Raw genomic sequence first — 896,156 nt, forward strand, 5'->3', positions numbered from 1 at the left:
CTTTGGGCTGCCTCATTTGCGGCTGCCTCCTAATGTGCCCTGCTAGTTAGCATTTCTCACCGACCTCTTTCTTCTTTCCTCCGCTCCGACTTCAGGTCGCATCCCTCTTCTTCGATCCCCTTCGTTCATTCTGTCCTCTTCTCCCCGCATCGAGGCTCCCGGCAAAGCTTGCTTCTTTGCACTTCATTCTTATTGTTCGCTCTTTTGGTGCACGCATCCTCAAACAAGCCACGCGAGTTTGTTCTTCGGCAACTCTGGCCCACGGCATTTAATTGCGCCTCCGCTGCGTCCATCGTTCAAGCCTGCGACAGTACCCTTCTGGATCTCTGTGCCTGCATCCTTTAGGCTCCGACTGCCTGCGTTGTGAGCGTGTCTTGTATTGTTAGACCTGCAAACGACTCGTTGCCATTGTGCTTTTGGAAGTACGTCTCCTCCAATGCGTCTTCGCAGCTCTCAAACTAATGCCCTCTAGAACGCTCTACATCTTGTAATACAGCAGCATCTTCGCAAGCCCGGCGACCTCTCTGCAACCGGTTGCAACTTCACCTTCTGCCATACATATTTCGCCGTCCGGTCCAACGAGTCCCGGACGCAGTAATACACCTTCACCACGGCGGTTCTATCTCAAAACGCGCGGGACAGCTTCAGCCTGCCTCCGCACCTCCTCGGTATGCAGCAACACGACGGCGCCCCGAACGCTCCCAGCGGTCCCCGTCTCCAGTCGAGCTTCCACAGGCAGATGAACGGCGGTCACCACGGCTTCTCTCATGGCGCCTTCGCTACGAACCAGCCCGGCTATGGCGACCGACACCCGGAGAGGGCGAACAACATGTCTATCAATACTGGCAGACTCAACCCTGGCAACCAGAACGGCAACGATCTGCAGACTCCAGGAACTGGTTTCGACATGAACTTCACCCCTCTGCTCCCTTCGCAGTTGCTCCTCGGTAGCCCCTTCCAGCCAGGTTCGCCCTCGGCTTTCGCTTCCCCTCAGTTCCAGAACTTCGCACAGTTCGCTGGCCAGAATCAGTCTCAGCAACAGAACCACCAGAACAACCAGATGGGAAGCCCCTTGCAACAGCCTCTTTCGCCCCAGCTGTACCAGAACATGGTTTCTCCCACCAGTGGCTTTTTTGGTGGACCCCAGTCACCTACTGGAGGTTTCCCTGGTTACGGCGCGCAGGGTCTCGGTGGACTCGGCTCCTCAATGCCGATTGCTCCCGGTCTTGTATCCGGAACTAGCAGGACTGTATACCTGGGCAACATCCCCCCGGAGACTTCTGCGGAGGAGATACTCGGCCATGTACGCAGTGGTCAAATCGAGTCCGTCAGGCTTCTCCCAGACAAGAACTGCGCATTCATCTCCTTCCTGGACAGCAGCTCCGCTACCCACTTCCACTCTGACGCTATTTTGAAGAAGCTGTCCATCAGGGGTCAGGACATCAAGATTGGATGGGGAAAGCCGTCGCAGGTTCCCACATCTGTAGCCTTGGCTGTACAGCAATCGGGCGCCTCTCGCAACGTCTACCTAGGTAACTTGTCAGAGGATGTTTCTGAGGACGAACTCCGCGAAGACCTGAGCAAATTCGGTCCCATCGATACCGTCAAGATTGTCCGGGAAAAGGCCATTGGCTTTGTTCACTTTTTGTCCATCGGAAATGCCATCAAGGCTGTGTCTCAGCTTCCCCAGGAGCCAAAATGGCAAGCGCCTAGGCGCGTATACTACGGCAAGGATCGATGCGCTTACGTTTCGAAGACCCAGCAGCAGAACGCCGCGCAGTACCTGGGTATCGCGCCTGGCTACGCTCATGTTCTGAACGGTGCGGACCGCGACATGATCTCCAATGCTCTTGCTCAGCAATCTGTCGCTGCCGCTGCGGTCGCGACCTCTGCTGGTGGTGTGAACAACTTGGGTAACCGAACAGTTTATCTAGGTAACATCCATCCCGAAACCACCATTGAGGAGATCTGCAATGTTGTGCGCGGTGGTCTTCTTCATCACATCAGGTACATCCCGGATAAGCACATTTGCTTCGTTACTTTCATCGACCCGACATCGGCTGCGTCCTTCTACGCTCTTAGCAATCTCCAAGGACTTATGATCCACAACCGTCGCTTGAAGATTGGATGGGGTAAGCACTCTGGTGCTCTCCCGCCTGCGATCGCCCTTGCTGTCAGTGGTGGTGCCTCACGTAACGTCTACATCGGCAACCTAGATGAGTCCTGGACCGAAGATCGTTTGAGGCAAGATTTCTCGGAGTACGGCGAGATTGAGCTGGTCAACACCTTGCGCGAGAAGAGCTGTGCATTCGTCAATTTCACCAACATTGCCAATGCCATCAAGGCAATTGAAGCGATCCGTGGCCGTGACGAATACAAGCGATTCAAGGTCAACTTCGGAAAGGACCGATGCGGTAACCCTCCTCGCCAGATGAACAGCCAGCAGGCCCAGGCCCAGCAAGCCGGTAGCGATGGTCTCCAGTCCCCATCGCCTATCAACGGACTGCATCCCAACCGTGCTGGTGCTTCAGTCTCGCCGACTGGCTCTGGCGCACCAGGCTCTGGCCAAAGCACCAACGGCCAGTTCCCTTCCGTTCAAGCACCTGCTTCAGGTAACATCATGAACTCCGGCAACAACAACCCCCTCATGATGTACCTACAAGCTCAGCAACAGCAGCAGCAACAACAACAGGTTGAGGCTAGCATGCAACAACAGCAGCAGCAACAGCAGCAGCAGCAGCAGCAGAACCAGCAGCAATCTTTCCAGTCGCCGCAAGCTGCTTTCTACAGCGCCGACCTGAACACTCCTCAGCCGCACCACTCTCATAGCTCCCATCAAAGCACATCGAGCTTCAGTCTGATTAACGGTACGTCAGCTGGTGGCTCAGGTGCTACTACTGTTGGTGGCCTACTCGCGCCCTCGAACCTCAACTCGCGTGGTCAACACTCCCGCGCTGTGAGCCTGCCCGCTTTCACTCAGGGCCCCTTCAACCACTCCATGCAGCAAACCCAAGCACCTCAGCAGGGCTCCTTCGGTAGCCTAAGCTCCGGTATCGGTGGTTTCGGCAGCGGCAATGGCGGTTACGGTCTTGCCATCCAGGGTGACGGCGGTCTCCCTGGCTGGGCAGAAGAAGAGGTTGGTGCGCAGTAAGCATAATCTGGATGTTGTGTATCTTCTTCATTGTGCGATACTTATCCTTCATCTACTGGCTGGTTATTACTACTACTCCCTTCTTTCGCCTTCCCAGAAATTTCCTTTTGCATATGTCCGGTCTAGGGTTATGGCGCGAGCTGATCAAGCTTCGGGGATCGATCTTCAACTATGTGTTGTAATCTGAATGTGTGCAAGATGTTGCCTTAATACTTGACCTTACCACCTTCGCTTTCTTTTCTTTCTTCTTTGCCCTTTTACGTTGTTGTAGTTTAGATACCTGTAGGGATACCTAGGGATTTGGTAGGAGGCAATGAGACTAGACGGTCGTATGAGTGTCTAGGCAGGATAGGCCTGGCATATAGTCAATCAAACTATAAAACTATCCATGATTCGCTTGCATGCTACGCTATATGAATGCGTGTCGCGTCACAGTTGTCACATGTCCATCTCAAGCTCTCATATTGGGTATCTGATGATGAATGATGTCGTACAAATATTGGCTCATCCGCGCATGCGCAGAGCATCGCACCACATGCGCACCATCGCCTCCTGCTCCTGGCCCTTTATGTTCGTCGTAGTCGAAGCCATCATCACTTCCCTGGTCTCTGACCGGCCCAGATCGCGCCCATCTTTGATTCTACTCCAGCAGTCGCGCACCACAGCCTGTGCATACTCAATGTCGATTTCTTCTTCGTCCACCTCCATCGCTGTACCATTCTCCATTGTACCATAGCCTGAATCCATGTTTCCATCCGTGTCCTCAGCGCCCAACGTTGTGCTAATGCAGACCACGACGCCGGGTGACGAGATAGCGCCTGACTGGGGTCCTTCACGAGTCGCTCGTAGCTCGCCGATTTGTATTGAACAGAGGCCCCCGCTATATGATGCCCCCTCTCGCACCGCGAGTATGTGTCTAGGTGTCCACAGAGCGGAACACTGGTATCGCAGTACTGAGGCATGTGCGTCTTGTTGTCGCAGCGGTATCGACGTCATAGTTTCCTGTTGCGCTCGCGGTTGTGCAAGGACATATGTGCGGTTCGGCGAGAGGCTCGAAAGGTGGAGGAGGTGCTGGTATGAATGTGCGTATGGCTCTGGTTTACCGTCTGCGCCCGCAGGTGGCTGGTAACCCGGAGGTATCGTGTCGCGGAATGCGCGGTATGATAGCGACCATGGTGTTTGCTGTCGCGTGGTGTTTGGGAAGCTGGTCTCAATGCCTTGGATGAGAGTGTTGACGATAGCGAGAGAGGCGTCGATGTTGGTGGAGGGGTTGGAGACGAAATATAGCCTACATGATTAATTCTTTGCCAATATCAGGTGTGTGGAAGGAGAAGGATTACCCGCTATATTTCATCTTGTCTATGTTGCAGTGTGTCACAGATAGGTCCGCTATACGTCAGGTAGAAATGGGTGGATTCGTCGTTTTAGACTATCGCATTATTGTGTAGATTCTATGAGCGAGATGCAGAAATTTTAAAAGTAAGAGCGCTCATAGCCCTGCTTGTGACCAAGGGTGCCAAAGTCTGAAGTGAAGATGCGATCCATGGATGAGCGACGCGACGCAACCTGGGAAGCTCCCACGCGGGTGGGGCAGCTTTTAGCGCGTCAGCGACAACAGCTCGTTCTCGTACAACCCGTGACAACATACCATGAATCCGCTCCACTTGTTTCTACAAGCTTTTCAACAGAACCCATAACGGAACAGCCCTCCACCGCGCCTTATCATGTTTGTCGTAACTGGTGGCAAGGAAGCGTCTTCCTGTATCCCATGGGGAAGGAACTCTATTCTGAACTCGCGATTTGCGGAGCTACGCATATATACAGTACGCGAGGTCCTGTCGATGCTCAACTCTACAATGTTGCCCATCACGCGTTCCGAAATCCAGAGTGAGCTACCCTGGAAGTACAGTAGAGGCCCTGGACTGAAGTCTGTACCCGGAACGTTGATGTTGGTCGCCAGAGTGGTGTCGATCGTGGTTAAGTCCAGCTCATCTTCATTGACTATTTGGCCAGTCGAATTAGTCTCCCTCCAGCGTGTAATTCTGGCGCCTGGAAAGTAGACGTCAATCGCGATCCCATACTCGGCATTGTAACTGTTGTTAATATACTCTATCCAAGAGTCCCTGGATGGTCCAAAGTCTGCCGAGTCAGATGCAGCACGCCCAATCCGATTTCGTTCGGCAAGTACGCTGGTCCACTGACATGGGGTCATCATTCGCCAATGCGTAGAGATGAAAAGTGACGCTATCAGGAATTTAATAGTCTGCCAGTCTCCAAGGCGGAGCCTCAGTGTGGGCATCCAGCTCTCCTGAAGATTTGGCGGAAATCGACCCAGTAGTACACCTGCATGGACGACGTTTTTCATAGCTTGAAGAAACCGTAGGGGATCATTGGAGTCTTCGAGATCAATACCAAACTGCCTGCGGACGTCTTCGGTTCCTGTATGCGGCTCAAGCATATCTTGGATTGCTGTAGCCGTGAGAGCGAAGACAGTGTTGGTCAGATAACCTGAGTCAGCCCCAAGCCCCGGATCAAATCCGTGGTCGATATTAGGGCTTACGGTTTGAACCACGGTCTCCTGTGCTGGGGGTAGGAGAAAACAAACTGCACGACAGGTTGGACATGTGTTCCCCCCGTCTTCCTGATTTAGCCATCGATCTAGACACGACCGATGGAAGACATGGCCACATATCGTCCGAATGATGGTATACGTATCGGGACTCCAGGGATCTCTGCAGATGGGACATGCCGGGTCGTCTGAAGGGGGCGACGGCTTGACGTGGCTCACAAAGTACTGCTCGCGCGACTGTGCTGGAGGGTGGTTCATATTGACGGAGGCCTGGGTCACAGTGCGGTACTGTTCAACTGCGTTGTACAACGATGTATGGCGAGGAGTGATCCAATGTTTTGACGGATTTTCCGGCCTTTTGAGGACGAAGGGACATCGCTCGCATACAGTGTGACTGCGTGTATTTCACACGCCATCGTGTGGGAGGTGGTTCACCAGGATGTGGTTCACCACGTAAGTCGCCATTTCACACGTTTGGACGCTGGACGCAGGTAATGCGACAGTATATATAAGACAATGCCGGGCATTGAGGGTGAAGACTGAAAGCTTGTCATCGAGTATATAGTCTCTACCATGGCTTCTGCTGGGCGCCAATGCCCAGATAGAGACACAGTAGCAGTATATATGCATTCAGGTAAAGATTTTGGCAAGGAATTTGCCCTCACACTCTCTTTTCGGGCTTTGTTCTAGACAAAGGTCTTCCACCAAACATAGGGTGAATGTCAAGCAGCTTGCCTGTTGAACAACTAGTACACCGCCTTGTTAATACCACAGATAGCTTAGGTCTTGATATATTGCGCAAGGCCGCAGATGGTTTTCATGAACTAACGAATGGCATCTTACGATACATTTGGGTTCATCGCTCTGGTCATCCTCCGTTCATTGACCAAAGGATGCTCGTAGTAGCGAGAATGCTGCGAAAAGATTGGCATCTTTTCATAATTCGCTGTTGGGTCCCTCTTTAGCATGCTCTGACTGCTGCAGTGAATTGGCAGGAGTTGATGTCCCATGTTGCTCTTTCTGTGGTTGCCCTTTGATCACATGAACTGGCCTGGGCGATGGAAGATGGAAGTGGGAATGTGGCTTGAGCCCGTTCGACTGCGTCTCGTGTCTCATTGTGCCTCGATCAGATTACTCATCTGAGCACGCATCAATGTGTGAAAGGCGGGTTGCGGTGTTACCAAGCCCGTGTCTACGTCAACACTTCTCAAAATCAACGCGCAAGCCGTCTGCTAAGTGTAGCGATGCAAGCTATAACGACTGGCATGTAGACTTTCGGACTGTATGGTGATTAGTTGACTTTCTATAAGGCTGTATGGTCTTACATGTAACAGCTGTCAGTGTTCGGAAATTTAGCGGGATGATCCTGTCAGCAATTTCGTGTTCCTGTTGTCCACGGGTATCTTGCGGAGTAATTACCAGTCCCTCGGTTCAGCCTCCAATGTGCCTCACGCCACCCATGTACTCCGTCCTGAAGATTGGCACTGCATAGCACTAGCCACACAAAAGCACTGCAGTTCCGTCGTACGTCATGATTCCCGTAGACCCAATGCGCTTTCGGAAGCTGATATCGCAAGAGCGGGGATTAATGCTCGAATGCTCGATAGGACGCATCGGCACCGCGCACTTTGCGCCTGCCTAATCTAGCGTAGAAAGGCGGGCTAGCGCCTGAGGCTTGTGAAGCTTCGACAACTCCACGAAGCTTCGCGGTCAGTGTTACAGCGGCCGACTGTCCAATCTCTTACCTAGTAATGTAAGAAACAAGCGCTTCATTACCATTGCACCGAGATGCATCCATAATTGTGGGCACTCTACCATCAAAGCGACCCTGGGTCCTTGGGTACCTGTGTTGCCCTGAACCCCCAATGCCGTTCGGGATACGATCGTCAATCGTTCAGAGCACCAAGCACACCACGGCCTTCCTCTTCGAGCATACGTGCATGCATGCTCTTAATCTAGTTCCCTATCATATCCGCCTCGCCTATTCGCCCGACCGTCCTTTGCCTTGTTTTACATGGGTCTAGCAATGACAAGTACAGGGTAGCTCCTGCAGCTATGATGTCTTCTTTCTCGGGAACGCGCAAGTTCGCTACCTGGTCCGCGGTTCAAGCTGTGCAGCTATAAAGTGGTATAGCTCGTGCGACTGCAGCGAGGGTACGGCGAACCTGAGATCTTTGCCTCCAGTTCCTGTCGTGTTGTCTGGGTTGAAAGCATGGCTTCCCTCTTCAATGCCGTTGCGGGTCTCTCGCTAGCCTCAGTCGCGCTATCGTCGCCTGTCGCACCTCACATTCATACGCGGCACTACAACGCGACTAGTCCCTGCGCACAAGTCGGCACCGCGATTGTAGGCAAGAATATCACTGCAGGTACCGCAACTGTACCCGCCGAACTCGCATGGGACTGCATCAACTCCGTCCCATTCAACCAGAGCGCTGCTCTTGCCCTGGTAGACGGTGTCGTTCCATACTTCAAATGGCAAAGTAACACCGTCTGGTTGAAAGACCCTCCAGCTGAATACGCCGAGAAGGTGCAGCCAGCGGTTGATATCTGGGGCGAACTCGAGGAAATCAGGGAAAAGGTCAAGGGAGGAGAGTACAAGAACGAGTACGAAGTAAGGTGTCTCTCTCCTCGTTATGAAGAATATGAACTGATTCAGAACAGTTCGGTTTCGAGCTCTACACCCTCTTGCAAAGCACCCATGACGGTCACTTTGTGTACGTCCCCGATGTAGTCGGCACGGTTTTCAACTTCGCCCGTCCTGTACCACTCGTTTCCGTTTCGAGCGACGGAAAGGAGCTTCCCCGGCCTTACGTCTATGCCGATGTCTTGGCCGAATCTTTCGGCAATGCTACGTTCACGCCTTCGCCCATTACCCACATCGATGGCGAGGATGCCAAGGACTTCCTGGAGAACTGGGCTCAGTACGGTTCCCTCCAGGACCGAGACGCGTTGTACAACAACGTCTTCTACGAGCTCGCCACTGTATCTCTCGGCCCGGTTGGATCTGGTATTGGAACCTTCGCGGGATCGGGCCGCGGTCGCTGGATTTACCCTGGTCCTACCACCGAGCTTACGTTTGAAAACGGTACCAGCCGAACTTATGACAACTTCGCCAAGGTTCTGATCCCCTTCGACGGTATTACCGACGGAGAGAGCCTCTACAAGCTCTGGTTCACGGGCAACCAGCCTGGAAGCGAAACCGAAGCTTCCAACACTACCTCGGCTACACCTACACCCTCAGCCACTACCTCCGCTACGCCTCTTCCAACCATCCCTGCGCCAGGATACCCGCCTCCAGTCCTTCGTGAAGCACACAACTTGATTGGTGGCTACTTCCTCGAGGGTGACTACTCAGACGTTGCCGTACTTTCCGTGCCATCTTTCGTCGGAATTAACGACGCACAGGTAGGGTTCCAAGATACTGCTGCCAAGTTCCTTGCCCAGGCCAAGTCCGCCGGGAAGAAGAAGCTCGTGGTAGACGTTTCAGCCAACGGCGGAGGCACCATCTTGCTCGGCTACGATCTGTACAAGCTGCTATTCCCGCAAGAGATTGATCACGCGGCTGCCGACCGCTACCGCGCCTTCGAAACTACAGAGATCTTGAACCGAAAATTCTCTGAAGCTGCCGCGGGTGTACCACGTGTGCTTGAGACCAAGAACGAAACACTAGAGGATCTGGTCGGCAATGTTGTGTCCTCCGTCTTCAACTACCGATCTGATCTTGATGTCAATAGCGAGAACTTCGAGAGCTGGCAGGACAAGTTTGGCCCTGGGCTCGAGCAGAAGGGGGACAATTTCACCAACCTCTTCCGCTGGAACCTCAGCGATGTACTGACTCCGCTCAACTCCGGTGGTGTTTACGTCCACGGATATGGCCCCCTCTCGAACTACACTAAGGCTCCTTTTGCCGCTGAGGACATCGTCGTCGTCACTGATGGATACTGCGCGTCAACTTGCACCATCTTCTCTGAACTCATGCGTCAGCGTGCCGGTGTCAAGTACATCTCACTGGGAGGCCGCCCTCGTGAGGGTATTACGCAAGCCGTGGGGGGTGTGAAGGGAACGAACAACTATCCGTGGGACTACATTCAATCCCTGGCTCAGTTCACCATCGGTAATCTGTCTACGCCTGCAGAAGGCGCTGAGCTCAACAAGACGGAACTAGGCGACTACTTCGACGACACACCCTTTATCCGCTCTTCCAACAACGCGATCAACGTCAACTTCCGCGATGGTATTCGCGATGGAGACGAGACCGACACTCCTCTCCAGTTCGTCTACGAGCCCTCCGACTGCCGTATTCTGTACACCAAGGCTATGACTGTCGATGTAACCGCTATCTGGAAGGCTGTTGCTGATTCAACCTGGGGCCATGTTAGCCACTGCATTGCCGGAGACCTCGGTGGTTACTCAACATCCCGCATGGCGAAGCGTGAGCTGAGCGTATCCGAGAGGGCGCACAGCAAGAGGATGCAGTCTTGGAGGAGGGACCTCAAGGCGGCTGACTACCCGCTCGATGTCAGGACTGATCTGACCGGCATGAACTTCGATGGCAATGGCATGATGTGGCCGTAAATTACGGTTTATCAACCTGATAGAATGAGGGTAAACATGCATCTAGATACGAAATGAATATCGTGGTCTTGATGCACCAGATCTTGAACCTGTGACATATATTATGACAGCTCAAGCAATGCTGCCTGTACGTCGAGAACCATTGTCTTGCTCGAGTCGAAGAATGCGGAACTAATTTCACTTCAATATCTCAGTGTGAAGATGCTAAAACTACCAAGGGTACGCTAAGTTGAATGGCCTCTCACGATAGTGAAAGAACTGGGACGGGCATCGATCACAAAGGTGACGGCACAGGCAACTACATGCTGCCAGACTTTCACTCAGACAAGTGATGGTTCCATTCAGCGGCGTCAAGCGCTTGCCATGAAAAGTCCATTCTTTGTCGATTTGGGTTGGATGTATTGAGTGACGCCTCTAGTCCTACGAATAGGACGGTTGTAGTGTTGGTATAGATTCTGACCTACCGTCCAATAGTTGCTACGAAGCTGGATAAAGGCCAACTTTCATCGTTTGGAAGGTTATCTTTGAAACCAATCGTTTGACTATCTAATGATCCACGAGGACAGTCAGTTGTGGTGTCGTCTGAACACACATTCCCGTCCACAACCTCGCTGAAGATGACCTCACGAGCGTGAAGGGAGATGGGGACTGGTTCGATGCCTTCCAACTGGACAGGGCAACTACCAAGGTAATAGCTGTCTCTGGATAGTAACGCATCAATTCTCCCAAAGAGATACATCGGCGCAGAATATACAGAAGCTCCGAGGGCCTCCGCGGTGCCTCAACGCCGGGTCCAATAATTGACCTCTCCGAAAGCGGAACGTTGAGGCTCATGCGTCGGGAAAATAGCCATCCGCAAGAACAATTAAGCTGCCGTCGATAGGCGCATACTCCTTTTGAGAACGATGACCCTACAGTTCGTCGGTCGTCATGGCTACCCCTTCGCTATGTTTAGACTGTGGTGCCTGCGTAAGTCACGCTGCTAGTCTTCCTTTTGCCGTTGCTTCTGTTGTCAGCGCATAGAACAGATGGAGAAGAAAGCATATCCGACGTTCTGTGCAGTACGATCTCCAGCATTTTTCTCCGATGCCGCAGAGGGAACGCACGTGTGCTTTTACTTCCGGTGTTACAGAAAAGCGGCAAAAGGAGAGAACCACTAGCGTGGGGTACTGGATATCGGCATTGTAAGCCACATTGACGCCATCGATCGATCCGACTACTCCTACACCACAAAGTCACATCGTGTGTTTTTCTCGGGGGCCGGGACTGTATGTCGGCGAGGTGTGGCAGGGGTTTTTCTCCCCTATTACACATAGGCTTCGTGGTATCGCGACTCGCGGCACGGCATCGAGCCGATGCGACTTCTCTGCCGTTGCTCCGGTGTTGACTCTGCCTCTGCGTAGCAACGTGGTCCGTATTGCCAGCCAAATAAGGTGATCCTCAGGTGTCAACCCGATCGCACGCAACAACGCTTGAGTAGCCGGCTATATAGCGCAGTATGGAGGCGCTTACGTCTTTTCGGCAGCCGGGGTGGGAAGGGTCTAGACGCAGCGATTAGGCCAAAAAGCAGGTTGCCTGCAAGGTTTCATCGCGCAACGGTTATAGCGGAGACAGCTTTTCTCCGTGTGCATTTTGGCATGCGTCGGGTAGGTCCATCCCAGCGGTTGGCCTTTGCATCGTTCGATGCCCTTTGGCGCGGGGCGGCGGACCTTGATGATTTGCACGTCATCGTCGATGTCCCAGCAAAGGCCATGCGGGTAATCTACCCGCGCATGAGATCTACTCAAATGTTTACGTTGACCATCGCTCATGTCATGCTGATCCGATTGCGGTTCCACAGAAAAACTGACAGGCCATCATCATGCACGCGGGTCGCACGTTTGACGACCAAGGGCCTGGGAGGAGCGTGCACGGTGTGCGGGAGAAAGCTTGAAAAGCCCATTGCGCACGGGAGATCTTCGATGTGGGCTTGACATCGTCGATGTGGCAGGCGTTGTGTCCAGCCAAGGCCGACGCTACCAGGAGCAAGGCCGGGGTGGCGTTGGAGACGGAAATACGGGGAGTGTGACCTAATGGTTGTTCCTTGGGATTAGATGGGCACTCCCTGGGCGAGTGTAGCGAGATTGGCATAGCGAAACGGGTTTTGTGGAGCACGCGATGTGTTTACGATGATGATATGCGTCGTGGGAAATGCGCGGATGATGCGGGATGTGCGAGGAGCGTCTCTCTGCAGTCAGGACAGCTCTCCGCGTTCGCAATTGGCGATAAGCTGATACGGATAAGGAACCTTATCACCGGACCTAAGTGATGACCCAGCCACGCACATGTCAAACAGCCCAGGAACTTTGGTTCAGTACACCTCAGAGCCATCTCAGCCAACAGTAGACATCGGCCCTTGATCCGTTGTACGGGTTCAAACGGTACTTTTGCGTGCGCGGTCACCATCTTCGATCCCCAAACTATGACTCCGTGACCCCCAATATATTCTCTTTTCCTGATTAATCTGCAACGGCACTATCAAGGCGAGCAGTTGGGAAAAAGTTAAGCACTGCATACGGTTGATTGCAAACACTCCGCGCATCACTCGTCTGGCGTGGCATCGACCAACTATCGCATTTTGACAAAGCCGATACCCACAATAAAAGCCGTCGAGATCAGCGTGCCCTGCATCGTGCCTGGCGCACGCCATCGAGCGATGTCATCCCGCCCCCCTCGACTCCCCTACTTGAAACAGAATAGCGCTGACGCGGAAAAAGAGGAGAACAGTAGATCCTATGAACTTCCGGTCGAAATGTAAAATCCCATGCACGAGTAAGTAATCCATACGACTGGATGACAGCGGGGGGAAGCGTGCCCGCGGAGGACAGAGGTAACCAGGGAAACGTTCCCAAGGCTATGTTTGACCTGAGACGACGTTTGGATGATGCTCCCACGCGCGAAGATGTGCGTTCGGCGTGGTTAACGTGATCCGTGTCGGATCTTGGTTTTTCCAGACAGCAGTCACAAGGCACTTCTCGTGTCCGACAGGCCAAGTTCAGATTGGCAGTTCGCGCTATGGTAGTTGCGGGACTAGCGGGGAACGGATTCTGTGCACACGGGGGTTTTGTGCTTTCCGAAGATCATCGGATCGCTTTTTGCTGTGTATTGATGGACCTTGGCGGATATGGCACTGCACTGCAAGTGGAATAGGGGGCCGGGCAATATTGAAGCGGCAAATAAACCATCACGATGCAATATGAAAAACGTCATGGTTGAAAAAATTGAATTTGTGGGTCGGCGCAGTGCGCGACTGGTGTATTGTACAAATGGGGTATCACATGGTCAAATGCTCCTGCAGGCCAGCTGTTGCAGCGTAATAACGTGAAGGCCAGCTCCATGATTTCCAGCTCGTGGTGTGCTTAGTCACACCAATAACTGCCCAATGTCCTCAGGACATGGTGAATCCGGACAGGGCCAAAGTGCGCTACCGTCTGGCTCAGAGGCCAATGTGCGGTGCCTGTTCCTCGCTCGTGCAGAGCTCCACGGCCGGGGCTGGAAAGCAAAATGGCTCACGTGGCGTGGGTTGACAGCGGATGTCTGTGTATGCGTGCAGTAGTGATGAGACGATAGTGGTAGCCGGTAGTCGAGATGTTGACTAGGCGATAGGGTGTAGAGGGTGTCGAGGCTGGAGTGGGTTTCAGCCAGCGCTGTAGCCAGTCATCCGTGCGCAGTGGCTGCAGTAGTAGCGGTTGGTGCCGATCTGGTACATGTTGGCGAGGCACTCGCGGCGGCAGCGGCAGCAGGAAAGCGTAGACGGCGAACCCATGCCCATGCTCGACGTGGAGCTGTTGGAGCTGCTGGACGAGGTGCTCGAGGTGCGCTGTTGTTGCTGGATGGGCTCAGGGGCCGGGCGGTGGGCGGCCTGTGTTTGCAGCTGCAGCAGGCGCGAGGCGTCCGAGGGGCTCGTCATGTAGAGAGGTGGTGCCGGGCGGAAGGCCAGCAGCGGGTTGGTCGGGTCCGAGGGGGTGTAGGGCTGGTAGTCGGAGACGGGGCTGTGCGAGGGAGTTTCCTGGGAGAAGTGGACGGCGGGCACGATGCTGAAGTAGCAGGCGGGCGCAGTGGGGAACGAGTCGGGAGTTAGGTGATCAGCGCTCATGGTCTGGCTTGTATGTGTCTGGAGTAGGACGACGGCAGGTGTGAATCACGCTGAGTACGTGGGATCGCGGTCGCCTATATGCTCGTACAGCCATCGAGCGATGGCAGATCGGCCAGTCGCAGGCCGGCAGCTGGGCGGGCGGTGCGGTGGGCTGATTGGCGCGTGGCTGGGCTGTGGAACGCGTCTGGCAACCATCCAAGACGCTGGGTCCGAAGTCTTTGCTAGGCCGCACCCAGCCTGAGACGCGCCCGCGCCGATCGCCCGACTCGGTCTCGATCGTGGCTGCTGAAGCCCCCCGCACACGGCCAATCCTGCCCGCCCACAGCATAGCGATGGGTGTCCATCGAGATCACGCTGCAATTCCATCGCCCACGACGCCCATCGCTCGATGCGGCTGCAGAGCTGCGACATGGCCTTTTCTGTCCCGTTGCATTTGCCTCTGGATGAGATCACTCACTCGCACCCTCCCTCGCATCACTCGTGTTGCGTACGCGTCGCGTCGGCCTCGTCGCCGGTGCTGCTGTGTTGGTGCCTGTGTTGGTGCCTGCGTTGGTGCCTGCCTGAGGCTGTGCTGCTGTGCTCGACACATACCACCGCGTTCCCAGAGCCTCCGGTTCCTCCGCACTCCGCCGTCCGGGTGCCGAAACCACCCGTCCTCTACCGCCCAGCGAGGTACCATCACCACGCCAGCCCCATGTCCTCATCTACAACCACCCCAATGCGGCAGTTCGCCAATAATCCATCGAAAGTAGCTCTTGACTGCGGACTTTGCGACCGCAACCCTCGCAGCCTGTTGCTGCCCATCGTCGATGTCAAAGCGGGCCGTACCGTTGGCTGGCGGTCTAGATCATGCCCATGAACCCTCCCTGGGCCTGGGGGAACCACGCAACCTAATACATGCTTTCGAGCCCTGCGTCGCCGACACTGAAACGTTGCTGTTGCAAACTCTACTATACCTGTCTCGCCTATACCACTTCCTCCCTGCAACAGCCTCCACAACCACCACTCTTCACACGATTAACATGCTCAACAGATGAATGGTCGCCAGACATATACGCCCTCTGTTTCAACGCCCTACAATCACGCTGCTGCGCCGTTGGCTCCGTCCACAAGCGCTTACGTTGCATTCGGAAATCTCCACCACCCCAGAATGCAAATGTGCACCTGCATACAGTGCATGTGGTACGATAGTCGACCCAGGTAACCGTAATAGCCTTTGCTAGACAAAACGCTGCAAGAGCCGGATCTGCTACATTCCACTACATTCCACAGAGGTACCAGCCCTGCATTGCCCTGTTGCAAACAAAGTCCTGGTGGGCAACGGTCTAGACCCTTTGGCCCTAGCTGAACGGCGCCCAAACAATCAACGCCCTAGGCCTCGTTGCGCCCCATGACTGGATAGTCGCCACTTCGATCGCAGGCCAAAAAGGTGGAGGGGCAAACGGAGTCGTTTCTTTTGCAAGATCGAGACTGACAAACTTGTTGAAGCTTGATCCTCCAAAAGCAACGTGGTCTCTGTGAAATTTGTCTAGTTCTGCAGTACCGTGGCTCTGCATGGCCCCAGCCAGTTATACGACCCGGAGCTCGGCCGTCAACGCAGTCAGCTGAGGATCCTTCCGGAGCTTCCAGTCACCACAGTACGGCTCGAAACCCAACGGAGTTCGCGACGTGTACCAAATCAAGCAGGGCCACGTATGGAACGAGTCCAGTTCAATACCTCCAGTGAAGAGATGGCATGCACAAAGCCTGGCAAACAAAGCAACAACACCTTTCGAGTCCTGTTCGCGCGGCGGTGCGCGGCAGCTTCTAGGCTCCCAATTCGGCTTGCCTTGTTCTGCTCTACTGTGACAAATGCAGATTGCCCCTTGGACACGCGCAAATCCAAGCTTCTCTGAATACAAGATTGTGGGCGATCTACAGGTTTGAGCAGAGAAGGTTACATGTGGCCGTGGTTCCGCTCATCACCAGTGGCTGCGCTGCGACTTTGAGTAGGACCCAGTACTCCAAGTCGGCTCAGTACGTATCGCCCACGTTTGATACCGAACCATATTCATGCGGGAATTCGGGTGCAGCGCCACCACCTTGTGGTGGCTTTGGATAGGTTGATACTGGGAAATAGTCTTCATGTGAGCAAGCTCGTTTTTGTATGCACCATGCCTAAGAAGAAGTGTGTGGGTACACACTAGTATCTTAATACGACATCTTGGGAGGTCTTCAGGAATTTGCCTAGACACATGTCAAGAAATCCAGTTTCTCTCATCCATAGGTCCTTCCAGCCTGGATCAGCCACGAGTCTAGAGTGTAAGAAAGAGGGATCTGATGACCGATGCTAGAACGTTCGATCTTGCATCCTCAACTGGTTTAGATGGGGGGTAGATACATCGTCAACATCGTGGGGTACCGTAGTTTTAGTACCTCATTCAAGGAAAAGTCCGAACACTGTGGAGCCTACATCAAGATGAAAACCTACAAAGTACTTGACCTGACGTTAACGTAAGCTCTAGACCTGTCTAGTTTTTTTCTTGTATGAGGTATTAGGATTGATGCAGCACTGCAACCTTCCAAGGTTGCAAGGACCAAACCCACGTGATGAAGCCCAATGCGGGCTAGCATGTGATGTTTTCCAGATGGTCCAGACAGCGCATCATTGGCCAGTCCAACAGCGACGGTCATGTGCGATTTGCGAGAACACATAACTCTTGTGGGCATTGTTCCTTCTTCTAGTCAAATCCCCTATGGTACCATGTCCTGTTGTCTGCCTTTCAATCACGACGCAAAACCGACCCAGGCCGAGCGAAATATCAGCTGCACGATTGGCTCAAAATGCACGTCGGTATCGAGGCCCGATCGTCCATGAGGTGACACCATAGGCAGCCGTTGCCGCCATATTTTCGCTTTGTTCTGCTATCTTTTTTTCACGATCGTCGTACCGTTGCCCAAGCTGCCCACGTCACTCTCGTGGCAATCGTCACCGGCCCGCCGCTGTCGAACGAAACAACGGCACATAGCTAGGTGCCCCACCTGTCCGAACCCCTCCATCACGCGCCGACAAACTTCAACTCACCAACCCAACACACACATCAACACCATGGGCAAGCCTCCGAACCTATACGCTTTCCAGAGCGCTGCTGAGCTCGCCCCGAGCCTGCGCACCTACGTGCTCGACGCTCAAAACGCTGCGCTCGAGCGCCACCAAGTCTTCCGCGTCGCCGTATCTGGTGGCTCCCTGCCCAAGACGCTTGCGCAAGCGCTTCTCAAGGAGACCAATGGCGAAGGAAAGGTGCAATTCGACAAGTGGGAAATATTCTATGCCGACGAACGCGCGGTGCCTCTCGATCACGAAGACAGCAACCACCGACTCGTCAAGGAAGAGCTTCTCGACAAGATACCGTCTGAGTTGGGCACACCCAAGGTCTACCCAATCGACGTCAAGTACCTCGATGACGTACAAGAGCTGGCCGACCAGTACGAGAAGACGCTCGTCAGTGTGTTTGCAGCACGCGACAGCGTAAAGTTGCCACTCTTCGACCTGCTTCTGCTTGGCTGTGGCCCGGACGGACACACCTGCAGTTTGTTCCCCGGTTCTGAGCTATTGCGCGAAACCGAAGCATGGGTACTCTCCATCTCCGACTCTCCCAAGCCTCCCCCGAAGCGCATCACCATCTCCCTTCCCGTCGCGCAACATGGACTCAAGATCGCCTTCGTCGCGACTGGCGGAGGAAAGAAGGATATCATGCGCCAGATCTTCGATACCGACGAGGGTCAGCAGCTGCCGTGTGGTTTGGTGAACCACAAGGGCGGAGACCGCGTTAGCTGGTTTGTTGACTACGCTGCTATCGAGGGTGTTTCTTTCCCAGCGCGCCGTGGTAGCCTGTGAGAACAGGGAACGGATTAGCTGTGCTTTCGTATGGGGTGGACGTACGCGCCATTTCACGAAGTATGCATTGGTCGCTCACTCGGCTTAGATACAATAGATAACGAACTCTGACGATTCCTATTACATTCTTTGCTACTGGACATGCTCTTGCCATAGCTAGGGTTCTAGCCATATGTGGTGTTAGCGCTGTGGCCCGCGCTCATCCGATGTCAACAACCGACGTTTCGTGTGTTTGTGCATACCCGGCAACATCAGACCGAGCTATCAACACGTTCACGATAGCGCCGCGACCTGCATCAAAGATGAACTCCAAGCCGCGCTCACAGATAGGCAGAATTGGCCATGCGCCCCCACGGGCTCGGGTAAGCCATGCCCCGTCCTACAACAAACAATGCCTAACAGGTTCCAGAACGCTGCACCAGTCGCGCCGACCGGTGACGACAAAGAAACAGCAAGACAGGGCACAAGTGGCATTGCGCGCCCTGCCTCAAGTAGATTACAGTCATTTCAGGGCGATTCGGAGAACCGTCGTAGCTTACTGTGGGTAAAACCTGGGCGTGTGAGGATCTGACTTAGACTAACCATACTTCTATCTAGTCCTCAGCCCGGGCAGCATAAATACAATACCCGCTCAAGTATATTACCTGAAGTATCTGACAGAGACGCTGGATCGGAAGATGCGGTGGATGCCTTGAACGGGGTGCAAGATCAGCCGGACACAGCGTCACCAACGCAATATGTTCAGGGTCCGGGTGCAGTACCAGGGCGACTTCGACCAAGATCCACATATCAGACAGGCACCCCATCATCTCAACGCACGGAAAGTGCTGAAAAGACAAGTGCACCCCGAACGATGTTGCCTCCAGCTTCAGTAAGCAAGCCTGCAGAGCCGCAAGTACGAGGACTTGCCCGATCGCAGTCTCTACGGAAGCCGGGTGCTACGCCGCAGTCATCTCAAGCACCAGGCCCTCCTGGTCATGCCAGGACCCAGTCGACCAGTACCATATCAGCCCCTAGACGTGATGTTGCTAGATCGAACACGATCTCCGAGCGGCCAAAGTCTCTATTATTGGCACCAACGCGTACCTCAAAGACTAACAATACATCTGGCGATACTTTATCTGGCCCAACGCGGACGTCGATACGGAATGCAGGACTCAGCCGCTCTGCTAGCACGAAAGCCAGGCCAGAAGCATCCAGCGGCCTGTCGAGCACTGGTACGGTGCGCAGGGCCGAAGAGCCCGTTGGCACTCAGTCAAAACGTAAAGACGTTGTATCAGAAGAGCCGAAGAAGGTTAATCGACCCGCCTTCAGCACTCTTCAACAGCACTTCACACCACGTAAGGTTGGGAAAGCTCCAACTTCCACATTTATCAACCCTGCACCTCAGACAGTGTTGCAATCGCTTTCTCCAGAGGCGATCAGTTTACAATCTGAACTGCTCCAACTTCATCTTCTACATCAATCGTCGGCGGAGACATATAGATGCTGGGAAACCAGTGCCAAGCGTAAGATGCACACGAAGTTTGAAGAGGTTGCTAGCCTTTATCAAGTCATGTTAGAGAACGAACGTACAGCACAGGAACAGAAGAATCTGCAGTCCTTGCTGGAGTGGAGTGCCAGCGGCTCATCTGCGGGTCTGGTTGAGTACATTCAGGTCCTTTCGGAACCCCTTCACGAACTGCCGTCGCTGGTCGAATCGGGTGGTCGACTACAGCGTCTGGTGAAAGATTTTGAGCATTGGTCGTCCTGGGTCCAGGATATTCGGTCCGCCCGCCAAGGTCCACATGGAGCCAAGGCGGCTCTTGGGACAATTGAAGGCCTTGGGGATTCATGGAAGGCCGAAAATGCTGCGTTGACCAGGAAGTTAACAGCATTTGCCCGCGATCTGGACAGGCTGGCTTTGCCAACGCCCGGATCAAGCATTGCATGCATAGTAGAAGCATGTAAAGCCATTCTACACGGCATCCTGGATGAGCTGCAGACGATGCAGAAGATTGAGTCTGAAGTGGTGTCACGTGAGAAAGACTGGGTTGAGGATCGTCTTCGACTGATTGCCCGGGATGTCGGGGCACAGTGGGTGGATACTGATGGGCAGAGTGCAGCTTGGCGCATGTGAAAACGCAAAAGCTGATGGAAAAGACTCGAGAGGTACGGCGTTGGTGGTAACAGGATGGGAAGAGATTCGGAAACTGTCGTGGTAATACATAATTCCTTTCATAGCGCTTGTAGCACATGTGCGACGAGTTCCGCATTCGGGAAGGTTGCGATCACCTTGCCCCAATTCTATCTCTTGCATCTCAATACGGTGTCTCGTGTTACCGCAAGCGCATGCCGGTCAGGCCACAAGTCATGTCTCCAGTCTAGATTCGGCAGATGTCGTAACAGAGAGCTTCAGAGATCCCGTGCTGACTGACGACGCTAGTCTCGGATGATTTCCCGCTCATCATTACCGATAACCATCTTTCCGTCTTACTCAGCCGTCATCCTCCCACAAGGTCTTCCTATCGCTGGCTATGGGTGCATCCGGCAAGCACTTCCTCGAGATTTCCTGATACTTTGTTCGCGCGAACCGGCATGTCGACCCCGGTGAGGACTCTTCAAAGTCCTGCATCGAATCGCGTCTCTCGTGACTATGGCGTTGACAATAGCTCTTTCACGGGTATCTTGGCCTACGACTTGGCTCTCGCTTGTCCGGGCTACTGAGTGCAGGTATGCTTCGGTGCAGCAATGGCGCTGACTGACTTCGGAACGACCGAGGAAGCGATTAGCACGTATTTGCATGCTACAGTGCCTTCGGCCTCTCTGTAACGGCCCCTATGAATGACCCACCGGATGCATCACGCCTGGTTGTCTCAACGTTCCCATATTAGGAGCCATGCCACCGAACACGAGCTCCGACCTTTAAGCAAAACTCCGACTGCACGGCACTCACATGCGGCACCGATGGCGCTCTTACTCTCCAGCTGTTGCATGTCCTGATATCGACTATCTTACAGTCAGATGCATATTCCGAAATTTCTTACATCGACACTGTTCCTAAGGCATCCTACCAGTCCTGGTGGCTGAGGCCGACTTCTGTGTCCGGTTTCTGGGTTCAAGTCCTACCTGTGGAGTGTCGTACGGACATGGAACGACCACAGGAAGATACCAACACCTTTGAAGCGCGGTCCAAGCGCCCCGGCCCGACTGTCACAGCCTTCATCAATCAGCGTCATTATCCTCGTTCCCGCCACGAGCCGGCTACTCTACTCACGGCGGTTACATCCCGGATCAACAAACGTTTCTACTGTGCCCCGATTCATTCCAAATCATCTCAGTAGGGCCCAAAGTTTCGGATTCTACAGCTGCCGTTGTTGCAAACAGTGGCATACCTCTAAGTACCTACAAAGACTCAAGTCTCCGTTTCTCTTCCACGTCTATCAGTGTATACATCAGCGGGTAGCTCTATCGTGTGGTACAGATGTGGAAGCCTGGCCATGTGTGTGTGTATACCAGCGCGTCAAGCGGGAGCGTGTTGACCGACATGTAGCCGGCGCATGATGCTTCCATCTTATTGGTGTGCCGACTTGCACCTTCCAAAACGGCTACCATAGCTGACTCCATTACACAAGATCCGCCAATATGTTGCCGTAGTACTGGGCGGGCTTGTCTCCTGCATAGCAGCTTGGTCATCCCTCCGGGTCATGATGGGTCTGGGCTGGCGCACGCAGTAGGGATGGTTACTTATGCTTGCCGAGCTGCCAGGGCCAAGTATTTTGCAGCTCGCATTCATCAGTGCGCAAAGTTGCCACGGGCTTGGAAATTTGACCAATAGAGACAGAAGGTTGACGCGTACAAAACATGATCTAGTCAGTACAGTGAGTTGGTCTATCTTCCCCTATTGCCGCTCGACTAGCACCTGGTCTTACCATGCTCGGAAACATTTCTCATACGCTCAGGTAGCTGCCTGTACAAAAGATTGCTACAAGTGAAGAGCTATTGTAATGGGTGCTTCGTTTGCTGCATGAGAATGATTTCTAGCTGCAAGGTCACATGAAGCAAGGCTCGTCGCGTCGCCCAAGATCCTCGTCGCCATTCCACAAAACTTCCAAGATGAGAAGAGCTCAAGACTACTCCGATGACGGCGAGGATCGGACGCCTCCACAGAGCCAGTATACAAATCCCTGTGTTTGTGGCAACTTCAGTCGTCCCAAATCCGCATCATTCGCAGGTAACCCTTCGCAAGACATAACACCATCTTTCGAGTCGATGAACGCCCCAATACGGGCTCAACAACGCCCACAATCGATTATCCTACCTTCACCCTCTTCCTTCAACTTCCACAGCTCCCAAAGCCTGCCTTCAATTTCACCACCAGCGATGTCGCAAACCTTGGGACCAAGTGCGAGCTTACAAGATCTTCAACAGCAAATCAGCCTCAAAACCTCGGAATTACGTACCCTACAGCGCGAATACGGTACTCTGCTCCAGAGCCTCGAAAGACAAAAGACGACATGCGCCACGCTCGAAAGAAAGCTCGAAATCAACGACGGAGAGATCAACAGCCTCATAGATGAGAAGGACAGGCTATCAGCACAAGTTTCAACAATGGAGGGTCAGATGGAAGAACTACAGCAGAGCAGGGATGAGGCTCGGCGGCAGCTCATCGCTAATGGAGCACAATACATGCAAATCATGGACATGGCAAACCGGCTCCAGGCACAAAGCACTGAGGAAAAGAGGTCATGGGAAGCTGAGAAAGCCGGGCTTGAACAACGGATACGTTTACTGGAAGAAGCTATGGTAGCTGGAACTGAGACATCGGTGTCGATATCAGATACGGAACAACAGCCTGGCATCACTTCAGGTTCATCGCCCGTTGACTTTACACACAGCACCAGCTCTTCGCTCTCCTGTCAGAAAGAGACTATCATCGTCCTCCGTGCGGAAATCAGTCGTCTTCGCGCAAGAACTCAGACACTCGAAGCGGCGGTACAAACCATGCGGCGCGAAAGTCTCTCTATCCAGGCAGCCGCACGGCAGATACTCGAGTCCAGTGGGAAGATGGACGAGACTTCGATCGGAATAGAAGGTGGTCAAATATGATGTGCTTTGCGCGGCACAAGTCACTCTTCCCACAGTTGTATTCGTTAACAGCGTCGCAATCTTGTTCTGGTGTCGTGTTGGAAGGATTAAGGCTCAAGGGACGGATTATAGGATCTTTATGTTACTCTGCTATCTATACCCTCTCGTATCGTCCCGCGTAGAACCAAAACGTGGGTACTCATGTAGAAGTACGTGCCTCAAATGCAATAGGAGATTCAAAAGGTGCTAACTGCCGTACACTGTTATGTGTGATAAGAACACACACTCTAATTGATCTCAGCCACACCTACCTCCGGCTTTCTCAGCGATGTGTACCGATGGATGATGCAATGAACGTATTGTGAGCTTGTAGTGTTTCTCTGGTGACATTGTGCTGACCGATGACTGGACAACACTGTGTTTATCGTCGCCCCATCTTTACTAAGCTTTATTACCCCTTCCATCCACCTAGTCATCACTTACATCTAAAGAAGCTTGAATAGATGCTGTGTAATATGCCCAACCCCGTAAGCCAACGGTATGCCACGCATTGCTTCGTTGCCTCGCCATCGCCCTAGATACACATGCTTGGCGGTCTTGGATGGTACTATGCCTGCCGTGTTGGCGAAGAGTAAAGAAGGCCAAGATGCTGACTGTTAGATTGCATTAGTTCGTTCTCTTGCATTCATACAGGGCCAAGGTTCAAGGATTAGTTGCGTCTCGTAATGATATGGAAGCCCGTATTGATCGCTTCGTGCTGACGATGATCGCCACCGCTACGTAATGCCTTTGCTGGTTCTGAAGAGAATGCATTGCTTTCAATGGCTAGTTGAGCGTGTAATCGCTCATGAGATTCTTCCTGTCACTGGGCTCGGCCGCTTCTCTCTTCGTTGGAAGGCTAATGGTGTTGACTAGTGGCTGCAGGCCAACCTAGGAAAAACTGAACACCGTAGAGCCTACGTTGACATTAGGTCACACACTTTGCAGGTTTTTGTCTTGATGTAGTCCGCAGACCTGTTTAGTTTCTTCTGTGTATAAGGTGGCTGTAATGTGGAAAGACGGGGGCTAGAGCGGGGGTTCCAGCTCCATCAAGTCGGCGATCTCGTGTCTGAGTTCCTGTTTCTGCGAGATGCTACGACATGGCGTTGGATTGCTAAGCTTTACGTTATGATCACTTCATGAAGCGCCTATGGGAGGAAAGTGACTCTATACTAGAGGCGGTTGAAGCGTTGCGGCTGTTGGATCATACTACACGACTATTTTTACTCTACCCCTGCTTCAGTCTGCGATGGCTACCGGACACAGACCCCCATATGCATACCATCTACCAGCAGAGCTTTATCCGCCGCTTCCCGCCAAACAGTTCCATAGTCGTTCTTCGTGGGTATCGGTAGTCATCCGCACTTATCCCTGGGTAGCTTCCTTCTGTTTCCGAGCTTCGTCTTCTTCAGGCGTTCGAGTGATAAGTTGCAGCGCGTGTATACCGCCTTCTTGTGCTAGCTCGTCCTTCATCAAGGAGTTGATCATGCGATGCCGTGCGAGCTGCATCTTGCCTTGGAAAGCTGGCGATGTGATGAAAACACTGTGAGTGTCAGGAACACAAGTCACGTAGTTGAGAAGAATGCAGGTGGATGAATACCGGAAGTGTGTCTCTCTGCTGGTGACTCCTTGCATAGCTTTGTGGTGGGCATGCTTATTCGAGTCGTTGAAGATCTCGAGTGAAGTCGGCTTGAGGGCCTCTGTGATCTACGGAGACTTTAGATGCGATTTTGGGTACACAGTTGAGGTATGTCAACTAAAGTGCATAACTACCTTCGTCCTCAGAGCATCTTCCATTGGTGTCATGGACTGAGCCATGGCTGACATGAAACGCTTTCCAGCGAGCGCGATAGTTGGGTAGAACATTCACAACACTGCTTCCTAGTCGGGTAGGTTGTCAAGCAGGGCCAATGAGAATACTGGATCGCAGTGGTGGAAGTATTGGGTTGCGTCGGCCCTAGAATTCGTGCCGAGGCAAGCGCCAAGACGAAATCGGAAGGCGTCGCGTCATGGTTCCGAAAGTTTGAAGCGCAGTCAGACGAGCCATTGAGGCCACGGAAGTGCCAGAGCACCCTTTGAAAGATGATTGTGACATGCAAAATAGTGTCCTGATTATACTGCAGCATACTTTAGATGGCAACTCTTGCGCTCCTGTCTGGAGACTGCAGTAACAGGACCGCTCCGACGCGGCTCTAAACACAGCATATCTCCCACCGATCTGCCGTACTCCGAAGGCTCGAAACCTGCATCAATTGCGCTGATCCGGGACATCTCCCTGCCGCCATGTGGGCACGTAATCTTTTCGCTCGCACCCTGACACGACACAAAATATCTCTGTCGGCATACAACAGCCATTGCTGCCCACCCGTCGCACACGCTCCCTTCTATACCGTGAGAATGGCATCCACGCTGCCCCGCCTCCCCGTCTTCGAAGCCATCAAGAAGCATAATGCGCAAAGCACGGCCGTCGTCCACTCTCTTTCCGGGCGGTCCTTCACGTACGGTGAGCTTGTAAACGATGTCGCTGCTGCAAAGGACAAGCTGCAACGGAACTGCGGTGGGCAGAGCGCAGAGGGCCAACGGATATCCTTTCTGGTAGAAAACGGATACGACTATGTAGGTGCGCGTTCCTCTACGCCTCGTGTACAGCAGTGAAGAACAGCAGAATCTGACGCAGCATAGTAACCCTCTTGTCCATCCTCGCCGCACATGCAATCGCCGTACCGCTATCGCCCACCTTCCCGGCACACGAGCTGCGATACATCATCGACCAGAGCGAGTCTCTGATGCTTCTGTCGTCGGAGAAGTTCCAGAGTCAAGCCGACGATGTGCTGAAGGAGGGAATGGAGACGCAGCCCATCAACTACAAACAGGACAAGATCATGATGGGCAAGACGGACGACTACGTCACGCTGGAGGAGCCTACAAGCGACAAGGGAGGCATGATGCTGTATACGTCGGGCACCACAAACCGACCCAAGGGCGTTTTGTTGCCCCAAGACGTGCTAACGGCACAGTCGCGATCGCTGCTGGAGGCGTGGAACTACAGTAAAGACGATGTGCTATTACACGTTCTTCCTCTACACCACATTCACGGCACCGTCAACGCACTGCTTACGCCTCTCTTCGCCGGCAGCACCATCGAGTTCCAGTTCCCTTTCAATGCTGCCGCTGTGTGGGATCGCCTGGCAGCTCCCTTCCTGCCGAGCCCTGATCCAGCCAAGAAGCCCATTACCTTCCTTACCGTCGTCCCAACCATATACACGCGCCTACTCGCATCGCACCCTACCCTCTCGTCCGAACTTCAAGCCGCGACCAAGACCGCGCTTCACCCATCGAATATGCGCCTCAACATCTCAGGGTCCGCTGCCCTTCCTACACCGGTGAAGTCAGCGTGGACGGAGCTCAGCGGGGGCAACGTGCTGCTCGAGAGATATGGTATGACTGAGGTGGGTATGGCACTTTCCTGCGGATTGGATTTCGCAGACCGCGTAGATGGCTCGGTAGGCTGGCCGCTGCCATCGGTCCAAGCGCGTTTGGCAGACATCGAGACTGGGGAAATCATAGAAGAGGGCAAAGAAATCGATCCCGAGACACAGCGCGAACGTCAGGGCGAGATCCAACTGCGCGGTCCTACAATCTTTAGAGAATACTGGAAGAACCCCGAAGCCACCTCGAAAGAGTTTACAGAAGACGCAGATGGACAGGGGAAATGGTTCAAGACAGGCGATGTTGCTGTTCGAAGGAACGTCAAGGGAGCAGGCGAAAGCGACCAAGTATGGGCTAAGGGACCTCTCTACTTCATCCACGGGCGCAAATCAGCCGATATCATAAAGACCGGTGGCGAGAAGGTTTCTGCGCTCGAGATCGAACGCGAGATGCTTTCCCTCCCTCAAGTCGACGAAGTTGCCGTGGTCGGCCTACCATCAGAAGCCTGGGGCCAAAAAGTCGCTGCCGTAGTGGTACTTTCCGAACAGGGCAAGACAGCAGGGAAGGGAGGCAAAGCATGGTCGGCGCTGGACATGAGGAGGGCGCTCAAGGAGATCCTCGCAAACTATAAGATCCCTCAAGAGATGAAGGTCGTAGATACTATCCCAAGGAACGCAATGGGCAAGATCAACAAAAAGCAGCTTGTTAAGCAAATCTGGGGCGAAGCATTGGAGGGGACGAAGGAGAATGGTGCTATACAGGTACCCAGTGGAAGTGTCTAGTAATGTGTAGATAGTAATAGTGTAACATCTCCAATCACCAGCAAATGTTGTTTCGACAAGAAAGGTCCATGTTCTGTCCTGTCGTGCTAGTATCGTGGGATCCACTGCAACTGCGGCTTCAACTCGCTCAGACTGCTACGACTGTACTGTGCCTCTTAACACAACCATGATGCATACGTTAGAAGACTGTAACAATATTAGAACCCCCTCATCTTGGTAGCCTTCTCCGCAAAATGAGCATACCAACGCCAAGATTGCAAAGCCACACCCGTCATACTGTAAACGCTCCATGCCCCGGATATGCATACACCTTTTCCCCGCCCACCGGAAAGCAATCATCGTAACTTGCATAAGCGCAGCACGCCAACCTAGGGAAAAACTAAACAGCCTAGAGCCTACGTTAACGTTAGGTCACCTACTTTGCAAGGTTATGGGTCAATGTAGTCTGCAGACATGTTCAGTTTTTTTCTTGCACAAGGTGGCAGCGTCAGAAGAACCCCACAGCGCCTCTGACCTCAGCCCAGAAAAGAGGCTTGGGGTGGGAATGCTTGTACATGGTGGCCTCACGCGACGCCAAGGCAAGCCACAACTGCCATGTTGTGACGTGTGCCATGCCGCCTAGTAGCAAGCCGTTGGCGCCTGCAGCAGGGGAATCGACCGATGCCTCGAGGGAAGTAAGTTTATTGGAAGATCTGCAATGCGGGAGATGATTGTGATGAAGACTCCGGCAGTGCGAAGAGTGCAAATTGCAATTGGGGAGATCGGGCTACGAAGAAGAATGATTTGGAAAGAGGACGCGCGAGTATGGATTAGGCGGAAATACATCGCATCGCGACATTGTATTGAAGCTATTCAATGTTGGGTATTCGAAATGGTATTAAAAAGAATACATGTTCGTCACGGGCGATACACGTGCTTTACGCGTATCTGCTCCCGTGCGGTGGTCATCAACTTCGGCGCATTCAATGCTGGTCCATGATAACATATCCCGAGTTATCATCCTCATGCATCAAACATCGACTCATGGCTATGATAGTGCATTCTGTGCACTGCCTTATGCGGTGTGGCCAGCATCGGCACGGGCAGCCGAGTTGTCGACCTTGTTGCGACGCTCGCGACCCTTCTCAGACCAGGGGAAGTGAGCAACGGGAATGACGAAGAAGCTGTAGAATATTAGTACGGGTTGCGACGATAGTGATGGCATTGAGTACTAACCTGTTTGAGCTGTCCGCGATACCAGCCAGGGCGTTGTACCAGGCGATGAAAGCAGCCATGAGACCAAAAGCACCACCAGCGACGATGCAGCCACTTTGTGGGCCCGCAGCATCAGCGTTCAGGTAGCCAATTCCGAGGAGGAGGAAAGCCATGTCGAGAGTGAAGAAGAGCGAGAAGAAGGCGATGGTGGATCGGAGGGTACAGATCAACAGGAGGAAGGTAAAGATGAACCAGCCCATGAGGAAGAGACCGAAAGAGTTGTAGAAGTCGCCCGATTCCAGGAGCGTCTCCTCAATCGCGAATCCACCTGGTGTAAGGATGATGGCGAAGGAGATCCAGAAACCTCCGTAGGATGAAAGAGCGGTCGCACCAAATGTGTTTCCGACAGCCATCTCCCTAGTTTTCTGTTAGGACGAGTATGGACAAATTGATTGACAATACATACCACATGCCAGCCAACAGCTGCACGAGACCTCCGTAACCGTACGCAGCAGCCACGACAATGTTTGGGTGACCAATGCCTCGGGTCTTGACGTTGATCAAAGACAGAACGAAGGTGGTGAGGGCGAAAGCCGACAGACCCAGAGGGGCTGGGTTGGCGAACTTGCGGTTCGGCGGCCTGTATAGACCAGGCTGGAATTCACCACCAAAAGCTGCGAGACGGAGATCCGGGTCGTTGGTAGCAACGTGGGCGAGAGGGTTGCCGCCATAATCGTATGGTACCCTTTGCTTGGGCATTCCTGCACCGTTGACTGCCGCGTGATCGGTCGCGCTGGTGCCGTTGGTGTTCTTCTCGAAACTCGGGCCACGCTATCAAAACGATTAGATTTGGCACACATGTTTGGCGCATTCGAGAAACATACCATGGTGTCGTTGTGCTCACGAGCGGTCGCCATGATGTCTGCTATGAATGACAGGTGCTTGCCGTGTTCTGGTCCGGACTAACTCAAGACGGATCCAACGGGGGGAGAGTCTGGGGAAGGAGAAATCAAGCCGATTCTGGGAGAGCGGAGAGACTGATATATGTCCAGAACAGATCAGACCTCGCAGGGGAAGCATGGTCCATCTACGTGTGCCATGAGCCGTCGTCCCATACTGGTGCTAGTCCCGCGACTAAGGCTAGGTAATTAGAATTCCAAACAGGTGCTAAAGCGGACCACTCATGGCAGTTCCCCATAGACGCCTCTCCATGCCGGGTAAAAGGACAGCATGCGTCTCCACTGCGAATCAATCAACTGAGGGCACGGTGGACGGACGAACGACAATCAGTCGACCCCAAGCCACCATGCGCCGTGTGATCGGCGCCAAAGCTGCCTTAGCGAGGCCGGATGGACACCGACAATGAGGATGGCAGGTGGTGCGCCAACCGATCCAGCAGTATTCTGTCTTGCTCAGGCGGGCTCAGCTGCCGCGATGACGCGGAGAAATAAGATGCGCTGCTCGAATTCCCAAGTGCGGATCGCCGACCAAGTCCCAAGCATTACATCATCGTCTCTTGTGACCATGACACATCAGCTTCCTTCGAGTGTTTTGATCGCGAACACGGCAGAAGGAGCCTGGGATTTCGAAACTTCGTATAACACACAGACCGCTATCGATCTCTGCATGTTAGCGGTCTGACTGCATGTTTACCCTTGAGGAGGGCCCCCTGCGAGAAACGTGTGTGGGAGTGGAGCTCCAGTCAGTGCGCCAACGCTCAATTTGCTCGGAGTAGTTAAAACGCGAGGTCGGGCGTTCTGACATGTACGCGAGCCTCGCAGGTGCATTCTGCCCGTTGAACTGGGATGCCGGATATCGCGGGTGCGATATGGTGACACGATATATAAACGCAGCTCTTCCTTTGGCCTTTGCGCGGTTCTCGGATGATGCCTCAGTTGGCATTGCACTGCAAACAGGCACTCGGCGTCCTGTTGGTGTAGAAGCAATTTACTGGGGCGTGCTTTGAAATTCAAGATCGTCAAAGGCCGCGGAGGAAACGGGATGATGGCCTTGTGCATGAGGTAAGGCGGCTAAGCTTTGTCCAAGAGCCTCGGCATAAGCCACCGGCATCTTCCAATATCATGACATAACGAAACTCTAGCAAAGGCTGCGAAAATGCGCCGTCGCAACGGCTGGTGCAGTCGCCGAATGTTTGAACTGGAATTGCGTTCTGGAGAAACGACGAACAGAAAAAGTCTGTCCATCAATTGTGGGATCGATAGTGCTAGCGTAGCGTGCTGCCGCCATGTCCTGGCCGTCCGGGGCTGCGTGGGGCCCCCTAGTGGAGCAGCAGCTCACCACCCATCCTAGAGGTGCGGTTGAGACGCAGGTTGGCTGTTGCACGCCCTCGGTCCAGCGGGAACATATGTCAAGTCATTTCCACCTGCATCCTGCCGTTCCGTGTCTGCTGTATCCGCGACAGGAGTGGTGTGCATGCCAGGCATGGCGCTTGATGCCGTCCCAGAGCCTTTTGCTGTTCCAGGAAGGTACAAATGAATTGTCCTCGCAGTGCCTTCTTTGTCAAAGATAGCTGAGGTCGCGCAAGAAGACGGAAACAAAGATGCAACAACATCCATATGTAAGGGCTTCCACGACAACGGATCACTCAGGCATCCATGTCAATTGCGTGAGACAGTGAGATGGCGCAATTACGTGGTACTTTAGGCTAATAAAGCACTGTAAAGGTACATCTGTAATGTTTGTGGTGGCATTGCTTGGAGTGCTTCGTGCCTGCCAACAGGTGAATGCGGACTCCGGTCCCTGCCCACAGCCTCCTGCGCAATCCGCAGAACTTGCCTTCCAAGGTGATCTTTGAGACAGCACGTCAACCAAGAAGAAAAAATCGAACAGGCCTGCAGCCTACATCAACATGAAAACCTACAAGACAGGTGACCTGGCGTTGATGTAGACTCTAGACCTGTTCAGGATGCTTTTGTCAACAGGATACCCCAGAAATCATCAGGCTGTAGTTGCGAAAGCTGCATGTACTACAGACATGCATATTGTGCGAGCTCTCTAGAATATCGGTCATTTTGCCTGATACATAGAGCGCTTTCTATTGATTGTAATTTATGTTGGGTGTTCCGGGCTTCGCGACAATATTGAATTAGGGTATACCGCCGTTGAGGCGCGTTGTGGTACCTGCTTGAAACAAGCAAGCTCCTCGTGTATTGCACGAGACAAGAGAAAGGCCGGTCTTTCCATAGAGCCGCATTCACACGACAAACAGTCAACGAGTGCTGATATGTCATGTCTATGTTTGCCTGAGGTGATCGGCTACGGCTCCGCCGCATTGCCAGAAGGTTTCGGAGACGAGGAAGAAGGGTCCACCCAGGTTGTGGAGAGACAAGATCTGGGGACTCCACTTCGACCCTGCGCAAGAGCGTGCCAGGAGTCAGGAGTCTGGGAAAGCGGAAAGACAGTCTGGTTACCCGCCAGTTACCGAGGAGCCAAGTGGTTTCCGCGGTCCTCCGGCGCGGCTGCTATCCATACGATGGCCGGGAGTCGCTGATGTCTTTTCGCCGACAAGTGACGAGTCTCAGTATCGATTCCCAGTAGCCATCAGATGACTTGTCATGCGTATGTGTGGAGAGGTAGACAAATCCCATGCTGTTTGTCGTTGTTTCAACCTGTTATTCAAATTTGGCTAAAGCAGCGAGCCTTGGAGGCTCTAAGGCTGACCATGGTCATACACTTCAAGCTGTCTGGCCGATGCCAATCTACCTATAACGTTTCTGTGGTTGCGAAACAAATATTACGCCTCGAGCCATGGCTTGTGAGGTCGAAAAGACGAGAGGACGTCGCAACAAAGAGGACATGGGCAGAGAGGTGGCGTTTCTTGTCCCTCTCTGCCGGCTTGTCACCTACTTGGCGCATCTCGCTACCAACACAGACACCGGCAAGCAAAGGAGGGCCGAATACAGTGTCAAAGTTACCGAGCGCGCTCTCGGGAACATCAAGTCGCGCCTTGACGCTGGTACGCGATGTTTGGTATGGTGGTGAGGCGCGTCTCCGGGCGGAAAGCTGGCTACGTAATGGGCTGGCGATCGAGAGGTACAGTAGCGCGGGGAAGCTTGGGGCTTGGTGTACTCGGGGTTTAGGCAGGCACGCTCGACGCGTGAGGGAGTTATAACCTGAACACGCCAAATCGTTCACATCACACACAGTCGTCCTGCTCATCATGTCCGACAACACGACGTCCCAGGAGGACATGGCCGCCCTCTCATACTTCGACCACTCGTCGGGCAAGCGCATCAACACCGATGTCGTCCTCATCGAGGCAATCCGATCGCAATACCCCAACCTCGACCTCACCGTCGCGCCTCAGGGACGGCTGAACCTCCTCGCCTACGCATCTGCTGGCTTCGCAAAAGTCACGCCCCTCGAAGACTCGGTCACGGATCCTGTCTATGGCCCTGGAGTCAAGTGGCGCTCCTATGCTCCCCCAAGCCACAGGCTCGACCCCAGTCCTGGCTACATGGTCGAACGTGTCATCTTTGGCAAGTACATGTACAAGTGGAAAGATCAGGAGGCTATCCTATACATTGCCGAAGGTCGCGACGGAGGGTCGTACTACCCAAGCCCGACGCTGCACTATGTCCTCTCCAACGCGTCGCACAAGGTGGATGAGTTAATCAAGGACGCGACAAAGTGGGGTAGCGAACTGCACAACGAGGTCTGGGTCTTTGACGGAGGCTACTGGCAGAAGAGCGCGGAGCTGTACCATTCCGTACAGAAGAGTACATGGGACTCCGTCATCCTCGACGAGGACATGAAGAAGGCGCTCATCGCAGACGTGGAGAACTTCTTCGATGGCAGACAGACATACGAAGATCTGAAGGTGCCATGGAAGCGCGGTGTCATCTACTACGGACCCCCAGGAAACGGCAAGACCATCAGCATCAAGGCCATGATGCACAGCCTTTACCAGCGCGGCAAGGAAGGCGACTCCAGACTCGCCGTTCCCACCCTCTACGTCCGCACCCTGACCTCTTTCGGGGGACCTGAATACTCGTTGGCGCAGATCTTCGGCAAAGCTCGCGAGCAAGCGCCCTGCTACTTAGTCTTTGAGGATTTGGATTCAATCGTCAGCGACCATGTACGATCATACTTCCTCAATGAGGTAGATGGTCTAAAGTCCAACGACGGCATCTTGATGGTCGGTTCCACAAACCACCTAGACAGGTTGGACCCAGGAATTGCAAAGAGGCCTAGCCGCTTCGATCGCAAGTATTACTTCCCAAACCCTGACTATGATCAGCGTATGCAATACGCAAAGTTCTGGCAGGGGAAGCTCAAAGACAACAAGGATCTCGACTTCCCCGACGAGCTCTGCGCAAAGATTGCCGAGATTACGCCCAAGTTCTCTTTTGCCTACATGCAGGAGGCTTTCGTTGCGTCGCTCCTTGCTATTGCCGCTCGGGGCGGTAAGAGCGTCGAGGACGCCGACCGCGATGCAGAGAGGTGGGCAGGCCCCCAGGATCCGATGAAATCGACCACCGGCACTCTGCATACCAACTTCGCACGGAGGTTGCCCTTTGGCGATATATACGACCCTGCTTCGGAGCCAGACTCTGATCTTGACAAGCTAGAGCTGTGGCAAGAGATGAAGAAGCAGGTCAAGATCCTGCGCGAGGAGATGGATGAGAAGAACCGCAAGGGTGATTGGGAACTGCCTAGTCGGTCAAAGACAGCGGATCCTAGGCCAAACCCGACTCAGTTCAGAGATGAACTGGACGCGATTCTGCATGGAGGTCAAGAAAGGCGCCCCAAGCATCCGCACCCAGAATTCGAGTACCTAGCCAGTCAGACTAGGTTCGAGTAGCGACCGCTTAGTCGGTATTACACAAGGCAGTATGGCGTTTTGGCGTGACAGTAGCTAGCTTTTAGTCTATCATGAAATATCCACAAAGAATTAGCGATTCATAGAGTTGACTTGGACTATATGTTACAACCACCTCGAGCAATACCCCTTTGATGTAATCTCATGCTCTCTACCGTGATGTACAATTGCCTCTCTGTTTGGTAATGGTGCAACGAAAATCTAATCGCCATGGGTAGCAGCCTCCTCCATAGCCAGCACGGCATTCTCCAGCTCCCTAATCCTCTGCCCCACCCTCCTCTTCACTTCATCTGCGACCGGCCTATCCTCACCTTCAACAACCCCTTTGTAGTACTCGAGCAATCTATCCAACTCTTCCCTCGCTGCAGCCCGATCGTCAGGCGCATAAGTTGTGTTCTTCTCGCTCTCTTCCGACGCAATTTCAAACTCGTCTTTGGCCGTGCCGTAGAGTTCTTGTATTTCCTCAATCGCTTCCTCAACCGCTTGTTGAGCTTCTGGAGATAGCGAGGATGGGGCTGACGACGTGGCGGATGCGAATTTAGCGCGTGGCGTTGAAGTGAATGTGCGGACGGCGGAGAGGGTGTTGTAGGGTGTGGTGAAGCGCGTCCATTGGTTTGGCGCTGCTAGGATGGATGTGTTGCGTGCTTGGTATGGCGGAGGTGGGGAAGGCGACCGTGAGCGCTGTTGTGTGTAGGTTTGGCAGGAGAACTGTTGCGTGACCGGGTAGGACGTCCGTTGCGCTGCTATTGCGCTTGCACGGAGGGTCGTCTGGCGCAGGAGAGTGCGGATGGGCGCGGCGCCGGATGCCATCTTCGGAGAGGACTGTCTGTGATATGAGGCGCGAAATTGGCGCGGGACGGAGCGTTGGGCTACATTGCGCAGCGAAGGCGCTTTGGTGAAGAGCGTGTGCGACATTGTGGGTGGTGGATGGTGGGTTGGTGAGATGGGGCTGTGGTGAGCCTGAGGTTCACCGGAGTTAAGCCTGTCATGCGGACATGACGGTGATGTGAGCTTCTTTACCGTACCACCAACACGATTGTTTACTGACCATTCATGGAAACCTCGGGTTGCTTGACATTATAATAAGACTCAGACGTTCAGGTTACTAACAGATCTTACTTGTGTCTAATTTAATGTGGTTGTCAACTGCAAATCCAAATAACACCCTATAAAGCGGGGAGATGCTACACAGCTACGTTGGAACATACGACTAGAGATCTGGGTAGATAACATCTACGCGCCGAGACTAGAAACATGGGATTAGGCGTAGAAGAGAGGTTCTCGCCTTGCGTAGAAGGCATAGCAGGTGCTCGCTTCCTCAATAGCTAGGGCCATTGCGAACCGCACCGCGAAGCATGCTCTCACTCCCATGACACAATGTGTCTATGAATACCTCCGAGAAACAAGGTTCCTGAACCACACATAGCACTGATCTACGAGCAAACCCAGGATGATAGCACGAGGGAGCTTGTTGTTACCTATGTGCATCCCAAGTACGCAGGAGTAACGCACCTGGGCATCCTAGAGCTACACACACTGCATTATGCCTCGACGAGCACAAGATGTAATGCAGTTGGCATCTCTAGAATACATAACACAGCCTGCCAATGATGATATTCTCTGTACCCAAGTATACCAAGAACAAAAGGAAGCAAAGGTGAGCAAAAAAAGAAGTGTGAAGGTCGTGCCCGGGTTCTTCTCAATGTTAGGAACATGTCTTCTGGACACAGCAGAGGAGATGTCTTACCGAACCGGGGTTATCAGAATATTGATGAAGTCAAAATCTGAAGTGATAACCACTACCTAGAATCGAATGAGCGCATGCTCCATGATGTTGCGATGGTGGATCAACGTACACTACACAACCTGTGGATGCTTCGAATGGTGCAATATGACAAGTTTCCCTCTTACACTATTCATAAAGCAACCGACGTCCTACTTACGCTGCACTTGGATAATCCGACGTTGTTATTTGAATTATTTCTAAACGAGCAGCTGCCCCGTCAAGAAAGCATGACGCCTAGACTTGAGCGAGCCCACACAGTGGTGGGGCATCATGTTCGCAAAAGTCAAAAAAGAGGGGTCCAAGTCACCGATTTCGGCAAACTTCTCACAATTGTCCAGGACGCCAGGAACGACGTACAGGGTATAAAAAAGTACAAAATATGTAGTATATGCGTGTGACCATTGTATTCAAGCGAGGGCAGAATTGACCCAGGGCAAGAGGGGTTGTACCACTTGTTGGTGATGGCAAAATTGCAAAAAGGGGAGTCCACAACCACACGTCTAGGACAGCTGTAGAAGCACTCTACAAAGCCAAAAAGAATGATGCAATAGCTCATACGAGCGGGGAGGATCGAACTCCCGACCTTCTGCGTAACTTTACATTTAGAATGTAAAGCAGACATCATAACCACTGGTTCAACGTTAGAAAGGCACTAGAGAGTTGGATAAGGGAACGAACCTAGACTACGCTCGCTTGAGAGGCGATTGATGGAAAAACTTCGATCTAGTGCGTTAATATTCAGTAGACCGGATCCCTGGAGCTGCTGACTGGGTCATCAGGCGAACGCAGCCCATGCGCGGGACTGAGCAATGGCGGCAGCGGGGTTGGTGGGGTCAGTGTCAAATTCGCTTCTTTGCAATTCGTCGTAATGTCCGCCTTATACGAGGAAGAAACTGAACCGCTACTCTACTGTCTACATTACTATAGAAATTAAAGTTTATATACTCCCTAAGGTAATGTACACGGTAGGGTATCTATTTAGTCAAAGCTCACACACTCCCGAACGCAATGTAGACAGCAGATAATGTAATTAGTCACAGTGTATACATTCTCTACTGCAATGTAAACAGCAGAGTAGCTATTTAGTTAAAGTTTGTATATCCCCTAAGACAATGTAGACAGTAAAGCAGCTATTCAATTTCTTCCTTGTGTAAGGTATGTCCAAGTACATGCTACCTAGGTACCACGCTCTCACTTTGTGAATATGTGTTACTCACACTACTTCTCGTTCTCTAGAGCTAGAGCTTGTTGTTCTCACACCACCTGCACTAATGCCGCGGCACTTATTGCCGCTTTCCACAAAACTCAAACCAGACCGCGGAGGTACTCATTGTCTTAAGCCTGGGAAGCTTTATGTAGAACAATAGAGACGGTGATAAACTGTCATGTATCTTGTATTAGGCTTTACTTGAAATTCGGTCAAGTCTGAGAGATTTCTGCACATGTGCAGTGATAGATCGTGTAGAATTTGTATCACATGTTTGGCTAGAATTAATGATGAATATGAAAGGGGTATACTACCGTTATCTGTCCAGCGCGTGATCCCATTGCTGACAGCCGTACGCCTCGCTATACAACAATGCTAAGAAAACTATGCTGCCCACAATGACCGTGCTATGCACCATCCAACTACCTTCACACTCCACTCTTATCACCACCGCCTCAAATTCCTTCCACTGGTCGCGCACTGCAGGCAATGCCTCGTCGATGATACAACCGCACAAGTCCCACATACATTTCGCCCGCAATCGTTGCACGCAAAAGGACTATGCGCCACAGCTCCGCCCATGTCCATATCCATGTCTACATCCATATCTTCTCGGTCGCTATGTAATGGTGTATCGCAGTCTCCGCATCGGGGCACTTGTGACGAAGCTTGGTGCTGCTGCACAGGCATTGAGAAGATGGGTTGAACAGGCGGCGCGGGCAGCTGTTTCCAGAAAGAATGCAGCGTAGACTTTTGTGGTCTTGACGAGGCCAAAGTTGATGCCTGGTGTGTTGGAAGAGCGTCGGACGGGATGGGCGAGGCCTCTGGATGTTCACGCTGCGCGGCGAAGAGCATGTTCAGCGTGTTTTCTGGGATACAATTAGCAACTAGAAGCTTGAATCACCGAGTCAAGAAGCCCTACTGTGTATCGCTTGCTCGTCGGGTCTGTTGTCGCGAACCCGCTTTTGCGTGCGGTTGCCCCAATCATTGCTCTTGACTCGACTCGCGCTTATGAAGTCCCAGCCATTGGATCTCAAGGTCGCATGTACATGTGTATCCATCATCTTGTCATAGCCCTTGATGAAAGACATGGGCGATTGTGCATCCGGTGTGGAGATGGCGCCGAAGCTGGAGATGGAGAGCGGCGAGTCGTCGGAGGAGTGTTTGCGCTTGAGGCCCATGGCTGTGGATAGAAGTGTTGACGGGTTGCGATAGATGATGGGGTATTATTCGTGGTGTGTGTGGAAGGCGGCAAATGTTTGTTGACGGGTTCGTAGAGCGATATGCGAAAGGGATAGCGAGATGGGACGAAACGGGGAGTGATGATGCTAAGTGGCTGGCCTGGGAGACGCGAAGTGTCGGCGCGAGCGCGTCGCGTGATGGCGTGTCGGGATCGCAATTGCATCACTGCCCTCCGACCGGGCACCTGGGCAACATCACCGAACATCCACACGTGACCTTCTGTGCACTCGTTGCAGCAGGCGTCATGGAGCATGGCTTGGTGGGCTTATGCATCTGGCGTGTAGATATGTCCCTTGCACATTCCCAGCAGGCGATGATGGCAGGTAAAGGCATTACGTCGGCTGTACGAAGGTCGCGCTCAGCTTACCCCACTGCCCCTCACGCTCCCAACACCAACTACTCGATACAACGTGACGATATCCGCGCCCAAGATCTCTAGCAGCGCATCCCGCTCCGTCGCTCAATACCTGAAACCCACCATGGTCACCCGCAAAGCCACCCACGCCGGCTCCTGGTATACGGACAATAAACAGCTCCTATCCCAGCAACTCGACGGCTGGCTCGCAGACGTTCCCGCTACCACCACGCCTATCGGCTCGGTTTCCTCACAGCAGGGCCAAGTCTCAATACCGACGCCGAATGCGCGAGCTATCATCGCCCCGTATGCTCCCTGAAGAAGCTATAGAGAACATGAGGCTCATGGACATGCAGGCATGCCGGATACTCGTACTCAGGGCCTGCTGCTGCATGGGCCTACAAGAGCGCTGACTGGACGAATGCGTGGGTGCAAGACTATGAAGCGGAGGTTTAGTGCTATACTGACGGCTTGTAGCAAACGTGTTTTCCTCCTCGGTCCCTCCCACCACTACTACCTCGCTGGCGCTGCGACGACAGGCTGCGACAAGTACCGTACACCTCTCGGCGACCTCACGATAGACAGAGACCTGGTGGAGGAGATACATCAAGACTGGGATTTGGAAATAATGTCAAAGGGGACAGACGAGGACGAACACAGCTTGGAGATGCACCTGCCCTACATTTACAAGATGTTGTCGCTCAAGAACACGAGCTTCCAGAACGACTCGAAATCTGTTCCTCTGGTTCCTATCATGGTCGGCAATACTGAGGCAGCCCGCGAAGCCTACTATGGTTCTATGCTCGCTCCCTACCTCTTCGATCCCCACAATGTCTTCGTCATCTCATCTGACTTCTGTCACTGGGGCCCCCGTTTCCGGTACACGTACTACCAGCAGCCCGACGGTTCAGCGGCAACCCAGCTGAAGTCAAGCTCCTCTGTCCCGAGCGACTACCCCATACACGAAAGCATTGCCGCTGTCGATCACGAGAGCATCGACGCTGTGGAGAGTAGGTCACATAAACAATTCTTAGACCAGCTCAAGAAGACGGGCAACACCGTGTGCGGAAGACATCCGATCGGCCTGTTCATGGCCGCGGTAGAGAAGGCAGGTGAGCTACGTGAATTAGGTGAAGGAAAGGGCACGTTCAAGTTTCTGCGATATGAGAGGAGCAGTCTGGTGGAGGGTGTGCAGCAAAGCAGTGTATCGTACTGCAGTGCTTTCGCAGTGCTGTAGGGGATAACCGATTTGTATAGCATGATGGGCCTTTCATACTGAAGTATAGTAATACAGACAACAACCAACGAATACGATGCCGCTGAACAACGTGACTGAGCGCTGTAACGCCGATCCAAGCAACCAAAATCTATCTCATCGCAAAAACCGAAAGACCCCCCAAACGTACATCAAGATGGCCGTGGCTTCGGCATAGCATTGTGCTTTACACTCCAAGGCTGCATGCTTCTCCTCGCGCCCAGTGTCTTCCTCTGTGCCGACTGGTTTTGTACCTGACTCATTGATGTTGTATGAAATGTCGACGCCGGACGGAAACCCGCTGCCGAATTGAAAGATGACGATGCTTGCTTCATTGGACTTGCCGGTTCTCTGAGCTCTTTCTCTGCTTGGTATGTATTCTCTGCTTGGTATGTATTCTCTGGCTCAGGTTTAGGCGGTGAGCTGGACAGAAGAACGTACCGCGTGTTCTCTATCCCCGGTTCTGGCTCCGCACGTTTTGGCTTGGTGAGGATAGGTCGGGTTGTAACCTTGTGACTGGGTATCGGAAGGGGTTGGAATGGACGTGGTGGACGTGAGACAGCGGGCTGAGTGTTAGAGATATCGTAGAGTGGAGTATTGGTAGCAAACGAAGACTGCGAGCGTTGTAGAGACGACACGTCGAAAGATGGCTGTGGTTCGGTTTCCTCAGACAGCGTGCTGTTTGATCGCTTGAAGAAACTCGTGATGGAACCTTGACCAGTTGCACGTGGCTTGACAACCTTTGCGCGCGCAGGCTTTGCTTCTGCCTTTCCCGAATCCTTGTAGACTTCTCTACCAGCCTCTACGTATTGAGTACTGGCTAGAGTACGAATCCGCTCTGCTTCTCTCTGCATTGCTTGTAGGTCTCCAAGATCTCGTGCGCTAGTGAACCCGGCTTTGACACTCTGCATCGTGGTTGTCGCTGTCGAGAAAGCAGACGTTCTGTTCATCGTGGATGCTACTGAGTCTTTAGACAGAGAGCTTGACGATTCTAACTTACGCCGCTTGAAAGATTGGTCTAGCCCAGCACCGTTGTTTTTGCCACCGTATGCGCCCCATGTTGGGTCATCTCCGTCAATCTCCTCCCGAGTCGTTGGGTACTGGTCATCCTCTGGACGTTCTAACAAGCCGAGAGCTGTCTTCATATCTTCAGATGATGGGCATTCTCTGCGAAGAATGCGGGCTAACTCTGGTACGGTACTCCTCTTGAATGCGAGATCTGGCCCTCGATCGCTGAAAAGCTTTTGGATTTTCCGATGCGATATGAATCTCGAAAGTGTCGTCTGCTCCTGGCCTGACTGTTTGACTGGGCAACTCAAGTACAACAAGCCTTGTGCTCGAGTCATGCCAACATATAGCAAGCGCCGTTCTTCGTCGTGATCGTCCGCTCGGGAATGGGGTATGGATCCGTCGTAAACAGCAGGCATGAAGACCACTGGCCATTCAAGACCCTTCGCTGCGTGAATGGTGGAGATGGTGACCTGGTCCATTTCACTACCCTCCTGGTCTGCCGCGCTCGAGAGTGTGACGTTAGCTAGAAACTTGGACAAGATATCAGCTGCAGTGTCGTGCCGCTGTTCGATGCCTTCTACTACTGGCAAGGCGTCGTCAGAGATCTCTTCGCCATTAGCGACTGCTGTAGCCATTTGTGTCGCCTGATTCACCAGCTCCTCCACGTTGGCCCATCGGTCTTGCCAGTTCTCCTTGTGCGCCTGCTTGAGGTAGGACTGGAAAGAAATCTTGCTTGTGACGTGCGATATAAGACCTAGTAGGTTGCAGTCTTCGCCTTTAGCAGGAAGAAGCTTCTCGCGAGAGGTGATGATAACATTGACGAACTGCTCAATCCCCTTCTGCGCCTGAGCGGACACTTTGCTTTCCGGTTTTCTCCTGCCTTGAGCCACGTCAAGCACTAACTTCCACAAGGTTACTTTCCTGATCTCTGCTTCTTCGAGAAGGGCCTTGACAGTAGTATCGCCAACCTTCCGAGAAGGTACGTTGATGACACGCGCTACCGCATCGTTGTGTTCAGGCTGGCTTACCACACGGAGGTAGTCCAAGATGATTTTGATTTCCGCACGGTCGAAGAATTTCGTACCAGCGACCATGCGATACGGAATTCCAGCTTGTCCGAGCGCTCTCTCAATTTGCAGTGTGAGCGGAGACGAGCGCACAAGTATAGCGTAGTCATTGTAGCTCAACAGCCCGGCTGTAAGCGTTTTTGTCCGATGTATCTCTTCAACGATCCACTTTGCCTCCACATTCGCCGATATAAGATGGCGAAGAGTGGGTTGCTCGCCGACACCGTGCGTAGCAATCAGCGACTTTTGTGGCCGACTCTCATCCTGCTCAATGACAGCCATAGCGGAGCTTAGGATGCATCCCGAAGATCGATAGTTGTTCTCCAAATTGATCACGACTGATTCTGGGTAATCGGTGCGCATCCTCAGCAAATTCTTGATCTCTGCTGATCGGAAGCTGTATATGCTCTGGTCCGGATCACCGACGATGGTAATACGTCTTGTTTTCTGAGCCAACAATCTCATCAACTCATACTGGATGTTGTTGGTATCCTGATACTCGTCAATGAGTACAGCCTGTATCGTCGAGACACAAGATGGTGATTTTCTTAACAGATCCACACAGCGGACGAGGAGGTCGTCGTAGTCGAGGAGATTTGAGGCGGCTAGGTGTTCTTGGTAGGACGAATATACCATGGCAAACTCGTTATCGTTGACATTCTTCGCTGTCCTTCGAAAGTCGTCGGCCGTGACGCCCTTGGCTTTCAACTTGGAGATCCTGGAGCGAGCATGGCCAGGCTCTACTGTGTACTGATGGCGCGTAACGATGCGCTTCAATATTGCTGTGCTGTCGCTAGTATCCGCGATGCCAAAGTTCTTATCAATCCCAATCTCTTGACCGTACCGAGACAAGAAGCGACGCGCGACCGAATGGAAGGTGCCCAGAATCAGTTTCGCCTCAAGTTTCTCTCCAACAAAACCCTTGATTCTCTCTTTCATCTCCCGTGCGGCCTTGATGGTGAATGTGCATACGATGATGTTCCATGGTTGTAGTCGCTCGTGATTGATGTGGTACGCGACGCGTGCTGTAAGTGTTTTGGTTTTGCCTGACCCAGGCGGCGCGAGCACTTGAACAACGTTGGCGGGACTTGTCACCGCGCTCTTCTGCGCGTCGTTGAGGCCTTCCAACAATGCGTCCATGACGGTTTGTGCGAAAGATGACGTCCCATTGAGGGCTGGTCCAAGGCGTGTGGCGTGAAGGGACGCAGAAACGCGCTAGGAACACGCTGCACGTGTCGATAAGATAAGCCGCTACCTAGGGATAGCCGAAGAACGGCACCCTCCATGGCTCACAGCAACGCTTAAACTTGGTCTTGAGTGCCCAAGACCAAAAAGCCGAGCCAAACCTGTTAGTTCGAAAAGCGTAACACTTCCGCTGGGCTCTGCGCCGGCGGAATTTCCGTGATGAGAGCGTCAGTCTGCCAAGTACTAATTTCTCTTATGTTTCCCCGCAAATGCGGAGGATGTGCCCTTACTCGGACAGCTTCTATCCGACAACCCGGCGAGGAGTGACGATGATCATCGGATTTTGGCTTACATTGAGCAAGCCTACCGACGGGCATTGAGGCTCTTCCCAGTTAGCTGCTCACGATGGTTGTACCGAGAAGTATAAAGGTCCGAATGTACCCAGTGTCTATATCACACCCCGCAAGGCATCACTCAATCCACTGATCATGCTGGGACTGCGCGTTTTACTTGGCACAGCATTTGCTGGTGCTGTTGTTTCGGCAGGATACCTGCCCGAAGTTTCGAGTCACACTGCTTTCCGGTACAATGCGCGTCGACAGGCAACGAACAGCACGTCTCCATCTTTCAACGGTCCGTACAGTACCAGAGGCCGAGATATCGTTGATAGCGATGGCAAAAAGACGACTTGGGCTGGTGTCAACTGGCCAATGAGTGGTATGTATCAAGTTCAGACTCATGTCCCCTTGCGATAAACTGAGATCCTCTGTAGGCGAGACAATGATTCCTGAAGGACTTGAGTGGGCGTCAGCGGAAGAGATTCTTGATGACATCGCGGGTGTTGGCTTCAACTACATCCGTATGGGCTATGCTATCGAGATGATCGACCAAGTCTACGATCGAAACGGCGTGGACGTGCCACTCGAGGTTGGCCTCATCAACGCCCTGGGCTATGTGAACGGCACCAAGGTGACCACCGAGATCATCGAGAGGAACCCTGACTGGACAGCTCAGACTACTCGATTCGAGATCTGGAGCGATATCGCACGTATCGCTGCTACCAAAGGCATTTTCATCAGCCCAGATGTGCACACAGGCAAAGCGCAGTGGTGCTGCTCACACATCGACGGTACCGCGTGGTTCGACGACCTTGAGTTCAACGCAACGCACTGGCGCCGTGGTCTTTCCTATGTTGCCAATTGGGCAAAGGATCACCCGAACGTAGTCAGCATGTCTCTTCGCAACGAGCTGCGCGAATCTTGGAACGTCACGGATCTCTATTACAACTGGGACACCCTCGTCGGCAATATGACCGCTGGCGCTGACGCAATCCACGAGGCCAACCCTGATCTTCTTATTCTCTGGGGAGGTATGCAGTACGGGCAAGATCTGTCAGCACTCACTAGTGGCAAGAATATTCTCACCGCTCCATGCTACAAATGCACAGCGATTCGCGACGCCGCGAGAAGGGAGCCAGTGTACTTCAATCTTGACGATCACCCCTGGGCTGATAAGCTTGTCTGGGAGCTCCATCTCTACAGCATGAGTGAGGACATCGACACGGGCACCTGCGACATCGTCAAGGCAAACTTCTACCGCAACGGCTTCAACGCTCTGGGAATCGATGCACCAGCCGCCTGTAACATTACAGGTGACTGCCCGAAGGCTGTGCGCGAGACACCAGTCATCCTGAGCGAGTTCGGTAGTGCGCAAGACGGGACACTCTTCAACAACACACTACAAAACTGCTTGAAGGAGTACACCATCGATAACGACATCAGCTGGATGATGTGGTCTATAGCTGGCTCTTACAGAATCAGATCGGGTGTACAAGGTTTTCCAGATACGTGGGGTATGACAAACTACGACTGGACAGGTTGGAACTACGAGCGTGGTATTGAAGAATTCTGGAAACCATGGGTTCAGGCGATGAACACGACCAAGGTTCACTAGTTGTCCGTATCTACTGGCAGAAAGTGCATAAACAGTATCATCATCGACAGACGCATTGAAAATAACCAGTATCTGACATGAACTGCCGTCCTTCCCACCTCCATCCACAATTGTTCACCTTTTCTCCAGCCTCGATTCTTGCTTCTCACATGCTGAATTTAGCCAGGAGCGCGAGCAAGAGACAACAGGAAGCAGATTCGGCTTCGGTGGAACACCTAGTAGGGCACAGCAGAGGCACCCTATCTAAGGGAAAAAACTAAACACCTTAGAGCCTACGTTAACATACAGTTACCTACTTTATACATTATGATCTGAATGTAGGCTGCAAACCTATTTAGCCTCTTGCTCGTCTAATGCGGAGGCTCGGGAATTTATGAGCATGCAGTTTGACAGATGATTGCGCGCATGATCGCGCCTTATGGTTCATTATAACTCAATATGTTAGGGCGGCATGAATCTGAAGGCTCATGTCACCTGTTACTAGAATATCGTACCGAAGCTAAATGCGCCCAAGACGACACCCATCCACCACTCCAGTTTACGCCTTCGACCAGCTCCAGCTTCCTTGCTGGAGGTAGTAGCCAAACCGCCAGTTTGCTCACTAGGGCTTGCAGAATCAGTGGTACTTGCTTCGAAGCCAGATCTTGGTACAACCATCGTGGTGGGCGCAACACGCACAGTGGCAATGACAGCAGTCCCGTCCGAAAAGACCGAGACCAAAGTGTTACCTTCGGCGTCAGTCGTTAATTCTACAAAGGTAGGGAAGAAGTTGCTCCCGATGTTGGTGCTAAGACCAGCCGTGAGCGTTAACGTCTGTGTTCCATATACAAATTCGCCAATGGCTACTGCTAGCGCTGTTTGTGGTGGAGATGTTATATCCGTATTGCCCGCCGTGCCAGAGTCGGGAGTAGTTGCTGGCTGGGCAAGCGCACTATTACCTCCATTCTGGTTGTTGATGGTCGCTACAGTTTGAGCGGGGCTGTCGGGCGCAGGAGATGCGGGTTGAGCTGGCTGCACATTCGATGGTACGCGCCCAATCTGAGAAACTATCTGCAGTAGGAGACTGTTCTGCTCTATCTGCTGCTGCGCCGATCCTGTAGCACCAGGTCCTTCTCCCATCGTGTTCGAAGCCCTGACTGTGCTCGGTCCTATGATGAAGCCCGGCTCTCCAGCACTGCCCTCGCTTTCTTGTTCGGTCCCCCACACGAGGACGTTGGTCTCGAGATTGAGGATGGTCGGCCGAGTCGTCGTGACAGTCGTCGCGGTCGGAGTAAGTGTCACGAGGCGATCGGTAGCTGGACCCGGCTCTCCCCAACCTGTGGCAGACGGAAGAATTATCCATTGCAGGCCACCACAACTACCCGGATCGATAGAACAACAGCTGTTGGGGTCGAGAGTGCACACCTTAGCCTTCACGTCGACCCAATCTACAGAGCTCTCGGTAGCAGTGGCATCGGACGGTTCTGTTATTTGCGCCGCGATCGATGCGGTGGACTGTTGACTGGAAGCAATCTCGGTGGCGTTGGGTAAAAAAGAGGTCTCTGCTTTTGATTAGCCTGCATGTCCTCAAGTTGATACGATGTTGGTTGCGCACGAGGGACAGCTGCTGCGGCGGTCGCAAGAAATAAGAGCGTCAAGAGCTCTGGCGGAAGGTACATGTCGGTACGACGCTCCCTCATACCGTCAATCTGGCATTGGTAAGGAGACAGTGAGAGCCTCCAGCGCCCTCAGACACTCAGGCCCCTTGCGTCCCGCCATGTTCTCGAAGTGAGTAAGTTCGCGCGCTGTGCCGCAGGGCAAGCCTCATCGTGGCTAGCCGAAGGTCGACGAGCACGCCAAGCGCTGCCGGGCGTTGTCACAATCTCCGAAGTCTCATGCATCCACGCTGCAAATTTACAACCAACGACAGCTACGATTCAGCGATCCTCCAGGATTCACATCAGCACTAGGACCGATACCTGCCTTGTATGGCGACGATTCCAGGTGTTGTGCATGTACTATCGCGGTAGTGGCGGTACAAAGAGCGCGTTGCAGCTGACCGGCATCTGGTCCCTCCGCCTCTTCAATGCATAAGCGTCTAGACGCAATTATACCACCAACGAGAAGGATCGGGTTCAACGGAACGCGAAGGCATCCATCCTTTCTTTTTTTTAGCACGCTCAGATGTTCTACGCTCTGGAAGCATACCTAGGTACGCTATGGCTTCCACTCCCATATTCCTAAACATACCGTACTGCATACCTCCACGACAGACCTCTAATTGTTGATTGCGACCCATGAATCACAATTGTCCTCATGTCTCGTGCCATGTGTAACCCTATAGCAAGGCTAGTATAGCGCATATATACTTAAATACTGCCTTCGTCCCTTTACACAGACAGACGTACGAACAGCCTGATTCCGATCGTGGTGTTCAGTACGTCTGCGCCTTCACGTCAACCTCGGGAAGAACTAATCACCGTAGAGCCTACATTAATGTTAAGTAACCTACTTTGCATACTTTCATCTTAATGTAGTCTGCAGATCTCTTTAGTTTTTTCCTTGTGTAAGATACCTTTGCAGTTCCCCAGGCTTACTTACCCGAAGATGTGCGGCTCTTTCGCGTCGCCGCTGTACCCATTCATTCTTAGCACTCCAATGCCAACTGTGTGGCTTCCAATCTGACTTTTACGAGAGCAAAATACTGTCTACATGATTGATCTGACTACTGCGCTGAAATCTGAACCTGAAAATAAGGCTATTCCGTGAGGAGCGTTAAGAGGAGTAACAGGAACAGAGGGAGAGGTGCAAGAGCTGCGCAGGCAATCGACGAGGAAATGTGTCGAACGGGAAGGTAGCGAAGATCTGTGAGAAACAGGGTGAAGATTTTTGGGTGACGCTACCTGTGCAGCTGGTCTTCAATGACACCCCCAGGCAGCACACTTAGTCGTGAGGGTCACATGGGGAAGATTCTTCATGTCCTTCAATTAGTATGCGTCAACTACCTGGTTAGTCCTTATTGCAGGCCTCCTGGATTGGCAGACACTAATATCTGAATGACTACAACGTGTAAGTGTGCAACCGATGAGTTACTACCACCGCGACGAAGGACATCGCCTGTGTGGATCATATTTACCTAGGTAGTCTTGGTTATGCTCTTTACTGCCCATCTCTCAATGGCGACATCGTCATATCAATACCCGCTATTCTCGACCAAACCTTACTTACGAGAAGGCTGGGAAAGGAGCCCCTGGCTCCAACAATGATTCATAGAAAGCGCATGACCCTTTGAGCGTCGTAAGCTCCAACTGGCGAGGTGCCCACGAGAGCCAACGACCGATAACATCAGCGGAGACATCAGAATAACATGGGGTTCTAATATAGGCATCCAGATCGACATCAGCGATTACCAGCTACGTTATCGCACCTTGATTGCACTAACGCAACGTTCACCGTCATGGTTCCGGCCCCCACACCTCCATATCGTCACAGCCTCGTGGTGGCGACCGCAGATTCAGCTGGTATGACCTCTCCACGATACACACTGCAGGGACCCTTAGGATCACATACATGGGTAACTCTGCTGATGATTCGATTCAAGCCTCAATGTTCTGGCGGTCAGGAACTCACCGGTAAAGTATCGTTCACGCGGAGCACGCCGACAGTGGGCGCAGCCAATCAAATCCTGGAGCGGTTCGCACAAGCCACAATCGAGCCGCAGAAAAAGAGGCGGTGCACGTTGGGTTTAATGGAGCCCACGGTAGCCAAACAAGGTGATTCTTAAGTCGTCTAGGCAGTTGAAACATCTTGTGTGTGGTATAAGAGGGTTTTGTAGGACAGAAGGCTTGGTTCCCCGGTCCTCACCTGTACGAGTATAAGTGCTTGCAATTCATCGACTTTGCAAATCGCACAACGTTCTTCTGAGCATTGTCATTATAGTCATCCTATACCAGGTCACAGTCATCACCTGAACGCCTGACCAATCAGCCGTACCAGATAACCGTCCATGTCTTACCTGCACCTAACGCGTACTCGCACCCGCGAGCGCACTCCAGAGTATGAATCTTACTACTCACGTCCCCCCGTCCATCACGACTCCAGCAAACGCCGTCGGAGTATCACACTCTCAGATCTCGATGAGGAAGATGGCCATGACGACTACCCCTACTCGTCCAACCATAAGCCGGTCAGGCCATCCCGCGCCCTAACAATACGGGATCAGCCTTCTCAACTCGAGCGCTACAACGTCTGGACTGACATTCGGCGTCCCCAAAACGATGCGGAAGTCGATAACAGACGCCGTAGCTACGACACACGGCCTTCGTACGAATACTCCTCAGACCGCGCCGCTTCTTCCGAGCTAGACGACCAAGATTTCCACCTCAGCATCAACGCTAAGTTCAGCCGTCCACACTACTCGCACCATCACCAAAATTTCTCGCTTCTCTCACCCTCTTACTATCCTTTCCATCGTAGTGAGGAGTGGTGGGTGGATGAGCGTTGGGAGTCTCATGAGAGGTCTACTTCACAGGAAAGGACCCGTACACGACGAGATAGCTTCTGGGGCGAATCTCCTTTCGAGGAGAAGGAGAAAGAGACCGAGCAGGAGAACTGGAGAAGCTATCATATGGTTGGTAGGAGAGAGGTGGAGAGGGAAAGCAATAGGCCGTTGAGCAGCTGGAGGAGAAGAAGGATTATCTTGGGTGATGACTAGGAAGGGCATCTGGGGATAGAAGGAGGCGCTCGATCCAAACAGTGTTTCTTAGTGTTATAGCCTTTTTACTATTGTTAGTCTTAGATGGTTTCGTAATACTTTAGGCTTCGCGATAGACTGTGTTCGTTTTTTTTCCTTGAGTAGCACATGTGGCTATGGGTGCTTCTGTGCCCTAACTCACATTTAACTAGTAGCTCAATGAGTGATGTGTTGAAGTATACATTAAGGTAAGAACATGAGCAAGTGCTGAGTGTTATCAAGCAGTCCAACTATCGATTCCTCAAAAGCCGAAACCGAGGTCTCATTTTCCTCCCAATCGCCGTGTCTGTGATCCATTGCTCATATTCCAAGCCCCTCGTGTCTGTGAAGCCCACGTCGTCGTAGTGCCATCTGCGCCCCAACCAACTCTCTTTGTCCTGTTCATATACACTGGACTCGAGTGCGCCCAGTACTTCATCCTCAATCTGCCACTCAGTACTATGTCCTATGTTTAGATAGCGCAAACGGCCTAGATACCGTTCGTCTATCAAGGTGAAGAGATCGGTCATCGTGAAACTGCGAGAGGGATCACCCGTCCGTCCACAAGCGATGAGAGTCAGTCTATATAGTGGCTTGGCTTCTTGCCATCGTGCCGGTGAGAAATCTGGTGGCATGTTTCCGAATCGGCTGTCGATATAGTCTAATGCTATGGTTAGAGAGACGAGGTTTGGCAACCAATCTAGTACACTGTTCAATCGGCCTTGTTTGACGGCGGGTAGATCGCGGAGTTCGACAACGGTAAGCGATGCAGACAAGCTGTCAAGTAGGGGTCTGATACCTTGCCTGTACTCATTATGTTAGCACTAAATTCTCCAGTAGCAGTCGTCTAGTGACTTCGGTACAGTAGAGTCATGACGTACTGATCTAGCCCTGGACTATGGTGAATACTCAGCGAAGAGAAAGTCGGAGGGAAGTTATCCGGTTGTCGTAGCATATCCCATAGAAATTGACCAGATATCGATCCAGATAGAGCGAGGTGTTCCAGTCTGGATGGCCAGCGAATACTGGGACCACCGGGCGTGGCTGAGGGCTCATATCGGGACGAACAGCGAGGTAGGTAAAGCTCGCGTAGATCCCCCAGTTGTCGTATTGTTTGATTTAAGCTTTGAAAACTGATACATTCAGATACCCTGGTTTAGAAGATCACGTCAGTTCACAAATCGAACGAAGATCGTGTGTCTAGGGTTTACCAACAGGCTCAGGTCGAGAATGCGTAGCCGGGTGCATTTGCTCAGGCTGGCCCAGCAGTTGACTGCAAAGCTGGCTTGGGGTGCTACGAAGACTTCAAGAGATGATCTCGTTCGGCCTAGCAATCTAGCTGTTGTGGATTTGGCGCCTTGGTGAACGATGTGGGATAAGTCCAGCGACTTTACTAGGTTCGATAACGCTGTGGGCTTGTGATGGGTTAGCAGTTGTCACCAACTACTCAGAAGATCCTTACCTTGATGCGAGCTAGCACAGAAGGACATATCGTTCGTACAAAGAGCTCGTACGCACTTCCGGATAGATACGGTGATTCGTATAGCGGTTCAACTGCTACCTAAGCATCGGACAGCTGAATCAGTCACAGTACGTTTGATGGCCCGTAGCATGGCATTCACATACATCATACCACTGTCTACTGTTGTAAGCTCATGTGACCAGGATCGTCAATGTGACATATTACCTATTGACAGCAGAAAAGCGTGCAAGCGTGGTTTGCCTCTCGATCTCGCCCCACGATTCAAAGTACGCCAAGATCTCAAGCAGCAGTTCGTTCGGGAGATAACTGGCATGACTGGAAGGGGAAGTTGACATGATCAGCGCGGTTGTATGTGAGCATGCGTAAATGCATTTGGACTTGCGAAGAACTCATTACACAAGCGCGTGCGCGCAGAGATGGCGGCATGACGCACTAGCGCGACTGGTGTTTTAGGCTATCACCGAGGAACACCGAGACACAGCTCACGTTCAACCCCCGCACTCACCAATTAAGACCCTCGCACACGCGTTTACGGAAACACCCGCCTCCTTAAAGCTGAAAACTCGGTGTCTAGGATCTGTCGGTCCTACTAAAACCTAAATACCTATTGACAGGACCCATGGCGGTTAATGTGAAACATGCGACACGCATCACTATGTACACACGCGATGAGAACAAAAGGTTGTGATTCCCCGCATCTATTCACAAGGCCCCATTTCACATTCCTTACTCTGTCTCTCTTTGCATTTCACAGTTCCATAGATCTTTGATACAAAACATAATCCCCGCGATACAACGCCCTCCCCTCTTCTTACAACCACACAAGTTTTGGTCCCTCTGTATTACTACACAACTCCATACCTTCATTATCAACAACAATGAACACTTTTCTCGTCGCGTTAGCGACAATAGGACAAGTAGCCGCGGGTCGGCTCCTAGTCGCGTCGTATGGGAATGACACTTCTCCTGGCGCTATCCAGACTCTCGAACTACCACCTAGCACAAACGAAAACACTAGCCATACGATGAAGGTTACTCATGAGAACTATGAGTGTGGGAAGTTGCCCACATGGCTCGATGCCTCCCTTGGTCGTGAAAGGATGGTGTGTCTAGACGAAGTAGAAATTGGTGCCAACCTCACAATGTTGAGCGTTGGTGCCGATGGCAGCCTCAGCAAGATTTCGAGCAGCCCGGTTTTGGGAGGAGCGGTATCCTCGATATCCTACAACAACGGATCTGCGCTTGCCCTTGCTCATGTGCGTATAACTCTCCCTTTCTGATCCTTGATGAACATGTACTGACAACCCAAATAGTATGGCCCCCAGGCAGCAATCTCACTCTTCACCATCGATGGAAGCAATAAGTTCTCATCCCTGCAGAACTTCACTTTCGAGAAACCCGAACAGATCCACCAGGCTGTCCTCGACCCCACAGGTCAATTCATGATCTTCCCCAGTCTCGGTGCCAATCTAGTCCACGTATACTGTATCGATCCCGCAAGCCACCAGCTCACGGAACACGAGCCACTCAAATCAAAGCCGGAATACGGTCCTCGACATGCAGTTTTCTGGGCAAGCCCCGAATCCAAGACCACATACCTTTTTGTCATCCACGAGAAAAGCAACAAGATCATCAGCTACAAAGTAGACTACCCTGAGTGTGGCGGCCTAGAATTCACCGAGGTCGACGAGGTCAGCACATATGGCAACACTACGCTCCCGCCAGTGTCATATGCCTCGGAGATGACATTGTCACCCGACAACAAGTTCCTTGTCGCCGCGAATCGTAACGGCACGGTGTTTAAAGTAGACAATCCCGACCCAAAGAACAGCACCCAGGTTCCAAGTGACTCACTTGCAACATTCAAGCCGACGGCGGACGGAAAGCTGTCGTTTGTCCAACTCTCCAAATCAGGCGGATACTACCCTCGCCACTTCAATATGAATAAGGACGGATCCATGATTGCGGTTGCGAACCAATATAGCAAGAACGTTGCCGTGTATAGCCGAAATATAGAAACGGGGAGGATCGAAGACAGCAAACCGGTGGCTACGGCTGAGGGCCTTGGGCCCGGCGATTTGATGTTTGTGCAGTGGTTGGAGTAACAGTAGGTTATGTGTGAAATTCTATTGACAGACGACTCGTGCACACGGTTCTGATGATGTATCCCAGAAGGTCGGGGTGATGTCTTGTTATGAGACACTCAATGAGCATCATCGTATCTGCAATGGCAAACTATGTACATAATTCAATATCACGGAGCATCTGCTGAAGATGCCCACTTTTCCTGCGCGACAGCCCACGTTACAGCGTCCCAAACATCGCTCACGACCTTGCGCGGCTCAGGCGACGGTATTGTACCCTTCTTGTAAACGCCCGTTTCCACTAACACACTAGCCCAATCTGTACCATGTGGACTCTGGTAGTTATTACCGCCAGCAATGTCACTGGCGGGATTGTCACCGACCATGTACACGCGCTTTAGATGGCCCAGCGGACTACCATAGTTTTGCATCAAATGATGCCGATGCGCTATCAGACGCTTCTCAGCGAACTCGTACGTAGGTCGGTGTGGTTTGCCCATTACGACTTTCTGCAGCTTAACACCTTGTGTCTGTCCGCCAGTTATCGCAGCCCAGATACCCTCGAAAGCCTCACGGAAGCCGCCCTGGCCGAGACGTGGTAGGTGGTACTTTGCCGCCCATAGCAGGTCTGGGTTTGAGAAGTATAGTGGGGGCTGTCCGTCTTGTTGGTAGCCACGGTTCTCCAGAGTTGGATTGCCGTTCTTCTGTGACAAAGTTCCAACGATGCCATGCTCTGATAACAAGACATCCTTGATGATCTGCGCGTCCAACCCCCAGTCTCGAGGATCGTTGTATACAAAGACGGCATCGATGCGGAGCGATTTAGATGGAGAATCAACGTCGATAGGGACGGGTAGCGGTCGAGTAAAGGTCTTGTAGTAGGACAGTAGTTGCTGCGAGAATGGCCATACATCCGGGTAAGCAACCATGATGTCGCCAGGTATAACTACATTCTTGAAACTATGCAATCTGTTAGAATGCTACAGCCTCATGTAATGTCGTTCCGTCATACCCGTATGCCTCAGCGACTTTCCTGCATTTATCCTCCACACCACCCACAACCATGACCGTCTTGTCCTTGAGGTCGTCCATGTCGGCGAAGGGGGTATGACTTTGAACGAACATAGATGTATCGATAGACACGTCCAATTTGCTGCTCAACTCGGCCACGCGGTCGGACTCATGTTTGCCGCCGCCATTGGTAAGAAGTATGAAGGGAATGCGCTGTGACTGCAGGTAAGAGAGGGCCTTTTGAGCTCGCGGTAGCGGATCTGAACTTCTTAGGAGCACTCCATCGATACTGACAGCCGTCAGCTGCTGTGTTGAGGAGCTGATGGTGCGCAGGCCTTACTCGAAAGCGAAAGCAAATTCCGGGGCACGGACCAAGGGAGCAGCGGCCGTCCGGAATGCGCGGCGTAGAGGCAGGCCGTAGCTGCAGCGAGCAAGTAGCCTCATCGCGTGCATCACCATTGGTGGACTGCGGATTGCTCGTGATGATGTGATGTCTTAGAAAGTTACCTTGCAGCAGCATGCGCGTCGGGAAATTGTTAGTCATCGTCGCGTGACCCACCATTGCGTCACAACCTTGGAACGATTTCAATACCACCATGATACACATATGAGCTCTGAGCTTCGCATATATCCTATGCTCCTTATACCAAGTACCAAATAGTTGGTTCAGACCTCAGTAGTAGCTTGCCCGATCCTCATAGCCGACCCCTTCTGCGCGCAGGCACGCTGACGTCTACTAGATGGCAGCGTGTACAACTCGGAACAAACCGTCACTCTACCATTCGCTCGATCGACAATGTTACCGCCAGTCTTCTTGATTCGAAAGTCTTGCATATGTAAGGATTCCTCTTGCCGTCCGGAAGCACAGGAGACATGACGTAGAGTGCTCGTACACCTGTACTTTTGCATAGCTCATTGAGTCTCTAAATCACGTTTATTGGTCAGCTCATTACGCTGCTTCCCTTTGAGGACTCTGAATACCCATTAGTTCTTTGACCGAGAGAACATTCCTGACGGTATGCCTGTGTTCGCTCATTCATGGAAACAGGCGAACCTTCAGCTGTGCATATTTCCCACGTGGAAACTCACTTGCTCCTTCCCAACTGACATGACTTGCAACATGCAGGGAATTTCCTACTGAGGAAAATCTACATGGGACCAAACTTCCATACCGACCAATGTGGTGTCTACATCGCCCGACTAGCTGTTGAGATCGTAAATCGGGCCCACTTTACTGGACATAATGGTCGGCGACTCAGACTATCCCTTGCTTAGAATTCGGCACAGAGCCTTGTCGAGACTTTCCTCTGCCGCTGAAACCTCCTTTGTTCCCATTCTTTACGGGTGCAATGGCGTTGGAACAATAGTAAGCAGAATCACGTGGCATGACATACCATATCCGAGAACAATAGTAAGCTAACATCGAGTCCCCTCACCCTTGCCAGGACCATGATCTGGACTTTTTGACAACAGCAGCCACAAAGGAAGCTTCGTCCTTTCCCATATACTCTTTCTCGTTGTATAAAACGATGCTCATGGTCCCAAAATTTATTCTTCCTCCAGCCAACAGAACACTCTCTACCTGCAATCTCAAGCTCTCTACATATCTTTTAATCACCTCAACCCACCCAAGCCAACCCAACTGTCAGCATGGCCCTTCATCGTGGCGTCCAACGCATTGCCAAACGCGGCACCAAAGGCATGGCGAGCTGCACCGTCCAACAAGGCGGCGTCAATGGGCCTGGCTGCACCGTCCAACGCAATGCCAGAGGCGGCGTCAATGGGCCTGCCTGCACCGTCCAACGTGGCGGCGGCGTCAATGGCGGCTGCATCGTCCAATAGATCACTCCCTTCTCCTCCTCCTTCTCTCTCGACAGAGAATCGACAGAGACGCTGCTTGTAGTTGCACCACACCCGACAACTACAAACTGATGCGGTTTCAGCTCATCACCGCTTTCACTTCGATCATCCCTTTATACGATAACAGAAGGATTGTGTCTAAGTACTTACGCCAATCGACAAGTACACGGATACAACTCGCCTCAAAGCCTTGCTATAATACCGATAAAGAAACATAGGAGAATCTTCCGACATCGCCGATTGACCACAACAACATATGCGACGATGGGATTGGAGTCTTGTTCTGCCTACGGCGTGGCCTCTTCTTTCCTTATAAATTATGTATCTAGCACCTAATGCGCACGCCAGTTTGAGTTCTTGGGGGATGGTTTCTGACTTTGGTCTTTGTATTGAGGGCAGCGATCGTTCAGAGAGAGCTTAATGATATGTATATACTCGTTCGCCTTATATATCTTCAATCTGTAAGCGCTGACGACTACTGCATGTCTCAATGTGTCGGCGTGGTCTTTACCGCCGTGTTTGCTTTTGCACTGTATAATACAGTCTCATCGAAATGGCGATGAAGAGGCGTTTGTGTATCACAGATTTGGACGTCTCGCGCCTGATCTATATATCACCAACGGGAAGAGCTTTACAACACGACCAATTGGGTAGCGACTGGAAGCTGAAAAAAAAAGCATTGACACATCACCCCGCAATAGTTAATTTTCGCATGGAACCATTTTTCTATTGTCCATGTTGAGAACGGAGAGAACTATCTGTACATACACATGTGAGATTACTGGCATCAGCCCCCAGCAAGCCTGTTTCAGTCAGATAGCCCCTGGCAGAAATCTGCCGTATGATGTGGGTTGAAAGAAAGCTACGATACAACAGAGTTTAATAACACGTTCATCACCTTCCTCGTAGGCTCCGTACCGAAGGTTTGCGTGAAGCACTGTCTTTCACTGCAGCAGTGGCGCCCTTTGCAAGAGGCTCTCGTGAGATAGGGCTGGTATAAGGCGATTTCTTAGAAGCGCTGCGCAAAGATGCAGGGGTTATGTTTGGTGAAGCATCATCCTCTGAATCCAGCACCCCAGTGCTCGTTTCTCGATTTGGCGTGCTAGGTCGTTGGGAGCGAAGTGCCTTTCTGGTTGACAGTGGTCGAGCAGGCTTCTTGACCTTCTTCAGTGCACCAGGCCTAGTAACCTTCCTTTGAAAGCTGACGGTCGTGTGTCGGGTAGATTTTATGGTGAATGGCTTTGCCGTCCGGAGATTGGCTGATCTCGTACGTTTATCAAAAGTTCCGGAATTTGATCGCTTTATAGCGCGGTTTTCGCGGGATGCATTCTGGCGCGACAGGGCATCTGCTTCCTTCTCGACTTGCTCACGAGCAAACTCCAATCGAGCGACGGCATTCTTCGCCTTGGCGCTAGCTGAGTTGCCTGCAAGCATCCTGCGCTTCTTGGGGGAGCTTTGGGTGCTTTCAGAACCAGACCTTCGAGGACCGAGCAAATCCTGCAGCTTGCGTTTCGTGCCTGTGATGAGCGCTGAAGCTATCGACTTCTCTTCAATGGGTTTCTTTGGCTTAGGACCGAGGACCCCACGGCATGATTCAGTGCCACAGCGGCATTCCTGTATGTTTTTCTGAGAAAACGGACTGACGATGTCAGAACGGTTCAACGTATATGTTATGGGACATGACTTACTCAAAATTGTAATCGTAGGTCAGCTCATCGCCAGTCATGATGCCGCGGGGACCGGCGAACAGCGCCATGCGAGGCTCCCCACCCACAGTCCATTTGATCATCTCGCAGTTGGGTTCACACGAGTGATTAACGAATCGAGCAATAGTCCCACGAGTCGCATCAATGATCATTTTGTTGTCGAAGCTCATGAGATAATAGCACTGCAGAGGATTAGCGGAAGTCTGTATGGCAAGACCTCGAAAACGTACCTTGTCTTTCTTGTACACCTGTTTCATGCGCCGCTCGCATTCAGACTGGGTAATGATCTCTCCAGCATACTCTACGATGATCTGGTGTGGCTCGAACGTCCGCATAGCACGCACACCGAACCCTCGGTCTTTTGTATCGAGAACTTCCACACCATAGTCATAACGGTTGCCTTTTGCACGCTTCTTGAGCTCTGCGAATGGGCGATTGTTGCATAGTTCCGGAGGCAATGGACAGTTGGTATTGTCACATTCATACGCCATGATCCGATTGTGACAGGACTCTCCACAGCCATCCTCTTCATCACAATAGCATTGGGAGGAGTCTTGCTTGTCGCGTTTCCACAGCGCAGATGCGTCGCCGATGAACCTGTCTACAAGTCGTTAGCATTGTTGACTGAGTGGGATCATAGTAAGCTTACTTTTATTTAGTTTGACCCAGCCGTCGACCTTAACCTTTCTGGGTAGAGGGCTGTAAGTATCGAATGGCAACTTGAAATCGCGGAATACATGTTTGGGGTCCTCGTTCAATAGACGTTCGCAGGCAAAAATCGGGAGTGGCAAGATTGTGTTCTGCCATGGTTTCTTGGCCCTCTTCTTCGCGCGGTTCTGGCTTTCTGAGAGACGAGGATCAAAGTCGCGATCCTGGCCAACATACAAACCTTGCTTGAGCCAGACTTTCGACTTGGGCTTCGAGAAGATCTTTTCTCCTTGGTCTTGGCTATCTGCGTCTCCATCCTCAAGGGCAGCGCGAGACCGCTTGAGAGAAGCCGCGGAAGAAGTTGATTGGCCGGATTTGAGGGATGGCTCTGAAGTACTGCGGCGTAAAGTGCTTTTGACGAAAGCCTTTCCCCCTGAGTACATGCTTGCGACGGTGTCGCCGACACCGCTTTTGCGGAGGACCTCCTTGCGAAGGTCCGTCACGCGCGAGGAGGTGCGACGTCGTGCTGCCTGGGCGGCTTCGGCAGCCAGCTGATCCTCGACCTGATCGCTGGCATCAGTCATGTCAGACTTCCGCTTCAGCATCTTCTTTCGCACGGGTGTGGCTTTCTCCTTCCTCGCGAGCTCCTCAAGAGAGCCGTGCACGACGTTCTTGTGGTGCTTCTCGAGGTATTTGGTCGGCGTATGAATCGCAGTTCCGGCGAGGATCTGCACGTTGTACGTGGTGACGGACTTGCGCGAGCTCCTAGCAGGGCGGCGGGCCTCGTTGTTGACGGCGTCGGGCGTAATGGTTTGCGCGGACGCTGAGGTCTCGCCGAGCATTTGGAGGCCCGGAGCCTCCTCGTACACTTCGACAGCTTGTTCGATCTTCGTCATCTCGGACATGACGCTGGCTTCGTCGCCGAGGCTGGTAGGTGGCGTCGAGATGGAAGGCGACGCGCTGGACGTGGCGCGAGCATCGCCCTGCTTATCAGTTCGGACCGTGATGTTGGAAAGCGTAGAGGATGTTGAGGTTGGGGATAGATCGCGCTCGGCCATGACAGCGGACGGGGAAGGCAGCAGCACGCGTCGTGGTCGTGGTCTTGAGGGGTGAGGCACTGACGCGCGAAGGAGGTGGACGCTTTGGGCGGGTCGACGGCGCTCACGAAGCAACACTGCCAAATTCTACGCGCGATAGGCAAAGAGCAAGCGAAGAAACGTGTACAGCTGTCGGTCCGGTTTAGGAGAGTGTGTGAGCATGCATTGGGAGGCGCATCGAGCCGGAATTGGGAGATAGATGGACGGATGGACGATTTGGGGAGGTAAACACATGCAGCTAGTCAGTCAGCCGATTAGGCCGTCGTGCCCTGTATATCCAATGTTACCAGCACCACCACTCCTCGCATTCCGCCTTATTACCCGCACGTACCGGCCGGGTCTTTGAAACCAAGCCCGTTGGAATATTATCATGGAATATACACATAATCAAGAAAGTCACTAATCAGTGCATGCAAACAACCATGTGGTGCCGTGCCTGCACTCGTGTATTGTGAAGAAGTTATTACTTAAGATGGGCTAACCATATGATTACGCTGATCAAAAACATCGCCTCATCCCACAGTCGCGTCTGCAGCGTCACGTCCTGACCTACTAGCTGGGCCCTGGAATGCCCCCGACCCGCTAACATCCTGCATCTCCACCCCGCCGCCCTGCTGCTCTGGCACCAAAGGCGCAGTCCGTTTATCTTTGCGCGAGCCAAACCTTTGGTCGCCATCCTCGTACTTTCTCTTGAAATGGAGATAGGTCGGCGGACGTGGCCGCTGCAATACAGCGACCCAGTTTTTCAACGCGGAGCCCTGTGTGAAGGGCCTATGCCGATCCTTTTTGAGGAACTTGTGTGAGTTCAAATATTCACGTGTCGTTTCGCCCCTACCAACCAGGAACAGATGGTATACGCCAAGACTGAAGGGATATGACCACCCGAGGAGTCCGTATATACACATGGCAAAGGGAACACGCCATCGATCGATGGCCTCGCCAAAGGATGCTCCAGTTTGCGCCCGCCAGACCAGTAAGTGTGCCAGACTAGCGCCCAGGAGGAAAAGACCTAGCAAAGTGGTGGCGCACACGAAGACAAAGAAGTAACGGTAGTTGCGTCGTCCCACGCAATTGTTGAGCCAGACGCAATGGTGATCTTGCGTCTCGATGCAATTGTCACATACACGGCAATGGTGAGCACGTGGAGGTCGCCAGATATTGCAACTCTTGCAGTATTTTGTCGGCACCTCCATAGCTGCATTCGTGCCGGTTGCGGAGACCACCATAGTCCACTCAGTGGTGGGCGGACCGAGACTGAGCGGATCGTCATTGGGATTAGGAGGGGGAAACGGATGTAGATTTCGGGGAAGTATCTATACAGCGTTAGTAGTGTTCAGGACAAAGGAGGTGCACGACATACGCCCGGATCTGAAGCTGACGCATGGAAGAAAGAGGAGATGGAGACGAGAAGCAAATATGCAAAGAGAATGGGTATCGAAGGAGAAACGTTGGTCCATAGCCAAGGGGCCCTATAGTAATAGTTAGCGTAGGGAACAATAGCAGTGGAGGGAAGTCCACGAACGAGAAGCCGAAAAAGAGACCAGCAGGTAAGATGATGAGGATTGCCGTGGCGAGGTTAACTGGACGGTCGCGGGTATTTTGTAATCTACCACCCCAGCAAAACGCAGTATTGCCAGAGAAGTACTGGTAGTTTCTGCCGAGCTCCCGCTTGACTGCCTCCTTGGTAGCTTCTTTGCGCGCTATTCTGGGCGACGACTCGGCAGAAGTGAGTTTCTCGTGTCCTTGATGGGGCCGTATCTGGGCTGAGCGTCCGTCGCGACTGGATAACATGAAGCTGGAACCGAAAGAGCGGGGCGATTTGCTGGGCGTTGGGAGCTTGCCGGAATCGTGACCATGAACATTAGAGAGATCCAGGTGCTGAGGCCTGGGTCGCTGCAGGGGAGTGATGCTCTCGCCTCGACTGCGCACTGTTTCTGCGCCCGTGGGCGTGGTGTTGGCTGTGGTGCGGTCGGGCATGTCTCTATCGGTGATGTCGGTGCCGCGCGAGGGCGGCGGCTGGGGGTCCAGCTCGTGGTGGAGGCCCAGGGTTGGGGCACCGTGCCGAATTGTTTGCGTAGAGCCTGTACTCTGGCGGTACGGATTGCTGCCCGTTTCGTGTGTCGCGTCGGAATAGAGCGAGCCGTGGCCGAGGAGGGAATTGGGGCGCTGGTTGCGTTGTTGTTGAAGACGCTGCGAGCTCATGGGGCGAAAGAAGCCGTGGGCTGCCAGCGGGACATGGGTTCTACTGGCAGACGTCGTTGGGCGGCTGTGTCCTAGACTGCCGGCGACGCTCATGCCGCCTCCTCGTCGTGCAGGGCTGGCCTGGGACCATCTGTTCTGACTGCCCGAATTTGCAGTCGCAATCGACGACGGTCGCGAGGGCGGCAGGCCGGGCTCGCCTGCTGGGCCCGTCATGCCCAACACGCGACTGCCAGTCGAGCTGCGCTTCTGTTCGGACGGCGTCATGGCCATGGTGATGTGGTTGCGGGCGCGATTACACTCTCGGCACGCAGCATGACATCAAAGAGCTGAAAGTGTGGCTGGAGGGAAGTCACGGCTTGTGCAGCGCGTGGTCGCGACGAATTCGGCGAGCGCGGATGGGCGAGGATGGCGACCGGCAGGGGAAGGAGCGACTGGAAGTGAGTGAATGGAAGGGCTGCGGCGCCGAAAGGCTAATGGAATGATGGACAAGACGTGTGATTGCGCTGAAAGGGGCGCATAAAGTTGATGCTCGACCCTTCGACGTTGCCCGGCGCACTGCAAGGTCCGCCTGACTGTTTCCGGCATGGCCGTCGTTGTGACGCAGCCGCCAAGCTTGGCGTCCGCGAGATTCAACATCGAACCACTGCTCCGCGCTGCACGCATCCCACAGCTCGCATCCCATCTGCGCCACTCACTCGCCATCATGTCTTCCATCATTGCCTGCTCGGCCTTCCGCGCCGCCCCGCGTGTCCGTCCCACGCCTGCTCTTCGCCGATGGGCCAGCGCCGCCGCTGAGGGCGAGAGACAGGCCGGCAAGGACGCCCTCAAGACCGGAGCGAAGCGCGACCCCGAACTCTACGTATGATGCGACACGTCAATTGGAAAATACAGGGCGCATAGCTGATTCGTCTACAGGTTCTGTTCGCTATCATGAGCGGTGTTTTCGGTCTGGCAGGATGGCACTTCTGTATGTTCCCGGCTACGTCGATTCCCCTCGTGCGCCCGTCTTCACACGCTGACAACTGCAAGCCCGCTCTCCTACCAGTGCCTCGTCGGAACGAGCCGTCGCCAAGGCCGCAGGCAGTGAGCCCTGGAAGCAGGATGGTGGTGTAGGCCCATATCAGTACCACCCTGGAGGTGACACCAGCGTCAAGAAGGATGCGCCTTCTGCACTTAACGTGGTCGTCATTCCCAACGTCACTCTCCCCAAGGTAAGCTGACGCCATCGAGTACAAGGAATCAGACTGTATTGACGAGCACAGGAACTCCACGACACATACAACAAGTGGGGCAAGGATGGCTACTAGACACGCGAACTGACATCAATCACCCAAGTTCCAATCAAAACCTCATGGCAGCGGAGTGCGAAATCTTTCTTTAGTTATGCGTCTGTACATAAGACGGTCATGGGTGCTACTGCATAGATCAAACAAGTTCTCTTTTATGTCCTCACACAGATTGGTGCTGCACAGTTCTGGTCTGCCTAACAACGCGACAGCAAAATCAATGCAGACTCGAATGATAAGAGATCCCCCAAGCACCACGGTAATCTCTGGTAGACTTTTTTGTATATATACACGTCAGACTCAGGTAATGTTAGCGAAACTGCTATTCATCTGTCTGGAGAGATCAACGTCGTGTCCGTCCTAGGTCGAATTATACATGCTTTTGTTCTTCCAGACTCTCTCCAAATTTGGTCCTTGCGAATGGCACTGTGAACCCCGGGTAGGAGAGCTGGTAGAATGTAGTCTATGGGTATCGATATAAGTGCACTGTCAGTCTGGAAGTCCGTCCGCCCCCCAACTACAATCAAGCTGCGCTTGGTAGTCGCTTCCGAATTTCGGCAATCATATCAGTCCTGTTCACCAGTACACCGTCTTTCTCGGGGTCGTTGTCGTCTTTGATTCCCAGAACCTTGATCTTGACTTTGCCGTCTTTGAGCTCATCCTCACCAAGGATGACGAGGAGCGGGACGCCGGCCACCTCAGCTTGTTTGAATTGCTGAGGGAGTTTCGGCTTCAGTTTGTACGAGAACTCAGCCTTGATGCCTGCAGCCCATAGCTCTTGAGCGACTTGCATACGTTCTGTCAACAGGCCGGTGAAGCCTTTACCACCAAAGGCCGCGACGAACGCATCGACATCTTTGGCACGCTGTGTCGACTGGCCGCGGGCTTTCATGATGCTAATGATTCGATCGATGCCGAAGGATATGCCGACGCAAGGAATAGGCTTGCCACTGAACATGCCCACGAGCCCGTCGTAACGACCACCGGCGGCGACGCTTCCTACACCGATTTCTTGCTGCTGACCTTTTACACGCGGTGCTGAGCCTTCTGTAACTACCTCGTAGATGAGCCCAGTGTAGTAGTCTAGACCTCTGGCGAGTGAGAGATCGAAAGAGATCCTCTTGCGGGCACCAAAAGCGTCGAGGTATGAGAAGAGCTGTTCCATCTCCCGAACACCCTGGCTGACGTCTTCCGATTGAGAGAGAGTCTCGTTTGTCTTGAGATAGTCGATGATGTCGTCGCCGCCTTTGCGCTGCACCCATTCACCAATCTTATCCGCAATGTCTGCTGGCAGTCCCTTGGTCTCCATTTCTTGCTTGACCTCTGACCATGGTAGCTGCAGCATGTTAGTAACTGACCGAGACCTGAAGATCTTCTGCTTACCTTGTCTAGTTTGTCTACCGCAGAGCTGATCGGCCGTATCAGTTCTGCCTTGACGCCAGCAGCCTTGAACATGCCGTCTAGAATCTTCCTGTGATTTATCTTGATCGTGTACGAGTCCCACTTGAGCGCATCGAAGACGTCGGTCGCAATCTTGAGTACTTCGGCATCTGGAATCATGGCGTCGTAGGAACCCGCGATATCGAAGTCGCATTGGTAAAACTCTCGCATGCGACCCTTGGTCATCGCTGGTTGGTCGCGGCGGTACACCTTAGCGATTTGGTATCTCTTGAAATTCTGGACGCTAGGATTCATGGCGAGCCATCGTGCAAGTGGAACGGTGAGATCGTAGCGCAGTGAGCAGAGCTCGCCGCCTTGATCCTGCAGATCGTAGATCAACTTTGAGTCTTCTCCATATTTACCGCTGAGGATCTCTTTGAGTTCAAAGACGGGCGTGTCGAGTGTCGTAGCACCGTGGCGCTTGAAAACTTCCGTTACCGTTTGGAACAGGTTGTCGCGAAGTGCGGCATCCTCGCCAGTCCCTGAGATAGTCAGCGAGTCGTTTAGGCGCAATGCGGACAATACGTACAGTCGCGTGTGCCCTTTGGCACCTTCAGGTTGAACGACTTGTTCTTGTCTTCTTTGCCCATGTCGTCGTCGAAGCCCAAAGGCGAAGTTTGCGTAGAGAAGCGGCGGCGGGGGGCAAGAATGTGGGTTCGGATAGTTGCTCGGCAGACTTTACGGTATGCGAAGGTATATGGGAGGGCGTCTTGGAAGAGCGCGGGGCAGACAAAGTGGGGTGAAATGCGCTGCATGGACCTAGAAAGTGACTCAATGGATCACCCAAGAGCAAGCGCGCATGTGCAAAGAATCGTTCTACTCCGCGACTTGGCCCGTGCATCTTCACACCGACGTCACACAGGTAGCCAAAATGTAGTCACAGAATTACACCGAATAAATTGATGCATGGGTTTCTAGTCATCTCGCTGCGTGCAACTACCATAGCAGTCGAAATCTCAGCAGATCTTTTTGTCCATAGCACTCGGCTACAACTGTCAGAATCATATCGATGGCTGCCTTGGTGTTCCAGTCACTCTCGGACAATGGGGTAATGGACTGCGGTTTGGCCTGTGTCGGCTTGGAAACTGGCGCCAATTTGGTGACACTCGCAGTTTGCTGCAGCTCTCCTCGGCGTATCTCTTGTCGCTGCCTCTCAGCCTCGACCCGTGAAAGGTGATGATGGACTTGCATTGGGGGCGCATTAGGTAGAGACAGTTGTGAATGTACCAACCGGTCTCCGAGTTGCGCAAGAAGACGCGCTCGAGCATCCTCGAGACCTCCATCTTCCGGAATGCTTTCAGAGTCAACTTCATCCTCAGACATGATCATCTCTGCGTCAGAATCATCCATCTCTTCAATGACTGTGTTTTGGCTGAGCACGACATCGTCATTTCTGAAGGGCGTCGAGCCTAACCCATTGTCTTTCTCATCCAAAACATCACACAGAGTTTGTGTGTCTCTTGGCGCGAGATGACTCGTGTCGTGAGCCCCATGTGTCTGTTCTCCAGGATCGGTCTTTGGGACCTTGGGACTAGTGCGCTCGCCTTCTTGTGCATCAGACGTCAATGTTGTGTTGTCTGCATGGAGTCGGCCCACTAGCCGGCCTGCGCTGAGTCCCAAGTCTCGGATCCTGCTCACACGCTCATGATCCAAAGTACCGAAATCTCCAACCAGGGCCAACAAGGTCCATATCCAACAGCTCTTCTCCCGGGATATCTTAGCTGATCGACCCAAGGCTAACGTACAGCCTTGCAGAGCCATATAGAGCGTCGACTCGTCCATGTGCACGATCTCTTGAAGAATCGGTAAGTCCTTCTCTATGGTTCCCGACCATTTCTGCTTTCCAAACTTCTCTGCTTTTGCGCGGCTCGCTGCTGCGTCTGGTAGTCGTCCATACCTCCGCATCTCGGCGAGTTTCTTGCGAAGGTTGCGAAAGCGCTGGAGGAGAGCATTGGTGCAAGCTTCCTGTGGATTAAGAGCAAACGAATCTGTTTCCCATTTGGTAGCGTTGTGCTCCCAATCCACGGCTATCCAGGTTCCTTCCCTGTATATGACGCGTTGAGTATCTATCGGGCTTTTGTATTTCGATTCGTCATAATCCGAGTCGAGTTTGCCAACGTTGACATTGTTTGGGGCTACGAGTAGAGTGGGAATTGCCGAGGCTTCAGACCTATGCCTTATGTATAAGCGATGCACTTGATAATGCTCTTATGTGAGAGGGTTCAAAACATGAAGTAAGCACTCACCGGACACCGTGAAGGTAGGCCAACGCTTCGCTTGTGGACTCGTCGGATGACTGCTCTTCACCGTCAAGCCCTGGTAGCACCGTCCGTGTTCCATACTCGTGGTACGAATCTACAGCACGCGGTCGTTTTTTTGGGTGCGCCGTGATGCGCGCGACCCTCGCGCGCTTGGTATCAGTGGCCTCTTCTTGCGCGCACTTTCTTTTGCTGCCGTGTGCAGTCGGGGACGCTATCGAGGGGGGTATGGAGGGCGGCTGCGTCGACATAAGGTAACCGTCGGGCCGCTGTAGTTTGTTGTAGGTCTCACCGTCTTGAGTAACAGCCAAATTTACCCCCACGGTTGACATGTTTGCGTTGAAGGGTTGCAGAGTCCTGGCTCTGATTGACGAGTGATTGCGGAGACGCGCTCGGAGGTGACCTACATCGGTCTAGCGTGGCTCACGTACCACACACGTATGTGGGCCGGCACAATCAATATCAGGAACCTTGGAATACGGAAGGTACATGGAAATATCTGAACTTGAGGTTGAAAATGTGTGGTGCATTTCCCTAGACTACAGTAACGTGCCGTCGTGCTCCTCGTAAAGCTATTCAGCCAACCGCTCTAATATCTAGATATGATAATGAATTCCTGCAAGCGTGCGCAAAGACCCCAAAACAAAGGAAGTTACAGTGGTATTGATCCCATCAGCCCTTTCCATCTCCCCTTGTGGTTGAGGCCCAGTAGCTTGGTCGTCATTGTCCCTTCCGTTCGATGTTTTCTTCTACCGGCTGATAGGGGTACTTGATCGTGAGACACCAGATGTCCAAATAGTCGCAGATCGTCCAAATAACATCCACGATGAAGCTTCCATGCACACCGACAGCAAGACCTAGACACATGAACACAAAGGCAACCTGATAAACATCGTTGCCCAAGGCACTTGGCCAGCCGACACCAATGTGCTCCTGTAGCCATGGCCCGAGCGAATCGATCACTCCGTAGATGAGAGGGTACATCAGTACGTTGCCTCGAGGAAATCGGGATTTCGTAAGGTGAGAGATGATCATGCGACCCACCGAGTACGCGTTGATGAGACCAGCGTAGAAGATGAACGGAACCAGATGGTGATGCAGGATCATAGGTTGCAGGTACAAGTACGCCGTGATGAGAACCCAAGCCGCCCCGAAGGTAAGAAGACCCAGGAGAGCGACTCGCGCCTTTTGACCACGGGCACGACGCGCTTTCATTACATTTTGCGCGCTGTGACATTGTCAGCCTCTCGGTTCGTGCAGTGGTAAGTGTCCATACCTCGAAACAGTGTTAAACACGAGCACAACTCCTCCATAGACCATATACCATTCGTTCCATGCCAGGTTGTACAGCACTTCTGGAATGAACCCTTGCTCTTTCACTCCGAGACTTTGGATCATGGAGCGTTGCCAGAAGCTGCCTCCACCAAGGTAAGCTGTTGAGGCGTACACTATGCACAAGGTTATGATACCCTCAACTGGCCCAGAGATAACACCAAGAGTCAGTGTATGGGTATGATACTCATCCCAAGTCTGCACGTAGAATGTCAGAGATGCTGCAGTAGTTAGCAAGATAGGATGCAAAACAAGTAATGTCAAGGTGCTGGCTTACATGCAAAGAGCGTGAGGACTGTCTTCCAGCCTTGGCCAAGATTCATTGTCGCAGAGAACAACAATACTTCCAGTGTCGTATTGATCGCATCGACTCCGTGATCGAACAGCTCGCCTAAAGGACCGCTCTGGCGAGTCCTGCGGGCCTGACTCCCATCCACAGCATCAAATGTTTGGTAGAGGAACAGTCCGATGGCCCAGCTGGCGTACACCCATGGCGGACAATCTTGATCAAGGGTCGGTGTATACCAAAGCAAGGTGAGGAAGTTGACTATGATGAAACCGAACCCAGAGAGTGTTATCTGCAGCATCATGTAAGTAAGGACGGAGCTCCAGCGGTGCGGTTCGACGTATAAAATCTTTTTTTAATGCCGAACTTACAAGGTTGGGTCTAAGACTTGTTAGTATTGCTTTGTATGGAATGTTGAAAATACTCACGCCATCCACATAGGAAAACATTTGATGACCACATGAGAGTAGAAAGGCTTCAGGACATATTGTGAAAGCAAGCTGTGATCCACGCCAGAGTACTTGTACTCCCTGAGCTTTGGTAGCTTATCCTGTCGTATGTACACCATGGTGTGTAATTCGCTTAGCACCAGCAACTGTTGGCGGGTTGTTGTGGGGTTCTGGCAGAGAAAGTGATTTGGGCGGCACTTGTTGTTGCTATGTGGGTGGTGTGCCAAGCGCAAAATCTTATGACGTAGCCTCCCGTCTGCCCGCCGGTTTTGGCAACCTCTTAGCGCGAAAACAGTATGTCAGGTACGATCGCCACCTCGCTGTGCACAACGGATGAGATAAATCATCATGTTCTACGAATGTGTATCGACATTGATGCAGCCCTTCGCAAATTCGCACCACTTAGATGCCGGAGGCTTAATGACTCCACTAGCGATACTAGTCTCATTCTGGAACATTGTGATCGATCTTGCTCATATACATGATTTGGCAGACATGACACCCTCTCACTGTAAGCAGCGTACAGTTCCATTTACTTGGTCGTACATCAGACAAGTGGCTTGATCGGTGCAATCGAAGCTCATGCAACAGTGCTCCAGGAGCAAGGAATCAAGATCCTGCTCCTCATGGTCTGGATGAGCGGCACGGTCTTGTGCACTGTCTCGCCCCAGCCTTCCACACTCCAGCTCTGTTCGCGACGGACCTTGCGTTCCTCCAGATTGGCGAATTGCCACAGATGGTGTACTGTGTTCAGATCACCGATCTGGACAAACCAAGCACCCACACCCTCCATGACTTCCCGTCTGGCCTTCAAGCCACGTCGCCAATGTGTCTCCCACTCGAGCAGATTGCCAGGATGTAGTGTGTACGAGCGCAATTCGAACAAGCCACCGAGCTGGCGTGGCGGTGTCGTAGGCCAGAAGGAGAACTCTTGCATGAGGGAGTTGTGCTTGGATTTGATCAAGGTCTTGAGTTTGGCATCGAACGCAGGGAACTCTGGATGGGATTGGATGTTGTGTAGCGATTCGTGGTAACCCTCGTAGCGTTGGTACTCCCAGATATGTACTTTGGCGCATAGTCAGCATTATTGAGAGGAAAGCGAGCGTTGGCGCGAGTTGCAGACTTACCAAAGGTGTTGCAGTCTCCCACTTCAGTCCTCCAGCTGCCTACAAGATGGACCTTGTTCTCGGGAATAGACGCCATCTTCGGGTACCAGCTTCCAACTAGCTCGGTGTACTCGTCGACCTTGTCTTGCAGTACCTCATGGAATACAATGGAGTGGACGTATTTGCCGCGAGCTAAGACCTGAGAAAAGCTGCGCTCAATGTCCTTGTCGAGTTCGCGGCCCTCGGGCGTGCCGTAGATGAGAGAGGATAGCGCACCGCCCTTCTTCTTGCCGTGTTCTTGCTCACGGGCGCGGGCATCTTCTGTAGTTTGTCACGTCAGCGCTCTTGGGCAATTCAGGTTGGGCGACGTGCAACGGACTCTCTTCCTGTTCTTTTCGCTTCTGAGCAGCTACCAGACCGTCGCGGAAGCTCTTCTGCTTTTCGTTGAAGCTGGCAGCACTATCGGGTGTGATGTCGGCGAGGGTAGGAGCTCTAGCCGGGCTCTGTGTTGGAGCGCCAGTACTGAAGGCCTGAGAGCGGACGGCGGTGGCACATGGCGGGGAGAGGATGCCGCGCACACTGGCACAAACACGGCGTGTGAGCATGATGGTATGGTCAGGATCGAAGCTGGAGGGTGAGGTCAAGTTGCACACCAATGCCGACAGCGTGTAGGAAGTGGAGTAGTGGTGTTGTTTGTGTCGGTTTGGGCGGGCTACAGCACAGCTTCCCCTCAATCAGCCTACTGCAGCTCTCCCTGTCAACCTCACTAGCGTCCCGCTGCCTAGGTATCCGCCTGGGGCACTGGGGTAAGCGCGCCCCACTGCAAACCTCCCCAATCTCCGTGACGCGTCCACGCCAACCTAGGAAAAAACTGAACAGCCTGGAGCCTACTTTGACGTTGGGTCACCTACTTTGCAAGGTTTTGGGTCAATGTAGTCTGTAGACCTGTTCGGGTTTTTCCTTGTATGAGGTGCGTCTACATTTCAATGTCGCGCAGAACACTTTGATCGCGTCTTCAGGCCAAATTCAAATTCATGGTCGTATTCTTTGCATCTAGTCTGTTGACATGGTCGTAGAAGCCCAAGATACCCCGAGACTAGCATGAGACCATTTGGATCAATTCACTTCCCAACCTCGACCTCGAACTTCGCTATCCCTGACTGCTCCCTTGGCGAGCAGCAAGTAGCGACAAGAACTTCTTATGATGTAGCTTGGCCCCTGCTTTCGTTGTACTCAACTATAATCATACACGAAGTGCTATTCACGGGTGCGATAGCCGTCCCGCGCAAGCGGACCCTACTCTGGATTAGATATCGAAAACCTAGAGGGTAACAGAAAAGTGATTTGAGATTGTAAAAACATAACAGAACTAAGTCCCTACCCAGGCAAGATAGGTGTTCAGTCCTCGTCGAATATCTGGAGCACGTTGTCAAGAATAGTAATGATTACGCGGGCTTGCAGACCGGCATCGGCCATGTTGTTGCCTTTATGGGGACCCATTATGGACGGCCTATACGAGATTAGTTGATGCATGGATTCGGTCGAGTGATGACTTACGCCCAACAGATACCCAGATTTGCGGTGCTCATGCGGTTAACCTCGGAAGATTGCTGCACACGATGCAGATGCAAGACAAGGGCACGGAGTGTCGCATAATTCGGATCGGGCAAAGCATTGATTAGCGCGTGCATGGAATCACGTCGCATGGTCTCGTCATCGATGCGTGCAGCATCGATATACTTGCCGTAGAATTCGCGGGTGAGCAGTGGATCCGGAAGTTCGCGGAAGAATTGTTTCAGCAAACCAGCCACGCTATTGACGTCGTGCTGAAACGACTCTGGGTTGCGGAAATCTACTTGAGAAGCGTCTGTATAGTGTTAGTCGAACGCATTAACGATTTCTCATATTCACCTACCACTGTCGAAGAGAGCTTTCATTTGCTGGATATGCGACGAGGTTCCAGGGATACGATAGATGCCCTCTACTTCCAGTCCGTATAGATCCACAGCCTGAATACACTGATAGACTACCATGGGTACGGGTGAGCCATCTCGGTGGAACAGGTCTTCCAGAGTGACGCCAAAGACGGGATTGACCGGGGGTTGGGCATTGTTGTATAGGATTCCGCTAGTCTGCTGTGCCGTAGCCTGACCGACAGGTCCACGAGGATAGTCTGACTGTGGGTAAGGTGTGGACCCCACGGGTGAGTAGGGCGAGTTATTGAAGTGTGGCGTTTGGGAAGGCTGTGGTTGCGATTGCAACGACGAAGGTGGTAGCTGTGCGGGGCCCCCAAACGAGGGCTCGAGACTGGAAGGGCCCTGAGGCGATAGAGGGTTGGCATCTGGCTGCGGCATGGAGAAAGAGGGCGGCGGCTGACTCTGCAGCTGCATGGAGGTACGTCGGTTGCTACTCGCAGCAGCAGGTGGTGTTGGATGTGACCGCGTCTGCGCCTGTGTCGGATGCTTCAGGTACTGTAACTCGGATTTGGCGATAGGTGCTTTGGAGGCATGGCTCAGAATGTATTCGTCAAAGTCGCGCTCATTGTTGATCTGGTAGATGAGCTGGTTGATGCTGGATGGGGCCTGAGTAGTCGCGTCCTTGGATGGCTGTGGACTGACGACCTGGCCATTGTTGACGACAAGTTTTTCGTTGAACGAGGCTACGGCAGCGTCAGTCGAAGTTGATGCAAGAAGCAGGTGGACTTACCGTATTTTTGCATTTCCATAGTCAGAGCAGCGTCAGTTTCCTTGATGAGATCCAGCAGCGCAGAGACGGCCTGGGGCCGTAGAGTCGCGACGAGCTCTTTGCGGGAGACCTGTGCCGTCTGGACTTTGCTGGCATAGTCCTGGTCTGCCGCCTGTGTCTTGCGCTGGAGGTCCTCCTCGTGCTGGGCGGCCGACTTGGGCCCTTTCAAGCCAAACTTCCTGCCCGCACCTGTGTCGCCTGTCTTGACGCGGTCGAGGTCTTCGGCGAGCTGGTCGTACTTGGCCTTGGCCTTCTCGGCCAGCCGTTCGGCGTCCTGAACTTTGTTCTCTGCCGAGAGCCCCTGCTGCTTCCAAGTTTTGCGGCTCGTGTCCATCTTGTTGGCCAGCTGTAGCAGGTTCTCGTGCATGGCGTGTAGGGCAAGGCCGAACTGGGTGCCATTGTCGGCGATGCGCTCGTTTGCGTGGAGGACCTGCTCGAACTGCGTCTGGTAGCTCTCGTGCCGCGTGTCAGGCTTCCGCACGCCGTCGAGCGTCAGGCGGCTTAGTTTCTTGAGGCTGCCGGCGTGTTCTTCCTCGAGAGCTCCCCGGCGTTTGAGAAAGCTGGCAAAGTCCTGCCCAGCGTGTTAGCCATCGGAATGCAGAAGAGCCGGGCTTGATGGCCACTGACTCTGGCGCTCGCAATGCTGGCCTTGAGCCGGTTCAGCAGAGTGGAGACGCCCACGTCTGAGTGCAAGATGTCTTGCACGCGCTGCTGCGTCTGCGCGTTGTGGGGTGCGCTCCCTTGTTCAGGCGATGTGGGAGTTGCTTCATCCATGGGCGAGCCGAGGGCACCATCGTGCGTCGGCGACGATACGCTGTTCGGGTCGGCATGGAGGCCTTCGGTGCCCTCCATAGGCGGCATTGCATTCTGGGCGGCCATCGCAGACGCGGCTGTTGTGGTAGGAGGTTATGGCTGCGTGTCGTCGGGTCGCCGTCGGAATGCGTAATGCCGCGCGCTTCGGCGGAGGCGGAGATGCTGCACGGACAAGCTCCACGCAACGTCATCCTTCCCCCCGTCAAGTTCTGCCAACCGTCCTCACGCGCCTGATCAAGCACGGCAGCACCATCTACCTTTGGCAGCCTGCCTCTCTTGACTCGTCTTCATCCACCTCCGGCCCCGTCTCGCCATGTCTAGCGGCTTACCAGATGAGGTGGTAACCTGCCTTCAGAATGCCCGCTTTGTGAGTCCCTCCCAAACACCTTTATCTTGTCTCATCTCAATCTTCCATCGGGATCACATTTAATAACACGTCGCATGCTCATATGACCCCCTCTCTCCTCGCTTGTTTGAGCACTTCATTTCCCCCAAACCCTTCCAACCAAGTGTCGTGATTTATACCCGCCTCACAAACACGTGCATTGCCAACACTCCCGATCCCTCATATGCTTATGCGCCGGGCTAATAAGTTGCAAACAGCTCCATCTTGCGACATGCTCGGAAAACATTCCCCATGTCTCGTTGATGAACTACACCTACTTACCTAATACTCCGTATTCTCCAACTCCCACTATCATCATGACAACACCTTCAACGTCCCGCAAGACACAAAACCTCGAGGCCAACACTCGAGTCTCTCTCCTGGTGCATGACTGGATATCTCACCGCCCTCCAACCTTGAGCCAGCCGGGTCGCTCGCCTTCGCCGTCAGGTCCAGCACCACGTTCGGGATCCTTGGCCGAACTTCTCCTTGGCATGAACACCGCGTCTCTGAGTCGCATCAGCGCCACCATCAATGGCGTTGCTGAACTCGTGCCTTCTGGCTCCGAAGAAGAGACATGGTACAAAGCCCAACACCTGGCTAACAACACCTTCAGTCCTGCTGGCGAGGACACACACTCGGCTCCTCCTGCTGGCGAAGGACTGTGGGGCGGTGGTGGTATAGGATCACGAGAAAACGCTGATGAGTCACTAAGAGAAGGTGACGGGGGCACCAAATGTTACGTCGAGGGAGCGGAGGTCAGAGTTGTCGTAGTCAGGGTTCGTGACGGACGCATCGCAGACTGGAAAGGCCAAGTCAGAGATTGGAGCCTTTCAAAAAACACACAGGAAATCAAGCCGAACGGAATGTCGTCATGAGAATTACCAGGAGTCTTTTTTTTTGGAAAACGACCGACATGTTTGGAATTCCATGGCTTGTGTCGTGTATGCAAGGGGTTGCCGTATTTGCGCAGCATCTGGTTAGTGACATACCTCCCGTCAAATCAGGTACACGTATCTTAGCGCTGCCTCGTGCGTGGCTTGATGCTATCTCCTTTGTCTCAAAATACCACTTAGCAGACAAAAGCTGGGAGCTTCCCTAGCTTCATCTCATTTTTATCCCTAAGTTTCATCACAGTGTATGTCACAACCGATAGCATTTGTGAGAAGGCTCAGTATGCAAAAACACCCCTCTTAACAGCGCTTTAGAAGAGACCATCAGGGATTGTTCACGAAGTGAAGGAGACTGAGACTGTCTCATCAGGTGAGCGAGGAAATACTGCTGTTGACGGATGCACTGACCATTGCAAACGCGCAGACTCGTTGCCTGGCCTGCTCAGCCTTGGCGCGGCCACAAACAAAGTCTGCTCTCACCATCTCGTCGAAATACCACCAACTCCCACTACTCAAACCCTTCCTCATTTCGCAATTGCTCTAATTTCTCCGCAACAACAACTTTCTCCAGCCCATACATCCACTCCTCACCATAATGGACGCTGAGATCCACCGCACTCTCGCTGGCACTGGCGAAATGCCTCAGCTCGCCATGGACGCACTGGGCCGTTTAGAAAATGCTCTTCGCGTTTGCGCTGAAGGTTTCGAACGCGGCGATACCATGGTAATCATCCCGGACAACCTCCCCGTTCTGCTCGGAAACGGCGTAGCAGAGCTCTTCAAGAAGGCCTTGGCCGAAAAGACAGGATTGCCGATCAAGCTTATTGATCTCATTCCCATGGAGACCACCAAAACCTCACACACTATCGTCAAGATGCCAAAGAACAACGCAGCTTCACCTCAGGTCCAACCCAACTATCAGTTGGTAAAGACTCAAAGCGATTCTGCTATCGGCTTGGACGCCATTTCTGTCAATATCATCAAGAAGGCTCCCCGACCAATGAATTGTTGGATCATCTTCCGAGACGCGATGGCTAAGGATCTGAAAATCGAGTTCCCGCAGCTCACTGTTCAAGAGTTATGTAAGTGTACACAGTACTCCCCACCTCTAACATAACATGCTTACAATGTCATAGCTTCATTCTGCTCCGACATGTGGAAGGAACTTGGACCAACTGGCAAGGCGCCCTGGCAGGCTGCCGCACAGTCGGCCAAGGAAGAGCACTTGCGCCAGCATCCGGACTATAAGTACAGTCCTAGGAAGCCAGGCGAGAAGAAGAAGCGCCAGTCACGCAAGGCTAAGCGCGCATCGGCGGTCTCGACTGTTCCTGAGGTTGTCAACTCCCAAGTCGACCCCAACATTGCGACATCATCGCCTAGCTCGACCTATGAGAATGCGCTTCCTGTCAACGACATCACTCCTGATATTGGCAATCCTTTCGTCAACGACTTCGCTCCGTTCTTTGATGTGGCCGACATGCTCGATATGTTTCCTCAAGATTCAGTGTCTGCCAACATCACCTACGACTCAGAGTCTTTCCGTCATGCTCGCCTTGACAACGAGTTCGGCTTCAACTTCAACATGGACGCAAACTTTGCGCTAGCTGATAACGACCTCTTTGCCTTTCGCGATGGCGCAGACGATGATGCCATTCTGCCCGCCCTGGTCCATGACACCTACTAGGAATGCCTCAAGCATCCAAGCCTCGTCTGGAAAGTACATATACCAGAGGTCTGCATGTCACTGAATAACGATTCGCGCTTCTTGTAAGACCGGCGACTTCCCCACACCGTCACCCGTTTTCTGTCGATCTGCTCCGCATACCATTTGCGTTCCTTTGGCAGTACAACCGGCTTGTCTCTACGTCTCGATTGGGCACTCCCCTTGCTTTAGCAACACCCCTTGCTCTTAGCGCACCCAAAAGTCTTTCGCTTGTCACCAGCTTGCCACCTTCTCATGAAGCGCCCAGTCAAGCACACCTTCCACTCGTTTCCCGGATTACGATTACGATTACGATTAGATTACCATTACATTACCATTACGATCACAACCCACGATACCTCAGGCAATGTGCATACAGGATACGCGATCCCACAAAAGAGGCTTTTGAGTCTTGATGATGAGAACATGGTTGAAGCGTGTGTTTTTTCCCTCGATCACGACGATATATGGTTCGTGGTCACTACTTCAGATACCCCGTCCAAACCCTAGTGTCTTATACGGCGTAGCATACACATCATCGATCGTGCACGTATGCGCAGCACCAGATGAACAGAACGACTCAAATAATAGATAGTTAAAAGATACCAAAAATGCACACAAAAAAACAAACTCGCCTCTTTCCCTGGCGTGATCTGGAAACAATATTCAGTGATCTGCTTACTGACCTGCTTTAACGACGTGACCTGAAGCTGACATGTGAGGAGATGTATGCATCATGTGATTGTAATGTTGGTGGCTGCATGAAAGGGTGTGACGGGCTTGCATGATGGTGGCGTTACAGTACTGACACTGAGGTCGTTCTACAGTATCTCTTAGTGAAGCTGACAGACTTTTCAGACTACTTATGAATCATGTACTGAGATTTCCGCCACTGCGGTTTTGGAGGGGTGGTGGTGTGTTGGTGTCGAAATGGCCGAAACTGACTCGCCACTCGTCCGAGTGCGCCTATGTGCTGGAGGACTCTGATGAGTCTCGGCATACGCGGAGGCGATTCATAGGGTATTCATCAATATCTGGGGTCTCTATAAAGTGGATGGGACGTATAGGTATGACATTATCGTTCGGTGTCGAGTTGGATGTTGAAATCGATGGCTGACTGGCAGGAGTATCGCCAACACAAATTCATGTCTAGCCCGAGAAGCAATTTGTGAAAGACTCTTAAGTATACAAAGATAAGTTAACAGAAGTTTCTATAGCCTTGTACACAGTAGTCAAACTGTCACGTTAACAGATCGCTTGTTATAATTTAATAGAAATAGTAGCATGTATTTATAATGCATTTCTATGTTAAACCTAATAAGTATAGAGTGAAATATATTCATAAACTCATACACGTTTTTGATAGCTTTGGATGTGACCAACGTACCAGTGGTGACGTCTAGGCCCTGGCTGCGAGGAGTCAAGTCTGGGGTAAAGGGATATGACTGGAAAGCTCATAGACGTTCCAGCCTCTGCAAAGCGCTTATGAAATCGCCTTTTACTGTTTCCAATGTCTCTAACACTTATCGGTAGTACTTTAGTACGGCTATGTGGAGGTATATACCTGTCTGCGAGGCAGGCCCACGGGCCGACAAAAAGCAAGATGGGGACATTGAGCCTGATGACATATAATACCTACCTCGTTTGCACTAGCTTCACAAAGGCTTGGGTGGAAATTCATAGAATGTTGAAACAATCTGGATTCGAGAACATGCACGTCTCAATCAACCGTGGTGGCCACTCCTAATAGATATCGACTTGTGAAAGATCAAGACAGAAGCCGTGAATGAACACGCCATTGTCGATCAGTCGTATTCGTGACAATACTGGCATCGTGTCTTCCATCTCTTCGGATGCAGGTTATCAATCATCTTTAGTGCATCGAGCGTGCTTGGATAACGAGGATCTTAGTAGAGCGATGTGTCAACAATTGCCAGTATTCTTATGCCCACCCGGAACTATCCGACACCAGATGTGGACGCTACCATCGCATTACCTTCATACTCGAGACTCCAGCCTGTGAACATGAAGATGGCGAGCTGATCTAAAGCTGAGTATCTATAGCTGATTATGGCTTTTTTGACACCGTTGAACATGACATATTGGTACGGCCTGACATGGACTGCCCTGTAAATTTCAACCTCCTTCTACCTGCCTCGACGCGATCATTAATCTCATCGCCGAGGCTGATAGGTGACACTGTATCTATGCAGACACTTTCGACCTTGCCTGCTATTCCCGCGGCGAGCTTCAGTCTCCACAACTACCCTGAGGATAATAGCATCGCCATCGTAAGCAGAACCCATGCGAGCCGCAGGCCAGCGTATACATAGCCTAGCAGAACCATCTATCAGTATCCATGTATTATGTCCCTTCTCTTAACTACCCTTCCAATCACTACACCAGATGAACGTCCCACACCGCCACTGCGTACCCACTTCCTTCTGCCCCGTCGGTCCAATCGGTCTAGGGCACATCCAAAACTGTCTTCCGCAGTTCATGCCGGGTTTCTTGGTCGTGAATGAGATGCAAGGCTCGCCGTGTTCGCACCGCGGTACTGTTTTTTTGGAGAAGAGCTTTGTCCAGCCTTCTTTTGACGCTTCCTGGGAGGCACGCGGATCGGAGTCGAAAGATTCAGAGTTTATGGGCGACCGCGGAGGAGGCATGTCTTTGGTGAAGTGGCTGGGAGCATCGTTGTTCGTAGACGGCGAGGCGGGCGGTGCTGCATCTTTGAGGGGCTCTGCATCAGCAGGTTTGGTTCGGCTTTGGAAGAAGCCTTTGAGCGACTGCTGCCCCTTGGAGGCTTTGGATGTAGTTGTGGTATTGGATTTGCCCCGCTTGACTGGCTTGTTTGGCGATGCTGATGCCGAAGCGCGTCGCTTCTCGACCGATTTGAGCGGGCTCTGGCTTGATGCAGGGTGACTATCAACTGCTGAAGGCATGTCCGCCATGGAAGCCGCGATCGCCAGCTTAAGGTCCCTGTCGGAGTCGTCCAGGCTCGTACTGGGAGTAGACATGACATCTACCCTTGTCGGAATTTCTTCGTCGAAAATCTGTGGCGTAAGCGCTGGTGCAGACTTCGGTAGGGCAGGCTTCTTGGTGAACATGTCTCGGATACTCCTCCTCTTCGTGAATTCGGCTAGGAGCTTTCCGCTGAGTGCTGGGACATCTTTGACTATGTCGTACTCTCGCTTTCGCACGCCGTCTTTGAACATGCCCGCTGGATTCATCAAGTCCAACACATGCATCTGTTCTTCAGCACCGTACTCTTCGGTCGTTGATATCCGTGACATTGGCACCACATCCTTCGTCACAGCGTACACCGGACAATGATCCGATCCCATCAGTCCCTCCTGAATGTTCGCCTCCTTGAACCAGTCCTTGATCGCGATGCTGCACAGTATGAAGTCGATCCGTGAACCAAAGTTGCCCGGCCTAGCGTTGATCTTCTGCTCCCAGTGTGTGAACATTCCTTCGCGGTCAGGATGGAACTCCCTACACAGATCGTATAGGACCGGCTCTTCTCTCCCCTCGTCTCGTTGACCAGGAACCTTTCCATTGAATAAGAGCTGATTGAAGAGTCGCCTGTTCGGAGTGCTCAGATACTCGTCATGCGTCATGCCTTGCGACAGCATATTCTCCTCTGCCCTGGCCGTGTCGATGGTATCTCTCGAGACGTTGAGATCACCCGTAAGTATCACATGCTTGCCCATCTTCGTCAAGTTCCGTATTCTTGTTTCCAGCGCTGTGAGAAAGCCGATTCGGAAACCATCTCGTAGGCCATTACTGTTCGCTGGGCTGTAGACACCGAAGAGGACAAAGGCTGGGAATTCAAGCACCAGACACCGTCCTTCCGAGTCGAGGCTGTCAGCGTCGAGATCGGGAGGGAGATCGGCGATTTGCGCGGCGCTGAGGTAACCGCCAATGCTGGCAGATTCAGGAAGGTTGCGGTACGATGTCGTCGAGCCGGGAGGGCAGAGAGCGCCCAGGACGCCTTCTTCGGCGCGAATGGGCGCGCATATGGATTGGCGAGTGTATATACCAACACCTGAGTAGCCTGGACTGTGTTAGTGCAAGGCCGCTGATCAAGGACCGTGTAATGTGGAAAGTGCCTTTTTTGTGTTTTGGTAGACTGAAGTAGCAGTCCCAGCCAGGTACAAGGACCATGTCATCCGTCAGATCCTTGCGCTGAATCTTCAGCTCTTGCATGATGACAATGTCCGCCTCGAGGATGTCGAACATGGCATTGAAGGTCCTCGTGTTGCTCCATGGCTTGTAGCCAAACGGGTTGCGAATGCCGTTGACATTCCAGGTGGTGATGCGGACCATGGCGTTGTTCAGTTATGAAGAGCGACAGTGAGCGCGAACCAAGACTATCGTCACGTCGTCATCTCATCCATTCTGTATTTCACGGGAACATGCAAGACACGGTAACACGCGACTTCACGCGCCAGACACGACGTCACATTACCGGCAGCCGAGCGCGGCCACGCTAGGAGCAAGCGGGAAACTCCGCATCAGCCCATCCGCCAAGCCTCTCTTTCGTCAATTCGAGCTCCCGTCGTCACACCTCACGCCAACGCCAACGCCAATTGCACCCCATCTCCGCTCTATCACGCCGAACAAACGTCGCCATGTTCGCCGCCCGATCCTTCGCCCGCGCTGCGCCTCGTCAGGCACTCGCCCGCGCCCCTGCCCGCGCCGGCCGCCGCAACTACAGCTCCGAGAGCCCCAAGCAATTTGCCGGAACCGAGGACAATGAGTTCAACCGCGAGCGTGCCCACATTGCTCAGCACGCTGCTGAGTCTGGCGAATTCTGGCGCAAGCTGTCGCTGTAGTAAGTACCTATATACTTGGGGCCGTTCCGGAGGTGGAGGAGGCTGTACGGGGTAGAGGGAAGTGTGTGGAGCAAGGGCACAGACGAGAGGATGGTGGTATTGATTCATCATATTGAAAGGGTCCTTGATGAAGAAAGAAAATAGGCTAATCTTGTGATAGCGTTGCCGTCCCCTGCATCATCGTCGCCAGTGTCAACGCCAAGGTCAGGTGGGATGCTCACTGGGAGCACGTAGCCCACGAGGAACACGAGAACCCCCGCTCCGAGAGGCCCGAGTACGCGTATCAGAACATCCGTACCAAGAACTACTTCTGGGGAGATGGTGACAAGGTAAGATTTCTATGACGACGTGATGGGCTAGTATTCTGATTTGATGACAGACCCTCTTCTGGAACGACAAGGTCAACTACCACAAGAAGGATGAGTAAGCGATGGCACAGTACGCTCCCAAGCTTGGATTTCAAGAATCATCCTGGCCAGCATTTGCATCAAGTGTGGGGTTGAATGTGTACATAGTACGACGAGCGAAAGCAAGATGGAGTCGCCCAACAATACATTTCCTTTGCGTCTGCACCTTGCCCTGTGATATCTGATATCTGATAGCAGCCTCAAATATCTTGTGATCCATAGCCTTCATCCCAAACACTGTTATGTCTCATAGCCCATTCTTCTGCAACCTTTTCATCACCTCTCAGTTTCGCAATAATCGCCTTCTTCATCAGCTGCTCGCACTCTCCGTCTAGATACGCCGCTTTTCCGAAGCATTCCCTCGCTCGGTCGACGTATAGTTCCGCTTTGGCGATGTTCGCGATACGGGAACGATTTGATGTCGGCTCGCCTGCTCTCGGTGTTGAGGGGGGTTGGGAGACAGCGTTCGACGTCGAGACTGTCATGGCGGTGGGATTGGCGAGACCCATATACGAGTCTGCTAGGTGCGAGTACAGAGTGCCTATAAGCATGGTATCCGCGCCTTCCAGAGCCTGGTCCAGACATCAGCGTGAGCGACTCCGTAGCGAGGAAGAATAGTAAAGGAACGTACCTGCGGCAACACGGCCTCGACTAATCTCCTCGCTTCTCTACATTCCCCCAGAGTATTCAGTATCGCACCCAGGCAACCCACTGCAGACCATAAGGAACTTGCAAGCCGCGTCCTGAAACTCACACTTGCCGCCCGCAACGCAACGCTGAAGCCCCTCTCCGGTTTACCTGCTTTCCTCCATAACTCTGCCTGCATTAGCAGTACTGAGACACGCTGCTGGATGTCTGCATTATCTTCTTTGAGAGATTTTGCTAGTGATGAAATGCATTGATAGGCGAGAGGAAACTGCGATGTGAAGATGAGGTACTCAATGTACGTCTCGTGTTGAAGGAAAGAGAGTTCCGGATCGAGAGGTGGGGTAGAAGGCGAGGCTGTCGGTTTAAGAGTTTCGAGCAAATGAGTTGACGTTGACCAGTCGGATCTACACTGGTCAGCATGAATGACTTGAACTTAGGCAGGTGCGGGTAAAATGGTACCTTCGAATGGCCCTCCTGAGCTTGATGAGGCCAATGCAAAGTATCAAAAATTGGTAAAACTTGAGCGATTTGTACACCGAGGAGTCCACAGCTTCTAGCATCGTGATAGCCTCGCCGTAGCGGCCGCTCTGGCTTGTAACGAAAGCTCTGCGAGCGATCGCACGGAGACGTTCCTCAATCGGACAGGAATGCGGATAGCAGTCGAGAAGAAGCTCGCAATGAATGTTGGCTAGATGTGGGATGCCAAGTCGCTGATAGAACGTCCCTGTGAGAAGCATTTGACTACCGTAACTGTTGACGTTCTCTTTGATGTTGAGATGTGAGGACTGATAAATATGTTCTAATACCCGGGGAATAGAGTCGCCCTATGTGTATGTTAGTCCTGATAGTCTATCAACGCGACGATGAACTACGTACCGTCGTTAGAGAGAGCTTTGCCTCATTGAGTAAGCTTGCGCAGAGCAGGTTGTACATCTTGGCTTCCTTGGATTTCGCTTTCAAAAAGGCCAACGCATCCCTCTCAGTCCCGAGCATGCTCATGTAGCCGGCACCCCTCATCTGCTTGGGGTATGCTTTCGCCATATGATTCAGCCAGCTGAGACTGAAGCTCAGACAAGTCATGTCCTGGTTCTCCCGGGCTGTTGCAATCGTCTCGTTGATAGCAGCTATCGCTTCGCCAAAGCAGCCGAAGTCGGCCTGAAGGATAGCCATATGCAGTAAAGCATACTGGTAATGGATCTTTTCGCGAGTCTGCATAGCGTAATCGTAGTAGCGATGTAGATTGTCAAAAGCAGATGTGTAGTCTCCGGCTTTCCAGGCATCGAAGAATTGTACGAGATGCGCTTGCCGATGTACAATGCCTGACGAATTGACCATACTGCGAAGTTGACTCTTCATATCGCCCGGAACACGGTCTCCGAACTTCTGAAGCCTATCGAGTTGGAAATCCAAGATTCGATCCAGATCGTTCAAACTCATGCCCGCTCCTTCCTCTTGATCTTCCTGTAGATTCCCGTACGCGATCTCGTACATGTCGTCGCCAGCTCTCATACCCATCTCGGATACAACCATGTCCACACCACTTGATGCCAAGCCAGCCAATCTCTTTGACCATTGAGCTGTTGGGGCTCTGTACCTGATGAATGAAGACCAAAGTTTCATCGAATCGTCGAATTGCAGCCTTGTGAATTCTAGGTGCGCTCTGCGAACAAATACTCCAAGTGGTGATGTCTTGGAAAGATGGATCCGATCTGGTGATTCTTGATCTTGTGTACCGTGTGGCGGAGGGGTAATCAGATCTAGGATACTGTCGAAGAGAGAGTGCAGCGCATCGAAAGAGTTCATTTCCCACATGTGTTTGAGGAAGAGATCGAGGAGAGTTCGGCCCGGCATGTTAGAGGGGTGTTCTGAAAGTACATCTTCAAAGGCTTCGATCGAGAAAGATGTGTCTTGTTGACTGGAGATGTTAGAGCGCTGTGGCCGAGCGCTGGACGGTGCCGAGGGAAGATTGTTTGCCAAGATGAAGGAAAGTACAGGTATCGTAGCAGAATAGGGAAGACTTGAAGTGCAGTAAAGACGGGTCAAGACAAGAAGGCTGATCTTTTGCGCTGTGAGGTAGCGCGGTGTGGCCATGTTTGTGTGGTGGGTTGATGCTCGTAGCAGAACACAGCGCTGGGCGTTGACGGTGTCAGCGTTGGCGATTATCGCCAACAGAAAAACCCTTGTCGTGCGACTTCGCGCAATATGTGCATTGTATCCAGTTAGGCGATTGCTGACTATCTGGCAAGGCTGCGACGTCCAGGACGCGGTGTTTGCTGGAGGTCGTGGGAGGGAATGAACAACCGAGGCGGCGCGTAGCGCGTAGCGCGTACAACCTTGGAATACTTGTCGCGAAGTCATGCGCCCAAAAGACTGCGCCAATCACCACCCGATTTGTGTCTAGGTTACCAAGCCATCAATCTGCCGGCGATCTGGCGGTACAGACTTCATTTCACAACTTGAAACAAGATTTCGTAGTTTGGAATGGATGTGAATATCTACATCTATGTAGCTGTCTCCCGCGACGCATCGCCAAATCCAGAGTCTTTCCTTGCGACCTTCTTGAGATCGTTTGCACTTGACTGCAAACGCGGCACAGGAGCGCTGTTCAGAAATTCGTCCTCGTTTGTCGCATTTGTTGCCCAAATCTTACTAACGCTCAGATCGTAGGGCCCTGGTATGCGGTCTATCAAGGATATGCCCACCGTCCTCACCTTCTGCGTCAACATTTCCCTCTGTGGTTCTACGACCTGCCCATGGTTTGTCCGCACGAACTCGTTCCACCTGATTAGGATGGTCTCCCACTCGCCCGGTGTCTTGGAGTGCAGCAGGTGCTGGTGGATGTCTGTAGGAACAATCGACTCGGTCTGCACGTTGACAAAGTACTTGCGACCGTCCGACTTGAACTGGATTGCGAGGAAGTTGTACATGCTCACGTCCCACAGGGACTTGCCGAAGATGGTGGAGCCTCGATCAAGTGTCCTCCATCCGGCATAGCCTGTCCTTTGAATGTGTGGCTGGTTGTGTGGCAGTTGTGTGGATATGGTGCCATGGAAGCGGACGTGGGGGGGTTCGGTCGGGGTGGCAGGACGGTGGTCGAAGTTGACGGTGGAGAAGCCGCCGATGTCTTTGTCGCTCATGCGCTTGCATCGGTCCAGATCTTCAGCGTGGTCGAAGTGCATAAGCGGAAAGGGCTTGGACGGGGAGCGCAGGCCCTCGAGCTTGAGTGCTGCGCGTGTCAGTGGCGGCGCATGCACACAGGCAACGGCAGAGCTCACCGAAGTTGGAGAGGCGCTTGAACTCGTCCAGGCTCCGCTTGACGAAGCCAGGCGCGAGGCACGCCGATGTTGGTCGCATGGCTGCGTGAGTTGTGTGCACTTGCAGTCCATGGATGTGAATGACGCCGCGGTACTCTCGCCAGCCGCTAGCCGCTTTGGATGACCATTCCAAAAATCTGGGGACCGCTGCATGTGCAAACACATGCCGCCACCCTTCACTGCCCGGCGCGACGACTTCCCCTCATGACACCGTAGCAGCCGACGCCCCGAACCCCCGACCCTTGACTTTGCGTGCGCCTTCCTCAACCCACGCCGCCACCAATCGCCACGCGCCTTCTCTGCCTCGATGCCACTGCAAGAAGCCTCCAGACCTCGAGGCATTCGAGACGACACAACCCAGCCGCTGCAACCACTGCCCCCTTCGTCGCGAGAGCTGGGAGAAGTCACCCCTCCGAAACGGCCAGATGGGACACCGGTAGCCAAGCAAGATGTCAAGTCTGGAAAGTCGTGGGCGCATTTTGTCGCCGGCGGGTAAGACTACAGTTCACTCTGGACCACACCTTGAGGACTGACGTTGTCACAGCCTGGGCGGCATGGCCTCAGCAACCTTGACAGCCCCGCTCGATGTCCTCAAGACTCGGCTGCAATCCACCTTCTACCAGCAGCATCTTGCCGCAATGCGCACCGCCCGCGGCCTGCCCCCAATCGAGACCATGTCCTTCGGCCGCAGCTCTCTATTGCACATCCGAGAAACTGGAGAGATACTATGGCAGGTCCCAAAGGCAGAGGGGTGGCGAGCACTCTTCAAAGGACTGGGACCAAATCTCATCGGAGTAGTTCCCGCACGCGCAATCAACTTCTTTGCATACGGAAACGGCAAGCGTCTGATCAGCACACATTTCAACAATGGTCAAGAGGCAGCATGGGTACATCTGTGTAGTGCAGCAGCAGCTGGAATCGTGACTGGAACCGCTACGAATCCCATCTGGCTGGTCAAGACACGACTGCAACTGGACAAAAACACACACTCGAATGGCCGTGGGCGGCAATACAAGAACGCATTCGACTGCACCATGCAGACCATACGGAAGGAGGGTGTCCGGGGCTTATACCGCGGATTGACTGCAAGCTACCTGGGTGTCACCGAGAGCACATTACAATGGATGTTATACGAGCAAATGAAGCTGTCATTGGCACGGAGAGAAGAGCGCGTCATTGCTAGTGGCAGACCGCCAACTGTGTGGGACCAGACTGTAGCATGGACTGGCAAGCTGACTGCCGCTGGATCTGCCAAATTTGTCGCAGCGCTTATCACATATCCCCATGAGGTTGTGCGAACGCGCCTGCGGCAAGCACCAATGGAGGATGGCCGACAGAAGTATACTGGCCTCGTTCAGTGTTTTCGACTGATATGGAAGGAAGAGGGCATGGCAGCACTCTACGGCGGTCTGGTTCCTCACATGTTCCGTGTGGTACCTAGTGCCGCCATCATGTTTGGAACCTATGAAGGTGTGCTCAAATTCCTCGGAGAGAGCAGTAACATGTGATTGCCAACGCCGGTATAGAGGTATGAACATGTATAGAACGGATGCATACAAACGGCGTTATGAAAAGTTGGGATTTTGCGACGCATACACGGCGTCTTGTATCACCACTCTGCTCCTGCCGAGCATGTACTTGTATAATGTTAGAAAGGTGGAAGAATATATGACGACATGAGATTTGCGCATACAGACCGGAAGCCGGATTCCACCTGACCAGGTGTACTTCAACAATACTCCTGACCAGAAAAGCAACCGGTACTCTCTGCATTGGTCCTTGCGATTTGTAACTTGCTTGTGAGCGTGCAAGTTCAGCAGGGCACAGTGCGACCAATCGTACATGTACATCACTAGCGCGAACTTCCCGCCCGAACATTGATCGACTTTGACATATTAAGCATCCTCATCGCGAACGCCCAACGCTCGCCCCGAGCATAAGCCACCCGCCCACAATGTCCTCGCAAATACCACTCCGGAGCATACGGATACCGGCGCTGCAACGACAATGTCTCTTCCTCCGCCACCAAACCCTCCTGCGCGCCGCCCAACCCACCATAACCCAACCATCCTCCCACCGCGCCCTCTCCAGCACCCCGTCCCGCCCAGCAAAGCACAGGCGACTCGGACATGATAAAGCGCAATCCATAGCTGCAGCCCGATCACAGATTTCGCCCTCACCAAGTGTCAATTTTGAGCAAGCGCAAACCAATACAGATGCCATGGCGGAGGACATTGGTTTGCTGCAAAATACTATCGTGAGGGCGCCATTCTTGGACGTGTATAAACAATCGCCCGGCCTCGCAGGGGTTCTGAGATATTACTGGGAGATTGTCAAGCACAAGGCAACAGGCCTCTACTCGTAAGTTGGACTTTCTTCAGGGCGGGACCAGGCCTGGGTCATGAGGGGAGAAGTAGAAGAAGAACAAGGACAACACATTCGAGGTTGAAATTGAAAAGCGTACATGACTAACATGAACCCTTAGACGATACTACTACCGCGATTGCATCCAGAAGTCCGGCTGGACAAAATATCTACCCGTCGAACCCTTCAATAACACACAATACAAAGTCCTGGCCAAGAGATACTACCAGCACATCTACAGAAGCTTCGCCTCGTACGTCTCTCGATAATGTCCATATGACATACTTTGCAAACACACTAACTAACACGAACAAACCAACAGAGGCAACATAACGCCCCTCAAGCAAGTATGCCTACCACCCCTCGTAAAGAAACTCAAGCAACGAATCGCCGCCCGCGGCCAAATGACCCTGGAATGGAACCTGCACGAGTTCAAATCCGCGCGCGTAATGAGCCACCGCGCCTCGCCCTTAGGCGAGCAAACACCAGACACAGCGTACAGACAAGTCGTTGTACGCCTCGTATCCGTTCAATCCGTCGAACGGTCTACGCCGACATTACCCAAATTTTCCAAGTCTTCCATACGTGCTGCAGCTCGGCTACCCTGGGTCCCAGATGCCGCGCGCCAACGAGCGGAAAAGGCACGTCAACAGAGGCAAAAATCCGAGCATGTAGGGGAGATGGAGAAGCCGGTCGCTAAGAGCGACGAGCCGTTCATCGATAATGGGGTCAAGAAGACTGTAGTCGAGTATCTAGTGTTGCAGAAGAGGGTTATCAAGGGTACGGAGGAGGACTGGAAAGTCTGGGGCTTCACCGAGGCGTCCACGCCGAGTGTGCTTGCGAGAGAAGAGCTGTATTGGTCGCAGATGTTGAACGTACAGGCTGGTGGTGCTGTGTAGTGTTGGTAGCTGGGGGGATGAACACTTTGTAACCATATTTGTACATGTGATGGACATTATGAGGGCATGTAATTGTGCCCTAGAAACTTCAGACGTAGCCATGTATGACCTGAAAACTTAGCTCTGAAGCTGCAGATATGCGCTTTACTCTGAATCAGACATCACGTGGAGCATGCTACATGAAAAAAAGTGGACTTTGTAGATGAAGATAGTCATGTCATTTGAGCTCGTGCCAGTAGCAATAACGATAATCCAGGTACGCGCATTAATTCGGCGCCCAGCATTCCACTGCCGCATATGCTCGAATCAACCTCGTACTCCGCCCCTCTCTTCATGCTGGTGTAGAGGCGTATGACGCAAGCTTACAAAAAGCTGTGCCGCTTTAGCCGTGCCACAGATGAAGGAAGCTGGCATATTGAGGAGGCACAAGGTAGTAGTCATGGACGACTAGAAACCGTGGACCTGATTTCTGATTAGTCTAAGGCTCGGTGCTAAATCGTGCTGGGCTGTGACTCACCTTGATCGTCTTCGCATCAAGACCAAGTCCCTCCTTCTTGTCGGTCAAGAAGTCCTGGACGTCTTTGCGCTGATCGCCCTGGAGTTGGACGACTTCGCCCATCTCGGCGTCGCTCACAATGGTGCCATTGCAGGCAAACTTCTTTTTGATCACCTTGAGGATCTTCTTCTGGTCAAATTTCTTGGGGAGACCTTGGACAGTCGTCAAGGTCTTGCGGCCATTGCGCTCTAATGTTGTGTTAGCCTGATGCGGCTAAAGAATAGCGTATGGCAGATGCGGGCCGTCATGGGCAGGAGTGAGGTGTGCGAATGGGTTGGGTGCGTGGTGAGGACTTTGCATCAGTGGGCACGGGCGGTGAGGGACGTACGTTGGATACGAATATGAATGTAGTCCTGCTGAGTCTGCTTGACCTGGCCGGTATCTTCATCCGCTTCCGCGAACGGGTCTATGGATATCTTGTCAGTGGTTGCCTTGCATGCGCCTCGAGGGTCACGACTTACCGAAGGTCTTGAGGTTCTCGATGGACATACGACAGTCGGTGAGCGCGCGTGTAGGTGGGGGGTTGTTGGGTATGGATGCTCTGGGCAACAGGCGGCTGACTTGGTTGGGCTGGGAGTGGAGTTGGGGTGGTTTGGGGGTGGTGACAAGTCGGGAGGGTGCAAGTGAGAGTTCCAAGGTTTGTAGCGTCGAGCAGGCTGAGAGAAAGAGGTGGGGAATGCGGCGGGAGAGGAAGGCGAGCCCCGCCGTGGTCTGTGCGCGCCAAAAGGGTGATGCTTGCCGTTCAGGGCTGATCGGTACCGCATGCGAGCTGGAGGTGCGAATGAGACAAGACGAGGGTGGCATGGGACACATGGGGCGTGCAAGTGAGATAGGTATATTACGAGCTAGTTGACATGTATTGTCGCTTGCTCGGTGAGGACGTCGAATTATACTATTACACGGTACCGTTGCTACCTGAGTACCGGCTACGCGCCAACCTCTCCTACGGCGACCTACGACGGCGGCGCAGCAGCAAACGCCTCCGTGCCAGATGCTTGGCCCGGCCTGATAGGTGGTGGGGGGAGGAATATGGACGAGTAGGTCTGTGGTACAGCATCAACACGGGATCCGTCGGAGCCAGGGGCCGAAAACTTACAACGAGGAGCGACATGGCTGTGATTTGGTTAGCTGTGGGAGCACGTACAATAGGAGTCGGCACACACCAGACATGCCAACCTGGAAGTAGGCGGGCGTAGTCGACGTCTTCTTCTGCTCGGGGGTCTCAGCAAGCCACGACTGGATAGCGAATACTACAGCAACCCTGCATCGAGTCAATTGGGGAACGTGGCACAAGACGGGGAAGCCTACCAGCCGATCATCCTGTGCAGCACGCGTGATGTCAGTCATGGGTTTTGCACGCATCTAGGTGTCGCCTACTTGTTCCGCGTGAAGATCTGGGAGACGATATCAGCGGTGCAACATGGGATCGAGAGAGCAGCACTTACAGCAGCCATGGGCAGTGTGCTCGAGAGCGTGCTCGACATGTCGTTGTCATCCTTGCCCTTCTCTGGCTCGGCATAGGGCACGACTGCAGGAGGAGGTGCGTTAGACACGTGATCAATGGCGTTGGGATGGACGGATCGAGCCGTTGAACCCCTATGGGGGCGCGGTGCGGCATCACGTACTCAGGTCGGCGCGGCGCATGTCTTTTCTGGAGGCCATCGTGGAGCTGGCGGTCAGGTGTAGGGCAGGTGTAGGGCAGGTGTGTGGGCGGGTGGAGATGGGTGGTGGAGGATAGGGTGCAGCACTCGGACTGGGCGGCGTGAGCGGCGGCTGTCTGTCTTCCAAGGTTGCTGGGCCGGCATGGCGCTGGCCCCCGTCGTAGTGCGTCGTAGTGTGGATCCCTGCTCGCTCTATCGTATTACCGGGTGATCGACTCCGCTGTTCGCAATCCAAGATAACCTCAGACATCACGTCAACCGTCGCTCCCTCGACACGCCTCACTCCGCCCATCAGCCCCATCCAAGCCGCACCGCCGTCGCTCTTTTGCTGCCCGCCTGTGTTGCTCGCACATGCCGCCGCCCCAAGCACGCGGCTCCTGACCTCGCAGCCCTCGTCGCTCGCTCCCTTGGCCCACCCACTGCATGCGCCTGATACAACGATGAAGCCGCTGAGTGTGCGATGACTTCTCGACCTGGCCCGGGGATTCACGAATCTCTACAGAATCGTGGCAGCGCCCTGCCTCCTCGGTCCCAGGTGCAGCGCCGGCCCTCGAAGCCCGCCCACAACCTCCTTCACCCGGACTGCATCGATCCGGCCCTAGAGGACGACCGTCCGCCTGCTCACGCTGCCCTCCACGATGCCGCGAGGCTGCCCCCGCGAGGCCGCCCGCCGCTCTTCTACACCACCATCCCGACCCACGGCACCGACCTGCCCCTGCACTCCTTTCCCTACCAGCCGGCCGCCAACCTGCCCCAGCCCCCACGCCCGGGCTCCCTGCACCTGAGAGACGCTTCGCACCAGCGTCGCATACTGCCCGGCGGCACCGGAGTCAAAGATGCGCCCAAACCCGGTGGGCCCGAAGTCGTCGTTCCACCCGTCCATTTTCCCGGTGGGAAGGCTGCCGATCTGTTTCCATGGACCGGCAACAACCCCGAGGACAACCTGTCCGAGCCGCTAGTCAAGGCAGGCGTCAGCAACAAGCCCCAGATCATGAACGAGTCCAACACCGCACGCCCCTCGCTCATCAACAACCTCAAGAACAAGTCGGGCCTCAGCACCCTCTCGACCCTGTTCGTCGCCGTGCTGGAGAAGCGACAGCAGACAGGCCGCCTCCAAACTCCAAACACCTTCAAGCCCCCGCCGCGATTGACCCTGCGAGACTCGACCCGCGAGCAGTGGCTGCACGACTTGGCCAACCCAACCATTGGCCTTCGCCGCCTCAGCCGCACCATACCCCACGGCCTCACTGGCAAAGTGCTGCTGGAACAATGTCTGAACAAGAACATTCCTCTGCCGAGAGCCCTGTGGCTGGCCAAGTGCGTGGGTATCAACGAGTTGCGTGCGCACAAAAGAAAGGGCCAGGCCGGTACCGTGACATGGGGCAGAGGCTGGACCAGTTCTGTCGAGCAATTCATAGACGGCGTCATCAGCAGCATTGGCCAGGGTGATTGGAAACCCCGCATCACCTACGCCCTCCAGCTTGCGACCCATCTCTACAAAGAGCACCTGCTCGACGACGACCACTTTCTCGATTGGATAGTCAATGGCCTCGACACCTGTCCCTCAGAACGCCTATTTATCTGGTTGCTGGTCGTTTCCATATCACACTATTGGACCGCTGTAACCTGCTGTCGACGCCGCGGCAAGCGTCTCGCCGAGTCATTGCTCACCCAGCTCGACAAGATCTATCGACTTGAGGATCTGCGACCTTATATCGCCGTTTTGCAATACCTTGAAAACACCGTTATACGCTTGCTCGCCACACGACCTGCTTGCCTGCTGCTTCCGACTGCGTGGGCCAGATATTGTCCCCTCTTGCGGAACCTCGCTGAGAGGAAAAATCATGCACATGTCATGCAAGCGATCCGGAGGCTCGAGCTGAGGAACACTAGGCTCCTGCGATCGCCAAAGAAAATTACTTCGGCCTCACAGACACCCGCTGGCCGCGTCTATCGGGTACTGGATTCGGTAGACTACAGCAAGCCAGTGCGTATTGAGGACTTGTCCTGTGACTGTATGGAGATAATCGCCGACGCTCCACGCTTGATCGGTGTTCTCCTCCAGTGGGCATGTACTTGTTACCGAGCAGGAGCACACAGGATCTATCTGGCGACGCGATTACTCCGTAGATGGAACCATCTTGGTGCGGACGTGTATGACGGCATAGTTTCGCACCTCCGTGACATGACGTGGGTTGCTACTGGCGATTCAGATATACTTTTCAAAATCGTTGCTGAACTGGTCCGTTCAAAGACTTTCGCTACTGGGCGCTATCTCCAGTGGCTTATTGCGACGGGGTCTACAGGTCACAATACAGATCTGTCTTCAGTAAGTCATACTTCACGAGTTCAATCTGTTGGTTCTAACTATTCGATAGCCGCAGTCCTGGCCGCTGCGTTTGATCACCGAGATACCCCTCAGTGGGCTACCGGACCAAATCCGTACATTGCGGAGCACACTCCTCCGTGGAACCTTGCACTCCGCCGAATTGGAACAACGAGCTCTTGGCTACGCTGAGCACATGATATCTCAAACCTTACCTACCTTGTTTGGCATCTACAGCACCACAGCTAAGCTGAACGACGAAGAGCTAGATAAGCTCAGTTCGACGATCAAACTGGAACTGGGTATTTGGCTACGTCGACACGTCGCTCAGTATGCCGAGGTTAGCGCGCAGTAAGTATTGTCGTAAATTAACCATGGCTGCGCTTACATTACACAGCATACCCACAAAGGACTCCTCAGTCGAAGAAACCGCCGCGGTCTCCCTTCTAACGCCCTGGGACTTCCACACTGTAAGATCGTACCTTGAGCGATTCGGAGACCTTGCTATCCTTGCGGACATTGTCGGCGTCGCAACTACATCCTTGGATTCCAGTGTTCTTGCCTCTGCTGCGGACACGATCAATTACCACACCAGAGCCTTTCGTGCAATAGGTGCCTTTGACCCACTGTTTGCTAGAATTGCGACAAGATATGCCGCCATACGAACTATCCGACTCCCGGATCGCGAATTACTGCTTAGTCTTGCCAGTCTAGCTCGTACAGCACAAGCTGATGGCCAACTCCCTCAGCTCCTCAACTATGATTTGAGCCAACTGAACCAAAGAAACTCACTTGTAGCCTGTTCACCAGCCTCCGACAATATGGGTGAGGTCATGCAAACAGGATCGTCCTCCGATGACGAAATTGAACGCATACTTTCGAGCGGTACCAGCATGGATCAACAGATGATGGGTCGAGTACTGAGGAAGATCGTCAGCAACCTAGAGGAACATCTAGCCAAGGGCTCTTTCCACTTGAACAACCACCATGCATGGTTCCATCGGCTGCGCTGCTTCGATGAGCCGACCTTCGACATGGTCGTGAATGAATGGCTGGTTTTGAGCTTAATGGCTCAAAGGACTGACACCCTGCGAGTAGCCTTGCCTACACTTGTTGGTTCAGGCTGTATTCCTTTGGCGTCCTTCCTTGATTCCCTCAGAACTTGCATCGCAAAATTCAAGACCAATCCTTCTGAAGGTGGCCTCCAAACTGCTCTCAAAGGCATGATGATTACTCTGCCGTCTGACGCTCTAGTTCAGTCTTGTTCGCCGCAAGATGCATATCGATACCGCTTGGAGCAGCGAAAGCTTTGCTTGGAAACTGAAGGCCGCTTTACGCAATGTGTTAGTGAGGTGATTAGGCTTGCTTCAGCCATTACTTCTCAGAGGGCTCAGGAACAACTCTCAGAGTTCCTACGCAGTAAGCCCATGCTGCATGTTCTGAAAAATCGCATTGCTGGCGATCCAGGATGCTTGTCAAAGTTGAATAAGGATGCTTCGAGTCATTTGCTCAAGCCGTCGTTGGACAGCCTACTTGACCCCAAAGGCCACTTACGGCTGCCCGACAAGAGCCCTGAACAGCAGGTACTTGCAGTCTTTGCACTTACTAGCGAGTTGTCCTTACCAATCTGCCAAGCGGCTATCGAGCAGCTGTTCTCATCTAGTGCAGCCGCGCTGGGAGGCACCGGTGAGGTACTTTCTGCTTCTCTTTTGAGTGCCATCAAGAAAGCAGTGGAAGAGGATCAACCTTCAGGACTAGGGCTACTTGCGAGCTTGGACGTTGCTCTCACCGACCAGATACGACAGCACGCTGAACGCGAGATCTTGAATGCCTCTAGCTTCTTGTGTATGACATCCACCGTCAAAGCAGATGAACCAGAGAAGGTCTCGCCCGCAGTGGTACAGAAATATCTCACAGTTATCGATCTGACTTCCAATAAGCGTGCGGCATCCACGGAACAGATTGCGCTTCTCCACGCCTTGGTCGAGAGGTTTAAAGGCATAAGTCAAGCTCTTGAAGACAACAGACTCTCTGTTCCAGAGTTGTATGCTTGGTTGAACGCCCTACTTCGTCTGGTAGTATATCATGCACCGGACATGTTGGCTGAGGCTACACATCCACATCAGACCGCTTTGATGAGTGCCATGGCTGCCTTGCTCATGCATCCATCTTTGGAACTATATCCTACGATTACCGAACATGTCTTTGATGTCACGGTATTCTTGTCCGATTACATAACGGATGACGTTCGGTTCCACGTTACTCGATTGGAAGGAGCAAGGCTTGCAAGCGATGCGCGTTGTGTCTTCATTCTGGGAGTAACAGCTCCCGTCGACGGTTGGCTTGTCCTGGCCAAACCCGTTAACACCCCTCTGGTCCAGGCGTCGTCGCAACCACCGACACCAACACCCCTTCAGAATCAGCCATCACCGTACCAGAGCCCGCATGTACCTGCTAGTGGCTCTGCAACACCGCAACAACGCTATTTCCTACAACAACAGCAACAGCAACAGCAACAGCAACAGCAACAGCAACAACAACAACAGCAGCAAAGACAGCAGCAAATGCAAGCGGCACAACAAGCACAACAGATACGTGCGCAGCAGCAGTATCACCAGCATCCGCAGAACAAGATGCTGCCCGCACAACTCCAACGAACCCCGTCAGGCCAGGCCTCGCCCTCTCCACTGCAGCAAATGTCGCAAATACAACAGATGCAGCAAATGCAACAGCGCGCCATGCAGCCATCGCCCGTCTACTCGCAGCGTCCTACTCCTGCAGCGGGTCAGGGCCAATCTAGTAGCCAGGGCCAGATGAGCGCGCAGGCGCCGGGCAAGCTGCAGATAAGGCAAGACCGGGAGATACGCCACTATGCTTTTGTACAGCCTAGGTGGGAGATTCTAGCCGAATCTTCTGGCAACCCGAATGGAAATGAGACTGCAATCAACTTGAGTCTCTTTGGCGCGCGAAAGGTGTAAGTACATAAGCATCATGCTACTTTTATTCTATATTCATGTCCCTTAATGGGCCAGGACACCTTCGTTTCCTTCATCTCCTTTTCTCACTTTCGCTTTTTGTCTCTTACGTTGTTGGACTTTACGCTACTTTCACCTTTCTGTTCTAGAGCATGAAGCGAGGCGTTTTCCCGGGCTACTGCTATGATCTGCTCATGACATTGCATTACACCGGAGTTTCTTGCGGGACGGTTTTCATCTGCATAAAGTGTTAAGGGACTACATAGGGTATTATTTGGCCTTTTGCATAGCTGTGGCAGCCATACAGCAGGGCGTTGAGGTTGGAAAGACTTGAAGCATTGATGTTTTTTTCTTCTTGCATGGTACACAACACATACTGATTGGGTTCAAATATTTGATACATCTGATTGTACCAATACATGATGCTTTCACGTAAATTAGTATGCTAACAATCCTATCTGCTTTTAAACAAACATTTGCATGCCATAACAAAAACACACAAGGTATGGATCTTGGGTATTAACAAGTGAACAAGTCACAAACGCAGTCTTGTCCAGACTAGACGTTCTCCCTTGAGTTCAAAGCGAATCCGATAACCACCAAATCTATGTAGCATGTGTGGTAAGGTGGTTCAAGGGCCCTGTCTCGACTGTTGCTGGACACAGTCAAGACAGCATGGCAACGCCGAACCAACGTTGCTTTGTGGCGACCACGTCGTTTCTGATGCAGCGCAGAAAGCAGGATGCGTACGTAGCGTGCGGACGTTGCCAGATGCTCAGCCGAACAATATCAGGTAGTTGGATAACTCATATCATCACCGTGCATCGTCAAGTCTCGTTCTCAGTGTTCGGGCTGGAAGAGGGTTCAGCTTTGAGCTGGGCTGCTGCCTCGGGAGTCAAAACATCTGATCCTTTCCTCTTCAGCGTAGCGAGCTCTTTCCTCAGTGCATCCATCTCTTGGTCCTTTCGGATGATCAAGTCGTCCCGCTCCGATACCTCCTGTTTCAGCTGCTTGATGTATTCGATGGCGCTTTCAACCTTTGCTGCTTTGGAATTGTTGGAGTTTTGGGCGTTCGTCTCGGGGCTTTTGGCGTCTGGAATAGCACCAAGCTGTGGTGAGGGGAGAAGAGCCTGCATTTCTTGGAGGGCCATATTTATGCGATTCCGGCGGCCCTGCTCGGCGATCTTGTGAGATGTGCGTTTTGAAGTGAGGTTAGTGGAAAGTGATGTGGGGTAGACGACTCCGGGGACGGTAGTGCCATCAAGTATGTTCTGGTAGTTTGATTTGGATGCTAGGAGAAGGGCGTGGGTGTTGTCGGTTACCCCTGCTGCAAGTTAGATTTGACCACAAGTCAGATACTAAGGGGTACTTACCACTTCCGCCGTCAGGTAGTAAGGGTTTTATGCTTGGTGAGATCTTGGGCCTCAGAGCAGGGCTGACAAGACTCGAGCTAACGCTGTTTCTCTTCTTGGGATTGCGCGCCAGTTTTGGGTCTTTCTTGCCATTGGTTATGGAGAAGGCTGGACTTGTCGGGGTAGACATGGCGTCCAGCATCGGACTAGGTCTGGCTGACATGGAGGCGCCTGGCGTGCTCAGAGGATTCAACTTGGGTGTCTTCCGCGCAGACATACGAGACGTGTCACCATCCCCATTCCGGATTGCTGTATCGATCCTGGATAGCCCTGGTCGGTCTAGTGATGCTTCTGGTAGGGTGAGATCTTCCAGCATTGGTGGTACTTCTTGGGAGCCACTGACATCGGGCGAGGGTTGTATCCGCATGAGAGATGCAGGAGTGGCCGGAGTGCCGTTCTGGCTGCTGCGCTGGGCCATCATGGCAGGGGAAGCCGTTGAAGAAGTAGGCTTCGGCGGCGGTCGCATCTCCGACAGCATAGGCTCAGGAGATATAGAATCGGTTTCTGAGCTTTCACGAGTCCTTGGGACATCCAGACCGTTGGTAGACGGGCGTGTCAATCGCGCATCCTGCATGAGTTCGGTCACCTCCTTGGGTGGAATGAGGGAGGACACGGTTGCTTTCCGCCTGTTAGGCTTAACAATAGGAGACTGGCGTATGCGGCCATTGCCGTTTGTGCGCGGCGCAGTCCTTTTGTTGGTACTCCGTAGACTCCTGCGTCCTTGTTCCTGTGGCACCAGGGCAGGTTCTCCCAGCATATCCATATCCACATCGATGGGCGAGTGGCCTGTCGAGCTCCCGGATGTTGTGTGCTGGGACTGGTGGTGCGCATGCTGTTGGCTCTGGGCATTCAAGGCAGGAGATGTGAGAGGGCTGAAGTAGGCCCCGGGCATTGTGAAGTCGGGAATCTGGAAGCGCGCATCGTGGGGCGTCACTGCAGGCGAAACTAGTGGGGTAAATGTCTATATGGGTCAGTGGGATTCTGTGGTAGTGTCCGAGTGCAACATACCGCATCGTCCTTGCGCATATGGTATCTCTGGTCGAACAGCGACTGGTGGTGGTCTGATTGTTGGAGATAGCGATGGGGGTCGCCATGCATCTCTATGCTGTTTGGCGTGGGCGGAACACCCTGGTGTGGGCGGTAGATGTGGTCCTGGGCCTGGGTGAAAGACGGGGTGCCAGCCTGGCTGTACTGGGCCATGCCATAGTCGAAGAAAGAGCTGGCTGGCTGGGACAAGCCATGGCCAGGCAGATTCTGGGCCTGCTGTCTGGCGTTGGGGCCATGTTGGTGGTCGTGGGGAAGTTGCGGGGGAAACTGGCCCTGGAGATGGTGGACATTGAGCGACTCGGTCAGATCGGCGAGTTGGTTCCCAGTAGAGGCGGGTCCTTGGTGATTGTAGCCATCAATGTTGAAGTGCAGGTCAAGGTTGTCGAAGTCGATGAATTCAGCGCCGGCAAAGTCTTCAGCGGGCGGGTCCATCTGGAAGTGCTCGGCAGCACTCCACGACTGCGCAGTCGAGCTGTTCATATCGTCGGCGCGGGACCCTGGGCGGAGGGGAGAGAAAATTGGCGTTGCGAAGATGGGCGGGTGGGGCAGCGCGGGATTGGGACCGGGTTGCTGCGTCTGCTTCGCATGTGCGTCGGCTCAGATTCGCGTTTGGCGAGGGTGCAGCGGGCTGCGACTCTGGCGGCGCTCTCTCCAGCGGATACTGAAGAGAGTGTCGTCGGGGTCAGGACGAGGCACTGCACGAGAAGAGGCCGGGTGGTAGGCCCCCACGGTGATTTGATAAGACTGGGGGCAGTTCGCCCGCGTACGTCGAATGCAGCGCGGGTTATAGCCCACTGCGGCTTGCAAAACCTGGCCTCGCGTCCTCAGCCTATTATCAGGTGGCGTGCCAGCACCCGGCGACTAGCCCACATGACGTTCAGCCTTCACCCGCTCCTCGAGTTGGGTGCATGGTCTTGACCAGAGGCTCACAGATGACTTGACTCGCGCGCGTGGGATGCATACTACACAAACAAGAGAACAGCGGCTGCGCAATGCCCTCGTCATTCACTTGATCCGACTGCTGGGCCGCGGTTCAGGGTCTGCGAAGCTGAGCGATGCATTACAAGACTAGTCGGCCAATAGTGCGGTCCCGCACTCCACCGGGGGAGGCATAGGCGAGGACAGCTGCCCTTTGCATTCGTTCCTTGATGACTTGCGTCCCATGCCCGTGCATACAAAGTACTGTACTTGGCTTGGACATGGCGGCGCCAGCCAGCTGGTCGAGCGAACGGCAGACTCGGGCTGCCTCGTCCTGCAGCTGCACGTGAAGGCGTCTGGTTGGGCGAAGCCATGTTTGTTTTACGGCAGGCTGATTGGGCTGTAGCGCGACTGACTACGGTTGTTTGCCGGTGGAGCGCGCCATGTCGATGCGCCTTGTTAATCTCGTTTGCCCTAGCATGTAGCCACCTACCCCTTCCAGCAAGTTCCCGCCTGTCCAGATGGCCTCGTTCCTACGGCGACATGTCGAGGCTATGGCAAGCACTTGTCACGCGTGGCAATGTCAAAGACGACGACACTGAATTATGAGAGTGCTTTTGTCTCGTGATTGTAGAACCTAAAAAGCCGCCGTGACCGACCAAAAGAAAATGCAGAAATCCCCGCTGCGCTGCAAACATCAACTGCAGCGAGCTCCGCATCCGAGTAATTTACACATTGCTGAAAAGTACATGGCCCGTCTGGTGGCCTCGCTCCCAGGACGACTGCGCGAGACTGGGCCACTCCGGGTCCTTGGGTATTAATCAACTTCCTCCTAAAGGGTAAAAGAAAACAGGCTCTGCCGTAAAAGGGCCCCGCAGAACGCCGGTAAAGGACATGACCACCTGCATCTTCTTCGTCGTTTACATTACGATGCAGCAGCCGTTGCTCTGTTGTGGCGCGTAGGGGTCGTCGCGCTTGTCAATCTGCGCATACGTTAGGAAAGTGAGCGGGGCAGCTTGCGCGCGAGTACTGACCGTTCCCCATCGTGACGGGACCATCCAGTCCTTTGGTTCTTTATCCGTGAATGCAATGAGACTATAGGTGCCTGTTAGCCGTCTTGTTCGTCGAGGCACGGCGACTTGGTCCTAAACCTACTCTAACGCGGCTTCCGATACGGGTATCCTGCGGCGCTCGAGGTCCTCGCGCAGGCGCTGGTTGAGTTCGGTCAGACGTCGCAGCTTGAGCTCGGCCATGCTCTGCTTCTTGCTCTTGCCGTCGCCGCCCGTCCGTATCTCGTAGGGTGCTTGAGCCATCATGACGGGCATGGTGCGCGTGTGAGTATTATGGGGGTGCGAGGGGCGTTGGGGTTGATGGTATTATGGGGGTGCGTCGTGGTGCGACGTGACTTGTGCGTGTCGGGCGTGCGGCGTGGATAGGGTGAGCTGGGTGAAGGGAGAGTAAGGAGCGAAGGACGGCCAGCCGGGTGAGCCTGCCGCCGAGTATCAGCGCGAGAGCAAGGCTGCTGCGAGGGCGTTGACGACGAGTTGCTGAGATGGGCGACAGGTGAAGCACGGGAACCAGGAGAGGTGGTTGGAAGATGAGGGCCCTCCCCTTGATGGGTCTGTTCGTCGGGCCCCAACGCTTGCGGTATAGCGCCATATTGGGTTTAACGAGCGCTTTGTCCTCGCCCGCCGCCGCAGCCAATCTCTCGCCATCGTGTCGTCGACGCAAGAGGAATCCCGTGACTCAAGGTGCGCGTTCCATGGGACAGAGTGACTGCCTGCGACCGCATCATAGCCGTGATTCACTCAGACACCCAAGCGCGCCTCCGACGTCTTGCAGCCGCGTGCATCTGCGGGGAGTCGGGCGCGAACCGACCGGCGCCTGGGAATACCTCGCCCGCTCGCTTACTAAGGCCTACCACAACCATTTTGCAGGCCTGACTCCGTCGCCGTGTGAGACCCGCCCACCCATATCTCAACCCCAAGCCTTTCGCTGCGTCGCCTGCCTGCTATAAAGCCCATCCGACTCGTGCAGTTGGATCCGCGACCTCAACTTGCCCAGCATGGCGCCTCCACCGCACTCCAAGCCGGAGAACACACTGTGCGCCCCGCCTCGAACAAGCCCTCTAGGCCGCACCACCACTGACACGCTCCAGGAAACGTGCCCAAGAACTCATCGGAGTCGAGCAGCAACAGGCTGCCCTCCAGCTACTCCACGAACATGTCACCTCGAAGCGCACCCGCAACAGCCCCATTGCCTCGCTCGAGCCTGTCATGATCCTCTTTGTCGAGCTCTGTGTCGACCTGCGCAAGGGCAAGCTGGCCAAAGACGGTCTCTACCAGTACAAGAACACCGCCCAGAACACCAACGTTGGCACCATCGAGGTAGGACACCCGACCCAGAAATTACCGTCGCCTGGCACTAACCCGCCATAGACTGTCTTCAAGCGCTTCATCGAACTCGCCGAGCAAAAGGTTACCGAGGCCCAGGCCAAGGCAGACGAGGTTCAGTCCTCGCTCGAACCCTCTGACGACAAGAATGTCGACGATCTAGAGGCCACCGAGACTCCCGAGTCGATCCTCCTCTCCACCGTCTCCGGAGAGCAATCGCGCGACCGCACCGACCGTGCCATTGTAACACCATGGCTCAAGTTCCTGTGGGAGACCTACCGAACCGTTCTGGACATCTTCAAAAACAACGCCCGTCTCGAGCTCATGTACCAGTCGACCGCCCACCAGGCCTTCCAGTTCTGCTCCAAGTACGCCCGCAAGACCGAGTTCCGTCGTCTCTGTGAGCTGCTCCGCAACCATTTGCAGAATGCCGCCAAGTTCTCCTCCCAGATGCACGCCATCAACCTGTCTGATCCGGACACCCTACAGCGCCACCTAGACACCCGTTTCCAGCAGCTGAACGTAGCCGTTGAGCTTGAGCTGTGGCAGGAGGCTTTCCGCAGCGTCGAGGACATCCACACACTGCTCAGCTTGAGCAAGCGCCCAGCCAAGAACATCATGATGGCCAACTACTTCGAGAAGCTCACCCGCATCTTCTTGGTCAGCGAGAACTACCTTTTCCACGCTGCCGCTTACAGCCGATACTACAACCTCCTTCGCCAGTCCGCTGCGGCTGTTGCATCTGGCCAGAGCCCCAAGAAGGACAATCCTGCTGTAACGGAAGCCGACATGACCAAGGCTGCTTCATTTGTCCTCCTCTCTGCTCTCGCTATCCCTGTCATCAGCACTTCCCGCTCCCGCGGTGCTCTCGTTGATGTTGACGAGGCGAGGAAGAACAAGAACTCGCGCCTCACCAACTTACTCGGCATGTCTCAGGCTCCCACCCGTGCTATTCTCTTCAAGGACGCTCTCAGCAAAGGTCTGCTCAAGCGCGCCCGCCCTGAAATTCGCGATCTTTACAACATCCTCGAGGTCGATTTTCATCCCCTCTCCATTTGCAAGAAAATCTCCCCAATTTTGTCGCAGATTGGTGCTGATGAGGGTATGGAGAAGTACGTCGGCCCGCTCCAGCAGGTCATCCTTACCCGCCTGTTCCAGCAACTGTCCCAAGTCTACGACTCCGTTGAGATCAAGTTCGTGCTTGGCCTCGCCCAGTTCCCCGAGCCATTCCACGTCAGCGCTGGTACCATTGAGAAGTTCATCATGAACGGATGCAAGAAGGGTGACCTTGCCATCCGCACCGACCATGCCACTGGTGTGCTCACCTTCGATTCTGATGTCTTCTCCTCTGCTAAGGCTATGCACCCCGGTTCAGGTGCTGGATCAGCCGAAACTGAGTCTCGCTCTGTACAGCGTCTGCAAAGCACCCCAGCTGAGATTGTCCGATCTCAGCTCACTCGTCTCGCTAAATCACTCTTTGTCACTTGCCAATATGTCGATCCTTCGTTCAACTCGGAACGGCAACGCAACAAGGAAGCCGCTCTTGCACGAGCCAAGGAAGGCGCCGAGAAGGAGCACCAAGAGATACTCACCCGCCGCGACATCATCTCCCAAAAGAAGGAGGCTGCGCTCAAGGCTCAACAGGCCAAGGAGAATGAAGAGCAGACCAAGAGGCTTATTCGCCAACAGCAGATCAAGGATGAGGAAGCTCGACGCCTGGCCGAAGAGCAGAAGCAACGTGCTGAACAGCGCATCAAGGCTGAACAGAAGCGCATCCAACGTGAGGAGATGGAGAAGCAAATCAAAGAGCTCAAAGCGACTACCAAGGTCGACATCGAGCTTCCTGAAGATCTTGATGATCTCGATTCCCAGAGAATCCGCTTCTTGAAGCTTCAAGCTCTCGAGAGGGAGAAGAGCCAGCTCGGCGAGCAACTCCGTATTGCCGGCAAGCGTATCGATCATTTGGAGCGAGCCTACCGCAAGGAAGAGATTAAGCATCTCAAGACTGACTACGAGAAGCAGCAGGAAGAAGATCTTGCAGCATACGAGAAGGCCAAGGCTGAGGAACTGAAGGAGTCAGAAGAGAGGCACAAGGCGGACGTCGAACTCAAGCATCGTCTGTCAAGGCTGGTTTCCCCATACCAGACCTTCGTCAAGACCGTCAAGGAACAACGCAAGGCTGAATTCGAGAAGCGACAGAAGATTGCACAAAAGGAGCTCGAGAGCAAGAAGGCCGCACGTGTCAAGGAGGTCAAGGAGCGTATCGCTAGGGAGAAGAAGGAACGCGAGGAGGCCGAACGTCGCCAGCGAGAGGAGGAAGAGCGCGAGCGGGAGGAAGCCGAGGCCAAGGCCAAAGCTGACGAGGAGAAGCGTGCGAGATTGGCAGAGATCAAGGCACAGAGGGAGGAAGAGCGAGCGTCAGTAGTACCCTTGGATCTCCGCAACCATACACTAACAATTTGCAGTGCCGCTATGGAGCAAGCCCGTCTTCAAGCTCAGCGCGAGGAAGAGGCCATGGCCAAGCGGAAAGCTGGTGCCGGTGCCGCCCGTGCTGTTCCGGACCGAACCTTCTCTCGTGAGCCAGCTGCGGAGTCTTCTTCGGCTTCTGGCCCACCAAAGATTGCCCTTCCTGGCGGCAAGCCCAGCTGGCGAGAGCGTGAGGCCATGAAAGCGGCGGGACAAGCTCCTCCCCCTGCCAGCTCATCTCCAGCACCCGCACCGGCAGCTGCTTCACCAACTCCTGAGACCGAAGCCCCCAAGAGGGGCGGGTACGTCCCACCGGCACTCCGCCAAGGAGGCGCTCCTGGAGGTGGATGGCGCGAGCGTGAGGCTAGCGGCAGCGGTCGCGCGCCTCCTGCCCGTGCCGAGCGTCCTGAGCGCACCGAGTCTCCTGTTACTGGTGGCCGATTTGAGGCTGCTCGCGGAGACCGATGGGGCTCGGACAGGAAGGCATTGCCTGCCAACGCCGGCGGCTATGTCGCCCCTGGTGCCCGCAGCAGTGCACCAGCTCGTGAAGGTGACGGCGAGCGTGAGTCTAGGCCTCCTGCGCAAGCACCGGCGGGTGGCAAGTACGTCCCTCGTCATTTGAGGGACAGGCAGTAGAGTACGACAGTAAAAGCAAGGCGTTCGTTTTCTTTCTACACTTCCTACGATTGACGACATGATCAGCGGCGGGTATAGGAAGGACATGATGGCGTAGGTGGGTTTGCGCTTCCTCTTAGAGCTGGGCGGTAAGGAACGTGCGCCTACGGTATGTAGTCTTCTTGATAAATGCAGTTTCCGATTGTTCAAGAGTTTGAGTCCGCGTCTTACTTGTTCATGATATGTGTGTTAAATGGTTGTGCCCTCAGCAAGATATGTCCCTATTCGAGGGGTGCCGTACCTCTAGACATTGGCTTGAATCCCGCGTATCAACCTCAGCAATGGCACTAGTCATCCACGTGTGTCCATTTGCAATCATCTCTACCCGGCATTGATCGATTCAGTCTCAAGAACGTCCCTACACACAAGAAAGACGGGCACCATATTTACGCCATCCACAGAAAATAACACACACTTCCCCAATCTGCAAAAGCTCCTCGATCGCGGAAGGTCACATGACTTTATTCGAAATCGATGTATTCGATATCTGTACTTGCTTCTGCCAAAGAGCGGCAGAACATTCCGTCGAGGATGTGTAACGACATGGACTGAGGAAGCTAGAAGTGAATACAAAGTAGTGAACAAAGCCAATGCCTGTTTCTACAGTTAGCGCCCGCCGAGATGTGAATTCAGATGTATATATACTGTTATCACTATGAGGACTGAGAACATCATGACTCTCGCAGGCAACGCACAGAAACAGTTGGCATATTTGGGGCGGGGCGAAGATGCAGAACTAGTCAATCACCGACCTCCTTATATGCCGCAAGTCAACATACAAGCCACCTTACTCTCTATAATATTCCTCATCCATCGCCGCACGACGCAACACTAATTACATGACTGCAAGATTTGGCTTTGTATATTTATCATTTCGCTACCTCATTTCAGAGAGCCCCATCCTCGTACAAGCCAAGCCGATAGAGTCAAATCCGCTCATCTTTTATCTATACATAACTCAATACCTTCCAATATCCATTTGCTTAACCAGTAATAAACATCGCAAACGAGCCAGCCGATAGTTCGAGTTCCGCACAACCTGGCGATCCAAGAGGAGACAGAGAAGAGGGGAACAAAACAACGCTTTGGTGGCGTACCGAGATATTCCGTTTGAACCGAGAACACCGCCGCGCCGCTGATGGAATAAAGAAAACAGGTGCAAAGGAAAAAGAACTCCAAGGTGATGCGATAACATGCACGTGTCGCGCGTAGCAAGAACAATAACGCCGAGCAAATGGGAAGAAACACAGACCGCTGAGCGCGAGCGCGTAGTTCGCGCCGCTGAGTATGACAGGAAAGTCAATGACATGTTCTCGATCAGCAAGATGACTGACGGGTGTTTCCTTCTTTTTTCTTTTTGTTCCTATGGCATCTCGCCTTCTGCATCCCGTGGTGGCTTCGTAAAGCTTGGCCTGCCCTGCCAAACCCACAATCTGGCGTACAAGCGGATCCTGCGTTGCTCGATGTTCAAGCACGATTTTGTGATGTATTCGGCTATCCAAAAGTAGACGGGGACTAGCCATCGGATAGCAATCTGTGTAATTCCGCGTGAATGGCAAATACAAACATCTAGCCACCCTTGCGATCCGCAGCATTGACGGGTAGTGGCTCTCCCGATGCCTTCTGATCCGACGCCCTTGGCTTTTTGTTCTTCCCTTTCTTACGGGGTTGCTGTTGTTGCCAAGAGTTGGGACTGTTCCCCGCTGCGTTCGACTTGTTCGTCCTCTCATTGCTTGACGTGCTCTTCTGTTGCTGCCCGTTGCGGTTCTCCTTAGTATTACCATTTGGTGTACCTGTGAGCGATGCACGTCGATGTTGCTGATTGTTTGACTTCGCCTGCGACTTGTGACCGCTATTGCCGTTGACAAGCTTACTCAAATCAGACGACCTATTGGCCGTAGGGGAAGGCGTACGCGTCTCAAATACGGGAGACAGCAATGGCATCGTTGCAGATTTGATCTCTTGAGGGTGTGCTCGCTGCACGTTTGAAGTTTCCAGGGGAGGCAGACCGTTAGTGTAAGTCGAAGTTCCCCACTGATGGGGAACGGTGCGAGTTGGTGAGATGTCATCGCTACGGTCGCTTTGATGGCCATTTGTGGTCTCGTAATTTACCCAACCTTCACTGAACGTCGGAAATGATTGCTGGCCTTCGCCAGGCACTTGTGTCAAGCCATTTGTTTCCATCTGTGGGTTGCCGTTCATAGAGCCATTGACAATGGGAGGACCCATGTTTTGCACTGCTTTCTGTCTCTCCATCTCCTGGAGAACCAGTTGCTGACGTGCTTGGAGTTGCTGGATCTGATGTATGGCCTGGTCATTCGCGTAGAGCCCAAGTGGAGCTTGAGATGGCATCTCCGGTGGTACAATTTCGACCGTGTCACTCCTGTGACGAGGCTGGCTTGGAAATGAGCCATTGACGATGACTGGACCGATGTCGACAGGTGGACGGACGGAGTCGATACGTGATTTCCGCAGCTCAGGGGTGGCCACATCATTCGGCTGACTCACGCCAGTAGAGTAGCTTCGCATATGTCCGAGCGGAGAAGGAGACCGTGTCACTCGACGTAACGCAGTGTTCAGGAGCGGCTGCGTGATCTCTGGCGATACGCGTCGGCGACGCTGGGCCAATTCGCTGAATGACGGAATCAATGGGACAGAGTACTCTTGTCGAGGGCGTACCTGTGGCTCAACATAATAGCCAACATATTCCTTGGGCGAACTGGTGTCAGATGATGGAATCGACTCCGGTTGTGATAGATTTGGCTTTGTGGGCATGTCCGACGTGATCTGCGGCCTCAAGGGATCTTGCGAAGATCGTGCAATTGGATAGCCAGCAAAGCTTGCAGGATCGACGAGTTGGGGTACGGGTGGATATCCCACAATAACAGGCTGTTGTCCCGCACTGCGAGGAGGCTGCGAATGCGAGCGAAGGGAACTTGTTTCGCTCGCATTCGAAGCGCGATGCACTCCTCGGTGTACACCAGGTATGCTGTTGCTCAAAGATGGGGAAGAAGGATTGGTTCGAGACCCATCTTGGGAGCCAGTGGGATCCGATTGGGGAGCAGTGAAAAAGCCAGGATAATGGTATAGGAAACCCTGGGGAAGAGCGCTTGGCGGTATCCCACGCTCAGCCAAACGAGGACTTTGTCGACCGTTCACATAGGGCGACTTTTGCGGCGATCCATTTGTGCTGTTGGACGCTCTGCCCTGCGCTTGTGCTTGGGCAACGGCGTGAGCGTGCATCTGCGCGGCTCGCACTTGATGTGCTTGCTGAGCGTGTTGCTGAGCAGCAAGCTGAGCACGTAGAGAGTTCGACTGCATTTCCAACATCTGGTACTGTTGATACAGCTGGTCATGTAGCTGGTCGTGAATTCCTCTGGGGAAGCTGAAGTATTCTGGACCAGCGCTCGCTGGAATAGGTGGGCTATGCAAAAAGGGTGGTCGACCCTGACCGTAGTTGGAGCTGCCGGAAGATCGCCTACTCCCTCCATGCTGGCCTTTTAGGTTGAAGCCGCCTCGGCCACCTCTCGAATTCGGGCCACCTCGTCCGTTCCGGTTCGGCACGCTGGAGGTGATGATGGCTTTCTGGGACTGCGGCTTCTTAAAGATCGCGTTAGACTTCTCCTCTGGCGGATACTCGAATTGCTCGCAAGCTTTGTCGAGCTGCTGGCCATCTGCAAGGAGGTCGAAAGCGCGGCGGAGCTCCAGGTGTATGCCGCGCCATGCATAATCGTCCGCGGAGTTTCCAAGGTTTCGATCGGTATTGAAAGGCTCCTCTACACAAAGGCGGTTGACACCTTCCTTCTGGCCACCGCCAGGATGCCACCCCTTCTCCTCTCTCGGTATCCGTTTGCCTTGACGTACTGATATCGTTTCTTTCTCATAGTCAATTTCGTGACCATAGAGACGGAAGAAATGGAATAGCAACTGGCCCAAGCTTTCCTTGTTGCTATCTCCGTAGCCTCTTAATCTGTCGACGTCGTCGGCGAAACTCGATAATGAAGGCTGGCCAGTTGTCTCGTCTAGCGCTCGATCGGGAAGGTCATGCAGGGTGGGGAGGACCGGCGGATCCCGGGTCTGGAGGAAATTGATGATCAAGCATATCCATGTATACGAGCTGATTGTGCCACCAATGCCTAGCAATGTTAGTTTAGCAGGGGACGGGTATGCGACAAACTGACCAGCATCGTTGAGAATCCGGCGCTTTGTCCAGTGCTTGATTATCATAGCGAGCGGCCGAACACGATCGTCGAGCTGGATGTAGGTCTTGATCATGCGTGTATTCTCGATTGCGGCGACGTTATTCACGTTGATGTCACAGGAGATTTGCAGCTCGGGGTCCCAGACTTTTACAATCCGCACTTTGGCTGCTGGTATGCATACCACACGTTCCATGCCGTCTAGGGAGATTAGTCTGAGTCAAGCTGGATCATGGTGGCAACCTACGTTTGTCCAATGCCTCAGCCAGCGGGTGCATTTCTTCGAGCCTTTTCATGGGCGTTTGAATGCAAATGTCGACTTTCCATGTTAGTGCGGACCTTTTGATGCGAGTTGGAACATACCATCGCTTTCAGAAGTCCACAACATGTTGCCAGAGGAGCCAAACACGTGGACCATGATCTTGGTGCCTGGGAACTCGGTTTCGAGTATGCCCTGCATCTTCTTTATGAAGCGTTCTCGGATATGGGTGTCTTCCTGTTTCGGCTCTAACCGGTCGTATAGCTCTCGCATATCTCCGCTCAACTTGTCATCCTCGTGGGGATCCAGACTCTTCTTGGGCTCCTCTTTGGTTCTTTCGAGAATCTCGTCTGATTGGTAGGGCATGCGTCTCCGGCCCAGCATACCGACGTTGGTCTCGAATCTGCACTTGAATGGGCGGGCGGGTCTCAGCGTGGGCATGGTGCCGTTTGCTTCGGACGAGACGGAGCGTGGCGAATGGCTGCCCAGTCCGCCGTTTGGTGACGGAGAGCGTGAGCGCGTTGTGTATTTGCGGGCGACCTGCAGAGGCGTCGAGGGAACGGAGTTGGAGTGCTGCGAGACGATGGACGGGCGCTGGGCGCGCGTCTGGGCGCCCGCCTCTTCCCGTTTGCTGGACATATTTGGCAGACGGTTTGATGTCATCGTGGGCGCGCTGGTGGGCACGCTACGCTGTGTACCCTTATTCCCATCTGTGGTATTGGTGTGCGCCTGGGCCGTCTTGACGGGAGGCTTCTTGGAGAGGGTGCGGCCTGAGTCCCGCTGGGGCGGCGGGCTCAGCGAGTGGGGAGACACAATTACGGCGGGGAAGGGCGTGTGCGAGGCGGATGGATGCACTTCGTCGATACGCGCGAGCTGCAGGAAGGGGTGCAGCAGCAGCTGGGGCGGCACGTGGGCGTAGTCGGAGTGCGGGTGCAGTGGGTGAGGAGGGAGCGGTAGGGGTGAGTAGGCGGGGGGAGAGAGGGCCGCCGACGAGGGTTTGGTCCGGCGAGGGTCGGAATGAATGAGCTGGGGATGTTGAAGGTAGAGATATTGTGGGTTGTTGTGGCGGCGGTCGCTCATAAACTTTAGTGGGTGCTCACTGGCTATGGCAATGGCGGTGCTCGGGGAGGGGCTGCGGCCGCTCGAGGGCTGGGGCTGCGGTGGGGAACAGAGAGAGATGCTTCCAGAGCAAGTGAAGGCAGCGGGCTGGAGCGAAGGAGGCCACGGTGAGGGCGTAGTCGGAATTCGGCGTCGTGAGAGGGTGGTGCGTGAACCCCTGCCGTGAGAGCCTTGTCCGCACTCGTCGCTGCGAAGGTGCTAAGGGATCCGGCGTCGACTGTGGTTCCGCCGGTCAGCGCTAAACAATGGCGGGATGCAGACGCAGACGGGAATCGAGGCACTGCAGACGGCGGGCGGAGCGGTGCAGAGGACGAGGTCGACAGTCTGTGAGGTTATGTGCAGTGCAGCGGCATGCATGGGCATGGGCATGGGCATTTGGGCCACACCTAGGTCCTAACGAGGGATGAACGCACAGGGCTGCCTCTAATGCGCTTTGGGACGTGTGACGGCGACAGGGGCGCCTTCTCCATGGACCATAGAACACGCCATGTAATCTATCCTCTGCTGCTTCATGGCGGGGGGCTGCCCGATGTCTTTCTGCCAGCTTGGTCCTCCAGGGCTGGCTCGTCTACACCACCACCACCACCATCACCACCGCGTCGGTGGCCTTCTCCGCGCCCAGAGCACAGAACAAGGGAAAAAGGGAAAAAGCACAATCCACGCCACACCGTCAGCCGTCATCAGCCCTGGCCGTGCTGACCGTGCGGAGACGGTAGTGTTCAACGGGCCACTCCGCCGTGCTTCTACGCTACATGGCAGCTTCCTGTAGAGCTACGGGACTCGGCCAGCAGTTGGCGAACTCCTGTTAAGCTGCAGCATAGGCGTCTCCTGTCTCGTGCAGGCCGTGTCATAGGACATGACGCCTACTCGTGAGATTGTAGGGGCTAGTTGCATCGCAGTCAGACCGCCCGCTATGTCCTCTGCCTCGGACATTGTTCACCAACCCTGTGTCACCGTGTATTATTTCTGGACTCGTCCCATCTGCATCTGACCGGTATATCACCACTGGAGCAGACGCAGGGACAGCACCAACGGCGGCATTTCGTAATGACCAACTTGGAAGGTACCCGCCCCTCCGGTCCCAAGTATAGCCACCCGCCAGAGTCTTGATGTCAGAAGACGGACATTCTCGCGTTTGATGGACTTGTTTCGACGCGGCAAATTGGGGCTCAAAAATGGGCACGCAACTGGCTACGGGCGGACTCTGTTTCAGATGCCGACTTTCGGCTCATCACGTGACGGTCGTGCCCATCAAATCCACGGCTACGGCAGGCGCAAGGGCAAGGGGTCTTTTGGCTATGGCAGGCGCGTTGCACCGATGGGGAAGCGACTATGTCATTCCCTCCAGCCGAGGCATCTCCGCATGAGGCTTGCACACGCGCATCAACGATGGCATTTCTCCTCCCACGACCATCTGTATTGTTCGCCGCTCGTAAATCTTCTCTCCGAACATTTTCTTCAGCCATGGCTCAGCGACGTATCGGTAGGCGGCTTAGTGACATCTTGTGCGACAATAGCTGATGGACCATATAGCAAACCCCGCCCTCTTGTATGCAGACCACACCCGTGACAATTCCCTTCTAATATCACTACAGTATCTGCGATCTTCAAGAGAAGTTTCGTCCAGCCATTTATGAGTTTCCCAAAGTCGTTTCCACCGCACAAAAGTTGCTGAAAGCGAGTATGTTTCACATTTCTTGTCCAGCACCGTCGTCTCAACTCCAATAAGACTTTAATAGCACCCCTCTAGGCTCGCAACCCGCTGAGCGTCAGCCTGAAAGTCTCAGGCTGGCTCACCAAAACCTTTCGCTACACTTTCCGCCCCGCATGCTTACTGCTGACCAACCCTTTTAGGCAAATTACTGAACATTCCAGTCTTCGCGACTACTCAGAACAAAGGTAGGTCATGGCTGTACGAACCGTATGTGAGACATGTACTGACCTAGTCCTTCCGCCTCTGTAGCGCGATTGGGCGAGACATGTCCGGAGCTGAAGCTGGATCAGCCGGATGGCATAAAGACAGTCTGTCATCTTGACAAGACATTGTTTTCAATGGTGTAAGCTACAGCACGAGGGATCTGTGCGTCAATACTACTTGCTGACTCATGGTAGAACACCAGAAGTCAAGCAAGCACTAGACTCGCTCAACGCCTCCGGTCCACTCTCCTGCATCATTGTCGGCATCGAGAGTCACATCTGTGTCACTCAGACCACACTCGATCTCCTCCGGGCCGGACACAGGGTCTATGTCATTGCTGATGGCGTAAGCTCGTGTAATAAAGAGGAAGTGCCGATCGCTTTGGCGAGGCTACGGCATGAAGGCGCCGTGGTGACCTCGAGCGAGAGCTTCATGTACGAATACGTCGGGGACGCTAGTACACCCGAGTAAGTGGAATCGCAGTGTCGAAGGGTCATCTACTATGGACTAGGTGGGCTAACAATAAACAGATTCAAAGAAATCATCAAGGTGGTCAAAGAGACGTCGCAAAGCACGAAGGAGGCAATGCAGACGCTTTGTAAAATCTGAGATGATCGTTATCGAATTATTACATCATTATCATGTCAATACCACTTCCAGTAGCTACTCTACGAGTTCATGTCCTTGAATAAAGTAAGCCCGTTCCAACTACCTGATGCGTATCACTCGCAGATTTCTCTCTGCAATTGGAATCTCTCCAGTTTCGCGGCTCGGCACATCCCAAATTCATTCCCCCGGGCTATCTTCCTACATCTCTCGACCATTGACCGGGAGCATACGCAAAGCCACACTCTTTGTCTCCCTCGTCTTAACGACCCCATTCCCTGATGGCTTGCCGGTCTGTTCCGCGTTTCCCTTCCCTCCCATACCTATGGCAAGTCTCCTTAGTATCCTTCGTGGGGTCACGACTGGGTGAATCTGCACTGACCCTTCACATGCCCCCATGCAGTGTGACACTGGGTCCGGACAAGCATTTTGCCTTGATACATGTGTCCCCAGAATATACTACATTCATTACCTCGTATGTAGATTACACCGCTGCAGATAGACTTTACGGACTGGTTTTGGCACAGACAAGCGAGATTGAACATTGTCGACGAGTGGTGTTTGTGATAGCGCATTTCAAGTCGAGGAAAGAGATTATCGAGTTATTTGGGCCACTGGGAAAAAAGACCTTCATAGGGATATGCCATTCCCTATTCACGAGCACAATGTTTCTGTGTTGTGAAGTTCTGATGTCTGCCAAACCCTGTGCCAGCACACACATCTTAGTCGCCTGGAGAGGGTGATGCGTTTGAGTTGAAGCATTTCGTTGCAATATAGCGCGAAATTTTCTCTGTCGACTTTGAAAGACGCTGCCTTCTATCCCGATTGGAACAGCCCGCTCTATGCATTCTTCACTCATATATCCACGACTCGTTCTTGCGTTCAAGATAGATCGCGTCATCTCCATAACCTTGAACCTTCCCTTCCAATACCTCATCGATTACTGGTGTCTTGAAACCATATCGACCCCAAAAGTCTCCTGTGCCATAGACGGAAACAAGGCCAGTAGTTGCGAATCGCTCAGCAACAGTTTCCAATATCTCATGAAGACACTGATTCGCGAGCCCATATCCACGGAACTCGGGCAGAATAGCCAAGTCATGGATGTAGTACTGATCCGCATCCGGCCTGATTTCGCCGAGGAGCTGATTTAGAGCTGGAGGCTCGCAGTTGCGAATTGGATGCGAGATGATATATCCGCAAATTTCGCCGGTTTCGTCAAAGAGACCTTGGCAGCCTTGCGGGAACAACCTGGCGCGTTCTGCGAAGACTTCGTCGCTTTCAGGGAGGTCGGGATGGACCTTATCAGCTACTTGAACGAGGCTGACAATGTCGCCGGCGGATAGCGGACGCCATACTGCTTTGATCTGAATTTTCGCTTCCATTTTGCCTTGTCCGACTGTGACGCGCTGTTTGAAGTTCCCGAGGTCTTATCGTGAGGTGCCCAGGTGTAGCCACGTACGAACTTGGGAACACCTCCGCAAAAGGGTCTCGGCGTTAACCAAGATGCATACACAAGTAAATCTTTTTAAATGAGTCTAATAGAATACTCATCTGAGATCCGCTGTTTAGATGCGGCCTTGGTGTACATGGAAAGGAGATGCGCATTTGCTGCCGATAATGACGGAGTTAACTTCTAGGCAGGTTAAAGTCCGTTCTTAGTACTATGTTCAAATGGTGTTCCCTCACCCCGGGATCGTCACATTTTCATTCTCAGTACCAATTAACATCATACAATTACCCCTCTATCTCGTACAATAGTCAATAATCCGAGTAGCAGCACTATTGTTGTAAGTTTAACGTCAACGACGAAATGGAAACTTGTGAACTACCCCGTTATTTTCTTCAATACAGCACATGAAGCGGCAAATGTCAACGAAAAGAAAGAGTGGTTGCGGTCGCTCATTGAAAGCCCTAGGAAAGCCCTCAACTAGCTCCTCATCCAAACAAGATGTGGCATCCTGCGAGATAAGGACGAAGAGCAGTGTCGACAGCATAGCGACTAAAGACCCCACCAGGTCAACAGCCGATGGTCCCGTTACTTGCGGTTGCAGCATCGTTGTTGCTGCTCCCTGATCATGGAGAGCTGCTGGAGATCTTCAACAGCGACAAAGGATGTTACTACTGAGCTAGTGACGCCTCCGTCGTCGGGTCGTGTCAGCATTTGCAGCTCCACAATTCGGCTCGGCGAGTAAAGGCATTCACTGTATGTGTGGACATACAAATGGGAGAATGAGTTGCCTGGCCGTCAAAACCTCGTTCTACATAGTCCGTCACTCAAGCCTCACTCTTTTTCAAGCGTTCGACATGCTAGTCCCTCACGGTTTCAGCAACGGTTCGTGGCGACATCCCGATGCTCAAGATATACTACCTAATCGCACATAGCGCCAGGTTGTATGCGCCTCTGTAGTTGTGCATACTTGTGACCTCTGATCCGCCCAACTACGTGAGCGAGGAGTGTTTGTGTATGGGTCACAAAGTTGATCGATAAGTATGAGAGTAAACCATGCGTGATGGAGAAAGTATGTTAGCGTGAGATTCGATGCGCGCATAATCATCCAATAACTCTGGTCACGCTAGTCACGAAAAATTCACACGACAAGGGCAAAGAACGGCTACATTGGTCTTCTATCCAAGCGAGCTTAATTCTATATTCGACAAGAATAGTTAGAAAAGTCGTGCTTGCTAACGCTATCTTAAGTCAGTTCCGACTTTTCTTTTCAGATGCCATAGAAAGGAAGAAGTTGGCAAAAAAAAAGTCACTCCAGCTCGAGCAAAACATACAGAGGCGTACGCCACGCTGGCCGAGGGGATAGCCGATTGAACGACGATGAAGCAAAGTGTAACCAGACGAAGAAGCGAACAAGGTATGGGATATCAATAGAACAACGAATGTGAGAGTGAATAGTCGTGAGAAGAAAGGAAAGGTGATAGCCCGGAGCGAACTGCGCATGTAGGCTTGCCACAGAGACGCTGGAATTTGATGATGGATCTTTCTTAGAGGAGCTTCCATGCTCATTGATCTTTGGAAGGACGGAGTTAGCAAACGAGATGTTGAAAAGCCGCTCGGCTACGTCCCGAAACGTAGACGTCCCATCATTCGAGTTCAGCAAACCATGCATCTCCGCTCTTCACTAGCGATCACCTCGACGAGGTCTGAGCCGCAGCAATCTCAGCAACTTCATCTTCCGGTCTCATCCTCAAGCCGCCTTCGACCTGAATGCCTTGCTGGACCCAGTCCAGCTTCTCAATGTCCTCCAGGCTCTTGCGACCACGTGAGGCCTTCTTCAACAGACCCTCAACGCACTCGCGAGCGCCAGCCCACTCGTTGCCCTTCTCCGCATCCCATTCGCCGTCTTCGTCACCGAATTTGACCCAAGACCAATCGCATCTGGCGATACGGTGAGCGGCCCTACTACGAGACGCGGCCTTGCCTGGCGGTGGATCAAAGGGCAAACGTCCTTCCATGAGAGCATAGAGTAGGACGCCAAGCGCCCAGGCATCAGTTGAACGGCCGTCATATGGCTGACCGAGGAGAATCTCTGGAGCAGCATAATCTTCACTACCGCATCGTGTTGTCAGAAGAGGCGACTCGGGAGGAGCGGGGATGCGTCGTGAGAGGCCGAGATCCGTGAGAGTCGCTATGGCATGCGGATGGCACTGTGGGTTCTTGAGTAGAGGCACGGTAGACACAGGAATATTGAGAAGAACGTCTGGATGTCATTAGTACAGAGTAGAAGCGAAGAAACGTACCAGATGAACTGTGGCAAGGTAAGGAGAATGGAAGCAGTACTTTCTAGCTTGATGTCGCGATGCACGATAAGTTGGGTATGCAAATAACGCACAGCGCTGACCATTTCGGCGAAGACACGATGGACGATGTCGAGAGTCAGCTTGTCGCGATGGTCACTGGCTACATCAAACAGATCACCACCGGGACAGTAGGTAAGCACAATAAGAGCTTGGGCGTCATCGTGATCGAAGGCTTGGAGATGGACAAGAGACGGGTGCGATACTGATCGGAGCATTTCGACCTCTCGCTTGAGGCTTAATTCTACGCGCTCTTCGTCGGCACCCCCGGCAGGGCCATGCTCGACGACTTTGATGGCGACCAGTTTCCGTGGATCCAAAACGTTCTCATCGAGAGGGTCCTTTGCCTTGGTCTTCTCACAGGTTGCCAGGTAGACTTTACTGAAGGTGCCCTGGCCCAGTTGGCGGACAGGGCGCCAGAGCTTCTTCGTCTTTTGAGGGCCACACCGCACCACTATATATTGAGTCTTGTCATCTTCGGTCACGTCGTCTTCCTCGGTGTCGGTAACACTGCGGTTGCTTGCGTTGCTCGCGGGAGGGGTGGGAAGGCCGGCTGGCACATTGGCGGGGACGAGGCCTCTCTGCGTGGCCAGATATGTCTCGCGGTTCATGCGCTGTGGCATGGCGGGGTCCGTTTCCACCACCGAGACATGCCGAGGGCGGGTGTTGTGGGTTGAATCCGGGGTATACTCGCTGATGCTTCTGTTGCGTTCGCGAGCGGCCTCGTTCCTCTGCTGGGAGTTTGCGGCAGCGGCCTCGATGGCAGCGGCCTTGAGCCCGGAGTAGCCCTTCTTCTTGAGCGAGGGCGAGGGCGACAGGGTGCCCTTGGCGAAGATGGCGAAGGCGTCGTCGCGCGAGGCGCCCGAGATGCCGCGCGAGCGAGGACGATGGTCGGCTCGCTGCCATGGGCCGGGCGAGTCGCCCATGACCAGGGGCGAGGGAAGCGGGGTGATGTCGCCCAGCGCAGCCAGCGCTGGCGACGAGATGGCGGACGAGGGCGACAGCGAGCCGAGACTGGCAGTCGACCAGGCGGTCCTCAGATAGCCGCTGTCCTGGATGGCAATCGGCGCCGTGGCCGACTGGCGCAGCGCGTCGCTCCCGTTGGCCTCCAGATTGGCGGGGTCGAGGGAGCGTGCAGAGTTGGGGTTCGAGGCGATGGCGAGGTCCGTGTCGAGCTTCAGTGCCGTCGACGGGGCGCGGACGTGATATCTGGGCAGCGAGGGATCCGTGGCGGCCGTGCCAGTCGCGACGTCGGCCGTCGTCAGCGTCGATGTCGCCTTCGCGGGCGCCGGGGGCTGGAGGGCAGTGTCTAGCGTCGCCGGCGTCTTCTGCGTCGCCCCTTCACGTGCAGGGCTGGAGGACGCGAGATCCTCCATGGTGTTGTGTCACTGCGGCAGGCGGTCCAGTAGTCTGTCTGCCGGCAATGCTACCTCCGCCGACGTAGACCTCGATGCGTGGACGTGCGCCTCCGCTACCCTTAGCGCTTCTCGTCCCAGCCTCGCTCCCATCCCAGCACAATGGTCCATGGCACCGACACCCTCACTCCGCCCCCGCAGCCACTGGCGACTTCGACCTTGAGGCGTGCCGTCAGTCACCAAAGCGACAGGGGCGCTCTTGAGGCTCCGAGTCAGCCAGCCAATCACGAGCGAGCCTCCGACAACGTGAACTCGCCCTCTCGCACGGCATGTCATGCTGAGTCCGATCGCGAGTGTCTACCAATTGACTCCAAGCGGCATGATATCGAGTCTCTCGTCGTCCACATGTTGGGAACTCGGCATGGACCTGGCGTTCCCAAAAGGAAGCCTTATATCCAGCCTTACTTACCTTTCGCATCCTGCGACTGTTCGCTGACATATCCTTTCATCTCATCCTCTCTTATGGACGTCGTTGGACCGCGGCGGCCGTTCCCTTCCAGAGTCTCCATCTCCGCTGCCACCCATGCTTTCGTTTGGACGAGTCGGAAATGCGGCTTATCGAGATGTACCCGGAGTCTATGTACGTGCCGGTCCTGGCCCTACTCTCTTCTTTTGTATCTGACAAGTCTGTCAGACACACATTGCCGACCCCAATGAGCGCCGGCGGATGGCCCTCGCCGAGGTAGACAAGGCGCCCTTCGGCTGGTATCATATACGACTAGCAGTCGTGACAGGCATTGGTTTCTTCACCGATGCGTACTCCGTGAGTCTGAAAGTAAGATCAAGGACAAGGCTGAAAGTTGACTAACAATAGATTCAGCTGTTCGCCATAAATCTAGCTGTCATCTTGCTAGGAATTGTGTACTGGCAAGATGCGGAACACCAAGGAGTCATGCCCCATGATGCCGATACAGCCATCAAAGTCGCTACGTCCGCCGGCGCTATCTTCGGCCAATGCATCTTTGGGTACTTGGGCGATGTTCTAGGAAGGAAGAAGATGTACGGAGTGGAGCTGATGATTATTATCTGCACAACACTCGCACAATCGCTTTGTGGTGAATCAGCGACCCTTTCCATCGTGGGTGTGCTCATATTTTACAGAGTTGTAATGGGAATCGGCGTCGGTGGTGACTGTACGTACACGTTCCATGCAAGAGGTCCATATCATCATGCCGATGATACGCTAATCAATATCAGACCCGCTTAGTGCAGTCATCACGGCAGAATTTGCCAGTACCAGATACCGGGGAGGCATCATCGCCGCCGTTTTCGCCATGCAAGGCCTCGGTCAACTCGCAGCCGCCTTGGTAACTCTCATCGTAGTCATAGTCTACAAAGACCACTTGATCGTGGTAGCTAACGTTGGGGAATGCGTCGGGCAATGCTCCATGCATGTTGACAAGATGTGGCGCATTATCATCGCTTTCGGTGGAATTCCCGCCTGGTTCGCGCTTTACTACAGACTCACAGTACCGGAAACGCCACGATACACGTTTGATGTGCTGTACGATGTTGAAAAAGCCTCACTTGATGCGCGAAAGTACCGCTATGGCAAGCAGGGTAACATGGTCAATCCAGTGACACAGGCGAAGACGCGTAGTGAAATGGCCAAGTACAAGACGCCGCGGCCTACGTTGATGGAAGTACTGCGATTTTACTCACGCAAATGTCAAGCTATCCGCCTATTCGGCACCTCTATGTCCTGGTTGTATGTGCAGCAATTTACTACTTAGCTATAGAATAAGCTAACATCCAGACAGTTTTTTGGATCTGGCATTTTATGGTCTCGGTTTCTCCTCTGCATCACTAATGTCCACGCTGGGCTTCGACCAACGCGCAAACCTCTACCTCCACCTACGCAACATGGCCACAGGCCAAATTGTGCTCATCTGCGCCGGTGCCCTTCCTGGCTACTGGCTCACTGTCTTCACCGTCGACACTATAGGCCGCAAACCCATTCAAATCGCCGGGTTCGGAATCCTAACCATCATCTTCTGCGTTCTTGGCTTCGCCTGGCAAGGCCTCACAAAAACCCACTTACTAGTACTATACGTCTTAGCACAATTCTTCTTCAACTTCGGGCCCAATGCCACGACTTTTATAACGCCAGCAGAGATTTTTCCAACTAGAGTACGATGTACAGGCCATGGGATCAGCGCAGGAATGGGCAAGTTGGGCGCCGTGTTCGCACAGATTTTCTTCGCGCCCATGATCAAGAGGGGGGCTACGCATGACAATCCTACGCCTTGGATCCACGGTGTAATGCAGATTTTCGCGCTCTTCATGTTCCTGGGTATGCTTACCAGTTTGCTTGTTCCAGAGTCGAAGAGAACAAGATTGGAGGAATTGGCTGGCGAAAAAGAGGGCGTGTATAAGTTGCAGGCTGGCCAGTGGCGAAATCGTAGGGGTGTTACAAGCGGAGGGACTGTGGATGCGGAAGGTGTACTAGGAAACACTTCGGTGGTTTTTGCGAGGGGAAGCGGAAGTGCGAGTGCGAGGAGTGCAGATCGGGATAGTGAAGGGGGCTTGAGGGAGGGTGACATGGACAAGAAGTGGTGGAGACACAGATAGAAGGAGGTTTATCATCATGCTGTTTGATTGTCTTGCTGAATAAAACCTCGTCTTTCTTTCTTTAGACTTACGATACTATGGGCTGACTCGGATACCTGTAGAACAGAGAGGCCGAACTGACAATACCCGCATAGTTTCTCCAATCTATGTACAATTCCATGTCAGTTCCTTGCGAGCTAGATACCCTTCCGTCGATTGACATGAGTTCTGGTCACCAACCCACTTCCCGGCAACGTATCTGTTGATCTTGCATCCAGAGTTATATGTATCCGCGTTACAAAGGGAGGCTAGATAGGCTAGCACGACTCCATTCGACATACATTATCTTATGTTACCTTATGGTGTTTCTCGTGTTGCGCCTCTTCTCTTCTTACAAGGCGTTTTTTTCTTGGTGTTTACTCAGGGAGAGCTTTAAATCCTTAACTTTGAATGTGTTGTAATGTCGATCCGAGTCGCTCGCACAGCTGCGGTGCCACTGAATTTCACGTGCTTCAACTACAGTGATGGTGACGGTGACATAGCTCGTGATTCCGTTCTGGCAAAAGACGCACCTCACTTGCTCTTTCCTGCAATGCGACTCTGACGTCGAGGTTCGGTCCACGTACCCTAATCAGGCGTACTCCTCGATGGAAGCACCATCATAAACAAGTGTCAGTCTACGGGCAGCACAAGGCCCACATGCGTGATGTCAAGACTGTCGAACATGCTCATGTCCCTCTTGAAATTTCCAGTAACGCCTCAACCTCCTCTTGACCCAGCTTCCGCACGCCCTCCACACCCACCAACCTTTCGCCCACCTCGTCCACAAACCTCCCCCCAACCTCCTCAACGCTCTGTCCCTCCACACCCTGCCTCTCAAAACTAGTCGTCCTCTTTCCCTCCAACCCACACGCCACAATCCTGTCAAACCACCATAAATCCGTATTCACATTCAGCCCCACCCCATGGCTCGTGACATTCCTCCGCATATGCACACCAATGGCCGCAATCTTATCCTCTGGACTCGTCCAGACACCCGTATGCTCTGTTGTCATGGTTTTGATACTGTATTTCGCACAGGTAGCTATGAGGCTTTTTTCTAACAAGCAGATATAGTTTCTAGGTGTGAGTTTATGGGTGCGCAGGTCGATGATGGGATACGCGACTAGTTGACCGGGGCCGTGGAAAGTGGTTTGGCCGCCGCGGAGGGCCTCGGTGAAGGAGGCGCGGTTGTTGGCGCGGAGATAGGTTTGCTGGTCTAGGGAGACGTTGCCGATTTCTCGTCGGCCGCATGTGTAGATGGGTGTGAATTCAGCGGTTATGATGTGTGGTGGTGGTGGGGACGCATTGAGTGGCGGTTTCGAGGCGAGGAAGCGCGATACGAGAGATTCTTGGAGGAGGGCTGCTGTTGCGTAGGAAACAAGGCCTCGTAGGTGGATGTGGTGCAGCTTCTGCGGGATAGAGCTTGCCATTATTCTCGTCGCAAGCCTTCCAAGATGGGGGGTCTGGGGTCTGGGGACCTTTGTATCGACTTATCGATAAGGTTTTGTAACGCGACGCGACGTGACTCTGCGACTGCGAGGACTTTGATTGCATCTTACGCACAACCACGAGTGCCTGCTCTACTCATCGCACTATCATGGCAGGGATCAAGCGATCAATCAACGGACAAGTCAAACCCCAGAAACAGCCTCAACAGCCGGAAGATGTAGCCATGACAGATGCGACACCACCATGTGGACAGCCGCAAGCACCCTCCAGCAACATCACCTCGTCCGGCACCGCAACAGAACAGCAGACGAACCCACCAAAACTAGCGTCTCACACACATAACTCTCCCTCAAAGTCTGCGCTAGCGAAACAGCTTTCCAGCCCTCGCTCTGCAACCCATAAACCCCGCCAAAAGCTCGCCAGACTGTCCAAAAGTACGTAGACCCCCTTTCACATACGGACCAAATCTGACAAACTTCCTAGACACAACAATAACCACCCGGCCACTTCTCCACGCACCTGTACCAACTCCTTTCTCCTCATCTGCTTCCCCAAAAGCCCTATACATCACCGCCACGTCACCGTACGTACCCGCACTGAAGCGGATCCGGAAACTACTCACGCAGATAACCAAGCGCGAGAAGCAATCTGCCTTGTTGTTGAACAAGATGGGAAGAGGAGGAGGAGGGAGAAGCGGGGGACGATATGCGCAAGCGAATGGACGCTTAGAAGCGAGGGATGTGGAGGCTGAGATAGCGGGGGCGATGGTTAGGGAGGGTAGCGACGGCCGTGGTCGGAATAAGGGCGGTGCAAATGGTGTAGGTGAGAGTGGGAGTAGACACGGGAAGCGAGAAGACGTCCATCTTAAAGCGACGGGGCGGGCGATACCAAGGGCGTTGGAGATAGGATTGAATTTTCAGGGCGAAGAGGATTGTTGGGTTAAAATTGAGATGGGAAATGTGAGTGCGATTGATGATGTTGAAGTTGGGAATTGGACAGCAGAAGACAAGGATGGGGAAGATGGGATGGGCCAAGTAGAGGAGGATGCAGACGATGTGCCGGAGACGAGGATACGCATTTTGAGTTCCGTCACTGTTACTATTGGCTTGAAGTAACGTAGTTCCCACAAGTCACGACGGTCTTGTTTCACTAGCGTGAAATAGATACCCAGGCAGTTCATAAGACGTTTCGCTAGTCAAGTTTGTGTCATTGAAGTGTATGAGAAAAATCTTCTCCGATTGCTCTCCTAATCCCAATCTCTCTACCCGCCTATCATCGTGGATCCCCAATTCCCAAGCCAGTGAAAAAAGGAGATGGAAACGAAAAGCTAGTCATGTTTACAAAAGAAAAGGTTTCATCGCTCGCTGACCGCAGTGAATGACTGTTTGGACTCGAAAGAGTCCTGCAATGCTTTCCACCCTTCCGAAAGAGAAAAACGCCTGGAAGGTCAGAGGCTGACACTGTGAGTCCTGAACGCCAGTAGAACGAAAGATACAGATGCATTACCCGTTAACTACGCCAAAAGGAAAGAGTGTCTGCTGTGGTGATTCGGTATAACGGTATTTCTCCAGCCGCACTTGTCTCACTTGAGACAAGTGCGACGACATGTATAGTCTGGGTAGCTGTGTGGGTGGCTCTGTTGCGGAACATTTGCGATCAGTCACGACAGAGGCGCTTCCAGTATACAAGATTGCGTCGCGAACAGCCTAACAATAATGTCGCTGCAAGTCATCCATAAGGAGGCATTGTAGTGTAAAGCTGCGATGGCCTTGATGAGAAGGACTGTAGTCTGGCATCGGCGTATAACCCAGAATTCCGCGCGAGCAACATCTCAAGCGTTGGCGCTCAGTATGCTCTTCCGGGGCCCGATCGCTGTGGTGGCGCTTCACAAAGCCAGTCTTTCCTAGCATAGTGATAAAAGACTTCGGTATTTGTCTCTTCAACGTTCCGCCTTGGGATACTGGTTGAGCATGGCCATGACCGCGACACCTATTGCAACGACTGTTACCATGGCCCCAACCGGACCGCCATAGTACATGGCATCTCGATCGGGCCGGTGGGCAACCAAGGAATTCGCCTTCCCTGACTGCTTTGAACCATTTAGCTCAACAGCATGTCCGTTTTGTTCCCTCGTATTGGGAAGTGATACTTCTGGGCCGTCTTCGTCAAGATCCTTCTCTCTGATGATGGTGATTTCGCCTTGCTCGGCCTCACCGTCTGAGCCCTCAACGCCAGTCTTACTACTCGCTTTTACGGATGCACTGGTGCTTCTGCTCCGCCGTCGAGCTTCCTTACTAGCGGTCTTTGCATTGTCTTCCCTGATGTTTTCGATCATCTCTGCCAAGGTCTTGCGATCGGCCTCTGCTGTCTCGGCTCTTTCCCGGTACCGCTCCATTTGCTGCTTCATCTCATTCATCTCGGACATCATGACCTCCAGGCGTTGCTGTAAGCGAGCAGTGGCGTCCTCGGCGCTGGTAGGAGATGTGGGCCCGTTATCTGAGTCAGTGAACTCTTCGTGCTGTGTATCTGCTGCCTCGGTTTCGGGCGTCTCATCGTCGCCAAGGATAGTCTCTGTGTCTCCGTGATCCTTGGTTGTCTCACGCTCGAGGCGGGCTGCTCGCTCTTCTGCGTCTTCCCTTGCCCGACGCTCTTCGTTCAACAAGGTCTCCAAGTCACGCAGTCGCATGCCCTGCGTTTCGATCTCTTTCTTCGCACTAGTCAAGGCCTCTGTGAGTGTAGACAGCTGTGCATCAGAGCGCACCGGTGACGCTGTCTTTGGACGTTCGGTGTCGGACCTCCTAAGGGACGATGCGACGTCGGGCTTTTCGGGTAAAGGCTGTTGTGGTGGGGGCGCAGGCGGATCTGAAAATCTCGCCTTGATGCTGCCGTCTTTGATCGGCGATATTCTGGCCTGGTTGATTGGCGAGGCCTTTGCGGGTTCCTTCTTGGTGTCTGCGGAAAGGATAGCGTTGATGTAGTGGTGAGTCTGCTGGAGGTCCTGCGACTGCTGCTTTGCTGCCTTGATTTCGGTCTAAGGCTGTTAGAGAGGGGCACCACGAGTAGCGAGGTCGCACTTACATTGAGCTTCTTGACAACCTGCTCCATTGTGATGGGTTGTAGCCAGAAATTGGGGTGTCGGGGTTGCTGCATGCCGTTTGGGTAGTTGGCCATGGCGCCCGGGCCCGGGAGTCGCTGAGCGTTGACAGAGCCTTGGCTGGGCGTGCGACCACGCATATTCGCCATGTGCTGTTGGCCATTGGGGCTCATCATATTAGAGAGCTGTGGTCCTTCGAGCTCGCCAAAGTTGAGGTCGATCATCTCGCTGCTGGATCGTGCATAAATGCCCGCATGTTCAACGCGCGCGGCGACTTTGTGGTGAACGATGGTCTTCTGGTCTTCGCTGACAATGTCGATTCCAAGTTCCAGCATGTCCTGCTCGCGTAGCTCGTGGGGGTCAGAGTCTCTGTTCTCCTGCGACAGGCGGGAGCCGTTGACAAAGGTGCCATTCGACGACTTGACGTCTCGGATCCAGATCTTGCCCTGGCGGTCGGCCCAGACCTCGGCGTGTTGTCTCGAGAGGACTTTGGAGTCGAAGTATCCATTGAGTGGCGTGGGGATTGTCTTATTGTTGGTTTGGCGGCCAATGCGGAGGACGTCGGGGAAGAAGGGGACAGTGATGGTCTTGCGCTCAAAGGTGCCGTTCATGGGGACCAGGTGCAGTACAGCGGTGCTCTCCTGGGTCGAGGCGCGTTGTGCGCCGTTGGGCTGTTGCTGGGTCGGGACCGGGCCATTGTGCTGTGAGGGAACCATGGCGGAAGGTGCTTGCAGGGCGCTCATGGCCGAGGCGGCTGATGAGGCGGGGCCGGCAGAGGCGATGGGCTGGGGGCGTGCGGCAGTGATTCCGGCGATGGGCTCAGTCTTGGTCGCGGGCCATAGTCCCTTGGGGGCTTTTGCTTTGCGGGTGGCAGCCCAGTCGGTGCCGTTGGGCTGTTGGGGAGTGCCGTTTGGCTGGGATGCAGAGGACGAGGCGGAGAGAGTCGAGGTGCCCGACGCCTGGGAAGAGAGGCTCGACGACGAGTTGGACCGCTGGGCGCTCTTGCGAGGCATGAACATGCCACCACCGTTGGACACGCCCTCAGCGCTCCATGCCTGCCGATTGATGTTCTGGTAGTTGACGGGGGGCGCAACTGCCGTCATTGGCGACGTCGTGTGCGGCGGAGGGAAGGAGGTGGGCGTGTTTGGGTCCGGCGTCACTTTTCCTTTCCTGCACGATTCCCGTCTTGTCCGAATTTAGCGGCGCGACACCAGCGTGACGGCGCCGAGAGCAAGCGACAACAACAAAGAGGCCTCGCGATGCTGCCTATGCACTCATGCGTCGCGGTGGATGCCGATGTCCGGGACGGGCGTCGCGGGTGGGCTTGGGGGGTTTGCCGCCGCCGTCGTCGTCGTCTTCTGTCGTGTGCTGGGCGTGGAGAGCCCGTGCGACGTCGCAGCGATGCAAGGCGCTGCAGACAGGCGGAGAATGCAGCAGCAGCGTCTCTGGGATGGGTGGGTAGCAGGCGAGGCCACGGGACGGGCTGCGTGATGGTTGGGGTGGGCGGTATAGATGGAGGAGCGTGTTTCGACGAGCAGGAGGTCCTGTTCGGGCCTTGGGGACGCTGCAACGCTTACTGGCCAGCTGGGCAACACGACGGCTCAGGCGCAATGGCGTCGAGTAGGGGGCAGCACGGGCAGAATCACGACGCAACGAGGCAGATGCTGCTGCTACGTCCAACACGCGCGCGGTGGAGAGATCAAGCCGTGGTTGAAACTATTTCGCCTCATTCCCACGCCGCACCTGCAGCCCGCCAGTGAAGCCACCTGGGCAGTTGGGAGAGTCACGTGCGCAGCCCGGCAGCGTCGTGTCGGGTCGAGAGAGTCTGTCGAAACCACCAAAGCCTTATGTAGGGGCTGAACGCGTTGTATCTCTTGCGTGTCACTGCATCTGCTGACGTCGTGTCGACATGCCCAGTAGTAGCTTCCTCGTGCATCCATGGCTGCGTTTTCCCCGGATTTCGGTGGTTTCGTCTTGGCGTTGACTGAGCCGCGGCGGGCGAGACTGCAGCTTCATGTGGGACACTCAAACTTCCCCTCCTGCCTTCTCTCACTATCCGGCCTTTGCAGAGCTACAAGATGCCAGTCCCAGTCGGTTCAATGCCTCAAGGGGCGCATGGCCCTTCAACATTAGACAAGCGTAAGGCCCCGAGTTTGCCTGTGCCTGGCAATAGCTAACAGCACCTAGTGAAGATGGGTGGCATGATGGGTGGATGTACGGTTCGCACACAGACCAGGAAACGCATGCGCTGACCTCCTGACAGCCGTTGGCCTAATCATTGGCTTCATCTTCGGTTCGCCTCATCTCACGCCTTTGCATGCTCTTCTCTGACTCTTGTAGGCTTCACCAACATCGTCCGCTTCGGCCCTGGACCCAACGGAATGCTGCGCACACTAGGCCAATACATGATGGGGTCTGCAGCGACCTTTGGGTATGCATGGCTTATTTCAACTGCTCACGCTGCTATGTTCTGACATTTCTTGCAGCTTCTTCATGGCCATTGGCACCACCATCCGGACGGACAGCTCCGCCATCGCTACACAAGCTTTCGCCAGCGCTCACCGAAGACCCACGATCCTCCCGAGACCATACCAATACCCACGCGCTGCTCAAACTCAGAAAATCTGACGTCTTGATCAGTGGGCAGGTCATCAGCGGCGAGAACCTGGATCGGTCTAGCATTGTACAAGAGTAGTGTGCAGCAACTACTTTCAGGACTTGCGAATGTATAATAAGCAGCAGAGCAGCCTTACTGGCGGCACACGGAATTGAGCTGGCGAAGGCGAACGTGATTGATTGCCTGTAGTCGCCGTCTTTCCCTTCACTTTCACTTTCACTTTCACTCTTGGTTACGCATCCTTGGGGCTATTGTGGTCTGACCTCCTCCCCATTCATGATTGTCACTCGTTGTTTCTATTGTGGGTATCACTTCTCCCTCTTACCTGCGGGACTACGTACTTATATTTTCTACTTCGCCTGAGCCACGATAATTCTCTTTCCGCCTAACGCGAACGTCGCACCATCGTCTCATACAATGCCTTCACAGCAACCTCCCGCTCCCTCTGGTGCCCCCAGACCACCTATAACTTATAGCCGTCGATCCGCTACTTCACGCAATGCAGTTGCCATCAGCAACGTAGTCAAAAACGAAGCCAAGCGTGAGGAGACCCTCGACGGGATCAGTCTCGGCACCCACGGCGGTAATGACTTCTACAAGAACGCGGCACGAAGAGCCACCAACGCTGCACGGCAGAGCAGATCGGGAGCACACACCATATCTTCTTTGAAAACTGGAAAGAGCGCGGAGAAGTCAGAAGTCCTACGTCACGCGGGAAATCACAACGCCTGCGACGAAGAAGAGGAGGACATTGCAGAAGCTATTGCGCGCTATCTAGGCAAGACAATCGAAAAGCCCAACGTTATACACCCCTCCCCCTTGGTACATGACGACTCCGAAATTGCCGAAGCGAAGATCTTGTCGCTATTGGCAGCTTCTGAACCAGCGAAGTCTACTGCTAGGGCTAACTCATACGGATCTACCGGCAGCGGCCCTACGTCTGGTCCGACTCCGCCACATACTCCACTCCATGCTCTCCTCAACCACATCAGATCAGCTGCGAAGAACGTACAAGATCTCGACAGCGACGAGCTGGCCAGATGTACTCCTGAGCTGACATTCGTCATGAAGACTTGGCAGAACACCGTAGCCAAGGTTCTCTTCGCGACCGAGGCCGCCGAGCTCAAGCGAATCCAAGATATCCAAGGCCATCTAGATTACGACCAAGCTCTGGAGGAGAAGTGTCGAATGAAGTTGGACGCGTTCGGGAAGCAATGCGGAGCTCAAGTGCTACAGATGAAACAGGACCATCAAGAGGAGTTGATGAAGCAAAAGGAGATGTATGAGGATTACATCTCCCAAGACATGGCGAAGCCGCCTGCACCTCAGGCTCCAGCTTTAGTACCACCGGTGTTCGTCTTCACTGCTGGCGGTCGAGGCTTTCCCGAGCAGCAGCAGATGTCCTCGGACCCGGGCCCTCCGTCCGATGGGGGACCGGGTTGGGCTCGCAAGAGGGCTAGACTATCGTAAGGACGGGGTTAAATCTTGTGGCGTGGCGTGGCGTGGCGTGGCGTTCACAGATCTGCTTACGGTCTTGGACAGTAGCGGTTATACCTAGTTGCCGGTGACAGTGGCTTTGACTTAGATACAGATGAGCATTCCAACATACCCTAGAGCATATTGTGACCGTTGTGCGAGTCGATAACGAGGCTGATCTCGTAGTCTGGAGGTACTCACGGCGTCTCTCATAATCAAGACCTACCGCAGAGACTCGTGTATACCCCTGCGCTGCTGTGTTACAACGTACAACATGACGTAGAAACCAGGGACTACCTTCCAGCTATACTGTCCTTACGCTCAGCAATCCCCCTAACATAGTAAATGTCTGCAGCGTACCATCTATAAAATCACATCCGTACTGTACCGAGTGTGTCTGATCAATCTCACCAACGTATTGGTGTGGCTAGGTACCCCCGCAGTTGGTGTGGTTCCTTAGTTGCAAAACGCCTGGGGTTTCGCGGTTTCGGAAGACGCAACGAAAAGAATAGTGGAACGCGGCGCATGCCGTTCTGCGCATTTCGAAGCGGAAGCATTGTGGTTATTTACTTTGGGGGGGGGGGGGGGGGGGGGGTAAGTGAAATTGAGTCATTGGATGGAAATGGAGATGGGTTGCATGTCGGGCTTGCGCTAGCCACAGACCTGTATGGTCCGAGGATGCCTTCACTCTTAGATGCACACCTGTGTTGAGATTCATGTGGTGGCTCGTTAGATTCATGTGAAGATGACGTTCTTCTACTGTCGATTGTAAGATGACGATGGAGGAAGCAAGCAAATTGCGACCGACTTATCCTCTGACCGTACAATCTATCATCCTTACCAAACAGCCCCCGGTGCGAAATGGGGGTAGTGAGATCGCGTTTGACTTTTTTTGTGCTTCTTATGTCCAAAGCAAGGGATGTGAACTCAATGTTTGCGTAGCATGGCATGTGCATACCTATTGCCGGCGCGTCATCGTCGCGCCCGCCCGGGCCTCTATCATGCACGCCTGCCTACAATCCAAACAGCACAAACTCTGCAACCCGACGCGAAGAGCTGCACTTTTAAAAATCACGGCCCATGCGACGTATAAGGTCGCTGTATACTATAGCGGGCCGCCTCGCAGCTTCGTACCTGACGATCATAACAAACCAAACCCAGTCGGTATGATACCTACCTGTCAAGTCGAAAGTGCGTATTGGCGCCACCGGCGACAGCTTGGCGGCAACACATTGATGACACGGGCCAGATACATGCCGCCCGTGTCCCCCAGCGAATTCGCGGCTGTAAGACGATTCGGGGCATGGGCTTGCGAGTACTGCGACCCTTTTGGTTGCATCTCACCATCAGCCCCGCTGAAGGACGTTTCAAAGCAGCAACCCACCCATGTCGCGCCATCGTTGCGGAGCGCATCCGATGCACCTTGTGGCACATATCACCTTCTCATACCTCTAGTCTTTGGATGTTTTGGCACTCTTGCAATTCTTTTCCCCTCTCTATACATCTTTTGGTTCCTTCGTATGGCATATTGAAAGCTTTCGTGGCGTTGTCATCGCCATGGAGTCACGCCAATACATTTCTACATTTCCTTGTAGATGTTTATTGTCCGCGACAAAGTGACGAAATCCAGACGTCGTGCTTGATGCACCGACCTGTCCGTTTGTGCAATAGGTACGCACACCCGTGGTTGTTTACTTTACGTCCGTACGACGCGCGCAGACAATCATGACACTCAATGGCTCACAAGACGACAAGGCTCAGTCATAAAGACACCCCACGGCTGTCATAAGAACATTTGAAACACCGACCCAGGTGTTCCCCAAAGATAATATACACACATACGCGCACTACGCCATACACACAGGCATAGCCCAAAGCTAATTCCTAATCGTCGTCCTCCGGTCCAACAAACCCGGCAATGTATACAGCTATCGCACTCATAGCCCTCTTGCTCACCATCGCCACCACTACGACCACCATCTCAGCCTTACCAACACATCGTCTTTCCCGGCGCGGTCTTCCTGGTGCCTACTACACCTGCACTAAATCCAACTTCGCCGGCGAATGCAGCTGGACGCAACCCAACACGGAATGCCACATACAAGGCAGCCCCGGCGGTATCGCATCACTCGGACCCGATCAAGGCTCTACGTGCACCCTCTATCAGAACTTTTCGTGCACAGGCGACATTCTCCAGAAGCTGACGTTCCCCGGCATCGCAATCGGCATGCCCAAGTTTGGAAGCTTTAAATGTATTGAGCAGGGCAGCTCTGGTGGAGGCAGAAAAGAGGCGGAAGAGGCCGGAGTTCTCGCAGAGTTAGAGGCTGCGGATTTGACAGTCGAGGGTTTTGGTATCAAGAGTGTTGCGATGGATGGGAGGGAGGATGGTATGATTGGGTTGCAGAAGGGTGTTTACTATTGATTGCACTTTTTGTTCTTGAGGACGAGTAGTGGGAAGGGGGTAGTTGGTTTCCATGGGGTGCATGTACGATTATCATTTCTTCAATTCGTGTTCTTATCATTTGGAAGAGGGGTGGCGTCGCTGCCCTGAGGTTACCACTGATGGCTTTATGATTATTAGCCATACTCGGTTCTTTAAAAGTGAAAGCAGTCATGTATTACTCATTAGATACATTGATATTATTACTCACAACAGTCGTTGTCATAGTACTGTAGCTCTTTTCGATGCTGCGAAATGGCGCTAGCGACTACCAATGACGTCCCTAGGCCTGGAGGTCCCTGCATATAGTTTGGGCCACATTACCGCTTGGCGCCACATGTATCCCCACATAGACACCACACTCGCCGCCGTTGCAACGTCGCCTTGCTTCATAGACATCCGTAAAGTGTCCGAAAAGCAAAATCACTATACATAGACGTCAGCATGAAGCTCACCCTCATCCTCGCCTTGGCTACGGCCGCTCTCGCTGGCGAGATTGTCAACAACGAGGCAAGTAACACCCCCGAAGCTATACGACATGCATGGCGTACTAACACGTTGTACAGCACCTCAAGACTGAGGTCCTTACCGAAGCCAACTGCGTGCGCAAGACCAAGACCGGCGACAAGGTCAACGTCCATTACCGCGGCACCCTTGAGAGCGACGGCAGCGAATTCGACGCCTCATACAACCGCGGCCAGCCCTTGTCCTTCGCCGTTGGTACCGGCCAGGTCATCAAGGGCTGGGACCAGGGCCTGCTAGACATGTGTCCCGGCGAAAAGAGGAAGCTCACAATCCAGCCGGAGTGGGCCTATGGCTCGCGGGGTGCTGGCCCCATCCCCGCCAACAGCGTCTTGAGTAAGTGCTATTGGGACACATGGTGAATACATTGACTGATGTATGACAGTCTTCGAGTCGGAGTTGGTCTCCATTGACGGCGTTGACAAGGAGGAGTTGTAAAGGGTCTGAGATGGTGATTTGCACACACATAGTATTGTACATGTGAGAATCAACTCGAGGTTCCTGAAGGCAGGCTCGGCCTTGCTGCCCATAGCAGGTTCAACACGATGTGACTCATGTCAGTACTGACCGTGTCCTTCAATACGTCAGATCCTCAGCTTTTTGGCTCACTATCCGTCGAGTCTGCCGTCTAGACGAGATTCCTCTATTTCCAGCTCTGCGTAATTCTAGTTTCCAGTGGGATGCTATTGTTGAACATTGATACAACTGGGCCGGCTTGTAACTTCAACTTTGGATGTTCCGCACTTACCATAGCTCTAGTCGACGTTCTGCAAGCTAACGTTCGTGTCTTCCTAACTCTCCGCCAGTCTCATCAAAGTATATCCTGTTACGATCATACTGCAACTTGACAGACAGCGTGCACTAATCAGCACGCATTCCCCACACCAAACTTTCTACACGAACGAGCAAGATGCAATCCTTCTCCAATGCCTAGGTATCGTCCAGCATGCTAAAATCCTTTCGCCGCACCCACCTCCATACCCAAGCCCTCTCAGCAAGGTCAAAACCCCAGAAGTTCGCTCTGAGATCAAACACATGATCGTCATTGTAGTCGCAATCAACACATGCGCCTCATCCTTCGTCCAAGGGTCAAAGGCAAGAAGCCCATGACAAGAAGTCGAAGACAAAGGCGCAGGTAGTCGAGGAAGTGGACGAGCTTGACGCGTTTCAGAGGGACTGCGACGTTCTTCCACCCAGGCGAAGAAAAAAGAAGGCAGAACAAGGCAAGTTTTGTAAACCAGTAGTCTCTAGTGCAAATCTGTTTATCCGAGATCAAGGAAGCAGACGCGCTCAGCACACTAGACAAGCGGCTTTACGCTGCTCAGCTAGCGCTTGGTAGACCCATGCCTTCCATCAAGAACAACACAGCTATTGAGATAGCTGTGAGTGTGCTCGAGCAATAGTTCGATGGCTACAAAGCCAGCTATCAGTAGCTAAGTGCATTTGGACACAGTATTGCAACTCAAAAGGTACAGCGCGCAGATTCGCAAACTTAGCTTTCTCTTGCTTCTCAGAGCCTCGACGTCGCCCAGCGTATAGAGGTGATCAATTAAGCTTACCAGTAAGCGGGAAGCTCTACCTAGACATGATAGAGATGACCTCCACTCCAGCGACAGGACACTAGCCGCCATGTGTAGCCTACCAAGGAGAATAATGATGAAGTAACGGACGATGTAAGCCCGCTTTCATCCACTTACTACATGTAATGTTAAAACAAGACCAATTCTCTAAGCCTACGCCCACGCCAGCTCTCGTCCCAGCTTCTTTCCCAACAACCGCAACATACGCCACCTCCGGTTCGCGGATCTCACTACGCATTGTTAACTCTACGGAGCTGAACAAGCTGCATAGAAGAGAAAGTGGCCATATAAGAAGAATAGCTCCTCTCTCGCGCATAGTAGCAGCAGTAGAAAGTTCAGGTATCATTGTAATAGGTGTAGAGATTGAAAATGTTGTGCTGACGATACTTCACTTTTATCAAGAGGACCTAAATGTATAGGTACATATGGATTTGGGAAGCTGTGCATCGCTCGTTGCCATAGGTCAAGTGTACAATGGGATGTGTAGAGACTTAAAGTTTCGAAGAAGATTGGAAAGAACAAGGTATCTCAGGAGTCTGTGCAGTTGCGAAGGTCAGAGTATTCTAGACAACATCAGACTTAGCATTCATGTACAATTTAAACATAGCCTCCCATGCTAAAGAACGTGCCACTACTCTTATCCGTCATCTGCCTCATCATGTACAACTAGGAAGACGACGCTTCACTTAACGCGACGGCGAAGTGTCCCATTCTACCACTGTAGTCCTCATGATGTCTTTGTCATCTTTGCCTGCTGGATCCGAAATGCACTGCTTTTCACTATCCGCATCGCTGTCGGCTTTCCAACATGGGTTCTGGACGTTACGTGGATATGTGCCGTCGATGCCATGGGGTTGGAGCTCTATGCCATCGTGACTTCTAACATAGCCGTGCGAACGTGATTGTGGGAGCGACGACAACCTCGGCGTTTTCGGTACATAAGCTCCCTCGGAACGCTCTGTGTCAAAATAGGGTATAAAGCGACCCTTTGATATGAGAGATTAGAGATAATCGCGTGCAGAGGTATCGTTGTAGCTCACCAAGATCCATTTGATAGTCGGCCCGCAAGCAGCGATCACACCGAGATTACCCTCAACGCCTGTAAGTGCGTTCCTCACGTTGTAAGGGTCCTCGTGGGAGCCTTTAGGCAAGTTGAAGACGAGGACGAAGCGATGTAGTCGATAGCAGCCGATTGCTGTAACTGCAAGTGGGAGGGAGAGAAATACAATGACTTCCAATTTGACCTTCGAAGGCATACGGATATCGTAGAGCATCCATGCTGGAATCACTGCCACAAGAACATCTGTGGCAATGGTGACGGCGATCACACCGAAGATGTATTGTGCGTTGTTGTGGCAATGACCGGGAACTTCATCCCCCTTCCAGTACTTGTGGATGGGCTGGCATCGGAAGATGTGCGCAAGAAAGGCGGCGAAAACGAAGGCTATATTCACGGCAATCAGAATCCATATGCTCGCGACAATGAGCCGATTCGTTGAGCGTAGCTTTAGCAACGTGATCAGGAACGAGATTTTGACAAGACCAAGGATTTGGTTGTATGTCGCGTTGTTAATGTAGCGCCACTGGTAACGTGATTGTTAGTACAAAATGTAGCTACCCCACTGTTTGAGAGTAGTCGGACTTACGAGAAGCATTTGTTCCTGGTTGATAGCACCTTTGGGGATGTCTTCTGCGTGGTAGCCAGCATAAGAGACCACAACCACTAGGAAATGTCAGTCAAAGAAAACCGTCGCTCGGATCAGCGCTTACGTTTCCATAATGTTGCAGTGAGGGCTAGCAAGAAGCACTCAGCAATAATAAGAAGTACGTCCTCTGAAATAAGTTTCGTCAGCATTTACTTCACTTGACTCATGCGGAACAGTACCATACCGATAGCCAACTGGCGCTCCTTGATCTTCTTCCATGTTCTGATCGCCACGATAGTGGCAGACACAAGAAAAGGGAAAACTATAAGGAAGATATTCAATGGTTGAAGTCCGGTTCCCGCCATGATGTTATGGTGATAAAAAAGAGATCAGGGAAAGTATAACAGGAGGTAGATTCGTTCCAACTACCTAGATATACGAATTGCATTACTTTTCACATGAATTAGACTTCGGCGCAAACCACGCTGGTGGGCTTCACACCTGTGATGGAGTTCACCACGCCGCATTCCTTTGAGTACTGCATGTATATCCAGTAATTACATTGATCCCGTGTGGCGCCCCTGACTCGAGCAACTCAGGTAGTCTTCCGAATTCTCCGAGCCGTAGACGGCCCAAAGGTCCGTCCCTTCGACCCTTGTAGGAGTACTTGGAAGGATGATGTTCATGCGCAATAATAACGCAAACAGCAGGTCAGATTCCTCATTTGACCTTACGCACTGCAGATGCAGATCTTGAGCAATCCACTTCTTGCCGTCTGGTACCCCTCTTCCTTCTTGAATTGCTGAATAGGAGTACTGTATATGGGAGTACACCGGCGGTGCCGGACTTCCAAGGTTGTGTGGCGACTCTCGGTAAGTGGAGTGAACCACCTGCATGGTACCTAGGTAACCTTGGCAGTCATATACGACGCGGTTTCCACCAATAGACTAGTATCGTAGGATTTTAGGATGTGACGAGCCCGTGGACAAGCAGGTATGCAGTTGAGTGCTTTTGCCAAGCGCTTGGCAGCGTCGGTTGAGAAGTAAGGGCGGCCGTTAAGAGAAGATGCGACATGGCAGGGGATTGTTGAACGTGCCGACCGTGCCGCTAGGCTCTGGCGCCCGCGGCATCCATGGATCCGCCGCCCCTCTCAATGGCGGCCACCTGCGACTCTATGTGCAACCCATCCCACGCGTAATTTACTCTACACATGACCTTCTAGTCTACATTCCACTGGATACTACTCGGCTACGATAGTAACGTCGAGAATTCCATTTTCGTGGGAATGAAATCTTGGCTCTGGATTCTGCGTGGCGACAAGATTTCGTGCAATAAGCACTGCGCCGCAATCATACATGTGAACACGCCAGAGACGCATTTATCCTTCCTACGCCAAGCCACCTATGCCGTTCCTAAACGGACGAATATGCCATTGGATCTGCATGCACAGCTCGCTCAAACAGTACAATCGGCATTCTATAGCGGCTTGCAGATGTTGTGCTGCCTCCTGCTCCTTGCTGCTGGTGTAAAGACTGGGAAGTTTCCATTGGCTTGCAACTGCCGCGAGGCTGCCCCATGCCTCTGCGATTTGGAGCATGGACAGAGCCAAAACCTACCCCATTCCAGATCAAGAGTCAAGACCACGTTCTCCCCACAGGCCCGTCGACTTATCCCGGCGTCTATATGCAGTCCCTGCGTAACCTACCTGCGTCCCTTCGCTGTTATATCCCCGTTCGACACTCACTGGCTGACTCCACAGTGTGTGGCAACATGTAGAGCGCTCACACATGAATCATGGACCTCAGTCGAGCGGGAGAAACTGAAAGACCATTTACCGAACGGATAAAGATAAAAAAGATAAAATGGGAAGGTATCCTTTTGCTGCTCCTTCACTACATCTACCTCGTATTCACCTCTTGGCTTTCACCATGGCGTCTATGCAGCGGGTAACCACGTGCTTTCTCTTGCTCATTTCCCCGGCGGCTATCCTTGGCCAATCTTCTCCTCTTCCTGATGTCGAACCTGCAGCTACCTTCGTCCCGGCCGCTTCACCAGCAGGGGCACCACTTCAGGAATCCGAAAGACTGCAATTGACTGACGCGGTCATCGAGCGTCTCGCGACCGATGATGGGGTTTCGGAGTATGTCGAGTACTTCGCATTCGATGACAGCACTGCTGCCAGTGATGCGCGTGTACGACGTGCAGCCTCTGCATCTTGCAAGACGTTTCCTGGTGACTCAGAGTGGCCCCAGGAAACCGTTTGGGACATCTTCAATGTGCTTTTAGGTGGCGCACTCATTCCGACCAAGCCCATCGCTGCTCCGTGCTACGATACGCAATGGGGCAAGAAAGACAGTGCAAAATGCACGGATATCGCCAATAACTTTACGAATCCGCTATTCCATGAGGCTGATCCGACGTCAAGTATGTGACTACTTCCGTAAGCGTATGCAGACTAATTGCTGACGTCGTCTTTCTAGACATGTGGCCTATCTATCAGGGCAGGACCTGTATGCCCAAAAACGACACTGACGGCAAGTCATGTACTCTCGGCGGATATCCCGAGTACGCGGTCAAAGTCACCAATGTGGCGCAGATCCAGCTTGCTATCAACTTCGCAAGGGCGACTAATCTTCGCCTGGTCATCAAGAACACCGGCCATTGCTACCTGGGAAAGTCTACTGGAGCTGGAGCATTGAGCTTATGGATGCATAACATGGAGCAAATTGACTTTCTCCCGAATTACGAAGGCCCGGGCTATTCAGGACCGGCGTTGAAGCTCGCCGCTGGAGTCAGAGTCAGGCAGGTATATGAAGCTGCGGACAAGCATGGTGTCACTGTCCTTGGTGCCATCTCCTGGGTAAGTATTCCTTGGTCTATCGTTCTTATACAAACAACTCACATTCAACAGAGCGTCGGATATGCTGGTGGCATGATCACGGGCGGAGGCCAAAATCCTCTTGCTGGTGTTTACGGTATGTCAGCCGACCACGTTGTCGCCTTCCAGATCGTAACGGCCGCCGGTCGTTTCATCACAGTATCGGAAGATTCCAACCCTGACTTGTTCTGGGCACTCCGAGGTGGTGGTGGTGGTACCTTTGGCGTCGTAGTGTCGGTCATCATCCGTGCACATCCTAAGATCAATGTCGTCACTGCTGGCTGGCAAATCGATGCTTCGAACAACAGCCTTGAGGACTTCTGGAAGGGCACCAAGAAGTTCTTTGACGTCTTCCTCGACTGGGCAGAGTCAGGCATGTACAGTTTCTTCATCATGGGAAATGAGCCCAAGCCATTCCTCAACATGCGCTTCCTTTTTGCAGCGAACCATACGGCGGAGTCGTACGACAAGACCGTAAAACCTTTCTTCGACTTCCTCGGAGAGAACAATATCACGCTTACGACCCCCCATAAGCGAGTGGCTCATACCACCTTCTACTCTGCCTACCAAGCGACTTGGGGCGCTAACTCATTCCCCATCGGCTTGGACAACACAATGGCAGCGAATCGCATCGTTCCTCGACGCAACTTTCAAGAGAAGTACGACCAGACCTTTGCGCTAATCAAGGAACACGTCTCTTCTGGGAAACATCTTCTTGGCTACCACAAGGCGCCCAAGGAGTACGCAAACACCAACAATGCTGCCAACCCAGCGTGGCGCGAATGTGCCTTGTTCTTGATCACCTCTTCGAACAAGAAAATGGATCACTCTACACCAGAAGCTCTCGCCCTTGTGAACAAGGACCTTCAAGAGAACATCCTACAGCCTTGGCGCGATATTACGCCCGTTTCAGAAGGTGGTGGTGTTTATTTGAATGAAGCCACTGTTGGAGAGCCGGACTGGCAAGAGTCATTCTACGGTGGGTATTACCCAAGATTGAGCGAGATCAAGAAGAAGTGGGACCCGACTGATGTCTTCTACGCGACCACTGCCGTTGGAAGTGAGAGGTGGGTGGTTCAAGACGGAGAACAGGGTGTTCAGACTCAGAACGGAAGATTGTGCCGGGCCTGAGGGAAGCGAACTGCAGACAAACCTTTCGTAGCTACAGCATAGAGGCCAATCATTAGACATAGTAGCTCGAAGCGTCCTTCCTGATCTTATACACGATGCGCTGAAATATGACTGTGAAGCTATGACGATATTCCTTGCATGACACCAACATGCACTGGTCCACACTCGCACGGCCTCATCGCTTTCGGGTGGTGACATGAACAGACAGCATTGAAGATGTAACCGCACTAAGAAAGTCACTACTCAACGGTTGCGCACTTCTCTGTTCCATGTCGGGATCTCGGTTGCGATATCCTTGTGACGACGACATGAAAGTACGGCCCTGGCCACATTGCTTTTAAGTACTCCTCTTACATATTGAGGAGTACCTGGGCAGGGAATTGGCGACAATGAAAACTCGTGATAAGCCGCCCATTCTGGGTCACTACCCCCAAGATGCAACGCGCGACCCGAATTCATACAACGCGGAACAGGGCCACCTGCTCAAGCTGTAGGCCACTTTGCAACTCCGATTAACATCGCGCCTGTTGAAAGAAGATTTTCATTTAGTCTTGCAACCCCTCAAAAATAAGTTGTGTTCATCATAACATGTGTCAACACATAGATGCCTCGCTCCGTCCGTATTGGTTGATTCCTTGCACGTCTTCCTCATCCCTTCGCCACCAAGATACCTCTATCATATAACGCCGTGACGATACTCACGCCTCTGCCCACGTCGCGAGCGAGCGTACTACTGCTGCAGAATTCGTCTCCGTCATTCTTATACAAGGTCTTCAGCCCATCCTCTTCGCTCCACTCGCCCACCCAACTAGGCGCCGTACACTCGCAAGCTTTTTTCTCCTCATATAATCCATGCGCGTTGCAATGTGCTCTCGCTTTGCTCACGTCTGTGAGCGCTGGGGCGAAAGGGTGGCCTGCCAAAAGTAGCTTGCCAGAAGAATCGACGAAAAGGTTGTCGACAGTCGAAGGTGCACGAATATATTTTCTGAAATACAAACTGATCGTGTCAGGGTAGAAGCTGTAGAAGTTTACGCCCATGGTGGAGGACGAGGCAACGGCAACAGTCGTCGAATTGAGCATGGCAATGCCGTTGGCGAAGGGGACGTGCGTCAACGTCTTGGTGTGCTGCAGGTTGTGGATATCAGTATAGACGACACTACCTCCAGGAATACCAGAAAATGTTTCGACCTGTGATATGAACGGTGAGACCAATGCGCCGATGTAGTGGTCATTGGTTACTAGTAGCTTCCCATCTCCCAAAGAGTGTATGGAATTTGGCGTATGGATCAACGGATGTTTCAGTGTCTGCACACATCTGGCTACCGCATTTTGGACGGAGACTTGGAACACTTCGATGAGATTTCCAGAGTTGCGGGAGTGGTTGACGACATATAGAGTAGAAGTCGCGGCATCAAATTCGATGCCCAGAGGCTGAAAATCCGCCGCGTTATTATAGTCATTCAGAACGAGAGGCTTTAAAGCGTCTGAGTCCGGAAGGTTGGGCGTTGAATAGTCATAGATCCAGATATGTGGGCTATCGGTGCCATCTCTTTTATCCAAAGGTGACGCAAAGGCGCCCTGCATATGTAAGCCCTCGTTGAAACTATTTTGCCCTTATGGGCAAACCCAAAGGGCGGCTACGCACCATTACCGTGTTCCACTGATCCCTCTCCGGATTGCAGCTCAAGAACGCAATACCCATCTCCTCTTCCACCAGTACATCCTCGCAATTGCGAAGCCGATCGCGGAACTTGACTTCGTAACTCTTGAAGTGGTTGATGTTTTTGAAGTTCCCTGGTCTGTTTGCGAATATCGTGGAGAACGCGAGATAGCGGTCGTATACCCACGGCGCGACGATGGCGATTGCTGCGATAAGCAGCTGCGTCACGGGTCAGTCACCAATCGTCAATCACCCTCGAACCGCTGTGTTTCAGACCAACTTACGATAGATCGTGTCGCCATGTCTACAGGAGCGCGTCCTAGCCCGGCGAATACTGTTGATGTAGTAAAGATGGCCGGCACGGTCGGGCACGAAGTTCACTGTGCTAAGAAGTCGCCTTGACCCCACCAGAAGAGGGGACAGCCATCCTCGTTTGCGTAAGATTCGTCAGCGGCTCTCCAAGGTTTGAGTAGTAAGCATGTCGGTGTTTCCTGCTGTATCGGACCGTTGGCAGCTTGGGCGTTGTCGAGGAAGGCGCGACTGCACAGATGCCGAGGCGGAGCAACAACCTGACGTCATGACCTTTGAGTGAGTATCTCCAATCCCATTGACACACATTGAATGCACAAGACCCCCATATAGCGAGGTAGCGTGTGGCTTTGCACCTAAACGTATGTTTTCTAGCTAGGCTGTTGTTGTTACTACTGCAGCACGACTACCTGGGAAGTTTGACCCGACTCGGCAAGGACAGGAATAAGCTCGGGCAAAGTCAACACTGATACAAGCTTAACTGTCACCCCCAGAGAAGTCGGTTTGTGAGCTATCCAGCTTTACAGACGCGCCTGGACATCTCCCGGGATTGGTGCAGGTGTGCACGGGTCTTATATCTAGGAAACTCTACACTAAAGTCTAGTAGTCTCTCTAGATTCGGGAAGGATTAGGACTGCTCCTAGGTAATTCTTCGACTATCTAGTAATAACTACAAAGCATGCGTGTAGGTACAGTCGTGCTGTGGGTACATTGCTGGATATCCAGATCTTTTCTAGTGTCATTCGTTGAACAGTAAGGCCATGGGCCATAGTGACGAGAGGTGTATCCTCTTCGAACTACCGACTGTAGCGAGAGTCCTCGAGTGCATGATATATACGTGCTCGTACAAACATTCGCCTCTCATCATATACTCGTTGTAATAGTGACATGTTGCATCTGATGAGAGAAGATGCACGGACTGCCGTGAGATCTTTTCTGGGCACTCTATGTGCTCGCTAGTGTTCGAGGTACATGGCGCGCATCCGCAAGAGTGTCAGTGTACCTCAATCTGACATACTGTAGCTACGTTGTGGGCAAGTACTCGTACCCAAGGCAAGTAGAATAACCTCTTCCGTCTCTACAAGTTCAGATCTGCGAATCATCCGAACGGTTCCTCCGGTACGTCCGTAGCCTGCAGATGCCGAAAGATCAGTATATGTCATGCTTGGTATGGACGAGGTAGTTTAGGCTCAATGGATTGGCCATGGGGTGATTCTGGATCTTAACACACCGTCCTTTCCGAGACTCTGGTATGATCTCCGATGCGATCGCCGTGCATTTAAGTCAGACCCATATGTGTATCGGCCTGGAAATATTCATGTTGAAAGATGGCGTCTGCACACAACGGGGTAGATACATGCGTTTGATAGTGTGGAAAGCCGGAACGTGAGCACTAACACTGCCGCTCGACAGTGACTGACAGCTGACATTTATGAATGGCAAGGAACAAGTTGTTACTCCATGCGGCCTGTGCCTGCGAAATAGGTAAGTGCGTAGGGGGGCCGGGTCACTTGTAGGATATACGTGCGTCGCCGCTTGCCAACATAGCCATCGATGTTGGTTTGCTGACGAGACGATTTTGAGCAATTTTGGTAGAGGCACAGGACGCCGAACAAGAAAGTTGCTGGGAGACAAGACGGACAACTTCTTCGCTGGTTCTACACACCTGCCCTCAAACGTCGACGTGAGAAGACTATCGGCCACGCGCGCTGCATGAGGCCAGCGAGCGGGTGTGTGGTCCAATGTGAACATCGTCTCACGCTCTGTAGCTGACCGAGACACGAAGGATGTTCAGGAACGGAGCCGATAGGGGCGTGGCTCGCAGTGGCTTATTGGCTTGGCGACAGTGTTTAGAGTGTTGGGTGCCGTGATGGCGAGACAGTTGCAGCGACTTCCAGGCTATACCTCCGGCACTAACGCACTGCGCAACGAGCCCACCTCCATGTTCAACAGGACAACACAATCTCTACATCACTATCCGCACCATGGAGGGGTAACGCAACTTCCAACGCTTGCCGGAAAGTTACGTTGACAGCGCTGCCCCTCGCGACATGCCCTGTAGCGGCTGCGTTCTGGCGCTGCAGCGTGAGCCTTGTTGCCGCGCAGGGGGCAGGCTTTGGCGAAGGCGTTGGGGACCGCGCCGCCTAGGGACAATCGCGTCCCGTTTTTTCTGGCCAGAACGTCGCTCGATTTGGCTGCGTTTTATTGCATTGTACAAACCAGTGCATATCCGGCCTATCATAGTCATTCCGCCCACAGATCGTGATTTGGTCGAAAGCTTCTATTACCCGGATCGCGTGCCAGTCATCAGCCGAAGAAACGAGTTTGGCTTGCACGGGGGCCCCGTCGTGGCTTATTAGCTACTAGCATATCAGGCATGGGCGCCGGAGGCTTGAAGGATTCGCTGCTTGCATGGCAATCATCATAAGGGCCGGTCGCTCCTGGTGCCTGGACACGTTCTGGCTGCTAAATAAATCGACGAAAGGCTGTTTGTACCGTCCTTCTGGCTGCGATCGACATTGATAAGCAAGTCCCCCCAGCTGGCCGTCACTCTTTGCCTTTTCCTAGTCACCACCGTTACCCTACCCCTGGCGGCCCGCAAAAAGCCCTCGGACACTTGCTGAACCACTGCAAGGTACCCGAATCTGAGGTTGGACAAAGTATCTAGGCAGTCATTGACAGTGGCGGCAAACCTCCTGGTCACAGCAACGGTACCTACGTACGGCCATGGGCCTCCGGATTCCGAGCAGATTCTGCGGTTAATAATAGCATCCTCGACTGCTATAGTACCGTTTATTGGAGATGGGTTCTCAATGTTTCGAATGCGAGTCGGTAGCGATCTTGTCGCACCATGCTCCCCTGCCAACGCGGAGGAGGCAACACGAAAACCGCTGCCGCGGTGTCCCCTTATATCTTCGAGTGTCACCACGCCTCGGCCGTCAATTTCGCGTGCTGCTTCTGCTGCTCGTCGTATCTCTATCCTGCAGTTCCCAGGCTGCCCCCGTATCCGCAACGGAAGCCTATGGTGATCGACCGGCCCTGCTGGTGGAAGACGACCTTGCCTGGACGGGATCGGCGTTATACCTGGATCTCAGCCCACCACCCACCGCGTCGCGATTGATGCCTCCTCTAAAACGCGACAACGATGTTACCCACACACCCTCCGCAACTCTTTCAGAACGCGCCATTACAACCGACTCTGATGGCTCTGGCACCGGTTTCAAAGTCCCCACGGCATTCGATACTGGCCTATCAAATAATTTCACCAACACATGCACAAACTTCCTTAATCGCCTGCGTCAGAGCCAGGAATTCAACGACTGCCACCCTTTCTCCTTGTTATTGCAGGTATGGTACTTCGATAATACGAGAGAGAAGAGTTTGACTAATAGGTACCATGTAGACATCAAGCGGTTTCTTCGACGCCTCCAAATCTACACTACGCATCACACAGACGCTCGATGCAACCTGTGGAGTAAATACAGCGCAATGCAAACCTATCCTGGATAATTTCGCAGTGGAGCTGCTATCGGAAACGGCATGCAAGGCCGACTACGACACCGACAATCCCCTGGTGCTACAGGCTTACAATGGCCTCGTTGCATACCAACCGTCTTACCAGGCAAGCTGTTTGCATGATGACGAGGGAAACTATTGCTTTGCGAACGCCGTCAGCAACATGTCATCACCGGGAGATGCATACCCATACTACCTACCCATTGGCCAAGAATTGCCTGGCGGATCACGGCCAACCTGCAACTCTTGTTTGCAACAAGCAATGGGTGTATTTGCTACTTACAGCAACAACGCCACACAACCTCTTTCAAAAACCTACACCTCGGCCGCTCAGCAAATATCAATAGCATGCGGCTCGACATTTGTCAACGTCACGGCCGCCCCACTCAAAGGGGCTGCATCGACGACCACCACTACAATTACACCCACGATAAGCTTGATCTTAATGTTTTTACTTTACTTCTTCTAGTGATGGAGCGATACCCTATACATTCTATACTTGTAAATACTTTACCTTAGTTCTTATTGATATCCAGGATCCACTGGTCATTAGCGACGGCGCTTGGGAGGTTTCTTTTTTGGCTGTCTTGGATCGTTGCAAACCTGGCGGGATAGTCATGGGGTCCTTTGGCCCATAGCGTTGGCTTTCGCCGCGATCGGGCCTGTCGAAGCACGACGAGACACTTGGAGGTGTACAAAGTTCGCCATGATGGAGGCGCCTTTCGTCTACACCAGTAACATTGCACAAGCTGTGATCGAAAGATCAGAAGTCAGCTACACAAAAAGCAATTTTTTGAACTTGTTTCACGAATACCAGTATTGAGCGCTTGATCAATGATTAGATGTGAGTCTTCCGGTGTAATATGAAGGGCCATGGCACAACCCATGAGCCTGGGATTCTTGGTCACCGACGCCACATACCCAGGTAATCTATCCGTCACGATCGCGCCCTTTGGTCCGCTCCCGCTGACGATTTGCTTACACCCTGTCCCCGTCGTTGTCATTTCGTTTCGGCCGACGCATTTGTTTCCGAAGGAAAGGAAATTACAGCATAGTGCGCGATGGATATGGTGACTCTAAGCAAGGCGGACAAGGACGACATGTGGATCTGCGAACGTCACACGTCAGCGCATGTCCGGCTGTGGGTCTGATCACCTGCTCGGCATGTCTTCTCGATCTCCTCCGAACAAGCCTGAAACGTGGCGGACTCTCGTCACGTGCTGATCAGCCTTGCGGGGTGCTGTGATTTGACAGAAAGCGGTCGCCTGGGACGTTACACATCAACGTTGTGCTTCAGCTTCCCGTTGTCGGGCCTTCTGTACAACGTCGATGACATGCGCTTGATTTGCACTATGGACTTGACTGCGTCCATGTCAAGGCTGGTTGTGGTGAGAAATTGCCAGGTCGGCCGGCATACCCCCTGGACCAATTCAGCAGAACAATGATGGTTTCCCGCGCCGCGGTGGAGCTGTGGACCATCCTGTCATCTCCAACGCCTTCCATCCTTGCATGGATGATCCGCGCAGCCGTTGGTCGTCAGCTGTGCCAGGCCAGCCTCTTCCTGGCTCTTGTGTCAAACACTTCATGCGTTTGAAAGGCCCGACCAGTCTTCTGTCAGCCGTGTCCCATGCACTTTCTTGTACCTGAGACGTCCAGCTTCGCCGCGACGGTTTGCTATGCGTGTCCCTCTCACTCCTCTCATTCCCTCATGACTTGTACTCGTTGACAAAGTCGATATTAATCGGGCTGGCCTGTCTCTTCATCTTGCTTCACGGCCTAGTCACTCTCTTTGTTGCCACCACGCTCCTTACACACATTCATTATCAACGTCTTCTCGAACACTTTCCATAAATCCGACACCGTTCCTTGACCGCTACCTCCACTTGGACTGATACACGACATTCCACATCTCGACTCTATGATGACCGACGTCATGGCTCAACGAAGCATGTTATCCGCGCATGCATCCAGACAAGACATTGTCAGCGCACTACTTAACGATTATGGCAACTCTTTTGGCCGAGGTGACGCATCTCCTTCAACCTGGTCACCTGTACCTGCGGACAAAAAGCTTCCTGCGCCTCCGCCACGATCAGATAGCATCGCACGTAAACCGCTTCCAGCTGCGTTGAGAATGGAAGCAAAGTTTCAGCTGAGAGGTAAGCAGGGATCACGCAAATTCTATTATGGTGGATTGCATCCGTGTTTGGGTATTCATCAAGCGTTTGCTGATACAGACTGTGTGTCTTACTGCAACCTTGATTTCGCATGTCAATGTGCTGTCTGCGTGGTGATACATTATCATTGCTTTGCCGTCGCTTAGGGAGCCGCATGAACAAAGCCAAGATTTTGTAAACCTGAGCGAATAGTGCTAACAGGGAATAGATGACCAGGACGCACCTGTTCTTCCAAGAAGTCCGGTACCAGGCTCTCCACCTCGACCCAGGAGAAGGATCGAGTCACGTAGCCTATCTCGCGAATCTAAGCCAGCATCTCTCAAGCTTACCATCAGCAACGGTTCGACAGCGACTGTTCCCTCTACCCCAGCACTCTTGGCACGATCAGAGTCTCTCCCTTCTTCAGCGATAGAGGGGAAAGATCTTCCACCTCCACCACCTGCAAAGTCCGAGAGGCGGAGGTCGGTTAAGCAGTCTGACACGGGAAGCCAATCGTCAAGGCCAGCGGCGGACCTCGCGAGAAACGATTCGCTTCTTTCCCAAGGCGAAAGCAGAGACTCTACGGAGACGTCTACGACAACCACATCACCAGTTATTGGGCGTAAAGCAGTACCAGATCAAGGTCTCAAAAAGTTCAAAAGTCTGGCAGAACTGAATAACGGACCGCGAGGGAGGAAGGGCGCTCCCATGCCCCCCACATCAGCGCCCAGAAACTTGAGCGTGGATAGCCAGCGATCAGATGCTGTCTCAAGGAAGGGCAGTGTCGACAGTCAAGCAAACACGCCCGAGGCTGTCGCACCTCAGCCCGCCGAAAAGCCACGAAACACGGAAGCAGAGCTCCCACCGACACCAGAGGAAGAACAAGACACCAAGGTCCCTGCACCACCCAAGAAGGTCTTCACGGGTCTTCCCTCAAACCCTCGTGTCAAAGCCCCGGCATCGCCCCTTCACTTTCGCGGCAAAAGCAGCTCAGGCTTCAACGTCTTGAAGGTATATATTTGCCTCCCCTTTCCCTCTCCAGTACTTGTACGGTAGTTGTTGTACTGCGTTCCAATGTTCGCAAACTCAAGGGTACCTGGATCCTGTTCCAATAGAAGAATATTGTATGCTGACTGAAATCTCTTAGGCAACGAGGCCGGCTCCTCCAATCCCCACGATGCAATTACACACCATTACGCCCGAGATGACACCTTCCCCGACGTTGAAGCCAGTCCTGGCAAAGAAGGATGCTGAGATCTCTCCGGTTTCCCCACTGCCACCACCAAAAGATGAGAGACGGCCTTTTAGCTTTGAACCTGCTGTTTCTACCACCGAGCCCCAGCAACAGCCAACAGAGCAGAAGGAAAACCTCGCAACGTCGGAATCACCATTTCAAGCCGCCACTCCACCGGCTGAGACGCAACTACCCATCCGCACCACATCACTAGACCCACCCGAACCATCCCCGGGCTTCCAACGACCCACAAGTGCCCCATCATCCCGCCCAGCATCATCCGACCTCCAAGATTACAACCTCTCCCCCTTCCCGGGACCTTCGGTCCCAACATCGCCCGTTGACGACTTGCGCACAGAATCAGCAACCCCACCCACACCGCCTCCCTTCGAGCCCCTAACCCGCCGACCAATCCCTTTGCCCGTGTCTTACATTCCACGTATCACGCCCGCACAACTCTCCTGCTACACAAGACATTGCCATAACATCTGGTCTAACAATATTTTCCAGCCCATGGGCTGCATGGTGTGCCGTGAGAACGACAAAGATAGGAAGTGGGCGTGTACGTGGTGTCAGTTGCGGATTTGCCGTAGCTGTAGTGAGGATCTGAGGGCGATTCCAGGCAGAGACTTGGGAACGCTGATGCAGAAGAGAGATAAGGGGGAGGTTATGGCGCCGGGAATGAAGCTTAAGGAAGACAGGTTTACGATGGTTGTTGAGGACATTGATGGGGAGGAAAAGGGAGAGGGAATGGATAGTGATGGTATTGCGTAAGGTTTCTTTGGGTTTGGCTTGGGTTTTCGGCAGTACAGGCGCGCGTTGGATGGATGAATTGCTTCATCACATGACATCACATTTACGCAAGGTTGGAGTTGGATGGGAAGTTATACCTAGAATGCTGCGCATCGTTTAGCTAGCTTGGCGGCCTTCACGGCCAATTTCATTACCGTATTGAGTCAATTGTATCTTGCTGAGCCAGTGATTTACTTTGTAGTCTTTCATATATCTTCTACTTTGTCTCCTTCATTTCCTGTAGTATCCTCACAACCTGCGGTAGAACCTTCTCCGCGTTCTCACTTAAGCGCGCAGCTTCCCGGCCAGTATTGGTGTCCTCGACGTTTCCAAAGAAGGTTTCCTCGCCCCGGACACCACCCATGTTGAGTATCCCAATGGGCATCTGCATGTCCTTTGCTTTCTTCACCAGCCGCCAGGCAGAGTACGTTGCAAGACTACTTCCAATGACGAGTATCCTGCCTGCTGCATCGACTGCCTCTTCAGCAGCGACTTTTGTGGCAGCGGGTATAGACTCGCCGAACATTATAACCGCAGGCTTCAGCACTCCGCCTTCGCTCGCCGGGTCCCAGGCGCCATCCTTGTCGACCTGTACGTGGACTTTGCCTCCGTCTGCGCGCTTTGGCGGCTTCTCCAGGCACGTCGGACATGGTGGGTATCGGAATGTGGTGTACGGGGCGTTTGGCACGTCGACGTCACCGTCTGGGTTCGACTTGAGCCCTTTCTTGCGGCGCTCGTCGGGATTCTCGGTGTCTAGGGCGCCCGCTTCGATCATGTCGGCGAGAAAAGCGGCCCAGGAGGGGTTCAGGGTGGTGAGTTGGTTCTGAAAAGACCGGCGCGAGTATTCGTTGCGACAGGTGAGGCAGACGAGGTTGCGCAGGTAGCCGTGCAGCTCGATGGTGGGGAGGTCTGGGTGCGCCTTTGGGTGGAACGAGTCTACATCTGCTCAACCCGTTAGCATGCTGTCGAGTTTGCCAGAGAGCACCCACTCTGCGTAATGATACTTCCAACAACACCCATGCGCCCCAGGTCCCCGCAAGCCTCATGGGCCTTGTTTGGCTTCGCCTTCTCTAGGTTGGTCCAGCCGAGGAAACTCCTCGCCCAATACCTCTTCCTCGCTTCGTGGCTGTCGCAGAACTCGTGGAAGTACACGGGCCGGTACGTCTTGTTCAGTGTGTAGGTCCCGTTGGTGCCTCTGTAATCGGCCAAGCCAGACGCTACCGAGATACCCGCCCCGGTAAGCAGCAGCGTCTTGCCCGCATGCTCGCCACGATCGAGCCGACTAGAGAGCCTCGACTGCGCCGCCCTCGAAGGCGTACTAGACGTGGACAAGGACGGCGACAAGAAGTCGACCAAAGCCGCGATGGCACCGCTCGCCGTCGTCGCGCTCGCAGGAATCAGCTTAGGTGCCGGGAGGGGATCGGTATAGGGAACGCGAAGCAGGGGGGCTCGGGGCATCGCTCAATCGCACACGCTCAAACATTGTAACATCTCGCGTGTACCTTTGCAGAAACCAAAGGGCAGATTTGGGGGCCAGCAAGCGCGCGTGCGGCCGGAACGGTGGTTATGTCATGATACCTTCTTAGCGCGGCACCATCGAGGCCCGAGATCGATTCCCAGCCTGCGCGTCAACGCGCCCACGGGTCTTGGTGAGCGGCGGATAGCTATCTTGCCGCTGCAAGAATACGTATATTTGGGGGCTGCAAGGTGCTGCGAGATTGTATTGGGAGTTTGCGGGGTGAGGTAGAATATAGGTGCAGTGAGGCTGAGTGCGTGTGGGGCTGTGCTGTAGCTGTCACAATAACGACTGAAACATGACAATAAAGCGCTTGATGAGGGGTTCTGTCATGACTTGTGGGCGATTCCATAGTCGACGCAGCCGAGTCTCTGTGGTTACTACCTAGGTAGTATGCTGGCTGAGGCTGTTGTTGATTGTCCACGTGAAACGTGCCTATTTTCAAATATATACAATAACGGGCAGGACTAGCTCCACATGTTGGACAATATGACAGCCATTGCATAACATGGACGCGACGTGAAATAAAGTGGAAAAAAGAAATAACATTGACAAGAAATACATGGCTACATCATCTACAAGGGCCTTCTCCATGCCCAAGTGCTGCCATGAACAGCATGTACTGGAAACCTCGAAAATAAAAAACGCCAATTAAGCCTTCTCACATCCCCGGTCCAGATGGGAATAAATGTCCGGTTCCTCCTTCCTGATTACAGTCCTCCGTACAAATGTCGTAGGCTCAAGGGGTATAAGGTAACTGCCAGAACGACTGGCTAGAGTCCGTCATCGAGTTGATGCGTGGCTGAGAAAGCCATCAGAGAGGCTGCCCGTGGTATCGAATGTTTCCCCATGGTGGGTATTGGTACAAAAAGAGACTGCTTGCCGCTTTGAAGGCAAGCTGAGAGTTCGTAGCGATCGTGACAAGGAGATGTAAAACGGATAAGAGACATTGAGAGAAAAGTCAACCAGCTGGCAATGACACTGCGAGTCTATTGCTGATGCGAGAGGTGATGCGAAGCGTATTGCATCGGCTGCTGCATCGGCTGCTGTATCGGCTGCTGCATCGGTGGGTGCATTTGTTGTTGCATCTGTTGTTGCATCGGCTGTTGCATGTGATGTTGGTGTTGTGGCATTGGCTGCAGCATAGACTGGATGCTCGGTACCCGTTGCTGATGTTGGTGTTGATGTAATGGGTAGCTTTGGTATGCGGAGTAATGATTTTCGGGAATTGTAGTCATGCTATGCATTTCCACGTGGGGATCCTCTTGTTCTTCTTCCAGGTCAGAAATGCCTACGCCACTATCTTCATGGTCGTGGTAGGTACCATTCTCGAGCTTCTTTTGTGCCGACCTAAAGGCCTGAGTGAGGTTCTTGAGACCCTTCTCCATACACTGAGTAGAGTCAACACAAAATGCCTCAATAAGAACGAACTCACACGACGTACCTTTGTCTCTACCAATTGCCATTTCTCTCCAACTCGGGCAGCCAACATGCTCCACATGTCCCTTCGCACTTCCATATAGGCTTGCGCCAGTACGTCCAGCTTCACGCCGTCCCACTGCTCTGCATTTTGCCTCTCCATCAACCGTTCGTGCCGTTTGCGACAGGCATTTGGAGTCTTGGAAGGGAAGTGCTTCGGTCCAATCTGGTTCCAGTTGAGGCCTTGAGCCCTGGCCTGAATGAGCGTCTCGTCATCTCTAGCGGACCAGGAGGAACTGCGAGTTCCGCCTGCGGCCGATGCGGTCGACACAGAAAGGCGGTGCGCCGGGCCCTTTTCAATCTTAGGCATGTTGACCAGTTGAATGAAAAGACTAGTAGGACAAGAAAGTGATGACAAGAATGGAGATAGGAAATACGCGGCGAGGAGGAAGATGTGAGTAATGGAAGCGACCGAGTAGCGTATTATGATTAGGGGACAGTTGGCGTAGGAGAACGAGAGCGACGGATGAGGAACGACAGGTAGGAGATATCCTTGCGAATAGAAATGAAACAACTGCTGTTCGTACCTTTGGGTCTGTATTGTCTGAGGCTCTATCAAGGGGGCATGGCCGACATCTTTATACAGTGAGCCGCATACAGAGCCTCCATCCACGACAAAGACCAGTAGGCCACTCGGAGAATTGTTTTGAAACCAGGACATGTTTCTGTAATCGCCGGATCGATCTTCATCTACCGAGAACGGCATGTGCGGCTAGGCGAAGAGGAGGCTGTTCACTGGGTCGTGGCTCCAAGCGCCATGAAAAGGGACCAGGGCAGGCCCAAATTGGGCCTGTGAATGGTCGAAGCACAAACCGTGAGCGGTTCGTCCCTCGAACAAGGAAGGGAGACTATAGCGGAAGCGCCTGTTTGAGAATATCCCACTGTGTTCCCTGATGCGGATGTGTCTAAGAATATCCCCGCTGGCGAGTGGTGGAGGGGCAGCGATGGAGGGGAAAGGGCGGCTAATCTGATTCGGCGAGCGCATAGGGCCCAAATAAAGACCTTGGCAAGCGACACAAGGGCAAGGGGTGCCTCATCTGGTCGAACACCTGTAGGATGTCGTAGTCATCAATAATCAGTAGGGCTGAGCTCGGGGACCTGCAGATGGATGCATGTGCAGAACGTGGAGTGGAAGGTCAGCAACCCGTTCCAAAGAAGTTTTCGAAACGGCGCACTGAGCTCAGGGAGCTCAAGGAAACCTTGGGGGGCTTGAGAATAGCCGACCCCCAGACGCAAAAAGAACATGCGGCCGCCCGATAGCCCGCGAGGCGCTCACGATAGGCGCGGTCACTGGATGGGCGAGTGTGGGTTGTGGGTCTCAGCAAACAAGAATTCATATCACAGCGGGACCGCGGGAAGAACCGAAAGCACGTTTTGTCCAAGGCTCCCATGAGAAGCGCCCGCGAACTGCTGCCGGCCGTTGCTGTGCCTCTGACGAACTGGAGCTTTGGAGATCGATACCTGACGTGCTATAGCAGTGTTTCGCAGGTGCGGTACCGCGTCGCTTGCAGCTGCGTCGGATTCGACGGCACCTGCAACGCAGACCTGTGTGGGTGCAGCGATGCCGCGCTCTACTACGTAGGTATTCTAAGTATGGGCATAGCCGAGCGGTAGATGACTAGAAGATGCGTTTTGGTAGTGCTCCATACAAAGGATTTCTCGATTCGACAAGCGGTCCCGTCGCACCAGAGAAGCGTTCGTCTGATGCTGCAGCGTGGCCTTTCACACAGCCCCAACCTCGGCATCCGAACTCACCAGAATCGATAAATCGATAAACAGCATGCACCAAGCCTCCTCACCCCAACATCGTCACTTTTTGCGATTCACCATTCAACCGCGGAGAGAGCACTCCGCACCGTGTGCCCGGAGAATAGCAACAAGAATTTCCGAATCGAAGTTGGGTGTGGTCCATCGAGAATAGCAACTGCTCAGTACCCCAGCGAATGTGTCTCGGTACCCAGGTAGCTGGTCACTCTGTTGAACCAACCATCAAATGCCTCGATGGTCCTCTCCGATTATGTTGTATGCTTTGCAACCATCGTAGCACGCGCGTTCGCTTGGTTCCCAACTCGCTCAGCATGTCGGATCAACTTCGGGCTTGCATAGCTACCAGACCAGAGTCATTCGTGGAACTTGGGGTTCCGCTATGGCCTTTCGCTGTCGATGCACGAACATTCGAAAACGCTCAGACCGTGAGCCTCAATGCCACAGGCGGTTGGGCCACTTCTCATGAACTGTGTACCTTCAGCGTCTGATGATTGTGTAGTCACGTCGAAGGTGCTCATCTTTGTGTAGAGCGAAAGCATTGCGTTGATGTTTACCGCTCAGCGCTTTCAAAGGGGCAAGAGTACTCTTCCAAAGCACCGCTTCCAATTGTCCCCTACTCGGCAAGAATTGCCCTTGATCGACGACTCAGATTCAAGTTGAGCCAGTAGCTCGGTTGGTGTATGCTAAGATCGCATCCAATACTCCATCTCGGTACAGTTCAATTCGCATAATGCCGGTGTGTTTTGAACATGAGATCATAGGTCCACAGGCGCGGTGGTTAACGGAGAAGAAGCTCGATGGGTGCGCCGGAAGCAGAAAGGGGAAATGCCAGTGCAGCCGAGGTCGCCTTGCCCCTGTCCATCATCGCGATCCTCGTTGTCGTCTTCATCTCCACCCCACAATCCCTTCATCCACTGTCTGAGCCAACGGGTATTTTGACATGTGATAGGACCATTGATGTGACTGAAGACGAATACATTCAGCTACGATCATGGCTTCGACGCGGCGTGCCGCATGACTGCTATCGCCGCACGTGGCGCATTGGATAAAGCCTTCGCAATTTACACTCGATTAGATCGGATCGTGGTACACCTATACAGGCAGCTTGTAGGAGACGGCCAGCTTGGCAATACAACGACTTTATACCCCAGTCTTGAACTTAGCACTCCACACGGGATACGAAGATCAGTTCAAGACCAATCACATTGAATATACACTAGGCACGTACTTTTCTTCGTGAGCGAGGACGTTCCTCATTGTCCTTTTTCTGTTAAGAAGAGTTGGTTTGCCTCAGGCGTATGGCGCTGCTCCTGGCGGTTGTGCAACAGCTGCAGTCCCTTCCAAGATTGTCATGCGCCTTTTGAGCATCCGATCATTAGCCGGCCTAAATCCTTGACCCCAGCATTGCGCCTTGACGCACGACAATACTACTCGGTCTTATGCCTGTTTCCGTCCTGCGCGTTACCCACCGTGCCTATCACTATACAACACCATGGCTAGTGCATGCTTAGTTTTGGTAGAAATGCGATATCCACACCGGCTTGGTGTTGCGGGGTTGGATTTGGCTCAAGCAGGGGCTCTCTGTACAAAGGACCTTCATCTCCTTCCCATGTCTCACTGAAGGCTACCGTCCTGCTTGACGCTCACTCGCTGACCTAAAGTCATTCCTTCATCATGATTCCCTCTCTTGTCCTATGTTTCTCTACACTCGCCGCTGGTGCTGCTCTTCAGCGACGTAATCCTGTTCCAGCTGGATATGTTGCGGCACCATATTACCCAGGTAAGTTTTCGGAGACAACATCGATCGACTAGTTTTGTACCGAGCAAAGCGATACTGATTTTACATAGCTCCCCATGGAGGATGGGTATCGGACTGGACTGAGAGCTACCGAAAGGCATCTCTTCTTGTTTCAAACATGACACTTGCCGAAAAGACCAACCTCACGGCCGGCAGTGGAATCTTCATGGGAAGATGCGTCGGAAACACAGGCAGTGCAGAGAGAGTAGGCATCCCTCAACTCTGCTTGCAGGACGGACCCCTAGGTGTCAGAAACACGGACCACAACACTGCCTTCCCTGCCGGCATCACGGTGGGAGCCACATGGGACAAGGATCTTCTCTATCGTCGTGGTGTTGCGATCGGCGAAGAGTTCCGTGGCAAGGGAGTAAACGTTCATCTCGGACCGTCGGTCGGTCCGCTAGGTCGTAAACCGCGTGGCGGTAGAAGTAAGTGCATCACTAAAAGCCAGCGTTGGTGTTTGGGCTAACAGAATACAGACTGGGAAGGTTTCGGCTCAGACCCTGTTCTCCAGGCTTTTGGTGGAGCTCTTTCCATCGAAGGCATCCAGAGCACGGGCGTCATAGCCACAATCAAGCATCTGATCGCAAACGAGCAGGAAGAGTACCGCATGTACAACCTGGTCAAGCCTGGCATTTCATCGAATTTGGACGATCGCACGCTTCATGAACTCTATCTTTGGCCATTTGCTGAGGGCGTACGTTCCGGTGTCGGTGCTGTAATGATTGCTTACAACGCTGTCAACGGAAGTGCATGCTCGCAGAACAGCTACTTGATCAACGGTATATTGAAGGAGGAGCTCGGTTTCCAGGGCTTCGTCATGTCTGACTGGCTTGCTCAAATCTCCGGTGTCCCTTCGGCGCTCGCAGGACTTGACATGTCCATGCCTGGGGACATCCACACCATTCCACTCTTTGGCAACTCTTACTGGATGTACGAGCAGTCGCGTTCCATTCTCAACGGATCTCTCCCGGTGGACCGCTTGAACGATGCTGTCACACGCATCCTTGCCACCTACTTCAAGATGGGCCAGGATCAGGACTACCCGCGACCCAACTTCGACGCCAACACTCAGAACGCCGAAGGTCCTCTTTACCCAGGCGCTCTTATCTCGCCTCAAGGCATCGTAAATGAGTTTGTGGATGTTCAGGGCGACCATGCAGAGGTCGCTCGTGAAGTGGCCCGCGATGCTATCACGCTCTTGAAGAATCAGGACGGCTTGCTTCCTCTGTCTTCCAACGGTACCCTGAAGATCTTTGGCACTGACGCGGAGAAGAACCCCGATGGGATAAACTCGTGCGCGGACCAAGGATGCAACAAAGGCACACTAGGAATGGGATGGGGTTCTGGCTCAGCAAGATACCCCTACATGAACAGCCCCATCGACGGCTTCAAGACCCGAGGCGCCGACTTTCAGTTCTTCAACACGGATTCCTTCCCTGGAAACTCGAATCCATCGCCGAGCGACACTGCCGTCGTCTTCGTGACTGCAGACTCTGGCGAAAACTATATTACTGTTGAGAACAACCCAGGAGATCGGACTTCTTCGAACCTCAACCTATGGCACAATGGCGATAAGCTTATCAGGGACGTAGCAGCCAAGTACTCCAACGTTGTGGTTGTGGTACATACCGTCGGTCCCATTCTCATGGATCAGTGGCACGATCTGCCTTCAGTCAAAGCTGTCCTCTTCGCCCATCTGCCTGGCCAAGAAGCAGGGGACTCACTGATGCAAGTTCTGTACGGCGATGTGTCTCCATCAGGCCATCTGCCGTACACTCTGCCCAACTCTGAAGATGATTACCCCCAGTCTTTGAGCCTTGTCGGATATCAGATTGGGCAACCACAGGATACCTTTACCGAGGGCCTCTACATCGACTACCGCCACTTCCATAAGGCGAATATCACACCTCGTTACGCCTTCGGCCACGGACTCAGCTACACGTCGTTCTCATTCGCCAACGCGACCATTACGCCAGTAACTCAGCTTACAGCCGCACCGCCAGCTCGTCCCGCGAAGGGCGAAACACCCACCTACTCAACGGCCATCCCTCCAGCTTCCGAGGCGTACTGGCCAGAAAACTTCAACCGCATCTGGCGCTACCTCTACTCGTGGCTCGACAAGAACGATGCCGACGCTGCAGCCAAGATTGGCAACTCGACTTGGACGTACCCATACCCCAGCGGATACTCGAATGAGCAGAAACCTGGTGTACCAGCTGGTGGTGCACAAGGCGGAAACCCCGCTCTCTTCGACACGGCATACGACATCACCGTCAGCGTCACCAACACCGGGAGCCGCGCGGGCAAGGCCGTCGCACAACTGTACATCGAGTTCCCCGACGAGAGCACAGTCGACACACCCGTTATTCAGCTTCGTGACTTTGAAAAGACGAGGGAACTGGAGGCTGGGGCTAGCCAGACGCTTAGTTTGAGGGTCACAAGAAAGGATTTGAGTGTGTGGGATGTAGTGTCGCAGAACTGGGTAATTCCTGCTGTTGGCGGTGATTACGGAGTCTGGATTGGTGCTGCGTCGGATGATTTGCATCTGAGGTGTGGGACGGCGAGCGGAAGCTGTGAGGGTGATTTGGACAGTCCTGTGTAAATTGTGGTTGTTGTTCTCAATTCGATACCCGTTCGATCCTGCTTTACCAAGATATTTGGCAGCTCAAGCGCTGCTCTATGCTTCACTCGTGTGTTTAGGTACGGACTCGACGAGGATTGAAAAGGAGGATCACCGCTGATTGGCCAAAGCCAGGGAAATTACGAGGGAATTGCGCCCACATGCGACATGATTGGCGTGGCACCGACATGTCATGCGTGGCATTCGCGTGCAGCTGCCAATGGCATCGGAGCCTTTTTCTTTTTCTCTCGTGGTGCCGACGGAGATGGTCGTTGTCAGCTGCCAGACGATGCGGCATTTGCAATGAGCGGTGTATGCAGCGAGAGCGTTTCAGGGGCTGGCGGAGGCAGGCAGAGAGACGGAGCGCCGGGTGTCGAAATGAAAGATTATACAATGCATGTGCAATGCGCACTGTTGTGCTGTGCTGGGCGAGGGCGAGGCCAGACGTCACTGGAGCTATGATGCTTTGGGCAGTTGTCTTGGTTACTCGGGAGCACCACCGACTCCTTCCTGCTCGACCGACGTCCCCAGGGGTTCCCCATTGTCACCGCCCTTGTTCCTGACCGCGAGCGTAATTGCGCCCCGATTGCCCTTGACCAGCATTGTTGTAAGTGGCAGCCTCCCTGTGCAACGCCCGAGAACCCTGTCGCGCCGCCGTCACTGCGTGTACATAAACAAATTGGCCGGGTTTCAGGCGCGGCCACGGCCATCTCCCACGTATCCTATAACCCATTGCTCCCACGCCCGCCGCCCAGCACGCCATTGCGGACAGCCAGCACTGAGCCACCACTGACGATCGCCTCGTCCACTGCAGCCATGTCCAACGGCGTGCGCAACCTCCGCGCCATGTTCGAGAACGGCAACGCCGCTGCCTCGCCTGAGCCCCGCGGCCGCTCCCCGACAGACAGCGCAGCCGCGCCCGAGGGCGAAGAGCGCCCCAAGTCCAAGGTGCGCGCTTCCTTTGTCTCGGTCGAGCCTACCGCCGCCCACCAATCGACCGACCTCGGCCAGACCAAGGGCACGCCCTCCAACAGCGTCAACGCGACCCGCCGCGAGAGCTTCCGCGTCAGCCAGGACAAGACGGACGAGCTGGCCGAGCTGAAGAAGGTCGTCAGCGAGGAGAAGGAGCAGCGCCGCCAGAGCATCGCCATCCCCGAGGCCGTGCCCGAGCAGGCTGTCGCCTCGCGCGAGTCCTCCATGCCCGCGCCCCCCATCCGCGACGACACGCCCACCAACATGCCCAACCTGGGCTCCATCATGAAGGGCTCCGACTTCCCGGAGTCTGCTGCCGCCGCCCGCATCGAGCCCGACGTCGCTGTGCCTGCCCCCGAGCTGGAACAAGTTCCAGTCGACGAGACTCCAGTCCCCGTGCCAGAAGCAGCGCCAGCCCAGCCTGCTGAGAACCCAGACAAAGCTACTACAGGCGCGCAGGAGGATGTGACCCTGAGACCTGCCGCGCCCACCGAGGAGGCTGTTGTGGACGAGGACAAGCCTGCTCTGGCGGACGCTGCCCTTGATGACGACGCCGTTGTTGCTGAAGAGAACGTCATCGCAGAGGAGGCCGCTGTCGCCGAGGAAGCTGCCATTGCAGAGGAAGCCGAAGCTGTGCAAGCTGAAGCTGCTGCCACCGAGACGCCCTCTGCCCCGGCTCCAGCCGCTGCTCAATCCGCCGAGAACCCAGACACGGCAGTGACGGGTGCTCAAGAGGAGCTTGCTCTACGACCTGCTGCGCCTACCGACGAAGCCGCTGTTCCCGATGCGACCGCTTCTGCGCCGGCTGAAGCAGTAATGGCCCCGAGCACCGAACCTGCTCCAGAAACAGCCACACCTGTTGTAACCAAGGCCAAGGCCAATGGAACTCCTGGGCTCAAGAAGCCCGAGATCAGGAAGCCCGCTGCCATCTCGACTGCCAAACCTGCCAAGGCTCCCGCCGCCCCTGCCAAAAGCCCGCTACCAAAAGCAGCACCCAAAACCCCTACCAAACCCAAGACGGCCGCACCCACTATCAAGCCTAGTCCAGCTGCGAAGACCACAAAGCCAGCAGCCCCCAAGGAGACTGCCAAGGCCCCCGTTGCAAAGGCCACCACAACAAAGGTTCCAGCTGCTAAGACCAGCCGCACCTCTCTGCGACCTGCAGCATCTTCGTCTTCAGGCACGGCACCCACCGCTGCCGCTGCCTCCAAGACCAAGCCTGCGGCTGCACCTGTGGAGAACAAGAAGCCTGCCATTCCCAAGCCCACCACTTCCGCCCCCCGCCAAAGGTATGACAGAACGACGTGGGAGAATGCGCCAATGCTAACAACGCTGCAGCACATCCCCAACAGGCTTTAAGAAGCCAACCCCAAAGTCCCCTACTCGTCCAGTCGGTTTACCAACCCGTCTGACTGCGCCGACAGCTGCCTCGGCTGCCAAACATGGCGAGGAGCCCAAGGTCACACGCAAGCCCTCCACCAACACCCGTCCTACACCCAAGGCCCCGGCACCAAAGACTTCGCGCCCTTCCATCGCACCCCCTGCGCCCAAACGACCTGAATCGCGCACCTCGACCGCAAGTGCTGCTCCCAAAGGAGGCTTCCTCGAGCGCATGATGCGACCCACGGCCGCCAGCTCCAGCAAGACACACGACAAGCCCCATGAAAAGCCGTCATCACCACCGCGTAAGGCTCCTGCCGCTTCCAAAATCGGCACTCTACAAAAAGGGAAGAAGAAGGCGGAAGAGGTCGTGTCCAAGGCCAAGGCCGTGGTTACGAACGGAAATGCCGAGGGGCGCAAGGATGGAGATGAGGCTGCAAAGGAATCTGAACATGACGATCGGACAACCGAGGAGCCTATCGCCAATGGGCCATCACACGAATCGGAGAAACCGGCCACTCCAGTTCAAGAAGTGGATTCGTCAGTTGCAGAACTCCAGACACCGAACTTCCCAGAGGAGACGGTCCGGTAGACGAAGGCTTTGTACCTCTGACTAAGGTGTATACAATTCTCAAGTCGTGTCGCTGCAACACTAGGACCCGTCTTAGGTCGTTGTACGATGTCATCTTACACAGTCATGGGCGATATTGTGTACGCGGAGCTGTCTGGCTCCTATCCTCTTTCACTTCTCAACAGCATTTTCTGGAGCGATTGTTTGGCGTAACTGATATTCGGGCGGATACCTAAGGATATGGAGCGGAGGTGGGTTTGGATAGGACTATTGCGTGCATAGTTGTTTTTTAGCGATAGGCTTCGCAGAATCTGGCAGACATCACTATTAGATTACAATCCCATTCTTCACTCCAAGATGGCTTTCTGTCTACTTGTCCACTCGTGCAATGTCTATGGTAGGATGGGCGGCCACACGTCGACACGTGACTGGCACCTCCGAAACTCCGATAGCCCAACTTTTTCCTGGCGGGCAATTCGACATTGCGAAGCGACAACAGACCCCGCGTCGTTCCTTTGTTCTTTTTCTTCTTGAACCGTCCAAGGGGTGCTCAAGATGAGGGTCCAGTCTCTTTTCCGGGCGCAATCACTTGCCACGAGCACTCTTCGCTCTTCAGCACGCTCGGTTGCGACGCCTTCACGATGCGCTCTCTCGACCATTGCGGCAACGCGCACGCCCTATACTAACGGCACCAAGACAGACACATGGATAGGGAGCCACACCACGAAGCCACAACGGAGATGGCAGTCTGCAGCTGCGCAGGTGTATGTACTGCTATATTTGTTGTGCAACGGCGAGAGAGCAATTGAAGGCTGATTGGAGGTCATAGGCTGGAGCAAGCAAAGGAAGACCCCTCTACCTTGACGCAAGAGAAAATCGTCGAGAACCTAGACCCTGTCGAATGGGAGCGACTATCGCGAGTGCGAAACATCGGCATCGCAGCACACATCGACTCCGGCAAGACCACCGCCACCGAACGCGTCCTCTTCTACACCGGCCGGATCAACGCCATACACGAGGTACGAGGCAAAGATGCTGTGGGTGCCAAGATGGACTCTATGGATCTCGAGCGTGAAAAGGGCATCACTATTCAGTCTGCTGCGACGTTCTGTGACTGGATCAAGAAGGACGATGAAGGAAAGGACCAAAAATACCACATCAACCTGATTGACACACCCGGCCACATCGACTTTACAATCGAGGTAGAGAGAGCACTGCGAGTCCTTGATGGAGCCGTCATGATCCTGTGTGCTGTCAGCGGAGTGCAAAGTCAGACCATCACAGTCGACAGGCAGATGAGGCGGTACAACATTCCAAGGATTTCTTTCGTGAACAAGATGGATCGTATGGGAGCCAACCCGTGGAAGGCTGTCGAACAGATCAACCAGAAGCTTCGTATACCGGCTGCGGCTCTCCAAGTACCCATCGGCCGCGAGGATGGCTTTTTGGGTGTTGTGGACCTGGTCAGGATGAAGGCCATATACAACGAAGGGCCCAAGGGCGAGACAATCAGGGAGACTGACGAGATACCTGCGGATATTGTTGAGCTCTGCAAGGAGAAGAGGCAGAAGCTCATTGAAACACTTGCGGATGTCGACGATGAGATTGCAGAGCTTTTCCTGGACGAGCAGGAACCGACGATTCACCAGATCAAGGCTGCGATTCGACGAGCTACCATCTCCCTCAAGTTCACCCCGGTTATGATGGGTTCCGCGCTTGCAGACAAATCTGTCCAACCAATGCTCGACGCTGTTTGCGATTACTTACCGAACCCCTCCGAAGTCGAGAATATGGCACTGGACAAGAAGCGAGCAGAGGCACCGGTCAAGCTGGTATCATACAACTCTTTGCCATTTGTCGGTCTGGCTTTCAAGCTGGAAGAGAGTAGTTTTGGACAATTGACATACATCCGTGTGTACCAGGGTACGCTTAGAAAGGGAATGAATGTATTCAACGCAAGGTCAGACAAGAAGGTCAGGATACCGAAGATTGTGCGCATGCACTCCAACGACATGGAGGAAATCCCTGAAATTGGTGCGGGAGAAATTTGCGCCGTGTTCGGTGTTGACTGCGCGTCTGGAGATACCTTCACTGACGGTAATCTTGGATACACCATGGTAAGACTTCAAGACTATTGCTATCATGCCTTCAAGCTGACATGTTAGACCTCCATGTTCGTACCCGAACCCGTCATCTCCCTATCGATAAAGCCCAAGCACACCAAAGACACGCCCAACTTTAGCAAAGCCATGAGCCGCTTCACGCGCGAAGACCCTACATTCCGAGTCCACACCGACCCCGAATCGCAAGAGACTATCATCTCCGGTATGGGAGAACTACATCTGGACATCTATGTCGAGCGCATGCGCCGCGAATACCGCGTCGAGTGCGAAACCGGACAACCACAAGTCGCCTACCGCGAGACAATGACCAAGCGCGTCAACTTCGACCACACGCTCAAGAAGCAGAGTGGTGGATCGGGAGATTACGCGCGAGTAGTCGGCTGGATGGAGCCAAGTGAAGCCGCTGGTGAGAACAAGTTTGAGCAACAGATTTCCGGAGGCACCATTTCCGAGAAGTTCCTCTTCGCCTGTGAAAAGGGTTTCATGGCTTCCACAGCCAAGGGCCCGCTTCTTGGCCACAAGGTCTTGGGTACTTCCATGATCATTAACGACGGAGCTACCCATGCAGTCGATTCCTCGGAAATGGCCTTCAAAATGGCCACCCAGCAAGCTTTCCGCAAAGCTTTCCAGGCCGGTGCGCCTCAGGTACTTGAGCCACTCATGAAGACGACCATCACGGCGCCGAATGAGTTCCAGGGTTCTGTTGTTGGTCTGCTGAATAAGCGCAATGCTGTTATCAACGATACGGAGATTGGCCCGGAGGACTTTACTGTCTATGCGGATTGCAGTTTGAACAGTATGTTTGGCTTTAGCAGTCAGTTGCGAGCTAGTACGCAGGGTAAGGGAGAGTTTAGCATGGAGTTTAGCCATTACAGTCCCGCGCCGCCGCAGCTGCAGAAGGAACTTGTTGCAAAGTATGAGAAGGAGCAGCAGGCTAGGAATGCGTAAGATCAGCCTCCTAAGCTCGATCGGAATCGGGACAGGACAGGGGCCGTGGAAAAGCTCGACACTGATATAACGAGATCTCTGGATGATTTGAGGGCTGATGGCTTACATCAGTCTATTTACATTGACGGACGTCTGGCGCATTCTTGTGGATTGGGTAGAAAGGTGTAGATGTATTGTACATGTAATGTTGTATATAACGCCGCCATATGACGACGAATGATATCCCCTCAATAGCTCCATCCAGCTCCATCTCCGTTTCCTTCTTCCATTCAACAAACCCAGGTAAAGCCAATGTAACCTACCCTTCCCCAAAAGACCTACTCAACATCCAACCCCGGCCTCATCGTCTTCCTCACAAACGCTCTCCTAATCGCAAGACTAACCTGCGTCCACCCCACCACCTCATTATGCCCTCCATACCTAACAACCTCCAACTCTACCATCCTATCTCCCTTGTCGTCCTCGACCTTCTTGTACGCAAAAGCACCCCTCTTGACCCTATTCGCCCCTTGAATCGTTCTCCTCTCCTCCTCCGCCACAACTCCTTCTTCCGTCAACATATGCGTAGCCAGTGGCTGGAACAAGGCTTCGGATTCCCAGTACGTGATATCCTGGTCGTTTCGCGCGTGCAGGAGAGTAATGTGGAAACCGGACTTGTTGGCTGAGGCGGTGGAGATGAGGGCGCGTAGGCGGGTGAGAGTGGGCCAGTGGTCGACGATACGAGTGGAGAGATAGTTTGCTATCTTGGGGTAGCCTTGCAGCGGTTTTAGGACGGGGAGTACGCCACCGATTTTGTAGGTTTTGAGGAGTTGGGGGAGGGAGGTGAAGGGGGCTACTAGGACTATGCCGGCGAAACCTTCAAAGTTGCGGGATGGTTTGAATGTTAAAGATGGGGATGTGATGGCCAATGGGAGGTGCTCGGAGGTGGAATTGGTGAAGTAGAGGGCGCTGGCGGCTGTTACAGCGGTGCCGAGGCTTTGGCCAAGGAGAACGGTGCGGGTGCTTGGATGAGAGAGGTCAGAGGTGATGTAGGAGATCAGACTTAGGGCGTCGGTTATGAGACCGCTTTCAGTGGGGATATGTGGGGAGTTGGTGAGTGTAGAGAGACCGAAGCCCCTGTAGTCGCAGGTTACGAGGTGAGTTTTTGGGATGCCAGAGACGGAGCGGTAGGTTGAGGGGCGGTAGCCTTGAGCTATGTGGCCAGCGTTCTGTTCGGGTGGGTTAGGATGAGTGATGGATAAGCTGGAAATATTAAGAAGAGTGAACGGTGGATGAAGTTGCAGAAGAATGAGGGGAGAAACACGGAGAGCTGAAAAAGTATATAGGGTAAGATGAGAACCTGAGATGTAGCAATACCAAAGACTCTGGAAAGAACGAGACGGCATGCCGAAGCAGAGAGTCAATAATCGAAAGAAAGCACAACTTACACCATGAAAGTTGACCACAACCCTACTTTCCGGGTCGCTACTCAACAGCTTCTCTCCTATCGTCCCCTTCAACTCCTCTGCAACTTCCCCCGAAACAGCAGCAGTGAAAAGCTCATGTTCATTCTCCAGATAAACATCTAGAGGAAGTACATGCCAGCAAAAGAGCTTTTCTTGATCCGCAGTAGTAAGCCAAAAGGGTTGTACTTGCCCCTCTACAGATGGCTACTTAGCACAGCGATGGGGGAAATCGAGAAAGAGTTGCAGATGCACTTACTCGCAAAGCCGAATTCTTCGGGATTCGTCACGTTGTGGTAGAACCCTGTGTGGAATTTATGGGCATAGAGAGCGCTGAGAAGACATTAGAATCGACTCCAAACAGCATCTCATCTGTCATGATGAGAGCAAAACGTACTGCCTTTGTATCGTGGGATTGATCAATAGACCCACAAACGCTGCCCAGATAATGCCTAGAATTGCAAATGTCCAGTACGCTTTCGTAAAGATGGCTTTGAGGTCGGGCATGATCTCAGTCGCAGGACGTGCTCTTGCGCTGCTTAGATACTTTATACTGTCGAGAACGTCGACGCAGAGAGAGCACCGCGATCGTAGCACTGGACTCAGGTAAAACAGCAAGGACTATGGTGACGTTGCGAAGATGGAGTGCACGAAAGGCACGAAAGTATGGAGATAGGCAACTGCGGATGATCTAACCAGGATAAGCAGGCCGCAGCGAAGATCTTGGCATCGGAGTTGAGCGATGGCAACTCCAGATCTCATGTGTAACCAAGAGCATTAGGTGCTTCAGACGATACCGCCTCATGCATCTCACAACGGTGTATCAATGGCACACGATAAAGGAGCAGGATGTGTGTAGTTTGACGCTAAAAAATGGGTATCATTTGTACTTGTACACGCCGCAAAGACTATTCCAAGGTTTCCACAGTATCGGCACATGTTCAAACGATCTCATACAAGACTCCTCTTAGGCCGTCCAGCTTTCTTCTTTTCTGCCATACTACTGGCAGACCCACCGATCCCCCCCATGGCCACGTCCTGAGTCGGCGTCGCGACCGCAGGCGTCACGTCGCCGCTCCTAATCCTCTTCTCTGGCAACTCATCACCGTCTCTCGGCAGTCTGAAGGCTAGGTACGTCTCTTCTGCTCTTTTGCACTTGTCAAACACCTCGTTCATGTATTTCTCCACGACATGCGGTGGTCGTATCGAGCGCGGCAAGGCGCTTGCGATTTCGTCGCCTTCATCGTGCTCGATTAGTAGAAGGACAGTGACCGGTTGGTAGAATTCAATGTTGTCTATCTCGTTCATCTCGTCGAAATCTTCGATCCGCTGGGGTGGTTTAGGCGGCACGAAGGTTGCTGAGGGGGCTGATGCGGTAGGTTGTATCGACGCAAAAGCAGGGTTTGTGGGACTGGGTGTCGGTATGATGGCATTCGGTGGGGGTGCGCCAGGCATAGCACTGGTCGCAGTACCGAGAGTCGGAATCGGCGTCGGGATTGACTTTTGAACGGAGGTAGACGGTGGTTTGACGACAGGATCAGGCTTTGGCTTCATCTTGGTGATGAGGAAGGACAGCTTTGCGCCTGTGCCATTGGGAAGCCATTCCATGAAACTATACGAAGGGAAGTAAAACTTGTCTTCGCTGCCATGGACAAAACTGAAGACTAACGGGCGATATGTTGTCCTCGGGGGTGGATTGTAGGTGGATAGCTGCGGCGGTGGGTGGTATTGCGGCGGTTTGCTAAAGTTGTTCGCATAGGGTGGATATGGCTGTTGTGTCGGCGAGGGTTGCTGCATCTGTCCATGTGGCGGGACCGGACTGTACGGCTTGGGCGTGCTGGGCTGCAGAGGTTGCTGGACTGGCTGGACTGGGCGGGGAAGCGGAGGGGGAGCTGTTTGCTTCGGTGCTGGAGGCGGCGGCGGTGGCGTGGGTTTGGGGGGTTGCGTTGGCGGAGTTGGTTTGGGCGTTTTCTCCTCCTTCTGCCTCGCCAGGATCGCCGTCAATTCGTTGATGTGTGTCTGGAAGAACTCGAGCTGTTCCTTAGTTGCCGAGCCAGCTGCGACTATCTTCATGACAGCCTTCAGCTCGGGATCTGTGCCTGCTCTCGCGGCAAGCATGTGTATGACGGGATCGGGGGCGGGGGCTGCGGGAGCCTGGGGCGCAGGCGCGGCCTGAACAGGCTTGAGAGGCTGCGGTGGGCGTGGATGAGGTTTCTGCTGTATCGGCTGGCCACCCTGGTATTTGGTGTGTTGATTGGGCTGGTTGTGATTTGGCCAGGGAGCATACGGCGATGGCACGGGAGCCTTTTTCTGGGCTGGCTTGCCCACCTCGCGCGGGCCATAGAGGCGGATAGGCAATGTGTGCGGCTCTATGACGAGCTTCACGCTCACCCGATCGGCACCGACCGGGGGAAAGTTCTTGAGCAGCTCCTTCTGCCTCGCCGTCCTGGCCTTGTCCTCATCCGTCCGGTCGGCCAGCTTCTTGGGCTGGTTGAAGTGGGCATGGAAGGTGCGGAAGTTGGCGCCAGACAGCCAGACGGCCTTGGAGCGCTCGAAGGACGTCTCGAGGACGCGGCTCTGCTGGATCGTCTGCCACTCGCTCGAGGGAAGATGGAGGGGCTGTGGCTCGCGCAGTGTGGGCAGAGGCGCGCCGTCGACCAGCTGGAGGGGGAGTGTTTGTCGTGGGGGCAGCGGCGCGCCCTCAGCAACGGGCGTCGAGGGCGCCGAGTCTTTGACGGCGAGGCTGGTCCGTTTGCGCTTCAAGGCGGCTTTGGCGGCTTTGGCGGGCTTGTCGTTGGGCGTCTCGGGGGCAGCGGGGGCGGCGTCGTCGCGAGCGCGCGCCCTCGTCGAGCGTCGGGGCTCAGACATGGCGGGTCATGTCGTGGACAGAGCTGTTGCGTGCTGAGTTGCCCTGACGCGTTCCGATGCGGCGGCGCGCTAGCGTCCGGCACTCTACAAAGTAGGGCTGCCTCGAGCTCGCTGACGGCATGCGCTGCTACTTCGGCCTTGGCTGCACGCTGCGAGAAAGCCCGAGCCTCTTTCCACACCCCGGGTCCATATCTTGTCTTTATGCAGCCTGACTCGGCTCGCCTCACGCTTCAGTCCAAACGCATGTCATGTTGCAAGCCAAGGCAGGGGCAGAGTGCCAGGAAGAAAGCAGAGAAGCACGGGAGTTGGTGGGGGAATCAATCAAATTGTGCCTTCTAATGTCTAGTCGCACTACCCAAAAGTGTAAAGGAATGTGCCCTCAGTCTGGAGAATGGTCCTGCTTCGCCCTCATCGCTGTACCGGCTGCCGCCTCTCTTTTCTGCTTGCTTCCAGTCTGTTCTTCATGCGAGTGCCTCTCGCTCAATGCCACCTACTCAAACATGCTGCAGTAGCGTCGCGAAAGCTCGCGCTTCAAGCCTTCGCAGCATCCTTCCAGCGGGGCTTCAGCACAACTCTCCACTTGCCATCGTGGAACTGCATCGTGATGAATTGCCGGAGTTGGATCTGCTGGTACCCAGCCTCCTCAAGGGCAAAGCGAGAAAGAAGATTGGCCGAGACTGTGCGCATCTCTGCGTATGCGAAGCTGGACATGGACGTTAGTGCGTCGCTTCAGAAGGAGATGAGGGGCAAGGCAACATACTTTTGTCCGATACAGTTGTGTCGGCCGTTGGAGAATGGGAAGTAAGCATCTAGACTACAATCTCACGTCAGAAAATGTCCACATCAAATCTCTCGTCTCATCACCAGGCCGACTTACTCAGGTTCGGGTGCGTCCTCTCTTTCCTCTCCTTCCAGCCAGCGCTCCGGCCAGAACCTCTCCGCCTGAGGCCAGTACCTCTCATCGCGATGAAGTGCTCTGTAGCTGGCCGACACAATCGTGTAAGGCGGAATCTCGTTGCCATTGATGTTGTGGCCTTGGTCTGTGGTACGACGACCCAGTTCCGAGGCAATAGGATTCATGCGCAGGTTCTCCTTCAGGCAGGCTTCGAGGTATCGATATTGTGGGTCTGTGCGCACCGTCTTCGAGTCTAGGATGGGGTCATTGGGGCCAAGGACGGGAAGAGAAGCGAGTAGCTTTTCGAGAGCGGCGGGGGTTCGTGCGAGTTCCACAAACAGGCATGCCATTGTTCCTAGGGGGTGTCGTTAGCGACTATAGTTCGCGTTGGAGAGGGAAACTTGAAAGCAGCAAGCAATCTAGGACCTCGGGTTCTAACTTACCAGACGTGGTTTCTGATCCAGCGAGGAGGAGCTCAGACATCTGATCGATTATGTCCTGGTTGGACATACGCTCTCCTGTGTCTGGTCGCGCGCCCTCGTCCAACATGTGCTGGAGGACATCGATACGTTTCTTGTTCTCATGTCCTCCCTGAGCTGCAGCGCGTTCGTCGACGAGTTCGCAAATCGCAGACGTCATCTCCTTGGGCCAATCAACCTCCCACTCATATCCCATGCGCCGGAGGAACCTCTTCACAAAGACCAACCCATACCTCTTCGCCTGGCCGTTGAAGATGGCATCGGGAATCTTGCTCCAGCGCTTGTCTCTGCCGGACAATAGCTTGCTGGGATCGAAGATCTTGTCAATCTGCCCAAAGCCCTTACCAAATGACGACTCGCCCATGATGTCTAACGCAAGACAGTGCAGGTCGCGCATAAGGTCAGTCTCGAAGTCGCCGTTGGGGTTGGACTTGGGGTCTTGAGCGATGGCCTTGTCGACTTCGGTGTAGTAGTTGCTGAGCAAAATCGATGTGCAGGCTTTGAAGAACGTGTCTAACTTATCGACAGAAGAGACAGTGAAAGCTGGGCTGAGGAACTTCTTGAGGTTGCGGTGGGGAACGGGGCGGCTGTGGGTTTTCGGCGTCAGCCACCGTCGTCTTCACAGGAAACACGGGATACTGATACTTACATCTCTCCAAAGAGACCGGGACTTTTTCTGTCTCTTGAGATCTCAGCATACATGGTAACCTTGGGTAGATCAATGGTGAGAAGAATCTGCTTCATAGCTCCCTTGTCAGAGATCCAGAGCTGTCTTGGTCCCAAACGGATGACATCGCCGTACTGCTTGTGCATCTTCTCGACATACTCGTGGATCGTGCCACGAGCGAAGAGCCATCGCAGATGCAAGGCCGTGTAGGGCGCATACCACGGTCCGGGGAAGCGCTCAAGGCCAGTCTTTTTTGTAACAGATCGAAGGTAAGAAAAGCTGATCACTATGGCTAAGAGACTTGCGACTATATTGCGCGGGTGCATCTCGATGGTGGAGAACTGCTCTGCAGAAGGAAGAGAGTCCATGGTCGGCATGAGATGCCATGGAAAAGTTGGAGTGGAGACGTTCATTGTGAGCAATCAAGGTAGATACGATGAAGAGGTTTGAGATGAAGCGTTGGATGAACGGCTCCTAATGTGGGAGTGGCGTCTTATAGTCAGGTCGATTGAACAATCGCTATGACACTCACCCGAAGTCACTCCCCCTGCGATCCCGCCAATTTCACGCACATTGGGGATCGCCGTTGTTACAACCCGGAGACCCTCAAGGCTAGAGTGATACGGAGTCCCCAGACGATTGCCATACACTAGTTGCTAGATCGTAGGCTGATCAGTGGAGGGTAAACAAGATCCCCACAAGTTTGGTACCGAAAACCGACCGGCAAGTAGGTTAAATGACTCAGTGAATATACCGACTCTTTCAACGAGACTACTGACAAGTCTCAGCCCGAAAATATCGTGGGCACAAGTTTCGTTGGCACCACGACTGGACTAGGGACTGTTGAATACGACGGATCTCAGCCTCAGTGGCGTAGTGCAGTGTCAATTAAGTTCAGGGACTATTCGCCCTATGCACGTAACGTCAATGCATGTGTTTCTAGCTTCATTCTGGGTTTGACTACACGCTCAACCCTCGTCATGTCCAGCTGTAGATACTTCGGTAGTCGGCCGACGCTAGCTAGGCGACCGGTCAGAGTAAGCTGACTGATATTCCGTGGCTACTGCGTGCTTAGGACTTGGCTTTTTGCGCCGCCTTATCTCAATCGGCACTTGTTGCACCATCCGAGTAGTTGCCGTAATACGGTAACATCCACTGACATGTGACAAACCCCACGAGAATGGTGTTGACTTTGGGCACCGGATCTGGGTTTGGTGTTTGCTGACTACACGGTCTATGTGCGCATGGTGTCATACTCTAATCACATCCGGTCTATCCTCTTTGTATCGTAACCCACAGACCACGAGTCACCTCTTCTCATCGCGATACTAACGACACAAACGACGCCAAATACCACCTTCGCATGAGGAACATCGACAATCAGGCGACTGGAATGTAGGAAGTCTGACCACAGTGATCTTGGTATTCGGCCCGCACCGCTGCAGCTATCATGAGGCATGATGCTGAATCAGGCCGATGAATGCCATATGCGTTGTTCGGGAAGTTGGGTATGTTACATGAAGGACTTTGCCCTAGCTGCATGACTCTAGATCCTTCCATGCTACAGTTGTATAGTACAGTCACCAATGGTGTTGAGTTTGTATTCAGCCGCGTCAGCAGCGAGATGTGTTATCATGCCGATGGACCGGGCCGTATCGGGAGAATATCGAAACTTTGTTAAGACAAAGTTCCAACGGCGGGATTGCAGTACCGAAGCAAAGCAAAGTCCCGGAGAGAACTCCGCTGCGTCCATTGGAGCGTTAGGCCCCCGGCAAGATGATGTCTTTCGCCCACGCAGAGTAGGTATGTCGAGGTGCGTAGCAATGACCCAGCCGTTGTCTGGATACCCTCTTAGTAATCATCACTTCAAAAGTAGGCAGGTTTCCCAGACATTCCTCGGACCGTCAATATATCATCATCGCCGATATCTCGTACTTGTATCACGTTGTCGTATCTTCCAATCATGGCTCGGGAAAGGATTCTGCTTGCCGGCGTCACAGGCTACATCGGGGGCAGTGTGCTCCACCAACTGCTTCGCAGCAAACATGTAGCGATCAAAGACGCTGATATTACGTGTCTCGTTCGGGGCCAAGAAAGAGTTGCACAGCTGCACGCTGCGTTTGGTGACAGGGTCAAGGTTGTCGGCTTCGAAGGTCTGGACGATACTGACCGCCTTGTCGAGATAGCAAGTCAGTACGACGTCATCTTCAACATGACGCTCGGCTATCATCTCAACAGTGCTGCAGCCTTCATCAAAGGTCTTTCGTTACGCCAGAAGTCCACTGGCAGAGATGCTTGGATGGTCCACACTTCAGGTGTCTCGAACCTTGCGGACCAGCCACTCTCGGGTGTTCACCTTGAATCCAACCCCGATCTGGAATTCGACGACTCGAAGGACAACATCTATGCCTATGAGAAGTCGCGCAACACAGTAAAAAAGTACATTCAACGCACAACGGAGCTTGGCATGATAGATGCTGGACTCGAGTCAGGCGTGAAGACTGTCGTTCTCATGTCTCCATTGATCTACGGGGTGAGCGACGCCTCCCCGCAAACTGCGGCCCCGCACGATATTGACTCCTCGTCTAGGTGGGAACGGGCTTGTGGAATAAGCGTAGTCTGCAAGTTCCTCGATTGGCCCGAGCGGCGATCTCTGAAGGGGAAGCCATCGTTATCGGTGACGGCAAGGGCGTGTGGGACAACGGTACTATTACCGCCGAAGCTCTTTCACAAACTCACGCTGATCTCTTGCTCTAGTTCATATCGAGGACCTGGCAGAGCTCTACGAGCTGGTACTCGTGGAGATCCTGTCAAAGGGAGGCGCGTCTCTGCCCAAGGGAAAACAAGGCGTTGTTTTCAGCGCACATGGGCGTCACACGTGGATCGAGGTGTCGCAGGCGGTTGCAAATGCAGCATTCGACGCCGGCGTAGTCAAAAGTAACACCGTAAGGTCTGTTGGTCTTGCCGATGGAGCGAAACTCTTGACTGGTGGTGTTGAGCAAGTTGCTGAGCTGGGGTTCGCAAGCACATGCAGAACTCGCAGTGAAATCGCTAAGAGACTGGGCTGGTGCCCCAGAGCAGGAATCGAGACGTGGGAGCGAGGCTTCGTGGAAGAGGTCAGTGCGCTCTCGAAGCTGTGAAGCGGAAGCTGTCAAGCGGCTCGATGAGTGCGGAGGCTAGTCGGTGCGAATAGGGCTGTACGGACCCACGTTGTACATAGGCTGGCCAAGATAACACCTGATGTGCTTCGAGACGAGAGACATAAACCGATAGTGATATTGGCGATGCCTGTCGACTGCAGGACAGCGTCATTCCAAAGGTGCATCGGGTCAAAGGGACATATCGGGCACACTTGGCGAGAACACCAAAGTATCCGGTGTAGATAATGCTACCTAGGTAAGGTGGCCCGTGCCTGTCGGAATACCCCATACGACATTCTCGTGCATTCTCGCGTCGGCCGATTAGGTTTGCAAGAATGCCATGCAAAGAATCGAGGTACAGCCTCACTGAGGATGGCTGCCGAAAGTTAAAGTATGGTTAAACGGACGACGAAGAGACGAAGAGCCGAAGGCGCGTGGAGGCGCACAGACGGTAGAGATTACCGAGACGCCAAGTCGTTTCGGAGCTAGTTCCAGGGTCCAGCAAATGTGCCTGAACCCTTTTTTTCCTGCGACCACGACATCGGGACCCCACAGTCGTGGCATTAGTCTGCTTGCTACCCAGACAAAGATACCTCGCGCCTGCTCTCTATGGCTAGGATGCGTCTGTTGAGCATACGGGCCCTCGCCCCGTGAGATAAGCATGGCAACGGACGGGATGGCGTGTAAAAAGCCGTTTTGAGCCGCGGTGTTGCGCAAACTCAATCCCAATCAGTTTCTCCGGTACTTATCAATGGTATATACATGGTTTGCATAGCTGGGCCAGAACCTGCGATATGAAATTCGCCGAGACTGAGCAAACACTCCTGGTTCCATGTGGGTCTTTGACGCGAATGAGATCTGCAGTCTTGTTCACGTTGGGTACGAGATTGGCAGCGATGCGTAGACCGTTCCAACGGCCGCCCAGCCCTGTCGAGTAAAGGAGCAATTACGCGGACGCCCTTTGCTTGCTCCTGGTCTTTCACACCGACTTTTGCGCGTAAACGGGCCTTGCGTGCCGCTCCAGCATTCCATCCCTCGATTTTATCGTCGGGCCGCTCTAGACTAAAGCTTTGTCTCCAAAGCTAAGTCCAGGACTTACCTAGGTACTTTCCGCAACACTGTACTCCACATAGGGGTCCAATCTGATCCACTGAGCGTCTTCGTCTTGCCTTGTTGAGAACGCACCAAGGGCCCTTTGGGACTGTGCAGCTTTGTCGTCTGGGTAGATAATCGTGCCCTCTCCCTTCCTCTTCCTTTCTCCGTCTCTCTCACACTCTTCCCTCACCACCCACCATGAGTGCAACCACAACCCAGACGCTCACCTCGCCGGACATGGCACCGGTTGGAGATGCCTCTGTGCCCGGAATCAAGGCACTTCGAGAAGCCATCCCAGAAAAATGCTTCGAACGCTCTCTTCTGAGGTCCCTTTCGTACGTTGCACGAGACCTCGTGGCTGTCAGCGCCTTGTTCTACTCTGCCGTCTGCTTGACACGTCTTGAGTCGTCTTGGGCAATTCCGCTCTGGGTCCTCTACAGTTTCGTCCAAGGTCTGTTCTTCACAGGGCTTTGGATTTTGGCGCACGAATGTGGCCACGACTCCTTCTCAAGCCATCTCCAAGTCAACGCGGCAGTTGGCTGGGTCCTTCACAGCATTCTTCTTGTCCCATTCTTCTCGTGGAAATTCAGCCATTCCCGTCATCACCGTTACGCAAACCACATGGACAAGGACACCGTCTTCGTGCCCAACCGCAAGCCAACCTCCGAGTCAAAGGCCGAACCGAGTTTCTTGGCACGCCTCGTGGACCACGATGCGGCGGATACACCCATCGTCAGTCTCTTCACTCTGGCGATTCACCAGCTCTTCGGATGGCCAGCCTATATCCTGATCAACGCAGGAGCTGGCGCTCAAAGCCTCACCAGAGGCCGTCGATCCACCGTGCCGACCTACAAGCAAAGCCATCTCGATCCCACTTCGCCCGTCTTTACTCGTCAAGAGCAGCCATACGTCCTTCTATCCAACGCAGGCATTGTGGCCGTCTTTGCAGTCCTCTATCAAGTCGCTCAGACCCTAGGCTACCGTAACACTTTCTTGTTGTACGGTCTTCCTTACCTCTGGATGAACCATTGGATCGGTAAGCATCTTTTTGGCGCAACCGTGTAAACATCATTCACTAACCATGCAAGTCGCTATCACCTATCTCCACCACACGCACCCAGAAGCGCCTCATTACGAAGAGGGGGCCTGGACTTACCAGAAGGGCGCCATGTCCACTGTGGATCGCGAATTCGGCTTTATTGGACGCCACATCTTTCATGGCATCATTGAATACCATGTCGTGCATCACATCTTCCCGTAAGTAGATTTGCTCTAACTTCTGTTGCATCTGAAACTGACAGCTCAGGCGCATTCCCTTCTATCACTGCGAAGAGGCGACGTTTGCCATTGCGCCGTTGCTTGGGGACAAATACATTGCGCAAAAGAAGACGTCTTTCCTCGCGGACCTATGGGAAGCCTTCACTACTGCCAAGTACGTGGAACCTCGCCCCTCGAGCGAGCCAGGAGTAGTGCATTGGGCCAAGGCCTGAAAACTTCACACCGCTGTCCCGCATTTCTGAGGAAATTTGCGCCGCTAGCCGCATTGGGCCAGGTCTGGCGGACACTCTCCACGGGGGGAAGATTTCCCGAATCGAAGAGCGGTACACTTAGGTACTTTACAAAGATCAAAGGGTCTGCAGTAAGGGTCGCTTACAACATGGGCTTGGTGGCTGGGATGAAATCGATGATGGCCCCGGGGCTCGTCTCAATCCTGCCGATCGCCACGGCACGAAATAGGGGTTCGTCTCTCTTTGCCACCATGCCACAATCGGTAAGCGATGGGTAAAATGCCCTTGGATTTGTGCGGTCACAAAAGTTGCTGTCAAGTTTACAATAGACACGGTCACTTCAATCTTTGACGTGAGTATCCGGATCATGACATCATAAGCTTAGAAGCCAGATTCACATAGCTTTCACAATCTTACTCACAATCTTACTATTCGTGCTCTATCGCTATGTACACTTCTTGTCGTTTCTGTCATCTAACTTGGTAGAGTAGCTAAGCTCCTGCACAGCGCGTTACTTCTTTGAATAGGCTCCAGAACTGACATACGGAAACATATGAATGATCAAATGATCATTGTCAACCCATGGCACCTGGGCACTAGGTATCGACCATTCCTCAAGCCGCGAACTTATCGAGCTGTATCTACGAAAGCTCGTTCTGTAGTTTCGACTAAGCAGCTGACAGCTTCACCAGCGACCTAGAGTTTCTGATGATAGTCTGCCAGTGCAAAGAAGGACTCGTACAACATTCTGTCCAACCGATGGCTTTGCGAGTCTGCGCAATGAAGACACATTTACTTCTGAACTACTAACCTGCCCTGGGACTTAGTCTCTCCACTTATGAGCGCACCACACTTCGCAAACACCAATGACATTCTTTGTATCGCCCAATCGTCCCGCACCTCGGCATATCCCAACTTTGGAAACATCGCCCTCGCCTTTTTTGTCCATACTGCGCCACACCCCCACCAACCCCACTCCATGGACATCAAGGGTTTAGCACCTGACGCTAGCTAGTATAGTGGCTGAGCAAGTTTACTTTTATTTCCAGATGTAAGATGATTCACATCGTTTGTCGTGGGATGATGCTTGTGCGGCTTTGATGCCGGGGTCCGGGTTTCAAGGGCCCTGTGATGGTCAGGCATGCGAGTATTCAAGACATCCGCGCTCCGAGCCTGATTAGTGATCTTGCTCAGGGAGGCGGATGGGTATTCGAGGGTGGACTGGAGTAGATTGGAGAATGGGATACGTTTGTGAGCATGCTGGGTAGACATGAGGGCTGATCGTGTTGTGATGGAGAATCGAGATGGTTGACAGGAGCAAGTTCCATGTAATGTAAAATGGACGAATTGTAGTATCACCAACTCATCAATCAATCAACAACACCTCCAACATCAAATCCACTATTTCGGCAACTGGTAAATCATCTCTCAGCCGGTTTCAGTTTACATTAAGAATGACAGATACCACAGTCATGCAGTTGAATCGGAAAAGGTATGGTATCAGACATCGTGTTTCATTTCTAGGGCTTCTAAACCGAGGGTGATTTTGGCCACCGACAGGCATCCTTCTGACCCTGTCGACACTCAAACCCCTTAATGTTCGTTCGAAAATTTCGAAAAGTCCCAAACTCAGAACGCCAATAGATGCGAAGAAAAGCTTTGGGTCTGTACACCAGAAAATTCGGTTCCAGACCACATCCCCGGTCGAAAATAAGGTGGAAGAAACGAGCGTGTGAATGTAGTCATGTTTCAACATGTGTTGTCGTGAGCGATGCATATCATGAGGCGCATTGTGCGTTTAGTTGACAACGCGGCGGCTGGACCAACGAGGACGAGCGATGCGTCCGTTGTAGCCACGCTTTGTGATGCTGCCGTTGACACATGTTGTGCCGGCTGCGACTGCTTGCCAGACGACCTCGCCGTTGTTGCAAAGGCCAAATTGATCGGCGCCGTTACAGATCACAGAACCGTTCTCGGTGCAAGTGCCTGCGCCACCAGCTGAAGGCGTGGAAGGCGTGGAAGGAGCGGCAGGAGAGCCGGTTCCAACAGGGACAGTGGGTGCGACTGGAGAGGGGGCAGTGGGTGAGGCGGTGACGGTAACAAGTGTGGTGGACGTCGATGGCACTGTGGGCGCGGCTGGGGGAGCGATGGATGCAGCGCTGGAAGCTCCGGGAGCGAAGACACCACCGCCATTGGGTGGGAGAGCAGATGAGTCGCCTCCAGTAACAGATGTGGGAGCGGCAGATGGCTGACCAGCGGCGGGGGCGGTAGGAGCAGGATGGTACTGACCATCGTTCGCAGAAGTAGGAGCAGCAGATGGTTCTCCACCAGCAGGAGATGAGGGAGCAGCTGAAGACTCGCCACCAGCAGGGGAAGATGGCTCAGCAGGAGTGGAGCCGGTAGCTCCACAGCTACCACTAGGGTCTTCCAAGTCGTTGGTAGCACCCTTCTCGACGTTTGAACCCGGGTTGGGGAACTTAGTAGCAAAGTTCTGAGGGGAGGTGCAACCCTCATTGATGTTTGCGACAAACATATCAGGAAGCTCGTTGAAAGCAGAGTCATCGCTAGCGCCACCAGTAACTTCGATAGGCGCGCAGTTCATGTAAAGTTCTGGGGCTCCCGACATCTTCGAGAACCAAGTCCATGCAAAGGTAGCCTTGCCGTTGGGGATGCTGGCAGGAAGCTCGTAGCTGTACTCGCTAACTTGGCCATCGACACCAGGGCATCCACCTTCAATTGACTTGATAACCTTGAACTTGGAGTTCTCGGTAGGTTCGGTGTCCATGGTAACGCTGAGTTGGCAGGAACCGCCGCCATGGACAGCTGTGCCCTTGAACTTGATTGTTTGCTGCTCTCCTACGGCCATCTTGTTCATCTCGGAGACTGTGAAGCCAAGGTTGCTCTTGCAGGGGAATTGGGATTTGTTGATAGGGCCATTGTCGATCTTGTCAACGCTGTACGGAACAGGTTGCTCCATGATGATATGGGCATTGGTGATGGCGAAGAAAGCGGCCGCAGCCATAACGGTGGATCGGACGGACATGATGCTGATGGTTGGAATGGGGAAATTGTACAACGGCAATTGCGATAGATGTTTGTAGAGAATGTAGGTGATCTAGACCTGCTAGTCGTGTAAATGATACTGCAATGCAAAGAACGTAGAAGCTACTAAGAGAGCGTGAGTTGTGATGGGAAAATCATGCTGCGAAGAAGCGGTCGTGTCTTATACTTGTGCCACCACCAACGTGGTGTGGATACTATAGCCATCGCGTGCCGCCACCAAAACCTCCACAATGCGTATGCTCGAATGATCCTCTAATCAAACGACCATACTGGAGGGTGACAGTGTAGACGTAAGACAAGGTACATGGAAGACGTTGGTGGTCCACAGCGGCCAGCGTCTACGGGATGAAACGGGCGGTCCGGGTATGCTGAGGCTCCCAGCCAAGGGAATGCGAAAATGGTGCAAAACCGACGCATGTACGTTATGCGTCGACGCCTAAGTGGGAAGGCCATGAAGACGTGGATTCGAGGATCACCATGTGTCGGTGCAGGGCCTAAAGGGGGAGGTTTCGTTTCGATGTTGCATCTGAGCAGCCATTGGTTAAGGCGTGGTCGCTTAGCGGGCCGGTAGAAGATCCGTACCCCTGTGTTTTATGGAGCGTCGCATCTCAGACTCCACGATCCCTGTCCAACGTGGCCGATTGGTGAGCCGCTTTCTCTTTCGCGGACGCCGATGGCTGCTCGTTTCTGGGTTTCGCTCCACTGCGCCTGGTGTCGACGCTTGTTTTCACTAGCATCCGCTCAAAGACTGACACATCTTCTCTCGAATCGCGCAAGGGACTGGCTGAGCTACGGCGCCAGGGTGTCGATTACCATTAGCTGTGGGTATTGCGTCGATGAACGATGACGCGGACGTTTGCTGCCCTGGAGGGATGATCAAATTGTTTGGAGGCCCATCTTCACTGACCCATCATATCCTAAACACCAGGATAGGCAATTACTTCCTGGGTGTGTCGCACTTGTTGACTGAGGTGATGTTAATTAGAGCTGTCCAGACTCAACGAATCGCCGTACCCTTTTCCTCGTAGGGGGGCCCACATCGTGCATGACGAAGAGCTACTGCGCCACAGACTGGACCGAGACGAGACGGAGGCTGCCTCTCAAAAGTACATGCGGCCTTTCTCAAGTTTGCGCTTCGGTGTGCCCGCAGCGAATGCGATATGCCCGATGTCCTCACTGGCGCGTACGTCGCCCACGTGCACATCAACGTCCTTCAGCAATCTTGCTCTTTCCATAGCATCCAAGGTGTTGCCTCCCGCAGGTAGATCGAGGTATGGATTTTCGTAGGTCATGCTTGTGACAAATCCAAACATCTCCGGACCAAGTGTCTTCCGCTTGAGAATCAACGACCCAACGCCGACCAGAAATATCGCAACTGCAGCTACGAGCAACAGACTCAGCCAAGCGAAATTGCAAAGGTAGATGTCATGTGTCCTACTAATTGTCGCGTTTGTCGTCGCTCCGATGAAGAATATTCCTGAGTCATACGTCGCCAGATTAAAGGGTCTGAACCAGTTTGCGAAGGTAGTGTTTTGGGTAGTTTCGTTTTGAAGTAGGTAGACATCGACATCGTTTACTGGCTTGGTATCAAGACCGAAAGCCGACGAGTTGCTTTGTGGAAGGTTTCCAAGATATGCGTTTGGTGCAATCGTAAGTTGGTAGTAGGTGTTCAGAACAAGAGATAGCCGTTTCGCAAAAACCTCCGGGCTTAGTTCTGTCAGGTTTACCCAACCTGGATTAATGCCCAGATTCGAAGTCGGTGAGGTTAATTGAAAGGATGTTGTGTTGTAGATGAACTGCTCGGTCGGATTAGATCCTCTAGACCAACCGAAAGCTTTAGGGAAAGCAGCCAGAGCCAGTTGCGAGATCAGGATGTGGTCGAAGGGAGTGACATGAGTATTCCGCAAGTCTGACTGAGACGGACGGACTTTGACAGCAGCACAAGTGTCTCTGTTGCACTCCACCACCGTTTCAGTATGACTCTGACCAAGAGAACAGTTAGTGATACTCAGACTTGTGTTTCCAAGTGGTCCGACTCCCAAGCTGGAGGCGTACGTGAGCTTTCGCATGGGAAATTCCTGGTTCGTCATCGATGTGTTGTTGTAACCAGCAAACGCATCAAAACGGCCGTCTCCATCAGTACCTCCATTGGTGAGCGGAAGGTCTGTCTGTAGAAAGAATGTCGAGCGCTTTCCTCCGGCTACTCTATCGTTGCCCCAAGGACTGTTCTCATCTGACATGTTCTGCCATATCTGGCCCGGCACGAGCTTCTCGAGTTCAGTAAAGTCGGTTCTGTTTTCCACGGTACGCGATACCCATGGCTCACACTGTACGGTAAGCTGAGAAGTCTCCAAGCTAAAGCTCCCGTCCCGATCCACGGGGCGGCCGATGACAGGTATGCCGATCAAAGAGACGTAATCTTCAGGGCGTCGTTGGGTTAAATTAAGAATGGTCCATCTGTCTTTGCTGCCCCCGCCGAATTCAAGGTACGGTATTTTGACATTGCCCCAGATGTCCTGTGGCCCGTTTTTGACTTGTTCGGAACCCAATAATGCGGCAGCATACAATGCTTCGACTTGAGTCAGACTTCCATCGGTTTCAACGTAGGTACCGCTACTAATTGCCCACGCGGCGCTACCGGGGCCAGTGGAAAGGTAACGAAGAGGAGAGAAAGTTGCTATCGTGTAGGTGGACTTGCTCATCAAACGTAGTGATGCCTGACCGCCTAGAGGGGACATTGTCCAAAGAAATAGCAGATTCGCACCAACAACGGTAATTCGTCGCATCAGTAGCTGGCTTTCGATCGTTCCCCATACAGACTGGCTTGCCATGAGTAGCTCGAGATTCTGACGAGTCAGTCAGTGATCATGACTAGCGCAAAATCGTACGTATGCTTCACTCGACTTACGCTAAGTTTGGTGCCTTTCTCCGCTAGGTATCTTGCAATCATTTTCATACTACGACCACTTATCGCCGCGAACATGATGGGAAATATAGTCGGGCCCTTAGTACATCAGCAGGTTGCAAAGATCTGGAAGCGGAGATCGCGGACAAGCTGGATAGCTGCAGTAACCTTAGTTGCAAAAACATTGCCAGCAACAGGTTTACCATTCAGGGTTACGACTGCTATGCCGAGCACTATAGTATGTCAGCACGGGTATGGGGAGGCTCCTGTCGCAAACTGACAAACGAAGTATACGGGAAGCAAGACAAGGATGACATCCGCAACAAAATACAAGTATGAGATCCAGGTGCGCTGCTTCAATGCTTGTGCTTCGTCTGGCCAACTCGGCGTCCGCTTTACAGTCGCTTCGACCGATGTTAATTTCGACTCAGGTTGGGCTTGATTCGGATGATCTGAATATACGACTGTTGAGTCCATATTGTGTCGGTGGAACGAGCTCCAGCGCGAGACGTCGCTGACGTTCATGCTGTTGTTGTTGATTACGCGGTACGAGCGACCACAGTAACGTCAGGATGAGGCTGATAGTTCGCGCACAGCGAACGACGCTTCTTTTGCTTCCGCACCCTCATCCTATGCGGCGTAGTACCAGAGCAAGTCCTTAGCATAGCGCTAAATAAACTTTCCACTCGACATTTTAGGAGCGCGCTTCCTGAAGTCTCAGGTTGCATTTGGGGCGTTCCTGACGAATCGGTTTGTGTGGGGTGAAACGCGAAGCGCTTGGGCGGGTCTTGCTAAACCATTCTTCGCGACATGTGGAGAAATCGCGATTCTATCACATTGCATGTTGGCATTCGTGCGTCACTGCTTGCGGGAATGATGAGAGGCTCGAGCCGGGATGAGGCGGGTTTAGAATTGGTGGTTTGGTGGAGAAAGCTGGAGGGCAGTGCCATTGTGAAGTCGCTGCAGCGCGGGAGCGTAGGGCTGAAGCGGCAGGCGCGACTACATCGCGTCCGGAGGCTCGCATCTCTACTCGTCCCTCACTATGAAATGCTATCATCATGCTATGAGGCACAGTATTAGACTGCAAGCACATTGAATGTATACAATGATGAGAAATCTATTTTGTAATGAGGCTGCACTACGAAGATGCGAGCTAGCTGCTGGGGTTATCACGGAAATCAAACTCAATACCAAGCCTTTTGGCGCCCGCTACGATGCAGAATGATGCCGCCTTCATGATGGACAAATATTACGCCAAACTGATAAATACCACCTCCACTATGATTCCCGGAACCCGACTAGGTATCGAAGCTCAACCTCGGCTTGCAAGCATGCGATCCACGAATTGAACGTAGAAGTTGCGCCATTCCTTTTCTTTCTTCGGTCCCTCGAACGAGCCGGCGAGGGTGCGCAGGTATTGGTCCGCGCCGTCGTCGCCCACTCCCATGCCACCGAGATCGCTCTTGAGTCGCTCCACATACGGTTCGCCAACCTTCTTAATGATCTCGTGCTGCAGGTTGGCGGCCTCAAAAAGGACTTGCTTTGCCTGCGCGTCTTTCGAGTTGAAGCCCGGCGATGCCGGAATTGACCATGCCAACGGAGAAAACTTATCTACCACGTAGTTGTCGAAACCCGGCAATGGTGCTTGAGCAGTGTCGGGAGATGTGGGTGTTGCGTTCGCGCCAGGCCCGACTTTGTCGGGTCCGCCCCACACCGTGATCATGCGGATAAGCACGAAGATTGCAAGGCGCGCGGTAGGGTAGTCGTGTGTGTCGCGAGCGAACGTTTCGATCGAAGAAATTATGGGCTCGAATGTCGCTTGATTTACTGCGGAACGTTAGCAGTGTCAAGTCTATATTTGATGTCGTCGACTTACCATTGCTGACGAACACAGACCCGAGACCCTGGTTGAGAACAACAACGATGAAGTTCAGATACTCTCGACGGAGCTCAGCTAGTTGAATTTCGTCATCTGTGCCCGAAGGAACTACAGCTAGTGCGGTAAATATGCGTTGCAAGACTGGACTCATGACGGTATCCAGAATGCCAGCGATCTCTGACTTGAAGGTGAAGACGACCTGACCAAGCACTTTGAGGAAGGTACTGATCTCGTCCATGGAAGAACTCAAAGAAAGGAGTCCTTCGATCCAGGATGGCAGCTGTTGTAGCAGACGCGAGCCTAATACGGCAATCATGCGCGAGAAAGCGAATCTTGCAGCGTGTCGAATGGAGCCAGATGAGTTCAGTGATTCAACGGCGACGAGGATAGCTTCAGATGCTTTGACGAACTCATCCGCCACTTCACTCTGGGGCGCGACGCTGTTGTTGTTTGACGGTACCCAGTCTGAATAGCCTCGAGCTAGCGTACCTATGGCCATGATGATATGGTGGATTTGGAGTATAGCCCGCTCATCACCATTCCTCGCCTGGGGAAGAGTCTGTTGCATGTCTGAGAACAGAGGGCTCATGATGGTCTGCGCGTAGAGTCTCTTGTTCTCCGCGGAGACGGTGTTGGACGAAGCGATGCAGCCCACGGCTTCGAAAAGGTATAGCTGCGAGTCGAACAGCGCATCCGCCGACTGATCCTCTTCATCGGACGACATCTCATCTTCTGAAGTATCTGGAAGCTCAGCTTTGATGGCAAGCAAGTCTCCAACCGCTTGAATGATGTCGTAGGAGACATTGCCCAGTTGGGCCCGCAAATGCTTGACTAAGCGTTGGAAGAGATACCAGGATCGCGAGCGGACCTTGACATGGTTGCTATGGGTAAGGTTGACGAAATTCTCAAGTACCTTGGGGATGAGGCCAGGATTCTGCTCGAAGAACTGATAGTAGCGTACGCATATCTCCATATACTGCAGCTGAACAGCAGGGTGCGGGTAGTTTGCCAGACCGGATTCGACCATGCTGTTCATCATATTCACGAGTTGCTGAGCTGCAGCCGATGAGGGTTCGCGTTTCGCATACAGTCCCTGATTCCTGACTGCAAGTTCTCCAAATAGATACATCTCATACAGAGCCAATTCGAGGTCGCGCCAGTTCAGGGATTGATCGCCCTGAGATAGGCGTCCAAAGGTTCCGTTGACTAAGCGACTGAGTGTCTCGATGTAGTAAGGCTCGTCGATGGCGGTTACTGTTTGTTGCAGGACGTGGAGGCGTCTGCGGAGATCGAGGAACTCTGCTTCGTCTGTCTGTTCGCCCTCCTCACCCCATGAAGCTGTCTCGTCGTACTTCATTTTTGCAATGATCGCATCTAGAACGGGTGGTAATACTGCGGCGTATTGTGGAGGTATCGATCCAGACTTCTTTTGTAATTTGCGGAGGAACGTAAGAAGATCTGTAAGAGATGGGATGACAGTCGAGCAGACCTCGTCGTATTGGTCAGCGAAGAAACGTAAAAGGTAAGGCGTGAAGATGCGAATGAGATCGTCTGCGCGTTGCCGGACATGCTCCTCGACAGCCTCGTTCTCCAGTATCTTTACGATGTCGAATACGATGTTGTTCACGAGCTTAGCGACTGTCTCGGCAAGGTCGTTGTCGTAGTTCGAGCTGTTGAAATCGGCCAGAGCGGGGCTGCTGATCAGCTGGCCGACGACTTCGGAGAGATTTAGGAAGGTGATTAATTCAATCTTATCCGATGGGCTCATCTTCTTCCCGACGATTTCTGAGAACGTATCGATTGCCGCATCGCGCACCTTTCCAGCAGCGCTCTCGGGATCAGCGATTCCTTGTTGGCCCGCCATCTCCAGGAAAGTTGTGATCATGGCTTGGTTGACAATCAAGTTGATGTCGGTCCAACTAACCCAGCGCCCGATAGTCTCCAGGCACATCTTCACAAGATTCAGGTCTGTCTCCCTCCACTTCGCGAGTATTTCTTGCCAAGATAACGAGATCTTCTGCGCGTCCCGTTGCCGAATGAGGTCTTTCAGCTCTGTGTTGCGCTTCTTCTCGTCCTCTGGGCGGGCGACCAACTGGTCAGCGATTTCGTCGTGCACTTGACCGAGCATGCGGAGGTACAGCAGTGTCGTGGCTGTATTGACGTTTCCGATGGTAGATTGGTCGCCAGCCAAGGCACGGAAATCGTCGAAGAAGGACTGCCACGAGGAAGGGTATAGAGCTACAAAGAGATAAGTGACAGTCTGCATCAGCTTGTTCTGGATATGGCTTGTGTCTGCAGCCCCACTACCCGGGACGTAGGATCGGTGAATGTGGCCCATGAGGGTATCCTTGATGTACGCAAGACTCTGCTCATCGAGACGATGTTCTTGGATCGCGTTGTTCACGAGGTCGAGGGACGTATGACGGACAAAGTCGGTGGGGCGAGGGTCGCGCGCGAAGAGTGTGAGGGCAGCTTGCCATGCGGAGCCTTCGGCACGAAGCTGGTTCAGGTAGTCGATAGCCTGACCGCGCAGCTCCTGGCTCGACGTCGGATTTGCGGCGATCTGGATGGCATTTTCGACCTTTGACATGGAGTGTGAGTATATGCTTCAAGGATTGGGCCAACAATTGTGCGTACCTGGTCCTCCATTTCCTCGTGTTGTCAAAGCTGAGCAAGCAGGGTTGAGTCACAAGTTGAGTTGGTGTGGTCTGCGCTATAGAATGTACATCGGACGCGGTGGGGTAGGGACTAGAGCGGCTTGGTATGCTACCGGACCATGGAGCAAACTGTGGAAGACTGCATCATGAAAGCGTTACAGCGGTGTAGGCAGAGGCGGGGCACGAGGGGCTGACGTACGGCGTGTGCAAGGGTTTGTGTGTGAAAGAAACAATGGCCACAGCTCCAGGGTCTATGCGCCAGGTGATTAGGTTGCCGACTGGAAAATGCAAAAGTCGTTCTGCGTCTTCGTCGAGGCGTCGTGACCGAAAACAGCTGTGCAATGACTGGAGTGGCAGCGCCAAGCCCAGGCCCGGTGGGATGTTCTCGCGCCCAATTTGACCGTGTGACACGTGCGCACGAGATTTTGGTTTCGACACCGCCACGCGCATTGCTGAAGTTTTGATCGTCATTTGCGCTGCTCTCCAGACAACAATCAGGTGCACGTCGCGTATGAGAGCCCCCATCTGGAAAGCCTGCAACACGGTCGTCACTCTATCATGCTTATATATTCGAAGCCCGAATTCTACGGCGAATTCATGGGGATAAGAGCTTAGATACATTCCGGTGTTGGCGTACAACACGTTGATCAGACCAATAAATCACGAATGAGCAACCACGTCTTCCCATATGTGTACGAATTCTATTAGGTTCTATAATTTCTCTCTGATGCACGAGCCGCTTCTGTAGTAGTGAGCAGACTGCTGTTACATCCATCGTCACATCTACTTACTATGCGCCTAGATGCTTCGCCGCCCACTCGACGTGATCGTCAGCAAATGTGGCCATGAAGTAGTAGCTGTGATCATAATCGGGCTGCATGCGCAGTTGGATGCCCTTGTCGTTGCCAGCTTCCTTGGCTGCCTTGACGAAGTTCTCCGGTAGGAGTTGGCCTTGCTTGTAAAAGTTGTCTCCCGTGCCCTAGCTCGGTTAGTATAACGACGCAAGACGGTCGCATACAATACGCACCACATCGATGAGCATTTCAAGAGGACCCTTCCATTGCTTGACCAGCTCTGATGCATCATGCTCCTTCCACTTTTGTTGCTGGTCCTCGCCAAAGTATCCCTTGAAAGCCTTCTGGCCCCATGGGCAGTTGATGGGGTTGGCGATGGGTGCGAATGCAGAGACGGACTTGTACATGCCGGGGTTCTTGAGGAACTATCAATGGTGGTTAGTGTAGTCCTCCTGGTGTGCAAGCAGCTGACCAACCAGTGTTAATGCGCCGTGTCCACCCATGCTGTGCCCTGTGATGCTGACTTTGCTGGAATCTAGCTCTTTGAAAGACGAGAACAGCGCTTCGGGGAGCTCTTTGGTGATGTATGAGTACATGTTGTAGCCCTTTGACCATGGCTCCTTGGTGGCATCGACGTAGAAACCTGCGCCTGACCCGAAGTCGTATGACTCGTCTTCACCTTCAATCTGTAGGCCTCCTAGTGAGTGGGTTAGTCAAATGCTCCGAGCTTAGTCTCACGGTAGGCACGCACTTGGTGAAGTGTCAGGGTACACGACAGCGATACCATGTTTGGCTGCGCCGTGCTGGAAGAAACCCTTTTCTGAGCAGTTGTTGCCGGTGCATGTGAGACCGGAGAGGTAGAAGAGAACTGGGACCTTGGCACCAGACTTGAGCGCTTGTGGAGGCAGGAACATGTTCAGCTCCATGTCGGTGTTTGTGCTTGAGGACTTGTGCTTCAACTTGAGAAGCTTGCCGCCGAAGGACGCAATGGTGCCTGTGGTTTCGAAAGACATCTTGGACGATATGGTATAGCGGGGAAAACGGGTAGTAAGAGGCTGGAATGCAAACGCAAGTCGAGGGGCCCTTGGAAGTTTTGTGAGCAGGCACATTGAGTGACGTTGTGCCTGAGCTTAGTGCGGGGGACGAATAGCTATGTCAAGCTACCCCACCTCCCTCTAGACTTTTGGCTTGTTACAGAAATCTTATCCGCGGATCCGCATAGGCAACGGACAACGCTTGGAATTAACGGAGATCGGGTGAGACTCGGGATATAGTTGCGCAACCACTTAGAGACTCCTTTCGCCGCAATGCCCCAAATTTAGCCAAACAAAACTCCATAGCAAATGCAATCAGCCACTCAACGCTTCACGTCAGAAGCTCTTCGCAAGTCCAGTCCTCGTAGAACCCATCGGGGAGGTACCGCCGTACAACAAGGGGAATTTTCTTCTCTTGCAGCTCTTTCGCAGCAATTTGCAGAGGGTCCGTCATTCCCTCCACGTCGATCAGCACGGGAGCATTACCACTGCAATATCATCAGTTCTTGTGCATACATACTCCCTCCGGAGGTAGCCTACCTGATCTGGAGTGCTCTTGTACCCAAGACGCGTGCCTTCTCGTACTTTGTCATGTATGGGGTGGTTGTGCGCTTGTCGTTCGGAACCTTCTTGTCCTTTTCGCTCGTAACTGTGTTCTTGGAGGCCTCTTTGGCAGCAGCTGCTGCGTTGGCATCGCCAGATACTACTACGTTGTCGTCGTTGGGCTCGGCATTGTCTGGGTCTTCACCGCCGCCAGGCTGATCGTCTTCGTCGTCCATCAGATCAGGCTCGGCCTCTTCGTCAAACTCGATGAGGGGCTCGTCACTATTGAAGTTAGAATCGGCTGGACTGTCTCCTACCGTTCCCCTAGCTGATGCGCCGGGTGGAGGAAGCGTGGAGATGGAGCTGAACATACATGTCACCGGCGCCGCCATCGTAGTCGTCACCGCCATAGTCGGACATGTTTGCAGTAGGATTATACGCGCGTGCGTGTCTTTGGACAGGATGCCGAGATCGAGAGCTACGCGTGGGGTATGGGGTGTGTGCCTGGTGCAATGCGACTGGCAAAGAAAGTTCGCGATCAGAAATCGCAGGGGTCGGCGTCTGCACTAGCGTGGGAAACCTTGGCGTTCGAAAAATACAGTGGAGCTCGACTTCCGTCCATGGTTCTCCGCATCCACGAGCCACCTTGCAACGACGCGCACGTTGTATGCAATACTATGGCGCCGAAGCGGAGAAACACCGAAGACGCTGGTGTGGCGCCGCAGAAGAGGTCTCGCAACAGTACTGTGACCCCGAGCTCCGTGACGTCGATCCTGAAGGCTAACATTTTCGGAGGTGCTGCGGAGGATGCACCCGACCAGGACTACGCTACAGACGACCCTACTGATTACAAGGTCAATTTCACCGACAACGGCACTTTGAGAGCAGAGAGTGAGGCCCGTCGCCAATGGAACTACGTCTGCCCAACCTGCTCGCAGCGCTTCAACCGACCATGTCGCCTCGAAACACACATGCGAAGCCACAACAAGGAACGACCATTCATCTGTACCGAGCCCGGCTGCGACAAGACGTTCCCCCGTAAAGACCACTTACAGCGTCACCTCAAGAACGCCCATAGCGACCCCGCGACCGAGCGGACATTTACATGCGATTGGAACGGATGTGGCAAAAGCTTCACCTCCAACGGCAGGCTCCAGAGACACAGAGATGTCCATGAATCCAAACTCTACTGTACCGGATTTCCTCCGTGCAACGAGGCTTTTAGGAAGGCGAAGGCGTTAGAGGCACATGTTAAGAGTCGGCACATGGATGTGAAGCCCTTCACCTGTTCTCATGTAGACCAAGAGACCGGCGAGAAATGCACGAGTGGCTTTCAGTCTGAGGGCGCATTACAACGGCATATGGGCAGGACACATGCAGACATGCAAGAGCAGGGCCACTTCTGCATGCTGTGTGCGACGGCTGGAGTAGAAGCGGACACAATGCAGACCGAGCCTGTTGACTCATTCACCATCCCACCACACTTACCGTCTTTTGCGACAAAAGGCGAATTGAACGTGCACACAGCCGAGTGTCACCCACCTGTATGTACACAGTGCGGACAAAAGTTCAAGACTGCATCCAATCTCAAGACACACTTCGACACTGTCCATGGTCACCCACAAAACGAAGCGCAGTTTCCTTGTCCCAGACCTGGCTGTGAGAGTGTCTTCAACCGGAAACACAACCTCACTGTTCACATTCAGACGGTCCACGACAAGCAGTTCAGGTACTCATGTACCTCAGATGCTCTGCAGAATTCAAAACACCCAGATCTTCAAGCCTGGAACGGAGAAAATGCCTGTGGCGCCTCCTTCAAGGCTAAGTCGTCTCTCGATCAGCATGTTCGGACAAATCATCTTGGTCTCGGCAACCGCAAGCAGCTTCGGAAGGCCGCAAAATCAAAGAAGAAGCCGGAGCCTTCGATGCTTACCATGCTTACCGGTGTTGGCTACGAGCAAGGCCGCGAGGTGCCCTGTTTGGTGAAGACGTGCGAGTACCGCTTCTACATGGACCGTGATTTACGCCGTCATCTGCTCGCTGAGCATTATATGCCCGAGGACGAGATCGAAGAGATGTTACGGGAGCGCGATGCTGTCAGTGGAGGGCAGTTCTGGATTGGTGGGTTCGACGATTCCTTGAGCATGCTCGACTCTGCTACGCCCAGCATGCCAGAGACGCCTGCTCCATACCTCACGGAGGGCAACATGCCGATGTTACCATATTCTGATTTCAAGAGCATGGATGGACAAAATGCTTTTTTCGATCAGCAATTCGACCAGCTCTCGCTCATGAAGGATAACGCTGAAATGGACATGGCGATGGGCTTGAGTCACCTGCCACCAGCCTCGGACGCCCAAGCGAGTTTACAGTGGGACATGCTAGCTCCCGTTGAGCAGTACAACAGCGATCTCTCTCGTGGCTGAGACAGCGATGTCTGTCAGAGCTGCCGAATGCGATTGTCTGTGCAAGTTGGCGGACGTGTTTCATGTCCGATGTGATGAGCGTCAATGATGTCTCCACGAGTTTCCCGAGTTAGCAAGATACCCAAGTAGTAATCAAATGATGTCAATTACGGGAGCGTCTGATACTCCTCCCATGGACCCCAAATGGCAAACTTCCCCATTCGGCCTGTCAATTATGCCAAGCCGTGGATTCTAGCGAACGGCGTTCGTTCGCTACTTGATCGCCGTAGGGGCGGGGAAGAGCTCCGTAGGATCCAGGCGATCGGGCTGCTAGCCCTAGTCTGCCACACCTTTTCTTCACACCCCGCCCAAAGCTATGGTTCACTAGTCGATGAGATTGTATTGGCAGCGGCCTTCTTCTAGTGCGAGCGCCCGGGTCAGACAAGATCTATGGGAATATCGTCACATTTACATTTTGGCTGTCCAGAGATGGTGGGTTCAGTAGCTGCAGACTTCATTGTAAATGATGTCATTACAACACAACGTATATCTAGTTATCCAATCAAACAAGATTGATCTATCACATGTGAGCGGAGCATCTCTGGTGATGACAACATCTAAAAAACGTATGAAGAAAACGCGTGTTCGCAAAGGTGCAAAAAGGGTATAAAGTCGCGAAGATGGAAACCCGCCGATGCCGCAAAAGATGGAGAATGACTGCGCGTCTAAGCATTGGCGTTCGAGTAAACGCCTCGCTACGCTGTAAAATAATGACGAAAATGGTAGTGCTGACCAAATCGACGTCAGTGGGACGAACAGACATCGCACATACGGGAGGTGCGATGTTTCAGAAATCCAGAGCAACCAAGGCCGTCGCATCATGCCGCGGCCTTAATGTACTGAGCTAGCAAACTTGCTTCGGGTATGGAAATTGTGTGATCTGCTTTGCGAGATGGCCAGTCTTCGTGTTCGAGTTCTACGGTCAGAGTCGTGTTGTGTTGCGCTTCCCAGTCTCGCCGCCATATTTCAAACCTGAGATCCCACCTTTGTAGAAGCCTCTTTCTTCTTGATTCGATGATGGTTTCAAGCCTTGCCAGCTCCTTCTGATATTCCGCCTCTTTTGCAAACTTCTTTCTCTCGTGCTCAGTGTCTAGTTGTTGTAGCTCTGCTTCATGTGCTTCTAGTCTTCGTGCGGTGTCCATCTCTTGCCTTGCTCGTAAGACGTTGATTGCACTCGCGTGTCGTCTGGGAAGATCCTGTTGGATCAGTCTTTGGTGGTCCAGCTTCTTCAAGTCTTCCTCCGACACAGTATGCACACGCTCTTGGTTGCTTCTCGTACGCAGGCAATACGCCTCAATATACTTTAGTGCTGTTGTTACGTTCTGTGTCTCCTGAGCTTGTGCTTTCAAGAGATCGTGTTCAGCGAGAAGTTGTCGTTCTTCTAATCGCTCCAGGTCCTCGTTGTGCTACATCGCTTGAGTCAGCTGACGTACATCACATCAACACGAATGATACTTACCTGTCGAATCCGTTCGCCCTTATCAATCTCAAATTGTGCTCCCAGTTGCTGCATTGAACAACATTGGTATGCTGACAAAGCTTTTCTTTGGCTGCACTCGAACAGCGAGACACGCGCAAGCTCTTCCTTCTGTTGCGCCCTGTAACTTGTAAAAGCCTCTTTAGCTAACGCCAAGTCGATGCTGATCGCCTCGTGTCGGGTGCGCCTCATTGGAGATTGTGGCAAAGTGGTGGAATTGTCTGAAACTGGAGGGTCAATTATGAGATGTGAGCTGTCAGCAGTTGATGTCACAGCTTCGCAGTAGCCAGAGTCGCGCGAAAGAGGCTCAGACAGCTCGATAGCAGTCTCCGTAGCAAGCCCCGGATCGTCTTTTGTTTGGAAACGCTCTAGAATGGATTGCGGTAGTGCGCTTCCACAGCAATCGGGCGCTACGTGCGCGCCTCTCTTTAATGATCCTTGTATATGTGCGCGAACGTCGGACTCAGACAATATGTGACCGCATACCAGCTTTGCGCCTCGAGGCCTGCTGTGATGTCCGTGGTGCGACGCGGACGTGGTGCAAGTACTACTGGAAAGACTTAGTGAGAAGCTGTCGTAAGTCACTGTCAATAGACGTACCCTGAATCCCTTCGGAACATGGAGAAAATGACGGAGCCCCGCTTCCTCCTTGGTTGCGCTTGCTGTGACGAGGCTGAGCTGGACATTGCGGAAGGAGTGATGGACAGTGTCGATGTTTGTCCTGACTGGAAATCAGATTCGGGACGGTCAACGAAGTCTCGAGACTTCTTGACAGGTAACGTAATCTGTGGGCGTGCTTGAGGTGCCCTTCTTGTGGTTGAGCCGTCACTGGAGATAATGTGGTCCCTCGACGTTCGGGAAGGCGCAGACGTGAAGCTTGTTGACTGCGTTTCTTGAGAGTGAATTGACCTGGAGCTTCTTTGATCGCTATCCAGCGTCATAGTCGAGATTGCGCGAGAGATGGCTTCTGGCGGGGGTACGAAGCGATAAGGATCGAGGATACCAGATTCGCGAGCAAGCAGCGCCACCTCGGCGTCGAGATGGTGCTCATTCTGATTCATAGGTAGACCCAAGGCTTCGGCTAGATATACAGCATCGTCGAATATGGGAGCCGTGCCAAGCGCAACGGTTTCGTCCCATATGCGGTCAGGCATTGCGCCGGAGCGCGCATGCACTTGGCTGTTGATTGATGTGAAGTGGTCGCTACCAAGACATGCGAGCGGCGCAAGGGTTGTCTCTTCTTGCGCAGGACAGGCGGCACCAGTGGGAGGGCGGCACACAAGCTTGGGCGACTAACGGAGGGGTGCAGCAAACAGAGGGCGGGTCAGGTGTCGAGGACGCACGACGGTGTGAGAAGTGTGGTTGACATAGGTACGGATGGAAAGAGTGGGCGCTAGAGCATGGAAGACGGGCGCCCACACGCCCACTCTGCAGCAGGTGGATCATCTGCTGGTGCTGCATTCAGCAAGTCGCCTGCAAGCCATCCCACCCGCCAAACACCGATATGGCATCTGTCCATGGCCGATAATGAGTTTGCGCGCGCCCGTCGAACGCAGCTATCCGACCGACGTTGCGCCGTCTTTTTCGTCATGTCGCACTTTACATGTTTCGCGCCGCCAATCAGGCCCGCTTAGTGACGACCTAAGCACCGTTGATATCACTTCGGCTGTCATGGCGGTGACGTGCATAGTTCGGCGCCTGTCACACCTCCATCTACGACTCGTAGTGGTGTAGCCGGAATACTTTGCCGGGAGCCCACTAGGTGGTTGGAGAATAGCTTCGGCATTGCCGCTTAGTTGCCATGATTTCCAAGGTTCCGATGTTCAGCTGTTCCACCTAGGTGGTAGCCGTCCGTGTCGGGGTCATCCATGAGCGTGTGAAAATGATAATTCCGTTGCGACGGTGGTGATACCGCGCAGGGGCCATCAAGAATAAGAAGCGGTGGAACACGCACAACTGCGCAGTTTGGTTTCATCCTACAGTCGACTACACAGCCGCCTTGATCGATGACGTAGGCGATTGTCGCAGTGAGAACATGTTCGAATTTGACCCAGAGTACACGCATTTGTATTTCAAATTTCGTGACGGGTACTACACTACTACCCTAGGCGACTACCAGACATGGACCGAGCTACCAGGAAGCTTTTCACTCCCCCAGCAAAACATCCTGATATGGTAAGTGAAAAGACGGGTTGAATTCATTAATAGTAGCTTATAACGGCTCGCTCATATGACATAATGGTGATCATAAGCCAGGCCCAAAAGTGAAACATGCGACAAAAGTAATATATAGATACAAGTGAGAAGTGCGCGTCCAGTCCGATGCCAGACCGAGCTGGTAGAAACGCCTCTTATGTTGCTGAACGCCTGAAAATGCCGTAGCCATGAAGGGCAGATCTACCCAGAGATGAGGACCCAAAGCAAGAAAACTAAGCCTTGTTAGTATGTTCTCAATGTACGAGTGTGCGGGTATACGTACAAATCATCAGCACACCAAACATCTTTGCGACAAGCCACCTGTTGCCCTGCACGCGGCTCCAGTACTTCATCAGCTCACGTTGGGCACCCTCGACGTTGTCTACAACGTCTTCGGTGTTTGCGTCAATGCGCTGGATCTGTTCTCCTTGTTCGGACACCATCTGGGCGAGCTGACTGAAGATGCCTCCTAGCTCTTGAATAGTAGACTCTATGGACTCAATGGCTCGCCCTCTCTCTTGAATGTATGCGTTCTGGGGCTGGGCCTCTTCCATGAGCAGCAGTTGTGCGTCCGATTGCGGTGCGCCTCGCGTCAGAGCTGACGATCCAGAAGGCTCGAGCGAGAGCAGGTCTTGCTGCGCTGCGTTGGTATTCCGGCCAAAGCCTCCTGGTGATCGACCTCGCTGGGGGGTTTGGTAAAGTGGAGAATCGGTCCGGCCTGGCTCGAGGTTGCTGTGGGATTGCTGTGCAGCTGTTGACAGGAATTGCTCCGTGCGGGATCGCGATGCCTGCATATTCTTTGTCCGCACCTCCAGTACGTCCTTGAAGTTGGTTCCCACGTTGGTTAGTTTGTCGGACAACAGCTTGACGACTTGGCCATTGTGCTCTCCTTCTTGGTCCACACCGGGTTTCGCCCTGGGGTGTTGCTTCGAATTCATCTGCTGCAGCGCCCGCACCTGGCCTGACAGTGCAGTCATGTCCTGCTTGATGACAAAGGTGAGCTCGTCAAACTCGACTGGCCGATCGTCAAACAGCGTCTTGCGCTTGGCCAGCTGTGAAAGGCGCTCGAGCTTCTGCATGGTGCTCGCAACACCCCGCGCGACGTCGGCAGCATTGCGCGCAAATTCAGAGCGCTGACGCCGGGGGTTGGCATCTGCCTGCGTCTTCTCTTGTGCTGTGAGGAGCGACTGCCGTTGCGCGCCCGTCTTGGATTGCGCTTGCCGCCGCCGAGCCTGTGCAAGAATAGAGCGGAACTCGTCGGTGCGGTCCTGTATCGACACGGCCATGTTGATGGTTTGTTGTGGTGTGGGTGGGAGGGCGAGGGCGGAAAGGGGGAGGCGCACCAGCTGCGGGCAGGACAGCAGGCGCTGCGGATGCACAGGAGACGTCGAAGTTGCGCCGAGGCAGATGGCAGAATCGTGTGCAGTCGCGGATTTGCTCAGGCCACGTTTGCTCTAGGATCCAAGGCGACCGAGGGCGAGTTCCAATTGTGAGGTGATGGCGCGCGAAACGCGGTTCGTGAACGGGGCGGGCGAGAGCTGGCGGCGTCGGCGGGGTTTGGCCTGGAGGTGTCGTGCGCGGTGGTGAATCGGAAGCGGCGTGTTCCTGGCGAGTCGGGCAGAGAAAAGCGGAATGTGTTGAGGGTCGAGGGCTGGGCCGGGGTGAAATGGGGAAACGTAGTTAGTTCGGCTGCCCTGCGCCACACCTCCACGGCTCCCAGCAGTGGCGCTATACTGGCCGTAGACCCGTCAGACCGCGCGGAGCAGCTGCGTCAAGACGGGTTGGTCGCTAGCTCTCCTTACTCCTTCACCTCCTCCTCTGCGCCCACCCTCCCCTGCCCAGGTGCTCTCGTCGAGTGCGTCTCTGTCGTGCTCACGTCGGGCCTTTCGCACGCGCAGGCAGGTGACGTATCCCCCGGAAGCTTGGTCGAACCCTCATCAACCCTCCCGCCCTGCTCCAGCCACGCTCACGCTCACGCTGTCTATCACCACGCCGGCCACCCGCACCACCACCGCCTCAACCCCCCGCGCTGCACTCGCGCACCGCCTGGCCACCACCGTTGTCGCAGACTCCATCTCGGCAGGCTGCCCCCCGCGTCTCCCGGTTGCATGCGCTGTAGGACATAGCTGGCGTTGGGCTCGGCCCTAGTAGAGCGAGAGTGGTGCATCCTAGGCATCTCCGGACCGTCCTACGCCATCATGTCTGGCCCCTTCCGCTTCCAGCAAGAGGAAGCCAGATCGCCGCTGTAGGTACCACCTCTGCACGCGCACGTCGCCTGCTTTCCTAGACTGACTCGTGTTAGCGATCGGACCGCGTCGCCCTTCTCCGCAGGCCAGCCTGTGTCGTTCAAGACCAACGTCAACCGTGCCAAAACCAAGAAATGGGTCCAGGCAAAGAAGAACGCCTACGACGGCGACGATTGGGGCGGCTACGACGAGTATGACGAATACGGCGTCAACCAGGAGCCCGAGCAGCCACAGCCTCTGGCGCAGCGATACTATGCCCAGCGGACTGAGCAACCATCGCGCAGCTTCACCGACCCGTCCCAGCAGGCGCCCCTCCCACGAGCCCGAAGAAATTCCTTCGAGCACGGCGAGGAACAGCGCGCTTTCTCCTCAACAATACCGCAACCCCAACATGGACATGGCCATGAGCATGAGCAGGGCTATCACGTGGGAGAAAGAAGCGACTTCAGCCCCTCTGCCATGCCCCCGCCTCTCCAGACTCGCATATCCCAGGTCCCTGCCGATTTCGCCCCGCCGCTCAATACACAATTCCCCCCGCGCAAGAGCAGTATAGGCCAGGGAGACATGCCAATGCCTACTTCGCCACGATCACGCAATGGCAGTCAGGCATCTGACAAGCCGCTACCCTTCATCAGACCAGCCGACATATACAAGCGGCACCAAGAGGAGCGGGAGCGGGCGTCAATGGAATCATCGCGACCAAGCCTGGGCCCTCTTTCCTCCCCGACACAGGACAATGTCGTCTCCGCTCAAGAAGGCGGACGATCGCTGCAGCCCATGGAAACTGTCGCTGAGCGCAAGAGCGAGTATCTGCCTGATTATGATGCAGCAGCCCCGCACGACAAACAACAACCCCAGCAAGATCAACCCCTTGTGTCACCACAGGATGACCAGGGTCTACGCTCCGTAGTTGATCAAGCATTTACTCGCGCTGATGAATCGCGCTCCGTTCCGCCAACGCCCATATCAAATGACAACGATTCAACCTCAGACCTTCTGAGGAGCAACACTGGAAGCACTTCCGGAATCAGCCCAATCATGAGCCGCGTGCCCAGCTCAGCAGCCTCAGCATTGAAAAACCGTGATCAGGCAGAAAGCACCACACCCGCCATTGCAGAAGAACCAAGTGAAGTCACGACGCCCGTCACCCAGCCAACCTCCGCGAAGATCGTCGAGCCCATGCACAACGTTCCACGAAAACCGTCGCCAGGTCACAGTCGCAACTTCTCCAACTCCTCTCTACCGCGCAGTGGCCTCGCTACGCCCACACGCGGTGACAGTCCTGCACGATCCCCTGTCTTAGCACCGAGCAGAGACGTACCCCAACCCGAATCCGCTCTTGTCACGACGGAAAGCAACGAAACTCCGGGCGCAATGGAAGGCGACCTTCAAGGTTCATCCCCTGCATATGCTACTCGCGAGGCAGACATTGCTACTGCTGTTAGGGACGGTCCAGACAATGGCGCACCCGCACTGGGCGCTTCAGAGCTTCAATCACAGAACAATTTCCTCGAATCGCATAACGCGCAGAGCCCTCTCGATGATGGCTTGCCGCGCGATCGCTCAGAGTCTCCAAGCAAGGGTCGTGTGCAGGCGTTGGCTGGCAAATTCGGAGAGGTAGCATCCTCGAGACGTGGCTCTACACAGTCCAATCGTTCGAGGAACAGTGTTCAATCGTGGGAACGGAGCAACGACAATTCACGTGCGGCGTCTCCAACGAAAGCTAGCCCTTCGAAACCTAGTAGTCCTGTCAAAGAATTTCGTCCCCATCTTCCAGGCCAGTGGGAGTCTTATGCAACTACCGCTATGACACCTTCGGATCAGGGCGAGCACGACCGTCGATTGAGTTTCGCGAACAATGGTCCGAGTGCGCTCACCAAATCCGATCTGACGCCTACAACGGACAAGCAGCCACTTGCTGGGGCATTGTCGGCAGAAACAGACACCCCAGACCCGCTCGCCGCTCTTAGAGATGCTGGAGCTGCGATGGTCAATTCTATCCGCACAACCTTGGGTGCCGATGACCAAACGTCCGAGACTCAACAGCAGCAAGCACGCCGTGCTGACCATGGAAATATCTATCTACCAAGGCCTCTTCAGCTAGATCGTACGGGCACCTCCGGCTCAAGCGTGCCCCCAACCCCCCCTGCGAAAGACACTCCGGAATCAGAGTTTCCACCACCCCCGCCTTTGAAAGAGAGGCCCTCACAGCCCTTTAAGAGTCAGCCTAAGCGGCCGAGTCTCGATCCTCAGTTGAGTACTGACCCTTCAGCTGAAGACCAGGAAAGCGACCGTCTTCGCAAGGAGATTGTCGCCAGTCTCAGCCCTTTCAAGGCTCCAGCGTCGCCGGCCAGCGAGTCTAATCAAGCCTCGCTCCACCCCGTCAGCCCAGGCACAAATCGTGCTAGCTCTATTCTGCCCAGTGAGTATGATACCTACTGGGCAGATGAAGACCGGGCTTCTCGTCGATCTTCGCAGGTTACTGAGCGCTATGCTCAAGATCAGCCATCCGATGCGACCGTGTCTTTCCTCCCACAATCGGAAGAACCGACCAAGCCTGTGATACTCAATCGATTTAGCTGGGAAGCAAGCAATCCGCAACTGCAAACACCAGACCAGCAAGCGCAGGGTGAAGCCGCTGTTGAGCCTACAAAAGCCTCACAGGCAACGGAGAGTCCTATTCCCACCGTGGAACGAGCTGCAGATCAAGAACGGCAAGAGTGGTCAGAAGGCCTTTCAGACTCGTACTTTGGCCCAGAGCACACTTTCACGGTTACTAAACCTGACCCTAGTAGTAGCAGTGATATGCCGCAACGATCTGCTTCTCCAACCGTTGATACTGCGCGCTCCGTAATCAGCCCTGCTCGAGAAGAAACACGCTCTCCGCGACTTCATGTTGTTAACACAGAGCTCAGTCCCGAAGCCGTGGATCTACCTCCACGTTTCAGTGTGGAGCATGAGCAGCCCTCGGGATTCAGAGGATCCGGCTTAAACGAGAAGCAACAGATAGAGCAGCCTGCGGAACATCCCGCAATCGTGCCATCTGACGAGGAGCCGAAAACACCTATTGCCGTACAGGAGCCTTCGCCGAAGTCGCCAAGCACGGACAAGCCTTTGGGCGCTCGGGAGATAGCAACGCTTAACACCGCTGCTGAGCGAATTGACACCTACAACAAGACACGCGAGTACTGGGCGACAGTTGATCATGGCCTTAATGACTGGCTACGTTCTGCGCTCGAAGCAAACCCCGAGCTGGCTACGCAGACGTACCCAGTACAGCGTATGCCTACGAGCTCGGCACGTCACAGGCACACAGGCTCTCTTGCACTGTTTGGCAAACTTGGTGGTTCGAGTAGCTACGACGTGAGCGCTGATCAGAATAATAATGCTAGCGTACCAGTTCCCGCGAACTCAGGCTCTCCCACCAACCCTGCACCTTCTGGTTCAGGATTTGGCGGACGAATTGCAAACCAGCAGATGCAATTGAAAGGCAAGGACTTGCTTCATACTGCTAATGTGTTAGGAGGGAAAGGCATGACCAGTGCGAAGGGATTGTTTGCGAAAGGCAAGAGCCGTTTCGGCCGTGAAAAGGTAGATAAATGATCTCTTCTACCCATTTCCTTGTGTGGCATTCTCATCGTATGTCACGACTACCATTTCCTTTGGCCCATGGACTACAGCGGGTGATTGGATGTAATCGTATGGACATCGAAAGTGGCGTTTATGACCTTGCTTTGGGCGTTTCATTCTATCGCCATCTACGATCTTAGTCCTCGCCTGTAGCTCCATAATCATCTGAACGTAATCCCAAGTCTGACTGAGGCGGCTCAGCTTCCTTAAAACGGTGTTTTTTGCTGATGTGATGCGTGATTCAGACCTCCTCGTATGACCGGGCCGACTCCGCTCCTTCTTCGCGCGAAGCTTCTCAAGAGCCCGAGCTCGTTATACGAAGATCGAGAGCATCGTCAGGAGTGCAATTGCTACGCTCCATGACAGAAAAGGAAAAGAAGGGGATTGTCTCGAACGAAGAAAAGAAGAAGCGTCGGTTCTCATTCTCGTCCCAATTTCGGCGGGCCAGTCGCTCCAGAACCAGACCGAGTAGTGTAGCGCTGCCGAAAGATACTCCATCCATCCTTGGCTCGACACCTAGGACCTCGCCTCCCCGCGAGCTCCATCACTACCTGATGGGGGAACGTCGGCCGCATTCTTTCCATGCTCCAGACTCTTGGGTCAGCACTCCGCCGGCTGCTCTCAACGAGTACTTCAATACTACAGCGATGCGAAGTAGCTCTTCGCAGGCGCATTTGGGCATATTGCCCTCGCCAGCAAAGAGTGCCTTTTCAAATCAGGGCAAGGACGCTGAAGACTATGTTCCTCCTGTTCCCCCCATCCCAAACGAGGTTGCCATCAAGCATTATCGACGTAGGTCTAGTCAGGACAGTTCCAGCCATCGGATGTTGCAATCTGTTATTCGACATTCAACCCCTCCTGTTGTTTTCAACAGACATTCGATGCCAGCAGCAATTACGAGGGAACCAAAAAGCCTCGATCATCATCCAGTTTTTGCTGACGATGATAACATCTCTGGTGCGCAAGAAAGGGCGAATGACTATAAGAGAATGCTTCGTGGCCCAGAGGAATCTTTCCAATCAGACCTACCTACAGCAGAATCTGGTCATCTCCGACGCGACGGGTTTCAATTCGGGTTCAGTGACGAATCGCCAGAGAGGGTCAGAGATGATCGCATCGATGATGACGATCAACCGCCACAATTGAATCACGATCCATTACCAGCATCCTCGCGACATGGTCAACAATCGCCGCCTATGTTCACTAACAGACACCTGGATGTGAGCGATGAAGACAGCGACAGGGAGCCTGTTCGTGGAAGAAGTCTTGCACCATTGACAGCACTGAATGCGAAGCAGGAATCTGACAGTGTCAGCCCTGTACTACCTCCTGTGGGCAAATCTGCCAGTACGGCATCGAACAAGAACGGGAGAGTGCAGGATGTCGAGCGCGATGACCAACTGCATGGAGCCCGAGTCATCAGGTATGAAGATACACCCTTCGTGCTGGCGCGACAGCCACTAGACAATGTCGCTGCCATAGAAAGGCCGTCTATGGATCCCACCAATACCCTAAGTTCGAAAGAAAAGCCCCAGGAGTCTGCAGAACACTCGTTACCGGATATCGGACACGAGACCCTTGTTTACGGCAGCTCTTCGGTTCCGCCGCACCACGCAGTCCACAAGCTCGCCAGCGCAGAACGAACGATCCGCCACAAAGAACGTGCATCTAATGTTGAGTCGCCTACTCTGGGTCTTCTTGATGATGCCTTTCGTACTGGCAAAGTCTGGCGAGTATCGTCGCTCGAAGCTAATGTACCTGCATCCGATGCGCCGTTGGATCTGAAAGACGACGAGGGCATGTCGAACGCTGAAAAGGCGGATGCGGAACGCGCTTTCAGTCCTGTGTGGTTTGCTCAGAGTGACTTGCAGCTTCCGACAAGCACTCGGAATCTCGGGAATGCAGATGGAAGCGCAGGAACCCGCGCGACAACATCTGGAGAAGAACGCGACGCAAACGCACGCAGTCGAGTAATGGCCGTTGGCGCGATTGCAGCCCCAGCCCAGCAGGCAATACGAAGACATGGGGACCGGGAGCCTTCGCTTAGCCACACCCTTGCGGGGGCCAGTGCTGCGGCGGCTGACAGCGACACCTCGACGCGCTCCGCGCCGCCCTCCTTAGTTGTCGACGCCGCTGAAAGGCATACCGCCGCCTCCGGATCACTTAATCAGTCATGGGACCGCGGACACAACACCATTGATCCACGCGTGGCTGAGCGCGCTTCCGATGACATGGGGGACAAAAGCAACCTCGTCACGCCCGCCGGGCAGGTTCCGCGCATCATCACTCAGAACAGTCCGGAGACACCCAAGGCTGGACAATTGTACAGCGAGCATTCACGTCCCGCGATGTCAAACGGTTACTTCCATGGTCAAGCCAACTTTCCGGACTTCAAGCACCAAGCACAGCAACTCCAGATTTCACATCCCGCTACGGCGGCTCCAGAACGGTCAAGATCCATGCTCTCGCAGATATCTGCCATGGTCTCTGACGAGGGAAGCAACCCTTATTCTCAAACATCTACTGGAAGATCGACCCCGTCAACAATTCGTCGTATGCAGCCGGAGTCCACCGTGAAGCCTTCGGCAGTCCCGCCACAGATCCCAGAGGAGATTCTGATGTCGTATGGTGGAGACAATGATTTTGATCTTTACGCAGATCATAACGGAGTTGTCAAGGATGTGCAAGACGAGCGTGGTCAGCCTTTGCGACTTGGGGATCTCGAGGTACCAGGGACAACTACCCGACAACAGCCGCCACGGCCTTCAACTTCCGGTCTTGCGACAGCGCCAGCATCTCGCGATGGTGAACGTCCACGATACAGTTTTGAAAGGCCAATGAGCTTCGTCTCAGGACCCGAAGACCAAGACGGCAAACCTCAAGATCAGATCAACCAGGCCGCGTCTGCGAATGCAAGGGAACTTCCTCCAGTCGCTGAGCAGCATCGCAATCAGCCCAAGCAATCACTATACATGGATACAGTGTACTCGCCGAAGCCGCCAGCAAACGTGGCACCGCTAACGGATCAGAGCGCATTGAGGCACCAGCCAACGCTTGCATCTGGCCCATCTCCACCCAAGAATATCTTCCAGGCGGTAAAGTCAATCGACCCCAGTAACAAAACGACCCAGATTACTGTCAATTCTTGGCGTTCTGCGGGCGACCAAGCTTCCCAGCAAGCAGTTTCCGGAAGTCCTAATCTCAACTGTCAGTTACCACAGGCCAATCAAGCTTCGAGTCATGTCCCGCTAGCAGAACAGGAGATGTCAGCAATCCCGGGGCCACAGAGTAACTCGAATCGCGCACAAGGGCAGATCGAACCCCATGGACCAAGAAATCAATTTGAACTGCAACAGCAATTGTTGCAGAGGCAAGGGCAATACCAAGTTGCGGAGTTCAAACCACCCACCAATTCGTCGTCTCCACCTGTAGAACAAGCATCAAGACACCAGGAGAAGTCATCTTCGAAACCTCGGCTTACATCAATGTTCAAGAGCTTTGGTGGCAAGACACAGCCGAAGCTTCAGCCTACGACCAACGCTGGTAATACAGCCATGATTTCGCAGTTCAAGCCACTTCCACCAAATCCCAGTTCTGGTACTCCGTTTCACTCCGTAATGGACAAATTCATGCGCCCTAGAGAGGCATCGGCAGAAAGGCTTATCGACCAGTCACATTCTTCTCTGCCGCATAGTCGCCCAACTATGGGGCAGCAACCGCAGTTTGGTCAGGCTTCATTGCAGGTACAGTCGGTAGACCTCCGTGTTGATTCGAAAAAACCCATTGCACTCTCCCTTCCGAGCGGCTTTTCATCCCAGCAGCCACCGTCAACATCCAATGTTCAAGTCCAGGCCCATCAAGTATCACACTCGAAAACACCAGAATCTGGCAAGAAGAAGAGACTCTCCGCATTGGGCGCTCTATTCATTCGAGGTGGTGCGAATGGTGATGGACCGGCTACAAAATACAACATGTCAAAAGAAGGAAAGAAGGCACAGAGTAGTCAACAGGCTACCGCTGCTCCAGCTGCTTCAACCGCTTTTCAAAGAATACCTCAGCATCAGCAGAACAAGTTGCAGCAATCTGGTCTATCATACTATCCTCCTGGACAACTTCCGCCTCATACCATACAAAGTAGGCCACCCATGGGTCCAAAATTAGGGCTCTCGCAACCAGCACCCAACATGTATCCTCAAAAGCTATCTCAGCCTCATCAGCGGCAAACGCAGCAAATTCTATCGCCACGAGAGCGAACCTCTAGTTTACATTCAGAGGAAGCATCTGCATTCCTTAAAACAAAGCAGCTAGCGATGGAACATCAAGCTCGGCAAAGCAGCTTACAATTGAACCAGTCTCATCCTTCCAATCCTGGGATTGAAGCACAGCCCTCTAGTACAATATTTGAGAACACTCTTGCGCACACGCGAGATCAAGGTTCGCATCCACCGCCTGGAGGATACTATGAGCACCATGTCGAAGCAGGTCCAGCTGGGCGTGGAGCCTACGCAGCTTCTTTAGCCGCGCGAGAACAGGTAGATCAACGTATTCAACAGCAAACAGCTCACCAGGGAGTTCGTATGGTTCCACAGGCTGAGCGACGACAGCAACCCCCCGAAAAACAGCAGTCCGGGTACGTGCATAGTGTTCAGAGGGACCCTCAATATATGCAACAACTAGAACAACAAGCACACCCCGAGACACCCCAGGACCATATTGCCCATCGTACTTGGCGAGCACAACGGGAGGAGCTACTACGACAGGAGCGATCTGCACCAGGACACAATGGACCATGGCCGAATGACGATGCATGGGTGCAACGACCGCATCAGCAGCAGCAACACCAATCTTTGGTAGAGTGGCGACTGAACGACTATCAGCCTCAGCTTCCGTACCACAATGCGCACAGCTCAAGGCCTCTTTTTGCTTCTCAAGATGCTGAGCCGATTTCTCCACCTGCAGTGTCCCCTACGCAAGAGCCGAGGTATGAAGCACCTCCAATACCTGCGGCATATAGTCATGTATCTGGGGCATTTGTGTCGCCGCTTGATCGGCAACAGCAGTCCCTGTCGCTCAGTCAGACGGATGCGTCTATGCAAGTTTCAGTGGATCAACACGATCATCCGCTCTCGGAGCCAATAATGCAGGCTGTGTCGCCGCAAGTGTCTGCACACTCACAGGCACCTCCAAACGGCCGAACGCATTCGGATGCTAGCACGATGTCCCTCGTGTCGCCAATATCAAACTCTCCAGCAATACCTAGCTACTCTCCAGCCCCTGGCGGCCAACGGTATCAGAAGCCAAGGATGAGTAGTATATCAGAAGTCCATCAGCAGAATCTTCCATGGCATCTCAACTTCCCAGAGGGAGCAACCGAACAAGAGATTGTTCGAGCACGACAGGGACAATACATGCAAGAACGCTTTACCGCCCAACAACAGCAGCAGGAAGAGAGAGCTGCCGGATCACCATCGCCTCGTTTATCGCCCGAGCAGACTGCGCCAACTAATGCACCTCCACATGCTCAAGCACACGGCGGTGGATTCAGGGAAATTCTGCCACGAGGTTTCACACAGCCCTATGCGACCTCGCAGGCAGCACAATCAAGTCATGATCTGCGTCCCATTATCAACCGCGACGCAACACCTGTACAGCCAACGCCGATACATCCGGGACAATCCCCGCCACCCGCTGCGTATCCTCTGCCTATGTCTCCCGATCCCACGGTGATCAAGGATCCTCAAAATTTCATTGCAAGCGGATTTGCCCCACCTCCACCACCGAAAACAGCCCATAGTCCCATGCAACCCGGGTTTCCTAACGCCCAGCCTTTTTCAGTCGAGGGGCAACGGCCGCATTCCCATAGCCCATCGTCACCAAACTATGTCTATGTCTCGCCACACAGGAACGCATCCCAGTGTGATGAGAAAATTCGAGACGAAGCCCCACCGTCATATGATGGTCCTGGTATGCCTAATAGTGGTTTGATGAAGAGTCGCCTCGAAGGACTTCGACCGCCCAATATCACAACGGATCTAGATGACGAATCGCGTGGTCGACAACCAGGTTCTCGTCCACGTCAACCCTCGATCGGCATCCTGCAGCATCCACAACCCGCCTCAATGGCTGCGTCACCTCAACGCACATCACCAGACATGGGCGCCGAGTCGTTACGTCGCCAGCTCCTACAGCAAGAGAATCTTGCGCACATGGAACGCGTCCAGCGCGAAAAGGAGAAGCGCGAGAGACATGAACGCGATAGGCAGGAGCGCGAGGCTGCAAGAGCAAGAGCCCGAGAGCTTGAGCGCAGCGCGTCTGGTGGCGGGCAGGTCGGCAGCCTGAGAAGCATTGGCGGTAGCACCACCGGAGGAGCTCCAAGCTGGGAGAGACGTGGGAGTCACAGCAATAGCAGACAGGTATTTGAACTGCCTGCCGTGGAAGACGACGAGCCCACCATGAAGGCAACTAGTTACCCGGGACAGGAGTGGGTACCTCCTATGTGGGATGGTGACTGAGCCCCAGTCCCTAGTCCGTCCTCTTTCCTTGTTATCAGCTCGAATTTGATACATTTGCGCTAATTTCCCTTCTTAATAGCTTCGATGCGAAGCGAAAGGGTCGCTTTTTTCTTTCTGCGCATATTGCACTTTATTGCATCTAGGTTGATCTACGCGTTTTGAGCGAAAGTTGGATACCCTCATCATCTCCCCTGGTACACATTGGACAGTTTCGGTCTTTGTCTTCTTTTCTTCGTCTGGCTTTGTTTCTACTTCTGTAAATTGTGGGTAATAGTAGATTAACTTTTTAACCTCGGCCAGTGCAACGCCAGTTCCGCACTACTCATCCTTTGCAACACTGATATGATTCGCTATCTGCTTGACAAGACGACTTATCCAATTTCCTCGTCGGTTCGGACCTGACGGGGAGTCAAACTCGTTCCCAACACCAAGATCTCTGTACTGTTAGTTAGTACCCCATCACGTGATACACTCACTGGCGTCGCCCTAGTAGTATATATACAGGGCTTCCTCCCTCTTACATACAACAACCACATCTCTCTTCTTGTTCTACGTGTACTGTGGTCCTTAGCTCGGTCCCACCTCTGACGGTGAGAGAAGAGCACAACATTGCCAATTCAGACACAAACATCTGCTCAAGCGAAAAAGGCCTTGCGCCCAAACATTGTCAACGCATAACTGCTTCAGACGTTTCACTCGTGTCTGGACAACGCTATGCGGATTTTGTATGCGACTTCGTCTATATCAAGGGCCTTGAGATTCCCTCCGCCCACTGTCGATGGAGCTTTTCCACCGTCGCTTGGTCTTTCTGACGGTACAACATTCTCCTCTTTTCGCCAATCATTCTACCTAACTCCGACGAACTACCCGTACGAGAACCTCTAAAATCAGCATACGTGAATCATTAACTAAAACGCCACAGTGTTCCGCACGATCTTCTCTGTGCGGACAATTCGTCAGCGCATAACACTGAGCGCCCAACCCCTAACGCGATTCGACAGTCTCCGTTTAAATTTTCTCGACGCTCTTGAGGCTTCAAACGCCGAAATCGAAGAAGATCTTGGCTTCATGGTCATCTACTTAATTTTCGACCCGTGCTCAACGCGTCCCCTTTCTTTTCCGCCTTGCAGCGGCATGGCAACGGCAATGCCTCCAGTATTGGAATCTACATCTCAGAAGAAAGGCAACAAGGACACTGCGAAGGATATTGAGGGAGAGGCAGAAGAGGGTATTGGGGAGGTAGTCTTCAGACCATGGCCATACTCCCTCCCGTCATGGCTTTGACCAAAAGCCAGTACAACCTTTTCGCTCATGAACGACAATATTATTCCGATTTCTGCTGTCGTAAGGTCTGAGCGCACAGGCGTTCTAAAATTCATTCTCTACGGTATTCCGGATCCAGAACGCTTCTCTTACAGCCAGGAACTAGTGGCGCCGGGTAGTTTTTTGCATAACATTCTCCATGGGATCAAGGAGATGGATGAGAATAAGGGTACTGTTGCTCGTGCCACCGCTGTCGAAAGTGAGAACGTAGAATTGTGCGAGGAGAATATCGAGAAAGGAAGAAGATGAAGTCCCAGTAGTCAAGGGTGTGCAGGTCAAGGTTGAAGTGGAAGATGTGCTGGGGAAAAATCATCACATGGGATATGGGATGATAGCGAAGTAGCGCTTAGCTGTTCCTCAGAATGTAACTCGTAACAAGCACAGTGCAGGTAGATAAAGCTTAGGACTAACACTTGCAGTCTGAAGCTGACATAAAGCTTAGATTATATCTAAGCAATGTTCGTTGTAGCATGTATGCAAAGAAATGTAACTAGTTAGCAGTTTTTCTGCACTCAAACAGTAAGTGTGCGACACATTGGTTCAACTTTTCTAATCATGTATCGGAAAATTGAAAACGTCAAGATAGATTTCCTGTTCTCAGCGCATACATCTCTTGCTTGTTATCCGTTAAGCCAAGCCCCGTGTCCAAAACTCGCAAAAGAAGAAAAGTTGCAGAAGATGCTTCCACAACGCGTGAGTCGTCGGATAATCCAGTCCCGGCGGCAGCTGCAGCGGTGAAGGGTATGGAACCATACGAAGCGACAGGCGAACTTATGAGCCAGTCCGACGAGTATCAGCTGGGTTGGCATCGACATCGTGATCCGCATGGATTGGCTAGCATGCCCTCAATTGAGAGGTGACTGTCGGTACCATGGGGCGTGTGCGAGAATTGCGAAGAGGAAAAGGAAGATGCGGGACAGCGACTTTCAGGGAGTTGATCAAAAGAACGACTAGTATAGAGAGAAGCTACCGGGAAAACATGAAGTCCAAGGCTGAAGGGAAAGCTACACAGAGGGTGAAGCTGAATCCGGATTGAGCTGATGTGTGTTTGTGTAAAGGTGGCGTGCAAAAACGGGGTTATGAAGGTTTCTTCTCTGGGGCAGCCTTTCCCTCTGGTTTCTTATGCTCAGTGTCGTAGATGATGACACCAAGAATGCCAGCATTGACGAGGAAAAAGAGTATGCTAGAAGCCCAGAGTCCGGGAACAAAAGTCGAACGGCCGTTGAACTCAAGTTGAAAGCCCTGCTGGAGCCAGGCAACTTGGCCCACAATCCAGAGCAGAAGTGCTGTGATACCGATGGGCGCTGAATGTAGGAGAGTCGAATCTGGAAGGTAGTATGGGAGAAACATCATGTACCAAAGAAAGTACTGGACAGAGTTAGTATTCATGCAAGACCGACAATTCACCCTATGACTTACCTGGCTTGTGCAGACCTTGTTAAAGGCAACGAAGGCAAACGTCTGCGCTAACATCGTGTTCGGAAGATCCTTCTTCGCTAACGCTAGTGGTATGAAGAAAGCACTGAGAAGCAGTTGCGGAATGAATGCTAAACGCTCTAGTCCGGAAGACAATGTGGTCGGCTCCAAGTCCGTAGTCGGGGACGATTTCAGGTAGAGGAGCGTATTATAAGGCGAAAAGTTGTGGCGGTGGTCGGTACGAGTCAGATGGTAAAGATAGCTATGCTCGAGGAATGGCCATCCGTACACCTTGTACATAAGCAGGTTCAAGCCCGTAAACGCAAGGAGACTGTAGAGTACGAGATATATTCTCGTGGGATTGACAAATTTGCGCGTTCTCTCGAGCAAGGAAGTTGGTGGTTGTTGTCGGGTCTCTGTCTCTGTTACAACTTGTGTATCATCGAGGAACCAAACAATAGAGGCTGCGTAGATGAACGGGTAGATTTTGAAGTGCACTGCGAACCCGAGCAAGAACCCAGTAAGCTCTCTTTGCTTTGCCAACACCGCCCAAAGCAATGCCGTTACGATAACTCCAAGCAGTCCCTCGGAGCTACCTCTTGTACTGATAGTGGCCACCATTGGATTCAGCAGCCAGATGCTGGCGAACTTGAGAGCCCGCTCGTTGCTCATCTTCTTGTACTGCTTCAAGATACGAAACATCATCCATCCTGTAGCAACATCGCCGATAGCGAAGAAGACCTTTCCGAACGAAAACCAGAATTGCCCAGACCATACAGTAGGGCAGATGAGCCACGCCAGGAGGGGCGTATAACGATACGTGTCCCGTGCGTAAGGGGACTCGCCACGCGAGATGTAGCGCGCAGCATCTGTGAAGACATAATAGTCGATATCGGTGTATTTCATAGCCGAATTTGCATCCTGCCAGAGTCCGTACAACAGGAAGATAACTCTCAGGATGATTGACGTTGTGAAGACCAGTGGTGGACTGCGGAAAAAAAAGGAAAGAGCCATGTTGTCTCCGGCATTACAAAAGCCAAGTTGACCAGACAAGACGCTGAAAGAAGCGAGCACGATGATAGGTGGATCGGAACCGATCTCGCTGGGTGGTGTGTTGATGAAACCCTGCAGGATGGACTCTCCAGGAGTGAGGGCAGCCGAAAGCGCTTTAGTCCGTAAACGCGATAGCCTCCACGTGAAGACGTGCACTAGCGGACAATCCCAGCGTTTGCCTGACGTTGGGTATAATCCCACAATCCACGCAGATCCATGGGCCTCAAACGACCAAGAGACGCAGCAATGGCGGACGAGAAGCCAGAGCAATCTTCATCGCCTTTTGTGGCGATGTTTGAAGGCTTCCGCGCAGAGCTAGATGAACACCATGATCGACGAGAGAGAATCATCAAGGCGTCGCGTGACATCACCGCGTCGAGCAAGAAGATGTACTAGACAACGATCGAGGTTCTTGTAGTCGATTGCTAACAACTGTGCAGCATCTTCACTCTCCAGAGGTAGGTCTTTATGACGGCCTGACCAAACACACACTGACCTGACAAGGGTCCGCGCTGTTGGCCAAGCAGTACCACCATGGGTCACCAAGAAGAACGCGGAGTACTGGGAGACGATTGAGGATCGCTACCAGAACATTGCCGCCGACCTTCAGGGCCTGAATGCCTACCGCTACTCGCACAACATCACGGGCGGCAATCAAGAGTTTATGGAAGCGCTTAGCTTCCAGCATTACCTTGAAACACAATCACTGATCTCGTACAATGAAGCAAAGGGCCGTATCGCTGCTATGAGCGGCGAAGCTGGACCTATCTCCTTTACGCCAGAAGACTACATTCTCGGTGTTTGCGATATGACTGGCGAGCTGATGCGCTTCTCTGTCACGAGCATGGCGACAAACGGCAAACTTCCGTCTGGCAAACAGGCACAGGCGAACAAGAGGCTGAAGCAAGGCAATGGCCAAGACGATGCTGGCGACAAGATGGACATCGACGAAGAAGCACCAGTTGCGAATGAGAGCCAGAAGCCGCGGACTGTCTTGGATGACCTGAGGGCGATCCGGCTGCAGCTCGAGATGTTCGACGCACCGGGAGGGTCCAAGTTTGCAGCAGAGTTGGAGACGAAGAAGATGCCCGTGATGCGCGAGTGCGTGGACAAGGTAGAGAAGGGTCTTTATGGTTTGACTGTGCGTGGAAACGAGCGGCCCAAGGGCTGGATGCCAGACATGAGCAGTGCCAGAGAGGTGGAAAGTTACTAGCAAGGACTATCAAGGCGAATGAAATGCAAGACATCATGTACAGTTGGTTTGGTGTGGCTGGGTGCGTGGCGTGGCGCACCCCACTTGGCGTGGGCATCATGGTGCGGTGATGCGGGCCCGAACTTCACACGCCCGTCCGTGACAGTCACACCAACGACTATGGTCCTCTGCACCATGCCCAAGACTGATGCCCTCGCTCCCGCGCTTCGACTGGCCAGCGCAAATCTAATGCGCACACCCTGAAATCCTGCGTCGACACCCATGGCACGTACTGGCGCCCAACAACAAACCCGCACTTAGACCTGCTCCAACCGGAACCGTGGTTCACCAACCAAGCTGCCTACTGCTCCCATCCGCGCACCACCGTAGCCGATCGCTACTACACCCTCACTACCCTCGGCTGCGAGGCACATCGGCGATAATCATGCGTCGCAGTACCTGCCCCTCGCGGCCTGGCAAGCCCGAGGCTGCCATGCGCGCACCCGAGCCACCGAAGCGCAAGGTATTCAACTGCATCGTCGACGATACCGCTCTGATCGCCGGCGTCAAGAAGAGCACCCGCGATGGCATCCGCAAGTGGATCGCCCAGGACGCTATACGCCTTTATGTCCCGCTGCACAGTAGGCTATAGTATCGCAGCTCCCCTGTCCCCTTGACTAACGCACAACAAGCCCTTACTCAGCTCCACCGCCTCAAGAACGGCACGGAGCGCATCCACGCCGACGCCCGCGAAGCCGTCAAGTGGCTCGACGAAGTCACGTCCAATGAAGCCGCGAGCCGCGTCCAGCTCGAAGGCGTCGACGAAGCTTACACGACGTGGGGAGAGGTGGAGCACTTCCTGCTACCCGAGACATTGCTCTCCATGGAGGATAGCGAGTCGGACGAGGACGACTACCATGAAGATCTCGAAAGCTCCTTCAACGCCCTCGACATGTCCGACGGCACATCCATTAGCTCTACGCACAGCTTCGAGAACGTGTCCAAGACTCCCGAGTCGCCTGGTTCGCATTCGAGCAAGGCGTCCGCGCCTATCGACGCCGCCACACACACGGACAAGGCAGCCACGCTACTCAGAGCGTCCCCCGACCGTACCGCACGCAGCAGTACCGACATGGCTCGCGCTGATAAGACGACCAAAGGCTCCGTGCCTGTCTATCTCCAGCCCCTCTTCAATCACATCTTGTGGCGCATCAACAAGGAGGGCAATCCAGATGCAGCCCTGGAGTCCTACATCCTCCTCACCAATGACTCTGCCAAGCAGGCCATCGCTCAGAAGTTTGGCATCCGCGCTAAACGTCTTGAGCAGCTCCGAGATGCTGTTGCTCGTGAAGACCGCGAATACAAGAACCATCTCACCATCCACAAACTAGAAGTCGAAGCGACCGCTGCTAAGAGCGCCTCTCCCATCGCACCCAAAGCCGCAGAGCGACCCAAGTCCAGCCCCATACACACGAACGTAAACGAGAATAAGCCCGAAGACATCTCCGATGACGAGGACGAGGTACTTTTCAAGCGCGTCCCTCGGGGCCCCGCCGCCACTACCAACAACCAACGCGTCTTCGACCCGAACGATTTTGCTCGCACAAACCAGCAACAATCCCCTCGCGGTGGCCGTGGAGGTCATATGGCGCCCCGCGGTCGCGGTGGACCAGCCTTCCGGGGCCGTGGTAACTTTGCACCGCGCGGTGCATACGTTCCTCCAGGCCCAGTCTTCCGAGCTCCACCAGCTCCTCGACATGATTCGAATGCGCCTCTCGATCCAGACTCTTTCTCTCGCCCCGCCCCCAAAGTGGGCCCAGTTCGCGGCGGTGGAAGGCGAAAGCTGTGGGAGCCCAACTAGCAAACCGAAAGATGCGCGTCAGTAGCATTGCAGTAATCGAAATCCACAACGCCGGCATCGAACGGAACGCTGAACATGATTAAGACATGAACTATCAGTACACAAGGGGATTCGAGCAGGATAGGACAGGTACTGGACTGTACAGTGACCTCGCGGCCCCTTAGTCTACATTGCATCATGTCAACGCTGAGCAAAAGATGAGCGCAGGTCTTAGCAACTGGTCCACCGGAGCAATAGGTCCCCCATCCTTCCACTCCCAGTCAATCCAGAGCTGCCGCTACATCTAACGACTTGACCGGGGTCGACCATACTTTTCAAGAGCATACCTTCTTATTGGGTCCGTTCTCTACGAGCACTTTCTCCTTATGTGGTTCTGCGCTCATTCTTGCTTCACAACAAAATTGCACAATTGCCTCGTTCGCTACATGATCATGGTACTTCTGCGGCCCATTCACGGCCAAGGGTGTTATCTTTCACTTCAAACGGGGTCCTAATGTTTGCTTTACTGCCTTCTTGTACGCTTATCCGTGAGACCGAATAATAGTGAGCTATAGGAAGCGCGTGTGGGATAGGGGAAGAAACTCTATAGCTATGATCAACCAAAAATACACGTTCTGCTTTTGGAGGTTTCTATTTGCATGATGGGCTCAACGGAGGTCGATGGATTCATGTCTCTTCGTGAAGTATTGTCGGAGTAATTACTGGGCCCAGAAACAATGGCCAAATGCCTTGTTCTCTCCTACAATACCATAACAATGCTCAAGAGAACGTGCGTACTTAGGTGCCACTAACAGCTACGTCATTATCGACTTTGCTGCCTGCTCTAAACCTGATATATCAGTCTATCCAGTAGCAGTGCGATTAGTATTTATGCACCGGTTCAGTTTCGTGCTTGCACAGAGCAACATGAACACATCCATATCGAGAGAACAGTGTGTACATGAAATTATACCAAGAAGAAATAAACACAAAACTCTCCCAAGAACAAGACACATGGCCATGTTCGCCATGCAAACCCCTACTTCAACCAATTTACTCTCTCACACCCCTTAGCAATCTTCCAAAAGCACTTTGCCTTCTCCTCTTCAGTTCGTTGAAGCTACCCTGTTCAACCACCTTTCCTTGATCCAACACAACAATATGCTCAGCAATAGCCATCATCTCCCGCGCATGCGTAATGATGATGACCGTCATTCGTTGCCTCGGTCTATTGCCCTTATCACTGCCACTACCCACAGGCATCCGCTGCTGCAGGGGATACCCGACTTTGTAATCCCAATCCCCCTTTATCTCATCCCAAAACCAACCTGAACGGGTCCAGGGCGATATGGGTGAGGAGATGGTGGATCCAGTGTCTTCGATGCCGTGAACGAGACTGAAGATGGTCTCGCGGATGATTTGAGCGGAAGCTACATCTAGCGCGCTTGTTGCTTCATCGAGGATGAGCACATCGGGATTCCTAATGAGGGCGCGTGCGATCGAGACGCGTTGGGCTTGGCCTCCGGATAGACATGTGCCGCCTTCGCCGATGAGCGTGTTGTAACCTTGGGGCAGGCTGTCGATGAACTCAGCTATGCCAGCTGCGGTGGCGGCTGCGCGGATGCTTTTGATGCTTGTTTCGGGAAGTGAACGGGATAGGCCGTAGGCAATGTTTTCTGCGATAGTACCGGGGAAGAGGACGGGCGTTTGTGGTACTATGGCCATTCGGGAACGGAGAATGCTAGTATGCAGAGTCTGTATATCGTAATTTGAGACGGTCATATCGCTTGATGGGTTGGAGGACGAGAGTGGGTTATTGCCTGTTTGGTAAAGTTTAAGAAGGAGAGAGGCAATTGTAGATTTGCCTGCCCCCGAGGATCCGACGATAGCGGTGCAGCTCCCTTGTGGAATATGGAACGACACGTCCTGCAGTACTCTGATCTCGGGCCGGGCTGGATAGCTGAAGGTGACTTTGTTCAACGAAATGTCACCTGCAAACTGTATCTGAGCTTCGCCGGTGAGTTCGTGTGAGTCCATTGGTAGTCGTGCGAGACGTAGCAATCGTGATCCAGCATCCCTTGCCATGTTGATTTGAGTGACGTAGTTCGCCATATAGCTAACTTGACTGACACTAAGCATGAGTACCAAGAAGCATTCCAACACTTTGTCAACAGTGTACTCGTTTCTCGACATGAGATAACCTCCATACCAGTATAGCAGGATAGTTACGAAAATGACTCCAGTGAATGAAAGTCCATGGATGGATGCACAGTATATTGCGCGCTTGATGCCGACATTCACGGCTTCGGTAGTTGCGTCGGTATACCTTGCCTTGAAGTGATCTTCCAAAACTAGGCATCGAACAGTCTTGATATTGACGAAAGCTTCGTGGAGCACTTGACCAACCTTGTCAGCGGCCTCATTTTCCAATCTTTCCCAGCGGCTGCTGATAATGTTGTAGCACTTCGTGATAAGGAGGAGTACAGGACCGGTCGCGAGAGCAGCCAGGGCTAACTCCCATGCTATGACCATGCTCCAAAAGATAGAGATACAAACCATAAGATTCATAGTGAGGAAGACACAAGCAAATCGACCTGGAAGATTTCGAGCCTCTTCAGCAAAGTGATCCAACGTCTCGGCAAGCCGCGACACGCTGTTTTCTTCCTTGTCGAAGAAATCCCGTGATTGCATGAGGATGCGGCGCATAGCTTCCTTCTTTAGCGAAAGAGTCCACGCTTGCGCTACGGTATCTGAGAGGAAGAACATGAAGTAGCACGACAAACCATCGAGAGCGGCAATACCAAGAATGACGACGGCATATTTTTGGGACATTTCCTTCCTAGCGCCAGGCACGTAAAAGGTAGTCAAAAGCTGGGCGAAAACCCATGCGAATACTGGCGTGCATGCAGCATGAATCGTTGCGCTGAATGATGCTGCTAGAACGAAGAGACGCGGAACCCAGCCTATAGCGGGCCACACAGACATGAAAATCTCTTTCATGGGAAGAGAAGCGGCCGGGGAATCCGTTTCCTCATTATGATTTTTCCTGCGGAAGCGTTTGATTCTCTGAAGAAGCTTAGCGTTTCTCGAAGATTTCTTCAGTGCGTCCGAAAGAACTGGGACAGACTCGTTGGTCACAAAGGATTGCGAGTACGGAGCGATCGGCGAGACCGGTCGCGTAGATAGTTTGGGGACTGAACGCGAGCTAGTTCCTTCCGAAAACGACAGAGAGCGTCTGTGTAGGTTCGATCTTGAAGTAGGTCTCAAGCCATGGTCTTTCGATAAGATCGTTTTCTTAACAGCAGACGGCACAGCCGGGAGATATCTCGATGCCTCAGCATCTGGAGATGCTTGATATGCCTTAATGAGCTCTATCTGACCGCCTCGATCAGCCGTTTGTTCATGGATGGATAGCCTTGGGTCTGGGCCTAGGTCGACCGGTACACTATAGCCCCAAGACGCGCGGGTAGTCTCGGGATACGTTGCCAGCACTGACTGTCCAAAGTGAGCAACAGATAGCGGACGTGTCATGGAAACGATTCGGGCTGTCCGTGACTCCTCGCGTAGCACGTTGCCGTCACCAGCTTCAGCTCCCCAATAGAAGTCGTCCTTATGGTCATCAGGCTCATCGTCCGTGTCAGCCTCGGTGTGTGTATCGAGCAAAGACCTGAAAGATCCATCTTGTGACTCGAGCTCTTTTCGATATCCCTGTTGTACTACTCGGGCGTTGTCCAGCAAATACAGGAAGTCGTTGGGTTCGATCTGCAAGATGTCATGGGTAATGATGATCGTTGTCTTCCCTTTCCGCCAGCTTCTTATAGCGTCAAGCATCTCGGCTCGTGTAACGTAATCAAGAGAACTGGTTGATTCGTCCAGGATCAGCACCGGCGAGTTCCGAATTCTAGCTCGGGCTAGAGCCATTCTTTGTCTCTGCCCTCCACTCAATGAGCCACCCTTCATGCCAAGTTCAGTATCCAGTCCATCGAGAAGGCTCTCCATAACAGGTTCTAGCATAGCAAACTTGACTGCATTGCGGATATCTTTCACATCCACTGTATCGCCTAGCTGACCAAGAGCGAGATTGTGGCGGATAGTACCATTGAACAGCACGCTGTGCTGCTCAACAAGCGTGACATTCTGTCGTAGCCATTTGACGTCCAAGTCTTCGAGTGGAACGCCATCCAGGAATATCTGTCCTGAACAAGGTCGATAGAAGCGGACGAGAAGTTGTCCTAGTGTGCTTTTTCCGGAACCGCTTTTTCCGACAACAAAAGTCGTTTCTCCAGCCCGGATCAGAAGCGAAGCATCTCGAATGGCAGTCTCGTCTGCGCGTGAAGGATATGAGAATGTGACCTGGTTGACCGTTAGTATGGAGCATCGAAGCGATGTGAGAAGCATTACCTTTCGAAATTCGAGCTGGCCCGTACATCTCTCGGGCCGCAGTTTGCCTTGCGATTCGAGTTGCTGATCGCTCGTTGAAATCTGCTTCATAAGCACGCTTAATCTTGCACCGGCCATCTTTCCTTGCTGCAACACAATCAGCTGAGGCATTATCTGGGTCATCCCAGACATTGCCATAAGTGCTGCCCAGAATGTCTTGAGGACCTGTTCTGGGTCACTTTCCCCGGTTTCGACGAGGTGACTGCCATACCAGAATCCTTGAACAAAAACGCTGATCGTAAAAAATTGCATAATGCCGATCTGCATAGAGCGGAAGTTGGCCACGCTTCTGTATAAGCTCGCTGCAATGGTGACGATGCTGGTAAAGACATGGAGCTCGTATCTTTCCCCGTTGAAGCATTTAACCGTCTCGATACTTGTTACTGCAGTCGTAATATATTTCAGTGCCGACTTCAAGTTCTCGGCATGCTCGTGTGCTCGTAGTGACAGCCGCTTTGCCACTGAGGATTGAACCAAGTATAGAACTGGTATTGTACACAAGACAACCAATGTTAGGTTCCACGAATAGTAAAAAGCGACCCCCAAGGATGCGACACCTTGCACGAGCGACTGGACAGCTTCGCCAAAAGGAGATGATACTGCAAGTTGCAAGTCGCGGATGTGCCTGTTCTTCGTTAGTAGACATATCCCTACGGTGATTCGGATATTAGAGTGGCACCTACATCTGTACTGTGGGCAGAAACGCGGCGATACCATCCTCCCGCGTATCGAACCAAGCCATGTCCTTTTTAATGAGAGCATCGAAGATCCTGTTGCGGGCACTCCTCGCCTGGAGCTCTCCGAACATGAGAAAGAAAAGATGGCAGAAACTATTGGCAATCCAGTTGAGTGTTGCGAGAGCGGTAAGAATTATGCACAACCTGGCCATGTTGCTCATGAGTTGGCTGCTGCCTATCGATCCTTCGCCATAGCTTGTGTATTGACCGAATACAAGACCGTAAAGGATTGCGAAAGCGGGCATGGAAAGCGCAGCGAAGGACGCCATGGCAACACCACCAAGCAGTGCGGGCATATGCTGTTTTGTGGTGAAAGTGAACAACGTCCTCCATCCCACGCTTGATATATAATCCTGCTCCTCATCATTCAGAGATGGCGGCTTTTCGGAACGGGCGGTCGCGTTTGGATTGGGCGTCGTCGCCATCTTGGCCGCTCACCGGCAGTGACTGCGAAAAGAGAGTGCGTGAGGTAGTGGAATCGACAAAAGGTAAGAGCGACCCAACAGCGAGATGAGGTGAGGAAAGAGAATAGGGAATTACCACATATGGACTAGTCTGTGGCGGCCATGTGGTCGTAGCCCTGGAAAGATGGTTTCCGCGCACCTGCTTTCGTCGCTTACTTTGTCTGTCCTTAACATTGTTCTCCAGCCACCAATCGCCGCCTTCACGAAAAGCCCAAAAGTTGCATCCGCTCATGCGATCACTCTAGAATGAGATGAAACAGTGGCTTTCTCCGCGCAGGTCATCAACGGATGGTAAAATGAGAGCAACACACCTGATTCAGCGCTTTGTTGGTCTTGTAGTTGATGTGCACAGTGTAGGCCGACAACTGACGAAGATTACACATTCACCAATACGTCAATTACCAAGCCAATATGATACTACACCGATGATCCAGTGGCTTGCACGACGGATGTTCATAGACGGGTATAGCTGGGCGCCCGACAAAGAACGTGGGCTCGTAAGCGACGAACAAGTGACGGGCCGGATGTCGACAATGCAGCCGCGTATTGGCGTCCCTTGCGAACAATAGCTTGGAATTTAGAATTTCCAGGATCATCCTGCGGCGAACTACTTGCCCTGCGCCTTCTCGTATATCCAGTCGTTCAGGCCTTCTCGGTTACTGCGCATGTCAGCATCGGGCGCGCCGCTGTATCTAGGGCATAGCTTACCGAGCGATTTCGATAGCGTAGAACTGCATTCGAACAGCGAATATAGTGCCTTCCTGGCTGTATTCCATCTTGGGACTTGCGCGCAGCATTGTGCCGAAGTTGTAGTCCTCAACCTTCTTCTCGTACTCACTGATGAACTTGCGCCATCGCTCCTTGCCCTCCTTGCTCTTCATCTCATCCTCGTTTAGTGTGGCTGATGCGTCGAACTCGGGGAATTCCGTCTTGAGGTGTTCGTAGATTTCGTCGTCGATCTTGGTGAGTCGCAGCTTGGAGCCGGGTACTTTCTCGAGGATCTTCCAGTATGTTTCCATGTGCTGCACGACTGGACGATACTGTTAGCATGGTCGCGAACGGTAGGTATCGTGTTCTGTACCTTTGACCGCGAACTGCTTCTCGATCTATGGACACTGTTAGCGATGACTGTCCACGCGCTGGCTTTGGGGCACCTGCATCTTCAAAGTTCTCAGTCTCCTCCGGATTGATGCTCGTGCCTAGTGGGCCTGCGAGAGACATTCTGGCGATGTCGCTGAGGGAATATTATCTATGTGCAGGTTGAAGTGGGAGTGCAGAGAGTGACGTGGGTGCGTGCAGCAGCAGCACTCAGCGCGGTGAAGGCCGACAAAAAATCGCGGAAACGCACTCCGTCATTGCCCCGCCACACTTCGCGGGGCTGACTCAACCCCAATTTTCCCATCATGAACACCACTCTCACATGTGATTCTGGCGAGCCAATGTTGCCAACTCTACATGTGAGTCTGCATTGCATCGAGTCAGACAGCAGCTAACTACCGCAGCATGAATGCACTCGCGTACCAGTGACGGCACTGGCCTCTTGCGGCGCTCTGCTGATCGCTGCAGAAGGCCCCTTTCTACGCTTCCACCATGCCAAGGGCTCGCGGTACATCTCTTCCGAGCGCGTCTTCAAAGCTCAAGCAATCCATGGAATACGCGTCTTTTCTGAAGAGCATGCGCATGTCACCAAACTCGTCGTCTGGGGTGGAAGGCTGGTCCGCGCCCTCGAGATTGGCTTTGCAGGTCAAGTTGGCAGCCAAGGCCTGAACCTATGTTTTTCCAACGTCGCGAAGGCTTCAGATTGGATTCTTGATCTCGCTCCTCGTCCCAAAGGCCTGGATGACGATGCTCAGTACCACAAAGGATCCTGCATTGCTGTCACTGCTCATAACGCACTGCTGCACGTTGAAATGGAACAAAGGACGTCGGACGACATCCACATGACCAAGTGCGCATTCCACACATTGATCCGTTGCAGTACCATTTCCTTGCTGACATCTCAGTTTCAGTCATATCGATGTAGCTGTATCTGATCTTACTTCAAGCTCTCGATCTATCCTCTACTCCGCTCACCTGTTCTGGGAGAATCTAAACCAGGTTCTTGTTGCTGCTGGGACAGCGTTCGGTGAAATCATATACTGGTCATGGTGTGACAATAGCGGCGGTGGATTGGCTTCCCGTATCCATCGCGTCTTTCTGGGTCACGAGGGCTCAATTTTCGGGGTTCAGATTTCGGAAGAGCTACCGACCGAATGTTGTCAAAGACTGAGGCGGGTGGTAGCAAGCTGCAGCGACGACCGCACAATCCGAATATGGGACGTCTCGGATGTGAACACTAGTGCCACTACCTCGGAAGCTCATAGCAATGACTTGGAGGTTCTGAGGACTCGCCATACCGGCTTCACCAACGAAGCTTTCGACTCGGATGAGTTCCATAGCTCGAGCTGTCTCGCCATCGGATGGGGCCATCTTTCACGCGTTTGGACGGTCCGCTTTCTCGAAGCATCGCCATGCAATGGATCATTGTTACTCCAGTCTGCCGGTGAAGATGCAACTGCAAGGACATGGGAACTTACACCAAACCCTTCAGGTAGCACGAGCTTTCCTTACAGGTTGCTAGAACTTGACTACACCGCGCACCATAGTGGAAAGAACCTGTGGTCGACTGTTGTTTCCAATGACTCCACAGGAATACAGCAGGTTATTGCTGGTGGCGCTGATAGTAAAGTCACCGCTACCCCGTTATTTCGCATTCTGCAGGCAGAGAAGGATTTACATGGCGCGATCGCTGAGTATACCGTAAACGACATACTATCATGGGCGCAAATGGCCGAGTCTGATCACAACAGGGCTGAATCTGTGGGCGGCCCAAAGTCTTCAAGGAAAGCAGAGTTCTTCAGGAGCTATTGCTTTGTCGATGAGAACTCATTTTTGCTTACTACTAACTCTGGAAACGTACTTATCGGCACCATTTCGTCCAAGACAGCCCCCAGTCAGTCAAGCCTCCTCGCGAACTCAACGTTACTCGATCAACTGAGGGATCTTTCTGGTTATTCTGTCTGCACGAGTGGCTCCCGTCCTGGTTTCGCTTACATCGCTGGTAATAGCGGCAACATCTACGTGTACAGTAAGAAGTCAAATACCCTGGCAATCTTGCATGCCATTGATGGCAAAGTCGGAGATATTTTCGCTGCAGAGGTATCAAACACGGATGGCTCAAATATAGCGGCATTACTTGTGACCCTTGTTGGTCAAGGTGAAGCGCAGTTGTTATACGTGGACCCTGATAGCAACACGAGCATTCTGAGAGTTGTGCAGATACCCATTGCAGAATCTCCGACCGGCTCGGTTATCACAAGTATGACTTATGCAAGAATACCTGGGAGAGACTCTGTCATCGTTGGGTTTCGTCGGGGTTCGATCGCACTTTATGAAATCCGTAAAGGCGAAGGAGGCACAGATGTCGCTACCTTGCTACGGATCATCGAGAAAGCACATGGTGCGGAAGCAGTCACCTCTCTTACATGGCGTCCCTCGTCTGAAGGTTCCGTACACGGCCACCTGTTCTCCATAGGAAGAGATGGGCGTCTCAGCGTACACCAATTCGATGCATCTACAAACGTTGTCGAGCTGGTGCATGATCTTGCGGTCCCATTCGGACCAAACATCGAAGGCTTATACTTCCAGGACGATCAACTCTTCATACACGGCTTCTCAAGCAAGAAGTGGTATCTCTACGATGTGACTAACGAAGAAGAAGTCATGAGTATCGAAACCGGAGGAGCCCATAGAAGTTGGGCCTTCCGGTCACATTCGTCGCTAGGCGGTACCCTAGTATGGACTCGAGCCTCTAGTATGCATATATGCAGTCAGAACAGACCAAATCATACAGTCGTTCGACGAGGTGGTCATGGACGCGAGCTCAAGGCGGTCGCAGTTGCATCGGAGATGAACGGTAGACCTCACCCACTCATCGCCACAGGCGCTGAGGATACCGATATCAAGATATTCCACTATATTAATGATGATCTGATATGCCAAAGGACTATTCGCAAGCACACCACAGGGATTCAGCATCTACAATGGTCGCAGGACGGTGATTATCTGTTTAGCAGTGGGGGCTGTGAAGAATGTAAGACTTTTGTACAAAGCTGCAGAGCTGCTGCTAACTTCCGTCACAGTCTATGTATGGCGGATCCGGGACTTACCCGCCTCTGCCCTTGAGATTGGAGTCGTGTGCGAGCATGTGTACACGCCAGAAAGTGAGCATGCAGATTTGAGACTCATGTCTTTCGATGTGATCACATCGGGATCCGCACATACTATCACGATGGTGTTCTCAGATTCCAGCATCAAGGTGAGCTGGTCTCCGTATTCTCAATGTAGCATGGCGCTGATGTGACAAGGTCTATCGTTATGATCCTGCCGCTGCTGTCACATGGCAGTCTCTTGGAAAGGGTCTTTACTTTACATCCTGTTTGACACAGTGTATGTTCCTCTCTAGAGAAAAGGTTTTGACAGCTGGTACCGATGGCCATACCGTGGTATGGCCGCTAATGGCAGAAACCGAACGATCGCCTGGGCAATCCACTAGGTCAAATGATCAATTGGGATGGCATCATCCGGCAAGAATACATCAAAACTCATCGAAGGCCATGACATCCCGCTCCATTGATGCGGATACCTGGCTCATCGTATCCGGTGGTGACGATGGCGGTCTGGCGTGTGTACTCGCACGGTCTACGTCTTTGCATTCATCGACTTCGCCTACGACAACCTATGTTTCGCCACCGATCCTCGTCAACCGCGCACATGGCTCTGGAGTAACGTCGTGCGCTCTCTTCAGACACAAATCACGCATTTTCCTTGTCACGTCAGGAAATGACGAGTGGATCAGACTGTGGCAGATTGCACTGCGGGAGACTAACTCCGAAGCTGGAACTAAAACTGCAGCAGATCATGAAGGCGCTCTGACGGTCCAGAGATTGCATAGAATCAAGACCAATGTTGCAGATGCATCTAGTATGGCGGTGCTTGATGAAGGCAATAGTGGTGGCGATGCGAGGGTGCTGGTCTGTGGAGTGGGCATGGAAGTCATACGTATAGCTTTGGATGGGTGATACACAATCGATAGGCATGGTCGTCATTCGTCCGCACCCGAGTGTCTGCTGCTGTAATCGTCTCGTGCCATGCTGCTGTAAGTATGCGATTAGCGGCCAAGCGATTGTTGCTGGAGCAACGCGTATCCCGATGCGGCTAGTCGTCGTTGGCGCTTTGACAACACAACACGGCAAGCACGTCCACAACCTCGACTGAACCAGTCTCACCCCAGACCGACAACGACATACCACCAAGACCGCGAACATCGACAGACATCATGGTCGCTACACGTCGCGGTGCGAAAACCGCCCCAGAGGTCGCCTCTGCACCCCCCAACACGCTCAACGCCCCTCCCAAGCGCGGCAGGAAGAAGGCAATCGAGGAAGCTGCTGAGCCAGCGCCTGCCCCGGCCAAACCCACAAGGACAACTGCTGTGAAGCGCAAAGCCCAGGCTGAGCCTGAGGATGCTGAGCCGCCCATGGCCAAGAAGACTGTTGCAAAAAACGCCGCGCGCACTATCAAGGCCCAGACCAGAGCCGCACCCGCACCTGCTCCGGCAGTGAGGGCCACGCGTGGTCGCAAAGCCGAGGAGCCTGCCGCTACAGAGGATCCCGAACCCATTGAAGAGGCCCCTAAGCCAGCTGCCGCCCGTACGCGCAAGATCGCAGCAGTAAAAAAGGCACCTATCCCCAAGGTCGAGAAGCCTGCTGTCGCCCCAGAGCCTGCCGTCGAAGAAGCAGTCAAGCCAACATCAAGAGCTATACGCAAAGCACCTGCAAAGAAGACGCCCATCCCCAAGAAGAGCGAGCCTGCAGTTGTCGACAAGACCGTCACCAGCGAGCCTGCTAAGCCAGCACCCCGTACACGCAAAGCAGCAGTGCCAAAAGTCTCCGCACCCGCACCCGCCATCGTACCGAGAGCCACACGCGGCCGTAATGCCCCTGCAGTCCCACAGGAGTCGCCTCTCAAGGCTCCGGCCCGCAAGCCTACAAAGAAGGCTGCTATTGTCACTAAGGCGAAGCCTGAGCCTGAGCCGGTCGCTGAAACAGTCGAGGAGCCTGTTGTTGAAGTCTTTGATGAGCCTATTGCTGAGATCATCGAGCGATCTGTTCTAGAGGCCGACGAAGATGCAGTCATGGAGGAGGTGGAGGAGCCTGTCGTGGAGGCAATCGAGAAGCCGTTCACAGAGTTCCCTAGCTACCCGACAACCCCCTCCCACATCACTGCCCCCATGACCTCAAGAGAGGCAATCGCCGAGCTTCCCGGCTACCCCACGACTCCCTCGCATATCCTTGCACCTTTGTCGAACAAAGCCGCTCTTAGAGAACTCGCAGGATATCCCACAACACCTTCGCACGTCGCTGCATCTGTTGCAATCGCTACACCCGAGGTTCAGGCCGAACTCATGGAGCATGGGTACAATGACGTCGTCATGGGCGATGTTCAGGAGACAAAAGCAGTCGAGCAGATTGAGGCTTGCCATACTTTTCAGGCTGCCGAGAGCGTGATCGAAGCCACAATAGAGGTGCCAGGAAGCCCTCAGCACGTCAAAAACCCTCGCAATGTCGAAGAAAATGACTGCCAGGGCCGCCAGACTACGGTCGATGTCTCCTTCACCCCGGCTGCAAAGACCCCGATATCGGTCCAGCTAAAGACACCATACCACGATGCGACGCCCGCCCAGCGTTCGTTTTCGGACATTTCCGGCACTCCACCTGCACACATCGTCTGGGGCGTCACCGATCAGGAAGCATTCGAGGAGCTTCCTGAGGCGTACCCTGCCACACCCGCCCACGTCATCGCGCCCATCACCTCCAAAGCAGCACTGGCCGAGCTCCCGGGTTACCCCAAAACACCAGCTCATATCAGCGCACCTGTGACCTCCAAGGCAGCATTGGCCGAGCTCCCGGGTTACCCCAAAACACCAGCTCATATCAGCGCACCTGTGACCTCCAAGGCAGCATTGGCCGAGCTTCCAGATTACCCCAAAACACCAGCTCATATTAAGGCGCCAATGACACCACGTCGCGCTCTCGCTGAACTGCCCGACTACCCCACCACACCAAGCCTGGCTCTTGAGGCTGCTCTCCAGGAAGAGATCACTGCTTCAGTCAAGAAGCAGACACCCTCACCTATAAGATTCTCAACTCTGAAGAATGACTCATTCGATCTCGAGGAATCGAGCGAGCTTGCCGACATCAGTGAGCTCACCGACGCTAGCAAACTCAGTGAGATTGTTCCTCCAGACACCGCTGTCGAGGCTTCTCCTTTTATCACTAAGCCAACCATGCAACTGGCTCCGCTCAAACTTGCACCTACTTTTGCAGGCCTCGAGCCAGTGTCACCGAAGAAGTCCGCCTTGCGATCACCTCAGAAGGTCATGGACGCTAAGACTCCTAAGAAGACTGTCGCTTGGACAGATGTTCAAGCAGACGAGAGCGATCTATTTCTCTACGAAGGCATCCTCCAGGGCATGGTCTTCTACGTCGATGTCACACGGAACGGTAGGGAGCAGAACTTCTTGTTCCGCGGTCTGCTCGAGGATCTCGGCGCGAAGGTAGTCCAAGACATATCTCATGCGTCTCTGAGCCACGTTCTCTTCAAGGATGGAAGCATGTCCACACTGGAGAAGTGCCTTGAAAGCAAAGGAGCCATCAAGTGTGTCAACGTGGGGTGGGTGTTGGATAGTGAGTCGAACAAGAAGCGTATGGACGAAGACCATTACCTAGTCGACCTATCGATTGCGAAGCCAGCAACTCCTCTGCCCACTACTACGGCGAAGCCATTCACACCTTTCAAGACTCCTTCCAAGTATGCGCTACCTCCTTCCTCCCAGTGTAAAATGCCTAGCACCCCGACAAGTTCTGAGTTCGATCGCTCTTTCAATGACGATAAGGAAAATTGCGAAGTTGGGATGTTTTTCGACGACAAGAGCCCGCTTGCACCTCGCACACTTCCCCTCAAGAAGTCGTCTTTCTTATTCAGCAGATCAGCCATCAAGACCCCATCCAAGTCCATCTTCCTTGGGGCGACGCCATCGAAAGCGACCTTGTCGGCTATAAAGCCTGCGCCTCAGCCCTTCACCACCGTCAAGAAGCGCCCCGTAGAGTCTTCCTTCTTCAATAGCGCCCTTGGCCCACCCAAGAAGCTGCGCCTCATGTAGTCATCTCATCGGTCCTGCTGGCATTCAAATTGTTTAATCTGTTTACGGAGTTTGGAATACCATGCAGGCATTGGGTAGGCGTGGATGGGATAAGGTGTTTGGTATCTGTTTCGCAAAGTTTCGGTCATGCTGTTGTCATCCCTGTCAGCCCTTCATCGCGGCTTGAGGTTTCCCATTGAGTGCTGCCTCCCTTCAAGGTTTGGCCTTCGTGGAAATCCAACATAGCCAGATGAAGGGCGCACTTGTGGCGTCTTTGCATACCTTGGCTCTTGCTTGTTTGTCGTCTTCCTCTTGTGCGATTACATGGGGTTTTGCATATTATGGATGGACGATGCTGTACGGAATACAGTTGAGCATTCTTGGCGTTTCTGGATACACGGACACTCCAATGGAGACGATCACGATTAAGGTCACTTGCTTTTGTCTTACATTATTGTCTCGTTTCGATACGAATCACAGCACGAATACTCCATGCTCTTACTCAATGGGTTGGGCTTGCGTAGACCCTACTGTCAACTGGTGGTCTTGCGAGTGACTAGTATAATTCATTTCTTGTATTAGCAATACTCCTCATTCGAGAGCACTGGCCGTACGGGTGTGAATGCATACCAATATGATGCTCGCACAAGCGTATCGAAAGTAACACCCCTGCAGTATGTGCAGTAAATGCAAACTTCCTTAGCACATTGGATTATCAGGGCTCAGATGCTCTTCATTGTCATCAAGTAGAGGTACTAAGCCCTCCGATAATACTATCCGAGCTACCGAAATTGGTGTAGTAGAAACACAGGCTGTGTATGTCGTTCATATCGCAGCATGTAATGGAAATTTTGCGGTCCAGCGGCTGGCGCATCTGTATAGTAGCCGGGCCCGTACTAGGCGCTGCCGTTGACCTTGCGTCCCTGAATGAGACCACGAATACCGCCCTTGCCACCTACTTCGCGAATGATGGCATTTATGCTCAGGTCGGCACCAATGTTGATCTGGACCTCGACCTTCCCTCCCTTCTTGACACCACGGACTGCGGCTTCGCTCAACACTTGTCCAACCTTCCATGTCTTTTCCCGTAGCTCCTCTTCCTCCTCCTCGCTGTCGTCGTCGCTGTCATCCGAATCATCCTCGTCTTTTTCAGCCTTGGGCTTTGGCTCTGGCTTCGTAACCTTGATGTGTCGTGAGCCTTCTGCAAGCTTGATGAGCACGTCACCTCCCTCTCTTGGCGTTGTAATGGTCGCAGTACGTCGGACAGGTAGTTGTGTCTCCGCGTCAACGATGGCGTGGAAAACGCCAGAGGACTCATCACCCGAGATGCACAGCACACCAACAGCGGTGGAAAGGTGGGGTGTGACAGTGACCATAGGGTGGGTGCTTTGTTCGATGTCCTCAAGCTCGAACTCCTGGATAAGGCTGGCCTGGATAGCAGCACCACGGGCTGACAATTCCGAGGGGTTGATGGCTGATGGGGATGTGGAAGGTGCGAGGACGGTGGTGGATTCCGGGAAGGCTGAGCGTACCGCTGAAGCGACCTTGGGAGTGTGAGAGTTACCGCCAGCCAAGATGATCTCGGAGATGTCGAGAGGATCCAAGTTGGCCTTCTCCACAGCTTGGGTGACAAGACGGGTGAAAGCAGTGAACAACTTGCTCCCCAGGAGATCGTAGCGGGTGCGGTTGATGGTTGCTGTGAAGTCGGTGCCGCCTACTAAGCTCTCGACGGAGAAGTTGGCGGTAGTACCAATGGAAAGCGCCTTCTTGACAGCTTCGCACTCGAGCTTCAACTTGGCCAACGATCGGTCATTCTCCCGAGGGTCGCCGGCCGACTTGTGCTTCTTGAGGAACTCCTTGGCGAAATGGTCCATGAGGACTTGGTCGAGCTTGGAGCCACTGACATCGTAGTCGTGTAAAGTGGCCAGGATAGTGTAAATGCCGCCACGGGACGCAACCACAGCCACGTCCGAACGGGTACCTCCCAGATCGGCGACGACGATGATCTTGTCAGCCAACTGCGCACCAGGACGGGCATCGTATGCCAGGACAGCAGCTGTGGGCTCGTGGATGAACTGTAGGACCTCGATGCCAGCATTTGTCGAAGCCTTCTTAAGGGCCTCCTTCTGGGCATCACTGAAGTTTGTGGGTACGGTGATGACGGCGGCGTTGACCTCTTTTCCAAGGTAGTCGGAGGCAGAGCTCCGTAGTCTCTTCAGGTGACGTGTTGTGGCATCGATAACGGATACGGTGTTCTCCTGCTCGTCGGCGCTGTCGCGGATGTTGAACGCAACGCCGTCTTCGTGCTGTACGGGATGGGCCGACTGGTGGCATGGGGAGGGGTCTATCGATTTGTAGCTGCAGGGTGTCAGTCGACGTGGTTTGACAGGAAGGACAGGAATGCCTACTCTTGGCCGAGGAAGTCGCGGAAGTAGGCGACTGTGTTCTTCGCATTGCGGACGAATTGGGTCTTGGCCTGGCCTCCGTGTAGTTCTTCTCCCTCGACATAGGACAGGGCAGTGGGAATCTGACGGTCTTTTCAAGTGTTAGCAGTCGAGGGGATCCAGGGCGTGCAGCAGGCGGCGTACCTCCGTCTTCGTTGGCGATGACCTCTGCTTTGCCTTCCTGTTGTGTGTCAGAAACATGCAGAGACATCGGCGCCAGACATGGGCACTTACACCCGAGGTGAAAGCAATGGAACTGTACGAGTTGCCAAAGGATATTCCTATCGCGACTCGCTGCGCGGGGTCCGCTTGCGCACTCATCTTGCGCGGGGAGACGTTTTCGGGCTACGGAAAGAGGGTTCGAGTCAAAGGAAAGCCGTTCGGTATCGTCAAGAAAGCGGCAGGAGCAGGTGGACAGAAGATAGCCGGCTGTGGTAGCGTTTGTAGCGCGTGTGTTTCTTCGCGGCTAAGAAATTCAGAGTCGTGCATTTTTCTCGGAAGCGCACGGGCTTCTCGGAATGAGCTCACTCGAGGGACGGCGCATGTTACCAGGTGCTCTACCACACCCAAGGACACCACTTTGCGAGCACTACCATGGCAGCGTCGGCCACTATTGTACTGCCCGGCGACAACATCGCGCAGAGCGCCCTGCCAACTGGCACAGGCAAAAAGAAGACGCTCACCCTCGGACCCGGTTTGCGACACACGCCGCCAGACACGGTCACGGCCACGGTCGCGGGCGCGCTCGTGACAGACAACAAGAAGAACGCTGCTTCGGTCGAGTACAACACTGGAAGAGTGAGAAACATATTTTGTCTCTTCCAGCATACTTGCTAATCCACTCGGCAGTACCTTCCTTTTGCAGGCGACCTCGTCATCGCGACTGTGAATGGCTCTGCCGCCGAGAACTTCAATTGCCTCCTCACCCCGAACACGCCGGCTGCGACCCTTCCCCACTTAGCCTTCGAGGGCGCGACCAAAAAAACACGACCTCAGCTGCCCCCAAACTCCCTGGTCTACTGTCGCGTCGCGAGTGCCGGCAAGGACCTACCGTCAGAGCTCACCTGTGTTGATCCCTCTACGGGCAAGGGCGAAGGTCTTGGTCTGCTAAAGGGGGGTATGGTGTTCAAGATCAGCCTGGGTATGGCACGGAGGATGCTTGCAGCGCGGGGAGGCATATCTTTATTGGAAACCCTGGGCTCCAAAATCGGCTTCGAGGTTACCGTCGGTCGAAACGGACTTGTGCACGTTGATGGGGGAAACGTAAAGACGACATTGGCGATTGGGCAGGCCATACAAGAGGTGGATGCCGCAGCCCTCGGGGACGAAGCACAGAAGAAGCTTGCTGCCGCGACGCTGAAGCAATGTTAAGGAAGATACGCAGATTGCTATGTCAGACTTTGCAATCGCACGATGCGAGGATGGCGCCATTAGCACGCACGTCGGTCTGTGTGAAGACTAATAGTAGGCGGGCTATTAGCTGTTGGCGGATGACCAGCTGTGAAGGGCAAAACTCGACGTTTGCAACTAACACGCACAGCGCATGAGAGGTCGGCATCCATGTCACTGCCAGGTTGAGTTGTCGACGGATCTTGCATTGTCAGATTTCGTTGACTATCTGCGTCTGATCGCACTGGATGAAAGCTGCTGGAATCTAATGAGCCCACCTGAGTGAATTAGATGTGTTCCAGCGAGAGCGCGTCCGAAGTACCACGATTAGGTCGTCATAGGCGATACATCTCGTTGGAAGCAAGCAGACGCTGCAGAACAATTGCCCAAAAGAGTAGTGTGCTTGTAGGCTGGATGATGAACATGTAATATATTTATATTTCTCTAGTATCTGCGATTGGCACTACGGGTCGTGAGCTCCATGAGACGCGACGTCATCAATAGATCAATCCTCAATCTTTGCCTCATGCCATACTCGTCAGCTCTGAGACCATATGCACAACTCAGGACCCTTTTTATACGAGAGTGCTGTGCATCATCGTGACCCATTCCTGCCAAACCGACGCTGTCGAGCAGTGTTTCATCGTTCTCTTTCAGCAAATTACCTTTAGGGCACAACGCGCTGGGGGTCTCGGGGGAACAGGCTGCACATCCTAATGTTAGGCAATCCGAGCCAGAACTGTACAATCCTCTCCAGACCGAAACCGCCTCCGGCGTGCGGCGGGCAACCATACTTGAAGCAGTCTACGTAGTCCTTGGTTCCAGCACCGGCGGGATCAATCGGAGGATCGTGCTTGCGCATCTGCTCTGCGAGCAGCTCTGAGTGATGGATACGCTGCGCACCCGAGCAGATTTCTTGACCCCTCATGAACATGTCATAAGAGTTCGAGAGAGCAGGGTCGGCGGGTGACGGCATCGTGTACGCGGGACGGATAGCGAGAGGGAATTGGTCCAGAGTGTAGAAGTCGGTGTTGTACTTCTCGAGAACAAGACGACCAAGCAGCTTCTCTTGAGGTGTTCTGGAAACGTTAGTCAAGCCTTGAGGATTTCTTCTTCGCACTTACGTCAAATCGTCGTAGTCTCCAAGCTCCTCACCAGCCTCGCACAGCATCTTGATACCCTCTTGGAAAGGAATCCTGGGCACGTTTCCGGACTGAGGAAGCTTGAATTCATCGACGTGATACACTCCTCTTACAAGTTCTGTCTCTTTCTTGTACCGTGCGTTGAGCTCGTTGAAGATGAAGAGCATGAGGTCTTCCAGCACACTCATGACTTCATGGTAGTTCTCCTGGAATTCCATCTCAAGATCCAGTCCAGTGAACTCGGTCAAGTGACGGGCTGTGTTGGAGTTCTCGGCGCGGAATACAGGACCGATCTCCATGACCTTTTGGAAGCGGGAGGCGATCAACATTTGCTTGTAGAACTGTGGTGACTGAGCAAGGTAGGCGGGGCGACCGAAGTACTTCAGCTCGAAGACGTTAGCACCTCCCTCTGAGGCAGCTCCACTAGATGTCGTGTTAGTATTCAAAGCGAGCCACGACACGAGTAACATACAGAATCTTTGGAGTATGCACCAGAACGAAGCCCTTCTTCGAGAGGAACTCCTGGAACAAGGCGCAAACACCGCTCTTGATGACGAAGATAGATTGGTTGATCTTGGCTCGCAGATCAAGCGTTCGGTTGTTCAACCTTGTGTTCAGACTGACGAGTGGGCGCTCGCCACCTTCCTCCTCTTTCTGATCCTCTTCCGCAGCAGTCTCAGTCGGCATGGGCCGCTCCGCGTCCGACACTTGAAGCGGTAGCGGAATCTCAGCACTGGCCTCGACGAACAACTTCTGGACATGGATCTCAAAATCGGTGATGCTGGCACTCTTTATGGGCTCCTTCACACGCTTGACTATTCCCGTAACGACGAGTGTGCTCTCGGTGCTAACGTTGCCGCAGAACTTGACCATCTGCTTGCTCAGCTTGTCGCTGGCCGCAACGACAGCCTGCACAGTGTTGAGGTTTTGTCGCAGGTTCAAGAAAGCGAGTTTCGCAGATTGCACCCTTGCATTCTCAACCCAGCACCTGAATGTAATCTCCTTGTCCTCATTGTTGGCGACATCGGTAAGCTCGGTGCGCGGAGTTCCCGTAGGCTTGTACTCTTTGGATCCAATGAGGGGAAGTTCGCCGTATGCGCCTGCGGACACGTCGGCGCCGTCGTCGACTTCTTTCTTGGTACGCTCAGCGAGTTCGCGGGCTTTGGCTGCGGCCTTCTTCTCGGCCTGGGCTACTGTCAATATTATGGACTTGACATAAAGAGACTCTACTGACCTTCTCTTTCTCTTTCTGCGCCTTCTTCAGCGCGTTCTTGGAGGGCGGCTCAGCGCCAGCAGATGCAGCGTCACTCATTGTGGTTGGATTGGGGGGTTTTCGAGTCGCGTTGTTCTATAGTCAGACGTGTGCTGGGGACTCACATTTCCATAGTGGGGCAGCCGTGGATGAATCACAGCCCCGCTATCCCCGCGGCGTCATAGCCAACTACGGGATCCTTGAACACCTGGGCTGTCTACGTACAATACAATGCTCACCTGATGGCTTGAATAGTTCAGGATACATGTTTCAGCTCTCATACAATCACTAACTAATGTAACTGGGTATAGTAAAAATTGTCATTCCCGCTCAAACCCAATGCTTCCCAGACGCCCTGCAGCAAAACAAGCCGCTATGCTTCATGGTTCAAAAAAGGTCATGTCCTCAACAATCGTCGTGTGGTTCAGCCGCCAGCGCAACTATCTCATTCTCTTTGCAGTCTCTCACTGCTGGGTGTCGTCGATAGTCAATCTTCAGCCAACGATGGACGTTCGACTGGAGGTCGACGCGCTCGCATTCCCATCCCAAAGTTTTACTGTCTTGACAGCCGAATGCTTTGGTTCGTGACATGAGAATATATTGACGTGAGTGTCGTTGGCAGCCGCCGCAGCAATCATCAGTCGATGAGGGTGAAATGCAGTGACCGAGATAGGAGCAGATCGATCGCGAAGGAAACCCGAATAGGGCTCTAGGTGCGACACAGGTTGGCCGTTGTTGATGTTGAAAATCTTCACACGATGTCGTTGCGTGCCACTACATACGTTAACGTTAATATGTTTCGTACTCTTGGAATGTAATGAGCACTTACGTGGCAAAAACAGGAGCATGTTCATGAACGCTGAGCGTCCTTAGGGTGTCGGAAGTTGCTTGGATAGTCTTCACACTTCGGTCCCAGCGAATGTCCCATAGCTTGACTTCACCGCCACGGCAGCCGCTCACAAGTTCACGCTGTCCACCACGCTGCAGGTGAACGTTGGTGATCCATTGCTTGTGCTCTTTCCAGACCTTGACCATGGCGGTGGCGGGCTTTTGGCGTTGATCGTATACTCGGATGGCACCATCACCAAAACCAGCAACAAAGACGTCTCCCTCGACTTGATCAGAGGTCAAGGATGTAATGCAAGAACCTGATCGTGCGGGAAGGTCCTACTCAGATCAGCTACGACATCACGGATACGGAGAGCGCAACTTACATTGGTGCATACTTCGGTCCCAGCGTTCCATACGCGAATGACCTTGACGTCGCCAGCAACTAGGATGAGACCTCTTCCTTGCTGCCAATCGAATACCAGACCGGCGTTCTTGTTACTTGAAACAAGATCGGTAAGCGCGCGGAATCCTGTCACTAGTTCTGTCTCTCCTTTACGGTCGTAATTCCGGAATATCTTGATTACACCATCAGAGGATCCTGTCATTAATAATGCCTGGTCGTCCTCGTTGATGAATCGCACGTCCGTTATTCTCGATTCGGGAGGGTTCCCGTTAGAGAAAGAGTTGATTCTGTTGACCGACTTTGAGTAGTCGAAAATGTTGACGGTATCCCGTGTATCTGTCACTACGAGATGGTCCTCAAATTGGTGAAAACACATCTTGGCAGGTTGGCTGAGGTTGTCGAAATATCCTCGTGGCACATCCCAACGATTGGAAACGGCAATGTCCTTCAACGGCTGAGTCTCGGCAATGATCCTGTCGTTACGGTTCCTCCGCCAGAGTCTGCCATTATAATCGGTACTTCCTGGTTCGTCGGCTTCTGTAGGCTTCATCTGAGGTTCGCGGAAGTACTCTACGGACCATTCGAAGAATACACTCTTGAGTGGGATCTCTGGTTTCTCCGTCAAGTTCCTGTTCTTGAACCCTCGCGAGGTTGGCTGCTCTACGGTGTGATACTTTTCAGGTGTCTGAGGGCGAGAGACCGCGGGAGTGTGGGCATCATCGGCAGCGGATCTCCCTGAAGATTTCTGTCGAGGGCTTGCTGAATCTTGGCCTGCCCAGAGATTCTTCAGCGAAGCACCGACACTCGTGGACTTTCGGATGCCACCGAAGAGTGACAAGTAGGTTGAGTCTTTGGTCGGTGTTGGGGGGTTCGAGGCTTTTTGCGGCGCAGAAGTCTCTTCTACTGCACGGCGCATGGGTCGAGGAGCTGGCGCGTTTTGGAGAGCTTCGTCTAGTTGGGGCTGTACAAACTTGGCTAGAGACGACTCGATAAGCGATATCAGGATGTAATCAACAACAATTCCAGCGTCTTTGGCGATCTCCGGATGCGGATCGACTGACATGACCAGCAACTCTTTCCAAATGGCAGAGTATATGGTGTTTTGCGAACAAGACGTCGATTCGGAAGCACTGCCCGTAGCTCCTGTACGTGCTTTCATATGGAGCGCATCGGGGTTCTTGTCATCAGATTGCTTTGTGTCTGAGTTGGCGTAGTCCTCCGATAGTTGCTCGAATGCGGCGACGATAAACCGGGTCTTGTAGCGGGCAACGAATGTTGAGAAGAAGATGAGAAGCTCTTTGCGCACCATACTATTACCGTCCATGGTCATAATGAGGATCATAGACGCGATGGACTCTTCGATGTTGGCCACCTGTGGGGTAACATCGCGGATACCAAGGAAGGACGCCAATGCATGCAGCATCGCTGCCCGGACCTCAGCGACGGGATCCACGATTAGCTCGCAAAGTCGTTCATGTGCCATGCACCGTATGCCGACCCACTTGGCTTCTTCGTAGTTGACCCAGAGCTTGCTCAAACAAAGGCACGACCACTGCCTGAGCAACGGGTTCTGCATATCTTTGAGATGATCCAAGCAGCTCTCTACAAGCTCTGTGCTAAGTGAAGCACGTTGTCCTTGGTTGTAGTCTTTGCAAAACATGGAGACTATAAAGGCACACATTGCGCGGTGTTCGCTTGCGTTCTGAATGGGTATACCTGCTTGAGTTTAGCTAACGGGCAGTCTTTCGGATTGAATTTTGAATACCAGAATTGGGATTGAATATATTAATGAAGTACTGGTAGCCGTTGTCCTTGAGAAGATCGGCTTGGCAGGATTGGTCGACTGCGAGAATTCGGGCCCAGATGAATACCATGACTGGCTTGAGCTCGTTTGCTTGCGATTGTAGTAGCTTGAGGACATATGGGAAAATGCCAATGCTGAGTGCAAGATTTACAGCCCAAGGGCCATGGTCTAAGAAACTCGACAGCAGGATCAACGCTCGGAGACGATGCACTTGACTAAGCAGTACTTGGAGCACTATAGGAAGTTGTTCCGGTACCTTTTGCTCCACAGCGCCCTGTGTCAGGTATACCTCGAAAGCGGTCAGCTGTTCAGAGAAGAAGTCGGAGTGTTTGTAGTTGAAATCTTTCTCTCCCCGTGCTTCAGCCTGCAGATCCGGCAGCTGGGCCAGGATCAGCTCAACGGCCAAGTCCCAACTGCGCCAGAGCGGGTGGTTGTGTGTTTGGGGGATCTCGGGATGGGAGACGGGATTGCAGTGGTATGCGCGCATGACGCGCTGTGCTAGAAGATAGTTGCGGAATAGAGCGGCAACCATCAAATCTTGCCGGAACAGTTTCTTGAACAGAGGTTTGGAGAGAGAGTTCCACGCGATGGTATCGGTAATGGCTGTGAAGATCCAGTTCAGCTCACCAATAGGCGTTCTACGCTCAGAGACTTTGCCTGGAATATTGTGGGCATCTCGTAGGCTGACCTTGCTCGGGAGTGGGTTTTGCAAGATGAAGAAGCGTACGGCCATGGTTATGGGGTCAGTCAGACAGGATGTGAAAATATCAGCAGGCAGCTCGGGGTTAGTAGGGAGAGACTCGCGCTCTCTGCATGCTGCCAAATGGATGCAATCGCTGAAATCGACATGCTCGACGCTGGGATCTCTCCGGCGCGCCTCCTCGAACTCAGCCTGGTGTTTCTCGGCAAAGCGGTTGAAGTTGCTGATGATGAGGCCAGCATCGGAGCAGTCATAGACGAACAGACTAGGCGCGCCGATCCAGGATTGCAAGTCGTAGAGCGACAAGGGAATGTACTGTGTGTAGTTTCTGTTGAAGACCCAGATCTCGCCGGAAGACGTTGGTTTGGGCACGCCATGGCCGTTGTAGTGGAACAAGACTCGCTCATTGCGGGCATTCCGGCGCAGAGTCGACGCGTATTTCCTCGTCTCTTCGGTTGTGGGGTCCAGCAGCAGTTTGTAGCGCGTGCGCATGCTCAGCTGCTCGTACTGGGTCTGGAGGGCCTTTCCGATCTGGTTCATAGGCGTGTGGCCGGGCGTCTGGGAGGTCACCGTCGGGTCGATCCAGCACTCCTCCTTGGCACACGGGTTGGTCTTGATGACGTCTGGGGGATCAACGCCAATGTTGAGGCAGAGAGCGAGGACAGCCGAGACGGTCTTGAGGCGGTCCCGCATGCGCCATTCTTGGACAGGGAAGGCACAGTCCTGGTTCTTGGGGTGGCCGCCCGTCTCGTGCTTCTTATCGGTGTAGTACATGAAGAAGTTTGAGGTGAGCAGGTTGCTGTACTCCTCCGAGTTGAGCTGGTCGTCCCAGCCATGGCGGATCTTGAAGTGGCCGTCGACGCTTCCCTCGTCGGTGCTCTCGGGCGGGAGGGCAGGATGGCGCGGCCCAAAGTCGCTCTTCGCGCGCAACATGCTGGGACGGGCAGACTGAGGGCCTATCGAGGCAGGGCGGGCAGGCGGCGCATCGTGGTCATCGGGAGAGGCAGGCGCTGCATCGGCGGCGGCAGCGGTGCTGGGGCGCGAGGAGGCCGCGGGCTCGGGGTGGTGGGCGCCGTTCATGTCGAGGGGCGCGGGGGCGTGCGAGGCAAGCGGATTGGGGTGCGTGTGGCCGCTGGCAAGAGGCAGTTGGTCGGCGGTTCTCATGGTGAGCTTCAGCGAGCAGCGACGGTCGTGACGGGGCCCATAGCGCGAGGCGGTGGCAGCGAGACGCGTGTGGGTGAGAGCGACAGGCAGGAGTATGGGCCGTGGCAGTGGATGTCGCGGCAATGGCACGTCTATTGCACAGTTCGCGTGGATCTAGGGCATCAGAGGTGAGGGAGCTCGACAGTGCATGTCGTCGGCGCTAGGCCCAAGCCAGCGCGCGGTGAGAGATGCGCTCCACCGCGACCACGGAAGGCCAGAAGCTCGGGTACAGCGCGGATGCAGACTCGCATGGTTCGGTCGCAATGCTGGCTGGCCAACGGCGCAAACACTGGCTAGCCTCTGCACCATCGCGACGCGCCTCTTGCACTGAGGCGTCTTTGCAGGCCCGTATGCATGCTCCGGCGGCTGCAGCCAATGACGCGGCCCTAGCCTCGTCGGCGTCCGCTGATCCTCCCGGACACTTCTCAGGAGGCGGCGCGCAGAGTGATCAGTTCCCTTGTGTGTCTACCCGTGGCCTGCTCAATCTCTAGGACGTGTCGCCCTTGGTACTGCTGCGCCGTTTGTCTACCTCGCATCCTCAGCAGGCCATAATACATCCCCCAAAAGTGGCCGCCGCCCATCCCTACCACGCTCTGCTGTCCTCTCCCCAGCCGTACGACATGCGCGCGCGCCCCGTCCATTGCTCTGCCTAATTACCTCATCCTCGCCAGCCCAGCCTCTGCGTGCGCTCCGCCTCTCCTCCCTCTGTCTCTGCATCCCAGGCCGAATGCGTGCGCGATAGGCCCCGGCCGCTCCTGCACCACCGCCCTCGCACCTCCGCCGCCGCCATGTCCTTTCTCTTTGGCAAGAAGAGCAAGCAGCAGTCCAATACATTGCCGCCAGCAACAAGGGAAATCACCTCGTCGCATGGCCCCGGCCAACAACCCCCAGCCGTCAATGGCACTGGCTCACGCGAACTCGAGAAGCCCCGTGGCGGGCCCCCGTCCCAGACACCCACGCCTGGCACCAGTGTGAACAACTCGTTGAGCTCCCTCCAGAATCCTGCAAATGCGCCCACCCCCGAGCCCAAGGCCCTGCGGGAGAAGGCCGACACCAACATTCAGGTACGCGCCATCGCAACTTCCCCGTGCCGCGCCTGTGCTGACTGCGACAGAACACGAACCCCAGATTTGCCGGCAATTCGCCAGACTCGCCTTACCCCTGGTCCTCCCGCCGCCTGAACTTCACCGCAGGCAATCCGTTCCCGCGATACGGCGCTGCCATCAATGCCACGGCTTCCAAGGATGGCACCATCTACCTTATGGGTGGATTGGTGGGCGGCGCGACCGTCAAGGGTGATTTGTGGCTGACAGAAATGGGCAACGGCAGCATGGCCTGCTATCCCATCTCCACCACGGGAGACGGCCCTGGTCCTCGCGTCGGTCACGCCAGTTTGCTCGTTGGCAATGCATTCATCGTCTTTGGAGGAGACACCAAACTGGCTGACAACGATGACCTGGACGATACCCTGTATCTCCTCAACACATGTGCGTAGAGCCTGGAATGCCCTATAACTCCGACTAACGTGTCGCAGCTACAAAACACTGGTCGCGCGCACTACCACAAGGCCCCCGTCCCACCGGTCGCTACGGACACACCCTGAACATCCTCGGCTCCAAGATATACATTTTCGGCGGACAGGTTGAGGGCTTCTTCTTCAACGATCTAGTAGCTTTCGACCTGAATTCATTGCAGTCTTCGGCCAGCCGATGGGAAGTGTTACTACCAAACACCAAGGAACAGGCTTCTCCACAGGGCAGATCCCCACCAGCCCGCACCAATCACTCGGTGGTGACTTGGAACGACAAGCTCTATCTGTACGTATCCCATTTTCTTGCCTTATTCAAACCTTGATTGACTGATTGTTTTCAGCTTCGGTGGCACAGACGGCATCACCTGGTTCAACGATGTCTGGACCTATGAGCCGCGTTCCAACGCGTGGACGGAGCTCGACTGCATTGGTTACATTCCCGTAGCCCGCGAAGGCCATTCTGCCGCCCTCGTAAACGACACCATGTACATCTTTGGCGGGCGCACTCAGGAAGGCGTTGATCTGGGCGACCTTGCAGCGTTCCGGATTTCCTCCCGCCGCTGGTACATGTTCCAAAACATGGGCCACTCCCCGTCAGCCCGATCAGGACATAGCATGACCGCATTTGGAAAGCACATCGTCGTCTTGGCTGGCGAGCCCAGCTCTTCAGTTAGTGACAGGAACGAGCTCAGCCTTAGTTACATACTGGACACATCCAAGATAAGGTATCCGCCCAATGAAAGTGCTCCTCCGCCACAACCGCAGAACACCCAGCGGAAGATGAGTGGTGGTGAGAGAAGCAATGTTCCTCCCGCTAAAGTCGGCTCCCCTCCAACGCGCGAGAGCATGATGTCCGGCCCCCAAATGACAAGAGCCCCAGAGAATATGGGCAACGGCATTAACCCAGGATCACGGCTGCCTCGTGCAGCTAATCAGGGGCCTCCAGGCCCTCCACCACTCCAGCAGCCTCCACAACCTCGTGAGAATGGCGTTGTCGTACAGGGTGCCGCGAAGCCCAGGAGCAAGACTCCCACCAAAAACGAACGCGGATACGGCCCACCTATCGATACGGGAGCTGTATCCGCCGTGGATAGAGACAACATGTCACCCATGACCCGCGACAGCCCGTCTACGAATGACATGCAAAGGAAGGCTTCGGATGCTGTAAGCCAACGTACCCCGAAGGAGTCTATGGACACTATGCGCACCGCTAGCACCACCGTTTCACGGAACACGTCCAAGTCTCACCGTGCGCAAGCTTCTCAAGATAGTACAGACCAGGCAACGAGGCAGTCTTTCGAAACACAGCAGCATCGCGGCTTTGTCCGTGACGCTGATCAATTACCCAGCGAAGGCCTGAAGAACGCATCGCTCGCCAACGACCAGAGAAATGCTGACCTGGTCAGAGAACTTGAGCACGTCAAGAGTCGCAACGCATGGTACGCCTCCGAGCTTGCACTTGCCCGTCGAGCAGGTTACAGTTCGGGCAACTCCACAAGCCCTGTATTCGATGAACGATCTGCCGACGCGTTTCGAGATGAAGACAGACCTTTGCTGGAGGCGCTTCTAAAGATGAAGACCGAGCTTGAACGAGTGCAAACGTCAATCAAAGCCCAAGGCGACGATGCTGCAAAGAGGATTGCTGAAGTCGAGAGGCAGCGGGATGCAGCTGTCAGCGAAGCCATATACGCCAAAACCAAGTTAGCGGCTCATGGAGGCGGTAGTCAGAACGGAACTCCACAGCCAGATGGAGCTCGAAGCACAAGTACACCTGACGCCGATCGCCTCCAGGACATCAGTCGTCGATTAGCTACATCCTTGGCTGCTCAGGGCGACCTGGCTACCAAGGTGGAGCATTTGACTCGTCAGATTGACGCCGAAAAGAAGGCCAAGCAGCTAGCTGAGGAAACTGCGGAAGCTGCGCAGAAACGCGTACAAGAACTGGACTCGACCCGACAAAAGGCCACGGCTGAATCAGAAAGTCTACGCGCCGAGTTGCACGAAGCTGAGCGTATCGCAAGAGAAGTCTCCACTAGCGCCGCAGAAGCGGAATCGGCATCAAAGCTGCTAGCCATCGACAAGCAAGAGCTGAGCGCCAGGGTTGCTAAGGTGTCCGAAGAATCGAAAACTCAGTCTTCTGTCATCCAATCTCTGCGCGATGCGGTCTTTGCATCTACAGAGAAGTCAACATTGTTAGAAAAGAAACTAAACGAGGAGCGGACGCAAAGCGAGAACCTGCGCCAGAAGTTGGGCCAGCTTCGTAGCGAATACGAGGCACGCGTCCTGGAACTGGAGACTACGACACAGAAGCTTCGCGACGCGGAGGAGCTAGCGGAGAGCCATGCAGAAGAGGCACGCCTTCATCGAGCCACTGTTTTCTCTGGTCTGCAAACAATGACGGAACGTTCCGAGCACGATGGCGCAAATGCCGATGAGCGCGTTGTGGTGCTGCAACAGCAAGTCGAAGCTGCAAATGCCATGGCTCGCAAGAACCAGACAGCGGCTGATCAAGCGTCGGAGAAGCTTCGACGAGCAGAAGAACGAATCGCCGGTCTTGAGGCCTATCAAGAGCAATCTAGTCGTGAGGGACTGACCATCCGTAAACAATTACAACAGGCCATGCGAGATGTACAGCTCTCCGAAGCTGAACGTACCGAGCTTCGCCAACAACACGAACGTCTGCGTCTTGAGAGCAATGCGTTTGAAGTTCAGCTCAAGACTCTTCGCAATCTTCTTGATGAAAGAGGTGTGAACCCTGTCGACACGCGACGCTCGAGGGTACTAGACAGTCCTAACTCAAGATTTGGCACGCCTGAGTTCAACCGCGTTCGTGAGCTGGAACAACAGGTGGATGCTATGACTAAAGCACACGAGGAGTTGCGTGCCATGTTCGAGGAGCGTGAACATGAGGTCAGTAAAGAATGGGAGGAGAAACTACAGGCGCTTCACAACGACCACCAAGCTGCCGTCAAGTACCTCCGGGGTACAGAGAAGATGCTTTCGAAGATGAAACAGGAGCTTGATCGTTACAAGAGCGCGAACCTGAAGCTGGAGGAAGAACTCACCCAAGCGAGACAAGACAAGCGTAGCCCTGCTGACGAAGCTAATCACGCCGAGTTGGACGCAGAACGCACGGCACTCCGCTCGGAGTTGGACAAGTCGCGGGAGAACATGGAAGCTACCGTTTCGCGTTTCGAGACCCAGCTGTCCAAACTGCAGTCCGACCTGGCTTCTGCTCGCGCCGATGCCGAGACGGCAACGAACGCCACGAAGCAGGCCGAGCACCAGGCGGCTCAGTTCCAGGCAGACCTCGAATCGCTTCGCCGACAGTATGCACAGACAGAAGAGCGTGCACGCGAAGCTGAGAGCCGCGTCCAAATGTTCCTCGATCAGTTTGAGACATCGGTCGACAACTACCGTCGCCAATCCCAGGTTCCGGCTGAGAACGCTCACCCTGAACACAGTCGCCACCGCGCACACGATAGCGTTGCATCGGCCGAGTCTCTGTACAGCCACAACGATGGCTCCAGCACGCCAGAAGCCATCCCCCGCCCTTCGTCTTCGGCTACACGAAACTCTATGGCCCTGGACAACCTTGCTTCTGAATTGGACGCACTCAGGAGTCACTGGGAAACTACCAACAAAGCTTACCGATTGAGCGACCGCTTTGACTTTGAACGCATGCCTGACAACGATAACACTGATGATGTGGATGAACTTTCGCAATGGAGGAAGAGGGTGGAGAGCGACGATGGTCCACAGACTGCAACAGGCAGTCAGGACCCAAAATCTGTTCAGCCGGCTGCAACCATGATCTCGCCTACACAAGTCCACGGATCTTCGTAAAGGCACACACGAACCTTGAAACGCTTTACTGCTACCTGATGGATTGGACATGTGTTCAGCGATTTGTAAGGCGTAATTTGGTTTTTTACAATTTCTTCTTCTCGTGGTACCATCGTGTTTCGATGGGATTTCGTTTTATACCATTTTTGCTATTGCGGGATCATTGACTGAAGACTCTTGAGCTTCTTGCACCTTGGTCCACTTTCTGGCACTCAATTGATGTTGCTCAGTCTGGGCATCAATGACGTAGCGGTTTGCAAATCATGTCATGGATGTCAGAGGAGTTTATTGATTCAGGAACAACCACTGGCAAATGTAGGATTTTGATATCTTAATGTATATGATTTGGTATTTCAAAAATTGAGCCTTTGGCGCCCGCAAATTTGTTCACTTTGTTATTGTGCGAGAAAGAGGCTATTGCTCAGACGGGGCGCGGTTTGTGTAAAAGTGAAGGTGAAGGGGACTCGACGCTACTAGCGCCCCGACCTCGTCGCTCTCCCACGTGGCACAATAGGAACGACGGGCTCTGATTTGCCAGGACCGACCAAACAATACGGTGATATGAAAGTTACAAGCATCTTCGAGCTCCAGAATGGGACTTTGTACAGGAAAAAATCACGCACTATTGTCCGACGTCTCGACAATGGAGAAAACGATACACACGGGCTTAGAGCTAGTATAACATCTCTACAGCTTCTGGTCCTTCTCCTGCTTGCAACCTACTTTCTACTCACCAACTTCTATCTTTGCTCAATTTCTTCTTCTTCTTTCAACTTGCCTTGCTTCTGACGCTGGTCGTCTTTACATTCTCACACTCAAACTTCTTCATTACTCGGTCTGGCACCGCTTCTTTCGAGTAACCATGTCTTCACCTCAAGCTTCCAACTCTCCGGCTCGCTCAGAGGGTCCGGATTCGCATGCTGAAGGACGCAACGCTTCTCCTGTTCTTCCTGATGTGCCTGTCGACGCACCTGAAAACTCGACCCCAACCTCGCTTGCTCCTCACTCAGAGCACTCTGATTTGTTCAATACTGTCAGCGACGCCTTCGACGGTATCCCTGACTTGCCTGTCGACGACATCTCCGAACTACCTACCTTCAACTCCTTCGAGCCCATTGATTCCGGTCTTCATCAGCAAGACGACGGCTTGGGTGATCTTTCTGGGTTCCAGTTCGACGCCGACTTTGCTCAACACGAGGATCTCGGCCAAGACGAACAGGCCAATGATCACGGTGCCGTCCACGATGCCTCCGCTACACTTGCAGCAGTACCCACCAACAACCTCAACTTCGACATCGGAAACATGGACTTTGACCACACCTTGTTCGACTGCAACGAGTTCACCGGCAACCAAGACAACGCAGACTTCACTGCCACCAACTCGGAGCTATCTCTACAACATACACTTTCTTCGACTCAGACCCAAGACGGAGGCTGCGTATCTACCGCCGAGGAGCACATTGCACAAGCCTGCAACGAGAAGCCGCAGGTGCCAAAGTACATCAGTTCCGATGCCGAGTTCAACTTTGAGGAGTTCTGTGCACGCTTCCACTCCGGAGAACTCAGTCCAGCTCAACAGGTTAAGGCTGTCGCCGCCTTGACCGAGAAGAAAAAGGACGCCGTATACCAGGATCTGATGCGCTCTCTTGGATTCCAACCGGCCAAGCCAGGTGCTCCGGTCCTGGAGGGAGCTCTCACCGAGGACAACTACTTACCCATTCCATGGGAGCCCGAGGTAGATGAGGATGGATATGAGATTATCCCCATCGAATTCGACGCTCCTGAGCCTGATCCGTCGGATCCACAGCCCATCTATCCAGCATTTAGCGGGCGCTTCAAGACTGGCGCAGCCGCTAGAGCATACCGCAAGCGCGCCCGCGTTCCAAAGAAGGGTCCAGCACCAGATGTTGAGCGCGTCAAGAAGTATGGACGTAAGTTACAGCATATTCATTATTGTTCCAACATGAACTAATCTGATCTCTTCCTAGGCATGTACTGGGTACGCCGTATCTACGATTCCATCATCGACATCTCCGACGTCCGCGACAGCGAGAAGTCTAACCACCTCGTTCGCTTTGAGGAAGAGGCGTACGATTCCACGGATATCGAGGCTACGGCTCACCACGTCTTCGACGAGGCCGTCGCCGTACACACGCGAGGCTGGGTTCGCCCCAATATCTACCACAAGAAGGTGGTTCGCGGCAAGCTCATGGATATCAGCAAGACGAGCGTGGAGAGGCGCTTGGCCCGGATCTGTTTGTTGTTGAAGCACGTGAAGGCGGCGTGCGATGATGCCTTGCGTGGAGGTCTTACTCTTGCGCTCTTGTGCGACAACCCCGAGGCGAGGGGCTCCACCAAAATTTCGAACAACAGTGGCAACGGAAAGCGTGGAAAGAGATTGAAGGTCGTGAAGAAGATGTTGAAGGCTGGGTTCACGGTTGAGACAGATGACGAGGAGTCTGACGAAGAGCATGGCGAGAACGAAGAAGGGGAAGGCGAAGGCGAGGAGCGAAGTTGTGATGAGGTTTGATGGTGATGGTGGCTGCGATGGATGCCGGATCTTCACTGCTTTTCGATCCATTCTTTTTGAGCTCTCTGCTTGAGCGGCTGGTCCGCACAAGAGGCTTAGATGTCCGTTCGATGTCAACTTCCATATCACGTAGCCTTTTTCAAGCTCAGTAGAACTTCACACCTCCAACGCTTTCTACTTCTTGTTTTGTGAACTTTGTCCTCGGTGTCTTTTGTTGGTCCTTATCCGGTGTTTGAGCAGTCTCTTGCATAGCAGCATCTTTCTGTGCCTTCCTCCTCTTCTTACTTTGGAAAAGAGCCTCCTCGTCCTGGATATCTTTCAGAACTATGACATGTCAGCTTCCAGACTGTCTCTAGTCATGTCGTGTTCCAGAGTGTTGGCTTACCCTCAGCCCATTCTCTTTCGTCGGCCTCATTGCCCGTTCCCAAAACCGCTTCTACAGAGACGTCTTCCCCTCTCTGTACACGCTCAATGACCTCTTTCAACACCCCAATCTTCGCTTCGGCTTTGCGAAGGTTGTGTGTCCTCTCCTGCTTCAACCATAATATCTGGATAGCCTGGCTGCCAACGAGCAATCCAAGGATGATGTAGGGGGTAGCGGGGTTCCACTCTTTGCGCCTAGGTCTCTCAGAGCGCGTCTTGAGTGGTGTGGGTATCAGAGAGGCCCAGAAGCTCGGCTGGACAATGCGCGGGAGGGACATGAAGCGTGGGTGGGACAGCGGGTGTGCGAACATGGCGAAAGCGCGCGCGTTCGGACGCGTCGGCGCGAGTAGGGCGGTACGGTGGCCTACGGGCATGCGTAGCAGCTGGCGGAAGAGTCCGGATGGGTCCATGGCTAGACGTTGCTTCGACAGGTGGGCTCAGGGCGCGTGGGATGGAACTTTTGGTATCTCTACCATATTTTCGGATGCAGCGGCTCGAAGTAGTTAGCGCTGTTGGAGATACCGAGGTCCCGCCTGCATCTCGCATCATTGACAGTGCTCGATCAGCGTCATGTCTCTTTACATTCACGACGCTCGAATATGAGTAGATTTGCGAACAAGGAAGGCGCAAGAGGAGCCACAGGAGGCGACGAGGAGGATCTGTCGCCATTCCAGAAAGTCTCGCAATGGTTCGAGGCCATACGCGACAGTGATTACGATGCATGTTACCTTATTGAGTCCGTCGTGCTACTCTAATGCTATATCTGTAGGGCCACGATGCTATCCTTGCGCGAGAACTCAAGATCGAATCAGTTACCTATGCGCCGACAAGCAGCAATCCTCACGAGTCGCGCAATGTTATGAGCTTCACTGTGCCTAAGCAGCTGTGCAACGCTGGTGGTATGCTTCATGGCGGAGCTGTGGCTTTGATCTTTGACATTACGACTTCCATGGCCATTCAACCTTGTATCCGCGAAGGGTTCTGGGATGGTGGACATGTCTCACGTAACTGTAAGTGCAATCTTGAAGCATCCAAGAGGTTGGAATATGGAATGTGCCTGGGACGTTGCTAACCACTTGCTTGACTCGGTGTAGTGAACACGACCTACCTTAGGCCTGCCGCTGAGGGGACAAAGGTCTTCGTCGAGAGCTGGGTCGTCCATCTTGGGAAGCGATTAGGCCAGACGAGGGGGTTGATGAGGCTGGGATCTGAAGACGGCAAAGTCGGCTATACCTGTGAACATGGGAAAGTGAGCCTGGGTAGTAATCTGTAATAAATGCAAACGTCGGAGGCTGATAGAAAGAAAGACGGCGAAATGATGCGACATGTTGTTTGTGAAGGGATGCAGGTTGCGACTAGTGGACCCTGTATGTCATAGCCGTGTAGCCAACCCCAGCGCCAGTGCATAGCTGCCATGGCCATACCGTAGGCTTCCCACGGCACCTGCGACTTCCACTGCCACCACACCCACACACACCCAATCATTGCGCCAATGGACCTTGGAGATGAAGGGAGCTCTCCGTGGGGAGGTACGTGTCTCTTGCCTTGCCGACGACACTGCGCACAGCTGACAAGCCTCCAGATGTGCCCTCACGATCGAGCCCTGCGCCGAGTACTCACAAAGTAGAGCAGAACGACAACCTGGACGCCGAATCTTCCACAACCTCTTCCAAGCCAGCGACCGATGCTGCCCCTACAGCCTCCGCCGCCCCGCGCTCGCCCGCAGGACGCGGCCCCCGGCGGCGACAGTATGGCCTGCAATCCACCAAGCTTGAGGCTGTGGATGACCCGCTGGGCCCTCTAGGTGCTCCCTCGCCGTCGACAGGCCCTGAGGTTGCTCCTCCAGCGCCGCCTCAGAAGGAAGCTGCTGCGTCGCGCACCACTCGGGCCGCCCCCGACGCCTCCACGTCTTCGCTGCGCGGCATGATGGATTCGGTCGACCTTGATGACGACGACGCGCAGCTACGCTCTTCTCAAGGAGCCAGAGTACCGCCTCCAGTACAGGCTCCTTCGAATGCCGCACCCCAGCGCCAGACACAGCCAAGCGTCAGCGTCGAGCAGGCCGCGAAGCCGTCCTTTGCCATTTCGGTGGGCGACCCTCACAAAGTCGGGGACCTCACGAGCTCGCACACAGAATACTCCGTTACTACCAAGACGACGTCCAAGGGCTACCGCAACCCCGAGTTTACTGTCTCGCGCCGCTACCGCGACTTCCTCTGGCTATACACACAACTGCACAACAACAACCCCGGAGTCATTATCCCTCCACCACCGGAGAAACAGGCCGTTGGGCGCTTCGAGGCCGACTTCGTTGAGTCGCGACGCTCCGCTTTGGAGCGTATGCTGAACAAGGCGGCTGCGCATCCAGTGTTGCAACACGACAGTGACTTGAAGCTGTTCCTCGAAAGCGAAGCCTTCAACATGGACATCAAGAACAAAGAGCGCAAAGACCCCGGCATAAGCGAAAGCAAAGGCATGTTTGGCTCTATGCTCTCTGGCAGCAGTGGTAAATTCGTTGAACACGACGACGTACGTACAACACTTCTCATGGTTAGTCACTATGCTAACGCTATCACAGTGGTTCCACGACCGCAGAATCTACCTCGATGCTCTAGAGGCACAGCTAAAAGCTCTTCTCAAGGCTACCGACTCTGTAGTCACACAGCGGAAAGGTCTAGCTGAGGCGTGTGGCGACTTCTCGGCTTCTCTGCATTCTTTGTCTGCTGTCGAGTTATCACCATCTCTATCCGGTCCGCTTGACAGCCTATCCGATATCCAGATTCGCATTCGAGAGCTTTACGAGCGCCAAGCCCAACAAGACATCCTCACCATGGGCATCGTAATAGACGAGTACATTCGTTTGATAGGTTCTGTAAAGACCGCATTCCAGCAGCGACAAAAGGCCTACCACTCCTGGCATTCCGCCGAACAGGAGCTACAGAAGCGGAAAACCAATCAGGACAAACTCTTGAGGCAAGGCAGATCACAGCAGGACCGTCTCAACCAGCTTAGCGCCGACGTTGCAGATGCCGAACGCAAGGTCCACCAAGCAAGGCTGCTTTTCGACGATATGGGTCGTCTGATGCGCAGTGAGCTGGAGCGCTTTGAGAGAGAAAAGGTCGAAGACTTCAAGTCAGGCGTGGAAACCTTCTTAGAGAGTGCTGTAGAAGCACAGAAGGAAGTGAGTTCACCTACCACATCTAGAATTCCGGCTTACTGACTGGCGTACTAGCTCATCGAAATTTGGGAGACCTTCCTGATGCAATTAGACACGGATGAAGGCGATACTTTCGTCCCTCCCGCGGGTGTCGTCGCTTCGTCGAACGTGGATGAGGCACCAAGTAATGATCCTACCAATAACCAAGACTCAGAAAGACCGGATGTGGGTGACGAAGGTGTGTCAGAGGACCAAGACTAGAAGGGCTACACGAGTCGTGAAGCCTTTGCCATGTGGCAGATGTGGGCGCGGCGTTGTGAGGATTAGCGCTCATGTCGGGATAACAAACCCCGATTCCCGTATATACCGCGCGGGTTAGAGATACTCGGTGCTCGCTAGACAGTATGTCAATTGAGTCGCATGTGGATACTGGATAATTCATAACCTGGGATGCGTGGAGCACCTCCCTGTTTGGATTTGCTAAGATCATTGCAAGTAATCGAGCTCACGCTGAACTGCCTGATAGCCAGACTATGTGTACCACCAGGCCTTGACTTTACACATTGACAATTGACATAATTGGCTTTCAAGTTGTCAGCTATGCGTTTCGTTACGTCCTACATGGCAGTGCCTTGCGTCATCATAATCGGAGGTGCGCGTCTATCCGCTCCAGTTTTCGCTTCCTTCGGCGTGATGTTGCATGTCGGGCCAGGCGCGGGGTTGAGAACACTGTATCGTCAGCTGTTGGCCAAGTAGGCGCCGGCAAAAGAGGCGGTTCGCAGCCGGCTAATTCATTGCGGGCAGTCGCCGACATCTTCGATGAGAAGCACCGTATATAGCTGAGCAGTCGTGCGAAAGCATCGCAAACAATACACATAGCGTCCATCCCACCATCATGCCACTAGTCCGTAATCCCATTCTTCCAGGTTTCAACGCGGACCCGTCGGTCCTGCGTGTTGGAAATGACGGTAAGATATTGTGATGTTCAACTTGAGAAACGAGCTAACCAGAGCACCATAGTGAGTATTATAGTCTCTACAACTTCCCGTTTTCGACTGCGAGACTACCTCGAAAGCCACAATTAGGATGGTTTGATGTGATAGGGGGATTTTTGAACCTCAGACCTCAGAAGGAGAACATGGCACAGACTAATTGTGTCAAACTAGTACTACATTGCAACATCCACTTTTGAGTGGTATCCAGGAGTGCAAATACACCACTCCACGGATCTCGCCAACTGGGAGCTCGTAACACGCCCGCTGAGCAGGAAGAGTCAATTGGATATGCGGGGTGACCCGGATAGTTGCGGTACGTATTCGACCAAGATTGACTAAATTCGCGCATTGCCTAACAGACTTTAGGCGTATGGGCACCTTGCCTCACACATGACGGCAGCAAATTCTGGCTGGTGTACACAGACGTCAAACGCAAGGATGGCTCCTTCAAAGACACGCCCAACTACATCGTCACTGCCGATCGCATCGACGGTCCTTGGTCTGACCCTATTTACATCAACCACTCAGGATTTGATCCTTCGCTGTACCATGATGACGATGGCAAGAAGTACTTCATAAACATGCTGCAAGACCACCGAAGACGTAAGCAGTTCTTCGTTGTAAGTAAATCCCCTCCGGCAAGAAGTCGCCGCGGCAGATACTGAGCTCATGGATCTACTTTTAGGGAATCAGAATGCAGGAATGGGATCCTGAAACAAAGAAACTTGTTGGCCCATGGAAGACCATCTTCCCCGGTAGCGATTTGGCTCTGGTAGAAGGTCCACATCTGTACAAGCGGAACGGCTGGTACTACTTGTTGACTGCCGAGGGCGGCACAGCATATGAACACGCATGTACCTTGGCACGATCCCGCGATATCTGGGGTCCATACGAACTGCACCCTCAAAAGCACATCATCACTTCCAAAGACGCGCCGCTAGCTTCGCTACAAAGGGCGGGCCATGGAGATATAGTCGACACTCCGGACGGCAAGACATACATTGTCCATCTGGCTGGCCGCCCTACCACACAGTTCCGTCGTTGTGTTCTTGGGCGTGAATGCGCTATTCAAGAGGCTTATTGGGACAAGGACGATTGGCTATATGTGAAGAACGGACCCGTTCCATCTCTTCATGTCGACCTGCCAGCAGCGCGCGACGACACCGCATACTGGGCTGAGCAGCGCTACGAATTCAACAGCAAAGATGGTCTCCACAAAGATTTCCAGTGGCTCCGCACACCGGAGCCAGAGCGCATCTTCAACGTCAAAGATGGCGCTCTGCAACTCATTGGGCGCGAGGCGGTTGGGTCCTGGTTCGAACAAGCCCTTGTTGCACGCCGTCAAACGCATTTCTCGTATGATGCCGAAACAGTCGTTAGCTTCAGCCCAGACGACGAACGCACATTCGCAGGCCTGACTGCCTACTACTGCCGCTTCAACTTCTTCTACCTGACTGTCACGGCCGACTCTGATGGCAAGCGCGAACTGCTCATCTTGAGCTCGGAAGCTTCGTGGCCGGACGGCAATTTGAAACTCCCGCTCGCGGAGCCGGTGTCACTCCCACAAGAGGGCAAGGTACGATTGGCGCTGAGCATTCGGGGTAGAAAACTCCAATTTAGCTACGCGCTGGAGGGACAGAAGGAGTTGACAGAGATTGGACCGGTCTACGATGCTTCGATTCTGAGTGATGAGTGTGGTGGTCATCAAGCGTGAGTTACTCTCCTCTATCAATTACATGACGATGCATGCTGACTTTGCAAACACAGACATGGAAGCTTCACGGGCGCATTTGTGGGTATGGCGGCATCTGATTGCAACGGCACAGAGAAGGTAGCGTCGTTTGACTACTTCGTATACAGGCCTGTTCACCACGAAACGGACCGCTACGATATGTGAGAAGACAGTATATATTCATCCGCACCCCGGTTGTAGCACAGCTCCATTCAATATCGAAGATGCCCTGCTTGACATGGTGCACGCACAAGTCCGTAATCTCATCAGAAATGTGTGCCTACAGCTTGGCTGAGGCATCTATTGCACGAGGGCACGAATACGTGTTAGACAGGATGTGATAACCGGTAGTGTTGATACAAGATCGCGGCTTGAAGTGTTTCAGACCAGCATCCGTAGCGCCGGGTCTGCTCTAGTCTGAACTATCGGCAAACGGCGCCATGACTCGCGTAGAATTTGGTGTTACACCATGGTGAGATGGGGCTCCAAGTGGAGACTTTTCAAAAGTACGGACTCGAGGTGTTGTACCAAGTCGGAATTGTGCAGTCCAAGGCTCAAAGGCAATCTCAGGCTGATACGGCTGTCGTTCATCTGTCTGTGTCGCAGATCTCTGTGTCCTGACCCCTCCGTCTCAGCATCGTTTCACAGCACGACCACGACTCCACGATGGACTACATAGAGGCTGAGTTGAACCTCGACTTTTCGACAGATATCAAATTCATCTTAATTACTAAAAGATCTAGCTGAGCTCAGCTCCATCGTTCGATTAATCCGGTTCGACATAGACGCAAACATTGCGCAACAGTACCCTTCCGAGCACAATCCCAGCAAAAGATGTGGGCACCAAACCGCGTAACTCCAGGAGCGAAGCGCACACCATCTGTCCATTCTATCGCATCTTTCCAATCGGGGAGTCGCCCCGTTTCGATGAGTTCACCTCAAATGCAGAGACGACCGACGAATTACGAGTCAGACAACTACTCTGACCTGGGTTCAGAGGACGAACAGCCACAACCACAGCAATACTCCCGTCGTCCACAAGACACCTCCATGTCAGCCATGGCGCAAATGCAACGACAACAGCAACAACCTAACCCCACAGCCCCTTTGTTCTCTCAGAAGAAGGCAAACGATGTCGTGCACACAGTCAACGCGAACAAACCGCAATATCAAGACCAGCGAACATTTGTTGAGCGACCAGTGGACGACGATGCAACATCGCGATCTTCCACTCTGGACGGCAACGAAGAGGACGCCCCCTATCCATCGAAGAAGTCATTGGCGCCTTCAGCCACGAAGATGAGCCTCACAGGCCAGGAGCCGGTATCTCCAGCACCCGCACCGCATGTCCCCGGTCCTCTGGAGTCGCAACTTGCCGCCCTCATGTCCAAGCTCGTCTACATCGAACAATCGAATCCTACCATATCAGTTAAGCCTGAAGAGTACGAGCAGACGATGGCGCGTCTGAAAGCGTTGGAAGAGGAGAAGAAGACATGGTGGAAGCGACACGACGCCATCTGGGCCCTCCGAGACGAAGATGTAGAGAACAACATTAAGATTCGTGTAAGTTCAGAAGACGATGGATTAGCGCAAGCCATTCACTAACATGTCGATACAGGGATTACTAGCTAGCTGTCGACGCGAACTAGACGCGACCAAAAAGCTGCGCGACGAAGATCTCATCAACGTGCAGATTGTACGGAGCAAGCTTGCGGAAAAGACAAGAGAGGTGGAGCGGTTGCATGCACAGACTGGACGTAGCAGTCCAAGCCGGGGACGTCCAGGCAGCTTCCTCGAACGGCGCGACACAACCGACCTCTTTACCGCGGCCAAGGTTGCAGCGCTTGAGCAACGAGCTCTCGAACTGGAAAAGAGGAACTCTGATCTTGTCGCGCAATTAGGGGCGCCGCGAGGTGGCAGCATCGACGATCTAAACCGATCGACCGCTCACCAAGCGTGGAAAGGGACCGTTGCTGATCTTGAATCCAAGATCAGGGCCAAAGACGCTGAGCTCGAGCGGCTAAGGTCTCAGGGTGCTTCGGGAGGAAGCGGGCAGATGGACTGGTACCGAATTGAAGCCCTGCTTGAGGAACATGCCAGTTACCGCGAGAGCATCGGAGGCAAGCTGCAGGCTCTCCGATCGGAGAAGGAGGGACTCATGAGAGATCTACACCGCAAGGAGAATGACTGCCAAGTGTTGGAACTCAAAGTACAGACGCTGCAGAGACGGGCGAACGTGGTGTGACGAGACGGTGTATGACGAGACTGTGTAATGCTAGAAGCGAGTTGGCTACCCAATACCCCTGGTTATTTGATTGTTTTTATTTTCACAGTATCCACTCACTGAGGAGCCGGAAGATGTGATGGTGGCTGACGTGGCTGGTGAGGTCAATGCGTAACCGCTGCCTTGGCAGGTACCTGGCAAACATCGTCATATCCCGTCCGTTGTGGTCGAGCACGTCCTGCTTTCGGCCTTCTCCACAGCGTACGGCACGCTTGATCCGGACAATGACATCGTTTGCCCGGCACGGTGCAGAGCTTAAAGGCGATCATGTATCCCAGCTTTCCTAGGTACGGCTCGCGCTCTAGCCTACGTTGCCCACCATGCAGTCGGCCCTCGTTTCTATCCTCGCAATTGCTAATGCAGCTACGGCACAGGCCGCCTACTCGTTCGACCCTCTGCAGCATCTTGCTGGCATTGCCCCATACTTCGAGGACCCGCGTCTCGACCCCAAGCCACCACAGGGCTGCAACGTAACGCGCGCGTCGTACCTCATTCGCCATGCTGCCATCTACGCCAACGACTTCGACTACGAGGAGTACATCGAGCCCTTCACCGACAAGCTGAAGAACACGACAGCCGACTGGCGCAGCGCGGGACCCCTGTCATTCCTGGCCAAATGGCAGACACCCATCAGCGACGAGGAGCTAGAGGACCTCACTTCGGTTGGAAGGCTGCAATCCTACAAGCTGGGTGTCGATGTCCGTCTGCGTTACCCTACTTTCAAGGACCCTGAGCGTGTATGGACATCAACAGCCGAGAGGACTGAGCTCAGTGCATCTTCCTTCATCGACGGCCTTGTGGCTGAGAGCAACGGCACCGAGCGCGTTTCCGTCCGCGAGGATGCTGCTCGAGGTGCAGACTCCCTGACACCATACAAGGGTTGCCCCAAGTACAGCTCTTCATATGGTAGCGAGCAGTCATCTGTACGTATGCTCACCAAGACGATATGACCCTGACTAACAATCCTCCAGCAATACCAAGAAACGTACACCAAGCCCATCGTCGAACGTTTGAATGCGTACGCCCCTGCCTTCAACTTCACCAAGTCGGACATCGTAGGCATGCAGCAGCTGTGCGGATACGAGACAGTCATTCGTGGCTCTTCCCCCTTCTGTTCGCTCGACCTCTTCTCCCAGGACGAGTGGCTCTCTTTCGAGTACATGAACGATATCATGTACTTCTACAACACCGGCTATGGAAGCCCCAAGCTGTCGGGTGCTCTTGGCCTTCCCTGGCTCAACGCTACCGCCGTCGAGTTGCTCGCGGACGAGGCCGACCAGGATCTCTACGTCTCTTTCACTCACCGCGAGTTGCCTCCTACCGTCGTAGTCGCCATGGGCCTGTTCAACAACTCCGCTAACACCGGAGTTAACAACCCAAACATCACAATGCCGCTCGACAGGCCCAACCATGCGAGAGCGTGGAGATCGTCGAGGATCCTACCTTTCTTGTCCAACATCGCTGTTGAGAAGATGTCATGCGACAGTTACGGATTCGCCGCTGACGAGTACATCCGCGTCCTGGTCAACAAAGACCCGCAGCCGCTGTCTTGTGCTGATGGTCCTGGAGAGAGTTGCTCCAAGAGCGCGTTCCAAGACTTCGTTCAAGAGAAGGCCGACATGTTTGGCGGATTCACTGAGGAATGTCAGCCTGAGTACTCCAACTCTACTGATGTTCTCACCATATTTAATTAAGACGACGTTTTGAGTCGCTAATAATATAATGTTGTAATGTTCAATCATCTTCCGTGCATGCTGCAAGGTGAATGCCGAGCGTCGCTAGTCCCCACGATCGCGGGCACTTGTTGAAGCGTCGACGATCATCGTAAGATAAACAACACTGATGATCACACATCTTTGGATAGTCAAGTGACATTTGTTTGCGCATGCGCCAAGTCTTTGGATAATCTCTGGTCCGCGGGCTTCCGCTCTAAGCTGCGCGCGGGTAGCATTTGTGAGCTACATTCGCGTGGCTTATCGGCTTCACCAATGCATGCAGGGGGCGGAAAACCACACAAGGAAGGATGCAGATTAGGATTCAAACAGCCAGAAGCTTTCACGTGCAGCGCAAATGTGCCGACGCAACTCAACAATTGCCCAAGGTGCAAACTAGCCCTATTGATTTTTGTAGACGTCATGACTGGCAGTCTTGGTGCACTGATCCAGGAATACCCGAGCGTGGCGCGCTACAGCGCGTCTTCTTTACAACGCTCATCGCAATTGTGCCGACTCTCACACATCTAACCGTCTACTAAATGGGGGAGCATATCGAGAACAAGGGCACGCGCCCTAGCGCGATCGTCGTCGGTGCTGGTGCCGGAGGTGTCGCTACCGCAGCGCGGCTCGCAGCGGCAGGCTACAAAGTTACTGTAGTCGAGAAGAACGACTTTTCCGGCGGAAGATGCAGTTTGATACATCGTGACGGATATGTAAGTCGACGAACGTGCAGCAGCATTGCACGACTCAACGCTAATCGCTACGCAGAGGTTCGACCAAGGCCCGAGCTTACTACTCCTACCTCGATTCTTCCATGAGACATTCGAGGATCTGGGCACCTCGCTCGATGCAGAGGGCGTCAAGCTGGTCAAATGCGAACCGAACTACAATGTTCATTTCCACGATGATACTACGTTCAAACTCTCAACCGACATCTCCATCATGAAGGCTGAAGTCGAGCGTTTTGAAGGCAAAGACGGATTCGAGCGGTACCTTGCTTTCCTGCAAGAATCACATCGACATTATGAGGTGTCCATCATCCATGTGCTGAAGAAGAATTTCTACTCGTTGCTGAGTATGGTCCGTTTCGACTTCTTATTGCATCTCTTCGAGCTGCATCCATTTGAGAGCATCTATTACCGGGCGAGCAAGTACTTCTGGACGGAGAGGTTACGGAGAGTCTTCACTTTTGCAAGCATGTACATGGGCATGAGCCCGTTTGACGCTCCGGGAACGTATAGTCTGCTGCAATACACGGAGCTGGCTGAGGGCATCTGGTATCCTATTGGTGGCTTCCATAAAGTTAGTGTACCCCATTGCAGAAAATCTTCTTTACTAACGTGATCAGGTGGTCGAATCTCTTGTCAACGTAGGTGAGCGTTTGGGTGTTGAATTCAAGTTCAACAGCCCCATCCGCAACATACAGATATCGGACGATGGGAAACGTGCGACCGGCGTTGTTTTCGAAGATGAAAGCCAGGAGCCATTGACCGCCGATGTGGTTGTCTGCAACGCAGATTTGGCCTACGCATACAACAACCTTCTCCCTTCCACCTCATTTGGACGAGCTCTCCTGAAACGTCAAGCGTCTTGCTCAAGCATATCGTTTTACTGGGCGCTAGACCGACAATTCCCCGAACTAAGCGCTCACAACATCTTCCTCGCGGAAGACTACAAAGAGAGCTTCGACAGCATCTTCAAGAAGCACCTGATTCCCGATCAACCCAGCTTTTACGTCAATGTGCCCTCCCGCGTCGATCCTTCCGCCGCGCCAGAGGGATGTGATTCCATCGTCATCCTGGTCCCAGTCGGGCACTTGGAAGGCTCGTCCGATGACCAACACAAGGGATCGGGGCACACGAAAGGCCTGACCCAAGACTGGGACTCCATGGTAGCATCAGCACGTGAAACCATCATCAGAACGATGGAAAAGCGACTCAAGATCTCGCTCGGTCCCCACATCATCGAAGAGACCATCAACACGCCCGTGACATGGAAATCCACTTTCAACCTCGACCGTGGCGCTATCCTCGGTCTCAGCCACTCCTTCTTCAACGTGCTCAGCTTCAGGCCCAAGACAAAGCATCGCAGCATCGAGGATCTGTACTTTGTTGGTGCGAGCACACACCCCGGCACGGGTGTTCCCATTGTACTTGCTGGTGCGAAGTTGGTCACTGAACAGATTCTCCATGACCGCAATGAAATGAGCCGTATCCCGTGGCGCCCGCTGGACGCCAAGGCAGAGCCCAAGCCAGCTCCTGGTCCGTTGGATCGCATCCAGAACGGACCGTATCTTAGCTGGCTTGTCTGGATATTGTTGAGTGTTGCCCTTGTTTTTGTGACTGTACCGGGTGTTTTGGTGTATCAGAAGGCTGGTAATGGGTTGCTGGGCGATTGGTAGTGTTAGGGTGGATAGTTTACTGTAGATATGGGCGTGGATATGGGCATGGGCTTTTAGTACATCAAAGCTGTTGGTATCTACTCTATTTGATATAATGACTACTTTTTATCATGGATTCCTCATGGATCACAATGGTGGATGATGGACTGCAAATAGACATGAGCAACAGCCGTTGGCTAACATATCCATCAACGTGTGCGCAGGCCTTGAAGCAAGGGCTGCGGAAGTTGTATAGCGAATGAGTTCGGCGCGAATGGTGAAACTTAATAGCGTGTGTATAATGTATAGCCCAGGCGCAGGAAACATGAGTTGCACAGTCAAGTCTGCCTATGCTGGTGTACACCAGCGGAGGATTGTGTGGCTAGGGTATCTGATGATCGTGCACTAATTGTAAACACGTGTCAAATGAATATATGCACAATGTATGTGAGACACGTTTGACAAAGTAATAAATAAATTAAGTAACTACCAAAGAGGGTATCTTGAAAGTACTCATGATTCGATCCACGTTCCAGCTCCACATTCTCATCCCCGAAGGGATTGCAAACGCGAAGGTCATGCTAACATTACAACTGCCACCATACCTCTGATCTCTCCTCCTTGTCAGAGGCCACTGTTCACCTTAAACTCAGAGATTTGTTTAGACGGTGTTGTCGACGTGAGGAGCAGTGCCGTTGTATCCATCGGGGTGGGTGGCAGTTGCGCCTGAGGCGGCAGTCTCAGGCTTGATCTTCTTCTCCTGGACAACAGCGTCGGCGTCACCGTAGTCGTGGATGGCAAGACCCAGACGGGCGGGGTCGATGTTCCTGTGGCCCCACAGAAGGAGGGCACCGAAGCAGGGCTTGGCTAGGAAGTCAAGGACACCGTAGAAGACGGCTTCACTGTCGGGAGCGATGAGGTTGCTGTTTTGATGTAAGTGACTGCGCAATTATGATCGTTGTTGGGTAAAACTTACGCGCCCTCGCAGACTCCCCATGCGACTGGGTACAAGATCCAGAGCAGAGTAGTCAAACTTCCGCACATCATGAAGGTCCTCTCGACATCACGGCCGAAGGACTTGGCGTGGATGCGCGATTCCCATGCGAGCTGGTAGACGATGTAGAAGAGAGCGACGCAGCCGAAAACGAAGTAAGCCCACTTGTAACGGCTCTCCACGAGAGCACCGACGAGACCAGTGATGACCATGATCTCATCAACGACAACAACCCACATGATGGTAGGCCATGGCATGCCGGCAGTGAGGAGCAAGTCGATGAGCAGAAGAGGCGTAGTAATGAACCAATCGATGTATCGGACGTAGTAGATCGAACGGTAGGTTCCTGCTACCTTGGGGTCGCTACGGGGGAATTCGACTGCGATAGGTGTGAAGCCCAAGTTGGCTCCCATGGTGACTGTGAAAGTAAAGATCAGTACATGACTCTCATGTTGTGATTGGAACCGCTAGACTTACAGTAGGCGATGCATGCGACGAAGACTACGGAAGCAGTGATGTAGTGGAAAAGACGGTCGCGACGCGCCTTGCGGTATCCAAGACCGATGAAGATGAATCCAGAAAGACCCATGGCGGCGCAGATAGCGAAGTAGAAGTCGGATCCATGTGTGGTGATGGCGATGTCTGCCGTCGCACCATTGACGGTGTTGTCATTGAGGTTCAGCGCATTGTTCCTGCGAAAGAGATCCATTGCGAAAACAGTGGTAAAATGCCAAATGAAAAGTATGGGCTGGAATGTACCAAGTGAACTGCTTAACGAAAACAAGAGGTATCAGGTACTGGTTATATGTTGAACTTACCGCCCATGAGATCCAGAGATGCCATCATGACGACATACCTCGAGCGGATTGGAGCTTGATCATGCAGCATGTCAAAACCCTCCATCGACCAGGGGCCCAGACTAGGCCGGGACTTGTTACTCAAGAGCCAGTGACGGTGAGTGATGGCCAGTCAGAAGCAGGCACTGCGTTTAGCATTTCCAGTTTCTCTTTTCCCAATGGCTGATTTCAGTGACGGTTGCTCGGTGCAATAGCCATGTCACACCAGGATCATCATCATCGACGCTAGAGATTCTGAGCATAGCGCCCGGCCTTTCCGTCTCACCACCTGAGCGAGCGCCACTAGGATTAAGCTTTATGACGTTGATCTATTGAGCTTACTTCGACATCGACTTGCATCTGTTGCATAACGCCAACCGAGTCAACTTTTAACACTGGCGTTGAGTTGGCTTGAGGCTAGTTCGGGTTTTATCGTGTGTTGAGAGTGTTGAGAGTGTTTGATGATATCGACACAGAGTTTCGATGTGAGATCGTGAGAAGGGCCTTCTTGATGCGCATCATGAGGGGAGAATGCGCATCGTGAGGGGAAGAAATGCATGGCAGCGTATCATTACCGTAACGGCAACACTGTGGTGGTGTGATGTTCTTGTCACGTACTGCCCAGGCAGGCATCGTTCCTATCGGTTGTTTTACGTCAGTGCGGGAGTCGAGTAGATCAACAGCTACGGCAAGGATCGGCGCAACGAAGCTTTCTGTTCAGAGCGGGGCAAATCTAGATGCCGCATTGACTAGGGGAACGTCGCACATCACCAGGACAACACTCGGCACATGTGAAGAGCGGTAGTATGAAGCTTTGGATATTAAAACTCGTGGAGAGAGTTTGTCGACTACGTAAGAAGGTGGTAGCGCTAACGTCTCGAAACCATTCGATCCATCAGACAAGTGGTCCGAACACAGAGGCGTCACTAGCCCAGATAACTAACTAGGGCTTTTCGCAAATTGCTCGATCCTGCCTCAGACCGTGTTTCTGACACGGATCGCACGCTTGCGATTTCTCGCTGTTGAGCAATGTCCTCTTCTGTAAACCAGTTCCCGTGCAAGCCGTAGGGTATTCTAGCGCCGAGTTGGATCTTGCAAACGACAGTTTGCATGTCCCGCGCATCCAATACCCATAACTCACTCTCTGCATCTGCCCTGCATTCCCCGTCTTCGTCCAACTGGTCCTCGTTAAAAACGTAGAACAGTAAGTACCCGTCTTCTTCGACGAATTCCGCGTCGTCACCAGTTCCACTGTTCGCAGAACGAGGTACAAATCTCGCTTCCTGTCCAAAGTGATTTGGTGGAAGGTGGAATGCTTTGATAGGATCATCGCGGTCGTCTGATGCAAGTATCTCATCTATCGTGCGGGTGTCGATGCAGCCGTCCACAGGTTGTGGAGGTGATTTCTGGGCACGATTGAGCAACGTCTGCACATCAACCCTTACAAGTATGTCGATCTTTGTCGCTTTGCCTAATGCCGCGCCAAACGATTCGTCGGAAGTGCTACATCCGTAAATGTACCGTGCGCGTGACATTTCGGTGAAGGGCGAGATGGTGGGGAATTCGAAAGGGATCGCTGCCAAGGCAAACTCATGTGTGATAGTGTTCGATGAGCCCGGCGCAAGTGAGAACTGGTAGTAATACAGCCGACATTGTTCCTCGTCGTCATGTGAGATGGGAACGTTGTGGGGCGCCTTTGATGACTCTGGTTCGTTGTGGACGCCCAGCAAAGGCGAAGTTTCATCTGAATGAGATTTCTCGGGATCTTGTACATGCTCTTCGTCATCGTATTTGGCGAAGAAAGACATGGGCCTGCTCGCTTGCTTGTGGTTTGGGTTTGGAGGAGGTTCAATGTTCCCGGCACTGAACACAAGAGATGCGGTAGTCAGCCGACAAGCTAGCATGCTGACGGCTGTAATATCGCCGTCGTTGTTGTACTCATCCCAGGTGTTGGCCGTATGAAGGATGCAGCAGCCGCTTGTCTCGAACCAACGTACTAATTCCGGACTTCGCCGGGGAAAGACACCGAATCTGGCGGGTTTCTCGGGTTGGTAAAAGACAATGGGCTTGTTCATCGCCAAGTTGAATGGGGTCAGGGAGAGCGGCAGGTCCAGTATGACGGTATTGTGTCGTGACACACCGAAATCGTGCATAAGCTTCCCGCCAGAGCACCCGGGGACAGGCGCGTTGATTATTCTGTTTCCTTCTGAAGTTGATTTCTTTGCAACAGAGCCTTCTGCCGGAAGTAGGGAATAGTGAACATAGGGCGCGACGAAGTTGCAATGGAACAGGACCATCTCGTTCGTGACCTTATCGACCTTGGGATGACCCGTTGTCCACTCTTTCATCCAGCTCAGCACACCAGTTCCACCAAGAGCTTCAGGCTGTTTCTCGCCATTGGTGTCTTGGTCGCGGGGTGTAGCTTCGCCTTCGGCACGGTTACCGTCGAACCAGCCGACGGTTTCCAGGCTTGGCAACGCAATGCGCATTGGCGGTCCGCTCTCACATGTCGCCAACGCACGTCCGTCATGGTATAATATGCTGGTGTTGGCGACGCTGATGCGCTTGATAGCGCGTGCAGAGCCTGAGAGATGGGTCCAGAAGACGACCAGTACAGTGCGTAGGATGCGCCAGAGGATAAGCAACAAGCTGGAGGCAGGGTTGACAAGGGTCGCGATGCTAGGTAGGATGGGCGTGCGCAGAGTCGGGTTCTCAACGGCGGTGCGGTACACGTCGGTGGTGATGAATTGGTTGACGAACTTGACAGCGGGCTTGGTAGGGTCGCCAGCAGAGCGACTGAACCAGACCCCGGCGAGCATGCCGTCGCCATCGAACCAATGCGCTTCACGTCCCAAGTCGGAATTGGTCACGGGATTGCCGCCGTTGCGGACGTACATGCCGCCCAGCAGCTCTTGTGGAATTCGGCCAGTCCATGAGACAGGCGTAGGAGGACATGTTGTAGAGACAGGCGCGAAGTTGCCAGAGAGATACCTGGAGAGGGTTAGTCCGGGCCGCGTAGGGCAATGAGCAGGAATGCGTACGGATGTTTAGGCGTCGACTTGCTGCTGTTCGGTCCAGGCGTGGACATTACGGCGGTATTATTAGCTTGGCGGCATTGGAGAACGGTTTGGTTCAGAACAACGGCGCAGGCAATTCATTAGTACAGCGCGTGCGGTCTTCACGTGTCGCCGCGGCCAGAGGAAGGCAGGGGACAGAGTCAGGAGCTGGTGACATGATATGATGCAAACTTGGAACAATGGCAGGGCTGCCCGCTTCCACGGGTATCCGGTTGACATGTGCTCCACGGCTTGGACGTGATGGCGGCCGGGCAATCGTGATGTCATGTCGAGGCTTGCATGGCCGCTAGGCCGCTTGGGGCAGCGCGCATCCTTCACAGCCGCCCGAGCAGCGCCGTCTCAACCATGTTGCAAATATTCTCCATCATGGCCTCTCTTGCGCATTATCTTGTGCCTGACGCCCGCCGCGGCCTAGTCTCTCCCCCTGCCGCATTGGCTCCATGAGTGACGCCGATTGCACATCTCTCCGGCTACTCCCTTCTGCTCCCACGGTGCCATCATGGGCTTCGACTACGCGCTCGTGTACGTGACGCGCCTCCTACGTTACTCCAACATGGCTGACAGTGACGGCTAGTCATCTCAAGTACACGATCCCTCCGGCCGTGTTGCTCACCTGGCTATACCGCCCTTTCTTTACTAAACTCGACGTGTACAAGGTCGTCTATCTGATAGTGGTTGGTACGCGCATCCTCGTCAACATACTTCGTGCTAAAACATCAGGTTGCCGTTGTCTCGACCATACCATGGGATTCCTACCTTATCCGCACCGGCATCTGGAGCTACCCCGCCCACGTTATCATTGGTCCTAAGCTGCTTGACATCCCGCTGGAAGAGGTCTTCTTCTTTGTCGTGCAGACATACAATACATCAGTCTTGTATCTTCTCCTCAGTCGGCCCACCTTCCAGCCAGTCTATCTAAGTCCGGAACGCGGCGCGTCCAACAGCCGATGGACATACACAAAACGTACTGGCCAAGTCTTCTTTCTGGGTGTCATCGCATGGGGATGGCGTTGCATCAAGGATGACAGCATGGGCACATATACTGGACTCATCCTAATATGGGCCGGCCCCTTCCTGCTAATGCTCTGGTAAGCCATTCGCTATCGCGACCCGCATTCCTACTAACTAAACCTAGGTCTCTCGCCTACCAGTTCATTCTGGCCCTTCCTCTGACCAACACCGCGATACCCATCATCCTTCCTACGCTCTACCTCTGGATTGTCGACACCCTAGCCCTGCGCAGAGGAACATGGGTAATCAACACAGGTACAAAATATGGTGTGCACTTGTGGGATGGCCTAGAGGTTGAGGAAGCCCTCTTCTTCCTCGTCACCAACTGCCTCATAGTGTTCGGTCAATTAGCATTTGACAATGCTCTTGCAGTGCTGTACACGTTTCCGGCCATGTTTGCGAAGCCCTCCCTGCTTCCATCACCCAAAAAGCTGATGGGCGCTCTGCTCACTCCATGCTCCAAGTACGATGATGCCCGCCTTATAGGCCTTAGCGAGGCTGTGCAACGTCTCAAGCGTAAGAGCCGTAGTTTCTACCTGGCCTCTGCAACCTTCCCCGGACCATTACGGGCAGATCTACTGCTGCTTTACTCCTTCTGCCGCGTTGCTGACGATCTGGTGGATAATGCTTCCTCCGCTGATGAAGCCAAGGCCTGGATAGCGAAACTGCGCAAGTTCCTAAACAATGCGTATAGCGATTCTGCATCCAAGTCTACAGTACATGCCCAAGTTTGCGAGGACTTTCCCGTTGCCACACAATCTGCGCTTCTCCAGCTTCCAGCCGCTAAACTCTCGCATCAACCACTGGAGGATCTTCTACGCGGCTTCGAGATGGATCTTGCTTTCGAAAAGGGACCCCTGATCAAGAGCACGGAGGATTTGCGCTTGTACTCAGAGCGCGTAGCCGGCACTGTAGCTCAGATGTGTATTCAGCTCATCTTCAACTGGTATCCCAGCGCCTTGCCCGCCGAAGAGCAGCGTGCCATAGTCACTGCTGGTAACAGCATGGGTGTCGCCTTGCAATACGTTAACATCGCGCGAGATATACAAGTAGACGCCCAGATAGGTCGTGTTTATCTTCCTTTAGAATGGCTGTCTGAAGTTGGATTGAGTTACGGTGAGGTGTTAAAGAAACCGGACCACGCACAGATCGAGACGCTACGCAAGCGTCTTCTTAAGGACGCGTTTTCCTTATATGAGAAGACCAAGGTCGCAATCGAGCAATTACCAGTTGAAGCGAGAGGGCCAATTCGGGTCGCGGTCGAGAGCTATATGGAAATTGGGAGGGTGTTGAAACAGGACAATTTTAAGGTCAAGGCTGGTCGTGCTACCGTGCCTAAGCCTAGGAGGATAATGGTCGCTTGGAGAACACTTAATCGTTAATAATACAACTCGAGATGTTGATATCATGAAAGCTCGGACATAATTTCGGACATAATCGCGCCTGCCCGGACTAGGCCGCACGTGCAGTAACGCGTCCCACCGACGTAGCCTTAACGTGAACCATCTCCTCACCATCAACCATATGTGCGAACAATCCAAGCAAGAGTTGACATGTACCAAAACCGGCTACTAGATCCAGCGGGCGCATCTCTCGCCGCTACTAGCAGGAAGAGGAAGGGTGGGCCGCGAATCGTAAACCGGCCTACAAAGGGCAACTACAAGAAACTCCTATGGTTCAAACAGCCTTGTGAGTGCGCACGCCGGCCCCTGTCTCGATGCTCAGCCCAGGTCTAACATATGCAGTCCCCGATAACTACACAGATGAAACGACATTTCTTGATCATCTCCAGCGCAATCCAAGATTACAGCCCTACGAGTTCTGGTCGCTGATGGGTGATGCCACGGTTATCGTACAGCATCTTGCGACAGTGGTCATCTTTTGTTGCTGTTTTGTGGCCATCATTCACGACAGAGTATCGCCTGTCGCAGTAGTGGGGTGGGCTACTTTGTGCACAGTTCTGGCCTGGTTCTTATGGGATCATTGGATGGGACAGGAGTTTGAGACTGTCTCCAATGTGGCATCGACACCTGCTTCAGACTCAGACCAAGCTGCAATCAAACCACCGTCGGCACTTTCAGGACGAACTCAACAGCGCCTGGCGACTGCCAAATCAGCGCTGCTGATTTATGCCGCTTTACTTGGACTCAGTCCAATTCTCAAGTCACTTACGCGCTCTACGACAAGTGATTCGATATGGGCGCTGAGCACATGGCTCCTCATGATGAATGTTGCCTTTTTCGACTACAGTGCAGGCACAGGCGCACAGTATGAACGACACTAGTCTTTTGGATGTACGTTCGGCTAAGTTGTATGTCTACAGATTACCAGCTTCGATATCCACGAATTCGGCCATGATGGCGTCGGCTGTTCTTGCATCACGCCTGCCATCTACCACACACGTCTTCTCATTGACCCTCTTCTCCATCGAAATATACGGTCTATTCCCAATCTTCCGTCGGCAGCTCCGCGCTCGATCTCCGTGGGGTCATCTCGCCCTTACCATCACTCTAGTAACCGGCGCGTGGGGTGGTCTTTTCGTCACCTTGACAGGTGGGGGTCGCAGTGCATTCTTTGCAGGTGCGATTGTAGGGGTCATCCTTACTGTGTTGAGCATGGGGGTCTGCAGTTGGTGGCTCATCGGTCTCCAGAAGTACAAGAACGAGATTTATGGTCCTTGGGACCCAGCGAGGCCCATCATTCGGCGGCATTGGGATTAAGTTCTTTATCCACGGACTCTTCTCCATAGGAGTGGCGATTCTCGCATGCAAAGAAGGAACATTCTCCGCTCGGCGGCAGGAATTTCGTGCTGTTCTCGTTCTCTGGAGCGCGTATCGCTCGTGCGGCAGCGCTCTCGTATGAACTCGGCTTGGAGACTACTTCGAGTTGTAATCTGCCGTTATGTCGCTGCCACTTGACGGCGTTGTCGCTGCCGGTTTTGCTGACACACTTGTTCATTCGAGTAAGCAAGTCGTGGGTTCCAACGTCATCTCCACCAACAAAATGGACTGGCGACCATGGCAGTTTTCGTTCCATTGCCTTGCCTCTGCTCGATCCAGTTACGACAATTCTTTCCAAGTTTTCGAGCTCCGATAGCATGCTTCGAAGAAATTTCCAAAGTTCACTCCGAATTACGGCGACTGAAAGTTGGAAAGCCATGTTAGTATATGTCTCACATGAAGTTACGATTGAGAGCACTCACTAATGGGCCATTTCTCTAGGTTTATTCGCAGACACCGTAGACCGGCTGCGTCAGCGCGCAGTGAACTCAAGCCTCCATTCTTTGCTAGCGCAACGTACTGCAGCCACTCATGCGCCAGGTAAGGGCGATCCGAGTTCAACTCTCGCACGTCAATTTCGATGTCCTGGATGCGCGTCCTGTATTCCAGAGGAAGCGCATGTAAAAAAGTTCGCATCCTGGCCAGATTTGAGAAGCAGAAGGTGTTCTGCGCGAATAATGGACGGCGGTCGATCTCGTGGTAGGTTCTACGGCATGTCTGAAGCAGAGCAGCGCCTGGTGTCGTACGAACCGCACTGTCATCTCGCGTTTTGGAACCGTCGATTTTGGGGTCGATTATGGGAGCGTCTGCAACGAAACACAATCCAAATATGATGTGTTTGATTTCTGCTGGCAATTGGAGGAGTGCAGATTGCGGCTGCAGATTACTAGGAGGCGGAATAACGACAGCCATGATTCTAGTAGAATGCGAGGAACAATTGTAACATTTGAAAATGGTATCACCTCAGCTTTAAGTGATATCTAGAACAGTGCGGCTCGTGCTGATGGTGACCGCCTATAAGCTGCTGTCATGCTTTGTTTATCTATGCATCGTGGCGCTCTGCCGATACACCATTTCAGCTCGAGCTGAAATCTTTTCACCAAACGGATAGGCTAAGCATTAAGGTACCAAGCATTCCCTGGTAACGTCCGTAGAATGCTCGATATTTCCATGTCAGGTAGCTGAAGCGGTGAGTTGAGACCCACAGTTCCTGTCTTCGCCGATGGCAACGTCGATATCGGCGCGTTACGGAGCTGGAGCGGCTCAACATAAGTTTCTGATATAGGTTCTTCGGCGTTTCTAGCGCTCGCTTGACGCTGTGACGCAAGATAAGAATCATGACTGTAATGCAGCGCGGACGGATGTGTTGGAATTGGGAAAGCCTCCCTCTCCGCTTCCAACGTACGTGCATCAAAACCAACGACACCTTTTGCATCGTGATGCTACAACAAGAACTTACGGAGCTGCTCCACGATGGACGCAGGCGCCTACCCAATCTCCGGCGCCAGAGAAGGGCGAATTGAGCAACGGTTTTGGCCCCCAATGCAAACATGAGCGAGGCTGAAAGGAGCGGCAATGGTGTGGCAGCTTCCAGCCATCGCAATTTTCGTCGCGCCGTGCACTGGACCGAAGTGTTCAGCGCGTAAACCTCGACCACGAGAATTGACATTAGTCTCATCAATTGAGCAGTAAAAGATCAAAGCCATGTCTTTGCGGCCAGACGACAAGTCAAGGCGCTCGCGGTCCAAATCGCCTGGGCGCGGTCGAGAGGGTGCGCGCTCACGCAGCCGTGACGGGCGCGAGCCTCAGCGACACAGGGCAGCTGACAACGGCGCTGCAACCCCGCAGTACGAGATTAGGCAGCCGGGTCAGCAATATGCGACGTGAGTATTGCGCGAAATGCGTCTGCCAGATGTCTGCGACAGACATTGCGGGACTTGAACTGAGATATGGCGACCAGACCAGCCAGCGAACCCATTACCATGGGGAACTACACCGATCTCCCTCCCCACGAGAGACCAGGGTATACCCAGTCCGCCTCGTTCGCCCATCCTGCCACCACGGCAGCCAACTCGGCGGGCGTCGCGTATGCGCAGTCCGGCAACGTCCAGTATGCGCCGACCGCCCAAGGCTTTGCCTATACCGCAACCTCAGCATCCCACAATGCGCCCACGCGCACCCCGACGGCGACAGCGAAGACCAACGGCGCTTTCCAGTATGCAAGTCCGCCCACCAACATCCAGTATACCGCGAAGCCCGTGGGCAGCAACAACCAGCCGCCAGTCGTGCGCCACAACTCCCAGCCCATAAGCCCTTCCTATCCCCCGACGCCCCAACTCCAGTACACAGCCGTGCCGCAGGCTCCTTCCTCGCAGTCGCAATATGCATCGCAAGCACCCCCACCGCAGCCTCAGTATGCATCGCACGCGCCGCCTCCGCAGTCCCCGTACGCATCACAGGCCCCTCCATCGCCATCTCAGTATGCGACCATGCCACAGGCTCCTCAGCCGCCCCCAGCCGACCACTCGTTCTACCCACCTCCTCCCATGGGCAGCCACTCGCCGCGCCCTGACCATCACCGAGCGGCTTCCTACTCGGGGCCAATGAGCACACACGACGGCCGTAATGTAGTAGAGATGCGTCCACAAGGTCACCTTGGCGCAGGCGACAGGCCGGATGGGCTGCGCATGGATAGGCTGTCCGTCAGCGGGAACAGACCCGATATACAAACTATCATTCCAGGAGGCATGCCTGGGGGATTCCCCTCCGGACTACCGCCGCCGAGTCCTCTGCTCGAAGCGTACCATGGAACCTATCAGTCCATCAGTCCTATGCCTCAGGCGCTGATGCTAGATGACGATCTGGACCATCTGCCTCCTCTCGATACTCTCTCCCCTCGTGAGTCTGGTCATGGCCGCCGCCGCCGTGCTCATTCCACCTCCTCGCGACGAACGCCCAGCCCTTCGAGGTCCTCCAGGCATACCGACAAGCTGGCAATGGCCGCATATGGCCGCGACGACCGCCTCCCTGAGAAGGAGAAACGGAAAGCGAGAATATACGATGCCACAGATGACGCTCTCGCTCTTGTCGACGCACTAGCGGCGCGAACGCCAGATGTGGAGACTATATGTGGTATCCTCCCAATCCTCACGCACGACCAGATGCTCGAGCTGCGAGCGGAGTACAAGCGACACTGCAAAGTACAAGGCAGGGGTATCAACATCGCCAAACACATCAAGTTGAAGACCAACGGCAATTTTGGCAAGATCGCCTACGTAACGGCTCTAGGCAAATATGAAGGCGAGGGCTACTGGGCAAACTACTGGTACCAGTCCAACTCGGCGAAGAGAGAGCTCCTCATCGAATCGCTAATGGGTCGACAAAACCACGAGATCCGTGAAATCAAAGATTCATTCAAAGACAAGCGCTACGGCGATTCCCTCATCCGCTGCATGGACAAGGAACTCAAAGCCGACAAGTTCCGTAAAGCCGTGCTGATGGCACTGGAAGCCAATCGGCAGGAAGAAAGCGATGTGTGGCCGGTGGAATATCGCAATCGCGATGTCGATACTCTATACAAAGCCATCCGAGCCAGGGAAGGTGGAGAAAGTGCTATGCTCAGCATTGTCATCATGCGAAGTGACGCACATTTGCGCGAGGTGCTGAGGACATATGAGCGAAAGTACCAAGGCAACTTCGCGAGAGACGCTCTCAAGAAGAGCAACAATTTGGTTGGTGAAGTCATTGCGCACATTCTCAATGGCGTCAGTAAGTGTTGTCACATACCTCACAGCTTGGATATATACTAATTACCCTTCCCAGTCAACCGTCCAGCAAGAGATGCCATGCTCCTCCACCACGCACTCGTCGACCTGATGGAGCCCGCAAACGACGGCCGCTCCTCCAACAGTCGTCTGTCCTCGCGCGAAGCAACATCCAATAAGCATGAACGCCAACAACGAGTCGAGTTGCTCATCTCGCGTCTTGTGAGATTACATTGGGACCGGCAACATCTTCTTAGAGTCAAGGCGGAGTACGAGGAGAAGTATGGCCGTATGGTTGAAGAGGATGTGGAAGAGGCGACTAGAGGAGACTTCCGAGAATTTGCTATTGCTATCTGCCAGACTGCCAGATAGTGGGTTTGATACATGGGAGGTTGGGAGCGAGTGATACCCGGGTTTATGTGGGAGGAGGGCATGGGTCATGTAGACGGGATGGATAGGTCTGCAATTGAGCTCTCGAGAGTACCGAGTTGGAGAATTATACTGCAGTTGTAGTTGTATCGAGCAGTCCCTATCATGCCAACGTGGGGTGGCTATTTGACCTTCTACCTACGTTCCACACTGCCACACGCGACACATCAGCCTATGCTAAGATCGATGCCTATACATCCCATACGTCGGAACCCTCTCACCACCCAATAGCCAACTATCCGCCTCAGGCAGCATCATACCCCTCCCACTATCAATCTGCTGCTGCTGTTGACCTCCCCCTCCCCCTCCAGCAAACCCACTCATCCCCCCATCACCACCACCACCTCCCCCAGCTCCCCCAGCTCCCTTACTACCAAGACTACCACCAAGCCCATTTCCCGTCGACACCGACGCAGAGGCCGCAGAAGTAGCGGGCAAGGCGTACAGCGACGACGGATTCGCATCTGCCCAACGAAGGATATTACGACTTAGTGTTATCGGGCTTTCGTCGCCAACGGTGCCCATGTCTTGTGTGAGGTCGGTGTCTGGGTCGTCGAAGGGGAGGGTGGGGAGGGGGTCGGAGAGGTAGGAGGAGGGGTTGAAGGGCTTTAGGGCGGGGTTGAGGTTATTGCTGTTGTTGGTGGTGGTGGTGGTGGTGGTGGTGGTGGAGATCGGACAGTGTGATGGCATGTTGGTGTTTAGTCCGTTGTTGAGGGAGGGATGAACGTCTTTTCCTAAGAGGGTAATGTCGTTCTGCGAGTGACTTGATTTTGCTTGGTGCGAATGGTTCTGGAGTGAATTGTGGTCTGGGTGTTGCGAGGTATCGTCCTGTTTCTCTTGTTCGTGTGCTTGTTTTGACAATGTACGTTCCTTCTCTTTTGCTTTGAGTTTGTATCCTGCTTTGGCATACTTGTCTGGATAACGGATTCTAAATCGATCGCGAAGGTCTGTTGGATGCCGAGTTGCAAACCCTAGATCCTCGTCGTCGCGCATCGAGTGCCATACAGACCCGTACTTTTCAAAGCCCTTGAGCAAATTGATGTCATCGCGTGCGCTAAAGGCCCGGCGTGGTCGACGGGTGGTTTTCGAGAATGGTTCGCGGATACCGAGCTCGGCTAGATCCAGCTGCGTAGTAGCCTTGTTGCGAGTAGCTCCGCGTTGTTGGTTCTCTGTCGGACTGAGAGAACTCGAATTGAGATTGATGTCGGAGTGGCGTTCGCTAATGGGAAGAGAGTGCTGGTGAGTGTAGATGGCTTGATCTGGCAAATCCGGTGGTGTCTCAGCCAAGCTCATCTTCTCTTTTGCCTTGGTCTTTGGCTGCCGTGGCTTCAAACCTTCACCAGGACAACATACACGAAAGCGGTCTTTCAGATCAACGGCGGTGCGATTGTTGAACGCAAAGTCTTGGTCCTGTAGTATCTTTTTCCAGTTGCCTATACCGTACCTGCTGACACCTAGAAGCAGATCTTTGGTCTCTTGTTCAGACCACTTATTTCGCTTCTTTCCACGCTTGGGCTGCAACAGCGCTTCAGAGTCCTTGGAGGCGTTTGTTGCTACATCTGTCTCAGGGACCACATCTATTACACTAGAAGATACAGGCGCAACTGACGCTTGAGAAAATGATGGGGTTTCGGCATGTTGAACAGTTTTGTTGTAGTCCATAGCATTCCCTTCCAGAAAGGCATGTTCGTCCACATCCTTGTTCCTGGACTCTTCAAAACGAGCATCATACCCTCTTTCACCCGAAAAAGCATTCTTTTCCCCAGTAATCGGTGGGAAGAGCCTTCCCTCAGGTGGCAGTGGCGGGGGTTGATGCAAGCCCTGTAGCAACGGCGGGATTCTAGGTCGCTTCGCTGTCCGCTTGGGAGGCTGCGGTAACCTCGGAAGTTTGATGACAGCTGGGCTGCATCCTGTGTTGTCGGGCTGAAGAAACTGTTGCTCTTGATCCCATCTTTGCCTCGCATGATCCGGGCTATCCAGAAGCAGATCAACTAGCCGTCCACTGAAGGGTGTCGTTGATGGGGCAAAGGTGGTTGGCACGGGTTGTGCAGCCTCAAGCACATTCGCCTCATCGTTCAACACCTGTGCTATTGGAGCACTAGGCATCGACCGTGTGGCATATAGTCTCTCTTGTCCGTCTCTTCGGACCTCATTCGACTGAGCGGTTTCAGGAGACGCGTTCGCTAGCATGAGCGCTTTTGGGCGCACGAAGCTGTAATTAGTATGGTGTGATGGTTGTTGCGAGCCAGGTGGGCTCATGTTCGATGGCTCTGCGATGTACGACATGCTGCTCTGGTTCGAGATGTCCAGTAGCGTATTCAGGCGTGGCTCCATGATTGGAGGCCCTTCTTGTAGGCTACGTCGAAAGAGGTACAGATCCGTGGCGTTCGCGTTGTTTCCGTAGCGCCAAGCAGAAGCTAACGCCCATCCTTCGCAATGTCGCGACACGCTTGCGACTGTATCATTTTACAGGAATTCTGGGGCTTTGTCGTCTTGCTGAAATTATTTGTGAGCTTATGTGGGAAACAGAGACTTGTTGGGAATCAGGAGACGAAGATAACGGTTTTTCTAACTAAGCCTTCACGTTACACGCAGTGCCATCAGGACCAAAGCTGCATTTGATTTAAAGTTTTGAACATTGTATAATGTGAATTCTATTGGTATGATGGGTGTAGCTGAGCCGAAGACCGCAACCAGAAAGCCAAAGCGACAGCGGCAGAACAACGCCGATCAATGCAACTAATCACAGATGAAAGATGAGACGCATATGCTAATATCGCACGACCAAAGCAAGCCGAAACATCTGCAATTCAAGAAGTCCCTGCAAGAAAGGAAGATCAGCACCCTGTTTCCGATACATTGAGGTCTGGTTGGCTATTATCAACGCGCCGAAGAAGTCGTACCATTTGTCTTTGCGGCAACGTCAGACATCTTGGTGTCAGCATGGAGCTTCTCGAGGTATTCCTTGTTGCCTGCGGGGGTCGCTTTGATGGTTTCGTCACCCGGGTTCCAGTTAGCAGGGCAGACCTAGTGAGGCCATGTTAGTACAAAGCGCACTTGGGAATGCATGGGAATAGGACGCATCGTACCTCGCCATATTTGTCGGTGAATTGGAAGGCATCGATCAAGCGAAGGGTCTCGTCGACCGATCTTCCAACAGGAAGGTCGTTGATAGTGATCTGTCGTACGATGCCATTCGGGTCGATCAAGAACAGACCTCGCAACGCAATCCCCTCCTCTTCGATCAGCACACCGTAGTCCTTCGAAATGCTATGGTTCTTGTCGCTCAGCAGAGGAATGTTGATTTTGCCCAGGCCTCCTTCCTTCTTGCTTGCGTTTGTCCAAGCAAGCAAACTATACTCGCTGTCTGTGCTGGCGAAGACGACGCTGGCGCCACGGGCAGCGAAGTCGGATGCGCGCTCACTAAAGGCGAGGATTTCGGTTGGGCAAACGAAAGTCCATGCCATGGGGACGAAACCGAGGACGAGCCATTGCTTGGTAGATGTGTAGGCTGTTAGGCTGAGGTCTAAGAGTTGTCAGTACGTTGTTCTGACTGATAGCAATCGGACGGGCGAAGGAAGGAGAAAGGTGTAAGGCGGTAAACGGTCGCATACCTTCGAATGTGCCATCGACGACTGCAGTGCCAGAGAAATGAGGCGCGGGCTTCTGGACCCGCGCCTTAGGTTGGTACGCTGTAAAAGCCATTGCGATTGTTCGCACAATACAGAAGGACGACGCGACAAGATTGGCGATACAGGCGGTATCAACACTGTTCTTAGGATTCGAGATAAGACGATTCGCAGGGCTCGTTATCAGTGTTACACGTCGGCGGGATTGGCGTAGGTAAGGGTTCGGCTGGACCGTTGGAAATTCAACGGCTGCGGTAGACTTTGGGGTTGGTGTAAAGTCGGACGTCGATCAAGGTGTCGGACTAGGTAGGTTTATGCTGCGTCGGTTGGAAACGGGCGCGACACGTCAGACGAATAGGAATAGAGGTAAAAGAGTATTCAAGATCAGCAGATAATTTGCGACAGATGTCAAAACGCGATGTCGAGGGCGACTAGCCGCAGGAAGGTAAGCGTCGACGCCTTGTGCACGTTTCCGAGGTATGAGGCTACTCTAGCTGGCACAGCGTGTCTTCCAGCTTCGGCGACTTCGGGGGTTTGCGAGATTCTCGGAGAAGGCGCAGGCATCGGATCCCTCAAAGCTTTGCTAGTTCACCCCGGGCCGCAGCCGTTACACATGGCCTGACATATTGCATCAGTCAACATGTCCTTCTATCGGCGTCTTCGGCATGCTGAGTCGAGACTCGGCCTGCTTACAGAACGGTCCCAAGCCATCTCATGACTGACAACTGCAAGCCGCTAAAGTTCTTTCACCCAATAATCTACAGTCACAACCACCCAACTTGCAGGGCGTTTGTGAGCAAACCCTTGCATAGTTTGATCCTTCTTTGAGCGGTCTGAGACATGTACTGCGGCGCAAACGTACCTGCATGCGCTCCAGACGGCGTGGCTTACACTGGTGCATCAGGCCACCCACTATTGGCCGATCAGCACGCCTGGTCACGGGAGAACGCGCGAGCGCGGCACATACGTGCGCAAGTGGCTTGGAGACGGATTGTTGCCATGTTTCTGGGTCCAAAAGTTTTTGATCAGCAGCCTATAGCCGCGCAATGTGCCTTCATCTGAATTCAAGCTTTGCATCTATATCGTACACTTCGTAGGTCATCTACCTATCCAGCGATCCTCCATGCCCTTAGCGGCAACGCCTGTATGCGCATAACGGCAGGTTTGATGTAGCCCCAGAACGTCACTACACCAATCACAATACACAGAATGTTCACAATATAGTATCCGTCACTCGTGACGTTGCAGACACCACCGCCTGCCTGGCAGCGATGCTTCTCTGCCTCTAGGGAGCAAGAGAAGGCCTGTGTAATAAGTGGCCCCTTCAAAAGATCCGCCTTCGGAACATCCGTAGGTGGTATGCAGGTTGCCGAAGTAAACATGTCGACAGCTTTGAGGACAAAGTAGCGTGGGAATGTACCGCCGAGGTTGGAGACACTATATTGTTGTTAGTAACATGTAGATAGAACAGAAGATGAAACTTACGTAGCGAGCAGCGTCATATAGGTACCACCAATGAGCGGATCAGAGATCTTTGCGTGGAACGCGCTGACTGCGACGAACATGACCGTATTCATGAAGGTCGACAGCACATGCTCAGCGATGACCAGCATCAGGAAACCAGACGATGCTCCTCCAGCCGGGAAGATGGACACGACAAACTGCGCGAACCCAGCAGCAACCAGACGTCCGATGAAGGACCAACACCAGATGTGCATCGGCGGGTAGGTCTGGCACCATTTTCCGATGTAGTAGCCTAGGAAGACCTCGACGGGGAAGTCTACAAGAATAACGAGAGACAGCTGTTCCTGCTTGAGACCCTTGTCTAGGAGCTTCAGACTTGTGACAGCATCGTTGGCTTGGAACCCGATCTTGGCGATGAGGTGGATGATGATGAAGCTTTGAATGTTCTTCAACTTCAAGATACCCCACATGGTACGGTAAACCTCGCTGATGCCATCGCCGTTCTTGTCGCGGTCTTCGCGTTTCATGACTGCCAGTCCAAGAGTGACTATCAGGTAGGCCCACCCCCAGAAGCTCAAGTAGCCATCAAGCTCCATGATGCCGGTATCTGCAGGAGTGCTGCGGAACCACTTGTTTGCGAAGTCTTTGGAATTGAAGGCCAGGAAGACGGTGTAGGAAAGGAACTGGCCTGCGGTCAGGCCGACGGTTTGCGCAGTCGATGCGTATGCGAGGTTCTCCTTGGAGAGAAGGGTCAGCGCCCAGCCTATTCGCAATTAGCTTTGCGCATATCAGTCTTGGGAGTTGCAATGCCTTACCATCCACGGCGATGTCCTGAGTGGCACAAAGGAATACGAGTGCGAACCACCACCACGTAAAAGTCCAAACCCCGCTGTCGGTCTCGCCTGCCTCCTTCATCATGCGGTTGATGTTCTTGCCCAGCCAGATCATGGAGAAGCCAGAGATGGTCTGGATGGGTAAGATCCAACTCTTCCGACGTCCGACTCTTGGTGACCATACCGCGTCCACGATGGGACTCCAAAGAAGTTTTAGCGAGTACGGGTAGGCTGCGAGCGAGAAGACACCGATGGCAGCGTAAGACACATTGTGTTTGAGCAGGAACGGCACAGAGCCGTGCGCTAAGCCCATGGGTATGCCCTGAAGGAAGTACAACAGCACGAGGAGGAGGAAGTTGCTCTGGTCCTTCTTGGACAGCTCGAAGAAGCCTTTGGACGTCCCTTCGTCTTCTTGGCCCAGCTTGGGCACATCGTCATCGAGCGAAAAGTTGGAGTTTCCCATGAGTGATGCAGCCTGGCTCGATGGCGAATTGCTGTCAAAGGACGAATGCTTGCGCCGATGTTCCAACATGGCGCTGTTCATGGCCGTGGAATTTGCATTTCCGTTCTTCTTCTCCTGCAGTGAGTCGGTGGAGCTCTGCTCACGTAGTACAGAGCCGCGGTTCTTTGATCGCGAGGCGCGTTTGCTCATTTGGGTGTGGCGGTGGTGTGCGTCCGATGAGGAGGGGTTTTGGTGGTGGAGTTGGACAAGTGGGTAGGTAATAGGAGTCGCGCGGGTGACGGGTGGCTGATGTCCGGGACTGAAACTGGCGAAGCGTGGAAAAGAAGACGCAAACTCTGGGTTGCGACGGACGTTTAGAGAGCGACTAGTGAATGACGAGAAACGTGTTAGTAGCAGGGTAACAGTATACAATGGCCACCGGCTCTGAATGCCTGGGCGGATACGGAACCGTGTCCTCTAGTCTCGAGCTCGAGGGCGGAGCACTAGGCGAGTCGCGGGCTTCCATCCCACCTCCGGCCACCCCTGCTCGACGCTTAGTCACGTGTTAGCGCGCTCTACGCGTTTCCACCTCGACACCGATGCGCTTCTGCGACAATACACTGCTTCACCATGGAGACTACCGAACAGCTCGACGAGGACATAAGCAATCTCCACACCCGACTAGCGACACTCCATGCCCACCGTGCGAACCTATCCTCCGTCCTGCTGTCGCAACCCCACCTCGCAGCGCGCCTTCAAAGCACCAACACAAACAACAAATCCGCGAATGATGCCAATGATGCCATCACACGGCAGTCAAAACGCAACCTCGAAAACATCTACCGCGCCTGCGCCGGCGTGACTGCATACAAAGTCAAAGACCCCGACCCGCATGCGCTGAACGACGGCAACATCCTTGGCGTCAGCATAGACGTAGCACTGGGAGGCAGATTCGTCGAGACGTACCATGTCTTGCTGAGCGTCAAACAAAAATACGACCAGAGAACCATGAAGATACACAGGCACACAATCCCGCCATGTATACCTCTGCAGCACCTGTCGGACAAGTGGCTACCTGCGAGCGGCAAAGACGCAGAGAACGATCCAGAGCAAGACCTCGTGCGATTTGGAAGACTGCTGAGGAAGGAACTCGTGAGCTGGCACCTACGTGTCAACGCGGTGGAAGAACTACGGAAGGAGGCTGGTCTGGCACAACCGAGACAGGATAGTGAAGACGACAGCTTCGCATCCAATGGAAAGATTCTAAATGCTTTTGTAAGCGACGATGAGGCCAGTTCAGATATCGAGCAAGACGATGCCGATTTTGGGAGTGCACGCATATTGGACATCGAAGCCGATGCTGCGATTAGGCAGGTTACCGTTCTCTGGTCTGACAGACGGACAGCAGTTATGGCCGTTGCCAAAGACGGCAGGGTCGAGAGAGCCGTGTGTAGAACAAGAGATGGGGCCCGAGATGCCGTCTTGAGCAGAAAGGCCATGGGTCCTCTGAATGGCTTAGTCCGGAGATTACGGGCTTGAATAAGAGAGGTTTTCACCAGATGTCATGCTCCCTACGAAGGTCTAGTGGCCTCCGATATGCTAAGCACGGCGTTTATTGTTGTTATGATACCCTTTGATAGCAAATCTTTCATCTTCATCGTTTGTATCAACCCTTTCCCTCTTGAGAACGGCATACGTGCGCATGTTTATTTCCGGATGCGTGAGCCTGCAACCTGATGCCGTCCTTCTCACTATGCTCTGGTCTATGCCGATTGTGCGGGCAGATGGTGGGCGTTTTATTGACCTGGTTCTGTCGAGCTGTCATCTTGAAGTGGTGTGAAGATACTACAATGCAGTGGGAGGCTGAACGTGCACTGGCCATCCAACTTCGACGACTGGTCACACGAGCCATCTTTCCGCCTTTTGAACAACTACGCTTCTTTCTCATCAACTATCGCCATCTCTACACACTCCACGCTCCAACCCACGCTTTCTATTCGCCGTCATTACATACTCATGTGCGTCCGGCATTCAACCCTGCCATCCGTGGGGGATCGGATCAGCGGGCAGCGGCCTGGCCAACCTGCTTCCGAGGTTACAGTCGCAGCCGTGATGCATCGCGACGTGCGTACTGGCTGACCCCGGCAGCTCTAACTCGTTATCAAGACATGGGCCGTACTATCGCTATAGCGCTTCTCTGATCTGCAACAACCCCAGCAAAGCACCGCGTGTCTCTAATCACAAGTGCACGAACGTGGGTAAATCTTTCTGACTGCACGCTAAAATGTGTCGAGAAGAGGCTTTTTCGAAGCGCTTGACGCCTATCTTTTCGCAGATTGGCAACTTACAAGGTCGCTGCATCCGGGCCGGGTTTCCTTCTGTATCTGCTCATACCTCGCGTATGCACCGCGGCTTAATGCGGCCACCCGTCCGTCCCGCATGCCATCCTTCCCGTCAAGCACCTTTTCCTCGTGCGGCTTCAGTCCCCACCCATCTCGTTCCTACGATAAGCTGCGGTCAACTCACCATCCATTTCCACCTGGCGCTACTGTACTTCTCAAAGTATCTTTGCTCGGCTGAAGCGACTACAATATCCGACGCCTTGACACACGCACGCGCACGCAAGAAGTAAAGACATAACATCACCCATGGAATACTCAAGTTGAGCTGAACATAGTCTCCTACAGCTTAAAGCTCGAATCCTCCGTTCACACTGTAGTGCAAACACCTAATTTCCCATCCCGGCTCAGGTGGTATCTACCGCATGCACCCTACTCGAGTACACCATCATACCTCCCGCGCTCGCTTTCCACTCGACACTGGGAACATATCTTCATGTGCCTATGCATGGTTTCACCCGTGGACTACCCAGCGAAACTATGCCGTTTTGAACGAGGTGCATAGCAAGCGGCATGTGGTCACAGAGCAATCTGATGGTTATGTTGTATTTCGACGTTACACATCCCCAACACCTCGAAGATGTCGAACGAGCGGTATAGGAGCTTTACACTACACAGTCATGGAGTGTCATCGTAAACAGAACCTTGAAGTCACTTACTATCCGAGCAACTTCCAGATGTCCTTCCTGGGTGACAAAAGAGCTGTCGTTTCCGGTCCACATTATTCACTAGAGGAGTATAGAGAAGTACACCGAAATCGTACTGCCGCCATCATTGAACTCATACGCTCTATATCCGATGGAGACGCCAAGTGCATTCATGTGCCGAGTGTCCAAGTTCACTTGTCGCTCTTGTCTCCAACCCGACTAGTCAGAGCTTCAAGCAGTCCGTCCTAGAGGCCTTCAGCCGTCGTTCCCAGATCATAGCCGTCTGTACCTGGTCGATCAAGGGCACACTCCATAAGGCTTCTAGATCTTGGGACTGACGTATCTTGTCGAATCTGTATGCGCAAACAGCCTTGTTGCCCATGCTGCGCTTGCACCATGATAGGCGCGCGTGGACGAAGATATGTACCCTTGAGTCCTGGATCGTTGCTAGCTTTTACGCCCTCCTTCTCTCTCCCACTGTCACATTCCTTTCAGAGAACTTTCGTAGCATTCGCTAAATGCTCCTCCCTCGCTCCTTGGCCGTTGCATGATCGAGTGACCCTCCTTTACGCCTTTTCACACACACCTACAGTCGACTTTCCTTCGCCATAGCTTATCCTCAGTCATTCTTTCGGATATAAATATACGTTCTTTGGCCGGATATCAACGTCGCCAATCCTACTTTTCTCATTTTCAATACACACTTGAGCTTTCGGCACTTAATCGAAGCCGCGTTCGTACCTGCACTAGCCCGCGCCACAGCCACGTAGCACAGCATAGCGCGCCACTAGCGACATCATAAGGATGCGCGCCGCCAACATGCTCGCGGGAGTAACATCATTACTCTCGATCTCCACCCTTGTACAAGCCATCGCAATTCCGCGTGGTACCAACGACACTATGTCTACTAGTGCAAGCGCATCAGGCTACAAGAACGTTGCTTACTTTGTCAATTGGGTATGTCGGCTGGTTCAAATAGGGAAGATCTACATCTGACATTGCTTGCAGGCTATTTATGGTCGCAACTTCAATCCTCAAGACCTTCCTGCACAAGAACTCACCCATGTTCTCTATGCCTTTGCCGATGTTCGGGATACCGGCGAAGTCTTCTTGACGGATTCCTGGTCTGACGTTGAGAAGCATTATGCAACTGACTCGTGGAACGATGTGGGTACCAACGTGTATGGATGCGCCAAGCAGTTGTATCTTCAGAAGAAGAGCAACCCCAAGTTGAAGGTGCTCCTATCGATCGGTGGTTGGACTTACTCTGCCCACTTCGCCCAGCCTGCGTCCACTCCCGAAGGTCGAGCCAGATTCGCGAGCAGCGCCGTCCAGATCTTACAGGATGTTGGTTTCGATGGCCTCGACATCGATTGGGAATATCCTACCAATGATGCGCAGGCAGAAGACATGGTCCTGCTTCTACAGGAGACTCGTCGCGCTCTTACCGAATACTCTGAGAACCATGCGCCTGGCCAGAAATTACTCCTCACAGTTGCTTCACCCGCAGGCCCCACCAATTACAACAAAATGAAGCTCAAGGCAATGGATCAGTACCTTGACTTCTGGAACTTGGTCAGTACTTTCGACTCATCAAGTCATACTGACTGCTAACACCAAGTACCAGATGGCCTACGACTACGCCGGATCCTGGGACGCCAACGCCGGCCACCAGGCCAACGTAAACCCCTCCTCCTCTAATCCCACCAGTACCCCCTTTAGTACGAAGAAGGCAGTTGACGACTACATCGCGGCGGGTATCAACCCTAACAACATCGTCCTAGGCATGCCCCTCTACGGCCGCTCGTTCGAAAACACCGATGGGCCCGGGAAGCCCTTCTCAGGTATCGGCCCCGGTACCTGGGAAAATGGCGTTTTCGACTACAGCAAGCTTCCTATTGCTGGCTGTCAAGAAAACTACGACGACAGCGTTATTGCCAGCTGGTGCTACGACCCAGCCAAAAGATTCATGGTTAGCTACGACACACCTCAAGTCATCGCCAAGAAGACCGCGTACATCCGAGAGAAAGGACTGGGTGGTGGTATGTGGTGGGAGAGTTCGAGTGACAAGAAAGGCGATCAGAGTCTGATCTCCACGGTACGTGTTTTCGATTTCTAGGCTTTTTATCTCGGTGTGTGCTAGTGAAAGAGGAAAATGACTGACATGTCGATATAGTTTGTCAAGAACATTGGTGGAATCGGTGCCCTGGATCAAACCAAGAATCTGCTCAGCTACCCGGTGAGCAAATATGAGAATTTGCGCGCTGGCATGCCGAACAACTAGGCACACACTTGCGTTGTCTAGTCCGATCTTGAGGCTGGATGAGCGTCTGCGTGTTGTCGGAAGATTGCCAGGCGCTAGGTTATGTCTTAGTGGGAACTGTTTTTGGTTTTCTCGGAACTAGTTGCACTTTTTGGTTGGGTGTACACGCAAGGATCCTTTCTGTACATATGACGGTCGTTTATTTCTTCTTCTGCGCGATGTTTCGCCAAAGGGCGTCTGGGAGGTTTTTGTTACACAAGAGACCTTTCACAATGGTCTATATGTACGCGAATACGAAGCCTTTCTTAGTTGCTACTCGTCTTTGGTGTTGGCCGTGAGAAGCGTCAGGATGTGTTGTTTCTCGTAGCAATCTCTATTGTTTGAGGTTTCGGCATAGAAAGAGTGCAGAATGTGGCATCACTCGACGCTTGTTGAGGCGTCGCATGGATTGAATGCTGCCAAACAGTCTATGTGGTCGAAAGAGGTGTTGTACATTGGACAGCCTGGTTGAAGCAGACTTCTACTCAGGATCGAGTTGAGGTAATCCCGAAGTCGCATAAAAGCGATGAAGTATTTCCATGAATCTACATATTTACAACGTCTTACTAGTCTCTTCCGCGACACTGAGATCTGCGACTTCGCTCTTTCCTGCATTGCCCATCCTCCGCTTCTTCAGTACGTTCTCAATAAAGGCCTCGCCGGCCTTGTAACTTGAGCGTACGAGTGGGCCGGAGGCGCAGTATAGGAAACCCATGTCGAGGGCGCGCTGGCGCCAGAGTTCGAATTTGTCGGGTGTAACGTAGTCGTGGACGGCCATGTGGCGCTTAGTGGGGCGCATGTATTGGCCAAAGGTTACGACGTCGACGTTGTTTGCGCGGAGTTCTGTGTACACGTTAGTTCAGTCTCATTGTACATCAGATTGTATGAACGTACCCCTCAACGCATGCCAAAGGTCCTCATCCGTCTCGCCCAAACCCAGCATCATGCTGGTCTTAGTGATGAGCTCAGGGCGCGCCTCCTTGGCTGACCTCAACACATCCAGACTCTGCCTGAACTTGGCTCTCCTGTCGCGGACAAACGGTGTGAGGCGCTCGGTTGTTTCGATGTTGTGCGCAAAGACATCGACACCACTCCGTGCGACTACCTTGGCCATCTCCAGATTGCCTCCGTAGTCTCCACCCAGCAATTCAACAAGCTGCGTCGGGTTCTTTTGCTTGATCTTCATAATGGTTTCGGCAATGTGATGCGCTCCGGAATCCACGAGATCATCGCGATCAACCACTGTGATGACGACGTAGCCCAGCCCCCACCTCCGCAACGCCTCTGCGGTGTTCTCTGGTTCGTGGGGATCCAGTGGTGGGGGTGCCTTGGATGTCTTTACGGCGCAGAACCGGCAGCCTCGTGTACATGTGTCTCCCATGAGCATTATGGTCGCCGTCGCCGCACTCTTGGAACTTCCGCCCCAGCAGTCTGAGATGTTGGGACATCTTGCTTCCTCACAGACTGTGGCTAGATTCAGCCCGCGCAGGTCTTTCTTGATCTGTTTGTAGTTCTGGTTTGCGTTCGAGGGTATCGGCGTCCTCAGCCACTCTGGAAGTCGTGTGATGGTCTTCTTGCGGCCTTCCGGGCCCACCTGCACCGTCTTGATCTCATATGCCTCGGCCGGGGAGAGGGGCGCCTCGGGGTTGACGAAATCGCCAAATGATGGACCGGCATTTAGTGTATCGCTGAAGGACGTCGGTGGTCGTGACCGCTTTGTGGGGGCTTCTGGTACTGCGGTTTGCGGCGTGTCGGAGGTCGTGGCAAAAGTTCTAAGCGGCGTCCTTGAGCGAGGGACAGCTTTTAATGTGGACGAAGAGAAGAGACATCGCGATCGTGGGATTGAGGCTGCCATGTCGTATGTGTAGATGAACAAAAAGAGAGAGGGATAGTGAGTGAATGAAGGTGTTGGGTATATCTTGCGCGGCAGAGCCTTGAATACCCGCACCGCATTGAGTTGCGCATTCCGAGCGCCAAGCCCTGGAACATGCAAGAGCAGCCCACACGCCGACATCCCTGCAGGTGCACTTGCTCGCGCTGGTCGAGGGCATCTTCAACGTCGCCAATTCCAGACGGCCAGGCAAACACGACTGCGACTTCGCCCCGACCCGTCCACGTCTCCTCGCCCACCAATCCCAATTGCAAGGCCGCACTTGGACACGTTTGCACCCCCCGTCGCAAGAGGCCACGTTAGGCGGAGGAAGAGCGGGACCAGTTTATACACATATCGCGAGCTAGCACGCGGAGCTGCACCACAACACCATGGACAAGAAGCACGAGGACGCCGGCGGAGTCGCCCAGATCGACAAGACGTCCGTCTTTCAAGAAGGTAGGGCACCTCCCGCATGCGCCAGAGGTTGGCGGGGGACGCTGACGCTGTGCAGCACGAGTATTCAACCAGAGCCCCATCTCGCCCAGGAAATGTAGAGTGATCCTGACCAAGCTGGCGCTGCTGCTCTTCACCGGCGAGAGCTGGGGACGCCAGGAAGCCACGACCCTCTTCTTTGGCATCTCCAAGCTGTTCCAGAACAAGGATGCTTCGCTCCGCCAGATGGTCTACCTGGTCATCAAGGAGCTCGCTGGCTCCGCCGACGATGTCATCATGGTCACTTCCTCGATCATGAAGGACACCTCCGTCGGCAGCGACGTTGTATACCGCCCCAACGCCATCCGCGCCCTCTGCCGTGTCATCGACGCCTCCACCGTCCAGGCCATCGAGCGTCTCGTCAAGACGTGCATAGTCGACAAGAACCCCTCAGTCTCCTCCGCCGCTCTCGTCTCCTCGTACCACCTCCTCCCAGTCGCCAAGGATGTCGTCCGAAGATGGCAGTCAGAGGCCGCCGAGGCCGCGTCGGGAAGCAAGTCGGGTGGTGGTTTCTTGGGAGGGTTTGGAGGGGGCTCACACACCACCCTCCAGGCCAGCACAAACTACATGACACAGTACCATGCCATTGGTCTCTTGTACCAGATGCGCGCCGGCGACAGGATGAGCTTGGTCAAGATGGTGCAGCAATACTCCGCTGCTGGTGTCGTCAAGAGCCCTGCCGCTACTGTCTTGCTGGTCAGATTAGCAGCTAAGCTCGCTGAGGAGGACCCAAACCTGCGAAAGGTGAGCTACATCCTCCCCACCCAAAGATGTCTACTAACAACTTTCACAGCCTATGATGCAACTCCTCGACGGCTGGCTGCGCCACAAGTCGGAGATGGTCAACTTCGAGGCTGCAAAGGCCATCTGCGACATGCGCGACGTTACCGATGCCGAGCTCGTACAAGCCGTCCACGTCCTCCAGCTCTTCCTCACTTCTCCTCGCGCCGTCACCAAGTTTGCCGCCCTCCGCATCCTGTCGCAAATGGCTTCCTTCAAGCCCGACGCCGTTCGCTCATGCAACCAGGATATCGAATCGCTCATCACCAACTCGAACCGTAGCATCGCCACCTTCGCCATTACCACACTCCTCAAAACGGGCAACGAGTCTTCGGTTGACAGGTTGATGAAGCAGATCACTGGCTTCATGGCTGAGATCACCGACGAGTTCAAGGTCACCATTGTGGAAGCTGTCCGAACATTGGCACTGAAGTTCAAGGCGAAGCAGTCCGGCTTCCTTGCTTTCCTCAGCGGTATTCTGCGTGACGAAGGCGGCTACGAGTTCAAGCGATCCGTTGTCGAGGCTATCATGGACCTCATTCGCTTCGTACCTGAGGCCAAGGAAGATGCGCTTGCCACACTTTGCGAGTTCATCGAGGATTGCGAATTTACAAAGCTCGCCGTCAGGATTCTATTCGTACTTGGACGGGAAGGTCCTTCAACACCGCACCCCACCAAATACATCCGGTACATCTACAACCGCGTAGTCTTGGAGAATGCGATCGTTCGGGCTGCGGCGACCTCTGCTCTGTCCAAGTTCGGCGTCGGACAAAAGGACCCTGAAATCAAGAAGTCTGTCCACGTCCTCCTTACAAGGTGTCTGGACGATGTTGATGACGAGGTCCGTGATCGCGCTGCGCTCAGTCTTCGTTTAATGGACCAAGAGGACGACGACATGGCTGTTAACTTCATCCGTAACGACTCCATGTTCTCCCTTCCTGTTCTTGAGCACCAGCTGGCCATGTACGTCTCTTCGGATTCCCGCGACACCTTCGAGACAGCCTTCGACATCACCAAAATCCCCACAGTCTCGCGCGAGCAAGCAGATGCGGCAGATCTTACCAAGAAAACCGAAGGCGCTACCCCAACCCTCAAAGCACCCAGTGCAACCAAGGCACCCTCGAAAGCTGGTGCCGATGCCGCCGCAAACGCAGCATCGAACGCGCAGAAATATGCTACGGAACTGCAAAAGATTCCAGAACTGGCTGCGCACGGCGGCGTGCTCAAGTCAAGCGATGTCGTCGAGCTCACAGAATCGGAGACCGAATACGTGGTCACTGCCATCAAGCACATCTTCAAGGATCACATTGTCATTCAGTACGACATCAAGAACACTCTTGAGGACACAGTATTGATGGATGTCGAGATGGTTGTTACACCGGAAGACGATGGTGACGTGCAATTAGAAGAAGAGTTTGTCATCCCAGCGCCAAAGCTCGTCACCAACGAGCCTGGTACAGTCTACGTCTCCTTCAAGCGCCTGGAAACCGAGTCGCAGTTTATCGCCGCCAGCTTTACCAACGTACTCAAGTTTACCAGCAAAGAAATCGATCCGAGCACAAACGAGCCAGAAGAAGGTGATGGGTATCCAGATGAGTACCAGGTTGAGGATCTTTACCTCACTGGTGCCGACTACGTTGTTCCGGCATATGCAGGCAGTTTTGATAATGTCTGGGAACAGTCGAATGGCGATTCGGCGACTGAAACACTGCAGTTGGGTAACATGAAGAGCATAACTGGTACGTCGATTAACTTGCGAGCTATCACTAACGACGAACTAATGACTGACGCGTTACAGATGCAACCGAACAACTCACCAAGACTCTATCCCTCCAGCCTCTCGAAGGTACAGATGTCGCTTTGTCGACATCAACCCATACTCTCAAGCTATACGGCAAGACTATCACAGGTGGCAAGGTTGCTGCTACGGTACGGATGGCCTTCAGTGCCAAGACCGGTGTGACCATGAAGATTGATGTAAGAAGCGAGGAAGAGGGTGTTGCAGCATTGGTAGTGGGTAGCGTGGCATAGGTGGTAGATGAACATTTGTTTAGTAGCGTGTCTTGAAAGCGTAAAAGGTCAACAGGCTTCTTAGTAGAACTCTTGGTATCCGCAGCTCAATGATTATGACATATATGTTACAGATTGAGGATTGAACCCACAAGCACTCTGAGCGACCGAGTCTGTGCCGCACGTTTCTATGAAGAAAGTGCATCGATGGCTTTGTTGACGATACCCCGTATCTGTTTCCACCGTCTCACCACCGTCTCCCTCTGGCCTTCCGCAATCTCATCTCCCCCTTCACCCAAGTCCAGCTGCTCTACCTCTTCCAGAGTATCCACTATCTCTCTCGAATACTTGGTCAACACATCCGCTAGGTACTTATTCAGCCTGGCCTGATCCCTAACTCCATCATCATCCCCCGACACAAAAGCCGAATACCTCCTTGAATCCAGCACCAACAGCCGAAGCACAGCTTGCGTCCTATAGCACACAATCTCCTCTTTACCCGCACCGAACAACGTGTAGTCCCCATGAAAGCCATCCTCCTTCAGCGCATCCACCTGCTGCTTATCCAGCAAAGGCAGCAACAAGTGATCCAAAGGCAGCGTATCATGAACATTTCCCTCAAGGATGAAACCGTACTCTACGAGCAGAAAGTCGCTTGTGTGGGACCCATACGTGACAAAGACTTCTTCGCCCGCAGAATACGAGCGGTCGGCTGTCACAGAGTAACCCTGGCTGTTGTGTTCGGGATGGCATCCGTTGTCGGAGTGGTTGAAGTAGTCGATTAGCGGACACATGCAGTAGCAGTCGTCTGCTGTTAACTTCGCACGTCGTTTGGGTAGACTGGGGTGGGCGTTGGGCAGGTCTGGATATTCCCAGTAAAAGGTTCGGGTGTTTACTATCAGCCAGGTGTATGTGTAGAGGGACTTTGTCATAGCGGGAGGAAGGTGTGGTGAGAGTGTTGACCAGTCTTTTTCTAGGTTGGAGCGTTGTTTCGTGAGGAGTGTTTTGCAGGCTGGTGGTAGGAGGGACTGGAGTGTTGCGGGGTAGTGAAATGGCATGGTTGATGCGAAGTCTTGTTGTGTGGGCCAGACGTCTTGCCAGAGTTGGTAGCCGTGTGGTTCCTGGCCGCTGTACCATAGGGAGAGGGAGGCGGCGAGTTTTCCATGGACGGTGGCGTTTTCGGGGAGTTTGAAGGCTTGGATTGAAGGCAGGGCTACATGGACGAGGGATTTGTTGGAGACGTGGACTAACTTGTCTCCTTTCTTGATGATTTAGTTGAGGGGTTTGAGTTGGGGGTGGCTTGGGTGGGTGGGACTGACTTTGATGTCTTTTGCGGCTACGATGCCCATCCCTCGACCGCTGAAGCGTGCTGGGGCTATGCCATCGATTTCAACGCCGTTGGATCTGGCCCAGTCGACGAATCGGGTATGTTGTTCGCCGGGGTCTAGTGCTGCGGTCATGGCTGTGGTGGATGATGCTGATAGCCCAAAGGCCTAGAGTACTCCTTTAGTCTTAACTCACACAATTGTTAGAACTGTAAAATGTCACTTGTTGTGAGAGTTTATTATCGTACCAAAGGCTCCTTCCAGAAGCGGACAAACAGTTTTTTGGTTTGAACTTGTTCTTTGTAGGGTCAGGATTTGAAGAACTGGGTAAGCTGTCTTTCAGGAAAGCCTATCGACTACAATGCAAAATCTCGATCATTCAGAATGCAATCGAAGATGTTGCAGCTGATAAGCCCAGGAGTTGAGGAAAGAGTCATCTGCTAATACTTTGGCGTGGCTGGTGCATGTGGCGTATCGATAAGAATCGCGTCATGATCGGCTCGAACCAGATGAGAACCATCAAACCTACGCTGTGCACAATCCCTCACTGAAACGCGTAAATGGCGAGAAATGTGCGACCATGTCAGCTCCCGAAGCTGACGTCGCGACCACTCTTCCAAACGTTATCATTTGCGCAATCACCACGCTGTTTTTCGGTCCTCAATCGCCCTCCACCAAACTATGAGGGTCACATACCATTGACGCGTACGGAAAGGTTAGGGCTGGCCATCGGCTCGGGTCTTGGAAGTTTCCTGGACCCGCGAAGAGGAGGTAGACACGATCCAGAGTCTCAATGTCATGGTTCGCTGCTTACACAAGCCAGACCTCATTGCATCCTTTGGCGAAGCCACCGCGCAACCCTACTTCATCTACAAGCTTCGTGATCGCATGCTTCTCAATCCAACGGGCCGACGAATACTACGCGACCGACCACGCTTAACGTCTACCTCGCTCGACATTCCACGCCTCCGCAAACTCCCTCCGAACACATTGGGCTATGCATACGCGGCATGGCTTGACCGCGAGGGCGTCTCGCCAGACACACGAGCGCCAGTACAGTACATAGACGACGAGGAGTGTGCATATGTCATGCAGCGGTATCGCGAATGCCACGACTTCTATCATGCCTTGGTCGGACTACCCGTCTTCCGTGAAGGCGAGGTCGCTCTCAAGGCATTCGAATTCGCCAATACCGGCCTACCTATGACTGGCTTGGCTGTTTTTAGCGCTTTCACCTTGAAGAAGGCTGAATGGAGACGTTTCTGGGACGTGTACGGGCCGTGGGCTACACGGAACGGCGCACAAAGTGACGATGTAATCAACATCTACTGGGAGGAAGAACTGGAGACGGATATCGACGAGCTAAGAGCTAGATTCAGCATTGAGAAGCCGCCGGATCTGCGAGCTATGCGCAAGGCGGAACGTGAAGCGCGCAAGAAAGAAAAGGAGGCTAAAGAAACCATGGCACGGGCTGCCGTATGAGATTCCAACAATGTACATTATCGTGTAATAACCACCTAGCACATGTCTCGACCTTAGCCTGTCTTCTGCGTGGGATAAGTTCCAGGCAGGTTGCTTGCTCGACGCAGCAGGCGACACAAGGATGCGGGGTCTCCACACGGGACGGCACCCGCCAGCCGAATCATCCACCCCAGACGGCCAATTCCTATGAATGCGACCCACTGCACATGCAGTTTGCTTGCTGCCTACAACAATCTCCGAGCACCGAGTGCTGTCATGGCCGAAAAACGAAAGCATGGCGAATCTCCCGGATCAGACCAATCACGACTTCCACTTGATGACGGCCGCCCGTCTACCAGCCCAGCCGGCAGTCTCATAGTCGTTGAGAACTACCCCAGAAAACGTATAGCGATAGCTGTGGGCCAACACTACCCCTGACTTCCGACCTTAATTACTTATAGCTTGTAGTGCAATGTTTGTAGATTTCGGAAGACACGCTGTGACGCCCAGAAGCCGGTTGGTCAGACAAGATTGCATTCATGCATGCCTTTATTAACATTTGCAGTCTTGTGGTTTCTGTACTGAGCTCGGAATTGAGTGCACCTATCGAAAGCCAACAGTCGGCGACCGCACAAAACCAGTCGGTCCCCCACCAGAGGCCTGGTCAAGCATTGAAAGACGACTGGCGCAAGTCGAAGCCAAGCTAGAATCTACACATCAATATGCGCCCGGCTCTGCAGCACTTTCACCCAACACATCTACTCATAGCGATATGCACCCTCCCCCAGAGTCCAGGTCACGACACTCGAGCGCCAATCGAATGGCAATTGAAACGATCAACAACTCCACCATGTCTGTTCCATCAGTTGGTACACCAATATCGTATGACTTTGCTTATCGACAGACAAGCACTGAGGGAAAAACCCCGAGGCCTAGCCTTACTACTTTCCGCGCACCTTCTTACATTCACGTGGAGAGCTGGGACTACACGGCTGACTTTTACGATGATGAGATCTTAGCCGGCGAACAACTGGCGGATCAGTGTGATGCAGTCGTCTCACGTCCAGTGGATTTATCGCGGCGAACGTGCCGACGACTCCAACAATCTTTCGTGGAAAATTTCCTTCGGTGGACACCTATCTTCGATCAACGAACCTGCGTCAGTGCGCTTGAGCAGGCAGACTCAAGTAGCTTTGAGCACTCTAGTGCATCAGCATGCCTAGCATTTCTGATACTGGCCCTTGGTGCAATCTCCGAAGATAGGAATGATAATACGAATAATCTCACTCCAGGGCTGGAGTACTTTGCACGTGGCTGTCGCATCCTCGAGCACCTGTCGCTTCGCATCGGAAACCTAACTAGCCTTCAGTGTCGGATACTGCAAGCTTCGTACCTCAAGTTCGCTATCAGACCACTGCAGACATGGAACTCCATCACGCAGGCTGCGAGAGACTGCATGCATATTTTGAGCTCGAGAACTATGCAACGCTACAGCCCATCAGACCAAGAAGCATTCAACCGAGCGTTTTGGGCTTGCTCTACCGTGCTGCACGAGTAAGTTATCCAAGCGCGGCTTGCATCGTTAGCCTCGATAGCGGAAGACTATACTAATGTAAGTATGTGCTTAGACTTGAGGCGACATGTAAAATGCATCCCATCGGACTACGCCACTTCCATGAATTGGTGCCGCTTCCCCAGTTCGAAGAAGAGGATTCCGGCTTCTACTTCTTTCTAGCGCAGATTAGCCTCAGGAAGTTCCTGACACAGACTCTTGAAGTTGTTGGTTACTGTAAGTGTCTCTACAGAGTCAATATTGCTACGTGCACTGACCATACGACCGCCCCTTCCAGTTTCAGGACAGGTCATATTTGCACCTGTCGTCATTGGCGAGCTTCGTAAACAGGTCCGTGAGTGGTTCGATCATCTGCCTTCTGCCGTTCGGTTTCCCTTGGATTCGACGCCGCTATTTGACTCTAGGAAGTCTTTCCTAAGGATTCAGTACACAGCTCTACACGTAGTGCTTGGCTGGCCTTCAGTACTTAGGATACTTGAGAACAGTGAAGGAGAGGCTAGTGCTCAGGAAATCGAAACGATTGCAGTTATAAGGGAGCATGCGCGACACTGCATAAAGAGTTCAGCCTTGCTTCTAAGCATAGCAGACGAGCAACTCATGGGAAGAAAGATGGGAACACATTTTACACTATACCCGTATGATCATTGCGTTCACATACGTTGAGCCCCAACTAAGTCTACCTAGGACATTTGCGTGCTTCGCAACCCTACTTATAGCGTACGGCCATACGGCTCTCGCTTTCATCGAAGAGACCAAGCAGGAGCAGCATATACGCAATGGATACGAATTACTGCGGCCATGGACGCATCTGCCTCTGGTTCGACGAGGATTGGAAAGGGCCCGCATTTTAATGCAGCAAAACGATCTTGCGCATATCTTCCACGCATATGCAGATGAATCACCTCAGCCTGCGTCGGGCGTTAGTCCACCAGTAGCAACGAGTCACGACTGGACATCTCCATATCCAGGGCACCTTATACAAGGGAAACACTAAACACCCTAGAGCCTACGTCGCCGTTGGGCCACTTGCTTTGCACTGTTTTATCTTGATATAGGCTCTAGGGTGTTCGGGTTTTCCCTTGAATGGGGCGAGGGTTCAGTATCAAGCCATGATAGCCGCGCGGACCCTGAGATGGCATCTGAAGTTTCGTAGGAAGACCGATCGCACTGCGGCATGGTTCGATTTAGGGAATCCCACGGGCTCAAACCACGCCACAAAGACATCGTACCAATCGGAAGATATTTATGACGACCGGTATACACGACCGGCCCGATGTCTCGTTACGAGCGTCCGATACAAACCTGGCCTTGAGTTCTTTCGCCGTTACGCCAGGGCGCCCTGCGGACAGATCCGTGCGAATGGGATCCTTCCCACACGGAACAATAACCACAATCTGTAGATGCATCTCGATGCAGGACCGTTGATCCACATTTGGAAATCGGCTGGTCATCAGTAGCGTATACCTGGCATTCTTGAACTGCGCACTCATTCCGCGTTTACGAATACATAACGGAGAGGGCTTTTGTGGGGTGATGCGCACGCAACCAGCGCTGGCACCAGCAGAACAATTTACACGCAAAGACCTCCACGACAGTCTACCAGAATTCAGAAGAAGTTGCGGCAATAAAACTGAACATGGCCTGCGCGATATATCAAATCTACTGATCAACATAACTGCTCGCGCGCGAAGCAGAGACCACGATGATCACCAATGCTCGAACATGAGTACGCAGGACCTACGGAGTAAGACCTTGCTAAACAATGCGATTTCTGCGCTGCCAATTATCTTGGCTGAACCCCAAGAGTTCGCCTGCCGGCAAACACCAGCCTTGCATCATAGCCCACCTTAAGATCACCTGAATATACAGTTGGGCATGCTGCAAAGTGACCTGAACCCGGCAAGATCCACATCAGTCCAAGCCATAACATCGTGCATCCTCGCGATCTCTGGGGTAGATGAATCCTATCAAGTGCGTTGCGCTTATCAGTCACCAACCGACCGCTCAAGCCGCCGCTGCGGCTGTGATTTGAGTAAGGGCTGTCCTGCCTTGCACGACTGTTACCAGCATCAGCTATGAGATGCGAGAAGCGCTACGTCCGCAGGCCCGTCATTCATCTCGCCATTTTAACACAGTTTAAAACTCTGAATCAGGTTTGCATGCAGCGCCTTGTCTCATTCACTTTGCAACAACACCAAACACTCTGAGCACAACACCCAAGCTAGTCCCAAAAGAGCAAGGTTCATCGCTAGTGTACAAACGAGTATTGTCTCATAGTACCTAGATATCAATTGGTGATAATCTGTGTTATCCTTGTGCGACACATTTTGTGGCCCGTCATGGGACACGACAGACAACCTGAACTCTACGCAGCGGCGCTTATAACTTATACTGCTGCTGCAGTCGCGCTCGTCTCTCGATTGGTTGCACGCCGTCAGACAAGCCATCCGTTGGTATGGGGAGATGTTTTGGCCGCAATTGCGTTTGTATGTGTACTTGACCCTGTATCGATACGAGACTTACAAGTTTGCAGTCTACCGGAAGCGGCTTCACTTTCATCAGCATATACAGTATGTACTGTTCTGCGGTCTTTACAACTAAGCGCTGACGGTGACTAGAGATGCGATGGGGACTCGGAAGGCCACTTCATGACATCGACATGGCGGAAGACGAGATTATATATCACTATTTCCTAGAACTTTGGGTAGATATGTGGTTCTACACGTTTTCTGTCGGGCTATCGAAATTCGTCATACTAGGCTTCTACTGGAGAACGTTTTCACTTTCAGTCATCCGACAGCCTATCAGAATTCTATTCGTCTGCTCGGCATGCTGGATCATGGTCAGAGTAAGTCGGCGATCTACATCGACTTCGCAGTACGGTACGCTGATCTCACAAGGTGGTCCTCATCACGATGCAATGTCGGCCGATTCAGAAGTTCTGGCACAAAGATATCCCAGGCAAGTGCACAATACCGCCAATGATGTCGCTCTTTGCCGCAGCCATACCTCATTTCATTCTCGAGGTCGCGATATTACTCTGTCCGCTCTATGAGATATCCAGATTGCATATCTCGACAGCTCGCAAGGTTGCTGTAGCGGCAATGTTCGCAGCTGGCCTATTGTAAGTCGCCACAAAACCAATGCATTGACATCTTAATAATAGATTCGAAGGGTCTGCGGCTCAGCACTCGGTACCATTGCTCATACGGTCGCCCTTGGCAGAAACCCCCATCCAGATCTCACATACGACGGCATCGACGACCAGATATGGGCAGTATGCGATGTGAACCTGGCATCCTTTGCAAGTCAGTCATGTACCCTGAATCTTTCCCTCGAACCAAGTCGCTGACGTTCACCATCTAGCATCCCTCCCTCTCCTCCGACCCACCTTGCGCTCCTGCGGCGGTCTATTCACCTATCTCAGATCAAACGAAAGATCCAATACCCCCAGTAATTACGGCAATCCAAACTCCGCACCGACCTTTGGAAGTGCTCCTAAGAGGAAATGTAGCCGCCCATTAACAACTACCTGTCCCGATACCGAGTCTACGATTGAGCTTTCTGCGGACTTTTGCACCGACAGAGGTGAGAATCATGGTCGAGTAGCGGCCTCGCACGAGCATGGGAATGAATGTGGGAGCGAGTGTGGTATGCATCAGGCCGCAAGTTTTGAGATGGAAAATCGGCGTCTTGTGTAGGCACGGGGTGAGGTTGTATTCCAATATATTAGCATTCGCATCCGTAGCGCAAATGTAATCGGAATAGCACTATGTGCAAGGCTTCTTCCAGTCACACTATCATCATTCAATAGGTGTATGTTCCCAATGCCAACATCCAATACGTTGTGGCGTCAATCACACAAAGTATTCAATACAGCCATCGATTCCAGTGTCACAGAAAACGTAACGTTACATATTGAAATGGGTAGATAATCCGTTTCCACCTCTCATACCCCATAATGAGTGGAAGCCCAGTTCCCAGATTTGGTATCATCGAACAAAAAAACACATGACCACGCTCAAACGCCAAACCCAGACAAAAAGAAGATGATCGCACGTTGATGAGCATTGAACGCTTAGTACGCATTACCGCCCCAACCCGGTGTCTTCCCCTTGCCCTCATGTGGCGAGTAGTATTCGTCTTGCTCCATAACCGGACTGATGGTTATAGATCCTGGCTGGTGCTGCGTCGGCCCATACCAGCCGTTCCCTCCCGCAGGCACATTGCTGTAGTAACCTCCCCCTCCGTGTGCAGCCTCCTCTCCGCCCAGGTTGTTGAACGCTTGTGTGCGTGGTGTCATGGGCGACTTCATGCCGCCAATGGTACCGGGTGTACGGGGTAGTTGTTGGAGTTCCCACATGTGCTGCCATTGTTCGTCGGCAGTCATCTCATTGTCGTAGGGCGATGAGGCCCACTTCTCCTTCTCGGCTTTCTTTTCGGCTCTGCGGGCGGCGTGGGCTTGTTTCTGGGCGGTGGTTGGGATGAGGGAGTAGGCTGATAGGGCGAAGAAGACGACGTAGATGGCGCTGTTGGGTAGAGTTAGCGTTTTATTCGGATGGTTACGGATGGTAGGGGACGTACAGCATGATGATGCTAACGGCGAAACTGCTCTTGGCTTGCATGCAGTAACTCTTGATGTGCTTGTCGTCCACGATATTGCAGTTCTTGGTGAGGTACCAGGGGGCGCCGTTGTTTACGTGCTCGGGGTCAATGGTGTCGGGCGCGGTTTGGATGTGGATGCCGTATGCCCACAGGGCCATGAGTGCGATGTGGAGGAGGAGCGAGAGGATGGGGAAGAAGACCTTGAGGAGCCACAAGGTTGTTTTGACGAGCCAGAAGAACATGCATACTACGCCGATTACGAGGTGGTATTGGGTATTGCTGTGATTGTCAGTACACTATTCAGTCTTGAAGTCGAGTAGGATGATGTCAAGGATATGGACTGCAGTATTGGTTCGACATGTTACTTACAAGCTACTCCATACTAGAGGTGTATCTACTGGCCGGTAATTTGCAGCCGCGTACAAAACGGTGCTTGGCTTCGAGTTGAAGCCAAACTCCCCTCCCACTCTCCACAGGATGGTGCGATAGAGGTTCGGCGATGCAATACCGAAGAGCGCAAGGTTGGCCACAGTGAATGGCAGTTCAAAAATCATGAGAAAGTAGATGATTTTCGGTAGGCGCCATGTTCGCGATATGAAAAAACCCATGACGGGCGTTCGAAGCCGTCACGCTCGACGGTGATGTGCGGTGGTGGGCGTTGCCGTATACGTGATGCTGCGTTTCCAGCTGCGCTCGGACGAATCGCAATTGCGGGATAAGGCTGAAATGCGCCGTCCAGTCTTGTTGCGCAATTATCGTTAACCGAAAGTCGATAGCTGGAGATGCTACCAAAAGCCTCCGATGGTCGCACACAGTCGTTGTTCGTGCTCGAGGTCCGGACGTACAAGAAAAGCATCAGCATCCAGCTCTCTGGGGCCTTTCACGCTCTTAACAGCCATGTAAGCCCCCATCTTAGCCGACGCCAGTGAGGGAGCTGAGGGGCGAAAGAGCCATCGCAGGCGCTGAGTGGCACGCGCATGCTGCGCGATCACACAGCTTGTGAGGTGTGACGGCGAATCAGACTTGCAGGTCGGCGCTGCAGGCGGGAGCTAGACGGCTTGTTCCTTGCGCCATCCCTGCTCCTTTACCGAGGAATGTGGGTTAATATCGACGAATCGGGTAATTCAATATAGAACTCCAAGGTAAGAGGTCGGATGAAGTGGAAGGCCTTATCGCGGGGTTGCACAACGCAAGCGATCGCTTGCTGTGCCGTACAGTGCCCGCGGACAGGAAACGGCGTGTGGCGCGAATAACGTTGATGGCCATGGTTCCCAGACTGAGTTTTGAAATGTGGAGCTAGTCTAGTGGAGCAGTCCCTCGACTATCACGAGCCGTCTGGAATTTACGGTCTTTGTGGGCGCGTAAATTCGAGTTAATGGTGTGAGCGTCGTACATACAACAGCGCTTGCCGCTGCGACGGGATCATTGTCGAATGCAAAACCTAGTATTGATCGCCTTGAACTATCCAATGGTAAATTACCTTAACCTTTCCATTACCACCACTTCTCGCACAGCACTCTCTCTGGAGCGACATTATCCTGCTCCTTGATAAACTTCACCATGTCGTCGCTCATGTCTGGGGGCCCGCAGACATAGAAGACGGTGGATTGGGCTTCCTTCCTGTTGCCAACTGCGCTAGACAGGGCAATATCGTCAATGCGATGCGTCCAGGCACACACTGGCACTTCGGTAGCCGAGTCAATTTGCGGCAGCGTCAGAGACATGAGTGGATGTATCAAGTCACCTTCATTTGTGCCCATCTCAGATCCGTCCCACGTGCCTGTAAAGAAAAGCTCAAGGCGGTCTTTGGTCACCTTGAATCTGGGTATGCGGAACAGATCGAGCACGTCTTGCAGGAAGAGGACTTCGCTCGGGTCGGTTTCGCGCGAAGGGACTTTGGTAGAGTATAGGAAGCGGACTTCGAGGTTCGGGTAGTTCTGGTTTATGTAGGTCATCATTGACATCATAGGGCTGTGGGGTGTTAGCGGGCGAGGCGTGCGAACTGGTCACGGCAGAGCTGGACGCACTTAATTCCGACACCTCCTGCGATGAAGATGGCGCGCTTAATCTTTTTCATGTCCAGACACGGGGGAGGCCACACGAAGCTTCCGCCTACACGCACCGTGACCTCCTTGCCTAGTATCTCCTCCGCCGGCTGCCACAGCCATGCTGCCGGCGGGTTATTAGGGCTCTTCTGGACCGCTAGCTCGAAGTAGGGAACAAAATCGGGATCCGACCGCGGCAGGGCTTCGGAGGGCGACGAGGTAATGGTGAAGCCACCGGCCTTGTCTACATCGGGCACAAAGACATCAAGCCATTGGCCGGGGAGGAACTGACTTATCCATCAGCGCATGTCGCGAGCGAGATGGAGATCGTCATACGTTGAAGCCGTCCTTTTCCTTGATTTCGAATTTAAAGCGCTTGATCCGGTCGTTGACGGGCGTGACTTTGGCGACGGTGGCCGTGTGCAGGTCGTTCTCTCGCGGTTCCGTCGCGGTGCGCTCTTGGTGGCTTAGGATCGCTTTTGCTGAGCGAGCTTGTGGCATGCTGCTCAGCATGCTTCTCTGCGAGGAGAGTCGTCGCTGAAATGAGTGATGGGACAAGAGTCGACGGGCAGGAAGGCTCATAGCAAGAAGAAAGTATCTTACCACGAGGAAAATGTAAGTGGGGACACCAGGTAGAGGGGTCCAATGCGTTATGCAGGATGATCCACTGGGCGGGAGCTTGGACGACAGCCGTTAAGGCTAGCTGACTTCACCCTCACCATGGCATCGGCATCATCTCGGGCCTCCAAATATAGCCAAGTGGTATTGGCCATGAGTCTCCGAGAATGGGCTGACTGCCATCGTGTCGCACGCTGAGCTGTCGCGTTTGACATGTGCGAGTGCATGGTGTGTACTAAGCAAGCTATGACGCGTGCGGGAGCCGCGGCTGTCACCGGAGAGCTGAACACCATAAGACAGCAATTGCTCTGCATCCTCCTTTGACACGAAATCACCTGCACGTGCACTGCCCAACACACGACATATCGTCACTGACTCTACTGCTCAGCCGACAAACACCTCCAATATCTCCAACTCTTACCTCATTCAGGCACAATGTCCGTTGAGGAAGGCACCCATGCCTTGGCTGATGGCAAGCAGCTATATACGAAGACATTCAAGGTATGGTGGAGCCATAGCAATAAGATCGACATTAACGCAATGAGCAGACGGACGGTCCGGCCAAAGCCCGACTTGTGTTCATCCACGGATTTTCAGACGTACGGCTCCCATGGATACAATACTGAATGCATGACTAACGTTGCCTCTAGCACGGTGAGATCATCTAGCCATATGCATACTTCCCTTCTGACACCGGTCAAGTCAACACGTACGGCGACTTCTTCCCACATCTAGCGTCTAGAGGTATTGAAGTTTATACGTTCGATCAGAGGTGCGCACGTGCACCGCTTCCAATATTCACTACTGACAAGGCACAGAGGATGGGGCCGATCTGTAGCAAAACACGCCGAGCGAGGAGACACGGGCCCGACTACCCAGGTGCTGGACGACATTACCTCCTTCATCAAGACATTGATCCCGAGCCCTGTCCCGCTCTTCATGATGGGGCATTCCATGGGTGGCGGTGAAACGCTCTGCTATGCCGCACAGGGTCCGGAGGAGGTGCTCAAGCACATTCGTGGCTTCCTCTTGGAGTCGCCGTTTGTCGACTTTGACCCCAAGTCCAAGCCATCACCCATCACGGTCTTCTTTGGTAGAGTTGCAGGAAAACTCATGGCAAAGCGTCAGTTGACCAACAAACTGGATCCAAAACTCATCTCGCGAGACCCGGAGGTCTGCAAGCGATTCGATGAAGACGAGCTCTGCCACGATACCGGTACACTCGAGGGACTCGCGGGACTGCTCGATCGAACCAATGCTTTGTCCAGTGGGAAGATTGTCATACCTGACAATGTTGGAGAGGGTGGCGTAACGAGGATCTGGATTGCTCATGGCGAGCAGGATGGCATCACGAGCTACCATGCCTCGAAACGTCTGTTCGATGCCTTGCAAGTCAAGGACAAGGAGTTTAAGTCGTACGCCGGACACTTTCATCGCTGTAAGTATATGTCTGACCCAGTCCATGGTATTTGCACTAACCTTGTCAGTACACGACGAGCCTAGTCCTGATAAAGATGTGTTCCGGGACGACGTCGTAAACTGGGTACTGGCTCGCGCGACGGACCCTGTGGGTGACGATAGTGCGAAGCCAAGGCTATGAATCTGTGTAGAAGCTCTCTAGAATAGGAAACAAGCGCGCTGGCAACGTAATCACGATACGAATATCTTCAGGTGTGCATTGCTTGGCCCAACTCGTACGTACACGCGCGGCTCCGGAGATGGAAGGCGGAGGATCTCCAGGCCCATGTCCCTGCAGAAATTGACGACGGCACGGGAGTGATGCATGAAGGTTGCAATGACATAGTGTGCGGTTGTTAAATTTGGCAACGTTCCTGTCGGTAGCCGTAGAGGAATATTGCAGTCCCTCGCTATTGATTGGACTATCCTCCATTTTCACCCATAGTAGAGCATGAGATTGCTTGCAGATTGGAAATATACAACGACATTTTGTTCTCCTGGTGCTGCTATTAGAAGTGCGGTAGTGTGCATCTTGCCTGAGTGGGACGGATGGTGGCGCCCCCACAATTGCCGTGTGTTGACGCAAAAGGCGCCATGAGAGGCCAGGCTCGAGGGCCGATAGCAACCGCGAAAGAGGCTCCAAATTGTCTTGGAAGTATTCACAGCGAGTGGCATTGAGGCATCCCGCAGTACTGAGAGGCGCAACGGCTGCCACCACATCCCATGTTACTGCGCACCGCCTGCAGCAATGGACATGGCCTGCGTGTCCAGTTTAGCCAGCGTGCACGCGTCTCACTCCACGAGTCCTCTACGCAACCCTCGGTGCGACGACACGTCCTATCACGTCACACCTACAAACCTCCTACCTGCCGCCCCAAATTGCGCGTCCTGTGCACGCAGACGACAACCAAAGGCGCACAGTACCTCGCCTACCCATCGCATACGGCGCCGCTTCGCAACTGGTCGACAACCGTCCACCGCAAACCACTCTTTTCTCCTTCCACCATGACGCAGCACCGGCACCACGGGGGCCACGCCCACAGCCACGATAACACCTTCCTCTTGTCCAAGAACAAGAATGACGCCGGCGTGCGCATCACCAAGATTGGCCTCTACGTCAACTTGGGCATGGCTGTCAGCAAGGGCTTCGGAGGCTACGTCTTCAATAGTCAGGGTGAGATGTTCAGGCGCGTTGATATGCACATCTACTAACGCCTGCCAGCACTCATTGCCGACGCCATCCACAGCCTCACCGACCTCGTGAGCGACATCATGACGCTGGCGACCGTCGGCTGGTCCCTTAAGCCGCCCACGGACCGCTTCCCCAGCGGGTATGGAAAGGTGGAGAGTCTGGGCTCGCTCGGTGTCAGTGGCATACTGCTCGCAGGCGGTTTCTTCATGGGCTGGACCGCGCTGCTTGCCCTCTGCAAGCAGTTCTTCCCCGAAGCCGCCGAGGTAGCGGAGCAATGGGGGCTTATACCGCACCACCACCACCACGGCATTGAAGACTTGGGCCCCAACATCAATGCTATATGGCTTGCTGCTGGCTCAATCGTCATCAAGGAATGGCTCTATAGAGCGAGTAAGGACACCCATAACAACATAGCATGCGCCCGCTGACAATCACTCCAGCCCTCAAGATCGCGAAAGAGCGCAAATCGACGGTCCTCGCCTCCAACGCCTACCACCACCGCGTCGACTCCCTTACTGCCTTCGTCGCTCTCCTCCTCATCGCCGGCTCCAACGTTCTCAACAATGCAAAATGGCTAGACCCTATCGGTGGGCTCGTCATCTCGCTCATGGTTGTTCAGGCCGGTTGGGGAAACACTAGGCAAGCGCTGCTCGAACTGGCAGATGTCGGCGTAGATCAGGAGATGAAGGACAACGTGCGGAAAGCCGCGACTGATGCTGTCAAGGATGTCACTACCGCATCAGAGCCAGTCAATGTTCGAGCGATTCAGGGTGTCAAGGCTGGCCAGAACTACCTCATGGATATCGAGATTGGCGTCTCTGGCACCTGGACCGTCGAGCAGACACGCGACGTCGAAAACGTAATCCGAGACCGCGTTGGTGTCAACGTGCGCGGCGTCAAGAAGGTGCGCGTGCGCTTTGTAACCAACTCGGCGCAAGCACCAGACTTTCTCGACGAGTTCATCCCTGGCGACTCTACTGCGGCGGCGAGCCAAGGATCTGAAGCAGAACATAAGCACGACCATGACCACGACCACGACCACGACCACGAAACTACCGACGGCAACGCAAGGCGAAGGAAATGATCGGTGTACACCTATAGACAAGCATAGCTGGGCGTTCTGGAGTTGGGCAATGCAACTACCCGGCGGCATATACGAGACATCGGACACTTGTATATATTTCGAATATCCATCACTTGAACTCAACCCCGGCCCACGCTCTAGACTCGTACTTCCCCACGCTAACGAAATTCCCTAGCTGGCATCGGCGTTTGGCCGAGATGCAACTCCAAAAAGTCACAGCTGTACTCACGATGTCTCGGCACGAATTTATCCGCCCTCCAATAAAACCACGCCAAAGTACTGGCGCTTCTGCAGGCACCGCCGGCAAAATTGCCTGTGATGTAGCGCGTCCGTCAATGTGGGTCTTGCGTAAGTGTGCCGTAGCCGTATCGTGGATGTGAGGCAGGGACCTCTAACACTACGAGATATGGTCTGCTTATTTTAGCCATGTCTCGTCAAGCCATAACACCCTAACATTACCCTCACAGCTCGACACGACACTGACACACCCCAATTATGGCTGATCAGTTCTTGGGTTTCGATTTGAGCACTCAGCAACTAAAAGGTGCGAATACCCCGCTAGAGCTACCCCACCATCTGGTCTCACAGCTTGTACTGACGCTGCCGTGCTTTAGGTATCATCGTCGGCTCCGACCTCAAACTCATCCACGAAGCCAAAGTCGATTTCGACGCCGATCTCTCCAAATATGGCATTGAGAAGGGTGTTCTCACAAACCCTGCCGAGGGCGAGGTTTTCGCGCCCGTCGCCCTGTGGCTCGAAGCCATTGATCTTGTCCTGCAGCGATTGAAGGAGCAAGGCGCCGACTTCTCCAAGATCCAGGGTATCTCAGGTGCGGGCATGCAACACGGCACCGTGTTCTGGAGCAACGATGCAGAGACACTACTTGGCAGTATGGATGCTGGCAAGACACTGCTCGAGCAGCTGGAAGGCGGTGCAAAGGGCGAGAGGAAGGGTGCCTTCAGCCACCCTTTCAGTCCAAACTGGCAGGATGCAAGTACACAGAAGCAGTGCGAAGCTTTTGATGCGACACTGCGAGAACCGAGGAACCTGGCTCTAGCTACTGGAAGCAGCGCCCATCACGTAAGTTGCCAACACTCTCCCAGTCTTTATCAATGCTAACACCATGACAGCGCTTCAGTGGCCCTCAGATCCTTCGCTTCCACGACAAGTACCCCGAAGCCTACAGAGCGACCGCTCGCATCTCCCTCGTATCCTCTTTCCTTGCCTCCGTCTTTCTCGGTAAGGTCGCCCCCATCGATATCGGAGACGTATGCGGAGCCAACCTTTGGGATATCAAGAATGGTCGCTGGCATGAGGATCTTCTCGCGCTCGCAGCTGGAGGGAGTGACGGCGTCGAGGACCTGAAGAAGAAGCTCGGAGGTGTTCCGGAAGATGGTGGCTCAAGCTTCGGTACCGTCTCACCATACTTCAGCAAGCGCTATGGGTTCCCATCGTCGGCTCAGGTCATTGCGTTCACCGGTGATAACCCATCGACCATCCTAGCCCTTCCTCTGCGCGCGTCCGACGCCATTGTTTCGCTAGGGACCTCAACGACATTCCTTATGTCTACACCCCAGTATAGGCCCGACCCAGCATACCACTTCATGAACCACCCCACCACAGCAGGCCTCTACATGTTCATGCTCTGCTACAAGAATGGTGGTCTAGCACGCGAGCACATCCGCGACGCCATCAACAAAGCTTCAGGCTCATCCGACAAATCCTGGGACAAGTTCAATGAGACAGCCCTCACAACTCCTGCACTTGGCCAAGCCCAACCCTCCGACCCTATGCGTCTAGGTCTCTTTTTCCCCCGACCAGAAATTGTACCAAATGTCAAGGCAGGAACATGGCGATTCCTTTCCAAAGATAATCAGCTCTCGCCCATAGCACCGGAAGCTGCCCAAGGCAAGACGGAGGACAAATCTTGGCCCGTCCCTCAAGCCGACGCCCGTGCAATCCTCGAATCCCAGTTCTTGTCCTTGAGATTGCGGTCTCAATCCCTTGTCGAACCCCAGGGCTCTCTCCCTGCGCAACCCCGCAGAATTTACATGGTTGGCGGTGGTGCCGTGAACCCCGCCATCGCCGAACTTGCCGGTCAGGTTCTTGGTGGCTCTGACGGTGTATACAAGCTTGAGATTGGAGGAAATGCCTGCGCTCTCGGAGCCGCGTACAAAGCTGCCTGGGGCGTACAACGTTCGTCTTCACAGGAGAAGTTCGAAGATTTCCTTGAGGCGCGATGGAATGAGGAGGGCTTTGTCAAGAAGATATGTGATGGCTACAGGAAGGGTGTCTTCGAACAGTATGGCGATGCACTCAAGGCTTTCGATGAGGTAGAGAAGGTAGCACTCAGGGAGAAGGGTGAGGCCGAGAAAACGGATGCTACCAAAGAGGCTATGGGGCTGCAGGGTCTGGATAGCCAGAGGTAAGATGACGGTAGTGTGAGATATTCTGGAATGTCACTTGATTACTTGGGCACAGATCCCTTGAAAGCGAACGTCTTGGCCAATTGACCATCTCACCTTATACAAGAGAAAAGCTGAACACCTAGGAGCCTACGTCGCTGTTAGGCACTAACTTCGCAAGCTTTCATCTTAATGTAGGCTGTAGACCTGTTCAGTTTTTCTCTTATATGAGGTGATCTGGTAACACAGTTGTGTTTTTCGTTTGACGGACATGTGACGGCGCGCCAACGCGCCGGACTTGACGTAACCTCCAACACTCCAGCTCCACATTATCAAACTTATCACATTTGGAATCTTCTCCACCTGTCGTCAACACCACGGTCATTTGCGCATACCGCTTCACGCGTTGAAACATGTCCGAAGGTACCGAGAACCATATTGTATGCGTTGGTGCCGTCTACATCGACACTATATTGACGTATGTACCAACGCTCTGCAACAACCCCAAGAACCAGAAGCTTACTAACTCTCGAGTGTTCAGAGTCCCTCATTTCCCCATAGAAGATGAGAAACTACGCGCCAAAGCTCTCACGCGAAGGAGAGGAGGAAACACGGCAAATAGTCTAGAAGTGTTATCGCAGCTACAACGACACGACCCTGAGAGAGCACGACGTCTCAACACCACGAGTCTGCATCTGCTGGCTGTGCTCCCTGAGAAACAATCTGCGGCTTCTCAATTCATATCTACATCGCTTCCTGGGGTAAACATATCCGACGTAAGCCTCTTCCGCAAACAACACCAAGAAGCCGCATCAAGCTACATCATCCAAAGCGAAGAAAAGCGTTCACGCACAATCATCAGCATCAACCAGCTCCCCGAGATGCAAGCCGAAGAATTCATCCACCAAGTCCGCAAATTCACTACAGAAGACGGACAAACATGGAAGAAAGCATGGTTCCATTTCGAAGGCCGTGTCCCAGAGATCACATTGCAGTGTGTCCGCTTCCTGCGCGAAACATGCCCTCATTTCAGGATTAGCGTCGAGTGCGAGAAGCCTGAGCGGACGGGCATGGCTGAGGTAGCGCAGTACGCAGATGTAGTGTTTTACTCGAAATTGTGGGCCGTGAAGAATGGCTATGAGGATGCGAAAAGCTTTCTCGAAGCTAGACGCGATGAAACGAGAGATGGGGCTCTACTGTGTTGCACATGGGGTTCTGGAGGTGCTACGGCGGTTCAAAAGGGGGACGAGGAGGTTTGGGCGGATGTCGAGGCGTGGCAGGCAGATGGGGAGGATGGGGCAAAGGTTGTGGATACGATTGGTGCTGGGGATACTTTTATTGCGGGGATGCTTTTTGCGGTTAACGAGCATGAGGAATGGGGGTTGCAAAGGAAGCTGGAGTTTGCGAATGAGTTGGCTGGGAGGAAGGTTGGGCAGGAGGGCTTTGGGGGTCTGGGGAAGAGGATGTGGTAGGCGTTGAGAGTTATTGCGCTACTTGCTTTATGATTGCTCTTGCTTACACAATGAGTATACTGACCAGATTCACTAGATACCTAGGTATGCAAAAAGTAAACCTACGTACAGCAACGGACGCTTGACAGCGAGTGCGTGCAAGAGTCCGCCCTTCTAGTGTTTCGTCTTCGCAGAAAGCGCCTTGCGAAATTAGTTCGAATCGCTCGAGACAGATCATGACGCTTCCAAATCATGGGCTGGGAAGACGCGTTCGAGACCTGATCTTCAATTCAGTTTCAATCATTGGTCAGATGCGGCGGACTAGATCGACGACGCAGGCGGGAAAGGGTCTCCCGGAGCAGCTTCCGACCACCCATCGCACGCGTGCATCTTGAAGAACTGGAATCATTGACGCGCTACCCCGCATGCTCTCGAGCCATCCCGCTCAGACTGCAGCATGAAGAAGAGCAGATGTCGGCGAGGCGGAAGCTAGATCCAGTTGCGGGGTGACCACGGGGACTGTGTTGGTCACTTAAGAAGGCCGCCGTCCATGTAACAGCATGCGGTGGAACAAAGAGCACCTACAAACATAACCAGCAATTCATCAGCATGAGTGGGACCAAGATCGAAACATGCCCCATGGGGTACCACCGAATTCAAAATATCCACAACGGCAAAGTACCGAGTGGCACCGTCAAAGCTGGTCGACAAGACAAGAAGGCTACTGGTGAATACATCAAATGGGATACGCCAGGTGTTGAACACATTCCGGACAATGAGCAAGAGAAGATCAAGGAAGTTTCTGCTCAATTCAATCGTTTCCAGATGATGAACTTCAATGAACACATGCATTGTTTGAGGGGCACGCATTTGAAAACTCAGGGTGTAAGTATTCTTGAGGCTTCTCGAGATGAACGTTACTGATAGCATGGGCAGTGCGTTATGGGCAAGTTTACGGTGCATGACAACCTACCTAAACATCTCGCCCAAGGAATGTTCGCAAAGCCTGGTACTTACGATGTAATCATGCGGTACTCGTCTTTGACGCCCAAGATCTTACCCGACAATCTGGCAGCACCACGCGGCATTGGCATGAAGGTCTTTGGTATCGAGGGCGAGAAGCTATGGGGAGAAGACAAGAAGACGCAAGACTGGACCTTCAACAACTACCCAGTATTGGAGCTGCGTGATCCCCAAACCACATACGATATTGCAGATGCACTGGAGCGAAACTGGAACGACTTGCCTACCTTTGCAGACGAGCAGAGCAAACGCGTTGATGCCGACGTCGCAACACTCGGTGGGCAACTGCCGAAACAACACATGGTTGCTATGCCTGAGTACTCGCAATCAGCATACCGCCACGGAGCTTACGTAGCCAAATACGGCGTCTTTCCCAACAGCAAGTTCCAAAAGGACCTTGAGAACACCGAAGTAAAAGACTCAGACCCAATCAATATCCTCTCGCAGACCCTCCGCACACACCACCTGAACAACACCATAACCTACAGCTTTTGCGCGCAACTGTTACAGGATCTCACCGAACAGCCCGTCGACGACATCGGCATCGAATGGGATCCCAAAAAATACCCGTTTGAACAGATCGCTACCATTGAGTTCCCACCGCAGGACTCGTGGCTACCTGAGTTTAGGACGTGGTGGGATGATCGCATCACGGTGAACAGCTGGCATGGGTTGAAGGAGCATCAACCGCTTGGAAGCACCAACCGAATGCGCCGGGTAGTTTACGCCGAGAGTAGGAAGCTGAGGCTGAAGGTTAATGGGTACAAGGAAGAAGACTATGTGGAGCCCGCGGGGCTTGGTGATATCCCTGGGAAGGGTGTGGAGGCGCCGCAGTTGGATTTGAAGTATCAGAGTGCTGTTACTACTGCCGAGGTTGCATGATTGATGAATGCGCGGTAGCTAGATGTAGGTTGTGGAACGGAAGTGCTTTTCTTGGATGTATGTGTATAAGGTTCCGGATGTATGCGCGTCCGCTAGGTGACGTCTGTCTCATGCATGAACAAGTCCGAAATATCATCGAAGCTGCCAAACTAATGTATCTAGTGATAAGTGCAGTTGGTATACATGCAGCTTACAGGTAGAAAGTGACAAGGTACAGGTGCGACTTCCGCAAGTGGCGGCTCCCCGCACATGCGCATGCTAAGTACCTGCAGCTAACTCACTGGGCCAACAGCGACAACAATAACGATTAGTTCACTCTACAAGAATACGTGAACCATATTTGACTTCGTGCTTGCGAGACTGTGAGTGGGCTACAGCTGTCAAACATGCGAATCCCTTCTTTGTCTTTACTGACATGTGGAGCAGTTTACATCTCGACTCTAACCACAGCTGCAAGCATCGTCACCCTCTTCCCTCATATCAGAATGTCGTCTAGCGAAAGAATGGTGAGTGCTTCGAAGTGAAAGAATACCCGTCTTGTCTCCAATACAGTCACGGAACAAGACACACTAACGTGACGAAGGCGTATCCCTACGGCAAACCGTACCCAACACCCTCGAATGGTACGGAACATGACGAAAACAAACTCTGGATGCAGATACAGTACGAAGCATACGTAGATGGGATCGACCTGACAGTATTGCCCTTTGCCAAAGAAGCTATTGCGAGCATCGCTTCGCTAGCGAGTAGCATGGTGAATGTGAAGGAATTTGACTTCTCGACTTCAAAGAGAGTTGATACGCATACACAGTAAGTTCATGCACAAACAAGAAAGCAAATTACTTATACGTATGGCAACATACTGACGAATCTCAATAGCCCCATTCCAGACTGGTTCCGAGCCCTCGAATTAAATGCTGCAGGCCGCGCAACGCCGTCTTGGAACGTTTCATCCCACCTCGGATTCATGAGTGAACACCACATCGCTCATTCTGTACTCTGCGTCTCCACACCGCAGGCCAACGCCTTCTTGACCGAGAGAGACGAAGTGCTGCGAAAGAAGAAGACAGTTGCTCTTGCGCGTTTACTCAACTCTTTCACAGCGGAACTTTGCAGGATCTATCCAGAAAGGTTTAGTTGGTTGGCCATTATGCCGCTACCCCATGTGGAAGACTCGATTACGGAACTGAAGCGCATGTTTGGAATGGTGGGGAAACAGCCAGTGGGTGTCGGTGTGCTAACAAACCACGAGGGGATGTACCCGGGGGACGAGACTTTTGATCCATTGTGGGAGTACTTACAAGAGAGATCCGCAAAGACGGGAAGCGATGGGAGGGAGGTGGTCTTCGTGCATCCAACAGAGCCCATTATGAAGCTCGACGATGGCCGATTGATAAACTCTCGACCATGTGAGTTCTCTTTTCCCAAAACCCGGTCTCACAAACGAACAAGAGAGTGAGCTGACAATAAGCCACAGCACCCCTTCGCTCCGGTCTCGGAGAATTCTACTTCGAAACCGCGCGCGCCATCTCGAGCCTAACAGCCTCATCCACATTCCTCAAGTTCCCGTCCCTCCACTTCCGCATTTCCCACGGCGCAGGCGCTTTCCCCGATATCTCCGAGCGTTTTCTTCTCGGCTTCCCCAACATCTCGACCGCAGCAAGGGAAGCCTACAAAACGCGCTTTTGGTACGATAGTGCAGGACCAGTGTGGCCAAATCAGGTCAAAGGGCTGACGGAAGGAATGGGTATCCCAGTTAGTCAGATGGTGTTTGGCACGGATTATCCGTATGGCATCGGGTTTTGGGATGTGGATGCTAATATTGATGGGTTGGCTTGGGCGGGGGAATTGAGATTTGAGGAGAAGGAGAAGGTGTTTTGGGGGAATGCGAAGGAGTTGTGGAGGGGGAAGATTGCTGTGTTGGATGGTATGGGAGAGTAGAGTGATGACAGACTTCCCCTCTCCATAATCTGCCTCGATAATCAAATAGTGACTGTTTTGTGCTGAAATGAACGTATCAAATGTGGAGCTTGGTCGAGACTGCCTCGACTGGTGTGCGCCTTCCACAACGTCTGTTTGGCAACGACGAAGTCGTCACTGCCGTTCTCAGGTATGTCTGACGCATCTCAACCCCGCTTCGTTCTTTCTGCCTTCTCATATCCTCTCACCCTTCTCGCATTCATCATGGCGGCCTCAGAATACGAGACGGTTGCTAACGTTGCTTGGGATGTTATGAGTGTTGACCTATCCGCCACCCGGCTGCTTCGCTCGATGTACCACAACTCTTCGGTCATCCTCGAAGCTCTCGACTACTTCTCTGTGCAATTCGCACCTTCTCTCCATGGGATTCTTCGGTCACGTACTCCACCTACACCTCAGCAGCTGCAGTTATGTACCCTTCCCGAAATTGCGCGACAGTGTTGAAGCTCACCAGTACATCGTTGCTACCAATCGCATGGTTTCGGCGTACGTTCTCAATCTTCGCGCATCCATGGGAGTAGACCCTTGAATTCGGACATGGTGCTTGCACAAAAATCAAGAACGAATCCACGCCAACCAAGAAAAAAACTGAACAGGCCTGCAGCCTACATTAACTTAAAACCCTACAAGATAGATAACTTAGTGTTAATGTAGGCTCTAGACCTGTTTAGCTTTTTCCTTGTATAAGGTGATTCGTTGATTGCGGGAATAAACTCCATCCAATTGATATTGAGTTGTAGACCATGCCGGTTAGCTGCGGCGATTTAGTGTGAGAGACGACCTTGCGACCCCGCCGTGACATCCGCCACAACTCACGACAACAACAGCACCGGCAACACAACATAAGACTATCGCGAAGCGCTCAGAAAAGAATATGCGCCCCATGGTTACCCACAAACCGGCACATGGTTGGTGCAGATACGAGAACCAGGACGACAGATTTCACGCCCCATGAGTACAACGTGCACCGAGTCGTGCAGGAGGCTAGAAAAATTGTTCAGCCTCAAGCATGGACAGCTATAGGTAAATATACCTGACGTTCCACAACGACTCACACTAACCGATGGCTTTACAGAGAATCCTGATGCGTGTTACAAGTCTTCTGGGCGAGGCCCCGGACGCGATCGCCCGGCGCTTGCCGATGGGCCGGGGCACTCCACCAACTCCATATTGTCAGCAGAGGCAAACATTAAGAGAAAGTCAAGATGAGACAACATGGCATTCCTCAGCCCATGATTAGGCAGTCCGTTCGTCCGTCTAGCCCGTCAGCCAGAGCCGGATCACCATGACTTCAGCCATTCGCATTGTTCGGCAATCGTCGACGGGATGACGTTGATGACAAAACCTCAAACCATCGGGCGATTTCCAACCAACGCACAGCCGCGGAGTGCATGAGCATAGACGTCGTCCGAGCCTCAGAAGTAGCAAAACGTCTACTGCCGCCGAATGATTGGCGAGACTGCCTTACATAAGGCTGGCAGGAAGAGTTTTGCTCCACCATGTACTAGCGCGAATTGCGTGATCGCACGTCTTCACCCCCAGCTATCGCACCTTGCGGAGATGGTTACAAAGCGATCCCGATGGCGGCGCCCAATATATACTCCAGGCCGTGGTCGCTCTCTCTCTTCCCACCTCCAGACCCGAACGATTGATAATAGTAGTTTCTCCTGGGAAGCCTCCATTTAGACACCAACCCACAAAGACATACTCCTTCTGGCTTCTCCGCACGTGCCTGCCATACCCCAAACTTCCGCCACACGATCTTGAAGATGTCGTCACCATTGTTCGCAAAGGTTGACGCCTACAAGCAGCCTACACTCCGCGAGGAGTCTGGCTATGCTTCAGCCGAATCCAGTCAGGAGAGCCTACCTGAGATCTACTTCACGAAGCCTCATTTGAAGTTTATCAACGCCCAGCTCCAGAAGCTTGAGCCACAAGGTATGTGGTGGTACTTTACTCTAGTAAAGTTTCCTGTATTAACTTCGAGTAGACATCCTCCGATGGTGCATCACATCTCTGCCTGGACTATTCCAGACCACCGCCTTTGGTCTTACTGGCCTGGTCACAGTGGACATGCTTTCGAAACTCGATGGACCTTTGAAGCACAACATCGACTTGATCTTCCTAGACACTCTCTACCACTTCGACGAAACCTATGCCCTTGTTGACCGGGTAAGGAGGCGATACGGAACACCTGTACACGTCTACAAGCCTGCCGGCTGCGACAACGTCAACGACTTTACTGCCAAGCACGGCGACAAGCTGTGGGACACCAACGACGAGCTTTACGACTACGTTGCCAAGGTGGAGCCTGCTGAGCGTGCCTACTCTGAACTTCAGGTCAAGGCTGTCTTGACTGGTCGCCGACGTAGCCAAGGTGGCAAGCGTGGAGACTTGGACATCATCGAGGTCGACGAGGCCGGCCTCATCAAGATCAACCCTCTCGCCAACTGGAACTTCGCCCAAGTCAAGGAATATGTCGACGCCAACGACGTCCCATACAACGACCTTCTCAACAGGGGTTACAAGAGTGTTGGTGACTGGCACTCTACACAGCCAGTAGCTGCCGGAGAGGACGAGCGAGCAGGACGCTGGAAGGGCAAGAGCAAGTCCGAGTGCGGCATCCACAACCCCAAGTCGCGATATGCTCAGTTCCTCCAAGAGCAGGCGATGAAGCAACAAAACGAGGACCTAGCCAACAAGCTGCAACAAGTCTCTTTGAACGTTTAGGATGATGTAGGATATCTTGATTCCTACTTGTTGTACCGCATTAGCACGGCGTTTGGGTTATTTATGGGACATGGCATAGCATGGGGTTTGGGTCACGAAAGAATGGGGTTTGCGGCAGACGCATCCGATTATGTATATACGGGGCCGAGATACCACCGATGTAGGAGCCAATGAAGCTCGCGCATGAATCAAACGAATTTCCAGCACTGCGCTAGACCTGTCACATACGTGAGGTGTTCCTGAAAATCGCTAAAGCGCAACACAAACTGCAGGACATGGTGCTCCTTCTCCGCTCCGCTCACGTCACTGTGGTCGCGTCGCCCAACGAAAAGCCGGGTGAGACAGGCTCTAACTATCGCGTGCAATTGCGCAATCGCTTCCAAGATCTGCCGACCCATACAACAACCCGCTTTGTGCCCTAGTCTCTGCAAGCAGAGAAAATCCAGAGAAGCCTATGGTCAACAATCGGGGACATGGCGCCTGAAGTGTCCGTAGAACCCGGGGAATAAAAAGCCCTTTCCACCCGTCCCGCCTTGTAGTCCTTAGTCGCGCATCTTTCTCTCTGAGTGACCAAAACCTCCTTCGCGAAGCCAGTCTTGTATAGTCAGGAACGACATCAAGTCTTCGCCGAACTACCTGACCGGATCCACCACCGGATTCTATATTCCTCACATATTCTTTAGACATGGCGAACGCACCCCATGGTGAGTTGATCAACAGAGGCGCTGGAGTTGGTCACGAATGCTGACGGAGGGGACCACAGGCGGCGTCCTCAAGGACCTGATCGCGCGCGATGCGCCCCGACGCAAGGAACTGTTCGAAGAGGCTGAGAAGCTTCCGGCTATTGTTCTGTCCGAGAGGCAGCTCTGCGACTTGGAGCTCATCCTGAACGGAGGTTTTTCACCTCTGGAGGGTAAGTCGTCATCCCGCAGCGCTAGGCGAGGGGCAGCGAGGGTTGCCCCTCGTGTTTGCGATGTTTGCAGCAACACGGCCCCTGACAGCATGATGCAGGTTTCATGAACCAGAAGGACTACGACGGCGTAGTGTCCGACAACCGTCTCGCCGACGGCAACCTCTTCTCCATTCCCATCACACTCGACATCTCGAAACAGACCATCGATGAGGTCGGCGTCAAGCAAGGCGCCCGCATCGCCCTGCGCGACTTCCGCGACGACCGCAACCTGGCCATCATCACCGTCGACGATGTCTACCAGCCGGACAAGGAGAAGGAGGCCCGCGAGGTCTTCGACAAGGACAACGACGTAGCACACCCCGCCATCAAGTACCTGTACGAGACGGTCAAGGAGTACTACGTCGGCGGCAAGCTCGAGGCCATCGACCGCCTGGAGCACTACGACTATGTCGGCCTCCGATACACCCCCGCGGAGCTGCGTCTGCACTTCGACAAGCTTGGCTGGTCCAAGGTCGTCGCTTTCCAGACGAGGAACCCCATGCACCGCGCTCACCGTGAGCTCACCGTCCGCGCTGCCCGCGCCCGCCAGGCCAACGTCCTCATCCACCCCGTTGTCGGCCTGACCAAGCCCGGTGACATTGACCACTTCACCCGTGTCCGTGTCTACCAGGCGCTGATGCCCCGCTACCCCAACGGCATGGCCGTCCTTGCTCTTCTGCCTCTGGCTATGCGCATGGCTGGTCCCCGTGAGGCCATCTGGCACGCCATCATCCGCAAGAACCATGGTGCCACCCACTTCATTGTCGGCCGTGACCACGCTGGCCCAGGCAAGAACTCCAAGGGTGTCGACTTCTACGGTCCATACGACGCCCAGGACGCCGTCGAGAAGTACAGGGACGAGCTCGGCATCGAGGTTGTTCCCTTCCTCCAGATGACCTACCTCCCCGACTCGGATGAGTACAAGCCCAAGAACGAGGTTGAGCAGGGCATCAAGACCCTCGACATCTCCGGAACTGGTACGTCAATTGCATTTCCTCCACTTAGGGGTTGGAAACTAACATTGTGAACAGAGCTCCGCAAGCGCCTCCGAACCGGCCAGGAGATCCCCGAATGGTTCTCATACCCCGAAGTCGTTCGCGTCCTTCGCGAATCCCACCCTCCTCGCAGCCAACAGGGTTTCACTGTCTTCCTGACAGGTTACCAGAACTCTGGCAAGGACGCCATCGCACGCGCTCTCAACGTCACCCTCAACCAGCAGGGTGGTCGCTCCGTCTCCCTCCTTCTCGGTGACACCATCCGCAGTGAGCTCTCCAGCGAGCTGGGCTTCAGCCGATCCGACCGTGACAAGAACATTGCCCGCATCTCCTTTGTAGCCGCCGAGCTCACCAAGGCTGGTGCAGCAGCCATCGTTGCACCCATTGCTCCTTTCGAGGACTCAAGAAAGGCAGCCCGCCAGACTGTAGAGCGATACGGATCCTTCTACCTGATCCATGTTTCTACCCCGCTCGAGCATGCGGAGAAGACCGACAAGCGGGGTGTATACGCCAAGGCGCGCGCCGGTGAGATCAAGGGTTTCACTGGTGTCGACGACCCGTACGAGGTGCCCGCCAACGCTGACCTGACTGTCGACCTGTCGACTACCAACGTCAGGACAGCCGTCCACCAGATTGTCCTGCTCTTGGAGAGCCAGGGTCTTCTGACACAGTTGTAGACATGAGAACAAGCGTTTCGATATGTTTTTGGATTTTAACGATTATGATTTGATGGATATGTGATCAACCTGGCTTAATGTTGCCGGGTTTTGAGTCGCGCAGTATAGACGATGGGTTACCTAGACACAAGGTTTAGACCATGGGTTATGAATGGCAACTTTGTTGCTTTCTTGATTGCAAGAACGTGGCGTTTTACATTGATGGATGTTGATATCGATGTGATGATGCCATGCCATACGTACGAAACAAACGCGACATGACTTTTAGATGATTCCAAAGTGATCAAGCCTTTTCGCCCAGGTGTATGTTGTTGGCGACGTCTCGCTCCCAACTCTCTCTTGTCCTTCTCTACTTCTCAAACAAACCACCCAGCAGCGACAGCCAACCCCCCAACCACAGCAGCAAACTGCGCATCTACTCAGGCAAATTAGTATTTAGTCCTCGACCATCAATCCTCTAAATCAACACCAACATACCTTTTGTAGGCGCCGCAGCACCCTCCGTCGGAGTCGCACTCGGACTCTCAGCCACTCTCTCAGAAATACTACTCGCAGCAGACGACAACGCCGAAGAAAAGGCCTCGGATGCAATTGACGACGCGACTGATTGAGCGGCTGAGGTAGCTTCTGCAGGTGCTTGGGTTGACGTGTTGAGTGTGTTTCCTGAAGCCGTTGTCTCGGCGTCGGAGATGGCTTGGTCTTGAGCGAGGGTGAGGGTGGTGGAGAGGGAGAGGAGGAGGCTGAGATGGATGGAGGAACGCATTGTGGACGGTGTTTTGGGCTGTGTTGGTGGGTAGGAGATTAGGTTGGACAGTCTAGGCTTAGAAATGTTTTTGTATGCGATGGATGTTGTGTGAGAAATTGGTGTAAGAAGCGAAGACCACTCAGCATAATCATATACTTGTACATGTACGCATCTTCTACGTCCATCCAACCCGATACTATTGCATCACTCATCCCATTCCATCCTATCCCGTCACCTCCAAGTAAAGTCCAAAAACCACGTCCATGACGCGCCTGTTCCTCCCACCAAACCACTCAAACAGCACAACCCATCTGCATGGCCTCAGCCTCTCGTCCCAAATCAGCAATAATAAAAGCCACAATCACCTTTCCAAGAGCACAATCGCTCTTGGACGACGATCTCATCGCCGCGGGATGTCACGGCAGTGGGTTGGGAGGGACCATAGAGGTACGAGTATAAAGGCACATGCGTTGATGTAGGGCTGTTCTGTGGTTCGGAGGTGTCTTTAGAGCTAAGGGCGCGTCGAGGAACGTGGATGGTGGCGCGGGTGTAGATCGGGATAGTGGTGCAAGTGATGACGTTCTAGGGGTCGGTCCGCGGAAGCTGGTGCACGTGGGAGGCTGGGAAGTTGCTTTTTATTACGGGCTGTGGGCTCGGGTTTTGAGAATCGGAAAGATGGGGTAAAGTCATGTTCATTTTTTTCTCGATGGATTTCTTGTAATGTGACATTCCTCTTCTGCTCTACGTATCTTGTAGAGTACGCTGTGGCGTTCTTGGTGCGGACAGTGCGACACCTGCAACACCCAATCCCCGTTATGGTTTTACATGAACGCGTTCAAGGCTGCACCTCCTACACCGAACAAAGCAGCATATTTTACTTCTACTATAAGTCAACATCCTGATCCATGATACTTCCTTCGCAATCCCTAAATCATGCCAAAGACGAGAAGCCAAGATCACGTACCGTGAGCATTCGCCGCACCCATGCTAGTCGCTTGAGCCGATGCGTCAGATGCCGAAGACGCAGATACAATGGTTGCAGCTGAAGAGTAGACGGTGGGATTGATGCCACCGAGGCTCGTGACACCTGGGGGGACTTCTTGCGCCGCGGCTAGAACGCTGAACCGCCCGTACCGCGCTGAGCTGTCAAGGGCTCCACATCACAACAGTGCAGCGCGACAACCCTCCGACGATGCCTGTTCAACGCACGGCCAGATGCAGGCGTGGGTCTCATATTGCCGCCTCAGGGTCGCTCTCAGGATAGCGTCTTTTACCGTACCTCTGTGAGTCATGTGCCATAACGCGTGATTCGTGGAACTGGTTGTGCCCTTGTATCCAATACCCACAAAACTCAACACCCCCACAACTCAACACTACAACATCGCTAGAAGAACATGTACAAAACGATGATCTCTTTTCAGAGAAGCTCGATGGACTCTTGGGTTATTCAGTCCCGAGATTCCATTATTACCTGAAAGCATGCTGGGAGTTCTGATTTCTACATTGTGGTGGATGGAGTGGGAAGCCCAAGAGATTCTGATGACGCTCGCCGCCTTTATCTAAGGATCGCCAGTAACCAATAGGCTTTTGATGATTATATGCGGCAATGGAAAGAAACGGAATAGCTTCTTTTTTGCTGTGGACCTTTAAGGAAAGATTGCAAAGGTGATTGAACACGACTATGCTGCTGACGTGGACGTAAGAAGTACCCCTGCTTTACAACAATGGCGCCTGGTTAAGAGGCGTATATGAAGGTATTTATTGTCTGTATTCGCACAAAGACAACGGCCTGAACTCTACTCCCTTCTCTACTCTTAAACGGATCGTCATGATGGAAGCGAAGCAAGACATTGACCTTGGTTAGCTCTACGTGTCGTATACTTTAGATGAAACTAATCTTCCATTAGGGTTGTTCAACTCCAAAGACCACAATGGTTTTGTCTGGCCAGTCAGATACAGTCACGACTACATGCCAACAAATGAAGCGTCCATGCCACCTTTTGTCGACCTGTCCTGCTTCCCTGATCTGAAGGCTGAGACTATCAGAGTTGAGCCAGTCATCAACGCAGTTCAGATTGAAACTGGATACTTGATCAAGGAGTGTGAAAGACTTCGCATGAACAGCATTCCTGTCTTTCCTGTACATGCAAAACTTCCATGGTATTCTTCGATTCACCATGTAAGACAGAACATACACTGGCCAATGGCTGTAGAAGCAACACGAGTGCTGCTACAGCATTTTGCTTCCGACCAAACTGCGACAAGTATATTGAAGAATGGAGGCAAATCGTACTCTGAGATAGCCGCTAAGGAGCTGCCGATGTTACATGATAACTGGACTCGGTTCTGTGCTTATCTGTGGCCGGCTGCAAGCGAGGAGCGACTGAAACTCATCGCTGAGACTATTGTCTACATCTTCCTCTTTGATGGTAAGCGGAATCTTACAAGAAATATTACTACTCTAATCACTTCTGGTACAGATGTATGGGAGATGAGTGACGAAAGTACAGTGAGTCGTTCCAAACTGTTGAGGCTCCACATATTTAACAGCTGAATGGCAGATCCAAACATTTCAGAACGAATTCGTATCACGACTAAAGGCTCAAATGCCTTACGGAGACGATGAATCAGTCTCGATCTTGCAGAAGGCCATGCATGCTACTATCCAAGGCCTTCATGATCAAGATGGCATCATCGGTGACGGAGGAGCCGAGGTAGTTGCAAGATTGATGGATTTCATCAATCACCCCCCGCCCCCCACCGAATTCCACAGTCTGAGAGAATTTCTGGACTATAGGATAATCGACGCAGCTGTCCCGTAAGTACGGATCAATAGTCTACACATCACGAAGGAAACTAATTATAAGTTCCAGTTACGTCATAGCGTGTACGAAGTTCTCTCTTTGTTCAACTGTCGACATTTCCAGCCCCAGAATTGCCAAATTTCTCAGGCTATTTGCGGACCATGTATCGATTTCAAATGACCTTGGTTCTTTCGATAAAGAGAAAAGAGCCTACGTAGAGAGAAAGGTGCACTACCTTGTGAACACAGTGGAAGAAGTTCGGAAGACTTATTCCCTTCCCAACGACGAAGCCGCGAAATTTGTCACGTTGGCTATCCAGGTGGAAGTGGAAAGAGAAATGGCAAGAGAACTTTCACAACTCAATGTCGACAGCAGCGTTCCTGAACCTGAGAAGGAATTCGCAAATGCGTTGGTATTCACAGTCAGTGGAAGTGTTTTGAGCTCAGTTGTCATGTCTCGATATGGTGGTAGATATATTGGCGGTTGAGGAGTTAACCGAACTTACACCTTCTTTATCTTAACTCGAAACTTATCGCCTTGAATATGAGTTTGTAAGATCTTGTCTTCCTCCTTACACAGCTCATGAAATGTACAGATGATATCATGAGCCGATTCCGTAGATGAATATTTGCTGCGAATGTTGAACCTCAATTCAAGAAGTTTTTTCACATCGACACCATCCTGTAATGGGCAATATGGATGTAGCATCCCTAAGCCATTCAAGCACAGCGCTGTGATGACAACTCGATACTCACTACGCTAAAGCGATGTCAAGATGTAAATGACGTGGTTAAGACGGAACTCGGGCCTTGGAATTAGACCCTTTTCAACACGGGTATACAGGCCTTTCAACTTGGTGCGAATAATATCACATTTCCGTTGTACGGGTGGAGCTGAACCATTGGTTGTAACTTGGACGCGATGCTGTGATATCACCTGTTTCTAAGAAGTGACACAAGCTGATTAGGAAGTTGAAGTAGTAAGTTCAATACTTAGGTTATCGGGCTGTCTTTCTCCACGCACCCAGACCTTTCATAGGGCATCGTCATCCTTCTCGTAACTCCACTAACCACCCATCCCTACACTTCGAGTCGATCATCTTCCCCATCCCCATCCCCAGCGCCCCCTAAGAGGATTCGTAATCCCACTTCCTTGCGCAGCCTTTGCCTGAACCTTGACTGGCTGTAGCTGCTGTGCTTGGGATGACTTCACTGCTGTATCCGCCTCGGATCCCTGTACAGCTGCAGCAGATGCAGGCGCTAAGCCAGTCTTCGTGGCACCCGATGCTTTGGTTGTTGGTGCGGGTAGTTGCTGTTGCTTCTGTTGGCTTCCGTTCCCGGGGCTAGCGCCCTTCTCTCGCCCGAAAAGTTCTGATATCCTTGACGTAGGACTGCGCCGTGGCTTTAGTGAGTCTCTACGAGTGAGCGCCGGGGGTTTGAGATCAGTCTGCTGCGTCGCTGGTGACAGACTTGCGTTGGCATTTGAAGGGGCTAGGGCAGCTGCTTTTCGCGGTGCTTTCTTGGGCAAAGCATACGGATCACTAGAGCTGGACTCATATATTCCGTATGAGGTCACTCGGCGTGGCATTGCTGGCTTGGCATCGCTTGGTTCTGCTCGTGGGCTTGCTTGGGCTTGTTGTTCTGAGACACGTTCCGCGCGCTGGGCTGTACCCAGTGAACCTTTCGATGGCTGTATCCTGGAAGGAGAATTTCCCCTGTTGAAGGTTGGAACTGGCGAGATTGTACCACGCGAACCTTGTGACGTCGGCGACATAGGTCCGTCTCCCCCTCTCCTTGTTGCTTCATATTCTGGTAACGCCGCTCGGGAGATTGGCGTACCTGTTCTAGTTGCAGTAGATGACCGTCGACCTGATTGTACCGCGACAGGCGAGGTCGCACCTCTGGACTCTTGCCGCGGGGTTGATCTTGAGCTGCCTCCCTTTGTTGGTGTGGTTTGAATGTCTGGCGAAGCTGCTGGGGAGACAGCTGTACCCCTTCTAGGGGCGATAGACCCTCGTCGGATACTTGCTTGTCCAGATATTGAGGGGATCGTCGCCGATCGCGTTGGTGCTCTGGAGACTGTTGGTACTTCTGTGAGGATTGGCATTGCTCTGCTTTCTCCGGCTGCTGACGACTTCCGTCGCGTGTTCGTCCTTGCGACTGACGAAGATGGTCTTCGTGTGGCGGTTGTTGAGACTTTTCGCGCAGACCGGGAGGCTGTTGCGGTATCAGGCGCTCGTTCTGTGGTTGTACGACGAGTCTTTGCTCGTGCGATTTGCGCTTCTTCTGGGTTTGTGCTTGAAAGCCTTCGATCACCTTCATCTCTGATAGTCGATCTTGGGATGGTCTTTGAGCGCGAGAGGTCGACCATGCTGTTGATCCAGGCATTGTCATCTTCGAAGGGCCCGCCTGAGCTATAAATACGACGGCGAGTGGGGATGTCTTGATCTTGGGCACTCTTTGCATCGGCAGGCGCAGGATCTTCTTCCATAGCCACTTCAGTCTGCCGCCTTTGTTCGTCGGCTCGCGCTGTTGGTTCTTGTTCTTGGTCTTGCGGTTGTCTTCTAGGCACTTGAGCACCAGGCAGTTCCGGAAACCTGCTCGGCGATTGCTCTGACTCTTCTTCGTCTGATGGGCCTTCTTTCTGGGGAACTGGAGAAAATGTCTGTCGTGTCTCAGGCGACTGAGCTCCTTCTTTGGGCGTTGCTCCTGGTTTCGCGATTGGGCTTCCCATGCCAGTCGGCCTGCGGACGTCTCTCCGGACGGGTTCCTGGAAGTCTTCTTCATGGGGGTCTTCATTCGCTCGAGAAGTCTCATCCTCAATCTCCAGGTTAGCTTGGAACGTGGGTGCTCTGGAACTGACTGCAGCATCTCTCTGGGTGTAGAGAGCTCCTTGAGATTGCGATTGGCGGCGAGAAGGGCCTGACGAGACGCGACGGGAATACTGCGCACGCGGTTCGTCCTGAGGCGGATTCTCGGGTATTGAGGCTGACTGTGGAATGGAGTAACTGGTTCTTCGAGATGGTGAAGGCTGGAACTGCGAATCGTCGTCAATGCGGTCTGGAAGGATCGGACTGACTGGGTAGTAGTCGCCCTTGTTAGCGAAGACGGAGGCTTGCCTTGGTCGAGTGTCGACCCTTCGGATAGGAGGGGCACTGGAGTCTCGACGATAGGTGGCCCGTCTGGTTTGGCTCGGATAGCTGTTTTGCCTTTTTTGCGTTCCCCCTGGGGCTTCTGGCGACCCAGGTGCCGCTTCCAGAAATGGCTGCACTTCTGATGGGTTTAGGGCAGGCTGGCTTGATTGACGGGACTTGATCGTCTCTAACTCAGGAGACTCTTTTTCTGGCTTGGCCCCGAAATTAAGCCATCCTCCTTTCTTGGGCGGAGTCTCGGCTTTCACCTTCGGTGATGGAGTCCGAGTGTCCGGCTTCGTCCATGAGGGAGTCTCCCGTATAGGATATGCAGGCGCTGGCGGATATTGCTGCTCAGGTGGGTAGTTCGCGCCTTGCTTCGGCTTCTTCGTCGGGCTTTTAGTTTGCGCTCCGACTTCTATGCCCTCAAGGATGGTCTGTGGAGGAGACGCTGTGATACCAGGGGCCGCACTGCTGCGTCGACGATCGGTTGTGCGAGGCTCTGTGGGCGCTACTCTCAATCTGCCCACTATCTGCGGTGCCTCATCGAGCACAGCTTCGGCGCTAGAGTGCACTGAAGGCTCTGATTCTCGGGCGGATAGCGTGAACCCTGGAGCAGCGCTGCTTCGTCTTCGATTCGATTCGAGAGGTATTGTTGATGCTGGTGGTGCATTGACTGAGATTCCAGGTGAAGCCTGTGTTCTCACCCTTTCGAGATGGACAGTCCTAGATCCTAGGCCTTCAGAGTCGGGATATACCGAAGGCTCCAGCGCTGGAGAGAATTGCATAGTAAGTGCTCTATCGAGTTGATCAGGAGCAGCATTACTTTGTTTGCGCTCCACATCGCGAGGTATTGTTACAAGCCGTCGCACGTTCGCTGGATACCCGGGTGAAGTCTGTGTGGCATGCCTCTCAACGGGGAGCATCGTGCCAACCGGGCTTCGAGCCGTGACATGTTCCAAGGGCTCTATTGCTCGAGAGACTTCAGTAGTTGGTGCTCTCTCGATTTGACTAATTGTGTCCTCAGTACTGCTGGAGTCAATCGGCGCGATAGCGTTGGGCTCAGGTTCTTCTCCAAGTGGCTCGTCAGCGATCCGTTGGTACACACGGAGAGCGAAAGAGCTCGGATTCGATAGAACACTAGTAGTCGGTGCTCTCTCGATTCGGGCAGTTGGTGCTCTCTCGATTCGACCAGTTGTTGCCCCAATGATGCTGACATTGGTCGACTCGATAGTGCTTTGGCTTTCACTCTCGCGATCTTCTTCAAGTGGTTCTTCGGCAATTCGTTGATACACGTCAAGTGCGAGTAATTCTGGATCGAACGTAACATTCGCAGTGGATGCTCTTTCGAACTGACCAGCTGCTTCTCCAGGGTGGGTGACACCAATTGACGTAGCACTTTGGCTCTCGGGCTCGAGCTCTTCTTCAGATGGCTCCTCGGCCATTCGCTGATACATGTGGAGCGCGAAGGGTTCCGAGTCAGCCTCGAAAGCGGTCGTGGGCGATCTCTCAACCTGATCAGTGTCCTCTTCGCGGCCAGGGACGTGGGTTGATTCGGGAACCTCCTGCCTCTCAGGTTCTGTTCGTTCATCAAGCGGCGCTTCAACATCTTGCTCGGGACTTCGGATAATCAGAGACCCAGTGAGGGTGCGAAGCGGAAGACGGGAAGACAAGGTTCTGCCAGCGATGGTGAGCTGCTCATTAGGCATCGTTTCCCTCCGAATGGTTCTTTGCCGTTCGAAAGAGCGCTGTGTAACCTCTGCATCTCCCGAAGGCTCGGATGCGGCATCATCATCTTCTTTTGACGGATCCACAGGGCTTTCACATATAGCAAGAATGCTCGCCATACGTGTAGGCCGAGATGAGATAGAACGCGACAAGATTGCCGGCTCAAGGACGTCATCTGTATCCGATGGAGGCTCAGATGAAGGCGCACGATAGATTTCGGCCTCACGGATAGTTACCTTACGCGTTGGCTGACGTGAAACCTGGCGAGATGACATGGGCTGCGCGGGCGTATCCTATTCAGCAGGCGACAGATCGCGAGGAATGACAAGCTCACTTGTCGGAGCAGTGCCTGTCCGACGAACTTCGAGCATAGGCTGACGCGTATCAGAGTATGCATATAGCTGATCAGGCAAGTCGTCTATGGCAAGAGACAAGACTGGAGAGGTTTCGAAGCTTGGAGATTCATTTGGCTGAGCAGCTGTCGGTACTGAGCTTCTTCGACGGACCTCCACCGTAGACTGGCGTGAATCAAGAGGCGAAAACGTCTGATCATATACGTCATCCGCAGCGAGAGACAGGACGGGAGAAGTTTCGGGTCCTGGGGAGTCGTTCAGCTGCACAACTGTTGGTATCGTGCTTGTCTGACGGGGCCTCTGTGTAGGCTGCCGCGATGCCACACGGATGATAGATGGCATCCTAGATAAGACCTCTGCCGCAGGTGAAGGGGTGCGTATAGCCGAAGGTTGCCGTTGAATCGCCGGTGTCACTGTGCTTGTACGTTCAACCCTTTGCGTAGGCTGACGTGATGCTGCACGTAGGAGAACTGGCTGCCTAATCGATTCGTCTGCAACAGGTGATGACGTTGGTTCAATGGAGTCCAGTCGCCGGGCAGTCGGTGATATCGTATTCGCTCTATGGACGGGTAGCGTAGGCTGACGAGAAGCTACACGCAAGAGAGGTGGCTGCTCAAGCGAGGACTCTACCACAGGCAACACTGTGGCTGAACTTGAACCTTGCCATTGTACAGTCGGTGACGTCGTATTTGTTCTATGGACGGGTAGCGCAGGCTGACGAGAAGCCACACGCAAGAGAGCGGGTTGCTCAAGCGAGGTCTCTGCTACAGGCAACGTGGTGGCTAACATCGACTCTTGCCGTTGAATAGTCGGTGACATCGTACTTGTTCGGCGAGTCCTTAGCGTACCCTGCCGAGATGCTGCACGTGAGAACACGGGCTGTTCTTCTAGATCATCCATAGCAGGCGGTGAGGTGGGCCTGACAGAGTTTTGCCGCTGTACGCTACCTGTTGCAGTACTCGTTCGACGCATTCCTAGCGTACCCTGTCGTGTAGGCGCGCGTGAGGTCAGTGGTTCTGCTTCCAAGTCATACGGAGAGGATGGAGAAGCGGCCTTAATAGAGTCGTGGCGCTGAACGCTACCTGTTGCCGTGCTTGTTCGACGCATCCCTAACGTGTCCTGTTGTGTAGACGCTCGCGAGATGAGTGGCTCTGCTTCCAAGTCATACGGACCAGATGGAGAAGCGGGCCTGAAGGAGTCTTGCCGCTTGTTATTGGCATTTGCACCGCTTGTACGGCGAGTCTCCAGTGTAGGCTGGCGGAAGGTTGCACGCGAAGCCACGGGCTGTGCTTCTAGATCATCTGCGCTAGCTTGGGAAGTGGGTCTAACAGAGTCTTGTCGCTGGACCCTGGCTGTTGCTGTACTGGTACGGCGACTTGCAAGCGTTGGCTGGCGTGAGGCTAGACTCAAGAGGATGGGTTGTTCAGCGGCGTTATCAGCGACAGATAGTGGGCTTGAAGGACCTTGTCGTAACCGAGATGGGGACATGGTAGCTGTCCGGCGAGTGTCAAGTGCAGGAGAGAACGAAGCCGTGCGTGATAAGGCGGCAGACTCGGGTGAACCTTCCGCCATGGAAGAATAACTGGAAGGTATCGAGACAGCTATTGAGCCAGGCATGAACGATTCTTGTCGATTTTCAACGGGTGACATAGTACTTGTCTGGCGAATTCGCTGCACAGGAGCCTGGAACTCGGGTTCTTCTTCAATGACCGGTGATACCGTGTAGTGGTCGCTGTAAGTATCAGAGGTGGCTTCGCCGTATCCTTGGTTCATTTGACTCCGAAGTTGCACCTCGTTCTGAGGATCGTCCATCGTGTCATACTGCGGGTTATCCTGCGCTTCATATGCCAGCTCAACATGCTGATCGGGCTCCACAATGTCACTGGTCTCATCAGTGGGCGCATGTTCAGCAGCTGGCAATGTCTGCAAGACGGCGGTGATCGAAGCAACAGCAGCCGGAAGCTCGTCTCTCGCCACTCGAAGCACCTCCTAGATCTCTTCAGGCGAAACGTCTTCAGCCTTGTATGGCTCTTGACCAGCAGATGGAGGCTCTTTCGGTTGGCTCAGGATCCGAGTGAGTGCGCGACTGAGCCGAAGCTCGTCGACACTGTTATCGACAACGCTTTCAATTTCATCTTCGACGGTGTTGGCGGTCTTGGAACTAGGCCAGGTTGGCCTGCTTGAAATGCCAGTGGATGCTTTACTGAGAACACGCTGCACCATTGCGGTTCCCAGATCGTCCTCCTGGTGATCCGAAACGTCAGCCCCGAGGTCTTCGATGTCGACAGTCTTGTTGCCCTGCCATGTAGATGCGCGTGAGAAGCCAGAGGGCACCTTGCTGAGAACGCTTTGCACAATCTTGGCAACCAGATCATCCTCATGGAGACCCGGAACGTCAGCTCCGGGCTCTTCATCGTCGATGGGTCTGTTACCGTGCCACGTAGACGCGCGCGAGAGGCCACTGTTGATGTTTTCGAGCGTAGACTGCGTAGGCTCGCCGAACGACTCGTTTTCATCGTCGTGCTGACCAGTCTGAGTAGTATCGAATTCAGTAGACGAATCCTCCTGCTATTCGGATTCGCGCGAGACGCTGGTAGGAGCCTTGCTGAGTACGCGCTCCACACTTTCAACAACGGATTCGTCTGCCGGTGCATCATCATCCTTTTGCCATGTAGAATTGCGCGAGAGACCAGTGAGGGCCTTGCTGAGTACACGTTGTATGGGCTCGACGAAGGAATCGTCTGCTGGATCGTCCCCCATGCTATGCCAAGCAGTATTGCGCAGGAGACCAGTAAGAGGCTTGCTGAGTACACGTCGCGTTGCGTCGACAGAAGCGTCCCTGATCCATGTAGAGGCCTGCAAAATACCAGGAGGAGACATGCTGAGTACACGCTGCACTGGCTCGACTTCGGAGTCTTCGATGGCCTCCCCGTCTTCTACATGCCATGTAGAGCTGCGTGAGAGACTGGTAGGAATCTTGCTGAGCACACGTTGCACGCGTTGCACCGAGTCGACGATGGCATCTGCTTGCGATGTAGACGTGCGCGAGAAGTCTGCAGAGGTTGGGCTCAGTACATGCTGCACAAGTTCGACACTGCGATTATCGACTGCTTCTTTCTCTTCCTCATTTCCGTCATCTTCTCCATGCCGTGTAGTGCTGCGTGAGAGGCCGGTAGGAATCTTGCTGAGCACACGTTGCACACGTTGTACCGAGTCGATCATAGCATCTTTCTGCAAAGTAGACGTGCGTGAGAGAACGGTAGGAGTTTTGCTTGATCTACGCTGTGTCGGGTTGAGATCGGGATCATCAGCCTCTTCTCCCTGACTCTGCTCATGCCATGTGGAGCTGCGTGAGATGCCAGTAGGCGCTTTGCTGAGCATACGCTGTACTGAGTCGACAAGAGCGTCTCTCTGCAATGTGGATGTACGCGAGAGACCTGTGGGAGCTTTGCTGAGTACACGGTGTGCATGTGGTGCATCCGAATCAGTCACCGACTCAACCTCTGGTTGGTCTCGAAATTTGACGTCGAGATTTCCAGCGATAGAATCCAGTTCGTCCATAAGCTGCTCCCGGGCCTCGGAAAGTTCGGTCAAGTGTCTACGCGTTTGCTGTAGCCAGCTGTCCTCGGTAAGCGGCTCGTCCTCCGTAGCCCTGTTTTCTGCTGTTCCAAAGGAGACATCCGTGTGACGTGAGACAGAATCCATGGGTGTGGTCTCGTAAGGGGCGTTGTGGAACATGTCATCGTCGGTCGCGGTGGGCCTTCGGTCAAGATCGAAGCCGAGATCGTCGGCTGCAGATTTGACAAGATCGACCAGGTCGGGCATTGACTGCACCTCTTCACGCAGGCTCGATTTAGGATCGTTAAGGTTCGGCTTGACTTGCCCTGTAGCCCCAACATTGAGTTTCTCTGCCGCTTTGGGTGGGAGATATGGGCATGGTGGATGCCAATCATCGTCTCGTCGACAGGATCCTTGTGCTGGACGGCAGGATGTCCGGCAGCGATCGCTGTTACATCCGTTGGTATTGCATCGCTGAACAAGGTCTTCAGACACCCTTCGAAGCTGGTCGAGACTGGGTTGAGTGTTCTTGATGTTGCTGATGACATTCTGAAGTGTGTTTGCATGCTCTTCTAGGATATTGTCGATGATGTGACCCAACTCCTCAGCAAATTTATCTCCACATCTGTCATGCGACATGCTTTCAGAATGACACCGACGACGTCTCTGCCGGCGACAACAGTCATCTGTGGAGATTTTCGATGAAGGGGTGGAGGTCAGTGATTCTGATGAAGCTCGTCTGCGTGTCCGCCGCTTCGTAGACAGTAGCTCTTCAAGCACTGGTACTCGGGTCGAACATTGCCGGCATATCTTCTCGTGTGCATACTCGCGGTGCTCGTGTTTGCCCATGTACGAGAAGTGTCCACACGCTCGCTTGGTCCAATTGCCAGGGTCTCGCAATGGTCGGCTTGTCTTGTTGATGCCATGCGACTTGATCCGTGCGCCTGGGAAGCCAAAATCTTGTGTGACGCGACGTCCGTACCCTTGGCGATTGTCGACATCGTCTGGCACTTTGGCCTCGCCATACTGGTCTTCGACACCGATGTTGGCAGTTGGAACCGAACCTGAGATATAGCTTTGTCGAGAGACACTCATGTCGCTTGCGCCGTCGTGGCCAAGATTCCTTGCCACGATCTCCTCGGCTCTTCTACGCACACCAATAGACTTCCCAAACTGATTGTGAGGATTTCCATCATCTGTACTCCGGGTCCACTCCGCGACACGATCGACGGGCTCCTTTGGTAGACTGCCACTCTCAGTCAAAGAAGCAGTGTGTGATCCACTGCGCCTGAGCCGTTTGGGGGAAGCCTCGTTGTCTTCCTCGAAAGTTCTTCGAAGATCGCGACCAGACTTCGCACGTCTACCTTCTTGTTGCGACGGAGGGTTCGAATTGCTGGCTTGCCTGGTCTCAGCAGCTGGTATTGAACTGCGGGTATCGAAACTCCTCACAATCTCATCAGAGGGGCCTCTGTAATCAACTGGGTCGGCTCCGCCAGTGTCAGGAAGCGCCGCCTTGGAGATATTATCGCTCGCAAAGCTGTCCTGTCCAGCCTGTTGACCGAGAGTTGGAGGCTTTGCAGCGCCGGACCTGCCTGCAAAGATGTTGGTAGACTTCCGACGACTAATGGGTTCTCGCTCTGTGTCGGAAAAGTACTGCTCCTCTCCCTGATCAGATGGTACGGCCGGGGGCGTTGCTTTCTGTGTCGTGATGATGGGAGCACACTCATCGGCCTCGCCTTGTTTGTAGGGGATCACTGACTGTACAGACTCGCGAGTATCGTAAAACTCCGTGAGAGAAGACAACAGCAGACCAGTATCGGGGGCTTGCTCGTTAGGAGTAGAAGACAACTTCGGGTTTGGAGCACGGGCAGGAGATTCGCGAGAGCAACTAGAGGCGTAGGTTTGGGGTGCGGGCGCCCTCGCGGTACTGGCTCCAGGGACTGAAGGTGGGGGACGAGATGCTGACGGACGTTGAAAGGCTTCCGTCTCGAAGAAGTCCTTGGCAGAGCGAACCGACTTGGGAACCTGTGGCTGTCTTGATGGCGGGGATGTTGTCCGGGTGTCGCGTCGACCCGGCTCTTGGGCCAGAGATTGTTGTTTGGAGTCTGCGACACCCACCGCAGGTGGCCGTGAACCGGTATTGGAGCCAGCTTGGGAAGGCGGTCCAGTTGCTGTCGTCACTGCCTCGGGCTCCCGGTAGGGATGCTGGATCTTGTCCAAGACTCGGCCATATGGATTCCTCCCTTGCAAATAGGCAGGCGACTTGCGTCCGGAAGGAGGCGGTTGAGGTTCGCTAGATGCTTGTGGAAGGGGCAAAGCTGAGGGGCTGCTAGATTTGCGTCTGGATGTCGTCGAGTATTGTTGCTTCGCCTCTCCGGCGCCCGGTATCGTGGCAGGAGCTTCGAATCGACCCTGTCTAGTTCTTATGTTTGATGGTTGATTGCTCTGCTCGCGTAGTCCCGCATTGGTAGCTCGGGACGCAGAACTTGACGTGGGTTGGTCGAAGCCTTGGGGCATGAGACGCTAAGCTATTGGATAATGTGTTGCAGACGTGAGAAGGGTGATGCTGTAGATGTGTGTTGACTGTTGATTGTGTGTAAGGAAAGTTAAGATCGCTATGGTGAAGTAAGACAAGCTGTAATGAAGTAAGACAGAGTAAGACTGGGTGCTAAAGAAGTAAGACAAACTGATAGAAGAATAACAATAAGACTGGTGTAGCTTGTAGGGTTGCTGGTGGGTTCAGGTACCGTCGGTCCAGGTTGCAGAGGAATGTGGTCAAGAAGAGCGAGACTGCAGGATGTTTGGAATGTTTTGGTCACCTCAGGGAGCTCCTTCTATTCTTTGACCACGGAAAGCACGCATGCTCTGTACTTGCTACTATACATACCGCGCATGCCGTACTCAAGGAACGCTATTTACACAGTTACTTCAATGCAGCCTGCAGGCTCTCGAGAACCTGGGTCTTGTCAGCGCTTCTTGCTAAGATGTGTTTATGGTGCGTACCTCGAGCTCGATCTTGGCCTCAGCAATGTCAGCCTCACTGCCGTTTCCGCTGGCAATCTTCTGTGCCTCGCCGATCTGGTTCCTGACAGCCTATCTCCTTGTCAGTCGTTATCTCCCATCTCCGTGCATCCGCTCATACCTCGGCGCTGAAGTCCTCCAATGGGTATCCCTCGACGGCGTTGATGCTGAGGACGGAGTTGGGCTGCACAACAGCAAATCCACCAGACAGGAAGAATTGCTTGCTGCCACCCTGCTCCTCGATGATCTCGACTAGGCCGGGCTTCAGCTGCTCGATGGAGGCAACGTGGTTGGCCAGAACACCCATGTCACCGGTCTCCGCGGGGAGGTTGACCTGGACGCTGTAAAACATCTCATGTCAGTATTCGCGATTTCGCTTTGCGGGATCGGCCGGGGTCTCGAGCGACGTACACATCCTGGGACTTGTAGATAGACTGTTGACCACCAGTTAGCGTCTCAATTCAGATGCCAATTGCAACCTGGGGTATGCCCCCGCATGTTGCGACGGCTGGAATGGCGTACCTGATGCGGGAGAGCTAGGGAGAGCTTGATCTTGTCATTGGCGACTTCGGCGTACCCTCTGCGCTGGATGGGGCGGGCAATGGCAGCGGGCCTCGCGCGGAGGGCAGCTCGGGCGATGCGGAGAGAGCTCATGATGGACGGGGTGGTGGGGAAGAGGTGGTCGGAGAATGTTCAATGTCGGTGTTCTGCGAGTTCTGCGCTCCCTCAGGTCACGGGGTTAGCCGACGCTAGCGCATCAGCAACATCTTGACCATCTGAACTGGGTATCACAACCTTGGAACACTTCATAAGAGCGCTTACTTTCTTCGCTTTATTACAATTTCAAGGCTACGTACTATCTATTTTAGCTTGTTACAGTGGAACAAAGCACATGTCATTCGCGTCAACCCAAAGTGCTGATTCCAACTGCTGTGGGGGACCTTCTTCATGCACCAGGCGTCCGAGGTTGACTGAAGATTCACATCTTATTGCATTCCTTGAGATTACGTGGGTGTAATATGGTGTCTGTATTGAACTACTCCGGGGTATCTTATTGCCAAAACGCCTGTTCCAAGATTGGGGACTCATGCGGCCCATTCCATTACCGATGGGCCAACTGATGCTTTCTCTGCCCAAATGTAGCAAAACATCAATCATCGTATAACTGCTGCGGTGCGGCCATGCTCATCCGCAACTGCCGCTCCCTCTGCTTCGCCTGCAACTCTAGCGTCTCTACGGCATAGCTTAGCCTATCCTTTTTCGCTTTCAAAGTCTTCATTCTCATTTCCTGTTGCGCGCTGATGGTCTTGCCTCCGCTTCGCTGTGTGGTCCTGCTTGCTGGTCTGGAGCCTGAGCTACCATTGTTGTCGCGTCCGAGTCTGCCGTCGTTCAGATCGCATTTCGCTATTAAGGATTGCTCGCGACGCTCCAGCTTGTCGAGGTAGTTTTCTACGCGCTTAAGAAGGTTATCGACCTCGGGACGGATTTCTGAGAGGAGTGCTGATTGCGCGGTTTGGAGGTCGGATTCAGAGATGAGCTCGAAGTGCTGTTCCAGGGTCAACACGATGAAGGTGAATCATGTTCTTAACGTGTACACACCCGTGTCGTCTGCAGTACTTTGGCCAGTCGGGGAAAGTCGCTCACGCCTTGGTCCAGTATGTTGATAGATGAATCGAGTAATTGCATGCTACTGCGCAGTGAGCCTACGCATCCTTCCAGCGCCATGATTGTAAATGATTCGGCAATCGCAAGTGTGGTCTGGACGCGAGCGAAGTGGGATGTTGCTCCCTCTTAGTACGATGGCACGAGTGATCCGTGCGCGGACGCCAAGCATCTCCAGGGCTGTTCTTCGAGCGGAGCTCACCCCATCACCGCATCCCTCGCCGCAACCGTCAAATCAGTCCATTGCCCCTCCAACACACGTCACAATGCCTCTTCTCGGAAGGAAGTTCCCGGCGCAAATCGGTACGGCACCCTGCACGCGCAGATAGTGGAAAGTCGAGCTTGAAAAGATTGCTAACGAGGTACTACAGCCAAGCCCATGTGGCCTTTCTACGTCTCCGGTACGTTGCGCGACTTAGATTAGAGCAGAGAATACTTGGAGGAGCCCAATTGATGGACCGGAAGGAGATGGAATTGCTTGGGAGCCGAGGGCTCGCAGTGTGAGACAGGATTAACAAGAGTCAATAGGCCTCGTCATCCTCTACGGTGTCAACTCTGCCGCCAACGCCATGGCCCAGTGTACGTAATCCCCATCCCAGAGACGAAGCCATCCAGCTCGATTCATGTTCGCAGGCTGACCAGCACAGCCGATGAGTACAAGAACGACCCGCGCAACCCAGCCCTCAAGAACCAGGCGCCGAACCACTAAGCCGGATACTTCGCGATACGGGGAGCGGTCTTTGAGCATACGAGTGCAATCAGAGGCAGTGTATAATAGCCGCGGAGGAGGAGGATCATTCAAGGTCTCCGACTGAGATGGCTGTATAGACTTGGCAAAATCAACCCATCACGAACATATCATCTCTCTTGTTCTGCGGCTCTGGTCATGCGAGTGCGTGTCAACTGAATTGCAGGCAAATTTCCACGCAGAGATCGCTACCACGTTGCCAGGGAGCGTACTTCGGCTCAACCCCAGAGGATCAGAGATATGGTGGGGTTTAAGCCCATCTACCAGGCGGTTTCCGTATGCAAATCACCTGCTGGTAGACTATGTTTGACCTACAGACTGTTCCGAATTCCCTTCGAACCTGTTTGTCACTACATGTTGATAGTGTACGCTGTCAAGATGGTATTCGGATGTTTCCGGTATCGAATGTTTCTGACATAGCTGAGCAGCTCTACAAAGGAGATTGCATAACTGTCCTCGCTATGAGAGGCGTAATGTGATGCTGTATCAGACCATGGGCACATGCTACGCGGTGCTTCATACAGTAAGTATAGCGGGTTCGGTTAGCAGGCATAACTATATAGTCCGAAGAGTTCTGCAGACGTGATGTCGCAGCGAGAGAGTCGGGAGATGGTGTTGGGACCACCTTATACAAGGGAAAAACTAAACACCTAGGAGCCTACGTCGCCGTTAGGCCACTAACTTCGCAAGCTTTTATCTTAATGTAGGCTCTTGGGTGTTCGGTTCTTCCCTTGAATGGGGTGGGACTGATGCTTTCCTTTGTTCCAAATGAAAAAGCATCTCGCCGAGCGCTATTGTGTTGTTGAAAGGGCTTGTACGGATATACGGGACACTCTTCATGGGGTGGTTCCTGGCTTTGAACGATGAAACTGTTATACGCAAGTGGTGTTTGCCTAGTCTGAATTATGATGTGTTTGCCGTACCCGACCTTCGTCACGAGACAGTTTCGGGCCGCAGTCTTTCCAGAACATCGGCTACGACGAAATTTCATTCTAGCAGCGGGACGGCGTCTGCAGGACGTTCTTGGTCAAAGTCAAATATAGCGCAATCGGTTCGTGAACCGCGCGAGATGCATAAAGGGGCAGATCTGTGGCTCAGTCGCATGATGCGGCAGTCAGGCGACGGCATTTGAAACGGGCAGTGGCATTTCGACAGTGACACCCTGGACATGTGCGGACACGCGCAACGCAAACGGCGGTGCGATGGGTCGCGATGCCTCCGAGCGGCTCAGGGATGTGATTTGCGGTCCGCAGGCTTGATACACGGCGGCGGGCAGCGGGCAGCAGTCCACGGTGAAAGAGCTCGCTAGCGCGCCAAGCACGGTGGCCGAATACAAGGCAGGTTGGCTCTCTGCATCTTGCCATCAGCGTTCCTTTGATACAGCACCACGATCACAGTGTGCTTGTTCCACCGGCCTCTTGTGCTGTCCCGTGCCCTGCAGCTGCCTCTCTGTGTCGTTTTTGCTAGAGTCGCAAACCTCGCCCGTCCGCCAGCCCGCACCTTCGCTCGCCGGCATCGTTGATCGTTGGGCTCATTCACGCCCTACAGTAAGTCCTGCCCAGCTCGTCAGTCGGCTCCGCCCTCTGCCCCCCGTGCCCTATTTATCTCTCACCACGACGCACCTGCTCCGCTGGCATTTCCTTTACCTGTCGGTCAACACGCTCGACTGCCTCCCTTAGCGTTTCTCGGCTGCCCGCTCCGCTTACTCACCGCCTTGTTGGCTAAAGCCTCATACTGACCGGTCCACCGCAGCAGGCTGATCCTCAAAACACCACCGCGCCCCCATCGTCACAACACTCGACCCACCCCCCTCAACACCTCCCTCCACCACAGGCCAACCTCCTCAAGGTTGCACCTCTGCCAGCATGACGACAATGGTACGCCCCGACCCCGCTTGCCGTCACCACGGCGGCCAAGCACCTCTCCGCAGGACCCCAGGCTGACAGTAGCAGGACCTCCGCGTCGGCAACAAATACAGAATCGGCCGCAAGATTGGTAGCGGCAGTTTCGGTGACATCTACCTCGGTACGTAGCCGCCGCCGCCCATTGCCCACCACTCCCAGCACCGCTGACGTCTACAGGTACCAACATCATCTCGGGTGAGGAGATCGCCATCAAGCTCGAGAGCGTCAAGGCGAAGCACCCCCAGCTCGAATATGAGGCCCGCGTCTACAAGTCGCTCGCTGGCGGTGTCGGCATCCCCTTTGTCCGCTGGTTCGGAACCGAGTGCGACTACAACGCCATGGTCTTGGACCTGCTCGGCCCTTCCCTAGAGGACCTTTTCAACTTCTGCAACCGCAAGTTCTCCTTGAAGACCGTCCTGCTCCTCGCCGATCAGCTCATCTCCCGCATTGAGTACATCCACGCAAAGTCCTTCATCCACCGCGACATCAAGCCCGACAACTTCCTTATGGGCATTGGCAAGCGCGGCAACCAGGTCAATGTCATCGACTTTGGTCTGGCCAAGAAGTACCGCGATCCCAAGACGCACTTCCACATCCCGTACAGAGAGAACAAGAACTTGACTGGTACCGCCCGTTACGCCTCCATCAACACTCACTTGGGTGTCGGTACGTATCCCGCACACCATCCAACTTGCTAAACTAACATCAACAGAACAATCCCGCCGTGATGACATGGAGTCACTGGGCTATGTCATGCTTTACTTCTGCCGTGGATCCCTTCCCTGGCAGGGTCTTAAGGCGGCCACCAAGAAGCAGAAATACGACCGCATTATGGAGAAGAAGATGACGACTCCCACCGAGGTCCTCTGCCGTGGCTTCCCCAACGAGTTCGCCATCTACCTCAACTACACCCGTTCCCTCCGCTTCGATGACAAGCCCGACTACTCGTACCTCCGCAAGATTTTCCGCGACCTCTTCGTCCGTGAAGGCTTCCAGTACGACTACGTGTTCGACTGGACCGTCTACAAGTACCAGAAGAACGCCCAAGCCATCGCCCAGGCTGCCAACCAGGGCCAGGGCGAGGAAGACGACAAGGGCCGCGGACGCCACGTCACCACCACCGCCGCTGCCAACGCGGGCACGGCAGCTGGCACCAAGCGCGGTCCGGTCAACGCGCGCCAGGAGGGCACCGGAATGTGAGTTCGATATATCTGATCCTCGTAAGGGACCCTCTCCTTTGCGTTTGGTGTTGAGAACGCTTAGCGCGGGGGGCGCCAGATCCAGATTTTACTAACCTTCTTCCTTCTTTCAGGCAGCTTCGTTCGGCCAATAAGCGTGGCGGGGACCAGTATGCATCTGGTTACTGATTTGATGCGGCTTTCGATTCGTCATCTCAACTCTTGCGTGACCGCTTCTTCTGACGCGGCTCCGCGCACACAACGAATGGGAAATGCGGCATTGCCGTCCTGGCAACATATTGGACGGCGTCGCTCCTTGATCAGTTCATGGGATCCATTCGTCAGACACCTCGTACGGACCTAGGAAGACATTCCACTGTCTTGCGTTTACCATGGCCATGCGTCTCTGACGACTATCTCACATCTCTGGAAGCTCGACCCACACGGTATCTCCATTTGGCATCACAGTTCGGCTTGTAAACACATCTCAACTCATTCCGGATTACAGCCAACCGATTAGCTTGGTCGTCTTGCACAGCTAGTGTTACTGGGCAGCTCTCCAGCTGATGACTGATCTTTGTTTGACTTTACGGCTTTCACCTCGCATTAATTATCCCCTGCCCCCTTGTCCTTTCATGTGGTTCTTAGTACTTTCCTTGAGTTTCCCCCCTTCGGACATGTCTGCCAGCTTGTGGGGAGGTAAAGCTTAACAAGGGGACGATTTCAAATTGTATCTGGCGGAGAGTGTATGTGACTGAAGCTTGGCTGGTAGACTCGAAGGGTTGCAATGGAATGGGCGGCTAGTAGTCCGCGTGATTGACGGATCTCTATCAAGGAGGCTGCTTCCAGGGACGAGAAAGGAATATCTAGCTCGCCACGACCATTGCGCTTGGAAATGGGGAAAGGGGACGAGTGGTGCGAGTGATGGTGCTTTTAGTTTTGTTTGCTTTGGAATTATATGCTTTTCTCTCACCGCTAGCCCAAATGATTTGCGTGATGCCTGTGACTAGTATACCGCTTGTAATTGAACTTGCTTGATGGACCAGTCGAGGACTACAGGCGCATGTTCAATCTAGACTTCGAGTCATCGCGAGGATGGGATGCTGGTTTCTTCTATGTCTATCCGAGTTGGCTAGTGCAGCAACAACGCAGAGCGAAGAGCGATATCCTCAAATTCCGAGGGCTACGGGGTGCCTAGTACCATTGCATCCGCCTTTCCAAGCCATCAGGACTTTGCACGTAGAACTTGAATAGGTGGATTTGGGGCTGTGACGAAGGTTTCGAATCACATACTTTGCAATGGAGACACAAGAACGCTAGGAATTCTAGAGAGGATTTTCATAAAACCATGGGTCATAGTCTTTCCACCTACAGGTGTTGTGCGATATCTCTACCGTGTCCTAACAGATTGGGGGAAGAGTAGAATAGGAGGTGAACTAACAACAGTTGTCCGATGTGTCTAGTATTGCGACTTTGACTTATTTGATCCATCACGCTATGGTAGTTGGGGATGTGATATGCGTAGGTTGTGATGTCCTAAATTTGTTGATGGAAGAGTGAACAGACATGGTCGCATTGCCTTTTGATGTAATGCATGGTCTGCGAAGTGTTTTTTGATAGTGACTTTGCCTGCTTCATATATAGCACATGTACTATGCGGCAAGTACAACGTACTGTCCTGAATTTGTATCGCGCCTCTCTGAAAGAGTGCAAACGGCCAGGTCGTAGTTTCAGTTGAGTTCGTTAACGCTTCTGTGCCATGTATACGGTGTTGCGGGTGTGTAGCCCGTGATGACGTGCCTCGTAAACCTGCCGAGGTAAAACGCGACATCGTTCTTCACAGTACATATTGTCAGCAACCCATGCACCGGTATGCGACAACACCACCTTGCTGCATCACCTCTCATCACGCGATCAGCATCACAGCTTAACATTCAATCGCGGTGTTCTTCAGATCGCGTTTATATGGTCTGACTCGACAATACATACAACCACTCGACTTCGTCAATCTGTCGCCCGAACCGAGGCCTGTCGCGTCTTGCGGGGAAAGCTTACTATTCATCTTCCACAAGTAAACTTCATCTCGATAGCCTGAATTTTCAACATTTATCTCACCATCCGCCTACATACAAAAGAGCGGTTACGGGAGGATCTTTGCGACATTGTAATTAGAGACTTGCTCTACCGCCTCAAAGAACAACGCGAAAGAGCTAGGAAAATACGATATCATGACTTCTTCATCGGATTACTCGGATATCAAGTTCGAAATCAAGGGCAAGATCGGTATCATTAAGGTAATATTCAAAGACTCCACCATCCATCCGTGCGGCACATTCCCGAATGCCTCCAGACGATCTTACCCGATCCACCCATGCCTAAACATCACAGTTTGCGTCCGCTAACACATCCTTCAGTTCAACCGGCCCAAGGCCTTGAACTCTTTTGGCGGAAACCTCATCCCCGACATCATCGCCGGATTACGCGTTCTCAATGAGCACCCAGACACCATCTTCACCGTGCTAACAGGCGAGGGACGCTTCTTCTCTGCCGGCGCGGACGTTAAGGGGATTGCCGGAGGAAGTAGTGAAGCCTTCAAGAACGATGCCGAGAAGAAGTTGAGTTACATGACAAGGTTCAGCTATGGTATGTCCACCTCTTGACCTTGCCTACGCCGCGAATTTGCTTTCATGTTGAAATGTCATGCCACTTCCGAATCATAGTACTAAGTCTGACATCTCACAGCCACGGAGCTTCTACGTTCGATGATCGAGTAAGTCTACATACACCCATGTATCCCCACACAGCAACACTAACACTCCACAGCCACCGCAAAGTCCTCATCCTCGCGCTCAACGGCCCCGCCGTCGGCGGCGGCGCAGCCTGGTTCCCAGGTATCGCGGACATCGTGCTCGCTTCCTCAACCGCCTGGCTACAATGCCCCTTCTCCGCCCTCGGTCTCGTCCCCGAAAACGGCTCCGCCCTCTCCTTCGCGCAATCCATCGGCATCCACCGCGCAAACGACTTCCTCATGTTCGGCCGCAAGCTCTCCGCGCAAGAGCTGCTCGATGCCGGCCTGTACAATTACGTGTGGGATGCCGCTGGCGACGAGTTCCATGGCAAGGTTGAGGCGTTCTTGGAGGAACAGCTCAAGGTGAATGATGGCAAGAGTATGATTGAGATGAAGAGGTTGCAGAATGCGCCGATTAGGGATGCGAGGTTGGTGGCTGTGGTTAATGCTGTGGATGCGTTGGCGGAGCGGTTTGTTGAGGGGGCGCCCATGGAGAGGTTTGAGATTAAGAGGAGGGAGATGGAGGAGAAGAGTAAGGCGAGGTCGAAGATCTGATGGGAAGCTTTAGATGGGAAGGCTTCTCGTCCTCCAAGGTTATCTGTATAATATCACGCCATCATCCTCAAGAATATGATGATGCGTGTCGTTTACTCGGGATCTACAACAAGTGATATCCACACGACACGATAAGCTAACTCTTGCACGAACAATAGATCCAATACAATCGCCGTCGTCGACTTCTGATTTCAATTTCCAGTCTAAGAAGCCCTAGCGAGGAACCACAATAATTTCTGTACACAAGCTCCAAATCCTAAGTATAGGAATTGTGCAAGACCTTTATGCATTCGAAAATCAACCGAATAGCCCAAAGCACTGTACATACACTCTCCATCCAGGTCCCCGTACCCACACCCTCAGCCCAACCCCTCAACCCACCCATCCACCTAAGCATACTCCACCGTATTCCTCAGCGTCCCAATCTCCGGACTAAGCGTAACCTCCACGACATCCCCCGGTTTCAAAAACTGCGGCTCCTTCATCGCATACCCCACGCCCGCACACGTCCCCGTCATGAAAACCGTGCCCTTCTTCAGCGTAGTCCCCTGACTACAATAACTCACCAACGTCGGAATCTTGAAGCACAAATCATCGATCCCAGAACTCTGTCTCAGATCCCCATTCACCACCGTCTTGAGATGCAATTTCGACGGATCGGGAATCACGCGTGGGGAGACGAGTTGAGGGCCTAAAGGCGCGTACGTGTCGAAGCCTTTGGAGAAGTTCCATTGGGGGACTGTGCCGGCGAGGAGGGGGTCGCGTTGGAGTTTGCGGGAGGAGACGTCGTTGCCGGAGGTGTAGCCGCCGATGTAGTTGAAGGCGTCGGCTTCGGAGACGTTCTTGGCGTCTTGCGAGATTATGAAGCAGAGTTCGCCTTCGTAGTCGGCTTGGTTGTCTTGGGCGAGTTTGGGGATGACGATGGGGGCGTTGTGGTCGTTTAGGCAGGTGTTGGCTTTGATGAAGGTTGAGGGGTAAGGAGGGAGGGTGCGGCCGCCTTCTTGGACTAGGCGTGGTGAGGTCAATTGGGGGTTTGTTTTTGGAGACAAGATGACAGAGGAACTTACTGTGTTTGATGAAGTTTAGACCTATGCACCGGATAATGGGTACTTCGTCTGTGGTCACGGGGCCAAGTAGCTTCTTAACGGTGACTTCCTCATCGGTGACCTTGGTGGCGGGGTCGAAGATATCGTTGTTCTTGACATCGATTACCTTCGCCTTTAATCCCGTCTCTTCTGTCGTCGTACCGACATCAAATTCTGGCGAGGGGAGGATAGGTTGACCCCGCAGCTCACGCCCATCTGTGGCGACGAAGCGGATAAGTCTGTCCCAGTTTGGTGCCATTGTTTGCAGTAGATATGAGTTGATGATGGAAATTTTACTCTTGCTACAAGCAGTGTTCTATGTATTTGAAGGGCTAGGATCTGAGTCTATGGTGGATATATGTTCTACCGGGCCTGCCTAACGCGATGCCGGAAAGATCAATGGATGTGGGGAGGTTCGGAAATGTCGAGCGGGATGCTAGTGCGGGGCATTCTTTGCGTGAACTTTGTTCAGGAACGCGCGGATTAGGTCTTTTTCGGGGCTTGTTGTGAGACCGTAGTAGATGATGGTTTCCAGTAGTCTCCATGGGCTTAGCTAAGTTTGAGAGTAGATGTTCGTGGTATACAAGCAGATGGCGACACGGAACAACTCTTTAACGGGTTCGTCATGCGCGTACAATACTCGGACAACCAATCCTATGTATACCATGACAGTTTACAACAGGCATGGCTTCGTACGTGAGGGGAATTAAATATATTATACAGCTACTAGCCCTCAAAGACGCCATGTTGAAGATCAACACCAAAGTCCTTAGCCATAACACGCATGTGCGCTTCGATATCATCCTCCATGCCTCCGCCCACACCAACCAATTGCTTGAGCTTACTCCAGAGGAACACCACATCGCTGAGTGTAAGCACGAACCGGAAGCGCAGATGCTGAATCCAGTTCTTCCATCTCTGGCTCACACTGAGATCTTTAGATTCGATCAAAGCCCTACTAGCCCATAGTCCAGTGATCTTGATACGGTTGACAGGTGAACCGAGGAATTGGTTGTTGCCTTGTACGATGCGTAGGTTACGTCCGATGAAGAGGAGTTCACGGGGGAACTTTGCGTCGTCGCCGAGAATGAGCTTGATGGCGTCGCGACCTTTGGCTTGCATTTCAAAGGCTCGCTCAGCTTGATCTTTACCCTTCATTTCGGATTTGAGTACACCTGCTACGCTCTTGTCGCCACCTTCGTACGGACGCATGAGCGTTGCTGATGCGAAGATGTCGGCGTGCTTTACGCCCCAGCTGGTGACAATCTCCTCGATCTTGGCGTTGTCAAAAGCGAGAAGCGACTTCCAGAATTCTGCGTATTGGAGACGGAATTTGGGGTCCATGCGGATGTACAGGCCGTGATCGATGAGGACGACTTCCGGCTGTCCGTTAGGGAGGCGGCGGACGAAGATGTTTCCTGGATGGGGGTCGCAATGTACTGCACCCCAGAGGAACATTTGTGCTGAGAAGAGATCGACGATGGTGTTCATGGTGGTCTTCAGGGAGACGCCGAGGCCGCCTTTCTCGTCGTTGCCTCTCCATGAACTACGGTCAGGTTTGAAGAACTCGTGCTGTGTGGCGTCCTCCGGCGCATGGGTATCGATCTTAGCGTCTCGGGGGATTGGTGGTAGCTGGTTACCACCTGCACCGGGGCTGCCTCTGCGCCATCCACCCTTCCAGCTGTTTGTGATGCCCTCCTTGTCCCATAATCGTACACCTTCGATCCATTCCGCAGTCATGACACGCTTGCTTGAAAGCTCGCGGTACACCGCAGGGATGTAGACCCGACCGTTGAGTCGCGGTTCCCCAGCCACAAGCCCCTTCATCTCTACCGCGTTGTCTGCCTCGTTCTCGAAATCCGTTTCTAGCATTAGGCGCTCGGAGATGTATGGAACCAGCGTGTAAACAGGGATGCCGAACCACCAGGTATACACTTTGGAAACGACCTTAAATGCCCAAAGGTCCCATCCCACCTGCTGGGCAATCTCTCTCTTCTGAATCTTGATGGCCACCTCTCTTCCGTCTGCCAATCTTGCCCAGTGCACTTGCGCAACACTCGCACTGGCCCTTGCAGTCTTCTCCATTATACCCCGACCGTCCTGTCCTTCCCGTGTGAAGCTGACACCGAAGACGTCCTCGACGCTTTTGCCAAAGTCCTCTCGTATGACTTGCTCGACTTCCCACCATTCGTTCTGCGGCGCATCGTCGAACATTTGCTGGAACATCTTCTGGAACTGTGGTGGCAATATCGCGCTCTGCATAGCAATCGCCTGGCCAATCTTCAAGTATAGTCCGCCATTGTATCGCAGCAGGTCGAATATCCTCTGCGCATTCCGCGCATGCAATTCTTCAATGCTGTTCGCAAGGGGAGGATGCGCACGGAAGTTGATCTTGTAGTCTATGCCTATCAAAAGGCCGGTCTTGAACGTGCGCAAACTGCGTGTGATGGACGAAGCATAGAATTGCCGATCAGCTAGCCACCCAGCACCGAGTAGTGCAGAGACGACAGCAAGGCGGCGCACCCATTTCCGGCGGGTAAACGGAGGCTTGACTTTACGCTGTCGTGGTTTCGGTAGGTCTGCGGGGTTCGGAGGGCGTAGAGGCTCCCATTGCTGTGTTTGAAGGCGGCGCGCGAGTGGTGCCTGGTAGAGTCGCGTGGGGGAGAGGGTTGACGTCAGCAATCGTGATGTCGCATGCTGCGCAGGTGCTCTTCGAAGAGCAGACAAGCCATGTATCATGGCTGTCGGAAACAGGGTGAAGACAGCACGGGAAATGTGTAGTATGACATGAGGAGCACGTTGTGAGATTGCATTATCTGTCGCGCATTGTCGGACTTAAAGTCATGACGGCATTTTCAACGCCGCCAATTGCCCGCCTACAACCGTTATTTCGTCCGTGCACCATCTAGAGGTGTCAGCCTCATGCTCCGGTATAACCCGAACTTCTGCTTCTATCGTAGCTCTATCCACTCGTTCTTTGTAATCTTTGCGAGGTTCATTATCTAGCCAAAACTTTTGACTTTGTGAAGCTGCGCGGGATGGGAAAGGATAGGACGTTGTGCGCCAATATTTGCCTTCCCTTATCCTATCTCGAGATGGTGTAGTTCTGCTTCATCTCCCGTAAACAGGAGGCTACCTCGTCCTCGAGTGAGCTATAGAACGTTCTGATCGGAAGCATGAGGAGGCGATTGCTGTGATTGCGTTGACACCACTTCAGCCCTTGCTGATGCAAGTAGAGCTTTGTTGTGATATCGATATATCATGGGAGGAGTGAGAATGCGAGAGAGCACCTTGATATCCTTCGGCGTCTCTCATGATTGTTCGTCCTGCGGCACTTGACTCTTCTCCACAGCCTTGAGATCAACGTCCCACCTCTTCGCCAGGTCCTCAACCACGCCCATCCACTTCTTCACTACAGGATGCTGGTCCGAGACCTCCCTGAATGTAGGGTCATCATCTTCTCCTACAACGCCCCACTTCCATATGCCCTCTTCATCTACCCACTGGCGGCCTAGCAGCTCCTCGATGGCGAGCTCTTTACGCGCAGAATCAAAGACTTGTGACACTTCCTTGTGGACTTGCTCATCATGACCCCTCCAGGCCGCGACAAAGCCTTGTAGAACTCCTAGTATATAGCCGACGCGTAGGCCTAGGTTGGCACCAAGAGAGTAGCCTTCGTCGAATCCTTCTTGCACGTATTGGCCTTTGCTGTTTGCCAGACCCTCTCGGTATGCATCTGTGTCGAGCGCTCGTTGACGCGAGGGGAGATCGGATAGTATCTCGTGAGCGCGTACATGAGGGACGTTCGCTGAGAGGGTGGGTGAAGCGGGCGCTGAACCGTAGATGTCGTCGAGTGCGTTTTCGTGCGGAGGCGTAGGTGGAGCGTGTCCGGCAGCGAGTTGCGTCGGGTCCAAAGTAGGTGACATGTCCTCGAATGCGTTCATGGTGGGCGTATTTCCTCTCCACAAAAGACTGCGCCGAACGTGAATTCAGTCATGTTGCGAAAGGTACTTGGTGGGGTGGAGGGTGAGGATCTGGTGGGACTAGCGCTGTCTTCGGCGGACGCGGAGGATTGAGCCTGTTCGAGTGGGAGCACTAGCTTCCTACCTGTAGGCACCCTCAGCAATGCTCTCGAGCATAAAGTCCGAGTACAGAATGCCCCGCTAGAATCAGTCCGGCAGGAAGGTCGTGGATAACTTCACAAACGCTATCTCCGTCGCCACGGACGAATATTGGGACGCACAGTCAAGCTGGCAAGACTACATTCATCGGTAACAGATACTTTATTAACGACAGCCATCGCGGCTGTTCACGCTTTCTCAGTAGCAGTGTATCTTCCTGTTAAACTTTCTACTTCATTCCAATACTCGTCATCATGGTTGCTCTCGACATTGTTCGCGCTCACAATGCATCGCTAAAAACTCTACCTCCGAATCTAGTCGCGGTATTCGTTGGAGGCACAAGTGGGATAGGCTTCTTCACCGCTCGCGAATTCGTCCGCACGACCATATCCCCACATGTCTATCTGATCGGCCGCAACGCGACAGAAGCCAGCAAGATTATGGATGAGCTCAACTCGATCAACAGCTCATCCCAGGTTAGCTTCATCCAAAAGGACATCTCGCTCTTGAAGAATGTGGACGAGGCATGTAGTGAGATCAAGAGCAAGGAGAAGCAAGTCAATGTGCTGTTCATGACGTGCGGATACCTCACGATGAAAGGAAGAGACGAGACAGCCGAAGGTCTGGACAGGAAGATGGCTGTGCAATATTACGCACGAATGCGATTCATCTCTCAACTCACACCGCTTCTCAACAAGGCCTCTGAGACTAACAACTTGTCTCGCGTGGTCGCTGTTCTGGACCCGCAGGCTGGCTTGAGACTCGGAGGCCTTGACTATTCCGACCTCTCCCTCAGACATAACTTCAGTCTCAAGAACGTCCTGCTCCATGCAAGCTCTATGACGTCTCTCTCCATGGCTCACTTGGCAAATCAGAATTCAAAGACAGCATACATCCACGAATACCCATCTGGCGTCGAGACTGGCGTAACGCGAGAACTCTTCGGTCGCTTCAACGACACTGTCATGTCTACGCTGGGTGGACTATTTCGACGCTTTCTCTTCGTTCCACAAGTGGAAAGCGGCGAAAGACATTTGTTCGCTGCCACGGCACCGCGATACGCCCCCAAAGCGGATAGCGCCAAGACAGACGTTATTGGAAGTGATGGTGTGAAAGGCAGTGGAAGCTATCTGCTGAATTGGAACGGGGACATCCTGGCGGATACCAAGAAAGCGCAGAAGCTGAGGGAGGACGGCGGGCTGGACAAGGTCTGGGGGCATACACAAGAGGTTATGGGCAAGATCGAGGAGAGTGGAAGGTTTTGACTTGAGCGGCAATCTGTTATTAGAGTTTGATCGCTGGGCTTGACGTAGGATGGAGCGGGCCGGGAGAGCAATCCATGGGACCAGGACGACTGAGTCGCGCTACGCGTGTGGGGCATATCGATAGGCGCACGTCTTCAAGGTTGCGTGATGCTGAGGCAATGTTGCTCGACATGCACGAGGCGCAGTTTGTTGGCGTTGGTGAAGTTTCTGCTCTATCTGGAATCAGCCAATATCAGACCTTGTTGTGTTTGTTGGAAAAAGAGAGCACGATGACGCCAGATGTGGGCGCATATAGGGCCTCTGTCTTTCTGCGACGCGACATCGTGGGTGTTCCCAGGAGGGTTGTGTCGGATCGGAATGGCATTCATGCGCTCCTTGCCTACTAGAAACACCTGGCTTCTGCGCCCTCAGCACGGCACTGGGCTCTCGAGATGAGGAAGCTAGCGTGAACCCCTATTCATGTGCATGACGATCACCAGAGCCCGGGTCCCCAGCTGCATGTCGCCGGCGGACGATAACGATTACACAACACGAAGCTATCGCGTGCCGAATAATGACTGGCGCGCGTGCAAATTGGGCGCTGTCGCCGGTGGTTGTCTGGTTAGGCCAGCTGTTTCGCATTGATCTTTCGGGCGTGCCACCCCCGTCGGCGTCACCATCGTCGTTTCCCGCTGTGCATCCAACCTCGAGAAGCCGCGGCCAATGGTACGGCGCCGTCCAGCCTCTCCTTCCCGAGACGCGTCACGCCCGTGTTGACGTCGTTGGTAGTGTTGACGTCTTTGGCAGTGTTGTGGCGGCCTGTTCTCTCTTTGCGCTATTTGCATGCTCTCCCCGTCCTCCTCGCTGTCGCTACTACGCGCATTCCTTTTTGTGCAGAATCCGGGGGTGCCATTGCGCGTATCGTTCCTGCAGTAGTGCCTCGGGCCTTAAGGTTAGTCAGAGGCTCTAACCAGACCCTGGGCCCCCGACCCGCACGCGCCATTTGGATGCGCGTTTGACCAAGTGCTGACCTTGGGATACAGCCGGCTGCTCCTCCTCCAATTTCACTTGCCCTCGCACTAGGACGCCAGACGCTTCCGAATTGCTGTGCCGTGCGCAGGACAGCCCAGCCCAGCAAGACCCAGCAGGACTGCTTACCCACTACGCTGCAGTCCTCGATTGCTAAGATTACACGCGCGCGAAGTGTGAGCCACTGATATTAAGAGCCCTCTGCTGCCCACCATGGCTACCACCACCACTGACGACCGGTCCCTTAATCCACCTAATACCTCGGCCTACAAAGACGGCTCACCTGACCCCTCTGTCCGCCCCTCTGCAGCCCAGTCCCAGTCCCAGTCTTCCGCCGACCAAACAGGACCGCGCCGTTCCAGCTTCAACTTCCTGCGCCGAACCAGCGGAAAAAGCTCCTCTGAAATTCGCGGCAACAGCACCAATCGAAGCGTCTCCGGCGGCAAGATGAGCAGGAAGCAAAAGGCCCTCGCCCAGGAGGAGGCTCTCCGCAGGCAGCGCGAAGCTACCATGCTGCCTAAGCAGCCGCCGCGCCTGCCTTCCCACTCGGCCCTTCCCCAGCTCGCGACGTTCGGAGGTGAGGACACGCGCCCAGACTCCATTGCCATTGTCTCCAACAAGGCCGGCACCTACAACCCCACTGCCCACAACTTCAGCCGCCCCTCGACCGATACCTACAGGATGGCTCCCGCTCAACCCAGCCCCGCTGTGGCGCCGCCCGTGCCAGGCTCCTCGCCTTCGACCTACATGGATTACGATCCCTACCCGAGGACCGAGAGCATGACCAACCGCGGTCGCTACAGCTACGCCAGCAGCCAGATCAGCACTGTCAACAGCCCCCGTCGTGTGCGAAGGAGGAAGGATCCCACGCCTTTCAAGTATGTTCCGCTGCATCGCCATAGTCACTGAGCTAACCAGCACCTAGCATCCTTGTCATTGGCACTAAAGGCTGCGGCAAGTCTTCATTTATCGAGTTTCTCCGCACTGCGCTCGCGCTCCCGGCTCGAAAGCGCCCAAACACTCCCTCGCCGCCTGCTACCGCTGTAGGTGGTGGAGACTCGCCCTTCACCTCCGAATTCCTCGAGACCGAAGTTGATGGCGAGAGAGTCGGCGTCACGCTCTGGGACTCTGAGGGCCTCGAGAAGAACATTGTCGACTTCCAGCTGCCCATCATCACCTCGTTCCTCGAGTCCAAGTTCGAAGACACTTTCAGCGAGGAGCAGAAGGTCGTACGCGCGCCAGGTGTCAAGGATACACACATCCACTGCGTCTTCCTCATTTTGGATCCGATTCGCCTGGACCAGAACATAGCCGAGGCTCGCAAGAAGTCCAACATTGTCAATGCTGGCAGTGCCATCTTCGGTGGTCTAGACGATCGTCTCGATCTCAACATACTTCGCGAGCTGCAGACCAGGACTACCGTCATCCCAGTCATCAGCAAGGCAGACACCATCACCGGCGCGCACATGCGCTATCTGAAGAAGACTGTCTGGGATACCATCAAGCGCGCAAAGTTGGACCCCTTGGAAGCTTTGAACCTGGACCTTGGCGACGATGACGAAGACCCCGACCGACTTGATGAGCGCGACGAGGACGAATACGAGCAGTCGTCTGAGGGCGAAGGCAAATCAGAAGTTCTGAACAAAATCCTCGAGCGATCTTCTTCCGAAGCTGCGCGCTCCATGGCTTCCTCCAGCTCTTCGACCAGGTCGCACTCCCCTCCCACGTCGCCCCCCAGCGCCAGGAAAGGTCACAGCCGTAAGCCGTCCGCCATGTCCGCCTCGATCCACAGCGAGAGTGCAGAGACTCCGTTCTTGCCTCTCAGCATCATCTCGCCAGATCCTTACGACCCCGAGGTTGTTGGTCGCAGATTCCCATGGGGCTTTGCCGATCCTTACAACCCAGAGCACTGTGACTTCGTCAAACTCAGGGAGAGCGTTTTCAGTGATTGGCGCTCTGAGCTCCGCGAGGCTTCCCGTGAGCAATGGTACGAGGGCTGGAGAACCACTCGACTGGAAAAGGGCAGGCGACAGGTCGTTACATCGGATGGACCCGCCTCCAGGCAGCTCTCTGTTCCTGCGACCAATGGACGGGCAGCCAGCGCTGGCAGCCGCGAGTATCGCCCGTATCGCCCTAGCAACGATTTCTAGATATCTCGACCCTCAGACCCCAGGCATCTTGCCATACCTGCGGCATCATCGAGTTGGATCCACGACAAGCAACATCGCTGCACAACGCGATCATTCAATCTCTACCCCACGAAGCATCTTCTGAACCTTCGTCATCCATCACAACTCACACCGTACATGTTCACACTTGGAGGTCTCATACGCCTTTTCCTATATCAGTCTGCATCTGGAAGCTTGTGTTTTCATCTGATTTTAAAATTGCGCATACCCTTTTTCTTATTGTTTAGTATATTCTAGATTCATGCCGTTCCGACAAAGTTCATTCCGTTTCAGAAAGGATCCGGGTGGTCGATACGTTATTCACGCTGAGCGTAGCCTTTGATAGTTTTTGGAGCAATGCGGGAACAGCTTCAACGTGTATTTAGCAAGCGATCGAGGGATCGCTGGAGGGATTGTAGCATGCTGATTGTACGTCTTCGAAAGTAGTAAAAAAATTGTATTTTACGAATCATCCGTTGCTCTTGCTTGCTGACTGTAATCATCCGAGCGAGAATTGCTCGATCCACGCTCGCAAGAAGCAATTACGCTGAGGAAACAACTAGGATCAAGGTACAAATTGTCATAATCAGTACGAAGCTCGAGACCAAAGTCAGGAACATTCGTTGTGTCTTAGCCCGAGATACCAGTTGGCGGGCCGGACACGTTGTCTCATTGACCAATCGCCTGCTCGTACCTCGCATCGTGCATGTCTCGCGCGCCGCGACTATCAGTCTACTCTCAACGTTCGTCATTAACGACGAGACCTTCTGCATCTGCAATGGCTCCCGGTATCGCGCCTTGAGCGATTTATAAATACAAGGCATGCACCATGCTGTCTTTTCTGCTCTGGCAGCATTCGCCCTCGTCTGCACCGCGTTCACGCTCTTCTTTCGACTGTCCCAGGATATCGATATGACTTCCTCACGCAGCTATGCATCGCTACTCTTTGCTTCCATAGCTACCACAGCGGTGGCTCAGAATGTATCAAAGATAGATTTGGGCTGGTATGCACCAAAGAAGAGCTGGGTTAATGATCTTGATCAAATATTAAACGGGACGGGCACCAATGGGTTCGTGTTCAACAGCTCACAGCTGCCCGCTGGTGTGGAGTATGGGACGTACAACTGGTGCAATATGCCTCATGTACGGAAGAATGAGTATGTCAAGGTAGATGACGACTTTGAGCTGGCGTACGTGGAGGTGTAAGTTGTCCTACAATCCCAGTCAATCGAGAGCGTCAACTTACATTCTGCATAGTATTCATCGCCATCACAAGCGCACACCATATGCCTCGAATACCTTCCCCAAAGAGTCATACCCCTGGGATTGCTCTGACCAAGGTCTCTTCTACTACGGCGAGCCTCTCAATCCCGCTGGTAACACGTCGGCGTCAACATACTGGAGCGTCTATACCAATCCCGTCAATCCCTTCGCCCAAAGTGGTTTCAACGGGTCGTGCCAATTCCCTCAAATCACCCGCGAGGGGCTTGACGACTCTCTACAACATGGCAAAGACCTCTTCGGCGTATACCACGACCTGCTCGGTTTCCTCCCCGACAACATCAACGAAAAGACAACCTGGCGCGTCTCCAACAACGTCATCACCAGCCAAGTCGCCGGCATGCTAATTGAAGGCATGTACAGCCCCAAAGAAAACGTGCCCCTACACATCCAGCCCTCCACCATCGACTCCCTCGCCCCATCCTACTCCTGCCCGGCTGCCTCCTCCCTCTACAGTTCCTACGGCGTCGGCAGCACAGCCGCAAACTGGACGCGTCATCTCACCGCCACAGCACCTCTCTTCGCCTCTCTCGACGCTATAAGCGGCGTGCCCACTGATTCATCAGAATGGCACACCTGGTTCGACCACTACTACGATAACCTCTCCGCCCGTCAATGTCACGCCAAACCCCTTCCCTGCAACATCACCAACCCCGCTCTTTGCGTCTCTCAAAGCCAAGCCGATACCGTTTACCGTCTGGGACAATACGAGTACTCGTTTATTTACCGCGACTCCCCGCTTTCCTTACAAGCGGCTGCTGCTTCCTACGGCGTCTACATGGCAGAGTTGGTACAAAACATGCGCTCCGCACTAGCGGGTCAGAGTCCAGTTCTGTACAGACACAACGTTGCGCACGATGGTTCGTTGGCGCGTTTACTCAGTTTCCTGCAGATCCAACAGATGGTCTGGGTAGGCATGGGTTCGGAAGTCGTGTTTGAGGTTTATCGGAGGAAAGGGTATGAGACTACTGGTGGTACTAGTGGGCGTGAGAATGCGTATCTACGTATTCTCTGGGGAGGACAGGTGATGAGGAGTTCAAATCCTAGTCTGGGTAATAAGGACGGGGAGGTTGATATGATTGACCTGGAAGTGTTTTTGGGGTATGTGGATGGTTTGGTGGGGATGCGGGCGAGTATGGTTGTTGGGAACTGTGCGGAGGAGGATTGATGGATTATTTTTCTGCACGTCTACGAGATCATTCGGGTCTTGGATAAGAAAGGAAGCTGTGATGACCGGTTTTGTTGTTGAGTGTCTCATTGATACGGATTAGGCCCCATGTTCGCACGTCTAGCAACCCCAATCAGAGAACTGGACGTGACGAATCTTCTTCTCAAGGCTAAGCTAGGCTTACTAAACGTGAAGAAAGCCGTGTAGGAGTCGTAAGCGACGGATTTACTAAGACGCAACATGCATGTAAGCATGCTGTCAGCTCGGGACCCGCCAATAGAACGAGAGGCGTTTGACTAGCGAGCTGAGGCAAGGATCTCGCTACTTCTTGGACTTGTGATAAGGCGGTTGGTTTGTTGAGTGCAGCGATTTGGAATAAACGCACTAGAGGTGACTTTGTTTATTCAGCAGAGCAGCATGTTGCGCTGATGCGTGATGTATATATTGGGTGGACGAGTCGCTCTGAAGCAAATATTCAGTGGACTTTCAAACAAGGCTGTAGCTGTCTGGGTGAGAAGCGTAATACAAAGATTAAGGAAGTACCTGTATATTCGTTGATCATGCCACTCTCGACGAACGCGGATGTACTGCAGACGAGCAATGGTCTTGTGAGCACTCTTCGCGGCATGGCCGGTGGCGCGCCGCAAAGTTTTAGACCAGGTATGTAATTATTCCTTATTCTTTACCTTCTCCTTGCTTAACCCCTTCCGAGTCACTGTTCCAAACGTAACCTATAGCTGACATATACAACCAGCGCACGCAAAAGGACATCTCCTTACCGGAACGTTTACTCCCAGTGCCACGGTATCGGACCTCACTACAGCCCCGCACTTCAACACGGCCTCCACACCAATAACCGTTCGCTTCTCTTCCTCCACCGGTTCACCCAAGATTGCAGACACGGACCCCAATGCCAATCCCCGCGGCATTGCCATTCGCTTTCACCTACCGCCCAAGGAAGACGGGCGAAGGCAACACACAGATATCGTTGCGCACTCGACGCCATACTTCCCCACACGTACCGGCGCCGAGTTTCTAGAGTTCCTCAAAGCGGCAACGGGGCAGAATGCGGGAGAAGCAGTGCCTGAGTTCCTTGGCCGCCATCCTGAGACGGCGAGATTCCTACAGGCTGCGAAGCCTAGTCCAGAGAGCTTTGCGACGGAGAAGTTCTTCGGTGTGAATGCGTTTAAGCTTGTCAAAGAGGACAAGGTTACTGTGATGAGGTACAGGATTGTGCCCATCACCGGAGAAAAGCATCTCGACTCCGAGGCGCTAAAGGAAAAGTCTGAGTCCTACCTGTTCGACGAGTTGAAGCCGCGTTTGCAGTCTGGACCCATTGGTTTCAAGCTGTTGGCTCAAGTCGCCGAGGAAGGGGATGTGACGGATAATGCGACGGAAATATGGCCTGAGGAGAGGAGTATTGTAGAGCTAGGCGAGATCCAGATTGAGAAGACGATGGACGACGCGGAGAGCGCGAAGCAGCAGAAGAGCATCATTTTCGATCCTATTCCGCGGATTGATGGGTTACAGCCGAGTGACGATCCGTTGTTGGAGGTGCGCGCTAGTATCTATCTCATTTCGGGAAAGCAGAGGAGATCTGCGGAGGAGCCGGCGAAGGCGGAGGATGCGGTTGCTACTGATGCTGCGGTGGCTACTACGTGAGGAGGTTTCTGAGGGCTGGATAGGCGGAAGGTAAACAGGCATGCGTGAAATAAAACAACTGGAATACGCTCCTTCTTGCGCATGGAATCAATCTTTTTTGTGGTTGAACGACATGTTGTTTGGATCAATGTACCTGAAGACGTCGATTGCTGACGTTTACTTCGGCGACCTGAGTCCATTTGGTTATGTGAAAGCGTCCAATGGAGATTGAAATGGAGTCACGTTCCAGTAGGAGTAGTAGTTCCTTACTGTTCTTGGACCCTCGATCCGGCGCAGGGCTGATATGTAAGGGTGCAGCCATAGCCGCAGCAACAACGGCGAAGTCGTGAAATTGTTTTTATGCCGAACGTTAACCTAGAATTGAGCGAGTGCCGTGCACAGACACATAGCCATATATCCGGGACCCTCTAAGAGGGCTATCCTTCCAGCTGGTACTGGGATGGCAGTGTTTATTGGGAACTTAGTCGAATCCGGCGACACTCAGGGTAACCCTAGCAATACTACTGCCATTTTGAGCAACATCGCAAATTAATTTGCCATTCAGCAGCGAGACCTTCGCCGCATGATCTTTCGCTGTCAATTTAGGTGTGCCTGGCATGCAACGGATGAGTCGGAACAGTCAGCGCCCTTCGTCGTTGAGTATCGGGATGGTCCGTCTCACCGGCAAGGTCGCGGTCGCCGAATCATGTCTCGTTTGCTGATCATGCAATGATCTAAGACCGCTCTTTGTTCTCTTACCTTCCCAAGAAGAGGCTTGACTACTGTGCTGCAGATTTTCAGTCAGCTTCGAGTGCGAAATGCTATTCGCTGGGTAATGGTTAGTGGTGGGTGAAGGACTTGTATGATAGGGCATCGTAGGCGAGAATGACCTTCTATCATCAGAGATATGACCGCCGCTATCAGCCTAGTGGGATATGTTATGTGACCAGACGACTACGTGAGAGGTTGGTGGTGTGTGATGTGTTCCCTAATTGGTGTGCTCAGTAAGCGCTCTTTGCGTGTTAAACATCTTCAAACTGGTTCTGGTGATCGATAGTCCTAGCCAACGTCTGAACAATATCGAGCTACAACTCTGCTACCAGTCGGTCGGGAAGGATCGTTGCGAGACTGTACGTTGCCGATGCCGTAGCATCCGAGGCGGTGCCATAGCCGTGAGGTGATCCGACGCATCCCAATCTTACATCTCCAGGCTGCGCATACCGTACGGATATAGCTAGCGGAAGTAGAGGATTCTTTGTTCTAGGGCAGAGGGTGCAGGCGCGACCGCAGTTTTGAAGGACGAGGACGTGCAGTGTTCAAGACTGCCGAATGAGATGAAAGTGGAGCTGCGGGGAAGATGACGGGCTGGCTTGGCACGTCCCACGTCCAGGTCTCGACGGCGTGCCTCCCAGATCGCAGACCTCTATTGGTATCCATTTTCTGCTATCGATTATCTGGCCTCAGCTTTGCGGATTGCAAACAGCCTGCACGCCACTATACAGGGTTCTATTCTCACGAAAGCCAGAACGCAGCAGTTGTTACCAAAAGCAGCTATGGCTTACGGCAACCATGCTCTTCGCAAACCTCGAGGCAGTAGTAAGCTATATACCAGCCTACTTGAATGTAGGAAAGAATTGAGTTCTTGTATTATCTTAATCTACTTTAGCTATTATTGACCATACCTGCGCCTCTTGTGCACACCTTGTGGAGCATATTCACCACGCTACTGCCGTGCACAAAACTTCATTCGCCGGGAGACCGACTTACGAACCGACATAGTGGCTCAAGTTCATTTCTTGCATCTTTCCTTTCCCCTTGCGGGCTCTGTACGACGTTGTGCGTAAGGGTTTCGTTGCGTTCGTAAGCGCGTTGTACACCAAATCTACGAAGCAGTCTACATTCTTACAGGCGGAGAGTCCTTTCTCCTAGCTGGGAAGTCAATATTGTTTGTCTCGATCACATTATCCTGCGTCTCCAGTCGACTCGCTTCCAGATTCGAAGGTCTTTCATCCCGTCCATACCGGTTATCCTCCACGCTCGACCACGGCCACCCTTGTTGGTCCTTATATCGACTATACTGGCTGTTTGCGCATGGCTACTCGCCTAAACTGTGCATCTCGTCGGCGAAGTCATTCATCGTGATTGCAGTGCCGATACGTGGCGCTGTCCGGGATAGTTCACAAGTACTGCGGCGGTCGGCGGGATCAAATAACTACCAAACACGATTAGTCGCACTCGAGTGAATCTAGAAAATACTTTCAGTATCACTCATACGCTAGCAACGCACCAGATTGTACCAACCTTAGCGCACAGTTCCTTCTTTGCGAAGCACAACACGCTGTCTCGACGACTCCCCAACATGCCTACGCCACTATCTCCCCACAAAGACTTTGCACTTGTCATCGCCACGAGAGCGGCGTCTGGACTTTCCGTCATAGGCTCAACAATCATCATTACTACTTTTGTGTGCTTTCCCTTCTTCAGAAAACGTATGTTGACTTGCTTCGTTACGTTACAAGAGCTGATTTCGCGTAGCAATTAACCGTCTGGTATTCTTCGCGACATTCGGGAATATCTTGACGAACATCGCAACTTTGATGTCGATTGCAGTCTTGCCAAAGGATTCTGAACCCCCGTCCGGTCTCTGCGAGTTTCAAGGTCTCATGATCCAATGGTTCTTGATCACAGATGCCCTCTTCTGTTTGTCGATGGCTACGAACGTCTTTCTAGTGTTTTTCTATGGGTACGACGCCCAGCAACTACGCCATCTGGAGAAGTGGTATGTCGCATGTAGTTATGGGATTCCGGCTTTCCCAGTTCTCGTCTACTTCATCTTGGGTAGAACAGGAAACGAGGTTATTGGATCAGCAACTCTTTGGTGCTGGGTATCGTCGGACGTCGAGTGGATGCGGATCGCGTTTTTCTACGCTCCTACCTGGTAAGTCCAGCCTTCGCCAAGTCAAGCGCACGACTAATCTCGCTAGGATTGTTATCACTACGACTATCAGCATCTACATCATCACCGGCTATCGGATCTGGAGGAAAAGGGCCGCACTACGCTCCGTTTCTCGAAGCTCTCACCAATATCTAGCCAGAAACTCCTTCACTGCTGCTACCGAGAACACTACCCCGCATCCTTTTGTGGGTACAAACAACATAGTGGTGACGACACAGATCAAATGCGATGTTCAGCCAGAGGACGCTGTCTCGCGCTGTGTCTCTCCCGAGCCCGATCAAAACTCCATCAATTCGTTTTCGAGCACCCGGTTGCTTTCCTCGCCCAGCAAAAACGACGATACGGTGACGAAAACACTGCCAGTGGTGGATGCTGCCCGCACTTCCCGAATACAGATCGAGGATGTTGAAGCGCAGCGACATCCACACAATGGTACGAGAGGTCGGAACGGGTACAGGGCGACCGTCATTGCAACAAGTCCTGCAGAAACCCCGGCAAACCCGACTACATTATTGACAACGCGTCCTGTCGCCAAGCGGACCGCAGAAGGTCATGCTGCAGCCATGGCATACTTTCAAGTCGCCTTCCTCATGTTCGTAGCCTTGCTTGTCGTCTGGCTACCCAGCAGCATCAACCGCATGTACCAGTTCACGCACAGAAACCGCTCGAGCTTCGCTCTCAACATCATCTCCGCAATTGTACTTCCGCTTCAAGGAGCCTGGAACGCTACCATTTACATCTTCACAACCCGCTCCGAGTGTAGAAGAGCTTGGGGTACGGTCAAATCCAAGCTGACTGGCAGCCCATTACAACATCATCTGCGACGAGATGCCTATCGCAAGGAAACGATGACGAGCTCTCGCGACACGCAGGACTCTGGTCCTGAGATCGCGCTAGATGATTTCCACAAGCACGACGTCCGTGTACGTCACGCTGAGGTGTCGAATGGCCAAGCCACTGAAGAAGGCAAAGCTCAGCGTCATCCAGAGCCGTGGTGATGCGTCAATGTTTCTCCACGTCGTCGTACTACTGTGGCGTTTCAACAGTGCTACGTGGCTCGCGTCAGCTCACCGTGTTTCGAGTCATTGTGCTTTGACCTTTTGTATCATCATTTCTTATTTTATCAATGGTTCTCTATTCTTGGGTTGCGTGCAGCGTATTGTCATGCCGGATGTTCTTATGTTTGGCGGATCATTCGTTTTGCAACTTGAGTCTCAGTCAGTCGTTATCATGATACCCTAAGTTTTTCTGTAAGGCGTTATACTAGATCTGGGGCGATCTATTGGGCTCAGGGCACACAGAGGAGGGGATTACAGCCTCAATGGCTCTGGGGATCTTCATTATACTTGTGTTGCAGCGAGAAGAACGAACTATTTACTCTGTTGAGAATCCCAATAATATTATATATTACGTGAAGGTAATTGATAAAATTCGTGAAATCACCGCCTTGCACTGATTACTCTATGATGACATCACCGTCCTGCGCAAAGTCATCCATGCCCTTACTTCTCGGCACGAGGATACTCCTGAGAATGCAAAGCTGACCGTTATCCGGACAAATCTTCTCCCTGTTCAACTGCTTGTCCACAGGCCCAGTCGGTCCGCCCGAGAACTTGGCCTGACCAAACAGCTTGACTTGTCTCGGATCACTCTCGGGATACTCCTCATCGCCCCATCTGCCCTTGAAGTTCAACCACGCCGTCGGCGCCCGACCATCATAAGCCGAGAAAGCGGACTTTCCGGCGTCGAATTTGTAGAAGTTGGCAGACAAGAGAGGATCCCACATCACACCTCGGTCTGTGTAGTCTTCCAAGACGCCGCCGGGAAGATTAAGGTTGGGGATGGTGTGGTCGTGGGTCCCGGAGATGGCGTAGTTGGCATGCGAGCCTTTGGAGGAGTATGCGATGGGTCTGTCGCCGGTCTTCTCGACGGTGCCGTAGCGGAAGGCTTGGCCGTTTGCGTGCTGAGAGTACCAGATCGCCTCGGGAGAACCGTTGGCGAAGCGGACCATTACGTGTTCCCAATCGCCTACGTGGTTGCCTTGTCAGGGTGTTAGGACTGAACAGTTTCACGGTATGGATGGGAGAACGATGTACCAAAGTTCAGTTTGCTCCATCCCAGTACCTCGCCGCCGTAGTTGTAGGCGTAGAAGTACATGTAGAAAGCATCAACGTTGCCATTTCCCTTGTCGTTTACAATGACGGCCGCTGCGGTAGCCCCTTCGGTCTTGCCCTGCTCGTTGGGTTTTGTGCCCTTGATCCATGTGGGATCTTTCGTCACGTCGTCGTTGGAAGTGAGCCAGACATCGCTGCCCATCTGATCGAGGTTGGAAGTAGTTAGGGGCTTTGAAGGACCAGAAACCTCGTTGAACTCCACTCGCGGAGTCGTATGGTTCAGGAATGTTTGTATATCGGTGGGATAGTAGGCATCCTGTGAGTGAAGGTAGACGATGGGCGCTAAATGCAGGTTAGTCGAGTTCGATGTACAATAACAGACGGCAGAGCAGAAGTAAGTATCACTGCTTACCATATTTGAGTACATAATCGGGAACGCCATTTGGCGCCTGCCTTTCGTCCAGTGCGAGCGGCGCGCAGCTGACCAAAGATACGGCCATGGTAGCCAGCGCAACAAGCGGTCTGAAAGCCATCGTGTCGTCTTTGGATATGTAACAAAGGCAGTAGTTGTGAATGGGACCTGTGTCGGTTTGCGCACAAGAAAAACCCAGCTGCTGAATCACTGCTTCTCTTATACAAATGCCTACGCCCAGCTGACTACCGAGTCACCCCCTTCACGTCCGCATCAGACGAACGGTTTACCCACCCATTCTCCTCCACCAAACCCCATGCGCTAGCGACATTCCGTCTATGCATGGCAGACATACTCGTACTAATTCGCCTGTGTCCCCGAGCAATAATCAGCTGCCCACGCCAATAGTCGGGGAGGCCGGCACACGTGCGAACACATTTGATGGGTGACCAAAAGCAAGCGTTCGGTTCGGTTGGAATTGACAGCGGGTGTGGCTTGGATGATTGGTTCTCGAGCGCTAGGGCCCTGATAGCGAGCCGGATGTGGCGATCCGCGCCAGAGGGATGTGCCGACATTGATAGGGTGAAGGCTAAAGTGATCCACGTCTGAAACATGGCGATGTTGAGTATGCACATGCGATAACTTGCACTGACAGAATTGATGCAGGGGCTGTGAGAGGGTCTTGGGTAAGATTGCCGGTCGCGCTTGGCAAAACTGCGCCGGCGTAGGTGTTGTACAGCTCCATGGATCATATCCTATAGCTAGGTGCTAGAATACAAAGGTTCGCGCAAACTTGCGATCCATCTCCTCATACTCCTCCTTGAGCATTTTGCTTCTGAGCTTGTTGAGTCGGAGAATGACGCCCTCTTCTTCACCTTCTAGGTTCTCCACGTCCTCATCCAGGGCCTTGGTGCCCTTGACCTTCCACACCAGCCCCTTCAGACCTCCGCTCTTCGCTTGATCCCGCTTCTCGCGGGCCTCAGCAGCCAAGTAAGTCATGATCTTCCCCCACGATTCGAGACCGACCTCCTCGCACTTTTCGCACTTCTTGCGGAGGTCGTCGTTGGCGCGTATGGGTTCGAGCGATTGCGCGAGCTTGGAGGTAGAGACACCATCGCGCACCCATGAGAGGCCCTGTTGGCGTTGACTAGATGAGTCGCCGGCTGTCGCAAAAAGAATCTCGCCAATATAGTTCTTCAAGGCGGCTTCTTCGCAGCGGTCGCTTTCTTTGCGGAGGAGTGGTTCGTCGCCTGTGGGTGGTACCTCTGGATAGTCGGGTTCACGCAGCAAGCTGAACAGAGTACCGACGAGAGAAGAATCTTTTTGTGCCTGCACTGCAGGGATGTGCGCCTCTTGCGCTTCGATACGAGCACGAAGCAGCGAGACGAAAATTGGGAGTGCGGACGAGACTCTTCGTTGTTCCGCTAGAAAAGTAGCCAGGTTTGTCGCCGCGTAGAGGATGTTTGGTGTTACTGCTTCCTTGGGTGCCGTAGACGACAGAATGGCACTGTCTCGGTCGATGACTGTCGAAGGCTCGGGCGTGGGTAGGCCTGCAATGGCGATGTCAAGTGCCCATCTATACATTTCCTCCGCCGAGTCTGGAAGCTTTCTGAAGTTGAGCCAGTCGGCATAGCTCAAAGCAGCTGACAGCCGTTGATATGTTGTAAACCCCTTGGAGGTGATGACCTTGAGGTAAAACGTCTCTGGTGCTTCCGCCGCGGGAAAGCGATGCTCCTCATCTGGTGGTTCGGGCATGCCAGGAAGGACAGCTTTCGGTCGTGGATTCGAGGGTGATTGAATGAATTCTGGCGCCCACACATTTCTCCTCCACTTGTCCGTCACCCATCCATCTAACCTCTCTGCAGCGTTACCCATGCCCATCAAGACTTCGTAGTACCCTTGTCGCCACTCCTCGCTTTTGGCCGTCAGATCGAAGCCTGCCTTGCCTACACCGGGCACCATAATCCCTCCCTCTTCCTGTTCAGACAGACCTGCGCCATCCTTGTTCGGGTGTTCCAATCGGTTCAGCGCATATTCCAGCTCTGAGTAGACCCGCGCCCAGTTGGGGAAACCCTCTTCCTCGTTGTTTTCGGGCACCTGCCACCACTTTCCTCTCCGGAATCTGAATCTCGTAATCAGGCTCCACTCATGCGGCGACGGAAATGCCCGCTCTTGCTGCTCGCTCAATATGCCCAGACTTGCGATACTGACGCATGATGAGAGGAGGAAGATGAGGATGCTGTATCGCACACTCAATTTCGCCGTCTCCTTTATGAATTTCTTGTGGTTGGCGCTAATGGAGAACAGACGTTGCAGTTGACCATTGGAGAGGTGCTGGCCCGAGGGATATAGGAACGGTAGCTGTGGCCGGGGCGAGCCCTGGTGCGCGACGAGGAATTGGCGGGGATGTTTGTTCGAGAATTGGCGTGGACATGGGCGGTCAGAGGTACGCGACGTCGGAGGCCTCAGCGAGCCGTGTGGGAGCTTTGCTCGATGCGCCGGGGGCCGCATCATGCTTTGCGACTGCAATTCTGTCGCTTGAGGGGTGCATCGATGCCGTAGTTCACGCGCCAAGACAATCTTGCGCGACCGCCCGGCAGAAAAAGTTCAGGATCTCCATTCTCGTTTCGCGACGCTCCTACAGATCTACACCATTTTTGCGCGCCCACCATGTCCAAATCTAAAATTGACACCCCCGAGAAGAAGCGCAAGCGCGACGCCGAGGCAGCAGAGGATGCGCCTAAGAAGTCCAAAAAATCCAAGAAGACCGACAATGTCCAAGATGCGCCTGAAGTCGAAGCGACCGAGGTGAAGAAGGAAAAGAAAGACAAGAAGGATAAGAAATCTAAGAAGTCCAAGGACAATGTCGACACGTCGGCTGTCGAGGACGCCTTAGAAGACGCAAAGAAGGAGAAGAAGGAAAAGAAATCGAAAAAGTCCAAGAAGTCCAAGGATGCGGATGTCTCTGAGGATGCGCAAGAGGCTGATCTTATCGATGAGATGAAGTCCTCGGAGAACTTCATCAGCGTCAACGATGACGAGCCAATGCCCGATGCCAGCGAAGACGCGCCTGCGAAGAAGGAGAAGAAGTCCAAGAAAGAGAAGAAGGACAAGAAGTCGAAGAAGAGCAAAGACGCCGCCGCATCTGAGGACACACCTATGGAAGACGCAGCCGAGGAACAGAACGGCGTATCTGAAGACACACCTGCACAGACAAACGGCGCAGACTCTGACTCCAAGGCTGCTAAGAAGGAAAAGAAGAAAGATAAGAAGGAGAAGAAGGAGAAAAAAGAGAAGAAGGCAAAGAAGGCGGCAGAAGCGGAGACAAACGGCGAAACCTCTACTGAAGAGCCCAAAGCCGAGACCAGCGGTGAAGCCTCTGCAGAAGACGCAGCTGTAGACGTCGAGGGTGGCGCCGAAGTCGAGGTAGAGGGAGAGGAAGCCCAAGCCGCAGTTGAGGCTAACAAGGGCCGCTTCATCGTCTTCGTCGGTACGTCCTGTGCACATCTCGATCTAGCATACCCATCTAACGTATAATTTCAGGCAACCTTCCCTACAGTGCTACGAAAGAGCAAATCGAGAAGCATTTCGAAAAGATCAAGCCCACCGACATCCGTCTCCGTACATACAAGGGCACTGAGAAGTTCATGGGCACTTGCTTCATCGAATTCGACCGCTACGACCGTATGGTGACGTGCTTGAAGAAGTACCACCACTCTCTCTTCGCCGACCCCAAGAAGAAGGAGGGAAGGAAGATCAACGTGGAGCTGAGGTAAGCTTCCTACACTCTACACTGTCTACGCGCATCGCTGGTCCCTTACCACCCAGAATTTCACCCAATGCAAAGCACATACTAACACCACCCAACAGCGCAGGAGGCGGCGGCAACAGCGAAGCCCGCAAGTCCAAAATCTCCGCCAAGAACGAGAAGCTACACGACGAGCGTGCCCGCGACCGCGTCAAGAAGACAGAACTCGAAATGAAGCAGAGCGAGCGCAAGGCGAAGAAGGAGGCCAAGTCGGGCAAGAAGGACGGTGATGACGCTGAGGCTGGAGAGGAGGCCGCCGCAGCAGACGAGCCCTCTGAGGCTGCTACGTTTGGCATGAACCCTGCGCGTTTGGCTATGATGCAGGGTCCTGAGCGACCGCAGCATAGGTCGAGATATTGAGAACTGGATTTACAGTGAGGATGGGAATAATGTACGAGGTGATTTGCTGCGATTTATCCGTTGGCTATATGAGCGGACTTGTACGTGATTTGGGGTTCACCATCTGGCCTCATTTCAAGATACTACAGCGTTAGAGCTTTGACATCATCGAAGTTAGAAGTTTGCAATTTGTGTCTTTGCCCTCTCTCTTTTGCCAAAATATGTTTATTGTTATGGATGCAGCTCTATCGCTGGGTAAAATGGTAGTCTAAGGAGTGACTCAAGAATCGAAATGGGTTACGCGCTCAAAACACAGTCCTTGCAAGGAGTGTACCGCAGTTGGAGCTTGCGTCGCAATCAGTCGAGTTCATCAGTCCTGCTAGCTGCAGTGCTAGTTTCCTTTATGCGCAAAAGACCAAGGCTTAGTAGCCGTCGCCATAGCCGCCCTTGGACGTTGTGCAGACCGTGGTGGTGCCAGTTGTAATGTACGTGGTCGGCTTCTTTGCAGTCTCCGTGACGACAGACCCGGTGGTCTTTGAGCTTGTGATGGTCTCCTTAGCAGTGGAGACGCTGGTCTTGTAGGAAGTTCCGGTGGAGCTATGTGCGTGTCAGCCAGCAGAACACTCTGAGAAATCGCGGCCGTATACTTACACAACTGGCACGGTCTCAACCTTGGTAGCGGACTTGACTTCGCTCTCTACCTTGGTGTTGTAGATAGTAGTCACAGTCGAGTAGGTCTTGGTAGTCAAATAGGTGGTGAGCTGTGTGACCGTCTTGGTACTGGTGCCGGTAGTGGTGTATGGGTAAGGTGCTGTGACGGTCGAGAGCTTCTCAGTAACAGTGGTGACAGGAATGACCACAGTCTTGGTAGACAAATAGGTGGTCTTGCCCTCCCCGACGCTGGAGCTGACGTATGTGGCTAAGCAAAGTCAATCCAAGATCACAGGAAGCTACACGTAAACACTTACACGGAGTGCAGATTGTTGTCTCTTTGGGAGGAGGCGCAGATGAAGTCTTTGGAGGGGGCACGTATGCGCTGGAAGAAGACTTGGGAGGCACTGCAGAGTAGCCAGGGAAAGCAACAGCGACAGAAGCTGAAGCGACGAGTGCGAAGAGATTCTTGAAGAGCATCTTGAGCTAAAGACCTGAGTGATTGAGGGTGAAAGTAAAGCAATTGACGACGAGTTTGGACTTGTAGCGAAGGAGTATCGACTAGACTGTTGCAGACTGTGAAGGCTGATGATGATCTCAAAGCGCGATTATGGGGCTACTTTATACTCGAGCCTAGCTTCTCAACATACACATAACCGACGCATCGTTGTCATCCTGTGCGGAGAAACGAGGCAGAGTCGTTCTCTGGTGGCCCGGATGATCGACGAAGCGATCCGTAGTACCTTGCACATCTCGCACGATGGCTTAGAAGAAGATACACCGCGGGCCTCGTACAGCAGGTAGAGTATCAAATGACAAAAATAGGTCAAGCATGTCGATGCGGGTCCAGATCAAGTCGTCCCATGGAAGCATGCATGCATGCAGTTGCCACGCTAACAGTATCCACGAGTCTACCAGTCTAATGACTAATGAAGGGAATGCATCTAGTGTGTGCACGCAAGCCATGAAAAGCGATGAGTGGGGGAGTAAACTATGAGCCAACCGGACCTCCTGGTGTGGAGAAGAGAATTGGGAGTGCACTTGGCAAGTGTCTTTCTCTCATGGACTTGATGATGACCGAGAAACGTAAACCGTTGATACCAACGACCCGGGTAGCCTGACGAGCATCTCCATGACTTGGAAGTACGAGATGGTACTTAGCTGTGCATCAAGGACCTCTACGCAGAAGCACGTGTCGAATCAACGTGCTGTACGTCACGCACGTTTGTCCACCGGGTACCCTGGTGGTTCCAAGCAAGAGTCCCAGGAACCCGGAAACATCTGAGGTGGCGAAAGACGGGGAAGCGTAAGCTGAGTGTGTTGGTCGGGAACTAATAGTTAGTCGTCGGGTGTACCTGACGGTGATCACTGCATACTGCAGGTTGATATCGAATCTTCTTCTCGCCCGGTTTTAGTGAGGGGAAAGATGGGCAATACGAGGGAGGTGCGGCTGGAGCAATCAGCAGCTCTTGCCTGAAGGCGTCATTCGCAATATGCGCGTCTGATCGAGCACTTTGGCATGGCGAAAGCTTGTTTGTACATGACAGGGAATTGATGCGGTGGGTGAAGAGGGGTTCAGCCATTGTGGGGAATCTGGGCGCACGGCCCGAGACCCACCGACGGCGGCTTGCATCGCAACTTTTCTGTGACGGGCTGACGAAGATGTTTGCCCGGCCATTGCCTTCTCCCGCCACGCCTTTGGCTAATAACACACTCGCTCCGGGTATTTCCACGACGCCGCCTCGACTGTACGACTCTCGGCACGCCCACATTCCCCTCCTCTGTCAGCAGAGACACGCTCGGGGGTCCGCAACGTCCGCAACGAATTCGGCATGCAACGCTAGTCCTGCAGTCACCCGACAGATTACCCCAGAATACTTGCAGTACGGCTCGAGAGGTTTATGGAAGCTGCTCAGAAGATTCCGATCTTGCGAATGATGTCCCGTCCAACGGCAGCGCCGGTCAACCCCCCTTCACGGCCGGCTGAAAGCACATACGAAGGCACGCCCATTACGTCTTCACGATCATTACGCCAGCTTTCGATATACTTCCTCGGAAGCGCCTGCTTACTGGCCTCGACCGCAATAACGCGCAAGGCCGTATGGAGGCGGCAGCTCCGTGTCATGCCAAAGTTTTACGAAGCGAACACGAACCCGCACGAATACTTCAGTCCCTTCTCAGATGCCTGCCAGGCTTTGAACCTGGCCACGATGAACTGCGCCAGTGTTGGCATCATGGCGCTGGGTGGCGCAATGTGGACCTTTGATATTGCCAATCTGAGAGAAGCTCGCGCAGTTCTACGAGGCCGCTTGAACTACGATCGGATATACCAGTCCGAGGATGATGTACCGAATACCATCAGCGAGATGATAGCAGCATCCGGCCAGATGCGAATAGTAGAGGAGGACGAGAAGGACGGTTCTGACAAGAACCAATAACGACCGTTAACGTGTACAAGTACGACTGTAAGATTAGTGTATACAACAGGAAGGCTGAGTGCCTAGTAGCTGCGCATGGTAGCACAAGTACGGCACGCTTGGAGTGCCTCATCGGAGCGACATTTGCAATCGAGGCACATCATTCTGCGCCCACTGGTACAACCCCGCCTCTATGTCAAGTCGAGACCCTCAACACTGTCGACGTGTCGTAGATTATGTAGGCTACCTGATGCTAATGCACCATGTGCAGAACGCCTCGCCAGAATGTTGAGAACGACGGCGTTGTCCTCCGATCGATTGCATCAGAGGCACGCGGTTGACAATTTGAGGGGAAGCCTCGAGTATTGAACTAGTTCGCTATGCTTTCCGGTACGATCCAAAGTTAGTTGGAACGGCTACGCGGAAGGGTCCCACAACATAAGCTGAGTGCAATGTCTATGATCGGCGTCTCACCGCGACAATGTCCAGTCTCAATCATGTCTCAGCCAAAAACGGGTTGTGATGGGCAGCTACAACACGGCGTTGGGACACATACTATCTAGATGCAGTGTGGTCTGACATCACGTTGATATGCAGAGCCGCACTAGTGGTTAGGATCTTTCTGCCAATGGCATCTCTTCTAGACTAGATCGAACCAGCAACGTAGCTGCAAACGAAGATATAAGTGCAAATGTCTAGCGAAGTCCCAATGCGGCATACACAGCCAGCGACTTAAATTATACCCATCTTCACGACATACGTCGTAAGCTCGAAATTAGGAATAGTACAATAGTCCTCTATGCAAGGCGTTTTTACTGTAAATACGCAGCATAAGCTTACAAAGCCCACTTTTCACTGCGCTTCATAGCCTTGGCACTGAACATGCTTCGCCTCGAAGCTGGTCCCCAAAATCGGTCTTATGTCACGAACTGGACATATACCGTTCAGCATGTCACACTGCAGTATATCCACGTCGAGGAACCTGGGAACTCAGTAAGCTCCCACATTCGGCGACCATCTTGCAAATCCTCGTTTACTTTGGCGTTCTCTCCACCCCTACTTCGCGCCATCCTCTACCTTCACACCTTTCTGCCCATCCCTGTTCGCCCTCCAAACTCCCTCTCCACCTTCAAACCTCTCTAGCTTCCATATCTCGGCTTTGTCCTTTGTCTCTTCCAATGCCTCCTCACCCGCCCTCCACGCTGCCTGTCGATGCGGTGCCGAAACCGCAATGACAATACTCTCTTCCCCAATCGGGCATTCACCCAACTTGTGAATGATGGCGATCTTGGTGCATGCGTGTTTTGTGAGGATAGAAGTAGCGATCTTGAACAGGGTTGAAATGGCAAGAGGGGCGTAGGAAGTGTAGGCTAAAGACGAAACAGGCTCGTTGTTGAAAGAGTCGCGCGTTGTGCCTATGAACAAGACTGTTGCGCCTGCTGATGGTGATCGGACGAATTTGGTCGCTGACAGGGAGTCTAGGTCGTGCGGGGTGAGTTCGACATGGATGGTGTCCGTGGTCTTGGCAACAGGGTCCGAGGGAATGTCTGGATTGTAGGACTGAGGTTCTGTGGTTGCCATGCTGGTGCAGACGCAGAATATGTGTATCGAACTGTTATGTGGTAAGCTGTTGTCCAAGGAATCATATGAACGTGGATCAGAACATGGGAAGGGATGATCTCCGCCGTCGTGGGCGTATTCCAGCATTGTGAAAAACACTTCCAGCTGGAAAACTTACTTTTACGCACTCGGAAAAGGGCAGGATCGAAATATTTATCCAATTCTTTAAAGTTTGAGTAATTTCCCTTCTCTTGAGATCGTGTTGGTGAAATGTCGAAGATGCCGTCATAGCAGCGCGGGACAATGCTTTAGCGCCGATCAACGACGTGCACCTCACACGTGGAGCGTTAACTCCGGCCCCGCCCCTACCATAGCTCTAGTTCGCGTCGAGCCACTGACCCTGACCAAGTCCAAGCCAAGTAGTACTCGAGAAGACCTCGCTGCCTGACTCCTGACTGCCTTATTTCTCCGACCAAACATTCGCGCGACGTACACGACCGACACCCGGACCCTTCGACCAGCGCTAGCATCACTCGCTACATTACTTGCTTCGACGCGCCGTGCCAACCGACTACTCTTCAACCAAACGCCCCGACACATATACAGAACCGACCACCTTCTACAATCGAACGTCGATCCACTCAACGCACATGTACATGGCGAGGGATGGTCTGCAACACCGCATAACACGTAACCCAAGATGAGTGGGGACTGGGGGTATGGAGCCGTATTCAAGATATTCCTATGGGGCTACCTCATCGGAGGGCTGACGCTCCTACCTGCTGTACTCGTAGCTGCATGGTTCTTGGGAACCAGAGCCACGGAACAAGACAGCCATAACATCAACACCGCAGGTGACGGGACAACCCCAGAACAGCGCAGGAAGTCAGACACATCCGCAAACGGGAAGCACGACGACAACGTACAAGTCGGAGTGGGAATAGATGACGAGATACTGGAGAAGCTGAAGGGAAGGACCCACGAGCCAGATGCCTGCGCTGGATACTTTGCGGTGTGCCGGGAGTATGTGCCAGGCGGCGTGAACGGCAAACCTCCGGATCGAACGACGCCGGCCGGTGCTGTAGTGGCTGTAGAGAGCCCGAGCGTGTACCAGTCCATGTACAGGAGCATCTTTGACAGGAACAAGAACGCGAGTCCCACGATAGAAGCATCAAATGCAAAGAACAAGAAGGCCCGGAACGTCTTCTACGTTGTCCTGCGGTATGTCTATACATCTCAAGTATATGAAGTCAAACTAAGTACAGACCAGTCTCGGCCACCTTATGCTATACGACAACGAAGACCAGCTCGAAGTACGCCATGTCATATCGCTCGCACATTACAAAGTAGACATATATGGGGGCGGAGAACGCATACCGGAGGGCGAGCTTTGGATCAAGAGGAACTGTATGCTAAGGTTCAAGCTCCTGTCATGTTTCCCTAGTGCTTACAGATACAGGCATTCGACTGGTTCAACAGGTGGACAGCAACAGCAATGTCGAAGCGAAAGGCTTCTATCTCTTCTCAGACAACTGTTCCGAGAAGGAGGATTTCTACCACGCAATGCTGCACGCGCAAGAGAACCAGAAAGACCCCTCCGATACAGGCTCGCCGTCCGTTCCGCTCAAGTTCGATACACCTGATCTCGTCAAGCTAGTCCAGCAACTGCATGCTTCGGAGGAGAACCTGCATACTCGCTGGATCAATGCGCTAATTGGCAGGGTGTTTCTCGCTCTATACAAGACCTCGCAAATTAAAGACTTTATCGCTAGTAAGATCAACAAGAAAATAGCCCGCGTGCCCAAGCCTGCCATCATCAGCAGCGTACAGCTACGCAAGGTCGACATGGGCACCTCGCCGCCATTCATCACGAACCCCAAGCTCAAAGAGCTGACTGTCGATGGCGATCTCGTTGTGGAGGCTGATGTTAGCTACAAGGGAAGCTTCCGCATCGAGATATCAGCTACCGTGCGAATCGACTTGGGCACTCGATTCAAAGCCCGCGAGGTGACACTTGTGTTGGCTGCCATGCTGAAGAGGCTTGATGGACATATTCTCATAAGAGTCAAGCCCCCGCCTAGCAATAGACTCTGGATGACCTTTGAGACGCCCCCGAAGATGGAGTTTTCACTTGAGCCAATCGTCAGTTCGCGCCAGATCACATATGGCGTTGTTCTGAGGGCCATTGAGAATCGCATTCGGGAAGTAGTGAACGAAACGTTGGTGTTGCCCAACTGGGATGACATGCCATTCACCGACACCATCGCGCAGGTCATAAGAGGAGGGATCTGGGAGGATAGCGCAAAGGACGATGAGGAAGACGCAGACAAGATCAAGCAAGACGAAGCCACACTGGAGAGTGCGATCTCGGACGCCGAGAAGCTTGATGAAAAGGCTGATGCGGCAAGTGCGCACTTCTCCATCGCCTCAAGTGTTGATTCAGAGGAAGTTGGCACTGGTGTTTCTACGTCGACAGACCACAAGTCAGCCTCGGCGTCAATAAGGCCCCGCGCAATGCGGTCGTCATCATCCGTGGCCCAAGTGAAGATTGACTCGTCCAATGCTTCTGCTGAGATGTCGAACGATCGTACCATGACGCCTACAAGTGTCAAGTCGCTTCCTGTCGCATCGCCTATGCAGTCGCCAATGCGGCCTGGCAACGCACGCCAAATGACGGAATCATCAGACAGCTCGTCGGAAGACACTTCTGCTGCCTCAGTCTATGCAGCGAGCATTGCCTCCGCACCAGTCCCGAACACGGATCACTCACGCACCAAATCAAGGGAGCTATCTGCACAGGAAATTGCCGCCGCCGCCGCAGCAGCAGCAGGAGCAAGCAACATGGCGACAAAGAAACAGACCATCAACCAATCTCTCAACTCTGCCACAGCAGCAGCCAGGAACTGGCTCGCAGCCAAGCAGAACGCAAAGCCCAACACCGGTACCACCAACAGACCACCAACATCCGAGGGCCCGAGCATAGATCACGACTCATCGTCATCGTCATCTCTGGACCCCCGCCCACAACTCCACTCCAATCCCTCCATCTCGAAATCCCATTCGGAACCTATGGGCAGAGGCCAACCCCTCCCTCCCCCAGGCACACCTCTACCACACCCCAAAACCGAAAAACGGCAAACGTGGGCCATCCCCGGCGCAGCCTCCTCTACATTTGCGAATCTCACGAAACGCAAACCCGTCGTCCCGGGTCCCAGCTCCCCCGCCGTCTCCAGCAAACACTCAGTCGAAGATCTCATCGACAGCCCAAAAACAGCACTAGGCACAGCCTCCCTCTTGCCCGCCGCACACTTCCCAGATCAAGACGCAAGGACAGGAGGTGGCGGAGATGACGACGACGGCGAAGATGTGTTTCGGGAGATGCGGCGGAGGAAAAGCAGTGCTGGGAGTGCTGGTACTGCGCATACTGCGAGTGAGCTCGCGACGCCGCCGCCGCCGTTGCCCAAACGCAGGCAGAGGCAGCCGAGTTTGAATCTGAGTGCGCATGCGAGGCGGGCGAGTCAGAATCAGAATCTGCCGCAGCTTGGTGGGGAGGGCGAGGGGTTGTTGGTTGTGGAGGCGCCGGTTGTGGAGGGGAGTACGGGGAGGGACGATGAGGGGAGTAGGGAGAGGGGCGTTACGTGAGGTAGTTCATGAATATCATTCTCGGCACAAAGGCAAAGTCATGCAATGACCCCAACTGGAATCATGCTAATAGTTTGTGTGATATCTCTTTTGGCCTATCTGGTTGACGACCTTTTCTTGGGGTATAAATCTTCATCTCCAGAGCTCATTGTCCACATGTTCTCCGCAACGCCGTACCGTTGTTGCACACTTTGGCAGTGGCCTCAGCCCATCTTCGCGTTTGAAAAGTCCATCTCGGGATGCTGCTTCTTGAACTGCTCCAGGATGTCCGCCTTCTTCTGTTCGTCGCTCGTGGGCTTCCCTTGCTCCTTCTGCCTCTGGTCAAACATCATCTTCTCCACCATGCCGCGTGTCTCTCCGTCGAGGTCGCCCAGTTTGCTGTTCTCGGGCTGGATCTTGGAGGTGTCGATCTTGGGCGCTGTGGTAACGACGTGGGCCCACCACTCCATCTGGTTCACTTTGTCGAGGTGGATGGAGATCTCTTTCTGGGACCCGACGGAGGTCAGTGTCCAGGTGGAGTCGTCGACGCGTATGGCATGAGGCAGCTCGCCCTGGACAAAGCGTTAGCACATGCTTTTGCTGGGAGGAATAAGCAAGAACGAACGTCGATGAAAGGCTCCTGGCCCTTGATGCCGGCCTTGAGCGCGTTGCGGGTGATCTTGACATCCAGGTCCTTGCCCTTGTACTTGCCATCAATGGTGATGGCGATGTCGAGGTCCTTAATGGTCTGGTTCCACTTGTAGGGCAGGGCGGCCTGCTCGGCCTGTTCCTTTGCGCGGGCGTCGGCGTCGGCCTTCTCGCGCTCTTCGGGTGGGGGTGAGGCAGACATGGCGGCGTGTTTGGCGGCGTGGAGGGAAAAGTTTCAGTGTTTGGGAGGGGAGCGTGGGCGGGACACGATGACGCTCCTCCGCCGATCCATCGTTCGCAGCAAGCCCGACGCAAGCGCAAGCTCCACCATGCGCCCTGCTTCACTCCTCCCACCCCGGTCCACTCCAATAACGGACATGCTCCTCGGATTGCAATCTACGGGCCACCCTCTCCTCTATTGATAACGCGACGTCTCCTATCCTTCCACCGCGCCGTAATGCTCTCCTAGCACCGCCTGAGCCATTGCGACACCCGGCCACGACACCCGCTCCCACCGCCAGCACGACGGCTACACGGCACCACCGAGCCCGCGGCCCAACCGGGCAGCCACCTGTCTGAGCGACAGGACCCGAAGCAACTCATGGCCAGCTCCTTCGAGAAGAGTGTCAAGGGCGGCACCAAGATCAAGGTAGCTATGCGCCCTCGCTCCTTCCGGCTGCTCCCCCATGCGCCATCACGGTCGACTAACGCACGGTATAGCTCGCAGCGCCCAAATCCAAGTATGTCGAGCACATCCTCGTCGCGACGCATGCCGGCGAGGCAGGTGTTGCTGAGATCTTCCGCGCCCTCACGAACCGACTACGCGACTCGACATGGACCATCGTATTCAAGAGCTTAATCATCGTACATCTCATGATAAGAGAGGGCGAGCCCGAGGTCACGCTCAAATACCTGGCGCAGAACCCACACAGAAAGCTGGCCATCAACCATTTTACAGAGGGTACGTCTTGAGATTCAGTTCCGGGCCGCCCAGCCACGGTGATGCGGCTACAACACGGGCACGAATTGGGCCGCAACCGGGTCGCCCAATGCCCTGTATCTTGAGACGGATGTCATTTGGACTGCAACAGAGGGCATACACCAGGCGCTAACATTGCGTGCAATAGTGCAGACCCAGGGCCACAACATCCGGACCTATTCCGAATACCTGCTGCGACGTGCGATCGAATACGGCGCCACCAAAGTCGACTACGTGCGCGGCGGCGAGGGGCGGCTTAAGCGGCTGACTGTGGAAAAAGGCCTTCTTCGTGAAGCCGAGAGTGTGCAGGACCAGATCAGATCACTGCTCAAGTGCCAGCCCTTCGACGACGAACCAGAAAACGAGATTACCATGACAGCGTTCCGATTGCTCACGATGGATTTATTGGTACTCTTCCATGTTATGAACGAGGGCACCATCAACATTCTCGGTGAGTCCAATACATGTACCTGGCCTGCAGTGTATTGATAAAATAGAGCACTATTTCGAGCTGTCAAAGCCAGACGCGACGCGCGCTTTGGCAGTATACCGCACATTCGTCAAGCAGACTGAAGCTGTCGTCCAATACCTTAGTCTCGCAAGAGCACACGAACACTCGACAAGGCTGGAAATCCCCAAGATCAAGCATGCTCCTACCAGTCTGGCAGCATCCCTGGAAGAATATCTCAACGACAAGGACTTCGAGATCAACCGACGACAGTACATTGCCGAGAAGGAGGCGAAGAAGAACGGGGGCAAGCCTACCAATGGCGCTAGCAAACCCTTGGATACGAAGCCTTCCACAGCGAACGCACCCTCAAACAATACGAGCAGTCAACAGCCAGCAGCAGCCTCGAAACCCTCCTCCAGCGCACCCTTGATTGACCTCTTTGCATCGCTCGAGGACAACCAACAAACAATGGCCACGCAGCCCATGATGCAGCAGTATCCCCAACAAACAGGCTTCCAGGTTCCACAGCAGACGGGCTTTCCTCAACAGCAGCAACAGCCCTTTGCTATGCAAAATGGCCAGAGCACCAATCCGTTCCAGATGCAGCAGCCACAGGCGCCGCAGATGCAGGCACCCCAGCTCCAGTCACAATTCACAGGCGCAGGCTTTGGAGGCTATTCGCCTCAACCGTTCGGTGCACAGAATACCATGCCTTCAATACCACAGAATGGTATGCCTGATTATTCACAACAGCAGCAAATGCAGATTCCTACAATTGCCGAACCCTTACAACCACAACAAACGTCAACAAACCCATTCCGACAGTCAATGCTGCCGAGTGCCGAACCCAAGATGCTCACTAGCCCTACCAGCACTGGATCGCTCAATCGGTCATCCACGAACCCATTCGCAAAACAAAGTACCGGTTTCTCGCAGTCGCAATCACCCATCAATTCTCCACCTTACTCCATGTCACCGATCCAAGAATCACCATTTGCTCCGATGCAGCAGCAGCCTTTACAGCCAACACCAACCGGCACGAATCCATTCGCACGGCAACCCTCGCCGCAGAGTGCCGCATCTCCACAAGGTGGCCTTACAGTGAACGCCACAGGCAGTACCAATCCCTTCCGGCAGAGCGCTTTCGTCAACCAGCAAACGGGGCAGGGTTGGCAGAACACAGGTAGCCAAGGGACAATGGGGGGGATGAGTCTGGATCAAGTGCCCACAACGAGTGTCTTTCCACGGCCTGGACAGCAACAGCAGCAAAACTTCCTTGGCTAGGATCAGGACATGATGATGGGTAATGGTAGACTGCGACTGTAAGAACCTCAAAGGGCAATTCATACACTCGTAAACGGGCATTTTCATTAGGGATGGCGTTTCTATATCGCTCGCCGCTGTAGTTATTACGTACTCGGTTGGACATAATCATGTTGCACTGCGCAAGGTTAGTTGTGTGTATATCTGTTTCTTGGAAGGGGCGTTGGGAGCCCGCTCAATGTTGGATATCTAAGGGCAGATTGGGTTGACATGATGAAGTGTCGTAAACGCTCTGGGCAAGTATCCGGACAGCTCCGGATACTTGCCTAGAGCGTCCGGATACTTGCCCAGAGCGTTTATGACACTTCATCATGTACCGACGATCTCGTAGCTCGTTGGGAAGCTGGGCTCATGCCGGGAAGAGAAGCCCCTCGCTAATGCAATATATAATTACTGTCGCACACAACGCGTTGTTCTCGTACTGTACAGAGCGTTGAGCCTTGACTCTGACTTTTGTGTTGGTATCTCTACCTGGGAGGTCGCGTCGACTGGGGCTAAATAGTGACCACTGCCTGTTAGGTAAATGCAGGGGTAATACAAGCCACGTGCCGACGCGTTGCCGTAGATTTAGCGCGACGGGCACAACTTACCTATCAAGCCGCACAGTCGGCACAACACGGTCCACAACCTCACTCACTCGACGCCGCTTGATATCTACCACAGATGACCACGATTTCTGCCATCACTATCCGGAGCCGCCTCCCATGACCTTATTGAAACAGCGCAAATTTGTCGACTGGCGCTGGCAAGCCCGCATCAGCGTTCTCAACAATGAAACCTGACGGGTCTCTGGATGCTCCCTTCACTCTTGAAGACGATGACCCGCCCCCTTATGTGTCTGCGCCTACTGTGCGGCGGCGCCATCGCCAAACGCTTGATCAAGATGGGCTTGAGGAGATCTCAGACGCGCAGCAAGCCGCAGCTGCATGGAAGGAAGTCGCCGCACGGAGACAAACGCAACAAAGACATGGGAAAAGCATGAGCAATGATACGCGTGCAGGAAATAGTAGTGCGAAGGATAGCAATCTCACGAGCAAACTGCGAGACCGGACGTCGTCATCCACGAAGTCTGTTGAGATTGTTGATCTTTCAATCGATGAAGATGAACCGCCAGTATCCGGACAGGCAACACAATCAGGCGCAAGTGCTAGAGTGAATCAGCGTCCGATTCAAGGACCGCAGGGTTTTGTTCCTTTGCCTACTACGCGTCACGAAGCTGTGCTTCCTGAGCGAGCTAAGCCTGCTGAGTCTCCTAAGAGAACGAGTCGGATATTCTCTCTACCCATGGAATCTCTAGCATCTCCGGCTTCTCGCTCCCATCATCCGCCTCAATCATTGGTTACACGAACAGCGGGGCCATCCACGGGACTTCCAGAGCCCTCGACAACGCCGCCTTATCACTCACTCTTTGCGCCTCGCTCATCAGTGGCGCAAGTTACCGAACCAAGTGCGGAGCTTTCCAGGGAATCTTCAGCAAACCCAGTCTATCAACCATGCTACCTGCCCCGACCATCAGTCGCACAGGGAGCGGGGTCAAGCGCGGAGGTCTCCAAGGTCACGCCGCTGAACCGCCCGCCGTCAGCCACATCAACACCAAGGACAGAACCAAACGTTAAAGCGATACTGGGAATTGGAAATCTTTTCCCTCAGTCTACGTACAGTGCGACGTCGGCCCTCGGAGCCTCAACCGATCGTACCACACCCGTCTTGGACCATGCTGTGGATCCATCGGCGCAGGCAACCAGTGATGTCTCTGAGACTCCACGTGATCAAGGCCCTCCCAGTCGCGGAGATACAGTTCCCGAGTCTGACGACGCAACACCGGATGATGATAGTGGCAGCATGACTGTCCCCTTGCCTAGGAAGTCGCCCGAGCCAAGCCTTTCAGCAATACAAAGACTGCCGCAGAAACAGAAAGCCATCAAGTCGGTGAGACGAAGGGATGATGAGTTCTCGGGTTCACAGCTGCCTGTCAGACCACCGCATCGGTTTGCGGCTGATCATCGGGGCGTAACAAACTTGTCGTACAAGCCTCTCAACCTGGGCTTGAGTAAGTCGAGGTCTGGGTCGCCTGTGGTAACACGCCGTAGCCAAAGCAAAACTCCAACGATAGATGCTAGTATCGTTGCTGATAGCGCGCCTGCGCAGACGGAGGAAGAACCCGTCAGGACTGCCAGTCCTGTAGAACGCAGCACAACGCCGACAGAATCGCCGCCACCACCACCTCACGATGAGGCAGGCGAACCTGCACCGGAGCGTGCCATTAGCTCGACACCTTTACTGTCCCGCTCTGCCACCCCTACTGCCCTGCGCCCTGTCGAGGCATCAGCAGAGCCGATCCGGCCCTCTGAAGCGCCATTACCGGTCCCCGAAATTATGATCCCAGATGTACCAGCTCCGGCAACAATCGTCAGTACTCATTCAACCATCCAACCCGAACACCTTCGGGTGCCTGTCGAGAACGATGGTGGTAGAACAAGCAAGAAGCTCCCACTGCAAGCGGATGTGCTCGCCACTACACGCTCAGCCGTAGAAGCGTGTTTGAAACGCCATGTGGCGGAACGACATGAATCACATGCATACCTGATGGAGACCAAGATGCGGAATCAGAGAACATTTCAAGAACAAGACCTACGCGCCCGGTCCCGTAAGCAGAAGCGTCCACAACAGCCCACCCTGCCTGAAAAGTACATCCAGAAGACTTCCCCCTTTGAGAACATGCGTGCTATACAAGTGCCGTTCGACAGAGCCAACGCCAAGCGCCTCGTGGATATGAGTCAGGAAACATTCATCAAGGCCAAACCCAAGGACACAGTGGTCAAGTCAGGCTTAGCCGCGCCGACTACAAAGTACAAGAGTGATGCGCCAAAGATTCCTCCTTTCAAAGAGTATGTCAGTCTGAGGAACAACGTTCTCAAAGACAATGAGTCAAAATTACTCGCAACACCCTATTTCCAGGACGAAGACTATCGTGGTCGCGAGGTTCTGCTGGATACGCTTCCTTATATGTACGAGATGACGCATGACGAGAAGGGGCCGTTAGACTTTCGCAAGGAACAGTGCCGGTTCTACGAAAAAGCTATCGAAGCATTCCTGTCTGAAATAGGCATCACGTGGAACGATATCCTGTTTTGGCTACTGGCCCCGGATCAAGACATCATACAAATCAACAAATCTTTAGAGGGAAACAAGCAATTTGAAGCACAGCTCCTCGAACGATCACGATATCACATTGAGGAGTTTGAGAGAGACGGTGAACCGAAGAAGGCTATTCTGTTTAACCGGAACAACAAAAAGTGGGAAGGGTTTGTCGCACAGCTTGAAGAGCCGATCCCGAGTGCTCTGAGACTTGCGGCAACAGCTTCTGCAGCGGTCTTCAAGGAATGTGAATTCAGCATCTGGTACCTGGCTCAACAGTCCAAAGCTGTGCAGAGTCTCATACGGACGAAGTCTGCACATGAGCAGTCTTCCAAGCACTCAACGTACAAGAAGATCATGTGCAGAGTATGCCATAAGTAAGTACCAATGCGTGGTTTTTGATGACGAAATCCTAACCTTCTTGACAGACACAATTGCCTTACGCATGGCGAGATCAGACAAGTACCTGAGGATTCCTGGAAGACGGACTCGGAAGACGAAGAACGCGCTACACAGGCGACTGATGATACCAGTCGTCGAGGCTCCGACAACAGAATTCCGCGCCGTGTGTCGAACTTTAGCAAAGACGACACAGACGATGAGAACGAACCCGGCGACCCCTTGCCCGCACATTTTGACTCCGACTCCGACATTGAGAAGGTCATAAACTATAAGCTCCCTGCAAACCCAAGCGCTTTCGAGACTTGTTCAGAGACGGAGATGATCACTCCCAAAGGTGCGAAACCGCCACCTGGTAAGTTTAATAGCACTTGGTGGCTGAACCAGGACACAACGCAACATTGGGAGAAGAGGAAGCCTTTCTTCCCATGCAAGCACGAAGGCAGCTGCGAGAACGCGAAATGCCGGTGCTTCAGAGAAGGCATTAATTGTGAGAAAACATGCAAGTGCTCTCACTCTTGCAACCGACGTTATCCTGGTTGCAGTTGTGCAACAGCATCGGGGAAGCGCGTGTGTCTTACACAGACATGTCTCTGCGTCAAATTCAACCGAGAGTGCGATGCAGACCTTTGTGGCTCTTGCGGAGCATCTGAAATCCTCGACCCGGTGAATCGTTATAACGATGAAGTGGTTCAACGCAACTGCTGTAATGTTGCGATACAGAGGGGTGTTCCTCGGAAAACGTTGCTCGGTCATTCGGAAGTGCATGGCTTTGGACTCTATATGGGCGAGGACATCAAGAGTGGCGAGTATATTGGTGAATACACTGGCGAGGCCATCTCGGTCAAGGAAGGCGATCGTCGAGTGACGATATACGACTACCAGAAGACGATGTATCTGTTTCGTCTTAACTCGAGTGAGTTACTATATCATTCTTACGCGAATCAGATTACTAACAACGTGTAGAGCAAGAAGTTGATGCCACGTACATGGGCAATAAATTACGCTTCATCAACAATGCCGACGACAAGTACACAAACTGCGGCCCCAAGAACTTGCTTTGCAATACAGTCTTTCGCATCGCGCTTTTCGCCACCAGAGATATCAAGGCAGGCACCGAACTGTTCTTCAACTACAACTATCCCAAAGAGAAGACGGAGCAATTCAAACAGCCGAATGCCAAGATCGTCGCGGTCAAACAGACCAAGCAAAAGACGAAGAAAAGGGAGTCACTCACCAGTCTGAGCCAGCCCATCGAGGACCGCTCACGCATCCTTGCCGCCACAGCAAAGGCCAGAGAGGCAAAAGCAGCGAAGCGGAAGGAGGCTATGCTGCAAGAGGGCGGCGTGGAGCCAGCCACAAGAAGGCGTTCTGGAACACTTCAAGCACGAAAGGCAGCTACGAGCAAGCCCGGACGCAAAACAGTGCGAAAGTCCAAGCGCGGAGGCCTCAATAGGAACGAGTCCACAGGCTCAGATACGGGTATGGATGCAGAGGCAAGCGACCCCGAGATCCCCGAGATCCCTCCCGTTATTGAGTCGCAGAGCACTCAGACTAGTCTGTACGTCCAGGACACGGAGGCGGAAGACGACGAGTTCATCTTGCCGGATACTCAAGAAGACGAAGAGCAAGATGTGGCTGAGCCGGCCTCTGAGGATGATGAACCGCCCGGTCGATCTACGAGGTCTCGTCGTGCGCCGGTTCGACCGCGTAAGAGGGGGTCGGATGTGGCGCCGGTGGTTGCGGTTAAGCAGGCGGTCAAGCAGAAGAAGGGGAAGGGTGGCGCACGACCGGGTGCTGGTAGAAAGAGAAAACGACCCGTTATTGCTAACAGCGATGATGAGTGAGACCTCTGCGCCAGTAGTTGGGATCGTACATTGGTTGATGAAAGAGAGGGACGATGTGAGTGGGATGTCTGTTTGGTGTTCATTTTTGTGTTTAATACCCCATTCTATATTGCTTCAAGCAAGATATTACTACAGAAGAGTTTTACATGTCTCTGGAGTTAGCAGTCGAAATGCGCAAGACGTGTCGGCACCCTCGAACATGGAATCTGCATAACCTACTTAGACACCCTTACCACTGCGCAAGCAGCTGCAACGTTGCTTTCAGCAACACAACACACTCGTAAATCCCCGCAACGTCAAAGCCACCCCCTCTCCCACCCCGTACCAAACCGCTGCCCTAATCCAGAGCTGCCAGACCACCCAACGGCCGCACCAACCTCCGGGACGCGACCCGCGCAAAGCTGCAAGCCAGTACCGGGCGGCATGCTTACCCATCTAGTGTGCAACCACACCCAACGATCTGCACAGCGGGGAAAACAAACGACATTCGTTCGAGACCGAGACTATCGAATCGAACGCTTGGGTAGCGGGAAAGAGGGGAATAAGCAGCGGAGACTGGAGGTGTCATCTAGACGTGGGATTGCCTGACGCACAGGTAAGAGTAAGCTGAGCGGGAACAAGCAAAACGTTGGTTTTAATCGATATTTCTACGATGGATGTGTGACCTGCACAAATGTTGAGATTGCGATTGCACTGTGCGCAACGCAACTCCTCCTATCTATGGTAATTTGGCATTCAGCATACTCGGTTTACCAAACGCCCCATGCTGTGCGTGCGTGCGCCTCTTCCGGTGCGGATCGCTGCATCCACGAGATGTGCTACAGGTATGCGATTAAGGTTTAGAGTGGGGCGGGGAAGGCCTGGCTAGCACAGTGTAGTTGAGATTGGGGAGATGCGACAGGAACGCGTGGAAACGGCGAGATGTCATTCTTGTAAGACTTGCTATGCAGCGGAGATGCCGTGATGGAAAACACGTGTGTGTGGTGTCGCACCTGATTAAGCCCGGTGCAAAGAACAGTCGGGTAAAGACATAAATGAACATCACGTGGAAGCTCCACCACCTGCATCATCTCCAGGGCTGGGCAATGTCTTGAACCTGATACATCGCAAGACGCGTCTTCACACACAGCCCAGCCCATGAATCCCCGTCCACAAGCAATACTCTCCGCCGCTGAACGGAAACAACAATACCTACGTCAACAAAACGTCTTTCTTTTTTACCCACCCCCCCCTTAGCTCCGATGCGCATCTGAAGCCGAACATGGGAAGCGACGAAAATACCCGAGACACAGACGCCAAGCTTGTACCAGAAAGGGAACGCACCTGCTACATTTAGCCTCTTTGCTCCGCAACCGGTGCTCCACCCACTCGTTGCTGCACTAGCCACACGCTCGGCCAACCTTCGCGCCCACGCCGCGGGTTCAAGCTGTGGTGTGCGTGGTGTGTAGTTTGGCGCGCGTTCCGTCTGCTGCGCGAGAGGAGCAGTACACACACACACACACACAAGGAGGATGCAATACTACTATCCACGTATAAAAGGAAAGAAGCAAGACGGCGGAACAAAAGCCCACGGAGACGTTCATCTCCGGCGTCGCGCATGCCGCAACGAGGTCTGGATCCACCCCGTGTGATTGGATGCTGATGTCATTGTACGCGGCTGGAGCGTGCACCCACTTTCACATGTCAGACGACGCTTCACGCATCAGCAGGACCCAGGTAGGTGCTGCAACACGGACAACGGCCCCACTGTCCAACTCGCGCAAATGATGGCGCGCTTCACTTGCCCTTCAGCTGGCGGTGCGTAACAAAAGCTTGGAGCAAACGTGCGTAGCAAGCCATTCTGCCAAACCTCACCTTGTCTGTTCTCCTAGGCGTCTAGACTCGCTCGTCACTTTTGTCTGAATTGTTCCGCGGAAGAATTAACTGCAGCAACCAAGGGATTTGTGTTGTTGGAATTGGGTATTCTTTCTTGCCGGTATCCGCAGTGTTGCATGCAGCTGGATCTGTTCATCATCCATTCTCAGCCTTACTCCTCATTTCTCACCTGACGTCTTCCCGACTCCGCTTTCCATCACCACCCACCCACCAAACCAACCATCGGGGCACGCTGCCGGCACATCAACACATCCACTTTCAACCACACGTCTCGGTCTTTCTCGACGCACTTCACATCTCCCCGGCCAAATGGATTGTATAGAGGCCATGGGTGCGCGACGTGCCATGTCGCTCATGTTCACCGTTCCGGAGCGCTTCGTCGGCTTCGCGCACATGGACCAGAAGACTTTCTTCGAACTCTCCGACTGGATCCTCGCAAACGTCGCATCAACTATTACTACCGACATAAGTGTGGAAGAGTCCCTGTTCATATTCTTGGATATCGTGGCACAGGGGAACAGCTTCAGTACCGTGGCGTATGGATGGGATCATGACCTAGAGCTTACGCAAGGGTACGTTGTCGAGCGAAAACTGTTTGCGTTGTATCGAGGTAGAGACTGACTGTTGCGCGTAGCATATTCCTCAACGTCCTCAACGCCCTCACGGTTCTGCGCGAGAGTAGGGAGATTGCCGATTCATGCCCGCCCTTCACACAAACCCGCAAGCGATGGGAAGTCGCTCGGAGATGGAACCAGAAGCGGGCGCGTATGGGCACCGGCGGTGTTGTCCGCATCGGCTACGACGAGATGTTGCGCGACGGCCTCGAGGTTGACCAAGAGTGTCTGAAAGAGGCGCTGATGGCGATGAACAACTTCATCCACGAGAACGCCGACCACGACGAATCATGATGGCGCACAAAATTGGTAGTTTCCTGCATTTGTTCCGGTGTTGGTTTGGCGTTTGGGTAACGACTTGGTAACGCATTGCATCGGTTGGGAGGGTTGAACTTGGTGTTGACAGTCTTCTTTCGTTCTCGTTTCGTATGTACATATGTACGCTCTTTTGCAGGTCGAATTCGATCTCGACTGGCCGTTCGGTGCCGCTCAATTCGCCTTCCTCAGATGTGTTGTTTGTCGTGACGTCTTTCATATCGCCCGCTCAACCCAAGGCTACGGCTTCCACCGTGCCTTTGCCCAGTACACTCAGTCTCCCCCTCTTGATTCCCAACGCGTCTTCAATCCTCGCATCAGGCTCTCCCTTGCTCCGTCTCATCATCGCCAACGTTATGACACCAGCATCCACATACGTTCTTCCCTGGAACCCTCTTCTACCAACGTCTCGCAACTCATCTTCTGCCTGGTCTGCTATCCGTTGTCTCGCCTCCAGTACCCGGAGTACAGGGTTATTACGCGGGTCGGGGAACGCAGACTGCGGTGGCGATTGCATCATCGTATCGGAGGGAAGATTCGGCGAGGTATTGCGACGAGGGTCGAATTGCGAGGCAGACGAAGGCGAGAAATGAGGGTTCGGTTGGACAGCACCCAGACTGCTCAGGCGAGATGCAAAGGCAGGGTCGCGGGCATCTTGTAAAACAGCTGAGCTAGAAATCAGTTTCGTGTCCCCATGTGCTGAAAGCGTGTGGATACATACCCTCGGTCTTCTCTCCAGAAGCCTGCACCTCGGGATGCACCGTCGGTCCCTTTACAGGATCCTGTGCGGGTGCGGAAGGCGCGGGAGCCCGTGTTGTAGTATTTGTAGGGGCTCTGGTAGGGTATTTACGAGCAGCAGAGCCCGCCGCCTTTGCACCTTTGGAAGCCGAAGAGCCCATTATCTCTGTTGGGAATTCGTCGAGTGTGGGGTAGTTGCAGAATGTTGAGACGCGTGGTGATAACGGGGGGGGGGCAGATAAGATGCACGTATGGGACTTTCTGAAGCTTGGACCACTCTGATGATGTAGTGGAGATCTCCCGCGTCATGAAAAGGGTTTACTACTTTGGGCGATGCTTGCGAAGGCTACAACGAATCGTAATTTTATTTTCGAACACATCGTGACATGCTTAATCTACCAAGGGCTATTTTGGCCTATAGGAGCTTTTCGTCGGCACGGTAGTGTCCTGCGACCAGGAATGCCAACTCCAACGCCTGTTTCTCGTTCAACCTGGGATCGCAGTATGTGGTATAGTTCAGGCTTAAATCCTCGTCCACAAGTCCTTCACTTCCGCCAGTGCATTCCGTAACTGCATCGCCGGTGAGTTCCAGGTGCATGCCGCCGAGGAAGGACCCGTGCTGCTTGTGGATCTTGAGTGCTGATGAGAGCTCAGAGAAGATGCTGTTGAAAGAGCGGGTCTTGATGCCAGTAGGCGTGCTGCGCGTGTTGCTATCGACACGTTAGTGGATGAAAGATTGCGCACCAAGACGACTTACCCGTGCATGGGATCGCACTGCCACACTACGACGTGTCCACTGCTCTTGACAGCTTCGATGTGCGCTCCAAGCATCGACTCAACCTTGTCCGCACCATATCGCGTGATCAATGTAATCTTGCCAATCTCCTTATTCGGGTTGACAATGTCGAGCAGCTCTACCAGCTCGTCGTTCTTCATGGAAGGACCAACCTTGATACCAATAGGGTTCTCAATACCGCGGAAGTACTCAACGTGGCCTCCGTCGATTTGACGAGTCCGGTCTCCGATCCAAATGAAGTGAGCAGAGGTGTTGTACCAGCCCTTGCCGTCATTTGAGGGCTGGGAAGGCTTGTAGCCTGAAGGGTGCTTGAGTCTCCTTGTCAAGCTCTGCTCGTACTCCAGAACGAGACCTTCGTGGCTGGTGAACAGGTCTACTGTCTGCAGCTGACCTGATGTGTCCGCCCCAATAGTCTTCATGAAGCGCAACGAGTCAGAGATGCTGTGGACGATTTTCGAGTACTTGGTTTGTAGTTCCTCGTCCCGCACGTGACCCAATTCCCAGTCCAGAGGATTGTGCAGATCAGCAATGCCACTTGCTAGCTGTCCACGGATGTAATTCAGTGTCGTCGCCGAATGGAAGTAGGCGCTGACCAGCCTCTCAGGGTCAACTCTTCGAGCGTCAGGATCGTATCCATTGAGGATATCGCCACGGAAGCTAGGGACTTCCTTGCCGTTCAGCATCTCCGTCGGGCTTGATCTGGGCTTAGCATACTGTCCGGCTATACGGCCAATGCGAATGACGGGCTTGTTTGAACCCCAAATCAGTACCAAACTCATTTGCAGCAGAAGCTTGATCTTTGCATCGATTGGGTTGTCCGCGCAGTAGGAGAACAACTCGGCACAGTCACCTCCTTGCAACAGGAACGACTTTCCAAGTGCAGCATCGCGGAGACTGGCCTTGAGTCGCGCGATCTCTGTTGGTGTAACGATTGGCGGCAGACTCGATAGCTTGGTCAGCGCAGAGGATACTGCTGCTTGATCTTCATATGTGACGACTTGCTTGATGGGCTTCGACCTCCAGGCTGTAATCGTTAGTACAGCAGCTTGAGCGTCCATGATCCCTCTTACAAGCTGGCGACCATTCTTGAGAGCCGGCATCTGTCTCAGCTTCTTGCTTGGGCCTTTCTGGCAGTTGTGTTGAGTTTGCGCTCATCGTCGACGGAGTTGGTTGCGATTGTGTTTGGCCACTGGTTGCTGCCATGAATTGGGAAACGTAGTCGGTTAATTTTGCGTGCCCTTCGTTGTCCATAATGTGTTCTCTTCCAGTTGATGTGCCTAGGTACACTTCGTGACTAGTTCAGGGCTGTCTAGTTGCGACGCGGAAGATCACCTTTGAGTCACTTGTTAATATGGCAGTTCGGCAAGAGTTCGCCTGCAAGGAGACGTGACCAAAGGACGCAAACACATGACTCAAGGTACAAAATCTGCAACGAAAAGCGGACTGCGTGCGCAATACGTCATGACGTAACACAGCAAACTTACCCTGAGTATGCTGATAGGTGTGTAGCGAGTATATCGCCGCTTCTGCGTTGGTATTCGTGTGTAAGATCTATGTTCCTGCCTGATCCGAGGTTTTGTGCAAGAATGTAGGACTTAGAAGCGTGCATAACTCGAGAAAGTCAACCAATGGCGGCCACTCTCTTTTCCCATTGGCCACATTTCTATAACCCTTAGCTACCCCACAACCCTCAGCTCTCCAATCTACTGTCGTCATTGCCTCTCCATCTTCCATCGCGTGTACAAGCCCTCTATATCACCTCTACGCTCTTTCAGCCTTCAAAACTGTACACTCTACTCGCGACATCCACAATGGCCGAGCCCCAACCCTCCACCGTCCAAGAAGGCGCCGCCGACCCGCACGCACCCACAGGCACAGCCGATGACCGCAAAGCCGCCGCCGCCCTCTCCACACTCGACGCGCCCCAAGAAGGCGAGAATGGGCCGAAGAAAGAAGTCGATGGCAAGGCACTAGACAAGGCGATGAAGGGGCTGAATGTGAAGGACAAGAAAGAAGGCGAGAAGAAGAACGTCAAGATCGAGGCAGCTGATGTTAACCTGCTGGTACGTTCACCTTCGGAGTAGATGCGCAAAGAGAGTGATGCGCAGACATACTGGAATCATTGGGCATAGACTGACAGTTGGATGAACAGGTCTCCGAACTTGAACTTACAAAGCCAAAGGCTACGGAGCTGTTGCGCGCGCATGATGGTAATGCGGTGAAAGCTATGACGGCGTTTGTCATGACAGCACCCTGAGCGACTGTATGGAAAGGACGATCATGCAAACACACAGAGCCGTCGCTAGTGTTTGAGGCTGCACATACTGAGGCGTCGAAGGGGGTGCGAGTATGGGACGAAATCCAGGCAGGCACTCGCATCTTCCGGGCTCAGGCCATCTGCTTGGACGATGTACAGCAACAGCCAACCTGCCCCCTGCCGCAACACAACTGGGCAATGCTAGATTGACGACTTTGGGAATAAGCGTTCAAGAACAGAAATAAATGGGATTATCACCGACAAGGCTCCCGTAGCATGAAAGACAAGACGCTCACAAGAAGGTTTCGTGTTTGAAGACAAAAGATATCATTAGTTCTACTATGTTCTAGACCTCCTCTACAAAGACAAATTCTCTTTAGCGATGATACGCCAGAAATCGACCACAAACTCTCCGCCCTCTTGCAACAGGGGAGCAAACGCTTCATGTTTCCCGATAGTCGATACTTCGCAAGCTATGTACTCCACCACCAGTTTTCTGAGATCTTCAATGGTTCCATCAGGCTTCCTGTCTTCCCCATTGTCGTATGCATATCTAGCCAACTCAACCACATCGCTTACTCGTCGATCGTAGAGCTTGAACTTGAGGAGGGTATGGTGGAGCTTGTGTAGAGCCAGGCGTTTCAGAGGGTCGATGAGGCGCATGCAGGCGAAGGTATAGAGATGTGCGTGCGCTAAGAAGATAGGCGTAAAGTTCTGTTCAGGCTTGGAGTTCTCCTTAGGCAGAAATTCGGCAAGCATTGTCGCACTCGGCTCATCTGATGTGAGGTAACCACGTTCGTCGAAACTTCTTCGCAGATTGAGAGTCGCCCTCGACGTTGCTGACTTCTTTTTCTTCTTGGACCATGAATTGATCGCGGTCGATTCGTTGGTGAAAGGGCGCGGCGCGCGGCTGCCAAACCCGGGGCCGAACACGTTAACCCCTGTTTCTGGTTCCACTACTGGTTCTGGTTCTGGTTCTTCTGAGACTAGGCCTTCTTCGACGTCTACGTCTGATTCGATAATCTTGGAATGGGGGTCATCCAAGGTCCAGTGTGGCACCGTGTAGTCGTATCGATACGCGTATTCAACATATCGAGCAAAGTCTTCCGGCTCCATATCTGGATACTCAACGGACCGCTTTTGTGACTGCGCCATACCATTGTTCACAAGCGCGTGGAAATGCCATGAGGTTGCGGCGATCGCTTTAGAGTGTACAACAAACTCCTTCCTGGCTTTCCCGATGTAAAACGTGAATGGTTCCGACTGTATGAGTCTACGATCTGTCAGTCAGACAGTCCCTTTAGCTGGGGCTGGGCACTTACTCCTCAAAGGAACATATGCCTGATGGTCCAGCCATTCTTTGTACTCCTAGCAGAGCTCTAGCAACTACTGTGCCCTCATCAATCATTATATGAGAGCAAGTGGGTACGACCAAGAAAGTTTCGCCCTTCATATTATACTTCGTCAGAGACTTCAGGCGCATCAGATTGGGTGATACGACGCATACTCATGTAGCACGAGCTGGTCTTTCCGCCTGTGGCGTCCAGACACGTCTTCTGAACCTGCAGCTGTCTGCACCGTGCCGCAATATCTGAAGGGGTACCCAGTACTGCTACATACACACGCATAACATAAACTGACATATAGTTTTGGGCAAGCAAAAGATGACATGGTGATTGTGCTTGAACGATAGCTTGTTTTTACGAACCTTCCACGCGCAATCAAAAATGCTCGCAGCGGTGCTTCGACATGAGAACGCTTAACCTAGTACCGATGCAGATATTGGGTAAAGCTGCATTACTCCACTTCTATACGGCAAGCGCAGAGAAGGACAGTGAACATAACTATGCGAAGGGCTAGCCCTTGCACTTGACGCTGCAAACCTACAAGCGTAAGCGAGCTATGGGGCAACCGCAACCGCGTCCCGTCCGTTGCTTTTCCCAGCTCAAAACAGGGTTCCACCACGCTGCGTCATCCGCGATCTTAGCAAGGTGATCGCGCGGGACGTTGCACATGGGGTTCCATGCTCGCCGCCGACGTTCTGGGCGAGTCGCGCGCTGCAAACCGCGATGATGTGCACCACATACGTCACCGATCCGTGAATATGGTAGACGCTCCATACCTCACTACTCGTTGTTGAAGTCAACGTCCGGCAGCCAGATACACTAACGGCCGTCTACCAACTATCCATCTATCCTGTTTATCTGCTTGCGCTACTAGCGCATACAAGCCGTCAACACGGCGCCTCAAGTCCCCTCTCGTCGCGCGCTCGCTGGCATTGCGCTCATCTCTGTATTGTCGGCCGTCGAGAAGCAGCGCAAGAAGAAGGTGGAAGGCAAAGAAGACCAGCACGAGTTCAATACGACCGAGGATATGTCTGGTGAACTACAGACGATACCTGCGCGCCATGGCGTCGCAACTTTTGTGCCCAGAGGCCGAACAATCAAGGTCATCAACACATACGGGAAGCAGGTAGTCAGTATGTGGGCGTTTAGTCTGGGACCTCCGCCTGACGATGGAGACGATGAGGAGGGTGAAGGAAAGGAACTGGACGACGAACAACTCAAGAAAGAAGCAGAGCAGATGAAGAAGGCTGTCGAGGAAGAAGGAGAGAAAGCTACAGAGGCGACAAAAGGAGAAGATGATGGGGCGAAGGAGCCGAAGAAGGAGGTAGATGGTAACGACAACGGTAAAGAGACGCAGTCTACCGAAGAAAAGACCGAGGACTCAAAGCAAGAAGCTGCCGAGGACCCGCCCGAGCAGGCTCCCGATACACCCAACAACGAGAAGACGACTGAAAGCACAGATTCATCGTCAAAGCAGCCCAACAAGCGCACATGGGCATCATACCTTCCTTCTATCCCGTATCGCAGCAAAGGTGGAGCGAGCAAGCAGGAAGCAGAGCAGAAGCCTAGCCCTGAGCAGGAGAAGAAGCAGAATGAGGAGAACACCAAGAAATGGTCTTCGTACTTGCCAACCGGAAAGAGCTTCTCTAGCTACGTACCGAATGTCGAAGTACCAGACTCGAAATCCGTCGTGAGCGCGTTCAAGTCGAGCCATAATCGCGATCCGAACAAGAGCTATGCGGAGCAGCTGTACGACTTCTCGAAGACACCTGTGGGTGCTGGAACTATTGCCGGTAAGTCAACGGACGAGACACTACGTTGTAAGAATCCGCACTAATACCGTGTAGCTGCAACTGGATCAGGGTACGCATCCTCAGCTTACGCTGTATACTCCGCCTACGCTTCGACGAATCCCTCGAACTCTGAGCAGCCTCCCATGGAGTACCTCTCTCTTCCCCACACGCGCGCCGCCTCGCACAAACTCGTACCCGAAGTCGATGACGAACTCCTGACCAACCTGCGCAACCCGATCGTCACTCTCATCGAAGACACCTCGCCTGGTGCGCACGATACACTGACGGCGGCGTGTGACGCAAACCAATACGCTGCTCTCGGTGTTGATAAACCAGCGGAGCATGGTAGCTGTGCCGAGAACCTCGTTCTCGCACTCAAGGAGATCAACGAGACGGCAGGACTGAAAGGCCCAAAAGCAGTTGGCGCAGACATCTCCGTCAACATCGCACCGACACCCCTTCATCTCTTCATGAATGCACCTCTGCAGTCTGAAGGTACATCCCACAGCGACGGCGCAGGCACCAAGGGCGTTACACTCAGCGTCGACGAGCCCAAGGGCAAGAAACGCTGCCACGTCCGCTTCCGCGCCGAGCGAGACGTAGTCATTGTATTCAGCGCCTGCCCCATGGACGTGGGCAAGCAGAACGGTGGACGCTGCATGGCAGCCAACTTCATGGTCGAAGACGTCCAAGAAGGCGAAGACCTCGTCTCATCCGTCGCATCTGGCAAAGCGAAGAAAGCACCGAAGAAGCTGAACCAGAAGGACAAGGCAGATGACACGAAACCAAAGCCTGAAGAAGCGCAACAACCTAAGAAGGACGACACGGCGGAGAAGAAGGAAGCACCAAAGAAGCCGGAGTTGAAGAAAACGGAGTCGACTAAACAGGCACCCAAGAAAGATGGTGATGCGGCGGATAAGAAGAATGCTCCTGTGCAGAAGGATGAGAAGCCAGATGGCTCCACGACATCTGAAGAACCGAAGGCAAAGAAGAAGCCTAAGAAGCTTCAGGTGCGTAGCCAGGGGGCGTAGACACCAACGCAGTCTTCATGAAACTGGCTGCGATTAGGCGCAGGTCGTAGTTATTGCCGTGGTTCAATTTGCCTTGCTGAGCATCGAAATTAGGATTTTGTACAATAGCTCTGGGTCCTTCTGCCTTGATTTATGTAAGCAAGTAATGTCTATGATACTTCTTGACTTTGGCGTGTACCTGTGGGTTTGCCAGTCTTGTGATGAAGTTTTGCGGCATTGGAAATAGAAAGAAGTACATCCAACAAGGGAGCAGAGAGAATGAGTGACAAAATTTCACCGTGGCGAGCTGAAGGATAAAGGAAATCATGAGAAAAGAAGATGAATTCGGGATACCGAGAAAACACATCAGCGAGGGTATGTATGCTACATCAACCAGCCGCGCACTCACGCACACACCTGCCAACTACTCAATCAACCTCCCCTCAAGCCATCTACCCCCTTGCCTCCAACTCACTCCCCTTTCCAAGCCGTAGCCTCAGCCCCCCTCCCCCTAACATAAACCGTCTCCATCCCCCTCGGCACAGCCGTAGGCTCCGCAACCGGCTCCCTCTTCCCCCACGAGATATACGTCGGCGGCTCAGGCTTAGGCCACGAGATACTCTGCCAGGGAAACTCCAGCCCAATACTGTTCTGCGGCGCTGGCACTGCTTCTCGCTCTGCTATAGCGCGAGCAGCGGGGGCGGCAGTAGGTTCAGGCGCGCGCTTCTTCTCTTTGCCCCAGATGACGGTGTAGGTTGGGGGGTTGAGGCCGACGCTGTTGGGTTGCGTGGGCACGGGATTGGCGGGGATTTCTACGGGGCCGTCGTCGTCTGTGGGGAGGTCAGGTGAAGATGTGGGTAAGGCATCATCGTCTTCTTGGCGCTTTTTGCCCCAGATTACGGTTACGGTGGGCGGGTTCAGTCCGATGCTGTTTGCTTGGGTTGGTTGGGAGGGGGGCGGGAAGTCGTCTTCTGGGTCGGGCTCCTCGGGGAACGGCTCCTCGGGGAAGGGTTCTTCTGGGTCGGAGGGGTAGGGCTCTTCTTCGGAGGGAGGGGCTGTTGGTTCGGGCTCGTCGTAGTCCCAAGTTACGCTGTAGTTGGGTGGACCTACGGTGATGTCTGCTGAACGTGTGGAGGTGGAAGTAGAGGTCGGACTTGGGGTTGCGGAAGAGGGAGGAGGACTGGGCGTCGGTGTTGGGGTGGGCTTTGGAGTGGTAGATGGTGTTGGTGTAGGCGTAGGCTTGGGTATATATGTAGACTTAGGCGTTGTTGTAGCTGCTGAAGAAGACTTGGATGATGACTTGGAGGTAGACTTTGACGTGCTCTTTGAAGTGCTCTTCTTCGTGGTAGTCTTTGTCATCATAGTCTTACTCGTCTTAGGCTTCTTGGTAGTCATAGAAGTTGGCTTTGCGATTCTCTTGTTCAAATCCCAGCTCACGCTGAACTTAGGCGGAGAGAGGCTGATGATAGCGCTCTTGGTTGTTGAGGGGACTGGAGCTGGGGAAGGTGTTGGCTTAGCAGTTGTCGACGGCTTTGGTGTCGAAGTTGGCTTCTTCGTAGACGTCATAGTGGACTTTGCGGTAGACTTCATTGTCGTTGGTTTCGGTGGCCATGGGTTCCATGGAGGATAGCCGGGTTTCTTGGTAGATGAAATCTTACTCGATGAAGCAGACTTGGTAGAAGAAGACACTGAAGGCTTGTAACTAGTGACGGAAGCGGAGCTAGTCATACTGGAGTTCGACCAGATAGGGGGAAGAGATACGATGGAGGAGTACTTCGAAGTTGGCTTTGGCGTTGGCGTTGGTTCCGGTGTAGGTGTCGGTTCTGGCGTAGGCGTTGAAGAGGCGCCTGGACCATCTCCGTCCCAGGTAATACTGTAAGATGGTTTTCCGATGCTGAACTGATCGCTAGGCTTAGGTGGGGGGTAAGCAGGCTCCTCAGGCTCTTCCGGTTCAGGAGTTGGTTCGGGCCCGTCAGTGGCCCAGCTCACCCAGAAGGATGGTTTACCGATGCTAAATTGATCCGTCGGCTTAGAAGGAGGAGGGTAGTCGGGTTCTTGGGGAGCAGGTGTGGGCGCAGGCCCGCTCGTTTCCCAGCTGATCCAGCCGGACGGCGTACCAATACTGAATTGATCAGTAGGCTTGGCTGGAGGCGGGTACTCAGGTTCTTCTGGAGCATCTGTGGGAGCTGGGCCGGTGGTTTCCCAGCTGATCCAGCCCGATGGTGTTCCAAGGCTAATCTCATCAGTTGGCTTGGATGGGACAACGGGCTCTTGTGGCTCTTCGGTGGGTTCTGAGTTGCCAGTGTCCCAAGAGACACTTTGTTTGGGCGGAAGAACGCCGATCTGGCGGTTTTGTAAACCAGCAGGTGCTGCGCGAATGCTATAAGAAGGTTAGTGACAGCATGCCAGCTTAGTAGACGTGACTAACCTAATGGCAAGGCCTAGCAGTGCCAGCACGGTGTTTCTTGCAGGAGCCATGTTCAATCAGCAGAGTCTCACGAAGGATTGATTGACAGGTTATAATGACATCTCAGCATCAACTCAATCTTCGCGAATGCACGGCAGAGTTATAGACTTCGTTCGGCTCACCATTCTGGCCGGCCTGACCGCACAAGCGACGATACTGTCTGTAAATGAAAGATACGAGCCTAGACACCATCGTGCCATACGGAACATCGCTTGCACGTGTGCGATACTCCAGACATTGCATTAGCGATGCTTGATAGTTGTGGTTCCGGGCTCTAGGTCGTGCTTTCGATCTCGCAGCGCAATATATCCAGATAGCCGTCGGGTACAGCTGTGGCATGACCTGGAAATGCCTAAATATAGCGATAAATCGTGCTCTACAGAGCGTTGATTTGGCGAAACGTGGGACCGTCGGCAGAATTAAAGTGCACGTTGTTTGGCTAATTGCTGGATATTTGATGTGATCGTGACATGCATGCGAACAACCGAGAAGTCCGGGGTCGCTAACGCAATGCCCTTGCAGCTTCATATAAGACGGATCCAGCTCTACATCGCCCAACGTATTCAAAACGTTATCTGTATACCGTCCTCGCCTGGTCTGGAGGCGGACATGCTTGGCGCTTTCTTGTCCAGACTAAAATGGCAGGCGAGGATTTCAACACTCGCATTGGGAAAGGTGAAAGCTGGTAGCGACTTACTCCAGGGTACCATGCAGTCCATCTACGCTCCAGATCATCTATGTTTAGACAAGACGAGATCAGTCTTGTAGATACTCGTACTGATAACCTCCTTGGCAGCATTTCAGCCAGTGTGGCATCTGCTTGAAACCAGCCACACTTTCCTGCCGGTAGCCGACGTGGTCTTGATAGATGCAAGCCTGGCTGATGAAGAAGCCAATGCAGACACCAGCTGATATTTTGTGTTTTGGCGAGGTGTCGAGGAATGCTCGCACAATTTGTGCTGCATGCACGTGGTATGTAACGTCAAAGTTTTACCCGTCCGCCGGGGGATCCAACAGCTTGTCCAGGGGCCATTTGCGTATTGCCCTTATGCTGAGTGGGGAGACGTGACCCGCTTCATACATCTCAAGACCAGCCCAACCTATCATTGCAGCATTGTCGGTGCAGAATTTGGGCGGTGGAAAATGCAACTCAACATCCGGATAACCATGGGCGCAAAGCGTCTTCGCAAGTCTTACAGCCGTTAGCATCCCAGTCGACGAAACTATGTGTTCTCGCTACTGCAGGCAGACTTACATGTGCCGGAGAAACGAGTTGGCAGCCACGCCACCAGCCATGACAACCGCAGGCACGGCTAGAGTATCTTCTTGAGTCTGCAAGCCTAGAACTACTCGGGAAGCGACATGCTCAAAAGCTGCGCGCATGGTCTCGCGTGCAAGATCCATGCGCTCTTCAAGGCTAACGTCTGCCGCCGTTCGCTCGGCTTTGTTGAATTTTCTAGTGACCGGATCCATGCCAAACCGAACGATGCGCTCAACCATTGTCGTGATACCTGAAAAGCTCAGCTCAAGACTGTTGATCTTGACACCTCCGCCTGATTTAGTCAAGGGCCGATTGAGTGCCCAGCCCCATTTTGTCGCGCTCTTCTGCATGGCATCTTCATGATTCAAAGGAACTTCGTACCAATCGTATAGGTGTCCATGAGCATCCAAGTATGTCTTGGCTGAATAAGTTGGTGGCTTCGTTACATGGGTTGAAGCGTCGCCAGACATTGACTTGCGGGAGCGATCGGGCAACGAAAATGCCTCGAGGAGCGCTCCATACATGGTGCTCTTTGATGTTTCTAGCAACTCTGTAGGCAGCACTACACGAGCGATCTTGTCCAAGCACTCTCCCACAGCAATGTCATTTGTAGAACCCAGCACGCGGTGGTCCGTCAAAGACGCTGAGTGTATGAGCAGTGTATGACCACCTGAGGCGAGGATGGATAGAAAGGGGAACTTTGGCGTGGTTTGTATCGACGTCGAATCGTAGATGGCGCTGTGTTCAGGCTCGGTGTGGGCTTCGAGGGCGCTGACCATGCGTGGCGTAAGCGCATGAGCCTGCATGTGGTGGACTCCAACGAGAGGTTTCTAGTGTCGGCATCAGCAGCAAGTCCGTAGAGAGAAGCTCGCGCAGTACCTGCCATGCTACAGCGAGTCCCTTGGCGGTATCAAGACCCGTGAAGAGATTACTGCGCATGCCCGGCCCACGAGTGACAGACACAAAATCAGGCAGCCTTCGTGTCGCGAGATCGACCGTGCTTGCTTGCGCATCTTCCGGAGGAATCTCTCCATCGCGCATCGGCAGAGAGCGCATAGCTTCATGGAGAAGCATGGCCAGGTTCTCTTGGTGCGACAGAAGGGACACCAGCGGATGAACGCCCTGATAGACGGCATTGTCCGATGTCACTTTCTTGTGGAAATGCAACTGCGCTGTCGTCCGGCCGTGCCGAGTCTCTTTTTCCACTATGGCGACCGAGGTATCATCGCAAGACGTCTCGATGGCCAGCGTCATCAGACAGCGGCGAGGCCTCCATTGCGGGGGCGGGAGGATTCGCGATCGGACGACGGCTTGGAGTGTTCTGCGTCGAGGTCGCATGCCTCGCAGGTCGGCAAGGGCTTGGTGTCGGCGAGACGTGGTGTTGATGCACAATTCTGCATTACCGGCGGAAGGGTTCCGAGCGGCCTGGGCCCTGTGACGTACTGGCTAGCACCCGAAGCTTCGAGCCTCACATGCCAACTCGCCCATTTGACATCACCTGAGTCGTCTCCCCTAACCGTCTCGACGATGCGATTTACACCCGACGCCTCTCCCCCTCATGGCTGACGTAGACAAGAAGACGGATGGCCCCGAGCCATATTCCTCGACGGGCTTCGACTTCACCCTATTGCCCGACTACGCGAACGACTTCGTCGAAGAAGACCATTTTATCGAATTCGAGAAAGCCCTCGCTGCGCCTGAGAATTCACCATCCACCGAAGACCTCACGGCTCTGCCGCCCGATCGAACCTTCATCTCCGCCCAAAACGACTGGCGGCCGGTCCACCAGCGCGTCAAGCGGCGCAAGAAGAGCAAGGCGCCCCCGCGACGCGGCAAGGACGAGACGCGCGAAGGCTTCGTCTATGTGCTGCTCAAGTGGCCCCTGCTCCTGGTCGTGCTGGGGTGGCTGTTCTTCCTCAGCATAGCCTACGTCTTCACTCGCCTGTACATATACCTATACGAGCACTGGATTACATGGCGAGGCACACGGCAGAGACTACGGCAGCGGCTGCAGGATGCGCGATCCTACCAAGAGTGGATTGAGGGCGCAAAGGAACTCGACGCATACCTGGGCAACGAGTCGTGGAAGGAGAAGGCGGACTATGCCTATTACGACAGCAAGACGATTGCAAGAGTACACCAGCAGATGGTCAAACTGCGCGAAAAGGCCGAAGCAGAAGAGAAGAGCGGGCCAGGATCAAAAGCCTCACAAGGCCAACACACGGCTGTCGAGGACCTTCGTGCGCTCCTAGAAGGTAAGCGCCCCGTCTTTTCCACGCCACAGAACACATCTAACGTCGCATTTAGCCTCCATGAAGAACAACTTCGTAGGCTTTGAAAACCCCCGACTGTACAGCGAGACGTACTACGGAACCAAAGACCTCGTCCAGAAATTCGTCGACGAAGCCGAGACGTCGCTCACTTTCCTCCTACAAACCACGCAGCTCGATGCAGAGAACAAGCGCGCCCTGTTCAAACACCTCGGCAGCAACTTTGGTCGCACTGCGCTATGTCTGTCTGGAGGAGCGACCTTTGCATATTACCACTTCGGTGTGGCCAAGGCTTTGATGGACGCCGAACTGCTACCCGAAGTCATTACTGGTACATCTGGTGGAGCTCTCGTGGCTGCACTACTGTGCACGAGGACCGACGACGAACTCAAGAAACTGCTCGTACCCGCTCTGGCTCATCGCATCACGGCTTGCCACGAAGGCATCCTAACATGGTCAAAGAGATGGTACAAGACTGGAGCGAGATTCGACAGCGTCGATTGGGCAAAGAAGTGCGCCTGGATGACTCGTGGCAGTCTGACGTTCAAGGAGGCATATCAAAGGACTGGACGTATACTGAACGTCTCTTGTGTGCCCTCCGACCCCCACTCTCCGACCATCTTAGCCAACTACATCACGGCTCCCGACTGTGTTGTCTGGTCAGCAGTTTTGGCATCTGCTGCCGTCCCTGGAATCCTCAACCCAGTGGTCCTGATGAAAAAGAACAAGGACGGCACTCTTTCACCCTATTCTTTTGGACATAAGTGGAAGGATGGAAGTCTCCGGACAGACATTCCACTCAAAGCGCTGAACCTCCACTTCAACGTCCGATTTTCAATCGTTAGCCAGGTCAACCCTCATATCAATATCTTCTTCTTCTCATCTCGTGGCTCGGTTGGTCGGCCTGTCACCCATCGCCGTGGACGCGGATGGAGAGGTGGTTTCCTTGGTTCCGCCACAGAGCAGGTACGTCAGCCACACAACGGACTTACAATACGCATGCTAATCAACTGATTCAGTATCTCAAGCTCGATCTCAACAAATGGCTAAAGGTGCTTCGCCATCTCGAGCTTCTACCGCGACCACTAGGCCAGGACTGGAGTGAACTTTGGCTGCAACGCTTCAGTGGGACCATTACCATCTGGCCCAAGTCCATACCTTCAGACTTTTTGTATATCCTCACGGACCCAACCCCAGAGCGACTAGCACGCATGATACATGTTGGGCAACAGTCGGCTTTCCCCAAGCTGAAGTTCATCGCGAATCGTGCCAAGTTGGAATATGCCATTCAGGAAGGAAGACGGAGATTCAGACCTCGTGGGGCACGCGATGACGACATTGTCAACACTCTCAGCGAAGAAGACCTTCGTAGCTTGCTCAAGCGCACAGGGAGCGATGGCCCTGACGGTGAGGCTCTATACCCAGCTTCAGAATCAGAGTCCTCCTCCACTGCAGGACCATCGCGGCCTAGCTCGCCCGTGAATCTCCCTCTTGGTCTTACATTCGCGCGTAAAAAGAAGAACGCGCCAGCTGATCTAGCAAACACTGCTGAGAAGCCAGACACCCCCGACAGTCCATCGTTGGGAAAACGATTGAGTGGATGGTGGTCCGCTATGTCGCCTCAAGCCACAACACACTCCACAGCCCTCAGAGCTCGTCCCCGTGATTCGCCATTCAGTCACGATCGTCCTAATTCGATGTTCGAGTTCCGACCAAGCGGCGACATTATAGACGTCCCTACGGGAAGAAAGCAAAGTAGGGTTTTCGACGACTCGGATGATGGCGAGGGAAGTCAAGACGTCTCAAGGCGCAGACAGCAGCATAAAGGAGGCATGTTTGGCGACACCGATGCTGGTGTGAAAGATGCTGAGGATCATGGCGAGGCAGCAGATTTTGGGGACGACGAGGAAGACCGAGATGAAGTGCGAAATGTTGGAGTGGGTCTTGGTCTTGAGGGGCAGGGTTTATAGATTGCCTTCCTTCACCTTATACCTAGATTAGAATGTAACAATATTAATGGTAAAGTTATTCATCTTCAGCTTATGACACACTTCTGTTAAGGCTGCGAAAGCCGTATAAAACGTAGACAGTGTGTATGAAGGCGTGGTCTAGCATCATTAATTATCTCGCCTCATAATGATTCTTCCATCTTTTCCTAAGACTTACATCTCGCATATGTCCGGATGCTCTCGCGACGACGCTAGCGCTTACGCACGTGACAGACGCGTTTGGCAGGCTTGGCATGTCGTCATCGAGAACACGCTCTAAACGCGCGATCACACGGCAGCCTGCGCCTGTCAGAAATCAACTCGACGACCACTTCCACCCCTCCAAACAGATGGACAACGCCCCCAGAAGAGCACCATGGGTGTCACTGGCCTCTGGACCGTTCTGCAGCCCTGCGCGCGGCCGATCAAGATCGAAACGCTGAACAAGAAGCGCCTCGCCGTCGATGCCTCCATCTGGATATACCAGTTCCTCAAGGCCGTGCGCGACAAGGAAGGAAACGCTTTACGGAACAGCCATATTGTCGGTTTCTTTCGCCGAGTATGCAAGCTTCTCTTCATCGGCATCAAGCCCGTCTTCGTCTTCGATGGCGGGGCACCGGCGCTGAAGCGACAAACCATCAACAACCGCAAGTCGCGACGTGAAGGTAGACGAGAAGATGCGGTCCGGACAGCTGGAAAGTTGCTGGCTATACAAATGCAGAGGGCTGCTGAGGAAGAAGAGAAGAGGCGGAAGGAAGCTGCAAAGCATCCAAGAGAGGAGCCATCGCAACAGGAGGAAGAGATACCCGACAATCTGGTCTATGCGGAGGAACTTCTGCAGACGCCCCAAGAGCGAACAGAGAATCGCACCTTCAAGAAGAAGGACCAATATCACCTTCCAGACCTGGGCAAGTCCATGTCAGAAATGGGGGCTGCAAATGATCCCAGAGTCATGTCGCTCGAAGAGCTGGAGGAGTACGCACGTCAATTTGACAGAGGTGAAGATATCAACGTCTACGACTTCTCCAAGATTGACTTCGATGGTCATTTCTTCCAGAGCCTGCCTCCGGCTGATAGGTACAATATCTTGAACGCAGCCAGGCTACGAAGTCGACTCAGGATGGGACACTCAAAAGAACAGCTTGATGCAATGTTTCCAGACAGGATGGCTTTCTCCAAGTTCCAAATCGAGCGTGTGCGCGAACGTAACGAACTTACGCAGCGATTGATGAACCTCAACGGGATGAACGACGATGCATTTGGCGCAGGCGGGTTCAATCGCGTTGCGGGCGAGAGAGATAGGGAGTATGTTCTTGTCAAGAACGACGGAGTGGAAGGCGGTTGGGCCCTCGGAGTTGTGCTGAACAAGGAAGAGGGCAAAGCTCACAAGCCGATCAACGTGGACCTACCAGAGCGCCCTGCTGAAGAAGAACAAGAATGGGAGGACGATGAAGACTTCGAGGACGTCCCAATCGAGGGCCTGAACAGGCTGCCAAAGCCCAAGGGGAGCTTGAGCGCCCAAGAGAAGGAGGGCCGTGAGTTCATCGCGAACGAGCTTGCGACACGACGCAGAAACCTTTACAAGTCGAGGAAAGAGAAGCCAGTACAGTCTAAACCACAAAGGGCTACGCCGGTCAACCAAGATCCAGATTCGTTGTTCCTTGCGGACGATAACGAAGAAGAGGAAGATTGGGAGAACGTTCCGATGAGCGGTGCGAACGATGTGGATGATGCAGGGGATGATGTCGAGAACGAGCAGTTACAGCAAGCCATTGCCTTGTCAATGCAGCCCGAGAAGCAAGCGGTTGCTGAAGAATCTGACGACGATCCGGTGCGTGAAGTTTTTGAACAGAAGCGTGCTGCTGAAGCGAATCCTTTCGCTGGAACGAAGGGTTCTGGAATGGCTATCGCAAGGCTTGCCAATCAACGCAGTAACAAGCTTGCTCCAAAAGGACCTTTTGAAGGAAGCGACAGCGAAGAGGACATGGACTTACAGGCTGCACTAGCGGAGTCTCGGAAGTCCAAACGCCCAGTTAAACCAAGGACGTCGTCATTTACACAACAGGGCCCAGCACCAGCACCCGCTGTCAAGTCTACGCCAAAGCCGAAGAACGCTGCCGGTTTTGACGGGCCGCTACCCTTCGAAAGACTCAACCTAGGCAACTCTCTTTTAGGCAAGAAGAAAATGGACAAGCTCGAAGAAGACAACGCAGGCGGTTTCGAAAAGGACTATGGGCAAGATAAGAAGGATGCTGCGCCACTTCCACCGTGGTTCAGCGGCCAAAGAGATATTGCCAAAGAAGTGAATGCTCAACGGCAAGAAGAGAAGGAACAGTGGGAAGAAGCACGTCAGGAGGAGAAGTCCAGATTCCAGTTCCAGCAGCTCCCAACCCTTCGAAAGACAGAGACCAAAGAAGTTATTGATTTAGATGCGCCAGCTAGCCAAAATCAGGACCAAGTGATTGCAATCGACTCAGACGACGAGGCTGATGCACAGATGGAAGACGTTCCAGTTGAGGATACCAAATTGAGGATGGGCGATCTCGCTGACAAAGTCAAGGCGGAGCCCCCTAAACCGCTTTCTCCGCAGCAGAAGTCGCCTCCCCGCCAAGATCCTAGTTTGGTGAAGAAGACCCCATTTGCGGATGATTCTGATGATGAGCCAGTGGATTGGTCTGAGAGCGAGCCTGAAGATGAAAGACATGTACAGCAGAAGTCCACCAGTGGAGATAAGTCAGAGCCAACCGTTGTGCAGCCTCCAAGGTCTTCATCCGAAGAGTCTGAAGAGTTCGAGGATGTACCCATGCAAACAGAGACAGCCGATGTGACTGAGCCTACGAAGTCGGCATCTCCAGAGTTTGAAGACGTGCCTATGCAGGGCGAAGCTGTTGCAACAGCAGCTGTACAACCAAAGTCACCATCGCCAGTGTTTGAAGACGTTCCCATTCGCCAGGAACGACCACGTCGACCACCAAGGGAGCTATCGCCTTTGCAAGGTCCAGACGATCTGACAAAGCCTATTGTCCCTCACAGTGGCGTAGCAGATGACAGCGCACCTCTAGACATGCCTGAAGGTAACGACTCAGATCAGTACTCTGATCCCGAGGACGAAGAACTCTTCGCATCTTTAGCGAAAGAAGCAGAAGAGCATGCGCGATTCGCTCAAGAACTGTCCAACAACACTGCAGCCAGGGTCAATTTCGATGACGAGCTCAAACAGCTCCGCGCACAGCAAAAGAAAGACCGTAGAGATGCGGATGAAGTCACCCAGACCATGATATCCGAGTGCCAGCACTTGTTAACTTTGTTCGGACTGCCGTACATCACAGCGCCTATGGAAGCCGAAGCGCAATGCGCTGAACTAGTCACACTTGGCCTTGTGGACGGTATCGTGACCGACGACTCCGATACTTTCCTCTTCGGTGGTACGCGTGTCTACAAGAACATGTTCAACGCAGCCAAATTTGTCGAATGCTACCTCGCCCAAGACCTCACCAATGAATTCAGCCTCACGCGCGAGAAGATGATTGCAATCGCCCAATTACTAGGCAGCGACTACACAACAGGCATTCCAGGCATCGGGCCCGTAACCGCGCTTGAAATCCTCTCCGAGTTCCAAGACCTAGAGTCTTTCCGAACATGGTGGGATGGCGTCCAAAGTGGGACTATCAGGAAAGAAGAAGACGCAAAGAAACCGTTCCGAAAACGGTTCCGCAAGAACCAGGCTACCAAGCTCTTCCTACCACCAGGATTTCCCGACCCACGCGTAGCGGAAGCTTACCTTCATCCCGAGGTTGACAGTGACCCTGAGCCGTTCCAATGGGGCGTCCCCGATCTGGCTGCTTTGCGTTCTTTCTTGAGTTCCCAGATTGGATGGAGTCCTGAGAGGACGGATGAGGTGCTTGTCCCTGTTATCAAGGATATGAATCGCAGGGAGAAGGAGGGTACGCAGGCGAATATTACTCGGTTCTTTGAGGGGGGTGTCGGGGCTGGCGCTTTTGCGCCGAGAGTGAGGAATGCAGAGAGCGGGCCGAGTGGGAAGAAGAAGGGTACAGGGGCAGCTGGAAAGAGGTTGGGTGCTGCGTTGAATCGGTTGGCGGGGAAGGATGGAGAGACAGGAGATGGGGTGGCGACTGCAGGTGGAGAGGCAGAAGCTGCGCATGACACGACTACTGGCGGGACAGGCAGGAAGAAGAGGAAGGCTGCAAGTAAGCCTGTGTCGTTGGCTGAAAAGGAGGATGGATATGCGACTGCCAGCGTCGAGGAAGAGGAAGAAGATGAGCTTTACAAGGAGCCCACAGCGAAGAAACCACGGAAGACGCGGAAGGGGAAAGCAGCCAAGTAACTTGGAACAATCTCGATATCATCTATCATTACATCTACCCAACCCATATCTTACGCAATACAGCATCCGTTCTGATGTCCTCATAACTTCACACTCCCGCCCTCGATCTTCTTCAAGTCCTCCATCGTAAACCTCTTATAAGTCCCGTCCCTCAACCAATACAACGTATCCCCCTTCTCCTCGACAACCCTCGGATCAATCCCCTCCTTCTGCAACTCAACCTTCTGCTGCTTATTAGTCCCCGTCAACTGCATCTCCCTGGTAACCCGAATCCAAACAGGCATCGCAAACGCGGGCAACTCCTTCTTAACATGCTGCGCCAGCTCCGCAAGCAGCCTCTCCCCCACCTCACCAACCCCCTGCTCAAACACAATTGCCGCACACCCCGCGCGCCCGTCATGCCCGGGAACACTAACGCCGTATACATTCGCCTCGGCAACACTGTCGTGTTTGCCCACAGCCTCCGATACCTCAGCCGTAGACACATTCTCCGCTTTCCAACGAAACGTATCGCCAATGCGATCAACGAACCAGAACCTGCCTTCCGCGTCCCAGCGCATAAGATCGCCAGACCGGAAATACGCATCCCCTTTCGTCTTGACATTGCGAATAATCTTCGAGTTGGTCGCCTTCTCGTTGCCGTAGTAGCCTTGGAACCCGTCTTTTATATTGTCTGCATCCAGTTTACCGAGTAGCTCGCCGGGTTCGTTGTAGTCGCTGATTTGACAAAGACCGGTTTTGGGGTCGCGAAGGGGCTCCGGGGGATCGGCGTTGGGATCCATACGCACGAGGGTGAGTTTGCGCGTCATGAGGAAGTTGGCGAGGAGGCCGTTGCGGGCGATTGCGCCGCTGGAAAAGGAGTTTGAAGAGCAGTTGAAGAGGCCGCCGGGGGCTTCGGTTGCGGCGTAGAATTCGTAGATTGTGGTGATGCCGAAGCGGTGTTTGAACGGCTCCCAGACGTCTGGGCGCAGGCCGTTGCCAAAGGCGGCGCGGAGGTGGTGCTGTTTGTCGAGGGGCGAGGGCGGCGCCGAGAGCAGGTAGCGACATGTTTCGCCGACGTAGTGCAGGATTGTGGCGTGTGAGGAGCGGATCTCGGGCCAGAAAGTCTTGTGGGAGAATTTCTTGGATAGGTGGATTGTGCTGCCGGCGCGGAGGACGGCGCAGGCGCCCAGGACGGAGGCGGAGCTGTGGTAGAGGGGCATGGAGGTGTAGACGATGTCGTTCTTTAGTGACATCCAGCTTGCGGCGAACTTTGCGCCGCCGCCGCATTTGCCCCAGGACATGACGGCGGGTTTGGGCAGGCCCGTCGTGCCGGACGTGTAGATGAGCATGGCCATGCTGCTGCGCTTTTGGTCGGAGCGAGCCAAGTCGGGGAGGCGCGTCGGCGGGTGCGTGAGGATGGTCGAGGTCAGGGCGTCGTCGAAGAAGATGATTTCGAGGTTTCGCTGCGCAGTCAAAGGCTCAGAGACGGCGCCCGCTTCGACGGCGGCTTGGGGAGTCTGTGTCTGGTTCTTGACTGATTGTGGGACGTCGGACGGTTCCTGCTCAAACGTGTATTTGACCTTGTCTGCGTGGTGGACGCGAGTGAGGCCATGCTCCTTCAGCGCGTCTTCGCTGAACTTGTCCCTGCTCTCCTGGTCCACCAGCACCAAGCGCGCGGTACTCGTCTTGACGGTATGGACCAACGGCTTGCCGGAGAGGTTGTAGTTGATAAAGGCGGGCTTCGCGCCAATGCTCCAGAGGCCAAACCAGACCCAGATGAAGACGTCCGAGTTGACAAAGTCCATTGCGACAATCTCATCCTTCGCCACGCCCTTGCTCTTCAGCCAGTTCCCGTACCGCAGCACGACGTCGTAAGCCTGCGCATACGTCCATGTCTTGCCCTGGAAGATGATCCAAGCACGGTCTGCGCGCGAAGAGGAGTGGGCATGCGCCTCGAGTTCGTAGAAGAGGTTCAGCGTGTCGCGTCGTTCCTGCTGCGCGCCGACGATGCTGCTGCCGATGAAGGAGGACAAGAGGGGCCAGTCGTAGGTGAAGCCATGGCGGCCATTAAGATACGCGAGACCAGCTGCGGCGGCGGGCAGCGCAAAGGGAAGAACTGGCAGTGCAATGTGTCAGCAAGCTGCGCCGTGTGGTTACAGGCTGACGCGAGATTACCTGACATAACCGGTAACCAATAGATCTGGAGCAACAACGAAACGTATAAAAAAAATGCTACAACCGCGCGATGTCCAGTATTCGCATAGACAAAAGGAGAGACTTGACCAGATACAATCCACTCATCAACTTTCCGCGACACCCCGTTGTCGCCAGCTAGTGACGTTTGACCACACAGCTAGCGGCAGTGGGCACCATGGGAGCTGTGGAGCCGAGGCATTTAGGGGCACCCCAGTCGTCTCTCGAGTAAGCCTTCCCACCTTCGCTCCTCTATGCTGAAGTGGCTGCATTCCCCTCATCGCCCAGACATGGCCAACCTCTTGCGTTGCCCATAGCAAGCCACATGCTGCTCCACGTCGGTGGCATGTGAAGTATAGTAAACCATCGGCAAGATAATGGCTGCACGTCAAGTCTGGAAGTTGTGACACGCACAAAGAAGACATGTCAGTATGATAGTCAAACAATCTCATGTAGGATTGCCGCAAGCGGCAGGCACCGCAGCTGTTTGCTTCAGATGGCCTTTGTCCAGTACCCGGCCATCATGACAAAGACGCCTACAGACTACTGCACACTCAAATGCCGTCCGGCATCATGGCAAGAGACGTATCGGTTTTTCGCTTGGTCAGGTTCGAGAGTCGTCTGAAGCATAGACGTCTTGGTATGTTTGCTACGTGCATGAATGAATCGTCATCTGCTAATGCGCTCAAGTGAACAAACATTGTCACAGACCAAGACAGGCGCTTCCAGTAGTATTTGGCGTCTGCAAATCGCAACCTTGAGATAGCCCTATCCCCAGATCACATGGATATCTCAGCTTTGGAAAACGTCCCTCCAGTTAGCGAGGAGGAGCCGACACAGCGAGAGATCAACGACAGACGATTAGCTCAAGCGATCCGCTACCTGGATAACGAAGGAGGCGATGACACTGATAGCACTTACATGAATCACGTTGAGGGGATCCACGAGGATCTCCTCCAGCGACTTCCTCCGCAAGAGCGCAACTTCGACGACCAGCTGTATGAGCGCGCGCAAGCTATGATTCGTCAAGCGCGGCTCGAATATGAGGAAGAGGTTGCGCGAGAAGATTCATCGTCTTCGCTAGGCGGGGATTCTCCTACGTCGATGATCATAGAGGAGGCATCAGAATCCGATACGCCTTCTGCAACGCAAGCTCTTTATCGAAGAGGCGATACACCGGACGAACCTCAGGCCATGCCCCTCAAACAAGTGCCTGCAGCAGAAACAAAGGCACGGCGCGAGGAACGGTTCAAGTACGGTGGCCCGAACAACGAACCTGAAAGGTGGCACAAGAACTATCCAGCCTCGCTGCCGTTTCCAGAGACCTTCCAGATGGCGCATTGGGAGAGTCTCAAGATTGACTTTGATCTTTCCGAGTCTGGCAAGAAGATGAAGGCAGAGGGCAAGATTGTCGAGACCAACATACCTTTTGATCGCCCTGAATTGGAGCAGTACAAGAACCTCCCGGTATACGAGTCCGGATCACGCTTCAAGCTTCCGATACCCAGTGCCGAAGTTCAAGAGGAGATCAGCAATTTGGGAACTCCTGGAAGCCTGGAAGAGGTTGTGGAAGAATTGAACCAAAATGATGATAAAGTGCGCGCCGGCAACTATAAATATGCGCCACGAGTCTTCCTGGACAAATTCTCTGCAGGAACTCAAGGTGAGCAGTGTAGTTTTCTTTTGGATGGATCTCGCTAACATCAACCTAGTAGATCCTACAACGATCCGCGATGCTGTCAACACGACACCTGTCAAGTCTCGTACCGGTGCTATTGGCCGCAGTATTGATCAGCCACGCCTAGAAGACGAGGATGAGTATGCTATAGGAGACAAAGCTCGTGCGGCACAGTCAGCAGCTCGCATAGCGCGTGAAAAGGTCCGTAAGGCAGAAGAAGCTCTCGACGCAGCAAAGCAGGCGAACCTGAAAATACCTACACGAACCCCACAAACCACTTCACCTGTCGCTAGGAAGCTCAATCGAGAGCGCGCGACATCCCTCGAGCGTAGCCCGAGACGCCAAAGCGGTGTCAGTACTGCAGCTCCCAGTCCTGCATCGCCGGATAAGACTAGTATGCATCCACAGGTAGTCATTCCGAAAAGGCCAAATGATCGTCAAACAAAGCCTACCCAGGCTTCACCTCCCAAGACGCAGCCTACCCCAGGTCAGACCAACGTCGCTACCCCCAAGACTGCCACCAGAAAACAGCCCAAGCGTAAACGCAGTCTCAGCGAACAAAACTACACCCCCGAGACCAAGCGTTCCAAATCCATCGTCTCTTCCTCACGGAAAAGCAGCAGAACCAAGACGCAGAAGTCTCCAGGTAAAGCCGTCCACTTCCAACCCGATGAATCTGACGACTCCGACGAGCTTTCTGACGACGACCTCGCAAAAGATGTCCAGGAACTCACCACCGTTGTCACATCCACCAAGGCCAAGCCTACCAAAAAGACCACCAAAACCACAGCTGTTACGAAGAAGATGAGCAAAGCGGCTGCAGCAGGTAAAGCGGCGCGTAAAGCGAAGGCAGGGAAGGAGGTTGTTCTTGATGACGAGCATGTGATTCAGATGGCGAAGGAGCGGAGGTCGAAGTCGCCAGGAAGGGTTGTGAAGGGGAGTACGAGGAGTGGGGCGAAGTATTTGAAGGGGTGAGGTGGTGATACTTGGGTTAGTTGTATTGGTGGTTTGGGGCATGGAATGATGGGTTTGATAGAGTTTATTTCGTAATCATTCAATACTAAATTGTTTTTCCTGCTCTCGAGACAACTCTTTGGAAACTTCGCATTGTTGCGAGGTAGCTTCGTCTGAGTTGTCATCCCCGCAAATGCAGCTCCGAACAATAAGCGGGGCATCACGCTAGGACAAAGACAAGTCCGGCAGCGCACGAAGAAAGAACCGCCTTCCGCCAGCGGTGCCCATGCAGCGCCGATGCAATGGTGAGTAGTCCCAAGTACCCCAGATCTTCAAGCTTGGCAGCCTTCTCATACGATCTAGAACGAATCTGGTGCCTTCCATCCGATTGCATGTGAGTCCTGTCGCAACAAGAAGTCAAAGGTCTTCGCCATCAACCAGCATCGCAACGCATCAACTAACAGACTACAGTGCGATCGCGAATTACCGATTTGCTCGCAATGTGTATCGGCAGGGACTTCATGTCGGTATCCGCCGCTTAACAAAAGGTGTGAAGAGAGTGGTTTCTTGGAAGCGAAGCTAAGGTTGTAATAGAGGCATTCCATCGGGTTATATATCCTTCGTCGAACAGCGATTGCTCGAGACCGAGATTGTCGTGTTGGAGCTCCTTTCCACGATCTACAATTCTCAGGTACCGATTGAGATGCAACGTCTCTCTGACACAGATCGCCGTGTACTAGCAGAGAATGTGCAGAAGCAGGCCAAGTCGAGCAGGATAGAAGAATGGAAGAGCCTTCCTCTCAACACGGACGAGGAACGTCTGTCTTGGTGGTCAAGAAGACAAGATCTTATAAGAAAAGGCATTGAAGCAGGCAGCAGTCACGCATCTCAGGAGAGCCCTGCGCAGACGGAACCGTGGGTCATGGAGTCGAGTCCTGTGGTGGCACACTACGAGGATGTGCGGTCATCAGTTGTAGACGGATCAAACCTCCCATTTGCGCAGCAGTCTCAGTTGGCGCAAGCTACGTGGCAGTTGGCACCAGATGTACTCGGTGTTCCAGAACCCGCGCCAGGTCCTCTTCATCAAGGCCAAGATATGCTAGCTATGTCGCCGAGAGGAGATTTAGGAAACGAAGCGTATTCGACAGGCGATGGCAGATCAGAGCCTGTTGCACCCTCGGTGGGCACGTTGCTTGACTCGCGTCCTCCAACCACAGAACAATGGCGTAAATATTTTTGAGGTTGTACAAATCTTTGGGGTCCTACGTGTACTTCTCCATGTTGAAACGTATTATGTAAACAGCATGTAACAAGCAAAGCACACATTGACAGTGACTTTGGAACGCGAATTTCAAGCCGAGAAACTGACTCGCGTGGCACTAACCCCATGAGGCTGCCAGGGTTCCCGTCATAGCTTGTCAAGCGTCATCTTCGTCGCGTCTGTCAGCTCAACCACCTCCAGCCTCTTCTATCTCCATCAGCCACCCACAACTGCAGTGTATGACCGTCGCCACGGCGGTATCGATTGCAGTACGACTAAAGCTTGATATCCAAGTCTCATGTGTAGTGCTTCGTCGGATAGATGATGGCCGAAGCCAATGCGAGGTCCAACAAGCGACAGGCTCCTCATGATGAGTCGGAATCCAACACAGCGGTGCCCGATGTCGGGGCGGTAAGGAAACGTAGAGCATTTCTTCAGACAATGGGCCAGCAGCTTCGGGAATTCGGGAATGAAGGAACAAGCCCTCAGGATCACAGTCGCAGTACATTCGGCACCAGCCCCGGCAGCAACCTCAGGCCTCCATCCAGCGCAGGAAACATCGCCGCGAATCAGGCATCCGTACGTCATGTCGATACCCCAGAGAGTGATGCTGCACCCGGAGAAGATGATCAGCTACCCGCAGGTGCTGCAAAGAGTGCTTCAAGATGGCTTTGGAAAACAGACGAGGTACGCCCGCTTGAACCAGAGAGCGTCACATCAGCTATCGCATTTGATGACCTTCTCGAATGGAGTCAGTCTTACTTCGACCATTGGCATCCTGCCTTTCCGTTCCTGCATGCGCCCTCTTTACTGGATTATTTTCGTCAAATCGTGTCAAGAGGCGTTCGCATCGCATCTCAATCTACAGCAAACGAACTCCAACACATCATACTTCGCTCCATCATGTCAATCTCCATTCACGACCGGCGACAAATGAATCTTACACACAAGCTAGTGCCTACAACACTCGTATTTCATTCCGTCAACGACGCCATCCGGAGCGTCCAGTTGGTGCTGACTGAAGAGAGCTCGATCCTCTCTTTGCAGGCTCTTGTTAGCGTACAATTGTTCTTAATCACGATGCACAGGTACAACGCGGCGTCGCGTCTGGAAGGTTTGGCCGTTCGAATGGCCTTCCAGTTGAGTCTGCATCGCTGTCCGTTACAGTTATCAGTTCCAAGCAAAGAAGCAGAGCTAAGGAAGCGGCTTTTCTGGTCTGTAATATGCATCGATAGATATATTTGCATCCGGCTTGGTACGCCGCTCGGCATTAGGTCAGACGAGGCAAATGTCTGCTACCCACACACAGAGCGACACCTACGGGAGCCTGGGGAAGCTGGTATGTTTGTAGCAGATTGGGTTTCAAGGATTCTCGGCTAACTCACCTCAAGATCGCACCCGTGATGACCGACTAGATTTGTTGGACTTTCTAGCTCGCCATGCCGACATCCGTGGATCCATCATGCAAACGCGACACCAATCTATGCTGCATGGTAGCGCCGACGATGTCGATCAAGCCCTGGAAGTGGAGGCAGAACATACTAAGTGGTGGAATATGGTCGATGAACACTTGTCTAATGACGAGCAGACGCAAACCATATCCAAAGCACATCAAGTCACACTCATCGTCCTTCGCTTCGAGTCAGTGCTTGCTCTCCATCGTTCTGTGTTAGCAACGTCTAAGAAGAACGCTGCATACAACGCTGCGCTGCAACGCTGCATATCAGCCTCTCGATCCATAATCAACACACTACACAAAGCCCTCCGGGGTTTCGGGGCGTTCGATGGCTCACCCGGTCAACATGGATACGAAAGAACTCCTCTGCTTTGGCCATCGTTTACCTGGGCAGTATGGATGAGTACGTTTATTATCCTGTCTGCTGCTGCGGACGGACAGGTTACGCGCGACATCGCATTCAGGCTCTCAGACCGAAGCATTCAGATTCTCAAGCACCTGGCGTTGAGGGGTACGAGTTGGCCAGACGCATGCATAGTCGCTATCCAAAACCTTGTCACACGACTCGATAAGCCATGTAGCCGCGACCTTGCGAACACGTCTAGGGACAGCTCGCGGCCGGCAACTCATGCTGCTCGCGACCCCTCCATTGGCATGGATAACTGGCAAGCTCAGAGACAAGTAACAGCGAATCGTTCGGGAAATCACGTGGCCCCAAGACACAATCCAGCGACAGGCACAGTGACGCCAACAGGACAGCTCCAGAGACTCACCGATCAGCCCCATGCAGTACCATATTCCGCAAGCTTCACAACCCAAGCGACAGAGTCAACCCTATCTAACGCCAACGCACAACCTGCCGATATGCAAAATGCCAACAGCCTAACCTTCGACTATCTTGCGGGAGCAGGGAACTTTCTTGGTATTGCACAGCAATATTCAGACAACCCCTTACCCAACGAAGAGATCATGCATCTCTTCAACGGCGAAGACATCAATTACTGGTTCGGCAACGACCCTGCGATGACTGAAAATCCACTTTATCATGAACAAAGCTTTCATTGAGCGTCAAGAGGAATACTAATAATACCAATTACATACAATCAACCCGATTTCGGCGGTGTGACCTTGCCCAGCGAGGCTGACTTGAATGCAGCATGAATCTCCTGCTCTGCGCCGTCTTGTAATGGCAAAAGTCCACTTCGCACTGTCGCGTGCTCCAAGATACCCCTCGCCACCAGACCATGTTTGAGTGCAACAGTCCCCTCCATATGCGAGCCACGATGGTAAACGTTCCTGGTGACTGGGAGCAATCTGTCATGAACAGCTCTCGCACGAGGGTAGTCTCTCGCCTTGCCGGCTTCAATCATCTCGAGCAGCGGTTCGGGCGCGATGTTGCCGTACCCAACAAGCATGCCGTCGACGTCGAAGCATGTGTGTAGCAAGTACTCATCATGACATGTGAGGATAGTAAGGTCGGGGTTTTGCTTCTTGATGATGGGAATCTCGACGTCCCAACGGCGCATGTTGCGGACGCCGTTCTTCATAGCGATGACACCGGGCTGTGCGGCAATCTCAAGTAGCGTGTCCAGGTTGTAGGTAGCTTTGGTGTTGTCGGGATATTGGAACAGGATGAGAGGAAGTCCGGACTTCTCGTACACAGTCTTGTATCTGTCCTGTGGCGCTCCCGGCTGGTATCCGAAGCGTAGCCAGCCATGGCTGGGGTACAGGAGACCCGCTTGCGCACCAGCAGCCTTGGCGCGTTGAGCTTCGAGCGCAGCCACCTCAGTGCCCTCTGTGGTGATACCAGCAATGATGGGGATCTTGTTGTCCACAGATTTGACAAAGGCCTTGATAACTTCTACCTGCTCTTCCTGGGTGAGGAAAGTGCCCTCGCCAGCGTGTCCCAGCACGACCAGACCCTTCACGCCTGGGATACTGCCGAGCCAGGAGCCAAGGCGCTGGATGGCTGCGTAGTCGACCGAGCCATCCTTGTTGAATGGAGTAACCGGCGCAGGGACGAGACCCGCGAGGTCGATCTGGGGAGCTTGCTTGACCTCAGGCATGGAACCCATTGTGTTGAGAGTAAGTGTTGGGAATTGAATGGGGGGTAAGAGTTGATTGTAGGAGAGTGGACGAGTTTGATTTGCGTTGGATGATGCTGAATCTTGGATCGAAAGCTTGCGTTATATGTAATTCGCCCATCCATTACATGGAAATGCCGAGCGGCAAACGTTGGACGATCTCACTGCAGCATACGACTTTGTGCTAGGTCTCGAGCGCATGTCTGGCAGGCGGACTTGAGAGAGTCCGCCAAAACGCCATGATGAATCGCTCCGGTTTGCTCTTTGGAGCCTCGATGGAGTCATGCGAGTAACGGGGACTTGCAATGTTCCGACGTAGTGCCACTGGCATGAGCCGATGTGCCGCTGAGGCGTACCGGACATGTCTTTGTCCGCGCTAGCGTCTTCCAACCGCAAGCCGCTCTCCACCCTGGACAAGCCGACAGCTCTCATGGCCAATTACCTAGTCTTTAACTTGACTCGTAGCGGACGCCGCGGGATGCTCTGGACATTGTCATGTTCCCCATGTTTTCTCCGCGCCGCAACGAAGAAGTTGGGGTCTGGGGAAAGTCCGGGGTCAAGCTTGCTCATGGACTTTCTGGGGAACGTTCGTCCAGCTGGGGTATATAGAAGGCGCTTCTCTTAGGAGTGTGGGCTTTTCGTGCTGTTCTCCAGGATACTTCAGAATCCTGCACATGACCGAGTCATCAATCCTGCGCTTCTGAAGATTGCCAAACATGGCCAACGCAAACACCGACCGTTACGAAGATACCGAGAAGAATGTACCACTGCAAATCGACGATGTCGCAACATCCGAAAAAGACCTCAAGGCGCAAGCTGCGCTCGATGGCGCCGACTACACTGGTGCGATTGCCAAGACAGATCCAGCAGAGATCGCCCTGGTACGCAAGCTGGACATGCGAGTGATGCCAGCGCTCTTTTGCATGTACTTTCTGTACGTCACAAAACCCCTTCGATCTTCACATTGCTAACACTTGTGCTACCCAGCAACAAGCTCGACCAGAATGCGATAGCAAACGCGCGCCTCAACGATCTCGAAGACGACCTCGGTCTTGTCGGAAACCAATACAACACCTGCATATCCATTCTTTACGTTGGCTATCTCTTTGCGCAGATACCCAGTAACATGCTCATGTCGTCCAAGAAAGTGCGGCCTTCGCTCTACATGGCTCTGTGCTGCTCCATCTGGGGCTGCGTAGCAGCTCTCACAGCTCTGGTCAAAAACTACACTGGACTGGTGCTGGTGCGTTTCTTCCTCGGATTCGTCGAAGCCCCGTTCTACCCAGGCGCTCTATACATCCTGAGCATGTTCTACACGCGCAAGGAAATCGCCACAAGAGTATCTATCCTGTATGCCGGAAACATCTTCGCCGTCTCTTTCGCTGGACTCATCGCCGCGGCTACTTTCGCGACGCTGGACGACAAGCATGGAATGCACGGATGGCAGTGGCTTTTCATAATCGAAGGCATCGTCACAGTCGGCGTGTCTATCGTCTGTGTATTCTTACTACCGGATGAGCCGCTGACAACAAAGTGGCTCACACCTGAACAACGTCAATTGGCGCACGATCGTATCCAGCGGGACACCGTTGGACTTGAGCCAAGCAAAGGAGTCAAAGCGGGTTTCATGCAAGCTCTGCGCGACCCAAGACTTTATCTTCTGGTATTTATGCAGAATATGCATTTGAGCGCTACGTCTTTCAATCAGGTATGTCGCAATCAGCCATTCTTCGGATAACTCTCGTGTTACAGCTACTAACAAAACACAGTTCTTCCCTACTGTAGTCCGGTCTCTGGGTTTCAGTACAACCATCACGTTGGTCTTGACTGCTCCGCCGTCGCTCGTCGCCGGTGTCGTCGGCATATGCATCGGCATCTCGTCTGGCAAGTTCAACGATAGAACATGGCACATCACTGTCATGATGGGAATCGCAGTCGTTGGATTCGCTATCAGTGCTATCACGCTCAACACCGCCGCGCGCTACATCTCTTGCTTCCTCTTCGCTTCCGGTTCGTCGTTCCCTCTATTATCCCCGTCTTTCTTGACACTTCTACTGTGAGAAATCCTGCTAACATTGCATGTTTCAGGTGTTTATTCGGTCAACTCAGTGATTTTGGGCTGGGTGTCAGGGACACTGGGCCAAACCACGGAGAAGAAGGCTGTGTCACTGTCCATCGTCAATGTGGTTTCCATGGCTAGCTTCATCTACACGCCTTACCTGTATCCCGCGAGCGACGGACCGAAGTATGTAATTGCGATGAGTAGCAATGCGGCGTTTGCCGGGGCGTGTATTGCATCGGCCTGGGCGCTGAGGGCGTGGCTCCAGGTGACGAACCGGCGGCTGAAGAGGGATGGTGTCAACGTTTTCTACGCGTATTGAGTAGGCTTTTGAGTCTGATCGAGCTGTTCATATAGCATCCATGATTATATTGCAAAAGTATCAAATGAAAGTTCAACGCAGCAGATAATTACGAACGGGGGTATCATCAACGCCAATCATTAGAGCACCGAACAAAACATCAAACACCCCTCTACACCTCCACAATATCCGCATCCCTCTCCAACTCCTCACTCGCATGCTCCCCCCAAAGATGATCCATCAACGCCTCGATACCCTTACACACGGTATCCGACTTCCTGAACCTCGCGCAAAGCACACATGCAAAGCCCCCACCTTCTCTATGGCTCTTGACAATAAAGCGGTTCTTGATGCGAAAAGTTCGCGGTGCCGTAGTGCAATGACCGTGTTCGTCTTTCTTCTTGTAGCCATCGACGACGAGCTCCCAGGCTTTTCCGGGTTGGACGGGGACGTGCGTGCGGCAGAAGGGACACTTGTGGTCGCCGGTGGGTCGGTAGGCGTCGGCGAGGTGGAGACGGGGGTTGTGTTGGAGGTCTTTGGCGTAGATACAAAAGAGCCTCGTGCTGTAGCGTGAAGATGGGGGCTGGGGCTGAGGTTGAGGTGGGGGAGGGGGTGGAGGCATAGGCATGGGCTTTGGTTTGGGCTTCACGATTGGTATCGGTTTGATCAAGACCTCTTTTGACTCGCACGAGGAGCTGGAGCTGCTGTCCATGCGCTTCTTGTGCCGCAGTGGTCTTGACGGTGGTCGCGGATGGTCTGGTAGTGGAAATGCGCCAGGAACTCGTAAAGGTGCGTCGGGTTGTCGAGGTAATAGCGGTGATGGGAGTGGTGGCAGCATGCGTTCGTACTGCATGTTCAACGAAGCGATGGAAGCTGCACGCGCTGTACGAGCCGTCTGAATCAGACGTACAAGGTGCGAATGCGAAGATGACGGCGCCATATACGTGCTTAGTAGCAGATCCTGTTGGATATTGATGACTGTCTGCTGAAGCTTTATGATCTGAGACTGCAGCTGGGTATGCGTTGTAACTGGTCGACATTAGTACCTGGTAGTGTGGACTTGAATGAGAACATACCATCGCCACGCGCAAACGGCTCGCCCAGCTTCCGATACCCACGTTCGTACTCGGCTCGGATCTGGGAGGAAGAGGTGCATATGAGCTCTTCTTCGCTGTCACTGTAGTCGCCTTTCCTCTTCTCTGAGCCAAACATGGAGTCTCGACGACGCCTATGCCATGGCCCCTGAATGTGGTACTCATCTTCCTCGTCGTCGCTAGCTTTCTTCCCAGATCTACGCTTGAGCTTGCGGTATAGATCACTGGCAGAACCGAAAGAGTCCGTCAAGGTCCGCACAAGAGAAACCACGACTACAAAGTCTTGGAGTAACCCTTTGGCCTAGGCAACTTCTATCAGCACCTCGTTTATGCATGCGGTGACTATAACGTAACGTACTGTCTCTACGGCTTTTTCTGCTTCTTCTTTCATGATGCTAGGCTATGGAATATACAATGAATGCGGAGTGTGAAAGGTGACGGTGGGATGCATATTCAAACCTTGCGCTACAAGAACTCACCAGCCGGACAGTCATTCTGGCAATGTATCACCTCGCCGCAGTTTGCTCAGCTGAAGTTCGTGTTCGCATTTGATGCATCATGAGTACCTTTTTGTTTTGGTGAGGAGTGGTCTCATGACCGCGCCAGTTCACGTGCCGTTCAACACCAGATGACTTACCCGGGCTTTCTACAAAATACAAACCGAGGTCATCGACACAACCTATTACATACTGAAATCTTCGATGTTGTCTGTTTACTAGACGTTGCACGATCGTGCCCAAATCCTCAAGACTTCTTCGTGTTTGGCTGCGTTAGGTGGTTATCATGACTCGTGAGATATGCGGATGCGGCACATGCTCGTTGTCGCGTGCGCGTCACGTCTTAGACATTCGCGTCTCGTAAAGTGGCCATGGTATCACTCGTCCACATATACATTTGCTTGTGATCTTTTTGGTGTGGATTTGGGGAAGGATGCAAGGACTCGCTCGTTCGCAATCGTACTCGACCAGCTTGGCTAGCGATGCTCCACGTGGGTCCTACCTAGGTCCGGTCATATGTTGGATGAGCCCACTTTGGATGAAGGAGGTTTCGGAATGCCAATCGCACCCAGGATGCGATCCAGCAGCCCTGACTCGTGGCGTAGCATGTTCCACTCGTCTTGATGTTTGACCATCATCGTGCCTCCTAACGTTGTACCGTTCAGAGCGACGAAGCCGATCTCGCTGCCGTCATCGCGGTGAAGCATCGTGCCCTCGGCGCGTCTAGGCAGAATGACCATGCCTGCTGTCGTCATGGCAAGGTTATAGCTCATGGGTAGATCGCCGTCGTCAGTCGGGTGCAGAGCGAAGTCGTTCGGGTTCGCAGAGATGAAGGCGTCGACTGCGGCTTTCGCGGCGTCGTACAGACGGTTATAGACATCGAGTAACTGGGTACCTGATGGCTCAGAGTCGAAGGGGTAGGCAAAGTGCGTAAACGGCAGAGAAGGGTGTTGCAGAAATGCGGGATGTTGTTCTTGGATGCATGTTAGCTACGGCAAAGCGCAGAGTTGTCAGACGCCTACCAGTTGCCTTGGCTGCCGGGCTCGTCAAGATCAGATCTATGAGCAGGCCCCAGTCGCTAGCATTGTTGCTATCGCGCATTCCTTCTACGGGTAGGAACTGCAAGTGTCGGTGGGGCTGAGAGGCGCCGCTGTGGTCGCCGGAGTTGAAGAAGGCCAGAAGACGCTTCTCGTCGCCGCCCGAGTCTGCCTGCCATGCCTTCAAGACGGCGTAGGTCGCCTCCAGATCGTCCTGTTCGAGCACGTGTATTTGCTTCTTGTTGGGTTTTGTCGCCAGGATGAAGTGCTCGGATATTATGGGGTACTTGTTGAGGACGAGGAAGTGGGTTGGGTTGGCGGCTGGTATGTCAGCCAGGTGGAGGGCGGCTGGGGGGTTCTCGAACGGGTCGATCTTCTGTTTGGGCGTCGCATTCTGGAGCTTCGGAATGGGCTTCTTGGCGAGCGACGGGCAGTATCGTAATTGGAACTGCTGGCGTGTGAGCCTGGTGGTGGTGGTGGCAGGGTCGGCATACTCACGGGAATGCCTGCAGATGAGCGGATGATGGCTAGCTCCGTGGGCGAGAACAGCAGATCCGACGATGCCTTTGCAGCCTCAAACTTGCGCTTCGTGATGCTCGGAAGAGCTTCAGATAGCCCGAGAATCATCTTCATTCGTTGTCGCGTATCGATGACAGGTGGGGTGCGTGGGCAGTTCAACCGTTCGAGCTTCCACCGCGAGCTAGCGCCAAAGCCTAGAATTGTTTTCACACCTCAGAACATCTCCTTCACTATCGTCATCACGTTTGTCACACAGGATCTGCTACGACGTGCCACATTCAATTCAAGGGATATTATATTGTCAAGAACCCGCTCAAAAGACCTCCCGAAACGACGTCATGCCACCGCCATGCTTTGCAGCTTCCCCATCTAGGCCATGGAGGCTTCTTACGCCCCCAAGATGCTGCTAAGACGAACATATTCGCCAACATTACCATCAACATAACAATGGAACAAGGTAGTACAGACAGGGAGTACGACTCCGGAAGTAACAGAACAAAGATGCTGCCATGCGACAATCTTCTGCGCATTTGCAGAAGACAGGTGCCCCTACAGCATCCCTCGGTGCCTCAACAGCAACAGTAACGCTGTGCAGTCGGGGAACGTTCCAGTGGTCGCAGTTTGTACCTTCAAAATGACCAGTACTTGACACCAGTCAAGTTTACTGGAGGATGAGGGTGTGTCGAAGCCGTCGCTCGACATGCCCATGTATATCTCCGATCACTTGCGACCGTGGTTGCGCTCCAACCATTTCCTCTTGCACGTCGCGTTGCCGAAATGATACGATCCGCCGTTGTCGGCGATGAACTCTGCGACCTTCTTCCAAGCGACTTTGAGGATCTTTTGCTCAAAGCTTAGCGAGTACGGGTTCTGGAGGTTGCTCTCGATGCGATCAAACTCTTGCTGAACGGTCTCATTCAGGAGCTGTAGCTGTCGACGTGTCAGTCTACTATGACGGAAGTAAAGTCCCAACGGTCAGCTTACATCGATCATTGTCCAGACGGGCTTCCGGACGCGATCCTTTCTCGCCTTGGTCAAGGATCGGTAGCGGCCCCTCAGAGTAGACTCTGCAGGCTTCTCACCGACCATCTTCGACTTGATCTCCTTGTATGTCTCTCCTCTCTTCTTTCCATCGATGAGTAGCTGATCGTTGTGTTCTCGCTGGGCTTGGGCACCAGCACTGCGCGGTACCTGGAACCTATCCTGGATACGGCTCTGGAGACCGCCATCCGGGCATGAAGTATTCCAGGGCGTCACAGGATAGTGCGCTATATGAACTTCGTCCGTCGACGATATGCTCGTGCTACTGTTCGGGTGACTGGAGCGCACAACGTCGCGGGTCCTAAACGCTAGATTGGAGGTGTTATACGCGAAGTTCTCACCGTACCACGGAGAATGGCCAGCGCTACTAGTTTGAGATCGCGAATACTCGGATCCGGAATTGTGTTCATCTCCGTAAGTGGTGATTGGTATTTGGTCCCTTCGGTTATGATATCCGGATGGCACTGTGACTTTGGCCGTGTCCTCGTCCATTCTCGGGAGTCCTGAGTATCCAGTGTCGCCATCTGCGTCGTGTACAAGGAAAGACCTGCAGGGGGGTGAAAGGATGGCGGCGTTGGTGGTAGTCGCTGAAGGTACGCTCCAATTTCCGCATGGCGAAGATTGGTCTAGCACAGACCCTGGACTGTACGTGTTCTCGAAGTCATCGCTGCGGTAACTCTTTGGCGACAGTGATATGCTCTTGTCCAGGACAGAGCTGTTGGCGGTCATCCCACGAGGCAGCCCATGGAGTTCCGAGGACGGCCAGGGTATTGGGTCGCTAAAGCTCTTCGCGATACTGTTCTGTGTGATGGGCGTAGGGTTGTATGTCAGGACCTGATTCCGGCGGAATTGCGGGTCCGAAATTGGTACGACGTAAGGCTGCGTCTGTTGGATAGCATGGTGCCAGTCGAACGGGGGTGTAGGGACTCCGCTCCAGTGCTGGCCAGATGAGTACGCGAGGTTGTCGGAGCTCGGCGTGGCAGGTGCTGCGCCTGTCGACTTGGTGTCCCCCTGCTCGACCCTCTGCAGTGCATACGGCTGGGTCTGCACATAGTGACTTGCCTTCACAGTTGTCAGTTTCGGTGCCGCGATAGCATAGGCGTCACTTACCATCATTGAATCCGGCATTCCAGTATAGTCAGGGAAGTCGCGAAATTGATCCGCTGAGGTAGGTTCCGGGACGTAGACTAGGCGGGGCTGAAGCTGAGCAAGAGATTGAGGAAGAAGATACTTGCAATCCTGGGGGAATTCTTGAGCGAGAGCCATGACTGCTCTCGCGGCATCCGCCTCTTATGGGTACCCCAAGAGACGCTAACCTTACAATAGTATTGCAAGTCGGCGTGAATGCGCGATTACGCGAGGCCAAAACGGGCGGGATACCACCGCTGTGAAGTGGGCGTGACTGAAGATTGCGGGGTGCTGTCGAGATGTCGAGGCACACGGGCACGTTCAGTATTCACAGGAGTGACACTCTATCATTCGCTCAACGGACCTGACCGCTTCACGAGATTAGGCGGTGGGGATGCGGAGTTCGAGCGAGTACAAAGCTCTGCCAAGGTAGGTAGACAACAACGCTAAATCTTGCAATTTCCAGACTTGGTATTGTGAATGGTCGGCCACAAAAGTGGAGGAGACGAGGCTGGCCCTGCTATCTATATGATGCAACAGTGAGCCCACGCAAGGTACCTAATCGATACACATCATCAGTACGCTAGGCCAGAGCGGTTACGTGAAGAGAGGTAGCCTCACCAGAATGTGCCACGAGATCAAAGGGACCAGGAGGAGCCCAAAGATGGAGGCAATGATCGTATGGACACACGCAAACACACTAAGGTCTCTATCGGCGCTCTCTGGGTGGTGGAACGAGTCTTGTGGACAGCGGGGATGGATAACGCACACGGTGAACTGACGATCCGGATCGTACACCAACAAGACAAAGTGTAAGGATGAAGCCGAAGCCAAATGATGAAACAGGCCCAATCACATATGTTGGGTATGTAGAGGTGAGGGACGATCCGCACAATTATAGTCCAAGACAGCCTTAGAACCTTGACTGAAGCGATGAGACTCACGTTTGAAATAGGCCACACCCATGTCTTGCTACACTATGGTACGCGGAGTTAGAGGCCTAAGCTTTCGGGTAGACCCGCCATTTCTTTCAATCAGCAAAGTCTTCCGGAATCCGCGCGGAAGGGTAACGGGTTGTCCGTATAGGCTAGACCGCACTCCATTCGTGCAGACTCATTGGGATGCGAAAAGATTGTCAGAAGCAAGCATAACTCTCATCAAGCAACAGCACTGCCATCCCGCTACTCCGTGATGTTCAACGTGGCTAGCTCAAAGAAGGCAAATACCATTTGCCTGACGGCTGTGTCGGTCTACACTCCCCTCGCATGGCGGTTGGCAGACCTATAACGACGAGCTGTCAAGCGTCGAGCTGAAGAAAGATTGCTCGTTTAGTGCTAGCTGAGCTGGCGAAAAAAGTTCTACATCGTCTTGTTTGGCCGGCGTGCAGAAGCGAACGGTTATCTGCATGGCATGGCTTGGCAACAAGCCATTGTGTCTGGCGCACCAGTAGCAGACCAGCTGAGATGTCATGGCGTGCAGAAACGCAGGTACGTATGCAATCTGATGCGACGATGTTCGCTGGGTTGGCAGGAGCCTCGCGTGTACTACATGTGTCGTCGATCATGACGCTCACGTCACACATGCGCTTCGCAATCAGCCTTGGAGTACTCCGGACATCGCAACAATCCATTCCCACGACGAGGGAAAGGCCAAATCTGCTGAAATTCCCGGTGTCGGCTTGTCGCTGGTGAAGGCGGGGAAGCCTGTAAGTCTTTCCTATCAATACCGACTCAATACCGGCTAGACACTGCACATGCTTCGATATACTCACTAATGTGGCTAGTAATCACCCACGCATACAACGATCCACCTCCGAGCTCGCTTGGAATCCCCACGCCACCGGAAGGCCGCAGTCCAGCGACCGCCTGGTACCGGTGCCCGACCGCAATAGCGTGGATCTGGTCAGGCATGCGCATCGCGTGTACGGTAAATCCTTTCCGGTGGCGCATGATGCTGCCTTGACAGGTCGCGGAGACTTAATCTTGCATATGATTGCATATGTCTGGGGAAGCTTGTACCCGTCTCCGGTGGCTACACTACCACGCTTCGCCGTGAGTGATACGAAACGGCGACTGTGCATCGTGCATGTCGCGTGCGAGGACATGATGGTTGAAGGTACGATCTGTAGGGTTGTGCGGGACGGTTGAAACGTTCGAGCAGAGACACAAGTCTGAGAAATTGAGCAAGAGGTGAAAAGTCTGACATGTTGGAAGACATTTGCACTGACGCGCAGGATTGTCTAGACGCACGTACTGCGTAATCCGCCTTTCACCCCCGCGCCATTTCCAAACAATCCCCCACGCACTGGGATACCTATCAGCCTCCCGAAATCCTCTCGGTCAGATCTTCGCTTTTGCATCAGCCGGCGGCAACAGCTGAACATCCTTCCACGGCAATCCCAAGTACTCCCACATGTAATGGAACCTATATGGAATACCCGTTAGCGCGCCCCACAGCTCTCGAGTGTTCGTTCGCCATGTTTCAACCGTTCGCAGCTCATCCTGTATCCGTTACGGCACCTCCCCCGTAGCGGGCGCCTTACCGAACATGAATGTACTAGTAAAGGTCCAACCTCGTCGACCCACAACGGAACACACGAGCATGCTAAGCAAAAGGCAGGGCCGGGGACACAGATGAGAGAGCACGTACCTATCACTGCCAAAGAATGGCTCTTCTTCCCCTTTCGAGTTACGCACAAGGAACCATGGGCAGCCAAAGGCACCCCGATCGAGGGCTTCCTTGGTATTATCGTTCAGCTGCTGCTTGTATGGCGGGCTGTTTGCTTTCGCCATGACTTCCCGGGCTTCGTCTTCCTTTAGACGCTGGTTTAGAACTTCCGCAAGTATCTCCGGCTTACTGACATCCTTGCCGTTTTCCCACATTGCATGGTAGATGTCATGGAAGATAGCGACGAAGCTCACCCCATGTGCTTCTTTCACGTAGCATAACGCCCGCTGTGGTAGCAATGAGAGGATCGGAAAGAAAGATGGTGTCTGCAGATTGGGAACGCCAAAGTGGTGTTTCGCTCGCGCGCCATCATACTGGCTGTAGTTCGCCTTTGCTGGCAGGGTCCACGGCGGCTTGTTGCCTGCGCTGCAGTGTCAGGACTGTTTTGGCATAGCGAGTACCGGATTTCCAGGCACTCCATATGGGAGGGGATGAGGGAGTGTTACCGCTGCCGACATTGATACCCCCTAAAAAGACGGGCACTATACTGTATGAAGTCAGTGATCATACTTGCTCTCGGCGAGAGCGCAGTCTCGTTGGTAGGGTTTCAGAGAAAGGAATTCGTCTCGAGCTTTAGGTAATGAAACAACGGGTACTAACTCGATCTCTACATTGTGCGCTTCGAGAGTCGGCTTGTTCTTCTCCAGGTGCAGTAAAGCGTAGTATGAGTATGGAGATACTAGTCCATAATTAGCATGTGATGTCGATCAAGAAGACAGTAAGTACGCACCGCAATCTAGATAGCACGTAATTTTGCCTGCCATATTCGCACTACGTCCAAACGTACGAGATGAGAAATCAAGGCCGTACTTGTAAAGATGCTGGCCCTGTCTTATGCGCGTCGTCGTTGGATCGGCGCACTGCCCAGGTGTCTTGGCTGCCGAGGTCTAGCATGGCCGGACTTTATCACTAATCGCAACCACACCTCCGCCTTTCAGACCGCGAATGATGCGGATACCCCGGATTCTCGCCGCGCAGCTTATGCGTACCGCAGATGCAGCGCAATATGCATTGACCGAGGTTATAGATTGAATGCTGATTGCAATGTCATGTCTGCATGCCTTCCGTAGGCGCCTTTTGCTGTTAGCAGCAAGCAACAACTCTCCCGGCGCGACGTGACCTTCAACACAAGACGATACACTCTCTCCACCATGCCAACGTCCAACAAACAAGTCGCACTCGTCGTCGGCGCTTCACGAGGCATCGGTCGGCAAATCGCCATCGACCTAGCAAAAGACAGCTACGCAGGTGCACATAGCAACCACCTCCTCCGTCCAAGAGTCACAGCACTAACAACAACGCAGTCGTCGTAGCCGCAAAATCCACCTCCGACGCCTCGAAATGCTCTCCTTTCCCACCCGACCCAAACTCGCCGGCGTCCACCATCTCCACCGTGACCCGCGAGATCCATGAGTCAGGCGGCGAAGCCACGGCCATAAGCGTTGATACACGAGACTATACCAGTATAGAGCGCATGGTCGCCGAGACAATAGCCAAGTACGGCCGTCTGGACGTACTTGTGTATAATAGCGGCGCGATTTGGTGGGCAAGCGTGGCCAAGACCCCGATGAAGCGGTTCCAGCTCATGCAGCGCGTGAACGTCGAGGGGCTGTATGGCGTCATACAAGCCTGTCTTCCGCACTTTGAACAGCGCGATGGGGCGTGGAGGGGCAGGATTATCGTTGTTAGTCCGCCGATCTACTCGCGCTTCTTCCGCGGGAAGACCGCGTATGCGATGGGCAAGGTGGGTATGTCTGTTCTGACAAAGGGGCTAGCCACGGATTTCCAGCGCGAGGGGAAGAGCGAGATGGCGGTTACAAGCATTTGGCCTGCGACGGCGGTGCAGAGTGCTGCGACGCAGAATATGGCCCAGGAAGATGCCAAAGATCTTAGGACTGCCAATGTTTTCTCTGATGCGGTGTTGCAGATGATCAAGGCGCCTGTGGAAGAGGTGAATGGAGAGTTATTGCTTGATGAGGATTTCTTGCGGATGAAGGGGGTTAGTGATTTTGAGAAGTATAATTTGGTGGAGGGGAGTAGGCCGAGGAGGATTATGCCTGCGGAGTTTCCGGATTTGAGAGTCAAGGAGCAGGATGATGAGGGGAGGAGAGTTGACAGTACGAAGCTTAGGGCTTCGAAACTTTAATTAAAGTCGTGATGCTATCTACCTACTAAGTGAGTACTACATTTCCGTACTTATTGCAATAGCCAGTGTTCGTGACAAGGCATCGCAAAGTACGAAAGACCTGGATGTCCACGTACATTGTCAGCGACGATTGAAATAGTCCTTGGCTGCGATCCAGCCCGCATCCCAACCCTTGTTGTAGCCCCTGGACTTTCCTGCATCGTACTCTTTAGTAAGCCTCGGTGTGAACTCGCGCTCAGCCGTTTCCACTCCTCGGTCGAACTCCAGTTTGAGACGGGACTCCTCATCCTTTTGAGACTTCGAATTCGCTTGACGCTCATCGGCTTTTCCTCTAGCATGGCCAACGTCGTATCCTTCGGACCATCCAGCAGCATAACCGAGTCGCTCTCCTACAGCCAGGCCTTTGTCCTCGCCATCGCCGTACCCTTCCTGGTAAAATGTGGCGCGCCCAGCCTCATCGCCAAGTTGCCGTCCCTCGGCACGTCCTTCGGCATAGCCTTTGGCGTGTCCCTTCTGGTGGCCCTGAGAATGACCCGCATCCCGACCTTTCTGGTAGCTTATGGTGTGGCCTTCATGGCTCTCTACCAAGCCTGCTTCACGACCCTCGTCGTATGACTCGCGTTTTGCTTCGAGCACTCTGGCCACATGTTCGCGCTCAGCATCCTTGCGTCCAATGCTGTAGGACTGGTCTTCTTCTTGTTCCTGTCCCTCAGCATAGCCCTTTCGGTAGCCGATACGATGGCCTAACAGTTGACCTTGAGTCTTTGCCTCTGCGATGGCCATAGTTTCACGAGCTTTGTTTTCTTGTTGCTGCAGTGTCCAATTGCTCAGTCTTGCTTCTTCGAGCAGCATGGGTTTGATCTGCTCAATCCGTTCCTCAAGGTAGACTTCCATAGCCCTTTTCATCTCCGCTCCGGTCAACTCCCCGCCTTTCATTGAGCGCCACTCTCGTTTCTCGACGAGGAAGTGTTGTTTCTCATCCTCTAGTATTATCTGCTCATGTCGTATCTGAGAAAGAAGCTCGGCAGCTTGTGTCTGCTGTGTCTGTGTCGCCATGCGCTGCTCAGAGAACTCGCGTTCATGCTCCTTTCGCTCATCGTCTGTCTCCCGGATGAGGTTCGCAAGCTTGTTAATGGGCTGACAGAACTGCTGTTCCCATTTGTTGAAAGCTGATTGTGGCGTGTTCTTGCGAGCTGTCAAATTCTGCCTACCACGTTCTGCTTTGTCGATTCTGCTCGCCACATCCAGAACAGCACTGCAGAGATCCTGGTAAGTCTTTGACTTCGCTTCGTCTTGCGCTAGTCTTGCCTCGGAAGCTGCGAGATGATCCTTGCGCTTCTTCAGAGTGGCGATCCTTACTTCGACCTCCCTCCTCCTGATACTGATGTCTTGCTTGACAATCGCGACCTCCTCAGTGACCATAGCGGTCAGCTTCTCGTCGAACTCTTTTCGCGCAGCATCCAACTGAGCAATGGCCCTCAGATTATCTTCCGCTCGTCTCATCTCACTGCTCACTGCCCTTCTCTCCAGACCCTCGAAACTTTTCTCGAGCCACTCAATGTAGTCGTGACATTGCTTGATCTCTTGATTTAGACTGGTGCTGTGCCTTGGGCGAATAGGTCGAGGAGGTTGGTCATCTATGGCAAGCGAGAGTTGAGGGAAGAAGGATCTTGTGATGGAGACTCTGCCGTCTGGAATGGATCAGTCTACAGGTGATAAACCGAAGTAGGAGGATGTCATAATACCTTCGTGAATTGTGACGGAACGTCCGCTGCCGTCGACCTCTGGACCCGCTAAGACTGCTTCAGTTGCAGCGGGTGATTGAGGTACAGCACCGCCGTCGGCGGTGTCTGTGGTAAGCCCTGGCATCGCGTACTCTCACTCCCGGCCGCGTGACCAGTGTCGCGAAGGACGATAAAGAGAGACAAACACACTCACTCCGGCGTGTAGCTGGGTGGCGAGGTGACTGAGAGAGTGCTGTACGAGGTGAAGGGACGGACGAGGCAAAACTTGGCGCGAAAAGATGAGACCTAGCGACGCAACAGAAGAGGAAGGAGCAATGCTTGGCGCGCAATAGAGCGCGCGAGCAGCGCGTCAAATACGGAACAACAGGGTCGCGCAAGCTTGAAGAAGCTAAGAGGCGTCTTCCAAAGAGCAATCGAGTTCCTCGTTTCTAGTTCATAGAGAAACATGTACTCCAGAAGCACTCACCCCAGGGCTTCGATTTGTGCCAATGTGCACGTGACTTGCTCAGTCCATCGCGAGTACTGACGTGTGCAGATAGCCGGCCTATTGTGGATACACTGAGCTCTTCATAACTAGAAAGAACCACGATCCATTGGAGACAAATCTGTCTGCCGATGACACGTGCAAATGAAATTACTTTATAGAGAACTTTGATAAGAGAATGATCACTACATTCGGGGAAAGAAACGGACAGACAAGAGACTTGACGTGACGTGACGAAAGACGAAAAGATGGGAATCTCAGAAACAGAAAACGCGAGGTTTATGCATTAGCTCACCCATCTCTCCAGTTCATTCAATCCATTAGACACTCAACCCCGATATTACTCCATCATGACGTACGGAGACTGCCAACCCTACCACCAAGTCCTCCTTCCATCATCCTTCAATCCAGCCCTATGCGAATGCCCGATAAACACCATGCTTGCTGGAAAGAGATTAAATCGCAAAACAAAAAAAGACAGTTCTACTAGTACAGGGAGCGGTCGTAGATGCAAGAATCAGCCGTAGAGGGCCGGGGACGCTCGATTGAGATCTTGTAGAAGGGTATAAACGCAGGGACCTGGTATGTAATGCACGCTGTAACATGTATGCCGAAACGATATATGCGTGTGCGGAATTCGAGGTGGTGTGAAGACGTTCTGCAACACCGCGGTTCGAAAACAGTATGGTTGCAAAGCTCAAGCGCTTTAGGATATTTCTGACGACGAGGTTAGAGGGCGTGTGGTATCTATCCTTCTAATAGAGGCGTCCTCGGCTGGCCTGGCTTGCTCTGCTGGGCGACGTCCGGCTCCTCTCATCTTCCTCGGGAACGTCACTCAGTCTTGTTGGATGGTGATGTCTCATGCCTACCCACTCGTCGCCGTAGCCATCACCACTGTAGTCGGGTGCACCGCCAGCGGTAGGGTGACCCTGGCGTGACGATCCCGCGCTCGAACTCGTGGCGTAGGCACCTGAAGATGTGGCAGTTGTGCCGTAGTGTTGCAGATGCTCAAGCTCACGTCGACGTGCATCTTCTACATCATACTCATCAGATACTGGAGACTGAAGCGATCGGAACGGAATGCGGCGACCCGAATCATCGCGGATGAAGTTGCCTCTCTCGTCCAGGGCGTACTCGATGTCGCCTTCAGACTCCTCCGCCTGAGACGTGACGTACGACTGTTCGTCCTCTGGCAGACCAGACTCAGACTCTTGATGTAGGTATGAACCTGGCTGCTGGTAGAACGCCTCAGGCTGAGACATGGCCGGTTGTGCAGGTGCTTGCTGTGCCTGAGACGTGTAGTATGGATACTGTAATGGAGCAGGGGCTAGTGACTCGTCCGCGACTGAAGAGCCACCAGGTCGAGAGGAGGCAGCGGATGCTGCACCTGATGGGACGTAGGTTCCTTGAGCCACGTGTGCGGGGGGTTCGGGCTCGCGGTGCGCATGGCGAGCGCCTTCCGTGAAGGGATCGGTGTCAGTTGGAGACTGACCTTCCTCATACGAGTAGTGCTGTTCTATACCCGAGCCACTGCTCTGAGCACCAGCGTATGTGTCGTCCCCATGACCCCTCCCTTGACGCCCCATGTTCTGCGCCATTGGTACCACTTGCACTCCGCCGACCAACGTAGGCTGCCCTTCTCGGAGTGAGAACGTGCGATCCCGTTCCTCTTGCTCCCGTCTTCCAAGCTCCTCCCATGCTCGGCGTGCTTCCTCTTTCGAGATTTGAAGCTCACGCTTCATCTCCGACACCGCTCTTTCGGCGTTCTTCTTCTCGGTGGCCATGCGTTCCATGTTCGCCTCAGCCTCAAGTCGAGCCTCCTGCTCCGTATTGATTTGTTCCGTCAGTTGAGCCTCGCGCTCTTGGGCTCGTTCCTGATCCTGGCGATGCTCGTAGAACCATCTCTGGAACTTGCGCTCGGAAGATGCGCGTAGGCGCTGCAGCTCAACAACAGCATGGAAAAGGTTGGCACCAGCTGCCGACAAGTCGGTGATCTGGCGCGACATCTGCTGAGCCAGCGGCTCCCTGCGAACTTCGTCGGTATTCTGCTCAAGCCGCCGTATCCAGTAGGAGGTAAGACCTTCCCAATGCGAGGATAGTGTTTCCCAGCGTTCAAAGGCATGCGGAAAGTTGGATGTGGTTGACTCGCGAACCTGTCCGGAGGACGAGCCTGGCGGAGGTGGTGGGCGAGCTGCAGCGGTGGAAGGGCCTGCTTGTGATGAAGCTGCTGTGGCACCAGACGGTCGCCTCGCATGCCCTGAGCCAGCTGGCCGTCTGCCTTGTTCCGCCGTCGTTGGTAGGCCTAGGTTGGCCTGGGCGGGTCGAGACTGCTGCTGCTGTGCTTGCGAAGCTGCCCGGGGTCTGGATTGCGATGCGCCAGTAGTGGTCTCCTGCGCTTCGCTCATGGTGTTTTGTGATGGGATCGGCCTCTCTGGCTGACGAGGCACTCCACCCGATGATGTCGGGTATTGTACATACTGGTCGCCAGATCTCAGAGCTGCCGATTGGGGCTGCCTCTGGGTCCCGGGCTCCGTTGTTGGTGCTCCAGCTACACCAGAAACAGCTTGAGCTCTTCTTTCTGCGCTAGCTCTCCTGCGCTCCTCCTCAGCGGCCTTCCTTTGTTCCTCCACCTCAGCCCGTTGCCGTCTGGCGTTCATGATCTGCGTTGGCGTGCGTATGTTGGACCTGTCAACGGGCACAGGACCGCCTGTTGTGCGCGCGCCGCCATTGGCAGCGCGGCCACTTGTTAGATCGGACATGAGGGCGTTCTCTTCGACCAGATCCGGGGTGAAGGGATGCGGAAGTCGGAGTCCCTCTTCGAGCACAAAACGTATTGCCGAGGCAGTACGTTGACTGACGCGAAGGGCGGGGTGAGGCTCGGCGTAGGAGGTCGAGCGAGGGCGAGGTGTCTCGAAGCGAACGCGCTGCTGCTGTTGGCTCGGATCGACAGATCTCGCGCGCTCGAAGTTGGGCGTGCGGCGAAGACTGTTTGCGACGCTGCCGGTCGAGCTCGATGCTCTCGAGCGATTGTGCTGCGTGCGATAGAAGGCGTCGGCTTGCTCCTGGCGTAGCTGGAGGGAGGTTCGGTATTCGAACAGTGGCGCTGGGCCGTGGCGGTCGTGGTCTCGTGAAGATGGTTGTTGGAAGGGTAATATGTTGGCGAGCTCAGATGGGTCGCTGGACGTCACCGCGAAGTCAGGGACTCTCACTCAGGCCCAATTGCCCTTGCGCCGTCGAGGGGCACCCGCCGGGTTGGAGAAGATACCCAGCGGCTGGTTCTCTTGGGATTGGGTAAGCAACGCGCGACGGCTTGCTTATATCGAGAGGCACGAAAGCTGGCTGGAGAGGGTAATGTTAGAGACAGAGACTGCGGGAGGGCTAGCAGAGGAGCCATTGCTGCGGTGCGCCCTAGCAATTCCGCGCGCGAGGTAGGGTGGTTGGGAGGAGGTGAAGGGCTGGGAGGTGGCTGGGACGCTTCGTGAAATCAACTTACACCTTTCACCGACAGTCCATGAAACAGCCAATGTACGTGTCTGGATGCGCGATTGGTGACTATGTATGCGCTGCGCTGCGCTGTGCTGTCTTCGTGGTGCTGGTGGTTGTCCAATGCCTCGAGTTCTGCTGGCAGTGCCGAAGCAGACGTCACCGGACGAAAAGCTGGCCCTCAGCCCCAGCGCTCGGAAGCGCGGCGCCTGCTGCAACGCGCGGGTGGGTAGAAAAGAGTGACGGAAGAGACAGAGGGTCTCGTCTGGATATGCATTGAAGTCGCGCGGCTGAGCAATCGCGGACGTGTGGTAGCGCTTTGAGCGCGAGCGGAGCTTCACCCGGGAAGCAAATACGCCAAACGCTGATATTTGCTGATGTGGAGTCGCACTGACCGACGTGCAGCGAGATGCATGCAAGCGACTGCACTGGGACGAGGATAGCGGACGTCGAGTTGGTGACGGCTACGATCGATTGCCAGCGTGCCAGCTCATCGTGCTTGTTCTGCTAAACCTGGCATGGGGCCAAGGTACAGCGCGAGCCGGAAAGCGGAAAGCCCATCGCCGTCATGACCGGCCGAACGAAGCAAGGCATTAGAAGCCAGCAGTCCAAGATTACAAAGAAGTCATGTAGTTGATAGCTGGAGATTTATTTGGCTCACGCCCTCTCTCATGCTCGTGGTCGCGGTTACCTCATCGCACCTGCCCACCCGCATGCGCCTGCCAATCAGCCGAGTTGTGAGGAAGGAGCGGCCCGTCTCCAGCGGGTCAAATCGTCACAGCATCTGGCCACGAGCGTCGTGTCTCTTCAACCGGACACAAGCTGGCTTTCCCTAAAGGCCCGCATCGCAACGACCAGCTGATGATGAAGTCGTTCGGTATCTTGTACAGCCAACAAACATTCCATCATGTCCACCCCTGGAACCCGCATACACGACATGCAACTCCCAGCCTCGCCTATGCATTAGACCCATGATCCTGCAGCAACGGAAGAACAAGGAAACATACTGCAGACGTAACGTTCACTAGACCCACAGAACAGCTGTCATCGTCAGACGTCGCCCGTCCCATTTGCGATGAAAAGAGGACGGCACACTTTGCGCACACCGCCTCACAACCTGAATCGCAAGCACATCGGACCGAGGCAGCAATCGGAGAGCTGTAGCACTTGCAAAGACGCCGAGATGTCAGCAACGATGAAGAAGCATCGACACAGCCAGGTTGTGGGATGTGTTTATTCGTGTAGATCCTAGGAGAGGGCCAGACTCTGAAGTGAGACCTAGCTACAAGGTTATTCCCAAATGCCCTTTCCAAGGCTTCCAAGCGCCATAAGCTCTGCAGGCGCGTCGTGGTATCGTAGTTCATCCTTCGCTCCGTCATGACCAGGTCCAAACCGTCAGTCGTTCGTTATTCGCCGTCCGCCGTCCGCCGGTTCCTACGAGAGTCAAGTAAGGGTCTTTGGGTAGGACACTTATGCTGCTGCCAGCAAGTCCCATCCATGTCTCCTCACTCCCTTTGGTCAGCTGCATGATAAAAATAATGTCGAAACACCAAAAGCAAGCAGGACGCTGAGCAAAACCGGACCAAATTCAAGAAGCAGCGCCAGAACCAGAACCAGACAACCAATCCCAAGATCTTCTTACCTTGTGCTTGAAGCTACCGTTCTTGACGGCTGTCGCAGCTTTTACCGCGGATTCGTCGATGTCTGCGGGCAGGATTTGGTCGAAGCTGCTATCATTGGAAACGATAGAGTCTTCGGAGGTCGCACTGTCGACAAGTACCAGGCTCGCGCCTGTCGGAGAGGTTTCGCCAGAAAACGTGTTTCCGTCTGCGGCAGGGCTTCCGGTCATCGCGAGAATGGCAGGTGTCTCGCTATCAGTCACTGGGACAGGAGGGAGACTCGCCGAAGAGACGGTCTCTTGCGGCTGCAAATGGGAGGTGACAGCACTGCCTGGTGACCACGGTGACTGCGCTGAGAAGTAGCCGTCTTCTTTGGCTGCGCCATCCAAGGCCTCGCCTAGGTCCTTCATCTGGAGAGACTCCTTTGTTAGCGGTATCGGGTCGCCACGATCATCAAACACTCCAGTCCAGTTAGGCCATTGGATCAGGCAATGGTTGTTGACGACCTTGCCCTCTCTGTTGTACGGATTGCGGGAAGTCTTTGGGGCTCGTAGGCCACTATCCACGCAATCTTTACCGCAGGTTAACAACGCGATACGAGAGAGCTCTTGTTCGAACGGAAGGTAATCGACGACGAAGCCGTTGAGTTTGAGGCACCTATTAAACAAGTCAGTCTCATACCACTGGTTGCTGAGCTGCGCCACGTATACATCTGGGATGTATCTCGGTATTTGGGGCTTCGTCTGGCTCATGACCACCAGGATTTTCGAGAGCATTCCACTTACCATAATGGAAACGGTTTGGCCTCTTCCAATCCAGCCGCAATACGTCCCTTGCGCATGCTGAAGTCATCGAGATACTCGCCGGTGCCGAAAGAGTAGTGTAGTACTCCCTTTCCGTCTATGCCCCTGCAATGTATTAGCGACAGCACTGTATGGAACTCCGGATGCGCTCCTATGCATGGTGACTCACTTGTACTCCTTTTCTTTCGAGTCTATCTTCGGAACGGTCAAGCCACGGACTTCCCCAGCCTTGTGCCAATGCTCTTTTCGCACGATCGGAGGCGCAGCCATGTCGAGATCTAGGACGCGCATGCCGGTCTTGGACGTATTGCGGAATACAGCCTCCCAGTAGATGGACTGGAGTGAGTCATGCATATGAAAGAGTCGGAGCTCCTCGAGCTCAGTCTGCTGGACAAGCGGCTTCATCTCTGCTGGGCTGATGTATGACTTGTACTCGTTCTCGCCGTCTTGCTGAAGGCGGACAGGTTGACCGAGGTCGAGGACAAGCTTTGTAAGCGAGGTGGACAACTTTTTCCAGATGACAGCCATGAAGGGTAGGGCGGAGACCCATCTAGGTCTCATTAGCCAATAGGCACGTTATAGTAAGAGATATACGTACGTCAACTCTTTAAGCGCAGGCATCTGTTCAACAAGCTTCGCTATATGCTCGCCTGCGTCTCGCCACTCCTGCTCACGCTTGGTGAGCCAGTGCGGCTGTTATTGCGTTAGCTTTATCGCTTTTGTTATCACAGAGCCTTCCGCTTACCTCAATCGTGCAATGCGATTGCTCCTCCGGTATACTGGTTCGATCGCTGTCCTTCTTTGCCAGAGCCGACTTCCACTCGCCGACGACGTAGAGCTTCGTGACTGGGGTAATACGATCATAGACGTTGATGAGGTAGTCGTCTACCTGCCCATTCACGTGCTTGAGGGAAGAAGTAACGTCGCCAGTCTCGTCGCGACCGACGTTGAGGACGTAGCAAGAGTTTTCATTGCGGTCAGCCGCGAGCGTGGTCTGGAGGACATAAGGACCTAGGTTTTCCTTGAGTTCGGCCATGGTCGCGATGCGCGAATGTATTGTTTGGGTTGTAGTAGTAGGTGTAAGTGATCGAAGGCAGGTGAGTGGAAGATTTTGTTACGACCGGTCTCGAGATTGTTGCGGTCCAAGTCGAAGGTGACGCGAGATTGGGGTCGAGCAGCTCTGATAGGGCTGATAAGAGTGTTTGCTATATAGATAGGAAGGCGCTCACGGTGAAGGTGCGACACAAACGATGACGTGAATGCGTCTTCGTCCGTTTGCAGGACGTGCTCAGTGGTCGCCGCAGCATGGTTGGGGCACGTGAATAGAACATGGTGAAATTGGGAATGCTGATCGCTTGATTGGCCGGTCTGCGACACTGCGCAACCATGGGAAGGTGCCCAAGTCAAGAGTGGGAAATTGCGGTGGGTGACCGAGCGCAACTTCTAGAGGAGAATGAGACGGCTCTTTATATACGCAAGTGAATGACTTAACGACAAATACATATGCGCACCATGCGACAACACATGATCAGATATCAGTGTCATGTGGAGTTAGAATGCTGCGTTCTTTGAGGAGCGAGAGCAAACAAAAGTGGCGCAGAGATGGACATCGCGACTTCGGTACCGAATTTTGAGGGGAACAGATCTCAGGGTTGCCGCTTGAGAAGTATTCTTGCTCAAAACAACTCTCGTATGATCAAGTACACATTCAGTGACGTGCCTAGCTTATTGCTTTGCCTATCACCTCCACCTTTTTGTCTATCCGGAATGATACGCAATCATTGCTGAGTCCAACTCCGCTCGGTTGAAGTACATCTTGAGGTTCTTGATATCGGACAATGTATGCGCAGCGAAAAGTTTGGCGCAGTGTCAAGGAAGAACTCTCACCTTTCTCATGTCATTTTATCCGTGCTAGGGACCCGGACGACTTGGACCGCGATTGAAGCATGCCTTCCGTAGCGATCAAGATATCTCGAAAGATTAGTTGTCTACAGCTCACTTACTATCAGTCGGTCTGCGATAGTATAGAATGCTTTGGGGGGGTCACCCAGTGACAAATCTTCATCACCCGTCTTCATAATCGACATGCTATACTATGCACGTGCTTCAAACTATCAAGAACGGTCGGTCGATACATTTTGGCGCCCCGAAGTCACTGCACGTCTTCATTCCCTTTGTTTTGAACATCTGCACTCTTGGGCTTTCTTACAGGGGAGAGTGGCCGTCGGACTCACTCATGTCAGAGAAACGAAAGGTGCCCATTACTGCCGTACTACAGTACGTGTATCTTGGAATAGTATCCTCGAAGCAGTTGCCAACATGCGTTAGGTTTGCTCAGTATCTAGGTAGTTGTGGAAGGAAGCGTCTATCATGAGACACCCCAACTCGATTCACAACACCACTGCTCATTATCCTCTTCTTTCGTTTACACTGATCATACTTTAACGAAGCCAGAGGAACAAAGTTCAACCGTTCTGAGTCGCTCCGTACACTGTAAGCCCAAGCCCAAGTTTAGCTGCATGCAACGACGACGCATCGTATACCTCAACAAGTTAGTCCGGCTCTTCCACAACAAATCTTGGTGCCTGAATTCACCCTTCAATGAACATATACAATGGCTGCCGGATAACAACGCCGAGCTTCGTCAGGAAAATCGGATCGAGATTTGACTTGCTTTTTGCTCATCCAAGTGGAGGGGCGTAACCAGGGTTCGGGCTGACATTTGATATTGCTTTTTCGCCCGATCTATCAGCAACGTGGTGGCTTCTACCAAGTGGTAATCCGCTTGCCCTGGCCGACCCACGTGCTTGGTCTTAGTATACCCGCACGGTACGGTACGGGTACATTGTTTCAGCCAGCTTGTGCTGCTCCTTGTACACGCCGGAAGCAACCCGACCAGTAGCATGGTCTATCCGAACGTACATAGCAGTGACCTCGGCGCAGCAACACGACCTCGTACCGACATCTATTGTCTGCACAGAATGCAAGCACTGCCAAGCAGGCAAATGAGCCGCTTCCAGCACGGGGGCCATTCCGAAATGTGGCATTACTACCTGGGTGTGACGTGGGGCGTCTACCTAGGTAAGCCTCGATGACTCCATAACGCATGCGGATGTGCGAGACCGCCTAGCTAGATGATATGGGTTGACTCAGAATGTTGGTTATCTTCAGCGCATGTTGAACGCTGTGGGAATTTCGTGACATGGGCCGTATCTTCGGTCCCGGATGTGCAACGCAACCGCATTGGGTCGGCAATCGGATAGAGCTCAGGCGGCACGAATCGAGATTCGGATTACAGGATTCTACAGGTGGACAGTAAGCTTGCGCAAAAGTCGGTGACGGAAGCCCTAAGCTAGGAATTGACAATGTGTGTTTCTCGCTATACGCTCCTTGTCAGAGTGAGGAAAAGAAATGGTGTGTACCAGACCTTTCACCGCGGTTCGAAGCAGACCGCTCTTCGGAGCCTTTACTACGAATTTGTGGGCAATAGTGCGATTGGTTCGGAATTTGACAGTGATATCTACCGTTCTTGATGCCCAATGTCAGCCACATAGATCAGAGCGAGGCGCTAGCTACCCCACAGTAACGTAGCCACGATCCGAAGCTATGACTGTGGGAAAGTCATGTTTTTCTCGATACACCCCCCATCGTGTCATTTATCGACACGGGTCTCGCCCCGTGTGAAGCAATGCTTTTTCGAATCGACGTTCCTCCATGCGACAGGGAAGGATTCTCGAGTTTATAGGTATCCATGCTTTTGGTAGCCGTTGGACGACCGTAGTAAGGCGAGATTGGCATGCGTTAGCGCGCACTGCAGAATAGTACAGCGTGCTATTGGAGTGGAGACGTCGATATTCCAAATATCTATATCTGCTTGCCCTGTATGTGCCACATGGAGACCAAACATATGAGCCTACTCGACGATTAGGCAGAGAGGTACTCTGATAGCTCTCAGCTCTGGGGGCGTCTAGTGATAACCCACGACTATCTACGTATCTTCGCATTTGAGAAATGGCCATTAGTCTGCGATTGGAGCAATTATCTCAAGATGCTGCGGTTCTTAGTATCGAACAAACTATGACATCGTCATCCGCGGACCGCCAGCTATGGTTTCGCTTCATGTACGCGTCGTATCGAACATCGTTGCAACGAGGTCAGGCTAGACTCATAGGGTGCTGAACGGAGACCCGAGTCAAAAGCAAAGAAAGGCATGCAGCCCCTCTGTAGCATGGAACATCGCGGAACCTTGAACCGCGGTCGCCCAACGTTAGGGCTGCATAGGTTAGGCAGTCGTTGACATGTGGACGGCGAAGAACCTGAACACCTAGACTTGCATCAGGATAAGAAGGAAATTTCACTCGTGGCAATTCCGACAAAAGAGCATGTACATATGTCGACAATGCCATTGCGCTTCCATGCCTCAAGGGGTCCTAACGCAGGGCGCCTCATTCAGCGGGGCGGCGTTCACACTTCTCCACATGGGCTACCAACGAAGATGGTCTACCTAGGTAGTAAATTGTCCGTCTCGAGCCGCGCGTGCCACCAGCCGCGACGAAATCAAAATAGGATGCTGCAGTCGCTAAAGAAGCAAAGAACACCTCGGGATGGTTGCATACACAAGGGTGATTGTGCGGTAGACGGGATGAGGTCTGACATGTGGGCCTTAAGATGAGATCGGAAACACCCCCACGCTAATCTAAGCGCCCATTCTAGTAGTGCCACCGGTAACGCAACCTAACTCCTGACTGTCTGATGGAGGATGCGACAACTCATGACACTGTCATACAACATGTTGACTGCGCCGTCGGAATGATCATCCCGCTGTAGCGGGAGTGGCTGTTGCCAAGAGAGTGGCATGGAATGACCCAATTTCCGAGGCAGTTGTGCATGCATAGGTTATGATTTCATGGCTTGTAGCGTTATGCGCCCTTTACCGGTGAGTAAAAGTTGTGCAACGAGCCCATCGTCCTACCTATCTATGAGAGTTTCGGCATGCCGAACAAATCCGGCGACGTTGGATGACCAAGCAGCTGCATTCGAGACCACGATGCTGGATGATGATCTATCTTGGTTCTTGCTGGATCGTGCAATTTCCCATATCTGACATCGCAGTTTGTCACACGTTGATAGGTAAAACAGGCGTCCAAGGTTGCCAAGAGAAGGGGTAGGAGCGGTAGGAGCTGAGTGCGATTGAAACACATAGCTGAACGCTCACATCCGTGTCGTGCAGCGCTTTACAAAAGCAACATGATCGCGATTTCCGAAAGACAGTACGTGGAGTGGAAAATGTATGAGAGTTGGACTGTTTAATAAATTACTACTTCAGGAGGTATTACATGTTGGACAATGTGTACTGCAGCGGGCTGGCTGCGAGTGAGATCGTGGCGTTTATTGCGCAATTCCAATCATGGGTTTGTAGGAGGAAGCGTGTGCTCGTTTTTTCCGGCTCGCGACAAAGTGCTGGTGGCAACATTGGCGTTGCTTGGAGTATGTGATGCATTCGGGGTATGAATACATTGTGGTAGCACCATAGTGCCAGTTTCGTCAAATCCGGCCGGTGTGCTGTCTAGCGTTTGTTGCCTAGCGATATCGAATGACGATCGGATCGAATGGCGGCACCATCTGAGGGTCAAGGCCGTGAAGCGAAGATCTTTGGCAAGTGTGCTGGAAGTAGAGATAGTGTGGGCTCATGCCGAAACGGAGCCTTCTGCAACTCAGACACTACGTGAAGAGCGACCATCTCTTATACCAACGTTAATTTTATAATCTTCTTCGTCGTCCGAGTCCATCGAATGGTCGACAGGAAAACTTCTTAACCCATCCTCTAGCATCCGGAATGTTTCTGAGTAGGCCTTGGAAGGAACGGCGTCCGGTTGGATGAGGAGCGAAGCAACGTCCATCTTCATCGGTCTGGGATAAGGAAGGTCGTTGGGATCTTTGACGAACCAACTGCGGTCTTGTGTAGTGTCGTGCTTCCGTACATGATGCGTGGCGAGATCCGAAAATCTTTCGTCTAGGATCTTGCGTAGCACACGCTCGACTTGCTCGTCCGTGGGCCCTTGTATGTTCTGTCTCTGCTCCAGGACCAGGATACGTTCGTGCATCTTCCGAAAACACAACTCTGTTCTACGCATGAACTCGTGGCTACTACTGATAAGCCTCAATGCTTGAATAGGATGCGGAAGGCGCTATGCTTACTACCATGCTGCAATCTGGTCGAAAGACTGATTGATCTTCTGCACCTGGAAGGTGAACGACATGTTTGAACTTGATCAGAATCGAAAAGTAAGGAGTAAATTGAGAGACGGAGTTGTGGACGCCTCGCGAAAGTTGGCATTTAAGTGTAAGGACTTGAGACTGGAGAGGCATGTACATTGAAAGAACCAAATGTGTACGGCAAGGAAGCGAACTCTGATATACATGTATGACCCTTGCAGGCGTGAATCACAGGGATACGTTTCAGGTGGGACCAACACGCCGCTTCTGATATGCAGTCAGGTGGGTAGCGCGGCAGGGTCCTCGGATGGCGGGAGACTTTGATGGGCCGGTCGGCCAGTGGGGGATGTAAGGTGGACGCCCAATCAGGGCCACGCAAGTATGCGGCTGTCTAAGTCTCCCGAATGGGGTGTTTTGGGGTCAGATACATATACCTAGGTACTTGTCGGATTACAAGCAAGACGCTGACCGAAAAAGAGACCGCGGAGAACATTGTTCAGTAGGACGTTGGAAGTTTTCAATGCGAAGGAAAACTTCAAAGTAACTCGGTATGGAAGAAACAGTCACTGCCTCTACGGCATACACAGTCGAGATGGCAGGGGCGTGCCATGGACACCGCCCTCGTCGCTATGATCGACAATGCTAGCGACAAAGGTACGAGACCAGCGTTGAGTGGCTCGCCTGTCCGGGCGTGCAAGGTTTTTGGATATTGTTGTCGACCCAATCGATCACAGGTTGCGGCCACTTACCGCAAAGCAAAGGCGAGCTCGCGGGAACGGGTTTCTTTCCCAGCGGCGGTGCATGCAATGCAAGCCATCGAGTCAATCCGGTTATTGCCGTGCCCCTAGGCCAAGGCTCTCGTATCCGGTTTTCTTTTCTACCACAGCTTTCTCGTCGTTCTGCCTGCATAGCACCTGCCGATTGGTATCTTCAGCAGAAGCTGCCGATCGAGCTGCGTCATCCGATGTTTGTAGATGCCAGCAAGGCTGTCAAATTGTGTTTGCTGGTGCCAGCTGGTATGCACGTGGGTGGTGATGCCGCTAGACTCAAAGCCGCTAGACCCGCTCTTGGGTATTAGGTAGCGGGCCTCAGGAACGACTTTCGATTCCAGGGCCACTCTCGTCATCGGTCAACATTCTGCAAGCGAAGCGACCGGGCACGTCAATCCCGATAAACACCAGTTCCCCCTAGAACACTGCCGATTCCTAGCTCGGAAAGCTCAGTGTCAGTATTGTCAGGTGAGGTTAGAGCTGCGTACAGCGCAGAGCCAGCGCATCGCATCTGGCCTCTGACAAACAATCGGCGATGGCATTTATCATTTGGTACACGCGCTGCGCCGCCTCGTTACCTTTATTGACAACGTTTCTGCCTAGTCAGTTGCTAAAGCAGGGTTATACCATGGCGAGCCACTCAAAATGACCTCGGGATGTACTGAACCTCTGAAGTGCCGACAAGGCATCTTCCTGAAATTTTCATTTCATCGATCCAACAGCTGTCTCTCGGATTTGTTAATGCGCGCCAGAGAAAAACGCCAAACTTCGTTCATACCTGAACATGGCTACTGTAACAGTATCTGGAAGTAGTTGTGGCCCTGGATGATCGCTGTCGGAAAGTTGGCCCCATGTATCCGTTGCAGAATGTCAGCACACTTTTGTGTGTATGCATTTCCTTCATGCATCTGAGCACAACGTATACACACAAACGACGATCCGCTAACAATTGAAAACGCTGGAGGGTAAGCTGCGCTCGTTGCAGCCTGCATGGATGCATATTGAGGCCTGATCCATCGCTGACCCAAAGATTACGCGCACACTCACTGAGGCTTTACGATCCTGTTTAGAGCCATCGCACTTCGACTTCGACATCTTTATTGTCCGCAGGACTTTGTTGATGTGGCCTTCTCTCGCTTACGATAACTGGAAATGGATCGACATGGTCGAGGTGTCGACGGACTAGCCCACCAGGACACCTCAGCCACTTCTACAGGGCTCCCATCCGTGCGCGTCGATCGCCCGTCACGCCGTTCAATACCCCAGTGCATCCTTCGGAAATATAACGGTCTGCCTTCGCATACGGTAGCGTGGCACCGCTGATGACCCTCGAGCATCATCGGATTACATGGCGCCACTGCTGAGCTCATAAGTCGAACGATTCTCAAACTGACAGGGCTTAAAACTCCCGAATGCAGGTATCTTAGCGCTTTGTGACCCGCTGCTTGACATCGGTAGTTGGGTTTAATCCCAGTCCACGGATCCTGTCACTTGCCTTGAGCTAATGCAGCCTCCCGAGCACTTTGCTTGGAGTATAGGATGCACTGAGCTTTCAAAACGGCACTCGAGTTCGGTATTAACGTCAGTATTTGATGGCTTCTTCATTCACGGATAAGCAGACCTTGGAAAGAGTGTAGGTACGTGTGCTTGAGTCGCATAATTTCTCAGCATTAAAAAACCCGAGTTGCATAACGATACCAGATGCCTTCTTTTCCTACGCCCTCGAGATTGAGGATTTCTTGATCCAGACCATATGCATGCTTTACCAGTTCTGGACAAGATAATCACATCGACGATGAGATACGGACGCTTCAGACAGTCCACCGCTTCCGCCAGAACTAGAACATGACCCTTTTGTCATCTCAATTGATCACATTATATGCATACATCAGATGGTTGGTTTTGTCATCAACGCAGCAGAAGTTTCAGCAAGTACTGCGACCCGGGTCTCGAGCCGAATTTCCTACTCCAGAAATGATCTCATTTCCCGGGTTGTCATTGCCCTGGCTTAGCGAAAAGCAGGGCGAACGACTACGCCGTACCAAGAGCCGGGTCGCTTGACACATACAGCAAGCGCTGGAATACCGCGGCAAGCCCGCGATGCGCTTAATCCGCTTATACCAGCTATTTAGCTGTCTTTGTCGCTTTCGAAGGATTCGGAACGACCGCCGGTGCTATGTTTCCGGCACCTGATGCTGTTCTCGCATGGTCTTTGTTGTCGCGATCCCTAGATCCTGCACCTTAAGCGGGAGCGGATATAGACGTTCCCACATCGACTCCACCCCAGCGAGGGCCTTCGTGGTGGGTCCAGAGCCCTCAAAGCTTTGCCAACACTGCGTGCTGCGTTGATCCGGTGACTGACTCGTGGGAATTGGCTAACGGATACCTGCCCTATCGAGACTTTGAATTGCCAGATAAAGATACTTCAACCGTATACACGGAAAGGACATACGACTACAAGCTGCACAGCTATCGGTGAAGCCGACCGCCCCATCCTTGTTCGTGCGATAATACGGTGAATACTGCGTCCATCGCGTCGGAACCTAGCCTGGCGAGTCGTATTTAATGATGTTTTGCCGACACGAAGGATTGTAAGAATGACCTTTCCAGGCATTGCCCCACAAGCCTTCTCGGATGATTAATAAGGAGTTTCGTTCGATTCCTACGAAAAGCATCTCGGCCTAAAGGAAACCGAGGTATAGTAAAACGTTTTTGATCTAAGATGCATATGTCGGTAATACGCGATGATAAAGAAAAGAAGTGGTGCAAGTAAGAATGTGTAAGAAGACCAATCTTACGATGTTATGACGACACGTCATCCACACAACTATCGATAGACCATGGCACTATGGCCGAATCAGGCCGTTGTGCCCGAGAGCCTACTTGAACAGCTCTATCGCATCCAAAATCACGTTCGGGGCCAGGAATCCTTCTCCCGAACTCCCACTCGCACAGTTGATCTTGATAGTATTGCTCCCGCTGACCAACGTGCCAGCTGGTATGGCATAATTGTAGACTTCACCAAACCCTCGGTAGGCGCCACGAGTCAAGCCACGCGAATCGATCTTCGTTGGCGCCGCAGGGACGGCAGCATTAAAGCTGTTGACTGTCACCGAGGGACGGCAGCCGGCGAAAGAGAGCGTAGTACCGATGCGAAGGGTCGCTGCTGCAGTCGAGGTGCTCGAGAACTTGATCGTAAGGGGATTGGTGTCCTTGACTATGGCCATGGGAACACTGTCAAGAGTGCTGGAACCAACTGTATACGTCAAGGGCCCCCAGGATGCCATGCGCGAGTCTGTGGGGTGCATGCGCAGTTGCTTGTCTGCGTTTCGGAAGCCCTTTGGCTGACCATCCCACTCGCCAATGCGCCAAATGGAGGTCTTGGTTTCGGTGTCGGCGGCAATGTTGGCGGTAGTTGCTTCTCCAGCCGAGACTGTGACGCTAGCTGCCTTGACCTTGAATTCACCTTGATATAAGACCTGCGCGTAGTTTCCGGGCTTCATTGCTGGCGAAGTGAACTTGCCACTACTATCGGCGTACGCCCAGTACTGGGCTGCATCGTTGTACCAATGCAATACCCGTTGGAAACTGGAGCCTACGCCTGTCGCCGTGCCGGTGACTGTTCCCCTAGCGGATGGAGCCACGTAGCCCGTTATACCAAGGTCCTTGAAGAACGTCGTATCCATATTGGAGCCACCTTCTGGTACACCAGAGCGACTGAACGCTAGAGCGTAAGGGCCGTGCAGGCCCTGACGGAACTGCTCTGTTTGAACATGACCACTGTTCATGTAGAAGGTCAATGATGTGTATTCCCCTCCGTTATTAGTGTTGATATCGCGGTGGAAGGGGCCACCAGAGGAGCCTTCGTAAGAATAAGAGTTCATGAGGAAGCAGGCGTGGACTGCGTCGGCACCGTCTCGGTAGACGCAGTGCTTTATTGTGTCAGTGAAAGCCCATTGAAGCATGCTGACTGTGGTACCCACCGTATTGTCGTCGATGAAGCGCTCACTTGAGTAGAATTTACTCCTCGTCTGACCAGCGACCACGAAGACGTCTGACCCCTCAACAGTCGACGTCGAACCAACGGTTGTCGATACCACGCCGAATGGGTACTCAAGTGGCAGAGCACTACTCTTGAGACGCGCGATGTATCGCAGTTCGCCAATGCTAGGCTCGGCAGTGGTGTATGTCGCCATATAAATCGTCGCTTCGCCAGCCTTAGCAACAAGGTAATGCGTCAAGGTACTGGTCGTGCAAGTAACCTTGACATATTGACCTGTCGGACTCCGTTAGATTCTGTCGTCGAAGGATTGAGGATACGACGAACTGCTTATCGTCTCATACTTGACAGTTGCACTACCCAGTCCAGAAGAAATATGCGATCCCTTGGAGGACGACTGTAACTCCTCTCCACGATATTTGATCGATGTAATGTCGCAGCTCTTCGCGTTGACGGTAAAAACAAGGGCGTTCGTCGAGCCAGCGTCCACAACAATGTTGTCACCGCTTTTAGTAACGCCGAATGCCGCCAGGACCGAGGATGAACAGGTGGCCGCAGCCAACAATGCGCGCTTCAGCAACATGTCAAGAAACGTAGCTGACGAGAAGATAAAAGAGGTGAAACCGAGGTGACCTATTCAGCTTCGATATTGAACGACGACTCTGTCCCTTACCTATAGGCTATTCTTCCATACCAGCAGCAGGAGCTTACTACATTGCGCAAACCCTCTCGGCGCCAAATGCACCGAGACATTGACAATTTCCACCCAGGACTTCCACTAGCCAGATGCTTTCCACGACTGTTACCCAGGCGCAGCCACATTTACAGTCATCTGACATCTTGCTTCACTAAGCTACGAAGTCGGGAGGGCGGGAGAGATGCTGTTTACAGGTAGTATTCGAGCTTAGGTACATGTACCTCGGTATGGAAATGTTCGTTCATCCGGATCGACCATGTTGTGCGGTGGTGTTGATCTAAGAGCTAAAAGTGCCGTGAGGGGGGAGTCCGGGGTAAAATGCGCCTTTAGTGGCGGAAGATCTTGGCCTGCGAGACAAGCACTATGGAACAACTTGGCGAAGCTGCAAGAAGTAACCCTGCTAGCCACATAGTGAGAAACGTCAGAAATACCGGCTAGAAGCGAGGAAAAAGGTTTCATGTTAAAATGGACATGTTGTAAGAGAAGGGTGTCGCGGCAAATTGCCCGCGAATTGGAAGGGCTAAGACTCTACTGGATAAGGTTTGCAGAGAGCCTAGCCTCCACAAGAGACGAGGTACTCGGAAATAACAGAAAAGAAGGAAGAAGTATTACTAACTGCGATTCTGTCTGTCGAAAGCAGTCATATGATCCGGCCGATCCACCATCGCTCAATCATCACCGCCTGAGCACTCATTCCTATACAACGGGTCAACTTCCACTTGTCGGGACCAGAGCGCCCAGGGTCTGGTCAAAGTGCCTGAAAGTGACTCCCAGGCATCATGGCATTCCCTGTCACTCAGATACTTTAGATTGCCGCCCTCAACCTTCGCATGTCCCGACTTGATTTTGCCACCGGCTTCGACGTCGACCTTGCCCTCGAGTGCATAGCCCGTGTGCGCATTCAGGACCGTCATAGCGGTAGTCTGCGCCTTGGCTGCTTCCTTCGTATATATTGCTTGGTAGACAGCTTCCTCGATGCCGTGCGCGACGGTTGTGAAGCCATGGCCTTGTAGCAGGACGACAGCGTGATCGGGTTCCATCTTTGGCTCTGCAGATGAACCACCGAGCTGCGAGGGTAGAGCGGAGCGTACTTTGGAGTAGATGAAGCCGGTCGAAGTGGCTGGTTTGAACGCAGCTGCAAGAGAGGCGCCGAGCGTGCTGTCGCGAACGAGCAGGTCGTGTTTCGAACCGGAGGGGTAGCTGCTCGAGGCATCCCAGACTGGCACATTGGTACCTGCAGTGATATTGTCAGCAAGAAGCTAGGCATGATGGTCCAGGATACATGCCCAAGAAGCCAGCCATGTGAATTGTGTTCTTTAGAGGCACACCGCTAACGCAGTACGGCAGAACATCGCCAGCATGGCTATGCACCACACTGTTGATGGCCGGAAACCTCTTGTAAATCTCGCTGTGGATGTGTCGCTCTAGATAACCTGGTTTCGCGTCCTTCTCGACCGCTTCGGCGCCATCGACGTTGTATTCGACCAGATCGTCCTGCGAGCTGACCAACGCTGGCGGCATATTGCAGGGCATCCAGAACGTCGCGGGATTGTCGGGCGACCGGACAGAGATATGGCCATAAGCATCGAAGATGCCTAAAGCGATGGAAGCGCGAAGTCAGTGTGTGTTTCACGTGCACTCCGGACACCAGAACTTACCATTGTGGTCGAGGATGTGACAGGCGGTGACTAGGCCTTTGAAAAGGTCCTCAAGACCGACCTTCTCCCGCTTTGGAAAGTATCCGGCAGACATATCGCAAAGATGTAGATAGTGTGTACGGCATCGTGGAGGGCGGAACGCATGTGTTGTGTAGTGGTACTGTTCTTGCTTCAAGCGCTCGATGACGTGCGGGCGCGCGTGTGGGGAAACGACTGGCGTTTCTTGGCAACGACCAGCCTCCGACCGTCCAGCCACACTCAGCATTCACAACATTGGTTATTCATCGCGCCTTAGCTACTAATATCGAGATTCGCTACCATAGATCGGATGAGATGCTCGAGGCTTGGAATTGGAAGGTCGAAACGGTCGTTGATCGATGTGCGCCAGGTCGCCGCCACCACATATCCCATGCCCGAGCTGACATAGGCTCGTCCAAAGAGTGCTTGATACGACTCTTCGTCCAAATAAGGAGATATACCAGAGGGTAACGATGTCTACCTTCTGCACTCCGAGCCGAGAAAGAAGAACCATAGCTGCCAATACTCACGATGTCACTTGCCTGAAAGGATGGATCGAGGTGCACTTTCTCTACAACAGACTAGCTTACCCTTACTCACGTCCTTCGTGAAGGCCGCCATATACTCATGAGCCGCTTCCCTATGACATGCGCATCATATCTTTCCGTATTCATCCTACCTGGTTTCGCAACTTCTGCACTTCCTGCTGCTAACACGATCAACATTATCAACCCGACCTTTATCAATACCCTTCGCTCGCAAACCAGCGGTTATCAACCCTTCCAAGACCTACGACCAACATGCGCGTCATCGTAGCGTTTCCGGGGTTTCGATTCTGGTTATACAAGTTGGAAGGCAAGCTCATCTGCACGCATTACATGCCGGACCAGCCACCACGACAATACACGATATCCAAAGTTGAGAACGATCAAGTAGAAGAGATGGAAGAAGGGGAGAACCCACAGGACATAGTAGACCTTGGAGGAAAGCGGACGGTATTATCGACAAGCTTCGGGGAAGAGCTATCCATCGTTCTGATGAACCTCTGTGGAACGCTGGACATGGAGTATCATAACGACGAGCGGGGTTTCCAAGAAGTCATATTCAAAGGGGTTGGCCCTTGGCCGTCCGCAAATGGCATAACGCAACCAGACATTCAACACGCTCAACCTACGAACACGCCTGTTGTCGACAACGAGATGCTCTAACTTCAAATTCTCATGCTCCACCGGAAGTTCCCAAACACGCACAAAAGACACTGTCAGACGCACAACGGGCCTCAGCCAAGATACAAGTCGCTCCGCCAGATGAACAGCAGGACCTGCTAGATACAGAAAAAACGCCGACGAACACGCCCTTAACCCCGCCAGACATAATCGAGTCCGTATCAGGCTCACAAAAGCCTTTGCTGGACACAGACGCATTTTACGCGCCTTGGATCTATTACTTGGAAAAGAACTTCTCGTAACCGACGTCTCGAAGACAAACACGGCCACTGAGAGCTGTCCCAGGCTCTGACTCAGTCGGTCGTAGCGCAAGCATCAGAAGCTTGCGGATAATTCGACCTGGTCAAGTAAGCACCTACATTCGCGATACTCAGGGGGCGCGAATGGAGGCCATTCTTGTCAATTGCGATTGATAGTGGAGACTACAATACATTAATTGTCTGCATGCTCGTCCAGCCGACCGAATGCCGGATCGCCCTCCCCTCCTACGAATTGATGCCCAGTTCGTTCGTTTTGTGTTCTGCTAATGTGTCTATGCAATATGCAAACGCCGTGTTTCACCACGAGCGGGCAAGATAGATAGTTCGATGTGCCGGAGGTGTTCGTCCAAAGATTGGGGGCTGCTCTTTCGTCCATTTCCTTTTTTCCAAACCGGAACCCAAGGGAGTTCTCAGCCCGCGTCCTACGAATGTCTTGAATATCCATACCTCGAACGCCTGTTACGGTCGTTGTAGTACCCCGGCGGTATTGTATTTCCTTAGCTTCCTGAGCCGTTCTTGACTCTAATTCCACACCTCCGTATGTGTTGACAGCAGATTTTGACCGCTACCCATGTTTGCCGCGGCTTCGTGGGTTCGCTGTTTGTGTCGTTGTATTCTCCTCATCAGCCCATGTCCACATCGCCGTCTGCCTCCCCCATGCCATCCACAAGATCGCTTTCGCCACTTTCGCCGCTTGTTTCCTCGCTATCGCTGTCTTCGTCCACAATCTTGCCTTCCACCTCACACTTTCGCGCAAAGCAGCTGCCACTCTTTTCGTCCTTGCCACCAACTCCTATCCCAATGTATAATCCTTTCTTCACCTCCTCGATGATCTTGTCAAGATCGACTGTACACTCGCCGTCGTTCTCGTAGATGATCTTCTTGGCTCGGCTGTTGGCTGCCGCTTTTGTGGAATGCACAGATGTGATGTGCGTGGTACCGACGTTGTTCTGAAAGCTATCGGCCGTGGGGTAGCAGGTATCGGTCACGATGTAGATTCTGTAGGGACCGGAGTGGGAGGAATTGACCATGTTGGCCATGGGTGGGTTGGGCTGTTCGATGCTTTGCTGGATGTAGGAATCGCCGTCGTGAACGTTGTTGTTGTTGTCGTTGTCGTACGACCGTTGAGTGGGTGTAGGTCCATCTTTGCTGCGCGCGCAGTTGGCACACATGTGGTTGCCATCGGCCATGTGGGCGCTGTGAGAGTCGGGCGCCATTGCAGACGACAAGACGCCTGGTAGCAGAATAGGAACGCGGCGCAACAATGATCGCAGTACAATTAAAAGACAAGGGAGTAAAATTCAAGCCGCGAAAAGAAAACAAAAAGAAGAGGAGGAGACTAACAGTCTCTCTCCAGAAAGAAACGCAGCCACAAAAGTCGAGGGATGGAAAAGAGGGTTTCACGATGTCGTGAACATGGGAATCTGGCGCAAGTGAGAGGGGTATCTGGAAAAACGCGATGCGCGGCTAGACCGCATTGTTAATTTATAACCCTCACTGGTATGTCGTTTGTGTGTGAGTGTCTCGCTCCGCGGAGGCCAGTACGGCGAGGAGGAAGGCTTCTTTTTTAGCTTCACACAAGTGGCGAACATTCCCACAAAGAGCGACATGAAGCTCGCGACACTTCCTCTGGTTTGCCACCAAGGCAAGCAGGGAAGAACTTGGGGGTCTTACGCGTATTACTGCCGAACCCTAGCCACAGCACTTCATGCCCAAAAGTCATGTTCCAGAAAATTCCTTTTTTTTTCCAAAGGTGATCTGTCGGCGAATTAGTAGTCAAAATGTCGTTGATCTGTGTCAAATAGGGTGTTGGTTCTGGTGGTCAGGCGGAGATCATGGACAGATTACATGACTTGTAGTAACTTTGCCCGAGCTGCTGCGTGACACATGCCCGACTTCGCCGCCGGGTGCAAGGAGTGGGGTTTCCTAACATTGCGAGGCCCGAAAAAAAGAAGAAGCTCCTGGCATGTGCAAGTAATACCTAGAAGCGATCGGCCACACGTTAGATCTAGAGCGTCCCCAGTTTGACCCTTGCTGCTAACGTATTCCAGCCACTGTGGTCCCCTGTGGTCCCTGGACTTGAGACTGCGGCAAAAACTTCCGATGACGAATCACAAGTCTTGGACATAATCCTAGTGCGATGGAGCATATTCCGGGATCAGATGCTAGTCTGTGAAGTTGCTCAAGGATACCCGCTCCCTGCATCTTGCACCGCGCCATCCGATCGCGGGAGAGCTGTCTAGCGGTTCATCCGGTAGATCGGATGAGATGAATTAGCCTGAGGCTGAGGGTCCTCGAGCCCGGGACGACAAGGCTTAGTCTGCAACTCATTGTCACTAGCTTATCGTGTCTTCGTTGCCGAGCCGCATGAGTTACTGCAAACTGACAAGGACCTGTGGAGGTCTAGTGCCTCGCACCGGCCTTGCAAGCCACTGTGTCCTAGGCGCAATGATTTCGACATTTTTCTCGTGCTTGCCAACGGTCTCTTGTCTTCCACACTCATACACAGTGGTCATGCTTGCCTTTATGCATATAGAACAACTGCGTTACGGAGACAAATACGACGTGAGATGTCAAATTTTCGCAAAACACATTATATGTAATCATACAAGATCCAAGGCAAATGCAATCCGCTTTCCATCTGCCGTTACGTGTGTTTGTCGTATAAGACCGAGCGCCACCAGCTCCGTACGCTGCTAAATGTATCCGTCCCTATGGTACAAAAGAGAGAAATGAGACCATGAAAATGCCATGGGAAGAAGGAAAAAGGATTTACTCATCCTTTTGCGTTGCAGATTGAGCCTCACTTCCTGGCTGAGCATCGTCCTGATGCTGCTCAATGCTCTTCTCCTTCTGCTGATCTTCCACGACCTCGACAGTAGGTGGTGCCTCGCTGGCTTCGGGAGCATTGGCCTGCTCTTGTGTCTCAGGGTTACGGCCTTCAGCGTCTGGGTGGGGAGGTGCGACACCGTTTTCTTCAGCGTCACCATGTGAGTCTACAAGGCCCTCGTAGATCTCGTGGCCTTCGCCATCGACGATACGGGTTCGGGTCTCGTAACGCGTCTTAAAGCTGACCTTGCCAGCAAGTGCGGATACCTCGTCATCGTTGAGAATACGACCGTTCTCGTCGCGGTACTCGATACGCTCTTCCTTGGATACAACAGGTAGATCCTTAGGGGCCTCCTGAGGTGGCGGGGAAACTACCGCTTGCTCAGACATCACGTTCTCTTCCTTCGCTTCTTTCGGTTGCTCTGGCTGTTCCTTGGGCTGTTCTTGCTTGACCTCAGGGACGACTTCTGGTGCGACTGGAGCCGGAGGAGCAGGTGCTGCCGATGAAGGCACGGCGATGGATGCTACAGGCTCAGAGTGCATGACGTTATATGCTTCGTACTACAACTTGTCAGCTGGAATTGGCCAGTCGTGATGCGAAGAGAACTTACAGAGTTTAGGAAGTTGTTGCAATCCCAGTCCCAAGTGTCGAACAGCTTAACACTCTTGCAAGCATCCTTGGTCCATGCGTTACCGTATGCTAGGGGAGAGTATACAGTGAAGACTGTGATAGCGACAGCGAGGAAACCGACAGCCGCTGCTTGGCCGATGGCAGGGTATTGCCTCAAACCAAAGACACTGAACCGGTAGCTCACGAAGTCAAAGATTTGGCAAAGTGCAAGGATGGCAAAGTACAGAGCGGGCAGGTAGTGGTGCAAGAACAGCTGGCGCGCCATCAGGTAGAATGGGAAGTAGTGGAAAGCCCAACCGAGAATGCTCATGCCAACTTCGTAGTCGAAACGTTTGAAGGTGACGTTATTGTAATCACGGTAGCCGCGCTGCCAACGGAGAATGGCGAAGCCTTTGATAGCGATGTAGAGAGCGATGAGCGCGCTCGAGCTCCACCAGATCACCGGGTTACCCAGAAGATAGATCTGACGGTTATGCTTGCCCCAGAAGTTGATACCGCGACGTAGAATGGGCCACGATGGAGGGCGCGAATCCCAGGCGTGCGATTCAGTAAGGCCAGCGTTTGTCTTCCACATGACCTTCTGCAACTCCCAAAACTTGCCGAAGAATCCGGGGTTGCGGTAGTTGACCTTTTCGACCTCTCCGTCCACCATCAAGGGGTGAACATTGCCCTCAATGTACCAGATGCTGTTGGGCAATGTGCCTTGCCGAGCGCAAGTGACCTCTTGCTGCTCAAAACCCCAGTCAGGGAGCTTCACCTTGTGTGAGAATAGCGCACAACCAGTCATGACATGAACAAGTCTGAACTTGGTCTGGATAGTTCGGACGCGTTTCTTTGCCACGGCTCCATCGGACTTGCTCTTGACAATCTCAATGCGGAACAGATCGTTCGCATCACCCTCAAAGCCTTCATAACCGTAGGCAGAAACCTCGTTTTGCCAGTCGGCCTCGGTAACAGGAGCACGAACATCGTGCGAGTGGAGGCGTCTGTCGGTGGTGATATGGTAGAGACGAATGACACCGCCATCTTCAATATAAGTAGGGCCAACGTTGTCCCAAGCTTTAGGGCTTGTGAGGTTTGGGCCAGTGTAGTCTTCAGGCATGATTGGCAGAGTTTGGTTTTCCATGATCCAAATGTTGTTCTCGTCCTTGTGGGGGTAGAGGGTAATCTGTTGCTGCTTGCTACCGGTGGGGTACATGTGGCTGTGGGAATGGAGATATCCGCCTTGAGTGTTCCAGTGGCGTAGAGAGACACGGCTTCCATAAGCGACGTCGGCGGGAACAGCTTGCATGCCCTTGGAGTTCAGTGTCGCCTGGAACTCAGAAGACATGAAGCCGTCACCCTCACCAGGGTTGACCAGGCAGATGAAGTGGATTCCGAACATGGCCATGTAGAACGAGACGGGAATGACGATCAAGCAAAACATGCGAGCGAAGAAGTGCTTGAACCACAGGCGTGGCGTGACGTTCTTGGTATCCCCGAGAAGAACCCAGAGTTGTACAAGTGTCAAGCTACCAACCCAGGCGATGGTGAAGAGGCCGACCCATTTGACACTGACTGTTGCGCCGAGTCCGACACCGGTAGCAGCCAACCAAAACCACCAAGATGGCTGGAAGGCCTTGGACGGTCCTTGTTCGTGCTGGTTCATGAAGCTTGTCCAGGCGAGTGCGGTGACGGCCGTGAAGATGATGAGCGGCGAGTCGAGGAGGATGAGGCGGGACTGGGTGACGAGCGCATTGTCTACAAGAAGTCAGCATGCATTACACCTCCCAAGAAGTGTCTCTTACCAAAGATGACAAGTCCAGCGCCCAGGGCCGCAGTGGTAGTACGGCAACCCGCAGCCTTGAGGGTGAGGAACATGGTCGGGATCGTCAACACTCCGCAGATAGCGGGCAGCATGCGCATGGTGACATATGGGACCTTGGGCTCCAGATAGTCTTTGCCGATATCCTTGAAGTCGAAGTTTCCGTCAAATCCACCCAACCATCCTGCCAGTGTGATGAGGAGCTTCGCGAGCGGAGGGTGGACGTCCATGAAGAATCTGCCCTTGATGTATTTCGATGCGAATCCACCGAAGCTGGAATCAGTCAGCCAACATGTCTCCTGGTTCTGTTGTACAGTGACCACACTTACTGAACTTCATCGAAAACAACACTGGTAGGCTGTGAAATCCGGAAGAGTCGAACGCCGGCGGCAATGAAGGTCAAAACGGCCAGCAGTGACCAGTCCGAGCCAGGGAGGTTGAAGATATCATGGTCTTGCACTCCCTCGGAAGTGTAGCCTTGGACCTTCTGTTGCTGTGTGTTGGGCTGCTTTCTGCCATTCGGGGCTGGGGAGCGCGACTTGGAACGCGACTTGGATCTACGAGACTTGGGCTTCTCGCCCAGGTAGGCGTTGGGTGCCGAGAGGCTCGCCATGACGGCGGGATGTGAATAGGTGTCGCGGCTCGATCAGCTGGCGAGTGGAGCGCTGTACCAAAAGGTGGGAACGTTGCGGAGTCCCAGAGTCTACGTTGAAGGCGCTCACGGCCTTGACGTTGTTGCAAAGAGAATTAAAGAGAGTTGGAAAAGAGTCCCATCAAAGTGAGGGGGAAAGAGATGGAGGTCTCTGTGGTATGCGCAATGGTTCAGGCTAGGGGGAGAGAGTCCCGCGAGGAGCAGTGGTTGCGTACCGATTAATCCTAGTTGCAAGCTGTTCCTTACGACGGCCCTTGCCGGACTGGGAAGCTGAAAATAGGTCCAGGTACATAGGGCTAGCATTCACTCCACCCAATTATCTACCAGTTTCGAGAAATCAGATTAGTCCTCCAGCGGCAGTGGTCTGACCTCCGACAGCCGTTTGCAAGCCGAGGCGTCTTGAGTATTACGCCGAGTGCTTCATTTTGAGAGCTGTGGCTTGGTTGTGGCGCAATTGTGGCTGGGGTCCGGCGCGGAACATCTTGTTGCCTACTCTGGAACTTTGCGATCTCCCGCATGTCGACGCCCAGTCGCAGCTACCAACAACCACGTCCACATTCACCCCACGCGATCTACGCGCAAGTTACTCGAAAGTAGGTAATCGCGACGGGAATCTGGTCACTGGCGTTTGAATTTCTTCCCTGTTCTTGCCCCGCGCAATCTGCGAGTGCCTCACCTGCTTTTCGCGACTCATATACAGGACTACCAACGACATCACTCGAAGCCGAGACGTACACCGACCACACGCGCCATGGCGAACCCCAACGGCAATGGCGCCGCCTCGGGATCTGTCGAACTCGACGTGAAGCCGCCGTCGAACCTGGTCATCCCCCCGCCCAACGTGCGCGAAACGATTGCGAAGACGGCCGACTTCGTTGCCCGCCGAGGCGACTCACACTTCAATGGACTGAAGCAGCGTGTCACTTCCGATCCTTCGGCCGCGAACAACCGCAACTTCGTCTTCGTCATGGAAGAGGATCCCTACAACGCCTACTTCCTGTGGTATCTCCAGCAACTGAAGGAGGGTCATGGACGGTCGGTTGGAAGTGCCAAGCAAGTCGTTGACAACAAGCCCAAGGGCCCCCCAGAACCGCCTAGGTTCCGCTTCTCCGCGCGCATGCCAAACATCAGCGCAAAGGACTTGGAGGTGCTGAAGCTCACAGCTCTATACACGGCCCGCGTGGGAGAGAACTGGCTGAAGGATCTGCGCAACCGTGAGTCTGGCAACTTCCAGTTTGACTTTCTCCGACCAAACCACAGCTTCTTCCAGTTCTTCCGATCGCTCGTTGAACAGTACAAGATCCTACTTGAGGAAGAGGCGACAGTCGAGGCGCGTATCCAGGAGCTACAACAGAACATCAAGAACCGGTTCCATGTGCTAGATCGTGCCAAGGGACGTGCGGAGTACGTCAAGTACGTGACTGCCCAAAAAGAGAAAGAGGAAAAGAAGGTCGAGGCTGAAAAGCAAGAGTATGCGACTGTGGACTGGCACGACTTCACCGTCATCGCGACTGTGCTCTTTGATGAGGCTGACGATGCAGCGGACCTGCCTCCACCAGCACAGCTGAACGATTTGCAGTCGCAGTCGCTCGAGCAAAAGGCAGCCGTCTCACTTTCGACAAGGCGTCTCGAGGAGGCCATGCCCGACGAGATGACTTACTACAACGTCACACAGCAGCAGGTACCTCCATCTCAGATGCCGCCAAACTACGCTCCCGCAGCGCCGCCCGTGCAGCCACCGTACGGTGTGCCGTCATACGCGCCTCCGCCTATGCCCGACTACCGAACGCCGGCACAGATATCGCGCGAGGAAGAGCAAGCTCGGCTGGCAAGGGAGCGCCAAGCGGAGAGCGAGCAGCGCGCACGCGCTCAGGCTGCTGCCAGAGGAGCACCTGGTCGCATTGTCACAGACTACGTTCCCCGTGCTGCCGCAAAGAAGGCAAACGTTCAAATGGCCGTGTGCCCTAACTGCAAGCAGCAAGTCCCCGCGAACGAGATGGATGAGCACATCAGAAGTAAGCCAACCCCATTCCTGTCCCTCACAAGATCATCGCTAACACTGTATACTAGTCGAACTGCTTGATCCGCGCTGGAAAGAACAGCGCGACAAGGCCGAAGCCCGATACTCTACAACCATCAACACCGCCGACGTCGCGAACAACCTCAAGCGCTTTGCCAGTCAACGTGAGGATATATACGATGGCGCTACTGGATTGCCGATATCTGCAGAGGAAGAAGCTCGGAGGAAGAAGGCTGCACTGTCGTACGATGGTCAGCTTGATCCTGCCAAAAATGGTGCTCGTGTAGAGCAGATGCGGGACGTGAACGTCCAGGAGCAACTCCGCAAGATCCAAGAGAAGCACCGCCAAAAGTAGGGTTGCGAGTAGGTCTTGCTTTTTTCTCCAGACATCACACAGTCGCTTGAGATGACGATGGCTTTATTTGCATTGGGAGGCGTTTATGCGAAGTCACTTGGGTATACCACTTTCATGGAGACCCGGAGCCGCAAGGCTTCCATTGATTCCAGTAGTTCTGGGACACTAGTTACTTGTAAAATATTAGTACGTCAGGCATAATGAACAATGTGCGTTCAGCGCTCAATCTCCTGTTCGATGCAGACTATTGTGGCGATGCAGCGTGGGGTAGGCTGCGGCAATCTGTATGCTCGGACTTTCGTAGCTTTCCTCCGACCTGCCCAAGACCTATGACCTAACCAGCGACTTTTATTCCCAAGTGCACCACTACCCTCCACGTTCCTCTGTACAACCCGCGACCATGTCATTAGCACAGGCAACGAAAGGCGACATGGCCTACCAAGTGCGCTCACTCGTACGTATCCTCCTTGCGGTTTTCCAGGACATCCGTTGCAGCCTCCACTCATGGTGTCGCCGCCCTAGTGTCGCAACCCACACACCTACTCTGCAACTCTGCGCTTGAGACACACAGGCTTTCAGCGCGCTTATTTCTCATGGACCATGGAAGAACACTGGCTGACCTCCGCACGTAGTACCGCTCCCTGCTGCGCCAAAGCGGGCAATTCGCCGCCTACAATTTCCGCGAGTATGCCAAACGGAGAACACGCGATGCGTTCCGAGACAGCAAGAACATAACCGAGGAGCGGACAATACAGGAGTTGGTGCAGAAGGGCTTGAATGAATTGCAGATGCTAAAGGTGAGATATATACCCTGTGGTTCGGCAATGGAAGTGCAGGTTCGCAGTGCGTGCGGAAGAAGTGGCAGAGGCGAACGAGCCGCGATCCTGAGAGCCATCGGGCGACGTATGCGCTTGGGCGTGCCGCTGCAAGAAGCTCGGAACTTGAAGTCGAGGTTGGATGTACAGGACTGAATGCTGACTCATTCCACAGAGGCAAACGGTGATCAGCCAATTCTACCAGATCGACCGATTGGTCGTCGAAGGTGGAAGAGAGGGCAAGCAAAAAGGGGATAGAAGTGACATTGTCAGGGTAAAGGACCAGGGCTGGGATTGAGTACCTCGCTCAAGAGAGCGGGTATGGACGACGAGACGAAATGATCTTGTAACAATATGGCGTACATTGCATGGGGAGGAGAGAGCCTGTACGACAGCAGAGGAGCTGCGTCCACCTCAACGGCGATGACACGTTGAGAATGATGAACTGTATTATATTGGACCTGCTCAACTCTTCGAAATGGAGTTCAGACTGAAAATAGGTCACCTTGTTGCACGTATCGGCAATACCCATGACTGTATGAGATCTCTGAATTATCTCCAATGCCTGAAAGCATACATTCACTATCGATAACAGTTGGTCCGATATGAATCAATCTTTCTGGCGAGGCTCAAGCCCATAGTAATTCCAATCACGCGTCGCTGGATTCACAGTTCCGTTGGTGCTTTTCTTCCTGCGTGGCTCGTTTGAAATACGAAAGTTGTAAGTGGCTCCCTACTGCACTCCCTCGCAGAACCAGCGAATGGCGACCACAATTGGTCCTGGTCAAGTAGGAGAGCGTCGTGTGATTAGAACTACCATGCATCTGGTACGACGATCGATACCAGAAGACCAAATAGGAGGCCTGTTACTTGCCGGTGCTCAGCCCCGGAGTCGCGAACGCACTCGAAGGGGTATAGCGGCGCACGGTTGCGCCTGCCATCTGCAAAGCGACGCGCCTCCCCTTCACGCATCGCGACTTCCCGTTGCATTGCGCCGACATCAATACCCACTTTCACCGCCTGCCTTAAAGCCCATCGAGGGCATCGCATGTTACTATGGCTCCGGTACGTCATCCCATCTCCTTGTTCGAGCATGCGTCCTTGAGCTGCGTCTGCGACATCAATTCCCAGCCTCTGCACGCGCGCGACGCAACACCGCTATCTCTATCACGTGCATCGCATTTTTGATATTCCATCGACTATCATCGACGCGCCATTATCTCTTGGAATACCGAGCGATAAGAGAGTAGTCTCTAGATCTGCTTGCTTTAACGAGTGGTGATGAGGAGCTCTTTAGTACCTGCACCTCCCGCGCAACGATGCAGCCATGGCATCGCATCTTGTCCGGACAGCGTCCAAACGTGCACACATCTCTTCTAGACTCAAGCTGACATGATTTAACTAGTTTCGGAACAGGGATCGGTCCAACAGGTCAGGACGCGGCCAGATAGAGCACAATGTACTGGAAGGATTGCCCATTAGTCAGTATCGGGAAGCCGAAATCACGATTGAACCAAACTCGGCCGACAACAAACCTTTGGACAAGGATGCTTGGCCCGAGCTGCCCATGCCTCGAGATTCTCACATGTTGCCTGAGCATTCTCAGCAATTGCTGCGAGCAGCACGATCCGGGAAGTTGTACAAACCACCGGCTCCTCCAGAAGACGACAACGAGATGAAAGATGAGGAAGAAGAGACTAAAGAGATCCGTACCGGCTTCACTATCAAGAAGTACGTCAAAGTTGCACGGCATCTAGAAGTTTCGGAACCAGAGTATCTCGCGAAGAGAAGGAAAGGTCTCCCATCACCATACGTGAATGGTCAGGTTGCGCAACCTGCGTTGCGGGAAACCAAGGTGAAAAAACTTGATGCAGATGGCAACGTGGCTGTTTACAAGGTACTTGTACCAGAAGGACAGGCTGTGGAAGGCGAAGTCCAGCCTGAAGATGCTGCAATTGAAGTTGCGCCAGCTACTGCTGCACCAGGAACAATTGTCGAGGGAGTCGGTGTTGTGAATGCAGAAGGTGTCGTCGTAGCTAACGACATCCTACAACAAACGCCACCTCGGCGGAGGCCGCCACCTCCAAAGAAGAAGGTCAAGCGTGGAGGCCCAGGCAGAGGCAAGAAGAAGGTCGTCTTTGTTGAAGGAGCAGAGCAAGGGACGCCAGCATCAACTGCCGGCGGTGATATGCTGGGTGTACCCGGCGTCAAACAAGAGGACGGATCGGTAGCTCCGTCAGATGGAGGCGATACACCAATGGCAGACGCCGGTGGCGAGGAAGAAGAGGGGTCTGGCGAAGAGGGTTCGGAAGATGAAGATCAAGACATGGAGCATACCTCCAATCCAGCGACCCCTCAGGCGTCCTCTGTAGTCCCATCCAGTGCTCCAGCGCCCGAAGCTCCCAACTTTGCGGACGCTACATTGACAGAGAGCACCGCACTAGCAAGCCATCCGCCGCCGGCTTCCAACGAGCACTCTCAAGATACCGCAACGATCGAGAGGACCGCAATCGAGACCGCTCCAATCGATACATCGCTGCAGACGCCGAAACGTGACCAGTCCAGCTCACCTGATCTGCCGCTTTCCGCCGTCTCCCATAGTCGCCAGAATTCCATGAACCAGATCTCGACTTCTACTACTACCACAGAAGCCATCGTTACCGAGGAGGCCCCAAGCGAGGTTCCAGTCCCAGCTCCATCAGTGGAAGTGGAAGTGGACTCCGCACCAGCGCCTGTGGTCGTCCCAGAGCCTCAGCCTCAGCCTGAGCCTGTAGTTGAGGCCGAATCCAAACTTGAGGCTGAACCTGTGCAACCTCAATCGGCTGCTCCTTCTGCACCAACTTCGGAACCAGATCTCATGGGAAGTCTGGAGAGACAGCTTGAGGAACACGACAAGGACATGGCAGAGTCATAGAATGGCCAAGCCCAATCCTCTCTTCCTTTACGAGCGTGTTTCACATGCTGTATATTGGAAGGGACGAATCGCGCACCTTTTGAGGCAGCCGTCGGTCATTGTCGCCACATGCGAGGAGTTTGAGATGCACGCATTCTGGGTTTAGAAGAAGGATTTCGTTTGGCGTTGTGCACATCATTGTATTATTATCAACGAACGTATCACTTTCCAGCTTACTCACATCAATACACGCACTTTTCAGCCACGACCCCTCTTATCGGACTTGTACTGTCTTGCGCTGCCGCCGGCGGTATCGGCGTCGGATTCAGTTACGCTACCCCACAATCCAACGCACGCTCATACGTCATTCTCGACTTTCCCCGTCGGGAACCGCTTTGTCAGAACAACACTAATCCAGCACGGGTATCACGACGGGACATGCTAACGCGACAAAGGCAGGTCGTTTACCGAGTTATCTACCGCAAGACTGGACGTATATATCAGCGACCAACTACAGATCATTCGCAATTCAGTCATCCATTCTTATAAACGTCGTAAGAGCATTGACGCAGAACATGCCTTCCATAAGTGAAATTGTCAAGGCACATCAGCCAGACTTGGCTTCATATGAAGAGCTCTGTGAGTGATTATTGTAATTTATCGATTTCATCGCTAATGAAGTCGTAGACAAGTGGTTCCACACGCACCCGGAGCTGTCCTTCCAGGAAGCCAAGACAGCGGAAGCGATTGTCAAACATCTCGAGACCTTCAAAGCTTTCACAATTCATTCTTCCATCGGCGGTCACGGCGTCGCTGCCACATTCTCCAATGGCCCCGGAAAGACACTTCTCTTACGTGCTGACATTGACGCGCTACCCGTGGAAGAGAAGACAGGCCTGAGCTATGCCAGTACAGCGCGTATGAAGGATGTGGACGATGTTGAGAAGCCCGTGATGCATGCCTGTGGCCATGACATGCATATTACCGCGCTGCTTGCGGCGGCGGAAACTCTGGTCAAATGTAAAGAGGCGTGGAGCGGGGAGTTGATCTTGGTGTTCCAGCCAGCGGAGGAAAGAGCAGGTGGCGCGCAGAACATGGTGGATGATGGTCTGTACAACAAAGTCAAAGAGCCGGACGTTGTGGTGGGCGCACATGTCATGCCGGAAAGAGCTGGTGTTATTGGTACGAAGCATGGTTTGATCGCCAGCTCGGCTGATCGATTTCAGTAAATCCGCTCTTCTCCTGGAGATTTCATTCAAACTAACCCATATAGACTTCGCATCGAAGGTCGACAAGCCCACGCATCCACTCCCCATCGCGGTATCGACCCCATCCTACAAGCCGCATCCACGATAATGCGTCTGCAATCCATCGTCGCGCGAGAAGTAGACCCCCTAGACTTTGCCGTGGTAACAGTCTCCGCCTTCCACGCAGGCGACGCCGAGAACATCATCCCCTCGGAAGCCAACCTGAAGATCGACGTCCGCGCAGCTCTACCCCAAACCCGCGAACGCGTCCTCGCAAGCGTAAAACGCATCATCGCCGCCGAGGCGGAAGCATCCAACAATCCAAACACTCCTACTCTGACACCAACAACGCAGTTCCCCTTGCTCTTCAACGACGCCGACGTTACCAACGCGCTTGAGCAGTCTTTCTCAGCGCACTTCCAGCCTGGAAAGCATTCGTATCAATCGGACATTGCGCGTCTACAGGGCTCGGAAGACTTTGGTATCCTCGCTACTGCGATTGGCAAGCCGAGTTGCTTTTTCTTGTATGGAGGGACGGATTCTGCGGTTTGGGATAAGGCGGAGAAGGAGGGGAGGCTGAGTGAGGATGTTCCTGGGAATCATAGTCCCTTCTTTGCGCCGGTTGTGCAGCCTACGTTGACGGTGGGCATGGAGGGGTATGTTGTTGCTGCTTTGACTTTCTTGAAGAAGGGCGAGCAGTTGGCCGTTTGATTTCTAAGTTTATTTTGCTATGGGGGTTTGCAAGAGCTGCAGGTATGCGGCGTGGTATATTCTTTAGCGGCTAGTAATACTTGCTGCCTATACCCCGCATCCGCTCGCTGTTTCTACATCCAAAAATGCTGAAGGTTACGTTTTCATCTTCCGTTACAACTTGAGACGCAATATCCCTATCATCTGTACTCCAGTCGATAAGACCTAAGGAATTGGTCACAATTTTACCTCGGGCTTCTCTGACATGTGTCAGACCTCAAGTTAGTACGTGTTCGGACTAGCGCGGCCTGCGTTCGGAAGCATGGAAGGCGCGGACGACGTCAGTCACTGCTTCAAGCACAAACCTCTGGACACTCGAAGACAGCAAACTCGACTGGTCTGCATTACTCCCGCATCTTCTGGCGATATCAAATGCCAGCTCAAAAATGCCTACCTCGAAGACGACAGAACACCCGACTATCGAGCGGTTTCGTATGAATGGGGACCAAGCTCACCGCTTCGGCGCATCTACATCGACGGTCAGCCTTTGAAAGTGCGTCAAAACTTGTACGCATTCCTCGAAACTTTCAGGACAAGACTCTTCAAGTTCCAAAGTAACGGTCTATACGAGGCCGAGACACAATGGTTATGGATCGATCAGATCTGCATCAATCAAACGGTGATTACCGAACGCAACCATCAGGTGAGGCTGATGTCCGAGATCTATAGTCGGGCCGCCTACGTTTACGTGTGGCTCGGGCCATGTCATTCCGAGGTTGGAGCGGCAATGACGGTGTTGAAGTCCGGTCTGAGACGGTACTACGAGGATAGAACCACGCTGTCGCCTACGAAAGTACCAAGGCGGCATCGGATCTCTGGAGCCGAGGAGCAAGGCCATCTCAACAAGAATTCTTGCTCTGAGCCAGAGTCGAATAGCTTGCCGGCCACAGCACTCAGATGCTTCTTCCTCAATACGTACTGGAAAAGACTTTGGATTGTACAAGAAATCATGCTAGCCCGATATATCCGGATCATGTGCGGAGAAACTATACTTTCATGGGAAGAGCTGAGGCGATTCTGTCTCTCAAGTGCATCTCCACTGCTGGCGCAGGTTCGGTACTGTATACCGCAACAGGTGATATGGCTTGTGGAACACGCGCTCTCGGCGAAGAAGTACACTTATACGGGTCTACTTGCGACCTTCAGTAAAAGCGATTGCCACGACCCAAAAGATAAAGTATATGGGTTGCAAGGTCTAGTCGCGCCCCACTCGAGAGTCGTGATCAACTACGCTAGAAGCATCCAAAGGGTGTTTTTAGATGCTGTGGGCTTGCTGTATGGACGCGAAGGTCAGGCAACTGAAGTCAAAATTGGAGGCGGTCTTGAAAAGATTGACTACAGTGACCCGGCAGAGACCATGCTCCAAGCTTCCTCTGCCTTGCACGCGCAGATGGAGGTAAGCACCCGAATTCCACTGGTGACTGCGCTTGTGGAACTGGGTAATCAGATGGGATCCCCGTTGGTGCGGATGTATGCGACTTGCATAGGCGGAGCCATCCAAAAACGAACAAAGTCTCTATGGTCCCAGCTCATCAAATACTACCTCCAAGAACGCATACCGGCGCTCTGCATACGAAGACAATTTGCATATGACGAGAAAGAGTTCCACGATAGGACCTACGATCCGACTGGATTGATCAGAGACTTGTGGGAAGCATACGAAGAGTTGGAATATGTCCACACTCGTTTCCTCCATTGGATTAAATGCGATAACCACCCCGAGCAATACGTAAGCTGACGACGACGACGGGATTAATCCAGGAGACTAAACAAGTCACAGATATACGACCGCATGTATGAGGATCATCGCGAGTGGAAAACTGTGAGTACATATCTGCGCAGTGGCTGGGAAGCCTCAAAGGTACATAGGCTAACTTATCGTATTAGCGTCAAGCTACTGAATATCTGAGTCGTCGTGTTGACGCTGTAATAGAACCTATTCGTTTTTTTAGTGAGCGGCATACCACATATAGGACCGATATAGAGATTGCTTTGGAGAAGGTTGCCTTCAAGATAGTCGCAACCACTTACGACGCGACTCTGGTGTAGGAGCACCGCAACAAGCCGCAGAATCCGTCAGCCCTTTAGTCATAGTGACCGAACCTTTGCGATCAAAGTTAGTGTTCATCCCTCAAGCAGCATCGCACAGTGAAGCAGCGGGCCATCTGGCGTGCTACCCTTAGTCCTCTACGATTCTTTGAGCCCACCACAGCACTATCTATAAAATCAATCTCGCCTTTCCTTCACATACGACTATAGGACAATGAGAATTAGGCTTCCTGTCCGCTCAGCTATATACAAGCATTATACTAGCAGATTAGTAGTTAGGTAGGTAACTTATAGTATAGAGATTTACAGAAGTAATATATATATATACGTAGCTAGAGTTGCGCTTAGATATAATAGAGCTTAATTCTCTATTAGTATCTTAGTTAAGTACGCAGCCTTCTTTAGCATCTCTCTACATATTCTATAGTTAGTAATAATATTTTTAAACTTTAGCCTCTTTATATAAAACTAGTAAATATAGTATTTTTAATATTATCTAATCTATAATACTCTACATTATATTTATAACTTCTTAGTAAAATTTCTATAAAGCTCTAGAGTAATAATAATATTTACGCGTTATAGATTTAGTTCTATAAATATTAGAAACTATACTACTACTAAAATACGTAAGTAGAAGATCTACTTAAATTAGCTTTTAGCGTTCTTTTTGTCTATAAAGCTTTTAATAATTACTTTCTTTTCTTTATTACCTAAAGCTAAATAATATAGAGTAATACTAATATAAAAGTAGACTTTTTATAGAATATTATATATAGCTATAGTAGTAAATATATTTTATACTATAATAATAATCTTCTTTAAGTAATCTACTACTACGCTAGAGAATAACTTAGAATTCTTCTATTAGCTTACTTAAATATCTTAATTATATATTATATTAGTAGTAGAAATAGTATTAATTAGGCTATAAAAAGTTCTTATTTTTAGGTTATTACTATAGGTGTTCTAGACTTTTTTGCGTAAAGAGTTATTATCTAAAGATATAGTAAAGTATTTAACTCTACTAAACTTTATATTTATATTAATCTATATTAGACTCTACTTCTAACTATTAAAGTTAGATATTATACTATATAGTAAGAGAAGACTAGCTAATATCTATATAGTATAGCTTTAATTAATAAGCTCTTATTTAGTAGTTATAATCTTCTTAGACTTACTTTTTTTATCTTTAAGTATTTTTTTAGATAGCTTAACTAGTTAGTTATTATACGTCTTAAGAACTTTAGGTAAGTATAAGATATTCTTAACTAAGTTATAGATTATAGGTAATAAGACTAATAGCGTATTAAATAGCTACTATTTAGAAATTCTTATATTCTACTATCTACGTATTAAGATATCTACTAAGATTTTACTAATATTAGAGTCTATCTCTACCTTACTATATTTACCTAAACTCTTAGCTAGTTTAGTATATATAACTTTTATAGTAGTAATATTATAGTCTAAAATTCTTATATATCTCTTCTTTACTTAGTCTAGTCTAGTTATATTCTTTTTATACTTCTATACTACTTAGAGAGATTATACTAAGTTTTAAATAACTACTTAATAGAAAGCTAAGTTTATTACTTTTATAAATATTATACTACTTATAAAGATAAACTTAATTAGATAATTCTTTAATAAAACTTTGCTATTATTATCTAACTTAACTAACTTAATAGGCTTAGCTAATAATACTAAGAGCTTTAAAGCTTTAGCAAATCTAAATTCTACTCTAGTAGCCTAGTAACTCTTATTAACTAAGCTAATTTAGAAATCTAGTAGCTACTTAGTTACTTTTCTATTCTTATTTATTAATTCTAGTAGGTTTAGAATATAGCTACTAATACTATACTTAGAAGTAATTAGAATGTAGTTATAAACTATTTTTATATATTACCTATTCTTATTATAGACTAAATTAGCTACTTTAATAGTATTATTATAGAAGTTTATTAGATAGCTATTACTCTTAAGTATAGTAGTTTTCTTACTAGAGCTCTTCTCTAATCTATAGTAAATAATAGAAAGAAGAGTAAAAGAGGCGTTCTTAGCGCTAAACGTTGCGATCTTTTTAGCCTAGTTACTAATAGTAGACTTAACTATATAGATAATAAGTAAGAGTTTATTAGTAGACTTCTAGTTCTTAGTTAGTAACTCTAGCTTATATTTACATTTAATAGGCTAATAGCTCTAAGATAGATACTTTATATTAGTTAGTGCATTCTATATATAATAGCTATAGTACGCCTTTTTAGAGTTATAGCACTATTTATTAATTAATTAGTTTATTATAATTATAATATTATATATCTAGAGTATTACTATTTCTTCTATAGTCTTTTTTAGCTTTTACTTATCTATAAGCTAGTGCGTAGGTAGATCTTTAAACTTATTTATACTCTATACTATTTAGATAAGTTAATAGAACTATAACGTCTATTAAATCTATAGTATCTAGATTAACTCTGCCTTAAACCGCCTAATAGGTAGAAGATTAAATACTACCTATACTTAGTTATACTTATCTTTTATAAATCTTATATAAGTAGTGTTTATATCTTTAGCTAATATAAGAGGTAGTAGTAGTAGAATTAGGTTTTAGTTCTCTATATTAAATATTTAGTTAAGAAAGCTTATAGGCTAGTTATTAAATTTATAGTTATTATATATAGAGTAGTAAATAGCTTTAGTAAGTAGATCTTTATTAATAGCTTAGAAAGACGCTATAGCTATATCTACTAGTAGTGTAATAGAACCTAAGTCTTTAAAGGCGCTTAAGTAATTAACTATCTTTATCTTAAATATTATACTATTCTCTCTATAAATATTAATTATGCCTAATAATAGGTAATTAATGTTATTATCTAGTAAGTTAAGAATTACTCTACCTAATAATAGTAAGATAATAAACTACGCCTTTAGATTCTAAGTAACATTAGAGCTAAGTAGCTATTATATAATATTAGTAGCTATCTTATAGAATAGAATATCTATAATTATATAGAGTATAGCTATAGTTAAATAATACGTTAATAGAGTAGAGCTAGTACTATTCTACTTAGTATTCTTACTTACTATAAGACTAATAAATTATAGATCTATAAAGTTCTTACAGCATAGAACTTTAGAGTACTTTAGTAGTATAACTAAAGCTGCGTAGAGGCGTAGATTAGACTAGGCTACTACTACTAGCTTAAAAAGTATATTAGGCTAAGCTACTACTATAAGGTAGAGAGATGTATTAGGCTAGGCTAACGCTGCTAGCTAGATAGATATATTAGGCTTAATAGGTAGAGCTAAATTAGAGAGTATATTAAGCTAGAGAGTTAAAGTAGTTATTATAGTATTATATAGAGCAATAGCCTTCTCTATCTACTTTAGTTTCTTAGAGGCTAATAAACTATTAAAGCTAATAGTTTTATAGTCTACTTTCTTATAGGTCTACTTTTTTCTCTTAGATATATAATTCTACTTAACTAGTAAATAAGATTTTTAATAAATAAACTTCTTAATCTCTACCTTATAAAGGTAATTAATATAATTCTTAATTACTAAAATAACACTTTTATAATTTAGTAAAGCGCCTACTTCTTTCTATATAAAGTAGATAGGTATTACTACGCAGGTATTAATAGAACAGCGTTTAGATTTTTATATTTCTAGATCTTCTAGTATTACTATCTAAGAGCGTAGACTCTATAGCTAATAGATTACCTTCTATATATCTAATAGAATTTAGTTATTTATATTATTATTATATCTAGATATTAGGCTAAGTAAGTAAAGTTTGTTAAGTATAATTATTACTTAGTTACTAGTTACTTTACTAATATTAGAAATATTACTTAGAGCTATTTAAGTCTTACTAGGTTGTATAGTGTGTAATACTTTTTAATCTAGTTAGACTTAAATACTACGCAGGCGCTAGATATACTTATTACTAGTAATCTCTAGATTAATATTAGAAGCTAAGAGAGGCGCTTTTATATTAGTTAGGTCTACTATAATAACTAGAGAGGTATTATTATAGCTTAGAGTTTAGCGTAGTGTTATATTAAGAATATTATAAGCGTTATTAGTAGTATTATTACTTTTATAGCTATTCTAATTAGGCTAAGTAAGGCGCTATAGGTAGAACGTAGATTATTTAAGTTTTATCTATTACTAATTACTAGTAGTAAAATACTCTAGGCCTTTATAACTATATATACTAGCGTATTACGCGCGAGGTAATATCTACATAAAACTAACTAGATAATAGTAGAATATAATAATAAGTCTTGCAGCGCTTATAATATAATAAAACTTAATATAACTATTTTAGAATAGATACTTAAATTACGTAACGCTCTAAGATTATATTATATAATAAATAGAGTATATTATATAACGTACGTCTACGTATATAATATAATAGTAAGTATAAGTTAATATAGGTATTAAGAGAAGATATTAAAAAGTATATAGAGTTAGTATAAGCTATAAGATAGAGTAAATAGATAGAGTAAGTATATAGAGGTAATAGTAAAGATAAAGGTATATTAAGTGTATACGTTAGTAAAGACTATATAAAAGAAAGATAAAAGTATATAAGAACTAGAATAGATTATAATAGTAGGTATAGTAAGTGTAATACTAAATAAGAGATTACTAGTATATTATAGGCTTTATACTTATAAGCACAGTTAAATATTAGAATAAGTAAACTTAGAGCTACAAATATATACTACCTATATACTAATATAGAAACATTACATCTCTATAATATTATTATATACTAATAGCGCAATATTATATATTTATAGATTCTACTTCTATATCTTTAACTTCTTATCTTAATCTTATAGTAATTATTAACTATTATATATAGTAGCACTTATTACGCAACACTCTCTATACGTAATTTAGAGTTAGGCACTATCTTTTAACTACTTTATAAGTACTAAGTAATATCTAAATAATCTATATAAATACGTTTTACTTATAGCCTTCTAACCTCTATATCTATATTACCTACTAATTACTATTATAACTCTAATTATTTACCTTTAATATCTACTAGAGCGCTGTCTCTCTCTAAGTAACTTATTATAAATAGTCTTAAGAATATAGCTAAGTAAAGCTAGATAATACTTATAGTTAGCTAGAATTCTATATAGAATAGAGATAGTAACGCTCTACTACTATAGTTTACTAAGTTTATTAAAGGCCTATCTTACTTTAGTAACTCTAATAGCTCTAGGTCTATCTATAACTAGCTATAGAAGTTACTAGTTCTTTATAAATTTAAAGAAGAAGAGATAGTTATACTTTACCTAGACTAGTTCTAGTAGGTAAAGCTTTATAATAGTAGCGCTCTTCTTATAGTATTACTTAATAAGTACTAGTTTAATATAATAACTCTTTAGTTAAAGATTATATAACGCCTACTTCTAGAAGAGCCTCTAGCGCTTATAGAAGTACTCTAATTATATATAGAAGTAATCTAACTATACACTAAAGTAGTTTAACTACTAGATTCTACCTATATACTAGAAGCTAACATTTAAACTATATAGAATAGTTCTACTAAAACTATATACTACTTCTTTACGTAAATAATACCTCTAGAATCTATTATAGATATCTTTATATTACCTTAGTCTAATACTAACTAGATGCTAGTATATAAGTACTTCTTAATTAGTTTAGTAGCATTAAAGAACTTAGATATAAGTATTAAGGTTACTACTACTAGCGTAGCTAAAATTATAATATAGAATACTATAATAATAGCTTAAGAGGCTTCTATACTATAGAATACTATAGTTAGTCTCTTTAAATATAGTAATAAGGCCTAGAAGATATATACTATATTAATACTAATCTAGTAATACTAGACTATAAACAAGATAGCTAAGAGTATATTATTAGAGTAGCTAGAGTCTACAAAAAGCTTACACTATAAGAAAGATAACCTACTAGATACTATATATACTACTAATAAGAATATATCTATCTACTACCTATATAGGCTAAATCTGCTAGCCTACCTCTAGACGCTTATTTTAGATTTAATACTTATCTTATACACTAGTTATAAAAACGTATACATCTATCTAAATACTTTTTCTACTATTTTTACTAAATCTATAACAGATACTATATATATTACTATTCTAGGCTCTCTAGATAAGCGTTTTTTGCACTTAGCCTATAGTATATCTCTAATAGCTAATAAATATATAGTTAAAAGCTATAATAACTTACGCAATTAAGATTTACCTACCTAGAACTCTCTAGCTATTATATCTACTACGCTTATAGACTTTCCTCTAAAGTATAATATTAATATAGGCCTCTTAGTTATTAATAAGAGTGTAGGTAGTATAGTTATAAAGTAAGAATTCTATAAGAGTATTACTATATAATATATTATTAACATTTCTAAACTATAAATAAATAACCTAGAGACTAACTAGATTAAGAAGCTTATATAGATTCTCTTTATTAACTACATAGACTAGAAGAATAAAACTAAGTTTACTCTATACTATCTAGCTGTCTAGACTTAGTAGTATTATCTCTAGTTATATATATAGTAGAAATACTATAGTAGTCTTCTTAGATCTATATTAGTATAGATAACTAACGCACTCTTAAGAATATATCTAGTAGTTAAGAATAATAAGAATATAATTATCTTCTTAGAACCTAGGTTATATAAATTCTATAAGTTAGCGTATAGACTATTAATTAATAATAAGTAAGCTAAGTTAGTTAATCTATAGACTAATATTAAGAACTAATTCTTATCTTTTATAACCTTAGTATTCTATAATAAGTAGATTATCTTAGATAAAAAAGAGAAGAAGAAGATATTACGTTTAGCTATAGTAAACCTTAAAACTTTTATCTATACACTATTTAACTCTCTAATACCTAATATATAATATACTCTTAGTTACGTTTTCTATATATATTAAATAATAATAATACTACTAAAGATTATAGAGTACTTTAGTAATACTATCTTTAAGAACTAGTAGGTTATAGAAGATTTTAATATTTCTCTAGCTGCGTAATAAAGCTTCTACGTAATTAACCTAAGCTTAGTCTATATATAGAAGTATAAGTTCTAAGCTAAGTATAGAAGACTTTCTTCTCTTTCTAAGGCTATTAGTAATTCTATATATATAGCGTAGCTATAAGATATAATCTACTAAGTAGTAGCTTTTAAAAGTAAATATAGAGAAATAGTTATTAATACAAATACTTACGCTATATTAGTTATACTAAGAGAAGAATTCTCTACTATTATAGTAATAGAGGTACTTAATAACCTTCTTAAGAATTCTAAAGTTCTATAGCTACTAGAATATTTTACTAAGAAGAAATAAGCTTTTCTATTTAATACAACTATTAATAAGTATAAGATTTATAATATTAAGAGGCCTAATAATAATACTAAGATTACTATAGGTTGTAAGCTCGCTATTATAGCTACTCTATTAGCAATTAATTCTTTTAAGGTAAACTTATCTATAATCTTAAAATATATATTTTTTAAGCTAGTATATAATCTAAGTAATAAGCTTAAGCTAGTAGTAAGAATTATATCTTCTAGAAAAAGTTACTATTATTTCTTCTAGCTATATAATAAAGAGTAGAGTATAGAAAAGGCTATTAGACTTAGATATAAGAGAAAAGTAATAAATAGAATACTTAGAGGTAGGTAAGACGTTATATAAGATATACTACTAGTAGCAAAGAATTTATAAGTATAGCTAGAGTATAAGAGAATATTCTTATAAGTAGACCTATAACTAGAGACTATATTAATTCTAATAATATATATTATTTCTATTTATTTACTACTTTTCTTACTTACGCTCTACTAGCTATATATACTTATCTTAAAAACCTTTGTATATTACTAACTTATTATTCTACTACGCTCTTAAAGGCTATAAAGTTTATAGACCTATAGCTATAGCGCTAATTTCTCTTATCTCTTTAAGTATTTTCTACTTTTCTCTAAACTATTCTCTATTTTTATATTATTAATAGAGCGTATATACTAATGTAGAGATATTTATATAGTTAAATATATATTTATAATTATATAGCGCGCGCCTATAACCTTAAGTAAAGAGAGTAGATATTCTATACTTCTAATATTAGTGTACTCTCTACGCGTGTATAGTAGTAGAACAGTACTAGCTTCTAGCATCTTACTATAATCTAACACAGAATTAACTACTACTATTATTAAAGCCTATTCTATATAAGTTATATTATTTAGATTAAACTAAGTAGGTTACTTAATTTCTAGAGTTATTTAGAGTACTAGTTAGATAGTAAGAGACGCTATTTAATTACTACGCTAGATATAGCTTAGTTAAGAGTTATTACTAGAGCCTTAGAGTAGAGAAGACAATAGCAGATTTAGCGCTAGTAGTATCTAACTTATCTAGATCTTCTTTACCTCTAAGCTACTCTTATCTATAAGTAGTAGTAGTTAATATAAAGTAGAAATCTATAGCTTCTATTTAGCTACTCTTATCTTATTAGTTTAATATATAGTAAGAGTAAAGGTAAATTAGTAGGTAAAGAGCTAGAGTAGAAGAGTAGTAACCTCTTACTTAAAAGAGCGTTACGTACTATAAAGAAGATAAAGTTATATTTAGAAGTATAGATAATACTAATCTAGAAGAATTATATTATTACTATACTAATAATAGTATCTATTTACAGAGTAGCTAAGTAGATATAGAAATCTAACTCTTCTAGCCTTTTATTAGACTAGCTTAGATAAAGTAGTAGTAATCTATATAAGTTAGCCTTTATTAGATAGAGTATATAGATAAGTACTAACTACCTATTCTTCTATCTCTATAACTACTACGCTTAATAAGTAGATCTCTACTGCTTTAGGCTTATATATAGATTTATTCTAATTAGAAATATTACTATCTCTTACTCTTATGCGCGCTATAGTAGAGAAGTAATATTCTAAGTATATAGCTTTATTAAGTAGACATATAAAAACTAAGAATAAAGTATAATATAATTATATAGTTTACTTTTTCTAGCTATTAGAATAATATTTATATTTTACTATACCTATCTAGGTAGATAGCTAACTATATATAGTTTAGGCTTACTAGGTAGCTTACTTAAGTATAATTATATATTACAATTCTTTTTATATCTTAGACTTAATTATAGTAGATAATAATAGAGAGTTACCTCTACTAACTTAGCTAGTAGTGCGCCTAGTTAACTAACTTAGTATAATAAGTACGCTCTTATCTAGTAGATATAAAACGCTAGATTCTCTTTGTAATAGTAGTACTAAAATACTATTACCTAAGTTCTAGTTCTTAATTCTATATTCTTCTCTACTAGCTACCTAGCTACCTTCTATAAAGCGCTTCTTACTATAATTCTATAAGTTTAGAAATTTAAAGTTCTAGACGCCTACGTATAGCTTAAGTACTTCTAGTAAACTAGACTATATAATAGATTAGCTAGCTAACACTCTAATTAAACTTCTAGATACTATATTTTACTTAAAGAGTACCTTAAATAAGATACTAGCTACCTCTAGCTAGCTAAACTCTATAGTTACTTAGATAGTAAGCGCGTCTAGCTAAGAAGAGATTGCGCTAGCTTAGATATTAGCTAGCTTAGTATAAAAGCTAATTACTATAGACTATAGTCTAAAAGAAGCTATAATATCTAGAGTAATATTTTTATCTAGATATTTCTAGTTATAGTTAAATAACACGTCTATAATATTACTCTTACACTCTACTTTCTAGAATACGTAAGCTCTAGAGTTTTAGGTCTAGGTATTATTAGATATTTCTCTAATAGATAATGCAGAGATACCTACTACTAAGATACTAACTTAGTATCTATTTAAAAATATCTAGTACTTAGATTATCTAGATTATAGTAACGCCTTAAAAAACTTATACTATAAGGTTTCTTAGGCTAGCTATAACTACTATTAATATAATAACTTTAACTTCTAGCTAAATATTACTTCTAAGAGTAAACTCTATAATATAAAGTTTAGTATTAACTCTTTCTATAAGAGTTTTAATATTATAGCTACGCAGTTCTATATTATTTAATATAAGCTTATATAAGTTTTATTTAAGAATAACCTTTACTAGAAACTCTATAAAGATAAAAAAAAGTCTAAATTATTAGTAGTAGATATCTACTATATTTATATAGAGAAATATATATTAAACTATACTCTTCTTAATAGCCCGCAAGTCTATAGATACTAGAGATAAGTAATAATTAAAGAGTTTGTTATTAGCACAGCCTACTAGATAAGATTAAAAGCTACTCTAATTACTAATCTAGATAACTTAACTAGTAAGATAATAATATTTATTCTAAACTAGAGTAACTTTATATTCTATCTAAAGTTTAGTCTAGCTGTAAAGCATCTACTAATTATAGATAAAGATTATCTAGACCTAGAGACTATTTCTATTAAGCTATATTTACTTACTAGCTATAAAGAAGACCTGCATCTTATTTAGCTAGAGAAAATTATTTCTATTAACTAAAAGAACTTTAACTCTAAGCTATCTCTAGATAGAGCTAACTTTAGTTTTTTAATTAAGAAGGTATATAGAAAGAATAGCTATATTACTAGAGATAAATAGCGTAAGTATAGTGTAGTATACTAGAATATATACTATAGAAATGTAATTCTTTTAGTTAAAGATAATATTACTCTATATATTACTCTTAAAGCTTTACGTATTAGAGGTAGGTATAAGTAGCTAATAAAGTTTTTTATAAGTACTATTAGTTAGAAGTTATATATATACTACCTGCTAACTTTATTATCTAGTTTATTTACACTAATCTAGCGCTTTCTACTAAAATTAAGTATAATTCTAACTAGTTATTAGCTAACGTCTTAGATATAAAGTTATAGAAGTTAGATAGCTATACCTTAAATATCTGCAAAGAGAGATTTTACTATATTAGTTAGAGAGTTATAGCTAAAGAATAAAATAAGAAGAATAATAAATAGTAAGCTAATAATAGAGAATTATTAGAGGTCTAGAAAAGGTAAGATAATAATAATACTACTACTATAAAAGATAAAATAGAAGATAGAAATAAGGTAGAAAAAGATAAGTGTATATAGAATATATAGAAGAAGTAAGTAATAGAAGATTAGCGCTAGCAAATAATAGAGAAAAAGAAAGAGATAGAAAATTAGCGCCTGTAGGCAATAGAGAAAGAGTAGAAGATAGTAGATAGAATATCTAATAGTACTAAGAAAGAGCTATTTTAGAGAGATTAGGTTAGAAAAAAGAGTAAATATAATAATAGGTCTAAGAAGGCTAATAGGCACCTAAACTATAAGTAGAAGAGCTAAGATAGTAAATTACTAGAGACTACACTAAAGCGCTAATAAAATAATAATACTACGCCTATAGAGCTAGAGAGTAAGGTAGTAATACCTACTAATAATATAAATAATAAGTTTACTAAATAGCTTAAGGCCTATAAAGATATACTAGACTCTAACATAGAAATAGATAAGAATAAGAACTAGAACAAGAATAATAATACCTTAAAAGAAGAAAGTAAAAGGTTAGACTCTAATACTACTAATAATAGCTTAAGTAAGGTAGGTAATAATAAATATAAGAAAGTAGTAGGTAATAATAAAGATAAGAAAGCTCTAGAGTTAGGTAATAATATATAGCTAGACGTTAATAGTACGTATAATAGTAGAACTAGAAAAGAAGCTAGAGACGTATATACTCTAATATAGTACTTTATATATTATAGCTATAGTATACTAGATAATAAAGAATTACTATACTAATATTAGCCTAAGTCTTTTTAAGTATAACGTTTCTTCTTCTTAGTTATACCTTCTATAACATAATAGTAAACTTATATAAAATTTTAGTATTACTTCTTTCTAGTAAATATTACTTCTTAATTTCTTACTATAACTTTAAAAAGCTTCTAATTATCTCTTTTCTTTCTATATAAGTATAGACTTTTTAAAGCGTAAACGCGCAGTATTAGCTATAAAGTATCTTAATATATATAAGTATAGGTAGCTACTAGAAAAGAATCTATAGTATATTTATAATAGTCTATAAAGGCAGCGCAAGCATATAATAAAGTAAAGAGAAGAGAATATAACTAAGGCAGAACAACCTTATAGTGTTAGCAAAAATAATAATAAAGATATCTCTACTCTCTATAAATTAGAGAAGTTAAATAAAAGTTAGAGTAAAAATAATATATATATATAAGAGTGCCTAAGTTCTTATAAAACTAACTAAATAAAAAGTAATATTAATAGAAAAGAAGTAGGTTTACTCTAAATATAAGCTATTAAGAGTAATATAAGTAATAACTTTATACTATTAGAATTATTATTATATAGAACTTAATACGTATATAATAGAGATATATATAAACTTTAAGTTCTAGAGAGTAGTAATAGAGTAGTTTAGTTAGATCTTAATATAATAATATAAGACTTAAACTTAGTATTAGAGCATAAATTACTATAATAGATATTCTTCTTAACGCAAGAGTAAAAGCGCGTAAAAGATAAGAGAATTATAAAGTTCTAAAAGTACATTCTGTATAGACTAATATAAGTATACATATTAGCTACTTTTATATTTCTAGACACCTATAGACTCTCTAGAGCTAACTATATATTAAGAATTCTTTACTAGTGTATAAGAAAGACTAATATAGCTAAATAAGTATAGATATAAGTAATATTTCTAACTACGTATTAAAGTATAACTATCTAATATTATAAAGAAAGACTAGAAAAAGTAATTATTATTTTCTAAGAACGTAATAAATATATATAAGTGCAAAAACAGCTAGAGAGTTAAACACGTGCTTAGCCTCTATATTAAAAGTAGAGAAGTAGAACTTCTTATTATAATCTAACCTAAGAGACACTCTAGAGGTTAGCGTAATTACTTTAAAGAATTGTGCGTTATAGTTATAGAATTATAGTATAGAACTACGCTATAGTTACGTAACTACTTATCTATAAGTAAGATAACGCTAAACTTATATAAGGCGCTTATTAATAAGTATAAGTAGTTAAGCTAATAATTAGCAAGACATATTATTACTTACTTATAATTACTTACACGCTTATCTATAAGCATAACTCTTATTAAGTATATAGCTTAGGCACTAAACTCTTATAGCTTAGTGTATTTAACTTTATATAAGACTCTAGTATTTAATCTAAGAATTATACTTCTTTCTTAACCTCTTATAATATTATATTATTCTACTAAATATACTATTATACCTTTATACTATTACATTAATCTTCTAATTATACTAGTATACTAACCTATCTTACTTTACTTACTTACTCTCTAAGAACTAACTCTTAGATTATCTTAGAATAACTTTTACACTTTAAATACTCTTAAAATAAGTAATACTAAGATAAATACCTCTGCTTTCTACGTAATAAAAGTTACTAGTAAAAGTAATAAGCTTAATATCTATAATAAAGAACGCTATAAGCTTAAAGATTAGCTACTCTAAGTTAACTATTACTTCTACTTTAAAGGCAACAAAGTTAATAATAATAATATAGTTATCTAGGCTACTACGTTCTTATAAGGTAACGCTAGAGAGTAGACTAGGCTAATTATTTATTAATATATAGATAACGCTATTAAGAATAATAATAATAAATACTTAGTTAAAGACTAGAACGCTTTTAAGATTAGAATACGCAAAGTTTTTTTACTCTACTAGAAGAAAGTAATTACTAAGTAGAAAATTTAATAACTACGCTAAACGCAGTCTACTACTAACTATACTACTCTATTCTAATAGTACTAAGTAGTTATTAAATAGAATAATAACGCTTTAATATAGATATATAAGTAAGATCTTAAACTCTAGGTACGCGCAGAACTTATAAGAAGTAGATCTAGTATTAGTACGCTTTAGAAACTTAAGAATAAAGCTATCTATATTAATAATAAACTTTATAGACTAAAGTTAAAAGAATAACTATTTATATAGAGAACACAAGCACTAAGAAATATAAATAAGAACGCCTAAGTTTACTTTAAACCTTACTATTTATACCTTAACTAAGAACATTAATAAAGCTATATACCTAGAGTTTTAGAATTATACACTACTAATAGCTATAAACTTATATACCTTAATAACCTTAATAAAGAACCTAGATAACCTAAGTTTTATAATAAGAAGTAGAAGAAGAAGAAGAACTTTAACTACTATATCTATAGTAAGCTAAGTTATATAGTATAGAACTATAAAAGCTAAAGTAAGATAGTATAATAGCTAAATATCTTATAACCTACAGGTTCTAATAACTAGAGAGTAGTATAGAGTATTAACTACTATCTTTAATATAAGTAGCTATAAAGCCTAACTAGCAGACTAAGTAATATATCTATTATAACTTCTAATAAAACTACCTAAGAAGATATCTCTTTAAATAAGTATAGTACTTCTAAAAAAGAATCTAAGAAACTTATAGAAGTTATAAAAATTAACTAGACTAAGTTTAGAAAGATAAAGCTATTTAAGAATAATAATAAACTACTTACGCTATATATTTAAGAAGACTAGATAGTCTAACTCTTATTATAAATTAACTAGCTACTACAATATCTTAATAAACCTAATATTAAGTATACCTATAAAACTCTAGACATTATAGCTAAGATATAAGAGAACTATTATTATCTCTTCTAATAAGTAATAAAAGATAAGAAGAACCTTCTACTATATATTATTAATATTATTTTTACTCTTAAATAACTAGACTAGGTCTAGTAAGCTGTTAAGAACTATAAGAACTCTATAATTAGTAATAATAAAGTTATTATTTAATACTCTAAAGAATTAAATTTTAAGATTAACACGCTACTTATATACCTAGAAAGACTACTAAAAGACTTCTCTAAACTAAAGAACTTTTTTAATAAGTTTAAAAAGTTTAATAAATACTATAATCTTCTAGAGAAACTTAAGAAGATAGGCTATAATAGTAAGAAAATATATAAGTAAACTATAAATACTACAGCGTTATAGAAGAACTAACCTACATATTATCTCTTAGATAAAGAATAAGAGAAAGCTAGAATAGTACCTCTAAAGTCTAAGAAAAAGTAACCTATAGAGAGACGCCTTACTAAAGTTAAGTACTAGATAGACTACAGAAACTTCTTATATAATAAACTTTTATAGATAATATATATTATAGACTTCTATCTAATCTACTATAGTAATAAAGATAAAGTAAAATAGAACTCTAGACTAAATAAGATAACGCTAAAGTATAAATAGTCTTAGTTTAAATATACTATAGATAAGTGCCTAGTGCACTTATAGAATAAGTAAACTACTTTCTATTTTCTTAGATATATTAACTTATAAAAGATCTTCTAAATATAATTAGTATTTAAGAAGAATATTAGAGAATAATTAGTATTAGAGTATAACTAAGATAACTAGTACCTCTACCTATACTCTAACTATAATAAATATATAATTACTAAAGATTTCTATAGATTTAGAAAGGCTTTTTTAGACTAAGACTCTTAATAGAAGAAGCTAGTAAGAAGATTAATAGTATAAACTTCTTAGAACTTATTAAACTTCTAGTAAAGCTTAATAAAATATAAATAAAGGTATTTATAGACTTAAGAGCTTAGGTAAGCTATATCTCTATATAAATAGTATTTTAAGCTAGACTTAAACTACACAGAAAGAAAAAGAGTTATACTCTATTTATTACTAATAGGTAACCTATACTAAGTAAAATAGAGATTACTTATAAAGTTACTAGAGTAACGCTTAATATTTATAGATATTAGAAGAAGCTAGACTTAGATATCTTTAGATTAGCTACTTATAATATTATATTAGACCTACTTTAGTTATAAGAATATAACTTATAAATTAACTAGAAGTTAAGAGAGTTCTTATTTAACTACTATAGATTAGATATAACTATAAGCATACTTATATATTATATAAAGCTAATAGTAGATAAGAGAGAGATTAACGTAATTATAGTAAAGTAACTAATCTTAACTAAGAACATCTTTAAGAAATAAAAGTTTAACTTAATAAATATAAGAAGAGAATTACTTAATTATAAAGTTAGAGTTTAGAAAAAACGTATAACTCTTAGTATTCTAAAAGAGTATAAAGAATTTAAATATCTCTTTATAAAAGTAGTAGATAGTAATACTTTACTAAAGTACTAAGATTAGAACTATAAGATTATTCTAGAAGAAAAAAAAAAACTACTCTTTAGACTAATCTATTTCTTATTAGAAATAAAACTTAATATTCTTAAGAAGAAGCTAGTAGATAACTTAAAGAAAGGCTATATTAGACTCTCTACTTTACTAGTAGAATTTCTAATACTTTTTATTCTAAAGAAGAAAGAAGAACTACTAAGAATATGCGTTAACTATTAGAAGCTTAATAATATTATAGTTAAGAATTAATACTCTCTACTAAATATTATAAAATTATAGAATTAACTATTAAAAGCTAAGATCTTTATAGTAATAGATCTTAGAGATAGCTACTACTTTATTAGAATAAAGAAAAGTAAAGAATAGAAAATAGTATTCTATACACGTTATAGATACTATAAATATACTATTATACTATTTAGGCTTATAAACGCTCTAGCAACATTTTAGATACTTATTAATAATATATTAAGAATATACTTAAATATCTTTATTATTACTTACTTAGATAATATTCTTATCTACTCTAAGAATAAAGAAGACTATATTAAATATGTCTATATAGTACTAAAGTGCCTAGACTAGTATAACTTATAAGTTAAGCTAAAGAAGTGTATATTCTACGTAATAGAAGTACTCTTCTTAGGCTATATTATAGGCATTAATAAAGTATAGATAAGTAAAGAAAAGATTAAGCTTATTAAGAAATAGCCTTAACTAACTATAGTTAAGAAGATATAGTTCTTCTTAGAATTTCTAAACTTTAACTAATAGTTTATTAAGAACTACTTTAAGATTACTATTCTCTTAACTAAGCTAATATAAAAGAATATACTCTTTATTTAGAGTAAAAAAGTAGAAAACACGTTCTAGACGCTTAAGAATATAAGTATTATACTACTATACTTTTATATATTCTAATTAGAATAACTATTACGTTTTAAGACTAACGCGTTAGACCTTATACTTAGAGGCTGCGCTAGCTAACTATATAAAAGTAAATAGTACTTAATTACTTATTACTTACGCAAGTTCTTAGAGCCTAAAGAATAGTACAACGTTTATAATAAGAAGCTTCTAGCTATTATTACTTACTTAGAATATTAGAGAGTATACGCTAAAAGCTACTTAAAACTTATAATATTTATAGATTATAAGAACTTAGTTAACTTTATAACTACTAAAAAGCTTAACTACTAATAAGTTTAATAGTTAGAGAAGTTAAGCTAATATAAGTTTAAGATTATATATATACCTAAAAAAGATAATAGTAGAGTAGACACTCTTAGCTATAGATATAATATTACAGAAACTAAATCTATTATAGATACTATAATACTTAAGGTTAATAATAATAAGTTATTAGAACTAGCTAAGATACTAAACTTAATACTATAAGTTACTAGTAAGGTACTAGAAGAATTGTAAGAAGTAATTATTAAGTAATACTATAATAACTCTATATATAGTTACTCTAGTATTACTAGAACTATAGAACTTATCTAATATAATTATAAGTTTCTATATATAAAAAATAAAATTATAGCTTTTATTACTAAGTACGTAAACTATTAAAAGAATAAGTATAGTACCTACGCACTCTATAGAGAAATATAGGCAATAGAGCTACTTAACTAGCCTTAGTTAGATATCTTTATAAACTTTATTATAGGCTTACTAGTCTTAAGAGACTCTATAATATAAGTATTCTATAACACTATTCTTATAGTAGTAGATTATTTTATAAAATAAGCTAAGTATATTACCTTTTATAAAAACTTTATAGTAGTACAGCTTATATATATTATTAATAATTATATTATCTAATACTATAGCATTCTAAAGTTAATTATTAGTAATAGAAATAAGCTCTTTACTTTAAACTTCTAGACTACTTTATTAGCTACTATTAGAACTAAAAGAAAGCTATTAATAGCTTATTATCTATAGATAGATAAATAGACTAAGTAGATAAATTATATAATAAAAGCCTATCTACGCATCTATATTAATAAATAATAGAATAACTAGGTATTATTACTACTTATAGCATAGATAGCGTATAATAATAAGCTTTCTAAGTTTATAGAATAAACTCTATTCTACGTAAACTATAGAAGACACCTAAATCTCTTTATACGTACTTTTCTTAGTTAGAAGATAGAAGTAGCTATTACTACTACTAATAAGCTAAAAATAGTATATAAGTTACTTAAAGTAATACTTAAGAAGGCACAACGCTAGAATATTTTATATATTAATAAGAAATAAAAAACAGCACCTTAGCTAAAGAAGAGAGATAAAGTTTATTTACTTATAAAAAATCTTCGCACTAAGCAACTTAATAAGAGGCTTAATAACGTTAAGATTAGACTATTTTTAATTTATAACTAAAAGAGACTAGTTACGTTTATACTTAATTTTTTACCTAACGTAAAAATCTACCTATAATTCTATATTAGTATATTAGAACTAGTAGACTCTAAAATACTACTCTAGAAAACCTTTTACTTTAAAATAGAAAAGAATAATATCTTTAAAGTTAAATAAATTCTTAAATATTAAAATAGTAATAATAGAATAGAGTACTTAGTTAAATAGTTAGAATATAATAATAGTAATAATATATAGAAACTAGATATAAACCTTATAAACTACTAATTATACCTTTAGAAGTACTATACTTAGTAATAGAAGCGTTAATTAACTCTATTATAGCCTATATAGCTAGCAAGAACTCTATACTAATAAAGAAAGTAAAATAGTTAATATCTTACGCTACTTTAGTTTTGCTAGCTACCTCTATATTAGAAGCTAAGTAAAGCGCCTTTCTACGCGCTTGTTTCTCTACCTATTTTAGAATTTTCTTATTCTATAGTAACTATAAAATTACTACTACTAATAACTTTTTATTATTATTAACTTTCTTTTAGTACTTCTTCTAAGTATAGTCTAAGAACTTCTAGAATATATTTATATATACCTAACCTAACTAAGTATACTTAGTGTACTTTAGATAAGAATCTAGTATAATAAAATAAATAACTTCTTTAAGAAAATAATAGTTATAAAGAGCTTTAGTAAAATAGTTAGCTTAAGTAATTTTAGAGCTAAAGCGTAAGCAATATTAGTAGAAAGAAGATATAATAACTATCTTACTTATAACGCAGAGTAAGCCTTAGTTATTAATAAAATAATAAATTAGTTATGTAATTTAAGAACAAATCTATAGAGAAGAAGAATAGTATTATAATCTAACTTAAAGAATACTCTAGAGGTTAGCGTAATTACTTTAAAAAATTATATATTATAGTTATAGAATTATAGTATAGAACTATACTATAGTTACATAACTACTTATCTATAAGTAAGATAACGCTAGACTTATATAAGGCGCTTATTAATAAGTATAAGTAGTTAAGCTAATAATTAGTAAGATATATTATTACTTACTTATAATTACTTATACACTTATCTATAAGTATAACTCTTATTAAGTATATAGCTTAGGTACTAAACTCTTATAGCTTAGTATGTTTAACTTTATATAAGACTCTAGTATTTAATCTAAGAATTATACTTCTTTCTTAATCTCTTATAATATTATATTATTCTACTAAATATACTATTATACTCTTATACTATTACATTAATCTTCTAATTATGCTAGTATACTAACCTATTCTACCTTACTTACTTACTCTCTAAGAACTAACTCTTAGATTATCTTAGAATAACCTTTACACTTCTCTCTATTCTTAATATACTTATACTAAGACTAGACTCTAGATAGAGTAAGAGCTAGAAGAATCTTTGCGCATTTATTATAATAAAGAGAGCTTATTTTACTATAATAAATCTTAACATAGTATAGCTAAGGTAGATAATATTACGTAGCTACTCTACTTAAGTAGACTATAATCTAAGTCTTTAATAAGGTAGAGTCTTAAAAGTAAGTTCTATTACTACTATACTTATAACTAGCTAATATACACTAGATACTTTACTCTTATCTCTAAGATTCTTACTACTAGATTTTATATAACCTCTACTACTATTAAGATAAAATTTTGTAAGAGTCTATTATAATATTTAAAATATTAGCTAAAATAATCTAAAAGTATACTCTATGCTAGAAAGTAATTATATCTATAGAAAAGTAGAAGAATTATTAAGAGTATTATTAAAACTAAGAGCTTCTCTCTATATATATAAACTTATCTAGATACTAATATATATATATCTTTATATATATAGTGCTAGCTATACTTTAGTATATTCTACTAGATAGATTACAATCTATATAGTAGTAGTAGTATTCTATAACGTATTATACTATTTTTACTTTATACTATTCTTATTAAATAACTAATACTAGATTATTAAGAGCTTTATATCTATATTAGCTTTATTTATATTAGTATAGACTTTAAATAATTAATAAAGGTTAATAACCTTATATCTAAAAATAACGTTTTATTTCTTTACCTAGATATTATTACGCTCTTATATAATATAACTAAGAGCCTTACTATCTAAGAGTGTACTTCTCTACTATAGAACTAAGGCGCTATCTTTATAGAAATTAGTATCTTAGAAGAGTTATAATCTTATATTTAATAAAGATTCTAGTAGCTATAAAGAGATAGAGTTATATACTTTCTTAATAGAGGTAGTAGTGTATTATATAAAAGAGCTAACGCTATACTAAAAAATAGTAGTATATATCTAATCTAAATAGCTTATATCTTTATACTTAAAGACTATATAAAAAGTAGTATTAAAGTTACACTTATAGTCTACGTAGTTAATAAGAGTAATCTTAAATAGTATAGTTACTCTATTCTTAATACCTACTAGCTACCTCTTAGTATCTATAGCCTACGTGTTATCTTTAATATATTTATATAGCTTTAATAGTAACTTCTAGTACTTTATAGTAGTTAGAGGTTATATCTTTAGATTTAGAACTTTATAATTAGCTTTAAAATAACTTTTATCTATAGTACTTAATCTAAGAATACACTTAACCTACGTCTTATATAGCCTATAAAAAGGTAAGTTATTCTAGTAGAGTATAATATATTTATAAGATATTCTATAGCTTAGTATACTATTAACTATATTATTTATATTATCTCTATTAATACTAAACTAAGGCTAGCCTTATATTAGAAACTTATCTAGATAAAGTATAGTATAAGAGATAAGTAGTTTACGTCTAGAATTAAATAACACTTCTATACTTAGTTCTTATATATACTTTATAATAAAGCGTAACTTTATAAAGCGCTCTTTACCTTTAGTATTAAATATAGCTAATCTATATTTAGTTAGCTTATAAGTAGCTATAGATAAGATAGCTAAGAAGTTCTTTTACTCTTTTTAGAGACGCTAAGTTAAGTACTATAAGTTTATAATTATATAAGAGACTAAAAACTCTATATTATTACTATAGTTTATATTAATAGATTTCTTCTAGCTAGTATACTTTCTTTTATATAGTACTAGTAAGAGTAATATAGCGTCTTAAATATATAAGACTAGATAGAACTTAAACTTCTTCTATAGTAGTTCTCTAAGTTTATTATTATTCTATATTTAGAGCGCTATCTCTTTACTCTTATAATCTACGTTAGATATTCTAAATATAGTAGTAAGAGTTCTAATAAGTAATATATCTAGTAGTAAAATAGTTTTAAAGCTATTCTTATACGTAAGAAATATACTATACGTAACTAGTATATACTTAACTAACTTTATTTTTCTACCTTTAGAGGCTTAGTAACTATAGATAGTAATATAAGTTCTAGTTTAGTTAAACCTAATTAGCAGAACTTATACTAGCTTAAAGAAGAATAAACGTATTAGCTATTAGTCTATAATAAGATAGCTTTATATACTAGATTATATACTATTTTATATAAGAGTATTAATTAGTATACTATATAAGTAGCTATATCTTCTCTTACTTACTCTATATAACCTTTATTTACACTTCTCTTAGTTTTAGGTATAGTATAAGATTCTACATCTTTTTATTCTCTATAAGTATAACTAGAATATATCTATATATTACTAAGTAGAACTATGTTACTAAGTATTTAATATAAATTATCTAAGACTTTAGCTACGCTTTATATACTTATTAAAGCTATTATAGCGTTCTACTTATACGTTTTAGAGTTAAGATAACTTATTATAATATTCTTAATAGCTTATAGCGTTTACTTCTATAGAGTAACTATATTATAGATAATATCTTCTATATATCTTAGCTCTAGGCTATACTTTTTAAATATTCTTTTAGTTATCTCTTCTAAGCTTCTTATATAGTTATAGATAGTAGTTATACTTATACTTAGAGTCTTTAAAATTCTATATTCTAGAAAGAGGTTATTATTACGCTTATTATTAATAAGATTAGTGCAGAGAATAGAATATAATAAGAATTATTTTATTATATAGTAATCTAAGACTAACTAGCTAAATTTATTAGTAGTAGTAAAAACTATTTTAATTAATAGTAAGTATATAGAAATAGTATATATACTTAGTATTATAGATAGTAGATAAGTTTAAGAGGTAAAAGAAAAGTAAGAAGTAAATATTTACTAAGTAAAAATAGTTATTACTCTATGTAAATATACTTATATTATATATTTAATATTAAGACGTTTACTTACTAAGGTCTAGCTCTATATTTATTAACGCTGCGCTTCTACTATAATATACTTTTAGTATTTACGTACCTCTACTTTATAGTAAACGTACTATATCTAATATTTTACTACTTTCTAAACTCTATAAGCTATAATAAAAATTAGTATTATAGCTAATATCTCTTAGTATTATAAGCTCTAAGTAACTTAATAATTACACGCGCACTACTAGTATACCTAGAATAAGTACTACTCTATATTTATCTCTTTTTATAAAAGCCTTAACTAATCTACTATTACTTACTCTTACTAGTACTCTAACGCTATAGATATAGTTAAGTCTCTACTAGCTAATAGTACGTAAAACTCTTTATACTAAAAGCTACGCGTAGGCTATCTACTACTAAACTTAGTCTTTTACTAGCGCTATACTAAACTATAATATAGTAAGAAGAAATACGTATAAAGCCTTAACTTAATATATAGTAAGTACTACTACTAGTAGAAGTAAACTATAATTAAAATTCTATAAAGAGAAATTCTTAATAAGACTAATATAGCGCAAAAGTTTATAATAAAGAACCTCTACTAATAGTATTATAATTCTCTCTTTAGCTCTAGAGCCTATACTAATATACTAAAATACTAGCGCTATATTATCTTATATAAGTTTATTACTAATTAACTAGTTTAGACTAAAAAATATAACCTCTAGCTAATCTCTAATAGTAATAGTATTAAGAATATACTACTTAAAGTATTATAGTATTAAAGTTAAGAGTAAAAGAGTTTAGAGTTTAAGAGCTAGTATTAGCTTTAATATATAAGGCTATTAATTATTATACTTAATAATAATATCTAGCTTAACGTTAAAGACTTAATTAAACTAAATAGTAGTAGCGCAGCCTACGTACTTATACTAATAGATATTAATCTCTTAAATATTAGTTTTAGAAAGCTCTAAGAACTACTTTCTAGTACTAAAAAGCTTAACTACTTATTATTAATAAATACTCTTAGGTACCTATAACTTAGTAGCGCTTACCTAGTACTAATTATAAATAATAAGTCTTTAGTAAACGCACTGCGTAACTATTAAGTACTAATAGAAAATTATATTAATATATATTACGTGCTTAAAGATAAGATAGAGTTAATCTACGTTCTATCTACAGGTACTAGAGAGTTAAGCGTCTTGCCAAGGGCTCAGAACATAGATAGGAGGAGGCGGCGATAACAGGAGGTGCGGTTCGTTCTGGTTGGATCGTGGATAGGTTGGAAGAGTACATGCGTACTATGGATCAGACGTGTGATCTTTGAATAGGCTGGATTACTTAGAAGTCATGCAACTCGAACGAATCTTGTAGTTGCGTTGATTGCGGTGGTGGAGCGTTGGTGTCTGATAGCCGGCGATTGTTATGCCGCTGGACCCTTGCTTAGGCAGAGGTTAGCTCCAAACGACGTAACCTGCCGCTCCAACAATCACTTGCAGACCACACACGGCTGCCTAGATATTGCAAGTAGCGGTCGACATCTACACCCAGTTCCAAGACGCTTTCTCCGTCGATTCCCCCTACACTATCCCCTCACGCGCCATGGCTGAGCCAAATCCTGCCCCGCACAGCGAGCGCGACCCCGCAGCGGCGACCGACGCGAACGAAACACGCGACGAAGACAACGACGACCACAAGCCACGCGACAGCAACGGCTGGGACGGGAAGTTGCGGATAGACAAGATGAGCATTGCCGACGAACCACGCGATCCCCATGCGCAGGTGGTGAGCGACCCAGAGGTATCAGACGACGAGGGTCCGCCTCCCGAGCAGCTGGCTGCAGACGAGGATTTGCTGGACGATACACCGGAAGACGAGGACGACATAGAGATCGTGCACTCCAAAGTCTCGGACATGTCGGCGTTACGGTTGGAGAGGTTCAAGCAGATGAAGGTATGCTATGCTGTGGGTTGTAGATGAGTTTGCCTAACCTCCCAGCGTCTCTGCCTACGCCAAAACCGCATAGAAAGCATCGCGATACCCGACCAAGTCGCGCCGACTCTCACAGAAGTCGACCTCTACGACAACCTCATAGCGCACATCAAAGGCCTCGATGCCTTCACCGAACTCACCTCGCTCGACCTCTCCTTCAACAAGATCAAGCACATCAAACGCCTGAACCATATGACAAAGCTCAAGGATCTGTACTTTGTGCAGAACAAGATCAGCAAGATAGAAAACCTAGACGGGCTTTCCAACCTGCGGCAGATCGAGCTGGGCGCGAACAGGGTACGCGAGATTGAAGGACTGGATACCTTGACGGGCTTGGAAGAGCTGTGGCTGGGCAAGAATAAGATCACCGAGATAAAGGGCCTAGACACCCTCACCAATCTCAAGATTCTCAGCATTCAGTCGAATCGCCTGCGCTCGATAACGGGTCTGGAGAAGCTCGTCAACCTCGAAGAACTGCACATCTCGCACAACCTCCTCACAGAACTGTCAGGTCTGGAGAACAACGTCAACCTAAACGTCATCGACATCAGCGCGAATCCGATCGAACATCTATCGGGACTGAACGGTCTCAAGCACCTCACGGAGTTCTGGGCAAGTAACTGCAAGTTGAGCGACTTTGGAGAAGTCGAGAAGGAGTTGAGAGATAAGGAGGAGCTGGAGACGGTCTACTTCGAGGGCAACCCTCTTCAACGGGCACAACCGGCGCTATACAGAAACAAGATTCGGTTAGCGTTACCCCAGGTTGTACAGATCGATGCCAGTAAGTCCATACCCCCCAACATCTCAGGACACACATTAACCTTATAACAGCATTCGTGAAGCAAGTATAGGCGACCAAGCGGGAACGAGGATCAAACTGCAGAAGTGAACAAGGCATTTACACGGCGCACTAGGAAGAAGCTGCAGGCGTTCAGGCAAGCATACATCTAGCGTGGCGATATGGCGGTGATACCCTATGAATGCATGGTATTGTTGGCTATAACCGAGGCTTGCACTTAAGATGTGAACTAATAAATCTAGTCTATGTCTTGCCGGTCTCGGATCTCAAGCCGTGACCGCAGCCAGATAAACATGCGGTCTGCAGCATTCCCATCAACCGTATTCGACCCGCGCCGCACCGTGCCGCCCCCGGTTTCGACGCTAATACTTTATCCGCTGTATAGGAATCCTTCGATCCTGCATACAGTGGGTCTCTTTTTCGCGGAGACAATACCCCATCTAGCTCAAGCCCAACGGCTTTCACGTCGTCTAGCTTGCTTCGCTCAAGGGTTCATGCCGTGCTTTCGGGATGTTTCGAGAGGCGTGTTGGCTGTGAATGCAACCGAACCGCGGCGAGCGTTGTCCAAGACTTGGCTTGCGCTGCACGAACAAGGTTATTTGGACGCAAAAATTGGGTACCTCTGTCTGGGGATGCAAGTGAACTTCGAGCGGGTGGCAGCTCGGTAATCAAGTGGGTGGCAAGCTCCACTCGTACAGTGGCTACTCTATTCATCGAGGTGTACTTGCAATTGATGTTCCTACACACTCTCGATTCGATACACGGATCCTTATCGCGGCTCGATTCCTGGAATCATGGTTTTCTTATGCGTTGGCGTACTCTTTGTAGCCTCCGCCGCCGCCAGATTCCAGCCTCGTTCTGCGGAACCCCCCATGCGTCTTGCCGATCGCCAGTCAGCCAACGTTGCAAACATCAAACAGATAGCTGATGGAGCGATTCCCCGTTTCGAATGGGAACAGTCATTCTTGACGGATGCGACCCTCGAGGAAGCATTGACCTCGGTATCAGCCGATGCAAGGTCGCTTTTCCAGTTTGCTTCGCACAATATTGCCAGCGACTCCGTCTCTGAGACACAGAGTACTTTCAACGGCCGCGAATGCAAGGTATTCCCTGGCGATGAAGATTGGCCGGCGGACGCGAGCTGGTCGGCGCTCAACGATATCACCAACGGTGCTCTACTGAAGCCTCTCCCCCAAGCACATGTCTGCTACAACACTAGCCTGGCTGGTGCAGACCAGAGCGCTTGCGATGCCATGACCAAGTCGTGGACTGATCCGTTTTCCCAGTATGTAGCCTTTGAAATTTACCTCCACATAGCCATCGACTAACGTATATGAACAGGCTCGACGACCCACTTGAGATGCTAAGTCCGATGTACCAAGGCAGTACATGCCAACCACCTCAGCTCTACGATAATAAGGAGTGCACCCAAGGAGGATACTCTCTCTACGTCGTAAATGCCTCGACTACCGCTCAGATCCAGCTGGCGCTTAACTTCGCGCGGAACACAGGCGTTCGCTTTGTAGTCCGGAATACAGGTCACGATTTTGCGGTAAGTGCTTCATCCATACCCAATCTTCCAATCGCTGATAGCTCTTAGGGCAAGAGCGGTGGTGCTGGCTCTCTTAGTGTATGGACCCACGGATTGAAAGACATTGCATTCATCGAGAACTACGAGTCTGAAGATTACACTGGATCGGCTATGAAGGCTGGCTCAGGTGCGCAAGGCTTTGAGCTTTACGCTGCTGCGAGAGATTTCGGTGGCACAGTCCTTGGCGGTGAATGTCAGTACCTACTATCTCGACATGTCTTGGAATATATACTGACTTTGCTTGTTACATAGGCCCTACCGTTGGCGCAATGGGCGGATGGATCCAAGGTGGCGGCCATTCACCACTATCTGGCCACCTAGGCTTAGGCGCCGACCATGTGCTTTCCATGGAGGTCGTCTTATCAGACGGTCGCTACGTGACTGCTGACAAGAACAACAACCCCGAGCTGTTCTGGTCATTACGCGGTGGTGGCGGTCTGACTTTCGGTGTCGTAACCTCCGTCACCGTCAAGGTACATCCAGACCAACCCATTGCCTCCGCCAACTGGGTTGTCACCACAGGCAAGAACGTCAGCACCAAGGCCTTCAAGCAAGGACTCAAAGCCTACATGAAATACTTCCCACAGAACGCCGATAACAACACTTACGCCTACTGGAAAGTTTTCCCGGGGCCCGATTCCATCATGATGGATATGTCGCCTTTCTTCGCTCCCGGCAAGACGGTCGAAGAAGCCAAAGCCCTGGTCGACCCTTGGGTAAAAGACATGGCCGCACTTGGGATCACTGTCGAGCCCGAATGGACACAATACAACGGCTTCTACGACGCGTACAACGGCTCTTTCCCCGTAGAGGCTGTTAATAGTAATGGTGTAGCCACTACCTCGCGCATGATCCCACGTTCCAACTGGGCCAACGAATCCATCTTCGATGAGACTTTCGAAGCCCTCTGGCAAGCCGTCGACGAAGGTATGGCGCTGATCGGCTACAACATGGCGCCATCATGGGAGAAAGGCGGACGCCCTGACAACTCTGTCAATCCAGCTTGGAGAGACATGCTCGGTTTCATCATCACCGGAACGGTGCTTAACATGACGAATCCAGCTCCGGAGATTGTCGAGGAGCGCCTCAACATGACCTATGGCGTTATGCAGAAATGGCGCGATCTCACACCCGGTTCCGGTTCGTATCTCTCCGAGGGAGATCGCCTTGAGCCGAATTTTCAGTGGTCGTTCTGGGGCAGCTTCTACCCGCGTCTCTTGGAGGCGAAGCGCAAGTATGATCCGTTCAATCTCTTCTGGGCTACTGGGGCAGTGGGCAGTGAGTTCTTCAATGTGCGTAGCGTTGACGGTCTGCCGAACGAGAATGGAAGGCTTTGCGTCAACCCACAACCCACGCTCTACCAGGCTGAGGGTCCAGACTGGGTTCCAGAGTAGATGGATGTTGTTGTGACAATCGAATGTATATAGATCTCGGAAATGGAAGTGGCCGGAAATGCAAGACCTGATAGGCACAACGCAAAAGTCCATAGTCTATTGATCTTGATCGTGCCGCAACGCGCCGCGGTTTTTCCATGTTCATAGCAACATATTGGGTTCTGTATGCTTCGTAGAAACGAGGGCGCAACTTCTTCGCAGGCCTAGCGCAGGAGCTGCGTACTCTGATTGGGCGGGCTTGACAGTGATGACGTCCGCCACCTTCCCCATCCACACCGATAACGGTGAGCGTATTCGAACCACTCTACTTTGCTCCATCGATATGTGCAGAGTATAGCTTTGACAAATTTTTCGCTCAGAACTTCTCGATGGTAACAGTAAACTAAGGCTAATCTATACTGTCTTGTCTCGGAGCAATCCCCGGCAAAGCGATGCTTCACCAGAGGACACCGATCCTTCTGAATGCCATACAATTGTCTTTGTTGCATCGCTTAGAGATCGTTATAGGCTCACCTTTTTTCAGCCTAGAGCTATTCTCTTCATCAATTGGTATACATTTCCATGAAGTCCATCAACATTGACTGCTAGCATAACTTCTAAATCTCTGTACTACTGTTACTACTACTGCGTCTATTCCAGCCCGTTCTGACCCCGATATTTGAGTATGTGCAGAGGCGAGTGCGAGTGATGGACATGTGTGTTATACGCTACCGTGGGAAAATAAGAGATCCCTAGTGGGGAAAGGGCGCCTTAGCACAACAAGTAGAATGCTGCTGAGCATGATGGGTCTAATTTTGGTGATGTGCGGAAACAAGAGGACGAAAGAATCAATCCAGTCAAAGTAAACGAGAGTAAGGACTGTCGCATCGGAAAGCTCTCCAGATCGAAAACAGATTACTCGCTACTATTCAAGACGTCATGGATGAACACATCCTGATACCTTGTATTCCAAAATGGCTCGCGGACTCCTGACATAGGACACATTGAAGGCTTTGCTTTTTTTCTTGGCAACGAAGTAGATTACTAGCGCCGATGAGGTGCAAGGTATCGTCTTGATAATGATGGTCTACATTAAGAGCATCGTCTCTTGTACTGTCTAGGTATCATATGCACATGCCACGTCAACCTCGTCCAGGGCCAGTAAATGCTTCTCCCATAACTACATAACCTTCCTGTTGTTTCCATCCGACCCCAACTCCAAAATCAGACCATTCAAGTTCAAGCGTTGAATATTTCCGTTGTGTATGTCGCGGCGTCTTGCTTGGCATCATCATTCATGAACAGCCGAGGGGCTGCACTCAGAAGCTTGGGTTGCCGTTGATCTTGAGACCGCTCATACCGTTGGCAATGCCTTCAGCATCGAGTCCATTCGTCATGCCACTTTGGTAGTCGCGAGTGATCTCGTCGAGCATACCAGCACTAGCAGCGACGAAACCCAAGTAGGGTCTGCTCGGGTCCAGGACGCGGGACAGGTATTCCGGGTGGAACTGGACACCAACGAACCAGGGATGGTCCTTGATCTCAATAACCTCCATACGTACACCAGCTTCATCTTTGCCGACAAAGCTCAGACCGCCCTTCTCGAGCGTCTCAATATAGTCAGGGTTGACCTCATATCGGTGACGGTGGCGCTCTAGGATCTCCTCCTTGCCGGCGTACAAAGCGCGGAGACGAGACCACTCGCTGCCTGGCTGGAAGAGTGTGGGACGGAGACCGAGACGCATGGATGCGCCCATAGTGCTCTTGTCTACCTCTGGCATGAACATGATGAGCTTGTTCTGCGCCTCACCGTTGAACTCCTCGGAGGTTGCGTCCTTGATGCCGCAAACGTTACGAGCGTACTCAATAACGGCAATCTGCATGCCGAGGCAGATACCAAGGTACGGCTTCTTATGCTCACGCGCCCAGGTGGCCGCTGAAATCATACCTTCTGTGGCACGTTGACCGAAGCCACCCGGTACCAGGATACCCGATGCCTTGACGACCTCGTGCCAAGCGTTGTGGTACTTTGCGGGGTCTGTCTTCTGACACTTGGGCTCCAGATGGTCTGAGTCCACCCAGCGAATGTCCAGCTTCCTCTTGCACCGCATCGTAGCGTGTTCCAGCGATTTGATGACTGACAGGTATGAGTCTTGGAGCTCCACGTACTTTCCGACGAGTGCGATCGTGACCGGGTCGTGGAAACGAGTGTCGTGGCCGGTGAGCGACTGCCATTGCGCCCAGGTATGGTTGCCCTTTTGCAGCATTGACGCTGAGACTGAAACTTGCTCGAGAGCAAGGAATTGGCGTACCATCGGAATCAGTCTTTGTTGTTCGAGAAGCATCGGTACTTGGTAGATGGATGGCATGTCACGGACAACAAGGACTTGTTCGTTCTCGACCTGGCAGAAGTGGGCGATCTTCTCGACAGCGGAGGCTTCAAGTTCGCGCTCGCAGCGGCAGGCAATCTAGTACTGTCAGTCATCCAAAGTAATGGCCAACGTGAAAGGCTTGACATACCAAATCTGGGATCAGACCATTACTCCTCACCGCTTTGATAGCCTGCTGCGTAGGCTTCGTCTTCTGCTCGCCGTGAATGACCGGGACATACGAGACGTGAATCTGCATAAAGTTGTTCTTGCCCGCACGCCTCCTCAACTGGCTCATAGCCTCAATGAAGGGCATGCTCTCGATGTCGCCCACAGTTCCTCCCAGCTCGATTATGCAGACGTCCGGCTCCTCGCCTGAGTCATCGACGGGTATCCGCGAGACCTTCTCGATCCAATCTTGAATCGCATCGGTGATGTGTGGGACGACTTGTACGGTTTTACCCAGGTAGTCGCCCTTGCGCTCGCGTTCGATAACGTGCTGGTAGATCTTGCCAGTGGTGATGTTGTTGTCGCGGGTGAGGGTGATGTTGAGGTAGCGCTCGTAGTTGCCAAGATCGAGGTCGACTTCGCCGCCGTCGGAGAGGACGAATACTTCGCCATGCCTGGGTTTTTTTAGTCTATATTCACGGTACGGTTGGTGAAGCCTACTCCTTCGGGTTCATAGTTCCCGCATCGACATTGAGGTACGGGTCGACCTTGATTGACGAGACGTGCTGAGACGTCAGTATGGTCGGTAAACCGCGTCAGTCCATTGCACTTATCTTGAGGCCGATTGTCTTGAGGAGAAGTCCTGTAGAGGAGGCTGCGACGCGTCAATCAGCTACAGCACGCAAAATAAGATCCTGACGTAGAGGATGATGCACAGTGGTGCACTTCGGCTACACACTGATAGCGATGGTCTCGTAGAGGCTTGTATGCTCTCATGAAAGTCAAACTTCGCGTGGAGCGTCATAGACGCGCGACGCTTCTGGCCCGTGTCAAATAGCTTACCTATGATACCCTGTGTGTACGCGTTAGTGGTGATCAAAGGCGCGGCAACCTGCAGCTTACCTTCCCCACGCCGCTGATGACGCCGCCAGACACAAGCACGTACTTCATGATGCTGTTTGGTGCCTCAATCGGTTATGGGGAAGGGGAGGGAAGGAAGAAAAGTCGAGATTTCGCACGCGTTAACTTTGAAAGAAAATCGGCGCATGGACCCTCTAGCGGGGCAGATCCGCCCGCACTAGCGCCCTCTCGAGGCTTGAGGCTTGCGACCATGATCCTGCAGCGAATCTTAATCCGAAGCTTCATTTCCTGAGAAAAACTGTCTCAAGCCCAGTGTCTTCTTATATTAACTTCAAATACGAGCTATCAAATGGTATCGTGCTCCCGTCCGTCGAATATCAAATGCATTACAATGTGACCGCCTCACCGAGTCTTCAGACCCCTCCTGTGTTGTATAAACGCCATGCAAACGTTCTCAACGCTGGCAACTTTGGAATTAAAATGAAACGTCCGAGGGGAATAGGGTTCGTTCATCATGTCGTCAAGATGCAAATCGGTATCTGCAAAAGATGCTCCAGATAACCCAAATAATAACCCACATCGCCCGCTGTAGATGGTGCTCATGAAAATGTAGATGCCTGAGAGGTGTGGCGAGTTTGTCATTCTCTGCGCCGTCGCTTCAGCTCGTCCTCTTCCGTATTGTCGTGTTCTTGGCTCGCGGTGAGTCGTTTGCGTGCCAGTGCCTTTTCATTGCCCTTCTTCACTTGGATATTGCACCCTTGTAACTTCAATGCCCGGGTGAGCGCGCTGCTTGGTCGCATACCCGGAAAGTCTTTGGCTGTGTAGACCGTGAAGACATCGCTCAAGACCTCGGTGAGTATGGGCGAGAACCCTCCCACGTGGAGGTTCATAGGATCGATGCGCATGAGGACGAACCGGAGTCGGTACTTGCCATGTGTGCGGCAAGAGAGGTCTGGAAAGCAGAAAAAGCAACCCTCGGCGTCATGCTCATCCTTTGCTACAGACGGAGAAGCTACGAGCTGGCCCATTAGTCGTCGCGTTGTTCGTCGGTCAGGCTGTATGAGTGCCGTCTCTTCGTTCGTCCCTTCTGCGTTCCAGAGCGTGCAATGAACCACGTTGAGCGAGTAACGAAGCTCTTCTTGTTCGGCAGCACCGGTCTTCGGATCCGTTACTAGTAGCTGGATGATTGGCGGAGGGTCAATCACCCTGCGGTCGCGTTCTCCGAACCCACATGCTCGCGCAGCGATGGGTTGTTGTCGCACACGAAGCTCGTAGTTTAGATTCCTATCTGTGTCAGTCAACGTTGACCTACCCAGGCGGGAGGTGTTCCTACAGTTGTTCGTTGTACACAGGTTGTGGTATCGAACCCGGCAACGGAATTGCTCGATGCTGTTTCTGGGGCGGAGGGGCTGTCGCAGGGGTTTCTGAATACGAAATAGATCCCAATGGCGCCGCTAGAGAGCCGCGATGTGATTGTGAGTGCTGATGAGAACCGACGGAACCGCGGAATGGAGTGCTACTTGATGCATAGCTTGGTGTGTACCCAGGCGAGGGCAGTGGAGGGTAGGCTCTTTGCTGCGAGGCTTCTACTGGAGAAGTGAGAGATGAGTAGGGCTGCTCGTGGTGTTGGCTGTGGTGTTGGTTGGGGTGATAGTGGCGGGGCTCCTCGTACGGATACCGGTGTTCAGTCAGTCTTCGCGGGCCTCTGCTGTCAAACTCGGAGCGTGGTGAGATGGGGGGTCCATATTGCTGAGGAGAATATGGTGGGTCTGATCTAGGTGGGGTGTAAGGATTCGAGTGCTGCAGTAGCTTCTCGACGGGGGCTGCTGCTCTATGTAACGAGGACGGCTGAGGGTAGTCGTGTCGTGGGGGCAGTCCGGCATGGATCGAGGGCAGTTGATTGATGGGGGAGCGGAACTGGTGATCCGGGCGTGGTGGTACAGCGTCTGGCGGGATCTCCAGCGGGGGCAGTCGGCGATGGGAGTAGTCGAGAAAGCCAGGGGGCGAAAAGATGGGAAGTTTCTGGGTCTCGGTCATATCTGGAGCAGGACGAGAAGATGTTGTCAGAGGGAGCGACGGCGGCGGAGGTGGAGGTGGTTGGGACATGCGTGTATTATTATTTGGCCGGGCCAGGACACGATGCACGAAGCCGCATTGGGATGAGGGTTGTGTTCAGTTCGGAGGCTCTTTTCAAATTGGGAGCAACGGGTCGTGGTGCAGTGTTGGACAAGACGTCAGGAGTGGGAGCACTGCCTCGAGTGTGGCGGCGTGAGTAGTTTATAGTTGACGGTTCCCTGTAGTCAACCCTGTAGGTATCTGGATCGCCAGCAGCCAGATCGACGGTCGGATGCTTGGATTCAGCAATGGCGACGTTGAAGTGGAGGCGCTCAGACGCCTTAAAACAACGGGCGCCCGGGAAGGGGAAAGGATGCAGACGGGGGTGGGCCCGCAGCACCCTGTTCACTCGCAAGCCTCACGCCAACCGTCAAGAGTAGCCGGCTCGGAGCATAAATTTCAACAAGGACAGCGATAAGTGCAGCGATGGGAGGGCGGATCCGAGCTTGGCGGAGCGGTGCTAGTCCCCAGGTTTCTGACGTGGGCTGGGTGCAAGCGATATGAAGGCCGGGAGATGGGCACTGCTCGCAGGTGACGGAGTGGGGACATGTCATGGCCGACTGGCATGATCAAATGATGGTGATGGCGTCTGGCTGGTGCATGTGGCCTCAGCGGGCGCCATGCAGCAGGAAACTTTGGGAAGTCTAGCTCAGTGAACTGGCTTCGCAGTATTTTCGTGGGGCGTCCGTTGCAGGCTGGCGGCCGGGTAAAAGGTCGACAAACAACGGCGTCCCGGTTTCGCAGGCACGTCTGTTTCGAATCAAGGCGGGCCAGGGTGTTGCACACTGTAACCCGGCGGCAGCCAATATGGAGCAATATGCCAGATATCACGTAACTCGGTCGGTGGGCGCTGGCGGGCGACGCTTTCGGCGAGGGTCCAGATGGAGGTCAGGAGTGGCTGCAGCGCGAACCTGGGAACGGCCTGGAGGCCCATCTGTCAGCGGGCTGGGCGAATGGCGAGGCTGCAGCGGTGCGGCTAAAAGCGATCTGCCCTGCGACGCCTTTCTTGTCCGTCTCCGCGCACCCACTTGGGCTGGTGAACCCAGTCAGGACGGCTACCGGGCTTTTGGAAGACGGCTGCCGTCGCATGCGCCCATCCAGCAGTGACATGAGACAAAGCCTCCGCACCTGGCTATCGGACTCGGTGGGCAACGGGCACGGCCGCTTATGTTCGTCGGTGGCTTGCGCTTGACCGCGGTGGGCGACCGTTGTCGTTAACAGCAGACAATTAAGACACGCAGTATGCTGCCAGTATCGCTGCCATGGCGGCGACACGAATCACGGCCCTTCGCTTGCGGCCCTGGAGAGAGTGGCAGCATATTGCAGTCATGGAAGGCACCCGTGGACAAACCCCATGACGCCCAAGTTGGACATGGGAGCAGTTGGACATGGGACGGCAGTTGTCGTCTATCTGTCTATCTGTCTACCACTCTACCACTACCAGACTACCACTACCACTCTATCACTGTCTCGCGTGGTCTACTCCACATCAGACGGCAGTCGACCGTTTAGAGTAACAGCTGGATTGTCTGAGTAACAGATTGCCCGAGTAACAACGTTGCAGCGGTCCTAGCGCCTCTCTTATTGCCTCGCTGCTCAGTCTGATATTGCGCCCGCACGGCGTACCTGCGTGTGTGCGCGCGCCCTAGGCTAGCCGCCTCCGCCGTGTGCTACCTCAGGCGGACGCATGTCTACTTTGACACACTCGTCCTCTGCTACCCCTCACCACCCATCGCGACGACGCTGCCCTCGGTGAGCGAGTCCGCCAATTGCTCTCCCTGGCACGTGTCGCAGCCAATCGTCCGCCCGGGCACCTGCCGTCTCTGCCCTCTACTCTACGCGACCACCCAACCGCCGCCCACGCCTCCCTCACCGCCCCGTCGTCTCCCACAGCTGCAACACTACTCTGCGCTGAATCACGTCGCCACTCCAGGGCTCGATCGACACGCTGCCCGCATGGCTGCTCACTTCGGCAACTACGTGGGTACGTGCGAGGCCACCTCACCCAGACGGGCTGTGGGCGTTCTGACGTGCCCTCTACCGTGGCTCAAAGCGGCCTCTGCTCGGCAATTGCTGCCCTGCCTCGATTCGTGCTGACGGCCTGCAGACTATAGTGGGGCCAAGCCTCCTGCCTCAGCGACTCACGTTCGCGACCCACGTCTGCACATCCTGGCGGCGACGATTCCGGAGATCTTCGCCAACAAGCACATTCTCGACATCGGCTGCAATGCTGGCAGCGTTTCGATCCAACTAGGTAAGTCCAGGAAGGATACCCCTGCCACCTGCTGCAACCGACTATTACCACCATCGACGAGATATTGATCAACTGCAGCCCTCGATTTCCACGCGGCTGCCGTCACTGGCGTCGATATCGATCCCAAGCTGATTGCCCAGGCCGAGAAGCTCCTGGCCTTGCGCGCTTCCCGTGCAACACCCCCCACGAGTTGCGACCCACCCGTCGTCGACTACTTTCCCATGTCGGCCGTGCTCACTCATGGCTACCGGATTGAACCGCACCGCAAGCCTGTCCACACGTCTTCCGCTGCGTCAGCTGCCTGGCCGCGTGTAACCTTCTTTTCTGCAGATTGGGTCCTGCCCTCTGACCAAGATGCTACCGACTCATACCATGTCATCCTGGCATTATCCGTCATTAAATGGATCCACCTCGAACATCGAGACGCTGGTCTGACGACGTTTTTCGCAAAGTGCTCATCGTCTTTGAAACCGGGCGGCTACCTAGTCATCGAGCTCCAGACCTGGGACTCATATCAAAAGGCCATTCGCCCCAATCATGCTCCCCATTTCCAAGAGACCCTCAAGGAGCTGCAACTACGGCCAGAGACATCGTTTGACACTCTCCTTGCCAATCACGGTCTGCACCTCTGCGCTTCGTCGGACGCACTCCCTCGTCGCATCAATGTCTATCAAAAGGCCTAAGAGCGGTTGGTAGACATATTGGTAGGGATTGACACTCTTCCACTAGCATCACGTTTCATGGCGTTCGGGTCCCAGTCTCTAGTATCGGGATTTACCATCTCGTCTCGCTCGGGAGACGTTGCAAGTCATCCATGGCATTATTCACGTTGACTAATCTCTACACTCGTGCCGCTGCAGCATCTACCGTATCTGGCTCTCATATTCTATTAATCAAAGTACACATGTTAGATTGAACTCGCTATCCAGGCAAGTAGAAAAGTATCCCAATCCGCGGCTAGTTACTACAAACGGCTGGTCTGCGCTCCACTTTCTTGGTCTTCTCTCCGAGGCTGTTCCCTGTCCGCCGATCTTTGGCCCTCACCATCCCAGGTTCTATCAAGCCATGCATCGTACGATTGCGGCAGCTATGCAAGTAAAGATCGGCCGAATAACAGGCTTTTCAAACTTCCGGCCTCGATGTCCGCCTCAGTAGTGAGGCATGCAGCTACAACCTAATTGTGATTGCAGCCATGGCTCCGCAAACGTCTCTGGCGGGCCACGGTAGAGTAGTGAGGTTGCGACATTTGCATTAGCCGCGTTACTACACAACCCGCCACGCTAGCCAATGGCGGCTCGGAAGCTTTTCGGCTTATGCCGGGTACCCATCCTCTGATTCTCCAGACATCAGATCACATGTCGTCCACTAATGCAAACCTTATTCCACTCCGGATCTCGTGCAGGCCGAGGTTTTCTGCTTATGCTGTTCAATAGTATATCTACTACCAGCCGTGCTATCCTCCTCGTAACGTCATCTCAGATGGCCGGCTCTAGATGTTTCGACAATTGATGATCGCTCACCGGTCCGTACATTGTGACAAAGTCTAGATGACAGGAGCGTAGGTTCGCCGACTCCATGGCAACATGGTTTAACCTAGCCGCCACTGACCGCTTATGAGCTGTCACAGAACGTGAAATTGCCAAACTCTCGTTGACAATATGACTGCTGATGCTGTGAAAGATGAGATATGACGTTGCATTTCCGTCAGAGAGCACCAATTCCCCGTCTGTACCTTCTCAAACAGGTAAATCCCTCGAATTTCACGCTTTGGTCCCTGAAGCCTTGAGGACGGCGCAAAGGTTCGAGCGCTTGGTTTCCCTCATCAGCCGTAGATTCACCTTAGCTCGCACCTTGCGAACCACGTCGACTGTTGAGGAGCTCTCTGGGAGATTATGCCACACCAAGTACAAAGCTTGATGGAGTGGCTGAGTTACCTCTGGACCGGTGCTGCACGATGCCTTGCCCGCTGGATGCCATCTCATAAACATCTCGTTCGAGAACCAGGGACAGGCCGTATGCTTTGAAAATTGAGTTACTGGGTCCCGGTTGATGCGAGCTGGCGACTCGGTTGTCGATCCGTCAGAGCGGTAGGCTCATTTGACTTAGTCTACAGATCTTGAGAGGTGCTCAATCTCGCAGGTGAAGTCGGCCCTCACGAAAACCCAATGCATTAGCTGGAACACAGCCAAGTCGTTATTCTGTTTTTACCGCATCTACATGGCTGCACAGCTTCGGTAGCTTGGTTTCTCTGAAAGCCGTGCCATGGAACGCCAGTGCAGTATCTGGCCAGTGTACCGTCCACTGCGGCGATTCAAGCAGACATGATCTTGTCGTTGGTGTGGGAACAAGTCCGATGATGCGCTCCCCTGCAGACCAGGCAGACTTGCGACTACTGTTGTCAGCAAGCATACGCCTATCGGGATGCAGCATCACTGCCTGCTTGGTCGCACGACAGCCAATACACTCACCGATGGATGCATCGGCAGTTTGTCTCTAGCCGAGAGGGTGAATCACAGTATATACTGTCATGTCGTGCGTGAAAGCGTCGACTCTGCTAGCCAATGACGATGCGATGCTGCCATCGTGAACGGTGTCGAGATTTGCGATCAACAGTTCGTCCAATATCTACAGCGTCAAAACGATATGCAGTTGCGCATGGAAGATTGACCACTAACGGGAACGCCCTGCGTAGGTATACAAGGAGGACGACCGACGGATGTCGACTAAACGGGGCGGCCATTGATGGACAACGCATCCACGGATAGCTGCTTCGTGGACACACCACATACCGCACAGCAGCGCATTGCACAAGTGATGCTGCCCAAGAACATGTCGTGAGCTGGCTCGAGTGACAACAAAGCTCCTGCACCCTGCGCTTATCTCCTCGATGCGATCCGCCGACAACGATATGGAGTTGCAGGACATCGATGACGTTGAAGAGTCGCCATTGAGGTGCAGCATGTCGAGTAAGGCGTACTGCCGTCAGTCGTCATCACAACTTCTCATGTCGTTTCAATTTCCACGCCCGTTGCTGTTGTCATGTGTCGCCGTGCGCTCTTGCCGTCTTCGGAGCACGTCTCGCAGCTGCCTCGATTACGTAGGCCAGACAAGCCCAATGACAGCGAGGGTTCGTGCAGTTACCAGGGGCCATGCAGAACATAGTTCCTGTCGTGGAACCCTCCAGCACATCGCTCTTGCCTTGCCACGAACACTTGCATTCTGCCCCCGATACACGAAATCCACGTCGGCTAGTATTCTGGAGGAATGCGCTGCAGGGAGCTCGAAACGACCGTTGCCCGCGTCGCGTCGACGTGTTCAGACGAGAGCTTTTCCATGCTCCAGGTCGGCGGTGCGCGGGCTTGAGAAATAGCTTTTGGCCACCTCACCTTGCCGCATCGGAGACTTTTGTACCTTCAACAAATGCTCTTTCTCTCCTCCCCTGGGCCTCGCAGGGACCGACGCAAGACGATGCTAGCGACAGGTTGATCCCGGCCTCTGGAATGCGATGGCAATGATGTGTAGCTGCTGGAGCGTCTGCAGTGGCGGCACCTCTCAGCTTGGATGGACGTCCACTTGCAACTAGGCGGGAAGCCAAGCACTGCACCAGTCGGGCTATATAACCATCAAGCAGCGTCGAGGTAGGTCTCACGCGAGACCTGTCGTCACTCCTGACCTGTGTACCGGCCCATGATTCAAGCAGCATAGCTTGCGCCGGAACTCCAGGCTGAGCCGAACAAAAACAACCATCTTCTTCCCTCAGCAGCGCCAGCGAGGTAAGCTCCAGAACCGCGCGTAGCATCAATGCGTCAGCACGTGTCCTGTTCACACCACAGCTGGGGGAGGCGTAAACGAGCGGGCGTCGTATACGGCGCTTAGGGGCATGAAACGGTTTGGTGCTGACCGTGCGATAGGCTTCCTTGACGAGTCTCGCGCGGGCGCTTCTCACGATCCCTCATGCAGATCTCTGGCTATTTGACATCCTGCCGAAGTCAGACGTAAGCTGGATCCTTGCTTTTGCCAAAGCGAATGACCATCCGAGCTTGGTCACACAGAGCTAGACAACACTCAACACGATTCGGCATCTTGCCGGAGCTACGGGATCCACCACCTATACATACGCCATCAAAACCACTCGTAGAACAGAGCAGAGCCACGCCGAGCGCTCATCTCCGCCGACCGACCGCGAGCGCATCGAGCGCATCACTGACGATATGCCACCCGCGAGCGACTCCTTCATGCCCCTCAACATTGAAAACGACGTCGTACCAGAATGGCTGGATTCCTTTACTCTGGTTGCGCCCCCAAACACCGATCTATGGAGAAGGCCATCTTCGGGCGACATCTCAACCGCTCCCATGCTCTACACTGCCTTGAGCAATCCCTTCATCGTAGCAGAAGTCACGGTCAAGGGAGACTGGCAGCTTGAATGGGATCAAGGAGGGCTGGTAATATTCGCAGGCGCACCGCCGGGACAGACAGCGACGGCATCAACAACCGCAAGGCCGACATTAGAGGTCCCAAATGTTGCAAACATCCGGTTGGACGACAGCGCGACGCCGAGCTCCGCCATCTCTCTCTCGCAAACCTCAAGTAATGAGAATGTTGAAAGCTGCGGCACGACAGCCTCACACAGCCCAACAGACGAGTCAGGACCCAGCCCCCAACTAGAACGTGGGCCGCCACCACCATACGACGCTCCTGCACCAGCACCCAAGTGGGTGAAAGTCGGGCTTGAGTTCTGCGGCAACGTATGCCACGCTACAGCTGTAGCCGCCAATAGTGAAGGTGCCGATTGGTCTTTGAGTTCGCTTCCTCCGCTTCAACAACGGCTCAAGGAACTGCGCGTCAAGATGGAGCGCATCGGCTACGCGCTGTGGGTGTCGTACGAGGAAGAACCGGGGATTTGGAGGAAATTGAGAGAAGTCACTTGGTTCTTCTGGGGTGTAGAAGACAAGGCCGTACGCGTTGGCGTCTACGCGAGTCGACCTGCAAACTTTGGCATCACCATGTGGGATCACAGACACCGTGTGGGACTCAGCAACGAACAGCGAAATTTATACGTCGAATTTGAAGATCTGGAGATCCACTAACCAGGCACGCCGCTCTGTCTATTTCTGTCGGTCTATCATTGCATGCAGCGGCTGTTCGTGCAGCCCAGGATCACGAGCAGATGCTCTCTTTGCTTCACACATCCCTAGCATGTCTACATCTCTAATCGTCTCTTCGGCCCCTACTTCGTAATCAGTTTTGAGTTTCGGTTCTATGTACCTATTCGCTTTTCGCCGTTCGCGGCGTTGCCTCGGCGCTTGCCACCATCTTCAGCTCATCGCAGCGTCGCATCCATCTGTAGCGACAATACCTGCACTGCAACTTCTCGCATACATATAGGGCTCATCTTACTGTAATCGCCTCTTTTTCTCACGGATGACGGATCATGTTGAGCGCAGATCTGTAATCCCGTTCTCGGCTCTGTCATCACATTCCAGTTTTGCTTGCCATCTAGCATCTATCTATTTATACAATAACACAATTATTCGGTATATATGTCTACACGCTGCAATGTGCGGCTCTCAGTCCGATCTGGACCTCGCGTAAGAACGTGGGTCGGATGCGCGTTGCATATGGAATGGTGATGATTGGTACTCAGGTGAAGCTGGCGCGTTTGGTGTCGGGTCTTCACGCCGTCCCGGTGCACTTCACAGACGATGTACACTCAGTACACTAAAGTGTCAACGGAGGAGAAGAGTCACAGTCTTGGTTCATTCAAGTACTTGAATGACAGGCCCAATCGATGGGTGCAAACGACAAAGCTGACGTTGAATCTCACAACTTTGAGAGACATGCTACTTCCACGACGAGTACCACGGAATTACTGATGCTATCCATGGCCAATCCCCACTGAGTGTTCACGAAGATTAAATCTCAACTTTTTGCTCGCTTTGAGGAGCTACCTACTCGATCCTTCCCGGTTGGCTGGTCTTCCACCCAGAACCCCGTATTAGGGAATAACGATGTTGCTTGTCTATATTCTGTTGGGCCTTGCGTATCATGCAGCTTGTGGATACGGCCATACCATGAAGGGTCGTCAGGCAGAGTATACTATGACCAACGACGCTCACGGGAGCTACACCACAGCACCGTTGGTAGAAAGAACGACTTCCTTCCCTACATCATCATCCAATGCGGCCAGCACTCAGACATTTAGCCTTCAGCCATCTCAGTCCGTACTACCGGCCAGTGTGCCCCCCACAGTTGCCTGCTGGGCGACACCGTACTGCGATTCTATCCTCGTGGACTTTGCGCACTGCTACAACATCTCTGGAACGCTGAAAAGTCCTAATGGCGACGATGGACGAAGCGAAGTTTACCAGCGTTGTCTCTGCAACGACCGAGGAACTGTATACAAAGAGTAAGCGTCCCTCGAATCACCTCCCTCCAGCTGCCTCTAACCGACCAACAGCATCCTCACAAACTACCAAGCGCAAAACACAGACAACGTAACGCAGTGCTACGCATGCATGAAGCAAGCCGGCATCGAAGTAGACAAGAACAGCGAACCCAGCCTACAAATGAGGTACAAGATCCATAATTTCTGCAACACCGCAGTCCCGAACCTATACGATATACTCGCTCTATTCCTCGTCTGGCTCAAGTCCACCGACGAGCCCGTGGACAACAACACCGAGCTGGGCAACATACCGTCGATATCTACTCTAGCCGATCGCTTCACAAAGACAGATGTAAATCAAGCTACTACAACGGTAGCCAGCTCGGCTCAGAATACGCAGACATCGTGGCTGGGAAGTACGCTTACGTCTGGCGACGTGATACCGACGCAGTACTTACAGCAACTACCGAAGCACTGGCCGTATACAAGCTACGGCGCGGCAAGAAAGGCAGGCCAGACTACCTCGTTCCCGTTGACGAACCCCAATTCGACAAGTCAAACGGTGGCATGGCTATTCCATGAGATGCTGTGGAATCCACGACCGCTTTTCACTCCGCCGTCAGCGAGAGGAGAGGAGTATGAACCAGGGCTTGCGGACTGGACACCGGCGTTCTCGAACGGTGATGCCCTGACTGCTATCCCTTCTACCTCCGCCGCACCCGACATCTCAACGACGAACGTCGAGTCGAGCACTTCGGATCCCACAGCGACGGCAGCATCAGAAGGGACGATGACGTCGAGTCCTTCAACGAATTCGACAACGCTGTCTACATCTACGAAGACCGCTATCTTTATAAAGTCCGACATCATGTCCACGTTTATGTTGATATCCTCCTCGGATGCGCTTCCAACAACAGCATTACCGCCGACCTCTTCGTCTTCTCCACCTCCTCCTCCTTCTTCTTCACTCACCTCACAAGTGCTCGTTCCTAATCGTCCAGAGTACACACAATACCCTGTTCTGAGCAAACCACACGATGCGAGAGACGTCACGACTGCGTCATCTCGAAAGGCACTTGTAGATGCCATGGCTGGGCCTAGGCAGGAAACTGGGGACGAGGAGTCAATTGAGCAATTGTGGGGTGAGATAAGAAGGGTGAAGAAAGAGATGAATCGCTGATATTCGATCGCGAGAATGCAAGAGAGGGGGAAGATGTAACGACAAACCAATATAAAGGCTATTCGTGTCATAATTACGTATTAACTATCTGTACTACTTATATGTACCACCTCCCAAAATGAAGGGGTTTTCTAGACACGCTTTATACCGAAAACGCCAACCAATGCCCCTATATACAAGTCCTGTAATGAGACTCCATGAAGCGTATATACATAATGCCGTCTACTTCTTCTTATTCTTGGCCTTCGGCTTCACTACCTCTTCACCTCTGCAACAAGGTACGGGCCAATGACGCAAATAGCGGTCCAGACCACCATCGCACTCTCAACAACAATCGTGTACGGCGTCTTCCAGATAGGCACCTCCTGCAATCTGACGTAAATCGCGTAGAAGGCAACGTAGAAGAAGTGGTAGACAAGCATCCAAGGGCGTGTGATCAATCCCGCAAGCATGCCACAGGGTTCACTGACGCTCTTTCCGCCGCGCAGAAAGTACTTGAAACAGCCCTTCTTGATTAGCTCGAGGTACTGGTTGTTGGCGGCGAAGAGGCTGTACAGAGCCATGGCCAGGATGTTGATGACGGATGACCCGTCCTTGCGCTTCCAGTGGAAGGTCGACATGGCGGAGAGCACAGCAGAGGTGTCTTCTAGTGTGGGTACGTTGGCGGGGGAGAGGAGGTTGGAGAGGAGGACGACGTCGTTGAACGCGACTGTCATACCGCCGCCGGTCAGGGGATGGCGCATGTTCATTGAATCGCCGAGGAAGATGAGGCCGGCTTGTTTCTGCGTCGTAGGGGGTAGGAAGCTGTTGGGCATGGAGCGCAGCTTACCCGCTTCGATTGCTTTGCGGAAGGCGGGCTGGACACATGTGGGGAGTTGGGGCAGCGCCACATTGAGCATGTGGTTCTTGACACCCCCGTTCTTGGGGCTCGCCGAAGGTAGGTCCGCGGGTATATCGACAAGAATGCGCGTCTCGTGTGTGCCGATTTGGTAGATGAGGATGGGGGGTGCGTCGGCGAGGATGACGTGGCCGTGGTTGGGCATGGGCAGCTCGGCGTCGATCATTTCGAGGCCCCAGAATTTACTGCGCACTTCGGGTTGATTGGGGATGTATTCTTTGCGGAACTTGGAGGCGTAGCCGTCTGCTACGAGGGTCACGGCGCCAAAGTAGTAGTCTTGCTCCCCGGCGGTTTGACATGATACGCCGACGACTTGGCCGGTGTAGTCGCTCTTGACGACGGATGTGACGGTGGTCTCGACGACGGTGACGTTTGGTGTGGACTGGGCCTTTGCTCGCAGTTTGGAGATGAAGCGGCCGTGGTGGAAGGAGCGTCCTTCGGGTGCTCTCGAGGGTCCGGAGGTGATGAGGTTGTCGGGGTAGGGGATGTGGACCTCCTCTTTGCCGTAGAAGATCTGGTAGCCGTGGCAGGGTATCGCATCGATGTCGTCGAGGCAATCTGGGGCTTGCTGTCAGCGTTTCACCCTAGACGTGTGCTAGGAATGATTCAACGTACCCCTCATGCCCAGCTTCTCCAGAGCATTGACACCACCGGGCTGTAGCAGCTCTCCTACAATCCTGTCCGGCTCCTTCAAGCTCTTCTCCAGCAGTATGACGCTTCGGCCCTGCTTGCCGAATGCGACAGCAGCTGCGCACCCCACGATGCCCGCGCCGATGATGACGACATCGGCTTCATGGTGCACGCGCCGCCTCTCTTCGCGGGAGTCGCATGTGTGTGTGGATTCGATCGTGGGGACGGATTGGGTCGATGTGCCTCTGTGTCGCAGCTGGGGGGACGGCGAGGCAGAAACTCCAGGCGGGAGCTCTGCAAGCTTGGAACCGGAGTACATTGTGAGCATGGTTGCGGTTGCTGGGGTCTGTGGAAAGACCCTGTTGAGTGAAAGGTAAAGTTGATTGCGCAGAGGAAGGGGCGTTCCAAAGTCGGTGGGGCGGGTGAGGCGCCGCGATAAATACTGGGCGATGTGCAGCGTGGAGAAGGAGTGGTGTGTGGAGAAAGTCAATCAGCCTCGTCGAAACGTCACACGGGCGGCGCGAGGGTAGAAATAAACTTCGCGGAACGTCAGGTCTCGTGCAGATCAAGGGTCCGGCATGCAACCGCGTCGTCGAGAGAACGAATCCGAGTGGCGACCTCACGATCTTAAGCCGCGAGATTGATTGCAGGGATCGCGCTCACCGCCATGGCCCTTTCTGCCAGGGGTATCACTCCCGCCTGGGCGATGTGGTGTGAAGATCATCTCATCTTGTCGGAATCCGATCTTGCTCGGCTTTTCCTCGAACCATGTCTGGTCTTCGGGCGGGTCTTCGGTCTCCGGAAGGTGTATGTGTTGTTCGTGAAGGGTGATTGTAGGGTGGGTCGGCAAAGACATGCACCTGCATAACATTCACGTGTTGGCTACCAGGCACCCGCATCAAACTTAGAATCGTCGCAGGCACACCACAGCGACAAGTAGTCGATGCAAATCTCCTCTCTATGTGGTATATACGTTTCGCACAAACTCTATACATTGGAAACTCAGAAAGCAACTCTGCCGAGCTGAGTATATTCAAAGCGCTGTAGAAACGGCGCCGCGTACGCTATGGTACTCTAATAGAAATTATAAATAAAGCCAGTACATGGTGTGGTGTAGGTATATAGTGGTAATGAAGCAAGCATGCGTCTCGTCGTGGTGAACCTTCCGCCTTTTTGCCTTTGCCCACACAAGTCCGATTAATCCCCGAATCGTCCAAGCCATTGTGTCGTCAATGTGTGTCCGATAATCCGCCCAAACGAAGAAAAGATAGGAACGAAGAGCCCCAAAGAATGTGCCAGTACGCCTCCAAGGCCCAAGGAATCGTCTCGCCAATAAGGGGCCTCCGCAATGCGTAAGAATTGGAAGGGACGACCGGTGGAAGTTGTATGTACATATGTACGAATATACACAAGATCATGAGTACGTCTTGATGTGTTGCTGAAGCTTGGCGGTATTGCTATCCAAGGCGTCTAGAAGGCAGAGCCGGGGCGCTGGCTCGAGGGGGGGAACATCGGCGACGCCATTGGGGTATCGACTTCCATGATGGTGGATTGCCGGTCAGCGAATTGTGTCTTGCCGTCGACAGGCTGGGCTGGGCCAAGGTGCGAGTTGCGGTAGTATGCCTCGTAAAACTCGCTTAGTCGAGCTTCCTGCCCCTGTTGACCCGGTGCAAGCAGGTTGCTTGACTTGGGACGGCGTTCAGCCTCGTCGTCAGTAGACGCAAGGATCGATGTGTGGCCGGATTCGACTGTTGAGGCGGCAGAGGCTGAGCGGCCCGCCTTTTGCTTTTGCAAAACCTGAGTAGGCGAATCCTTCTTTTGCGCTGCCTCGTGATAAGCTTGGTATGCTTGGAAAGTGCTTAGCCGGTTGCCACTGCTGTAGATGCTGCTCGCGTCGCTTCCGTCTCGTTCATGGTGTGGCGAGTAGGTTCGTGCCTGTAGTTGGGGTTGGAGAGCGGGTGACGAAGGTTCAGAGTCTTGGAAGAAAGTTAGGGATGGCCCGATATATATCTACTAAATGCTAAAAGTACAACAGACAACGCACCAGGAAATCGCGTTACCTACTCGGCTCGTGGACCTGCACGCGAGGGTAGTCGTACTCGGGCGATGGAGAGCGGGACTCCTTCCGCAAAGCATGGCCAGGGATGGATGGCAACTTCGCTGTGGGTGGGTTGTGGGGCGAGAGCGGTGTCGGTGATTGACCAGGCGAGTTGTGGTAGGATCCTTGCTGTGACTTGATGGCGTTCGCATCTCCGGAGTGGTGCGATACCATGAGAGCTGGCGCGTATTGCTGACGGTTCAAATCGGCTGGTGACATGGACCGGGGAGATGTGAAACCGTCGCTGTCGCTGTCGGAGCCACCAAAGTCAGGAGAGGTGGTACCACGCGGGTGACCGGGCGAAGGAGGAACTTGGAGAGACATGTCGACAGCGCCGTTGTGGTTGCGTCTTCCACTGAGCTCGGCCTCGGATGGGCGGAGCTTCATGGTAGGCGGTGAAGCTCGTCGTGTGGAGGGTTCTTTAGTGGCGTTGAGGTTCAGGCTGAGCATGCTGTTGTTGTTGGACTGTCCCTTCATGAGCGGCGAGTTGACGCTTCCTCCGACCAAGGTGCTGGTGCTCATTGTTGGGTTATCGCCCATGACAGATCCTGCTCTTGAGGTGGGTCGCGACTGGGCGACTCCGGCGTAGAATCCGGCCTCGATGGCGCGGATACCAAACAGATCACCCTCATCCTTCTCGCGTTGGTTCAGTTCAACAGTGTCCTCCTTGGGTCCAGCCTCTAGCTCGGTTTGCTTCGCTTTCTTCAACCTTGCTATTGTTAGTTCACGTCAAGATGGTGTCAATATTGGTACTTACTTCTGACGGTTGTACAACACCTTGATGAATCCACCGAGGATAGTAATGACCAACAGTGACAAGAAGACAACACTGTGCAGTGTCAGTCGTTGTAACACTCTAAATCCTCCTAATGACTTACATGTACTTGTATGCCAACTGCAAGTCGCCAAACCAGTTCGACATTATGATTAATACCTCGCGATGGCGGATAGTGCTCTTGGATTATGAATGTATTTTGCTGATATCCTCGTAGGCGGTACACTGGATGTATAGGCTAAACTGATTACTGTCGATCCAAGTAGTGTCTATCGTCGCATAGGTAGCGAAATGAGTGTCGGGTAAAAGCCGTGGAAATCCAAATAAGGAAGGCGCAGTGCAGGACGATGCTCGGAACGAGAGGACGTGTATACAAGATACACAAGAAAGAGTGACTGGGGTTGCAAGTCCTTGGAAGAGCGATGCAAAGACGAGCAGAGCTACGGGGGGATAAAGAGTAAAAGAGCGTAGCTTCAGAGGCGCGCGCTGACTGCTCCAGTAGTCTGGCGCTATCTACACGACGTCGGCACGCATGGTTGAGATCTAAAAGCGGAGGCGACAGCCTAGGTCCTCATGCCCGCTCGTGAAGCGAGCGTCGAGGCCAATCAAAGCAAGCACGGTGCCCTAAACGGAAAGCGATTCAGGTGCGCTAACGGATTTAGTTGAGGGTTTGTTTGAAGGCGTTGTGACCCGGCATGCCCATGCAGAGCCAGCCCTGCCCTCGTGTCAGTGCCCTCCGAAGATTCGGAAAAGCTCTTAAGCTCTTGTTCGATGTCAGTCTGGGCGCTCGTACAGCGTAATGACGAGTCTCTCCACTGGTATTGATCCATTTGGTGGTGTTCTGTGTGCAAAGTAGAGGGCTTGGCGCTGATGATGCCATTGCAAAAGGAGCGGCAGTGACGGCAACTGAGCAGTCAGAGCCTGTGATGGCACAGCTGTGGCGCATCAGGCGTGGAGCCATGTCGTGTTGACGGTTCACCCAAGCATGATTCGCTTCTCGTCCCGTCGTGCCCCTGACGGCGAGTTGGGACAGCGAGAGGAACAGGCATGGCGGCTGTTCAGGCGGCCTATTCGGTCCCACTTGGATGAGCTTGGCAGGGGAACAGGACTCCAAGTTGGACCTGGCGCCTGCGGAACTGGCCACTGCAGATGCTTTTTTCAGCACAACGTGCCTGACACCCACGCAGGGCATCCTTTTCTCGCGTTCTCGCCATGCGATGCCCATCTCCCGGAGTGCCTCCGCTTACTGCAATCTCCCGGGAACTCGGCAACAACTGTAGCATCGATTATCGATCTCGAACCTCCACTTCGAGTCGATCAGCATGTTCTGTGTAACGGTCACAGTCAAGACCTCAAACACCAAGGCGCGTGTTAAGAGCGCAAGCGATGCAGCAGGTGCAGGGCGCAGCTGCAGTCGATCGCACGCTTGCGCTCAAAGATGCGTGACAGGAGTAAGACCTGTCGCACCAGGATGCAATGGGCCAATATCCGTTGAAACGAAACGTTGGCTATCCGCTTCTGACTCCTCCAGCGGCGCGGTAGCTTCTGTCACGACCGATGCATGCAGAGGAACAGAACCCTGTCCCGCGGTGTATAGCGAGTACGATGTGCCTTAGCACGCGGTTGCCGACTTCCGGGCAGCGCGCTGCCTTCGGCTTCCGATGGCAGTAGACAACGACCAACAAATAGAGCACATGCATGAGAATGAGCAGACTGACAATGCCATTATTCTCCGGCGTCAGAGGAATGAGATGCCCTCAGCATTGCCTGGAAATACGGCGACCGTTGGCGGAAAGAGGGTCAGGCATTAGCTTGGCGGGACCTGGAGTTGAGCGGTTCCACTATTGCCAGTCCACCTCGTACTTTTTTTTCGCGCCGGCGGCGCCGCCTATGCCTATAGTATGAGCTTCAGGGACAAAACCTCATCTCACCCTGTTATGCGAAAAGGAGTAGGATGCCAAGTTGGAAATTGCATCCTCTGCACATGTCGCCAGTGGGTTCGACATGACCAATCGTGGGTGCCTGGTAAAGGCTCCGTCGCGCTATCGATTGTAACTTTCAGTCCGGGGCGCCATCACTCGGACAGCCAAGTGTGGTGGTGTCATAGAGAACTTAGGTCCCATGGACGGGACGTAGGTCATCACCCAAGGTTCCGCTCCGTCTTGTTGTAAACAGTGCCAAGATCCCACACTTGCCTCAGCCCCCTGAACCGCACGATGGCTTCTTTTGCGTCGCGTGTCCTCAGTGTTGAGGCCTGGAAAACGCGCCTCCAATGTGACCCCCAGAATCGCGCGAGCGCCGAGTTTCGGCTCGTGTATGTAGTGAGACAGAGAGACTGTCTACTCTAATACTTCAATCTCAACACCCAGTGGCCGCGCAATATCTTCGCGGAGAATGTCCAATAGACCGTCATGAAGAAAGTCACAGAAACAGCATCTCAAGCACGGCCAACGGCATATAGCAATCAGTTCCAAATGGTAGGAGCGACTCACATCTTGGGGGATGTCATGCGCACAGCTATTGAGTATTCGAGGTGGGAGGTCTTGGCAGCTCGCGATGTATGGCGTCATACGCACCCTGTCTAGTGGCTACCCTTGTCAAGGGCGCCCCTCACACACTCTCCATCCTACTTAGCACGAGTCCGCTGGCTAAGTTGGATTGCACAACAACCCACAGCTACAATGGTCTCGTCCCTTCAGACTTCCGATAATTCCAAAGTCGTCAAGACTGAGCCACTTGACAACAAAGATGCCAAGTGGGCGACACTCAAAAAGTAAGTATTCGGCGGTTTTGGACGCCTCAAGCCATTCTCAGATGCCACAAATACATCCCAGTCTATGGCATTCACAACATGAACACGCCGGAGCCTCGCCGGATCTCTGCGTCGTACACACTAGTCAACACTTTGCTTACAGTTTCTAGAATCACCTACACTGACCCAAAAGGTGTTGAGCGCACATGGGAATCCGGAGAACGTCTCACCCGACCACCGGGATCTGACATTGACGGCGTAGGCGTTGCAGCCATCCTCCAGGACCCAGCGAAACCCAATGATGAGCCTCGGATTCTGCTGCAAAAGCAATGGCGTGCGCCCGTTGATGCGACCGTCATAGAAGTTCCGGCTGGCTTGATGGATCCGGATGAGACTGCAGAGTCCTGCGCCATCCGTGAGCTCAAGGAGGAAACGGGCTACGTCGGAGAACTCGTCCCAGATAAGACTGTAAGAAATCCATTCATCTGCCATGCAAGCATACGCTGATAACATGTCTCCCATTCTAGTTTCGGGTTACTCCAATCATGTTTAATGGTAAGTAGGGCTCGGAAATGGCGCTTGCGACGTCATCAGTATGCCGCTCCTTATTATTTTCTTTTGCATCCGGAAAGCTTCTTCGTAATGATGCCACAAAGGCAACGACCGTGCACATTTGACATACGAACGCCACACATAGATATCAACATTACGCACACTAATCTTCATCCAGATCCCGGCTTCTGCAACACCAACCTCAGGATGATTCACGTCACAGTGGACATGTCTCGCCCGGAGAACCAGAACCCACAGCCGGAGCTTGAAGAAAACGAGTTCATCGAAACCTTCTCTGTTCCGCTGAAAGATCTATGGGATGAATGTATCAAATTTACGGAACAAGGATATGTTATTGACGCAAGAGTCGGCTCGCTTGCGGAGGGCATAGAATTCGCTAAGAGATGGAAGTTGGCATGACTAGCCGACAAGCCTGCGAGGCACTCTCGTTTATGAGGTACCACTACCCATGAATGAACCTCTTCACAGGCATCTATCAAAGAGCTTATCAAAGAGCTGTTAGACTGCTACAGAATCTGCCGCGTATTCCTCGTATACCAAAATGTCCCCACCAGATGGGCCACAGAAGACATTTGTCGAGACACCATCAATCAAAATCAGTGTTGGTTGCAGCACCCTCCCACTCGTCCAACAGCTTCAAGGTGCTCTCGCACTTCTCCCTAATCACTTGATGCGCATCTTCTCCTAATACCACTCTTATCGGTATCTCTTTTCCTTCAGCACACCCACTCATAGTCAACACATCGACTATAACCCGACAAGCTTTCGTAGTATCTCCTCTCTGGGTGCCATGTTTCCCTTCCAGCCATTTCCTCAGCTCTCCCACGTCGCCGTCCTCATACACATCGATATGCTTCTCGCTCTGCACTTGCACTCCCTCTGCAAGAACAGCGGTACGATAGTAGCCTGGCTCAATGACGGTAACAGGGATACCAAGGGGAGCGAGCTCTGCGCGCAGTCCTTCCGTGATACCCGATACAGCCCATTTCGTTCCCGCGTATAGAGCGTAGCCCGCGCCGCCCTGCCAAGACACTACCGATCCAAAGTTTGAAATGGTTCGATGGCCAGATGTGGCACGTAGGTGGGGTAGGAAGGCTTTGACGACGTTGAGGGTACCGAGCACGTTCGTGGTAAAGATTTTGAGATCTTGTTCCGGGCTGCATGTCGTCAGTAGGTCTACTAGCCTGGAGGTCAAGCTCGACGAAACACATACGAGGTTTCTTCTACAGCGCCTACGAGCACGTAGCCCGCAACATTGGCAAGATGGGTGATATATCCATATTTGTCGTTGGCTTCTTTTGCTACCCTCTGAAGCTCCTCCAACGGTGATGTGACATCCAAAACCACGGTATCTGCGCCTGCGTCTTTGAGTTCGGCGATGCGCGAGAGACTTCTAGCGCTGGCAATGACGTTGTGGCCTCTCGCCAGGGCTTCGAGGGCCAAGCATTTGCCGAAACCGCTTGAAGCTGCTGTGATGAACCAGACTGGGGTTGAAACGCTCATGTTGGAGCAATTCGCTCTTGCGACAGTGTGGAAAGAACTGGCCGAGAGGCGTCAAAGTGAATGAGAAGTACGCTGTTCAGTGCAGGTTCGACGGACGGCCTTTAAACAGCCTCATGGTTCGGCAGCCCCTGCACATGAAAGTTATCATCGGTAAGAGCGATGCACACATTCTCGTCCAAGATTACGCATCATGCCCGCGGAGCGCCATCATCCATAGAACAGCCTTCCATGTGCCCACCAGCTGTTCGTTAAATGCTTGCAGGCGGTTGGGTAGAGTTCGCGTGGGTGCTTGCCTTGCATATGCACAGCTGACGGAAGCATACGGAATACCAATTTAGGAAGCTGGTGAGCCGAACAAGTAGGAGGAAAAACGTTTTGGCCACGATTGGTCGGCTCATATAACGGTGGCGTGCACCCCTGTACCCGTGCAGCCTTGCAATGAACACGGATCTATCCTAAGGCTGAATCTGACAACGCCACTCGTGGATGGGATAGCCAGGTTTCCCATGGAGAGCCCAGATACCTTTCGATTAGGGCGAAGATATAACGTCCAGCATCGCCGACTTGCCATAAATGTCTGCCGAAGTGTAGTAAGATGGCGTAGTAAGCAAGCACTACTAAAGCTACAGGCTGCTTCGCATCCAAGAGTCTGTTGAATCCCGGGGGAATAAGCATAGTCCACTCGCAGATCATTTGATACCGACTGATCGGCGAGTCCTCGTCGCTTTGCACGGCATCGAGCCCGACTTGAAGGTAGCGCACTGCAGTTCGACATGCTTGCTTTTCCTCTTCGCTCATGTCGTCAGTGTGTTCGATGAGATTGCTAACAGACAGACAATCATCGCCCTTTGGGAGCTGAGAAGTGAAGGTCTTACTCAATGAAAGTATCGGTTCGAGCTCCGACTTCATCAGTAAAGGCCACGCGGATGTAGCAATGGTATAGATACCTCTGTGCATATCTATACACTGCACGTAGTGTGTGATGAATGCATCGATACCGGTCGAAGGACGTAACGCAAGGGTGTCCGCCAGTAGGTGCTGACCCAGCATTGAAGAGAAAAGCAGTATCGGTACACAATTGGATTGGTCCACATCTACTCTGGCAGAATTGAATAGCGAAACAGCGCGTGTCTGTAGAGCCACGGATTGGTGACGAAAGTAGGCTGAGCGTTCTGGATTGACATGTGCCAGATGGCAGGCGGAAAAGGCGAGGATCTGGTGCATGAGGTATGACGCCTGCAAAGCCGTCTGGAAACCGAGAGCGATACCAGAACGATGGAACTTCTCAAAGCCGACGGCAAAATTGTACATTTCTTCGTCCAGCATAGCGTGCAGGAGGAGCTCCATGTGACCAACGTTGACGTGATCTTCATAGTACGCTTGGCTACCAGCCGTCGATGGAGTATCTGCTGTTCGACCGTCACAGAGCGCAGAACTTGTCGGAGAGTTATCGTTGAGTGTGACTGAAGCATTCAGGTCAAATTGAAACCCTGGGCTTACGGATCGAGGGTGTGCATCTGGGGCTGAGATGGATGTGAAGCTACACGCGCGCTCAGAAACGGTGCATAGCCGGCATCGAGGGCGGTTTTCGTCGCACTGATAAGTATCAGTTTACCAATAGCTTCAAGAGAGCTTTGAATCCAAAGCTTACCTTGACATGCCGTCGTTTGCTATACGGAAGTGTCAGTCAGATGAGAGGAGAGGAAGGACATTGTGAGACCAGGGGGGTAAAGGACGCACCATTCCAGGCACCCACCTTTCGACTTCCTGTGACTGCGCCGGAGCATGTTGGCTTCATGACTGTGAAAAATCAGGTAACACGCGTATTACATACGTGCAGACATTAGAAGCATGGACGAGCAACGGCGCTTGGCGGAGAAGGGGGCCTGATCTCTCGGGTAAGGCCTCCTGACTAGCGCCATCCTTCGCTGACGTAACACGCGTGTAAACCTATTTGGGTCAAGCGCCAGCCTCTCCTCTCCTCCATTCCGCCAACCCATCGATGATACCCTGCGCTTCAACAAACTGTTTTAGTACATTCTCATTACAACAAAGACTTGCACGGACGTAAAGACAGCTGCAACTCGCAAGCTCTACTCATTTCGGTCCGCGACTTCCTTCCAAGCCATGCGGCTATACATCAATCGCTGCACAGTTTTGCCCTGTGGGTATCTGAGCGTTATGGCTAGCAGAAGGCAGGTCCTTGGCGCTTCGCAAGGCAGGAACAAGACAATATGATCTTCTGGGTGCACGTAAAATCTCCCTACAAGTAGTCTCCAACTGCTTTGCTTGTGCTGCTTTCGTACTCACAATTCCTCTTCCATTCCGAAACAAATCCCTTGTTGCCTGTCTCTGCAGTGCCATCGTTTGAAGCATTTTTTTACTACCTTTGCACGCTCTCACTCGATACATCATTGAGAATGCCGGCGCTTGAAACCTACAAAGGCGCCTACCTTTGGAAATACGTGCCCAACTTTGCAGCAGCCATCACGTTTGGGATTCTTTTCCTCGTTTTGACTCTAGCACATACCTATAAAGCGTACAAACATCGGACATGGTACGCTATACCATTCATTACTGGTGGCTTCTGTACGTATCCATTGACACTGTTCTGACTGGCATACGTACGTCGGTAGACTAACATATCCAGCTGAGCCCATGGGTTATGCGTGTCGCGCAATAGCAACCCATCATACAGGCGCTCTAGTCCCCTTCCTTCTACAAGCGATCTTCCTCCTTCTTCCCCCGTGTCTGTTTGCAGGCACACTGTACATGGTTTATTCGCGCGTAGTGCGAGCCACGCATGGCGAACGCTTCTCCTATGTGTCACCTCGATGGTGCACTCGAATCTTCATCGCAGGCGACCTTCTTTGTCTCAACATCCAATCAACTGGGGCGGGGTTCCTTCCCAAGCCCAAATTGGTAAACGCTGGAAACGGTGTTATCGTCACAGGCTTGGGTCTACAAGTTCTCATCTTTGCCGGATTCATGTGGTGCTGCGTTCTTTTCCACCGCAAGTTCTCACTCCACCTCCGCAACACAGGCCAAACTGTCGATGTACCTTGGGAAAATGTGCTCTGGATGCTATACGGAACTTCTGTTCTCATCTCGATACGAAACATCTTCCGCCTAGTCGAATTCATCGCTGGACACGACGGCTACCTCAACTCGAACGAGTGGCCAGTATACGTATTCGATGGCGTCTTGATGCTCCTCGTTATGATCAGCTTTTACATTTGGTACCCGCCACAGCTACAGCTCGAGGAGATTGGCACAGAGAGTATGATTGAGCTCACGAGCGAAGATAACAATCTGCCACAAAACGAGCCGTCCAGGAAGTAGCTTGGAGGATGCGATACCAACATTCGACGACCTTGTAGCCATACTGTAGTTCTCTACACTACAGTCTCTTTCAGATCAAACATAACGGGTCTTGTCTCCGCAAACTCCTTCCTCTGATCCAGTTCCTCAAACCACTTCGCCAACCCTTCGTACTTGCTTTTCCATTCAGGGCTCATGCTTCCGAAATCGATAAACCCTACCGTACACACGACCGCAATATCAGCAATCGTCATCTCGTCACCAACGAGATATGCCTTGTCTTGCTCTCTTATACTCCGGACCATCTCATCGAAAGCCTGCATTGCGCCACTGATCTTCCGCTTCTGTCGATCGAGCCAAAGCTGCGACTGCTTGTCTTTCTCTCGGCGAGCTTCAAACCGGGCTATCACGATGGCGTCCATGCAACCCACGCTCAAGACAACGATTTGTCGGATTTGTAGATCCAAGTCCATGTCGCCGGTGATTAGCTTCGGGCCTCTGTCTGCATACTTGCGCACAATGTATTCTTGGATGTGCGCGCTATCGTAGACTGGCGGTCGGCCGTCAGGGAGAAGCAAAATGGGCAGTTTCTCCAATGGGTTGTACTTGGGTGTTTCTGTTGCGCTTTGCCATGGTATCTCATTCCTGAGCTCGAAGGGTATGCCTTTTAGAGTGAGCGCGATGCGGTTCATGCGTGCGAATGGCGATGGTGTTGCTGATATGAGGGTCAGTGGCGACGTTTCTGCGGTGGAGCTGGACATCGTCGCTGGGCTTGATTTCGTAATTCTATGTTTTCAAAGGTTGCAGAGCATGCGGGCTGATGTTGATGTATGAACGCGGATTACGGGGTCGTGATGGGATATGTATAATGTACTTGTCTAGGCGGAGATAAGCCCGCGTCCCTACGTCATTGCTTCGCAGTGATATTTGAAATAGTTCAGTTCCTCTTATCCGAAGGATCGTCGTTCGTGAACATGATGGCAGTTGTCTTCAAAGACTTCAGCTTACCCATTGGTCAACCGCTTTACAACCTTCATGCCCCATCCCGTTATTCCGCCTTCACCGTCTCTCCCACTATCTCCAATATCTCTCGCATCCATACGCCTGGCTCTCTGCACACTATCCACCAGGGCTCTAATAACATCTTCTACCTCCCCGCGCTCATTGGAACTAATCTCGAAATGCCGGAAACCCTGACTTGCAGCCCATTGTTCCGCCATGTCCTTTTTCACCTGCCTCTTTGATGCATCCTCATCGACCATGTCCTTTTTATTCCCCACTACTACACAACCGAACCTCTTCTTCACTCCTTGCATCCTCCCTTCTGTGCCGTCTTTGGTAAATATGGTGTTGCGACAGTGGTAGATGTGTGGATACGTGTATTTGATGAGTTCATCCCAAGACCATTGGGCAGTGATGTCGTATATCAGAACGACGCCATCAGCACCCCCAATGTATTCATTCAAGACACGGCGATATGAGGGAGATATGGAGCCCTGGAGATCTATATCCATGAAAGAAAAGCTCCAGTTGTCATCAGCGTGCGAAATGGTCCTTGAAAGTAGTTCGGAGTCGACAGCGCTGTGGCGAATAAAGTGTTTCCCTTCGAGGAACTAGAGCCAGTGTCAATACTGATGCTACTGGAGGAGAAACGACAATGGGTAATGTTGACAGGACGGTCGCATACCATGTCAATGAAGCATGTTTTGCCTGATTGGGCCTCACCTAAGACGACCACCTTGAGCGGGTTTGGTTCTTTGGAAAACAACATGATGAGACCTGAAGCAAAAAAGGAACATGCGATGTTGCCCAAGTGTGTTGGACTGATATCGCGCTGATTGTCAAGGCGTGAATCCTTCGCGACTGCCTGGTCAGGTAGCGCTAAGCTTCGAAAGGACACAAGCGGCACGTATGCCCAGAACCACGGCGCACCACCTGCATCGAAATGGGCGCGCTTTCAACGCAGCGACTGCTCTATTTCACTGCCTAGATGCTTTGCCACGAAATGGGATGCAGACACGCGTGGATTACACGTGTGTAGCTAAAGTAGCGGCCCACGCTCCCGCCAAGTCCGCGTGCCGGCAGTCCGGGATCGACGCTGGGGTCAGCCAGCAAGGCTAGATGGGCTCGACAAACGCGAAACAGCAGCGGCGTTCTTATGGAGGCTCCTCGCCCGCCTGATCATGCCTCGATGACTTCCTGGCACCCTCTACTGTATAATTGCCCCGACCCTGCCTCTAGAATTCTCGACCGCCACGACAGGAAGGACCTGCGCAAGAAACACCAAGCGCAAATGACCGCTCGGCCATAATAAAAAGGACTGGCATAACGCTGTCACTGCTTTCGCATTCTACGTCGTCGTATACAGTGCCTGTTTTCCTCGCTGTGAAGACTATCTTGAGACACGGCGGCAGTGCGAGATTTTCCCCTTCGACCAAAACATCGCGATGACGTCGTACCGTGATCACCCCTATGCGCATGCGCAAAACCGCCCGCGACCCCTCATCGAGCAGATACCAGACTACCGCGACGACCTTGACGTATCCGACGAAGAAGAAGGCTTCTACGCACGCGACGACGATTTCCTGATTCCGCCAAAGTTCCAGGCGGCGATCGCACGCACAACCGACCGAATCCCCCGGCGGATAAAGCGCCACAGTGTCACGTATCTCGTAATCGCGGTTCTCTTTTTGATAAGTTGGTGGACATACTTTGGGCCTAGACACACAGCATACAGAACGGAGTTGCATCTCATGGACAATGCACCAACGATGAGCTACGGCAGCAATGTCCGGCCAGAGTTCAAGGGCATGATCCAGGTCAGCGACATGGACGAGCAGCATCTGCCTAAGAAGCACAGCAGACTCGTCTTCGTCGGCGATGTCCATGGCTGCAGAAAGGAACTGGAGCATCTCCTCAAGAAGATCGACTTCAACCACAAGCACGACCACCTCGTCATGACCGGCGACATGATAGCCAAGGGCCCAGACTCGCCAGGCGTCATCAAGCTCGCCCAAAAGATCGGCGCTTCCTGCGTGCGCGGAAACTGGGAAGACAAGCTCCTGCTCTCCATCGCCGACGCGCAAGATCGTCACGTCCTCAAATTCACTCCCGACGACTCCCCCGACGCAAACGTCGACTTCGTAGACGAAGTCAGCCAATCGCACGGCGACTACAAGCTGCGTAAGCTAGCGAAACAATTCACCAAAAAAGAAATCGAATACCTCCGACAATGCCCCGTCATCCTCCGCGTCGGCAGCGTCCCGACATTAGACAACCTCGTAACCGTACACGCCGGCCTCGTCCCCGACACCCCGCTCGAACACCAAGACCCCTTTCACGTTATGAACATGCGGACTATCGATCTTAAAACGAGAATACCGAGTAGCAAACATGCGGGCACGCCTTGGGAGAAGTTCTGGAATCATCGCCAGGAGAAGCTGAAGCAGGAGGATAGGGCGACGGTGGTTTACGGACACAACAGAAAGAAGGGTCTCAATATACATGAGTACTCTTATGGTCTGGATACGGGGTGTGTTAGTGGGGGCAAGCTGACGGCGCTTGTTGTTGATGGAGACGGCAAGACGGAGTTGGTGCATGTCAAATGCGGCAAGGAGAGCGGGTATGCTAGTGATTAAGGGACTATGGTCTCTAGGGTTGGACATGTGGGCGTTTGGGAACTATAGAATATCCGTTGGGCATTTTGGGAGTTGGTGTCGGATGCACCGTTGCCTAAACATACTTCTGTCGGCTTAGCGTTAGCATAGCATTGTTGTAATATCACGTTAGATTGTTGTCTTTTCTCGATAAAGTCTTACGAAACATCAGAGTCATGGGTTGAAGAACACTCAAAGCAGCCGAGTAGATTGGTACATGCATCATACGATTCACTGCGAATGAAGTTCTCGTCAAGCCAGCGAGTGGAGACGTTTATTATTAGAAAAGACTTGTACATGCTGTTGCCCATGGTAGATGAGCGCGTCGCTAGTCCAGACAGCGTGACTGGAACACCACATTTACGAAGCTCAGGCTCGTGGCACTAACGCCGATATACGCAGATCTGACAGCAAGGACCTGAACACCCTGGGGTGAGACCATCGCCATATCGTTGGGTCTGAAAGTTTTCAGAACACCTGCCTCGCGCAGATTAGACCTCAAAGCTTCCTACAGGGCGGAAACGAAGCACCAGTGTCTCAGTAGCTAGAACTGAAGTCCTACTCCTCCATTTCCACATCCTCAACCTTCATCACCGGAGCGCCCATGTCATCACTCCCGCCCTGTACATGTTGCAGAACAGGAACATACGAAGTCATGTCGTCACACATCCCGTATGCAGAGAACTGTGTAGGTTGAGTCGTCGCCGCACCGATCCTCTGGAAGTCCGGAAACGCCTCACGCTCGCCGCTATCGTAAGTGGGCCGGCGACCTTGCATGCCAGGGTGATGAGTCGGGAACTGGTACTGCTGCATGCGGTTTCGCGAATCGTTTAGCACGGTGGGTTCTCGGACTGCTTCCAGACGGTCCATGAACGCGTTGCGCTGGACAGTTGGGCCACGTTGGATGCCGGGATGGAGGTTTGCAGCTGAATGACCAACGAAGGGGAAGGCATGAACACCACGACCAGTAACCTGTGGATGACTGCTCCGCAACGACGCATCGTTGCGCTTGATCATATCACCGAGCATCTGGTTCTGCCTAGCCAACTCTGTCTTCTGGCGCTGGTTCTCAGATGTTAAGGTGTTGACCTGATTGCGCAACTCCATCATCTTACTCTCAACGATGCGGTTCCAATTCGCAATGGTGCCGGCGTTCTGGAAGATCGGGGTCTCGCCGTCAACGATGTCGATATTGTCTTCCGAAACCTGCGAGCCAGTTGGCGATAGCGGTGTTTCGATCCTGTTCCGACCATGCTCGATCATGGTTACGAGGCGGGACTTGGCTTTCATGATCATGATGGTGTCCATATCTCGGAGCTTGATGTCGGGACGCTCGGGATCATGAACATCGCTGAAGATCATATCGTAGTCGATCTTGATGTAACGTGCTCCCATGTCATCATCCGGGCCACCTAGCGCGTATTGGTATATGAAGACCCAGTCTATGCCGTACTGTTTGCCTCGCTGTTGACAATAGTACTCTAAACGAGGGCCGAACTTCTGCGACGCGCGGATCGTGAGGATGGAGAAGATGGGAGTGCCATTGATGTCGTATGTATTGCTATGAATACGAAGCGTCATTACGGGATCGTTCTCGTCGCCTACAGGTAGAGCAGAGCGTTGCAAAGCAATCTAAACTTGTCAGTGACTAGACTTTGGAGCCGGGAAACATTTCGACTTACTGGCTGTGTGAGCTCCCGAGCTACCGGTCCCTTCGTAGCCGGAGCAGCCGTATTCATTCCCTGAAGCTGCCCTTGTGTCGGCAAGTGCAAGGCGGCGGCTGGCTGGGCCGACGTCTGACGAGAAGGCATGCGAGATCCAGGCGCGCTTGCAAGGAACTCGTTGGGCCGAATGTTACGACGAGCAGCTTCCTCATACACCTTGAAGTTGGCGCATTGGATGGGTCGGAAGCGCGTCAAACGAGACTCAGGGGAATGCACATGGTTGAACTGGGTGCGATGTTCGTCCGGTGCCTGTGGCGCTGGACGAGTCGGTACAGGCACACGCACTCCGTTGTTGTGTCGAGTTGCCATGGCTGCGATACGTCTCTGCTGCGCATTCAACTTCTTGAGCAACTCATCACCATCTATCGCAGATTGGTTCAGGACCTCTCCATTCCGCCCCACAATATATGTCATAAGACCAGAACTATTGTGGATATTTGGCCAGCGAGCCAGAGCTTGCTGCGGAGTCATGACATCGCGACCATTGTATTGTTGGCCGGGTATCAAGGGTGGTATGGGAACCTGCTGCTGCGGAACTGGATGTCCTCGGGCTTGATCTCGCTGGACGTGCTGGGACATGAGTGTCGACTGCGGGTGTAGTGTAGTTGGGACGTGATCGCGCGATTGTAGGTGCGTTGAGGATCTCAAGCCGCCAACTGGAATTGTGGTAATTAGCAGTCATTCAAGATAAGGAGTTTTTGGAGGACACGTACTGTTCTTTTCGATATCCATATGATACTGGGGCGACCTCTCAAGGTCAGACTGCGAGGCAAACGGAGGATACAAACGGCCAGCTTCCTGACTTGGTCCAGTGGCTGTAGTCGTCTCTTTCTTGGCAACAGCAGTTGCACGCTTGGCGACCGGCTTGGACTTTGGACTCGCACCTGGTGAGTCGGTGGCCTTACGCTTGCCTTTGTCGTCCTTGGCAACTGTGCCAGCGCGACTAGATCTAGGAGCTAATTTGTACGGCTGTGTGGGTGTATCTGTGAGCAACTCTGGGTTGCAGTCGGACACTTGTTCTTTGTGCTTGGTACATGCAAGTCCCTGCTGCAGGCAATGTTTACAGGCGTCGTCGGTATAATAGGCATCGCATGTAGACTCGTGGGCCTTGCAACACTCGTCGCAAATTTTCCAACATGAGTCTTTGATGTGTCGCTGATTCAAAATTAGCAGTGTTTATCTGAAGAATATGGACGGACGACGAACCTCTATAGAGTACTTCTTGGACATCTGGGCATCGCACCGTGGACAGGCAAAGACGCTGTCACTCGTGCTAACCCCGAGGCGCCTCTTTGCACATTTGGATCTGGTATCCCTTATATGGCGCTACAGTTAGGTCAGTAGGTGAAGATAGAGTACAGGCTTCTGATACGTACTTTGAGCTTCTGTTCGCTAACATATGTCTTGCCACAATACTGGCATGCGTATGGCTTCTTGGCGTCTGAACTTTCGTCCGCAGACTCTTCGCCGTCATCATTTTTGAGCGCTTCGACGCGTCCATCGTTGCCTCGCATCGCACTGCTCACTTCTAGAGAGGGAGTTTCAGGAAGTTCTGATAAAGGCGAGCTGTCTGCCACTGGGGACGTGCCAGATGACTGAGTCTGCGCCGCACTATATATTGTAAGCATTGATTTCAAAGGGCTCGCTCGTGAATACATACTCGCACTGATATGGATCGCTATCCTGACTCCGCTCCATAGTGAATTGGTCTCAGGGCAGATTATGAGTCGAAAGAGTGAGAGAAACCGTTCAAGCCAGAGGAGACGATATGCTCTTTATAGCAGCAGAGATGTGAAGGACGTGCAGAGAAAGTAGAAGAATCGAATCATCTGACTCAGGCGCAGAAGAGTGAAGAAGTTCAGCAGGCGCGTGTGATCGACGAAAGACTTCCGTTATAGGCACTGGTGAGCAGTGAGGGCTGATGAAAAGCCTTCAACGAGACCCTGAAAGAAATTTGCAAACGCTCACCACTCCTATCAACGTTGCCTGGAGCAGTCAAAGACCGTCCAGAACCGTCAGTGCGCTCAGTCAGTGAGAGCTTTCCTTGAAGCGATGACGCAACTTGTGGTCCGCGCGTCAAAATCGAGATAATGGGGTGTTCTGATCAGAACCACCTTATAGATTTTGTGACATATTCACGAGACAAAGACCGTACAGTCGTGTTGCCGGTCACTGCCTACTGGCCGTAGTCAATAGAGATTTCTGTCACGATCAATATGCGATCTGCGGAGATGCCTCGTCCGTGCCAGATAGCATTTGTATCGGTAGGACGATGAGGCGCGTTTTGACAGGATTCTGACAGTTGTGATATAAAACTGCTTAATCCCAAAGGAACGCATACGAGTATACACCGGGCTCTGAAAAGCATGAGCGAAGGTGGAATAGTCTGGCACAGGAAGGCCGCAATAGGTGACTAAGAGAACCAAAGGGTTCTGGGGCTGCTAAAATAGCCCTGAACATACTGTAGCTCATCGGCTTGGTCTTCTTGCTTGGGAAGATGATGAATGTGCTGAGATGACAGCCGACATGAACTGCCATGGCGAAACCAAAGGGGTGAATTGAGATGGAGATGGACTATCGGATCAGCACAAGCGCGTCGATAGCTTTGTCCTGTAGTATGCGCCCATATCGTGTACGACTTGGTGGTGGTGGAGTGAGGTGAAGAGGGCACACTTCCCGAGGTCTGGTTGACGCGAGAGATGACGCGCCGTGGACCCACTCTTGGCAGCGTTTCTACCTAGGTACCTACGTCCGCGCGGAGCAGCCATGCCGAAGCTTCTAAGAACTCCACGAGGATGCTGTCGTGAACAGCGTAAGTGCTGTACGTTACGATTTCTATCACCACCTGGGCATGCAGGCCATGGGATAATTCCTGGCTCTGTTTGATCAGCCCGCTCTTGGCTGATCGGGCAGCTCATGATGCAGCAGCTACCGCACACGTGATTCATTCGCTTCTACTCAACACTCATCTCGTTTGAACGATCTATGGCTCTTGTCCCTGGCTCGATCGTGATGGAAGCTTCAGGTAAATTGATGAGCTTTCACGACTGTATAGTCACCTGACTTACATAGTATCTCAACGCCCCAACAACCGCGAGATCCGCGTCTTGGACCTGCTACCTGGCTGCCCCGACGACACTATTGAGTGCCATATCCGCAACATTAGTGTCGATGGCGATGCGCAATACGAAGCGCTATCATATGTTTGGGGTGATGCTGTCGAGAAAAGAAGTCTTCAAGTGTCAGGAAGCCCCATCAACATCTCGCCAAACCTCCACGACGCTCTTCGACGTCTACGTTATCCAGACCAAACTCGCACACTGTGGGTTGACCAGATATGCATCAACCAGTGGGATATGGAAGAGAAGGCCAGCCAGGTTGCCTTGATGCGAGAAATCTACAGTAAATGCGCACATTGCATCCTATGGCTGGGTGAGATCCAATATGCCGAACATGGCATAAATGAGGCGGACACACACGCAGTATTTGCGTTCTTTGAAGCTGTCGCCAACAGACCAGCAATCAGAAATACATCAGCAGGAGAGGCCTACGACTTGTCTAGTAAAGGCGTTGACCCCGAGGATGGCCTCCCCACGCTCTTCCAAGAAGGTGCCGCAGGCGTGACGGCCCGAAAGGCCTTTGCAGCCTTTGCTATGTATGGGAATACCTGGTGGGAGCGCATCTGGACAATTCAAGAGTCAATACTGCCCTGCTCAGCTGAGTTCAGATGGGGCCCGCTCTCAGTGTCACGGCGCAACATACTCCTAGTGGTACAGCATCTGCGTGGCGACAATCTTCGCTCTTTCCCACCCAGGTTTCGATATCAGCGCATCATGCATACCCCACTTCTCCGTAGTCTTCTGTATCCTATCAATGGATTTCTACATTCGACTGATGGCGAGTCGGGGTTAGACTTGTTCATGCGCTGGCGCCATCGGAAAGCTACCGATCCACGCGATAAGATCTATGGGCTATTGGGCTTGCTTGATGCGCGTCAAATTTCAGAGACTCTTCCACACGCTCAAGCGCGTAGCTACTCACTACCGGCATCTTTATTATTTGCAATGGTTACAAGCGATCTACTGCTATTTCGAGAAGGTCTTAGGCCTCTGATTGCGTCCAGCGAGATGCCGCATGTCACCCCCGATCTACCCAGTTGGTCAATCGACTTCGCATGCTCCAACCATGTAGGCAAGCGCCAACTGAAGTGGTGGAATCACTCGCATCGATACAGGCAATTCTCGGCAGGAGGTAGATTCGAGCGCGAACAGGAGCCCGAGAAGGAAGACTTATTACCGAAGGTATCGAGTGATTGGACATGTTTATCCTTACCAGGTCTGCTGGTCGACCAAGTAGAGCAAGTCAACAGCGTGTACGAGGTTTCCGATGAGGAATATCTTGACTATCGGAAGATACGGAACGTAATGTCCGACGCAAGGCAACTAGTGGCAGGGCACGACAGCTATAAACGTGATCCGGCACAATCGTGCGAAGCCCTGTGGCGGACCATGATCGGTGATCTCGTCATGGCTGAGTATCCTATCGAACGAGCGAAAGCAACGCACGCTTCGGAATTTCTCGAGATCGAACGCGCACTCAGCAATGAAGAATTCCCGCAACAAGGCCACCAGTCTAATTATCCTCCACACGGGATGAGCGGGCTATTTGAATCTCTCTGTGGTATGGTACCGAATCATGCTTTCTTCATTACAAAGAGAGGTTACCTTGGTATGGGCCCACCTACTACCTCGCCTGGAGACCAGATCTGGGTCTTTTATAACGGCAACGTACCATTTGTCATGCGGAAAAGAAACAAGGAAGAACTTGAGAATGGATATCATGAGCTTCGTCTTGTTGGAGACGCGTATGTACACGGCATCATGGACGGCCAGGCTATCTCAGACGAACACGTCACTCAGACAGCTCAAATTTACTAAAGTGGGAGGTCTTCCATTCTGTAATCGCGTGGAACACCAGGTGGTTCGTCAATGGGAGCGAGGGATATCGCACCGCCGTAGGTCTTTGCAGATATTCAAGCAGACGCTTCACCATGTTCATCGACAGGTACCCAAAGTACCCTTGCCTCCCTCTGGAGGCCCTCCCCATCCAACTGCCTCTTCGCAACCACGATGACCATGATGTCTCTCTTCGGCAGCGGCCTGAGATCCCACCCCAGGACTTCCGGCCTCTGAACTTCATTTGCAAACGAAACGTTCCACTCCAACTTGTTGGTGTTTTCGTGAAATACCGCCTCCCCGTCTACGAAGACCTCCAGTGACGTTGCTGGCGATGGATGATCAGAGCCACCGTAGGCGACCATGGAGACTTGGATAGTGAGGCCCGAGATAGTGTTGGAGACAGCTGCAACGGACTCAATAAGAGACTTGTTTTTGGGTGGTGAGGAGAATGTCTTTCGGATGATATCGGTGGGTAGGGCGGTAAGAGGAGGCGGTATACGTCTCTTGGTCGCCCGTTCAAACGCATATGCATACTCCAATAGCTTGGTATCTTCGTAAGCCTTCCCAGCGAATGTGATGTTCACAGGCATGTACTTGTCGCTCATGACACCCATGGGTACACTCATAGTAGGTACACCGAGATGCCTGATTGCGCGATTACCGTTGGAGTATTTTACGCCATTCTGGAGACTATGTGTCGTGCTGTCAATGTCGAATTCAAGATCTGCGAGACCGACGTCGCCTTGCGCAGGAAATGCAACGACATCCAGCCCATTTTTGTCCATCCAATCTTCTAGATCGCGTTTCCTTTGGGCTTCGAGAGCTTTGAGAGCTTGCTCCATACCCTGGATGTCATGTATACTCCCATGTTGGACCATCTTGGGCAGACCGGGGTAATCAATCCAATTCCTCACTTCGAGAAAGCGATCCGGCTTGTAGTCTGGTGGCTTTGGGAATAGCATCGCGGGATCTTTGATGTCGGCTAAGCACTTGATGTTGGGGTCATTGTTGTCTACGAGAAAAGCATTCCACGCTTGGGCGATAAGAACGCCTCGCTCGAGGAGGTTCCAGTTCGCGGGACGTCCATCGACGTTGTTCGCTTCACCTGAACGGGAGTCGTTTTCGTAATTTGTTATTAGAGGGAAATCAGTATAGACGATTTCTGCCCCCATAGACTTAATGTCTTCCGCTGCCTGTTGCCATATTGCGACGACCTCTGGTGAGACGTAAGGATGCTTTGCGTGCGGATCTGAGTCTTTCTGGCCAATGTACATCTTCGGCACCCCGACCCTCTTATCTCGCAGCGCTTCGCCGTTTCGTAGAGTAGTGTAATCGATTGAAGGAGGCTGAGGTATCTGCACATGCTTTTGTTCGCGTATGAAGTCCCCTGATGTGTCTTCATCTGGAGTAGCGATGACATTCAGTATTTCCAACATGTCGTCCACCGATCTCGCATACGGGGTTGGAACATCGCATGTGATGTACAAAGGCCACAACCCGCGACAGCTCAAGAGCCCCTTCGATGGCGTGTAGCATACGATGGCGTTGTTGGACGCTGGACTTCGTCCGCTGCTGACGGTCTCGCTACCCATGCCGAAGACTGCCATGCTGGACGTCACAGACGTTGCAGCACCATTCGACGAACCAGATGAGAACGCGCCAGTGAGGTACTTTGAGTTATACGGCGACTCTGCACGACCATACATGCCTCTCTGCATACCACCCGCAGCCATCGGTGGCATGTTAGTCTTTCCAATCAAGATCGCTCCCGCAGCTCGAAGCTTCTCAGCGATTGCAGAGTCGCCGCTTGACATGACACCTTTCAGAGCAGGTGAGCCATCTGTGACTGTCATGCCGGCAACTTTGTAGCTGTCTTTGATCGTATAAGGTATACCTTCCAAAGGTCGAGGCTTGAGACCTTGGGCACGCCGAGCATCGGAAGCTGCTGCATCTTGGAGGACCTTCTCGTTGAATACCGTAAAGGCATTCAGACCTTGGATAGTGTCGAACTTGGCAATGCGATTCAGACAGCTGATGACAAGATCCACGATGGTAATCCGTTGTTCGTCGAGAGCTTTCAGATGATCACCGATACTAGCTTCGACAATGTCGAAGTCTTGAGGATTTAGACCAAGACTCTAGATCAGGAAATGAGTCAGTCAATGTCATGCCGTTGGTGGTCGCGAACATACACTATTGCCTGCCATATTTCAGGAACAGCTTAGCTTAACGAAGGTGTTCCGAAAGGTAGTGAGTCCCAATTCTTGTGGGCGTGTGGTGACGCCAGCGTTGTCGATTGTATGTTCGTGGTCCCAGGCGGGAGCAGGATGGGCCGACGTAATCGTGTCTGGGAGATAGTCACTTCCCCACTTCTGGATAGTCGGTTGGGCTTTCCCTGTACGGCTAGCTCCATGTAGTGTAGAAGCAGGTGCGTTCCGTATCCCTTTCGCATACGGCTTGTATCGCTCATAAAGATGCGTTTAGGGCAGGCGCAATCGCCGCAGCAGCACATGGTCACCATGACCGGACTGTGGAAAATGACATGGACAACGTAAGGGCTCATACTGCTCGAATACCTCAACTGTCAAAAAAGCTAAACGCTCGAATATATGTAAATTGTGCCGAAACCCAGTAAGCCCTCTTACCATGGTAACAAATCCCCTAGGCTGTACTTGCCCAGAGCGCCTTGAACCTCGTACTTCCAGCCACCAAACCACAGGCACCCATCCATCCCAGATTCCAGCCTGGCAAGCCTCCAGTCGTGCTGCTGAAGTGCAGCGCCATGGGCAACCACGCGCTTGCGATAACAAAATCGGTCCACCACCTGTTGTCAAACTTCTTGTCCTCTTCGTCCTGATATTCCGCAATCGCGCGGCCATCGGCAACCATCTGTTGCCTAGTCACCCTCCTGCGGCCCTCGAGCTGCCACTCGCGCATCAAACGGAGGAAGTCGCACGACACGCCGCCTAGCCAACAGCGGTAGGCATACAGATATAAACGCGCAGTCGTCGGATCGCCGCGGTTGAGGGTAGAGATGAAGCGGGGCGAGATGACGCCCGAGTCGGCGAGGAGGGAGATGTTCTCTAGGGCTTGGTAGGAGAAGTAGCTGCTCGCCTGCAGCATGGCGATGCGGTGCAGCACGACATCTGTGCCGGCTTTGGGGCCTGAGGCTAGCGAGCGCAACCAGGCGTACAGCGGGAAAAGACCAAACAGCCTCAGCGTTGTGCGCGCTTTCGAGATGAGGACGGCGAGCGCAGCGATGGGCGGCACCGTGCCGTTGTTTAACAGGGTTGCGGCGGAGATCTTTGCATCGTCGCAAGCGGGGCGGATCAGCGTGAGGAGCCGTGTCGCGAAGCTGGAAATGGACGGCGATTTGGTCTGCACGTAGGCGAGGATATAGAGGGAGTAGTTGAATGTGGAGAGGAATGCGGAGAGGCCGCCTGGGGAAGCTAGCAGTCTGCCCTACATTAGCTCATGCCTCTGACCCTCACAACGACACACGCTCGACCTGACGTACTTGTTCAGCCTCAGAATTGTCTGGTCCACTTTCTTGACGCCTGCAAGCAAGTCGGTCCTGTCCAGGTCCCTCGGATCCGCCCTGGGTGCGGCATCCGCTATCTTATCCACCACCTCCTTGACGTCAGGGGTGTCAGTCACATTGGACGCTTCGGGCTGGGTGGGCTTCTCGGTTTCGTCAGACATGGCGAGATTGGTCCGTATATGTAATGATGAGCATGCAGGAGGTCAGGAAGTCTGGGTAGAATGAGGTAAAGGGTTATGCTTCTCCGCACGCAAGCCATGGGGAGCTCATTGCCGCTATCCCCGTGAGCCGAGGCACTGCCACCAGCCGTGTGCCATCCTCTCAACACCACCTGCATCGTGCTTTTTGACTTGGATCTTTTTGAACTTTGGTTTTTGTTTGCGATACGGGCGCAAATCTACAGACATGGACGCGCTTTGAATCGTATTATGAGCGGGAACCCCCGTCTCTTGCGCTCCGCACTTCATCAAACGCCTTCGACAAACCCCCGGGTTCCACGCCGCTCCACATCCTCTGCATCAAGCCTCTTGATCACATCCTCAATCTCCTCCCAAGCTGCGCGCCCTCGTTCCCCGGATTCGCTCTTTATCGCATCTAGCGTTCGTCTTCGCCGCTCCTTGGGCTCGCTCCTGAGTTGAGTGAGGAACAGGCGTTTCGACTCTTCGAGCTGGGTGCGAGCTTTGTCTAGCACTTGGTCCGTCGGCTTGTTGTCTTGCTCAACTTCATTCAATCCACTCTCGAGAAATAGTAGACTGATGCGTGGACCGAGCGTTAGCTTGTTATTCCTCTCGCTCTGTGCGGAAACGAGGGATTCCTGTCAAAACATACCGCATCTGCGCCAGACTGTATAGCTTGTCTTCTATCTCAGCTCTGTCCCAGGTGCTCCTTGCCTGCCGCCATACCAGATGCCATTTCCCTGTTGCGGCATTGCCAGGAAGCTTCCGTGCTATCTCCTTATCCAGATCGTCCAGTCGTTTGAAGAACTCAGTGCTGATAGCATCTCTGCGTTCTATCGACCATGCAAAGTCTCGTAGTCGTGTCGCTTGCGCCTGAACTGCAGCCCAGTCGCTATCACTCTTCACTCGATAGAGCGTAGCCACCTGGTAGAGAGTGCCAGCTATCAGAATGTACGCGAATGTTAAGATGGAAAGCACGTTGGCGGTAGAAGAGAGTGCGCTGTCGCGACAGTTGCACGTGCTGTAAAGTGGTCTCTCCATGGGGTTGATATGAGACGCGTCGATGTAGGTCTCACGAACGGCGGATCGGTGACTCGAGGAAGACTGGGGAGCTTCCATCCCTTCGAGAAGTTCCGCGCCAGCTTACTTGCGATAGTGGACTGCATACTGACTTGCGTCGGTGTTGGTTCGGTTGCGGCTAAGTGCCTGCAGCACGCATGTGCTCAGCCTTGTCGTCCAAGACTTGGGTAGGTGTATGGCTATGTTCCCTAGTTCACCTGTCTACGCTTCCAAACGACCCCAGTGCTTCGAGTAGTTTCAACATCACACAATGTAGTGAAAGACATCACCGGACATGAGAACGCTCAAAGCCATGCTATCAGCAAAGCTAACGTGTTGTGACAAAGACATACTTCAACAATGCCAGCGCAAACACCACGAAAACAAATCACCCACCCGTGGCCTGCCAGGGAAAATCTTTATCTTACACGTCGAGATCATCCACCTGAAAAGCCATAATTCGAATCTGCACTCACTGCCGGCCATGGCCATTCCGCAGACACAAGGCGCTAAAAGGGCGGGGGCCCCGCTGATAGATGGAGACCAGCACGCACCAGATACTACCAGTGCACCAGAGCAAGCAGTCAAACGAGCCAAAAAGCACCCGTTCGACACCCTCGCGCTCAGAAAGATGGGATACGACTTTAAAATACCAGCGATCATTGCCAGAATCCGTACTAATTCGGCTCAGCCCTTCGACGTGGGCATGGGGTTAGGGGTGATGCTGTACCACATCGTTCCGTTGATATCAACGCACTTGGAAAATCCTATGGAGTTCCACAACAAGGCGCCAACAGCCTTGCAATGGGCAACTGAGTTCGTCGAAGCGGTTGATCAGTATATCGCATACTTGCGTCTTACGGATGGTTGCTCAGAGAAATTTCCTAATGATGCAACCGTCGATCGCAAGAGTCGACGGCCACGGCGCAAATACATGGGGCGGTATACCCACCTCGTCGAGAATGCTTATAAGAATCATGTCCGCGAACAGCTCTGCGACATGTTCCAATCGTGGAGCAAGGTGCAAACGCAGCTCTTCAACAAGGGTATGGATAAAGCTCTCTCGGGAATACAGTGGGTCGTCTACCCGCAAGAAAATGTGGTTCTGGCTGCTGGCGACGACGAGTGGACGATTTGGCTTCGCGGAAGGTGCGAAGAGCTAGGCATGGTTGAAGCAAGGGCGGAGAGGAAGGTGTTTGAGGATATTTAGGGACGGGTCTGCCTGAATATGGTTTGAGTGTTTGTTGGTAGTAGTAGTAGACGCAAAGTATTGACCACGGACAGTCGAAGGAAACTAGCACAAGAAGAAATGTGAAAACAGAAGTTGCATTCTCGTGACCTCGGGACCGGCCTCAGGCATCTTGTGCTAAGTCGTTAGTTGGAGATCGTGCTGCGAACATGCGGTTGCTGGGCTGGGGCTGCATAAACAGCTGCAAATTGGTGGATTGCAGTGGAGTGGTGGAGTGACGAGGGTGACTAGGGACCGTTGGCGAGATTGGAGCGGGCATCGCGGGCCCACCGCCAAGGCGCCTGCATAGGCATGCTGGGGGCAACTGCGTCCCAGGACTCGAAACACGCGCTCGAAACCGTCGCATTGCCCTCGCACCCACCGCAGCGCCTCTTATAGCCCAACGCCCGAGGCCGGAGAGTCTGTCATTCCTACACTCGCCACCACCCCCGTCACTGCCACCCGCAACCATGGCCGGCCGATTTGTGCGAGCGTCCAAGTACCGTGAGTGTTGATGTCCAACGCCCGCCCAGCCCAACATGCTAACAACGCCTGCCAGGCCACGTCTTTGGCAAGGGCACCAAAAAGGTACGCTTTAATGCCATCCATGTATCTAGCAAGCACGTGTACTGACCGTCTTGCAGGAGCAATGCTACGATAACCTCCGCATCTCCAAGAATGCGTGGGACACCAACCTGATCAAGGTCAGCTCTCCCGCACGCGACCCCGTCGTACTTGCGCTCACCCCCCTAGGCCAACCCCGAATACATCTCGGTCAACTGGGAAGCCAGCGGCGGTGGCGCCTTTGCCGTCATCCCCATCAATGAGCGCGGCCGGGCGCCCGACCAGCTCCCTCTCTTCCGCGGCCACACTGCCGCCGTCCTCGACACCGACTGGTATGGTCGCACATGGCATGACAGGGCCGAGTACGACGCTAACCGCGCGCAGGTCTCCCTTCAACGACTCTCTCATTTCCTCGGCCTCTGACGACGGCAAAGTCGGCATCTGGAAGGTGCCCGAGAACTTCACCCTGCACACCGATGCCGAGGAGCCCGCTGATGTCGCGCCTGTCGCCAAGCTGAGCGGCCACATGAGGTACGCCGATGCGCTCGGTCGAGATTCGCATCTAACACTGCCACAGGAAGGTCGGCCATGTCCTCTTCAACACCGCCGCCGAGAACGTCCTCGCCAGCGCGTCTGGCGACTACACCGTAAAGCTCTGGGACGTCGAGGCCGGTCTGCCACAGCTCACGCTCAAGCACAACGACATTGTCCAATCGCTCTCATGGAGCGCCGACGGATCGCTCCTCGTCACCACGAGCCGCGACAAGAAGCTGCGCGTATGGGATGTACGCCAGGAGAAGCCCGCCCAGGAGGTTCCCGGTCATCCTGGTGCCAAGAACAGCCGCGCTGTGTGGATGGGTGAGACCGACCGTATCGCGACCACTGGCTTCTCGCGCATGAGCGACCGTCAACTCGGTCTCTGGGACCCGCGCAACCCCAAGGAGCCCATTGGCGGCTTCCAGATCCTCGACTCCATCTCCGGTGTCTGCATGCCCTTCTGGGACGACGGTACACAGTGCTTGTACCTCGCCGGCAAGGGGTACGTCTGACCTCCCAATTCTATCATCATACACTAACTTGCGCAGTGACGGCAACATCCGCTACTACGAATACGAGAACGACAAGTTCGAGTACCTCTCCGAATACAAGTCCGGCGACCCTCAGCGCGGTATCGCCTTCCTTCCCAAGCGGGGTATCAACCTGCACGAGAACGAGGTCCTGCGCTGCTTCAAGACTGTCAACGATGCCTACGTCGAGCCCGTATCATTCATCGTCCCCCGCCGTTCCGAGATGTTCCAGAGTGATATTTACCCGCCTACGACAGGTCTGAAGCCAGGTGTTTCGGCTGCCGATTGGTTCAGCGGAAAGACTGCAATGCCGCCCAAGATTTCACTTGAAAGCGTCTATGAGGGCGAAGCCCCCAAAGAGGTGGAAAACGACTACAAGCCTTCCCAGCCGGCCACCAGTCAGCCATCCCCCGTCAAGGCCGAGCCGCCCAAGCCTGCGCCCGAGCCCATACCTACACCAGTCGCTTCTCGTGGTCCACCCCCATCTATGAAGGACAACAAGGATTCTATGGCGTCGGCAGCTTCCAAATTCGCGGACAAGGATGCTTCGGACAACGAGAGCGCGTCGAGCTTCGAAGAGATTCCCAAGCCAGCAGAGCGCCGCACTTTCACTGCTTCCCGCCAGGAAGAGAAGGTTAAGGGCCCCACTATCTCCAAGGAACCTGAGAGCGCCAAGTCCACTCACAGTCCCACACCTGCAGCATCCTCTACACCCACCTCATCTGCTGCACCTGCCTCTTCTACGCCCACTGCGGCCGCTACGACTTCCACACCTAGCGCCGGTGGCCCTGCTTCCGCTCTCCGCGATGCACTAGGCGACATCAAGTCACAGCTTGAGCAGCAAAACAGGGTCATGTCGGACCAAACCGATCAAATCGCACTCCTTCTGCGCGAAGTCTCGATGCTCAAGACCAAGGTTGCCAGCTCCGAGCCCTCGGACCGTGAAAAGGATGAGCGCATCAGGCAGTTAGAGCTCGAGCTTGAGGAAGCCAGGTCTTGAACATGAGGACCTTAACTTTCTCATGCTTGGTGCTGACGCTGTTAGAAAACTGAACGAGGACTATATGTATCTGATCACTCATCAGGGTGTTGCAAAGAAATCGTCGTTTGGATAAGATCTCAGGGATATGAGTGGCATTATCCGGCTGGCGAGCTGTTGGTAGGGGCCGATGTACGATGATTGGGGGCTGTTCTGTGTATGCGTATCGTCTGTCTGTCGAACTTGCTTTCGTTAGCAAGGTGTTTGGGTTAGCGGCATTGTATGGCACAAAATTCATTACTTCTAGTTTAGTGACTATTTTCCCGCGGCCTCGACCTCTGGACATCCGCTGAAAATGTACGCGCAATTTCTAGCAATCCTGTTGTTGGTTGACTCAGCAACATGGTCGCCATAACTAACGCTCCGGACCTCCTAATCTTGCACTCTCCAGGGCTTGCCTTCTTCTTCCCACCGTTAATTCTCCCTAACCATCTCGTCTCAATCTTCACACGTGGCGCGTTGCCAAGCCTGTCAACGTACACAGACCGACTGCACCGAATTTATTGTTACCTCCATACAGAGCTCAACCGTCCCTGTACTTCGCGCCCGTCCACGGCTCACCATGGCAGCGTATATCAACCTTGACTTGCAAGGTACGTTACCAGTACAATATTATGCACGGTCTGTTCTTCTAACGTAGAACGAGGGGCCTTCTATTTTGCTGGACATCGTTCTGCCGAAAATGACGCCATGCTGCAACTATTTTCGAGCAGGCTTGCGGGCGTAGCAAGAGGTGCGTAGTACCATCATCGCCCGGCATAGACGGCAAAAAGTGCTCATAGACGTGAAATCTACTTTTGATGTTTTGTACTCGCAGGTTGCCCGGGATTGGCAACAGCGGGACGACCTCCTCACACCCTTTAACGACCGCCGATGGAGTCACGTTAGAGCGGTCTGGACCTTTGACCTTGATCGCGATATTCTGCGATTGAACCAGACAGATCGCAACCTTTGGGTTCCTCTCGACCTTGTTCGCCAGCGTTCCATAACCATTTCCGATTTCGAGCCTTGCGAACCACCGCCGACACTTGCCAAGCATGCCTTGCAATCCGTCTACTCAGCACGCCGCCCAGTGGTGTTCTGGAAAATGAGACGCAAGAACATCGACCTGCCGCGCCTACAGCGGCGCAAGGCTTTCGTCTCTAGGATACTTGCCGACTTTGCATTTCAGTGGAGGCATGTCCTTTGCGGTCGTTACAACAACTCTACGTTCCGGAGGCTTGCCAATGCTGTTGTCAGGATTGTTACCCTGGACTTTGCCGTCGAAGAAGCAACGCTCGCACACCAAAGCATTAGCCGCTACCTGGTCTGGATAGACGATCTCCCAGAGTAGGACTTTGCAAGTGGACACATTGTTAGGGTCGGTGGAACGGCCATCGTCATATGCCAGCATACTCCGCACGCGGTCACGCTGATTCGAAATGATTTCAGGAAGCAGATTGTGTCCACTCCTGGTTCGGCGGAAAGAACTTCCACTTACCTCATACTCTCGGTGCGGGAAGTGATTTCGTTTCGAATAAGCAGGGATTTCGAAAAATATACGGAACCCATGCGTCTATTTGACGGGGTGCATCCTCCTTCTGAAGAAGCTATCGAGCTCCTTCTCCAAGCCACGCAGACCAGCCCCACTATGGCTCCTCTTCGCAAGCTCCCCGTTGAGCTGCAGGATGCGATCATTGACAAGGTATCAGAGGAACCGATTGAGAGCGCCAGGGTTGGCTGCTTACTTGATGCTGGATCAGTTTTTACATGGAGATACAACGACCGAAATATTGAAAGACAAGTCAGCCATCGGTCTAGGACGCCTTTGTCACATATTTACTTTGGTGGCTACCCTAGTGGTATAGCATATAAGTAGAAGTGTTCAAAACGCCCATTGTCAGATATTAATCTGATCTATAACTCCATCACACAGTAGGAAGCTTGAAGATTGTATTGATCATCGATGGATCATGAACCGTACCTGTAGTAAAGCGATAGTTGCAAACGAGTCAGACCTTCCTAACTAATGATACACCCACAGCACCTCAACGCAACAAAGTGAACCTTGATAGAGACGTGCCTCAACCAACCTGCATCCCACCCGGCAACGCCGTCAGCCAACCATCGAAATTCTCGCCAACCATGTCCTTTACATTACACTTATTCTGCGTCGCAATGTTCTGCTTCTTAAGCGTCGGCGCCGACACATAATTATTCCCATCCATAGCCTTCTGCAGCGAATCGTCCTTCCAGCCGAACAGGTAGTCGGCATGCGTCGAGAAGCCAGTCGCGTCGCCGCTAGACCAGACAAAAGGCTGGCTACCATCGCTTGGCCAGTCGGCCTTATTGTTGAACTGCTTCGTGTCCCAGACCGTCTCTAGCAGGATCTGGGGCAGGCGGACGGGGTGTGTAGATGGACACGCGCCGCCATTTTCAAATGTACCCGTCGCGGGATACGAGACGTGTTCGCGGTGGTTTGGTGAGTCGAGGTTCACGCCGTCCCAGCACTGGAAGCAGTCAGTACATACATGCAACGTACAACTACAGAGTAGGAACTCTTACAGTTGGAAACCGATGGTTAATCATGATGCCGGCCGGGCAAGGCTGCTTCGGGAATTCGAGTGTCTCAGGCTCCCGGGTGCCCTCGTTTTGCATGCAGATATATGTCAACTGTCGAAAGTCGCGCGCTTCCTCGCGAGAACGGTACGAGACGTCGCCGATCAGCATGCGGAAACCGGGCTTGAAGGCTGTTACTTTTGTGGTTTGCGAGGTGCTGAAGAGGGCGTCGGTCATGTAGTATACAACCTGCATGCATGTTAGGCGTTGGCTGTGATGGGGTAAGAAGAAGGTACGTACCATGCCGCCGTTGGTACCTTCCATGCCTTGTTGCGCTCGTTGGGGTACGCGTTTGAAGGTGCCGTTTTTGGCTTTGAAATACACGACTGCGGTCCAGTAGTTGCCTACAGTCATCTCATTAGCGTCTCTCCGTCATCTAGAACTGTGTTGTAGTCCTCACTCAAGTCTTCGGAAAACTCGCACGTGGTGCACGTCGATTGTGTCGCCAGATCATGGCCTTTGGCTGGATCCATGGTGACGTTGAAGGAGTTCTGACGGTTTCAGCAGTAGAATGCTTGTTTGGGGATGGGTGGTCTTACACCTCCGATGATCTGATGAAGATGTGGCGAGGGATTCGAGCCTGGGTTCACCAACGGGTCAAGTCTCTGTACTGTCAACTGCGCGCAGCCAAAGCGCAAAAGCCCTGCCTTCGCAGTCGCGACTAACCCGAAGGCAATGGCGAAGATGTGTAGTTTCATGTCGTTACGTCCCTGTGGTCTCCAGCGTTCCGGTGTTATCGACAGCTACCAAACAGCAGTTTGCAGCCCATGGCAAGTCTATCCTTCATACTATGGGTGCCACGATTTGATGTCCAAGATACTACCAACTGCCGTCTTTCACGAGCATCCATGTGAAGAGCCGAGGGCCAGGGTAATGTAAGCTAATATCGCGTAGCGAATGCGAGCTCAGGTGCCAAGGAAGATTGAACGTCGTCTTTCTATGGAGCAGGTCATTCATCTGAAGCCTTAAAATGAGCAGACACCTGGAATGAGTGTTCTCTAGAGTGGTCGAAGGACAAGAGCTGAAAAGGTGCACGACGCGGGACGATCCGTCCGATGCCTACAGAGACTGCAGCTGACCGTGGGTGTAACCAGCATTCCTTCTCCTCCAAGACACCGCAAGCTGCATGGTACTTCCGGATATATTGTTCCAAGCAACCGGCAAGAGTTGCGATCGGATACATGAGTCCGGGATGCTCAGTGCCAGTGACGTCTGATCACAGATAGTTGAGCAGAGCAAAGCGGCACCACACAACGACAAACACTTCCTAACTAACCACTCTCACTTTTTTCGATCACCTAAATCCATTATGATGCTCTTTCTCGCCGTCCTGGCAACTCTTCTCGCTCTCAGCGCCGCCCAAACATACCCAGAGTGCACTGCCGAAGTCGCACGGAGCGACGACTGCGCCGCGGTCATCAACGCAAACGCCTGCTACAACAAGTTTCGGTGGAACGCGCAGACCTTGACATGTATAGATGGAAATGATAATGCGGTAAAGCAAAAGAAGGTGAGGCGCTCAACGGCTGACGATGGAGATTGTGGCGCTGACCACGGTGGTGCATGACAGGTGTGCGCTTGTTGCAGCTGCGTCGGAAAAGTCATGTGTGACTGGGCGACGAAGCAAAAGTATTGTTGAGATGTTGGGGATTGTTCGGGTTGCGTTAAGGCGTAGGTGGTGAAGGACGCCTAGAATTCAGATCCAGTCCTCGAATGTTTGTATACATTGACTTCTCTGTGACTGTCGCGTAATCACCTGGGCAGCACTCGTTGGATAAGAAGACAATAGATCAAACCAACATCATTCCCCGGTCTGAGTCAAAGGCGACCCCTAATTCCGTTGAATACAATAGCATGAGCATTTAGCTATCGTTCCCGGCGAAATCTGAACACGATCTGTAAGGGGTTCATGCGCCTTGCGATATCTGCATCACTACGGCACGGGAGCCTTGGCAAGGCTGACAGCCACCGCAACCAGCCGCCTAATTATTAAGGGGGTTATGAAGCTTTCTGTTGAGATAGTTTTTGCTTCTGTACTTTCTCCCCGCCAGCTCTACGATGAAGGCGTTGTTATGCCTGTCGTACCTAGCGGCGTCTGCTTTAGCCGAGTTCACAAACCCTAACTGGATTAATGGAAAGAGATTTTGGTCCAAAGGCGAGGAGATAACTATCCGATGGGACGACAATTGGCCGAATTGGGGTGACGGGCCCGTCGGCGACGAGTCTCTCCTTGATCTCTGGATTACAGGCTATGCCAACGACGCATTTGTGCGAAAACTACTTCGTACGTTGTAATCGACGTTGTTCATCCCGCCGCCCCTAGAAACTAATCGATATTCGCAATAGAACTGGATACGACCGATGTGCGGCAAGGTGGGCAGTGGAACTGGACGGTCGATGTCCCCGACGATCGCGCCAACGGCAGTAATCATGTGTTTCGATGGAAAGAGCATCGCGACGATGATGTATGGGATAACTATTCGTGGGGATATCGGAGCATGATGTTTGCGGTATCCAGAGCTATTGAGCCTTCTTCATCGTCATCCACAACCACATCAAACTCAGGAGCAGAGTCTACGGCTATCTCGAACAGCATGACCACTTCGGACAACGACTTGTCCAACCCACCCAGTGAAACTTCGAGCCCCGAGAACACACCGCCAGGCAATGAGAGAGCTCCGCACGATACAAGTCCAGGCGTGATTGCAGGTGCGGTAGTTGGTAGTCTGGTCGGTCTCTTGGCTATTGTCGCGGCTTTCGTTCTGGGTCTGAAGAGAGGGAAGATAAGGGAGAAGGGTAAAGCAATCATCGATGACTCTGGCGACAGGGTGCAGAAAGATGCGCCTTCTTCTGCGACAGCAACGCCAGCGCCGATTGAGCATAACAAAGGGCGCTACAAGACGAGCGATTTGCCCGAATGGGTTGCACCGAGATGATTTGGGACTGGAAGATTTGCCTGTCGCCAAAATGATAAGAATATTCGGATGTGTGCGTACATAGTCCCACTCTCAGCAAGCCTCACCAGATAGTGTATCCCCCATCCACAATAATCTCGCTACCCGTGACGTAGCTGCTAGCATCACTGACCAACCAGACGGCCGCACCGCGGAATTCCTCTGGCTTGGCGATCCTCTTCATGGGAATATCCTTCAACCACTCTTTGCTCAGCTTCTCCATCTCTTCCCCCTCGTTAGCCTCGGTCTGGATATATCCCGGGCTCAGTGCGTTGACGCGGATACCGTGCGGCGCCCACTCTGACGCCAGAGACTTCATGAGATGGGCCGATGCAGCCTTGGAAGCGTTGTACGCCGACTGCTTCTGTGGGCGGTTGACGATGGAGCCGGACATTGATGAGACGATCAGAATGCGGCCATCGACCTTGTTGTCGATCCACCATTTACCCGCTGTGCGAGAGAAGAGGAAAGTTCCAGTCAGATTGACGTCGATCATTCGTTTGAAGTCTTCGAAAGGGTAGTCCTCGGCTGGTGCGCCACCAGTAATACCAGCATTTGTAACCAGGATATCGACGGTCCCAAAGTCTTTGACGATCTTTTCCCACGTAGACTTGACGCCTTCTTCGGACGATGTGTCGCACTCGTAGCCATGCACCTTTGGGGGTGAGAGGCCCTGATTCTTAGCCTCTTCAATGAGGGCACTGGCTGACCTGTCGGCACCTTCTTGCTTAAGGTCTACAATGGCTCCATGGGCGCCGGAAAGGGCGAAGGCGGCGAGGATCTGCTGACCAAGACCTTGAGAAGCACTGTATGGCACATTAGCTTGATTGTAACTGTGTTCGGATTCTCGTGGGAGAGACACCAGGGGCAGCTAGGACTCGTATCGCATTCTGCTGCATACACACTAGTAAATGTTGACAAGTAAATACTTTCGAAGACGATGTATGCTGCTACGCAGGGAAATCTTGCGACACGGATCGTAGCCGCCCGTGGCGCGGGTTGGTGGTCTCATACCCGGTCACTATAGCAAGTTAGTTAGCTTGTCAAGAAGCTCTCTTGACTACCTACCAACAGCGACCTTGCCCTCAAGCGAGAAGTCAGGCAAAGTCCTGCGCTGTGTGTGAGCAAAGCGAATAGTAGGTCTCAATAGATGCGAAAGCGTCTTCGAAGTCCTCAGGATAGCATCGCGGGCGACATACGGGGGCATCTTGAACGTTTGCTTTTGTGGTATGAGTAAGTGGGGGATGAAACCTGCTTTCTAGAAAGCGTGGAACTGTATTTTGTAAGACTGGAAGAGCCCGTGAGGCTCTTTTGGTTGTTGCAACGTTTACCAGGTACGCTCTTGTGATGGAGGAATTACGTCACTTTTGCGTACACCTGTGCTCGACCGAGTCATGCCCGGGATGTTGTTACTTCGCGGCCAACAAAGGTATGAACAGGTAGGAACTTGATATAGCGAGGTTTTGAGGTATGGCAATAGCGTTGCAGGTCAGATGGGAATCGATGAGGTAGTGATTCGAGAGCACAGCAATTGGGCTCAAGCCAAGAGAAAACAGTGGCTATATTCAACGGATTGTAGCAAGCCTTCCTATGATGATGTTCGCTAGCTGACAGGACCTAGGTGTCCTTCAAGAAGTCGATCGTAGCATCGTGACCGAGTATGAGGTGTCCTCGCCCTACATGACGGTGCACCAGCAGGACTCGTCGCAACCGCAGCAGTCGCACGACTCGCCGCACTTCGGGGCTGGCGAGGGCTTGATGATAGTCGAGATGGAAGAGGCGACACTGGCAGGCATCTTGATGGTATTGGTGTGGAGGTGATACTGGACGGAGTGTTAGTTGTGTAGCTGGTAGCATGCCTGGATCACTTACTGTAATAGTCTTGTTGGATGTGAAGAGAATCGAGAGCCCAAGAGCCAAACGTGCTGTATTTGTGTGTTGGTGCGATAGGTGAAATTCGTAGACGGCGAAGTGAAAAGGTGGTGGGAAGTGAGTGTTCTCCTTCGCGGATGTCCACGACTCTTTATATCACTAGGTCGCAGGTCAGCAGGCGTGACAGTCTTCCCCAGCTCGATAATTCCAGGATAGTAGCTTCCGTCATTGCGGCCTGCGCGCCTTGTCATTCGACCTCATCGGTGGCACACATCAAGCCCTGACCCTCAGGCATGCATGTCCATGTTTCAACATCTGCCAGTTGTCAGGCCTGGAACTGGTCGCTCGGCCCTGCTGCACCGCCTCACCGACGCCGCTATCTCTCGAGCAAACCCAGGATGCAAGTCTGGACGGTGTGACAGATGAAAACGGCCGCGGCTGGGGTGGCTCAGCTTGCTCACGGTCATGTCTCATTGGTTCTGATTGGTGTCACGTAGACGTTTGTCGTAACAATCTGCATTAGAGCATGCCAACCCTTGCGAGGTGCATGCACTGATTGCGTGGCTAAGCTCAACTAAGCTTTGTGGCGCCAATAAATCCCTCACAAAATCAAGGAACAAGCTTTGCCAAGCGGCAGCTGAGAGCTTGGCTGTGAACGTGTCGTGACGGGCTTTGTGGGTCGGTTCGTCTGCAAGTCCAGTTTAGACACTCGGCTGTGCCACAATCGGCGTGGTGCATGGCGTCGTGTTGCAGTGGCTGCGTACCCGTTGGACATGGCGCTGAGGTTCGGCTGAGGCCACGCGTCGTAGCGGTGTCTCGGGTGGTGCTTATACGCGCTCAACTCTGCGGGCCGATATTAGAGACGCGTACAGTCATGGGAGGGTAAAACTACGAATCGGTTGTAGAGCGTATATCGCTTCGCGCACATGGTGCGCATCGTTACTAAGTCATGATGAGGGATTTGAGAGGTTGGTGGAGCTGCGATTGAGGCTTCCCCAGCTTCCGGCGATCGCGCCGACTGGCACTAAGAGCGCCCACAGACGTCACTGACAGCTCAACCTCTCCTTTACAACCCCATCGGCACATCCTCTCTGTCCAGCCCACACCATTCGACGCTCCTGGACCATAAGGCTTGTTGTATATCCACATCTAAACTGTCCTGTGAGCTCTCGACTCTGTTCTTCCCTTCGAAGTACCCCTCCTGCCCATCAAATCTGTCGGCTACTGCCACATCTACGAAGGCGATTGCAGCTTGCTCGACGGTCACCAATCGAGGCTGGAAGTAGCCAATCAACGGCAACAACCAAGTCACGACCGTAGCCATGATCTGAATTGTTCGCGGAACGTGCGGCTGGTGGAACGCCCGCGATGTAATCAGATCCAAAGGATCCACCGCAACCGCGCGGATGGACTCTACATCTTTCTTCTGATGAAACAGTTAGGCTGCAAGCCAAGCAGGGTCTTCGACAACGGGAGACTTACTGCTTTCAGGCGACGATTGAGCTCGTACATCACCATGATGGAGACCAACTTGCTCACAGCATATCTTTGGAAGCCTCGTCCCAACTCTTCACCTTCCTTATCAGGTTCTGGATGAACCAATAGTTCCAAATCGTTTGGGATATGAGTTGGATATCCCTTGACGAGGCTTGCTTCCTCCGGTCGATGTGCGCCGCTGCCCGAAAAGACGATACGGCCATGAACTGGGTCCATGGCACTCATGAGCCTGCAACACAAAGCAAAATGTGCAAGATGGTTGACCGCAATCGACATTTCGTATCCGTCTTTCGAATACTTCAGCCCGCCGGACAAATTCCATGTCATCGCATTGCAGATAATCGACCGGATGGGTGGAAGCTGCTTGCCCTCAATCTCAACAAGGAGCGCTCTGCTGAATACCCGAACGTTTTCCAGCGAAGAGAGATCGAGCCTTCTTATAGACACTTGTCCGTTGAGGTGCTGGGCTACAAGTTGACGAAGTTTTAGCGTGTTTGCATCTTTCTCTGAATCGTCTCGGACGGTAAGAACCAGGTTGAAGGATGAGTATGCTTCCAACAGGTACTTGACTGATGGTAAAGCTAGCGAACCGTTCGCGCCGGTGATTAGGACTGTGCCTGCCATGATGCGCGTAGAAACGAGCGGATGAGAGGAGTGCTCTGGATGCGAGAGAGGCTTTGCAAGACGGCGCGTCGAAGGAGTCTTCGTTGTTCTTATCTACCCCTCGGGCGCGGTTGCTGACAGGCGAATACGCCCCGTCGTATACCTCGATGCCGGCCTACCGTCTCGGAGCCATCGGTATATACGTAGTCGTCCCGGCATGGGATCTCTCTCCCAAATCCAGCAGGCTTAAATGTTCGTGACTGTATACGTGCAAACAGTCATGGTATCATGTACACTACGAGTGCGGTTCTCTCAACCCTCACAATCGGTGGTGGTGTGGCCCAGGGCATGTGCGTTCGCTAGTCGCGCCGCCCCTCAACGGCACGTTTGTAACTCCATGGCGCGCATCCTTCCACTTTATGCATGGGCCACGGGCTAGGCAACACCTCTGGTCGCGGAGAGTCACCACATGCAAGAGGAGAAATTAAACTGCTCCGCAGACTACATCAGGATATCGCAAGCAAACTAGAAAATTCGGTGGTAAGGTAGGCTCCTCGGTGCACATTTTCCCCCTAGGTTGACGTGGATGTGTCGCATTGCGGCCGACCCCCGAGCACGAAGGATCAAAATGTCTATTTGGCGACAGCAACCGGCTCCACTTTGCTACTCGTTCCCTTTTGGATACGACCCCGCATATCGTACGATCTGAGCAGTGCAATTCAGGGTCTTTCTCCCACAACCAAGTGTAGCCGGTCGCATAGGTTGGTGATTCAGTATGCATACTCACTGATGATACAGCAAGCTATCTAGACATTATATTCATAATAATTCCTACGGATCATTGGAGTCGTATCTGGCCTGCGAGCGTGGATAGAGGCAGCGTAAATGAATCAAGCGGATTATCCAGGTTCCCCTCTATCCCGAGAGATGACACATGCACGATTGAGACTATAAGAATGCGTTCATGTTCTACAGCTCCACAAGTCGAGGCTAGTCAAGAGCCAATTCCCACCAACTAAGTTACAGTGATGCTGCTACTTCCACTTGGCAACAGCGTCCCGTTCGCAAAACCCTCCGTACAGAGAATCATGTAGTCGTGACCGCCCAACCTCATCCCAGCCTTGTTCCACGCGTCATAATGCTTCTGCGTAGTAATTGTACCGCCAACCCTTTTCTCTGTTCTTACCGACCAGAACTGTGTAAAGGTACGAGTCCCCTCGATAGACGGTTTGTTTACGCGCTGGCTAGTGTACAGGTCGTAGGTGCCTTCTTCAAAAGTGAAGTTGCCTTTGCGCGTCCAAGGCTCACCTGGGGCGAGGACGTCGTACGACTCGATGATGTAGTATTCGATGAGAGGGTTGCGCGTCCAGCCATAGAGGGCGAGGTAACCAGGACCCTTGGCGTCGTATGTACCCGAGTATTTGACTGTCCTAGTGCGATTCATTAGTACAGTTCTCGAAATCGACTTGGACCCGTTGCCGCTCTTACCTCGAACCCCCAGGCTTGAAACCTGTACCAGCGACGAAGCCACCACCAGGCTGTCCTGACCAATCGCACGTATATTTTCCGCCACCTTGTTGGTTGCAACGGAACGAGCCACCTCCTTCGGACCAAAAGGAATAGTAGCCACCTTGACGGGCTTCGAGCTGCTTCCCGACTGTTTCATGATTGATGAATGAGGCAATACCGCTCGGTGCAGTGAGAGCGAGACGCAGACTGCCTAGCACGGCGGCGGCAAAGACCGCGAAAGAGACCATGATGCTGGAGCTGATGAGTAGATAGGAGAAAGTATCTGGCCACCAGGCCCGGCGGTCTGTATCTATAATATACCCACCTTGCATGTAGGGGCCCAGCATGGAAGTCTTGGTATCAAGTGCGCGTGATTCTTCACGCCTGTTTCTCGTTAATCAGCTAGTTGCGAGATCGCCTGGGGCTCACTGACAGCAGCGTATGCCAAGGACAGACCCGCCTCTTCCAGCAAGAAACATACTATGCCAAGACTGGGGTGCGTCTTCGTCAATATGTCCGATACTGCTGTGCCGGCTGTTCACTACCGAGCCAGGGCTGGTGCTTTGGACCTCAGCAGCCGTAACCATCAGGCTTCGATTTGCATTGATTCGGACTTTTCATCTGCCGATAGCATTTGGTATGATGATGCCCAGGTGGTCGAAATGACAGGCACCTGTCACCAATCGTGGGTGATGATCGTCGGGCGGACACGTTGTTAATCAAGGAAAAGAGCATGTGGGGTGTGGTATGCGATGAGGATGTTTCCACAGAAATTTAGCCGGGCGCTTCGATACCGTTATGACTTCCACGTCACGGCTCAGAACATAGCAGATCATGAAGCCGGGCAGCTTGAATACAGTGTCGGAGCGATGGCGAAAGGCGCAATGCGGAGACAGGAGACGCGTGCAAGCTTGCTCAAATCGAGTCTAGCGTGTTATCTTAGCTGATCGCCGGGGCACAGGGCACCCGCGAACGTGCTGCAATCTGTGAACACGAACCAGACACGCCGTGCCTGCGACATCCCCGCTCTAAGCCTGGCCACCACATATGAAAAAGACCAGACCTCCATCAACAGGTACCGAGCTAGACTTCCATCTCGTACCCCGGCAGATGATCGAGCCACCCATCCACCTCTTCGTCGACGGAGCTCTCAACCGCGCAAGCGTTCATCTCCTCCACAGTCTGAGTCTTCAGCACACCCTGAATACCCGGACTTCCACAATTATGGAACATGCAACTATCATTCATTACTCGTTGCAAGCTGTCCCCCTTCCACCCAAACACGTAGTCAGCATGAGTACCGTAGCCCTTGCTATCGGAATAACTCCACACAAACGGCTGCGAACCATCGGTTGGCCACATGTCGGCGAAGGCAGTTGTGTTCCACATTGTTTCGTATGCTAGCTGAGGCATCTTGATGGGATGCGATGCAGGACACGGGTCCGCCGGGCGGAAGCCGCCTCGTGTCGTCGAGAACATGTGGGATTGATCTAAAGATTGGTGTGGGAAGTCAGTTTTTATCTCACAGACAGTTCGCACAGGGAGATTACTGACGGTCGGGAGAGTCAAGGTCGACTCCGTTCCAGCAAGAGGGAAAATGGCTACACATGAGCGACGCAATTAGTAGGTTTCGTGGAAAAAGGTATGCGTTTCTCTTGGGAAAATACGCGTTGGCGGCAAGTGCGTAACACTTGTTTGCAGGAGCATGCTAACATCGCAGGGAGACTTACTGCCATACTGTCAGTACCCTGATCATAATGTCTGCTTAGGATCATTGCTTACCTGGATCGCCATGATACCGGCAGGGCAGGGCTCTTTCGGGAAGTCAGGAGTCTCATAACCTCTAGTGAGGATGGTTTGCAAGCACGTGTATGCCAGGCCCTTCTTTGTGCCGTTGAGTGTGTTCGTTGACGGGTTACCAACGGTCATGCGGAAGCCCTTGACCCAATTAATCGCTTGTTCCACCGAGGGCCTGGATAGCATCACTCACCGGCGGAAAGGCTCTCACGGGATTGTCGAGGTCTGAGCTTTCGAAGTCTTTCTGGGTGTAGTATACCGTCATACCTCCCTTGATGTGGTCCGCATCTTGACCATCGAATCCTGATAAGGTTTAGCCTTTCAATGTGCTCCAGTGTAGGCGATGTCGTCGGAATACCTAGCTGAGCGTTTGGATAGATTGGAACGCGTTTGTATGAGCCGTTTTGGTGTTTGAAGTACATCGCCGCGGTCCAGTAGTTGGAAAAGTCTACATTCAATGTCAGCGATTGTAAAGAAACTGGAGTGAGGAACGCATGACGTACCTTCGGTGTATGCGCATGTTGTGCAGCTGCCCTGTTCCCCAATATCACCGGCCATCGTAGCGTTGAAAGCATTACCGCCTGCGGAAACGTCAATGAGAGAACCAGAGGTTGTATCGTAAGTCCAGCCTACCGACGATCTGGTGTACCTTTGCAGTTGTGTTAGTATATGGTCACCACTACGATCGTGACACTAACATGAGACGAAGGTACACGGCCAGGCTCGACTAGCGGGTCCAGGCGCTGGATAGAAACACTGCTGCAACCAAAGCGGATTGCAGCTTGCACCGCGACAGCTTGGAGAAGAAGCACATGTAACATCATGTTGTTGTAGATCTCTGTGTGTAATTTGGTGGTTAGAATGTCTCAGTGTCAATATACTGCGATAGGGATGGTTTGTAGTGGGTTTTGGAGGAGCATGTCTCACCAGGACAGATACATGCCGCTCTAGAAAACCCCTTGAGAACTTCTCGCATCGATGTATCCGACACACAGATAAGAATGGTTCCAGCGCGCGACTGCCGGTGGGGAGCGCCAAGTCGTTGATGTTACTCTTCATATGCGCCGTCCTGTCGGGTAAGGTGAATGTGGGGCATGTTGATGAGATGATGCGACTGACTCTCTATGCCCGATATGTTGCCCAGACTGTTGAATTCATAGCATTCCATGTAAGCACTATTATTCAATTATCCGGGACGGTGCAAGGACTAGGAGCGAGAGTGACAATCGCATGGAGAGATAGCGCCTATGTGGATGAATCTTGACTGATAATACCAGGAGTCTAATGCATGCTCGGAGCTATTCGCAGGTCTCAAAATTTCAGTTAATCAAGGGCTGTCGGGCGCTGAAGATTACGTGGGCTAGGAAAGAGTTTCAATAGCAAAGAGAGGCATTTCGTAGGTATCAATGATAGCACATGCATCAATATGCGACACTCTTTGATCGTGATGTATTCAGCCCGGGCTTTCAGAACTACAAGTTTACATAGTTGGCATAGTTCGGAGCCTTCAGTTGTTCAGCTCTCGAGCCAGAGCGGCAATGCGCATTTGCTCCTTATGCTGCCGCCTGAGATACTTTCGTTTCCTCAGGGCTACAATGCCTTGAATCCATCGCCTTGTCTTCTCACTGGGCGCACGGTTATCACCTTGATTCTGCTGCCCCATCGGCGCAGAATGGCCTCCAACCTCCTCCACTTCCAGCTCACAGTCACCTGCGAGTATATCCTTCTCCTTGACAGGTTCAGAGTTGCCTCCGAGTGTCTTCTCCTCCACCACTATCTGAGAGTTACCTCCCAGAACCGGCTTCTTCGGTGCGGGCTGAGAGTTGCCTCCCAGGACCGGCTTCTCTTTCTCCTTCTCTTGCACGGGCTCGGGATCGCCTCCGTCGGCCAGACCAAGCAAGTCTCCTACCTGATGCGCTGTTCCTTCACCGAGGTTGGCAAAGGGTGCATAGCCAGGGAAGTACGCGGCGCACTTCCTCATGTTGGCCTCCATGTTCTGGACCACGATTTCCTGCTCGGCGATACACGCCCGCTCCTTTTCATCGAGGTAATCACAAGCATAGGCTTCAGCCAGTACTTCCATGTTGAACTTTCGTATTCGGTAATTCTCATCAAAGTCTATGAAGAGTTAGCAGAGCTACTGTAAGGTGGTCATGGATTACTTACCCTCTATGGTCTCAGAGTGAGGCATGAGGGCCATCCTCATCGCATCCCGGCGGCTGCGTTCGCCCGACATCATAGTGGACGCGAGTGTCAATAGCAGAGCGGAAAGTGTCTTTGGTGGGTGAGTGCTCTGAGCGAGAGAGTCAATATTGCTGTTGATGTTGTTGACAAACGCTCGAGTTAAGTGGGTCTCGACTAGCGCATAATGCGAAGGGAAGGAGCCCTGGAGCCTGGCGAGATGGGAAGAACGCCAGATATTTGATGAAATAGTTGATGGCTTCGATGTTTCGTGTAAGCTATGTGTGTTGAATGAAGGGGATGGGCGCGTTGCTACGAGGCTTTCGGTCTAGTCAGGAAAGAACTTGCGCGCGAGAATCATATTGAAGAGGATATTAGGAAGGAGAATTGAGAACCAGCGAAATTACTGATGCACAGATCTTATCATGGGGAGTGGACGAGGGAGCGTGAGTTAAGTTGGAACATAAGCGAAAAGGGAGATTTTGTTCGGTTGCTGGAATGGTCGACGGCCAGCGAGAAGTCTTCTCGAACCTGCAATGATGGTCTACTTTAGAAAAACTGCGTAGATATACGTGCGATAGCGCATGACAGAGTCTAAATCCTTAGCTGCATGTAAAATTGTTCGGTATCTGCCAGAATGCAAGATGTTGCAAACCGATTGTCAAAGTCGTCGAGATTCGATCACGAAGCGATCTCAGAACCAAGCCACAGCTTCCTCGTGGCCACGCTTTTCCCTCCAGTCCTTCAGTTTGTGATTGACCACCCAAGCCGGTAGTGGCGTTCTCCAATCATCCACATCATACGGCTCGGCCCACAGCCGTCCATCAATATCTTCAGGCTTCCAAAGATGAGACGTGTAGTCTACTCCAGCCTTGCTGAACAAGTAGCAGCCATATTTTAGACACCTGTGATGACGCCGCTGACGTCGCTGACTCCGATGCTCATCTTCGGAAATCGGTTCCTGCTCGAGACGGTACCCTTCGACCCGCTGTACGAGCTGCAACGTGTCTAGACAGGGCGGTGGCACGAGCATGTATGGAGACATATCAAACCGTGCAAACGTGTTGTTGTGATGTTGAAGTAGGGTTTGAGAGCGGTATTGATAGTCGATTCGGATGGTTGCTAGAAATGGAGCTTTCTGTGCCAGCACAGAGACAAAACGCCGCGTAGTGTTCCACGTCCACTCATTCAGGTCTTCATGGCTGTTGGGGACGAGAATCGCGACGTGCCTGATGTAATGGCTGAAAAGTGTGTCTAAAGGTAGCGTGCGACGCTTGCGACTGGGTGGTGATTGATGCGGTGTATCTACAGGGCAGGGTCGTAGGCGGTCCCGATCGCAGATTGTGACGAAGACTCCTTCTCTCTCAGTGATTTCAAGAGACTCTTCTCGCAGACGAGGATGAGCATGAAGTAGCGCGAGAGTCGGTGCGTTGTGGACGCGGTACAGGAGACAGAATGTAGGGAAAAGACTGGTTTCACACCAGTCAGATTCTCCTTCAGCTTGCAGGTACGAATATATCAAATCGCGCAATTCTCGAGGAAGAGTAAGGAGGGTGGAGGGTTGGGGTGCAGAGTCAGGCATGGTGATGATGGAGTACAAGTGGTGACAGCTGCGCTCGGTGGTGTCGAAGTTGCTTCAACGTGCAGGCCTAGTATGATGCTATCGGAGCTTACCGAACCTTGCACGTACCTTGGAAGTATCTAGGTAGTGGCATCGTGTGCGACTCGCAACGCAGGATCGCTGGCACGGTTGAGCCGTTGGGCCGCTCGGACCGTCAAGCTCGGTATACCTCGGCAGGCCAAGACGGCAATGGCGGCAACAATTTGAACTCCTTGGCGCAAGTTGCCTATGTACGTTGTAGAAAGAAAGAAGCTCGGCAGTACTGTTGATACATGGGATAAACGGCATTCAAGAATACTCCACCCGGACACCGTCGGAAGTCGCGTGGACACAAGGCCGACTGCTGCCTGGAAAAGGCGCAATATAGAAGAAACTCGCGCTCCAGTGTTCCTAGTCTCCCCAACATGGCGAGCGACGAGCCATCTCTTTACCCTTCAGTGGCACTCGGTCGATTACGCATCCCAGGGCCAGCAATCCCAATCATCCTAGTTGGCTCCCCTTTCTTCGTGCGACGACCAACTTCACGACAAAAGAAAGACCTTCAAAATCTACTGGTGGTCATACACCTTTTGCTATACATCTACAACCTCACGGAAATTTTTGGCAAGAAAGAGAAAGAGGGTGAAGGTGACGAGACATTGCCATTACTGGAACACCTCGTTCTGGCCTTCGGAGAACCTGCCTTACAGGAGGGACAGACATCTGTTTGGCCATACATATCGGTTGCCGTGGGATGGATCTTGTCTCGAGCGCTTGCTCACCCTCAGAGGGTGTGGATCTCTATCGTGCTATCTCTTCCCAGTGCTCTGAGGATGAGCAAGCAAGTCAATGTTGGAGTTAACTTGAGTGCACTTTCACTGCTCACCAGAATGACTTTCGTGGTATCGGGCTCTGAACATGGGCTCTCAATGGCGAATGTTGCTGGTGTTGCCCTCCCTGTGGCGCTGGCAAGACTTTGCTATCCGCTGTTCCTCAGGAAGCTTCGCCGAGCACTTCAAGTCCGGCCTCGACGCGTGCTAGAAGATAGCATTGGAGAACAATGTTTGAAGTGCATCCAGGCGCCATTCGCAGTATTCACTGTCGCTGGTGCGGGGTGGATAATAAGCAGCTTCGTCTTCTCCTGTCTCCCATGGCGAAGGCTGTTCAATGAGGAGGCGTCCAGGGCTCCATCGTGGACTGTGCTCTCGTTTGCTGGAGGGGTTGTGTTCCTTCCTCTTTTCTCTTTTGTAATCTCATGAGGGTTCGAATTATAGGGAGGGAACCTGCAGCTGACTTGGGCGCCTTTGTGCAGTATCAGTTGGGAGACTGCGTGACAGCGACGTGGTGGGTGAGCGTTGCGTATATCTTGCTGTGGCTGGGGTCGGAAGCGCTCTCATGGTGCGGCAAAATGTAATCCTAACTTATTAAGATAATTAAGCTAGTAGCTTTATTAGTAATTAGATAGAAGAAAATTTAATCTCTACAAAGTGTGACACAAACTAAGGCTTAAGGCCGCCGCTTTAACTAGTATAATGCTATTAGAGAGCTTGCCGAACCTTGCACGTGCCTTGGGAGTGGTGGCATCGTGTGCGACTTGCAACGCAGGATCGAGTGGTGTTCATGCGACGATGGAAATAGTAACTGAACGCTTCATTACATAGATGGGTATAAAGCTAAATCCGATGCGCAGCCTTACATGCTAGCATCACGCTGTCCTTGCGACTCTAATCGCGCCTGCGACTCCCACTCCTACTACGTGTCCTACTCCGTGACCGGCTCCGCTCGCCTGGGCTGCGACTCCTCCCGCCATCACGACTATCGTAGCTTCGACTTCTACTGCGGCTGTGACTACGACTGCTACTGCGACTGTCATAGCTCCGACTCCTGCTCCTGCTGTCATAGCTTCTGCTTCTGTAGCTCCGCGCACTTCCATCACTCCTTCTGTCTAGCTCCTCGTCCAGCTCATCGATTTCGTCACCCAACGGACTCTCCCTCGGCTCCAGCATATCCAAGTCCTCCAAGTTCGCCCGCGACGGCAACTTCCACAGACTCGTCGCGCACATGCGATCTTTTGTGAGGAGATCATCGATGAACTGATCGACATATGTGAGGGTAAAGGCATCCTTGAGGCGTCGTTTTATCTTGCGGTAATCGGTGAGGAGTGGTTCGAGGGTTTTGTAAATTTCGACGGGCTCCCAAGCAAGGCGAATGTAGAAGGCAGCGAGGCATCGCAGGTATTTGAAGTCGCCGAGTTTGCCTGCAGCGTTTAGATCGAGCGCCTTCTTGGTTGTGTCTTCGTCCTCGGATGTGTGGCCGTTTTCCTCCTTCTTGGCCTCGCCATCCGGTGATCCATCTTCCTCGTCGTCGCGAAAGTTGAGGTATTCAAGGATAATTTCCTTGTCCGGAACTAGCTGCAGCATCTTGAATGCTAGACACAAGAATGGTGTAGGCTTGCCCGTAATGCCAGTCGTGCCGCCGATAAACTTGAGGTCGGCCGCGCGGTCGCACAAGGTCGCAGCGTTCAGACCGAAACATTGCTCTTTCCAGTAGTAGGACTCGGTGATGCGCTCGCGTACACCCTTTTCGAAGAGCAACGCCGGGTTCTGCCCTCTGATGAGGGCTCCGCGATAGCCTCGGTCGTCGAGGAGCGCGCTGGCGTCTGCGCGGTCGAACTGCGGTTTGGCCATGTGGGGATGCCGAACAGTCGTTTCGTGGCTAGTTTGAGGTCAAATGGCCCTTGGATATCTTCGGAAATGCGCGTGCAGTATTGTGCGGTTTGGTGGTTTGGTAGTTCGATGGTGCTGCGGAGGAAGCTCGCGTTGATGGTTGCGATAATTTGAGCCGGGGTGCTGCCAGCAATCGATAGTTGCCTGCTCAACACCAGCGATCAACATGCAGCCCTACGGAATCTAGATCCACGGGGCACGTCACACCCGCCCACTGCATGCGCTCTCCTGCACGAACTGCTCTTACTATTCTACATGCACACTTTTGAACCATCATAGCATTCTTATACCCTTCGCATCCAGCGTTTACTTGTAGCTATGGGGAGACTTCTCCTTACTTCGAGCCAGGTTTCTGTCATCCTGTCGGCAGCCATTGGTACGCATGGCCCACGACGGGCACGCACTCGCATTCGCTGACAGCCGCCGGTAGTTCTTCTCTTCACACTCGCCCTCTTCCTTTCCGGCTGGGTATTACAGCAACGATACGTGCATTCTCTACAAGCCGCCATAAAGCCCCGATTACCCAAGCCTCTGCCCCCGCCCAAGCCGATAGAACCTCCGACATTGGACGTAAAATGGGCAAGACCGATGGGCGGCCGTCCGGAGGTGGACGAGACATATGCGCAGTATATTGCGGGGCAGACGATGGACTGGAGCCGCCTGGGCTATGTGCAGGTGGTGAGAGAGCATGTGGAACTTTGCAGTGCCGTGATGCTGCTGTCTGATCTACACAAGATGAAGAGCCCGGCCAAAAGGATACTGATGTTTCCCAAACTGTGGCTGGTAGAATCTGAAGACGACAAATACGGCCCGCAAATGTCGACTACACGGCGACTGCTGCGAACGGCGGCGAGGCGGTATGGCGTCACTTTGATGCCCATGGAGCCTATTGTGGAAGGCGCAGACGGTGAGTGCTGGCCCAGGAAGCTGCCCGCTACAGTGACTAACAGAGTCAGACACACTGCCCTCTTCCTACTCACTAGCAAGCCTGTACTCACTGGTAGACTACGAGCGGCTACTCTACCTCCAAGGTCCGGGCGTGCTGCTCGACGCATCGGCCTTGGACTCACTGCTGGCTTTCTCCAAGTCAGAGCCCATGGCAGCGTACCCCGCCACGCCAGAACGAACCGACATGTCGACATCACTCCTGATGATACACCCGTCACAACAGAGCTACAACCAGCTGAGGACAATGCGCACGACAAATCCGACGTCGGACCTCAACATGTTCCGCAAGACGTTCACGGTGCCGGACTCATTGATCTCGGAGTGGTCGCTGTCAATGGGCAACGTGGTCTACGAATCGCAGAACCTGCGCAATGTCGTCGACGACTTCAACGCGACGGCATTCGAGCAGGCGACGACGTTCGTGAGGCTGTCGGATCCCGAAATACCAGGACCGGAGTACGACATTCCTTTTTCTGAACGCGCCAAGCTGCGGCCTCAGAACGCACAGGCGCAAGAGGCGTGGAGCAAGCTGTACGAGAGGTTCCGGCAACGGCGCATGGAAGTGTGCGGCCTTGACCTGGAGACGTACCAGCCGATCGTGGTGTCTGGTGGGGCCGATGAGCTGTGAAACGGCCAGGTTTTCTTTTGACGATGCTACGTGTGCCATTTGGGCGCTTTCGAGTCATGTTTGCGCAATAGTCTTTTGGGGTGTTTGTAGATGGGCCGGCGTTGGGTATGATGATGCATGTGTATTGGCGCGCATTGCTAGGCGTTGACGGGTTCGCGAGGAAGCGATTCGCAGTATAGGCAGGCTGGGTATAGCAGCCGGGACGACCACCTGGGCACGGTGCATGGTACGCATGACGCAACAAGCAGCGATGCTTCGCGTGCAGCCCGGGCGGGCGTGACACGATGTAATGAAGGGATGAAGACACGTTGGTTTGGATGCATGCATGCCATTGACTGCGGGCGCAAACACGGTGCCAGTGCAGGCGCGTGAAACATGGCTCTTTGATGAGCCGCAGGCGTCATGTTGTTGCCAATGCCGCCCGCGCGTGGTAGCTGCGACGCTTCTTCCCCGCGAGCGAGCGTCTACTGTCTAGCCCAACCTCCACCCATCACCTAGCCCAAAGCCTGCCTCGCCCGCCCACGCCGCCGACACTCCTCGCTGCTCTGCTGATGCCCGCGCACCTGCACACCCACTGCCCCTGAGCGCATCGCCTGCTGCCGTCTGCGCCGCGCCCCCGTCCCGAGCTCCCCGCGCATTCCTGGCCCCAGTGCTTGAGATCGCCCGAACTGCGTCGAGGAACAGGCAGGGCCGCGCCGCCGCACTCGTCGCGCCGCCCCTCCAATGCCTACCCTGGGCTTCCTCAAGAAGAAGCGGACCAAGGACTCGAACGGCTCCAAGGACCTCGATTCGCCGACGTCGCCCGTCAAGGACGCCCACTCGCCCATCACGCCCACGACGTCGCGCAAGTCGGGCTCCTTCCACCTGCACAAGACCAAGACCAACGAGTCGCTGACCAACACGGCGAGCAACACCAGCTCCACGGCCCCGGCTGCGCCTGCCGCCGCCTCCAAGCCGTCCGACTCGATGAACCCCGCCTACGCCCACCAGCAGCAACACCAGCCGCCGACGCCCTCGCACAACGTCCCCAGCATACAGAACCTGATACACCCCAGCAACACGCCCGCCCACGCTGCCGCCCCTAAGCATGCCGGCGCCGTCCAGTTCCAGACGCAGCCCCTCAACCAGGCGCGCGTCACCAAGGGCAAGTACTCGCTGACCGACTTCACCATCCAGCGCACCCTCGGCACCGGCAGCTTCGGCCGCGTCCACCTCGTCCAGTCCAAGCACAACCAGCGCTTCTACGCCGTCAAAGTGCTGAAGAAGGCCCAGGTCGTCAAGATGAAGCAGGTCGAGCACACCAACGACGAGCGCCGCATGCTGCAGCAGGTCAAGCACCCCTTCCTCATCACCCTGTGGGGCACCTTCCAGGACTCCAAGAACCTCTACATGGTCATGGATTTTGTGGAAGGAGGCGAGCTGTTTAGTCTGCTGCGAAAGTCTCAGGTATGTCGCATCCGTGCCTGGCATCATGTATCTGATACTAATTCCTGCAGCGCTTCCCCAACCCCGTCGCCAAGTTCTATGCCGCAGAGGTTACGCTCGCACTCGACTACCTGCACTCGCATAACATCATCTACCGCGACCTGAAACCCGAGAACCTGCTGCTGGATCGCCATGGCCATCTCAAGATCACCGATTTTGGCTTCGCGAAAGAGGTCCCCGACATCACATGGACGCTGTGCGGTACGCCTGACTACCTGGCGCCAGAGGTCGTCGCGTCAAAAGGCTACAACAAGTCCGTCGACTGGTAAGTAGCAATGTCTCCCCCGGCTCGAGTCGCACTAACAACGCCAGGTGGTCACTTGGCATTCTCATCTTCGAAATGCTCTGCGGCTTCACTCCCTTCTGGGACGGTGGCTCCCCCATGAAGATCTACGAAAACATCCTCAAGTCGAGAGTCAAGTACCCACCATACATCCACCCCGACGCCCACGACCTGCTGCAGAAGCTCATCACACCCGACCTCACCAAGCGACTGGGCAACTTGCACGGCGGCAGCAAGGACGTTATGAACCACCCCTGGTTCGCCGAAGTAACGTGGGACCGACTACAAAAGAAGGACATTGATGCACCCTACGTGCCACCTGTGCGAGCTGGCGTTGGCGATGCCAGCCAATTCGATAAGTATCCGGAGGAGACGGAGGCATACGGTCAGGCAGGAGATGACCCGTGCGTGCAGAGTCCTCCTTATACTGTAGACCACATTCTGACGTGTCCGAATAGCCACGGGCACCTATTTCCCGACTTCTAAACCCATAATCGAAAAGAGATACGATATGCCTCTCCTTCAGAATCCAACTAGGCACGGCGATCCTGGTCTAGTACCCGTCGAAAGTCCGCGCCATTCGTCCTACCGTACTTCTCTGACCTTGACCCTCTCCGTGCTCTATCTTCGCGCGATGTTGATGCGCGTGGAATCCTCATTGTCTATTACTACTCCTATCTCTTGATTGCTGGGTGCCATTGGATATGGTTCGGTGTACATTGTTGGGCATAAATGACGGTGCATGATTGTTGAACAGTAACCGCCCGATCGAGCGCGGTGATTGAATTAATAATACGGAAACCTTGACTGGCTCTCCATCCTGAACTTTCTGTCTTGCTTTGAGAAATGATGTCTGTATCAAAACGTAGAAACGGCGAGCATTGCAAGACTTGAGCCGAGAATCATCCTTGTTTGCTAGCTATCGATTCCTCGTGCCGTACCTTTGTGCGCATCTCAGATTGGTGCCATCCACGCCTCGCTCCATGCAGTGCCCACCTGAACTATTCTGAGTCAGTTGTATACCTACTGCTTCAGACAACATCGAATGTCCATCAAACGATGCGAAAGCCGAGGTGAATTTGTTCAGTTCTCCTGGCATGGCACTGACTATCTTGCTCAAAGTCTGTGCCTCTATCACTCCAAAATTGCTGCAATCAACACTTGAGCGCAGATTGCTTGGTTGAAAAGCATCCATCTGGCAAACCTCACCTCAATTATGAGTGAGGTGAACATGCGTAGAAAGCAGAGGACTACCATGGTGGTGGTTGAGGATCCTCGCGATACAGAAACACACGGGCGAGCAAAGGCTGCCCAGATGTTACAGTCCCCAAGGATACGACATACGACAGGAAGAAGCATTTCCCATTCCTTAGATACATCTTGGCCGCATCATAAGGAAATGAGAGGCGAAAGAGGTCCGCGGACTCATTGACTGCGTCACGGCCGTGCATAGCTTGGAAGCGTGGCGGCTTGGTGATTAAACTTGTGGGTGACTATTGAGTAGGGCATGTCTTTGTCGGCACAAAAGCATTAGCCATCGACTTTCAGATCGCTCTCCCGTTCATAAAACCTTTGGAAACGTCGAGAAATTATTCGTTGGAGTCGGCATCAGCCTCAGTTGAGCTGAGCGGTATGACATCACAGACACGCCAAGACGCTAGAGAGAAAGCGGGGATTTTGGAGGGAAGCAACCATGGCGACGGGTATGGAACATCAACGACATTGCGACATGTTCAATTTGACGCGGACGGTAAGGAGACTCATCGTACGGATGAGACCCAGAACTCCGATGCGTTGATAGGCTGGGATGATCTCAGTGAGTTCGACTCTGCGCTACCTAGGTACTCCCGGTGGATACTAGGAACGTCGTGAGCTAACGGCGTCAACGCAGTGCCCTGGCAGCGAGACAACGAGTTCATACTCACATCTCATCGGTACGTTTTCCGCGTCGTAGACGGCACACGGCTTGGGGCTAATAGTCACTAGACAAGCAACGTTCTCTTACCATCACTCACTCAGGAGCGTCTTCCAGGTCCACAATGAGACAGTCAACATCTGGTCACATATCCTGGGTACCGTTGCCTTCTTTTTGGTCGCTGTCGTGTTCTACCTGTCCGCTCGTCGGAGTCACCTAGATAGGTACAGTAGAAGCGGCGACGATGAAGCTGTCTACGTCTACTTTACCTCTGTCATAGCGTGCTTCTTTTTCTCGTTCTTGTAAGTACCTCTTGATACTCATCTTCAACCCTCATGCCTTGAGTTTGAAGAACAGATGGTACTGACGCTTGATAGACACCACATCTTCCTCGATCACAGCGAAAGTGTTCGCACCTGGACGGGCCGATTCGATTACCTTGGTATCGTGATACCACTGTATGGTACGACAATTACCAGTACACACTTCACTTTCAAATGCGAGCCTGTACTACAGGAAGCCTACAGTATCTTTGCTACTGTCGTGGGCCTTGCTTGCGCACTCACTACCCTGCACCCCTCCTTTTCTGGTCCCCAGTCTCGTCATCTCCGTACGGCGCTTTATCTCCTGTTGGGAGCGTCTTCCTTCCTTCCGATCGCGCATGGTGCCCATCTCTATGGCGTGGAAGAGATGGATAGTAGGATGAGCTTGGGCTACTATCTTGGACTAGGCGTTTGTCATGGCACCGGAGCTTTGTTGTACGCTGCGAGAGTGCCTGAGAGATGGTACCCTCGGCGTTGCGACGTAATTGGGAGTAGCCATCAGCTTATGCATGTGCTGGTAGTGTGCGGCGCTGCAATGTACGGGGTGGGTGTGCAGATGGCGAGGAAGTATTGGGAATACAGCGCGCAGGAGTGTTTAACAACGTAGACATCCTCGGGTCCTGCTTTACATCAGCAGCTAACCCTTCGAAATCCTCCGTATGACCCGAAGCTTTTGACCAAGGTGTTCGGAAAGTATTCAGTCAAAGTCGTGTGATGACAGATCGAGGAACGGGGTGGCTGGGTACCACTTTCTCAGGACGAGCGTAGGATCTCCGCGGATGAGGCTCAAAAGGCTGCAGCTGAGCCCACTGTGGAGCTTACCCACACTACACTACCATCTTTTTCGATATTCCCGGAGTTGCTTCGTCTTCTTGCACAGCATTTCAGTACCCAACATGCCTTCTCCGGCCCGTTTCCTCCGATATCGCTGCAGTGACTGTAGCAGCCACCGTACGTCAGGATCTAGGCCTAGAACCCCCGCTTGCGAAAACTTCTTGGAGTTTGGGATAAGTCGTCACATCCATCCAGCGTTGGCCTCCAAGCATCGACGAGCTTTGGCATTGTGAGATTCAAATACCGAGTTTCCAAGGAGCGGATGACGTTGCACTGAACTCTAGGCGTTTGAGGATCATATACCCTCCCAGATCATCGATGTGCTCCAAGAGTCCCTGTACGTACTCCGTGATCCTGGGGCGGAAGCTGCAGTCATGGGAGATAAGGCACTGAATCTTCGCTTGATTGGTGCAAGCATGTTTCACAGGCCATCAATATCCTGACAGGAGCTGATCGACAAACAATTAACGATCTCAAATCCAAGCTGGGATTGTAAGAGTTGTGCAACGGCGCGAATCCACCCACATGCCTGGTATAGTTGCCGTTGCACCAAGCTCTGTGCTTATCGGGCCACGTCTCCACACGCACGCGGCAGACACACAACTTCCGTCACATCAAGTTTGTACCATCACCAAAAGTCAAAAGCAAAGCTACTTTCTAGAAGCAAGAGTAAGTCTTGATCTTGAGTTGTCATTGTTGTTTGCTGCGTTACTTCCAGTCGTTTTTGTCAACGCCACTTCTTCGACACGAACAGTATGCTCGTACTAGGAACAGGAAGCTGTTGAGGCTGAAGAGGTATTAGCGACACAGGCATTTTGTCAAATGCTGACCGCGGAAAAGCAGCAACTCATATTATCTCCAGACTTCCTGATAAGGATCCTTGCTGGCATCGACTACAGTGAGTCTAGTCTCTCGCCTGGCTAGCGCCAAGAGATAAGAGAACGCCCCTGCCGTCCCCCACCATCCCGCGTCAAACCTCATCCCCAGCGAACCACGACTCATCGCATCGACATTCAGCCTTTCATGCTACATTTTAGCCAGTCGAGAAAGAGTCTCAATTCGCTACAGCAGCATGTGGATCTCAAGTTGACGCCCTAGCGCTCATCGCACACATCGCCTGCCCCCGAGAGCGCGGCAAAGCATACTTTCTCCGAAGCATTGGGCTTGCAGCTGCTGGGCATCGCCAACGAAGATAACGAATCCGCCAATATTACTGAATTCAGACACGGAGAAGTCTGATCTCACTTGGCCTGGGGAACGAGTTGCGCCACAACCTTAGCCGTGCGTCACTGTGCTTCACCGCGGAAGTATCATTTTTGGAGTTTGTGCATCAATCTATATAACCTCCAGCTTCCGTTTGGAGCCACGGCTTCAGCAAGCGCCCGCTCCCAACTTCCATATTGCGTCTGTAAAGCATCGCCAGCTTTACACTCTCCCGACCTACCTTTCAGAAGTATCAGTATCGTAGTAGGGCTCGACCTCTCGGGTGGTACTCATCATGCCGTTCGCTATCAACATGCTCTGGTCGGCACCAGAGATCAACCCATACAACAAGAAGGCCACATCTATTCCCGTCTTGAATCCGATCAACAAATATGGTCGTGTATTCTTCTTCTCTTACCTGGGCTTCTTCATTGCTTTCTGGTCATGGTATGTCGTTCCCCACATGTGGGTCTCCTTCGTTGATGAGTGCTAATAATTTTCAGGTACGCGTTTCCACCTCTGGTATGGTCACCCGCAACCCACGAGACTGTCCGAATTGTACAGACTAACATCCCCACAGCTGAGTAAGAGTATCAAGGAGGACATGCATTTGTCACAAGATCAAATTGCCAACTCCAACATCGTCGCGCTATGTGCAACACTTTTGGTCCGCTTCATTGCGGGACCCATGTGCGACCACTTCGGCCCGCGCATTACATTTGCCAGCCTGCTATTCGCCGGTGCTATCCCGACCGCTCTGGCTGGTACTGCCCACAACGCTACGGGTTTATACTTCATCCGTTTCTTTGTTGGTATTCTCGGCGGCACCTTCGTACCATGCCAGGTCTGGACAACTGGATTCTACGACAGGAATGTTGTCGGCACTGCCAACGCTTTGGTCGGCGGCTGGGGTAACTCTGGCGGCGGTATAACATAGTAAGCGGGACGTCCCCTATGAAGCAGCTTCCACTGACTTTTCTTCAGCTTCGTCATGCCCGCTATCTACGACTCTTTGAAGAGGGACCAGGGTCTCTCCTCGCACGTCGCATGGAGAGTCTCCTTCATCGTTCCATTCGTCATGATCAGTGCATGCGCTACCGGTCTCCTGCTGTTGACCGACGATACGCCTACCGGAAAGTGGTCTGAGCGTGGGGCAACCGTAGTGTCTAGCAGCGATCAAACCAACCAAGCTTCCGTGGTCCCCACGACCGGTGCCCTCGATGACAAGCCTGCGACCACTGGATCGATTTCCTCCAACGACGAAAAGAAGCGAGAGCAACCGGCCGCTGACGTAGAGGCTGGACGTGGTGATGTTCAAGTCATGGACGAATTCCAGCACGAAGTCGTAGTCAAGCCTACTTTGAAAGAGGGACTGAAGGTCATGTTCTCTCTCCAGACACTGATGCTCTGCGCGGGCTACTTCTGCTCCTTCGGCGGTGAACTCGCCATCAACTCTATCCTTGGTGCTTATTACCTCAAGAACTTCCAGTCCCTTGGTCAAACACAATCTGGACGCTGGGCAGCTATGTTCGGTCTCTTGAACGTTGTTACCAGACCGCTCGGTGGCTTTATTGCGGATCTTATCTACAAGGTTACCGGTCGCAACCTCTGGGCAAAGAAGTTCTGGATCCACTTCGTCGGCGTTATGTCTGGTATAATGTGCATCGTCATTGGAAAGGTCGACCCCCACAACCTCAGCGAGATGATTGGCCTCATTGCGGTCATGGCCATATTCCTTGAGGCGGGTAATGGTGCGAACTTCGCGCTCGTACCTCACATCCACCCTCACGCTAATGGTAAGTCCGACTGCTTCACTCATTGAGAGAAGACCTACTAACATTTCCAAAGGCATCCTCTCCGGTATCGTTGGCGCGACTGGTAACTTTGGTGGTATCATCTTCGCCATCATCTTCCGCTACCACAAGACGGACTATGCGCAGGTGTTCTGGATCATTGGCATCATGATCATTGCGCTCAACTGCATGTTCATGTGGGTAAAGCCTCTTCCCAAGGGTCAGATTGGCGGTCGTTAGGATTGGATTATGGCTTTTTGTTTGCTGTTTTAGCGTCGCGTCGTATATATGATACCTTTGTTAATCGCAACTTGCCTTCCTTGAGCAGTGGATGGTCGACTGTGAGTTGATCAACGTTACCAAAATGCAGCATGACGATGTGAATGCAGTGATAGGTATTGGCTCCGCCTGTTTGATCGCAAACATGGGTAGTATTCTTGCTGGCGATGTCAGCTTGGCTAGCGTGGCTATAACGAGATGGCGCGCAGCCCTCCTGCCCCTGATACAAAAGCCATGGCTGTTGTACGCGGTTCGATGACCTTTTTGCTGCGAGTCCTGATACTACATGAATACGCTTAGGCACGTACGTCTCAGCAATGAGTATTACTGCAGCCTACGATGGTACGAAAGACAGCAATCTGCATGAAACAAAAGCTTTGTAGACTTCTCGACCCTCAGTTACATATGCGATCTGCTTCTTACGCGTTGTTGTATCCGACAGGGTAAGGAAGAGCTTGGGGCCATGAGCGATTTCGACGCAGGGGCGCCAAGCCAAGGCTCGAGGCCGGAGGCTGTGCCGCATACACTAAACTCAATTCGCATTGGACTCAATGCACGCCACCACCTAGTCGACACGAAGCCTTAGAGTTGCACTCTTGCGTTCCGTCAGCTGGACTCAGGCCTAATTTTGCACTCTGCGTCCCCTCGTGCGTGTTGTTATAACTACGACATGTCTCCAAGATCGCACGATGAACTCCATGGTACCGGTCCTAGTACCGCATCTAGCATCGATACTAGAGTCTCATAGGTTCTTCCCTCTATCCTGGCTAGTTACCAGCGCACGGTCTTGAGGCCGCACCTTCGCACTCCCACTGTGCTTGACCAGTGTCTATTGCCCACCGAAGGTGCAATACCAGGGCTGCGGGCCGCAGTATATAAGGATGACGAAAGACTGGGAGTTGGTGCAGGATGAGATCAAGGAGCTTTCTTTCGTCCAAAAGAAGCCTCTGGAAGAGGTCAAGGAGCTCATGGAACGCAAACACAAATTTCGGGCTTCGTGAGTATCTGCAAGGATGTTATCGTTTGATAACTAACGAGGGATACAGGACACGAGCATATCGAATGAGGTTGAAAGAGTGGGGTATCATGAGGCACAAACCACGAAGAGCCACGAAGTCGCGTCACAAAGCGAGGCTATCCAGCGAGCAGAGTTCCGATGGCAACGCTGGGAACGACAACGAGTCAAGCGATTTCGCTGAACCCATTTCAATCGACTCGACTTCCAGAGAGCATTGTACAAAGACGGGTGGTTGGCAGGTTGTAGCTAGTCTACCCACTCTTATCGCCGATGAAGCCGGGACGGTCGCAGAACCAACTTTTCTGGGTCTATTGAATCAGCCACAAGAGTATGTAGGTCTCTGATCATCCCAGATTCGTGCGCTCAGTGTGTATTGACCACATCGTAGTCTCCGGCCATCCTTCGAAGAGACATCGTCGCAAGATTCTAGGCAAGCCTCCGACATAGTACTAGACATGGTCGGTGCAGTCCTAGACGGCGATTTGGAAAAGTTGGAGAAGCTGATTGTCGATAATGTCGATCGCATCAACCATCCAATTGGTCTGCCTTTCGATGAAGCAGACGCACGATTCGTTGGCCACCCTGCTCTGAGCGAGATGGTGATCTTGCAGCATCCAAATCAGACCGTATTTGATATTGCGTGCGGTATGCCTTGCGGACCAATCATCTGGGTCCTACTTGCCTACGGCGCAAAAGGTTCCAAACACCCACTTGGAACAGACTTGGCATTGCATAATGCCATCAAAAACGGGCGTACTTACACTGTTCAAGCACTGCTCCAACCAGGTCGTTCAGAGGTCAATGGACTTCCGGGCTCAAGCTGGACTCCTTTACGTCAAGCAGTTTTCTGGAATGTACCTGACATCGTGCGCATCCTTCTCAACCGAGGTGCCAACGTCGAAGATGCTGGTCCATCGCCTGAGAAGCCTGGCGTTCACACAGCATTGCAACTATGCCTTTTACATCGAATGAAAATCTACACAGACCCAGCGGCACGCAAGAACTGCCACACGCTTTTGGAAATGCTTCTTAGTGCTGGGGCAAATGTTCACCGCAAGCCTCCAGAACATGTTGCCCAGTCAAACTTTGGCATGTTCATCATGGCATTGCAAAATCGCCCTTATTGGGCTGCCGAACTCTCTTCAGACGAGCTTGAATGCCTCCGGCTATTTGTTTGCAAGGGTGCTAGCTTCCCTCCGTTCTTTGGAGGTTATCCTTGCAAGTCTCTGTGTCGGGACAATTTTGAGCACCAAGCGCTGTGGCATTCGACTCCAACTTTTGCGCGGTGGCTCATTGACACCTTTGTACCTACGCCGACGAACGACGGTACCTCGCTCCTATCTGAGGTTCTCGGCTGCTGTCCAGACGCAAAACGACATCCCACCGACACGCTACGCGATGTTGAAGTGCTTCTTGGGAAGGGCGTCGATCCGAACAGCACAGCTCATGACGCCCTCAGTCCTTTGGGGAAGTGCATTGCGGATTGCCCAGCTGTTGATATCGTTCCGCGTCTCCGAATGCTTGTCAATGGCGGCGCCGACCCAGAATGCGAAGATGCGGACGGTGTTCAGCCATACGTTCGAGCGGCGGAATCTTTCGAAGAGCCGCTTCGTACCGAGGTCATGTCAGTGTTGGTCGCTAAGATCTCAGGTAGACATGTAAGGCGCGTCAATGATGCCTCCCACACATGGGCTGCAGGCCTTTTCCCCATCTCCGAGACGCAGACTTATGATCAAGTCATGGCGTGCACGCGTCAAACGGGCGAGTTCATGCTCAACATGCGTAACATGGTACCAGAACATGTTCAGAGCATCTTTCAAAGAGCCTATTTCACCGTCATCAGCGAGTATTTCTTGAATACAATGACCAGAGTCGCAAAGACGAAGATGCTAAGCTCGAAAGAGAAGGATGAAATCGTCTGGATAGTTTCTATGCGAGATGGCGTCGATCTACCCAAGTACAGCTTCGACCAGAAACTCGTCATTGCGCTTCTGGACCCACAACCACTACCAAGTATGATACTTGTACGAGATGATGATTTTCCTCCAGAGGACCCCATGCAATGCGACACGGTCGATGTTGCTGCGGCTTCTCCAGCGTCTAGTACCACAATCACGGGGACTGCGACCGCGACTGCGACCGCGACTGCGACCGCGGCAACGGACCTTCAGCCCCATGCTCCATTCCAATTCAACTCCAACCGCGGGGCAACTTCGAATCATACATCGTCACCACCCAGGTCTCCGCAATGGCTCGATGACTTCTTCGTAGCCTCTACAACCCAGATTCGATGGCGCGATCCCTGCGCACCACCCAAGCCAGGCGACGCCCAGAAAGCTGTGGCAGCAGTGCTGATACACAAATGCGCGACTTGCAATGATGACAGGCTGCTCACGAAGAGGGAACTGGAAAGACACGATACCGAACATGAGCACACTGGAGATTGTGATATCATTGGCTGTAAGAGACGTTTCTGTGCTGAGAAACGAACTAAGGAACATGTTGGAGGATGTCAAGATCATTTCTTCAGTCATTGAGGGCCAGATTTGCGAGCACATCCCATTCAGCCTCACTATATTCGCCGACATCGGTACAAGAGTTCTTATCTCCGTGTGTACTCGGCTCACATGCCTTTGGCTGCTCCTCTTGCTCCAGCATACGTTCATGCGCTATTTGTCTTGATTCCACATCAGTCGCTCGATGCCGCCAATGCTCGAAGTATCCTCGCATCTCCAGAGGTTCTAGCTGCCTGAGCACATGACGGGACCGATAACCGGTGTCAATCATGTTCAGCCGACAGAAGTAATGCATATGATCTGGACCGGTGTGTCTTGGTGTTGCTGTTATCCTGAAATCTTGGAGTGCCTGGACATGTGTAGCGGCATGATCCAATCGCGCACGGTGGGGAGACTTTGCGTGGTCAGCTCCCATGCCCTCTTGCCCCACGTGATGGGTGTATACGATGAGGCTGCGCAATCTCGGCAATACTCCAGTGGCTTTTTGCGCGACGAGATGAGTCAGGAGACGGTCAAAGTCCCAGCATGTACCTCCGAGCGTAAGATGGGTTAATGTCTTCGGCAATACGCCAAGTTCGTAGTCAGGCTCAGATCCCCATGCCTTCCATTTAGGCGTCATCAATTCATCGGCGCATGTGGTCACGTGTGTGAGGTGAGCGTACTCGCTCAAATCGAAAGTCCGATGTCCGTTGTCAGAGTCCCATAGCCCACCGAAAGGGATCTCTAGCTTGTTCAACCGCGTTTTGAGTCGCTTTCGGATAACCTCTTTCAGATAGGGCCGACAGCGGTGGGCGTCTGAAGACGCTAGATTTGCGGTGGAGGCCGAAATGTTGAACAACACTGGATCGAGGAAGCGGATATCACCATGCGATAACCCTCCTAGCAATAAGCACTGTATGTTGGGGATCTGTAGCAAGAGAAGAGCCATGTCTGCCTGGACGTTCTTTCGACGAAGGTCATACTTTAGCATCAGCTGGAGGCGCCTTGTAATGCCGGACGACCTCATGATAGGCTTATAAATACCCCGTTCCTTCCCTCGAGATTTACGCCCGGAAGTGCGCTCATCATCGGTGTCGGCGTCCCGGAAAAGGTCAATGCTCCTGACTAGTCGCGCGAGCTTGGGTCGGGCGGCATACAAAGAGACGAGTTTGTGTACTTTAGCTATGTCGATGCAGACATCTTTATGGAGAACGTCTACCACGATATTGTCTAGAAGGTGTCAGTGAGACGGCAAGCTGGATGTCATTCTAGCATCCACTCACAAAAGCGCTTACACACCATTGCCAACGAGACGAGTTCGGCGCGTCGGTCCCGAGGTAGACGAGGCAGATGGTCCGTGATATCGAGCAACAACTCGTTAGGTAGTGCGAAGAGATATGCCGACATTGCGAAGTAAGAGGTGCACTATCGCGCGAGGTTGGTTACCTGTATAGCGAGGTATGGGTTGCTGGAAGGGTTGCTCCAGCGGTGCATGATGTGAGTCATGTGGTGTGACTGTACGGTCGTTTAAGAATGAAGAAACGACGCTTGCCGCTCATATAAGTCGTTGTGAGTGGTGAGGAGCTGACGTGACTGTGACTTCCTGAACTGTGAATGGGAAGGCTTGGCTCGCTTGAGTCAACCACGACTGCCACACAACGATCATTCATCAACAAAGGAGCAATCAACAAAGGAGCACAAAGGGAATGTAAGACGTCTACCAGTATCTTTTCATGCATCTAGAATAAACGGAGACAAGTCATGTACATCTCAACAGCTTCCGTGCTGCCAACTACGCTTCGTCAAAACGTCTATGCGCCCGGACCGTGACACTAAACGTCAAACTATAGCGATCCTCGCATGATGAGACTCTTCTTAATACCATCACTGTCAATTGACGATCTCTGTGCAATCGTCACAGCAAGCTTATCGCGCTCAAGTACGTCGAACAAGCGGATCGACGGGATGGCGATCCGTCAACTACACTCCAGGTTCACACTGTCACTTGAAGACACCGGAACATCACTGGGCTGACACCGAAGTAGACAGGAATTACAATCTCATAACAAATCTAATCATATCTCTACCAGTACACCGCCGACCACTACAACCAAACTGATCCCTTACAACCCACTAAGCCCAAGCGCCAACGCACCAAGCACACTGTTCAGCAACGCAATAACACCCACAAGCACAACATTAAGCACCAACTGAACCGCGAGAATCAAAAGACTCAACGCGCTCGTCAACGGGTTAATAAACACCAAAAGCCCAGCGAGACCCAAGATCGCCACCGCAGCGGTAATCGTAGCAAAAATCTCAACGATGATGAGCGCAAGAAGGGCACCAGCGGCGATCAACTGACGCTTCTCCTTGGGCTGGGAGACGTCGACGAGATCGGTAGAGGTAGAGCGCTTCTGGTTGTCTTCGGCTGGCACCATGGGTTGCGTAGCGTTTGCAGGAGCGAGGTCGCGGATCTGCGTTGTCGAATCCGTGATGGCGGCGGTGATCTTGTTGAGTTGCTCGCCTACTTTGGGGATTGCGGCCGTCTTGTCGAGGAGAGACGAGGATGTGGAGAGGGGCGCAAGGGTAGCATCTAGGATGTATTTGTTAGTATAATGCAGGTGATGAGAGGCTTATTTTGGCTGGTGGCTCAAAAGGGGAGGGGGCGTACTGATGGCTCCGGTGTAGACTTGCACCGCGGCGAAGAGGTCGGTGAGGAGGGATTCTACGCTGCTTGTCTCCTGGCGCTTTTGCTGGACGACGGGGCTCGCGAGCGATAGGCCGCTTAGGGCGAACACGGCGAGGTGGGAGAAACGCATCTTGGTGTTCGTCGTGATAAAAACTATGAAGATAGTGAGATAGGTGAAGTATACACAGGAACGAAACTGAGCGAGTGAATCGTAGTAGAGACTGGTCAATTCCAACGAGAACACGAATCCTCTTATACGCCTTGTGGCATTACCTGTAGTACCCTCCCCGAGTACAAACTGGTTTACAGCATGACAAGAAATCTCAACGCCTAGTTTCGCATGAGGAAATGCTCGTCATCGTCATTTCCTACATTGGTACAGGTTCCGGGTATGCGGTTCGGAGTGTTGTCTCGATGCGGCCAGGAGTGATCGTCATAGGCGGACCTGGATCTATTGATAATATACATCCTTGCTGTATATCGCTTCTACCCGCTTTTGTTGCTGCACCTGAGAACCTCGATCTTTTCAGGCACGCCATGGGCTTTCTGTGTTGGTAATTATGCGAGGATACTGGTGTTGCGACTGGGAATGGGGCTTCTGGAGGATGTGACGCGATTGCCTTTCGTACACCGCGTTCTTGCCTGCCGTGGACGCAGGTACGTGCCTCCGATTTTGCGTTTCACATCGTTTATCAACCGCGCCATTCAAGAAGAAGACCGTTGCGCACCATCACGCTTGTAGCCGGTATGCCGCACGCCATGATGTGCTATAGCGCTGTATACACCGTTTGTACCTACTCCGCGGACCTTGTACCATGCCCGCCACGTTCGCTAGGCCGTGAAGAAAAAGGAGAAACAGCGTCATGGCAGAAACAGAACGTCAATGTCAAGGCTGGCAAACCTACAAGCCTCAAACACCGGTGGTAGAAACCCCTGGAGTCAATTGCTCATTGGCTGCGCGCAACTCCACTAGTGCTTCCTGATATCCGGCATCCCTGTCTCCGCTCTTGCTCTACGCGAGGTGATGGATGGGTCTGTGCGGTTCATGCGATGATGGCGTGGCTGGTGTTATTCGGACTGAGTAGCGCGCGGCGTGGGAGACTCAATCTCAAGATACTGTATAGTATGGTGAATGATGCAAGATCTTCATTGATACGCCTACGGATGCGCCTACGAATGCTATGTTTGCAAAACGCCCTGAGGATAATGACCCTCACCCACCTTTGATATCCCGTCCCGTTCGTCATGTACAACCCTTCCATGCTATCCTCCTTTTGTTCATCAGTCATGTCCATCTAATCTAACGAGAGCCTTTTCGTCTCCCAAGCCCACGATCGCGACCTATACACTCAAACGAAAGATGCAATGATTTGCCATTCAGGGGAACACGAATCCTCCTGCGTATTGTAGGATTTTCGTCTGCTCAGTCTTCGCCGACGAGCCTGATCTCGGCAACTTCATCATCTTGCTGTGCGACGGGTGTGCCGACACCACCCCAGCCATTCTTGACACCGCCATCGTCATCAAAGTCTTGCATCCTTTCGCTCATCTCTCCATCACCTACGGAACCCATCGCTCCGGTATCAGACGCGGCACCGTCATCATCCGAGTCGTTACGGCGATCCATGTTCGCACTGCCAAGGCCGCTGAAGCTCCAAGCTGGTTGATCAGCGTCCATTTCCCAAGGAGTGGACGTGTAAGCACCGTCATCAGCGTAGCCCTCATCGTCGCCATAGGATGGTAGCTCATCATCGTCACTCTGGCTCCCGGCTGCGACTCCGTTCTTTGGACGGTTCGCGGCTGCTGAGTGCTGATAACCACCCCCGCGCAGGGCTACGGCTCCCGCTGCGACTGCGCCAGCGCTCGACGACCCATTGCGGGACGAATCGTCGAGGCGCAAGCCGTTTCCCGCCGGTGACCGAGAGCGAAGTTGTTGGTCGTCTGCATCTTCATCAGAGTCGGGATTGCTGTTGTCGCCGGTTACAATTTGCTGAAGAGAGGGAGGGCCTAAAGGGACGGGGGAACGCCGGCGGTAGAACAAAAGGTAGGCGTTTCTCGATACGGCCTTGCGACCGGATTCACACCGAGACACTATGGAGTCTAGTGAAGTTAGCATCAATGTGACTGTGTGTAAAGGATATGCGGTCGGTAAAGCTTACCATTGTAGTCGTACCACTGCTTGTCGAAGAAGTTTTGAGCAGTGGCCGTGTAATGACCGCCTCCAAGCCCACCGTAGTGATTGTCGACTGCGAAGAGATCATAGGTGAGATCCTTGCCTTCAGGGAAACCGACTTTGCCGGACAGATCTAGTCCCTCTACAGGGAAGTCAACCAGATCTTCGATCTTGTCTCTCAGGTTTCTCGCCCCGCTAAAGCGCTTCAGATGGATAATCAAGATGTCAGGAACTGTCCAAATTTCGAGTGTCTTTGTCGCCCTGCGCCTCTCCTTGCAACGGCTGCAATACCATGCGTTATCTTCGGAAAGAATCTCGCTCTTAGAAGATTCGACAAAACATTCATCAAGGTTGATGCCGTTTTTGCGACGAGCTGCGCGCCTCTCTTTCTTTTCGCGAAGCTCTGTGTCATCAAGAACCTCTATGTTCTTCATGACGTCCGCGCCTCTGTCATCGTCCGCCGTAGAGGCGCCAAATAGAGCATCATAGGCCTCGGCATTCCAATCAAGGACAAGGGCCTCGCCCATTCGGAGCAATCTCTCATCCGACTCGTCGTCAGGTTCGTCAGGGTAGTTCGGCTGGTCTGGTACTTTGCCTGCTTTTTTACTTTTGAAGTTCTTGTTGTTTTTGTGCTTTCGCTCCATTTTGCGCTCATGCTTCCGCGCTTTCTTGCTCTTCTTCTTGTTCTGACGGCCCGAACGGGCAAACTCTTGTGCTGCCGGCTCGACTGATTGCATTTCCTCGTCGCTGCTGACGTTGGCGGCATCAATCGCTGCGTCGGCGTCGACAATCGTGGACTGTGACACGTCCTCGTCTTCGTCGCTAGACGTAGTTTCGCTTCCAGCAGCGGACGATTGTACAGACTCTTCTCGAGCTGGTGGTATCCTGACTCGTTTGGTGATAGGCTCAAGTGGCTTCGAATAATCGACGGTACTCCAACCTGTAGTAACAATCTCTGAGCTCTTTCGTGTGTGCTTCATCTCGAAAAGTGCCCTGTTCTAAGTCAGTATTTTGCTGCGCGAATCCAAGGTCGGTCCCGGAGCTGCGACCTTGCGTCACAAGCTTCGCCTGGAACTAGCTTGTACGTACCTGAACTCCGGATGAATGTAGCTACCCGGCCGAAGTACTTCCGGAACCTGGTTAGCCTCATCGACTTGAGCGAAACGCGTATCCTTTGCATCCGTCATCGTCACCTCCACAATGTCCTCGCCCTCAACAGAACCGTCATTGACTTGTGGATCGTTTGGCGACGCATCTTCTTCTGTTGTCAGTACAACATCAGACCCGGGGCGGGATTGTTCTGGTCCGCTGAGCTCACTAAGAATCTTGCGACTAGTCATCCCAGCGACTCTAGACAGAACCTTCCTCAGGATTGTGTCGTAATCCTTGGCTTCCTCCCGAGTGAGAACAATGAAGCTTGGCCATAGCGCCATAGACTGCCCCGTGGCTCTATACGAGGATGTGCTTGGGATGCGGTGGAACAATGGAAAGATGACGCGATCGTGGAGTGGTGAAACGGTCTCCGGAATCTCCTCGTCGGAAGATTGCGAAAGCGTCATCCGGTACTTGGCGCCCTTCTTCTTAGGTGCAGGCCAATTACTTGGAGCCATTTCTAACTCATAGAAATATATTTCGTCCCGTGCTCCTATATTCGACTCCGCTATCGACGATGCATCGTCCAAGTGTCGATAGTATTTGTGACTATACACCTCGGACGCCATGATACGGTTGGCTGGAACGCCGCCGCAGCGCTTGCCGACGAACTCCTTCAAGGCTTTGATAGTGGCATTTTTGTCAAAGTCAAGCTCGATTCGACAAGGCTTCCCGTACAATGGCACGTATGTGACGGTATGGGACCAAGACTGCTCTACCGGCAGCTGCAGTGTAAGCTGGCTGTATGGGTCGAACGTGATGCTGACCTTCTCGCAATCCGGACAAACCATGGTGTTCTTGTAAAAACCACTAAACAAGTCCATGGCTACAGAATCGTTCCGAGCTCGGTGGTTCTCCCGATAGACCTCGCCGAGTTGCTTGACTGCCTCAGGGTCCCGGAAGGTATTGTCATCGGAATCAGGGTTCTCTCGGTACGGCTTTTTGTGTATACGGTTCAGATCTTCGTGGAGCGCATCGACTAGCCAGCTGACGAATTCTTGAGAGTCCTGTTGGCCATAACCAGAAAACATGGGATTCGCCCTACCAAGCTTGAGTTTGAAGTCTTTGGGTGAGACAGATGAGCTGTTGTCGAAGCCATAGATGGAGCTCAAAAGACCAGCGTACGACTTGGCAATTACACCTTTGAAGCCTATGGGGTTGTCGATGTTGACCTCGTCTTTCCATTTGTTATTCAGAAAGTACATGCTCAACTCTTCGACACTCCGTAGACATTGGAGAGCGGAATTCATGTAACAGGTGTTGCCAAGGTTCGTAAGTCCCACGTGGCCACGGACTTTGCCATTCTGCTTTCTTCCGCGCGTCATGGGGCCTCCCGTTGGAGTGCTCCTACCACTGTTGGGGTTGCTCTGCAGGCCCTTGCCAGTCAGGGCACCAGCCTTGTTCTTGGGAGCTGTCTTGGTGGTGTCGGCAATGTATTCACCCTTGTCGTCATGCTCCTCAAGTACAATGATCTGGTCCTGGGTCAGACCAGCGTCAGCCAAAGTCAGAGACGCGTTGAACATCTCATTGGCCGTCTCGTCTTTGCCTGTGACCAGCTCACGCTCTGATCCAAAGGCAAGAGCACTGAAACTGTCGGCCGCCATAACGAGTGTAGGCCGTTGCGTGGGTGCGGGCGTAACAGGAGATCCGTTCTGGGGAGACGCGTCGGGTGTTAATATGCCAGATGGCTGTGTTGCCTGTGGCTGGTCTGTAGGAGCGGGCGTGAGAATGCGCCAAATGCGAACTTTGTTGTTGGGGTCAACGCCTGCGGCTTTCTTCGCAGCGTCGACAAAGGCTACAAAGCTCTCGTAGCGGCTCGCGACGAACCTTGCGGCTGGTTTCGTGCTGTCAGCGGCGTTGGGAGTTTTTCGCACTTTCTGGATGGTAAAGATGGGAGGGTGCAGCTCGTAAGAAATATCCTCGCTGACTTGGCCCGGTACCGTGTTGTGGGCGTAGCGGCGTATGACGGGACTCGACTTCTCAAGCCCGTACCAGCTAAGGACCAGATCCCACGCTTTGCGGGGCACAATCTCGAAGTCTTGGCCCATGGTTGTCTCCTTGCTGAGCGCGACGAAGTCATCGCCATGCTGGTCGACCAAGTTCTCGTGCGCTAGTTCTGGGTCGACGAGGTGCGAGTTGTCGACAGGGCCCACGGGACCCAAGGTCGCGTTCCTGCTGAAGTCGTTGGGCCTGCCCCTGTTCTCCGACGTCCTTGCCCACACGCGCTCTAGCCACTGCTCGGAAATAATGTAGCCCTCCTGCCCTTCTACAAGGGCCTCGCTCGACATCATGCCCATGACGCGAGTCACCTGCACGTCGATGTCGGGGAGCCCCTGCTGCTCAGTGGCGTCATCGTCGCCGTCGCCGTCGGGGCTGCTGCCGGCGGGCGCGTCAGCCATCTCTACGGAAGTTGCGCGTGCACTGCGCTGTGGTGTGCTGGTAGGCAGGGGCTTGCTGGCGCGGGCGGCCGAGGGCGCGTCGCTGGTGCGCGTGCCGTGTGCGTCGGGCTTGTCGTCCATGTCGGAGTGGAGGCGCTTAGCGGGTGAGGATGCGCGTGGAGGGGGCCGTTGAGGATGTGCTTCGGTGGTGCGTGTGCGGTCCTGGTCGGTGACGGAGCCCTCGCGGCTGTCGAGGGTGAGGTTGGCGTAGGCTTCGCTGGGGGAGCTGGCCCCGGTGTAGCTGTCTCGCGCCGAGAGCGTGCCTGGGTCGGGCGTGTCGACCAAGACTTCGTCGTGCAGGTGCGGTGGCAGATAGCGTGGCGGCGATGCTGAGGGTTGCGGGGAGGAGCGAGGGGACCCTACACCGACGCTGCCCACATTCGGTGAATGCGTGCCGTCGCCGTTGGACGAGTCTCGTGCGGGGACCACGATCTTCCGCTTCTTGTTATTAGTGGAGGCCGTTTTGAAGCTGATTGCCTACCGTGAAGCCCGCGAAGAGCTTCAGGGCAGACGGTGCAGGGCGGACGAGCGAGGGTGAAAGGGCAAGCAAAAGGCGGACAAGGACTATGCAGCGGGCCGCAGTACCTGGGCAATGGCGCGTCTTCTTCACAAACACAGTAGCACGGCGGTGAACAAACGAGGGGTAACAGCGCAATGTCCGCAAAAATCAGAGCAGCGCCGTGACATGGGCCGTCGTCACTATCGCTGTCCGACCGCTCAGCCTTGCGGACACTACCTTGGTAAGCGAGCTTGGCGACGCGGTGAATGCTCACCCCCTGTCGCGTGTGCGAAGCTGCCAGAACACCATCTGTTTGTGTTTGGTGCATGTCACAATCGCCTAGACAACACCATGGGAAACCACAGCACATGCATGTGTAGAATTCATGACGCCATGTCAACAGTCTGTATTCTGTCCGGCGTTTGGTGTTACGTATGATACAAGCGCAGCATCGCGTTTCATCTTGATCCGCCACTGTTCAGCCATGCGAAAGCAGAGGCACCGCCTACTGGATTCGCAGATCGAGGCTTCGACAGGCCAGGCATATTTTCCCTTGCTTTGTCCCCAGACACACTCCTCTTCACCGGAGGAGCCGCCGCAGGGTTGCTTGCTTCGCTCTCGCCTCTGCGCTTTCCATCATCAAAGAAGCGTGACTGCCCGGTCACAGGCGATGAGTTTGACGTCGACAGAGTACGCGTGGATTTAGAAGGTTTCAATACTTTGATGCCTGTATCACGTCGCTGGTAGCTGGGATCTGAGCTGGTGGTTTTACCCACGTTGGCCCAATCCAGAGAGCCCGTGTTTGTCTTCTCCGCTTGGTCACGGCGCCAGTTGCTCCAGATGGCTTGCGGTGCTCCTGATTGTGGAGCTCCACTTACAGAGCCCGGCTCCTGAGCATCCTTGTCAGAGCGACTTGACGCTGAGAGGCCTGGTTGTGGACGCTGTTCGAGACTCCTCCGGCCACTTGACCCGCCATCCTCAGAGTTGGTCACTGGGCCTGTGCCATTCGATTTCTCCATGGACGAATACGTCTCACGGGTCGGTGAAGTGCTAGACATCTGAGTTGTGTGATGCGCATGCGCTGAAGCCAGAGTCGAAGTAGCGCGGTTCGGATCCGTCGTAGAGGCACCGCTAGCGTGCAAGCACTTGAACGCGCGATCATCTTCAGGACGGACGAGTGGTACCTGAAGCTTGTTACGGTCATCATCATACAGAGTCAGTTGGTTGCATGAAAGAAGGAGGTCGGCATTATGTGCTCGAAGCATGTCGCTACCAAGGAAAATCTGAATGGCTTTTGGATTCACCTGAGCGTCGTGCTCCTCGATGACGGTGAAATCTACGCCTATTGAAGGAAGCTGCGGCGCCGGGCTGTCGGATCGTGAAGATGCTGAAACAGGCACAGCCTCTGGAAGGTAGACAGACAGCTTGATCTTGCGAACCCGGTCCTCGTCCAGAATGACCCGATCCTGAAAGCCCAGGTGTTCAATTGTGTACCAGTCCAAATAGGATGTGTATGAACCTGAACAGACTGCTGCATACAGCAAGGTGTCGTGTTTGAAGTTGGTGTTGAGCCAGCAACGTATTATGGCAGGAACGGAGCCGAGAATGAACAAGCCAGGAGCCAGCCCTGGGACGTCTTGAGGCGTTGTCGGACCAAAGCTAGTGAGGCTGTTGGCGCGACCCGAAGCCATAGAATGCACCGACTGGCCGGCAGAACTTTGCCTTCCGTCTGACTTGTGGGAGTAGCTGCGCTCGCTCATTACATGCCCGCCCATGCTGCTACCAGTGCGGGGTATCAAATCCAGCGACGATCTCGATGCATGCGCCCAGTGACCGTGATTGGCAGTCTCATCGAAGCGGACGCTGTTCGCGCGAGATGTGGCCCCTACACGGCGGGGTTCCTCGTCGGCGTCAAGTTGGAGATTGCCGATGAGATTGCTGGACTGGTCGTCGAAGTTCGTGAAGTGTTCGGCGGTTGGCTGCTGCAGGGGAACTAACAGTTTTCAGCTAAAGATGCACAAATTCAGGTGAAGCGTCTTACCCTGCTGGGGTGTTCCCCCCAGCACCGAAGGAAAGGGCGATGAAGTCCCCCAGACGTTCTTCAGACGCGAGTCGTCTTCCTGCTTGCGCTCCAGGCGGGCGACACGATCGGCGAGTTCGGCCTGGTGCTCCTGCACACGTAGCATTTCGCTTTGAAAACGCCAGAAATCGTCGCGCGGCTGGAAGGCTACGCTCTGAGGATCCATGCCCGTGACTCTCTCATCCCTTGGTGACGTGCTCAACAAAGAGACACCAGCCTTCCCGTGGGGACTCCCCTACCTTCACCACCGAGCGAACGCTGCCCAGTAGCCCAGTTCTTTTGTGGCAGTCTCTCTTGTTTAACAGAGTAGGCGTTTGCGGTGTGCGCGGGTCTGGGTCGTCGGTTGTGAGGAATGCGTTTGAAGCCGACTATCGAGGTGTTCGGTGGGCAATTTGGAGGTAAAGGCAAGATCTGTGGAGAGATATCGGCCGTGCTACTATCTCAGACAGCAGGCGTTGGGTGTTGGGCGGTGTGATTAGTTGGACTACTGGAGCAGAAGGTACGATGGTCGCAACAGCGGTCTTTGCCGAAGATCAGGCGGTTCCCGAGACGGCGCTAGAGGGAGCGAGATAATGTACAGTGTCCCAGAAAAGTTTGAACAGGAAAGGAAATAGGAACAGGAAAATCTGACTGCTGGTGTATTCTTGCGTCCTGTTGACGCGATGCTGAGCTGAGGTTCGTCGAGTGACGCTGCTAACCACAAGCCGCCGGAGTTATGCACCCTCGCCCGATTGGACACGACTTCCCCAGAGCCCCGCTTGATCGCGCAGCTGAAATCAAGCTTGCCCACATCCACCATGTCTACCACTTTTGCGCTAGATCGAAGAAGACTGAGCACTCTCCCACTGTTTCCACGCTTCCTGATCGTTCCACGGCGGCAGTACCATGGGCAGCTTCTCAGGCGACTGCAAAAGTGGAGGCACAAAGTCAGTATCTACCTCATGCATTTCATACAGTCAGAACTTACCTGATCCGGCCACTGCTCTGCGATGACCTTGATCAACTCCTGGTAGAAGATCTCGTATCCTGCTGGGTTCAAGTGAAGCCCTGAAACGTGCAGTTAGCATGATGAGGAAACAGGAAGGTTTTGCGAAACCCTTACCATCGTACATAAGCTCCACGAGGGCGTCATTCTGCGAGACGTCTAAAGAGCCCGGTAGATCATCGCCCAGCTTCCAAATATCTGCTTTGAAGTCCGTCTTCGCCATGAAGGCTTTCCAGAGATTTACGACAGGCAGGCCAAGCTCGGCGCCAAGTTGAACGACTGCATCGGCATATGTTTTGGTCGCACCCGCCAGTCGCGTCACGCTAGCATATCCGTTCGACTGGTCTCTTGGCCACCACAGATGCTCGTTGATTGGGGGAGGAGCTACTAGGATGATACGAGGGTCGTGGGCTTTGATCTGCGGATGGGACATGATGTCCTTTAGGTTCTTGATGAACTCATCAAGAGGAATATGCTGCTTGTTTGGCGCATCTGGTAACGATGAGTCGTTGGCGCCGAAGAAGATGGTCTGTATGGTCAGTCAGGGCTGCATCTAGCATGGACAAGTCTTACCATGAACCGAATCTTAGCCTGATCCGGCGGGGGCACGATGGCGGGCAGTATCTGGAGAGCTTGGCGGGTGTTGTACCCACTGTCATGGTGTTAGCTGTCGGTGCGGTCGTAAAGGTAGGACGTCATAACCTGAAGCCGCGGTTGACTACATCCAGTCGCCTGATGTATGCTGCTGGAATCATTAGTGCCATTCACAGTCGCCCGAGCCAATGGCCGCCGCGGAAGCTTCACGAAGAGATGTTTTGCATGGGATAGTGATCGGGAGACATGATGATATTTGGACTGACCAGCTTGAAGGGCTGCAGAGAAGGCAAAGCCTCGCTCCTGGGAGAAGGAGTCTTGGGTTATGCTGTCTCCGAAGAGGAAAAACTGTTCATAGAGAGCAGGCTACAGTCATCAGCACGTAGTCCCAATGGCACTCAATGTCCAGCAGGACTCACCATCTTGAATGCTTTTAGAGAGATGTAGGCACGATCGTCGTCAGACCTTCCGGAATGTCTGCTAGTACCTTGGATATCTCGCTCGGCGAAATCCCGGTGTTCCGAAACCGGCTTTCCCGAGTTGCGTCGTCTGTATCTTCAGATCAGCGGCTCAGCAGCAGATGGATGCACGGGCGGATAAGAAACGACAGATTGGCAGCCTCTACCCCCCAATTCTCCCGACCGCGAGACGCACGTCAGTGTGTAGTGGTGGGGCTGGGGGCTGCGATTGGCGGCTACGGCCTCGCGCCTTCTCCGTGTAGGGTTAGCACCTTCCGTTTGCCCTGCGTTCCGTCACCATCGCGTCCACGGGTGCACCCCAATAATCACATGGGACGCGCCTACCGCCATTTGCGGTGGTGAGACACCTGAGGTCAGCCTCCGAGGGCTGCGCACCGCTGCCTGCTCCAGTTGCTCGAGCTGCTGCTTTTGCTGCTTTGTTCGCCTGGCCGCCCTGCACACGCAAGCCGGTCTGAAACAGCTGGCGGACCCGCGGCGGAGCCTATCTCGCCCCGGACACAGGACAACAACGCATCCTGGAGGGATCCGCGGCATAGTGGGGAGCAGCCATGGTGCCCAGCCATAACATATCCATCGTGACACCGCCATCGTTTTCCGGATGACCATGATAGCGGCCTCTGCTCGGCGACATGTCTCTGGCTGCCCTCGACACTAATAGACCGCCCCTGCCCCGATTGTAGCTGCTGCCTCCCTACCCACCGCCCTCGCCATGCCCAAGTCGATGCAGTCGTACCACAGCGTCGACGACTACGACGCCGACGATGACTACGCCGCCGAACAGCGCGAGCGCGACGACACCTTCAGCAGCACCACGCCCACGTCGCCCACGCTCACCTTCAGCGCCCAGCGCCCGATGCGTGCCTCGGACACGGACCTCACGAGGTCGACGGGCAGCGTCAACGAGCGGACCGCCCTGCTAGGAGTGCCCCATCTGCGGGGTGCCAGGTCCTACAAGAGCCTGCCCGCCACCTCCCCGGGCACCCCTCGCCCGGGCATGACGCGCAACAACAGCCAGCTGCCCACCAGCTCGCGCATGCGGAGCCGCCGGGGCTCCCTCACCGGCGGCCACACCTTCAGCCAGCGCCTCGTCAATGCCCTGGGCGAGCGGGGGGCGGGCCTCGAGCAGAGCATGCACTCCGCAAAGGCCTCCTTCTTCCAGGACAATCGCGTGTGGTACGATCAGTTCACGTCGACCGACTGGGTCCACGACAACATCGCCGACGCCTATCGCGTCAAGGCCCTGCGGAGCCGAAAGGACATCAGGGGCCGCCTAGCCGCGTGGTTCGACGGTGCGCAGGGCTGGATCCTGGTAGCTCTAATCGGCGTGCTCACTGCCGTGTGCGCCTACTTCGTCAACACCACCGAGACCACGCTGTTCGATCTGAAGCAGGGCTACTGCACTACCGGCTGGAACAAGAGCCGCAAGGCGTGCTGCCAAGGTGCCTCGATATGCGACAACTGGCTCAAGTGGTCCGAGGCGGTCCGCAATGACAGGCTGGATGTCGTCCAGACCCAATATGGCTTTTTCGTCCTCTCCGTCATCTTGCTCTCCATGGCCTCGTGCCTGCTCACGCTCACCACAAAAACAGTCATTCCTTCAGCCATCTCACTGTCCACACTCGACGAAAACCTCGGCGCGGAAGTTCGGAGATACTCTGATCAGGCAGAGGAAGAAGACCGCAAGCGCAGCATCAGCCCAGAGTCAAGGTTCCAGGAAGTCCAGGCACGGCCACCCATGGTCTACTACTCCGCTGCTGGCAGTGGTGTAGCCGAAGTCAAGGTCATCCTCAGTGGTTTCGTTCTCCACGGTTATCTGGGTGTACGCACACTGCTCGTCAAGACGCTAGCTCTGATCCTCAGTGTTGCATCGGGTCTCAGTCTCGGTAAGGAGGGCCCGTACGTGCACATTGCGACTTGCATAGGAAATATTGCGTGTCGTATATTCTCAAAGTATAGCAACAACGACGGCAAACGCAGGGAGATTCTCAGCGCTAGTGCCGCTAGTGGTGTTGCCGTAGCTTTCGGCGCTCCGATTGGCGGAGTGCTCTTCAGTCTGGAGGAAGTGAGCTACTACTTTCCGTCCAAGACGCTCTTCAGAACCTTCTTTTGCTGCATCGTAAGTCGCTAGTCTCTCCTCTCGACCTTGCTAATCCCTTATAGGCGGCTGCGTTATCTCTTAAATTCCTGGATCCATACGGCACCAAGAAGATCGTGCTTTTCGAGGTTCGTTATCATCTAGACTGGAAGTTTTTTGAACTGGCAACCTTTGTGTTCACCGGCGCTGTGGGCGGCGTTCTCGGCGCATTGTTCATCAAAGCATCTCGCATCTGGGCACGGACATTCCGTCGCATACCCGTTATCAAGAAGCATCCGCTCCTTGAGGTCTTCTTGGTTGCGCTTGTGACTGGTTTGATCAGTTTCTGGAACCGATACACCAAACTTCCCGTCACCGAACTCTTGTTCGAACTGGCAAGTCCGTGCGACACGTACACTGACACCGGCGACGGTCTCTGTCCGACCCTCGAGCATATTCCGAGCGTACTCAAAACCTTGTTCTTCGCATTTATCATCAAAGCTCTTCTGACTGTCGTCACCTTTGGTATCAAGGTCCCAGCCGGTATCTATGTACCTTCCATGGTCGTAGGCGGTCTCGCCGGGCGCTTCATCGGCCACACTGTTCAACTTGCTGCTCTACGCTTCAATCATCTGGGCGTCTTCGGAGAGTGTTCGCCTGACGGTCCGCCAGGTTCATGCGTCGTTCCTGGAGTGTACGCGCTAGTGGCTGCTGGAGCAACAATGACCGGCGTCACTCGTCTCAGTATCACACTGGCCGTCATCTTGTTCGAGCTCACGGGTAGTCTGGATCACGTACTCCCTTTCTCTCTCGGCATCCTGGTCGCAAAATGGGTGGCGGATGCTATTGAACCGCTCAGTATCTACGACTTGCTCACAGACATGAACTCGTACCCATTCCTCGATAACAAAGTTCGACCCATCTTCACATCCGAGCTTGGCGACATCACTACTGGGAAGAGACAGGATCATATCATCGACATTTCAGAAGACGCGCTCATTCCTGCAGTCGAGCTGCGTGCAAAGCAACGTGGACTACAAATGATAGGTGAACTGGACGGCGGCCTGTCCATCATAAAAAACGGCGTTCTTGTTGGCCTCATTCCTGCACCAGATCTAGAGTTTGCGCTCGATAAGCTGGAGAACGAAGAGAACACGCTTTGCCTCATGTCACCGCGAGTTGATTGGGCTGCAGGGCGTGAGCCCCAAGACGAAGAAGAGCAAGAAGCCTATGATCCAAGTGATTTCACTCCATATATTGACCCAGCACCTGTTGCATTGGATGTTCACTCACCGATGGACTTGGTATACGAATGCTTTGTAAAGCTCGGACTACGATATATATGCGTGCTCAGAGATGGCAAGTACGCTGGTCTGGTACGTATCACGTTCGAAGTCGAGACTTAGCAATACTAACTGCAAGTAGGTTCATAAGAAAACCTTCGTCAAGTACGTCAAAGAATTGGAGCATCAGGAAAAGAAAGGACGTGAGATCTAAGTCCTAGCGGCATTACATTTCCCTTCTTTGTTTCTTGCATAGCGTCATACCCTCATTATCATTCAGCGATCTTTCCCTTCACTTTCAGTTCATTTCCACAAGCATATACTGCATTTAGACTGGCGTTGTATGGCATGTCTTCGTAGATGACGCGGTATCACATGGCAAGCGTAGAGCATACATGGAATCATTCATTCAAAATGTTCACAGGATTGGTTCACAGCCTTCATCATTGCACCCGGTGTTTCTTTTATCAACATAGCTTGAGATGCCCGACTACTCGTTCTACAACATTTCACGCACTATACAATTTGAGGTCGATGTGGTAGTGCAGCCGTTCGCACGGTCCCTGATGTGTGCGCACGCGATCGCATCAACCTCCTACCTGACATCGTTGCCTGAAATAATTTTCTACGCAGCTGCACATTCACTTCTTGTGGAGTCGTGACCTAGCGTCTACGCTGAATCATATCCATAGTCGAGTGGAATGTACATAAGGATCAACCTGACAATTACGACCATTACCGCTACATATAGAACCGATCTCATCTGCCTGTCTACCAGGAATCGTTGCAATGCGTATGGCCTTGTTATTTCTCCTGTTCTTAGGGGTTCTTACATTAGTACTAGCCTCCACGAATCGGTACTGTCGCACCGGATCCGAAACTGACGCCCTCGATCTTGGCTCTATCGGCCCCCAGGAGGGTAACATGAATCACTTCAAATTTGGTATCGCGCAACCCTGGCCTCCCATCAGCATCCCCAAGAAGGGCCGGATTCGTCTCCTTCGATATTGCTTTGCGACTGCCAAAGCCAAAGCGGAACTTGACTGTCCACTCCAGAAGGGGTTCAAGATATGGGCCGACGCCATCAAGACACCGGCAAGTGCTGTGAGCGGCCATTGCCTCGGGTGGATGGAGATTCATGACGGCAACGAGGATAAAAATGAGAGAACATATCCGACCTGCTACCTCGATGACTACAAGAACAAGAAAGAGCCTGGGACGTGGAACCCAAAAGTGAGCTCGGACGCTCTTGCAATACACCTTGGGGTAGAAGAAGAAGCGCCATACGCTAGTATTGGGTATGATCATCGCAAAACCACCGCTGGCCGTCATTACATAGTCATGGGCTCGAAAAGCACCGAGCCACATCGGGTAGCCCACGAAGTAAGTCTCCATGTTGCCAGTCGAGCACCCCTCGTCTCCAAGTCCGCTGACACAAGAGCTAGATCGGCCACGTCCTCGGCATGGCTCACGAGCACTGCCGGTTTGACCGCGATGAAAACGTCCTTTTCCGCTGCGACAAACTAGTAGGTTACAAAGACGCCCTCATCGCCGCCAGCGTCGCCGGCCACCAAGACGCCGCAGAACGCCTCTGCACCGAGCAAGGCTTTGCGAACGTATTCAACTTTGATGCTGGTGCCCAGTACATCAAGAACGCCGCTTTCAACAGCATCTACGCTCCCATCATGGACGAAGGCCCCTTTGACCTCGGCTCCATCATGATTTATCCTTCGAATGCGTATGCCGCGGACTCTAATTGCTGGGAAAAGAACGATATCAGTGTTTGTCCGCTTGTTGCTGCGCGCTTTGGGTCCACGTGGGCGATTCAGGTTAATACGGCGCCGTCGGTGGGGGATGTTAATTTTGTCAGGGCGTGGTATCCGTGGCTTGAAGAGTCGAAGGAACCTGGTGATGAGAAGCCGAAGGAACCTGGTGCTGAGAAGCCGACGACGGGTTCTGGTACTGTTGTTGTTGGTAAGCGTAGGGGAGACGAAGCAGAGCGTGAGTTTGTTAGAGTATACCGTCTTGGGGTTAGAGATGGGAACGTTTTAGTGAGGGCATTGTAGAGGGAACTGGAGACGTTCTTGGTGGTTGAGAAGAAACCCCTGATCGTGGCAAGACTAAACGATGAGGATAACGTCCAATTCCTACTGTAAGAGACACCGTTGCAGCTAGGGATTGGGAAAGACTATTCCTGTTGGTTTAATTTTCCAACATCCCGCTCTTCATGTTGTTGCATGAGCCCCACTTTGCCCCTCAGCCACCACAATGCCGCAAAAAAGAACCTTCTTCCAACAGAACCCCAGGACAACACAAGCAAAAAGGAATGGCGTCTGCCTGCTGCCGTAGTTGCCTTCCGCCAGAATTGAACCTTCACGGCACGTCAGCGTCGGTCGTCTCCTGGGTGCTTCGAATGGGGGTGTTACTCACTGACGACCTCGTCATTACTAGTGACGCGCTCTACCACTGAGCTAGGAAGGCTTGCTAGTTGCATGGCAAACGCTTCAAATAAACGTTTTATGATCTAATTTGTGGATGGCATCTATAACCTACATCTATACAGCGGTCCTTGCATTCGCCGTGATCGGCCACCAAAATGCGGTGTCGTGTCTAGCGGGGCAAAACCATCAGGGTCTAATCACAGAGCGGCACAAGCGGGTACATATGAAATATCCGCAGCTCAATTTGTGCTAGCTGCAATCAACGCTTATTTCCTCCCTCCAACACTACCCTTCCACCTTCCTCTCCCCAACTTGTCAGTTCCCGTCTTCTCCGCATCTGCGCCATTGAAGACAACACTTCTCTCATCGCCCCTCGGCAGGACAACCTCCAGGTCCTTCCAATGCGGGACGAAGCCATCTTGCAATTTCTCCTCATATCGCACCAGTACCTGCGTGGCCGTTGACTCGAAAGAGACTATGAACCTGGAGATCCTGGCTGGCGGCGGCGAAACACCGTCGTCTTCGTACCAAGTAGACGTGTAGACTTTACCGTTGGAAGAAGCCTTTGGAGGGAAGATCTCTACCCCCCGGTAGTCGTCCAGGGGCAGGTTCGCCGGGTTGTTTGTTTCGCCTACAGAGAGGACTTGTTCCGCCCGTCCAACAGGTATCGCGCTTCCAACTTTCGCCAAGACAGGAATGCTAGACTGCCAGTGCGATGCAACATCAACCCACTGTCCCGCGCTGTAATACGTTTGTGGGTCGTTGTTCAGGTCCAGAAACGCGGCATCAGGGTCTGAAGCGTCCTTGGGAAGGTACATGCTAGCAGTCTCGGCACCAGGAGTGAAGACACCACCGACCAGTAGTGCATCACCAAGCCAGTACTGTGTTTCGCCATCGGTAAGTATCTTGTCGGTCCAAATCTCTGGATCACTCTCATATCCCCATCCAGTCCAACGCTGCGGTGGCGTGGCAGTCATGTGCGAATGCAGCGCTAGCGAGTAGAGATAGGGGATGAGTTCGTAGCGGCGCTTGATCGTGTCGCGGATTGTGCTAGTCACCTCGGGATACATCCAAGGCTCGATCACATCGCCGACGCGGTTGTCTTTGCCCGTTTTGAAGCAGTTGATGGCGAAGCGCGGACTGTAGATGCCTTGCTGGCACCAGCGGACGAGAAGCTCGGGACTGGGCTGTGGGCCTTCGAAACCGCCTATGTCGTGGCCGTAGCATTGCATTAGACACACGCCCGCGGTGAGGGACAGAGCGTTGGCGCCTTTCATGCCTGGCCAAGAGGTGACATTGTCTCCGCTCCAGGCACTTGCGCAGTATCGAAGCGTTCCTGCTGTGGCGCTTCGGGTCAAGATGAAAGGGCGTTGCCCAGGTTCCATCTCCAAGGCCGCATCGTGCGAAGATTTTCCCATCAGTTCAGTGTTGAGTGCGCGACCCCAGAATCCGATGCTGTTGCCATAGTCGTCGCTCTTGGGCTCTTGCGTAACTGCTGGCTCATCCAGAGCGCACTGCCAGCCATCGTGTGGGACAGTGTATTCGTTGTTGTCGTTCCAGATGCAGTCAATACCTACACGCTTCAGCTCGCGGATGCCGTCGTACCACCACTGGTACCCGGCCTTGGAAGTGAAGTCGATATGGCCACCGACTCCGCTCTCACCTCCACCTGCGCTCCATAGTCTCGCTTCAGCTGATGCGAGTGTCAACGAATCCGTAAAGAATGCGCCAGCGTCTTTGAGCTTTTGATACTCGGGATGGCTACCCAATACATACGGCTTCACGTTTGCAATGAGCCGAATGCCTTCCTTGTGATAAGCGTCGATCCAGCCTTTCGGATCAGGAAACCGGTGCTTGTTCCACGTAAACACGTTGCGCGTCTTGGGTTCTGTCTCCGCGACCGTATAGCCAGATGACATTTGCATGCCAGAGCAGGGAATGTCGTGTTCTTTGAGCTTGGCAGCAAACTCCATCATGCTCTGATTAGCAGGTGGATCGTCGGTCATGGAGTACTTCATACCGCCGGCCAGGTAACCGAATGCCCACCGCGGCACCAGAAGTGGATAGCCAACGAGGTCAGCGTAGATGCGCACAATATCCGGTAGTGTCTTTCCGACCAAGAGATACTCCTCGAGACCCCCATAGTCTTGACGATAGACTTTGAAGCGTCCCCACATCCCATCCATCTCAGAGCCGACCTGGTAAAAGAGGTCAGTATGTGTCTCAGATGCAGGTGTACAGCGGTATTTCTTACAGAGTAGAAGCCACGGGCATGTGACGTTGAGAAGACACCAACACAGCCATCTGGCGTGCAATTGATCAGGAGAGGAATGTGCTTATAGAGCGGGTCTGTGCGATAAACATCGTAGCCGAAAGAGTCGGTGGCGGAGAGAACGAAATGGCGATTTGATAAATCCATGGGTGCTGGCTTCTCGCCAAGTCCAAGGTGAAGAGTCCCATTATTGTAGCGTGTGTAGTGCGAAACCCCAGGCCCATCAGCAACATAGGAGCGATTGGGCAGATCGGTATGAATGGGTGTCTTTTGGCCAGGAAGCGTAAGTGATACTATGGGTACACCGCCTTCCCAATCCACATTGGCAGTGACTCCATCGACGGCGAATGCTTTTGAGGTGGTGCTTGATGATACCCGTGCCGCAGTCGTGTCGTCCAGGGTCTTGCTCGGTACTGGTGTGGCTCGGTGTGGCGGCAACAAGTGCTTGGGCGACGTGAAAGTCGTTCGGAAAAGTCCAGGTCGTAAAGCGTCAAACGTGAAAACAAAGCCCGAGTTTGATTGCAACTCAACGCTCGTATTAGACGATGCCGCCGCGGGAGCAGCTTGGTAGCCGCTGGGGACGTGCTCAAGCATCGGCATGATGAGTATAGAACGGGTTTAACAGTTAGCAATGCCTGTCTTCTTGCCAAGTATCATGACCATCATGAATCATACTGTACTTATAGCAAGGCAGGCCAGTGAACTTCGCCCGAAGGTACCATCGGAGAAAACCGAAGGAGCCTACCCTCGTCACGAGGCTAAAGGCATCCATCCTTGGCTGCCGGTTTCTTCGGCCGTAGCTACGAGACCTAGCCCGAAGAGAGACAAGATCAGCGTCTGGGGTCCCCGTGGGGATGCGTATAAGTGCAGTCGGGCCATATTGACCTACTACTGCAGCATTATCTCAGACTCTTCCTGGGTTGATTATAGTCTTCTTGTCGAACATGTCGAAACCGGAGGTGACCGACGACGTCGCCGCCTCCAAGCCCAATGTCGAAACCACGGAGTCGCTTTACAAGCCAGCCAATGCGACGGACGGCAAAGGCAAAGACAAAGCCGCCGCACTTCTCGCCTCGAACGAACGCATCGTCGTAACATCCGCCGAGAACAAACGCGTCTTGAAGAAGATCGATCTTGTCATCTTGCCCATCCTACTCAGCGTCTACTTCCTCCAATCACTCGACAAGACCACGTTGTCCTACGCCTCCGTCTTTGGCCTCATCGAAGATGCAAACCTCGATCCCAACAGTCAACAATACTCATGGCTTGGGAGTATCGTGTACATTGCGCAGCTAGTGGCACAGCCGTTGGTGGCAGTGTTGCTGGTCAAGCTCAGGATGGGGAAGTTCATGGGTGTAATGGTGTTCACCTGGGGCTGCATATTATGCGGAATGGCGGGTGCCAGCAGCTTCGCCGGGCTGATGGCCACGCGATTCTTGTTGGGCGCTTTCGAAGCTGCCGTTGGTAAGCCAACTCTTCAAGCCATCTCGAAGACTATCGCTAACGCATCTAGCTCCTGCTTTCATCGCCGTTGTTCAAATGTGGTATAAGCGTGGCGAGCAGACGAACCGAAACGCAGCTTGGTACGCTATGCTGGGTATGGTCAACATCCTCGGCAGTCTGCTCTGCTACGGGTTGGGCCACATCCAGTCCAATCTTCTGTACTCATACCAGATCATCTTTCTCTTCTGTGGTCTCCTCACAGTCGTGGTTTCGGTCTTTGTATGGTTGTTTATGCCCGACTCACCCATGGAGGCAAGTGGTTCCCCCATGCGAGCGATGTGAGATATACTGACTTTGTGCCCCAATCTTTAGGCCAAGTTCTTCAACGATCACGAAAAGCTCGTCGCTGTCGAACGTCTGCGTATGAACCAGATGGGCGTTGCATCTCGTGTCTGGAAGTGGGACCACGTACTGGAGGCATTCATGGATCCCAAGACATGGCTTTGGTTTTCCATGTTGACAGCGATCAGCATCCCGAGTGGTGGTATCAGTGCTTTCGGGCCTCTGATCATCCAGAGTAAGTCCAACGTTCCTGCAAGCTGCAAGTCTGAACTCCACTGATTGCCCGAATTTTAGGTTTTGGTTTTGGGCCCTTCGCTACGATCCTCTTCAACATGCCTTTCGGCGTCATCCAGATTATAGCTACCTGCGGTGGAGCTTGGCTAGCCACGTGGCTGAAACGGAAGTCGCCCGTGCTGATACTCTTATGTATACCACCAATCGCCGGTATTGTCATCCTCATGGTCGTTGGCCGCGGCGACTCGAATCGCGGTGTACTTCTTCTCGGATACTACGTAAGTCGTGGCAACGCAAAACATGTAACCTACTAACCCTGTGCTTCCAGCTGACGTCTTTCTATCCCGGCATTTCACCTTTAATCTATAGCTGGTCAGGCCAAAACACAGGAGGCGACACGAAGCGCAAAGTGACGACAAGTATCCTCTTCGTCGGCGCCAGCGCAGGCAACATCATCGGCCCACAGCTCTTCAAACCGTCAGAAAAACCACACTACTACCGAGGGCTCCGCGCCAACCTCGCTCTCTTCATCGCAATCGTCGTCCTCATCCTGCTTGCAATGTTCTGGATCAAGCTTCTGAACCGGAAGCATGCGGCAACGAGAGAGAGCATGGGAAAGTCGGCCATTGTCGTTGATACCAGCATGGGTTCTGCACGCGAGGGTGATGCAGAGGAAGCTGAGAACGCACAAGCCAGCGGTGTGGGCGACAAGGCGTTCGATGATGTGACTGACATCAAGAACGAAGACTTCATCTATGTTTATTGATCGATGGGTCGACGCTTGAAACACGACTTCCTACAGATGTAGCTTAGCTACAATATATACTGAACGTACATACAACATTTGTTCCATTGACATGTGCATGTAAACACTGTTGATACTTCCAGGATATGCTTGACCCTCGGATCCACGCACCATGCACGGCTCTTGTATAGCAGCCTGCCTTCCAAGCATGCGTCTTGTCTAGAACAAGCTGTCGATATTGACAAAGAGGTCTTGCCATCCGAGCGGCATATGTTTTAGGTTAAGCCCAGGAAAGTCTGCAGAGGTGGACATACGAAGTCAGTATAAATTTCACAAGCGTTTCTACAGTCCAAACTTACCCCACTCGAAGACGAACTCGCTGGGAACGTAACCCTGGAACTCGTCTTCAGCTACACTGCTTCTCGCTCCCGCCATCGAAGAGTCCTGGTCGGGTATCTGTTCCGCAGCATACTCTCGGAGAGCAGCTTCACACTTCTCGATGCTGGTTTGCAAGATCTGAAAGTATGCGATGTGGCCCACGGTAACAGTCTTTAGCTCTTCCAGTACGCGATGCGCGTCGCTGAGCAGCGCCATGACCGAAGGTACCGGGTCGCGGAGGAGAATGGCTAACTTGAGGACCAGCAAAACTGAGACGGCGCACTTAGCCCAGACATAGTCGAGTGTCCAGCGAAAAGTACTGAGATACGTTGAGCCAGAGGTCGAGGCATGAGACACCGGCGATGAAGTTGGTGTTGACGATGACTGAAGCATGTAGTGAAGGTGTCGATTCGCTGCCTCCTTGGCTTTGCGTATGAAGTCGCGCTGAAATTCGGTCATGATCGCAATGTTCTCGATCCCGGAAGAGCCTACCACCTTTAGGTACATGGTCATCGTCGCCCAAGCTTGCTGTATACACAAGTTCTGCAACGCAAGAGTCCGTTGATGTGGCGCTGGTTCGGTCAGAGCAATGTTGGTCCATTCATCGAGCCACAGTGACAGCTCAACACAAGCCTCATCTACCGTAGTTCGGAGTTGATCTTCGCTGTGTTGACCCATATAGTCATTACTCTGGCCCATGATCTTTGTATAAGCTTCCGTGCGGATGATGTTGAGCTCCACTTGCGAGAGGAGGCGGATGTCGGTAGATGTACGTTCTGGGTGAGCTAACAGACATCTGATCTTTCGAGATGACATTTGAAGAGAAAGGCCCGGCAGTTTACCGCCATCTAGGGAGAAACTTGGATGTTTTTAGCAGCGCTCTCCGATCAGGCTAACACGATACTCACAAGAGCTCAAGATTGCAGATTCCAAGCCAGACTCTGGATAGACGGTAAAGCTCTTGCTCATGGGCGGTCACGATGCCGGAACGTGCGTGACTTTTGGCGATGAGCTGATCGACAACATGAGGTAGCCCAAGCTGAATGGCAAAGCGAAGGGCCATGGCCACCAGAACGAACGCGTTCTCCGAGTACGCAGCCACCAGTGCGATGGCCTGTATATCCTCTACTGTAGGGGTATTGGTGTTGATGAATAGGTCGGTAAATTGATCACGGACTCGAGTCTGGAGGCGGCCTAGAAATGAGTGTACAGCGTCAGCATTTGTCTCATATGCAGTTCATACAGGAAAATTACTGACGATAGATTCTGGTGTTGAAACCTTCGGCAGCGCGACATCCAATACTGACTATGGCGTCAAAAAGGATTGGACTCCGTGAAGCCACTGATGCGATGTTGTCATGTCTCTCGCAAAAGATGGGCACGAGGTATTGCTATGGCTTTTAGTATGGTTCACCAGGTGAATCGGGGCTTCCATACACTGCCCGAGAAGAAACTTTGTAGAATCAGTGATCTAAACTCGAGAAGTGCAGCGAGTTTGTCTACCTTTGATACCAGTGGACAGCTTGTTCCCATGTGATGAGACCTGCGTCAACGGCCGTTGCGTTGCACTTGGGCATAGACCGGAGTACGACTTCTGGCACTGTCCCAGTCGCATCCTCCATGGGTAACTGCAATCATTATCATGGTCAGCTAGCTTTCCGCTGATTCGCGCAGGACACCACCTCAAATAAGGAGGAACCAGAACGCCCTACAGCCCACATTGGCGCCAGATGTTCTGATTTGCCTCCTTTATCCAAGTGTAGTCTTCAGGCCTACGTACACTCTTGTCTTGATGTCGCTGGATACGCATGTGTTCACGAAGAGCAGCCATCTCATTCTCGAGCCTTTCGATCCGCAACACATTTTCGTCCTTTACGGCGTCAAAGTATTGGCAAGTTGCGCCATTCCGGTCACATCGTTGGCAAGGGCGGTTCCCGTCGCATCGTACTTTGGACGTTCGGCAACTGACGCATGCATTGATGGCACGGCGTTTGCGTGGTCGCGGCGAATCCATTGTTATCGGGAATTTCGCACGTACTGGATGGCCCGGTTTTTTGAAGTCGGGGGTGGGCCTGATGGAGATGCGGGGAAGCTACACATGAGTCGTGGCTCTGCGGCGGAATCTACAATCGGCAACGGAGGACGCGACATTCGTCCCGCGGCAGACTTGGGGGCTTGCAATTGTCCAGCCAGAACACCATGTATCGTTAGTGACCGTGAGTCGCACGTAAAAGTAAGGATGAAGATGATGCGTATCATTCGTCAACACGACCTAATGCCGTCTCATAGGAAAGTGACGCTAAATCCTGTTCGGAATCATGACCAGTCTGCTGCAACGAAGAAGACTCAGTTTGGCGCGACATATTCGTTAATTGTAGGCGCAGTGTTGAGATCAAGATCAATGCCGAATTGCCCTGTAGCCTGCCCATAACTAGCCTTGACAGCCTCTGTTGCGTATATTCGCATCTCTTTTTCATATGCTTCTGTGACACCCGTCCATCTATCGCCATCGCCTCTCTCCCAGGCTTCGGCTATCAATCGACCGAGCAGAGCCGAGTCGCGCACAGCTGTGTTTGCGCCGTTACCTCCTGCTGGCGTCATAGCATGCACTGCATCACCGACCAGAGTGACACGAGGGTCATTGGGCCACTTCGGTACACCTTCTGGTGACGAACATGTTATCTTCCAGAAAGCTGCTTCCGACTCGGCCATGTTATCGAAGAGTGGCTTGACACGATCATGCCAGTGCGATGTAAGTGCCTTTGCTATCTGTGCGGCAGGCGGCCCAGTAATCGTGTAATTGTCGTTCGGCGCTTTGATGACGCCTGGAGAGCCGATCATGGTCCAGCCGAAGTTGACGTCGGGCTTGTCCATGTCGCCTGCGCGCACGTTTGTGATGACGAAGACCTTGCCGCCGTTCGGCTGTGATGTATCGTCGACGAGGCGGAAGACACCTTCGCCCAAGGCCTTGAAGGCTGCTGTCGGGGCTTGTCCATGTATTCCTCTGGAACCGAGATCGTAGACTTTGATCGCCCCATTGGACAGCTGACCAGCGATTGCACTCTTGACACCCTCACCCCCGATCAGCATAGAGCCCTCCTCGGACTTGGTACCGTCGGCGAAGACTAGTCGCACACCATTGTCCGTCCTCTCGTAGGCTGCGACCTGATGTTTCCAAACCACACGGTCCTCGATGCCGTCCATGAACAGCTTGCGCATATCACCGCGCGACACTCCAACGACCTTGCCGTCTCTGCTGGTCAAAGGCTCGCTCTTGACGCTCGGAGCATCTCCACCTATTGTCTCGCCTGTCAGCGGGTTCACTGCCGCGAATCCAGCCCCGCCAGTTTTGCCGCAGGCGTCGTAGAAGGTCTTGAATCCTGCCGGACCGAGCACTTGCTCAATGGCGTCCAGACCCTGCGCTGAGAGTCTCAGCCTATAACCCTGCGCTCTGAAGACGATGGACGCGTCGCGTTCGAAGACGAGGAACGGGATCTTGGAACGGTGCAGCGAGCGGGCGAGTAGGAGCGAGGCGAGGCCGGCGCCGGAAATGAGGATTGGCTTCGGAGCGCTCATGGTGGACGGTGAATTGATATGGGGGATAGACGGCGTCCGGAAGGGCGTGGCATGGCTACTGTTATAGCAGTCGCGCTTGGGGGTGAGGCAGGCGCGATACAGTGCGTCAAGTGCATCGTTGGGCAAGTGGGGGCCGCGTCGGATCTCCTGGGCCGCCGAGGCAGCGTGATTTCTAAGCTGCCACACTCAAATGCCAGTAAGCGACTGTGGCCTCTTTCCGCACAGCGACATTTATAATACCAGAGTCCACCATACCGCTAAGCCATGCTGATGTTCTAGTCTTACATAGCACTCGCGGATGCAGCTGTGTTGGAGACCACGTGAAGACGCGTCAAAGCCCTGGGCCGAATCGTGGCACCCTCACTATCTTTGGCTCGGCAATCATTGTTGAAACCCGTTGATTTGGTAGCATACTCTATGTATCCATGCGGTTCTCCCTCGTCATCACATAACGGCGCGAATGTGCTGTGTCGCACAGTGACTACTACCGTTTTGGTGCTATGATGCCATGTAATCCATAATGTAGTCGATCTTCGGCTTCATGAGCAGCAAGTAATGCTCTTCCGGGATAAGCGCCATAGGTTCCCGAGCCACGAAGACAGCCCAACTAGACTCTTTGTCAAAACTCCACTCCCAACATGTAGACTCGAAATTGGGGGCGTTCGGGGCATCGTATCTCTGGAAATGGTCTTCTTTGAGCAACTCGCCGAGTAATCTGATGTACCCATAGGGCTCTTTTGCAACACGATGGTTCGGGAAGAGGAGCTTGACTTGTTTGACGTTGCGCAGACCTCTGAGCAGACCCACGAGGGCTGTCCGGTTGGCAGAGTCGTCGAGTGGCATTACAAACTGTAGCTCATCGAGATGCATACATTGCCTGTTCAACGGGTACTCGTACCATTTCCCGATGGTCTCATGGTCGCAGTGAATCCTCAACTTCTTTACATCTTGTAGAAGCTCTTCGACTTGCTGACCGGCAACTCGTGTGGAGTTCCTGGCGAGCACAAAGAGGGTACTGTGGATGGCAAGGCGACGGAACTCAGCGTTGAACTGGCGGCAAACCAGCCGTATCGCAAGGTTGATACTAGCTTTGTACCTCTCATCTATCGTAGAACAAGTTTGTCCCTCATTGGACTCGTGGAGTTTCGTGAGTCCCGCATCAGATTGTTCCAGCGCGTATGCGACAATCTCTAGGCGGAGCTCGATAGGTAAAGAGAGGAAGGTCGCTTTTGAGGCGGTGTGAGACATGACGTGGTGCCACAGGAAGTTAGGACAACGAGTACGGCCGCTGCGTAAACTTTGTTCTCACAGACACTGGCCCTCTGCAAGCTCGAAGCAACAACCCGGCTGACGCGAAAGAAGCGCGCCTGATGCCAGCGCGGGCCCGTGCGTAGACATCTGATAAGATTTCACGACCCCGCCAATCTCCGACTCCGAGCTTGCGTCGCCCCATCTTGTACCTCATCGCGTCCACTCATGCGCACTTCATCCGTCTCCATCATTCTGTACACTCTTACAGATGCATCACATGCTTTGTACTCGGGAAAGTACTGCCCTTTGGCATGTGAGACCGGCGTCAACTATGTAACCTTCAACGACACCGACCCTTCGCTTTCGAGCAAGATCCGAGGATGCCAAAGTGAATTACGCCTCACATCACTGTATCTGTGCTTCGACGAGTTCTGCATACAGGACGGCCAGACAGAAAAATGGATCGAGGACCAGAAACCCTGGTGTGAAGCACACGCGAACATTACATTACCTTCCTTTCGCGATGTTCTGGACCAATGGACCCCTGACGACAAGGCCAGAGTGACGCGACTGGCGGCTGAAAAGGCACTGAAGTTTCCGACCATTGGTGAAGTTGTGATACCAAGTGATGAGCTTGTAAGGCGAGCTTTCACCACCATGGTACGTTTCTGCCTATACGGCCGATAAGACTATGGAGTGCTAAATGTGGCGTACAGGAAGCGGCATTCTGGGAATACGAGATCCATCTCGTGTATGGGTAAGTCGAGCCTGTATCCCGTTAGGCGCGACTTCGCTAATATAATACCCATAGCTGGTACATGTACTACTTCTGGCTCGTAGTAGTGGCCGTTGGTGTAACGACGCGTATACTGTCACTTCTACGCAGTGAACAGCGCCACATGTCATACAAAACAGTCCCAGAAGTCGAATCCGGCCGGATTTCTGGACCTCGAAGTCCCTTGGTTTCCCTCCGAACATGGCTCAGGCGATACGTTACTACACCTGCCGCTTTTGGTGATCGTTGTTCTCGACCGTACGGCTGGTGTACCATCCCACCACGGATCCAGTCGCTTACCATCTTTCTTTTTGTCGCACTCAACGTTGTTCTCTGCAGCTGTTCCTACCGTCTTACCGAAGGCAACCTTTATTGGCCAAAGAAGTCAGTGCAATTTCTCCGTTTTGTATCGGATCGTACGGGAATCATATCGCTCGCGAACTTCCCACTCGTTTGGCTCTTTGGTATGCGCAATGATCTTTTGATCTGGGTGACTGGATGGGGTTTCGGTACCTACAATGCTTTCCATCGGTGGGCGGCAAGGGTCGCCACAGTACAAGCCGTAGTGCACAGTGTTGGATACACGCTGATGATACTGGAGCGCGGAGGATGGCCATCTTTCCTAAACTACTGGACGAAGCACTACTTTTGGAACGGCGAACTGTCAACCATCGCCATGTGCGGTCTTTTGGTGTTCTCGTTCTACGGTATCCGTCGTGCGCACTACGAGTTCTTCCTCGTCACGCACATAGCGCTCTCAATCGCAACCCTCTGGACTATGTACTACCATGTTGAGATTTTCACTAATGGCGAGTGGAACATATTCATCTGGCCATGCGTTGGTGTCTGGGTCTTTGACCGGATCATGCGCCTCTCACGAATCTTAGCTTTCAACCGCAGCCCGCTGAGTACCAAGGCTAGGGTTACTTATGATCCTAGCAGTAACCTCGTGCGTATGGAAGTCGATAGTAGTAAGAGCTTAGTAGCCCCAAGGCCTGGCTCTTACTACTACATCCACGTGTTGGATGATCTGTTCTATGCACATCAGAGCCATCCGTTCACGTTGGCATACAGTTCAAAAGATACGGACAATCCTCCATCTACGCCACTATCGCCGCTTTCAGCGAGGCCGGAACACTCGCGTACTTCATCAGCCTCAACCACAGAGTCGGATGCACTCCTTTCGTCTAAAGCCTCAGATGCCTCATCGAACATGGTGTTTCTTGTCCGACCGTATGACGGCTTCACATCACGATTGAAGTCACATTGTCTCTTGCATCCCAAAAGACTCCGCATCCTTGTGGAAGGGCCTTATGGACACACTGTTCCTCTCCGCAGTTCACAAAACATTTTGTTTGTAGTCGGTGGAACGGGTATCGCAGTCCCGCTATCACACCTAGCCCACGTTCTAGCCAGTACATCACGTGTACGCAGTGTGAAGATTGTATGGGCAGTACGCGAGTACGCGTTCCTCACTTCTGTTCTCCGCGACTTCAGAGGCTTGTTGAGTGATGAGAGAGTCGAGATGGAAGTGCACGTCACTCGGGATGATGAGGCAAAAGACGATGTGTTGGGCGAAGACCTGAAGAGCGTAAGAATCATGGCACACAGACCTGACGTACATGAAACAGTTCAAGAGGCTGCTAGAGATGCGGGCCAGCAACGTCTGGCGATTGTGGCTTGTGGACCAGCTTTGATGGCGGATCAAGCTAGGAGAGCGAGTGTCCAGATGTTGGATAAAGGTTTTAGAGGGGTGGAGTACTTTGAAGAAAGCTTCAAGTGGTAGGACGTACGACATCAGACTGATTCGATGGATTCAACTCGTCCTCAACATTGTCCCAGTTTACACATCTGCTTTCTCCTCTGTTCTTTTAAGCTGAATATACCACTCCGCGACCTCTCTCACGCTATCCTCTAGCCCCCTGATCTTGTCACCATTCAGCAGCATCTTCTCCGTCATGCTTGATTCGACGCGGAATGGCATGTTGATAGGCACCTTCTGGCGTCCCAATGTGAAAACCCCAGTCTTGACCTCCTTGGCAAAGTCTCGCTCGATCATGTCCGCCACAGAGTTCCAGAGTTTGTCCCCATTTGACCCCTCCTCCACCGTCCCAGCGGCAACATACCACTTGGGCAGGTCCTCGCCTCTAACCCTCCCATCTAGCGCCTCGATATGGATGCGAGCGCAGTCTTGCACATGCACGAAACCAAACGCATACCGTGGTGCCACATCATCGAACAGCAATGCCTTGCTCTGTCGATCCATATGCGCACGCGCTTGCTCAGACGTTGTGCAAAACTCCGAAGGGCCGATGACGGTACCGGGTATAATTTGCGCGATAGAGAAGGGGAGCTCGTGGGAAGCTTGGAGATCAGCGAGGTAGGTCATACATTGGGCTTTTGCGGAGCAGTAGGCGTTGTGCGGGGATTTGAGAGGGGGTCGATATGCGAGGGATGTTTGCGAAACCTGAACTCCCTCTGTATCGGTCAGTACGATGCATGAAGTGAGGCGCGAGAGCAGAAGCAAAGAGACGTACCGTCCAAGACGCGTTCCATACGCGTACCCAGTGTATCGCCGTCTTCAGAGTCAACAAGCCCCGCTCCAGCCTGCGTGAATACCATCCTCTTCACTGTGCCAGACTTCCGCCCTGCTTCTATCAAGCCCCTCGTCGACCTGATGTATGGATGGTAGATGTCGTTGTCAGGATCCAGATGGAGCATCGGCCATGCTCCTGCTATGTGCACAACATAGTCGACACCCGCAACAGCTTCATCGTATGCTCCCTCGACCGCATTGTCTGGCACAGCGACGTATTCGATTAGGTCGAGGTAGGGCTGCACAGAGGACCCGGTTTTGATCGTTTCGATGGCGGAGGCGCGGCGCACGATGCACCGGACTCGATAGCCAGTTTGCAGCGCGTAGACCACGCAGGCATAGCCTATTGTTCCGTTTGCGCCTGTTATCTAGGTACCCAGTCAGTTTTGTTGCGCTGGGGATGATGGAGATTGACTTACAGCGACAAGGCCTCGAGCTCCGCGATCGGCCGTCATGCTTCAGTGCCGCGACGGTAGAGTTTCCCAATATCGCGAGTACTTCAGGCCTGAGTCAGAAGCTGGGAAGTACATGGTTGATATGGGAAATGTTCGAGTCTTACTAAGATTCTTGCCGATGGAGTGCAGCTTGGATGGATGGGAGGGCAAGTCGGGCCAAGCCGTTCCGAGCAGCGTTCCGACATCCCTCGGCATTCAGCGACGTTGAGCTTGTCGTCATGGGACGTTTATCCACCAACACCCCTAATCCACGCGATCATTGCGCGAAGGGAGCTTTATTATGCCTAACTTGCCTCCTTTCAATACAACAGATGGTTGGGATATTGGCTGAAGACACGTGTGTTGGAACACGACAGCACGCAATCGCGAAGCTTTCCTCATGCCACCATGAGAAGCTCAACATCATCGTCGTACGCTCCAGAACCTACGCGCGTTTCGTATCACGGGCATAAACTGGCGCCACCGGGCAGGCTGGAGCCTTTTCAAGCGACCTTGCCACAGTCCGCGCTCTCAGAGCACCCCCTACACGCGCGCACGATGCCACGCTCCTCGAACGGAACCCGACCGCACTCGTCCACAACCAAGGTGCCGGTATCGTTGTAGGAGGCGATGTGCGCGTTCTCTTCGAGCGTTATAATAGATGTAATTGCGGCTTGGCTGTTTCCACGACTCAGAGGCAGCAGATGGATAAAATGGCGAGGTTATTCATCAAGAGGACATGCCAAGTTGGCATCTGGCATACTACATGCCTATACAATGGCAAGCAATAGCCAGGCATACTGGCATGCTATAAGTTCGGCGGATACGAGCGACAGAACAGTAAGCCGCAGGGAGCGGAGGTAGGAGAAAGCAGAGGGAAGCATGAAGTTCGGCAATTCTAATCAGCATCGACAGTTGCCGCCGGATGCCCATATTTATACATCGAGAAGAGATGTTGCCAGCATGGCCAACCGATAAGCTGAAGTAGCTACAGTGTTAACGCGGCATTTTGCAAGCTTGTCCTCGTTCAGGACCAGTCGCCTTCATCCTCAACCACTTCGCCACGTTCCGAGGCCCCCAGCAGCCCGCGGACGGTCCACGGTCTGTACTTGTATCCTGGCGGTATGTTCGTGTTCAAGAACTCGACACCCGTGTCCAAATGCTCAGCACACTTGTGGTAGTTATCGTAAACATACTTCTCGGGGTTGTGACAGACCAACCAATCTCCGACCATCTTGTGCTGCTTTGTCGGCGCCGCCTTTTCGTCTTTCCAGTCGGTGTTGTGAAAGATCTCACGATTCTTGAATCCTAGCTTCTGTGCGCAGGACACTCGCTCGAACCTATCGTTTTAAGGTTAGTCGCTGGTGTTTCTCCACGATCCGTACCGGCATACCTCAGCTTATTGTGCACCTTGGTTGCAAGCGCAACGTGCTGCTTCCCGGCAACATGTAGACAGGCTGCTAGCGAGTACGCGTCTTCCATCGCCATCGTACCGCCACTGAACGACGTAGGCAAGAAGGGATGGGCAGCATCGCCCAGCTGCACGACATGGCCGCCTTTCGACACCCACTGCGGCTGTGGATCACGCCACATCAGCTTCCAGTCGAGCACCTGATTGTTAGGTGTCGCCCTGATCACCTCCGTAACAAAAGGATCCCAATCCTTTACAACATCCAGAATCCTATCCGTGGAAGTGGTTTTCGACCAGCTCTCTGTTGCCGTACCGTTCTCATCCTGATAGAAGTTAGCAACGATCTACAAGGCCAATGAACCAGCGACTACAAACCTTACAAGTCAATAGATAGCACAGCTCGCCATTGTCATGAGAAATAACCATATGCGCGCCGGGACCAATATACATGAAACCACGGTGATCGTGCCCCAGAAACTCCCTCGCAACAAGGGGATACTTGTCCATCGCCGGCCCAGTAGGAAAAGAAGTCCTGTAAACAACAAAGCCAGAACTAATCGGCTTCTCTCTATTCCCGTCGATGATCTCGCGGGACCTAGAGCCTACGCCATCTGCGGCTACCACCACATCTGCAGTTATCTTCTGACCGCTTTTGAGAACAACACCGCCTGATGTGGTTGAATCGAAGTATGCATCCACTTTCGCGTCGTACGTGATGGGTATACCGAGCTCTTTGACGTAGGTGTTCAGCAAACTATGCAGCCTCTTTCGGTAGATGCTCAAAGACGGATTTGCAGAGTCGCCAGGAGCATGGTGTTGGAGGAATGTGCCGTCGTATTTGCGCAGGTCAAAGGTTGGTGGCGATGCGAGGGCTCTGAGGCGTTCTAAGAATCCTGGCCATTTCTTGGGCGTTTCGAGCGCTGAGCTGGTGATCATGATGATCTCACCTGTCGGTTTGTTAGTTTGGTTCGTGTAGAGATCGATAGTTGGATGGGAGGTACATACCCGAGTATTGACCTTCGTCATTCCGTTCAAGAACGCGCACATCGTGGCCTTTGCGGTGGGCCTCGATTGCAAAGGTGAGTCCGCCGATGCCGCCTCCCACGACGAGAATGTTGATACCGGTTCGTGGTTCTCGTTTCATTTGGGGTTCCTGGATGTGTGGCATGTTTGATGTTGTTGTTTTGTTCGATGTGGCATTCTCTTCGCATAGATATACTTAGACATTTCTCACACGCCCCAGGGCTTTCATTGCAAACGGCGCAACAACATACCGGCGGGCGAAAGACTACGGACGGTTGAGGCGGACAGACCCGACAAAATTTTATGGACAGGTCTGCGTTGATCGCTTGGTGGGCCTCGCCTGTCCAGAGGGATGCGATGTTGCATCCGTTCACAAACGCCCCTTCCGGCGTCCCGAAGCTAGCTTCTCTTAAGCTTCTCAGGCATATGGCTACGCGCGTGAACCAAGGCTAAGCACAAAAACATCTAGTACTGGCGGCGAAAATGTCTACGTTGGGTGGCAAGACATATTGTACATCATGTACGATGGCTTGTACAAACGCGGGCCCACATGGCAGTGGTAACATCGTACTATTTTCCACACGGCCATGCGATCAGAGATTGTGGGATGAGAATCAGCGTGACTCTGGTTGACATCAACATCAAACCAGTATGTGATGTCGACAGTCGTGATTGACAAAGCCGATATCGCGAAGACATCTCTCATATCGGGTCTACTGGGTAATAAACTACGTTTGCATCTGTTTCTGCATCTCCTGCACGACGACTGCTTGAACCTCGCGCATATGTTTACTCACTATCGCGCCGCCGTATCCACCTTCCAGATCGTCGAGAAGATCTTCGCTGCCCTTAGGGAAGATGCCCACGCTTCTTCCACACAACTCTTGAACCGAAGCAAACCTCACCACAGCATCCACGACTCTGTCCATGGATACAAATCCTATGATCTTGAGAACAGCGCCGTTGTCCTCTACAAAGTCGGCTTGCTTGGCGATGCCGGTATCCACGTACCAGGGTGCAACAAGATTGATGCGGATCGAAGAGTGCATGGCGCGCTCGCGCAGGCTGTACAGAAGTCCTCGAACACCGAACTTGGACATGCTGTATGTAGTGCTATATGGGTATCCAATGTAGGCTGCAAGCGAGGCGATGAGAACGATGCTGGGCTTGAAAGATGTTGCTGCTGTGCGCGGGAGGCGGAAGTGATGTAGTGCCAGATAGCAGGTATTGTATACTGCCTGAAGGTTGACGGATACGCAAGCAAAGCTTGGAGGAGGTGGTGGTGTGTCTCCTGGGTTTGGCAACGTGGCTGGCACCATGTCGAAGAGGTTCTTCTCGGCAAGGATGCCTGCATTTGGGATAACTATGTCAATCTGCCCATCTCCAAAGATGATTGCAGACTGGAACATGGAGGCTTGATCCTCGTAGGATGCCACGTCGCATTGTACGAACTGCACTCTGAGGCCTCGAGTGGTTAGATCTGCAGAGGTGGGAGTACCAAGTTAGTATGTATATCACAGGCAATTCGCACGGCCAGAACTTACCCTGGATGACGCCCCCAGCCGTATCGTGTAGATCAGCCATGGTGACTATTGCGCCTGCTTCAGCCATCTTTATCGCGCAGGCTAGACCAATGCCAGATGCTGCGCCAGTGATAAGCACCGAACGATCTTTTAGGTTGGATGTATCCAGCACACTGTTAAAGTCGATCGGAGTGGCCATGGTTGGAGTAGTGGTATTCGCCATGTTGATCAAAGATTAGCAAGTAGAAGGTTGTAGGCGTAAGACAATGATGCTCAGTCGAACGCAATCGCCTGGTAGATGAGTGAAGAATCGACGTCGCGCAGACGCTACGCAGTAGAATACAAAAGTGGATAGCGAGAGGCTACAAAGCGGGGAAAGTGGCCAAGCAATCAGTGACGCTGGGCACAGCTGAGAATCCCATGGTTGTCCAAAGAGACACATGCGAGCAAATCGGGGCAAAGTTCGACATCTCGATGGGGGCTGCAGGAGGAGGCGGGGTTTGCCAAGATACAGTATGTCATGCGGGGAAGGAGCTACTCCATCACCAAACACACCCGGCCCGGGCAAATTTTAGATTGCCGTTGAGTGAGGCATCGATTATGAGCGAGTCGATGAGTGCTCTTTTACAGCGGATATGTCCGAGGTTCCAAGCCGGTACGTACGCATGGCATCCCGCCAGAGCGTAGCATTTGATCGGGGCAAAAGGTGCTTCTGAGGAGAGTTGCATCGGGATCGCATCAACCCAAAGTAAATGACCAGTTCCACTCTCTTACCACTTCTTCCCAGTCCCTTCTTTGACCACCTTCAAGCTTCGGTCGCCACACTTCTTTCAACACCTTTTGGACACATTCAACGTTCTCGTACCGATTCCTATTCTGGATATCCTCTAGCCTCTGGAAGCACTTCTCGATGGCCGCTTCATCATCTAGCTCGGCTCCAGCGAGAAATATTGGGTAGAGCAAACTTGACTCCGCGGCGCTTCCCGGTGGTATACGAGCGATAAACTCCATAGCGCGTGATGCACAGCCCGCAATATTGGCTGAATGGCTAGGCGAGGTGCGGTAGAGCTGAATGAGAGCTGCTAAACGGTAGGCTTCTGCCAAGGCGATGAGGTCGAGAGCTATAGGGGTATCGACGCCAAGTGCAAACGGGTTGTCGTAAGCCCAATTCTGTATACCCTTCTCGATCACGTTGAAAGACGCTTCGGTAGCGAGGGGAAACGCGGGACTCGAAGAGGTGACATACTGTATCCGTGAGATCAGGTCGCATAGCTGGTATGAGATGCCCATGAGCGGGTCGATTGTGCCTGGCATTAGGGCGGCGCTGATTGGTATCAAGCCCTGCTCTGCCGAACAGGCCTTTCCGGCGTTTGAAACCCGCGCCATGAGCGAAGCAGAGGCGAAGTGGTAAGTGAAGTGTCGATGCAGAGAATCAACTTCAACACAGTCCATGATGCTCTGTTCCGGGGTAAGCGCACTAAGTATCCGTTGCACACTCTTCAATTGCGATATCCATCTCGTAGTTTTGACACCATTGAGTGCTTCTAGTCCTACCAGGATGAGAATCACCGCAGTAACCTGGTAGGTATCTTCTGGCAATCCACCCGACGGGTTCAAGCGCTCCTTGATGAATTGATAGCACTTCCTCTCGTGGCGGGAGGATACGGCGCGAAGGTGTTTGGCGCGGTCTGCGTCCTGGCTTCGCCTCGCCAACTGAGCAGAAGATATAGCCAGAATAGCGTCAAGCATACCTTCGATCTGGAAAGACCAAGGCATATAGAGGCTGGTGTAAAAACTGGTTGCAATGGGTGCTACTTGAACACTGGGTACAAACGCCTCGATGTAATACTGCAATAGATGCATCCGCTCCGCTCCTTCGTCGCCCGGTAATGCATCCCACGGATCAAGAGACGAGCGCAGTGGAACTGCGACCTGGCGCTCCGGGCTCTTTGAGCTTGACTGGGACGAAGACGATTCCGAAACGATACTTCGTGGAGTTTGCCATTCGCATAACAGGTTGAGGCGTTTGCAGTTGGCACACTGAGGCTGGGCGCTATCGCACCTCTTCCGCCGGGTTCGGCATGTGAGGCAGCCCGTCCGTGACCTTGGCGCGAATTTGCGTTGACGCGGCTTGGATTCAGCCATGATCTGATGGATAGAAGTGCTGAGAGGAGCTTGATTCGGATAGTCACCGAGGGGACATGGAGACGTGCATCGTTGCGGGTGTGTTATTGGCAAAGATAGCTGAAGATTGAGTCAGTCAGATGCCGCGATCGCGGGTGCGGTATCGATAAGGCGTGACTAATCGGAGCATGCACCTCCGAAGGGCGACAGATGCATGGTCATCCACTGCTATCAACCTACGTCAACCGCAATTCACGCGAAGCTCGGGTCGAAACCATCGTATTTCGCATGCGCGAAGGATTGCATCCTACAATGGAGTTCCTTGGCCGCTGTGGCAGACCGCGCCTCCATGCGAAGAGACCACCCACGCCGTCGATGCTCCCACGTGCAGCTGGTTCCTGAGCATCCTTACCGCCTTAGGAAGCATCGCCAGAACTCATCTCCGAGGCTAAAGCAGGTGCTGAACTTGACAACACCACGATCAATCAACATGTCGGGTATAAAGATGATAGGCGTGCGCTCTATTCCTATCTGCACTTCGGAGCGTCTCTCATCTCTTAACGGTAATCATGAAGCTTCTTGCTCTTTCTCTCGCCGCTAGCAGTGCTGCTGTTGCAGCCCAAGACAACTTCAATGTCTTCCAGCATATCGGCGGCAACGGACAATGGTTCCCCGGCGAAGAGGTGACGGGCATTTCGTCCGATATACCTACAGGATGCAAGGTCGATCTGGCAGGTAGGGCAGCTTGATTCCGCGATTGAAGAATGCCAGACTAAGAACACATAGCTTTCTTCTCCCGTCACGGTTCGCGGTTCCCAGACCGGTAACTACTGCACGCGCTGTACATGAGGCATAGGCTGACTTTGTCTTTTTACTTTTATAGTGGCGCCTACAATGGGTGGGTTGAATTCGCCAATTACATCCAAGCCGCCGGAGACATCACCATCACCGACGAGAAGCTCGCGTTCCTCAAATCCTGGAAGCCGGTCCTCTCAGACCCGGACGCTCAAATCGCTAATCTGAGCCCGACCGGCTGGAAAGAACTACACGAGATGGGTACAACGTGGCGCCTTCGTTACCCCGACCTGTACAAGTACAACACCGCTTTTACTATGTGGGCAAACTACTATACGTCTGGTCCACGCGTTCGGGACAGCGCACGTCTCTTCGCTCAAGGTTTCGTGGGGCCGAACGCTACAGACCTCACTACAATCTATGCTCTCAACGCGAGCGACCCTGCCAGTTGGGGCAACACTCTTGCTCCCAGCGACCTGTGCAAGGCCTACGATGACGCGGGTGGAGGTCCTGCCAAGGAGACGTGGGACTCTATGTATCTTCCCCCGATTGCCGCCAGGCTCAACGGGAAGATCCAAGGCCTGAACCTTACAACGAGTCAAGTCGACCAGATACCCTACTTGTGTGGATTCGAGACCCAGATCACCGGCCGTCGAAGCCCCTTTTGCGATATCTTCACACAGGAAGAGATCTTGCAGTACGAGTATGCGCAAGATTTGCGTTATTGGTACGGCACCGGCCTGGGATCCGATATCGAGAAATACCAGATGTTGCCTATCGTTGACATGACTGTGCAACGCTTTGTTGATGGTCCAGACGCGACCTACAAGACGGGCAATGGCACTTTTGTCCCTCCAAAGATCATGGCCAATTTCGCAAATGATGGCCAAATCAACCAGCTGGCCGCTGCGATCGGTGTTTTCGACAAACAACAGCAGCTTCCTGGTAACATGTCGTTGTCGGACCGACTCTTCCGCTCCTCTCAGGTCGTGAAGATGCGCGGAACTGTTGCATTCGAACGCCTCTCTTGTCCTGCTGCTGCCCACAATAGCACATACGGCTCTGGCTATGCAACCAACTACAACGGCACCGCCTCTCAAGAAACTTTCGTGCGCATCCGCATTAACGAGGTTGTCTACCCTGTTGTGGACTGCACCAGTGGTCCTGGCTCATCTTGCCCCCTGTCTCAGTACCAAGATATCATCAAGGCGAAGCGTGCAGAGGCCGGTGACGTGACCAAGCTGTGCAACATGACGGGCGAAGGCCTTGCGGCACAGCCAAAAGCAACCTTTTTCTTCGACAATACACTTCCGTGGCAGACAGTTGTTAAGCCCTAGACATAAAATCAGGTGTTCGATAGTCCAAAATCATGTTATTCATCGCTGACGTTCCCACGTATGCTTCTGTGCCGCTTGATGTGTTTTTGTGCCGCAATAAGGCTGTTGTCAACGTTGCGCAATTGAAATGGGTCGCACTCTCTACCCCAAGCACGGTCGAGTTGCTGAGTTCGCAAGGCTCAACGTGCATCGCATTCATACAGCGGCTTCGGCCACCGACGATTGACATGTACAGGGCGCGCGCGTTCGTCACTAGGACGCGCCAACCCCACTTTCCAGCTATTGGATCGCGCCTGTGCACAAGACGCACGCCCTACACCCAAATGACCCTCCTCCGCTCTTCACGCAAGCCAACCTGCACATCATGCAAGACAGAATACCAACAAGAGCTTCAAAAACGTACGCCGCGATCCTGCGGCGTCGTTGGCATATGTCGATGTGACCTGGCTCTCGTACGACTAGCCTTTTACACCCGTGCCTCAGGAGTACAACACTCGCACCGCGCATTCTTTGCTACCCGTCGGGAAGTCCACATGCACTAGCGTATTCCGGGAGAAAGTGGCTTCAGCGCAAGTCTCCCATTGGACCCATCTGGCGCAATGCTGGCGTCAAACTGTCTCCACATTGCGCCTCTCAGGCGTATGGTCATGTTTTCGACAAGCAAAGCCGCTGAAACAAGCCTCCCACGCCTTTCAGGTCAATTACCGAAACAGTCAGCACTGCGACGGCAAAATCATGTTGGTCCTTGGAGTCATAGGGTGTGCGATTCTCGGATGTCTGAATCGGTACAGTGGCCTGAGCTGTGGGGTGAGTATAAAGATGGTGTTGTACGCAGCTGGAGTGATCTAGACATTACCAGCTCATTCTTCTTCTTACAACGTGGGCTCAAACAAACCGACAGATTTGGTACCAGTCCCACAGAAACGACAAAGCACCCTGATCCACAGTAATCAAACGAGTACGTTTGCCATCATTCTCGACACGCAAGCTTCAAATCGGCATAAACATCGGCGTATCGAGCAAGGCTCAAATACACACCACTACACCGCATCTACAGCCATTTGAGTCAAAAGAGACACGCTCAAATTCTCACACATCGAAGATGTCAGGCTCTTCCGCGACGACTCCTCGCACTTCTTTCGAATACATCAAGACACCAGTCCAGGCATCTTCATCATCAGTGTCTGTTGTTTCGTCATCGGCATCTACACTGAAGGAACCGAGCAAAGCTCGGGGCCTCTGGAACTCCATCAAGCGCCACGCGAAAGAGCACTATGAGGGCATGAACGCAGCATATGCTACATACTATGGCTCAGGCGCGAACGCGAACGGACAAGGGCAGGAAGTCTGGGAATATCGAAGAGGAAGCAAGGGAACGACGGATATGAAGCGACAATAGTGACAGATGTGTTGGCATGGTTCCGTGTTTCAGGGTTGGGTTCAGCAGCCTCGGCATGCTGCATGAGGCTCATGTGCTTCAATTGTGTGTACTAGAAGGGTGTTTGGCGTTGGAGTTGATGTTTATATACCTGTTTTCTTCCTGGAAGTACTATTTTTTGCCGAATCGTATGATGACTTTTCGTCGATTTATTTTGTGGCGTCGCTGCTGAACACGGCAGCGGTATGTGATTCGACTCACAGGTGAAGTGCTGATGTACGGCTTCCGGCCCAGCACAGCCCGTGGACCTTTCTTAGACCCTCTTTGTGTTCAACCGGAAGGGCGTGTTATGGATTACCCTTGCACTTCATTGGTGCACATGCGTTGAAACTATCATTACTACGCAGACCAGCGGATAAAACTCAATACAGCCGCCTCCAACATGCAACTATGCTATCTACTCCTGGCTTCTTTCTACTAGATCTTCAATCCCAGTTCTAACTCCCTCGATGATATCACGTATGAGCTGCTCTTCCACAGCATCCTCAGCCCAGCAGAAGTTCAACGTCGCGTTTCCATCGCCACCTGTTACAACGTTGAGTTTCAAAGCATTGGCCACAATATTGGGAGATTGGCTGAACACCATCCGACCGACAGTCCATACTCCTTCACTCTGAGTATGCTTCCATACTCCTGCACTGGACAGTTCTGCTGCAGACTTGCGAGGCTTACCTAATTTGTCGAAGAAATGTTGCTGCATAGAAGAGATGTATCTCAGCAGCGCAACGGGGTTATCGACGCCAGATTTGGCGACTTCTGTGGATATGGTGGATTTCACTGCGCGTGCAGTGTCCCATGAGAACTGCTGTAGGACACTCAGTCCTGCTGAATCTTTGAGTTTGGGTTCTCGAGATGCGACGCGCTCGTGAAGGTGCGCATATTCGGCAATCGTCATGGTCATCTGCTGTGCCTCCACGTTTAAGAATTTCTTTATCGATATCGGACCTTCAATGTGAAGCCTCTCACAGACTTCTGCTGAGAGGCAGGTGAAGAGTGACGCGGCGAGAAGGCATTGCAACGTTGCTGTTACGCTTGTCTTTTCAGATCGGCTGACTTGAGCCAGCTTGTCCGTAGTCGCTTTCGACAGGACGAGCGTGCGATAATGCGGTGGCGGAATCGGCGTAGCGTTCGGCTGTATAGCGTTGCCCGCCCATAGTTTCGGAGGTCGCTTTGCGAATACCGAGGGTAACAAGGCACCAAGAATGGCCTTGATGAAGTAAGGCCACGTTATAGTCATTGGATGTAAGTCCTCTAATGGCGGCGCTAGATCCGCAGATGAAGACTTGACAATCGCATCTGCGATGCCTTCCGGAGTGTTGAGGCCAGCCAGGAATGATTTGTGAAACGAGAAGGCTGACGTTCCGTCTGCTAGCGCATGGTGCCACATCCACGTCGCCGTGAACTTGGATGTGTCTTGTGGTGAAGTCAGGACCAGCAGCCGCCAGAAAGGCTTCGAGCCTAGGTTGTCCTTAAAATCGCGGCTATGCTGCTGCACTAGGTATCGATCGAGCTCTTCGTCCGCCTCGCCATCGTTTGGGAATGGTGTCTTTCTCTCGCATATCTCTACGCAGGTACGTAGATCGATCTCAGGGAGTTGCGCGAAGTATACGTTGGGATAGGATTGATCTTCATTCAGCGTGATGGTTGTCAGGACCGGGTGCTGAGCAACAACTTTTCGGAGAGCAGTATAGATTCGCAGTTCGAGCGATGATTGAGGATTCTTTGATGCCACATATTCTGCGGTAAAGCCAACGTTTTTGTAGAACCCGAGATGGTGTCGCGCGGTGCTGTATGTTTCTAGTCTGCCGCATGGGCGCAGCTTCTTGAGGTTTGAAAGGTCGGCCATTCTGTACAGGCGGGAGCGGCTCTGAGGAAGCAAGAAAACTCATGGGTATCGCAGCATCCTACAGATAATATGTAGATCTGTAAATCCCTCACACTCGCAAGGGACGCCGCAAGGGGGATGGAGGGATTACCACTGCAAGTACCTAGGTACTGACTCGTGTCGCAACTCAACAGAGGACAGCGCGGCGAGAGCTCTTGCTACATCATGAAGAGTCGGACGTGCATCGCTGGGGAACTCGGCCTACTATCTAACCTCGTATACCCGTGGCTAGCTATACTGATGGTGTTGTGTTGATGCATTTGTTGTGGCATCGAACGCTGCCAAGATCAGGCAGGTGCTCCTAGCTTTCCGACGGGATCATTCCCGGTTTTCCTACCTAGGTACGTTCGTGCATTGAAAATCACGACCAACACGACAAACACGATTCAACACATGACGACAGAGTCGCGAGACGCACCTGACAGTCCAACGGAGGGCTTCTTGGCTAGCTTTTATCCTCCTACAATAGGGCTGAAGGATCAATTCAACCCCAAAGATGGGTTCACGACATGCGCAAGCGTGCACCAACGGCGTGGGCCCAACATTAACCGGGGGCCAAAAGGACTGATGGGGCAAGTACCATACCTTTAGCGGCATAACACCATATCGACGGGCTCTAGAATGTCCTCGTATCTGGAAATGCCCTCTAACCGGTAGGATGAGTTCCCCAATCACGGCAGTCCTACAGAAAATGTATGCCTCCCGACTTCAGCCTCGGATCGCCATCGCTTCAGCCACAGGCAGGCCGTGACTTTGATATAGAGAGAGCGATGGGATTAATGCTTCACATGGCGAGTGCATCGCTGTCCTGCCTTTACCGGCCACCATGGCTCCCTACCCGACGCCTCTTAAGGCAACATTCACGTTGGATGCACGACTGGACTGGACACTGGAGCCACGATCAACGCACAGCGAGTCACCACCGTCCAAGAGTCCAGCAGAAGAAAGAACTGCTGCCTCGATGTTTATTGGTATATGTCTGGCCATCACATTTGTACTCGCAGCGCCTATAGTATGGGTATGGCTTGCGGATCGAATCAGAAGGCGGAAACTCGATCCCTTTAGGAAACTTAGGGATTCAGAGCGCGAAAGGAAGCGCCCCGGACTTGATCCACCTCCTTATGCCAAAGCACCGCCCAAGGATTCGATATGGGCGAGACAAGAGAAGTATGCAACAAAGAAACCGCCGAGAGCCATCACGGCCGATCAGATTCTGGGCATCGACAAGCGATCCTACCTGCAACGCATCATCCCTCAGAGTGGTTGGTCAACTCCCTGCTTTGTCTTGGAGCTTCCACTGATATGTAGCTATAGAAGGATCATCACAACTACTCACCGTAGCGCCTGCACACTTTGGGTGGGCTAGACAAGCCGCCACTTCTTCGGGGGACGAGCAGTACATCAGCCCATGGGACGCAGAGCATACCCCGAATCCAGTCATTTTTCCATGGCTCCAAAAGAGACGACCATTCCAAAACGATGACAATAGCGAAAACTCGGAGAGACTGCAGGTCATGGCTATGAGCAATACTTCATCACCACTTTTAGTCTCACCAGCGGGGCCCTCCGCATATACTCAAGATGACAACCCCTTCCTTGACTCCCCCACAGAATACACAAGCTCTCCACCTGACAGTGAGCAATCTTACGAGCCTTCAGAAACAGCTCCCAGAGAGCGTCCAGCGTCCAACCAATTGAGCGATCAAGCGCAAAACTCCGATGGGTCTTCGAGCCTTTACCGATGTGACACATGTCAGACGACATACCATTCGCAGGGGCAGTTGAAGTAAGTCGCCAGACTGGCGTTTCATTCGCAAATCTTGAAAAGATCTAGAGCTAACACACTCTTAGTGTACACTTGAACCGCAAGCACCGACGGCGGTATCGATGCAGGCATTGCGATTCAGCTTTCGCACTCAAAGCTGATCTCAAGAGACATGAGCGCGGCGTTCACAAGGACATGTACGCAACGCAAAACTTCTATTGTCCCAACCCTATGTGTTCAATCCCCGAAAAGAAGTTCACGCGTAGGGATAATTTCGAAAGGCACGTGCGAAGATGCCGTAGTCGCGAGATCTGATGGGGAGAAATGATCAAGACATGAGTAGTATTCCGAAAGCCTTAATTGTCCGGTCGCAGCACGACTACATACACTACAAGATCTCGGCGGACATGTTACGGCACGCATTGTGAGTAATGCTCGCTGCTTACTTTACACGTTCCCTGCGCACAGGTCGTTGGACCAGTCCACGTGGCGCCTCCACACTGCGCGTATAGTGCGGCTCCCGCAGCCGGCGCTTCTGGTTCTGGAGCTGGCTGTTGAGGCGCTGGTGTGGAGCCACTGCCGCCATCTTGCCCAGCCGCACAGGTCAGCGGCGCAGGCCCTGGAATGGAATAGGCCTTGCCACCCATGTAGGGCTTCCCAGTGGTGTCATAGATACTGAGTTGGATACCGGGGTCGTTGGCTTTGTAAGCACCAGGGAAAGAGACGAAGTTGGAGCCCTTGTTTGTGCCACTACCCGAGACGCGGATCTGTGCGCATTCCATGTAGAATTGGGCGCCGCCTGTTGAACATCAGCAGGTTGATAGTGCGATGGCCTGGGCTCATTACCTTGCGCCGAAGCGCTGTGGAGGGCGATGAGCTCGACACGCAGCAGATAGTCGCCCGGAGCAACACAAGTAGGCATGTTGAAGTAGTGCCAACCTCCGTTCGCAATCATCGTGTCCACAGCCCATTTTCCGTTACTCAGACCGTCTTGGGCAACCTTGAACCATTGAAGGCCTGTGGTGCCAGCGGTTGCGGCATTGTCTACCTTGGCAAGGTAGTATTGTATCGGCCCTGCGGTGGATACATTTAGCTATCTGCTTCTACATGACCGAGAGAGCTATCATGAAGCGCCACCTACCTTTGTGGCTCGCAGCAATAGGATGATCGGGATCGTTAGCACCCTGCTTTCCACCTATGACGTGTCCCCACCTGTTCAGCGAAGTCAGTGTTCGTCTTCCATACAGTTCGTACATCGGAGTTCCCACCATGCGCCGACCTTTGCTCCAGCCGGAATGCTTATCACAGTGCTATCTGTATGCTTGATGTCTTTGTTGCAAGCAAAAGCCGCGTCGTTGACATTTGTGATAGGGTAGTCAGAATCGGAGGCGCGGACGCCCTTCAGTTGACCCTGTTCCACACCGTTGACAGAGACTTTCTGAAAAATAGTATGGGCTGAGACAACACTTGCCAGCGCGAAAAAGATGAGATTCTTCATATTGAAGAAGTGTGTTATGGTAGGGGTTTGAGACTTGCTGGAGTGGATGGGAGTGCAGTGAAGTACCATCCAAGATACTGATGGTCATCATGATTTATCATGGATTATATTAGCTAAACAAATTGGAGCGCGTGGCCTAAGCTGGTCGAAATGACTGATAATACGAATCTCGATAATGCGAGCCATGTGCTGTAGTCGTAGATTGCCGTACCGATCTTTGGGCGAGTCTTTGTAATCGTACACTATACATTAGATTATGTGTGGCTGAGATACCTTTATATGCTGATCGGCCTGGGGGCTCCGCGCCTAATCGGACTAAGATTAGATGCCCCATAGTATGTCAAGTCATATGCAATATGTCGCTCGCGCAAGACCTGACAGGGATGCGGACACTCAGGCTATGGCTGATCGGAGTTGGAAACGCTCATGACGGGTTCTGTAAGTCTGACGATATAACAATGAGATGAAGTTTTGTATTGTGACCATTTGGAGGGCAAACCTCTTTAAACTACTGGCGCCTACTGGTACATTGTCGCTAAGAACGCAGGATCCATCAAGCAATGCAAGAGGACATTGGATTGGTGCGTCCGTCTTGTCGGTCAAGTACTAGGCAACCGCGCTCAGACAATCGAACAAAGCTCCATGCCTTTTCCCTGTTTCTGCTAGCAGACATGTCACCGACCGCTTCGGCGTGAACACATGGTCGGGCCTGAGCAGAAGAGGAGCACTTGCACAGCGTATCGTAACACCACAGTTTATCCCTCAATGCTGTCCGTCGGTTCCATTCCGTTTCGCACGAAAGACCTGAGTGTATGCGCAGCCAGCGGTTTGCAAGTCTGCGAGGTGGATGTGATGATGGAGCGCTGCGAGTAGCGGGTTGCGCGCCGCGAAGCGATGAGGCACGCTGTGGAGCAAACGTACGTTTTGACGTGAAACAGAAGACTGCCTTTGACGAGGTTAGCAAAGTAGCTTGCGCAAGTGTATTAGGTGAACTTACCTTTACGAACGATTGAACCGTTGTAGTGCGTGATCGCTCCCACTTCATCCAGACTTCCCGTGTTGTACACCTGACAGATTTGATATCACTACTTCTTCCGAGCTATCATGTTGGTACATGTATCATCAGGATCGTCGGTGTTGTTCAGTTTTTGACCCGGTCAGTATGACGATCGCAGGTGTCAGTAACAGACAAGGTGTCGCTCGGTTTCTGATTACTCCAATTGCGAGTGTAACGTTCCGAATAGAGAGTGACGCGACGCTACGTGAACAAAAGATGTGCGTGGGCTTTGCGACCGGTTTCGTCCGTGGACATAATGGAGAGTCTCTACTCTTTCGATATCGGCACCGAGAGTTGAGTCGAGGTTCTGGACACGGAAGGTCGCGAAGCAGGCTCCTGTCGTGCCGGTGTTGCATCTCTCTTGAGCATTGACTGCCATTTCGATGTGGTGATCTTGAGTAGATCTTGAAACAATGTTTGGTCGGAAGGAGCCGGATTGCCGTCTAGGTGGTACATTATAGGCGAGGTAAACGACAGTGGAGAACAATGTTGAGGAGACGTGTAATGTGAAAAATGGATGAACGAGTACGGGGGCAGCCGGTAAATACTTCGGAGCAAATTCCGATTTCGCACTACTCGTGCCTGGTGCCACCTGCAGGACGCGTCTTACATTTCCCAGCGGCACAGTCCAGCCCCGCGATTTTACAACGATCATCTGCAACCCCACGGTTGGGAGTTGGGGCTAGGCCGTGTCGCTGTTCGGGACGTTATTTAGTGGTAGTCACACCAATCAGTTCTGCGTTTGACTGTTGGTTGTCAAGCTTCCCGTGAGTCGAGGCGCCAAAACGAAACTCCAGTCCACGATGGTCGCCTTTGAGCCGTCGGTCTTGGTCACACGTCGGTTGCGATCTGGCGACACCGACAAATGATGCCCGCGTCATTACCTTACTGGTTGAGCGACTCACCGCCACCGAAGCCTCAGGAAAAAAGGAAAAAGTCCCTTCTGCAATAGAGCAAGACGAATCCGTAAGCGACGTGGCAATCACACGCTCATTCCAAAGTGAGGCTGCAGCAGAGCCAAAGACGGAGACTACATCGGAGTAGCGCCGTAAGTATCCATTGTGCGACTTGCCCCAATTGCCATGATTCAGCCATAAAGAAGGTCGTATCATCTTCGAGCTTAATCTGATCGACTTTCACGTCTCGTTGAAAGAGCGGAGAATGACACCCCAGCGCTGCCGGACGAAGCGGTGAAAAGCTGCAAACAAGACATGCAGGTACGCGTATGCTGAAAAAGTACATTTCGGAACGTGACGAGGGCCAAAGCTACGGGATCCCAGTTGGTGGTTGGGAAGTATCCTGGCCCCGCGCAAGAGCCAGCTGACGTAATCACCGGCGCGGAAGCTTGGGCGTGCATCTTCCCGTAAGCCTTCGAAGGCGCCCCATCGTACAATCGTATACATCACTTTTTCTGTTGCAGTGTCTCCATCAAAACCCCAAGTCGAAGGATAAATCGCACAATACGACAGCACGAGACGGCATAGGCTCATAAATCCGACGGGTGGCACTGTGCGGTGTTGGACCATCTGCACCTGCCCGGCTCATGACGAGAGACCGGACGCTTGCATGCAAAAGAGAAGCTACTCTTTGAGCCTCTGTGGATTCCTTCCTCACCAAGAGCAAGCGCTTGTAGAAACACCGTAAACGTGAACGTGTGTAGGTGAGAAAACGGGAAACCGGCACCTATGGCTACACCCATCTGTGGATGGGATCAGAACACATTTCCAATTTCTGAAGTAGCATGTGGGAACTCCAGATTCTGTTCCGGAGTTTTGGAGAAGAGCCCTGGCCTCGCGCGCGCGGCGAACGCAGCCATGGCTTCACGACCCGGGTACCTGTCTCTGCACCTGGTACCCGGGTCCTCGTTCTCTGGCACTGAATCCACAATCCGGTCCTTCGTAACGTCACCTCATCCAAAAGAGCTCTTACTGAAACTTGGCACGCGGTAGCGATACGAGTGCAACGCAGGCGTCACCACTTTGTAGAACAGCTGCTCAACCAACACTCGTGGATGTTGTATCAATGCGTGCTGTTGGATGACAGTAACCGCGCCCCATGAATCGAACACTCATTTCTCTTTGAAGTGTGGCAACCCCACTAATGGCTTTTTGGTGTACAAACCCAGAAGGGTAGCACACAAAAACGCTGATCAAACACTACTGAGCATTCAAGACGCGATTACGTCTGCATACCTCCTTCCCGCACGGGCAGCCGCACCAGCAGGAACCGACAGATGGAGCACGTTTTCACCGCAACATTGGTAGGTATTGAGTAAGGTAACTGCAGGTCGACAGCAACTCACTCGTTATTGGGCTCTCGCGCTTGTCGCTACCACCGAACTTTCATTTCCCTCGCTCTTCGGGGGTCGCTTTACTAGCACACAACGCGCTCTTCACTTCTGTCCCGGCTTGGTCAATTCGCAGGCGAATTTACGGTCTCTTCTCATTCTCTTATCAAACCAACGGCGGGCGAACACAGTGCTCTGGCATTGGAGCGAACCGCAACCATGAACGGGCAAGTCCTCAATCAACACAATGATAACTACCAGCACTGACCCTGAAGGCAGTACACGAAACAGCCCAGTATCACAGGCGTCCAGTACGAATGACACAAAGTCCGAGCATAATGTTTCTGGACTGCGGCGTGTCAGAGGTAGTATACCATGGCAGCTTTGGATCGTTGCTGTCATCGGATTTTGGGAGAGGGCAACTTTCTGGGGACGTGAGTGTTTTGATCACACCGCAACATCATGCCCGAACTAGCACTGACTCTATTGCAGTCACAGCCCCTTGGCGTATGTCGCTGCCAATACCTCGTCTCTATCAACTGTTCTAACTAGCTTGCTATAGAAAACTACATGGAACATCCCCGGCATCACGATATGGAGCACACCCCTGGTGCGCTTGACCTTGGCCAAACGACGGCAACACGCATTTACTGTGGATTCTTCATAGTCTACTTCACAAGTCCGGTCTTCGTAGCGCCGTTGGCAGATAATCATCTGGGCCAATACAAAACTTTGCTGATCAGCTTGACGGTATATGCCCTGGGATGTCTTGCACTGGTCGTCAGCTCGCTACCCTCCATGCTCGGTCGAGGCGCGGGTCTGCCTGGTCTGATCATTGCAATGGTCCTGATAGCCCTTGGTGGGGGTGGTGTGAGTAAAACAGTCAACAACCATTCCTACGCGTACTGAATTTCTTAGACCCAGGCCATCATGAGGTCATTCATCGCCAACCAGTACACAGATAGAGCTCCACGAGAAATGACGCTTTGCGGAACGCAGAACCGTTTGCTCCAATGGCTGAGGAGACGCGTAGCGCGAACATGTCTTTCGAAGTACTTACCAGCGTCGTCGAAAGGCGAACGGGTCGTCGTTGACAGCGAAATCACTCTAAAGTTCATTTACAATCTATACTTCTGGATTGGTAACGTAGGAGCTTTGTCGGCATTTCCGTGTGTCTACATTGAGAGGCACCATGACTTCGCTCCTTCGTATGCGCTGGGTCTTGGCTGTATCATCATCGCCCTTGGGATGCTGGTCTTCGGAAGGAAGTGTTTCGGTACGCATGACTCACTCATTTGGTACGCTTTATGCTAAAACATTACAGTCAACCCAGCTCAGGAGGCAGATGTCATTGTACCTGCTGCGAAAGTTCTCAGCTGCGCCGTCCGCAACGGGTGCCGGATGGATCGCGCAGACCCATCATATCAGCGCCTGGAGAAATCCAAGGAAGTTCCATGGAGTAGCCAGTTCGTCGATGAACTGACACGTGCGTTGGGCGCTTGTCGCGTGCTGTAAGTGCTACCACTCTTGTTTCTCAAGCATACTAACATGTAGACTAGCCTGGCATTCATCGTCTTCTACATCTGCTTCGACCAAATGCAGAACAACCTGATCTCTCAAGCGAGCGATATGGATACTGGTAGTACACCCAACGACGTCCTGCCCGGCATGAACCAAGTGGCATGCATTATAGTCAGTCCGTTTGTGGAGTACGTCCTCAACCCCATACTAGCCAAGCGGCGCATATATCTGAAGCCAGTCACTCGCATTGCCATTGGTTTTTGCTTCGTCGTGCTCTCGATGCTGCACGCGACTCTAGTGCAGCATTACATTTACGCATCCCCGCCCTGCTTCGACCACCCAACAGACTGCGGAGACCGCCAATCTGTCGCACAAGATCGGCCTAATGTTTGGGTACAAGCGCCGCTTTATTTTCTCATAGCGACGGGCGAGGTTTTCGCCATGACGACAGCCATGGAATACGCAGAGAAGCACGCACCCAAGGAGATGAAAGTGCTCGTACAGGCCATCAACATGCTCATTACGGGGATAGGCTCTGCTATCGCGCTAGTCATCGCGGAAGGGGCGCGCGATCCATACCTTACTCGATTCTACGGTAGTCTGGCCGGAGCCATGGCCCTCACAACCATCATTTTCTACGTGGTGTTCCGCAACAACGATAATGACGACGTTACCTCATCGCTGCACGGTTCCGCAGACGTGGAAAAGGGAAACAGAGACGCCACGCCTACACCACCCCTGACAGCTTCACCGTTTCGATCACGCGAGTCCTACCTGAGCGTTCCCACGACGATTAAAGACGAGGGCATCGAATTAAGAGTGATTCCACCTTGCAGACTACGACAATAATTGGGCGACTCAACACCACTATATCTTAGTCACGCGACGGAGCATACATTGCCCAAAAGTCGCGTTCGCCCCTTGGCTAGCACTAAGTAACGCGATTTTTCGTTACGGTTGTATATACGCAAGTGCAGGGTGGCTTTGATGAGGATGTTGCCGTGCAACGCCAGCGAAGGTTGGATTGGAGGCAACCATTGCGTCTCCAAAGTTACATGAAGCCATTGACATGGACGTCTTTAGGTGTACCTCGTCGAGATCTCACCCCACTGAGGGATAGAAGTGGACAAGTTATCAAAATAAATACCAACAAGCCTATACTGCCTTACAATGTTGCACACTCTTGTCTTCATACCCACAGATTTGGTTGAACTGATAAAGGTGCCTCAAATTGATATCGTTGCTCACAGCCCCCGTAGATCCAGTTTTGCAACCCGTCCGCCAGACCCACTGGCCCAGCAAACGTCTCTCTCAACGCACTCGACAGCATCGAACGTTCCATTACCGATAGGAACCCAATTACTCCCTCCGTCGATAGTGACATCTGACCCACTAGTTCCAACTGCAACGGCTGTTTGTCTCCTCCCTGGCACCCAACTGACACCCGATCTATATCCGCGCGGAAACGAGTCAGCCTTTCGCCAGCTCACGCCGCCATCGTTCGACCAAGACGCCGTATTGTTGCTGGCGGTGGGTTTCTCATAGTCTCCACCGACTGCGATACCGTGACGAGTATCGCGAAAACGTACTGAGAACACACCGGCAGCAGCACCACCAGAGATGGACGAGTTCGCGACCTGCCAGCCATGACTGACGCTATCGGAAGTTGTGTAGAAAATTCTTCCAGGATCCACGCCGCCACTTGCGATGTACCATCGCCCCGCCGCAGCTCCAATGCATGTTCCGCTTGCTGCGAAGCCGAATTCGCCGTCCACCGCTTGCGGCATCGTGTTGTTCGAAACAATGGACCAGTGCGCACCACCATCCCACGTTTCTAGCAGACGGAATTTGCCGTCGACAGGATCACTCATTGCAACGCCGTGGCCTTCTCTACCTCTTTTTGTCTCGAACGCCATGCAATCATAGAATGCTGTCTTTTCCTCATTGATGAACGTGGGTCTCCAACTCTTTCCGCTGGACATTGGCGCGCGAAGTCAGTATACGTGTTGCATGTAATTTGTTACGAGCAACTCACCCATTATCCGTTTTGTAGATGCGTGACAAGTTTCCCTCCCCAATCGATAAGGCAACGGCATTTTTCTTGGAGAAAGCCTGGATATCGCGGAACTGGAAGTCTGAAGCATTCTCGGACGCAAATTGCGGGGACACGTCGACCCACGTTCTCCCGGAGTTGGCGGTACGTAGGATGGTGCCAGACGTACCGGACACCCACAGTACCTTTTCGTCAACAGGCGAAAGGCCGCGGAACTGTTGCGTACTGTTTGTGGGTGTGAGCGTCCATGAGAGAGGCTTTGTAGGCTTTGGATGCGCGAATGTGAACGAAGCGATCGAGATCAGGATGGATAACGTCTTCATGATGCAAGCACTCAGGAACAAGGCAATATTGTATACAACAGTCGTCTCAGAATTAAAGAGATGATGCTGGAGAGATTAAGTACCTAATCAAGCGCAGCTATCGTGCCCCGCAACGGCCTTTAGCCTTGATAGGCAGGTGCGACATTCGCCACACCAAAGTAGTGGCATTGAACCCAGCATCAAAGACTTGATGGAATACATGTCTTTCGGACCATGATGGAGTATCTGCGCGAAGTACGCAACTTTACGTCTAAGCAAAGCATACCAACGATGTTGAATTTGATGTTGCTTGCACAATTCATATGTAGCGCAATGTAGGTTTCGGACCGAGATCGACCCAGACGCCTGTAATGTAGCAACTTCAGGGTTGAGATGTGGGAGGGACCTTGCCATCATGACTTATATATCTGCATTCGCGTATTTGTTTCTGGACATATACGGACCACGGAAGAGTTGTTCGCTCTGACTACTTGCGACACTTGTCTGAATACCGGAAACATGCGGCCTATTCTTAATAAGAGACTAGAGTTAATGCTAAAGCAGAGTTCACAACGCAGTAGTAGTAACACAGTAATTTATATAGTAAAGGCTATACCTAGCCTATATAACGTAGTAAATAAGTAGTAGTTCTTCGCAATATAAACACAATATACTTCTTTAAAATATCTTACAGCAATATTATAGGTAGTAACTTGTAGTAGAATTATAGTAATGCTGTAATCTAGTAATAGTTTAGTACTATAGATCTAAACTTATAATAACTACTTTATTACGCGCACAAAGTAAAATCTAGATTCTTACACCTCTTCTTTTCTTACAATATTATATCTTTCTCCTACTTTTACTTCTAAGCTATTCTCTATTATAGCTAACGCGATTAACATAGCAAAGATAAAGCTAGCTAGCACGCTGGTACACGCAGGACGGCGGCCCGTCCATCTCACGGACATGCGGCCTATATTGAGTATCGGTAGCCTACGTCTTCGGCATAGCCAGGCAAACTCCTAAAAAGACTGATTGGATAGGTGTCAATGGGTGACATTTTGGAAGTCGAGAGTTTGCATCACGCGAAGCTTGGAGAACCTCGATCATGCCAACGACAGCAAGCGGATTCAACGATGCATGTATCGAACATCTTGCAATTTAGTGCTAGGTGATAGAAGAATTTGAAGACAAAAGACGTAACACGCGTGCTCATTGATCGATCGCAGCTTCGGTAGCTTTCAAAGCTCCAACTACAGCAAAGCATATCATGGGAGTGACTGCGTAACTGATCTGCCGGTGGGTTAGTGGATGCTACCAGCTGACAGTATCTGATGGTTTCTTACTGTTAAGAATTTTGCAACAGTCATCTTCATCGACTCCGCTGCACCTGTAACATCGGCTAGCGCTACCAATATCATAGCAGGCGGACCGGTCGGCATGAGCATCATCGAGAACCAAAGCATAGGGTCTGCATCTAGAAGCTTCGTCTTCGAGGCGATTGCGTAGATCAAAGGTATGCTTATTCTGTTGTCGATTAGTCGAAGCTTCCTCCATGTAGCGGGTAAAGAATCTTACAAGGGCCAGATGATGAATCTAATCAAGGTCACGGTCGCCAGACTACCCTTGTGCACCTCCCCACTGTGCTCTCCGCGCTTCATGCGCAACAGGCTCTTGCTGAGCTTTACCCCAACAACAATGATCTGCAACGAAGCAAACAGATCACCGATATTCTTTATCGCCGCCGTGATCGACGCGTTGAGATAACCACCCTCGTTGCTAGGACTGAAAAAGATTCGATGAAGCGCGGGCGTCAATCCGATTACTGCTCCGACGATAGCGCCGATCAAGGGAGCGTTGGCAAAATGCCATGTGATTTCCAGTGTCTCTTGTAGCCACGGAGACAAGTTGTTGAACCATGCTCTTGTCTTCAAATATCCCTTTACCTCGACACGATTTGCGGGCTTGGTCAACTGTTGTGGGAGCAGCGAAGTCTCCTCATCAACGATCCCATCAGGACCTCGCTCCATATCACTGCTCTCGCCGTCTCCGTTCGCTTCGCCGTTCTCCGAATCATTGTCCTCTCCATGTAGTTCATTGGATGCGTCCTCATCTCCTGGCCTCAGCAAGCGCGGCCCAAGAGCAAAGGTAAGCGAGTTGCTAACCATTGCATTCACCAGGAAGTATGATTCGGCTCGATCCATGGCCTCACTGCCAGACTCGCCGCCAATGAGTATGGCATCAAGAACTTGGGTTTGCTTGAGAGACTGTATAAGGAGGAGGGGAAGAGAGGTCGTGTTATTGAAGGCGATTGCTGGTGCCACCCAAGCTGGCAGTTTAAAGAGTCGCGTAAGGACGCGGCCGACGAGGACGGAAAGTAGTGTATAGGATATCGACCATACTAGCAATTGTGGTAAGCATATAGTTGACGAAGGCCCAACAAAGTATACTTACTCAGAACAGGCACATATCGCACTCCGGTGTCCTGATGCAGATTGGAGCCAATTTTGTAGATCAACAAAGCCGGCAGAAACATGCGCACGCATAGCTTCGACACCTCCTTCGCCGCGTTGGGCGAAAGTAAGTTGCATTGTGCTGCGACAACACCAAAAGCAATGGTCAGGAGCACCGAGAAGGCAGCTTGAATGGCGCCGGTGAAAGGTACGATGAGTTCGCCTGCAGCCACACCCATGATGGGAAGAGACGTCTAGCAGTCGGTAGCGGAGGAAAGTCCGAGTCGATCGTGTGGTAGCGGTGGTCAGAATGATGTAAAGCTTCGAGTAGTCTTCAAGCGTGAAATTAGGAGGACAGAGTTTAGCATCATCGTCGTCGTCGCGCACGCGACCTGGGCCGCGTTCCTGGACCATGACGTCGGTGCAGCGGGTCGCCGTTGGAGACGCCAATCCCACGCCGCGGCGCTATCAGGCAGATTACTCCATCCATCGCGTCTCTTCGGGCGTCCATTGGAGACCCCGAGATTCCAGTAGGTCGTGTACCGGAGTTCCCGAAGATAGGTAAACTGCGAGCTGTGCTGTGGGCCAGAGTGCTCTTGAAGATGTAGCAGCGCCGGCACGCAAGACGCTTGGACGGTCACGTCGGCGGATGTGTGAGACGCTAGATTAGTCATCGGAGCTAGCCAAGCGCTTGGCGACTGCTAGAGCCTCACAGGCACGATAGGTTCATAGACCGAATTCCCCACGCGTTTCGTCAAGAGACAGTGGTATTGATACACGACATAGGAAATCTAAACAGGACATCTAAATTACGCCACCTATGCACAGCGCCTGTACAGAAACTCCGCTGACCGTCGTCTTCGCCGCAACATTACCGACGCGTCCGTCTCGCATCTCATCCCATCTCACAACACGACGCCCCTCTACGCCGCCTTCTTTGTAGCCTTGGTCCTCAACTTCATCATCAAGTACACCAGTGTGTAACTGCTCACCGAGAATAACACGACGATGCCGGCGTTCCTCCACCCATAATACTCCTCCGCAAGGTTCAGGGTCCGGAGAAAGTCCGCTCCGCTCTTGTACTGGCACACGCGGCAGTCGACGGTGGCATCGGGATTGAGCAGGTTGACACCGGATCCCATACCCTGCTGGTAGACTGAAAGGTATTCGCCGCAGGTCTGGTTGGCAGCAGGGTCGAAGATGGCGAGCTCGCTCGATTTGCAGTCCACATTCGCAGACCAGGTGGTGAACACCAAGAGAGAGGACATCAGGTAGTTGAACGGGTCCAGATAGTAAAGCCAGTACCTCCAGAACGGCTCGAGTTGACTGTAGGGAACCAGAACTCCGCAGAAAGACACCAGTGTCGTGACGAAGAGAGGGTTGACGAGCGAGGCGAATACGGCGTTGGGAGAGTAGGCTGCGATCATCTGCCCGATACCAGTATACAGGAACTCGTAAACAAGCTGCGATATGTCAGTTTCTGCACCGTCGACGCTGCCATGAGAGGGGGGTTGCCTACCACAACGAAAAATGTGCTGCCAGCGTACTTTGCTGCACCAGGCAAACCTGCCGTGAAGTACCAACACACGTAGTACATGACCGCACACACGACCAAATACGGAAGCTCCGAAACGATCAGTCCTGTCACGAACGGCGCCCAGTGGTATGTCTTGCTCTTCTTCTCGCGCGTTTCGTAAACATCGCGGCGTTGAATGAACAGCGGTTGTAGCTGGGAGATGACGCCAGGGGCCACGAAAATGAAGCTGAATACAGTGAACAGTCGCAACTGCAAGTCCTGAAGACTATCGCCAATCATCCAGAAGGTGAAGCCGTTAAGTAATGCCAAGAGGATGTGCATAATCACCTTGTTGTTGACGTAATCGGTGTTGCGGAAAAGCGAGACGTTCATACGATGCGTGACTATTTTCACTTGCTCCCACATGGGCGAGGCAAACGCATAGCCATCATCGACAGTACCCGGTGGGCGAGCGGCTGCTTCCGCAACGATCCTGTCAAGCTCTTCGGTCACGTCGTTGTACTGTTGGGATTCGAGCCAAACCCTGTTCCAGTCCGTGTTCTGGGACAAACTGCCGGAGACTACCTCTATCATGTGCTCGGCAGGGTTTGCCTCGCGTGGACATGGCGCTCCCTTGCTAGCGAAGTAGGATTTTACCGTACTTGCATCGTCACCGATATCGCCAAAGTAGACAGTCTTGCCACCCTTGGCGAGTAAGAGAAGCGTATCGAATTGCGCGAACAACTGGGCTGATGGTTGGTGGATCGTTACGAGGATGGCCTGTCCGACTTCCGCGAGCTTGCGCAAGAAGCGCACAGTGTTGTATGCAGCTTGCCCATCGAGGCCAGACGTCGGCTCGTCCAGGAATATCAGGATGCTGGGCTTCGCTACCAGTTCAACGCCGATCGTCAATCGTTTACGCTGCTCGATGGAGAGGCCAGCACCAGGTCGGCCGATGAGTGTATGCTCGATGTCGTGGAGTTGTAAGAGGTCAATTATGGTGTCCACGTAGCGGAGCTTCTCGTCTCGTGGTGTTTCACGAGATTGTCGGAGAAGAGCGGAGAACTCCAAAGCCTCGCGTACCGTGGCCAACGACTCGTGTACGTCCATCTGTTCAACGTAGCCTGCCGATCGCTGGAACGATACCGGGAGGTCTCGTCCATCAACCATGATAGACCCATGGATCGTGCCGTCGGTCTTCCGCTGAGCGAGAACGTCGAGTAATGTCGTTTTGCCAGCCTACATACAGTGTTAGAGTTCAAGACGCTCACAGTGGACATTGAGGTATGACTTACGCCCGAAGATCCCATTAAAGCCCCAAGAGTTCCGGGCTTCACGAATCCCTGTACGTTGTCAAGGAGAACTCGATCGCCTGATGGAGTCTTGACAGTGTACGTAAGATTCTTCCAGGTAAAGATTGAAGTATTGCGGATGAGTTGGTTGGCGAGCGTGTTATCAGATCCAGAGGACGCGGAGCTAGCATGTGGCTTCTCATATGATTGAGACTCCTCGTCATCGATGTGGATATGCTGAGTCTTCTTCTGTTTCTCTCTTGGGATGAGGAGTCCACGGCCACCCTCACCCATCTCCTTCCATCTTGACGTGAACACTATCGTCAGAGCGACGAAGAAGACCCACCACGAGAGAATGATACCGAGATTGCGCCAGAGATGGCTATGACTGAAAGACATGGAGGCCAGGTAGTCATCCCCTGTGACGACGACAGCCCCGGGTCGTGCACCATTAACGCCAATACACGACTGTCCACCTAGGTCTGGCACGTATCCTGGCCCATTGGGAGCGAGATTGGGACCTACACACGGTATTTGTTGATCGTGAAACTCGTTGCCTAGCAAAGCCTCAAAGGCGTAGGCCATCGGGTTGATCCAAAAGATCCAGACAAACCAAGGCTTCATCTCAGGCTTGATGATCATGTAACCCATATACATGAACAGTGCTGAGACGAGGAGACCTGAAGCTTTCGTCGCTGCATCAAATGTCGGGAAGGCAGCACCGATCATGCGGAAACATGCAGTCATGGCCATGGCTGAAGCGAAGATGACGATCCAAAAGGTAAAGAAAGCTTCTGCGGTAGTCTGGAGTCCGACCATGAAGTATATGACGATTCCGAAGTGCGACATCTGGAACAACATCAATGGTATGTCGGTAGCGACCTGAGCGATGACGAAAGCGGCGGGGTAATGCAGTGCAAATGATCGATGTTTAGCCAGGACAGGCCGTCCAGTGAAAGAGTCTGTCACCTCTGAGAGCCCCATGTAGGCAGGGTACAAAAGGCAAAAGAACAGTGCGCCACCTTTGAGGAAGAGACCGGCCGAGTGATCCGGTGCGGCGTAGAACAACGAACCAGCGACAAGAGCTTGGATGAGGGTAGAGACTTGCTTGACGATGAGCACGGGCTTGTCACCCCACAGCACTTGGTACTGTCGAGTAACGGCCGTCTTGACCTGAGAGTAGAAGCTCGTAGTGACAGCGGCATTCTTTGGTAGAAACTTGTGCTTCTCTCGGGCTATCATCTCTTTGAAGTCGGTCGTGTTCAATTTCGCCTCCTCGCTGTCGGGGTAGTCGAGTTCCGCACTCATCGCTTGCTTGATGGACGATTGTTCGTACGCCGCACGTACTTCTTCGCCATTGCGCGGGAACTTCTCCTCATAGCCTTCGGCGACGGCTCGTACATCCGAGATCGTTACGCTGGTCAGGAAGTCGGCTTGGTTCGCGGCTGGGTCGCAAAGAAATCCGAGATCTTGCATGAAGGGTACTGCATCCTCTCTCGGTCCATAGTAGATCTGCTTTCCCTCATCGAGGATGAGCACTTTGTCGAACTGCTCATAGATACCGTTGCCGGCTTGGTACAAGGTTGCAATGGTAGTCAACCCAAGTATGTCGGTCATGGCACGCATAGCCTTCGTCCAATCCAGTGCTGTGCCAGCATCTAGGCCGCGCGTAGAGTTGTCCCAGCAAAAGACGCTGCCGCGCGTTGCGAGACATTCCAAGATGGAAACGCGTTTTCGCTCACCGCCTGAGACGCCGCGAATGTATTCGTCTCCGACCTTGGTGTCGTGTGTGTGCTCAATGCCGAGTGACTTGAGTAGAAACTCCTTGTAGACTTTCGCGTATTGTTCGGCAGAAGTGATGTCGGGCGGCAGATTGTAGGGGACTTTCATGCGTGTTGCGAAGTCGAGGGTCGCACCGACGGACATGGTAGGGAAAAAGATCTCATCTTCTGTATTCATGACTGTAGGTAGGTTAGCATTTGAAGTGTTGCTTCACAAGAAGACTACGCACCTATCTGACCGCGGTAGGATTTGGCTTCATCACTGGACATGGACCCAAAGGAGACGTCCCCGTCAATTTCGGCGTAGCCCTGTCGGTGATTCGACAATATGTTCAGCAGTGAGGTACAGCCTGCGCCCGGATTACCCAAGACGAGAAGCATTTCTGGAGAACTGTCAGCATCATTTGGTTCGCGCTTGATGGATAGGCGCGACATACCTCCAGGCTTGACACATCCATACGAGTTGTCGATGATTGTCTTCATTGGCGCACCCTTTCCCCTATTCCCGAACGGATTCAGCTGCGACAGCACGTTCTCGTTGAAGACGGCATCGTTGCTGATACCCTTGACTGTGAGATTCTTCCATGTCACACCCAACTTCCGGGCTTTGCCGCCATTAGCTTCGTCACGATCCCTGAGTACTCTGACTTCTTGCGAGATAGGCCATGTTTCGCTGTGGATGGGTGCACTCTTGGAAGTGGGTAAGTAGTCTTGATCGACGCGCTCGGTGCTGTACCCAGAACTAGGAGTCGTTGATTGCATTTGCAGTGCAAATTTGTGTATAGTAGGTACGTGAATCGATTGGAGGCCAACTGCAACAACAGGAAGTTTGGTGTTGGCGGCTGAAAAGACAACGGAGTGACGACTGGATGGTATGGACCAGAGAAACTGCAGGACCGGTAGTCCATATAGTCAAGTACCAAATTTGCTTATCTACATCATTTCTTCCATAGATCTGAAGCCACTCCGTGCGCCATCTGGCAAAGCTCTTGGCCGGAGAGAGGTCGAACCGCATAATCTGTTGTGGTGGAGGGCGTGCTGCAGTACGGCCGTAAGGCCTGGGTCGAAGACACGGCCGTACCCTTGCGCCTCTTCGGGCCGTCACATATGCCCACCAGAGTCGGAGGATCAACGCGCCGCCAGACGCCTGGCTCCGACTCCGTTCCATAACAGATTTGAAATATAACCGCGAAGACCCGATCGCTTACCTGACTGCTGTTGTTTACTGATACATCTGTGGTTATTGTGTTCTTAGTCATGAGGAATTCGCCGAGGACGTCAGCTTGGATTTGGTCAAACAGCAATCTTTTGCGGATGTTTCTTGTGCGGTTGACATGTACTCGTAGCGATGCGCCTGTATTGGAAAACATGTTACAACCTTGAATGCCATCGCTTCTCGGATGCTTCTCGGATGCTTCTCAAGTGCATCCCATGTACGTCAGACCGTATTGCGCAAGGCTGGATACGTTTGGACCTCTCGGTGACCTTATAAGTGTTTCCGCGCATGTATGCATCGTTATTGTGTGGGCTATAAGGTCGTAGACAAACCGTGCTGGCAAGCCGGAAGACAGAACGACTCGAAGATCGATGACATCATGTGATGATCGCCAATGATGATGACCTCGGCCCACGCTAACCAAGAGACACCCCAAACTTCCGAGAGCCTACGTTAACGTTGGATTATATATTTTGCATATTTCTATCTTGATGTAGGCTGCAGACCTGTTCAAGCTACTCCTTGTATGAGGTGGACCCACATAACACGCCTGAACAGCTGCGAATACCGCTTAGCTTGTCGGCGCACAAACGATGCGCAATCCGCGTCACATAGGCGCCGAGATATATGGTAGGTAAGAACGCCCAGAAATTGGATCCCACGATTTGAGTGTCCGTGAATCAAGACCAGACGGTTGCAGCAATGCTTAGCTGTATGATTTGAAAGTAGCTGACGCGAAGTTTGACCCTAGTCGAGCAAAGATGTTCTCCATCGGGCAAACAGGTACCGCGAGTGGAAAGAATGGAAGAAAGACTACGTAGCGTGGTGATATGAGAGAGCTACGAGCTTCTCCAGATCGGCTTACAGTATGCCTTATCGTGTCGCCATACAACCAACTCTTTTACTTCTTTATTCTCTCGCTTCGCCGAACGGGCTTTGCAAGGTTGTATATCACCAACGAGCATCGTAAGCATGTAGCACGATACGGTCCACGGAACATCCAGTCAAAAGCTGAATAAGGTTTAGTCTCCGAAGCCGACCACACGATCTCTCCACTGCGTGACATGCCTCTGTGCATTACTGGCGCAGAGCGAAGTTTGACGGAAGAGGCTTAGTCTCCGAAGATTAAGGCCCCCAGCTAACCGTGTTTCGAACTCGCGCTTTTGAGGGCTTGACCTTGACGCATGCCAGAATTGCGAGATGATCTCGTGCGCCTCTAGGCTGCTCGTTGGGCAACCATGTATATCACGTGCCAAACCATACGGTCAAGGTTGTAAGTAGCATACGAAGAATGCGCAAGTGCCTGTCAACTTGCGGTTGTATCCGGTTACCAAGGTGTCTGAGAATTTGCGAGATCATGCGGTACTCAGAGCCTCTTCCCATCGCTGTCGGAACTGTCCCTCTCCGCGCTGTATCTTGTACCAGAGCACTACTTCCAAATACGAACGAACCTCTACCCATGTATATAGTGCTAGATCATGAGCAAGAGTCGTGGCGTATGCACTGAACCAGCCAGATGTATCTGTGTCCTGCGATGCAACCATACCGATGGACAATACCCACAAGGCGATTTCAGCGTTTGCAGTCGCGAATGTAGGCATTAAGTCCTCGATATATCTCTTGAGTTCGATGACTAAGGTGGACTGTAGATGCGCATGCGAGAAGTATGTCGGTCCATGAATGATGAGCATGTATAATGCTATTGCGTATCGGATGCATTGGGAATTCGAACATGAGTTCGAGTATTTGAGTTGTGATTTCGATGGTGACCAGGAAAGTAATTTGTGCAAGACGAAGCATGTTAAGTCATGCAGATGAGTAGTTGAGAGCTCTTGCTGGCGTGATACGTGGAACACATGTCGAAGCCGCGTGAATACATCGCCGATTGTGGGATCCATGTCGAGTTCCGAAAGGCCGAGTGAAGCCTGGTCTTGAGAAGACGCTGGTAAATCCAACCATTTCGATATCGGGGCTATTCCGTCTCCAATATCCAGATGATCTTGGACGCTAAATTGCGGACTTTGCGTCAGTATCAATGAGACCCTGGATTAGAGGATTAGTAGAGCGACCGTAGATAGCGGACGATGAGTGACATGATTACCACGTGACCATTCGCGCTGTAAGGGGGCTTGTGAGTTTCAAAAGATGTATGCCGCCTCGCATTCGCACCATCTTCTTCACGCCATCGATGTGCATGTTACCGATCGTCAAATTGCCTTTGCCAAACTATAATTTCAGATGTCAGCGTATCAAATGAAGGGGCCCCAATGTTCAGAAGATCATCATACCTCTATGGCAGCAAGCGTTACGACCGAGTCCATGGTTTCGTCCTCATAAGCCTGAAGCGGGTCTTCAACTCGTCGCCGGACTAATGAAATGGAGTCTGCCATGAGAACCTCAGAGTTGTCGAATCCATTCTGAGCTCTCATCTCTATGTCCAACGACGCTGTCTGGAGGCTGACGTGGAACAAAGCGGAGTCATGTAGCGCAAGTGGCCACCATGACACAACGAAAGGGTTTGACATTGCGTTGAGATCCAATGGATAATACTGGAAGGCGATGTTTGATAAGACTATGGCGTATCAGTAAGCAGGGTAGTTGCAAGAACCTTCAGCAGGGAGGGATTCTTGACAATATACAAAACTAAGGGGGTCATGGTAGTTTTGCGAAGTTGTCAGCGCATCCGGTGCGGCTTTTGGTACGTACAATGAATCATGAGTTGCTGAACGCGAGCCCGGGGTAGTCTTGTGGCTGGGTAAGTGTCGAACGGGTCGAAGGCCTTATTTGCAGGATGGTTCCACAGTGCAGGTTTTTGGTTTCCATCCAACACAGGCGAGGTACTTGTGTCATTACGTATGCTCCGGGAAGTATAATTAGAAGGTACAGTCTCGGTGGACGACGAGGTAAGTGGCTCGTTTGCGTAGACACAGCTGGCTTTCCGTTTTCGACAGCGTGAGCATGTGGGTGTGCGTAGATCGCAGCTCAATTTCGATCTCGCACAAGCATCGCACGATCTCCTGAGCGTCCTACGCATTGTGAGGTACTCTCCGGAGGTTCAGGCATGACCTTTGTCTGTGATGAGGGGATGGAGTGCTGCGCATGCGGGAAGACGCGGGTCGCCCTCGCTTACATTAGCGTCGACAAGGGTTGGTGTGATGGGCTGAGCTCGTGTGCCTGTCATCAACGCCATTCTCCACCATCGGAAAATGAACTCTCTACGTGAGTCAGGCAACGCCTCCTTCTCAAAATCTCTCGTTGCCGTGGCCGGTTTGTACTTCGGCAAGTCGCATATTTGTAGCCAGAGCGGTCGTATTTGAACAGCTCCTCACCTTGCAAAGGACTTTGGTTCATCTATGAGCTACTAAGCCGTTCACCTATGCATATTCGGCACTACAAGACAGCGGCGTGACCAGGGCATGGATCTCAGCACATTGCTTACAACATAAAGTCCTTCCCTTATTTCCAAAACACGAGGATGCTCTTTACGCGAGAACACTCTTCGTAGACGCAATTTACACGTCGACCCCAGAGTAGTCAACCGCGATCCCGATCGCCACCCAGTCATATGCACTGTAGATCTGGCCCTTCCAGAAGTCTGACCCTGCTCGTTCTACGATATTGCTGAGAAGCCCAGAATAGCCCGATCGCCCACCAAGATTGCTATCGTTCTCGTTGGTGGTGCCGGAGACAAGGGTCATAAGACCTGGATCGCGGCTCGCTTAATCTGGGTAAATGCCAATGGTATGTGGTCGAGAGCGGACGGAACGGCTATTGGATATTGGGCATAAAGGGACGACAAAGTGCTATACGGAGTCCATAATTCGTGATTGTCTGGGAGGTATGCAGATCTCGTGGGAAATTCTGAGGCGGCATCGGTCTTTTCGAAAACTATTTCGGTATAAGAGCTCAGGATCGCGCTCGTTTTGAGAAGATGTTTGAGATACGTATTCTAACCTTATACTAAGTCATTACCTTTCGCTCGACACAAGTGCCGCACTCTAGACAACATCGTAGTCTTGTTACATCTGGCATCACTCCGCCGTTACCACCAACGATGCGTTCCCTCCTTCCCCTCGTCGTCCTTCCACTCCTAGCCCTCGCGGCCCCACCAACTTCTCCAACAATAACGCGGCTCGTTTTCTCGGGCTCAGGATGTCCTAATGACTCTGGTTCCGTGAAGTCTGACACCGCAACCATCGGTGACAGCGCCGGCGTCTCCTTCACGCAACTCAAAGGCGACACAACAGATAACTGTGCTGTACACATTCAGTCAGCTGGAGCGAGCGAAGGCTGGCAAGTTGCGGTTCGACAAGTGGACTACGTGGGCGATGTGAATTTGAAGGGAAACAGCGGACTGGATACATATACCCAGGTCTTCTGGAGTGAAAATGCTGGAAATACTGTGAATAGTCATCATATCAAGGCTGAATGGAGAAACGCTGACGATATACAGGGCGTGCTCACAGGTGGTCTCGCATGTGCTGGCCCAGAGATCAAAGACTACATTACTGTGCGGAGCAGCACCGCGGATCTGAAGTGGTCAAAGTGTACTGGCGCAGATGGCAATCCTGGTATCTTGAACGTCAACTTTAGGCCAGTCGTTCAGGGGGACTTTGGTACATATGACTTCAAACATGCTGCGTGGAAGTTGGAATGGCGGAGATGCTAGAGTGGTATGAAGGTCTGCTTTTGAAGGAGACTAGAGAAGCGTGTGTACAACAAAACTCGGTGCATAAAATGGAAACAGAATGTGAATAAGCGCTCTTGGACTTCTTCTCATACCTCCGTGGACAACAGCCTCTCTGTTCTTGCCCAACTGCGTTGCTAACTACGACCATGCTGAAGCATTCACTAGAACGTACCTAGGTATGCTGCATACGCAGACTAGACAGTGATATCAGCTTGCCGATGACGCTATTACCTCAAGAGAAAATGTGAGCATGGGGAAGTTGAAGTCAGTATCCCCCTCCCCAGTCTCGGTTGGTGCGTCTTCCGCTGAGTGAGCTGATGTAGAGTGGCCTGGGATCAGGTATACCAATACTCGTCGGGTATCACTTCGCGCTCTGCATCGTTGACGTATCTGAGGGGCGCGATATATTCCCCGAGGGACATGGCACGATGTAGACGCCGGCCGGTTGACCAGCTTCTAAAGGACGCGTTGAGCTGGCTAATGCAGGTAAACAGATCGCGAGAACGCAAGGGGCCAGACAGGATTAGATGAACAACCGACGCAGAAGGTTGGAGTTTGAAGCTCAGTGCCGTACGCTTGCTTGTTTTAGGTGCTGCTAAGGGTGGCTGTAGGATGCCAGTAGGAAAGCGCAGGTGGCGCTGCTGTCATCAGGCGGCGTAGCTAGAAGCGCCGCGGTTGCACTTGCCATGACACGCATCGACCCAGGAAGACGATCATAGCAGCCGCGGGTGTCGATGCAAGCCGAGGACACCTAGAGCAAATTCGGTAGATAGATGGACTGCAGCGGCGAAGATAGGTGTGGCTACGCGCGACACCGACGCGTCTAGCGCGATCTCGGGATGCTCGGGGTGAACCAGCCGATCAACGTCATCCTGTCAAGGCCAACGAGGGCTTCATCACTGCCGTCACCCTTCATACCTAGGTCTCTTCCCAACGACATTTCGGAATAAATCCGTGGAGAAGGCAAGTCATGATTGAAGGGAGTGCCTATATACAGCATGGCAGGCAATGATCCACAACCTTGGAAGCTCCGCACTGAGCGGAATTCCGCAACTATGCCCAGGTGCCAGTCATTTGTGAACATATGCCAGGGCGTACATAACGCCTCATGCAGCAACCCAACCGTCTTACGTAGGCCTAGCAAGTCAGATTATCGACGAGCAAGAACGGACGCGTGGTAGTGACTTGCGGCCATTATCGCATCAGGCTCCCATACTTTAGAGGCTCTCTGATACTGGTACACAATATCAAATCAAACAGCAAACAGCCTCAAATATGGATCCTCGTACAGTCGGTACGGTATATCACCCGAATCCAAAGCCACCACTAACAAAACACCAAGACTTGTCTGCAGCAGCGCAAGATAGTTTCGCGATCTTTGTCAAGGACGAAGCCTTCTTCGCTCTCAGCTTTTACCTCGCAGGCAACAGCAATATCGAAGCTTGTGCGCCCATCCGCCAGAACCATGCATTTTTCCAACTCGAGCTGAACCAGCTTGAAAGCAGTCTTGGTACGTCGAAGCCAGCGTACATTGTTCTCCGCCGCGGTGACTCGCTCACGTTCATCACATACGTGCCATATCGCGCGAAGGATACCGTGCGAGACTTCCTCCTCCATTACAGACACGATGTTGTACGACAACTTGGCCCATCGCACATCTCAAGCTCGATAATATGTAAAGAGATCGCAGAGATTACAGACGCCCGATCGTGGGCAGAGCGAGATGCAGCTGCTACCCTGATAGACGACATAAGCATTCAAGGCAATAATGTAGAGTCGTGTACGAGCGCCGCGCATGCTGGAGGCGCTCGGAAAGACCTAGGATACAGGAAGAACAAATGCCGCCTTTGCGATCGCCGCATGAAGAACAGAATATCGTCTGAAGCTCTTGCAGCGCTGAACGTGCTCCAAGGCCCTGGGGCAGCCGTGCAGATCGTAAGGCATTCATCTCAATAGTAGCTTTAAAGCGTGATAGCTGACCCGCCCCAGTCCGTTGACAGCACTACCGAGACCCTCAAGCTGAACTACATCAAGAACGAACTATCCCCGAAAGATGTTGCAGCAACCGTACCAACCGACAAGCCTAGTTTCACCTTCTACCGCCACCCCGCCACCCATCTACTCTACTTCATCTTTCACTCGCCCGACCATGCCACAGTGCAGCAACGTATGAAGCACACAATGGCCATACCTGGTCTCATCAATGTCCACGCTCAAGACCAAGACGTGCATGTAGACCAGAAGATTGAGATTCACGATCCGGACGACTTGGTCTTTGGAGCCAAAGACGGGCGCATCGGCAGGTTCAGAAGCGTGTATCTGAGGAACGGGTTTGACGGGACGGAGAGCACGTATGATGGTTTAGAAGCCGACAAAGCTTTTTACGACGGGATAAAGTAGCGCATCTTTGATACATGACTTTTGTAATTAACACTCTCATCGTTCATCTACCTTGATTCTACCACACTCGTCTCACTACTTTACCTCGTGAATGTACTCCGCTGGCTCGCCTCTTTCAGTTGAGCCTCTACGCTGACCAGCAAAGTTAAAGCCTTCTAGTACACATTGTGCGCACTGTAAGGTGACTGCGGAATTAACAGGAAGGTTTACACCAGCAAAGAGTAGTGGTGTCGAGGAACTGATTAGAAACTTACGCATACGCCCATATGATAAGGAAAGCAACCACACTTTCCTCCTCGCTGAAATCCATAATCCATATATGACACATATCAGATTTCAAGGAGGCGTATCAGTCTAAAGCGTGTTTCTCATGGCCTATGGTATCGTACAGTACAGTAGATGCGCGAATGCTGCACGAAAAGAAAGACAAAACGCCATCTGCTGAAATGCAAGTTTGTATGCCTTCACCCCAGTATGCAGCGGAGATGATGTGTGGAGGAAAAGAGTAGATAACACAGACATGACCGCGCCGATGCAGAAGTATAGACTAGAAAGCGATGAAATTGGAAATGAAAAGAACACCATGCAGAATGCTACCCCTTGTCTCAAAGTCAAGACGGGGAGAAACGTCTTTCCCTCCCAGCGCCGATGCAGGAATATGCGAAACACCTAGACCTAGATGGATGGACATGTCGTGTGGGGATATCGAAATGACACTACGCGTTTGTGTGCGAAAGGAAAGACCCGGTTATGCATCTACATCGTCTTCCTGATACGCCTCCTCTTCCGCCCGCTGTCGACTTCTACACTCGTGCTCATCGTATCCCTTGCACTCCGCGGGGTGGAAAACCGCTCACGGATGTGCTCACGGATGACCTTCTTGGTCTTGTCGCGCTTCAACTGGCGCTCCTCGTCTGGGTCGACGAAGCGATGAACAGTGCGGTGATCGCGTATGCGCTCTTCCTTGTCGTGCTTGCCCTCCTTCTCCGTCTTGGGCCAGGGGAAGCCGTACAGTTTCGAATGGCGCTCGCACCGTGGACATTCTTTACGCGTGTTGTAGCCGTCTTGTTGTACAAAGTCGACGTCGCATGTCTGGCAGTTGACCCACTTGGAGTACTTGGCTGACAGGAGAGCGTTCGATGTCATGTAGTCGCCCGGCTTTCGCGTGTTCTCGACATAGTCGGCTTCGTCTCCCTCTTCAATCGTGATAGGGGTACCAACGCGGTTCTGGACGTCGAAACGAGACTTTGAGCGTGTTGTTCGTAGTGTTGGGCGGGGTTTGCGCTTGACAATCTGCTGGTTCACATCGTCAAACTCGAAGCTCTCAGAAAGTTCGCTGAGATCGGACATGTATGCGTCTTCGTCTGCAGGCGGGGAGGGCCACGGGGCGTTTACCGTTGTCGTAGTGATCTCCTCCTTCACTATCGCCACTCCCATCGCTGGGCAATCTTGTATTGTCGTGGAGTCGACCTGCTCCTTGGGATCGCCGGTGTCGTGCGGGTGATCTTCGTCAATCGAGGTGGCATCTGTAGATGATTGAGTCGACTTGGGTGACGCTGCTGCTATGGACGATTGCGGGGATGCCTCTCGCGACGAGCTGGCCAAGTCCGTATTCACCGTGAGAACACCTTCGCTATGTTCATTGCGGACTTCTTGCGATATCTCTGGCGATGAGACCAAATTGGTCGCTGGATCCTCTATACTCGAAACCGGGAGCTCCTGACGCAGGGACGATGTGCTGTGTGCCTTCTTCAGCGTCGTCTTGCGCAGCAGATTCGATGTGGGCTGGTTGGATGGCGAAGTCTTCTGCTCAAATCTCGCTCGCTTTGGGGCAGGTGTTGAGTCACGCGAGGGGTCGTCGTCCGTTGAATCTTCCAGCGATCGCTTCTGAGAAATGGAGGCTGCATCGGAAGCGGTTTCGGCGGTCTGATCATGACCTGCACCCTCCACCTCTTCATCATCCCCTTCGTCGTTGTGGATGACTCGCTTCATAGGTGCCCAGCCGTTTTGCTGCAGGCTTTCGCAAGTATTGCACAAACACTCCTCATTATCGTCGCCGAAGTAGTCCTCGCCGTACGAAACTGTAATTTCTTCTCCTTCAAGAATCGGCTTCACTGCAACAATCTGCATGCCATCGTAGCCTTTGGTTGTGAGCTTTGCGTTGGCGTCGCAGTCGTGATTGGCGAAGCGCGCGGGACCTAGGAACAAGGAGCGCGTCTTCTTGCGGCTTGAAATAACCAGACTGAAGTCCTTGCTCTGCAGCTCTAGAGTTTTCTCTTGCTCTTCAGTCATAGCTACTTGCACGCCGGTCAAGTACTTGATTTCTTCGCGTGGGTTAATATCTCGTCGCGCGGTGATCGAGGCCTCGTGTTCCGTGATAATGTAGCGGTTGGTGGTGGTGACCTCGAATTGGCAGTCGGCCATGTAGATGTTGACGTATCTGCGGAGATGGCGCTTGAACTGATCCTGATCGCGCTCATCCTTCAGCGTGTTCATGAACCTGCGCAACCCCGGCAGTTGCAACAACTTGTGCACTGCCTCTGCAGGATCCCTCTCCCAGACTACGTGTCGTCGGATAACGTCGGCCACATCCTCCTCGTGCAATCCCCGCGAGCCTGTGAAGCGGCCACCTCTGTTCTTGCGAATCTTGGCCCAGAAGTAGAGTTTGTCCACGAGCGCGTCGGTGATGATGTCGTCGAAAGTGGCGAGCTTGTCCAGCGTCAGTTTCGTCGAGGGCGCCATGATGGCGCGATGGGGTGGATGAGTTCGAACGTGCCCGCGCAATCCGCCGCCGGTCGTGGAGATCGTAAGGAGTCGTAGGGTTTCGCGATTAAGGGGGAGGCTGGCAGGGCTGGCTGACGTTATGGTGGCCAGCAACGACAAGTCATTCACCGTCGCGTACAACAATAGCTGCACCACAAACGAAAAGAAAGAGCGTGCAGACGACGCGCGCAAGGGAAGGAGCGAGCGACGGCACGCACGGGGGATCCAGCACTCGCCCGATAGTTTACGGGAGTATGGACTCGACGGAACTAGCCCTGCAGGCTATCGAGACCCGCATGCGGCGCATGGGGTGAAGGGCTAAGCGAGCATCATCGGGGCCCCTGCCCATGTGCGGCTAAACTGCGGTGGCACGAGTCCAGCTTGCGACTTTGACAGCGACCAAGACACACACCCCCGACGTCAACACCACCACGCCGCGCGCATCGAGGCAGGCAGTCGAGACCAGGATATCGGGAGAAGCCACACAGGATGATTCAATTAAAGGTGTGCTGGGCCGGTCACGCGCGGCAGAGCAAGGACTGATGGATGCCCTTCTAGACCCTCGTAAATTGCATCGACAACTCGGGCGCCGCCATAGTCGAGTGCGTCAATGTCCTGCGATCGAAGCGCCCCGCGAAAGTTGGTATGTGCGCGAAACTCCAAGGCACGGCACGAAGCTGATGGAAGCAGGCGACCGCATAGTAGTGGTTGTAAAGAAACAGCGAAATTTCGGCCCGGAAACCGGCAACAGCGTCTCCATCAGCGCAGCGAACAAAGTACGGCGAGGCGACGTCCGACATGCAGTTGTGGTACGGACAGCGAAGAAGTGGCAGCGGCCGGACGGCAGCGTGGTCAAGTTCGACGACAACGCCTGCGTACTCATCAACAAGGCCGGAGAGCCCATCGGATCGAGAGTCAGTGGTGTTGTCGCGGCAGAACTGAGGCAGAAGCAGTGGTCCAAGATCCTATCGCTGGCGCCCATGCACGTATAACGGCTGGCATGTGGGTGGGATGAAAGATGCATTTTTTGGGAGTCTATGAGCGCTTTGGAATGTAACATTATGTGTATGCCACTACAATTGTACCCATGGGTATCTCAACGGCTGTTCCCTAAACTCCTCGCAGCAAATATGTGAGATTAAACGCCAGCTACATGCATTCCATGTCGTTGTTCTCTTAGTTATCAGACGGGCGTGAGACGTGACCGCATCCGGCGCACACGTAGTAAAGGGCCTGGACCGGTCAGAATGGCTTGCGAACATGCAGGAGAAACTTACCATGCCCGTCTCGGCGGTCCGCTGCTGCGACTGGAAGAAGACGGCTTCGTTCTCGCCGCACTCTGTGCATTGTTTCTGGATGCGCGGTAACTAGACGCAGGCACAGTCAGCGAGCACGCTCAAGAGCAAGCAAGCAACTGTACTGGTGGAAGACGCAGGAGGCGCTTTCAGGACGTGGGTTCGTCCCACATGTCCTCGTCAAAGTCGTCGTCGTAGTCTTCAAACATTTCATCCTCCTCGCGCATCTGCTGCTGGGGGCGCTCGGCTTGCGGGTCCTCGTCCTCGGCCTCGAGGGCAAAGCCAGGAGCCGATTCCTCGCCGCACTCCTGGCACATGATGGGCATGCCGCACATGGTGCAGCAGGGCATCTCCTCAGAGAGAGCGGCCTGGGCAGCTTGGGCATCGGACAGGGAGTAACCAACCGTGGGATCCTGAGCAACCTCGGCTGTGACACCAGCTGTGGCTCCGACTGTGGACGCGATTTCGTGGCGCATGACGCAGGATGAGGGCGCTTCTTCGGTGAAGTTGCATGTGCGGCAGGCGAAAAGCAGCTTGTTCTCGGACTTGTCTTCGCGGGGGAACAGCAGGTTGGAGCTGCGCGTGATTAGCCAGGCTTCGTGGTTGCAGAAGAGGCGACGCACCATTCTGAGCAGAAGCGGAAGAGAATGGGCTCCTTGCCGCCCTTGGAGCCGCCCATTTGCGCTGCTGGTGAAGCCATGCTGAGTGGACGTGAGGTCGTAAATCGTAGATGTGCGTGTGCGTGTGGATCGTCGTGACGGCTGTTATGCGCGTGTGAAGAGACAAAAGCGTCGAGGAAGCCTGCGCACAAAAGTTGGGTAGGTACAGAGACAGAGTCACGTCGGCGAGCGCGGGCCACCCGTCTTGATTCGCGCGGCTTCCGTTGCTGTAGCAGAGCCGCGTTCTTTGTTTGGCAGGCGCCCCCGCATTATCGACCTTGAGGCGCCGATCGCCCTGTCCACCGCCTGCAATTCTAGACGTCGCTCCACGCTGCACGCACAACTGCCCGTGCGGAGACTCCTATCAACCTCTGCACTGCTCGCCCTCCCCCTACCACAGCCTACTCCGTCCAGCGTCACGCATACATCGTCAGCAACCATGGTAAGCACTGCGCCCGTCGTCCCAGCCCACCTCGCACCCCCTCACGCATCCTAGTCGTCCGCCGAAACTGGTCTCCCCGAGGGATGGGAGGTGCGCCGCTCCAACACCAAAAACCTCCCATACTACTTCCACGCCCAGACGAAAGACTCGCGATGGGAGCCACCAGCTGGAACCGATCCGGACAAGCTCAAGGCATACATGGCCGCCAACCACAGCTCCAAGGGCGTTGCGCCCGCAGCCTTCGCGCCGACTGAAGGCAAGATCCGATGTGCCCATCTCCTCGTCAAGCATCGCGACAGCAGGCGTCCGGCTAGTTGGCGGGAGCCCAAGATTACGCGCTCGGTCGAGGACGCCCGGGAGATGATACGGGACTACCAGAAGCAAATACAGGCGTACGAGAGGGGACAGGAAGACGACACCGCCAAGTCTCTGTCTGAACTCGCGACGACCGAGTCAGACTGCAGCAGCGCTCGCAAGGGGGGCGATCTGTGAGTCTCTGCAGCGGGAGACGCGGCGGAAAACACTAACGTCATCAGGGGCTTCTTTGGCAAGGGCGACATGCAGAAGGAGTTCGAGCAGGCTGCCTTCGCCCTCAACAAGGGCGAGGTGAGCGATCTGGTCGAGACGGCATCGGGGGTGCACTTGATCCAAAGGTGGGACGAATGCCACAGGTCTCAGTATGATGCTAACCATACGCAACGCAGGTTGGAATAGTCGATGCGTCGCGCCAAAACTAGGGCAAACAAAGCGTCATGTACTGTGATGAGGGGTTTCCTGGGACGCGTGCGGGCTGTGCAGACGCGTCGTGGATACCCGCTCAACACCAAGACAATCATGGTAGTACTAGTAATACTACTATCATGAGACATGCATGTGAAGTCCAGGAGCGGGCGCAGCACGTTGGCCGTGTGTCGTGTGTGGTTGTGGTTGTTGTCTGTCTGCTAACATGATTACGTCCTTTGCAGCTCCCCCTTGGTCGATCTGCGTTGGTTAGGGACCGTACGTCGTTGCACGCGTGCTGACGACAAGCAGACCACAATCGAGAGGGCGATAGAGTTTGTGGGGCCGGAACCAGACGCCTTGAGATAAATTTTTCCCATCGCCCGCACACAGCCCACGGCGGCCAAATTCGCGCCCTGCTACAAAAGCGCGCACCAGGACATCGTCGTCGCATCCCGTCTCGCCGTACCGCTCTGCGCTTGGACAGAGACTTCGGCTAACGCGACTTCCCCCGCCAAAGCCATCGCTGCGCTACTGCAGTGAGTAGGCGCCGGCCTCCAAGTACCTCAGTCAGCTGACGTTCAGACTTGAAACCCGCATACTAAAGCCGTCTGGGAGCAGACCTCGAGCCGTCTCCCACTCACTTCGCCTCGCACTCGCACCGTTTCAGTGCGTGTGGCTGGTTTCGGCATCCCTCAGCCTGCGCCTCGCCCCCAAGCCAGCCCGGTTCCGGATCAGCCCGAGAAGACAAGGAAGCGGCGGCCCAGTGACGTATCATGTAAGTTGGCTGGTTTTATCCTTTTTTTGCATCAGCCCACCTCAGAAGACGAGGAGCAGCACCGTCGGGCGCAGGTTCTAGACATGCCCAGCAAGTTCGTTTTGGGAGCCTGCTGCAGCGCCGTAGTGTGGCGGGCATGCCGTGCAGCGACTGGGCGGCCATCATCCCGAGCGTCTGGGTGTCGTGCCCTAGCACCTTTTGCAAGGTCGGCGCACGCACAACGCTTTTCCCTGCGTCACAGTAGCCCGCAATTCGACTGTCAAGCTCCTGGGCATTTGGCCTCACCAACCACAGCGTTGCCGCCCCAAACCCTCCCTTCACCACCGCGCCGCTGTGCTTGCACGCCCACCCCGACCGCACCGCCCGTGCAGCTGCTCTCACTGTCCATTGACGTAGCTGCCCCGTCAGACTATATGGGAAAGTCCCGGGGCCGCACTTTCCCATTACCATCAGCTCACGCACCAACGCCGCCCGCAAAGTGCCCGCATACCCCTGCCGACTCCACACGGCGCCCTGTTTACTCCGCTAACACCTTCGATCACCAGCGCTTCCGCGATCTTTCACCCTTCCACCTCCACCACCTCACACAACCTTTTTGTCTAGAAGATTCCCGTCGTTCTCTACAAATATCACTCACGCTCCTTTGAGTCTTGACAGCGCCACTCACTGCAGTGCTCCCGCTACCCACTATCCTACTCCACCCTCCACTCTCCTTCGACCAAGACTCCACACAGACCTACTCAACCTACCTCGTTGCCGCTATGGCTGCTCCACTATCTCCCCACCCTGTCTACCACGACCCCATCCCAACATCCCGCCGTAACTCCAGTCGCAAGACCATCTCCTGCCTCTCACGCACTCCCTCCAACGTCGATGCCCCTCGCACTTTCTGCCCCAAGGACGGTGATGCATTCAGCTACGACCCCTCTCACCTCCGCCACTGGTACTGTCCCCAAGAGCTCTGGGACCGTCTTCCCAAGCAAGTCCAGTCCTGCCTCGGCGATGTTCAGCATGCGGGTGCCGCTGTTCTGACTGGTAAGTCCAATTACGCCTCAGGCACTTGATATCGTACTAACCGCAAATAGGCTTCGAGCGTCTCGACAAGCACCTCGACAACTTTGACGATAGTCAAGTCGACCCCAGGGCCACTGGAGACGAGCTTCTGGTCCACCTCGACGAGCTTCCGCCTCCAAAATTCCGCACAGTCAGCAACGCCAGCAGCGTCTTCCAGTCTGACACTTCCTCGCCTCTCACCAGCGCATCGTCCGCTTCTCAGTCAGGGAGCGCCTCTCCTTCCACTCCAGCCTTCTCTGTTTCTCAGATCATGTGCCCTGGTTCACCCATCTGCTTGGGTCCTTCGGAGCTCTCCCGCTCACGTGAGCGCTCCTTCTCTACGCCGCTTAGATCGCACGACGCCAAGTACGCCGCGGAGCTGTCGCACCTACGTACCGAGGCCCTGCCGCGTCTACGTCACAAGTCTTACAAGGTCGAGACTGAGTGGCAGGAGGCCAAGCGTGTCCCGGGCGCCATATCTGCAGATGACATCAACGCCTTCGAGAATTTCTGGGCCGAGAAGAAGTTGCTGATCCTCAGTCTCAATGAGCGGGGTAAGCGTCTTGCGAGTGCCGCTGGTCTTGCTACCACCGGACTCGGCTGGTGCGCCCCGTAGAGGCTAGTGAGGTGGATCTCCTCGACTTGGTCACTCGAAATGGTTCACTGAGCGCATCAGTTACGCGACATGGCGCAGCACCCCCAGTTACAGCCAGTCGACAACCATGAACTTCTTTTCTTTTTCCATTTCCTTGGAGTCCTGTTTCCTGGTTTCTGCTTCACTTCCTGTGCGTTACAAGCGAGGAGTTGGTCGGTCGGTATTTATTCATGTAGGCATCTACACCGCAGATCGGGAAGATCTACACTTGGAATGGACGTGCGTTCACGATAGATCTCATACACGCCCATGTCTTCACGACGGCGGTCTCACGAGAGATCCATTTTTGCCCATGGCGGCTGCTATGGGGCATTCTGGCGGGTTCAACCCGGCTCATCTTAGGCGTAAGGTCAGCTCAGCTCAAAAATAACGAATCATAACATCTACATGACGACTTTGTTTGTGCATATTCCTGCTTATCGGTGATGCGCGTCGCTTTCGTCATTGGTCACTTCCGAGGGATGCTGGCTTGATACCCTTATATTGTGATGCCCAACACCGGCCATATCGAGCCACAGGTGCATAAGTTGTGGCTGCCCAACATACACAAGTGAGTTCGACGCCTCTCGCCATCTCCGAGGAAAGCTGACAGGGCGCCGTGATATTGTCGACACGGGTCGTGCCAACTATGAGGTTGGTCATGTCGAGAGACGCAGCCAAGCCAAGGCAAGCGCAAGCCCGATGCTGCACGTTCCTCGGCACCGCAGCCTGCATCTGCCAGCAGCAGCCAACTCAGGCCGCCCCGCCCCTGCCACAGCAACGAGAGGGGGTGTGTCCGCGCCCGCGGATCGACATGTTTCACTACCCAGGCCCCAACCACGCGAAACAGGGCGTTCTGACCGCATTCTGGATCGGCTTTATGGGCGAAACGTGACGCGCCCTGCTTTAAAATAAAAAGAAGAAGAACACGACCAAATTTGGGTCCGTCGCAACGATTGGTCTGACCAGGCTAATATTGACCGAGACATACACACGTCCATACTATAGTAATGTTTCCGTGCCGTCTCTGCTTTGCTCACACATGGAGGACCAGGTGTTGCACATTCCTAATAAGCATCGTCGTCATCTGTATCAACTCGGGGCTGTTTGCCACGATCCAGACTGCCGTTGTTGTTGTTGATGAGGTTGGCCCTCCTCCCAAGCGGACTGGCACCAAAGTCACGCCTGATCGGGCTATCCCTGTCTTGAACGCCTGGTCTCCTGGTGGTGCCACGCCCTAGAATGTAAGAAGATTTAGTGTGCTGTACTGTACGTATCCCAAGAAACATCATGGTGGAATGATGACCATGATGATGATCATGATGAAAGGTGGGTGACGGGGGCTTTTTACTTACCGGCCCGGTCACGGATTCCTCCTGCTCCGCCGCCGCCGCCGCCTTGTTCATGTCGTATGCCTGACGACCGCATCGAAGGTCCTGGTCCGAGATCGAACTCATCAGACGATGTGTCCAAGTGGACTCGTCTACCTCCTCCACCTCGATTGCGTCCACCGCCCATCATCATGCCTCCGCGGCCTCCAACCCCCATGGCTTTGGCGTACATGGCCGCCATCTGATCCATATCCATATCCATGCCCATACCCATGCCCCCATTGTTGAACTGCCTGCCTGCTTTGGCCGCCCCTCGATGCGACAGGAAGGGGTGCCGCATACCTCCATTCTTGCCTAGGAGACCGCCGCCGGCAGATTGCATATACGGATTCCCCATGTTCATGTTTAGCCCCATGTCGTCCATTTCTGACAACATGTCGTTTTCGATGCCCCCTCCCATGCCCATGCCCATGCCCATGCCCATACCACCCATGCCATGATGCATCATACCCCGTTTACCACCCGTCACTGTTGGATCAGCCATGCCAGGTGGCATCCGACCCGTGGTGCCGTATGGATCACCGGACATCATGCCCATCTGCTGTGCCATTCGCGGATCCATATCCATGCCACCACCACCACCGCCATTGTTCATCATGAAAGCACGCTGGCCCATGTTCGGGCCGCCGAAAGGTTGTCTAGCGGGACTTTCGGAACTGTCACGCTGACGTCGTTGCTGTTGCTGACGACTGTCTTTCCTGAGATCTTGCAACGCTTCCAAGATGTCATCTTTGAGTGTGTCGAACTGGTCTTTGCGCTTCTTGTCCGCTTTCTCATCCGACTTTCTCTCCGTCTTCTTCTTTCTCCTTTTACTCTTTTCGTCTTTGCTACTGCTGCTGTCGCTTTCACTGCTGCTCTTTTTGCAGGCTGTGTGATCGCCGCAGTCTCGGCCCAGGTCGGTTTTCAGTACGTATCTGATCTCACCGCTAGTGCGGAGGTGGTCTTGTTCGTCTTCATTGGAGTCGCTGCCATGGTGCTGGGGATCGTTCTGGGCACGGTATAGTACGCGGTGGCTTTTCCGGCAGTTGCAGCCTGTGGTGCAGGTACAAGCATCAAGCCAGGCGTTGTCGCCCTCGATCCACTCTTTCCCCGATGGTCCAACTTTCTTGTGAAAAGGTTGACCGCGGTTCAAACGGGCTGACGTTTGCGGCTCCGCCCGAGGCCGCCGTGGCTTCTCGGCGTTGGCATACGCGCCCATGGGGATGTGTTCGTAGTGTCTTGGCCTTCTGCCGGAGTGTCGTCGCGTCGCCTGAGGTGGATCAGGAACGCTACTCGATGACTGGCTGGATGGTGGTCCCGGGTGGTTTGTGTACGGGTTCATGCCTGGCCCCGACACACCTCCGCCAGCACCAAAGCGAGGAGGCATTGGTGGATTGGACGTGTATTCCGGCGGCATGCCAGATGGCGGTCTAACTCCCATTCCGCCCGCTCCAGCAGGCCCCATGCCACCGCCCAATCCCCCTAAACCTCTCATGCCACCTAGCCCCGGACTCCCGGGCATGCCCATTGGCATACCGCCCATCATGCCAGGATAGCCACCTACCTGCATTTCAGGCGCAGACCTAGGTCTTGCGTCCATTCCGTCGAAAAGCCCTCCTGGTCCACCTCTTCGGCCTACTCCTGGCATGCGACCTCCCATCATGTTGCCTGGGTATTCGTTCGAGGGTTGTCGTCGCATACCCCTTGGGCCTATTCCCTCCATCATGTCGAGTGACGTACTTTCGCTCTCCTCACTGTCTTCCAAGATATCGAGATCTGGTCCTCCGTAGTGAGGTCTTGGTCTTAGGCGTGCTCGCCTGCCCGGTGAACAGGGTGTGTAGATGGGACCGCGTGTGTACGGCTCTGATCGTGATCGTGCGTAGGAAGGTGGGTGGACGGTGAATGCTGTACCTATAGACAGCCCGTCAGTACCGTAAGTTTCAAGGTATATTAGGACCCGTGGTAGGTGGCAGGAAGAGATGGAGGATTACCAGGTGGAACCAAGACTTTGCCTCCTGGAGCGTTGACTTCAACGAGTGGTGGAGGCGTAGAATGCGATGCACCCATATCGGTCGCGTTGTACGGACCAATGCAGCAGACCGTTGTGCTGTGCTATAAAAGGAGACTCTCTTCGATGAGCCTATATTGTTTTGGTCGTCGTTCTTCTTCTTTCTACACCGAGTGATACTTTTGCCTTCTATATCGATTTCATCTCAATCTGATCTTCTCCACTAATAGCCTTGGACGTGTAATGGACAATGGCGGGTGAAGAAAGGAGTGTAAAGACTGATGTGTTCCCTAACACTGTTAATTCAGCACCTGCTAGCTTGAGCCATCTGCTGACATGCCAGCGGTTATTTGTTTGCTGTACTGTGCTCTAACGAGGACACACGAGTGTCGCGTCACGTTACACGACAGCATTCATTGTCGTGTCGCGGTTTGTGCCTCTACGTCAGGCAAGATTCTCAATTGTCCAACTTCCTCTCAACGCATGAGAGTGATTTCAGGACAGTATCGAGAGAGCATTAGAGATCACAGTGGGGTTTACGTATGCGCGTATGTCTTACGGTGCCGTGGTCGGATGTATGAATGAGAGTGCTTCGCTTTTTGTCAAAGCAATGCATCATCATACTTGAGTGGAAAAATTATCACGCCGCGTCCGCGCGACGGAAAGCCCGGGGACACGGGAGATCAATAGAGAAGAATGCAATCATGCCACTCCACGATACGCGCACCAAAGCGATGGACTGTGGTTGCTGTATCTGTTGATGCCCTGCCTGCGTAGAGACGAGGGCCCTGGAGGCAGCGGCAATCACACTATCCCCGCAGCGCATCACGCACAGCACACCCAGCAACAATCATGTAATATAAAAAAGTAGACTTTGGAGTCATGTTATGTTCTCATACACCTGATATAACTACTGCTCATACTCCATGCCTCGTCGCTATCAATCATTATGCAGTATCATAAACTCATAGCCGGCAACGCCGAGATGAATACAACGCCTATCCACACCAGACAGTAACAAGAACAGTGATAAGATGTGATACAAAGAAACAGACGCAACAGCACTCCTTCAACGTTTCCGCGGCTTTGTATGCAACAGCGAGAATGTGCCGAAGCGCCGCAGCTCAGCGAGATGGTGTATTCGACTCGGGAAACGGATGCGCAGCACCCGCACCTTTCAGATTTCTCCTCCCCTGTCGCCGTCTCCAAAACCCCAATCTTAGTCGATGAGAGAGAGAAGAGTATTGGCGAAGCTAAAACGCAAAGAAAAGCCAGTAAGTAATTGAACAATCAATGAAAGAGAGTGACTGGTATCAATGATGGAGATGGAAAGAGACACTAGAAAATCATCGATCGAACCTGCTCTCTGCGACCCGGCTTGCTTGACTCTTGCGTTCGCGGCCGTGGCGGCGGCGCATGCGACATGCGAACATCCTTGAGAGGTGGAGTCGGCGCGTGCGATTGAGTGCGGGCGTGGCCCTTTACCGGACTTGAAGGCGTGGACTTGATAGAGCTCAGTATATCGTGCGACTGAGTGCGCTGATGAGAAGGCCGGCGGTTAACGCTCGGTGAGCTCGTGACCATGGGATGCGACTTGGTTGGCGAGATTGGCGTACCAATCTGCGATCGCGTAGCCTTCTCCTTACGCTCCTTCTCGAGGACCATGGCCGCCCAGCCCTTGTTTTGAGCAATGTCCTTGCCAACGGTCTCCGAGAGCACCTTCATCCAGGCCTCTTTCTGTTCTCGACTGTCGGCGTAAAAGTCAATGACCTCACCGTTAGCGAACCGTATGCGGAAGCCCTCTTCAACGAACATATAGCCCTCCTCATCCTCGGCGAACCCGGACTTGCGCCGACCACCGGTCTTGGTTGCGGATGGTTGCTGGAGAGCGCTCTTGTCATCCATGAGCTTCGAAGCTTTGGCTAGGTTGATGGTAGCACGCGGCTGCCGTGTGGACTCGTGGTAAGCCGTAAGCTTCGTGCCTTCCAAGCGGAAGAAACGACGTCGCCAGTACTGCAATGAATGTTAGCCATGTTTACGAATAATGTTGCAGGCTTTCAACTTACTGGACAGTCACCACCCTGTTGGCTCAGTGTACCTTCGAAGCTGATGTCCTTGACTTGCTCAGCCTCCTTGAGCTCGCGAATGCAGGCATTCATGCTTTTGGGCATGTCAGAGTCCTTTGCGTTCTTGGGCTTCGGGACGTATAGCAGCTGAAGAGTGAGCTTGCCCACCCGGTAAGGTGGGCGGCGAACGACACCTCCGCGCTTGCTCTTGACACTGCTGGCGCCAGTATTATCGACGGCCCACTCGTTGAAGCAAGGAATGTCAACAGTCAGCGGACGGCCATATGCTTGGTTCTCGTGGTTGTTGAGGCAAACATAGGCACGGGCGAAAGACCCATCAGGTCCGACGAGGTCATGGAGCAGGTCCCAAGCGGTGGCCTTTTGATTGCGCTTGGCAGCAGCTTGAGCCTCCTGCTGTTCCTGTTGAGCAATGCGGTCGGCTTCCTCTTGCGCTTTGCGTTCCTGCTCCTTTCTCTTCTTCGGCGATGAGAGAAGGTTCCGGAAGGCAGAGTGCGACTTCTTGTGGTTGACGGCCTTGGCTGGCGCGGCAACAATCTGAGGGACGGCTGGAGGCTCCAGCTTGGTCTGCAGTGTGAGCTGGAATTCGAGATCATCCATGACGACAAGCTCAAACTCTTGTCCGATGGGAGCGGATTGGCCAAGCTCCAACCAAGACGTTGTAACGCAGTGCAGACCGTTGTCAAGTGTCAACTGGAAGTGGGTTCGCTCGTGCTTTGGTAGCGGAAGATCAAGGTCCTTGACACCGACGACCTTGACGAACACGAGACCGCGTTCCTCGCCCTCTTCAGGCTCACCGTCATCTCCCTGTTCAGCGACTGAGTCTAGACCGCCAGCAACAGCAGATTCTTGGCCAGGAAGAGGCGGTGCGGGACCCTCAGAGGTTCGAGTACGGCGCCCGGATGCTGTCCGGATGCTCTTCCTGCGAGGCTTGCCATTCCAAGGCTCCTTTGTCCAGGCGGGCTTACGTTCGGCGCTCGTCTTACGAGAGACAGGCTTGGCAGCTGCATCGCTGGTGGGTTCGGTGGGGGTAGGCGGCTTCTCGTCGCTAAACTGTCGACTACTGGCGACAACGACTTTGGTGTTTTCGCGCATCAAGTATCCTTTCTGCTCGGGAATAGCATCGTTAGCGGGACTGTGCCTATAAACAAAGCCTTCACCTGACATCTGGCAGGCCGCGTCGGAGACGGCAGCGGAAGATGTAGGGAATCTGGCGAAGGGGGGAATGGGGAAAAGGTTCTCTACCTTTTGTGACTCAATGATGTTATCAAACTCCTTGTCTAGCCCGAAGCTGAGATCGTTCGACTCGTCACCCAGGTCGAGATCACCGAGCTTCAGAGCTAGCATGCGGTTCTCCTTGGTGGTAATGCTCACTTGCGTATCGTCGTCATCGAAGTGACCTTCTTCGTCGGCATGGCCCAACTCTAGGCTCATTGACTGGCGCTTCGGGCTGCGCTCAGGGACTGGCGGTGCATGCTGGCCACTAACCTGGCGACGCGTAGCTGCCATGTCAACCTCATCAGGGATGAGCGACGGGCGAGTCTTGAGCTTTCCTCCGGCACCCCGGATTGTAGCTTCCCGTTGAGGAACCTCTGGGGCATTTTCCTGAGGCGGAGGGGAAAGAGCCACTGGATGCCGAATGACAGAGTCTGGGGTACCAGGCTCCTCAGACTCGGAACCGTCCTCCTCTGTCTCTTGAGCTTCAGGAGTAACAGGGCGGCGGAGGAAGTCGCGCATGGCATCCAGCTTGGGCGCGGTATCCAATGGACTGGCAACAGTCGCGAAAGAGGCCTTTAGAGGGTCCAAGCTAAGATCCATATCTTTACCTTCGAAAGTAGAGTACATCTCGTCCTGAGGCGCCTGCTTCTCACCTGAGACAGGAGAAGAGGGGGCAACGACGGGTGTTGGTGGACCTGATGAGTCGATAGTACTCTGGGAAGTAGGCTGCTCTTCAGGCTGAGGCGAGTACTGGCTGGTATCGTCTTCGTCGTCTGACTCCTGGGGCATAGGGTGCCGGATGACAGACGACTCGCGCTCGTAGTCCTCGAGTTGAGAGATGGAACTGCCATCTACATCGGTGTCATCGGCATGATCGCCTTCATCTGGGTTGGCATAGCTGTAAGCGTCGACAACGCTGTCGGCCTCGCTGGCGGAGACACCTGAGACCTGACGCGGATGCTCGTCGAAGTTGGAAGAAGCTTCACGCGACGGAATAGGAACATCAGGGTCGAGGTCAGCGAGATCGCCATAGCTGCGCTCGGGGCTGTACTCTGGCTCAAACTGGCTGTACTCTTCCTCTTCCTCATCGTCGTCCTCGCCGTCCTCGAAGTTGCGGCTCTTGACGCGCCGGAGGATGGACTCGCGAGAAATGCGCGGGATCTTGGGCTCGTCAAGCGTCAGCTCGGACTCTGTAACGTCGACTTCTGCAACGTCAACTTCGACTGCCTTCTTCTTGTTCTGCATCTCCTGTGTTGGAGTGCTCGTATCGCGGTCGTCATCAAAGTTCATCAGACGCAATCGGTCCTCGAGCGACATGGACACCTCGCGCATGTTGAGCAGATCGCTCTTGGAGATGCCAGCTGCTTGCGGAAGCTGAGGAAGAGAACGCCGCCTGTCGCCAACTCGCTCTGCGGCAGCGGACAGGCCGATGCTCGAGTCGCGCCGCCGGTTGGGGCTGCCTGGTATGGCGGGAAGAGGAGGAAGCGGTCTTGCGTCGCTGTCGGAGGCTGTTGACCCCATGCGGGAGCCATTGGTCGTACCGTTGGGACGGGCACTGGGCATGGGACTGTTGTCGCGACCTTCAAAGACATCGTCGTAGAGATCGGTGAGCGAAGTGTCGGCAGCCTGCGGGCTCATGTGGCGCCAGTCCTCGGGCAGCACGACGGGCGTCTTGTCTGTGTCTTCTAGGGAGGCATCGAAGCTGTCGTCCTGGTCGAAGCTCATCTCCTCCTCTGTCTCGTCTTCGGAGTCGTAGCTGCCGTCGCGCGACATGGTGGCGACTGAAGGGTCGGGCGTGACCATCTCAAACTCGGTGATTTGAGGTGGAGCTGTGTCGAAGGTCACACTCTTAGCATGGCGGCGCAGCGGGCGGGGGGTCTGGTGGACGAGCTCCTCGTCATCAGACATGACAGCGCTCGAGTCGCCGTTGTACTGTGGGGAGTTGAAGCGACCGTTGCTGACGAGGGAAGATTTGGTGGGCGACATGCGCCCCTCGGACGGCGAGGGCTTGGAGGGTGAAGCGAAGGAGGACTGTGTGGGCAGCTTCGCGGGCGACGTCTTGGAGGGGCTGAGGATGGGAATCCGTGTCTGGCTCTCGGAGCGGCTGTGGTGGTGGCCCTTGGCCGGGCTCTCGACTTCGTTACGCATGCCGTGGAGGCCGCTGCCGCCATAGGCGTTGCCCTGGACAGCGGTGCTGAGTGGGCGTCCTGCGGCGAGCGGGCGGTCGAGCGGCTGGACCGAGTTGGGGTCGTACTCGTGCTTCTGCTCGCGTGCGAACATGCTGCTGTTCTTGACGCGCGACTGCTTCTTCAGGTTCTCGATCGAGTTGCGCTTGGGCGAGAGGGGCGAGCTGCCCTCGTACTCGTTCTCCGACGTGTCGAAGCGGCTCTTGGGCGACGTGGTCTGCTCCTTCCAGAAGAGACGCGGGCTGTGAGTAAATGGCGACGAGTCGCGGAAGGGCGAGCTCTCTTTGGTCAGGATGATCTTCTGGGCCGGATTAGCAGGCAGGCGAGCGAGGCGGGCGCGGGCACATACCTTGGTTGTCTGGTTCCAGCTGGGAGAGTTCCTGCGGTGCTCATGGGGGCTGATTTCCGACAGGGGACGGCCGCTTCCCTTTGTGGGCGAGGAAGTGGGCGTCTTGTTGATGCGCAGCGGCGACACCTGCGGGCAGTGCGGTCAGCATCGCGCGCGCCCGACGTGAAACAGGCGAGTGCAAAAGGAAGTACGATGATGCTTACCGCTTCGTTGCGCGACATGTTGACTGCTACGTGCGCTCGCGCTGGGTGCGTCGTGGTGTGGACGCCGTGCCGTGCGCGGGCTCGCACTCGGGCGGACTGGGTCAAGAACGGGCTCCGTCGAGGAGTCGTGCAGGCTCAGCGGAGAAGGGCTGCGCGCTGACGGGAAAGAGGCAGGCAAGAAGCGAAGGGCACCGACAGAGCGCGGGGGCAGATGTGCGATGGAGGAGCGGAGGAGGATGTGTGGGCGCGCGTAGTATTGATATGGCTGGGGCCGCGGGTGCTGCCCAGTGTTGATGGCCGGGATGCAAGCAAGGCGTCGGTGTTGGGCGGTTGTCCGGGCAACGTCCCGCTTATCGGCTGCCCTGTAGCGCCTCGAATTATCGCGCCATCTCAGATCCTTTAGTCAAGGTTTGGCCTAGCCGGCGCATGCTAGTCTAGCTGGCCGTCTTCATTCCATCCTGCCTGTAGAGCCTGCCGTTGCAGCCATGTTGCGCAGAGTCTCGGGCGTGTGCCCCTTCTGCCAGGTGCAGGCCCTTTCACGACGACCACCGCCAGCCCACCACGTCCGCCCGTACACGCAGCTCCAGCGCGAACGCGGCGAACGCCATGGCGCAGCCTCTTCACGACCCCCGCGGCCCGTCCGCGGGCGTGACCATCCCAGGCCATCGCGGATGATCCTCTCTGACGACGTCGCGCGCGCCGCAGACAGAGGGCCGGCGAGGAAGCCAGACGCCTTCGACTTCCTCAACAGGACCGAAGCACCACGGGGCCTGCAGCGCATGCGCGAGCAGCGAGAAGCCCGCGGGAGCCGTCCGGCCACTGGGCGCGACGACGGCAAGCGGCGCACGCGAGCAGAGCCCTTCCACGCCCTCAAGATGCAGAGTTCGCTGCACCAGGTGCCCTACAACAACCGCACCGCCGTCAAGCGCCAGCTCGACGAGTACGACTCGTTCGACAAGTTCCCCCTCGCCGAGCCCATCCTCCGTGCCGTCAACGATGCTCTGCCCGGCCTCGAGTACCGCAATCCCACCCCCGCACAAGCCGTCGCCATCCCCGCCCTCCTCGGCCTGCGCAAGGCGGTGCGCGCAAAAGTAAAGTCCACCAAGAGCGCGCCCGACTCGTTCCTCCTGGCAGCCGAGACGGGTTCAGGCAAGACGCTGGCCTACCTCCTGCCCACGCTGGACGCTATCAAGGCCGAGGAAGTGCGCGAGAAGGACGAGGCTGAGGAGCAGGCCCAGAGAGACGCCGCCGACGCCGCCGCCCGCGAGCACGACAAGAGGACCGACATGTTCGCGGCCGAGGAGCCTGAGATCAACAAGGCGGTCGACCCAGCACGCCCGCGCGCCATCATCCTCGTCCCCTCCGCCGAACTCGTCGCCCAGGTCGGCGCCGTCGCAAAGTCGCTGTCCCACACGGTCAAGTTCCGCGCTGCCCCAATCTCAGCCAAGATGTCTGCCACGGTCATCCGCAACCAGCTCTTCAACCCCAATGGCGTCGACGTCGTCATCAGCACGCCCCCGCTCCTCGCCAGCATCGCCGAAAGCAACCCAAACATCCTCGCCCGCGTCACCCACCTCATCTGCGACGAGGCAGACTCCCTCTTCGACCGCTCCTTCAAGCAAAGCACCACCGACATCCTCGACCGCGCGACGCCTTCCCTCAAGAAGCTCGTCCTCTGTTCCGCTACCATCCCAAAGTACCTCGACAAGTACCTCGCAGACAGGTTCCCCGACATGCAGCGCCTCGTCACACCCAACCTCCACGCCATCCCGCGAAGAGTACAACTAGGTGTCGTAGACGTAAACAAAGACCCCTACCGCGGCAACAAGATGCTGGCCTGCGCCGACACCATATGGCAGATAGGCAAAGCATCCGTCGACTACGACCCCAACGAAGGCAAACAAGTCATTCCCACGAAGCGCGTCCTAGTCTTTGTCAACGAACGCGAAGACACGGAGCAAGTAGCCCAGTACCTCGTCAAAAAGGGCATCGACGCCCTCGCCTTCCACCGCGACACCGATCCCTCCCGCCAAGCCAAGATCCTCAAGTCCTTCACCAACGACGCATCAGCCAAGGAAGCCGAAGACAGTGAGGAAAACAAGGCGGAAGCGCCGAACAAACGCACGCTCCCCAACACCAAGGTCATTGTCACCACTGATCTGGGCTCAAGGGGTATCGACACCGTCTCCGTTCGCCACGTCATCCTCTACGACGTCCCACATACTACCATTGACTTTATCCATCGTCTGGGCCGGACTGGGCGAATGGGCAGGCGAGGAAGAGGCATCGTCTTGCTTGGACCCGGTGACCGAGCGGATGTAGTCAGAGAGGTCAGAGAAGCCATGTTTAGAGGTGAAGCTCTAATTTAGAAAAGATGGATATGCGTAACGACTTCAAAAGCTTCATGTACTATATACTGTTCTTCTACCACGAGTACCTGCATCGCAGGAATGTATCTATGCTTGTCCACGATATAATGACATTGATGAATGTACCGAATCCAGAAACACGTGCTAGTGAGATAACATGATGCCAAAGCGCGGCCTTACATACGGTGGTCGTTCCCACCAGATCATCGTTATCAGCACGTCCCACGCTATTTCCGTCCTCGCTAACTCATTCGGTCAGCGCCATGGGATGATGCTCTGCAAGCCCACTTGTGGCGTTTTTTCCACTTCAACCCCGCCCGGAAGGGCTCCCGTATGGGGCTCCTTGTTTATCTGCGACTAGTGCCTGCGGGGTTCATCGTTGCTGCATGGCCTGGGTGTGTACATAGTGTGTTGTGGTGTGTGTTATTCTTTTTTTTGTCGTTAGGTTGTTTACTACCTAAGCTTACATGCGGCCACCATCCACTGTGGGGTCTCCGTTGTTTGTGGTTTGTTTGTGATGGAGGCGTCGTGATGGAGGGGCGCGTGTGATGTGACTATTTGGGCCGTGTCAATATACACGCACAACAAACATGTTTGGATGAAAGAGTCTAGGTTGCCAATGTGGTGTACAAGTTTTGCCCTCTCGGCTTCATATGTGAGTTTCCCGTCGCCTTGGAAAATAGATAGTAGGATGTCCCAGACCGTGATAGCAAGATAAGCAGGATAAGTGAGAAAGCATCCGACCCAAACCCGTAAACACCGCATCCCCTCCACAAATTCAAACACCCATGCCCCATCGCAACCCCGACGCAACCCAGTCTCGCACGCGAACACCAAAGATTCCTCGGTCCGCAAAGACTCGTCTTCTCCACCACGAGTTCCAGACTATCTCCGCCCAGTCCACAGGCGTTGAACCTGCTCTTCCAGCACCCACCTCCCTCGTCCGATGGTGACTGAAGTTGAACCACCTTTGCATTGAGTTCTTGAAGGTTCTTTTCCTGAAAGGCCTTGCTCAACGCATCTTTGGGTTCTTTCTCGTGGCTGAGTTGGATTTGAAGGGCGCGAGCTGCGCGGTTCGCGGCGGACAGGGTGGTGTAGATTTCAGGGCGGGTGTGGGCGTGGTAGGCACGGATTGGTTCTTGGGTTGGGGGATCGGGGGAGTCGGTGCCGGCGTCGGATGAGGAGGAAGAGGACGAGTCTTCAGCGTCGGCTTGTGTGATTAGTTTGAAGAGGCGGACAATGTAGCATGTGCTTGAGATGAACGATGTGCCCTTTATTGCCTGTGGGGTCTGGTTTGCGAGTGCGGATACAAGGTCGCGCTGTACCCAAATCTTGAGGTGGGAGGTGTTTGCGGGGTTGTCAAAAGGTGTGATGGAGCCACTGAGGATGGAGCATCCGTGTTCGTCCCGATTGTTGCTCTTTTCGAAGATAACGTCGTTAAAGAGGGTGGCATTGCTTTGGAACACCTTTTCGGCTTGCGCGTTTGCGTCATCGAGGCTAGTGAAGGGTCGCACGGTGATCTCAGTCGCTGGGAGGGTGCTTTCGACCTGCTCGCCCTGCCAGGTCTTTTGAAAGACGGAATATTCAAAGTAAGGCTGTGCCTCGTTGGAAACATCAGGGAGGCCATTGAGGTGTAGGATCTCCTCATTCGTGTCTATCGTAGTCTCCAAAGGAAGCAGTCCTGGATCGGTTGTTGATACGGGTGGTGTCGTAGCAGTCTTGGTGGCGCTTACGATCGTCTTCGCTGATGAGGTAGGATTCAGATCCTTCATTGGGAGATCATTCCCTTTCTTTACGATCGCGACGTGTTCATCTACAGGATTGACATCAGTGGTCTTGGAAACAGATGATATACCAGTAGGCGCATGGTCTAAACTATCGACGTCCATCAATGTACTGGCTTCCGGTGACTGTTTCGAACCTCCAGGCATCCGAATCATTGAGTCGTTCAACGATTTCTCTATCTGAAGCGTAGAAGCCGCTCCGTGGGGTGCGTCTCCCTTTTTTGCGGGGGAACAAGGCACGTCGCTAGTCTTCGTAGGCACCTCACGCGAAGATGTTCTCGGGGCTACAACTGAGCCAGGGGTAATACCATCCTCTGATGCTGGTATTGCACTACCTGGACGCTTCGAACCAGTGGTAGAGCTCAGAGTAGGCCTCTTGGATGCTGTACCGGTGATTTGTTCAGGTCCATCGGAAATGATGTCCAATTTTCGCTTTCGAGCTGGTTGTCCAGGAGCTGACGAAGCAGATTTTGAGTCCGCTGTATCCGCCTTGGATCCACTTGGTGTGGATCTCCTGGAACTTGAAGCAGATGTTTGTGCCTGATCCTGTGATCTTTTCGCTGCTTCAGGCCTCGATACCTTCAAAACATCTCCTGGGGAAAGTGAGTGCTTCTCAAGTGCTGCATTCTTCGTAGCGGTATTGTGGTCTTTCCCAGATATTTGAGCCGTCTTCCTGAACTTGCTGACTGGAGACGTCGAGATCGGACTTCTTTTAGCAATTTCCAGCTCGTTTCGGCCACTAGTCCGAGCCTTTGAAGATGGCCCACCCGTACCATCATTTCTTGCATCCATCAAAGCCAACTGGAGAAGACTCATAGGCTTAGTAGCAGGTGAGGCCTTGTGAGTTGACGCATCATTCCCGTGACCTGGAAGCGTACTTTCATTCAACAGCTTGCGCGGTTGGATTACTGCGCTGGGCGAAGAACCTACAACAGCGGCGCTAGGGGGTAAGGGATTTGAGCTGATCTGCTTTCGTACACTACCATAGGTTCTGATATTTGCGATAGGTTGCGCAGTCTCTTGGAAGATCGAGGTTGGTTTGCCCTCAGTCGTGGACATCGATGGACCCCTGACTTTAGGCTGTTGATCAAGGCTTTCTGCTGGTTTTGTCTCAGATACCGCAGCGGATCGTTTACCACGGTTTGTATCGCTACTACCGGTCGACTGCACAGGCGCTGAAGGTTGTGGGTTAAGTGGTGCAGTGAGACCCGGAGCAACGGCAGATGCGCGAACTATTGCGACGGATTGTTGTGCATGCATAGCTAGTCGCTTCTCCTTGGTATTCGTCTTTGTGCCTTTAAATCTTCCCAAAAGCGCGTTAAGACGGTCTTTGTTCAACTGCTTAGTCGGTAGGTTTGTTGAAGTAGACTCAACCCTCAAGCTGGCCGGAAAGGAGTCTGGTTTTTCTAGTCCCCAGGATGGTCTTGGGACGGGTGATCTAGAAAGACTGCCATGCTTGCGGTCATCTTGATCGCTCTCGTCGCTGCCCTCGATATCGCTCTCGTCACTGCTCGTGACAACGAAACCGCCCTTTGTGCATGGGCGCTTCGCGGTGCTGGATGAGGCAAAAGGCTCACTCGGACGTCTCTTGGCTGTCATGTTCTTCGTCTTGCCCACTTTGCTATCAGATCTTTTGTGGGTAACGGTTCCCATAGCGCGCTTGTGCTGTCGGCGAGAAGCTGAGGTCTGAAGTTGCTTGCGTTTTGCAACCAAAGTTGGTGAAGAGAGCACTTGGCGAGATCGAGGGCGGCTGCTGCGAGACTCACTGCTATCGCTGGCCGCAGTCTCAGCAGACTTGTACGCACTGTGCTTCTTGCGTCGGCCTTTCTTAATTAGTGGTATCAGAAGTCTTGTTGGCTCGTCTTCTTCACTTGTTGCATATCCAGCGAGCTGTCCCAGGGATCGAAGGCCTTGGGTAGATACTGGCTTAGCCGTAGAGATTGACGGCAGGGCAAACTTTGGTGGGTGAGAAGTTGGCTGGTGAGCCTTGTCAAGTTTGTCATGAGACAGGTGATTGCGCTTGATAGCCGAGCCCTCATCGACAGGGCCCTTGAACGAGGTGAGAGAACCACGCGTGAGCGCCATGAGGGATGACCGATCTTGCTGACTCTGATCTGCCTGTTCCAAGAGCGACTTCTTCAGTTGAAAGTTCGAAAGAATGGCATCCGACCAAATGAGAGGGACTGGGTCACATATGGAGAAATCATACGATCGGACGGTCCGAGGAAGTCTTTCCAGGCTTGCTGTGCCCCGGGGATGTCCTGCGGCGCCCGAGAAAGCGGTACTGTCGGCATCTCCGCTGTCATCGTACGAGGCTCCAGTAAGACTAACAGGCCTTTCATCGGGCGATGGAGTACAAAACAGTGGAGATTCGGTTCGCTCCCCGGTGTGGCGCCTTCCAACATGGGTAATGGTCATGATCAAATAACATCTGGTCGATTTCACCCAGTTTACGTGATCACTACAAGGCAACGCTTGTTTTTCACTGGAAGAGTGGGATCTTGTCGTCTCCCAATACCCGACAGAAGCCCAACAAACGCCGAGACGCTTGTACAGCACCTGTCGGGTGGGACATGGCTTTGCTGTCAGGCAACGCTTTGGGCCTTTTGAGCGCAAACAGGCATGAACCAGGAAGAAGCGATAGGCGGACCAGGCTGGTCCTATCAAAAGCGATCAGTAAGCTTCCAGCCTCACTGTGAGGGCCTCGTATCCAATGGCGACTGCCAAGACATGGAAATGTTGTTGGAAGCAAACGGAATGCGCTGTTCAATTCATTTCCCGGTATGAAACTCTGTGCCGGACTGGCCGAGAAATCACATATGCTTCGGAGCGCTATGTGACAAATGTATGCCTAGGTTACTCACGGAAGTGTGCTCGCCTGGATCATGGTAGTCATAAAGCAAGTCGTCCCGATCGAATATCATGCCAAAGAAAGATGATCAACGAGCATCGGTTCACATCGCTAACTGTAACACCGTTCGTAGGAGATACCTAGGTAATTGCTTCTTGGATACGAGATGCTAAAAGGCGCGTACCGAACGCGTGTCGAGGGTTAAAGGCGGGGCTGAGGAAGGGCATTGAAGCAACAACACATAAAATTCACGATGAGTGAGTCGGTGTCGATAGTAAACAACGCGAAATTGGATAGTTAGGGCTTCGCAAAGGCGACGACGACGGGCCTCGGCGCGACGCGTGAAAGATCGAAGCGTCAGCGCACCATAAGAGATTCGCAGCTGACTAAGCTGGTGGGTCCACCTCGCGAATCTCCAGCCCTCGTCTTTCTGACCTACTAATTAGAACTGTCGACGCCCGTGCGAGATCGCTAATCTTCAGGGCCATGGCAGAAGGAACCGCACCAGCTGCTGAAGTCTGGGTCTCTGACAAGGCGTTGCGAGATGTGGCCAAAGATGTGGCGAGAATCTTGCCTAATTTCGCGGAGAAAGAGCCTGCAACTGCTCTGAAGTAAGGACGCAAAGTCCGTGAGCTTTGCTTTGTCGATGCCGAACCCCACTAACGTCTGAGTAGAGAGCTTCGTATTATTCTCGATCCTGCTTTGGAAACTGCAGACCTCCCAGAACTAGAGAACAGCCATCGAGCAGCCGCATCCAATGCCTTGTGCGCAATCATTGAGTACTGCGCGGCTTCCGACTGCGCCTATGCACGGGAGGCGATCCTAGATGATTCCATATGGATGCGAGTATTCAACATATATCTTCAGCGGTCTGGAGATGCAAAGGGCAAGTCGATGAGGCAGATGCTCTTGGTCCTTACGGGTGTCATTACTAAAGATCAGAGTGCGCGTGCAATCGAACTTCGGACACGAGCTACGACCTCATTCCTGGACATCATCTGTGAGCGAGAAGACCGCATCAAAGTTAAACCAGCTTTGCAAGGCCTTGCGCATTTCCTGCTGCGGGATGTGATTTCCATCACGGATTTGGTCAGTCTGTTCGACGAGCAGCTGAAGCGAACATCAGATGCCATCCAGGGGCCGGTAACTTCGCGAACAGTGTTCACATCCTTCCTTGCCTGGGTCGTGCATCATGATACTTCCCTTTCAGCGGGACACTTGATTAAGAACTACTTACTACAGGCTCGCCGTCTCGCAAACTACGACGAACACCCCGACGATGGCTTAGTCTTACCTCCCTGGATAGAGCCGGTGATGCAGACGTTGCGCGACTGGCCAGACCGGATCCAGGAGTTTAAGACTCACGTCTTTCCTCACTGTTTTCTACCCAATCTCTCTGAGTACCTAAGGTTCCTCGCATATCTCAATTTCGAGTCCCATGTTCCGTATAAGCATGCGTTACCCAGCCAGCTTCGCCAGTCCGGCAGGCGCACATCATCTCTTGGTGGACTAGAAGAGTTCAGAATACTCCTAGCAGCGATCGCAACTGGAAAGGAACTCAACATCGTAAAGGATAATGGTAAGTGGATGTGATTGGCATATATCAATAACAAAGGCACTCGCTCATCTCTGTACTAGATCATAGAGCTCAAAGCACCATCCAAATCCGTGACGGGGCGCTCTATTTGCCGGACGACATATCAGGAGCCTGGATGGCGGACTCGGAACCAGAAGTCAGGCTTGCAGGCATGTTCCTGGGCGTGTATTCTACTTCTGTCACGAAAGCTATGAGTGGCGGTATTTTGCAGGCCTTGAAGCGCAATCTCCCCCATCTTCATACCGACACGGATGCAAATTTCCGCCGGGAGGTGCATGGTTATACACAAAAGCTATTTGATCGTCTGAGAGCTAGTACAGCTACTCTAGCAAAACCCATCACGAAGGTTACTTCTTCAGACCAGAGACGCCTCCCTTTCCCAGCGACAAGCTCTAGCCCACATGTTTTAATTGCGCGGGTTCCGCGACAAGATTCGCTTTCTGAGTCCCTAGCTTTCATCACCTGGTATGTGCAGTTCCTTGAGTGGGAGCTGCGCCCAACTGCCTCTTACCAGAGCCGCATCACCGCACTACGGTCCATCACCATCGTATTACGATCTGGGATAGATCCTGGGGTACCGTTTACCAGTCTCTCAAAGTCTGCGCAAGGTCAGCTAAACTGGGCTCACGGTCTCCAGTTCGGAAACCAGAAGCTGTGCCGAATACTGCTCGATTTAATACTGGATCCTTTTGACGATGTTCGAGACGCGGCTGTATCGGTCTTGCAGCTATGTCTAGTTGCGCTTCCGCAAACCGATAAGAAACGCATCATGTCAATGATTCCCCGATTCGTTACGAGAGCGGAGGCTACCATGCTCCGAACAGGGCGAGCGGATCAAGCGGACGGTGTTGCGCGTGCTTACGGGATGATCTTTGCGTTGGCTGGCGATGATCCAGGTGCCCCCATTGGCGAACACTTCTCTTCCAAGCAGCACCTCTTCGAATATCTGAGAACACAACTCGACGAAACGTTGACTCTGGCCCGCAGCGATCTTCCACGAGCCGTCGATGGTCGACCGGTACATGGTACATTTGCTGCATTACGATATGTGACCGATCAACCCGATTTTTACGCGTTCGTCTCGAGCTTGCCATCTGATCAGTTTGCGCACTGGAAAAAAGCGCATGGGGACATCGTAACAGGCATAGAGAGTCTGTGGTCCTGCGTCTATCACGTTCTGTGTGCGGATGCACCGGAAGGCCATGTTCCTGACGAAGTAGAAGATGAGAGTAGCTTAGACACTAAAGAGATTCTGAGTTACTCATGGAGAGGACTGAAGGAGGCTAGGTATTGATTCCTCGACTACACAGCCGACACTGCTAACTTCATCAGTGTGCTTTTACGAACGATCATCCTCAAAGCTCCTGTAGGTGACGGTGACAACGACCTTGTGAATCCAGAACTCTTCGAAAAGCTCGGCAGACTCTGCTTCACTCAGCTACTGGAGCTTCGTCATCGCGGTGCGTTTTCGACAGTCTCTCAGACATTTGCAGTCTTCTGTCGCCGCTGTGTCTTGTCGAACATATCCACATTACGTGCTTTACCAGAGATGTGGTATCAGGTTTGTACAGCCACCGTCGGCGGGATCTGGAAACTAAAAGTCTCTAGGAAACGCTACGATCCATCCAAGCAAAGTCAGACGCCATCACTCGGAGGTCGGCGGGCATACCAGCAGCCATGTCCGCTCTACTGGCAGCTGAGCCACAAACAGGAGGCAAACTCTTCCCTCGAGCTGTCAAAGATCTTGTCGCCGAAACTCTCGTGGAGGCGCAAAGCACAAATATAGAAGAAAGCCGTCTTCCTCAGGTGCATGCTCTGAACTGCATCAAGGAAATATTCACGACCTCGAAGCTGAGTATTGCATCGGAGACGTACATCGGGCAGGGTCTCGAGCTTGCTGCTAAAACTCTAAGCTCGCCCATGTTAGTGAAACTTAGACAGACATTACAGTTTTTAAGCTAACGCGCACTCAGATGGCCCCTTCGCAATTGCAGCTTGATGCTGTTCAAAGCTCTGATCGAACGACTACTCGGCAGCGACGAAGCTCAAGACTGGAAAGAACGAGAGCGAGCCAAAACGTCTCGGTTCTCCTACGACAACTATCCCAGTCTCGTGAAGATACTGGTCGAGCTGCTTGAGCCAAGCGGCGATCTCAAAATCATGGAGACACCCGAGAGTGGCAGTTCGCCAATGGATCTCCATGGTGCTGAAGGCGTATTTCCTGCTCTGCAGATCTTGCGTCAGGCCCGACCGCCGGGTGATCTTACCAAGATCCGCGGCTTGGTAAGGGACTTACTACCGAGTCCGCATTGGCATATGCGAGATATGGCGGCCAGAACATATGTGTCACTGGGCACTACTAACGAGAGCTACCATGAACTCTCTCCAATTCTAGATACGGTTACCAGCGATCACAATGAACAGCATGGGAGGCTCTTGGTAGTCAAGTATCTGCTGAGGAAGCTGTTGCGAGACGAAAACCAATGCAGTAAGTGGTGTCGTAAGCAGAAACTAAATATTCAGCTGTTGACTTCTGACAGCTTTGCAACACTTCTCATCGTTGATGCAGCAGCTCGGCCAACACGCAACGAGTTGGTACATTTCGAGTAATTGTCCTTTCGTACGAGCCGCCTTCCTCGATGTTGTGAGCCTATGCGGCATGGCCATGCTGCAAAGAGCGACCGCTGTCACAATACTTAGTGCGTGGATTGACCTCACTACGTCCATAGCCATTGGACCGGAGTACAATATCGGACCAAGTGATCACCACGGTGATGATCTACTCAGGACATCCCTCGCACAGGTATACTTCGTTGACCGGATCATTCTGCGTGAAAATTCGCTTCACAGCATGGTCTCGGACGATTATCAAAACATTGGCGATGCGCTCATGCTTCTCGCAAACGAGGATCCGGATACCTGCATGGAAGCTCTGGAAGCTCTGGACTCCATATTACAGATGCAGACATCCAACGGACTAACCATTCCATTGTCGCTGGTCCTAGCGCATATCCATCGTGTAGTCCTGGAGGCCTGCGACCCAGAAGTCATCTCGAAAGCGCAAGCCGTTCTCGCCGACGCTCTTACCAAGGACCATTTGAAAAGCGACTTCTTCAGCCTGACGATGCAAGATCAAGTCATGCTCACCTTGACAAGGTTGGAAACACAGTGCGTTCATGGCCCACCATCAAATATGCAAAGCGCCCTGCATCTTCTAGGCTCATTCCTCGACCATGCTTACACCAGCTACTCACTCCACCGTGACGAGGTTCTCGCCCGTATCGCACGCTACATTCGCCTGCTACGCATGACAACCATCGATACCAACCCCTTCGACACTCGCTACGCAGCCATACAATCCCTGTCCGCGCTCAACTCCATCTTCTCCCTGGCCCCCAAAGGAAAAACAGGACCTCTGATCCTTGGGCTAGCCATCGTTCTCTACGACCTCCTCAACGACGATGACGACGAAATACGCGATCTAGCTGCCTCCACAGCAGGCATTCTCCTACGCTCACAGGGCGACCGACTGTTCAAGAACACGGTACCGATAATGACTACGCACCGGCTGGGGGCGTACCTGGTATCTGCATTCTCGACGTCACGACTCCTCGCCAAGGAAGCGATACGCCGTTTAACCAACACGCCCTCACCCCATCGTCTCTTCTCCACGCCATTCGCCAACACTTTTGCACGGGAGAGGAAGGAAGATACGTCGCTTTTTGCGCAGGAGAAGCAGAATTTGTACAAAGACGACACATTGGACACTATGCTGTGGTCGCGCATTCTCCTCTCCCTGTCTGCCTCTGCTGTGCCGCTGAGCCTGCGCACCGGGCTGACCAACTGGGTACTCGACGGTCTCACCGCACTCACACAAACAGCCGAGGGAGAAGGTGACGGCGCGCTGGGCTGGAGTACCAAAGCTGAGGTGTTTGCGCTCGGTATGCGCATCTTCTGTGCGAGTGAAGTGGTGATGAGCTGGGGTGGTCAGGAAAGGGTAGAGGTAGTGAAGAGGGCGAGAGGGTTTGCTGATGTGGGTATTGAGAGAGGCGTTCATGGCCTGTGGATTGAGAGGGTCGAGAGGGTCTTGAACAAGGAAGTGGTGCGCATGCTACGCAGGGTCAAGGGAGGACTGTTGGAGATTGCAGGGTGAGCTAGGCAACGCATAATTGGTGATTCAACACGCCAATCCGACAATGAAAAGTATCTTTTGCGACTGGATGGGATAGAGTTGTATTGGACGTCCACAAGAATGACAACAACAAGCTCACTACGCGGAAGCTGGAAAAATTCGTACACTACCGCCGATAGAATACATTCACAGCACTCTCCCCCACACTCTTACTTACACTGCCATATTTTGCCTGCCAGGCAAAGAAATAAAGCAGCGCCGCGAGTGGCTGTCCCACGAGACAAAAGCTCATCCAGAAAATCATGTTACCTGCAACCCTCCCCTGGATCCATTTGACCTTTTGGATGACATCTGTGAGCGCAATGAGCGGGATCTGGAACATCATGCCAGCAAAAGCTACGCCAATAATGTTGTGTGTGGGGACGCCGACGAGCAGTTCGTGCAGGACGCCAGAAAAGAGGAAGACGAGGATCTGGGCCAGGGCGGGAGGCACACCGCGGCCGACAAGAGGTGAGTAGATGTGGCGGCGCATAAAGTTGGTCACGGGCTTGTTCCAGGTAGTCCAGTAGGTGCGGATGGACGAGACGTTCCACCAGTCGCCGTAGAACTCTCGGTCGCCGAACCGCATGACTTCGGCAAGCGCATTGAGAGCGGACTGGAAGAGGGCGAAGAAGCCGCACAGCCAGCAGAAGACGCTGATGGTGGATAGCTTCATGACGCGCTCAGCAATGGACGTAAAGTTCAACGTGAGGATCTTGTCGAGCGAGTTCTGCAACAGCGGCGCGGCGTATTGGGCGGAGGCGATCCAGATGACGATGCTGAGACCAGCGAGTTCGGCCAGACGTTTGAGGACAAAGTCCCAGCGGATCGTGTCGGTTCGGGGGTAGACGGGCTGGTAGACGAGGGTGGGTGCCCACCAGAAGTAGCACAGGTTCTTCATGTTGATGTTCTGCGGATATGGGCATGCTTTGTAGAGCTCGGGTAGCGGATCGGCCTGCTTGGGGTGCAGGTAGGCATGGCGGAGGTCGCGGTTTGTGAGTGCGTAGGAAGCGCACTTAAGGAAGACGATGACGGCGTGCAGTTCGCAGAGGGTGCCGATGCCCGGGTGGTAGATGTCGTAGTAGACGTACTTGGTCGCGATGTAGAGGTTGGCGACTGCGTTGACGCTGTGGAAAAAGGCGACAATGTACCACGTCGAGTTGAAGCTGCGCAGGGCGGCGGCGTAGCTGGCGGGCGTGTCTTGGTCGCGTTGGTGGGAGATGCGGGCGTAGGCTCGGTTGGCCTGCCAGGCGGCGGCGAGCTCGATCAGGTAGGTGACGAAGAGGTGGGCGGGGACGAGCAGGTAGAGCAGCAGGCCGGTGATGACGTCGGAGCGGCGGTAGTCGTGGCAGGACAGACAGATGAGGACGCCGTACTTCTGCAGGTTCACGATCATCAAGCGCAGGTTGGAGACGACTGCAGTGGTCAGCGATGTGCGGCTACTGCCGGGAGTGGCGGCGTCGTACTCAGGACCAAGATCATGAGGTTCCTGAAGCCGACGAAGCTCGGCATCTTGTCTGCGCTCTCCTGGCTGAGACACGAGGTGCGCGACGCCGAGTGCGTCGCAAAGACATGGCGGTACTTGGTGTCGCGCGCACGCTTGGTGGTGCCATTGGGAGTGGGAGCGGTCTTTCCGCGGTACACCGGGGAGCTGGCGTGCTGCATGTCGAGGGCAGAAGAGGCGGCCAGTTGGGTGAGGGTGGCCATGGCGGAGGGTTGGGCGCAATGGCTCGGGCGGAAGCAACTAAACCAGCCAGCGAGGGACGACAGAGAGAGGGCGGCGGGGGATTTGTAGTCGGGATAAGCGCGCCATGGCCGAGGGTTCTGGCACAATGGCGATAGAGTTATCAGGGCGTCGCGGGATTCTGTTGGGAGTCTGGTGAGCGGGGATCTGCACGGTGATGCAGCGCGCCCAGGTGTCGAGTGTGGCGCTGTGGCTGGGCTGTGGCCGACGTTCCCACGTCCAACGCGACGAGGCACGCGCTTCCACTGCACACAACACCTGCGCAGCACCCCGACCCACCACCTCGCACCCGACGCGCCCCCCATGGTGATCGAGTAAACGGCGTCTTCGGCAGCAGCACGCCATGGAGCGCGAATACCATCGTCCGGACTTTGAGGGAGGCTTGCGGCCCCGACCAAAACGTCAGTATGCCTGTTCATCATGCGCAGGATTCAAAGACTGACTACAACCACAGGCGCCGTGACCGACTATGGCTCGACGACGGTCCAGTGGATGCGCAACCGCCGCCCGCGCTACAAGAATGCGCCCGCGCCAGAGATGGAGCGGCCGAGCGCCAGCTACATCGTCGACATGCAGCCGCCCGCAGCACGTGTCGCCAGCGCCGCCGAGTCGATACCTGCCAAAGCCGTGCATTCGTCTCTGAACAAGGTCAAGCACCCCATCAACGTCGTCAAGTGGACGCCAGAGGGCCGCCGCCTGCTCACAGGCTCGACCAGCGGCGAGTTCACGCTGTGGAACGGCATGGGCTTCAACTTCGAGACCATTATGCAGGCCCACGAGGCTGCCATCCGCGCCGTCGAATACACATCCACCGACGACTGGCTCCTGTCAGCCGACCAGACCGGTGTCGTCAAGTACTGGCAGACCAACTTCAACAACGTCAAAGAGATTCAGGCCCACACCGAAGCTGTGCGAGGCCTGTCCATCGCGCCGACCGACACCAAATTCGTCACATGCGCCGACGACACCACGCTCAAGATCTGGGACTTTGCGTCGAGTACAGAAGAGTCGACGTTGACAGGACACGGGTGGGAGGTCAAGTCGGTCGACTGGCATCCGCACAAGGGACTGCTAGTATCAGGGTCCAAGGACCACCAGGTCAAGTTCTGGGACCCGCGCACAGGGCGCTGTCTGACGACGCTTCATGGACATAAAAACCCAATATCAAAAACCATGTTCGAGCCCGTCCAAGGAAACATGCTAGCAACATGCGCCCGTGACCACACAGCCCGCATCTTTGATCTCCGAATGATGCGCGACGTCTTACTGCTCAAGGGACATGAGAAGGACATCATCACCATGGCATGGCATCCCATGCACAAGAATTTGTTGTCTACCGGCGGCGTCGATGGTAGCATACACCACTATCTCCTCGACGAGCAGAACCCTCCCGCCGGCGTCGCACCCTCGATATCGCCCTACGACGCCGCTGACTCGCAAAACGCCCCCTCACAAACCATATACCCCGCACACAGCCTGCAATATGCTCACGACTTCACTGTCTGGACCATGGACTGGCATCCGTTAGGCCACATCCTCGCCTCCGGCTCCAACGATAGGGTCACGCGCTTCTGGACGCGTCCACGGCCAGGCGACACCAACTACGTCAACGACCGTTACCACATTGGCCAAGCAGCAGCAGAGGCGCAAGGCACGTTCGACCGCGGTCAGGGCAGGCGGCAAAAGATGGAAGAAGAAGAGCAGGAGGCAGAAGACGAGGCCGAAGGTTTGGTCGATCAGAAGATGCCTTCAAAGAACCCAGGCGGTGGCTTCCTCCCACCTGGTCTTTCGCTGCCAGGACTCAACACAGCACCAGATGGCACTTCGAGTTCTCTACCGGGTATTGGAGGCACAAACCATCCACCAATCCCACCCCCACCAGGCGGTATGCCCTTTCTACCCCCACCAAATGCGGGCGGGGCGCCTATTCCTCCTTTCAACGGCATGGACCCCTCCCGCCTTGCACAACTCATCGCATCTGGCTCCCTACCACCCCCTCCTATACCCCATGGCCACGGACCTCCTCCACCAAACGCCAACGGAGCCCCTCCTTTTCCACCACCAAACTTTCCTGGCTTTCCACAAAGCATGCCCCCTGGTATGCCACCACTTCCTCCAGGCATGCCGCCTCCCGGATTCCCGGGCTTCCCTCCACCACCTGGCGGTATGGGGGCGCCGCCACCGGGATGGCCTGGGCCGCCCCCGCCGCCACAACATCAGCAAGGGTTTGCGGGTGGGCAGGGTGGACCTGCGGGTGTAGGTGCAGATGGTATCAGGAGAAGAGCGCCGTTACCGGATCAGCAGGATGCTTTGAAGGCAGAAATGAATCAGGGACGGTACAGAAAAGCAAGGTAGACGTATTTGGCGTTAGCGTTGACACAGGAATGTACGATCAAATCATGTTGGAAGTCAGTGAGCGTTTGTGTTACGATAAAGGACAGGGAATGACAAGTAAAAGGTGCAGTACTAGTCCTTTTTCTTCTCCAGGAATACCCAGATTGGCCATCTATATTTGCGCTTTCGTACTGCTTGTGTGCTTCAAGACTCTTCATGTACACCTTCGTGGCCTCTACGCTCTCTACATATCCTCCACCAACCCAGGATCCTCCATGTCCTTGACGAACTCCACCTTGGCCACATCCTTCAACTCCACATCTCCCTTCACCACCCTTTCCCCATGATTCCACAACTCATCCAGAAAAGCCGGAACAAAAGTCCCCGGGCCTCTGACATCCTCCCTCTGCGCCGCAACCTCTGCCGCAATCTCATAATGCAGCAAACCTGCGACAGCAGCCAACAGCTTATCCTCACGGTACGCAGCCAGATACGCAGATAGCGTGGTACCCAACGTGCACCCACTCCCCGTGATCCTCCCCAAATACTCATGTCCATTCGCCACCGCATACGTGCGCGCGCCATCCGAAACAAGATCCGTAGCCCCCGTCATAAGCACAACCGTGCGTTCGCGAGCCGCAAGCCGGGAAACAATATGCGCCCTTTGGGGCAGCGAGAAGAGTGAAGCACCAGAGTCCACACCTCGCTGTTGCTGACTCGAACTATCAAGCGTATACCCACTCGCACGTGCAACGGCGAGAATCTCGCTCTCGTTCCCTTTGATCAAGTCAAAATACCCGGCGCCGAGGAGCTGGGCTAGAGCGTCTCGTCGTACACTTGTTGCGCCGGCGCCCACGGGATCGAGGATGATGGGTCCGCCGGCGGCGTTGTACGCGTTAATGGCTTGTTGGTAGTTTGCCAGTCCATCGGGTGTTACGGTGCCCATGTTTACTACCAGCGCGCCACCTAGTTTAGACAGGTCGGAGGCTTCGGCGCCGTAGTTTGCCATTATGGGGCTTGCACCTACGCAGAGGGCGACGTTTGCGGCAAAGTTTTGGACAACGAGGTTCGTCATGTTGTGGGAGAGGGGGTTCATTTCCTTTACCTTTTTGGTTGCTGAGATGGCGGCTTTGAGGACAGAGGTTATTTCGTCGCGGGGGTTTTGGTGGTAGAAGTGTGGGAGTGGGGATTGGGGGGCAAAGGGCGGAGCTGTCTTGAGGAGATGGGTGAGGTGCGAAGATGCGGCTTTGGGGTCTTGAGCCCCGATTATGGCAGATACGATGGCAACGCCGTTGATGGTCTTGGGGTTTGCGTTGGCGGGAGTTGGGGCAAAGAGTTGGTATATTATGCGTTGGGCGTTTGAGGCGTTGATGCCGCCGATGCATACTGTTTTGACTTTGTTCTCTGCTTCGGTGCCTTGGTCAAGATAGTGCAGTATCTTCCTTGTTCCGGTGATGCCGATGATGTCTTTGGTGTTCTTTTTGGTATTCGTGGCATACATCGTGCCGATGCCCAGGTAATCTGCTCCTTGCTCGACGGCTGTGCGCGCTTCCTGGATGGACGAGACGGTGACGCCGATGATTTTGTCTTCGCCTAGGATACGGCGGGCCTCGTGGGCGTTCATGTCATCTTGGCCAATGTGGACGCCCTCACAGCCCACTGCGAGGGCGACGTCTACGCGGTCGTTGATGAGCAGAGGGACGTTGTGTGCCTTGCATTTTTCGTGGAGCTTCTTTGCTGTCGCGACGAGGATGCTGGTGTCGGAGGTTTTGTCTCTGTATTGGACGATGGTGACACCTGCACATGTCGATCAACATCGTGGTATGTTGTATTACGGCTGACTAACCTCCTAGTAACGCCTGCTCAACCACGTCGACCAGGTCTCGGTTCCCGAGGATGGCCTCTGTAGAGTCTGTCACGAGATACAACGAGTAGTCTACTTCCTGCCTAGTCATCTTGGCAAGTCGGCGTGCAGCTGGGGCAGAATGCTCGAGCTCGTCGTCGTTGAATGGGGGATGTTCGAAAAGCAACTAGCAGGTGTGACGCAATCTAGGCGCGGCTCGCCAAAGTCTGCGGCTGGTTTTGCAGGACCTGGTAGCGAATGTCGACGTACTAAGCCACACAGGCTGCTGCGAGCCTTGGACCTGTTCAACGACGACTGCTGGGCGACCAACACGCTGGCCCACGTTGCTAGATGCGACATGGCTGGTGGTGTTTGCCGCGAGATGCGGGGCGTTCAGGGTGGATACAGGCCACATAGCAACTGTCAAACGCTTCCCCGGTTGCCTGCATGTATCGATGAACGCACCGCAGAGCTGTTTGATGTCCCGCCGTTTGTGTAGACGGCCAGACGCTTTGTCCGTCGCCATGTCCCAGTGACAAAGCCAGGCAGCGCACGACGGCCTGAGTCAGGGCGGGGCTGATGGGGGCGTTTGGTATGCACGGTAGAACGCTCTGCTAGCGTGGCTCGGCAAGTTCGAAAAACTAAAGGCCGCGACCCCATATAACTTCCCTCGACCACCCGCAGCCCGCACACACTCCCCTTGGAACCAGCCAAAATCCATCCGTCGACCTCGCCCACACCAGTGACTGCCACTGGCAACAGCACCCGCCCACTCTACCCTATCCGCCCAACCGCCTGCTCGTCGCCCGCCCGCGACCTGCCTGAACCGCCACCTCGACGTCCGCCTCCAGGCCCCAAGCACCAACCGCACCTCAGAGTCGCCCACGACAACAGGAGTATATGTATTCGCGCCAACGCTACGCCTTCCGAGTCGAACCTCCCCCCAAACTGCAAAAATTTCGCTGTATGCGGATACCAAGCAGCATCATCCACCAAACCAACGGCTAATCCACTGCCCCTCCTGACCCCGAGTCGCACACACACACCCAACCCACACGTACTAGAGACTGCTTCTGCGCATGTCTCTTTCGGCCCTCGTCAACATAGCTGATCCGACCCCGTTCGCCCGCCCGCCGCACCACCATTAACCACCCCCTCGCCCAGTCCCCGCACCACCGTCGCCATGGCTACCGTCAACATCCGCCGCGATGTCACCGACCCCTTCTACCGCTACAAGATGGAGCGCATCCAGTCCAAGATTGAAGGCAAGGGCAACGGCATCAAGACCGTCATCGTCAACCTGAGCAGCGTCGCTCAGTCCCTCGCCCGCCCGCCCGCTCACGTCATCAAGTACTTTGGCTTCGAGCTGGGCGCCCAGACCAACACGAGCCCCAACGACGACCGTTGGATCATCAACGGCGCCCACGACGCCAGCAAGCTCCAGGACTACCTCGACGGTTTCATCTCCAAGTTCGTCCTCTGCAAGAAGTGCAAGAACCCCGAGACCGACGTGCACATCAAAGATGGCAACATCACGCTCGACTGCAAGGCTTGCGGAAAGATTTCCGACGTAGACCCCCGCCTCAAGCTCAGCTCCTTCATCCTGAAGAACGAACCCAAGAAGGGCAAGAAGGACAAGTCCAGCAAGAAGGCTGAGCGCCGTGCCCGCAAGGAGGCTGAAGCCCGCGGCGAGGCTACCTCCCCCGACGGCGGCAGTCCCGGTGACAGCGCTGAGGAGAACGGTGACGATGGTGACATGGCACTCGAGGCCGGCAGCGACGACGAGCTGACCCGCCAGATCAACGAGGGCGCCAAGGAGATTGACGAGGAGGATGCCAAGGAAGTTGAGTGGTCCATCGACACCTCGGAGGCCGCCATCAGGGCTCGTGCCCAGGACCTTCCCGACGACCTCAAGCGTGCCCTTGTCATTGAGGATGACGACGAGGGCGGCTCCAGCTACGACACTTTCGGCAAGTGGATCATCGACACTGGCGCGGAGAAGGGCGGTGTTGAGAAGCTTGACAACGTCGACATCTACGTCAAGGCCAAGGAGCTCGGCATCGAAACCAAGCACCGCACACTTACCGTCATTCCCCAGACCCTCTTCACCGAGAAGATCGTCAAGCAGATGGATGGCCGTGCTCCTATGCTCAAGAAGATGATCACCTCGGACAAGCATGAGAAGGCTTTCCTTGGTGGCATTGAGCGCTTTGTCGGCAACGACAAGCCCGAGCTCATCCCTCAGGTCTCGGCCATCCTGTTGAAGGTGTACGAGAACGACCTCGTCTCGGAAGACCAGCTCAAGGGCTGGTGCTCCAAGGCCAGCAAAAAGTATGTCGACCTCAAGGTCAGCAAGTCTGTCCGCAAGTCGGCCGAGCAGTTCAAGGAGTGGCTGGAGAATGCGGACAGCGACGACGAGGATTCCGAGTAGAACCTCGACTGCAGCGACACGTGCATGGTAATAGTACGCGGAATGTCCAACTGTTGTCAGTCATTACCTTTGGTCTTGTTTGTCTTGTTTTGTTTTGTTTTAGACGGCGTGTAGGTAACTCTACTCCTGTTTCCGACACATATTTGGGCCGGTCGCGATGACAGCCTCGTATTCTTCTCCCCTCTAGATAGCCTACTAAAGAAACTTTGCTCTCGCACCACCTCGCTTCAGTGACCTGCATTGCTCTACACGAGCCCCACTTGCCGTTCGCCGTTATCATCTCCTTCCACCAGGTGCTCGGGCCCATCACTACTATGCGCCCGAAGTTTCTGCATGCACTGTGGCGAGCGCATTGGATTTGTGACAGTAGTTCCATCCGGGCTCGTGGATGCAGCTGCATGCCCCACCCCAATGATCGATCTTCGCTAAAGCCATGCAATCTCACCACGTAGTCTTGCCTCCGGTCCATTCATGATCAAATCCCTCAGCCTTTTTCACATTCAGCATGCACGATAACGCACGAAAAAGCAACATCGGGATTCGCCTAGTCTCAGCACGCGTGCATCGACATGCTCTCGCACCGGCCATCTCCACAAGGGTACATTAGTCTCCGAGGCTTAACCCCACCCAGGCAAGAACAAGCGGAGCTCCCATGCTCTGGACAGCAGGCCATGCACACTTTTTTCACCATCGCGCATGGTGGCCGGAGCGAGGGACGCGACTGGCGAGAACGAACGAGGGCAGCCCTCGTTGTTTAAAATGTGGCGGACCCCCACTTGGGGAATGAGTTGCAACCTTTCGCAGCCGCCAAATCGTGCGCAACTGTACACCACCGTGAGCGACTTCTGGAGTTTTGCGCTCACGTCAATTGCGAAAAGCTCCACTTCACCACGCCGAGTCTCACGATCTTGCCGACAGGCTTTCGATAGCAGTGTCAAGCCTGTGCGCTCAGTTCCCGCGCTTTCGAATCCTCCACGATCAAGAGAGGGGTCATGAATCCGATTCAAGCTTACCCTGCTGAGGGCGTGGTCGTTCAAGATGCTCATCACGGCCACTACGCGCCCGAGGCAGCTCATGACAAAACCGGTGCTGGCACATATGTGACATCTGAGAATGAGTCGCATAACGGTGCGGCCGGGAATGAGGTTCTAGAACGCGATGCGCAGACCAAAGGACGCTGGTTCCAATACCTCAAGACGAAACAATTCTGGATCACATTGGTCCTTGGGCAGGGTATGCACCAAACACACCATTTTCGGATGTTCGAAATGTAGACTGACAAGGTATTACTTCCAGTCCTCGCTCTCTGCATCACCGGTACAAATACATTATCGTCTCTGCTCGCGGAAGAGGGTACATCGATACCCGCCTTCCAGTCCTTCTTCAACTACGTCCTCCTCAACATAATCTACACATCGTATACCCTCTACAAGTACGGCTTCAAGAAATGGGGGCGAGTCGTCATAAAAGACGGCTGGCGGTTCTTTATCCTCGCCTTCATGGATGTCGAGGGCAACTATTTCATCGTTCTGGCGTATCGTTACGTAGGTTCTTGTCCATTCTCTCGTGTAGACTTGCATGCTGACACACGACTAGACCACCATCCTCAGCGCCCAATTGATCAACTTCTGGGCCATCGCCGTTGTCGTAATAATTTCCTTCTTCTTCCTCAAGGTCCGCTACCACTACACGCAAATTTTCGGCATCCTTCTGTGCATCGGCGGTCTAGGCGTAATCTTCGGCTCTGATCACATCACCGGTACCAACAACTTTGGCGCTACGGACCAAGTCAAGGGCGATCTTTTTGCGCTTCTAGGCGCCACTTTCTACGGTCTGTCCAACGTATTTGAAGAGTGGTTGGTTTCCGAACGGCCGCTGTATGAGGTTGTTGGCCAACTTGCTTTCTGGGGCATGTTCATCAACGGTACGCAAGCGGGTATCTTCGACCGCGCCGCCTTCCGCAGTGCGACTTGGAACGCCAAGGTTGGAGGCTACCTCACCGGATACACACTCATCCTTTCCCTCTTCTACTCCCTTGCACCGGTCCTGTTCCGTCTCAGCTCCGCTGCATTTTTCAACATCTCCCTTCTCACAGGAAGCTTCTGGGGTGTGGCGATTGGCGTCAAGGTCTTCGGACTGAACATTCACTGGATGTACCCCATCGCCTTTGTCCTCATTATTATTGGCCAGGTTATCTATTTTCTGCGACAGAGTATGGTTGGTGAGGCGTTGAAGCCATGGCTGGGCAAGGATCAGGAAAGAGGCCATGCAGGTGTGGGTACGGCGAAGAAGAGGGTCGAGAGGCCTGAGGCTATTGTCTAGGAGTAGATTCCATGACGGCAACGCCAAAGGGATGATGTCGGCATTGCTCATAAGATCTACTAAACTTACGAACCCTAATGAAAGACTCCGATAGTAAATGCTGGTCTTCTTAGTCGTCTCCATCGGCGAAGAAGACATGTAAACTCAATATCTCAACCGATCTAGCAGCTACGAGATGGGCATCCTCCGTCCAGACCACCTTCGTCTATCAGCCCATCCTACCGACCAGTTGCGATGCGCAGTGAAACATTCCGTTGTGATGACGAAGTAGCCGTGGCTCAATTGCGCCGCACACTTGACCCTGAGGTTCTGCTCATGATCCCTTGTTGTCGTAGCTCCAATCGGGTATAATTGGTGCAAAGAGCCTATTCGGAATACGAATAGAAGCCAGCCGTTGCTTGAGGTTAGGTAGCAAGTCATATAGGCCAGATGAAAATGCGTATGAGTTATCAACGAAACTCGCTCTTCTACCGTATGATTAGAAGCTCGTGCGTGAGGGAGATGCTAAGCCACCGCGCTTCTCAACAACGACCAGTTTTCCTTTCTCACAAGTCCAAGAACTCGCCAATCTCTCTTTCTGCCGATTGGAAAAGCCGGAACCTGATCTCAAGAATGAGGGAAAGGAAGACGCCAGCCTCGACCCAGAATGCAAAAGTCGCAAAGTTCTTCCATGCAGTCCAACAAACGACATACGCGGTTGATATGCCGAAGCCAGCAATAGCTGCGCTTGCAATTGGTGTTGTTGATAACCAACCCTTGTCCGAAGCTGTCAAGATGAGATAACTGACTGCGAATGCTTCTAGCGGCAAAAACGCCATGACGAGGCAGGTGAAGTCGTCGTTGACTGGTAACGAGGGTGACACGTAGGCAATGGCGCCTGTTATGATCCAGCAGGCTAGATTTCCCGTAAATGCAAGAAGAATGGTACCAGCAGTCGGTTTGTGTGGAGATTCGTGTATGCGATGCGTTTGAGATCCGGCTGCGCCGTCTGCCTTGGTTGTAGTTGGAGGGCCTGCAACTTTTATATTGCTCATGGTGACGCAAAATGGTGAACTGTTTTTTTGAGAGATTACGCTCAATTCTTCTTTATAGCGATTCGTTTTACGGTCTTTGAGACTTTCTTGGTTTTAGTTTACAGGTAAGATGACGGACGCCAGGCTGTCACGTTCGTCTGGGTCGGATCGCACGGCACATCAGCAAATGAAAGGCAAAGTTCTTCAACCTTAGGTCCTTGGATTCGGCCTCTGAGTAACGTCACATGCGCACGAACATATTCAGTGACTGTATTGCGTTTGCGTGGAGCAGAGGCAGTTGAAGCTCTTGGCTAGGTAGTATTCGTTACTAGCCTGTCTTGGCTGACGCCACTTATCACCTGCACCAGCCACTTTCCAACCTTACTTCATCTATACTCTTCCTCAGCAAGCATTAAACCATCCTGCTCTGTCCGTGGCAGCTCTCAACCTAAATATATACAAATCTCGCAGATCATGTCTTCGCGCGGTCTTCCCGACGTCTTGATGCAAAAGGTCGACGATTATGTCGATTCGCTGGCGCCTCAGATCCAGCCCCGCATCGCCTCCGAACTTGAAGTCTTCCAACAAAAGACCATCGACAGTCTGGAAACCCAGGTTGTAGACGCTTTTCGTTCACTGTTCGGTAAAGACAGGCCGTCTTCGGCGGATGGCAGCCGATCGGGTCCTTGGAACCTCAATGACGCGGCACCCGACGCCTATGGTGGACAGTCATTGCCTTTTGCGGATGAAATCGCCAAGTTGACGCGTAGCTTCGGTCAGATTTCTGATGAAGCGGGCGGGGATTTGCGCGATATATTCGATCTTACGGAAGGGAACCGAGGAGGCCCAGAGCAGTCTCGATCCGTAGACGGGGATTTCTCTTCTGGAGCTCGAGGTTTCCTTTCATCGGCTCTGAATGTCGTGCAAGATCATTTCGACGAAAGAGGGTCAAAGGGTGGTCAGTCCTTTGAGATTGGGGGTCTTCTCGGTATGATCAGTAGCACAATCAAGGACGCATCTCAGAACCCCGAGGAGAAGGCGAGACTTATCAGCCCAGAGATCAAGCAGACAGTTGGTGACAAGTTACGTCAACAGCACGCGCCTCTCGCTGAGCAGTTCACCCGCATAGCCCTGGAACACATCAAGCGCTGGCTTCGTGGAAACACAAGCACGCGTGACTTGGGTGATGGTGCGAAAGCCGAGATTGCCGAACAGGTGGGCGACCTGGTGAAGGGCCTTGGAAATTTGTTCGGGAGCAAAAAGAGCAGCAATGAGGAGACTTCGAGAGGCTTTGATGACTCTAGTCGTGATGGCGAGAGCAGTAGTGGTGGAGGCTTCTCCCGCGTCATCAGTGACAAGCTCAGCACGGGTCTCGCCAAAGTCCACCGAGAAGTGAGTAATATCACTGTACAAAATTTGTGTGGGGAAGATACTGACATGACATACTCATCTTTAGGTTCGCTTGGAGTTCCGCAAGATCCTCGGAGCAATCGAGAAACAACTGTTCGAATTGTTACCTGATCAATTCCAACGTCCGCTCGAGAAGATACTAGGTGGAAATCCTTTCGATTCACAGCTCGACCGCGATGCGTCCGGTCCAGCAGATCGCGGATTTGGAGATGACATCAAGTCCAAATTGCTCTCCAAGATCCGTGCTTTGGTACAAAAGGTACAAGAGACACTTCGAGAAAGCATACTGGGTGTAGTCAATGGTGGTCATCGCAAGTTTGAACGTCAGAGCTGGGTCTTCGTGCAGGGCATGGTAGAACAGAAAGTACAAAGGTACCTGCCAGACGTCAAGATCAACGTCCCAGACGATATCGGAAACGAGAACGTAAGCGTCGGATCCCCGACTGCGAACACAAGCATGGGAGGAGGTTACCAACCTCCGTCACAACCGCCACACGGTGACCATGGTCCAGCACCTCCGTCTGGCAGTTACAGTGGACAGGAACATCTACCGCAGGGATACAACAACCCCCCACAGTACCAGAGCCATGATCAATACCGAGAGGAGCCTAGACGCGAGTACCAAGATCACCAGGCGTCACAATACCCACCGCCTCAAGACTATCGACCCGAGCATCACGGGCCACGTCATGAAGGCTATGCTCCTCAGCAATATCAACCACCTCAACATCACCGCCCTGAATCATATCCATCTCAGGACTACCGATCTGAGCACCATGCCCCACCCACACAGGGTTACCATCAAGGACCTCCAGACTATCGTTCGGAGCAGTACCCACCATCACAACAAGGCTACCCTCAACAAGAGTATTCTCAGCGCGACTACCGCGGTGACGGGTATCGGAGGCAGGACTATTAAAAGAGTCGCGTAGGGGCACTAACCATGTCAAGCGTGCAAGGTACAGGTGTCAGCTTGCGCGACTTCTTCCACAACCATACCTACGATTAAATAGCAATCAATTATAAAGCCATCGATGACTTCCCGTCCGTAGTTCTTAGGCAGATGTATGTAAGCGTAAGATGCATGACTAGGACTGCAAAATCTTTTCGATAATCGTAAAAGCCGAACTCCGGCTGAAGATTCCTGGATTACGTCGCAGATACGACTACTATAATAACTAAGCGCTACCGACAACTCCATAAATGCAGGCCCAAAGAGATCCGTGGTATCATATATCTGTTCCTCCCAACAATCCGTACGCCTGAATGATCCGTCCCTTGTAGTCCCCTTATGAGGACGATGATGCAGAATCTTCAGCAGAGGGCGAAAGCGAGGCTCCACCGGCCCGAAGAGCTTTCAGCGCAACGTCAACTTCAGTGGTCGCCATCTTCTGCCATTTCTCCCGCGTGTCTTGATCCGCCAACGCATCAGCACCAGCTTCACCAACCTTTTCGTATAGCAAACGTGATACGTCGCGATTGACGTCGGTATACTCCTGTTTCGTGACTTCTTTCTTCAGGTAAATGGGTTTTAACACAGCTGTAACCATGCGCTGCAGTTCGGCTTTGGTAGAATACGAGAGGGTCGGCCGGCTAGGCGACGAGTCCTTCGAGCGAGGGGGGCTGCTGAGGCCGACAGAGCGATGCGCGAGTGTGCGACGTCCGGGGCGGTCGTCGTCTGCAGGGGAATACGGCGAGTAGGTTGGCGACAATTGCTGGTCCTGTTGTACAGGTGATGTGGTGCGAGTAAGATTAAGAGGCGGCGGTGTGGACATGCCGGGAGGTTTCTGGTAGACCGGCGACAGACCTGGGGAGGAATGTTGGGGAGAACAAGCGCGCTCCACGATGATGCGCCGGGGCTGTGGGGCGGCGATCTCCTTGTCGCGCTCGGCAAACCGGTCGACCTCGACCTCCTGAAGCAACGATTGCAGAAAACCAGGCGCGGGAGTTGAACTCTCACCGGTTGGAACTGCAGGGGGCGATGATGCAGCAGCAGGAGCGTGCGTGCTAGCCACTGTGTTGCGGCGTGCGGCTGCCGACGATGACTCTCCGTTGTCCAGGTGCATACGGGTTCGAGGGCGCTTGAGCTTGCGTTCTGGCTTCTGCTCGCGAGGCTCAGAATCGGCAGGGGAGGAGTCGATGGACTTGCGTTTGCGGCCTCTTCGGCTACTGGTGCTCGCTACGCTGGGGGCAGGACGTGCGTCACCTTGGGCTAGCTGCTCGCGCGCCTTCTCGAATTGGTTCCACGCCCGCAGTTCTTCCTGTGACTCTGGATCTTTCGGTGTCTTTGGTGGCTCGCGATGAAGCGTTCGATTCGTCGGTCGTGTAGCGGCGTTGGAGTTGCGGCGTCGACCGGTTACAACATTGTCAGTGGCGATTTGGAAGCGAGTGCCGGCTCCGGCCTGTCGTGCGACTCGCATGCGCTGCTCCCATCTACGGTCATCGCGTCGCGTGGCATCTGACTGGTTCTCAGACTGTTCTTCCTCGTCAAAGGGGAACTCGATGTCAAACTGCAATCGGTCCCAGACGCTCTGCCAGACGCCCACCCATTCGTCAGGGGCATGATTGTGACGCGGCACACGGCTCCGGCCGTTGATCCAGGCAGCGGGACCTCGTACTGCAGGTCGTCGTCGGGACGCGGCTTCCAGCAGACTAGGATTCTCAACACAGCCCTGGCAATACCAGGGCCCGCGAGATGGCATCCGGTCGAGTCCAGCACAGAAGACATGGCAGAGTTGTTCGCAGCTATGGCAGTACATGAGCTGCGATGCGTCGCCGAATTCATCACAGACCATGCATGCATCGTAGCTTCCGTCATCCTCCAGTATGTAGTCGTCGTCGATGATCATGGACGGATCGATATCGGCCACTTGCTGCTTGTCTTGCACGGCGTACTCGGATAGTTTGGGTCCTGGTGAGTTGTTAGTCGAAATTCCATGTCGACAGAGCCACCTTGTGCGGCAAGACATTATAGGTTTGGGTAGAGGTCATGCTGAGCTTGACTGACCATTTAGCCAGTAGCTAGGCTACTATCAGCCAACAATAGCAGCGTCACAACCGCAGGGCTCCGTAGCATCCAGGACTGACATACCTCCAACGCGCGCGCTGAGCTCGACCATGTTGAAACTGGCTCGACATATAGGGCAACTGTTCGCTCGTTCGACCCAGGGCTTGAGGCACTCGTTGTGCAGATCGTGGCCGCATGGCAGTAAATGTGCGACCAAATCGTCCTCCTTGGTAGACTCTACGGCCGCCATCTTATCCTTGGCATGTGATTGGAGGTCGACATCAGCGCCATCCTCAAGCGGCATGGTCGCCAGCGATGATGCGGTGGCGGTAGGGCCGTCGTCGAGGGGGACGAGATCGCCGAGGCAGACTATACACGTCTCGGCCATTGGTGTGATGCTTGGAAGTGAAAGAGCGGAAGTACTCGTCGACGCGATTCATAAGTTGGGAAGATGATCAAGTCGAGAGAGCGGGGACTGTGGTTTAAGTAGCGGACGCTAGTGGCTTGGCCTGCAGCCACACTCCTAGGCAGTCGCAACCAACCCCGGAAACCCGTGATGTTTGCCAGGAAGAGGATGCCCAAGTGGAGACTAGTGGCGCCTTTGGTAGTGTAGAATGCGTGACGAGATCCAAAGCTGCTGCGGGCGGGCAGATGCTAGATGATCAGTCATTCTTCGCGCTTACCTTACCACGTGTTCGGGACCCGAAGGAGCAGTCCGGATGACTTGCGATGTCACCGAGTGGTTACCTATGGTGTAAATATGTTTCAGTTCAACCGCTTCGCTATCTCTTCAACTCTTGATTGTGTCAGATGCGCTGTGGTATGCATACGGAAGGCGCGCTTAGCCTCAAGGTGCTCGCATCGGTTTCCGTCTCGCGTCTATGGGGCATTCTGAAGTGGGAAGGCCGCGCATACAAGGCCGGACGGACTGGAGATCTGGACAATCTTATCTTCGCGAGAAGACGTCACTATGGAATGCACTGATAAGATAACGACAGCTGCTGAATCTGGTGTTGATGGGCCGAACAATGTGTGTGCAGCGCAAGCTCCCTCGGCGTATGGTGACGTGCAGCGCTACCAATGCCAGCCCTTGTATATTCGATACTGCGTTGGAAGACGACTCGAAAGTTCCGCCTTTGTATGGACAAAGTAAAGCAATGTAACGGGTCTTGTATTTCTACGTGTAGCGCCTCGGGCGACCTTGTAGGCGCCGGACGAGGATACCGCGCGACGCGGGCGATGTGAGTTCGCGGTATGTTTGCGGCGGCTTCTTGCATGTAGCTACCATCATCTTGAATCCTGCTGTCAGGTCTTCCTGTGAGATTTGCATATTAGCGACACTGCGAGAAACGTGGGTGTCGCAGAAAGCAGACCGCTTCATCTGCACTGTCGCGCTCCTCCACCAGGCTTCTCTGCCTTCATTGCCCGATCCAGAGAGATGACTCAGTCGTGCGATTGGAGTACAACAGCTTGTGTGGAGGCCGAAAAGCCATTCAAGGATAGCGGTGAGGAATACAATTCATCGGCGTGGAGGGGCATTGCTCAAATTCAGCGTCTGTTGCCAAGGCGCTTAGAATATTTCGAGAATAGTGCATGTCCACATCGTGATCTATCCATGTAAAGGCTTACTCTGTACGTGGTATCGTTAGCTGGCGATCATTTTGATCTTGAACTGTATTGTAGTGCAACACTCGCGATGCGGCCTTCCTTCTTATGAAGTGTACTGCGAGCGGTGCAGATATTGTATCTACCGCGCACGCCGGCGCCTGCCTCGGCATGACCGCAGGCATCCAAAAGAAGGGTCTTGTCCGAGTCGCGTAGTATTCAATGATTAGGAATTTCCCCTAGCTGCACCCCGATTGACGTTTTCCTGTCTCCTCGTCTCTTCTTTGCTCAATCACACACCCTCATCAGGATGGCTCAAGAATCGCGACAATATGAGCTGATCTTGCTGGGAGCAACCGGATATACCGGAAAACTCGTTGCGGAATGGGTGACTACCCATCTGCCGGATGATCTCAAGTGGGCTGTTGCTGGACGCAATGCGAAGAAACTGCAAGCTGTAGTCGACGAATTGACGAAGCTAAAGCCAGATCGCAAGCAGCCGGGTATGTGGCGACAGAATCTGCGTTACAAACATGTGGCGGACAAAATCTGAGACGGGTCAGCTGACGAGACCTAGCTATCGAGACATGCGAGCTTGAGCGCCAACAGCTAGAAACGCTTGTTAAGAAGACAAAGCTCATCATCACGACGGTGGGCCCCTTCATGCACTATGGCGAGCCTGTCCTTGCCGCCTGTGTGAACAACGGCACACACTATCTAGACTCCACTGGTGAGGTGCCATGGATCTACGACATGGTTGCCAAATACGATGAGCTTGCGAAGAAGAACAAGACCATCGTCATCCCCGAGTGTGGTCTCGACTCTGTTCCTGCAGATATCATGGCGTACGTCCTCGCTCGCGAGGTGCGCAAGCGCTACGACGCACCCTGCGAGCGCGCCATCATGACACTCTACGACTTCAAATCTGGAATCAGTGGTGGAACATCCCTTACTATGCTGGAACTCTTCAAGAAATACTCACTCAGTCATCTCGGAAAGTCGATGCACCCATACTCGCTGTCGCCGGTTAGCGCAGACAACGTCGTCGCAGCACCGTCGGGAAGCTTTCCATACAGTCTTTTCGGTCTACAAAGTATTCCTGAGCTTGGAGGCATCCAGACAACTGGACTCATGGCAAGCGTCGATGTATGCATTGCACATCGCTCGTGGGGTCTGTACCAGTCTTCGGGTGACGACACCCTGCAATATGGTCCCAAATTCCGGTTCAACGAGTACGCGCGTGCTCCCAGCTTCTTTGTTGGGCTAGCACAGAAGGTCGTTCTTACTTCAGTCGCCGTCCTGCTTGCCATACCAGTAACACGCTGGTTGTTGGAACCCGTCTTCAAGATGGTCATCCCAAGCCCAGGCCAAGGACCGTCGAAAGAGAGCATGAAGGATGACTTCATGCACTACCGTGGTGTTGGCACCACTGGGGACGGAAAGAAGGTGATTGCCAACCTCGAGGTCGCACATGGTGGGTATGTTGCCACGGCGATGACACTCAGTGCCGCCGCCTTAGTCGTTCTCCGAGGCAGGCTAGAGGACAGCGAGGCGGGTAAGCTAGGAGGTGGCATTCTTACACCCGCAACACTGGGAGATGAGTACGTGAAGACACTGAATGACTTTGGCATGAAGATCAGAGTGGACAAGTAAGATATTGAGCGGGAAGGCCTTTGGCCAACAATTGATCTCCAATATCCAATCTACGAAAAGTTCATTTGAACACAGCATGTACGAAACGAGCAGATCACATGCTTTGACCGTAACCTTACCGCACGTGGCTTCACCATACATCATCCCTGGTCTTCTCATCAAAGTGTCACGAGAGCGATGATGTCAATGAAAAATACGTTTAGCTAGTCTTGACGATGTACTCAGCTTGCTAATCAAGATCAATTATGCAAAAAGACTGGACCTATTCCTCTCACTTTCAATGCACCTACTCTCTCGACTATTGTTGTTTCCGTCGTCAGGTGACTGCCTCAGCAAATACACAGTAGAGGCGTGATAGCTAAGCTATAGTCCCCTATTGCTGGGTTGTCATTGATCGCTGCTTCGATTCCCCAACCCCTCTATAGTGGATAGTGGAACGACAATGCATTAAACGGTACGATGGAATCTCCCTTCTCGGGGAGCTCAAAGCAGTCGCCCGATTGTGTTCTGCCAGCCCCTACAGAAAGTCTCCAACACTAGTGCAGCGGCTACTTGGGCAAAAGCGTTTGGTTGAGGGTCAAATGGTAATTCCTGGTGCTGATGTAAGAAAGTGCTCGGGTATTAAACGCAAGTATCGCTCGTCCTCGTCCGCTACGCCTCCTCTCTGATCCACCGTCCACATCCAACAGAGTAGACGCCAATAGCCGAGTGTGCTCATGACCCGCTGTGTGTCTCTTCCTTCTTGGTTGTACCATCTTCCTTCTGCCTCGCACCACCGGGTCCCTGCTTAGCCAAGGCTTCAATCATTTCCGCAACCGCAAGGGCCTTTGTCCGGTTCGCCTCTTCATCTGCGGGGTCTGAGAGGGTGTCGAGGCCGCCGAAGAGCCAGAGTTCTTGTAAATCGCGGATGAGGGTGGAGATGCCTTGTGCCGTTCGGATCTACGCACTGTTAGCCCAGCCCCTCTGCGTTGGGAAAGCTGGCGTGCGGTATGGAAGCTTGCGACGCACCAAGGCAGCACTTTGTTCTCTAATGACCAGCTCCCTTTGTGCAGACGTTGCATAGTCCAATGCCGGCGGAAACTCGGTTCGCGTGTCGTCTTCCGAGTAGTCGGTCGCATCCTGCATCTTCACGGCGCGAAGAATGGTGGAGAGGTAGCCGTCGCCGCCCCATGGGTCATCTTTCCGGTTGTCGACAATGGAAGTGCATAGTGCCTCGGTCTTTGCTGCAAGAGGGTTAGCATGCGCTTGACGGGCTTTCGTGTGTCTGCATCTCCATAGCGTATATGGCACATACCGAGAAGTGCCTCTTTCGTCCGCTCTGAAGGGTTCATAGCGGGGCTGCAGGTGTGTCTGGCGCTCTGAGTTGCGGAGTTTCGGGAGTGACCTCCAGCCCGATCAAAGGGCTTATCGATAGCTAGCTCGCACAACTTGTGCTATGCAAACTTGGCTGCCGGCCCTGCATTCGACTTGATCCAAGCATGCGATCGCCACGGTGATCAACACGGGGGGCTTCAAGTCCCAGGGTCCGAGAGTGAAGATCACAGTCTCGCGACCCAAAACCTCGGCGTCGCGTCACGCTATTGATCAACCCGGGGCATGACGTCCTTCAAAGGGGCCCCGTGTGTCGCCAATCTGGGACCGAAGCATTTAACCATTTATCCCCGATGATACGATGGACCCGGTACCTGGTAGTATCGCGCCATGTCAAATCGAGTCCCAGGTGTCTGTTCATCCAAGGCATACACCTGGCCATGACGGCGACGTCGAAAGCTTCAGCGGCTCGTCACAAATTGGCTGACAATTTGTCAACGAGTCGTGCATGGGCATTTTGACGAGTTAGAAGCCCGCGGACAAAGTTGGGTTTAGACGTTCCGTGGACGTTCGGCCGTTCGCGTAATCGAAACCATCGTTACCAGCACGGATGATCGTCAGGAACGGCCGCCATACCCGTCTCCACCTGACGCCCGCTTGTGCTACAGGTCTTGTGTATCGTGCCGTCGTCGTCGTCGTGTCTTCGAGCAAAGCAGACATCTCACACATGGTCTGCTATCACGCAAGCTGACAGTCTGAGACGGTCCGTCTCATTCATGGCCCGTGAACTGGGCCGCAGATAGCGACCCTGCATCCGAAAGCCACGTTCCTGGTTCAATGGCTGGCTGCCTAGGCGGTAGACCCGGGAACGCCGCACCTTATCGCGCAGCGACCACCTTCCACTAGCCTGTTTGACACGGACAATGTCCGATTTCTTGTTAGAGGGCCAACGGAGCGCCGACTACTGCAATACACTGTATTGCTGACCAGGTTCGGAACTTGTCCCGTCTGTGGCTTGCGCCTTGCATGCGTCGCGCATGTATCACTTCCAGCCATGTGGGTCTGCATCGATAACATGCTTGGGATGCATCGAAGAATCCGAGCGAGGCCTATGTTTGCCGAAACAGAGACGAGTCGACGCAGCGTGCGAAAGAAGCCATGTCATAAGATTGTCGTGATTGCTACTGGCAACTATCTACGTGGATGTGTAAAATTTGCGGTGGACCATGCTCACTAATGTCGTGTGCTGAAACACTTGCAAAAACGCCAGGACTCCTGCGTCATTTGTGCTCCTTTAAACGCTCAAATCCTTCCCAGTCGTGATATAAGAATGAAATAGTTTAGAGGAGTAAGATGTCGGCCCCAAGCGCTGTATTGCCAAAACGCCTTGGCCGATGTAAAATCACGCTAAAATGCAAGGTGCAGAGGTTCTCCAATAGGTCGAAAAATGGAGCCTTTGTGGTCAAAGCAATCAAACTTGCAGCACTCATACAGAGCACAGTATGCTGCGTCGGGAAAGGGTGTGCCATGAGCTGCGGCTCTTGGCACGCTGTGACGTAGGCCGCGAGTTGGGAGCAGAAGGTTGAGGCAAAGTCTGGGGTTCAGATATGTGTTTTCGCTTGACCAAAGTGGCTTTTGCAGGTTGTGGGTTGACGACGCGTACGATCTCGTCGTTATCGTCGTCATCTTTGGACTCTTCAGACTTGGATGTGCCTGTCGCGAACATGAGCAGTTGAGCGTTGAATCAATTAAGGCTGCTTACGAGAAGAGGCTGAAGTACGTCTGGAAGTGTGAGAAGACGTCTCCGCCGAGTCTGCATCTAGGATTAGCGGGCTTGTTAACCATCAATGCCGTATTGCTTACCGTCTGGAGAAGAAACATTGGATAAAGGACTCCGTCGTTTGGTCATGGAAGACCTACTGCTCGCAGTCTGGCGCGGTCGTGGACGATAAGTCGCAGCAGGTGGGAATGCTGGTAGAGTGGGTACTGGCGGTATGTTGTCCGAAAGATGCAAAGGCTGGCCTGACACGGGTGGACCGCGTCCTGTAACACGGTTTTGCTCATCAATTTCCATGGATAGTCGCCGAATCACCGCGTCTATGGAAAGGCCCTCACGGCTCTTGGGTCTGTGGTTGACGGTACGAGTAGGGTTCGGTGTTACGCCGCTCCTGGCGCGCAAGGCTGGGTGTATGAGGTCGGACGAGTGGTCGAGTTTCCGTCGTACTGCTTCGGGCAGCGGTTGAGAGGCGGTTCTACTCCTTCTTGCGGCTTTGATCCGAGCCTGCAATTCTTCAGCGGCGACCAATTTGGGGTTCGCGACAGGCGCATCCTCGTGTGCCAAAGGCTTGGAAAAATTGGTAAAGGGCGCGGACGTGGGTCTCGGAGGCTTTATCGTAGCAATGGGGTCTTTTTGGTTGAATGCTGCTGGTATGCTCCTGTGTTTCATGGACGTGGACATTATTGGTAGTTGGTGATGAACGGGGTGCAAACGTGTTAGGTACCAAGTCGAAGGGGTTTGCGGAAGGTGTTTGGCTTCTGGGGTAGCGTAATCTATAATGGATAATTATGATTTCCCAACAGTCGGGGCGGGAGAGGCACTTGCGTAGCGTGGGAACTGGGTTTCTGTCAATGCGCCGTTGCTTCTAGCGCTTCAGATGCAGATCCCTCTGTGAGGCGCAGCTGGTGAAACTCGAAAAGGCTAGCAGGCGTTGATAAACAATCCCAAGTTGCTTTAGCGACCGCCGACACAGCTCAGCTTCGTATAGGAGCACTTGAGCCTGGCCTCTCCATATGCCACGGACTAACGAATGCGGCAATGGTCGCGGAACATGGCGCAACGTGTGCCATTGGTGATTGGCCTCCCGCGCTATCATCCCCAAACCCTGGAAGACTATGGCTAGACCATTGCCGATGCATCTACGTGTGCCGTGTCTATAGTTAGTACTGTCGAGGCTCGTAGGATATATGACGAGGCGTCTGCCTAGAATGGTTCATCGAGCTGTTCGCAACGGTGACGGCTCGCGCAGTGCCATGGGCTCCCACGACGCACTGTGGCATTGGGATGGGCGCCGGGGGACGTTTGAAGGTGGGCGGGCGGCCAGCTATAGAGAAGCGCGTCCCGCAGCATGCATACTTGTGGCTGTCAGCTCTGCAGCTCGTGCACCACTTTCGCTATGGAAGGACGTATGTACAGCAAGTCGAGACTCTCGGATGCCAGCCCAGATAAGTCCAGGTAGACGCGCTGTGCATCTACCGGGAGTGGATCGTACGAGCCTTGCTTGTGAGGTAGTGGCGTGCGCGGCGAAGAGCCCCCGCCTCGTGGCATCGCAGGCCAAATGGCAATGGACAGCCCGGTCGCAGTGAGAGACAGCGATGGTTGTCTGACCATGGTGCCTTCCTCTATAGTCATCCCCTCGCTTATCCACCCAGTGCACCGCCAACGGCACGTGACGAATGGGTAGCCCCAGAGCTGCCTGCCTGCCTGTCTGCCTACGTATTCAGGCAGGGAGCCCTGGAGACGAGGGCACAGAGCCAGTCGGGCAGGTGCGTGTGAAGGGCCATGGGCGTAGGTTGCGAGGGGTGGTGCGGCGTCTGGTGGAGCTGTGGGTGCCAAGCTGATTGCGTCAGTGAAGCCGGCGTGGGCAAGCGCGCATCTCAGCGGGCGCCGTCATACGAGGCGAAAGCTGCACTCCTTCACACCAAGGCTGGCAACGGGTCGGGCGACTGCATACCGGATTACTACCCCGCAACACACACCTCGCAGACCGCGCCCACACATCGCCGCGCTCGCCAGGGTTCCGCGTGGTGGTTACCTGCCCAGGCACGCACTGGCATTGCGCTCCAAGCAGCTAGTGGCCAAGGCCCTGTGCGCTCTCCCGCCTTCGTTTTGCGACCCACGACGCGACAAAGTGTTCCGAGGCTGATCTCCATCACCCTGCCCCGTCACCGCGCCATCGCGTTGTACCATCGACTGCTGCGCGCGCCGGGCCTGCCCCATCCACGCCCTTCTTGTCGCGTTCCCGAGCTCTGCGATAGCCCGCAAGCGCCGCCGCGCCTCCTAATCGTCATCCGCCAGCACAACACGCAGCCGCCCCAATCGCCCACCCCCGACCTCCGCCCCATCCACCGCCAATTGTCCGCTGCACATTGCGCAAACGATCGCGACCGCCCGCCTGCCTCCGGAGGGTACACGCCCTAGCCGGAGAGTGTCGACACGCCGCCGCCGGTTATGGCAAACGTCGCTCCGCCGCCTGCGAGCGAACGAAAGCGCGTCAAGGTCTACGAACTCAAGAACAACGACTGGTTCGACAGAGGCACCGGCTTCTGCAAGGGCGTCGTCGCCAGCGTACGTTCCCCCACATAATCCGCGAGGCACCCTCACAGTTGGCGCACTTGTCGCGGTATCTGGCCCAACAGGCGTTCCAGGCTAACTTGTGCGACCGCAGCAGGAGGAAGCGAGGATCGTGGTCCTCTCCGAGGACGACCAGTCGCGACAACTCCTCGAGACGCGCATCTCCAAAGACGACGGCTACCAGAAACAGCAGGGTATGCGCCTGTCCGCGCCCGTGGCATCGCAGCAGCTAAACATGTGCAGACACGCTCATTGTATGGACCGAGCAAAATGGCACAGACATGGCCCTCAGCTTCCAGGAGCCCGAGGGCTGCGCTAGCATATGGTGAGCCGCGTGTGCCTTTCCGAGTCCACGTCGTATGCTGACGCAGAACAGGGACTTTGTCAATGAAGTTCAATCGCGGCTGCAAGCCCTCGCTCAGGGTACGTGACATGAATCGTCCCCAGCTTCCAGGAAGCTAATGCTGACACAGACGATGGTCTTTCAGACGACATCGATCACATCAGTCCCATCCTACTTCCCAGTCCCGACCTCGGCAACCTCCACGAAATCGAGAACCACATGCGCGCTGCAAATTCGACCCCCGGCGGCCGCGAAGCCCTGGCCAAGTTCATACTCGCCCAAGATTATATACCAAAACTCATCCCCTTGGTGGATATGGCCGAAGACCTCGAAAGCGTGTCAGACCTCCATCGACTGTGCAGCATCGTAAAGATGCTTATCTTGCTCAACGATACCGCCATTATTGAATACGTCGTAACAGACCCGGTGGTTCTGGGTGTCGTTGGGGCTCTGGAATGTGAGTTTCGGCCCCCGCGACCTCTCACATGGCTTGCTGACATTGCGCAGACGACCCGGATTTTCCTCTACACAAAGCCAACCATCGACAATATCTCGCTGATGAATCCAAGTTCAAGGAGGTCGTACGGATAGAAGACGAAAACATCAAACGGAAAATACATTACACGTACCGACTCCAATACCTCAAAGACGTGGTTCTTGCGCGCATCCTCGACGATCCTACTTTCAGCGTTCTGAACTCCCTCATCTTCTTTCACCAGGTCGACATCGTCCAGCATCTCCAAGCGAACGGCCCATTCTTGAAAGAGCTTTTCAGCATTTTCTCCCCCAAAGAGCAGAACTTGTCGAGGAAGAAGGACGCCGTCTTGTTCATCCAGCAATGCTGCGCAATTGCGAAGAGCTTGCAAGCCAACGTTAGGGCACAGCTATATCAGAACTTCATCAGCAGTGGCTTGCTGGAAGTGATACAATTTGCGCTCAAGCACCAGGACGCTTCAGTTCGCGTAGCAGGAACCGACATACTGGTGTCTCTGATCGACCATGATGCCTTGATGGTGCGAAGTTACATCTTCAAGGCCATTCAGGAAAAGTCGAAACCGCTCACCGATACCTTGATCGAGTTACTTCTCATTGAGGTAGATCTTGGGGTCAAAGCGCAGATGGCTGATGCGATCAAGATCCTCCTTGACCCCAATGCCAACTCAGCTTCCATAGAAGCCCTCGGGCGGACGAACAGCGACTTCCTGGCCAAAATGAGGGGGCAACTGCCATCTATACCCCAAACAGACTCCTTCATACAGAACTTCTATGACGAGTCTGCGAGGAAGTTGTTCCAGCCTCTCAAGGATCTTGAGGGCCGAGAGTCGAGTAAGTGTGATTGTTCGTCCCCTTGTGATTCAAACTAACATGCTGCAGTGGATGACTTATCCATGCAAGAAGTATCGCTTTACGCCCATTTAGTCGAGGTTCTGTGCTTCTTCATCCGTCAACATTCCTTCCGTAGCAAATACTTCATTCTATCAGAAGGTCTGGCAGTGCGGGTTGCCCAGCTCATGGGTTGCCCAGAGAAGCATCTGAAGCTTAGTGAGTCCCCCTACATCGATATGATGGCTTCCACTAACGGGTTCTAGCCGCTCTCAAGTACTTCCGCACTGTTCTCGGCTTTCACGATGAGACGCACAACCGCCAGATCATCCAGCACGAGCTGTTTGAACCGATCTTGAAGATACTATACGAGACCATGCCGCGCGATAATCTCCTCAACTCGGCGTGCTTGGAGTTGTTTGAATTCATCAGGCGCGAGAACATCAAGATGATTGTTCAGCATCTTGTCGAGACATATAGAGAAAGATTACAGGAGATTACGTACGTGGATACGTTCCAAAACCTGATACTCAAGTATGATCAGAACCATGAGCCGGTAACGACCCAAGAGATGGACAATTCCTTTACGAGTGTGGATAGCGACACACCTGCACGACATGCCGCGGCTGTCAATGGTGGCAAGTGGGGCCAAGGCCTGAAAGATGCAGACCCAGATGAGGAGGCATATTTCAACACATCAGACGATGAGGATGATCATTTGTCTGGGGCCGGAAAGTTGGCCATGAATGGCGCATCGCCAGTGCGACCCCTCGTCAACTATCCAGATGATGATGCCGACGATGCCGATATGGACGACCTCGCCACCGATATGCCCGCCTCCGCTCACAAAATGTCGACAACCCAGTTGCCAGAAGGAAGTACATCCCCCAACTCGACCTCCGCAGGATCGCCACCAGAACGGATATCGGAGAAGCGCCGTAGAGAGGAGGACGAAGAGGACGAACTCCTCGCAAGCATATCCACCTCTGCTGGGCCAAAGCGACGCGCTTCCACATCTAGTAACGCCAGTTCTGGAAGTTTGCGGAGTTTGCGTCGGAAGTCGCCTAATGTCAACTCTGGCAAAGATGGTGGCACGCCAAAGAAGATATCGTTATCGATACCACTCAAGAGCAGTGGGGAAGGTGGCGAAAGCGGATAGTATGGCATGCCTCCTCCGCGATAGAGTAACCAGTATTCGAGTATGTGGAGGAAGTCTGGATTTTTGCTCTACAGCAAGCCTTAAAATAACCCAAAAGATACCCATTGGAAACTCGATAAACAAGAACGACGTTGCATGAAAGGGGTTGTACGAGGTTTTGCTTCTTCATGCAAATGGTTCCGATCTGGTAGCGGCATTGCGAAGGTGTAATTATTAGGCGTTCAATGTCTTGACCATTCCGGCGTGGGGGTTTGGAACGGCCACGATGGAATGATGCAGCGCAGCGTGTCGTATTGTCAGCGTGCGTTCAGGTGTTGGATTTTCTTGTGCATGATCGAAGGTATCCGGCCTGTGTATTATAACTCGTTTTCGTGCGGGAATGTCAACTCGTATGCAAGTCATCAATCATCCGTGCTGAACGTGAAGAGATGGGATTTTCACAACATTGCGCAAACGTGTCACAAGCATAAAATAGCATGGCGTGACACATGCAAACGTCCGTACCTCTGCGGCTGAATCACGTTCTGTTGTTTCCGCTAGCGCCGCTCGCAAGCCCGCGTGCAACTAATGCAACATCCCACGTCTAACCTTCATACAGCTTGCATTTCGGCTTCACGATCAAGCTCTCAGTGCCTGAAGCTTTTCCAATACCCAGACACGTCGTGCGATGCCGGACCAACGCTCTTCTACCAAGCCGAACAACACGACATCGATGGAAAACTCAGCTACGCACAACATCAACGTCTCCGAAATGCCACCTAAACCACCAACTCTGACTCTCATTCTTGCAGCCACACCGAGTCTCGGAATTGGAAACGGTGGAGGCTTGCCATGGCCGCAGCTGAAAAAAGAGATGGGATTCTTTGCGCGAGTCACGAAGCGTACATCGCCTTCAGCGTCCACGGCGAGCACCAAGAAAGTAAACGCTGTGCTCATGGGTCGTAAGACGTGGGAGAGCATACCCCCCAAGTTTCGGCCTCTGAAAGATCGCCTAAACATCGTCGTTACGTCGAAGCCAGAAGAGTTCAAAAGTAAATTAGACAAGAATACGGAGGTCGAAGGACCAATGGTCTGCTCCAGTGTGTTGGATGCGATAGCACAGCTCGAGAAGCAGGATGATAGCAGACTCCAAGGCTCAGCGATAGAGCTGGATAAGATTTTTGTTATTGGCGGAGCAACTATATACGAAACGGCGCTTCAACTTCCGCAGACAAAACGAGTTCTCCTCACAAAGATAAAGAAGGAATTCGAGTGCGACACATTTTTCCCTGTCAATCTGGGGGAGACGACAATTTGGAGGAACACGAGCAGAGAGGAAGTGCAGGCATTCACTGGAGAGGAGATCCAAGAGGGTGGGATTGAGGAGCAGGGTGTCGAATTCGAGTTCTGCATGTACGAGCGGGAGTGAGTCAATTAGAGTGAAAGAGCAGCAAACAAATATGATTCGAACGAATGATTCACAGTTGATGGTCGTGCCCAATGTGAGGAAGGCGCGACGGAGGAGGCGCTCTCACCTCCACCCTGCCACGTCATAGCAATCGATTGTTCGCCTCATGCCCTTCCACCCATCAATCTCTCCTGTTCCTCGGATCAAACTCTACCCACAACCAGCATGTCAAGGCAAGATCCACCCATGCAGTCCGTATGGCAAGAGCTATGGCGGGGAAGTACGTTATCCAAAGCGACTGGCACAACACCCACTGACTCTGAACCCCAGATCTGCCTCTCTACCTAGCCATGAATCTCTCGACGACAGCCAACATCGCACTCGTTACTCTGCTCCTCGTCGCCATCTTCTCCATCACTTTTGAGATCGCCCGCATCTGGCTATCCCGTCGCACCCGTCAGACGCATAGCTACGTTCTCGTCGACGACACCGTCGGGATCTCACCGCCGAATTCAGGACCAGTATCCTTGTTGGCACGCACTAACCGTGGTCCCCGCTCGATTGTTTATGCCAAGGCAATCCTGCATGCTATCCTCTTTCTCGGCGTACAGGCAGTTCTCACTCTCCTCGTTGTCCAGATTGCGCGCCTCATAGCATCTACTTTCGCCACCGACCGCCGTCTTCGCAAACAATGCGACCGTTTGGCGCAGAGGGGGCTCGAGTGCCCGGCTGCAACACGCTATCACAATGTCCTGAACGTTACGGTTGCCCTTGGTCTGTTTTGCTTGATCCGAGGTCTTCAATTGCACGCAGAACTGCCGACCCGCCCATCTCAGAACAGCAACTACAGCAACGGCTTCCTGACCCTCCAAGACACATGCCGACGGACGATGCAGAAGGTGCTTGCAGCGCCCATTGCCGTGATCGTCCTACACTCCCGTGTGCCGGCGGATGAGCTGTGGAAGCACGCCAGACTGATTCTTGTTCAGATTGCTGTGTCTGTCTGCATCTTCCTTTGTGGCAACATTCTCTGTCTACTTGCCGCGTTCCCAGTGAGTTTTTTCCGTCAGTTGACATGCAACTATCAAAGCGGCTAACCAGGTCTAGGATATACATGGTACTATAATCGCATTGGAGAAGTCAGGGCTCACTGGAAAGACGGAGGTGTAAAGACGACCTCTAAATAGGGGCTTTGAGGTATATCGATTGCTGCAGTACGGCATGGTGTGTGAACTACACGTATAAAAGTTTACATTGTAGATACGAAACCAAGTCAGGCTTAGCTCGTGTTCTGCTAGACCCTGAAGCAGTGGATTGATACGGAACGTCGGAGATTTCCATAATACAAGAGAGTTCGAAGCCGTAGAGATAGGAACGGGACACATGCCATCTTCGTATTAAGCGGATTATTCTCAGCGCAAATCACACCAAGTCAACATCTGACGAGGTGCAGATGGCGCCTGTCCGTGAAGTACCAAGACATGTTTTCCAACATCCTCAAGTACATTCCAGTACATCTCCAATCCAGCGTTCCGCCTCTTCTTCCGTGCAACCTGCGTGTACCCACATACCCAGCCCACTCAAGCCATGACAAGATCGTAAGCCGCCTTACCGCTCATAAGCACCATGGCATAGTGCGCAATCATCCACAGCGCGCCATAGTACCTCCCCTTGCCACCATCCTCACCACTCCTGGTGTAACCCACCGCGTAAACCACGCGATTCACACTCCACACTGTGCCCAATACCGCCGCCGCAACAGGATATCTCAGTCCGCTGATGAGCATGGCGCCGAGGGCGGTGACGTGGTTCTCGTTGAAGTTCTGGTGCGCGCGCTGCGCCGAGTTGAAGGCCAGCATTGCGGCTTTGGATTGCGGCGACGCGGTTTGCACTTGTTCGTACGAGGCGTATTCGTAGGGGTAGGGGATCTTGGCTGCTTTGCGGAAGCCGCCGACGCGGCCGCCGTGCCAGGCGCCGACGAAGAAGGTGGAGACGCAGGCGGCGAGGACGTAGCTGTGCGTGTGTGGATTAGTTTGTGGGTGGGCTTTGGTGAGGGGTCGTGGAAGGGAATGCATTGAGGTTTCTGCCGTTGCATTTGAACGTACCCGTACTCGCTGGGAATCTGGATAATCGCCATTTTGATTGTTGATGTAGTAATCGAGCCGAGGGAAGTCGTGTTGTTGTGTCGTCTTCAGTTGCGAGATGCGTGGAAGATATTCCGTAGAAGCGCCGTCCGCCTATGTTTTATACTTTTGTCGACGTCTTCCTGTATGTTGTCTAGCGTTATATTGTGTTCTCTTGACTTGGGCAGACGCAATGTGTCTCCAGTTGTTTGCGACGCGGACGAGTTTCAGCGGAAGATAATCCGCAATCGGCGCAATTTCTCGCCGACGGCGTCCCGCAGGTGCTACCAGTATGCGACAACATGGCTGCCTGCATTGCTGAGTCGTACCGCTGATATCTTGTCGAGAGTACAGTCGTGGTTAGAGAGCGGGAAGAAGGATGTGATCAGCCATGGACGAACATGCACGGATGCGCTGCCTGGGTGAGGTAGAAGGTGAAGGCTGATTTGGCGGGTGAGCATGTGTAGTTCATCAGCACGCCTGACCTCGTCAACTGATCCTCGCCATGCGCATGAGTTGTTGCCCACCGGCCGCATGTGGGTATACGAGGACTTGTGGACGTCAGAAATTGGGCGGGTAGAGGACTTGACATTGGTAGAATACCATTGATTGACACACTGGGGAGCTGGCGGATATATATCGTGGGGTGGAGATTACTAAACTACAAAGTGCTCCCTTCCGTCATCCCGCCCCGGAATGGCGACTTTACATTGATTGCAATCGTCAAAGGGAGATCGCGCAAGGGATACCTGGCTTGCTAGTACCTAGTCTGGGCTTGCTCCGTTAAATCATGGTGGTAGATTATGTTGCCCACGCATTCTCCTCCGCAACCTAGTGTATGCACGTCGCTAGAACGTTTAGATCTTTGCTTCACGAAGTATGTATATATGACACCATGTTAGATACTTGAGCGCTGAACTACACACATTGACACACATAATGAAGAAGTAAGGTATCTTATGTATGTATGTTTGGCGTTCGGCTAGTCTATAATGCCGAGCCGTAGGCGGAGATCTCTCACTGAGCCTGAAGAAAGTTTTTAAATACCAAATTGCCCTCTGTATGTAGTGCAGAGGCTATCGAGACGTGAACGGGCTGGTATATTTCGAATCATCAACATGCACTCTAGCGTCCATCTTAATTGTCGTGTACAGTCCAGTGGTCGTCATGCAACCCTGCAGATGAGACTTATGTGAACCAAGGTTTTGGTGTATAAAGACTGTACCTATCATCATGCAAATGAACCCGTCTGCTCATCTCCAAATACCTTCTCTCCTGGGCCTGGAGAATTCACAATGGCATGAACCCAAATCTGGGGCGCATGTGCTTGGAAGACGTGAAAACAGGCAGTATAAGGACAGCAGATCAAGAAACTGGGTATATAGATTCATCGCTCATTCATTTCTGTGTGCGGTCATCAATTTCGTGTACAGCCATTCCGGCCGCTCAGCACCCATTCGCGGTGACAGCCCTAACAGCCACGCTATCAATCCTTTTTTTGTAGACGGTCATCTGGTGTTTCAGCAAATCACCGTATACAACCTTCCTCAACATCTCGTCGTCCACCGTTACTGCCTCGATATCTTCCTCACTTCTGCTTCCAACTCGTTGTCTCAACACTACCAATCGCCCCGCAGGTGACAATGTACACTGCGGTATTGGCCATGCAGGCAAGGAAGAAGAAGTCGAGTTTGTAGTGTTCGTTTGTAGTGAAGACTTGGAGGGCCTGCTAAGGCGCGGGGCAAAACCATACTTCGATTTCGGTTTCGGTGGGGAAGACCGCGAAGGGTCTAGAAGGCTGGGTTTAGACACCGATGCAACGGTCGAAGCAAGGTTAGAAGCCGCGACAGGTGCTGGACTGGCATAGAGCTTCAGCAAGCTTTTCAGCACGCTCTTGTCCGCTCGCGGTATCGGGTCGCCTTCGTTGATGAAGGCATAGAAGAGACTTTTACGATGTCGCTTGTCATCAGGCTTCTTCAAAGGATGCAGACTGACTGGTGGCGCACCGAACGTGACACAGTGCACGCGCTTGAAGAAGCTGGTCAGGTAATTAAGCTCAGAATTGATCTTTGTGCTCATCATGTGTCCGTAAAGCAGTGCCGCGACTGCTCCGCCCGCGGAGTGTCCGGTGATGAGTAGACTGCAGTTTGAACGCGCGGGGTTTTCTTGGAGCAAGACCTTCAACCGTTCTGCCACGGGCTTGATCATCTTCTTGGCCACGTAGAGAAAGCCAGCGTGGCACAGGTTTGATGGGTCGTCAAGAAACTTCTCCGGGCTGTGGGGTGCCGAGTTGTAGTTGACAGCCCAGTCCATAAAGGTCTGGCTTCCGCGAATAGCGAAGACAATAGTATTCAGTTCTTCCACAGGGATGGACTTGAGTACCATGGCTTTTGTGCCGCTACGCCAATCAGCAGGAATGAAAGTCTCCATTTCGGGATTCTTCTTCGTGCCTGGCGGCGTGTACGCCTTCTCCGAGTAGGTTGCGGCCAAGCAAAGTAGAGGATACGTTGGTAGATATACCTTGAAAGGCGGCAGATGTGGTGGTAATCGGGAGTTGGAGTATAGCCACACTTTGGAGAAATGATTCGACCCTTTATCGCTACTAGAGTGGGATTGCACTTCGTGTTGGCGTCGGCGTCTTGGTTCACCAAGAGGAGGGCTCGTTCTCTGAGCCTCTTCTTGCTGCTGCTCGCTGAACTCCATCATGAGGTCTTGTTCTTTGCCGCTGAAGTGATCGTCATCAATGCTGGTGATGACTGCGTCGAACTTCGAACTAATCATATCGTATAGCGCAGCTCCGCGACACAACGTTTGCATGCTCTTTGTAGCGACAGCTGCGGTGGGCCGCTCAATGCAGTTGGTCGTCAGTTTCGTGACACTCTTTCCAGCCGTATCGCGAAGATTCAGGTAGGATTTGGCGGCCATTCGGTCGAGACTATTCCATTGTTGTTCGAAAGGGCCTTGACCGCGGGGTTCTTGGGGTGGCGGAGAAGCAAAGCGGATCGTTGATTGACTAGCGTATGGCTGAACAGGCTGCGGTGGCGGAGAGCCATATCGGTAACTGTCTTCTGGAAAGGACCCAGGCATCTGGCGATAAATGGAGTGCTGAGGCGGACTCGCGGCATAGCCATAGAGGGTCGGGGGAGGCCTCGTTGCTGCTGCACGCTGAGGAGAGGTCGCCTGGACCGGAGGCGCGTAATCTTGCAAGTACATGTCTGCCACTGAAGCCGAAACGCGTGGTTTCCTAGAAGAGGAGCGCGGCTTCGCAGTCTTGGACGAAGAGTGCGAGGACTTCTTCCTGCTCTTCCTCTCGACTTCGGTCGCCGCCATGTCGTCGCCCTAGTCTGTATACGGCTCTGCAAGAAAGTGAAAGAAAAAGTATAGGCAGTGTCGTAATGGCGGGGAAGTCGTGGGATCTGTTCAACGCGGTAATCGTCGTCGATGTCCTGTCCGCGACGTATGCCAAGTTTCAGTCATAGCCGCTGCGTGCTCCTGCGTTACGCTAATGAGGGTTGCATGACGGGCGTAGATCTTTGAAGCTCGATTCCAGATTGTGTTGCTTTTGTTGGGGAGCTCAAAGACGTCTGACAAACGAGGGGACACGTCAAAGGCCGAAGGAGTGAAAGGCTCTGAAGTCAGAATGGGCGCGGCCGGCTGTTAAGGGCGGGTCGATGCAGGCGCAAGGAAGCCGCGGTATAGCCACCGCGCTAGGCCCATCACTGGCTGGATACACAACGCTAGATGACAAGCAGGTGCGATTGGCTGCGTAGGATCTTGGCGCGTATTGGAGCGGTGGACATGTAGCCCTTCGCTGTCGGTGCATGTAGACCTCGTGACCATCTGTAAACGTCGCGAAAGCCGAAATTGCAACCCTGTAGCGGTCTGCAGGAACAGAAGACGGGATTGCTATTTCTGATGTTCCAGCGCACATCCATCCCCACACCCTCGATCAACGGCTAACTTGCCACCACAGCGATCGGACGCCATCCTTGCCATTCGCCGGGGCTTTGGAGTCCCGTTGCATCACCGGCAACTCGTCACGCAATTAGAGTTTAGACTTTGTTCTGACAGGAACTACACCGTCCATGTGCGCGTGTGGAACATGGTGCTACAGCTTCTACACTCAGCTATCTATCGTGCGCGCCAATGAAGTCGTCGTGTTCCTCTTCTGGCGTACCGAGTAACCCTCTTTCTTCGCTCTCTTCGTCGTCATCACTCTCCTGCCTAAGACCTCCTCTCCCCACCACCCCTGCACCACCTTCTTCGCGCTCTTCGTCAACACCGTTCATTACGTACCACACGTCTTTTTTGGTAAGCAAGCCTTTCAGCATACCTCGGTCCGTAAACAAAACATAGCGTAGCCCAAGCTTTTGGAACATGGACACTGTAAGCTGAAAGCTGGCTCTAGCGTTGAGTGTGATGGGTGTTTGATCCATCCAAGGCCGAAGGTCCAGTGATGTTGCAGGATCAGAGAGCGGTTGGTGAGAAAAGTACGCTTCTGTTTCGGCGGCCAAGGTACGGGGGGGCGTCAAGGCAAGTTGGAGTGCGTACTGCAATTCGGTCCTGGAGATGTAACCGAGGAGAAGTGCATCTCGGCTATTGTCTATGATAGGAAAGCCACGAAATCTGTGTTGAGATAGAAGCTGGCGCAGCGATCCGATAGTATGGCCAGTCGCAGTAATCGCAGTCAAGTCTTCGATGCGCGTCATTACATAACCTGCGCCAACATCTGGGATGCTGGAACCGTTGTCTTCGCGGTTGTCAAGAAAAGGATAGCCTTTGAAGTGTATCCAGGACTCATAGATACCACGTGGGGAGATTGCGTCGCCAATCCATTTACTTATCATGACCGCAATCATGATAGGCAGGACATAGGTGAGCGCTCCGGTAAGTTCGAACATGATGACTACAATTGAAACTGTCATACGTGTCGTTCCGGCAAGTGCGGATGCGGCACCGACGATAGCGTACGTGCCTGGGGTTACACAGGGTACGTCTGGTTCGCACGATTTGAAAACGAAAAGCGTTGGCCAGGCCGCCTGAACAACTTCGACAGAAAGTCCCACAGCACGGCCAAAGAGTCCTCCGATGGCCATAGAAGGGAGGATAATTCCAGCAGGTATCTGCAGGCCGAAAGTGAAGCCCGAAAGTATTATGCCCAGTCCTGAGGAGATGAGTAAGAGTGCAATGACTCCTGTGTTTGCTTTGCCAGATTTACATAGGCCCAGCGTATCCTCGGCGAGGTCGGCGCATTCGGCAAATAAGATGTGTACGAGTTCGGACGCTTGAGCGCGCATGAATTTGATGGGGAAGTTGATGAGTGCTGTGACGAAAGATACGATGACAACCTCTGTCACGGGACCTTTGAGATACTGTCGGTTCTTGCGCCACTCAGCAACGCCCATGTTGAGCTTGATGAAGAAGCCCCCAAAGAGCCCGCCCAAGATTCCAAGGAATGCGAAAGGGACCAACTCGAAGTCATGCCATCCACTATGATACGTGACTTGGTACAACACGAGTTTTCCGGTGTGGAATGGATTGCAAGCCTGCAGGGTGACAGCAGCGACCATGGCGCAGACAAAGCTGCTCCACATGGTTTTATCCGGGAAGTAATATGAGAGTTGCTCAAGACTGAATAACACGCCCCCAATGGGCGCACCGAAAGCGACCGAGATACCCGCTGCAGCCGCTGCGGAGAACACTTCTCGTTTCCGTGCTATTCTCCTGTCAGTACTTGGAGACCAGAGAATGGGGAACCACGCTGACCTTCATTGCCGTTCACATTACCAAAGAGTTTCATGAAAAGGTTCGCAGAGCAGCATGCGACGTGTACCAGCGGACCCTCCTTGCCTAGCCACAAGCCTGACGCGACTGCGAGGCACAAGCCAACCGTTTTTGTGACCAGTGCCCATCCGCCCAGAAAGTGTCGGATAACGAAGCCGCCCAGGACCGTCTTGATCTCGGGTATGCCACTATGCTTCGCGTACGGCGAGAACTCGCGCACCAGAAGACTGGCGCATGCTGCAAAGAGCACAGAGAAGAGCACGAAAAAGACGTACTCGACAACATAGCGCCCTCCCACACTCCCAATACCCATGGCAGCGCCCCAGGAGTTCCAGTCATGACAGGCCTGCTCTTCCTCGATCCCCCAACAGCAGAAGCTCTTGTTCAGGTAGAAGCGACCGTCTCCATCAACATTGTGGCAGTATCCCGTCTTGAGGTCCGCAAGCCAGTCACTAGCCACATCGATGAAGGCTGCGATGCCGCCGCTCAGTATACCAGCAGCGACCAGGATGATCCAGACCTGGCTTGCGTCTGCCAACTGCTTGAGGTGGCCAAGTACGCCGCTGGCGCCGGTGTAGAGATAGCGCAGCCTCTGTCGTTCTTTGGCGTATTCGAAGATCCAGTCGATTGCTGTAAGGTCATCGTAGCCGACTCGTCGCCCGGGCCCTTCGACATACCAGTCCAGGCCGTTTGCATCTTTGGTGTCTTGGAGGTGTTCGCCTGCGTTGCCAGGCGTGTCGAGATAGTTGAGTATAAGCTCGGTGGAGCCGTTCGGGCGGTGCGATGGTGGCTGGGGCGAAGCGCGGTTGCTAGCTGATCCGAGGGGTGAGGCGAGGTATCGCGAGAAGCCGAAGGAGGATGCAGACGGCTTGGGCCTGCGCTTGAAAGACAGCCTGGAGATGCGCGTTAGTATGGAGGTATACCAAGGGCGCTGTGTGCGCATACTGCTCAGGTAGGTCGCGTTCTAGTGGATCGTCCGCCAGCAGCGCCTCTTCATCGCTGTCGTCGTCCTCCACGACCGGCTGCTTCCCGTTGAATGTGCGCCTCGACGATGCTTCAGCCTGTCCATGGGACGACGGATTTGACGACGAGCTGGACATGCCCTCGACATATGCTCTTGTGTAGGCTGGGGCGCATTGCTCAAGCAACCATTACGTGCAGTGGAGGGATGTCGTCCCATTGCGGTATTTGGTGAGGCGTGGCTGGCGCTTGATCGCACACATGCCAAGGCCATTCAATCACATGCCAAACGAGCCCAGGCATCACCACCCGGCCACGTTCTCCACATCATGTCGTCGTAGAAATGCAACAACTTTACGTGTATCATTTCATTTACAGGTAAGCTTTGCATTCCCTCTACTCCTGGTTGAAATCGACAACTGCCCGGCCAGCAATCTCTCCCCGCTTCAGCTTCTGCACCGCTTCGTTGAACTTGCTCAGCGGATACACAGTGTAGATGGGCTTCAACAGTCCTCGCTTCGCAAAATCGAGCGTCTTGTCGACGTCCGCCATGCTGCTCACGAGCGTACCCTGTACACTCTGTTTCCTGAAGCACATCTGGTTCGGGTCCACGTCGATGTGCTGAGTACCAGCCGGCGGCAACCCAATGCACATGACCTTTCCGCCTACACGGTTGCCCAGATAGGATACCGAGGACGGGTAGGTCTGCACGGCGGTGACGAAGACGCCATGGGCACCGATGCCGTCACACAATCTGACCACTTCCTCGCCTACGTTGTCGGTCTTCTTGAAATCGATAAAGTGCTCTGCGCCTCCAGTTTCCATACAGAGCTTTTGCTTGTCATCGCCAGTATCAATGGCTATGGCGCGCAGACCCATAGCTTTCGCGAGCTGCACGCCTTGTAGACCGACGCCACCGCCTGCACCAGGGAACACGGCCCAGTCTCCGGGCCGCAGCTGTGACTCCTTGATTGATGTGTAGATTGTCGAAGCAGAGCACATGATAGGTCCAGCTATGTAGTCGTTTACACCATCTGGGACGAGGGTTGTGTAACGTTCGGGCGAAACGATGTACTGCTTGTATGAGCCGTCGATCATCAGTCCAGTCAAGACTGCCTTTGCACAGTAGCATTCGTTGCCGTTGCGACAAAGCTCGCATGTGCCGCAAGTGTCTTGGATTGGCTGGAAACGTCAGCGTATGTTCTTCTGGAAAGGCTCTCCCTTCGCATCGCTTCCTCCTCGATGCATGGGGACATGATATACGGCCTGCTCACCTTATATCCAGCTCGCATTCCCGGCTTCAAGTTCTTGACCTGGTCTCCGACTTTGACGATGACACCGCTGCCTTCGTGGCCCGCGCACCGGACTCCTAAATCTGACATCTTGGGGAGAGCCCAGTCGTTGAGCATGAAGTGAAGATCGCTGTGGCAGATACCGGTCGCATTGAGCTTGATGAGTACGTCCGTGGGCCCTGGGAGCGTTGTCAACACCCGTCGATTCCCTGAACAGTGCTCGACACATACCACATTCTGGGACTGGAACATCCTGCACCTCAACGTGGAAATCTGGACCCTCGTTGACCACGACGCCAGCTTTGCATGTTTTCGGTATGTCAAAGGTTTGGACTTTTTCTTCTGTCATGTTGAGAGATTGGTAGTTGAGGAGGTTGGAACAAAGTCGATTAGTATGAAGGTGAACAGATCAAGACGGTGACAGCCCAACGACTAGAGAATGGTCTGTACATGAACCCCTCAATATCATCCTACCCCTCATTTCATGAAATCGCACAGACTGTCCGCGCCGCAAGCTTCTCCAATGACGGAGTAGCGATTCACCTTGCGATTCCGCACAAGCCAATGGAATGCTAGCTAGACAACCTCGGTCTTGAACCTATGCCCAGTAAAATATGGATCATCATCAACGCGACTCAGTAGGCTCGAATCGTCTCTCACATGAGGGAAGGCGGGGGTTTCCGCGTTGAAGGAGCGAAGTGGGCGGTTGTCGGAGCCGTGTACGTGTAGGCGCTTGGCCTTCCCCATACATGAGGCGCGTGTGGTGCGGGGTGATGTACGTGGGGTTGTCAGGCAAGTTAAGGTGGCGTGAGACCCATGTACATCGACTTCAGACTCGACTTCGGGCAAGCTTGCAACAACTGAGTTGTTTGACACGCAAGTCAATATGTATTGTCACGATGCAGCCTTTTCCACGCCAATGATACGAGGAGTTGCAGATCCGACGTTCTCAAGTGGCAAGAGATGGACGCATCAAACCATGTGCTGCTAGACGATGTTTCGGGATCGAAGGTCGTTAGCAGATTAGAATTCCACATAGTTCTATTTGCTGTCAGGCCCATGGATGATAGCATACCCGGTCGATCAGACGAGTTGGCGCGTCTAGCAGATTCCATGAATTACGCGATCTAGTATGGCGTGGCATCAGATGGCCTCGTCGGTGATGCGGTTGCTGCTCGACGGCTTACTCAAGGTCGGTGTCTGGCCTCGTCCAGCGCACCAAGCCGCCGATTTCCGCCATAGCTTCTTCTCGTCGTGACTTCGCATCCACGAATGACAAGGCGAGTATTACCGTCATGGTAGCGGTTCCGAAAGCGGGGTCTAGAGGGCCCACATGCCGATCGAGGTCGTCATGCCATTGCGCGTGGCGGCGACAGAGATGCTGGCCTTTGACGAGAGCGTCTGATGGAGCGCGCCGAGGAGCACCAATGAGACGTGGTGCGACGAGCAGCACCGAGAAGTGCGGCTGCGTGCTTGGGTGAAGTCACGATAGTGGGGCGGAGCTTCTCGTGATGCTAGGCAGGATGGAGCTAACAGATGCGGGGGGCAAGCCAGGAAGGTGCTGGCCAGATTGGTCGTGCTTATGAATGCCCCGCTACTTATACAGCCAGAGCAACCCAGCAGCGGCGAGCGCAGTTTGTTTCCCTCAAACAGTCTCTTCCACCACACCCGACACCACACTCCATCATGTCCCAAAGCGAGTGTCCCGTCAAGAAGACGCCCAACGTCGCTGGCGCCGGCACCCGGAACGCAGACTGGTGGCCCAACGAGCTCAGGACCAACATCCTCCGCCAGCACGACCCCAGACAGAACCCTCTCGGCGCCGACTTCAACTACGCCGACGAGTTCAAGAAGCTCGACTACGATGCGCTCAAGAAGGACCTCAATGCCCTCATGACCGACTCGCAGGACTGGTGGCCCGCCGACTTTGGCCACTATGGCGGTCTTTTGTACGTGCACCCCCCAATTGGCCCTAGCTACTTCCTCTAACATGCCCGTAGCATCCGTATGGCATGGCACTCGGCTGGTACCTACCGCGTCACCGACGGCCGTGGTGGCGGCGGTGAGGGACAGCAGCGCTTTGCTCCCCTCAACGCATGGCCCGACAACGTCTCCCTCGACAAGGCCCGCCGCCTGCTCTGGCCCATCAAGCAGAAGTACGGCAACAGGATCTCCTGGGCCGACTTGATGCTGCTGACTGGCAACGTCGCGCTCGAGTCCATGGGCTGCCCAACCTTTGGTTTCGCCGGTGGCCGCGCCGACACGTTCCAGTCCGACGAGTCCGTCTACTGGGGTGGCGAGACCGAGTGGCTCGGCAGCGACGTCCGCTACGCTGATGGTGCCAAGGGTGTCAAGGGCCAGGGCATCATGGACGGCGACCAGCACAAGGTCGACAAGGACGAGACCCACACATCGAGGGATCTCGAGAAGCCTTTGGCCGCCGCACACATGGGTCTCATCTACGTGAACCCAGAAGGTAAGCACACCCAGCCGACATTCTGCTCCTACCAACCTAACGCGCTCAGGTCCCGAGGGTGTTCCCGACCCCGTTGCCGCCGCTCACGACATCCGCACGACTTTCGGCCGCATGGCCATGAACGACGAGGAGACCGCCGCCCTCATCATCGGAGGCCACTCCTTCGGAAAGACACACGGTGCTGCTCCCACCGAGAACACCGGCCCAGACCCGAACTCTGAGGATCTTTCTACACAAGGATTTGGGTGGATGAACAAGCACGGCCGCGGTAACGGTCCCGACACCATCACGAGTGGTCTGGAGGTTACCTGGACCGGCACACCCACCAAGTGGAGCAACAAGTACCTCGAGTACCTCTACAAGTACGAGTGGGAGCTGGAGAAGAGCCCTGCTGGCGCGAACCAGTGGGTCGCTAAGACCGAGGACAAGATCATTCCCGACGCCTACGACCAAGGCAAGAAGCACAAGCCGAGGATGTTGACTACCGATTTGTCCATGCGTATGGACCCTGCCTACGAGAAGATCACGCGTCGCTGGCTGGACCACCCCGAGGAGCTACACGACGCCTTTGTTCGCGCCTGGTTCAAGCTCCTTCATCGTGACATGGGTCCCCGCTCCAGGTGGTTGGGCCCGGAGATTCCTAAAGAGGTGCTCATCTGGGAGGACCCCGTTCCCCAGCCAGAGGGCGAGATCATCGGCGAGTCCGAAATCTCAACGCTGAAGAAGCAAATCCTTGACGCTGGCATTGAGCCTGCTAAGCTCATCCGCACTGCTTGGGCTTCAGCAGCTTCTTTCCGTGGCAGCGACAAGCGTGGAGGTGCCAACGGTGCCCGTATCCGCCTTGCTCCCCAGAAGGATTGGGAGGTCAACAACCCCAAGGAGCTTGCCGAGGTTCTCAAGGCCCTCGAAGGCATCCAATCCAAGTTCAACGGTGGCAGCAAGAAGGTTTCTCTGGCTGACTTGATCGTCTTGGCTGGTACCGCTGCCGTCGAGAAGGCTGCCGGTGTATCCGTTCCCTTTACCCCCGGCCGCACCGACGCTTCGCAGGAGCAGACTGACGTTCAGTCTTTCGAGCACCTTGAGCCCGTCACTGACGGTTTCCGTAACTTTGGCAAGGGTACCGAGCGTGTCCGCACCGAGCAACTCGACGTCGACAAGGCTCATCTTCTCCGCCTTACTGCCCCCGAGATGGTTGTCCTCACCGGTGGTATGCGCGCGCTGAACGCCAACTGGGACGGCTCATCCCACGGCGTCTTCACCAAGCGTCCTGGCCAACTCACCAACGACTTCTTCGTCAACCTCCTCGACAACAACACCGAGTGGAAGGCAACTGATGCAAGCAAGGAGCTGTACGAGGGCGTTGACCGCAAGTCCGGCCAGAAGAAGTGGACCGCCACTCGCCACGACCTTGTCTTCGGTGCGCATCCCGAGCTCCGCGCCGTCGCCGAGACATACGCCTCACCCGATAACGCGGACAAGTTTGTCAAGGAGTTTGTTGCCGGATGGGAGAAGATTATGAACAACGACCGATACGATGTCAAGAACAAGTCGGTGAGTGCACAATCGAGTGGAGCAAACAGGCCGCGTCTGTGAGAAGAATCAGATACAGTCACGGTCGCGTTTTCGTTCCCCTGTTTCCGCGCGTGTAACCTACCTTCTACTTTTCCTGAGTGGGTAGCATGGTGGTTGGGTTGTGTTACACTCGCTGACGTTTTCTTCACTAGACTTGAGTCTTGTCATTGTTTTTACATGAAGAAACCTTTGCCATGAGATATGAGATACCTAGGTAGTACCCCTGTGTCGCAACACACAGAAGGAATAAGACTATGATACAATGCACATTTACACCAAGAACGGATTTACATGCTAATTGGACGTGATTTTGCCACCTTGATATTAGCTCTGGGTTGTGGTCTCACTGTCAAACATAAGATATTCATCGGAACAAACACGTACAGCAAACAAACACATTGATTTATTTGTCGACGCAAGATGAGGTTGTCGAGGTGGAAAGAGGAGAGAGAATGCTACATAAAACGCCAGCGCGCCCAAGCGCATGCTCTAACCCAGGTCATTAATCTCGTTTATGCTCAACGCAGGTGTAGGAAAGTCCAATTCACGGCAACCCAATACCGCATCGCTATGCTCCTTCCGCGTTCGTCGTAATGTGAATCCCAGGTGTCGCAAGCTTGATCATCGTGCACTAGGCACAAGCTCATCTTGATGCTTTCGCAGCGTAATAGTAAGTCGCTGCACCAGTACCAAGAACAAGAGCGGAAGCACTGAAGCTTTTGTGTTAGCAATGGCGTCTCTCAATACTGTCATTGTGTGATGGAATTCGTACGAGGCAAGAGCGCCACAAGCCACATACTCAAGGATTCAGGGAGAAAAGGAAACGGTGTTCGCTCACCTAGCTCGCTTCCGATCGCCAAAACAAGCAGTCATGAGGTGACCGACGGGCCCAAACATGACTCGGAAGAAATGCTGAAGAAAGTTCTCGTTGTGATGATTCGGTCGCTGTGCAAGTGCAGGCTTCGCTGCTTCGACAATCTTGTCTTTGATACTGACACCATCTACCACTGCGCTTGTCGCATCTTCTGATGTCTCTGAAGAGTCTTCAACTAGTAGTCTGCGCTGCCGGAGGTCAGAATCCGGACCGGCTACAGGGTGCGCACCTGCGGCGGTAGCCTTGGGCTCAGACGTAACTTGATCCATGGCAGGTTTCTCGGTGTTGACAGATGTGGTGATGGCATCTCGCAGAGCATTGGAAGCCCGAGAGACGTCTTTGGCACCGTCATGCTTATCCACACTTTCCGCTTCGCTGGACTCGTGGGTATGATTACTCGACTCGTCGTGTTTGGTGTCGACAGCGTACCCAAGTTGCTTGCTTTCATCAGGCAGTGGGGTTGCGTATGGGTCACGAACGAACCTGGCGGGCGGACTGGACATGCGGGTAGTATTGTGACTGATGTACACGGGCGATGGCATACTGTCTAGATCATGGTGGTCCTCCTCTTCGTCGCTGAATTCGTCTTCAGGTACAGAAGCTAGCGAGGTGTACGATTTGACAGGTACAAGATCGACAGAGGAGCACGCTTGAGATAGAACAGATGGCTGGGGAGAATGTGGCCGCTCGTGCATGGATTCATCTTCGGGAAGATGCATGCCAATTGTCGCTACACGTTCCAAGATTGATTGACGGCTAGTGGGAAATCGTTCCAACGATGGATCGTTCAGGTCATGATCTTCCGCATCTGATTGTGGTAGCCTGTGGGGAAGATTGCTTCCTGTTCGCCCTCTAAAAAAGTCGTGTCGGCCGGCTCCGCCGAACAATTCTCTCGCGTTGTCCGTCTCGTAACCAAAAGTCGGTTGCTTGTCCAGAGAAAAGGGGGTATCGTCCTCTGAAAAAACAGACCCAGTGCTACTGACAGCAGATGCTTCGCGTTCATGGGGGAGGAGAGGTGCATCGCCCTCTTCATTCTCAGCGTAGTCATCCTCGTCGTCCTCGTAGGCCCCGTAGTGACATGGCTCCGAGATTCCCGAGTTATCACTCTTAGTAACGATCTCGCTTCCCCTGTAATCCGAGAAGCCACTTTCGTGTGATAGCAACGGATACCTGTCGAGCTCGTCCTCGTCATTTTCAGATTCGGTTGGAATTCTGCCGTCATCATGGAAGCCAGTCTCGTGAGGAAGGAGAGGAGCTCCACCGAAATCATCGTCATCGTCGTCGTCATCGTCGTTGTCAGTTCCATGGGAAAAATGCGGACCGTCGCTCAGCCCCGCTCCGCCATTCTCGAAGCCCGTCTCGTGGCTAAGTAAGGGCGCTAGATGCAACTCGTCACTGTCGTCAGGCTCCGAAGGTGTATCTATGGCCTCTCCGGAACTAGTCTGGTCTGTCGATGATGGCGCAGACTCATCGTCGATGATTATAGCGGGAGCGATCTGAGGATCATGATCCGCTTGGAAAGACTCATGGCGAAACAATGGAGCAGCTTCGCCATCATCAGACTCTGGCTCCGTATGGGACTCGGGCACGATATTGAGCTGGTCTGGCAGGGAATCCGCGGCTCTCATGTCATGCGCAGCCTTTTGGGCGGTCGTAGCGCCGGCGCCAAAGTCATCTCCATATGCAGGCCGACGGTCAGTCTTGTCGACTACCAGAAGAGGAATCTCGGGTGTTTTCGGAGCTGCTGTCTCGACCGGGGAGTCTACCTTGGTGCCCTCAAGGTCAGATTCTGAGTCGGCAGCGCGTTTAGCAACATGTTCAGGCAGATGGGCGTAGTGGATTTGATCGTAAGCTAGCTGCTCCTGGTTTATTGTACTGTCTTTGCGGTCTTCGGGCATCTTTGAGGGATTCCCGGGGGAAGTCTCTAGGGCGGCTGTGTTGGTGGTAGCTTCGGACACTGGGCGCAGGGAGGTGCACTCGCTGGCAGGCTTGACGTGGACAAGGTTGTTGCGAATGCCCTGGTCGACGGCAGCTGCGGAGAGTCAGCGGGACAGTCGACGAGGACGTAGAAGGACATACCGGTTTCTTTCGACTCGTCCAGCACCCAATGGTCCTCGCCGACGCGGATCTTGTACTGGTGGCTGCCTTCAGCGACGCCAGTGAACTCTCTGCTGAAGATGAGGTCGCCCGACGCCGTCTTGTCGTGCAGGGGCTGCATCTGCACCAGCGTCCAGTCGTTCAGGGAGGTGGTGACATAGACGGGCGGCTGCACGCCCGGCTGCGAGAAGGTGATGGTCGCGCGGGCGGCCATGGTGCCGTCGAGGGTCGGGTTGGGCAACGGCGGGGGTGGAGAGGGTGGAGGGAGCAGGGTGGGGTATGCAGGATGGCTCGCGTGCCTGGCAAGCCGCGGCGGGTCGTGGGCGAGGGGAGCGTCTACGGGCAGAGGAATATGGTCAGTGGTTGAGGATGGCGGTATGCTAGCAGGCCACAAAGGCCGGGGAGACTGGTGAGAGGTGTAGGCGGACATGCAACGGGGCGGGAGAGGAACAGGTGTGGTACAGAGGAGGGGAGCATGCCAGCTTACAGCGCAGTGACGCCAAATGTCGTGCCAGCGACCCGAGGCAGGCAGGCAGGCAGGCAGGCAGGCAGGCAGGCAAGTGTCGAGGCAGGCGGGCAAGCGTTGAGGCCGCCTCAGGGCAGGAGCGGCTCGCCTGGTGGGTTGCGGCTTCTCTGCTCCGTTGGGCAACACGCGCAGGCGTCGTGGCTGCGGCGGATGCCTCTGCTTTCCACACGCCCGCCTGTTGGAGCCTCGATGCTTTTCGCGCGGTGCTGCCAGAGTGACGTGAATGCAACGTCCAACACGCATCAGCGCTAGCCCGCCCGTAACCGAAACCAGGCTGCCTCCGCGGCGATCCTCGACCTCATGCTCCGAGTTTCTTCATCGCCCGCCATCTGATCGTCGGTCTGCCCAACACCCGAGCAGCGCAAGCAGTGACTAGGCCCTTGTGAAAACCCCCCTGAGACGTCCAAGAAGACGTCTATGCCATCGTCACCAGCCACACCGGGATAGCCCGTCGGCCTGGTGCACGCGCGCGGCCAATCACCGTGTACCTCAGAAACACTCGAACCATTCGTTCAGCCTCCCGCCCACGCAACCCGAGGCCATGTTCTCCCACAAACCTCCGATACCATTGTGCCGGGATCGTGGCTCCAAACAAGGTTTCGAGATGCGCGCTGCGACAGGGCTTGCCGCACCATGACCACGCGACAACCCACAGTGCCGATGCCGACAAGAGGCATGCACAGGCCGCGTGGCTCTTTGTGCACCGTTTGATGTGCTTCTGGAAGGCAATCTTAGTTTCAACCAGCGCCGCCTCAATAATGCCGTGCCGAGTCTTGCAACGTGCCCATCGCCCTGTCGCACTTTGGGTGTCGTAACTCGTCCACGATGTATTAGATGTGTGTAGGTCCCGTCTGCCAGCCTCTAGTCTGGCCATCATCCTTCACTTTGCTTTTCGCTTCCTCTTCTCCAGTCGGGCGTTTGGAAACCTTGCGCCGTCGTAGCATCAACTCTCGTAGCCCCATGTCAAACCTTCGGACATCGTATAGCTCAACCAGGTACCGAACTCGCAATGGGGCACATCGTATACGTCGCGAACGGGCGTGACCAAGGGCCCGTCATAGGCCGAGTCAGTATGGCCATGTATACCGTCGCTGTGGCGTTTGTGGCTCTTCGGCAAGCACCCATCTTCGCCACGAGCAAATGTCGTATTGCTAACAAAATGTAGATGCTTCACGCGCGGATACGTTGTCAAGAAATTCGGCCTAGACGATCTCTTCATCGCCATCGCCGTTACCCTCGGAGCCGCACAGACAGTCACCATCATATTGCAAATCGAGCATGGCCAGGGACGACATGCATCAGAGCTTCACGTGGAGCAATTCGACGAGATGCTCATGGTATGTTCAACACACCTTGTGACACTTGACTTAGTACTGACAGTGGACTAGTACCAATGGATCAATATGCTCATCTACTTTGTCGCAAATTGGTATGCTGCAACATCGCTCTCGACATCAGCTTCCAAGATTAACTTTATTGCAGGGCTGTCAAGATGAGCATCCTATCTCTGTACTACCGAATCGGCTATGGAAAACAGGGCCTGCCATGGATCGTGCAGTCACCTGCTGTATGGACAGCGGCCGGCTTTATGACTGCCTTTAGTTTCTCCGTCTTCCTTGTGAGTTTCATGCCCGTCTATCTGTACGAGATGCACAACTGACATCGTCCGGAGGCTCAATTGTTCATCTGTACACCAGTATCACGTGTCTGGGATATCGAAGCCCAACCCGATGGATGCATTAATGCTGCCATGTTCATGGTCATTTCGGGTGCCATCAATGTCGTCACTGATATTGTCTTGTTGATCTTCCCGTTGCCTTTGATATGGGTGATCAAATTCAACAAGAGACAAAGGAGTAAGTCGACGTCTTTATGTCTCTATGAACGCTCATTGTTGACCGTCCCTTCAGCGGCTCTAGCAGTCATTCTCTCTATCGGCGTCATCCCGGTCATAGCCAGCACCATGCGCCTTTGCGAGATTGTCATGTCGGACAGTCCCATCAGACCAGGAAGTACATGGCAAGAAGTCGATTTCAGCTGGTACGCCTTCGCCTAGCCCGTTCTCTTTACTAGTAGCATTTTCTGACAAATGAACCGCAGGGGCTGGTCTTGGGTTCCAGTATGGTCCCAAATCGAGGTTGACATTGGCATTCTGGCCGCCTCTCTTCCCTCACTGTCCCCTTTACTCAAACATGTTTTCCACTGTCCCGCTCGAGCCACCACACCTTCCGAGGTACCCACTCTACCAGGATACCGCGGGAGTTGGGGAGAAAAGAACCTGGTCAGCATGGACGACGAAGACGATATCGAGAAATCGCCATGGGACTTTGCATTACCCGAAGAGAAGAATGGCGCATTCGATTTCGATGTGGAGAGGAGATTGACCGTTACGGAGATTGAAATGGGAAAGGCTATGGATATGGGGAATAGTTACTTCGATGATACCGCGTCGGAGGTCGAGGAGAGAGAATCGGTAGGTAGACCGAGTATAGGGGTCGCAAGGACGGCGGATGTTCATGTTCTGTCTCGAACCGGGGTGCCGAGGCTAATAGAGTATAAGAAATTATGACATTACGTTACAATGTTTGCCCTGTGGCCCATAGCGCACTATCTGTTGGTTAGCTGGCATGTACCTTATGTACGTACCGATGCTTGCTTGCAACTGTTTGTAGCAAGCATACTTGCCTTTATAGGCAGTTCTCATCTCATGTTAGAGTAAATCATCAATTCATCTCATGTCTACTCACATCCAAGACTATCTGGGATGGTTCAGGTATGGGACCTTCATTTCTTTCGTCTCGTGGTGCATCATGTTAGTGTAGTCATCAGGTGGTATACAGGGTGTTAGTACAAGTCTTCTACCGTCAAAGGGCTTCCGACGCTTCACCAGCGTCCGAAGCTATCGAACGCGGAGCTGAATTGAGTAGCTGGGTCGCGTCAGTCACAATCCTCATCATCACACCGTATGCGTGCGTTCACTTACCGTACCCACTCGTGACAGCGCATTCGCTCGCCTCAGCTTTCTCCATCGCTTTGGGCAGCCACTCCCTAATCTTCTCTTCCCTGTTGTGGTGACTCGGGTGCGTGCTCAGTATCTGCGGCGGCCCCGCCCCACCAGCCTTCTCCATGCGCGTCCAGAACTGCATTGCAGCTTCTGGTCGGTAGCAGCCCTGCGCCATCATCAAGAGACCAATGTAATCGGCTTCAGCTTCGTGCTTGCGGGAGGCGGGCATGGAGAGGAAGAGGTCGAGGAGCATTTTGCCCGAGTAAAAGGAGACATCGAAGAGAGATAGGGCGAGAACACCGAGGAGGATCAGAGGCGCTTGAGACATGCGTTCACTGTTCTTTGGTCAGTGCATGCTTCATCGGTCCGAGATAAGAGTACCAACGCAGTGTGATGCGCAACCACGTGCGCAATCTCATGTCCCAGCACGGCTGCAATGCCATCCTCATCCTTGCACAGAGGCAGGATCCCCGTAAACACAAAGACCTTGCCCCCCGGCGCTACAAACGCGTTCTGTTCCGGAGACTCGATGACGGTGACCTCCCACTGCAAGTCTTTCAACCCTTCGCCCTCGGCATACGGCAACAAACGCTCCAAAACCCTCTTCACCTGCTTCACCCGCGAATCGCTATCCGGTAGTATCCTGCCTTGGTATTCTTGCCGCACTTGCTCTACGGATGACCGTCCCAGCGCTTCTTCGATGCCAGGCGAGATGATGTTGAAGCGGCGGCGACCAGAGACGGGCACTTCTTCGAGATTGTACAGGTAGACGCCGCCAGTGCCCACACTGATCAGACCGACGTCACGGTAAAACGTTGGGCGGGCAGCCCAGCGAAATAGGAGACCGGAGAGGCCACCTGAGGGAGAGTTGAACCGTTTGTATTGCTGGCCACTGCGACCGAGTTGCTGGTAGGCACGGGATTGTGGAAGGCTACGGACATGCTGGAATGAGGGTTGAGACGTGCGAGGTAGAGCGCGAATGGGTACGAATCGCGGTCGTATCCGGTACATGGCGGCGTTGATGCGGTGTTTGGGTGAGGTTTGGGCGAGGTTTGGCGATGAGATGGGGAAGGTGACGTGCATACCTATGAACTCCGCGGGAATGCCAAGACAGCCACGGTTCGCTCCAAGGTCGTCAGCATTGGTCATGTTCGACTTGCGTGACGTTCGCCTGTCGGCCCAACAGACGGACAGGAACTCCAGTTCACATAGCGCAGTGTAGGGATCTATTTAATAAAGTACAAAGCCGTTTCACCTACTTCTCCACAGGCTCACAGGCGTCATCTTCCATCGCGTATCGACAGGCTTGGAACATGGAAAAGTCGTAGCTCAATACGTTGAGCTAATACCGGCGATCCGCAACGTTCCCGTCGTTTACTCGCTCAGTGTTTCCAAATTCATTTCGGGATGCAACTTAAATGATACTCCTAGCTTCCGTCCAGATTGAAGTGGCCTTAACAAACAGATCGGACCTCGGGAACATCGAATGATGCGGCTACAACACGGTCACTTTACAAGAGGAGAGCTAGAGGAACAAGACTTTGAAGGTGGCAACACGTCGTATATATTGTCGCAATACTGTCGCTGCTGACAGCTTTTCGCATTGCACTGTAGTGGTGGTACTTGCTCCTTCGGCTCCATCTTGCTCAAACTATACGTAGGCATACTCTACGTGAACTTCAAGGACGCAGGCATCGGGCTTGTAGGGGACAGGCTCAGGGAAGGGAGAAACCATTGCCGGAGAGGTTGAGCAAGGCGTCTCAGCAGCAGAAGACTCAGCCTTAGTAGGTGTAGCAGACGCAGTGACCACGGCAGACGAGGTAGGAACGACGGCAGAAGACTGGGTGACGGCCGCACTGGTAGCGGAAGAGGCGGCAGCAGAGGATGATGAGCTGGTGGCACCGCACGACGGCAGAGGTGCGACGCTGTCGATCTTGGAGACGACCCAGGAAGAAGCATCGTCGGTGTAGAGTTCAAAGTAGTTCAAGTGGTCGGCCACAACGTTTCCGCCGGCGCAGACTGGGTCGCCGGCAGCACAGTAGGAGCGAAGGACGGGTGCGTAGCGATTGAGGCGAGCAAGATCCTCCGGCTTACGCCCGTTAGACTGCTTGTCGGCACCGTCAAGCACATTGTAGGGCTGGTTGGCGGTATGCATCACGTCTCCCCAGAGGAGAGCCGCGGCGACTGAAACATTTTAGGAAGGACATTGCCGTAGTATCGTCGAAGTCGCTTACCCGCTTTGCCTGCAGCAGAGTTGTTGTCTAGGCCGGTCGAGACGAATGTGCATCCACCCTATATCGCAGTACGTAGTTAGCACATGCCTCACGGGTGCCCGGTTCTCACATGATGCTTACCGGTCCTCCAAGCACATCTCCGGCCACGTGAGCTCCCTCAGAGTACCCATTCACCACAATGTGCGAGCAAGGGCACTTCTCGTTGAAGGCGGTGATCTGAGAGATACCATTGCGAGCGCCCTCAGCAACTTGGTTACAGTAGTCTCCACCAAGGGTTACATCAAACTGGATGTCAATGTAGTCGCAGCTCTTGCCCTGAGCAGTCAACTTGCCGCAGGTGGCCTCGACGAAGGGGAAAGTGCGACCGTCATGGTATGGGGCGTCGTTGCCACGAGCCATGAATATGACCACATCGGCACAAGTTGCGTCGAGCTTCGGGGGCACGGTTTGCGCAGCAGCGAGGGCGGAGAAGGCGCCCAGGGCGATGGTGTTGCGGATACTGAACGACATGATTAAGGATTATGTTTGTATAGTAATGTATAGCGATTAGAGAGTGTGGAGGTGGAGACCGCAGGTAGGGCTGGAGCTGCAAAAAGAACGTGATGGGCCTTTTAGGGGTACCTGGGGTATCACATTGCAGCAAGAGGGGACAGCTTTAATACATGCAGTATACGAACACGTTAAATTTGATCGTTCACCTGGGCGTCAGCATCGCTTACGGTGGAGACGTCTATACGAGCCTGTTGTGGTTCCATCCCTTTTGCCCTGCATAGGTGCCCGAACAATCGTTGCGGTTGCTTGCATCCTCGAGCCACAATCTCGTTAGAGGATTACTAGAAGAAGAAGCTACCAACAGCTGTGTTCTGTTGGCGTTAGTCCTGCCGGTAGCCCAGCCATAAAGGGATAGAACAGCATCAGTGCCACCGGGTATTCTGATATCTCGGCAACCCCTACAAAAAGCTTGGTACTTGAGATTTGGATAACACGGCAGTACGACAAGATGTATTCGTACATCGGCATCCCGTTGTTCTGCACATGGTGGGTCTCGATGAACGCATTGCTTCTCAGCTAAAAGATGTTCATGTCACAGCAGCCGTGGTGACATAGCGACGTATCAAAATAAAAAGCGCCTCGCGACTAACAACGGCGCGCAATCCTTGTGACTATGGCGCCTGAGTCCCACGAGTCTTTTGGCGACTGAGCCTATGTAGACGCTGTTCACGACTCGCGTCTCTACCTACCTTACAGTTCTCCGTCGTAGGAACACTCCCATGGCAATTGGGGTTTCTTCCAATCATGCTAGTCGAGGAGTAGAACTTTCAAATATTGCCCAGCTAGGTCTTTCCAGGGATCTTGCACCTCATCCCAAGGCTTCCAGTGATCAACGCGCCAATAGGATTGCGATCCTTGAATAATCCAGGGCAACTGATCCCGCTGGAAGATAGCATCCGTTGCCGAGCCTGGAGATGGAATTTCTTAAGTTTGAGCATCTCGAGACTACTGTTGAGGCATCCATCAGAAATGGTAGTAGAGTGCTCTGGTCAGACAAAGAGCGCAAGCGACTTGCAAGACCACGGCCCTCGCGAAGGGTTTATTTCCAATCACGTCAACGTACCGTCGAGACTCACAGACCTTTTCGTCCCCTTCGTGTTCGAACAAAATATGTCGTTTTTGCTGCCTCTAGAACGACCTAGTTTTCTCTTTCCAAAACGCTCTCCACGCAGGGTCGCACTGAGACTTTTTCAGTGTTTCGTCGTCGCGTTGATAGTACCGCCCCCCAAAGGCTGTCTCAGGTGCGAGTTCCAGCCCAATGCGATGAGTGAAGGGAGTGGCGTACTAGTATCTATCAATCACACACCGAAAGAACTCGGAATATATCACCAGTTCAGCTAGCATCTAAAGCTTGACCACATTTAGGAAGAAAGCGAGATATTTTAGCATCCGCGAGCACGACTCTTGATAGCTGTTTTTAACCAACCTTTGGACCGGCGAGTTCTCGTTCTTCTTCGAGCCATGATAAGTGAACCGTAATGGTCGCGAAGACGCACCCAATGTACTATCAGCCGCAGTTCTACTTTGTAGAAAAAGAGTAGCCTGCATACTTAAGTGTTAAGATTGAGTAGTAGTAGTAGTAGTAGTATCTAGATAGTGCCTAGTAGAGCCATACGACAAGGTTCTGATTATCGTAAACTTGTTGCGTCACTCCGGCATCATCGATCTCTCCGGTGATAATCTATTTAGCAAGACTTGACTCGCTGTAGCGGGCATCGTGGCTGCTTCTTTACTGCACTGATATCCGCGCGCGTTGCAGGACGGACCTCGGAAGCTGGAAGGCGCGCGCACATGATTGGCTGGGAGAGGCTGTGGGGTAACTCCGCCAAGTCTACCACTTCGCTGCGAACATCACCCTATTGCCACGAGGCTTTGTCCTAAGTAAGATGCGCAAACAATCATTCTAAAAGCCAAACCCAGAACCCATTGCGCGTACTGCGTTGTCTGAGCTACGTACCTAGGCATTCAATGCGCGAGGCTGGCTTCCGAGCGTTGCTTCAAGCGCAATGGCAGAGCGTGCCGTCTCCGACGTACTCGCCTCGCCTGGCCCGCCGGCAATGACCGCTGCGGCGGGCATCTTCCCGCCACCGATCCCCTCCTATTACCTCATAAATTCGGAAAACTGAGCTTGCAAAATTCGCCAAACTCGATCTCCCGCAAGACGTGACTCAGCAAAGTATGGGTCTGGGGAAGCAGAATCCTGGGGTCGACTGACCTTGCGGTCAAACATCATTTTTGCCGTGCAACAACATGGCCGCCATTGGACCGGACCCGCCAACTGAAGAGTTCAGCCAGATCGAAGAGGAGGATATTGCGCCAACCAAGCAAGAAGTATCTTCAACCTTTGATGTCACGAGAGTCGCATCTACCGAGCCGCCTCCCAATGGCGGATGGGTGGCATGGTCACAAGTGCTAGGTGGGCATATCATCACCTTCTTCACCTGGGGCTTCATCACATCATTTGGTATGTTCCAAGCGCACTATACCTCCATTGGACTGTCGACCGCGTCCAATATCTCATGGATCGGTGCACTCACCGTCTTCTTCCTGCTGTCCATCCCTCTTTGGTCTGGCGCCGCGTCAGACACCGGTCATTTCAAACTTGTTCTGCGCGTAGGCATTGGGCTATGGCTGATCGGCATCTTCATGACAAGTATCTGCAAGGAGTACTGGCAGTTCGTGCTTGCGCAGGGGTTTTGCATCGGTTTCGCAAATGGATGCATGTTCGTGCCCATGGTATCCGTGATCTCGACATATTTCGATGCGACAAAGCGGAGTTTTGCAATTAGTATCACGTTATGCGGGTCGGGCACTGGTGGGCTAGTTATTCCGATCATGCTCAACAGGTTGATTGATCGCATCGGGTTTGGATGGGCGGTGAGGACGTTGGGCTTCATGGCGCTGGTCATGCTATTGATTGCTGAGCGGCTGCTAAAGAAGCGGCTTCCACCAAAGGTTGCGGTCAAGATGCTCGAACCGAGTGAGCTTAAGGACCCGGTCTTTGATCTTTTCGTAAGTGGTCTGATTCGACGAACCCGGGACGTCTTTGCTAACGTACATAGATTCTCGGCTCGGTCTTTTGCTTCGCAGGTCTTTGGTTCGCTTTCTTCTATGTAAGTACATACCGCAATCTTCTTCAACCACATAGCTGACCTTACCCAGATCAATGCTTTCGCTCGAACAACGTTGGGTATGACGTTAGAAGAATCGATACCGCTCCTCCTGGTGCTAAACGGCATCGGCATTCCGGGACGTCTGTTACCCGCGTACGTTGCTGGCCGCTATTGCCGGCCATTGACCATCAGCTTGATCGTCAGTTTCGTCACTGCTCTTCTACTATATTGTTGGATTGCGATCACTTCGACAGCAGGAATGTATGCCTTTGCGGCGCTTTACGGCTTGTTTGCTGCAGGCTTGCAAGCCATGTTCCCTGCAACACTCGCCGATCTTACCCTGGACAACAAGAAGATCGGAACAAGAATGGGCATGGGGTTTGCCTTGTCTAGTTTTGGTTGCCTTATCGGAGGTCCTGGTGGAGGTGCGTTGGTTGAGGTTGGCAACGGATCCTATCTGTATGGACAGGTACTTGCTGGCTCATGCGGTGTATTGGGCTTCATGTGTTTCTTGGTAGCGGCATTGATACATAAGAGGCAGGCAAAGCTGTTCGATGGCGTCTAAAGAGGTGTTGTGGCGACTCATGTCCTCAAGGCTTTCGGCCGATGTCGTGAAGCGTTGCATCACATTCATGCAAAATGGGAGCCGAGATCTCGCCGCCCTGTCATTGCCTTATTTCCTCGCAAGGACCGCGAAAGCCAGAACGAAGAAGCTTAGATCGAAGAAGGTAGCCATTCATAGCATTGGGTCGTGTTTCTCATGCATATTTTGTACACTACCTACGTTCGCCCGTTGTTGGCCCTTCCGCCAGACTGTGGAACGCGTTTGAATTATATATCCACGTGTTTATTTGTTCTCATAACACTTTGAATATCACCTAAAACACGCCCGGAATAGGTGGCCCCCAGATCTTGAGCGCCTGTGGCCCAGCAGGAACGTGCGATACCTTCGTCTCAGCATTGACCAAATCGCCATCCGCATAGTGCTCCTTGTAACGCTGTTAGTATCAGGCCAATCAAATTATGACAAGTGTTGCCTACCAATATGAACTTGCTGGTATCAAACCAGTAGTCAAAGACTTGACTTCCGAGGACATGCTGTTCCCGGTTAGCGGTTCGTCCACAACCATGGAGTTGATGTAACGAACTCTTCCCACACCCCAACAACTCTCGTATCCTTTCGACTCAAGATAGTCATGGCCCAAATGCTCGACGTCGAAGTCATGGGTCTCAAACGCAGAATGCGCAACAGTAGGTTCGTAGTCCGGTTTGACCCGCTTAAAGAAGAAGGCATGGTGATCTGTGTACTCCAAACCACGATCGATATGGAAGAAGCATGTGATGGGCTTATCGTCTTTGTAAACGATATCCGATGGAGCGAGAGCGAGAGTCTTGGTGTACCAGTCATACATCTGTTGATACGCGCCATCTGGATATGTCACACCGTAGTGACCCCAGCGATGAACGGGAGCTGGGCCGAGCTCAAAGCGCTGGAATTTGCCCTTTCGTGGCTTTTCGTCCTCGTAATTGACGACCAGCTTCTTCAGAGCTGGCGGTTCGGCCTCCTTCTTTTGTTGACCATGAATGAGATAGACTTGGTGGCCTACAGGGTCGGTGAGCTTAACATAATTCCCTCCTCCTGGAGCGTCGAGAGGTGCAATAGAGGTAGCTCCATCTATCTGACTTGCGCGTTCCAGCTCTCCTCTACTCTCCACTTCATATGCTGCTCCTTCGAAACTGCTCTTGCCGTCGGCTTGACGTGCGATGTATACAAAGGGCTCCACGCCATACCCTTTGAAGAAGATCTGGTTTTGGGGATCTTCTCGCGCGATGGACAGTCCGAAGTCGAGGAGAAATTGACGCGCCTTGGTTAGGTCGGCATGGTAGTAGATGACGAACGCCGTTGCCTTGAGACGGATCCTCATGTCGTTGTCAGGTATCGGCATGTCGTATGATTCAAAACAAAAGTGTAATAATCTATGCGCAAGCGTCGTTGGTTGGGCGGATGATATACAGCGCTGCAATCCGATGTATGTTGATCTACTCTACTAACCTCGAGCTGTCAGCTCAAGCACGTGGAGGCTATGTAGCTTGCCTTCCGCGACCGCTATACATTAGTTGTGGAACCGAGGTACCGGTACAGCGTCATCAGTCGACGGTGTCAGGTTCCAAGGAGCTAGTACGCTGGGGTTCGTAAAGACCAAGTGGGTTAGCAATAGTTGTGGTTTTGACGTAGGCGGGTAAGGTGGTGTGAGCACATTGATACCACCTTATCCTGGGAATTCTATCTGCCCTAGTAGCTAGCGTTTGACCAAGACCGTTCAACTGAAGCCGGAAATTAGTTTGCCAAACTTCTAAATTTGCATGCAACACTGCGAGTGCATGTTCGAAGGAAGGGTGATTTGCATAGCGCGCAAAGTGTCGCAGGTGTGATTGACGCGCTGTGAACAGGAAGTAAACTGATTCATTCTGCCCTGCTTATAATACATCTGAGCACATGTATACACGGTCACTGGAAGAACTTGATTTATTCGTAGTATCCTGGCGCTAAGTTGTACTGAAAGAGTACATCACGATCGTGTCCGAAGATGAGTCGCGCATTAGTCAACTTCTGCAAAGAGTGTATCATCTGGTTGGATCTTGACCAAGATGCATGGTCCCTGGTAAACCAACCCTGGGTGGCAAGAGACTCGTAGTTCTCTTTGACAACATATTGGTCAGTGGTAAAAACCCACGTCCCGCTGTTTTTGAGGTTCACCTGGAGGATTGAGAGACCCGGGGTATGACCGGGGCTGTGGCGGATGATCAACCCAGTGTTTAGCTCGAATCCGTCGCCGTGGAACGGTTTCCAGTTAAGATCGAATTGAAGATAGGTAGGCAGATAGACACCTGCATAGAGCTTTGAGTCAGCCTTGCCGACCCTGTAATTCATAATGTCTCATAAGACACATTATGACTGCGAGTGGGGTGCATGTCTTTGTGACAATGACTTACCAAGATCTGTTTTTGTCGCAACGCTGTAGAATGCGTTCTTCAGTTCCTGCTCATGTGTATAGATAGGGACGTCCGTTCCCCGAAAATACTCTAATCCTCCAGCATGATCAAGATGAAGATGGCCCATGATGACGGCCTTAACGTCTTTGATGTCATTGCCAGTTTTCCGAATGGCAACATCCAAGTCATGTTCCTCGCAATAGTTTTCCCGAGCAAAGATGTCGTTGAGCTGTGGTCCCCAAACGTCTGGGTAATCTTTGCCAGGACCAGTCTCGAAGAGCACGAGTCCTTCAGTAGGATGAGAGACCAAAGCACACATCATTACCATTGACCTTCGAGCATGTTGTTGCGGGTTCAACTTGCTTGCAGTAGAAGCATTCGCCTACATAGCCGAGTCAATCTGCTGTTTTCTGATGCCAGCGCCAGCGTTGTTAGGCTGAATGGATTGAGACGTACCCCGGTGATCATGAAAGCCTCATCAGCTACCACGTCTCCTACATGAAGAAGCCAAAGCTTCGTTCCCTGAAAGCACGATGAGTACAACGCGTCGTTCTGGAAAGCGAGTGCTTACGTCAGGTGCCAGACTCCCAGGAATATTCATCATCCCAGACCGTTTCCGCGTGAACAGTCGTGTATTGACGCAGTGAAGTCTGGCAAGTGAACTACGTGAAGAACTTAGCAGAGCCTATGAAACCACGTGAACAGACTTCGCTGCTTGCTATTATGTAGACATACACCATCTGAAAAGCAGCCACCTGTGCATCTGGATTCTGACTGACTATGCGCGTTGTGGTACGCGTTTACCCCGCTTCAAAAGCAGCCCAAGTAGCCCACATAGTCAAGCTGCGTATTGTCCGCGGATGTATTCCGAAAACCAAGACTGCAACTTATCGCTGACAAATTCAAATTGATTCGACTTCAGTCTCTGTATTTTGGTACAGCGGATAAGGTGGTATGCCTTGGCTGGTTCCTGGGTCGGAAAGCGGATACGCTGCCTTTCGACCACTGATATTCATGCGCGTTTCCGAGAACCACACTGCATATGCTGATAGAGGAGTGAGAGTTGGTGAACTCCGACAACACATAGGAGCGGCCTTTGCCTTGAGAGCTGTGCGACCTGCTAGCTCCAACTCTTTTTCCCTATTCCGCGATTAGCTGTTCACGATGTCTTCGGAGCCAGTTGCGTGGGATAGATTTGTTCGTTACATTGCGCAAGGGACTGATCAGGATATTCGTTATGGCGACCCCATCATTTCAGGCTCAGACGTGGATTTGATTGCTCAGATTGCAGAGGAAGGAAAACTTGAAGTAAAGAGGTTGCATGGAAACGATCCGCTGAGTGCGACACCAACAGGCGAGATCGACAAAGTGGCGAGGCTGCTGGGACCGCTCGAGCCAGCTCATGTCCCAATCATCCGTTGCATTGGATTGAATTACAAAACACACAGTATGTATAGGATTGGAACACTAGTGGGAGAAGCACCCGATCTAACAGATTCCAAGTTCTCGAGACCGGACGGCCGCTTCCAACGTGTCCAACGGTTTTTATTAAGCCAGGGCCAGCCGTTGCGGATCACGGCGAGGACGTCCCAATTCCTTGTTTCGCACAGGAGCAATGCGATTACGAGGGTGAACTGGTCATTGTCATCAGCAAAGACGCAAAGAACATAGTGGAAGCCGATGCGTTGGACTATGTGGCTGGATATACTGCAGGTAACGATGTCTCCGCGCGCGACTGGCAAAGAGAAGCTGGGAAAGCAGGGCCTGTTCCGCAGTGGTCCTTCAGTAAGTCATTCGACAAGTACGCGCCGCTGGGACCGTGTATCGTAGCCACTCACGTCCTAGGAGAAGCCAACAAACAGTCGCTGAGGACGATGGTCAATGGGGAAATCAGACAGGAAAGCAATACGTCAGATCTGTGCTTTGGCGTCCGACGACTTGTCGCATTTTGCAGTCAAGGCCAGACTCTTCAGCGAGGCTCGTTGATCATGACCGGGACTCCAGGTGGAGTCGCACTGTTCATGAAGCCGCAAGCCTTTCTCGAAGATGGGGACAGGGTCGAGGTGGAGATTGGAGGAATTGGCCGAATGTCGAATCGCATGTCGTTTGATGCATGATGAGAAAGTAGACAGCACGTCCCGTTGAATCCATGTACGTAGAGATGGATGGCAGGAACCGGTACCATGTGTCCATAGCAATTCAAGTCGTGATCTTGAGTCCTGGGAAGCGCGTGCAAGCAGATCGAGGCGAGAACATCAGCTAGCTCGACCCCGCAGCCCTCGCCCGCCGGTCGCGTTAGCGTGCCAAGGGCAGCCCGACGGCTCGAGTGCTGAGCCGACAGTCAGTGCCAACATGCATAACATGCCCAGGTGCCTTCGCCGCGCCATGGAGAAGCCGTTCGGGCTCTCCAAGTCTTTCATCTCATCCTCACATCATGTACCCATGCACCAAATGCGAAAGGACCTATCGTTCGCAAAACTCCTTGACGCGTCATCAACACAGCCACCAAAAGACCTGCAAGCACCGCTGTTCAACTTGTGGCGTCGTCTTCCATCGCAGGGATCTTTTGTCTCGACACTCGAAGCTTCACCAGCCTTCGTCTCTCAACGACACAGTTGAACCGCCATCTGCCCAGATCGGCAGTGCAACTGCCGCATCGGGAAGGCAGCGATGTCATACCGCGTGTCTCCGATGTAGAGAGTTGAGGACGAAATGTGATGGACAGCGTCCGTGCTATACATGTCTGAACACCGACTCTTCCTGTCAATACTCCAGCCGTTCCAATAGGCTGAGCCAGGTTCTTCCACATGTCGCGACACCGGCCACCGATGCACCTCCACACGAGTCCAACCAACATGACGACCAGCCAGACGATGTGGGCTGCTTGTCGTACGAGAGATCATGCTTGCCTATCCAGAGCGCCGAGCATCCGAGAGAACATGATCTCCATCCAGGTACCCATCATGTACGCCAGAGCTCCCTGGACAGACAGTCAATCTACGATCCGTACAACGATTGCTTGTTAGCGGGCATACCTATTCGTCCCGAACACTCCACATCCTCCGTCGCAACCGGTGAGACGTCCGATATAGGAACCATGTCTTGGCCGTGGCTACACGAAAACCTCTTTCTACCTGCCGACCCCCACTCGTTGGCCAACACGATGAGCTCTGTGCAATTCCCATATTCTCAAGACGAAACGCTTGCCGGACTTGACTTGGAATCCTTCGCCAATCTTGGCTCGCTGTCAACGCAGAGTCATGTCGGCCAACCGGACGTGGAGATGCTCTTAGGGCAGACTTCTGCGTCAGACGGATCGAGCAGCACAGCACATCACCAAGCCTCAACGAATATCTTCGCCACGGGCACGTTGGAGGATACGTGTAAGTCATCGTTCGATAGCGTGATGTGGAGCATTCTTACTGATATGAAAATAGGCAGTCTGGATCAAAGTGCGTCGATCACATCCAGAGACAATCAAAACCTAGTTATTGAGAATCTAGTCGGCCTCGCTTCCTCACCAGCGTGGGGTAATCAGTCAGAAAAGGACGGTGCAAACTCCTGGGCCCTCGCTTCTGCCAAAGTTGCACTCGCATTTGGGCTCACTGATTATCAAGAGTGCTCGGGTTCGTCAGCACTCTACGACTTCTGCGCCAAGTACGTAGAACATTTCGGACCGCTATGGCCCCTGTTCAGCTTGCAAACCTTGGACCTCGACGCTCTTCATCCAATCCTTTTTCTCGTTCTTACTTCGATCGGATCGATGTATTGCGGCTCCAACGCGAGCAATTATGGGGCCATGATGCATACCACCATCCGGAGCACTCTTACCATGGTATGGGAGCTTGAAAACGAAGAGCTCGGTCTTCTCTGGCTGGCACAAGCGCGACTGCTGACTCAGGTAGCTGCGCTGTATTTCGGACAGCCAAAGGCTTTCACCTACGCCCACCATCTCGGCGCCTTGCTTGTCGCTCAAGCTCGGAGGATGGATCTCTTCTCAGCCGCATATTTTGACAAAGCTATGCAAAGGCTACAACGCATGAAAGACACTGCTTCAGATGAGGAGCGTCTGGAGATGTGGTTACAACTGGAGACACGTCGACGACTAGCATTCGGTATATTCCGCGGCGACAGCTACACTAGTGTGTTGCTACACAGCAAACCTCTAATCTCAATGGAGGAGATCGACCTTCAGCTGCCAATGTGCGACGCTGTATGGCGAAGCAAGAAGATGTCCCCTAGCTTGTGCCTGCAGATGATAGAGCATGACCAAACGCCTAGTAGAGAACTATGGGCTTCTGATATCTATCGTATCGCCACGGATAAGAATGAGCCGCTTCCACCTCTGGATCCTGCAGGACAAGAGCTTCTCATGTTCGGACTGCAATACTCTATTTGGCGCTTTTCCAAGGACCACAATATGTTCACCCGTTTGTCCGGAGATCTTGAAGACTTTAGTAGCGATGACTTATCATCTGTTTCTTCTGATAATCCCTGCGAATCCATTGCCAGCAGGAGCCCTGGTTCGGAAAGGCCCAGCACAAGACGTCTATCAAAAAGCGCTACCAAGTCTTCAGAGACACACTGTTTGGATAGTACGGTACGTCGGATGGAGGATTTACGGCAGCAGCACCGACGTTTACTTTCTGCTCTTGAGAAGTGGGAGCAAAGCCTTCCTCTAGTCAAGACATTCGTGAGAACCAATCTCGACCGTAGCTGTTTGATGAGTGGTCTAATACTCTTTCACTTGGGGCATCTTCGCCTACATGTCCCACTCGAAGACCTCCATCAAATTCAGTATCGACTTGCCGATAATCTTACTATCGAAGATCGTCTCGTTGATAAGGCGCGCAAATGGGCCAACTCACGACAAGGTCGGATTGCGGCTGAGCGGGCCTACAGTATCTGGAACATTATAGACCGAGAGTCAAAGCTGGAGAAGGAAAAGAGGGTAAATTTCAACCTATTGGCTTTCATAGGTTTACATCACAGCACAGTAGCTGTATGGGCATACACAGGAGCGCGTAACGACAAGGTCAATAGGAACTCTGTAGAGTCTTCAATCGTACTGGAAGGGCGCGAGGAGACCACGGCTATTGATCCGCAGAGAATTGGCACGTTGTCGTCGTTCGTGGATTTATATGGCCGCATAAGCCCTGCGGGCTGGTCGTCGTTTGCGAAAGCAGCAGGCACGCTATCAAAGCAGCACTTTCCCGTCACTAAAGGACGTTGATTAAGACGAAGTGGTATGCCATTGCATTGAGGGGCTATCAGTAGCGCGCATCACACAAGCACGTTCAAACATCAGATTTCGTGCTTCGACTGGGTTACGTAGAAGTATCGGTTATTATTGTGTAACTTCCAAGGTCACAACTAGTCCCCCCGAGCCACGTGACGAAGTATTACGCCTCCAATCGTCTGAACTTCAACCAACAAGAGCCCGTCTTCGATCCAGCTGCGAAGACGTCCGCCAGAGCCAGGTTGTCTTCTTCCATGCCGGGGGGCATTGTTGCTTTGAACTTTCGAAAGATCAAACCTAGCATGTACTTGAGTTCTGTCAAAGCCAGATTCGAGCCCGGACAGGCACGAGAACCATGGCCGAACGGAATCCAGTTCAGTTTCATACGTTCATCAGCGCCGATCCAGCGCTCAGGTTTCCAAAGCTGCGGCTCTGGATAAACCTCTTCTAGCTGTCCCTGGTTGAGCGCTGCAGTCGATGCGATCACGCCTCTCGGGACTTGCTTTCCAGCGATTACAAGATCCTTCCCCAAATGTCTTTCGAGTGGCCCTGGGATCATAGGGTACATCCGCATGGTCTCCCGAATAACACCGTCGAGAAATTCGAGATTCATGGTGCGCTTGATGTCGAAGCTTTCCAAGTCGGGCAAGGCTTCAATGAGTTCCGCACGAAGTCGCTCCTGGGCCTCGGGATGGCGAGTCAGAAGCCAGCAAGCAAACGCAGCGGTATGCGAAGTAGTCGAAGAACCCGCTGCGAGCATCTCGACCATGTATGCGGGAATGTCTTCCGGAGGAACGGCAGATGCGTTTACTTTGTTCATAGACTGCAGCATCGAGAGAACATCCTTTTGTCGGCCAGCAGCGTTCTCACTATTCTCCCAGCGGTTCAAAGCTTCTTTTGCCGTGACATCCATATCATGGCAATCTTTCCTTAATGTCTTCCACTTCTCATTGCCGAACCATCTGACGTAGAAATCTGCTCCAGGGATGAAGCTCTTCATCGCGTTCCAAGTGCTAAACGCGTGAAACCGTCGAAGAAAAGCCGGTGCGTCGTTCTCCTTGTAGTTGTGCAGCAGTCTGTGTTCTTCGGCCCAGAGTACATCGGTCACAATGTCCAGCGCAAGTAAGCGGAAGACGACGACTCCGTCAACGGCTTCTTCGGCCTCATCCTTACGATGGAGCAGCTGGATGAAATCCTCGACGTGCGACTGGATGTTCTCCACCAAAGCCGCGAGGTTTTTGTTCTGGAAGCATTGGATCAAATTGTTGCGTGATGGGGCTGCAGACGGGTAGTCCACGAAACCGAGAGTGGACACGACGCCTTTCCAGCTTCCCATTGAGGAGTAGAATGAGGTCTTGAGTGCAGATTTGTCATATATCGTTTTCATTGCATTTTCGTCCACAGTGTGAACTTGATCCGTTGCGATGACGACAATGGGTCCATACTGATCAAGAAGCTTCGTAACGTAGTCCGACCGTCTACGCTTGTACGTGGCATATTTTAGTGGCAACTTGGAGACCCGCGCGTACCAGGGGCCTGGTATATGTCTAACTGGAGACATCAAGAAAGGGTACAAGATCTACAATTCGTTGTTCTGTTAGTTCCGTTTGGGATTCTGATAGCAAGAAGATGGGTGTGGCTCACGAGAGTGTTCAACAGATACAGGGAGACAGCAATCAGCCCCCATCGAAGCATTAGCAGTAGTCCGACGGGACTCTCTGCTACTGCAGCAGCTATTACCGTCATAATGAATTGCGCCAGATAATACCGAAGTTCTTTGCGACGAAAGTATTTTCACGCGATGTTGATGACCAAAAACGCGTTGTACAGGATGATTCTTCTACGAAGACCTTTGGCGAGGATTTAATGTTGCGCAGGTCTCCTTAATGCGACACCCAAATCCTGCTCAATTTCCGACACCTGGAGAGAGCTGCCACAAAAGCCGTCCGGCATTAGTGTGACGTCATGGACTTCTGCAGCACTTGCACCCTAGCTCACAGCATGGGCCGCAGCCCTACCTAGGTAGCTCAATTTTGGCCAGGAGATAACCTTCTTTTTCCAACATTTACATTTTCCCCCATCATCCTTCGGAATATAGTGACTCTGTACAAAGGTCGACTTCCGGTTCTACCCCGCAGCCACTATCCTACGCCCAGAATTACCTCATTGCTGTGGAGTACACTGCGGAGAATCGCGTACATGCTCCGGATAAAGTGGTATGTAATCCACCAACAGCAGATCGAACATAGCGATCTTCGAGAAGATTGAATGGCTGCGACTAATCAGACTGCGTCCTTCAGCGGTGTCTGATGAAGCCGCGTCTGAAAGCCGGAATTGATGCACTTATGGTCCTTTGCACGTGATGCAAGCGGAACACATACCACTTAGTAGGCCGAGAGTCTACACAGGTCGTGGACATGCCACGACAAACCATTGAAATAATTGATTAGCCTCGACTAGACTCCGCGTATGTCTTCAAGATGCTTGGCCGTCAACAGCATGATGTGCTCTTTGTGGTGAACATATCTACTGTATTCAGCATCTAATCAGATTTGTACAACGAACCGCTCCTGTCTATCGAAGCATGGAATATTCTGTAGTTATCGTTGGTGCGGGCCCCTCTGGCGCCACCACTGCATTGCTGCTGGCTCAACAAGGCGTGAAGTCACTTTCAATATCGAGGCACAGCGGCACGGCAAATACCCCTCGAGCGCACATCTTCAACCAAAGAGCAATGGAAGTTTTGAGGGACGCGGGTATCGAGGAGAAATTGGGCACGATAGCAAGCACTGCAGAATGTATGTTCGCTGCGTTGGGAGTACCAGCTACCTGTATCCCAAATGTCGAGCATGTACTAATCGAGTGCAGGTATGCAGCATACCTCGTGGCTGAACACACTAGCTGGCGAAGAGTATGGTCGCGTTTGGGCTTGGGGTAACCGACCATCCCAAAAAGGCGACTATGAGCGAGCGAGTCCTTGCGCCATGTCGGATCTGCCTCAAAGCTACCTCGAGCCAGTTCTGATCGAAGAAGCCACGAGGCACGGTGCCGAGTTCCGATTTTACACTGAATTCGTGCGTTTTGAGAAGATAGCTGACGTAATCGTTACGACTATGCGAAACAGGTCGACTGGAGAGGAGTACAACATAACATCCAGCTATCTAATCGGGGCAGATGGCGCCCGGAGCGCTGTGTTGCAGGCTCTCGAGATACCAGTACTTGGCCGCCAGCTCAACACCGCCTTCAACATCCATATCAAAGCCGACCTATCTAAGTACATTCAGCATCGACCAGGAAGCCTCAACTGGGTACTGAATCCCGATGCGCCAGAGTGGTCGGCTGTGGGTAACTTTCGCATGGTCAGGCCTTGGACGGAGTGGGTGGTGTCGATGCACCCCGCGACGAAGCACAAGAACAGCTCTCAGCCAACCAAGGACGCCATTCTGAAGCGGCTGTACCAGATGATTGGCGACGACTCGATTGATATCGAAATCTTGTCCTCGTTTTCTTGGACAATCAATGATCAAGTTGCTGAGAGTTGGCAAAGCGGCAGGGTGCTGTGTATCGGCGACGCGACACATAGGCATCCCCCTATAAACGGACTCGGCAGCAACACGTGCATATCAGACGCTTTCAACATCTCCTGGAAGTTGGCTTATGTTATCAAAGGCTTAGCTTCACCATCTCTCCTTGATACCCTTACGGTCGAGCGCAAGCCCGTAGGCGATAGTATCGTCCGCCGCGCGAACGATGGAATGGAGGCGCATCGAACGCTTTGGGCACTTATTGGCCTGGATAATTCGTCCAGGAAGAAGGCCACCGATCTGCTCAAGTCCGACTCGACAGAAGGAGAGAAGATGCGCGATCAGTTTCGAGAGGCACTGGAAGCTACCGAGGATGAAGTGCAAGCACTGGGCATCCAAATGAACCAGGTCTACTTGAACACATCTGCAGTGGTGATTGAGAGTGGGGATATTGCCCCCGAATTCAACCATATCAACGCTTTGAGAGAGGTTAAGACCAGCACCTATCCCGGGTATCACCTTCCACATGTCTGGCTAGCAGCCAATGGGCAAGCAGAAAGACTCTCAAGTCTGGATCTCTGTGGACGAGGGTCTTTCACATTACTCACAGGCGTCGGCGGCGATGCTTGGCTACATGCAGCGAAGGAGGTTTCGGACATGAGTGGTGTATTCGTTCGCGCCTATAAGATCGGCTTCGGAGGCGACTACATGGACGCATACCGGGAATGGTATCAAGTGAGAGGTGTCGGGGAGAGAGGGGTTGTGTTGGTAAGGCCTGACCACTTCGTTGGCTGGCGCTGCGTGGATTTAGTGGCGAACCCAACCGCGGAGCTTTCGGAAGTGTTGCTGCGGATCTTGGGCAGGGCATAGTATAGATTTTGCTCGAATATCTTGTTACCAGTCTCAGATCTCACAAATGAATGTAACAATTCGATCACAGTGCAATCTCATGTGAGTGAGCACAATATAACCCTTGGAATTTGGCCTCAGTAGTCAAATACTGGAGTTGCCTGGACTGATGGCATGAGTTAGCCTCCTCACTGATCTTCAAGGAGGATCTGTCTATTCATGACCGTAGTACTGCTGGCTGTAGGCTAGCGTCCCGATTACGGGTCATGAGCGCGATCGACCTGATGGTCGAGTTCATACCGGCTGCTGGCGGCCTTTTCCTTCCGTCCACTAGAAGGAGCGACATAGCTATGTGTGTTGTGACCTGTGTCTGCCGCCAATCTCTTGATTACGAGTGCTAGGTTTGTGTGGCATCTTGATTGCACGCTTCCCCGCAACGTCACTACATCCTACGCCTGGAAAAGGCGAAATACCACTTTACCCATGCCACACGGGTGTACCAAGCCGTACTTTGTTTCGTTGAACACCCTTACCAAGATGCTGGTGTCGCCAATGGCATCGTTGCTGGTGTCGCCAATGGCATCGTTGCTGAACCCCCTACCCCAGACTGCAAGGAGTTTCGGCAGCGCCAATGCCACTTGGCATCCGCGTTTGCGTAGAGGCGGGTTACACTCTTGGCAGATGGCGCGCTCAAAGTACAGTTCGTGCGCATTGCGATAGATATATGGGAAGACATCGTTGACTGAAGGGCGCAGTCCCATTCCTGAGAATTCGCTATCGGCACAGCACCTCCTCCGCTCATCCTTCCCAGCAACTGCAACTCCATACCCATACCCTTTGGCAACAGGTCCTCATTCGCCTGTACGCCAAAGAAGATGTCTAAAGTCGCACTAGTTACAGGTGGCAATGGAATAACAGGCTCAGCCATCATCGAGCACCTTGTGAAGAATACGACCTCTGCCGAGTGGAGGAAGATCGTCGTCACGTCGCGGTCGCCCTTCAAGACCACCGTTCACGATGACCGTATCATGTTTTTAGCCCTCGATCTTACCGATAATCCCGATGCCTTGATCAAAAAGATGCGCTCAGCATGCCAAGATGTTACTCATGCATACTTCTCTTCGTATGTACACAAAGACGACTTTGCGGAACTCAACCACGCCAACGAAAAGCTCTTCGCCAACTTCCTGAACGCTCTACTAGTCGTGGCTCCCAGTCTGGAGAACTGTACGCTTCAGACTGGAGGAAAACACTACAATGTTCACGTCAGTCCCGTGCCATCTCCAGCTCGGGAGGAAGAGCCCAGAAGGGAAAGCCCGCTTGGCAACTTCTACTTCGCACAAGAAGACTACCTAACGACACGCCAAACTGGCCAGAATTGGACGTGGAACGTCATTCGGCCAGAAGCCATTATCGGCCACACGTCCAAGCCAAACGGCATGAATTCAGCTTTGACATATGCCTTGTACTTTCTCGTTTGCAAAGAGATGGGCGTTGAGGCGCGTATGCCGACGAACCAGCTGTATTGGGAAGGATACGACGACCTTTCCGACTCCAGACTTATTGCCGACCTGACCGTATGGGCCTCCACACATCCACACGCTGGGAATCAGGCCTTCAATGTCGTCAACGGTGACTATTTTTCGTGGAGATACATGTGGCCACGCATCGCCGCCTACGCAGGGGCCCACGCAACAAATGAGCAGATCTTTGAAAAGCCTCGTCCATCAGAAGGAGAGACGCAACTAGATCTCAGCTTGGCTGAGTGGGCTGTGGACAAGCAAGAGGTTTGGGAGCGCATCTGCGATAAGAACGGTTGTCCTGAAGCGAAGGCGACTTGGGCATCTGGTACGTGGGCTTTCCAGGATTGGGTGTTTCAGCGGACGTGGTCGGCAACGTTGAGCGTTAACAAAGCGAGGAGATTTGGGTGGACCGGCCATATCGACTCTTACCAGTCGTTGACTGACGCGTTCGATAAGTTTGTTGAGCTGAAGCAGATACCAGCGTTGTAGCATAGTGGTAGTTTGTAAGATCAATGGCCAGGTCCTGTTGCCATGTCTTGATCACTTTCGGTGGTTCTCCCATTGTTTGCCCGTGAAATTCTAGGTAGAATGATTCGTGTCGCTGCTCGAGAGTCCTCTGACCTGTAGTACGTCGACCGACGATACGCTGGAATTACTAGTGTTGCATGCCGATGAGGCTCCACCATGATACACGAGCCACCACATGTGTGGGTAATGCGTCTTTGCGCGTTGGTCGCAGTCCCTTCCTAAAACATGAAATAAGCCTTTTTATTGCATTCCCCTTTGACTCACACCTGTGTGCGATTCCATCTCTTAGTTGCCATCCACTTCATCCTATAGTACTGCGATAACGCAGAGCGAAACGAGCCACTCACAACTTCCGCAACATTGACGACCTTGACGAAAAGATACTCTCACGAATGAGAGAAATCGCAAGTATAATACACTGTCAACATGAAATAAGTGGAGGGGTTTCGCAAAGCCTTGCCAGATGGAGAGGCGACCACGTGCTGTAGGATCCTCCAGGATGAAAGCGCGTGTCGCAATGGCGGACCATATAACATCGCGGTCTTACTCTGCAGCTTCTGTTGAGACAGACGCTGTACGCTTCCCACAGTCATCGATGACATGTGGCATGACTATCGACGCATGTACTAAAATTTCCGTCAATAGGTGACCAGTCGCAGACATCACGCCGGCTTCCCAACTTCATTTGCCGTGGTTCTCTCCCTTCGCCCTCGACCGATATCGCCATACGCCAGAACATCAAGCAAGCGACTAAGTTGTCGATTTCTAGAGTCCCGTCGTGATTCCGTCTCCTTTATTGCGTTGGACCGTTCGCCGCTTATAACCTTGGAAGGTTCGCTTAGAGCGATTGAAGCCGTGCACCGGACTGCAACGCATCGCGGGGTCGCCCCGGGATAGCGTTCGGTTCGTGTTTTGGATTTAGGAGTATCGCGAGTTTTAGGCACACGCGAGGAATGCATAGTCCATACTTTGTTGGAAGAGAAGTTGTTCCATTCCAGTAAAGACGCGCGCCTGCTGGGCCGAGGAAGCGCCCGGAAAGCAACGAGCTCTTCGAACCCCTCATCACTTTCCGTCACTTTGGCACGAGCATGCCAGGGGAAGCACATGCGGGAAGGGCTGCAAAGCTTGGAAGCCAGCCGGTAATAGCGCTGACACCGCCACTACTGATTGGCCAACACCGTTGAATACGGGGTGCCTCTTGGCCATCGCCTCTAGCGGCCGCGTCTGCGGGCGGTGCGTGGTGTGCGCCCTTCACTGTCCTCGCCCCTAGCAGCCCAGTCCATACCGGAAAGACAGAAGACGGAACTACACATCAGCCATCTTGTGCCATATCTCATCGCATCCTCCCAGGTCTCAACAGTGGTGGTCCCACGGGTAGTCTCACAATGCCAAAGCGATCGGCTGGCTGCTTCGAGTGCAGGAAAAGAAAGGTTCGATGCGACGAGACCAAACCAGAGTGCAATACCTGCGTGAGGCGCGGAACAAAATGCCCTGGCTATCGGCCAGCACAGGCTTTTATTCTCCACAACTTCGATGCACACGGAGAAAAGCCATCCCTGATCAAGGAGGATGAGAATCGCTATAAGTACGCCAGTCAAGCTTCGTCAAGCTCACAAAACGACACAACTTTCTCAAGCAAGGCCATCGTACGCAGAGAAGATGCGCAAACGGAGCCTGAGGATGCGCCTCTGCCCAAGCAGGTCAGCGCAGTTGCCGCCGACAGAATACAGCATCTGGGAACCTTCATTGCCCTGTATTTGCCCAGAGCTGAGGGTCCGGCGTTGCCGCCCCCTTCAGCCCTGATGCTTGGCCTACCTACTATGCCCGCGAACAGCCCGGTACTCATGGCTGCAATCGATGCTCTCTCTGCAGCGCAACTGGCGGTGAACAACAGAAATCATCCGCTCATCCATCGCTCCAGGTCGCTATATGGCACAGCCCTGAGTCAGATGTTGCGCGCAATACAAGATCCAGTGACAGCACTCAAAGACGAAACACTGCTATCAACGTATATGCTCACGCTTTACGAGGTACAAGCGATCTCATCCAATGCTCTCGCTATCAGGTCTAACCACTCGCATAGGTTTTTGTAGGTGTTACACAAGGTCATGGCTTTTTCTACCATGTCCAGGGACTTCTACATCTTCTTAAGCAGCGTGGGCCAGCTTCATTCGAGAGTCGATTGAGCATGCAAATTTTCCACGCCATACGGTACAATTCGGTATGAGGAATCGTGTTGTCGTATGCTGTACAGCCTCGCTAATGCCTGCTAGCTGAGTATCGGTTACCACATGCGGAAGGCCTCAATGCTAGACAGTACGGAATGGTTAGCAGTGACTGCCAAAGCGGCAAAAGTGGATCCGTACGTGGCTCTGAACGACATCTGCATACACATCCCACGACTCCTGGAGCGCACGGACAAGGCCACCAGACCAGAATGTCCAAAGGAGGAGATTGATTCTCTCATTGAGGATTCGCAACAAGTCGCTAGCCGTGCTTTTGAGTGGCTCTCAACCTTTGAAAGACACGGTCCGCGATACGACACGGTAGACGTTGCCTTCATGGATGGCTTCCTGGATATTTGCGCAGACCGCGTATTCGATCCCGTCTTCTACTTCCACTACTTTGGGGCCGGCATTTGCTACCTTATCTACTGGATGAGCATGTTGATCTTGCAAGGCAACACATTCAAGTTGCTCCGGCAGCATCGACAACTCGATATGAAGCAATTGTACATGTGGGACCGCCAGCTCAGCAGCTATGCAGATTCGATATGTCGAAGCGTGCCGTACAATTGTCGGCCCGTCACTGGTTACACTGCAAAATTCGGATCGTTGACACCGCTTATGGTTGCGAGAAAATACTACGAGATGAAGGGAGCACAGACCGAAGCAGGATGGTGCGCAAAAGTTTACATGGGCGCGAGAGTACCGGAGCTCTATCAAGCGCCCATCGCATTAGAACCTTTCGAGAATGTCAAGAAGACCGTGCAGGGCAACCCGCGGTATATCTGAAGGGTTCCATGTAGACTATGACGAAATGAATAACGGCATCGCAGTTTTCTTCCTGTTACACTTGACAGAACTCTCCTTAATGACTCCGTTTGCAAGGCGTAGCTACTCTAACATGCGCATGTTACACTAAGTCTACAGCGTGGATCGTTTCGACGGAAGCTTGGGTGGTGCCACCACTTCTCCATTGGCGAGTACCTCAAGATGGGCCAACTCACAAGTATCGTCATGTTCTCATCATAGTTTGCAGGTTAGGGGTGGGCAAACTACCTATAGTCACTCAGAGGTCATTAACTATGACTTTCGTGTTCCTTCATATCACGCGACGCAGTGAAGACATCTTACACTCATACGGCGACTCATACCTGATTATAGAAGCTGCCTTCGATATTCTCCGCCGTCTCACTCAGAGTAAGTTTTGTCTACATTTGCTTATCATGATGCGCAGAAACCCATGTACAACAGTCAGCACCCGTTAAAGCGTCTACCCCCGAAGATAGCAATGACTCGTTACTTTTTGAAAGATACTCTATCTAAAGGTCAACAGCAGATATGATACAAGCTACAGTCATATAGAAGCCGTTTGCCATCAAGTTCAAGCATACAAGTCAAGCGAGTGCAACGGCAATGAGTGATTCAGTTGGACAAAGCGACTGCGAAGACTGAATTGGGCTATGGTTTACACGACATGACATATGCTGTAGATATACATCTCCGGATATGCAAATGTCACACCTGTTCCTGTGCGATGCACGGTTTGAGTACTTTTCATTTGTAACATTGACTCAACATCTATGCAGTTGGTCGTATGCTAACCTAGGCCTGTACCTCCGTAACCAACTTGCCCGTGTTGCCACCCTGGAAAAGCATCATCCAAGTTTTGGGCACATCCTCAAACTTAGTCTTAACCACTGTCTCCGTTTCGGGTCCAACCTTGAGCTTACCCCCCTTGACTCCCTTGATCAACTCCTGGATATACTGACCAGCCTTGCCCGACTCAATAGCATCGATAACAATGAAGCCTCTGACCTCAATGCGATTGCTGATAATCTCGAACCAGTTCTTGACGCCGCTGTCGCCCATGGAGTTGTACGTTGCGACGGCGCCGCACGCAGCGATGCGTCCGTGGCGCTTCATACGACCCAGCATGAGCGACAAGATGTCACCGCCAACATTGTCAAAGTAGACTTCTACGTAGCCCTCCGTGGCTTTCTTGAGGTCAGCCTCGAAAGACGCGGCTTTGTAGTCGACGCAAACATCTGCGCCCAGACTCTCGACCCAGCGGCACTTCTTCTCACCACCGGCAATGCCGATGACGCGTTTACATCCAAGAACGTGCTTAGCGAGTTGCACAACCATGGAGCCGGTAGCTCCCGCAGCTCCGGAAACGACGACCGTGTCGGAGGAAGAGGCGCGCGCGATGTCGATGAGGCCGTAGTACGCGGTCAGACCTGTTCCGCCGAGTGCACCGATGAAGTGCGTGGGGCGGATGCCGGCGCTCTCGTCGGCTTGGATGGGGCGAACGGCTTTGTTGGATACAACGGCATATTCTGTCCAGCCGAAGTCGCCCATGACGAGTTGACCCTTGGGCAGGCTATCGGTGCTGGATTCGACAATCTCGGCAATGGCGAAGGAACGCATTACTCCACCTTGCTTCACCGGCTCCACGTAGAGGCGCTCAGGGTCCATGTCTTTCTGGATCCTGTAGACACAAGTCAGTCGTGTTCTACGGGATTTTTTTGTGTAGTCAAACTCACCATCCTCTTTGTGCGGGGTCATTGGAGAAGTAGAGTACTTTGATGAGGACTTGATCAGCGGTTGGGCTTGGGAGGTCAATGGTTTGGAGCGAAAAGGTCGCGTCGTTGCCTTCAATGACGGGGTCGTTGAGTGGTGGGTTGGCAAGAACCCACTGGCGAGTTTGTTGGCCCGGCATCTTTCTGTATGTTATGAAATAGTGTTCTGTATGCAATTGGGTAGGTGATGTGGTAGTTTGCTGTCGAAATTGTTGATGATTGAAGAGAGCATGTACAGCGAGTACGAGATGCGGTCACCCTTTTAAGTACAACAGGAGCTAAACAGTCTCGAAGCTGCGGTGGGGTCTACTAGATCTTCCACGTTGATCCTGGACAACTTAAGCCCAGACGTAAGAGCATGTAAGGACTTGCTAGCTCTACTTAGTACTTGGCATAGAGTCGATTCGAGCTAATGTAGAGATGTTCACGGTGAACCTCGGCTTCTGGTGGTATCCAGTTTTCGCCCACTCTGGCACGTAACGTGTCCATTGCGTGTAACAGTAGTCTTTCCGCTTTTCGTCCGACATATTTTAGATGAAGAATTACTGAATCGGAATGGTGATTGAGAAACGCATGCTTAGTGACGCGCTGTTCTGGTCATTGAAGAGATAGCGGGGTAGCTTCAAGTGCTCAGCAGCAAGTACGCATGTAGCAGGGGGGGTATCGATACATGACTCGCATATGGTGTATCGTCTTAGATGGCATTGCGATACAGATCTATCTGTGAGTTTTTGTCTAGAGAAGCACCGTAGGCTGCTTTCTACCACTTGCCACCCTTGCCCTTCTTCTTGTTTTTCCCCTTCTCAGCGCCACCCTTCTTCTCCTGAGCGGCTGGTGTTCCCTTGTCGTCTGCCACGACTCCACCCTGGGTAAGGCCTTCCATTCTCTTCTTTCCTTTCTTGCCCTTTGGACGGTAGTAGCTCCTATCACGCATAGGGAGCCATCTTTCGGGGTCCATCTTTTTACCCTCGACATAGTCCTTTGGCATTCTCGACTTGCGCAACCTCTTCGCTCTGGCCGGCGCCTCCTTGGCTGGTGCAAGGCTACGTTTCCGGGATTCTGTTCCAAGATTGACCGACGTGAGGCTACCGAGTGGGACGCCTGCATTTTCAAGTTCAACGGCATTCACGTCGGATACCAGTCGGTTGGCTTCTGGTAAATAAGACAAAAGATCCGCAGGTATTGACGATGGATCTGTGATACTGTATGCGGCTATGAGACCAGCAATAGACGCTCGATCTTCGTTGTCCTGGTTGTACAAGCCCTTGAAGATCTCTCCTGCAGATCTAACGTTCTCTGGATTATGAGTATCAAGGAGGGCGGTACCGGCAGCAACCATGAGAGACTTTGATGGGGCCTCTGTTTTCGACTTGTGAGGCTTCCGCCAGTATTCGGCTGCTTTTGCTAGCTCGTTCTTTGACGCGCCGGGCCGGCCTTGTTGTGCGTAAAGGGAGACGAGTGCGGCAATCAGCCCTGGTGCGAACCGTACGTCGAGATCGGACGCCGAGGCACTCTGTTCCAAACGCTTGAAAAAGGATTCTAGGAGATGTGTTGCCGCAGCGTAGTTGTTGGTGATGACGTATAAGTGTGTTATAGTTAGTATTAGACCCACATCGGTCGGTCTCTTTTCCAGCAATGGTACTATTTCCCTCAGCGCAGCCTTCTCGGTGTCTGCATTCCTGGCGTGGGCTGCTGCGTTGAGCACCGCCGCCATATTGATGGCAGGGGACAGGGACGGAGCAGGCGATGCAGAGATGACTTTCTCGGTGGACGATGCGACGCCAGCGACCTTTTGCGATAGCAGGGCCATGACATATTCGTCTTGTCGCAGGATGTTGGACTGGTAGGAGAAGTGCTGGTCGGTGACGGGGGGCTGCGGCGATGCGTGGAACAGACGATGTGAGAGGTACGGGTTCGAGTGCTGCTTCGAGGCGGCGATGGTGTTGACCTGGGCGATGTAGCGGGTTGAGAGCTCCTTGATGCTGCTGCTGTCAGTGTTGGTTCTGAGCCGGGCATGATCGTCTTACTCAGCGAAGGGGATCTTGGTGGCCAGCTCCTCTGCTTCATCCGTCTTGCCCAATTGCGTGAGCACATAGACCTGCTGCACGGTAATTGGCAGCAACTCGGCCTTCTTCTCTTCCTCGCTGAGGTCCGAAAGAGCATTGCACAGGTCCTTGGCGCGCTTCAGACACACTTGAGCCTGGCCAAACTCATTGCGAGAGATGCTGCCGCATGCTGCGTTGAAGGCAGTCTCGAAGACGTCGAGGTCCTCACGTGTGGGCTGCTTCTTCTGGGCAAGCTCGCCTTGGCCTGTCCACTCGAGCTGTGCATCGACGGCGCCCGCATTGATGCGGATATCGTACTCTTCGGTTTGCACGTTCTGGTCGGCGAGGTCCCGGTAGATCTTGGTGGCGTGCGCGAAGTTCTCCGAGCGGTATGCCTGGCGTGTCTGTGTCAGCGATGTCTGCGGCCCCGCTGCCGTCGAGTACATACGGCCTGGGCAAGCATGTGCTTCATCCCCCGGCCGGCGTCTGGCCCTGCCGCTGCGGCTACCTGGGCAGCCCTGGCTGCATTGCCAGTCTTGTAGAGGGCGTATGCGTACTCGAACCGCGCCTTCTCCTGCAGCTCGTGTGCACCCTCAAACACTTGCAATGAATCCGCGTAGCGGTCCAGATGAAGCAGCGCTACTGCTTTGGTGTGCTGCGCATCCAAATCGCCCTTGGACCTGCCCAGGGCTGCATTGGCGGCCGTGAGCACTTCGTCGTGGTCGGCGATGGTGGCTTGCGCAAGCAGCGACGAGAGGGATTTGGTTGATGCGGCCATGGTCGATTCGCGCTTTATCCTCGGTCCATCGGGCAGCGGCGCAGATGTTGAAGCGACAGCGATGGGCGCTGGTGTGCTCGCGGGGGGTCTGGTCTGCGGAGGCCTTAGTGAAGGTACGCGGGGATCTGAGGTGGCATGGTGCAAGCTCGCCTAGGACACGACCCTTGCCCCAAGTTCCACTGCCTTGGTATTCTAAGGCTGTATGTACTCAATGGCCACACCAACCAACACCGCCTCGTCGCATGTTTGGAGCTATTTCGATGGCTCGGCTCCTTGTGCAAAAGTGTCAAGTCATCTCATTTGGTACATGCAATCTAAATAAACGCTTTCCATGTTTCCAGCGGTGAACATAGCCCAGTGTATGCGAAAACGCCATTGAAAAGACACGCCATCCGACAATGCTTTCAGAGACCACCCTGGATAAACAAACGCCATCGCTATGTGATCAATCAGTTTACATCCTCGAATTCATCCTCTTCGCTTTCATCGCCGCCGTTGGATGCGGCTGGGGTTGCTGCTGCTGGTGTGGCAGCGGCGGAAGGAGTTGGAGCGGCGGACGATTCCAGCTTGACACGCTTCGCTTCCGGTAGAGCACTGGGCGTGCCCACATCGACATCTTCAAACTCGTCCTCATCGTCATCCTCGTCGTCCTCGTCGTCGTCCTCCTGCTCCTTCCTGCGGCGCTCGGCTTCGATCTGGGCGAAGACTGCATCAAGGTTCTGATTGGTGCCCATTGTATCCCCTGCCTCCGTCTTGATACTGGAATTGTCGATCCCGTCCGCCTCTTGCTTCACAGTGGTCGTATTCCCTGCCGCATCTTTGATGACAGTTGATTTTGTATGCCAAGTGGGAAGCTGGTTCTGCATGGATATCTTCTCTTGACGAGCCCGGTCTGCCGCTCGCTGCTTCTCGTTTTGCTCTGCGCTCGAGCCTATCTGCACATTGATCTTCTCTGGGCCTGTGTCAATGCCTTTGACGGCGGTTGGGCGTGAGGCCGTCGTCTCGATAACCTCGACCTGCGTACCAGGGTCGACATTCCTATCTCGAGGAAGCTCGATCCTTTCGCTGATAATGTCTGGCGGTTCCAACGCTGGAAGGTTGCCCATGTCCTGAATCTTTGACATCATCTCGATCAGCGGGCCAAACAGCTTATTGAACTTGGCTGGGGTGTCGTCGACGTCGTCCGCTTGAATATCTTGGTCGATCTCGTCTAATCGGAATCCGCATCTCGCGCAGATGAAGCCGCTGTCGTCTGGCCCAGGGTTCGTATCGGGGTGATCAAGCGCCTGCATGGTCGTGTATGTGGATTTGCATCTCAGGCATTTGAACTCGGGTTTCTCGGTAGTGGGTTTCGCGTCCCTCTTGATGCCCTCATCAATCTTGTGAATCTTGTACTTGACAGAGTCGACGGCGCGGCGCCAGTCAATGTAAAAGAACTCTCTGCTTGATGCCTTGTTTGCACCCTGGCGCAGGACATGCTGAGTGTAGGATGAACACAGCCCTGCCTCCCGAAGCTTACCCGCAACCTTGCTGACATGTTTCGAGTTCTTGCCTGCGTCGAGGATAATGGTCATGTCGGCCACGGGCAGCGCGCCGTGATAGCAGAGCGCGTCCATAATGACGATGTGCTCGGTCTCGTAGAACATACGGACGACTGTCCTGAGCAACTGCTTCACGGCTTGTACGGGATCCCCTCCGCTCTTCTCCACGGGGTCCTTCATTGCCGCGCCCATGATTGCGGTGGTGCAGGCACGGAATCGGGTTCAGCTCGGATGACGGCCGGAAAGATGCGTGGGGGACGGACGGCTTTATTCCCATGCGCCAGCCCAAGTTGCAGACGGGACACTCGGTTTGCAACGGTCTTATGTGGATCGGGAAGAGCGCATCGTTCTCTAGCTTGTGCGATGTGCGTGCGCCGGGGGGGGGGCTGACGAGACAGTGGGTGGTTGAGTCGAAGCGAAGGTGAAATGTTGTAAGAGTCCAGGCAGGCACGCGCGATTGAACTACCCAGGTACGCCTGCGGCAGTAAGCGGTGACGCAGGCGGTGAGGCGTGCGTGCCGAGTCCACCCAAATTTAGTGCCAATCACTTCGCTGAAACTTCCACACCAACTTACCTATGACCCGCAGCTTGCTCTACCGGACAAAGCTGCTCACTCGTCTTCAGCGGCCATGTCGGACAACGAAGGACCCCGCCGCGACCATGATTCGTCGAGCCGCGACCAACGCGACAAGAAGCGCAAATGGGCCGACAAAGACCGCAGAAATGCTTCGCGGGGAGGTGGTGGACGGCACCAGCATGGAAGCCGTCCGAATAAGAAAAGAAATATGGGGCGTAAGGAACATCAGTGAGCCGCTGCCCATCTGCTCCGCGCCCGTCTCTAACTAAGCAAGCTCTACCCAACTAGACCGACGGGACCGCAATGCCGAACAACAAGCCAAGTATAAGGAGCAAGAGGAAAAGGGCGAGGACCGGCCCGCCCTGCCTGCGGCATTCCCTGCAGAGGAGGTCGAGGCAGAAGAGCGCAGGCCGAAGCGCAAAGTTGCAGTTATGATCGGCTACTCAGGTACCGGCTACAAGGGCATGCAGATCGACTACAAGCAAAAGACCATTGAAGGAGACCTCTTCAACGCTTTTGTCGCCGCTGGCGCCATATCCAAGGCAAACGCATCCGACCCCAAGAAATCCTCCCTCGTTCGTTGCGCGCGTACCGACAAGGGTGTCCATGCAGCAGGCAACATTGTGTCGTTGAAGTTGATCATCGAAGAGGAAGATATCGTGGACAAGATCAACAGCCATCTCCCCGAGCAGATCAGGGTGTGGGGCATCCAGCGAACCATTGGCTCCTTCAGCTGTTACCAGGCGTGCGACTCACGGTGGTACGAATACTTGATCCCGACCCACTCGTTCCTCCCGCCGCATCCTTCGAGCTACCTAGGGAAAAAATTGGAGGAGTTTGCGGAAGCGGAGAACGATGTGGAGGGATACCGCGAGCGACAGGCTGAGGTAGCCGACTTCTGGCCCGAGACGGAAGAGAAGCACATCAAGCCCATTCTGGACTCGCTAGACGATTCGATACGATCCCTCGTACAAGAAGCGCTTTACAACGTTGAAGCGATCGATGCACCGCCTGGACAAGATCGTATAGTCGATGCATCGATTGATCATCAGACCAAGCAAGAGAAGCCTACGGACGTCGAAGCGGCGGAGCAAACTGCAAAGCCAGACGAAGGTGGGCTCGACGCAAGCGGAAACCCACCAGACGAGGTCAAGCAAGTCATCGACACGATACAACAAAATGAACCCAGCATCACTCTCGACAGCTCCACTGACGGTTCTCGTCCCCTTCCTGAAGGCGTAGTCAACCAACCGGTCCTCGAGGAAGCCATCAAAACTCTGAAGAAGGCATACCTGGACGTCAAGAAAGCATATCGCATATCTCCCGAGCGACAAGCGCGTGTACAAGCCGCACTTGACAAGTACCTTGGAACCCACCGCTACCACAACTACACCGTGCACAAGAAGTACAATGACAAGTCCGCCCAGCGCTACATCAAGAGCTTCAAAGTCGCACCCAAGCCCATCATTATCAACGATACAGAATGGTTGAGCTTAAAGGTACACGGCCAGAGCTTCATGATGCACCAGATCCGCAAAATGGTTGGCATGGCCGCCCTGACAGTACGATGCGGTACCGATCCTGAAATCATGGACAAGAGTTTCGGTAACGAAGTTGTCCGGATACCCAAGGCCCCCGGCCTGGGCCTATTACTCGAGAGGCCGGTGTTCGACTCGTACAACGCAAAGTCTGCTAAGCAACACGGACGCGAGACGATTGACTTTGACAAGTACAACGACAAGATTGAAGACTTCAAGGAGAAGGAGATTTACCAGCGCATCTTCCGCGAAGAGGCAGAAGGCAACCAGTGAGTTCCTTTCTGGATTTTACGACACCGGACATGAACGCTAACAAGCTCTAGATTCAACACCTTCTTCACACATCTGGATAATTACAAGGACCCGCAGTTCCTTTACCTGACCTCTGGTGGTATCGAAGCCACCAAGAGGAAGCGCGAAGACAAATCCACGCAACAAAAATACGAGGAGGATTCGGAGGATGAGAACGCGAGTGGTGGGGAGGGTTGAGCTACAGCGTGATTGCTAGAAGGCTATTAAGCTCCATGGCCATGGGCAAGGTTGGGAGTCGCTTTCGACCCCCTTCTTATGCATAACATGCGCGTCATGAAGAATTTCCCCAATGACATTATGAGAAGAACACAAGATTTCACACATGCAGAGATTGCATACCCGTGGTACAAGTCTGTGAAGATTACTGTATCATATCCGTGCAATTCAGTCTGAACTCGATTGGCGGGACAACGCGAGCGAAGCATGACACCGAAACGCCTCGCTTGATCATCACACATCCTTCGATTAGAAGGCCTCATAAACCCTTGCCGTCGAGATATTCCTGCACCCTCTCCAAAAGCTCAGCCTTCTTACCCCCAGTACTCTGACCCCTCGCGCCAAGCCACTGCTTCAGTACGGCTACCGTTTGCTTGCTAATCTTTCCACCATTATTCAGGTCGGCCATTTGCTGGTCAGTCATTGCTTCTTCCTCGTCTCCACTTTCGGCTTTGACTTTTGACTCTTTTTTTACCCTTTTGGGCACTGGCTTGTCGTCACTGTCTGCGCCGCCGCCAGGGCGTTTCTTGGCCGTGGGTTTAGCGCGGTGGGCAAGTGCAGACTTATGTTGCTGCTCGTATGCTGCTTGGAATTCTCTGCCGTAGTCTTCAATGTACTCGCCACAGCGCTTGTCGATTTGTTTGTAGCGAGGAATCGTTTTGTCATCAGGCTGGAGTGGGAGTTCTTCTTCCAGGGCTAGCGCTTGTAAGATGCGGTAGAACCATTGCAGGTCCGGATTGGGATACTTGGATGGGTCGTAGACACCTTTGGGCAGTTGCAATTGCTCAATGATGAGGCGCATCTTGTCTGTCAGCGCATCCGTGGTTTTGAGGGGCTGCTCTGGTGGCGTTGGGAATTGGCGGATGTCGTCCGCGAAAGGCAGGGGTACGAGCCAAAGGCCCGGTGGTGTCAACTGGTCGCCTTCCTCATTGAGCCTCTCTTCACCGGGTATAAGAGCGGCAAGTGTAGGTGCAGCGTTGCGACGTGGAATGAACCATACCAAGCCCATCTTTTGGGACTTGAGTAGCTTTTGCTGTAAAGCCGAGAAGACACGAGTGGAGCCAATGTAGTCTGCGTCGGAAGGGTAGATGAATGTTGATTTGTTCGTGTTGGCCCATAGTGGGACGCTGGAGAGAGGCTTGAAGCCAATGATCCGGATCACAGGCTCCCCAAAACATTGTCTTATCTGTGTAATCTCTTCGGGCGTAAAGGTGATTGCATCGCCGCCAAACTTGTACGCCTTGCGCATCTCCGTCTTTTCCATGGCCCGCGCCGAATCGCCTGCCAGTTGTTGTGTTGACGAAGTCGCTATCTGTGGCTTTTCACCTCCAACCCAAACGTAGCACGACTTGACATGTTCCTGCCGCTTGATGAGAATATATCCTTTCACCCCGATGCGAAGATCAGGACCGAGCTCCATGGGCAGTGAGAACAGAGCGCGACGGGGTGTGGCTTTGGAATTGATGGAGGATATGAGCTGCTTGAGGAGCGAAATGCCTTCGCCGCTCTTCGCAACTTTGGTGGTCGACGGTAAAGTAACGGGGGCTTCGGGATCGGATGGTGATGTGGGATAGACAAGATCATCGAAGAAGCGCGATCGGTCAAAGGTACGATCTGGCTGTGAGATGGGAAACAGGTCAATGGTGCAGCCGAGGTCATACAAATCACGTGCTCGGGTGACTGCCGTGTCCTTGTCTGCCTTGACTTTGATCGGATAGTCGTTGTCCGTCACCACGAACAGGCGTCTTGACGAGAAGTTGGGCGCCTTTGTAGTGAAGATCTGGTTTGCACAGAACAGTACCGTTGCTATGCTGGCACCGTCCCTGGCAGGCTTCAATATCTCTTCGGCCTCGTCTTCGTTCTCGACCATATCTCTGAGCCTCTTGACGTCCTGAGCGGACGGGACGTCAAGGTCTGCAAGGAGGTAGCAGTTTTGAGACGTGTTGTCACCGTCCTTCAAGTCTGTCTTCTCGGTACCGAAAAGCAGTATGCCCATCATGTCGTTTGGGTTCGAGATGATGCGCTGCTGCATCAGCTGGTAGGCGCATTTCAACGCAGCAGACGTGGGGGAGTCGCGCTCGGCTTTCTTGTCTTCCGACTTGGGCGGTGGCTCAAGCATGGTAGGACTGACGTCGATTGCGAAGAGAACGGCGTCTTTGATAGTCTTGTAGCTCTACATGCTGTCAGTAACGCTTGCCAATGCCAAAGCTGGAACGCGAGCGTACAGAGTCGTCAATCTCCTCCTCTTCGTCTTCTTCTTCACGTGGTCGATTGTCCTGTGGAGCCGCCATGATGCCCGTCGCGTTCAGCTCGAGTGAGGTTTACTTGCTGTGTTGTCGAATTGCAGCTCAGCTGGGCGATGGCACCGGTGGCATTGAAGGCCGTCAAGCACAGGCCGGTGCAACGCGGGACAGTAGCCTAGGCAGCAGAGCGGAACGCGCGCACTAGCTCCAACACGTCGGCACGTGTTTGCGAGGCTGCTGTGGGGCAAACCCTAGCGTCCGATCGCCAGCCACGATCGTCATCAACGGCCAACAAGACTGCTGCCATTGGCCAGAGCTTTCTCCGACTTGCGCTTCCGAGCATTATTCACGCTGTTGTTCTGGCCTCGGCATCTTCTCCTCGACACATCACTGCGGGAAGACGCCCTCTTTGTCGTCACACACCTCGCAATGGCTCTCCGCGTATCCTGTTCCCGCGCTGCAAAGCGTGCAACGTCCACCACACCCGCCACATCCATCATCTCGTCGTACAGTGCACAATGGAGGAGAGGCAACGCGACAGTCGCCCCTACTCAGATGACGCCCGGCTCAAAGGGGCCGACTGCAATGGTCTTCATGAACATGGGCGGGCCGTCAACAACGGATGAAGTGCATGGCTTCCTGAGCATGTTGTTTGTACGTAATCGGTCCAAGCGCATCATCGATTCTCAGCTTACGGAGTGTAGGCCGACAAGGACTTGATTCCCCTCGGACCCCTCCAAAACTATATTGGCCCCTACATTGCGCGGAGACGAACACCAAAAATTCAGAAGCAGTATGCAGAGATCGGTGGCGGATCGCCCATCAGGAAATGGTCGGAATATCAAGCCGCGGAGATGTGTAAGATCCTCGACAAGACCTCACCTGAGACTGCTCCCCACAAGCCCTACGTCGCGTTCCGCTACGCAAATCCCCTCACCGAAGATACCTACAAGCAATTGCTAGCAGACGGCTTTGGAGGAGGAAAGGGCGGCCGTGCCGTAGCCTTCACACAGTACCCCCAATACTCCTGCTCGACCACCGGCTCCTCTCTCAACGAGCTCTGGAAATGGAGGACAAGACTGGAAGGCAAGCGTGCAAACGGAGAGACTGGTCAAGAGGTGGAGCCCGAAGGCGCCATCAAGTGGAGTGTGATTGACCGCTGGCCGGCGCACCCAGGTCTGGTTGAAGCCTTTGCCCAACACATCGAGAAGAAGCTGGCCGAGTACCCAGTCGAGAGACGAGACGGCGTTGTCATTCTCTTCTCCGCACACAGTCTCCCCATGACCGTTGTCAACCGCGGCGACCCATACCCGTCTGAAGTGGCAGCGACCGTATACGCCGTTATGCAACGCCTCCAGATGAAGTACAGATATCGTCTCGTGTGGCAGTCACAGGTCGGCCCTCAACCTTGGCTCGGAGCACAAACCTCCGACACTGTCAAGGAATACATGAAGAAGGGCCACACAGACATGCTCCTCGTACCCATCGCCTTCACCAGCGACCATATCGAGACACTATACGAACTCGACAAGGAGGTCATTGGCGAGGATGCGGAAGGCCACGAGGGTGTCAAACGTGTCGACAGCTTGAACGACAGTCCCGTCTTCATCGAAGCGCTCGCGGACATCGCCAAGGCACATTTGCAGAGTGGGAAGGCTTGCAGCCCACAAATGATTCTCAGGTGTCCAAAGTGCACAAGCGAGAGGTGCTTGGCACAAAAGGAGTTCTTCGCTGGTCAGACACAACACATTGATCCTCCCACAGCATAGACCGCGTCTTGGTTGTTGGAGTTTGATATGTGTAGATATATAGCCAACGAAGATGTACTATTGCTCCCGCTATGCCAGATATTATGCAAACTGCGTCTTCAGCACGTGAGGTATTGTTCTCGTCACCACTGCATTCTCTGCGGGGATCCGGCGCACGGAGGCGCTAGTAGCATCTTTGGACGAAAGCGAATGATCTATCCTTTTTAAAAACTCACATCTCGAAACCAACGTCACTCTACGTGCACCACACAGATCAAAACTGAGTGGGATTCCAAGAAATGTCATTCAATGCAAGACTGCGCTCCCTAGCTGTTACACGCATGTAGAAGCCTCTAAATCCTAGAATTACAGATCCCTCTCATCACCTAACCGTGTCTCCAATCATGACCCCGTGAAAAGCCGAAGAGCTTTATGCTGTCCTGGCAACAGGCTTCTTCTCACCACCCATGTCGTGTTCAGTGTAGTAGAAGTTCTCTTCTGGGATGCGTCCCCTCAGGAACTCAGGCTCCGAACCACGGACGTAGATGTCCTCGTATAGTACCTTGCCAGTAGCCTCGGGGACAGCCATCTTCTCCGCAATAGCAACCTCCTCGTCGACCTCAGAACGTGCTTGCTTGTCAATCGACTTGAGCTCCTCCTCAGAAGTAACGCCCCAGTCGAGGAGCTTCTGCTTGAGGCCGGCAATGGGGTCATTGGTGCTGCGCATGCGCTGGATCTCCTCACGAGTCTTTGATTGTTCGTCAGTACATGCTTTGTGATGTTGTAGAGCGGTGTGACTTACTCGGTATGTGGTTCCAGGGTCAGACATGGAGTGTCCTCCGTAACGGTAGGTGACGTACTCGTAGACAAGGGGACCCTTGCCCGCGGCGGCATACTCCTTTCCGTACTTGACAGCGGCCTTGACGGCGAGGACATCCATACCGTTGATCTTCAGACCAGGGATGTACTGTCCACGCTTGTAGTAGTCGGTGAGGGCAGATGAGCGGTTAGCGGCGGTTCCCATACCGTACTTGTTGTCTGCGGGGTGTTAGTAAATCCGGCGCATGTCCACGTGGTGTTTGTACGCACTCTCGCAGCCAAAGATGACGGGCAAGTTCCAGAGCTTGGCCATGTTGAATGCCTCAAAGACCTGGCCCTGGTTGGAAGCACCGTCTCCGTACAGAGCCAGGGTGACGTTCTTCTTGTTCTCGTACTGGCAGGCAAAGGCAATACCAGCGCCGACGGGGACCTGGGCTCCGACGATACCGTTACCACCGTAGAAGCCGGGGGCAAACATGTGCATAGAGCCACCCTTTCCGTACGCGATGCCCTCCCTCCTGCCGAGGAGTTCACCGATAATGGACTTGACAGATGCGCCGCGCATCAGAGCGAAGCCGTGGCAGCGGTAGGCGGTGATGAGATGGTCGGCGCGCTCGATGGCGTGTTCGATACCGACGGCGACGGCTTCTTGGCCGGTGGACAGATGGCAGAAACCCCGAATCTTCTTCTCCTTGTAGAGCCTGTCGGCGGCCATTTCCATGCGTCTGTTGCCTGTTAGACGCTGATCGTGTTCGCATCCCGGCGTGGCGGGTGTTCCTACCGTACGGCGACCATGTCGTAGTACATCTTCTTGAGCTCCTTCTTGGTGACGTTCATTGTGTACGGCGGCGGGTCGAGCTCGTACGTCTCAAAGGCCTCGTCGGAGAGGCGGATCTCGAACGGCTTGTCGTCCTCCTGCACACAGTCAACGGTCCATTGCTTGCTCCACAGCCACACGGCTGGCTGCCTGCGTGTCCTCTTACCGATGGCACATTGGCCGGGTCCGTGTGCGATGAGGCCGCATCCGTCGTCACGAACCTGAAGGCGGGTCGCGCCGCTGGGGCCACGGCATTGCGGCGGAAGGGCGACGCAATGCTCCGCCTGATTGTCCTGGACAGCATTGTGAGGTGTGGGGGAAGCAGCCGAGGGGGAGGCGTGGGTATGCCGTGAGGTTCAGAGGGTGTTGATTCGAAAAGTTGCTCAGCTCCCGCCAGCTCGGGGATCCGCTTTGGCGCTAAGCCGTTACCGTCCGCCAACGCCAATCTCAGCACATCCCGATTCTCTCCGACTCAACACCTCCCAACGCATCGCAACTTACATCACCTGCACCTTTCCATCGTCACTGCGCCATCAAATACCATGCGTATGCATAAGCTGCATACAACCGGCCGCAAATGCAGGGCGTGATGCCACCCTCTCAAAAGCACGGAAATAAGACTGTCTCAGCATCCCTACCTATGAGATCTCGCAATCACTCCAACCTGAGCACATAACCGCGATTCACTCGAGACATGTACAGAACCAATGAGGGACCTTGTTTTCGCTTGCCATGTCCCGTCCTTAGAAACACTGGTACAACGTTGAAAACCTCCGTCATGGGCACCTTTACGCCTAAAAAAAAACACACAAGTACGGGAAGTATGAAATTAGTCGGAAGGGTGATACTACTAGCTACGAAGTTGTACACTTTTAGCCCGGAAACCCGGGCTCCAGAGACGACATCGACCTTGGGTGGGGTAATGTGCCTGGCCTGTACGACGTCTACCTTACAGGTGACGTTCTGATGAAGTTGTTCTATATCCAGAGCGGAGTGAGAGGCAGGCATTACCGATGCAGATCTGCCAAAGAGCTCAGGGTCACCCGGCAAACATGGAGTTTTGTTAGAAAATCCTTGGGGCGTGGCGCACTTGTCACCCTTACAAAATCACGAACAAGATAACAGAAGAACGTATAAAATTTGTGTGTTTCACTTATGTTGCTTGCAAACGATCATGGCCCAGCTTTGGCACTTCCTTTGGCTGTATCCTACCAGTGCTGCACCGAGCGATGATTTACCAGATAATGAGCGTATAACAATAATCAAGAGCTATTGCGCCGAATATCTCTTTCTGGGTTTGTGATTCTCTCTTTCCCCGAAAACTTGGACATACGCATGCAATCTCGAAAAGATAATGCGCCCATATATTGCGCACGTCCGATCCTTCACAATTACGCATGGAATGGTGTCGTGTAGAAAAAGCATCAGACTCACTCTGGGTGACCAAAAGACATGTACCGTCTATTGCATAGAATCAAGCGTAGGCACAAAACCGATTTGGGGCGCCCGGCGTCATTGGGTCCGGACAGAAAATGTATGAGAGTCCTTAGCGTATGTGATCCACTCTTGATGCTAGGGCAAAGTTAGAGAAAAGAAGGTGAAGTAGCAGAACATGTACTTGCCTTTGCGATTGCATAGCCCAGTCTCAAGACCCTCTCCATGCGATGTTTGACTGTACTCGCCAACTCCAAATATCGCTCCTCTTCGTCATGCTCTCTCTCAAACCACTTGATGGGAAAGTAATCGTCTGCCCAGATCAAGCCTCGCACAAGATAATCCTCAGGCAAAGGCAGCTCGTCGCCCCTCTCGCCCTCCCCAGGAAATACACCGGAAGCCAGTATTGTATCGATGTTGGGCGTATGGCTTTGTGAATGACTCTGGATCTGGTTCTCCGTCTTGACCAACGTATTAAGGAAAGCAACGAGTTCGGCCCAAGGCGCGTCCTCAATGAGATCGGAAACGTATGTACTGGAAGCAAAGCTAGAAAGAAAAGCGAGCATAATGTGTACGTGAGGAAGCACGTTCTTGTCGCCGATGCGGCGGAGTACGAGAGCGAACGTCTCCCTCGTGATCGATTTTGCGTTGATGAAGGTCTGAAGGACTTTGAACTTGTCCATTGCCTTCTTAATATCCTGCTCAATATCTTCGGGCTTGCTCGAGGCAATTAAAGGCTTCATTGGATTCTGTTGGTCAGCCGGAGATGCACTCCGAATCTTGTCTTCGGTCGCCTTTTGAGGATCTTCTGCTCTCCCCCAGATCGGAAGCAGCAAAATCTGGCGAAGAAGATTGTCGTTTTTCCCGTATTCAAACCAGCCGGCAATATTGGTAACCGCGATGTATACACCCTGCTCCTTCCATTTTGCTGTCACACGACCAATGTGATTGTCCAGGTTTCCGATGAAGTCCGCCTTCGCGTCCATGAACTCAGTTGTATGCTGATGCTTCTGCCCCTGAGCCGTGTCCACACAAGACTCTCCGAATTGCAGCCCGTGTGCTTTGATGAAGTTGGTGTCGATCGCTAAGGCATGTGTGAGAGGTGCGCCTGCACGACCAAGAATAGGATCCAGTAGAGTCAAGATTGACTCTCGCGCGCTCTGGAATGGTTTGACGCAGGTCAGAGACCTAGAGTAGTAGTACATTTGCTGGAGAGCATTTGGTCGTGCCAAGATAGCGAGGTGGTGATATAGACGACCCACAGTAGGATTCTTATCGGCAGCCTTGGTGTACCAAGAGCGCGCGACGCCTGCCCAAGTCTCACGGTCCCGGACATCTTCGTCCTCAATCGCCATCCGATATCGGCCAAGGTCTCCGAGGCACTCGATCCATGTATCCTCGAAAGCTGGAACGGTTTCGTACAACAAAGCCATCATCTGATACGCCAAATAGATGAATGCCAGCATATAATCTATACTGTCAGGAAGACGCCGCCGAAGTAACTCCAAGAAGGAATGGATACCATGTTTCCACATGCGTGCAGGCATCGAGTATTTGGCGGCAAGACGTCGGAGAGCCGGCGATGCAGAGGGATGCTGACTAGCTAAGAAAAAGTCATGATGCTCATGTAATAGCGTCCGGTGAAGAGCGATCAAAGCTTGCCAATGATCCGACGCAAGTTTGGTATCACCATCTTGCGCAGCTGCGGCTTGTGCGCGATCCACATGTATACACTTGGTCTCCACCATGGTTAATCCTGCGTAAATAGATTTCACTTCCGACGCAAGTTGCTCTTGCGAGATGGGTCGACTATCAGGCTGCAATAGTAAACCAGGGTATCGGGGATCATAGCGTTGAAGTTCTATAAGACCTGGTTGGCGTTGAGATTGTTGGGGCTTAGGAGTAGTTCGTTGCTGTGTATAAGCAGGGGACTGAGTTTGCGGTGATTGTAAGTGACTGCTCTTCGTAGCTTCGGCTGACCACTCGCTGGAGGGCTCGGGTGTCGTCTGGTATGGAGACGAGGTAGACTTGGCGTTTTGTTTAGGATCAAAAAGGCGTGCATCCTGTGGTCTCGACCGTGTCCTTTCCGAAACAACAGTTTGTGGAATTTGCCTAGAGAACTCGGGACCAGCCACTTCCACGTGAGACGGACCCTTCCCTCTGGGGCTGGTGAACTCATGTTCTGCGGGTCGTTTCCTTCCAGAGGGTGGTGAGTTCTGCCTGGAAGCCTTTCCTGAATCTATAGTAAGAGCCGCGATATCAGGCGCTGACCGGTCTCCAACAGTTGCGGCTGCCGAGTGATCAGATCTGCTAGCCATATTAAACGCTGATCTAGCAAATGCCTGTACAGCAGCTTGGCCTGTACTCACTTGAATTTCAGGCTTAGATGTCGAAACTTCTCTCTTGCCTGTCGCGGAGACAAGCCTTCAAACTCGTCGCGATGGTCTATCTTGCCGTGGTCATACAGCTGGTCGGCACTCGGAAAGACGCGTCCCTCATGACCGGGGTAAGGGCACGCGTGGGCCCTGATGATTGGACTCTGAGTTTTCAGCGCCTGCGCGAATTTGGTCTGGACGAGTTCACCGGTGTCCATAATGCGGCTGAATGTCTCAGGTGTAGGATTCGCGTTCGTATTCCGATCTCCGTATTTGGCGTGGGGAGCGATGTGATCTGATTGGATGAAGTTTTGGAGCGCACATACCCACTCGTGCGCGCACACCCAGCCTCAGCGTGGACTGTATCCTGATGACCTGGACTACGCAGTCTCCAATAAGATCCGGCAAGCTTGTACACTGTCGCATACGCGTCCGATGCTCTGCGCTCAAGTTCAAGGGGTCGGACTGCGTACGTTGACGAGGTAGTGCGAGGCCTCCGGTTTGGCTAGATGCGACGTCCGGGACGACAGGGACAGCAACCTCGCGTACAACAGAACGCAGAAATAGAAGAAAGGAGCTGTTTGACGTAAGATCTCCAACTCGAAGACTGAGATTGAATCTTGGGAGTGTCCCCCAGGGTGGGCATTAACACAATATAAGATGCGGCTCTGCTGTGGTTCGCCTACTAGGCAACAAGGCAAAAGAAGGCAAACGTCCCTGGGCACCGGACATGATTTCCTGCACGCCACCGTTATACCTGCCTCAAAGGGCGTCGTCGACTTTGGTATCAACACGTCGCCTACTTGTAAGAAACCTCCTGCTCGGTTTGGTGGGCGGTCGTTGCCTACTTATGCTCGTTCCGTCTGCGGCTCTGCTGCTTGCTTTCGCCATCACCATGATGGGGGCCACATGAGCCCCACATTCTCGTCTGCTCCATCGAGGTTAGCGTTCCACATTATGAAAGCAACCCGGAACGGCATGCCCATGCATACACCATCCATCCAATGAATACCTAGACACTGTCGCTTATCATCAAAAGTTCATCCATCGAATGCCGTAGGTGCCAGCGCTCCTCACATACGGCAAGGCAAGTCTTGCAACGTAGACCATAGTGTTTTCCGACTCTGTCTCACACCGGTTAACTACATGTTCCGGCGTATCTGCGTGCATGTACCGTGTAGTCCTCCATCTCGTGGAAGGCAATACCTGCGAGGCTCGCAGAGACCATACATGCGGCTGAAGCCCATGCGTTGGTCGGGTGGCTTCATTCCTCTGTGCGAATACAGCTTGCTTATTTCAGCTCATCGTAGAGAGTTCCCCTAGCCACAACACAGCCGCGAAGTCAATACTGACGCGTCTGCGACATCCTCACGCTTCAAATCTGAAGCCAACTATCCCCGCAAAAGACCTTGCGACAGTCATCGTAAGCCGAAGCCAGATAACGTACACGAGGACTGATTTGCTCAGATTTTACGAAGCGGGATGGAATTTTCGAGGCCTACGTCCTTGGTCCCACCAGAATGCAGGGTGTTGCCTTGTACATAGCAGATCTGCCGACGAACAGGGAGTGTCATCTGTTTGCCTGCGCAAGGTGTCACATGTACGCCGTGTATGTTGTATCAGTACTAATTTCCGACAGTCCGCTTGGACGACGACTCGATCATCGTGGGCGCTACAAACGCTTGCACGGGACGATACTGCTTCCACAACCGATGCGTGGCCATTATGTGCCGGGTCCCCGATTACCTACCTGGTATCAGCATAGATGCCAATGAACGGTGGCCACGCTATCGGTATTGGCCCGAAGACACACAGCGCTCATTGCGCCCTCTCACGAAACACGAGGCACAAGGCATTGCCGGCAAGCGCTTAGTGAAGGCTGCTAAGACGCGTCCTAACCTTCATATTCCCAAAGACCGGTGCGCCTCAATGCATGCCCTTTTGGTCGAAAGATATAATGCCATTACGTTCTTTTCGTCACCTGTATGCACCAGGGCCCAAACACATCAAGGCATGCGATTGGTCAAGTAACCAATCCCATTACCACCAACAACAATATCTTTGCCTTGGGTCTTCGCCAGCTGGTGCGGCAGAACAACAAGTCCTTCCTGGTCCGGTCAGGCATCGCTCAGGGAATAATCCAATTGTAGGTAGACGCGAATTTCACAGCGACCATTGTTGAAGTGTTTCGTAATACCAAGAAGCACTGCGCACACGACTCTCAACCGATCAAGCGCACTATCATTGTGCTATGAGCTGTTGATCTAGGTGTATGCAATCGGGCAAACCGTGATAGCGACCTGAAACACTCAAATCCTCTCCCCATACGCATGTTGGCTGACCGTACCTAGGTCAAATAGAGCACGAACAAGCATGGTCATCATCTCGCAACGGAAAACCAATTACGGTCAGGGAATTTTGATCACAAGCCATCATCACCAAGTCAGCTCCGGCATTGCCGCTGGCTGTCGTAAACTAAGCGGTATGTGCTATACCAGATCAGGCGTAGTTGCTCCTGCGCTGTCGTCTGAACATGGCCGTTACAGAAAGCATGGCGTTCTCTCTGGACTAAATCATGTCGTGTATCGACACGCGAAGCGTCTTGAAGGGACTACTCAGCATAGTGTGCTATACACTAAAGATCTGCTGATTGTGGGGTGTAAGACTACCCTCGAATGAGGACTAAATAGGCATCTCGATGGCCGCTCAATCTGCGTATAGTCAGCATGCGAAAGAAAAGCCCATATGTTCAACCAGTTGAAAATCATGGTGTTGCACACAGTCTGTTGCCTGACAAGCACAATGTCTTCTGGGCTTCGTTTCAAAAAGTGTATACGCGCATTCATCATAGCTTTCAAAGGGAGTGGTACGGTTTGATGAGGGGAAGCTGTATGAGCAGGCCGATCACAGGGATGTTTCATCGTTTCTGGTGTTCATTTATGCGCCCTGATCACCCCGGATTACTGGAACCTTTTCTCGTGCACGCAACACCGAGTCTAGCAACTACATATGATTAAATTTGACGCGTTTCTACGCTACGTGTGCCATCTCTGTACGTACTAATCGATGATGAACTAGGTGAACAGCTATGCAGCTGGAATCAACAGGAGAAGTCCCAGCCACGGCCTATTCCACATAGCAGAGGCGTGTTATGTGATAGTGATGGAGCGGCTACATTGCTCCCAGCGTAGGCCAACAGTCATACAGAGCCCAGAGAACTGGGCCATCCTCAAACATGGTACGCAAGGCGGGGTAATCAGCCTACGGCAGTCCCGCGGCCCAACAACCCTCATACCCATACCGCTTATATCTGTGTTTACCGGAGCCGACCAAGTAGCAACCCATATCATGACATAATTTGTGAGCCATTGAGGCCTCTTGTTCATTGAAAGACTATTTTTCAGCCGTCGACTGCGATGCATGAGATGACGAAATGGGCAGTCCAAGTGTATCAAGAGTCTATCAAAGGCCAATGAGCAGTTCTAGAAGGGCAACTGGAACAAGGCTGACCCAGAAATGAGTCGAAGACGCGAAGAGGGCTGAATCAGGGCCACGTTCTCACACCTGTGTATCCCTCAAGCAATGGCCCTTGCGACGCTGTTTCTCATAGAGTAACCCGGGAACATCAATCCACTTAAATTTGCCAATCCCATTTGAGTGTCCAGGAATACTGTGAAGACATGTCAAAGACAGTATACGGGGTTAGAAGCCGATGCCTACTAATTACGAGTGCGGATCGATTACCTAGGTACCTCAAAGACTATAGCCCCACCCCGCGATGGAGCCTTGTTCTCACAAGGTCCAGAGGTCGCATATGTCGTTGTTTCTGTTGCTCGTTGGAAGGCTCCCAATCAGTTCGCAATACTTACGGACTATATTATGTGCCTGCGGGCCGATATACCTTGCATTCTGTGCCCTGCATGTCAGCCCTCAAGCCCAGTGAAGGACAAAGTGTAGATACCCTACCATAACCTGCTACTACCGGCTTGTAGCGCACTACATTGGTCGGCTGCACCCGATGCTCGTCCGCGAGGTGCAGTATGCCGTACCCTACCTTGATTCAGGAAGCAGGTAATCGAAAGATGGTACAGTCACAAAGTAAGCTTGGTTTGATCACACGCAACCTCGCACGACCTCAGGCGCGGACTTCTTGATGGATAGAATAGCGTATCGCTGATCAATGAACCCGAGGCGCGAGGGAGTGGGCCGCTTGGAATCGACTTTGGGGCAACATCGTGTATAAAGATATTGATAAGACGTCGCAGTTCCTCTGGTCTATATTAGCTCTCCGGATACAGTCTGATGACGGACCCCACGGTGGTGCACACCTAGGCAGCCCTAAGCTGCATTATCACCTGGATCTCCTATTTCTGAAGGTTCCTTCTGACTGATTTACCAGGAAACACCCATGGACTAATTAAAACGAGTAAAACGAGAAGGCGACGTCGTAGCGATCGCGAAACCAGAGGTTATCGACACAAGTTGTAAGCACTAGCGTTGGGGGCTAGAAGGAGTGGTGTATACATGGCAAGGCTGAAGGACTTCGGTGTCTGTAAAGTGCGCACATATTTCGGTAGCTAAGCTATAACCTTAACTTAGAACTCGCCTTACTATGCAGAAGCAGTGGTTCGCATTGAGGCAAGCTAGGTTATTATCACATATGTCCCGAGGTCGCCTTGTGATAAGACCCTCATCCCGCATGAACTATGGATGACCTTCATGTCGTCATCTAAGATGGATCTGAGCTGCCGAGATATTTCACCCGCTGACTTTGACCGGGATGAAGCAAGTCAGTGTTGCCTTCGGTTACGCACGGTCTTTCGGAGCAAACCCCGAAACGCAGAAAGAAGCATATAAAAGGCGGCGCGAGCATGGCTACAGACGGCTGAAGAACATATCAGGCCCACTGTTTGCCGGAAAGATCACCGATCAGTTGCAGGCAACAATGCCCAACCGAGTGACATCTGACTGATGCTTACCGGGCTGAAGGCTGAGATCAGACTGGTATGCAGTGTTAAAGGTGAGTGATAACGACGGACGACACTACAGTCCTTATTTCGACGCCTCCATGCGCAGGAAGGGACTTACCAGGCAGGTGGTGTTCACCGGAAGGCGCTTAGGTATCTGAGAAAGGGGCCGGAACAGGCCTAAAGTTCAGACACTTCGACGTGAAACTGGAGCTAACCTTGGAAGCTTTCTCAGACGACCTCGGGGTTAAGACTTCTGTGCTATAACCCTCAGAGAACAGTAGGCCCCCTATGGCTTCTGACGAAGTTGACACGCGATGGTTTTACAGGAAGTAAGCTCCACGTCGCCTGAGTTCCTGCATATGCAGGACCTCTTGCTGCGACCGATGCTACCAGAGCATCACAGTTGTCTTGAGGTCGGTCACGCATCGCCAAATTCCATCTCTGGTCTCTTGTCGCTTGCAACGTTGGTTGCGATTGGAGTCTTGCAGGGTCTTTGGCAGAAAGTACCTAGGTCCAAGAACTCACTAGCCGAAGGCCAAAACTTATCAGTGAATTAGGAGATGCATATAAGAGGAATGTTGGAACGGAAGTATTGGTGTACAGCCTGGAGACTCGAGCACATGGCGTGATATTGGTTCGTGGAGAGTCGCACAGCGCAGCAATGCCGCGGAAACGGTGGTGCGATTCCAATGACATCATCGGCGTGCGACAAATGGACCCCAGGAGGCGAACTTTCAAGTTCGGGCTTGAAAACTCCACGGAACAGAGCTTTGGACATTACAAAGGCGCCTGCACATGGCGCATATATTCTTGGATGAGGCAGATGGAAACCAACATATATCCTGTACACCATATTGACACTCGGAGCCTGTGAGACGACATCGCGGCCGCACAGGTATCCGGCGAGGCGCCAAAGTACCTAGGTACTTCCCCGCCGGTCTGCAGGGTTCTCCTTGGGCGGTGCGACCAGCGTGGAGGGCACCATCGACAACCACAAAAGCCATCGCAAGCCATGTCATTATCAGAACTCACCGAGCAGCAACGAGCGACTATCGGCGATCGCGCGCGAGTATGGGAAGTCCGACGCTTCTGCCAGGTGCTGCCATCTGTCGTTAAATACGTGCGTGGTTCGGACGCTGGCCTCACGAGCAGGCCATTGGAGCCACACGGCAGAAACGTCAAGAATGAACCAGACGGCGCGCTTGCTGCGTTGCTCCGTTGCGTCATCCATCAAACGGGCGCTGATCTGGCCATGGTCAGCTTGCTAGACGACCACACGCAATACTTCATCTCGGGGGCCAGTCGGGCCAACGCAGATGAAGCCAAGGTCACCTTGGGTGAGTGGAATCAACAGCATGGCGGACATACGTCAAATTCTAGCAGTGTCTAATTGGCACAGAAGACTCAACGCGATGGTACGGATGCGAGTCGGTAACTCATCACGGTGGTCTGTGCGAGCGTACCATCACGCGGCAGAATGAGCCAGGCGGGAGCATGGCACTCTACGAAGAGCTTGATATGGCTGAATTGGAGAGAACCAAACATCTCCCATTTGTTCAGGGTGATATTGCCAAGTTCATACATTATGCTGGTGTTCCTTTGAACCCCTATGGAGGACCAAACATTGGCACTGTGTTCACGTTCAGCTCAACGCCGTCGCACGGTGGGCTCTCGGACGCCCACCGCTCGTACTTGTTTGAGACAGCGTCACACATTATTCGTCATCTGGAACAAGCAGTAGAAGCACTGGAGGGTAAGCGTGTGCTCAAGTTCAACCAAGGTGTGGCTTCTCTACTCAAGATGGGTACGAGCGCAGGACTGGCGGCTCAGCCTGCTCACAAGAATCTTTCATCAGGCGGCCATACTGAACATGAAGTTCTGGTGTCAAACCTCTATCCCGCTGCAGCTCTGCAGCTGTACCATCTTTCAGCTACATTGCTCTACGATACTTTCGAATTTGACGGAGTTCGCATCCAAGAGTTGGGCTCCTCAAGCAACAAGAACCCCATCTGGAACGGCTCCAACGTGCTAGCCGAGCATCTCGGACCAAAAGCGCACAGGCCTCAAGAACTAAGCCACAGTCTGACAAGCAGATTGCTTGAATTATTTCCACATGGGGCTGTGTTCCAATTACTCAATGACACTAGCGACATCGTTGTTGCTACGAGCGCAGACGACGTCGCTTTAGTTGAAGATACCCTCATACTCAAGGAGCTTTCGAAAACCTTCCTGCGGGCAGAGCAGATCGTCTTGATGCCACTGTGGGATGCGTTTCACGAACGTAATATCGGTGCGGTCCTCGGGTTCGCCGAGAATCAGTCAAGAGTCTATCTCGGCTCGACGGATCTTGCTTCCATTTCAGCATTCTGCACCACGATAATGACGCAAGTGCGGCGTCTAGAAGCTCAAGCTATAGACAAGATTAAATCAGACTTTCTCGGATCGATCTCACATGAAATGCGGACACCTCTTCATGGCATACTATCAAGCCTTGAGCTTTTAGCGGACACACAACACAACGCACACCAACGCGACCTGCTGGAGACGGCAAGATACAGTGGCTTGTCATTGCTCGATACTATTGAGCGCGTTCTATATTTCAGTAACATCAGTTCCGGGTCGCAAAGTGCACCTCTACCAAGATCAGACTCATCGAACGATGGGCTTCTCCGTTCGTCAAGTCTTGCACCTCATCATTCGGCAGCTTCCTCGCAAGACAAGGATACTGTAAAGCTGATGGATACCTGCGAGGACATCATTCACAGTGAAGTACACAGGCATCGCGTCAAAAAGGCTGTCCAGCCTGATTCTTCGATGCATGGTAAGTAAACTGGTGGAGGCGGTCCAAGTCCGGTCAGAGCTCATGGAATAAAGGTCTTGTCTATCATCCCATCATAACTTTCGACACGAATGCCAATCGGTCGTGCCGTCTGGTAGCCGCCGCTAGCTTTCGGGCGATCTTGACAAATCTTATAGTAAGTTGTACAGATACAAAAAGCGCATGCATGAGCCGTACTGACGTAAGAGAGAATAATGCCTTGAAGTTTGGGGAACCGACAAACTGCATTCGAGTTTCACTGGATCTCACGGACGCTACTACCAAAATATCTTGTACAGACGGCGGTAAAGGCATCTCTTCCGGCTTCATCCGCCATTCAATCTTTGACCCATTTTCTCAGGAGGATCCCATTGCAGAAGGTACTGGCCTTGGACTTTCCATTGTCAAGCAAACAGTCACTATGCTGAGTGGTGATGTGCAGATTGAGTCAAACAAGAAAGAAGGCTCTACATTCACTGTCACACTCCCATCGAGCCAGGCACTTTGTGAGGCATCAGAAGATGTGTCAGGGAGCTCAAATTCGCAGGCTGGTACTGCTGAGCTACACCAGCTTGACATGAGTCTCTTTACACCGACGCGCTGGAGATCAGGAGACTCCTTACGGGACCAGCGATGTACTGCTTTATTGTTGGGCTCACTTACGAAGAGTCTAAGCCGGTGGTTCCACATTCGGGTCATTCCTTGGGAAAGTGCAAGCAGAGCCTCGCCGTGGCGCTTGCTTGTTGTTTTGGAGGAGGACGAAGACAGTGCACTGCGGGCTCGCGGTGGCGCATCTGACGATTACGAGCGCATCCGTCTCTGCCCTGATGTACAGACCGCTCCCAGTCAGTACTCAACGCCTTTGAAGGGTGTCGCGACAATTGCGGGTGCGGTGACTAGTTCAAAAATCCAGGATGCGCTGGCGCACTTGTATCCTAGCCAAGTCCCCCCCTCTGAGCTTCGCCACAACTCCGACCAGGAATCAGTCGCGAAAATTTATGATCAGCAACAGCCAGTAGAAGGGAGCCGCAGCCAATTACGCGGAGACGCAACCGACGAATGTCGTGCTGCGCCAACAGCATTGCTATCCCGGTTAGAACTCGAGAGGAGCCCCCAATTAGACGGCGAGGAAAGCGGTGGGCAGCCACTGGCAATGCCAGCCGCCAGCCCAGTGGTCACTCCAGAGATGAACATGGCAGAAAGGTCTAATGGAGCCCAACCCGACCACCGAGACGTACAAGCGCATACTGAGCAAGCAAAAGACCCGGCAGTCTGTACATCACCAGAGGCAGCTGTGGCAGAGCCTAGGCTGCTGCTGGTAGACGATAACGCTGTAAACCTCAAGGTACTTGCCATGTATGCAAAAAAGTGTAGCAAGGCAGGTGCAACACCTGTCGGCGGTGGCCAAGAGGCCATCGATGCCTTCAGGAACGCCAACGGGTCCAGCGACGACACGGGTCCGCAACCTTTCGATCTCATTTTCCTCGACCTCTCTATGCCCGAGGTCTCGGGCTTCGAGGTTGCGAGGGAGATACGGAAGACGGAAGCGCGGTCAGGGTGTAAGAGGACGTACATATGCGCACTCACCGGGCTTGTGAGCGAAAAAGACCGCAATGCTGCGTATGCTTCGGGTGTAGATAACTACCTTGTTCGACCAACGAGGCTGCAGGACTTGCAGGGCGTCATTGAGATGTGGCGGGATAAATCAAGCGAGAAATGAAAGCTACCGTGCTGCACAGATGATGCAAGATGCAACAAGTGTCCGGCTTTGGCCAACGAAAGGGAGGCGCTAGCTGCGGCGGAGGCTCAGTGCACCCGAGAGGCCGATGGGTGGGATGTGATAATTCACTATCGCAACGTCATGACGCGAGCACTCTGTTGTTGGTAAGCTGCCGTCCGCGCTTGCACCCGACGCCGAAGATGATTACAGTCGCGCTCGTTAGCCTGGCCGTCGACTTGTAGCCATGCGCGCGGCCCCCTAGCCCAGACACGACGCTACGCAACCCCGGATCTCGACGCCCACGACGACGCCAGCTCAACCACACACAGCCCTCGCCATGGCCTCCAACACCGACGCCGCCTTCGTCGAGGACACCGACATCGAGCAGCAGCTGAGGGCGCGCGCCCATGGCTCCAAGACGCCCAAGACACCGGGCCCCGACAGCGACGACGAGGACGCGCCGCTGCTGGGTGCCTCGCCGGCTGCCAGCGGGCACGAGCAATGGGCTGGCGATGCCGACTTTCGCGGCCTTCCCTGGTGGAAGCGCCCTTCGGTACGCCCCCGCAGCCCCTCGCGTCGAGGGCGCATCGACTGACGGCAGCAGATATTCTGGCTCCTGCCTCCCTTCCTGCTCTTCACCATCGCGTTTGGCGGCATCATCGTGCCCAAGATCAACCTGATCATGGACCTCGTCTGCGAGGAGTACTACGCGACCCTCGAGACCGACCCCATATCCTCTCCCATGGACCCGGGCCAGGACCGATGCCAGAACGACGCCGTGTCCTCGCGCTCCTCCCTCTTCCTCCTGTACGCCAGCTTGTGCTCCGGCATACTCTCCGCCATCATCAGCCCAAAGATTGGCGCCCTCTCGGATCGGTACGGGCGCAAGAAGTTCATGATAGCCAACACCTGCGGCGCCCTCTTTGGCGAGGTCCTCACAATCCTGGCCGCCAAATTCCCCGACACGGTGCACGTCAACTGGATACTCGTTGGCTACTGCTTGGAGGGCGTATCGGGATCCTTCATCGTCGGCATGGCATGTGCCCACTCGTATGCCTCCGACTGCGTTGCACCACAGAAGCGGAACGTCGCCTTTTCCTACTTCCACGCTTGCTTGTTTGGCGGCATCGCCATCGGACCCGCGCTGGCAGGCTACATCATCAATGCGCGCCAGAAGTACGTTGGCAAGACCGAAGCCGTTTTGCTCATCTTCTACATGGCCCTTGGTGCCCACTTGATCTTCATTGCATTCCTTGCCTTCCTTGTCCCCGAATCGCTCAGCAAAGCACGCCAGGAAGCCGCACGTGAGAAGCGCAGAGAGGAAGTGGAACGACAGGGTCCCGCCGGCGACTTCATCAACCAGCTACGCTCTATCAGCCTGTTTGGCCCGCTGAAGATTCTCTGGCCGACTGGACCTGGCACCTCGTCGGCTTTGCGCTGGAACCTGCTTCTGTTGGCCGCTACCGATACCATCATGTTTGGTGTCGCAATGGGTGCCATGAGCGTTGTCCTCGTCTACACGCGCCGCCAATTTGATTGGCATGAGCTAGAAAGCGGCCGCTTCACCACTATCGTGAACAGCTCGCGTGTTTTTGCTCTTCTAGTCATTCTGCCGATTCTGACCCGCATCTTCCGCGGGAAGAACGGGGCTGCCCGCATGCGCAGTTCAGGTTCTGACCTATTCGACCTTTCCATTATCCGTGCAGCCATCTTCTTCGACATGGCTGGCTTCCTCGGATATGCCCTTGTCCGCAAAGGCGAGCTCTTCGCACTCTCTGGCGCTATTGCTGCCATTGGCGGTATCGGTTCGCCCACTCTTGGCGCTGCATTGACCAAACATGTGCCGCAAGATCAGGTCGGTCAACTGCTAGGTGCCACGGGCTTACTTCATGCTGTTGCACGTGTGATGGGGCCCACCATCTTTAACGGTATCTACAGTGCCACAGTCGGCGCGTACAGACAGACCGTTTTCGTATGTCTCGCAGCGACTTTCGGGACTGCGTTCCTGTGCAGTTGGTTCATTCGTCCACATGGTGAGTGCTCAACCACACCTACATACCAGGTTGATTCTGACACGTTACAGTATATACAGACGGAGATGACAAGCGCGTTGCACGATCAGATGAACAAGAAGCATAGCTTGCTTCTCTTCATGCTGGCGCTTCAGTCGCACTTCTTTCGGATCCTTAGATTTTCTGGACAGCAATATCCATTTTTCGCGCACGCATATGTACAGACAGCGATGGTGTTTGGATTGGCATTTTGAAACCGCCGGGTTGTCGTTAGGCTGCATATCTGTATACTTTATGTTAACGTAACGTTGAACACTTGTTCTAGCGCATATTGCACCTCGCATCGTGAGACCTTTGCCGACGGCTTGCTATCGACCAAGATGTGTGTTGCTGGTGCCGCCGTTTGAAAGGGTACGTCGAGACTTCTAGTGTGTGCCACTCTGCCGAACTCAGCGCTGATGGGGGCCATCTTCTGAGCTCATCGGCCCAGGGAACAGCCAACACGACTTTGCGAATTTGGAGGCAACAAATCTAGGTGTTGTTTGCGTGAAATATCTGCAGTAGCTGCCTAGGGAGTACAAGACAACGCGGAGAAGCTGTGATGGTCGGCGCTGCAGCAGAACGAGGCTGACTAACGAACCTCGGGCCGTCAGGTACGTCAGCTTCCACGTTGCATCTTCCCGTGCCAATTGGCCATCGCGCGACCACTACAGCGTCTCCCTTTTTGTATTGCACACCTTTCCATCCGCCGCCAGTTCCGGTCTCAGCGGTCGCGATCCCGACTCAATGTCAACAGCATTCCGGTAGCACCATCACTGGACAAGCCCTCGTCAGGGCCCCGCAACCGCCATGTCGAAAGAGAACCGCGCTTTCGATACCCAGAGATTGGGCGCAGGCTACGGTTTCGAGTCGCACCCGAAGCATGCTATTGAAATGCCCCCAACATGGGTGCTTCTCGTAGGCTTGGGCTTTCTGCTATGCGCAATGGGCTTTTGGGTACGGACACATGCGCCTACATGATAACGTGCACGCGACTAATGACCATGAGTGACAGCTTTATATAGCATTGAACCTCCTCGCGCCCACTCCGCGATTGCCACGGCGTTCCGAGAAACAATACACGACGATACTACCCGACGGTGCACGAAGCGACCCAAAAGAACTTCCGTGCTGGCTGGACAAATGGGCAGCAGAGAAGGAAGCCGCCAAGAAACAAGCCGCGAAGGAGCCGGGAAGTAAAGTCGTCATACCGCCACAAATGCCCATCGAAGAACCGGAGCTCTTCATGAGCGTCGTGGTCCCCGCATACAACGAGGAGGAGCGGCTGGAAGGCATGTTGGAGGAGGCTGTCGACTACCTGGAGAGCCAATACGGTGATGCGCATGCTGGCGGCAAGGGTGAAAAGAGCCAGAGAGGATGGGAGATACTCGTTGTTAGCGATGGAAGCACTGACGGCACCGTCGACAAAGCGCTGGAGTTTGCAAAGGAGCACCAACTCGCCCAACACCCCAAGTCGAAGCCAGGGCCGTGGTCGAAGAACGGCGACGCCAAGGCCGCGCACTCAACACACATCCCACACGGCAGTATCCGCGTCGTCACGCTTGAAGAGAACAGAGGCAAAGGCGGCGCAGTCACGCACGGCATGCGACATGTTCGAGGCCAGTACATTGTCTTCGCCGACGCGGATGGCGCGAGTCGATTCTCGGACCTAGGGGCTCTCGTTGAAGGCTGCCAGAGCATCGAGGACAAGCATGGGCGCGGTGTTGCCATCGGCTCTCGAGCTCATCTCGTCGGCAGCGAAGCCGTTGTTCAGCGCTCCAAACTCCGCAACTTCTTGATGCACTCGTTCCACATCCTCCTTCGCATCATGACGCCTCCGGCCACCGCACGCATCAAGGACACCCAGTGCGGCTTCAAGTTGTTTTCACGACCAGCACTTCCCTATATTGTCCCCTACATGCACTCGGAAGGCTGGATCTTCGACGTCGAGATGCTGATGCTGGCCGAGAGCGCTGACATTGCCATGATTGAGGTGGCCATCGGGTGGAAGGAGGTCATGGGTAGTAAGCTAAATGTTGTATGGGATAGTATTGGCATGGCATGGGGTCTTGCGCTGTTGAGAGCTTGTTGGATAGCGGGTATTTATCAGAGGGATTAGGGTTTGTGTATATAGAATAAAGCCGCGTTACCCGCCTGTGACTGCCCTCGCATTCACTATTCTTTGATGTAATGAACTGAACGCACTTTTGTTGAAACTCACATGCTGCATTGTTTCACGTGGCTGGCCCCCACTTGCACTCTCGTTTCTTGGCCACAAAGAACAGCAACACCACATGTTTCCATGACAGACGTTGTGAGACGTAGCTTCCATGAAACCGAACTCCTGTCTGCCACCGAGGCATTCCAAGGCTGTAATCTCCCCACGTGCCCCATTACTCGGACACTGGGCTAGAGGTTCTCAACACGGTGACAATCTCGACAGCCTATCGGAAGACCTGAAGTACTAGTCCATTCGCATAAAGGGCTAGGTATCGTTGCTCGATTGAGCATATGATGCTGTTCTCGTCTCTGCTCTTATCACTGTGGGATATTCTTCGCCAAACAGATCTCTACACTATGGAAGTGAAGGCGACCTCAAAGTGCTAGCACATCCTGCATGCATAGACACCATAAATGTCGTGACGCATCCTTCGCTTACTCGAAACTCGCGACCCAACCATCACCGACTCTCTCCCCTTTCGCATCTACACCACCCCAGAAGACTATGCTGCTGCCCTTCTCCATGACGTCCGATCCAAACAGAGCCCTTGGGCCGGGATGCAGTTTGCCATCTTCCTCTTCCAGTTGTTTCTCCGAAGGGGTCTGTACTACCGCCTCCGCCCACGACAAGTGACCAGTATCAGCCCCCAGCGCAGATCGGATAGCATCTTTGATCTTCGCAGGGTTGATGGCGTTCTTGAGCGTCATTGATGGCTTCGCCTCCAAATCGCTTGCAGGGATCTGGAGAACCCAGGTGTCGCTGAATTGGGTGACTTCGCCTGCGTGCTTTGGATCTTCTGGCTTCGTGTTGGATGCATCAGCAGAAGAGTCGCTCCGTGCGCCTAGGAGATAGATGAGGTAGTTACGGCCCCACCCAGTAGTCACCGGTATCAAGGCGCCGTCATGTCGCGCACGGGGGCCAGGCGCTAGTGGATTGGTAGGAAACGTGAAGGACTCCCATCTCCTCTCTTCACTGGAAGACGAGACGCTGATATGATGGAGCTGGCTACTCATTGGATCGGATCCAGATATCAGCCATAACTGACCATTCGCCAAGGCGGCGTTGGATGTCGCGACTGGCGCTGTTGGAAGTTGCGTCCAGTAGCGCGCAGCGATGTCGAATTGCCACAGGTCCGATGCATTGTCCCCAGAGCCATCGACACCACCGAACAACACTACGTGTTGATCATGCGCGAACAGCTTCGCGTTGCGCCGCGGGCCCGGGCCAATGTCTCCAGTGTCGACATCTCCCTTGGAGGGTTGTAGAATATCCCAGCTCTTTCTGTCAGGACTGAACAGCCATACAGACGATTGCTCGTCGATGAGATCGCCAGCGTTATCACTGCCACCGTATATAGCGATGTTGCCGTGGAAAGCACAGGCTGCGTGATTCGATCTCTCCGCTGGCGTGCGGCCATCTTCGCATGTTGACAGAGCAGGAATGATGCTGTAGTCCATCTCCGGTTTACCGGAGTGCTCAAGAGTAACGGCATGCACATGGTTGCTCGCAAGAACGTTGTTCGCAGTATCGCCGCCGAAGATATAAGCCTTGTTGCCGAGCACCGTGACTGTGTGATTGGAACGCGCCAAAGAGCGTCTGGAGGTCAGTTTGACCCTATGTAGTAGCAGTGGAGTACATACGCCGAAGAGTCACCTGTTGCTGTGGCTATGCGTTTGAAAGTGACTTTGAGGGGGAGCGTGGGCTTCGAGACGATGTACGCGGCGTAACCCGCTTCTGCCGTGTGTTCTACCACTTCGGCCGCAACGTACGCGCCTGCTGCAACTTCAGCCATGGCTCTGGTGCTGATATGGTCTCGTAATATCTGACAGTGTCCGGTAATTGGGCAATAGGCTGAGAAGGCGTCGAGTATGAGAACTAGTGGCAGACGACAAGGAGGAGGCAGAGAGGGGCGAAGGCTAATGCAGGTACGCGGGTGATGACGTCAGTGGACTCCACAACGACTGCAAGTACGCAATTGGGACATGTACTTCATGAATTGACATTGGCCTTGTGACATCTAACGCGGCTGTCATTGCCGACTGTATGAGTTGCAGATAATCAGAGTGTGGTCTCATAGTAGTAGTAGCTCCTCCAATGCTGACACGATCTTCTTGCGCATGCATGCCCCGGCTTGCGTGAGGGGTAGCGGGAGCCCATGAAGAGATCCGAGCACTACATACATCCACGTCCCTTCCGGTTATCTTACCGCCGGTTTCTCGATTTTATATATGTAGGTCTTGCAATCCGCGCCATAACTCCGTCAATCGCTACTCTTCTTCCTTTCTGTGCCCACGTGAAACCTTGAGACCTGCGCTACACCTCCGCAAATTCCTCGTCAAGATATACTGCGTTATCTCCGTACACGTGCCACCAGTTCGCTGCAATACTTATAAACAACCTGTGCCACTCGGCGAAGCCAACGGTACCACCCTGCATGTTTGAACAAGCTCAGGTGCTGTCTCGGCCAGGTATACATGGATGGTAGCTCCTCCGGTCTCCAAGCACCACCGCCCAGCCAATCCCTTTACGTTCGGCTCATCAGCTACACCAGATTTGCTCCGTACGTTTTCATTGCGGAGTTGGTAGAGATCGCACGATGCGTAATCCTCAGTATCCCGTGTCGACGTCTTTGTATTTATATCCAGGGTTTGTGAAGAAGATCTGCTACTTGAAGCCGCCACCGCATTTCCCCGCGTCTCATCGTTTGTGCTGGGTCTGGAACACGGCCTGAGCGAGAGAGAGCCATGGAGGACCGTCTTTGAGGTTGTGTAGTTTGTTCTCGGCCGCCGACATGGCGGCCATGTCCCAGAAGCCTTGGTCCTCATTGTAAGGCCTTGTCATGAACCACGGCGTTGGAATTCAGCAACACTGAGTCGTGTGTCATGTTTAGGCAGTGAATTTTCTCAAGTTGTATACATGCTTAGATACGAGGAGAGCATTGTAAGAGTTACTATAGGATAGTGGTGTCATTAGAGCCAATGTGCTGTGTCACTCCCTAAAGGCTTCGGCATGACATCCCACCCCACTGACAGACCCTCGATGCGAGCCGAGTGGGTTACCGCTTCTAGCTCCCCGAAATGCGTTTGCCGCAGTTCTAGGTACCGCTTTACATCCTCTGGGCTTTTGAGATCCTTGCGGTCGAACCCGCTTTTGCCATCGTAGCGCCCCAAAGACCGCATAAACCTCATAACACCAGCCAACGATACGATAACCTCATAGGCGCCTCCAGCAGTAGCGCGCTTATACAAAGCGGCCATGATACCAGTTGCTAGAAGATAGCCGGCACCGTGGTCGAATGCTTGGCAAGGTAGTGCGCGCATCGGTTCGCCGGCTCCATGGCGCTCAGCCTCCGCTACATTGATACCGCAACAGCTCTGGACAAGCGAGTCGAAACCGCGATTTAGCGACCATGAATTCCCGGGACCGTATGCACTGAGGCTTGCAACGATCAGGCTTGGATTGGCCTTGGTCAATACTTCTGCAGAGAGACCCTTTGCTGCTAGGCTCCCGGGGCGATAGCTTTGGAGAAAGACGTCAGCTGTGGAGAGCAGATCCAGTAGCTTAGCTCTCCCTTCGGCATTCGATATATCTAACTGCACCGTGCGCTTGCCTCGCGATAGATCTATATCGAGATCGGGAAGATCGGGTCTGGATGTACGTATGTGTGGTTAGTACACCTTCTTTTCAGGGTTAGCTCGTAAATGGATACTACTGACAGATGCGGCGATGTGATCCAGATAACGTCGGCCCCGTGTGCTGCTAACGTCTTCCCAGCGACTGGCGCAGCTATAACTATAGATCCGGGGTAGGTCAGTGTACGCCTTACAAGCTATCGGTACAGCTGCATACCTCTGCTCATCTCGACAACCCGAATGCCTTCTAGGCATTTGTCCATTACCTTCGGGGTTCGCTCTAATGGCATACACAGCTCGGAAGTTGCAAGTTTCGTTATCAAAACTGGGTGGTCTGTAATAGCCTTGGCTTGAGGCAAAGCGTCCCATTGATCAAAAGAACGCAGCGCAGCAATCATAGCTCCGGAACGAAAAGCCTCAGCTTCCAGTTCTACCGCTTTCCACTTTGACACCTTTTGTGCCACAACTTTCTTGGATGCGTCAGGTGGAAGTCCTAGAATACGAAGCGCGTTCTGACGATGATTTGAGAATGAATCGTGTATCCTGACGTATCCATCGGCTGCTTGATGAAACCCACCAATAACTTCCCATGGGGGCGATGCGGCTTTTCCATTGAGAGTATAGAGTCGCTCGGATTTGAATTCAACGCATGCATGCTCTGCCGGAACTGTAACGCGGGGCATTGAACATCCATTTCGATGAGACCAAAAGAGGGCTGCAACAAGCGCGGACGCTGCAACGGTTGACTGCGCGAGAACATCAACTCTGAATGAAGATGGTAGGCATTCTCTATTGAAGGGCAGATCTAGCGAGTCGAGAGCTTCCTGTGGCAAGTCTAGCATCTTCCATAGGAGGGCGACAGAGCTAACCGCGTCGGAATTAGTGGGCTCCATGTAGAACAAATACTGAAGATCTCTGGAATTGACTCGATGCATCCAGGATCTAAACGGGAACAAAGTGTGCTGGGTAGAGGACACTTGGGCAGGTGGTAGAGGTCCAGGCGGGAGAGATTCAGCGCACCGAACTGCTAGGATGACTGGGAATACATCGAGCTAGATGACCGGAAAAACGGGACAGAGATGGAGTAGACGAGAGATCATGGCTGCATGCATAGCCGACAATTGCCGGGCCCCATTATGTAAGCGAAGCCAGAACTGCGACCATTGACAGACGGTGGTGTTGGTCCAAAAGCTTCTGCCATGCACTACCATGCAGACGTACAACATCGTCACAGTCTTCGTCGCCAGCACGTTGTCATTCACGCTCACTCCCTAGTGACTGCCGCATCACGCGTCGCGCCCATGTGTATGTAGTGAGCGGCAGTCCATGTGAATACCTAGGTAATTGTAACTCAAATTCGAGATAGTAACACATAACGAAGACGATAGATTCACGCTCGTGGATGATTACGCCCTGAACTTCTCAATTTTGGAGCATCTTTCCTATGCGCGGTGAGCAGATTTCATGCCAGATTGGTACTCATACAACTAGATTCTACGTGCATTGATTTGCTTCTGGTCGTTACATCAACGTGGCTATCTACGCAGCATCTACTAGGTAATGTCTACACTAGAGCGGAACGCGTTCGCGGGCGTTGCAACGAAGCAAGCAGCCGGTATTCCACTCCTACAACATACTTTGCGAAACGATAACGCCAAGGTTCATGGCCCATTTCAGAAGCAAGCGAACATGGAAGTTTGGCTTGACAATGTGATGATGCATGGACACAATAAGAAGATGAAGGACCCTAACACGAACGATGAGTCAACAGATGATGTTTGGGCTAGCGCTAGGTTACAGCCCATCATAGAGGAAAAGAAGTCAGAGGATCTCTAGAATAATGAGATTAGTCAGTGCTAGACACTGTCTAGTGGGCAAGAAGCATAAGATGCTAAAGAAGTAGTAGAGAAGTCAAGCAGTTCGTTCTGTAGTGCTCAAAATCAATAAAAAATGCAAAGATAAAAACAATATCCCGTCTGGAAATAACGTGGTTCTTAACCAATAGGTATCCTTGAGGTAGGCACTTCACTCTGACGACAAGCGACCTTGACATGATTTCCAAGTATTGAAGCAAACGTGACTAGCATTGCTTGTCGATACTCAGCTTCTGCATGACTCTTTGCGAGGTCACGAGACTGTGAGAAGGCTTGAGTACATGCTGACCAATCCTTGAGGCGTCCACTCGGCGGTGAGAATTGCCTGTCATCCCACCCTGTTTCACCCCACTCGAGCAAGACATCGAGCGGATGACTCCGTCTCTAACCTCTCGCAATCAAGAATTTCTTGGCATGTTTTTGCATGTGCGCTTTGTAGCTAGTTGTAATGAGTGGTATTGGTTGGATTATCCCAACCTTGCATACAATACAGCTAATGAGCGAATGTGAATTCAAACTACTAAGAAAGAGACTTAAAAGCACTTCAAACATTGATTGGACAAAACTTTTGAACTGCTAACTACCGTTCCCTAATCAAAACGCCATTTCCTTGACTGCAAATGCAGCCAGATTAAATCGACCACCCACAAGTGCAAATACACATGCATAGGATGTAAGTACCTATTTAAGCACTCCCCGCAACTTCACCGAACCACTGCCTCAGTGCCCCAGCCAATACGCCCGGTAACTCCCTCACATCCCTCACAACGAGATAGTACCTGAACGGGAACTGCTCCATGTACTTGTATCTCACAATTTTGCCCTCAGGCGTGAACACAGCAGACTGTAAATCCAGGATAGAAGTCTTGGCTTGATCCTTCACTGGCACAGGTGGCTGAGCACCAAGGTTGTCAGATGGCACAGGTGTTGATACCGACGGAGCGGTAGCAGAGCTATCGATGATGATGAAGACGATCATCACACGCTCTTCTTGCGCTTTGCGAACGAGACGTTGGATTTCCGCGTGATCGTCGCAGAGACCATCACTGACAATGAGCATTAATTGCCAGAGATCTTCACTCGCTGAACTCGATCCGTTCTGTCGCGCATCCTTGAATAGCTCCAAGCTCTTGTCGACCAGACCACGAACGTTGGTCTTTTTGGCGTCAAAGCCAAATTGCTCAAAGACACGTACACCGGCTTCGGAAGTGAAGGGCTTGTCAAAGTCATGCGCAACATTGACTTCGTCGCCAAAGCCTACGACGCTAACCTCGCCAACTTCTAGCATCGAAAGCGAGCGAGTAACAAGCGTAAGGGTCTTGAGTGCGAGTCCGCTGGCTCCGCTGTCGGCCATACTGCCACTGTTGTCCAATGCGATCATGACCTGGTAGCTTCTCTTGCTTGGCATGCTACGTCGCAGCCAAATCTTGTCGCGTTTATAACCTGATGCGATGTAGGGAATAATGCGCTTGAGGTTGAGTCGCTTTCCTGTGCGGAAGTCTCCACGAAGCTTTGTAGCGAGAGTGGGTGCAAGGATAAGGCGGAGATGCTCGGTCAGCTGTTGAGAGAGCGAATTTGTCGAAGCTTCGTGCGCAAGCCAGAGGGCGCGTGCAAAAGTGGGATCTATGGTATTTGGATCGAGGTGCGTAAGCGAGAGCTGGGCTTCGATGTTATCAGCAGACGACGTCGTAGACGAGACATCATCTTTGAGCGATACAGCATCGGCCATGTCTTCATCTTCTTGATCGGAAAAGGGTCGTGGTTCGCCGACGAAAGCCTGAGGCTGGCCTTCCATCGCATTCGACTGCGGCTGCTGAGCTTCTTGGTCTTGGTCTTGTTGCTGCTCAGGCTCCTCCATATCAAGGTCTTCATCGGCACCAGTCCTCTCTTCGTCTTTGTCATCGGGGCGGGATGGCAGCTTGTCCTCCTCTTCATTCATTGGCAGAGCCATATCGTGATCCAACGTCTTCGCTTGATCCTCAGTTGCGGTGCCCAATGCTTGCGTATCAGCTCGCTGTTCTTCGTCACCAACGTGCTCAAAGTCCGCATCAGCCATGTCGATCTCTTTATCGATTTGCTGAGCTTGAGTCTCATCCATTTCTTTGGCGTCTTGAATCTGCTTCTGCTGGTTGTACCACTTCTCGAGCACATCGCCCAGTTTCTTGAAAGACTGCGCCTCACGAGATTCCTCAGGTTGGTCTCCCTGTCCTCCAGCATCTGGCGCCGCATTTTGCCCAAGTTGGCCGTCCTCAGCTGTCGGTGCTTGTTGCTGTTCAGCTGACTCGCCTTCCTGGCCTTCGTCTTGGTTTGCAGCACTGGCAGATGTTTGATCATTCTTGTTCGTGTGAGCTTCTTCATTGGCTTCTGTACCCGCGCCGGCTTCGGCGTTAGGATCAGCATGATCGGTGTCTTTTTGCTCGCGAGCCTCATCGTCCGGCATGTTTTCATCTGGAAGAGGAACAGCATCGTCATCGTCCATCGGCTCATCACCCTCGTCTTCTTGTCCTTCTTCTGGCTGTTCCTCATTTCCAACATGACCGGCTGTTTCTTTTTCCTCTTCGTCTTCCTGCTCTGGGCCGACATCTTCGTCCATGGTATCTGGCAGTGCTGGATCGACTTCTGGCTGCATGTCTTCTTCTGGCAGATCATCTCCCATGTCCATGTCACCAGGATCATCATCTTCCTTGCCTTCGTCATCTTGACCGTCCATGTTCAAGTCTTCTGGCAGTTCCAGTGTCTCTTCCTCTTTCGCATGCGGATCCATCTGCTCTTTCTCGCCAACACCAACGTTCTCATCCTGCTCCTCGCCTTCCGTCTCCATTTCCTCGTCTTCCTCGCCCCCCTGATTTTCGTCCTTCTCGTCTTTCTCGTCTTTCTTTTCGTCCTCACCACTCTTTTCCTTTTCCTTTTGCTCGGAAGCAACTTGCTCGTCTTGGTCTTCAGTTCCCACATCTTCATTGCCTTCTTTGTCCTTCGCGTCGTCTTCCTTGCCACCATCGTCCCACATCTTCTCGTCAACAGCACTCGGGCCGAGGTCATCGACACTGCCAACCTCACTTTGTGCATCATCATCTCCTTCCTCGCCAGACTCCTCGCCCTTATCTTCTTTCTCTCCCATCTCTTCCGTCTCACCTTCCATCTCTTGCTCGCCCATATCGACAGCATCTTCTTGTTCTTCAATACTGCCCTCACGTTCACCCTTCTGCTCCTGTGCCAGATCCTCGAGGTCTTCATCGTCTTCAATATCTTTGGAGATGTCTTCGGCACCTTCACCTTCGCCGAGGCCAGTTCCAGATTCAAGCTTATCGTCCTTGCCCTTCTGGGGATCGTTAGATTTCTCGGGAGGTTGACAGAAACCTTCCGTGCCAATCTGGATGAATGACTTCGACAGACGATGCAGTAGATTCGCAGTCGTTGCATGAAGCGCATCAAAGCGATTAACAATGTACTTGTGCGTCGCCACATACTGATGTAAGATTGGCTTTACGCATGCAAACAAAGCGACGATGACTTGCAGATTGGCATCTTCGTGTAGGTAATGCATCCTTTCGAGGAGCGTTTGTAGGGCTTCGCTGATTTGAGGAGAATGCAAGCCAACAAGCGCAGTGGCGAGTGCTTGTTCCTCCTTGAGGAGCCAGGACGTATCGTCGGTCGAGGTCGGTATGTCTGCCATCGCGGCCTCCACATCTTGCATTGAACCAAGGACAAGATCCAGAGAAGCGAGTACGTCTCGAGCATAAGACTCAACTGTTATGCGAATATCGATTAGAGATCTGACAGGATCGGCAGCGGGATACGAGAAAATGAATGGTTCAAGGTGCAGAAGCACTGTCTTTGCCATGTCGTTGTTGTTGACGGATGCGTTGAACGCCCGCTGAAGATCGGACAAGAAGGTTTTGACGGTGTTGTTGGCTTCTTGACGATCGATGGACTGGACTTTGAATGGGAGCTTCGGCGACTGGTCGTATGCATCGGCAAGGTTTGTAGCAGTACTGGTCCAACTGCGCATTTCATGAATCAACGTATCGAGCTCACTTGTCTTCCCGAGCCTAGCCTGAGCAGTCACCACATCGGCGGCGGTCTTGATCATAGCAGCAAGCCACCGAAGTTGCGGCTGTACAAAGCCTGAGACATCCACATGGTCGGAAACTAATGTAGCTTGACCGGGCGCCAACTGGCAGATGCTATCAACGAGTGACACAGGTGCTTTGATCTGTTCAAGACTGAGCGTAGCCTTGCTCAGCACACTGCGCTGTCGGATACAGGCATTTAGCAGGCCCTCTAAGTAGCCAATGCTTCTTGCTACGTCGTTTGGAGTCAGGTCACCAGAATGTTCTCTGGTAACCGCGCGAACCTGAGGCATGAGGTTGAGTGCTTTATGAAGGTAGTATTCAGCGGAACGTCCGGTCATGTTACCTCCCTTGACCAATGGAATAGTAGAGAGTATTGTCGAAAGCTCATCTTGCTTTGCTAGCGTGTCCACGCTTAGATTCGAGTTAATACCCATCCGCCGCAGCTCCTTCATCGTATCGGCGTAGAGCTTGCGCTTCTGGGTCTTGAGGTGTTGTACGGAAGCTTTGTTCTCTTCCGTGAGCGTCGTGGGTGTCGCCTTTTGCAACTCAAGTATAGAGCTTGAGATCTCAGCAATGAACTCGGTGATGTACGATGCACCGTCGACAGTATCGGCCTTTGGTGTTGTGAGATCGCGCATCATCGAGACTGTGATAGCAAGATTCTTGAAGCGAGCAGGCCTCTCATCCCAGCCTGGAATGCTCGTTGCACAAAGCTGGAGTCCTTCGTAGCTGGCAGCAGTACTAGCAGTCTCCAAAGAGACGTCTTGTAGCAGGTGATCTCCATCAGGGAAGCCAGCGCCCATAATCCCAGACACAGGCCGACTGAGTAGTGCCCTAAATCTGCGGACTAATTTAGTCAACTTGCGATGATTGGCTTTTGCACTCTGCTTTAGAACCTCAATGTTGGTGTCTTTCCAGCTTGCAAGCTTGATTACATCGGTCATCTGCTTCTCTAGAGTTTGACGACCCTTGGTAAGAGCGTCATGCACGGGCTTCTCAAGGCGCGAATAGTAGGCGAGGAAATTGTCGAGTGCATCGTGTACAATCTTGAAAGTGCCAAGGTCTTGCATGCGCATGCTTGCATGTTGGCAAAGCTGTCTTAGAAGCTTTATGCGCTGCTCGAAATGTCCAAGCGTTGTCGACTCAAAGAATCCCTCCAGCGTTTTGAGCAGATTCTTGACGTGTGTACGTAGACTCTTCTCATCTTCGCTGCACTCTGATGCGGCAATGATGGTCTCATATGCCACGAAGAACCAACTCTTCGCGTCGTCGCGATACTTCTCCTCTTCCATGTCGAAGAGTCGTGCCCAAGTGGTGAGCTCAAGCTCTCTCCAGCTGACGAGGAGATTGGTGAGATCATCGTAAAGGTTGGCCGTGCTATACTCTTTGCTGGCAACTCTCTGCCATTCGTGCATGTATGCATAAAGTTTCTCAGCCTTCGTGATGAACTTGGCCACAGGATCAACATGTCGAAACTCGAGGGTTTCGTCGCATGTGCGCAGAACCTCCGAGAGAGTGGCATGTTCTGGCCAGATATTACGAATCTGGCGGTAGCGCGTCTGGATACGATGGATGAGCGTGATGAGACGCTTGGCCTCTGACAGATTAGGGTCGAAGTAGAAGTTATAGGTTCTCGCTGTGCCAATAGTCGACAGTGCGTTGACCTTCTTCTCAAGCACCAGGTATATGGTTGGCAGAGCATCTTCGTGTTTGCTATTGAAGCCCTTACCACCCGATATGCGGTTCACTTCAGTCGCACACCACTCTAACAATGATTTGATAGAATCTGAGGCATCCCGGTCTCCGCCAAAGAGTTCGGCATGAATGTTGGCGAGTCGGACCGCATGATCCCGTGAGTTAGATGATAGTCGAGCTGAACTGACTACTTCTCCCTGATCTTCGTCATAGTCCGGAAACAAAGTTGGGTCCTCTTCGTCTGCGTCGTCGTCCAGCCCACGGTACGTATACAAGCTGGAGTTTTGGGCCTCTTTCTCTTGGTCTTGGAGTAGCTTAGTCTTCCAGTCGACGTAGAAGCTAGCAAACAAGTCATGAATCAGGGCTCTAGCTGGTGATGTCGACATGGCCGCGGGATCGGTTTTTATGAGTGTGAGCAAAGAGTAAAGGGTATGCCACCTTATATCGATAGCGTGTTCGCGCTGCCGTAAGCTCTCGTGCATGGACTGCAATGTCAATTCTGCCTTCTCCATTGGCTGAGTCCGCCCGAAGAAAGGCGTCCTCGATGACATGTATGCTAAACTTCTGCTGACACTGCTTTCGACCCTCTTCTCTTCTTCTCTCCGACCCATAGTGAGGCCAATTTGTAGACAAGAGAGGAAGCCTACTGCTATGTCTGTGATGTCGTCGTATTCCCGATATCCTTCGGTGAGTCTTTGTGTGATGCGAAGGATGTTTTGCTGCAAGGTGAGATCACGAGCAGCTTCGTGGACGGACATTGTTCCGTTCAAGAGAGGCTGTGTAGTACTCAGTAGGTTTGTGAATTCGCCCTGTAGATCGTCGAGCTCGGAGATAACGGGGCGGACGATAGCCGGGACAGGCGGCTCTTGACCCATAGCATTGACAGCCTCTTCGATCCGACGGATGCGGAAACTTGTCGCTTCTCCAGTGAAATCGATTTGAAACTGTCTCAAAGTGCTGAGGGCATGCGAAAGAGAACTCTTCTCTGCGTTGAACATATCGCGTTCGATCATAGGCCGTAGCGCGGGATCGTGCGGGTAGTTTGGGACATACAGCCGCAAGCCTAAAAGGCCTAAGTGAGTCCACGCTGCAGCGTCAATATGAGAACCCGACAATGGATTGCAGTGTGCGATCCCGTCCTCTAGAGCCACTCGATAGAAATTCGGGATGTCCGCATCCGGAGATATTGCGACTGAGCCTCCAATCGCCGACCCCATAATCATACTAGAGTGCGATGCGATAATCTCGTGGTAGATGTCCTTGTAGATCATGTCTAACGCAGTCACCTGGCCCTGCGTTATGTGACAAGCGTCTAGTGACAGCTGTTGGGAGAGAACCTGTAATTCCGTTTCGAATCGGTCGAGCTGTGCTAGCTGTACTTCATCGATAGCGTGGAGCTTTGCAAATATGGCAGTGTGGAATCGGCCTTCTAGTACCATAGCGTTTGCTGATTTGCGCGTCAAACCAAGATGGCGATACAGTCTTGTGAACTGTTTCGATCCATGCTCAGATCGCTCGAATGCAAGATTCATGAGTTTCGTCGCTCGCCTGGCGAACAGGGCTGATCGTGCCCGCGTGGCGACAACAGCTGAGGTCAGACCTGATTGTCTGCTCGTATCGATGTCGTGGCGAATTATGTCTAGGAACTGACAGAGCCCTTCAAACTCGTCTTCGAAGTATGGAGTAATGAGCATATTGTCTTCCCCGATTGTCTGCTCAAGGTCATAGATGGCCGCACTCAGACCCGCGATGAGTCCTTTGGCATCAACTTGGTTCTTTCGAACGAGCGTGAGGGAACTTGCAACCCTTTCGCGTAATTGTATCATCTCATCCACGTGCAAGGTTGACTGCCACATGATCGCATCGAGCCGGTCGGCTAAGCTTTCGAGCTCCAGGACAGCGCCCAGCTGAGAATGAGTTGTCGGTGTAGACGGTTTGAATACTCGCCAGATGTGTTCCATGCCCAGGCCAGTGGTTAACTGAACGTCAGATCCAAATGCAATCATCTGCTTAGCGAGTGTAGTACTCAGGGTTTGTGAGAGAGAACCCGACTCTTCGGTCATGGCAGGAGTTGCGGATGTTAACATCTTAAGATAAGTCTGGAACGTGGCGCGATCGAACGTGGACGCCGTGGTGAGTCCGTGGAAAGCCCAGAATAAGGTTCTCAATGGCTTCAGGAAAGCAACGTCACGATGGTGAGTTTGTTGAACTGTCGCCGAAAGGCCATCCACAACTTTGACAAGACCCTGCCAGTACGCATGGAGGAACGCCGGCAACCTTTGCTTTTCTTTGCGTCTTTCAAAACGAGCGGATGGAAGATCCTGGATAGCGTGTTGCATCTTGTGAAGGTCTAGCATGATCTCATACATCGACGCACTCCAGATACTGGTTGCATTCGATCTTTCGGTACGGCTCAGAAACAGCTCGTTACCTAGAGGATGATAAGGGCGAAGTCTCATTGACTCATCATCGTCAAGCAGCTTGTAAACCGCTGAGATATGCGTTGCCCACGTGCTTTGCAAGAATTGAGCATGTTGTGATATACGGTGCTCGAGACTTCCTTGAGCCTCTGCGGATGATAGTTGCGTGGTAGAATGGCCGTTGGCTCCGTTGAATTCGACAAAAGAACTTGACACGAGACCTTGCCGGGCCTGCTTAGTGAAACTTGCCAACAGACTAGAATCTTGGAGTCCCAGATGCTCGAAGCGGTACTCCAATGTTGTTGGCAAATCCTCTTCTTGTTCTTGGAATTGGCGATACCGATACATGACGGAATCAAGTGGATACTGCACGACCGGTCGATCGTCTTTAGAAGCTTCATCGCCAGCCTCCAACAGACATATCTCAACGGCTCTGTTTCGCATCGCTCTTGACAGCTCGCCATACTTGGAATCCATTGTCATGAATACTCGGAAATTTGGATGGGGGCGTACGATGCGTGCTTCTCCATCGTCTGTAGAGTGTTCGTTGATCGAAAGGTAGCCGTTAGGCTCGAGTAGCGAGTTGAGTCGATCTAGAACAGCGCTTGAGCATAGATTTGCATTATCAAGAACAAGCCAGTTCCCTTCTTCGAGCGAGCGAATGAGAATGCCGTCGACCCATTGGAAACGCGCGCCGTCGATTTGTTGGCCCGAAGCTTGCAGTGATGATTGCAGCTTTTGAGCCAGCTCCGTCGCTTCGGGGCTCAGCCCCGAAAGCATTCCAAGGAAGTGCGCGATATTACTGTTGCCATGTACCAAAGACCCAGCTTGAAGTAGTTCCAACATTTGAAGATGTATGGCTAAGGGCTGCATGCTGGTCGCAATATGTCTTCGGACGAGCTGTTCCGCCTGGTGGAGACATTGATGCACCTCCCTTGTCGGATCCAACTGTTCATATCCGCCAACGAGGTCCATAGCATCGACATCAGCATTCATAGAGAAGGTGATTAGGTCTGCGCCGACGTAGCCTGCCAGCTGGCTGATCATAGTAGTCTTACCAGAGCCGGGTGGGCCCACGACGATTATCGGCCAATTCTGCTTCACACTGACCAGAAGAGCTTCCATTGGTCCCAGCCGCGAGGTCCGAAGGGTCGACATGGCATCCGCACGTGCAACTGAAGTGTCGCGCGGTAATAGACCGAGGCCAACTTGTACTGTCATAGCGCTCAAGCTGTGAAAGAGACTTATGCGAGGTTCGTGAACCCCATACTGGTTCTCAAACAGCTTGCGAAGTCGAATGCGATCGCCCTCTGTGCGGAAACGCTGGGTGAATATAGTGTCCAGGAAATCCCGCGCTGAACCCGGGAAATCTGATGAAGTGAGAAGTTGCAGCCAGCGCAGTGTGTCGCGTAGATTAAACTCCCAAGGTGCGCCAAGATTACCAAATGCGCGACGGCTGACAACCTGCTCGTCCAGGTCTGCCACGAATCGGATAAGTTTTGCGACTTCTTGCTGATCGATTCCAGGGAATACCTTGTTACAGATGAGCGTCAGGTCTTCTGGGCGGAATATGTCGGCATATACGACGGTGAACCGGTTGACGAAGGAAGCTGGCAAACCCTTACGGCCACCGCCCTGGTGATGCGGATTCTGGGCTGCGAAGACTCTAAAATCTTGATGTTTGTGAAAGGTCTGGTCCAACTCAGATATGTAAACTTCGCCGCGGTGATCAAGGACCGCGTTGAGGCCTTCAAGTACTGACTGGGAGGCCAGGTTCATCTCGTCAAGGAGTACCCAATCGCCATTCTTCATTGCTTTGAGGAATGGAGCGTCACGCCAAGCGAATGTACCGGCGGCTCCCCCTTCGACAGGCACGTCCGATCCGAATAAGTCCATCAGATCTGTCTGCTCAGATAGATTGAGACGTGTCAAAGGTTTGCCAATCGATCTGGCCAAGGCAGTGACTAGCGTAGTTTTACCTACACCGGGGTTTCCTTCCAACAGGATTGGTTTTGGAAGTTGTAGTGCGCGAACTATCCGCATCGCGTTGGAGCGAGTGGTGGGTGCTTCAAGCGCAAAGTTGGACGCCAGCGAGGCTACCGACGAGAACTTGGGGATGGAGAAAGAGCCTAATTGGAAAGAATGCTCCGTATTTGAGATGTCAATGGCGGCGAAGTACATAGGTGCGACATCTTGACCCAATAGCTTGCTCAGGTGATGTAGACATGTCCTCTTCTCATCATCGATAGTGGATGCAGAAATAGCAAGTAGACCTGCCGGGTTGGCACCAAGTGTGTCAATGAAAACCATGGCCGCACCGTGGGTAACTCCAAATATAGGATCGCCGTGTTTCGAGTCGTTGACGAAAGACACCCATGCTAAAGTATCACGGACAGATATTGAAGAAGCAACAGAGGTGTTGTACTTGTCATTGAACCATTGTGAGAACGAGACAATAGCTTCAGCATACTGAATCAAGCTTGGTCTCAGCTTCGATCGCACAATCTCGAGGATGTCGTCGAGGTCGGACATTGCTGGAACCCAGATCTCTGTGAAGCGGTTTCGAAGGGCTGGCGAGAGCTCCTTCTTACCGTAGTCTCCACCTGGGTTCATAGTAGCAAGAAACTGGAACCCATCGCTAGCTGTAATCATGGAGTCCACCGGACCTTTCTCTGCCAGCAGAAGGGAACGCGAAGGCTCGAGAACGCTGTTCAGGCGCTCAAGCACTGAGTCATCAGCTAGCGAGATCTCGTCCAGAAGAAAATAGTGGCCTTGCTTCATTGCGTACACCAAGCTACCATCCGCCCATTCAAACAAGGCACTTGCCTTAGCTCGACTGAATTGTATAGATTGGCGAAGCTCATCAGTGATTGCACTGGGTGAGTCATTAGTGATGTTGTCGTAAAGCGTCATAAGCTCTTCGAAACCCAGCGAGCCAGGGTCACCCTGAAGGCGTTCGCCCAGAGTCTCATGGAGTGCTTCAAGCACTTGCTCTCTTACTGATTCCTCAATAGCGGCCCGGTTTCTGATCGGTCGTTGCGCACCAATCAAGTCTCCAGTTTCAGTGTTCTGGTGAGCATTGACGATGTGGAGTCGGTTGTTGAATTGCTCTGCGAGTAATTGGCAGACAGTCGTTTTTCCGCAACCAGTCTCTCCGATAAGTAGAACCGGTTCATTGTTTCGGATAGCATGTGCAACAAGAACCGATAAGCGACGCATGGCGCGGGTCCAAACGATATCAGTGGTGACCATAGCCATACCATTGCCAAGCCCTTCGATGTTCGATAGGCTGTCAGATCTGAACAGTCGCTCTTCGTCTATCGTCACCCTCGGGCCCTTTTCGCTCATCACGGTCTCTAGAATCTTCTTGACGGCGACTCGCTCATCCTCTTTGCGCACGCGTTCAGCAAGAAGCATGTAACCGTTGTTGGCTAGGTCTTGGATTGTGTCTGCTTTGCGCTGAGCCCATCTGAATAGGTCTCGTAGTGTCGCAAAACTCTTCTGCTCAAAGATACGGTTCTCCTGTCGAAGTGTGGAAAGCTCCCGATATACCTTGACAATCCGCTTGCACCATGTTTCCGGAATCATGGTACGGCGATGTAGAATCTCCGTCAACTCTTCTACCGGTATGTCGTCGAAGTGTAGCTCCAGGAAACGATTACGGAAAGCTCTTGAAAGCACCTTACGTCCTCCGTAGAGACCAGCCGGGTTCTGTGTGGCGAAGAGCATGAAGTCTTCGTGTGGCCGGACGACCTCTTGTGTTTCTGGAATGAGTAGCTCTCGGTTGTCATCGAGCAGGCGATTCAAAGCTTCGAGAACATCTGTAGGCGCCAGATTGAGTTCGTCCAAAACGATCCAGTGGCCCTCACGTAGAGCTCGTACTAATATACCCTCTTGGAATGTGAGCTTTCCATCAAGTCCGGAGATGTACGACCCTAGGTACTCTTGCAAGTCGGTGTGCTCATGGTTGTTGATGCGAACGAACTTGTTCCCTGATCGCTTGGCTAGGTACTCAATCATACTTGTCTTACCGGATGAGGTAGGGCCTTGGATCAACACTGGGTACTTTCGTGTGGAAGCAGCTCGAATGAGGTTGTCCATGTTGCGCTGAACAAAGGGGGTGATGATGTAGTGCGATTGCTCCTCCACATCATGCACACCCTGTCGGAGCCAGTAATGGCCCTGTCTGACGTAACCTCGACCATCTGATGGTTGCTGAAGTGGCTTTCCGAGCTCAGCCTTTACGGAAGTCTTTTGCGGGAAAAGATGCTTGGTAATAAGCGGAGCGATCAGGTCTTCTGAAGCCTTGCCTAGGAAAGTCAAGAAACTCATGTGAAACCCTTCATACAGAGCCCGACGGAGAGTACAGAGCGGCGCAATATCCCTGGCGTATGACAACGTCCGTGTCAAAGTTCGCAGGCTGAAGTGGGCTTTTTGATCTGCGCCATCGACGAGCATGTTCGCTTTCGCAAGTTTTTGAATCTCAAGGTACAGAGTAGTGACATCGCGTGCTATGCGCACGATTGCTGGATCTGTTCCGTCTCCGCCGAGATATTTCTCCACGATGTTGCGCAAGCTCTTTTCGTCACCGTCTGGACTCTCGACGTATAGCTCAGTGAATCGCGATCGGATGCCCGGTGGGAGGTCCTTCTTGCCTACATCGGTGGCCGGATTCATCGCAGCGAACACTCTGAAATTGGGATGTGCGACCACACGTTCGACATTGCCAGTCTCGGTCAGGAGTATCGATGGGTTCCCATCTGGGCCGCCGCCCAAAAGATCAGTAAGCGCCTCTAGTGTGTCCGAAGACGCCAAGTTGATCTCATCAAGCAATACCCAATCGCCATTCCTAACTGCCTTGACGATATTGCCTTCCAGGAAAGAAAAGGCAAACGCTTCCGAGCCACTAGCAAGCTGCGCCTCCAAGTCGTGCAGATCAGCTGCAAATTTCTCCCATCTTGCTGTCGGGAAGTTGGCAGGTAGCGAGTCCATCTTTCGCTTCTTTTTAGGCTGACCACCATCAGGATCCGGAGATGACGTTTGCGATTCGTGTGATTTCCTGGCTGCATCAACCATCTTCAGAGCCTCGCGCCACAGTGAACAAACGCGCTTCCAATCGCCCTTCGCAACACGTTTTCCGAGCATTTCGATGAATCGCAAGTTCTTCTTTCGTGAGAAGGTGGTATCGAAGATTTCATCAAATTCGTCCTTGAGTGGAATGACAAGGCTGCGTACATTGACAGGCTTGAAGCCACCCAGCAGATCGCCGCTCTCGCTTTGTTGTGACAAGTTGAAGGCTACGAGCTTACGACCAAGCTGCTCAGCCAGATACTGGATGCAGGTTGTCTTTCCAGTGCCCGTCTCACCCACTAAAAGAAGCGGTTCTTGACGATCGACTGCTACGGCCACCTTCTCAAGCAGGCGTAGGGTGTAGTCATTGGTTGAAAATGGCCGTGCTGGACCCGATTTCTTAGAAGACTTATGCTTAGACAATCGCGCTCGTCCAATCTGAATAGTGCCGGATGATGTAGTCTTGGAAGGCACCTGAAGCTTGACTTCGCGGTTCCTTAACAAGTGGTCTCTGCGCTGAGGGTCGATGTGTAACTCTTCTGCCACACAGGCCATGACCTTCGAACGCGCGCCTTCGGTACGCAGACTTCCCGCAAAGCAATCGAATGCCTCCATGAATATGTCGTCCTTTTGCGCGTTGCTGAATGATGCAGCCTGTCCAAGAAGTACCGCGATCCGGTCGCACCACTTGAGTAAGTCTCGTGGTGTCATGGCTCGAAGTGATGTACCATTCTCGGATGAGAATTTGGGATCTGAGTACAGGTCCAATAGCCGTGCATAGACCTCCATGATGCTGGAAAGATGCTTCTGCAACGCAGGATACTTTGCGTGTATCACCTGACGGAACTCCTCTAGATGAGGCATCTGCACTGTGACAGATTTCCAGAATCGATGGCCAATCATGTTCTGACGGGGTATGATCTCCTGGCCTCTTGGGTTAAGGGTGCTTCGCATAGTGGCGATGATGCGGAACCCACGCGCTGCTCGTATGGTCTCTCCTCTGCTGGGTATGAGTAGTTCACCGCGTTCTATGAGGGGTAGCAGCGTGCTGATAACCTCGTTTGGCGCCCGATCGAGATCCTCGATGAAGATCCACCGGCCTTCCCGAACAGCGGTAGTGAGTACTCCTGCGCGCCAGCTAAAGGTTCCCGGCTTAGCTCCGGTAGTGTACATTCCAATCAGTAGCTTTGCGTCACTTTGTTCGTTCAAATGAAGGGTAACCATTCCGTCGAGCTTGTTGAGCTGCCATGCGAGATGACGCGTAAGAAGAGTCTTGCCCGAGCCCGCGAGGCCCGTGAGTAGAATAGGGCTGGACCCAAGAAGTCCATGAGCGATCTTCTTTAGGTTTTCCTCTGTGGTGGCTGTCGAGACGAGCTGGGCAGGCCTCTCTTGGGATGGGCTTCCGTCCAACCGAGGCAGTAGAACACCATTGACGTTGACTGTATACGGCGATAGGTCCTGATATAAAGCGTTCGCGTACGTGTCTATCCCGGAAATCTCCTGGCCAATCTTGCTCTGTAGATGTTTCCACCTCTTCTCTTCCCAAAGCGACAAAAAGCGGTAGTCGATGTGCTGACCTTCCCATGGCCCCTCGATCTCCTCCTCTCCAAGGAATCGCTTGATCATTTCTTGGGTCGCAAAATCCGCCGTATGCGCGTATAAACAAAGCGTCCGTATGGCCAGGTACCGTACAACGCGACTCGTGTGCTGAGACAGGCGCTCCAAAGCAAGCGGTCGTACATAGTTAGTGAAGTTCTTGCAGTCGTAACTGACGAGTCGGAATGTTCCAAGAAGAACTTCGACAAGATCAACATCACTGGAAGCGCTCATGATTTCGATCGATGATATCGTTCCAATGATTGGAGAATCAGAAGTATGGGCCAGAAATCGTTCCACGTGCTCCGCGAGGTGAGGCGCAAGTGGTAGTAATCGCCCAAAGGCCGCCACTTTCGCGTCGGTCTTTGAGCCAGACTGTACCCACCGCGCGCATAGCTCTGTGAGGAGACTTCCATGCTGAACAAGAATGTCGTCTGTGGATTCGGGCTTCAAGGCTTCCGTGGCAAGCGTGTTGATGTCGACCATTTTACCGGACTTGCGGGTATTGATTCGTTCCATTTCTGCAAGGGTGGGGTTGTGATAGGACTTCGGGGCGCCTTCCCATAGTTTCGACGCTTCAGTATGTCCGGGAGGTGGTGTTGTGGCGGTGATGTCTGAAGGCCTCGAAGTTCTCTAACTTTTTTGCGGGTCTGGGAACGCGCCAAGACGCCAACCCAATTAGTCGTAATCCGCTCCGCAAAATCTCATGATGGCAGGCACGCCCGCAACGTACAATCATCACCATCGATTCACGCCTTCCCCTCCAGCACAATGGCAGCACCGGCATCCCGCGCGCTCAGGCGCTGTATCTGCACCGCGAAGCAGTCCGCATACGTACGACCGACCGTTGGAGCCACACAGCAGAGGATACAGCGGAGATGGCAGTCAGATGCGGCAGCTCCCACAAATCCAAAGATTGCGACGATCGTGGATCAGATTAGTCAATTGACTCTGTTGGAGACTGCAGACTTGGTATCGACGTTAAAGGTACGGTAACATGCTACGGGGGTGGGAAGGCGACCATCGGAAGCCTGTAGTGGCACGCATACAATATGTAGAGCATGCCCGTCTTCACACCTGCATTGTGTTTAAGGGAGACAGGCCTGGCTTTAAACCGTTTCGCCACCGATGATAGATGCAGCGACGTTCAGGTTGTCCCACTAACACTTCGCCAGACTCGTCTGAACATACCCGACATGCCTATGGGAGGATTTGTCGCTGGTCCCGGAGGAGGTGCCGGTCCCGCGGCCGCAGCCCCCGTCGAGGAAGAAGAGGCCGCGCCCGCCGCTCAAGAGAAGACACTTTTCAACCTCAAGCTCGAGAAATTCGACGCCGGCGCGAAACCCAAGGTGATCAAGGAGATCAAGGCCATGTTAGGCTTGAGTTTGGTGGACAGCAAGAAGTTCGTTGAGGGAGCACCGAAGATGATGAAGGAGGGTGTGCCAAAGGAGGAGGCGGAGAAGATTGTCGAGACGCTCAAGGCGCTGGGTGCTACAGTTGTCATGGAGTAGGGGCATGCTATAAGCGGCGAAGAGCAGGATCTGGGAGAGAGGGACGAATACTGTATCATAGCATTACGTTTGGGCGTGTACAGATATGTTTGGAATGACCATGGATGTATACAGTTTACTCAGAATTCCAACAACAATGTGGGCGTCATGAGACAAGCCCGTGGTATCTCTGCCCCAACGCCTAGGCCATGCTGTGGCAATGTCTGTCGCTCCCAATCAACGCCGTAAATGCAGATCAGCTACCGCCTGCCCACCATGCCAGGAACCATTTCCGACTGACACGGTCTTGGAACTTTGGCTACCCTCATCGTCGCTTGACTGTTCCTCGTTCGCAGCAGCTCTGGCCGCTTCCCATGCCTCAATTTTCTCTCGGTCTTTGTCAGGATTCTATCCGAACTCAATGACCTTCCTCCTCTCCTCGGCATCTTCCCTCGCGGTAACATAGTCGTCCTCGTTGATGTCGCTGGCCTCATCCCATAGCTTCTCCAGCTCCTCATAGCCGTCTCCTGGCACCGCCCAGATACTCTCCCGCAACCTCTTGTGTCTCTCCCTGTCCTCCTCAATCCTCTGTTCAATCTGACGTTTGTCCATTCTTTGCCCTCCATTCCGACCGGCAGAAGCCACAAAGCTGTCTTTGGGGTCGGAGGTATCTGTCGCCATGAAGGGATGCGCGACTTCTCTCGACTTCAGTACGGCCTCGAGTTCTTGGACAGTCTCCTTCATGAGGATGGACAGGTTCTCAAGCGTCTTGAGGACTTTGCGAACGACGCGGATGTTGGCGCCTTCTTCGCCTACGACGCATTCTACGACAGCCAGTATGTCTCTTTGCAACATGCGGACGTAGCCCATTGCGCTCGCGTCGCCCGAGTTGTTGTCCCTGACGGCGTATTCGCAGAGGCATTCGATGAAGAACATGATGTTCGCGCGGGTGTTCATGTTGGTGCGTTCGAGTTGCTCGAGGATGCAGGAGTGGAGGTCTTCGTCCATTTCACGGTTCTTCAACGCGTAGAGAGCGGCCTTTTGGAGCGACGTGTGGGATGCGCTGAGGTGGGAGAGCAGCGTCGTGAAGCGTTGACGGACCTCGAACGGGTCGGCCATGGTGGAGCTCGGGCTTGCGTACGTCTTTGGCTACTATGGGCCCGGCGGTAGTCTTGGTGGTCTGGACGGCACGGTCGTGTGGAGCGTCAGGCGGAGAGCTTGGGGAGGTGCGCGCATATCGTCGGCCATGGCCATAGCTCAAGATTTCTCCAAGCCAACCTTGGAACGTGGGGAAGGCGCCGATCTCGCGCTCCCGAAACGCAGCAGCCCTCGTCCTTCGCGTTTGCCCAACAGTGCCCACCAAGACGCCCACGGCACTCATCCACCATGGCGACCACACAAGAAGCCAAGCCTCTCACGTTGACTGTCCTCGGCTCTGGCACGTCGTCTGGCCCACCCCCCAACCACAGCCATCGCTAACAAGCCCAGGAACCATGGGCATCGCGATAATGGGCGGCGTCATGGCCTCGCTCGCCTCTGCCAGGACGAGAGCCTCGCTCGATCCCGCCTCTGCCTCTGCCTCTAAAGACGTGCCTAACCTCTCCAACTTCATCGCCTGCGACCAATGGGCCCCCGCCGAACAAAACGTCCGCAAAGCCCTCGGCCACTACAACTTCCCCCTGCAGACGCTCACAAACCAGAACCTCAAGGGCGTGCAGGAAGCTGACATCGTACTGCTGAGCTGCAAGCCACATGGCTTCAAGACGATTCTGGGCGAGGAGGGCGTTGGGGAGGCGCTGAAGGGGAAGGTGCTGGTCAGCATCCTGGCAGGCGTGACGCGGGAGCAGATTGAAGCTTTCCTGTATCCCCATGGGCCGGCGAAGACAGAAAACGCTTGTCGCGTGGTGAGGGTCATGCCCAACACTGCGTCTTTCGTAGGAGAGTCCATGTCTGTGATCCAGACTTCGGACCCACCCCTCAGTGAGGCGCAGTACAAGCTCGTTGAGTTCGTCTTCAGCTCCATCGGTCGCGTTACGAACCTCCCTCCTGCGAACATGGATGCCGCGACCGCGCTGTGTGGCTCGGGTCCAGCTTTTTTCGCACTGATACTGGAGGCGGCGGCCGATGGTGCGGTTGCCATGGGCCTACCAAGAGCAGAGGCACAGATGATGGCTGCGCAGACCATGAGGGGAACCACTGGGCTCGTGCTAAACGGCGAGCATCCAGCGGTGCTGAAGGACAAAGTCTCAACGCCTGGTGGTTGCACCATCGGTGGGCTCATGTCTCTCGAGGAAGATGGCGTCAGGGGCGCCGTCGCAAAGGCAATTAGGGAAGCGACTGTCGTCGCATCGAGATTGGGTGGTGAGCAGAAGGAGTTTGTAAACCACAGGCGGTAAATATGTTGAAGCTTCAAACCCTGTGACGGTTTCGTCCCAACATCCCAGATTTCACAGAATAAACGATACCACAATTCCACAACGTATCCATCTCCGGACAAGAATTCTTAATTATCGTACCTAAGCCTACGCTGATTACTGCGTATACAGCATACATGTTCGTCCATATCTTCTGACTCATGTCTCAAAGGGTATAATACAGATAAGTAGAGAAAGGACCTCAGGTCTCCCCCAGCAGTTCCCCCAGATTGAGCATGTCACTGTCTCGTAGCCATATCGTGCCTTGTCATAGCCCAAAAGACCCGTCTGGAAACCGGTGCGCATATGGCCAAAAGAGCCATCTTACCGCCTTTCCCGCTCCCGCTCCATCATCTCGCGCTCGACGTCGCCTTCAGTCCTCACACCACCACGTCTAGCCTTGGCGTTCTTACGCAGTCCCGCTGTAAAGAGGCTGGCAATGTTGTCGTCACCCGTCGCACCAGACTTCCTGCGCTTGTCACGATGCGCGGCGGGGCCTGTGGGAGGCTTGGCATCAGCTTTGGGGCCTGTGGGTACCGGTGCCTCGTCGTCAAAGTCGTCTCTGCTACGCTTACTCGAGAGCGTAGGGCGGGATGAAGGAGAGATGCGTGATTGAAGGGACTTGCTGGAGCTGGATGGCTTCTCTACACGTTCGCGACTGTCTCGCTCTCGGGCGTTGCGCTCTCGCTCAGCGGCATAATGGTCTTGGAACGTTTCTTTGTCTTTGGATGAAGGGCCGGTTGGTATAGTCGATGTAGAAGTGGCGCTGGTTTTACGACGGTGATCCCTAGCTTCGCCGCTTCGGTCCTTATTTCGATCAGCAGCCGGACCCTTGGGTGGCTGGAAAGCTCGTGGGCCGGTAGGAGGTTGGGCCGGTGGAGGCATGACCGCGTTCTTTGAGCGACCCTTGATGCTGAAGCCATTCGCCGAGGGCCCGGTTGGTGCGTTCAAGGGCGGAGACATAGCGCGTTTCTTCATCATCTGACCGACGACATCCTCTTCCCTCTCCAATTGAGATGGCTTGTCTTTGCGCTCATGATCATCGTACTCGCGTCGCTCGCGATCGCGATCTTTGCGACTACGGCGTGAAGAGCGGTGATTGTCGTCCCCATAATCACGCTCATCGTCTTCACTTTCACGATCGCGACGCCGCCTACGGTCCTTGTCCTTATCCTTGTCGCGGGAGCGATCCTTCTCGCGGTCGTAATCATAGTTGCGGTCTCGCTCTCGCTCTTTACGATCCTTGCGGTCTCGTTCACGTTCCTTGTCGCGTGACCGGTCGCGCCCGCTCCTGTGCTTGCGTCGTGAACTGCCATCAGAATCCTTTTCGCCATTGCCGTACGCTTCTTCGTCTTCATATTTGTCTCCCTCACGAGGGGATCGGGAGCGATGGCGACGACGATGCTCCTTGCTCCGGTCGCGGTGGGACCGCGATGAACGGTGCTTGTCCTTGTCACGACGGCTGCTACGATACTTGGAGTCTGCCGATGCAGTTCGTGTACGGTCACCCCGGCTGCCCTTCTCGTCGCGGTAACGATCATCATACTCCGGATCACGGTCATCATAGCGTGACGATCGATGGTGCTTGCGGTCTTTGCGATCCTCGTATTCGTTGTTCAATGGCGAAACGGATCTACCGCGGTCATCGCGACGAGAATGACGATCTGCAGAACGCGATCGCTCACGTTGCTCACTTCTGTCATCACCCTTCGTTCGTGATTGTGGTCGAGAAGGCGTGGGTGAGCGTTCCTTGACCCGCATACTCTCATCTCGGAGAGGTGACCGCCTGCGTCATTGTCAGTCACTGCTTGTGCTTCATTCTCCATCAAATCTACTTACGATCGAACTCTACGCTGTGGACTAGCAGCTGTCGCATCTTGAGCAGACGCGACGCTTTTGGGTGGTGGCGGGGCTGCATATCGCCCACCATGGGCACGACTCGAGAACCCAGTGTTGGGTCGACCTTCTCTCATCGCGCGTGGTCCAGTTGGCGCACCTGCAACACCGACACCAATCGGTTCCGTTGGCTGACCTGTCAGAACTGTCGCCGCACCATAAGCCCCGTTACTGAAGCCGCCACGTGGACCATAATTGCCATTGTATCCCATAATGTTCATGCTGGGGTCGAAGGCTGCATTCATGTGCTGATCCGGGAACTGATTCATCATTCCTTGAGGGTATGGCACACCAGGGCCCATCATAGACTGGTCGTACTCTCGCATGTCTGCATCGCCAGAGTCTACAGTTTGTATAGGCTTCAGACCGCCGTCTTGAGTCTCGCATTGTGGACCACCCCCTGCCTGGTTAGTGTCGTCGCCAGCAGCTTCGCTAGCATTGCCAGCACCAACCCCATCTGCTGAAGTCTGTGGTTCGAGCGATACTGGAACATCGTCGACGATGTCCTTACCTTCTTCAGTTGGATCTGCGGACGCCTTCGACTGTTCGCCCTCGGCCTTCACCTCAGGAGCAGGGTTGGCATTTCCGTCAGGCGACTGGTCGTCACGCTGTGTAGAACGAATCGGGTCAGTTTTTGGTTTCCAAGTTTGGCCGATTCCCGTGTATGGGTTCGGTAGCTTTCGTTGGTGGGTTGAACGTACGTTTTGCAAAGGACGGCCACGGCTGCCCGGACGACCAGGCGCATTCTGGCAACCAGGACCAAAGCCACCTTGGCTGCCATTCTTGTTGTTTCGCTGAGGATGTGCTCCTCCTTGATTGGCATGGAAACGATTGTGGTTCTGGTTTGGGAAATTATTCTTGGGAAACTGGTTCATCATCTCGGGATATGCTCCAGATTGATTAAAGCCACCCAGCTGATTGGGCCCGCTGAAGTTTCCATAGCCACTGCCCATACCATTCCATCCATTGCCATAGCCGCCACCGTACTGCATCATATTCATGGCAGACATGTCGTTCATGCCCAAGCCCATGTTCCCTCCAAAGTTGCCGTACATTCCGTCCATGTTGTTGAAATCTAGCAAGGCATTAGTCGCCTGCAAGGAAGGCAAGATTATTCTAAAGACATACCCATAGGATTCATGCCGTTCCAGCCACCGTTGGCCATGATATTAGGCATCCCGTTCCAAGCCATGCCATTGCTGAAGCCGCCCTGATTGGGGAAGCCGAAGCCCATCTGGCTTTGCACGCCGCTCATCGGCGGGTTGTTGCCCATCATGCCATTAGTTCCGTTGGAGGTTTTTTGCTCGTCGGTCGAGCTGTCGGCCGCTGAAGGTCCCGTGTTGTTGGTCACGCTCTGGGAGGCGGTGCTACCGCGCCGCTCAGTCTCAATTTTAGGAGAAGCATTTTCCTGATTTGGTCAGCAAGAGCGCGAGTGGAGTGGAAAGCATCTCCGCTCATTGGCACGTGTGGCAACCATGTTTTGCAATGCTTAGAGGCCCGACAATGTCTCTTCTGCTTGGTTTCTTCTTCTTCTGATTGTACAGTACCCGCATGCTCGTGCAAGAGCGAAATGAAAGACTTTCACAACCTACCTCCTTTGGTTGGGCCGCGGCCGAGCCGGCGCGCTGTCCAGCCTCTTCTGGGGCCTCGGCAGAACCAGCAGCTTGTTCAGCAGCACCGCCTTCTGCCTTGTGCGCATCCTCAACACTGTCTACGGGCTGCTCTGTACCATCACCGACCGGCAGGACCTCAGGCGCGGCCGGTGTCACCTCGACGGGCGGGGTAGCTGCCTGTGCCGCGGCCTTGGCCTCTTCCTTCTTCTTCTGTTTTTGTAGCCACACTCGCATCGTGTTACGCAGAGACTTGTTCGGTGTGCAAGAGTCGGCCTCGAGCGGTGAGTGGTCGCACGAGGGACACGCTGTCGGGAACTGGAGGTTTCCTTGACCTGGGCCGCGTTAGCGCCTGCGAGAATCTCCGGCAGCAGCATATGGTGTACGCACATGGTGAGCATATGGATTTAGCACAGCAGATCAGCTTGTATGAGTCGAACGCAAGCTCGTTACATAGGGCGCAGAAGAAGTTCTTCGGGAAGGCCGTCGTGGGGAGCGACCTGCTTACGTTAGTATGAGTTCAGAGCCTAGGCATTTCGCACGTACACAGCAAGCTCTCTCAGCTCGTCGGCGAGCGGCGCCGCCTTGGGATCGGTTGCGGGGTCGCCCATGGTAAGGCCCGACAAGTTCGCGACTTGGGGTCAGGCTGCCGTGTAAGAGTTGGAACCGATGTTTGCGCCAGACGTTACTCCATCAATGGGAAATGGCGGATGAGAGACAAGGAAAGATGGAAGTAAGAGAGCCCCTCGATGCAGGCGCAGGCAAGCAGGCAGGCTTGTTTGCAGGCGCGGACAGACGTGTTTGCGGAGTGACAGCTAAGTGAGTCGCGGAAGTTTTCTGGAAGTCGCGACCGACCGACGGGTCCGTGCGCAGCTCCGCTAATTATCGTCACGTGCGAACCGCTCCCTGCCTAGTTTGAGCAAGTCAGTGTTTGGGTGTTGCTCCGCCTGATGTGACTCCGGCTTCACGTCTTCCAGAGGTCCGCAGGTTGCCCGGCCGAAGCTCACGGAAAGCATAATCAATGCGAACCGTTCCATAAGGGTGTAGGGGGGGTTTCGGCAATAGTTTCCCAACAATTTTAACTTAATATACTTAGTTAATGCTTATGCCTCTAATATAGTTAGCTTAGCTAATATTAGCATAAAAGTAGTATTATATATAGAAATAGTACTGTGCGCAGCTATTATTATATCTTATAATATCTTTTTTGCAATTACTTTGCGCAGCTAATAATAGAAGAGGAAAGCGCTTTTTATAAAGATGCTGTAGTAATAGTTTATATTATAAGATTAATTTAGAGATAATTTTTAAACTATTATTAGCTAAATATTATTATAAAGAACGCTATTTATATATAATTATAGTTTCTTAAATATATACCTAGCGCATAAAATATTAGAAGTATAAGTAATTACGTTATAAAGATTATAGTAATATTATATAAAGATTATTTACTCTAAAAGCTATATACGTAATAATAATATATTAGTAGAATCTAACTAGCGCATATCTAGGTATATAAGTAATAGCTACTAACTTTATAATATACTAATAGTAGTACTATAGTAATAAGAAGATATTTAATTAAATAGAAATTAGTATAATATTAATAAAGTAAAAGTTAAAGAGGTTATATATATACTAAATTTCTTAGCTATTTATTATCTAGTTATATATCTTTATATACATGCTATTAGGCTATCTATTACTTCTATCTTTTATATTCTACTAAGTAAACTTTAGTATAATTCTAACTCTACTAGAGGTATTAAAAAAGTATCTAGAATCTATTATAGAGTTATAAGCAGCGTACTAAATTATAATAGAAATAAAAATTATAAAATAAATATTACTACTCTACTAGTGTAGCTTTATTATTCTCTTTACCTTTCTTTTTCTTATTATTATTATTAGAGTTAGTATTACTTAAACCTAATAACTCTCTACTAGAAATAGAAATAGTCTTACTATTAAATTCTATCTTATTATTATTCTTAACTTTATTAGTAGCACTAATCTTTTTTAAGTTAAATAGCTTCTCTATTAACTTATATACTTATACTACTAGCTTATTATTATTCTTAAATTCTAGAACTTACTAAGATTAATATATATCTTAAGTATTTTAACTTATAGCTTTAAAGTAGAGATTAATTAATATTAAAAGTATCTTCTCTTCTAGCTATCTCTTTCTCTTTTTAATTTTCTTAGTCTTATAGCTTAATAGCGCTATAAAGAATATATTATTATTCTTAAGAAAAGAGATAAGCTAAGTAATAGAACTAGAGCGCTTCTTAGAGTTTTTATTTACTAGTATAAGAAGAAATTTACTTAGCGATAGCTTAGACTTAAACTCTTTAATCTTTCTAAGCTACTTTTATAGCGCTATATAGCTTTTATTATTATAGCGTTAATTTAAGTAGAGGTTAGCTTTATAGTTAAGGTATATCTTAGTAGATAAAGTAAGATTAATAAAGATAGCTAATATTATATTAGTAAAAACTCTAAAAAAACTAATATATATACTTACTTCTATAATAGCGTCTAGCTTCTTTTATAGAGTCTAAAACATCTATAGTTTATATAAAGTAAAAGACTAATTTAAAATTTACTATATTATATACTTTATTAAAGTATCTATTAAGCGTAATAATATTAGTAATTTTAGTAAGAAGTAGCTTCTATTTAATATACTTCTTAATATAGCTTTTCTAAATTATTAGTAAAAGCTTATTAGAAAAATACTAATTTATATACTTTTATATTCTTATATATATTAAATATCTATTATAAGTATAATCTTTTAGTACGCTTTTTAGCGTACGTTAAGATCTTATAGTTTAATCTAATTCTATTAAGACTACTAAAGTAATACTTAATTACCTTAAAGTAGGTTTTAGAAGAGATTATTTAAAGGTATAATAGGTAGTATCTATATTATATACTTAATATACGTGTATTAGTTAAGTATTCTTTTTACTTAGTATTATAATACTTATCTACGCGCTTTTTCTTCTTCTTAGAGCTAGTTTTATTATTATTTAAGCTATAGTTACTTTTAAAATTAAGAGCCTTAGAGTTCTATAATTTATTAGTATAATAAAGAAGTAAACTATCTAATAACTTATAATCTCTTCTACTTATAGTTTATCTAAGTTAAATCTTATCTTAGTAATCTCTAGATCTATAGGTACTAGAAACTTATCTTACTAGATAAATAAAAAGTTATTTAGTAAAGTAGAAGTTAGTTTACGTTTACGTAATATAGTACTAGGCGTAGGTTACTATAAAAGTAAAAGTTTAGGTATTATAGCTAGTAGTATCTATAATTAAGCTTTTAGTTTCTATAAGTTATATTTTAATTTTTACTTTTTTAGCTTAGGCGTACTTATTAATTAGCTTATAGAATTTAGTTTTGCGCTCTAGTTACTACGCGCTATAGTAGAGATAAAGTGTTAAGTAAGAGTAGAGTATAGAATTAATAATAGATATACTAGTAATTATTAAGAATTAAATTATTAAAAGCTAAAAAAAGAATTAAAGAAGTATAGAGAAAAAAGGTAGTATAGATAAGTAGCGTTAAAGTGTAAGTAAAGTTAAAATAGGTAGAAGGTTAGATTATAGAGTTAATAGAGGTACTTAAGCTTAGACTACTACCTAGCTTAGTAGCTCTACTTCTTCTTTATAAATCTTTTTCTATATTTATATTATATATATAACCTTCTCTCTTAATACCTATCTACTTAGATATTTATAATAGCACCTAATATATATATAGTATTTACCTATATCTTAAGATTCTAAAAAGCTTTATTTTATAGCTATCTATACCTCTAGAATCTTTATAATTTACCTTTACACTTATATTACAATTCTAAGTCTATTACTATACTTCTATATCTAGATATGTTATATAGCTTTTTTAAGTATATATACACTCTAGCTTAGTTACTTCTTTTTTTCTTAGTATTATATTTTATTAATAGCGCGCGACGCTATTTTATAATAGCTTTTTCTAGCTCTATTTACTTTAGAGCTCTTTTCTAGTTCTATCTATATATATAAAACTATACCTAAACGCTTCTATTTATACCTATAACGCTCTTTTTATATATAGAACTTTATATAGATAAAATTGTAATTATATTATAAAGTAGCTTTAATATATTATATTATAGTTATATTATAATCTAATTTCTAGTTTGCTAACTATAATTATTCTATTCTTTATCTTCTAGTATAGCGATCTAACTATAACTAATATATCTACTATAGTAATATTTTTCTTTATTATTATATACTAGATTTAATATATTATTTTCTTATATTAAATATACTAAATATACACTAGCGATAGCTAAATAGGCTAGATAGAAGCTCTATTACTATAGTAGTAGATATTCTTAGATATTAATCTCTATCTATAACTCTAGTAACGTAAGATTCTATTAAGCTAGTATTCTTTCTATACCTCTAGCTATCTAAATCTATATCTTTACTAGATCTAAAACTTTTAGATTCTACTCTAAGATTTTAAAACTTTACTTTTTAACTAGTAAGCTTTCTAAGGTTTAGAGACTCTATTTCTTCTACTCTATTTAGATTTCTTAGAACTAGCTATAGATTTCTATCTTATACTTTTATTATATTACTACTCTATTTACCTAGCTTCTAAGAGTTGTTTTTATTTATAGAAACTTAATTCTTAATAATTTAATATATTTAAAGTTATTTTTATTTTATTTTTAACTCTTTACTAATTTAATATTTCTAGATATATAACTTAAGAATACCTTTTCTACTATAATATCTCTACTAAGAAGATCCTAGCTAGTAGCGTAGTAGACCTAAACTATAAATATTAAAACCTAGATAACCTTCTACTTAGTAAATATTAGATAAATATAAAAGTAAAAAGTAATAATATATAGGTAGTCTAAGTTCTATTTAGAAGGCTACACCTATTACGTAAACTTTAGATAATTTACTAAAAATTAGTAGTATAGAAAACTAGGTAGAAGATACTATTATATATAAAAGTAGTAAAAAGGCGCCTTCTATTAAGTTTCTAAACGTAATAGCACTTTTAGACAAAGTAATTATTAATACTATATCTAGTAATTAGCTAGCTATAGACAAATTAGACTTTATAAAGCCTACTTCTAATACTATAGATATTAATACGTTCTTCTAGAAGATAATAGTAGATCTATTATAACTCTACTCTAGTAACGCTTTAGTTAAGCTAGCTAATCTTCTAAACGTATTACTTATAATAAGTATAGTATAAGTAGCTATAAATATTAATAAAGTTAAATTTATAGATATTAGAGAAGATAAAACAAAAGTAGATTTTGCTATAACACTAGTAAGTAATTCTATAATAGCTCTACTATAACTTAGCTAGATAACTATAATATATAATTCTAGTAAACCTATACTCTATATATAGTAAGACTTTATAATATTACTCTTTATAATAGCTTTCTCTACCTTATATAACTATAATAATATATCTTAGTTTATATATAAGAAGCTTTATAGTATACTTATACTACTTAACTTTTTTCTAGTAAAAGTTAAAGCTCTTCTAAAATAAGTAGAGACTCTAAAGAAGTTACTATAATTATAACTACTAGCTATACCTATATAGTTTTGTATTCTTAAACTTAATTACTTTTAACTACTAACCTAGACTATATATACTAAGAAGATACTTCTATTTAATATAAAGAAGCTATTTAAGTATATACTATAATCTAAGTCTATACGTAGCTTAGATTATATATTTATTAGTATAGACTAGTTTATTAATAACTTTATAAAATTATAGCACTCTCTATATTAGCTAAAATCTATTCGCACTATAAGTAGTTAATATACCTATTTTAAGAATAGTAGCTTTATTTTTCTATCTAATTATATCTAGTAGTTTATAAATAGAGATAGTTCGCAATATCTTATCTACGTTTATTTAGTTAGAGTTAACAAGACGTTAACTATAAAAAAGTAAAAAACACTTAGTAAAATTATTATTTAGGTATTATAAGTGTGCACGTTTAAAGAACTTAGGCTAGATTTCTAATACTTTATTTATAATAATAATACTCTAGCTATAAAAGATTACTAAACTAAGTTCTTCTATATAGAGAGTAATTCTAGCCTTATATTAACTAAAGATAATATTTATTCTATTAAATAGTCTATATACATAGACTATAGCTATAGTTTTAAATCTCTACTTTCTAAAACGTTATTATATATCTATTATAATAAGAAAATTATTATACGTTGTGTTATTAATCTAATAAAGAGTATTTGCGCCTTATTTCTATTTCTACTCTACTAAGTAGAATTAGAGCTATAAAAGAAAGGCTACTTATATTTTATAAAGAAATTTAATAAGAATAAGAATAAAGTTATTTTACTTCTAATACTTTATTTTATTAATACCTTTAGACTTTATAAAAATATATATTACTCTATAAAAAGAGTATACCTAATTATAAGCTTCTTAGATAAAGTAGAACGTAGTTACAAAACTAATATTATTCTACTTACTTTTAGTTTTTACGCTTTTAATTAAAAGAATATAGTTAACTTACTTATATATATACGTAATCTTAACTATAGTACTATAATTATACTTTAATTTAGCACTAAGTAATATATAAGAATAGTTAATATCTTTATATATACTCTAATTCTAGCGTATATAAGAAATATATTATAGTAGAATAAGAACTCTAGATATAAAAGCTCTACTAGAACGTATAGCTACTAACGCTACTATATACTAACTAAGATAAAGAGTAATTTAAACTATAACACTACTACTAATAGCTACTATTATTATAGTACACTACGTATATATAAATAGATAAAAAGCCTTACCTAGAATATAAAAAATAAGCTATTTAAAAATATTAGCTTTTCTAGTAGTAAGAGCGCTATCTACTAGATATCTCTATTACTTAATTCTCTTTACTCTACGCCTAGTAATACTACGCACTCTAAGTTTAAGAGCTTAAGTGCTAATATATAGACTTTATTATTCTATAGTATACTTATTAAGCGCTTCTAGTTAGTTTTTACTAAGCTTCTCTAGAATATTAGCGCTCTACTAGACTAGCTATAGATTCTCTTATCTAAATTTTACGTTAGTTTATATAATATATAGAAATATAGATAAGTATTAATTATATTTCTAGTTCTTTTAAAAATCTAGCTAAAGAATAGCTTTATAGAATCTAATTATCTAAAAGTAATTAAAAAGCTTATAAGTACATAACTTTTAAGACTAGTTACTAGAGTTAAAGTAATTATTTATTACTTTACTATCTTTACTTACTTAAATTCTATACTTATCTTTTCTACTATAAAGTGTAAGAATAAAAAAGCTCTTTACAGCGTACTAATAGATAGTTAGTAAATATACTAAGATCTTATACGCGTAGTAGTAAATATATTAATAAGTAAGAGAGATATAAAATTTAGAAGTCTAGCACTAGAAAGTTCTAGTTCTAAACGTAAAGTAAAGTCTTTTACTATATAGGTAGTAAAGAGATTATTACTATACTAAACTACGCTTACTTTAAATATTAAAGTATTCTACCTATTATAATTACCTACGCTATCTCTAATTATATTCTATAAAGTATTACTAGTTTTATCTAAGATTATTACTCTATCTAATAGAGTTTCTATTACTACTACTAGTAATAATTAGTAAGCTCTTATATAAGCTACTAGTTCTACGCGTTAAGAGTAAGATATAATAGCTATATAGAGAATAATTATAACTTATATAAACTTAATTACTCTATCTAATATCTACACTAGTTTACACTTCTTTAATTAGATTGCAGAATATAGTAGCGCTTAGAATATACTAATATTTCTTAGAAAGTATAAATATTTATAAGTTAATAATACCTTACTTTTTTCTATTATAGTCTACTATACTAATAGAAAACTCTTATAGTAATTTTAAGACGTATATTACTAAAATAATCTACTATAATACTTTAGCTACGCTTATATAATATAGATAGCAATTAATTATAATATAATTTCTATTATCTAGTATATTTAAATTAACTAATCTAGATCTTACTAAAACGCTTTATATTATTAATAAAAAATGCTCTAAACTCTTTAAACATCTTAGAGTAGTATAATAGATAGATTATAATTTAGATAAAGATATTTAAGTATTACTTAGTATAGAAGTAGATAATAGTTACTAAACACTACTTATATTTAAGCGTATTAGAACTAAGGTAGTTAAAAACTAAAAGAATAATTTATTATATATCTACTACCTATAGAATATATATATAATATATCTCTTTATTAACCTCTTAGTAAAGGTATACTTAAAAGATTATAATATTAAGAACTTTATAAAGCTTAGAAAGAGTAGCTTATAATATTATAAGTAGTTTTTATTTCTACCTTAGTATATATAAGATTATCTATAGTATTTATCTCTCTACTATTAAATAACTAACCTACTTACTATATTATAGAAAGGTAAAGTAGTAGATTTAGTTTAAAGTTAATAACTTTATTTACGTACGTAATATATATATTATACGTATTAATAAAGTTTACGTTTATAAACTATATTCTATCTAAAGGCTTTTTACTATTATTACTTTAGTTAAAAAGAAGTTTCTAGATATAAGTATTCTCTAGACTACTAAAATTAAGCTAATTAACTTTCTTTTATAGCTACCTATTTTAAAAATAAGTAAAACGCGCACTATTATTAAACTTTCTAAGATTTACAAAGATTATATATAGATTATTTCTAATATTAAAGATAGTAATATACTTTATATACCTTAGAATATCTACTTTATATAAGAAAGAGAAAGTTAGTCTTTTTATAGTTAGTTATTATATAAAGCGTACGCTAGGTTAAGTTTACTTTTAGAGTTATAGTAAGATTTAGAGATTATTTACTTTATAATAATACTCTTTTTATTAGCGTTATAGTAATTACTTTTCTATTTCTTATAGTTATAAATTAGTGCTTACTACTACACTTTTAATTATTCTTACTATTTATAGCGTATAGCGTAGTAGTAAAACGCTATATAGTAAGAGAGTATAATTTATAAATATAAAATTAATACTAACTATAATAGTAATAATTATAAAATCTAAATTAAATAACTATAGTAAAATATAAAAAGAAAATAGTAATATTACTACTAATCTAAAGATTAGTAAGGCTAACTAGAGTAGTTAGCTAGTGTAGAAAAGAAAAGAACTACTCTAGGCTACCTGCTATATACTAGCCTAAACTTCTATCTTATCTCTTATCTTAACCTCTCTTCTATATTATATATACTTTACTATTTACTACTAGTTAATAATAAAGATATATATAAAGATACATAGTATATATTATTATATATTTCTTACTTTAGTATCTACTTTCTATAATAGTATATATAACCTAGGTAGAATAAGAGAGTAACTATCTATACTAAATATTTACTATTATTAAATAACTCTTTAGCTAGTATATAGCTTTAAGATTAGTACTTTATATCTATCTATTCTCTAATTTAAATAACTACTCTTTATTATATTACATTGCGCTAAAATAGTAGCTAAATTAGAAGTCTTATTAAATAATTATAATACTAATACTATATTACATAGTAATAAAGGTATAATATTTCTATACTAATATTAATATAGTAATAAATCGCGATATCTAAAACCTCTACTAACTCTACTAATATAAATAATTACATGTTTACTAGTAGTTAAGATAGCGTATTAGCTACTTAGTTAAGAATAATAATATTATAAACGTAATATAATTAAGAGAATAATAATATTTATATTTAGAAAAAAAGTAACTTTATAGTAAATAGTAACTCTATATATATACGCAAGTAGTAACACTAAAAGAAAATATATACTAAAAGTAAAGTTAAAGCTAGTAGAAGCTTATAGAATAACTATATAAGCTAGTAGTAATAATACGTTATTATTACAATAATAGAATTAAAATATTAGGTAAGTAGTAATAATATTACTTTTAACTTATCTATTTAAGCTACTAAATTAGTTAAGAAGGCGTAATATAAGCTTAGAATAGGTAGCTAAAATAGCTAAGTCTACGTTATAAGTAAAAGTAAGTAAGTAAATTATTTTACTAAGTCTATATCTACTAGGTAGTAAAAAGTTAAAAATATATTAAGGTAATAGTAGTTTTAAAAGTCTAAAATACTAATAAAATATTAGTCTTAACTAGAGTAGTAGATAGTAGATAATATTCTTAGATAGTAACCTCTAAAGAGATAGCTAGAACTATTAGATTCTATAGAATTAATATTATTGCTATACTCTAGCCTATCTAGATTCTTACTCTTATAGAATTAGAATCTCTAACTTACTACTCTAGGCACTTAATAAGTAACTAAGAATTTTAGTAGTAAGTAGTAATACTATTTCTTTCTCTAAGAGCGTTTTCTAAGTTTTCTAGACCTCTTTCTAAGCTATTCTAGATTCTAACCTTAGAATTAGGTAGTATTTCTTATCTATACTTTTAAAATATCTAGTTTCTTCTACTAAGTCTAATAATATTTTTTACTACTCTTTTTTAGATATTACTTTAGCTACTATTTTTTTTAAGATTATTTAAGTATTTTTAGCTTATTACACTTATAGATATATAAATTCTAATATTTTATAATAGTGCCTTTATAGTAATTACATAATATTTATATATACAGCGTAGATATAGCTATATTAACTACTTACTTATCTATATCTATAACGTAGACTTAGCTATTTTAAGCTATAGATTCTAGCTTTATATTACGTAGGTTTAGCTATTTTAACTACTTAGACTTAACTAATATTTTTTTATTTACTTCTACCTATAGTATAGACTTAGCTGTTTTAACTACTTAAACTTAATATTTATACTATAATCTTAGCTAGATATTTTCTTATTTACTTCTACTTATAGTATAGACTTAGCTATTTTAACTACTTAAACTTAGATAGATAGCGCGTAGATATAGCTATTTTAGCTTTTACCTAGATATACTAACTTTTATCTATAACGTAGACTTAGCTATTTTAGCTACTTATATCTCTAGTATAGCGCGTATAGACTTAGTTATTTTAGCTACTTATATTTCTATATTATAGCGCGTACACTAAACTATTCTAAGATTTATATTCTAGCTATATACTACGTATATAGCTAATTTAAGTTTTAAAGCCTTCTCTAAAGTGCTATTTATCTACGTATAGCTATAATCTTAGAATAATAAAATAGTAGTAAGTTAACTTATATACTCTAGGTAATAGCTTTCTTATATAGAAGGTGTTTAAAGTTTAGTTAGAGTAAAGAAAGTAAGAGGTAAGTTTATTTAATAATCTAGTTCTTTAGTTAGTTTTTTATTATAAAATTACTTATATATATTAAGTAGATAGAATAAGCGCTAACTATATTATTACTAGTATTAATAGGCGAATATTATAGCTATAGCGTATACTACTAGCTATTATCTTTACTAGAATAGCTTTAATAGTATATAGCTATAATAACTAGCTATTTATTATGTAATTTCTCTAAGTATAAAGTCTATAGATATAAAGCTAGTCTAATAGTAGATAATAAAAATAGTTTTAAAAATAAAGATAGCTAAAAGAAGTAAAATTATCTACTAGCTAGCCTAACTAAAAGGTTAATAATAATTATAGTAGTCTTTACTAAAGAACTCTTCTACACTACTAAGGTAGAACGCGTTTTATTTCTACTAAGTTAAAGCTAACTAAATATAGTAAGCTAAGACGTAATATAACTTCGCAATTAGTATATTAATAATAGTAGCTTTAGAGTTAGTTCTATTCTCTATTATATTATTTAATAAGCACTAGCTAACTAACTAATAAACTTAGTTTTAATATATATTACTAGCTTATATTATTTGTTTAGCAACGTTAGTAACAGAAATAAAAGATAGATAAAAGAGAGTATTATAACACTTATATATCTTTACTATATTAGACGTAAGTATTATAGTAAAGAATATTATAAAGTTAGCTAAAGATTAAGTGTATTAGTATTAAGAGAGGCTAGGCGTAGAGTTAGTTTATAGAATATCTTTTTATATTTAATATAGGTTAAAAGAGGTAAATTACTATAAATAGATAGAGTTAGCCTAGTAAGTAGTACCTAGTGCAGCTAGAATACACCTATAAGACTAGAATAACCTAGCCTCTAAGATTACCTATATCTCTAGATAAGCTATAGCTAAAATAATATTTACTATAAAATAATTATAGTATTACTTTAAAAATAAATATTTATTAGGTAAATTTATCTTTATTTAGAACTATAGTTATAATAATACTTTTATTTTAATATAATTTACAAACTCTATACGTAGTATATACTTATATATATAAATAGTTTTAAAATACTAGTAAAATTATAGTTATATATAGTAATTTTAGCTGTATATTATTTTTAGATTATTTATAGCTTATTTTTAGATAAAACTATTTTCTCTTAAGTGCACTCTCTACTATTTTACTATTAATACTTATTTTGCGCAGCTGTTATTTTGCACTATAAATAATATAATTCTAAATTTAGAGTAATAATTATTCTAACTAAAACTTATTATAAAAGCATTAGCTAAGTATTGTTCTACAGCCCCAAAACCCTTATAGTTAGATGTGGCGCTAAGCGATTGTGGCTTAGCCGGACCCTTGTCAGCGTCATCGCTATTCCAGTCCTGAACGGTCGGTGTCGCTAGGCGTGCTCGTGGCTGAGATACTTTGTCCATCCTCTACTCTGTAAAGATGATACTGAGTCAAATTTCTTATCTGGACTGCATAGCTTTCCTCGTCTTTCTCGCTCCTCAATTGTTAGTCCAGATTGGGCTCCTGCCACTCTTGACATGGCTGATACCAGCCCTGCCATCTCTGGGTAAGCTACAACATGTCATGTACGTGGGCATACTAATACTCACAGCTCCCAAAGCCGTCTCCATACCGTACCAGTTCATTCGTGAACGCTTCTTCGTATCACATCAACATCGTGCCCCTTTCGTGCAGAAGGCAACGCCTTTCCAGGACTTGGTCATCCGTTTCGTTCGCTATGCATTCGCCAACATGCCCGCCTTTCTGGGGCGTGTCTTTTTTTCCAAAGCCGTGTCACTCCCTTTCTTGAGGTTTCGTATGCTGAGACACGGCATCGTCACCAGTCCTATCAGGTGGACTGAGATTAAAAGACCAAACTTTAGAGGTGTATGGATAGTGCACAACCAGCAAGAGCAGCCAGACGTAATTGTGTACTATTGTCATGGAGGTGGCTTTTCCATGGGGAGTAGTTTCTTCTATATGGAGTTTCTACTCGCTTGGGTTGCAATGCTCAAGAACGCTGGGTACAGCAATCCGGCTCTATTCGCTTTGGAATACACTCTCGTCCCAGACGCTACATACCCTACCCAACTCCACGAGACGGTCGCAGGCTACGAATACGTTCTATCGCTAGCTCAATCTTCAGTTCGTGTCGTCGTGGGTGGAGACTCTGCGGGCGCAACCCTCATCTTGAGCTTTCTGCTATACGTGTCTGACCACACGGACTTGCGACATCAGAAACCTGGCCTTGCCATCATGATCAGCCCGTGGGTCACGATTCTATCGCGCGAAAATCGAAACACAGAATCCGACTATCTCAACAGTTCATCGTTGGAGCTATACGGCCGTCAATACATCGGGAGCAAGGTGTCAGCAGATGATCCAATCGTTTCACCCGGAACGTGCAGAGATTTGAATAAGTGGAGAGAGGCTAGTCCTGAACAAGGATGGTATTTCCTATATGGTAGTGAAGAAGTGCTTGGGCCGGAGACAAGGCGCCTGATCAGCTTATTGGAAAAGACCGGAAAAGAGGTAGACAGCTGGGAAGAGCCGGGAGGTATTCATGCATGGCCTGTTGCAAGCTTATACCTTGGGGAGACGAGAGAGGCCAGACTGAGTGGTCTGAAGAGTATTGTAGAAGCGATCAAGAACAGGATACATTCATGAGACTGGAGGTGGTGGAACCCAGCCAAGACATACGAATCTTTGTCTGACGTAACCTTGCAATTAGTAAAGCCATTTCAGTTTCCTGCTATCTGTATTCACTGAGGGGGATAGCCTCGCTTTTGCGAAGGCTGTAGTGGTTCTGAACGAAAGCACACCTTGAAGATATCATTTGTGTTCAACACGCGTTTCCAATCAGATGCCAAAACAGGGCAACTGCTATGCTGCATCCCAAGGTCGGTTCTTTAGTTGTAGTCTTACAAGACGTTGTGCACCGGAACACTACCTAGGTAATAAGCAGCCATCAACTGCGAACAAGATTGAAGTATCTATAGAGATGCAGCATAAGAGTTCTCATCATTTTCTTGGGCGTTTAGACCTCACCCTTGCCGTTCGTTGTGCTGGCTGACTCATGGGTTTTCTTCAATGTACTTGTCCGGGAAAAAGAGTAGAAGCAATCTAAACGCACATTTCAACGTTGTTACTGCAGCTGCCTTCCAGCAATCAGTCCATTATCAGAGCCATCGCACTTGTGCCGAAAAATAGGTGCACCAAATCAAGATCTTACCGTATACCAAGGTGCTATAACGATAACTTGCCCGACCAAACCCAGGCTCTAATCCGAGGCAAAGACGGACCACATCCTTAGTCTGACAGTCCAATACGCGTTGGAATAGCTTGATATGCTTTCAAATTCAGGCAGAGGGTACGGCTACATTGAAATACCGTGACAACTATTTTTCTCCTAAGTGCAAAGCAACGACACACGTTACATCGCATTGCCGGGTGCATCATAGGCGATGCATTAAAAAAAAGCCCAAGCGTTTAGTATAGATCTCTCTGCGCCAGGATATGCCCTAGTTTATGTAACTAATGTAACTGCTTTGTAGAATGTCTGACCGAACATTTGTAGGTGGACGGTTTCCGGCAGAGTCAGCATGGCAAATGCTTGATACTGCTCTTGCGGAGCCAAGGTGCAAAGTAGGTGGCGTGCTAGCAAATGCATCGATGAAGACACCACGTGGGTGGGTTAGATGTGGGGGCTGTGGATAAGTCAATGATCAGGTGCTAATTAGGTAGGATATATTTTAATTACTTTCAAAATCATCTATATGTTCTTCGATGGGCCGGTAACTCAGTGGTAGAGTGTAGGACTGCAGTTGAAACGAAATGCTACCTTCCCGAAGTCACCGGTTCGACTCCGGTTCGGCCCTTGTTTCTTTTTGCCCGGCTATCTTTCTTTTTTGACACAGGTGCATTCGTCTCTCTGAGGCTATAAAAGCAACATATCTTGTTCTTAATGCATTTCCACGGAAGCATACGTCCGCCTTCTTTCTTCATTTTTTTTCAACATAGACACTTGCTGTATTCTCTACTGAAAGGTCACAGAGACAGCTTTATGTATTTTAATGTGTACAGCGTATCGCACACATGAGTTTTAGTATCAAAGAGTACAGACCTGTACCCTGGAAAGAGAAGACAGGATGCATAGCGACAGCTCACTTACGAACGTGTTGCATCTACAGCGAAATGCTATGTCCTTGTAATATGGGTATTCAGACAAGTAATCTACACACCTGCACACATGGCATAGTATAAGCCCCACTCACCGTATTCTTACAAAAGTATATATACATTTCTCCCTGCACCTGGTGTGACTCGCACGCCCTTCTCACGTTCTATAGCATGCAAGTCACACGAGCCACTCGCATCTCCAACCTTCAATGCGCATTCGTCTACTCCCATCTCGTCTCTTTCTTCAACGGCTTTTCCCAATCCTTGATGTGGTCTGAGATGACCTTCGCAGCCTGTTCCGCCGTGAAGTTGCGCCCGATGGCTTCGACAAAATCGCCTTCTGGGTCTGGTAGATCTGTTAGCCTATGTACGTGCAACCTGATGACAGCAAGACAACATACCCATCAAATAGAAGTAGATACTGTGATCAACCAGGTAGTCTTGGCCAGGCTTGACGTCCTTGGGGGTGCTGAAGTACACGCGATACGCTTTACATGTATCCTTGATCTCCTCGTGGGTGCCTGTCAAGCCGATGAAGTCAGGATGGAACTCTGCCAGGTATTCCTTGAGCACCTTGGGGTTGTCGCGTGCAGGATCGCATGTGATCATGACGGGGAGGATGACGTTTCCGCATTCGGCGACGACTTTGTCGTACATGAGAGCCATTTTGTCGAGCTCGTCGGGGCAGATGTCGGGACAGTGAGTGAAACCAAAGTAGACCTACGACACTGTTGTTAGTGTAAATGCTCACACTGGGTCGAGGGCGATGCCGTACGAGAGAGTATTTGCCTAGCATATCCTCGTTGCTGAATGGCTGGCCATTATGGTCTTGGAGGTGGAATGGACCGCCTACTTTAGGCTTTCCGATACCCTTTGTTTGCTCGGCGATTCGCTTTCTTGCCATGCGCTCTTTCTCGTATGTGAAGTAGGCCCATAATCCTCCGCCTGCTGCGACGAAGAGGATGGCTGCTGTGAGATTGAATGGCTACGAAGCGTTAGCCTTTGATCGGGCGTCTAAGTACTCCCATCTGGTATATAGTTCCTTGGATATCGAAACGTACCCCGCCCTTGTTCCTGGCCCGGATCTGATCTATTGTCTTGAGCTTGCTCCGCGGTGTCGATTGCGAAAAACCCCTTGTGTGTCCTTGGAAGCTACTTGCAGCGTTCCTTGGTCCAATGCGCGTTGTCTGTAATTCCCTCCGACACGTTGCGTTGCCCGCTGATGGTTTCCGCGACGATGCGACCGGACTCGATGTGCTAAAGGCGAATGTTCGATGCGGAACGCGCGCCGCTCGTGGACCTGAAATACTCCTCACAGCCGTGGCCATGCATTTCATTGGTGCAGCCATTGGGGTGTTGATATTGGAGACTGTATGACGCCGTGGTGTTGCGAAATGGTGCTGCGGCAGACTTTCGATGATTTGGGATGCGAATTGGCGCGCTCGGGCCAACCTCGAATGACATGTTGCTCCTTCGTACATCCAAGGTACACCACGTCACCACGAAAGTGCAGATGGAGACCATAAGCGGAGGTCCTAACGATTACTTGAGCCAGGGGTCACGTCAACAAATAAGAGGGCGCCTTTGGAAGAAGTGTAGCAGAGAACTGGTGGGATGTTTATTTGATACCGATAGCTTTGAGAAGCTCCTCTTTCTGCGTTGCCCCAATGGCTCCTTCTGTTTCGACGCCCTTGACGACATGGCTCATGGTCTCCATCTCTCTGACGCCGGCACCATGTGCAAAGTGCCAGAGCTCTGCTTCTTCATACCGTACCTGGAACGCTTGCCAGTTCTGTGCTTTTAGTGTGTTGATATGCTCTGTGACAGCTACGGAGGGGCCGGAGTAGACAAGCAAGCCAGGATATCCAGGCTTGGTGAGCCCAGACACGGGTGGCACTGAAGACGGAGGTGAGAGTGCAAGTTTGCGTTTGTTGGTATTGAGAAGATGGTGCAGCCATACAATGACTGTCTTGGAGGTGTCTAGACTCTGGTTGGCCCCTGCGGTCGAGCCGCTGTGTGATTCAGCAGGAGCAGAATCGAGCATGTGCCGAAAGGCAGCGAGGATGGCATCGAGGGCCTCTTCGCCTTGGGCCAGCCCAAGCCCTGTGACGGCATCTCTAATGCGCGTCCGCAGGTCGTGCTTGGCTGCGTCAGTCGCAGAGATGATGTCGGGCGACCCTGATGCCGGATACGACTCGGGCAAGCGAAGAAGGAGCGAGGCACGATCATCTTGGGAGAAGCTCAATTCCCGTGACTTGGGATGATAGTGCGTCTGGTGGGGATACATGGCATCTAGCAGCAGCAGCTCGGTTTCGAGGCGGGCGGCAGCGTCGTCTGCCATGGTGGATGCAGGCGGGTTGCCTGTGTTTGCAGGATCTACATGAGGGCCGGCGTGTGGGAGGCTGGACGGGCGCTGGTGGCTACAGTGAAACCAAAACCAAAGAGCTTTCCCGATGCGGCTAGGAGCAGACGCGGAACGTCCGCGCTCCAACCACCTGGGCACCCAGAGACACAGGCAAACCATCCATCTGCCCTCCGCACCGCCAGCCCAGAGCCTCACCCGCATGCCCTGCCCTCCTCCCGCCAACATCACGACCCGTCACGTGCAGCCAGCACCCACGGACGCCCTACGCCTGCGCCTGTGTGCGGAATGAGCAGCGGCCCCAGCGACGATGAAGGCTGCTCCGCTCCTGGTGTCCTGGCACAACGAGAACGCGCCCATCTACTCGGCGCACTTTGAGCCCCACGGCAAGGGACGCCTGGCGACAGCGGGCGGCGACAACAACGTGCGGGTGCGGCAGCCCCTCCCCGCGAGCAGCATGGACTTGCGCTGACCTGTACAACAGCTCTGGAGCGTCGAGGCGCACGGCGAGGAGCGCACCGTCTCCTACCTGTCGACTCTGGCCAAGCACACGCAGGCCGTCAACGTGGTGCGATGGTGTCCACGGGGTACGCCTCCGGCCCACGTGCAAGAGAGAGCAGCAACTGACGTGCCCTAGGCGAGATGCTCGCGAGCGCCGGCGACGACGGCAACGTGCTGCTCTGGGTCCCCGCCGAGAAGCAGGCGGCGCACAACTTGGACGAGGGCCTCGAAGACAAGGAGACGTGGCGAGTCAAGGCCATGTGCAGGTCCATAGGCTCCGAGATCTACGACCTGGCCTGGTCCCCTGACGGCGTCTTCTTCATCACAGGCAGCATGGACAACATTGCCCGCATCTACAACGCTCACACTGGTACGCCCCGTGCCCAGCCACCACGTCCCCGATAGCTGCTCAATCATGTCTAGGAAGCATCGTGCGGCAGATTGCCGAGCACAACCACTACGTCCAGGGCGTTGCCTGGGACCCCATGAACGAGTACATTGCAACCCAGTCGTCGGACCGCTCCGTCCACATCTACACCCTGAAGAACAAGGACGGCCACTTCTCGCTGGCCCAGCACAGCAAGGTCACCAAGATGGACCTGCCCGCCCGCCGCGTCTCTTCCAACAGCCCGGCGCCCCCAGACTTCGGCAGCCGCGCCTTTGCCGCTGATGCTGCCATGGCAATCGGCTCGCCCGTGCCGTCGATGCCCGGCACGCCCCAGTCGCTGGCCCTGCCCACGATGCATCCGCCGCCGACCTCGCACAGCCGTCGTTCGTCCTTCGGCTCCTCTCCATCCATGCGCCGCTCCGCCTCGCCCGCTCCGTCCATGCCCCTGCCCGCCGTCATGCCAAACTCCCCCAGCATTGGCACCATGGGCCCCATGGGCCTCCGCAACGCGCCCCTCTACTTCAACGAGACCCTGACGTCCTTCTTCCGACGTCTTACATTTGCCCCGGACGGCAGCTTGTTGTTCACGCCGGCAGGCCAATACAAGGCCGTGCATGCGTCCGTTGCTGAAGCCAAGCAGACCGACGACATCACGAATACAGTCTACATATATACCCGGGCCGGCCTTAACAAGCCACCCGTCGCCTATCTGCCCGGCCACAAGAAGCCCTCGGTCGCCGTCCGTTGCTCGCCCGTCTACTATACCCTGCGCCAGTCTGCCCCACCCACCAGGCACATCACCATCGATACTTCGAATATGGACGATGAGATTCCTTCTCTGCCTGATCCAGTCATGCCCTCCAAGCCCCCTACCTCGCATTCATCCATGGACCCCCCGCCCATCACGAGTGCGCCTTCTCCCTCGCCTAGCCTATCAGCGCCGTCGCCCAAGCCCGCCGATGGCGAAGCATCCGCTCAATCCGGCCTGCCCCCCGGGCCTCCGTCTGCCTTTACACTGCCTTATCGCATGATGTATGCTGTCGCAACACAAGACGCTATCCACATCTACGATACGCAGCAACAGAAGCCCCTATGCATCGTCAGCAACTTGCACTTTGCTACCTTTACAGACATCACCTGGTACGTGCCGAGGCCCGCTTTGACTCCCAGTTCACTTACCATTCAATAGGTCAAATGACGGCTCCATGCTGCTGATGACCTCGTCGGATGGCTTTTGCTCATCCATCACATTTGCTCCTGGCGAACTCGGCGACAAGTACACGGGTCCTTTAGCTGTTCATAGCCGACCACAGCAGACACCTGCTGCCATCAACACCACGGGGGGGCACACATCAAACAACTCTACCCCGACTCCTACACCAACAAACGGAACCATGCCAGGCACCACAACGGCTACTGCACCACCAATGCAGAGGCAACCCTCTGCAGGCTTCCCGGCCTCTCCGAGCTCTTTTGTTCCCGCAAGGCCTGGAAGTCCCACAAGAAGCAATTCAGTATCCAGTATTGCTACTGCTTCATCCTTTGCGCCCGGTGCAGGTGACCAAAGCAACATGAACGCCCCAACGCCGGCTATGTCATCAGTGCCTAGTATTGCTGCTGCCAATTCTGGACCTGTACCGATGTGGACACCGCCTCTGACCCCAGCTCACGGCCAGGGCACGACGCACAGTGCAAGTAGCTCGGTCAGCGGGGTACCAAGCACTGCCCATGTTGGGCGAAGAGAAAGCGAAATGAGCGAGTCAGACCGCGACGATGCATCTTCGACTTCCAAGAAACGAGATTTGTATGCTATGCCGGAAGTTGATGCAGATGCGCGAGAGAGTAAGCGACGAAGGATTACACCAACACCGGTCACGATGGTCGCGGAAGGCGACAGTGCTATTGCCAGCACCGAAGAGAGTACTCCGACACAAACACCCGGGCAGTAGGAACTATTACATGGGATCCTCTTGTTTCCGATGCATTTCATCATTGTGTACATCTTGTCTTCAGCAAGGCGTTTAGGATACCAGGGCTATATTTACGGCGATATCATGTACAGATTCCTTTCTTTCCTTGCTAATGCTGTAATAGTGGGGCGCCATCACGATTATACCAAAATTCCCACTGCGCGAAGGCGCATGTAGTCGTACTCCACAATACAGATTATAGTCAAGTCAAATACATATACATTGCAGATGGAAAGACCTGAACTCATCTCCCTAGGTGGCCCAGTTGGTATTGCAGATTTACGCCACTGAGGCCATCTCCGTGCTCAGAGACGTTGCGCGCAACTCGAGAATGGTCGACTGCCGATTCGACGGAACGTTCTTGTGCTCGTTCGCACCTTCCCACGTTGGTATCGCCCGTATCACAACCCAAGGATTTCCAAGAGCGATCGCCTCAGCTTATACCCCTGTCACTAACAGCCGATTATAATGCCGACCAATCAAAGCGTAGCTACGAGCTGACAAGCGCATTCCTTGGGTTGTTGCCATTGGTGCAGCCGTTCGGACCAGGCGAACAACGTGGTGAGTTCGGACGTTGCATTGGGCACAGCATCGGAATAGTCTTGTCCTTCGCTGCAAGTGCCAGCAAGATACATGGATCTACCTTACACTCGGTGCCCCTCTATTTGGCCTTTCTCTTTCTTCCCAGTCGTCGCGTGCACCTCTCACATTTGCAAAGAGTTGGAAACTTTGTACAGTGCATTCGGAGATTGAGGTGTGGTATAGTAAGATGGACGATCAGAGCAAAGTTCACGACGGGAAAGTGCAAGAGCACGAGCACGATGTTGAACACCAGCACGCCTGTGGTGAAACGAGTAGCTTGGGTAAAGACGACATCTTACAACTCGAGCACACTAATTCTGTGCTAAATGTAAAAATGCATCTGGTTAACAATGCGATCGATGAGGTAAGCTTGTTGAGAGAAGACTCTTGTGCGTGTGTACTGATTACAGTCCCCAGATCGGTTTCACGACGTATCAATGGAAGGTACTTGATGTGTCTCTGACATCTTTGAGCATTTCTAATAAGGCTTAGCTCTTTGTCCTGAATGGTTTTGGCTACGCCGTTGACTCCCTCATCCTACTCATTCAGTCCGTCATCGCCGCGCAAGCCGCCCTTGAGTTCAAGCCTTCCTACCGAAACGGCCTGACCATCGCTGCTTACGTCGGAATGCTCACGGGAGCCTTATTCTGGGGCTTATCGGCCGATATCATCGGTCGAAAGACAGCGTTTAACGTTAGTTTGCTGATTTGCTCGATCTTTGCAATTGTGGCTGGAGCAAGCCCAAATTGGGAAGTCTTGGGCTTGTTCGTATGTTTGAGTGCTTTTGGCGCCGGAGGGAATTTGGTGTTGGATACGGCAGTGTTCTTGGAGTATCTGCCTAGCTATAGGCAGTGGATGCTTACGCTCATGGCAGCTTGGTGGGGTATATATATCCCCAATCTTCCGCTGTTTTCTTCTCCGAGGGATGGCATCTATAAGCCTAAGTACTAACACTCTGACTAGGCATTGGTCAGCTCGTAGCTGGCTTTTTTGCCTGGGCCTTCCTTCCAAATTTTAGCTGCGCAGACCCATCCCTCGATCCCACGGCAGGCCCCTGTACAAAGTCTAACAACCAAGGTTGGCGCTACGTATGGTACGCTTCTGGATCCTTGGTTTTTGTAATGTCTATTCTCCGCATCACCATCATCCGTCTCAAGGAGACTCCCAAATTCCTCGTCAGCGAAGGTAAAGACGCCGAGTGCGTCGAAACCCTCCACTTCATTGCCACCAAATACAATCGACCTTGTAGTCTCACCGTCACCCAGATGCAAGACTGTGGCACCGTAGATCGTATCGCTGCACGTGGAAATCAGAGTAAATGGGGCTTGGGAGAGATCAATATGCACCTCCGCGGCCTGTATTCCACGAAGCGAATAGGTATTAGCACATCGTTGATCTGGCTCTCGTGGACATTGATAGGCCTCGCCTACCCCCGTAAGTGTCTCTGTGCGAACTGCATGTGAGACATACGCTGACTTTGTACACCTTTGTTTAGTCTACAATGTCTTCCTCCCCGCCTACCTCTCCTCTCGCGGCGCCGCCTTCGGTGAACCATCACCCTACATCACTTGGCGCAACTACACCCTCGTGAACTTTAGCGGGATTTGGGGACCTGTGCTAGCGGGCTACATGTGTCATACGCGCCTTGGTCGTAAGTATACCATGGTTATTGGAGCATTGGTCACCATGGCTTTCTTCTTCGCGTACACGCAGGTCAGGACTGCTGTTCAGAATGTGGCGTTCACATGCATCATCAACTTCTGTTTAAATATCTACTATGGCACGCTGTACGCTTATACGCCGGAGGTGCTGCCTAGTGCGCACAGAGGTACCGGCAACGGGATCGCGATTGCCTGGAACAGGGTTATGGGAATCTTGAGTGCCGTTATTGCGACGGTCGCTGATGTAAGTCTGCTCTTCACTGAACCTGTCATGTTTGAGATGACTCCGAATGGCTGGGTTCGCGCTGACTGGCGGCAAAGACGGGAACCGCTGTCCCGATATATATTTGCGCCGCGTTGTACATCCTCATGGCAGGCATTGCGGCGATTTTTCCATTTGAGCCCTATGGCCGGAGAAGTTCATGAGGTCTGCAGTCGAGGTTCCATCAACTCTGCTCTATACATGGACTCTTGATGCAAGAATACAGGTGGACTTGTTTCAGTAAGCTCTCTCGATATCCGCCTGGTCCTCAGTTTATTCATGCAGGTGCAGTAAGTAGTCGAAATTGGACGCCACCTTTTTTCCGGACGACTCATGCTGCGCATTCCAGGCTGCAAACATCTTCATCTCATTGTAGCACGACATTGGTTCATACTCGAGGTTTCATCAAAAGCCGACGTCTATTGTGATATGAATGCACTATCTATGTCAAAAAGCTCGTTGTGCAGCAGGCTAAGTGACTTTCTCAGCATCGCCCTTTGTGCGGGTTGAGAGAAGAGCAATAGTCTCTGCAACAGACGGGAAATCAAGCAGTTCCTCAATACTTGTAGCAAATCCCCGCTTGGAGTATTCACAAGCAAGAGCGGCAGCAGCAATGCTGTTGCCCCATATTTCGTAGAACGGAGTTTGGTGTGTGAAACCAGGAGACGACCTGAAGTCTGATCCCAACACCGACTCCCAAGCTGAACAAACTACTTCCTCCAAGATCTTTCTATCTTCTGTCCCAGGCCTTGATGCCTGCTTCCTAGCTTGACGGGGGCTGACCAGGTTGTGCTGGAATGCAGCCAGATCGAATTGAGCAAGGATGTCTGACAGTTTCTGCTCCAATAAATGAGGCAGCTGTTCGTAAGTTTGAACGAAGCCGCTCAACACCGCTTTAACCCGATCTTCCGAGAAAGCCTGTTGCGAGTATCTCAGTTCGACTTCTAGCTTGTTGTCGCGAGCAGATGTTTGTAGCCATAGGTCGGCTTTGTCATGCTCCGGTTCGTACACGTCGAATGCGCACCCGCCAAGTTCTGGAAATGGCTGCTCGATCGACCCGAAGCTGAGATGGTTCACGACTGTCGAGAATCGTGTCCATCGAGGCCAATTGGTGCACTTCTCTATGATGTGATGGTGTCCAATATGGCCATGCTGCAGCGACTTCAGATAGTTGCTTTGAGTCGCATCGAGAAGCGAAGAAGCTTTTGCGGTTGAAACGACATCCGTGCGCAAAGGTATGACGTTCATGCATGGGCCGAGGATATCCGATACGTTGGGCATCATCATGTGTCTTCCAGAAATGATGCACCCGAATACGACAGAGTCCTGACCCGTAAGCTTCGACAGCACGATCGACCATGAGGCAAGAACAGCGGTTGCGCTCGTGTAACCCGAAGTCTTCAGATCTACCAAGGGAACGGAAATCTTGACGGCGCCGTTGATAGGGCAGTCCACGCTAGGGCGAGTGTGAGCACGAACTTCGCTCATCGAGCTATTGGCCAGAGCTGTCTTCCAGAACGTCTCAGAATTCCTGCTTGCTAAGACTGCTTCTGCGCAGAAGTCGGTGAAAGGAATGACTTCCAATGGTCTGTCAAAATACAAAGCCTCGAGCGAGCGCCACAATGTGTTGAGACTGAGCGCGTCGTACTGGGCGTGGGAGATTCGAAGGACCAGTTGCGCTGTGCTAGTCGTGGCATCATGTACAAGGGTAAAAGCTACCAAAGTATCGCCGAGTTGACGGTGTCGTTTCATATCCTGCTGAATGATCTCCTTAACAAGCCCGTCCATATTCTGATTGTCACTAGACTGCTCCACAGTGAACCGGAAGGGGAAAGCCTTGGCCTTGAGAACGACCTGGAAAGTTTGTTTTGCTTTCACTACGAACACCGTCCGTAGGAGGGCGTGTTGGTTTATGAGCTGTTGACAAGCGCGTTGCAACCTTCCAACATCCAGTGTTTTGGGGAACTTGAAGATCATGTAGTCATGCCAGCCATGTGACTTGAGCAGACCCTGCCCGACACACCAGGCCTGCCAGTCCGTCGCCAGAGCAACAGCGTCGACATCATCTTGTGAGATCTCCGGTGCGACTGTCTCTATCGTGTGCGCTGTATATTCACCGCCTAGCGTAGTCGACTGAGCGCATACCTCGAACCTTGCCGATGTACTCATAGCCTGGAGAGTTCGATTTACCAGGATGTCTTCGATTGACAGAATGACCTGCTCTTTCCGTGCTTGTGCGATGAGCTTGATACAGTGCAAGGAATCTCCGCCAAGATGGAAGAAATCGTCCTGCAAACCGATGTACTCTACAGGAAGGCCGAGCACTGAGGCCCATAGACGTTGCATCGTTCGCTCCTGCAATGTCACTGGCGCAGACTTGCTTAGAGCGCCAACATGCTTCACCAGATCAACCAACGACATCCTGGCAGCCTGACTCCGCAGTAGCTTTCGATCGAGTTTGCCAGACGGGTTTAACGGCCGTTCTTTCAGTTCCACAAATCCGCGCGGTATCATGTGATCCGGAAGACTGTCCGCCAATCTCTCTCTCAACTGCCTGACTTCGTGAGAGAAGTCTGTTGCAAGCCCGTGTATGAAAGCGACGAGCATTGGCCCAGTTCCGGTTGTCGGTTCGACTATCTCCGCTGCGACCGTCACACCCGATGGGAGGCTGTCCAACAACGACTTCTCCACCTCTCCCAACTCAAAGCGTTGCCCATGTAACTTGACACGCGTATCTTTCCTTCCCACAATCTGCACAACGCCATCTTCGATATACTTTGCCAAATCTCCCGTTCGAAACATCACTCTGGGTCTCATCTCCCCCCTCGCTTTCGCCCATACAGGTGGCCCGTCGATAAATGCCTTCGTATTAGCTTCCGGGTCGTTGCGGTATCCCTGGAATAGCGCTGGTCCCTCAAAAAGAAGTTCCCCCGTTTCCCCGATCGGCGCTAGTGTATTCGCATCGTCTTGGTCAACGATCCATGCGCAACCCGTCATAAACTGGCGAGCTTTACATTTCTTCCCGCTAACATCGATGGCGTTCGCAATACCGACGCCCTCCGTCATGCCAATCGCCTCCACAAGCGACACCCGCGGCGCCCAAATATCGATGAGTCGCTGAGTTACGGGCTCACCCCCTACGGTCAAAAACTGCAAGCAATCCACTTCCTCTGGCTTCAGCAGGTTCAGCAGCGTTGGTGTAAGGAAGGTCCGAGTGATTTTCTTCCTGGTGATGAAGTTCGCTATACCGCCCATGCGCTCTCGCTCTGGCGGTAGGATCAATAGACCCCCGTTACAAAGCGTCTTCAAAGTCGTGACAATGCTCGCAGCAAAAGCCTGGGAGGCGAAGTTGAGAACGCGGCTACTAGCTGCGTAACCATGACCATGGATAACATTAGAGACCGCACTGCTTTGCGTATGTTGAACCACTTTAGGTAGTCCCGTCGATCCTGATGTGAAACACACATAAGCGAGATCATTCGGAAGGCCGACTGGCAGGTCTATCACTCCGATCATCCCACTCTCGGAATCGCTGCTGCAAAGTTCTGGCACATTGATGACCACCTTGCTGACAACTTCGCGCGGAAACCTCTCGTTGAACTTTTCTTCGGCAAGCATTACTCGAGGACTTATAGTGGCCAGGCACGCATGTAACCGCTCCGTTGGGTTGCCAGGGTCCAGCGTCGTGTACGCCATCCCCGCCTTCGACACAGCCATCATACAGACAACTAGCCAGATGGATTTGTCGAAACAGATCGGGATGATTTCGCCGGCAGTGGCTTCATCGAGTATAGTATGAAGATGTTGGGCTAAACGCGTAGAGTAGTCTTCCAATTGCGTGTATGTGAGTGTACCGTCTGGTGCGTCCACCGCAGGCGCGTCAGGGGAGCAGCTGACTTGCTTGGTGAAGACTTGAGTGATAGTCAAGTGAGGAGTTGGCGGAAGTGAAGCGTTCCAAGACCATATCTGATCTTCTTCTTCTCGAGTGATCTTCGTTCTGCCTTTCGGGGACATGTTGCTCGTTTCGGAGATTATGGCTGTGCTCATTTCTGAAGGCCGGAGGATGGATAACAATGGTGGATTGGACGTCGGCGTGACCATGAGACGTAGTGGGCCATAAGCTACCTTTTGAGACTTTCTTGTAGCGTACTAGCTGCATGTGTCCGGTACACCATGCCCCGCACCATATGTCACCAGACTCTCGGAGTAGGTTGAGTGTTGATCTGCCCGTTCGCCGGTTCCTCGGTCCAATTTTCGTGTCGCCGAAATGTGAGGTGTACGTTTTTACATTCGGTCCGCAATAGATACGATGCTAGCTCTGGATAGTATGCACCTACATCGCAAGCGGTGTGCGAAGATAAGAGACACCCTTCTTGACGCAATGGCCACCTTTGCTTGTACTCTCAACCTCGGTATTGACATCAGGACCGAGAGCGCCTACTGATTTGCTCCGCTGCATGGTTGGCTACGCAACTTATCGAAACACAACCAGGTTCTGCTTTGCGAGGGCATGCATGGTACCAGAAAGGGCGATCGACTCTACCAGATATGTGATTCATTCGTTGCAGTGACAAGAGATGAGTGACTATGTTCGACTATAAGTCTACCTAAAAGGACATCTTTAGATGCTTGAACAGGAACAGATATCCTGGTTCTACTTGGCTTTTCCACTCTCTGCTTCCCGGCTTGAGATGCAGATCATGGATGTGTTTCACTCCAGGAACCGGTAAGAAGCCACATTCAACTCCAGAATTGTCCAGCTCCTTTACGAACGATTCGGCTGTCTTGAACGGAACAATCTCATCGTGTAGCCCATGAATGACAAATGTGGGGACATTGTAGGAGCCGTCTCGCACATGCGCCATTGGGCTAATCGCTCTGACAAGCTCTGGGTCAGGCTTTTGGGCCAGAGCCTTAGGAGAAAGGCCGTAGAGCAGAACGTTCAGCCCGATGCCCTCCTTGAGAACCGCGAAGATGAGCTCAGAGCGTGGATCGCCGGGCTTGATCCAACCCAATCGACTACCATCCATCATGGTGCCATAATTTGTCACGGGTGCCCGCGGCAGAGCCTGCATGATTTTCTCAAGTCGCATTCTGCGGGCAGGGAACTCTCCGTAAGACTGCTCTTCCTGATGCCTTTCCAGAGCCCCAGTTTCAAAGTCGGTTGGGCCATAAAAGCCCAATATGGCGGCTGGTGATGGGATGTCGAGCGCTTTGGTAGTCCAAGCAAGGCTACAGAGATAGAGGTACGAAGTCAGTATTTGTCTCACATGCACTTCGTACAGCCAAACTTACGACATGGCGAGATGGGCACCCGTTGACCACCCAATCGAAACTATGCGAGTTTGGTCTATCGAGATGCCGTATTGAGATGTGATAGCAGAGAGCTTTGTCTGGATCCAAACGTATGCATCTCGTACGTCGGAAAACGGCCCGTCAATGACATTCACCTCTGGAACCAGGCGATAGTCTATGCTGACAGGAAGAATGTTGTGCGACAATAAGAACTTTGTCTGTGCTGGTCTGATTGCTTTGCGTGAAAGCGTCATGTGGCCACCTCCGTGGATCATCAATGCTGCCAGACGTTTAGTGCAGAACAGCAACGCGTGCGGAGGGCCATTTACCTACAGGCATCGAGCTAATTGGAGGGCTGTTCGGCAAGTAGACATCGGCTTCTATCTCAATACCATCAACGACCTTGTAAACAACTGTGTCAACACCGGACGTTGGCAAGTCACTGTGACGCTGTGGTTCCGGATACTGCTTCACAGAGGCTATAAGTAGCCGCTGAAGATTGCAATCCGGCATTGTGCTTTGAGAGTAGGTGGCGCTTGCAAACCCAGCTTGATGCATGAAGTTCATCCAGACTGCTGCAGGTTGAATGGCATGTGTGGCATCGACCGCCAACCACCAACCGTCCAGCAAACCAAAAACAGCCTCGTGCCAGTCGAAGATAGTAGTGATTTCTGAGAGCACCAAGACACCATGCGGATTGAGCATGTGCTTGATACGACGACAGGTTTCAGTTCGGTTGGCGGTTGCATGAACACAGTTCGTGCTAATGACGACGTCGAACCTGCCAACCATATCTGTAGGCGGTTCGACTTCAAGGTTAAGCGTTCTGAACTGCATCCACGAGTATTTGAACTTCTTAGAAGCGTTTCGGACCAGGGTTGAAGATATGTCCGTGAATACATATTCAATGGAATGGCCGAGAGCACCTAGTGCTTCACCAAGCCGCTTGGTAGTCCCTCCCATGCCGGCTCCGACCTCGAGGATACGAACTGGCCCGTTTGCCTTCTTGACTAATCGAACCATGAAGTCCACAAGAACCTCAGTCAGAGTGGCAAACATAGGGGCTTGCGTGTAGAAGCTTCCAACGATTTCCTGGGACGTGCTGGTGCCAAAGAGCAGCTTAACAGGGTCCTCCACACCCATCAAGCATTCTGCAATCTTCGGTCCGGTGAGAGCCATGAGTTCAGCCTCACAGCGATAATTTGGGTGGTCTGTGATGAGGTCGCGTAGAAGCTGGAACGAGCTGGGAGGAAGGGTGGGTGAACAAAATGACCGGATATATCCGGAGTCTTTCTTCTCGATGACAGAATGCCTTTCGAGAATCTCGTAGTACCTGTGCACTACCTTACTGTGTTTAGGTTGATATCCGAAATCGGGAATCTTCTGGCCCGGCGCAATGGCCTTGAAATCAATCCCTAGCTTCTGGAAAGCTTCAATCAGGTAAGCAAGAAGAAGCTCATCCTGACGAGCAGAGACCTTTGCTAGATACTCTGTAAACTGGCAAGACCGGGCATAATCTTCAAAGGAAGACTCCGCCTCCAAGAGAGATTGAAACGGATCCGTAATCTCGGCAGTTCTGATAGAATGGTGTATGGGTGGATCAAGCACAGGTGAGTTTAACGGCTTCGAAAGTGAGGTGGTACTTGGCTTCATTGGAGAAAGTCCGGCCAAGTGCATCAGATCCTTGACAGAAACGTCAAGGAGGCTATCAATACCATTGATATCGACGTTGAACTCTTCAGATAGGCAGGAAACGAGTTCTGTGGTGGATAGAGAGTCGAAGCCGAGGTCCTGAAGAAGTTGGTGATCTTCGATATGGCTGACAGCAACGCCACAAAGATCTGAAATAAGCTCGAACAGTTTCGCGCGTCGAGTCCTACCAAGAGAGTCCTTGGCACCTTCCTCTGGGCTTGAATGAGGCATTAATCCGGTTTTGGATGTCTTGGAGACCGGGGATGGAGACCTAGCCGTCGGCGTGGTTACCGGTGAGACTTGCTTTCGGTTGGCTTTGGTGACGCCAGAAAATATGGTTTGGCTCAATGCACCAAAGCTCACCGTTAGAAGCTCGCCAGGCGACACAATCTTCCCGAAACGGTCGTTAATCTCGTCCGAGAGTTCGACCGACGCCAGTGAATCGATACCAAGATCACCGATACAAGTGTTTGAGGCAATGAAATCTGCTGGTGCGCCAGTATATGCGGAGATCATCGCCCTCAACGGATCATCTGATTCGTTGGCTTCGTCGCCAGCCACCGAGGAAGCACTTGATGAGTTGGAAGCGCCATCGGGCGTCAATGGCGGAGGGCTCTCGAGCATAGCGGGCCTAGAGTTCTCGCGAAGAGAGAGAGATGAACACGATTTCGAGGTTAATCTTGATCCATTGGCTGCGTCAAGCGTTCGCTCAAGCTTGGAGATTTCGAGACGATGGAATTTGGCACCGATAGCTGTCATGGCTACCTCGCCGTCTTTGGTCAAAACGAAAACGTCGCCGGTCGCATGCACATCATCGATGAGAGTGAAAATGGCATAGACGTCCCATTCCTTGTGAGTGTCGAAGTCGCAATGTTTGGACGTCGTGACACTTTCGAGGCCGGAAGCTACGAAAACCTGACCCTGTGGGCATACTTTGCTGCTGTTGATGAGAAGGCCGGAGACTTGAATGAACGCGTCAATGGACACAGTGTCGCAATACTTCGTTACTGCGCTTTCATTGCCCCCAAGATGACTGTCTGGCATACGGATGTCGGCTAGTGCCTCGTTGTTGTCAATGACGATACTTTGAATCCCGTGGAAGAAGTCGGCGTAGTCCACAACTTTCGAGAACAGCTTATAGGCTCGTCCGCCGTTGAGTTTCTCCGAGCTCGGACTCGATCGAATTGAGTCAAGGCGGTCAGCTATGAGCCGCTTGTATGTAGAAAATCGAGGATTCTCTACTAGAGCCATCCGACCCCTGCCATGAACAGTTGCGCGGTGGGAACTGGTTGCTTGCCCGGAAGAGCTCGAAAGAACAAACTTCCATCCGTTTTTGTCAATATTTTCGAGAGTCAGATTGACGTTGCGATCCAGGTCGACGCCTAGCGGTGATTCGAATGATAGGTCCTCAAATGCTAGCGATTTAGATCCGAGGTCTGCACCCAGAATCTGAGCTGACATAGCCGCACACTCCATGTACATGGATGCGGGACAAAGCGGCCGACCACGGACTGCATGGCCACTGATGACCTCACGAAAGCGGCTGGCCGAATTATTGACAACAAACTTGTTCGCACTGCTAGTAGACTCAGCATGATGCAGCAAGCGAACAGGGATCGGAACAGAAGCGGTCTCGAGCTTTTGCGAGCCAAGACTTTCGTAACTCCGCTGAAGCTCAGTAGCTCTATCAACATTCTCGAGCCAAGCTTTGGTTCTCTGAAACTGATAGGGGGGTAGCCATGCTGGTTCTAAACCAGCTTCGGAAGGAGACAGGAAAGCCCATGGGGTGATATCGATCCCTTCCTTCCAGAGGTGGATGATACTTTGAGAGAGAACGTTGGTAGGTTGACTAACATCAGCCGTCTTGATGTTGAGAAATGAATGAATCTCCGGTTCAGCTGTCGCACGCTTAATCATGGGGATGATGGATGAATCGAATCCTGCTTCAAGCCAGATGCAGCCTCCCAGGCGCTCTTCTATCCGCTGAATGGCGTCGATGAAGTAGACCGGTTGGCGAAGATGTGATGCAACATGCTCAGCATTGATCAATGAAGTGTGCACCTTTGTGCATGGCTCGATGGGAATAGAAGCTTCTCTGAAGTCCAATGATTTCAAGAACTCCATGAAGTCTTTCTGAAGTGGCTCGGTGAAGACGGAATGGAAGCCATGAGTTACATCGACTCTCCGACTGCTGACACCCTTGAACGAGGGGTCAGTAACCAGCAGTCTTTCCGCATTGGTCACCGCAATCTTGGTGCCAACTACGACGTGGCTGTTAGTGGCATTGAAGCAAGCAATCTCTAGGGATTCACCACCGATTGCATCAATGACACGTTCGACAACAGAGTACGGCGCAAATATTGCTAGCATAGTACCTCTCTCTGGTCCCCATTTAGTCACCATGAGCTGGGCTCGGGTAGTAACAAGTTTGAGGGCCTCTTCAAGAGAGAGCACACCCGATACGGCAATTGCTGTCAACTCTCCGAAGCTGTGTCCAATGATGCAAGCGGGCTGCACGCCAGCATCGATCCAACACCTAGCGCTAGCATATTGGACCGCCATGGTAGCTGTCTGCAACAGAACTGGATCGGTAATGACGGTGGTCTGGAAGATAGCCGGGATGATCGATGGAGTTCCAAGCGCGACGAGGATTCGATCGCACTCTTGGAGGTAGTAGCGTAGCCTGGGATTTGACTCGTAAACCGCTTTCGATAGAGCGACATTCTGCTTGCTTTGGCCGGAGAATGCAAGCACGATACGCTTCGAAGGTTGGGGTATGCTGCATGACGAGATGTCCGTGGAGAGTTCGGTGCGCAAGCCGGCAATGTCGCAAGCTGTTGTCATCCAGGCCACCGAATGGCGCTTTCGCCGCTCCGATAGGGTGTAAGCAAGGCTCGAGAGGCTCAGATCTCCTTGGCTGATGTACGATTTAAGGACAGCTACGTAAGCCTTCAGACTCTCAACTGTGTGGGCTGAGAGTATGATTGGATAGTGGGTACCCTCAGGCAGCTGAGTGGGTCTATTCAGATAGGTTAGGCTTAGCTTTCTAGGAGCGAGATTCACACTTACGCTTTGCTAGAGCTCATCCGAGGCCCTTCGCAGACAACAAGCGATGCGTTACTTCCAGCCGCGCCGTAGTTGTTCACCCACGCAGCTCTGAAGGGTACTTCCCATGGTTCCAGGCTCTTTGCGATGACAATCCTGTCCGGGGCCAATGAGGGAATCTTGGGGTTCAAAGATTTGAACAATGCGTGGGGCGGGATTGCTTTCTTCCATAACATAGCGATGACTTTGAGCAGTCCAGCGACCCCAGCCGCCGACTCTGCGTGGCCAGTATTGGCTTTGATAGAACCAAGATAGAGTTTGGTTGGACGATCTGATCCACCAAACACGTCTCTGATGCTGCTCACCTCAAGAGGATCGCCTGCTTGTGTGCCGGTCCCGTGGGCTTCAACGTAGGACACATGGTTTGGACTCATTCCAGCACGTTCGAGAATCGACTGGTATAGCTCAACCTGTGCCGAGGGTTGAGTGACTGTCAAAGATGCAGACAAACCGCCTTGGTTGGTGGACGACCCCGGTATGACGCCAAAAACTGGATCACCATCTGCCATCGCCTGTTTCAAGGGCTTCAATACGATCATTCCAGCACCATCTCCACGGCAATAGCCATCGGCCGCTTGATCGAAAGGCTTGCATTGACCGGTCGGGCTGAGGAAGCCGGCCTTGCCAAGACCCAGATAGTTGTGAACTCCGGAGATGATGTTCACTCCTCCAGCAACAGCCATAGGACACTCACCCGACCAGATGGACTGGCAGGCACGATTGATGGCGACAAGCGAAGAGGAGCAGGCCGTGTCGATGACTTCCGCCGGTCCAGTCCAGCCATAGTGATAGCTAAGCCTGCCGCACAAGAATGCCCGAATGGTACCAGTCGCTGTATATGCAGTTGGTGGATGGGCACTCGTATTGTCCGTGTACTCGATGAAACTTGCGCCGACAAAGCAGCCGACTTTGTCTCCGTTCTCGCGAACATGTTTGCGGAGGTAGCCCGCGCTGTCCAGAGCTTGATAGGTCAGTTCCAAGAGGATGCGTTGCTGAGGGTCCATGCTGGCAGCCTCCTTGGCATTCGAGCGGAAGAAAGCCCAGTCGAACTCATCGACCCCATCAATGAAGTTGCCGAACCACTTCGGCTTCCATTTGTCGTTTTGCAACGCGCGAAAGCTTTCGCGCATCGGAACCCTGTCATGGCGGATCTCTTCGCAAGTCGATGTGCCAGCGGCGAGGAGCTGCCATAGTTCTTCGAGGTCGGCTGCTCGTGGGAGTCGGCATGAAACACCAGTGATGGCAATGGCGTCTTCCGGGCTGGCGTGATGTGTTAGCGCGGCGCTAGTCGCGTCAGCCTGTTGGGGCTACCTACTACTTGTATTCAGCCAACCTGGCCCCCTGAACAGTGGTATGGACTTCCATCTTCGATATCCGCAAGCGAGCGTTGTGGAACGGCATCAGGGGGACTGGGTCTCCTATGCCGAACAAAGCAAATGTATGGGCGTCTGTACCACTTCCCGCTAGGTCCTGTGCGACATCCTTCAAAAGCCGATACCACTCGCATCGAGAGGCGAGGATGGTGTTGATTGCCTCGTGTGTCAGCGAGCAATCATGCAGCAAGCTGCCATCCAAATTCGATCGCACAGGAACTCGCAGCTGACTAGCATCAGGCAGCATCATGTCGTCATGCTCCTGACAAATGTCAAACAGCACTTTGACCAAAGGCGCGTTCTCCGGGTTGTGCACTTTGCCACGGATATGGATATCAGTGACTAGCAAACCCCGGTTACGAGCTCTTTCTGCCACCTTCTCGAGCTCTAGCACAGGGCCTACGATACTTATCGTTTTTGGGTCTGTGATCGCCGAAATGTAGCACTGCATGTTGTAAGTAGCTGTTACACAGGAATGGAATTGCTAAATGCTGCTTGTTTGCTTCGGTGGAAGTCATGTTCCTGTGACACAAGTCCAAAGACCGACAGGGGAGAGGCCCTGCAGCGAATACGAAAAGAATCCCAACTTACTCTAGGAATACCTGCCACAAGCTCATCTCCTTGCCGAGGAGTTCTCAGGCGTACTGCGATGGTCGTGGCCCCCTCCACCAACTCGTCGTCACCCAATTCGCCAAATGCGCCAACGGCAAATGCCAGTCGTAAAGCTTTGGTTGCAAGATGGACCACCTCCTCCTCGTCTTTGGCGCAAGAAACAGCAAAGGCTGTAGGAAGACCTCCACAATATCCCTGAGCGCCGCCACCTTTCTTCAGGCTTGCCAGCATTCGCTCGTGCGTGAGACCATGCAACTCGAGCAACTGGAAGTACTGGCAGATCTGGATAACGACCAACAGCGGCAACGCTAGAATACCGGACATGGAGCTTGAAACAGGCCCAGATATTCCGTCGGTTATCCATCGCTTCAGACTGACGACATGTCGCTTGCCCGATTTGAGTTTGGCTATGTCCGGGTGGCCGTCACAAAGTATGGTCCATGTGTCCGTCAACGACGTGATGGCTTCTGCAAATGGGAGGAGTAGGGGCGTTTCAACAATGTACTTTTGGAGCTGCTCGAGGTACGCCTCTGTGGGGGCCTTGCTTTGAGGGCAAAAGAACGCCACAGAAGGCGCGAAATGATCAGACTGGGTGCGCATATCGAAAAATACCTAAACTGTCTACGGAATCACGAACGATTCGCTATGTTGAACCAGCTGGTATATAGACTGTTCCGCGAGCTATGATTCCTGTGATAACTATATACAACGTACTCTACTATGCGATTCATTGTACACAAGACTCGCTCACTCATCACTCCTAGCATTCTTTGAAACGGACCTACTTACATCCCCCACGATATAGAGATTAGGAGCTACTCTAGATTGTAACGCGCTGTGGAACCAGCCATCTCCACTTATCTTGATCAAGTATAGGGTTGCATACGGTGCTTGCGAAGAGACGCCGAGTAAAGACCGTGTGTATCCAGAAAACTACCGAAGGCAAGAAGGTGTCGCGTGATGCCAATCGAGGAAAATGACATTCCTTATCGCACTTGAGAAGCGGTCAGTACATGCCTTGGTTGATCGGACAAGCAATGAAGCTGGCTAAAAAATGCCCATGGTCTTTCTGTACACACCACAGATTCCCTCGGAGCAACTCTGTGCCATCCAAGCATTGTGTATCTCATCATGACAGTTGTTCTACTCTTTCTACGCATTTTTTCGGTAGCAGTAAGCTACTTCACTCGTACGATGAGGGTGTAGAAATTCTAATCGTGATCAGATTACCTCCATCGCAGGATGGCTGTCGTACAATATTCTCATCCATCCACTTCGACACTACCCCGGTCCGTTCTTATGGCGAGCATCTCCTATACCCCGCATTCTTTCTAGATGGAGGGGTACTACGGTGTTTGATGCGCACCGTCTACATGAGCAATATGGGCCAATTGTGCGATTGAGTCCCTGGGAATTGAGCTACACCTCTAGCAATGCATGGAAGGGTAAACATGGCCTCTTCCGCATACATATTTCTCGACGCTGACTTCGAAAGACATCCATGGAACAGGCACCTACACATCTCGCAAGCCGCTGCCAAAAAACCCTCTTGCTAACCCTCCACCTATGTCGGGAGAGCCAGGCATCATCGACGTGCTGGATGACGAGAAGCATCGAGAACAACGCCAACTCTTCAATCAAGGGTTTTCCACCCGGGCACTGAAGGAGCAGGAGCCCTTGTTGCTCAAGCACGTCAACAGATTGACAGCAGCCGTCCAGTCGCGCGCTGATCAGGGTCTCGAGACGAACATGGTAGACATGTTCAACTTCTTAGCCTTCGACGTTATGGGTGATCTAGCTTTCGGCACCTCTCTTGGTCTATTGGAGCGATCAGAATACAACAGCTGGGTTCGTGTGATAGTTGCAACGATCAAAGTAGTCACTATCCGCATCGTGGTATTTTACCACGTTCCTTTTGCGTCAAAGATCCTGCCGCTCTTGGTCCCGAAATCGATGAAGGCAAAGCGAGATGCGCACATGAAGTTCGCCGAAGATCGTGTGAAGGAAAGATTGGAAAGAAAGACCGATCGTCCAGATCTCTGGGGTCTGATCACCGGTGGACCCGGCGGAAAGAAAGCGAGCCTCTCTCTGGATCAAATGGTCGGCAATGCCGCTCTCTTCATGGTGGTAGGGTCAGAAACTACGGCAACAGTGCTTTCGGGAGCGCTATATCTACTTTTGAAGAATCCCCACTGCATGATGAGATTGAAGCAAGAGATCTATGACAGTTTCAAGTCGAAAGACGCGATGACAATAGAGGCACTGCCGAGGTTAGCGTACATGAGCGCAGTTCTAGACGAAGCCATGCGAGTCTACCCTGGCGCTCCGGAGACGTTGGCGAGGTTGGTACCAGCAGCCGGTATGCAGATTTGTGGCAAGTATGTTCCGAAGGGCGCCACGGTGTTTATACTCCACTATCCGATGTTTCACTCCTCGAGAAACTTCGTCCGACCAGACGATTTCGCTCCAGAGAGATGGTTGCCTGAAGGCTCCGTGGAGTTTGAGAAGGACGACAAGAACGCGTTCAACCCTTTCTCAGTCGGTCCACGCGCCTGCCTTGGAAGAAAGTAAGTCCACTACCCTGGTCATCTTTATGCAGAGGCCTAATTCCGCCTACAGTCTGGCACACTATGAGTTGAGGCTTGCCTTGGGCCACTTGTTGTGGGACTTCGACTTCGAGCTCAACGAAAGCTGTGATGACTGGATGGATCAACAAACATACTCTTTCTGGCTGAAGCCGCCACTCATAGTCAAGGCTCGAGAGGCAGACCGGAAGCCATAGCCAGAGACTAGGGGTGGAAGATGGGTATGAGAGCAAAGCTTCAGGTGACGCGCATGTCGAGGTATCTTGGGAGCTTTGGCTGTCTCGTCTAGCATATCTTACCACACACTTCACGCATAGTTCGGATCATACCTGCTTGCACATAAGATGCGTTATGCAATGTCTCCAGCCAGCTCAAAGCAGCTGGTTCGAGCCAAGTGACTGACGCTTTTGGACGATCTGTTCTCTGCTTGTGCTCCGGTATTGGGTCAACAGATAACGGATTCTGAAGGCAGAAGGTAAACCGTAAGGATTCAACCTAGCAGCAGAGTTGTCACTTGCTGGTAGCATACATTCGGTTGAAGATCCGACATGCGCATGTCGTTTTCAGCCCTGAGCGATGTCATGCATGCTTTTCGTGGCGCCGTGATGGCGCGATGTGCTGCCGTCGCAATTAGCACAACCGTGGATACGACACCAATGCTTATCGACCTTCCGTAACCAGGTTCGTGGCGGTATCTGGAAGGCCCTCATACACACGGCGGCGAAACTGATGTCCGGGATACGGGAGACTTCGGTTTTTCTTTTTAGACCGAACGCCCGAACAACCTGGTAGCGGAGTGGCATGATCCAACAACTGAGGCAGCGATGACAAATCCTTGCCGTAGAAGAAGCGAATGCATATTGTGAGGGCGTCCATGCCCAAGCAGATATTTGCAAGACCCCGCGATCAAAGTTTCTGGCTGCTTTGCGCATTTTTCTCGACCAGGCTGTTGACAATACAGGCGTTGCAACATGGTAGACGCCGTAGGGAGGATTCATTGGCCGGGACAGCACTCTTGCAGCCTGCGTGATACGCACGGCCCAGCAGCCCGCAGGAGCCCCACGATCTTCGGCGGGTTAGAACTGAGTCGCAATGAAGCTTGTGCTACCAAGCTATCTTGGATTTCTTGAGGTCAACCCGGCGTCGGAATGCACGTGAGGGATCTTGGTCGCTCGGATCGTCCCAAGTGTGCGCACAAAGGCATGGGCGTTGATCGTCGCTCCGACCACAGCCAAAGCGACATCGATCATGGCGCGCCTCGCAAACTCGTTTCTGCAGTGATTTTTGATGTCTCGTGTTCGCCAGGTACCATACACATGTCGTTAACAGGGGGCGGCGGTTTGTCGTGGATGTGATCGAGAGGCGGGCTGCTATGTGTCGGGGACTCGAGATCGAGTTTGGTTGGGCTGCATCAGGCTCTTGGTCGCCTTTCATCTCACAAGTAGCTGTCTGTCTTCTGGGCTTCGCGCTCAAGGCTGAAGTCTCTTCGCGAGTGACCTCAGACCTGTATATTCGCAGTAACATTGTGGCATACGAGTAAACGATGTAGATTCACCGATGGGCTAGAGGTAATTCCAAATCATCTGTCTCTTTGTTGCTTTATAGTAGAAGCTCAACAGCTCGGTAGTATCCGTAGACGACGATGATGTCAGTCCGCTCCACCACCACCTGGACCCTCGTATATGCAACAAAATCAGTCGGTACTGACTCTAGCGTGTAACATGTGCTAAACTTCAACACTAGGACCTACTATCCGAGCAATTGACTTCTGCATCCTCCTCAGCATGCTTCAGGCTCTGGTCCTTGCCCAACTCCGGGTTCCGGATGACCAGCGAGAAAGCGACAAGAAGTACTGCAAGACATATACCCGTGATGCAGAGTAATTTTTGCACGTGTCTGTATGCCTGTATCACAGCGATACGCTCTGGGGTTTGCACTGGGTATAGAGTTGCAAATGCAAACGGATCACCATACGCGACGGCTGCGAGCGAGGGATCGCCAATGCGACGGGCCAACTCATTTGGGATGATCTGCTGCCACATAGCACCTGAGACTGTATTACCAAGCGCGCTGCCAATGTTGTAGGTAGCGAGATAAATGCCCGTTACGATTGCGACGTCTGTTTTGGGTAGTTAGTATTGTCGCTTCAACTAGCGTGAGTTGCCATGGAAGAAACTTACGCTCGTGTTTTGTGGCAGCTTGGATACTGGCTTGTGCAGGATATGGAAACATGCCTCCTGCAATGCCCAAGCATATCTGCGCTCCGATGATGCCGGAATGCAACGAATCGCCAGAGCCGCCACGGTAGTAAATTAGAAGACCGAAAGCTACCACGAAAAGACAAGTTCCGGCGACGATGAAAGGTTTCAAGCGGCGGACCTTGAATACAACACCACCAAGGATCAATCCGGTGATTACCGAGGAGAAGCTGTACAAAGAGCTGATGCGAGTTGCGCTCTTTACTGATTCATCAAATGCGACGACTAGTACAGTGTACAGGAAGTCGCCTTGCATGGTCCATGCAAAGTTCAAAGTGCAAGCAATACCTAAAGCACCCCAAACCGCACGATCCTTCAGTAGATGGAACGGGAGCATTGGATGAGGTGCTCTGCGTTCCCAGAGGACAAAGGCGGGGAGGCACATGAAGCCGATGATAAGAGGAGCAATGACTTTGGCAGTCCCCCATTGCGATTGCGCGCCACCTGCGATGGTGAAAGGCTCGTGGTTGGTCAGCAAATCGGAATCTCGTCTGGTGCAAACACATGCCGACTTACAGTCAGAATGCAGCCGAATACCGCAATAAGCAGCACGACGCCGGGGACGTCCATTTGCCAAAAGAGAGTGACTAGCAAATTCCTGGTACCGCCATGAACTTCGTATGGTGTTTGGTATGCATCGAATGCACCGGCCCTTTTAGCTTGTCGGCTAGACCACATGAACGAAGCGACTAGAGGGATACAACACACTGTGTATATGATGCACCACATGCCTACCCCCCATCGCCAAGTGGTATGACTAAGCACGGCTTGACTTACATCGCCGCTGACCCAAGTATTGATCTACCGAACATCAGAAACAAGCTAAACCGGAGCGTACGGTTATATTGCTTACCAGAAATGGAACGGCAGGTATGTATGAGAAGAAGAGTCGAGATCGAAGGGAGGTGATGTCGGCTATGATGATTTCTATGAGCACGATGATGGTCGTATAGCCAATCTGTAGGATACCCGTTAGTATTGGTCTTGTCCGTTTGGCGTTGTTGCAGCACGCACTTGGTAAAAGACTGCGCCTGCGGCGAAGGACTCGACATTTGAACTGACGGATTCAATGACGGTACCTTTGGTCGTGTTAGTACGACTGCCAGAGCACAACGCTAAGCTCCCAGTTTGGTGTGTGCATACCGATGATGTAAAAGAGCATGGAGAGTATGACGACTTCTATGCGGCCAAAGACATCGGCTGTGACCATCGAGTTAGTTTCTCATATCTTGATCGGTGTGAAGACTCAACTTACCAATCTTAGCCGCAGTAGGCTGTTGAGCACACAGTGAGCATGGGTTTATACGTGGTAGCAGACTCTAAGACTTACCTGCGCAGCAGCGGCGATGACGCTCCTCAAGACATCTTGGTCAATGTTAGCGTTGGTGACTCGGAATGACTACAGATTTCACCAGACATACTAATGGTAGCCAAGGTGGAATGCTGTTGGAATCCCGCAGTGGCATATGGTTGGTAGGTGTATCGGAGCGTCCCATCCAAACCATACGCATACGCAATGAGGAAGATGCCGAAGAAGATGCAGCAGCGGTTGATCAAGGACGTGTGCGCGTTGAGGGCTTCGATGCGTGCGACACCTGGAGACTTTGCGTCTGGTAATGCGGTGGGGGAGGCTAGATCGGCGCCGGTCGCGGTTGTGTTGAATAGCGCAATTTTGCCAACGTCCAAGTTGTGGTGATGCGACATGGTGGTTGGTGGATTGGTGGGCACAAGTGTTGCGAGGAGATGATGTGCAACAACGGTTATTTACCAGCGCCGGGCGGCAGGTGAAAAGAATGCGGGCTGCATATTTCATGTGATTTCCCAGTGCGGAACGCGTTACTACTGTACAAGCAAACGGACAGCTTCTCGGTGCTGGATGGAGCATAGTGCGGCTCGGGACAGCTGATTGATAAGATTAGATGCAAATTCTCGCTGGCTTGGCGTGACCCCCCGGCAACTCGGAAAGCCTTGACGGCGCCCAATGCCGACGTGTAAGCGCGGGCGTACGGGCTGCTGGCGGAGGTGAAGGCGTCGAGGACGATGGGTGCTGCGGCGAGCGACGGAGGCTGGTGCTGACAGTGCCGAGGGGCTGCGTGTGTGAGACTGCAGGCGGTGCGTCGAGGCAGTACTTAGCAGACGCTGCACGCAGCAACATCGAGCAGCCATGGCCCACGCGTACTTTGGCGCGACAGACGACAGCGTAGACTCGGGGCTCGGCGCGGACCTCGACGACGGCCAGCCACAGCAGGCGCGCAGCAGCAGCGAGGAGAAGGACAGCCTGACGCCGGCGCAGAGCAGGCGCAAGGCTCAGAACAGGGCAGCGTACGTGTCCCGCCCCCGTCCCCCATCCAGCGCCCCCGTGCTCATGCCTCTCCAGCCAGCGCGCCTTCCGCGAGCGCAAGGAGCGCCACGTCAAGGAGCTCGAGACGAAGCTCTCGGCCCTCGAGTCCAGCACCCACTCGCTGCAGTCCGACAACGACCGCCTCAAGGCCGCCCTCGACCGCGCCCGCACCGAAAACGACATCCTGCGCGCCACCGCCCGCCGCTCCCCCTCGGCCTCGCGCCCCCTCTCCGCCACGTACCCCTCGCCGGGCGCCTATCTGCCTGTCCACGACCATGGCCACGACGGCGACGACGACGAAGAAACAGCCACAGGCTACCGTGTCGAGTCCCTGACCAACGCCACCGTCGTGAACACGGCCGCGAAGGAGCATCCACGCACCCGCGCCGGGGCGAAAGAGGTCCCCGCTGCCCAGGCCTGGGACCTCATCCAGCAACATCCGCTCGTCAAGCAGGGTCTGGTTGACGTGGCCGACGTGTGCGAGCGCCTGAAAGGCTCCGCCAAGTGTGACGGCCACGGCCCCGTCTTTGAAGAGAGCACCATCTGGCGAGCAGTCGACGAGTCGCGCCGTTGCGGCGGCGATGAGCTCATATGATTGCTGTCTCCATACCCCTTGCGTCTTTTACTGTTCTCTTGCGCTGCCACGCTGGCTTTGCGTTTTGGGCCTTGGGCGCTCGGCGTCCGGTGGCTGCACGAGCTTTCCCACAAGACGGGCGCTCCAGTGTTGGACAGATGGCGATGAGAGAACACACTTTTTTTTAGATAAGGCGAGAATTCTATTACGCCATGTGCTTGTTTGCCCATGCCTCAGCCTGCCACGTAGCAAGTCGACTCTCAGAAATCCAAATTTCTTCATCTTGACTTGTTCACCACCAACACTCCCGCGTCCGGAGAACATGACTCCCCATCTTCAACGCTCGTACCTCAAACCAGCAGCGTAGAACAAGTCTACCAGTAAGGGGTCAGTCCACGACCAGAATGTATCTACTCAACACCGATCGAGGCGCCACAGTATCTGATACGTCCATGCGAAGCGAGCATCCGCCATCGGCAACTACTGCCTGGAAAGCCAACACATGTCTCAATGCCAGACGTTCCTCATACGGCGCGTACAAAGCAAATCTCCGGGAGACAGCTTTGAGGTCGACGTCGTGGACGTCAACAACCCTACCAGGCAATAAGCCGTCACAATACCCAATCAGTGCGCCTTCAGTCCCAGTCGCTATCGTCGTCGTCTCCTGCGGTATTGCCTTGTCTTATCCTGCTAGGGTTGGCGTCCTCGTCGTCTCTCTTCTTCTGGAGGCGCGAGTCTCCTAATTTGACGGCGCCAACATCAACGAGAAGCCTTTCCAGATCTGTCATAGCAAGTTAACACACCGTAATGCAGGACTGCCGTCAGGAGTTGAGGGACGCGACCCACCCTGTACACTTGTCCTCGGTCCCTTCAATTGCATCAGCGTAACAATCTGCCTCTTGATATCCCCGTCCTTGTAGATCAGCACCGTCGGCGTGTTCTTATCCGGGTACCCCTCGATGCAAAGATCCGCCCTCATCTGGCAAAACTTGACATCGCCAAATCTCTTTGCCAACTCCCTCCAATGCTCAATCATGACTCTTGACTCGGTGTTTGTGCCCGTCGAACTCGTCAACAAGACCAGCACATATGCCTTTTTGCTCTCTTCGGTGACGTCGGAAGAGTAGTCGGGTTTCTGGATATGATAGACTTGGTTGTACACCGAGGCGGTATTTATCGATGCAAGCTCGGCCATGCGCTTTTGGCGGTACGAGTCGAGAAAGTCGTCGTCTTCTTCATCCTCTAGCTCGGCCAGCTCGTCCATGTCTTTGCCCTCTAAACGGTTCTCGTGTGCGAGTTCGCGAGCCTGCTCAAGCGCCTCCTGAATCATGGGTGTCGGCGATGGCGGCTTCTCGGGGATGACGCCATGTTTCCTGAGAATATCGTTCCTGACGCGCTAGTTTCAGTACTGTGTCTTTCGCCATCACCTGATGGTGGTTTGACTCACCATTCCGTGTCGGCGTTGGGGTCGTCGATTGGGACGTTGACGGGCATGTCTGGCATCTGCATGATGGTGGTGTGGAGGAAATGCCTGTTGGGAAGATTCGGTAGAGTGTGCAAAGTGCAGGTGGGTGGTAACAAACGTTTCTTCTAGACGTCTGGTGCCTGGAACGTCAGATATTTCCAACAGCGCGAAGCTCCGTCATGGACCCTGCCAAGCTGCCCCGCCCCCACCTCAGCTCCACGCGACGCCACCCGTGTCTCTTCTGGAAGCTGCGTCTTAGCTCCTCCATCTCGGTTACAGATATCTGCCATCATTTCTTTTTGTATGTAGCAAGCACGCTGTATTTACAGGCATTCTCCACTACATGTGAGAGTAAAATACGATCCGACTCATCCGTATAGATTCCTAAAATACACCACTGCGTACTTGATCATAATCTTTCCCCGTACTTGTTGCCACGAGCTCGAATGTCCAACTTCTCCGTGGTTCGACCAACACCCTTTACTGCCTCTTTCATTCCCTCTTATGTATGGTACATGTCAAGAATGCAAAAACCGATTATTTACATCTGTTTGGTCATCCTGACTTCGCACGTGCACTCCCTTACTCACTTTTACCCTCCACATCTGCACGGTCTTAAAAGAACTTCCCGTTGCTGCCATTCTCGATGCTGCTATGCTCAACCACAGCCTCACCATCGTGCTCGTCGAAAGCACCAGGTCTATCGATGTTTCGTGGAAGAGGTCGGTCAAACGCGTCGAAGCGACGGCCCTGAAACTTGGCCTTGATCCAGAGGAACCCGATGCGGAGAGCGCAAGCAGCAAAAGCCCAAAGAAGACCTCCGAAGGGCGCTGCTACGAAAGCACCTCGTCGTTGTTAGCAATCGTCATGGGCGCCGGAATAGCTTGCACTCACCGAAAGCGCTCCAGTCATTTGCGTACAATCCACCTTCCAACAACAGCAAGTTCCCGGCTAGAGTGACATCGCCATTGTAGTAGACAAGCCCAAACAAGAAGATGGTGAAGATACCCCCAAGGCCTCCAATAACAAAGTCGAAACCCCGGTAGAAGTAAAACTTGTCGCTCAGCCCGATGACGAGGCAAGGTACAACCGCTGCACTGACAAGATCACTGATTAGGAAAATTTGCAGGATATCGGGACTGCGCAGAGCCACGACGACAACAGGGAAGATGAGCGCCACAACGCACGCGCGGATGATCCAGATGTTGAGTTTGTTGCGGAAGAAATCGTTGCTTCCCGTGCTGATCATGGCTGATTGGAAAGAGTCAAATGCAGCAGTGGAAAGCGAGATGGTCATGACGAGAACAACACCGACAACCCACGCAGGCAGCCGTTCTAGCAACAAGAAGAAGGCCAAAGAGCCGTTTTCTTCGTCGCCAATGGTATACGCACCAGACCATGCTGCAAGCATTCCTCCCACACCTAGCAGAGTGAGGATAATCAGTACGCCCATACTGGCGAGTGAGACACCAATCCAGAGATCCCTGTCCGTGCGAGCGGCGAAAGTACGCATCCAGAAGCCTGAGAGGAAGAAGTCGTTTGACAAAATGGCGACAGGGAGGATGTAGATAAGTTGCCAGCCTAGGAGGCTGGATTCGAGGTATCGGGATTGGTCGATGAGGGAGCGGTCGATGTCTGTTTCTACGCCGACAGCAATGACGCCCATGATGATAAGGCCGATGACCATAACGCCCTGGATGTTGTCGGTTACGAAGGAGACTTTGAAGCCCCCGAGTGCTGAAGTAAAGTTTTAGTTGATGCTCGTAGTTAGAGTTGCAACAAATCTTACAGGTGTAGATGGTAGTAACAGCACACTCCACAATGACAACCGGAAGACCGTTCAGACCCGTGAGTAGAGTGACGATTTGCTGCAAGGCCGAGAGCTCAGCGACCATGTACAAAAACATAGTGATGAGCGTGCAGACGCTCAGAAAGAGTCCTCCGATAGCTCCGTAGCGCTGCCTTGTCCATTCCGTCAGCACGAAGCCTTCAGGACACTTCCGTCTAATGATGGGACCCAACGCGCCAAAGACCAACAAGGGCAGGGACGATGATAGCGCGTAAACCAAGAGACCCTGTACACCAGCAATGGTAGCGATCTGAGGGTACGTGAACAAGATACCGGATCCGAGAGCTGTGATTAAAGAAGAAACCTAGGTCAGCCGTTTGCACGAGTGAGAGTTGGGAGGGGGGTGCAAAGGGGGAAAGTAGCGGCAGCACGTTCCTCACGCAAGTATTATCTTGATCGAGTTCTTACGGTACTTCTCAGCTTCCCCTTCACCAGGCTCAAAACTACGCACAAGACAGACGGCCAGGCGTGTTTCGAGCCCAGCTCTGGTTCGGCGCCCGCAGTGTAGCCGCACAAAAGACCACCTCCCATGTACCCACATGCGATGGGGAACTGCAAAGAGTTCTACAAGGCTGCAGTAGCAAGGGGAAGTGGCTCCTGTGAGAGATCTCAATACGAACCTAGAGGATTTTAATCCAGCTTTGGCCAAGCATGGAGACGCGAATTGCTTTGAATTGAAGCATCTCGCCATCAACGTCGAATGCTGGACGTCGTGGCAACGATGGAAAAGCCGATACTGCCGCTGCTTGTTCACGTGGCAAGAAGCACGCTGGGTGCACGAATGCACTCACCACTAGCGATGAAGTTGAAAGCGAGCGGGACTCCTAGGCCGCAAAGTCAGCCAGTGGCTCTTGTTTGTAGGGCAGGAACGCCAAAGTCTGGCTGCAAGCGTGCGATGCGACGGTTTTCTGACCCTTTTGTGTGCGGTTACTAGACAGCCATTCGGTCTTGGACTGGTGTCGCAATCGCCATGCGACGTAACATCCTAGCACTCTATTCCCACACAGTTAGTGCCCTCGTTCCCACTGATCGCCCGCGGAGTCGCTGGTGTGAGCTTACAGGAAAGCGCCCAGGGTAAGGTAGATGATGGCGTTGGACGCTGGTTGTGATGGGATGCCCATGACTACAAGTACTGTCTGCGATAGGATGAAATCTAGAAAGATGGGTAGAAGATGCACGGAGCCACGAGGTCGGGAACATGCAGGGTTAAGACGTTTCGGCTGCCAAAAACTTTTGCTTGTTACTAACCCCCGCGCCTTGCTCGTTGCATCGCTAGCGCTGCGCGGAGGAGGGTCGCCGCTGATGTCAAGTTGATAGCAATCGCTGTAGCCGGCGCTCGTCCCCAGCCATGGACGTCTGCGTGGATTGCATGGGATGATGATGGAACTATAGACATTGGCTCGCTGCTGCTACTCGTGACAAGGTACACAAAGCCCCACGTGAAAGCCCAACAAGAACGCCCGTTGCTCCGTACCGCAGGAAATGCGGCAATCTGATATCAAGTGTTGGTAGCCGCCCTCTGCAGTAGTCGGGTCAGGCGTGTCTACCACGCGTGTCTGTCCCAGTTGGGATCTGCTGCATGTTAGTCGTCGTCGTCGTCGTCGTCACTGCCGTCGCAGCGCTGGATGGCTACTGACCCTGCACAAAGGCAGCCAGCACCTTGCTGCCCGTCTGCAGCAACGGATGGCCCACGACAATCTGGAGGAAGCGCTGGAGCCCTTCGCGTCGGTGCTCAATGACATCGTCCGAGAAGCGGTTGGTGAGCACCTTGCCCGGCAGCGGTGGTATTGTAACGCGCGCCGACTCGCGCTCGAGGATGTCGCGGAAAGCCTCAAACTCGCTGTAGCGACGGCGTACCGTCGACGACTTGAGCTTGAAGGCGGGGATGTTGGTGCGCATAACGATTTCGTACGTCGTGTACATGCCACGGCCGACACCTAGGCAGCGCATCAGCCCCCGCTCGCGCGCTCGACATGTGCCGTCTACTCACCGTGTGTCATGGGGTTTCGGACCTGTGCACGCGACAATTGTGAGCAGGGCGGCGGGACAGCATCGGGGCATCGCAGCTTCTGGCAAGCCTACCTCGATCTCCAGGAAGTTCTCGGGGGGCCCATAGAGCTCCTCGAAGCTTTGCGATCGCGCGTCTGGCAGCGACTGCATGGTGCAAGGTGTGTGGTGCGCGTGTAGGCGGCGGTGTAGCTGGCCGAGGGCTGGTCGCGCGAGAGGCAATGGCGGGGCTGTCGCTGCTAGCATCGCCTCCTCAGCCACATCACGCTCCACCAAGTCATCCAAATCGCGACATCGAGTTTTGATATATATTTATATAGCGTGATGCCTTAGGTGCTCCAAAGTGTGTCTGATTTCTGGTTTGCCCAAGAAAGCTGTTACTTAGACTGTCCTTTTCCTTTTTGCCAACGACGTCATTGTTACTCCACATTAGAACTACCTAGCTGCTGCGCTCGAGCTCCGGTAGAATACCAAACTTCCTGATCGCTTTTAGCATTGTCAGAGCAACAATACCATTGCCATATTGGAGACCATTATCTGCACGGTCCACAACCACAACAATGCCTGAGATTATTCTCTCGATCAACGCAGGATCCTCTAGCGTCAAGATATCCGTCTACAAGACTCCAGAAGATGGCTCCTCGGTACCGAAACAACTCGCTGAAGCTACCGTCGAAGGACTTACCGCGCCGCCCTCGAAGCTAAAGTACGAGCGCGGAGACGAGAAGATCAATGGTCAAGAACTGGAGCATGTCACTTCACAAGAAGACGGATTCCGCTACATATTGGACCACCTGACCAACGACCAAGGTCTTCCCGAGCTCAACCGAAAAGAAGACATACATTTCACATGCCATCGCGTAGTGCATGGCGGAGACTACCCCAGAAGCCAGGTCATTGACAAAGAAACATACCACCACATTGAACAACTCTCGGATCTAGCACCTCTTCATAATGCACCCGCTCTCACCATCGTCCGAGCCGTGGCAGACATCCTCCCTCATGCGAAAAACATTGCCTACTTTGACTCATCCTTCCACAATACGCTCCCAGACTACATATGCACCTACCCAATCGACCAAACCGTTGCCCACAAGAACAAGCTGCGCAAATACGGGTTCCACGGCATAAGCTACTCCTTCATCGCCAAGGCGGTAGCAACACACTTGAGCAAGCCGCTCGAACAAACCAACATAATCGCCCTGCATCTCGGATCCGGCGCTTCGGCATGCTGCATCAAAGGTGGAAAGTCGCTCGACACGACAATGGGTCTGACGCCCCTCGCTGGCTTACCAGGTGCTACGCGCTCGGGCTCCATCGACCCTTCTCTCATGTTCCACTACACGCATAGCGCTGGCAAACCGTCGCACAGTTCTAGCGAAAAACTGCACATTACGCAAGCCGAAGAGATTCTGAACAAAAAGAGCGGATGGAAGAGTTTGACTGGTACTACGGATTTCGGGAAGATTAGTTCTTCAGAGAGAAAAGAGGACAAGCTTGCGTTTGACATCTTTGTTGATCGCATTTTGAATTATGTCGCACCGTACTTTGCCAAATTGGATGGTGAGGTCGATGCGCTTGTCTTTGCCGGGGGTATTGGTGAGAAGGGAGGGAAGTTGAGGCAGGCCGTAGTGAATGGAGTCAGGTGCCTAGGTTTCGCTCTCGATGAGGAGAAGAATGCGGAGCAGGTCGAGCATGTGGTTACAGATATCAGTGTTCGCGATGCGAGGTACAAGACATTAGTCGTGCAAACAGATGAGCAGTTAGAGATGGCGAGAGGAGTTTTGGGTGATAAGGACAAGCATGGAAAGGATTAGCTATCCAGAGAAACTGTGGAGCCGTTCCTCTATTCTTGATGCTGGGCTGGTAGTCTATAGCCTGCGATGAATGTCTTGGTGCCTTGTATAAGTATATGTCACTGAGTATCGCTCCCAAGTGCTGTGATGTGTTCCGTTTACCCAAACGCCACCCATGCTCCGATCCAATCCCCTGTCAAACACCATGCAAATGCACTAGGAAAACGCGAATTCTGGGGGCAGGTCTCCCGGGGTCTGAGCCGTGCTGTTCTTGCGAGATGACGAGGCGGTTCGCGATTACGACTGGGAAGCAGACTATACTTGACCAATGGGCGCTCCAAAGTTCAAAGGGGGGCTTTTGAGCCTGACGCCGTCGACAAGTTTGGTGGCGCACGGATTGCGCGATGCGGCCGATGCCTTGTGACTTAATGGCAAGTCCTCTTGGGCGTTCTCGGCGGGTGCGGGGGGAGCTGCAGGGTCGGGGGCACCCTTGAGTTTGCTGAACCTGTCCTGGTCCTTGGCAACCTTTTCGAGTACATCGTCCAGCACTTCGAGTGCTATGTGGTCGCTTGCACCATCGACGGGATTGGTAGGCAGCATCAGTGGGCCTATCAAGGGCTGGTCTTCTGGCGGTGTGCCCGCTTGCTCTTCCTGGGCAGGCGGGTCTTGCACAGCGGGCTGCTCGTCTTGCACTGGCGAAAGGGCGCGTGGAATCAGCGGAGTGTGGCCGGCAAAGCGCTTGTTGGCTTCGGGCAACGGGGAGAGGAGAGCGTGGGTCGGAGGCGGAGAGGGGAGGACTTGGTCGTCGACATCAGCCGGGGGCAGAGAGATGCGCGTGGGCATGCCCGGCCGTCTGTGTCGCCTCTGGAGCAGGCTCTGCAACGAGGCGCCATTGGAGTCGAGGGTGCCCAGCTGGGCGCCGGTCACCATGTTGTCGAGGCCCTGCAACTTGTCCGTTACCATCTCGGCGGGCGGAGTGGTAGTGTCGGGTGCCGTGAAGAGGATGTCAGGGCGGACATGCATCCTGCAAAGGCCAGCCCAGACGGTCTGGGTGTGAGCGTCGGCGTATGGCCTGCAAAGGTGAAGATACCGAGTCAGTCTATGTCGTGCATGCACTTGGTATAGTCCATCTCTCACATGGTCAGGGTGCATCAACTCTCCAAGGCGAACCTACTGCACACTGCGGGCTCGTGGGCAGCGTCGGGTGGTGAAGAGATGAGCCAAAGCGGGATGCGTCGGAGTGGAGGGCGTAAGACTGGGCGGTGGGAAGCGGCTGGCAGCAACGGCGTGGGTGAGATGTTGCTCATATCAAGGGGACGCAGCCAGCGCACATGCAGCGACGCGGCACGCGGCTACGGTGAAGGGGAACCCGCCCACGTCATAGCCGCCGGTTCCTGGCTGCATACGTCGCCCCCACCCATTGCAGCGCCGTGTGTTTTCCAAGGTTCCTTCTCCTGCAGCGCTCGCTTCTGGTTTCACGCTTTGTTTCTTAGTCTGCCAGAATCTCCAAGCCACCCGCCTTCGCGCTCGGCTGCCATGAGCGGGTGCCCGTGACCCGCGCCATCTCGCGCCATCTCGCGACATCATCGTCTCGACCGATACCGCGCGCGCACCACTTTGGTCGACCTCGTAACCCTTTTGAACATCGCTACCCTTGGCGACATGGAACACGCCTACACGTGAGAGCTCATTGGCAGCATAGGCCCTGGCTCCGATCGAGACCTAGATCCTGCTCTTCTCTCTCGCCTTGGACGCGAAGAGGGGTAATGTGTTGCTGAATGCACTCTCGAATTAGCCTCCGTGAACACAACAGCTGCCTACTCGTTCCTGAATCTTGCAGCCGTCTCTGTCTGCCCGATAGACCCCATTCCGGCGTCTTCCGCTTCAGTTGCACATCGCCCCTACTCAATTTGCATGGCTGGTAATCGCTACGCCCCCACTGCGCCAGGCCATGGATGCATTCCCGTACATCTCTCCGCAACTCAAGTACTCAGGCTTGACCAGGAAAGAAAGAGGAGGGCCGGCAACAAGGGAAAAGCCTGCTACCATGGACCAGGCTAATTCACCAGGTACCAATTCGGCACAAGCAGACCCCATCAACACAGCTCGGGAACACGACTCCATGAACAATCGCAGCTACGCGATTCCATTCCCCGGTAGCATGAACTCATCCGAAGATGACCTTCCACCATTTCCGGATGCCGAGGTTTCCTCACTGGCACTGGACAATAAGCCCGGTGCACGTTTGCACTACACATACTACCCTGCATCCAAACCTCACGGCGGCCATCCGAACCCTTTCTCGCAAACGCTCATCGTTTTCCTCAACGGGCTCATGATGCCAAGAAGCTCATGGGATCCTGCCATGCGCAGCTTTCTGGAAAAGAGAATAGTGGGGCGTCTACCGTATCCTGCTCTGTTGAGCTACGATAGATATGGTCAAGGAGATTCAGATCCTGATCCCGACGACCAGCAACCACCCCCGTCCCACGGACACGACGCGATATCTGCAGTCAAAGCACTGAAGCAATTTACCCTACAAATCTGGAGGGAACACCTTGACGTCAACAAACCTACGCACTACCCCTGTCTCATCTTTGTATGCAACAGCATCGGCTGCGCACTTGCAAGACTCTTTGCGCAATGCTATCCAGGAACCGTATCTGGTTTGTTGTTCCTGGACAGCATCATGGCCAACTCGGACTACCAAGACCTGTGGCCGGACCCCGATGCACCAGACTTCAACTCGCACACACTACCCGAAGGTGTCACACAAGACGAAGTACGAGCTACCAGAGAAAAGTATAGAAGGATATTCCATCCCGACGTTCCTAGTCAAGAGGGGTTATCCAGACGTAATCTGCAACAACTATTACCCTACGCAGATGCACCAAAACTCGAGGGCTACTTGGGCAGAGGCCCGTACCTCACAGTCGTAGGTCATGACTGGGAAACGTTTGCCGAGCAGTCGTGTACGTACCTGTCTCTTTCCAAGTCGACGCTTGGACTACAGAGACTAACCCGGCAAATAGACGAGGGTACAATGCAGACACCCAAGATTCTGACCATGACTTATGCCAACCCCGCTTGGCGTCGCTACAACGAAGGTCTCTGTCGCATCACGGACGAAGGCAAAGCCATAGGTCCCATCACAGCTGTCCGCTGTGGCCACTTTATCCAACAAGACGACCCCAGATTCGTGAGCGATGAGATGGTCAGCCTGCTCGATAGAGTCGTAAATCGAGTTCAGCAGGTTAGCCAGCGGGACTAAAGTGTGAGCATCTCTTCGAGCCAGAGTAAACCAAACAGGGCTGTATAAAGGGTCCGTAGATATTGTCGTGTACATGAAATGCCTAGTGTCTAACAAACAAGATTGCGTAAGGATCGAAAGGTCGCGCGTATATACAAGGATGTGGCATCCAATCTCAGAAGTCGTCCATATCTCCCATGAAATTGTCCTCGGTTGCGTCAACAGCCTTATGCCCCGCACTCGTGCTGTTGCTGTGATCTTCTTCTTCTTCTTCAGCTTCAGCCTCGGCCTCGTCGTTGTCTCTTTGCTCGAGCAGCTTCCTCTTCTCCTCGTCAGCCAAGCCCGCCTTGTTCGCAGCCTGCATCCTCACGCTCAATGGTCGGTTCTGCATATAGCTCTCCATGTAGCTGGCTCCCAGACTACTCGGATATCCGTAACTACCCGCTTGATCCACATCGTCAACACCACTCCCGTGTAAGCCGCCGACGTAAGTATCGAAATTCGTGTCGTCGTCTGCGAGGTCGTCAATTTCGAGTTCAGCACTCGTAGCTGGTGCGGTCGAGTAGATGGGGTCTGGACCTGCGGTGTCCGGGATCGTTTGCGTGATGTGTTGGTGCAGAGCGGGCGAAGGGTCAAGGAATGTGGGTGTCGCGGTCTGTGTAGGGCCCAAAGGTATGCTGGGGGACCGTGGGGAGGCAACTGGGGGGATGTGGGCGGCGGCGACGGATATGGGTGTCGGGGCTTCGGAGAGGAGCTTTGAAGCCGAGTTGATGGCGTTAGTCATGGGGAGAGGTAGGCTGTGGTGCACGGCGTCAGGGCGTTGGACATGGACTGGCGGGTCCGGGGTGGTGAGTCGCGGATCTATCATGTCGTCGAGCGAAGCGGTCGAGGTGGAAGCCGATGTTGCGACGCTGCTGGGCGAAGCCAGAGGTGGTTCGGCGACGGTGTCTGCGGGAAGGACGGTCTGGCCATGGATGACCAGACTGACTCTCTTCCGGCGCGATCGAGGCGTGTCCTTGTGCCGCAGCGCAGACTTCTTGGCTGGCAGCCTCAGCTGGGCTGGCTCTCCCAGCGCCATGGCCGCGGTGTCGAGGGCGTCGCTGGTAGGCTTCCGGTCGTCTCGGGCGTGCTCAGCATGTCCTGCGGCTGGCGTCTTCTTCTTTTCGGGCGAGCTGTCGCGCGCATCGAGCAAGGGAAGGAAGACGGGCGTGACGAGTCCATAGAGCTCGCGCTCCCGCTTGTGCACGCGCGTGTGCTTCTTGTGCCGCATCCTGTCGTCGGGCGCCGGGTCGAGCGGTGCAGCAGGGCCCTGGGCAGGCCCTAGGCAGCTCTGCTCTGGCACTGCAGGCGCAGGCTGCTGGTCGCATGCCATGTCGCGGTACCGGTCTGCAAGCTAGACCCAAATCAGTCTCTCACGGCACGCAGAGAAGGGGCCGGGACGCCTACCTCGTGGCCATGTCTGCGCAGCTCGGCCTGCTTGGCCGCGATGTAGTCCCGGATGTCGGCCTCGAGTTGCTGCCTCCTCAGCTCGACGCTGCGGGCCAGGGCGTCCAATTGCTCTCTGGTGCAGCCGGGGACCTCGGCCAGGCCCGCGTCGGCGGTGAGAAGCATCGACTGCAGTTCCGCGTTGGGCATGTGCCGGGCTGGCGTCGGTCGCCTTCGCGTGCTGGTAGAGGGCGGAGAGGTCAGTCGTCGCGTACCTGGTGTCGGGAGCGCCGCATTCGGGGGCTGACGGGCGGTTGGCCGGCGCCCAGCGTCGCAAAGCTTGATCGCGTGCTCGGGCGGCGTCCAGATGGTGCTTGCAAATCTCTGCCTCCGCCGCCGGTCATGAGGGGCAGCGCTCAGGGTGCCGCCCTCGCACGCTTTCGACCCGCCCTGCTTCCCACACACGCCTTGCCCTTTCAGGCAGGGCTCCGTGGGGGCTCTCCCATGCACAACACACGTACATGTACATCCGCTCCGGCATGTGCCAAGCCACCCTGCTGACCGACAGGATAGTGCATCAGGAACTGTCAGGAGCTGCCATTGCTGTCTGCTCGCCTTGCTACGAAAGCCATACAGGATGCAACCTTTCCAGGAAGCCGGCGTCTACGTTTACAAAGCTTCGCCAAAAGTCCATCTCATACATCTTGCGCGTCTGCGTAGCCCACGTCACCCCTTCTCTGCCGACATCTGGAGCCACCACTATGATGACGGGATTGATGGTATGATTGACTCCATGTTGTTTATGAATAATACAGCCCCCAGCAGCAGGAGTGATGGATTGATGAGCCTATGCGACTTGTCCGCGCTACCTAGGTAATCCCAGAGCAAGCTACACGTGCCAGTTTAGCACATGGCGCTCGCCATCGTTTGCCAGAGACTCTAGAGACGAAGCAGTAGCGCGCCCAGTCGCCTCGTCGACTACCAAATCATCTAGCTCTACATAGTTCTTGGATCCACGTGATCCACGTCCGAACACTTCCTTCACAGATTCTCCGCTGACCGATATATCTGGCGTCTTCTTGCTCAATTGTCGTGTGCTCAATCGGTTCCCCGAGCTCCCAGCGTTGGAAGGGTTCGATCTTGATTTGCTTTTACTCTGGCCCGTGTAGCCTTCCATCGCCGAGTTGAACGCCTGCCTGAAAATGACGCGAAGTACGGGAATCGAGGTAGCCACGATGGCCATGGAACACTCTGCGACGGCCCATATGATGGAGTTGTACGATTCATCTGTGGCTGTTAGCAATGATCCGTGCACGCCTTGAGATGCCTTACATGATACATCCTGGACTGTCAATTTCTCAATGTATGTGGATCTGATAATTGACGTAACTCCAGCTCTTCGACCAAGTCAGCGCAGTCTTCAATCCGACGATGCATGAACTTACAGTATTCCCAGACTCATAGCGACACCTGCACCGATCTTCTCTGCGGTACGCATTTGCAGGTTCCAAAGGATTTTCCACGGCAGCACAGCAAGACACACATCCATAAGTGCTGACCACACTGCGTCGCATGTCAGCTGAGGAATCAGGGTACACACTTTGAGGCTGTCTGCTCACCAGCTTGGAAACGCCCATACACGACAGAGGGATGCTTGTCAATGCACTCGCCCGGTATGAGATCCACAAAGGTTTTGGCCAGCGGTTTGCATTGTACCCATGGTATGACGGTGGCAGGGACTGCGAAAATCGCCAGGGTAGAGATCGCAAAGATTACGAAAAGTCTGACCCGTCCGTCCGTCAACCGAAGCAAAGTGAGTCCAAAGGAGATCTTGCTGAGCGCAATAGCGACGGTATATATCGTCAGTTCCGCCGCGCCGATATACATCATTTTATCAAGATTGCGCAAATCGACTAGCGTGAAGATTAGCGTTCCGAGCTGTGAAATGTGCAATTCTCCTTTGGCAACTTACGGTCAAGTGTATGTTTTCCGTAGCCTATGTTGATAGACAGTTGGTTTATGGTAACTTGGACCAGAAGTAAGATCTATGTCGTATGAGTCAGCTGCTCTTTGCTTAGGGATGTTGTGGCACTTACCCAACTGACGGAAAGTGTGCAATCGTCCAGCCACAGCTTCCCTTGACGCTGCCGAATATAAAGCCGCGAGAACAGAAAGACTGCGGAAACAGAAACGAGCGACCAGGTGACGACGGACATGAGCGGTCCATGGCTCTCGTCTGGGTTGCTAACCCAAGAATCGTAGGCAGCCATTTGGATTGGACTCAAGAATAACGCAAAGGAGAAGGAATTGAAGCGAATGCTCCTTGGCGCTATATCAAGATCCAGTTGTGGTGCTTCGTTACGATGCTGACGTGGGACAAGGATCCAGTTTATATCGAACGATGTCGAGTATACTTAGGGTTGCGGATGTAATTTGGCCACCTGGGTAGTGGCCGGTATTCACCCTTTTCCTTGGGTGGTGGGTACCCGGCTGAGATCCGTCTCCTATAACGCAAACTAGAACATTGGGGCTGTTCTGAAGTACAAACTTGGCATATGCTTGTGGGGACGCTTAGAATAGTACGTAGGTATCATTGTCCGCCGCCAATCATGCAGTGGGGTCTCTCTGCGCGAGACTTGAACTCGCATGCGACCCTACTTGGAGCCCACGCCGGGTAATGCACCGATCTTGTTGCATTGGTCCCCGAAAGTGGCTTGTTACCCATGATCGGCTTTTGGAAACTATAACGTCTTCAGTCCGACGTTGTCCCTGCGTTGGGCTCTGACTTGGGTAGCGAGGAATATACCTTCAACCTCCTAGCACGTATGAACGACGGCCTAGGTAGACATCATGCCCGCTAGACCACATGCGCTGGTCTCGGATGCGTCTTGGCCCGATGTGTTATTGCCGGCGGGTTTACATGCCCAGGTGTTCACCTGCGCAATCTCCATTTCCGCCGCATGGAAGTAGGGCGAGGGCGGGATGCATAGATCACTCAATCTTCTTGCAGCCTCACGCGTGTTGAAAATAGATAACCCGCTTTTGATCGATGCGGGCAACGTTCATCATCTCTGTACAACGTTGGTCAGCCAAATGCGGTAAAAAAGGCGAGATCTAGCTGCCGATCTAGAGGCTTAACTACCTAGGTACCCACCCGAACACGGTCCGGCGCGCTTGGATCGCCGTTCAGGGCTCAAAAGTCTTGGGACACTCGCTCGACATTCCTACGATGTACCCAGTGCAAGCCTAACTTCTTGCCTAGGCAAGGCTCGAGCGCTTTATTCTCCTTAACACCAGTCGCGGGATTTAGCAAACCCGGGAACGGACTGAACCATATGGCTCGCGCGAGCGGATTACGGCTGGTCAAGGCGTGCAGAGAGAACGCCCACGTCGATCTCTTTGCTCAGGCCCTCCACCCTGCGATTTGAAGCAAGTAAAGCGGGCTGTCATGACTGTGCTGGAAGGTACCTGACCCCGGATTGGCATCTCTATCGGCGACAGTTAGATGAGAGTCATGGCGGCCCACGTATGTGCAGCACTCATTTGCCACTATGAAACTTAAACGATCCGTCCCTGTCGCTGACCGCATCTTCCTCAATCCAACTACACGTCCTTCCTTCACACTCTTTCCCGAACATCCGAGCTTGTTGTTGCAAACATGAGGGTCTCAGTACTATGCAGCGCATCGCTCTTCTCATTGGCGACCTTCGCCTTCCCTGCGAGCATGCTCAAAGGCGACATCAGTGAAGCGACCCTTGCGGAAATCACCGCTTTGACAGAGAATATCTCAAGAGATTTCGAGAGTAAGCGATCGGGTACCCACGTCAAACGTGCATTCAACGCAGAGGCTCAGCGCATCAGTATCACTGGTGACCATAAATACGTGAGTAGCCCTACCGAGATGCGCGACATGTAGTTGCATTTGCTAACGACTTCGTTGTCAGATTGCGCCAGGCCCCAATGATCTCCGTGGACCCTGTCCTGGTATCAACGTGATGGCAAACCACGGTTACCTTCCCCGAAATGGCATCTCCACAATCACACAAATGACGACGGCCGCCAATGAAGGTCTGCATGCCTTTACGCTCTTATTCACGGACTGCTAACAACGTCAGTGTTTGGCATGGGCCTGGATCTTTCCGCATTTCTGGCAGTCTACTCCGCCGTCATGGCCGGTGATCTCACCTCCTTTTCAATTGGCGGCAAACCTAAGACTGGTGGACTCCTAGGCGGTGTCACCTCATCACTCGGCCTTCTCGGAGAACCACAAGGCCTGAGTGCGTCACACAACCGCTTCGAGGTTGATGGATCTCCCACGCGGGGGGACTTGTACTCAACGTATGTCATTCCCGTTTCTTCTGCATGTTGCATGGTCAGCATAACTCATTACTCGTAGTGGCAACCCCATCTCTCTCAACTTGGACTATTTCGAGCAGCTCCTCTCTATGCCTCTCGGCGAGAACGGGATTGATATCCCCGTCTTGACCGCGTTCCGCCTTGACCGCACGAAGCACTCGATTGCTACGAATGGACATTACTTCTCAGGCCCACTCACGGCCCTTGCGCTTAACCCCGCGACATATCAATTCACCTACCGTTTCTTCGCCAACCACACTGCTGAAAACCCAGAAGGCTACCTTGATGCCGAGACACTCATGTCATTCCAGGGTGTTACTGGAGAGAAAGGTAATTACAAGTGGGCTCGTGGGCAAGAGAAGATCCCCGAGAACGTGAGTACCCACGGTAACACCATCCGCTTGCATTCGCTAACACACATCACAGTGGTACCGCCGCGTCATCGGCGACGACTACAGCATCCTGGCCTTCACTTCCGAAGCCCTTTCGCTCGAAAAAGCCCACCCCGAATTAATCCGAATCGGCGGAAACACTGGCCAGCCAAATACGTTCACTGGCGTCGATGTTGATGACTTGACAGGCAACGTTCTCAACGCGCAGACGCTTCTCGAGGGTAATAACCTAATGTGCCTTGCGTTCCAGGCTGCCAGCGAAGCTGCTCCTGACGTCCTCCGCGGATTAGTTGGCAACGTCTTGGTCGCTGTGCAAAAGTTGGCTTCTGTTCTAGACCCGATTATTGCGGAGCTTGGTTGCCCCGAGCTGATTAAGTACGATGCAACCCTGTTGAAGGCTTTTCCTGGTGCCGGAAGTGGGATGTAGAGTGCGACTCTATGTCTAGCGAACATGACAATTAGACTTTTTGCCTTCAAACCCTTCTTGTATTAATATCACGAACCTTTTATCGATCTTACTTGTCTTTGTGCCACACGTGCTTCAAATTAGCGAAGTGAGATGTAATAAACTACCGTGGTATTCTTCCGCTATTCGATGCTTCTCGTATATGCGTATATATCATATATCTATCGCAACGCATTAGATCTCTAGTATCTCCCACTATCAGATACTTTTCCGCGCCATCTTGGTTTCCGTCTTCACAGCATCTTCTAGCGAGTTAACGGCGATATGCCATGCTTCTTGTGGAGGGAAACGTCGTCTGAAACCGTGAAGATCACGACGAGTATAGAGGAGACGAAGAGATTGAGCCTCTGACATGGTAGACTGAACTGTGTGGGCGTGGCTGAAAAGTGTGAACACGTTAATTAGGATTGATGTACACTTGCATGAGCGCACTGTCTACTTTCTATGTGTATTACTGTAGCATATTTCCTCATATGCTTCGCAAGCCAGTCCTGTCCTCCTCAAACAGAGGACGGACTTGTCGTATAGTCTACCTTGCAACGAGGCGTGCGACTTGGTTTCTTTTCCTGTCAACGACAGCAGCTTTGCCAGCAAGTTTACTCTTCAAGCTTCATGAGAGCTGCGGTGGGTATGCCTCTGCCTTGTCATGTCGTCTTGCATTCCAAGGTGACGTATCGCTTTTATGACTGGGAGGGAATGGCCTGTTCATCCACGATACCGTCTGTTGCCCAGCACAGCCGCATGCTTGCGCCGGCTTGTTGATGTTTCCACCGTAATGCCACCCAGCAGACTCAGTCGCCGTCTTCCTCTTCTTTCCGCTTTTCTTCTGCCTCAGCCTTCTTCTTGTCCTCCCATTTCTGTTTCTTTTCCAACAGCTTCTGGAGATTCTTTGCGCCGTTAAAGACACCATACGTCTTGGCACTACACGCCGCACATGTGGGATCTTTGCGATATCTCTTCAAAGCGCAAGGCTCGCAGAAGTAGTGTCCACACTTGGTGATGATGGGGCTCTTGTAGGGCGTCTTGCAGATGATGCAGACAAACGGTATCTTTTCGAGTTGCGCCAGATCCATTCCGTCTTCGTCCTTTTCCTTCTCATCCCTGTTGGCAGAAGCGACAACGGTGCCTCCAGGTTTCTTGCCTTTGGTCGACATGTCCCACTCGCGGTCTAGCTTCCAGCCTGCCGCGTAGTCTTCGCGCGCGTGCAAAAACTTGCAATTGTCGCCGAAGCCACAGAAACCAGTCTGCTTGTAGTCCTTGCACACATCCGGCGTGTAATCTGTAACGGTAATCGTCCGTATGTTTGTCGATGCTTTCATGGGTCCTACTTGGCGACTGGGAGCGTCGGGGTTCTTCTCGATGAGTTGGTGAGGCTTCGTTCGCGTGCTGCCGAGCAGGTTCTTGGAGCTGAGAGCGTCTCGGGCATTTTCGTCGTACCAGTTTGACTGCTTCGTCGCATCGTTGCTTGCTTCCATGACCGCCGAGCGATTTGCTGCGTATTGCGTTGTACTTGCAACTGCCGCGTGCGTCTTCTGGTCTGCAGTCGACGCCTTGAGTGCGTTGTCGTTGACTTTTCGCCGCTTCACCACGCGGCCATGCTCGCCCTCTCCTTCTGAGCCGGAAGAGAAATCCGAATCCGACTGCGGCAGCGGCGGCGGGGCCACCTTCCGAGGCGCAGCTTTTGCTACTCGCTTCTTGAACTTGACGACGGGTGCTTCCATGCCGGGGGTTTCGTGGGTGGCGGAGGTGCGAGATGTTGGACATGTAGGAGTGAGGCACAGAGAGGCAGCCCAGCTGTGGCTGATTAATTCGACGTCACGTGATGGGGTCCGGGATGCCGGTCGTGGGGTAATGCGATGCGCGTCGTGCTTGGGTTGCTCCAATCGCACACGCAAACAGCCCCTCGGCCCGCGGCACTACCACGACAGTCTCGCAGTCTAGGCAGCAGACGTGCAGCAAGTGCCGGCGCGAACCAATGGAGGCGCAGACGTAGCTTTGTTGATGTTGTGGATATGTTATGGGTATCAGCGCTGGCTCCATGGCGAAAGCGTGAAAGCGGCAAAAGCGCACGGTCGCCTCATTTCGCTCTTGTGCACAACATCATCCGCTCTACCATGATCCCTCCTCTGTCGCCTCTGTAGCCCCTCCAGCCCGTTCGGCATTCCCTTGTTTTTCTTTCTTCGCCATTCCGCGCCCCTGCCTGGGGATGCGCCTTTGCTTCTTTTCTCTAGTGTGACGGAAACGCGACCGAGTGCCAGCAGCCGCTGCCGTGTCCCCAGTCGCTTTCCCGCGCGTCCTTGCCCCCCAAACCCTTTGTGCATTACACCCACAGCCCGACAGAGTGAGACGTACCATCGCTCTTGTCTCTAATACTACCCGGAAAACACCCCCGCCGCCGCCTGCCGCCGCGACACGCGCTCGCCGCCCACTCCTGCCCTGCACCGTTCGCCCAACGCATCCCGTCTCCGCCCGCCGTCCCGGGCACGTCTACGTGGAAGCGGGGGAGCCACGCCAGGAGATGAACCAATAGCAGACGCATCCAGCGACTCTTCATGGCTACAGCAAATCCTCCACCGGGCGCGCTCTCGGTGGAGCACCACAATGGCGCCGACCCCTTCCTCGCCGCACCGCACGACGCCCACCGGCAGCGATACTCGGCCTTCGACAACTCGCAATTCTCGCTGTACTTGAACGGATCCCCCCTACAGGCCAAACGCGCTCTACAGGCACACTTGGCAGAGACGACGCGCAGACTGCAGGAGACGTCGCATCTGGGGAGCGCGCTTGTTCAGCAGAGAAAGGAGCTAGAGGACAAGCTGCGCGAGGTCGAGCAGCAGCAGCCAGACAACGACATCGGGCCAGAGCTGCGCCAGAGGCTGGCCGAGCTAGAAAAGGAGTTCAACGAGGTTGGAAGGGAGACGGCTCGCGCCTTCCTCCCCAAGTCTCGCGTACCCAGTGGCGAGACGGATCCCACTGCCGGTGGCTCCATCTACTCCAGCGACGCCATCCAGTCACCCACCAAAGTGAGCGTTCCGTCGCGGAAGCAGAGGAACCAGCAGCCCAGCCGCATCAATGACATCGCCCTGGCCACCGAAATCTCCACCTCTTTGCTTTCCCAGCTCAAGGACCTCCAGGCCGTCCTCCTCGAGAAGGATGACGCCCTCAAGGCGGCTGATCTGGACCGATCGCAGCTCGAAATTGAGGTCGAAGGCTTGTCGCAACGTCTGAGAACATTGGACGAAAGCGAATCGCGACTCAAGGACGTCAACTGGAATCTTGAGACACAGGTTCGCGAGTCGGAAACACAGTTCAAGTCGGCCGCAGACAAGGAGCGAAGCCTCAATCATGCCTTGGATCTCGCACGTACCGAGAGGTCCACTTTGGAGAAGGAGTTGGAAGATTTGAAGCAGATGTATACCAAGCTCAACGACGATCACATCAACAAGACCAAGCAGCACGAGACGGAGCTCTCTAGTCTGCGGCGAGTCGCGGCCATGACGGAGACGGAAAAAGGTGCAATGCAGCGCAAGGTCGAAGAGCTCATGACAAAGAATCAAGAGCTGGCTCAAGCTGTCGCTTACCGCGCACGATCAGAGCATCGTGGCCGATCTGACAGATCGTCTGATGACGATCGTGGTGTCAGGCAGCAATCTCAAACGCCTGAACACTCGCCTGAACCGTCTCCAAGCAAGGCCACTCCGCGCCACGGTATGCTCGAATCGGAAACACTCAAACATTCGCTTCAACACGCCCACCGCATGATTCAGCAACTCAAGAACAATATCCATCGCGAAAAGACCGAAAAGATCGAACTGAAGCGCATGCTCCAAGACGCTCGTGATGAAGTAGACGCTACCCGCGCTCAAGTTGGACCTGGTAGCGCAAGCAAGCGAAGGAAGAGCGACAAGGATGCTTTCAAGAAACCCGCTCGACCAGATCGTCTTGGGGCCTTGCGCAACGTGTCGCACGAGATTGTAGAAGACGACGAGTGGGAAGAGCAAGAGGCCGTGCCCGACACCCCAAGTCGGCCACCGCACCCATCCAACTCTGTACCGGGCTCCTTTCCAAATGCACTCAGCTCCGTCGCGGGAACGAGCGCATACGAAAACCTCGACACTGCCAACGAAACCTCAGATGCTGCTTTCGAGACTGCCAATGAACGCGACGGTATGGCAACTGAGTCCGACGCATTCCAAACCGGAGCCGAGACCCTCGACGGAGACAGCAGCGACCAGCTGACTGAGACCGAGGCCGGCCCTTCCAACTCTGCTGCCCGGCGTAGTCGACCCTCAATCTCACAAGCTGGTCGCATCAATTCCTACCGCAGCACTGCTTCTGCCTCTGGCGATGAATACGATTCCGATTTCAGGACTCCTCTTCACCACAAGACTTCGCGCTTTACGTTAAGAGCTAGAGACAGCAGTTCGCGGAGATCGACGCCGAGAGGGTTAGATTTCTTCGCAGGTACGCCCCCAGCGTCAAGAGACTCGCCCGCGGGCTACGTCAGCAGCAGCAACGAGAACACTCCCGCCCAAGGCAAGAGTCTATTGGCAGAACTCAACGACCTGAGTGGCGATGACGATGATGCTAGTTCCATCGAGGGATCACCAAGTCGATCCAGTGTCGTATACTCAAGCCATGCCACGCCAGATCCACTAAGAAAGGCTGTTCTCGGAAGGTCGCTTCTCCAACCCGATGCTCCCAGGCCAACTATGGTTGATTCGGGCACGATGACCGAACAGGATGCCCCCGAGCCTATTTCCATATCCTCTATATCGAGTCAGAACACAGAACCGTATGCTGCTCGCTTGCCTACATTACAAGTCTCTGCCCTGCATTCGCAAGGCACAAGCCCGCGAGCTTTGCCTCGTCAAAATCTCGACGTCTCCATGGTCACCTCACAAGACAGTGAACCCAAGCTTGCACTTCGGCCAGCCCTTGGCTTCTCTTCCGTCTCCGGTCATGCTACTAGTCCCCAACCCCCAGAGATACCTCAGCTGGCTGTGTCCTCTCTTTCAAGTCAGGGGACCGAGCCAACAATCCCTTCAGCTCCGTTGTTCGCATTATCTCCGCTTCATGCACAAAACACGGCGCCACATGCCGTACCCACTGCTCCTCTGAATATGTCGTCAGTGGCTGTTCATAGCACCGAGCCTCGCCTTATTGCTCCTCCTGCTCTTGGGGTGTCGACAGTATCGTCTCATGGCACTGATCCTATTGTACCAGTGCTGGTGAAGGACATTCCACCTTCTTTGGACATCTCCTCCATTTCGCATCAAACTACGGAGCCGCGGAAGGCGACTGCCCCAACCCTAGTGGCTCCAGCAGGTCTTTTTACGTCTGCTATCTATGCACAATCGACCGAGCCCGCACAACTAGCCGAACATGTCTCGACAACGGAGTCAAATCGAAGCCCTGACGATATGCTTCCGGCATCTCCTGCCCAAGATATCGGTCACAGAGAAAAGCGTGCACCACTCCAAATGTCAAGTTTGTCTGCCCACGAGACTGAGCCTAGAGTCACACCCTACAAGCCGACGTTGTTACAGATGTCACCTTTGGTGTCTCGCTCGACTGAGCCCAAGGATTTGCCTCGTGTGGTCCTCTCTGCATCTTCTACGACATCGACTCAGTCGACAGTACCCCGCGCGCCGGGAACCAGTAGACAACAATTCTCTCCACTTTCTGCACAAGTCACGAAACCTATTGCGCTACGACAGCCGCAACTCGTGTTGTCCACTTTCTCCGCTCGCTCTACGGACCCGGTGGCAGTGGCTAGAGCAGATCCGTCACAACTATCTTCGTTGTCGATCCAGGCATCCAATCCCATTGAACCTTTGAGGGTAGCACCGTCGACCATCTCCGTACTGTCCTCGCTGACTACTGAGCCAATTGGACCCGAGCGGCCAATTCTCGCTAATTTCTCTGGGGTTTCGTCTCAGGCCACCACACCCGTAAAGCCAGAACAGATACCACTGCAATTGTCAGCCGTCTGCGTACTGCAGACCGTGCCGATCCCACTACCTGTACCTTCGGTGTCTCTACATCACAGTTCCGATGTGCGGACTGTTCAAGACACTCAGCCTGAGTCGCCAACGCTCCCGGCATTTTTGCCAACACCGACAAGTCGGCCATCCACAGCAAATCGTGTTTCTGTCCCTGCTATGACATTGTCCCCTGTTGCTGCGCAGGATACTGAACCATTGGCTCCTCCGCGACCTGGTACCGCTCATCGGGCCGCCGCGCCTTCCGTAACCACTAGTGCTTCTTCTCAGACAGAAGCATCGGCGAATAAGCAAGTATCCACGCCCAAGCTCAGCTACTTCGATACTCTACTATCTTGGAATAAGAATACCACGGACGCTAACACCCCACCGGTTGATAGCAGGGATGCTAGCACAGCCTTTCCACCTGTCAGTGTCAATGCCGCCAGTAAGACTCCCCAAACGCCAATGGCCGATGGAGCTACACAGACAATGGTGTCTGCTCAGCAGATCGACAAGCTGCTGCTTGCTCGAAGTCAGCGATGGAGTAGTTTGATAACCACGTCCGGGCTTGAAAAGTCGCTGTCGCCGCCGGAGTCGCCTAGCAAAAAGCATGTCAATGAGACAAGTCGAACACCCAAACGCCCAGGCAGTTCGGGGAGCATGCGCTCTCGCGCTGCAACGCCTCCTCCTCTGCCTTCGGATCATAAGGAAGTCATCGCCGCGGCTTCTCTCAAACCAATCTCCCCAGGCACAATGGGCCCGCCTACAATGCCTGCATCCGCCTACAAGAAGCGACCGCATACGCCTACCATCAAGACTGGTAACAACACTCTCACTCCCAGAACAGGCGGGACCACACCGCGTGTGCGTCGACAGTCACAGCGTAGCGGAGCGTCTTCACCTCTTAGCCGGAGGTCATCACTATCTTCGTTTACTTCGGAAATAGACCAACGCTTCAATATTCCAGGGGGGCCGTCTTTTGCTGCCAATGGATTGCCACTCGGTGCGACAGATCCGCGCATGATCCAGGCCATCACTCAGACGATGATTGGCGAATATCTGTGGAAGTACACTCGCAAGACTGGGCGCGAAGGCATGTCTGAGAACCGTCACCGGCGTTTCTTCTGGATTCATCCTTACACTAGGACACTGTACTGGAGCGACCGAGACCCTCAGAGTGCCGATAAGACGACATTGAAGGCTAAGAGCGTAGCCATCGAATCTGTTCAAGAAGTCGACGACCCTAACCCTCTACCTCCTGGGCTTCACCAGAAAAGCTTGCTTGTCGTCACACCTGGTCGATCGATGAAGTTCACGGCTACAACAGGTCAGAGGCACGAGACGTGGTATAACGCTCTGAATTATCTGTGCCAACGGGTCGACGAGAACGATCAGCAAAAGTCGCCAACGAAGTCTGATCAAGACCAGAAGGCAGCTACCGCAGATGAGATTCAAGACGAGTTCAATGGCGGGTATCGCAGCTCTTCTCGGCAAACAGGCCATTCAAGAGGCTCGATGTCCTCATACGTTACCCGGCGCACATCATCCCGCGATTATGGCCAAGTGCCCACGATTCGACAGTCGCATGTTACACCACATCGTGCAACCTCGACCGAGCCGCTGGCGCATGGATCTGTTTCCAGCCGAATCAACAGCATGCTCCGACCCAGCGTCACTGCTTTACGCGGATCCTTCACTAGTCGGCGAAACAGCAGGACCAGCGCTACAGAGTCGGCCACGTACGAGGAACCCAGCGCGTCCAACATGGATCTCAGTCGTGATATCCATGACCATGTTGAACGTGATCAGGACTTCATGCCCAACGTCCGAGCATGCTGCGATGGTAAGACCCCTTGATTGTTTGCATCAGTGTAGGAAAGCTAACGAGTCCACAAGGCAAGCACGATGTTGCACATCTTCATCAACATTCAATCAAAGGTCGGCACGTCAACTCTTCAGCTTCCAGGCCTTCGCTCTTCGGCTCCATAAGTTCGCGCGCGCAATCCCGAACTGAGTCTCGCACAGAGTCCCGGACTGAGTCACGTACGGAGTCACGTACGGAGTCGCGAACTGAGATGCGCAACGAGCAGCTGCGCCATCAGGCTGAGATGGAGGCAGCGAACTATGGAGCTGGTGCATAATCTCACCTTATACCTGAACCTTTCCTATTTTGTCATCCGCGTTTGTCCCGCACGACGCTTCTCTAGTCATCTGGTCTAACTGACGGTCTCTTTTCCTTTAGCACTAGTCGTTTCGTATGGGGGCCATTCCCATTTTCCTATGTATCTATCAATTCATCTTTCGGCCTTTGGACGTTACACCTCGGTTTGGATCCGGACGAAGCAGAAACTCAAATTCGAATGCGGATTCAAGGAGATTTGTGCATGGCGTTCAACGGTGAAGTATTTCCTGTTTACTCTGCGCAGTTCGCTCGACTGGGGTTGGAGCTGTACACTGAGATGACCTGACGCTTCCCACCTAGACTAGTCTCCGTCTTGTCTCCGTTCTACTAGAAGCGCATCTCAAACATATGCGGCCGATTCGTTTTTCTCCCTCGACCTGCAACATTCAGTATTGTTTTACTTGTATATTTAGCATAGGGGCGTTACGTAATGTCTGTACCTGGGCTTAGAAGTGTAGCGTCGACTGTCTCTGGTCAGATTGATAAAAAATAAAACAAGATCGAGATTGATTGCACATTGCATTTCGTCCTTATAGTGCAGATGATTGCTTCTTGCCAAGAGCAAAACTAGACACAATGTCAAAACAGGCTGCAAGAGGGGTCGTCAGTGTGCTATGAATGGAGCAATAGTCTTGCAGCACCAAAACAAATCAAGACGGGATTGTGGCGGTCCCGAATTCCAAGTGGGTACGCAATAACGCCAAGACAGTAGGCCGGGACACTAAACTTTTGCTCCAGCCAACGCGCCTGTCACGTTGAGTCTTTCGTCGACCACGACAACACGAACACCAATCGCGCATCTTGTTTCTGTCAAATCTTCACTTCTGCAACTGCGGGGCAGCATCTGTTTCTCTTGGAACATCGTATATTACGCCTAATAAAATCTCGCCCCGACAAGACACCAAAGCGCGCCACGGCACGCCGTCTAGCTCCGACAGAAAGCTACTGCCATCGAAGGAGGCCCTCTCGCCCCTGCGACCTTACAGCAACGTGGAGCTCGAACCCGAGTCCGGACCGCAAGCATGGCGCGTAATTCCGAAAAAGCGCACTCGATGCTTTTCCGCTTCCGCGCTGCGCAGGCCGCGGAAGCTGGTATCATCGACATATCGCGTACCCGCCGCCCCAAGCTCATCACCTCTGTCAACTCGATTCCGGTTTGCGAGAAATGGCGCGGTCAGGTGTTAAAGGAGATTTCGCGCAAAGTCACAAAGATCCAGGACGAGGCCCTTTCAGACTACCAGATCCGCGACCTCAACGATGAGATCAACAAACTCATGAGAGAGAAGCACATGTGGGAAAGTCAGATAAGAGGCTTGGGGGGACCGAACTACATGAGAGGCGGGCGAGTGCTTGACGAAGAAGGGCGGGAGGTGCCAGGAGGAGGAAAGGGATACAGATACTTTGGACGAGCAAAGGACCTGCCGGGTGTCAAGGAGTTGTTCGAGAGGCAGAGCAGACCGGAAGACGACATGGACAAGGGGCGCGAAAAGAGGAGTGAACTGAGGCAGAAGGTGGATGCGGGCTACTACGGCTACAACCTAGACGAAGAGGACGGCACGCTGCTAGCATATGAAACGGCCAAAGAGCAGGAGGCCTGGGACAATTTCATGTTGCTCGGCGATGAACTGGACGCAAAGCCGAGCAAAACACAGAAGGAGTGGATGGAATTACCCGGTGACGTGGGCGACGGCATACGATGGCGCATCCCAACCCTTGACGAGGTCAACAACGAGCTAGTCGAGCGCAGGAGGAGGAAGCTTCTTGAGAAACTGGGTTGAGCGCGGAGTTTCGGCGGTGAAGTGTAGCAGCAGACTACGACTTTCCAAGTGCAGCTTCTACTTGGCTGGGAGACGAGAATCAGACATTGATACCCTTGCCGAGCGACCGGCTTCACAAAACTTATGTAGATTAGAATCATTGGGACAAGCAAGAGCAAGTCCAAGTCAGCATGACAATGCAAGTGGCGCATGATGCTTTGGTCATTCATGCTTAGATACCATCAGATGGACTACTCAGCGTATTGTCATAGTGAATGCGAGTGGGTAGCAAACGGATATGCCGTGCACGCGAGCCTTGGTTTCTGGCCCCGGTTGTGGCAAAGCAGTAAGCTTCTCTTGCAGAGTGTCCATGGTCGCACAGGCTCCCGGCCGCTCAAGTTGTGAACAAAGTGTCTTCCTCTCTCAGGTATTCTCCGATATCCGCTTGTCTGAAGGTGACAATACCCGTAGGATCCAGTTTCCTCGCCTCGGCCGTCGATCGTGCACTCACACCAAAGCCCTGATGTTACATGTTAGCCCAAGATTCGGTTCGTCGCTTTACAGCTGGCGGCCGACTTACCAATGGCGTATCGTTCATACTCAGCACAACAACACCTTGATGTTCTGGGCAATCCTCACTCCACCGTCCGACATGCGCCTTGAGCACATTGCCGCCGTACAGGAAGGGCATCTCGCCGTTTTGCTTGACCCAGACCTTGTATCGTGCGTGCGGGGCGATTACACTCAGCGCGGTGATGTGCAGGCGGAATTTGCCCGTCTTGGTGAATTTGCCCAGGCAGATGCCGAGAGAGAGGAGGTTGTCGCGCGCGACGGATGTGGCAAGATTGGCGAGGGACTCGCGGACGTAGTAGACTCGTGAGCCCTATGCGTTGATTGTTAGCAAGTTGAGCTAGCTGGCGACGGGTGGGGGCGGTTGGAAGAGTGAATACCTGGACGCGGAAGACATTGCGATCCGACCCGCCTGTAGGGTCGGCGATGAGGTTCGATATGCCCTTTCCGCAATACGTCGCGAGCTTCTCAAAGAGCGTCTTGGTCTCTGGTTCTGTGAGCGGCCTCATCGTGGGCGTATGTAGACAAGTGCTGAGTTGAGGTTGGGGCTGGGCGCATGTTCGCAAAGTCGACCTCTGCTGCCAAAAATTTGTGGGGCGCATGCTAGCCGGGCTAGGCTCCTCCGCAGCCTCCGCCAAAATTTCAGACAGTCGGGTGTGCAATCCCCAACCAAGCCTGACCGTCGCCCACATCGGCCCACGAGCACCTGCGCCATGTCTCGCGTCCCGGCTGCGAAGAGAAGGCGGCTGTCTCCGCCCGAACACGGCGAGCATGCCAGCGGCGCGGCCGAAGACCACCAGGCAAACTTCGTGAAGAACGCCGCGAAATGGCATCTCGAACAAGACTACGAAACGCGACCGCGCAGACTGAAGAAGCAGAGGGAGAACAAGAAGCTGCCCGTCAGGACAACCGAGGGATGGGTAGCGGCGCCGCCCAATGCGCAGGATATCAAAGAGGAAGAATCCGACAGCTTTCTCGCCTCTGGCAGCGACGACGGGGCGCTCGAGGCGTCGCATCTACAAGACGTGGACGAGGAGAAGCCCAAGATACCAGCGCGACAACAGATACTCGACGCCAAGGAAGAGCTTGCGCGCATAGCAGGTCTGGTCAACGAGGACCCCGAGGAGCACGTTGGAGCGCTCAAGGCACTGCAAGCCCTCGCCGACTCGGACAACATTACCGTCAAGAAGCTGGCGTTGGCGACACAAGTCTCCATCTTCAAGGACATTATCCCCGGATACAGGATTCGGCCCTTGTCGGAAGAGAAGATGCAAGAGAAGATCTCAAAGGAAGTCAAGAAGCTGCGGCAGTTCGAGCAGAAGCTGGTATCCAGCTACGAGGCATATGTAAAGCACCTCGCGAGGCTAGCAAAGTCGAGCGGATCGGACAAAGAGCACATGGCTGGTCTGGCAACAGTCGCTGTCAGCTGCGCATGCAACCTGCTCAACTCGGTGCCGCATTTCAACTTCCGTGGAGAGCTGTTGAAGATTCTCGTTGGCAAACTTAGCACGAGGAGGGTGGATGCCGACTTTGTACGATGCAGGGAGGCCATGGAAACCCTGTTTGAGAACGATGAGGATGGCAACGCTGCGCTGGAAGCCGTCACCATGTTGACAAAGATGATGAAGAGCCGGAACTACCACTTCGACGAAAGCGTGCTGAACACGTTTCTGCACCTGCGGCTACTGTCAGAGTTTGCGCAGAAGGCCTCATACCATTCCGTCGACAAGGCTGAAGACCCAATGGTCAATGGCAAGAAGATGAAGCAGAAGCGCGAGTTCAGGACAAAGAGGTTACGAAAGGAGCTCAAGGAGAGGAAAGCGATCGAGAAGGAGTTCAAGGAGGCGGATGCAGCTGTCAGTCACGAGGAGCGTGACAGGATGCAGGCTGAGACGCTCAAGATGGTGTTTGTGGCATACTTCCGAATCCTAAAGGCTCGCTCGCCCAAACTCATGGGTGCGGTGTTGGAAGGTCTGGCACGATACGCACACCTGATCAACCAAGATTTCTTTGGAGATATCCTGGAAGCTCTTCGAGACATCATCGCCACCGCCGAGCTTACGGCCGCTGCCGCAGTTGAAGACGACGAAGACGCATCGGATGAAGATGACGATAACGAAGCACCCGAGCGCAACCTTACGCGCGAGTCTCTCCTTTGCGTCATTACAGCCTTTGCACTACTCGAAGGCCAAGACGGAGCGAAAACAGCGTCAGTCTTGAAACTCGACCTCAGCTATTTCATCACCCATCTCTACCGCACACTACATCCTGTCGCATTGAACCCGGACATCGAACTCAGCTCCAAGTCTCTCCATCTTCCCGACCCCAACGCTGCGACATCACATGCCGACACCGCAAAAATCAACGTACAAACCACCATCGTCCTACTTATCCGCTCCCTCTCCTCCGTCCTCCTACCCGCCACCTCAATTCGCGCCGTTCCGCCCCTCCGCGTTGCAGCTTTCGCCAAACAACTGATGTCCATATCCATGCATCTCCCCGAGAAGTCTTGTACCGCTATGCTTGGGCTAATAAATCGTGTCACCAAGACGCATGGCAAAAAAGTAGCGCCTCTATGGAATACAGAGGAGAGACGGGGCGATGGAGTGTTTGATGCACTGAAACCTGAAATCGAGGGTAGTAATCCTTTCGCAGGGACCGTTTGGGAGGGAGAGATTCTGAGAAGACACTTTGCGCCTAGTGTGAGAGAGGCGGTGAGTGGTCTGGAGAGGAATATTTTGGAGGCTAGTAGATAGATGGGGTTTTCACAGTGGTACAACAAAGCTGCGTCAGAGACACCGATGAACGAGTATCCCGGGAGCTCCGTGGTCATGGGGTGTACAGATGAGGATACGAGTAGAAGACAGAATGAAAATGTCCGGAAGAGCAACGATATCGAAAGATGGCTTGGCTCATGCGATGGTGCATGGTGATACTCGTCAGTTGCCTTCGGATCTTAAACACCGAGGTGTGGGACCTACTGCCGACATACGTCTCCGGTAGCCACGTGGGAGACTTGATAATTTTCGAATAATTAGGACTTCTTGATCGATGCTTGACTGGCGAAGAAAGCTACGTATCAACAGATACCTTGGGCCTTGGCGCTTGAAGTCTACACGACGTCTCCCGACCAGCAATCTGGACGTACGTGACTGCACACGTTACAACCTAGAAATTAAACTCGCCACTGGTTGTGAAAGGTTTCTGGTGGTCATTTATGCGACAGGGAGTACTCTAGACAAGGATGTTTTACAGGATGTATGGATCCCACTCACTCCAGAGGCCACTGAGCAATGTACCTCCGATTCCGATGGCGATTCCGATGGCCGGGATTGAGACGACCTCGGGACGCCCAAGGTCAAACCTCGTCGATCTTGGGACTGACATAGTACTCACTGCATCTTATAGTGTTCTACCCTCTCGGTCGGAAAGCTCCGGCAAGAGGGATGGATGGGTGGATTTGTTACCGGCTAAATAACCATGCCTTCATTTCAACGAACCGCCGCATCTAGCGTCTTTCTCGCATAGATTCGCAGATCCATGCATGGGTTATGTCGTGCGAGCATCTACTGCGACGTCGGTTTACGCCCATCTCCGCTGAGCTTTCGAGTGTCTCTTTGGCATTTTCGTGAAGCTTTCTTGGACGTCGGAAACAGATAGAACCATTCCTACAAACAGCGTACAACAGCTGCGTGCAAACTAGAAAGTGTTGCCTAAATCTACCATGCCTTGGCGAGCACGGCACACATCTATGGACCCTGGACGTCGTCCTAGGACGCGCAAGATCTTCAAGATTACTACTACGCCTCGCAGTCATTCATATTAGCCTCACTCTTGGCATGAACTGGCCGTCTCGTCTAGACAGCGTAGACGAAGGTTACCGCCTTGGCGACAGATATGCTTGTAGCATCTACGGCACAACTAGCAAGTGGAGACTGTGAGTACTACTCACTGAACAGAGCTGGTCACTCCCTGACACGTCACTTCAAATGTGATAGAAATACAGCTATTGCCTGTCTTCTGCGCTATTGTCGCTCCAGCTTGCTTTGAAGACCGGTAGTTAGACGCAAGGGACTCTTACGCAAGACACTCTACTCAAAGTTGGTAGATCTATCCTCGGGCCATGCCTAGCTATACAATGTATCTGAGCCCGTAGTCTACATTTGTTCTAGGTCTTCGATCAAAATCTTGTGTGTTCGACCTGCATCTGCCGAACGCATCACACGCTTCATCCCTCAACATATAACATATTCGCATGTGGAAACTCTTGATACATCAATCAAAGCCCCCATCTAACAAGACTCTTTCCGACATGACTGTCATATAGATCACGGCTGGAAAGATCCGAGCAACTACCTAGGTAATTTTGCCTGTACATCGGCGCTTATGCCCAGAGATCTCATATATAAGCTGGGTCCTGCCTTTATTATATAGCAGTCAAGTCAGTGAGCGCTGCCTCCAAGTCAAAGATGGCAGCATTCCATCTTGGGGCGCTGTATGTCCTCTTCATCTCACTGTCCGTACTACAAATACTCTGTGCAGCAGACGCAGTTGGTGATCTGCAGACCAAGGGCCGAGCTGCCATCGACGCCGCCATTGCCAACTCAACAACGTGTACCAAAGACAAACTCCGCGTACGCCGAGAATGGTATGTCCAAAGGCACCCTAGGACTTTCCCATACACCGCCAGCTAACATGTACAATCAGGGGCAGTATCAGCGCCTCGGAAAAGCGCGCCTACATTGCCGCCGTCCAGTGCATAACCAAAGCGCCCTCCAAGCTCTCTACCGTGTACCCCGGCGCCAAATCACGGTTCGACGACTTTGTAGCAATTCATATGAAATACACGCTTTCAATCCATGGCACAGGGAACTTCCTATCCTGGCATCGATACTACACGTTTGCGTATGAGAACGCGTTGAGAGTCGAATGTGGCTACAATGGTACCCAGCCATACTGGGACTGGGGACGATGGGCAGCCAGCCCAGAGACTAGCCCGATTTTCGATGGCAGCGACACGAGTATGAGTGGCCAGGGCGAAAAGGTGCAACATAATAGCAATGGGTTGAAGCCGGCTGGCAACGGGGGAGGATGTATTGCTAGTGGGCCGTTCAAGGGTATGATGGTTAACCTGGGGTATGTACCACCTTCCATACTTGTAGTGCCATACTGCCCCTGCCAGTATCCTATATGTGCATCTGCTGACTTCTCCCAGACCGCTGGCAGCAATGGACAGTCCGCAGGCTCCACGTAATCCACGATCAGATGGCTTTGGGTACAATCCTCGGTGCATCAAGCGCGATATCAGCAACTACCTTACGCAACTGTACGCGACGACAGATAAGACTGCTGCTTTGATCACAAGCAGCAGGACTATTGCAACATTTCAAGATGTTATGCAAGGAGCGACGGGTGTCCACGGGGCGGGGCATTTCACGGTTGCTGGTGACCCGGGGAGTGATTTCTATACTTCGCCTGGTGGTGAGTACCATTCCTTTTCTTCATTTGCAGCTTCCCAACTGATCAACGCGATGCCGCAGACCCATATTTCTACCTTCATCACGCCATGATCGACCGTGTATGGTCTATTTGGCAGAGCCAAGACTATCCAAACAGGCAGCAGGTTATCGCAGGTGGCACGTCAATGATGGGCGGTGGGAGGGCGCAGAGTTTGGAGGATACTGTAGACCTGGAGGTGTTGAATGTAGACGGCAAGGCATATAAGATCAAGGATTTGGTTAGCACGGTTGCCGGACCGTTCTGCTACGTCTACGAGTAGTTTACGCGTCGACGACTGTCACAAGCCGGGGCCTCGACCTTTGAAGTGTAGAACGTACGACATACCAAGCTTGGATTCGAGCTTGGGCTGAAATAGCTTGTAGATGCTAGCATATCTTTGAACAAGTCAACCGGGGCAAGTGAAGAGATGGCCTTTGTTATAAGCAGTACGTTATATATTTATGGTCCTCAGATTAGCTCTCCTGCTGTCCTCAGAAGGAACCTCGTCCATTCCCCATCGATGAGTCTTTCGACCTCTCAGCAGGCAATGATCGGGCTCCTCAACTCGACTTTGGCTTTAATGCCCCCACAGGGACATCATCACTGGACCCCTTCCGCCCGTCTGTAAAACAGGACTTTGAAAAGAAAACAACCCTCTAATACAAGCACCACCACCTAGACCCACAGACCCAACGACAAAGACCACGCATCCCCACGACCAGCGATGCCACAAGGGCAAAGGCGCTCGGATTGAAAACTACTCTTCATGTCGTCAAGAGCGAACTTCGTCCTCCAAGCTTGTTAGGCGAGGTAGCACGGCGCTTCAACCTTTTTTATTCTTCCTCAGTGCGCAGTGGGAAAGGCTGGGGCTGGAGTCTGGTGATGGTGAACCCAGTGGCTTTGCGAAATCGCCTCCATCAGCGTTGTGCAATGATGAGTTGAGCGATGTGGCTACATCTAGTATGATGGCGCACTCCCTCCGCTTTCCGTTCTTGATTGTCATGCAGTGAGACGCCGGGGTGATTAGTCCCCAGCATCGCCTTGTGACGAAGGTTTGTCGTTCACTGGGATCTGATGGGCGTTAGCTGTTGTTTCGCGTGCGCTTACAGCCGGCGCATTCTAAGCTAGATAATAGCGGTCGGGGCTACTTACTCGCTGCTCGGGTTGTGGGTAGTGAGAGAAAGCTGCCGACGCGCAGCCTGGAAACTTGGGCGCGCAATCACGGGCCGTGCTAGCAGCGCGCTAATGACATAAGCGTCTTGTCCTTCCACCGGCGTCGATCAAGAAACCAAACTACTAGTTTAAAAAACTATGTCTTGGCGTCTCCACAAAAGCAGTCTGTACATCCGGGTTGTGTCTACATATATTGTCATCTGTCGAAGGTGAAGCTTGTCAATTGTACATTCGCTGTCTTGCTAAAGACGATTGGCACGACGTGCACATCGGTATGTATGTATAATGCACGTATGTCTATCCCAACACAAGCATGCAATCATGGAGCACTGTCTTATGTGTTGCTTGACTATGAATAAAGCATTCGACATCGTGGCCGCTTCCATTACTCCATGTAGCCAGGTCACCTAAAACGGATGCTAGAGCAACCCTCAACCCACTCCGCTTGCTTTCATCGGCAGCCTTTGTGAAATTCTGTACAGAGGCGTGTTATTATATGCGGAGACATGGCTTCCACCTTGGGCATGTCACGCTAAGGTGTTACGATTGATACATGCTAGGAAAGAGAAGTAAGAGCGCTAGGTGAGATAGAAAACAATGCGCGTGGCCTCTCCAGGCCATTTTTTGCACAGCTCGACTCCATCATCCAACCCTGTACAGTGCCATCCAGTCATTCTCATCGCCGACTTCGACACACCCATCAAACTGGAGCATTGGTGGGCCCAGCCAAGCAAGCTTTTTGTTGCCCTTGAACTTGAGGTAGGAGCTGTTCCCCTAAAAACGGTCTCTTTGCTTGGTCCTGTAAACGGTAAAGCCGACATAGGCACCGGTCAGGGCTAGGCCAAATAGCACAAACTTGACGAGGAACCAAGTCCAGCTTCCACCGCTGCTGCTCTTTTCGCGCGTCATAGACGAGGCAGTCTTGCCCCCTGAGCTTCCTGACGAGGAAGCCGACCCAGGGGTCTTTTTGTAGAGATTTTGCGACTTGACTGAAACGATGTCGTGGTTGTCGGACAGTTCGCCGGTTTCGGCGGAGAAACCCAAGTAGGCGACGGGCGGAACCTTGAAGTTGGGGATCTCGAAGCATTGGGTCCATTCGCCCTCTGACTTGTACTGGAGCTCGAGGCGGAGGAATTGTTCTTGGAAATACGTGAGACGAGCTTTGGTGGCGATCTGGGCATTGCGAATGCCACGGGCCTAGTTGGCGTTAGTATCGAGAGGGCCATATGGGCCAGGCAGCACGTACAGAGCATCCAGCGACCTCGTTGGCCTTGCCGTCGTTGTCCTTGTCGTAGGGCGTGTTTCCATCTCCGTTCATGGCCATGATGTAGGGAAACACGGTGCCGGGGCGGTTGTTCTTGTATGTGTCGAAGAAGAGGCCGAGGCCCTCAAACTTGTCGGTGTGGCCGAAGACGTTTCCTGGCTGCGCGCGCTGCTTGGTGAGCCACATGGCGAAGCCATCGCCGTAGAGGTTGCCTTGGCCGTGGATCTTGAACTCGAATGTGATCTACTGGCGTAAGCGTCTGGGACATGTGGTGGGACAGAGTGCAGCCTACCTCCCAGTTGGTCGCTGTCAGAGGCACGCGCGAAAACAGCCAGCCGTCGCGCGAGGGCTTGTCTGAAGCCAGTCGAATGTACTTATCAGTCCGAATAATCGTGTCTCCGCCAAAATCCCACCAGCGGCTCTGCATGTCCGAGTCGAGGTACGGCTGTGTGCGGCGTCAGGGCATGTTTGCATGGGCGCAGAGGACATGCGACTTACGGGCTCGAGACTGTGTGTTCGCAGCGAGATGGCCTTGATATCAGGGTCCTCGCTCAATCCCCCGGACCGCGCCCAAGCACCCGTCCAGCTGCCTGCAAGCAAGCACAGGCTCGTCCATGGTCTTGCTGCCAACATGGTCGCGCACCAAGAGAGTACTGGCGCGGAAGAAAGAGTGGCACCAAGACTGCGTTGTAGTGGTTGGGGGAAACAATAAGAGAGGCACGGGTCGGGCGACTGGGACGGGGCGTGACGTGCTGGAGTTGGCAGAGTGAATCGTCGACATGGAAAGGCCACTCTATCACCTCGGCGTGCAGTGCAGGGGTCCACCGTCTCGGGTTGCAGCGACTACGCTAGCGAGAGAGGCGCTCTTGACGTCGACAAGCACGCACGACGCACCTTTTCGCAGCACGACGCCCCACGACCCACGCCCCTTCACCCCCAGACGCACACCCACCCGAGACCATGGACTCCCTGGGCGGCATGTCCTCTTACCCGAGCGACCCAAAGACGGCCGTCATGCGCCAGGTCCAGCAGGAAGCGGCTATGCAGAATGCGCGCATGCTTGTCGAGGTCCGTCGGTCCGGGGCATATACTGTCTCTGCATGGCGGTGCACGTCGTACTGACGCCTTCCCAGAAACTCAACGAGCACTGCTTCGAGCGCTGCATCCCCAAGCCCGGTGCCGCCCTCTCCAAAGGCGAAGAAAGCTGCATGAGCGCATGCATGGAAAAGTACATGAGCGCATGGAATACTGTGAGCAAGCAGTACGTCGGCAGAATACAGCGCGAGAGTGCCCAGGGCGGTGCGGTGCAGAACCTGTAAAGGCTTGGTTGGACTGCGCCATCACGACATTACAACACCGCGGAGGACCACAATGTACTATACACTGTACCATGAATAACATCTCGTCATGGCTTGGAAGCCTATTTCTTAGCAAACGTCTTCTGCCTCTGCGCATACTCCTTTACAATGACACTGCAATTGACCTCCTGGCACAACCTCTTCTTCCTCTCTGGCGTGAGCTTAGTCGCAAATTCCAGTCCACTAGCCCTCTCCACCGCCTCGACCGGTACTTCAAAATCCGTCAACGGTTTGTGGCTGGGAATGACGGCATTCGGCAGCACAAAAGCACCCAGCGCCACCTTGCCCCCCAGCTTCCCGTCTTCGGCGAAGATGACCTTGTAGAAATGTGTAGGCACAGCCACGTTGGGTGGTGAGCCGATGACTTCATATGACACTCGCCATTTGCCGTCGGCCTCGCGCTTGGGGAGATACAGAGGGCCGGTTACGATGCGGACCGAGGGGTACGAGTGTGTGAGCCTCCGGCAGAAGTCTTCGAAATGCGCCCAGTAGTCGCGGTTGAAGCCATCGCCCACTTGCGGACACATGTTGCTCAACGCAAAAGTATCGTCCATGGCTTCCTGGCTCCACTTGGCATCCGCAGCAGGGACTTGATGCCCCCTATCGTAGCCAGAGCGGAAGTAGTCCTTCAGCTTTGCACGGAACATCTCGGGGATCGTCACGTCTTCTACAAACACGCTGTGTTTCCTGTCCGCGTTGCTGTTGGCTAGCGACTCGGGCGTAATGTGCTCGGCGACCCATGCGGGGTTTCGTGTTCGTCGGTCGTAACTTGATGTGAGGGAGGCGGCAGGGCGGAGATCGTTGACTGGGCCCGGGAACCCATATTGGAAGAGACCGTTGGGGTCTACGACTGCTCTCCGGGCAGCCACAGCCACAGCGGGCGATGGCGTGGCAGGGACCGAGGGTACAGGCGCTGGCCGGCCGGGCCCAGCTATGGTTGTCGTCGTAGTCGTGATGACGGATGGTGCAGACGGAGGGCCATCCTTCTTTGCAGAGTAAAGTGCTGCAGTCGCTGCAGCTCCTGCAGCTGCACCACCAGCAGCTATCAAACCCAAGGTGAGTTTGGACATGATGAATGTTGTTCAGTCTTCCGAGACGTGGGTTGTTGGTCGTCGGAGGTGATGGGAATGCCCCTCGTGAGCCAGAGAGCGACTCCCACGGCTTCGGCGTCCTTTACGGCGCGTGAGGGATGTCTCAGAACGCGTCTACCCCTGCTCGTCTGGTTCGCTGGCGCCTGCTCCCTAATGGTCATCTGCATTTTTGACGACGAGGGTTTGGCGCTTACCGCATGCACGCTAGTCTTGACAGCCGCACCTGCATGCATATTCGACACCACATACAAATCATCAAGTCCGGCCGTTTTACGGGTTTCCAGTACATGCGCAGCCCTCTTCGTTTCTGTTTCTTCTACTGTACATAGACGGCTATGCGGATCTGCATTGAGGACATCATCGCATAAAGTGTGACGTCAACCCGCTAAAATGCCTTCCTGGCTGTCGCGAGCAACTGAGTCTCACAATGCTCAGCTCATCACGACTGCAGCCGTGTCAGGCTTTGTCGTGGGCAGTGCGATTCTAGGTTTTCAGAAAGCTCGGCGCTTGACAAGGGTAGCCGATCTGAAGGCATCGATTCCAGACGTCAGTGACGAACATCGCGCGTCCAGAGTGAGTACCCGAATATCGAATCGGCTGCATACTCGATCATCGAGCTGACACCTAAATACTCGCTAACATCACCCAGCTGACCGAATATGGTGCTGCTTCCAACGTCTTCGCCCCAAGCAAGGAAGATGAGCGGAGTATGGCATTAGCCGCAAGGGCAAGGAAAGGTGACTACGACGACGGTATTGATTCTTTCATGAAATGCCAGTTCAACTCTGACTAGTGCACCAGATCTCATCCTTGAACAACTCGCAAGAAATAGAGTCTTTCTCACAGATCCTGGAATCGCCAAGCTAAGGAATGCCTTCGTAATTGTAGTCGGATGCGGAGGCGTCGGATCACATGCTACGGCCGCCCTCGCTCGCTCAGGATGCTCCAAACTTAGGCTTATCGACTTTGACCAGGTCACGCTGTCTTCGCTCAATCGGCATGCAGTTGCTACACTAGCAGATGTCGGAACGCCCAAGGTTCACTGCCTCCGCAAACGACTCGAACAAATCACACCCTGGACCCATTTCGAATGCCGAAATGAACTCTTTGCCGAGCATACTGCTGCAGCTCAGCTAGCACCCATGAACCATCAGCAGCCGGATTTTGTTATCGACGCTATCGACAACATTGACAGCAAGGTTGCACTTCTGGCATACTGTTACATGAATAACATCAAGGTCATATCTTCCATGGGTGCAGGATGCAAGTCTGATCCTACACGAATATTCATTGGCGACATCTCCACAAGTACAGACGACCCGTTGTCAAAGTCTACAAGGCGAAAGCTACGCTTGAAGGGTGTCAAGGACGGCATACCAGTTGTCTACTCTACAGAAAGGCCAGGCCCAGGGAAGGCTGAGCTCCAACCTCTCTCCGAAGAAGAATTTGCGAAAGGCAACGTGGGAGAGCTTGGTGTTCTTGCAGATTTCCGGGTACGAATCTTGCCAGTTTTGGGTACTATGCCAGCCATCTTCGGTCTCGCAGTTGCGAATCATGTCATCCTTTCCATCTCTGGCTACCCTCACGAATACTTGCCAGCCAAGTCACGCGACAAGATGTACGACGGAATTTTAGGTGCTCTCCAAGGTGCCGAAGAAAGACTGGCACGTGCACTCTTCAGCGAGGACCCACTGGGTCTCAAGATTCCCATAACACAAGATGATGTGGGCTATCTAGTAGAAGAAGTATACCATGGCCGAAGTATCATCAGTGGGTTGTCTACACGCCTAGTATTGACACGATGGACTAAGCCAGCTCTGAGTTTTGTTGATGAGAGAACACCGGGTCAGAAGAATAGTCATCTCCAGATGAAGGACTTGGTTCTTATGACGAAAGAAGAGGCAACAAAGCATGAGAGGGAAGTGTTAAAAGGCCAAAAAAGCTTAGAGGAAGTATATGACGCCGAAACGATTGAACGTGTCGACAAGACAATGGCTGAAGAAGACAAGTTCCAACGTTTGAGGTAACAAATGATACACTGATTATCTTGTTGCACATTCCCATGTGATCCTCACACTGCAACGACTCCATACAACTTCGGCATCCAGTCATCTCCGTGACACGATGCAACCGCCCTCAGAGTTGCATTCTCCGCGTTTAACCCCGATATCACCAGGCGCATTGTCATCGGTCTGCATCAGTCGGTCCGCCGACAATCTTTGGCAGTGGCCCGATATCCATCGGCGGTCGCATTAGCGCAAGGCACGCGACCAATAGGAGAAGTCCTCACTCCCGCTATCTACGCGGTGGATAATTTTTCAACTGATGACGCACAGCATCAGTAAACTAAACCGGTACTGTCCCCGCAGTACAAGTACGCGTAAAGGTCTATGATGGCGAAGGTAGCCAATGGGCGCTCATGAGAGTGACGATGGGACCAACCAGAATAGCTCAGTTCCGCAGTCCGCCTGCATAGGCTGCCTTGAGGCTCTTCTAGACGGGCCAGGCTCATAGTGAACGTCATATCGGAATGTCCACGGAGTTAACGGTCGTTGCTGATATATAAGTGTTTGTGCACGGATGGTGCGGCCAAACATCCCACTACAACTACAACAACAACACCAACACCAACATCGAGCACGTACGCTTACAACAATACGAACTACACAATGGCGACAGACACGAAATTCCAAGGATGGCTCGGCAAGGACGAGGAGAGTGTCAAGGGAAAGATGGAGTGGGGTCAATTTGAACCCAAAAAGTGGACCGAAGACGATGTTGACATTGAGATCTCTCACTGCGGTATCTGTGGATCAGACTTGCACATGTTGAAATCTGGCTGGGGCCCTACACCATATCGTATGTTACAGACTGTGTCAACTGCTTCACCGTACTGATGGTTATTAGCCTGCGTCGTCGGTCACGAGATCATTGGCAAAGCCGTCAAGGTTGGCAAGAACGTCAAGCACGTCAAGCAGGGCGACCGTGTTGGTGTCGGCGCGCAAGCACGCTCATGCCTTCAACCAGACTGTCCCGATTGCTCGAACGGCATCGAAAACCATTGCCATCGCGAGACAGTAAACACTTATGGCTCCATCTACCCACGCGACGAGGGCAAAAGCTATGGTGGATACGCCACACACAACCGCACAAACGGACACTTCGTCCTAAGTATTCCTGACGGCTTGGATAGTGCGGATGCTGCACCGATGCTTTGCGGCGGAATCACCGTCTACTCTCCGTTGAAGCGTTATGGCTGTGGTCCTGGCAAAACTGTCGGAATTGTTGGAGTAGGGGGCTTAGGTCATTTCGGTGTTCTCTTTGCCAAAGCCCTGGGTGCAGACAAGGTCGTCGGTATAAGCCGCAAGGCTGAGAAGCGCGATGACGTTCTCAAGCTAGGCGCTGACCTCTACGTTTCCACTGACGAAGATAAGGATTGGGCCAAGCACAACGCACAAACGCTCGATCTCATTGTATGCACCGTTTCCAGCGCCAAGATGCCTCTAGATGGCTATCTTAGTTTGCTCAAGACTCATGGTACTTTCATCCAAGTTGGAGCACCGGACGGCGGAGAGCTACCTCCCATCAACGCCTTCACGCTTCTTTCTGGTGGACTCAAGGTTGGAGGCTCTGGCATCGGTGCCCCATGGGAGATCAAGGAGATGTTGGAGTTGGCGGCTGAGAAGAAGATCAAGCCATGGATCCAGAAGAGACCAATGAAGGATGCTAACACCGCGGTTGTGGACATGGAGGCAGGAAAAGCGAGGTATAGGTATGTTCTGGAGAACTAAGCAAGCAATATGCACAGCAACATAGCTTTATACGTCTGAAGGCAAACATTTACATTCTCTTGCAAAGATTTACCGTTGATGATATGCTCTTGCGGCACTTTATGTGCGTTTCTCATGTTGCGTTTCAACAGAATTGCCGCTCCGCCGACCAAATGATAACATCCTAAGACACTCGCATCTCTTCATACCTATATTGTGTGATGATTTGTAAACGCATCACTATGTTATCCCAAATAAGGAAATAACCTAGGGGGGGGGGGGGGGGGGGGGGGGGGGGGGGGGGGGGGGGGGGGGGGGGGGGGGGGGGGGGGGG

At 52.2% G+C, this 896,156-nt stretch overlaps 289 protein-coding genes and 3 non-coding genes across 292 annotated transcripts; 136 read left to right on the forward strand and 156 right to left on the reverse strand.

Annotated features, from left to right (window-relative positions):
- Positions 1 to 670: 670 nt before the first annotated feature.
- Positions 671 to 3,151, forward strand: J4E93_001601 (uncharacterized protein; the record flags this gene model as incomplete). Its single annotated transcript, XM_049339552.1, has 1 exon — positions 671 to 3,151. One exon carries the CDS (start codon positions 671 to 673, stop codon positions 3,149 to 3,151), a length of 2,481 nt encoding a protein of 826 aa, XP_049203509.1.
- A 504-nt stretch (positions 3,152 to 3,655) lies between these two features.
- Positions 3,656 to 4,505, reverse strand: J4E93_001602 (uncharacterized protein; the record flags this gene model as incomplete). The annotated part of the gene is made up of 2 exons (XM_049339553.1): positions 3,656 to 4,439; positions 4,492 to 4,505. The coding sequence occupies 2 exons, from the start codon at positions 4,503 to 4,505 to the stop codon at positions 3,656 to 3,658; spliced, it is 798 nt and encodes a 265-aa protein (XP_049203510.1).
- Positions 4,506 to 7,932: 3,427 nt separating this feature from the next.
- Positions 7,933 to 10,295, forward strand: J4E93_001603 (uncharacterized protein; the record flags this gene model as incomplete). The annotated part of the gene is made up of 2 exons (XM_049339554.1): positions 7,933 to 8,331; positions 8,382 to 10,295. The coding sequence occupies 2 exons, from the start codon at positions 7,933 to 7,935 to the stop codon at positions 10,293 to 10,295; spliced, it is 2,313 nt and encodes a 770-aa protein (XP_049203511.1).
- Positions 10,296 to 13,971: 3,676 nt separating this feature from the next.
- J4E93_001604 (uncharacterized protein) lies at positions 13,972 to 14,430 on the reverse strand (the record flags this gene model as incomplete). The annotated part of the gene is made up of 1 exon (XM_049339555.1): positions 13,972 to 14,430. One exon carries the CDS (start codon positions 14,428 to 14,430, stop codon positions 13,972 to 13,974), a length of 459 nt encoding a protein of 152 aa, XP_049203512.1.
- Positions 14,431 to 17,518: 3,088 nt separating this feature from the next.
- J4E93_001605 (uncharacterized protein) lies at positions 17,519 to 18,307 on the forward strand (the record flags this gene model as incomplete). Its single annotated transcript, XM_049339556.1, has 1 exon — positions 17,519 to 18,307. One exon carries the CDS (start codon positions 17,519 to 17,521, stop codon positions 18,305 to 18,307), a length of 789 nt encoding a protein of 262 aa, XP_049203513.1.
- Positions 18,308 to 22,669: 4,362 nt separating this feature from the next.
- On the forward strand, positions 22,670 to 23,395 carry J4E93_001606 (uncharacterized protein; the record flags this gene model as incomplete). The annotated part of the gene is made up of 1 exon (XM_049339557.1): positions 22,670 to 23,395. The coding sequence occupies one exon, from the start codon at positions 22,670 to 22,672 to the stop codon at positions 23,393 to 23,395; it is 726 nt and encodes a 241-aa protein (XP_049203514.1).
- Positions 23,396 to 24,778: 1,383 nt separating this feature from the next.
- On the reverse strand, positions 24,779 to 25,231 carry J4E93_001607 (uncharacterized protein; the record flags this gene model as incomplete). The annotated part of the gene is made up of 3 exons (XM_049339558.1): positions 24,779 to 24,956; positions 25,014 to 25,120; positions 25,187 to 25,231. 3 exons carry the CDS (start codon positions 25,229 to 25,231, stop codon positions 24,779 to 24,781), a joined length of 330 nt encoding a protein of 109 aa, XP_049203515.1.
- Positions 25,232 to 25,810: 579 nt separating this feature from the next.
- J4E93_001608 (uncharacterized protein) lies at positions 25,811 to 27,624 on the forward strand (the record flags this gene model as incomplete). Its single annotated transcript, XM_049339559.1, has 2 exons — positions 25,811 to 26,033; positions 26,096 to 27,624. The coding sequence occupies 2 exons, from the start codon at positions 25,811 to 25,813 to the stop codon at positions 27,622 to 27,624; spliced, it is 1,752 nt and encodes a 583-aa protein (XP_049203516.1).
- A 1,054-nt stretch (positions 27,625 to 28,678) lies between these two features.
- J4E93_001609 (uncharacterized protein) lies at positions 28,679 to 29,735 on the reverse strand (the record flags this gene model as incomplete). Its single annotated transcript, XM_049339560.1, has 4 exons — positions 28,679 to 28,787; positions 28,840 to 29,235; positions 29,285 to 29,649; positions 29,703 to 29,735. 4 exons carry the CDS (start codon positions 29,733 to 29,735, stop codon positions 28,679 to 28,681), a joined length of 903 nt encoding a protein of 300 aa, XP_049203517.1.
- Positions 29,736 to 32,586: 2,851 nt separating this feature from the next.
- J4E93_001610 (uncharacterized protein) lies at positions 32,587 to 34,642 on the forward strand (the record flags this gene model as incomplete). The annotated part of the gene is made up of 2 exons (XM_049339561.1): positions 32,587 to 32,794; positions 32,985 to 34,642. 2 exons carry the CDS (start codon positions 32,587 to 32,589, stop codon positions 34,640 to 34,642), a joined length of 1,866 nt encoding a protein of 621 aa, XP_049203518.1.
- Positions 34,643 to 34,861: 219 nt separating this feature from the next.
- Positions 34,862 to 35,575, reverse strand: J4E93_001611 (uncharacterized protein; the record flags this gene model as incomplete). The annotated part of the gene is made up of 1 exon (XM_049339562.1): positions 34,862 to 35,575. One exon carries the CDS (start codon positions 35,573 to 35,575, stop codon positions 34,862 to 34,864), a length of 714 nt encoding a protein of 237 aa, XP_049203519.1.
- Positions 35,576 to 36,997: 1,422 nt separating this feature from the next.
- On the reverse strand, positions 36,998 to 37,092 carry J4E93_001612. The gene has a single exon. It is a non-coding gene; the product is annotated as a tRNA-Val (tRNA).
- Positions 37,093 to 40,657: 3,565 nt separating this feature from the next.
- On the reverse strand, positions 40,658 to 43,723 carry J4E93_001613 (uncharacterized protein; the record flags this gene model as incomplete). The annotated part of the gene is made up of 1 exon (XM_049339563.1): positions 40,658 to 43,723. One exon carries the CDS (start codon positions 43,721 to 43,723, stop codon positions 40,658 to 40,660), a length of 3,066 nt encoding a protein of 1,021 aa, XP_049203520.1.
- A 755-nt stretch (positions 43,724 to 44,478) lies between these two features.
- Positions 44,479 to 45,721, forward strand: J4E93_001614 (uncharacterized protein; the record flags this gene model as incomplete). Its single annotated transcript, XM_049339564.1, has 2 exons — positions 44,479 to 44,485; positions 44,541 to 45,721. The coding sequence occupies 2 exons, from the start codon at positions 44,479 to 44,481 to the stop codon at positions 45,719 to 45,721; spliced, it is 1,188 nt and encodes a 395-aa protein (XP_049203521.1).
- A 4,962-nt stretch (positions 45,722 to 50,683) lies between these two features.
- Positions 50,684 to 52,250, reverse strand: J4E93_001615 (uncharacterized protein; the record flags this gene model as incomplete). The annotated part of the gene is made up of 6 exons (XM_049339565.1): positions 50,684 to 51,236; positions 51,314 to 51,583; positions 51,648 to 51,847; positions 51,895 to 51,993; positions 52,059 to 52,071; positions 52,120 to 52,250. The coding sequence occupies 6 exons, from the start codon at positions 52,248 to 52,250 to the stop codon at positions 50,684 to 50,686; spliced, it is 1,266 nt and encodes a 421-aa protein (XP_049203522.1).
- Positions 52,251 to 52,940: 690 nt separating this feature from the next.
- On the forward strand, positions 52,941 to 54,020 carry J4E93_001616 (uncharacterized protein; the record flags this gene model as incomplete). Its single annotated transcript, XM_049339566.1, has 2 exons — positions 52,941 to 53,171; positions 53,229 to 54,020. 2 exons carry the CDS (start codon positions 52,941 to 52,943, stop codon positions 54,018 to 54,020), a joined length of 1,023 nt encoding a protein of 340 aa, XP_049203523.1.
- A 149-nt stretch (positions 54,021 to 54,169) lies between these two features.
- J4E93_001617 (uncharacterized protein) lies at positions 54,170 to 55,469 on the reverse strand (the record flags this gene model as incomplete). Its single annotated transcript, XM_049339567.1, has 3 exons — positions 54,170 to 54,959; positions 55,012 to 55,299; positions 55,351 to 55,469. 3 exons carry the CDS (start codon positions 55,467 to 55,469, stop codon positions 54,170 to 54,172), a joined length of 1,197 nt encoding a protein of 398 aa, XP_049203524.1.
- Positions 55,470 to 58,036: 2,567 nt separating this feature from the next.
- J4E93_001618 (uncharacterized protein) lies at positions 58,037 to 60,282 on the reverse strand (the record flags this gene model as incomplete). The annotated part of the gene is made up of 5 exons (XM_049339568.1): positions 58,037 to 58,062; positions 58,142 to 58,509; positions 58,559 to 58,758; positions 58,807 to 59,177; positions 59,226 to 60,282. 5 exons carry the CDS (start codon positions 60,280 to 60,282, stop codon positions 58,037 to 58,039), a joined length of 2,022 nt encoding a protein of 673 aa, XP_049203525.1.
- Positions 60,283 to 60,833: 551 nt separating this feature from the next.
- J4E93_001619 (uncharacterized protein) lies at positions 60,834 to 62,793 on the reverse strand (the record flags this gene model as incomplete). The annotated part of the gene is made up of 3 exons (XM_049339569.1): positions 60,834 to 61,634; positions 61,682 to 61,790; positions 61,844 to 62,793. 3 exons carry the CDS (start codon positions 62,791 to 62,793, stop codon positions 60,834 to 60,836), a joined length of 1,860 nt encoding a protein of 619 aa, XP_049203526.1.
- Positions 62,794 to 63,226: 433 nt separating this feature from the next.
- Positions 63,227 to 63,830, forward strand: J4E93_001620 (uncharacterized protein; the record flags this gene model as incomplete). The annotated part of the gene is made up of 4 exons (XM_049339570.1): positions 63,227 to 63,382; positions 63,439 to 63,490; positions 63,553 to 63,734; positions 63,786 to 63,830. 4 exons carry the CDS (start codon positions 63,227 to 63,229, stop codon positions 63,828 to 63,830), a joined length of 435 nt encoding a protein of 144 aa, XP_049203527.1.
- A 502-nt stretch (positions 63,831 to 64,332) lies between these two features.
- On the reverse strand, positions 64,333 to 67,839 carry J4E93_001621 (uncharacterized protein; the record flags this gene model as incomplete). Its single annotated transcript, XM_049339571.1, has 5 exons — positions 64,333 to 65,145; positions 65,193 to 65,731; positions 65,779 to 66,008; positions 66,232 to 67,419; positions 67,496 to 67,839. The coding sequence occupies 5 exons, from the start codon at positions 67,837 to 67,839 to the stop codon at positions 64,333 to 64,335; spliced, it is 3,114 nt and encodes a 1,037-aa protein (XP_049203528.1).
- Positions 67,840 to 70,154: 2,315 nt separating this feature from the next.
- On the reverse strand, positions 70,155 to 71,285 carry J4E93_001622 (uncharacterized protein; the record flags this gene model as incomplete). Its single annotated transcript, XM_049339572.1, has 3 exons — positions 70,155 to 70,639; positions 70,702 to 71,001; positions 71,060 to 71,285. The coding sequence occupies 3 exons, from the start codon at positions 71,283 to 71,285 to the stop codon at positions 70,155 to 70,157; spliced, it is 1,011 nt and encodes a 336-aa protein (XP_049203529.1).
- Positions 71,286 to 72,078: 793 nt separating this feature from the next.
- On the reverse strand, positions 72,079 to 74,304 carry J4E93_001623 (uncharacterized protein; the record flags this gene model as incomplete). The annotated part of the gene is made up of 5 exons (XM_049339573.1): positions 72,079 to 72,190; positions 72,238 to 72,547; positions 72,596 to 73,339; positions 73,387 to 73,996; positions 74,053 to 74,304. 5 exons carry the CDS (start codon positions 74,302 to 74,304, stop codon positions 72,079 to 72,081), a joined length of 2,028 nt encoding a protein of 675 aa, XP_049203530.1.
- A 636-nt stretch (positions 74,305 to 74,940) lies between these two features.
- J4E93_001624 (uncharacterized protein) lies at positions 74,941 to 75,501 on the forward strand (the record flags this gene model as incomplete). Its single annotated transcript, XM_049339574.1, has 1 exon — positions 74,941 to 75,501. The coding sequence occupies one exon, from the start codon at positions 74,941 to 74,943 to the stop codon at positions 75,499 to 75,501; it is 561 nt and encodes a 186-aa protein (XP_049203531.1).
- A 610-nt stretch (positions 75,502 to 76,111) lies between these two features.
- On the forward strand, positions 76,112 to 77,200 carry J4E93_001625 (uncharacterized protein; the record flags this gene model as incomplete). Its single annotated transcript, XM_049339575.1, has 2 exons — positions 76,112 to 76,598; positions 76,653 to 77,200. The coding sequence occupies 2 exons, from the start codon at positions 76,112 to 76,114 to the stop codon at positions 77,198 to 77,200; spliced, it is 1,035 nt and encodes a 344-aa protein (XP_049203532.1).
- A 2,396-nt stretch (positions 77,201 to 79,596) lies between these two features.
- J4E93_001626 (uncharacterized protein) lies at positions 79,597 to 81,547 on the reverse strand (the record flags this gene model as incomplete). Its single annotated transcript, XM_049339576.1, has 2 exons — positions 79,597 to 81,275; positions 81,331 to 81,547. The coding sequence occupies 2 exons, from the start codon at positions 81,545 to 81,547 to the stop codon at positions 79,597 to 79,599; spliced, it is 1,896 nt and encodes a 631-aa protein (XP_049203533.1).
- Positions 81,548 to 81,852: 305 nt separating this feature from the next.
- J4E93_001627 (uncharacterized protein) lies at positions 81,853 to 82,483 on the forward strand (the record flags this gene model as incomplete). The annotated part of the gene is made up of 3 exons (XM_049339577.1): positions 81,853 to 82,055; positions 82,217 to 82,385; positions 82,436 to 82,483. The coding sequence occupies 3 exons, from the start codon at positions 81,853 to 81,855 to the stop codon at positions 82,481 to 82,483; spliced, it is 420 nt and encodes a 139-aa protein (XP_049203534.1).
- Positions 82,484 to 82,663: 180 nt separating this feature from the next.
- J4E93_001628 (uncharacterized protein) lies at positions 82,664 to 85,202 on the reverse strand (the record flags this gene model as incomplete). Its single annotated transcript, XM_049339578.1, has 4 exons — positions 82,664 to 83,035; positions 83,095 to 83,515; positions 83,571 to 83,935; positions 83,988 to 85,202. 4 exons carry the CDS (start codon positions 85,200 to 85,202, stop codon positions 82,664 to 82,666), a joined length of 2,373 nt encoding a protein of 790 aa, XP_049203535.1.
- A 410-nt stretch (positions 85,203 to 85,612) lies between these two features.
- On the reverse strand, positions 85,613 to 86,465 carry J4E93_001629 (uncharacterized protein; the record flags this gene model as incomplete). The annotated part of the gene is made up of 2 exons (XM_049339579.1): positions 85,613 to 86,337; positions 86,387 to 86,465. The coding sequence occupies 2 exons, from the start codon at positions 86,463 to 86,465 to the stop codon at positions 85,613 to 85,615; spliced, it is 804 nt and encodes a 267-aa protein (XP_049203536.1).
- A 267-nt stretch (positions 86,466 to 86,732) lies between these two features.
- J4E93_001630 (uncharacterized protein) lies at positions 86,733 to 87,933 on the forward strand (the record flags this gene model as incomplete). Its single annotated transcript, XM_049339580.1, has 2 exons — positions 86,733 to 86,917; positions 86,970 to 87,933. 2 exons carry the CDS (start codon positions 86,733 to 86,735, stop codon positions 87,931 to 87,933), a joined length of 1,149 nt encoding a protein of 382 aa, XP_049203537.1.
- Positions 87,934 to 88,379: 446 nt separating this feature from the next.
- On the forward strand, positions 88,380 to 89,688 carry J4E93_001631 (uncharacterized protein; the record flags this gene model as incomplete). Its single annotated transcript, XM_049339581.1, has 3 exons — positions 88,380 to 88,786; positions 88,911 to 89,042; positions 89,112 to 89,688. The coding sequence occupies 3 exons, from the start codon at positions 88,380 to 88,382 to the stop codon at positions 89,686 to 89,688; spliced, it is 1,116 nt and encodes a 371-aa protein (XP_049203538.1).
- Positions 89,689 to 90,135: 447 nt separating this feature from the next.
- Positions 90,136 to 90,733, reverse strand: SUI1_2 (Eukaryotic translation initiation factor eIF-1; the record flags this gene model as incomplete). The annotated part of the gene is made up of 4 exons (XM_049339582.1): positions 90,136 to 90,150; positions 90,206 to 90,432; positions 90,573 to 90,650; positions 90,706 to 90,733. The coding sequence occupies 4 exons, from the start codon at positions 90,731 to 90,733 to the stop codon at positions 90,136 to 90,138; spliced, it is 348 nt and encodes a 115-aa protein (XP_049203539.1).
- An 884-nt stretch (positions 90,734 to 91,617) lies between these two features.
- Positions 91,618 to 91,906, reverse strand: J4E93_001633 (uncharacterized protein; the record flags this gene model as incomplete). The annotated part of the gene is made up of 2 exons (XM_049339583.1): positions 91,618 to 91,772; positions 91,870 to 91,906. The coding sequence occupies 2 exons, from the start codon at positions 91,904 to 91,906 to the stop codon at positions 91,618 to 91,620; spliced, it is 192 nt and encodes a 63-aa protein (XP_049203540.1).
- Positions 91,907 to 92,345: 439 nt separating this feature from the next.
- J4E93_001634 (uncharacterized protein) lies at positions 92,346 to 97,209 on the forward strand (the record flags this gene model as incomplete). The annotated part of the gene is made up of 4 exons (XM_049339584.1): positions 92,346 to 92,358; positions 92,508 to 94,234; positions 94,284 to 94,582; positions 94,629 to 97,209. The coding sequence occupies 4 exons, from the start codon at positions 92,346 to 92,348 to the stop codon at positions 97,207 to 97,209; spliced, it is 4,620 nt and encodes a 1,539-aa protein (XP_049203541.1).
- Positions 97,210 to 98,033: 824 nt separating this feature from the next.
- J4E93_001635 (uncharacterized protein) lies at positions 98,034 to 101,908 on the reverse strand (the record flags this gene model as incomplete). Its single annotated transcript, XM_049339585.1, has 6 exons — positions 98,034 to 98,530; positions 98,580 to 99,579; positions 99,627 to 100,241; positions 101,513 to 101,566; positions 101,618 to 101,678; positions 101,739 to 101,908. 6 exons carry the CDS (start codon positions 101,906 to 101,908, stop codon positions 98,034 to 98,036), a joined length of 2,397 nt encoding a protein of 798 aa, XP_049203542.1.
- Positions 101,909 to 102,648: 740 nt separating this feature from the next.
- Positions 102,649 to 106,078, forward strand: TIF32 (eukaryotic translation initiation factor 3 subunit A; the record flags this gene model as incomplete). The annotated part of the gene is made up of 4 exons (XM_049339586.1): positions 102,649 to 102,686; positions 102,742 to 102,970; positions 103,022 to 105,393; positions 105,442 to 106,078. 4 exons carry the CDS (start codon positions 102,649 to 102,651, stop codon positions 106,076 to 106,078), a joined length of 3,276 nt encoding a protein of 1,091 aa, XP_049203543.1.
- Positions 106,079 to 107,686: 1,608 nt separating this feature from the next.
- On the reverse strand, positions 107,687 to 111,655 carry J4E93_001637 (uncharacterized protein; the record flags this gene model as incomplete). The annotated part of the gene is made up of 4 exons (XM_049339587.1): positions 107,687 to 110,253; positions 110,299 to 110,517; positions 110,564 to 110,635; positions 110,680 to 111,655. 4 exons carry the CDS (start codon positions 111,653 to 111,655, stop codon positions 107,687 to 107,689), a joined length of 3,834 nt encoding a protein of 1,277 aa, XP_049203544.1.
- Positions 111,656 to 113,746: 2,091 nt separating this feature from the next.
- Positions 113,747 to 114,083, forward strand: J4E93_001638 (uncharacterized protein; the record flags this gene model as incomplete). The annotated part of the gene is made up of 2 exons (XM_049339588.1): positions 113,747 to 113,751; positions 113,807 to 114,083. The coding sequence occupies 2 exons, from the start codon at positions 113,747 to 113,749 to the stop codon at positions 114,081 to 114,083; spliced, it is 282 nt and encodes a 93-aa protein (XP_049203545.1).
- Positions 114,084 to 115,069: 986 nt separating this feature from the next.
- Positions 115,070 to 115,603, reverse strand: J4E93_001639 (uncharacterized protein; the record flags this gene model as incomplete). Its single annotated transcript, XM_049339589.1, has 1 exon — positions 115,070 to 115,603. One exon carries the CDS (start codon positions 115,601 to 115,603, stop codon positions 115,070 to 115,072), a length of 534 nt encoding a protein of 177 aa, XP_049203546.1.
- Positions 115,604 to 117,359: 1,756 nt separating this feature from the next.
- On the reverse strand, positions 117,360 to 119,404 carry J4E93_001640 (uncharacterized protein; the record flags this gene model as incomplete). Its single annotated transcript, XM_049339590.1, has 2 exons — positions 117,360 to 117,931; positions 118,012 to 119,404. The coding sequence occupies 2 exons, from the start codon at positions 119,402 to 119,404 to the stop codon at positions 117,360 to 117,362; spliced, it is 1,965 nt and encodes a 654-aa protein (XP_049203547.1).
- Positions 119,405 to 119,966: 562 nt separating this feature from the next.
- Positions 119,967 to 122,014, forward strand: J4E93_001641 (uncharacterized protein; the record flags this gene model as incomplete). Its single annotated transcript, XM_049339591.1, has 5 exons — positions 119,967 to 120,023; positions 120,078 to 120,206; positions 120,264 to 120,576; positions 120,641 to 121,151; positions 121,204 to 122,014. 5 exons carry the CDS (start codon positions 119,967 to 119,969, stop codon positions 122,012 to 122,014), a joined length of 1,821 nt encoding a protein of 606 aa, XP_049203548.1.
- Positions 122,015 to 122,721: 707 nt separating this feature from the next.
- Positions 122,722 to 123,465, reverse strand: J4E93_001642 (uncharacterized protein; the record flags this gene model as incomplete). Its single annotated transcript, XM_049339592.1, has 1 exon — positions 122,722 to 123,465. The coding sequence occupies one exon, from the start codon at positions 123,463 to 123,465 to the stop codon at positions 122,722 to 122,724; it is 744 nt and encodes a 247-aa protein (XP_049203549.1).
- Positions 123,466 to 125,423: 1,958 nt separating this feature from the next.
- Positions 125,424 to 127,681, reverse strand: J4E93_001643 (uncharacterized protein; the record flags this gene model as incomplete). The annotated part of the gene is made up of 2 exons (XM_049339593.1): positions 125,424 to 126,515; positions 126,563 to 127,681. 2 exons carry the CDS (start codon positions 127,679 to 127,681, stop codon positions 125,424 to 125,426), a joined length of 2,211 nt encoding a protein of 736 aa, XP_049203550.1.
- Positions 127,682 to 129,612: 1,931 nt separating this feature from the next.
- On the forward strand, positions 129,613 to 130,665 carry J4E93_001644 (uncharacterized protein; the record flags this gene model as incomplete). Its single annotated transcript, XM_049339594.1, has 1 exon — positions 129,613 to 130,665. One exon carries the CDS (start codon positions 129,613 to 129,615, stop codon positions 130,663 to 130,665), a length of 1,053 nt encoding a protein of 350 aa, XP_049203551.1.
- A 2,890-nt stretch (positions 130,666 to 133,555) lies between these two features.
- Positions 133,556 to 134,071, forward strand: FPR2 (Peptidyl-prolyl cis-trans isomerase fpr2; the record flags this gene model as incomplete). Its single annotated transcript, XM_049339595.1, has 3 exons — positions 133,556 to 133,609; positions 133,678 to 133,969; positions 134,019 to 134,071. 3 exons carry the CDS (start codon positions 133,556 to 133,558, stop codon positions 134,069 to 134,071), a joined length of 399 nt encoding a protein of 132 aa, XP_049203552.1.
- A 2,143-nt stretch (positions 134,072 to 136,214) lies between these two features.
- J4E93_001646 (uncharacterized protein) lies at positions 136,215 to 137,224 on the reverse strand (the record flags this gene model as incomplete). The annotated part of the gene is made up of 4 exons (XM_049339596.1): positions 136,215 to 136,796; positions 136,860 to 136,936; positions 136,984 to 137,046; positions 137,104 to 137,224. 4 exons carry the CDS (start codon positions 137,222 to 137,224, stop codon positions 136,215 to 136,217), a joined length of 843 nt encoding a protein of 280 aa, XP_049203553.1.
- Positions 137,225 to 138,787: 1,563 nt separating this feature from the next.
- J4E93_001647 (uncharacterized protein) lies at positions 138,788 to 140,868 on the forward strand (the record flags this gene model as incomplete). The annotated part of the gene is made up of 3 exons (XM_049339597.1): positions 138,788 to 139,283; positions 139,340 to 139,719; positions 139,771 to 140,868. 3 exons carry the CDS (start codon positions 138,788 to 138,790, stop codon positions 140,866 to 140,868), a joined length of 1,974 nt encoding a protein of 657 aa, XP_049203554.1.
- Positions 140,869 to 149,217: 8,349 nt separating this feature from the next.
- J4E93_001648 (uncharacterized protein) lies at positions 149,218 to 150,517 on the forward strand (the record flags this gene model as incomplete). Its single annotated transcript, XM_049339598.1, has 3 exons — positions 149,218 to 149,520; positions 149,657 to 150,305; positions 150,366 to 150,517. The coding sequence occupies 3 exons, from the start codon at positions 149,218 to 149,220 to the stop codon at positions 150,515 to 150,517; spliced, it is 1,104 nt and encodes a 367-aa protein (XP_049203555.1).
- Positions 150,518 to 150,752: 235 nt separating this feature from the next.
- Positions 150,753 to 151,993, reverse strand: J4E93_001649 (uncharacterized protein; the record flags this gene model as incomplete). The annotated part of the gene is made up of 2 exons (XM_049339599.1): positions 150,753 to 151,477; positions 151,525 to 151,993. The coding sequence occupies 2 exons, from the start codon at positions 151,991 to 151,993 to the stop codon at positions 150,753 to 150,755; spliced, it is 1,194 nt and encodes a 397-aa protein (XP_049203556.1).
- Positions 151,994 to 153,012: 1,019 nt separating this feature from the next.
- Positions 153,013 to 153,840, reverse strand: J4E93_001650 (uncharacterized protein; the record flags this gene model as incomplete). The annotated part of the gene is made up of 3 exons (XM_049339600.1): positions 153,013 to 153,032; positions 153,376 to 153,442; positions 153,496 to 153,840. 3 exons carry the CDS (start codon positions 153,838 to 153,840, stop codon positions 153,013 to 153,015), a joined length of 432 nt encoding a protein of 143 aa, XP_049203557.1.
- A 3,373-nt stretch (positions 153,841 to 157,213) lies between these two features.
- Positions 157,214 to 159,700, forward strand: J4E93_001651 (uncharacterized protein; the record flags this gene model as incomplete). Its single annotated transcript, XM_049339601.1, has 2 exons — positions 157,214 to 157,523; positions 157,575 to 159,700. The coding sequence occupies 2 exons, from the start codon at positions 157,214 to 157,216 to the stop codon at positions 159,698 to 159,700; spliced, it is 2,436 nt and encodes an 811-aa protein (XP_049203558.1).
- Positions 159,701 to 160,534: 834 nt separating this feature from the next.
- On the forward strand, positions 160,535 to 165,712 carry J4E93_001652 (uncharacterized protein; the record flags this gene model as incomplete). Its single annotated transcript, XM_049339602.1, has 5 exons — positions 160,535 to 161,979; positions 162,029 to 162,653; positions 163,338 to 163,405; positions 163,471 to 164,758; positions 164,807 to 165,712. 5 exons carry the CDS (start codon positions 160,535 to 160,537, stop codon positions 165,710 to 165,712), a joined length of 4,332 nt encoding a protein of 1,443 aa, XP_049203559.1.
- Positions 165,713 to 166,029: 317 nt separating this feature from the next.
- J4E93_001653 (uncharacterized protein) lies at positions 166,030 to 167,661 on the reverse strand (the record flags this gene model as incomplete). The annotated part of the gene is made up of 4 exons (XM_049339603.1): positions 166,030 to 166,920; positions 167,140 to 167,351; positions 167,414 to 167,487; positions 167,552 to 167,661. The coding sequence occupies 4 exons, from the start codon at positions 167,659 to 167,661 to the stop codon at positions 166,030 to 166,032; spliced, it is 1,287 nt and encodes a 428-aa protein (XP_049203560.1).
- A 444-nt stretch (positions 167,662 to 168,105) lies between these two features.
- J4E93_001654 (uncharacterized protein) lies at positions 168,106 to 170,022 on the reverse strand (the record flags this gene model as incomplete). Its single annotated transcript, XM_049339604.1, has 1 exon — positions 168,106 to 170,022. One exon carries the CDS (start codon positions 170,020 to 170,022, stop codon positions 168,106 to 168,108), a length of 1,917 nt encoding a protein of 638 aa, XP_049203561.1.
- Positions 170,023 to 170,553: 531 nt separating this feature from the next.
- Positions 170,554 to 172,431, reverse strand: J4E93_001655 (uncharacterized protein; the record flags this gene model as incomplete). The annotated part of the gene is made up of 5 exons (XM_049339605.1): positions 170,554 to 170,725; positions 170,783 to 170,836; positions 170,900 to 171,272; positions 171,361 to 171,983; positions 172,046 to 172,431. 5 exons carry the CDS (start codon positions 172,429 to 172,431, stop codon positions 170,554 to 170,556), a joined length of 1,608 nt encoding a protein of 535 aa, XP_049203562.1.
- Positions 172,432 to 174,026: 1,595 nt separating this feature from the next.
- On the forward strand, positions 174,027 to 175,203 carry J4E93_001656 (uncharacterized protein; the record flags this gene model as incomplete). The annotated part of the gene is made up of 3 exons (XM_049339606.1): positions 174,027 to 174,596; positions 174,653 to 174,767; positions 174,821 to 175,203. 3 exons carry the CDS (start codon positions 174,027 to 174,029, stop codon positions 175,201 to 175,203), a joined length of 1,068 nt encoding a protein of 355 aa, XP_049203563.1.
- A 1,293-nt stretch (positions 175,204 to 176,496) lies between these two features.
- Positions 176,497 to 177,788, forward strand: J4E93_001657 (uncharacterized protein; the record flags this gene model as incomplete). The annotated part of the gene is made up of 3 exons (XM_049339607.1): positions 176,497 to 177,334; positions 177,387 to 177,555; positions 177,605 to 177,788. The coding sequence occupies 3 exons, from the start codon at positions 176,497 to 176,499 to the stop codon at positions 177,786 to 177,788; spliced, it is 1,191 nt and encodes a 396-aa protein (XP_049203564.1).
- Positions 177,789 to 179,604: 1,816 nt separating this feature from the next.
- Positions 179,605 to 180,849, reverse strand: J4E93_001658 (uncharacterized protein; the record flags this gene model as incomplete). The annotated part of the gene is made up of 1 exon (XM_049339608.1): positions 179,605 to 180,849. The coding sequence occupies one exon, from the start codon at positions 180,847 to 180,849 to the stop codon at positions 179,605 to 179,607; it is 1,245 nt and encodes a 414-aa protein (XP_049203565.1).
- A 1,120-nt stretch (positions 180,850 to 181,969) lies between these two features.
- Positions 181,970 to 183,571, reverse strand: J4E93_001659 (uncharacterized protein; the record flags this gene model as incomplete). Its single annotated transcript, XM_049339609.1, has 1 exon — positions 181,970 to 183,571. One exon carries the CDS (start codon positions 183,569 to 183,571, stop codon positions 181,970 to 181,972), a length of 1,602 nt encoding a protein of 533 aa, XP_049203566.1.
- A 1,515-nt stretch (positions 183,572 to 185,086) lies between these two features.
- On the reverse strand, positions 185,087 to 188,243 carry LOS1 (pre-tRNA nuclear export protein; the record flags this gene model as incomplete). The annotated part of the gene is made up of 2 exons (XM_049339610.1): positions 185,087 to 185,601; positions 185,651 to 188,243. 2 exons carry the CDS (start codon positions 188,241 to 188,243, stop codon positions 185,087 to 185,089), a joined length of 3,108 nt encoding a protein of 1,035 aa, XP_049203567.1.
- An 857-nt stretch (positions 188,244 to 189,100) lies between these two features.
- J4E93_001661 (uncharacterized protein) lies at positions 189,101 to 190,117 on the reverse strand (the record flags this gene model as incomplete). Its single annotated transcript, XM_049339611.1, has 4 exons — positions 189,101 to 189,289; positions 189,338 to 189,529; positions 189,581 to 189,801; positions 189,856 to 190,117. The coding sequence occupies 4 exons, from the start codon at positions 190,115 to 190,117 to the stop codon at positions 189,101 to 189,103; spliced, it is 864 nt and encodes a 287-aa protein (XP_049203568.1).
- Positions 190,118 to 190,469: 352 nt separating this feature from the next.
- Positions 190,470 to 191,101, reverse strand: J4E93_001662 (uncharacterized protein; the record flags this gene model as incomplete). Its single annotated transcript, XM_049339612.1, has 3 exons — positions 190,470 to 190,626; positions 190,679 to 190,963; positions 191,055 to 191,101. The coding sequence occupies 3 exons, from the start codon at positions 191,099 to 191,101 to the stop codon at positions 190,470 to 190,472; spliced, it is 489 nt and encodes a 162-aa protein (XP_049203569.1).
- A 200-nt stretch (positions 191,102 to 191,301) lies between these two features.
- J4E93_001663 (uncharacterized protein) lies at positions 191,302 to 193,107 on the forward strand (the record flags this gene model as incomplete). Its single annotated transcript, XM_049339613.1, has 1 exon — positions 191,302 to 193,107. One exon carries the CDS (start codon positions 191,302 to 191,304, stop codon positions 193,105 to 193,107), a length of 1,806 nt encoding a protein of 601 aa, XP_049203570.1.
- An 857-nt stretch (positions 193,108 to 193,964) lies between these two features.
- On the reverse strand, positions 193,965 to 194,659 carry J4E93_001664 (uncharacterized protein; the record flags this gene model as incomplete). Its single annotated transcript, XM_049339614.1, has 2 exons — positions 193,965 to 194,552; positions 194,606 to 194,659. The coding sequence occupies 2 exons, from the start codon at positions 194,657 to 194,659 to the stop codon at positions 193,965 to 193,967; spliced, it is 642 nt and encodes a 213-aa protein (XP_049203571.1).
- Positions 194,660 to 197,020: 2,361 nt separating this feature from the next.
- Positions 197,021 to 198,105, reverse strand: J4E93_001665 (uncharacterized protein; the record flags this gene model as incomplete). Its single annotated transcript, XM_049339615.1, has 2 exons — positions 197,021 to 197,052; positions 197,103 to 198,105. 2 exons carry the CDS (start codon positions 198,103 to 198,105, stop codon positions 197,021 to 197,023), a joined length of 1,035 nt encoding a protein of 344 aa, XP_049203572.1.
- Positions 198,106 to 199,017: 912 nt separating this feature from the next.
- On the forward strand, positions 199,018 to 207,213 carry J4E93_001666 (uncharacterized protein; the record flags this gene model as incomplete). Its single annotated transcript, XM_049339616.1, has 5 exons — positions 199,018 to 199,064; positions 199,107 to 202,656; positions 203,364 to 203,487; positions 203,626 to 206,829; positions 207,089 to 207,213. 5 exons carry the CDS (start codon positions 199,018 to 199,020, stop codon positions 207,211 to 207,213), a joined length of 7,050 nt encoding a protein of 2,349 aa, XP_049203573.1.
- Positions 207,214 to 211,607: 4,394 nt separating this feature from the next.
- Positions 211,608 to 212,960, reverse strand: J4E93_001667 (uncharacterized protein; the record flags this gene model as incomplete). Its single annotated transcript, XM_049339617.1, has 2 exons — positions 211,608 to 211,898; positions 211,950 to 212,960. 2 exons carry the CDS (start codon positions 212,958 to 212,960, stop codon positions 211,608 to 211,610), a joined length of 1,302 nt encoding a protein of 433 aa, XP_049203574.1.
- A 1,676-nt stretch (positions 212,961 to 214,636) lies between these two features.
- J4E93_001668 (uncharacterized protein) lies at positions 214,637 to 216,052 on the forward strand (the record flags this gene model as incomplete). Its single annotated transcript, XM_049339618.1, has 2 exons — positions 214,637 to 214,832; positions 214,884 to 216,052. 2 exons carry the CDS (start codon positions 214,637 to 214,639, stop codon positions 216,050 to 216,052), a joined length of 1,365 nt encoding a protein of 454 aa, XP_049203575.1.
- A 1,032-nt stretch (positions 216,053 to 217,084) lies between these two features.
- On the reverse strand, positions 217,085 to 221,504 carry J4E93_001669 (uncharacterized protein; the record flags this gene model as incomplete). The annotated part of the gene is made up of 3 exons (XM_049339619.1): positions 217,085 to 220,384; positions 220,433 to 221,096; positions 221,155 to 221,504. 3 exons carry the CDS (start codon positions 221,502 to 221,504, stop codon positions 217,085 to 217,087), a joined length of 4,314 nt encoding a protein of 1,437 aa, XP_049203576.1.
- Positions 221,505 to 222,279: 775 nt separating this feature from the next.
- Positions 222,280 to 222,893, reverse strand: J4E93_001670 (uncharacterized protein; the record flags this gene model as incomplete). Its single annotated transcript, XM_049339620.1, has 4 exons — positions 222,280 to 222,331; positions 222,381 to 222,702; positions 222,754 to 222,778; positions 222,831 to 222,893. The coding sequence occupies 4 exons, from the start codon at positions 222,891 to 222,893 to the stop codon at positions 222,280 to 222,282; spliced, it is 462 nt and encodes a 153-aa protein (XP_049203577.1).
- Positions 222,894 to 227,049: 4,156 nt separating this feature from the next.
- J4E93_001671 (uncharacterized protein) lies at positions 227,050 to 229,935 on the forward strand (the record flags this gene model as incomplete). Its single annotated transcript, XM_049339621.1, has 1 exon — positions 227,050 to 229,935. The coding sequence occupies one exon, from the start codon at positions 227,050 to 227,052 to the stop codon at positions 229,933 to 229,935; it is 2,886 nt and encodes a 961-aa protein (XP_049203578.1).
- An 875-nt stretch (positions 229,936 to 230,810) lies between these two features.
- J4E93_001672 (uncharacterized protein) lies at positions 230,811 to 232,679 on the reverse strand (the record flags this gene model as incomplete). The annotated part of the gene is made up of 4 exons (XM_049339622.1): positions 230,811 to 232,272; positions 232,323 to 232,449; positions 232,503 to 232,539; positions 232,593 to 232,679. 4 exons carry the CDS (start codon positions 232,677 to 232,679, stop codon positions 230,811 to 230,813), a joined length of 1,713 nt encoding a protein of 570 aa, XP_049203579.1.
- A 273-nt stretch (positions 232,680 to 232,952) lies between these two features.
- Positions 232,953 to 233,729, forward strand: J4E93_001673 (uncharacterized protein; the record flags this gene model as incomplete). The annotated part of the gene is made up of 2 exons (XM_049339623.1): positions 232,953 to 233,156; positions 233,208 to 233,729. The coding sequence occupies 2 exons, from the start codon at positions 232,953 to 232,955 to the stop codon at positions 233,727 to 233,729; spliced, it is 726 nt and encodes a 241-aa protein (XP_049203580.1).
- A 685-nt stretch (positions 233,730 to 234,414) lies between these two features.
- On the reverse strand, positions 234,415 to 236,201 carry J4E93_001674 (uncharacterized protein; the record flags this gene model as incomplete). The annotated part of the gene is made up of 4 exons (XM_049339624.1): positions 234,415 to 234,826; positions 234,872 to 235,312; positions 235,362 to 236,074; positions 236,124 to 236,201. 4 exons carry the CDS (start codon positions 236,199 to 236,201, stop codon positions 234,415 to 234,417), a joined length of 1,644 nt encoding a protein of 547 aa, XP_049203581.1.
- A 434-nt stretch (positions 236,202 to 236,635) lies between these two features.
- On the reverse strand, positions 236,636 to 241,043 carry J4E93_001675 (uncharacterized protein; the record flags this gene model as incomplete). Its single annotated transcript, XM_049339625.1, has 4 exons — positions 236,636 to 236,915; positions 236,971 to 237,308; positions 237,356 to 239,091; positions 239,141 to 241,043. The coding sequence occupies 4 exons, from the start codon at positions 241,041 to 241,043 to the stop codon at positions 236,636 to 236,638; spliced, it is 4,257 nt and encodes a 1,418-aa protein (XP_049203582.1).
- Positions 241,044 to 241,870: 827 nt separating this feature from the next.
- Positions 241,871 to 246,459, forward strand: J4E93_001676 (uncharacterized protein; the record flags this gene model as incomplete). The annotated part of the gene is made up of 4 exons (XM_049339626.1): positions 241,871 to 242,146; positions 242,197 to 242,569; positions 242,617 to 242,899; positions 242,955 to 246,459. 4 exons carry the CDS (start codon positions 241,871 to 241,873, stop codon positions 246,457 to 246,459), a joined length of 4,437 nt encoding a protein of 1,478 aa, XP_049203583.1.
- Positions 246,460 to 247,321: 862 nt separating this feature from the next.
- Positions 247,322 to 248,989, forward strand: J4E93_001677 (uncharacterized protein; the record flags this gene model as incomplete). The annotated part of the gene is made up of 2 exons (XM_049339627.1): positions 247,322 to 248,390; positions 248,448 to 248,989. The coding sequence occupies 2 exons, from the start codon at positions 247,322 to 247,324 to the stop codon at positions 248,987 to 248,989; spliced, it is 1,611 nt and encodes a 536-aa protein (XP_049203584.1).
- Positions 248,990 to 249,134: 145 nt separating this feature from the next.
- J4E93_001678 (uncharacterized protein) lies at positions 249,135 to 249,822 on the reverse strand (the record flags this gene model as incomplete). The annotated part of the gene is made up of 2 exons (XM_049339628.1): positions 249,135 to 249,313; positions 249,375 to 249,822. 2 exons carry the CDS (start codon positions 249,820 to 249,822, stop codon positions 249,135 to 249,137), a joined length of 627 nt encoding a protein of 208 aa, XP_049203585.1.
- A 1,082-nt stretch (positions 249,823 to 250,904) lies between these two features.
- On the forward strand, positions 250,905 to 255,461 carry J4E93_001679 (uncharacterized protein; the record flags this gene model as incomplete). The annotated part of the gene is made up of 8 exons (XM_049339629.1): positions 250,905 to 250,941; positions 250,995 to 251,941; positions 251,991 to 252,593; positions 252,645 to 252,794; positions 253,736 to 253,877; positions 253,931 to 254,184; positions 254,250 to 255,274; positions 255,332 to 255,461. 8 exons carry the CDS (start codon positions 250,905 to 250,907, stop codon positions 255,459 to 255,461), a joined length of 3,288 nt encoding a protein of 1,095 aa, XP_049203586.1.
- A 762-nt stretch (positions 255,462 to 256,223) lies between these two features.
- On the forward strand, positions 256,224 to 257,541 carry J4E93_001680 (uncharacterized protein; the record flags this gene model as incomplete). Its single annotated transcript, XM_049339630.1, has 2 exons — positions 256,224 to 256,859; positions 256,915 to 257,541. 2 exons carry the CDS (start codon positions 256,224 to 256,226, stop codon positions 257,539 to 257,541), a joined length of 1,263 nt encoding a protein of 420 aa, XP_049203587.1.
- A 359-nt stretch (positions 257,542 to 257,900) lies between these two features.
- On the forward strand, positions 257,901 to 259,274 carry J4E93_001681 (uncharacterized protein; the record flags this gene model as incomplete). The annotated part of the gene is made up of 2 exons (XM_049339631.1): positions 257,901 to 258,503; positions 258,552 to 259,274. 2 exons carry the CDS (start codon positions 257,901 to 257,903, stop codon positions 259,272 to 259,274), a joined length of 1,326 nt encoding a protein of 441 aa, XP_049203588.1.
- A 560-nt stretch (positions 259,275 to 259,834) lies between these two features.
- On the forward strand, positions 259,835 to 261,696 carry J4E93_001682 (uncharacterized protein; the record flags this gene model as incomplete). Its single annotated transcript, XM_049339632.1, has 3 exons — positions 259,835 to 260,008; positions 260,064 to 260,597; positions 260,644 to 261,696. 3 exons carry the CDS (start codon positions 259,835 to 259,837, stop codon positions 261,694 to 261,696), a joined length of 1,761 nt encoding a protein of 586 aa, XP_049203589.1.
- A 640-nt stretch (positions 261,697 to 262,336) lies between these two features.
- J4E93_001683 (uncharacterized protein) lies at positions 262,337 to 263,378 on the reverse strand (the record flags this gene model as incomplete). Its single annotated transcript, XM_049339633.1, has 3 exons — positions 262,337 to 262,598; positions 262,652 to 263,087; positions 263,147 to 263,378. 3 exons carry the CDS (start codon positions 263,376 to 263,378, stop codon positions 262,337 to 262,339), a joined length of 930 nt encoding a protein of 309 aa, XP_049203590.1.
- A 1,053-nt stretch (positions 263,379 to 264,431) lies between these two features.
- On the reverse strand, positions 264,432 to 266,593 carry J4E93_001684 (uncharacterized protein; the record flags this gene model as incomplete). The annotated part of the gene is made up of 2 exons (XM_049339634.1): positions 264,432 to 266,496; positions 266,547 to 266,593. 2 exons carry the CDS (start codon positions 266,591 to 266,593, stop codon positions 264,432 to 264,434), a joined length of 2,112 nt encoding a protein of 703 aa, XP_049203591.1.
- Positions 266,594 to 267,081: 488 nt separating this feature from the next.
- J4E93_001685 (uncharacterized protein) lies at positions 267,082 to 268,975 on the forward strand (the record flags this gene model as incomplete). Its single annotated transcript, XM_049339635.1, has 4 exons — positions 267,082 to 267,104; positions 267,157 to 267,256; positions 267,303 to 267,670; positions 267,718 to 268,975. 4 exons carry the CDS (start codon positions 267,082 to 267,084, stop codon positions 268,973 to 268,975), a joined length of 1,749 nt encoding a protein of 582 aa, XP_049203592.1.
- A 3,380-nt stretch (positions 268,976 to 272,355) lies between these two features.
- On the forward strand, positions 272,356 to 274,509 carry J4E93_001686 (uncharacterized protein; the record flags this gene model as incomplete). The annotated part of the gene is made up of 2 exons (XM_049339636.1): positions 272,356 to 274,141; positions 274,196 to 274,509. The coding sequence occupies 2 exons, from the start codon at positions 272,356 to 272,358 to the stop codon at positions 274,507 to 274,509; spliced, it is 2,100 nt and encodes a 699-aa protein (XP_049203593.1).
- Positions 274,510 to 274,743: 234 nt separating this feature from the next.
- J4E93_001687 (uncharacterized protein) lies at positions 274,744 to 276,900 on the reverse strand (the record flags this gene model as incomplete). The annotated part of the gene is made up of 1 exon (XM_049339637.1): positions 274,744 to 276,900. One exon carries the CDS (start codon positions 276,898 to 276,900, stop codon positions 274,744 to 274,746), a length of 2,157 nt encoding a protein of 718 aa, XP_049203594.1.
- Positions 276,901 to 277,446: 546 nt separating this feature from the next.
- On the reverse strand, positions 277,447 to 278,271 carry TSA1B (Peroxiredoxin TSA1-B; the record flags this gene model as incomplete). The annotated part of the gene is made up of 3 exons (XM_049339638.1): positions 277,447 to 277,593; positions 277,656 to 278,092; positions 278,181 to 278,271. 3 exons carry the CDS (start codon positions 278,269 to 278,271, stop codon positions 277,447 to 277,449), a joined length of 675 nt encoding a protein of 224 aa, XP_049203595.1.
- A 1,030-nt stretch (positions 278,272 to 279,301) lies between these two features.
- Positions 279,302 to 281,144, reverse strand: J4E93_001689 (uncharacterized protein; the record flags this gene model as incomplete). The annotated part of the gene is made up of 3 exons (XM_049339639.1): positions 279,302 to 279,632; positions 279,681 to 280,422; positions 280,475 to 281,144. The coding sequence occupies 3 exons, from the start codon at positions 281,142 to 281,144 to the stop codon at positions 279,302 to 279,304; spliced, it is 1,743 nt and encodes a 580-aa protein (XP_049203596.1).
- Positions 281,145 to 281,564: 420 nt separating this feature from the next.
- On the forward strand, positions 281,565 to 282,473 carry J4E93_001690 (uncharacterized protein; the record flags this gene model as incomplete). Its single annotated transcript, XM_049339640.1, has 1 exon — positions 281,565 to 282,473. One exon carries the CDS (start codon positions 281,565 to 281,567, stop codon positions 282,471 to 282,473), a length of 909 nt encoding a protein of 302 aa, XP_049203597.1.
- Positions 282,474 to 284,799: 2,326 nt separating this feature from the next.
- On the forward strand, positions 284,800 to 286,264 carry CHIB1 (Endochitinase B1; the record flags this gene model as incomplete). The annotated part of the gene is made up of 4 exons (XM_049339641.1): positions 284,800 to 284,937; positions 284,989 to 285,555; positions 285,602 to 286,078; positions 286,157 to 286,264. The coding sequence occupies 4 exons, from the start codon at positions 284,800 to 284,802 to the stop codon at positions 286,262 to 286,264; spliced, it is 1,290 nt and encodes a 429-aa protein (XP_049203598.1).
- A 571-nt stretch (positions 286,265 to 286,835) lies between these two features.
- On the reverse strand, positions 286,836 to 288,137 carry J4E93_001692 (uncharacterized protein; the record flags this gene model as incomplete). The annotated part of the gene is made up of 2 exons (XM_049339642.1): positions 286,836 to 287,125; positions 287,177 to 288,137. 2 exons carry the CDS (start codon positions 288,135 to 288,137, stop codon positions 286,836 to 286,838), a joined length of 1,251 nt encoding a protein of 416 aa, XP_049203599.1.
- A 407-nt stretch (positions 288,138 to 288,544) lies between these two features.
- On the forward strand, positions 288,545 to 291,458 carry J4E93_001693 (uncharacterized protein; the record flags this gene model as incomplete). The annotated part of the gene is made up of 4 exons (XM_049339643.1): positions 288,545 to 288,611; positions 288,667 to 289,391; positions 289,441 to 291,166; positions 291,226 to 291,458. 4 exons carry the CDS (start codon positions 288,545 to 288,547, stop codon positions 291,456 to 291,458), a joined length of 2,751 nt encoding a protein of 916 aa, XP_049203600.1.
- Positions 291,459 to 291,625: 167 nt separating this feature from the next.
- J4E93_001694 (uncharacterized protein) lies at positions 291,626 to 292,897 on the reverse strand (the record flags this gene model as incomplete). The annotated part of the gene is made up of 2 exons (XM_049339644.1): positions 291,626 to 292,699; positions 292,757 to 292,897. The coding sequence occupies 2 exons, from the start codon at positions 292,895 to 292,897 to the stop codon at positions 291,626 to 291,628; spliced, it is 1,215 nt and encodes a 404-aa protein (XP_049203601.1).
- A 425-nt stretch (positions 292,898 to 293,322) lies between these two features.
- COQ4 (Ubiquinone biosynthesis protein) lies at positions 293,323 to 294,244 on the forward strand (the record flags this gene model as incomplete). Its single annotated transcript, XM_049339645.1, has 2 exons — positions 293,323 to 293,533; positions 293,586 to 294,244. The coding sequence occupies 2 exons, from the start codon at positions 293,323 to 293,325 to the stop codon at positions 294,242 to 294,244; spliced, it is 870 nt and encodes a 289-aa protein (XP_049203602.1).
- Positions 294,245 to 299,874: 5,630 nt separating this feature from the next.
- Positions 299,875 to 301,009, reverse strand: J4E93_001696 (uncharacterized protein; the record flags this gene model as incomplete). The annotated part of the gene is made up of 3 exons (XM_049339646.1): positions 299,875 to 300,325; positions 300,381 to 300,680; positions 300,771 to 301,009. The coding sequence occupies 3 exons, from the start codon at positions 301,007 to 301,009 to the stop codon at positions 299,875 to 299,877; spliced, it is 990 nt and encodes a 329-aa protein (XP_049203603.1).
- Positions 301,010 to 301,894: 885 nt separating this feature from the next.
- On the reverse strand, positions 301,895 to 302,959 carry J4E93_001697 (uncharacterized protein; the record flags this gene model as incomplete). The annotated part of the gene is made up of 3 exons (XM_049339647.1): positions 301,895 to 302,372; positions 302,429 to 302,733; positions 302,783 to 302,959. 3 exons carry the CDS (start codon positions 302,957 to 302,959, stop codon positions 301,895 to 301,897), a joined length of 960 nt encoding a protein of 319 aa, XP_049203604.1.
- Positions 302,960 to 303,499: 540 nt separating this feature from the next.
- J4E93_001698 (uncharacterized protein) lies at positions 303,500 to 304,664 on the forward strand (the record flags this gene model as incomplete). Its single annotated transcript, XM_049339648.1, has 5 exons — positions 303,500 to 303,565; positions 303,613 to 303,663; positions 303,733 to 303,836; positions 303,883 to 304,502; positions 304,552 to 304,664. The coding sequence occupies 5 exons, from the start codon at positions 303,500 to 303,502 to the stop codon at positions 304,662 to 304,664; spliced, it is 954 nt and encodes a 317-aa protein (XP_049203605.1).
- An 863-nt stretch (positions 304,665 to 305,527) lies between these two features.
- J4E93_001699 (uncharacterized protein) lies at positions 305,528 to 306,798 on the forward strand (the record flags this gene model as incomplete). The annotated part of the gene is made up of 3 exons (XM_049339649.1): positions 305,528 to 305,696; positions 305,745 to 306,104; positions 306,155 to 306,798. The coding sequence occupies 3 exons, from the start codon at positions 305,528 to 305,530 to the stop codon at positions 306,796 to 306,798; spliced, it is 1,173 nt and encodes a 390-aa protein (XP_049203606.1).
- A 495-nt stretch (positions 306,799 to 307,293) lies between these two features.
- On the forward strand, positions 307,294 to 309,228 carry J4E93_001700 (uncharacterized protein; the record flags this gene model as incomplete). Its single annotated transcript, XM_049339650.1, has 3 exons — positions 307,294 to 307,342; positions 307,413 to 307,879; positions 307,930 to 309,228. 3 exons carry the CDS (start codon positions 307,294 to 307,296, stop codon positions 309,226 to 309,228), a joined length of 1,815 nt encoding a protein of 604 aa, XP_049203607.1.
- A 389-nt stretch (positions 309,229 to 309,617) lies between these two features.
- On the forward strand, positions 309,618 to 310,676 carry J4E93_001701 (uncharacterized protein; the record flags this gene model as incomplete). Its single annotated transcript, XM_049339651.1, has 1 exon — positions 309,618 to 310,676. The coding sequence occupies one exon, from the start codon at positions 309,618 to 309,620 to the stop codon at positions 310,674 to 310,676; it is 1,059 nt and encodes a 352-aa protein (XP_049203608.1).
- A 588-nt stretch (positions 310,677 to 311,264) lies between these two features.
- On the forward strand, positions 311,265 to 312,560 carry J4E93_001702 (uncharacterized protein; the record flags this gene model as incomplete). Its single annotated transcript, XM_049339652.1, has 2 exons — positions 311,265 to 311,540; positions 311,592 to 312,560. 2 exons carry the CDS (start codon positions 311,265 to 311,267, stop codon positions 312,558 to 312,560), a joined length of 1,245 nt encoding a protein of 414 aa, XP_049203609.1.
- Positions 312,561 to 313,527: 967 nt separating this feature from the next.
- Positions 313,528 to 314,501, forward strand: J4E93_001703 (uncharacterized protein; the record flags this gene model as incomplete). Its single annotated transcript, XM_049339653.1, has 2 exons — positions 313,528 to 313,969; positions 314,038 to 314,501. 2 exons carry the CDS (start codon positions 313,528 to 313,530, stop codon positions 314,499 to 314,501), a joined length of 906 nt encoding a protein of 301 aa, XP_049203610.1.
- A 1,808-nt stretch (positions 314,502 to 316,309) lies between these two features.
- J4E93_001704 (uncharacterized protein) lies at positions 316,310 to 317,270 on the forward strand (the record flags this gene model as incomplete). The annotated part of the gene is made up of 2 exons (XM_049339654.1): positions 316,310 to 316,478; positions 316,531 to 317,270. 2 exons carry the CDS (start codon positions 316,310 to 316,312, stop codon positions 317,268 to 317,270), a joined length of 909 nt encoding a protein of 302 aa, XP_049203611.1.
- Positions 317,271 to 317,955: 685 nt separating this feature from the next.
- On the forward strand, positions 317,956 to 319,894 carry MET3 (Sulfate adenylyltransferase; the record flags this gene model as incomplete). The annotated part of the gene is made up of 4 exons (XM_049339655.1): positions 317,956 to 317,974; positions 318,034 to 318,183; positions 318,282 to 319,199; positions 319,254 to 319,894. The coding sequence occupies 4 exons, from the start codon at positions 317,956 to 317,958 to the stop codon at positions 319,892 to 319,894; spliced, it is 1,728 nt and encodes a 575-aa protein (XP_049203612.1).
- Positions 319,895 to 325,014: 5,120 nt separating this feature from the next.
- Positions 325,015 to 328,282, reverse strand: J4E93_001706 (uncharacterized protein; the record flags this gene model as incomplete). The annotated part of the gene is made up of 3 exons (XM_049339656.1): positions 325,015 to 326,434; positions 326,769 to 327,183; positions 327,931 to 328,282. The coding sequence occupies 3 exons, from the start codon at positions 328,280 to 328,282 to the stop codon at positions 325,015 to 325,017; spliced, it is 2,187 nt and encodes a 728-aa protein (XP_049203613.1).
- A 2,361-nt stretch (positions 328,283 to 330,643) lies between these two features.
- Positions 330,644 to 335,887, reverse strand: J4E93_001707 (uncharacterized protein; the record flags this gene model as incomplete). Its single annotated transcript, XM_049339657.1, has 6 exons — positions 330,644 to 331,222; positions 331,244 to 334,735; positions 335,216 to 335,305; positions 335,355 to 335,574; positions 335,645 to 335,667; positions 335,756 to 335,887. The coding sequence occupies 6 exons, from the start codon at positions 335,885 to 335,887 to the stop codon at positions 330,644 to 330,646; spliced, it is 4,536 nt and encodes a 1,511-aa protein (XP_049203614.1).
- Positions 335,888 to 336,383: 496 nt separating this feature from the next.
- J4E93_001708 (uncharacterized protein) lies at positions 336,384 to 336,958 on the reverse strand (the record flags this gene model as incomplete). The annotated part of the gene is made up of 2 exons (XM_049339658.1): positions 336,384 to 336,779; positions 336,833 to 336,958. 2 exons carry the CDS (start codon positions 336,956 to 336,958, stop codon positions 336,384 to 336,386), a joined length of 522 nt encoding a protein of 173 aa, XP_049203615.1.
- Positions 336,959 to 339,517: 2,559 nt separating this feature from the next.
- HHP1 (casein kinase I) lies at positions 339,518 to 340,747 on the forward strand (the record flags this gene model as incomplete). The annotated part of the gene is made up of 4 exons (XM_049339659.1): positions 339,518 to 339,520; positions 339,596 to 339,668; positions 339,725 to 340,213; positions 340,260 to 340,747. The coding sequence occupies 4 exons, from the start codon at positions 339,518 to 339,520 to the stop codon at positions 340,745 to 340,747; spliced, it is 1,053 nt and encodes a 350-aa protein (XP_049203616.1).
- Positions 340,748 to 342,953: 2,206 nt separating this feature from the next.
- On the forward strand, positions 342,954 to 344,068 carry J4E93_001710 (uncharacterized protein; the record flags this gene model as incomplete). The annotated part of the gene is made up of 4 exons (XM_049339660.1): positions 342,954 to 343,019; positions 343,140 to 343,368; positions 343,468 to 343,495; positions 343,549 to 344,068. 4 exons carry the CDS (start codon positions 342,954 to 342,956, stop codon positions 344,066 to 344,068), a joined length of 843 nt encoding a protein of 280 aa, XP_049203617.1.
- A 1,811-nt stretch (positions 344,069 to 345,879) lies between these two features.
- J4E93_001711 (uncharacterized protein) lies at positions 345,880 to 347,892 on the reverse strand (the record flags this gene model as incomplete). The annotated part of the gene is made up of 1 exon (XM_049339661.1): positions 345,880 to 347,892. The coding sequence occupies one exon, from the start codon at positions 347,890 to 347,892 to the stop codon at positions 345,880 to 345,882; it is 2,013 nt and encodes a 670-aa protein (XP_049203618.1).
- A 572-nt stretch (positions 347,893 to 348,464) lies between these two features.
- On the reverse strand, positions 348,465 to 349,097 carry YAE1 (Essential protein Yae1, N terminal; the record flags this gene model as incomplete). The annotated part of the gene is made up of 1 exon (XM_049339662.1): positions 348,465 to 349,097. One exon carries the CDS (start codon positions 349,095 to 349,097, stop codon positions 348,465 to 348,467), a length of 633 nt encoding a protein of 210 aa, XP_049203619.1.
- Positions 349,098 to 349,528: 431 nt separating this feature from the next.
- Positions 349,529 to 350,539, forward strand: J4E93_001713 (uncharacterized protein; the record flags this gene model as incomplete). The annotated part of the gene is made up of 1 exon (XM_049339663.1): positions 349,529 to 350,539. The coding sequence occupies one exon, from the start codon at positions 349,529 to 349,531 to the stop codon at positions 350,537 to 350,539; it is 1,011 nt and encodes a 336-aa protein (XP_049203620.1).
- Positions 350,540 to 351,760: 1,221 nt separating this feature from the next.
- Positions 351,761 to 353,697, forward strand: J4E93_001714 (uncharacterized protein; the record flags this gene model as incomplete). The annotated part of the gene is made up of 2 exons (XM_049339664.1): positions 351,761 to 352,425; positions 352,473 to 353,697. The coding sequence occupies 2 exons, from the start codon at positions 351,761 to 351,763 to the stop codon at positions 353,695 to 353,697; spliced, it is 1,890 nt and encodes a 629-aa protein (XP_049203621.1).
- A 1,152-nt stretch (positions 353,698 to 354,849) lies between these two features.
- Positions 354,850 to 356,164, forward strand: J4E93_001715 (uncharacterized protein; the record flags this gene model as incomplete). Its single annotated transcript, XM_049339665.1, has 2 exons — positions 354,850 to 354,917; positions 354,973 to 356,164. The coding sequence occupies 2 exons, from the start codon at positions 354,850 to 354,852 to the stop codon at positions 356,162 to 356,164; spliced, it is 1,260 nt and encodes a 419-aa protein (XP_049203622.1).
- A 560-nt stretch (positions 356,165 to 356,724) lies between these two features.
- On the forward strand, positions 356,725 to 357,826 carry J4E93_001716 (uncharacterized protein; the record flags this gene model as incomplete). The annotated part of the gene is made up of 2 exons (XM_049339666.1): positions 356,725 to 356,824; positions 356,919 to 357,826. 2 exons carry the CDS (start codon positions 356,725 to 356,727, stop codon positions 357,824 to 357,826), a joined length of 1,008 nt encoding a protein of 335 aa, XP_049203623.1.
- A 4,391-nt stretch (positions 357,827 to 362,217) lies between these two features.
- Positions 362,218 to 363,408, reverse strand: J4E93_001717 (uncharacterized protein; the record flags this gene model as incomplete). The annotated part of the gene is made up of 3 exons (XM_049339667.1): positions 362,218 to 362,801; positions 362,858 to 363,217; positions 363,288 to 363,408. 3 exons carry the CDS (start codon positions 363,406 to 363,408, stop codon positions 362,218 to 362,220), a joined length of 1,065 nt encoding a protein of 354 aa, XP_049203624.1.
- A 647-nt stretch (positions 363,409 to 364,055) lies between these two features.
- J4E93_001718 (uncharacterized protein) lies at positions 364,056 to 365,801 on the reverse strand (the record flags this gene model as incomplete). Its single annotated transcript, XM_049339668.1, has 1 exon — positions 364,056 to 365,801. The coding sequence occupies one exon, from the start codon at positions 365,799 to 365,801 to the stop codon at positions 364,056 to 364,058; it is 1,746 nt and encodes a 581-aa protein (XP_049203625.1).
- Positions 365,802 to 365,957: 156 nt separating this feature from the next.
- On the forward strand, positions 365,958 to 367,455 carry J4E93_001719 (uncharacterized protein; the record flags this gene model as incomplete). The annotated part of the gene is made up of 3 exons (XM_049339669.1): positions 365,958 to 366,777; positions 366,831 to 367,059; positions 367,158 to 367,455. The coding sequence occupies 3 exons, from the start codon at positions 365,958 to 365,960 to the stop codon at positions 367,453 to 367,455; spliced, it is 1,347 nt and encodes a 448-aa protein (XP_049203626.1).
- A 401-nt stretch (positions 367,456 to 367,856) lies between these two features.
- Positions 367,857 to 368,565, reverse strand: J4E93_001720 (uncharacterized protein; the record flags this gene model as incomplete). The annotated part of the gene is made up of 3 exons (XM_049339670.1): positions 367,857 to 368,031; positions 368,086 to 368,353; positions 368,403 to 368,565. The coding sequence occupies 3 exons, from the start codon at positions 368,563 to 368,565 to the stop codon at positions 367,857 to 367,859; spliced, it is 606 nt and encodes a 201-aa protein (XP_049203627.1).
- Positions 368,566 to 370,019: 1,454 nt separating this feature from the next.
- On the forward strand, positions 370,020 to 370,523 carry J4E93_001721 (uncharacterized protein; the record flags this gene model as incomplete). The annotated part of the gene is made up of 1 exon (XM_049339671.1): positions 370,020 to 370,523. One exon carries the CDS (start codon positions 370,020 to 370,022, stop codon positions 370,521 to 370,523), a length of 504 nt encoding a protein of 167 aa, XP_049203628.1.
- Positions 370,524 to 371,558: 1,035 nt separating this feature from the next.
- J4E93_001722 (uncharacterized protein) lies at positions 371,559 to 372,083 on the reverse strand (the record flags this gene model as incomplete). Its single annotated transcript, XM_049339672.1, has 1 exon — positions 371,559 to 372,083. The coding sequence occupies one exon, from the start codon at positions 372,081 to 372,083 to the stop codon at positions 371,559 to 371,561; it is 525 nt and encodes a 174-aa protein (XP_049203629.1).
- A 679-nt stretch (positions 372,084 to 372,762) lies between these two features.
- Positions 372,763 to 375,704, forward strand: J4E93_001723 (uncharacterized protein; the record flags this gene model as incomplete). The annotated part of the gene is made up of 3 exons (XM_049339673.1): positions 372,763 to 373,283; positions 373,333 to 373,469; positions 373,522 to 375,704. 3 exons carry the CDS (start codon positions 372,763 to 372,765, stop codon positions 375,702 to 375,704), a joined length of 2,841 nt encoding a protein of 946 aa, XP_049203630.1.
- A 203-nt stretch (positions 375,705 to 375,907) lies between these two features.
- On the reverse strand, positions 375,908 to 376,533 carry J4E93_001724 (uncharacterized protein; the record flags this gene model as incomplete). Its single annotated transcript, XM_049339674.1, has 2 exons — positions 375,908 to 376,255; positions 376,309 to 376,533. The coding sequence occupies 2 exons, from the start codon at positions 376,531 to 376,533 to the stop codon at positions 375,908 to 375,910; spliced, it is 573 nt and encodes a 190-aa protein (XP_049203631.1).
- A 399-nt stretch (positions 376,534 to 376,932) lies between these two features.
- On the forward strand, positions 376,933 to 379,045 carry J4E93_001725 (uncharacterized protein; the record flags this gene model as incomplete). The annotated part of the gene is made up of 4 exons (XM_049339675.1): positions 376,933 to 376,980; positions 377,052 to 377,292; positions 377,459 to 377,761; positions 377,808 to 379,045. 4 exons carry the CDS (start codon positions 376,933 to 376,935, stop codon positions 379,043 to 379,045), a joined length of 1,830 nt encoding a protein of 609 aa, XP_049203632.1.
- Positions 379,046 to 381,682: 2,637 nt separating this feature from the next.
- J4E93_001726 (uncharacterized protein) lies at positions 381,683 to 384,468 on the forward strand (the record flags this gene model as incomplete). Its single annotated transcript, XM_049339676.1, has 4 exons — positions 381,683 to 382,599; positions 382,651 to 382,976; positions 383,247 to 383,537; positions 383,588 to 384,468. The coding sequence occupies 4 exons, from the start codon at positions 381,683 to 381,685 to the stop codon at positions 384,466 to 384,468; spliced, it is 2,415 nt and encodes an 804-aa protein (XP_049203633.1).
- Positions 384,469 to 386,652: 2,184 nt separating this feature from the next.
- On the forward strand, positions 386,653 to 387,251 carry J4E93_001727 (uncharacterized protein; the record flags this gene model as incomplete). The annotated part of the gene is made up of 2 exons (XM_049339677.1): positions 386,653 to 386,915; positions 386,978 to 387,251. 2 exons carry the CDS (start codon positions 386,653 to 386,655, stop codon positions 387,249 to 387,251), a joined length of 537 nt encoding a protein of 178 aa, XP_049203634.1.
- A 250-nt stretch (positions 387,252 to 387,501) lies between these two features.
- On the reverse strand, positions 387,502 to 388,171 carry J4E93_001728 (uncharacterized protein; the record flags this gene model as incomplete). The annotated part of the gene is made up of 2 exons (XM_049339678.1): positions 387,502 to 387,938; positions 387,994 to 388,171. The coding sequence occupies 2 exons, from the start codon at positions 388,169 to 388,171 to the stop codon at positions 387,502 to 387,504; spliced, it is 615 nt and encodes a 204-aa protein (XP_049203635.1).
- Positions 388,172 to 388,425: 254 nt separating this feature from the next.
- Positions 388,426 to 390,057, reverse strand: ARO8 (Aromatic/aminoadipate aminotransferase 1; the record flags this gene model as incomplete). Its single annotated transcript, XM_049339679.1, has 3 exons — positions 388,426 to 388,720; positions 388,768 to 389,830; positions 389,877 to 390,057. The coding sequence occupies 3 exons, from the start codon at positions 390,055 to 390,057 to the stop codon at positions 388,426 to 388,428; spliced, it is 1,539 nt and encodes a 512-aa protein (XP_049203636.1).
- A 560-nt stretch (positions 390,058 to 390,617) lies between these two features.
- On the forward strand, positions 390,618 to 391,063 carry J4E93_001730 (uncharacterized protein; the record flags this gene model as incomplete). The annotated part of the gene is made up of 2 exons (XM_049339680.1): positions 390,618 to 390,869; positions 390,959 to 391,063. The coding sequence occupies 2 exons, from the start codon at positions 390,618 to 390,620 to the stop codon at positions 391,061 to 391,063; spliced, it is 357 nt and encodes a 118-aa protein (XP_049203637.1).
- A 357-nt stretch (positions 391,064 to 391,420) lies between these two features.
- Positions 391,421 to 392,420, reverse strand: J4E93_001731 (uncharacterized protein; the record flags this gene model as incomplete). Its single annotated transcript, XM_049339681.1, has 2 exons — positions 391,421 to 392,336; positions 392,386 to 392,420. The coding sequence occupies 2 exons, from the start codon at positions 392,418 to 392,420 to the stop codon at positions 391,421 to 391,423; spliced, it is 951 nt and encodes a 316-aa protein (XP_049203638.1).
- Positions 392,421 to 393,167: 747 nt separating this feature from the next.
- Positions 393,168 to 395,233, forward strand: J4E93_001732 (uncharacterized protein; the record flags this gene model as incomplete). The annotated part of the gene is made up of 3 exons (XM_049339682.1): positions 393,168 to 393,170; positions 393,284 to 394,202; positions 394,257 to 395,233. The coding sequence occupies 3 exons, from the start codon at positions 393,168 to 393,170 to the stop codon at positions 395,231 to 395,233; spliced, it is 1,899 nt and encodes a 632-aa protein (XP_049203639.1).
- Positions 395,234 to 395,683: 450 nt separating this feature from the next.
- Positions 395,684 to 397,690, reverse strand: J4E93_001733 (uncharacterized protein; the record flags this gene model as incomplete). Its single annotated transcript, XM_049339683.1, has 2 exons — positions 395,684 to 397,592; positions 397,641 to 397,690. The coding sequence occupies 2 exons, from the start codon at positions 397,688 to 397,690 to the stop codon at positions 395,684 to 395,686; spliced, it is 1,959 nt and encodes a 652-aa protein (XP_049203640.1).
- Positions 397,691 to 398,930: 1,240 nt separating this feature from the next.
- Positions 398,931 to 399,981, reverse strand: J4E93_001734 (uncharacterized protein; the record flags this gene model as incomplete). Its single annotated transcript, XM_049339684.1, has 2 exons — positions 398,931 to 399,770; positions 399,820 to 399,981. The coding sequence occupies 2 exons, from the start codon at positions 399,979 to 399,981 to the stop codon at positions 398,931 to 398,933; spliced, it is 1,002 nt and encodes a 333-aa protein (XP_049203641.1).
- Positions 399,982 to 400,498: 517 nt separating this feature from the next.
- Positions 400,499 to 403,180, forward strand: J4E93_001735 (uncharacterized protein; the record flags this gene model as incomplete). Its single annotated transcript, XM_049339685.1, has 3 exons — positions 400,499 to 401,195; positions 401,248 to 402,176; positions 402,230 to 403,180. The coding sequence occupies 3 exons, from the start codon at positions 400,499 to 400,501 to the stop codon at positions 403,178 to 403,180; spliced, it is 2,577 nt and encodes an 858-aa protein (XP_049203642.1).
- A 394-nt stretch (positions 403,181 to 403,574) lies between these two features.
- On the forward strand, positions 403,575 to 407,543 carry J4E93_001736 (uncharacterized protein; the record flags this gene model as incomplete). Its single annotated transcript, XM_049339686.1, has 1 exon — positions 403,575 to 407,543. One exon carries the CDS (start codon positions 403,575 to 403,577, stop codon positions 407,541 to 407,543), a length of 3,969 nt encoding a protein of 1,322 aa, XP_049203643.1.
- An 80-nt stretch (positions 407,544 to 407,623) lies between these two features.
- J4E93_001737 (uncharacterized protein) lies at positions 407,624 to 409,898 on the reverse strand (the record flags this gene model as incomplete). The annotated part of the gene is made up of 2 exons (XM_049339687.1): positions 407,624 to 409,641; positions 409,865 to 409,898. 2 exons carry the CDS (start codon positions 409,896 to 409,898, stop codon positions 407,624 to 407,626), a joined length of 2,052 nt encoding a protein of 683 aa, XP_049203644.1.
- A 603-nt stretch (positions 409,899 to 410,501) lies between these two features.
- On the forward strand, positions 410,502 to 412,371 carry J4E93_001738 (uncharacterized protein; the record flags this gene model as incomplete). Its single annotated transcript, XM_049339688.1, has 2 exons — positions 410,502 to 411,381; positions 411,431 to 412,371. 2 exons carry the CDS (start codon positions 410,502 to 410,504, stop codon positions 412,369 to 412,371), a joined length of 1,821 nt encoding a protein of 606 aa, XP_049203645.1.
- A 265-nt stretch (positions 412,372 to 412,636) lies between these two features.
- On the forward strand, positions 412,637 to 413,590 carry J4E93_001739 (uncharacterized protein; the record flags this gene model as incomplete). Its single annotated transcript, XM_049339689.1, has 2 exons — positions 412,637 to 412,655; positions 412,947 to 413,590. The coding sequence occupies 2 exons, from the start codon at positions 412,637 to 412,639 to the stop codon at positions 413,588 to 413,590; spliced, it is 663 nt and encodes a 220-aa protein (XP_049203646.1).
- Positions 413,591 to 415,094: 1,504 nt separating this feature from the next.
- On the forward strand, positions 415,095 to 416,132 carry J4E93_001740 (uncharacterized protein; the record flags this gene model as incomplete). The annotated part of the gene is made up of 1 exon (XM_049339690.1): positions 415,095 to 416,132. One exon carries the CDS (start codon positions 415,095 to 415,097, stop codon positions 416,130 to 416,132), a length of 1,038 nt encoding a protein of 345 aa, XP_049203647.1.
- Positions 416,133 to 416,170: 38 nt separating this feature from the next.
- Positions 416,171 to 417,142, reverse strand: J4E93_001741 (uncharacterized protein; the record flags this gene model as incomplete). Its single annotated transcript, XM_049339691.1, has 1 exon — positions 416,171 to 417,142. The coding sequence occupies one exon, from the start codon at positions 417,140 to 417,142 to the stop codon at positions 416,171 to 416,173; it is 972 nt and encodes a 323-aa protein (XP_049203648.1).
- A 725-nt stretch (positions 417,143 to 417,867) lies between these two features.
- Positions 417,868 to 419,532, forward strand: J4E93_001742 (uncharacterized protein; the record flags this gene model as incomplete). Its single annotated transcript, XM_049339692.1, has 4 exons — positions 417,868 to 418,085; positions 418,139 to 418,859; positions 418,921 to 419,161; positions 419,240 to 419,532. 4 exons carry the CDS (start codon positions 417,868 to 417,870, stop codon positions 419,530 to 419,532), a joined length of 1,473 nt encoding a protein of 490 aa, XP_049203649.1.
- A 151-nt stretch (positions 419,533 to 419,683) lies between these two features.
- J4E93_001743 (uncharacterized protein) lies at positions 419,684 to 421,099 on the reverse strand (the record flags this gene model as incomplete). The annotated part of the gene is made up of 3 exons (XM_049339693.1): positions 419,684 to 420,540; positions 420,588 to 420,906; positions 421,094 to 421,099. 3 exons carry the CDS (start codon positions 421,097 to 421,099, stop codon positions 419,684 to 419,686), a joined length of 1,182 nt encoding a protein of 393 aa, XP_049203650.1.
- A 515-nt stretch (positions 421,100 to 421,614) lies between these two features.
- J4E93_001744 (uncharacterized protein) lies at positions 421,615 to 422,772 on the reverse strand (the record flags this gene model as incomplete). Its single annotated transcript, XM_049339694.1, has 3 exons — positions 421,615 to 422,075; positions 422,125 to 422,587; positions 422,638 to 422,772. The coding sequence occupies 3 exons, from the start codon at positions 422,770 to 422,772 to the stop codon at positions 421,615 to 421,617; spliced, it is 1,059 nt and encodes a 352-aa protein (XP_049203651.1).
- A 606-nt stretch (positions 422,773 to 423,378) lies between these two features.
- J4E93_001745 (uncharacterized protein) lies at positions 423,379 to 424,827 on the reverse strand (the record flags this gene model as incomplete). The annotated part of the gene is made up of 3 exons (XM_049339695.1): positions 423,379 to 423,588; positions 423,643 to 424,761; positions 424,810 to 424,827. 3 exons carry the CDS (start codon positions 424,825 to 424,827, stop codon positions 423,379 to 423,381), a joined length of 1,347 nt encoding a protein of 448 aa, XP_049203652.1.
- Positions 424,828 to 428,705: 3,878 nt separating this feature from the next.
- On the forward strand, positions 428,706 to 429,700 carry J4E93_001746 (uncharacterized protein; the record flags this gene model as incomplete). Its single annotated transcript, XM_049339696.1, has 2 exons — positions 428,706 to 428,802; positions 428,859 to 429,700. 2 exons carry the CDS (start codon positions 428,706 to 428,708, stop codon positions 429,698 to 429,700), a joined length of 939 nt encoding a protein of 312 aa, XP_049203653.1.
- Positions 429,701 to 429,820: 120 nt separating this feature from the next.
- Positions 429,821 to 431,569, reverse strand: J4E93_001747 (uncharacterized protein; the record flags this gene model as incomplete). Its single annotated transcript, XM_049339697.1, has 2 exons — positions 429,821 to 431,391; positions 431,446 to 431,569. The coding sequence occupies 2 exons, from the start codon at positions 431,567 to 431,569 to the stop codon at positions 429,821 to 429,823; spliced, it is 1,695 nt and encodes a 564-aa protein (XP_049203654.1).
- Positions 431,570 to 432,684: 1,115 nt separating this feature from the next.
- Positions 432,685 to 435,323, reverse strand: J4E93_001748 (uncharacterized protein; the record flags this gene model as incomplete). The annotated part of the gene is made up of 2 exons (XM_049339698.1): positions 432,685 to 435,106; positions 435,292 to 435,323. The coding sequence occupies 2 exons, from the start codon at positions 435,321 to 435,323 to the stop codon at positions 432,685 to 432,687; spliced, it is 2,454 nt and encodes an 817-aa protein (XP_049203655.1).
- Positions 435,324 to 437,000: 1,677 nt separating this feature from the next.
- Positions 437,001 to 438,870, reverse strand: J4E93_001749 (uncharacterized protein; the record flags this gene model as incomplete). The annotated part of the gene is made up of 5 exons (XM_049339699.1): positions 437,001 to 437,688; positions 437,817 to 437,939; positions 438,004 to 438,384; positions 438,433 to 438,527; positions 438,580 to 438,870. The coding sequence occupies 5 exons, from the start codon at positions 438,868 to 438,870 to the stop codon at positions 437,001 to 437,003; spliced, it is 1,578 nt and encodes a 525-aa protein (XP_049203656.1).
- A 4,678-nt stretch (positions 438,871 to 443,548) lies between these two features.
- On the reverse strand, positions 443,549 to 444,094 carry J4E93_001750 (uncharacterized protein; the record flags this gene model as incomplete). The annotated part of the gene is made up of 2 exons (XM_049339700.1): positions 443,549 to 443,978; positions 444,033 to 444,094. The coding sequence occupies 2 exons, from the start codon at positions 444,092 to 444,094 to the stop codon at positions 443,549 to 443,551; spliced, it is 492 nt and encodes a 163-aa protein (XP_049203657.1).
- A 3,605-nt stretch (positions 444,095 to 447,699) lies between these two features.
- On the reverse strand, positions 447,700 to 449,090 carry J4E93_001751 (uncharacterized protein; the record flags this gene model as incomplete). Its single annotated transcript, XM_049339701.1, is given in 2 exon segments — positions 447,700 to 449,065; positions 449,083 to 449,090. 2 exon segments carry the CDS (start codon positions 449,088 to 449,090, stop codon positions 447,700 to 447,702), a joined length of 1,374 nt encoding a protein of 457 aa, XP_049203658.1.
- Positions 449,091 to 451,993: 2,903 nt separating this feature from the next.
- On the forward strand, positions 451,994 to 452,401 carry J4E93_001752 (uncharacterized protein; the record flags this gene model as incomplete). The annotated part of the gene is made up of 1 exon (XM_049339702.1): positions 451,994 to 452,401. One exon carries the CDS (start codon positions 451,994 to 451,996, stop codon positions 452,399 to 452,401), a length of 408 nt encoding a protein of 135 aa, XP_049203659.1.
- A 901-nt stretch (positions 452,402 to 453,302) lies between these two features.
- On the reverse strand, positions 453,303 to 453,869 carry J4E93_001753 (uncharacterized protein; the record flags this gene model as incomplete). Its single annotated transcript, XM_049339703.1, has 1 exon — positions 453,303 to 453,869. The coding sequence occupies one exon, from the start codon at positions 453,867 to 453,869 to the stop codon at positions 453,303 to 453,305; it is 567 nt and encodes a 188-aa protein (XP_049203660.1).
- Positions 453,870 to 455,451: 1,582 nt separating this feature from the next.
- On the reverse strand, positions 455,452 to 458,556 carry J4E93_001754 (uncharacterized protein; the record flags this gene model as incomplete). The annotated part of the gene is made up of 4 exons (XM_049339704.1): positions 455,452 to 456,069; positions 456,120 to 457,879; positions 457,927 to 458,216; positions 458,273 to 458,556. 4 exons carry the CDS (start codon positions 458,554 to 458,556, stop codon positions 455,452 to 455,454), a joined length of 2,952 nt encoding a protein of 983 aa, XP_049203661.1.
- A 790-nt stretch (positions 458,557 to 459,346) lies between these two features.
- On the forward strand, positions 459,347 to 460,970 carry J4E93_001755 (uncharacterized protein; the record flags this gene model as incomplete). Its single annotated transcript, XM_049339705.1, has 2 exons — positions 459,347 to 460,610; positions 460,666 to 460,970. 2 exons carry the CDS (start codon positions 459,347 to 459,349, stop codon positions 460,968 to 460,970), a joined length of 1,569 nt encoding a protein of 522 aa, XP_049203662.1.
- Positions 460,971 to 461,370: 400 nt separating this feature from the next.
- On the forward strand, positions 461,371 to 462,083 carry J4E93_001756 (uncharacterized protein; the record flags this gene model as incomplete). The annotated part of the gene is made up of 3 exons (XM_049339706.1): positions 461,371 to 461,424; positions 461,603 to 461,767; positions 461,961 to 462,083. The coding sequence occupies 3 exons, from the start codon at positions 461,371 to 461,373 to the stop codon at positions 462,081 to 462,083; spliced, it is 342 nt and encodes a 113-aa protein (XP_049203663.1).
- A 758-nt stretch (positions 462,084 to 462,841) lies between these two features.
- J4E93_001757 (uncharacterized protein) lies at positions 462,842 to 464,699 on the forward strand (the record flags this gene model as incomplete). Its single annotated transcript, XM_049339707.1, has 2 exons — positions 462,842 to 462,850; positions 463,233 to 464,699. The coding sequence occupies 2 exons, from the start codon at positions 462,842 to 462,844 to the stop codon at positions 464,697 to 464,699; spliced, it is 1,476 nt and encodes a 491-aa protein (XP_049203664.1).
- Positions 464,700 to 465,253: 554 nt separating this feature from the next.
- On the forward strand, positions 465,254 to 466,636 carry J4E93_001758 (uncharacterized protein; the record flags this gene model as incomplete). Its single annotated transcript, XM_049339708.1, has 3 exons — positions 465,254 to 465,317; positions 465,366 to 465,903; positions 465,952 to 466,636. 3 exons carry the CDS (start codon positions 465,254 to 465,256, stop codon positions 466,634 to 466,636), a joined length of 1,287 nt encoding a protein of 428 aa, XP_049203665.1.
- Positions 466,637 to 493,288: 26,652 nt separating this feature from the next.
- SDS22 (Protein phosphatase 1 regulatory subunit sds22) lies at positions 493,289 to 494,506 on the forward strand (the record flags this gene model as incomplete). Its single annotated transcript, XM_049339709.1, has 2 exons — positions 493,289 to 493,639; positions 493,685 to 494,506. The coding sequence occupies 2 exons, from the start codon at positions 493,289 to 493,291 to the stop codon at positions 494,504 to 494,506; spliced, it is 1,173 nt and encodes a 390-aa protein (XP_049203666.1).
- Positions 494,507 to 495,349: 843 nt separating this feature from the next.
- On the forward strand, positions 495,350 to 497,462 carry J4E93_001760 (uncharacterized protein; the record flags this gene model as incomplete). Its single annotated transcript, XM_049339710.1, has 4 exons — positions 495,350 to 495,762; positions 495,819 to 496,029; positions 496,078 to 496,261; positions 496,321 to 497,462. 4 exons carry the CDS (start codon positions 495,350 to 495,352, stop codon positions 497,460 to 497,462), a joined length of 1,950 nt encoding a protein of 649 aa, XP_049203667.1.
- A 1,298-nt stretch (positions 497,463 to 498,760) lies between these two features.
- PYR7 (CTP synthase) lies at positions 498,761 to 500,929 on the reverse strand (the record flags this gene model as incomplete). The annotated part of the gene is made up of 6 exons (XM_049339711.1): positions 498,761 to 499,909; positions 499,962 to 500,433; positions 500,480 to 500,544; positions 500,679 to 500,709; positions 500,788 to 500,831; positions 500,882 to 500,929. The coding sequence occupies 6 exons, from the start codon at positions 500,927 to 500,929 to the stop codon at positions 498,761 to 498,763; spliced, it is 1,809 nt and encodes a 602-aa protein (XP_049203668.1).
- A 548-nt stretch (positions 500,930 to 501,477) lies between these two features.
- Positions 501,478 to 502,945, reverse strand: J4E93_001762 (uncharacterized protein; the record flags this gene model as incomplete). The annotated part of the gene is made up of 2 exons (XM_049339712.1): positions 501,478 to 502,123; positions 502,173 to 502,945. The coding sequence occupies 2 exons, from the start codon at positions 502,943 to 502,945 to the stop codon at positions 501,478 to 501,480; spliced, it is 1,419 nt and encodes a 472-aa protein (XP_049203669.1).
- A 1,965-nt stretch (positions 502,946 to 504,910) lies between these two features.
- On the forward strand, positions 504,911 to 505,891 carry J4E93_001763 (uncharacterized protein; the record flags this gene model as incomplete). The annotated part of the gene is made up of 3 exons (XM_049339713.1): positions 504,911 to 504,938; positions 505,062 to 505,208; positions 505,287 to 505,891. The coding sequence occupies 3 exons, from the start codon at positions 504,911 to 504,913 to the stop codon at positions 505,889 to 505,891; spliced, it is 780 nt and encodes a 259-aa protein (XP_049203670.1).
- Positions 505,892 to 509,419: 3,528 nt separating this feature from the next.
- On the forward strand, positions 509,420 to 510,298 carry J4E93_001764 (uncharacterized protein; the record flags this gene model as incomplete). Its single annotated transcript, XM_049339714.1, has 1 exon — positions 509,420 to 510,298. One exon carries the CDS (start codon positions 509,420 to 509,422, stop codon positions 510,296 to 510,298), a length of 879 nt encoding a protein of 292 aa, XP_049203671.1.
- Positions 510,299 to 511,726: 1,428 nt separating this feature from the next.
- Positions 511,727 to 512,178, forward strand: J4E93_001765 (uncharacterized protein; the record flags this gene model as incomplete). Its single annotated transcript, XM_049339715.1, has 2 exons — positions 511,727 to 511,948; positions 511,978 to 512,178. 2 exons carry the CDS (start codon positions 511,727 to 511,729, stop codon positions 512,176 to 512,178), a joined length of 423 nt encoding a protein of 140 aa, XP_049203672.1.
- Positions 512,179 to 513,030: 852 nt separating this feature from the next.
- J4E93_001766 (uncharacterized protein) lies at positions 513,031 to 514,632 on the reverse strand (the record flags this gene model as incomplete). The annotated part of the gene is made up of 2 exons (XM_049339716.1): positions 513,031 to 514,232; positions 514,290 to 514,632. 2 exons carry the CDS (start codon positions 514,630 to 514,632, stop codon positions 513,031 to 513,033), a joined length of 1,545 nt encoding a protein of 514 aa, XP_049203673.1.
- Positions 514,633 to 515,774: 1,142 nt separating this feature from the next.
- J4E93_001767 (uncharacterized protein) lies at positions 515,775 to 517,324 on the reverse strand (the record flags this gene model as incomplete). Its single annotated transcript, XM_049339717.1, has 4 exons — positions 515,775 to 516,280; positions 516,369 to 517,111; positions 517,160 to 517,231; positions 517,281 to 517,324. 4 exons carry the CDS (start codon positions 517,322 to 517,324, stop codon positions 515,775 to 515,777), a joined length of 1,365 nt encoding a protein of 454 aa, XP_049203674.1.
- Positions 517,325 to 519,858: 2,534 nt separating this feature from the next.
- J4E93_001768 (uncharacterized protein) lies at positions 519,859 to 520,901 on the forward strand (the record flags this gene model as incomplete). Its single annotated transcript, XM_049339718.1, has 4 exons — positions 519,859 to 519,950; positions 520,100 to 520,397; positions 520,457 to 520,484; positions 520,660 to 520,901. The coding sequence occupies 4 exons, from the start codon at positions 519,859 to 519,861 to the stop codon at positions 520,899 to 520,901; spliced, it is 660 nt and encodes a 219-aa protein (XP_049203675.1).
- Positions 520,902 to 521,088: 187 nt separating this feature from the next.
- On the reverse strand, positions 521,089 to 522,005 carry J4E93_001769 (uncharacterized protein; the record flags this gene model as incomplete). Its single annotated transcript, XM_049339719.1, has 2 exons — positions 521,089 to 521,659; positions 521,716 to 522,005. The coding sequence occupies 2 exons, from the start codon at positions 522,003 to 522,005 to the stop codon at positions 521,089 to 521,091; spliced, it is 861 nt and encodes a 286-aa protein (XP_049203676.1).
- Positions 522,006 to 524,425: 2,420 nt separating this feature from the next.
- On the forward strand, positions 524,426 to 525,347 carry J4E93_001770 (uncharacterized protein; the record flags this gene model as incomplete). The annotated part of the gene is made up of 2 exons (XM_049339720.1): positions 524,426 to 524,594; positions 524,656 to 525,347. 2 exons carry the CDS (start codon positions 524,426 to 524,428, stop codon positions 525,345 to 525,347), a joined length of 861 nt encoding a protein of 286 aa, XP_049203677.1.
- A 53-nt stretch (positions 525,348 to 525,400) lies between these two features.
- Positions 525,401 to 526,087, reverse strand: J4E93_001771 (uncharacterized protein; the record flags this gene model as incomplete). The annotated part of the gene is made up of 1 exon (XM_049339721.1): positions 525,401 to 526,087. The coding sequence occupies one exon, from the start codon at positions 526,085 to 526,087 to the stop codon at positions 525,401 to 525,403; it is 687 nt and encodes a 228-aa protein (XP_049203678.1).
- Positions 526,088 to 527,773: 1,686 nt separating this feature from the next.
- Positions 527,774 to 528,964, forward strand: J4E93_001772 (uncharacterized protein; the record flags this gene model as incomplete). The annotated part of the gene is made up of 1 exon (XM_049339722.1): positions 527,774 to 528,964. One exon carries the CDS (start codon positions 527,774 to 527,776, stop codon positions 528,962 to 528,964), a length of 1,191 nt encoding a protein of 396 aa, XP_049203679.1.
- Positions 528,965 to 529,540: 576 nt separating this feature from the next.
- On the reverse strand, positions 529,541 to 532,334 carry J4E93_001773 (uncharacterized protein; the record flags this gene model as incomplete). Its single annotated transcript, XM_049339723.1, has 5 exons — positions 529,541 to 530,614; positions 530,665 to 531,362; positions 531,420 to 531,675; positions 531,913 to 532,032; positions 532,083 to 532,334. 5 exons carry the CDS (start codon positions 532,332 to 532,334, stop codon positions 529,541 to 529,543), a joined length of 2,400 nt encoding a protein of 799 aa, XP_049203680.1.
- A 1,384-nt stretch (positions 532,335 to 533,718) lies between these two features.
- J4E93_001774 (uncharacterized protein) lies at positions 533,719 to 535,643 on the forward strand (the record flags this gene model as incomplete). Its single annotated transcript, XM_049339724.1, has 3 exons — positions 533,719 to 533,731; positions 533,779 to 534,489; positions 534,898 to 535,643. The coding sequence occupies 3 exons, from the start codon at positions 533,719 to 533,721 to the stop codon at positions 535,641 to 535,643; spliced, it is 1,470 nt and encodes a 489-aa protein (XP_049203681.1).
- Positions 535,644 to 535,738: 95 nt separating this feature from the next.
- J4E93_001775 (uncharacterized protein) lies at positions 535,739 to 537,871 on the reverse strand (the record flags this gene model as incomplete). Its single annotated transcript, XM_049339725.1, has 2 exons — positions 535,739 to 537,802; positions 537,857 to 537,871. The coding sequence occupies 2 exons, from the start codon at positions 537,869 to 537,871 to the stop codon at positions 535,739 to 535,741; spliced, it is 2,079 nt and encodes a 692-aa protein (XP_049203682.1).
- Positions 537,872 to 538,325: 454 nt separating this feature from the next.
- J4E93_001776 (uncharacterized protein) lies at positions 538,326 to 539,366 on the reverse strand (the record flags this gene model as incomplete). Its single annotated transcript, XM_049339726.1, has 2 exons — positions 538,326 to 539,121; positions 539,173 to 539,366. 2 exons carry the CDS (start codon positions 539,364 to 539,366, stop codon positions 538,326 to 538,328), a joined length of 990 nt encoding a protein of 329 aa, XP_049203683.1.
- A 305-nt stretch (positions 539,367 to 539,671) lies between these two features.
- Positions 539,672 to 540,038, reverse strand: J4E93_001777 (uncharacterized protein; the record flags this gene model as incomplete). Its single annotated transcript, XM_049339727.1, has 2 exons — positions 539,672 to 539,957; positions 540,034 to 540,038. 2 exons carry the CDS (start codon positions 540,036 to 540,038, stop codon positions 539,672 to 539,674), a joined length of 291 nt encoding a protein of 96 aa, XP_049203684.1.
- A 2,100-nt stretch (positions 540,039 to 542,138) lies between these two features.
- On the forward strand, positions 542,139 to 544,299 carry CRN1 (Coronin-like protein crn1; the record flags this gene model as incomplete). The annotated part of the gene is made up of 7 exons (XM_049339728.1): positions 542,139 to 542,172; positions 542,228 to 542,256; positions 542,313 to 542,372; positions 542,422 to 542,564; positions 542,617 to 542,763; positions 542,810 to 543,271; positions 543,318 to 544,299. The coding sequence occupies 7 exons, from the start codon at positions 542,139 to 542,141 to the stop codon at positions 544,297 to 544,299; spliced, it is 1,857 nt and encodes a 618-aa protein (XP_049203685.1).
- A 2,102-nt stretch (positions 544,300 to 546,401) lies between these two features.
- Positions 546,402 to 547,634, reverse strand: J4E93_001779 (uncharacterized protein; the record flags this gene model as incomplete). Its single annotated transcript, XM_049339729.1, has 5 exons — positions 546,402 to 546,827; positions 546,883 to 547,125; positions 547,177 to 547,280; positions 547,337 to 547,427; positions 547,476 to 547,634. The coding sequence occupies 5 exons, from the start codon at positions 547,632 to 547,634 to the stop codon at positions 546,402 to 546,404; spliced, it is 1,023 nt and encodes a 340-aa protein (XP_049203686.1).
- A 2,320-nt stretch (positions 547,635 to 549,954) lies between these two features.
- Positions 549,955 to 551,097, reverse strand: J4E93_001780 (uncharacterized protein; the record flags this gene model as incomplete). The annotated part of the gene is made up of 3 exons (XM_049339730.1): positions 549,955 to 550,696; positions 550,905 to 550,911; positions 550,959 to 551,097. The coding sequence occupies 3 exons, from the start codon at positions 551,095 to 551,097 to the stop codon at positions 549,955 to 549,957; spliced, it is 888 nt and encodes a 295-aa protein (XP_049203687.1).
- A 3,780-nt stretch (positions 551,098 to 554,877) lies between these two features.
- On the reverse strand, positions 554,878 to 555,619 carry J4E93_001781 (uncharacterized protein; the record flags this gene model as incomplete). The annotated part of the gene is made up of 2 exons (XM_049339731.1): positions 554,878 to 555,292; positions 555,351 to 555,619. 2 exons carry the CDS (start codon positions 555,617 to 555,619, stop codon positions 554,878 to 554,880), a joined length of 684 nt encoding a protein of 227 aa, XP_049203688.1.
- An 835-nt stretch (positions 555,620 to 556,454) lies between these two features.
- J4E93_001782 (uncharacterized protein) lies at positions 556,455 to 556,980 on the reverse strand (the record flags this gene model as incomplete). Its single annotated transcript, XM_049339732.1, has 2 exons — positions 556,455 to 556,861; positions 556,926 to 556,980. The coding sequence occupies 2 exons, from the start codon at positions 556,978 to 556,980 to the stop codon at positions 556,455 to 556,457; spliced, it is 462 nt and encodes a 153-aa protein (XP_049203689.1).
- Positions 556,981 to 558,675: 1,695 nt separating this feature from the next.
- On the reverse strand, positions 558,676 to 559,407 carry J4E93_001783 (uncharacterized protein; the record flags this gene model as incomplete). Its single annotated transcript, XM_049339733.1, has 2 exons — positions 558,676 to 559,286; positions 559,335 to 559,407. 2 exons carry the CDS (start codon positions 559,405 to 559,407, stop codon positions 558,676 to 558,678), a joined length of 684 nt encoding a protein of 227 aa, XP_049203690.1.
- Positions 559,408 to 562,673: 3,266 nt separating this feature from the next.
- On the reverse strand, positions 562,674 to 563,636 carry J4E93_001784 (uncharacterized protein; the record flags this gene model as incomplete). The annotated part of the gene is made up of 1 exon (XM_049339734.1): positions 562,674 to 563,636. The coding sequence occupies one exon, from the start codon at positions 563,634 to 563,636 to the stop codon at positions 562,674 to 562,676; it is 963 nt and encodes a 320-aa protein (XP_049203691.1).
- A 774-nt stretch (positions 563,637 to 564,410) lies between these two features.
- Positions 564,411 to 565,251, forward strand: J4E93_001785 (uncharacterized protein; the record flags this gene model as incomplete). The annotated part of the gene is made up of 2 exons (XM_049339735.1): positions 564,411 to 564,582; positions 564,632 to 565,251. The coding sequence occupies 2 exons, from the start codon at positions 564,411 to 564,413 to the stop codon at positions 565,249 to 565,251; spliced, it is 792 nt and encodes a 263-aa protein (XP_049203692.1).
- A 723-nt stretch (positions 565,252 to 565,974) lies between these two features.
- TPK2 (cAMP-dependent protein kinase catalytic subunit) lies at positions 565,975 to 567,505 on the forward strand (the record flags this gene model as incomplete). The annotated part of the gene is made up of 3 exons (XM_049339736.1): positions 565,975 to 566,697; positions 566,748 to 567,001; positions 567,049 to 567,505. 3 exons carry the CDS (start codon positions 565,975 to 565,977, stop codon positions 567,503 to 567,505), a joined length of 1,434 nt encoding a protein of 477 aa, XP_049203693.1.
- Positions 567,506 to 571,589: 4,084 nt separating this feature from the next.
- Positions 571,590 to 573,327, forward strand: J4E93_001787 (uncharacterized protein; the record flags this gene model as incomplete). Its single annotated transcript, XM_049339737.1, has 5 exons — positions 571,590 to 571,741; positions 571,798 to 571,816; positions 571,875 to 572,230; positions 572,279 to 573,090; positions 573,143 to 573,327. 5 exons carry the CDS (start codon positions 571,590 to 571,592, stop codon positions 573,325 to 573,327), a joined length of 1,524 nt encoding a protein of 507 aa, XP_049203694.1.
- Positions 573,328 to 574,247: 920 nt separating this feature from the next.
- Positions 574,248 to 576,815, forward strand: J4E93_001788 (uncharacterized protein; the record flags this gene model as incomplete). Its single annotated transcript, XM_049339738.1, has 4 exons — positions 574,248 to 574,363; positions 574,413 to 574,712; positions 574,773 to 576,732; positions 576,771 to 576,815. 4 exons carry the CDS (start codon positions 574,248 to 574,250, stop codon positions 576,813 to 576,815), a joined length of 2,421 nt encoding a protein of 806 aa, XP_049203695.1.
- Positions 576,816 to 579,002: 2,187 nt separating this feature from the next.
- Positions 579,003 to 579,701, reverse strand: J4E93_001789 (uncharacterized protein; the record flags this gene model as incomplete). The annotated part of the gene is made up of 2 exons (XM_049339739.1): positions 579,003 to 579,475; positions 579,554 to 579,701. The coding sequence occupies 2 exons, from the start codon at positions 579,699 to 579,701 to the stop codon at positions 579,003 to 579,005; spliced, it is 621 nt and encodes a 206-aa protein (XP_049203696.1).
- Positions 579,702 to 580,994: 1,293 nt separating this feature from the next.
- Positions 580,995 to 588,079, reverse strand: J4E93_001790 (uncharacterized protein; the record flags this gene model as incomplete). The annotated part of the gene is made up of 5 exons (XM_049339740.1): positions 580,995 to 581,671; positions 581,731 to 582,737; positions 582,834 to 585,772; positions 586,343 to 587,826; positions 587,875 to 588,079. The coding sequence occupies 5 exons, from the start codon at positions 588,077 to 588,079 to the stop codon at positions 580,995 to 580,997; spliced, it is 6,312 nt and encodes a 2,103-aa protein (XP_049203697.1).
- Positions 588,080 to 588,728: 649 nt separating this feature from the next.
- On the reverse strand, positions 588,729 to 589,914 carry J4E93_001791 (uncharacterized protein; the record flags this gene model as incomplete). Its single annotated transcript, XM_049339741.1, has 7 exons — positions 588,729 to 588,818; positions 588,881 to 588,960; positions 589,016 to 589,427; positions 589,472 to 589,550; positions 589,601 to 589,640; positions 589,759 to 589,858; positions 589,912 to 589,914. The coding sequence occupies 7 exons, from the start codon at positions 589,912 to 589,914 to the stop codon at positions 588,729 to 588,731; spliced, it is 804 nt and encodes a 267-aa protein (XP_049203698.1).
- A 766-nt stretch (positions 589,915 to 590,680) lies between these two features.
- J4E93_001792 (uncharacterized protein) lies at positions 590,681 to 593,542 on the forward strand (the record flags this gene model as incomplete). The annotated part of the gene is made up of 4 exons (XM_049339742.1): positions 590,681 to 591,867; positions 591,928 to 592,087; positions 592,132 to 593,421; positions 593,471 to 593,542. 4 exons carry the CDS (start codon positions 590,681 to 590,683, stop codon positions 593,540 to 593,542), a joined length of 2,709 nt encoding a protein of 902 aa, XP_049203699.1.
- A 710-nt stretch (positions 593,543 to 594,252) lies between these two features.
- J4E93_001793 (uncharacterized protein) lies at positions 594,253 to 595,394 on the forward strand (the record flags this gene model as incomplete). Its single annotated transcript, XM_049339743.1, has 2 exons — positions 594,253 to 594,711; positions 594,774 to 595,394. 2 exons carry the CDS (start codon positions 594,253 to 594,255, stop codon positions 595,392 to 595,394), a joined length of 1,080 nt encoding a protein of 359 aa, XP_049203700.1.
- Positions 595,395 to 595,678: 284 nt separating this feature from the next.
- Positions 595,679 to 595,809, reverse strand: J4E93_001794. The gene has a single exon. It is a non-coding gene; the product is annotated as a tRNA-Thr (tRNA).
- Positions 595,810 to 596,035: 226 nt separating this feature from the next.
- On the reverse strand, positions 596,036 to 598,641 carry J4E93_001795 (uncharacterized protein; the record flags this gene model as incomplete). The annotated part of the gene is made up of 2 exons (XM_049339744.1): positions 596,036 to 597,967; positions 598,024 to 598,641. The coding sequence occupies 2 exons, from the start codon at positions 598,639 to 598,641 to the stop codon at positions 596,036 to 596,038; spliced, it is 2,550 nt and encodes an 849-aa protein (XP_049203701.1).
- Positions 598,642 to 598,985: 344 nt separating this feature from the next.
- J4E93_001796 (uncharacterized protein) lies at positions 598,986 to 600,826 on the forward strand (the record flags this gene model as incomplete). Its single annotated transcript, XM_049339745.1, has 5 exons — positions 598,986 to 599,505; positions 599,555 to 599,796; positions 599,857 to 600,061; positions 600,121 to 600,338; positions 600,389 to 600,826. 5 exons carry the CDS (start codon positions 598,986 to 598,988, stop codon positions 600,824 to 600,826), a joined length of 1,623 nt encoding a protein of 540 aa, XP_049203702.1.
- A 321-nt stretch (positions 600,827 to 601,147) lies between these two features.
- Positions 601,148 to 601,999, reverse strand: J4E93_001797 (uncharacterized protein; the record flags this gene model as incomplete). Its single annotated transcript, XM_049339746.1, has 1 exon — positions 601,148 to 601,999. The coding sequence occupies one exon, from the start codon at positions 601,997 to 601,999 to the stop codon at positions 601,148 to 601,150; it is 852 nt and encodes a 283-aa protein (XP_049203703.1).
- A 1,530-nt stretch (positions 602,000 to 603,529) lies between these two features.
- On the reverse strand, positions 603,530 to 604,759 carry J4E93_001798 (uncharacterized protein; the record flags this gene model as incomplete). The annotated part of the gene is made up of 1 exon (XM_049339747.1): positions 603,530 to 604,759. The coding sequence occupies one exon, from the start codon at positions 604,757 to 604,759 to the stop codon at positions 603,530 to 603,532; it is 1,230 nt and encodes a 409-aa protein (XP_049203704.1).
- Positions 604,760 to 605,257: 498 nt separating this feature from the next.
- Positions 605,258 to 606,007, reverse strand: J4E93_001799 (uncharacterized protein; the record flags this gene model as incomplete). The annotated part of the gene is made up of 1 exon (XM_049339748.1): positions 605,258 to 606,007. One exon carries the CDS (start codon positions 606,005 to 606,007, stop codon positions 605,258 to 605,260), a length of 750 nt encoding a protein of 249 aa, XP_049203705.1.
- Positions 606,008 to 606,235: 228 nt separating this feature from the next.
- J4E93_001800 (uncharacterized protein) lies at positions 606,236 to 608,571 on the forward strand (the record flags this gene model as incomplete). The annotated part of the gene is made up of 3 exons (XM_049339749.1): positions 606,236 to 606,670; positions 606,727 to 606,767; positions 606,822 to 608,571. The coding sequence occupies 3 exons, from the start codon at positions 606,236 to 606,238 to the stop codon at positions 608,569 to 608,571; spliced, it is 2,226 nt and encodes a 741-aa protein (XP_049203706.1).
- A 57-nt stretch (positions 608,572 to 608,628) lies between these two features.
- Positions 608,629 to 609,836, reverse strand: J4E93_001801 (uncharacterized protein; the record flags this gene model as incomplete). The annotated part of the gene is made up of 3 exons (XM_049339750.1): positions 608,629 to 609,263; positions 609,323 to 609,749; positions 609,801 to 609,836. 3 exons carry the CDS (start codon positions 609,834 to 609,836, stop codon positions 608,629 to 608,631), a joined length of 1,098 nt encoding a protein of 365 aa, XP_049203707.1.
- Positions 609,837 to 610,842: 1,006 nt separating this feature from the next.
- Positions 610,843 to 612,370, reverse strand: J4E93_001802 (uncharacterized protein; the record flags this gene model as incomplete). Its single annotated transcript, XM_049339751.1, has 4 exons — positions 610,843 to 611,155; positions 611,209 to 611,549; positions 611,602 to 612,173; positions 612,232 to 612,370. The coding sequence occupies 4 exons, from the start codon at positions 612,368 to 612,370 to the stop codon at positions 610,843 to 610,845; spliced, it is 1,365 nt and encodes a 454-aa protein (XP_049203708.1).
- Positions 612,371 to 612,977: 607 nt separating this feature from the next.
- On the reverse strand, positions 612,978 to 613,971 carry J4E93_001803 (uncharacterized protein; the record flags this gene model as incomplete). The annotated part of the gene is made up of 2 exons (XM_049339752.1): positions 612,978 to 613,729; positions 613,794 to 613,971. The coding sequence occupies 2 exons, from the start codon at positions 613,969 to 613,971 to the stop codon at positions 612,978 to 612,980; spliced, it is 930 nt and encodes a 309-aa protein (XP_049203709.1).
- Positions 613,972 to 614,510: 539 nt separating this feature from the next.
- Positions 614,511 to 615,917, reverse strand: J4E93_001804 (uncharacterized protein; the record flags this gene model as incomplete). Its single annotated transcript, XM_049339753.1, has 1 exon — positions 614,511 to 615,917. One exon carries the CDS (start codon positions 615,915 to 615,917, stop codon positions 614,511 to 614,513), a length of 1,407 nt encoding a protein of 468 aa, XP_049203710.1.
- Positions 615,918 to 616,465: 548 nt separating this feature from the next.
- J4E93_001805 (uncharacterized protein) lies at positions 616,466 to 618,028 on the forward strand (the record flags this gene model as incomplete). The annotated part of the gene is made up of 3 exons (XM_049339754.1): positions 616,466 to 616,631; positions 616,683 to 616,719; positions 616,780 to 618,028. The coding sequence occupies 3 exons, from the start codon at positions 616,466 to 616,468 to the stop codon at positions 618,026 to 618,028; spliced, it is 1,452 nt and encodes a 483-aa protein (XP_049203711.1).
- Positions 618,029 to 619,863: 1,835 nt separating this feature from the next.
- J4E93_001806 (uncharacterized protein) lies at positions 619,864 to 621,312 on the reverse strand (the record flags this gene model as incomplete). The annotated part of the gene is made up of 1 exon (XM_049339755.1): positions 619,864 to 621,312. One exon carries the CDS (start codon positions 621,310 to 621,312, stop codon positions 619,864 to 619,866), a length of 1,449 nt encoding a protein of 482 aa, XP_049203712.1.
- A 2,214-nt stretch (positions 621,313 to 623,526) lies between these two features.
- Positions 623,527 to 624,614, reverse strand: J4E93_001807 (uncharacterized protein; the record flags this gene model as incomplete). The annotated part of the gene is made up of 4 exons (XM_049339756.1): positions 623,527 to 623,915; positions 623,963 to 624,190; positions 624,258 to 624,328; positions 624,385 to 624,614. 4 exons carry the CDS (start codon positions 624,612 to 624,614, stop codon positions 623,527 to 623,529), a joined length of 918 nt encoding a protein of 305 aa, XP_049203713.1.
- A 4,274-nt stretch (positions 624,615 to 628,888) lies between these two features.
- Positions 628,889 to 630,328, forward strand: J4E93_001808 (uncharacterized protein; the record flags this gene model as incomplete). The annotated part of the gene is made up of 3 exons (XM_049339757.1): positions 628,889 to 629,234; positions 629,283 to 629,469; positions 629,518 to 630,328. 3 exons carry the CDS (start codon positions 628,889 to 628,891, stop codon positions 630,326 to 630,328), a joined length of 1,344 nt encoding a protein of 447 aa, XP_049203714.1.
- Positions 630,329 to 633,049: 2,721 nt separating this feature from the next.
- J4E93_001809 (uncharacterized protein) lies at positions 633,050 to 634,529 on the reverse strand (the record flags this gene model as incomplete). Its single annotated transcript, XM_049339758.1, has 4 exons — positions 633,050 to 633,130; positions 633,184 to 633,364; positions 633,416 to 634,238; positions 634,292 to 634,529. 4 exons carry the CDS (start codon positions 634,527 to 634,529, stop codon positions 633,050 to 633,052), a joined length of 1,323 nt encoding a protein of 440 aa, XP_049203715.1.
- Positions 634,530 to 635,213: 684 nt separating this feature from the next.
- On the reverse strand, positions 635,214 to 639,641 carry J4E93_001810 (uncharacterized protein; the record flags this gene model as incomplete). The annotated part of the gene is made up of 5 exons (XM_049339759.1): positions 635,214 to 635,753; positions 635,810 to 637,045; positions 637,102 to 639,059; positions 639,110 to 639,262; positions 639,317 to 639,641. 5 exons carry the CDS (start codon positions 639,639 to 639,641, stop codon positions 635,214 to 635,216), a joined length of 4,212 nt encoding a protein of 1,403 aa, XP_049203716.1.
- Positions 639,642 to 644,149: 4,508 nt separating this feature from the next.
- Positions 644,150 to 644,764, forward strand: J4E93_001811 (uncharacterized protein; the record flags this gene model as incomplete). The annotated part of the gene is made up of 1 exon (XM_049339760.1): positions 644,150 to 644,764. One exon carries the CDS (start codon positions 644,150 to 644,152, stop codon positions 644,762 to 644,764), a length of 615 nt encoding a protein of 204 aa, XP_049203717.1.
- A 1,296-nt stretch (positions 644,765 to 646,060) lies between these two features.
- Positions 646,061 to 647,185, forward strand: J4E93_001812 (uncharacterized protein; the record flags this gene model as incomplete). The annotated part of the gene is made up of 2 exons (XM_049339761.1): positions 646,061 to 646,720; positions 646,775 to 647,185. 2 exons carry the CDS (start codon positions 646,061 to 646,063, stop codon positions 647,183 to 647,185), a joined length of 1,071 nt encoding a protein of 356 aa, XP_049203718.1.
- A 3,252-nt stretch (positions 647,186 to 650,437) lies between these two features.
- On the forward strand, positions 650,438 to 650,940 carry J4E93_001813 (uncharacterized protein; the record flags this gene model as incomplete). The annotated part of the gene is made up of 3 exons (XM_049339762.1): positions 650,438 to 650,452; positions 650,507 to 650,591; positions 650,639 to 650,940. The coding sequence occupies 3 exons, from the start codon at positions 650,438 to 650,440 to the stop codon at positions 650,938 to 650,940; spliced, it is 402 nt and encodes a 133-aa protein (XP_049203719.1).
- A 452-nt stretch (positions 650,941 to 651,392) lies between these two features.
- J4E93_001814 (uncharacterized protein) lies at positions 651,393 to 651,943 on the reverse strand (the record flags this gene model as incomplete). Its single annotated transcript, XM_049339763.1, has 2 exons — positions 651,393 to 651,819; positions 651,867 to 651,943. The coding sequence occupies 2 exons, from the start codon at positions 651,941 to 651,943 to the stop codon at positions 651,393 to 651,395; spliced, it is 504 nt and encodes a 167-aa protein (XP_049203720.1).
- A 398-nt stretch (positions 651,944 to 652,341) lies between these two features.
- On the forward strand, positions 652,342 to 653,058 carry J4E93_001815 (uncharacterized protein; the record flags this gene model as incomplete). Its single annotated transcript, XM_049339764.1, has 3 exons — positions 652,342 to 652,344; positions 652,399 to 652,832; positions 652,881 to 653,058. 3 exons carry the CDS (start codon positions 652,342 to 652,344, stop codon positions 653,056 to 653,058), a joined length of 615 nt encoding a protein of 204 aa, XP_049203721.1.
- A 1,545-nt stretch (positions 653,059 to 654,603) lies between these two features.
- J4E93_001816 (uncharacterized protein) lies at positions 654,604 to 655,511 on the forward strand (the record flags this gene model as incomplete). Its single annotated transcript, XM_049339765.1, has 2 exons — positions 654,604 to 654,877; positions 654,928 to 655,511. 2 exons carry the CDS (start codon positions 654,604 to 654,606, stop codon positions 655,509 to 655,511), a joined length of 858 nt encoding a protein of 285 aa, XP_049203722.1.
- Positions 655,512 to 656,876: 1,365 nt separating this feature from the next.
- Positions 656,877 to 658,547, reverse strand: J4E93_001817 (uncharacterized protein; the record flags this gene model as incomplete). The annotated part of the gene is made up of 2 exons (XM_049339766.1): positions 656,877 to 658,463; positions 658,539 to 658,547. 2 exons carry the CDS (start codon positions 658,545 to 658,547, stop codon positions 656,877 to 656,879), a joined length of 1,596 nt encoding a protein of 531 aa, XP_049203723.1.
- A 1,698-nt stretch (positions 658,548 to 660,245) lies between these two features.
- On the reverse strand, positions 660,246 to 664,965 carry J4E93_001818 (uncharacterized protein; the record flags this gene model as incomplete). The annotated part of the gene is made up of 4 exons (XM_049339767.1): positions 660,246 to 660,920; positions 660,974 to 664,696; positions 664,745 to 664,870; positions 664,948 to 664,965. The coding sequence occupies 4 exons, from the start codon at positions 664,963 to 664,965 to the stop codon at positions 660,246 to 660,248; spliced, it is 4,542 nt and encodes a 1,513-aa protein (XP_049203724.1).
- Positions 664,966 to 665,618: 653 nt separating this feature from the next.
- Positions 665,619 to 667,316, forward strand: MRH4 (RNA helicase; the record flags this gene model as incomplete). Its single annotated transcript, XM_049339768.1, has 1 exon — positions 665,619 to 667,316. The coding sequence occupies one exon, from the start codon at positions 665,619 to 665,621 to the stop codon at positions 667,314 to 667,316; it is 1,698 nt and encodes a 565-aa protein (XP_049203725.1).
- A 463-nt stretch (positions 667,317 to 667,779) lies between these two features.
- On the reverse strand, positions 667,780 to 671,442 carry J4E93_001820 (uncharacterized protein; the record flags this gene model as incomplete). The annotated part of the gene is made up of 3 exons (XM_049339769.1): positions 667,780 to 667,799; positions 668,251 to 671,214; positions 671,310 to 671,442. The coding sequence occupies 3 exons, from the start codon at positions 671,440 to 671,442 to the stop codon at positions 667,780 to 667,782; spliced, it is 3,117 nt and encodes a 1,038-aa protein (XP_049203726.1).
- A 995-nt stretch (positions 671,443 to 672,437) lies between these two features.
- J4E93_001821 (uncharacterized protein) lies at positions 672,438 to 677,701 on the forward strand (the record flags this gene model as incomplete). Its single annotated transcript, XM_049339770.1, has 7 exons — positions 672,438 to 672,562; positions 672,626 to 673,530; positions 673,590 to 674,835; positions 674,881 to 675,109; positions 675,157 to 675,470; positions 675,522 to 676,036; positions 676,089 to 677,701. The coding sequence occupies 7 exons, from the start codon at positions 672,438 to 672,440 to the stop codon at positions 677,699 to 677,701; spliced, it is 4,947 nt and encodes a 1,648-aa protein (XP_049203727.1).
- A 145-nt stretch (positions 677,702 to 677,846) lies between these two features.
- J4E93_001822 (uncharacterized protein) lies at positions 677,847 to 679,426 on the reverse strand (the record flags this gene model as incomplete). Its single annotated transcript, XM_049339771.1, has 2 exons — positions 677,847 to 679,135; positions 679,186 to 679,426. The coding sequence occupies 2 exons, from the start codon at positions 679,424 to 679,426 to the stop codon at positions 677,847 to 677,849; spliced, it is 1,530 nt and encodes a 509-aa protein (XP_049203728.1).
- Positions 679,427 to 679,806: 380 nt separating this feature from the next.
- J4E93_001823 (uncharacterized protein) lies at positions 679,807 to 681,818 on the forward strand (the record flags this gene model as incomplete). Its single annotated transcript, XM_049339772.1, has 2 exons — positions 679,807 to 679,864; positions 679,918 to 681,818. 2 exons carry the CDS (start codon positions 679,807 to 679,809, stop codon positions 681,816 to 681,818), a joined length of 1,959 nt encoding a protein of 652 aa, XP_049203729.1.
- Positions 681,819 to 682,041: 223 nt separating this feature from the next.
- J4E93_001824 (uncharacterized protein) lies at positions 682,042 to 684,000 on the reverse strand (the record flags this gene model as incomplete). The annotated part of the gene is made up of 3 exons (XM_049339773.1): positions 682,042 to 683,594; positions 683,644 to 683,827; positions 683,911 to 684,000. 3 exons carry the CDS (start codon positions 683,998 to 684,000, stop codon positions 682,042 to 682,044), a joined length of 1,827 nt encoding a protein of 608 aa, XP_049203730.1.
- Positions 684,001 to 684,823: 823 nt separating this feature from the next.
- Positions 684,824 to 686,071, forward strand: J4E93_001825 (uncharacterized protein; the record flags this gene model as incomplete). The annotated part of the gene is made up of 1 exon (XM_049339774.1): positions 684,824 to 686,071. The coding sequence occupies one exon, from the start codon at positions 684,824 to 684,826 to the stop codon at positions 686,069 to 686,071; it is 1,248 nt and encodes a 415-aa protein (XP_049203731.1).
- Positions 686,072 to 687,063: 992 nt separating this feature from the next.
- On the forward strand, positions 687,064 to 688,393 carry J4E93_001826 (uncharacterized protein; the record flags this gene model as incomplete). Its single annotated transcript, XM_049339775.1, has 3 exons — positions 687,064 to 687,304; positions 687,368 to 687,615; positions 687,668 to 688,393. The coding sequence occupies 3 exons, from the start codon at positions 687,064 to 687,066 to the stop codon at positions 688,391 to 688,393; spliced, it is 1,215 nt and encodes a 404-aa protein (XP_049203732.1).
- Positions 688,394 to 689,880: 1,487 nt separating this feature from the next.
- Positions 689,881 to 691,748, forward strand: J4E93_001827 (uncharacterized protein; the record flags this gene model as incomplete). Its single annotated transcript, XM_049339776.1, has 3 exons — positions 689,881 to 690,798; positions 690,863 to 691,240; positions 691,281 to 691,748. The coding sequence occupies 3 exons, from the start codon at positions 689,881 to 689,883 to the stop codon at positions 691,746 to 691,748; spliced, it is 1,764 nt and encodes a 587-aa protein (XP_049203733.1).
- A 357-nt stretch (positions 691,749 to 692,105) lies between these two features.
- J4E93_001828 (uncharacterized protein) lies at positions 692,106 to 694,211 on the reverse strand (the record flags this gene model as incomplete). The annotated part of the gene is made up of 2 exons (XM_049339777.1): positions 692,106 to 693,727; positions 693,908 to 694,211. 2 exons carry the CDS (start codon positions 694,209 to 694,211, stop codon positions 692,106 to 692,108), a joined length of 1,926 nt encoding a protein of 641 aa, XP_049203734.1.
- A 1,527-nt stretch (positions 694,212 to 695,738) lies between these two features.
- Positions 695,739 to 697,081, forward strand: J4E93_001829 (uncharacterized protein; the record flags this gene model as incomplete). Its single annotated transcript, XM_049339778.1, has 2 exons — positions 695,739 to 695,931; positions 696,006 to 697,081. The coding sequence occupies 2 exons, from the start codon at positions 695,739 to 695,741 to the stop codon at positions 697,079 to 697,081; spliced, it is 1,269 nt and encodes a 422-aa protein (XP_049203735.1).
- Positions 697,082 to 697,795: 714 nt separating this feature from the next.
- Positions 697,796 to 698,412, reverse strand: J4E93_001830 (uncharacterized protein; the record flags this gene model as incomplete). Its single annotated transcript, XM_049339779.1, has 3 exons — positions 697,796 to 698,020; positions 698,090 to 698,304; positions 698,376 to 698,412. The coding sequence occupies 3 exons, from the start codon at positions 698,410 to 698,412 to the stop codon at positions 697,796 to 697,798; spliced, it is 477 nt and encodes a 158-aa protein (XP_049203736.1).
- A 4,208-nt stretch (positions 698,413 to 702,620) lies between these two features.
- Positions 702,621 to 705,568, forward strand: J4E93_001831 (uncharacterized protein; the record flags this gene model as incomplete). Its single annotated transcript, XM_049339780.1, has 8 exons — positions 702,621 to 702,737; positions 702,838 to 702,937; positions 702,987 to 703,068; positions 703,120 to 703,166; positions 703,217 to 703,543; positions 703,594 to 704,412; positions 704,461 to 704,628; positions 704,676 to 705,568. The coding sequence occupies 8 exons, from the start codon at positions 702,621 to 702,623 to the stop codon at positions 705,566 to 705,568; spliced, it is 2,553 nt and encodes an 850-aa protein (XP_049203737.1).
- A 667-nt stretch (positions 705,569 to 706,235) lies between these two features.
- Positions 706,236 to 706,976, forward strand: J4E93_001832 (uncharacterized protein; the record flags this gene model as incomplete). The annotated part of the gene is made up of 1 exon (XM_049339781.1): positions 706,236 to 706,976. The coding sequence occupies one exon, from the start codon at positions 706,236 to 706,238 to the stop codon at positions 706,974 to 706,976; it is 741 nt and encodes a 246-aa protein (XP_049203738.1).
- Positions 706,977 to 708,535: 1,559 nt separating this feature from the next.
- On the reverse strand, positions 708,536 to 709,092 carry J4E93_001833 (uncharacterized protein; the record flags this gene model as incomplete). Its single annotated transcript, XM_049339782.1, has 2 exons — positions 708,536 to 708,968; positions 709,061 to 709,092. The coding sequence occupies 2 exons, from the start codon at positions 709,090 to 709,092 to the stop codon at positions 708,536 to 708,538; spliced, it is 465 nt and encodes a 154-aa protein (XP_049203739.1).
- Positions 709,093 to 710,524: 1,432 nt separating this feature from the next.
- J4E93_001834 (uncharacterized protein) lies at positions 710,525 to 712,408 on the reverse strand (the record flags this gene model as incomplete). Its single annotated transcript, XM_049339783.1, has 1 exon — positions 710,525 to 712,408. The coding sequence occupies one exon, from the start codon at positions 712,406 to 712,408 to the stop codon at positions 710,525 to 710,527; it is 1,884 nt and encodes a 627-aa protein (XP_049203740.1).
- A 797-nt stretch (positions 712,409 to 713,205) lies between these two features.
- Positions 713,206 to 715,805, reverse strand: J4E93_001835 (uncharacterized protein; the record flags this gene model as incomplete). Its single annotated transcript, XM_049339784.1, has 2 exons — positions 713,206 to 714,794; positions 714,845 to 715,805. The coding sequence occupies 2 exons, from the start codon at positions 715,803 to 715,805 to the stop codon at positions 713,206 to 713,208; spliced, it is 2,550 nt and encodes an 849-aa protein (XP_049203741.1).
- Positions 715,806 to 716,218: 413 nt separating this feature from the next.
- J4E93_001836 (uncharacterized protein) lies at positions 716,219 to 717,463 on the reverse strand (the record flags this gene model as incomplete). The annotated part of the gene is made up of 3 exons (XM_049339785.1): positions 716,219 to 717,004; positions 717,097 to 717,293; positions 717,346 to 717,463. 3 exons carry the CDS (start codon positions 717,461 to 717,463, stop codon positions 716,219 to 716,221), a joined length of 1,101 nt encoding a protein of 366 aa, XP_049203742.1.
- A 1,337-nt stretch (positions 717,464 to 718,800) lies between these two features.
- J4E93_001837 (uncharacterized protein) lies at positions 718,801 to 721,183 on the forward strand (the record flags this gene model as incomplete). The annotated part of the gene is made up of 3 exons (XM_049339786.1): positions 718,801 to 719,063; positions 719,115 to 719,590; positions 719,640 to 721,183. The coding sequence occupies 3 exons, from the start codon at positions 718,801 to 718,803 to the stop codon at positions 721,181 to 721,183; spliced, it is 2,283 nt and encodes a 760-aa protein (XP_049203743.1).
- Positions 721,184 to 721,996: 813 nt separating this feature from the next.
- J4E93_001838 (uncharacterized protein) lies at positions 721,997 to 724,347 on the reverse strand (the record flags this gene model as incomplete). The annotated part of the gene is made up of 2 exons (XM_049339787.1): positions 721,997 to 724,068; positions 724,116 to 724,347. 2 exons carry the CDS (start codon positions 724,345 to 724,347, stop codon positions 721,997 to 721,999), a joined length of 2,304 nt encoding a protein of 767 aa, XP_049203744.1.
- A 1,452-nt stretch (positions 724,348 to 725,799) lies between these two features.
- Positions 725,800 to 726,047, forward strand: J4E93_001839 (uncharacterized protein; the record flags this gene model as incomplete). The annotated part of the gene is made up of 2 exons (XM_049339788.1): positions 725,800 to 725,804; positions 725,825 to 726,047. 2 exons carry the CDS (start codon positions 725,800 to 725,802, stop codon positions 726,045 to 726,047), a joined length of 228 nt encoding a protein of 75 aa, XP_049203745.1.
- An 899-nt stretch (positions 726,048 to 726,946) lies between these two features.
- J4E93_001840 (uncharacterized protein) lies at positions 726,947 to 727,373 on the forward strand (the record flags this gene model as incomplete). The annotated part of the gene is made up of 2 exons (XM_049339789.1): positions 726,947 to 727,132; positions 727,353 to 727,373. The coding sequence occupies 2 exons, from the start codon at positions 726,947 to 726,949 to the stop codon at positions 727,371 to 727,373; spliced, it is 207 nt and encodes a 68-aa protein (XP_049203746.1).
- A 169-nt stretch (positions 727,374 to 727,542) lies between these two features.
- J4E93_001841 (uncharacterized protein) lies at positions 727,543 to 728,674 on the reverse strand (the record flags this gene model as incomplete). The annotated part of the gene is made up of 3 exons (XM_049339790.1): positions 727,543 to 727,586; positions 727,643 to 727,998; positions 728,049 to 728,674. 3 exons carry the CDS (start codon positions 728,672 to 728,674, stop codon positions 727,543 to 727,545), a joined length of 1,026 nt encoding a protein of 341 aa, XP_049203747.1.
- Positions 728,675 to 729,314: 640 nt separating this feature from the next.
- J4E93_001842 (uncharacterized protein) lies at positions 729,315 to 730,407 on the reverse strand (the record flags this gene model as incomplete). The annotated part of the gene is made up of 3 exons (XM_049339791.1): positions 729,315 to 729,847; positions 729,898 to 729,955; positions 730,018 to 730,407. The coding sequence occupies 3 exons, from the start codon at positions 730,405 to 730,407 to the stop codon at positions 729,315 to 729,317; spliced, it is 981 nt and encodes a 326-aa protein (XP_049203748.1).
- A 2,292-nt stretch (positions 730,408 to 732,699) lies between these two features.
- On the forward strand, positions 732,700 to 734,127 carry J4E93_001843 (uncharacterized protein; the record flags this gene model as incomplete). The annotated part of the gene is made up of 3 exons (XM_049339792.1): positions 732,700 to 733,461; positions 733,512 to 733,562; positions 733,612 to 734,127. 3 exons carry the CDS (start codon positions 732,700 to 732,702, stop codon positions 734,125 to 734,127), a joined length of 1,329 nt encoding a protein of 442 aa, XP_049203749.1.
- A 7,831-nt stretch (positions 734,128 to 741,958) lies between these two features.
- Positions 741,959 to 743,356, reverse strand: J4E93_001844 (uncharacterized protein; the record flags this gene model as incomplete). Its single annotated transcript, XM_049339793.1, has 1 exon — positions 741,959 to 743,356. The coding sequence occupies one exon, from the start codon at positions 743,354 to 743,356 to the stop codon at positions 741,959 to 741,961; it is 1,398 nt and encodes a 465-aa protein (XP_049203750.1).
- Positions 743,357 to 744,591: 1,235 nt separating this feature from the next.
- Positions 744,592 to 746,189, forward strand: J4E93_001845 (uncharacterized protein; the record flags this gene model as incomplete). The annotated part of the gene is made up of 2 exons (XM_049339794.1): positions 744,592 to 744,597; positions 744,672 to 746,189. 2 exons carry the CDS (start codon positions 744,592 to 744,594, stop codon positions 746,187 to 746,189), a joined length of 1,524 nt encoding a protein of 507 aa, XP_049203751.1.
- Positions 746,190 to 747,043: 854 nt separating this feature from the next.
- On the forward strand, positions 747,044 to 748,180 carry J4E93_001846 (uncharacterized protein; the record flags this gene model as incomplete). The annotated part of the gene is made up of 1 exon (XM_049339795.1): positions 747,044 to 748,180. One exon carries the CDS (start codon positions 747,044 to 747,046, stop codon positions 748,178 to 748,180), a length of 1,137 nt encoding a protein of 378 aa, XP_049203752.1.
- Positions 748,181 to 749,604: 1,424 nt separating this feature from the next.
- J4E93_001847 (uncharacterized protein) lies at positions 749,605 to 751,233 on the forward strand (the record flags this gene model as incomplete). The annotated part of the gene is made up of 2 exons (XM_049339796.1): positions 749,605 to 749,919; positions 750,493 to 751,233. The coding sequence occupies 2 exons, from the start codon at positions 749,605 to 749,607 to the stop codon at positions 751,231 to 751,233; spliced, it is 1,056 nt and encodes a 351-aa protein (XP_049203753.1).
- An 813-nt stretch (positions 751,234 to 752,046) lies between these two features.
- Positions 752,047 to 753,163, reverse strand: J4E93_001848 (uncharacterized protein; the record flags this gene model as incomplete). Its single annotated transcript, XM_049339797.1, has 2 exons — positions 752,047 to 752,932; positions 752,988 to 753,163. 2 exons carry the CDS (start codon positions 753,161 to 753,163, stop codon positions 752,047 to 752,049), a joined length of 1,062 nt encoding a protein of 353 aa, XP_049203754.1.
- Positions 753,164 to 753,783: 620 nt separating this feature from the next.
- On the reverse strand, positions 753,784 to 755,846 carry J4E93_001849 (uncharacterized protein; the record flags this gene model as incomplete). Its single annotated transcript, XM_049339798.1, has 3 exons — positions 753,784 to 755,005; positions 755,051 to 755,463; positions 755,517 to 755,846. 3 exons carry the CDS (start codon positions 755,844 to 755,846, stop codon positions 753,784 to 753,786), a joined length of 1,965 nt encoding a protein of 654 aa, XP_049203755.1.
- Positions 755,847 to 756,295: 449 nt separating this feature from the next.
- On the reverse strand, positions 756,296 to 757,579 carry J4E93_001850 (uncharacterized protein; the record flags this gene model as incomplete). The annotated part of the gene is made up of 1 exon (XM_049339799.1): positions 756,296 to 757,579. One exon carries the CDS (start codon positions 757,577 to 757,579, stop codon positions 756,296 to 756,298), a length of 1,284 nt encoding a protein of 427 aa, XP_049203756.1.
- Positions 757,580 to 758,016: 437 nt separating this feature from the next.
- J4E93_001851 (uncharacterized protein) lies at positions 758,017 to 759,991 on the forward strand (the record flags this gene model as incomplete). Its single annotated transcript, XM_049339800.1, has 3 exons — positions 758,017 to 758,128; positions 758,253 to 759,771; positions 759,826 to 759,991. 3 exons carry the CDS (start codon positions 758,017 to 758,019, stop codon positions 759,989 to 759,991), a joined length of 1,797 nt encoding a protein of 598 aa, XP_049203757.1.
- A 298-nt stretch (positions 759,992 to 760,289) lies between these two features.
- KU70 (ATP-dependent DNA helicase II subunit 1) lies at positions 760,290 to 762,321 on the reverse strand (the record flags this gene model as incomplete). Its single annotated transcript, XM_049339801.1, has 2 exons — positions 760,290 to 762,203; positions 762,256 to 762,321. The coding sequence occupies 2 exons, from the start codon at positions 762,319 to 762,321 to the stop codon at positions 760,290 to 760,292; spliced, it is 1,980 nt and encodes a 659-aa protein (XP_049203758.1).
- Positions 762,322 to 762,918: 597 nt separating this feature from the next.
- J4E93_001853 (uncharacterized protein) lies at positions 762,919 to 764,042 on the forward strand (the record flags this gene model as incomplete). The annotated part of the gene is made up of 2 exons (XM_049339802.1): positions 762,919 to 762,927; positions 762,978 to 764,042. The coding sequence occupies 2 exons, from the start codon at positions 762,919 to 762,921 to the stop codon at positions 764,040 to 764,042; spliced, it is 1,074 nt and encodes a 357-aa protein (XP_049203759.1).
- Positions 764,043 to 764,451: 409 nt separating this feature from the next.
- On the reverse strand, positions 764,452 to 764,961 carry J4E93_001854 (uncharacterized protein; the record flags this gene model as incomplete). Its single annotated transcript, XM_049339803.1, is given in 2 exon segments — positions 764,452 to 764,940; positions 764,956 to 764,961. 2 exon segments carry the CDS (start codon positions 764,959 to 764,961, stop codon positions 764,452 to 764,454), a joined length of 495 nt encoding a protein of 164 aa, XP_049203760.1.
- A 108-nt stretch (positions 764,962 to 765,069) lies between these two features.
- On the reverse strand, positions 765,070 to 765,635 carry PDA1 (alpha subunit of pyruvate dehydrogenase; the record flags this gene model as incomplete). Its single annotated transcript, XM_049339804.1, has 2 exons — positions 765,070 to 765,582; positions 765,627 to 765,635. The coding sequence occupies 2 exons, from the start codon at positions 765,633 to 765,635 to the stop codon at positions 765,070 to 765,072; spliced, it is 522 nt and encodes a 173-aa protein (XP_049203761.1).
- A 1,605-nt stretch (positions 765,636 to 767,240) lies between these two features.
- Positions 767,241 to 769,270, reverse strand: J4E93_001856 (uncharacterized protein; the record flags this gene model as incomplete). The annotated part of the gene is given in 3 exon segments (XM_049339805.1): positions 767,241 to 768,473; positions 769,244 to 769,251; positions 769,267 to 769,270. 3 exon segments carry the CDS (start codon positions 769,268 to 769,270, stop codon positions 767,241 to 767,243), a joined length of 1,245 nt encoding a protein of 414 aa, XP_049203762.1.
- Positions 769,271 to 777,250: 7,980 nt separating this feature from the next.
- Positions 777,251 to 778,974, forward strand: J4E93_001857 (uncharacterized protein; the record flags this gene model as incomplete). The annotated part of the gene is made up of 2 exons (XM_049339806.1): positions 777,251 to 777,257; positions 777,554 to 778,974. 2 exons carry the CDS (start codon positions 777,251 to 777,253, stop codon positions 778,972 to 778,974), a joined length of 1,428 nt encoding a protein of 475 aa, XP_049203763.1.
- A 337-nt stretch (positions 778,975 to 779,311) lies between these two features.
- Positions 779,312 to 783,144, forward strand: J4E93_001858 (uncharacterized protein; the record flags this gene model as incomplete). The annotated part of the gene is made up of 3 exons (XM_049339807.1): positions 779,312 to 779,527; positions 779,579 to 781,007; positions 782,051 to 783,144. The coding sequence occupies 3 exons, from the start codon at positions 779,312 to 779,314 to the stop codon at positions 783,142 to 783,144; spliced, it is 2,739 nt and encodes a 912-aa protein (XP_049203764.1).
- A 536-nt stretch (positions 783,145 to 783,680) lies between these two features.
- On the reverse strand, positions 783,681 to 785,038 carry J4E93_001859 (uncharacterized protein; the record flags this gene model as incomplete). Its single annotated transcript, XM_049339808.1, has 2 exons — positions 783,681 to 784,813; positions 784,900 to 785,038. The coding sequence occupies 2 exons, from the start codon at positions 785,036 to 785,038 to the stop codon at positions 783,681 to 783,683; spliced, it is 1,272 nt and encodes a 423-aa protein (XP_049203765.1).
- A 4,399-nt stretch (positions 785,039 to 789,437) lies between these two features.
- Positions 789,438 to 804,125, reverse strand: J4E93_001860 (uncharacterized protein; the record flags this gene model as incomplete). The annotated part of the gene is made up of 1 exon (XM_049339809.1): positions 789,438 to 804,125. The coding sequence occupies one exon, from the start codon at positions 804,123 to 804,125 to the stop codon at positions 789,438 to 789,440; it is 14,688 nt and encodes a 4,895-aa protein (XP_049203766.1).
- Positions 804,126 to 804,484: 359 nt separating this feature from the next.
- Positions 804,485 to 805,117, forward strand: J4E93_001861 (uncharacterized protein; the record flags this gene model as incomplete). Its single annotated transcript, XM_049339810.1, has 2 exons — positions 804,485 to 804,490; positions 804,782 to 805,117. 2 exons carry the CDS (start codon positions 804,485 to 804,487, stop codon positions 805,115 to 805,117), a joined length of 342 nt encoding a protein of 113 aa, XP_049203767.1.
- Positions 805,118 to 805,504: 387 nt separating this feature from the next.
- Positions 805,505 to 806,215, reverse strand: J4E93_001862 (uncharacterized protein; the record flags this gene model as incomplete). The annotated part of the gene is made up of 1 exon (XM_049339811.1): positions 805,505 to 806,215. The coding sequence occupies one exon, from the start codon at positions 806,213 to 806,215 to the stop codon at positions 805,505 to 805,507; it is 711 nt and encodes a 236-aa protein (XP_049203768.1).
- Positions 806,216 to 806,589: 374 nt separating this feature from the next.
- On the forward strand, positions 806,590 to 807,492 carry J4E93_001863 (uncharacterized protein; the record flags this gene model as incomplete). The annotated part of the gene is made up of 1 exon (XM_049339812.1): positions 806,590 to 807,492. The coding sequence occupies one exon, from the start codon at positions 806,590 to 806,592 to the stop codon at positions 807,490 to 807,492; it is 903 nt and encodes a 300-aa protein (XP_049203769.1).
- Positions 807,493 to 807,834: 342 nt separating this feature from the next.
- J4E93_001864 (uncharacterized protein) lies at positions 807,835 to 809,156 on the reverse strand (the record flags this gene model as incomplete). Its single annotated transcript, XM_049339813.1, has 2 exons — positions 807,835 to 809,112; positions 809,148 to 809,156. The coding sequence occupies 2 exons, from the start codon at positions 809,154 to 809,156 to the stop codon at positions 807,835 to 807,837; spliced, it is 1,287 nt and encodes a 428-aa protein (XP_049203770.1).
- Positions 809,157 to 809,345: 189 nt separating this feature from the next.
- J4E93_001865 (uncharacterized protein) lies at positions 809,346 to 811,627 on the reverse strand (the record flags this gene model as incomplete). The annotated part of the gene is made up of 5 exons (XM_049339814.1): positions 809,346 to 810,481; positions 810,535 to 810,814; positions 810,999 to 811,351; positions 811,407 to 811,516; positions 811,563 to 811,627. 5 exons carry the CDS (start codon positions 811,625 to 811,627, stop codon positions 809,346 to 809,348), a joined length of 1,944 nt encoding a protein of 647 aa, XP_049203771.1.
- Positions 811,628 to 824,004: 12,377 nt separating this feature from the next.
- On the forward strand, positions 824,005 to 825,092 carry J4E93_001866 (uncharacterized protein; the record flags this gene model as incomplete). The annotated part of the gene is made up of 2 exons (XM_049339815.1): positions 824,005 to 824,011; positions 824,038 to 825,092. 2 exons carry the CDS (start codon positions 824,005 to 824,007, stop codon positions 825,090 to 825,092), a joined length of 1,062 nt encoding a protein of 353 aa, XP_049203772.1.
- A 1,121-nt stretch (positions 825,093 to 826,213) lies between these two features.
- J4E93_001867 lies at positions 826,214 to 826,303 on the forward strand. Its single transcript has one exon. It is a non-coding gene; the product is annotated as a tRNA-Cys (tRNA).
- A 1,919-nt stretch (positions 826,304 to 828,222) lies between these two features.
- J4E93_001868 (uncharacterized protein) lies at positions 828,223 to 828,945 on the reverse strand (the record flags this gene model as incomplete). The annotated part of the gene is made up of 1 exon (XM_049339816.1): positions 828,223 to 828,945. The coding sequence occupies one exon, from the start codon at positions 828,943 to 828,945 to the stop codon at positions 828,223 to 828,225; it is 723 nt and encodes a 240-aa protein (XP_049203773.1).
- Positions 828,946 to 834,801: 5,856 nt separating this feature from the next.
- On the reverse strand, positions 834,802 to 838,377 carry J4E93_001869 (NRPS; the record flags this gene model as incomplete). Its single annotated transcript, XM_049339817.1, has 1 exon — positions 834,802 to 838,377. One exon carries the CDS (start codon positions 838,375 to 838,377, stop codon positions 834,802 to 834,804), a length of 3,576 nt encoding a protein of 1,191 aa, XP_049203774.1.
- A 560-nt stretch (positions 838,378 to 838,937) lies between these two features.
- J4E93_001870 (uncharacterized protein) lies at positions 838,938 to 839,630 on the reverse strand (the record flags this gene model as incomplete). The annotated part of the gene is made up of 2 exons (XM_049339818.1): positions 838,938 to 839,562; positions 839,626 to 839,630. The coding sequence occupies 2 exons, from the start codon at positions 839,628 to 839,630 to the stop codon at positions 838,938 to 838,940; spliced, it is 630 nt and encodes a 209-aa protein (XP_049203775.1).
- A 286-nt stretch (positions 839,631 to 839,916) lies between these two features.
- On the reverse strand, positions 839,917 to 843,879 carry J4E93_001871 (putative PKS/NRPS-like protein biosynthetic cluster; the record flags this gene model as incomplete). The annotated part of the gene is made up of 2 exons (XM_049339819.1): positions 839,917 to 843,828; positions 843,874 to 843,879. The coding sequence occupies 2 exons, from the start codon at positions 843,877 to 843,879 to the stop codon at positions 839,917 to 839,919; spliced, it is 3,918 nt and encodes a 1,305-aa protein (XP_049203776.1).
- Positions 843,880 to 844,382: 503 nt separating this feature from the next.
- On the reverse strand, positions 844,383 to 845,787 carry J4E93_001872 (putative PKS/NRPS-like protein biosynthetic cluster; the record flags this gene model as incomplete). Its single annotated transcript, XM_049339820.1, is given in 3 exon segments — positions 844,383 to 845,682; positions 845,756 to 845,763; positions 845,782 to 845,787. 3 exon segments carry the CDS (start codon positions 845,785 to 845,787, stop codon positions 844,383 to 844,385), a joined length of 1,314 nt encoding a protein of 437 aa, XP_049203777.1.
- Positions 845,788 to 847,973: 2,186 nt separating this feature from the next.
- On the forward strand, positions 847,974 to 848,978 carry J4E93_001873 (uncharacterized protein; the record flags this gene model as incomplete). The annotated part of the gene is made up of 1 exon (XM_049339821.1): positions 847,974 to 848,978. One exon carries the CDS (start codon positions 847,974 to 847,976, stop codon positions 848,976 to 848,978), a length of 1,005 nt encoding a protein of 334 aa, XP_049203778.1.
- Positions 848,979 to 853,414: 4,436 nt separating this feature from the next.
- On the forward strand, positions 853,415 to 854,186 carry J4E93_001874 (uncharacterized protein; the record flags this gene model as incomplete). Its single annotated transcript, XM_049339822.1, has 2 exons — positions 853,415 to 853,572; positions 853,628 to 854,186. 2 exons carry the CDS (start codon positions 853,415 to 853,417, stop codon positions 854,184 to 854,186), a joined length of 717 nt encoding a protein of 238 aa, XP_049203779.1.
- A 614-nt stretch (positions 854,187 to 854,800) lies between these two features.
- J4E93_001875 (uncharacterized protein) lies at positions 854,801 to 855,674 on the reverse strand (the record flags this gene model as incomplete). The annotated part of the gene is made up of 3 exons (XM_049339823.1): positions 854,801 to 854,946; positions 855,012 to 855,553; positions 855,613 to 855,674. The coding sequence occupies 3 exons, from the start codon at positions 855,672 to 855,674 to the stop codon at positions 854,801 to 854,803; spliced, it is 750 nt and encodes a 249-aa protein (XP_049203780.1).
- A 571-nt stretch (positions 855,675 to 856,245) lies between these two features.
- On the reverse strand, positions 856,246 to 857,537 carry J4E93_001876 (uncharacterized protein; the record flags this gene model as incomplete). Its single annotated transcript, XM_049339824.1, has 3 exons — positions 856,246 to 856,475; positions 856,525 to 857,367; positions 857,420 to 857,537. 3 exons carry the CDS (start codon positions 857,535 to 857,537, stop codon positions 856,246 to 856,248), a joined length of 1,191 nt encoding a protein of 396 aa, XP_049203781.1.
- Positions 857,538 to 859,108: 1,571 nt separating this feature from the next.
- Positions 859,109 to 859,639, reverse strand: SNX3 (Sorting nexin-3; the record flags this gene model as incomplete). The annotated part of the gene is made up of 3 exons (XM_049339825.1): positions 859,109 to 859,416; positions 859,470 to 859,491; positions 859,562 to 859,639. The coding sequence occupies 3 exons, from the start codon at positions 859,637 to 859,639 to the stop codon at positions 859,109 to 859,111; spliced, it is 408 nt and encodes a 135-aa protein (XP_049203782.1).
- Positions 859,640 to 860,046: 407 nt separating this feature from the next.
- Positions 860,047 to 861,303, forward strand: J4E93_001878 (uncharacterized protein; the record flags this gene model as incomplete). The annotated part of the gene is made up of 1 exon (XM_049339826.1): positions 860,047 to 861,303. The coding sequence occupies one exon, from the start codon at positions 860,047 to 860,049 to the stop codon at positions 861,301 to 861,303; it is 1,257 nt and encodes a 418-aa protein (XP_049203783.1).
- A 294-nt stretch (positions 861,304 to 861,597) lies between these two features.
- Positions 861,598 to 862,245, reverse strand: J4E93_001879 (uncharacterized protein; the record flags this gene model as incomplete). Its single annotated transcript, XM_049339827.1, has 1 exon — positions 861,598 to 862,245. The coding sequence occupies one exon, from the start codon at positions 862,243 to 862,245 to the stop codon at positions 861,598 to 861,600; it is 648 nt and encodes a 215-aa protein (XP_049203784.1).
- Positions 862,246 to 863,329: 1,084 nt separating this feature from the next.
- J4E93_001880 (uncharacterized protein) lies at positions 863,330 to 864,553 on the forward strand (the record flags this gene model as incomplete). The annotated part of the gene is made up of 1 exon (XM_049339828.1): positions 863,330 to 864,553. The coding sequence occupies one exon, from the start codon at positions 863,330 to 863,332 to the stop codon at positions 864,551 to 864,553; it is 1,224 nt and encodes a 407-aa protein (XP_049203785.1).
- A 154-nt stretch (positions 864,554 to 864,707) lies between these two features.
- J4E93_001881 (uncharacterized protein) lies at positions 864,708 to 866,167 on the reverse strand (the record flags this gene model as incomplete). The annotated part of the gene is made up of 2 exons (XM_049339829.1): positions 864,708 to 865,925; positions 865,979 to 866,167. 2 exons carry the CDS (start codon positions 866,165 to 866,167, stop codon positions 864,708 to 864,710), a joined length of 1,407 nt encoding a protein of 468 aa, XP_049203786.1.
- Positions 866,168 to 866,846: 679 nt separating this feature from the next.
- On the reverse strand, positions 866,847 to 867,419 carry J4E93_001882 (uncharacterized protein; the record flags this gene model as incomplete). Its single annotated transcript, XM_049339830.1, has 2 exons — positions 866,847 to 867,244; positions 867,416 to 867,419. The coding sequence occupies 2 exons, from the start codon at positions 867,417 to 867,419 to the stop codon at positions 866,847 to 866,849; spliced, it is 402 nt and encodes a 133-aa protein (XP_049203787.1).
- A 4,543-nt stretch (positions 867,420 to 871,962) lies between these two features.
- J4E93_001883 (uncharacterized protein) lies at positions 871,963 to 872,892 on the reverse strand (the record flags this gene model as incomplete). Its single annotated transcript, XM_049339831.1, has 1 exon — positions 871,963 to 872,892. The coding sequence occupies one exon, from the start codon at positions 872,890 to 872,892 to the stop codon at positions 871,963 to 871,965; it is 930 nt and encodes a 309-aa protein (XP_049203788.1).
- An 831-nt stretch (positions 872,893 to 873,723) lies between these two features.
- On the forward strand, positions 873,724 to 879,015 carry J4E93_001884 (uncharacterized protein; the record flags this gene model as incomplete). Its single annotated transcript, XM_049339832.1, has 1 exon — positions 873,724 to 879,015. One exon carries the CDS (start codon positions 873,724 to 873,726, stop codon positions 879,013 to 879,015), a length of 5,292 nt encoding a protein of 1,763 aa, XP_049203789.1.
- Positions 879,016 to 880,362: 1,347 nt separating this feature from the next.
- On the forward strand, positions 880,363 to 881,118 carry ISY1 (NineTeen Complex (NTC) component; the record flags this gene model as incomplete). The annotated part of the gene is made up of 1 exon (XM_049339833.1): positions 880,363 to 881,118. The coding sequence occupies one exon, from the start codon at positions 880,363 to 880,365 to the stop codon at positions 881,116 to 881,118; it is 756 nt and encodes a 251-aa protein (XP_049203790.1).
- Positions 881,119 to 881,491: 373 nt separating this feature from the next.
- Positions 881,492 to 882,176, reverse strand: NIP7 (ribosome biosynthesis protein nip7; the record flags this gene model as incomplete). The annotated part of the gene is made up of 3 exons (XM_049339834.1): positions 881,492 to 881,617; positions 881,678 to 881,980; positions 882,048 to 882,176. 3 exons carry the CDS (start codon positions 882,174 to 882,176, stop codon positions 881,492 to 881,494), a joined length of 558 nt encoding a protein of 185 aa, XP_049203791.1.
- A 204-nt stretch (positions 882,177 to 882,380) lies between these two features.
- Positions 882,381 to 884,423, forward strand: J4E93_001887 (uncharacterized protein; the record flags this gene model as incomplete). Its single annotated transcript, XM_049339835.1, has 1 exon — positions 882,381 to 884,423. One exon carries the CDS (start codon positions 882,381 to 882,383, stop codon positions 884,421 to 884,423), a length of 2,043 nt encoding a protein of 680 aa, XP_049203792.1.
- A 4,690-nt stretch (positions 884,424 to 889,113) lies between these two features.
- On the reverse strand, positions 889,114 to 890,236 carry J4E93_001888 (uncharacterized protein; the record flags this gene model as incomplete). Its single annotated transcript, XM_049339836.1, has 4 exons — positions 889,114 to 889,536; positions 889,586 to 889,846; positions 889,896 to 890,048; positions 890,102 to 890,236. 4 exons carry the CDS (start codon positions 890,234 to 890,236, stop codon positions 889,114 to 889,116), a joined length of 972 nt encoding a protein of 323 aa, XP_049203793.1.
- Positions 890,237 to 890,563: 327 nt separating this feature from the next.
- On the forward strand, positions 890,564 to 890,922 carry TIM13 (protein translocase subunit; the record flags this gene model as incomplete). Its single annotated transcript, XM_049339837.1, has 2 exons — positions 890,564 to 890,671; positions 890,737 to 890,922. The coding sequence occupies 2 exons, from the start codon at positions 890,564 to 890,566 to the stop codon at positions 890,920 to 890,922; spliced, it is 294 nt and encodes a 97-aa protein (XP_049203794.1).
- A 101-nt stretch (positions 890,923 to 891,023) lies between these two features.
- NUC1 (nuclease) lies at positions 891,024 to 892,031 on the reverse strand (the record flags this gene model as incomplete). Its single annotated transcript, XM_049339838.1, has 1 exon — positions 891,024 to 892,031. One exon carries the CDS (start codon positions 892,029 to 892,031, stop codon positions 891,024 to 891,026), a length of 1,008 nt encoding a protein of 335 aa, XP_049203795.1.
- Positions 892,032 to 892,442: 411 nt separating this feature from the next.
- Positions 892,443 to 894,079, forward strand: J4E93_001891 (uncharacterized protein; the record flags this gene model as incomplete). The annotated part of the gene is made up of 3 exons (XM_049339839.1): positions 892,443 to 892,625; positions 892,702 to 892,804; positions 892,854 to 894,079. 3 exons carry the CDS (start codon positions 892,443 to 892,445, stop codon positions 894,077 to 894,079), a joined length of 1,512 nt encoding a protein of 503 aa, XP_049203796.1.
- A 642-nt stretch (positions 894,080 to 894,721) lies between these two features.
- J4E93_001892 (uncharacterized protein) lies at positions 894,722 to 895,843 on the forward strand (the record flags this gene model as incomplete). Its single annotated transcript, XM_049339840.1, has 2 exons — positions 894,722 to 894,911; positions 894,960 to 895,843. The coding sequence occupies 2 exons, from the start codon at positions 894,722 to 894,724 to the stop codon at positions 895,841 to 895,843; spliced, it is 1,074 nt and encodes a 357-aa protein (XP_049203797.1).
- Between the last annotated feature and the right edge of the window lie 313 nt (positions 895,844 to 896,156).

The sequence above is a fragment of the Alternaria ventricosa genome (genome assembly GCF_023758065.1).
Source record: "Alternaria ventricosa strain BMP 2768 chromosome Unknown scaffold_2, whole genome shotgun sequence".
NCBI classification, from domain to species: domain Eukaryota; kingdom Fungi; phylum Ascomycota; class Dothideomycetes; order Pleosporales; family Pleosporaceae; genus Alternaria; species Alternaria ventricosa.